The sequence below is a fragment of the Myotis myotis genome, unplaced genomic scaffold (genome assembly GCF_014108235.1).
Source record: "Myotis myotis isolate mMyoMyo1 unplaced genomic scaffold, mMyoMyo1.p scaffold_m19_p_9, whole genome shotgun sequence".
NCBI classification, from domain to species: Eukaryota; Metazoa; Chordata; class Mammalia; order Chiroptera; family Vespertilionidae; genus Myotis; species Myotis myotis.
In genome coordinates this window covers 76,958,601-78,033,198 of record NW_023416401.1, presented here as the reverse complement: position 1 = coordinate 78,033,198, position 1,074,598 = coordinate 76,958,601, and the positions used below count along the sequence as shown (strand labels likewise).

The window sequence follows — 1,074,598 nt, the reverse complement described above, 5'->3', positions numbered from 1 at the left end:
ATTTTAAATTAAAAATAATTTTAAGACCCAAGTCTCTGCTATCCTAAGTTAAATTGAATTAGATGAAGGAGATGAAAATGCATAACACACTGTCCTGTTAAATATTAGTCTGAAAGATTCTGCCTCTTACAGAACAAAGGAGAAATTAGGAAGTTCCTGTTAGCACCTGCCTTCGGTACCATATGTCAGGCATGAAAAATACTGACATTCACACCCTGATATTCCTGCCACAGCTATCAGAGGGCATTGTTTATGTGATTGAAAATTCTATTTAAAACAGTGTTTTAGAAAATAAAGACTAAATGAATAAATTCTTTCTGGGGCAAGAGCACCTTCCCTATGTATCCAGGTGTGATTTTTAATCTTCCACTTGTATGCCCCACCTCTCCCTCTAGCGAAATGCTTGTTGAGGTCGACAGAGAATGTTTTCTATAAAGAGGTCGCACTCCTCAGCTTCCACCTCGCCCCGAGGTGCTGAGGGTCTGAACAGCCGAGAGTGCCTCTCGCAGAGTGTGAAGTGGGAAGGGGCTTGCTATTATAGCTCCTGAAAGGATCCTTCCGACTTCAGAAAATAGCCTGGCAAAGAAAAGCTTTTCTCCATGAATACCCAGGGCCTGCATTATGCTCCTCGGACGGTCCAGGTGAGTACTTTTGATCAATATTCCCTAAGAAATGGCCACCGGGCTAAGTGCACGCGAAGGGCCTCAATAACAGATCTCCCTCCCCCAACCTGCAGCGCATTTGCAGCAAATCTCTCGCGATCGGTGTGAGCCAGTGAGGCTGCACATTAATGGCATCATCTCCCTTTAAAAAAGTGTCCCCCAATTTGTCCTCCAGGTGGATGGCTGATTACGGCCCCCAGAAACAGTTATCTCTATAGCCTTTCTTCAGGGATGTTGTGTCATCTTCCTTTCAGGCACCAGGGAAAGCGAACCCCTGAAACCGTTTTAACCTGAAGAAGGGACAATGCCAGTCAGAAACCTCAAAACAGTACCTTATCGTAATAAAAAAAGGTTTTTTTTACTAATTACCATTAAGATTTCTAATGAAATAGCCAAAGGATAGATGTGTGCTTTAAACCAGGTATTCTATATTTTTTTCTAAAACTAATGATCTGCTCCCATTCCAAATCACCGCCACCCCAGAATGATACGCTGGTTATTCAAAAAGATATTCTTCTACCCTTCTTTCCAGATTAATACAAACACACACAAAGATACAGGGTTTTCCTTTTTATAGAGATAGCATTATACAATACACATCATTCCTTAACTTCCTTCTTTTGGTTTTTATTTATTTTTTTTATTGTTGACAGTATTACAGATGTCCCCCGTTTTATCTCCCTTTGCCCCCTCCAACCAACACCTGCCCCACCCCAGGCCTTCCCCACACTATTGTCTGTGCCCATGGGCATGCACATATGCATTAAAAGCTCTTTGGTTAATCCCTTCCCATCACCCCACCCCCACTTTACTCCCCTCTGAGGTCCGTCAATCTGTTCCAGGCATCCATGCCTCTGGACCTATTTTGTTTGTCAGTTTATTTTGTTCATTACATTCCACATGTAAGTGAGGTCATGTGATATTTTTCTCACTCTGACTGGCTTATTTTGCTTAGCATGATACTCTCAGGTCCACCCATGCTATCGCGAAGGATAAGAGATCCTTTTTTCTAGCCACGTAGCATTCCATTATGTAAATATACCGCAGCTTTTGTATTCACGCATCTACTGATGGGCACTTGGGCTGCTTCCAGATCTTAGCTATTGTAATTGTACTGCTATGAACATAGGGGGGTTTCCGGATTCTTAGGATATACTCCAGGAAGTGGGATCACAGTTCCATTTTTAGTTTTTTGAGGAAACTCCATACTGTTTTCCACAGTGGCTGCACCAGTCTGCATTCCATTAGCAGTGCACGAGGGTTCTCGTTTCTCCACCTCCTCGCCAGCACATATTATTTGTTGATTTATTACTGGTAGCCATTATGACAGGTGTGAGGTGATAGCTCATTGTGGTTTTAATTTGCATCTCTCTGGTGATTAGAGACATTGAGCTGTTTTTCATATGTCCATTGACTATCTGGATGTCCTCGTTGGAGAAGTGTCTATTCAGGTCTTTTTCCCATTTTTTAAATTGGATTGTTTGTCTTCCTTTTGTTCAGTTGTATAAGTTCTTTATATATTTTGGAAATTAACCCCTTATCAGATGTATCATTGGCAAACATGTTCTCCCATCCAGTGGGTTCCCTTTTCATTTTGTTGATGGTTTCTTTTGAGCCTTTGCCTGACTACAGTTCCTCCTAACACAGCGGTTCTCAACCTGTGGGTCACGACCCCTTCGGGGGTCGAACGACCCTTTCACAGGGGTCACCTAAGGCCATCGGAAAACACATATATAATTACATAGTTTTTGTGATTAATCACTATGCTTTAATTATGTTCAATTTATAACAATGAAAATACATCCTGCATATCAGATATTTACATTACAATTCATAACAGTAGCAAAATTACAGTTATGAAGTAGCGACGAAAATAATTTTATGGTTGGGGGTCACCGCAACATGAGGAACTATATTAAAGGGTCGCGGCATTAGGAAGGTTGAGAGCCACTGTCTTAACATTTAATTATAACATCATGAAGGACCCCAGGCCAGAACCACCCAGCCAAGCTGTTTCTGAATTCCTGACACACAGAAAGAATGAAATATAATAAATGACTATTGTTGTTCTGAGCCACTAAGTTTGGGATGACTTGTTACACAGTCGTAGGAGCTGGAACATTAATCTAATGGCTGTTTTGAAGATGAGGTGAAAGCAATGACCAGAAGGCACTCACATACAACAATACATTGTAATAGTGCCGTAAGTGCCATGATGGGCGAGATGATTAAAGTACCTCTGGACCCCGAACACTTCACTTCATAGGAAGCGTGCTCTGCAGGGAACCAGGGAGCCAGGGAGCAGGGTCCTGGTCTCTCTGTGTCTCATAGAGCCTTGTGTTGTGGGCAAGGCATTCAAAGTTCACAGACATTTTCCTTACAACCAGAGCAGTGAATTATAATACTTTCCATACAGAGTTGATATGAAAACCAAAGAGAAAAATTCACATTCAAACATTCTGCAAGCCAGACAACATTCTAAGAATTAAGGTATATCCTAGTTGTCTCTTGCTATGTAACAGATCACCCCAAAACTTGGAGACTTATAAACCAACAATCATTTTAGTACTGTCTCACATGGTTCTGGGGGGAGGGGACCAACCGTGCTGTTTTTCCGTGAGCTCTCTCACAATGGTGTTTTGACATGGTGGGGGGAGGGCTGATCATCTCAGGGACTCACTGTTCTCCTGGGTGGTGGATTCTGGCTGTTGACTGAGATCTCATCGCGGGCTGTCAGCAGAACCCCTACATGTGGCCTCTGAGTGCAGCTTGGGCCTCCCCACAGCATGGATCCCGAGGGACCCAGGCAGAAGCTGCATGACCTTTTCTAAGCTACTCTCAGAAGCCACACGGTGTCACTTTCACTGCATTTTATTCAAGGAACGGTCACAAAGGCTTGCTCAATTTCAAGGGAGGGACACAGAGTCCACCTCTTGATGGAAGGTGTGTCCAAGAGTTTACAGAGATATTTTAAAATCTGCACCAGGTGGCATTAACATTATAAGACATTTAAAATCAGTATTTTCTCACAACCAATGGATGGATCTGATGACATCAAAGAACTCAAAATAACAACATTAATGAGTGAGTTCTCATCAGCATTTGAGCTGAATAACAGTCTCAACAACAGAGGTAAGTATTTAGTTGCAGACAGCCTTTTCTGCAGAGGAAGTAGTTAAATAACTTATTAAAGGCTCTCGGCTTCCTTGCAGACTGTCCAGGAGGGCCCTTCAGGCTTTGGGGTTAAAAGAGCCAGGAACAACACCCAAATTGCCCTGGCAGGTGATTCTAAGTGCAGCTCCCATCACTGTGCGAGGCCTTCACCACGGCCGCCTCTGAAGACAAATGCCTCTCCAAGCCCCTCACTCCCCTCACCAGTGCTGACTGTGCCTGGCACCACCTCCTGCTGGTCTCCTTTCTATATCCACATCCCATGGGTGCGTCTGCTGGGAGGTTGGGCACCTCTCACCTGAGCTGTGAGGGTGACTTGTCCAGGACATTGATCGCTTCCATTTCCGTACAGCAGAGCCTAGATGTAAGGGAGGCTTCGGAAGCCAGTTTCTAGACTCCACCTTTGGGAGGCAGATCTCCTTTAGGTGAAAATTTACCCCAGAGCAGGAAGAGTGTCCAAAAGGTGCAGGGTAAGCAGAAAGCATAATGAATGTCTACTGCAGATAAGCACTCTTTCATTTTATCAATGAAAAAGCAAGGTAAAGCGAGGGTAAGTAACTCACCCAAGGCCACACAGCTCTCAAATGGAGTTAAAATGATGCAAGCAGCTATTTGTGCTCCCAACCCCTGGCACCTAGCCACGGTATGCTGGAGAGGACACAGGTCCCTTCACGCTTGTGAAATCCCACCACAGTGGAAGATAAAGGGAATGGCCTGCTAGTATTTGAAAAATCTGTTACTCGGAAGCCAGCGTGGGCACTCTCTTTGAGGCATAAAATTAAATGTTTTATTGAAACATTTGAGATGGCCCCATCTTCTCCTCAGCAGTGGCACCCCTCGGCCTGTCCTTGGTGGGGGCTGAGCGGGAAGAGCTTAATGACATGTGCTCAGGGATCTCCCCTTCTCTCATGCTTGCCAGTTGCCGTGGCTCTGGGATGGCCCTTTAACGTGCTTACAGGTAAAGAATAATTTTCCACAACCAAGTGCTTTTAGGACCAACGTGGAAGATAGAGAAGCGATGGAAGGTGGAATGGGGAGCTAGCTTTAAGTGACACGTTCACGGTGGCACTGCCTTCCCAGTGAATTCATACATTTCTCCCTCTTATGGTTTGCCTCTTCAGCATACTCAATGAAGCGAAGGAGCTTCCGAATCTGTGAATCTGGTACTACGAGCATGCCGGTATAAGCGCCTTCGTTGTAATGGTGGAGTGCTGAATTGACCTGTTTCTCGCGGGTATTTGTTTGTAAGTGGGGTAGTGTAGAAATAAGCTTCTCCAAAGTACAAGATTTGAAATGGTGGCCTCCTTGGCTCCTTTCTCTTACACCCTGGTAGAAATTTCAGGTATTATTTTGGAGTCAAATTGCCAAAACACAAATCAGTTGCTCCCATGACTTGGGATTAGGACTGTATATGTTCTCCTGCTGTCACGTCATGTTCCGTGTGGCAGTGGCCCCTTGACAAGAAGATGGAATGGAGGCTCTTGTGTTTCACTGCTGTGCCTCCCAGTCTTGAATAAGCGCTGGGGGTTATCTCTGTGAACCAGTGTCCTTCTTGCTCTCAACTAAATTTCTCTGCTTACTGGTGATGTCACGTCTTACGGCCTTCCATTTCACCATTCATTGTCTGGAGGGCATCAATCAATACAACCTCATGAGTCATTGTGAGAAATCAATGAGCAGCTCATGTTAAGGCCTTAGACCAGTGGTCGGCAAACTGCGGCTCGCGAGCCACATGCGGCTCTTTGGCCCCTTGAGTGTGGCTCTTCCACAAAATGCCGACTTCTGCGCCTGGGCCACAAAGTTTCAGTCGCATTCTATGTGTGTGCCCGCACGTGGTATTTTGTGGACGAGCCACACTCAAGGGGCCAAAGAGCCGCATGTGGCTCGTGTGCCGCAGTTTGCCGACCACTGCCTTAGTTAGACCAGGTAAGTCATAGGACTCAGTGAATTTTAACTGTTAGTATTGTACAACCTCATCCTTAGTTGGAATTAGTGGTCACTGGATCAACTCTTTCCAGGCCAAACTCACTATTAGTGGCAACAACTGGGAGCACTCTCCATGTGACCAAGACCTCACACTCTGAATCAGTTAAACGTCAGTGTGCACACAGATACCTGAGGATCTGGAGGAAATCCAGATTCTAATTCGGTGGGTCTGCAGTGGGGCCTGCAGTTCTGATTTCTACCAGCTCCCAGGTGATGCCACTGCTGCAGGCCCCTCACCCACACTCGTAGCTGAAAACACTTGTGACAAGAGCTGAAAAACACATGCTGAGAAAGTACAACACGTTCTCCACTGCTATCACCATAGTTAATACACTTGTGAGACCAGGTCAGAAAGTGCTTTAGAAAAAGTTTCAAATTGAAGTTGGAAACTTCCAGTCAGAGATGACTTCTCACTGTTGGACATCGATCTAAATGCCCCAAGTGCTCAAATATTTGCACAATTAAATGAGGCCAGAAATTGTCAGGAAGGTGCTTGCTGCTTTTGAATTAATATTATTTTTGAGCCGATCAATACTAAATTAAAGTTATCTTCTTCTTTAACTCAATTTTTAAACTAATAGACACCAAAAATCCTTGAAATGTTATGTTGAACCATACACACCTGTTGATGTTACACTTTTTACTTATAAAAATGGCAATTTGTTATGATTCAGCTTAAAAGTGGCCATTTCCTCGATAACGGCAGCCATCATCGAGTGAGGAAACAGCCTTCAAGCCAGGAGTCCACCTTCCCCTTCTGTTAGGTTTGTATGGATGACTCAGCACGTTAGAACGTGTATGTCCCGCCCGACAGCTGCTGCGCTTGGCATGGCAAACATGAACAGTATGTATAAGCCTATTTTGGAGGTAGCTTCCTATTTAGTTAAATTACTCATTTAAAGGATTAGGGTTTTTAAATTGGGGCCTGATGTGGTGACACCTATAAAAACAGTGGTACTCAGCTACAATTGAACAAAGCACTTTTCATAAAGACCAAGTTTCTGTCTAACCAAGGGCAGGAATGTAGGCAATCTATAAAACATTCCTGCACAGTTTTATTTTCTAGCACCCGGGTCAGTAAACATTTTATAAAGGGTGAAAGAATCAGTGTATTAGGTCTTGGAGGCCATGTAGTCTCTAGGGCAGTGATGGCGAACCTTTTGAGCTCGGCGTGTCAGCATTTTGAAAAACCCTAACTTAACTCTGGTGCCGTGTCACATATAGAAATTGTTTGATATTTGCAACCATCGTAAAACAAAGACTTATATTTTTGATATTTATTTTATATATTTAAATGCCATTTAACAAAGAAAAATCAACCAAAAAAATGAGTTCACCTGTCACCTCTGACACGCGTGTCATAGGTTCGCCATCACTGCTCTAGAGTGATGACCAAACTTGGGTATGAAAACAGACACAGACAGTAAGTGAATGTGCATGGCTATTTTCTAATAAAACTTTATTTATAAAACAGGCTGGGGTATGAAAACAGACACAGACAGTAAGTGAATGTGCATGGCTATTTTCTAATAAAACTTTATTTATAAAACAGGCTGATGATGGATTTGGCTTTGGGCTTAGTTCACCCCTGGTTTGGCCTTTTTTGTTATGATGATAGAGATGATGAAATACTACAATGGTGGCAATAATTCTGGAATCCTAACATAACCTTAGAACTATGTAAGATCATAGTTGCTGCAACAAAGAAATCAAGGTAACCATAATACGTGTTTACTTTTTCTGTTCTCTTTAATCTGAATTATCAAATTTTGAAAATACAAAGGTGGATAATCATGATTTTTCTCTGTGATTAATATAGCAAAAGGTTTTCTGATACAAATCTGAAATCTTAATTATATAAATGTTTCACTGAAATGATTTTAAGCTATAATTGGTGTATAGTGATTTAGCAAGATATTCATGTTAAAACCCTTCAGAAGATATCAAGGATAATAATACTATCCAAAAGAAATAATAGAAGTCTTCTATTAAAGAGATGAGAGATAAAAAGAATGTGATCCTTTGTGGTGTAAAATATTTGATGAGATATAACATAATTCTGTTCAGATTTGGATTCCAGAGACTGGGATTTGGTTCATCTCTTTTGTCCCTGACAGTTCTCAATTCAATCATTTTCCCATACACTATTCCTATCTCTGCACATCTCCTAAAAATAACCTCTTTTTGACTGTATTTTAGAATGGTAAAGGCTCATTTTATATAATACACTAGGACAGACAGCAGTAGAATAGGACTATAATCAATTGGTGTTATAAGCTTTTTAAAATTTATATTTTTAATTTAAAAATGTTTTACTATATCTTTATTGTTGAACGTATTACAGGTGTTATAAGCTTTTACTTGGCAATATTGTATCGTTCCAATTTTTTTTGGTATATGTGCTGCCGAAGCGAGCACTAAATGGCAATATTGTAAACATGTGTTTCAGCCTGAGTTCCCCATCCTTTTCTGTTCTTTGTGCTCAGAGGAAATTTTAGCCTTTTTTTCCCCCTCCTGTAGAAAGAACCTTCTCTGAAGCTCTTCCACGCACTGACACCTCCTCTGCTTCCTATCAGATTTAACAAACAATAGCCTCTCGGCTCACTCCGTCCCTCCTGTTACCGCCAGGTGTGACTGTCACCTGGCTGTGGCGTGTGAGAAGGGGCGCTGCATCAGGGCCCTGGACCTGAACAACAGAGATGAAGCAGATGTTGCACTCAAATAAAAGGGCCTTTTTGATGAGTGAAAGAGGAGAATAATGGATTCAGGGTGATATTTCCGCCGTTCTTGTCTCCTCTCCCTGTCCCCCCTCCCATCCCCCTGTGTGTGCGATGCTTAGTCTACTGGCTACGGGAACAGTCCTGATGAAGGGACAGCAGTCCTGGTAACCTCTGAATGCAAATGGTGTGGACGAGCTTCTTACAGATGTTGGTGACGCTGCACAGCATGAAAATGGCATACTTGAAATGCTCGCTCTCAATAATCACATCTTTGAATGTTCTCCACTGGCAGTAAGCATTCTATAGGCTTCATTTTGATGTAATTAATGCTCTAAGAATAGTTTGTCGTGGGGCTTATGTAATGAGCTAAAGAAAAAATTTCAGTATGGGATGCTTTTGTGGAAATGCCACCAGGAAGACCACACTGGAATCGAAATCTTCAAACAAGACAAACACAAACACAATAACCCACAACCCATCTACTCGCCATATATACCACCAGACAAAGCATGCATGTTCTCAACATTCCACTTTCCAGATGCGACAGAACAAGCCCACAATAAAAAAGTATGTGGTGGACAAATGATGACAGTTGGGACTTAAAAGATCAAGGGTTATGTGTTTGGATTAGTGAAAATAAGTTAACTGACTTCAAATCATATGCTCATATATGTTCTGTGATTCTGAGAAGCATATCAGGCCTTAATAATGACCCCAAAATAGTTGTGAATCGTCAAATTCATAAGCCAAGCTGTTTCTCTCGCCCAGCCACAAGGCATCAAGTCCCTTCACCATGAAGGTCCATCACAGGTTCCTTGCTGGTGACACCTCTCAGTGAGCTCTGTCGCTTTTGAGACCCTATCTGGCCAGTAGTAATTTCCCCCTGCAGCTTCTCCTAAGGAATGCCTAAAGAAACAGGACTCATGTGTGTTCATGAAAATCCTCTTGACGATGCCAAAACCAGTAGCTGGTTTTTTGCACAAGACAAGAAGGTGATGAATCAGTTGGAAACAGTTTTTTTTTTAGCAACCTCCTGGGTAAGAAAGGGTTTCCCTATTCCTGGAGATCATTGGGCTGGTAGATGCTGTCTTCTCTCACCCATTCTTCCTATGGACTCAACATACCTGGCCTCATGGCAGAGCCTTGGTAGACCAAAGGGGATGGGAGGAAGCCCCGGTATAGTCCTCCTACTCTGGGTTTTGGGAATAGTTCTTTCTCCTAGGGTCATTGGGTGGGATCATTCTTGTGGGCCCCATGGCCAGGTCTCACTTCTGAACTTTTCTCTGTGTCACCAATGTGACTATTAGAGACAGTCACCATATTACCCAGAACTAATGCGTATACCAGACTTTCCCTATGAATATGAATCGTTCAATGCTACAGGTTTATAATAAAGAAATAACTTTCTTCAGTGTATATATTGAAGATGCAACTTAATGATGCATTTGGCTTCATTCTCAGCTGAGTGGAATTTTCAGTGATTACTCTCAGGTTATTGCCAAAACATTAACGAGATGTTTTCCTAATTTAAGATAGAATCCTAAATGCCTTTAGACCGCCATACTGTGCTCCATGCTTTGGTACCACCTTGGCAATCAAATGGATTCAAGATCCTTGTATGTTGCTATTTAGTGGATTCTCTGATACAGGTGTTTTGCTATCCTGTGGTCTCTCTCTCCAAGTCAGTTTCCCCCTTGATCTTCTCCAAATCCCTCAGCTTGGACCTTTAACTACTAAACATTGAAGGTTTCTCTGTACGTCAAAAACCTGTAACATAACCTGACCCTGTAACAAGCTAGCATACAGTACATGTATATATGACACATAACTGACCAAATGTCCCTTCTGCAAAAAGATAACAAGTTTTGCTCAAAGCCTGTCTGCCACGGGCTAGTGGACTTATAACTAATCCTAAATGCCACAAAATGGCACTCCCAAGAAGGTGGGTTTTCTTCTGTGTATGGAGAATGCCTGCTCCCTTTGGGGTCCTTGCTGCCTTTCATGTCACAGTCTCTGGAACCCCCAAATACCTCACTGTGTCCCATAACCCATTCTCTCTGGTTTACACACAGCCCTGCAGGAAAATGAGGGACTCAATACAGCCAAGGGGCTTGCCCAAGCCGAGTCCTAGGCCCTTTCTCTTTTGCAAGACAGGTGGTGGGTGAAGATGCTAAGGTATGATGTTATCTCTTCTCAAGGATTAGCACACTATTCTGCTTGGTTTTGTTTGAAGACTTTGTGGATGGCTGTGGAATTGAGTCCAAGGGGGTGAACCGGGAGCTGGCGGGAGGCGGAGGCTGCTCCATGTGATCCTGCCGCAGAGCTAATGGAGGCAAATGAGAACCGGTGCACCCTTATCCATTGCATCTGGGCACAGATGCTCTGGGTGACATCTGCCTGGTGACTGGCATTGCCCAGTCTTACCTTGTGTGCCTGGCTCTCCTCAACACATCTGCTTGTGTTACCCAGTGGTCAGGGTTCAGCAGACTCCAGGACTCTGCTCTGCTCCAAGACGGCCTCCTTACGGACAGCTGTTGAGCCTCTGATCTCCTATTGTATGGCCTGGGGATGACCTTAGCGATGGGCGCCGCAATCATCTGAAGGAGGAGCTCCCGGTGGACGGTGCTGCACAGAAGCAGCGCTGCAGCTGGCTTGGGTTAAAACGTTTCACTACAATGTTTCTGCTGTTAGAGCCATAAGAGCCCCAAATTCTCCAGGCCTCCAGGGAAATGTGCCTCAAGAGGACATGATCAACCTGGAAGAAAGGGCAAACCAGCATGGCTGGCAGCTGTTTGAGCTGCTGGCTTTCTTCAGAACCTGGGAGTGCTGGACAGCCTTGCTTATTCCACCACACAGGTATGGAAGTAGAAAGGTGTGGAGACCACTGGCAAAAATGAAGTCCTTTTCTTTATTTGTTCCTTGTTTTAGCTCCTTCCTCCTCTATCTGGTTACTTTTCCTGATCACTTTGCCCCTCCCAGCATCCCTCACTCAGCTGGGTGTGTAGTTTCCAATGATGGGCATCCAAGCTTGGAGCACCCTCAGACACACAGGATGTCCTCAGCATCCTTTCCATATTTATAAAGAAGGTGAGTGCACTTCCACTTGATGTTCTATAATAGGAATCCTTGTGAACTTATTATCCATCCAGGGAGGATTGAGAGAGGAGAGAGAGAGAGAGAGAGAGAGAGAGAGAGAGAGAGAGAGAGAGAGAGAGAGAGAGAGAATATGAATCTGATTTCCTTCTTGTGGAATATTCTAACTCATATTGTATTGCTTTGAAATAACTGATCAAGTTCTTCAATTTCTTCTACACTTTTGTTTAGCAAACATCAATATACTCCATTTACTATACAATTTCACTTACTATCTCACGTCAATGAAATTTTGGTTTCTATTTTAGAATAAATAAATTTGGAGGGGTAGATTTATGAACCAAATTTATTTGCCCTCATGAAGGTGGAACTTAGAATTTCTGATTATGGACAAGAAACACAGTGAGCTGGACACAGGTGACAAGATACCATACCAGCAGCCAGGCTTGCACGCCTCAGGTTTTTAAGGAAAATTGTTCATGGCATAAAACATACACTAACTCTCAGCACGAGGGATCTTTTCATGTATGGTGTAATTCAGAGCGAACATTTTAAAAAACTTTCACACATTATTGTTGTTCACAGGGAGCAACTATCAACCCACAACCTGGAGTTTTCCTTTGCTTCAAAGTTTTCAGGATGGTATAAATGCTGCCTTGTCCCTGTGCTTTCACACGGTGGGGCACTGCGCTTTGGTCTTCCTCTGTTGAACTGGTAAAATATGTAGTCATCAGCGATAAAGGGCAACGCACTGTTTGTCCCTGAGGCAACTTACCTGCAGTGGCTTCCCCGTGGTTGTTATTCAGAGTCTATTCCCCACAAAGGGCGGAATATTCAGTGTTCCTGAGAGCTGAGCCTTTTACGAAACTGGAGGCTCAGAATCTGAAAAAGATCCCTTTGTCGTATTATCCTTCCAAGTTTCTCACGTGCTGCCCTTCCCACCATCACTCCAGAGGACGACCCCACAGATTTCTACAATCTCTCTGCTCGGCAAACCTTAGAAGGCGTGGTGGCCACAGGAAGAGAAGAGCCGCAGACACAAACCACGGAGGGAAGGGGACAGCACCATTGTGACGCTGAGCACAGCGCTCTAATCAGTGTTTCAAAGGCAGAGCAAAACAACTCAAAACATTAACCGGTGAGTGTCAGCCTTGTTCTTTAAAGAGCTGAGTGACATGAAACAGAAAACATTCTAATGACCTGTGATTAAATTTAATACCCGAAACAGATGGTGTTCTATTTCCCCCCCAAAATGGGTTGCTCACCTGACTGGAAAATCATTTCTGAGCCCTCACCCCAAGCCCAGTGGCCTACCTTCCACCCCCTCCAAATGGGAATTTGTTCGTTTCCCTCACTTGGGAAATCTGACTATAAAATCATTCTACTTCCTTCTAATCTAGTTGGTACTCAGAGGTCAAAATTTAACCATGTTATTTATTTGAAGAAATACTGTTACAGTGAGCCCCAAACTGCCAGGAAATGAAGGATCTGATCAATTAACCAGGTGTTTCTATATCCCCTTTGGTTAAAAGACTAGATGTGTGTGGGTACTTATCTAGATTTCTCTGAAAAAGATTCACCCAGCTTCCATTCTAACTTCACCTTCCTTCCGGTACATTCCTAAGGACCCCTAATGCTTCAGCTCCAGTTATGGGTGGGGGACTGGACCCTTGAACCGGCACAGGGCAGAATCCAGCAGCGCAGGCTCCGCTCTAAAAGCCCACCGTCCTCCTGATGGTGGCGGGGTTTTGTCCCTTAATAAAAAAAACGTAGAGATGTTTAAGAAATCATCTGAAGCTCCGTTTTAAATCCTTGCTGAAACCACTGGATGCAGAAATAAGTCCACCTTACTTTGACTTTGAAAATATTTTATTTGAATAGTAAATAGTTATACAGTTGAAACAGTTCTATTGAAGCTGTCTATAAATAGCTAACAATTAAGAAAATAATGTTATGTAGAAAAGAGATTGCATTTAAAAGTAAGAGCTGTTGGTTGTACAAGGGCCTCAGGGGCCCCCCAAGCAGAACAAAATGGAAGGTTGTCTGTAATTCGCTCCGTTAGGTATAAAAGTTAAAACTTTTAGCAGATCCCTTTAGAAAAAGGCTCTCTTGTAAAATGCACAGTGAAATGTCGAGAGTGGCAAGGGGGGAAACACACACCAAGAAAAAAAAAAAAGATCTGCAAGCAAAATAATATCTCAATCTTCATAATTAATATAAATAAATAAAGAATAAATAACAATTACTCATAAATCAACATATACATTTAGAGGGAACTCAGTCCTACCTCAAGCAACAAAGGCGATCAAACCAAAACGTCTCACGTGAAATATTGAGGCAGTTTCTACAGCATCTTCTGAAAATTCCCTTCCCTCCCCGCCCCCAAAAAACAATCCCAGACAACAATTCAAGGCATTTGTGGCTATACTAAAGAAAACTTTTTCTTAAGCAATTTGATTTGTTCACATACAAAAAGGTAAAGCCAAACTCCAGCAGTTCACAAGCCATAATAAAGCTAATCGTGTGGGAAGTTCAATTTACAGCCTGTGAAATATAAAGGCATTTATTCCTCAAGATTCACCCAAAACAACCCGTACGCTACATACATAGAGAGCAGAAGTTGGTAGGCGAGAGCAAACCGCATTTCTAGACCATGAACACAGCGAATACTAGCAAGAAAAACCGCTCTCCCCTCCGAGGGAGGCTTCCAACCACGAGACAAACGCGCACAGCTTTTCTCCCTTGTACAGAGCGACTGGCTCCTGTTGCGCCAAGGGGGGAAAGGGACACAACGCAAAAGGGGGCTCCAAAGGGAGTCACAATGACAGCATTGGGGTTACCATCACGCCACATCGAGAGAAGCGGAGACAACACTTTCACCGGGGGGTGGGCGCCCCTGGCGCGGACGCGGGTTTGGGGCGCGCAGGGCGCGCTCTCTTCGTGGGTCTCCAGCGAAGGCACAGTTTGGAGGGCCGGGATGACGGGCGCGCTCTAGCAGGCCGGGCGCACGGGCACCTGCAGGAGGATCACCTGTCTGTTCTCGGACGGGTGGCACTTGTTGATGTGCCGCGTGAGGCCGGGCGAGCTGTAGAAGGTGGCGGGGCAGTACTTGCAGGGGAACACCTGGGCGGCGTGCAGCAGGCGCAGGTGGCGCTCCTGGGCGCCCTTGCCGGGGAACGTCTCCCCGCACACTGGGCACAGGTGGCACTCGGCTGAGGCGCTCAGGCCCAGCACGCCGGCCGCCTCGCCGTCGCCGGCCGCCTCCTGCGGCGCCTTCTCCTTGGGCCCCGGGTACAAGGCCAGTAGGTCCTCCGGCGGGGGCGCGGGCGGCGTGCCCTTGGCCTGCAGTGCCTGGTGGTGCGCCAGCAGGTGCTTGCGCAGATAGGCCTGGCGGCGGAACTTCTTGGCGCAGTGGTGGCACTCGTAGAGCCCGTCTTCCGAGCCCGACTCCGAGACGCCACCGGGGCTGGGCGTGTCGCGGTCGCTGCTGCCACCCGTCGCTTCCCGCGCCTCAGCCCTGGCAGCGGGTTCGGGCTCCGACACTCGGGCGGCGGCGGGTGCCGGGCGCGGCTTGTGCCAGCGGCGATGCGAGGCCAGGTTGGCCGGGCAGCTGAAGACCTTGGCGCACTCGGGACAGCGGTACTCCACTCGCACGATGCGCGAGCACTTGTGCTGCGCCAGCGCGAACGGGTCGGCGTACTCCTCCTTGCAGAGCTGGCAGATGAACTCGCCCAGCGGCCGCGCCGCGTCCCCCGCGCGGCCCCGCGGCGCCTCCACCGGGCCCTCCTTGATCTTGAGCCCCAGCACCGGCGACGTGGTCACCTCGTCCTCGAAGTGGAGCTTGCGGATGGCTTTGGGCTTCTTGGCGCCGGGAGCCTTGGCTACCTTGGCGGGAGGCTCGGCGGCGGCGGCTGGGGGCGGGGGCCGCTTGCCCGGGGGCCTCAGGGAGGCGGCGGGGGGCAGCGGGGGGCCGGGCACCGGGCCGCGGGTCGCCTCGGCGCCCGCTGAGAACGCCGTGCCCATCTTGAGGTCGGCGGGCGCAAAGAACAGCGGGTCGCCGCTGCAGGTGCCGCCGCCGCCGCCCGCGCCGTTCGCGCCACCACCGCCACCTCCGAGCAGCGCGGCGGGCGTGGGGAAGGACTCGGCTGAGACCGGTGAGCCGAGGTTGAAGCTGCGCTCGAAGTACTTGTGCTTCTCGTGCTCGCGGCTCACGGGCCGCGTGGGGCTGTAGAGCGGCGCGGGGTGCGCGGCCTCGGGGTTGCCGAAGTGAGCGGCCCGCGGGCCCGGCTGGGGCGGTAGCGGGCCCGGCGCGCAGACGAGCGCGGCGGCGAGGGCCGCTTGGGCGCGCTCGGCCGGCGGCGGCCGCGGCAGCGGCCCGGGCCCCGGGCTCGGCGCCGGGGGCTCGGAGTGGGCGCCCCCGCATCCCGGCGAGAGCAGCAGCGCGCGGTCGCCGTCCTCGCAGCCGCGAACGCGGTAGGACACGGGAGTGGACTTCTTGCTGCGCTTCACCAGGAAGCCGCGAGGCATGTTGGCGCGGCGCGAGGGCAAGGCACTGGCCGGGTCCCACCTCTGCGCTCGGCCGTGGCGGCCTCAGTGCCCCCGGCCCATACCCCGGGCGCGGCGGCTACGGGTCTCGCGTGGCGCCGGTGGCGGCTCAGCCCGGCTCTGTGCCCTGCACGCGCGTCCCAAACCCCGGGCCCGGGAGCCGCTCCCTTTTAACGGGGGGAGGGGGCTATTGTTCTCGCCTCCCGCTTCCCCCGGAGCCAATCAGCACGCCGGCAGCTCCACCGCCGGGTAGGGTGGGAGGGCGGCGGGGCAGCCAAAAGGGAGTCGGGACTCCGGGGTCGCCCGGTAGGTGCGGCAGATGTACCTGAGGGCGAGGGGCCCCCGCGTGCGCCCGGTCGCCGCCCCGCCCGGCGCCGCCGCCCCGCCCGGCCCAGGCACACGCCCGGCCCCGCCTCACTTCACGGTCTGCTGCTCCTCTATGGGGAGGCGCACGTGCCGAGGCTTTGTGTCTCTCCGGGGGCGCGGAGCCGCCAAATGGACCCGTCCATCAGCACCACAATGCACGCCCCCCTCCCGCGCGGGGATTACCCGCGGGTCGCGAGCAAAATAGCAACAAAGGAGAAGAATGGCCCCAAATATGTCAGGAGGATTCAGTCCGCGAGCCGGAGCGGAGGGGAAGTTGGGCGGGCTGATTGGGTAGGGGCGGTGGTGGGCCGCAGCAGGCGAGGGGGAGATCTGAGTGCGGCTGCTGGGGTGGGGTAGGCACAGGACCTCCTCCGGGTGTTTAGGAAATAATCAAGAGTTGAAAATAGCTGCAAAGCCCGGGCTGCCTGGAGTCCCCACTCGCGCTTCGGACGGATGGGCCGGGAGACCCTGGGTCCAAGCGAAAATGGGGTTCACGTTTCGAAGGATGATGTGACCTTCTGACTGCATCTGAGGGTGGTGTTTGCGTCCGCAGCCAGGGCGCGCGACCCTGGTCCTTGGGAAGGTTTCTCTTGAGTTTGAGAAGCAGTTTGGTACATACGGCACTTCTTCAATTGCCAGCAGACGCAGCGCGAAAGGGGTGAGGGGGCGGACTGGGCTGGGTTCCAAAAAGAACTTGAATTTCCGAACTTTTTTTTTTTTTTTTTTTTAGTTCCGGGAAGTTTGGGGACTGGCATCCTCGGAGGGGCCGGGTGTAGCCCGCTTGGAGCCTCCACGTCGCCCAGGGCTGGGTTGATTCGGGTGGTATTGGCCAAGGTCCGAACCCGAGGTCAGCCGCGCGCGCCCGGGTGAAGTTGGTTTCCGCCCTCCTCGCGCGGCCTCATGCATTTTCATTCGGAGCGGGCATTTTGTCTGCCGGTTGACATCAGATGCTAAATCAAGGGCTCCAATCAAGGCTCTGCGAATAAAGGGGCCGCCTGTCTCCACGCAGACCCCCCCCCCCCAAGCCATGCCCCCTTCACCTTTGTGAAGGAAATTAACCTCCAGCTATTGAGCGGCGGTCGCGGCCAATCTGGACGCCAAAGCGACGCGTGCTGCTGGCTGCGAGGGAGGGGGGCAATCTGTCCTCAGAGGCAGGCTGCGGCCTCGGGGAGGACAAGCTGCGCCCCCCTCCCCGTGCCACCAGGACAAGACAACAGCCAAGATCGTGTCGACCCAGGCTTGGCCCTTTGCTTCCATCCTCTTCGCAGCCTAGCGCAGAGGAAGCACAAAGGCAGCATCTCCGGGGATGGAGGGGGGGGGGGCAGAACCCCAAGACTAGTAGTGGCCCTGATCCCCCGCCGCGTTGGGAACAAGTAGCAGAGCCACATAAGTTAAATGTGATACGTTGTGAGGAAGATGTCCTTTTATTGAAAGAGAGGGAGACGGACGTTTTCCTGCAAAGCCCTGTGCATCCAGACAGATTTTGCTGTTTTGCTTATGCTTAATTCCACTGAAGGTATTTAATTATTTTCGGATTTTCCCTCAGAAAATACCCTGGCGTGGAAATTTAATAGAATTTTAAAACATGAGTAGTAAGTTGTAACGGGATAGTTGTTAGGATTTATCGAGGGAACAGATATTTGATGATTTCCTTTGTGATATTTTTCTAACTCAGATTTAAAAGGGAAGGATACATATGATGGAATATATTTCGAAAGCTCTCGCTCTCATTTAAAAAAGACTGTTAATGAGATGAGTGCTAGTTCTGAAAAGAAGTTAGACATCCTACAATAAGTTGGTCTAAAATGTATAAATGTGTTTCCATCTAAAGTAACTGATGTTATTTCCCTGGTCTCGTGAGCGCTGATGAGTACGGCTAGTGAACAGAAGTGCGAAAGGGATTCCGGGACAGCTTTGGCCAATTTTATTTTCTAATCACGAATCCCATCTGGATTGTGGAATAATGGGGCGGGGGCTGGGGCGGCGATCCCTGACTGACTGGGGGGTATTTGGTCTTGCCTGTGCAACTCTCCTTTCATTCAACAGATAACAGGGAGAGGTAGTCACCTGGAGAATCCTTTAAAATAACAACACCCGTCATTGTAAGGGGGGGGGGGGGAGACGCAAAACAAAACCCCTGCCTAAATGCAAGGAATTCAAAGGGGGCTCTGAATTAAGCCAAGAGAATCTTTTGAAAACTATTGAGACACTGAGATTCAATGGATCCGTTCCCTTTTTTATTTGTGGTTTCTAGTCTTGCCAGTGGAAGTGAAATATGCTTTCAGATGGGTACGGTCAAAATAAAGGGGCCCGTGAAAGGTACAAGGATTAAAAACGAATCTCACCACCCCGAGCTGGGGGAGCATCAGGCTGCGATCACCCCACCGGCAGCCTCTGAGAACCTGCAGGCTTGCACCCAGTCGTGGGTTTCCGCTGTTTTCTCCGTGACTTTATTTCTCAGAACCCATGCACCTGCGGGATGGGGACACGGAGATACTTGTCTCCCCCAGGAAGAGCGCAGCCCCGCCGCCGCTGCCCTAGCGCCCTGCGTCCGAATACCCCCTGGGAGGAGCTGAGCTGGGGCAGCGCTGAGCGCCGATTTGCCCCCCAGCCCACACTTCTGGGGAGCTTCCCCGAAGCCCACAGGCGTGAGGAACCCAGGAAGGGCCGCCGAAATGTCCTTCCCAGGTCCCAGGTGACGCTCCCTTTCCTGTGGGGCCCTGGCGAGCGCTTGGGAAAGATGCGGCGGCCTCTACCGCTTCCTGTCCTTGTGGCTCCTTCCGTGGACGACTGGGCTGCCGTCGGGGAGCGCGCGGGGGTCACGGTGACCTCATAGGTCCAGGGAGTTCCTAGAAAGCCTGAAGCATGGAAATGAGCACAAAGGGGGGATTTCGGCCTAGTAATGGCCTCTTGAGGTGTCCACCAGCCCAAGCGACCCCTGAACTCCTGAGAGGCAGAGACGAGAAGGTCCGCAATCTCATCCCGCGGCGCCGGCCGAGTTTGGAGACGCCAGGGAGGGGCGAGAGGGAGTTGTCAGATCCCCCACCTCCTCCCCCATACCCCCCAACCCTCCCTCTGGGCTGAGCGCTCTCCTGCATTTACAGGAGCTCCACCCCAGGCCCTCCTGGCTCCCGAGCCGAGATCCCAGCCTGAACCCCGCGTTACCGCCTTAGTACCCGCCGTCAGGTCCCGGAGGGGCCGGTGCCCGGAGGGCTGCGCGCGACCCGAGCCCGGGAGAGGCTTTGTGTTTGCAGGAATGAGGAGCTGTTTTGTCCGCCCCAAGGGCACGCGAGAGACACGCGCAGCCCGCCGCCCGCCGCCCGCCGCCCCGCTCGGCCACGCCGGCCTCCCGGCACCTTCCGGGCCCCCGCCCGTGGGCCGCCGCCTTTGTTCGGCACATTAGCATAAAGCTGCCAGGGATCTCCCGTTCAAATAATTCCACACAAAAGGAGAGAGCATGAAAGAAAGCGAACAAGGGAGAGTCTGCGAGGCCGCGCCGTCCGCCCGGCGCGGAGCGGTGGCGCTCAAGTGCGTCCCTCCCCTCGAGTTTCGAGTGCCCCCGGCAATCTGCTGCGCGCGCGCACCATCCGCGGGGGGTGGGGTGGGGGGGTGCCCCTCTTTACGCCGCTGAGTGCGCCGTCGGGGCGCCGAGCGCGCCTCCAAGTGCCCTCGGGACGGTGTGTAGTTGCCTCGGGTGGGACTGTCCAGGCCGGTGGGGGAGGAGGCAGGAAGGTCCCGCCCCGGCGACTGGAAGGGTGGTGCAGGAGAAAGCTGGCGAAGGTGAAGGTAGAAGATGTACGAAAGTCAAAATAGAGACGTGGGCCTGGAAGCGCTGGCGGGGCACCGAAGGGACGGGATGACCTTGACCGTGGGCGCAGGAGGGGGCTGCTTCCGCCTGTGAGGTGACGGCCCCATGTTCCGCGCGCCTCCGTCTCAGAAAAGGCGCCGACGAAACCCACTAGAAACTGACCAGAAAGGCCCCTGCGACCTGGTCCTCCCTCTCCTTCCGCCGGGGTGGACACGGGGACTCCTGGGGGCCAGGAGCACGCACTTTCCTCCTTGGCCGGGACTCCCCTGTTCTTGTTCCTGTTCTTGGGTTTGGGTTTATGTATTCTGACCGCGCTTCCTCCTTCTCTCCTCTTGTCCACCTGTCTTCCTCTTTTTCTCCATCTCAGTCCTCTTCCCTTCCCCTCTCCTCCCTTCTCTCCTCTCCCTCCCTCCCCTCTGCCTCCCAGTCCGGGTCTCTCCCTCTTACTCCCCCTTTCTCCCCCTGCCCACCCCGCTAGCCCATCACTCTCTCCTTCTCTTCCCAACTCTCTCCTTCCTCCTGTCTCTCCCCCATCTCTGCCAGTGTCTCCCCCATGCCCCCTCTCAGACCGTCCTGCCCGCTCCTCCAGTCTCTTCCTGCCTCTCCTCCAACCCTTAGTCCCTCACCTCTCCGCCCCCCCCCCTCGTCTCCCTCTCCTTACTCCCACTCTTCCCTCCTCCCTCAAGCTCCCCCCCCCTCCCTCTCCCAACTCTCCCTCCTCCCGGCAGGCAGGCAGGCCAGCGTGTGTTATTTTATTTGTCTAGAGAGAGCCTATTTGTTCAGTGATGTGTGGCCTCCTGGCCGCCAGCTTTAATGGGGGACGGAGAGGCTTGGTTTCTGTGAGCATTAGCATACAGCTGCCCGCGCCTGCCGTTCCTGGGCTCACTTTGTCCCAGCCTTATCATCACCTCTTCTCTCAACCAGAAAACAATCAACAGCTCCGCACACAGGCGACTCCAGCCCCTCGCTCACCCGGTGCGATTGTGTTCCTGTTTCTCTCTCTCCCTCCTCTCTCATTCTCTCCCTCCCTCCCTCTTCTACGGGTAAATATTGATTGGCTGGCTTTACATTTTATTCTCCGTGCAGTTTCTCTTTCCTCTGTCACCTCATCTTGTATTTTTCTTTTGCCTTCCTGTGATATTTGGGTGAAATATGAGGAGCCATTTGGGGAAAGGAGGTGGCTGCACTTGATTGCAAACCAACATAAGCCACGAGATCATTAGAGGCATCTGGGAGGCATGGTTGCTGAATGCGATTTGGGGAAAACTTGGGAAAATGAACTTTGGTATTTTCCCATCAGAATTCTTTGTTCAAAACCATAGAATTCCAAAATCAGGCTTAGAACCCAAGATGTCCCCAGCTCAACAGCAAGTACTGAAACACACAGGAACTTCATGAATGCAGTGTCCCCACAGAAGCTATGCCTGTGCTTGCCAAGAGAAGTCCCAATATCGGTCTCTTTGAAGCGCTTTCTTTTGGGAGTCTTCACCATTAGTAAGGAATATCTTCATTCTCCCAAAGCCCTTAAGACCGCCAGTTTCAATCTGGGATCAACCACTCTTGGGTACTTCTCTTATTCTTAGAAAAGTTGTTCCTCAGTGATAAAATGCTCCTCTTCACATGTATACTAAAATCTGTGCCTAGATTTCCAAAATGACCTCACTTACTGACCATGAGATGGTGGTTACAGTAACCTCCTCTGATACACTTTGCAGACTGAAAGGTAATCTAGGCATTTTCAAATTTGCCATGATACCTATGGAGGTCCAAGACTACTTTTTAAAAAGCAGCAAAGGAAAGCATTAAATGTATGTATGATTCAATATTAAAACTGGCATTGCCATTTGGGGTTCCTTTAATGTGACTAGAAGCTTTTTAATGGTAGTACTTGGTCACAGAAATCATAACTGTTGATCCTCTCAGGTTGTTCTGTTCATCTCCACCCAAGGGTCATAGACACTCACTATTTGCTGATGAATGGGCCTCTCAGGGGAAGGGAGTGGGAGGAGGATGGTTTCAGGAGCTGACTCATTCACAGGCCCTTGAAATAGGGTCTTTGGTTGTTGGGATGGCAGTTTGAAGAGTAAACCAGTAGCAATTGTTCTCTGTTCAAGTTACACAGTTTACCATGTGGCCGGGGCTGAGTAAAACAGACACGTGAGGGAATTCATGGAGGTTATTGCTCACTTTTGCCTGCCTTAGAAAAATCAGTGTCTAGTGTGCTAGAACAACGTTATTTTTGAGAAGTATTGATTCGATGATAACGGATGTGGAAATCTGTAATGCCAACTACAACTTTCCATCTAATAGTTGTGTTATCCTTGTAATTGTGCCAACTTTTGCTAAACATTAACATGAATGCAAAAAGTGAACACAAACTGGAATTATGTCCATGGAAACCAATTTTAAGCCCCTGCTGGTCAAAATGCAGTCACAAATAGTGTCACAGTAACACCAAAAAGAGATCCAAATAAATGAAAACAGTCTTATGTGTTGTTTCTAAATCCACATGTTCTCTGGTAGGCATTTAATTTGCTTTATTTGTAAGAAGGTCTCTGACCCACATTATAGGTGACATGTACTAGGCCCCCAATGCAAAGCAACAAGGATAAGGGCTTAAGGAAGTCAACTAATTTCTGACTACCATTTTCTATTCTAACACCCATGTATGAAATAAAAAAATGAGAAAAATAAAATCTGTACGTGTGTTATATTCTAGTTTTTCACTGCATTTATGCCCATGACCTGCAACATGAAATAGAAATACAGGGTCTGTGATTGCAGCCTCCTCATTCCAAAAGTTGCCTTACATTTTCCTACCCAATCAGTCCCTCTGATGTTGAATTACAGAGTTAATTTCTCATCATCAGTTTCACGAATGTTCCATGTGGGCACACGATTTTCCTTTTTATTGCCTAGGATTATTCCTGGGTAAACGTGAATAACAAAATTGGCGGCAGAACGTTTCAGGAAATGAAAGTCATACCCAAGGTAAAAGCACGTTTTACACAGTCTGATCTTATTTTATTGCTAAAACAGATTCTTCTGTATGGACATGTCTGGTATTAGCAGAGCAGCTCCCTGGCCTAGGATAGAGGCGCACAGCCGTGCGCCACCTACTGGGACGACAGAAAATGACATGCGTAAGTGCATTCGGGGGAAGACAGAACAAAACCAGGAGACAATGGTGCTTGGCTGTCAAGCCAGGCTTCAGAGAGGCTTCCTACTTACACAGAGCGCTTCTAGGAACTACAGGTGTGGGAACAATAAAGTGGAGACCGTGGCCACACTAAATGATGCCTGGCCACGCGTACATGGGCAGGTGGTAGTGGTTATAGTGCAGGTAGTCAAGGATGCTCCTCTCCACCAGCGTCTTGTAGATGCTTTCCTCGAAAACTCTTTTGAGGTATGTCCTGGGCTTCTCAGTCAGGTTAATGTCCTCATCTACTACCTGACGGGCTAGCTCTTCTATGGAGGGAAGTTCTTCCTCCTGGAAAACACAGTAAGAGGCCAGATACAGAAATTACATGACCGTAAGCCCCATGACGAGAGCAGTTGCATGAACATGAAGAATATAGTGCTCCGTTCCCCAAGGATGGTCATTGTTTCCTAGCTTTTAAAAAATATTTTCGATTGTGGCCAAATATACATGACAAAATTTACCACTTTACCCATTTTTAAATGTATATTTCAGTGGCATTAAGGACACTCATGTTGTTATGCAACCATCTCCAGAACCTTTTTATCTTCCCAAACTGAAACTCTGTCCCCATTAAACACTAAGTCCCAGTCCCCCCTCCTCCCAGTTCCTGGGAACCACCATCCTACTTTCTGACTCAGTGATTTTGACTACTCCAGGGACCTCATAAAAGTGGAATTATATAGCATTTGTTTTTTTGTGATTAATTTACTTCACTTCGCATTACATCCTCAAGGTTCACCAAGCATGGTCATTTTAAGCTCTTGATTTTCAGATAAAAATGATCTGTAATCATGCTTATTTTAAAGGGAGTGATTAAATGGTTTTTTTTTTAAATTAGATTTTTATTGATTTCAGAGAGAGGAAGGGAGAGGGAGAGAGAGATTGAAATATCAATGATGAGAGAGAATCATTGATTGGCTGCCTCCTGCATGGACCCTACTAGGGATGGAGCCCAAGCCTGCAACTCAGGCATGTGTCCTTGACCGGAATTGAACCCCGGACCCTTCAGTCTGCAGGCCGACATTCTATCCATTGAGCCAAAAAGGCTAGGGCTGATTAAATGTTTTTACATGAAAACTCCTAGATGGTTTCCTTCATCTGGTTAGATCCTTAAGAAATGGGATTTTTAAACCTTAGAATACATTCTTAGTAAAGCCAAATTTCACTGATATCTCTGACGATAGGGCTCCGGGAGAATAAAGTTATGTGAAGTTGAGAATCATATGCTGTGCATCTCCCTATATCATAGGAATTTCTCCCCAACATTTTATTCCAAAAATATTCAAACACGCAGCAAGTTGACAGAATTGTACCTGGATTCTCTGGCCAACTTTGCACTATATTTGCTTCATCTGCCCATGTATCTATTTATAGGAGGATTGTTATAAAAGGCATGTCACCAAGGTTTGAGCTGCAAGCTTTTCTGAACACCACAATAACTGAAAATTACCTTAAAGGAAGAGTCACATGGACTTGGCTGCTATTATTTATTTGAACTTCCAATAATTCTTTTTATTTTGAACAAAATAGTGGATAACTTGCAGAGTTCTACTGCATCATTAATTTATTAATAGTAAGAACTTATAGATAAAAATATATTCCAACTATAGGGAGGCATAGGGAAATTATCACTTGGTTTTTTAAGTGAGACCCTACTAAATATTAGAGATGCTAAATCATTTGATTGCCCCCAGCAGCTCCCAAGCTTATATGCTGCAATATATATGAGCCTTGTCCCTTCTCCCTTAATTTTTCAGGAGAATTATATCAGGCAAAAGCAATCAACTTACAATTATTTTTATCCCCACAATAATTATTGAAGACTTTGGGCTCTTATATAACACTGCTCTGATATTGGGGTAAATAGTGTAAAGTCACAAAATAGAACTTTTAAATTTACCTAGGACAAACAGTGCTCTCTAGATTGTAAACAGGGTTTTTTGTGCTTTTCACTTGCTTCTTACTAGTATAGTGTGATCTCTTAGTGTGACCACCTTCCCTCTCAGTGTGACCACCTTCCCTCTCAGTGTGACCACCTCCCTCTCAGTGTGACCACCTCCCACTCAGTGTGACCACCTCCCTCTCAGTGTGACCACCTTCCCTCTCAGTGTGACCACCTCCCTCTCAGTGTGACCACCTCCCTCTCAGTGTGACCACCTCCCTCTCAGTGTGACCACCTTCCCTCTCAAGGTGACCATCTCCCCTCTCAGAGTGCTCACCTATGACCAGCCCACTTCCCAATGCCACATAAAATACATGATCCTTTGTGTCTGGGCCTTTCATTTAACATAGTGTTTTGATGTTCATCCACTTTGTAGACTGTCTCAGGACTTCATTTCTTTTTACGGCGGAATAATATTACATTCTGTGGATATACCACATTGTTTATCCATTGATCCGTTGATGGCATTCAGGCTGTTTATTCTGATTAGTGCTGCTATGAACATCCATGTACGAGTGCTCATTTGGATTTCTAAATTCTTTGGATGTACATACCTAGGAGTGCAATGACTAGGTCATATAATAATTCCATGTGTAAGTTTTTGAGGAACCATCAAACCATTTTCCACAGCAACTGCACAATTTTATATTCCCATCAGCAATGTGTGAGGGTTCCAATTTTTCTATATTCTTGCTAATACTTGTTATATTATTACTTTTTTTGTAGAGCCAGCCTAGTGGGTGTAACATGACATTTCATTGTGGTTCTGCTCTGAATTTTCCTAATGATTGATCATGTTAACATCTTTACATGTAAATGACTTTACTTCTGGACTTTCAATTTTATTTCATTGATCTGTCTATCTACCTTTATATAAGTACCACCCCTGTCTTGGATACTGTTGATTTGTAGTAAGTTTTGAAATTTCATAGAGTACTAGAGGCCCGGTGCATGAAATCTGTGCACTGGGGGTTGGGGGGAGATACCTCAGCCTGGCCTGTACCCTCTTGCAGTCCGGGACCCCTTGGGGGATGTCCACCTGCTGGCTTAAGCCCGATCCCCCTGGGGATGGGGCATAGGCCGGCACTCAGACATCTCTCTCGTAGTCCATAGTCCGGGGCTCTCGCAGTCTGGGACCCCTCGCTCCTTACTGCCCACCTGCAGCGGAGGCAGGAGAGGCTCCCGCCACCACCGCTGCACTTACCAGCTGTGAGCCAGGCTCACTGCTCCTTAGCGCTGCTGTGGAGGCAGGAGAGGCTCTTTCCACTGCTGCTGTGCTCGCCAGCCAGCCAGCCAGCCGTGAGCCCTGAGCCCTGCTTCTGGCTGAGTGGTGCTCTCACAGGGGGAGCGCACTGACCACCAGGAAGCAGCTTCTGCGTTGAGCATCTGCCCCCTGGTGGTCAGTGCATGTCATAGCGACCAGTCATTCCATCCGTTGTTCCACCATTTGATCGATTTGCATATTAGGGTTGTATTATATAAGATGTCCTTTGATTTTTTTTTTTTTTAACAGCCAAAATTGTTTTGGCTGCTTGGAGTCCCTTGCATTTCCATGTAAGGGTTGGCTTTTCCTTCTACAAAATACATCATTGGGATTTTGATAGGATTGCATTGAAGTGGTGGGTTGTTTTGGATAGTATTGCCATCTTAACAATATTAAGTCTTCAAATCCATGAACACAGATGTGTTTCCATTTCTTTGGTTTCTTTCAGAAATGCTTTGTTTTCAGTGTGCAAGTCTTGCACTGTCTTGGTTACATTTATTCCCAAGTATTTTATTTTTTTAATTTTTAAAAATCTTTTTATTGATTTCAGAGAGGAAGTGAGAGGGAGAGAGAGAGAGAGAAACATCAGTGATGAGAGAATCATTGATCGGCTGCCTCCTGCATGCACCACACAGGGGATCCAGCCCGCAATCCAGGCATGTGCCCTTGACCAGAACCAAACCTGGGACCCTTCAGTCCACAGGCCAGCATTCTATCCACTGAGCCAAACCAGCTAGGGCAGTATTTTATTATTTTGATGCTATCATAAATTGAACTGTTTTCTCGGTTTCATTTTTGGATTATTCATTGTTAATGTAGACCACTGATTATTGTATGATCTTGTATCCTATAACTTTGCAGAATTTATTTGTTAGCTCTAATGTTATTTTGTGCATTTTATAGGATTTTCCTGCCTAATTGCTCTGGTTAGAACTTCCAGTACAATGTTAAATGTGATGAAAGCAGGCATCCTTGTCTTGTTCCAAATCACAGAGGTGAAGCATTCACTCTTTCAATATCATTGTATATACGCTTTACTAGTTTGGGCCAGTTCCCTTCTACTTTTTTTTTTTTTTAAACCGCTTTTACCATGAAAGCATGTTTGATTTAGCCAAATGCTTTTTCTGCATCTATTGAGGTGGTAGCATTTGCCCCCTTCATTCTATTAATGTAGTGTATTACATTGACTAATTTTTATATGTTGAACCACTCTTCCATTTTGGGGGGTAAATCTCACTTGGCTATGGTTTTATGCTGCTGGATTTAGTTTGCTAGCTTTCAGTTGAAGATTTTTGCATTTTAACCCATAGGGAATATTGTTCTGTGGTTTTCTTTCTTTTGACATCTTTGTCTGGTTTTGGTGTTAATTCTTTAAATATGAAGTCATCTGATCCTAGGCTTTTCCTTGCTGGGAGGTTTCTGATTACTGGTTCAATACTTTCACTTTTTATAGATCTGTTGAGATTTTCTATTTCTTCTTGGATCACTTTTTGTAGTTTATGTGTTTCTAGGAATTTGTCTATTTCATCTAGGTTTTTAATTGATTGGCATACAGTTGTTCATAGTATTCTCTTATAATCCTTTTACTTCTGCAAAGTCAGTAGCAATGTCTTTCATTTCTTTTAGTAATATGTCCTTTTTCTTAGTCAGTTTGGTTCAAGATTTGTCAATTTTGTTGATTTTTTCAAAGAACCAACTTTTGTTTTCATCAATTTTCTCTGTCATTTAAAAAATTTTCTATTTCACTTATCTCCACTAAAATTTTTATTATTTCTTTCCTCTGCTGGGATTGGGTTTTGTTTGGTTTTCTTTTTCTAGTTCCTTAAGATATAAAATTAGGTTATTGACGTGAAAACTTTCTTTTTGAAAAATTGAGTGATTGATTGATTTTAGAGAGAGAGAAACATTGTTTTGTTGTTCTACCTATCTCTGTGTTCATTGGTCAATTCTTATACGTACCCCGATCAGGGCATGAACCCGCAACCTTGGCATGTTGGGATGATACTCTAACCAACTGAGCTACCTGGCCAGGGCAAGGTCTTTCTTTCTTTCTTTCTTTCTTTCTTTCTTTCTTTCTTTCTTTCTTTCTTTCTTTCTTTCTTTCAAATGTAGGTATATATAGCTATGAATTTTCCTCTGACAGCTGCTTTTGCTGCATCCCATAAATTTTGGTGTGTTGTGTTTTCATTTTCATTAGTCCCTAAGTGTTTCTAATATCCCATTAGATTCCTTCTTTGAAATAAAAGAAGTTGCTTAAGAATATGTTGTTTAATTTCCACAAATTTGTGTATTTTTGTTTTCTTTCTGTTTTTGATTCCTAGTTTCATTTCATTGTGGTTAGAGAATATACTTTGTATGATTTAAATCTTTAAAATTTATTGACAATCATTCTGTAGTCTAACATATGGCCTATCCTGGAGAATGATCCGTGTGTACTTAAGAAGAATGTGCATCTTGCTATTGTTGGGTAGAGTGTTCTATATATATGTGTTAAGACTAGTTCTTTTATAGTGCTATTTAGTTCTTTTTTAGTGATTTTATAGTTCTATTTCCTTATTGATCATCTGATTATTCTATGCATTATTAAAAGTGAGATAGTGAAGTTTCCAACTATTATTTTAGAACAATCTCTTCCTCCAATTCTATCAACTTTTGCCTCACACATCTTGGGGTTCTGTTGTTAGGCGTGTGTATGTTTACAATTGCTGTATAGTTCTTAATGAATTTTGAAGGGTGATTTTTACTCCACATTTCACTCTGGTCAATGACTCTTTGGCTTCAGGCGCAGCTAACTGCAATGCCAATGGATTGCCTCTCTATGCCCACAAAAGGACTTGAGATGTCTTATACTGAGCTTCTTTTTAAAATAAATGACATATAGATTTGAGGTGACTTGTAACAGTCATAGATAATAGTCTTTTATTTCTTTCTCCACATGTGGAGAAAGAGGAAAATTGATAGGCTAAGCTCTGGGATAGCATAGTTTATGGGACTGAAGTTCTGAATTTCCCTGAGGAAAAGGTAGAAACTGGGATGAAATGAGTTACAGCAACTCAATATTAGAGAAAAGGAATTACTGTTATTCTTTGGGGATGGCTATACTCTCTATTTCCCCAATATCAGACTCTTAAATGAAATCCCTGCATGTGTGCATGTGACTGGCATTTCCACTGTCAGCCTGTCTCTACCATAACCGTCACCACCACTGCTACCCGTGGTGGTCGGCACTTGCTGACAGCCTTCTTCTGCGCCAAGTCTTGCACACATCACACCCCCTCCTTTACCCCTTCCTCAGCTCTCCGAGGTGGAACAGCTAGGCCCTGTCCCCCAAGGATCTGAGCTGGAGGCAGAGACCACTGCATGCACCACCTCTTCCTGTGGCCTTTTCCATTTGACAAATACAAATGTGGAAAACAGAACAGTCCCCAGTGGAGGCTTTTCTTTCAGAAGTTTCACTTTCTGGAAATCTAAAAACCCACAAGAATGGTTGGGGAGCCTTTAGTGTGTCTTCCCCAAATGCCCATAGCCACTTCTGACCTCCTGCAAGGGCCGCTGCCCACGCTGTTCGTTTATAGTAAACGGACCCACAGCAAGCATCTGTTCATTGGTGCAGGCTTACGGTCCTCAGTGAGCGCCACGAAAAGCAGATCACTGGGTTTGACAGTTTACTTAGAAAGATGAAGGAAAAGCTTCCCTTTTAAGCTTGACACCTAAAGCCCTTGGCCCTATGCAAAACGTTCACAGAGAGGCTCAGAGCTGGGGTCTAGAGGAATTTGGCACGGAGGTTTGATGGGTAAGTAATAAAGGAATGGATGTTTCCTATGGGGCAGCCGTGAGCTGCAGATTACATTTTGAGAGGCAGTGGGAATCTGAGGCATCAAAGGGAGGGCCGTCAGCACCAGTCTTACCACCCAGTAGATATAACTCATCTCCAGTTTTCAGCCAACACTGTCAGCTGATGATGAAAATACAATTATTTGTGAAAAGGAAAAAGAAATTTGCCCTTCATAAAAGGATTTAAATAATCCATGTTCCCTGAATATCACCATCACGTTTACATACACTGTAGTTTATTTACATGAAGTACAGGTAGTTTTAAAAGTAAAACCATAAAGTGGGAATGTAGGGAAAAGTCTAAATGATCAACAATGCAAATGGTTTATAATTTGCAAGAAACAACCCACGTATCCATTAATTGCTCTTACCTTCTTGGAGGTTAAGATTTGGCGTAACTCTTTCCTGAGATCAATAAAACGATCGTGAAAGAGGGCCATGCACCAGGGCTCCGTGAAGTAGCTAGTGAGGGAAGAGAAGATTCAGTTAGCTGGAAACCCTCTCATTACCACTAATAAAGTATTTACCTGCTTTTTTGTCTTTGCAAATTACAGTCCTGGCCCCACTGCAATCGTTTGCTCATAAAATGCCCCGTGGAACAGCCTGGCCAATCAATTTTTTAAATGGATGTTCCTGATGTAGGGCCAGGTTCCATAATTACATTCAAAGTGGTTTAATTCAGAGCTGGGGCAAGACCCAGTGAAGAATCCTGATTTTATCAGAATTTAAAAGCCTGAAGACTTGTAAAGAACGGTGTCTCCATTATCTGCCCTCATTTGAGAAAAACAGATTGCAGGATTAACTGAACTGCTGCATAAACAAATTAAATTTGGGGAGACAATAACACAAACGTTGCTCATCATTAAGGTTTCTGGATTAATAATGACCAGAAAAACAGGCCACCTCGGTGTTGCAACACGGTCCTCGTACAATTGCCCTGATGCTTAATTGAATCTCTTTCAGGAGAGCAGCTCTCTTCGTGTTTGTATTTGCTAACTTTTCACAGAAAACTGCTTGGATACATGCTTTCTTTCCCGGGAACAACATGGCTCTCCTTTATTTACTGATTGCTGAAAATCTGATGCATTCTTGGAATAACCAAGAACATTTGTTGGTGTTCTAAACTCTTAACTTTACTTGAATGCTCAGTGTCTTGGAACAGGAAACTTCACTGCTTCAGGGTTAGAGACACACTGATTATGTGGGCTTCACTCTTACTGGATGTGTCTGTCATCTTTGCTACTGTTAATGGATGTTATATAGGTGCACAGGGGAAGAAAAAAAAAAAAACTGGTGCCCACACGCAGATGGGCACCTTCTGTTTTCCGAGGCTTAAAGTTAATTCTCGGGGAAGCAGCTAATGAGTCCCAGGGCCTACTGAGGTATTAAAAGACAAATCTAATGACAAAAGTCTGTGCTATGAGCAGCATGGGTTTAGCTCTATCTGTTATTACCTATCATCCACTCACTTGACCAGGACATGACCCAATTTCATGCTTAATTACCTACTTGGTTGTTCAGATCATATGTTCCTCCCACTATTAAGTTTACTAATATTTACTCCTTCCCCATTCTGTGCTCAGAACTGATCTGGGTACTGGGGAAACACAGGGACCAAAACAGACAAACTCTCTCTATATTCGAGCCACAAATAGGTAAATATATAAAATGCTAGAGAATGAGAACTGCTTAGGAGAAAGCACAAGTCCAGAAAGGACAGGAGGAGGCCAAAGAAAGGCTACGTCACCTAAGGCGGTGACTTAGTGAGCAAGCACCTGAGGGGAGGGAGAGCGCAAGCCTGGTGAAGATTGCAGGGAAAAGGCTTCGGAGAGAGGGAACAGCAGGTGCAAATGGTGAGCAGAGGCAGGGGTGTGCCCAGACCATGTAGGGCGGTGGGATGGATATAAACAGGGGGGTGGGGGGGGGTAGGAGATGAGCTCAGGAAGGTGATGGGTGGGAAGGGTGCTCCTAGAGGCAGGGGTATAGTCAGAGCTGTTGCGTAATCGCTCCATAGCCATCTAGCTCAGCATTTGCTGCAACAGGCATCCTATATTTGTTCATGAAATGAATGAATAATGAATGAATGAATGAACACACATTGCACTGTATAACTTCTATATGCCTGGCCTTGATTGGCCTTTCAGTGATACAGAATAAAACTGTGCCAAATAAATAGGTGACAAAACTCTGCAAAATACCCCAAGTATGAAGAAAGAAGGAAACTCAATGGGAACACTGGGACAGCTGTGTGTGAAACCAGGGTTTAACGATGGTCTTTCTGAGCCCCGCAGCACGCAAAGGTGTGTCTGGGTGTCAGGAGGGCACCCAGTGGAACTCAGTCGGGGACTGCTCACCTCTGGAGATACTCGAGGCCACTGACCTTTGAATGAAAGCAGTCCAATCGATGGGAGTCCTGGCTACAAGGTTCTGGCCCCTACAAACCCTGGCCAATGTCCAACACCTGATTCTTGGAGTAAAGACTGGGACAGGGCTGGCTGCCCAGGAGGCATCAGCTCCATGGGGCGATGTTTTGACCCGTCTTAGATGATAGCTTTTTAGACCAACACATCAATGATAGCTGAAGTCCAGACACTTAAGCACAGCTTTTCCAGGGCGGCCCCTGCCTCTTAGGTCTAAACAACTTCTAGCGAAGCCTGAGGGAACTGTGGATGTGCCTGTATTGAAACTATCATAATCCCTAAGTTAGAAACCAAAGGGCCCTTTAAACTTGTTGCTCTCTTTCCTCAATTACTGAGACTCCCACCCCCCACCCCGTGTGGTTCCGTGCACCATCAGGAGTTCCCGCCGCCCCTTGTTTTGGTGGCCACAGCCACATCCTTCTCAGCAGCATATGCTCTGACTCAGCTTTCCTCACCCAGCCCGGCTCTGCTGCCACAACCAGGTGCTGTTCAAGCAGTCTTTCTGCCTATTGCCTTCAGAACTCTCGTCTCTTCATTGTCTTCTCCAAAGGGTTAGTTCTGCGGAAAACCCACTTCCCTCAGGTGTGGGGCGCCGCTACAGTGTTTGGACAGGTTCAGGCCTTGGGCTGATGAGAGGGCACAGTCCTCTCACTGCCACGTGCAAGTCCCAGCTTGGAGGGCAGGGCCCTCCCAGCACAACTATAGCCAACAGCTGTAGTTGTAAGCCTGAACCTATGGTCTGAACACGTGTCCTCACGTGCCTGAGTGATGTGGGCTTGATAGAGTTCAGGTGCATGTAGTTGAGTGGGATTGAAACCCACGAGAATGTTGTCAACATCTTGATCACGCCCTTACTTTGCCTCGTGGCATCTGCTATAAAATAAAGACATGGCTTGTGGGCATCGTCGCTGTCTCTCAGAGAAGCAGCGTCCCACCAAGACCCAGCTTTCATTTTCTTGTCTGTCTTTTCTAAACCTTTCAGCCACCCCACTCAGGTTCACCCTTGGCCGTGCTGGCGCGGCACACTCAGGGTCACGCTGCTGCCTACCCTGGGCTCTGGCCCACCATCTAGCGCCAACATTTGCACAGCCTCCGTTCACAAAGCCAAAGACACAAGGCCAGAGAAGAAAGTGGCCCTTGATCCTCTGTCTGCCCGGAGCTTGGGGGAAAGGGTTGATGAGGAAGTTGGACGCATTGCCAATTCTTCCTTTTGCTGGCTTTGAAACTCTCCATGGCTTCTCGCACCAGCATCCAGAAGAGACGACACCTTGGACTTGGCAACCCCTGTTCGCATCACAGAATGCTGAGCGGCTTACACAGGGGCCAAGCAGACCTGAAATTGTGTTTCTCTCACATTCCCCACCCCTGCCTCCCGTGGAAAAACAGCTTGGTATCCCCGTCCAGAAGGTCACAATTTTCCTGGAAATCGCCAGGGGCAGCCATTTTTATATAAAGTAAAAAGAGGTTTTATAGAATTCTACTTGGATTTCACTTTTTTTGTCTTTCAAGAAAGAAGTCTTGGGTTCCATTAAGACAGGGCATGATAATGAAGTAATACCCTTGAAACCAAACCAACAAGTGGGCTTCTGAAGGCTCCTGTTAGATTGTATTGCAGTTTCAGTGGTGGTCCCCAGAGACATTATCCACAGGGCCGTGAAATGATAGTGTTCCCCTGGCTGGGAGAGCGGGCGCAGGTTCCCAGCCTACCTGGAGGGCAGCTTCTGCACATCTGTCTGCAGCCTCAGACATCCCAGACTGCCCGCGGACCAAGTTAAACCCGGACAAAGTGAAGCAGCTGCTAATTTGTAGGGCGGTTGTTAGATGTAAAGTGTTGTGGGTACAGGTGAAAGGGAATCTTCTGATTAAGAAAAAAAAAATGGTACCAAAAACCTACCCTAGTGAAGAATCTCACTTGCAAGGTCCTTCTCCAGGTCTTACAGAAACTGCTTTTCTGGTAGTAATTTTTTTTTAAAAAAATATGTTTTTATTGATTTCAGAGAGGAAGGGAGAGGGAGAGAGAGAGAGAAACATTAAAGATGAGAGAGAATCATTGATTGTCTGCCTCCTGCACGCCCCCTACTGGGGATGGAGCCTGAAACCTGAGCATGTGTCCTGACCAGGAATAGAACCAGTAACCTCCTGGTTCATAGGTGAATGCTCAACCACCGAGCCACACTGGCTGGATTTTGGTAGCCGTGTTTAAAGGGCTCACAGGATGACCTCGGGGGTCCCTGTGATGAGGATGTCTTTCCAGGCTGTGGACCACAGTCATTGACCACTCACAGCCCCCAAGTAGCCTGGCTTCTGTCCATGACCCACTTTTATGCTCCCTGAGGCCTGGTTTGCTTCTGGAAAATTAACTTTAAAAAAATAACCAATGTTTCTTTTCAGAGCAGTACAGCGTTCCCACATACTCCCCCTTTCCCTCAGGTTCCTAACACCTGCATTAGTGTGGCGCGTTTTTATAATTCATGAGCCAATATCGATACATTGTTCTTAGCTAAAGCCTGAAGTTTACACTGGTGTTCATTTCCTGGGTTGCACATTCCGTGGATTTGACAAATGCAACAGTTAAAAATCCCCTGTGACTCCCGCCCTCTGGACTCCTGGAAAATTAACATTTTAAGAAATGGACTTTTATTAGAGAAAATGTAGCTGTGTAACAATTCTATAAAATACTTTAATAGCCCTATTTCTCTTAGAAAGAGTAATATTCTCCCTCCCCTCCTCCAAAAAAACCCCCAAAACAACCCCACTATGCCTCTCAAACTTGCCGCAGCCCCCAAGAACAACAGCCATGTGACCTGAGGCTGTGGTGTCCTGAGGTGCTGGATTTGGGGGTCAGTTTAGGATGAAAGCGATTTGACTCTGCTTTCTATAATGTTCAGGGGGACATGACAATTGCAGGCATTACAATTTACTTGCTAAAAATGCCTGTGCTGTAGTTACGAAACCAAACACATGCGTGGGGCTGGGGTGAGGCTTGGTCACTGGGAATTTCAGAGCTAGGTCCGCTCTGGACGAGGAGGAAGCTGGCAAACGCTGATCAGAGGAGACCTCTCTGGTGGGCGAGGCATCCCAACCGCAGGGCAGTGAGGACCAGCTCCTTCTAGCACAGCGGTTCTCAACCTGTGGGTCGCGACCCCTTTGGCGGTCGAACGACCCTTTCACAGGGGTCGCCTAAGACCATCCTGCATATCAGATATTTACATGACGATTCATAACAGTAGGAACATTACAGTTATGAAGTAGCAAGGAAAATAATTTTATGGTTGGGTCACAACATGAGGAACTGTATTTAAAGGGCCAGAAGGTTGAGAACCACTGGTCTAGCAGGTGCTGAGGTATTTTATTCAACAGAAGGCACATTTAATTCCATCACAAGGTAAAGAAACGGGCCTGCATTACATCTCTTTCAGGTCTGTGTGGAAAAGACACCTCCTTGATGGCAAGTGGCACCCACTGAGCATTTCCTACACCGGCCACTCGGCTACTTGGGACCGAGAATTCTGGAAAGTCATGCCAGCTCCCCTTCCACACTAGCTGTGGTTTGCAGACATCCCTCTTCCTCCCTGGGTCTGGGACCGGAGCGCTCTGGGCTGGGGGAGCTGACTAAGGCAGTGTCAGGGCACCGTCAGTCCGTCTGTAGCTCAGACTTCTCTCCACTCCACATCTGCACCCCAGCTGCTCGCTGCTCCCTTTGCTGCCTCCCACTGTGGAGGGTCTCAGAGTCTCACCCCTCCCATCCCTGCAAATACTCTCACCCTGGCCTTCCTGCCGCCCCCGCAGCCCAGGGGACCCTTTCCCATGTCTACACCTTCTGCCGCAGTGCCATCGAAGGTTCCGGTCCAGCACAAACCTCCTCCTTGAAGCTTGCTCCTGGCTGAGGGCATCCACTCACTCTCTCAGCATCATTCTCACTGCCCGGGCACGTCTGACCTTGCAGAAAAGTTAGCCTGGTGCACGTCGAGTTCTCTCACACGCTGTGCACTCGGGGCCACGGCATCTGGCACAGGGCTGGTCCCCTTGAGACTGAAGGAGCAGGTGGGGCCCTCGCTCCGGAAGAGACCGCTCTCCCTCCCGTCCATCTCCCTGTGGCCCCAGCTGCAGGGACCGGGCGCAGGGTGGGTGGGAGGGGTTTCCAGTGGCAGGGCCCCTGCGGGCTTCCTCTAAACCAGCCTAGGAACAAGGCAGCCTTCATGATTAAAGTGAGAAAAACTTTCTGAATTTAACCACACTCATTTTGCAGGTGATCACAGTGAGTCGCATCAGATGACCTCCTTTTGATATAAGCATGTTAGAAAGAAGTTTTGTTTTAACCCTTTGAGTGCCAACCAATATCCTAGGAACTATGCTAAAATTGCCAAGGCATTTTTGTTGATTTTACAGCAGTTTAGGAAAAAAATTATGAATCGCAAGTAAATGAAGTTACACATTCAGAAACTTAAGGAAACCTTTACTACACTGACATATTCAGCAATATCATCATCGCTAATAAAAGCAGACTTAGAGCTGGACGCCGTTTCGAAGCTTTGATAGCGCTCCCGGCACTTTTGGCGAAAGACAGGAGGAGCGCGATCGCGCTCCCGGGCACTCCAGAGGTTAAGAAACGTTTTGCGGTCTAGTTTTTCCCCACCTCCCAAACGGAATGACTTCTGTGCTTTGGGTTCCATTCCTTCTCTGCAGAAAGAAGAGGAGCATCCTTGCCTAGGCTGGGGGCAGGTCTGCACGGCTGGCAGCAAGTGCTACGGGTGATCAGCATCAGGGAGGAGCTTTCAGAAATTTTAAATTTCCATCAATATCATAAATTAAAAAAAACAACCCAGACCTAGAAAACATTCACTTCTTTCCCAGTTAATATTCAAAACGGGAAGACTGACTGCTGCCCCTGAGTAACCACATGGCCCGTCGCCTCGCAAACGTCAGGGGAGCACGTCAGGCGAGAGCACAGCAACAACTGGGCAGATGTGGATGTCAGCATCGCAAAAGCCATCTCCGCCCAGCTGTGAGCGCACGCTCACCCGGGCTCTCCGGGCTCTCCCTCCCTTCGCCGCCGACGGCCGGGCAGGTTTACTTGGGAGGACTTCAGTTCTCCACCACTTTTGCAAATAACACACTTTTCTCAGAAGCCCCAGGAAATGTCGACTCGTGGAACTGAATTAACCGTTTCTGGTCGATATGGTCCAATCGTTAAGCGATTGATCAGACTTCTCCGGAGCTCATCTTCATGTGCTCATTCGGCCTATTGTATCAACAGCATCACACAGTCTGGGGGGGATCCGCTGACTAGCTTGGCCATTGGTCGCTCTGACGGCCGAGGAAAACAAATTGACAAGGCACACTGAGAACACTGCATTCGGCGGCCTCAGAAAAGGTACAATAGGTCCAAGGGAAAAGGACAGTGGGGAAAGGTGTTGCTCTTTCCAATCTTGGTTCTTATCTCTAAGGCCAAGGCCAGCGGGAAAGGGGAGCCGAGGAGGATCAAGGCTGCTCCCCCAGCATCCAAACAGTTCAACTGGAAATCGCTAAACTACTCAACAGTTCGGAACAAGGAGGTGGGTGGTCGGAGAAGGAAAACATCTCTTTCTCCAAGATCTCTGTGTTTTAAACGAAAAGCACGCTAGTGTTTGCTTGGTGTGATACAGCTTAGTTTTTGCTTTTAGGCCCATTAAGTGGATCCCCAGCTGCCACTCACACCTGCACAGAGGTTTGCCCGAGCTGGACACGCCTCTCTGCGTGGCCTGTTCTCCTGGAAGGGCCTGAAGATGGGCGGCCTGCAGGCTGCCCTTGGAGAATGAGTTTCTCATGGTACCTGCCCTTTCTTGTCCTGACAGCGCCTCAAATTCACGGCAGAGGACAGACAGCTCTCCCACGATGCCCGGCCGTAGGCCCTGCTCAGTGGGGACTCTGAGCCTTGAGGTGCCCTGGGCTGAGCACGGCTGCCAGGACCTGTCCCTCCCATTTACATTCTGATACACAGAAGGTGGGAAGTGTCAAGCGTCACGGTATGCACTCAAGGGGCCAGGTATGGCCTATAGAGGTGTTTGCTTTGGCCTGAGCAACATTTGGAAATTGGATTTCTGGCCTTTCTTTAAAAAATAGATCACATTTGCCAATGCTGGGTCCTCATTGCCATGCGGCAGCCATCAGCTCAACTGATGCCCCCTGCGGTTCATCACTGTCAGCTCCCAGCAGCCTACACGGGGTGTGCCACGCCTGGCTCCGGGGTTAGGGTGAGGTAGAGGCAGGCTGGTAAACACGGTTTCTGAGGCCACCTGCCCCACATCCCCTTCTCCCCGCTGGTTCATGTGCTGAGAACATAGACGCTATGTCCTGTGTCCCTTTCTCCTTCCATCCATCCACCCGTCCATTTATCCAGCCCGCCCTCCGCCCTAATCGATGCGGCATTTCTCTTTATTTCCAATGCCCACTTCCCTCTGGCTCTGTTCCCTGCTGCCTCAGTCTACCCTCAACGAATACCCTTCCTTCCCCTTTGTGTTTCTCTGACCTGGGCGTCTTCCAGAGTTTCTGACAAAGGGGAAGACCTAGGAGGCCATTCTCCGCCATGAAATCGTGTGCCAGACACTCTACCGAATGGAGGGAACCACACGAGGAGGTGGTCCCCGCCCCACACGTGCGCACGGGAAGGTAGAAGTGCGAGAGGAGCTTACACCAGCGCAGCATGGAAGGGCTGGAAGGGAGGCGCCCTGGGAGGGCTGAGGCGCGAGCATCCCTCAGAGCGAGTGGAATGTGGTCCTAAGCTCACCTCTCATGGGCTCATGTTTGCCAAACTTCAGTCTCCTTGGGAACCCATCCATTTTTGCAAGGACTACATTGATCTCAAAAATTTCCTTTCAATTAATTTGCTGTGTTGTTGTTTTTAATCGAAATAACTACTCTGTCTTAAGTAACAGTATCTGTGAAATCACAGATTTAATGTGCTTGTTACATTTTTTCTTATTCTTATTGACATTATGCTATAATTAATGAAGATGTGCAGCTCTACAGCCCAAGGCAGGGGTCCTCAAACTTTTTAAACAGGGGGCCAGTTCACTGTCCCGCAGACCGTTAGAGGGCCGGACTATAGTTTAAAAAAAAACTATGAACAAATTCCTATGCACACTGCACATATCTTATTTTGAAGTAAAAAAAACAAAACGGGAACAAATAGAATATTTGTATTTGCATGTGGCCCGAGGGCCGTAGTTTGAGGACCCCTGGCCTAAGGAATCTTGAATACCACCTGCGGATGCCCACCACACTCTGGGACCCAGTTTTTCTTTGCCGCTGGAGCCGCTGTGGTATTCATCTGGGGACACAAACCTACAGACATCGTGCGAAGTAGTCTCTGTGCACTATCCCACTTCATCCCAATTCCAATTCTCTAGAGCGGGACTGGCTGGCTCAATTTACCGATGAGGAAATAGGTTCAGAAAAGTTAAATGACTTGCCTGAGGTTACATAACTAACAAGGGGCTGAAACGGGTCTTAACCATAATCTTGTGACCTGAAAGTTCATGCTCCAAACAACCCCACAACCAGATCTCACTTCCTTGTGCTTGTTCCTTAGCCTTTCTAGCAACTTTCTGAATCGCCCCAGATTCCTTGGTATCCCCTGCATTAGTTAATATTAGGTTTGATTGCTGTTATAGAAAATTTCAAAATAACAGTGGCTTTTTAAAGGCACGGGTATAGTTTTCTTTTATGTAGAGAATGTCCAGGTAGAATGTCTAGGGTTGGCATGGTGGTTCCATGGACATCAGATCATAATACTATCCAGAGGGCCTTTGGCCTCATGGTACAAAACAGCTGCCAAGCTTCAGTCGTCACATACATGTCTTGGATGGAGATAGGGAAAAAGAGGGCCTTCCCCTCTCGCTCAGGGAGAATTGCTAAGAGTCTCACATAACACTTGTACTTATATCTTACTGGCCGAAGGTTGGTCACGTGATTTCCTTGGCTGCAGGGGCAGCTGGGAAGCATTGTCATTTATTTTAGGTTCCATGCAACATCCTAGAAATCAGGATTCTGTTTCCGGAGAGGAGAGAATGGATGTTGTATGTGCTATGATGCCCAACAGACTGCACAGCATCTACTTTCTACCAAAATATTTTCTTAAAGTTAAATATATAAAAACTGGGTTGAATGTATTTAGTTGAAGTTATAAGAACTTAATATCTATCATTTTCAATGAAAACCTATCCCCGAATTAAACTTTCTGGCAAAAAAGCAAGCCTCACAAGTATTTTCTGTCTGTGACAGCCACCTCACAGCCCGGGCCTCCTTGAGCTCTGCACCGGCTGAGTTGGCTTTAACACGGAGGAGAGCAGGGAGCAATCGGTGTTTACGCTGTAAGGTTGCTTCTTCTGCCCATGAAACAATGTGGGTTGTTGCATTTCAACACAATTTTCAAAAATCAGAATAAGAACAAATAAGTATTTCTCATTAACCATAGGTTTGTTCAGAAATTAAATTACACGATTCTGGGGCTGTGGAGTTTGCACAGGGAGACCACGTATTGCATGAGCAGATGCAGGCCTGTGCTGCACTGTGGCAAAACAACCCCGAAGATGGAAATGGACGGTTAATTGTAAATATTTCCTGTCCAACTCGAGTTTTCCAGAATCTCTATCTATTCGTGTATTGCTTCGAGGTAGATCTAGAAAGGTGAGATAAATGATTGTGAAAGCAAAGCCAACTAGTCATTTGATAAGTAGTTGTAATCGTCACCTGTTAAAGATCTAGATAACAGAAGAACAAGTATCCTCTGAATGCAACTGGGCTAGGGCTTTGCTGTCACAATCTAGCACTGGCCCAAACAGACGATGGGTGTTAATTGCTCACTGGCACAAAAACCAAAATGCTGGTCTTAGGCAGAAGTCAGCCGTCTTCTGAATGGCTTGTCCACAACCCCTCTTACTGCTGGTCAGCCCATGGCTCTACAGAGGTGGCATCTTCCCAGTTACCCCGGGGTCCCTGGGTCCCCGGGAACAAACACTGCTGAAAGCCCAGTGTCTCTCCCAGCACTGGAGCCCTGTCTGGCCATAGAGGTGCAGGAGACACTCCCTGAAGTGGTTTCCTATGCTCAGAAAACGAAGGCTGCTGACTGCTGGCAGCCACTGCAACAGGCCTGTTTATTTGTCTGAACTGGGCACACCCAGAACTCTCTGCAGAGGGAGATCCCGAGCAGTACACGGGCCCTGAAACCACCACACCGAGGGGTGGGGTGGGGGACTGTGCTCTCTCTCAAGCACAAGTTCTTCTTAGGCTCATTGTGTCTGTAAGAGCCCGAATCCCAGAGCACAGCTGTCCTGAATCAGTGTCGGCACCCAGATCATGCCGGGGTGGAACACAGGCGGCCTGCCCCACTGCCCCTGAGTCCTGGTCTTCAGAAGCACTATGCTCACAGGATCGTCTGTCTGCTGTCCATTTGTTTTACTTTTTAAATATATATATCCTATCTAATAAAAGAGAAACATGGTAATTAGCCATACCTCTGCTACCCTTCCCATTGGCTAATCAGGGTGATATGCAAATTAACTGCCAGCCAAGATGGCGGCCGGCAGCCAGGCAGCTTGAAGCCAACATGAGGCTTACTTGCTTCAGTGACAGAGGAAGCTAACGTTCCCCACCTGCCGCTGCCGGCCTCTGAGCTTGCAGTTTGAAACATTGTTACAAATATAGAAGCTAAACAAAACCCCAGAAACCTGCTTTCAGCCAGCCGGGATCTCAGAGCTGGAGTTGAAACAGTGTTTCGATTATAGAACCCAAACAAACCAGATACCTGCTTTCAGCAGCCTAGGCCTAAGAGCTGGAGCCAAGCCTCAGAGCTAAAGCTGGCCCAGAATAAAAAAGAAAAAGAAAAAAAGGAGCGGTTGGGAGCTTCAGTCACCCGCCAGCCTGAAAACAGCCCTCAGCCCCTCACCCAGACTGGCCAGGCTCCCCAGTGGGAACCCCCACCCTGAAGGGGGTGTAACCAGCTGCAAACAGCCATCATCCCCTCATCCAGGCTGGCCAGGCACCCCAGTGGGGACCCCCACCCTGATCCAGGACACCCTTCAGGGCAAACCAGCCGGCCCCCACCCATGCACCAGGCCTCTATCCTATATAGTAAAAGGGTAATATGCCTCCCAGCACCGGGATCAGCGGAGCCGCGAGGCCTCCCGGCACCGGGATCAGCGTGACAGGGGGCAGTGCCCAAACCCCCTGATGGCCCTGCGGCTCTGTGTGTGACAGGGGGCGGGGCCACAACCTCCCTATCCACCCTGCTCTGTTCGTGACAGGGGAAGGCGCCCCAACCCCCTGATCAGCCCTGCTCTGTGCCTGATAGGGGGGAGCTCCCCAACCCCCTGATTGCCCTGCAGCTCTGTGTGTGACAGGGTGTGGCGCCCCAACCCCCTGATTGGCCCTGTTCTGTGTGTGACGGGGTAGAGCCATAACCTCCCCATTATAACCTACCCTGAGTGTGAGAGTGGCGGTGCCCCAACCCCCTGATCGGCCCTGCTCTGTGGGTGATAGAGGGCGGCGCCCCAACATGCCCCCCCCCCCCGCACGGGCCCTGCTCTGTGGGTGATAGAGGGCGGCGCCCCAACTGCCCCCCACAAGCCCTGCTCTGTGTGTGACAGGGTAGAGCCATAACCTCCCCATAAGCCCTGCCCTGAGTGTGAGATTGGCGGTGCCCCAACCCCCTGATCAGCCCTGCTCTGTGGGTGATAGAGGGCGGCGCCCCAACCCGCCCCCCCCCCCCCCCCGCATGGGCTCTGCCCTGTGGGTGACGGGGTAGAGCCATAACCTCCCCATCGGCCCTGCCCTGAGTGTGACAGGGTGTGGCGCCCCAACCCCCTGATCCGCCCTGCTCTGTGTATGACAGGGGGCAGTGCCCCAACTCCCCTAGGGCCCTACTCTGTGAATGACAGGGGGAGCTCCTCAACCCCCTGATCGGCCCTGCTCTGTGTGTGACAGGGGGGAGCTCCTCAACCCCCTAATCGGCCCTGCTCTGTGCGTGACAGGGTACGGAGCCCCAACCCCCCAATGGGCCCTTCTCTGTGAGTGACAGGGGGCAGCACCCCAACCCCCTGATTGGCCCTGCTCTGTGCATGACAGGGGGTGGCGCCGCAACCTCCCCATCTACCCAGCCTTGAGTGTGACAGTGGGCGGTGCCCCAACCCCCCAATTGGCCCTACCCTGAGCGTGACTGAGGGTGGCATCGCAACCTCCCGATCCGCCCTGCTCTGTGCATGACAGGGGGCGGTGCCCCAACTCCCCAATCAGCCCTGCTCTGGGCCCGACCAGGGGCTGCACCTAGGGATTGGGCCTGCCCTCTGCCACCCGGGAGCAGGCCTAAGCCAGCAGGTCGTTATCTCCTGAGGGGTCCCAGACTGCGAGAGGGCACAGGCCAGGCTGAGGGACCCCCCTCCCCCCCGAGTGCACAAATTTTTGTGCACCGGGACTCTAATATATACACATATGCACACACACACACACACACACACACACATATATATATATATTGCTCTCAGAGAGGAGGGGAGAGAGAGAGAGAGAGAGAAACATCAATGATGAGAATTATGGATCTGCTGTCTCCTGCATGCCTCCTATTGGAGACCGAGTGCAACCGGGCTATGTGCCCTGATCGGGAATTGAACCCAGACCTCCTGGTTCATAGGTCGATGCTCAACCACTGAGCCACTGTAAAATGGGGATAAGGATGGTCCTTACCTCAAAGAGTTACTCTCAGAATTCAAAGAGACACTCCAGGAACAAGGTTTGGCACAGGGAAAGGGCTCAATTTGTATTGTGTTATTATTGTTGCTGATGTTCTTAATTATTCTATTGTATATACTTGTGTAAGCTGCCTCAGATTCTTTCTGGTGTGAATTAGGGACTAAATAAATTATTAAGTATTAAAATAAACACTTTTTGTTTGCTGTTTCTTTGGCACAACTACAATTTTTCTCCTTAAGAACTGCTCTTTCTACATTCAAGGGTGTCTGTATAAACCAGTTAGCTGTAGTTTTATAGCAGCAATTAAGTTTGGCTGCAATGAGAGTAAGATAGACTGCATAGCAAGTCTTCATGGAGTTTTGTTATGCACTAAAGCAGTGGTTCTCAACCTTCTTAATGCTGCGATCCTTTAATACAGTTCCTCATGTTGTGGTGACCCCCAATTTCATTGTTACAAATTGAACATAATTAAAGCATAGTGATTAATCACAAAAACAATATGTAATTATATATGTGTTTTCCGATGGTCTTAGGTGACCCCTGTGAAAGGGTTATTCGACCCCCAAAGGGTTTGAGACCCACAGGTTAAGAACCGCTGCACTGAAGAGTTATGTGGAAATTGCCCTAGCCGGTTTGGCTCAGTGGATAGAGCATCAGCCTGCGGACTGAAGGGTCCTGGGTTCGATTCCAGTCAAGGGCACATACCCAGGTTGTGGGCTCTATCCCTAGTAGGGGGTGTATAGGAGGCAGCCGATCAATGATTCTATTTCATCATTGATGTTTCTATCTCTCTCTCCCTCTCCTTTCCTCTCTGAAATTAATAATATATATATTAAAAAAAGAGTTATGTGAAAATCAATAAAAATTACATAGGAAATCAATACACATTACATAATAGGTAAACTGAGGCATCAATTTCTTTTCTTTTTTTCTGGTCTGAATTGATGCAAGTTAAATTAAAAGTATCAAATGGGGTTCTTTTTGCCTGCGTATTTAGCCTGGTGAGCCAATTAAGTCCAATTTAACCCACTTGTGCATGGGCTGCCAGGGGACACGGGCTGGGGCTAAGGTGCCAGCGTCTGCAGCCCAGCTGGGCTGGGTTTTCTTCCCGCCTGACTTCTGCCTGGCTTACCAGAGCAAACTGGTCTTCTTGTAGAAATAGCAATTTTTACAACCTCAATATTATATGCTTCAGGGTTTTATTTCTATTTACGTTTACCAATTAAAGCGCAGTCTTATGAACCTTACAAATCTAGCCACTGATAACCTACTGAGCTCGGCAGGAGGAGTGGGGTTTGGCAGCCCTAAGAGTGACGCCTGCCCCCGATGCGGAGCACGGCGCCCAGTCTGCCCTCCTGCTCTGCGCATCTGCCCTTCCCCTGCATCTCCGGCATCTCCTCGCACATTGCTCTTTTATTAGAGGCTGCATTAATTGAATTTGTACGGTAATCTAGAGCCCTGGAAGTTGTCCAGCTATTTACATTGATTTGTTATATAAATTCCGGACTAAGAGTATGAGGTGGGTTGGCATTTAATTTTGTAGAAAAGAGAAAGCTCTTAGTGCTCCAGCTTTCCTTCCTGTGTCCCTCTCCTCCTATTCTGCGTCTCTCTTCATAGAAAGCACAACCATTTCCCTTTAATTAGGCTGGGAGAGCACAGGCTAGCATTAGGCCACTCAGCCACTCAGCCAAGCTCACAGCCTGCCCATTTCCTATCTATTTTCTAAAGGAAAAGAGAAAAGTGTCTACATGCACATATAAAACCCCAAAGTCCGGGGGGGGTGGGCACAAAGAAATCAGATGGAATCACCTTTTATGAGACCGAGGCCACACGAACTAGCAAACCCCAGGAAGAAAAATATTTTGCTGCCTCATTGTTCTTCTGGTGAAATTAATTGATCTTTACATTTTGAAAGAGTAGGAATATCATTCACTAGGACAGAATATAGCCAGCATGTTTCATATATGTTTATAATAACCAATGCATGTTTGAAATAATTCCCTTCCATGATAGGCTTTTCTAATTAATGTGTGTTTTTGTTTTTTTACTGGAGCTTTTTCAGATGTAATGACAAACTACGAACTGTTCCTTCATTTTCTTTGTCACATTTATGTTTTTAGGTTTGTCGTTTCCAAAAATCAAGTATTAAAATTCAACTAACATATTCCAAGCTCTCGCTTCCCAAAAACACAGTAATGAGGGTAATGGATTTTAGCCCACAGAATAGTATAAGAATCTGTAAGTCCACATGGTAACAGATAAGTGAATAAATACATAAATGAAGGAGAGAGGGCAACTCTTCCCCACAGTCAAAAGTTAATTAATGCAGAATGAAGGACCAAGTTAGCAAACCATCCTTTGGCAAACCACACAGTCATTGTTTCAGGCAAGAATTATCTATGGATGCTAAAAGCAGGGGGCAAAAAATGATGAAAAATAGGATGCTTACACAGTCTCAAAGTACAGTATCTCTAATAGATTGAAGGTAAAAATAGTACATTTCCAGCAGAGAAACCTGAAGCCTCCACTCTAACCAAGTGACCACGTTAACAATACGGTCTGTCAAAGGACAAGCTCACACCAGGTGCTGCCTCATGTGATGCCCGGAGAGGGACACAGCGTTGCTCCTGTGGGTCCCGCCGAGAAGGCAGAACCTGGAGTGAAGACTGAGGAAACGGCAGACAAACCCCAACTGGCAGACGTTCCATAAAAGAACTGGCCCGTATCTTTCACAAGTGAAAGCTCATGAGAGTAAAGGCGGACGAACCGTCCCAGATTGGAGACGGTTAAGGACACACACTAATTGCAATATGGGATCTGGGATGAAATTTGAACCAGAAGAAGGGACATGAGTGGGAGGAAGGGTACACAGCTATTCTCTGTTCTATTTGTGTGACCTTTTTGTAAGTTTGACATTATTTTGAAGTAAAATGTTAAAAGAAATCACTGATTGTTCAGCCTCTTTATTGTCTTACTCTCAGTAAAGAAATGGCCTTGGAATTGAGTTTCCAAATCTGATCCCACAGGACTTTTTGTGGCTGGACCATGTTTCTAATAGCTCCCGACACAGGTATACACTGTAAGCACAGTAACAGGCAGTGACCGGGTCCTTCTGGTCACTCATAGAAGGACACACTTCACTGTCAGAGAGAGGACATTCTCGGATTCATTACGAAATAGCGTAAGAAGAAAACAGGCCCAGAGCAGCAACTGCCAAGGCCCACGTAGTCCAGTCCAAAAGCCACGAGCCACCAGCCACACGTGGCTCCTGAGAACCTGCAATGTGGCTGGTCTGAACTGAGAGGTGCTGTAAGTGCAAAATACACGCAGAATTTTGAAGACTTACTATGAGAGAGAGAGAGAGAGAGAGAGAATGTTAACTGCTGATTGATTAATTGTTGAAAAGAAAATAGAGTTAGCATATGTTGAGTTACATAAAGATATTATTAAAATTGATTTCATCTTTTCCTTTTTGTGCTCTTAAAGTAATTATTAAAAAAGTATATGCATGGCTCATACGTCTACGGACCAGATAAAAATTAAAAATGCAAGTATTTGCTGAATGCCTTCCTACCATGAGAAATATTCCAAATGAGAAGACAAATATGCCATGGGTCCTACCTCCACGGGCTCTCCCACGAGAGGAGACAGTTGACATAAAAAATAACTATAACGCTGGTGACAAGTGCCGTAATAGAGCGTGGATGAGCTCCATGGGTTACCCACCGGGAGCTGATTACAGAAACACTGGGGAGGATCTGTCTGGGCATCCAGTGTCCGTTGAGAGTATTCCCGACAGAAGGAACAACGGGGAAATGTGGAGGCACGAAGCGGCACGGGGACTTCTGGGAATGACAAATGGTTCGTGGCCCCAGTATCCAGTTGGATAACAATGTGGAAGGTGGTGGTTGGGGCTGGATCTGGTGCTGTGCCATGAAGAAGTTTTAAACAACGGAGTGATGTGGTCATTAGTTCATGTTTTAGAACAGCTAAACCGGAATGGGACGAGGCCAGAAGCAGAGGGGCCTGTTAAACGCAGCTGCCAGGATGGGAGAGTGACTGAGGGTGATGTAGGAGCTGGACCAGAAGATCCTCAGCAACCTGCTGGAGGGGCAAGAGCGGGAGGGAAGGGGGTGTGTACACACTCCCAGGTCCTGGCTTAGGCGACCAGGTGGGAAAGCAGAATCCAGGAGGGGGAGGAGGACAGGTCGAAGGGAGCAGTAATAACCCCGCTCCTTTTTAACATCAGGTAGAGGCAGAAACGCCTGCGGAAAATTGAAGTGATAATGTCCATCTGGCTAGACTGAGGGCAGCACAGACTGAGCTGATGAGGGCCTCAGGAGAGAAGGGGTGGCCCAAGAAAGGCAACATGAGAGGATGAAGATAAAACCAGGATTTCATGGGGGCTTGTGGGATGGGGGAGCAGAGGAGGAGCTGGAGCAAAGCAGCATCAGAAGTGACCAGGAATGCAGGGGGAGAGCCAGGAGAGAACTATTGATTCCCAGCTGCCAAAGACCTCCCAGGAGCCTTGGGAGCAAAGCAAAGTCAGGTTTCATATGTTTTTATTGATTTTTAGAGAGAGAGAAAGGGAGAGAGAAGCACTGGTGAAAAATATCGATTGGCTGCTTCCTGCATGCCTCCTACTGGGGATTGAGCCCACAACCCGGGCATGTGCCCTGACCAGGAATGGAACCAGTGACCTATGGGTTCATGGGTCGATGCTCAACCACTGAGCCACACCAGTTGCATGTAAAGTCAGGTTTAGGTAGTTGCTGCAGCAGGGAACTGAGGCATCGAGGGGTGTTTTGATAAGAGGGGGATGAGAGGGGTGTACCACAATTTCTTTACCCATTTATCCATCATTAGACACTTAAGTTGTTTCTGTATCTTGTCTATTATAAATAATGCTACAAAGAACATGTGGTGCATATATCTTTTTGAATTGTTTTTGTTTTCTTAGGATAAATACTCAGAAGTGAATTCCTGGATCACATGGTGGTTCTATTTTAAATTTTTAAATTTAGTTTTTTAATAAAGTATAGTTGCCATACATTCAGGTGTACAACATAGTATTCCTCATTGACATTTATAGTCCTTACTAGAGGCATGGGGCAAAAATTCGTGCACTTGGGGGGGAGGGTCCTTCAGCCCAGCCTGTGTCCTCTCGCAGTCCGGGAGCCCTCAGGTGACATCCTTAGCACTGGTGCAGAGGTGGGAGAGGCTCCTGACAACACCGCTGCGCTTGCCAGCCATGAGCCCGGCTTCTGGCTGAGTGGTGCTCCCGCTGTGGGAGTGCACTGACCACCAGGGAGCAGCTCCTGCATTGAGCATGTGCCCCCTGGTGGTCAGTGCATGTCATAGCGACTGGTCGTTCTGCCGTTTGGTTGATTTGCATATTAGCCTTTTATTATACAGGATGATGTGGTCACCACAAAAAGTCTAGTAACCAGCTGTCACCATACAAAGTTATTATAATAATATTGACTATTTTCCATATGCTGTACATTACATCACTATTATACATATATGTATACCTGGAGTCTTGTAGCTCTTATTGTCCTTTACCTTTTTCATCCATCCCCTCATTCCTCCCCTCTGGCAACCATCAGTTTATTCTCTGTATCTACAAGTCTATCTCTGTTTTATTTTATTTTGTTTGTTTTTTAAGATTACACATATAGCCCTGCAGGTGTGGCTCAGCGGTTGAGTGTCAACCTATGAGATCACAGGTCCATTCCCGGTCAGGGCATATGCTGGATTGCAGGCTTGATTTGCAGTGTGGGCCGTGATTTGCAGCAGGAGGCAGCTGATCAATGATTCTCTCTAATCATTGATGCTTCTCTCTCTCCTTCTCCCTTCTTCCCTGAAGTAAATAAAAATATATTTTTAAAAAGATTACACATGTAAATAAAATCGTATGGCACTTGTCTTTTTTTGTCTGATTTATTTCACTTAGCATAATGACCTCTAGATCCATTCATGTTGTACAAAGGCAAGATTTCATTCTTTTTTATGGCTGAGTAATATTCCATTATAAATATATATCACATCTTCTTTATCCATTCATCTATCAATGGACACCTAGGTTGCTTCCATATCTTGACTATTGATAAAAATGCTACAATAAACATAGGGGTGCATATATCTTTTCAAATTAGTGCTTTCATTTTATTCAGATAAATACCTGGGAGTGGAATTGCTGGGTTGTTTGGTAGTTCTATTTTTAATTTTTTGAAAAACTTCCATGTTGTTCTCTGTAGTGGCTATACCAATTTATAGTCCCACCCACAGTACATAAAAGTTCCTTTTTCCCCCCACATCTTTCCAACACTTAATTACTGTCTTTTTAGACAAAAGCCATTCTAACAGCTGTGTGCCATCTTATTGTGATTTATATATTTTTCCCTGATGATTAATGATGTTGAGCATCTTTTCATGATCCTGTTGGGCATATGTATATCATCTTTGGGAAAATGTCTATCCAGATCTGCCTATTTTTTTAAAGCTATTTAGTTGAATTAAGTTCTTCATATATTTTAGATATTAGCCCCTATTAGATATATGATTTACAATTATTTTCTCCCATTCAGTAGGTTGCCTTTTCACTTTGTTTCTTTTGCTATGTAAAAGCTTTTGAGTTTGACCTAGTCCCACTTATTTTTGCTTTTGTTGCTTGGGCTTTTGGTATCAGATTTTTTAAAATCATGGCCAAGTCCTATGTCAAAGAGCCTATGTTTTCTTTTAGTTTTCTGGTTTCAGGTATTACATTCAAGTTTTTAATTCATTTTTAGTTAATTTTTGTATATGGTGTAAGACAGTGGCCCAATGTCATTCTTTTGCATGTGGCCATCCAATCTTCCCAGCAAAGATTGTCCTTTCCCTATTGTATATTCTTGGCTCCTTTTGTTGTAAATTAATTGACCATATATGTGTGGGTTTATTTCTGAGCTCGTTACTCTGTTCCATTGGCCTATGTATTTGTTTTTATGCCATTTACCATACTGTTTTAATTACTATATCTTTGTAATATAGACCAAGCTCCTGGGTCTGTTGCCTCTTGCTGTGACTTGGATGTGGTAGCTGTTAAAGACCCCTTTCTCCATTAGCTACAGTCCTGTGGGATGCAAGCCCCATTGGCCATCGAAGCCAGGTGATGTAGAGGTGTCTCCTGGCAGCAGTCACAGAAATTAGTGCACCAGACAGGGGTTATGAGCTCCTCTCTGGGCGACACAGATTATTACAGTATCATAGGACCAGGAATGCAAGCTTTTCTGGCCTCCAGACCAGGTGATTAAGAGGCATCACCTAGGTGGTAGCCGTAAAAGTCATGGTACCAGATGCATATGAAAGCTCCCTTCCAGGAGATACTAGTGCTCGGGAAGGTGGCAAAGGTGGCTGCTGGCCTCGATCCCTGGACAGTGCTCCAGCAGGCTCCTGGATGTGTGTGTGTGTTAAACACTTGGACATAGGTGGGTGAGCCTCCTTCACTTTAAGTCTGGGTGCAATTGGCTCCCTTTAGAACAGTTTCTTGTGTGTCTTGGAAAGTGAGCTATGTTGGTTTTCGAAGTTAGATGTTTTGAAGGCTCCGCTCTCAAGCACATGTCTTAAAAGTTGGGATGTCCAACCTGGGCTTGAACCCTTCGCTCCTCAGGGAGAAGCTCTGGGTTTTGAGTTCTCTCCTGCTTGTGGGACACCATCTGAGGGTGAGGTTTATGGCAAGAGTGAGCCCCAGCCTCTCCTACTGCATCAATGTGGTTTTCTTCTCATTTGCCAGATGTGTTGTCATCATTCAGCCTTTAGGTTTTTTAAGAGGAAACTGTTCCATATGTAGCTGTAGACTCAATGTGTGCATGTGAGGAGGTGAGTTCAAGATCTTCCTACATTGCCATCTTGAACTCGGAGTATTATTTGGCTGTTGTACATTTGAATTCCATACTTGTTTTCAGAAATAAATTGTGCTCTAAAGTAGGAGAATGTCTGTAGTTTTTATCCTCTTTTCTGGTTCCAGGTCTTATATTTAGTGCCTGACATACTTAGGGTCTTTTCCTACCCTTTTTTTCTAGAAAGAAGAGGATGACTAAATAACTTCTGGTAGATCCTTTTGTACATAGATGATATGAGATCCACTGGAGCCTTCTTTAGGCGACAGATATTTCTTCAGTTCTCTGTCTCTGAGCTCTAAAGAAAGATGGGGATAATGTGCAAGGCATTCCAGCTTACACCAGATTCCTCTCCTCGCTGAGGTTTAAGTGATAAGAAGGTGGGTGGCAGATAGTTTACTGGCACTGGGGTTGGACCTGAGGGGCGGGGGCTTTGTCTGGGATGGTGATTACCCATTGTAGCTGTGTAATCACATTATTAACGGCCATCTGATATTATTGAAAACAAAGTCATTATTATGATACTTTAACAGTCTCAAGCCTTAAAACCACTCACAGTCTAATTCAATAAATAAGCTACTTAAGTATAGACAGTCACAAGGAAGAACAGATTTTGTGTCATATTAGCAAATTTGATTTTCATTAATGCAAGATGAATGTCTTCTATAAAACACTTTCATATCATATTAATGACATGATAGCAAACAGCATTCATGGGTTGCTAGGCAACCTGAAGACACTCTAATGATCTCCTCTGTACTTGAGAGGCCACAAAGGAAAGATGCCAGAGCTCTGAGGATATTTTCCATTTCTTGAGAACTGTTTCTGCTGGAAGACCACCATGGACTGGGAAGGAAGGGAATTAATGACTCCATTTACCAAGGCAAATACACCTCTTTACTATTTCTTGCTTTTCATTGGCTGGCTATGTGGGAGAGCAGGAACTGAGAAGGGGGCTTAAATACGAGAGATCGAGTTCTCAATCCATAGGTCCTGCCCTCTCCTTAGGTAGGCAACAGGCTGCTGTGAAACCAGGGCAGGAAATGTAGTGGACACCTTGAGGGTTGTTTGTCAAGTCATAGTTTGCTGGAATCTGCTCCACTCTTTGCCAACCCTACCTCCTTGTGGGTTAGGTCCCCTGCTGTCATGCTGTGACTTCATGATTACATGAAGCAGGGACAGTCACCTGATCCAATTGTTATAGTTATGTACTGATGTACAGCAACCATCCCCAAACACAATGGCATAGAGCAGCAGCCATTTTCTTGTGCTCATAATGGCTTATCTCTGCTCCATGACGACAGATGAGAAGACAAATGGCTGGTGCCACTCAAATGACCGGAGCTGGAATCATAGGAAGGCTTTATGCTCACATATTTGGCACCTGAGCTGGTGACTGGGCATGGCTCAGCGGACACTTTTGCTTGAGTTTTTCCCCAAAGCTTGGGCTTTCTCACGGAGTGGCAGCCTCTGGATGGTTGGACTTCTTATACAACAGGTCAGGACTCTACGAGTGAATATTCCAGAAAACGAGCTGGGAACTGTGTGGCCGTCTACAACTCAGCCTCAGAAGTCACGTGGCCTCAGTTCTATCATAGCCCATTGGTCAAAGGCATCACAAGTTGCTCAGAGCCAAGGGATGGGGACACTCTCTCTATGGAAGGAGTGCGAAATAATTTGCAGTCACAGTTGGAAACAGCCATACCAAGCCATGTTAATGAGTCAGTCTCCAGGAAATCTGGATTTGGCACTGAGATGCCTCTGGCTAATTTCTGTGGGGGTTGAAGGGCCAGCTGAGAAAGCCGGTCTGCAGAGAGAAAGAAGCAGCTACTGCTTGGTTTCTAGCTATCTTGTGATCCCTCCCTAAGGACCAGCCATGTCTCTACTCTTTGAGATACAACCATGAATCCATAAAATGAATTCTGCTTTTTAACTTAAATCTAGATTTGGCTGGTTTATGTTGCTTGCAAATAAAAAGTCCTAAATAACTAGAGACTATCAGCAGAATTTTCATGTAATTACTGATATAAATGTGATTGCTTACATAGAAGATATATATTCTTTTTTAATATATTTTTTATTGATTAAGATATTACATATGTGTCTTTGTCCCCACGTTACCCTCTACCCCCCCCCACCCCCCCCCCACCCCCCGCTCATGCCCTCACCCCCCCGTTGTCCATGTCCATTGATTAGGCCTATATGCTTGCATATAAGTCCTTTGGTTGATCTTTCCCCCTTACCCCCACCCTCCCCTACCTTCCCTCCAAGTCCCGACAGTCCAATCAATGCCTCTCCGTCTCTGGGTCAGTCCTTGTTCATCAGCTTATGTTGTTCATTATATTCCACAAATGAGTGAGATCATGTGGTATTTATCCGCTCTCCAGTTCCATCCATGCTGTGGCAAATGGTAAGAGTTCCTTTTTCTTCTTCTTCCTCTTCTTAAAGAATACCTTTCAGCATTTCATATAATGCTGGTTTGGTGGTGATGAACTCCTTTAGCTTTTTCTTATCCGTGAAGCACTTTATCTGACCTTCTATTCTGAATGATAGCTTTGCTGGATAAAGTAATCTTGGTTGCAGGTTCTTGCTATTCATCACTTTGAATATTTCTTGCCACTCTCTTCTGGCCTGCATGGTTTCTGTTGAGAAATCAGCTGACCGTCGTATGGGTACTCCCTTGTAGGTAACTGACTGTTTTTCTCTTGCTGCTTTTAAGATTCTCTCTTTATCTTTTGTTCTTGGCATTTTAATTATGATGTGTCTTGGTGTGGTCCTCTTTGGATTCCTTTTGTTTGGGGTTCTCTGCGCTTCCTGGACTTGTAAGTCCATTTCTTTCACCAGGTAGGGGAAGTTTTCTGTCATTATTTCTTCAAAAAGGTTTTCAATATCTTGCCCTCTCTCTCCTTCTGGTACCCCTATAATTCTGATGTTGGTACGCTTGAAGTTGTCCCAGAGGTTCCTTACACTATCTTCATATTTTTGGAATCTCTTTTCTTTTTTCTTTTTCGGTTGGGTATTTTTTGTTTCTTTGTATTTCAAATCTTTGACTTGATTCTTGGGATCCTCTTGTCTGCTGCTGGATCTCTGTAAATTATTCTTTATTTCAGTCAGTGTATGCTTAATTTCTAGTTGGTCCTTTTTCATGTCCTCCATGGTCTCACTATACTTATTGAGGGATTCATTAAATTTATCGGCGGTTTCCATAAAATTCTTGAAAAACCTTATAAACGTGGCCTTGAACTCTATATCCAGTCGTTTGCTTTCCTCCATTTCTGCCATTTGTGACCTGTTTCTTTGTCTCCGCATTTTGGCAGCTTCCCTGTGTTGATAGAGTGGCCCTGCGCGCCAGGTGTCCTGTAGGGCCCAGTAGCTCAGCCTCCCCAGTTGCCTGGGGTGGACACTCTTGGTGCACTCTTGGTGCCTTGGTTGTTGTAGAATCACTGGGAGGAATTGACCTCCAGGCCAATTGGCTGTGAGAATCAGCTGTGTCTAAAGTGGGAGAACTTCTGTGCTGAAGACACCCTTCTGGGGCAAGACTTGCTTCAGTGGGGCTTTGGTGCTCACTGAGTCTGCTCCCTGAGTGTGTCCCTTATGGATCTGAGGAGTTGCAATCTGGATGGTCCCCCTCTGACCACTGGGTAGAGTGGCTCCTGGATCTAAGGAGGTGCTAATTCAGCCTCTGCCTGAGGCCACACAGCAGGAGCCACGAAGAGGCTCAGCTGTGAAGCAATGCAAGCCGCTGCGGGGCCTTGGGCCTTCTCTTGGAAGTTCCGGGTCTGCCTGGCTCAGCTGCAGTTAGGTACATTCACATGCAAAAGCCTCTGCCGCAGCCTGGATGGGGCGGGGTCTCAGGGAATCAAAGGGCGGATCAAGGAGCTATGGCTGATTCTCCGCCCGGAGTCGCGGGTCTCAGTGACCCGCTAATTGCTGCAAGCACCTCTGAGGGAAAGCCGCCTTCAAGTTCGCCCGCTGCCGGACAGACCAGCTTCTCCCCGTATGAGTCCTGGGTCCCCAGAGACTTCCCGGAACCAGAGTTCAGAGCAGTCGGGAGCTTGTGATTCAAAAAGACAGCCGCGTCCTCAGGTGCCACCCCCTTTCCTCGCGCGAACGCGCGCGCGAGCCGGCCGTACCTCTGCACTTGTACCTCTGCACTTCACCTCTGCAGCTCCTCTGGCTCTCAGCGTGCTTTTCTTTCCTTCTAGTTGTAGAATTTACACTCAGCCAGCCTTCCTGTTGTTCTGGATGATGTTTGCTCTGTCCTTTGCGGTAATTTTCAATTGTTGTGAGAGGCGGCAATTTCCCGGTGTTTACCTATGCCGCCATCTTAGTTTCTCTCGAAGATATATATTCTTATTTAATAATTTAATGCATATCCATAGACTTCTTGTTATAGAAAATGAGGATTTATCTTTTTAAACACAACCCCCCAATTTTCCCTAGCCTGAACTTCCCAAATAGTTTATATTGCATTTTTTGTATTGCAAATTAGTATCTGTGTTTATATTATTTTATCAATGCAAAATTAAGCACATTTCTTTTAGTATAACTTTGTGCTTTTCTTAGAAATAATAACTGCCTTTTTTCTCCCTTAGTTTCCAATATATCTAATACAATTTTTCTCAAAATGTTCCAGCAATTTTGTAAAATACCACTTTATATTATGTTCCACATAAACACATCAAATAATCAAAATAATTACACCCCCCCTTCTCCCCCTGAGGATCCCTCCCTTTTACTGCCTTCTGTGCTCCTGCCTGGCCTGCCTGGCTGTCTCCTGAGTCTTCTGGAACTTCCACACACTTTTCCAGTGTTTGAGCTTCTGCTTTACTCCTTCTTAGGTTACAACTTTGGTTACTTCTTAAAAATAACTTTATTATTCAGAACTTTTTAAAAGTTTTTTAAATGATTAAGAATATTTTTTAATTATTTAAAAATATGCTTGAGGGCATTATGCTAAATGAAATAAGTCAACTAGAGGAATTTTGGTCAAGGTGGCAGCGTAGGTAAATGCAGTACTCGAATCATACCACAACCACAAAAAATCACAACTAAACTACAGAACAACCATCATTCAGAAACACCTGAAATCTAGCTGAATGGAAGTCCTATAAAGAGGGAATTAAGGAAGAAGTCACATCAAGATTGCTAGGAGAGACAGGGTGGGCTGGTCCCACACCCACCTGTGAAAGATAAAAATCAAGAGGGATATCTCAGCTGTAGAGGTCTCCGCTGAGAAGGCAGGGGTCTCAGTTCCACACCAGGCTCCCTCCCCAGGGTTCCAGTGCCCAGGAGACAAGTCCCCATAACTTCTGGCTACAAAAACCCCTATGTTCATAGCAGCACAATTTACAATAGTTAAGATTTGGAAACAGCCTAAGTGCCCAACAGTAGATGAGTGGATTTAAAAAACTGTGGTACATCTACACAATGGAATACTATGCTGCTATAAAAAAGAAGGAACTTTTAACATTTGCGACAACATGGATGGAACTGGAGAACATTACGCTAAGTGAAATAAGCCAGTTGGAGAAAGATAAATATCACATGATCTCACTCATATGTGGGATATAATGATCAACATAATTTGATGAACAAGAATAGATTGATCTAGAGACAAATGGAAGGGGAGGGGGGGTAAGAGAGCAACCAAAGTACTTGTATGCATGCATATTAGCATAACCAATGGACACAGACACTGGGGCAGTGGGGCTTGCCCGGGGTGGGCATAGCTTGGGGGGAGGGGTGGTCAATTGGAGGAAAAGGAGACATATGTAAAACTTTAGACAATAAAAAACAAACAAACCAGTGGGTATTGTGGCTGAGGGAGATGGAGGGCTGCTGGAGCCCCAGGCAGTTCCTCTTAAAAGGCCCACACAGCCCTAGCCGGTTTGGCTCACTGGATAGAGCATCAGCCTGGGAACTGAAGGGTCCCAGGTTTGATTCCGGTCAAGGGCATGTACCTTGGTTGCAGACACATCCCCAGTAGGGGGTGTGCAGGAGGCAGCTGATTGATGCTTCTCTCTCGTCGATGTTTCTAACTCTCTATCCCTCTCCCTTCCTCTCTGTAAAAAATCAATAAATTATATATTTTTTAAAAAAAAGGCCCACACAAGGACTTACTTGAACTCAATCTGAGCTCCAGCGCTGGGGCAGCAGCTCGAAAGGCACCAGGGACATATGAGAAGGAATTGAATTGTCTGGCATCAGGAGGAGCTGTGAGGTCAGACAAAAGTGCTGGCAGAGGCCATGGCTCCTTTGCTGAGACCCATCCCCACCACAGAGCCGGCAGGCGGGTGCCATATCTGAGTTTCCATCAAACTGTCTCACACTATTCCCCCAGCCCTGGTGATTCCCTGAGAACCAGCCTGCTAGCCATCCAAGCTATTTCCAGGAGCTTTTCCATACAAATGGCCTGTCTTGGCTCATGCTTCAAACTTTCCTGAAATCTCTCAAATCAGCAGCATCTGATCTCAACATGCCCTGTATCTCATGATAACTAGTCCCAGGCACAAACAAGCAGCAGCTGGCCTTGGTTTGCAGCTTGGCCTCTCTTGGACACCTCCAAGCCCAGCATCAATAGCTTTGTAACTCATGTCGGGGGGCCCTGGATAGAACATAGGTGGCCCTGTGTAGAACATAGGTGGTGGCTGACTTTGGCCTGCACCTCAAGGGATGCCCCAGAGCCAGGGTACCCAGTGGACAGCTTCAGACCATGTTGAAGCACCACCCAACCACCTCCACAAGTGACACACTCAAGGGGCAGACTCAGTGGGCACCAAAGCTGCAATGAAGTAAATCCTGCTCCATGTGGTGGGCCCCTGCACAGCTACTCCTCCATGCAGCCAGTTCTTCTAGCCATTGTGCTGGGGGTAAATACCTTCCATTGAGGTGCCAACAGCAATTAAGGCTCAACTGTAACAGGAAGTATACACATCCCACATGGGGTGGGGCCTAACCTGGGGTGCCCAGCTTAGGTAATTGGGGAGGCTGTGCAACTGGACCCTACAGAACACCTACTACGTAGGCCACTCTAACAAGCCCAGGAGACATAGCAGCTCTTCCTAACACATAGAGGCTGCCAAATACATGGAGGCTGCCAAAATGAGGAGACAAAGAAATGTGTCCTAAAGGAAAAAACAGAATAAAACTCCAGAAAAAGAACTAAAAAAAATGGAAACAGTCTTCTAGATGCACATTTCATCACACTGGTTACAAATATGCTCAATGGACTTAATGAGAACTTCAACAAAGACATAGGAAACATAAAACAGTACCAGTAAGATAAGAATAATACACTAACTAAAATGATGAATACATTACAGGATATCAACAGTGAAGTAGCTGAAGCAGAGGATCAAATCAGGGGTTGGGAATATAAGGGAGCAAAAGACACCCAATCAGCAAAAGTAAAAAGAATTTTAAAAATATGAAGAATGTGTAAGGAGCCTCTGGGACAATTTCAAGCATATCAACATTCGCATCATGGGGCTGCCAGAAGAAGAGGAGAGCAAGAAACTGAAAATCTATTTGAAAAAATAATGACAAAATAATTCCCTAACCTGGTGAAGGAAATAGACATACAAATTCAGGAAGTACAGAGTCCCACACAAGAGGAACTCAAAGAAGCCCACCCCAAGACACATAATAATTAAAATGTCAAACGTTAAAGACAAAGAATCTTAAAAGCAGCAAGAGAAAAGCAGTTCATTACCTACAAGGGAGCTTCTATAAGACTTTCAAATGATTTCTCAACAGAAACTTTGCAGGCCAGAAGGGATTGGCAAGAAATATTCAAAGTGATGAAAAGCAAGGACCTACAACTAAGATTACTCTACCCAACAAAGCTAGCATTTAGAATTAAAGGACATATAAACAGCTACATAAAATGATAAAGAGTCTTTTTTTTTTTTAAATTCTCATCCAAGGATATTTTTCAATTGATTTTGAGAGAGAGTGGAAGGGAGGGGGAGAAACAGAAACATCATTGTGAGAGAGACACACTGATTGGTTGTCTCCTGCATGCACCTGAACAGGGGCATGGGATCAAGCCTGCAACCAAGATACATGCTCTGGACCAGAACTGAACCCGGGACCCTTCAGTCCACAGGCTGATGTTCTATCCACTGAGCAAAACCAGCCAGGGCAAAGGGCCTTTTTTAAGAAGAAGAAAAAAAGAGATGAAAGTATGAACAATAAAATGGAAATAAATACATGTCTATCAACAATTGAATCTAAAAATCAAAATATAAGACAAGAAGAAGAGAAAAAACAAACTCCACCTATGAATAATTGACTTAAAGATGAAGTCTAGAATATCTTGAAATTTTTGTATCAAAATTTTTCTTTGGCGCATTTAAAATATTAAAAAAATGGAAGGTAAAGGACAATAGAAACTTTGAGCCAACTGTCAAAAAACTGTGTTTTTTTCTTGTTTTACTGTCATTTTAGTGGATTTCAGGAGGGAGAGGAGGTAAACTTGTATATTCAATCTGCCATATTTAACCAGAAGCCCCTGAATTCTTTTTCAGTACAATTCTAAATAGCAAGTCTTTTTATCAAACTTTTCTGAATTTAGGTTTTTATCCAGTTTTACTGAGAAATAATTGACATGCATCACTGTATAAGTTGATGGTGAAGAGCATGATGGTTTAATATATATACATTGTGAAACGATGCCACAATAGGTTTCGTTCACGTCCATCATCTCATATAGACACAATAAAAAGAGAAAAAGAATTATTTTTGTGATAAGAACTCTTCGTATCTACTCTTTTGAGGATGTCCCTGTACACCACATAGCAGTGTCCACCATGGGCACCATGTTGTACGTGACATCCTGTGAGCTTATTATTTCATACCTGGAAGTTTGTACCTTTTGACCACATTTCCAATTGAATTTCTAAATTCATGGATTCCAAATTCTGGGACAGAAATTGATTGGAAACTCCCTCTATGTAAGCCTGAGTTCTTTGTTCCCATGGATTTAGTGACGTTTGATATAATAGAAAGAGCTGTGTTCATGATTTTCATCATTCTTGTTACTCTGGTGTTGCCTGCCCACTAAGGGATCAGAGCTTGAGGCAAAGACGGTTTTATGCGGGAGGTACCATCCCAGGGCAGCCAGAGTGAAAAGAAAGGGAAATGGGGTTGTGAAAGATGGGGAACAATGCAGAATTATGCACTACGCGCTGGCCACCGCCTCAGGCTAGGCCCTGTGCAGGATGCCTCTGGATGGGCTCTATGAAGAAACTGGGTCTTGGGACAGTCTATCGGAGGAGGGGAAAGGGGTTTGTCTTCTCTGGCTCCCTCCCAGCCGCAGAGAACTGGATCCCTGCACTTGTGCCCTGCATCACGCAGCCTCTTTTTTTTTTTAAATTTTTTAAAAATATATTTTATTGATTTTTTTACAGAGAGGAAGGGAGAGAGAGAGTTAGAAACATCGATGAGAGAGAAACATCGATCAGCTGCCTCCTGCACATCTCCCACTGGGGATGCGCCCGCAACCCAGGTACATGCCCTTGACCGGAATCGAACCCGGGACCCTTGAGTCCGCAGGCCAACGCTCTATCCACTGAGCCAAACCGGTTTCGGCCACGCAGCCTCTTTGGCAGTCACTTGGGAAGCCAGATCCTACCACCTGTGGCACAGGGCTTCAGCCAAGCCCAGGGATGGGAGGAGGAGCAGAAACTCTCAGAGATCAAGCGAGGCTGGGACATGGTCATGCTGATGGTCTGAGTGGATGGGCTCATTATAGGATCCAGACCTTTCTGAATTCTTCCCCAGGAATTTTTCAAAGTGGGACTAGGAAAGAAAGGCCCCTCTGCTATCTAAATACCAAGCTAGGAGGTGTGTGAGCCTGGAACTCCCACGACTTGCACCTGGGGGAGGCCAGTCTGAGACAAAGAAGCCCACCAACAGGGACAAGAAGGCAAATTCTGACGGTGTTTCAAACCCTGGCTTCGGAAGGCCTCCTGCTCGTCCCTCGGGGTAGTTCTGGGGATGTTACAGTGTCTTCGGTGTTTCAGTCAGTGTGTCCTGTGCTTCTGTTGCTGTAGAATCTAGATGGAGATTCCTGACTAATGGTTATGATCAGGAAGAATATTAACAAATAATTTTTTATCTTATATCCAATAACAACTTGAAATGAATCATTTAAAAAACCACACATAAAACCCTTAAAATTAAAAATGCATCCTCCACTTCAGATATCTTCCTACTTAGCATGCTACGGCTGACCTGTTGCAATGAAGGCCTAGGTTAGCGCTTCAGAAATCAGTTTGGTTTACATATTAAATCCTTGCCAGGGCCCCAGCAGCCTGGGATCCTCAATCCAAAAAGACCCACTTGCAGATCTGTGCAGAGGGCAATAACTGACCGATGAACACCCTTCAGGGTGCCCTTGGTGAGGGTTCGACTTGGAGGCCTGACAAGCGCAGTAGATCCCTGGTAGCCAGTCCGTGTTAATATCTTGAATGAGTTCTAGCTTTGTTCAATTATCACGTGCAGAAAGCCTACAGCTTGCAGGCGCCGCTTGTCAGCTGGGGCTGCTAGTGGCTGGGAACTAATCATTAAGGCTGCCACGAAGCAGAAAAGCCACCTCCCAGCAGCCCTGCGGCCTCCAGCATGGTGTATATTTTGCTATTTCACTTGGATTTGCTCCTAATGATTGAACTATAGATTATTAATGCTGCAAGCCTCCGGGAGCCCAGCGTGACTGTGCTGGGCTCTATTCTGCCCTCGGAGCCTTCAGCACGGATCCTGGCCTGGCAGACGGCGCTCCGGCAGCTGTCGGAGTCGCTGGGGCCAAGAGAGTGTCGTGGGATCCAAACGGTGGCTCCTATTAGCAGCTGCGGGGGCATCGTCGGTGGCATTTGGTGCTCTCTTCTCCCCAAATTACTAGATAGAGTGAATAATAAGTCACAAACACAGCTCAGAGTCTGCTGGGTGGGTGACAAAGTGTTTGAGAGAGAAGGAGCAGTGGCTGAGGCCATGCTGGGGCTACGCCATCTGTCACTCTGCAGAGTTATCCTGGGCGGGTGCTGGGGACAATGCTGAGCAGCACACGCGGACCCAGGTATGGGGATGCCCAGGGCCCGCGGCACGCGACGCTGGAGGAGGAGAGTAGCACAGGACCACTGGTGGGACGGCTCCTCCGGGGCGGGCTCTGAGCGGATGCTCCTGTACATCATCTCCTTCAGTTTTCACCAGGAAGCAGAGAAGGGAAGTGAAGCTTAGAGGAATGAGGTGACCTGCCTAAGCCCACACTCCAGGCGAGGTCCGAAGGACCCCCTGGTGCGTTTTCTGAGGAGCGCTCTCTCCTTTTCAGTTATCACCACCGAGTGAGAACCAGGAGACCCGTTTCTGCCCAGATAGGGAAGTGAGGCTGGTATACTGTCAGAAGCAGGAGTTGAACCCAGGCCAGCTGACATGGGGCTGGTCCCCATGGTGGCTGAATGGGAGTGCCCAGGGGGCACTACATGCCTTGGGCAGCACGGCCCGCAGCTGTTGGAAGCAGCAAAGTACCTTTGCCCGGCTTCACAGCAGCCTGATAAGCTGTGAGGAGACAGATCTGGGGTACAAATCTGTCTTAGCGCAGGCTAAGATTGGGTGGCTTAAACAACATAAATTTATTTCTCACAGTTCTGGAAGCTGGAAGTCCAAGATAAGGGTTCCATAATGGTCAGTTTCTGGTGAGGACTCTCTTCCCAGCTTGCAGATGGCTGCCTTCTGTGTCCTCACATGAAATCTCTTGCTCTTCCTCTCCTTGTAAGGCCACAGTCCTACTGGATTAGGGTCCCACCCTTATGACCTCACTCAACCTTAATTATCTCCCTAAGACCTCATCTACAGATATAGTTACAATGGGGATTAGGGCTTCAACATATGAATTCTGGGGAACAAAATCCAGTCCTGGTGAAGGAAATAGACATACAAGTCTGGGAAGCACAGAGAGTCCCAAGCAGATGAACCCAAAGAGGCCCACACCAAGACACATCATAATTAAAATGCCAAAGATTAAAGACAAAGAGAGAATCTGAAGAGCAGCAAGAGAAAAGCAGTTAGTTACCTACAAGGGAATGCCCATACGCTGTCAGCTGATTTCTCAACAGAAAATTTGCAGGCCAGAAGGGAGTGGCAAGAAATATTCAAAGTGATGAATAGCAAGAACATACAATCAAGATTATTCTACCCAGAGAAATTTCCATTTAGAATAGAAGGACAAAAAACAAGCTTCCCAGACAAGAAAAAGCTAAAGGAGTTCATCACCACCAAACTACTATTATTTGAAAGGTTAGAGAGTCTTCTTTAAGAAGAAGAAGGGGGAAAAAAGGATTAAAAATCTGAACAATATAATGGAAATAAATACATATCTATCAACAATTGAACCTAACAACAATAAGGGAACAAGCAGAACAGAAACTCAGAGATACAGATATCATTTCGATGGTTGCCAGTGAGAGGAGGTTTGAGGGGATGGGTGAAAAAGGTAAAGAGGTTAAGAAGTACTGATTGGTTGTTACAGAATAATCATGGGGATGTAAAGTACAGCATAGGGAATAATAAAATTCTAATAATTACATATGGTTTCAGATGGGTACAAGATTTATTGGGATGATCACTTAGTAAGTTATAAAATGTCTAAACACCTAATCACTGTGGTATACACCTGAATTTAATATAATGTTGTGTGCCAACTGTAATAAATAAATAAATAAATAAATAAATAAATAAATAAATAAATAATTTAAATTAAAAAGAACTTCATGCAGACTTTGACAGTGGTCCACATGGCTTCTTCAATTTAGTGTAATTATTTGTACTCAAGAAAATTAAAAAAAAATATGTGGACTAACGTTAACAAACAAAAGTATTTATCAGCATTTTTTATGATTATAAAAACTTTAAAACTAGATGATAAAGAGTCATTACATAATGAGAGCGATGTAACCACTGCATTTTACTTAAAAAATTTGTAATGATATGAGGAAATTTTCTTATATTTTAAAATAGTGGCACACAATGTTCTATGATTCTGTTTTCATAATACTATATAGATCATGTATTCTTTATGTAATAGGGCATAAATTAGCAGAAATTTAAAAACCAATGAAAATATTTTTTTTCAAGAAAAACATCAAAAGTGCTTTATTCAAAGTAATGTCCATCACTAGCTACACATTTTCACCATCTTTCAGGTAATTTGTGGATACTGTCCCAATAGAACTTCTCTTGTTTTGAGGCAAACCATTCAGCGACCCAGTTTTCCACTTCTTTGTACATTTTGAAGTGCTGCTCAGAAAGTGCGTGTGCCATTGATCGGAATAAGTGGTAATTTTAAGGAGCAAGGTCTCATGAATATGGTGGGTGGGTTCATACTTCCCAGGCAAGATCTTTTAATGTGTCTTTAACTGGTTTTGAACTGTGTGATATGGTGCGTTATCATGAAGCAAAATTACTTTGCCATGTCTTCTGGCCCATTCTGGTCATTTCATGATCGAAGCATGAAAACCAATGAAAATATTAACAGTAGTTACATTTAATGTTAATGTTATAAAAAATAAAAGCCTTTTAACATTAAGAAAAATATCTTCTCTCTGTGTGCCCAATAGGCTTCCCTTGCTTTATGGTGATTGCCAGAGGGAAGAAAGGGTCGGGGGAAGTAGAAGAGGGACAGGGAGGATAAATGGGGATGGGTGGAGACTTGGGGTGGCAAACACACAATACAGTGTAGAGATGATGTGCTGTAGAATTGTAAACCTGACACCTATATATTTTACTAACCAATGTCACCCCAAAAAATTATATTTTAAAAAAAAGAAAAAATCTTGGCTATGAGATGAAATAGTCACTTTTCCTTCATTCATTCATGAGCACTATGCTCAAAGCAATGTTTCTTACTAACATGAATAGGACTGAGGCAATTGAAATAAGAGTTTACACCTTCCTGATACCTCAAAGCCCTAAATAAAAACTAGATCCAGGCCTTTCTGATAAATACTAAGATGATATGCTAAATCATATTTTTATGACAAATGAGGCAAATTATTGGGACACACTGGATATTGAGATTTTTTAAAAAGCTCCATGCTTTATGCAAAGTTCCAGGTGCTCATTATTTTAAACATTCATTCCTATGTGAATGGGTGCATTTGTTTTTCTTTCACATTATAATCTTTGGCATGAATATTCAAAGGGACATGCGCTGGCTATAATTTCAGGAAGTTCCAAATAATCTCCAACCCAGGAAAGGCTAATTCCATACAAATGTCACAGTGGGAAGAAGGAGGTGATATATACTAGAGAATAAAAACCGCAAACTCTAGTCTTTTTGTTTTCTCTTGTTAATCCTCACCCGAGATATTTTTTCCATTGATTTGTAGAGAGAGTGGAGGTAAGAGAGACAGAAACATGGATGAGAGAGAGACACATCGGCTGGTTGTCTCCCACATGCACCCTGACCTGGGGACCGGGGATGGAGCCTGCAACCAAGGTACATGCCCTTGACTGGGACTCTAACCCGAGACCCTTCCATCTGAGGGCTGATGCTCTAACCACTGAGCAAACAGGCCAGGTCCAAACTCTAGTCTTTTAATCAGAGCAATATGACAACTAAAAATGGACATATGTTATGTCAAATGGAATTTGGCCCCACACTGGTCTAGTTACTTCCAGATCTCAGGTGGACCATCTCAGTAATGAGGAATGTTTAAAAATGTCGGTTCAGCCTCATAGGTTATGTGATGGTGTGAGAAGCACTACTAGGCAATCCAGAAGGCCCGGGAATGGTCAGCGAGGATCCCTGAGACCAGTGGTCGGCAAACTGCGGCTCGTGAGCCACATGCGGCTCTTTGGCCCCTTGAGTGTGGCTCTTCCACAAAATACCATGTGCGGGCGTGCACATACAGTTCGATTGAAACTTCGTGGCCCATGTGCAGAAGTCGGTTTTCGGCCTGGGCGAGTCTATTTTGAAGAAGTACTGTTGATATTTGGCTCTGTTGACGAATGAGTTTGCCGACCACTGCCCCAGACGGATCATGTAAGCACACCCCATTGAAATCCTTCCAGGGCAGAGAAATAGACTATAATTAAACGACTGGGAAGGACAATGAAGAGGACAAATTTTGATTTTAGCAAACATTTGTGAACATATCCTTTATAAGGCAATCAAACAGAACTGGCATTACAGGGAATGAAACAGACAAGCAGCGACACCTTGATGAGTCTACAGACAGGCAGGTCCATGACTTGTTAAGTAGCCAAAAGGGAGATTTGCATCTCAGGGGAACTTGTATTCAACAACGTTTAGGTATGTGCCAAAAAACAGACAAGTTGGAGGGGAAGTCCTATTTTAAGAACATTTGATAAGTCTGTAAAAAAGGGCCCTTAGGATTTAGTGTGTGGTTTCCTACTGGAAACAGCACCGGGCCACTGACTACGGCGGCACCGAAAACACTGAAGTCATGATTAAATGACTCCAACTGGAGTCTAATAAATGAATCGGAAGATGGTTGGGCTGGCAGCGTCCTGCTTTGCAGCTCTGAAGACAGAGCTAGCACAGGGCAGCTTTCCTGAGAGAGTAACTTCTGGAGCTTCACAGTTCAACAAGGTAATGGCAGCTTGTTAAAGCGCCTGCTCAAATCCCATTTAGAATATTGCGCACAGCAGCACTTACCCACTAAAAATAGGCCACCCAGTGTCTGGGGAAGCGTGGAGGAGGGTGGCGGCGCTGGCAGGAGGGCTGCATGAGGGCAGCCTTTGAGGGATGAGCATGTTAAGATGTGCAAAGAGATAATTTAATCAAGGTTTATGAGTATCTGATGGGCTCATACAAAGAAGCTAGGGCAAGACCTATTCACACTGGTGAGGATAAAGGATGGTACAGACTGTTAATGAAGGCTAAGGGGTGGGGGCAGGGACTCAGCAGGGCCATTGGTAAGTGGGGTAAATGACGGTGAGGTAGAGTTAAGGCAGCAGGGAGGGCACCGGACATGGCCTTGTTAAAGCCGTGACAGGGACTTTGTGGCTCCCACCTTGAAGCTCCCTCTGTCCCCAGGCCCTGCGGGAGGGGCAGTACCACAGGGTGGAAGCTGCTGCTCATTCTAAACATCACCAAAGGACTTAGGGGGCCGGTGGGGGTGGGGGGTGGGAAATTGCAAGGTTTGCCATAGGCGTGTGCATTTGTGCATGTGGGACACAAGTGCTCTTAAGAGGAAGATTGGGAAAAATCTTTAGTAACATTTGTCATGTGAGTTTTAAATGCTGGTTGGTTCAGAAATTAACTCATGATACAAATGGACTCCATTCTTTTTCCAAAGCGATCAATCATTCTCTCTCTCTCTCTCTCTCTCTCTCTCTCTCTCTCTCTCTCTCTCTTCCTTTCTCTCGTACACATACCCACAAGCGCATGCACGTGCAGAGTCGCCAGTGGTGAACTTTTCTTCATTGCCAATGGTTTGTGCTGGCGCTCTGAGGTGAAAACAGAGACTAAAATAAGGTAGAATCCAAGCCGGCCTGGGCCGCAAACCTGCAGCGCGCTGCTGTCCTGTGACAGCTGCCTGCCTGTGTATCCTGGTGGCTGACTGCTTGGCCACCACCATGTGTCCCTAAATGGATCCAAGCAAGTCCCACTGCAGGCAGCAGGAGCCACTGCTCACGAGGCCTCAACTGCCACAGCGTCTGCCCCCCTGGCATCACCAGGGCCTGTGCTGTTCTGGCCCTGGATGGTGTGAGATTCGATTGGAGGAAGTAGGAGAAAGAAGCCAGAGGCTTCCTTTGAAACTGGAGAAGAATTTGATCTTGAGGTCAGGCCTGACACGCAGAGATAGAGCACCTGGTCAGCAGTTAGCCCTCCCAGAATAGAGAAAGGTGCCCCCAGACGTAGTGGGTGGAAATTCACCCAGATTCGAACAAGAGATGTGGCTGGTGTTGCCGAGGTCAGGGAAACAATCTGTAATCTCATCGCAGCCAAAATCAGCTACACCATCCCCTGCCTGCTTGGAAAGAGTCTCGCCGGTCCATCTGACAACAGACAGGGCAGGCAGTGCTGAGCCAGGAATTAGCCCTGGGATCTGGCAGCATTTCACGGCACTTGAAAAGAATGCGGCCGCAGCTGCAGGCACACAGTAACACGCCTGTGGGAGTGACTGACAGGCATGGCGTTGCCCTCAGGACCTCACTTCAAATGACCAGCGACCTCTTGGATGAGCAGCCACTGTTTTCCTGCCCTCTACCCCCTCCTTGGTTCTTTCTTACAGATGTCCATTGGTACGTTCTGTTGTCCAATGTCATCCCGTCTGCCATTTTAAATATTCACTCCTAACAAATCAAATTAACTTAAAATTATTATTACCATCAGTTAACAGCTGCACCCTGACCAGCATCCCAAGCTCACAAAGTCTGTCTGCTTCAACATCACCTTCTTCTTGGGGGAAACCAAGCCAGCCAGGGCTTTTGGATTTGGTTTAACGCGAAAACATTTTCTTTGCAGAGATAACTCGCAGCATTTTCCTCCCCACCAGGTAGAATTTTGCTTTAACCAGCAACTGATTCTTCTCTAACTCAAGTATTTTGGGTAAGGTCAGAAGCAATGATAAATAAAATACTTTGCACTAAGGAACAAATTAATTCATTTTCTGAATGTTTTTTCTTTTATTTTAGAAAAAAATTCAGGTAAGTCTAAAAATTAAAAAAATATATATTTTTATTGATTTCAAAAAGGAAGGGAGAGGGAGAGAGAGATAGAAACATCAATGATGAGAGAGTCATTGATCGGCTGCCTCCTGCACACCCCCTACTGGGGATTGAGCCTGCAACCAGGCATGTGCCTTTGATTGGAATCAAACCCAGGATCTTTCTGTCCACAGGTCAATGCTCTATCCACTGAGCCAAACTAGCTAGGGCATGTCTACAAAAATTTAAAGGAGGGAAAGCATATGACTAAGGAATTTGATAGTTCATCAAAATATCCTCCTCCTATATAATAAAAGGGTAATATGCAAATTGACCCTAACAGCGGAACAACCAGAACAACCACTCAATCAGTCACCATGAGGCGACTGACCACCTCTCAGTTCCTTTCCCCAGCCGGCAGGCTCCAATCGCCCGATGGCAGCTGGGGGAGAGGACTCTGATCGCAGGCCAGGCCTAGGGACCATACCCACACACGAATTTCGTGTGCTGGGCCTCTAGTAGTTTATAATTGAAAGCATTAGGAAAATATCCTATTCATAAAAGGTTTCAGAAATTAAATACTTTTTTCTGGGGAGAAAATTAAAACCCATGCATGATTAAAATGCTTAGCAAGCTAGTAATTAAAACAATATCTGATAAAGAATGTCTATAAAATATGTATGGCAAATGTCATATACTTAATAAAATACGCATTCCCTTTAAAATTAAGAATGAGGTAAGGGTGCCATCTCTCACTACTTCTGTTTTATCTTCTACTGCAGATATTAGCCAATGTAGTAAGACAAGAAAAAGAGATAAAAGTTACAAAGATTGGAAAAGAAGAAATAAAACTGTCATTATTTGCATACAATATAATTTTTTCTGTGTGGAAAATTTAAAAGAACCTATAGGTAAATTATTTGAATGAACGAGAGTTTAGAAAATTTGCAGAATACAAAACCATACAAAAACTTAGTGCATTTCTATAAACAGCAATCAATAAAAAATAATATTTACAACAGTAAAGAAATCAAGACCTATACTATGCTATGATATTGGACTTAATAACAAAGATGCCAATTCTCACCTAATGAATCTAAGTTTTAATACATTTGCTATCAAGTCACAGAGCTTGACAAGTTTACATAAACCTATTGGAAAAGCAAAGGGACAAAAATATCCAAGACACCCCAAAGAAGGCAAACAGATTATGTTAAAATTAAGAACATCTGTTAATTGACACCATAAATAAGTGGAAAGACAAACCTCAAAATGGGAGAAGTTATATTAAGGATACATAACCAAAATAAGTTTGCATCCAGAATATATGAATGACTGTGAATTAGGAAAAACATGACACACAAACAAAACATGGACAAAGGTCATAACAGGCACCTCACAGGAACTACCACAAATGGCCCACAAACAAATAAAAAGGCACTAAATTGTCATTGATCAGGAAAGGGAAAATTAAAACCACAGAAAGACACCTTTTCAAACCACCAGAATAGACAAATTTTAAAGCATAACAGTGTAAGGCAGAGGTTCTCAAGCTGTGGGTCGCGACCCCTTTGGCAGTCGAATGACCCTTTCACAGGGGTCGCCTAAGACCATCCTGCATATCAGATATTTACATGACGATTCATAAAAGTAGCAACATTATAGTTATGAAGTAGCAACGAAAATAATTTTATGGTTGGGTCACAACATGAGGAACTGTATTTAAAGGGCCAGAAGGTTGAGAACCACTGGTGTAAGGATTGCCAGGGTTGTGGAGATGCTCTCATGCCCTGCTGGAGAGAGTTCAACAGATAAAAACTACTTTTGGGAACATTTCAGCATCACCTAGTTCACCCGAGAGAAATTCTTGCAGCTGTGGTTGTGGTATCAAACTGGGGACAATTTAAATACCAATCAATGGGAAAACGGATGAATAGTGACACAATTATATGGGGGAATACTATACAGCAGGGAAATAATTGAACTGCAGCTACAAACATCACCATGAGGGACCTTATAAACATAGTGCTAAACGGTATTGACTTTCTCTAGTCAGCCACAAAATCAATTCAAAGAAGGTAAAAGAAATTGATCTACTTTTTAGGAAATCATTTATATGTGGCACATTTTTATTTTTTTATTTTTTACTAGAGGCCAGGTGCACGAAAATCATTCACTGAGGAAAGGGGGGGTCCCTCGGCCCAGTCTGTGCCCTCTCACAGTCCAGGACTCCTTGGGGGATGTCCACCTACTGGCTTCTGGCTGAGTGGTGCTCCCCCTGTGGGAGCGCACTGACCACCAGGGGGCAGCTCCTGCATTGAGTGTCTGCCCCCTGAGGGCCAGTGCACATCATAGCGACCGGTCATTCCATGGTTCAGTCAATTTGCATATTAGGCTTTTATTATATAGGAGGATTGTTGACACTATTACAGATGTTTCCATACCCACTTCCTGCCTCCCCCATCTACTCAGCCCCACCCCCCTCCCTCTGGCTAGCACCACACTGTTGTCTGAGTCTATGGGTTATGTATATATGTTCTTTGGCTAATCCCTTCACCTTTTTCCATCTACTTTCTCATGCCACCCTCCCCTCTGATAGCTGTCAGATTTTCCATGTATCCATGCATATGTTTCTAATGTTTGTCAGTTTATTTTTAAAAAATATTTTTATTGATTTCAGAGAGGAAGGGAGAGGGAGAGAGAGAGATAGAAATATCAATGATATGGCTGTCTCCTGGACGCCCCTTACTGGGGATAAAGCCCACAACCCAGGCATGTGGCCTAGAGTGGAATCGAACCTGGGATCCTCAGTCTGCAGGCTGACGCTTTATCCACTGAGCCAAACCAGCTAGGGCTGCCAGTTTATGTTGTTCATTAGATTCCATATCTTAGTGAGATCATATGGTATTTCTCTGACTGGCTTATTTCACTTGGCATAATAATCTCCAGGTCCATCCATTCTATTGCAAAAGGTAAGCGTTCCTTCTTCTGGGAAGCCTCATAGTATTCCACTGTGTGAATGGATCACAGAAGAAGCCACGCTGAGACTGGCAGGAAGGGCAGAGACCAGAAAGGGGCTTGCCCAGGGAGGCATGAAGCCTAGACCCCAGCCAGGCTCCCCAGCTTGGAGTGCCAGAGCCAGGAAGAGGGGCCCACATAGCATCCAGCTGTGACAAGCAGCACGGTTTCTATTGGCCACGGAGAGGCAGAGCCCACAGGAGACACAGGCACCCTCTTAAAGGGCCCACACACAAAATTTCTTTCGCAGCCCATCACCCTGGGCTCCAGTAGAGGGAGAGCAGTGCAGACTGGAGTTGCCTGAGGAGCGTCTGGGGGTTTGTGGCTTTGGAGAAAGAGGTGGGAAACAGCCAAAAGATACTGTATACCGGCCCTGTCATCACTTTGTTTTAGTGGAAATAGAGGAAAATGCTCCTTTCTAAGCACCAGACTATATCCAGAAGTAGCTTTCTACTCTGAAATTTTAGCCTTCCTAGAGTTGCAGGATAAACAAGTGTTTTAGAATTTGAAAGATCAAAATCTAGATCACCCAGTTAAACCAACCTGCCAGTGCAGAATTCCCTTAACAATATCTCAGACAAATGGCCACCTTTCCCTGCTTGAGCACAAGCTGGGTGGAAGACAGCTGGGGTCATGAACAGCATGATGTGGTTGTGGAGTTCTCACCAGGACTAAGTGCTTTCCTATCCCGTTCCCAGAATTACCTCTTAAACTTCTGACCACTGCTCTTACTAGCCCTGGGTCAAAGGAACTCGAAAATCATCGCATCCAGGCCTACCCACGGTGTGGAGGCTGTAATGGGTGCATCTGGGATTCAGGACTGTGCATGGCCATGGGAGCTATGTGTGGATACATCTGGAGTCCATGCACTTCCCCATGTAACTCTCCACCTTCAATGCTAGTGCTCAATGCTAGTAGTGGTCAGATGTTATTTACTATATGAGAACTAGAGGCCTGGTGCATGGATTCGTGCACCAGTGGGGTCCCTCAGCCTGGCCTGCGCCCTTTTGCAATCCAGGGGATGTCGGACTGCTGGTTTTAGCCTGATCCCTGCAGGCCCTGGAGGGGGTAGGGCCAAAACCGGAAGTCCGACATCCCCCAAGGGATATAGTAGTGCACGAAGCGGCAGGTGGCCAGGGAGGAGCCTGAGCTGCTCCAGCTCATCCCTGCCCCACTGCACCTGCCACTGCCTCTCATAGCGCTGCCGCGGAGGGAGGAGAGGCTTGCAGCACCACAGCTGCACTTGCCAGCCATGGAGTCTGGTGCCCATCGGTCAGTTGAGCAGCACTCCGGCTGTGGGAGCGCACTGACCACTAGGGGGAAGCTCCTGGGTTGAGCGTCTGCCCCTTGGTGGTCAGTGTGCATCATGGCGACTGGTCAACCAGCTATTTGGTCATTCGGTTGCTTAGGCTTTTATATACAGTGGGGCCTTGACTTATGAGTTTAATTCGTTCCGAGACCGAGCTTGTTAAGGAGCTCGTTAACTCAAATTACTCTATCAACTCAATGCAAAAAATCGGCGGAGAGACAGCTGGTATCTCAAAAAACTCATTAGTTGGGACACTCGTAAGTTAAGGCCCCACTGTATATAGATGAACTCTCTGCCACTCTAGCTTCTCCCATGGATTCCCGTTTGCTATCTGGTGTATCACAAAACACACCCTTCATTCATAAGACACTAGTATTGCATTTCCCCTTAGTACAATGCACGGTCCAACTTACCGGTAGAGATCTGGGATCATCTTGTTCTCAAACCGAGCACACAGGTTGTTGAGGAGTTGCTCATGCTGCCCAAACAAGCGAATGTAGTTGGAGGTAGGGAAAGGCTCCTTAGAGAGGCACGTTATGGTCTCCACTATATTACAGTTGTTAATATGCATTCGGAAATAAGTGCCTTTTTTTGCTTTACCTGTTACTATTTCTGTACCCTGGAGGGGAATGGATCAGAAAAAAACAACATTAGAAACATTTCTGAACTTTGGGAACTTTATCATAGCAATTAATTTTCCAAATATAACAAACTAGGTTATATCTTATGGCTCGTTGCAAATAACTCTAACAGATATTGACTAAACTCAACAGAAGATAGCTGTGTCCGAAAGCACAGACTTGGACTTAATGACTAAGTGTTCCTCGGGATATTTAAATCTGTGATTGCGTTGTTCAGAGTTTCTAAATTAGTTGCTAGGTTACAGCCAATTCTCTAATCCTCAATACCTCACACAGCTAAGATGTGGGGCTGGGTTTACTCTGCTCCATGATGTGTGTTAAGACTGCTAATTTTCATAGTTTTTTCACAGCACTGTTTTGAGAAAACCTCCTAGCCAAAAATGATCAGGAAGAATTTCACTTTTTCAAGTTTATTTAAATAAAGGAAATGAGTAAAAGGTGAATGTCTGACAGGTTGGTTTGGGGAGGTTTGGCTGTTGGGGAAGGTCTGTTTCCAGGGAGAAGGTTCAAGTTTATGGAAATACACGTACACATTCTGCAGGCCACATTTTCGCTTGTAACTGTCAAAGCTTTACGTCCCCTAGAAACTGGCTGACACTGCCATGGAAGCCCAGATGACAAGGAAAGATGCCATTCTATTCCATGTCACTACCACCTTTCCTATTTCAGCCCCTAATGACTACCGACCTGCCAACCAGGACACACTCCCCACGGGCTCAGGCAACCAAACTGAGAACCCGTGGCAGACAAATAGGTTTTGTTGATGGTGGATGAACCTTCAGTTTACCCCCAGACTCTGAACTTAGACTCAGGGTCACACTCAATAAATCTCTCCTGAGTGCATATAGATTTAAGGTTTTGCTCTGAACTTGAATGTGGCATTTATAAATCCAAGGCAAGGTGGACTACACTAATCTCAAACATTTACTTAGTCCTGGACATCCCCTGGGGATTTTGTCTAAACAAGGACACACAGTTTAACTGGATTTTTAAATATATTGAAGCAACCGGTGGGTGTTTGGATATCATATGGCAAAACCCTGAGATGGTACAAGGTGAGGTTTACAGGAGGGATATCAAGTAAATCCTGGGCCAGCCACAAGTATGTGTGAGAAATTGGGTGTTTGGGGTGGGAGGGAGAGCAAACATAACTTAGTAAAAGGGTTGGGGGCGGTGCAAGCTGCCCATCAGTCATAGAGATGGATACAGAGAGAAAATCTACCTGCATAGGAAAGAATTAAAAAGAACAATTCAGCAAGGCATTACCTAACAAAACAATGGTACATCCTAATGATAAGGTACAACACATCCAATAGAATTTGTTGGTAAGCTGTATTTCATAATATAGGGAAATATGTTCACAGTACATTTTATACTATAGAAGCAGTTTTAAAATGTACAGATAATTCCTTTTTTTAATCAAAATTTTAACAAATGTCATTTACTGAGGTTGGGAGACTGGGTCATTTTTGTTGTTTCTCTTCCTGTTCATTTGACTACATAACATTTCTAGTTTTTAAACAATGACTACTACTTCTAAAATGATAAGTTATTTTAAAATACTCTGGCTGTGCTGTGGCAACGAACTAGACTTTTGGTGAAAAAATTGAGAGGAAGAGAAATGAAACGGAAAGCAGAAGAAAGAGGGAAGAAAGGGAGGGAGGAAGAGAGGGAGAGAGGAAAAGAGGGAGAGAAGGAAGGAAGGAAGGAAGGAAGGAAGGAAGGAAGGAAGGAAGGAAGGAAGGAAGGAAGGAAGGAAGAGAAGAAGGGAGGGGGAACTGTGGCAGGGTAGGGTTTGTCGGGAGAAGTTTGGAAAAAGCCAGCTTGAGCCAGAGGCTGCAGACTTTCTGGTGTCCTTATCTAATTGCCCCCTTACCCTTTGTTCTTGTCACAGCATTTCTTTGGTCCCAGATCACCTCACACACTTTTTAATTCAGATCTGTTTCCTCAGGAATTCTTTTTTTTTTTTTTAAATATTTTTATTGATTTCAGAGAGGAAGGGAGAGGGAGAGAGAGAGAAACATCAATGACGAGAGGGAATCATTGATCAGCTGCACATCCCACACTGGGAATCAAGCCCGCAACCCAGGCACGTGCCCCAACCGAACGGGGAATGGAACCATGACCTCCTGGTTCCTAGGTCAACGCTCAACCACTGAACCACACCACCTGGGCATCCTCAGGAATTTTTGACTTCTCAGATGGAGCAATGAACACACCAGGCCGTGGCACTTGGCATCACAGAATAATCTCTGGCATCAACTCCATCACAGCAAACACTATTTCCGAATTAAATACACATAGACTATGAGAGTGACATATGTGCCCTTCATGCACCTTTCTAACACCTGATGCAAGACTTAAAGGCCATTTGAGTTGGTGCCAGCAGCTTTAGGCCGGGAAGGCCCTTTGCAGGAGGGATGCCTGAGGAGGGCCACTCCCTCGCAGTGGTGGGAGTGTGGCTGGGGTCCCAGAGAGAGGGCCCTGTCAGCAGCTTTAGCACAGTTTTAGCACCAGGTTTCTCCAGGGCTCACTGGGGAGCAGTCAGCCACCCCACAAGGTCATGACCCCTCCTCCTCCTCTTTAAAATTTCTTTATGCTGAAGGATTAAGAAAGGGAACCCAGGCATCAAAGGGGCGCCACAGGAGATGTGCCCAAGTGACTGACAAAGCTTTGACCTGGCAGCCTTTCACTAAACACTCCACCTTCCGCTCACAGGACCCTGTGTTTAGCTGGGATGGTCTGGGCCACCGTGAGGTGGAGCCCAAGAAGGCTGCTGGACGACAGCAAGGAATCTGAGCAGATGAGCCCTTGGATGTCAGCCGGGTCCCAGAAGGCCGCCTTGTCAGCATCGTTCTCAATGACTTTTCATCACCATCTGTTTGTTTGGGGGCTATTTTTGGTCTCATTTTTTAATTTAAAGATTGAATTCTAATCTTTGTGTTGCCTCTCTATGTTTTCGCTCATCATGGCTATGAGGGCTAAAAGAATGCAAAAAGTGGTCGCACTGGAGAGAAGGAAATGACTTGTGCTACGATGGCTAATATCAACAAAAGCAGTAACTGTGTCCGCTTCATGAGCTGTGGCACTCTGTTACCTCAGTGGGGGTGGGGAGCATTCTGGGAATTTGGAATGCATCAGCATTTTTGTACTGACATTAAGGACAATTCACCTACGGATGGGTTTCTCAGACAGATTACCGCTGGGGGGCCAGGCAGACGCATCTACATTTCTTAGGTCCTTCCTGTGTGGTGGCTCACAGATTGGGAAAAGCCTGCCTCTCCTCCCAGAAAATCGCTCCCCTAATGACAAGGCAGCTCCCAGCTCTGCCATCCCCTGAGGGGTCCTAGGAGTAATGATGATGGTTTCACACACTTTCTAATTCTGGGGTGTGTGTCCAGTTTCTCCCTTTATGTATATAAGCAAGTTGTTAGGAAACTTGGATCTTGAATGTAAGATTTTAATGAAGTAACTGGTTCTGGTGTGTTTCCTTTTCCTTCCTTTGGATACAATCACCCTTTCAAGTTTCTTTATGATTTTGACAAAAGTTGGGAAATGGCTCTGGAATGTATGCCAAATGGAAGACACAGGATTAATCAAACCTGGTGTGCAAGAAATGGAGTTCCCAAGTCTCATGATAAACGCACAATTTTAAATTTAATGGTATCCACGGCAGAACTTGTTGTGACAAATTCCTTTACTCTGTGGTGTACAGCCAACAAAGCATGTGGAATGGAATCTGTAAAGATTAGTTCATTATGGAGACGACTTGAGGTCCCTTTCTTCCTTTTGTCAGACTACCTCTCAGAGAGCTCACGAATTAATAAAGACACTCCTTACTAAATATCCCAATTCATGAGCGCTATGAAAGTCCGAAATCTGCACTACATTTATGGTAAAAATAGTAATTTCATTTCTTTAGTGAAATATTATTCAATAGCTCCACCCTTGATCAACTGGCTATATTTAAGTGACTGCCTGACCATTTTGGTAACAATTTTACTCAATCAATTTAATTCCAACTCCAAAAGATTGCCATGGAACCATCCTACATTTTTTTTTCTGGGAGAATAAAATGGAAAAATAATCTGTTTAGATCTTCTGTACTTATTAAAAAGGAGGCACACCTGGCAAAATGGTTCATTACCGTCAGGGATCCTGTTCAAATACTGTCATCGTGCCAGCCAAAGAATCTGTTCAAGTGGCCTTCTTATTCAGACACTCATCACCTAAAAATCCCTTTGGCTCCTCCTCGGACTTTATTCAGAGACAGCCATGGCTCATAAATAAACGACACTGTGCGTAGGAAATCACAGTGTCCTCGAAGGATCTGGTTCTGTCTGAAACCACTCCCAGTATTTTTCATCTTGAACATCTTTGGCTCCAATTATTTATCTATGATGACCAAAGTGCTCAGCCTCTGCACACATCATCTGGGCTTCATCCCGTTCATGAAATGCCCCATCTCATCAGTGGCAGATTGTATTCCACAAAGATGGCCACAACAATATCCTCCATCGCTCACAGTCTTCTACAATAAGACCTTGGCACCATTCCCACTGAGAGATGAACTCTACGTCCCCTCTCCTTGAATCCTGGTGGGCTGTGACTGGTCCAACCGAGGGCCTGAAGGAGGTAGTGCTGTGTGACTTTCGAGGCCAGTCATGGAAAGCAATGCAGCTTCTAATTGCTAGTGGGGACACTTGCGCTCAGATCCCTGAGCTGTCACATAAGAAATCTGACAACTCTGAGGTTGCCAGGCTGTGAGGAAGCCCAGTCACACGGACAGCTCAGGTGTGATGCTCTGGTCAGCACGCCCTGTGTTTGAATCATTCCAGCCCTTCAGAGGATCCAAATCCAACCATTGTGTCGCCTCTAACCTTCAAGTCTTCTGTGCTGAGGGCCCAGACATTGTGGAGCAGTGACAAGCCCTTCCCACTGTGTCCTGTCTGAATTCCTGACCCACAGAATCTGAGCAGAATCAAATGGCTGCTTCATTTCTGTTACATAGCAACAGAAACTGGAACATCATTTGCTTCGATCCTTTATTTGTAAGAAAATTTTTCATCAGACCACATATAAAAAAGCACCCCTAAAAGAGTCAGGGAGAGGCCCGAGGCAAATAAGGTTCAAACACAGAGCATTTTCCCTTTCCCTGGCGGAAACAGATTTCATTATTTGTCTGGAACTATGATTAACAACATCCACCACTGATTGGTCACCTGTTTTGTTCCTTTCACTCTATATATGATCCCTAAGAACCCCAGACACCCAGAGAAGTTGAGTAACTTCTCCAAAGTCCATGGGAAGTATATGGAAGAGCTGGGATTCCAACTTCCCGAAGGGAGAAGGGTGAGGGGCCAAGGGTCTGTACAGTTTGAGTTTGTCCCTCTTTCGAGGAATTTTCCAATAGTATCCACTTACATCTCATTGACAAGAACCTGCCACGGGGCTGATTCTATTCTCAAGGAAATCTGGGAAATGTGATTACTTTGGTCATTATCATTAACACCCCAAAATACTCAGGATATGAAAATGGGAACAGAGGTTACGGTGCCAACTTCCAGTGTCTGACTCACTGGCAAGAAAAAAAAACAAAAAAAACAAATGTGACACGTCAGAAAGAAAACCCCCAGTTGACCACAAACACAACCATGGGTCCATCTGTCAGAGAATTTTATTTGAGGAGCCTACCACCTGACCAACCACATGGGTCCTTCTGGTTATCTTGGACCCAGGGACGTCCCCTCATTACACTTCTGCATCTTCTGGATGGTCCTTCTTGTGTAATTCAGGGAGGGCAGGAGAACAACAGGGTTTCACGGACATTCCAAACCCTATGCAATTCACTTGCTATGTTGCCATGAAGGCAGTTGTTTTAGTTATCTATTGCTGTATCACAGGTTACCTCAAAACTTAGTGGCTTAATGTCCTTCAATAGGCGAGTGAAGAAGTAAACTGTGATACATTCAGATAATGGAATGCTGTTTAACACTAAAAAGAAATGAGCTATCAAGCCATGTTGCACAAATACATATTACAAAGTGAAAGCAGCAAATGGGGGGAGAAAGAGGGAAGTGGAAGAGGGCATAGAGGGATACAATGGCGATGGGAAAAATTAAGTTAAATTTGAAAAAGAGAAGCCAATCTGAAAAGGCTCCATACTACACAATTCCAACTATATGACATTCTGGATAAGGCAAAACTATGGAGATGGTATAGAGATCAGTGGGTGCCAGGAGTTAAGGGTGAGAGGGGGATAAAGGGGCAGAGCACAGAGGATTCTTAGGGTAGTGAAACTACTCTGTATGATACTGTAATGATGGATACATGTCATTATACATTTGTCCAAACCCCTAGAATATACAACTCTAATGTAGACTATAGACTTCGGGTGGTAATGGTGTATCAATGTAAGTTCACCAATCATAACTAATGTACCACTTCGATTGGGGATGTTGATAATGGGGACAGTATGCTTGAATGGGAGCAGGGGTATATGGGAAATCTCTGTACTTTCCTCTCAATTTTGCTGTGAACCTAAAACTGCTCTTTAAAAAATCTATTAAAAAACAATCAGTGGGTAAAAACAATAAGCTTGTATAAATTGGGAGTGGTGCAAGTTTGAAGCTGTAATATCTTTCGTGACCTAGCACTGGAAGTCTCAAACTGTCATTTCCACAAAATCCTGTTGACTACAGAGGTCAGCCCTAGTCAGTGTGGTAGGGGAGCACACAGGGGCATGAATACCAAGAGGCAGGAGTCATTGAGGTCCTTCTTGAGGACTGGCGACTGCAGTGGTTTTCTGATGCATGAACCAATACGTTACACTAAAGATCTGAATAAATAATTTTTCACCCCTGTACACAAAGTGTGATATTTGGAAGTTAAATGAAATTTAGGAATAATACTTACAAAATCAGGCTGGGCCATTTGTACCTCCAAGGGAGATGGAATGGCAGGCTTGCTGATATGCAGATAATGGTAAGACCCAGGAAGAATGCCTCCTAGAGGAAATGGCAAGGTTTCCACATTTTAATTAATTGTTAATAAGGTAGGTAACATGTTAATAAGGTGAGTGAGCTTATATCTGTGCTACAGGACAGATGGAGATGCCTATAATGGTGTATGCTGCTCGAACATTCCCAATGAGGACTGGGGTGGCTGGGATTTACTTAACAAAATCAGTGTGAATGTACCATTATACCCCATAATGTAGCCAACAGTGCTCTGCTCCAAGAAGATATGCTAAGCTCATCCTGTGTATCCTTTGATTTCTCGTAACTCCTGTCACTCTACCTGCCAAAGCCAAACCAAGACCTTTAGAGTCTAAATGTTGCAATGGTTTTCCCCATCATTCCTCCAATATTTAAAAAATATTCTGAAAATGAATGTTATAAGGAAAATCAATAAATTTCTTGTTCAATGTTTTAGAAAATGATCATTATCAAAGTATTAATATTTCTAGTTTGTCCCAGAAGTATGAGCCTAACCTAACTCTGGTCTCTGATACCCATCCCTTCTCTTCCTCTTTCCCCTGGTCTCATTGAGAATGCGAAGCAGAGTGGGACTTCTCTGAGGCCATTTAGATAGGTAGAAAAAGATAAGATCTGGAATATAGGGCTTTTGTCTCTTTAGTCTGATGTCTATTTACTGGCTTAGGGTCCATGGACACCCTAGGGCAGTAGTCGGCAAACCGTGGCTCAGCAAACTGCGGCTTGCGAGCCACATGTGGCTCTTTGGCCCCTTGAGTGTGGCTCTTCCACAAAATACCGACTTCTGCGCATGGTCCACGAAGTTTCAATCGCACTGTACGTGTGCGCCCGCACGTGGTATTTTGTGGAAGAACCACACTCAAGGGGCCAAAGAGCCGCATGTGGCTCACGAGCTGCGGTTTGCCGACCACTGCCCTAGGGGGGGTCTATGGATGGTTTGGATATTAGTCCTTCAACTTTTGGAAGTAAACAAAATTGTGTATGTATATGCATTTTTTTTTCTAGTAGAAGGTCTATAACAGTGATGGCGAACCTTTTGAGCTCAGCGTGTCAGCATTTTGTAAAACCCTAACTTAATTCTGGTGCCATGTCACATATAGAAACTTTTTGATATTTGCAACCACAGTAAAACAAAGACTTATATTTTTGATATTTATTTTATATATTTAAATGCCACTTAACAAAGAAAAATCAACCAAAGAAATGAGTTCGCGTGTCATAGGTTCGCCATCACTGGTCTATAACATTTAAAGACACTATTTCCAAAGGTATCTCTGAACTCTCAAACATAAAGAAATCCTGTGTTACTCATATGATCTCCTTAGAGGTCAACAAGGCTTAACAGATGAACATGATGTTTACAGCCGCAAATGGTTTGGCTTATCCATCCAGATAGCAGCCAAGGCCTGGGATGCTTAGAAGGGTCTCTTTATCTCTGAACTTAAAGTGAGAATGAAAGTTTGGGAAGACGTCAAAGCATTGTACCATTATGACCAGTTGTGAGTAACTTCTGATCATGCTCCAGTCTGCTTAAACACAGCTATTATATTGTCTATAATAAATGCTCAAATTGCAAAGGACCATGATAATAATAATGTTATGTCCATAATAAATGCTTAAAAAATGAGAGTGAGAGCCCTCCTCTGTTTCTGTGCAGAGAGGTCTCCTCACCAAGCCTAAGAGAAAGATGGAGGGCTGCCCTGAGCACTGACCCAGACCAACTGCTGGCTTCATCAGGGGGAAGAAGGTGGCTCACCACACACCTTGGATCTTGGCTGCCTTGTACGTGGGAATGAGTCGGTCAAGATCAGCCGGTGGCTCGGTCACAGGCTCGAGGGTTGGATCAAAGAGACAGAGCATAGCTGCTGCCAGTTGGAAGCCAACTTCTTTGGAACTGAAGTTTCTGTGAGACCAATCCCTTGAGTAATATCTATTGGAGAATTTGGTGAGGGAGCCAGCAGCTCTGATGGCTATGTCATTGGTGTGGAAGTTCGCATCAATCACAAGTCGGCCGTCATAGACAAGACATGCATCATTGAATGCTTTAAATGTTTCATAATCCACGTTCTTCTCACAGAAGCTGAAGAATACCTACCAAGTGAGCAATTACATTGTTACTTAGTTATCACTCTTTACCTTCCCAAGAGTGTGAACAATCAACAGGGGAACACACAAAAAAATCTTCATTATAAACTTTTGAACAATAATAGATACAGAGGCAGAGCTGCCTCAAACAGATTGTTAAACTGCAGCGGGAAGGCCGGGGAGGGTTGGGGGGCAGGAGGTAGGGGGGTAAGAGATCAACCAAAGGACTTGTATGCATGCATATAAGCATAACCAATGGACATAAGACACTGGGGGATAGGGGAGGCTAGGGGACTGTCTAGGGAGGGGGGAAAAAATGGACACATATGTAATACCCTTTGTATTACTTTAAGCAATAAAAAAAAAAAAGAAATTACCAAAGTATTTTCCAAAAGAAAAAAAAAATCTAGGTCTACTAAAAGTTTGTTATAATCAGGTGTGTGTGTGTGTGTGTGTGTGTGTGTGTGTGTGTGAGAGAGAGAGAGAGAGAGAGAGAGAGAGAGAGACTACTGTTTGCTATGAAGAACAAGTTATGATCAACCAATGTCACTCTTTTATTTTTTTTATCACTCAATCTAGATATCCAGTGGAGAGGATGCCAAAAGATGAAATAGCTATCATAAGAGTCAATATTTTTTTCCCACAAAGAGGTTTATAATTCATGGGACACCACTTTCCCCATTCTTCTATATTTTACTAGTTTTATTTATTTATTTACTTGCTTATTTATTGTTAATCCTCACCTGAGGATATTTTTCCATTGATTTTTAGAGAGAGTGGGAAGGAGGGGAAGAAACAGAAAGAAAGACATCCATGTGAGAGAGACATTGATTGGTTGCCTCCCGAATGGGGCTGGGAATTGAGCCTGCAATCCAGATACATGCCCTTGACTGGAATCAAACCCACAATCCTTCAGTCCAAGGGCTGACACTCTATCCACTGAGCCAAACTGGCTAGGGCTCATTCTTCTATATTTAAAATAACTCTCTCAGCCCCCTTCCATTTTCCTCTTCTTATTCATGTGTCTGACATTTAGGTCTCTCTAGGTTCCTTCTTACAGTCACCTCATCTAATCTTGAGTTGTCAAATTGCCCCATCATTCCCGGCCTTTTAAATCCCTAAAGCCTGACCTGCAAGATGCCCCAGAGAAGATGAGAGCTCCATCAGCCTCAGCATCTAGCATGTCTGGGCTCCTCCCTTATTACTTTCTGCCCTGATATGGCACACAGTCATTGAATAAATATTTATGGAGTACCTGCCAAGGGTCACAAAGCCCTCCACATTCTCCTTAGAAGTGATCTGTATGTCCCCCCCAATTTCAATGCTTTCTCATGCTCATATGAACATCTTCTTCTAAGCTGATGTTGAACATCATTAAAACAGTGCAAGTTAGTTGTTTTTAAGCCCTTTATTGTTGTTGAAGCAGTTGAGATAAGTTTAATAATTTTATTTTTACCTAAATATAGTTTGCCACCTTATTTTAAACATGCTAAAAACAAAAACATGATATGGAGCCTCATAATACTGATGGCGGCCTCCCTGCTTCCTTCACAAGCTTGCTTTACCCACCTTACTTGCCTCGTTCTGTATAAAAATGAGCTGTTCTAGACCAAAGGTAACCCTCTTTCACATCGCTTCCCTACACCCATGATTGGTACATGAATGATTTTTAATCCTGTGGTAGAGATTAGTCATGCATAACTATGTAAATTTAAATCTAAATTAATTAAAAGTAAACAAACTTTAAAATCCAGACCTACAGTTGTACTGAGGCAGGATAGTAAGAAGCTAGGGAAATTCCTAGGCAAGTGGAATAGGGAAACTGAGACAAGATAATTAAACAAGGCCAAACAAATTGAACAACTTACCACTAGCTAGTGAATTAAAAGACCTTATCTTCCCTAAATCAGGGACGGAGGAAATCAGGGGAACAAATAACAAAATCCTGATTGGAACCAGACAGGCCCAAGATAAGAGTAAAACAGTAAAGTAAACCAAATAATAATCCCAAACTCTCCTCTACACTCATTCTCATGCATCAGCATATTAAAAACTCACCTGGAGAGCTGATGAATATTTTACGGAAATCCTCCCTTGCAAAAGAAACATAAAAACCCTCAGGACAAAAACTCAGTGTGGTTTTGCTCTAGAGCAGTGGTTCTCAACCTTCCTAATGCCGCGACCCTTTAATACAGTTCCTCATGTTGTGGTGACCCCCAACCATAAAATTATTTTCGTTGCTACTTCATAACTGTAATTTTGCTACTGTTATGAATCGTAATGTAAATATCTGATATGCAGGATGTATTTTCATTGTTACAAATTGAACATAATTAAAGCATAGTGATTAACCACAAAAACAACATGTAATTATATATGTGTTTTCCGATGGTCTTAGGCGACCCCTGTGAAAGGGTCGTTCGACCCTCAAAGGGGTCGCGGCCCCCAGGTTGAGAACCGCTGCTCTAGAGCATGAAAATTTTATTTCCCCCTAACTCTCAGGGTCCCCATGAGACTTGCAACCAGGGGAGCAGTGAGCAATGGCAACTCATGCTGGGCTTACCCCTGATCCTGTCTCCAAGGCCCCCTTTTTCTCTGACTTTCCTTTCCTTCCCAGTGACCTAATGGCAGCCCCACCTTGGCTCACTTCTTTCCTATAAATTCCTAGAGAGCCAAAGAAGAGCACCACCTAAGCTCTCTCTAGTTGTTTCTTTTACCCTAAATCAGTGATGGCGAACCTATGACACACGTGTCAGAGGTGACACGTGAACTCAATTTTTTTGGTTGATTTTTCTTTTTGTTAAATGGCATTTAAATATATAAAATAAATATCAAAAATATACATCTTTGTTTTACTATGGTTGCAAATATCAAAAAATTTCTATATGTGACACGGCACCAGAGTCAAGTTAGGGTTTTTCAAAATGCTGACACGCCGAGCTCAAAAGGTTCACCATCACTGCCCTAAATCCTTCCTTTATTTCACTGTCCCCAGCTTTAATAAATGTACTTTCAAAATCACCTGGAATCGTACTGTGAAATCTTTCCTACATGAAGTCAAGAACTCACACACTGCACTGAGGTAGACCCAGTCTGGGCCCGGAGCCTCATTGGGTAACAGTAGTAGCTTATTTCAAACTAGAGGCCTTGTGCACAAAATACATGCATAGGGGGGCAGGAGGGGTCCCCTCAGTCCGTCCTGCACCTTCGGGGGATGTCTGACTGCCTCAGGGGATGGGGAACAGGCCTAAACTGGTAGTCGGACATACTTCTCGCAATCTGGGACGCTGCATACACCAGTGACCATACTTTCAGAAAGGTGAAAGGCATCTTGCTGTTGTATGGGCAGCTACATTTTTTTGCCCTGATTATAAGAAGTAGTACATAACATGATCCTTCTGAGGCAGTAGTACCATTTTCTCCATCTTATGGGTGGAAAAACTGAAGCAGAGAGAAGCTAAATAATTGGTTTCGTCACACAGTTATAAGTGTCAGAATCAGGGCTGACCACAAAATGGGTAAGCCAGAGTCCATGCATGTTTTTTTTAAAAAATATATTTTATTGATTTTTTACAGAGAGGAAGGGAGAGGGATAGAGAGTTAGAAACATCGATGTGAGAGAAACATCGATCAGCTGCCTCCTGCACACCCCCCACCTGGGGATGTGCCTGCAACCAAGGTATATGCTCTTGACCGGAATCGAACCTGGGACCCTTCAGTCCGCAAGCCGACGCTCTATCCACTGAGCCAAACCGGTCAGGGCAAGTCCATGCATGTTATCGTTGCATCATCCTGTTTTTTCAGTGTTAGAGTAGCCTTGCCAGGTTTTAATTTTTAAATCTAAGAGACTGTTCCCAATATATAGGGTAGGGTCCATAGGCCTGGCCAGCGATCAGGGCCGATCTGTGGAGCAACTGGTGGGCAGGGCAATTGGGGGCCCCCCCCACTGGCACCCACCTTGGCTGGTGGCCTGGCACCGCCCCCTCACTGGCCCCGCCCCCAATCGCCGATGCCAGTTGCCTCACCCTGGTGGTCAGTGCGCATCATAGCAACTGGTCATTCTGCCGATCGTCCCACTGTTGGGTTGATGTGCATATTAGGGTTTTATTATATAGGATGCTAAAAAGCTACAGCTGTCTAGTTGCTGCCATATTGGACAACACAAATACTGACCATTTCCATCATCAAAGAAAGCTCTATTGGACAGTAACAGACTCAGGTCCATCATCTCAGTAAAGCCTTTTATTCTCACTCAGGGAGCCAAAAGGATCTTTCTCCTTTTCTCTGTGTCTGTTTATTCAGCTATTTAACCCTATCCCAGTTACTCCCATCTCAGGCAGCTTATTTCTTTTGAATCTCTAAAATTCTTCCTGTTTTATAACTCTTACTCAGTGACCAAAGGAAAATATTTTTCTCTGAGTCTGTCTCTGATTCTGTCTCCTCACTCCTCTTTTTTATTTCTTCTTATACTCTTTTCCCATCTATATAAAAATAGATTTCCCATTCATAAAAAATATAGAAGTGGCCCTGACTAGTTTGGCTCAGTGGATAGAGCGTCAGCCTGAGGACTGAAGAGTCCTAGGTGCAATTCCAGTCAAGGGCATGTACCTTGGTTGCAGACACATCCCCAGTAGGGGGTGTGCAGGAGGCAGCTGATTGATGTTTCTCTCTCATCGATGTTTCTAACTTTCTATCCCTCTCCCTTCCTCTCTGTAAAAAATCAATAAAATATATTAAAAAAAATATAGAAGTGTAGCTGGGGTTTCAGTGTGGGAGCACACTGACCATGAGGGAGCAGCTCCTGCATTGAGCATCTGCCCCCTGGTGGTCAGTGTGCCTCATAGTGACTGGTCGTTCCGCCATTCGGTTGATTTGCATATTAGCCTTTTATTATATAGGATGGTGTATTGCATTGACTGATTTTTAGATGTTAAATCAACCTTCCCTTTTTGCAAAAACTTAAGCCTTAAACAGAATTCCTCTAATGAATAGCCTATTTATAAGAAAAGCTATTTGCCTAAATTTAGGTCATGGGAAAATGTAGCTAGAATTAAGATAGAGTCAGAGAGAGCAAGCATTTCACTCTGTTACATGAACACTACTTTTGCTATACTCACGAGTTTTGGTATATTTAGTTTTTGTTTTAATTCATCTCAAAGAATTTTCTAATTTCCCCTTTTTATTTCTTTTTTCAACTCACTGTTCTTTAGAATTATATTAATTTCTATATCTTTGTGGATGTCCCAATTATCCTTTTTTATTATCAAAATAAATTGTATTATCTTCAGAAAAAAGTATAGAAAGCCACTTGATTTGAATTACAATTATATATAAAAAACAACAGCATCGCCAAAACCGGTTTGGCTCAGTGGATAGAGCATCGGCCTGTGGACTGGAAGGTCCCAGGTTCGATTCCGGTCAAGGGCATGTATCTGGGTTGCGGGCACATCCCCAGTGGGAGATGTGCAGGAGGCAGCTGATCATTGTTTCTCTCTCATCGATGTTTCTAACTTTCTATCTCTCTCCCTTCCTCTCTGTGAAAAATCAATAAAATATATTAAAAAAACCCAAAAAACAAAAAAACAAAACAGCATCAACCTCTTGAGCCCCCAAAAATGCTCAAAGTCTCCTCACTATCTCCACAAAAGTTCTTCTACCTAAACAATTCTTTTCCTAATTAAACCTACTTTTTGTTAAATAGCATATTCAATCTACTAATTCTTGTTTTCCTGAGTTTTTAAAAATTACTAGTATTGCAATGGTATTACTTTACACTGTTTTGGTGAAGGCATTCATAATTTGTCTGCCTTTGAAGTTTCATGAGTTTGTGGACTAGATGCAAAAGCAAATCTAACACTGTTCATGGGAACATGTGCTTGAAGTTACAGCTCTCTCAAATACAATTCATGTGCTCCTGCAATGCCAACTGAATACTGCATATTGGATAAAGCATGAAGTAAAAACATCTGGCCACACTGATTTTGTTCCAAATAAGTATTTAACACTACTTATATGTATAACTCAGATTAGGAAGAGCAAAACTCCCTGGTTAGCAAATCAAGAGTCACCAATCTGATAAACCTCACTCAACATGCATTCTGACAAACACTTCTTTTTAACAAAATGTACCTCAATTTAAACTAAAATACAAATAGTTCACTCCTTTCTCCCACCTCCACTCCCTGCCTCTTGCAACCACCAATCTGTTCTCTGTATCTATAAGATTGCTGTATTTTTCAAGATTCTACATTTAAGAGAGATCATACTGTATTTGTCTTTCTCTATCTGACTTACTTCATTTAGCATAATGCTCTCAAGTTCCATTCATGTTGTCCTAAATGGCAAGATTTCATTCTTTTTATGGCTGAATAATATTCCATTTTGTGTGTGTATCACGATTTATTTATCATTCATCCACTGAGGTTGTTTCTATGTCTTGGCTACTGCAAATAATCTACACTAATAAAAGAAAGATGCTAACTGACTGTACCTTCACTACGCCCATCAGCCAATCAGAAGAGTATGCAAATTAACCCAACAAAGATGGCCGTTAATTTTGCATACTGCAGGTGGGGCGGGACAGTGCAATCCACCACCCGCCCGCCGCCATCCGGGCCTCCCATGTGCAACCCGGGGCGGCGGGGCGGGGCAGCGCAATTGGCCGCTCGCCCCGCCGCCATCCGGGCCTGCCATCTGCGACCCAGCGCAGGATCCGGGCCTGCCATCTGCCACCCGTGGAGCAGGCCTAAGCCAGCAGGTGGTTATCTCCTGAGGGGTCCCAGACTGTGAGAGGGCACAGGTCGGGCTGAGGGATACCCCCCACTCGCCCCCCCCCGCCCCGCCCACCAGTGCACAAATTTTTGTGCACCGGGCCTCTAGTGCTATAATAAATGTGGGGATGCATATATCTTTTCAAATTAGTGTTTTCATTTTCTTTAGACAAATACCCAGAACTGAAATTGCTGGATCATAGGGTAGGTCTATTTTTAATTTTTAGAGGAGCCTCCATACAGTTTTCCATGGTGGCTGCTCCAATTTACATTCCCACCAACAGTGCACAAAAGTCCCTTTCTCCATATCCTCACCAAAACTTTTTATTTCTTGTCTTTTTTATAATAATCATTCTAATAAGTGTGAAGTGATATCCCATTGTGATTTTGATTTGCATTTCCCTGATTAGTGATATTGAGCATCTCTTCATGTGCCTGTTGGCCACCTATATGACTTCTTTGGAAAAATGCCTTTTCAGATATTCTGCCTATTTTTAAATTGAATTGCTTGGAAGTTTTTTGCTATTGAGTTATATGAGTTCTTTATGTTCTTTGGATATTAGCTCATCAGACATATGATATGCAGTTATTTTCTTCCATTGAGTGGGTTGCTATTTCATTTTTTTATGGTTTCCTTTGCTATACAGAAGCTTTTTAGTTTGCTGTAATCCCACTTGTTTATTTTTGCTTTTGTTTTTGGTGTCAGATTCAAAAAATGATTGCCAAGACCTAAGCTAAGGTCTGGCCAGCATGTCTCAGTGGTTGAGCGTTGACCTATGAGCCAGTAGTTAACCGTTCGATTCCCAGTCAGAGCGTATGCCTGGGTTGTGGGCTCATTTCCCAGTGCGGGGCATGCAGGAGGTAGCCAATTAATGATTCTCTTTCATCATTGATGTTTCTATCTCTCTTTCCTTCTCCCTTCCTCTCAGAAATAAAAAAAAAAATTTTTTTAAAAGACCTAAGCTAAGGAAATTATCACCTTTGTTTTCTTTTAGTAGTTTTATAATTTCATGTCTTACATTTAAGTTTTTAATCCATTTTGAGTTAATTTTTGTGTATGGTGTAAGACAGTGGTCCCAGTTCATTCTTTCGCACATGGCCATCCAATTTTCCCAGTGCCATTTATTGAAGAGACTATACTTTCCCACTATATATATTTGGCTTCTTTGTCATAAGTGAATTGGTTACCCATGTATAGGCTTATTTCTGGGCTCTCTATTCTGATCTATGTGTCCATGTTTATGCAAATACCATACTGTTTTAATTACTATAGCTTTGTAATATAGTTTGAAATCAGGGAATGGGATGCTTTCATCTTTCTTCTTCCTTCTCAAGATTGCTTTGGCTATTCAGTGTCTTTTATGGATCTATACAAGTTTTAGTATTGTTTGTTCTATTTCTGTGAAAAATACCATTGAAATTTTGACAGAGATTGCATTTAATCTGTATACTGCTTTTTGTAGCATGGACATTTTGACAATATTAAATAATTCAATCCATGAGCATGAAATAGCTTTCCATTTATTTGTGTCTTACTCAATTTTTTTTCATGAATGTCTTATAGTTTTCAATATACAGGTCTTTCACCTCCTTGGTTAAATTTATTCGTAGTTATTTTATTCTTTTTGATACAATCTTAACTGGGGTTGTTCTAATTTCTCTTTGTGATAGTTTGTTATTAGTGTAAAGAAATGAAACAAATTTTTGTGTATTGATTTTGTATCCTGCAACTTTACTGAATTTGTTTATTAGTTCTAATAGTTTTTTAGATAGAGTCTATAGGGTTGTCTAGACATAACATCATGTCATCTGCAAACAGTGATATTTTACTTCTTCCTTTCCAATTTGGAAACCTTTTTTTCTCTCTTTCTTGCCTAATTGTACTGGCGAGGACTTCCAAAACCATGCTGAGTAAACGTGGCGAGAATGGACATCCTTATCTTGTTCCTGATCTTACAGGAAAAGCTCTAAGATTTTCACCATCGAGTATGCTGTTAGTTGTGGGCAGAAAAACACTTTTTTGTGCAAGGCCTCAAGATTATCTTGGTGAAAAGGATAAACATGGAGTTTATAATCTAATTGAAGAGATGGATGCCAAGGAAATCATCTCAAAGATAATCAGAGAATTTCAGACTGGAATGAATACTGTGTAGAAAGGAAGGTATTACCAGTTGAATAAAAATGGTAATCTCCTGAACTGGCAGCTCTGAGGCTACAGGTTGCACGTTGAGCTGTTACACTCCTCCCCCCAACCCCCCCAAAGGCACTCTATATATCTCCTATGTCTCTATTCCATGGAGAAAGACTCACTATTGGTATTTCCAGAATCTTAAGAGGTTAACAGCAGCATAGACTTAAGGGCCCTGCTGACCTGGGTTGGTATCCCTGCACACTGCCTACTTGGAACCATGATGTTCTCACCTGTAAACTGGGATGCTTGCCTTTACAGAGCTGTTGTGAGGCGGTGACAGAATGCACTGCAAGCATTCAGCCCTGTGCCTGGGACATGGCAAGCTCTCAATGTTGGCACTAAATCATTGACATTCCTTCCATGAAGAGGCAAGGTCTAATTCCCTCCCCTTGAGTATACTAAGTAAGGGTCAGCCTTAGTGAGGCGTCTAGTGACTACAATGCAGGTGCAGTGATGCCACTTGGCTTCCGAGGTTGGGGCAGGAAAGGTGATTCATATTCATTCATTCATTCTCTCTCTCTCTCTCTCTCTCTCTCTCTCTCTCTCTCTCTCTCTCTCATTGCTCTTAGAACCAAGTCACCATAGTAAGAGGAAGTCCAGTCACATGAAGTGGCCATCGATAAATGCTCTGGTCAAAATTGCAATTTAAGTTTATCTAGCATCAACAGCCAGACATGGGTGAACATAACCTCCTAGATGATTCCAGCCTCACCCATAGTCTGACTTCAACCACATGAGAGACCTCCAGTGAGAACTGCCCAGCTGAGCCCCCAGGACCACTAAATTTGTTACTCAGGAATAGATAAACTGAACAATTAGAAAACAAACCCCCAAATCGTGACTGTAAATTCACCATCCACCATCTTTCAGACCTCAAATCCGGAGGCAGCGAGCGAGGGAGGTTCCCTGGACCGACTTACAGAGCACGGAAGTTTGAAAGGCTTGGTGGACGTGGTGAAGCTGGCGCTGTGAATAGGGTCTGGGTCTTGGCCATCATTCCACTGAGCCAGAAGCGCATCCAGGTGGGTGGTGACCCCAGCTGCTTGCATTGCCTGTTCCACTGCGCTTTCCACCAAATAGTTGTTGATGCAGGTGATGTTAGAAGTGGGCGGGGGCTGCACCAGGTGGATGTTGGGGCCCTTCACGCCGAGGTGTAAGAGCATTTCTATTGTCGTGTAAGTGTCCAGTGTATTTCCATAGACAATGACATTCCCTAGAACAGGGGGGAAATGCTAAGATATACAGTTAAAAAACACACAACCTTATTAGTCAAATGCTAATAACGCCGAATTGCTCCCTGCAACCCTCTCCATTTTCAGCTGCTGGAAGCCAGTGGTGTTACCTAGCAACAGCGACCAAGATAATTTAGTAAAGAATTGGCACAAAACATCCCACAAAGTAGTCAAGTACTTTTAACTCAGAAGTAGGACATTCATTTATGTTCCTATGATTTGAAAGTTGAAATTATGCTAAATGAAACTGTCTAGAATACAACCTTTTATCTTGTTTTGTTCCCTCTTTGTCACTTATTAAGGGGAAAATTACTAAAGTTTTCAATATATACAAGTTCTTCCTAAGATGAAAAGGACAATGGTAAAAAAAAAATTCATGTACATGATGGTATGAATATTTTAATATTTAAATGTTGAAACTTGATCTCGAAGAATTTTTTTTTTGAGAACTAAAGACTAAAAGATTCTGATTTTCAATGGATGATTTTTATAAAGATTCAAATTCTGATTTTTAGAATTTACTGTGCCAAGACCCAGCAAAAGCAACCGAAGGATATTGTTTTGGTAAGTGAAAAGAAAATCATTATAATAGATTTCCCTTGTGTAAGAACATTGTGATGGTAACAGTTTAATACTATTTATATCTTCTTAAAAATACTACAAAAGCAATTTTATATGCTAATCTACTAATCTCATCAGTTGTAAGATCAAAGATATTATTAAATGAGTGAAGTATATTTATGCTATTTACATGCTATTTTTGACATTGAATTGGCATTTTTTTACCTTTTCACAAAGAAACTGCTGTAGACTTACAGTTTTCAGGCAAGCTGTAACAATTTACCGCAAATGATAGATACATTGAATCAACACCCCCTCCTTTACAAAACAATATGAAAAAGGAATTTATGAAGCAAAATAAATGTCAAGTATATTTATTTAATTATGAAAAAAATCTATTTCAATCCAAAATTGAAATAAAGGTGTAATGGCTTGTCTAATTTGCTTAGAAAAGAAGGAACTAGAATAACTTTCGGATTACTTCTCTGAGGATACCAGCGTTTAGGAAGTTCTCCCAGACTTTCTGTTGTTCAAATTTAGAACAGCAAGAGGGCACTGAAGCCAGGGGCAGGGTCCTTCCTTCTTGCCTTCTCTAGGAGGCTCCAACTTTGTGGCTAGTCCCTCTTCCATTCCCTCTTCTAATGCAACATTCACCGGTGAGCTGCGTTTTCCTTGGATGAAAGTGCCAATGTTTTGCTGAAATTACGGAGGCTCCCACCTGCTGTGAAACATGAATCCTGGTGTCTGGCACAATAAAGAGCCATCCTGCCAAAAAAGCCAAAACTTGAACCTCAAACTGTCAAATATTTGAGGTCTTATGTCCTTTTAAAATATGCATGCCAAAACAATGTTCATTTTCAGTGAAACCAATTTAAGTGTTTGGGCTCTAAATAACTCGGAGTTTAATATTTTCCCAATCTCCTTCATGTTACCTTTTAGTAACTATACTGTGAGATGAGCTTTTTCATTATAGACTCATGGAAGCCCAGGCAATGCATTGTTGCTGGGTTTTGGAAAGCTGTACTGTCTGCCCATAGACTGTAGGCAGCTGGAGAGGATGATACTTTTCAATTCAAAAGGTAATACATTTTATAAAACCTCTAATGTTTGAGTTAGATGTATATTTATAGCCTAACTTCTAAATATTTTGTCTTCCTTTAAGTTTGATTTAAAACAACCTCCCACTCCAAATATGAGACTTTGATGATCATAACAGTCAGCTATTATCACAATAATGCTGCATAACAAACTATCCCCAGAACTCAATGTCAAATAACAGCCAGCTGTTGTAGGTTGGCTCACACATCTGTGGGCTGGCTGATGTCAGCTGATCTGGCTCCAAGTTGTGGCTGGGGTCAGGTGTGCACCATGTCTTTCACCCTCAAAGGACAGACAGATACTTGAGGCACATTCTGTTTATGGAGAAATGCAGGAGTCCAAGAGGGCAAGTGCAACTGCTCAAGCACTTTTCAAGCCTTCCCTTACATTATAGCCTCTAACATTCTTTTTATCAAAGTGAATCACATGGCCATGCCCATGGTCAAGGAGGCCGTGGTGGTGGGGGCTGAGGCAGAGGCGTTTAGGGGCAATGAGGCAGGCAGGCGAGTGGTTAGGGGTGATCAGGCAGGCAGGCGAGTGGTTAGGGATGATCAGGCAGGCAGAAAAGCAGTTAGGGGTGATCAGGCAGGCAGGTGACTGGTTAGGGGTGATCAGGCAGACAAGAGAGTGGTTAGGGGTGATGAGGCAGGCAGGCGAGTAGTTAGGGGCAATGAGACAGGCAGGCGAGTGGTTAGGAGCAATAAGGCAGGCAGGCAGATGAGCAGTTAGGAGCCAGCGGTCCTACATTGCGAGAGGGATGTCCTACTGTCTGTTTAGGCCCGGTTCTTCAAGGGTCAGGATGGGCCTAAACCGGCAGTCGGACATCCCCCAAGGGGTCCCAGATTGCGAGAGGGTGCAGGCCGGGCTGAGGGACCCCCCTCTCCCTGTGCACGAATTTCTTGCACCGGGACTCTAGTCTATATATATAAAAGCCTAAGTGACTATTACTACCAGACGACCAGACAACTGGACAACCAGCAGTAGCTATGATGCGCAATGACCACCAGGGTGCAGATGCTCAATGCAAGAGCTGCCCCTTGGTGGTCAGTGTGCTCCCACAGCCAACCTCCCGCAGCTGGCCAACCTCCCGTGGTCCTTCCCCTTGGTTGGGTGGCCCCAGTGGGCCCCAATTGGGATTGGGTGAGACAGCCGTGATCAGCCCCAATCGCCAGCCAGGCCGAGGGACCCCACCTGTGCATGAATTCATTCACCGGGCCTCTAGTATGCATATAAATTCCTCTGTTCATCTCTCCCCACCCCTGCCTTCCCTCTGAGATTCGTCAATCTGAATAACATTGTTATTATTAACTCAGATGCACATAAGTAATTTTTCATAAGCCAACAGTGAAAATATAAGCATGGGGAGAATTCATAGAATAACCAAAATCTAGTAGACAAAGATTTTGATTATTCTTTTTTTTGCATTTTGGGACCAATAAACCTAGGCATAGAAATATGATTACTTCTATTTATTGGAGTAATTTTACTAGTATGGATGGGGTTGACTTAGCATTTTCTTTAAAAAACTTAAAAAAAAAAAATCCTCACCAGTGGATATTTGCAGGAACTTTACTCACATAATTAGGATATATATACTACACTATATATGTATAGGATATATACTACATTATATATATACTAGAGGCCCAGTGCACAAAAATTTGTGCAATCAGGGGGTCCCTCAGCCCGGCCTGTGCCCTCTCGCAGTCTGGGACCCCTCGGGGTATGTCCACCAGCTGGCTTAGGCCCGCTCCCCAGGGAATTGGGCCTAAGCTGGCAGTCAGACATCTCTCTGGCATCCCTCGGGGATGTCCACTTGCCAGTGGGGAGCAGGCCTAAACTGCAGTCGGACATGCTTAGCACTGCTGAGGAGGCAGGAGAGGCTCCCACCACCACCGCTGTGCTGGTAGCCATCAGCCTCGCTTGTAGCTGAACAGAGCTCCCCCTGTGGGAGTGCACTGACCACCAGGGGGCAGCTCCTGCATTGAGCGTCTGCCCCCTAGTGGTCAGTGTATGTCATAGTAACCAGTCATTCCCAGTCATTCTGCTGTTAGGGTCAATTTGCATATTACCCTTTTATTATATAGGATAGAGGCCTGGTGCATGGGTGGGGGCCGGCTGGTTTGTCCTGAAGGGTTTCCCGGATCAGGGTGGGGGTCCCGCTGGGGTGCCTGGACAGCCTGGGTGAGGGGCTGATGGCTGTTTGCAGGCTGGTCAAGCCCCCCAGTGAGGACCCTTATTCCATGGGGGTGTGGCCAGCCTGGGTGAGGGGCTGAGGGCTGTTTGCAGGCTGGCCACAGCCCCTTCAGGGTGGGGGTCCCCACTGGGGTGCCTGGCCAGTCTAGGTGAGGAGCTGATGGTTGTTTGCAGGCTGGTCAAGCCGCCCAATGGGGACCCTCACCCCATGGGAGTGTGGCCAGCCTGGGTGAGGGGCTGAGGGCCGTTTTCAGGCTGGTCACACCCACAGGCTAGAAGCAGGTATCTGGGATTTATTTAACTTGTATAATTGAAACTTTGTTGTCTTGGTCCTGCTCGAAGCCTGGGTTGCCCCTGGCAACCTATGTACCCATGCCAGCTGGAAGCAGGTATCTGGGATTTATTATCTTCTATGATTGAAACTTCTTAGCCTTGAGCGGAGCTCAGGGCCAGCAGGGCAGGCGGGAAGATTGGCTTCCTCCATCACGAGGGGCAACGCAAGCCTCCTGCTCGCTCCAGTTCCATGGCCGCCGCCATCTTTGTGATGGAGTTAATCTGCATATTACTCTTTTATTAGATAAGATTCTTTAGAAGTTTTATGCATATATGGAAGAAATAGAGGGGGAAAGCTGAGGATTTCCCCTGAATGTGAGTTTTATGCTAAAAAATCTGGTCACTGTCCTTTTTGCCGCTCAGTTTATTTAATGGCTAAGAAACCAGTTTTGCATTTGATCTGATAGGTGACAGAGATAAAAAGGGTGGGCTGCCCTACTTTGAAATAGCAAATGATAACTGATGATTAGAATACTCTTGGTGAATTTTCAATAAAGGATAATGGAATATAACTCTAGCAGTTTTGTGAAAGGCCAATCTTTGTTCCTCCTTTTAGGGAATAAATTATGCATCACTAAGATTTCAGCTCTGAAACAGGAAGCAGAGGGCAAGGGAGGCACCAATAAAAAGATGACTGCGTGAAAGCTCCTCAGATTGAAGTTGGCAAGAAGGAGCGCTGGGTCAGTCCCTCCCTGCTGACCTGCGGCAGCCTTTGAGAAGGAATGTGCAAGGATGCTTCCAAGAGAAAAGAGGGGCTTCCATGTCAACAGCCCAGCTGGGGGAAAGACAGGGAAGGTAATGATTCGTATCACAATATTAGGAAAAGCACTACGGCTTGCTATTTAAAATGTCGGCATAAAGGTAAAGGTGACCTTTTTGCTTTCTGATACATACTCTTTGAAGGTATAAATAATACACTAGCAACTCTATGACTGTGACCACCAGAATAAGGCAATCACACTTTAACATTTCCACTGTCATAATGCACCCCAGATTTAGGAGACAAGTTGTCTTAATTGGGGGGTGGAGAGAGGAGGGAGGGGATGTCAGTTTTATTACCCTGGTTCTCAGAGGAGGTAAGTAACAGTTTCAGGAGCTCAAAGCTCACTACTATTGAAAGCTAACGTGGCTTTACAGAAATAAAATGCTAAAGTGATCTCCCTATTAAGTTAAAAAAATAAAATATAGTGTTAATATTTTTAGTCACAGATTTGCCCTAACAGTAATAGAACAACCTTTTAAACTAATTATTTTCAGTAGATGCTAAAAAGGTATTTTATTCTTTTGAAATGACTGCTTTAATTTTAACCAGCTGGAGAATAGGCTTTGCTGCCATTGCATCATCCATGCTCAATACTCTAATGGAAGAGGATTCTCCAAGAAAACCATGACTTGAAAAGAAGAAAAGGGGAGGATGTCGCAATCTAGTAGTATGGCCATGGAGCCACATCTCAACAGTTTAAGAATAGCCCTGGCTCGGTAGCTCAGTTAGAGCCTCTGTCCCAACATACCAAGGTTGTGGTTTTGGTCCTCGGTCAGGACACATATAAGAAGAAATGAATGTGTTAATAAGTGGAATAACAAATTGATGTTTCTCTCTGTCTCTCTCTGTGTTTGTCTCTCTCCCCCCGCCTCTTCTCTTTTTCCAAAAAATAAATAAATAAAAAAGTTATTCAAGATTTATGCACACTGATATATTTATGAATTTTTCTTCACAGTTATTACATTTTTAAGGCTAGATAGAAGGCCTTTTTCCACTTCAAAAGAGACATAGAGTTATTATATATAACCTCATTCATCCTCAGAACAGGCCTGTGAGGTAAGTTTTCTTATGTTCTCAAGAAAGCATTGAGAGGTTAAGTAACCAGTTAAGGGTCACACAGCAAGAAGATGGTTCAGCAGGTCTCAGACCTGCCAAGTCTGATTTCAGAACTGGTGCTGACACCACTATACTATATTAGCAGATGGATATGTAATATATTCTAATATACATTACATATATAAGAATTCATGTATGTATATAGTTGGTATTTTATCTGTATAACTAACTTTAGCAAATAACTAGATAATGAAAGAATTTTAAATAGATATTATAGAATATTCATAAATTGTGAAATAAACACTCACTTAAAAACATATCATGGTCTGGTCAAGATGGTGATGTAGGTAAATGAGGAACTTACATCTCCCCACAACCATATCAAAATTACAACTAAACAATAAAACAAGCATCATTCAGCACCACCTGAAATTTACCTGAATGCAAGTCCTACAACTAGGAATTTAAAGAAGAAGCCACATCAAGACTGGTAGGAGGGGCAGAGACGTAGAACAGGCTGGTCCTACACTCATGTGTGGTGGATAAAAATTGGGAAGGATATCTTGGCTGTGATGGTCCCCCCTCACCAAGGAATGAGGGGGTCCCAGCCCCGCAACTGGCCCCCAAGCCCAGGTTCTAGTGCTAGGAAGAGAAATTCTCATAACTTCTGGCTGTAAAAACCACTGGGGATGTGGCTAAAATGGGAGGACTGCTGGAGTACCAGACAGTTCCTCTTGAGAGCCCGCACAATGGACTTACTCTGACTCACTCTTTCTGAGCTCCAGCATTGGGGCAGCAGTTCAAAAGGCACCAGGGACATACAAGGAGGAACAATAGTGTCTGGCATCAGGGTGAGAACTGGGGGTGGGCAGCTTTCTCCCAGACAGAAGTGCTGGCAGAGGCTATTGTTCCTTTGATGAGCTCTCTCCACACAGTGCTGACAAGGGGGCACCATATCTGAGTCTCCATCAACCTGGCTATCACTGTTTGCTCCAACCCGGTAATTCTCTGAGACCCTCCCACAACCAACCTGTGGGTCCACCCATGCTGTTTACAGTGCCTTTTCCATATGAACAGCCTGTCTTGGCTCATACTCAGCCTTTCCTAAAATCTCTCAAACAAGCAGCATTTGACCTCAGCATACCCCATACCTCTCACTAAGTGTCCCCAGGCCTGGCACTAGCAGCAGCTGGCTGTGGTTTGCACTTGGCCTCTCTTGGGCACCTCCAAGCCCAGCACAAGTAACATCCAGCTGCAAATTGCCTGGTAGCTCATGCCAAGTGGCCCCAGGCAAAAGATAGGTAGTGGCTGATCTATGTCTGCACCTCCAGGAAGGCCCAGAGCCAGCGAACCTGGTGGACAACTTCAGACCATGTCAAAGCAGCACCCAACCACCTCCACAAGCCACACACTGAAGGGGTGAACTCAATGGGCACCAGAGCACTGCTGAAGTTATTCCTGCTCTGTGTAGGCTCTGTGTAGAGGGCTGGTGCACAGCTGATCCTCCACAGTGGCTCAGGTGAATAGGGAGGCTGTGCCACTGGACCCTACAAGACACCTACTACATTAGGCCTACTACCAAGCCCAGAAGATGTAGCACCTCTACCTAATACAGAGAAACAAACACAGGCTGTCAAAATGATGAGACAAAGAAACACCTCCCAAATAAAAGAAGAGAACTCCAAAAAGAGAACTAAACAAAACAGAGACAAGCAATCTGTAAGGTGCAGGTTTAAAAACACTGGCTATAAGACTGCTCAATGAACTTAATGAGAACTTCAAGAACATTGAAAAAGGACACAGAAACCTCAAAAGGAACCATTCAGAAATGAAGGATACACTAACTGAAATAAAGAATAATTTATAGGGAATAAACAGTACAGTAGATGAAGCCAAGAATCAAATCAGTGATTTTAAATATAAGGAAGCAAAAAAACATACAATCAGAACAGCAAAAAAAATAAAATAAAACAATTTTTAAAAAATGAAGATGGTTAAGGAGCCTCTGGGACAACTTTAAGTGTACCAACATTCATGCAAATGGGGGTGCTGTAAGAAGGGAGAGAGCAAAAAATTGAAAACCTACTTGAAAATATAATGACAGAAAACTTTCCTAACTTAGTAAGGAAACAGACATACAAGTCCAGGATGCACAGCGTTCCAAACAAGATGAACCCAAAGAGGCCCACACTAAGCAACATCATAATTAAAATGCAAAGAGTTAAAGACAAAGAGAGAATCTTAAAAGCAGCAAGAAAAAAGCAGTTAGTTATCTACAAGGGAGCACCTATATGACTGCCAGATGATTTCTCAATAGAAACTTTACTGGCTAGAAGGGATTGGCAGGAAATATTCAAAATGATAGAAAGCAAGGACCTACAACCAAGATTACGCTACCCAGAAAAGCTATCATTTATAATCAAAGGGTATATAAAGAGCTTCCTAGACAAGAAAAAGCTTAGGGAACTCATCACTATCAAAACAGTATCACATGAAATGTTAAAGGGTCTTCTTTAAAAAAGATCTTTTAAAAGATAAAAAATATGAACATTAAAATGGCAGTAAGTACGTATCTATCAACAACTGAGTCTAAAAAAAATAAATTAAGAAGCAGAAAAGGAACAGACTCATAGATACAGGGCATGTTTTGATGGTTGCCAGATGGAAAGGGGATGCAGGGAATGGGGTGAAAAAGGTGAAGGGATTAAGAAGTACAAATTGGTTGTTACAGAATAGTCATGGGGTGTAAAGTGCAGGAAATAAAGTCAATAATATTTTAATAACTATGTATGGTGTCAGATGGGTATTAGATTTTTCAGGATGATTACTTGGTAAGTTTTATAAATGTCTAATCACTGGGGTGTACATCTGAAACTAATGTAATATTGTATGTCAACTCTAATTGAAAAATAAAAAAATGATTTAAATAAAAACAAACATATTATGTCCAGGAATAGACCAGAGAATGCTTTTTTAAATTTTTTTATAAGTCAAAGCATAAGATTTCTATAACCCAAACCTGACCTGTCCCATTTTGCTCTGCCAAATAAAAAGGGAAGACTATATTAGATATAACATTAAAAGGGTTTTGTTAAAAAAAAAAAAGGGGGGGCTTTGTTCAGTGATTCATGCACTGGAATTTTAATGTTATACTTTTCCTACAAACATGTTTTTAATAAGGCAGTAAACTGTATTGAGCTAAAGATGAAAATAATTGATCCATTTCGTGCCATTAAGGCAATTATTTTTAACTTTTATTCTACTTTTCATTTTCATGGAAAGTACAGAGGTAATAACAGATAAATTTCAATTAGTTCCAATTAATTTGGTAACTTTTATAATGTATTAGGTTGCTGGGTTCTATCTGAACACCCCCCCACATCCCTCTCTCTCCACAGCTGAGCCCTCCGGGTTTGGTTTGATTTGCAGTTGAAAGCAGCACTTGTGCCCATGACATCAGCTATTCTCTGGATGCTGGAGCAGTTCTATAGGTTAGAATACTTTACATCTGTAAACCCATCCAACTCTAGAGCCCAGAAATCCATTTTCTTCACACTGGACTAACTAACTCCATCTCAGAACCACGGTTTCTCCCCCTGGAAGCAGAGGAAGGAGTGATAAAACAGCTCCTGGGAGGAGAGTGGTGTTTGGGGTGGTATCTGTATAATTTTAATGAACAGAAGTTCAGAGGAGAGCCAGCCTCCTCCTAGTGACTGACCCTCCATTGTTTCTGCTCCCCAGCATCCACCTCTCCTCCTAGAACAGCGGTTCTCAACCTGTGGGTTGCAACCCCTTTGGGGGTCGAACGACCCTTTCACAGGGGTCGCCTAAGACCAAGGGAAAACACATTTATAATTACATATTGTTTTTGTGATTAATCACTATGCTTTAATTATGTTCAATTTGTAACAATGAAATTGGGGGTCACCACAACATGAGGAACTGTATTAAAGGGTCGCGGCATTAGGAAGGTTGAGAACCACTGTCCTAGAACAACCCCTCCACTGATCTCAGCAAACAAGTCCCTGTGCTTCAGCAAAATAAGGCCTGGCATGTTCCAGGTTTCTGGTGCGATTCCTGGATGGATAGCTCATTACAGCCAATGAGACACACGAGATATTTTCCCTCAGACTCTTACGGGAAGAGCCCTATCCTCAGCAACTTCCCATCAACCCCACCGTGAACAAGTGAGAAGGGAAAATCAGCCCTGAGGAGAAGAAGCTAACTCTCATGATAAATGTCCTCATTCTCCCTGGTTTTATTACGGTGACATGAAAAGGAAGAAGAACTGACAGGTGGAGGGATGGTAATGAATACAGAACACAGACCTGCTCTTATTTGTCATGATGTGCTGGACTTCCAGTTTCTAGCTTCAAATACCATCAGTCCATGACTGACTTGGAATGCACAGCCACCCCATTTCCAACTCGCTATTGTGGTCTTTCATTCATTCTTGTTAGATCTCTCTCTCTCTCTCTCTCTCTCTCTCTCTCTCTCTCTCTCTCTCTCTCTCCCTCTCCCTCTCTGCTGGATGGAGGCTACAAACAGAAGGTGCATCTTCCAAAGTTGCTGTTTTGTGCACTGTCCCCCTTCACTAGTTCCCCAACCCCTAAAAGCAGCCAGTTAAACCTGCACTTGGCTGGACCCTGCGACCCTCCACCTTCATCTCCCTCTGTTGCCCTTCAATGGTCTGCCCAGTCCAAGTTGTTGGGCCATTGTCTATTGTACACAAATAAAACTCCCCCACTTTTCTCTATTTGCTTATCCTGCCCTTCTTTATGGCTGAGATCAAAACCTCTTTTCTCAGGAAACCTTGTCCAAACTTCACAGTCTATCACCAAGGCCAGGTGCCTCTCCACGACCAGACTGGCACCTGGTGTGCACAGACCCCCATCTTTTGTGCAGAGACTGTGTCCCGGGCTGTGCTGTCACCAGGACAGCAGGAGCTGAGACTTTCATTCTGGGGAAACTTCGGTGTAGCCATAACTCCATCACATGCAGTAGTAGTAACAGTAATGCTAATAACAGCCTATGTTATTGAGCTCTCACTATGTTTGAAACACTGTTCTGAGTTGGACATGTTACGTCTTATTTATCTCATTTATCTCACAATAACCCATATGAGGAAAATATTACCCAGAATGGGACTAATTAAATTCAAGTCTGAATATGACTCTAATTATGGAAAAGCTACACAGGGAAAGAGCTCCCTTAAGGCAGGAGGTTAACAGTTTCCTTTCTAACTTTTCTTACATGGGAAGTGATTTGAAAAGGGCCACTGCACAGAGTTGAGTTAACTTGGTCAGGCCAGGTTTCTCAGATGCCCCCCCGATCCTGGGGCCGGCATCTAAGCATTAAGAGCACCTACCTGAAAGGTGCTTTGGGGATGTCATAAAACATTAGACCTGGGAAAAGAGCCTACATTTCACACACACACACACACACACACACACACACACACACACACACACTAATGTTTACATCCTTCGTATTTAGGCTGTTTGGTGGACAAAAGCAGGCACTCAGAGGGGTTTTATGCAGTGGTTGATTGGAGACATACTTAAATCTTACAAAAGCATTTCTCTTAGGTGGCACCAGAGTTCACCATTTGTGACAATTAGTCAACAGAAAAGCACTGATGCTCTTTGCCCATCTGAGAACCACGAGTACAAAAAAGAAGGCATCCGAAGGAGAGCACAGTGACTTGGGATTTCAAAAGTCTCTGCCATATACAGTCAACCTTAAAAACTCGCATTGCCAGTTTCAAAGCCCTCTTTCTTGTTAAAATATTCCTGAGTCCTAATATGCCTAACAGCCAACAGTTTGAAGTTAAAACCCTGCATGATAATAGGATTAGGCACGATCCCAAGACATGGTTTTGTGTTTTCCGGGAGTTTAAGGTGCATTTTGACATCTGGACTTGATGAAATGGTAATGCTTTGTTACAAATTGTATGGATAAAAGCAGACTTCTGCAAACTATGTCTTATCACCTATTTTTGTAAATAAAGTTTTATTGGAACATAGCCATGCCCATTCATTGACATATTGGTTATGCTGCTTTCTTGCTACAATGGCAGAGTTGAGTCATTGGGACAGAGACCATATGGCCTGCATAGTCCAAAATATTTACAATCTGGCCCTTATAATAAAAGTCAGCTGACCCCCAGATTAGAGAATTTCCTAGGTCTAAGTAGGTCATCGGGCAGTGATTAAAGAATGACTAAAATGTTGAAACAGGTTTAAACACATACAGATGCAAAGCTGTAAATAATACAAAACATGAAAATACATTTACAAGTTTTAAGCCTGGTCCCCAGTATATATCTATATATTCTAACTCTTCCCAAAGGTTCCAGACCCAGTTGGTTTTACGGGTGATTTCTGTTCAACTTTTAGGTTATAAGAAATATGTCAGACCCCAGGAAAATATAAAAAACTTCCCAAAAAACATTTTGTGGGACTAGTATACACTTGATTCCAAAAACTTGGCAAGTAAAGCATATAAGAGAAAACTACAGGCCAATCTCACTTACGAATTTAGGTGCAAATAGCCTATAAAGTATTCGCACATTGAGTCCAGCAATGTACTGATCTCATCTGATACTTATTTTTTTATTTTTAATGTAATAAACTAATAACTTTTTAATGTAGTAAATGCATTAACCTGACAAAAATTCAACAAATACCTAAATCTCCCACCAAAAATCAGAGGAAACTATATTTAATTTTAATATAGCAATTATATTAACATATATTGTATATTATTCTAAAATATATATTAAATACATTTACATGTTGAATTTTACATATTGATCCCCACATCCTGGGCATTCAGTGAATTTTACATCCCTGAACTGAATCCAAGGTCTGGGTTAGAATCTCAACTCTCCTTGGGTGGTTTTATAACCCAACCAAAGCAATGGCCCTCCCGGCGCTTTTGGTAAAATAAAGGGGCTGCCCTGTGTTCTTCAGAGTTCGATTGCCAGGCTTCAGTGAAGGACAAATAGGTAACCAGCCCTGTTCTAGTCGTTTTATCAGTAAAACAATTTTAATTTAATCCAAGCAATAGAGAGGATGAAGTTTGAATAGACACTTTTGAGTGGCAGAGGCATTTGGACAAATGCTTCGTGCTCTCATTTTGATTCAAATAGTGGCATGCAGCTCGGGGTTGTGTGTTTGTGGGAAGGACTGTGCAGCCACGCCAGGAAAGAGAACAATGGATGGTGAAAAGAAGAAAAGAGCCCTTTCGACACAGACCCTCCTTTTTCTTCCCAGATCTTTTCAGCTTCACAAAAGGAGACATATTTTCCATATAATTGCTAAACATGTTTGCTTATTAAATTATTCTTTAATTAGTTAATGATTTTAGCCATGCTTTGCTCTTTGGATATTCATTTTGTATAATAAAATAATTATAGATAATTAAACTATCTCAAGCCTCTTTCTTTCCCCCAGCAAACATGCTGGGGATCCAAAAATGACAACAAGTTGTAAATTAATCTGGAAAACAAAGCATGACAGATGAATGATTTGGTTGGAATTAATTAGGCATTAATTAAATACTGGAACTAGATGAAGAATTAGATTCATTATTAAAGAAACAACACTGTTCTGAAAAGATGTGCAGTTCCCCACATCCTTACCTTCCGTGGTGATGGCGTTGTTTCTTATCCAAATCTGGGCCTTCAAGCAGTCCTCTTCATCATTGAGAGTGAAATGATTACGAGGAACTTGATCAGTGTATCGCTGCTTTCTATAACCTTCTTCAACGTCTCTGTTTGTCAGGTGTTGACCAATATCAGCCCCTGAAGGGCATGGGACCTGAGGTATGTTACAGAGAAATGCTTATTTCAGTGGTAACAGATGAAGCACTGATATAGCACTAAACAAACAAACAAACAAACAAATAAATCATAGCAATGTCTGGTATAGCAAGGCCTTTTTCTGTCCCCAGATACAATTCTTTTCATTGCAGCAGCTAATTCTCAGGAGTTGCTCTGATTATATGATGCTGTGTAACGAATTATTCCAAAAGTCAATGGTGTGAAAAGGCTTACAGACTCTGAAGGTCAGTAATTCAGACAGGGCAGGGGTGGGGTTGGGGGAGGGGGAGGGGGAGGGGGGGAATGGACAGTTTTCTATGTGAACGATGTCAGAGGCCTGAGTGGGAAGACCTGAAGGCTGGGGGTGACTTGAAGGCCGGGCGCTGAAATCATTTGGAGAGAAGCTCTCTCAATCCTTTTCCTTTCTTCCAGAAAACTTGCTGGGTATCCAAAATGACAAAAACGTCTCGCAGTTGATATTGGCCGTGGGCTGGGATCTTAGCTGGGGTTGTTGGCTGGAACATCCACATGTGGCCTCTCCATGTGGCCTGGGCTTCCTTACAACATGGTGGCTGGGTTACCAGGGCAAGTGCCTGGAGAGAAAAAACCAGTCCAGAGAGTTCTGTGTTCTTTTCTAATCTCATCTTGGAATTCTAGTGGTGTCCCTTCCACCATGTTATAGTCACGGAGGTCCTTATATTCTAGACGCCTGCCCAGGGTCAAGAGGAGGAAACCTAAAATCCAGCTCTTCCTGCAGGGGCAGTGAAGCGATGGGAAAACACGTGGAACTGGATCGGTGTGGCCATTTCTGGTGAGAATAATCTACACAGAAGCAATTATATCAGGGGTTGAAATCCAAGTGCTTATGGGCTCCAGGCAGAAAAGAAAATGAGGAAAGTGGACTACTGTTTACTTATGAAAAGTGTAGAATCATTCTTCACTTTGCTAGAGAGATAGTCTCTCTCTCTCTCATCTCCATCTCTTTCAACACAGAGCCCTCTCAGTACAACGTCTATTCTCACTTTTGACACAGAGTGAAAACAGACACTGTCAGGAAAGCGACAGTAAAAACACAGCAAAGGATGATGCTGACACTTGTCCTCAGTGTCAAGGACTCTGTGGCAAACTGAAGGGCTCTGGTCAGAGTTTGGCCACGACTCAACTCCATCCAGTTGTTGCCCAAATAGAGTGTGGATTCAGTATGGCCAGATGTGATTTCTCAAGAAATGCTAGGTACTTTTATTTTCCTGAGGACTCTTGGGTTTTTTTTTTTTTATTATTATTTCAGTTCAAATTAAAATCAAACAAACACCACTGTGAACGCCAAGTGAAATAGCACAGTGGAGTGAGTTTGCCCAGTGGGCCAGACTTTTACCTCTCCAACTTTCCTTTGGCAGCCAGGTGACTATGTGGACGATAACGAGGCCAACACTGGGAGCAAGATTTAAAGGTAAGTTGATGCCTCCGCTAGAAGACCTGCACAAGCGCCTGATATTTTCGTGGTACAAGGCCTCAGGGTGGTGGGGCAGGGTGGCACTCAGCCACGATGGGCAAAACGTTCACTTGTAGTAGAGGTGAATGTGGATGCAGAGGAAGTGCTTGTCTCTTGAAAGATGCCTTGTTGTGCTGGGTAGATGTGAATGCTGGCTGGCGCGCGAACAAATGGGGCAGCACTAACACCCAGATGACCTTTAGGGAAGTTTTTGGTTATATTCTTCCTCAACAGAAATGGTAAAGCCACGGTACATTACTATGATGTATTTAATTCCATTGCAAACTGGGTTAGCTAATTTTTTTAAAAAATCAAATTTTTAAAGCTGGATGTCCTCTCTCCATGAAGAAGTTGCAGTAGCATTTTATTTAGTAAAAAGAAAACCCAACTGAAATTGTGGAGATAAAATGATCTTATTAGCAATATAATTTGTTTAGCCATATCACACTAGAATTTTGGTATTACTGTATTCATAGTTACTATAAAAGCAGTCCACTGAGGGCTTCGGTGGATGGTTCAAAGTGCACAATATTGAATACTGTGCTTTGGAGGTTTGAAATCTCACCATAATTACAATAAATATTGTAGCATAAAATAAAAGAAAATTTGGGTAACATGATGCCAGTTTAGTAAGTCATGCTTTAACAAATCAGGAAAAGTCCTTGGCAGAAAATGGCAGGGCTAAAGAACAAATTGAGAGCTAGTCAAGTTATAAAAATATCAATGGTTATTGTTTCAAATAGTGGGTGTATGGTTTAAGAAACAATGAGGAGAAGGGAAAAGAAGAAGAAGGTCCAAAATGAAAATTGGCTTACTACAATCCTGAAACAGAATTGTATTTTTTTTTTTAAATATATTTTATTGATTTTTTACAGAGAGGAAGGGAGAGAGATAGAGAGTTAGAAACATCGATGAGAGAGAAACATCGATCAGCTGCCTCCTGCACATCTCCCACTGGGGATGTGCCCGCAACCCAGGCACATGCCCTTGACCGGAATCGAACCCGGGACCCTTCAGTCCGCAGGCCGACGCTCTATCCACTGAGCCAAACCGGCTTCGGCAGAATTGTATTTTTATAATCCATATCATCCTTGTGTGCACTCAAATATGTGGCATTTTTGCACATTTCTAAACTACAAAGAATTAGAAAAATTAAAGAAAAAATAATGGGATAATATATATACCGGTATATATATTTTTCATATTTACATAATGGCATTTTCACAGAATAGGCAAAACCGAAATTAGGATTTTAAATGCCAAGGCTCATCAATCCATCTACACAGAGTATAGCAGAACTCAATACATAAAAAAGGATCTATGGGGAAATTTATATTATGTCATCAAAGTAAGGGAGAGAATTAAGATGGAAAGGAAGGCCTGGCTATTATTTAATGAAGAAGTATAATCAATGCTGGCTACCAAAATGAGTGTGTTTTCTGCCACTAACATGTGATTGGAGAATAGCAGACAACTTTTCAACCATTCATTCCATCAGATAATTCTGGATTGTGCACTGCCAGCATCAGTGGCTGCTGGGAGCCTGTTGGCCATCCCAGGCCCCTCAGCAAGTTAGTAACTGAACAGTGGTGGGGGCTGCTGGTGGCAAACTTAATATCCTGTCTCCCTTTCTTAGTAACAGACTTCTGGGAAATAGGCCTGGCTGAGAAATTACATTTTCATGTTGGAAAGGAGTCCTTGGGTGGGGCAACATAAAATGTCATTTTGCTCTAGTCCTTTCTCCTTCCTGTTTCTTGCAAATGGCATGGCTGGCGCCACAGCAGCCACTTCAAGATGTCAACATATTAAAGATGGAAGAACAAAATTTACAAGAGCCTGGTTTCCTGATGACACCAGGCAGCTACCTTACCAGGCTGAGTTGCTTTTCTCCAGATATTTCTAATGAGAGAAAGAAACAAACTTCTTATTTTTGACTTCAGGTACAAACAGTTAATTCTAGAATTTCTGTGTTGTAAAGACCTTTAAAAGCCACCACGGGTAGTCCTTGGACCACACCTGTGAGAGGGGGAGGGAGGGAAGAAGGAAGAAAGAGCAAGGAGACAGGGAGGAGAGAGACAGAGGCAGTGGTGAAGAACTCGTGCCCTTGAGTCAGACCACCAGGGTTACTAGTCTGTCACTTTGTCATCGTAACTTCACTGTATCTTGGATCCCCTATAAAATGGGGATGAAAGTGGTAGGACCTCAGAGAGTTACCCCAAGGATTGCATCAGTTAACACAACTGTGGCAAATGGCAAAGATAAAACTCTGTCAGGTGTTCCTACCCCACTAGTGAGGCCTCCACCGTGGCATCTCCTGGGGATGGACATTCCCTGTTGGAAAAGACCCTGACTCTTAGGAAGTTGTTTCTTAGGATGAATCAGCACTGTATTCCCATCGCATCTGGTGGTCTGTCCTAATTCAGCTCTCCAGGGCCATGATGTACAAGTCTAACTCGTTTTCTACATGAAAAGCCTTCAGGTTTTTTGAGATTAAGCATCCTGAATCTTCACCCCTCTGGCTAAAAAATCTTGGGTGTCTTTGAGTCTCTCGATGTGCTTTCAGCTTGTTCTTTCCCTTCTTAAATGTGACTTCAAGAAACAAATACAATATTCCATTTTTGTGACATGTTCTTTGACACAGTCATGCTCAGCAGGTAAGGAGCTCATCATCTCTACAAGTGGTGTGTGCTGCTCTCTTTTCTACCTGTTTGCAGCAGGCTCTCTGCTGTGGCTGCACCATTCTGGACACCATGCTCTTATTCACCCCATCTAAGATGTAATTAGTCTCCACGGAGACCAACCACATCATGTTGCTGACCCACGTCAAGCTCGCCATAACCAACATCTCTCACCTGGCTGGATGTTCCTGCCCTGCCTGCTGGCTTCCGGTGAGTGTCACCCCTTTGAGTCCCCACCATGCTCTTCTCATAGTCAATACCAGACTCATTTGACTCGGAGTTGACAGATTTTTATTCTTCCTCTTTTTGAGATAACCCAAACCAGGCCAGGGGCAGGCACTTCTCCCTCTCCGCACGACGCGCTGTGAGCCATGGGAGCGGCTCAGCGACCTCAGTTGTAAACTGAGTGGTTTCCGAGTGCTTTTCAGGACCAGCATGCACTCACCAGTAACCCTAATCACATCCACAGGCAAGGTGCGGAGGGGCCAGAGGGTGCTGACCGTGAACTAGGCAAGTCTTCATCTTCCCAAACGGAAAGGTCAGAGATAATGCCAGAAGTTGATAGATCAAGGAAAAACCTTCTACAAATGCATTACTATAGAGTTCAGGGGTAAAGGTATTGAAGAAGTAACAATAAAAATGCCTCAGACTGGTTGCCCCTGGCTTGGAAGCAGAGAACAGCCTTCCTCACATGCAACCCTGCAGTACAATTTAATGTTTTATCTTGTGCCTGGATTATCTGATGACAAGATTAAGTTATATGCATTTGGATATCAAAATATTGCATACTATTTTAGAATGATAGGTGCCATTTAAAGGTCTGATTCGAGGTTAAGACTTGTAATTATATTTTGTAACAGATATCCTCTTGGGTTTCTGCTTTATTTTCACCATTTTGGTTTTTGTTGTTGTGTGTGTGTTTTTGTTGTTTTTTGTAAATTATGAAATTGGGACAAAACCATGAGAAAGTTGGAGAAGGAAGTTGGAAAAGAAGTAACAATTGGACTCCCCCCCACCTCCAAGGGAATTTAGCTGCTTTTTTTTTTTTTATCACTCTATGTACCTTTAATTTTTATGTCCTTCTGGAAAAATTAAATTGGAACTTCTTTTATCACTCTTCAATTCATTTTTCCTGTTGTACAAAGGGCAAGAGCTTAATGTGCCACAGCTAAAGCTGCCGGGGCAGCTGGACACACATGGGCAGATGCCCGAGTCTGCCACTCATATTTTCCAAAGTCTGCGATTGCAGGCAGCAGCTGGAACTCAGTGGAGCAGGTGAAGGGGGGCAAGCTAAGGGGTGCATGGCGCTTTCTTCTGGTATAATGTTTTAAAAAGAGGAATACTTAAGTGCCAAAATAAGGCGTTCCTCGAGTGTATTCTTATCCTTTAACTAGGAAAAAGGAAAAGGAAGTTACTCGGAGACTCAGAGTGTGGTCTAGTCACTAGCTTCACCTGGAAGCTGGTTAGAACTGCTGTGTCTGTCGCTCCAGCCCCTTTCCCACTCCGAATCTGCATGTGAATGAGATGTACAGGGCGGTATGTACACATTACACTTGGAGAAGTGCTCCTTTAAGGCACAGATGAGGATTCTAGGTTGAGAAAGTTCAAGTCAGAGGTTCTTCGCCTGGACTTAGAATCATCTGGGAGCTTGAAAAAAAAAAATACTGATAGTTGAGTCCCGAGTCTCCACCCCAGAATAATTAAAACAGCACTTCTGGGCTTGCGGGCAGGCACGGGTGTATTTTAAAAATGCTGCAGGTGATCTCAATGTGCAGGCAAGGCTTAGAACTGCAGGTTAAGTGATAGGCAGTTGCTCAGCTGTCCTGTCTCCCCTCACCCCCCACACGCTGCTTCTCCTTGGCTTGGCTATGAAAGAAAACCTGCACCCTCTCCTCCCCCCCAATCCTTACCCTCCCGCCCATGAATCCAGGGCCATTATTCACAAGATGCCAAACTAAGACATGAATATGGCAGTGCCTGGGGTGGGGATGGGTTACTTCATACTCCTCAGGAACAAACCCACCAAAGGGAGGCCTATCCAGGTTTCTGGGAGAAATTTAATGAAAAGACCCCCTTGTCGAGTTACAAAATAAATCTCTTTTGGTGAAAGAGATGCCCTATTTTGTGGGCCACATGACATGCGAATGTGTGTGGCAAAGTGAGAAGGTTAACATTTGCTTCCCCAAGACATTAAACAGCTTCAGTTGTATCCAGCAAAGCTTTCCTCAAAGGAGGTTTGAGAATTTCATAAAAAATGGACAGCATGACCACGGGTTAATCAATCAGTCACATTTCCTAGGTTCATAACTGAGAGACAAAAGAAAGCAAGGGTTGACAGGAGGCGCGCGTGTTTGAACCACTGCTGCGCGAGCCCATCGCCACCGCCAAATGTCAGCCTCTCGAGGCAGAAGTTAATTTCCACAAGCGCACGCGGGGCTGTCTGGATGCTGCTCTGGTGGTGGCAAGTGTCAGACTTCTGGACAACAGCGTCAAGAATGACATTTCCCCGACCTGCTGTCATTTTCATCCCTGAGCCCAATGCTTTTCTTGGAATGGGTTTCCGTGAGGGTTTCGGACACGATTTTGGCCGTGTGCGTGAGCTTTGGAGGACGCTTTTATGAATACAGAGTGGCAGCTGCCGGGCGAGAAGGCGTGCTCTTCACCCAGAGGGCGTGCGCCTGGCAAACACGCACCACCCAGCTGGCCACGCGCGGCCTCACCTGGTACTGCTGCCCGGTGCAGAGGATGAGGTGGTCATACAGCACAATGTCTTCGTGGGAAACCATGACGTGCTTGGCTGCTCGGTCTATGGCCGTCATCCTACCAACCACCACGTTGACCCAGGAGCACAGCGACATCAATGCGTGATCTTTATCATTATAACTCTGGCTGCGGAGAGAGGCGCTCCGTCAGTGACATTTGAGCAGCTGACAGGGGGCATTAATTAGACATCTGGCGAGCTGTTCAGGTCCCCCCGGCTCCCTCCCACTCCACCAGGACTGAGTCTGTGCTCTTGCTGTGGTTTACCAGGACCAAGGATATACAGTAGGAGATTTTTTGTTATGAGAGAGTCACACAATGACATCTTTCCATTAAAGCTAAATTGTTCTGCTTAGTGCTGGCCAGTCCACAACAGGGAGGGAGTGTGTGTGTGTGTGTGTGTGTGTGTGTGTGTGTGAAATCATCCTATATAATAAATAGGTAATATGCAAATTAACCCTCACACCCTCACAAGATGGCTGCCTACGACCAGGCCAGCAGGAGGGTTAGTGAGGGACAACCAAACAACTGAACAGCAGGCTGCATGGGGCAACCAGCCGGCAGAGGGAGGCAGTTGGGGGTGACCAGGCTTGCGGGGGTGCAATAAGAGTCAACCAGGCTGGTGGGGGCGGGGGGGCGCAGCTAGGGGCTTCCAGGCTGGTGGGGGGGTACAGTTGGGGGCAACCAGGCAGGCAGCGGGGGCAGTTGGGGGTGATTAGGCCAGCGGGGGGGGCAGCTAGGGGCGAACCAGGCAGGCAGGCAGGTGAGTGATTTAGGAGCCAGCGGTCCAGGATTGTGAGAGGGATGTCCGACTGCCGGTTTAGGCCTGATCCTGGGAATCGGGCCTAACCCGGCAGTCGGACATCCCTCGAGGGGTCCTGGATTGGAGAGGGTGCAGGCTGGGCTGAGGGGACCTCCCCCCACTGCACGAATTTCATGCACCGGGCCTCTAGTTAATATATATCCTTCTGCTTCTATTTCATGGTGAGCACAAACTTACTTTGGCTGTTGACTTGTCCTAGTGCAGGGGTGGGCAACCCCTGGCACGCGTGCCAAACATGGCACGCCAGTAACTTTTGCTGGCATGTGAAACCCTCTCTTATAATCTTCCATTTACAATTTTTTTCTTAATATCAACTTTTTTATTTTTCAGATAAATTCAGTGTAGGTGCATCTTAGATAAATAAATAATTTTACATAACATTTATACATTAAAAAAATAAATGTATTTTTCATCATCATATACTGTGTTTTTGTCACCTGAATGAATTTTATTATTTCTTCAAGGTTCTTCACATGCATACACCTTAAGAGATATCAAGTAGGCGTAACATGCTCTCAAAAAATTAGGGTTGGCACGCAGAAGAATTTTGAGTCAGAGATTTTGCCGGTTTTGGCATGCACTCACAAAAAGGTTGCCCACCCCTGTCCTAGTGACAAAGGACCAAAAGGGGATGAGGAAAAAGAAAGTGACATTCCGCAGGATTCCCCAAGGCAGGGGTCAAGGGCCTGAATATCGAGAACCCGGCCTATTTGCTAATGCTTTTCAATAGATTTCTCCTTCTTAGAATGAGTGTATAGATTTGTGCTCAAACAACAAAACACGTCTTTAGAGAAGATGTCAATTAGGGAATTACGTTAGAAGCAAGTCCAGCCCCTGGAGACTTTCGGGATCCACTCTGCAGGGCAAAGGTGACTTAGGGGGAACTGGTACTGCTGTGAGCAGCAGGTCCAGGGTTTTCTTGTCTGGGTTCCATCTGAGTTTGAGTAGTCTACCATAATGTGAGAGAAGCGGCTTTCTTGTTGGCGTTGGGTATTTTTTACAAAGAGTTTTGTGAGGGTTGTTGCAGAACTTTCTGGAAGGTGTGACTTCCTACACGTGACACTCTTAGTGACCTTGTTCTGATACCATAACAAGAGAGCAATGTGGCAGAATAGTAAGTGTTGCATTTAAATCCAGGCTTCCCTGTGCCAAGGTCTGTGTCACCAGTGAGACCGGGCCCTGGGACCCTGCATCCCCTTTCGACACTTCAGCTTCCTCACCTCTCAACCTAGGATAATTCTCCTCCCCGCAGGCCTCGACCATTGTAAGGGACGAATGTGAGAATGTAAGAGATGCTGCTTTATCAAGTGGGATGCATATGTGAAGGGTATTATTCTAAATAATATTAATGATACATAATCCTGTTTACTCTCCTTGGAGGCAAACAGGACTAAAGTGATAATGGAAGAGCATTTTTTCTTTTTGATCCACTCGGGAGTCTGCTCTCAACACACAAAAAGAATTCTCGTAATGGATGCACATTAGGCCCCGTTCTGGCACCCATGAAAGAGAAGGGAGCACTGGGCTTTGTGTCTCTCCATGAAACAACACTTAAAAACAAGAAAATCTCTTCTTAATAAGAAAAGAAAATTGGGGGCTGGCCTGTCACAGGAAAATAATAGAGAGTGAGATGAAATTCTTTAAAAAAAACAAAAAACCAACACATTTTGGTGGCTTCACAGGAAAACAAGAAACCTCATTGATTTTGTACATTCATGAGAGATCCACAAAGGATTGTTCTTATTTGCATCACCGTCTCTTCATAACAGGAACAGCCCTGTCAGCCGCCCAAGATGAGGAAAAATTAAACATAGTTAGTGCATAGGAATTAGTCTTTTGAGGATTTGCTCAAAGATAAAGTCCTCAGGGGAAATTTGGAGGAGTCGAGGACAATGTTATTTTTAACGACCGTAGGACAATAGTGTGATAATGTCAGCACGCAGATTTCAGAGTTCACATATGAAGCTCTGTCTGGTGGGAACTGAGTTTTAGGAACCGTGGGAAGCACTGAGGAATGTGGGGTGCTGCTCTTATAGTCTGCTACCATGGCTTTTCTCAGGTTGGAACGTCACCGTGCAGGTGATGACCGTCTGTTCTGGATATCCCTATCTACTCCGGACCTCCTTTAATTTACTCACCAGGTAGGTGAAACCAAACATTGGAAATTATAAGTGATATTTCCCCCAGATTATTTCCTAAGCAGAGTGAGTGAGCCTTGCTTCTAACGTGGTAGGGACGGTCTCATGGCCTGAGGACAAGAGAAGTGCTTCCATTAGGGTTCTCTGGAAAAGGGAGAAGGAACCAAAGAAGGGACATCAATGAAACTTAATGTTTCTCAAGTGAACTTGACCCTGACTTGAAAAGAATGTGAAAGGTTGTCTCACAGAACGTTCTGGAGACAGGTAGTAAGTAAAAAAAAGCAGAAATGCAGGATGAGAAAATTGTTGGAAGGGACATTGTGACAAGCGGCCCACTTGTTCAGAGTTGCAGAGGCCCCCCACTTCTGGTGTCAGGAGACTTAGCCCAACGCTCCAGATGCAAAACTAGAAGCAAGCCCCAGGGGAACCAGAACCCTTCAGAACTGAAGAGAACCTCGGAGGTTTTCATAGAGGATTTATCAGGACTCTTAGAAGGAGAAGCATCACCATGAATGAATGTTCAGTTACTCAGGGCTGATTGTCCAATTAGTGGATTTCTCCTGTTTCCGCTTTCCCCTCTCCTCCCACTGCCTGCCCTTCTGCTGCGTCCCTGGCATGTCATTAGCGCCTCCACCAGACGCTGGACAGGGCCGGAGAGCGAAGACAAAAACTGGCTTATGAAAAATATAGTAATAACAAAAATAAATCAAAACACTGGTTAGGGAAGAGTTTAGAATTCGTATTTAAAATGAGGAATTGAAATTATTAAATTTAGGAATGTCGATGCACTTGTTATTTTTTAAACTCTGCGACCAAAGATAATTTCCTTTATTGGAATACGAGGGCCGTTTGAAAGGCAACATCCTCTTTACGTTTCAATGCGCAGTTTCTAGAATGAAGACATGCAGTCACCCGTTCAGAGGCACCGGGCTGTGTTATTTCCTTTCTACCCACAGCCTGATTAAGATGACTTTCACAGGCACTTTTGGAGGTAACCTTCATCTTCTCCACATTATTTACTGAGCACCTGGTATGTGCCAAGCACTGTCCTACATGCTGGGGGCACATCAGCGAACAAAGAGGCAAAGGATTCCTGCTGTCGTGAAGTTTACATTGCAGTTAAAGAATCCAGAATATGAAGAAAAAAACATCATTTTAAAAGGCAAATTATGTAATATTTAGAAGGATTTCAGTAGCAAGAAGGAAGGGAGCAGAGTGAGGAGGATGGAGGGTTGGTTGCAGATGAATGGGTGGTCAGGGGAGGTCTCGGTGAGAAGTTGACATTTAAGCAAAGACTTGGAGTGAGAAAAGCAAAGCCCCACAGTGGGGACCTGCCTGCTGTGTTTCAGGAATACTGAGGAGGCTGGAATGGTGAGAGTAGAAAGAACAGGGGCAACAATGGTAGAAGATGAGGCCAGACAAACAATTGAACAGGAATAGATTTTAGGTTGGAGCCTTCCAGGACTTTCTGTGACGATGGGAATGGTCTGCAGCTGTCTGACATGGCAGCTACGAGCCACAGGTGGCTATTGGAGCACTTGGCAATATGGCTAGCATAATTGAGAGGCTGAATTTTAAATCTCGTTTCAGCCTAATCAATTTATGTTTTACTTAAAAAACAAGCTTTTATTTTATTTGAGAAATTGGCAAACATTTTAACAACAGAATCACCTAAAAACCCCACAATATAGAAATGTTTCTGGCATGATTAAAAAATAATTATTCTGTAACCAATAAAAATGTTGTCATTACTGACTCATCAACCACAGTATTTTATGACAGATGCCTTATTTTTCATGTTAAATAAGTCTTAAAACCTTTTTGGTAGTTTTGTGGATTCCATAATAACCTCTTTTTTTTTTTTTTTAGATAAAATGGAGCATGATAATGCCATTAAAATCAAGATTTATATCTAAAAGCAAACTCCTAATAAGACTTTCCACCAAGACTATCCTACTCCCTCTTTTTTGTATGTTATCACTTTAAAAAACCTTACCTCTAATCAATTTAAACTTAAACAGCCACATGTGGCTAGGAGCCATCACCTGGGTCAGTTCGGGGGCTGAGGTGGTCTGACTCACATTTGCACAGCATCGTTCTGGCTGCCGTGCTGAGAATGTGGAGAGGCAAGCACACCGGGGGCCCCAGGAGACTTCCCACCCGGCCGCACATAGGTCCCATGCGCTATCTCACCAGGACAGCATTCCTAGTTCTCTCCCACAGCACACCTACCAGGCAGGGGCTGGCCAGCCTTGGTCACGCTGAGTGAGTTAAACTGCTTGGGAGACATTTATCAATAACACCAGCATTTCCTGGGAAGCGTGTAAGTTAGAAAGAGGGCAATGAGGGGAGGGGATGTACATGTGTGGATCCTCTACTTTTTGTCAGAACTTACTGTTACACTAATTTTAATAAAAAAGTCCAGCAAGGTTGGCATATCATATACTTTTTACAGTAAAAAACAACAACACACAAACAAAACCAAAGTCCAGGGAATGAAAACCCCTTTGTGGTAGGGGCAGGATCTGAATCTGAATCCACCTGGCTCAAAACCCATGATTTTTTCTTTTTTTTTAAAAAAAACCCACATCCTAATGATGCTCTTAGAAATAAAAAAAGTTCATGGTCTGGTAAATGTATTAGGTCAGAATGAGCCTGGTTCTGCTAACAGGAAAGCTGCAGGTTTTCTCACAGTTTGCCTCGCTGTTTGAAGGCAAAGTAAGCCTTTTTCACAGAGGAAAGAGGATCTCTTTGTCGTGGATTCTAAAATGAATACCCTGAGAGGGAACCATTTCCTTCCTCCTCATTAAAAACATGTGAGCACTGTTTCTAGAGGCAGGGAGCCTAATCTTTCTTGTACCCATGTTTTGCTGCAGGAAATTAAAATTACTGGAAGCTGTGTGATAATGAAGTGGGATTCTACCGGGGTGCAAACAGCAAAGCTTGTGGAGACTGGCCTGGAAGGTCGTGCCCGGTCAGCCCGGATTAGGAATGGCCTGGGTGGGTGTGAGACCCACCCCCCAGGGAGGTGCCTGACCTTTATCTCTCAACTCTGACTGTGGGGGCGTTGCCTGGTCTGATGCAAATACAATCGCCAAGCTCCCCTGCTCTGCAGTGCCGCTCAGAACCCCACCGCAGACGGTGGCTGGGTCAGGAGGCTCCATCCATGGTTTGGAAGAGGGCACAGGTCTTCCCACAGAAAGAAAAGGGCAGCCCAGTCCTGCCGTCCACTCGTCAGCAGGCTCGAACCCGTGTCTCCTAAGTGACATCCGAACTCCAGGAGAGAAGCCCACCACTTGCTCCTTTCCAATCTGAAAACCATTTAGCATAGAAACGACAGCTTAAACATTAGGACATCTAGGCCTCCGAAGGAAAAAGCAAATAGAATGCATACTCGCTTGCTAAAAACTTCCTTTGTTCCGTGCCCAGAAGTTTTTTCCCAGGGAGTCCGTGGGTTGAAATTAGAGTGAGGTTACTGAACTTCAGGTGAGAGCTAGGGAGAAAGAAAAAAATTAAAAAAAGAGGTAAAGCATGATTCGGTGGAAGTTTATTCTACATTTGACCCTTGAACAATGTGTGGGTTAGGGTACCAACTCCTCATGAAGTAAAAAATCCACGTGTAACTTAGACGCCCCCAAAACTCAACTACTAATAGCTTGTTACTGATATCGTAAAACAGCCGATTAACATGTATTTTGTATGTTATACATATTACATACTGTCTATAATAATTAAAGTATAATATGCTAATTAGACCAGACGTCCTTCTGGACGAAGCCAGGGGCTGAGAGGGAAGCCCAGGTCCCAGGTGCCAGAGGGAAGCCGGTGCCGGCAGCTGGGGAAAGGAAGGCCTACTCTTGCATGAATTTTGTGCATCGGGCCTCTAGTATTATTATAATAAAGTAAGCTGAGAAAAGAAGATATTAAGAAAAACACGGAAGAGAAATACCTTTACTGTGTTTACTGAAAAAAAAAATCCACATGGAAGTGGATCTACACAGTTCACACCTGTGTTGTTCAAGGGGCACTGTGATTCAATTTAACCTCATTTCATGTGTCATCCAATTGTTGAATTGTCTTTGAGCCCAGCATCTCTTTTTGCACAAACCTTCAAACAGAACCAGCCATTAGAATGAAAGAATGAAGATGGCACCAGAGTGGCTAATTACAGAAACTTCACACAGCAGCACTGCAATGACGGAGACCACTTCGTTTTTTAAAAAATTGCTTATCAAAGTAAAACAAACTAAAATCCAAAATTGGGAAGGAGGTACGTTTAGTATGAGTTAGTGCAGTTGGAATTCCAGCCTGCTATGAAACTGCTAAGAATCATAACCACCAGGCTAGAATTCTGAGTGCATACAACCAAGTGCTTTGCCTGTCCCTCATCTAGTCCTTGACACAGTAGCGAGGTCAGTGATAGCATTATCCTCATTTTGTTATATAGGACGGAGGCAAAGTGATTTGACCAAGACCATGCAGTAGGAAGTCTGGAGGCGGTGTGTGAACCCAGATGTCAGCTCCAGTGTCTTCTCACCTAATCTCTACCTAACCTCTGCCTCCACTGCCCTGTAGACCCTACATTGTTGGCAGGAATCCAAAGATCATCTAATGCCACTGGTCAACATCACCTTTATTACTTTCATATATATGTACATATATATACACACACATACACACACACACACATATATACATTATATATATGTGTGTATATATATACACACACACACACACACACACACACACATATATATATAGTGAGGAAAAGCAGATTTACAGTTGAGTCTGTGAAAGTTGATTTTTGTATTATTATTTCTTATTGTATTATTTTCCATATGACAACTGTAAACCTACCTTTGCCACATCCCATCTGCACCTCAAATCAGAATATCCAAATAAATTTTAGAGAATTCCTGTTAAGAGTAAAACTGCCTCATATTTGCATTAGGCTTTCCAGGGCCTGAGGCACGTGTATGGGCATTATCACAGAGATCAAAATTCACGACAATTTGTGCTAGGGGTGGGCCGGGGGTCAGGGGTCTTATGATCTGTGTTTCATAAAGAAGAAAATCAAGGTTGGAAATGCTAGGTAATAAGTTCATGGTCACGAAGCTCATAAGTAGCAGAACCAGAAATGAAAGCCACGCCTTCCGGCTCCAAGTAGCGCCCTATCCACTCACCTCTGCTGTCCTACAAGCAGTCCTGGGAGTAATGGTAAGTAGGATGCCCAGTACATGGAAGTGGAGGTTTCTGTGCTGCGACTCCCTCCTTCAGTATTGAAAATATTCCTGATGCAAATCTGCCCTCCAGCTAGCATCAGCAAAATTTTCTGGATGAGCTGATCTTTTTTTTTTTTTTTAAAATATATTTTATTGATTTATTTTTTTTACAGAGAGGAAGGGAGAGGGACAGAGAGTTAGGAACATCGATGAGAGAGAAACATCGATCAGTTGCTTCTTGCACACCCCCCAAGGTACATGCCCTTGACTGGATTCAAACCTGGGATCCTTCAGTCCGCAGGCTGACGCTCTGTCCACTGAGCCAAACCGGTTAGGGCGAGCTGATCTTTTAAAAGGTTTCAGGATGATGGATGAGAAAGATATATTTTCCTAAAATCTCTTCTTAATTCACACCTCCCCTTATACCAACCAAATTCAAAAACAAACAAACAAAAAAAAAAACCCTTCACCAAGTCCGAGGAAAACACCTATCTTCTTCCCCATGAGGAAACTGGGCCTTTTCCAGATGTGGAAATGCTATCAATGTACTGACAGCCTGTTAGTACCACTAAAAGCAGGAGACTTTTGGCGACCGCACGGACCAGCCATGTAATAAACTCAACCGCTCCTGACATTTAAAAACAGCTAAATATTATGAAAGGTTTTGCTCTAAAGTCTCTAAGGATGTGTGTCATTTAAGAATAAATATTCTTATTTGATACAAAGAAAACCAAGCACATCTTATCCTCTAATAATAATAAAATTTTTGAATACGTTCAAATAACACAAAGGTCACAATTAACCCCAGCTACTTATGGCTGCCAGTTTGCAAATGCACACTGACGACAGGCCTCTGACTTATTACCATTTCACGGAAAATGCAAGTAATAATACATGTTTATACTTGCATGCAGTTAAAATTTATTTTGGCTTTGGTGCCTATGTGATGGAAATGCGGTTTATGGTGTACTAATAAAACAGGTTTATATGCAGGACCCTCTTAAAGTTCTGTGGGAGAAAAAGGCTTAATAATTATCCAGCCACATCTTTTACTACAAAGACTAATCCCCTTGGTACTGAATAATTTGAATGATCTAACAACACACGGATAAAATAGCTTGTAAATTGCCAAATTACCACTCTGTAGTATCCTGAATTATGCCATTATGCAATTAAAGATTTCACCAAAAGATTTGGGGTGGGGGGGAGAGAGTATTTTCTGGATTTGTATCTTTTGAAGGAACCAGCTTTCGCCCAGCCAGACTGGCTCAGTTTGTGGTCATCTTGTGCACCAAAAGGTTGCCAGTTCAATTCCCGGTCAGGTCACATACTTGGGTTGCAGGTTCGATTCCCAGTCAGGGCACGTACAGAAGACAACCAATTGATGTTTTTCTCTGTCCTTTCCTCTCTCTAACCATGTCCTCGGATGAGGATTAAAAAAAAAAAGAAAAAGAAAAGAAGAAAGAACCTGCTTTCTGTTTCTTTTCCTTAGCTTTAGCCAAATTGGTTTTGTATTCTTCATTGTGGCTGTCTGGTCCTTTATTCAATCTTCAGTGTCACCCTTTAACCTTTCTTGTTCTCCCTACCATTCCCCTTCCACATTCTCAAGCAAGAACATCTCCCACTCCATAAACAACAACACAAACAGAGAACAGCCACCAGGCAGCCCCCTCCCTTGTTCCCCTCTTGCCACATCCCGAGCATTGCCATCCACAACATAGTCTTCCATTCCTCCTGGTTCAGAAGACAGGTATCTCCCCTTAACCCTGTTATTCTTCATGTTCCTCTCCCACCTCTCCCTATAACTCAACCAGCAAATTTCTCTTACAACTGTACTCAAGAAACCTGAAAGTAACCAGTCCACTGCTGTTAAGGGGGAGCCATGATGTCAACAGAGGCCATGGCCCTGCTTCTCCTACATCCAAGGTGGCTCCTAGAGCTCCAGCCATCACACCCTACACCCACATTACAGGCAGAAGGAGGAGGAAAGGGTAGAAAGGACTGCCCATTAAGGAGGTTTCCTTAAAATTTCACATGACATTTTGGCTCACATTGCCAAACCTCAGTGATACAGCCACATGTAGCACCAAGGGTCACTGGAAAATGTGGTTTTTCAAAGAGGAACACAGTGGTTTTTCTCAGAACCACAATGCCTAGGGTTCTGTTATCACGGACAAAGTGTAGAATGAATTCTGGAAGGCTACTAGAAGTCTCTACTCATGTTGACTCATGAAGAGTGGGTGGGTTGGGGGAAGATCCTGGTATCAGTCAGAGTCCAGGCTGGAAACAGAGGGCCATTCCACAATCTTTGACAAAATGAAGGCATGTGTATGGTTCTGAGAACCAATAAGGGATGAGGAGTCACCCAGGGGCTAGCAACAGTGGGATGCCATTACTGATTCGGATCATAAAGAGCAAGGGATGGAGGAAATGGGGGCAGTTGGGCCCATGGAGGAGGCCCCACGCAGGAGGTGCAGCCATAGCACATGCTCCCATGACAACACTGTCATGAGGTTCTCTTTTATGATGGCTTCCCCCCCTCCCCATCTCCTCATTTGCCCATTTATTTCTCACAAGCTTCCCAGTCTTTTTTGTTAAACTGAAATTATTGGGATGACATTGGTTCACAAAACCATATAGGTTTCAAATATACAACTCAATAAAATATCATCTACACACTGCAGCATGTGCCCATTGCCCCAAGCAAAGTCTCTTTCTGTCCCAAGTTCTCTCCCACCCCCTTTGCCCACCTCCACCTACCCCCAATCCCCTTTGCTCTCTGGCTATCATCACACTGTTGACTGAGTCTATGAGTTAAGTATGTATGTTTTTTGGCTAATCCCTTCACCTTCTTTCGTCCATTACCCCACTTTCCCTCCCCTCTGATAGCTGTCAGTCTGTTCCATGTACCCATGCCTCTGTTTCCATTCGTTTGCCAGTTTATTTGGTTTATTAGATTCCAAATATAAGTGAGATCATATGGTATTTGTCTTCCTCTGATTGGCTTATTTTATTTAGCATAATAATCTCCAGGTGCACCCATGTCGTCACAAAGGGCAAGAGTTCCTTCTTTTTTTACAGCCACATAAGATTCTATTGTGTAAATGTAACACAGCTTTTTTATCCACTCATCTACCGACGGGCACTTGGGCTTTTTCCAGATCTTGGCTATTGTAAATAACACTGCAATGAACATAGGGGTGCATGTGCATCTAGTCCTTCAAATAGTGTTTTGGGATATCAGGATATATTCTCAGAAGAGGGATCACTGGGTCAAAAGGAAGTTCTGCCCTAACCGGTTTGGCCCAGTGGGTAGAGAGTTGGCCTGCAGACTCAAGGGTCCTAGGTTTGATTCCAGTCAAGGGCATGTACCTTGGTTGCGGAAACATACCCAGTAGGGAGTGTGCAGGAGGCAGCTGATCGATGTTTCTAACTCTCTATCCCTCTCCCTTCCTGTCTGCAAAAAATCAATAAAATATATATTTTTTTTAAAAAAGGAAGTTCCATTTTTAGTTTTTTGAGGAAACTCCATAATGCCTTACCCAGAGGCTGTATGAGTCTGCATTCCCACCAACAGTGAACGAGGGTTCCTTTTTCTCCACGTCCTCTCCAGCACTTGCTGTTTGTTGATTTATTCATGATAGCCATTCTGGCAGGTGTGAGGTGATAACTCATTGTGGTTTTAATTTGTGCTTCTCTGATGATTAGTGATGTTGAGCATTTTTTCATATGTCTATTGGCCATCTGTATGTCCTCTTTGGAGAAGTGTCTATTCGGGTCCTTTCCCCATTTTTAAATAGGGTTGTTTGTCTTCCTGGTGTTGAGCTGTATACGTTTTTTTTTAATATATTTCAGAGGTTAATCCCTTACCACATGTATCATTGGCAAGTATGTTCTCCCATACATTGGGTTCCCTCTTCATTTTTTTGATGGCATCCTTTGCTGTGCAAAAACCTTTTAGAGTGATAGAGTCAGACTTATCATTTTGCCTTTGTTTCCCTTGTTCAAAGGGATAAATCAGCAAAAATACTGTTCCAACAGATTCCTGAGATTTTACTGCTTATGTTTTCTTCTAGGATTTTTATGGTTTCACATCTTACATGTAAGTCTTTTTATCAACTTTGAGTCTATTCTTGTTTATAGTATAAGTTAGTAGCCTAGTTTCTTTTTTTTTTTTTTTTTTGCATATACCTGTCCAATTTTCCCAACACCATTTATTGGAGACTGTCTTTACTCTACTGTATGCTCTTGTCTCCTTTGTGAAATATTAACTGAACATAATGGCATGGGTTGATTTTTGGGCTCTCTGTTCTGTTCCATTAATCTGTATCCTATTCTTATGCCAGTACTAGGCTGTTTTGATTGCAACGGTCTTGTAGTATAGTTTTATATCAGGTAGTATGATACCTCCAACTTTGTTCTTCTTTATCAAGATTCCTGAAGCTATCCAGGGACTTTTTAGTTCCATGTAAATTTTTGGAATATTTGTTTTAGATCTGTGAAACATGCCATTGGTATTTTAATAGGAATTACATTGAATTTATAAATTGATTTGGGTAGCATAGACATTTTAATGATGTTAATTCTTCCAGCCCAGGTACACAGAATATACTTCCACTTGTTTGTATCTTTCTCAATTCCTTTCTTCAATGTCCTGTAGTTTTCTGAGTACAGGTCCTTTACCTCCTTGGTTAAATTTATTCCTAGATACCTTCTTTTTTGTTGTTGTTGTAATAGTAAGTGGGATTGTTTCCTTAATTTCTCTTTCTGATAGTTCATTATTGGTGTATAAAAATACCACCAATTTCTCAATATTAATTTTGTATCCTGATACTTTACTGAATTCAGTTATCAATTATGGTAGTTTTTTGGTGGAGTCTTTAGGGTTTCTATGTATTAACATAATGTCATCCGTGAATGACGACAGTTTTACTTCCTCCCTTCCAATTTGGATGCCTTTAACTTCTTCTTCTTCTGGTTTGATTGTTGTGGCTAGGACTTCCAGTACGATGTTGAATAAGAGTGGTGAAAGTGGACATCCCTGTCTTGTTCCTATTTTTAGGGAAAATGGTTTTAGTTTTTGCCCATTGAGTATGATGTTGGCTGTAGGTTTGTCATATATGACCTTAATTACATTGACAGATCTTCCCTTAATTCTCACTTTGCTGAGAGTTTGTATCATAAATGGGCGCTGGTTTTTATCAAATTCTTTTTCTTCATCTACTGATAGGATCATGTGATTTTTTATCCTTAATTTTGTTTATGTGCTGCACCATGTTTATTGATTTGTGAATATTGTAACAACCTTGCATCCCCAGAATAAATCCCTCTTGATTTTTTAAATGTATTTCTGGATTCGATTTGCTAATATTATGTTGAGGATTTTACCATCTATATTCATCAGGGCTATTTGACTATAATTTTCTTTCTTTGTAGTCTTTATCCTTTATCTGGTTTTGAATTAGGATAAAGCTGGCCTTGTAAAAATAGTTTGGGAGTCTTCACTCCTTTTGCATTCTTTGGAATAGTTTGAGAAGAATAGCTATTAGTTCTTGTTTGAATGTTTGGTAAAATTTGCCTGTGAAGCCATGTGGTCCAAGACTTTTGTTTGCTGGGAGTTTTTTATTTTATTTTATTACTACTTCAATTTCATTATTTGTATTTGGTCTACTCTAATTTTCTGATTATGTTTTGGAAGAGTGTATGTTTCTGGGAATTGGTCCATTTTGCCCAGGTTGTCCAATTTGTTGGCATACAGTTGTTCACAATATTTTCTTACTATCCTTTATATTTCTGTGAGGTCAGTTGTTACTTTGCATTCATTTTTGTTTCATTTATTTGGGTCCTCTCTGTTTGTTTCTTGATGAGTCTGGTTAAAAGTTCATCTATCTTGTTTATATTTTCAAAGAACCAGTTCTTTGTTTCATTGATCTCTTTTATTTTACTACTTTGTGTCTCTGTGTCATTTATTTCCAGTCTGATCTTCATTATTTCCTCTCTTCTACTTACTCTGGGCCTTGTTCTTTTCCCCATTCTTTCAGGTGTCGGGTTAGATTGTTTATTTGAGATTATTCTTGCTTCTTAAGGTTGGCCTATTATGCTATGAACTTCCCTCTCAAAACTGATGTTTCTGTGTCCCATGGATTTGGGCTTGTTGTGTGTTCATTTTCATTTGTTTCCACTAATCTTTTGATCCCAGTGGGCGGGGTATCAGGGACTTGGCAGGGAATATCCAAACAGACTCCCATTGGTGCCTGCAAGCAGGAGCGCTGGCATTTTCTTCCTCCTTCTGGGGCTGAGCTCAGAGGGGAGAGAGGAGTTACCCCTCCGGCAATGTAGTCACACACCCCAGCACCTGCCCCTCTGTTTCCCAGACAAAAGCTTCCCCGGCAGTCATGCTCCAAAAGTCCCAGCTCTGAGAGGCACTCTGGTTCCCCTGTGCAGCTGAACTAAGCAGGACAGGAATGGCCAAGTGATTCAGCAGATGGTGGAGGGGTGCTGGCTGTGCATGCGAGGTTGGGGAGACCGGCCCTCTTTCCAAAGCCACACAGTTAGTCATTGTCCGAGTCTCAGCCAAGAGCCTCCCCAGAAAAAGAGGGCCCCAAAATTCACTGCTGGGTGCAGTGAGAAGACCCCTCCGCAAGACTGAGCATGGCAGAGTGGCCTTGCCAACAGTCAGGAAAGGAGCAGTGCACTCCCCAGGCTGGTGCTGGAACAGCAGGAGTGATCCTTCCTAGGGAGGTGGCATCTGGGTTTCCCAGGTGGACTGAATCCCCACTGATTTTCACCTCCAGATGCTATGCGGCTCCTCTTCTCTCTTGCTCTGGTTTGGGAATCCCTGCATGGGATTGAGACTTCACGCTTCTGGGGAGAGACAGTGTTGCAGCCACGATATCCCTCTGGCTTCTCAGCTGCCATGCGTGGATTCAGGGACCAGCCCTGTCTGCGTTTCTACCCTTCTTACCAGTCTCTATGTGGCTTCTTCTGTAAATCCTTGGTTATAATATTTCAGTTTAACTAGCCTTCGGTTGGTTATTCAGGTTGACTGCTTTATAATGTAGCTGTAAATCTGGTTTGGGGCTGGGGGCAGGTAAGTGCAGCTTCCACCTACTTTACAGCCATCTTGGAATCCTACCAAGTTTCCCTGTCTTCATGTCTGTCTCCCTGGATGATATTTTTTACCATCATGACTTCATCTCACATTGACATTGTAGCTTTCTTCTGAGCTCGAAACCCAATTTCCAAATGCCTATCTGTCCTAACAGGGCTGCTTCACGGGCCTCTCAAATGCAGTGTTCCAAACAAAGGTCTTGTAGCTCCACTCCATTCTTCCTTTATTTCCATAAAAGGCATGACCAACTAACCGCCATCCACGTTCAGAATTTGGGAGCTAATTCAGACTCCTATCCTCTTTCTCACTTCCCCAAACTGGTCCACCATGTCCAGTTACTTTTACCTTCTCCACATCCCTTCAAAGCCTCCCTCCTGCCATTTCCAGGACATATTAGCTTAGCTCATATCCTTGCCTAGAGAAATAGTCTGAGGGTTAGTCTCTCTGGCACAAGTCTTTCTCTCTCCCTTGCCCATCTTCCACACAACTACTGGAAACCACTTTTTAAATTAAATCCGATCTCAGTCATTCCTGGTTTTTAAAGTCACCTTGTTTGCTCACCATATTGACAGCAGCAGAGCAGAGCAGAGCGGTTAAGAACATGGATTCGAGTTTCAGATTGCTCCAGTTGAACTCTCGGCTATAGAACTTTCTCACCTTTGACCTTGGAAAAGTTGTTTAAACTCTTTGTGGCTCGGTTTTCTAGCCTGTAAGATGGGAATAACAGAAACTAATGCGCCATAGGGGTGCTGTGAGGATTAAATGAAATAGTATTTGTAAAATGTTTAGAATATTGCCTGCTGCATAAAATATTTTCAATTAATGTTGACCATTTTTATTACCAAAATGTTAAATACAAATTCATGAGCATGGTATGTAGGCCTGATGGGCAGGGCCAAACATAACCTCCCCAACCTTCTTTGTAATATCTACCTTCTTGCGATTCATTCAAGTACTCTGCCTCCTCCATGCCTTTACATAAGATTAACATCAGCATTTCCATTTTCTCCAACTTCATATTTTTTTATTTAATTTTTTATTTGAATCAGAAGCATCCAAATATTTAATTTATTAAATTTGTAACTATCTAAGAGTATTGGTCCAAAATCATGAACTTTATAATATAGAATTCTAATTGGTTTTAGCTTTCTGGGGATGACATATGGAAATCAAATGTGTAAGACTTTTAATTTGATTACCTATAAATATTTTTAAAGTTCCAGCAAATAGAATAGCAGGTCACAGGGTACATCTTGGGTTTGGTCATGGATTATACAAAATGGCAGGAATAGCACAACCACAGACTCTTAGATCTAATGGTGTTGGCCCAATGTCTATGAACAGTATCTAACAGCATTGTGAGCCCTCTGCTCTGAAATCAAAGGTCACCATGCTGTGTGGGGGGGGGGAGGGAGGGCTGGGGGGGGAGTTCAAGTTAAGTGCTCAAGCCAATGAAACATTAAACAAGTGCACCTGCATTTTCACAGCAGATAATTCCAGTGGGGATTTCACGTTGCTGTGGATACAAAGGGAGGAACAGCTCAGAGATACTTGTAAAGCAGGGAGGGATTAGAGTATCTAGGGAAATAAGTAAAAGGTATTGCATTTCATTCTATGCTTCAGGAGCACAGCTACAAAATGAGGTCTAAACATCCTTAGCCTTCAAATGAAGAGGGTCACATTGCCAATTTATTGTGAACATGATAAAAGGAACGTAAACTTTTCACGTTGCTTACCTTTCTGGGTGGCAGAAACCTACCAACCTTCCAGGTAAATGCTCCTTATTTTTTGTTTTTTGCTGATTTTTATTTTTTTTTGGCATAGCAAGGGCAACCAAAGCAAGAGATTTATAATTAATTGCTTTCGTTAATGCTTTTATTTTAACAAATAAATGCCGTTGAGAGAGAATAATTACCCACATCAATCTAAATGTTCCAATTTAATTAACTAAAATCTCTTTCTGAATAATTCAAAACAATGACAAAAATATTTGCCAAATGACAATGAATCCTAGCTCAAGATAGATATTTAACCTAACTGCATATTATACTAGTCAAAGAATAACTCAAATTTAATTAGGTCCTAATGATAAAACATAATGTTACAAAACTAATGATAAAATGGTATGGACGGGGTTTAAAAGTTGGGAGTTCTATGAACTTCCAAATTAGAAGAAAATATAAGGCAGAACAAATAAAAATATTTATTATAAGTATAATGTATTAAGAGAATCTACCAGTTTTTCCCTGAAAAAAATGTTAAACTTTCTTCAGCAATATATATTTTTTTCTATTTAGATCACAAAAGAGATTTTTGGACAAGGTTCTTCGCTTCTTCATTTTGTTGTATTAGTAAAAATATCACAGCAGTTTCATCCATGGCCACGCAGCTGCTGGTAGCAGCACACTCTGACTTCCAAGGGGAGACCAAAGAGGGTGCGATGAAGGATTCTGAGCACTTCTAGAAGGGGATGGAGTTTTCATGGGGAAGGAGGAGGCAGAAATCTCTCTCCCTGACCTTACTTCTCTCTTCTCCTGGGTGTCATCTTGCCTGGCTCCCCTATTCATGGAAACCCCAGTAGGAACCAGGAGGCGCCTGGAGAAAGGGCCAAAGAGCAAGTAAGTCTCTTATGCTTGTGGGAGTGACCTTGGTGCTCTGTGGGTCTTCTAGGGACCAAACAGGTGCGAGTGTAGCCCAGGGTAAGGAACTGGGGTGGGGGGTGAGGGAAGATATACAGGGATTCAGGATCTCACGTGAAGAATTTATGTGTCTCTGCATAAAAGAAAACAAATACCGAAAAAAAATGAAAATAAGTATAATGTTTGAAATGTCCATTAAACAAATAAGAATAAAATTTGGGAATTCTGGCAAAACAGAAAAAAGTGAAATTTGGCTTTGCTTTATGATATAGAGAAAATGATTAATGATGTTTATATATATGTAGTAAAAAGTTATACTTTGAGTATACGCTTATATACATTGGGCATACACAAGATGTAGATACTAAGATGGCAGTTATAAAAAATGAGTTGGAAAGTGTTTGCACACAGAGATGGCAAAATACAAGACACAAATCAACCAGTTCCATAAGATTGGAATAACAAAGCACTATGGAAATTCGAAAGCAAGTGAGATCATGGTGGGGTAGGATGAGAAAGGGTTTTATGTTTTGGGCAAATGCTGTTTGTTAGGAAATCTTTTTTAACATCATATGGGCAGGTTTCCTCATGCTTGACAGATTATATCTTCTTGGACCTTCATTTTTCATGGTGATGGTTTAAGCATGAAGGGTTGTGGAACACTTTCTTACTAGATCCAATTCAGTATGTAAATACTATGTCTTGGGGTAATGACTTCAGCTATGCAATGATTAATGATGTTAATAATTATGCCTGGTAAGCCTGATGTAATGATGTGATCTAGAAGTTATAGGATTTGTTGAAAACTAGAAAATGTGGTAGTTTAGGTACAATGAGCTATTATAGGGGGAAATGGGTTTTCTTATAGATAAGACTGCTGATTGTGAGAAATTATGTGGTTGATTTCCAGTTTCATACCATTGTGATCTGTGAAGATGCTTGATGTGATTTCGATCTTCTTAAAATCATTGAGACTTATTTTCTGTCCTAACATATAGTCTATCCTAGAAAATGTTTGATCTTCACTTGAAAAGAATGTATATTCTGCTGCTTTGGGATGAAATGTTCTGAAAATATCAATTAAATCCATCTGTTCTAGCATGTCATTCAAGGTTACTATTTCCTTGCTGACTTTCTGTTTGAAAGATTTACCCATTAATGTTAATGGGGTGTTAAAATGCCTAACTATGACTGTATTACTCTCGATCTCTCCCTCTGTGTTCATTAAGATTTCCTTGATATATTTAGGTGTTCCTATGTTGAGGCATAAATGTTTACAAGGGTTATATCTTTTATTAGATTGCTCCCTTTATCATTATATAGTGTCCTTCTTTGTCTCTTATTTGCTGATTAAAGTCTATTTTTTGAAGTATATTTCTTCTGAGATAAGTATTGCTACCCCAGCTTTTTAAAATTTATATTTGCATGAAATATCTTTTTCCATCCCTTTACTTTTAGTCTGTGTGTATATCTCATTCTGAGGTAGGGCTCTTGTAGATAGCATATATATGAGTCTTGTTTTCTTATCCATTGAGCTATGTTATGTCTTTTGACTGGAGCATTTAAGGCATTTACATTAAAGTGATTACTGATAGTTATGTGTTTATTGCTATTTTATGCTTTATAACTATTTCTTCTCCTTCTCCTTCTTGTTGTCTCTTCTTTTTTCTTCTTCTTCTTCTTCTCCTCTTCCTCCTCCTCCTTCTACTTCTTCTTTTTCTAGAAGACCCTTTAACATTTCTTTTAATACTAGTTTAGTAGTAATGAACTCTTTTAGCTTTTTCTTATCTGGGAAGTTCTTTATTTCTCCTTCAATTTTAAATGATAGCCTTGCTGAGTAACATAATCTTGGTTGTAGTTCCTTGCTCTCATCACTTTGAATATTTTATGCCAATTGTTTCTGTTGAGAAATCAGCTGTTTTCTGCTACCTTATCTTCCAAATCAATGATCTGATACTCTGCTTCATCCAATCTACTCTTTATTCCTTCTGGTGTATCCTTCATTTCAGATATTGTATTCTTCATTTATGACTGGTTCTTTTTCATGGTTTCTACACTTTGAGTTCCATACAGAGTTGTAAGAATACCTGAAATCCTCTTGATACAGTCTTCTTATCTAGCCTTGCCTTTTCTGTGCCCTTGTCTATGCCCTCAGGCCTCATTAAAGAGCAGCCGTATGACTATAAATAGAGAACAAACAAAACAAACTGGGACATGAAATGCCCACCAACATCACTGCAAATGGTTCCCCTCCCCAGTGCTTTCCTGCCTCTCTTTGCGTGGGGGCATCTGCTGTCCATGGGAGTTGAGGGACCAGCTGGAAGAACAGCCTAGGTGACCATGCAAACATAAAGACAGAAACAGTGGCTAAACAGCTTCCCCAGCTTCTTCATTCACAGAGGGAACACTCAGTTGTGTCCAGTGGGACTGAATCTCAGTGGCCCACAGTGATCTGCTGACAAATGCTTTTTTTCAGGCTATGTTGACTTTCCTCCTTTCCCATCTCACATAGTTCCCCAGGATCACTCGCAAATACACTATTTGTACCCAATTTCTTTGTTTTAAGCATTGGAAGGAACACAAACCAAGACAGGTGCTGATATCATTTGAAAATTATACAATAGCAGAGGGTGATGACTGAGTGGGCAAATTTATTACTAAGTCTGTGTATGTGAGGCTTGCACTTGTGTGATCATGAAGAATGCATTACTTATTTAATGCCCTTAATGCCAAAGCACCACAAAGAATGCACAAAAAATGACAATAAGCTGATTCCAAAAAAGGCCTAATGCTACTCTAAGAGTCTTTTGTTCTGGGAATCTCTAAGGTGGGAAATTGGAGATAAAGTTATTCTGAACTGAACAGGAATAGATAAAGACACTTTCATTTAACATCAACTGCATTTAAATATTGGAATCAGATTAGGAAGCCTGATTGTGAATAACCACACTAGGGAGAGTCCCAGGTCATTATTCTCTGGTGGCAGTGTGTCAGGTCCTTCTGCCTGGGGAGGCTGGGCCTCTGAGCCTGACATAACGGTCCCCACCCTCCCACCCCCACCCCAGACACAAGACAGCATCTGTATAAGCTCTTGACAGGTCCTATTGTGATGCCAACATACAATATGGCGAGATTCAACCTGCCCTGTTGATCTCTGCCGGCCCCCCCGCCCCCCCCCCCCCCCCCCCCCCCCCCGCCCCAGGCACAGAAGGGAGCAGCACTGCATGTGCTATGGGGCTTGTCTGCCATGCGGCATTTGCCCTGGTTCCAAAAAGGCCATCGGAGGGCACATGTCCATCAATTCATGTGGCCGAGACTGACAGTAGGGAACAGTAATAATCACCAACCTGTTCATTGGGGTTTCACTCTGAGATCAGCAAGTAAGCATTAACTACTTCATTAGTCACATAATTAGTGAGAAGCCACACTGAAGGTTTCAGATGTCCTCAAATGTAAAGATAAAAAGCCTAATTAAGCACTCAGCTGGCTCCTGCCAGCCCCACGGCTGCACCGATTATTGTGTGGTCCTGTGCAGCCCAATAACAGGAGTTACGGTTATCCAGCTTCAATTGTAGCTTTGCAAACACGCCCTACTCTTTCAAGCTATTCTTAGTTACTGGGTGAGGGATCAATGTCTAGGTGGAAAACTGGAGACTTCATCCTTTAGTGAGAGTGTTTGGTGGGTCCAAACACTGCAAGACAAGGTAAGCTTGGGCTTCCGGGCCCACCAGCGCATTCCGGAAATCAAAGTGCCTATTTCTCTAGTCATACAAAAGGTTATCAGGACATCGCCTACGGCTACTTTCAGTCATGTCATCCCAGGATTCATTGATGCATTTTTCTAGTGACATCACAGGCTCTTTAAGAGATTCTTTACATCAGAATTGAATTAGGGAGGATTTAAAAATAATGGATTAAAAGGAATTGTTCCATAATTAGGTATTAGTAATATAATACACAGAAACGAGCAACTGAAACAGAATCAAACAGGAACTGTTTCAGCTCAGTCATTTCATGCCCAAGAGATAGTGAAGACACTGTCCTGTATAATCCTGGGAATGAATCTCTTTTTGGGCCACTGTCCATGGCAGACCTGAAGTTCTGCCTTTCTAAGGGGCTCCTAGATGATGCTGATACTGCTGGTCCACAGACCATGCTATGAGTGAAAAGGTCATAAAACACATCCAGAGACTGGCTCCTGCCCTTTCTTGGTATTGCTTTCCCATATTTCTTTTAAAAAATGATTTTGAAGTACTTTTGTAGGAAGCCTGAAATATTCAAAGTATTGCTTTTGGGGAGTTCAGAGTTCAGCAGGACTAGAGTTGGTGCACAAAGTGACTAGTAAAACTATGACTCTCTATGCTTTGTGGAAAGAAGCCTCTTGCTTTCTGGAAAGAGCTTTCAGAGGACAGAAGCTCACCTTTGCACCCGCCTGTTAGTCCAAGAACAGGGAATTCCCTTTAAACCTGTGACACGGTGGAGTTCCTAGGGTGACAGCACCTCTGAGCTTGGGGTCCCCTGCTGTGACCCTCCCCTCAGCATGGTGAGAATAGGTCCGCCTGTCAGGAGCATAGCACTGGTTGGCAGCAGAGGGGGGTCTAATGGCCAAGGCCAAGTTCTTTCTGCCTTTTCCAGTGGTTGGAAAGAGATCAACCAAGGAACTTGTATGCATATATGCATAACTCACAGACACAACAATAGGGTGGTGAAGGCCTGGAGCAGGCGGTGGGGGCGGGCTAGAAGAGGTCAATGGGGGAAGAGGGGGACATATATACTACTTTCAACAATAAAGATTGAAATAACAAAAAATAAAGGAGACTTATTAATGGAAGTGCTGCAAAAGATAATATATGAAATGCTTATGTTTCCCAAGCCAAGAACTTTCCGTCCTAAAGACCCAGGCAGCCAAAGGAATACAACCTGTAGCTATAAGAACCTTAATTTGAAGAGTTCAGGTCCATCACTTGAATATCCTGGGCATGATAAAGAACACAGATAATTTATAGAAAAATGTATTAAGAGCTATCTTTTCCCTCCAATTCACTGCTTTCTATACCAGTGGATGAATGGGGATTTTTCCCTACATCCCCCACCCCCCAAAGTTCCTCCCCTGGCCCACACCTGGTGTCCTTCCCCTGCTCAGCTTCTGGTTCCCATCATGGGGGCCCACACCCGGGCAGGGGACATGATGGCCAGGATGGGTCTACAACTGGAGGCCACACTGGCTGCAGGGTGTGGGGTGGGGGCCTGGAAAGGCTCCCCGCTGAGTTGCTTGGGCATAAGCACCCTCAGGGGACAAATGCACAAGGACCTGTATGTGGGGGAGGGAGACTCACTCCAACCTGAATTACCCTGCAGCCCTGTCCTCCATCAGCCAGTCAATGGCCTTGAGAGGGTAGAGGGAGACAGCAGACGGCTCTAAGGGCAGGGCTGCCACTCAGCCCAGCACTGAAGGATTCCCAGGACCAGGAAGACAGGGAGAACCACACCGCATGCCATCGTGTGTCTGCAGGAAAATGTCTGTCACACATGTCACTGATACCGGAGGGCCCGAGAGGCCTTACTCTAAGGACAAGAAGAAGATGCCAGGTGACTTTCAGGCCTGACAACCAAAGAAAAGAAGGTGTGTCTGTACATATGTAACTGTGGGTGGAAGCAGCCGAGGACCAGGTAAAATACCGCGTGCACACACGCACACACACACACACACACACATCAAAACAACACCCTCAACATTCCCTCCCCACATCCTCATTATTAGTTGATGACTTTGGGTAAAAATAACGTCAGCTCCCCAGTAACACCTTGCACTGTGGAAAGAAGGCTAGGACCAGGGCAGAGAATTTATGCAAGGACTGCCTCAGATGTCCTTTGAAGAGGAGACCAAATGTGCTTTGTAACTTGTTTGCATGTAAATAATATAAGAACAAAGAGTGTTTCTCCTTTGTCGCCAGATGACAGGATTACTGGGTCTTCTGGAAAAAGAGACTGCTGTGCTGGGCCTCAAATGCCCCAGCTGGTTAGATCACACAGTGCAGGAGCATAAGGAGGGGGACTTTTCTGAATCTTGCCTCCAAAATGCGAATTTAATCTTCACTGGGGGGTGGGGGGGGTCAGTATTTGGTGAAAACTGTGTTTCTTCAATTTCATTCCAGCTCAAATCATTTTTAAAATCTTGTTCAAATGGCAGTTATACTGGTAAAGTAAAATATGCACCAGGTTACTCTGGTAATTGCTAATTTAAAATAATTAGGGAAAATAATGAGAAAACTCCTTCCTCTCTTACGGATTAGAGATCCGTAAACTGATACTAGTCTATTTTTAGTGTACATAATCTGTGTAACAATGATAGAGAATTATGAGAACTTTAAAATGCTTTTAAAAAGTCTGCCTGATTGAGGAATTTAATCAACCAACTACTGATATTAAAATTTATATGTCTTTATTAAATCTAAGTTGATTCCACAGAAGGAAAATGATATGTATATGTCTTAATGAACTCATTTAAATGAAACATAATGACTAAATATACAGCTAAATTAAGATTTAAGACCTGTTGGTACTCTCTCCCGGGAGCATACCCATATCTTTCTTCCCTCTCAAGCATGCTTTTTACCCCTAAATTCTAAGGGTCCACATGAGATTTGCAACCAGGGGAGCAATGGGCAGTGGCAGCTCGTCCCTGGGTTAACCCCCTGAACCTGTCTCCAAGGCCTCCTTTTCTCCGAAATGTTAGTGAGCCCAAGCAGCCCCACCTGGGCTCTCTCCTGTTGCTTCTTCTACCTTAAGTCCTTCCTTACTTCACTCTTCCCAGCCTTCATAAGCATACTCTCAAAATAAAAATAATGAAGATTTAAGATCTGCTCGTGATAACTTCTTGACTACGATAATTTCACAACTCCACCCTGATAATTCCTCATTCAGAAATGGTTGCAAACAACTTGCTATTCGGAGTCTTAAGTAAAGAGCCCCATCAGAATAAATGTAACCTCAATCTGTGGTTGGCACACAGACAAAAATGGGTATCTCTAGTGCTTCTCATTATTTCCTTCTGCAATAAAAGGTTGCTGTAGACTGACCACAATGCTTAAATCCCGTGAACTCCTTTCCTAATTTCAATAATGACACTTGACTTATTTTTTGGTTAACTTAGGGTATGTTCTGGATCACTGGACAAATTGGCTGGAAACTGAAAAAAATCTTTATCTGGTTATTGTGGTATCAACTGAGTAAAATAGCCGTGTGAGGTTAGTTCGTCTCCACATCAGCCAGGCATAAGCATCTTTTAGGGGGAATTTCCTCCACCCCTTTCCTTGTCTAACCCCTGACAGTTTTGCTGGCTTCTGGGGGAGTCAGAGTGGGGCTGCTCTTTCTCATCTTCCGCTTGCCTCTTAGCACTTGTAGTTTTAAAAGTAGCTAACATTTCTCATGTGATCCTGAGCAAAAAATTGGGCGGGGGGTGGGGTTGGTGCGGAATCTGGATTCTTTTAATTCAGCAATCTGTAGATGCGCAAAGTCAGGGCCTTTTAAAACATCTATGAAACTTTTAAAAACTAAATGAGGAAACTGAGTCTGAAGATATTAAGCAATACATCTAGGGTTCCATGTCAGTGGGCGGTGATGTGAGGCTATGAACTCAAATCCTTGGGGAATAACCCAGGCTCTTCCTGGGAAGGAGGTGCTGAGATTCAATGAGCGTTAGTTGGGGAAAGTGGGAAATTCTCAGGAACCACACATCAAAAAATGGGCTCTCAGAGGGAAGGGGGGTGGCAGGAAGAGATTAACCAAATAACTTATATGCATGTATACATAGCCCATGGACACAGACAATAGTGTGGTGAAGGCCTGGGGAGAGGGCTGGAGCTGGAAAGAGGGGTTCACTGGGGGGAGGGGGAGGAGAAAGGGGATATCTGTAATACTTTTAACAATAAAGACAAATTTAAAAAAAGAAATAAAATGGGCTCTGAAAGGAAACTTGCTTACTGCTTTGAGGATAATAGAAAACAGCATCGAAGAGAAATGCAGGCGTCAATCTTCCCTGCAGGGTTTCATTCTGTTCCCTGGCATCTAAAATGCAGGGGTTGGAAGAATGGTCCTGGCCTATCTGCCATCTCTGCACGCCTATTTGTGATGCATGAAGCCAAAACTGGTTCCCAAACCAGCCTGATTATATGGCGCACCTGTTACATACAGGTTTCCAGAACACTCATTGGGAGTGTCTGACTCAGGATGTCTGACGTGGGGTCTGGAAAGCTACACCTGTGATAGATGCTCCACGTGATGCCTATGATCTGGCCAATAAAGGGAACACTAGTGGGGACAGGGGTTGGCAAATTTGTTCTGGGAAGGGTCAGAGTGTACATATTTTAGACACTAAAAGCCATAGAGTCTCTGTTGCAACTACTCAAATCTGCTGCTGTATCAAGAAAATAGTCACAGACACCACATACATTCATACATACATACATACGTCTGTGTCCCAGGGCAGGCAGACAGCCAGATTTGACCTGGGGGCTACCGTTGCCAACCTCTGATCTAGAATATTCCAAGGTGTGCGGGGTGACAGAAAACTCAGGTCTGTTCTTTCAAGGGACCCTCTCAGGTGAGGAAGAGGAGGCCCCCTTTAAAATAAATGAATAAAGTAAAACAACTCACCAAAACACCAAGGTCTCTAGGAAGGAGATTCCAACATTGGATGCGCCAACCACAACAATCCTGGCATTAACCGTTATTTTAGGTTCCAGCGTTAGTTTCCTGTTTGTATGGTACAAGGCATAACTCAACTGAAAAAACAAAACAAAAAAACAAAAAGAGGGACATGAGGAAAATGTAGGTGAATCTGCATTCTCAAATTGGAAATTACATGGAGTTATTAACCAGGACATTATCAGCAAATCAAACTAGTGCCCATGCACAGCCATGGTGAAATTTACGGGGAGTAGTTTCAAGATGTTAATGTAAATATATGGAAATATACCTAAGCTGGTTCACATCAAAATTCTTGGTTTGGGTCACTTTTGTCCTAATGTTGACAGATGTTTCATTTAGAACTGAGGCCCTTTATGATTGGAGACAATAAGGTTAATAATCCAACAAGAAGACAAACAAGTTGCTTCCTGAGAATCTAGTTTCATGAAAGATCCTAAGTCATTCCCACTGTCCAGGTTTCCCTGAAACCTGAACAACCATCAGATTATAATAGTCGAGTACTTGAAGGCAAGTGTTATCCTTTATTCAATTCTACATCCTTCATTCTACTTAACACAGTGCCTTATGCAGAACAGGTGTTCAGTAATATTTGTAGAATGACATTTAAATATTGTTAAATAACAAAAACATGTTGGACGATAAAGCTTGTTCAGGGAGGATTCTTAGAAGCACAGAAAATATCAAGTGATAACTTTAGTGTCCATGTTTGCAAAAATTACCTGGATTGATAATTTGTTTGATTTCACATTCCTGCAAAATCTTGGGGGGCGAAGAGGGGTGGGGGAAAAGGGTAGCAGTAAATGTACAAAGGAAAGTTTTCAAAAACCTGGTGGGATATTCGTGAAAGAACATAAAATATTCATGAGAGAACATTAAACTGTATCAGAGACTTTGTTTCTATTTTTAATTCATTAATTCAAGACATTTTTATTTGATACTATATATCTGGACAATAACAAGAATTATTGCTGACTTTTCATCAGAAACAATGGAGGTCAGAAGTCAGTGGAATGACATCCTTATCAATGTAACTCACCTGGTTAAATTCTCATTATATTGGCATTAACTCATCCTCTAGGTCAGGGATCTTCAAATTCTAGTAAGCTAAACCTATTTTTAATTTTCTTAAAATCCTGCAATCCCAGGAGTAGGAAGGCTAGTGGGCTAATGGTAAAGCCCTATGTAAAACTGGGCTCTCAGCTTCTAGTGCATAAGGAGGCATGGGTAGGGCCACATGATTTGCCATTTATCAGATAGCAGGTGAACTGGAAAAGATAAATGCCTTCTTTCTAGCTCTAGCTAGCCTAGCAAGAGGTAGAAAAATGTCTTGAGTCAATTAATAGAAATTTAAAATGAAGTTTGGAGATTTTAGCCTCCATAATCAACACAGTTACTCTCTCTCAGTACCTGCTCCACCCCCACTCCCATCTTTAATGAAGCACTCCATGGATTTTGGAGCCCGCTCCCATCTTTAGAAGAGGACTCTGATTGACAAAAACCAAGTCAAATAATCCCACAACTTCTTGCTCAACAGTTGGCCCAGGATAGATACATGATCTACTTTGACCTGACTGTAGTGATGCCCAGCACTTTTGTATGAAGGCTGGAGAAGAGAAGCATTTTGCTTTCCAGACGGTCCTGGGTACGGATGTGAAGCCCAAAATGATACAGACACCGTAACAACAAAGGGAAACCATCCTGGGTTAAAGCCCCAAGAGAACCACAGAGAAATAGAAAATGGATTCCTTTCAAACCATACCTGAAGCCCATGCTACCTTTGGATTCTTCAGTTATATGAACAGTATGTATCAGTCAGCTGTTGCCACAATAGTGTTGCATAACAAACTACCCTAAACCATTTAAGCATTGGCTTAAGGCAACTGTTATCTATCTCACTCAGGCAAGTAGGCTGGATTCAGCTGGGTTTGACTACAACCTGTAGATTCCAGATTGGCCTCACAACTCTCTTATTTTTTTTTTGATGAGTGATAGCTGGGGTGTGTTCTTCTTATGGCAACGGTAGAAGTATAAAAAGTGAGAAGCAGCAATACTTCTTAGCCTGCTCTAAGCACGAGTTGTGTGTCTAAGTCCAACTTCCACAAGGTGGGGAAGACCTGTAGTGAGAGGAACCTCAAAGTCACATAGCAAGGGCACAGCCCAGGAGAGGAGGAATGGCTGGGAGAATGACATGTCCCACCCCATTTTCTTTATTGTTTAGGCCAGTTTGCTTCTTTTACATGCAACTGAAAACCTTGTAAACTGATACCCTTCCTAAATGATAATAATGAATAGACCGCCTGGGTGAAGTGTCTGTTCTTCAAATAAATATCACTTTGATCTGCTCTATGGGACAGGTCAATAAGGAATTCTACAAGAAAACTAGTTAATACCGGTACATGTTGGCGCTACCATGTACTGTGCTCTGATTAATTTCCAAGACAAACGGGCTGGCAGCAAATACACACTAGCCAACCTTGGGTCTGGTAGTTTAGGGAAAAGAAAACAGGAAGCAAAGTTGTTGGTCTGATGGCATCTACTCGTAGGCCTAATGAACAGAATTAAAATGCAAGCATCTTAACAGAGGTCAGAGCCCAAGATTCCTTCCATAGGAGCCATGTCCAGACCTTCCCCTCTGCTGTCCAGAAGCGGATGGGCAGTAATGAAATTCCCTGGTCAAGAATAGTACCCACTTATGAAACAGCTCCTGTATCAACAATACAAAGGCGGCTGGGGAACAGAACAGAATGGCTTTTGTTTCCCACACAATAGCTTTAACACCAACAGCTGCCAGGCCTCCGAAATCACCTTTCTAACCACTGAACACACAAAGTGGCCTTGGGTGTCAAGAGTTACCATCAGTCGCATTGATGGTGGGTGTCTCCGGGGAGTGATCAGGCATCACAGTGACTCAGAAAACGCAATTTGTGCCCAGGCCTTAATTAAAAACATATTCATCATCAGGTTTGATGAAGTGACCTGAAAAACACACACACATTTTTCTTTTGTGAGGCTAGCTAGATGGTTTTTAAATACCTTGAAAAAAAAATTTTCCCAGCCTGGAAATGCTTTTCAGTGGCGCTGCAAATGAAGATTGCTTCTGACGCTTTATGAAGGGTTTATTTTACTCAGATTAGAAAGCAAAAGTCATTTTTGAAGAAAAGCAGAACATTTCCTTTCCTTGCATTCCTTCAAGCTGCAGGTGTTCATGGTAAAGAAAATCATGGAAGACCCTCTGAGCTCTCCGGGGCCTCCTTTTCTTGGCCTCAACATCTACAAAAAATGTCCCATGCACGGGAAATCCTGTTTTGGGTTTTTGCTTTTGATTTCCTTAATAGTAAAGTAAAAATAAAAGCCTTATCTATAGACTCAGATTTTATAGACAGAAGTTATATGTGCCTTGTAACTGTGAATTATTTCAAAGACAAAACAGGAGACTATTTGACTACTGCTGTAGCTGTGATGAGTGGGGACTCAGGCTCTTACCTCCATGTCCATTCATACAGTTATGATTCTATTTTTCTAATGACACTCATTAGCATTTTTTTGACAAAGAGATGATTTTAAAGGCAGAGATTAAAATATACCGCAGCAAGAAGGAATAAACCATATGCCATGGTATGTAAGCTTTTTAAGGCTAAAAGAAATGTCCCTTAAAATTGATACTGGGTTTCATCATGAGTTTATATACAAACCTTGAGTCCTATCCCTTGGATAGGAGAGGAAGGGATGATAATATGGGATACCCATTTTAGGAAATTCTAGAGTTGAACTTGAGGTGGGGGAGGGTGACCGGTAAAATAACAAAGGTCAGGTGAGAGGGGAGGGGAGTTGAGATGAGAAAATAGGAACTAGGAATGAGCACATGTTTACATTGTTAAACTATTTATGTGTCATTTCCTATGAGCTTCCGAAACAAAAGACACTGTCCATCGGAAAGGTTTTAGTCACTTTCATTAATTGATTTGCTTTGCTTGCCGCCATCCACCTACAGTTTGCTTTCTAAGGTCACAAACTACATCTTTATTTCCTGAGGCATTTGTTTTATTTCGTTTTTCTTTTGTTTTATCTGAATCATTCTTGCCATCATTTTGGATCTTCTATAAATAACGAAATAATAGCTACATTAAGGTTACATTTCATGAGCCCTTCTTAAAAGATGCTGAGATAATTTCTACCAATTTAAAGTATTTTAGTTGGTTGTTTTCTAGTTGCTCAAATGACCGAACAAATGATTTGGGTATAATTAGAACTACTTAGGATTAAATTTTATCTTTTTAGTAAAAGTGATACTGATGTACATGCTCAGTTGAGTTATGCCAGACTTCATATATCATGAGACCTCTAATACATAATTTTTAGTTTAATGCATGTTTGTTAACTGTTCTGCGTGTACAAAAATTTGATCAAAATATAATTTTATCTGATATACACATACCTGATTTCTGTGTTTCCATATCTGATTTGATTTCTCTTATGTATTTAGAATGAGTTAGAATGATTACAAAAACATTCCTGAAATTCAATTTCAATAACAGATCCAAAATCAGAAGCTACTAAAATTACAAAGAAGCTGGTAAACTAGAAAACAGTAAAAATAGATACAAATAATCTAAATAATAAATGCAATATATACACTTAAATGGCCCAGGACATTATGTATGGTGAATTTTTTCTAATGATACCACTATGTTTGGAGGTCATGTTCAACCTCCAGGGTCACTGGACTGGGCATCATTAGCCTGGTGGCAAGGTTTGGGCTTGTTTTCTTAATTCTGCTACTGGTTGAAATTCTGAGCCTCTTTTCCTTAAATATCAGTTTCCTTAGGTGTAAAATGGAAGTAAATTACACAAACCTCTGCCTTCCTCAGCAGGCAAACATGGGAACTATTCATTAAAAACCGTCTACAAATACTTTGAGCTTTTCAGGCAAAGATGTTACACAAGGTAAAATTGCACATCCTCTCTCCCATCTGCAATATGAAAGGCAAATCTTCGAAAAACACATTTTAAAAGGGCAAAACAATGAGCTCAATTTTCAGCTCCACACCCGTGTGTGTGTGTGTGTGTGTGTGTGTGTGTGTGTGTATATATATATATATATATATATTTTTTTTTTTTTTTCTTCTTACAGAAAGCTTCCAAAGACTTCAAAGGGAGCTCTGCCCATGCAAGAAAAATGGAAGGTGGAGAGATTCAAAGCCATTAGGAGTAGGGTTTCTGACATTTTTAATAAGCCTATTTTTGCTTTATAAATATAATATTTTACTTATGCTTTTCATTCTTTTCTTTTTGAGAAGCCGTCTGTCAGAACAAATGATGACATATGGACAGTGCCATAAAATCAGTGTCAGTTTCAAAGTTCAAAAGTCGACCTCTTTGAGGCAAAGTATTGCAATATTTACCAAATAAATAAGGGGTAGGGAGCTACAGACACTTAAAAAAGAACCAATACGTTGAAGATCCCTTCCACAGATACAAAATGCAAGTTTGAAAAGCCTTCCTGCTGAAATAATTAAAGAGGTTCAGAAGTATGATGTGCATGCCACCAGTTGTGTCCCAGCAGAGCATGAGAAGGCTGTCGGGAAGATGTGGTGGGGTTGAGCCTCTGAGGAAGCGTTCTCTCAACTTTCCTCTTTGTTGGGGAATAGAAGCTGCTACCACTTTTTGTAGCTCTAGCACCTTAGAAAAATGCACGCTGTCCCACCTGTGGTATCTGCTGAGCGCAACGATGGCTCAAGGGCACCCCCTGGCCTGCTTTCTTAACACGGGAACCAGCAGACTCCACACGGTGCCCGTGGGGCACAGAGAGGGCCGTGGTTGGTGCAGGATCTGCTCACTGGGGCATTCCCACCATTGCACCAGGCACACCTTAGGCTCTCGTTAAATACGTGGAGAGTAAACGAAGCACCAATTTTGCCTCTGTAAAATCAGTAGTAATTGGCCCATGAAGAATTGTTATTTCTTTAAAGAACGATGATAGCTTTAATGCCTTTACATGCTTCACATTATCCCAGACAAACAGTGGGGACTTCATAGGTTCTTATAGCATTCTCCTCACAGATTGAATCCTAACTGAAGAAAGAGGGCTCCTTTATCAATTAGGGTAGACCTTGGCTGCAAACAACAGAAAAAAAAACAGCTTAAACAGAAACACTGGCTTAAACAGGATAGAAGATAATTTCTTACGCAAAAGAAATCTGGAAACATGTAGTCCAGGACTATGGAGGCAGTGCCATAAACTCATCAAAGGCCCAGACTACCCGCCGTACTCTTGATCCCAGTGCAAAGTTCCATCCTCTAGGATGGCCAGGATGGCTGCTGGAGACCCCGGTATTATATTCTCATTACAGGCCGCAGTAGAGAGAAGGGAGTTATTGTAAGAAGAAAATGGCTTTCCACCAGCTGAGCCACACCCTCAAAGTCTCCTTCCTAGAATTCCCATTCCAATGACTACTTCCATCTCAGGGGCCCAAACTGGTCATATGGTCATGCCAGGTATAAGGGAGGTGGGAAATAGATGTGTTGCTGCCTTGTATAAAATTGAGGTTTCATTACTAAAGCTAAAGGGAGGGATGGATTTGGGGGTAACTAGGGGTCTTTGCGATAGTTCCTTTAAACCTCTATAATTCAATGTGCATTTTAAAAAGATTTCTCTTATCAACTCCATCTGTCTCAATCCCTTCTACACCCATAGTCACCACCTGACTATTATCACTATTTTGCAAGTGTTTTAAACAGTTAAAATCATTGTCACCCTATGACACCCACTTGCAACCATTCGTAACCATGTATATTAGAAAAAAAGTGTTTTGGAAGTTTAGTTGAGTGACTTTACTGGAGTTTATCAATTCTACGATGCACCTCCTTTCCATGTTAGCACCCCTGAAATCAGCCTCAGAGTCCATGCCACCTCAACCGTGGTGGTCAGCCAGGCAGTGACATAGCTGTCCTTTCCTGTGCATGGGCGACTTGGTCATGGCTCTTGTCATCACTTTGGAGAGTGATGTACATTATGTGACAACATGTGTTGAGTTTAACTGCTGCTGACAATGTCTTCAGAGAGTTTACAGCATGATTTGGCATTGAAATGAACACTTATTGTGTTCCCATAAAAGCCTGGAAACTGAGCAGCAGGGTGCAAATTTGATATTAGTGCAGCAAATATTAGTCATTCGAAGAAAGGTTGTAATTCTGTATTTTCTTGCAATGCAACAATCGAGTGCTTTATAGGAGCAAATAAAGGATGACAGATACCCACAAGTAGGTGAAACCCTGTTACATTTTGTTGCTGAGACACATGCAAAAGTTTTTTCCCATCACACAGCAAACAATGAGACTGAAGAGAATGCAAATTGCCTCTCTGCTCTGAATAGATAAAAGAAATCTGAAAGCAATAAGACTTATGTGATTGATTCATTCATATTCTGTTCAGGACTCTCATTAAGACATTGTGTCATAGTTTAATTGGCCACATTTTTTACCTTAATGGTACATAAAATAAAGGTACATCTTATAATTGATAGCATCTTAGATTTGATAAAGGTAATTAATTCACTTGTTATTAAATAACAGCCCTAACAAGTAGCTCACGTATTCATTAAAAATATGATTGCTTTGATGCAATACATGAACACTGGCAAGGGGGATCATTGTTGGCTTTTCAGAGACACAACTATTCATTAATCCCTAAGGTAGGGCATGCTAGCATGTGTACTAAGATGCCCTCAAGTGGCTCCACATCCTTCCTACCTGGGCGGTGTCAGGTGTTTAGAAATGTCCTCTGAGCCTTTGCATCGCACTAACTGAATCCTGTTATGTGTCAGTGACTGGGCACTCCAGGTATCATCTTCAGTACAGTGTGGGCCATAAGCTGGAGGAATGACTTCTCTGGGGTGAGAACACAGCAAAAGGCAGGAATAAAGCAAATCCAGGGAGGGGAATGATTTGCAGAATCAATGACCTGACTTGCATTGTTCTAAAAGCACAAATTACTACTACGTTACATATGTATCTCTTGAGAAAAACTCATTGACTTAACATCTAATCATTCTCAGCTTTTATATCCCCAAGAAAGACCCATTTGTAATGGAACAAAATGAAGGTGTGGCCTCAAAGGTTTTGCAAAACACTCAATTCAAAAGTGATGGAAGGCATTTTTCCTGTTAAATAACGCCCTTCTGAAACAATGACATTTTCCTAAAGGTCTCTGAGGACAAAAATGGTCCTTCATATGTTAAATATAAAATGCATATCTGTATATGTTTATAATATAGAATTTTAATGTCGTAATAGTTAGGTAACAAATCAGAGAAATATATGAAATGATTGACAATAACTTTATTCTCTTGAGAATTTTGTTAAATAAAAAAAATGGTATTGTTCGTTATTTCCCCTTGCTAAAAAAAATAAGAGGAAGATTTGTGAGAATGTGTGAAGTATCATCTGTCTGAACATTGTTTGTTTAAAGAAAAAGGACTTCAGGCGATCCTTCTCTTTCTATCCCACATCATAAAGGGTGGAGCATGTGGTTTATCAGAGATGTATGAACAATTCGTATTTATCCACAGGCTTCAAAATATCTTGCACTGAATATGCTGGAAGTGGACTGGAATCTGCCCTATTCCTATAGAAGCAACTTACAAATATATAGCAAAAAGTTACTATGTCCTAGAGCAGCGGTTCTCAACCTGTGGGTTGCGACCCCTTTGGCGGTCGAATGACCCTTCCACAGGGGTCGCCTAAGACCATCCTGCATATCAGATATTTACATTACGATCCATAACAGTAGCAACATTACAGTTATGAAGTAGCAACGAAAATAATTTTATGGTTGGGTCACAACATGAGGAACTGTATTTAAAGGGCCAGAAGGTTGAGAACCACTGTCCTAGAGTCATTTTCCCAGCTAGAGAAGCAACCCTGGGGGGAAAAAAATGTTTGTATGAAACTCAATACTCTAGCACAGCCATGGGCAAACTACGGCCCGCAGCCGGATCCAGCCCGTTTGAAATGAATAAAACTAAAAAAAAAAAAGACCGTACCCTTTTATATAATGATGTTTACTTTGAATTTATATTAGTTCACACAAACACTCCATCCATGCTTTTGTTCCGGCCCTCCGGTCCAGTTTAAGAACCCATTGTGGCCCACCCCTGCTCTAGCAACTTGTTGGCGATTAAGGCATTTGGATATCTGCAGTGATTCTGGGGGCATTAGGATAACCCATTCAGTATCCCGATGCCTGAAATTCTACCATTAAAACTTTAACATAGAGCTTAATTCAATAATTTCAATTAGATACATATTGAGCATCTACCATACACCAGACACTGCTCTAAGTGCTGAGGTAAGAATGAGGTCTGGTGTCTGTCTTAAGGGAATTCTCATTAGGTCGAGAGATAAACATGTAAACAAATCAAGTGCAGTACATGTGACATAGGCAATGTATCAGGAAGCTACTGCTGTGTAACAAATCAACCCAAAATTTAGTGGATTAAAAAAACAAGCATTTGTCTACCTAATGATTTTGGGGTCAGCAGTTTAGTCTGGGCTGAGCTTGGCAGCTCCTCTGGACTCAGCTGGGAAATCAAGGAATCAGCAGTGCTTTGGCTGGTCTAGGGCATCAGGGAAGTCAGGAAAAGCTTCCTGGAGAAAGTGAGCTGGATATAGAAGGATCGGAAGGATCAGTAAGATATTTCCAGGTGGACAAGGGAGAGAACAACTTTCTGGATGAGAGGGAAAAGCCAGTGCAAGGGTCTGGAAGGGTATGACACATGCCACTGAAGTACAGACCTGTCTCTATAAATGCATTTTCAGGTGGTTCCTGCATGGGCAACATGGGAAGCAGACATAGAGGGGGACTCACCCAGAGGAGGAAGGGTCAAGAGAGAAGGCTGAGAGAGAAAGCCTAGGCCCACCTGTGTCCATGCTGCCACCTCCCACCCCTGGGCACAGAGGGAGATGAGAACTTTCTATTCCCCCAGGGAAGGAGCTGTCTGCTCTGCTCAGCTCAGCTGTGGGACCATTTGCACTGCTGCTTTAGGCCTCTGGTTCATTGGCTGGAAAAATGCCTGCGTTGAAGAAAAGAACTCATTTTCCTGGGAACTTCTGCCCCTAGTGAATGTTGTTCCACAGACACAACTTATCAATCCTGCTGTCTCCCCACCATCTCTTTGTTTTCGCTCCTGGGGATTTTCAACACACACTTGCATGTCTGTGAGCAAGCTGAAACGCATGACTCCATTTTTAATTTCTAAGGTGTGCCTTCACGCACACTTTGAGTTGTTCAGTTAGCTCATTATTTCTGTTGACATCCAATTGTACCTCTGAATTATTCTGAAGAAACTCAGCTTACCGCTTTCATCTCAATGCAAACAATGGTTTGTATTCTCTTTTGTATGACTTTGAATTCTGCACACCAAAAGGTTTCCTCAGCTTTTGTAAGAGGAATGCACAACGGTTGTTTTGAAAGAATAATGAGCCTTTCTGAAAATTCCTATAGAGAGCGCTAAGACTAAAAACAAAGTTCAAAGGAATCTGGTGGGAATCAATGGGACAGCCTCTTGGTTCAGGGAAGGGCTTGTAGGGAAGAATGAAACAAATCCAGCTTCTTTTTAAATTAAAATGAAGAGAGAGCTTGGTAGAGGGCAGAGCAGAAACCTTAGCTGAACCACAATCGATGGGAGTGGCCAGTGCAGAGTGAAAGCAGAGATACATTTTACTAAAGCATGGGAGGCCACTTTCAGTCATTCAGACATTTCACATCAGAGCAGGGACAGTGAAGACCTTGGTCCCACTGTTAATTCCTGTGAAAAGAAGAATCCGTTGTATGAAAGGAATTGGTACAGAAATTTTCTACCTTTTTTTTTTTATATATATAGAAACAAGTTACATTTCCACAGGTCCTAGAAATGCTCAGCTTTTTTCTTTCTTTTTTTAAAATATGGTGTGGGGTTTTTGTTTGTTTGTTTGTTTTTTAAATATATTTTATTGATTTTTTACAGAGAGGAAGGGAGAGAGATAGAGAGTTAGAAACATCGATGATGAGAGAAACATCGATCAGCTGCCTCCTGCACATCTCCCACCGGGGATATGCCAGCAACCCAGGTACATGCCCCTGACCGGAATCGAACCCGGGACCTTTCAGCCCGCAGGCCGACGCTCTATCCACTGAGCCAAACCGGTTTTGGCGGTGTGGGGGTTTTTTTGTTGTTTTTTTTTAAAGGGGAGAATGATGATTTTGATTTTGATTTTTTTCAATATATTTTATTGATTTTTTTACAGAGAGGGAGGGAGAGGGACAGAGAGCCAGAAACATCGATGAAAGAGAAACATCAATCAGCTGCCTCCTGCACACTCCCTACTGGGGATGCACCCACAACCAAGGTACATGCCCTTGACCAGAAACGAACCCGGGACCCTTCAGTCCACAGGCTGACGTTCTATCCACTGAGCCAAACCAGTTAGGGCAAATATGGTTTTTATTTATTTTAGAGAGAGAGGAAGGGAGAGGGAAAGGGAGAGATAGAAACATCAGTGATGGAGAGAGAATCATTGATGGGCTGCCTCCTGCAGGCCCCCTACTGGTTTAGAGGCCGCAACCTGGGCATGTGCCCTTGACTGGGAATTGAATGTGACCCTTGATTCCATGGATTGACACTCAACCACTGAGCCATACCGGCCGGGCTCTACTTTTTTTCTTCTCCTTATTCTTTGAACTAGTTCCTGACCTTGTTGACAGCACTTTTTGGAAATACTAATTCCATGCTCTCAATGGGAATTTTTCCAAAATGTTAAGTTTTCATTTAAGCGATCTGAAGTTATGAACAACACAGACCCACAGAGCAATAACAATCCTGCTCAGCACAGAAGGCCACGCATGCCATGTGTGAGAGGCCCAAAAGGGGAGCTGGCTTACTACTCATGGGGGAACCACCTATGGGGTGACTTTCAGGGTGCCTAAGACTCCCCAAACAAAATCAAGCGGGAGTCCTTGGGGAAAGGTTCCCCTTTGCTCACTCTGTATATATTCAACTCAAAATTATGTTTTTTAAAAAAATCCCTTTCGGTGGGATGGAAGGGAATAGGCAAGCATATTGAGCTGTCTTTACACCTGTACACCACTGACATCACGCTTCAGTGCAGAGACAGGCCTGTACTTTTAATTTCTCACATGCACGTCAGCGGCAAACAGTCCCAGCGTTTGTGTTAATGACACCATCTGGCGCCTCCCATAACTGTGGAGCGTTCAGCTTCCAAACAAGATGTAATGGCAGCAACACATGAAACCCACTGACATTTACAGTAAGGAAATTTATTATCAGTCACCGGTTTGGGATAAATGTGTTTGCATGACTGCTGGGGCTATAAAATCGTCACCTTTGCCAGGCAAGTGAAGGTGCAATAAATAATGGATTTTAAGCCATGCATGTACTACCAGATCATTAAACATTTATCACACAGGCACAGTAGCATCTTAAGCAACAGTTACCACTTGAAAAATTGATGCCACTTTTGTGGGTTAAATGAAAACCATTTAGTCTAAGCGTTAATGATTTTTAATATGGGTCAGTATAGAATACAAAGATTTTTAACTGAATATTAAAAATGGCTCTTTTGTAATTATTTTCTCTTGAGGAACAACCACTCTAGGCTCCTTTGTTAAAAAAGAAATACTCAAAAATATAAACTGAAATGTTTCTTGAAAAAAAAAATCATTATTAAAACCTTTCAAAACCAGAAATGATAAGAGAAAGGTCCTTTAGGAATCAAATGGTGTAAGTCCTTAATGGATGAGTCATTATGGTTGCAATTAAGTCATTTTAACTTTGAATTAAGGAAACAAATATAAGGTCAAAACCAATCAAATCCCGTGAGCAATATAGCCACATTTGTCCCCATTACCTACTCCTTTAAAATAGTTTCCCACAGGGTGCCCAGTAATTTTCTCCTATAAGCCTGGTGTGTAGGTATCCATTGCTTTAATAATAATAATTTAAAAACAAAACAAAACAAAGAGCCACACACAAAAACAAGCAAACTAACAAAACACCCATGGAAATAATTCAAAATACAGACAGTTGGGGGATGGTTGTTAGCTTCATATCAAAGAATACTGTTTGACACAAAGGGAAAAAGAGAAAACTAGACGTGAACTGGCTGTTTATTTTCCTCCTGGACACAGAACAATGAGGAAGGGAAGCCAGGCTGCGCTGCAAGGAGCCGCCTCCTGCAGGTCAAGTCTGGACGGGCCATGCTTAAGGGCTCTGCCACAGGATGCTGTAAGGAGGACGGATTCTTAAACAACACAGTCTCAACACATGAAGTGATCGCGCAGCAAGAGAAAACAGGGTAAGTTTAATATCTAGTGAGCAGCACTGTTTTAAAGAAATGTTTTAGGCAGAAGTAAAGAAAAATGACTATTTTAAGGTTTCTAGCTCAGTTTGTGAGTGAGGTTTAATTCATTGGTGAGAGCTGTTCTTCAGTCTTATACAGTGCTATGCAGCACTCAGATTCCTATCTCTAATCTCTGTCCTCTCTCTCTCTCTCTCTCTCTCTCTCTCTCTCTCTCTCTCTCTCTCTCTCTCTCTCTCTCTCCTCTGCCCCAAGGGCACACATCCTCAATAGGAAGCCCAGAGAGCACTCTGAAAGGCCTGGCCGGTGGGGAAGAGGGAAGAAGGGCTGCATAGCACATCAGGAGCCTGCTCCAGAGCCTGGTTGAATCAGTGGGAGGAAGTGTTGAGATTTCAATGCCTTCTCTCCAACAGTGATTGTCATCTAAATGGGTCCAAGGGGTTGCCCCTCTTCCTGTGCCAGGCTCCTCGGGTGATGGGGGGCAGCCTCTGTGGGGAGCACCTGTTGTTTGGAGAGCTGGGGTGGGCTCACAGGAGAGATCACCATGATGCCATCTCCCCTCCCCCCGCATGAACACACAGTGCCTCCCTCTGCTGCCAGGAGGGGGAGCAGCACGCGTGAGGAAGTCAGGAGTTCCATTTGTGTGCCCACAAGCCTCCATCACACCAGGGAACTGCTGCCATGACCCCCTCCAGCGGGAGTATGTGGACGGTAGCCCCACCCACTGGGATTCGTGTACTATTATGAAATAACTCCTGGCTTGAGCCTGCACGCTAAAGCAAAAGCACCGAGTACGGGAATTCTGAAGCAGTTTCGTTAGCCGATATCCTGTGAAAGGGTCACACCCTTGCCCTGTCCTTCCATCTGTCAGGGATTAATCTAAATATTTCCCAGAGTTCCAGCTGTTACAGTTCATGTTCTGGAAATGACTGTCAAGGGTAGAGAATCAAGGAAGAACCCCAACAAGGCCTGGCTCATTTCTTATCAAGTCGTGTCAGTTGCTGTACTTGATCAGTCGCCCTGCCCCTGTCTACCGCGCCTGGTGAGAGAGATGAAGAGACAGGCCGAGGGAGGCGCCAGGCGCAACAGCTCTCCCGAGGGTGTGATGCAAGCTGACAGTCTGAATGCCACTGTGAAAGGAAGAAATAGGGAACAATGAAGGAAGAAAAACAAAAGCGATTCAGCAGATGCATGTCATTTTTACTCTTTAGTGTGGATCAGTTTTTCTTGTTAATTATATCACCTATTCTTTCCTTATATTGATAATTACATAATTACACGAAACAGATGGGTGACAGAATGCACCCAGATGGCAAGAACGTAAACAGGCTTACAAATTGCTTACTCTTGAGCGCAGTAGAAGGAATTATTTAATAATACATAGATTTCTATACTCTACACATCTGTGAAGTAGAGCCTTCAAAATAGCAGTGGCTCTGTCATTGTTCCTTAAACAGATACATTGCCTTCCCTAGGAGTTCCTGGGAGGCCGACTGCCATCCAGGTAAAATAGTTAGCGTTTTTTCCCCCAAACATTTGGGCACCTGAAATCCTAAGCTCTTGTCTGAGTTCACTGAGTTTTCTTTCTTTGTTAAAAACAGAAATGTCCATTTCAGGGGGAGGTACAATCCCCCAGAGCCCTAGTTCTGCTTTGAGCAAGGATGCAAGGTTGAAAGAAAGGAGGTGATTTAAAAACACACCTTGAAATGTTTTAATTGCATCCGATGGGCTTCTTGCCTGAACTTTTTTTTTTTTTAAAAAAAACACACACTGTGAAATAAAAGCCAAAGCGTCAATGCTGGGTGTGTGCCTGGTGGAGGAGGGCTTTCCCCCAGGGGCAGGGGCAAGGGCAGGGGCAGGCTGGGTTTTGGACGGGTCTGAAGGAAGAGGAAATCCGCTCCTTCCTCCTACCCTTGCACCGGCCCTGTGCCCCATCACAGCAGGCTTCCACTTACATGACTCTTACCCAAGAGGTGTCCTCGACCCCGGTCCTTCACTCTCCATTCCCTCCAGGGCCTTCTTCTTGCCGCCACCTGGCGTGGAGCATCCTCGTCTGTCTGTCCATTGTCAGACATCCCCACCAGAACACAAGTGCCCAGGCAGCAGCGATCTGTCCACTTTTGTTAACCACCGCAGCCCTAGTGCCAAGAATGGGGCCCACTGCACAATTGACATACAACAAATACTGATAGAACAAATGACAAACATTCAGTCTCCTTCTCGAAGCTTCCTCACCAGGAACCGGCCCTGGGCCATGGTGGAGGCAGGATCTGGGGCCCAGGGCCTGTTCACACAGGGGCAGGGGGTGATCCATGACAGGCAGGTCCAAACCATGGTTGGTACGCGAGTTCTGGACAAAGGACAGAACGCCTGGACGGATGATGAGGTCAGGACGAGAAGCAGGCCCAGGGAGGGACAAACCCATTTGGCTTTTGGCAGAGCAGCCTAATGGGAGGCATGGTAAGGAGCAGAAAATTCCAGAATCGGGCTCTTGCCACCCATTGCATCTGGGAGTCGATTGAGTGTAGATGTATGTGAAATGCGGACGTTGAGCACCTCTCCAGGGCCATTTTTTGGTGACTGTGAATACTCTGTGTGTGTGTGTGTGTGTGTGTGTGTGTGTGTGTGTGTGTGTATGAGGGAGAGAGAGAGAGAGAGGGGGAGAGAGAGAGAGAGAGAGATTAATCAGATTAATCATTTGAGAAGACTAGGGTTTGAAACCTATGTGGTTTATCAATGACCATAGGTGGTTTGGGGGAATTGATTAGCTAATTCTTGTCCATATAATAAAAGCCTAAACAACTGTTATGGCAGAATGACCAGAATGACCGGTTGCAATGACGTGCACTGACCACCAGGGGGCAGACGCTCAACGCAGGAGCTGCCCCCTGGTGGTCAGTGCGCTCCCACGGCGGGAGTGCTCTCAGCCAGAAGCGGGGCTCACGGCTGGCAAGCGCAGTGGCAGTAACGGGAGCCTCTCCCGCCTCCGTGGCAGTGCTAAGGAGCAACGAGCAGGCGGGCAGTAAGGAGTGAGGGGTCTGGACTGCAAGAGGCCAGGACCCCTCTCAGGCCAAACTGAGGGACCCCCCTATCCTCCCAGTGCACGAATTTCGTGCACCAGGCCTCTAGTAAAGAGTATATAATAGTGCCTTTCATGTGTAACACTTAACAAATATTAACGATTATTAATATTTCTCGACTTTGCTTGTTCATAGTTTTAGCATTTTTTATCTGAAAAGAACTGTAATGAGACTAACTGAATTAGTAATGATGCATAGTTATGTTTTATTTTGCAAAGGCAACAATATTCAGAAAAAAATAAAAATTCCCTCTAATACTAGCACTACAGCAGAACTGTATTTGTTTGCATATATTTCCTTCCTGTTTTCATCATATACATACAAATTTCTATACAGTTGAAATAAATCCATAGTCAAATAACAACATAAAAAAAAAAAGCATCTGATTACTCAGGGCCTGGGGATTCTTTTGGAACTTGGGCTTGGTGTATTGTATCCCCATGTGCCCTCCAATGGGGGTGGGGGTAGGATGCAGAGGGTGGGGCGTGGCGGGAGGGGAAGAGAAGCCAGAACACGACTCCATCTCTGTTTATGCTCAAGGGAACCTGGATGTCCGTGTGACTGCCCTGAGCGGGGTCAAGGGTTCTTGGGCCTTAAGGCAGCATCCTCTCCCACAGAGCAGAACACAGAGGGAGAGGGGATGGCGGGAACATCCCACTGAGGAGGGGAGGCAGGCGCCTCCACCTGAAAAGACAGCAGGGAAGCAGGGTCAAAAGCTTGGCGGGGCCACGGGCATGGAGTCAGCCCAAACACCCAAGCTCCTTCAGCCTCTGGCATCCGCTCCTGCCTTTGAGGCAAATCAGATCACCCAGGTGTGCACTGTCGAGGTGTCTGTCTCTCTCTATTGGTGAGATGCAGGGAGTGGTGAGCTGTTAGAAGTCACTGGTGGGGGACCACTAGCCACTGTCCTACCCACACATTGTGACCCAAGACCCAGAGTATGAGGAACGAGGCTGTGTAGTAAACAAATTAAAACAGCTGTCAACTGTGTATACTTCCACGGGACTTGATCAGACCGTCTGTGTGACCTGCTCACAGATTACAACTTGAGACACATAATCCCCAGTTCAGTTTTCTAAATCAGCGATGACCTCCGGTTTCACGGGAGCACCATGCTGAGGATGGTGCACGGTGGGGATGGTGGGTGGTTCTGCCCGGCAGGCTTCACTATGGGGACCGGGAAGTGCTCCCTGAGACCGGCTCCCTGGGAGCACAGCTCCTTTTGGTTAAATACATAAACTACCATAAAACCTCGGTTGTAACAACTACCGTGGTGATCATTTCAATGCAATGAATGGCATTAAAACAAACAGAACCAGGGCATGATTGAAGAGCTCGAGAGGTGGGAGCAGGGGCACAGCGTGTCATTTAGGTTTATTACCCTGGGTCTCAACCACCCCAGTGGCGCAGACCTGCCTGCACTGCGGCTGAGTCATGTTTGATATCGCAAACAAGAAGCAATAAAAAACTTTTATGGTCCCACGCTATTTCCATCTCTTATTTATTCTTCCCCCCCCCCCCGCCCTGTTTTTAAGCCATCCTTTTTGTTTTCTTCTTGCTTATTAAGTTGGTTACTATGGAGATCATGACATCAGTAATCTTGATTAAGCTTAATGGTCTTGAGGCAACATACAGAGTAAAGGTTTTTATACTTCCTTAAAGTGGTTCGGCCCCAGAGAACAGCAACATGAGGACTGAGGGCTGAGGGCTTCATGCTGCTTCTCTAATGGGGGCAACACACAGTGGGGCGGGGCGGGGGGTGTGAGGGGGTGTGGGGGGCAGAGCCCTGCCCCAGGCCAGCTGGCCCGAGGGGGGGGGGGCAGCAGAAGCCGCTCCTGCAGAGAGTGACACTCCAGTTTCCAAGGTCCCCACTGAACCCTTCGCCTCAGAAACACAAATGCCATTTCCCTTTAGATTGGTGAGCATGCCAATAATGGCAACAACTACGCACATACGGTTTTATGGAACTTACTAAATTGTGGAAGACTTTTAATCCACCCGAGACCAATCTGAATCTAAAAGCACTAGATCCTTGGGGGTGTTTTGTTTTGTTTTTTTTACCCTTAGTCTTTCCCATCTACCAAGAAAGCATATTCTACTTTTTTTTTTTTTTGGTCTTAATCATCTGAGGATATTTTCCCATTGATTTTTAGAGAGAGGGAAAGGGGGGGGGAACATTGATGTGAGAGAGACACATCAATGAGTTGCCTCCTGCACATGCTCTGACCGTGGCTGGGGACTGAGCCTGCAACGGAGGTGTGTGCCCTTGACTGGAATCAAACCCGGTGACCCTTCAGTATGTGGACCGATGCTCTATCCACTGAGCCAAACTGGCTAGGGCATGCTGTACTTCTTAAAGCTAGAATTCATTAACATATATAACATCTAAAAGCTTCCATAAAAAGACCTAAAGACTTAAACTACTTGATAATAATGTGCATTTCTTGATGTAAAACCACTTCATAATGGACAGAGCTGTTTCTATCATTCCTCCACGGGCCAGAGGGAGTGGGCCAGCCTTACAAAAGGCCTTCTTGGTCTGCAGTCTGTTTATATTACTGTTATAATCATAGCGGGGTTACATTAGGGACTTGAGCACCGTGGATTTTAGTATCCACAGGGGGCCTGGAAGAATCCCCCACAGATACCGAGGGGCCGCTGCATTAAGTGAAAATAAAGTTTCAAAACACTATGTACATATGACCCCACATTTAACTGCATATATGTTTTCCCCACAAAAACAGCATCTAGATGTAAAAACACCAAAATGGTAAATAGGTAATCTATAGATAGAGGATTACAGATTTTATGGATTTTTTTCTCTATTGTTTAGTCCCCTAAAATTTCTACCATAAATATGGACCGCTTTTGTAATGACATTTTTGTAATTAAGGGGGAAAGATGGGGCTTCCCTGGTCAGCGTCTGCAGCTCCGCCTGTCCCCTTTGTCACTGTTCATCCCCAGCTCCTTTCAAACGCACAGAGCAAAGCCCCCTGCGGGGCCTGCCAGGCCTTGCCTCCCTGAAGGCGGATTTGAAGCAGCCACTTAGCTGCGAAGGCCAGCTCCTGCCCAGGGGCCCAGGTCCGCTGGGCGCTGGCTGGGCCGTGCTTCCCGAGCAGGCAGCTGATGCGGGGGCACTTCTGGGCCTCTGTGGCATCATTACTCTGGCTCTGCAGGGAACAGAGGCATTTCTCCCCCTCCTACTGGGTTGTGCGAGAGCCCGATCAGCACCCTGGAATGCCCCGGGATTTCTTTTCTGTTGGAAGCTGTGGCAGCTCTTTTGAGGAGCAATACCACGACTCAGAGTGGACTGAAACAGAATACGCACCGCCGGTGGCTTGCACACCCAGAAAGCCCTCCATTGCACCCCCAGGGTCTGGGTGGGTGTTTTCTTGGCGGCTGATCCTCAGAGTCCATGCAAGTCCCCAGAAGGGTGATGCAGAAAAGATAAAAGCAGGGGAGGTTTTGTTTTAGAAAACGGAAAGAACTGAAGCTTTTATAGTAGTGTGCCATCACACATGTGTGCAAAGCTCTGAGTGATGGGGAAGCGCCACTCCTGAAGTCGAAAGGAATCAGCTGCACGACCAGCACTTTGCTGCGAGCAGGAATGCTGGGCTGATCTGAGCATGACGGAATACAGAATGGTGTAGCCACTTTGGAAAAGGGTTTGGTACTTCCTCACAGAGGTAAACATAGAGTCACCATATAATTCAGCAGCCTACTCCTGCCTACATCCCCAAGAGAAAGGAAAATGTTGCTGCGGACATTCATGCACAGGTTTTTGCACAGGTTTTTATGTGGATAAAAATTTGTGTGGCTATTTAACCACATAAAAACCTGTGCACGAATGTTCACAGCAACATTATTTATATTAACCAAACAGTGGAAACTAGTCAAATGTCCACCAACCAATAAAATGTAGTTTATCCACATAACAGAATATTATTCAGCAGTAAAAATACTGCAGAACAGACGAACCTTAAAAACACGCTGAGTAAAAGAGCCCAGTAACATAATACTACATATTGCATACTTCTACTTATACAAAGTGTCCAGAACAGGCAAATTTATAGAAATAGAAAGTAAGCGAGTCATTGCTTAGGGATGGAAGTAGGGCTATATATAAGGTGTGACTGCCAATGGCTTTCTTTTTGGGTGACAAAAATAGTCTCAAATTAGTTCGTGGTGATGGTTGCTCAACTCTGAAGATACTAAAAAACATCCAAACAAACAAACAAAAAACAACAACAAAACACCCACAATAAATTATACAATTTAAATGGGTGAATTATATGATATATGACTTATATGTCAATAAAGCTGTTAAAAAGAGAGAGAGAGAGATGAGCAGGGAGGGAGGGTGGATGGGAGGAAGGAGAGATATTATCCTATAATATCTCTTCTAGAAAATGAGAATAAGATGTAGGATTGATTTTTGACAATACAGAGAGGACAAGACATAACTCCACTTTTCAAAGTATATATATTTTTATTAATTTCAGAAAGGAAGAGAGAGAGAGAGAGAAAGATAGAAACATCAATGATGAGAGAGAACCATTGATTGGCTGCCCCACTGGGGATCGAGGCCGTAACCCGGCATGTGTCCTGACTGAGAATCGAACCATGACCTCCTGGTTCATAGGTCGATGCTTAACCACTGAGCCATGCCAGCCAGGCGAGAAATAACTTTACTTTTCACAATTTCTTGTCTTGGCACACCCTAAAGACTTCATTTTGCTACTCTATCACAGCCCAATTCTAAACAGTTCCAAGGCCTGTCAATCATGCCACTAGTGTACATCCTGTCCACCCCCACCTCCCAACTAAACCTTCAGTGTCGCGTCCTGGACAATTACTTGAGCACTTTATGACAATACCACAAAGCCATGCACAACAAGGAATGGAACCTTGAGAAATTCATAGTGTCATCTACATATGGGGGTCACAATTTCCCCTCCTTTCTCAGCAGCCACCACTGTCATTGTGGAAGGTTTGCCAGAACAAGCAGATGCAACAAAGAGAGAAGGCAGATGGCCTGGATCAGCTGGTGTCCAACTGACCCCAGCACACCAGCCTGGACCGTGTGTCTGCTCCTCCGGTCGAGCCCAGCCAGGGTGAGGATCAAACCCAAGAGTGAACGGCTCAGCCAAAAGGAAAGTCCAAACTGCTGTGGGGGAAAGCCAGCTATCGGCGGGTCACCTTTTGATTACGCAGCTGGTGCCAAAGATCTGGGAGATTCCAAAAGGTCTTCTTCCTTTTCTGTGGCTCGGTCTTCCTACCATAATTCAGGATATAAGCATTTTCACTCTGTGCAGAAGACAGTGCATATACAGTGGTTGAAGGTATGAAATTTGGCATCCAACTGCCTGGGTTTGAGGCGTGGTCACTGAATTAGCCTTTGCACATGTCATTTGCTCTCCCTCCTGCACGCCTGTTTTCTTTATGTACACTGAGAATGATAGTAGCAGTAACTATTTAAAGTGCTGATATGAGGATTAAAATGAGGTAATTCATTTATGGGAATGCCTTTAGCAAGAGCTAAATATATTATTATTAGTAGGAGGAGGAGGAGTAGTAGTTGTTGTTGTTGTTGTTGTTTCTTACTCTATAATCTTTCTAACAGGGAGGGATTATAATAATAATGAGAATCCACAGATTTATAACTCATTCTGATGTAAACATATATACCACGTATAATACTGAACTAGATAGTGTTCAGAGAATTGGAAAGAAATGACTATAGACCTTGTACTGTTTGTTTGGAGAAAAAACAAGAGCTCATGAAGGGATTTATATAAATTATTCTAAGGATTCACCATAAGTCAGAGAAAATGCATTTCCCATGGGTAGCTTAAATGTGTAGGAAATGGCCGAGTCGTGGCTTGAAAATGAAAACTTGACTCATGGTGGGGATTTAAAGTGGGTTAATTTCATTTCAAGAAAATAGCATCACGGCCACATAAATAACGATCCGTGCATATAGGATGCTGAAAAACAGGGTTTATCTTTTCAGAAACTTCTACTAAGGAGATACAACAAGGCTAATTTGAACACACGCGCACGTGTGCACACAAACTTGCGCCTCAACCGCAAGTACAACCAGGAGAAGCCTGAGTGAAAGTTTCCAAGTTGAAGGAAGAGGTGGGAAACAATGAAGCTGGGGAAAATCTAGCAGGTGCGGGGAGGATAATGCCATTTCCCAGCGCAGCAGATGTACAAGTGAAACAGTATCCAGTACAGTCCATCAGATGGTAATTATAGCTGGACGGGGTAAGAACAGCCAAGATGAAAAGGGGCAATTCAAAGGGTAACTGAATGCCAGCGAGTGACATCTTCCCGAGAGATCACATACCAGGAAAAGCGGGCCAGCACTTAGCTGTAAGAGGGGGTGCGTCTTGGGGGGGGGGGGGGGGTTGTAAATAAGCCGTCATTTTTCTTTGGGAAAAGGATACAGGAAAAATGGAGGCCTTAAAGAATTCATTAGTGGGGAATGAAACAGACCATCTCTAATAAGCAACCATAAAGGAAATGACGGCAGTCACCGAGTGCTCTACAAGTATGATTCCTAAAACGATTCTGTCGTCTGAAAGATGAGGGATTGATTCGGCCACAAAATTTTTTGAAGGCGAGGGAGAGAGAGATGTGCACGCTGTAATTCTATGAACACCGAAAACCAAAATGAAGAAGTAGCGTGATGAAAAAAGTGGGTGATTGGAAGCATCTATTGATACGGATACTGAAGCAAGAACAGGAGCTGTTTAAGTTCCAAGCAGATTTTCTGGTGTTTAATATCACAAGTCAGAGTCGCTTCAAATCCCAGTGCTGGGAAGTGAACAGTGCTGGGGACCAAACTCATTCACTCCGGAAAGACTCAGTAGGGCGGGTCCCACCCCAGGGCACCAGGGGTGCGTCTGGCTCTCACTGCTGTGGGCCAGGCAGCCCTCTCCCACCTCAGGGTTGAGGACCTGAGCAGTCCCATCTTAATACTGACACTAGAGTGTAAGCTCCTTGAAGGCAAGGGCTGATCGCAGTCATTTCTGCATCCTCATAGCAGGGCAGGAAGGAGGAAAGCAAGCTTGCTCACAGACCCGCCCCAAAGTAAGTGTGGGTCCCCTTGTTTGGGCCTCTGATTAGCATGGCCTTTCCGTCCCTTCAGCCAAATTCTGAGGGTCTCCCGAGACCGCAGTTCTCGTACAAGTGGGCCACGCTGATTTATTTAGTAAAGAATTGCCATTGGAATAATTCTCAGAATGTAAATGCAAAGGCCAGGAACGCCCATTCAAGCTAAGAGCCCTCTCTCTTGTCCAGGCATCTATCCTGATTGGCCATGGAGATATGATGATGACTCTTTGGGGCCTACCTCTGTCATGTGTGATGAAAATCATTTACATGTTTTCCAGGTCCTTTCTTACGGCCTGATATGGGGCAGGCTGTCAATTAATAGAAACAATGGGGAAGATATTGTGGCAGGAACACCTATCGTCCAAACCAGGCAGAAAGGACCAGGGCCTAGGGGTGGGAGGGACTATCTTTCCTGCCACGCGGTAATGAATTTCAATCACTGCTGGCCTGTGCCAGATTCAAATTGGCAACCCATGGAGATGAAACGCTTTCTATCCCATTACTCATGCCTGGAGGGATCTGTTTCCTGGAAGACTGGCCTCCCAGGTGAAAGGGAGGGATGAACGGTCACTCTGAGGTGGCTTAAATCGGATAAAAGGTATGAGTGATGAGTGCCCAGCGAGAGAAATGTGCAGACATGGAGGGGGAGCTAAGGGGCCATCTGAATCTCCATGCACTGGGGGAGGGGATATAAAACGTAAAGGTCAAAAGCCCAGAATTCATCTAGTAAGGAAACTGCTTAAGCTCACTTAGTTTAAGGCTGCAATACTATTTGCTCTTCTAAAGAAAAAAAAAAAATCAGTGCACTCATGACTGTATAGAAAGTCCTAAAAAATTCCATTTGGCTCATTTCTTCTCTGATTAGCAGCCTAAAGCATTAAATCTACCTAAAATGTTAAAAAGAAAACTTTTAAATAATATAATGTAGTATTTTAACTTTTGAACATCTAGGTCCCATCACATGTGGATTATGCTCTTGATAATCCTCTCATCAAACTTTCAAGATTTCTGAAATTTTTACTAAATCTAAATCTCTACCAAAACCTTCTGAGGAATGAATACAAGTAGCAGTAAAAGTGCTTCTTAAAAAAGCCAGACTTCACCAATACAATGAACAACGCAGCGCAACGTAACAGGTACCAAGCATCAGCTCGACCCGCGGGTAAGCGGTGGCCTTTCTGGACCAGGGATTTCAACAACCTGTCCTCTGCTCTGTCCTGAAATAAACGGGGGCTCCGGGGGTCCCAGAACACTTACATGACCACAGGAAAGGTTGTTAAATGTGAGCAACGATTTCATTCATTCCACCGGGGAAGTAATGACAGGACTGTTTTGAATGAAACACCATGTGTTCTCTGGCTATCTCCCACCGGAAGCTCCAGCTCACCTCAGCGTTGTCAGACTGTCAGGCTCTGGAGGTTTGGAGGTGGGGCTGGGGGGCGAAGAGGCGCCTGGTGCTCAGAAGAACAGCGCTCTTGCTATCCAGGCAACAGCTCCGTACCCCGCCCTCCGGCCCAGCCCTGCCACTCCTGTCATCAGGGGACTGTTCTGGCCCAGTCACATGTTGTATCCATACCTGAAGGTGTCTGTCTCGGCAGTGGCTGCAGAAGGGTAGCGTCTCTCCTCCTCATCTGATCTGACACAGCAGCTGCATTATCTTAAATGCAGCCCCTTCATGACTGATACAAGCTCTGTTTCAGTGACAGGTACAGATGAAGCCACCCGCCCTGACACCGAAGCTCTCTTTGCACCACACATGTGGTCTTAGCTCTCATTCCAAAAGACTTGTTTCCCAGGACCTCCACACACAGACCGGTCACCCGGTGGTGCTCCCGGAGGTCCCCCGGATGGGCGTGCACTCCTCTCTCCAGCATGGACAGAGAGTGAGCTTCCAGGCTTCGGCCCTGCTAGCTGAGACACACCTTGGATCCTGGATGGAATGATGTGCCCGGGGATTGCGTCAAAATGACCTGGGAGGGCGGGGAAATGGGTGGGGGTGTAGAAGATCCAAAATCGGCCCAGAGTTGAAAATTGTGAAGCGGGTTGCTGAGTACCTGGCAGTTTCAGTGCCACTCAACATGTGGTCTGAGACAGGTGCCCGTCGCAAAGTATCACTGGTCTGTGAAGATGTAAGTGTAGAGGCTGAGAGAAGCATCCAGAAGCTTTCATAGCAGCTGAACAGAGCAGTTCTATGTCTGTTAAGGCTAGCGATAAAATAAGTAAGCCTGAATTTTTGTCTGTTTTTAAATCTCATTTTCCAAGGAACTCACTTGAAGAAATGAGCCAAATGGAACTCACGTTTCACAAAGCTATCAGACAGCACCTCTCAGAGCAGATAGAAGCCCCGCTTTATAGGTGACCCCCTACCTCTGTACGCTTTGCATTTCCTACGTACAGAGTTGGGAGAGGGAGGAGCTGCTATTTGCGTTTAGTCTCTACTCCAATATAAATTTAGAACAGTGGTCGGCAAACTGCGGCTCGCGAGCCACATGCGGCTCTTTGGCCCCTTGAGTGTGGCCACGAAGTTTCAATCGCACTGTACGTGCGCGCCCGCACGTGGTATTTTGTGGAAGAGCCACACTCAAGGGGCCGTAGTTTGCCGACCACTGATTTAGAACTTGTCAGAAAATAAATATAAATTTACCTTTTACAAAGATACCTGTAGATGTCGGACTGAAAGCAGCCTGGGTCACAGTGGGCAGCTGCCTCTGGGATGGGTCTTGGTGGGGGACCCCTCCAGGCACCCACAGTAAAGTGGGGGCAGGGCAGGGGCGCGCTCCTGCAGCGCTGGGGTTGTCGCGAGCTGCTTATTTTAGCACACCCAGCTCTGATGAGCAACCTCTTGGCTCAGCGTCTGGAGAGTTTAAACTCTCCACTTTCCTTTTTCTCTCTCTCACATGGACAACTGTCAGCCCACTGAGGGATTTTTTGAAACTTAGTTAAGTGGAAGTGTATTATTCAAACACTACAAGCCTACATGTAAGTCAGCTTGACAATACCATGCGCGTGGCTGTGTGTACATATACATGCCCACCTCCGTTGAAAGCGAATTGGGTTTTATTTCTGTGCCTGTTCTTGTTCTGGGGCCGTTCATTCCACGGCCAAGCCTCCAAGCCACCCCAGAGCAGCGAATCATTCCTGTCCATCATCCTGGCTCCCAGCAGAGGAGCTCACAAACCCAGCTTAGGAGTCAGGCCCAAACATCTTAGGTGCAGCCCGCCCCATTTTCTCCCTTAGCCTTGTCCGAATTGTGAACGGCCACCTGTGCCTTGCAAGCAACACAGGATGGAAGGGGGGCTCTGCTTTTGAGCAAGGGGAAAGAAAACAGAGCTCAGCTGGGGGGCTGGCTCCCGGCCACCTGTCCTGAGCCACGGCAGAGCCTGTGAGGGGCCAGGGGGTGAAGGGAGGGGGGAGGCTCCTGTCTTAGGCTTTACTGGGAAATGACCACCTGAGGGAAGGACTGCAGGGGAGCCTCTGCAGGGCACCCCGGGGAGGGCACGCGCGCCAGGCTGCCTGTAATTAAGAAGCAGCCTGCTCCCGAGAAGACGGTGCTGCCACCCCATCTGCCACGCCCGCCCGAGCTGGCACCACGCCTCCTGCCTGCTGCCGCCGGGCTACCCACCGGTTCCTTGGAGACCTCCTTTGATGGAGCGTTGATGCCAAGCTTTTCCAGAGGATAGACAATCTGTCGTCGTGGTCGCACGGGAACCAAGTAATGAAGGGCGGACGTCAGGGAGTGGGCGTAGGAGCTCTGGAACTGCAAGACAGCAATCTCCACTTAGGGGAGGAAATGTCAGAGCCTCGCAGCACAGATGCCTGCGCGTGGCTTCCCAAACACACAACCCCGCACGCGGCCAAATCGGAGGGGGAAAAACCCAGCAAATAAACAAACACGCTCGCCGAGCAGAGGAATGAATTGCGGATAATGCCTGACACTAATGAAGATAATTACGAGAGTAATTACATTACTCTCTCTGTGGGAATGACAGATAAACAAGTGGTTTGGTTGATGGGATTTTCAGTACAAGTATTTTCCCCAGGAGGATATTCTTCTCCACAGCGAACATGAATCAGCTTCATTTGACCCCATTAAGCTGTGTTATCTGCGTCCTGTTAACCTTTGCGTGTGTGGCGCGAGCTGCTGTAAGGAGGCGCGGAGAGAAACATGTCATCTGAGGGCAACCGGGCGCAGATGTGAAAATCCTCCTGTTTGTGAGAGCACAGCCCCTTCCCTGGGCCTCTGGTGATAACACCCGTGTTTTGAAATAAAATGATGAAACTGGGGAGTGCGGGGTAGGTGGGGGAATTAGAGCGTGTTATTTTGATTTAAATTAATACTAAATTATGACTCAAATGTATGGTTACTGAAATGAACTACGATAAATCGTGTTTCAGGAGAATGCTTTAAATATAAACTTTACTCAATTTTTAAAACTTGGCAGAGAAAACTGAACATGGTGATCTTTCTTCCTATGAATTCTTAGGGATTTTGGTGAAATTAATTCAGCGTTTCAAGCATTTAAACATCAAGAGTTTAAACTGTGAAACCCACATTTTTTTTATTGTCTAAAGTTTTACATATGTCTCCCTTTTTCCTGATTGACACTGGGCAAGCAATTCCCACCCTGGGCAAGCCCCCGTCACCCCAGTGTCTGTGTCCATTGGTTATGCTAATATGCATGCATACAAGTCCTTTTGAAACCAACATTTTAAAAGATATATCGATTGTACTTCAGCTGGAAAATAAAGAAAATAAAACTAAACTGTAGGTGTAGTTTAATAAATAAGCTGGTTTACCTGTGACTTACTTGCTATTCTAAAATGCCCCCAGGCATTTCTAAGAGCTTCTGGAAGGGATTTCTAAAATCCTTCCCCACAGAATCTCGCAGCCTGACTTTACCCACTGAACACAGACTCAGGAGCTCCCAGCCAGAGCTCTGTCCATGTCCAGGGAGATCTCTCAGTCCATGTCCGGGCAGGACGGGGTGGAGGAAACCATCTTCATAATATGAGCCTGGAGCTCATTCTCACTTCTGTCTCCTGGGGACTCATTTACAGCAGAATCTGAAAATCCTGACCTGAATTGTTTGGTACTGCTTCTTACACTTGTTTAAATGTATATGTGTGAGTCGCCCGGAAGTGCAGACTGAGGAAATCTGTTCCCAACTGTTTCTGCGCCCCATATGAAACAGTGCAAAGCATATTCCGAATCTATGTAAATACGTGGGCATTCAATAGAATGTCCAAGACACTGTTTGTATTATGGATGCAAAAGAACTTTCTACCAGCTTGGCGCTGGCATGCAACATGATGAGTAAAAACTAAGAGTTTAATATCACAACCCAAACGTCACCAAACTGGCAACTGGCCGACAGCAAACTAAAAAGAAATTGTGCAGGACCAGGATCTTCCAGCAAATCTGTTACCTTCCCATCTCATTAAGCTCAAATCTAGGGCATTCACACTGATGCAGTGCTGCATTGTGGCCAAAAATAAAAATAAAAAAAATCATCACTAAAACATGTTCTGTATCCCAATAAAACATGTCTGTATCCCAATAAAACTCTTTTCCACATTTTTCCTTCTTTCTTTCTTCCCCATTCCCTTTGTACTTCTCTAAAAGGCTTTTGTTATGTGACTGTACTCATACACTTTAGAGTGTTTTTAAGTTTAATGTTTAAGACCATTTAAAAAATGCTTAGCTCACTTGTAGAAATATGGTAACATCAGAGCTTCTAGGCAGAGCGTGAGAAAGTTTTCGGTCATGAATGGGACCTGGGACAGTTTCTACCTAGTCTGGAGGTGGAATCGCATCACCTCTCAAGCTGAGGACCAGGGCTGCCAGTGATGGAGGAACAGCATGCAGGAAACAACGCCTGGGAAACCCAGCTCGAAGAGGCCCTTCCCTGAGGAGCAACCAGGACACTGTAGTGAGTGTGTACGTACGTGTGTGTGTGCGCGCGCGCGTGCTTGCACATACACAGGGTGGGACAAAAGTAGGTTTATAGTTGTGAGTACGTGAAATACAGTTTATTCTTGTATTATTTTTATTGTATGATCTTCCATAGGAACAACTGTAAACCGACTCTTGCCCCACCCTGTATGGGAGACTCAACTAGGCACTTTGAACAGACAGAGGAGCATCTCTGCCTTCATGGAAAAAGATAACATGTTAGCTAGCGAAAAGTGCCATGAAGAAGGCTAAAGCAGGATAAATGAGCGCAAGACGAAGAGCTTGCTCTCTGTGCAGGCACACGGACATACTGCCTACACAGCAGGCATGTGTTCATTAGAAAAGCATCAGCTACGTAAGTGTAACAAGTAGGGTGCCGAGTTCTAAGGGTACTTGCTAGGGACAGGTTAAGTCAGCATCACGCATCTCCACCTTCTACCCATTCCTTTTATGCGGTGATGATAGTGCTTATTTGAATGCTGTGACTGCACATCAGCCTCACAGGACTGAGCTGACTCTTTCTATGGGTTCGTCACTCAAATGCTCTTTGCCTGAAGAACACGATGGGATCATTCTGGCTTTTCCGTGGTGCGTCATAAAGAATGGTTTGGTTTTCATGCCCTCGGAGCACTGCTGCATCGTTTTCAGTGTCTGTTTTGTCAACGTGGAAAAGCCAAGAAATTGTTCGACTAGTTCTATTGGTTGTGATTGTTCCAGAAATTCAAACCCTGAACCTTCACTGTGGTGGGAGGGCCAAACTCAGTCTGGCCACTGGAATTCAGAGCCTCACTATAATCCAAGTCCACCGAGCGAGGCCGGAACAGAAGATGGCACGCAGCACCAAGGCCACTGTGAGCACTGACCCACGGGAAACGCGAGTGACCGCGCCTCTCACCTTGCCCTCCCGGGAAGCCGGGTAGATGGGGTAGTAGAGACAGGACTTGTGTCCCAGGCGGAAGATCTCCTTCAGGAAGAACTTGGTGTAGTGCCGGAAAATGGGGTTGATGGCGAAGTGGAACAGGTGCGCATGCTCCTGGCGCTGGTGGTGGCTGAAGTAGATGAAGTCTTCGATGTTGTAATGAGACCGGATGTACTCTATATCCTGCAACGGGACGAGGGCAGAACAGGTGAGCACATGTGTTAAACAGACGGCATGTGTTTGGTGATAAATACATTTTAAAAAGCTGTCTAGGTACCATAGTAAGAAATATGTTTTTCTCCTCTGATTTACTACTTCATTCTCCTTGCTAATTTTTAAGAATTAAAAATTCTGTCTCACGAAAGCCACTGTTCTGATGGCTTGTCTCTGAGGCTGCCTAGCTGTGGATTTGTTCCTCACAGAGAGCATTGCGTCCCTGCTAGTGACCAGGTGGCGGGACGGCAGCTCTTTGCCGCGGATGGGCAAAGGGGGCATGAGCTGGTCAGCACGACCGACCACGCATGTGCAGATGTCAGGAGCAGGACAACCCCCCTCTCCCAGCATCTGCTGGACTCGTTACTGTTCCTGTCACATGTTAATGTGGAAACGAGCCACCCCACAAGTCACACACTTTGATTGGCACATGTGGCTGGGTGGGCCTACGATAAAACTGTGAGGCTGGACCTCATCCGTCGGCACTCCTTAAACTTGTTCTCTCTGTGACACAGTCACACGCCGCTTCACAACTGGGATACACTCTGAGAAATGCGTCGCTAGGTGGTCTTGTCATGCGAACATCATAAAGTGCAGGTACACAAAACGTAGATGGTACGCCTCTACCTACATAGGCTGTATGGTATAGCCTGTTGCTCCTATGCCACGAACCTGTATTGCATGTCACTGTACAAAACAGCACAAGATTAAATCAAGCACAAGAGAAAATGATGGCATCAAGAGACTCAGTAAACCCGAGATGTCTAAGATGGCATACTGTTTTACAGCAGACTTCCTTTTATTTTTGTGAATCCTCCCCAGAGGATATTTTCCCACTGATTTTTAGAGAGAGCGGAAGGGAGGGGGAGAGGTAGGGAGAGAGAAAAGTCGATGTGAGAGAGACACATCGAACGACTGCCTCCCGCATGCATCCGGGCCAGGATATCCAGCCTGCAACGGAGGTACGTGGCCCTGGCGGGAGACAACAGTCTGCAGGCCGAACGCTCTATCTACCGAGCCAAACCCGCTGGGGCCAGGCTTTTTTGTTTATAAGTAGAAAGAATACATTTTACAGTAACAATGAAAAGAATAGCACATATGTAACCCAGCAACATAGTTGTTTATCACCATTACCAAGTGTTACGTACTGCATGTAACTGCATGTGCTACACTTTTATATGACTGGCGGGTTTGTTTACACCAGCATCGCCACAAAAACGTGAGTGAGCACTGCACTGGGCTATGACATTAGGACGGCCCTGACGGTGATCGGAATTTGTCAGCTCTATTATACCCTTATGGAACCACTGTCTTATATGCGGTCTGTCATGGACATTGTTATGTGGCACATGACTGTATAATATTTTTTTTTAATTTTTAAATTGATTTTTAGAGATAGAGGAAGGGAGAGAAAAAGAGAAACATTGATGTAAGAGAGAAACATTGATCGATTGTCTCCTGCACTCGCCCTGACCAGGGATCAAACCTGCAACCTGGGTATGTGCTTTGACCAGGAATCAAATCTGCCAAGTTTTAATGCACAGGACGACACTCCAACCACCCGTATACCTTTTTACACTGTGGAAGGTCATTTAAAGGACCGGTGAGTGTTTACTTGTGAAAGGAAATACTGCACACACAGCTCCTACTTCTTTTGGGCCGGGCAAAAACCAGGGCACGTGACTCTCTCATGACAGCAGTGCACACACTTGATATGCAGGAAAAATCAAACCGCTTGCAGACTGAAAAGCACCTACTTATATTTCGTCTTACTTTTCACAGTAAAAATGTCCTAAAGGCACACTTTCAAGAAGAGGAGTTGGCCCGGATGGCATGGCTCAGTGATTGAGCATTGACCTATGAACCAGGAGGTCACAGTTCAATTCTCAGTCAGGGCACATGCCGGGGTTGCAGGTTTGATTCTCCGTGTGGGGCATGCAGGTGGTAACCGAGCAATGATTCCCTCTCATCATTGATGTTTCTGTCTCTCTCTCCCTCTCCCTTCCTCTCTGAAATCAATAAAAAATTTCTTTTTAAAGAAGAAGAATTGAAAAATGCAAGGAACTTTATTTATGCTGTGATTGGCAAGGTTGACACTAGAATATCCTGGAAAACTGTGAGGGTTGTGTCTAAGCTCCTCAAGGTTCCTTGTCTTTCCAGCACACACACACACACACACACGCACGCACACACGCACATGCACACGCGCATGCGCACGCACACACACACACACACACACACCTGCACACACGCGCACGCACGAAACGGGGTTTGGGGTAACCAGGCCAGTGTGGTATCCAAGGGCAATTCTGGCAATGTCTGACCTTTCTGTCTGCATTGACCCTATACCTGCCTTTACACTTAACATGTTTTACTTAATTATCAAGGAGGCATCCCTCATTATAAAATAAAATGAGTAATAAGTGTAGGGCTGAGAAATCGGTAAAAACCAAAACAAAGAACCAATAGAGGTTATTAGCTCAAAACAGCAGATGGGCCATGTGCATCTAATTTTCTTCCCATCCCAAATCCCTTACACTTAAACAAAAAATTATTTCTAAAATAATGAGGGGGAGTGATGAAGAGACAAAAGAGTAAGGCAGTTTCACCTTAGAAGGAAACGTACCGAAGTTCTCTCCCACTAGGTGAACCTTCCTACCCTGGTCCTTGCCTGCTGCCGCCAGTACCACCACCACGCACAAGAGGAAGCCAGACGACTGGTGCCCCTCCCAGTGAGACGGGGGTGGGCAGGCCTCCAGTGACTGGAGAGAGGCAATGGAGACAACTGTCAAGCATACCCATGCCAGGCAGCCATACTGGTAATCTGATCTGTCATTCATGACATGAACAGACTTTGGAGGAAAACTGACAAATGCAAAAGACCAGAATAGGGAAACATACAACTTACACTCCAGAGAAAACAGAGGTTATTTAGGGAACAGAAGAGAATTAAAAAAAAAAAAAAAAAAAAGCTACTCAGTGTCCTCAGAGATACCACAAAGGATCTTGAATGTAGCATAACAAACAAGCGGCTACAAAAAAGAAATAAGAGACTTGGAAGTTAAATATATGAACCCTGAAATTAAAATTCCAATAGGGAGCCTGGATAATAGAATAGACGTGACTGAAGACTGAATTAGGGATCCAGAAGACAAATTAAAGAAATCTAGAAAAATGTACAAGAGATTAACAAATATGAGAAGAAAGTTAAAAGATAGTAAAGGATCAATTTAAAAAGTCCAATATCCATCTAAAAAGGAATCCAAGAAGAGGAGAATAGAGAAAATGAAAGGGAAGAAACAGTTAATAAAATCATAGAAGAAAGATGTCCCCAAGTTCAAAAAAGGCATAAGACACTTCTTGGTAAAATTTCACAAATTCAGGTATAAAAAAAAAACATAGAAGAAAACATACTAAAGAGAGAGAAAACAAACACACATACATTTATTTATATCAGTGACCTTGGACACTGAAAGACAATGAGAGTAAAAAACATCAACATTCTGATGAGCAATAATTTGTATAAGAATTCTATACACATCCTGACTGGTGTTTCTCAGTGGTTAGAGTGTCGGCCCACACACCAAGGGTCGCAGGTTGGATTCCCGGTCAAGGGCACATACTGTGTTTTCAGGTTCAATCCCCAGCCCTGGTTGCGGCTTGTGCGGGAGGCAAACAATCAATGTCTCTCTCACATTGATGTTTCTCTCTCTCTCTCTCCCCCTCCTCCCCTCCCTCCAAGGCTCTCTATTATTCAATGGAAAAAAATATCCTCGGGTGAGGATTAACAATAACAAAAAGAATTCTATACACAAGCGAATAAATATTCAAGTGTGAGGACAAAATAAAAGCTTCTTGTATATGTATGTATGCAGAGACACTACCTACCACCCTCTCTAAAGGAATTACTCAAAGACATATTGAATCAAAAGATAAAGGAATCTAAGGATAAGGAGAGTTTGAATATATTAAAGGAATAAAGTCATATGAACATCTCCATAAATGCCAAAAACACATTTGATAAAATTCAACACTCACTCACAATGAAAACTTTCAGTAAGCTAGAAATGGGAGAGAGCTGCCTTGCCTTGATTAGCAACATCTCCCAGTAACTACGGCAAATATTTCACTAAATGGGGAGAAATGCACAATCATCCCCATTAAAATAAGAAACACCACAAAAGTACCCATTATAAACACTACTATGCAATGCTATTCTAAACATACAATAAAACTGGGGGGAAAATAAGGTATAAACATTTTTAAAAGAAGGCGTGGCAGATGCTGCATTTCAAAGTTGGCCCTGATGGTAGCCCCCGTCCCTCACACTATCTACAGAGAGAAGTTGTCACATCACGAGTTGGAGTCCATTTCTCCAACCCTGGAATCTGAGCCTGTCCTGGGACTGCTCTGACCAGTAGAATGATGGTAGAAGTTATGATGGGTCAGAAAAGAATCAGTGAAAAAGCTCTCAGAGCTAATAAGAGCCTTCAAAAAGCTGGTTGAATACAAGAATACAAAATTAGTAGTTTTCCCACATATCAAAATAAACATTTTAAAAGTACATTGAAAACAGTGTGTCTATCCACAATACCCAGAAAAATAAAAAAATAAAAACATGTAGAAATAAATCCTAAATGTCCAGGATTGTGTTGGAGAGGGTCCTAGCAGGAAACAGATGGTATGTTCAAATGAGCATAACTGGAGTTTAACAAAGGGCCATTTACAAGGAGGGGGCAGGATGCAGAGAAACCAGTAGCGATGATGTAGCAGCAACTGCAAGCTATTACCACCCTCAGGAGAGGTCCTGGTTGCGGGAATCCCGTAAGAGTCTTGGAGAAGAGGCTGCCTTGAAAAGACGAGGGAATTCAGCAGAGACCAGCCCGAGGCAGCCCAATCTCACTTTCCTCCCTTCCTCTCCTCAGGGTTCACCATTGGTCAAACCTAACTGGAGCCAAAGGACAAAGCACCCATGATGCTGCCCATCAGGTTAGGCTTCCTGGGACAGAACAAGCTAGAGAAAGGCAGGGAGTGAACCTGCAGGGGTAAACAGAGTATCCAGCACACACAGCCTGTATGAACAAAGTCACAAAAGTTTTCTGAAGGTCCTAGCTAGTCTGGCTCAGTGGCTGCTAGAGCAACAGCCTGCGGACTGAAGGGTCCCAGGTTTGATTCCAGTCAAGGGCACATGCCTGGGTTGCGGCCTCGTTCCCCAGTCAGGGGTGTGAAGGAGGCAGCCAATCAGTGATTCTCTCTCATCATTGATGTTTCTTTCTCTCTCCCTTTCACTCTGAAATCAATAAAAAAATATATTAAAAAGTTTTCCAAAGAACCCAAAAGAATTCAACCACCACAACAAAAATAGAGAAAGCTCTGTTCCTACAAGAAGCCCCTCAATATTTTATTTGTCAATTCTTCCTAAATTGTTCTATAAAATCTACATAAATATAAATAAATTCATAGTAAGTATTACAAGGTTTATCTGGAAGAGAAAATATCAAAGTAAAACCATTAAAATTTAGGAGAAAAGACAAATGAGAGAAAACTCCCCCACCAGATAGCAAAGCACAGACTAATGCAATAGATACCAACAAATAAATCCATGGAACAGAATAGAGAGTGAAAATAGATGTAGGCACATGGAAACTTAATAATGTAAAGGCAGCATTTTAAATCAGTAGGGCAAGAATGGACTACCGAGTAGTAAGTACTTTGGAGTAACTGACTGTACACTTGGAAAACATAAATTCAGATGTCCACTTGACAAAACAGACGCTCGCATGTGTGCACACTCACGCACACACACAGCATGTAAACAAGTGTGAGGAAAAATGTTGGGAGAGACAAATGCCTAACTCTCAATAGTAGTAACCCTTCAGGAAGAGCAGTGGGATTCTTTTTTGCTGGTGGTGGAAGATTATGTGAATTTTTAGAATGTGAATGTGTTCATGTACTCTTTGTAATATTTTAAACACTTTTGAACTGAAAAAATGAAAATTTAAGAGGCTGTCAAGTGGGATGCAAGGAATAAGAGGCATTCATATTAAACAAGTAAAAATGAAACTTCAAAAGAGGTATTGTGTGCTACTTCATGAAATAAAGAGGCACAATCAAGGAAATTAATACCCATCCCGCAATTTACCATTTCGTCTCTGATCACTGCAATGCCAACTACTTGTTTTGCCACATCAGCTACAAATGCCCGCAGTGGTGTTCCATCCTGAAAAGATGAACATATTTTTAAGACCCTTGAAAATATTGCCATCAATGTTTCTGAAAGCCGTCAATAGTAGGTTTGAACCATGATCACACAATGGTCAGAACCACAATCTATCACCACTTACCTTTGGGCCATGTAGCAAGTTACATGGCCGCCCTGTGTTCATTTCATCTTCACTCAACCCTATATGTATTATCATTACTAGTATATCTGCCTCATTTAGGAGAAAAGAGGTGTGAGTAACTTGCCAAGCTCTCCCGCTAGTAAAGAATGACTCTACGATTCAAATGGCATTCCCTTGACTCAGAATCTTTCTTTAGCTCTGCATCAGCGGTTCTCGAATATTGTGACCTCAGGACCCCTATGCCCAGAGGACCCCAGAGAGCTTTGGTTTATATGTATATGTCACTGTTTTTTGTATGAGTAATTAAACCTGAGACCATTTTGAATTTTTGTGTAACCTATTAATCGAAACAATTTTTTTAATTTGACAAAAATATTTATAGAACAAGAAGTAGCATTGCTTCATATTTTTGCAACTCTCTGACGTCTGGCTTAATGGAAGACAGTTGGAGTCTCATATCTGCTTCTGCATTCAATATGTTACAACATGTTATTTTGGTTGAAATACATGAAAAAAAATAACTATCTTCACAAAGATACATAGTTGGAAAAGGGAGAAGTATTTAAATAATCTTTGCAGATAATTATGGATTTTCTTTTTTGATGCTCCACCCGAACTCAACAAGTGGTAGTGTTTTAAAGAGTAAAATCTTTAAATGTGGAATCTGAAACCATATCAATGAACTTTGTGTGTACTACTACCTTAACACTACTACCTTGCTGCCATTTTACACTTTGAATGATTCTTTTATATCTACTCATGATTTTGTAGCATCATGTACTGTTTATCTAGAAAATACTGGTTCACACCAAGCTCATTCAGATTTTCCAAATGTTGACCTATTTCATCACAAAATATCAAAACATCACATTTGGTATCATCTCCACCAGGCTTATCAGAAAAAGTCTGTTAAGTATTGGGAAGCTGTCAAAGTCACAATGGCAGAGACTGATTTTTCAAAATTCAAATTTTTTCTTGAAAGCTTGAATTTTAACACAGGGGACAAGTGTTGTCAGTTGTTTTCTTGGAGTGACAAGCTCACCCTTTTTAAAAGAAAATGTCTGCCAACTACCTGAGACTGAATAACCGTATTGTGTCTGCTAATTGTTCCTTCAAGTGCAAATGGTGTTCTGTGTAAATGCCGGCTGGGCCAGCATGCAACTCAGGCTACTGCAGAACTGCCTTTCTCTTGAAACAGCCAACAAACTTCAGTCTGCAGCCAAAGAGCTGTGTGAGCACTTCCCATTTCCCAAACAGAACACTAAAAATACATGCACGCGAGGATTAGGACTTAATAAAGTTAACCGTTTTTACTGTTTCAAGTGAAACTGACTTTCTCTGGGTGTTTTTTTGGGGGGAGTGGTTTTTTTGTTTTTTTTTAACTGAAATGTCTATTGAGATAGATGTGGACTCACAAGCAGTTGTTTAAGAAAAATACAGAGAGATTCCTTTTACACTTTGCCCAGTATGCCCTACTGGGAACATTTTGCAAAATACTAGTATAATACAACAAGCAGGGAACACACACTGATGCGACTGTGTGTATGTGTGTGTGTTAAGTTCCACCCAATTGTATCCCCTGTATAGGTTCATGCATGTACCACCACAGTCTGGGGGCCACCAGTGAGGAGAACGGCCTCACTTCCTTAAACCTCAGTTTCCTTCTCTTTCTCTTCTTCCTGCCATCTGCTAACACCACGCTGCTCCCCACCACACAATTCTCCCATGGAGGTCCAAGGAAATTTCAGGTTGACCCTCCATGGATCACAATGGTCCCATAACATGATGAAAAGGAAGCCAACCTGGTCATAGCAGGTACTTACAGGGTCTCTGAGAGCCTCATAGTATTGCCTTAAATCGTCCAAGATGCGTTTACTGAGTTTGAGGCTACTGACGAGATTTTGAACACCAGGAGAATCCAATAAATTGGCTAATCTTATCTTAATCGTCCTAGGTAAAGAGAAATACATTTTTTTTAGGTAAAGTACCAAACATGTATTCTCCCCCAGATGGACACAGAATTATAACGTATTTATGTAAGACAACAGTAGTAAATTATCTTTATATGACATTGGGGTTTGATTAATTATAAAAGTAACTCTTTCACTGTAAGAAACCTGGAAAACACATGAACAAAAAAGTGCAAAGAATAAGGTGAAAATTACTGATAATGTCATTAACCAGAGACCACACAAAGTTACCCTTTAGATTCATAGAATTAAAAATGTTCGCACCATGCTTTATTTCATATGTAATTCATACACAAAGCCAAATTCTTCTTCAAATTTTTTAAGTATGTTAAGATGTTAATAAATTACTTTGAACCTAGGCTGGCTTCATGAGTCTTAATTGTTTTATTTTGTTTTTTGTATTGTTTTGTTAATTCTCATCCAATGGTATTTTTTCCATTGATTTTTAGAGAGCATGAAAGGGAGAAATGATGAAGCCCTTGCTTGCTGGGTCTTGAAAATTCACCCACTTCACAAGAGTTTCTCTCTACCATTTTTGATGGACTCTGCCTCAAAGGGCAGAATTTATAGTATTTACTGAGACTTCACACATAACAAAACAGAAAATTTTATGTAAAAGTAGAAAAAAAAGACTTAACAGTGCAATTTAAACCCCAAATGGAATGAATGAATTGTTTTAGACACCTAGAAGTATATGTATAGTCAGCCTTGCAGAATATAAGGCAATTTTGTTGTAGTTGTTTTGTTAATCCTCACCTGAGGATATTTTCTCCATTGATTTTTTTGAGAAAGTGGAAGGGAGGGAGCGGGAGAGAGAGAGAGAGGAGAGAGAGAGTAACATCGATGTGAGAGAGACACATCTATTAGTTGCCTTCCACACTCGCCTTGACCGGGGCCAGGGAACACACATGCAACTCAGGTACGTGCCCTGGACTGGGAATCAAACCCGTGACCTTTTGGTGTGCGGGCTGATGCTCGACCACTGTGCCACACCGGCCAGGGCGATAGGTCAATTTTTTGATGCCCGTGAATCAAAACAACATTATGGAAAGAAGAAACGGTAATTTGAGTCTTTCCAAATTCCAAAGGAGTGATCTGTGTAACAGATCGTAACACAATTCAACAGTCACAGTGTAAACCAAACAACAAAACAAAACAATAATGATCACATGAAGTGTTCCATCAGGCTCTATCGAGGAGGCTGATTAAAAGCACCAGAAGGACTGATATCACGAAAACACTCTCAGTAATGACACAGGCCTGAAATGGTATAATGGTGACCTGCTAGGAAAAGTGACGCGGGCATCGGTGACTCACCCTCGGAAAAGCAAACAGAACGCACACACTGAGGGGAGAAACCATTTAGAAGCGAGCTGCCGAAGGGCATTTTTATTTACCAAGCAAAATTGAACATTGGTGGTATGATCTAACGTCGCGGTAAATATTTATTCATAGAAAATAATTTCTAGCACAATACATTTTAGTTGGATAAAAAAAAAAAAAGTTTGAAACATATTCCCCAAAATTAAAAAAATGGCAAATTCCAGAAAAGCCTGGTTTGGAAGGGCAGGCAGGTGGACAGAGCGCTCTCCATTCGTGAATAAACAAGAAGGAAAAGCCAGCATGAAGATTCAGATGGGCAAGCAGGGCAAAAAGGAAGAATAATAATTGATACCACATCCTAATCTCATATTAAGTTTGAAAACATCCTAGAAATCATGATATAAAGTAAAAAATGTGAAAACAGTTAGGCCCTGGCCGGTGGCTCAAAGGTTAGAGCTTCAGCCTGCACACCGAGGGGTAGCAGATTAGATTCCCGGTCAAGGGCTGGGGTTTGCTCCCTGCCCTAGGTCGGGGCATGTGCAGGAGGCAACCAGTTGATATGTCTCTCTCACATCGATATTTCTCTCTCCTCTCTCTCTATTTCCCTTTCTCTCTCCCTCCCTCCCTTCCTCCACACTTTGAAAAGCAATGGGAAAAATATCCTCAGGTGAAGATTCAAACAAACAAACAAACAACGAAAAAGTCTTCAGCTTGTACAAATTTAAAATGAACAAGTATTAGAATTTGTCCTTTCCTCAAAGACCAGCAGTGGTAAGTGAAATGAGAGGGAGCCTGGCGGCCTTTGTTGGCAGAAGAGGTAGAGGCAGCTAACAGTTGGATGAATGATGAGTCCCGGCCTCACCAGAACGGCCAGAGGCCAGGTGACAAACACAAATATAATTTCCCCAGGGAAGGAACACAAGAATGGGTGGGAGACCAGAACAGGAGGTCATGAAATTTAAAGTAAGCAAACTTAAGACCAAGGACAATTCATCCCAAATGTCAAGAGAAGTGAAGCGAAAAATGGAAGAAAACAATGTACTTGAAAACCATGGTATAAAAAAAGCAGATGCGGATGTCCTGTGCCCTGGCTGTGCCCATGTGGCTTCCTCCCTCAGCTCTTTCCCCGAGGGGCCTTCCCCTCGCACCCCTGCGTCCCAGCATCTCTTCTCCCCTCACCTGCTGTACTCTTTACATTCCCCCACATCGCTTACACGCTATTATATTTTATCGCTCCCCTTTACTTATGGCTTCCTCCTCTAACTAGAATGCAGGCCCATGAGAGTGAGGATTTCTGTCTGCTTCCCCAGCACCTGGAATGGGGCTGGCACACTCTGCAAAGTCAATAGTCTGTATGGGTGTGTGCCGGGCCCTCTGGGAAAGGAAGCCTGTGCCTTCGGCCAGCTCTCCCTCTCTGCAGGGGTGCACGGACTGCAGCCCGGAGGCAGCAATCTCTTGCCAAGATGATGGAAGCCAACACCAGGCTATACTGACACCAGGGAGAGCTGAGTGGAAAAAGGGAAGAGTCTAAGACCCCAAAGATTCAAACCCTAAAGCCCTGCTTATCTCCAAGTTATTTGAGTCAATACATGCCCTGTGGTTTGAAGCCACTGTGAATTGGATTTTCTTTTATTTCCAACTGAAAGCATTCCCACTACTAATCTAAGTTTTAGAAATTTATAAAAATGGCTTTAGAAAACCACAGGTTAAAGGGAGGGTTTGTATGAAAAGACAAAAACTAGAGAGAGATTAGAGAAATTAAAGCATTACTTGGTATAAGTAGATAAAAATCGGTACAACTGCCATAGTTCATATGTGCATTCTTATAAAATCTAGCCCAAGGGTCTATTTATGCAATGCAGAAGGAAGGGCCTTAGCACCTCAAGAGATAACAAAAGGCTTAAAGTGGGTGTGGCTCACATGGTCACGAAAATCTGTATTTGGAGGGGAGATAGAATCACAATTCTTTTTTGTGTATTTTTTTTGTTTTTTATTAATCCTCATGGGAGGATATTTTTTCCATTAATTTTTAGAGAAAGTGGAAGGGTAGGGGAGAGACAGAGAGAAACACTGATGTGAGTGAGACACACTAATTGGTTACCTCCCATGTGTGCCCCAGATGGAGCCTGCAACCGAGGTACATGCCCTTGACTGGAATCAAACCCGTGACCCTACAGTCTGCGGGCCGATGCTCTAACCACTGAGCAAACTGGCTAGGGCTCACAATCTACTAAAGGGTATGCCGTATTCATAAAAATGACATATTCACCTCCAGTGCTTTTCAATCCCCAATGTGCATACAAAGCAAGGGGAGAACCTGTTAATAACATAGAGCTGTGGGGGGCGGCTCAATGGCCCATTTCTCCAGGAATGTCCCCGGCTTTGTGTTGGGCAGCACACTCCTCCCCACCCAACCTCCGAGCTTTGGGAACAGACCTAGCTGATGCCAACCAGCAGCCTCTGGTCCAGTGATGAGTTCCAGATCAGCACAGGACCCAATCTGAGCCAATGAGATGCAAACAGGCTTTTGTACTAGGGCTCCTAGAAGGAGGCATACCACCACTCTTTTCCTGTTGGACTTGGTGTGATTAAAGGCCTAAAGCCACCTCCCCGATCCTGCAACCGCTGAGGAAGCACCAGTCTGAGAAAGGGTCAAGACGGAAGAGACAAATCAAACAGGGTCAGTTTTCTGATTGAGCAGCATGGCCCTTGAATTCTTACTTTGCTCTGGGCACCAATATATTCTCTAGTTACAGAGGCCAATTTGATGGGTTTCTACCACTTGTCAGTGGAAGAATCCTAGCCAATATTCACGTTTGGTGTGGAAAAATTCCAAAATTTAGGCAACATAAAGAAGAACATTAAAAATCATGTATGAAGCTCCTAATAGCACCCAGAGGCAACCACTGACCATCTCTCGTGTTACAGGGCAGGTTTCCTGGGTGGCAGCCTCACACAGAGATCCGCATACTGGGGTCTATTAGGGTGAGCTCATGGCACCCTCCACACGAGATGGGCCTGGGTGGGCACCACAGCATCCATTACATCTGCACGTCTTCTTTCCGTCCATTTAATTTACATGTTTTCTCTTTCTTTGAAAATTTAGGTCATATTTAAGTGCTGTTTTACATATTGGTATGTTTCATTGGCTAATATTACATTATGAGCATTTTCACCATTAAATATTCTTTAAATGAATCACAAACATAGTTTTAGATTCCTTCATATAGGTACCATAATGTATTTAAGCACTCTCTTACTATTGGATAAGAGTATTTCTAATATTTTTTCATCTTCATACATAAATTTTTGTTTACATCTCAGCAACAAGTTTCATAGGACATATTTCTGGGAGTGGAATTAAAGAGTAACGGGATATGAACTACTTTAGCATTCTGGCCAAATTGCCCTTTGAAATTTCATGTTAATTTACATTCTGACTGGTGCTATATTTGTCTCATTAAGAATTAAATGTTTCTGCTGAAACCGGTTTGGCTCAGTGGATAGAGCGTCGGCCTGCGGACTCAATGGTGCCAGGTTCGATCCTGGTCAAGGGCATGTACCTTGGTTGCGGGCACATCCCCAGTGGAAGATGTGCAGGAGGCAGCTGATCGATGTTTCTCTCTAATCGATGTTTCTAACTCTTTATCTCTCTCCCTTCCTCTCTGTAAAAAATCAATAAAATATATTTAAAAAAAAAGAATTAAATGTTTCTAAATTTTATTTCTTACCAATTGACCAAAATGATCTCATTTTTGCTTTGGTTTCTTCTCCCTAATTACAGATAAGTTCAAAGAGTTTAAAACACCCATTGATTTGACTTTTTGTTTTTCTTCATATGCAAACAGTCTGGCCTTTGTTGTTGTTGTTAGTTTTTCTATTCAGATATTAAATTGTCATCTTATTGATTTATTAAAGCTCTTTATATATTAAACTAGAGGCCCGGTGCACAAAAATTTGTGCACTCGGGGGGGCGGGGGGGTCCCTCAGCCTGGCCTGTGCCCTCTCGCAGTCTGGGACCCCTCGGGAGATAACGACCTGCTGGCTTAGGCCTGCTCCCGGGTGGCAGAGGGCAGGCCCAATCCCTAGGTGCAGCCCCTGGTCGGGCTCAGAGCAGGGCTGATTGGGGAGTTGGGGCGCTGCCCCCTGTCATGCACAGAGCAGGGCAGATTGGGAGGTTGTGATGCCACCCTCCGTCACGCTCAGGGTAGGGCCAATTGGGGGGTTGGGGCACCGTCCCCTGTCACACTCAAGGCAGGTTCGATGGGGAGGTTGCGGCGCCACCCAGTCACGCACAGAGCAGGGCCAATCAGGGGGTTGGGGCGCTGCCCCCATCACACACAGAGCAGGGCCCATCAGGGGGTTGGGGCACCGCCCTCTATCACCCACAGAGCAGGGCCGATCAGGGGGTTGGGGCGCCACCACTCTCACACTCAGGGCAGGGCCGATGGGGAGGTTACGGCTCTACCCCATCACACACAGAGCAGGGCCTGTGGGGGAGGGTTGGGGAGCTCCCCCCTATCAGGCACAGAGCAGGGCTGATCAGGGGGTTTGGGCGCTGCCCCCTGTCACGCTGATCCTGGTGCCGGGAGGCTTCACGGCTCCGCTGATCCCAGTGCTGGGAGGCATATTACCCTTCTACTATATAGGGTAGAGGCCTGGTGCATGGGTGGGGTTGGCTGGTTTGCCCTGAAGGGTGTCCTGGATCAGGGTGGGGGTCCCCACTGGGGTGCCTGGCCAGTCTGGGTGAGGGGCTGAGGGCTGTTTTCAGGCTGTGGGTGACTGAAGCTCCCAAATGCTCCTTTTTTTCTTTTTTTTTTTTTTATTCTGGGCCAGCTTTACCTTGAGGCTTGGCTCCAGCTCTTAGGCCTCCGCCTCCGTGGCTGAAAGTAGGTTTCTGGCCTTTGCTTACAATGTTGTGAATCTGCTGGCTGAAGTCCGGCGGTATTTGTTACAATGTTTCTTAAACTGCCCACTCAGAGGCCTGCAGCCGCAGGCGGGGAACGTTGGTTTCCTCCAACGATCCTCCGTCACTGCGGCAAGCAAGCCTCATGTTAGTTTCAAGCTGCGTGGCTGCCGGCCGCCATCTTGGCTGACAGTTAATTTGCATATCTCGCTGATTAGCTAATGAAAAGGGTAGCGGTCGTACGCCAATTACCATGTTTCTCTTTTATTAGTGTAGATATACCAACACTGTGTATGGCATATTCGTTTAAAATATCCTTCTATTAGTCAGTTGCATTTTAATTAAATTAGGGCGATTCAAAAAACATTATATACTAAAAAAAAAAAAAAAATCTTAATTTTTTTCTTCCATGCTCTAAAAAGAACTTTCCCATCGTGTAACATGATAAAGATCCATCTTCACTCACACTACTTATCTAGCACTCAACCTTCTTCCTCAGGAAAGCTTCCTCGGACTGGGCTGAACCTCCCAATGATACATACGTACAGAACCACGTACCCATTGCTGGTACACCCATCACATCTGCAGGTTTACCTTTATGCGAGTGTTTATGGGCTTTGAAAGGATCAGGGGCATGTCTGTATGTTGTTCACTGTTGTATTCTCAGAATTTGGCACAGAACCTAGCACTAGATTTATTATCTAATTTTGTATGACTTTAATATTTACATTTAATTCTTCAATCACCTGGGAACCTATTTTCCTGTGGACTATGAAGAACATTTTAATCTTTATTTTGTACCACCATTTATAGAATTAACATTCCTTTTCCCACTGTTTTGACAAAAATGTTGTCATACACCTATGTCTAGACGTACCTTTACTAACACACACACACACACCCTCTCTAAATTCTTTTTTTTTAATATATTTTTTATTGATTAAGATATTACATATGTGTCCTTGTCCCCACGTTACCCTCTACCCCCCCCACCCCCCCCCCCGCTCATGCCCTCACCCCCCCGTTGTCCATGTCCATTGATTAGGCCTATATGCTTGCATATAAGTCCTTTGGTTGATCTTTCCCCCTTACCCCCACCCTCCCCTACCTTCCCTCCAAGTCCCAACAGTCCAATCAATGCCTCTCCGTCTCTGGGTCAGTCCTTGTTCATCAGTTTATGTTGTTCATTATATTCCACAAATGAGTGAGATCCTGTGGTATTTATCCGCTCTCCAGTTCCATCCATGCTGTGGCAAATGGTAAGAGTTCCTTTTTCTTCTTCCTCTTCTTAAAGAATACCTTTCAGCATTTCATATAATGCTGGTTTGGTGATGATGAACTCCTTTAGCTTTTTCTTATCTGTGAAGCTCTTTCTCTGACCTTCTATTCTGAATGATAGCTTTGCTGGATAAAGTAATCTTGGTTGCAGGTTCTTGCTATTCATCACTTTGAATATTTCTTGCCACTCTCTTCTGGCCTGCATGGTTTCTGTTGAGAAATCAGCTGACAGTCGTATGGGTACTCCCTTGTAGGTAACTGACTGTCTTTCTCTTGCTGCTTTTAAGATTCTCTCTTTATCTTTTGCTCTTGGCATTTTAATTATGATGTGTCTTGGTGTGGTCCTCTTTGGATTCCTTTTGTTTGGGGTTCTCTGCGCTTCCTGGACTTGTAAGTCCATTTCTTTCACCAGGTAGGGGAAGTTTTCTGTCATTATTTCTTCAAAAAGGTTTTCAATATTTTGCCCTCTCTCTCCTTCTGGTACCCCTATAATTCTGATGTTGGTACGCTTGAAGTTGTCCCAGAGGTTCCTTACACTATCTTCATATTTTTGGAATCTCTTTTCTTTTTTCTTTTTCGGTTGGGTATTTTTTGTTTCTTTGTATTTCAAATCTTTGACTTGATTCTTGGGATCCTCTTGTCTGCTGTTGGATCTCTGTAAATTATTCTTTATTTCAGTCAGTGTATGCTTAATTTCTAGTTGGTCCTTTTTCATGTCCTCCATGGTCTCACTATACTTATTGAGGGATTCATTAAATTTATCGGCGGTTTCCATAAAATTCTTGAAAAACCTTATAAACATGGCCTTGAACTCTATATCCAGTCGTTTGCTTTCCTCCATTTCTGCCATTTGTGACCTGTTTCTTTGTCTCCGCATTTTGGCAGCTTCCCTGTGTTGATAGAGTGGCCCTGCGCGCCAGGTGTCCTGTAGGGCCCAGTAGCTCAGCCTCCCCAGTTGCCTGGGGTGGACACTCTTGGTGCACTCTTGGTGCCTTGGTTGTTGTAGGATCACTGGGAGGAATTGACCTCCAGGCCAATTGGCTGTGAGAATCAGCTGTGTCTAAAGTGGGAGAACTTCTGTGCTGAAGACACCCTTCTGGGGCAAGACTTGCTTCAGTGGGGCTTTGGTGCTCACTGAGTCTGCCCCCTGAGTGTGTCCCTTATGGATCTGAGGAGTTGCAATCTGGATGGTCCCCCTCTGACCACTGGGTAGAGTGGCTCCTGGATCTAAGGAGGTGCTAATTCAGCCTCTGCCTGAGGCCACACAGCAGGAGCCACGAAGAGGCTCAGCTGTGAAGCAATGCAAGCCGCTGTGGGGCCTTGGGCCTTCTCTTAGAAGTTCCGGGTCTGCCTGGCTCGGCTGCAGTTAGGTACATTCACATGCAAAAGCCTCTGCCGCAGCCTGGGTGGGGCGGGGTCTCAGGGAATCAAAGGGCGGATCAAGGAGCTATGGCTGATTCTCCGCCCGGAGTCGCGGGTCACTGAGACCCGCGGGTCTCAGTGACCCGCGGGTCTCAGTGACCCGCTAATTGCTGCAAGCACCTCTGCGGGAAAGCCACCTTCAAGTTCGCCCGCTGCCGGACAGACCAGCTTCTCCCCGTATGAGTCCTGGGTCCCCAGAGACTTCCCAGAACCGGAGTTCAGAGCAGTCGGGAGCTTGTGATTCAAAAAGACAGCCGCGTCCTCAGGTGCCACCCCCTTTCCTCACGCGAGCGTGTGCGCGAGCCGCCGTATCTCTGTACTTGTACCTCTGCACTTCACCTCTGCAGCTCCTCTGGCTCTCAGCGTGTTTTTCTTTCCTTCTAGTTGTAGAATTTACACTCAGCCAGCCTTCCTGTTGTTCTCCTAAATTCTTACTATATTGTGGCCTATGGTGGAACTTTCTTATGTTACATTGTTTTATCCATAGAATCTACCAACATGGCATCACTTTGATTATTTTTAATATCTGACTGGATATGTAACTTCTTGATATGGCTCTGTCCCGAAATGTAGTAGTTAAAATCACTTAATCAAGCCCTCTGCTGCCAATCAGACAATTTTAAAAATAAATCATTAAGTTGAAATGGTAGGGAGCTCCTTATTCCATTCTCTTTTTTTTAACTTAATGGATATTCTTTTGGCCAAAGGCGCGCGCCCTTACTTGAGCAATCCCGCCCGGTGGAAGACGTAGAGATCCTGGTCCAGGGTGCAGTTGTTGAAGGGGACCACCTTCACAAAGTTCTGGATGAGGACAAACTCAGGGGTGAGATGCGGCAGAGTGATGAGGCAGAAGTTCTTGTCCTAACATGATGGGAGCAGGACACAAGGAAAGACCATCAGAAATCATTTATCGCCACACTGAACAAAACTCCTGCTGTAAAACACTAAAGAAAACAGGAGTAACATGTGTAAAGGAGAGGGTATGCAAATTAAACTTTCCTATTATTTGGAAAGTAATCATATAAAACTGAGCGGGTAAGCAACCGCCAGCGCCTGACTGAACCCTGGATGAATGAATATTATGAACGCTGGAACCCATTCGGCCTGGCTCCTTTGTGGAAGTAGATTGTTAGGACATTTGCCCTTTCAGACTCAACTGCTGCCAGGAGTGAACGAGGGAGTGTGGTGTCACAGCAAAGGGCCGGGGCTTACGAGGTGGTATTGTACCAGCCTGGTCCCCTCCTCTGTGAAAGGACATTTCTCTTCTGAAATCCTGTGATTATACATGAAGAGATGTCTGTGTATGTTATCATGACATGATCCCCTTTGGGTGAACAGATCTAAGGACATGTTTAACCTGGGCAGTGGGCTTAGTTAGTCGACACAGAAGGGTCCACATATCCTGACAGCTGCCACTCACCTTCTAGATCTGCACAGTCCAACATGGTAGCCAGCAGCCACATCTGATCACTGAGCATTTTAAATGTGGCTGCTGAGACCCGGAAACTAAATTTTTAATTGAACTGAATTTTAATTTAAAAACTGATACTGAACTCAGTTATTGGAAACGTTTTATGTATGTTTGCAACAACTTGGTAATCCGAATCTACTATTCAACTGTAAATTTTATAAAATCTAAATGCAGATCAAGTGTTTCTGATGAAAAAATTACTACTTGTATTGAATGGGCTATAAGTGTAAAATATACATTGAATTTCAAAAATGGAGAAAAAGAGTGTAAAGTATCTCATTCATAACTTTTCATACTGATTACATGTTGAAATGATTAGATTTTGGGCATACAGAGTTAAATAAAATACATTGTTAAAGCTGAGTTCACCTGTATCTTTTTATATTTTTTAATGTGTCTGCTGGAACATTTATGCAGCTCGAATTTGCTGTCCCCGACCACCGACCACCAACCCCGGTGCCCTGCATATCCATTTAACCCTCGGCCAGCTGCCTGTAGGAATAGCCTGCTCTTCCCAGAGCTAATTTGTCCCTTTGGGATCTTGCCTCCTCCTGAACTCTGTGAAGGTATTACTTATGTTAATCCAAAACCCTGGGGACATTTGTGCAACCCAAAGGAGTGAACCATTGTTTGACCTAATCTTCCTTTTTTCTAGCAAAATAACACAGCTCCTTTTGGGGACATTAGAGTCAAGTTGTTAAATGCGAGGAACTGCAAATAAGCATTGGGTGCCAAGTCTCGGTGGGCTTCCTCCAAGAGGAGGAGACGCTAATGAGTTGCTGTGACTTGGATCTGAAGGACTCAGAATGAAGTAATGAAGGTATCTTATTTCTGTCTCCCCAACTCCTGAAATAAGATAGAATGAAAAAGTAAACATGCCTTGCCCTGGCCAGGTGGCTCGGCTGATTTTAGCGTCATCCCATGTACCCAAAGGCTGAGGGTTCGATTCCCAGTCAGGGCACATACCTAGGTTTCAGGTTTGATCCCTGGTCAGGGTGCATAAGGGAGGCAACCAACTGATGTTTCTCTCACATCAATGTCTGTCTGTCTGTCTGTCTGTCTCTCTCTCTCTCTCTCTCAATAAATACAAACATATCTTCAGGTGGAGGATTAAAAAAACCAAAAAGTAAATATTTCTTTTACCTTTTTAAATCCATCATTGTTTTTGTGATACCAAAACATCTGCCTTTACATGGACCTCAAAATAGGAATGAATTAAGTTTAGTGAAATCACTTTGGGGCACCTGGCTGGTGTGGCTCAATGGTTGAGCACTGACTCATGAACCAAGAGGTCACTAGTTCGATTCCCAGTTAGGGCACATGCCCAAGTTGTGGGCTGGATCCCCAGTAGGAGTTGTGCAGGAGGCAGCCGATCAATTGATGATACTCTTCACCACTAATGTTTCTATCTCTCCCTCTCCCTTTCTCTCTCTTTAAAACTCAATAAAAACAAAGAAAAAAATTATTTTGGGGCATCTCTGAAGCAAACCAACTTTGTAAGTCCTATTTTAGGATAATCTACATTGCTTTATAAGCTTCGAAATGCCTTAAAATTAATTTAAAAAATATATATGGTGGAGAACATTATTGCAAGGCTTCATTATATTAACAAAATGAGGATATACAATCCATGATCACAAAGCTTTCAGGCAACATAATCCAACTGTATTTGTTTTTTGCTTCACTATAAAGAATACCAAGGAAAAAATGAAGCAGTAGATACTCTGCTTGTAATTGGCCAACTGAAGAAGTACAGTTGTTAACTTTTCTTAACTTAAAAGCCAGTATGGAAAAAGTCTTTATCAAAACCCATGTGTCCCTCAGTTATCTCCCTTCCCCACTTTCTTTCTCCAATAAAGTGATAAAACGTTGGTTAGAACCTCCATCCCTGACAAGAATGAAACAAAAACAGAGAAAGAGGCCAGACACCCTGAGGTGCAGCATCTTGTTTGCACTTGGATGTGTGCCTGGGGGAGCCCCTCCCACACGCCAGGCACCCAGTCAGGCAGGACCAAGCCGGAAATGAACCACAAGTACCCACTTTCCTAGCCGCAGAAAAGCAATATAATGGTCTCAGAATTCCTTCAGCTAATGTAAGCTATAAAGTAATACAATAGTCTAATCACTTCGGTGTAATTTCTGACATTTGTATGTACGTGCCAGCATTCTATTAATGATTTGATTATTAAAAATAAAAAACAAAAAACACTGGTCATGCTAGCTCTAAAAGAAATTGTGCACTGAAAGAAAAATTATCGAAACAGCATGACAGAAAAATTATCAAAAAATGACAATATTTTCTTTCTTTTTCTTTTTTTAACACTGTCTAAGTCTGTATAATGGCTTGTCTCATAGAGGAGAGCACCGGAATAGGTTAGACTTTGTTGCTGTAGCAAGCTCAATATATTTTCTATTTTTAAGAGTTCATGTTATCTCAGTTAACCTTATTATCAGAACACAAAAGCAGCTGAAACCTCTACATTCAGAGCATTTTCAATGTTTGGACAAGAATACGGCATTTCACTTTTCTAGCTTACAAAGCCAATTACGGTACTCAAAATTCAGCATGTACTTACAGGAAAAAGGCTGAAAACAAATTCCATAAAGTCCAATGACCTGTAAACAAAACAGCAGCATGGTCACTGGCCTGCAAGCAAACGCAGCCTCGGTGTACATTTACAGAGACGGAGGCTCTCTCCCCCTCAGGCCGCGATTAGCCAACCACCAGTCAGAATCTGTGTTTAGCTGAACATGAAGCGGTTGCAGAAGCTGTACGCTTGATACATCAGTAATAAAGTCCTTTTCTAGAACTGAAGGTATATTATAGCAATTAATCATCTCTGTACACTCAAAAAGCAAGCTAGTCCGTCATTCTTGGGCGTGAGCCCTTCCGGCCTTTGCGGAAGAGCTGGGGGGAGGTGTGGGCACACGATAAGCTACTCTGATCTTTTTCTCTTTTACACGCAAAAGACTTTCTGGCCAGCTCGGGTGCCGCACATCCACAGGCAAACCATCATGGGGTCGTCAGATTTCTGTTCAAAAATTCAAAAATCACATTCCAAGCACAACCGTATGTGAATGCACAGGGGGAAATAAACATATGCAACAAATCTAGGAGGGTTTATGGGCTTTTTAGATGCTACAATATAATTAAAATAAAAGGATTTCCCTTTTCAACCTTCCAGATCACCAAAGAAACTGAAAACTTAAGAGGAAAAAAGTGTAAGTAAAAGATAGTTCTAAGTGAGGCTAGGAGACTGGGAATGTGTTAAAATACAATCTTTCAAAAGGAAATGCCCAGCAGTGCTCTTGGTCACCTAAAAGTTATTCCAGAACCTTCCTATCAGAATGGACCAGTCTGTTCCTCTTCGAGATGGTTCTGTGGACCAAACAGTGCAGTAGGTGGGCACCCTACAGATGTGGAATCCAGGCATCGAGGGCAGGAGCCCACATCCCGACTACAGGGGGCAGCAGGCACAGGACATGCAGGTGCTCTGGAGGGGCAGGGAGTGGGTGACTGAGTCGCCTGCGTGGCACCATGACTCCTTCTTCCCACAGCTGCCCTAGATTGTTGTTCCGCGTCCCACTAACCCCCTTCTCAGACTACCACTGGGTGAGGCTCCAGCCCCAGATTCCCGAGAGAGCTTGAAGCAAGGGACTCAGCCGCTCAGCCCAGCCACTCCATTAGCTCAGGAATGAGCACACAGCCCGATGGGGCCAAAGGGGCTTTAGCTGGAGGGCTAGGCCCAGACCAGGCTCCTGTTCACGAGCTTCTGGTGCAGAGCCCGAGCCCACCGTCCACTTTTTTAGCCCCCGATGGAGCCACTGCTCAGAGAATGGGGCCAGCAGCAGGGAACCAGAGCCGGGAGGTGGGGAGAGAAACTTGGCCCTTGATGGGGTGATCTAAGTCCTGAATCAAGGCCCCCTGAGATTCAGTCCTGCCCCTGCACTTACCCTTCATCATGGGAGGCCATTATTCCATATTTTCAAAGCTAGTTTGAGTTGAAGATTCTGTTGCTTGCAACCAAAAAAACTCCAGTCAAGCAGAAACCGAAATCCCAAGTTTCCCCCAAATAAAAACTTTAGAGGATGGGGAGCAGCACAAGGTTACATAAATGATCATTTTCCAGATCCCCAACTGTTACATAGGCGAGCCAGACCCCGGGCCACCAAGCACTGAGGGCCTTACCCACATTTTATGGACTGGAATCTCTGGGAATGGGGCCAAGGAATCTGTGCTTTTAAAAGAGCTTACCAGGAGATTAGGATTAGGTGTGGCCAGGTTTGGAAACCATTGGCTCTGCAAGAGTCAAATGTCAGGCCACCAGCACGCTAAGAGCATCTTACCATAACAGACAACCTGTGGCTCAGTACTCGCCTTGCTTCATACTTCTCATCAATGCAAAACAGCTGGATACAGAAGGCGGAAGGGGCTCCCTTGTAGACAGGGCGGAAGGGGGTGGTGTCCCCAAGCAGTGAGGATGCCATGCTCACACGACTGAAGCAGGAACTCTTAGCATCTTCAGGACATGACCCTTCCATCTGAAACACATCCCGAGCCAAGCCTCGTGTCAAGGAGAGGTTCTTAATAAGACATTAAAAAAACATTAAAAATGTATAAAAGGACTGAGACAGGTTCTCACACGAAGGTCAGAAAAACAAAGGGTTTCAGTTGGCCTTTGATACAGGAGGCACATGTTAACTGCATCCCTGGGTAGAGGTCAGAGCATGGTCGTACTCCATACATGTTAACTCCATACGCAGAACACCTCTGTCCTCAAAAAAGGAAGTGTTTTCATTGTGATTTTGTGCTACAAGAATTTGTGGATCTTGGGACTATTCAGGTGGCTTGATGGTAAGGTGGAGCCTGGGAGGTCCGACTGCCCATAGGCACCTGGAAGCTTAGCTCTGAGTCCTTCTGGTCTCATTTTAGGGCAGTGATGGCGAACCTTTTGAGCTCCGCGTGTCAGCATTTTGAAAAACCCTAACTTAACTCTGGTGCCGTGTCACATATAGAAATTTTTTGATATATGCAACCATAGTAAAACAAAGACTTATATTTTTGATATTTATTTTATATATTTAAATGCCATTTAACAAAGAAAAATCAACCAAAGAAATGAGTTTGCGTGTCACCTCTGACACACGTGTCATAGGTTCGCCATCACTGTTTTAGGGGATCTAAGAAGGCATGACAGCTCAGTTAGTGGGAAAGGATTCCTTCTGAGATCCTTCTCGTAGTTCTTTTAAGTCAAAGTAATACATGCATATAGTAAAAATTAAAATAATACTTATACTAAAGACATAATCAGGAGTCCCCTGTCCCCCCAAGTGCCTCTCCCCTTGGCTAGCATTTCCAAATTTCTCATTTCTTTTGGTATTTACCTCTATATTTCTGAATATGTGCTCACACTGTTATTTCTCAATGTGTCAGTTTTTGAAGTTCCCTTTTTGATATTAGTGTGATGGGTAGATGTAACCCTCTTACACTACCTGCTTCCCTTTATCCTAACCCCTCCCCCATAATTATGGCTTAATTCGTGGTTAAAGCAGTTAGTATTTACATTATAATAAATATGTAGGTATTACTGTTACTGAGTGAGGAATGTAATATGACTGCTCGCCTCTGTGTCCTTTGATTTGATCCTCTTGGTTTCCTAATGTTTTTCACAGGCTTTGTCAGATTTGCCACGTGTTTGTCAATATTTTCCATAACAACCAAGCGTTTGGGATCATCTAAGGCTTCATTTCTTCTCTCCTCCTCCTCTGACCTCGCCTTGCTCACCTGCCTGCTGAACCACCTGCTTTCTTGTTTATAGCTCCTGTTCCAGTTGCAGGTCTTTTTGTTGTCTTCTTTGTCATGGTTTACGCCCATTATCACTGCAGCACTTTTCTAGCTTCCTAAATGCAACGGTTCTTGGTAGGTAGCAAAACTCAACAACTGACTGGGTACTTCGTGGGGTGATCAAGCACAAACCTGGCATTTTATTGGGTGACCACCTCCAGGGACATTACCAGGAGGCCTTTTCTTTGGGCCTGTCAGCTTTTGAGGGGAATTAAATTCTCCAATCGCCTGCATGAAAGACTTGGTAGGCAGAACAGTGGTCCCCAAAGATGTGCATGGCCTAATCCCCAGAACCTGTGGAAGCATGTGGCTCACTGGCCGCGAGTTTGACATGCTTGCTTTAAAGGGTAAAAGACACTTTGTACATGTCATTAAGTTAAGGACTTGATACAAGGAGGTTATCTTAGATGATCTGGGTGGGCCCAAATCATAAAAGTCCTTGTAAGAGAAAGTCATGAGGGTCAGAGTAGATGCCATGCTACCAGCTTTGAAGATGGAGGAAGGGCTACATGCCAAGGAACGCAAGTGGGTTTTAGAAGTTGGTAAGGGATGACTTCTCCCCTCCAGCCTCCAGGAGGAATAGGGCCCTGTTTGCACCTGGATCGTAGCACAAGAAGACCTGTTTGGGGTGTCTTACATCCAGAACTGCAAGATAACACATTTATGTTGTGCATTAAGCCACTAAGTTTGTGGTAATTTGTTGCTGTAGCAATAAAACACTAATACAAAGACCTGACATTTGGGGAAGACAGCAGGAGGAGAATTCAGGGGTTCTTCCATTGGAAATGGAAAAATCCCACTTATTCTTCTATTCTCTGTGTTTCCCGATTCCACAGGCTGAACCTGAATTTGGAGCCGCTTCTGTTCAGTCTCTCCAGAGAGAGGTCATCTGGTCGTTTCGCTTGGGGGCTAGATGACAAGTTAGCTGCTGTCTGCAAGGAGCCTATGTCCCTGACACACTATAACAGACCCAGGCCAGTCCTGGCCCCACCTTCCACAGCAGACTAAGCCAGTGTGAACGCCACTGCTGATTTTCCTCATGCCAAACATTTTCAAGTGCTCATCTTCCAACACCTCTCCCAGTCTCACAGTCTTCGTCAATGTGGGCCCTTCTTATTCCTTTACTGTTATTTCAGTGGTTGTGGTTATAAGTGTGTGTGTGTGTGTGTGTGTGTGTGTGTGTGTGTGTGTGTTTCCCCAAAAGGTAGAGGCAATAAACATGGGAGATCAATCCACCTTGTTGGCCAGATGCCCTCCGGGTTCCAGAACTTCTGAGGCAGTGGGGACCATCTTGTGCCCCACCACACCCTTGTTTGGGTTCCTAAAGGAATGGCTACCCTCTTAGAAACATAGAAGAGAAAATTGCTCCCGGGTGCGGCATGCCTGACTCTCTCCTCCCCAAGGCATGGGGAGTGAGTGCCCTACAGTGGGTCTCCCCAGAAGCAAACTCTGACCTAGGTTTATTTGGGGAGTGAAGCCAGGAGATCCTGGGAGGGGAGTGGGGAAGTGAGGCAAGGAAGGGAAAGGACAACAATGCAGAGTGTTTAATGAGTGGGTTACCTTCTCAAGATCCCAGGCTGGCAACCAACTGATCTTTCTCTCTCTCTCGCTCTCGCTCTCTCTCCCCCCTAGGATGAGGATAAAAAACAACAACACACAAAACACAGCAATAACCTGGCCTCTCCTAGGGACAGCAACTGGCAGAAGATGCTACCACCCTTGGCCTGAATCCGTCACAGGAAGAAGCAGTTAGGGGAACCTGGGATGCAGATGAATGACCTATACATGTAAGTGTGTATAGGAGCACAGGTTTGTATATCTGATGTGGAGAATTGCAGAAAATTCTTACAAATGCTTTGCCCCTACAAAATGTTTTCTTTGTAGATAATGGAAAAAAAGAGAAAATCGCTAATTACTGAAATTGTTGCAAATAATTGATGTAGAAAGTGTAATTTCTCGGTCTGAGCTGTGCAAGAGATAGAGAATAGAAGATTAATCGCAGTAAAGTAAAAATCAATCGAGGGAAGTGTTGTGGAGTAGACCCTAAAGGAGGTGGCAGGTAGAAACCTGTAGAGAGAGGCAGGGAGCCTGGAGGAGAAAAGGTCAGGGACTCAGGAGGCGAGGATGAACCACGTGGAGCCACCCAGACAGCACACAAAGCCCTGCGCGAGCCCTACCTCCATCACGCTTCCGAGTCTTGTTGTAGGTTCCTCCACTGAGGCTTCTTCTGCAATTTTCTCCTGCAAATGACAATGGCAAAACATGGGAATTCATCAACGGCCCAGTGGCTCAGAGCCCGAGCTCTGAAGCAAACCGCCTGGGTTCAGGTCCACTGCTTGCTGGCTGTGTGGCAGTGAGAATGTTTCGGGGCCTCAGTTTCCTCATATGGAAAAGGGGGCTAAGAGCAGCACCTACCGCTTAAGGTTGTTATGAGAATAAAATAAGGATAAGTAGGTAAGATAGATGAGAGAGAGATAAGACAGATAGATGTTTAGCACAATACTGGCAATTCCTAATTCTCTGTAAATGTTAGTAATAATAACTAGCATAAAATACTTTTCTTCTTTATACTGTTAAACTAAAGGCTGCCCTAGGTTTTTAAAACTGCTTTGCTTTATTGAGGTACAACCGACATATAATAAACTGCATATATTTGAAGTTTATACCTTTTGAAAAGTTTTGACCTATGCATGCACCCATAAAAAAATCACCGAAAAAATAATGAGCATACAAATCACAACTAAAAGCTTCTGTGTTTCTACATGCCCCTCAGCCCCACCCCCGTGCCATTCTGCAACCCAGGCAAACAATGGCCTGTTTTTTTGTCATTATAGATTACTAGAGGCCCGGTGCATGAAAATTAGTGCAAGAGTAGGCCTGCCTTCCCCAGCTGCCAGCACCGGCTTCCCTCCAGCACCTGGGACCGGGGCTTCCGTCCCTCTGCCTGCCCGCAGGCACCTGGGACCCAGGCCGGCTTCTCCCGGGCCACCGGCAGGCACCCAGGACCTGGGCTTCCCTCCCTTGGATTGGCCACAGGCACCTGAGACTGCAGGCAGCTTCTCCCAGGCCAGGCCTCAGCTTTGTCGGGAAGGACATCCGGAATGACGTCCAGAAGACATCCAATCTATCCAGTCTAATTAGCATATTACCCTTTTATTAGTATAGATATTCAGAGTCTATGGATCTTCTGTTCTGTTCCATTAATCTATGTGTTGACCTTGACACCATTACTACATGGTCTTAATTCCAAGAACTTAATTGTAAGTCTTGAAATCAGAAGCATTAGTCCTACAACGTTGTTCTTTTTCCAGAACAACATTGTGTTGGCTACTCTAGATCCTTTCCACTTCTATGTGAATTTTGGAATCAATTTTTCAATTTATATAAAAACTCCTCCTGGAATCTTGACTGGGACTGCATTAACCAATTTGGGAAGAATTGACATCTTGGCAATACTGAGTCTCCAACCATTAACATGGGATATCAGGATATCTCTTCAACTACCTAAGTCTTTTTACATTCTTTCAGAATTATTTTGTAGTTTTCAGTGTATACAGGTCTTAAGCATCTTTTGTCAGATTTATCTCTAAGTATTTTGTATATTTGTACTATTATGGATGATATTTAACTCAATTTCTAACTGTTCATTGCTATTCTATAGAGGTAAAATTAAACTTTGCGTATTAATTTTGTGTATATGTAGCAACTTGCCAAAGTACATATTAGTTCCAGTAGCTGTTTTGTAGATTCTAGATGATTCTCTTCAAATAAAAGAGAGTTTTAATTCTTCCTTTCCAATCTAGATGCCTATTATTTCTTTCCTTGTCTTTTTGTACCATCCGTAGGCAGCCTCCGGTATAAATTTTGAATGGACGTGGTGAGAGGAGACATTCTTGCCTGGTTCCTCACTTCGATGGAAAGCATTCAGTCTTTTACCATTAGGTGTGCCGTTAGCTATATAGGCTTTTCAAAAATAACCACTGTCAAACTGAAAAAGTTATCTTTATCACTACCTTCTCACTATTTGATTATCACAGTATGGCATATTTTCTTCATGTTCCCTGTGCTTGCTATTTGTTGAGCTTGTGGGTTTATTATTTTTATAAAATTTAGAATTTTTTTAGTTATTACTTCTTCAAATATTTTTTTGTTCCAACCTCTCTCTCCTCTTTTTTATGGACTCCAATTACATACATATTAGGTCCCTGAAGTCATCCCACAGTGATCATTTTTTCAAACTCTCATTCCTGTTTCAAGTTCACTAATCTTTTTTATTGCAACATCTGATCTGTGATTAATCTTCCAGTGTATTTTTCAGCCCATGAATTATAGTTTTACTTCTACCAGTTTTATTTGGGGTGCTTTTACGTCTCTCCTTAATCTTTAGAACGTATATAGTTATCATAACTGTTTTAATGTTTTGTCCACTAATTCTAACATCTGCTTCAGATCTGGTTTGGCTTCAGTTGAGTCATCTCCACTTTATGCAACATGTCTTCCCAGTTTTTGCGGCCCTGGTCATTTCTTACTGGATTTTTAACATTATGATGTAACCTAACTGGGCGATGATAATTTCGTATTACTACAGATATTCTTGAACTGTGTTCTGGGACTCAGCTAAGGTACTTGGAAAAAAGTTTGATCCTTTCGGTCTTGCTTTAAAACTGTGTTAGGCCTGGAGCCGTGCTCTCTCTCGAGGTCACTGTTCCTACTGATGCAGGGCCTTTCTGCGCACTCTCCCGGTGCCTTGTGTCATGGGGGTCTCCCGCCGGGCTGATGGGGTCAGGCAGTGCGAGCACTGGGCACTGGAACTCTGGTCCTTTTGGGAGGTGCGCTCACCCTGACCTTCAGTAGTTTCCTCACATGCATGAGCTGGTCAGTCCGCAGCTGAGTACTCGACAGTGACCTTCTGCTGGCGTGGAACCTCTCTGTGAAGCTCTCTGCCCTCGGGCACTCTGTCCTGCAAACCTGAGTGGCTTTAGTCTCCAGGGACCTACAGATCTGTCCCCACAGCCCAGGAACTCCCCGGGCTCCCCGGGTTCCTGCCGCCCTGCGCCGTGGCCGGGAACTCTCCCTGGGCAGCAGTCTGGCCATCAGAGGACTCGCCCGGCCCCTTGCCCATCACTCAGAGGCCACTCTCCGTCGTTACCCGAGGAGCAGTGTCTTAAAAACTGCGATTGCATGTATTTTGGCCAGTTTTTAGTTGTTTCAGGCAGGACAGTAAATCCAGTTTCTGTTACTCAATTTTTGCCAGAATAGAGTTCCCTTGCACAGAGTTTTGTTTTCCTTGTTTTTACATTCCATTCATCAGCTTCATGTCCCTCAATCTAATCCATGTCATACGACCTTTAAAAGATTCGGGTATCCCATATGTTCACAGCAGCCCAATTCACCATAGCTAAGATCTGGAAACAGCCTAAGTGCCCATCAGTAGATGAATGGATTAGAAAACTGTGGTACATCTACACGATGGAATACTATGCTGCTGTAAAAAAGAAGGAACTCTTACCATTTGCAACGGCATGGATGGAACTGGAGAGCACTATGCTAAGTGAAATAAGCCAGTCAATGAAGGAAAAATACCACATGATCTCACTCATTCATGGATAATAAAGACCATTATAAACTTATGAACAAAAATAGATACAGAGGCAGAGCTGCCTCAAACAGATTGTCAAACTGCAGCGGGAAGGCTGGGGAGGGTTGGAGGGCAGGAGGGGGGTAGGTAATAGATCAGCCAAAGGACTTGTATGCATGCATATAAGCATAACCAATGGACATAAGACACTGGGGGGTAGGAGAGGCCAGGGGATTGTCAAGGGCGGGGGGAAAAAGGAGACATATGTAATACCCTTTGTAATACTTTAAGCAATAAAACAATTTAAAAAAAAAAAGATTCAGGTTTCCCTCAGTCCCTACTTCTGGGAGATTTCCCACCGTCTTTCCCACACACTGAGTTAGGGTGCTTTCCTCTCCCCCAGCCTGTCACCACCTCTTGGAGGCCGAGGCTGCTTTGGTGGCTTTCAGCACCTGGGCGAGTGCCGGAGCCATTGGAGGGCCCAACCTCTGTGCAGAGACTAAATCAGCACTGGAAACGCAACACCCAGCCAGCTACGGACTGGGTCCCTTTGTGGTCTGTGGGAGAAGAATGCATTTTCCACAGAGGCAATATGAAAATCAGGAGGAGAAGCCCGGTGGCCTAGTGCTAAGATAAACATCCTCCCTCTTCTCCCAAGATTTTCTTTGCATGAGCTGATGGGCAAGGGCATGTTGCTTTGTCCGAGGGTGGAAAGGAGAAGTAAAAGAGTTGGGCACTACCCCTGCCCCCATCCTGGGCTCAGGGTAGGTTCTGGGCCTCCTGGGACGACGGAGTCGGCAGGACAGAGCTGAAGGAGCTGTGTGACGACACGCGCCTTGAGATGCTGGCCACACGGCGCTGGTGAGAGACCAGGCTGACAGTGTTGGCCGCGAGGCGAGCCTGGCTGACTGGCCTCCTCTGTTCCAGGTTCCCCTTCTTCAGGTGAGGGCGGCAGGAGCAGCACAGGCGAGCTCCATCAGCGGCACCCATCAGGCAGCAGGAGGCGGCCAGGCTCCTGCTGGGGCCAGGCCAGGACAACGCAGCCAACAGCTCTCCAGGGAGCCGTGGTGGATGCTTCTGTAGTTTGCACGAAGGAAAATGCTGCTTTGTTTGCATATGTGGACAGTGTGCAAGTCTCCTCAGAGAGTCTGGACTGTTTAACTGGCTTTCAATGAACAGCGGCACCCACCTCAGCCTCCTGAGCTCAGGGGAGGGGTGCGAGGGAAGGCAGAGCCGTATTCCTGGAGAAAGCAGTGAGGCTCCATGTCCATCACAAACCGCCTGCTTCCTCTGGGCTCACTGTCACTGTCCCCCCGCCTTCAGTGCTCTTAGTGATGGTGGGGCCTTTTCCCCATCAGACCTTAGAATTTCCCGAGCACCAGGGCCACCCACGACCCGCACCAGCATTCCCTAGGACCACCCGCACCCAGGCATGCGTGAATGGCCTCTCTTACCTGGACACTTTCCCTTCTCTCTGGAGTATCAGGTTCCTGTGACTCGAGTGTTTGCTGGGAATCCAGGCTGCTATGCCGGCGATAAGTATCTGAGAGAGAGAGAGAGAGAGAGAGAGAGAGAGAGAGAGAGAGAGAGAGAGAGAGAGAGAGAGAGAGAAGAGAGGTATAAGGACAGAAAACAGATGATAAATATCTGCAGAGCCACAGGAAACTGGAGACGGCATAGTAGTGTGTCTAAACTGCAGCATGTCTGGAGAATTGTATTGCAGAGGCCAGCACCATGAGGTGGGAAGAACAGGCTCTTCACAGCCGACCCCAATTCTCACCTCTCTGTGCCCTCGAGGATGCCAGTGATGGGCCTGGCCTGGCACCAGGAGGCCTTCAGCTCTGCCAGTTACTGAGCTATGTGATCCTTCCAGAGAAGCCACCAACCGCCCCCACCCCCCCGGCCCACCGCCACCCCACTTTGAAGTTCATAACACTGACTATCAACTTCCTGGATGGCAGGCTTTCAAATGATTTTAAGATAGACCATGGCCCAGCTGGCTTGGCTCAGTGGTTGAGCATCGACCTATGACCCAGGAGGTCACAGTTCAACTCCCGGTCAGGGCACATGCCTGGGTTGTGGGCTTGATCCCCAGTGGGGAGCATGCAGGAAGCAGCCAATCAATGATTCTTTCTCATCATTGATGTTTCTATCACTCTCTCCCTCTCCCTTCCTTTCTGATATATATATGCACACACACACACACACACACACACACACATATATATGTATTTTTTTATTTGTTTATTTATTTAAAGACCGTGGAAAAGACCACAATTAGCTGTATCTGAACGCCAAAGATTAGCACCAGGGCTGTTTGTCCTCTGACAATACTGCGAGCATGCAGTCTGACAGGTACCCTTTACTTTTCTACTTTCTAAGCAAGAAGAACTGGAACTCAGCATTATTACTGTAATAGGCTCTGGAAAGTCAATAATCAGGGCAATTTCATGTATTTAACCGTCACTAAAATTATAGTAGAAAACATTTTTCCCATCTTCTCAAAAAAGCCCTCTTTTTCTCTTTCTCCTCTGTTTTTTCCTTCCTTCCTGCCTGCCTGCCTTCCTTCCTTCCTTCCTTCCTTCCTTCCTTCCTTCCTTCCTTTCTTTCTTTCTACTTTCCTGTGTCTTTCTTCCTGCCTTTCTTCCTGTTGGTCTCTCTTTCTTCCCTCCCCCCTTTCCCCTCCCTTTAACTCTATCTCTCCCTCTGCTCCCCTTTTTTCTCTCCCTCTCTCTCCTATCTCCCACTCCCATGCCTCCTCTCTGGCTCACCCTGTGCCTACTCTGCTGGGAATTCTCAGCCATGACATCTGCTCTCAGCCTGTGCGCCTTGGCTCAGAGCAGCCCTAGGACACTGCCCAAGGGCTGGCCCTGCCTGGAATGCTGCCACAGATGCAGAAGGGACCCGGCCCTGCTGAAGGCCCCAGAGACACCGCTGCCAGTGTGGGCCTGCTGCTCTGTCTTCTTGTTTCTAACCTTTCCAACCGCCAAGTCAGACGCTGCACAGCCAGAGGCGGCCCAGGTCCTCACTGCTTCCTCCTCTCCCACTGTTTCCTTCTAGCGCCAGCCAGGGCAACTGCCCCTGCAGATGCCTCACAACCCCAAGTCCCAGGTCACTCACGCCCTCTCCCTCAGTGGCTCTCAACCTTCCTAATGCCGCGACCCTTTAATACAGTTCCTCATGTTGTGGTGACCCCCGATTTCATTGTTACAAATTGAACATAACTAAAGTATAGTGATTAATCACAAAAACAATATGTAATTATGTATGTGTTTTCCGATGATTTTAGGCGACCCCTGTGAAAGGGTCGTTTGACCCACAAAGGGATCGTGACCCACAGGTTGAGAACCGCTGCTCTACCTGCTTCTGGCAAAGATGTAGGTGAATAAAGTAGAATCAAATTCTAAGAGGAAAATCCCATGCCCTGGGGGTGTAAGGAGCACATACAAGGAGATATACATCAGGTTGCAGGGGCAGTGAGAGAGAACTGCATCCCGCATAACAAGTAGCTCCTTTGGGGGCAAAAATGAGAGGTAAGTGAAGGACTCAGAATCCCTCTTCTGACATAGATACTTTGGGGAGAATAAAACAAAGTATGATTCCAGTTCCTGCATACGTCCTGCTTCCCGCGAAACTTTCCAGACAGTTTGCAGCACTCTCATGGCAACAAGGGCAGCATAACACGCATATGGTAAAGTGTGTGAATTTCTATGTATCTGCTTCCATGTAACAACCACCCAAATGAAATCTAAAGCATTTCTAGGGCCAGAAACTCCCCCACCCATAATCCTCCTGTCCAGCTAATCTACCTCTTAGAGGGAGCTGCTAGTCTGAGTCCTATCATTGATTCCTTTTGCTCAGCAGCAAAGTTTTTTGTTGTTAATCCTCACTCGAGGATATTTTTTTCCATTGATTTTTTTTTTTTTAAGAGAAAGTGGAAGAGAGGGAAGTGGAGAGGGAGAAAGAGAAAGATCAATGTGAGACACATCAGTTGGTTTCCTCCCACATGCACCCTGACTGGGGCTGGTGACCAAACCTGCAACCCAGGAATCCTAGCCCTTGACCAGGAATCAAACCCATGACCCTTTGGTTCCTGGGCCAATGCTTTAACCATCGAGCAACACTGACCAGGGTGCAAACTTTTTGAATTAAAAAAAAACAAAACACAAAGAAAACATATAGATAACTCTCTATTCTTAAGCTGCACTTTATTTTTTAAAATCTTTTCCTATTTTAAGTTTTAAATTTGAAGAACCACATAAAAACACAACTGAAAGAAAACCAGACTTTCACTGTGCATACATTTCTTTTCTAATTAGGACAAAATTACTAAGAAGTTAGAAATCGTGAAGAATGGATTAGATTTGCAGTGAACTAATAATCCCAGTGACTGCCCTGCTTCAGGAGACAATTACCAACTACAACAGCTAATTGTCTTGGCTGAACCGTCCTGGGGTGTTGCAGGTTATTATTAAGCAGCTACCACGCTCGTCCCCAGAGGTGGCTGCATTTCAGAATGGGGTGAGGTGATGCTCTATCTCTCTTTCCTGTGTCTCTGGGGTTTTGTGAGGTTGAATTACTTAATTTTCACAGTGTGCCCTGAGATCCTCAGATGTGACACACAACTAAAAACACACTCGGGCTGCAAATTTAATTGTTACTTTATTGCTTATATCACCTGTGTGGCTTAGAAGTCATGCACTAGTGCTTTATCCTAGTGAGAGTGGAGGCACAATTTGCTGGGACTTTCTAAGTGAGGCTGCTCATCTGAAGTGGGTTCATCACAAAGCTAATGAGGTTGTAGGTTCAGGCCCCTCCCTAGATTGGCCCCTCCCTAGATTGGCCCCTCCCGAGGCACAGCTACTCCTGCATTCATAATTTTTCATTCTTTTTCTGTAAGAGAGCTCCCAAAATTGTACAGACTTTAGGTTCCATAAAACCTGGCCCTGTTCTGCTCTTTACTAATAGGACTAACACATAGGGAAAGCCAAATAATACATTTTAAAAGGCATTAGGAAAAAATAAAAGTATACAATCTGGGGCTTTTTTACATTTATTTTAAATATCAATAAAAAGGTTTATCAGTGCAATAAAATAAGCTAATTATAAAAACATAAATATGGAAGAACAGGTAGTAAACAAAATTTTAAGAAATAAGAACAAAGAGTGGGCCAAATGTCCTAATGAATATTAAGACATTATAAAGCCATATTATTAAAAGCTTTACTGGAGTAGAAACAGAACAAAATGAAATCTAGAAAAGAGCCAGACAATTACAAAATGTTGATATATGTTAAAGGTGGCATTTTGGATTGGTGGGAAAATAATAAACTACACAATCAACAGTACTAAACATATGAGAAAAAGTTAATTTGAGCCCCTATTTCATACAATACACAGAAATATTTTGCAGATAAATTAACAGCCTAAATATTTTTAAATAGTTTGAAATTACAAGAAAAAACATAAGAGAATATCTCTATAACCTTGGGGGTGGAAAATTTCTTCCTTAAATGCAAAAGGCAGCCCTGGCTGGTGTGGCTCAGTTGTTTGAGCATCATTCCATGCACTGAAAGATTGCTGGTTCGATTCCCAGTTAGGGCACATACACAGGTTGTGGGTTCAATCCACAGTTGGGTTGCATGCAAGAGGCAACTGATTGCTGTTTCTCTCTTTCCCTCTCTCTCTAAAACAAACAAACAAACAAACAAAACCAATAAAAACGTATTTTTTTTAAAATGCCAAAGGCAGAAGTCATAAAACTATTGATCTATCTAACCACATCAAATCTAAGAGCTCTGTCAAAAGTTCCTAAAAATGTTTTTTGTTGTTGTTAAAGTAGAGATACAGAGGGGGAGGGCTCAGCAAAGGAGTAATGGCTTCCTACCACCACTCTGTCTGGGAGAAAGCTGCCCCTCCAGCTCTTGACCTGCAGCCAGACAGTTCATTTACTCCTCGTGTGTCCCTGGCACCTTTCGAGATTCTGCCCCAACACGGGAGCTCACAGCCAGTGAGTCCTTTACCAGGGCCAGACTGGAAATAAAACTAAACTGAGGAACATTTATCCGGAATTACCAACAGAGGTCCAGCTGAGGAGGAGACTTATATCAAGGAAGGACAGAAAACACCTGGAGACTAGGAGGAAGGGCAAGGTAGTGAGAGGGGTGACCCAGCTTCCACAGGCAGCAGGCCGAGAGTAAAGAGGGATCTCTGGGATTGGGGAAGGTGTTTCCCCTGAGTAGATCGTGGACCAGAGCCCAGGCTGGTCTCCACAGCCTGGAGTACCAGAGCCGAGGCCAGCGGCCCACCTAACACCCCGTGTGCAAGGTGGCAGGGTTTCTGGGCGCCAGGGAGTCCAGAGACAGCTGGAGAGTAAAGCCTCAGGGGTTTTTTTTTTGTGTGTGTATTTTTAAAAAAATAAAGAGAGAGCAGAGGATTTTTGTTTGTAGCTACTCACCCAGCAGACTGTATTACTAATGCAATTAAGATTCAAAAAGAATGTCTAATTATAAAAGTAAATTTCTATTTTCAAAATATTACAAAATAGTCATTTTTGTTTAGTATTTTAATACTGTGAATGATTTCACAAAAGATACAAATGAATTTAAGTTGCTCAGCATTAAGAAAAGGAAAGAGAAAAGATTAGAGGTTCAAGTTAAATCACTCTTCCAACTAAAGTTCAATGGAGAACAATGAGGTGTAGGCACTCATTGGGTACCAAAAGTAAATAATGAATAAGATGTACTTACTTTAAGACTCTCACAACCGATTAGGGTCTGCAGACACGTGCGCGCATGCACGCGCACACACACACACACACACACACACACACACACACACACACGTGCACGCACGTGCACGCGCGCAAACACACTGAATGTTTGTTTATTCATTTAAAAATTTATATTTCACACCAACTCTAGACAATAACGTTCTAGATATTGGGGATTCAGGAATGAAAAAGACTACTTTGCACAACCCAAGCAAGTTAGTTAGTAAATGAATGAGAAAATACTAAGTTATGATAGATGGCATGTAGAATATAAGACCTTAGGAGCTGCTTTTGGTTGAGCAGTCAGAGGAGTCCAGGCACAGAAGCTGATGCCTAAAGGATAAGTAGTAGCCTCAAGACAATAAAAGAGAATAAAAACAAAGAACACAAATGACTCTTTCAAGGGGTTTTGCTGAAGAGTGAAGATGTTCTTATTCCTTGACATTTACCTTCCTTGATTAGCCTCTGGCCGTTTCGTCTTCTTCCTAATTGTGTTAGTTTCCAGTGGCTTCCAGTAACAAATTACCATGCACTTGTTTGCTTAAAACAACAGAAATATATTCCCTCATAGCTCTGGAATCCAGAAATCCAAAATCAACATCCTGGGCAGAAATCAAGGGGCCAGCAGGGCCCTGCTCCTTCCAGAGGCACTAGGAGAAAATTGGTTCCTGCCTCTTCAAACTTACGGTGGTTTATGGTGGCTGCTAGCATTCCTTACCATGTGGCCACATCACTCCAATCTCAGCCTCTATGCTCACATGGCACCTCTTCTGTATTATCTCCCTCGATCTCTCTCATAAAACACTTGTGACAGCATTTCAGGCCCCTTAGATAATCTAGGATAATCTCTTCATCTCAAAAGCCTTAATCATACCTACAAAGCCTTCTGAAAGGAAGGGAACATGTATAGGTTCCAAGGATCAGGAAGTGGACATCTTTTGGTGGGTCATGTTTCAGTCTACCTCCGTTGGCACCTGTTGCTAAGTGCTGTGTGTTCAAATGCTTATTAGGAAAGTCAATTCAACTCGCTCGAATCAGAAATCAGAGCATCTCCACTAAACAAGTCATTCACTTTTTTTAAAATTTTGTTTTATTGCTTAAAGTATTACAAAGAGTATTACATATGTCTCCTTTTTTTTTCCCCCTTGACCTTCCCCCGGCCTCTCCTACCCCCCAGTGTCTTGTGTCCATTGGTGATGCTTATATGCCTGCATACAAGTCATTCACTCAATATTCCCATCTCGCAAAATAGACCACCACCTAATCGGTTTCTGAAGACATCTTTGATATTTCCTTTCTACAACCTTCCTTTTTCCCATGTGCAGTAAAACATCAAATTCCATTAATTCTCCCAAATATCTCCCAGATTCATCCATAATAACTGTTCTGGTGTCAGGAGTTAGTTACTAGAAAACATGGTGATAAAGGTGATTCAGAGGATTTTCATTCCAACAGGCTGCTTGATCCTACTGACTTTTCTGTTGAAAATCAATTGCTTACGAGTGAATACTCTGAATGTCCCTGTGATGAAATTGGCTGTCTGTGGGCTGCACCCATTGCATTGGAGTCACTCTAGTGGCCCTTGGAAAGTCTTCCTGTGATTTGGAAGTTGACTGTGTATCCATTTATAATGAAAGATTCCCAATGGTTCATCATCAGGTATGTTGTGATGAAATATAATCTAAACTCTTTTGTACGGTATGTAAGGCCTTGATTGCCTCCCTTCAATCTCCTGTCCTGTTTCATCTCCTGTCACTCCCTCACTTCATGCTCCAGCAACAATGAACTTATATTTCTCGCCAACAAGCCATGGTCTGTAATATCACTTTATTATGTGAATTTTGTTCCTTTTGCCAAGAAAATCTTCCTAGCCCTAGCAGATTTGGCTCAGTGGATAGAGCATCAGCCTGCAGACCGAAGGGTCTTGGGTTTGATTCCAGTCAAGGGCATGTACCTCGGTTGCAGGTTCCTCCCTGGCCTGGGCCCTGACTGCATTTGCAGGAGGCAACCAATTGATGTGTTTCTCTCACATCGATATTTCTGTCTTTCCCTCTTTTTTCCACTCTCCCTAAATATCAATGGAAAAATAACCTCCAGTAAGGATTAAGATATGTATCACGCCGAAACCGGTTTGGCTCAGTGGATAGAGCATCGGTCTGCGGACTGAAAGGTCCCAGGTTCGATTCCGGTCAAGGGCATGTACCTGGGTTGCGGGCACATCCCCAGTGGGAGATGTGCAGGAGGCAGCTGATCGATGTTTCTCTCTCATCGATGTTTCTGACTCTCTATCTCTCTCCCTTCCTCTCTGTAAAAAATCAATAAAATATATTTTAAAAAAAGATATATATCACACCTACAAAGAGCCTTCTATATATATAAAATAAAATCTTCTGCTTATTCAGTTAGAAAACTCAAATTTGTTTTTGAAGTTTTGACTCAAAAGCTTTCTTTTCTGATACTCTCAAGATGACTTAGATTTTCTTCTGCTATGGAACCATCACAATTTTTTAACCTTTAAAATAATTCTCTTTTTATAAATTCACTTGTCTTGCATGTTTATCCTGCCATTAGACAGTACTAGACAGAACATGTACTAGACTAGGCTCCTAAAACTATGGGATGTACTTAGCATTTGCTGATTGACCAAATGAACAGCAAAAGGTTGATAATGAAGTCCTCAATGATACAAAAAACACTAGACAGGCTGTGAAAGGAGGACAAAGGGCTTTGTTCATAATTTTCAAGGAAACGCCTCCCACCTGGAGTGCAGTGCAGACTCTAAGCCATACAGTATGATGAACCTTAGCGTAGTGCACTGGTAATTCCCAGATCATTGTCTTGAGATATGACTATAGGTTTTAGCATCCTCCAGGCTAACTTAGAATTTGTGTCTCCTTATGACAGGAGACGAAGGCCATGATAAAAATCATTAGAATCTTTTTTTGTGAACATGGGTTGCAATGATGTTGATTTTTCACCCTCCCATATTCAGGCCCTTTTCCATGTAGTATCCTCTCACTCTGGGCTCAGCCATGTGACCTGCTTTAGATTGGTGATATGAATTACTTTAAAGCCTATTCCTCAAGAGGCCTTTTGTGTTTCTATTCAGCCTCTTACACTCTGTCACCCTGAGAACATGCCCAATCTAGTCTGCTAAAGAGAAAAGCACATGAAGCAGAACCAAGGCCTTCCTAGGTCAGCCAATACACAGCCAACCCAAAGACCCATGAGAAGACACTGTCAAGATCAGCAGAGCTTCCTGGCTAACCCCACCTGCATGAGAAAAATATGCTTATTTTGGTATGTCACTGTGGTTTGTACTTGTTTATTAGCAGCATTATTGTAGCAATGAATTATTGATGATGTAAATCATAAAATATAATAGAACTGATTAAATCCTGAAGCTAGTTCTTTGAAAATACAAATTAAACAGACTCTGGTGATATTTTTTTAAAAGACACAAATAAATAACACCAGAAATGAAACATAGAAACATAAGGAAAACATATAAAGTAAGATGGTAGCTATCCTATCTAATAATAGACAAACATGGTAATTAACCATAACGTCACTACCCTTCCCATTGGCTAATCAGGGCGATATGCAAATTAACTGCCAACCAAGATGGCGCCGGCAGCCAGGCAGCTGAAGCGAACAGGAGGCTTGCTTGCTCCAGTGATGGAGGAAGCCAACGTTCCCCGCCTGCCGCTGCCGGCCTCTGAGCTGTACTCTAAGCAACTATGTTGCAATTATAGAAGCTAAACAAGCTCCAGAAACCTGCTTTCAGCCAGCTTCGGCCTCAGAGCTTAGAGTGGCAGTGATGGCAACAATGTTTCAATTATAGAAGCTAAAAAAAAACCCCAGATACCTGCTTTCAGCCAGCTGCAGCCTCAGAGCTGGAGCCAGCTCTCAGCTCCAGTGACAACCATAGAAGGTAAATAAATCCCAGAACAAAAAAAAAAAGAAAAAAAGGAGAGGTTGGGAGCTTCAATCACCCACCAGCCTGAAAACGGCCCTCAGCCCCTCACCCAGACTGGCCAGGCACCCCAGTGGGGACCCCCACCCTGAAGGGTGTGTGACCAGCTGCAAATAGCCATCATCCCCTCATCCAGGCTGGCCAGGCACCCAAGCGGGACCCCCACCCTGATCCAGGACACCCTTCAGGGCAAACCGGCCGGCCCCCACCTGTGCACCAGGCCTCTATCCTATATAGTAAAAGGGTAATATGCAAACTGACCCTAACAGCAGAAAGACTGGGAATGACTGGTCACTATGACACACACTGACCACCAGGGGGCAGACGCTCAATGCAGGAGCTGCCCTCTGGTAGTCAGGGCGCTCTCACATGGGAGGAGCTCTGCTCAGCCACAAGCCAGGCTGATGGCTGTCAGGACAGCGATGGTGGTGGGAGCCTCTCCTGCCTACTCAGCAGCGCTAAGGATGTCCGACTGCAGTTTAGGCCTGCTCCCCGCTGGCAAGTGGACATCCCCTGAGGGCTGCCAGGCTGCCAGAGGGATGTCTGATTGCCATCTTAGGTCCAATCCCCCGGGGAGTGGGCCTCAGCCAGCAGATGGTCATCCCCCGAGGGGTCCCAGACTGTGAGAGGGCACAGGCCAGGCTGAGGGACCACCCCACCACCACCACCGAGTGCACAGATTTTTGTGCACTGGGCCTCTAGTAAGAATATAAAAAGCAAACAGACCAAATACTCTAATTAAAAGATAATAGTTGTCACACTAAATTGAAAACAACAACCCACTCTATGCTGTTTACAAGAGACATATCTAAAATGCAAGGAAGGATGAAAATAAAAGAATCAAAGAAAGATATGACATACAAACATGAATCAAAAAAAGCAAGTGTGGCCGTGTTAAAATCAGAGATTTTAAAGCACAAGAGATCACTAGAGATAAAGAACACTTCATAATTGATTTTTAAAAGTTCAAGGAAGATTTATAATGATTTAAAAATTATGCACCTAATAACAAAGACACAAAATATATAATGAAAAAAGGATAGACTACGAGTAAAAATCAATATATCCATAACCATATTTTCTTTACTTATTTGGGATGTTTTAGTAATTTTTTTATTACGAGGTTTTAGTAATTGCATTGAAGTCAGATAACCTACTCTGTATGATTTTAATCCTTTAAAGTTTGTTAAGCATGTGGTCAATTTTGTAAATGTTCCTTCCTTGAGTTCATGAAATGAGTATATATCCTATTGCAGGGCTCTATATGAATCAGTTACACTTGTTAACGTTGTCAAACATTTTATCTTTATTGACTTCATTACTGGTTTGATTAATTCATCTATATATATAAGAGCCTAATATACAAAGTGTTCCCTTGGGAGTTCGACCTACCCGGAGTTTGATCATTTGCTATGAAGTGTGCTGACCACCAGGAGGTGACACAGAATGAAGGGAGGCCCCGGCCAGCAGCTGGCAGCCAGGAGAGGGAGGCCCTGGCCAAAAGCCAGCACCTGCTAGGGATCCTATTCATGCACGAATTTCATGCACTGGGCCTCTAGTAAGAGATATGTTCAAATGAAAGGTAATATGACAACTACGTGCAGTTTGTCATTCTGGACCAAGTCATTCTGCTATGAAGCACATTATTGGCACAAATGGGGAAACTTGAACGAGGTCTGTGGATTGCGAGTTAGACGGTAGTAACATATTCAAGTGAATTCTTTGATCTCAATGGCTGTTTGAAGGTTGTAAAGGACAATGGTCCTCTGTAGGAAACACTAAATAAAGTATTCATCGATGACTCAGCATAAATGGCGGCAACTAATTTTCAAATGGATTAGGGGGGAAAAAAGTACCTGCAACTTTTCTATGAATTTAAAATTGTTTTCACGTTTTAAAAAAGAGAAAGTAAATTTTTAAAAAGCATTGCCTTGATGTCCTTTCTGTGACAGCCAATTTTGTCATTTTAAATGATTACCCCCTAGTACTCTTCATAGCACAAGTTTCTTAGGTAGTTTTACTTGTACTTCAATTCATTTTGCATGGACTTTTTCCACATAAGATTTATTGTAACCATGTCCCCTCACTATTGGTAACCTTTTTAAAGGCTACTGCACATCTGTCCAGTGGACACTTACAAATTCAGCAATGCCTCTCTTGTGAGAAACTTTGGGTTTTTTAATTTGTTTATTTATTTGGATATTTTTTGCTTGTTCATTTATAGTGTTATAATTATGCTTAATGAATAGTCTTGAATATGTATATTTTTACAGATTTAATATTATTTTCTCAGATTTGCCACAGTTGAGGTAAAAGAATATGAACATCTAATGGGTTCCAAATTGTATTCCAGAGTGTTGAATTAATCAACCTTCATAGCAGTCAGAAACTCTGAGTTAGGAATCTCCTAGCCCAGAATGGACTATCTTAATTACAACACATATTTATAACTTAGTAGGCAGAAAAGGGGAGCAAAAGATCTTGGGTTTTAATGTGCAGTTCAGTTTTAGAGAAGCTGAAAATTTCCCCAAATTTATTATAAATAAATATATTTTTGTGTAGTTAATTTTGTGCAAAAATATGTATGTGTGTGTGTGTGTGTGTGTGTGTGTGTATACATATATATCTATACTAATAAAAGGGTAATATGCTAATTAGGCCAGACATCTTCTGGACATCCTTCTGGATGTCCTTCTAGACAAAGCCACAGTGACGGGGGCTGAGGCAGAGGCGGTTAAGGGATCAGGCCAGCAGGAGAGAGCAGTTAGGGGCAATCAGGCAGGCAGGCAGAGTGGAGAGGCAATCAGGCAGGCAGGCAGGCAGGTGAGCGGTTAGGAGCCAGCAGTCCCGGATTGCAAGAGGGATGTCCAACTGCCGGTTTAGGCCTGAAACCAGCAGTCGGACATCCCCCAAGGGGTCCCAGGTTGGAGGGGGTGCAGACTGGGCTGAGGGACACCCCTGACCCCGTGCATGAATTTCATGCAATGGGTCTCTAGTTTTTTCAATAACTGCTAGGCCCCAGATAGAGCTGCTCCTCTTGGAGTGCCACATCAGCAAATGGAAACAGATCTAACCTTTGTGTTCCTGTAAATGTGCCTCTTGACCAAGAAATGCAGCATATCCAGTAATCCAATCCCCAAACAGCAAACCGACTCTGGGCTTTATGCTTATTTCCTTACTCTTTCTCACCCAAACAAGGTTGATTTTGTGGCTCCAGCTAATCGGATATTTTCTATTTTTCTCGTCCTTGTTCTTTATTCTGTATCCCCTAAAAGCTTCCAGCCTTCTGCCCCATTCTGCAATTGTCCGAAAGGAGTCTATTCACTTTATGAAGTATTAAATAAAGCTTGTTTACATCACCTATATTGTCTTTTTAAATCATTTTTAACAGTATGTATGCATGTGTGTATATATATATATATATATATATATATGTGTGTGTGCACATATATTTATATATACATACCTACACATTGAAAAATAGAAAATCTGAACATATATTAATAACCTTGAATGGAAATGGAATGTCGCCAAAGAGGAACCTGAAGTCAGAGCCAGCTTCCAAGGTAACTGCTCCATGTCTTGCACTGAACTAACCTGTTCTCTCCTGAAAGTGTGCAGACACCAACAGCCAGAGGACTCTGCAGTGTAGAAAGGGTTGCAATCCAGCAGCAAAATAAATGGCTTCATGTTGGGCTTAGAATTAATACATTTTCCTTTGTTGGCTGCCATGTGCAAAGACTATGATTCTTAGTAATTACTTCCTTAGTTGCTTTGCTCAGATTAAATTAGGTAGATCCGTGATATTTTAAGAGTCTCACAAACACTGTGTAAACAGACACAGAACTCACAGTGACCCCAGTGCAATGGATGCAGCCCACAGACAGCCAATTTCATCACAGGGACATTCAGAGTATTCACTCACAAGCAATTGATTTTCAACAGAAAAGTCAGTAGGATCAAGCAGCCTGTTGGGATGAAAATCCCCTGAATCACCTCTATCACCATATTTTCTAGTAACTAACTCCTGACACCATATAGTGTAATGGCCAAATTACTATAATTATCCAGCAACACAAGTGGCATATCAACATTATTTTAAACATGGATTTTTTTTGCATAATCTTTCATTATCATCATTCAGCCTACCATTTGGAAATGGAAAACAACAACAAACTGTGATCTCCAACCAGAAGAAGAGAGGTCACCAAAGAGAACAAATAAAAGGGCTATTTACATGTGAATATACTAAGTGAGATGTGTTTTACAGTTAAATACACTCTTCAAATTCATTAAATGCCTTCTCCCCTGCTTCATAAATGTGGGCAAAAGAGACATTGCCTACTGAGAAAATAATCCCAGCACATAATGATCATAACGAATATAAATAAAGCCACTTTCCTTTCAAAGACCTCAAGGCTCTATGTAAAAATGCATTTGCATTTCTACCATTGTGAAATGAATGTCAGGTGATTAGCACAGCCTAGCAGAGGCTATTCCCAGAGCTTAGGAGGAGAGTCGGAATGCGCTTTCTAGTCATCTTGCTCTCTGCAAAATAACAAATTCTTAAGTGGGTGCCTTAAGAATCATATGGTGCTGCTGTTTTAATATTTTGAAGTTTTCCCCCTCTTTGTACCTGACCCATCGTCCCCTCCACCTAGACCAGTGGTTCTCAACCTTCTGGCCCTTTAAATACAGTTCCTCATGTTGTGACCCAACCATAAAATTATTTTCACTGCTACTTCATAACTGTAATGTTGCTACTGTTATGAATCGTAATGTCAATATCTGATATGCAGGACAGTCTTAGGCGACCCCTGTGAAACGGATGTTCGACCGCCAAAGGGGTCGCGACCCACAGGTTGAGAACCGCTGACCTAGACCCTCCCCTTCCTCTGGCCCTCTCCATGTTATTTTCTGTGTCCAGGGGCTATGCATGCATATATGTTCTTTGGCTATTTTCTTCACCTTCTTTCTTCCCGTCCAACCCTCTCACCTCCCCTCTGATATCTGTTAGACTATACCAGGTGTCCATGATTCTAGTTCTACTTTGTTCGTCACTTTATTTTTTTGCCATGGAAGCATTTACTGTCAACCTTGGAGAGAAACACATTAGTCTGGGCATAGATCTGGTATTACTTGTTTGTCAACATCTCCAGCAAAGCATTAGTTAATTCTAGAATATCAAAGTTGACAAGAGTAGCTAAAGTTTTGGAAGAATGAAATTTTGTCACCTTTCTATACTAAAAAGATATTTAGTGGTTAAAAAAAGGACAAAATTTGAATTATAACAGAGCATGTATGAGCATTAAGTAGAGTGGACTCTGTTACCAATGTAATAGGCATTTCGACAGACGTGAGCAGAGCAAGGATGATGGGTCAGGTACAGAAGGTCATCAGGGTGGAAAGCCCCATGTGCCTAGCAAGGGGCAAAATTGGGAAAACAAGGACCTCGCCCCCAGGGTAACCTTTCCTCCCCTAGCCTATCACTGGTCATGAGGTTTGGAACTCCTGACCTTTCTTCCCCAAAGATAACATCTCGTCCTCATTTCGGCTCCAGGCCCAGAAAAGCAGCAAAACCAGACAAACTATGCCATAGCTGCCTCAGGACCAGCTCCATTGACTAATGACCCTCCCCTGGCGCTGACCAATCAGTGGAGACCACTACCCTGAAAGGACACACCTGGAAAGCTGATGGATATTCTATTGAGATCTTCCCCTGATCCCTCCTCTAAGATTCCCATCTGCAAGAGAGAGAAATACCTTCAATGCAAGGGACCCAGCTCTCTCCAGGGGGGAAAGCCCATGCCATTCCCTCCTCACCTTTCCCCTTCTAAGGGACCCCATGAGACTTGCAACCAGGGGAGCAATGGGCAGTGGCAGCTCTTCCTAGGCTAACCCCCTGAACCTGTCTCCAAGGCCCCCTTTTCTCTGACTTCCCAGTGAGCTAAAGCAGCCCAGCCTAGGCCCGTGGTTGGCAAACTGCGACTCGCGAGCCACATGTGGCTCTTTGGCCCCTTGAGTGTGGCTCTTCCTAAGCTCTAGGAGTACCCTAATTAAGTTAATAACAATGTACCTACCTATATAGTTTAAGTTTAAAAAATTTGGCTCTCAAAAGAAATTTCAATCGTTGTACTGTTGATATTTGGCTCTGTTGACTAATGAGTTTGCCAACCACTGGCCTAGGCTCTCCTGTTGCTTCTTCTCTGTTGAGCCCTCTCTTGTTTCACTGTCCTGTGTGCATTTGCTGCGGCCAATAAATTTTTGCTTGCTCTGCTGCACTTTGTCTCTTGACTGAAATCCTTCCTTCAAGAAGACAAGAACCGAGGTCTTGGTGTCTCACAGGTACCACCACCACCTGCATTACTGCCATAGCCTTGCAGACATGGCCACAGGGCTCCAGACAACCATTGACACAGGATCCTAGGTGTTTATGGGCTAAATTATGTCCCCACAAAATTCATGTTTAGGCCCCACACCCAGCACCTCAGAACGTGTCTATATTTGGAGATAGCGCTTTTAAAGAGATAATGAAAGTAAAATGAGGTCATATGGTGGCCTTTAAGCCAATATGACTGTATCCCTATAACAAGAGGAGATTAGGACATGGACAGGGACAGAGGGAAGACCACACGAAGACATAGAGAGAGAGCAGCCATCTAGAAGCCATAGAGAGAGGCCTCAGAAGAAACCAACCCTGCCAACGCACTGATCTCAGACTTCTAGCTTTCAGAACTGTGAGAAAATAAATTTGTTGTTTAAGCTCCCCAGTCTATGATACTCTGTTATGCCAGCCTGAACAACGTAATACAGAGTCCTTGTGGGTCACTAGTTAAATAACTACAGAACATACTGAACATTAAAATAGATATTCTGAGATACATAATGCAAATATTTTGGCAGAAACACTGCTATTCTCTGTAGACGAGTGCTTCACCCATATTTGGAATCTACAGAGTAATCTAGAAGGCAACCGGGCACATAAAACAGAACCTTGGGAAGATGGACTAAAAGACCCGTCTTTTATTTTATTGACACACAATAAATGGTTTGATTTAGCCATTGTTTCTTAGATCTGGCACATGGAGTGATTCCAGATGTTTCCTACCCCTACAGCAGAGAGAATCTGAGGTCAGAAGCAAATGTAAGTTTGATGAAAATTAAGATACAAAGAAACATTTCATCACAAAGAGTGATTTCTTTTTTAATTTAAAGGGCAGCATGGCTATGTTTTATGTAGATTTGCTATAAAATTATATTTTGAAGGATCTTCTAAATGTATAGTAAGCAGCACTTTTCCTAGGTGAGTTGGTTATATTCGTGAGGGGCTATATTGGTTATTCTTTTGAAAGCTCACCATTCTGTTATATAAAATTATATTTCTCCCTGCCAATGGCACATTATGTTCCACAGGGATCCTGTATGCTAGGCCCCAGTGGTATGTTGAGATTCACAGATCTGAACCTTGCAGGCCTCATTTAAAACAGATCCCTGCTCCCCAGGTCATACATGACAAACAAAAGTTTTGCTTCTTGCTGCTTTTTTTTTTTTAAGTAGAAAATGTGGCAATGCCAATACAGCTATGGAAACATACAGGCTGTGACCTATTTTGCCTTATGCATTATCAAGAAAATTTCTAGCTCAATTCTGATTCCAAAGTCTTTATTGTGCGATACAGTGAACAAGACACAGCTTGATTTGCAAAGGCTGGGCAGAGCCAGTGGTGGGGTCAACTGGAAAAAAAAATTATTTTGAGCCATTGTATTGTCACTGAAGGAATATATTCATAAACTGCCAGGCATATGGACTATGTTGATATGTGCTCACTAAGTATTCAGAGACTCTTAGCATCTGTGTTTCTTTATGAATTCTTCCAATATTCAGAGAACTTGCTATTTCTATACTAGGTACTCCACTAAATAAAATCATACACTTTTATCAGAGTTTCCTTACACTGGGACAAAATCTGTATCTTTAGACATTTTTCCCATTGGTCCCAAGATTTAATAATTATAAACCATAACTTTCAAGTCTGTGATAGGTTATATATGCAAAACGAATGGCTAAAAATGAAAACATATACAAATTAGTCAAGTAAAATGCAAATTGAAAGTGCTCAGTAAACTTTTTAAATGCAATGTTAACTTCAGATATGGCGGATAGGATGGACAGCAGGCTGATCAGAATGTGTGTGAATAGCTAACGGGGAGCCACGGTATTAGCTTAGGAAGGCTGAGCTGGGACGTTACTCTGCTTGGAAGGGTTCAGGCTGGTGTGAAATTGCAAGTTTCACAGCTGGTGGGAAAAGACGTGACCCTGAGTCCAGGATGTGAGAAGCAGCAGTTTATTTGAGAGGTGATCCCAGGAAGCACCAGGAGGGTGGTGAGGAAGAGAGAAAGGGAAGGTGAAGTATGTGTCATTGCTCAGCTCACCACTATCTCTGTGGAGGAACTGCGGGAAACAGTATAAAACTCCTGTCTCCCAGTTCTCCCGCCAGAAGCATGGGGATTTATTCCCTGACCACTATCACTTGTGTATGTTTTCACAGCAGCGTCTTGGTGTGGGTTCCCTGAGAAGCAGAGGTGGAGTCAAGGATTCCAGTTCAACCATTTACCTGGGAGCTGACAGAGAAAAGAGTAGTCAGGGGGCAGTGATGTGAGGCAGGCAAAGAGAGCCTGCGCTCAGAGTGTTAATTCCTGGCGATCTGGCCTGCCTCTGGCACAGGGGAGAGTGGCCGGCCAGTTCCAAATCCCACAGACGCAGAGGTGAAGAGTCCACAGGTGGAATCTGTTCAGAGCACACACACAATAGTGTTGAGTCAGGATAGAAAGAAGTTAGGGAAAACTCCCAACAAGTGGGAGGAGGAAGTAGGAACGGGCTTCGCAGGCCAGTGAGCCCTTTCATCAGAGCCCCCACCTCCACATTTGACACCCCTGCCATGGTCACGGAAGTCACCAACAACAGGAATGAGCTACTGTCAGGTCATTCCAAGGTGGAGATAAAAAACTGACCAGAGGCCAAGCCCAAAACTCATATCAGCCTTATAATGAAAACCAACACCTCAAGTAGAAGGGGGTGGCCAAGGAGGACCAACACAAGAAGAGACCATATTAGGAGCAAGACCCCCACCCAACCCGAAGGTGGAGACAGAATTTGGTGCCACAAAGTTTAAAAACCGAGATCACGTAAAATCCCGGGAACTGACCGCGTGCACAACATACTCCAGCTGGCCTGCATCCACTTGGACATGCACTCTTGCTTCTATCAGAGCGGCACCCGCACCCTGGAATCTCTTTCACTACCTGAATAAAACTTGCTTTTGTTCTTACTCCGACTCGATATTGAAACCTTTCCTGCATGAGTCAAGAGCCTGGAGGTCGCCTGACAAGCGAAAGGTCTGGGACCATGCCAGGCAGGGCCGGTCCCCCAAACGGCCAGTGTCTGGTGACAATCTTAGGGATATGCCACTGTGAACTCATTAAAGTGCTAATCAAATACTTCGCTGAAGTAAAAAAAACAGATCATGTATCTAGTGTAGTAAAACCCACTGGAGTTTTCAGTCAAAGCCATCTTACATAAGTTACACCAGCCAAGCAGAGAGGGCGGGAGCTGGGTGCTGGGTTAGCCCCTGATGAGCTTTAAAGCCTTGCATGAGCTTGGGCAGGTGTAAAAAGGAAACCATGTCACCTATCCTAGCTCTCCTATCAACTTATAGGAACAAAATGAGATGATATATATGAAGATCCTTTGAAAAAAAGCACTAAACAAAATACAAGGTATAAGGCATAATGATGTATGCCCATCTGAACCAAGAATTTTAGTTCATATTTTAGAGAAATTATATTTCCTTTAACTTGAGACTTTCATCAGAAAAAACATGAACAGGAGATCATAGAATTTTCTCTGGAGCCTCATTCTTTGTTGTTGATAGGAAGATGGCAGCAAATGTGGTGATGACTCTTTTCTTAGACATAATGAGCTGTTGATTATTTGTGGATCCATCCCTGAGTTATTTGGAAGGCTACAATAGTGCTCCCTGGTGAAAATTTCATAATCATCTTTGTGTCAGTGAACACAAAACTGGATTTTCAAAAATAAATAAGGCACAGAAGATAACACAAGTTTCCTCATTTCCTTAATGTACCATCCTTTTTTGAGACCAACTAATTTTAAGTAAAAAAAATTAAAGGCCATAGAGAGAAATAGAACTTCTTTCAGCTTCCATATCTCTGTGGGCTTTTGCTAAACAGGGATATACTAGATTATGTGTGTTTTTAAGTCTAAATTTTAAATTTTGTTCTCCCCATAAGTTTCCAGAATAGGAATTTTCCATTCATTCTACATATATCTGGCACGATCATCAGTAGCCTCAAAGCTTCTCAGGAACACACTGGAAAAGACGCTATCATTTCAACTTGTTTTTTAAAAATATTTTTATTGATCTCAGAGAGGAAGGGAGAGGGAGAGAGGGATAGAAACATCAATGATGAGAGAGAATCATTGATCGGCTGCCTCCTTCACGTCCCACACTGAGGATCGAACTCGCAACCTGGGCATGTGCCCCAACCAGGAATCAAGCCATGACCTCCTGGTTCATAGGTTGACACTCAACCACTGAGGCAAAGGGGGAGAGGGGGAACAACTTAAAAGTTTTTTAGGACTTACTCTGTACCTGGCACTGAGTTAACGACATCATGTACATTCTAACATTTAATCTTCCCAACAATTCTTTGGGTTAGAGACTATTTTTTTAATCTCCATTTTATACATGAGAAAATTGATCTATAAAACCTACTTAATGCCACCTTTGATAAGAATTTATACATATGAAAATGACAATGATAACTTATGACTGAAGATTGTCTCATGCTGAAAAGTTCCTTCAGTGCACGCCAACATCTCTTTGCTAAAAAGCACGGGCGAGTCAGCCTTCACTATTAAAAAACAGTGACCTCAAATCTCTCTTTTGGGAAGAGAGCAGTCATCAGTACAAAAAGGAAACGGCCTCTGCATCCGTGGCTGCGCTCCTTCTCTGCACTGAGTGGACATTCAGATGAGCTCTGTACATCCAGGCACTTGGCCTCCCATCGAGGGAATGACAGCACGCGCCATTGTTTAGATTAACAGGAACTTTGCCACCACCCAGTGTGTTTCTCTTTCTATTTTTTTTTTTTTTTTAACAATCTTGATATATAATTTTGCAGAGACAAGAAAGTGGAACAATTCAAAATGCCCAGATTTTAACTTGGGAAGATTCAAGTGGGTGAAAGGCCAATCACAAAGAAATAACAATTGCTGGGAGAACCAAGATGGCGGCATAGGTTAACGCCGGAGTTTGCTGCTTTGAACAACTACTTCAAAAGTGAAACCAAAAAACGGAAGGGACATCACCCAGAACCACAGGAACGCTGGCTGAGTGGAAGTCCTACAACTAGGAGGAAAGAGAAACGCATCTGGATACTCAGAGGAGGCGCAGTGCTGAAGTCAAATTCTGAGGTGCGGAGTGCGCAGAGCGGGCTGGCGGCGGAGGGCGCGGTTGGCGTTTTCAATCGGGAGGGAGTCGCAGAATCTGAGCTCCAGATACTGGTGAGTCTTTAGGGACCCAGACTCAAACGGGAGAAGCGGGACTGTCTGGCTTTGGTCAGAGCGAGTGCAGCTTTCTCTCTGAGCTTTGCAGCGGGTGCTGGGACTCAGAGAGGCAGAGCCCCTGGGGACAGGACTGAGAGCCGCCATAACTGCTCTCTCCGGCCCACCCTGTTGATCCTGTTCGACCCGCCCCGCCCAAGCCCTGCATACAGGCATTTGCCGGATAGCCTCAGGCAAAGGCTAGATTAGCACCTCCCTAGAGGACAGAAATTCTCTCACTGCTGACACAGCTGATTCTCATAGCCACTTGGCCTGGAGGTCAAACCCTCCCTGGAATTAGCTACAACAATCAAGATTTAACTATAAGACTGCAAACAAAGACCACTAGGGGGTGCACCAAGGAAGCATAACAAAATGCAGAGACAAAGAAACAGGACAAAATTGTCAATGGAAGATATAGAGTTCAGAACCACACTTTTAAGGTCTCTCAAGAACTGTTTAGAAGCCGCCGATAAACTTAATGAGATCTACAAGAAAACTAATGAGACCCTCGATCTTATATTGGGGAACCAACTAGAAATTAAGCATACACAGACTGAAATAACGAATATTATACAGACTCCCGACAGCAGACCAGAGGAGCGCAAGAATCAAGTCAATGATTTGAAATGCGAGGAAGCAAAAAACACCCAACCGGAAAAGCAAAATGAAAAAAGAATCCAAAAATGCGAGGATAGTGTAAGGAGCCTCTGGGACAGCTTCAAGCGTACCAACATCAGAATTATAGGGGTGCCAGAAGATGAGAGAGAGCAAGATATTGAAAACCTATTTGAAGCCGAACCGGTTTGGCTCAGTGGATAGAGCGTCGGCCTGCGGACTCAAGGGTCCCGGGTTCGATTCCGGTCAAGGGCATGTACCGTGGTTGCGGGCACGTCCCCACTGGGGGGCGTGCAGGAGGCAGCTGATCGATCTCTCTCATCGATGTTTCTGACTTTCTATCCCTCTCCCTTCTTCTCTGTAAAAAAAAAAAATCAATAAAAATATATTTAAAAAAAAAAAAAAAACCTATTTGAAGAAATAATGACAGAAAACTTCCCCCACCTGGTGAAAGAAATGGACTTACAGGTCCAAGAAGCGCGGAGAACCCCAAACAAAAGGAATCCAAAGAGGACCACACCAAGACACATCATAATTAAAATGCCAAGAGCAAAAGATAAAGAGAGAATCTTAAAAACAGCAAGAGAAAGAAACCCAGTTACCTACAAGGGAATACCCATACGACTGTCAGCTGATTTCTCAACAGAAACTTTGCAGGCCAGAAGGGAGTGGCAAGAAATATTCAAAGTGATGAATACCAAGAACCTACAACCAAGATTACTTTATCCAGCAAAGCTATCATTCAGAATTGAAGGTCAGATAAAGAGCTTCACAGATAAGGAAAAGCTAAAGGAGTTCATCACCACCAAACCAGGATTATATGAAATGCTGAAAGGTATCCTTTAAGAAGAGGAAGAGGAAGAAAAAGGTAAAGATACAATTTATGAACAACAAATATGCATCTATCAACAAGTGAATCTAAGAATCAAGTGAATAAATAATCTGATGAACAGAATGAACTGTCGATTATAATAGAATCAGGGACATAGAAAGGGAATGGACTGACTATTCCTGGGGGGGGAAAGGGGTGTGGGAGATGCGGGAAGAGACTGGACAAAAATCGTGCACCTATGGATGAGGACAGTGGGTGGGGAGTGAGGGCGGAGGGTGGGGTGGGAACTGGGAGGAGGGGAGTTATGGGGGGAAAAAAAAGAGGAACAAATGTAATAATATGAACAATAAAGATTTAATTTAAAAAAAAAAAAAGAAATAACAATTGCTAACAACAATGACCAACGTTTATTGAGCACTAGAGTAAAGCACTTGACATGAGTAATCTCAGTGAAACTTCACAACCCCTCTATGTGTGAGGTATCACTGGTTTTCCTATTTTAGAAATGAAGAAACCCTGGTGTAGAGAAATGAATTAACATACCTTACCTGCATCTGTCTGATTTTAAGAACTGAAACATTTAACTGCAAAGATACCCAGGAATGCAGTAAGATCTCATTCGTAAATTAAAATACCAAAGTTTGAGATTACCTAATTTCACTTGATGAAAATCCTGATACAATGTTTTAAAATCAATTTTGTTATTTCAGATGGGTAGGAATAAATTAAACAAGTTAAAAATTACTATTTGCAATAGGCCAGCACTACATAAGAATTTGCTAATGACATAAACACAGAAGCACTAACTGGTGGGATTAAAACTTAAAGGCATATAGAACTTCTTGAGTTACTGATTTGAAAAATTCACTCATTATAATTACGCTTGCATGTGTACGTAAAATCATCAAATACTACCAATTATTTCACCATGAACAATCTGAAGGCAGACATTCTGAGTTTAGAAAACCTTAAACTGCAAGGCCACTATGTTTAACTAAACTAAAATTTAAAGTTTAGACTATCTGAGCTCATGGATATGTGCACAAGGATTTGGTTAACCAGAGGAAGAACCTATAGCTTAAAGAGAATTCCAGAAGGAGCTATAAAATTAGTTCTGTCACTTAGTAAAACACAGTTGTGTACAGACATGGATTTAATTCCTGACATGTTCCTGTGATAGCCCCTGTACCTTGACTTTCTTGAAAGCTTAGGTCTTGTGGCAGCTCCAGAATGTCATCGGGATGTGGGACGCAGAATCCGTGGAAGGGCCCCAAGTCAAAGCACTCATGCAGGAGCTCCATGTTCACTCTTGAGCACACGCTCATGAACCCAACAGCTACACCTTCCACCTGAAACATCCAAAATATCTGGTTACTCTATCAGGCCTCCAATGGATTCTCAGCATGAAACTTTCATGAGTCCATAGCATAGTGGGTGATTGGACCAACATAGTTTGGCGAGTACTTTGAGGCATTTGAGGGAGGAAGCAGTGCTTTCCTTCAGCAGCTCTAGTGTCCAGCATAATGCATGGCACACACAACACACTCAAAACAATCCTATATAATAAAAGCCTAATATGCAAATTGTCCCCTCGACTGGGAGTTCAACCGGGAGTTCCACCAGGGGGCGGGGCCGGCAGCCACTGGATGAAGGGAGGTCCCGGCCAGCAGCTGGCAGCAGGCAGCCGCTAGGGATCCTAACTGTGCACAAATTTCGTGCACTGGGCCTCTAGTGTTCAACATGTGACCATGGTCAACAATCCTAGAAATGGATACCTAACATAAAGAAGCTGCCAGAGAGTTCTTGAAGAAAATCTATTTGGAACTTAACATGTGCCCTCGTGGCCCAGGCAGTGCCCTGGCCTGCCCCATATCCTTCGCATTATCCCACTGCAAGCCTAGCCTTCTGTCCACTCTCGTCCCTGGCACCATGCACAGTTCTCAGTAAGACCAGCCATTGTTCCTGTGTCCATCTGATTGACTCCCGATTCAGAGAAAGTTCATGGTCACTCACTCCTCACCAGGTTGGAACTTTTTGATTTTCTTGAATTCATTTATTTGCTTAGATCAGTGGTTCTCAACCTTCCTAATGCCGCAACCCTTTAATACAGTTCCTCATGTTGTGGTGACCCCCAACCATAAAATTATTTTCGTTGCTACTTCATAACTGTAATTTTGCTACTGTTATGAATCTTAATGTAAATATCTGATATGCAGGATGTATTTTCATTGTTACAAATTGAACATAATTAAAGCATAGTGATTAATCACAAAAACAATATGTAATTATATATGTGTTTTCCGATGGTCTTAGGCGACCCCTGTGAAAGGGTCGTTCGACCCCAAAAGGGGTCACGATCCACAGGTTGAGAACCTCTGGCTTAGATGGTCTCATAGGGAGGAGATGTGAGGAAAGTGGTTTGGTGGAAACATCTGAGCAAAGTAAACTCATGGGTCTAATCTATCACCTTCCAGCATCATAACAGCTACCTGTTTGAACCTCTAACAATGGTCCCCATGATTTTAGGCCTTTGATGAGAAAGACACAGTTAGGATTAAGAATGTGATAGTGTGATATAATAAGAAATTTATATTTGGTCTTCATCCCTGATCCAAGAGCAAGCTCCTAAAACATTTGCAATTTCCTAAAAGGCGCATCTTTTGTTTTTCATAATAGCCCTTTTCAAGGATATCTGAGTTTATGCTAATAAGGTGACTCTTTGAAAATTGGGGCTAGTTGTCAGAGGAACGAAACCTGTGATTTGAGGGTTGGAACTTTCAGTTCTATCCCTGACCTCAAGGGAGGGGAGAGGGGCCAGAGATTAAGTTCAATCACCAATGGCCAATAATATAATCAACTATTCATGGAACCACCATAAAAACCCCTAAACAACTGGATTAAGGAGTTTTTGGTTTAGTGAACTCATTGAGGTGCTGGGAGCTGATGTGCCCAAAGAGGGCATGAAAACTCACAATCCCCCTTCCCACCCACCCCCCCCACACACACACCTTGCTCTATGTCTCTTTTGCTTTTGACTGTTCCTGAGCTATAACTTTTGTAAAAAATTTTTATTTGGAGAGAGAAAGAAGAGAGAGAGAGAGAGAGAGAGAGAGAGAGAGAGAGAGAGAGAGAGAGAAACATCAATGATCGGTTGCCTCCTGCATGCCCCCTACCAGGGAGGGAGCCTGAAACTCAGGCTGGAATTGAATCGGCAACATTTCGGTAAATGGGATAACGCCCAACCAACCAAGCCACATTGGCCAGGGCCTGAGTTGTATCTTTTATAATGAACTGATAGTAGTAATTAAAACATTTCCCTGAGTTCTGTGAGCTGTACTATTAAATTAGTGAACCCAAGGAGAGGGCTATGGGAACTCCTGATTTATCGCCAGTCAGTCAGCAGTACAGGTGGCAATCTGGGGCTTGTGACTAGTGTCTGAAGTGGGAGCAGTCTTGTGGGTGTGAGCTCTACATGTGTGGGTCTGTGCGGACTCCAGGTAGTGTCAGAACAGAGCTGCAGGACACCCAGTGGTGTCTGAGAGCTGAAGAACTAGTTGGCGTAGAAAGAAAACGCTACACATTTGTTGTCAGAAGTGCTGTGATTAGAGGAAACAAGTTATCTTTTAATGAGTAACTAGTTAATCTGCACCTATGACTGGTACTAAAATATAAATTAACAAATTTAATTCTATCATATTCCACATTAAGAGATGACTGTGATTGAAATTCTTTATTATGTCCATTCAATAATTCTATATTTCATTCTTCTCCATAAGATAAGCATTTAAAATTTTAAAAGAGAGTGAGAGAAAATGTATAGTTCCTTGATTAACTAATCTTATTGTGGTAATTATTTTGCAATATGTACATATATCAAATCATTATGTTGTACAACTTAAATTTATACAATGTTATATGTCAATTATATCAGTAAAAGTGGAAAAAAGCCGAAACCGGTTTGGCTCAGTGGATAGAGCGTCTGCCTGTGGACTGAAAGGTCCCAGGTTCGATTCCGGTCAAGGGCATGTACCTGGGTTGCGGGCATATCCCCAGTAGGAGATGTGCAGGAGGCAGCTGATCGATGTTTCTCTCTCATCGATGTTTCTAACTCTCTATCTCTCTCCCTTCCTCTCTGTAAAAAATTAATAAAATATATTTAAAAAAAAAAAAAGTGGAAAAAAATAAATTTCACATGAATAATTCCTGCTGATTATTACATGGGTTTGAAGCAAATTCTGATTGACTGGTTTGACTGCCAGCTCTTAATAGAAACTAGCATTTATCCCTCAAGGGTTTAGCCTATTTTGGGGGACAACCATTCCACTTAAAAAGTAGAATTCAATAATCATAGGCATTCCCTAGTCCCCAAAATGTAGCATCGTTCCATAAATGCCCATTTGGAGAAAATGATTAATATTTTAACTCACAATTTTCAACTGGTGTGCCACAAGAATTTTTAAAAAATGCAATACTTGGCTATTTAATCAGGGGCACTGACCTCTTTTCCTTTAGATTGACAAATGAAAAAAAAAGACAACAGCCCTGATCAGTGTGGCTTAGTTGGTTGAGTATTGACCAGTATACCAAAAAGTCATGGGTTCGATTCCCGGTCTGGGCACATACCCTGGTTGCAGGCTTGATCCCAGGTAGGGAGTGTGCAAGAGGCAGCCAATCAATGTTTCTATCTCTCCCTCTCTCTTCCTCTCTCTCTAAAATAAATAAAAGCACTTTTTAAAAAATGACAGCCAACACAGCAAAAGTGCACTGTTGTGAATGCTCTGTCCTGAACCATAAATATATAGGTCATATAATAGAATCACATCTTATTGGTCACGTTGCATAATAAGATTGCATCTGATTAGTTAATTCTTGGTATCAGAACTCCTTATATACAAGTATTGGCACCCAATTTTTTCAAAAGTCACTTTGGAGCAAAAAGGGTAGGTAATTACTATTATTATTATTTTTGGTAAATCATTCAAAATTATACCTATAGTTTTGGTCAGATTAGCAAAAAGTATATTTTTTGATGTGCCACAGAATTTTAGTAATTAGTTTATGTGTGCCATGAGATGAAAAAGTTGAAAATCACTGTTTTAGCCTACTAAAGCAGAAAATTAAGCTACTATAATGCTCAGTCTTTTAAATGGCACAGAAAAATTAGGTATTAAACTAATGTTCTCAAATGTGCCTTCTAGTTTAAAACCATTTGTTTTCAAACATATGTTTGAAAAATACATGTGAGATTTCCTTTATTTCCTCTTCAATGCTAAAATATAAGGGGATGATTTAAAAATTAATTTTTCCATGCATATTCTTTTACCGGCTCCCCAAAATGATACTAGCTAGCTGTAAAAGGCTGAATTTACACAGCTGTTTTATAAAGCCATTGACACTTTAATAAAAGTCCAAAATAAACATTTTAATTTTTTCCCCAAATAACAAGCGATTGTTTGTCTTGTTTGCACTCATGAACAAAGGCTGAGTAGCTGCAGTTGTCTGGCTTCTCTGTAATTGTAGGCCCAAGACTCAGCAGACGCTGATTAACCAATCCATCTACCATATGTGCAGAAAGAGACGGCCAGCCTCCCTCTCGGCAGGGAAAATTGGCATCCATCTTGGTTCACATGGAGATGTCCTTCTAATCTACAGCCACACTGGCACAAAGAAACTTCGATGGCCTGAAATACCTTTTGCTGGCTTCATGGCGAGCTGCATGCGCATGATAAGAATGTATTATTTATAAGACTGCTGTTAGTAATGAGCTATTACACTAATGGCTCATTGTGTTTGGAATTTGATTTCAAATGGCATGGATCACACATTCTGATGAAAATGAGAAAAACATGTTTTGCCATTCGGAACAAAGATTTAACATTCTCCAATTCTACAACCTGTTATATTCCCATCATTCATCCCGGGTTGTGACAATTCACAAAAGTTCACAATTATGGACTGCTACCGAGCAAGGACATATTGTGGACGGGTCTGCTATTTCCTTTGAGTTTCTTTCAAATAACTATTTTGATTTGAGAAACACTGTTCTGAATTATGAATTTGTGGAAGTGTTCAAATGCATCTTTTTGTGTGTATGTTTTCCAAAAACAATAAATGGATGTAATGGACTATTTCACCTGTACAATGAAAAGGCATTGATTGCTGGCTGCTATCTACTCTCCAGGTGACCGGGATATTCCTACCACAAAGGCGTCTTCAATTTTCTTATACTGAAGAGCGAAACTGTGAGTTTTGTTGTTGTTGTGATGATCTACATGATGGTACATAGGCTCAGGTTACTAGAAAATCAGATGTGCAGTGATCTTGTCCTCACAAGCAGGTCCATTTATAGACACTGTGCACTGTATCGTACATGCTTCCATTGAAAAGGCCTTATGGTCATCCTTCCCTGTTGGGTGGCAAGACTCCACAATTAGGTAGCCCTCACTGTGAACAGTGCCAGCTTTGATCCCCTCTTCCTTCTGCCAAGGGCATGGCTGAGTTGGCAGGCTCTGTCTACACACAGGTCAGCGGTGCCTACGCCAAAGCAGACACTCTGCCATCTGTCTCTAGGAGCTGCCCTTGGCCTCTAACTTTCCTTCCCTGAAATCTCAGTTTGGAGTAAACACCAGATGACAAGGTAAGCCAGGGCAAAGTTATGAAAAGCAACTTGCAGCAAAGTGATGACTTCAAAGTAGCTATCAAGCCAAAGAATGTCCTCACAGCTAAAAACCTTTAATTAAGGGCTTTGCACACATACAGGCATAACTCTCAGACATTCTACATGCATGGCCTGTAACTACTGTGAGCTGGGTTGGTAAGAGACAGACTTGATGTACTGTGTTCTATTATCTATTGTCAACTGAAGTCACATATAAGCAAGTAAATGCCTAATTGTCATTTTAGGGAGAAAAGCCCTGACTTGTAGCAAATTCCAATTTCTGTGATATAGATAATTGTGGCCAACTGTAAACTACCAATGTGATGTCACTGAACAGGAAGCTGGAAAGGGATGTCCAGCAGCCACCATTATATGGTATTTCCACTACACAGAGACCATGGATGGAAACCTAAAGAGCACAAGAATTAGTAAAATAATCAGGAAGTGATGATGGGTATTGAGCATTTATTAATTTTGTTTTTAATATAACTTATTACACTGTAAGTTTATATAACTTATTTTTTAATAATGGCTGTTTTTAACAACCAGCTTGCAAAACTACTGAAGACTTGGAAGACATAAACAAATGGAAGAACATACCATGTTCATGGATTAGTAGAATCAACATCATTAAAATGTCCATACTATCTAAAGCAATCTATAGATTCAATGCAATACCTATTAAAATACCAATTGCATATTTCAAAGATCTAGAACAAACTTTCCAAAAATTCATCTGGAATGAAAAAAGACCCCGATAATGGGGGGATGAGGACACACTTGTAATACCTTAACCAATAAAGAAATTAAAGATAAAACAAAAAGAAGAAGAAAAAGACCCCGAATAGCCACAGCTATCCTGAGAAAGAAGAACAAAGTTGGAGGGATCACAATACCAGACATCAAACTATATTACCAACCCACAGTTCTCAAAACTGCCTGGTACTGGCACAAGAACGGACATATAGACCAATGGAACAGAATAGAGGACCCAGAAATTGACCCAAGCCATTATACTCAATTAATATTTGACAAAGGAGGCAAGAGCATACAATGGAGTCAAAACAGCCTTTTTAATAAATGGTGCTGGGAAATTTGGTCAGATACATGCAAAAAAAATGAAACTAGGTCACCAACTTACACCATACACAAAAACAAACTCAAAATGGCTAAAGGACTTGAATGTAAGACAGGAAACCATAAAAATCCTACATGACTCCATAGGCAGCAAAATTGCAGACATATATCGAAGCAATATCTTTACAGACACAGACCTTAGGGCAAGAGAGACTAAGGAGAAAATAAACAAATGGGATTACATCAAAATAAAAAGCTTCTACACAACAAAAGAAACCATCAACAAAGAAAACCATCAACAAGAAAGCCCACTGTATGGGAGAACATATTTGCCAATGTTATCACCGATAAGGGTTTAATCTCCAACATTTACAGGGAACTCATACAACTTAACAAAAGGAAGATAAACAATACAATAAAAAAATGGGCAAGGGACCTAAGTAAACTCTTTTCAAAAGAGGACATACAGAAGGCCAAGAGACATATGAAAACATGCTCAAAGTCACTAATCATCCGAGAGATGCAAATCAAAACAACAATGTGGTACCACCTCACACCTGTCAGATGGCTATCATCAACAAATCAACAAATGACAAGTGCTGGAGAGGATGCGGAGAAAAAGGAACCCTCCTTCATTGCTGGTGGGAATGCAAACTGGTACAGCCATTGTGGAAAACAGTATGGTATTTCCTTAAAAATTTAAAAATGGAACTGCCATTTGACCCAGTAATACCACTTCTAGGAATATATCCCAAGAAAACAGAAACACCAATCAGAAAGGATATATGCACCCCTATGTTCATAGCAGCACAATTTACAATAGCCAAGATTTGGAAACAGCCTAAATGCCCATCAACAGATGAGTGGATTAGAAAACTATGGTACATACACACAATGGAATACTATGCTGCTATAAAAAAGAAGGAATTCTTAGCATTTGCAGCAGCATGGATGGAACTGGAGAGAATTATGCTAAGTGAAATAAGCCAGGAAGTGAAATAAAAACACCACATGATCTCACTCATTTATAGATAATAAAGAACATTATAACCTGATAACAAAAAGATAGATACAGAGGCAGAGAAGCATTGAACAGACTGTCAAATTACAGTGGGAAGGCTAGGGAATGTTGTGGAGTGGGGGAGGTAAGAGATCAACCGAAGGACTTGTAAGCATGCATATAAGCATAACCAATGGGCACAAGACACTGGCAGGGTGGGGTGAAGGCATGTGCCGGGGGGTAAGGGAGGCCGAGGGAAGGTCAATGGAGGGGGGGGGGGGGGCGAGGAGACATATGTACTACTATCTGTAATACTTTAAACAATAAAATAAAATTTTTAAAAATACTACTGAAGACTTCACAATTGGCTCTTGTAATAAGCCAGAGAGAGAGCTAATTCCAGCATACCACTGCCTAAGGGCCAACCTGAGGAAGTCTAGGTGATTGGGAGAATGACAGGGAGACAGGTGGGAGGACAGTGACAGCACTGATTTTGAACCTGAAGAGGCTTAATTCCCTGGATACAGCTTGGTACAGACTGAAGGTCTGCTCCCATATCCTAAAATGGTTTCCTCCCTATTGAGGGGTCCTGTTTCTGCCTTCCCATTTGAGACGGAGTCTGTGGTCTCATCTCCAAAGAACACAAAGCTTCTGATGTCTGTGGCAGCATGACCTCTTGGAGATTGGCTCTTTAGACCAGGGGTCCTCAAACTACGGCCCGCGGGCCACATGCAAATACAAATATTGTATTTGTTCCCGTTTGGGTTTTTTACTTCAAAATAAGATATGTGCAGTGTGCATAGGAATTTGTTCATAGTTTTTTAAACTATAGTCCAGCCCTCCAACAGTCTGAGGGACAGTGAACTGGCCCCCTGTTTAAAAAGTTTGAGGACCCCTGCTCTAGACACACCAAAGGGTCCTTGCAGGGTTGGGATTGCAATTTTAAGCCTGTACGTTTCCTCTGCTGTTTACACACAGTAAAATGTGTGACATACAACGAGAGAAAGAACGGACGTGAGGGCCTTCCCACTGCAGCTGCTCTTCAGGAGCACTAACTCAAGTGATTTAGGTTGAAGCTAGCGCCTTGGAAGCAAAAAATGAAAAGCCTTCTCCAGAGTGATGTCAGCATCAAGGCAGCTTAAAGATATCCATCATTTTGTCCCCCAATTCAACAGCAAATATTCAGCATCTATCCATGAATAAAAGTGCCTATGAAATCCAGTACCATATGCAACGGGACCTGGAAGGAGTCTTGCCTACCTGTGCATCAGGAAATAGGCAGACAGTCATAAGCCCTGGCTATGGACCATGCGCGGCCTATGAACTGGCTCCAGCACCTCTTGGTGTGGTGTGAGAGCCACTTACTTAATCACTCGCAGAGGAGAGAGTCTTTGTGAAAGAACATGTTTCTAGAGAACTTCTGGGACTTCATTGAATTTGGATACACTAGAGTGGATAAAAGAAACAGTTCGACTTTAACCATGTCACCCCTTACCAAGGAGACACAGATTAGTGCCAAGATAGATCTTCCTTGGGGCAGGGAAAGGGATAGCATATGAACAAATACCAGCATTCCCAGCTGTGTGAATGCTTCCTAAGGGATTCATTTATCTTCACCCCATTCAGCCTACTAAATCAGGGGCTCCAAAACGGGGGTGGGGTAGGTGGGTGAAAAGAGTCTAGGAAAACAGCAGATAGAACTCTTGGAGAACATTAAAGACACACAGACCATAAATACGTTGCAAATTCTACCCAGAAGTCCACCCATGACCTACTGGTAATGTCTCACCCATGAGTCCCTCCAACTGGCCATGAGCACTCTCCGCTCTCTGTGTGTCTCACCCATATACCACCCTACTCCCATGGCTAGCTCCCTTGCATGTTTCCAGCAGCAGCATGAGCAGGCTTTGGCAGATGGCTAATGAGCACATGCAGAAAATCAGTTAAAGCAGTGGGCCAGAGAGAGACCACAAACTTGAGTTGTAGTGCCATCTTTGGGAAAAGAAGCCGTCTGTACTCAGTCTGCTGCTTCTCAAGATTCAGAGATTACATACGCGCTTACGAATTCTGCCACAAGAGAAAGCAAGTAGCATGGAGCAGATGTATTCACAGGATATCCAAGAAAGCCTCAGAATTCCTTGTAGGGCTAATGGGAGATATTTCACTTATGATGGAGATGATTGCTACTTCAAAAGTGAAGCCAGTAACACAAAATTCCAAGGAACATTTAAAAAGCAAGGAAATATGCAAGGAAATAAATACAGTAACCCAACTCAAAGAGATAGAGATCTCTGACTTATCATATCAAGAACTAAAAATAGCTATTTTAAAGAAACTTAATGAACTACATTAAGCACAGAAAGACAGTTTAAGGAAATTAGGGAAACAATACACACACACACACTCACATTGAGAAGTTTAATAAAGAGACAGAAATCATAAAAAATTGAAAAGAAATTTTGGTGCTGAATAATACAATGAATAATACAAAACAAAATGTAATAGAGAGCATCAACATAAGACTTGATCAAGTAGAAGTAATCAGTGAGATCAAAGATAGGATCTTTGAAATTATCCAGTCATAGGAAAACAAAGAAGAATGAAAAAGAGAGGAAAAAGTCTACATGATCTAGGAATATTATCAAAAAGATCAATTTGCAAATCATTGTATTTCCAGAAGGAGAAAGAGGGAAAGGGAGTCAGAAAGCTTATTTAAGAAGAGCTGAGAACATCTTAAATCTAGGGAAAGATTTGTATATCAAAGTTCATAAAAGTCCTAAGCCACCAAAGTCAACTTAAAAAGATCCCCTCCAAGGCACATTTAATAAAACTGTAAAAAATAAAAGACAAATAGAGAATCTTAAAAGTAGCAAGAGACAAGAAGCTGCAATTTATTTTAAGGCTATCTTAGCAGAAACCTTACAGGGCAAGAGAGCATGAATGATATATTCAAAGTGCTGGAATAAAACCCTGCCAACCAAGAACACTTTACCCAGCACTGCTATCCTTCCAAAACGAAAGGTAGATAAAGACTTTCCCAGACAAACAAAAGCTGAGGAAGTTCATCACCACTAGATCTACCATACAAGAAATATTGAAAGGAGTTCTTTAAATTGAACATGAGAACATATGAAAATATACAACACACTGATAAAGGTAAGTATATAGTCAAATTCAGAATTCTCTAATACTGTAATATGGTGGAATGTTAAGTTATACTTAACTCTAGTATAAAGGTTAAAGTCCAAAAGTATTAAAAATAAAATATCTATAATTTATTAATAAATACACAATATTAAAAAAGGTAAATAGTGACATTGAAAAAAAAGACTAAAATTTTTGTATGTGATCGAAGGTAAGTTGTTATTAGCATAAAATAGACTACTACATGTATAAAATTTTATGTAAGCCTCATTGTAACAACAAAGCAAAAACCTGCAGTAGATCCCCAAAATATAAACAAAAAAGAATATAAGCATAATACTACAGGAAATCAATAATTAATAAAAGATGGCAGAAAGAGATAATGAAAGGAACAGGGTACTACAAAAAAGAAAACAATAACTTCTTACCTATCAATAATTACTCTAAATGTAAATGGATTATATTCTCCAATCAAAAGATATAGAGTGGCTGGATGAATAAGAAAGCAAGACCCAAATATATGCTACCTACAAGAGACTCACTTCAGTTCTAATGCTAAAGTGGAGATAGAGGGGGAAAAATGATATTCCATGCAAGTGGACACCAAAAGAAAGCAGGGGTACTTATATCAGAGAAAATAGACTCTAAGCCAAAAATGGTAACAAGAAACAAAGAAGGTCATTATATAATTATAAAGGGTTCAATTCATCAAGAAGATACAATAATCATAAATATAAATATAAGCATATATATACACATATATATGTATATATATATATATATATATATATATATATATATATATATATATATATCTCCAACATATCAGGCTACTTAAATATATTAAGCAAATACTAAAGGATATTAAGGAAAAAACAGACAATACAAGAATAGAAGGAAACTTTAATACCCCAAACTTTGGATAGACCATCCAGACAGAAAATCAACAAGGAAACGTTGGACTAGATTGATACTTTAGATCAAATGAACCTAACATAAATATACAGAACATTCCATCCAACAGCAGCAGAGTACACATTCTCCTCAAGCACACATGAAACATTCTCCAGGACAGATTATACATTAGGTCACAAAACAAGTCTTAGCAAATTTAAGAAGATGAAATCATACCACGTATCTTTTCTAACCACATGTTGTGAAACTAAAAATCAGTAACATTAGGAAAACTGAAAAATTCACAAACACGTGGATATTTAAAAACACTCCTAAACAACTAAGAGGTTAAGTAATACTAAAAAGAGAAATAAAAAACATCTTCAAACAAAAATGGAAACAATATACCAAAACTAAGGGATGTTGAAAAAGCAGTTCTAAGAGCTAAGTTTATAGCAATAAATGTCACAGCAAGAAAAAAAGAGAGATCACAAATAAGTAACATAATTGTACAACTCAAGGAATGAGGAAAAGAAGATTAAATTAAGCCCAAAGTTAGCAGAATTAAGGGAAAAACAAAAAGCAGAGCAGGAACAATGAGATAAAGACTAGAAAAATGATCAGAAAAGATCAGTAAACTAAGAACTGGTTCTTTAAAAAGATAAATAAACCTTGATCGACAAACCTTTAGCTAGAATAAGGAAAATAGAAGACTCAAATAAAATCAGAAATGAAAGAGGATATATTATAACTAGTAACAAAAATACAAAGGATCATAAGGGACTACTATGAATAATTATAGGGTAAAAAATTAGACAGACCAATAGAAAATATGAACAGACCAATAAAAAATAAGGAGATTGAATTAATAATCAAAAACCTCCCAACAACAAAAAGCCCCAGATCAGATAGATTCACTGGTGATTTCTACTAAATATTTAAAGAATTAAAATCAATCCTTCTCAAACTCTTTCAAAAATACTGAAGGGGAGGGTACACTCCCAAATTCATTTTATGAGTCCAGCAATAAATATCTTGATACCCAAATCAGACACTACCAGAAAAGAAAACTGCAGACCAATATCCACAATGACTATAGTTGCAAAAATTCTCAACAATATATTACCAAGCCAAATTCAATAGCACATTAGAAGAATCATATACCATGACCAACCAAAATTTTTCCTTGGATAAAAGTTCCTTGGCTGGTTCAACATACACACATCAACAAATGTGATGCACCACATTAATTAATAGATATTAAAGACAAAAATCATATTATATCAATAGAAGCAGATAAATCATTTGACAAAATGCAACATCCTTTCATGATAGAAATGCTCAAAAAATGGGGTATAGAAGAAACACGCGTCAGCACAATGAAGGCCATACATAACAAGTTCACAGAGAGCATCATACTCAACCCTGAGTGGTTAAAAGATTTTCCTCTAAGATCAGGAACACATACAAATGGCCATCAGGTACATGAAAAAATGCTCAGCATGGTTAGTCATCAGAGAAATGCAATCAAAATTACAAGGAGATATCACCTCACACCTGTTAGAACAGCTATCATCAAAAAGATAAAGGATAGCAAGTGTTGGCAAGAATATGGAGAAAAAGAAACCCTGGCGTGCTGTTGGTAGGAATGTAAACTGGTACAGCCACTATAGAAAACAGTAGGGAGGTTTCTCAAAAAATTAATAGTAGAGTTACTATATGACCTAACACTCCCACTTCTGGGTGTATAGCCATCCATTCATCAGTAGATGAACATTTGAGCTATTTCTACTTTTGGGCTATCCTATATAATAAGAGAGAAACATGCAAATTAACCATCCCTCCGCTATGCTCAAGCCACGCCCACAAGCCATGCCCACCACCAATCAGGAGCGAGTAAGCAAATTAATTCAACTAAGATGGCAGCGGCCATGGAGCTGGAGCGAGCAGGAGGTTTGGGTTGCCCCCAGCGATGGAGGAAGCCAAGCTTCCCGCCTGCCCTGGCCAGCTCTGGGCTACACTCAAGGCTACGAAGTTTCAATTATAGAAGATAAATAAATCCCAGAAAAAAAGGGAGAGGCTGGAAGCTTGGGTCGCTGGGGGGCATGGCCAGCCTGAAAATGGCCATCAGCTCCTCACCCAGGCTGGCCAGGCACCCCAGTGGGGACCCCCACCCTGAAGGGGGTGTGACCAGCTTGAAAACAGCCATCAGCCACTCACCCAGGCTGGCCACACCCCTATGGGGTGAGGGTCCCCGCTGGGGGGCTTGCTTGGTCAGCCTGCAAACAGCCATCAGCCTCTCACAGAGGCTGGCCAGGCACCTCAGTGGGGACCCCTACCCTGAAGGGGGTGTGGCCAGCCAGAAAATGGCCCTGAGCCCCTCACCCAGGCTGGCCAGGCATCCCAGCGGGACCCCCACCCTGATCTGGGACACCCTTCAGGGCAAATCAGCCAGCCCCTACCCATGCACTAGGCCTCTATCCTATATAATAAAAGGGTAATATGCAAATTGACCCTAACAGCAGAATGACTGGGAATGACCGGTCACTATGACACACACTGATCACCAGGGGGCAGACGCTCAATGCAGGAGCTGCCCCCTGGTGGTCAATGCACTCCCACAGGGGGAGCTCTGCTCAGCCACAAACCAGGCTGACGGCTGCCAGCACAGCGGTGGTGGTGGGAGCCTCTCCCGCCTCCTCAGCAGCCCTAAGGATGTCCGACTGCTGCTTAGGCCTACTCCCCACTGGCAAGTGGACATCTCCCGAGGGCTCCCGGGCTGCCAGAGGGATGTCTGACCGCCAGCTTAGGCCTGATCCCCCGGAGAGCGAGCCTAAGCCAGCAGGTGGACATCCCCTAAGGTCCCAGAGTGCAAGAGGGCACAGGCTGGGCTGAGGGAACCCCCGAGTGCACAAATTTTTGTGCACTGGGCCTCTAGTTTTGAATAATGCTGCTACAAACAATTCTGTACGTGTTATTGTGTATATGTGTGTTTTTAATTCTAGGGGTGGAACTGCTGGGTCAAATAGTATTTCTATATTTAACTTAAAAATTTTTTTTAATCCTAACCTGAGAATGTTTTTGTTTGTTTGTTTTTTGTTGTGTTTTTTTTTTTGGGGGGAAAGAGAAACATCAATTGGTTGCCTCCTGTACATACCTCTACCGGGGATCAAACTTGCAACCAAGGTATGTGCCCTGACCAGGAATCGAACTTGCAAACTTGGTGTCTGGGATGACACTTCAACCAACTGAGCCACCTGGCCAGGGATATATTTAATTTTTGATAAAATGCCAAACTGAATGGACATAAGACACTGGGGGATAGGGGAGGCTAGGGGACTGTCTAGGGCGGGGGGATAAAATGGACACATATGTAATACCCTTTGTAATACTTTAAGCAATAAATAAAAATAAAAAAATGCCAAACTGTTTTCCAAAGTGGCTATACCAGCCGTGGGCAAACTACGGCCCGCGGGCTGGATCCGCCCGTTTGAAATGAATAAAACTAAAAAAAAAAAAAGACCGTACCCTTTTATGTAATGATGTTTACTTTGAATTTATATTAGTTCACACAAACACTCCATCCATGCTTTTGTTCCGGCCCTCCGGTCCAGTTTAAGAACCCATTGTGGCCCTTGAGTCAAAAAGTTTGCCCACCCCTGGGCTATACCATTTTATAATCCCACTAGCAATATATGAGGGTTACAATTTCTCCACATCTTTACCCACACTTGTTACTGTCCCCTTTTATTATTACCATCCTAGCAGGTATAAAGTGGCATCTTGTTGTGGTTTCGATTTGCATTTCCCTTCTGACCAATGATGTTTTATAAGTACCGCACACTAACCGATTGTACCACTGGAGCTCCAAAACCAATGATGTTGAACATTTCACAGGCTTATTGGCCTTTGGCTATCTTTTTCAGAGAAATGTCTATTCAAATTCTTTGCCCACATTTTGGCTTGGATTATTTATCTCTTTATTCCTGTTGGAATTCTTTATACATGCTGGATACAAGTTCTTTGGCATAGTATTCTAAAAAGCCTCTGCGGTGATTGTTGTATACACCACGCTTGAGAATCATTGATCATATTATCAAAAGCCTCAGACTCATCATATTATCAAAATAAGAGAACTTTTGATTATATGGTTTTTAAGAAAAGTAATATTCTTTAAATAGTTTTTACAGTTTTGGCAAATAATGAGAAGTGAGTGTATGAAGAATAATGAATCCCTAAACAAATCATCCTAGAAGTAAAACTGCTAAATCCCTACCTTTGAATGCTTTTCAATAAACTGGCACAAAGTCTTCCTTTTTAAAATAAAAGTCAAATATTGTTCGTTCTCTTTATTGTCCTTCTCACCCTTTCCTTGGGTGTGGACTTCTAGGTCTACAGCTGGCACAGCTGAGGGTGTGGGTTTCATCTTTTTAAATTCCCATCCCTACCTCTGCTCTCAGTAAAGCCCTCCTGGATAGACACTGCAGAATCAGGACACTCGTAGGGCATATCCCAAGTGATGGGGTCACAGGGAAAGGCTGGTACAAAGTGGGGAAGACAGCCTCAGGGGTCATGAAGCCCCAGGGTGCAGTGGGGACAGTGCTGGGCTGGCGGGCACCAGGACTGCCTGCAGTGAGAGCTGCTTCAGAGCTCCAAACAGTGGGGCCCTGCAGAAGAGCAGACCCGACAGGCAGGCCTTGTGATTTTCCCAGAAAAGCTACCCATTCAAATTGTTATAGACACTTTCCTAATTTTTAAATGTTAGCCATTAATACAACAAATTTGGTCATAATAACCTAAATCACATCATGGGAAAACACTGGACAAATCCAAATTGAGAGTATTCCGCCAAATAACTGACCTGTGCTTTTCAAAACTGTCATTGTGATGACAGACAGACAGACGGGACACTGTTCCAGATTACAAGAGACTGAAGACACGTGACACATGAGCTCACTGAATGATCTGCATTTCCATCCGCTCTGAAGGGCATCACGGGGCCTATCAGTAAAATCTGAGCAAGGTCTGTGGTCAGATAACAGGATTGAGCTTGACTCAACCACTGTGCTAGTTACAGAAGACAACATCCTTGTTTTGAGGAAATGTACGCTGAAGTATTTAGTGGTGAAGGGGAATTACGTCTGTATCTTATGCTTAAATGGTTCATAAAAAATACATAACATATATGCAATATATACGTATCTGTAGAGAGACATAGAAAAAGAGCAAGCAAAGAGAATAATACAGAAAATGTGGTAAAATGTTAACATTTATGGAATTGGGGTACTTATAAGTTTTCTTTAAGTGTGAAAGATTATTAAAATAAAAAGTTAAGCCGAACCGGTTTGGCTCAGTGGATAGAGCGTCGGCCTGCGGACTCAAGGGTCCCGGGTTCGATTCCGGTCAAGGGCATGTACCCTGATTGCAGGCCCATCCCCACTGGGGGGCGTGCAGGAGGCAGCTGATCAATCTCTCTCATGGATGTTTCTAACTCTCTATCCCTCTCCCTTCTTCTCTGTGGAAAATCAATAAAAAATGTATTAATAAAATAAATAGATAAATAAATAAATAAATAAATAGTTAAAAATTATTTTCCAAGTCAAACAAAATGCATCTGCCTGTAGGATACTGGTTTCTAACGTCTGGCCTCTGGGAACTTAGGGTCTCAGAAATCCCCTCCCCCCCGGCCCAACTGGCATGCCTCAGTGGTTGAGCCTCGACCTATGAACCAGGAGGTCATGGTTCAATTCCCCATCAGGGCACATGCCCAGGTTGCAGGCTTGATCCCCAGTAGGGGGCGTGCAGGAGACAGCCAGTCAATGATTCTCTCATCATTGATGTTTCTATCTTTCTCTCCCTCTCCGTTCTTCTCTGAAATCAATAAAAATATTTTTGAAAAAAAGACGCCTAAAAAAAGAAGAAGAAAAGAAATGCCCCCTACATACTACTGGAGGATCTTCTCCTCTCACCCTAATTTTCACCCCTACCTCTAGAGACAGAGCAAAGAATCCACAGCAGCCTGGGCATCTGGAAGGGCCTCACAAAAACCTAAAATCCTAGAGCCAATTAACACGGGAAGGGGTGTGATGCCACAGCCCGGAAGCTGGCGTGGCATGCCACCTGGAAGGGCATGGAGGAGGAGGAGGGTATAACAGCTCCAGGACTGCCTGGCGAAACCTGGAACAGCAACGCTTATTTCTCCCATTTCTGTCACTAAGCGTATCCCTAGGTGGATTGATCACCAACCTCACACACGACAGCATGATTCTCCTCGTCTTGGGCCTCTATTAGTTCAGCCAGAAAGTATTCGCCATAAGTTGCTCTCAGAATTGTGTCATGTTGCATAAATATTGGCATGAGGTCATCATGATCTTCCACCCTGTTTAACAGAAAGACTTAGGTTCAGTGTTCTTTCTTAAAAAGGAGTACCTGTGTGCCAGACCCTGTTCTAAATGCCAGGAATACAACAACATGCAGGTGAAATGAACTTCCATTCTAACAGGAGAAACAGACGATGAAAATGTAACAAACACAGCACTTCACACATGTCAACAATGATAGTGCTTTGGGGTGGAGAGTGATGGGGTCGAGTGGTCAGGGAAGACCTACCTCTTGAGGAGGGGCGTCAGAGTTGGGACCTGAATGAGGAGAAGGAGAGGAAGCTATGTTGAGACCTGGGGGTAGAAACTTCCAGCAGAGGGAACACACTCAGCATGTTTGGCTATGAAAGGTAGAGCAGCTTGTCATGAGCCAAAGGACAAGATGCTGGGAATAGCATTGCCCAAATGTTTTCCAAAGAACACTACTTCTATGGCATTGTCCCCAGAAACCTCTTCCTCCCCCCAAAAGAATTCCTGCGATATCTCAACACTTCACATGGAGGGGGAAATGCTGATTTAAAGGCAATGAAGTTCTGCTCACCATCCATTCTCAGGACCCTCTACAGTGACCTTGACAACCAATGTGTGTGCGTGTGTGTGTGGGGGGGGGGGGGGCGGTTGGGTAGAGGGAGGACCCAAGAACCAGATTTATGGCAGCATAGTGATGCTAGCCTTGGACCCATTTTGCTGCCATATTTAACATTCTTTCCTTTTTAGTACATTCTTAGTTATATTTAGTGTTCTATTTTATTCTCTAGGATGTTCTTATACTTTTATCCTGATGCTTTTCTTGTTAAAAATATACACATTTGCATTATTTTTTTTTTGTATGTATCTCATTTGGCTACTAACCTCCCCCCATTCATTTCTTTACTATGGCATCTTCATTATCCCACTTTATCTTCTACATGTTCTTTTTGATATTAATAGTAGCTCCACCTATGGAGTGATTAGTATGTATATAAAGCTCAGGGCTTTACACAGATTATCATGGCAACCACAGGAGGTGGGCACCATACTCACTCCTCAGATGGAGGAGAGCAAGGCTCATGGGGATGATGGAATGCTTTGCCTGAGACCATAGAAACAGGTGGCAGCTGAGCTATGCTAAGAACTCAGGTCAGCTGATCTGGACCCAGTCATCACATGCTACACTAAGCCAACAATGCACTTCAAAAACCTTCCTTTAAATCGGCATTCCTTTTGAAAACTGGCAGCAAGAAGCACAAGCAGTTGAGAGACTTTGGCTCAAGGGCAAGAGATCAACACCGTGGATCATCCAGCCAGCCCTGCCACAGCTCCTCCAACCCTTGCTGGAAAAAATCCCCCCAATCCTGCCACAGCTCACCCCACAAATCTAAAGGCTTTAAACTAGGAACACCCTATGCACTCGGGATAAAAATCTCTACCCCCCTCGCAGGATGAAGCCTTTACCTCTTGTGACACAGGCTTAACTTTTGGAATAATGATGGTTTTTCATCAATAATAAGCATCTTGATGGAAGAAATACATATTTGAAAAAGTAGGTCTCTGCCCTATAATACCCAAGAGCTAAAGAGAGAGCCAGTCAACAGACCATGGCACAAGAAGGAAAAATACAACCTCATCAACACTTCCTGGAAGGAGAGACAGCAGGGGGTCCTTATCCAGGCAACCAGGATATTGGCTTGTTATGCTATCAACCTGGGTATGATGTCACCCAACCATCTCCTTCCACATGCCAGGGCATCAGGATTCTCTAGTGGTGAGTGGAAAACCGAGAACCAGAAACAAACACCAACGGTGTTTGTAGGACACACGACCATTTCACGAACTATTTTAGCCCTGCACTCATTTTATTAAAGTAGTTCTTGGCCTCCCGCCCATTTATTTTTGTGTGTATGTCGCCTTTGGCTGGGATGTACTAAGGCCCTATAATAAATGTGTCAAAGGCTTATGGAGCGCTTTTGAAAAGATTGGAGAACAAACCATACAGTGTGGTGGTCACAGCCTGGGCTGGGAAGCCAGAGTGCCTGAGTCTGGATTTAATAGCTGTGACCTTGGGCAAGTCACTTAACCTATGTCACAGTTTTTTCACCTGTCATAAAGACAGTAAATGTTAAAATAATAATAATAACAGGTTATTATCATTAACACTATTATTACTTAGGCAGGAAGGGTCAATAAGAACAGTTGTAGAACATTGATTAATGCATGGAAGAGGTTATCACTACAAAAGCTTGAGTTATTGCACTAGCTGCCCCTTGGCCATGGTAGGAATAAACTCATCCATTCCATCCACTATCACTAATCTGCTTAAAATCCCACTTTCTTCACCTCACTCCCTTACTCAAAAGCATCCTCCCTCCTTCCGCCTCCTTTCCTCTCCAGCACTTTGACCCCTCACTTATTCCACATTCCAGCATCTTTCAAGGCTCACCTACACCTCACACCCTCCAGCCTTCTGTCCTAGAAACCCAGTGACAGGGTCACCACTGGGTACTCATTGGCCCAGGAACATGCTTCTTCGGGGACAAGGCGGAGTTCTGTGTTGGTTGCTTTGTGACGAAGACTCTCCTTGACCCAACTCTGGCCAGGACACTCTGAGCCCTCTTCTCAACAGGCCTCAACCTTGGCCTGTAAAGACCTGAATAAACACTAACATTTTCTAACAGCTTATGGCTACATCCCTAGGATGACCCTAGCCCCCCCTTAAAGTGTCTCCCGGAGAATGCTTAAGGCCTCCCAGAAATGTCCTGTTTGTTCCAGCCGACACCTGTGGGTAGGACGCCTGTCTCTGTGAGGGGGGGCGGGGCGTCTAATTTCAATACGTGCCAGCTAGCAAACTCAGATGGTTTTCACTTGGACCAATCCCCCCTTCCCACTTTGTATTCTTTTAATTTTTAAAAATATATTTTTATTGATTTCAGAGAGGAAGGGAGAGGGAGAGAGAGATAGAAACATCAATGATGAGAGAGAATCATTGATTGGCTGCCTCCTGCACGCCCCACACTGGGGATCGAGCCCGCAACCCAGGCACGTGCCCTTGGCCAGAACTGAACCCGGGACCCTTCAGTCCGCAGGCCGACGCTCTACTCACTGAGCCAAACTAGCTAGGGCGGCCCCCCTTCCCACTTTATATAATTTTTCCCTTCCCTGATCCTATTGGGCCCCTATCGACTCCTCCTTCTCCATTTAAAACTTTTACTTACCTCTGTACAAATTGAAGTTGAATTCAGTTTATGTTGAACTCCTTTCCCTATGGCAATAGTTATTACTGATTAAAATCTGTCCTTACCACTTTAACCAGTGTCTGGCTTCGCTTACATTTCACATCTGCACGCACTGTAGCCTGCAGCGCAGGTCCAACAACGATGGCCAACATGGATGGGATCCTTATCATATGCCAGGACCTTGTCCAGTGTTCCGCGGGCACTGAAGTGCCGTAGCTAAGCCTGCTTTTCAGGTGAGAGACATGTGGCCTGAGAGGGCGTATCTGGGAGTGAGCCCACAGCCCCACGCTGGCAGCTCCACAGCCCTTCCACTCAGCCGCTGGCTCCACTTCTGAGAAACCTGCCCAGTCACTTCAACATTATGCATCTACAGAAGGGCCAGGGGCAAGGATAGAGGGGAGGATACAATGTGATGATGCAAGGGTGAACTGGACACCCTCAAGTTCAGTCTCCGGCAGGCAGTAAGCCCCCGGCAGCGTTTGCTCCTGGGAGACTTCACACACCCCTGTTCCGTGCCAGGAATCACTGTCAGCTGACTCTACCTGAGCACCCGGGACCTCAGCTGAAAGAGGTCCACTGCGTTCCAGAAACCACTTGCTTCCCCGCTTAGCAACCTGCCGAGAGGGTGCTAGCAGCTCTAGCCTTGTTGGCTCAGTGGCTAGAGCATCAGCCTCTGGACTGAAGGGTCTTGGATTCAATTCTGCTCAAGGGCACGTACCTCAGTTGCCGGCTCGATCCCTGGCCCCCAGTCGGGCACCTGCTGGAGGCAACCAATTGATATGTCTCTCTCACATCAATGTTTCGCTCTCTCTGTGTCTCTCCTCCTTCCTAGCACTCTAAAAATCAATGGAAATTATCCTTGGGTGAAGATTAATAACAAAAAAAGGATGCTAACAGAAGTGGCTTTACTCTGTAACGAGTCCTGGATGATATTAGTTTTTTAAAAAGATTCTAAGAGAGAATAGCCAACAAATCTATTTTCAAACATTATGAGAATCTGCATCAATATTTAGTAAAGAGACAATTATTTTAAATTATGGGAAAATAACCCAATATCCTAATAATTTTCACTTTAAGTTGATCAAGACTGCTACAACCCAGGGAACTCCAAAACAAACTGTGTACAGGGCCTTATCTATACGATGCACACAAAAATATTAACCCATGGATATAAAAATCAGGAATAAAAGTTCAGAGAGACCCAGGGCTGTAAGACTAATCAGGAGCCCTCAATAGCCCATTAACAACGTTATCCATAATCATACCTCAATACTAGTTCTTCTGGGAAAAATAAGAGGAATCACCTAAATTGTGGCGCTCTAAAGACTCTCTCCCTTAGTCCTTCCCCAAAATGGGTACAGAGGAACTAGTTCTGCTAAATGCATTCCTTGGGGTAATCGATAATTTATGAGCTTGCATCAGCCCCCAGTGCTAATGATAAAGTATGACATCAGCCTCACAGAGTCTCAAATGGCACATGACAAAGTCTAGCCCCACAGAAACAAAGCGCCCTGGCTACCAAAAACAATCCATCCATCAACTCCGCAGTGAGCACCGCCTGCCATCAGGAGCAGAGCCAGGGCTTCCTGTGAATTCCTTCCGCACAGGAGAGCCAGGTGCCCCTCACCTGAGGCGCAGCGTGTCAGCAGTGATGACTGGTGCCTGTGGAAGGCCGCTGTTCACTGGCATCAAGTACAATGGGAATGGCACCCTTCTCTGAGGGAAAAGCGGCACTCCTTATTTCTTCAGTTCAGGACAAGGCTTGGAGGAGGCAACCACGCGCTTGTTAACGTAATCCGTTAGAGGAGATTTCATTTTAACTTGTTTGGAGGAAACAAAAGGCCCATTCCATAGAGTAGAGGCTAATTGATTGCTCAGGCACCTAAATGTCCGTCAGACTCTGAGAAACATGCCAGATGAAAATGGAGTAAAAATCCAAAGCTTAAGAAAATCAACAGCCTCTCAAGGATACCATGCCTCGTTTGGGGTATGGATGTCCCTTAAACCCAGGAGAAGGCCAGGTGAAAAGTGACAGGGACCTGATGGCTCTCACTGGTTCCCTGGGAGGTAGGGACAAGAAAGAACACACTCACTCGTCATTCCCACTGTGACGGTTAGCTGGGCTTGCAGGAGCACTGTGCTGCCTGGACTCCACAGACCTTCCCCAGGCGGCTGGCACAGTCTCTCAGTGACAGGCAGACTAAGATTGCTTCAACGCCTCAGCATCCTGTCCACTCTGCTGTATAATCACAACCCTGGAGGAAAACCTACAGGCAACCCTGCCTCCAGTGCAGGAGGTGCAGGAGGTGCAGGAGGTGCACATATTCTTGCCAGCAAAGAAACCGTTGCAAATTCACAGATAGAAGGTTCCCACTGAAGGACTATGACAGCAGCCGCAGCAGCAGCAGCAGGCCATCTTTTGCATTCAGACTGTTGGCAGGGCCTCCTCTCTCCTATCTGATGGTATTTTGCACATCCAGAGAGGATTTGCATTTCATTAGCTAGACTTAAAAGTGTAGCATTGAAGAAGTGCTTCTGATATCACTTTAAACGCCATGAATATCGTATTTCTTCAAGCCTGAGTGCGTGTGCACATATGTATATTTTAAGAAATCAATGAATGGCCCTGGCCGGTGTGGCTCAGTTCGTTGGAGCGTCGTCCCATACACTGAAAGGTTGCTGGTTCGATTCCCAGTCAGGGCACATACCTAGGTTGAGGGTTTGGTTCCCCATTGGGGTGCATGTGAGAGAAAAGGATCAATGTCTCTCTCTCACATCAATGTTTCTCTTTCTCTCTCTCCCTCTCTCTAAAATCAATAAACATCCTCCCAGGGTGAGGATTTAAAAAAAAAAAAAAAGAAATCAATGAATGAGCAAAATAATTTGTAGAAGATCCAATTTAGTGGTAGTGCTAAACAACCGTATATTTTAGCTAAACCAACCTTTTACCATGAATACGGTCTGAACTTGGGGAAGGAGAAACTCCAGTTGACACATTTTTTCTTAGATGTGCAAAACAAAGCACCTTTTTCTTCCCAAGATCTCTTATGACCTCTAGTGGTCTTTCAAAAAATCAAATCCAGCCGAAACCGGTTTGGCTCAGTGGATAGAGCGTTGGCCTGCGGACTGAAAGGTCCCATGTTCGATTCCGGTCCTTGGTTGCGGGCACATCCCCAGTAGGAGATGTGCAGGAGGCAGCTGATAGATGTTTCTCTCTCATCGATGTTTCTAACTCTCTATCCCTCTCACTTCCTCTCTGTAAAAAATCAATAAAATATATATTAAAAAAAAAAAAATCAAATCCACCATTCCTAAACTTATTCCACTTCACTTTAAAATGGATTTTTATTAGTTTAATAAAATGAATTTTATAACAATTTAGCTTCTACTCCTTGGAAAACGTCATTTTTTAAAAAATTACAAAGAATTTGAAACCTTACATGACTTCAGAGCATATTCAAGGCCAATGAGAGGCCCCTGCACTGTTAACCAATCCTATTGGCTGGGTGCCAGGCCTCCCAAAGACGGATGGTGAAATTCCCAACTGCTCTAGCCCTTCTTTTTGAAGGCTTGAGGGATATTCATGACGTAAGCATCAGAATGTCCATTTATATGAAATTGCTCAGAAGTCAAGCTTAGGTAGATTCCTAAAAAGCATGAGGCCATCAAATGCTTAATAAAAATAGATGCTTTGGGAGGTAAAAAGTTAGTATTTAAAACCCACCAATCTTATGTTTTAAAAGTCCTAAGGTTTATTTCATCTATTTTAAGCAGTAACGATGTTGACCTAATTTGGTTAATCAGTGTCATCAAAAAAGGAGTGAGCCATTTTGGTGACAGTGGTACCCCTCACCCTTTACTAGTATCTGTGGCTGTGCTTTCCATGGTTTGTTAAACTGCAGTCAACTGGGGCCCCAAAATATTAAATGAAAATTTCCAGAAATAAGCAATTCGTTAATTTTAAACTTTGAGTAACAGAATGAAATCGCCCCGCCCCGGATGGGAGTCCTCCTGGGTCCAGCGTATCCACACTGTACATGTTAACCCGTCCGACAGTCCCTTAGTTTCAGTTATTAGACTGGTGGCCAGAGAAAGGCCCCACTCACACAGCTTTTCTTACAGCGTATTGTTGCAGCTGCTCTATTTCATTATGTTACTGTTGTCATCTCTTACTTGCCTACTTTATAAATTAAACTTCACACTAGGTATGTATGTATAGGAAAACATAGCACAGAGTTTTGTACTATCACAGTCTTAGGCAGGAGGTTTTGTCTTGGACTGTATGCCCCGGGGATAAGGGGAGGGGACCACTGTATTTACAATGCTGACTGACAGCACATAATCCTTTCCTGGTGAGTCCTTCCCTACCCCCATGATCATATGTTCTTAAATTATACTTCCCTGAAGGGCAGGAGGGTCTAATTTACCTGTGCTGACACTAACAAGAGAAACTTCATAGATCAGAAAGGAGGGTTTGTAAGGTGTGAGCAAACCAATTAAAAATGTTATTTCGCTCACAAAATTCCTTTTCCTCAGAATGTGTTTGGCTTGTATTAATTAGGATTTAAATCCTAATCCGAAGGATTTTATAAAGAGAGAATTACAATGTGAGTAATTAGCTATGAATAAGAAAGAAAAATAATTTTCTACGAGGAATTTTCCTTTTGTTCTAAATTAAGTGAATAACTTGTATCTGAACTTATTCTCCTCGGTAATCTTATTTTAGACACACGCTGTCTGGATCTCAGAATGCAAAGTAAATGCTTTACAGGAAGAGTAAAAATGGAATCACTTTACATTGTGTGCAAAACGTTCAACATCTGCCTTCCTCCTTTTGCTTCCCTTCATCACCAAACTTCTCTAAAGAGCAGTGAGTATGACCTTGTCTTAACTTTCTTACCTCTATTCAGCTCACTGACATTTGATTAACAGTATCCAGCCCTGACCTTCAGGGAGGGGCAAGATGAGTCCCCAAACCAAGTAAGTGGTCAGAAGTAGGGCACTGAGTGGGCAAGGCTGGCACAGGGGAGCCAAGGGGATGAGCTTGGAAGGAAGACCTTGGGGAAGGCAGACTTCAGAGCCATAAGAATAAGACAAAAAGAGAAGCAAATTAGGATGAGGTGGGGTTGGGGCTGCAGGCTGGGGGAGAGGCCAGTGTCAGGGCAGGCAGCCACCCTCCCTCTCATCCCAAGTTCGCCTGACTTCTCTTTAATAGATATGGGATTATCCAAGTTATTAATTTATCTCAAATGAGTTTTGGTAGTTGGTGTTTTTCAGGGATTTGGCCCATTTTCTCTAAATTGTTGAAGTTATACAGTTGTTGCAGTGCCCCCCAACCCTTTAATGTCTGTGGAGCCTGTAGTGGTGACCCCTCTTTAATTCTTGGTATTGATGGTTTGTCTTCTTTTTCTTTTCCTTGATCAGTCTGGCTAGAAATCCATCAATTTTACTCAACTCATCTGTGTCCTTTTAAATTTTCAAATCCAATGGCCTCTCTTTTATACTCAAATGATTTAATTGCCCTTCACTGTTTGCCACTTCAAGAGTCTGACTTCTGCCACACTCCTTCCCCTCTCTTCCAGTTTTCTTTCTTATTATCAGTAGCAGTTCATTTCCATCTTTCAATACCCTGCACATTTCACTTTAAAATCTCCCCCTCAACTGGACAATCTCCTTTTCTCTCATGATATCCTCACTCATGAGAGGACCTGTATTTCCAACTCTCTCCTGTCCATCTAATGCTATTATTTCTACTTTCAGCTAATGAACCCTGACAGCAGCTCCCCGAAACCCTGGTTATCATTAACTCATTTTCACTCTTGAACTTCTCCATCCAAATTGCATTTTTACTGATCTATTCCCCCCCCCCCCCCCCGGATTTCTTTGACTTGTCAAGGCCTAAATTCCAGCCGGCTGCTCTGTGCTCCTCCTCTATAAGCCATTGACCACATGGAAAGCAGTTACCTAGTAACATAGAGAGCATATCCTGCCTTTCTTCTTCAGTGCTCCCTGCTGGCTCCAAGATAAAGCCTTCCCATTACAGTACTTCTATCCAGAACCTGCTCTTTCTCCCCAGACGTTGAACAGTAGCTGTACCTGCCAACCTGCCTGGTAATAGACCATGCGCTTTCCTGTCTTCATGCCTTTGCTCATTCTGTCACTCTGACTGAACTCTGACTCAACCTTCCTGACCAGATTCAGAGGCCGGTTCCTTTTTTAAGTGAACCCATCAGTTAGTATCAGAACCAAGATCAGAATCTATATCTACCTCACGTCATTATTACAGAGTCTTAACAATTATGCTGTAATACCAAGCAATACATGCCTGGTAAATAGTAGGTCTCAGGTTTTTAAGATTTTAATTCAATACTTTCTACAGAAATGGAGCACTTATCAAGTATGACAACAGCTGACCTAAGAAGATCCAATTTATTCTTCACTGATAAAAGCCAACTACTCTTGTGAAATGGTTTCATATACACTCGTATGAAGCATTTACTAAAATGCATAGATATTAAGAATGCAGTTTGGCCCGGCCAACCTGGCTCAGTGGTTGAGCGTTGATCTATGAACCAGAAGGTCACGGTTCGATTCCCGGTCAGGGCACTTGCCTGGGCTGAGAGATCGATCCCCCGGGTGGGGCATGCAGAAGGCAGACAATCAATGATTCTCTCTCATCATTGATGTTTCTCTCTCTCTCTCTCCCTTCCTCTCTGAAAGCAATAAAAATATATTTTTGAAAAGAATACAGTTTGATGACTTTTGACAACTGTCTAAACCACAATCAATATACGGAACATTGGCATCACCCCAGGATTCCATCATGTCTCTCCCTGTCTCACTCTTCCCTCCACTGGAGGCAACCACTGGCCTGATTTCTCTCTGTGCAGTTAGTCTTGCCTGTTTTGTACATCGTAAAAGTGGGATCAACAGTATATGGCCTTTGTCTCCATGCTTGCCTTCTTTCACTCAGCGTAACCTTTCTGAGATTGATCCATGCTGTCACTGTGTGATAAGTACTTCAATCCATGTCACTGCTGAGTAATATCTACTGTATGGATGTGCCAGTTTGAAAATGTAAAGATTTAACTGTTGATGGACATTTAGCCTTTTTTTGTGGGGGTGGGAAGGTTGTATGAAGCTGTCTTCACCCCTTTCTGTTTTACCTCTTCCAAGCTACATAGCACAGTTTATTGTGGGCGGATCTCTCTCCCCCCACATAACTATAATAGTAATAATAATAATAATAATAATAATATTTAATTTCCTTAAGCATTTACAGGTGACTGGAAGTGTGGTAAGGAACTGATTTTCATCAGCTCACCCAGTCAACACAGCGGGCACTATGCTGGCACCCACTGGCAGAGAGGAAATTGAGGCCTGGAGAGGCCGGTTCCTTTTTTAAGTGAGCCCATCAGTTAGTATCAGAACCAAGATCAGAATCTATATCTACCTCACGTCATTATTACAGAGTCTTCACAATTATGCTGCAATACTACATGCCTGGTAAAAAAGTAGGTCTCAGGTTTTTAAGATTTTAATTCAATACTTTCTACAGAAATGGAGCACTTATCAAATATGACAACAAATGACCCAAGAAGATCCAATTTATTCTTCACTGATAAAAGCGAGGCAACCACTCTAGTGAAATGGTTTCATATGCACTCTTATCTCAAAGCAGCCCTTCTATTTTGCTCACAACTTCGTGAGTCAAAACTCTGAGGGGACACAGCCGGGCAGTCCTTGCTTGGGGTCTCTCAGGGCCCCACCGTCACATGTTGGCTGGGCTGCAGATGCAGGGGGGCTCTCCTTGCCTGGATGTCCTTGCTGGCTTCCTCACACGGCTGTCAGCCAATGCTGTCAGCAGGAGCCCCGCTGGGCAACATGTGGCCTTTCCAGCATGTTGGTCTCAGGGCAGTCGGACGTCTACACCCCATTCCCTCCAGAATGAGAGTCCCAAGAGAACTCCCAAGAGACCTAGCCTCAGAAATCACAGAGCCTCCCTTCCACCATGCTGTATGGGTTGAAAAAGTCACAATCTGGCCCTAGCCGGTTTGGCTCAGTGGATAGAGCGCCAGCATGCAGACCGAAGGGTCCTGGGTTTGATTCTGGTCAAGGGCACATACCTCAGTTGCAGGCTTCTCCCCAGCCTGGGGCCCTGGTCAGGATGTGTGTAGGAGGCAACCAATTGATGCGTTTCTCTGACATCGATATTTCTATCTTTCCCTCACTCTTCCACTCTCTCTAAAAATCAATGGAAAAATATCCTCGGGTGAGGATTAAAAAAAAAAAGTCACAATCTGGCCCAGATAAAGAGGGCCACAGGCCCCACCTCCTGATGAGAGGATGGTAAGGCCACAGCGCAGGAGCGCTTGCAGGATGGGAGATGGGGTTGCAGCCCTCTTTGGCAAGCAGACTCGGGAATAGCCACCTCCTTAAGATTGCTGAGCTTGGGGGCATGTCTTGTGGGCCACTGATGGCACAGACCTTCGACTTAGACACCCCTCTTTGGGGTCAACAGAATCGTCATCCACTGAATGCCAGAAAATAAGTGGGCTCTACTAGGAAAACCAAATAGGTAGATTCATTTTTATTTATTTTTATTTAATTTATTTATGTATTTATTTTTAGGCAGATTCATTTTTAGATTTGTTTTATTTTAAAGTGATCTCACTCAGCATGGGACAAAAAAAACTATGTGTTTTCAGAAACCCACAAGTAGTAAATCTACAACTTTGCCAGCCACACAGCACCAAATGAGTCTCATCAGACATCTAGTTCTACAAATATGTCCTCAAGAGGCACCGTAGACATCTTCAAATGAAGTCATGCTCACGGGTGTTCCAAAACAATTTAATCCAAGCTGTACCTACTTACAGTAAAATTGACAACTTAAAAACTCTCCACAAGGGAGCTGTCAGGGTGAAGCTTAGGTGACCAAAGGCACTGCTCCCGCCTTACCTGGCTTTGCGAACGTGCAGCTGAGGGTAATGGCTGTGCCTGTGACATATGTGCACAGCAAAGTCCTCGTTAAAGGTCAGATTCGGAATGCTCCCCACTTGGTCAAACACAGTTATCAGAGTTGTGCCTGAATCACAAGAGACAGAGAAATGTGGCCTCGTTTTACCAGGGAGTAACTCGAACTTCCAAACACAATGTAGTTCCCATTCTCAACGGTGTTTTAAGCCCTATAGGCATCGAGGCATGGTGTACACTGTGGACCTGGAGATCACCCTTATTTCCCATTCTCCACGGCCCCATTCAGACATGAATTTCCTGTTCCCGACCAGGCACAGGTAGTCGAGCAGACCTTACCGAGGCTCATGTAGGCCGGCACGATGAGAAAGATGAAGTGCAGCTCTGGCACCGCCTTAAACACAGACCTGGCGAGGGAAAGAGAGGGCGGGTGAGTGTTAGTAACCAAGCAATCCCCTCAGCTGGCACCTGATTGAGACAAATGCCTTCACTAAACGGATGAGGTGTTCCAACCTCCCTCTGCCCTCCTTTGCTCCCTGCCTGCCAAGGCAAGAACATCTTCCAGGTAGTTTCTCCTTCTTCTCGACTGTTCCTTGGGCTCCCCAGCTCTTTCCTATCTGCTCCATGGAGGCAGAAAGAATAAAGGCTGCCATGTTCACGCAGCACAGCAGATTTCTGCGAATATTAACCTTTGACCTGGCATCTGGAAGGTCTGGTGTGACATTTCAAGTGTGACTTGAAAGCTGAGCCCCACTCCCAATGTCTGTGCAGGCTGTCAGCGACACATCACGTCACCCGGGAGCCCCGCTGATCATATTTCAGCATGTCTATTATTCAGGATGCTTCTACAGTCTGCCATGTTAATAAACATTTCTAAAGATGCGACTGAGGAAAACTTTAGGAACATCCTAACCTGTGGTTTTCTTTCAGCAATATCACTGCTATTCCATAAATGCTACACCTCAGAGAGTGTCATGCCCTTGAAAGATACTTTGAAACTTACAGGCCCTCCATATCCACAGGTTCTACAGCTGTGGATTCAATCAACCACAGATCAAAAATATTTTTAAAAAAATGCTACATTGCTGCTGACGTGTACTATGTAGTTAGGCCTACAATGGTTGCATCTGTACTGAACATGTACAGACTTTTTTTCCTTGTCATTACTCCCTAAGCAATATAGTATAACAATAGTCACATAAGCATTTCCATTGTATTAGGTATAATAAGTAACACAGAGATGATTTAAAGCAGCCGTCGCCAACCAGAGGTCCGTGGACCACTGGTGGCCTGTGAGGTCCGAATGGCTGGCGACGGCTGATGTAAAGTATGCAGGGGGATTGTGTAGAATATATGTAAATACTGTGCCAGTTTATATAAGGGACTTGAGCACAGCAGCTTTAGGTATCCTCAGAAGTTCTAGAACCAGTCCCTCTCGAGGGATGACAGTGTCCACATGGTCTCTTTCATGTCATTTTGGCACTAATGTGTCTCATCTATGGTGCTGCTGCCACGCCCCCAAGTCACCGTCCGCAAGGCTCCAGCCACCTACCGAATTATCTCTTTGCAGCAGCCAGTAGAAAATTCGTCCACAGCCACAAAGAGGTGCATGAACAAAGTGTTCAGAGGCTGCAGAAGAAAAGAGAACATAACTAAGGCTGAGTGAGCATCTGGGCTATGCTAGAGCAGGGTGGGAGGTGGGAGGCGGGAGGCGGGAGGTGGGAGGTATGGGGGGGGGGGGGGTTGGTCACAGATACAGAGCAGCACTGTGTTTGTGGATATTTTATGTCTAAAGTGATGAGACGCCCAGGCAGTGCTGGAGTGTTCTCTCGTACTCTGCTCATCGCCTTCTGTCCTCCTAGCTCAGAATTATTCAAGGTAACAGGGATCCTAAATGAGTTCAGTGCAACTGGCTCTTATTCCTGCCCCCGCAAACGGGCTGTGGGCAGGGAGGTGCCTGCAGGGGAGCGAAATCGATTATTAACTCAGTAGTCTTGTCCTCGGGGGTGTCGATGCCAAGTGAAAGACAATCACCCTTTCCCCGGGGCTCTTGAGTAAGCAGCTGCTGCTCTATTCAAGTGACACGAGGGAAAGAGTCTCATGAATTTGAAGGATGGAAGGCAGATGCCACTTATGAATCCAATGGCTTGTTTTGTTCAACATTCCCAGAGTCAGAATCAAATATTACTCTTGGGATTCAGAAAACATGGGAGCTGAAAACTCAAAGTAGCCAGATCCTAACAGGACTTTCAGGTTAAATCTGTCAAGTTTTTAAAGAGCTATGTCTTGGAACTTCTGAAGACTTCTTACGTGGCCTAAATAATGAGTAGTTGGTCTATATATCCACGGGTTAGTCTGCTCAACTCAGTACTCCTGTGTTTATGGGCAAGTCTTCAAATCGGGAGATGATGTGCGGTGGCTGGTCGGGGAGGGTAGTGCTTGTGCCCAGGTCAGGACAACAGAAGCAGTGTCTGTGTTCCTTGTTTCCTGAGCAAGTTTATGGGTGGCCTGGGGCCACCTACACATCACATGCCTTGGTCTCCCCTGTTGTTGGATGGCGTATGCCTTAGAACACTAGGGCATAAAACGGCTTGAGAAGGACCGTGAATTTGGTTTATCATCTCAATGGTCACCTCATTAGTTTATGGGTGACCACTGACATGATAAAAAATGATTCGTTGCACTTGAGATGCTGGTTACTTTAGGCAAAGTTAATGAGAGAATATTTTTAAAATATTGCTGGGTATGATATAAAATAGTAAATGTCCTACTGGGCCACAGCCGAAACCTTTGAGATTCTCTCTTCTTCCACCAGATAGAAATGATTTACATCTCAAATGGATAAACATCCATATGCTAACCACTGTTCTTACAGAATTGTAAAATAGCCCAGTCAATAGAAAGTCCATCAAAGATACAAGCATTCAATGAAAGAATCTTTCTGCACTAGTTCCAAGTTTGAGATAATTTTTCTGACCATGGTAACTGGGTGCACAGGGTAGTGAGGTAGAGAAGAGGACAAGGGAAGATACCAACTAGCTGAATATGTGCTGGATAATGTGCCGAGTGTGCATGTGTGTGCATAGTTGTGTGTGTGTGTGTGTGTGTGTGTGTGTGCATGCATTTGTGGGAGGTGAACTCACTCATGCACTCAAGTGACACTCCCCAGGGCTCTGGGGACATGCTATTGAATTCCACTGACAGGCAAGTGTGCTGCCCACAGAAATGGGGGCCAGATGCAGGCCTGGCTCTGGCAGGTGGAGGGCAGGAAGGGCTCAGATGTGGCACCAGTCACCTGGGCCCAACTCCGTGGGAACCGCTGACCTGGCCCCTATTTGCCAACAGGTTGTCAGATGCCCGCAGCTAGAAGACATCACATGAGCTGTAGTCCACATAGGCACTTTGAAAATTATAGTGTGACAGGAATCTGAGGCTGTTATCATTATTACAGAGGCAAATATGCAGATGGAAGGTGCCCTTCCATTACATCAAAAACTTTGGATACAGACACACAGAGCACAGGGTGGAGACCAGAAAGCAGATGTTCTGACACTCCCACTAATTCCTTGCTCCCAGTCCTCATCAGCAGAGTATGGCCTGGGCCTGGCCAGAAGCTGTCTGATCTGGCTATTATCTACCTTTTTTTTTACCCACAGACCCACCCTTCCTCCCACCAGCTATCTTCATACCTAATTGTCATGATGTCACGTACTTTCTGTTGTGTGTTTTGAACTGCTCAGTCCAAGACGGAAAAGACATATATGTAACCACAGGGCCTCCCTTCAAAATGAAGACGGTTCTAATAAGCATGTGCATGATTGCTTACTGTGCACGGGAGTTCCTTGTCGAGCTCCCAGAACACGTGCACCCACTCATCCTGCTTGGCCACATTCCAGTTGGGATAGTCCACGAAGGTGGCGTGGGCCATGATCTCCTCCTTCTCATTACAGAGAGTGATGGCAAGGTTGGCCTTCTCCCTGTGGAAACGATTAAAATTGCACACACATGTAAGATTACGGAAAATGAGATGAGGATGTCATTTTCTCAAACCCGTTTGGCTACTGGAGCTCAGCAACCACTGCATAAGGTATGATAACCATTGAAAGAGGTGGAAGCAATGTGACAGCCAGCTTCGGGAATAGATCTTTCAGGACATCTGGCACTATCGACTACATTTTTACTGAAAATTATATTTCATTAGAAAGCCATTACATTTATGAACTGAATTGTCCAATACCCTTCCCTTGGAGATTGGCTGGGAAAATTGGTTGACTGTAAAGTTTCTCCTGTCCATTCCATGTGGCCAACAACCATGTTAGCCTAAACACGTGCAGTTAGTGTGGCCAGCTGTCCCAGTTTAACCAGGACTGATGTGTCCAAAACATGGGACTGTTACTGCTTCAACCAGAAAAGTCTTGGCAAACTGGGATGAGTTGGTCGCCTGTGTGCAGCAGCATTCTGAACAATTTCTCCAGACTCTGAGCTAACTGCTTCTTATGGAATCCGAGCATTAGCAATATACCTGAGCTACCTAGAAACGGAACCCCACAAGTTAGCAAAGACAAGGGAGGAGAAGCAGGTCTTCCGATTCCTCTGGTGGCTGCCCCAAAGGGACGTGTTGATGGTCCCTCCCCACAGCTACCCTGGCCTGTGGCCCGTCACGGCAGCAAGAGCTATGACTTACAGACAGGATACACTTTACTTCATGGTGAACCATTTGTATATAAATTGAAATGCAATTTTCACTTTCTTAGCTAAGTGAAATCGACTGGTATCTTAAGTTGGAGGGGGAAATTTTTTTTTCATGTTCCTTCAAAAAACAAAGAAGGCAGACGCTACCCATTCCTTATTAAGGGGAATAAATGAGAAGACAGCATATAGCTGAAGGAGGAGAAGAGACAACGGGGATAATAGAGAGAAAATTATATATACTCTCCAGTTACACATTTATCACCCAAACACTGTACTGTCAGTTCAGTAAAAAATTAGAAAGTACTCACAGGCAAAAAGAGAAAAAATAATTTGAAAGCTCATCCTTGATACCACCCCCCATAGATAATCAACATTTGTGAACATTTTGGTGTCAATTTCTCCAGATTTGCCTCGTTTTCAGGGCAGCCATATATTGAAATGTACTCTGTGTGTTTTTTAAAATGAAATACCACAACCCATCCTGTTTGCTTTCCCCCCTCCTGACAGCACATTATTTTCCCAGAGCAGCTCACCAAAGAGCAGGCTCACACACACACATGTACTTCTTGTTCCAATTTTGTGTCTTTAAACCTGTTCATTTTGGCTTAAATACATATATTTTCAATAAAAAATTTACATCACTATCATAAATGAAAAACCAGATCCCTTACTAGAAAGAAAGAATAACTACAAAAATAAAGACATAACATTTAAAACAAAAATGTCTTGTGTGTGTATCAAGTCAAATCATCTTGGGTACCACCAGAGGTAGGGGCATTTTTGGGAAACATTTTACTAGGGATGCTGATCTCAGCACCTACAGCCACCATCCCCTCTCATAGGAAGTCATATCACACAGCCACAGGGGACTCCACTAAGGGTGCACCCAGCCCAAGAGCCCCACCAAAGCACTGGCTATCATCAAGAAGAGGTAGCAGGCTACTCTCAGGTCCCAAGATTACAGCATTCACACAAAGGACTTCTCAGCAGAAGAATGCACCCCCCCAACTTCTCCAGGTGACTCATTGAAGCCCTGCAGGGGCTCCCTCCAGCTCCTGGTCTTCTGGGCTCCCCTGCCCCAGGCTCCCAGAGCTTCATGCTGAGAGTTCTCACTCTAATTCGGGTGAGACAATGCGCAGGGCATAGGACCCCTGGCATGTCAGCCATGACGGTGTTGGTTGGGGGGAAGGAGGAGGAAGTGGGCAAGAGCTGAGACAGGGCAACCGCCATCCCTTCAGGGAAGCGAGGGAAATGTGTTCCTGGAATCCCAATTTGAACTTAAAATGCATTTATCCATGGGGACCCAGGATGGTGGTTGGGTTCAATAATACAATTAGCAAAGTACTATACGACACAGACATTATTGATTAAATAGGATTTTGTAGGTTGGCCTGGGAGGCCAGCCATGAATAACTTGGTTACTTTGGGAAAATGTACTGCAATTTCCAAATGGCTGACTGCAAAACATAACTTCTGCAGCATTATCCTTTGTATGTATAATTTCCACTTCTTGCTCTATGAACAGAATTCTGATTTCTATCGGTGAATAATATCTTTGAACTTTAACATATTTTGTGTAAAATATGTGTGTGTGTGTGTATGTGTGTGTGTATGTGTGTGGTGTGTGTGTTTAAAAGGCCTCCTTTGGTTATGATTTGGCTTATTATAAAAAATAATTTTTAAACCAGCTTTAAAAACACATCTTCTCCCTCTACTTTTTTTCCTCCTCTTCCCTCTTTGCTCCCACAATGATTTTTACCTGTCCTACAGGTGATATCATAAATGATTTTTTGTTTACTCGAACTCCCATTTATTAAGAAAGGTATTTTAAAATCTCCAATTATGAAAGTGGGTATGTCTATTTCATCTTTTGGTTCTATTACCTTCTGCTTTATTTTAGGACGGTGTCATTAGTAGCATACAAGTTTAAAGCTGTCACACCTCTCTAAAGAACGAAACCCTCTTTAGCGGTATGATGCTTTTTGCCCTAAAGTTTATGTTGTCTACTACTTATATAATAACACTAGCCTTTTTGAAGTGAGATTTTGGCTGGCAGTCTTTTTCCCCCAGTACTTTGACTTTAAACACTTCTGTGCCCTTGTATCTTAGGTGTTTCTCAAACACAAAAATATGACTGAATTTTATTTTGTTCTATTTCAGCCAATCTGCCCAACTTTAGCTTTTAACTAAAGACTTTTCCCCCAAATACAATTATTGAGATTAGTGATATAGTTGAATTTTTTTTCTATCTTCCTATTATGTGATTAACATGTCCCACATTTTATTTCATTTTTCTTCTTCCCATCTTGCCTTCTTTATTCAGAGTTTGTTTAAAAGTTCTTATTCCATTTCCCTCTATAGGTCAGAAGTTATCATCTCACTGCCTAGCCTTTTAATGATTATCCTATACCAGTGATGGCAAACCTTTTGAGCTCGGCATGTCAGCATTTTGAAAAACCCTAACTTAACTCTGGTGCCGTGTCACATATAGAAATTTTTTGATACTTGCAACCATAGTAAAACAAAGACATATTTTTGATATTTATTTTATATATTTGAATGCCATTTAACAAAGAAAAATCAACCAAAAAAATGAGTTCACGTGTCACCTCTGACACGCGTGTCACAGGTTCGCCATCACTGTCCTATACATAACATACATTCCTAACAAAGTCTTTACCCTTTGTTCCAGTTACCAGTTAACATGTAAAAACCACCCCAAGCTTAGTGGCTTAACACAATTTATTATTATCTCTCATGACTCTGTGTTGAGTGTGTTTAGCTGAGCAGTTTTTGCTTGGGGTCTCTGAAGGGGCTAGCAGTCACACTGTGGCTGTGGCTGGAGTCACCTCACTGTATTCAGTATCTAAAATGCTTTAGTCACATGGCCAGTAGTTGATGCTGGTTTCCGGCTGGGAGCTCAGCGGCAGCTGTCACATGCAGCACCTGCAGGTGGCCATGTGACTGGAGTGTTTAACAATATGGCATTTGGGTTCTGAGAAAGAGCATTCCCAGTGGCCCACTGGAAGCTGTTAAGACTTCTTATGACCTAGACTTGAAGTTACAGAGAAATCACTTCTGTAGGTTTCTATTGGTTACACAGGGCTGGCCCTGATTCAATGTGAGAAGGGCCTACACAAGGGCATAAACGCTGGACACATGGTTCACGGGAGAGAGGGAAGGCACCTTTGTGTACTAGCTACCACTCCCTCCCCCTGCATAATACCTTAAGAGTACTTTCATTATAAACATGTACCTTCCAGTTTATATACAATTGTCCAGTTATTTGTATCTTATAACATATTTAAATTGAGTATCTAGATGAGGTTGGTTCTTATTGCTATTGCTTTATATAAGTTAAATTAACCCACATATTTGCTCATATTTTTGTTTACTTTTCTTCTTGTATCTTGGGCTTTTCCAGCTGAACTATCCTTCCTCCTGCCTATAATATATTTGAGGCATTTGTGTTTGTCTGAAAATGAATTCATTTCTCCTATGTATTAAAAAATTGTTTCACTGGGCATATATCATTCTAGGTTGATATTATTTCCCATTATCTTCTGGCTACCATTGTTGCTAGTGAGAAATCATCTATTAGTCTAATCTTCAGCTCTTTGCAGGTAATTTGTCTCTTTTTTGTCTGATTATTTTTCAGATCTCTTTAGCATTGGCATTTTGCTGTTTTATTATAATTTGCTTAGCTGTAGATTTCTCTGTGTATTTATCTTGTTTAGGATTCACTGAGTTTTCTGGATAGAAGAATTTATGCTTTCAACAGTTCTGGAAAGTTCTGTCATTATCTCTTCAAATAGGGACTGTTCCACTACCTTTTATCTCCATCTAGAAGTTTACTAGTCTTGTCAAATAGCCCACTCACATTTTTTATCTCTTTCTGCTGAATTCTGGATAATTTTTTGGTATTAATCTTCCACCTCACTACTTCTGTCTTCAACTGTATCTATTATATTTGACTCATCCACTGAACTTTCACCATTTGTATGCTGTAAGTGTCTATAGACGCAAGCGGCGGACCTTTTTTAATTAAATTCAAAATATCGTGGCAGTTACTCGTTAATTTTGACTATATAGGGGTGGGCAAAAGTAGAGTTATAATTGCTCATGTGGAAAAAGACATGAAGGTTATGACTACTATAATAGCTTTATGAACACAAAATAATAAACTCTATGTTTCGCATACTCACAACTGTAAACCTGCTTTTGTTCACCTCTGTGTTTGCATTTCTAGATGGTCTATTTGACTTTTTTTTCAAATCTTATTATTCATTTATATGATCTTTTAAGACCTATTCAGTTTAGACATAGTAAGCATAGTTATTTTATATTCTTTGTCTGACAATATATCAACCTTTGAGAATCTGATTCTGCTGGATATTTTGTTGTTGTTGGTTCTCAAAAAATGGTGCATGTTTCCTTGTATAATTGTGATTTTTTTACTGTGAGCTCATGTTCCTTGAGCTCATTATTTCTAGTCTGAGTTGAAGCTCCATCCCTTCACACCTGACCTGTGTTTATTACAACCAGTCTCCTGGAAACACATTGGTAAACTAACTCAGCTTTTGTGTGTCCGAAAATGCAGTCATTATTTGGGATCTTCTGAAGCCTTTGGGGACCACAGATATAATCAATGTGGACCTCAAATCAACATGTGCTTATGAATCCTTGGGGGAGGCTGAGATTGAAACAGGCTAGTGTGCTTACTGTCCACTTTTATCTAGTGGGCTTATATCTCATTCATCCTTGCAATGAACAAGCCAGTTTTATACAAAAGAATCTAATACTTCCGTCCTTAGGTGGAGGGAGTATTCATTTTTTGTTCTTTGCAAAGCTGTCAAATACAGAATCATGAGGTTTCTAGAATATAGCATAAAATACTCAAGGAGAAAGTGGCATTAAGACCTACTGTTCTTGCCCTAGCCAGTTTGGCTCAGTGGATAGAGCATCAGCCTGCAGATGGAAGGGTCCTGGGTCCAATTCCAGTCAAGGGCACATGCCTGGGTTGCAGGCTCGATCCCCAGTAGGGGACGTGTAGGGGGAAGCCAATCAATGATTCTCTCTCATCATTATTTCTATCTCTCTCCCTCCTTCTCCCTTTCTCTCAGAAATCAATAATAATAATTTTTTTAAAAGACATACTGTTTTTTATTTCACTCTAATGATGTTCTCTGCATAGTTCTTGTGTATGTTAGTGCATGAGTGCATGTGTGTGTGTGTGTGTGTGTGTGTGTGTGTGTGTGTGTGTATGTGTGTATCAACATACTTTTTCCATCCAGAGGACATCATTAAGGTATTTAATCCACAATAATACCAAAAAAATGAAATAATTTCATTGGTACATACATTTTAAAGTCTTTTATACATATTGCCCTACTGTTCTCTAACAAAATTGTACCAGTTTCCATTATACTCAGCAGTGTGCTAATCAGAAACTACAAATTTTAATGTCTTAGGTTGGCCTTAGTTTAAACATTTCAAGTGTATTTAATATGAAGCTTTATGAAATCCACAATACTGAGCTATCTCTTATCTTTTTCAATAAAATTATGAAGAAAGATTACAGGATATTTATATTCTGGTATCCAAAAAAGCAAAACAGGGGGAAAAAGAACTTTTAAGAAAAAAAAATCTATACAGATTTCAAAATTTAGAAGACTATTTTCACAGCAGTGGATAAGAGCATAACCAGGCTTTGTCACCTACGAGTTCTAACTGGTTGACTTTGGCAGGCCTCCATTTTCTCATTTTTAAAATGGACATGATAGTGGCTAGCTCAGAGAGGTGTCAGTGTATTAAACAGGATCATGTTGGCAAAGCACAGAGCCTGATAGAAAATAAATTCTCACAACTGTTAGCTAATATTACTAACTTGCCCCAAGTGAATCTACCAGTGGGTGGGGCAGTTGAGATTTGAACCCAAGTTTGTCTGAATCCAAAACCCATGAGAAATCCTTCTGACCGGCATGTTGTTACAGGTCTTAGAGACTGGCTGTTCCCAAAGATCTCCTGCTCAGTAGGGTAGATTTTCTTGCTGCCCACTTCCTCACCAAAGGCCCCATAAAGACAGAGGAGTGGGGTCTGGGGTCCCCTCCTATTGTGTGATAAAACTGATAAACATAGTTAAGCTTCCTTGGCTACATACTTACAGAAGGTAGATGAGATTAATCCTCCCAAACAGATTCTGAGTAAATTTTCTAATGAGGTTTTTGATACAAAAAATATCCTGGGACTCTGTTCTTCGGCAGTGAACGACTTCTACCTTTCCTCTTGGAGAAGTGAGTATTGACATTTTTTATCCTGTCCCCAAAAGAGAGAAAATAGCCCACTGTTAATCTGAGATGACAAGCCAGTCCAGTTATAGTACTAACAAAATTGGACGTTAATTCAATTTCCATATGGTCAGAGTGAACATGGTATTAGAGTGCTGGTGGGACATATTTTCCCCTGGGGGCAGGCTGCAATGATTGACCGTCACCACATACCAGTTGACATGTTTCTCTCCAGGACAATGATGTTTCTGAGAATTGGCCTGTCTAGAAATTTCTGCAACCGTGTTCTTTGTTTCCATTGAAGCTGCTTTAGAGGATCCTAACAGTAGGCTTGAAAAACAGTGAAAGGAATTATTTACTGATTCAGGGTCCTCTTATATTTAATTAGTCACCATTGCAGGTGGCCAAGAGTTACACCCCTGTATGGACAGCTGCTGCTGCCCTTGTTCCAAATGAGTTCCCCAAACTGGAGTCCTGAAGGGCAGCGATCCTGAGAGAGATTTTGAGACAAAACATCTCATGGTCAAATAAGTATAGGAAATGCTGCTTGTGATAGCATTCCTGACAGGCCATCAAGCTCATTAAAGAGTCTGAGAAGTTCCATGAGAAAGTACCTGCTTTGTGTGTATAACCAAGCCTTTCTGAGGAGAATCGCTAATGACAACAGTGGAGAGTCTAATGTTTCAGAAAGACATATAATAGAGCGTACAGCACCAAGAGTGACCGTAATGTAGACTATAGACTTTGAGAGATAATATGTCAATGTAGGTTTATCAAGTGTAACTAATGTACCACTTTGGTGGGGGATGTTGATAGTGGGGAGGCTGGGGGAGGGGTGGAGGAATAGGCATTCTCTGCATCTTTCTCTCAAATTTGCTGTGAACCTAAAACTGCTCCAAGAAATAAAGTCTTTTAAAAAATGCTCTTAACCATTTGCTTGCTTATAAGTAATTTTTTCTGTTTTTAAAGGCCTGTCAAGAATTATTATACCAGCCAACATTTACTGAGCGCTACATAGATTTTTCTCTTTAATCCTACTGAAGTAGATATTATCCTCGTCTTATAAAGACATGGAGGCCAAGATAATGCATGTATTTAAGGCAGACTAAGAGAATTTAAACATCTGCCTACCTGAGAACAAGGCAGGCTGGTTTGCTAGTCTACTCATTTATTTTTGTTTTGTATTATCTAGCTTTAAAATACTTTCAGTTATTTTTAATAAACTTTTAATAACCTTGGAGTTAGTTATTTGGGCACTACTGTCCAGAAACGAAAGTAGTGGGTCTCAGAAACTACAAAATCTAGAATGCAACGCAGCTCCGGGCTGCCCAGGAGCGCAGCGGCTCGCCCCTTGGCATGCTGGGAGTAGTAGTTTTTCGGCCTGCCTCTCTTCCCCTAACCTCGAGCATCCAGATTGGCGTTGGTTCCTACTCCCCTTGCTGGGCGTCAAAGCTAGACAGGTCCAGCGGTTCTCGAGCTGTCACCCAGTCCCGGACACTGACCTGGATGTGTCCTTGACGCCCTGGACCCAGTCCTCGCGTCCCTGCTGGGAAGGCCAGCTCTATCCACCTCAACCGCAGCTCCTGGACGCCGCGCTCCACACCCTGCTCTAAGGAGGACGCGCAGCCAGGTTACCACAGAAACGGCGCTCCCTGGGTCACGGCGCGTGCTGGAGGTTAAAGGTCAAGCGCAGTTCCGCTTCCGGTTCCGGGATTCCGCTTGTTATTAGAAAGTTTGCGGCGTCTCCGAGCCTTCGGGCCGATATTTGGGACTCAGGGTTCACCGAACAAATTCTGCTGCAGCCATGGCGGCCTCCACCGCGGCCGGGAAGCAGAGAATTCCCAAAGTGGCCAAGGTAGGCGATAGCGGGGGCGCTTTGTGGGGAGGGCCCGGGGAGAGGGGCTCGCCATGGGCTCCGTGGTACCTGCGGCGAGAGAGTGTTGTCCGAGTTTGCAGGCCCACCCCGTGCGGGGCCTCGGGTGATAAAGAGGGAAAGAGATGGGCGGTAGTGGGGTGCAAGCTCTTGTCCCCCGAAGCACAGCCCGCACGTCGGGTGGAGGAGCGGAGAAGGTTCGTTCAGCAGAGGGAACAGCCGGGCAGGGCGCTAGGCACTGCGGAGCTGCACTAATGCTGGCGAGGAGCCGTACTCAGGTGAGACACGTGTGAAGCAGCCGCCGTGCCAGATGCTATGGAGGCAAAGCAGAATGTGCCAAGGAATAACGGGGGTTGTAGGAGGAGGTCTCCAGAGTCAGCGGTGCTGAGAGGTGACGGGCAAGCCGAGACTTGAAGGCTGGAAAGGAGTTAGCCCCGCTGAGAGTGGACAGAATGAGAGGAGGTGACAACAGTTGTGTAGTGGTGTAATTTAAGTTAACAAATTTGATATCTAATATTTCCTTCGGTGGCTGAGACTCGCCAGTGACTTATGATGTAACAGGCTTTGTTCTAAGCCTTTACGGATACTCTCCCTCCCGTCTGTGCTTCTGCCCAGATGACTCTCTTGAGCCTTCCTTTACATGCCCACGTGGGTGACTTCCAGAGATAACGTATGTAAAGCATACAGCACAGTACCTAGTACTTAATGCGCATTAGGTATGAGCTATCATCAGCATCATCATTGTACAGCACTAAATAATGAGGGTTTCTTATCATCCCATTCCGTGAACTTTTACTGGGCCAGTAGAAGTAACAGGAGCCCCATATGTAACTTAAGTTTTCTCATAGTGACCTTAAACAGCCAAAGCAGGTGACATTAATTTTAATTATATATTTTATTTAACAACTTAGTGTGTCCGTGATACTGTCATGTCAACATGTAGCCAGTATAAAAACTTAATTAGGTAGCTTGTTCTTTATTCATGCCAAGTCTTCAAAATCCACTGTGTATTTTACACTTAGAGCCCATCTCTGTTGGGACTTGCCTCATGTGGCTCATGGCTATCGTGTTGGACTGCACAGCTCTAAGACCTGAAGAAGCTTATATTCTAATGATGGCAACTCACCGAATATTGTCTTGGACTTGAAATGCCATCAGAAATCAAACACAGTTTCCCACCTGGGGCGTTATCACCCACCTGGGGCCTACATGGAAGAATCACCCAAATAGAGATTGTAATGCTAGATAGCTATGGTCTGCACCTTGATAAACGAAACCTCTGGTGAGAGTTTTACCTGGGCATCCTCAGAGTTTTTTATTTTACTAATCTAAAAGGAAAATTTGCTACTTTTGCTACCTTTTTCTCTTGAGACCTTTATCTATGGCTAGTTAATAGCTATTATACATAAGCTAGAATACATATTTTTTTTTGCTGTTTAGTTGCCCAGAGAAATGGGAAGATGTCATTCAAAGGGGGCATCTTGTGATATGTAAAGTTCACATCCTAAAAAATGTTTGTTTATTAAACCTTGTGTGCAGAGCATCTACTAAAAATAGAAATGTCTTGTCTTAAAAGGTGAAAAACAAAGCCCCAGCTGAGGTACAGATCACTGCGGAACAGCTTTTAAGAGAAGCTAAAGAAAGAGAACTTGAGCTTCTTCCACCTCCACCTCAACAGAAGATCACAGATGAAGAAGAGTTAAATGATTACAAACTAAGGAAAAGGAAGGTCAGTCAATGCGATATCTTTCAGTATGTCAGTATTGTTAAGGATTTATAGGTCAGAGTTTGAAACATTTCTCATTATTTATATTCTAGAGGCCTGGTGCACAAAATTTGTGCACGGGTAGGGTCCCTAGGCCTGGCCAGCGATCAAGGCCAATCAGGATCTTCCAGCTGCCAGCTGGGGCCTTCCTTCCCTGGCTGCCGGCTGCCGGCTGGCGCCTTCATTCTGCACCACCCCTGGTGGTCTCGCATGTCATAGCGAGAAATAGAACTCCCAGTCTCCAGTTGAACTCCCGAGGAGCATATTAGCCTTTTATGTAGGTAGATATAAAAGGCTAAGTGACTGACCGGGCTGGTAGGTATGATGCGCACTGACCACCAAGGAGCAGAAGCTCAATACAGGGGCCGCTAGGCGACAGCAACTTTGCAGAGTGACCTCTCGCACTCCGGGACCCCTCGGGAGATGTCGGAGAGCTGGTTTGGGCCCGATTCCTGCAGGCCAGGCTAAGGGACCCCACCTGCTGGAGGGACCCTGCTCACTCTGCAGATGCCCTTCGAGCCCCGGTGCCGCCCCAGTTGCACCCAGCTGGGGAGGGACCACGGGAGGTTGGCTCCGGGCCGTGTCTGGCCTGTCTTACCCAGTCCTGCCCCACCGGCCACCTTCTAATTAATTTCCTTTCAGTGTGCATGAATCTGTGCACCAGGCTTCTAGTAAGACTATAAAATGAGAAGACGTTAGTGTTTCTAGCCACATAAATAATACAACTTTCGGTTACCAGATAACTGCATTTATTGAACTTTATGAAGTATGCCATGAATTATCTGTTTTAGAGTATAAAGAAATTAAGTCCACAAGAGACATAATTTTTGGTGCTCAACTGAAGATTGGTAGAAGTTTAACAAGTGGAACAACTGACAGAAGAGAGGTGGACTTAGCAAGGCTGTGTTATGTGCTTCTTCTGGCCGTATCACCCCCTGTGCTGAGTTAAGATGTGGGAAAGAGCCATAAGAAGACTAGAGATCTGGTCTGACCTTCTTACTCGAGAGTGTGGGATTATTTTAAACCACTAATTTTGTTGTTCCTACTTATTAGTTATCCTCATTGAGTTATGTATGAAATTCTGTGACATTACCAAAACGACCTAGTCAAAACACATTTTTGTTAGAAACAAGTATATTACAGTATCAGTTGTTATGGGCAATAAAAGAAAATATCAGCAATTGTGCAATAATTCTTTATATCTAAAGTTTTCCTTTTGCTTGCATGTAAGACACCTGTGATTGTAACCTTCTGTAGTGGGTTTCTTATTTCTCAGAGTTTCCAGGATGCAGTTTCTCTTACATAAGAATAAAATGAGTAAGTATCCTTTTTAGTATAGGATTAATAGAAAAAAGATAATGTTATTTTTAGTTATTTTCTCTTTAATTTGATCCATTTTATCTTCCTAGACTTTTGAAGATAACATAAGAAAAAACAGGACTGTGATTAGTAACTGGATAAAATACGCACAATGGGAAGAGAGTCTAAAGGAGATTCAAAGGTAAAATTGTTGAGCATGTAATTTTTTTTCAGTTTTATTTATTTTTTCTTTTATTTTCTTTATTAATTAAGGTATTACATATGTGTCCTTATTCCCCCCTTGCTCATGCCCTCACCCCCGTAGTGTCTGTGTCCATTGGTTATGCTTATATGCATACATACAAGTCCTTTGGTTGATCTCTCCCCTTCACCCCCACCCTCCCCTACCTTCCCTCTGAGATTTGATGGTCTGACCAGTGCTGTAATTTTATACATAAAGATGTTATAAGTTAACAGATACAAAAAAAAAAAATAGAAGAAGTTAAAGTACAAGTAGAAGATTGTGTCTTTGTTAGTAATTTTCAGTTTCTTTCATAGAACTCTGGGATTCCTTTGAGGGCTTCAGCGGCCCTGTGGTAGGCTAGTGCTGGGGGGAGAAAAGCAGGAGGCTGTACAGGTGGGTCTCTCCACCAGCACACACCCTGTAGCCAGAGAAGTGCAGTTTCATCTGCTTTCTCTATATTGGGATTTTTTTTTAATCTTTATTGTTGAGATTATTACAGATGTGCCTCTCCCCCCCCCCCCCATCACCCCTCTCTACCCAGTTCCTGCCCCACTCTAGGCCTTAGACACCCTATTACCTGTATCCTTAGGTAAAGCATATATGCATATAAGATCTTTGTTTAATCTCTTCCCACCCCCCTTTCCTCTGAGAATCATCATGTTCCATTTCCATGCCTCTGATTCTATTTTATTCACCAGTTTATTCTGTTTTTTTAGATTTCTTATTCATTTATTTTGATTTTTAGATTCAATTGTTGGTAGGTTTGTATTTGTTGCCATTTTGTTCATATTTTTGATCTTTTTTTTTCTTCTTCCTCTTCTTAAAGAATACCCTTCAACATTTCATATAATAGTAGTTTGGTGGTGATGAACTCCTTTAGCTGCTTCTTGTCTGTGAAGTTCTTTATCTGACCTTCCATTCTAAATGATAGCTTTGGTGGGTAGAGTAATCTTGGTTGTAGGTCCTTGCTATTCATCACTTTGAATATTTGTTGCCACTCCCTTCTGGCCTGCATAGTTTCTGTTGAGAAATCAGCTGACAGTTGTATGGGCATTCCCTTGTAAGTAACTAACTGTTTTTTTCTTGCTGCTTTTAAGATTCTCTCTTGGTCTTTAGCCCTTGGCATTTTAATTATGATGTGTCTTGGTGTGGTCCTCTTTGTGTTCCTCTTGTTTGGGACTCTTTGTGCTTCTTGTACTTGTAAGTCTGTTTCTTTCACCAGGTAGGGGAAGTTTTCTGTCATTATTTCTTCAAATATATAGTGGGATTTTATTAAAATAAAAATTGTTTCACTGAAAACCAGTGGCCAATAAGATTAAAATCATGACCTGTTGTTCAGTCTTTCTGCACTCTCCCAGCATACCTCCTGCCCCATCGTGCCTGCATAGTTGCCATTACCTGAATATATGATGTGTTTTTTTTTAAATCCTCACCCAAGGATATTTTTCCACTGTTTGTCTTTTTTAGAGAGAGTGGAAGGGAGGGGGAGAGACAGAGAGAGAGAAACATCGATGTGAGAGAAACACGTCAATTGGTTGCTTCCCACACAAGCCCTGCCCAAAGTCTGGGATTGATCCTGCAACTGAGGTACACACCCTTGACCAGAATCAAACCCAGGACCCTTCAATCCACTGGCCAACGCTCTATCCACTGAACCAAACCAGCATGAGCTGGGGCTCATGTCTCCTGACTGTTCTCTCTGCCTAGAATGAGTACCCCTCCCCACCCACTTTCCTCAAGTTCCAAATTAGTTTTCAGTTCTGGAGTAATATGCTTAGCCTTTAACACCAGACATTTTTCTTTCTTTTCCTTTGCTTCTTTGTACAGATCTTGGCTATGATGTTTATCGCATTGCATTGTAATTACATGCAAAGACTTTAAGTCTTTGTAAGGTTTCTGAGAATAACATCATATCTTTTCACCTTTTTATGCCTAGACAATGACTCATGATGGACACCTGATAAAATGGCAGGGCACTGCAAATGGTTTGAAATAGTTGCTATGTGTGATGTCTGTACTGCTTTTAATGCCCCCCAATTCTTGCTTCTTAAGGGCTCGATCCATATACGAACGTGCTTTAGATGTGGACTATCGAAATATTACACTCTGGCTGAAATATGCGGAAATGGAAATGAAGAATCGCCAGGTCAACCATGCCCGAAATATCTGGGACCGGGCCATAACAACTCTGCCCCGAGTCAACCAATTCTGGTAAGTTTCTTATCTAATGAAATGGCTTTTTGTAGACTAGAAAAGTTCTACATTTGCATACTTATTTCATTTACATAGTTGGAATCATATAGGTGTATTTAATTTTACACATGTTAAATATGTATAAGTGTTTTTGAATGTCTTATAATCTATCTTACCTAAGAATAGGCAAACATGTAAATTGACCGTACCTTTGCTATGCTACCCAGCCAATCAGGAGAATATGCAAATTAACCTAACAAAGATGGCAGTTAATTTGCATACATAGGCTCCAAGCGGTGGAGTGAAGCCTGACGACCCCGGGGTCAGCGGAGCAGCAAAAGCCTCAAGGCTGCGGGTCCGCGGAGCAGGGAAAGCCTCACGGCCGCGGGGCCCACAGAGCAGGGAAAGCCTCACGGCCGCGGGGCCCGTGGAGCAGGGAAAGCCTCATGGCCGCGGGGCCCGCAGAGCAGCAAAAGCCTCATGGCTGCGGGGCCTGTGGAGTAGGGAAAGCCTCACGGCCGTGGGGCCAGTGGAGCAGCGAAGCCTCATGGCTCTGGGGCCGGCTCCGGCTAGAGCCCGGCCAGAGCGAAGGACTGGTTGCCATTTGCCAGAGGAAAACTGGTGCCAGCAGCCAGGGGAAAGGAAGGCCTATTGCATGAATCTCCTTGTGCAACAGGCCTCTAGTCTGTTATATAAAAGGCTAAGTGACTGGTCTACTGGCCGGTAGGTATGACATGCACTGACCACCAGGGGTCAGATGCTCATCGTAGGAGCTGCTGAGCGACAGCAACTTTGCAGAGTGCCCTCTCGCACTGCGGGACCCCTCAGGGGATGTCAGACTGCTGGTTTCAGCCCAATCCCCACAGGCCAGGCCGAGGGACCCCACCGGTGCACGAATCCATGCACCGGACTTCTGTCTATTATAATAATGTATAATAGGTGCGTAATCAAAACTAAAATTTTGATTGCAGTCTTTTATGTATAAGAAAATTCTTGTTGAACTAAGCAATTTTTAAGAAAAATATATTTCTAATGGTTCATTCTTTCCAGACTTACATATATATATATTTATAAGCATATTTTTATTGATTTCAAAGAGAGGGAAGGAGAGAGAGAGAGGTACATCAGTGATGAGAGAGAATCATTGATTGGCTGCCTCCTGCACTCCACACACTGGGGATCAAGCCTGCAACCCAGGCATGTGCCCTGACCAAGAATCGAACCGTGACCTCCTGCTTCATAGGTCGACACTCAACCACTGAGCGATGCCGGCTGGGCCAGACTTATATTTTAATAAGAAAACATGTTTAATTTAACCTTTAGGGAAGGTAAGGTCTTAAATCTTCTTCACATTTAACAAAGTTAAAACTAGAAATTGCCAAAGAACATTTTTTTCCCTAAGTTATTTAAAATATTTTCTATTTTTTAATTACAGTTGACATAAAATATTATATTAGTTTCAGTTATACATTCCAGTGAAGAGACATTATATAACTTAATATATGATCATTTCAATAAATCCTGCAATATAAATCCCCATTTAGTACCACAACCTAGTTATTAGAATATTATTGTCTATTCCCTATGTTGTACTTTACATCCCCATGACTATTTCTGTAACTGCCAATTTGTACTTCTTAATCCCTTCCCCTTTTCATCCAGCCCCCCAAATTCTCTTTCTTCTGGCAACTGTCAAAATGTTCTCTGTATCTATGAGTCTGTTTTGCTTGTTCATTTATTTTGTTCTTTATATTCTGCATTTAAGTGAAATCATGTAGTATTTATCTTTGTTTGACTTATTTCACTCAGCACCATCCCCTCTAGGTTTATCCATGTTGAGTTCACAAACGACAGGATTTCATTCTTTTTTTATGGCTGTTAGTTATATTACATTGTATAGATGTACCACTTCTTTATACATTCATCTGTTGATAGACAATTAGGTTGCTTCCATATCTTGGATACTATAAATAATGTAGCAAGAAACATACAGATGCATGTCTTTTTGAGTTAGTGTTTTGGGTTTCTTCAGATAAATACCCAGAGGTGGAATTGCTGGGTCCTACTTTCTCTCTTATTACAGCCTTTGTTTTAAAGTCTATTTTGTATGGTATAAGTATTGCTATCCCTACTTTTCTTTTTTTCATTTCCATTTTTATGAAATATCTTTTTCCATCCCTCTACTTTCAGTCTATGTGTGTCTTTCGATCTGAAGTGAGTCTCTTGTAGACAGCAGCATATCTATGGATCTTGTTCTCTCATCCATTCAGCCACCGAAGTCATTTTGACCATGACAGATAACTTCGGATGATTTTATTAAAGGTACAAATACACGTACATGGAGGAGATGCTGGGAAATGTGGCTGGTGCTCGGCAGGTGTTTGAGCGCTGGATGGAATGGCAGCCTGAGGAGCAAGCCTGGCACTCCTACATCAACTTTGAGCTGCGATACAAAGAAGTGGATCGAGCCCGCACCATTTATGAGAGATATATCCTTTGGATGAGGTCTGAATGATGCCATTATTGTCTTGGTCCTGCTCCTGTGGAAATGTCATCGTGGTCAGGACACAGCATTAATGTTGGCCTAGAAGTCAAGGATGCAAATTTCATCTTCATAAGCTACATATCAATTTTCTAGGGACATAGGTTGGTCAGAAAAAAGTCTGTGGTCTGGGTAATTGTTTGAGTTTTTTCCATTGAGATTTTGGATTTGTTTGTATTTTGACAACAATGCAATGGTTCCTTTTGGAAAATGACACACTAAGGCCCTGGCTGCTATAGCCAGTCCTGTTTTTCTAGGGTTAAAGTTTAAGGTTATTAGCACCATTATTGGAGTCCATCCAAAGGATTACCAATTACTAATGATATGATTGCAATGAGTCAGTTAATTTATTTGAGACTTGGTGTCCTCATCTTTAAAAGAGAATAAAGGTTTGTACTACGGGCTGGTTGTAAAGATTAAATGATAACGTGAAAGCACTCATAGCAGCTGAAATAATTGATCCTCATTATGCACTGTTACCATATTTATGACTTCTTCTTGCTAAAATTTGTAACCCCACTGTCAATATTTGTGGCCCTTTCAGTCATTTGCAAGCATAGAGTGATGAAAAATTTGAGTCACCCAAGGCATAGGCCCCACCTTAGGCGACATTCTGCCTTCTTGTCTCTGCTCTGATACAGAGTTGATCAGAGGATGGACACTGGAGACAGGATAAGGCAGTGCAGTGGATTGTAAGAAGCTCTGGCTCTCAGGCCAGTGGGACATGTTTGAATCCCTTTTCTGGCTCTGGTTTATGGGCAGCTTCTGGCAAGTCACTTAATACTTCTGAACCTTTTTTTCTCTGTTATGAAATACCAAAACTAGAATCTACAGATTGGTCATTTTTAGGATTTAAGATTATACTCTTTATGAGATATGTATATAAATACATACATACATGTTTCCCCTAGCAGCAATGATTTGGTATTTACTAATTAAGCAGTTACAGTGACTTCATAGGATATAACTAACACAAATAATGAGAATCAACTGTTGTGCAATTTAAGCTCTCAATTACCTCTACTGTTTTTAATATTATTAGTTTAACAAAAGCTTTTAATAGCATTTCCTTTGTGTCAGGCATTGCTCTCTAAGCACTTTACAAATATTGTTATTTAATCCTTATGACAACCCTGTGATACAGGAACTGCTTCATTCTACAGATACGGAAACTGAGGGATGAGAGATTAAGTAGCTTGACAAGGGTCTCTCAGGTAGTGATGTAGGAGGACTTGAACCCAGTAGCAGATTCAGAGCCAATGCTCTTAACATCATTGCCTTATTTGAAGTGTTACTAATGGAAACAAATGGTTTTCTCATAGATTAAAAATAGGTATATAGATCCTATTAAGAAATAAAATGGTAATTTAAAACTTTCTCTTTTAGCTCTAGTTAGCCGTTTTCTTTTTGTGACTTGTTTTTTCTCCATCATTAATGCAAATACTAATGCTATTGAGCATATAGTATAATAGATGCCCTGTATTAAGCGTGCTCTTTTGGCCAGAAACAGCTAAGAGGTTTACATACATTCTCTCATTTAAAGACAGCAGTCATCCAGTGCGGTCAGTATTGTTTTTAATACTGTATTTACAGATGATAAAACTGAGGCTTAGATACGTTAAATGACTTGTTGAGGTCACATTGCTAATTACTGTGGTTCACCTTTGATGCCTCTAGACTCCTGTTTGTACCACTACCAACAATGTGTCCCAGTGCTAAAATACTGACTGAGCACTGGAGGCAGACACAGGTCACAGTCTAGTGGTTCTCCACCTTTGCACATGCTTTATCATCCCCGTAGGCGTAGTGTGTTTTGTTGTGGATTTGGGTTTTGTTTGTTCTTTAAGCCACGTTGTCTTGCTGGTATTTCTTTAATTCCTCTGCACTTGTACTTGTGCACCCTGATGTTAAGAACTGGATCAAGTATGCCCGCTTTGAGGAAAAACATGGTTATTTTGCCCATGCACGAAAAGTGTACGAGAGAGCTGTGGAATTCTTTGGAGATGAACATATGGATGAACGCCTTTATGTTGCCTTTGCCAAATTTGAAGAAAATCAGAAAGAAGTAAGTAAACTTCACTCAGTTACATTGCAAAACAGCTTAGAAAACATGACTTCTTGTCACATCAAGTTCATTTCCATTTTTTTATGCACTTACTGGAGAAAATGTTTTCAAAATGTACATTTGTGGCTAAGCTGCATATTGGGAGCTGAGTGATTATAGATTGTATCGTAACTATCTTAATTTTGTTGGTCTGTGCTTGACATATAAGCCTTTAAGTCTGGAGTGAGAATATTAACTATAAACTGAGAATGAGTCACTTGGTATCCTGATTAGAAGACTTTACAAATCATAAACCTGGGAAACAAAAAACCCAGAGCCCTCAGAACAGAGAATATAATTTTTAATGAAAACAGATTGTCCCACAAGTCAGTTCTTCCAGAGTATGTATGGAAAATAACCCATTTATTTATTTACTTATTGTTGACAGTATTACAGATGTTCCCCCCCCCCCCCATCCCCCTTTACTCCTCCTACCCATCCCCTGCCTGAATGCAAGGACTTAGACAGGTCATATTAGGGAATTCAGATTCTATTCTAAGGGCAGCCGGAAGTATTGAAGGGTTTTAGTAGGAGAAAACCATGGTAGGATATAATTTATATTGCAAGGAGTGCCTCTAGCTAACTTACAGAGATTGTATTGGGGGGAGGGTAGCAAAAGTAGAGGAGACTTGAAATGATCCAGGGAAGAAATGGAGATGGTTTGGCAGTGGGGTGGGGAGAAGTGAAGGGCTGTGTTGAAGAGGTAAAAACGGCGAGGCTTGAAACAGTGAATGTGGGGAAAGAAAGGAGAGGACTCACGGAGGGTTCCAGGGAATTTTAGCTTGAGCAACTGTGTAGCAGTAGGTATTGCTTAATCAAGATTGGGAAGACGGGTTTGGTGGGGAGAAACAGGAGGTCAGTTTCAGACCTTTTAGTTTGAGATACACAGATGACATCCAGCTTTAAATGTGGAGCTCAAAGGAAAGCGTCAGTCCTTCCTGACTGAAAGATCTCATTGAAAGGGAGAAGAAAAATCTCATTTTTGACATTGTGAGGCCTTAAAATCTAATTTACAAGTAATGTTTTATGTCATAACTACTTTCCTAATCATGACTAGAATGAGAATGTTATGTAAGGACAGATGAAATCATCTTGTCTGCTTTCAGTTTGAAAGGGTACGAGTGATATACAAGTATGCCCTGGATAGAATTTCAAAACAAGAGGCCCAAGAGCTCTTTAAAAATTATACCATCTTTGAGAAGAAGTTTGGTGATAGGCGGGGTATTGAAGACATCATTGTGAGCAAACGGAGATTCCAATATGAAGAAGAAGTGAAGGTGAGTGCTGGTGTATATGCTTAATTCTGCAAGTAAGTAAGGTGTGCCAGTCAATACTAGCTACAATAAAATGAATAAGCGAGTTAGGGCTACCAGTTGTTACCCTCTTGATGATGTGTCTGCAGTAAATGGACAGCTATTTCAGACAGATCAGGTAATTGAGGCTGATGAAAAGGCGAGCAAACAACACCTGGACTTGCTCTGCCACTCACAGGTTGAAAGTCACTTTGATTGCTGATTGTGTGCTGTAGAAATTGAGCAAGATAAATCTGGAATCCATTTGAGCTTTTAAAAATACACATATTTTTATTGATTTCAGAGAGGAAAGGAGGAGAGAGAGAGAAAAACATCAGTGATGAGAGAGGATCATTGATTAGCTGCCTCCTGCACTTCCCCCACTGGGGATCGAGCCCACAACCCGGGCATGAGCCCTGACTGGAAATTAACCATGACCTCCTGTTTCATAGGCTGCCACTCAGCCACAGAGTCACACTGGCCAGGCATTTGAGCTTATTTTTGAAAGAAGGTAGAAGAGTCAGGGACTGATAAAAAACAACCACAAAAACACCAGTTTTTATACATTACCTTTTAGATTAACTGTTTGAATGTAAGATGTACTGTAGATAGGGTTTTTTTTTTATCATCTCTTTACCTGTAATGGACTGTTTTGATTTGAATTTAAAGACCAGTAGCATTTCAAGATGCCTACCAAAGATGTAAGTCTAGTGTTAAATGAGGTCAGCAAGATATGTTAAAGATAAATTACTATTAATTGAAAAATCAGGTTTCACAATTGTGAGCATGGCTTAATTCTATTGTAATTTTAAATCTAGATGTAAGGACATATAGTCACATATATAAACAAATACATTTGCAAAAATAGGCATCGAATTACTGAATAATTGTCTTGGCGATGGTGATGCAAGGAGCCTTGCTGTGGGACACCTGGCAATCATCTGTCCTCTATACGGTAGTTTCCCCCACCCCTCTGAAGTTTCGCTTTTCACTGTCTTAATTACCCACAGTTAGCCATGGTCCAAAAATATTAAGTGGAAAATTCCAGAAATAAATAATTCACAAGTTTTAAATTGTGCCTTATTCTGCCTAGTGTGATGATATCTCAAGCCATCCCGCTCCGTTCTGCCTGGAACGTGAATGATCCTTTTGTTCAGAGTCTCCACACTGTGCACTACCCACCTGTTAGTCAGTTAGTAGCAGTCTTGGTTATCAGATAACTATCACAGTAACACAGTGCTTGTGTTCAAGTAGCCCTTATTTTACTGAATAATTGCCCAAAAGCACAAGAGTAGTTTACCTTTTATCATAGATATGTATGTATAGGAAAAAAACATAATATGTGTGTGTGTGTGTGTGTGTGTATATATTATATGGTTCAGTACTATCTAGGTTTTTGGGCATCCACTGGGGTCTTGGAACATAACCCCCACAGATAAGGGGGGACTACTGATTTTTGTATTTTTTTTCTATTTATAAAATCTCAGTAATGATATGTTTTTAAATGCCATAGCATGTAAAATCTAGAGAAAAAGTTGCTAAAATATAGAAAGTCAGTCTGGTGCTCTCTTTTAGCTCACACAATCCAGCAAATAGGGCTTTTGGTTTTGTTTTTATTTATTAAATTCACTGTCTTTCTAGGCTAATCCACACAATTATGATGCCTGGTTTGATTACCTGCGCTTGGTGGAAAGTGATGCAGAAGCAGAAACTGTACGAGAAGTCTATGAAAGAGCTATTGCCAATGTCCCACCCATTCAGGAGAAGAGACATTGGAAGCGTTACATCTATCTTTGGGTCAACTATGCACTCTATGAAGAACTGGAGGCAAAGGTAAGAATGTGAAATTATGTGTCAAATACTAGTGATTTCCTCACCACGGTGCTTAAAGCTTGCTATTGTGGGCAGTAACGGATATTTACAATCGTTGAAGCAGAGGAATTTAGTTTTAGATTCTAATAGGCCTTATAATTCTAATAGTCATATAATTATATATTCTCTCTCTAACATTTTTAATTCTCTATATGTTGTGGGCACAGGTGAGGTGTGTTTCTTGTTTTGTTTTTTAAACCTTGAGGCACAATGTGATTATCACTTGGAAGTTGAATGGGAACAATGAACCAGACCTTAGCTGAATTATACATAGTTTCCTGGGCTTTCTCATAAATAGGGATCATGGCTAGATTGCACATCCTTTTATAAAGACCAAGAGGGATTTTCAGAAGTTGGTCATGTATAAGTTAAGAGACAAAGATAAATTTTATGCTGTTGATCTGAAACCGTGAAGCATTTTTGCGTCTGCTGTCAGGCTGAAAAGCCTTTCTGTAGAGACGCTTTCAGAATTTGACAGGTATGTTGTTTGATTCTTAAACCAAAGTTTGATGGCCACTTTTTAAAAATTATATTTTTATTGATTTCAGAGAGGAAGTGAGAGAAAGATAGAAACATCAATGATGAGAGAGAATCACTGATTGGCTGCCCCTGCACGCCCTGTACTGGGGACCTAGCCCACAACCCAGTCATGTGCTCTGACCGGGAATTGAACCTTGACCTCCTGGTTAAACACTCAACCAGTGAGTCATGTCGGCTGGGTGGTAGTTCACACTTTTAATCATAAATTATAATCAGGGTTTGAAAATTGCAACTTATGAAAAAATATTTCATGTTGGGAGTGTCCATTTTTTTACTAGTATTAATAAAATTAGTAATATTTTGTGAAAATTTCTTATCCTAATATAGGATCCTGAAAGGACAAGACAGGTATATCAAGCCTCTTTGGAACTAATTCCTCATAAAAAGGTACATTTGCTCTTAGTGTTATGTTTCAAAAGTTAAAACCCTGCTTCTGTTACTTGTGAAATAGTGCAGTGAAATATTTATTGATTGACTATTTTCCTGTGTAGGCACCATGAAAAACATAAATAAGAATGAAATGTGCTCTTCGCCTCTGAAAATAGCTTATAATCTAGTTGAGAGGACAGCCTGTGACAAATGACTATAACAGTAGAAATTCAGAGGATGGGTAATCTGTAATAATAAAAGTGTAATATGCTAATTAGACTAGACAGCCGAATGACCTTCTGGACATCCTTCCTGATGAAGTCCGCTGCGGCTGGGGCCAAGGCAGAGGCGGTTAGGGGCGATCAGGCAGGCAGGCAAGCAGGGGCAATCAGACAGGCAGATGAGCAGTTAGGGGTGATCAGGCAGGCAGAGTTGTTAGGGGCAATCAGGCAGGCAGGTGAGTGGTGAGGGGTGATGAGGCAGGCAAGCAGAGTGGTTAGGGATGATGAGGCAGGCAAGCAGAGTGGTTAGGGCGATGAGGCAGGCAGGCAGGGAGCAGTTAGGAGCCAGTGGTCCTGGATTGTGAGAGGGATGTCTGACTGCCGGTTCAGACATCCGGCAGTCAGACATCCCGAGAGGTGCCGGATTGCGAGGGTGCAGGCCAGGCTGAGGGACCGCCCTCCCCCCCCCCCCCCCCCCAATGCACCAGTTTTGTGCACCAGGCCACTAATTGGAATAGACTGAGTGGAAGGGGGAAGATGCACATCCAGGGAGTACACAGCATGTGCCGGACACAGGGAGCAGGTGTTTGTAGGTAACTGAGTGGATGTATGCATGCAAGGGTGAGCACAAGTGTATTCTGGAAGTGGGTGAGACGTTATCTCTGCCATATTTCCCAGCACAAGAAACAAATAGAGATGTTGACCGAGTTACCTGCTGGAATAGAGGTGGTGGCATACCCACAAAACAAAGCAGATTCTAAGTAGGTGCTGCAGGGCCATGTGATACTATACAGTATCTAGATTACTGGATGTTTTTGTTGTTTTTTAACTCATGAAAAAAATATTGTCGTTTTTGCTTATAAACAAGAAAATACATCTGTCCTAGCTCTGAAATTTTAGGGAAATCTTAATTCAATTTAATTTAAATGAGTCTCTTAAGTTAGATGTTGTGCTTTTGTTTTCTAGTTCACATTTGCCAAAATGTGGCTACTATATGCACAATTTGAAATAAGACAGAAAAATTTACCATTTGCCCGAAGAGCTTTGGTAAGTAAAGAAAGGATCAAGACGCATCAAGTTCTGTGAGAAGGAAATTAAAGTCTTAGTGCTTATAAGTTGTACAGTTCCTATTAGAAATAGAAATATGCCTTTAAACACTGAGACATGTTAGAGTACACATGGCCTTTGAAGGAAGATTGGGTGAGAATGCTTAAATTATTTTATTTCAACATTGGGAAGTTATAGCTAACAGTTACCAGATCTTTTCTCACACTGGAAAGATCTGCTCTTAGATCTGATCTTTAGTCTGATCCTGTGCAAAATTTTTGTTGTATCAAATGTACCTCCTCTTAACAGTTACTCTGAAATTTCTTAATAGGATCAAATACTCTATTTCTGCACCCTGGCTGTGGACAGCAAAGTAGAGTTCATTCTTTGACTACCTTTTTACTTCTGGGAGATTTTATACATCTGACATCCATATTTCCTAGGAAATCCTGAGGAACTAAGTAAGCGCCAAAATAGTGTCCATATAATTCTGGAACACTCTCCTGCTGAACAGGCACCAGTGAACACAGGCTCTCTTGACAGCTGAGTGAATTAGAGGGTTAGGGTTACTTTGGCCTTTTGTCAAAAACCATCATGATCAGTGTGCTATCACAAAAGGAAAGGGTGGCTTGCCAGGTTGACTCTTCATGGTTCCTGCTCAGCAGAGAACATTTTCTGTTTGACAATGTCTCTGCACAAGTCAAACCCACCAGGGTATTACAGCAGTTGGTCATTTTCTTTTCTAGGGGACTTCCATAGGCAAATGTCCAAAGAACAAGTTATTTAAAGGTTACATAGAATTGGAGCTACAGCTTCGAGAATTTGACAGATGCCGGAAGCTTTATGAAAAGTTCCTGGAATTTGGACCTGAAAATTGTACCTCTTGGATTAAATTTGCAGAATTGGAAACAATCCTTGGCGATATTGAGAGAGCCCGAGCAATCTACGAGTTAGCCATCAGCCAGCCACGTTTAGACATGCCAGAGGTGAGGATCCCAAGTTGAATATAAATTTGCTTTAGTCAGCTCTGTAGTATTACTTTAGATGACCATCTAAATGTGCATTTTAGAGCATAAAGAAGATCTGATTTTCAGTCTTTTCCACTCAAATGAGGACTTTTCTGTTTTGGAGATAGATAGCAAGGCCAGAGGAGCAGCCCTCTAGGAGAGCGGTCGCCAACTGATGGTCCGCAAGGTCCGAAAGGTTGGCAACCGCTGCTCTAGGTGGATACCAGAGCACAGTAGTGCCTCATTATGACACCCAACTGAATTGGGATATAATGGGTGGGTGACTGGCTCTCTTCCTCCCATTCTCAAGCAGGAAGCTAAAGGGGATGGGAAAGTCAAGGAGACAGGCAGCAGATAATCCCACCTGGAGATCAAGGGAGATGGAAGTTGAGACTGCACACCTTTGGATTCTCCTAGCAGTTTACTCTGGATTGGGCTGTCGGAAGAGGGTCTAAGTAAACCAGGATACTCCTGGAATTATTGCTACTGTACTGGAAGTCCTGCCTAGAGCAGGATCTGAAATCATCCCTTCAATATTTAAGCTAGAGCCACAAGGTGGCGCCAAACCACAGCTAGAACGAATTTGAATCTAATAGGAGCCACCGAACTCAGCCTTTTTGTTAATCTTGTGCTAATATTACCTTTCATTTAATAGTTCACTGGGCCCCACCACTGCCTTGGGGCAGGGCTTTTTGTAGTATTAGGTCCATCTATTGGCCTCAGCTCCTGCACAGACTGCCAGCTCCCAGGAATCCAGGCCACACCTTGTTTAGCCTTGTGCTCTCGACAGGCTATACATACTAGCAGATGGGCAGCTGTTCACTGCATGCTTGTTGAGTTGAACTCGGACATTTCAAGAACTTACAGTGGAGGTAAAACGGTATACACTGGCTAATCTAGGCCTGTTTCTCCCTGCAAGTTCAGTTGTATGTGACTCGATCATGACTGCCTGGGAGATATGGCAAGCTTCTCAGCCCTTCTTGATAAGTCCATCATTTGAAAAATTCTAAGATAATCCAAGCCTTTTTTTCTCATAATGTAGAATTCTAGCCAAGTTGGGCAGCTTGTAAATGCTAGTATTATTTATTTATCCATATGCCTTCTGTTCTTTAATTGTTCATAAAAGTCCTAGGTTTCTGGATGTCCTGGGTTGGAATGGTAGTTAAGTTGTGCTTTGGATAGGGGCATATTGCTTTTAAATGTCAAGACTGACCTATTAAGTTATCTCCCTCAGGTGCTCTGGAAATCATACATTGATTTTGAAATTGAGCAGGAAGAAACTGAAAGAACACGCAATCTTTACCGACGATTGCTTCAACGGACACAACATGTCAAGGTATTCTGTGCTTTATAGGTTATCTGGTTTTGCATTATTGTATTCTAGGTGACATGGTTAATTTGGTTCTATAATAATTGTTTTTAAGGTATGGATCAGTTTTGCACAGTTTGAGTTGTCTTCAGGGAAAGAAGGAAGTTTGCCTAAATGCAGACAGATTTATGAAGAGGCTAACAAAACCATGCGAAACTGTGAGGAAAAAGAAGAGAGACTTATGTTGCTGGAATCTTGGAGAAGCTTTGAAGATGAATTTGGAACTACGTCAGATAAGGAAAGAGTAGACAAACTCATGCCAGAGAAAGTCAAAAAGAGAAGAAAGGTCCAGGCTGATGATGGGGTAAGAACTTGTTAAATGAGCAGAAATGCATTCTGACTTAGAAATCTGCTTTTATGCGGCATATGTACATCTGAGAATGGGAGCAGGCCTCAGTAGGTGACAATTGCAGTCGGGCTAATCAACTTTTAGGTAGGACCTAATCCAGGGAAGGCTATAGGAAGGCTCTTCTGCACAACATGGCATGACCCAGTCGTTGGCACCTTCTGCAGGAGACCCACGGGGCTTAGATTGCAAGAGCCCCTATCGGGAGGCTGTGGTAAGCAAGGCAAGTGGAGGTGGAAGCTGGAACTGGAGTGATCTTTAGGAAGTGAAATCAGTGGACCCACTGGAGGTGGGGATGTTAGGGCAGGGATTCGGAATAATTATGCAGATAGAGGGCTTTCACTACTGGGTAAATACTAGGTAAATCTTTACATTTTTAAAATCTTAGACTACAAGATGTAGTTAGAGATACTGTCTCCTTGGTTGATTATAGAGGAGCTGCGCTTAGATTTGTAGAATATTTTCCACCAGGTTTTTAGCTCTCACTGAGCTTCACTTGCAACACCACCAATCCAACAGCTACTCATCTGCTCCCAGTATTCAAGGCCTGGCCCTTGTTCTTTCTGTATCAGACTTTGATGATGTTGTATAAAATGAAGATAAGTTGATTTTGAATTCTGGTTTTTCCAGTTAATATTTTCCACTTTAAAGTAACTGAAATAAATGTATTTCAGCCACGTTTGCTTATCCTTTAATTGTTTGCCTTTTTCCTGCAGTCTGATGCAGGCTGGGAAGAATACTATGATTACATCTTTCCGGAAGATGCTGCCAACCAACCGAATCTCAAGCTCCTGGCCATGGCCAAACTTTGGAAGAAACAGCAACAGGAAAAGGAGGCTGCCGAGCAAGACCCAGATAAGGACATTGATGAGAGTGAATCCTGATCTTGTTCATACTGATGTTTTATTATTTTTATAAATTAAGTTTGGAACTCTGTGGCTCCTGTAAGTTTTTATATATTTCACCAGTAATGAAGTGATTGAAATCTTTGGCAGCTATTTTTTTAGTTCTTTTAAAAATGCTCTTGGCTCGTTAGGTGGGTGGGGGTTGTGAGTAACTGCTGGATTTCTTTGCTGGAATCCAAACATTTTTATGCACATAATGCATTAGGAAATCTAACTGAGGTAACATTTAGCATTGATTTTAGATGAAATGCAGGCTTTTGAAGGAATCTTTTTCTAGAAGTTTTCAAGTTACATTCTATAGTAACTTTTAAGGTGTAGTTTTTCATAAAGATAGTTTATGCGTTCATCTGAAATCGTTAACTTTCTCATGTCTTCCGTCACACTAACTCAATTCTGTTGCCGGCTGTGCCACTTAGTGATATGTAACAGCCTTTATCTTCATTTCTTCACTCGTAAGATGGGCTAATACTTGCCAACTCATTTTGAAGATTAAATACGGGCCATACCTAAGGCATAGTAAGGGCTCAATAAAATGTTCATTCCTGGCCACTTGCTTAAATATGTTCATTCCGTATAGAATTGAATGTGCTTGGATTAAGTTAACTTCTAAAATCCTTACTTTCATGGCCATTTATGCTAAGTACTTTTCAAAACATTAATTGGAAAATAATTTACAGTGACTATATTTCTAAACGATCTTTTTTATCAAGAACATATTAGTCAAGTTCCAGTTATGCCCTAATAAATTTCCCGGACTGGTTGAACTCTGTAATGGCTTGTTTAAAAAACAGTAATAGGTGTGCCATGAAAAACAATATCCCATACTCAAGTTTGGGAAACCCTAGATTAAGGGTTAAGCCTTATTAACTAAATCTCTTTATAGGCTGCTCAGAGCCTTTGATATGCTACCATATATATATGAATTAACAGCAACAATGCTGGCATGTTCCCCAAACTCGCTGGACGAGGGAGTCATTGCTACCTAGAGTACCAGTAAGTATCTCTCAGTGTTCTACTCAGCTCAATGAATCTTAATAGCACAAGGAGAATAATAATAGCATTTGGATAATACATTGCTCATATTCTCAAGCAAAAAATAATTGCCTTAATTAACTGATCTGAAATTGTTTCCTTTAACTTGGCATATATTTCTTAAGCCTATCTTTTTTTGCTCTGTTGACTGCCCAAGTTATAGAACTATTTATCTCTAAGACTGTTTTTCACTTATAAGGAGAATTAGCAAATTTATTATTAAGTTTGCAAATATGTTACCCACAGGAATAAAAGCTAGTTAATGTTACTAAATTGTATCTTGAAAATAAGATAGTTTGTGATTTTTTAAGGGCAGAATAAAATAGGACTGTTAGGATAAAAGGCAACTGTTTTCAGTCTCACTGGTTCACTGGACCAGTATCAGCTGTTGGGTATCAGGTTCTGACTATTGAGTAGTGAGGTCTGCCTAGTCAGTGAGGAGTATTTGTGATTTTAATATCCTTTGGCAAAGTGCGCAGTGTCAAAGGGTGAGATGAAAACAGGCTAAAATGCTAATAAAAGTGACTGATCATAGAGTCTTGCTAAAATTATGTTTATGTTGCATGTATGCATAAGAAAAAAAAATCGGATCAATGCAAAGTCAACACTTCCTGGGAAGTACCAGAGTGTAATGCATGAAGGAAAAAGTTATTCTCTAACGGTAGAACATAAAGGATTCATTTCTTGTTCACTCTTTCAACCCTACCAAAGTAAGTCCTTTCAAAAGTAACAGCTTTTTAGTAATCATTTCTGTGGGATTTTCTTTACTTCTTTTACTCCATGTTTTCATATATTACAGGTGATGAAAACTACACATGAAAGTATGTTGTTGGTCTATTATCTAGTTACATGACCTTTAGGATTTAGGTTCTTTTTCCCCTTTGAATAAACCGCAACATCTTTTTATAATTTAAAAGGCATGATTTAAGTAAAATATATATGAGATACGGAAAGGATCTAGAACTAACAGTATGAAAACAATAACTGGGAAGAATTTATTTTGAAATAAGGAAGCTTAAGTATGCTGGTCAGAAACTATTTCAAGTATGCATTTTAAAAATGTTCTATATATAAATAAATAAGCATATCCTAAATGATGCTTTCTCAATCTTAATTTAGTTTTACAAACTTCCAAAAAACATTTATAGAGTCAACAGTGCACTTTATTATACATCTTAGATTTAACATTTCATATATGGTTTTAAAGCTTCAATCAATAGTTCAATACAAAATAAAAAATATATATATATATATGCAGCAGTGGTTCTCAGGCATAGAATTTATGAGGAGATTGGAGCTTTTTTCCCCCAGCATATAGTGAATATTATGAACTCTGATAGAATGTTTCCATCTGACTTAGCTGCCTTTCTGATGGAATTTTATTACAGTGGACCGCTTCAGTAGGTATGATGTTGCTACCTGGAAACAGTAAAATTTAAAACATTTTCTTTTAGTCTTTAAGATCTAAATAAGCACTTTTCTCTAACAGAACTCTAATGCCATCCAATAAAAATAATATTGTCCATAAAATATCTGGACTTGATGACCGTTCCTCCTCCTGCCTGCAGGCCTGGCACTAGGATTTCAGGTCAATCGTAAATTGAAAGTGATTTTCTTCACTCAGAGAATATCAGGATAATGGGATTATCTGTTTGTTCTCCGAAAACAAACAAAAAAACCAAAACAAAACAAAAATATCTGGAGCATCAACCTAAGAACCACTGCCCATGGTTATTCAATGTCTTCAGGTCTCACAGGATGAGGTAATGGTATGATGGATTTCTTCTCAGTGTCCCTGGAAAGTGCTTTCCTCATATCTGTTAGGAAGCAAAATTTAATTAAAGTACCCAAATTTCAATAATTTTATATTAAATTTAAAGTGTACAGGAAAAGTTCCCATAAGAGGTTTTGCCCCTTATCTCCCCGTTCACCATAATCTAAGGCATCGGTTCTCAACCTGTGGGTTGCGGCCCCTTTGGGGATTGAACGACCCTTTCACAGGGGTTGCCTAAGACCATCGGAAAACACATATGTAGTTACATATTGTTTTTGTGATTAATCACTATGCTTTAATTATGTTCAATTTGTAACAATGAAATTGGGGGTCATCACAACATGAGGAACTGTATTAAAGGGTCACGGCATTAGGAAGGTTGAGAACCACTGATCTAAGGGAAATGTCTTTATACAAGTGAGACTCAATCACCAGTAACCAGAGGGTAATAACCAAAGCCCAACTGGGATTCAGCTCTTCATACAAATGTTCTTTTGACAGAATCTTAGTAAAGTAATGTAGTAAGACAATAACATAGTAACTAGTCATTGGTCAGTTAATATAAGCTAATTAGTGGTAGGTTCCTAAAGGCAGGTTGAAGGAAATTTGAATATTATATATTGAATTTAAAATATTAAGTCCAACAAATATGATTCTTTTAAGTTTATTAAAATAATTAGATATTTCAGTCTGTAGAATGAATGTAAATGTTCAGCTTCCTCTTTGGGATTTTGCCAAAGACAGCTTACCATAAGCATCCTCGTCGGGCTCCCCGTTGCTGGCTGAATAGTACTCTATGACCGTCCTGTATACACTGTAGCCCAGCTGCTTGTACATGTTGACTGCAACCTGGTTAGATACTCTTACAAAGAGATCAACAAAAAATCCACCTTTTCTTTTTTTAAAAAAAGAAAGGAAAATGTTACCATGTGAGAAACCATAGAAAAAAAATAGGTACATGTATTTTTAAAAACAATACTTGCTTTTACTTTGACTACTTTTAATAGAATGGCAGTAATAGGACCTTGCAGGTGATTACATCATAAATCAATTTAAAAAAACATATATTGCTGAGGATTTATAACAACTATTTCACTGTATAAAAAGATGACTTTCTGTCTGCATACTAATATTTCAAAACCTATAGTACATATTTTCTTAAAATATAAAATTTAAAACATTTTTTCCACAATTCTGCTAACTGGCTTAAAAAATTACTGTGTATTTTATGTCATAGTAATTGACATGCCCATTTTACCAGTTAGTCATACAATACTCAAGTCTATTGCTGGCTTGTCGGGGTGCACACTTCTTCAACTTGTTAATGTCTGTTTCTCAACTTGCTGTGCCCCTTAAACTCCCACAGAAATGGGTAAGACTCCAGTACCATACTACCAAGGCTTTTTGCATCAGACTTTTTGCTTGAAAATCTTACAGTATAATAGTACCTCAGGGATATTAATTGGCATTTTGGATTACTAACAAGGCTGAATATATTTTTGCTAGCCATTTAGATTTCTGGTTCTGAAGTCTCTATTGGTCTCTGAAACATTTTTCTTTTTCCTCCCCTATGCTATAGTTTGGTATGCTGGATATTCAACATTGTGTAAAGGATGTAACATCTTTTTTCCAATTTGCTATCTTTTTCCAGTTTGTGGCTAGTATAGTCATTATCTTTATGTATTTTTTGATGAACAGAATTACTTCATTTCAATGAACTTGAATACAGACAGTCCTCGGGTTACATCGGACTCAACGTACGTCGTTTCGTGGTTACGTCACCGTCTCCCATTTATTTAAAAAAAAGTCATTTTGACGTATGTACATATGTGCTTTATGTTTTTTATTTATTTGCCACAAGTAAAGGTCAGGAATTGTTATCTTTCTTTAAATTTTTTTTACTGTTTCACTTCATTCCTGCTGTGTATGTGCTCCATGTGAGTGACGTAGGTGGGTTCCGACTTATGGTGAAAATCACGTTACGTGGTGCCGTAGGAACCAATCTCCGACATAGCCCAAGGACCTACTGTATATGAACTTTTCCTTTACAGTTAGCATTTTTTATGGCTTGTTTCAGAAGTTCTTTTCTACCTTGAGCTTAGGGAGACGCTCTCCTGTATTAACTTCAAAGGGCTTGTTAATTTTGCTTTTCACATCCAGGTTTTTAATAAATGTGGAACTGATTTGTATATAGTAAGATGGCAAGCTGGGAAAATTTTTTTCCCCATATGGATATCCTATTGTGCCACCACTTTTCACTGAAAAGTGTATCCTTTCATCACTCAAGACAACTGCCTCCTCTGAGGGATGTAAAAATTCATGTATTCCTGGATCTGTTTCTCAAATTCTGTTCCATACTCTAGACAACTACACCAGTCCGAACACAGCCTTATTCATTACAGCTTTACTCCAGCCTGAACACACGTGAGTCTGACTCATTACAGGTTAATATCTATGATATCTAAAGGGGCAAACCCACCCATTTTGTTGTTCAGGAATATATTGTCTCTTTTAGGCTCTTAACCATTCCTCTATTCCAGTGATTCTCAACCTTCCTAATGCTGCGACCCTTTAATACAGTTCCTCATGTTGTGGTGATCCCTAATTTCATTGTTAAAAATTGAACATAATTAAAGCAGAGTGATTAATCACAAAAACAATATGTAATTATATATGTGTTTTCCAATGGTCTTAGGCGACCCGTGTGAAGGGGTCGCGACCCACAGGTTGAAAACCGCTGCACTAAACCTTTAGGGAAAAAAATCTAACAAAAGCTGCAAGATCTCTAAAGTCGATAAAACTTTGAGAGACATTAAAGATGATCCATCTAAATAAGTGGTTCCCAACATGGGGCAATTTGATTTTTAAGGAAGGCAATTCGAGAATGAGTTATTAACACTGAATTCTTTGCATTTTTTATGGTTCTAGGGTCCTCATATACAATATATAAATATAGTGACATTTATGCATTTCAGTTCTCTATTATATGTTTTGAAACTTGGCTATTTTTTAATATCACTTCATATTTTTTTAATAATTTCTTAGTGATTTCTTCCTCAGTACTTCAACTGTCCGTTTGTTCTTTTATTTTTCTTTCATGGATGCAAGTTAATGGCCTTTTAGGCTTCCTCCACATGAGTAAGAGTTCACTTTTAATATAATAAGAATTATATGTCACAGAAGGGGCATCAGGATTTTAGAGATGCTTAGGTGGGGTTTGGCCAAAAAAAGGTTGGAAACCACTGATCTAAATGCAGAGATAAACCACAGTGCATAAGGAATTAATATAGTAAACTGGTAATTGGTTCAAGAGCCCATGTAATTGCAGTAAAAATATCTCAGGTATTTTTTGTAGGACTTACATTGATTCTGAAACGTATAGAGCGTGTTTCAACCTGTGGGTCGCGACCCCTTTGGGGGTCGAACAACCCTTTCACAGGGGTCGCCTAAGACCATCAGAAAACACATATATAATTACATATTGTTTTTGTGATTAATCACTATGCTTTAATTATGTTCAATTTGTAACATTGAAATTGGGGGTCACCACAACATGAGGAACTGTATTAAAGGGTCGCAGCATTAGGAAGGTTGAGAACCACTGGGGAAAAGATGTTAGTGTCCCTAAAAGTCAGGTATTGCATGTTTTAAAAATTCTTTGAGCACACCAGTGTGCCATTTTTAACATCAGTATAAAGTTCAATTGATTTCTATACAAATGATAAGATTTAGAAAAAGATGCCATTTGCAATGGCATCAAAATGCACTTGTCAAAAAACAACAGCCAACACAACAATAGCCATTGTGTAAATGAATCAAAATTACACTTTTTTTGTCAGATTGGCAAAATTATTTTGGTGTGCCACAGAATTTTAGTAATTAATGTGTGCCACGAAATGAAAAAGGTTGAAAATCACTGGTCTAAACATTTACTTGTAGCTTCTTAATGAGTTTCCTATCTGCCCAATCTTATTTTTGCAAAGTAAGTTTGTTTTTTCCAATCCTCATTTTTTCTTGGTTTACTGGTGCTGTCTAGTATTTTCAATATGTTACTAAAAAGGGGCTAACTATAGGTGTCTTTATCTTGTCCCAGATTTTAAAAGGAAAGCATGCATCACCACCAATATTTACCACAGGTTTTTCGCAGATACTCTTCAGTTTAAGGAAGTTCTCTCCTATTTCCTAGTTTGATCAAGTTTTTAATGACGAATGAATACTGAATTTTATCAATGCATTTTTTGCATTTACTTAAATAATAGTTCTCCTTTAATCTATTACAGTGGTGGAATATACTTACAGATTTTCTAATGTTAAAATAACCTTCCCTTGATATAGCATCCTCTTTATGAACTGCTGAATCCATTTTACTAAGATTTTACTGGGATTTCCCTCAAATTTCCTTTCTAATTCTTGTCAGATTTTATTATCAAGGTTATCCTAGCCTTAAAAAAATAAGTTAAAGAATATTCCCTCTTTGTGGAAAATTGAACCTACAGTTATTTCTTAATTAGAATGGTAAAAATTTTTGCCAGAAAAGCCAGTATTCTATGTGGAAAGATTTTTGGCTGATTGAAATTCTTGAAGTCAGAGGTCAGCTCACAACTTATTTTTGTTGCTCTCGAACTAAGAATGTTTTTTATAATTTTAAAGAATTATTACACACACACACACAGTAGAGACCTTAGGTAGCCCACAACACCTAAATATTTACTATTTGGCCCAGAAAAAATTTGTTGACCCCTGTTATTTGTCTGATTGGCCTAGTAATTAGAAAGACACACCTCCCATTATGGTGATGATTTGTCTATTTCTCAGTATATTTTTGCCAAGTGGTGCATTTTTACATTGAATATGTCATTGAGTATGGAAATTTTTTTATTATTACATCTTCCTGATGGACTAAATCTTTTATCAATATGCAATGACTCTTTTTAAGCTGGTAATTATTGAACTATACTGTGACAATTGTTCATATATCAACTGTCTTGATTAGAATTTGTATAATTTTAAAAATTACTTTCAATCTTTCTATATCTAATCTTTTTTTTTTTCTATATCTAATCTTTACACATATTTCCTGTAAATAGTCCTAATAGTCTCCTTATTTTTCAATTTTATTTTACTTTTCAATTTTATTTCATAACACAACATGAGATCTTAATAAATTGTAAATGTACAATACATTATTGCTGACTACAGGTACAATGCTGTATAGCAGACTTGAGCTTTTTCATCTTGTTTAACTGAAACTTTATGCTGATTATTAACTCCCCACTCCCCACTTCCTTGGCCACCACCATTCCACTCTTTGATTCTATGAATTTATTTTAGACTAGTGGCCCGGTACACGAAATTCGTGCACGAGGGGAGGGGTTGTTCCTCAGCCTGGCCTGCACCCTCTCCAATCTGGGACCCCTCGAAGGATGTCCTACTGCTGGTTTACAGGGATTGGGCCTAAACCAGCAGTTGGACATCCCTCTCGCAATCCGGGACTGCTGGCTCCTAACCGCTCACCTGCCTGCCTGCCTGATTGTCCCTAACCACTCTGCCTGCTGGCCTGCTTGCCCCCAACTGCCCCCCGCTGCCGGCCTCCTTGCCCCCAAATGCCCCCCCCGCCATCCTAATCACCCCCAACTGCCTCCCCCCCCCCCCCCGCTGGCCTGCTTGCCCCCAACTGCCCCCCTGTTGGTCTGCTCACTCCAAACTGCCCACCCCTGCTGTCCTGATCACCTCCAACTGACCCCCACTGATGGCCTGCTTACCCCTAACTGGCCCCCCTGCTGGTCTGCTTACCCCCAACGGCTCCGCCCCCCCCCCACCAGCCTGATCACCCACAACTACCCTCCCCTCTTGGCCTCTAACCGCCTCTACCTCGGCCCAGCCACCATGGCTTTGTCCAGAAGAACGCCTGGAAGGTCTCCTGGAAGATCTCCCAGTCTAATTAGCATATTACCCTTTTACTAGTAGATAGAGGCCTGGTGCACAGGTGGGGGCCGGCTGGTTTGCCCTGAAGGTGTCCCGGATCAGGGTGGGGGTTCCCTTGGGGCATAGGGTGGCCTGAGCGAGGGGCCTGTGGTGTTTTGCAGGCCAGCCACGCCCCCATGGGATGAGGGTCCCTGCTGGGGGAACATGGCCAGCCTGGGTGAGGGGCTGAGGGCTGTGTTCAGGCTGGCCACACCCCCTTCAGGATGGGGGGTCCCGCTGGGGTGCCTGGCCAGCCTGGGTGAGGGGCTGATGGCTGTTTGCAGACTGGCCAAGTCCCCCAGCAGGGACCCTCACCCCATGAGGGTGTGGCCAGCCTGGGTGAGTGGCTGATGGCTGTTTGCCAGCTGGCCACAGCCCTGGGCAACCCAGGCCTCAGACCTTCCTTGAGCAGAGGCCACAGTGGCTGGAAGCAGGTATCTGGGATTTATTTATCTTCTATAATTGAAACTTTGTAGCCTTGAGCAGAGCCCACAACCGGCCAGGGCAGACGGGAAGCTTGGCTTCCTCCATCGCCATGGGCACCCCAAGCCTCCTATTCGCTCCAGTCTGTGGCCACCACCGTCTTGGTTGGGTTTATTTGCATACTCACTCCTGATTGGCTGGTGGGCATGGCTTGTGGGTGTTGCTGAGGTATGGTCAATTTGCATGTTTCTTTTATCAGATAAGATACCTTATGTAAGTGGGATCATGCAGTATTTGTCTTTCTGTAACTAGCTTATTTCACTTAGCATAATGTCCTCAAGTCTGTCTTTTAATTGGGCTCATTAGTCTATTGACGTTTACTGTTGTAATTAGTGAAAATATTTGATTCACAGCTATCATCTTAATTCATGCTTATTTATTTTGTCATTTTAATTTCCTTTTTCTTTCTTCTTTTAAAATGATTTGTCATTCTGTTTTTTCCCCTACTTGTTTGTTTTGAAGTTACATACTGTTTCTATTTTTTTTTTTTAAATATATTTTTATTAATTTTTTACAGAGAGGAAGGGAGAGAGATAGAGAGTTAGAAACATCGATCAGCTGCCTCCTGCACATCTCCTACTGGGGATGTGCCCGCAACCCAGGTACATGCCCCTGACCGGAATCGAACCCGGGACCCTTTAGTCCGCAGGCCGACGCTCTATCCACTGAGCCAAACCGGTTTCGGCTGTTTCTATTTTTAATGTATACATGTATACACATGTATAGATGTATGGGTGGATATTGGTATATATACACATCCATACAAATAAAGATCACTTAAATCTTAGGTATTCTTAAGGACTAGAGCTCATTTCCTTTTTGGCTAACACCATTTCCTCTCTTCTCTGAATGAGCTTGAGTTCCTCTTGCTACCACTTTGGCTAGGAGCATTTTAAGCCTGGGTTATTTTAAGACTTATATTTATTAATTCCATTAATTAAGTGTAAAGCCTCGAGTGCTTCTCAGTAGCTATTCCCTTTCCTATATACTTTTAAGTATTTACAGTAAAGGAAAAAATGGCAGCTTGGCAACTGGTTAAACTTTATACACACATCTCATATCTATTCTAGAATGGGCTGGCAGGAGGTGTTTTCTCTTTATTACTTTAATCTAACTTAATGAGGATGTTTAACATATATAATAGGTCTTTTTTAAAAAGCCATAATGTTGGCAGTTCCCCAAACTGCTCCAGGGTGTCCCAGGGTGCCCAAAACTCAGAGGTGCTGCGGGATATTTCAAATGTTTGAGGAAAACACAGACAAACCTTACATATCAGACACTAACAAACCACTATTTTGATGTAATCGAGAATACATTACATCATGTTATATCCCTTTTGATGACTACCTTTATGAAGCCAGATTTTGGGCAGTTCCTATGATTAAAAACATAAAGTACCACATGAAAACCAATGTGAAACAGGAATGCAGGTGGTTGTATCAATCCATTTCCAGGGTTTGAAAAGGAATACAATACCCAACAAGAGCACACATCTCATTAGTCAATAACCACAATTACTTAACAATGAAATAAAAATATTTTTTCTTTCAGTTTACTTTTTTTCTAAATATCTACTAGGTTGTTAGGCCATAAATACTTATTAATCAGAGCATAACTGCTTAAGACTAAACTGTTTTCCATTTGGTCAAGGGGCACTGTGAAAAAAATCATTAAGATACCAAGGGCAATGTTAACAAAGAATATGGGAATATCTCCCATAGTGGCAAGAATAGTAAAAAAGAAACAAAAACACAAAACTTTGAGGGCTAGTATTTGATTCCACGAATTACCCAGGTTGTAAGCCTGTGGGAAGTCACTTATTTCTCTTTAATGTTCCGCAGTGGCAAAATAGGGACAATGCCATTCTGAATGTTACAGAATTGTTGTAAGGACTACTGGAGGCTAAAAATGAAACTTCTGTAAGTTGTAATGCATTATATTTACTCAGCCTGAAGGGAAAAAGTCTTTTAAATGTTCACAGAGAAAAATCAAATGATCAGGGTTCATAAATTATTAGAAAAATAGGATCTCACCTTTCTGAGATTTCCTCTAATAACTCCATAAGTTTAGCAGCCAAACCAAGGCGTCGAAATTCTGGGGCAACAGACAGAGCTGTGACATGCCCATGCCATTCTTCCCTAGCAACTGAGCCTTCTGCTTTACCCATAACTGCCAACAAAAGATTGCATTCATTAATAAACACAGGGGTTTACACATAAATATAGAATTACTGTTTGATACATTTTTATTATAAAGGAAACTAATGACAAACCTTTAGTATTTAAATCTTAAAGTCATCTACTTAATGGTTAATGGTGCTTTTATCTGAATTTCACTTATAAATGTCATGTTAAATCTAGTTGTAGAATCAGAATTAGAAAGTTTTTTTAAAGGAATGATATACTAAAAACATAACTAATTTTGAACACAGAATCAGAATATGTATTTTTAAAAATATCTATATTTCACATAGGTATATGTGTGGGTATGTGTACATGTATACATAACTGCGACAATCAATAGCTAAGTTTTTGTTAATAATGCTACTCAATGAAGATGCTACAATCCTTGTATTATGTACCAAATAAACTATGTAGAAACTTAACATATATATAGTTTGAAAGATCCAAGAAGACTGAGACCCTGTTTGGCTGGTTCACTGCTGTAACAGCTGGACCTAGCACAATGCCTAATGTAGAAGGGATCACTGAGTTTCTAATGGTTAAAAGGAAATAAATTATAGACATCGTGATTACACTTTCAATTCTTTATCATTCTAAACCAGTTTAAACCCATATTAAAATCTTAACTCCTATCCAAAGCAGTACTGGTGGCATTATACTTACTATAGCCCATTAACTCTCCACCAGGCGCCTCTGCAACAATGAAATACTCTGGCCAATGGGCAAGATACTGTAAATAAAAAGGAATCCCATACTAGAGTCTTGTTAAGGAGTGTGAAGAACGACGGGCAGTAACAAGTTCTTCATAAAAGGGATAAAGAAAGTTCCCCTTAATAAGTATGTTGTTGCTTTATCCCCAGCTCTATATATGTATGTTTTCTATAATCATATCATTACAGTAAATATTTAATTTAGGTTAGCACTAATTTTTTAACAATGTACCTGAACGTACCACCTCAAATGTGAATGGAAACTGCACCATCCAACAGAAAACTGAACTAGGACTCATTGTATCTAAATCTCTGCATAGCACTTAGCCTCACCGGATAATCTTATTTGTTTACAATCTGTCTCCCCTTAAAACTATGAGTAATGTTTACTCTATCCCTGGCACTTCGTACATAGATGCTCAGTATGTTTACTTTTCCATAATTGCACTGGAAAATTAATGACTACTTTAGCTTCAGCTAAGAGACTGTGAAAGTAACTTTAAGACAAAGTACTTTCTAGTTGTTTTTTATTTGGTAATTTCTGAACTGGTGTAAATTTATACAGTTCATATGTATCAATTGTGGCAGAGGTGTACAGATTTCTATATTTTGGGATGAGAAATTTCTTCTCTACAATAAACTGTTTCTTATCCTGGAAAACAAAACAAAAACTAAGTACTTCCAGAGGCAACTTAACAATTACCCAGTTTTCCCTTCCACTGATTTAAATTCTCCATTTCTAGTTATGCAAATAAAAGCTGACTTAAGAGTGAGTGCTCATTACTTAACTCTTCAACCCTGTTGTCCTTACTAATACGTACTCATTCCTATATTTCTCCTTCATGTCAGCTTGCTGATGCAATTCCATGAAGGGACATCATCGATCATATATATATATATATAATTTTTTTTTTTTAAGTTCCTGGAAAACCTGTTTAGTAAATTCTTCAAACTCTCCTCTGAAAGACAAGCTTTATTTTCAATACTCTTCAAACTTAACCCCTAAAATGACAGGCCAGTCAGTCTTCCTACCATGCAGCCTTAAAACACACCATAACTGTCTCCTCCAATGTGCCCACTCATCAACCACTAGGAGCTGGTAGGTTCCTTTCAAATATGGCTTCACCTGGATTATGAGACTTTTACTGTAAACTTTGCAGGTAACTGGAAACAAACCATGTAAGTTGATATGAATCCTAATACTTCCCTTATTTTATGGTGAAAATTTGTGTCATTCAAAATTCTTCAAAATCCTTTTACTATTTTTAAACATGGAAAGATCTTCAATAGGTCATAGTTTTTAAAATATAAATGAAAACTTCAGAGTTTCTTTTTTTGGTTTTCCCACTCAACTCTGTTTTTGATACGTAGCCCATTAAAACTAAAAATAGTAAAACTACCTACCATTAGTTTTTACTGCTGTATAGTGTTCCACTGTTGTGAAAAGACAATTTAAATATACTCTCTCTTGACAGTGGATGTCTGGGTTGTTTCCACTTTCTCAAACTTTTTAAAATACTTTATGAATAGAGATTAATTTATTTAGTCATTTTCTTGTTGTGAATGAATGTTATCCCCAATTTTTAATAACAGCAATAAATATTTTTGTAATGACATAACTAAGGAGTTAACAAACTTTTTCTGTAAAGGGCCAGATAGTAAATATTCTAGGCTGTGTGGTCCATATGGTCCCTGTTGCAACTACTCAAACTGTGAAGGCCATGGAAAAGACCATATATAATAGAAAATTACTCAGCATGTCTGTGTCCCAGTAAAACTATTTATAAAAACAGGCAGTGTGCAAACTTGGCTCTTGCACCTTAGTTCGTCATGCCCTGACATAATTGCCTCTGTTGCTTATTATTTTCTGCTTCAGGAACTGGAATTACTAAGAATTACATTGCCACCCTAGCCGGTTTGGCTCCATGGATAGAGCATCGGCCTGTGGACTGAAGGGTCCCGGGTTTGATTCAGGTCAAGGGCACATGCCAGGATTGAGGGCTCGATCCCCAGTGTGGGGCATGCAGGAGGCAGCCAGTCAATGATTCTCTCTCATCATTGATGTTTCTCTCCCTTCCTCTCTGAAATCAATAAAATAAAATAAATTACATTGCCAAAGTGACTTCCAAAAAATTATTGCAGTTTATGCCATCATTAGCAATCTATGAGAATGTTCCTATAACCACACACCCTCATCAGCACTGAGTTTTATCTTTTTTTTTTTTTAATTCTAGATATTTTGATAAGTAAAACATCACATTTTATTTTGGTTGTAATTCACGTCTTCTGACTGGTAAGACTGAACTAATATGTTCACTAGCCTCTTATATTGAATTATCAGTTAATATTACCCCCCCACCACCACCACGATCTGCCCCTCACCCTGCAATGGACATGGATAACCCAGAAATCCAACTTTGTGTTTTTAAGCCACTCGGGATGTGGGGGTTGTTTGTTAGTGCAACATGATCCAGATAGATACTGCTCATTGTTACCCCAAATCCTCTCTTCACTTTAGTAATAAGCCCCAATTTAAAGTAGGCACATTCTGGGACTCTTACAGCTACCTAAGTGAGGCAGGTGCTGATCAACGAGATACAGCAAACAATATTTTTACCTTCCCCTCTGTTGATCCTCCTGCCAGAAACATGGATGTGATGCTGTCTGCTCTGGCAGCCATGGAATAGGAAGGACAAAGTCACCCTGGGAATGGCAGAGTGGTTCAAGTGCAGAACCTGGTCACTGGTGACTACATGGAACCACCACCTGCCCTAGACTGCACATCATTTCCAGACTTCATTCAGAACACACAGAAATAACCCATCTTGCTGAACTCACTACTTTCTGTTGTGTACACCCATACTACTGAGGGGAAGCTGGGCAGGGTAGCTGTATTGTTATAGATTTATGAGGTCACTATATTAGCAACTTGTTAGGCAGGTTTAAGACAAATCTTCCCAGTTTATTTAAATTGCTTTCAATGTTGTTTATGATGTTTCCTGATCTAAAGGTTTTAAAGTTTTTCAGTACTGGTCTATTTTTTTTCCTTTGTTTCTCTATTTTCCTTTTAGTAAGCCTTCAACTTTTTTTTTAAAAAAAGGATACAGTTTCTGTAAGTGGATCCAAGTTACTGAAAGAAATAAGGAAAAGACAGTAGTAAGCAGTGTTTACAAAACCAGTTTAAATAAGCCCATTAAACATTAAAACTAAAAATAATATGCACAAGGAAATCAAAACATGCAAAATCCACTTTAAAACCAACTTTAGGGCTCAGGAGGATGGTTTAAATTACCTAATGGCCATATTGCAAAATGACAGTTGCAAAAATGTTATTGTGGTGAGAACTTTTAAGATCTACTCGCTTAGCAATTTTTAAGTATGCAATACAGTATCATTAGTTATACTCACCATACTATCCATTATATACCCATGACTTATTTACTTTATAACTGGAAGTTTTGTACCTTTTAACCCTTTTCACCCATTTCACATGAATAAACGTTTTTAAAAATTTGTATGTAACCACAAAAGACCCCAAATAGCTAAAGTAATCCTGTGACAAATTAACAAAGCTGAAAGTATCACACTTTCTGACTTCAAACAATACTATGAAACTACAATAATCAAAATAGTATGGTATGTGCGGAAACACAGATACATAGACCAATGGAAGAGAACTGAGAGCTCAGAAATAGACCCAGACAGACAGAGACACACACACACACACACACACACACACACACACACACACACACTAGAGGCCCGGTGCATGAAATTCATGCGGGGGGGGGGGTAGGGGGGTTTGCATCCCTCAGCCTGGCCTGCACCCTCTCACAGTCCGGGAGCCCTCGGGGGATGTCCAACTGCTGTGGAATTGGAAGAGGCTCCCACCACTGCTGCTGTGCTTGCCAGCCGTGAGCCTGGCTTCTGGCTGAGCGCAATGACCACCAGGGGGCAGCTCCTGCATTGAGTGTCTGCCCTCTGGTGGTCAGTACATGTCATAGCGACTGCTCGTTCCGCCACTGGGCTGAAACCGGCTCTCCTGACATCCCCCAAGGGGTCCTGGATTGTGAGAGGGCACAGGCCAGGCCAAGCAACCCCACCAGTGCACGATTGGGGTTGGGGAAGGACGCAGGAGGCTGCCCAGGTGGGGAGGGATGGTGGGAGGTCTCCAGGCCATGTCCAGCCCATCTTGCTGAGTCCCAATCAGCCGGACCCCAGCAGCAAGCTAACCTACCGGTCGGAGTGTCTCCCCCCAGTAGTCAGTGCACGACACAGCGACTGGTCGACCGGTCGATTGTATGCCCCCTGGTGGTCAGCGCACGTCATAGCAAGTGGCTGAGCAGCCTTAGCATATCATTAGCATATTATGTTTTGATTGGTTGAACAGCTGACTGGACGGCCGGACACTTAGCATATTAGGCTTTTATTACACACACACACACACACACACACACGCAACTAATTTTTGACAAAGGAGCCAAGAATATACAATGGAAAAAGAAATGGTGTTGGGAAAACTGGACAGCCATATGCAAAAGAATGAAAGAAACTAAACTATCTTATACCATACACAAAATTAAAATGGATTAAAGATCTGAATATAATACCTGAAATAATAAAATACATAGAAGAATACATAGGCACTAAATTTATGGACATTGGTCTCAGAAATGTTTTCCTAAATTTGATCCCAAATGCAAGTGAAGTAAAGCAGAAAGAAATTAATGGGACTACATCAAACTAAAAACTTCTGCAAAGCAAAAGAAACCAACCAAATGGGAGAAGATATGAAGAACTTGTAAAACTCAACAACAAAAAGACAATCAATAAAATATGGGCAGAGGACCTGAACAGACACTTTTCCCAGGAAGACAGACATATAACTAGTTATTAGAGAAAGGCAAATTAAAACCACAATGAGCCGAAACCGGTTTGGCTCAGTGGATGGAGCGTCGGCTTGCGGACTGAAGGGTCCCAGGTTCGATTCCGGTCAGGGGCATGTACCTGGGTTGCGGGCATATCCCCAGTGGGAGATGTGCAGGAGGCAGCTGATCGATGTTTCTCTCTCATCGATGTTTCTGACTCTCTATCTCTCTCCCTTCCTCTCTGTAAGAAATCAATAAAATATAAAAAAAAAAAAAACCACAATGAGATATCACCTCACACCTGTAAGAATGCCTATTATAAAAAAGACAAAAAATATATGTTGGATGATATAGAGAAAAGGAAACCCTTGTATACTGTAGGTGGGAAGGTAAATTAGTATAGCTACTATAGAAAACAAAACAAAAACAATCCTCAAAAAAACTAAGAATAGAACTATCAAATGATCCAGCAATTATTCTTCTGGGTATTTATCAAAAAAAATATAAAAATACTTCTGCAGTAAGCTATATGTGCCTCTATTTTCAATGCAGCATTATTTACAATAGCTAAGTATCCACTGATGAATGATTGGACAAAGGTGATGTGGTATATATGTAAAATGGAATACTATTCATCTTAAAGAAATGAAATACTGCCATTTGTGACAACATAGATGAACTCTTGAGAGTATTATGGTAAATGAAGTAAGTCAGAATATCACAGATATAGATAACAGAATGGTGGTTATCAGGAGAAGTGGGATGGGGTGATGGTGAAGTGGATAAAGGGGGTCAAACATATGGTTAACAGAAGGAAACTAGACTTCAGATGGGGAGCACACCATAGAATACACAGGTGTCAAATGCTGTACACCTGAAAGTTATGGAATGTTATTAACCAATGTTACCCCAATAAATTTAATTTTTTTTAAAGTAAAATCAAGTTAAAATGAACACCAAAGCCTAAAAGTAGAAAAGAGGTCTTTCAGGCATGATCAGTCCCCCTCTTGGTGGGAGGGTGAATAAAAACACTGACCACTTTGGTTTTGCTGCTGTGTAGACAGACCCTTGTTATAAGTATGAACACTGCTTATGGGAAAGGGAGAGTAATGCCAACTGCCTGTTATGGGCTGACACTGTGCTCAGCACTTTCTCTGAAAGGTAACAATGAACTTTTTCATTAAAAACCATCAATTAGAAGACAGACATTTATTATACTGATAATAGACTTAATGATCAAATTATTAGAGCAATAAATTTTTAAAAGCCATTTTTCTTGTATTTTTTTTGTATGAACTTGCCAATATCATTAACACAGAGAGAGAACTGTAAAGTAGGAAGAAAGTGATGTTCAGTTGTGGTGTTACCTGAACTAGCAGTGTGAAGGCAAGTACAATCAGCCAAACTCTAGGGACTAGGATGGTGTTGCTTCGGGAGCATCCACACTTACATTCTGCATATATAATTATATTGCTAAAGATAAATTATTTCACCATTTATTATCAATAATGCATTTCCCCAGACCTACCATAAAGTTGTGTGATGTATTTGAAAAAAATAAAAGGTCGTGATAAGAATGGCATTGTTTTAACAATTTTACAGATCTTTTTAATGTCTGGCCTAATAGAAGACAGGATTCTCATATCTGTCTGTTATACTTGCTGTTGTAAGATCATACATCTGGAAAACTCCACTATGCACCTGTGAGAGAATGAGTGTGCAAAAGGCAAAAAACCATCTTAGTGTTATCATGAAAATAGCTCTGACCTTGCAGAGCCCCAAAACAATCTTGAGGGGCCCCGGTGCACACCTGGAGAATCACTTGCTCTAACACATTCTTTCCTCTTGCTTCAACTCTCCAACAGGCCACCCCCCTCCTGGATCTCAGCTGCTTCCTATTTCACAAAGAAAATACAACAGCAAGAAAAAAGCTTCAGCAAGTTCCCTCCACTGAACTCTTACTCTACTTGTTCTCCTGTGACCATGCTTAGAGTTCTGTTAAGCAGACCCCACTACCTCGCACTTCCCGGGACCCTGCTCCTGCGATTCCCCACTCCCTCTGGAAGAAGTGTACAAACCTACTTCACAATTAGCCATCAGCAGCTCTTGACATAGTCCCCCACTCCCTCCACCTGAAGTACTCCCCTTGCTCAGCTTCTACAATCCCACCATCAGGTTTTCCTCCCACCGCACTGGGCCACTAGGTCTGCACTCATAACACTTGATGCCCCAGGGCACCATCCTTTTTCTATCTACACTCACTCCAGCACTTACATCACTAGCCTCCTGGTTTCAATATCATCTACAGAGAGTTAACCTCCCAATTTCTATCTTTAGACCAAATCTAAACTTGAGACTTGCATGCCCAGCTGCCTACCTAAGTTCTCCACCTGGTATCTCAGTGCACTTGACAGAGAATCTCAAGTCCTATGACGGCCTCTCCAAGATGTAGCCCTTTGCCTGTGACCGCGTCCCCTCACCCTCCCACTCACTCTGCTCCAGCCACACTGGCCCCTTCTGTTGGAAACGTATCTGTGCACTTACTATTCTCTCTGCCTGCAAGTTCCCCCGACCCTAACATCCACGTGACTCACCGCCTCTCCCCTAGGTATTTCTCAGGGACGCCTTCCCTAACATGCTACCTAAAGCTGAATCTCACTCACCTCCTATTTCCCTTTACTGCTCTCATATCTCCTTAGTACTGAACACTAAGTTCTGCATGTATTTTCTTATTTTGTTTTCCCCTCTAAAATGTAAATTCCCTAAAGATAGTATTTTATCCTGTTTCATTCACTAGTACGGTTCCATAAGTAGGTATGTAGATAATTTTCTAAGGATAAACTGTTAAGTTAATTCGAATGTTTCTACATCCACTGCTTCTTTCAGTTCTTCCTGCAACACCTAATCCTGTGATTCTCAGAGTTCTCTAGCCAAGTGCCGTAATCAAAGTGAGAAAGAGGAGAAAATGGGAAGGAAGAGGAGCTCCTCTAGTGACATACAATGAAGGGCCATATTAAACTGAATGATTCTTTGAAATCTAATGTCTTATTGCACATCTCATGCTTTAATGAACTTTTTCATTAAAAACCAATTAGGAGACATTTATTATATTAATAATAGACTTAATGATCAAATTACTTTACTAGAGCAATACATTTTGTAAAATGGAATACTATTCCTCTTAAAGAAATGAAATACTGCCATTTGTGACAACCTAGATGAACTCTTGAGAATATTACGCTAAATGAAATAAAAGTCAGAATATCACAGATACAGATAACAGAACGATGGTTATCAGAGGATAACCATCCCTTCTCCTCAACTCATCTTCACAGATGAGTTGTCCCTTCCCAGATTTTCAGTTAAAACTCATTCTCCAAGAGGCGTTGCCTTTGCTATTTTTGAAGTTTCAAGGCACACTGTCACCTCCCAGGCCTGAACCACCCAAACCCACGCCTTTGTTGAGCTGTCACCTCTGGGCCATTGCCAAGCCCTCCTATATGGCTTACCTGCCTGGTATACCTCCTCTACTAACCTCCTATGCCACACAGCTCTGTGTTGAAGGGCTCCGGCTTCAGAGCAGTGGTTCTCAAACACCCGAGAATTTGCATTTCCAAAACGTTCCCAACGGTCAGGGGCCACTCTTTAGGAACCACGGCTGTTGCCAATCTCCTTGGATTAATTAGACTCCCTGTTTGACTCGCTCTCACTGCAAGGCCCTCACACCTGGGACAATTCGCTTGCTCTCCGTACCTCAGTTTGCTCATACATAAAATGGGGGTAATGAGACCACCTACTCAGCGAGCTGTGAGGACTAAATGCTACCGCAGTGCCAGCGCTGGGATCAGCCAGAGCTCCGCACAAACTGCCTCCGTTCTGCCGCTTCAAACAGAACCTCCTTCCAGCGGGATCAAGTGTAAGCCCCTCGACAATGGAGAACGCCTTTCACCCTCTCTCTCTGGCTACTGAGTTACAGGCCCACCACTGCAGGCACGGCACACTCGTCTCCAAGGCGACCCGCCACGCCTCAGCTTCCCCACCTTAACTCCCCCTCCCTTCTCCGGAGCTTCCCTCTTCCTCATTATCAACATTTTGTCCACCTTTCAAACGTGGATGGGGGATTAGTGGGTGGAGGGAGGGATGGATGAATGTGGGATAAACGGAAAGATGACGGGATGGATGTCGCAAATGGAGCCAAGGTAGCAACATGTTCACTGCAGAATCCTGCTGCTGTGCCCACACAGGTGTTCGAGGTAAAATTGTCAACTGTTTAAATGTTCACAAATTCAAAAATAACAAACATGTTTTGTTCGGGGGGGGGGGGGGTGGTACCTGCAAGTCGCCTATCCTGACAACTCGGACTGAAAGAAACTGCCACGAAGGGGCCTGCACCAGCGTGCCCCGCCCTGCCGCTGCACAGCAGAGTAAGGTGCCCCGGCTGGGGGCGCCGCTCCGGGAACCCGGACAAAACCAAGCCCCGACCGCACTGCGGGAGGAACCGCGGCGGGGGCTGGTCACCTCCTCATTTCATCCTCTAAAGTTACCCGCCTCCACCCGGGGGGCCGCATCGGACACTTCGCTCTCAGCTGCTGACCTCGCCGCGACCTCCAGGCCAGGACTTTTGGGGTTTCCAGGACAAGGGGAAGCCGGTCCCAGGCCCGGAGGCAGCAGGGCCGGGCTCCGGCCGCGGGCTCCCAGGCCGCCGCCACCTGCGCCCACCCAGCGCAGCCTGACAGCCGCCGGAGGACGCGGGGCGGCGGGATGAAGTTAGAGCGCCGCGGCCACGGTCAGCAGGGCAGCCCGAGCGGCCGCCCCCGCCCTGGCCTCGGCCTGCAGCCCCCCGGGAGGCACCAGCGGCGGCCGGGCGGAGTTGACTCCTCGGACCCCGGCCCGGGGGAGGGGGAGCGCCACCAGGCTCGCCAGTGCGCATCTCACTCACATGTTGTTGAAGCGGAACAGGTCGTCGCAGGTGAAGGCCCGGAGCGTGGTCATTACGCCGCCGCCGCCGCCAAAGCAGAATCGCCGCGACTTCGCCCGCCCCGCCGGAAGTCATCCAGCGAGCGCCCGCCCCTCTGGAAGGCGGAGAACTTCTTCCGGGTCACCAGTTGCTCGGCAACCACGCAGAGACGCGGCTCCCTCTAGCGGCAAGTTAGGAATTGCCAGCCCACCGCTGTAAGGGCAGAAGGGTTATCCTTCAGAAGCTGGAAACCCCTTCATGGGAACGACTGTAAAAAGTAGATAAAGCCATCACCGAGGAAGGAGACACAAAGCTGCAGGGATTAGGAAACCAAAGCAGAAAAGAGGGGTTCAGGATCACTTGGGTGCCCTCGGTAAATAAGGAAAGAAGTGGACGGGAAATGGGAAGATCCTCATGGTCCAGAGAGTCCTATCCCAAAGATGCAAACCTAGTATAGAATCTCAAATCTCATAATACGATGTTTAAAAAAAAAAAAAAAAGGTGAATTCAATTTTAATAATATATTTTATTTTACCCAGTATATTCAAAATATTATCATTTCACATGTAATCAACAGAAAAACTATTAATGGAATGCTTTACCTTTTTTTAACAAGCCTTTTAAATCATGTGTGTATTTTACATTTGCAACATATTGCAATCCAGGAGCTAAATTGTCATAAGAAATACATGTTCTGGCCCTGGCCGGTGTGGTTCAGTTGGTTCACATCGTCCCATGCACCAAGAGGTCACTGGTTTGATTCCCTGTAAGGGCTCAGGTCCAGGTTGTGGAGGGCTGGATCCAGTGAGGGGTGCGTGGCAGCCAATGCATGTTTCTCCCTGTCTTTCCCTCTCCCTTCCTCTCTCTGAAAAAAAGAAATAAAAGTAAAAATAAAAGAAATACTTGTTCGGTATTTAGATTTCATAAAATTTATATGTAAAATGTATGGTTAAAAAATAGATCACATACCCAAACAGTTCCAATCATGCTGAGTTTTCAAAGAATGGCACATCAGTTTTTAAATTTAAAGTTAAAAATGTCATTCATCAGTGGCACTAGCCACATTTCCAGTACTCACACAATAGCCCCATGGGTAATGGTTGTCACCATGTTGATTGCCCAGGTCCAGAGGCTAAGAAATGAACATGTTCTACCCATTCTTGAAAGTTCTTTCTCCTCACCCCCTTTCTAAGCAACTACTGAGGTTGTTTTGAGGGGCAGGTTGCACAAGTCAAACCAACCAAAGGGACTCCTCAAGAATAAATCTCATTTCTAAGGCCCTAAAGTCTCTAACTGCTCTGGGGCCCAAGTTGGTTCTTAGGAATCTCTTCAGCAGGCCCCTGCCCAGACATGTGGCCCAGGCATGGAAGGAGGAGAGAGCAGACAGTTGGGGAAGTAGGTAGGCTCATAAGAAGGATGTCCCAGGGTCCAAGGTCAGCTCCAGACATTGTTTCCAAAACCTCAACAATATAGGCATGTGAGTGTAAGCATATGTGTAAAAGTTCCCGGACTACAGACTCGTGCCCACAGGCACTACAGATGCACCAGGAGGGCAGAATGTGGCATTATGAGCTCAGCTTATGCCTGCCAGGTGTTAAAACAGGGAAAAATACAGGCAATTTCATATCCGCAAAGCTGAAGGTGCCTCAATAAATGAAGGTTAAAGGATAATGTTTAGAAAAGGTAAAATTATTATTCTCATGCAAATATAAAATGAACATTTGTCAAAGATTTTAACTCTTTATTCAATGAAAGGACCAGTAAGATGTTACAGCCTGTTTAAAGGAGAATTTAAAATGCACAAGGCAATAAGATTGCTGTCGTATATTTAGAAATAGTGTAAAGCTTGTCAGTATCCACATAGTAGTAATCTATTGCATCTAATGGACACACATGAAGCATTTATATTTCTAAGTCATTTTCATTACTATCAATTTTTATAGCTTACAGTTTTGTAAAATAGGCCAAAAATAATAAAAGGCAGAGTTACCCAGTCATCTTTTTTTTTTTTTTTTTTTGTCATTTCAAAATGTGTCAACAATTTTTTCCTGGCATGAACTAATATTAATTTGAATTTTGTTATTTATGAAGTTTTGATGATTTTTATAATTTTAATTTATTAGCACTATAAAATGGAAATTTATGACTATTCTGTTGTTATTTAAGTAATGGTATCATAAGAGCAATTTTGATTTTTAAAAACCACTGTGGATTCAATACAAAGGCAGCTCTCAGCCCCTTCAGGAAATGGATGCTGTGGGCTACCAGTTTGCAAACCACTGATAGAAATTTTGATTCAGAATCATCATTTCCAGCCACAGATCAAAACTCTACAGTAGCTCTATGCGATGGCAATGTGTGCCAGGCCATGGGAAATGTGGAGGAAGTTAGAACATCCTGGAAACACAAGCTGGATACCCTTTCTCTCCCTGTTTATATAATTACTTTTAAACACTTATCAGTTCCCACTGCTGAACACCTGAACACTTCAGAGAAATTAGCATCTAGAAGGGTGCCTGGCAGGTGCTCAGTAAATATCAGTTGAATGAAAGGTGACATACAGGTTACACAGAAAATCACGCCAGCCTTAGTTTATACACAGGTATTCACGTGATCAGCTAACTTATTTCACTGTGCCTCTGTTTCTGAAAATGGTATATAATAATAATATTCCTCTCATTGTGTTGTTATGAGGACTAAATAAGCTAATGTGTGTAAAGCACTCGGAACAGGGCTTGGCATTTAAGTGTTTGTAAAAGAAAATAAATAAAATGAAGTATTTTGCATTTTGAAAGATTGAAACTTTGAAATGTAGAGAGTGGGAGAAACGAACCCCTGGGCACCCTTGGCAGTCAATGCAGGAGTGCTGGCACATCATCCCGGCCTGGTGAGCAGCTCTTTCAAGATGGACAGGTCCTTGGAAGCCGCCTCCCTTTCTCTTATTGTCTTGCTCCACCCAGAAAAGCCTACATGTCAGCATGACTCGTTTCTTTTCTTTTTAAAGACCTCATAGGGCTCTACATTTTTTTTTTAATTAAATCTTTATTGTTCAGATTATTACATTTGTTCCTCTTTTTCCCCCCATAACTCCCCTCCTCCCAGTTCCCGCCCCACCCTCCGCCCTCACTCCCCACCCACTGTCCTCATCCATAGGTGCACGATTTTTGTCCAGTCTCTTCCCGCATCTCCCACACCCCTTTCCCCCCCAGGAATAGTCAGTCCATTCCCTTTCTATGTCCCTGATTCTATTATAATCAACAGTTCATTCTGTTCATCAGATTATTTATTCACTTGGTTCTTAGATTCACTTGTTGATAGATGCATATTTGTTGTTCATAATTTGTATCTTTACCTTTTTCTTCCTCTTCCTCTTCTTAAAGGATACCTTTCAGCATTTCATATAATCCTGGTTTGGTGGTGATGAACTCCTTTAGCTTTTCCTTATCTGTGAAGCTCTTTACCTGACCTTCAATTCTGAATGATAGCTTTGCTGGATAAAGTAATCTTGGTTGTAGGTTCTTGGTATTCATCACTTTGAATATTTCTTGCCACTCCCTTCTGGCCTGCAAAGTTTCTGTTGAGAAATCAGCTGACAGTCGTGTGGGTATTCCCTTGTAGGTAACTGAGTTTCTTTCTCTTGCTGTTTTTAAGATTCTCTCTTTGTCTTTTGCTCTTGGCATTTTAATGATGATGTGTCTTGGTGTGGTCCTCTTTGGATTCCTTTTGTTTGGGGTTCTCCGCGCTTCTTGGACCTGTAAGTCCATTTCTTTCACCAGGTGGGGGAAGTTTTCTGTCATTATTTCTTCAAATAGGTTTTCAATATCTTGCTCTCTCTCATCTTCTGGCACCCCTATAATTCTGATGTTGGTACGCTTGAAGCTGTCCCAGAGGCTCCTTACACTATCCTCGCATTTTTGGATTCTTTTTTCATTTTGCTTTTCCGGTTGGGTGTTTTTTGCTTCCTCGCATTTCAAATCATTGACTTGATTCTTGCGCTCCTCTGGTCTGCTGTCGGGAGTCTGTATAATATTCGTTATTTCAGTCCGTGTATGCTTAATTTCTAGTTGGTTCCCCAATATAACATCGAGGGTCTCATTAGTTTTCTTGTAGATCTCATTAAGTTTATCGGCGGCTTCTAAACAGTTCTTGAGAGACCTTAAAAGTGTGGTTCTGAACTCTATATCTTCCATTGACAATTTTGTCCTGTTTCTTTGTCTCCGCATTTTGTTATGCTTCCTTGGTGCACCCCCTAGTGGTCTTTGTTCGAAGTCTTATAGTTAAATCTTGATTGTTGTAGCTAATTCCAGGGAGGGTTTGACCTCCAGGCCAAGTGGCTATGAGAATCAGCTGTGTCAGCAGTGAGAGAACTTCTGTCCTCTAGGGAGGTGCTAATCTAGCCTTTGCCTGAGGCTATCCGGCAAATGCCTCTGTGCAGGGCTTGGGCAGGGCGGGTCGCACAGGATCAACAGGGTGGGCCGGAGAGAGCAGTTATGGCGGCTCTCAGTCCTGTCCCCAGGGGCTCTGCCTCTCTGAGTCCCAGCACCCGCTGCAAAGCTCAGAGAGAAAGCTGCACTCGCTCTGACCAAAGCCAGACAGTCCCGCTTCTCCCGTTTGAGTCTGGGTCCCTAAAGACTCACCAGTATCTGGAGCTCAGAGTCTGCGACTCCCTCCCGATTGAAAACGCCAACCTCGCCCTCCGCCGCCAGCCCCCTCCGCGCACTCCGCACCTCAGAATCTGACTTCAGCACTGTGCCTCCTCTGAGTGTCCGTATGCGTTTCTCTTTCCTCCTAGTTGTAGGACTTCCACTCAGCCGGCGTTCCTGTGGTTCTCGGGCTCTACATTTTTAAAAAAGTATTTGTTGTTTAATGAAAGTGATATAGGCACATTATTTAGAAAATTGAAGACTTGTAGAAATGTACAAAGAAGAAAGCAAAAAATCACTAAAAATTCTACCACCCAGGAATAAACCATGTTAACACTGGAAGAATTTCAGACATATTTTTATGTAGTTTTAGGGGAGTAAGAAAAATACTCTTATTTAAAAGAGGCTCAGATTATACATGCTAATATTAAATATAGCTGTATTTAATCTTGTAAAATAACAGAATAAAAGAGAACTGGCTTAATACTAAAGCGATTGTTGAGAACTAGATGGGTACCTAAAGCTTTCCTTTAAAGTTTAAGTATGTATTTCATTACCTCATATATATTAAATATTATTTCAACATTTTAAGGAAAATCATTGAGATTGGAATTGTATTTTTTTAAAAATATTTTTATTGATTTCAGAGAGGAAGGGAGAGGGGGAGGGAGATAGAAACATCAATGATGAGAGAGACTCATTGATCGGTTGCCTCCTGCACACCCCCCACTGGGGATGGAGCCGGCAACCCAGGCATGTGCCCTGACTGGGAATCGAACCCAGGACCTCTTGGTCCATGGGACAATGCTCAATCCACTGAGCCACCACAGCCGGGCTGGAATTGTATTTTTTATTATAAATTTTAATTTAGTTACCAATACAGCTCCTAGGGCAATGGAAACTAAGGAGAAAATAAACAAATGGGACTACATCAAAATAAAAAGCTTCTGCACAGCAAAAGAAACCATCAACAAAACAACAAGAAAGCCCACTGCATGGGAGAACATATTTGCCAATGTTATCTCCGATAAGGGTTTAATCTCCAACATTTACAGGGAACTCATACAACTTAACAAAAGGAAGATAACCCAATCAAATAATGGGCAAAGGACCTAAATAGACTCTTTTCGAAAGAGGACCCTCAGAAAGCCAAGAGACACATGAAAACACTAATCATCCGAGAGATGCAAATCAAAACAACAATGAGGTACCATCTCACACCTGTCAGACTGGCTATCATCAACAAATTAACAAACGATAAGTGCTGGTGAGGATGCAGAGAAAAAGGAACCCTCGTGCACTGCTGGTGGGAATGTAGACTGGTGCAGCCACTATGGAAGACAGTATGGAGTTTCCTCAAAAAAATAAAAAAGGAACTCCCATTCGACCCAGTTATCCCACTTCTAGGAATATATCCCAAGAAACCAGAAACACCAATCAGAAAGGACACATGCACCCCTATGTTCATGGCAGCACAATTTACAATAGCTAAGATTTGGAAACAGCCTAAGTGCCCATCAGCAGACAAGTGGATTAGAAAACTGTGGTACATCTACACAATGGAATACTACGCTGCTATAAAAAGAAGGAACTCTTACCATTTGCAACAGCATGGATGGACCTGGAGAGCATTACACTAAGTGAAATAAGCCAGTTGGAGAAAGATAAACATCATATGATCTCACTCATATGTGGGATATAATGATCAACATAAACTGACGAACAAAAATAGATCCAGAGACAAGGAAATACTGAAGAGATCATCCAACCTCAGAGAGAATGTGGGGGGTGGGGAGAGGAAGGGAGTAAGAGATCAACCAAAGGACTTGTATGCGTGCATATTAGCATAACCAATGGAAACGGACACTGAGGCGGCGGGGTCTTGTCCTGGGGGGCGGGAAGGATGGGGGGGGAATCAATCGGGGGAAAAGTAGACATATGTAATACTTTAAACCAGTGGCTCTCAACCTTCCTAATGCCGCAACCCGTTAATACAGTTCCTCATGTTGTGGTGACCCCCAGCCATAAAATTATTTTCGCTGCTACTTCATAACTGTAATGTTGCTACTGTTATGAATCGTAATGTAAATATCTGAGATGCAGGATGTATTTAGGCGACCCCTGTGAAAGGGTCATTCAACCCCCAAAGGAGTCGCAACCCACAGGTTGAGAACCATTTAAACAATTAAAAAATTTTAATTTAGGACCCTATTCACAGTCTCTTTATAATGAAAGATGAACTGCTGCCGAAACCGGTTTGGCTCAGTGGATAGAGCGTCGGCCTGCAGACTGAAAGGTCCCAGGTTTGATTCCGGTCAAGGGCATGTACCTGGGTTGCGGGCATATCCCCAGTAGGAGATGTGCAGGAGGCAGCTGATTGATGTTTCTCTCTCATCGATGTTTCTAACTCTCTATCTCTCTCCCTTCTGCTCTGTAAAAAATCAATAAAATATATTTAAAAAAAAAAGAAGAAAGAAAGATGAACTGCTTATAATTTTTGCCTATTCTAGCCTATCCGGTTGATTATGTTGCGTGTATTATTACTTTTCAGAATGGATATATACATCTGTGTTAGAGCTACGCATCCCCCAGGTGTTTGCCTTTAAGTATTATTGAGTGAAAGAAATTCTCGCCACTATATTTTATTACAGTTTTCCCATTCCGTTCTTCCTTTTGATTCTTTTATGGGTTGCCTGGATTTTATTACAGTCTTTTCCCTTCCTTTGTTTTGCTTTGCTTTGTTTTCCTGGGGTTGTCCTCCACTTCAGAGCTCCCTGATTGGAATATTGGCTGGAGACCCATGCGTCCCATGCTCTCTCTCCACGAGAACTTTGTAAACATCGTTACTCCATTGTTTTTGTGGGTTTCACGTTGCTGGGAGAAAAGAATAAGGCCAGCATGATTTTTGTTTTCCCTTTTGTGGGTGACTTGGTTTTTACTGGAGGGTCCTAGCACTTCCAGAAATTAAATATTCTTAACAGGTAAGTGTAGTGAATCTCTGACAATTTCCGCATTTAACACTGAAATTTATTTTTATTTTTTTAAATTAGTTTTTCTTTATTGTGTGTGTTTTTTTAATCCTCATCTGAGGATATTTTTTTCATTGATTTTTAGAGAGAATGGAAGAGAGAGGGAAAGACAGAAAAATATTATGTGTGAGAAACACATCCATCGGTTGCCTCCTGCAGGAGCCCTGATCAAGGCCCCGGCCGGGGAGGAGCCTGCAACCTAGGTACGTGCCCTTGACCGGAATCCAACCCGGGACGCTGTAGTCTGCAGGCTGATGCTCTATCCACTCAGCCAAATCAGCTAGGGCTGAACTTTATTTTTAAAAATCAAAGCTGGATCATTCTCACATTGCCAGTGGCAATGTAATACAGCACAGCCTCTCTGAAAAGGGGTTTGTGGTTTCTTCACAAACTAAAATTCAACTACCATATAACCTAGCATTTGCACTCCTGGGCATTTCTCCCAGAGAAATGAAAGTGTGTGTTCAGACAAAAGTCCCAGAATCGAAAGTCTGTGTACTGTAGGAATCCATTTATATGACATTTTGGAAAGGGCAGAATTACAGATCGGAGGTTGACGGGTTTGATGGCACTGACCATGATGGCGACTCCATGGCGGAATGTATCTGCCCAAAGCATAGAATAGTACACTAAATAGAGTGAACTGTACCGTATGCAAGTTATGCCTTAATAACCTTGACTTTTAAAAAAGTAGAATCAGCCCAGCCCGTGTGGCAGAGTGATTGAGCATCGATCTATGAACCAGGAGGTCACAGTTCAATTCTGGTCAGGGCACATGCCTAGGTTGCAGGCTCCACCCCCGTATGGGGTGTGCAGGAGGCGGCTGATGGATGTTTCCCTCTAACATCGATGTTTCTCTCTCTCTCCCTCTCCCTTCCTCTTAAAGCCAATAAAAATATTTTTTAAATCTTTAAAAATAATTAAAATAAAAAAGTAGAATCAACATAGCCTTTACATCATTGTCCCCACCATTTCAATAAACTTATTTGAAAAGCATGAACTACATTAAGGCCCTTAGAGTCCCACAGTGATTTGGGCTTGTAAGACGTGCTGTTATTGATTTCTATTTCAGTTCATTAGAGTTTATTTTTAACATGCAGAAAAACACAGTTTCTGTCCTGGCTGCACAATTTCCCTGCATTAAGGGTGACTCATAGAACTTTTATTTATTATTTCACATTGCATAATTCCTTTTACTGCTTAGTTGGAAAATACTCCAAGCTTTTACCACATTTTATGACAAAAACATTTTCCTGCTCATTGAGACAAAATACCATGTGCTCTTCTGTAAATAGCGCTGACCAAGTATCACATCCATCATGGCAAAATCCCACATTTAAGCAAGCAAACAGCTTGGCATTTCATCTGCTGCGGCTCCGTTTTTTGTTTTGTTTTTCTTCAGATCACGTGCAAATGACAACGTGCACAGTAAATAAACATTTTTATAAATCCTAGGCAATGTGATTAACAGTCAAGCAGCTTGGATGGGTGGCTGCCTCCAAACAACAAAAAAAAAATGTATTTTTTACAAAATAATGACAACACTGTAGATACGTTGACTCTGAACATCAATATCATAATCTATTTTCAGTTTTTCTAACTAGTTGTACAAATGCACTCAACCATTCATATTAAGGGTGACACAAGTTTCAACTAAATAAGACAGGTGGTACACATCTGCCGCCTTCACTAAAATGAGAATAAAAGAAAATTATTTTTTTCTTAAAGGTATAAATCCGTAAGAACAAAGACAATGAAGGAGATAATAGCCAAGGAGAACTGGCAACAAAATCATGGGTGCTGGTAAACTCATTTAGCAGACAGAAGCAAGCAGAACGTTCAACTACTGCTAGAGGAAAAGTCAAGAAGCAAGGCAACTGATTCCTAGTGCAGGATCTGGTGAGGCTCAGGGGTTAGGTAAGCCAGGTACAATAAAGGGGGAACACAGAGCTTTTCTCCCTGGAGAGGCACAGGTAGCTGGGTCCCTGAGCTCAGAGCACAGGCAGTGAAGAGCGAGGGGGAGACACTGCATTGAAAACTGGGAGTAAGTAAAAGTTGGCATTCTGCAAGATGACCCCCTGCACATCCATTGCCTGTTTGCTGGCAGCTGGACTTACCCCATTCTGCAACCCGCAGTAGGATGTTGGAGAATTGTTTGCAGGGAAACTGCCTGACCTAAGAAAAAGTCCCACAGATAGTCACATTTTGCAGCTCTCCAATAAAATGAATGGGCTGCCACATGGTCACCCTAAGGGAAAGACCATCAATTCACAAACTCTGCCCAATATACACAGCTTTCAATAAGCTTTGTGGTGCTTTACATTTAATTATCAATAGTTAAAATTATACATATTTAAAAGAATATTTTAGTAGCGCCTATAACCCAAAAGGCAGAGATCAAAGCAATCAAACAGAAAAACAGGATTCGGATAAACAGTAAAAAATAATCCTATTATAACTAATATCCACAGAAAGATAGGAAAATATTACATTCATGGGGAAAACTAACATTATGTAATTGAATGTAATTATTAAAATGATATTCAGAGACAAAAACAAATTCTTGGAACTTACAATTACGTTATTATAAATAAAAAAATTTAATAATTGAAGCAATGCCCCCAAAGAATAAGAAATAAAGAGGAAGTAGAAATTAAAGCTCAATAAAAGGATGGGAGGGAAGTTCAATCTAGCAGGTCCAATATTCAAATAAAAGGAATTTCAGAAGGAGAAAACAAAGAAAATGGAGAGGAAGAAATGTTAATTTAAAAAATATAAGAAATGTTCTCAGAATTAAAGACTATGAGTCTCACTCATAAACTAGAGTGAGAAAGACCACTGAGTCTTCAATACAACTGCTGAAAAAAAATTCATATTGAGGCACATCACTGAAATTTGAGAACAGTAGGGATAAGGAGAAAATTCTAAAACTTTCTGCAAAGTGGAAGGGAGGTGTATCTGTTAGTTTCTGCTGTGTAACAAATCATCCAAACTTAGTGACTTAAAATAAGTTATAGGTGACTCAGTAGTTCTTCTGGTCTGAGCTGGAATCCTGATGTTTGTATGGTCTAAGACTGGCTCGCATACTGTCTGGGACTTCCTGGGATGGCTGGGACTCTCTCCACACAGTCTCTTATCTTCTAGGAAACCAGTTTGAATTTGTACACAGGGGTGATGGAAGGGTTCTCAGAAGCAAGCGATGGCTAGCCCAATGCACACACACTTTTCAAACCTCCACTGGCATCATGTTTGCTATTGTCCTTTTTACAAAAAAAGATAGAACAAAATCATGTGACTGAACCAATGCCATGCAGAAAAGCACTGAAGGGCTCAGTATTGTCCAGGATTATTGCCTGATAAATAGAAGAGTCTGTAGGAGCTACCACCCCTCCCCTTTGCAGTCGCTGGCTAGTGAGTCCAAAGGAGCTCGCTTCTCCAAATATGTGTTAACCAATTCATTCCTTGGTCATCATTTTCCAGAAGTTTTTAGGATCTGTTCACCATTCAAAATGATTATTTCTTCCTCTCCATTTTTTGTTTTCTCTTTCTGGGATTCCTAATATTTAAATATTGGATCTACTAGATTCAGCTCTCCCCTCCCCCTTACTTTGAGCTTTAATTTCTACTTCCTGTCTCTTTGTCTTATTCCTTATACTTTTGGGGACATTGCTTCAATTATTACATTTTTTACTTATAATAGCATATTTGCAATTTACAAGAATTTGTTTTTGCCTCTGAATGTAATTTTTATAAGATTTTGTTCTTTTTTTTTGCCATACATGCAAGTCACATTGCCAAGGGTGTGGACATAGGGAGACTGACCTATTATAACAATCTGCCGTGCCAATATACTGTTTCCATAAATACAACTACTCTCATGGCCTTAACAGCCTGGATTTTAAATGTTGTGTTAAATGAAGAGGAGCTTATACTACTAGCTAAAAACTCAAACTATCTCTCTGTAGGTATTATAGCATGATCTGTGGTGGTTTTTTTTTTTTTTTCCTGTTTATCACAGTTCTATTTTTCTATTTGATTGTTTATCTCTGCCTTTTGGGTTGCAGCCGTGGGCAAACTACGGCCCGTGAGCTGGATCCGGCCCGTTTGAAATGAATAAAACTAAAAAAAAAAAAAAAAAAAGACCGTACCCTTTTATGTAATGATGTTTACTTTGAATTTATATTAGTTCACACAAACACTCCATCCATGCTTTGGTTCCGGCCCTCCGGTCCAGTTTAAGAACCCATTGTGGCCCTCGAGTCAAAAAGTTTGCCCCACCCCTGGGTTAGAGACTCTACTTAACTGTTCAGTGACTTTTAACTATTGGTAATTAAATGTAAAGCACCACAAATCCTATTGGAAGCTGTGCGTATACATTTATACATTTCATTAAATATATCCTTCATGTTTCTCAAAATTGATGAATAAAATGGCCCTATAATAAATAGATTCCCTGGGAATGAAATGCCTTTAAAAGGAAGTCAGCTGTCCTTTCAGAAAATAAAAAGCTCGTAAACTTCCTACATCACATATAGACAGTGTGACTAAGTATGCAGACTACATGATGATGTCCCTGTGGGCGTACGCATACAACCACGCACCGATGTGCAAGCACACGGCCAAGACAGAAAGAACCGTCTGACTCAGCCTGTGGTAACACAGCACACCTACATTTGTTTAATTATAGCAGCTGCACAAGTGCCATTGACCCCAATATACCAGAACTAATTAACACTTCTCAATGACAGTGTAACGTGCACGTGGATTACCTGGGGATGCTGTCAAGATGCACATTCTGAATCTGCAGTTCTGGGAGGGCCTGAGGTCTCACCAGCCCCCAGGAAGTGTGATGTTTGGTCCATGGACTATATTTTCAGCAGCAAAATTTTAAACTGTGCACAATCTTAAAAGAAATTTGAAATTTGCCAAGTGTCATATTTCCACGTGCTTGTAAAACATAGAAGGTATCCAATATCCTAGTTAGTTCAATTATATATGGTTAGTCTTTGGTAGTTTATCGTTCTTTGCAGTTTTCTTTTCTTTAGGTTCACAATAGATGCCTAAGTCGGTTATGCATGAGATTGTACATTGATAGACTGCTGAGAAAAGAAAGTGAGGAAGATAAAATTTAATGAACCTGCAATCTGATATATGAGTCCACTCTCATAATTTGTAGACCTGGCAAGAAATTGGAAGCAAGGACATCAAAGACAAAGGAAACCACATCAAGTACCTATTTTTGGTAAAGCACAATGCTTTAAAAGTAAGCCTGTTAACTGTTATACATGTATATGTAAATATCTAAATAAATAAGTGAATATAATAAAAGAGAAAGAGGAAAAGTCGTCAGAATTATCACTGACTATAGTTACGCTTTTCCAGAACTAGTATTTAATGTGCTCATGGTGTCTAGGTAGTGTTCCAAGACTTCACATGGATTCATTCATGCTGGCCTTATGGCATGCTGATGAGCCAAGATAAGAACTACATGCTTGACAGTGTGCATGCGTTTTTTGAGGGTGTAAGCTGTGGATGTAATTTTATTTACACATTAGAGGCTCAGTGCACGGATTCGTGCACCAGTGGGGTCCCTCAGCCTGGCCTGCACCCTCTCGCAATCTGGGACCGTTTAAGAAACCAAGGAATGTAGCCGTGCGCGAAGCCGCAGGCGGCTGGGGAGGAGCCCAAGTGCCGGGGCCAGGAGCAGTGCCGCTCCCGCCCATCCCAGCCCCACTGTGCCTGCCATTGCTGCTGCTTGGTAGCGCTGCCACGGAGGCGGAAGAGGCTTACGCCGCCACAATTGCACTTGTCAGCCATGAACCCAGCTTCTGGATGAGTGGGGCTCCTGCTGTGGGACCGCACTGACCACTAGGAGGTAGCTCCTGTGTTGAGCATCTGCCCCCTGGTGGCCAGTGTGCATCATAGTGACTGGGCAACCGGTCATTTGGTCATTTAGGCTTTTGTATATAAAGACTAGAGGCCAGAGGCACAAAATTCATGCAAGGGCCTCGGCCCTCACAGCCCCGGCTTCGTCCGGAAGGTGGTCCAGATGGTCATTCCACTGTCCAATCTAATTAACATATTAGCTCTTTATTATATAGGATATCATTATTTGTTTTAGCTTTTTAAATCATTTCTAGTTAAAATGCTAGAACTGCGGTGTTCAATATGGTAGCCACTAGCTACGTTGGGCTAATGAGCATTGGAGACAGGACTAGTGTGAAATGCGAGATGCTATGAGTACAAAGCATACACAAGATTTTGAAGACAATGTTAACAAATGAACGAATGTAAAATACTTCTTTATTGTTTTAGATTGATTATTGAAATAGCATATTTGGGATATCATGGGTTAAATAAAATAGATTACTAATCCTATACAATAAAAGGCTAATATGCAAATTGACTGAACGGCGAATGACCAGTCACTATGATGCGCAATGACCACCAGGAGGCAGCGCTCAACTCAGTAGCTGCCCCCTGGTGGTCAGTGCCTCTCCCGCCTCAGCTGCAAGTGGGCGGTAAGGAGCGAGGGGTCCCAGACTGCAAGAGGGAGCAGGCTGGGCTGAGGGACCCTCTCACCCCATTGCATGAATGTCATGCACTGGGCCTCTAGTATATTACTAAAATAAATTATTAGTAACATAGTGATATATTAGTGTTGACTTTACCCATTTTTCCTTTTTCAATGTGGCTACTGTAAAATTTTAAAATGACTTATGTGTCTTGCTGCATATTTCTATAGAACAGTGCCATGCTAGAAGTACTTCTGCCAGCCGAATAAGAAATAAGATTGAGCCCAGCTGGTGTTGCTCAGTGGATGAGCATTGACCTGTGAACCAGGAAATCACGGTTCAATTCCTGGTCAGGGCACATACCTGGGTTGTGGATTTGGTCCCCAGTGTGGGGCCTGCAGGAGGCAGCTCTCTCTCATCATCGATGTTTCTATCTCTCTCTTCCTCTCTGAAATCAATAAACATATATTTTAAAAAAATAAAAAAAGAAATAAGATGGAGACCCTACACATGGTTAGGTGTTAGTGGCCCTAGACAGGTCTTACCTCTCCCAGATGTGTTTCTATATTAAGACCCAGGTGGTTCTCAGGCCTGATTTCGCAGTAGGATCACTTTGGAAGTTTTAGTAAATATGGCAGCCTGGTGCCATCTGCAGAGATGTTGACGGTCTGGGCAGCCTGGGACTCAGGAACTTTAAACACCTGCAGGTGATTTGAAGAATTAGCCAAAGCTGAGAACCAGATCCAAATAGGAACAGTGGACTCAGTACTGGTGATGGGCAGGTGGGAGTGTTTGCAGTGGGGTCTGTCCCAAGCTTTGCATCTCTAGTTGAAATTAGAGAAACAGGTTGTGGAAAGGATGTGGCAAGTCAGAGCCCTGCTTTTAGCAAAGAGCCTCGTAATGGCTCTCATTGAAAACTAGTGTGAGGGAAACCTGCCCTCCAGTCAGGGGGAGAAGTTAGAGAAAGGGAAGGGTTGGAGCGAAATGAGGGGAAAGGGAAGCCACAGCCAAAAACTGCCTCCATAGGAGGTGCTATTTCCCCCAGGACACCAAGGGCTGGTTACAGAGGTGCAAACCACCCCCAGGCCCTCACCCTGGGCGGGCTGAGAGGCAGATCTGGAGGAACTCCGCAGCCTTAGTTGAGTCTGGCCCTGGCCACCTCTGGTCGGTGGTCACCTTCGCCCTCCAGGCTGAGCACAGAGGGCCGACTGCAGTGGTTCTAGTGCATTTAGTCAAAGGACATTTCAGATTCATGTACATGATGCTATTCTCAATATCATGTGGAGTCTCAGAATGCAGGCAAAGTCTGCTTAGGAATGTTAGTTTACCAGAATAAAGGAAGAAGCTATTCCCATTCCTCCAGCTGCTGCACTTGGACCCGAGCTTCTGCAGACTTCTCTGAGCGCTGAGATCTCAGGGCCCAACTTGGTTATCACTTTATTCAAAAGCAGACTTTTCTGAGTAATTTCAATGTTCGAGGCCTTTCCTGGCAAAGTCGGTGTTAACGTGGCAAACGCTTGTGTCAACGGCCGATCGTCCTTAGATACCGGAGAAAAATAGATCTTTCTCAAGCAAGAACCTCTTCTCTGAGACAAAACGCTACTTTCCTTCTCTCTCCTTCCATCTCTTCTTATCTGTTTGTAATTTTGCAATGTTATGTGAATTTTTTCAGATCCCCCACTTGACCAGGGCTAAGTAAATGGGCAACAGTAAATGAGTTGCCGTCTCAAATTCACCATCATGAATATGGTCTGAAAGATCATGTTTTTTAGGGCTTTACTATCAGATACTGCCAGATGATGAAAATACCCGTGTCCCAGGTACTGACACCTCTCTCTCAGACGTTGGGGGAGTACCCAGGCAGTGCTGCTGCTAATCCGAGTGCTCTCTCATTCCAAGTCACCGGAGGTGAGAGCTGGCCAGTGAATGCAGGCACATTTATGAATGAAAGCATTCATGGCTGGGCTTCCTGCCTGTTGTGTTTTCTTATAGATCTCAAGTTGTAACTTTCACATGACATAAACCACACAAAGTTTCTATTTCTACTCTGTGTCCCCGGGGGGTATCCTTGGCAGTGCATGCAAGATTTTTTTAAAAACTCCTTTCCTCTGGCCGGCATTCAACTTTTATAACACATTTTTAGATCTGGAAATACATTCTCCTCTCCGTCCACCAGCATGTATATTTTTACTCTCCTTCTATTCCTGCCAAACTACCAAAATCTGTTTCCTGACAATTTGAAGAACTGAGAAATGTCTGCGTGGGGGGAAAAAGCGAAGACACATGTGATGTTGTAATTTTAGCAGGGAAATGTTGCCCAATGGCAACACAACACCAGGCGCTGTCTTGTGATGTTTTTCTGTTGCTCACACTAACTTTTCCTGCTTGGATCTCGCTGTCCTGAGACTGCCTCCCATTCAGACGTTGTGACTTGCTTTTAAATCAGCAGAGTTCAGATTTCTAAGGACAAGAACAACTTGGTGACCTTAACTTGGAAGGTGGGGAGGACCACTATATGGGTGGACTGTCATTTTTGATTCTTTGTAAATACAAAGAGCAGGCCGTCTGGGGTTGAAGGACCCTTCCTACTGGGTTAGGAAGTTTGCTCAGACATAGGGCTTATCACGCACTTCTAACTGCCAGGCGGGGCTCCAAGCACCAGGAAAGAAGACCAAGCCTCTGCCCTGATTCTGAAAGAGCCCCTGATGCTCAGCCAGGGCAGCTCAGAGGTTGCGAAACAATGGGCAGGTTTTCTGCAGGGCCCGTTTGATTAACTGTGACTGTCTTCCAGGTCCAGCCACGCCCATTACTGTGTAGGTAACAGTGGGTATTCTTTCCGGTTAGAACACCCTTTTCCTTGGGTTTTGCCTCACATCTGTACATAAGCTGCTGAAGAGGTAAAGTTTTCTGTTTCCTCTCTGCAGATTATCTAACCACAAACACCAGCGTGGGTTTCTGATTCACATCACGTTATGTGGCGCACAATTATATCCTGCTTCTCAAAGAAAAAAGGCAACCAAAGAATATTTCAAAATTATTTTCACACGTGATTATCGTACAGTATTACAATGTATTATGTGCAAAATTCCATTTAAAAAATCATTTACAAAAGGAAGTATAACACAGTATGTGCTGAGGGTTCTGGATGTATCACAAAAGCTAACAAAGGGACAAGGTACAAAGCCAACCAAGTCAGATGCCTACGCATCTTTGCACAGAACAATAACATGTTTTTTGCAACTACCTGTGTTGCGTGGATACAAGACCCTCATACTTTGAGTGCCCCCAACCAGGTTTCACAAAACATGAATTTACTTCGCCACACATTCTTAAAATGCAGATGGCCGTTTGGTGCATTTGCAAACTCTTTCCCAAGCAGCATCTTACTGAGCTCCATGAACGTCACCGTACACATTACTTGGTCTCTGCCCCAAACAACTTGATCCTGTTAATTTTGACTTACGTGTAAAAGGGAAACAAGTGTTATATATATTTTTTTCTTTCCTCGTGGAGTTTTCAAAATTGTTTCCAAAGGCAAATGACATGGAAAAACGTTGCTAAATCTCACTATTTATAGTAACCTCAGCATAGGCGGTTCCTTCCATCTTCTTTTCTCACTTTCTTCAAGGAGCCTGAACCAGCAGACTAACTCCTTAGTCCTTTGTTAGAGTCCGTATTTCTCTCTCGACCTCTCTCTACATCCCTGTCTCTCCTTATCCTCAGCATCACTTGGTTAAAATACAAAACAGCACAAGCTCACAGAGCGTGAACAAGGTAACAGTACCTCAGATTCCCAAAGGCATTCTGTGGCCAGTGTCAGTAATACATCACTTTACGAAATCAGCAGTCTCTCCCCACAAAGTTGCCGAAACATCCAGTTACAGAAGAGAGACTTAGACAACGCTCAATACTCTCAAATCCAGCAAGAGATTTCTTTTGGAATATTAAATGTTAAAATCACATGCATAATTATAGAATATTTTAAAGTTACAAAAATAGTTTAAAAACCAATCCTGACAGTTTACCTGCAACTGCTATAAAAATTTCTATGAAATATATAAAAAACACAAAGGCTCTTTGTAAAATAAAAAAACAAAAACAAAAAAACAAGAAAGAATAGAAAAAAGGTGAAAGGATGAAGCCATCCACAGAACTGAGAAGTACTTGACGCACTGCATCGTCCAGTCCTGTCAGACACCTGCTGCTGAATGAACGCAAGAGAAGGGCTTGTACCTTACATGTTTATTAAACACATACACATAGTTGTGAGCCTGGCTGCGGGTCGGCAGCAAACACGTCTAAGACCCTTAGACCATCAAATTCAACTCTCCATCTCTGAGGGAGAAGCCTCCTGTGTCATGAACTTCAGCTACCTGGCTTGGGCAATGTGGCTGAAGATGCCCTTGGTCAAGTCCGCCCGTGGATGGCTTAGTCACTGAACCCAGGGGTCGCCAAGGAGGTGCCTGCTTTTCAAGCAGAAGCACGTGGAAGGCGGGAGGCGAGGTTCCTAACCATGGGAGCGTCCGGTGTCTCCTAGGAGGTGGGGAGATCTTCTTCCCCATTCTGGAAAATGACGCCGTAAGGATCGTTCTTGATGCGCTTGTAGACAAAGTGGAAGATGTGGGGCTGTGGCCGGCTGTGCAGCTCAGCCTTGATTTTTTGGGGGTAGGTGTCCTCTGCCAGCTGCTGCCACGTTTCGTCGACAAAGAGGAAGAGTCTGTACTCCTCAGGGTCCCCCACCTTGAACTTCTCGGCACAGAGCTGACACACGTCCTCGGTGGTGACGTACGGTCGCACCAGGAGCGTCTTTCCCGTGCAGCCACTGTTCACCTCTTGGAAGGCAACTCGGAGGTAATTCTGCAGGTGGGAAGAGAGAGGTGGGGGGCCGGGTGAGAAGGGGGAAACGAGCAGCCATAAGTGAGCGTGATGAGATGCGAGGGAGCAGTCTAACTTGCAAGCCACTCCTCAAGCAAGGCTCCGGCTCCTCCAGATCATGTCAGGATGCGAGGCCGCCAAGTGCAAGCACAGAGGCTGAGCTAAATGTGGGCAGTGGGGGAGCAATGGACTGAGTGGTTTATTTTAAGTCCTTACAAATACAAGGAGCAGGAAGTTCACTGAGCTGGTCTGACCCCTGAGTGTCCTTCATGAACCCTGGGTAAGAAATCCCTGGTGAAGAGGGTGAGCCAGATCCGATACAGGGTGGATTCCCCCAGCTTGAAAAACAAACTATGAGGAAGAGCCCCGAGCCAGGAGTCAGCAGGAAGAGACGTGTAACACACGTGGACACAAGAGCACATGTACTTGCTTTGGACGACTTTTCATGAGGCGTAAGCAGGGGCAATAATGTTAGGTTGGACCACAGGATACTGACAATATTTGACCATTCCACCTCCCCACATGGCAATTGTATGTAGTTCAATTTAATACAAATGACTCTCTGTGCAGTATGGAAAAAGTCAGCGGGAGGAAAATGTCGATTCTTCCAAAAGGCTTTGGAGATGGAGCTGACTGAGTGCACAGTGGTGTTGGGGGACGGGGAGGAGAGGTTTGCAGGCTGGGCGCTGTGAATAGGGCCAGGTGCATGCCATCACAAAATACAATAAGCCTCCTGTATCACAGACCCAAAGCCCCGATGAGGCAGAAAGAATCCTACACTCATAGCAGGCTCTCTGGGAGTCTGTGACCCTGAATAACGTCTTCAGTGTCCTCTTCTTTAGGAATAGGCTTCCCAGAGAAAATGGAGAGCACCTAGTTAAATTTGGTTTCTCAGGCTTAAAACAGTTTCCCTTTCTAAACTTTCTCAGGAGTGAAGGGAAGCGGTGCTTGCTCTGCAGTGTCTCCATGGTTACCATGTGGGTTCACTGGGATGTTGGAAGGGAAAGCTCCATCAGCGGGAAGGACTGTGCGCTCTGCACTGGTAATGGACATGCTGGAATTAGAACCTCAGCCAACACACATCCTCCATATTACCAGCCCCCTCCTCTCCTATCGCCACCCCGACACCCGGCCCACACACCTGCTATCCATTTACTCACTGACTCCGGAAGAGGACTTTGTGAAAGTCTACATTTTTTGCATTTGACTAGTGAAAAAACCGAGGCACAGAGAGGCTGAGCAACTTGTCCAAGGCCACACAGCTAGTGAGTGGCAGACCCAGCATCTTCACCACTGCTGCGTGCTGCTTCTCCAGTGAGGAGACTTGTGTGTGTCTGCGACCCCCGACTTAGGAGTTCCAAGTGGAGTTTTGTGTCTCTGTTTTTGTTTTTACAACCAAACTGAGTGCTAACAACTCCCCTCTTGGGTTATACTTTAAGGTGCTCCATCTCCTGGGCAAGCAGGGCCAGTGGGAAGGAGTGTGAAGAGGGAAGGGGGCCCTGTGGCCGCTGAGGATCTCCAGGTTAGAAACTCCAGATGGAGAGAGGGGGCGGGAGGAGGGGCTGGTGGCAGGTGGGGAGATGGGCAAATGAGCTTTTCTTATTTCTTCTGTTCCTCTCCTCAGAGGGTGGGCAGCCTTAGCAGTCCCCTCCTGGGACAGGCAGCCACAGTCTCCCAAGGGCCTGTGTATGCAAAGCCACTTAACACATGGACAGCTCTTCAACAGCCCAGGGGAGGCCACGGAATGCATTCTTGCTTTTTAGGTGTATGTACACAGGGAGGAATTTCTGAGAACACTGCTATCTTAGAGAAGAACGTGAAGATCTTGCCTTTCCAGGAAGGGCTGACTTTGTACCACATGTACCTTGGAGCATTTTCAGAGCATTGGGAGGCAGAAAAGGCAAGGAAGGTGAATCTGAATACGGACATGGACAAATCTGTCCTGCTTAAAAGTTCACCACGTGGCACAGAGAAACAAAACACAGTTGAGTTTTATAATATGATTTGGAATTTGCAAAATATGATTCAAACTCATTTGCAGACTTACTTGTAACTTCCTAGACAATGAACCAATCAAGGGTGGTTGTGCTGGGTAAGGTTTTCTATTGTCCCAATCAGCCTCTCCTCTCTCAGAAACAAGCTCTTTGGAAATCTCACATGCCTGGGCACCTGCCCATCGTCATGAAAAATTCCAGATAGGTACCCTGCCAGAGCTGATGCTGCCAGTGGGATTCTGGGATCTTCTGTTTTTTGGGGGAAGGGTGGAGAAAAAGGGGAGGAGGGAAGGCATTACTGCACCTCTCCCTCCTCTCAGAGAGACCAGGTGGCCTCAGGGCCTAACCCTGCTATTTCCTCTCAGTCTTTTTTTAATATGTTTTTATTATTTTTTTAGAGAGAGAGGAAGGGAGAGGGATAGAGAGATAGACACATCAATGATGAAAGAGAAACATCATCAATTGGCTGCCTCCTACATGCCCCCTTCTGGGGATCGAGCCTGCAACCTGGGCATGTGTCCTAATGGGAATCTAACCATGACCACTTGGTTCCTGGGTCGATACTCAACCACTGAGCCATACCGGCTGGGCAAATTTTTATTTACTGATTTTAGAGAGAGAGGAAGAAAGAGGGGAGAGAGAGATTTGTTGTCCCATCTATTTATGCATTCACTGGTGGCTTCTTGAAAATGCCCTGACTGGGGATCGAACCCGCAAACCTTGGCATGTTGGGACGATGCTCCAACCAACTGAGCTACCCGGCCAGGGCTCTACTCAGTCTCCTGATGAAATAAGAAACCTGCCACCTGTGCCAGAGAGCTTCCTCCTTGATTTCCTGTCTGCTTAGGGCTCAGTATTCCTGCTGAACATTCTGCTAGAAATCCCACCTTAAGTTGACTTTGTTTTCTTAAGGGCAGCAAAACTTGGGCCAAACCCACATATATTTTTTTACTATAAGCAAAACAGAGAAGTGAAACAACAAGGTCAGAGGGTGGTTTAAAATATCTCTTCCGCCGGATGATTTGACAAAAGAGGGACCTCAGGCACCCTGAGCTCTGTGTGCCCCGGAGCCAGCTCAGCCTTGGTGGCGGGCCAAGGAAGCAGGCCCTCCCTACTCCCCCGCGCTCCCCACCCCCACCCCCACCCCGTCACCATCGCTGGCCGCATACCTGAAAGTCGTCCACGGAAGGGATGGTCCGGTTGGTGGTTCTCCGTTTGTGCCACTGCCTCAGGGTGTCTCTGGTCTCGGAGCTGAGCAGTCTTGCGGCTTGCTCTTCTTGGAAATTCTTTATCAGAGACAGTGCCCCGTAGGCGCTGGTCAAGTAATAGCCCCCTGGAAAGGACACAGAGGGTGAGTCTCCAAGTTTCCTGCTCTGGTGACGAGTTAGGGGACTTGTAGAAGATGTGCCCTGTATTTTCTTGCATGTCCCGTGGGACCACAGCAGCACACAGCCAAGAGAGCGTCCTTCGCGCCTCCATCTGTCCATTCACGCATCATCCCCACGGAGGTACTGGGTGACCCGTCCCTGGCACAGGGACACCGAGGGCCCTGGCTGATGGCCCTGGCTGACAATGCCCTGTGTTCACTGGTGGGATTCCCATTCCAATGGGCGAGACATACAAAAATCTCAATTATTTAAGTGCAATTGTGAAAATGTTTTGCCAGAAAAGGTCAAGCCTTTTTGTTGCCCTGAGGGAGGTGGGGAGGCATGTGTGGGTGGGAGGTCAACTTCTATGAGGCCAGAATCATTTACTTTAGCAACAGGAGTCCGCATATCTCCTGGCAATACTTTCTGGGGCTTCCTTTTTTTTTTTTTTTTAGGAATTAGTATTTTCTAAATTTTAAGTAAAATATATGCTTCGAAAGGACTGCACAATATACAAGTGTGTTCCCAATAATATGGGTTTTTCAAAAGAACTTCCTCCTGACTCCTTTCCCTACCCTTACTTGGGAACTAAGGTGACACATTTAGGAAAAAAATAATTTACAAGGAGAAGCAAGTAATGTCCCTTTTCTGCAGCATTTAGGAATGATTTTTTCTGCTTGGGGAATGTTAGAAGACTACAACACCGTGAGATACACAGAAATGTGTTCATCATTTTGTCCTCAACTATAAATTGGAGCCTCCTGGGGAACTTGCAAGCACTGTGCTCTAGAACCACTAGAAGGCGCCCCACATATTTATTAAAAATTCCCTAATTGGGCACCCCCACTGTAAAAATTATATATATGTCAGTAGAGGAACGATCCACCCTTTCTACTTGCAAAGGGTGAACAGAAAGCTACTATATTTCTCTAGGACATTTACAAAGAGTTTTCTTCACTTTAAGAAGAAACTGGCTGAAGTAAATGTCCACATGGACACTGCATTTTAAATTGAGAAACATTCTTTGTCAACATACTATTGAATCTCTACCATGAGCCCAAGACACGTACAGAGCAGGGGCTGGATTTTCAGGAAGTAGAGTCTGAGTCCCTGCTCTCCAGAAGTTTATCAATTTACTAAAATAAATGAACCCTGGTAGTTTATTCATGCAGGAACCAGAAAAAGTTAGTTGTGGTGAAATCAGTTTTGTGCAGAAGTGCCACCTTCATGGCCAAAGTATTTAGCTGCCAATGCAAGATCCAAACAACTATCTCTGTTCAACAAGTGACAACAGTCAAGATGGCAACTGGTCCCCCATCTGAGAAATGAGCCCCGTGAATCACAGTGGACAGGTAACTTGAGAAAGAGAACACCTCTGTGGTTTTCAGGTCACGGATGGAGGTTCGGGGGTTAGTTTTGTTTTGTGTTAATCCTCACCCACGAATATTTTTTTCCCCATTGATTTTTAGAGAGAGTGAAAGGAATGGGGGAAAGACACACAGAGAGAAACATCAATGTGAGAGAGACACATTGATTGGTTGACTCCCATATGCGCCCCAACTGGGGCAGGGAACGAGCCTGCAATCGAAGTACATGCCCTTGATCGGAATAGAACCCACAACGCTTTAGTCTTCGGGCCGATGCTCTATTCACTGAGCAAAACCAGCCAGGGCTGGGAATTTTTAATGGGAGCAGCATGTAGGCCACTCTGAACAATGCACTTATCACATGTCAGGCTTTTTGTTTAGAGTTATTTGAATGGTTTCATGGCCCCACCAGCTGGGGGTAAGTTCCCCAAGGTAGCTCCACACACTAATTCAGAACTGTGAGTAGTTGATTTTTCCTAAATATTTGTTCTAAAAACAAATCAGCACATCATTGACCGTGAAATGCAGTAGTACATTTAAATGCCACAGAATTTCAGGAGAAATCAATATCGACTTAAATATTCAAGAAAGAGGTGTCTTAGAGCTGGGACTTGGAGGGGCTGTTACAATCAAGTTTGAGGGGAAGGGTGTTTCCTTTGGAATCAAATTTTAGACTCCATAAGTCCAGAGACAATACAAGCATTGAACAGACCACCAAACCTCAGAGGGAATGCAGGGGAGGGTTAGGGGTGGGGGTGGGGGGGCAGGGGTAAGAGATCAACCAAAGGACTTGTATGCATGCATATAAGCATAATCAATGGACACAGACACTAGGGGGTGAGGGCATGCGCTGGGGGGTGGGAGCAGCTGGGGAGAGGCCAATGGGGAAAAAGGAAAAAAAATTTTTAGACTCCATAGCTGTGATCTGTTCAGGCCACAAGGAGAAAACTCAAAATGCTGGAAGCACAAAACTGACCACTTTGAAACATGAGGAAGCAATTAGAGGAAGGTTTACATTTCAGCAAAACTATAACCCTACCACAAGAGCTGTGCACGTAAAAGGGTTCTCTGATGCTTTTTCCATCAATGAAACTCCCCGCATAAGCAGCCGAAGAGATGTGGGCTGTTGCCCTGCAAACCAAAGGGCCTTGGGCTGGCCTCGAGGGCTGGGTCGGTGATGTGGCTCTCTGCTCAGCAGCTTCTTGCTGCTGGTCACAGAGCTTCAGTTCACTGACACGCAGGCCTGGTCTGTAACCACAGCCAAGCCGACTGGGCTGCCCTGCTCTCCCCCGGAAGGCAGCCAAGAAGCCCGAGACACAGCTCTGTGGAGGCAGGCTCCAGTTGGGCATGAGCTCACAGGCTGCTCTATATGTTCACCAGCTGGGCCCTTGTGTCTCTCTCATGCATGATTCCCAGAGGTGAGGACAGCAACCTGCTCATCTGTCATCGACACAGTGTCCGGGGCAGTGTCTTCCTTTGGGGGAAGGCTGGGAGAGGTGGCAGAAATTGGCTGTCTAGATCCTCGGGCCACCAGATGTAAGCATATGTCTGTCCCAAGCACACATGGTCAGCAACGGAATGGTTATTTTCTGAGTGAAACTGGCATGCTCTTTCCCTAAAGTGCCAAGAATGTGACATACTTATCACTAGAATTAAACATGATCGGAGCTAAAGACAACAACAACAAACCTGGATGCACACAAAATTCCAAAAATGATGCAATATGTAATAATGATGCAAAATGTAAGCATGATGGCCTGGGTGCTTCTCTTGGTCACTGGACAAAACCACTCCCCCCTCTCCCCCCCATCAAAGCCCAGGGCAGAGCAGGTAAGGAGAGCTCCAGGCAGGGCCTCGGTGGCTCAGGCTGTGAATGAAAATGAGGGGCGATAAACAGGCAAGAGGGGAGAGGGATGAAAGAGGCTCATTCATATCTGTCCAGGGTGGAGGGACAGGATGGAAGGTATTTTCCCTAATCCTGAGTCAGCACGAGCCCTAGAGAGGTGGGAAGGGTGTCCCTTATGGGCTCCCAGGAGGAGGACAGACCTGGTAAGAAAGGCCAACGGTAGGAAACTAAGCAACACGTTGTGGGGATGACGATACATTTACGTTCCCTTCGGGGAAAATGCAAGTATGACGCATTCCCTGGGGAATCCTATCAGCCCCTGGACCTTTTCACTCAAGCCTGGACTAAAACTCACGGGAGAAAAGACGGAGAAAAAAAAAAAAAGTATAGGCAACAATTCAGAACTCAGGGGACACATGGAAATGGATGACCCGGATTCACAATGCACAGGCCCTGATTGGTTCTCCTTTAAAAAGACAAGCCCACAGAAGAGTCCCAGTTATTTCTGTTTTTCAGCCAACTTATTTCCATGGCAAAATACCTAACTAGTGTGTAAGGAGAAGGCATTTCTGCTAAGACACGTTGGTGTCAGGCAGGCACAGGAAGAAAACGGAACTGCCAAGATAAATCAAAAGCGAACTGCCCAGATTTTAACTCCACTGTCTTTTTATTTTAACCAAGAGCAGACACTATTTTTTTAAATAAAAAAGAAAATCAATGCTGTTTTCATCTTGAACACCAACTCTTTAAAAAATGATGAAAACCAAGTAACAGCAGAGCATTCTCCTGACAGTGGAAATAGTCTCTAACAAACGTTTACGATTTCCTCTTGAAAGCGAAGAAACTATTTCTTTTTTCGAAATACCATTTATTCTATTGAACAACATTTTTTTTTTTTTTGCAATCAACCAATCTTGGTGAAGTGTAATTATGGCAGGGTTATATTTTTTTTGTGTTTTTCCGATATTTCCAAATTTTCTACAATGACTGTGTATTACTTTTGTTGTTAGAAAAAAAGTCAGCACATTCTTTTAAATTAAAATTAGACTTAATCCTTAGGATTTCTAAAAAGCTCCCACATAAGTGCTTAATAGGTACAGGGTTTTATTTGTGTGTGTGTGGGGGGGTTATATATGTCTTTAAAAATTGCTTAATCCTCACCTGAAGATATGCTTTACTGATTTTTAGAGAGAGAAGATAGGAGAGAGAGAGAAACAGTGATTGGTTGCTTCCCATAACCAATAGAACTCGAAACCTTTTTGTGTATAATAGGATGATGCTCCGGCCAACTGAGCCATACAGCCAGGGCTATTTTGGGGGCTAGAAAAAAGTGGTGGATTACACAACATGTGAGTGTACTACATGCCACCAAATAGTTCACTTTAAAAGAGCTGATTTTGTTACGTGAACTTCATCTCAGCAACAAAGACAAAAGCCCCGCTCAGCACCCAGTTCCTCCCACCTTCCCGAACGTACGCTACCTTCTCCGTGCAACAGCGAAGGGTCTAAGAGCTCCATCATGTACTCGATTTCCGTGTCCAGTTCCAGCATGTCGCACTGAGCTATGACATAGGTCAGGACTGGTAGGAAGTCGTCGGCGCCATACATCCTCCCTGGGAGTAGGAGGAAAGGGGAAGACAGGAATATTTTTACCAGCATTTCTTGCTTTCATCTCCTGCTTGCTGCTTTTATTAGACAGTGGGGAGTCATCCTGGGGCAATGTGCTATTCACAGGCAGAGGTGGGCGTTTCTGGAATCCGGTGTCGCCCACACCCCTCCCGGCTGCACATGTCCCAGACCAGCCCCAACTCACAGCTTCAGCGTGAGCATCTAGGAGTCAATGAACAGGGGAAAGGTGTTCTTCCTCCCCACGACCGGGAGTTACAGCGTCATGCAATAGGACCCAGTAACCTCAAACCGTCTACCTTGCAGCAAGTAATGTCACAAGCCAGTTTACAGAGGATCTGCTTATGGTGTCACCCCTTTGTGTCCTGTTTCCTACTGCTTCCTGTGCAAGTCAATCCCAAACATCATGACAGGAGCACATTCAAACCAGGAATAGAGGGAGCTCTCTGCTCCACAGGAACACACGGTTGATTCATTTAAACGTGCGAATCCAGCCTGTGTTGCATAGATCCACACGATTAATAAATGGCAGAAAAATCTTAGCCCTTATTGCTATTTTTCATGACCGTGGTGATTCTCAATGAAGGGTGGGAATGGGGATGGGGTGTAACTTTGCCCCCAGGGAAAACTGGCTTTATCTAGAGCAGTGGTTCTCAACCTTCCTGATGCCGCGACCCTTTAATACAGTTCCTCATGTTGTGGTGACCCCCAACCATAAAATTATTTTCGTTGCTACTTCATAACTGTAATGTTGCTACTGTTATGAATCGTCATGTAAATATCTGATATGCAGGATGTATTTCCATTGTTACAAATTGAACATAATTAAAGCATAGTGATTAATCACAAAAACAATATGTAATTACATATGTGTTTTCCAATGGTCTTAGGCGACCCCTGTGAAAGGGTCATTCGACCCCCAAAGGGGTCACGACCCACAGGTTGAGAACCGCTGATCTAGAGGCATTTTTAGTGTTGGAACTGGGGGTGGCGGTGCACATGGCATCCGGCGGTAAACTTACAGGAAACAGACAGCCCCCATGACAAAGAGTTAACTGGTGAGGATGACATCAGGGCTGAGGCTGAGAAACTGCTTCAGAAGAACAGAACCCTGTGCAGGTGTGTTCTGGGATCTTTCAGACATATTTCATGCTACACAAATATACTTTCTATACGTCAAATATGCTGGCGAAATTAAGAGGTGATGTCCATCTGCTACCATGGCTAGCCCAAGAGCTCAGGCATTAACGTGTTTCCTCAACAATTTGAATGCACGCGCATTTCCATGATAACACACACAGGTGTGGTTAGCAGGGCCTGTGTTTGCTCTCTGTCCTTCTCCAAGAGGCAGTTTCACTTAGAGCAGTGGTTCTCCACCTCGGCTGCACGTTAGAATCACCTGGGAATCTTTTTAAAATCCTGATTTCTGGGCCTCATCCTCCGGAAATTCTGTTTCTTTGTTATGGGGTGGGGCCACAACATGAGGAACAAAGAAACAGAATTTCCGGAGGATGAGGCCCAGAAATCAGGATTTTAAAAAGATTCCCAGGTGATTTTAATGTGCAGCCAAGGCGGAGAACCACTGACTTAGAGGAAAAGGTGGTAGTCACCCGCGCAATGACAACAGGCTCCCCGAAGACCTAGAACAATGTAGGGCTCGATCTCCGCGTATGAGTCACAGTTATGATCTACAAGAGGCAGCACCGGGAGTCCCAGGGCTTCCTTCCCATTGTAAAGAGTGAAAACAGGAATTCCAAGGACACTGCTTTAGCTTGTGGCAAAGAAGGGAGAGCCAATGAAGTGGCCGTAATGAAGCTGCATCATTACTGGATGCTGTGTGTCTGACACATGCTGTAGATCACTGAACACAGCCCTCACTGGCCAAAATGTAGTCGTGATCATCGCTAATATTTCCATTGCCCTCGGGGCTACGCAGGCCTTGTCCCATCTAACACCCACCTTATGAAGCAAAGGGTCACAGCCAACAACAGGTGCAAACACTGCACCTTAGAAGGCCAAGCAAGGCGGCCAAAGTCCCCCAGTTAATGAACTCATTTGCAAAGCTAGGATTTAAACTGGGACTCCAGAGACTGCACATGTATTTGCTACTCTACACTAAATCTTTAACAAACTGGCATCGCAAACACCTTGTTGCCCTCATTCGATTACGATTTTGGTGCTATTCATCTGTTGCACGCATGTGACTAATTTGCCAGACACTAGAGTGACGCTTGTATTTTTCTGAGCCGCTTGGTGAGAATCACGAGATTGAAAGAGAAATGGGGAATCAGAAAGCTCGGGTCACCGGCCCTGGTGGGAAGTGGCGGCCTCACCTGAGTTGCTCTCCATGACAGTGTAAATAAGCTTGCAGACCCTCAGCAGCAGCATGACTTTCTTTTCCGGCGAATACATCTTCTGCATCGTCATGAACTTGACTTTGATTTTCTCCACGTCCACGAAATCGGGGGTCGGGGCGAAGACGCCCAGCTCCTGGGGATTCCTCTGCCGCACGAGCTGCAGGTTCTCCTTGAGCTGTTTCCACGAGCCGTCGGCCATGTGGAAGTCCTTCAGCATGGCCTCCACGTGCCCCTTCAGGGGCTTCAAGATGCACTTGTGCATGGCTTTTTCCAACACCACATCTGCCAAAGAAAGCGCAGCGACTGTGACCACTGTCTGCAGAAAGAAGCAGCCAGCTCTGCTTCCTGGGGACGGACATCTGCAGCTCTGTGCCTCGGTCAGAAGGCAGGCCAGGTGCAGCCTCACACCCACGCAACCCACACAACTCAGCAGCAGTACCTCGCCCCACCTTTTCTTCCGTAAAGCCAGGAAGGAAAAAACCTTCTCAGTTTCTCTTGCATACGATCAATGCAATGAACTATATTTATTTTAACTACTTTTATGCCCCCTCCCCCCATAAGCACAGGCAAATATTTTAGAAGACATTCTTTTGACCCAGTTCTTCCATGGATCACTGTGTTGACAGGTAAGCAAGTATTATTTTGATGGAGGGATTTTCTAATAGCAAGGGTTCAAGATCCCTTAAGATGTTTTCTGAGGAAATAAATTCGACTAAATACACATGTTATCTTAGGTTGGATTCTGGACTAAAAAATAATAATTCTTTATTTCATTTGTTATAAAGGATGTTAGTGGGACATTAGATTTGAATCAAGTCTGCAGATCAGGTAATAGTGTTAACACTGAAGCAGTGTTAATTTTACTGTCATTTTTAACAGAATGTTTCTGTTTTTAGGGAATACACACGTAGAGTAAGGACACAATGTCTGAACTATCTCTCAAATGGTCCAGAAAAATGAAGAGAGAGAGAGAGAGAGAGAGAGAGAGAGAGAGAGAGAGAGAGAGAGAGAGAGAGAGAACAGAGAGAGGAAGGAGAATGATTCGAATGTGACAAGGCGCTAACATTCTGGGAATCTGGACAAAGAGAAGACATGATTTCTTAGTACATTTTTGCAACTTTTCTGTAAGTCTTAAATGATTTCAAAATAAAAAGTAAACGGTTTTGGGGTGTGTTTTTGTTTAGAGTTAGGAAACACCTTTAGGTGGGAGGCATGTTTTCTCTCTCTTCCTTTGAACGGTCGTCCAATGGAGTAGCCTTCTTGGCCGACAGCAAAATGACTAGGGCCACAGATCTGGGGATCAGACTGAAAATGATTTCTACAATAATAAGCTCTCTGCTCTTTCAACATCAGCCTTCCAATCTCAAATGTTTGCTTATTCCATCAAAACTACCTGGGTAGTAATCACACCTAATATCTGACACTTCAATGTGATTTCATTTGGGGGCACATGGATCCGTTTATTTATATGACTGGGGATGGTTGAGTTATCTCTCTGGCCTTTGGAATTCCTGACACTGGATTAGATCACATTGAATCCAAGTTATCACCTATTATTAGGAGGTCAAGGACAAGGAAATCTAAGGCAGACACACAAACACCGAAAACAATTTCCCATAACCTAATTAAAGGATGCCTGTAGTTGATGCTGACCCCGCAGTAATCAGCTTCCCCAGCCCAAGTTTTTCTCTGTTCCACTTCCATATCCAATTCAGGAGATTGCTTTGTTTAAACAAAGAGCTTTATTTAACTAGAGAGATTCAGGTTGAAGCAGAAGAAGTTATAAAGTAAGAAGAAAAATCACATTTTTACTTGACTTCTGGCATTAAAACAGATTACTTGGTCTCCATTGGTTATGTTGTGTTAGTAATCTTGTGCAACTTCATAGCATCTTTGACTTTACTTTTTTTATTACGATGAAAAGTCAATAATAGCAATTAATGCTGAGCTTTAAGTTGGGTGAGGCTCGAAGTGCTTTATTTCATTATGTCATCTAATTCTTACAACTCTATTACTTTAAAAAATATATATTTATTGATTGATTTCAGAGAGGAAGGGAGAGGAAGAGAGAGATAAAAACATCAATGATGAGAAAGAATCATTGATCGGAGGCCTCCTGTATACCGCACCCACTGGGGGTTGAACCTACAGGTTGGGCATGTGCCCTGATGAGGAATTGAACCATGACCTCCTGGTTCATAGGGTGAAGCTCAATCATTGAGTCATGCCAGCCAGGCACAACTCTATTGTTTTTGCATAATATTGACATTATAGACATTTTCTAGATGAGAAAACTGAGGTTTGGAGATGTCTAATGACTTGCTTGAGGCTGCACACCTATTTTATTTTTTAAAATATATTTTATTGAGTTTTGTTTTTTTACAGAGAGGAAGGGAGAGGAATAGAGAGTTAGAAACATTGACCAGCTGCCTCCTGCACACCCCCTATTGGGGATGTGCCCGAAACCAAGGTACATGCCCTTGACCGGAATCGAATCTGGGACCCTTCAGTCCACAGGCCAACGCTCTATCCACTGAGCCAAACTGGTTAGGGCTGCACACCTATTTTATACAACCAATCCTATTGCTTTTCAAAGTAAACAATCTCTTAATTCTAAAGTTCCTGATGAATATTCACCAGTTTATTCCTCTCTATCCAAAGGTTCCAAAAGCTACATTCGTGATTATAAGTGACTCTGTTAGAATGAGGTCACCCAAGGGGGAGGGAAGTCATGTCAATCATGAACTAGGACTGTACATGAATGTTGATAGCAGCATCATTTCTAATAGCCAAAATCTGGAAACGACCCACAGGCCCATCCCAACGGAACGGATACAAGGATATATTTGTACAGTGGGACTCAGACAATGGAAGATTCATTCATGAAAAACAGGACACTGCTGCTCCAGATGCAACAGGATGACCCTCGCAGACATAATGCTGCATAGAAGGAGCAGACTTAAGAGGATCTCCTTTAGCATTTCTTTTACATAAAGTTCAAAAATAGGCAAAAGGAATCTATGAGGACCGAGGCAGGATGGCAGTTACCCCGAGAAATAAGTGGGCTGTGGGGAGACCCTTCCAGGGGGTGAAGGTGCTCTATATCTGGATCTGGGTGGTGGCTACATGTGTGCACACGTCAAAATTGGTCCAGCTGAGCCCTTAAGATATGCACACTCTATGGATGTAAGTTAAACTTCAGTAACGACGTACACATCAAGCAAACAGAAACAGCTGGAGACCAGCCTGGGATTTTCTCCTTGAACTCCAAGGGCAACTGTAAATATCACAGCGAGCCAGGTCATGTCTGGGTCAGACCATTAACACAAACTGTCTCCAGAAGGCGCTGTGCTGTTCCTGGGGGAGACGAGCCGCAAGCTCAGTCCCAGCCAGCTGAGCAGGTAGGTCCCTTAGGCGGCCTCTGAGCCGTAAACTCCACCCTTACCCATGGATGGGGCTGTGGAAATCTGTAAGGAGGGTTGAAACCTAGGACCCATGGCCAAGTGCCTATTGTTTTGAAACTCAGAATGAAAAACAAATTTCCCAGTGTTAGATTTTTCTTTTAGTCCAGTTTTAAAGGTCATTATTTAGAAACTAGAGGCCCGATGCATGAAAATCGTGCAAGAGTAGGCAGGCCTTCCTCCCCCCGGCTGCTGGCACCGGCTTCCCTCTGGCACCCAGGACCTGGGCTTCCCTCCATGCCCCGACTTTGTCTGGAAGGTCATTGGTCTAATTAGCATATTATGCTTTTATTATTATAGATAAGACTGCTCTCTTTGCATTGTTATTCAGGACTTTACTCCCAACCCCCACCCCAAATCCTTATATATCTATGGAATATTAAAGTCCAAGGGACCTGGTACCCAGCTGGTTTTCTCTAATAAGAAAAACAGGTTCTGTTTGGGAAGGATCAGGGGAAAGTGATTTGAGTAAACAAAAGGAACAGAAAATCTTTCAGAATGAGGACTAGCTCAGAGAAAACAAACAAGCACCCGGAAGGAAGGGTCACATTTCTCGTAAATTACAGTCTGTGTCCCCAGTGCTCATCTGTAAGGGGAATGGTACAGAGCATGGCAGTTCCTCGAATGCTCCTCGCCTTAATGAGACCTGATGTGGTTATTTATAAGAAGGTTCGTGTGTCTCCCTCCCGCGCTATGAGTGATCACGCCCCTATTAGGAAGGGAAGACAGATGCCTTCGCCCTGTTGCTTCACTCTGACCGACAGTGTGGGTTCCAGAAAAGGCCAGACATCAGAAGGGAATCATCACAAGACTGGGCCATGCTTGCTCAATGCTGTCTAGGGGGAAGTGAGAGCCGGAGAGGTGAAGGTGAAGTCCTGAGAAAATGTGTGTCTTAGAAAGCATGAGGCCTGGCAGCCAGCCCAACTCTCCCTTTCTAAGTAGCCTTGGCCAAGTCACTTCACTTCTCTCACTGTCATTGCCTTGAACTTCGGAACTGCCAGAGGCATCATTGCTCACAGAAGGCAAGACAGAACTAGCTGTCTGCACCTGATTGGTTCCTAATACAAAACAAAATAAATATTCTCCAGGGGATTCTAACAGAATCCAGAGTCTAAACAGCGTATCATTCAAAAATATACAGACTGCAACCTAAGGTTATGTGACAAAGATATCGCCTCTTGGTTGATGAGGGTTCTAGAATTCTGATAATTTTCAAAAGTAAAGCAGTACAAATAGAAGCTCATGACAAGAGATGGGCCTTTTTCGTAGGAAACTCAAAAGTTTATAATTGCTAACATTTATTGGGCATCTATTTGTGCCGTTCCTATCGGAGGGAACCCAGATATATGGCCTCACTACATGCTAACCCTCACTTATCGCTTTGAAGTCGGAATGATGCACAGGGGCTGGAGGTGTAGAAGTCAGATGACTTCCTGGATGGTGGAATGAAATGCAAGCCTGGTTGTTCCTGCTGCAAACAAGTCAGGAGATGGCATGATGGGCCTCCCTCTGTACAAGGGAAAATGAGTTGATTTTCCTTTATGTGCTCAAGTACTTTGCTTTGGCTGTATAATTGGATTAAGGATGTGCTGTATAATTGGATTAAGGATGAGACCTGAATACTAGGTGATGCTCAGTGAGTTCCAAGCACTGTTATATACTTCCCACCCCTTCAACCGAGATGAGTACATCATCCTTCTTTGTCTCAGCGTGCGTTTTCTCAGAAGCGGACCCTAAGACAAGGACTTGCGTATGAGAAGTGCACTTGGGAGGTGAGCCCAGGAAGCACTAGCAGTGGGCTGTGGAAGTGAGACAAGAGGGAAGGCAGCTGTAGTATTTCACTAAGCCAGTCATCACTGGGGCAGCTGGAGCTCAGCTCTGCTAAGAAGTCCAAGACATGGTGTAGAGCAGTGGTGGCCAACCTTTTGGACCTCATGGACAACCAGTGGTCGGCGGGCCACCGGTTGGCGACCGCTGGTGTGGAGCACGCCTCGGCGCTGTCCCACCGGAGGAGAGGCGGCTGCGGCACTGATACACCTGCTCCCTTCAGACCCTGCTGGAGGGCTGCTCCCGATGCTGCGGAGGGCACTTCTATCCACCCTGGACAAGGGCCCTGGTGGCACGAGAACACGTCAGGTAACATTTCACACGTACTGGCAGTTGGAAGCCAAACAGGTGAGTGTCAGTGGGGCAAGCACAACGATGTCTATGACACTGTGTTACATGTGAGGAAACTGAGGCGCAGATATGTGAAGACATGACCAGGTACACATAGCTCAGCAGCAGCAGAGCTGGGACTTCCAACCCAGCTGTGTGAACCTCCACACACTCCTGCCTCTCGGCCCAGAAACTGATCCTTCCCATCTCAGTGCAGCTGGGAGGTGACACCCAGGCAGCCACAACAGCACTTTGATGACCTCCTGTCCAAACTACTCATAAAGTACACCACCGGGTGTCCCAGTGGCCTTGGGTCAGATGTGAGTCCAAAGGAGACGTTTCCTACCTGGCGACCTTAGAGTTCAAAGAAGATGACCTTTCCAGGTCTCAGATTCCTCATCTGTGAAATGGGTCCACTCAGAGGTTCCCAGTTGGACTGTTGGGAGGACTGGGTGAGAGCTCACACAGTGAGCACCTCGTATGCACCGGACACCTAGTCACTGGGCAAAAACCATTGATTCCCCGTGTTCCTTTGAATGTGTGGTATATGCCTTTGAAAAGGGACACCAGGTTTAATGGTTCAGGCCCGTTTTGTTTTGGGGGTTTTTCGGTGTTAACTGTGGTTTGCTTGGTTTGAAATGGGAACTGAAAGTGCTTTGAAAAATTAATTGAAAAGCCACCTAGTTTCCTGTACATCTTTCTCTCTCTCATGCCTTCTTACTCGTCCTCAGCCCCTCGCATCCATAGGTACAAAGACATAAGATCTGAAGTCTGGGCCTCTGGGTTTTTCTGCCCTGAAACCCCCAGTGTTTTGTCACAGCCTCATTCTGTCCCTAACACAAGTGAGCCAAACATCCTGGAAAGCTGTGTATCTTCAAAGTGCTGGGCACAGAGAGCCTGAGCCCCATTTCAGATGAGAAAGTGTGTGGGGTAAAGGGTGGGTTTGGTTCACCACTAACTGTTTTGCTCTACTAACTGGGGAGGGCTCCGGTCACGCTGCTGTCCCTGCTATATGTTGCCACTCCAGGCCCCTGGCATCCTGGGGGGTCACACTGGTCTGCAGGTGTTTACGGCTAGCGTCTGATTTGAGTGGTTGGTATCTGAGCTAGAGAGTGATAAAGAGTTCCACTGGTGTGAGCTTTCTAAAATGCTCTCCACTTCCTTAAAGACTCAGACATTTCCTGGGGATGCGCCCCTGGCTTTCTTCCCCCACATCCCCCACAAATAGCCCGTGTTCTTGCTGAACCAACAGAATTGCAGCCCTCTGTGCCTCTGCACCTTTCCACATGCTGTTCCCTGTGTCTGGTGGGCCCCTTGCCTTTCCCGACGTGATTTCCACGAGGACTTGCTTTTCTGCCCCCTCCTCGTGCTCCTCCCTCTTCCTGTGAACTCAGCATTCTTCCTTGCCTTTGCCATGGCATAGACTTCTAGAGAACTAGACTTTTCTCCTCAAAGGAAGGCCCTCTGAATACCAGACTTGGAGGTTGTGATGTGAGCCACCTGGAGTCCCCAGTCCAAGGACCAGCCATAGCATGTGCTCCAAAAGTGACTGCTGAATTGAACTACAAATCCTGCCTTTGGGAGGCTACTTGGAAACTGTTTCTTCTCCTTACCCCTGCAGAATTCAGCAGGTGTGACTCTGGTGATGCAGCTATGGCCCAGGTGTTGTGGGGCAGCCGGTCCCAGTCCTGCAGAGTCCCTGTCCGCCTGCACGGGTGCCCTGTACCTGGCTTTGCTTTGAGTACTGTCAGCAATGCATACTTTGGCCCATTAATAATAAATGATAAAGATCCCACCAGCCCAGCAGAGATGGTGCCAAAATAAAATGACAAGTACTAAGTGGTGATTTGCTTGCATTATTGTTTCTGTTGGTGGGCTTCAAGGAAGGGCATTATGAAAAACAAGCAAAAGAGAGACAGACTCATAGAGAATAGGCTGACAGCTGGGGTGGGGGGAGGGTGGGGAGATTGGGGTGGTGGAGAGATTGAGCAAAAAAGAAGAAAATAGGGGAAAAACTCATGGACATGGACAACAGTGTGGTAATTTTCGGGGGGGAGGGCTGGGGGATGTGAAGGAGGTTATAGGGAGAATAAACAGTGATGGACGGAGGCTTGACTTGGGATGGTGAAGAGGCGACACAGTGTGCACACAGTGTGTGTGGAGTTGTGTGCCAGAGACCTGTGTAGTTTTGTTAACCAGTGTCATCCCAATAAATTCAACAAAAGGGGAAGGGGGAGAAAAACGAAAACAAACAATAAACAACCCAATGGGGGGAGGAAGTATAGGCTATATTCATGTAATATTTTATGTACGAAATCCATCAGATTAATTTCAGTGTCTTCTAGTAAAAGGCCAGTAAAAACAACGGCAGGAGAGAGGAGACCAAGTCTCCTTACAGAAAAATTCCAAATAATTTATGTCAATCCCCTGGCCTCAGGAATTGGAGCTCAGTTCTATCCTTATCCCTGGAGTGTGGGCAGGACTTAGTTGTTTGCTTCTGAAGAGTAGAGTGTGGACACAGAGGACATTAATTTTACAGAGCAGAAACCTGACAGACTCCACCACCGGCTGGTGATACAGAGTAACAACACCCATGTTGTCACGTGGGTCAGGTGGCCTGCTACGGAGTGACTTCACCTGCACAGTGTGTCCTTCCTCCTCACACAACAGATGAGAAAGGCAGTGGAGCTCCCCCTGAGATACAGGAGAGCCGGCCACAAGAGCTGGTTTCAGTCTCAGGTGCATGCTGGCTTGAGCTCGCTAAGTCTATAAAAATGAGGATAGTAAGTGGGGCCTCTCAAGGCATTAAGGAGATTTAAGTGGATTCTATGCATAAAAGTGCTTCGAATGCCATCAGGAACCACACATGGGTGAGGGGATTATGGGGGCTTTTACTTGGTTCTATTACAAACACACTATGCATGTAATACATACTCTTTTACTGGACAGGAGGCGGGCTGTGAATGTTGGCTTCTGAAAGAAGCCCCTGGCTTGTACAATTAGCGAGAACCTGAGGCGAGAGGGCGGGGGCTGTGCCTACAGGACTTGGTCCCTGTTGAAGGCTGGAGGAGTGAGGCAAGACGATGGGTGAGCCCCTGGACAGTGAGGACTCCTCCATGTGGTGCTCCCCTCACCAAGGCAGCCAATCCAAGCTGTCCTTTTGGCCGGAGTAGAGTACTTCAAAGCCTGAAAGATGTCATGCTTCCATTTCAATCAATGCAGCATTTCAAGTGGCTCGTGCTCTCAATTCCTATGTCAATTCCAGGTAATGGTGGTGTTTCCTGCCACCATAAGCACCAGGAGGTGCTCATCTCTCTTGAGATGGAAGCTTCTATAGTCAGAAAACACTCTCGCACAGATATCTCCATGTGCCTTATTTTGTGACGCCACACCCAATTTCCACCTAGTTGGCCAGGGCTCTCTGAGTTACTGGGCTAACAGTTCCCTTGTAGAGAGTACCATGGAATCGGGGCTCCTGGGCAGAGACTCTTAACTCCAGGTTTACGAGCCACCTTCTTTTAGTTGTGATAATACAATTAACCCAATTTTGATGCCCTAAAGTAGAAATTATATAAGAAACTAGAGGCCCAGTGCACAAAATGTGTCACGGGTAGGGTCCCTAGGCCTGGCCAGCGATCAGGACCGATTGGGGCCTTCAGGCTGCCAGCTGGAGCCTCCTTCCCCAGCTGCTGGCTGGGGCCTCCCTTCATTCCTCGCCGCCCCCTGGTGGTCAGTGCACATCATAGCGAGTGATAGAACTCATGGTCTACTGGTCGAACTCCAGCAGGGACACTTTGCATATTAACTTTATATAGATGATGCCCCACAAGAAAGAGAGGTGGTCTTCTTGCTGTGGTCCTCTATTTATTTCAACTAGTTTTCAAAAATAATATAGGCATTCTTTTTATAAGCTGCAAGGCCAATCTTTCTCCTTTCTCTCTACCCCTTGTTAACTGTGTAAGGATGTTCAGTTCTTCCTGGCAATATGGTCACATGGATTAGATTAGAAGTCAGATCCGAGGTTTTAATTGCAACTTGGCATTAATATGCCTCTCTGGCTGCATCTCTCAGAATGATTATTTATCTAAAATAGGACAGATAGCTCAAGGGCTTAAATCCAACTGTGGTTTAAAAATTAAAAACAAGTCACACTAGATATTAAAGCTTGAGCCAGACTTACACACACATTTTTTAAAGAGTGATCTGGAGCAAAGTAGTTGTAATTGTTTAACTCCTAAGAGAGTTCTTCAAACCCCCTTTCTTATTCATTCTATGGTCTCTGGTGTCTAACCATATTTTAGTATTCCTCTATTAATAAAAACATATGTAGCCTGGGGGGGGGGGGTGGAGAGGGTCAATGAGGAAAAAGGGAGACATCCGTAAGACTTTCAACAATAAAGTTTTAAACATTTTTAATTTTTTTCTAAATTTTAAAAAATAAAATCGCTTAATAAAAAAAAACATGTATATGTAAATTGACACTCCTTTTGAAATAGAAGGGAATTCAATTTAAGAATACTTTTCTTCGCCCTAACTGGTTTGGCTCAGTGGATAAAGCGTCGGCCTGCGGACTGAAGGGTCGCCGGTTCAATTCCAGTCAAGGGCATGTACCTTGGTTGCGGGCACATCCCCAGTAGGGGTGTGCAGGAGGCAGCTGATCGATGTTTCTCTCTCATCGATGTTTCTAACTCTCTATCCCTCTCCCTTCCTCTCTGTAAAAAAATCAATAAAATATATATATTTTTTAAAAAAGAATACTTTTCTCCAAATAATTACACATTTTAGTATACAGCAATTAAAGAAAAAATAGCATTGTCTTTTTTTCATTATTGTCTTTTATGAATACAAATAGTTGGCTTTTTTGTATCGTTGATAGTCTGTAGTGGGCAGTTTGAGTGAAATAGAAAATCTGGGATTAGTAAAACTTTTGGAGTTGCAGAAATTTTGCTTTTCTTGAAATAAGACTTGAAAACAGAGGGATTTCCCAAGATTAGCATCAAATAAGAAATAAAAAGTTATTTTGCTTGAATAAAATAAAAACACTAACCACAAAAATGCAACAAGTTTTGCAAAGTGGAGATTTTACCACCAGAAGTTTTGGTTTCCCATTGGTTGAAAAAGGGTGGTATGATGTAAACACTCACCAATGAGAAACACATGTTGGGGTAAGGAGGAATGTCATACCCTGTCTGTAGTTCCCTGGGCGGGACACAGCAATAATGCGTATACCTCACTCTGTTGATGAAGTTACTGATCCCAGGGCTGTTGAGTAGGACCCGAAACTGTGTGCACTTTTTGTTAAAGCATCTGTTTGTCCTTCCATGTACCACTTTGGAGAGGGAGGGGTGAATGGAGTGGATAACTGTTCACAGGGAAACATAATACGGGGTGTGGCATACATAGGTTTACAGCTGTTTGTATTATTATCAGTTAATAAAAAATAATACAAGAATAGACTCTGTGTTTTGCATACTCACAACTGTAGCTGTAAACCTACTTTGCCCCACCCTGTATATGGCCCTGGAATGAACAGAGAATTGGCTCACCTGGGAACTCACATCTTATCCTCATTGGCTTCATTCTCCAACCAGAAGAGTGAAGCTGATGTCAACCAACTAATATTTATTCAAGAACCTCTAAATAGCAAGCCTTTGGGGTGGAAGTGCTTTAAAGAATCAGCCAAAGAAATTGCAAATTCTCCATGACACAACCATGTAGAATGGCAGGTGTTTTTTAGTTTGTGTTTTAACTCAATAGAACTTGCCAGGGGATTTTATTTTCTTCTTTATACTTCTCTGTATTTCACAATTAATTTTAAGATGTGCATTTACTTTTTAAGTAAGCAAAAGCTAGTTCAAAATAAGTTCTTTTTATGAAACTACATTTTAAATTGAATCTTGGCTGAAATGATTCTCGGTCATGTTTTCTCTTTTTTGTTTACTGAATTTATTGGGGTGACATTGGTTAATAAAATTATGTAGGTTTTAGGAGTACAATTCTATAATGCATCATCTGTATATTGTAATGTGTGTTCACCATCCCAAGTCTCCTTCCATTACCATTTACCCCCCTTTTCACTCTTCTACCTCTCCCCCACCACACTGCCTCTCTAGTAATCACGATACTATTGTCTGTGTCTATGAGGTGTTATTTTTTCTTAATCCCCTCACCTTTTTCAGCCAGCTCCCCCACCTCCTTCCCCTCTGACAACTGTCAGTCTGTTATCTATGCCTGAGTCTGTTTCTATTTTGTTAGTTTATTCTGTTTATTAGATTCCACATATAAATGAAATCATATGTTACTTGTCTTTCTCGGATTGGCTTATTTTACTTAGCATAATACTCTCCAGGTCCATCTATGCAGTTGCAAAGGGTAAAATTTCCTTCTCTTTTATTGCCGAGTAGTATTCCATTGTGTAAATGTGCCAGCTTTTGTATCCACTCATGTACTGATGGACACTTGGGCTGCTTTCAAATCTTGGCTATTGTAAATAACACTGCAATAAACATAGGGGTGAATATATTCCTTCAAATTAGTGTTTTGGGTTTCTTCAGGTATATCCCCAGAAGTGAAATTGCTGGGTCATAAGGCAGTTCCATTTTTAATTTTTTAGGTAACTCCATACTGCTTTCCACAGTGGCTGCACCAATCCGCATTCCCAACAGTGCATGAGTGTTCCCCTTTCTCCACATCCTCACCAACACTTGTTGTTTGTTAGCATTTTTTTTTCCATTTTGGAGATTGACTATCATTTTGTACTCACCTAGAAAGTGCTGACCTAAAGGGTTATAATAGGGACATATGGGTAAAGTGGCAATGGGTAAGAGATACTTAGTTTTCTTCCACTGGGTTTTCTCTTTGTAATTGAAGAACCACTCTCTGAAGAAGAGAGATTAGCACTATCTCCATAAACTAAATGCATACACAACTGCATTCATATGGTCATTTTTCACATATGAATGATGACTCTAATTCTATGTGGGTAGCGAAATGCCTCCTTCAATGTCCTTAATTTCAGGATGGAAATTCTTAAATCCAGGCTTTAAATTTAAATACTCTCACTTCCTAGTTCAGAACTATCTCCTTCACAAATTGCGGGAGAAAAGGACAGGACCAGATTTTCCAGGAGTAGAGAACCCTAACTGGCATTCTTCTTTTTTTTCAATCCTCACCAAGGATATGTTTTACTGATTTCAGAGAGCGGGCAAGGCGGGGGGGCGGGGGGGGGGAGGGCAGTGCTAGTAGACGGGGGGGGGGGGGGGGGGGGGCAGAGAGAGAGAGAGAGAGAGAGAGGAGAGAAACATTGATCGACTGCCTCCTTCCTGCATGTGCCCCTACCAGGAATTGAACCACTAGCCAAGGTATGTGCCCTGACCAGAAATTGAAACAGCAACCTTCCTGTGCAGGGAATGACACTCTGAGTCACACCAACCAACTGAGCCACACTGGCCAGGGCATAACTGGCATTCCTGAAAAGCCTTACAAGCATTAGTAGACACCTGTTCAGAACAAATTTGAGGCTTGGGATTCTAGGGATGGCAATCCAACTGAGTCTATTCAAAGTGACTACTTCCATCCAGGAAGTGAGATGTGGTGAGAATGAGCAGATAACAGAGAGAGAAGACCTGGTTTGAACCCACGCTCCCCTACTTACCAGTAGTATAACCCTCTGCATGTCACTTTATATATCTTGGCCTCCATTCATAAATATGCAAACCACAAACAATACTTAAACAAATGTGCCAACCTTGACTTGGTTATGAGGCTCAAAGGAGTCAATTTATTACGCCTGTAGTAAACTAGTGAGCCCTTCATTTATGAATATATCAAAACAGACAACTAGACTAAGTCCAATTTCTTCTCAGTTCTAATAGAGTAGCTTGTGCATGTACGGGATTGGCTTTCTAAAAATTGGGTCACCTCTTTCCCTCCAGTCGGACTTGTAATCAGTTTTTTGGGTTAACCTCTGCTCGGTATACCTTCCTCTTAATTTCAAAAGCCCAGCATATTCACTGTACTTTCAAAACAGAATGATGATTCCTGGGGAAGCAGCAGATGTGAAGTACCTGTTTTAATGCAAAAGCTTTATTTTTTTAAAATATATTTTTATAGATTTCAGAGAGAAATCTCTCTCTCTCTCTCTCTCTCTCTCTCTCTCTCTCCCCCCCCCTCCCCCGTCTACTAGCACTGCCCTCCCCCCTCCCCCTCCCCCGCCTTGCCCGCTCTCTGAAATCAGTAAAACATATCATTGGTGAGGATTGAAAAAAAAGAATGCCAGTTAGGGTTCTCTACTCCTGGAAAATCTGGTCCTGTCCTTTTCTCCCGCAATTTGTGAAGGAGATAGTTCTGAACTAGGCATTTTTATAGATTTCGGAGAGGGAGAGAGAGAGACAGAAACACCAATGATGAGAATCATTGATTGGCTGCCTTCTGCACGCCCCCTACTGGGGATCGAGCCTGCAACCCAGAATGCAAAAGCTTTAAAAACCAAAACAAATAAACCAATAAAAAAAAAAAACATAGCAAAGCTTAAGTTGGTTACATCCACATCTCCACAGAGCTTTAGTCTGAGTTGCCTCAACAAAGGGTCAGCTTCTATTCCAATTCCCTTAATTTCTCTTTTAATGTAAAATTTTTCTTTAATTTTTAGTTGAGATGTAATTGACATATAACAATGTATTAGTTTTAGGTGTACAATGTACTTTAAATTTTTTTCAATTCCCCTTAATTTCTGATGCGAAAATATGAATGTAGGCAGCAGCAAGGGGGTAAGTTAGAAGAACCTGGGCTTTGAATCTGATAAGGAAGCTCAAATGCTGCACCTGCTAAGGTTACTAGCTGGTGTGGCCTCGGGACCAAGGACTCCAGCTGGCAAAGCCCTGCCTTTCTCTACCCCACAGGGATGGTGCCCATGCCTGCTTCCCGGCTGAGGCCAGGACTCACTGAGATCGTCTGATCAGGCCGCCCGGCTCAAATTAGGGGCTCCATAGATGTCAGCCTCCCTTCTTGTAGAGGACCTGAGATTTTAAATTAAAAGCTGCGTATTTCTGAAGTCGCCAAGTGTATATTTATTTTTGGAGAAAATGGGGTCGTGCACTCCAAGAGCGAGTACATCAAAAGGATGCAGGTGCCATTTCCGGTCAGGTCACACACCGAGGCTTCGGGTTCCATCCCCAGTCGAGGCCCATGCAGGAGGCAACCGATCGATGTTCCTCTCTCACATCGATGTTGCTCTCTCTTTCTCTCCCTTCCTCTCTCTCTAAAAAATCAATTTGAAAACACACACATCCTCAGGTGAGGATTAAAAGGAAAAAACAAGCTGGAAGAAGAGCTTCTTGGGACCGGTATGCGGATTGGTGCTTATACTCTCAGCAGGGAAGGCCCTTGTCCCCTTGCGAGCCTCCTCTCTGTAGGCTGGTTGGCTTGGTGATGCCTGCCACATACCTCAGGGCTGACATCAGCGCCTGCCTTGCTCTCCCCGTGGGCCATCTCAGAGGAAGCTTTTTGTGTAGGTTCTGGGTCCTTATTATACTATTACGTCTGAGCAGGTCTCCCCTGAGAAGCAGGATCCAGTGGGAAGGGGGAAGGGGTGGTCTGTGTGGTTATTTGATTTTCTGTGAAGCCTTTTCCAATTCTGAGACATATCACAAGGGCACATTCCTCCCAGCCTCTGTCTTCAGCTCTAACCACGCCTCATGGACCCAGGCTCCAACCACAGAAAAACAAACAAGGCTTTGATTCCGTTGTGAGAAAATCAAAGAACTGCTGAAACTCACTCAAAGGGGGGAGGGGGGGGGGCAGAGAGAGAGAGAGAGAGAGAGAGAGGGGGGGGGGGGGGGGGCACTACTCCTTACCATATACTGTGTACTACTTTCGACAAACAGCCCCAATCAGAAAGAAGAAACTTATGTTTAGCTTTCTGAACTGCCTGGAAGAGTTTGAGAGCTATTTTGGCTGTGGCTGCCCAGTGAATGAGGTTTCTGAAATTAGTCTTTTAGAGTCAACCTTCTGAAATTAAAAAAAAAAAAAAAAAGCCTTCAACACTCTCACCCTGGAAAAAAAGACTGCCTGCCAAGTTCAAATTTTCCTTGGCCAAAGTAACCACCAATTCAGCCTTTCAATGAGGTTATAAAGAAAGTATTTCCCCTTGACTTCGGAGAAAACACCTTTCATGTGACCTCCAAACTATTACTTATTTTTTAAAGGCACACAAAATAAACTCCCCCCCCCACTCCAAAACGGTGCTTGTCACTGAATTCTGTAAGATCAGAAGTCTTCTGGGGACCAGGGTGACAGGGGTCTTCTGGATGCTGGTCATGTTCTACTTGCTGAGCTGCACACTGTCATCGCTGCGCTTTTCTGAATGTAAGTGATGCCTCAATAAAAAGTCCTTCCCAAACAAAGCAAAACCGAACACCCACTGCCCCCGCCCCCGAAGACAGCAAACATAACTTTCTGTGCGTGCACAGCCTGTAGAGAGCCACTTTCAGAAAACCCTCAGCAGAAATGCCTCACACACACAGCACAACATCAGACGGCAACCAGACGCTCAGAAAGCAAACTTGATCCCCAAGCCGAACCATTCTGCAGTTCCCATCAGCAGCTCCCACTTTTCCAGCCTGACTGGTAGCAGCCCTGTGAGGTCTATGTTAAGAAGCTAAGCTGGCATTCAAACTGGGGCGAGGCAGAGTATGCTGATGTTTTGAACTCCCAGAGAAGTCTTCATTCGGGTGAACACAGAATGCACTGTCCTACGAGGTTACTGTATCATCTATGTGCCTCTACATAAAGGCAAAGTGGGCACTTACCTATTTGGTCTTCGGGGATCAGTGACTCAATGGGGGGGTCCAGCTCCGAGCTCTGAGACAGGTAGTTCTTCACCTGGGTCATGAACTGCCGGATGGTCTGCAGCAAGTCCGTGCTGGACACATGGCACTCCTTGTTCTCCTGCAGAAAGCTCACGTAGTCCTGCACCAGGCAGCCGAAGTAGGTGCACTTGTCCCGGGACAGCTCGGAGATCCTGCGGACCATGCGCTTCTCGGGGGTCATGAAGGAGCTGAACACCCCGCTCATCTTGCGGAGCTGGGACTTGAAGAGCTTGGGCAGCACGAAGGAGCTGTTCCTCTTCTTTTTGGACTTGATGGGGGGGGCCATGGTCTCCTGATCGCTCTCCTCTTCGTAGTCCTCCTCCAGGCTGCTGTTGGTGTCCGCCTCGTAGCCAAACAGAGGCATGCTGCGGTCGAACTCGAGCGAGTCGGAGGAGGAAGTGGAAATGCTCATGTCGCTGAGCCTCTGTCTGCCTCCATGCCACGGGGGCCGTGATTCAGAGCAGGCGGGCTGGGCCCTTGTGCAATCCCCCGGGGCCTCGGCAGGCGGGGCGCCACCTGGGCTACCAGCTGCGCTGGGCTCCTGCTCCTGCGGCAGCTCCCGAGCCTGGTCCCCGCCAGGCTGGCTGCTGGTCAAGGTCTTTGCGCCGCCTCCCGCCTGCAGAAAAGAAGCCTGCTTCTTCAGCCGGGGTGGAGGGATGGGGGTTGGTTTCGTTCCAAGCAGAGCTACGTTCCCATGTTTGTTATGGTTGACTGTTTCTGGCATGCCCGCCCGGGTTTCAGTCCTGGACAGCTGAGGGCTTGTGTGCAGACTATTAATAGCGGGTGGCGGGGGCCTGGGTGGGGGGGACCGAGGCCTCTCGGTGCCATTCGCGTTGGGAGTCCTTGTGCAGGGCCGCTTCAGGCCTCCACTGAGGTCCTGGCTGTGCACTTTCAAGAAAAGAGGATTAATAAAACACAGGGCTCCGTTGGTCTGGCTGCACTCCAGCTCCGAAGGCGTCCTGGTTTTTATAGAATGCACTCCATTTATAAGGCAGAGCTGGCGGGAGGCGGGACAAACACCGTCTGAGGAGGGAGTCCTATGGGGAGGTGGAGGGTTTGGGGGTTTGTTGTCAGCTGGAGAGCTCCAAAAATCTGAAAGTCATCATCAGTGAACACAAGAATGTAAATACAGTACACGGGGTCATTCCTTCACAAATAAAAAAAGCACAGTTTCATGACAATCACAATGGAAGGGGAAGCACTTTCGTTGGTGTTTTTTGTGTGTGTTTTTGTTTTGTTTCTGTTTTGTGTGCTTTAACTGCATCATTCCCTTACTGGGAGGGTAGAAATGCTGCAAGCTCAGCTGTGGGCTCAGGCAGGCGCCAGGGATTTTCACCTTCAAAGCCCTTGAGAAATGGTGTGGCCAACATACAAAGCCAGCCCAGCCTTCTCCCAGGTGAGGCACAAAGAACCAGATACAGTGGTTTTTTTTTGTGTTTTTTTTTTTTTTACAGTATAAGCTTAGAAAAGGCCAGAGGGCTCCCTGACTTTACAAAAACCAAGCCACTCTCAAAGCCACAGCACCCTCCCAACTCCCTTCTCCTGGGATGCCCTCCACAGAGGGCGGGCAGTTCCCCTTTAATGGGCAGGAGCGGCAGCTGGGGCCTGAGGGATGTTACACAACCCGCTTGGGGTTTTACGTGTTCAGCATTAAAACCCCAAAAGGAGGAAAAAATATACTCATGGGTCCCATCAGCAAAAACGAGGACAGCAAACTTATGCAAATGCTAAGTCCAAGTTCAACCATTTATCTTTGTGGTTTGCTGACCATCCGCCCCAAAGCCTATAACCTCCTCACCCAGACCTATACATATTCAACACTCTTCGGAGCAGTACAGGTTGTCTATTGCAAGTCATACTGCCAGAGTCCCCTTTTCCAGCTGGGTCTGTTTTCCATGCGAATCGAGGAAGGCAGTGCTGTCCGTTGTAATTTCCATCTGGAATAGGTCATTCTCTCTCTCTCTAGCTCTGCCTTGCTGTGTTTGCTTACAATGTGTTTCTTTCTTGTGGGCCCAGAATGGCTGGTCATGGGGTGTGGGGGGAGACTGATATTGGGAGCACTTGCCCTGCCTTGTCTGTGATGGAAACACGCCTGATACGGGGGCTTGTGTCACCTGCCTTCTCGCATCCTTCCTTCCCCTCCCTCTCGTTCTGTGCTGTCCAACACGACAGCCAACAGTCCGCTATCTATGGCTGTTGAGCATTTGAGATCCAGCAAGTGCCTCAGAGAAACTCAGCTTTCACTTTTATTTAATGTTACTTAATTCAGATTTAAAGACTGATGCTCAATTCAGTTCCTGGAAAACTGTGAAGCAGGCTTGGCATTTGGGTATGTGAATCTACTTTTTCAACCGTAAATTTAAGGAAATCTAAATGCACATCATGTATTTCTGTTGAAAATTTAGTGCCTAAACAGAGATATGCTGGAAGGAGAAAATACATTCTTAGTATGAAAAGAAGAATGTAAAATAGTTCATTAATATTTTAATATTGATTATATGTTGAAATAACATTCCAGATATCTTTCATCAAATAAATTATAAAAATTAATTTCACCTATGTCCTTTAAATTTTCTTTAATGTGGCTACTAGGGAATTAAAAATTACACACTGGCTGCCTTCTATGTGTTTCTATCGGCCAGTGTGGGTCTTGGTGGAACTGCTCCGACTGTCAGCCATGGCTAACACAGGCCATGTTTGCCTTTTTCTTTGCAGGGCACTACTGCTGCCCATGACGCTTCAGTCCTTCCGCGTCAGCACAAAGCATACACTGCACGCTGAACCCCGAATCCAGGAGTTATGGGGACAGACGTCACAAGAGAAAACTGAGCCCTGATGCATGTCTTCAAGGGGTCTACAGTCTAGCTGGTTATATTAACTTAAATTCAGGAACTGTTTAAAATGCTAAAGGTGTGTAAAACTCAGTTTGTAGGAGATGGCATAGCTTTTCAGCGGGGACATTTATACAGCCCTGGTATTTTTTAGCAAGATTCTATTCCCCAATCCTACTACCCAACTGCCCATGACCAGGCTTCAGACACACTGGGCAATTCTTTTGGAGCAATCGGGTTGCAGAACCAAATCTGAATCTACCTCCGGGCTTCTCTATGAATTATGCAGGCTCCCTTGGCAATGACATCGGCTTCAAAACAAATTTATGTTAACAGAAAAATATGCCAAAGGGGCAACACATACATTTTTATTTGCTGGGTCAAATATAGTTTCTTAGGCCTTAGGAATCCCAGCACTTGCCCTTCGGAGTCGCAAGCTTCCATTCAAAGACTATGGCCTGGTTGTTTATCTGCAGACCGAAGCCCTATGATCTTGAGAATTTTCCCTTCTCATCTAGGAGGGAAAATGTTCTGTAAAAGTTAAACCCACATGAAATCCCCAGGACAGTAGGACAAAGAAGTGAAACTGGGTGAACTGTATGTCCTGACCCACTGTCAACCACTGTCTAGCAGCTCGGTGTTGGGTTTAGGGCCTCCAAGAGGCCGGAGGAGGAGCCAGTGCCGGCCAGAGCAAGGATGCTTGGCGGCGTAAGAGACATGGCCCAGAACACCAGGACCGGAACTGAACAAGAGAGGAAGCGCGACAGATGTTACTCTAGACGCCTGTGCTGTCAGGAGTTCCATCGATGCCCGATGCCTGTGGTTCCTCTAGAATCAAACCCGTGCACATGAGAGGCGCCACACTGGGTTTCCCTTTCTGTCAGGCACTGCCTTTCCCCAGCACGATGCCCCAGCAAGGAGAGAAATGACACACTGCAGAATTGTGCATTACAACAGGACACTTAGGATAGCTCAAACGCAAAGACGCTGCAGGGACATGGGGGTTGTTACCCAGACAAACTCAGCACGGGCCTTTGCGGATTGGTGCAACATCTGACTTAGGAAAAGACCCTCAGAAGATGTGATTCAGGAACCTTTTGGACCTGAAGTTTTGCCATGGAGATCGGGATTACTCTTTGATGAATCATCAGCCAGCCCACCATTGACTCTGCTCCATGGAGTCATTTCAAAAGACACCTGGGCCGGGGCCCCCACTTACTTAGTCCCAGCTGGGCTAGTTCTTCAAGCTGAGCCTCAGTCTTGGCTGTTGAAATGGCATAAGGCAACTTCAAGGTAAACGGCAGAACGTCCCTAATTTTTCAGGAGAGAGAATATTTGTAATTACGTGTCATGTTTCTATCTCTTACTTTTATTTCCATCCTAGACGTATTTTAGCTTAAACTATTTTAAGTGTCCTAAGTAGACATCAAATTCTGCCTAACCGGAAAACTTCTGCCTGTGTTAACACACTCAGGACCAGATTTCCTTCCTGGTTAGTTACAATGTACCTCGGGATAATATCGGAACTGTCGGTGGATCGATCATAGACATAAAACATTCTTACTGATTTCCTAGATGCTCTGAATGTTGGCTCCCAACTCCCAGGGCAGGAATGTGCAATTTGAAACCAACATTTATTGTTCCATTGCATTGCACGTGGCAGATTCTCAATGAATATGGACATAAGAGTTCCTCTGTGTTTTAGGGTAGTGCACATGAACCCCGGGGCGTCTTTTTATACTGCATACTCGGACTCGGAGGGTCTGGGTGAGGTTGGAGATTCAGCATTTCTGCCAGACTCCAAGGCCATGTTGCTGTCCTGAGATCACACTTGGAGTAGGAAGACAAATTTACAGGACCTCGTGCAACATCCCGGCGACCACGCAGCATGCGGGCACCATGTGTAGACCGACACATACTGCACTGCAGCAACGCAGACTCACAGGCCCAGCAAGAAAATGCTGAGCTGGCACCAGGGTGCTTCCATGTCCAGGGCACAGCTCTGCCCCTAGAAAATGCATGGACCACGATCTCTTGCTTTCTCAGAAAGGGTAAAGGCAGGCTTAATAAACATATGTTCATTTTCATAGATAAGGGGTAGGGCCATGCTCTAAGCATTGGCGAGTTCTTCACAGGGCTCAGCACAACGCCTCACCTATAACAGACAGGGAGAAAGTGTGTTTTGAATAAATGAATGGATGAATGTTCAATACAATGGTGTTATTTTTTTTTTGTGGTGGTATTGAATTTATAGTGAATTCATTAATTCAACAAATGTTTATAGTCGTCTACGATGTGCCAGACCCTGTTCCAGGTGGTGGGGAAAAAAACAGACAAAAGTCCCCACCTGCACAGAGCTTCATTTAAGTGGACACCAACAGGCAATAAACAATTATGCAACTGACAGAATCTACGAGAAGGGGATGTGTGCCCTGGATAAAAATAAAGTGCAAAAGGGGCATAATAAAGAGTGTTCACGTGTGAGAGTTGGCCAGGGACAGCCCCAGGAGAGGATAGCGTTTGATTGAGCATCTAAAGGTGGCCAGGGAGTAAACGTGAGGAAAAGAACTCTCCAGGCAGAGGGAGCAGCAGGAGCAGAGGCCCTAGGGTGGGAGAGGGTGTGGCATGTGTGGAGAACAGCCAGGGGCCATCGTGGCTGGGGTGGAGTGAGGGACAAAACTTGGTGCTTCTGCTTGTGTTTTGTCTATACAAGATGCCCTGAAAATTTCCATTGAAGAGAATAACTATACAAAAAAAAAACTTGTTGTCTACTATAAGATTAGGCAACATTCTTGGCTGCAACGGATTAAATCTGAATGACTGAGAATTTTGGAACCCTTGAAGCTGCTGACAATGAATAACAAATTAGAAAGGTCAATGAGAAGAGCCAAACATAAATAAATGTACTAGTGTCACGAGGGCTCTAACACACTGCTAATAAAAATGCTAGGAGTCGGGCAGGCTAGACGGAGTCAATGGGGGAAACAGGGAAAATATGTAATACTTTCAACAGTAAAGATTTTTTAAAAAAAATGCTACAAGTTGGCAGTCAGGAGGCTCCTGTTTGTTTCCTGGGGTGTCTAGCCTGGGTCACCTCTTGCTTCCAGAAGACCCTTTCACCTGTCCCCAGATGCTGTGAGCACCTCCTTCTACTTGTCACCTTGCCTCTGTTCCAGAGGAAGCAGGTGGAGCCTCAGGGGATGGCAGCATCTGTAATAGCTGCTGCCTGACCCCGGGAGACACATGACCCTGGTTATAATCTTCCACGAAGATCAGTGGGAACCAGGACTTTGTAACGCCTAAGAGCCACGCGAATATATGTTTTTATGGCTGTACCAACTTAGTATCTACAATTTGGGGGAGAAAAGCTACATACAACACAATCAACCTATGTTTATTTTAAGCTTTTACCTTGCCCAATGCAGTACCTTGAGCTTAAATATCACATGACTGTTTTTGTTTTTTCTTAATGACACAGATGACAGGAAACAACATCTGCCATTTGCTAATGGGTGGTTTTAGGCTTTGATCTACTAGAAAATTAGATGTTGTACACGAGTCCTCTCTCACTGTGCCAGCCAGGCCTCCAAGCACACAAGCACATGCTCACAGGTGCTCTCTCTCTCTCTCTCTCTCTCTCTCTCTCTCTCTCTCTCTCTCTCTCACACACACACACACACACACATACACACACGGGGCACTTCCTTCTCACCTACACACTGTTAAGTAAAGGGGCCCTGATTCTAAAACTTGCATAACAGATCAAATAAAGCCATCTTAGGTATAAACATTTCACCCAAGAGTTTTTTATTTTATTTTAACTTTGCTCTATACATGTTGTATTTCTAAAGGGGAGAACACTAACTTTATTGACCACCTACTATTGCACTGCACCCAGCACCTTACCTCATGGGGGGCCCATACACACCCTGGGAGGAAAGTTACATGTCCCTCTTTCCATATGTCGGGAACATAGGATAACGTAGATGAATAGGTCCCTACACCCACTCACAGAGCTGATGTGGGATGAAGTGTGGGACCCCAAGCCTGTGGATCTGTGCTGGCTAGTGGGAAAATATGGGCTTTGGTATCAACACAGGACTGAGTTCAAATCCATTACTTGCTCCTGGTTAATTGAATGTGGGCAAGTCTCTCACTCTTGCCAACTCACAGTCTTCATGATCCTAATTTCAGGGTTTCGATGAGAATTAGAGCTAATGTGTGAATGGTGCCTAGCACAGATACAGAAAGCCCCTGAAATGACAATGACATTTAATAATTAATCATGATAATTATTTCCTCTAACCTCTTGCTACTCAAAGTGCAGGTTAGGACCAGTGGCATGGGCCTCATCTCCTGGGCACTCTTTGGAAATGGACTCTCAGGCGCTGCCGCAGACCCCCGCAGTTGGAGTCTACATTCTAAGAACCTTCCCGGTGGTTCTGGCAGAAGTTTGCCAGGCAGTGCCCTACACTTCACTGATGACACCAACCGACAGTGAGCTACTAGGCACCGCTGGCCAACCTGTGCACTGCCATTTGTATTCTCAGCTATACTTTTCAATGCCCTCCCGCTGTGGCAAATCACATGCTTACTGATCCGTGAATTCTCTCGTCTAGTGCATACGTGCATATATGCTCTGTTTGAATGCCAGAGCTGACAGTCCAGCCACCTTCTCTACCTGAATATATTCAGGTACTAACAACCAACTAGGACAGTGGTCGGCAAACTCATTAGTCAACAGAGCCAAATATCAACAGTACAATGATTGAAATTTCTTTTGAGAGCCAAATTTTTTAAATTTTAACTATATAGGTAGGTACACTGTTATTAACTTAATTAGGGTACTCCTAAGGCTTACGAAGAGCCACACTCAAGGGGCCAAAGAGCCACATGTGCCTCGTGAGCCACAGTTTGCCGACCACAGAACTAGGACATTTCAAAAATATTTTGGTAAGACTGGATCAAATCAATTAAGAACACAGATGTAAGTAAATGAGTAACATGATGGAAAGGAGAAACAAAAACATCAAGAACCTTTGCATCTTGAAATAAATAGGAAAATGAATCGCAGGTCTCCCTCGTCACAAAATGTCAACGCTGGGATTTTTCTGTAAGCATCTTATTATATTCGTTCCCATCATGCTTTGCAGTTTATAAAAGGCTTTTGCATTCTCCTTCAATCATGGAACAGCCCTGGACAGCAGGCATTCCAGTCTATTATGACATCGAGGGGAGAGATGGTATCTTTTGTGTGCTGCTGCCCAATGCTGGTTTATAGGTGTAACCATCTTTCACAACAATAGCACAGTCACCAATAAGCAAACTATGAAGAGTAACTACTGGCCAACTTCACCTCTAACTGGCATGTTAGTGTTGAAAATCACTCCCAGGGCCTGGTCAGCCTCCAGCCAGACCAGGTGTGGTCCCCTGGGGACGGTGAAGGCTCCTGAGCCAGCTCCCGTCTTGGGGCAGCAGATGTCCTCACACAGGCCAGGGGCTCCTGCCCACACCTTGGCAGGTTTCGCCCCCTGGGACACTCACAGGGCTCTGGTCCAATTCTAGGTGAAGCCCCTTGTTTCTCCCTGCTGGGAAGCAGCACAGGGTCCCCCTCCAAAAGGGTCTCCCCATCCTCAGGCAATCGATTGTGTGGGTTCCCCTGGCCTGGTGACCAAAGAGCTTAGTACCTGCCCCTGAAAGGCCTCATCCAACCGGTACAAGGAGCATCTAACTCAGTCCTGGAGAAATAGCCTGATCCTCAAATTCACATAAAATAAGCCAATCCCAAGTAAGCTTCTCGGCCTCAGAGAGGCTGTGAGAAGTGATCTTTGAAAACCACCATGAATAGCGCATGCCCGTCACCACTCTTCCAACTGCGACAGACACAGAAAAGCACAGGAGGCCAACTGAGCTCAGAGGGGCAATCATCGCTGCAGATAAAGAGCTAGGGTCCTATATCGCTGAAAAAACACTTGATGTGAACAACTGTTATGCCTAGAAAGAAAAGAAAAAAAAAAGGTCTTGCACAACTCCCACCCTCCTGACACTTGCTAACCTCGTGGTGTTTGGCTTAACTTCATGTCGACTGAGACGGTCGCTTTAATGAGGAAAAGGCCATGAGCACCCAGTGGCCCTGAGGGATGGTGACGCACAATGTGTAGGCTGGGTTAAGGGACCCATGTTTTTAGAATGAACTGCACTCCTTGAAGGGTTTTCGGGAAATTTATCAAGGATCTTTCAATGTTACCGGTTGGCATCACTGGTCCCTTTCTCTCTGTGTGTGCATGTGTGCGTATGTGTGCATGTGTGCATGTGCGTGTATATGAATGTTTGTGTTTCCCCTGCTTGACGGGTCTCTGTAAAAGGAGCCATGGGAGCAGCGTGAGAACATAATCGTACTAATGAATGAGATCCTACATTTGGAGGGGCCAGAGCAATCATTTTGATCTGAAGCCTGGCACAGTGGGCTTGGCGACCATTTTATTTCAGTGGCTAATCCTTCCTGTGACATCTAATCGGTGTACACCTGAGAGATCCCTCTACCCAATTATATTGCATCCCCAGCAGGTGTTGAAAATTATAAGCGAAGAGGCCTTACCTGCTGATGCAGTAGAAAGCAATGAGCCGGAATAAATCCGCAAAGCTGATTCCTGAGCCTTCCAGAGAAAAGGCTGGAAAAGAGAGATTTGGGAAACCAGCTGAGTGTCCCTGAGCACGTTCTGGGAAAGAAAGGCCGGCCTGCACTGTTGCCTGCTGCGAGTATGGGACCATCCCAGCGCCCAGCGCTCAGCGCTCTCAAACAACTACTGTGCGGCTTATCAGAACCAGCTGTGAGGAGGGTGCACGCCAGCCGGAAACAGGCCAGTGCGGAGTGGATGGCCGGGAAACACAGTCCCTGACTCACTCGGAGCACAGGCTCCAATCCTGGTAAACAGACCGGCACACACTCCAATTGCACAACTATGCCTCCCCACCCCCTGCCTCCTTTTTAAGTTCAGAATACAAAGTTGGGCAGGGGTCAAGGGGCCAGTCTGGCTGGAGAGAGAGGCCATCGGCATATGACAGGGCTTGGGGAACACCAAGGCCCCCGCTGCCCTTGGCCCTCCTGAGATGGACCTCCTGGGTTACATACCGCTTTACCAAAACGGGCCACTTCTGGTAAAGACACACGGCAGAAGGAGCACAAAGCTTGGAGGACGACACAAGATCTCCATGAGTCAGTTTTTGTTTGAATTCAGTATGAAAAATTCTAAAACCCATCTACATAGAGTGCCCCCACCCCCACCACTGCCACTACCAAGTGCACAAGTTTCCGAACGGAAAAGAGACGTCTGGCAAGATAGTGGGCCATTTGTACATCTTCCGAATGATGGAACAGCCTGTGGCTGGACTTCAAATGTTCATGGATTTGCCAACCACTCCTCACACCATGTTGGCTGGGGTACCACTCATGCAGTCATTCTTCCCAAAACATTCCAGACATTTAAGTTTGGGAAGATTTCTCATTTCCTCAATCAAATGAGTTTTTCTTCCTTTTATAACACACCATATCCTCATTTATTTTGCCTATCATTTGCTTGTGTTGTATTATTTTGCTTATTTAGCATTTCTGTGGCAGCCAAAACACACCTACGCCTCCACACATATACCACAACAGAGAGACCCACAGAAACACACACTCTCACCACAACTTAGTGAGTGAAATAAGATGAAACCATTTGGGGTAGGTTAACATTGTTGAGCCTTGGTTTTCTCATCTATAAAATGGACAACAGTAGTGCTTTCATTGTCTTCCAGCAGGGTAGCAGTGGGAACTGAAATTTTAAAAAATGGAGTAATTTATGTGAAAACAATCTATACAAAAATAAGGTGGTATTTATTGTTAAACCACATTTTCTAAATGTTATGACAAAACAAGTATCTCTTTTTATAAGTCGTTCCTCTTCCAATTCACCTCAATTCCAGGAGAAAATAGGGCCTGGGAAGGGGCCATCACAGCGGGACCAAGGCCTGTGGTCACTAGTTATGGCACCTTAGTGTTTGGTGCATAAATAGCTCTTTCAACCACTTTAAGTCCCCTGGAAAGGAATAAGGAAGTGACAGAGGTTTTGACAAAAGAGGGAGGAAAACATTTTAGCTGGGAGGGACCTCAGATGAACATCAAGAAAGCCACTAAAGGGGTTTCCAGACTAACTTACCATGGTTAACCTTAGATATTAGAAGATATTTAAAAACAAGTTCTTGGCTGGCAGACTTCCAAAAGCCAGTTCAGCATTGCCTTTGCACCTAGTATTTAATTCATTATCTTTAAAATGGTAGGTTTGAAATCTATCTTCTGATCACCTCCTCATGTAAATAAACTATGAATCATTCACCAGGTTTCACGACCGCTCCTGTGCCTGCACGTGGCAGCTGTTCCCTGGCACCAGTGACCTCGGGAGACCTGGAGGAAAAACATTGCAGGGCCTTGCTGAACTTGAGGCCGATCACAGAGAGGTGGGGAGGTTTCCTTTCTGCTGCAAATGTCTCCTCCAGACTCAGGGACAGGCCATTGGCTTAGTGAGACGATGAAGGCCGGTCTAAGGAGAGTCCCATACCTGCCCTTAAACTGACCGTGATACCTTCAGGTTCTTCCGATGCAGAGACTTGGGTCAAAACTGAGAAGTGAGAATCCTGGTCTCAGCCTCGCTACTGAGACAGCCCACAGGCTTCCCCACGCGCTCCTCCTGCCTTCACACTTCAGCCTGCTGACCTGCGATTTCAATGAAGCCTTTCCCTTTGGGGTGCAGACCTCTCTTTCCCTCCTTCTTGGAGGCTGGCAGCACCTGAGAACTATATGTTTCCTTTGAAATGTGAAACTTGGCCCCCCGATACGTCACATTTCCAGGGACCATGGAAGAAATACCAATGCTACTGAACACCTCTCCCCCCTCAAAACATAGTTAATTTTTCCAAAGGGATGGATCCTGCCTCTGATTAGCTGCATTTCCCAGAAAAGTGAACAGCGATGGCCTGGAGGGAAATGTCTGCTCAAGGGGTTATTCACAAAGATGTGCAGACACATGTTTCAGTATTTGATCCTATAAACAGACAGCCTGCCCCGAAGCTTAGTCATCAGCAAACCTGGGCACCAAATCCATGCTGCACTTAACCGGGAAGCGGGTGAGGAAGCCAAACTCTATTGAGCCTCTGCCATATGCCAAGCAGTAGGCTGCACACTTTGCACATAGGTTGTTAAACTGAACTGTTAACCACTTTCTGAGGTTACTATCAGCCCACTATACAGATGAGAAAACTGAGGTTCCTGGGGTACGTTACCCACCCAGTCATTCAGTGAACCAACGGCAATGCCAGGACTCAGACCCATGCCTGTCTGTCTCAAAGCACAGGCTCTTCCCACTTGCTTGAGAGGCCTGAGGGCCTCATGTCAACCAGGACCCAACCATCTAGTGGCCACTTACTGTATGTGCTTTCCTTTATGGCAAATTCCTTGAGTGGGGCTCCAAGTTCACAGGGCAGGCGAAGGGAGAGGACTTTCTTCTGCATTTTGGTGGATTTACGAACCAGGAAAATCTAGGAGGAAAAAAAATTCAAGCTTAGGAAACATCTAGAAGGTTGGAACCTGGGCATATGATTTTCCATACCTCCAACAAATAGAGTCCCCCTTTATAGCTTAACTGCAAGGCTCAATGCAGGACACGCTGTTCCCTAAGAAAGGTGGGATCAGCAGCAAGCATGCCATAGGTTATGAAGCATTCCTTAATAACTGATTTCCATAAAATTCCTTAATAGCTGACTTCCACAGAATTCCACTCTCCCTTCGACAGAACCTTCCCCAGGAGGTAAGAGCTCCCTTACTCTGCAGAAGCATTTTCAGTTTGGTGATTGTTTTCGTGTGACACATTCTCTGGCGTGACCTTATATGGGTATCTTGGTTGATGAAACCTAGATTCTAAACACAGGCAACATGGCAACAATATGGGTGATGAATTGGGAATTCAATGACTAATTTGGCTCATGGGTATATTTGTGATAGAGATTTGAATGTGTTGTTAACAATGAAAAGACAGGAGTTTTTATGTGTTTGTTTTTTTCACATTAAAATCTGAATTTTTAGCTTCTCTTGGAAAATGCAATGACTTGGCAAGACGAGGCATGGCAACAATCCACTGGAGCCCAACTATGACGGCTCCATGGGAAGGTGGGTAGGTGTGCTCTGAAGTTCATCACGGCCAACACCAAGGCTTGTGGTCCATTGACTCCTGACTCACTTCACTTTCGATAGCTCCCTCAGGTTCTAATGTCTTCAGACACGTGCTTTAAGCTTTTCGGCCTCCGTCACTGCAGAGGCAAGTATGCCATCAACTCCTTTTCAGGCTGTGCTCTGCATCATTCAAAATCAAGAGGACGGGGTTTGTTCCCCTACCGTCTTTATGTTTTCCACCTGATCTTCACTGCGGTCTGTATGTCCAGTCAATAGGTCCTAAGAAACATTTCTGGGGGTGGGGTTGCAGGGGAAGTTATGGGAATGGGGTGTTTGGTAAGGAGTGAAATAGTTCTCTCTTCCCTTCTAGCATCCACGAGGAGGTAGCCGTGGAATTTATCTAGAAGACAGTTCTGAGAGTCCAGGTCTTTAGGACACTCTAAAATTGAAGCAGATGTTTCCTAAATACTATCCCAATGGGTAAAAGCCCAAAGCACTGTGAGAAGAAGCTGTTGGTGAGTGGAAAAGAAGTCATATTCCCTTATTCAGGGGGGGATCTCTTTGAGCCTTGGAGGTAGGGAGAGCACACCGTAGTGGGCAAACTACGGCCCGCGGGCCGGATCCGGCCTGTTTGAAATGAATAAAACTAAAAAAAAAAAGACCGTACCCTTTTATGTAATGATGTTTACTTTGAATTTATATTAGTTCACACAAACACTCCATCCATGCTTTTGTTCCGGCCCTCCGGTCCAGTTTAAGAACCCATTGTGGCCCTCGAGTCAAAAAGTTTGCCCACCCCTGCTAGGCTGATTTCCTGAGTCTCTGTAACCTGAGATCAGGGGTCAGTGAAGTATGGCCAGCAGACCAAATCGATCTTGCCACCTGTTCTTAGGAACAAAGTTTTACTGAATCGGACATGCTCAGTCATTTAAATATTGTCTAAGGCTGCGTCTGCACTACGAGGCGGACTTGAGCGGTTGTGACAGAGACTGTATGGCCCACAAAGCCAAAAATACTTACACTCTGGCCCTTTACAGAAACAGTCTACAGTTGCCCATCTTCAACTGAACATTAATCAAGGATGGTGGGCATCCCAAGAACCCATGCCACCATGGCTAGCCTTTCAAACCTCTCTCTCGCACCTGCTTCTCAGCATTCTAGCTTCTTCCAGCGCGTCTGGCCTCTCCTGATCCATGTTGCTCCTGCCTTCAGCCTGCCCTCAGCCTGCCCATCTCATCAGGCGGGCCCTGGCCAGGGCCCAAGTAGGTGGCCAGAGACAACATCCTGCCTGACTTGCTCCCCACAAGGTCTCAGCAGGAATGGACGTGCCTGACTCCAGAAGGGGAACTGCTACTTAGCAAAGGGCCACCGCCTTCTTTAAGAATTTTGGCAGAAACGCAGGAGCAGACAACACAACCTTCAACAAGTGGGGGCCTCACAGGAGGGGGTCTTGATCACACAGACCAAAACCAGAGGCAACAACCCAGGGTGCTGGCCAAGGAATTCTCTGCAAAGATGATCAAATGCCGCGCCTGACATCCTGAGCATGTTCCAACAGAGTTCTTAGCCCTGTCTGCCTTCTGTCAGATGAGAAACAAAGACTCACTTATAAATCAAAAAGTGGTAACAGGCAGGCTCTGGCTGAAAGGAAATGCAAAAGTTTATTTTCCTGCCCAATTGTTACATTCCTCAGCCAGTTACTGATGGAATTTTATCCTTGCCTTTCCCCATACTTCTGAATGTCTACCTCTTGCCAGGTGTTGCTTCAAGTCTTACTTTACCTAGGATTTGTTGTGGTCATCCTGTCCTTTGGAAGTAGGCATTGCATAAAGCACTGTCCAGGAGAACTTCCTGTGATGATGGAAATGTTCTATAGTCTGCACTGTCCTGAATGGTAGCCTCCTGTGGCTGGTGAGCACTTCAAGTGTGGCTAGGGGAACCGAGGAACTGAATTTTTAATTGAATTTCATTTAATAAATATAAATTTAAATAGCCACATGGGGCAAGTGGCTATCACACTGGACAGCAAAAGATATACCATTCACTGAATAACTTTTTTTTTTTAAGGAAGTTCTATAGAGTTGTGGCCTGGTCTTGATTAAGATGAGATGGACTTGAGTAGGGAGTAGGTGAACAAACTGAATTGGACTTTGATTCATGTGCAAAGCCACTGAGAAAGCCCAAGAAAATTCACCATCATCAGCCAGAGCAGACAAGTCTATGGACAGCGAACTTTTGAAGGTTAGGTCCCAGGTTAGATGGTTGAGCCCCAGGAAGGGTTCCCAGACTCAGAATGAAAGTAAAACAACAGAGACAACTAAACCCCTCCAACCAGGCTCTTCCTAAATGTCTGGTCTCAAGAAGTCAGGCCTGGGGCCTCTGGGCAGCAGCCCCTCCTCGTGACTGAGGTGCCCTGCTGTCCTGCGGAGTCCTGCTCTTCCTGGGGGCAATTGAGCAGATGGAGAGAGAAAGACAAATTGTGAAGGGTTCTGGGAGCTGCCTCCGGAATTTCCCTGCACTGCAACCCAGGTACACGTCGGGAACCGTACTCCCTACGGGCTGCAAAGAACTTTCTAGAACTCCAAGTCTTTTTGTCTTTAAGGATGCAGCAGCGCTGCCTGCCTCAACCTGTTTCCTTGAGGTTGTGAGTCTTACCCCCGGAGGCTGGGACTGTAGGACTTCTGCCGCCTCCTCCTCACTCAGATTCAGCTGCAGCCATATGGAGTGGGTGTGGAGAAGCCGGTCCAAAATGCTGAGCCTGCTGGAGAGGCTGTCATAGCCAGAGTCCCGGGGGCAGGTCTTCACATCCTTTTCCTGGGAACAGCCATCGTCCTTGTGTCTTACCATGCTGGGGAAGAGAGAGTCGGCAGGGGTCAAATGGCTGCGGCACAGCTTCCCTAACAGAGACGGTTCTACAACCTCGTAGGCTAGGCCTGTCATAGCACATACCCCATCTTGTCATCACCACCTACTTGTCTTCCCTCCAGAATGGAAGCCTGAGGGCAAACACCAGGTTATATTTCACTCCGTAGCCCCAATATTAACCGGCAAACTCAACAACACTCAACAGACCCCACCTTCTATTTCTAACCCAGTTTGTTAAAGATTCTAAACATCCTAAATGCTGTTTAGTCTATCTTCTGGCATAAAGCATTTCTTCCTTTGGGCACAGACCCCTAAGTACTAAATTCCATATGAGAACCATGAAGTCCTAAAGCTCAAGAGACTATATCGTAAGAATGACCATGGCATGCTCTAAGCAAAAATAAACCATTCGCATGCAGGCAACCTCATTTTGTGTCCAAATGAATTGCATTTCATTTCTTTTCACCCAGGTAGGAATTTTACTACTAATATTATTTATAATGAAACCTTACAGTGGTATGTTGCTATGCTATTCATAAAATTATGAACAAATTGACATTGTTCATAATCACCATAAAGTGGAAATAGCCCAAATTTCTATCAGGTAATAAATGGATAAATAAAATGTGGCATAGCCATACTTTTTTTTCAGCATAATATTCATTCATCCTTTTATGAATAAAGTACTGATCCATGCTACAACATGGATGAATCTTGAAGACATCATGCTGAATGAAAAACCCCAGACACAAAAGGCCTAATATTCTATGTTTTCATGTATATGAAATATCTAGATAGATAAATATATACCGACAGAAAGATTAGTGGTTTCCCGGGACTGGGAAGGGGTGCAGGATGGGTAGTGATTGCAAATGAGTATGGAGTTTCCTTTTGATGAAATGAAAATGTTCTGGAATGAGATGTGTGAATATACTGAAAACCACTGAATCTTACACATTAGATTTTGAATTGTATGTTATATGAGTGAAAGCTCAATAAAAAAGATATCACACTGACTTCTGCGGCTGCCTTTGACCCCAACATTAATCCCGTTATTGAGTATTTAGCCCCCATTTTACAAATGAGGAAACTGAGGCCCAAGAAGTTATCAAGCTGTCCTGAGTTATAAATAGCCATGAGATGGCAGAACTAGAAATTCAAGTGGTCTGGTGTTCACCCAGCTCTGCGGTAACGAGTAAGATCATGAACACAGGATAGCTTGTACCGATGTGGTGTCTACCCCCGGCCAGGCCCTCTGCAAACATTTTCTCATTTACTCCTCTCAACAGCCCTGAAAGCAAGATACTAGGATCCCACTTTAAAAAGAGAGGACTGGGAGGCTCAGACTGACTGAGTGACTTGCTCAAGGACACGGCTCTGTTAAGAGAGGGAAGTGGAAATTCCGAGCCAAGGCCGGTCAGCTTGGGGGTCTCTTCCCCTCCCCACACTCAGAACTCTCACTTTCCCTGGCCTCAATGAGCTGGTCACCACCTCCTGTCCTGCAGCAGCCAGCGGGACCATCAAACCTGACCCTTCATGTCTGAAGAGCCAAGTTCAGGTTGGAATACAAACGACTTGAAATGTCTAACCTTTCTCCCACCCCCAGCCCCAAGTGTGTAGCCTGGGTGAAGTCCTCCACACTGAAAAAGATGAGGGATGGTTCCAAATATAAGGTGAGACGGGGGATAGGAGGTGTGCTATTTCCATGTGGACCTCTCCACTCCAAGGAAGGTGGACTGAATATGGAAGAAGCCCATCCAAGGTGATCATTTTGGGGTCTCCTTTGGGTAACAACCCATAATGGATAGCCTGTGGGCTGGCCAGGAACCCCATCCTAACTTCTCCCCTTCTTGACTTTCTACATCTCTAAAGACTCATGTCAAGAGTTCCATTTAGTTTTCTCTCAAATATGTGTTTCCCTTTACCTCTGCTACCTGTTTCCAGATGGAGAATCTGACAAGAAAGGGCAATTTCTCATTGTGCATATGACATTCCAGGGCCTCTGGGTATTTTGAAGTGAATCTTTGCAGCTAATAAGAACACACTCTTCAAAATGAATCTGGTGTTAAAATTCCTTTCACATCAGGTAAGAGGAGACTTTAGACCAGCGATTCTCAACCCTGGCTGCCTATTACTAAAATTGCGTGGGGAGCTTAAAAATATTTTGATGGCCAGACTGCACCCAGATCAAATAAATCACACACATGGGGTAGGATGCAAGCATCAGAATTTTTTCAAGTTCCCCAGACAACCCTGACATGCAGCCAAGTTTACAACCACTGCTTTGGACCCGCCTTTGAACCTACATTAGAATCACCTGGGGTTTGTTAAACAACAGATTCCTGGTTTCAGCCCCATATATTCTAATTCTGAAGAGTTGGGGTGGGCCTGGGACTCTACATTTCCACCAAGATCTGGGTGATGTTGCCAGTCTGAGGAGCACTTGCTTGAGACCTAAGTGCAAAATATGCACTGGAGCTCAGATCCAATTAGGTTTTGTTTTTTTGTGTGTGTGTTTTTTAGGGGGGGGGGGGGGCAGTAGCATGACATTGAGCGAACTCACAACCCAATTAAAATAACATTTTATTCCTGCCGTCTCGAGTTGGCGATATTTTACCAAGACCAAATTCTGCAACCTCTAAACAGCAACCCTGACACCCAGGTGTGCTGAGAGTAAACATGTTGACAGTCTTCCTTCCTTAGGAGGGCACATCCCTTGACACCTCAGTTGTTTCAAGAAGCTAAAAACTTTGTTCTGACAACTGACCTCAGCCGAAAGAGCCGGGGCCTCAACAGGGAGCTGGTAAATAAGATTCATGGGGCCTCATAAAGGACCAACCATAAATTAGACCTTGTCTTTGCCAATGACTAAGCAAGTGCCTTTATTCAGCTAGCTATTCTTTGATGTTTGTGGCCTGTTATTACAGAACAAATTGGCTTTTATCAGCCAGCCTAAAGGACAGCCTTCAGAAAGAACTAATGAAGGAAATGCTGAACCTATAGTGAATGCTGGTGGTGCCCTGCCCAGTCCCCCTGTATCAGATCGGGCACCCATGCCCCTGCTGCCCCCTTTTCTTGAACATACCTGGGAAGTTATGCTCTCCTTGGGAGCAGAGGCACTGCTAATGACACAGGGTGTAGAGGAGTGGTCTTCTTGCCTACGGGTAGGACAACTCTGGGGTGCTATTCACGCTTCAGAGCTCCCTGTCCTCAGGCTGAGGCTAGACTTGAGCGGGCCCCAATTCTCTGCCTCGTTTCCTCCCGTTCCACCCTGTATCCTTCAGTCCTGCACACGCTGCTCCCGAGCCTCCCTCAATAGATCACAGCACAGGAATCCCTCCCTGCCTCAGGCTCTGCGTTTAGGGAACTCCACCTAAAACAGAAGCTGATGAGAAATAGAAACTTGTAATTAATAGAAACTTGTAATCCCTAAGACAGATGTCTGCTCGCAAATAAATATAAGGGAGGGCAAAGAATGAGTGGCTTACAAAAGATGAAACAATGTGATCTAACCTAAGAGATAGTGTGATGGTGCAGTCACAGTGGGAAGGCCTCATGAGAGACCCACCTCTTTCTGAGCTTCGTCTTTCCAATCTGAACGTGGAAACCCCACCACCAGGTAGAATTGATGCAAGCATGAATCATGAGTGGATGCTCATGAGTCGCTGGAAGGTGTTAGGGGACAGGTCATTCGCCATCTTAAAACGTCACCCCAGAGATTGCTTATCATGAAGAGGAAAGGGGACCCGACAATGGAGAAACCTGGCAGACATCAACTGAACCAACTGATCAGCCTCCAAAAGTGCCACAGCTGCGATGCTCTGAGGTGTAGCCAAAGCTGGACATGTGGCCTGGCAGAGATTGACCTTCATTTAGAGCAGTGGTTCTCAACCTTCTGGCCCTTTAAATACAGTTCCTCGTGTTGTGACCCCCAACCTTAAAATTATTTTCGTTGCTACTTCATAACTGTAATGTTGCTACTGTTATGAATTGTAATGTAAATATCTGATACACAGGATGGTCTTAGGCGACCCCTGTGAAAGGGTCTTTCGACCGCCAAAGGGGTCGCGACCCACAGGTTGAGAACCGCTAGTTTAGGGTTATAACTCAGCCTCGGTTAACTCAGATTCCTCTGAAATTTAGAAGGTTTGTGTAATGTTCTTGTAATTTGCTCAAAGTCCCACAGAAAATCCAAGGCTTAGTGAGATGTTTATCCACGCCCATGCAATCCCCGACGTCAATGGCCGCCAGAACTGTTTTTCAGAAACAGCTCAGGAAGTCTTGCGGGACCAGGCGGTGAATGGAGCAGCCTGAAGGACCCCCCAGTGACCTCCTCATGCACTTCCTTCATAAAACTAAAGTATCCTCCCAGGGGCAGAGACCTTCTGCCAGTTTTGAACATACTCTGTATGCACAGCCACATTTCCTGACTGCGAGTGGACTGGCAGGTCCCCACCTACGCACACAATGACAAAGTCTACCTTGTGTTTATGCACGATTTTCCCTAACAAAGATGGGTCCGATGCTCTGTTCAGGGGCACTGCTCTGGGAACCATCCCTGGTGTGTCCTTGCCGGCTGGCTTGTATGATTAAGTTCCTTCTCATAAAATCACCTTGAAGTTGTGTCTCTGGGCTGGCGACTCCTGAGCATTCGGCCCGGGTTCGGCCTGGTAACAGAGGTTATATTATCACCTGCGTAGTTTTCTTGCCCCAAAATGTGTTTGAGCTGAACCTACGCAAGAGGATCAGACAAATCCAACTTCATGCTCTTTCTGCAAAACCACTGGCCTGAACACTTCAAAATGTCAATATCATTTTTTTTAAAGGCTGACTGTAGATAAAAAAAAGAATAAAGAGATATGATTACTAACGATATAGTGAGCACAGAACTGATCACATATGGCATAAGAATGACAAACAGCTATAAAGGACATTTAGGGATATTTGAATAAGCATGGATAATAGGGAATATGACATTGATGTTTATTTTCCTGAGTGTGATAATTTTAATATGGTTCTTGTTCTTAAGAGATGCATACTGAAGAATTTAGGGGCATAGTGTGAAAATGTTGGAAAGTAAGTGGTAAAAGCTAAGCCCCCTCACTCCCTCCAAAAAAAAAAAAAAAAAAAAAAAAAAGGTACCCTAGCTGGTTTGGCTCCATGGATAGAGCGTTGGCCTGCGGACTGAAGGGTCCCAAGTTCGATTCCGGTCAAGGGCACATGCCCAGGTTGAGGGCTCAACCCTCAGTGTGGGGCGTGCAGGAGGCAGCCGATCAATGAGTCTCTCTCATCATTGATCTTTCTATCTTTAAAGGTAAAAGTATAAAGGTAAAGAAAATGTGGCAAAATTTCAACAACTGGTCAATTTAAATGAACAGCAATACTCTTCATGCAACTTTTCTGGAACATTTAAGAATGCTTGAAATTTCTCAAAATAATCCTGTTTTCATGTGTCTAGGTCTGCATTCATGGGGCGATGAAGCTCAAGTATGAATTCAGTGAGACACACACCTACATGTAAAAATACTTGGCAGCCATAGAATGCCCCACAAATGTAAGGTGGCTCTTAGGGCGGGGAACAAACACTGGAAAACTCGACACTGTCTCTGTTCCCATTTCAAACAACCCAGGCCTCATGGATCTGAAGCTATTACACCCACTCAGGGGGCAGCGCTTGCCAGCACCAGCTACCTTCTGGTCACACCCAGTTTAAGGCTGCATTCCCTTCATTCCCAGGGCCAGGTGTTAGTAGGCAGCCCAGGCAGGTGCAAGAAGAAGTGACTGCAGAAAGTGCATTCTAATGCAGTGAGGCAGGATGGTAACAAGCTAGGGAAATTCCTTGGCAAGTAGCATGGGGAAACTGAGACAGCTAGCTGAACAAAGTGTCAGAGCAATTTACCACCAGTTACAGAAGGTCACCTCCTGTAGATCACATCTAGTTGCATTTCAGTCCAGGCCCAGAAAAGCAGCAGAACCAGGTGGGCAATACTAGGACCAGCTGCAATGTCTAATAACTTCGGCCCTGGTACTGACCAATCAGCAGAGATCTTGTTGCTGAAAGGGCACACCTGGAAAATTGATGAATATTCTGCTGAAACCCTCCCCGGAGATCTCCCCTAAAATTCCCACCTGCGAGAAGAGATAAAGCCTTCAAGACAAAGGATGCTAGCGCAGGCTCTTTGAGTATGCTCATGCCTTTCCTTTCTCTGGCACGAACTTTCTCCTAAACTTAAAGGATCCCCATGAGACTTGCAACCAGGGGAGCAATGGGCAGCAGCAGCTTGTCCCAGGCGAACCCCCTGAACCTGTCTCCAAGGCCCCCTTTCCTCTGACTTCCCAGTGAGCTAAAGCAGCCCAGCCTATAGTGTTGCTTCTTCTATGCTGCGCCCTTCCCTGTTTCGCTATCCCCAGCTTGAATAAACGTTCCCTCATAGTCACCTGGACTTGTGCTGTGAAATCTTTCCTGCACGAAGTCAAGAACCCACACACTACCAGCTGGCCCTAGGCAGCCCCGCTCAGGGCCAGGTCCCCTTTCCAGTAATAGTAGGACAGGCAGAAAGCCACTAGGCATAGTTTTAGCAAGTTTCACAGGATCAGATTCATCTCAGAGAAACCAATAACTTGCAGCCATTTCTAAACGATGCTCTCTCTCGCCCTAAAACAAAATTCCAGAGGATGGCGTAATCTATCAATGCAGCTTCTCGTGACCAGGTACTCAGGAAGCTCCCTTGCACCTCTCAGTACACCACCCCCTCTCCCCAGGCTCCATCCCAAACAACACAGCAGGGGTAGACTTTGACTCTACTGTCCAGTGTGATTTTTCAAATCTCTCTCTATATAAAAACCTAAGCGACTGTTAAGACTGGTTGCTATGACATGCACTGACCACCAGGCGGCAGACACTCAACACAGGAGCTGCCCCCTGGTGGTCAGTGCACTCCCACAGCCAACCTCTCATGGCTGGCCAACCTCCCACTGTCCCTCCCCAAGGCCAGCCTGGCTGAGGGACCCCACTCTTGCACAAATTTGTGCACTGGGCCGCTAGTTAATTGACAAAGCGATACATAAAACACATAAAACTTTGATATCAGGTTGTTTCTGTGGAAAAAACACTGGTGTATTAAATATAGTTGACAAACTTCTCTATGTAAGAATATAATATATAGATAATATTGTATCAGTATATAAAAATCCTGTTTTGTTGAATGGCAAAAATAAAGTTTAAGAGAACTAAGATATAAAGCAAAATGACAAGTCCTTACTATCAACAAGGCTGGTATACATCCATGTATAAGGTCTTAGCACTGGCACAGGGCTCTGGATGGCTCTGTGTTCAGTGTCAGGACACGGGGACAAAACGAGTAGGGCCCCCAAACCTTCCCCACGTGAGTCAAAAACACACCTTTATTAAGCTGAACAATTATATATTTTAAGTGGGCAATTTGTATCCACAGCCATGATAAGATGTGCTTGATTTTTTTTGAAGGATACGACTGGTTTCAATTAAATACGTAAAGAGTACTAAGAATTTTCCTGTCTACAGCAGACTGCCTACTAAGAATTTTCCTGTCTACAGCAGACTGCTTGATCAAAGTTCAACTAAAGAGAGTGGTACAGTTAATTAACAACTTCTGGAAACCTCTCACAGAATGAGTGGCAAGTCCTCTTGGAACTGAATCAGGTGGAAGGGGCCTCTGATCAAGTAATGCTCCTCGAAAACTCGTTCCACGCTTCTCAGGCTCCCTCTGTGTGTGCGTGTGAGTGTGGGTACTTAGCACAAACATGATCCCATCTGCCCTGGAATTTGGTACATTTGCGAACTGCCTTCTTGTTCTGTTTTGTTCCTACTTGCGGAGTTATGGGCTCTGTAGATTGAGTCACCTGGAGACGGCTGGCTGACTGAGTCAGCAGAACCAGGTGGAGGGCAGAACATCACAGCCTCCTAAAATGCACTTGGCCTGGCCCCTGTCTCCTTCCCTGCTCCCCATGCCTGGCCCCAGGCACCACCCTTGGTCTCCAATATCAGACTTTACAAAGGTGTGGGAGGGAATTCTCTTCTTGGGAGGGCATCCCTGCTTGTGCCGCCTGCTCCGGCCAGGCCAATCGCAGTGTTGGATGCAGGACTGAGTAGTAATCCACAAGGGCTGCCCTGGATTTGGAATTTGAAGGAATGAGTGGCAGGCTCCACCCGAGTCTTACCTTCCCAGGCTGTACCTGGATTTCCAGCAAAGTGTCCCTGAAAACCCTTAGGAAAGACTCAGGGCTCTTCAGCCTGAGGGCTGGTTCCCTGACGGTCCCCAGTGAGCCTACCAGACTTAAGAAGACCAATAGTTTTTTCCTTGTTTACACGGTAAATGCCTAATAAACAGCCATAGAATAAATCAAGACAAATTGAAGGGGCTAATTATTATCAATAGGATGTTAACTGCATCAACAAAACAAAACAAAACAAAAAACAAAGCAAAACAAAAATAAACAACAAAAGCGGAGCCCAGTGTTCCAAGGTGCCTTTGCCTAGGACCTAATTACGGCTAAGTTTCATCACATCGCCTGTCTCCCTAACATAGTGGTCGGCAAACCGCGGCTCGCGAGCCACATGTGGCTCTTTGGCCTCTTGGGTGTGGCTCTTCCACAAAATACCACGTGCGGGCGCGCACATACAGTGCAAAGTTGACTTGAAACTTTAAGTAAAGTTTATTAAGTTAATTGTAGGGAACGTTGTGGAGTGAAAGAAGATGTTGAGAAAGGTATGTTGAGATGGTTTGGACATATAGAGAGGATGAACGAAAGCAGACAGACGAAACAAGTATACAAGACGAGTGTGGATGGGAGAGTTGGAAGGGGTCGACCTCAGCGAACGTACCTCAATCAGACTGAGGACGTTTTTAGCAAAGGCCAGCGTAGGAGTACCCAAATTAAGTTAATAATAATGTACCTACCTATATAGTTTAAGTTTAAAAAATTTGGCTCTCAAAAGAAATTTCAATCGTTGTACTGCTGATATTTGGCTCTGTTGACTAATGAGTTTGCCAACCACTGCCTTAACATAAAGAGCTACTATAAGGTGAAGAAACTTTGTAGATTAATTCTAATATTTTATAACTTCTCGATGCTATTAAAAATTGACAACATTTCTCAAAGAGTGCTGCATATACCAAGGCAGTACATGAGAGCATGGTTTTTATTTGAATATCCAGGACTTATTTTAATAGTTACTTGTATTTAGTGGATGGTGGAGATATTTAATTTACTTTCCCCCCCAATTTTCCATCTTAATCATTTTAAGTATACAGTTTGGGGGTATCACACATAATCATATCATTGTACAACCATCACTACCATTCATCTCCAGATCTGTTTCCTCTTGCAAAACTGAAACTTTAAACTTATTAAACAACTAGAGGCCTGATGCACAAAATTCGTGTAAGAGTAGGCCTTCCTTCCCCCCGACTGCCAGCACCGGCTTCCCTCTGGCACCCAGGACTTGGGCTTCCCTCGCAGCCCCAGCTTCGTCCGGAGGGACATCTGGTCTAATTAGCATATTACACTTTTATTATTATAGATAACTCTGAGTTCCCCCCTCCTCCCATTCCAGGCAACCACCATTCCAGTTTCTGTCTCTATGATTTTGACTACTCTAAGAACCTTATATAAGAGGACTCATACAGTGTTTGTCTTTTCATGACTGGCTTACTAAATTTACTTTTTATTTATTTATTTTTTAAAATTTACTTTTATTGATTTCAGAGAGGAAAGGAGAGGGAGAGAGAGAGAGAGAGAGATAGAAACATCCATGATGAGAGAGAATCATTGATTGGCTGCCTCCTGCATGCCCCACACTGGGGATCAAGCCCACAAGTGGGGCATGTGACCTGACCGGGAATCAAACCGTGACCTCCTGCTGCACAGGTAGATGCTCAACCACTGTGCTATACCAGCCGGGTCTGAATTTACTTTTTAAAATAAATGTAGATGGCGAGTCAATTTAAAGAAATAGGCAATTAACAGTAAAGATGCTGTATGAGTAAAAGAAAAACTGTAACACAACAGAGGAAATTTGGGATAAGATAATTTGGATTAGAACATAATATTTTTCCTGTATTAATGTTTATAAACCTCCCTCTTAGATTCCAGGGGGAAGATCGCCCTGAAAAATGTATCTGTGTGCCACTGCTCAGCCCCTCTTTCCAGTGGTCAAGCTGTTCTTGAGGGTCTATTGCTATAACTGGCCCCTAACCTACCTGTCAAAAGCAAGCTCAGATCCTGTGTCCTCCCCGTCTCCTGTAGCTGCAAGTGAACTTTAGGCACAGGTAATTCTTTTACCCATTTTGTTTACACCTCTGGGGCACTCACCCCATTTTATGAGGCATTATATATATGTGCTTCTCTCTCTCACTAGCCTGGCTCTATTCAGGCCTAGCCAGGGCAGGCATTGATTAAATGACTGCTGCACATGAGCAGGGGCTGGGGAGGAGGTGATCTGCAGACAACAGATTTGTTCCTGCGAGTGAAGAAGGGGAGAAGCTCAGTGGACAAAGAGAAACATGGTGGGCACTGGGTCTCCCTTAGCTCCTTTCTGCACCCCCGCCCCCACCCACCCATAACCTCTGATTCAGGCCTTTCCTCAGCCAAGTCCCAACAACAGAATCACCTGGCTGCTCAGTTTCAGTCTCAGGAGACAAAGCGTTCTTGTCTCTGTGTTTATAAGGAAATGGGTGGCAAAAATCCCCTCAGCTACCAAGTGCTCCCCCCACCCTTGAGCCATCCTAAGGTCTGGGGTGAGAAAACAAAGCAACCCAAATCCTTCCAAAACAACAAAATCCAAACTTTTAGCATCCCCTTCCTCTTTGCTCATGAATTTCCTTTATGCACAGCCCCTCTCCAACTCCCCGTCAACTAGCAAGTGGTGACTTTGGGTATAAAAGTCAATGCTGAGTTTGAGCCTAGAACTGTAACCGTAGCCCACTGACACAGGGCATTGGTGATCAGTGCGCCAACATTGGCAATGAGATTTAGGTTCCAACAAAAGAACTGATCACACCAGCCGGCTGACCACAGAAAAAGGTAGGAGTACTAGTAAATAGTACTGACAGGAAAGCTGCCTTAGGTTAAGGCAGGTGCAGGGAGTGAGGTATGGAAAAACCCAAAGTGGGAACCACACCAGCAACAAGGGGGTGGGGGTGGGGGAGAGCTTTAGCAGTCAGTTATCAATGAGTTCTCATTTACCCGGAGTCAAAACCCATTTCCTGCACATGTAAATGCATTAACATTAAAATGCTAACTTTTGGCCCTGGCTGGTGTTGCTCGGTGGTTAAAGTGTCAGCCCACTCACTGAAGGGTCTCAGGTTTGATTCCCAATCAAGGTCACATACCTGGGTTGCGGTTCACTCCCCACCCCAGATCGGGACCAGTGGGGAGGCAACCAGTTGGTGTCAATGTGTGTCTCTTACATAGATGTTTCTCCCCCCCCCTCCCCCCGCTCCTTCTGTCTCTCCCTTCCACTCTCTCTGCAAAGCAATGGGAAAAAATATCCTCAGGTGAGATTACAAAAGAAAGCTAACTTTTGTAAGGCATGTCATAGTTTCCATCTAGTCAACCCCCGATTCTAGTCTTCCCTCAGCCTCATAACCTTCAATGGCTAATGGAAAGAGCATTTGTTGGCAGATGTGAATCAAAGCCTCACTTGCTTATTGATACCTGTAAGGCCTTGACCTGTTACTACATGTCACTTAGCCTCAGTTTCCCCGTCTCTAAAGATAGATTATTGTTGGGAAAAAAGGGAATATGGTACTAAAACAAAATCTGAAAAGAACTGATTCTAAGAGCCTGGACTATCTTGAGAACTCTGAGTAGAAAGTCTGCTTAGTAGAGTTTCCAGAATGTCTCTTTAATTGTCTCCTAATTTTAGAAATCCATAAAAACGAAGCAAAGTAATGTGTTTCCATCCTAGGACACAAAGACTATTCTATAAACAAAATTCCGGAGCTAGTTTTGTCATTTTAATGGCAACCTTTTTTGAGGGTGGCTCCTGGCAGGCCCTTGAGGCTGGAGCCATCTCCATCCTTGGTAGATCTAGACCCAACCTATACTCTGGTGCTGGCCATCCTCAACATTCAGATGGAAAGAAAAAAGAATGAAAGGCTACTTCTCTTGATATTTTTAAATTAAAATTTCCACCCATCTCTCACCTCTCTGGGGCCTCCCTTCCTCATTCTGCTGGTGCTGAGCCTTCAGCTGTGTCCCAGCCTCACAAAGCCTTTTCACATGACGCTGCCTCAACCTGCTGCCAGGGCAGGAAGGCGCAGCCCAGGACGTGGCACTACTATGGAGGGTTCAGGATTCCAGCTACAAGGGGCCAATGAAGAGGTGTCTGAAGAGGTAAGGACCAGACAGAAGTTGGAGTCCTGGAGCAGTAAACCCTTGTGTATGTAGGAAGAAGAAAGCAAACACAGCCCAAATGGCAAGCAGTGGGGAAGACGCCAGGCTTGGTAGAAGCTGGATCCAGGGCCTCCAGGACTGGGAGAAGAGAAGTGATGGATCTGTGATCAGTGGTTTCTGAAAATATATTCATAGAAAAGGCCTCTTATGTAGAGAGACAGAGAAAACAACAGCTCATACTGAAGAGATCCATCTGATAAAAATTTCTGGCACAGGGACCAATTCTAATTTTTGTTAAACACATATGCATACACATAGCAAACAAAGAATTCCCAGAAAACCTTCAATTTCAAAGATACCTAGTAGTTGATGTCCAGTGATTCCTTAATCACGTTCAATCATGAAAACAGTTCTTTAGAATCTCTGAGGCTGAATTACACGCCTACTCTGTAGTATTTAAGTTGGGAGAGGAAGGGAAGTAAAAATTCATTCTGGCTAAAGAAGGGGCACTGGCTAGTTTCTCGGTTTATTGCTGAGAAATTACCAGGTGAGTTGAGGAAACTTACCCAACACCCAAGATGGGAAAAGCAATGGGCAGAGGTCTCAGGTAGGCAATATTCTTGTAAGGATCCTGGCCTGTTTACCTACATTGTGAGAGATAGTACAGGCCATCCTTCTATCTCCTATTTGAGGTGAAAATGTTAGAAATTAATGATAGAACTGGGCTTGGGACCACTTCTCTGACTTGTGCAGTTTACTGACCCTACACCAGTGGATATGCCAATCCCTTGGGGCCTTTTTTGTCCTCTTAAATTCCAAAAGGAAAATGACTGACATATTTCGCATCGCAGATTTCATTCCTGCACGGCTAAGGACTGCTGCTTTCGGAGGGAGGAGGCCTCGACTTCTTAAAAAAGGTTTCTAAAACCATGTCGCAGGGCATTTGCGAAAAACTTTCAGGACCTTCGGCGATTTTTAAGTTCTAGCTACTGAGGGCTGGGAAGAGAGAACAGCACGGAAATGGGAACAAAAATGTGTGTCTGCCTCCGGGGACGAGGCACTGCCATTTTCACAAGAGGAGGAAGATTTGGTGGCTTTTTTTTTTTTTGCTTATGAACTTCCTCTCGTGGACTCTTCAGCGAAGGCTGAAAAGGGCAGATATGGAGCCAACGCTGGCAGGGACCTTCATTCATTCCTGTAAAACTAAGAAATGAAACAAAGAACCTGTTGTCCCGGGCACCCCTGCAGCTGAAAACAGGAGAAGGCGCCAGGCGGCTCCCAGTCTTGGCCCACTGACCTTGAGCCTAAGCAGCGGCATGCACCAGGCTTCACAAATTGGCAAGCATTTCGTGGATTTGCAATTGTTGGCCTTTAAGTGCCTTTGATTACACTGGTGTTATTTCATAGCTGGATTCAGTCCGTACTGTACTCTAACCAAGCAGATATTTAGTGGCAGAATCAACTACCAACATAGCAAGGCAAGGTCTGTAAAGGGTAAAATATATCTACCTTAGAGTCCGCCCTGTGAAAATTGTGTGTACCTAGGGAAGCCAGCCTAGGATACACTGTGGATTTCCAGGATGCTAAAAACACACACACACTGGTAAGTCAGTGAAATCATGTGTGGTCTACCATTTAAATGCACAGAAAAACAAGGAAAGGATACATACAAGGCAAAGAAATCAGACAGCCAACAAGCTAACAGGCCCCTGGCTCAGGGCTTGGGCACATCCTAAGGTCCCCCAGCATCTGAGAGCAGGCCACTCTCCTGGGACAGTCGCACCCAGTGATGGCGAACCTATGATACGCGTGTCAGAGTTGACACGCGAACTCATTTTTTTGGTTGATTTTTCTTTGTTAAATGGCATTTAAATATATAAAATAAATATCAAAAATATAAGTCTTTGTTTTACTATGGTTGCAAATATCAAAAAAATTTCTATATGTGACATGGCACCAGAGTTAAGTTAGGGTTTTTCAAAATGCTGACACGCCGAGCTCAAAAGGTTCGCCATCACTGGTCGCACCTGTCCGAAAGGTTGGTTTTTGTGTGTGTGCGCGTGTTTTTTTTTTCCTTTCCTGTGAGCTCCAGTCTGGTTCAATAGGTCAGGAGAGGCTCACATCATTTGCTACATAATAGCAATTATATTTTGCAGTATCTTAGGCCCCTTGAAAAAAGTGTCTGGTGTTATCAAAGTTTATTGTTTCTTCTTGCACACGATCTATTTCTAAGAACTGTAAGTGTACATTCCCATAATTCTTGGAAATTTGTTGGTGCCTGCCTGTCCATATTCTTTCTCAAAGAATATCTGATGGGAAACAGAATAGAGAAACTCTGTGACTTGGGTAGGGATTGTGTTCGGAGAGGCAGCTGAAAATCTACTCATCTGAAACACCCAAGTCACACCAGAGACACGGCTGCTCTTTCCTCCAGTGGGGAAGGGTGGGCATCGCTTTGTTCAAACCAGAGGAGGTTACGTAGCGGAAACAGTTTTGCAAAAAGACATTTTCCTACCGTGCCCACTGAAGATGTTCTGCTGTGACTAGCTTGGTCAATTGCCCGAAAGGTGTTTTCTGATTTCAAGCCACCACGAGTGTTTGGAATATGAGTGTTTGGAATATGATTTCAAGGAATTCTATGAGATTGTCTAACTCTTTGCTCTTACTGTTTACCAATGCAGCAACAATTAAGTTCAACTTAAAGAAAATATTTACTGAGTGGGTGCTATTTGCCAAAACACCTAGACCAGTGGTTCTCAACCTGTGGGTTGCGACCCCTTTGGCGGTCAAATGACCCTTTCACAGGGGTCGCCTAAGACCATCGTGCATATCAGATATTTACTTTACTATTCATAATAGTAGCAACATTACAGTTATGAAGTAGCAACGAAAATAATTTTATGGTTGGGTCACAACATGAGGAACTGTATTTAAAGGGCCAGAAGGTTGAGAACCACTGAGCCGGACAGTGGAGCCTGAAGTTTTATACAACCTAAGGGAAAAAGAACTGTAAACGAGCATTCTATAATGGAATGAGTACATAATAGAGGAATATACTAGATGCCCTGGGGACCTTGGGGAGGAAGCAGGTCATTCCAGGTAGGAGGTTGTTTGGTCCGTCTTAATTGGTGAGACCTATTATACTAGGGAAGGTGTGTTTTTTTGTTTGTTTATTTGTTTTTTAAAGAACATGTAAGATTTCTTTTTTTTTTTAAGATTTTTTTTTATTATTATTACCGAAGTAGAACTTTACATTGTGTAAAAAGAACAATGCAAAAATATGAAACTAAATACGACCATGAACCCACACCTGAGACAAAACCGCTTTTGATTGTTTGCTTGCTCTCTTATTTCTTTGCCTGGGTGTGTGTCTTTTTAATGCCTGGAAACTATGATGAATGAAGAGAGGTATTTCTATGTTGTGACTCAAGTACTTATCTCAGTGCTGTGGGACTCAGGAGTGGGGACTCTCCAGTTTTAGCAGCGCATCATTTTACAATTTTCACATGTCTAGTCTAAGTTCCAGGCTAAAGTCATGGGAATTCTGAGCTAGCAGCCAGTTCACTGGTTCATATTTATGGAAACCGTAACTTTATACAAAGGATTATCGAGGGTCAGGGGGCGAAGGAGATGAAAAGAGAAAATAACCTAGAAATTATGAGAAAAGTACAAATATATATGTACTTCTATTATTTATATTTCTGCTTATGAATCTTAGATCATAAACTCATAGCAAAACAAACAAAACCCAGTGAATTTCTTCCCATCTTTTAGATTTGCTTGCTTTACTTTGTTCAATATGCAGAAATAATATATGCAGAAATATTCACCATGCCATGAATTGGTTTGGTCAAGGCCATTAGCTGCATGATAACTAAGAAACATATGTGCCTAAATCTGATATAATTATCTTTGGAACTTAAATCTTCTAAGCTTAGAATAAATCTGCATCTATCCAATAGTTTTCCATATTAAAAAAAAATGTCCTCCATTTCAGTGACTTTGAATACAGAATTTAATGTCACTTTATATTATTTCTTCCCATCTTTTCCTTTTTAAACATCAGATAAAAAGTGACTATTCTTTGTTGATTTATACCAACTTTTACTCTTCTAAGGATTTTGGGGAGTGTATATGAGGTCATTAGGAAGCAAGTTCAAGTCATTGATGCAAAAATCATTTTGCATTTTGTCTTCTTGCACAGTATCTGTGCCTCATCAGTGTTAGTCAGCAAAACAAATCTTTTCCTCTTTTCCATACTTGGACTGATGAGGAAGTGGGGCTTGAATGTAGGGGAAAGAGATTCTGGTCTCTCTTCTTTTCTAGGGAGGATGCTTAAGGCCTGTCACACATTTTCAACTTTTTTTTTTTTATGCACTGGCTGGGATCCCCTAATTGCTTGACAAGGGTGAAGTCTTTTTTATACAAGAGGCTTCTGATGCTCGAATACTTTTAGAAGATCCAAAGGGCTAGCACCTTTCATTCGTCCGATCAACACACTGACTGAGTGGATGCTACATGACAGACACTATTCTAGGCACTGGAAAAAACAGCACCAGACACAGACCATGCCCCCGCTGTCAAAACTCTCACCTTCTAGTGCCGGGAGGCAGAAAATGCACAATTACTCAAGTGAATATATTTCAGGTCTGCACAAGTTCTAGAAAGAAAAATAAAGCCAGCTAAGGTGACAGAAGAAAGGCAGGGTCCAAGGGTGAATGCTTCCTGGAGGAAGGGCATTCCAGGCAGAGGGAACAGCAAGCACAAAGGCTGCTTAGCAAGAAGCTGGCGGGCCTGGAGCAGAGCGCTGAAGGGGAAGAGAAGGTAAGAGAAGAGATGGTGAGGGGATGTGAGTCATATCCTGTGGGGACTCCGAAGGCCATGGTGGGGATTTTGGTTTTCAATGAAAAACTACTGAAGGGCTTTGAACAGGAGTGACATGACGTGGATTTAAATGAACTAAAGTCAGATCAGTTTCGATGCTGCTTAGCTAACGCCCAGAGAAGGGGGAGGGGTGAAAGTAGAGACAACAGGCAGAGTTCTACTGTCGTGGTGCTGGTGAAAAGTGGTCTGACCCTGGATCTAAGTTAAAGGTAGAGATGCCAGGATTTAGAGATGGATGGGAGGACGTCAGGAAAGAAGGAGAGGCGAGGCACCAGGGATGACTGAGGGCCCAAGCACCTGGAGGCATGGTCACTGGGACAGGAAGACCAGGGAAGAAGCAGGTCTGTGAAGGGAACCAAGGGTTCGTCTTGGTCTTTTTAAGTTTGAGCTCCCAAAGGTCAGGCTGAGTGGGCAGCTGGATGCAAACATCTGGATTCCAAGAGAGGACAGGCCTAGGGATGTAAGTTGGGAATCACCGATACACAGACGTATTCAAGCCGCAGGGCTGACTGAAATTACCTAGGAAATTACAGATCTCTTTCAGAAAACCATGCATGTGTTTACCACGTGCCAGCACCGGGTGAAGTCCTTCGAAGCTATGCATTCACTTAATCTTCCTAACAACTCTGGGGCCAAGTTCCATCATTATCCTCACTTCACTGAGGCAGAGATGCTTCCGTGTCTTCCTCGAGGGTGGGGGGGGAGAGAAGAGGAGATGTGTGAAGAGGAGAGGCTCAAGGAGTGAGCTCTGGGTGCTCCAGGGTTAGGGGGTCAAGAAGATAAGCAGGAGCCAGCCAGGAGCCTCGAAGCAGCAGCTGGTGAGGGGAGAGAAACCAGGGCTCATGGCATCCCAGAAGCCAAGCCAAGCAAGTGTCCCAGCCAGGGGCGTGGGTCTACCATGTCAGACGATGCCGGTAGGTCAGGTGGGCTGAAGTGGGAACTGACTATTGGGCGGAAAAAAGGGACACCTGCACTCTCGCTAACCTGGTTTTGAAATTCACTCCCATTTTGAATGAAGGCAAAAAAATCTCAGCAGCTGAAGCTTTGTCCCCAACCAAAACTCTAGATGTTTCCATGATCTGCGCATAAGTAATGCTTATTCTCTTCTCTGCTTCCAGAGGACAGCAGCTCCTAGTCCCACTGCCAGACCTCATCATTCGATGTGTTAATAAAGAAGTACAATGCTATGAAACCATGCATTTTTACAGTCTAACCATTGTATCCCACTATAATTGTTTTCCCCTCGTCCTCCATATTTTACTTTATGCATTCAAAATATTAATCTGCAAAGGGGTTCATAATACAAGAAGAGGTTTCAGATCTCAAGCTCATCTCACTATTAACCACGAAAGAGCAATGAAAAGCCAATGCAGGTTGGGGAACAGCGATTTCTAAGCTAGGGCACCGGCCTGACACATAACCCAGCATTCAACAAACTAGGGAACCACAGACACTTCCTGGTGACTGTGGGTGGAGTGGGTGAGGTCATATCACAGCTCACACTCACCAACCATGAGGCTGCAAAAGGCCCCTCACTGCCAGGCATCTGTGCAGCCACCAGAACACGCCCAGTTAAGGTCCTGAGGGGCCGACTGCTTCTTCTCTCTCCAGTGTTCCCACTGGAGGCGGCCTTGCCTGCTTCCCTGCGACCACCCACAGCTCTGCTCCGCCTTCACTGTGGAAACAACACCATGTCCTCCGTCCCCTCCTTCTGGGTTATCCGTCCCTCCTGACGTCATTGGCAAAACGGAGGAACTGATAGCAAAGTCACCAATCCACGCTTCTAAAACTCAGCGAGAGACGCCAGCACAGAAGCCACAGCCTTCTTAGTCAGACTTTTACCACAAAATACGGGTCCCTCATCAGCAGAAAGAGGGTCACACAGTGCAGTTAGGAGCTTCAATGAGTTCCAGCTGTAATGCATTTAGAACAGTGACTGGCACATGGTAAACACCATAGGCATTGTTAAATCAAGACAATCTTGCCTTTTTTCCCTTTCTTTCCCATCAAAGAAAGTGCCAAGTAAAATGCCTCTGAAGTTTCATAAAATCAGTGTAAACCAACATAGCATTCAAGAATACATATTGACCTGATAAAACCAAGTTACAGTCACTCTTCAATTTAAAAAGAAAAGACTAGCAGCGATGTTAAAGATTAAATGAAGGCCCAGCTCTCCCACTTCAATGCCCACTGCAGTCAGAGACCAAGCTGTTGCCAGCCCTTACTTATCACATTATTACTCCTTCCAGCACGCCTAGCATCTCCGTGGCTTATACGTAGGAAGGGTCCTGTCCTCTGCAGAGTTTGGGGTTCACCTTGTAGTATTATGTTTCCTGGATGTAGGAAATCAGTGCTATGAACTCTCTCTTCTTTACTTTTTTGTCATCAGCCGAGACTCCCAATTTACTTTTAGCTTAGTAATGAAAAGGGTAAGGAGAAACCCCCTGGCTAAAGTTCCACGGAGTTTAAAACTACTCTGAATGGGGGGTGGAAAGAGAATCAGAAATCATGGTGTACTTGTCCAGATTATGGGGGGAAAGTTCACCAATCAAAGCCACTCACATTGAAATCAAGAGCAATTATAAAATGCCTAGTTCTGCTCCAAGTGGCTTGGGGGCCACCTGGTCTACCCCTGTCGTTTTGTAGAGAAGGAAACGTAAGGCAGAATGTCCACAGCTACGGGAGAATACAGTTCCTCCAGAGACATAGGAGTTAAAGCACCACCTTACAGCTGCCAAGTGGGATTGCCACTCTCCCCTTGGGCTAGGGCAGGGAACAAGTCCTGCCAGTTTAAAATTTGCCTGGACAACCAAACCCAGCTGGTTCCCCTGCCTGCCTTTGCAGTTCGACTCCTGCCTGTCTCAAGACTTGCAAGCAAATCCAACTGGGTGAAGCTCACCCTCACCCTGCACAGGCAGCCTCAACCCCATTTCCTGGGAAAAAGGGCACACAGATCACAAATCTGGCCTCTCAAGCACCAACTGTCCATGCCGTCCAGCCGTCAGTATATTCTGTTGTTTTGCTAGCAATGAATTACACGGTCCAAGAGCTGGATGAGGTTTGACAAGCTCCTCCAACCTGCCACCCCCACCCTGATCTGGCACCTCCATTCTCCAGATAAAGATCAGTCCCTTCCTACCTACTCTGATCCATGAAATACGTTCACAACATATCATGCTTAACCAGGACAACACACTGCCTCCCCTTTCTTAGTCATTTACAATCACATCCAACTGTCAGAACGCGGGGCTGCACCGCAGGCTAACGGCTATGGTGGGTGCTGGGGGTTTTCTGACCTGAGAACGCAAAATGAGTCCATCCTCTGAGCGCTCCCCTGTAAACCTCCTGGAGACTGATACAGGCTACACTGAGTTCTATTTTGCGCACGGAGGATCCTGCTGCGTTATTGTTTCCATCACTGTGAGTAGGTGGATATGGCAGATAGAATTTTAGGTTTCCGGGTTCTGGTGCCAGGAGGAAGGGAAAGGTGGTAAAGTTCAAGTGCCTTCGCAGGGATTAAAATAAACAAGCAGACAGCTGGTTCCTAGGCCACGCCCACCTCCTCCAGGGTTTCATCTGGAGCGGCCACCACACTCCCAGTTCCCAAACTTGAGGAGCCCCGGAAACGGCACAGTCCTCAACACGAATAGGGTCCACTTAGCTCCCGTCTCGCCTCATCGCCTCGGTCACCTGTGGGCTTCGGTGGGTTCCAGGCCATTGTCCAGGCTGACATCTGTCGGCACCATCTCCTGTTTCAGTTCTCCGATCTCCGAGGCGATCGTGTCAATAAGCTATTCAAAGACAAAAATAGTGTGACGTCAGGAAGTGGAAGTGAAGAGGCGTGCCCAGGGCCTGGGGAGCTTCAGACACTTCAGTAGGGGCACACATATGACTTTTTTTTTTTTTTTACCATGGCTCTGTGAATTTCCTCTACTCAGAGGAAAGAAATAAAAAGGGAGGGAGCAGCTTCTTCTTAGAAAGAGGAAGAACGCTGTTTCGGTACTGCCCTGAAAAAATATTATTACACTCAGTTTGGTTTCTCAATATGAACCAAAAAGGAATAAGCAAATCCTGGTCAAATCAGGCCTCAACACTCATGCTGTCAAGGTGAATTCCCTGGATTAAAACTTATACAATCATTATTCTGGTTACAGGAATAAGCCCATTTTAAAGACATACACAGCTTGCAAATCAATTCCCAGTGACACTAAACTTATTTCTCACTTTATTTTTATTTTTTTCTGGTCAGAGAAAACTGTTAGGGAAAAGGGAAGAGAGGGCTACATTGGGCTGGAAGTGTGTGAGTGGGTGGGTGGGTGAACCATGAGGAGAATGGAGGGGGAAAGGCGTGGTCTTTTTTCCTCTACCCACATGCTGGGCAAGGGTTACATCTGTCCCTAAAGTTTGGTCTAAATTCTTGAGCCCACATATATCCACTCATTCAGCAGACTCTTTCCTGGTTATAATTAGGCACTGTATGTGTAGAGCGGCTCTTCAAGTGTGCCATTGCTCACGAATTTTTTTAAATGTTATACAAATTTACGATGTCAACACGTAATTGCTTATTTTTAAAAAATAAATATCTTAACATTTTCTTCACTTATTTTCTAATACAGCAAATATCTGTAGATATATTCGACATGAACACAGGGCTTTGAAGTCCTCCATAATTTTTTTAACAGTGTGAAGTAGTCCTGGGACTAAAAGTTTGAGAATCACAATTCTAGCTAAAGACGTGTTGTATTGTCTCCAGCAGCTTTTATCCCACCCAGACTCTGGGAGAAATTTCATTTGACAGCCTAGGGCCCTTGAGTGTGGCTCTTCCTAAGCCTTAGGAGTACCCTAATTAAGTTAATAACAGTGTACCCACCTATATAGGTTAAGTTTAAAAAATTTGGCTCTCAAAAGAAATTTCAATCGTTGTACTGTTGATACTTGGCTCTGTTGACTAATGAGTTTGCCGACCCTAGGCTATTCTAAATTGTTGACCCCATCAATTCATTCACTAATTCAACAGAATACTGTGGCCACCCACTTCTTGCCAGGCACTGCAAGTATAGAGTAAGGTTGACAGTTGTCATGGAGATGATATCCTGGTGGGGTACAGACCATAGCACTTAGCAATAAGAAGTTCCAGAATGAGCCCAGCTGGTGTGGCTCAGTGGTTTAGCATCGACCTATGAACCAGGAGGTCACAGTTTGATTATTGGTCAGGGCACATGCCTGGACTGTGGGCTCCATCCCCAGTGTGGGGCATGCAGGAGGAGGCCAATCAACGATTCTCTCTCATCATTGATGTTTCTATCTTTTTCATCATTCATGGTTTCTATCTCTCTCTTCCCCTTCTTTCCTCTCTATGAAATCAATAAAAATATATTATAAAAAAAAATAAGAAGTTCCAGAATGAAAAAAAGAATAGGGTGATGCTACAGGATCGAACTACTATATAGCTAGGGTGGGGTGATCAGGACAGAACTTTGAAGAAGTGGTGAATCCCTGAATGACAAGGGAGCCATGAAAAGATCAAGGGAGGAGCCCTCCACATAGAGAAAGTCCCAGAGGCTGGAGAGGCATTGTGGAAGGAGAGGCAGGCAGGAACCAGATCTCATTGGCCTTCTAGATTACAGTATCCTAGAATTTGAATTTTCGATACTAAGAACCATTGGGGGATTTTACGTAGGGGAATGGCACTTTACTTTTTTAATATTCTATAAAGAGCGTCTTGGCTGCTGGCTAGAGATGTTTGTAAGGGCAAGAGGACAAATAGCAAGACCAGTTAGGAGGCAACTGCAGTGATCCCAGCAAAAGATGATGGTGGCTTGGACCAAGGTTGTGAGAGCAGCAGTGAAATTGGAAAGAAGGGGGGAAATCCAAGAACAATATGACATAGAAACTGAATTGAAAGATGGGGAAAAATGGGAAAGAATTAGGGTTGAGGAGGAAATTTAATTGGGCAGTGGGCAGGTTAAATTTTAATGGAGTTGTACTAGTCATTGATTAAATTTGTTAAGTGGCTTTTGACATTTTTGATGGAGCTATTTATACATTTAGAAGTCACTGGCCACATAGTGTTAGTATTTCAAAGTCCTTTGTCAGGGAGAGATTATCTAAGGGGAGAGTGTAGATGGAGAAGGTGTCCCCACAAATAGCTCTGTGCATTCCCAATACCTAGAGGTCAGAAGAATGAAGGCCTCCCAAGTTTTCCATGCTTGATCCATCCCCTTTGTGTGTGACTGGGTGTGGGCTGTGGGTGGAGCTTTTAGAAGCACTGGGGCCTTGAAAGAGAAAATAATCAGGAGATCTCATTTTACACATATCCCAATGGCAAAACCTTAAAAGTCTGATAATACTCGAGGATATGGAAAAACAGGAACCCATATGCTGCTGGGGAGTACTGCTCACAGAGTCACTCTGGAGAGGAGTTTGCAATATCTTGTAGAGTTGAAGATGAAGTTACACCGCCCTCCTAGCTATGCACTCTAGAAAAACTCTTGCACATGGGTTCAGGGAGACCTTTATGAGAATATTTGCTGCACACTACTTTTAAGAAAACCAAATTATAAGCACCTATTTGTCCATCAACAGAATGGATAAACTGAGGTATAGAATACCATACAGCAGTTAAAATTAATGAACCAGAGTGTTGACGAAAACACATCCAGTGTAAGAAAAAGTCTTAGAGTTTAGTTGAGTCAAACTGATGACAATTGCTGGGAAGAAAAATCTCAATGGATTGAGAAAATATTCTTGAGAATGGCAGTTCTGCAGCTTATTTTATACAAGAATCAAAGGAGATGTAAAGGGGGAGAGGGGTGCATGAAATCCATTGGTGGTAGATTAGGGAGGCAGGAGAAAACAAAGCGGGGCATCTCTGAGCTTGGATTAAAAAGTAAAATGAAGAGACACATACTTATTTTACATTATGTAAAGTGGCTTTTGACATTCATGATGGAGCTATTCGGTGGATCCAGGATAGTTAACATTCATAGCACATAGAGATAGTAGCACATAGAGATGGTATGTGAGCTGCAAGATAATACGGTCTCACGCTCTGGTGCCAGCAGTTGTGCCTTCAGGGGTCTAGACACTTCAGAGATATGTTATCTTAGATGCACAAAGACTACAGACAATTACTCAGTCATAAAAAAGAATGAAATCTTTCACCATAGAGGGCATTATGCTCAGTGAAATAAGTCAGTCAGAGACAGACAAATACCATATAACCTCACTTATATGTAGAATCTAAAGAACAAAATAAATGAACAAACCAAATTGAAACAAACTCATAGACACAGAGTGGACTAGTGATTACAGAGGGGTGGTGGTTGGGGGACTGGGAGAAAGAGGTGAAGGGATTAAGTACAAATTGGTAGTTACAAAATAGTCACGGAAATGTAAGGAAAGCACAGGAAATATAGTCAATAATATTGTGATAACTATACTTCCAGTTGGAGTACTGGAAGTATCAAAGGAAACACTATGTAAAATATCTGATTGTCTAAGCCTGTGGTTCTCAACCTTCCTAATGCCGCGACCCTTTAATACAATTCCTCATGTTGTGGTGACCCCCAATTTCATTGTTACAAATTGAACATAACTAAAGCATAGTGATTAATCACAAAAACAATATGTAATTATATATGTGTTTTCCGATGGTCTTAGGCGACCCCTGTGAAAGGGTCATTCGACCTCCAAAGGGGTTGCGGCCCACAGGTTGAGAACCTATGGTCTAAGCACTAAGCTTTACACCTGAATCCAATAAAAATAAAATCGAAAGAAAAAATATCTTTACAAAAGAGAAGCTAAAAATGGTTGTATTCAGTGTATAAGTTTAAAACCATGCAAACTTGTATTACTAAGGGTCTGTAGAGACACACATAGATATAAAGACTACTCTAATATGCACTGTGGGGTTACACTCCTAACCCAGGACAGCAACTCCCTCTGGAGGAGAAATAGATGGAGGTATTTACAGGTAAAGGAGCTTAAACACATGTGAGATTTTATTTTTTTTAAACTTTATTTAAAAAATTGATTTTAGAGAGAGAGGATGGGAGTTAAACAGAGAGAAATATTGAAAGAGAAACATTGATTGGTTGCCTCCCCATGTACCCCAACCAGGGATGGAAGTCAAAATCTGGGTATGTGCCCTGCCTGGGAATCGAACCTGCCACCTCTTGGTGCATGGGATGACACTCCCAACCAGCTGAGCCAAACCAGCTAGGGGGGAGATTTTATTTCTTAAAATGAAATGGCAAACTGATAAGATTTGGCAGAGCTAGTGATTTGTATTATATGGGATTTTCTGTATGTTTAAAATACTTCAGAATCAAAGTTTTAGGAAAATAAGAAAAGAGATGGATGTGTACGAAACTGGGAGGAAATGGAGAGATTAAGAAAGTGGGAGGAAGTGTGGTGAGTCAGGGGAGTCTGAGTGTCTGAGCCAAAGCCCTACCACTCTAGGCTGGGGTCCCCCCTCCCATTCTTGGTCACGGCTGTGATCTCAGACAGGACAGCCACGCACAGCCCACCAGGGAGCAGAGAGCCCTGCTGATGGAGGGCCAGCCACAGGCTCAGGCAAACATCTACAGTAGCTAAAAGATTCCCATCCCAGCAGTAAGAAGGGTCACTGGGTACATTCACTCTCTCCATCCTCAGCCACCTTCACGGCCACCATATTGATTTGAACTAAAAATCCCCAGTGGCCTTCCCCAGGAGAAGACGCTGACCCCTCCGGCCAGACTGCTTCCTCCCGACACTGCTCCTGCTGACACTTTGGCTGCATCGCCAGGCCCTGGGCCCCCCACTGCTCCTTTCTCTATACCTGGACAAACACAAAAAAACCTACAAACTTCAGTTCTCACTTAGCAGCACTCAGTGGAAAATCACAGGTAACACCACTTATCTGCAATGCAGAAGGGACACAGTGATGCCAAGTCACAAAGGTGGACAAGAACAGAGGCTGCAACTGGCTGGATGGCTATGGGACCCTTCCTGGTGGATGAGGGGTCTTTCAGTCCCCTCCATCTCTCACTCTGAACCCATTATGCCCATCACCCACAGAACATAGGGATTTACCCGAGAAATGGACCAGAGGTTACTGTTCCAGAGGCGGGCCTGCCTCTCCAAATGATCTGTTTATATACCCTTCCACCAGCAACAGTCCGCGCTGAGGTCTGCCCAGGTGTCCCTGATCTGCCCCGCATTGTCCCCAGGTACATTTGTGTTCATTTTCAATTCCTGTAGATGTTTGATAGCATCCCTCAGTAATCTAAGCTTTCCCATGGTCCAGGTCTGTTGCCAACCAATGGTCATTGGTGCCAATTCAATGCCAATAGGAATCCCCAATTTGGAGTGCAGTGAAGAAGAAAACTTTATTCAGTGCAAACAGCTCAACTGTGATACAGCACCATGGTGAGAACAGTGTGACTATGGAACAGCTTGATAGTTTTACAGCTCAATAATGAAACAGCGGCTGTGGAAAGCATGGTTGTGAGGCAGCCCTAGGGTGAGGGCCCTCTCCAGCTGGACATCTCTGTTCTACTCTGTTCTGCTCCATTCTGCCCTGCCCTCTCCTCTCTGGCACAGTAGGACATCTTCGATGTTCTGTCTTCTGGGTTTCAGCTCCCTTACCTTTACGTGCAAGGTGAAAGTGCTCTGGAAGCCAGGGGGAACTGACCTCTATAGTCTCTTATTGGTCCATCCTCATGCAAATGAGGGCTCCAAATCCTTGCAGTTTGATTGGTCCAAAAAGCATTGCCCTGACTGGCCAGAATGGAGTTGTTCTGATTGGTGGCTTATGATGCTAATGTAGATAGAGCTGCACAGCTCTGATTCCGTGGGGAAAGTCTCAGTCCTGTTGGTTAAAACACAATTCCAGGAACTCCTTAGGGGACAGGAGCAGAGTACAAGCAGGCAGTTCAGTGTAGGAGTCAGGTAGTTCAGTGCAGGCCTGTCCCTAAAGTGTTGCTTATGAGAGCCTGGAGGCCCCTGTGTAGAAATGGTTGCTAGGCTCTTTTTAATTTTTTCCCCTCCTTTTCCTTCCTTTCCCCTCCCTCCCTCCTTCCCTCCCTCCCTCCTCCTTCCTTCCTTCCTTCCTTCCTTCCTTCCTTCCTTCCTTCCTTCCTTCCTTCCTTTTTAAATTGAGAAGTTAGCCACCAGGAGTCCTTTATGGTAGGTGTCTTTTTCAGGATCCACAAAGCCAACAGCAGTGTCAATGGAAGTGCTTTCCCAAAGTTGATGCTGCTAACAAGTTTCTCAAGGTCCATGAATACAACCCAAGACCCCTGCACATCCCTTTCCTTGTCCAGAGTTCCTACAAGAAGTGGAAGGGCTGCCTGAGCATCCGCCAAGCTGGTGAGCAAGCGCTGCTTCCACAACCCTGTTTTGCTGCCAAGGCTGTGTGGGCATCTGGGGAGGTGGCAACAGAGGCAAGAGGCTGTTATTCAGTACAATCAGAGAATGAGACAGGACACCAATTTCCAGGAAACTAAGTTGGTGAGACAGTGGTTCTTATAACAAAAGGCAACATTTGTGTTCTTTCCAGAAAACTCCACAGGCAGTGACCTAAGGCCTCAGTCCAAGAGACAGGGCATAGCGGAGCCGCACTGAGAAAGCCCGGGCGTACCTGTGCTTGTTAGGCCCAGCTCTGTGGCTGGGGATGAAATGGCCTCTCTGTTCCATAACAATGATACCATTAATATAAAGAGAGAATTTAAATAGGAAGAGGATTGGGAGCATTTAGGAACTTGTTACAAAATGTTTTAATCTCATCTTCCTTTTTAATCCTCCAATACCCTTTGCCCCTCGCTCATGTCAGCCAACAGAAGGTCACGAGAGTATTTGAGGGTAAGTCTTTTTAAACTCAAAACTAAGGGGGGGGGGGGTTTGAGGAGGGAGTATGTGTAGAGAGAGAGGGTGTTGCTGGCAGGAAGTGAAGGTCTGTAGCCACTCTAGGGGGAAGAGGCCAGAGAGAGGGAGCCTGAAGAAGGCAGGCCAGGCGTTGAGTCTCTGGGTCCCCTCCCTCTTTCTACTCAGAAGCCCAGTGCCCTAGGCCCCCTAACATGTAAGCCTCTGTGCATGACACAGGAAGCCTGGAGTGCTCACCTGGGTGGTTTTCATGCAAACTGGCATGCAGGCCCAGGGCAGAATTCCAGAAGCTCCAGGTTCTTTCTTGGCCCTTTGAGGTCACACCCAGGACTCAGCCTGCTATACTCCAGCCTGGCACAGATATCTACCCCGATTTGCAGCATTCTGTAATCATTCTAGGTAAATTTCCAGTAGGCAGGAACCTCACCTGGGGGGGCCACACTTCAAGCCTTAGAGGCAGTCTAGCTTGCAGCAAGTACCTGGTAGCTTGGCAGCATGAGCTAGTAGTGGTGAGCATCCCAGCTCTGGGTTCAAAAAGACCGCCCCTCAAATATCCTCAAGGCCTCCTGTTGGCTGACTCTGGGGGCAGGATGGGTTGGAGGATTAAAAAGGACAATGAGATTAAAACACTTTGTAACAAGTACCTGAATGCTCCTGAATCCTCTTCCTATTTAAATTCTCTCTTTATATTAATGGTGATTATTGCTATGAAACAGAGAGGCCATAAAGCTAAAGGACACTTAAAAAGGACTTATACCCCTTCCAACCTGGAGAGGGGCCATGTCAGCCCCAGCAGCAGACCTGGGCCTACAAAAGACTAGTGTTTGTGGAGCCCAATCTTCTGCTTGTCTGCCCAGAAGTCTCCTACCTCGAGATCTGCCTGCTAGAGGTCGATTTTCCCTGGCTGGGTGAGGGAGAGACGTCGCCATGTGCAGTCCCTGTTTGCAATCGAGGTTGGAGGGAGGGAGAAGGAGGGACTTCAAATCTTTTCTTTCTTTTAGGGTTAGATAAAAGGAGAAAAATTATCTTGAAGGTCGTGTAAAAATGAAATGAGAAAAGTGCTTATAGAGCAAGTTGTGATACAACACTGTAAATTCCAAGTCTAACTCAGGAATGTTATCAGTTGTTTGAAAAGGGCTGTGTAGCTGATAGAGGGAGACTTGAAACTGAGGGTGTGGGAAAAGTCAAGTGCTTGGCTTTCAGCTATGGAGTTTCTATTTCCCAAGTGCATCAGCTTGGCCTTTACAGTCCCATCAACTCTGTGGGATTAGACCCATCTCCAGGTCATGAAAACCACATGGCCAAGCAATTCCCTCTCCCGTCTGCTTCCGCGGAGGTAGAGGAGCTGGATTGGTGGGTACACCCCACTGGGGTTTGTCTAAATAGTCTGGAACATAATGGGCTTCTTACAAACGTTCACACTGTCACCATGGAAATAAAAAAGTAATGAAGACTTCTTCCCTTCACTTGTAGAGGAGTGTCTGGGGAATGATGCTGAAATATCTCAAAACCATGCCCTTTTTACATCTCCTATGGGTGTTTACATGTATATTTAAAAATTTTAATTATATTCACAAACATAAACGCATGAATACATTCCCACTGAAAAACAGATTACTGTAGTTCAAATTAATCTCCCTGGACCACAGCCCATAATCCTTTCCATCTACTATTATCAGTTTTGTGTGTATCATTCTTGAATGTTATGATCCTGTGCTTTTTTTACGGAGTGGAATCGATGGAATCATATTGATGTCCTCTAGTTTGCTTATCATAACCAACAAAAGGCCGTGGAATTTATCCACACTGGTAAAGGAAGCTCTAGTTCATTTTAAGTGGGAATGGTTTTCCATCATAGGAATATACCGCTCAGGGACATTCCACATATCCATTCTATTTTGATAGACATGTAGGTCGTTTCCAATGTTTTGCTGTCACAGGCAGTGCTGTGATGAACATCCTGTGTAGCGTGTGAAACCTCAGAGAAAATGCCGCATTGCTCTCCAGGTGGCTGTGTCCATCTCTGCTGTCTCCGCCTTCTTTGAGAGCATCCACCGCACTTGTCAGGATTTTGATTGATCACACTTTTAAGCTTTGGCCAACGTGATGATTGTAGTGGCTTTTTATTGTCTCAATGTGCTTTGTTGAGATTATATTGTTTGTATACTGACTGATTGTCTGCATTTCTTCTGAGGAATTGCCTATTCATTTATCTGTTGACCATTTCGAGGTTCCTTATTTTTTCTTAAGTTGTGATATAAATCTGCTGCCTCAACTATTTAAAAGATTTTTCTCTCATAATGCTTTCCTGTCTTTTAAATTCCTAAAGCTCTTAAGGTTATTAGAGTCAGAAGTTCATTATGGTTCCTGTTTTGTCTCAGAAGACATTCTTATCTTGAAGCAATCAACAGTCTACTTTTTGCTAAGATGTTTTGCCTATTTACATATATTGTATTTACTTATTTGTAGGCCTTTCATTCATCTGGAATGCCATTTTTAAAAAATACGTTTTTATTGAGAGAGGAAGGGAGAGGGAGAGAGACAGAAACATCAAAGATGAAAGAGAATGATTGATTGGCTGCCTCCTGCACAGCCACTCCTGGGGATCGAGCCTGAAACCCATGCATGTGCCCTGACGGGAAATCAAACCGTGACCACGTGGTTCATAGGTCGGAGCTCAATCACTGAACCACATCAGCCAGGCTGGAATGTCATTTTGAGTGTGGTGTGAAGTCAGGATGGGGGAGTGAGGGGTGACTATATTAGGGTCAGAACTGGTTTCCCCAAACCTAAACACTGCACTCTCAGATGGCTTTATTGGCCAACGTGCCTTCTGCAGGACAAGGGATGTACACAGAGGGCAACCTTTTCCAAACTTGCCTGGAGGCTGGGAGTGGCCCAGGAGGCAGCAGGTAGAATCCTGCCCTTGGTTTTCATTCCAAAAGGAAAGCAAATGAGCTCAACGGCATTTATGCAATAGTTCACCTAGCCCTGCTGATTCAAAACGTCCCCTTAATCACAGAGCCCTCCTATTTAGAAAATAAAAATATTCATTATCTTTTTACCCTACTTTCCCTATTTGAGTTAAAAACAATACAATACAGTTCCACACACTTTTTCTCTATCCACCCCCATACCATATTCTGAGTTAAGTGAAATGGTTTGATGTCAATAATTTTGATTTTAGCTCAAAGTAGTACATAGTAGTATTTAGAGAAAACAAACACACGTGAACACTTTAATACTTAAAAGCAAAATTTTGGCTAAATGCCTGGCTTGGAATTCCTTTGGCTCTGCTGCTTCGAGCAGCGTGCCCTTGACCAGGTCATCTGACCCATTAAATATCCTGATCCGAGAACTGAGGCTACGCTGAGGCCTGCCCCTCAGGGGCTGCCTAAGAAGAGTTCACTGAGGTGATGCTGCAAAGCCCACAGCCGATGTTCTTTAGTATTTGAGTATTTGCTGGTGGGCTGAGGGCTTAGCCGTTCACACCACCCACAGGAGAAAGTCAGAAGTCTGGTTTAAAGGGTGTGAGACGTGTGGGTATGTACATGTGTTGGATAATTATGTCTGTTGGGTGCCCCAGGTTCTTGTGCAACGCTGATGAGGGAGACCTTCGCATCTATGTCCCCACAGGCACTTGAATTCCACGAGATTTGCTAGAGGCCTGATAAGCATGGATGTACTCACAATGGATAGAAATGTTTTAATTTAGGAAAGCCCCCCAAAATTCAGGACCTGGTGCCCCGTGTGTGTGTGTGTGTGTGTGTGTGTGTGTGTGTGTTGGTATCCCCGAGGGAATCTCAACATGTTGATGGACCAGGTTTCCATACCGTTTAGCTTCTTGGACCCTCCTCAGATTTGAAAACCCCTGCAAACATCGCACTGCACCACAGTGTCCCTTGAGACCAGGGCTTCCACCACAGGGGGGCCTGAAGGCCCCCAGAGAGCGGCCATGAGAAGGAAACCTGGCCCTACACAGCCAGCCCCAAGTCCTTTGTCTGAGGATGGCTTTCCAGCAGCCAGAACCTGCTTTGCCTGGTGCGCAGAGACCCCAAAGGGCCTCTAGAGTGAGTCTTCCACCAATGAGTGACAGGCGCTGGGGAGTAAATACTTCAGCTCCCTCTCCTCTGGCTGAGACCACTCTGAGGTGAGATCTACACTGTCCCCAAAGTTACCATCAGGGAACTTTGCTTGAAATTGGACCCTCCTCTGAGCTCCTGCTCTGCCCCACTATGGAATTCTCTTTGCAGCACTTCCTAATAATCCATTGTCATAAAAATTGTTGACTCTGGGCCTGTTTTCAGAGAATCTGAGCCATGATGCCCCAACCTTCCTGCTTGGCCCCCTCTTTCACCATCTGAGGTGGATGGTCCTGCTTGTGGGTTATTCCTGGAGCCAGGTGCTCTCCTGACCAGCCCCCACCTGGATGTAAATTCTTCACAGCAGGAATGCTGTCTCTTTGCTCCCCATTCCATCCTCTGAGCTCAGGACAGGCCCCAGCATTCATGGGTTATTGAATGAATGAGTGCTCGTCCTTCCCCACCTTCCTCTTTGTAACTTCCCTGTTCATTTCCTTCTAGGCCAGGGGTAAGTCAGGACAGGACACAGGGGGGTTGAGCGCCAACCAGTCCATTAGACCTTGGCTGGCCATGATGGGGAAGTAGCTGACGTTGTAGCAGCCATTAAAGAAGCACTGCTCAAGATATATATATATATTTCAGAGAGGAAGGGATAAGGAGAGAGAGATAGAAACATCAATGATGAGAGAGAAGCATTGATCAGCTGCCTCCTGCACGTCCCACACTGGGGATCGAGCCTGCAATTCAGGCATGTGCCCTGACTGGGAATCGAACCATGACCTCCTGAGCCATGCCACCCAGGCTGCTCAAGTTTTCAGTTCGTCACCACCAAAAATGTGGTTGCACATCCAGAATGCAGCTGTGCTCTCCTTATCCGCGGTTAAGTTCTCATTGAGTGGAAGCCGGTGGCTTTAAACATGGCCCCCCCAGTGATTAATTTATAAGCTGCCTCTACTGAAATGGAAGAAACCGACTTGGCTCTACCTTGGCCAGCTGGGAAAGGCCGGGTGGACCACGCTGATACATGTGCTGCTGGCTCCATGCAACTTCTAGAGGCCTAGGCTCATTGTGTGTGTGTGTGTGTGTGTGTGTGTGTGTGTGTATGTGTGTGTGTGTGTGTATGTGTGTGTGTGTGTATGTGTGTGTGTGTGTGTGTGCGTTTTCTAAACCATATTGCAATGATACTGCAGAGCAAACCCTCTGATATAACTTTCAATTTGGAAAAATAGAAGATAATTTAAAAAAATAGTTCAGTACATGAAATATGGAAGCAGCTAGTGTGGTATATTTTGAAACAGTCATTGTGCTAACGCGCTGATTTACTTTGTCAGTTTCTGAGGCCAGTATTGTATTAGATTCTGCAATGACCTCGGAAGTCATAGATATCACCAAATTACTGCCCGTGGCTTTGAGTTTTAAGGTTAAATAACAAGGCAAATGAGAGAAGCCTATGAAGAATAAAGTTCTTCCTAAGAGTTGGCACTAATGTTCCTATAGTCCTGGCTAGTTTTAGCATTTGTGTTTTACGTTTGATTATGCATTTTTTTCTTTATATTTTTAGAGTATTTATTACACAGAAAGCTTTAGGTCTATAGTGGAGAAGAAAAACAAAAACTCAGTGTGCTTGCCCTGGCTAGTGTGGCTCAATTGGTTGAACACCATCCTGTGCACTAAAAGGTCACCAGTTTGATTCTGGGCCAGGGCACATACCTGGGTTGCAGGTTCCATCCCAGTCGGGAGTGTGCAGGAGGCAGTAGATCGATGTTTCTCTCTCATTTCTCTCTCTCTCTCACTCTCTCTCCTTCTCTCTCTCAAATCAGTAAAACACACACACACACACACACACACACACACACATTGAAAACACACACACAAACACAACAATGTGCTCCATCAAATTTGGGATATGGTCAATTATAAGATACACTTATTTTATATATCATCAAGAAAAAAGATTCCCCAATTAGAATTATACCACACTCTTAATTATAAAATATACATGATTTCATAGATGATAAAATACAACAATCGGAACATCTCAGATTGAAGTGTGCTAACCTATGTCTTCATGGAGCTCAAGTTGGGGTCTGAGATTGTGTTGGTCAATTGTTAATGTCCTGTTTTGCTGTCGTATTAGTGACAAACATGCTGCGTGAAGACTAGCATCTTGGAATTTACAAAATGGGGTGACCAGCAGGCATTCCAGCCTCTTGAGCTCCACCTGGCACCCTCTCAGGTGTCACAGGGCTTTCGGGAGGCACTCTGCCATGACAATGGCTGGCAGCCTGGCAGGAGCAAGCTCCTGCAGTGAGCAGGCACCTCTGCCCTAGGTCTCTGGGAAACACACAGTCGCAAGGCAATTTGCATGGGAAATGAGAGCGAAGCCCTGGCTGTGATGCCCTTTCAATCTTTAAACATTTAGAGGAATTGCAAGACCAATGTAGTGTGGGTAGGGTCACCACTGAGATAACCTTGTCCACCCACACATGGGTTCAGCCACAAAAGGTTCCTACAGTTGAGAAAATTATGCAAAACTTGAAGCAAAAAAAAAAAAGTTTGTTTTCAAAGTCATAGTTGGAAACCTACCTGAGTCACCTGGGATGTCATTTTGTTTGATTCTTTTCTCTGATTAAGGCACAGACTCTACAAAATCACATGCAGAGCTTGTGGAAGACTGATATTTGTTTGGTAGACAAGATGGCCCTGTACATCTGTAGTCAGTTTGTATTAGGTTGAAGTATATGAACTTGCAGTGATGGAAGGTAAAAAACGGTTGAATATCAGCAATGTCAAGCTTATGTCTAATCTTGCAGAGTTAGACACACAAGCTGGCTGACAGCAGCTGTTACAGCTGGCTCAAGATGGGATTCTTCTGTCCACGGGCTATTTACCTGTCTCTGCCATCTGGCGTTGACTTTAACATCCTGTTGATCTCCCCCTTAATATGTTAAATAATTCTTTGATACATATTCACTATGTATTTGTATAAGATTATGATTTCTCACTTTTTGAAAACGATCTCTGAAGTTCAACCATATCCATGCTGTTCTAAGAGGCGTGACAACTGTGTATCTTTGGCCGTGTGTGTGTGTGTGTGTGTGTGTGTGTGTGTAGATTTCATTTTCCTCAAGTGTTAGGTTTCTAACACCTCCTTTGGCTCAAACTTTTGAAATTGCCAGCTGTCCTTTGCCTTTCCGGAATGCAGTGGCATGAGTGCTGCAGTCACATTCACTTCCCTTTACCCCCTCCGGTTTCCTTCACTGGGCTTTCTAGAAGCGCTGGAGGAGAAATAATGACTCGTTCCTTTCTGGAAGTCAATCTGAATGTATATTTCAACAATGTAAGTATGAAAACTATTGGCTTCAGCATTTCTAATTCTAGGAATTGACCTGAAGAAATCAGATAATGCATAAAAGCATGTTTTTGGCAACATCATTTATAATAGTAATCAATGAAAAAATGACTAAATATTTAACAGTGGATTCGTCAAAGTGTGGTAGAGCATCATACTGGAATACTATACAGCTATTAACATTGTGATCCTGTTATATATTAATTGATATGCACAATAAATGTCGTATATCAATATAGTAAAAAATATATAGTGATATATTATTAAGTGTTAAAAGAGTTGAATAACAATGTGTATTCTCAAAGCCTATTTATGTAAAACATGCATCTATGGATTTATATAATATAATAGAAATGCAAACAGAGCAAAATTCTGGATGCGTCAGCATCAAGATACTCACAGGGTTCATTTCCAGGTGAAGCGAGAGGGGATACAATACAGGTGATATTCTTTTTCTTTACACTTTTTATTTCTTTCTACACACTTTTTTAAAAAGGAAAAAATAGCTAATTTCACTTTGGGGGAAAATAAAAGTAAAATAATAATTTGATGGGTGGAATTCATATAGAGCCTGGAATTATCAGCATAGCAATTAGATAAGCTTTCTTCAGAGCTCCTGGGTTTGGCGACAAAAATTGGACTATAGGTGCTGAAGTTTACCAAATGGAAGTGCCAGCAATACTTATACTTGGTTGTTGCAGGCTTTGATAAAACAAAGGAAATGAGATGTTCCTCGCTTACTAAAACTTTGGCCTTGTCGTTCAGAGCTGTACCTCACCTATCCAGTCTACATTATTTTTGGACAAATATACTCAATTACACACCAGGGGTTAACTTCCATATGGATCAAAGTCACTCTTAATTCCAAAACATCAGTTACATAACAAAGTTTTCTCTCCCCCGCCCCCCCCCCCCCCCCGCTCCCCCTAGTAACAAAAAAAACAAAGTAAGCTCTAAGCTGTAATTTCTCTGTGCCCTGCTGCTTCTACTCAACTGACTCCAAATGCCTACTAATTTCAAAGGCACTGAGTCAGCTGGGGTATGTGTTTAAAGCAGCATTTCCTCAAATGCTTTTCACCCGGCACTAGCAATGTAGGGTGTGAACAAGCATGATTTCACTGGAATAGCACTGGAAACATCCAATGAAACTGGGTTAAACATTTGATTCATCAAGGTCACTGTGGGCTCCTTAGGACCTTTTAAGATCAGGGGTGGGGAACCTTTTTTCTGCCAAGGGCTGTTTGGATATTTATAACATCATTCCTGGGACATACAAAAGCATCAACTTAAAAATTAGCCTGCTACATTTGGTCAAACATTTATTTAATTCACCCCTAATACCTTGGCAGGGCCAGACCAAATAATTTCATAGACTGGACGTTCCCCACCCCTGTTTTAAGATGCTCGTGTGCTGTGTAGTCTGGACAAGTGTGCAGGTTCCACAGGCCTACTGACATCACGAATTTTTGTTGATGACCATTCTGGGGAGCAGAGTTCTGCAGAAACTCTCTCTCTCTCTTTTTTTAATCCTCACCAGAGGACAAGTTTAGAGGAAGTGGGGGGGGGGGGTTGGGAGGAGAAGAGAAGAGAGAGAAAGAAACATGGATTGGTTGCTTTCTGTACCTGCCCCAACTGGGGGTAGAACCCACAACCCAAGTATGTGCCTTGACAGGGAATCGAACCAGCAACCTTTCTGTGCACAGGACAACCCTCCAACCAACCCAGCCACTCCAGCGGGCCTGCTGAAACTCTTAAAAGAAATCCTAACTAAGGGAATGCTGGCATGGCCCCTTGGGGGTGGTAAGTACTGCATTTGTAATATCATTTTTAATTAAAAAACACACACACACACACAAGTTAATGGCGTTAGGATTCAAAGGCAAAGTGACTGGAGAGGAGACATGGATCTACAACTTGCAACATTAAAATGAAAATTTTGAAACAGACCATTAAATTTTCTTTTCTGTAAGTTGAGTGCGACAGTGTTGTCTGTACACATATATTTAGTTTAGGGAAGGAAGAAGGCAAAGGGACTATGAAAAGGGAATTTGAATTTTTAAAACATGTCAAGTTTGGCCATTTTCAGTCTTGTGAAGATGACTAGTAACTCTGAGGGGATGAATCACCGAGGCTTTGAAGCTTACAGAACTCAAAGCGTTCGTTCCTCAGGAGGAACCGGGCTTTGAAGCAGAAGTCTGCTCAGACACGCCGGTCTCAAAATGTCAGATGGGAGGTACGCAGCAGGTACTACCAGCGCCTTCCCTGTGACCCCGGGAGTCACTGCTCCCCTACACGGTGATGCCTTCTTACTGCCAGCACCAGGAGTCTCTGCCCAAGGCCTGCGATGCTCAGTGGCTGCATGAGCTCAGAGCTGGAAGGGACTTACCGCATAAGCACCCGGCTTCATTGCCCTTATGGGACAACTCTGACCTCGCTACACAGTCCCCCAGGGGGCGCCGCCAGCAGGACCCAGCCCCAGCGGCTGCTTTCTCTTCCCTACTCTGCTACCCGAGCTTCCTGTGATCACCTCCCAAACAGACGCCTGGCATTCACATCCTGCCTCTGAATCTGCCTCTGGGAAACTCAATCAATGTTTTTCTTTTCACGATAAATTCAGAGCAAGACCTCTCTGGCTACATCCTCCACCTTGAGCAGCCAGGTGCCTTCATCCTCCCTCGAGGCCTCTCCCCCTCCCTAGAGCTCCCAAGCAATGGGTATATGCAGGGTGTCTTGGACTCTTCTGGAAACTCTGCTTAGGTTGTGTCCAGAATTGGGCACAGGGCTCCAGTGCCAGTTTGGCCTCATCTCTCCTTTACACAGACAGAACAAGTTTGATAAAGAGGTTTGCAACCCTCCTTAGCTTTAGGAGTGGAATTAACAGAATAATATCCACTAGTGTTTCTCAAACTGGAATGTGCATACGCACCATGTGGGAGTCTTGTTAAAATGCAGGTCCTGATGCCTAGGTCTGGGGTAGGGTCTGAGGTTCTGCATTTCTGACAAACTCCTCGGCTGACTGACAGCCCATCCATGGGGCAAGGTTCCCGTGGTCTGAGAGAGCCCTGAGGGCAAGACCAATTCTTTTGAATAAAGTTTGTATATCCAGTGTCCCGTCCAACTGGCTGCACAGTGCGGGCTGAATATGTATTGGTTGCTACTGCAATTCACTAATTTAATTCAGTTTCCCAACTGCAAATAAGGGAAGAGCCTCTGTTTAGTGAAAACCCGCAAAGTCCTTCTGATGGTGGGAAAGTATAGATGTCAGTGCACAGCATGGGTGGACAGGCAAATATGGAATGTGAGTCATTGTCAGCTCGCACTTATTGGAGACCTGCTCCTTTGAGGGTATTGGGCTAAGTGGACACCAAAAGAGGTATAATATATTGTTGTCCCTGTCCCACAAAGGCTTGCAATGTGACTGGGAAGATAAGACAGAGAAAAATAAAAAGAAACACACGCCTGGTGAGTGGTCAGAGACCATAGTAGCACTGATAACTTTAACTTGCTTGACCTAAACTGCTTGATGTCCCAGGACAGCCCTCCTGGTCCTGATGAGACTACACTGTTACTAAAGCCATTCGCCTTGCCCATCCAACAATCACGGGAGGCTGAATTTTGTAAGGGAGGCTCAGGCTTAACTTCAGTTCTAGCGTGCACCCACCACAACACACATGCACACATGCCTTGTGGGTGATGTACCCCTCATCAGAGAAGTTTTAGTATTCTTATTCAGGGCAAGAGAACTAAGAACATGTTCTTTAAAAACAGAATCCAGCCCTAACCAGTTTGGCTCAGTGGATAGAGCATCAGACTGTGGACTCAAGGGTCCCAGGTTCGATTCCGGTCAAGGGCGTGTACCTTGGTTGTGGGCACATCCCCAGTGGGGGGGTGTGCAGGAGGCAGCTAATCGATGTTTCTCTCTCATCAATGTTTCTAACTCTCTATCCCTCTCCCTTCCTCTCTGGAAAAAAATCAATAAAATATTTTTTTTTTAAAAAAAACAGAACCCACATTCATCAGCAGCATTGCTTACAATAGCTGAAAGGGGGAAGCCACCCAAATGTCCATCATAAAATGTAGTCTGTACACACAATGGACTATTAATCACCCTTAAAGAGAAAGGACATTCTGACACATGCCACAGCATGGATGAACCTTGGGGGCATTACACTGAGTGAAATAAGCCAGGCACGAAAGGAGAAATATTGAATGATTCCAACTCTATTCCAGAGGTCCCTAGAATAGCGAAATGCATAGATATAGAAAATAGAAGGGTGGCTGCTAGGGGCCGGGGGAGTAAGGGATGAGAAGTTAGTTTTTTAATGGGTGCAGAGTTTCAGTTTGAGAAGATGGAAAAGTTCTGGAGATGCAAAACAATCTAAATGTCCTTAATGCCACAAAATTGTACACTTAAAAATGATTAAAATTATAAATTTTATATTATGTGTATTTTACCACAATTAAAAACAAGCCAGAATCCATAAAAGCTAGAAAATGAGGTATCAGAGGTGTTTTGTTGTTGTTGGTTTACAGATATATGCTATAGAGACAGTCTTTGGAGGAAATAATTTACAATAACTCAGCTCCAGCTTGTCAGCCCTGGGCTCCCCTAGGAAGGTAACAGTCATCTGAGGCAAAGCTCAAGAGGGCCCGAAATGTGAAAAGGCATAACCTCTCAACAACACTGATTCCGCATACATGGCTAGGGGCTGACCCTGGGCGAGCAGATGCAGATAGTGCTTCTTTTTTCTTTAATCCTCACCCAAGGATACGTTTTTACTGATTTTTCTTTTTAAGAGAGAGGAAGGAAGAGAGAGGGAGAGAGAGAGAGAGGCAAACATTGATTGGCTGCCTCCCATGTCCTCCCCCCACCCCCCCCCGGGGATTGAACCTATAACTTAGGTACATGTTCTGACCAGGAACCGAACCCAAAACCTTTTGGTGTATGGGACCTGAAACTTTTTGGTGTTTTGAACCATGTTCCAACCAACTGAGCCCCCTTCCAGGACCCAACGGTGCCTCTTGATGCTAGGGAAAAAATGCAGTCCCCTCCGCCATGCCTTTCCCACACCGGGGCCTCTTTTGTTTCCTTATGACATCAAACTTTCAGGACGGAAAAGAAGGGCCTATTGTTCACACACCAAGATGGTTAGGAATGACCATCCCAGCAAAGGATGCCGGGCATTTTTATAATGTTGCATGAGCCCCTTGGGATCAAACAGCTAGGCTGAGATGGAAAAACACATCTTACAATAGGAACCGGAAACCTGAGATCAGGTCTGGAGCTGGAGAGTTGGGTGGAACCCCACATGTCTTTCTTTTGTGTCTTTGGGCAATGCCTGAAAGCCCCCAGGGTTTTGGGTCAGGGCATTTTGGTTCAGATGAGAAACTTATCTATGTCTAGTTGATGGGTGATTGAGGAAGACTTCTGCAGTTAAAGCTGGAGTTTCAGAATCTGCTTTTAACGTTCAATTTAACTCAATTGTCAAAACATATCCAGGGTTTTTTACTCTGAAATAGGTCTAAGGGGCCATAGGAATGTGCAGGTGAGGTAGTAAAAGCTGAGTTAAAAGCGATCCCTGCAAGACCTTCAATCAAAGCCACGGTCATCCCATATGGCCTGGTCCCAAGGCCCTAGCTGGCTGCACATCCATATGCTGGGCTCATGTCCTGAGAACCATCTATTCTGGTAACCATGGGATTGATGTTTTCGACCTCTTACGTAGGTACCATTTAAAACCAGTACAGCTTTGTTGTTTGTGAAGCTGGATGCTGATGCAAATTCTTTTCATGTGCATGTTACACTTTAACAAAAAGTTGAACATGTAATAAAATAAAATGAAGAAACAGTGCCATTGGTAGACTAAAAGGAATCAACACACCTAAATGCACCAGTGAACCTGGGTTGGACCCAGGATGATGGGAAAAGAAATACTTTAAGAACGTAACTGGAACCATTACCGAATACTGACTGTGGTCTGGAGCACAGCCTTGAATCAATGTTTAATTTCTTGGTTTTGATCCTTTTACTGTGATTATATAAGAGATTGTCCTTTCTCGTAGAAAATACATGCCAAAGGATTTAAATGGCATGATGTCTGTGTTCTCAAATGGATCAGAAAATCTATTACATATAGTATATATATATCCCACGTTCAAAGGCTGTTAAATCGCGTTGTTTACCCACATCTTCAGAAAAAAAATCACTTCTACTGTTGTGGTAAACAACCTGCTTCCCTATTTAAAATGGTCTGGCCCTCTAGCAACTTCAGTGCGAAATTATAGCTAATTTGCCTACAAATGTCAGGTGGTCATAATAATCTGGCCACTCAGTGTATAATTACATATAGAAAGACAATTTATATATTTATGGGCTATTTACATATTTAAATGTGTGTGTGTTGTGAGGGGGAGAAAGAGAATGATAAGGCAAATGGGACAAAATGTAAACAATTGGTGAATCTGGACCTGGAGTAATGTGTATATAGAAGTCCTTTGTATTATTCTTGCAACGTTTATGGAAATTTGAAATGATATAGTACACACATACATGAAAGTATATAATACAAGGAATCCCATGTACTATTCTTGCAACTCTTCTGTAAATTTGAAATTATATCAATAAAAACCATCTCCCCCCTCTCCAGGGTGGAAAAAATTAAAACCATGAACACAGGAATGAAAAGCAGGCTTCCAGGGGCCACTTCCCTAATTCCTCCCAGCACATCTCCAACGCTCACTCTGCACACTCTAACGGTTAGGACATATCGCTTTTGGAGAGTTTGGTCCGCTCAGTTCCTTGTCCTCAGAATCCCTGTGTCCTTGGAACACAAGTCAGAGGAAGCGTGCTTCAGGAGGCCACACCTCTTCCTGCCCACGGCTGCTGGGCTCCGAGGCCTGGCCTGCCGTGACCCCTGAGCGCACCAACCACACCCAGCAGGGTCCTGCCTAGTGCTCCTGGGGAACCAACACTCAGGGGCCACCAGGCAGGCCAACTGAGCTCACTGAGGAGCCCTGAACCTCGCAGCCCCAGCTGGAAGGCCAGCGTGGGCTCCTGCTCCCTGTGGGACCTGCTGGGCAAGACCGCAGCCTCCCTGAGCCTCAGTTCCTTCATCTGTATAGGGAGGATGAAAGGGAACCCGCAGAAGGAAGTTACCTGGCACAGTCATGGGCACAGAGCCCCACTCACAATCAGTCCATGTCAGTGGTGGCTGGGCTGTGCAGCGTATGCTGTGTGTGGTGCAACACGCAGGGGCATGCGTGCACGCGTGCACACACACATACACACACACAAATGCTCATCTTTGATGGGCTCAGTCAGCACTTAGCTGTCTAGTTTCCAGAAATAAAAGTTTTTAATTTCATCATTGAGTTAACTTGTGTTTCACCTGAGAAAAATATAAATTTATTTTTCTTCATGTATCAACAGTGGTGGTGGGTCAAAATTTGTTAATATTTGGAAACTCCAAAGGCATTTTATGTGGCCTTGGGGTGGGGCAGGAAAGGATAGTGGAGTGAGTGTTGGGGTGAAGGAGACCGTGAGGGGCTCAAAGGGAAGATTATAAAACAGGCTGCTCTGGTGACAGGCGTATTTGTTTTATGATCCTTAGTAGGTTACTAGCAAAAACGAGAGCAGCACAGTGTTCTCTGTGTGTATTTTTTTTTTTTTTTTTTGGTCACGCACGTCCAAAGTTCAGCTCATTCAAATAATAGATATTTAACAAATTACCTTGAATCTCTCAGAACAGAAGGGAAGGTAGAGTGCTAACTTCTGCTGGGAGTAATTTCTGCCTTTCCAGCTTGCGTCTGAAAAGCTTTGAATTTTTAACCTTGAAGCCTTAGTAATAATGAAGACTTCTTTGGGTTATGTGAATTGTTCTCAACCCTCATTCATTTGCATGCCAGAAATGAGAGACACATTCCACAGCATTCTTCTGGTTACCAGAGTTATTTTACCCATTCCCTTTGATGTCCAAAATCTTTCTAAAGTTTCAATGTCTAGTACATAACATGATGCTTCTTGGATGAGTCTTGCCAGGCCTTTAATTGATAGCACTATGAGTGTGATGAGCAGACCGGATGGAAGCTGTCCAAACTTGGGGGAAAATCTCAGGAAGTCCACATCACAAGTCACAGGAAAGGGAAAGAAATACATTTTGCCAGTCAACCCAGCTGATAGTAGCTACCACTTAATGAATGGCTTTCTCTGCAGCAAGTATCCTCCGTGTGTCACTTAATCTTCACACTGTCCTTGGGTGATAGGACAGGGACTTTTTGTATTTTTATTTTATAGATGAGGAAACAGAGGCTCTGAGAGTTTTCTCACATCAAGGGCCTGGTAGTGGTTGCAACCAGGACTGGCAGCCAGGGTTCTCACGGTTATAAACCCATGACCTTTCCACCAATATTTCCCCAGGTGGGGCATTCAGCTTTGATGCACTAAAAGTAATATTGGGCCGTATTAATTTGAAGAGGTTGGCCTGTGCACTTTGGGAAAGGCTCTGATGGCTGTCCCCAGGATGAACTGACCAGCTTCATCTCAGACTTGGGGCTCTCCCGGGACCCATTCCCCTCCTCTGAGCTCAGCCTTCCTGCATCTCTGTATCTGCTTTGGCTCCTGGGTGCTTCCTTTCCTCTGCTGATTACAGAGTATGAGGCTGCTCTCCGTGTCTAGCTGAAGGCTTGACCAGAAGCCAGGGCTTCCTGGGTGGGGAAGTTTTTCTGGTGAGAGCTGGTGGCCTTATCTAGAGCTGCTCCTCACCTGGATACGGAGCCACCCTTCCTGAGGAAGGCTCTGACAGTCTCCAATGTGTGCGTCATATCAGAGGTCCCTGAGGGCCTCTACACACACTCACTTTATTTTTTTTTGCTTTGTCCTCACATTGGCTTATCCTATCTTTTAAACATAAAGAATATTTTGTGTAAAAATCAGGAGACTCACATAAAACCCAAGCTCAAGTTTAAAAGTTCAAAGGTTTCTAGTTTGTTGAAAATTAGAAACACATCTGTCATGGTGATGCTGTCTTTATTTTTATATTTTTAATTTAAAACCATTTTTTAATTTTTTAATTACAGTTGTCACTCAATATTATACTAGGTTCAGGTATATACCTCAGTGATTAGATATATAACTTACTAAGTGATCATCCCAATAAATCTTGTACCCATATGAAACCATACACAGGTATTATATCAGAGGCCTGGTGCACAAAATTCGTGCATTGTGTGTGTGTGAGGGTCCCTCAGCCCAGCCTGTGCCCTCTTGCAGTCCGGGACCCCTCAGGAAATGTCCGCCTGCCAGCTTAGGCCCACTCCCCATGGGGATCAGGCCCAAGCCGGCAATCGGACATCCCTCTTGCAGTCCGGGACCCCTCACTGCTTACTGCCTGCCTGCTTGCTGCTCCTTAGCGCTGCAGCGGAGGTGGGAGAGGCTCCTGCCACTGACACTACCCAGTTGTGAGCCTGGCTTCTGGCTGAGTGGTGCTCCTCCTGTGAGAGTGCACTGACCACCAGGGGGCAGCTCCTGCATTGAGCGTCTGCCCCCTGGTGGTCAGTGTGCATCAAAGGGACCAGTCGTTCTGGTCGTTCTGCTGTAATGGTCGCTTAGGCTTTTATTACAGTAGCTCCTCGGGTTACATCGGAGATCTGTTCCTACAACGCGATGTAACGCGATTTTCGCCGTAAGTCAGAACACACCTACATAAGCACCTACGTCACTCACATGGAGCACATACCCAGCAGTAATGAAGTGAAACAGTAAAAAAATTTAAAGGAAAGATAACAATTCCTGACCTTGTGGTAAATAAATACTAAAAAACATAAAGCACATATGTACATATGTCAAAATAACAAAACTTTCTTTTAATATATATAAATGGGAGATGGCGACGTAACCATGAAATGACATACACTGAGTCCGATGTAACCCAAGGACTGTCTGTATATAGAATATTGACTGTATTCCCTGTGCTATACTTTACATCCCATGACTATTCTATAACAACCAATTTATACTACTTAATACCTTAACTTTTCTCACCCATCCTCCCAACACCCCACCCATCTGGCAACCATCAAAATGTTCTCTGTATCTATGAGTCTGTTTCTCTTCTACTTATTCATTTTTTAAGTTTCAATTGTTGATAGATATGCACTTATTGCCATTTTATTGTTCATGTTTTTTTAATCTTTTTTTCTTCTTTTTCTTAAAGAAGACCCTTTAACATTTCTTATAATACTGGTTTGGTAGTGATGAACCCCTTAAGCTTTTTCTTGCCTGGGAAGCTCTTTATATGTCCTTCAATTCTAAATGGTAGCTTTGCTGGGTAAAGTAATCTTGACTGATGGTCCTTGCTTCTCATCACTTTGAATATTTCCTGCCACTCTCTTCTGACTTGCAAAGTTTTCGTTGACAAATCAGCTCACAGTTTTATAGGAGCTTCCTTATAGGAAACTAACTGCTTTTCTCTTGCTGCTTTTAAGAAAATCTCTGAAGCTCTGAGAGTTTTTCTCACATCAAGGATCCGGTAGTGGTTGCAACAAGGATTGGCAGTCATTTGTATTTTAATTATGATGTGTCCTGGTGTGGGCCCCTTTGGGTTCATCTTGTTTAGGACTCTCTGTGCTTCCTGGACTTGTACATCTATTTCCTTCACCAGGAAAGTTTTCTGTCATTATTTTTTCAAATAGGTTTTCAATATCTTGCCCTTCTCTTTTCTCCCTCTAGCTCCCCATGATGCAAATGTTGATACACATGAAATTGTCCTAGAGTCTCATAACACTATTCTCATTTTTTTTTTTGATTCATTTTTCTTTTTGCTGTTATGATTGGGTATTTTTTGCTTCCTTATATTGCAAATCTCTGATTTAATTCTCAGCTTCATCTACTCTATTATGATTCCCAGTAAATTATTCTTCATTTCAGTTAGTGTGTCCTTTAGTTTTGATCACTTCTTTTTCATGGTTTCCAAGTCTTTTTTTAAGCAGTTGAAGTTTTCTCTAAGTTCATCTACTCTTCCCCTGAGTTACTGAGCATCCTTATAATCAGTGTTTTGAACTCTGCATCTAATAGATTGCTTGTATACATTAGGTTTAGTTCTTTTTCTGGAGTTTTGTTTGTGTCTTTCATTTGGTACACTTTTCTTTATCTTCTCATTTTGGCACCCTCCCCATTTCTGTTTTTATGTATCAGGTAGCACTACTACATCTCCTAGCTTTAGTAGAGTGGAATAATATAGTAGGTGGCACAGCCTCCCAGTTCACCCAAGCCACTGTGGAGGACCAGCTGTGCAGGGACCCATCACACAGAACAGAACTTACTTCAGCAGGGCTCTGGTGCCTGCTGAGTCTGCCCCTTGAGTGTGCCACTTGTGGAGGTGGTTGTGTGGTGTTTCAACATGGTCTGAAGCTGTTTACTGGGTGTGCTGGCTCTGGGACCTCTAGGAGGTACAGGCAAAGGTCAGCCACTGCCTGTGTTCTGCCCAGGGCCACCTGGTATAATCTGTAGATAACTGCTACTTGTGCTGGGCTTAGAAGCTTCAAACCAAGGCCTGCTACCCCTAGTGCTGGGCCTGGGGTCATTTAGTGAGAGATACGAGAGATACAGGGCATGCTGAAACCAGATGCTGTTTGTTTGAGAAATTTTAGTTTAGTCGGAAGCCTGAGCCAATATAAGCTATTCGCATGGAAAAGCCACTGGAAACTGCTTCAGTTGGCCCATAGCTTGGGTGGAGAAGTGTCTCAGGGAATCACCAGAGCAGGGAGAGAAGTGTGAACCTTGTTGATGGACACTCAGATATGACACCCACCTGCTGGCTCTGTTGGGGGAAGGTTCATCAATAGGACAATGGCCTCTGCCAGCACTACTGTCTAACAGAAAGCTGCCCCTCCAGCTCTCACCCTGATCCAGACAGTTCAGTTCCTCCCCATATGTCCCTGGTGGTGCCTTTTGAGCTGTTGTCCCAGGACTAGAACTCAGAGTGAGTGAGTCTGAGTAAGTCCATGTGCAGGCCCTATAAAAGGAACTTACTGGGACTCCAGCAACCCTCCTTCTCACTCAGCCACAATCGCACTGATTTTTAGAGCCAGAATTTATGGAGACTTCCATTTTTGGCACTGCACTTCTCTTTCTGGGCTGGATTGCCTGGTGTGGGGCTGGGACCCCTCATTCTTCAGCCAAGATATTCCTCCTGATTTTTACCCGCCACACGTAGGAGTGGTACCAACCCATTTGGCATCTCTGCCTCTCCTACCAGTCTTGAGTGGTTTCTTCTTTATATTCTTAATTGTAGGGCTTCCATTCAGCTAGATTTCAGGTGGTTCTGGATGATGGTTGTTCTGTAGTTTAGTTTAATTTTTACGTGGTTGTGGGAGGATGCAAGTACCGAATTTACCTATCCCTCCATCTTTAGATGCAACATCTGTTCTTCAGTTTGCTATAGTCCTCACCATCCCCTGCTGTGCTCCAATATGGACCCCAAATGTCAGTTGCCATTTATCAACTTTCCCCTGAATTAGCTTTACTGATTTACAGTATCTACCTGGCCCCTGTAGGCACCTGAGGTTGAGACCTCCACCTCCAATGTATTCAATCTAGCTATTTCTGACGAACTCAGGCAGGTTGTGTGATTCAGGAAAGAGTGGCCCCTGCCCCCAGAGACCAACTTTTTACTGACCCTGGCATGTGTTCATTTGTAAACTGGAGATACTGCTACCCGCACCCAAGATTGCCTTTGATGATTCAGTGACAAAATGCAATTAGCTCCCAAGTCAATGGGCAGCGAACCTTTTCCACAGAGGACCAGAGAGTCAATATTTTAGGCTTTGGGCACAATACAGTCTCTGAATCAACTCAGTTCTGCAGTTGTGGGACAGAAGCAACCATAACCAATACATAAATGAAGGGGTGTGGCTGTGTCCCAATTATAAAAGCAGGCGCTCAGCCAGATTTTGGCCTGTGGGTCACAGTTTGCTGACTGTCTTAAGTGGTTGTCTTGTTCCTTCAGCTGCTCCCCTCCAATCTACTCCACATATTTCAGGTACAGTAGTTATTTCAAATGCATGGGGCAGGCCTGTACAACAAATAAATAAGAGTTTACAATCTTTCTTTCTTTCTTTCTTTCAGGTAGGAAGTCAGCTCTGACCAAGTGTTAGCTGTGTGGGTTCTAAGAAGCAGAGAAGAAAACCATAAAGCTTGAGACTGTAGACAGGCCAAAACGATCTTCACAATAAAGACAAGAAGGTGTGTGTGTGTGTGGTGGGGGTGGGGTTTGAGGCAGAGTAAAGGAAGATGACTGCAAGACTCAGGGAGAAGTTCTGAGAGAGTGGAGAGGGACATTTCTGGAGGGAGTTGCTGGGCACCTGGACTAGGTGCAGAGAAGGACCAGCAAGCTGACTGCAAGGGTGCTGGGTGGGAGGCTGACTCTGGTGTCCTTTGAGGACAACAGGGAAGATCTGAATTGTACTTTGGTTTTCTTGGTTGGCTGTAATCCTTGCTAATGCCCAGCAAGGTTTGTGAGGTTTGCACCTATGTTGGATTATGTCATTCCCATTCTCAAAACCCTGCATGGCTTCCAATTGGAATAATAATGGGATCTCAACTTCTCATCCAGCTGGCGTGACTGGCCCCTGCTTCCCTCCCACCCTTACTTCATGCCAGTCCCCACCCCCCACCCCCGTGACTCCCACTGTTCAGTATGCTCCCTACCCTGTTCTTTCAGAGTCTTGGGCACTGTTCCCTGGCTTTTGCATGTGTGTCCCCCTTGCCTGGGAATGTTTTCTCCTTGACTCTCTCTCTCCTGAAAAGTTATGCTTAAATGCCACCTCCTCAAGAAGCCCTCCCCAATCACCCACTCAGGCAGCCCTGCAAATTCAGATTTCCCTAATTATTATCTATTTTTCCCATCACTGCACTCTCAGCCCCAGGAGAGGTGCTGCCATTATAGGTGCTGAGTCATTACAGACTGAATAAATGAATAATGTGTGTATAATAGACTTATATGTGCATTACACATACCTTCATCCATTCAGCATGTGTATTGAACCCCTATTATTACAGGCCAGGTACTAAGCTAGTTCCAGTGACACACATTCAAGACAGTGCATGCGAAATACACGCACACACTTTTCTTGCTTTCATTTCTTCTACTTCTGGAAGGCCTGCCCCAAAGTCAGAGAGGCCTCAGAAATGGGTCACTTCCTAATTTCCATTTCAGTCCAGGAATTGTCCACCTCAGTGGGAATTTGGGGCCAGGTAGTTTGTTGTGGGAGTTGCTCCTGCATTGTAAAAGCCAGCCAGTAGCACCTCCACCCAAGCTGTCACACCAAAAATATTTCCAGATAACTAGCAGCCTAGCCTGAACTAACTGGCCATCCTGGACCAGAACTCCAAGTCACCTGCATCTATGAGATCTCACCCTCTCCACAGAAACAAGCCTAGAATCTGGAAGCAGAATGAGTGAGTGAGAAAGGCTCCTGGCATGCTCCCACCTGAACATAAATAATGATGAGCACACAATGAAAACAGGCAATTCCAAGGCCCCTAGGGACCAGGTCTGAGACACGGCAGAACACAGGCCAGACTACAAAAATGAACGGCCCCATTCTGTCACACAACTGAGTGTCCGCTGCTGCTTTACCACTGAGGCCTCTGGATCCTTTAACTCCACCTGAATTCTAGATAAAAATTATTCAACTACCCAATCACTGCATTCTCCTCACTTCCTGATAACACTCAACTCCTCCTTCATGGCTGCCAGATAAACCACAGGATGCCTGGTTAAATTTGAATTTCAGGTAAATAATGGATAAGTTTTTAGTATATGTATGTCTCAAATAGTGCATATACTTATGCTATATCTGAAATTCAAATTCAGATGTGTGTCCTGTATTTTTATTTGCTAAATCTGCAACCCTTCCTTCCTTAGAATTAACCAGCATAAGCCCAAATGCTATAATAAGCCCCTCCCAACTCCCACATACTGAGACCTCCCCCCGCCCCCACGTGGTTCTTCTGGTGTGTTCTCCCAGGCTGCATCAAGCTAGTAAACCTAATTCTGATGAAGTATGTATTGTTGCTGGTGTTGAGAAGAACAATCCCCACTTTTTGAGGCAGGACACTGGGAGGCAGCCATCTGAAAGGGACTGCTCTGGTTGGCCAGAAGGGGGCACACTTGGAGCACCTGTGTGTGTGTAAATGGCCTCATCAGGTGTGAGAGGCTTAGGGGGGAGATTTTGCTTCAGTCTATCACAGCTGAATCACCCTGCCTCTAAGGATCTCCATAGGGGTGTGTGTGTGTGTGTGTGTGTGTGTGTGTGTGTGTGTGTGTGTGTATGCGCAGCCACTTCTGAGTGAGCAAATAGAATGTGGAGATGTTGGGAAAGCAGACAGAAAAAAACAGAGCATCTTATCAGATGGTGGCAATAGCACCAAGGCTTACAGAGACTAGGTGACTGAAGTACGATGTATGAACTAATTGGTAAAACCGAGGGTTCTTATGACTTTGATTAAATTTAGTTTTGAATCCTACCTCTAGGAATCCTCTCTCTCTCTCTCTCTCTCTCTCTCTCTCTCTCTCTCTCTCTCTCTCTCTCCTTTCTGTAACCTTTCCCCAGGATAATGAGCAGCCTGAGCCCCACCCCCACCCCCCTAATTCCCCTCTACCATGGGAACAGTAGCCCACTTGACCTAAATTATGTTTCTGCACCTCAGCCCTAAGGTGAAATAGCCACATAGCTACTTTCCCCTGAGACCAGACAGAAGGATGCCAGAAAAGACCTCAGAGCTGCCCTCAAGACCTGAAAAAAATGACTCATCACTCTCACCTCACAACTCTCAGCATGACCCCTAACCCCTAACCCATGGTGTCTTGTGATTCTGCCCTACATAATCCGTAACCTACACGCCATCGGGGGGATGGACCTTGACCCTTACCTTCCCATTCTCCTGGGTGGTGCCATTCGTCAGTAAAATAAGTTAGTGGGTTTTATTTCTTCAAATGCCATTCTCCGCGCCCAGTGTTTGGCTCTGCTAGCACTGGGTGGGCAAACTCTTTCCCTTCTAGAACACTGGTGCCCACAGCCCAGCGGGGGCAGCGCTATTACTCCATTGTCCAGGCAGGGACATGAAGCCAGGCCTAGAATGCAGGCATTTCTATGCTTTTTGTGTTGTCCTGTTCACTCATTCAAATATATAGAACAGTAGTTCTCAAACGTGAATCCCCTGGCAGGCTTGTTAAAACAGACCCGTGGGCCCCACCCCCAGAGTGTCCAATTCACTGGTTCTGGGGTGCAATGTAAGGATCTATATTTCTTAGAAATGTCTCAGTGAAGCAGCTGCTGGAAGCTGGCACCACACTTTGAGAACCACGGCTCAAGGCTGCCTTGCTACCAAGCTCTGGGCGATGCCAATGCTGGCCCCCTAAAGATGTTTGACTTTCCTATGTGCTATTTTTATTGCCTTTTAGGACTTTAACCAGTTTTGATTTTAACTCGGCAAACTTATCACAGAATGTCTAAGTCATTAATTGTCAAAGAGCTCTTTGAACTAGCTTTGCACCTGTTTCCTGGTTTTGAATAAAGTCTGACAGCAGTTTATTCTAATTTATGAGAGTCCTGTCTTAACTTTTTGAAAATTACACATTTGACACTGCTTCAACTCTACACTCCCTCCTGTGCATCCTCCTAATTATAAAAACTCAGAATTTCAACTAAGCCTGGAGAAAATATGTAGTTGAGAAGAACCAGAGGAATCTATTTAATTCCTGATTTAAAACACACACACACACACACACACACACACACACACACACACAAGCAAAGTTGCCTGAAGCAAGTGAGAATGTGTTGAGCCTCCATGGGTAACATGTGGCATCAGAAATGGATGGCCAAAATGTGCTGGGAAAACTACCCTTAAAATTATGAAATCCATTGCTTTTTTGGAAATAAGAACAGGAACTGCTGTCCAATAAGTTCATGGCATCCCTACAAAGTCATGCCCTAGAGGCCTGGTCTGTGTCCTGGGGGTGTTTGGAGAAGATGGTGAAAGACATGCATGTGTTTCTGACAAAAGCCAACCCCTCTCCAGAGAGCCGATGTCCCCACAGCCTCTCCAGAAGGGGTTTCCTGGGAGCTCTCCCTGGGAAAGGAGGAAAGGGTCAGAGCAGAACCCTCAGGAGGCCACGAGGGTGGGGGTTTCACGTTGGAGAGTCAGGCCAGGTCTGATTCTCATCCCTGCTATAGACTACCCAGCCCTGGAATGTCAGCCTCCTGGGCCTCAGTTTCCTCATCTGTAAAGGGAGGAGGTTTAGACTCAGTGTAAGCCTTTGGAGTCCACATGTGGCTACTGAGCACCAGAAATGTGGCTAGTCTGAACTGAGTCGTGCTCAGTGTAAAATACGCACTGATTTTCAAAGGTATGGTACAGAAAGTGTAAAATATCTAGTTAAAATATGTTTATATTTTATTACATGTTGACATGAAAATATTTTAGATATACTAGGTTAAATAAAACATATTATTTAAATCATTTTTACTTGATTTTAAAAATATATATATTTTTATTGATTTCAGAGAGGAAGGGGGAGAGAGAGAGAGAGAGAGAGAGAGAAAGAAACATCAATGATGACAGAGAATCATTGATTGCTTGCCTCCTGCATGCCTCCTGCTGGGGACTGAGTCCAAAACCTGGGCTTGAACCCTGACTAGGAATCGAACTATGACCTCCTGGTTCATTGGTTAATGCTCAACCACTGAGCAACACGAGTTAGGCTGGGTTTTTTGTTTGTTTGTTTGTTTTTTAATGTGGCTACTAGATCATTTAAAATGACATCTGTGGCTTACTTTGTAGTTCTGTGAGAGAGCACTGCTAAGGCCTGTCCAGCTGTAAGTGCCTAGGAAGTAGCTAAGAAAAACTTATTTGTGGAAAACAAAAGACACACAAACTCTGATGTGAGATATGCTTTGAAATATTATTATGAATAGCTATCGATATGTTACTTGTTGTAACCAAACCTCTAATCACTATTTTGTTTCCACTGCAAGGTGCTTTCCTGGTCCTAGACTGGTACATGGTGCCTCCCTGGACACTTGGTATGGCAGGTGACGTCTACTCGCTGTCCAGGCGTCAGCTAGGAGACCAAGGGCACAACACTCACATCTATGACTTTTAAACATCCGTGGATCCATGTAAGGATTTCTTCAATTAAATTATTGAGTAAAATGTGATTCGGGGTCCACCCATTTTTTTTTCAAGCCCCTGCCATCTCCGTCCCTTGTCACAACAGTGAATTGCTGTCCTGGGCTGTGCATGCAGAGAAATGGCTCCTCACAGAAAGAGCAGCCTGAACACCCAGGTGCCAAAACCGCTGAGGCCCGAGATGTGCCATGGTGCCAGTTGTGGATGGGTGGAAGTTCGCCTGCAGATAGGACTTTTGAAGGCACAATAACTTTTCAAATGCCAAGGAGAGTCTGATAGTTACAGGAAGTCTGTTGTGGTGAAGTGAATCATCACTCCTGGTTTATCTGTTTTGTGGTCAGATTTTAGCAATTAGGTTTCTTCAAATGAGCCGCACTTCTGTTCTTTATGTGCCAGAGATCTCTCCTCCGGCTTCTCTGACCCATGATCCCAGGCTTTCCGTTTCTGAGAGACAGCCACGATGAGCCTGTTATAAAAGCTGTGGACAGTGACCAGAAGAGGGTCCCTCACACTGAGCTTCTGCTGCTGAGCTGGGCCCTCTTACACCCCCGGTTGTGTGTGAACCCACGCTCAGGTCGCCTCCCCACTGAATGAGCGGTTTGGAGGCACAGGAGAGCGAGGTCCCTATAATCAAAACACATTTCTCCCTGGTTAGCTAAGACCAACTGTTTCCCTGTCACTGAGGCAGAGGGAGGCAGGAAGCAGGCACTCAGAGAGGAGGAACTCCACCAACTTGCAGGCTGAGGGCAGGCTGCCCCAGGCGTTCCTGGGAGAAATTAGAATTGCTATGTGGATAATCCCCACGGATCCTTCCTGGCATTGTTCCCCCACTATAAGGGGGTCAGGAATGTGGCAACAAAAAGACAAAACAAATCCCCTCATGGCAGAGTTCAGAGTTCAGGTTTACTTCCTGGCTCTACATTGGGGCCACAGCTAAGCCTTCATGCACAACATTTCTACCACAATTTAACCTTTAGACAAAAGTAAAGGTAGATACCAGCTCCGCCATGAGAGCTCCATTGTCAGGGGAATAAAATGGGTGTACGCCAGCCTGGAAGGGTAAGTGGGAGCCTGATGGGGAGAGGTGGAGGGTGAGAGGGAGGAGGCGGGTGGGCACAGCCCAGAATGTGGGCATCAGCAGGAGCAGACCCATGAGGACCCTCGGAGGAAGAGCTGGGGAGAAGGTGGAAGCACAGTCTGAAAGTCCTTGCAGGGGAGAGTGCAGACCTGGTGCTGGGCCCTGCACGGAGCCTGAGTCTGCAGGAGGTAACGGGATGGGTGTCATGGTTCGGGATAAAGCAAGCACACATGTTCGGGGACAGTGCAGACGGGTCACAAGCATTGCCCATCCGTGCCCACAACTGAAGGAATGAGAACCCAAGTAGGGAGGTAATGTAGGAAAGGGAGGAAGGGTGTAGATTTTGGAGACTTGAGGGGTATTTGCCAGCACTGGGCACCTGGGTAGTGTGGGCACAGGGGTGGCTTGGAGGAAGCTGTGGAGTTCAGGAAAAGGAGGGATCGAAGATTACTTTGAGCTCCTCTGCCCTAGTGCAGGACCAAATAGAACAGCGGTTCTCAACCTTCCTAATGCCACGACCCTTTAATACAGTTACTCATGTTGTGGTGACCCCCAACCATAAAATTATTTTCGTTGCTACTTCATAACTGTAATTTTGCTACTGTTATGAATCTTAATGTTAATATCTGATATGCAGGATGTATTTTCATTGTTACAAATTGAACATAATTAAAGCATAGTGATTAATCACAAAAACAATATGTAATTATATATGTGTTTTCCGATGGTCTCAGGCGACCCCTGTGAAAGGGTTGTTCGACCCCCAAAGGGGTCGTGACCCACAGGTTGAGAACCGCTGATCTAGAACTTTATGAGCCTAGGCAATGTTGTTCTTACACAATCCCTTTCACACAGCGCACCCTTGAAATATGACAGCAATAGGTGTCCACCCCCTTACTTAGGGGCAGGTAACGGGCTGCCTTGTCCAGAGCATCGCTGGCCTCCCCCGTGTGTTTTCACGGAGACCTTACAGAGCAGGAAGATACTGTTTCCCACAGGTGGTGGAGGAAATTGACAATGGCGCTGGGAAGGGCTCTGACGTGGTGGCCCAGCAGCACAGGATTTCTGTGGCCAGGGTTCCAGGGTGTAATTCTCCATGAACAATAGCCTTGGGCACTCTCATTACCCCAGAACGCTCAGACCATCAGTGCGTTATCCACGACTCTGTGTCCTGTGACTTATCTGAGTCATTTCCATGAGCCAGGACAGATGGGAAGCCACAAATCAAGGCTTGCTTCTAGTGGTTAGCAACTCCGGTTTAAATACACCAGAAGCTGGATGGGGGGGACACACTGATGTAAAAGAGGCCCAATGATTGCCTTTCAGTTATCTACGCTTTACACAAAATCACAGGAGCCCCAATAAGCAAGAAAAGCATAACAAGCATGTGGAATTCAGCTGTGAGCCAAGAACATGACCGAGAATGTTCATGCTTTATGGTGTGTGTGGAGAATGACAGTGCAGCAGCTGAAGAGTCTCTGAAATGTAGCCCGACCCACATCCCTGGATAATACAGAGTCAATATCAGCTCTCAAACCAAAAGCCACTTCCTCAGGAAAGATTTCTCTGGAACCCTGCATTATGTTATATAGTCTCAAAGCCCCTTTTATTTCTCACATGAGGCACTGTTTTCTCTTATGATTTATTAGTATGGGTTCAGTGTCATGATTATTTGATTAATATCTTTCTGGCTACCAGACTGAAACCTCTGTGAGGTCAGGGGTGGCTTCTGGTTTTTCTCTCCCCTGTGCCATGTACAGAGCCTGGCTAATCAAAAGCGCTCAACATTTAAAATATAAAAGCACGAGGAATAACAGAAGGCCCAGTGGGTCCCAGGATGTGCTGAGTGACAAACCATCTCAACAACTGAACTCTAACATTTTAAAAATGAACCTCTAAGGAGCCAATATGAAATGCCCAAAGGGCAGCTTACTTCATCCTTGCAGATAACTACATGCCTAAATTATGAAATAATTAATAACTAATATCATTTATTTAAATTATGATTAATAATATTTCCCCATAATAACAAACTGTGGATTACCATAGTAAATAATAACAATGGCTATAAAGAAGAGGAAAGAAAGAAAATACAGTTGACCCTTGAACAACATGGGGGTAGAGGGGCTGACCCCGAGCAGTCAAAAATCTGCATGTAATTGCTGACTCTACAGTTGGACCTTCGCATCTGCAGATTCAACCAACCTTGAATGGAAAACAGTATTTTCAATCCATGGTTGGGAAAGCCCTGGATACAAAGGGGTGACTATATTTATTGCAGAAAATCCGCATATAAGTGGACCTACACAGTCCAAACCCCTGTTATTTAAGGGTCAAATATCATTTACATGGAGCATCTAACAAATAAATTGAAGCTCTACAAACAAAAACAAAACCAAGAACAAAACAGGCAACCCCAAGTTAAACAGTGCAGGTCACTTTGCCTACATTTTCCTCAGGGGCCTTCAACTCAGGAGAGAGCTAAGTAGAGCTTGCCTCAGCAGGTTCCAGCAGGGCTCTCATCTATTGCTTGATTCTTTCATAGGACACAGTCCAGAAATATAAAGTAATTACCTTTAACCTGCTTTTCAACTGAAAATTGAAAAAAAAAAGAGATTTTCCTCAGGACTGTAGGAAAAACTGGGTCCAAAAGGCCCCTGCCTAAGGAATTTTCAAAGGCAAGTTTGACTAAACTCAAGGTTCTCATTTTGTTTTGAATTTAATATCTAACTACTATGTAAGAGTCAGCCCCACTACACTTCCTGAGCATAAGGTGGTAATTATGAACTAGCCAGTATTTAGGCTGATGTAGGCAGTGCTTTGGGTTAAGGAGGGGGTTGGGTTCTTCCCTTCTATCAGGATGCAATAAATATATCATCCTAGGACAGAATCCTGGAACTGGAGCTGAGTCAGGAGCCTGGTGGGTCTAGCGCCTGGTCTACAGGAGACTTGAGGAGCCCCTTGTTGGCCTCAGGATGGTGGATGTTATGCAAGTTTGATTCAAATTGAGTAAACTGCTTGAGAACTGCAAATGCTACATTCACATACCTTAGCTATGAGGGCTGAGAATCAAGACCATCTGTGTCAACATAACTATTTCTTCCAGGATATTCTTGCCCAGGAAGTTAAGGCTGTAAACCAATAAATAACTTTTCTGTTTGCTGCAGAAAATTTTTACAGAAAAATCAGTCCTGGAAAAACAGTTTGCTCACCTGAGAAAACAACTTGCATATCAATGATGATTTACTTGCCAGGACTCAAGACCCTTGTCTTATCAACAAATCAACAAATGACAAGTGCTGGCGAGGATGCGGAGAAAAAGGAACCCTCGTGCACTGCTGGTGGGAATGCAGACTGGTGCAGCCACTGTGGAGAACAGTATGGAGTTTCCTCAAAAAACTAAAAATGGAACTGCCATTTGACCCAGTGATCCCACTTCTAGGAATATATCCCAAGAAAACAATCAGAAAGGATATATGCACCCCAATGTTCATGGCAGCACAATTTACAATAGCTAAGATTTGAAAACAGCCTAAGTGCCCACCAGCAGATGAGTGGATTAAAAATAGTGGTATATCTACACAATGGAATACTACGCTGTGGTGAAAAGGAAGGAACTCCTACCATTTGCAACAGCATGGATGTACCTGGAGAGCATTACGCTAAGTGAAATAAGTCACTTGGAGAAAGATAATTATCACATGATCTCACCCACTTATGGAATATAATGAACAACATAAACTGATGAACAAAAACAGATCCAGTGGCGGAGAAGCATCGATCAGTCAAACCTCAGAGGGAAGGCAGTGGAGGGTGGGGGGGAAGGGGAGAGATCAGCCAAAGGACTTGTATGCATGCATATAAGCCTAACCAATGGACATAGACACTAGGGAGGGGGGGTGAGGGCATGAGCAGGGTGGTGGTGGGGGGGAGTAATGGGGGCGGATAAAGACACATATGTAATACCTTAATCAATAAAGAAAAAAAAGACCCTTGTCTTGCTGTACCCACCAATCCCGAACAATGATGTCACAAACTCTGCTGAAACCAATCACTTCTCTGCCTTGAAAAATATAGCTAAAAAGACATGGATCTAGACCTCGACACCCTATCCATACACCTCCTGACCTCCCCTGGCTTAGACACCAACAGGCCTGTGTCCTGGCCCTGTCCTCCCTTATCATGGTCAGTTTACTGAACTTAGCTTTCTTTTATCAGCAGGCTCTTCCAATGGATCATATGGACTCTCTAACTGACACAATAAATCAGGTTTGGTTTCTTGGAAGCAGGACACATTTAAATGAGAGTTAATACGTACTTACAACCCATTAGGGTGGGAAATCTAGTAAAATTGTCAGTTTTCCTCTGTAATAAAGTTAAGAGGACTCTACACCATTTCTCCTATTGAGGAAAGATCTGATGTTTGAACACCTGCCTATGACAGATTTCAAGTGCAAACTTTACCTCCATTTTTCTACTCTTTTACACGATTCGGTATTTTCCAAAATTTCTACAATTATGATGCTTTATTTTGAGGGTGGGCAGAAGGACACAGAGCAAAAGCCATAAGAAGGGAATTAATTTCCAAGTGTAAATTAGGAATGACCACCAAGTCTTAATTGAAAACACATACACACACAGAGAATATAAAATATCCATTTAGAGTCTCATCTCATTAAGCTAGCAAGGTAACTGCACAGCACCAACATCAGTACGCACATAGAGAAGTTGTACAGTTTTAATCATGCTGCCTTGGTTCGCCCTTGTCCGACCATAAAAGACCTCTGGGGAATTTGATAAAATACACCAGTAAATAACAGTCAGTCTAGGCTGAGGCCCAGGACTGTTTCTTGTTGTTGTTGTTTTTTTTAAATGAGCACAAGTGATTTATACAATCAAGCAAAGTGTAAAACCCAAGACCAACAGCCCTGATTCACTAGAATGCAAAGTCCAGCTTCCATCGTAAAACCATCCCACTAAGAACGGAAGAGCTGGGCGGCTGGCAACTAAAGATCACCTCAACTGTCTTCCACAGGGTGGCATCTCTTGGTGCCTGGTGCCTGGGTCCTGGGCCTGCCCTGAAGCTCACAAAAATCCCAACCACTGTCAAACCTGGTAACAGCTTGCAGCTGGGCTCAGGCACGCTCCCCCAGCCAGAGTTGGCTCAGAGGGCAGGCTTCCCCTGCGGCTCGCCGGGCTGCTGGAGAGCCTGCAGCTCCCCACGCAGCCCAGCCGGCAAAGGGAGCAAGCTGCAGCTGAGCGATCTCAATGAAGGCTTCCTTTACCTTAAAGAAACTTCCTCGCTTGTCCGGGCTGCGAGTACCCATGGTCCAGGATGACATTTCCTCCAGCGAGGCTCTACTGCACGCCGGGGACTCCTGAAGGTAGAGACATTTTTAATGGTTAGTCCAGCCTGTAGGAAATTCCTTTCTAAGCCACAGAACACTCACAACAACAGTCCTGCCAAGATCTTTTTCCGTCAACAACATAGTGCCATTTATTTCCCACCAAAGCCCTTCCATCCCCTTTCAGGCTGGTTTCCTGCCTCCGACAGCACAGATCCTAGACTCGGCCCCACCTCACTGCCCCACCTCCCCCTTTTCCAGCTGACGCAGGAGGTCTCTGGGACTACAGAACGCATAATGATGGCTTTGTGTTTGCTTGACCTCACGCACAAGTCCCGAAGGCACCGATATTAGATGTCACTGTACTCTGCCCCAAAGCTCATGGACTTCATGTGGCTGATCACAGATGGACAGCGGAAGAACAAGGCTGCGCATGTCCCAAGAATCCCTACTGGGATGGGATAAAGTCATCCTTAGTTCTACTAACCCTCTCCCCGAGGCAAGGTCAACACAAGGGCACTGGGAATAAGTCCTTCTATTTTCTCCATAGACATCAAAGATCGGGATGAAATTCCATGTCCCTGTTTACCAAGGTCAACTTGTGTAAGCAACAAAAGTAAACAGCATCATGATAACCTCAGGTGGGGGCGCCCTTTGGACCGTGGAGGGAAATTTAAAGGCGTCATAGGATTCTGATTCATATCCCTGGCTATCTGAGCTTGGAATTTCCCTTATCTGAGCATTAAAACCCAATACTCTTTCCTCTCGGCCACAAAGCCTTCAATGTCCACTTGTAAGTAACACACACACACCCAGGCAGCTGGCCCCATGCCTGCCAGTGTGCATTGAGACCCGGGGAGCATCCCCAAATCGTCCTTGCCCAGCACGGCTGGAGCTGCAGCAATTATAAAGCCGCCCTCCCTGCCCGCTCACCACCACATACACAAGGTGTAGCGGGTCCTAAGCACGAGCCACAGGTGGAGGGCCATAAAGGAAGTGTGTTTTCAGTGAAAACATCTCTTGTGACATTAAGCTATAAAAAGGGGTTCAGCCATGGGGATGGAGTGGGAGACACCGAAGCCATGGTCGTGCTGCCCATTTGCTGAGGCTATTACATTATTAGCTGGGGGACGGAGAGCCAGCAGCACCAAGGGGACACTTCAACAAGCAGAAGAGCAGAATTCCTTTGCAGAGAACGGCATCCCTGCGAGTGAGCGATGCTCTTCGGAGAGAGGCTCATTTCAGCCCCACGCCTGGCCTCTCCGTCCACATCTGGAGTGGGCTGTCACCTGTGGGACTCCATCCAGGAAAAACTAAGAATGCAGTGCGCACCACCCTACCTTCCAGAATGTTCACCTATTTTAGTCAATTCTCCGCCGCTCGGTCACTTTAAAGGTTCGGAGGTGTCTTTCCTGTGTTTCTTTCCACTTGCAATCCCGCTGGATGCAGGCCGGTTTCCAAACACCTCCTTAGCCGGGCGGCGCGCTTCCCCCTGCCGTTCTGCTGACTCCAGAGGTTCAGGTCCTCAGGCTCAGCAATTTACTGGAGCCCCAGCCCCACGACCTTTGAAGTCCATCACTGATTAACCAAGTCCACACACCGGAGCGACTCCAGAAAGAAAACAGTGCCGTGTGCAGAACTAAGAGCGGAATGGGGACCGCGCAGTAACCGCTTCGACCCAGAAGCGCACACACACACGAAAGTACACTTCTTGAAACCAGGCCGAATGTCTGTAATTCCTTTCCTTTCAGACGTTTTCTCAGCAAGAGATCTGACAGGGCACAGCAGTTAAGGAACAGCTCCGCCAGAGCCAAGACTTCATTCCTCAGCCAGACCTGCGTCTCTCCGTTCTGTTCAGAAATTTCCTGTATGCAAGCCCTTTCTGCTGCGCCAGGCAGGCAGGGGATTTTGCCTATAGCGATGGAGCAGCTTGGATTCCAGACGTTTATAGTTCAGTAAGCTGCCCAAAGAACGCGGGCGTGCACTTCAGCTTCCGTGGTCCTCAAGGAAACCTCCACTCTGGCCTCCGCGAGCGTGCAGCAGGCGGATCCATCACGTTTCTTTAAGAAGATGAAGGTCGCAACCACCCCTTCCTCCCAAGGCTATGCCAGGATGGAGATGCCAGCAGGTGATAAGAACACGCTGCCTAGTGCCACGGTAGGTCCTTCCCACAGAAGGAAATCCAAGTGGACTACACATCACAGATTATTCTAATTGTTCAAAAGAAAGTTCTTAAAAGCCCCGAAAAAGTTCTGGATTAGCGTCTTTCCTGTTGTAGCAATAGTTTCCTTCCCAAACCATAACCTCTGACACCTTGGCTCAATACGACAGAAATTTAATAGAATTTAAAACGATTACTTCTTCCCATTCGTGGTTACTCCTCCCCCCGAGTCCCCCTCCCTGGCTCTCCCAGGGTTTACACCAGTAGTTTCATCCTAAAACCACCCCAATATCAGGCCAGACTAAGAAACAGAAAAAGTACCATAGTTCGAGAGGCTGCAAAATTCCTCCCGGAGTTAGCGGTGGGAGCGGCTGCTTTCCCGGGTTCCCTGAAGTGGTAAAGAGGATTCTTGACACATCAGCCCAATGCATCCAATGGGTCATTCCAGATGCTGGTTAAAAGCTAGCAAAAAAAAAAAAAAAAAAAAAAAAGTCCTAATGGGACTAAAGGACACTGCAAACATTTTGAAGCTGCCAAGCCTCTTCAATAACACCACTGAAGGAATGTAAACGAGCTGGTTGCTTCAGTTGCTAAAGGACAAAGGCAGGAAGTGATTATACCTCCCTCTACAGAAACACCAGGCTCTGCCGTCTGAGACCTCGCTGTGGCTTTGCAGGTGCCCCAAGAGCTACTGCTGAGGTGAAGGTCTGTCCTGAAATCTCAGCATAAAGGACTCGCTGAGTCACCTGGCCAGGCTCCAGGCGGCCCTGACTGCCGCTGAGCAAGACCGTCCGAGGCTGACGCTCCAGCCCATTCTACAGAGGGCCCCCCAAAGACAGGCGCCGAGGCTCCGCTGCCTGGCCCTTGGCTGCAGGCTGGCGGGCGGGGCTAGGAACACCGGGTGCCCACTTTCCAGTTCGCTGATCAATGGAGCTGAGTTGAGTCGCGGGCACTCTTCCAGCCTTTGCTCTTCCTGGCCACTGGCCAGATCTTGGAGAGATAGAGGGTCTGAGTTGTGTCCTCATCCTTCCTTCCTCTCTCTTTCCCTCCCCCCGACCCTGATTTATTTAGTCCAACTATACCCTTCCTATTTTATTTGCCCTAGATCACAAGTACAAACCCCCGGGAGAAGCAGCCCTAACTTACACTGGCATCCACCACTCCCAAGTTCAATTTAAAAGAAATGCAGCTTATTCAAGTCACCTCCAACAGAGTTGCCACAAAAGCTTTCTCATCACCACCTTTTTCCTTCTTTCTAGTGAGACAAAGTGAACTTCGGTTCTTAGTAAACAAGATTTCCTTATTATAATTACATTACAGCCAAATTACTGGAGTAGGAGAAAGTGACTCACCCCAGGGGACCTGTCAGGTCGAGGCCAATCCCAAGAAATACACTTCACCTTCTTGCCGGATGACAGCAAGTCTTCCTTCTTAAATGTTTTTTGTCTTTACTAAGAGGTAGAAGCAAGTGGGGCGGCTCTGTGTCTGGATCCAGGGCATGTCTCTGAATATTTTCATAATGTTCTATGTATTACCACAGCTTTTAGAAGTTGGACAGAAAAACTCTATTCCAGGCTCTGGTTTGACAATTCAAGTTATGTGAATTTTTACATTTTTCTTTTTTTAAGTAGCTTGCATCGCTATCCAGCACTGATTCTCAAACTTTTTTTTTTAATTAAAAGAAAAACAAAAACAGATCATGAAAACTCTTCAATCAAAAGAGAAACTAATTTGTGGGAAGAAATCAGAAGCAAAGAACTGTACTCCCAGTCCCCTCACTCACTAGCTGTGTTTTTAAAAAGAATTAGGAACATGCTCAGCACCTGGATTTCTCCAAGAATAATCAAGAATAGTAATTTCAGTTGGAATGTACACTTCTTAGAGGTGGAATCTGCTTCTCTACTCTTTTTAAAAAAATTATCTTTATAGTTGAAAGTATTACAGATGTCTTCCTCCCCCCCCATTCACCCCCTCCCCCCCACCCCATCCCATCCCCAGTATTCTTTTTTCTTTTTTCAAGAAAAGTGCTCAGAGGTGAAACATGCATGTCTGCTGTTGACAGGATTGGCCTGTAAATGGGGCTAATTCTGGTGGAGGTTCATCCCTTCCCTCCTTGAACTACTGGTGTCTCAGAGACACTCACCTCATCCATGTGGCAGCAGCTCAGCGGTGCCCAGGTACCGAGGGGTGGACAATAGGTGGGCAATTCCGCCGGCTAGAAATTCCTTCTTGATGGGAAACTGCCTCTCTTCTCTTACCGCCCAATGCCCTCATTCTGCCCCTTGGCACGGAGGTGGTCCCTCTTCCACATCCCAGCAGTCGTCCCTATTCCTCCCTGAGTGGCAGCTTCTCCTGAGCATGGCGCTGGCCTCAGGGTGGTGCCCTCGACCCATCAGGAACGGGATTTATAAGGAAGGGGGGGGTTACCTTCTAAGCACCCTCTTTTGGCATTTCAGAAGTGTGTGTCATTTCTAACTCCCTCACTTGAAAGCTCCAGGTGATAAGTGGTCACCCCCTACACATGTGACTTCAGGCCTACAATGAAGACGCTTCATAAAGCCGTATTGGCTCTTTGGACCCAAAGGACAACCTGGACAGGAAGCTACGCACTTCTTCCTCAGGGTCTGCTTGTCGACCCATGAGCACTTGAGTTTAGAGCTTTCTTTTCCAAGGCTCCCTGGCCATGATGGCAAAAGGCCAGGTGGTTAATTTAATGAGACTCTAGGAATAGTTTATTATCCAGGGTGTATTTTACACTGAGCACATCTCAGTTCAGACTGGCCACATTTCTAGTGCTCAGCAGCCACATGTGGCTGGTGGCTGCTGTCTCGGGCAGCAAAGGCTTACATTGAGTCTAAACCTCCTCCCTTTACAGAGGCCCAGGAGACTGACGTGCCAGGGCTGGGTAGCCTATAGCAGGGATGAGAATCAGACCTGGCCTGACTCTCTCCTGTGGAACCCCCACCCTCGTGGCCTCCTGAGGGTTCTGCTCTGACCCTTTCCTCCTTTTCCAGGGAGAGCTCCCAGGACACCCCTGCTGATCTGCGGCCCGCAGGCGTTTGGAGCAGATGGTGAAAGACATGCAGGTGTATCCCCAAAAGGCCACCCACTCCTCCAGAGAGTCACTGTCCCCACAGCCTCTTTAGTAATATTTTTTGTTTGGTTAACCAACAGCCTATGTCATTAATAGAGCAAAGAATAAGAACATACACAAAGTCCAAATGGCTACCTAAATATGTCCTGTTTAAGAGGGTAGATCTCATGCTAAGTGTTCTTACCACAATAAATAAAATAAAATAAAATAACATAAAAATGTCCTAGGCCAGAAATGCAAGAAAGGAGTCACACTTTTGAATGGCATTTTTAGGACTGAGAATGGCAGTACCAGCCCTCAGGTGCCATTGAAATGGTAATTCTGCTAATTCGGCTTTGGAACTAAAGGATCTCTTGGATAAAGATTCAACATTACAACTTATCATTAAGAATTACTATTTGTCAGAGAGAAACTAAGATGGCGGCATAGATAAACACCGGGAAATTGCCGCCTCTCACAACAATTGAAAAATACCACAAAGGACAGAGCAGACATCATCCAGAGCAACAGGAAGGCTGGCTGAGTGTAAATTCTACAACTAGAAGGAAAGAAAAGCACACTGAGAGCCAGAGGAGCTGCAGAGGTGAAGTGCAGAGGTACGGCGGCTCGTGCGCGCGCGGAAAGGGGCTGGCACCTGAGGACACGGCTGTTTTTTTGAATCACAAGCTCCCGACTGCTCTGAACTCCGGTTCCGGGAAGTCTCTGGGGACCCAGGACTCATACGGGGAGAAGCTGGACTGTCGGGCAGCGGGCGAACTTGAGGGCGGCTTTCCCTCAGAGGTGCTTGCAGCAATTATTGGGTCACTGAGACGCGCGACTCCTTAGGAGAATCAGCCATAGCTGCTTGCTCCGCCCTTTGATTCCCTGAGACCCCGCCCCACCCAGGCTGCGGCAGAGGCTTTTGCATGTGAATGTACCTAACTGCAGCCGAGCCAGGCAGACCCGGAACTTCCAAGAGAAGGCCCAAGGCCCCGCAGCGGCTTGCATTGCTTCACAGCTGAGCCTCTTCGTGGCTCTTGCTGTGTGGCCTCAGGCAGAGGCTGAATTAGCACCTCCTTAGATCCAGGAGCCACTGTACCCAGTGGTCAGAGGGGGACCATCCAGATTGCAACTCCTCAGATCCATAAGGGACACACTCAGGGAGCAGACTCAGTGAGCACCAAAGACCCACTGAAGCAAGTCTTGCCCCAGAAGGGTGTCTTCAGCACAGAAGTTCTCCCACTTCAGACACAGCTGATTCTCACAGCCAATTGGCCTGGAGGTCAATTCCTCCCAGTGATCCTACAACAACCAAGGCACCAAGAGTGCACCAAGAGTGTCCACCTCAGGTAACTGGGGAGGCTGAGCCACTGGGCCCTACAGGACACCTGGCACGCAGGGCCACTCTATCAACACAGGGAAGCAGCCAAAATGCGGAGACAAAGAAACAGGTCACAAATGGCAGAAATGGAGGAAAGCAAACGACTGGATATAGAGTTCAAGGCCACGTTTATAAGGTTTTTCAAGAATTTTATGGAAACCGCCGATAAATTTAATGAATCCCTCAATAAGTATAGTGAGACCATGGAGGACATGAAAAAGGACCAACTAGAAATTAAGCATACACTGACTGAAATAAAGAATAATTTACAGAGATCCAACAGCAGACAAGAGGATCCCAAGAATCAAGTCAAAGATTTGAAATACAAAGTAACAAAAAAAACCCAACCGAAAAAGAAAAAAGAAAAGAGATTCCAAAAATATGCAGATAGTGTAAGGAACCTCTGGGACAACTTCAAGCGTACCAACATCAGAATTATAGGGGTACCAGAAGGAGAGAGAGGGCAAGATATTGAAAACCTTTTTGAAGAAATAATGACAGAAAACTTCCCCTACCTGGTGAAAGAAATGGACTTACAAGTCCAGGAAGCGCAGAGAACCCCAAACAAAAGGAATCCAAGGAGGACCACACCAAGACACATCATAATTAAAATGCCAAGAGCAAAAGATAAAGAGAGAATCTTAAAAGCAGCAAGAGAAAGACAGTCAGTTACCTACAAGGGAGTACCCATACGACTGTCAGCTGATTTCTCAACAGAAACCATGCAGGCCAGAAGAGAGTGGCAAGAAATATTCAAAGTGATGAATAGCAAGAACCTGCAACCAAGATTACTTTATCCAGCAAAGCTATCATTCAGAATTGAAGGTCAGATAAAGAGCTTCACGGATAAGAAAAAGCTAAAGGAGTTCATCACCACCAAACCAGCATTATATGAAATGCTGAAAGGTATTCTTTAAGAAGAGGAAGAAGAAAAAGGAACTCTTACCATTTGCCACAGCATGGATGGAACTGGAGAGCGGATAAATACCACAGGATCTCACTCATTTGTGGAATATAATGAACAACATAAACTGATGAACAAGGGCTGATCCAGAGACGGAGAGGCATTGATTGGACTGTCGGGCCTTGGAGGGAAGGTAGGGGAGGGTGGGGGTAAGGGGGAAAGATCAACCAAAGGACTTATATGCAAGCATATAGGCCTAACCAATGGACACGGACAACGGGGGGGTGAGGGCATGAGTGGGGGGGGGGGGAAGGGGGGGGAGTAGAGGGTAACGTGGGGACAAGGACACATATGTAATATCTTAATCAATAAAAAAATATATTAAAAAAAAAATGTCCTAGGCCAAAATGTCATGACAACCACCTCTATGAGGAAAAAAAAGGGGCATCATTCCTACATAATAAACTAGCCTCCTAGGGCATATGTTGCCTGGAATTTCATGCACTAATTTGCTACTTTTTCCTTCATTTTTAGTCCTGCCTTTTAATATGTTCCTATCCTTCCAAACTTTCCACTTCACCATTAGGATATTTACCCACCCCTTTAGTTAGGAATATACTGAAAAATGTTTAACAACTGGCTTTCTGGGGAGAGTAAAAGCCCAAAGTTTTAGCATCTGCCTATTTTGTGGTGTAAACACTCCCATCATGGGCAATTTCAAATTACCGAGGTGACATCAACGGGCTTGCAAAGTTCATGAAAATGTATCAATCAGCTCTAGTGAGCAGGGAGAATGGACTCCAGCTCACCACTGCATTTCCTTCACCCATTCTAAACCACAAGGCCTCTGAAGAGGCTGCTTTTATTTGATTCTTCATACGCTGAAGTAATAAAAGATAATAAAAGTAAGAAACTAGATCTCTAGACCGAAACCAATACTTTATCCATGAAACCGCATTGTTTGTCCCCAGTAAGATGTGAAATATTTCTGGCTAGCATCTTAACCAAGTTAGATGATACCATCAGGGCAACTGGAAGGAAGCTGTATGTTTAGTCTGTTACTTCGGACTTAGTAGGCTCCATTTCATTAGAAGCTGAAGAGAATAAAAGATCCTCCTTTAGCCAACCAGGCATTGGGGATCCTATATGCCTTATCAGAGTAGTATCTCCAATGCCTTACACAGTATCTGTGCATATGTGCTCAGTGAAAGTTGGTTGGATAAGTGCATGAGATTTTACAGAGAAGTCTTCTAGGCTGAAAGGAGGTTTTTTTTGTTTGTTTGTTTTTTAATTCTTTATTGTTTAAAGTATTACATATGTCTCCTTTTTCCCCCTCATTGAACTGTCCCCAGCCACTCCCATCCCCCAGCACATGCCCTCACCTGCCCCTAATGTCTGTGTCCATTGGTTATGCTCATATGCACACATACAAGTCCTTTGGTTGATCTCTTACCCCCACCCCCCTTTCCCTGCCTTCCCTCTGAGGTTGAATGGTCTGTTAGATGCTGCTGTGTCTCTGGCTCCATTTTTGTTCATCAGTTTATATTGTTCATTATATTCCACAAATGAGTGAGATCAAGTGATATTTATCTTTCTCCAACTGGCTTATTTCGCTTAGCATAATGCTCTCCAGGTCCATCCATGCTGTTGCAAATGGTAAGAGCTCCTTTTTTACAGCAGCATAGTATTCCATTAAGGAATGGTTTTTAAGGGATGGCTTCCTCAAAGCATCAGATGACAGAAAGAACCAGAGCTTCAAGAATGACAAAATAAGATCAAATGCCAGGAACACAGATACATGCTGGAAAACCATTTCTTACACCACTTTGAAATACATGTTCTTTTGGTAGCTGGATTTTCCCTATGGAGTCTGTGATCTGGAGGCCTTCCTTTCTCTATGACACACAGACCCACTTTGTTCTCTACAAGTCCGTAGCTGTCATGTGTCTCAGCGCTTTCATTTATGCACAAATCAGAATTCTGGAAAGGTTTCCAGGTGTGTTTCCAAGCCATCGTATTTTCATTAGAGACCACAAAACAAAACAAAAATCCATCAGACAGATGCAAAACTCCCAATGAAACATAACTGGCCGAGCAAATGGACTTTGTGTGTTTGTGCATGTGCGTGCATCTGTGTGATATGGGATAGAGCCTTGAAATTCCCATTCCTGCTTGTAAGAAGTGGGCTGGAGAACAATGAAACGGTTGGGCCTCCTCTGAAGAACACCTCCTTCTAAGCTGCAGATTCCATGCGGGACAGTCAGTAAAACCACATGATCCAATATCAAAATAGCAAAATGGAATACCTTCTATACATAGTAAATGCCCTATTAACATGTATTACTATCTTGCAGCCAGAATCCAGAAATTATCAAGGGAGATGCATTAAGAGAGAAACAGTTGATCTCCAAGATACTTGAATATTTTATGTGTCCACAAAAGAGTCAGAGAAACCCACACAGCTCAGTGAGGCTCTCAGGGATATCTGCTGCCATCACCAAAAAGGTGGGTTTTGTGCCCAAAAATTGTGCCTTGGGAGTTCAGGCATGTTTGAAAGTCCCTCTTTGTTGACCAATGGCATTCATATATTTTTCTGGGAGAGTCAAGTACATATGATTGAGGTATTTCACAAATCCAGTTTCATACTCAATTTTGAGCAAGCTTCAACTAACCAAATAGTTTCTGCAAGGCTTTGCAGATTCTCTTTGACTCGGGGTTTTCCTCTCTGTCTGCCCCCACATCCTAAGTTATGGCAGGGAGGCCAGACAGGGAAGGCACCGTTAGGATCGAGGCCAAGGGGCAGGGGAGGCAACAGGGTCAGCCCTTTCCCACCAGGAGTATTTAAGGGTGAGTATAAACTCACATCTGAGGGAGATTGCTCAGGTCATAAAGATAGCCTTGGGATGAGACTTCTGAAAAAAAGAAGGGCAAAGAGATATGGTCAATGGGTCCATAGATGGATGGTCTGAGTGGACAGGGGGACTTGACCTTCTCCTGCCTCCCAAAGGGATGCTGGATGGACACTAATATTTGCAGGGCCTGGAGCAAGCAGACAAAGGGAGGCTCATATACTTTACGTCTGGCTATGAGCTGTGGACGAAAGGGGCCACATGCTAACCTGACAAGCTCAGGGAAGGCCTGCATGGCAATCTTGCAAACTCAGAGACCTAAAGTAACCACAAAGGATGGTCTGAAATTAAACTTTAACTAAAAGCAGTTATGGCGGATAATTACATCCTACGCCGGTATCTTCACTGACAAGGTCAACCTTTACCTTAACTGAGCCTATCTGTCTTTTTGCATCTAGAATAACATACCCTTTGAAATGTCTGGGTAACTTGTAACTTCCCTTTTTCTGGACCCCTTGAGGTACAACTTAATGTGCTGGGCATCAGGACAGATACCACAAATTCCTTCATTATTATGTTACTTATTCCTGCACCCACCTAAGTATGTGTCTATCATTTTACTTTTTATCCAATCCCAGAGGTTTCCCTGCTTCGCTTTCTCACACCTCTCTAGTCTATCACCAATGGATTTCATGAAACCCACCTACGTCCCTTTCCTTTGATTTCAATGTATAAATACAGATGTAACCCGCCATTCTCCAGTGCATTATCTCAATTCATTGAGGTTCTGCTTCCTGGCATTTGTCGACAGTTTGGCTCAAATAAACTCACAAAATTCTTTACAGGTTTCAATGGTTTCTTATGTTAACAGAGCTGTTAACTAAATATGTTCTAGTCTCCTACCATGACAAATGTACCTTTATAAGGAACTGGAAGGCCCAATTTCAATTTAAAATGTTCAGACTCTTCAGTGTTATGTGCTGTACTCGTCAGTGTTCTGATTCTGAACCTGCCCCACGGCTTCACCCTTCTCTTCCCTCCAGCAGCTCTGTGGCCGCCCCAGCCTTCCTGGCCAAGCACTCCCTCCCAAGCCTTCCAGCCTGTGTAGGCAGCGCAAGCAGGTTTGAACATGTGGGCAGATTCCAGAGTGTGTGACTCTGGAGCAAGACGGGGAGGAGAACATGGGATCCAGATTGGCACAACCCTTGGCCCACTGACTTCTCTTTCCATGGGGAGGGTTGATGCTGAAGTGGGACCAAGTTCATAGCCTAGGCCAAGGTCCCTCTTATCCAGATCTTCGGGTGCTACTGGGTGAGCAGGCTGGATTATCTTAGGGCTCACAAGAGAATGGACACAGCTTCCACCACTGCTTTTGTTCTTCTCCCAGCCTCATCAATCTTGCTTTGCATGAGTGTAAGGTTTAGTCTCTAGAGGCCCTGATTACGCTCCTGTGGCACTTGGAGAAAACAGATGGGCTTGTCTTCGACAGCCCTAAGGCATCCTAATTTTGTTATTGCTCTTCATTCCAGTCCAAGAGGTCACACTCCCTCCTTTAAAGCACCCGAGCTACTGTGCCCCTCCCTCCACCTCCTCTCCTGCTTTGGCGATTCTAAAACACCACAGCCCCCTTCAGTATGGACCCACCATCTTAGACCTCCTCCTCCGATCCTCTCTTAATCCTAAACCAGCTGCTTTTCCCTCCCATCATCCTCCCCATCTTCAAGAGCAAAACACACCCAGGAAGCACTGAAAAATCCCCTAGCCCCGTGTCTGAGATCAAGCCCCTCATATGCACACTTGCTTTGGGTGACCCTCTTTTGCGACCCTCTAAAATTAATTTCTATTGACCTAGAGGTACTGCAGATAAAAGCAGACCGCATGCCTGAGCATCACCCCCAAATGATTATCTTGCAAAAACAAAACCCCCTCTCTTTGGGTGGCTATAATACGTTTCCAGCAAAGAGGAAGATTAGAGGTTAACGCTTTCATCTTCCTGAAGACCTCACCCTCTTGTTCTTCTCCAGAAGGCTCAAAGTGTTTTTGTTAAACCAGGAAAGATAGTTGCCTGTTTCAATACTGGGCCAAACCAACCTTCTCACAGTCCCCAGTGGCATAACCCAAATGGGGGTGGGGAGCTAATGCCTCACTCCTCTGGGGACAGCGACCCAGTTGGCATACGTTGTTTTTATTTACAAAGGGCTTTTCTCCATATAGCCCCATATCACCTGCCTGCTATGGCATCACAGGCTACCTGGCACCTCTGTCTACAAATGCGAGGATCCCCTACAGCTGGAGCTTCTATTTTAACCAAGGTTTTCTCCACAGACCCTGTTCTCAATTAGGCCTTTCCCTTCCTGACCTTTTCAGATTATTTTCTATCCCTTTATTATTTAATCAAGGTGTACAGAGAGAGTAGACAGAAGTCAAATCATTCCGTTGGCAGGCTGTCTGGATTGCAACTATTTATTCTGTCTGATTCCACTTTAAAGAAACATCAACAACAAGCAAAACAAAACCCAGTGTTTGTGGCATCCTCTTCCTCCTTTCCTATGTCTTTTTCTAAACTCAGAACTATCTGTCTATAAAAAAAATAAAAGAAAAAGAACAAAAAGAAGCCCTCATTTTTGGTTTCTTCCTCTGAAAGGTAACTTCGAATGCTGACTTTCCACTTCACATTCCGTTCCCCTGAAGTCCTTGCTCTCCCGTTAATGACAACACCAGAGTCTTCCTGTTCAAATGTCTCTCATCTTCCTTCTATTCTCCACGTCCAGCCAGGCCTCAGAAGGCCGCAGCCCTAATGGTTTCAGCAGCTCCCAACGTCTGAGCATCGCCACCGGGTGTCAGCTCCATTCCGTCCCACAGGCCACACCAACGGTCCTTCCCCAGCATTCTGCTGCCCGGCTCACACCCCATTTCTTAGGATTTAATATGTATTTGCTCTAGCGGGGTACCCAGGGCCCCTTTATGATCTGTTTCCAACCCAGTGCTGCAATCTCAGCAGTGATGTGTGTGTAGACTGGCTCTGCCTCCTCCGGAACAGAGATCCCACAAAAGTGGAGGCAGAGAGAATCCCCACGTGCCGGGGTCCAACCCCAGCAGGTCCAGGGGTCCCCAAAGGTGTAGACGGAGTCGGCGAAGAAGGAAGGACACGGAGACAGTGTTCAGTTGATCAGCAGCCTAGCCAGGATCTCCAGCCAGGATCTCCAGCCAAGTTCTGGTCTGGATCTCCAGCGAAGTTCTGCCGTTTATTGTCTTGTTACATCCGTATTTATACCAGTTGATTTTAATCCTGTCAATTTCTATTACAAAGGTTAGGGCGTTTCTTATCTCCATTCCAGGGAGTAAAGATTATGTAGCTTAAGCATGACTGTTTGTAGTGATTAACTACCCGCCTGGCACTTAGTTAAGGAGTTTCATCCCCTCCCTGACTTCAGGGAAAAATTCCTACCTGGGGAAACAACCTTTCTCGGAGAGGTGACCTTGGTTAAAACACACAGCGCTAAGGGGAGCAAATATATTAAGAACAGTATGCTATATACGCCAGGTCCCTTGAAACATATGCTGTGCAGATGTTTCTTTCCTGCAGCGACTGTGTCAAGCAGCAAGGATGGACCGGCTTCCGGCACCCACGGGCACCCCCGTCCTTGCTGAGTATTTTCACATGTGACACATGCATGCTGTCGCTCCTCCCGGCCACACTGCCAAACCTGGACCAGAGTGGAAGGTGGCTGGAGTTGGCAGTGCCGGGCAGGTGAGATCTGAAGGCCACCATGCACTGCGCAACTGCTTGTCTCACCTTGACCCGGCTCCCTCAGCTCTCAGGTGGGGAGCTCTGAGGTGCATGTTCTCCTAGGCGTCCCCAGGGAGATTAGACTCCAGACACCCCAGTGAGGGCTGCCTTTCCTTCCCCACTTCCACACTCTCCTACTAGTCTCCCTCAAAAACTATCTGCACCAGACTGCTTATCTTAAGGTCTGCTTCTGGAGCTCGCAAACCCAGACAATCACACACACACATACACACACACACACACACACACGCACACGCACACGCACACGCACACACACACACACACACACACACGCACGCACGCGCGCACTTGATAACGCACTTTAATAGCTGCTTCCCCCTGCCTGTCTCCCGTCCTCCTTCCTCCTGGCTTCCTCGGAGATCACCTCCCAATAAATGACTTGGACTTGAATCTGTGCCCCAGAGTCTGGCTCACTGCTTCTCTTAGGAATCCTGGTCAACGGCTACTGCACTTACAGTGAATGGAAACATTTTTTGCCAGAAAAAAAAAAGCAAACAAACATATTTTGAATGAATATTTATATGTCCTTGTAAACAACCACCATCCTTTATGAGTGTAACCAACAGTATCCAGTAAAGAGTGTTTAAAAAAAGAACAGAAAGGAAAGACTTTTTTTGCAAATTGTTGCAAATTTGCAAAGAAAATGTTATGTTCCCTTCAGTGCAAGTAATAACACTATTTTGAACAGAGGATGCAATTTTTATTAATAAAGAATCTTTTTTGGGTTCTAGTCCTAACAAGATACATTTAAAGACCAAGAAGTATCACTAACTGATTAGTCTTCTTAGGATAGCCATGCCCTTTGGTTCAGCTCTGCTCCCATTTGACCACAAAGAAAGCTTTTAAGAAACCCCTCTTATTTTTCTCATTATAATCCCTTGCTTGTTTCTCTATGGTAATCAGCAATTAATCCCACAATATCAATGAGCCCTTGAATCAGTGAGGAGCTTTTATGTTTCAAGTAACAGAAGAGCCAATTCAAACTGGCTAAAAAATAAACAGCAATGTCTCCATACAGATTGCTTATTAATTGCAAGAGGAATGATAGTAACCACACACTGGAGAAACCAGACAACATCTCGACCAGGTGATCAAAATTAATATCCCCAGTGAGGGCAGACAGATGCTGTGTTCCTCCAGATGCCATGTCCCGAGAACACATCAATCACAGAATACTCTGGCTAGAGGTGTACACCCCAACTGAGGAAGACTCTATAAAAGAGCTGGCCTAGATTTGGGGGGAAAAATCAACATAATGAAACACAAAGAAATGCTGAGTAAACATTACAGGTTCAAAGAGATTAAAGGGAACCAAACCCCACTGCAAAGGACATGATTCTGAAGAAAGAAACATACTACAGAGGACACTATCTAGTATGTTTTTTTAACAGGAAAACTGTGAAAAACTGGTATCTGTGATTTAGATTAAAAAAATACCATTATCAATGTTTAAGCTCCAGTCTTGGATGATAGGACGGTGGGAATGTAAGAGGACATCCCTATTTTTTATTTTATATATATACATATATACATATATATACACATATATACACATATATACACATATACATATATACATATATATATATATGTATATATTTTTTAGAGAGGGAGGAAGGGAGAGAGAAACATCGATGTGAGAGGGAGACACACCAATTGACCACCCCCTCATGTACCCCTATCAGCACCAAACCCACAACCCAGGCATGTGCACGGTCCTGACCAGGAATGGAACCCATGACCGTCTGCTGCATGGGATGACACTCTAACCAACTGAACCGCACTGGCCGGGGCAACATCCCTGTTCCCAAGAATTGCATATGGAAGAAGTAAAGGGACCTGATGTCTGCAACCTGCTCTCAGCTGGGTCAGAGAAAGATTCAGCAAATGGATCAAAAAGCTACAATCGGTGAATCTGCATAAATGGCAAACGGGAGTGCTCTGAACTTTTCTGGAAGTGAACTTATTTCAAGACAGAAACTTAATCACTAAGGAGCAAAGTGACTGAGGAGTGTGGCGGAGTCCACACCAGGGACTGCACGATGCCAACGAGTTCCTTTTTCTGTGGCTATTTCTGTCCCCTGGTTCTGCCTTCCCGGGAGCAGTGCGGCCCGTCGTCAGTGTGGCCAGCGCTGAAATGTCTGTGGCGGCTCCAGGCTTCACACCCAAACCTACACATCTCGATATAAGCCAGCTCCCTCCGAAGGGTGAGTGGGGGTCTTCCTTGCCAGATACCCTCCCCTCAAGTTTGAACAACCCTACTCTAACACACACATTCTAATCAACACACCCTGCCACTCAGAACATGAAGTCCAAACTTTTTTTTAAAAATTCACCAGTTTTACTGAACCCGAAAACAATTCATTTTGTAGCATATAATGCACAGTCTTCTGACATCTGACTCAAAGATTTATTTCCATGTTTCTTCTTATCGCCCACCAGCCGTGCATTTCTACGGGGCAGGGCCCGGGGTATTGTCTGATGTTCAGAGTGTTACCAGCGTCTCTATAAAATGTGGACAAACGCATAACATCTGCCCTGACGGCGCCTCACGCTTCCCCGCCCAGTAAAAATTTGTGGAATGAATTCATGAGTAAATCTGTGACAGTACTTAAAATAGTGCTGGGCACTCCATAATTCACTGCAATAAAGTGTTATTCAATAAAATACATCTTCATTAGTTTGGGTATTCTCCTCTCCAAAGGAAAATTGCCCTGTTATTCCAGCCACATGGAACCACTGTGAAACTCATAATTGAGCCAATATGTGGAGAGTGCATGTGTCCTAATTTCCTGTTTTTCTCTGAGAGGCTGCAGTCCCGGCCTGGGTCAGCAATCCATGCCTTGTGGCCCAGCACGTTAGCAGCCCTGGCTAAGAAGCAAGACCGTCTTCACTTTATACAGGAAAGTGAGGAAACCTCAAGAAACCCGCACTGCACGTCACCAAGGCAGGGGACAAGCACACTCAGCAATCAGCAGGGAGGTGTCAGCTCCTGGCACAGAATTTAACTTGGCTCTTTACGCACCAGGGTGCCGCACACCAGACATGCGGACACCGACGGCTTTTGCATCCCCCACCACAGACCAGGCTGCTGATGCTGCCCTTTCCGGGCCACAAAAATGCCTCATAGCTCAGAGAGCAGCCTGACTCACCCAGCGAGATGACATTTTCAGAGCCACTTTGGAACCATCACCCCGAAAGGTCCAAATAACCCCCCTTGGATCATCCCTTATTTTTCACCAAATAATGGCTCTTAAAAACCTCCCACCGCAGCCCTGGCCGGTGTGCCTCAGTTGGTTGGGCATCATCCCATGCATGGAAAGGTTGCTGGTTCGATTCCCAGTCAGGGCACATGCCTCGGTTGCAGGCTCAACCCCTGGTAGGGGACGTACAGGAGGCAGTTGACCGATATTTTTTTTTCTCTCTCTCTCTCTAAAAATCAATAAACTGCCCTACCTGGCTTAGCTCAGTGGATAGAGTGTTGGCCTGCAGACCGAAGGGTCCTGGGTTCTATTCTGGTCAAGGGCACATACCTAGTTGCAGGCTCAATCCCCATGTGCAAGAGGCAACCAATGAATGTGTCTCTCTCTCATCGATGTTTCTCTCTCTCCATCTCTCTCTCCCTCTCTCTCTCTCTCTCCCTCCCACTCTTTCTAAAAATCAATAGAAAAAATATCCTGGGGTGAGGATGAACAACAATAACAATAAAAAAAATAGTATATATACTTTAATAAATAAATAAATAAATTCAATAAACTATTTTTAAAAACTCCCACTGCAGAGAAACCTGGAGGACACCACCTTCACCCGCCATCAGTTACCTGCACATGTGCCCCCTGACATCAGGCACAGAGGACACAGCACTTCCGTGACATTCCCGCCAACAGCACATGACCTGAATTGACTTGAGAGGAGCATTTGACACAGCAAGCTGAGTCACTGCAAAAACAACCGGCCTGAACGCTTCAAAAATATCAAGATCTTGAAAGACAAAGAAAGGCTGAGGATCCGTTTCAGATGGAGGAAGTCTAAAGAGAAATGACAACTAAGTGCAATGCGTGATCCTCGACTGGATCCTGAATCTAAAAAGCAAAAAATGCAATTGCTATCAGGAGCAATATCGGGATAATTGGTGAAACTGGCCTCTGGACTATAAATTCAATAAAATTATTGCATCATTGTTAAATTTCCTGAATTTGACAACTGTGGTATTGTGGTAACATAAGAATGTCCTGGTTCTGAAGAAGTAAACACTGAAGTACTAAGTAATACAGACATGACACATTGATTTACTCTCAAATCATTTAGAAAGATGTGTGTGTGTGTAAGAGAGAATGATAAAAACAAATGTGGTGATACATTAAAATTTATTAATTTGGATAAATAAATGTCATACTAGTATTCTTTGTACTATACTAGTAACATTTATTAAGTGTGAAATTGCTTTAAAACTTAAAAGCACATTCCACCACCTCATTACGCAAAGTAAAAGAAGATTCTGAGTGAACAGTTTAACGCCTTTGTGCAGCTCACCATGCGACACTGGGAAATGTTTAATTAAACAGGACAGGAAACACTTTATTCCCTCATGTGTACAAAGTAAGCAAGCCTGGGAGCACAATTTGATGTTAGTGTTTTTTAAAAGTTTTGAAATTTGATATAAAATGCATGTGTGGGTGTGTGTTTTGTTTATTATGCAATATTTAAGATATGCAAGAAAAGTTTAAAAGCAGAATCGCACACCTCTGTACTTTCCACCCCTGTCATATCATATCCTCGGATTCCTCTCAGAAGTTACAAGATTTTTACAGTTGGTACTCAACAGTCCCATATATTTCTTTTTGTGTTTGTGACGTATGTATGTATGTGTATACTTTCACTGTAGGTTTTAAAAATGTATCTCTGAATTAAGTTGGTGTAACTCCTGATGGACCCTCAAAGGCTGCTAAGGTCCCAGGGATTATAGCTTTAGAACCATTAGATCGGTTGATCGTTCAGGCTCTTCAGAGATATCTACCTAGTGACCATGATTCTACATCCTTGGAAATAACTTGAATACCATGACTACAATCCATAAAGTATATGTCACAGAACACACACAATGAAGTGCTGGAACCAGAAAATACTGGTTCACAACAGTGATGGTATACAACTCTTCCCACTCTGCCTTCAATGACATTACTTGGGTAGTTTGAAATTCACCATGGTTGGAGGATTGACACCATGGGAATAGGCAAGTGCTACATACAAGGGTGTTGTAAATATTTACAACAAATCAATGAATGTACCTAGCTTCTAGATGATTTTGATATAAAAGAGAAAAATGAAAGTTTTTCATGTAGTCTTTCAGATTCTCAAAATGAAAAAGGAAGAACTAAAGCTTGTCAAGATTTCATAGCCCAGATAGACTGGTATAGAAAATGTTAAGATGAATCTTGATGATAATATAAGAACAACTGCCCAAAGTATCCAGATATAATTGACAAATTACATTTGTCCAGTAGAGAACAACTCCAAAGATTATGGTTTGATTGCCCTGTAGGATGGTAACCAGTTCTGCATCCAGTTAGCGAGTGTATTTCAGCAGCCTTGCTTTGAACTGATTAAATACTATATGCATCAGTCCCTGTATCCTACTTTTAAGTAGCTCGGCTATTCTGCTGATGCCTTCTTAATGGGTGAAATAAACCTTTAAGCCAAGCTCATTATATGTCCATAGGAGAACTTTATTTTAAAAAAAACTCTTTAACGATCATACTTTGACAAAGGAAATATGGGCTGGAACTAAAGAATTCGGTTATTTTTTTTATTTTTGCCAAATTCAGTGTTGTCAGCCAGGAGAAGCAGCTTTGAAGAAGTCAGGAAGCAAAGATGCAAAGGACCCGTGTTGGATGAGCTGGTCGTCTTGTTCATCAGAGCCAAAGCTCCATGGTTCTCAAAATGTAACCAAGTCTGGTTGTAATAAGAACCAGGAAAATCCTAACCACACACAGATGGATGTTTTGCCAGAAAGTCTGGTGCTGCACTGGGCAAACTTAACCCAACAACTTTATGACTGTTCAACTGTGAACGCCCCACTCCGGAAAAGAGGACATGAACCCTGCCAACTAAGCACTGCCACCCAGGATGGTCCAAAGCCAGGGTAACATCAACAGTAACGTTTCCTGCTTATGATGAACCAGCGGGGCTTTTGTTATTGCTATTGCACCCCTTCCAGGAGCCTTTCAGATACTTAATTCTAATTGACTCCCCAATGCATTTTAATACCACAGATATGCTGTATATCTGTTTTTATGCCATATACTTCTCTGTAATTTACAGATAAAAAGAGTAAGATTTTTAGTCCCTTCCAAAAGCAATTTTTGGCTCCTTGGGACCAAAGCTCCCACTAAGAATGCATGTTACACATTGACCATTATGAATTGAGTTCTCCCAGCCTCCTGATGTCACGCAAGGTTTCTCCCATCAGCATGGACATAAACACAGAATGAGAAGGCTGAGCTCCTGCCTGTGGGCATCTTTGCTTTCTACCGATGAACAACAATAATGGCAGAAGAAACAACAGTTGTGAGCACTTGCTAGATGCTAGGCACCGAGCCAAGCTTTCACATACTGGGTCTGAGTCTGCTGGAGCTGCCATAACAAAATACCACAGCTATTCCAAACAACAGAAACTTATTGTTCACAGATCTGGATGCTGGAAGTCCAAGAACAGGGTTCCAGCAAGGTCGAGTGAGGCCCTGTACTTGGTTGCATATTTCTTTCTGTGTCCTCACACGGGCAGAGAGGGAACTCTGTGAGGTCTCGTTTATAAGGAACTAATCCCATTTATGAGGTCTCCACCCTCACGACCTAAGCACCTCCCAAAGGCCCCACATTCTAATGCCATCACCTTGGGCATGAGGATTTCAGCCTATGATTGGGGAGGAGGGGAGGACAGAAAATACTGGTAGGTGAATGTGGAATGAGGGAGGAAGCAGGGAGGGAGGACAGTTTTCAAGCCCATGACCACTGTGAACTGGAGTTTAATCCACAAAGAAACTCTGGTAAACTAATGTCAACCAGGAACCTCAGAGTGACCCTACCCAAAAGGGTGAGAGAAGTGGAATATTTATACACCGGCCCCCATCACTTGTTGTCTGAGGCCTGCTCCTGCTCTCTTTTGACAGAGAGATGCAAATTTAGGAGCCAGAAGTCAGGCTGGTATGAGCTGAAATGATAGGGTACAGGGCTGGGCCAAGGCTGGGCCACATACATGGTCTCATATAATTCTCACAACATCCATGAGAGGTTGGCATCCTAATTAGCCCAAATTTTATAGGTATGGAAATGAGGTGCAAACTCAACAGAAAGTAAATGATAGAGATAACGGATCACTCCAGAGGCCACATGCTTAATACCATGCTATAAATGTATACTGCCCTTTCCTGGCATATACATGCTGTTCTTATTGATTTCTCCTATTAGAATTGATTCAACAAATTGATAAAACTCATATGAGATTGGAATCATCGTACATACATATATAAGTTGGCAAAGAGGGGGAAGGATTCAGAAAAAAGATAATGAGTGAATTTTGGAATTGTTGAGTTTATCAGTAGGACCTCCATGTGGAAAGTTCAAGAGGCAGGTACATTAATGGATCTGGCTCTTGATTGGGGGAGGGATGTGCTGGAGATACAAGTGTGGCAGCTGTCAGCATGTACATGTGTTATGGACTGAATTTGTCCCCCAAAATTCATCTGTTTGAGCCTTATTGCCTAGTATCTCAGAATGTGACAGTAGTTGACCATAGGGCCTTTAAAGAGGTAACTGAGTTAAAAGGCTGTTAGGTGGCCCTCATCCAATCTGACCAGTGTCCTTATAAGAAGAGGAAATTAGGACAGACAGGGAGAGAGACACCAAGAAGAGACTGGAAGAGGGTGGTCATCAGCAAACTGAGAGAAGCCTCAGAAGAATCCAGTCCTGCCAGCACCTTGATCTTGAACTTCCGGCTTCCAGAACTGTGAAAAAATAAATTCATGTTGTTTTAGCCACCCAGTCTGTGCCTTTTTGTTGTGGCAGCTCTAACAGGCTAATACGACATGGTAGCTGTTGTCGTGGAATAGAGGGATCTACATGAGAGCCAAGGGAAGGTTTTATTTCAAAACACAGTGACTGTAAAACGGAGCAAGTGCTGCAAAGTAGGCCCGAAAGACAAAGACTGAAAGCTATCTGCTGGGTGTGGCAACAGGAAGGAAGAGCCAAAAAAAAAAAAAAAAAATGGGAGAAAAATGGGAAACAATATTTTGTATGTACAATCCTATTTGATCCTCTTGTCAATCATAGGATGGAAGACTCACCTTGCCTAGTGTCTTACAGTTAGTAATTGGTAGAGCCAGAACTAGAACCAGGTATGTTTAATTCCAAGAGCCCTCTCTTTGTACTACACCAGGCTCATCTACCCCATGCCTGAGGGGACAGACCCAAGGGCATGTTTGCAGCCTCATCAACTCACCTTTTTGGAAGGTAAGTGGCTACTCCCACCTTGTTCCTGCCAATTACGATCTCTCAGGAGACCCAGCTCTAGTCCTGTTGTCTCAACAAACTCTTGGGATGGCCTGGCATGAAGCTATGTTCTCACTATCAAGCCATCCTGCCTTCCCAAGAAAGCCTCATGGTCCCATGGCCTCCAGAGGGCTCATCTCCCAAGCCCGGAGTTTCAACCCAGTTGCTCCTACCTGATCTAAGGACATGAGTTTCTGTCCTCCAGAGAGTTTACAGTGGTCCTGCCTTCTCCCTGCCTCCCATGTGCCTCCTACCAACTCCCACTTGGCTCTGACCCCACGGTCTGGGCAGTTCTGTCCAGGCCCTGCCATGGTTTCATTATGAAAAGCAGACCCAAATATTTACACTGGACTGTAGGAAAACAGATGAGATCATGGAATTATTGACATTGATCTTTTTTAGGAAAACTTATGGAGAATGGCGGGAGGGGGGGGAGTCAGCAAATTAGGGATGGGTAAATGTTAGGGGAGGTTTTTATTTCCTGAATATGGTCAAGAAAAGATGATTAAAATGATGTTTTTTGAGCACTTAGAAGGAAAATTATGGTCACTAGACATTAACATAATGTCCCTAAAATATGAACTTAGTTGACTTTTTTCCTTTTTTTTTTAGAGTGAGAGGAAGGTAGAGGGAGAGGGAGAGAGAAACATCAATCAGCCACCTCCTGCACACCACCCACTGGGGATCAAGCCCACAACCCGGGCATGTGCCCTGACTGAGAATTGCACTGGTGACCTCTCTGTGCACAGGACAATGCCTAACCCACCAAGCCACACCTGCACACCTGCCAGGGCTTCACTGACTGTTTAATGTTTCTAGGCAATAACTTAGGGACTATGAACATAAAAAGAGTTTGATTTTATAAAGAAGTGAAAGCTTGCAAAATACTCCAAAAGATACAGTGTGAACTGGACAGCAACACAAAAAATTGTCCAGTTACCCAACCATAAAGCCACTAGAATACATCTTTTCTTTCAGGTCCTTGGACCAAACTCTAATAGTGTTAGGCCTCTTGCTTCAATCTGTTCTGCAAATCTGCAGACTTCACCTTCTTACCTTAACCTCTGACACATATCCTGCCTTCACCCAGATTTAGCCTGACCCGATTTCCATTCTCCCTACCTAAGAAAATATATTGACTTTGGCATGCGGTTGAATTGGCAAGAGAAACAGGGGTTATACGACCAGGGAATTGAAGCATAGGCGAAGATTTCTAAACAGGAAGTAAAAAGCATGAACCATCGCAATTAAAAAAAAAAACATTTAAAAAGGATAAACAATTAAGAAAGAGATAAATTGGACTTCATTAAAGTTAAAATATATTCAACAAAACATTTCATTAAAAAGTGAATGAACAAACCAAAGAGTGGGAGATATTCTACATACATACACCTAGCAAAGAACTTATGACAAGAATATATTTTAGAAAACTAGCAAACCTGAAAACCAATAAAAGCAAAACAAATTTTTAAAAGGAGCAAATGAGCCCTAACCGGTTTGGCTCAGTGGATAGAGCATCGGCCTGCGAACTAAAGGGTCCCAGGTTCGATTTTGGCCAAGGGCACAGGCCAAGGGCACATGCCAGGTTGTGGGCTCGATCCACCCCGCCCCTCCCTCCCCAGTAGGGGAAGTGCAGGAGGCAGCCAATCAATGATTCTCTCTCATCATTGATGTTTCTATCTCTCTTTCCCTCTCCCTTCCTCTCTGGAATCAATAAAAGTATATTTTAAAGAGAATATACAAATGTAAAGCGTATGAAAAGGTGTTCAATGTTATTACAATACTTATCAGGAAAACTCAAAATAAGACCACAATGAGATTCACCCCTGTAATCATCTGAATGGATAACATTTAAAAGATTGACCATATCCAGCTGTCAAAGGGGAGGGGATAGGGGAGCACTGGATAAAAGGAGGTAAAGGGATTAGCCAAAAAACATATTCATAGCCCATAGACACAGACAACAGAGTGGTTATGGCCAGAAAGAAGGGGATGGCGGGCTGGGTGGAGGTGGGCAAAGGTGTGTGTGTGGGGAAATGGGTACATCTTTAAGAGTGTCAACAATAAAAATAAAGTTTAAAAAACAATAAAAATAAAAGACTGACCACATCAAGTGTTGACAAAGATATGGAGCAACTGGAACTCTTATACATTGCTGGTAGGAGTAAAATTTGGTCCAACCACTTTAAAAAACTGGAATATCTACTAATATCTATCTATGTCTACCCTATAACAAGGAATTCTACTTTCAGGTCTACATCCAGGATAAATGAGTGCACGTGTCAACAAAAAGTCATATGTACAAGAATATTCATTGCCACTTAATTCATAATAGCTGAAATTAGAAACAACTTATTTACTAAGAGGAAAATGGATAAACAAACGGCGGTATATTCATATAATAGGTAAGTACCCAAGAATTAACAGGAACAAATTATTGATATATATGACAACATAGATGGATCTCAAAAACATTATGTTGAACAAAAGAGACCAGTCACAAAAAATGGGTATGTTTTATGCCATAGATTAGGCAAAACCATGCTGACAGATATCAGAATGGTGACCACCCTCCTTTGGAGGTGGTACTGACAAAGAAACTGTCTGGGGTGATGGGGATGTCCCTTGAATTGAGTGGTGGCTATAAGGGTGTATACATCAAGTTCATTGAGCTGTACATCAAAGATTTCAATCTTACTGCATAAGAAATACACCTAAATAATAATAAAACTTTTTAAAATGAGGGCAGATAGAGACTAAGATATTCCAGTATACATATACATAAAGGCTTTAAAAGGCCACACAACAAGCAGTCTCTCTTCCTGTTTGTTCATTTCCAGCCACCCTGCAGGGTCTGTAATCACTCCACTCATGTTTCTAGTTCCATTTCCGATGACCAATCACTGGGATGCACCAGTGGAGAAATATGAAATTTGATAGCATCTAAGCCACTATTAGTTGCAGCACTATTATTTTATGCACCACCTAGTAGGCCAAACACTGGCAAATAAGTCATGACACAATGCTTTCTTATCCCTTAGAATTTATTTTAATCTTATAAAAGAGGCTTTAAAGGCTAGAAGGCTTATTTAGACATAAAATGCTATCATATATACTTTTCCTGCACATATTACAAGGAAAATATAAGCAAAGTGAATTGATTAATATAGTCCTAAAACTTCTTCATATACAGAGTCTGATCTTTTTTTAAAATATATTTTTATTGATTTTTTACAGAGAGGAAGGGAGAGGGATAGAGAGTTAGAAACATCGATGAGAGGGAAACATTGATCAGCTGCCTCCTGCACACCTCCTACTGAGGATGTGCCCGCAACCCAGGTACATGCCCTTGACCAGAATCGAACCCGGGACCTTTCAGTCCGCAGGCCAACGCACTATCCACTGAGCCAAACCAGTTAGGGCTAGAAACATTGATGAGAGAGAAACATTGATCAGCTGCCTCCTGCACACCCCCCACTGGGGATGTGCCCGCAACCAAGGCACATGCCCTTGACCGGAATTGAAATTGGGAGCCATCAGTCTTCAGGCCGATGTTCTATCCACTGAGGCAAATCAGCTAGGGCCAGAGTCTGATCTTTCAAGAACATTACTGTGCCCCACTACTGTCTCTGGGGTTCCCTCCAAGCCTCTGACATCAACTACGCACTTCCGATGCTGGCATTCTCTTGCTCTTACAGAAGGGGTCCATGTAACAACCCAGATTTCAGACAACAACCTAGATTCTTATTCCTTCCTCAAGTGGTCTGTAAATGCTTTGGTGACTGAAACACTGGGGCTACAGGTATCCAGTCAGGTCCCCCCAAAATTATAAGCAAGTTCATATACACACGGAATATGACAGCCACCTCATGACCACATGGGCAACAGGGATTGCAAGATGCCATCAATTGTAATACCCATTACAATTTCAGAGCCCCTAGTGAAAATGTAAAGCATCTTCTCTGAAGGGATAAGTAATTGGGTGACTGGAGAGCTTTGCAAATGCCTTAATTCTCAACATGGCGATCATCCTGTAGTCTCAGAGGAATAATTTCAATATTAATTCGAATGCTATAGTGGAATCACTTACCTTGTACCTAAAGAAAGAACGCAGGTTAAAGATGATCAGAGTAGAGGTTAGAAAAGAGCAGTACAAAACGTAAGTTGGCATTGTCTCCATCTAAACAGGGGTGGTCTGCCCACTACCCCTTTGGCAGGCATTTTTCTGTTGTGGATATGAAGCCCTCCAGCAGCCAGAACTGGGTAATTTATGCCATTTTGACCAGCCAACCAATGCCCCTTGTTCTGTTTACATGTTAGTAAGCACAATTTGAATTATGATTTGGTGCTCTAAGTAACTTTATTTTTTCCATATCTACACTAATAATATACAAACATGGTAATTGACCATACCTTTGCTATGCCCGCCATTGTCTGATCAGAGTGATATGCAAATTAACCGCCATCAAAGATGGTGGCTAATTTGCATACTGCAGGCAGGGCAGGACAGTGTGAGCCGCCATCCAGAGCCCCGTGTGCAATCTGGGGGCGGGGGCTCAGGCGAAGGCAAGCAATGCTGATCGCCTCACCTGAGCCCCCGCCTGCCTGCCGGGGACACGGGCCCACTCCCATGTGCGACCCAGGGGCGGGCGGGGGCTCAGGCAAGGCAATCAGCATCGCCTGCCTTCGCCTGAGCCCTGCCCGCCTGCTGGGGACACGGGGCCCACTCCCAGGGGAGGGAGGGGGTGGGTGGGGGCTCAGGCGAAGGCTAGCGATGCCAATCGCCTCGTCTGAGCCCCCGCCTGCCCGCCAGAGACACTGCGATTCCAAGCCAGTGAGGGCTGCCTTCAGGCCGCAGGTCCAGGTCCCTCACCCCCACCCCAGGCCCGAGAGCACAGTGCTGGGCAGGGGCACCCAGGGGTTTGGGAATGCAGCACAAGGGGCCGGCATGAGGTGGGGGGAGCGGGGGGCCTGTGTTTACACCGCCAAGTTCTCCACTTCTGCCCTGGCCCGCGCATCCCTCCTCCTCCTCCTCCTCAGAGGCCCAGCTCCTGCCTACATGCTTGCTGGGCAGGCCCAACTGCACCGGGGAGTGAGCCATGGCGATCAGGATGGCCACTTCCTGGGATGGGATGGCCAGACCACGGCGATTCATGAGAGCGATGAGGCCAGTGGGGCATGCACAGCCCTCGGGTGGCGGGGGTGGCCGGCCAAGCAGAGTCTGGCTTCAGTGGGGCCAGTGGGAGCCCGAGGCCACCCCAACACCCACAGGTCCTGGGCAGATGGTGGCTCAGTGGTGAGCGGTGTCTCCATGCATAGTGCCCAGGGGCGGCTATGAGCTGCTGCAACCTCGCCCCATACTTCAGGGAGGGGGGAAGGCTAGCAGCCACCAGCACCCTAGGCTGCACCGCCTGTGCCTCAGCCTGCCAGGTTGGCAGGGTCCAGAGCAGGTGAGAGGAGAGCGCTGGGTGCAGGGAGGGGACCTCAGCTGGGATCCTCCTGGTATGGGGAAGGGGCCCAGCCTGGGCCTAGTGGGGAACTTAGGAAGTCTGGCTAAGCAGGCGCTGGTTTATACCAACTCTTACTCTGCCATCTTCCTCCAGCTCTTCAAGCTAGCCCCCCTGCAACACCTGTCTGGGGGAATGGGCTCTGGGTGACCTCCCTGAGCTCAGACTGTGGACCCAGAGACCTCAAGGAAGAGTGCCCGGCCGGGCCCGGGCAGGGGACGGTGCAGAACTACCAGGGCAGAGTTGCTTCGGCGTCTCGGTGAAGTCTGCAACTGACCCAAGGAGGAAACCTGAGAGGGGAAAGGCCGGGAGGCATGAATTGCCAGCACTTTAGCCACTTGAAAACAGCTCCACTTGGAATGTGAGGCGGTTGTATGTTCAGCTGAGAAGTGAGGGGCTGAACTCCACTGTCGCTGGGCTCCTGTCAGTCTGAGGCCCAAGCGTCCACCACGACAAGGGGAGAACAGAGCGAGGGGCCCGGAGGAAGGGAGGACAATTGAAGAAAACCGTGTCTAGACTCTCCCCAGCCCTCTCCTTCTTTCTGCTGCCTACAAGAGCCCCAGGCCCAGCCACAGTTCTGTCTCCACCTTTTAGTCCCCTATTCTCCAACCACAGAGGAAAGAAATAAGGAAGGTGTCTGTGCTGCCTTCAGAAAGTATCTATATACCTGATCGGCCAGTTGCCTTCCACAGAGGGAGGCCAGACTGCGGCTTAGGCCCGCTCCCCATAGGGACATCAGTAAGACATCCTGTGAGGGCTCCCAGGCTGTTAGAGGGGGCAGGCTGGGCTGAGGGATGCACCCCGAGTGCACAAATTTTTGTGCACCGGGCCTCTAGTGTGTGTGTGTGTGTGTGTGTGTGTGTGTGTGTGTGTGTGTGTGTATTTCAATTTTAGTTTACATTCAGTATTATTCTGTATTAGATTCAGATGTATAGCTTGGTGATTAGAAAATCATGTACTGTAAATCAGGTACTGGATGTTTCCAGTACCCACCGGCCCCATACATAGGTATTACGACATTCTTGACTATATTCTCTACTCTGTAACTTACATCTCTGTGACTATTCTGTAACAATTTGCACTTAACCCCTTCACCCAGCTCCCAACTTCCTCCTTTCTGACTCTGTTTTGTTCTTTAGATTCCACATGTAAGTGAAATCCCATGGTATTTGTCCTTCTCGAAGTAGCTTTCTTACTAAAAAAAAAGAATACAGCCGAAACCGGTTTGGCTCAGTGGATAGAGCGTCGGCCTGCGGACTGAAAGGTCCCAGGTTCGATTCCGGTCAAGGGCATGTACCTGGGCTGCGGGCACATCCCCGGTGGGAGATGTGCAGGAGGCAGCTGATCGATGTTTCTCTCTCATCGATGTTTCTGACTCTCTATCTCTCTCCCTTCCTCTCTGTAAAAAATCAATAAAATATATTTAAAAAAAAAAAAAAAAGAATACATTGAGTGGATGATGATTATCTAGTCTACAATACGTTTAGGTATCTTATTGCAAATAAACAAATCAGCATCCTGGCTTACGCATCAGCTATGTGCGTTTAGTTAGTGGGAGCCCACTCTGGGCAGTGATCATACACAACCTGAACATTCTCACAAAAATCAACTTGATTATGTTACTCACCTCCGATTCTTCACCCCCAATCTATCCACACTCTTGCTACATGAACTTGCAGTTCCCCTCAACAGAGATAAAGACTGACGTTGGGCTTGGTTATACGAAATGCTTTGGCCAACAGAATAAATGCATGTGAAAGTGCTTTTGCAGTGGGGCTTGTGCTCTGCTGCCTCTGCCTCCGCCATGAGAAAAACACATCCCAGAGAGCTCAGGACGCTTAGGGACACGGGCAGTAGACCTGAACCAACCCAGCACTTGGAGCCAAGCCCAGCTGAGCCAGCCTAGATGGCTGAACGGCAGCCAACCTGCAGATGTGAGAGCGAGAAAGAAATGCTGGTGCTGATATGCCTCTGGGTCTGGGGGTGCTTTGCTAAGCCGTGTTTTTGAGACTAGCTAAGTGATGCACCTTCCAGCCAATCTCACTGCAGTGCCCACCCACAGCGTGCAGTCACCCCACTGGGAGCGCAGGGTTCTTGTCCCTCCGGATCCCTGGCACTTGGTGGGGAGTGGAGCCTCTGGGGTGGCTGGAAATGTGTCCTGATCCCCTTCACCTAGTATATCTGGCTCCAAGCTTCACCTGTGAATGGAATCTTGAAACTGCAAATCCTTCCTTCCTCTCGGGGAAAATCCTCTTTAGCTGAGTGTCACGTCCATACCACCCGGACCTTCATCTCATCTGCCTCAGGTTTCCTCTTTTCTCCTTGCTGCACTGTCTCTCTCCCTGCCCTAGTTCCCGCAGGCCTGGAGGTCAGTGCCCCATCACATTCCAGGCAGACCCCCTCTCTCAGCCATCTCTAACCCCAGGTGCATGCCCTTGGAACCTGTTCTTATAACTGGACCCACTGCCCCAAGAGCATGTGTCGCTGATAAAGGTTAGGTGGCATTGCCACTGAGTTCAGGGTTCCCCAAACTCCTTTAGTAGCCTATGCTGTTCCCTACAGCCCCATCTACCAGTGTGACTGCTGCAAACAGAAGGCAAGATGACAGTCGTGGCCAACCGGTCTGTGAGAGCTGTAGGTGGCATTTCCCTGGAACTGACTCACAAGTGTTTCCGTCCCTGTCCAGATCTAGTGCGAGTCCTCACTGATGAGGAGATGCACAGCACTTCTCCTTACAAATGACCCCTCTCAGCCTCCATTGAGCCAGAGACAGACTATGCAGGGGCAGCAAACACACCTCCCCCTTGTCCTACAGGCTCTCATTCCGTTACATGTGGGCAAAAAGGGGGGATGTGCAGGGGGAGCTAAAGACAACAAGACCCTGCTCAGAAAACAAACAGTGGGGCTTCCTCTTGGTGGTAATTTATGGGGAAAATAATTGATGGTGCTGGTGTAACCAAATGCTAAGGGCCTTTGTCCTTGGGCACATTTTTTCGGAGTGTCCAGGCTGAAAGTTCTCAGGTCTGAGGCCATGAACACAGCATGGGCGCCTGCAGAGAATTCTGAAATTTACGTTAATAGAGCAGTCACTTGCAGAAAACCAAAAAATAGAGGTGGGGGAGGTTCAGGAGAAAGAACTTGCTCCTCTCCTTTCCGATAAATCACAAGGGACAGCGGGGAAAAGCTGATCTTAAAACGGCTTCTTCTAGCCTCATAGATTAAACTTCACATTTTCTGGAGGCTGCTGTTTTGAGGCATTAAGAGACTTGTATTTTAATAGAAAAACCACAAAACCCTTGCTTTTTCTGTGCTGTGCCATTATCTGACTCTTGGCAGACTTCAAATTCTTCCTTTTAAAACTATTTCCTTTTGGAGGTCAGCTGAAAGTCCGGTTCAAGCACCACATTGATAAAACCGAACACAGGACCACTCTTACACGCCAGCCATTATGGGTCCCCATAGAAAAACACGACACGGTGCCAGGCTTCGGCGACATCGTGCCTCAAACGTGGCTTTGTGTCAACGCAGCTGTATCCACAGGCGAAAAGTTAAAAGGCATTTAAAAATGTTTCCATTTCTGGAAGCCCTCTCTCTGCAACTTCGATGCAGAGCGGGAGCAAAGAGCAGGGGCAGAAAGACGCCCTCTCAGCTCCTAAGACCTGGCTGAGGACTGAGTTCCTGTGCCCAGACCTTGGCCCCTGTTGTCCAGCTCTCTCTTTAGACCTAAGCACAAATGCACGCACAGTGCTGCCATCGTTGGTCGGCAATGAGGTCCAGAGGAAAAGTCTTATTTTCTGACCGTCTATATTTAAATGACAAAATAGTAAAACCTATTTATTCGTTTTGCAGACAAGATGAGCTCACAGGGAACGAATTTTTTTTTCTTTAATTGGCAAAACCTAGTGGCTTAAGCATTTGCAGCTTTAACACAGTTTAAACTTTGATATGCAGTAAATCCTTTTCCCTCACAACTCTCCAAAGTAGCCTGGAGATTGACTTTTGTCCTTGTTGAATTCTCCCAGAGGTAGTGACCCATTGTACAGAACAAATGGACAGTAAGGCATAGTTACAGAGTAGAGGCCCAGTGCATGAAATTTGTGCACGGGGGCGGGGGGGGTCCCTCAGCCCGGCCTGCACCCTCTCGCAATCCGGGACTGCTGGCTCCTAACCACTCACTTGCCTGCCTGCCAGCTTGATGCCCCTAACTGCTCCCCTGCTGGCCTGATTGCCCCTAACTGCTCTCCCCTGCTAGCCTGATGCCCCTAACTGCACTTCCCTGCCAGCCTGATCACCCCCTAACTGCCCTCCTCTGCTGGCCTGATCGCCCCCTAACTGCCCTCCCTGCTGGCCTGATCGCCCCCTAACTGCCCTCCCCTACCGGCCAGATCACCCCTAAGTGCCTCTGCCTTGGCCCCCACCACCATGGCTCTGTCCCGAAGGAAGTCCGGAAGATGTCCAGTCTAATTAGCATATTACCCTTTTATTAGTATAGATACTTGGGGAAAAGCCAGATTACAGTAGTTTCCCCTTATCCACAGGGGAAAGGTTCCAAGAATCCCAGTGGATGCCTGAAACCACAGATAGTATTGAACCCTATAGATACTCGTTTTTTTCCTACACACACATGCCTTTTCACTTAAAGAAAGTACTTTATGGCTTCTTTTTGGCATATCTGAATTGCCAGCATCATTACTCTTGTGCTTTGGGGCCATTTTTAAGGAAAATAGGAGCTACTTGAACACAAGCAGTGCAATACCATGATGGTCAATCTGATAACCAAGACGGCTACTACGTGACTAACTGATGGGGAGCTTATACAGCACAGATACAGGGACACAGGGATGATTCACGTCCTGGGGGGGATGGAGCGGGAAGGCATGAGATTTCATCACGCTACTCAGCATGGTGTGCTGCTTAAAACGTATGAACTGTTTATTTCAGGAATTTTCCATTTAATGTTTTCGGACCATGGTTTACCATGGGTAACTGAAACCACGGATAAGGCAGGGAAGATACTACTGTACTTTCCTTTAGGGGATGCAGAAGCCTACCAAACAGATTACCTAACTAGTACTGATCAGGCGATTGCTAATTGACTGGTTTAAGAGTCAATTTCTGCTTGGCTGGGGTGGGTCAGCGGTTGAGCATTGACCTAAGAACCAGGAGATCACAGTTCAATTCCCAGTTAGGTCGCATGCCCCAGTTGCAGGCTCAATCCCCAATAGGTGGGCGTGCAGGAGGCAGCCAGTCAATGATTCTCTCTCATCATTGATGTTTCTCTCTCTCTCTCTCTCTCTCTCTCTCTCTCTCTCTCTCTCTCTCTCTCTCTCTCCCTCTCACCCTCCCTCTCCCTTCCTCTCTGAAGTCAATAATAATAAAAAAAATTTAAAAAATTTAAAAACAGTTCCATTTCTCAAAGTGCTAAAACTATAATTATGTTAAGTCTGGGTTTGTTGACAGGGATCTTAGCATAAGAGAGACTCTATTTTTGACCTGTTGTCCTGTTTTTAACACAAGTGGAAAGAGGATTGTCACTGATTGACAAGATCTGATACATATCTCTCGCTCTTTGTAAGACAGCTTTTTATTGAAGTACAACATACATATAGAAAAATACACAGATTATACATAAACAGCCTGATGAACTTTCAAAAAATTAGCACACCCACTTATGCAGCACCCAGACCAAAAAACAAAAGCCACCAGGCCCTCAGAAGCGCCCTGTCCACTCTCTAGTGACTTCTATCTTCTCATCAAGCAGGAGTCAGCAAATTCTGCCCGTATCTGTTTTTTAAAATAAAGTTTTATTGTAACACAGCCATTCCTGTTCCTTTAAATACTGTCAGTGCTGCTTTTACACTAGAATGGCAGAGCGGTTGCAACAAAGTCCATACTGCCTGAAGAGCCTAAAGCAGCCGTGGGCAAACTACGGCCAGCAGGCCGGCCTGTTTGAAATAAATAAAACTATTGAAAAAAAAGACCGTACCCTTTTATGTAATGATGTTTACTTTGTATTTATATTAGTTCACACAAACACTCCATCCATGCTTTTGTTCCGGCCCTCCGGTCCAGTTTAAGAACCCATTGTGGCCCTCGAGTCAAAAAGTTTGCCCACCCCTGGCCTAAAGCATTTGCTATCGGGACCTTTACAGAAGTGGCGGCACTGTACAGTAGAATGTAATCAGAGACACTGATGTCATTTAAAATTTTCTAGTAGCCAGGTTAAAAAGTAAAAATAATTTAACGCGGTATCTCTAAAATATCATTTTAACCCATAAACAAGAATTTTAAAATGAAATCTTTTTGTTTTTCATACTGTTTCCAAATTCGGTGTGTATTTCACCCGTACGCATATCTCAATTCACACTGGCCACGCTCCAAGTGTTCAAGAGTCTGGTGGCCACGGCTCCTGTGCTGGACAACAGGGTTCTGGGACAGCCTCTGGCTCTGAGGCTGGCACTCCCACTGCCAGCCTGGGTTCCTTCCCTCCAACCACAGGCACATTTCTGCAGTGAGCTTCCCCGAGTCTTTAAAATGTGAGCTGAAAATCACATTCTGGGATCCTACAACTAACTCTTAGTTATAACATATCCCTAGGACAAAGAGAGTGAAAGAACTGCCGAAAACTCACAGCTTCACAAGAAAGGGCAGACGGGTTGGTGATGAGCAGCACAGAACTCCTTGGACTTTTGTTAGGGAAAAAATATTGCTAACAAACAAGCTAAAGCAAACAAACGGCAACGAATGCTAAATCCTTTAGATAAAGGATGAAAGGAAGAAAGGAACAGAGCGGAACTGATGATCATCTCTTAAGAATATCTCCAGCAGTTCAGCCCTGTCCTTGTTCTATTTGGCAGTAAAAGAAGATCTCATCTACCCAATGTCACAAAACAATTAAACAAACAAAAGACAAACTGAATAGTTGCTGATGTTTAAACATTAAAGGAGACCACTTAGAAATCTGAATTTCTGGAGTCTTTTGAAAAACTGTAAGGGCTGGAAACACAGGTGCTGCATGATCGCGTGACAGCAGTCAGAGGGATGGAAGAGCAGGTGCCCGCTTCCCCACAGAAGTCTCGCTCTCTAGTTGGTCACAGTCCGCACCCTTCCCAGTTGCCACACACTAGTCACACACCTGTTTCCAAGACTACCTGGTTTTTGCGTTTATGTCCCCTCCGGTAGACATAACCTTGAGGTGACAAAACAACTTTTTGGAATTATGATAGGCTAATGTTGAGAGTAATACAGTTACATGCTATTGGCAACAGGAAAAATTTCAGCAGAAGTAAAACTATTTTTTATCAAGCGTATATTCTAGTGGTTTCAGTGAAACGTCAAGGGGCTTTGATCCTTTAGTTTATATTTTGGAAGAATAATTAGTCCCAGATTCAGAGGCAAGTGATGTTTTTTAATCCTTTAAATATCGGAGACAATGAAGTGTTGAATGGGCAGCAACCAAGAACACAGGATTACAATTACAAACTATTTCCAATCTCACCAGCCAAGCTGAAAAAACACTCCAGGGACATGGTTTCTAGAGTCATTCTCTCTTAAATCACTGTGGCAATGGAGTTTGACATACTTAAGGACTTACATATGATTTCTGGCATCTCTATTTAAGCTATTTGTACCCTGAATCTTGCTAATATACCTAAATCATGTTGTATTAAAAGTTATAAATAGCTCATGGGCCCTGGCACTGCATGTTTTATAGAACTATAAAATGTATTCTTTATAAAGTCAACATCTTTTATTTTAAAACATTTTGAGCACTAAAAGGTATTTTATCAGAATAACTTACCTCCAACAACATTGGTTCTTCTCAAAAGAAACTCACAGAAAGTGACTCTGTTCTTTGATGTTGGCTGACATTTTAGTTTTGAACATGCTGGCGGGTGTGGTCGTGTAAAGATTACTGCCTGGATCAGATCTCGTAGAGACTATCTTTGACTAGCTGTATAATCTAAAAAGTCGATGACTCAGTCTTCTGAACCTCAGTTTCCCTGTATTTAACATGGGGTGAATAGACTGCATTGGTGGGTTCCAACTTCTTTTTTTTAAATATATTTTTATTGATTTTTTACAGAGAGGAAGGGAGTAGGATAGAGATTTAGAAACATCGATCAGCTGCCCCCTGCAGGCACCCTACTGGGGATCGAGCCTGCAACCATGTCCTCGACTGGAATCAAACCCGGGACCTTTCAGTCCACGGCCTGATGCTCTATCCACTGAGCCAGTGATGGCGAACCTTTTGAGCTCGGCATGTCAGCATTTTGAAAAACCCTAACTTAACTCTGGTGCCGTGTCACATATAGAAATTTTTTGATATTTTCAACCATAGTAAAACAAAGACTTGTATTTTTGATATTTATTTTATATATTTAAATGCCATTTAACAAAGAAAAATCAACCAAAAAAATGAGTTCGCGTGTCACCTCTGACACGCATGTCATAGGTTCGCCATCACTGCTGAGCCAAAGCGGTCAGGGCAGATTCCAACTTTTAAAATTTGCATTAGGATCCTTTAAGTGAAATCCTAGGTGACGTTCACCATGAAAGGGCAAAGCCGCCTTGATGGAAGGGGTGAGTGTAAGGCCCTCAGCTGGGACACCCCTCACTCTGTTCACAGGCAGCCCTAACTGGTCTGAAGACAACTGGTGAAGGACAGGTTCATTATTTTTCCAGGTTGTAAAGTGAATCAAATATTAAAATTAGGCAGGACAGCAGGGCTGACCTTCCAGGACTGTACATACTCTTCTCGCTCTCCTCACAATATTCTCCACACCTCCCTCAGGTACCTCAGTGGCCCTGGGCCATCCTTCGTTCTCCCCACCACGCCTCTCTGCTTTCCTGAATCTCCCTGGGCAAGGGCTTTCTCAAGCCCCCATTTTTTCAGAAAGCTTTCTCAAGCACTTTGTGCTCCTTCCTTCTTGCTTCTCCCCAATTCCCCCCTCAGCCATGAAGCACTTACATTACAGCCACCTTGTCAGAGAGCTGGCAAACATCCTCACAGGACCCCACCTGCAGGAGGGACAGAGGAGGGCCTCATAAACACCAGCTGAGCTCATGTGTTTCCATCACTGGTCCTCTACTTTCCATGTTGAGTCCAAACCTCTCCCTGACTTTCCACTATGGGAGGCTCTCAAAGCTTTTGATCTTTGAAAAGGTCACCACCACATGACAGGCCCCTTCACTCTGAGGTCACCTAGATCATCTTCCAAAATAAATATAAACACTTTCTAGTAGAGAAAGACAAGCCTCTGTCTTTATGGTTCAAATCATCGTTTCAACAGAGAGTGACCTTTTTATTCCATAGGCTGGCAAAGCCTGTGAGGCTGCATTTGTTACTCCCAGCTGCAGGTGAAGTTATGGATCAATTCACTTCAGCAGAATCAAAAGAACAAAACCAACTCAAGGCAGCAATGCCAAAACAAAACAAAACCCAAAAACACACACACACACATAAAGTCCTCTGAGAAAAGTCCTTACATGGTACGTATGAAGGATTGAACGTGGCCGATATGATCACATGCTCCCTGAAGAATAGACATCTCATCTTAGGGGATGAGAGGCACCGAAGAAGGAAGTGGTACAAAGGTCTTATGTTGGAGATGACAGGAACTCTCTTGAATTTGACTTACATTTCAAGTCTCAACAACAAAGAAGCTTAATCTTACGGTTTTAAGTTTTTAAACCTGTGAGTTCCTAGAGTAAAGTCTTTTGTTAATGGATTGCCCTGGACAACCCCACACACAATGAGGTGCCCAGGAGAAGACCTTGTGAAATCCACACAGAAAAGGCTCTGCTGGGCCCCAGAGAATACGACTCTATGTATTTGAGACTTGATCACTCATTGCTCATCCTGGACAAAGATGCGCTCCCAGCAACTCAGGGTGTGACTGGACATAGAAAGGCATCTCCTGGATTATCAGAGGTATTTGGGGGTTGCACCAAGGGGCGTGGCAACTTAACTCTCGGAAAGGAACCTATGAATGAGCTGTGTCAATAATTACAGAACATTCCTATAAGCTGTAGGGAAGGGCTCTCTATGGGAAGAAAATGGTGTGTACTTGTACATTAACAGCCAACAGAGAATGTCTCTTTCTTTCAATATTTGTCTTCCTAGACATTGCCTGCATATTGTCACATAGAAGAAAATCAGGAAGAAAAGAACAACAACAAAACCCCAACTCCTGCCTGAGGAAGTGCTGATGATTCCCACTGTCTTACCAGGTCTCGCACTAGGGGAAGAGACAGGAGCCATGAGACCTGGACTTGGCCGGCTCCGCTGGGAACACGTCATGTAACCTTGGACCAGGTATTCTCTCTGAGTTTCAGTTCCTTTGTTTATGAAGTTTGAGGTTGACAGTGGTGTTAGCATTTAGCATTTTTATTCCCTTGGTTATGGAAATGATACATGCTCATTGTTTATAATACATGACTCATCCAGACACTGAGTGGAAAGGGAAGGGCCCTGCCAACCACATCACAGCAGAAGTAGGGAAGGGGGAGGGGGAATGCAAAGGTGCAAGAAAAAGCCCAGGAGAGAAGCCAGGGGTGAGGGCTGAACTAGATCTTCCAGGTGAGACTAGAAGGAGTAGAAAGAACAGGGATTTTTCTAGTCCAGGGGTGAGGAATGTCCGGCCCACGGGCCATATAAAGCCTGCGAAATCATTTAGTCTGGCCCTGCCAAGATGTTAGGAATGAGTTAACTAAATGTTGGACCAAAGAGAGCAGGCTAATTTTTAAGTTGATAATTTTTTATGGCCTGTGAATGACGTTATAAATATCCAAATAGCCCTTGGCAGAAAATAGGCTCCACTGCTGCTCTAGTCAAACAATTTGCTTGTGACACAGCTGACGCTGCGCAGGTTGAGCGATCCTTGGTAGAGGAAAAGCATTAGGCCAGGAGCCAGGAGACACGTCTGGCTCCATCATGGAACTGGTTTTGTGCCTTTGAGTGGGTGACTGAACCTCCTGAGTTTCCATTTCGTCATCTGTAAGAAACAGACAATAGTCCCCACTTCAAAGTCTGGCTGGGACAGTAAAATGAATTTAGCTCATGAAAGCTGTAGTATTATTTTCACTGCCACAAGAAAGGAGGTCCCTCCCTACCTTTGCCTTTATTTTATTTCCTTCACAAGTATTTACGCAATTATAGACCCACAAAAGGGATTCTGTGTGGCAGCTTTTCTCACCAGTTAACCTGTTCCTTAACACGTGGTGTTTAGGCAATGCTTAAAAGCAGACCTGGGGCTAAGAACAAGTGCCAGGGCACATCGATGAGGCGGTGAGCACAGACAAATGCAAAGAAAACACAAAAATAAAAAACAAACAAACAAAACCACCACCACCAACAAAAACAACCTCACCTAACAGTTCCTGTGGGAATCCTGCTCTGAATAAAGAGGTCGTCGGTCCATTCATGCACAGATTAAAAGTGATCACAGAGGCTTCACAGGCCCACCAAGATGACCAGCTTGTGTTGTCAGGCCACTGATGACAGGGACTAGAGGAGGAGGCTTAGGTAAGGTCTACAGGGAGCCAGGGTAGGGGGTGCAGGTGGCACCTCTAGCATCAGCCCTGAGCCTAGAGCAGTGATGGCGAACCTATGACACGCGTGTCAGAGGTGACACGCGAACTCATTTTTTTGGTTGACTTTTCTTTGTCAAATGGCACTTAAATATATAAAATAAACATCAAAAATATAAGTCTTTGTTTTACTATGGTTGCAAATATCAAAAAATTTCTATATGTGACAGGGCACCAGAGTTAAGTTAGGGTTTTTCAAAATGCTGACACGCCGAGCTCAAAAGGTTCGCCATCACTGGTCTAGAGCCACATCCCACAGTGGGAGAAACAAACACTGGAGTGTGGGTATGCCAAGACCTTCAGGGTCACCCAACCCCACAGGTAACGAATGGTGCCAAACCTGTCTGCAATGGATGTATCCACGCCATCACTTTAGATTTCACCACATTTGGGATTGTGATTTGCCCCAAGCATTAGAGCAAGAGACCTGAGTGGAAACAGCCAGCTCCAGGCCCCAGGAGGATGCCCAACGGGGAAAGGAGTGGCTACAACCTCAGTCCTCCCTAACTGGTGTGAAATTGCCTTGCCCTTCACAACCATCCACTGTCTCAAAGACGCCCCACACCATCTTTATCTTCTTCTAATACTAAATTGCCCATTAGATGCATTCCCTCCTCTGGTGCTTATTTATTCATGTAATAGTTTTCCAAAACAGAAATCCTTTATATCTGCTAATGCACAATCATTGAAAAAAAATTTCCCCCAAAAAAGGTTAGACACAGTGACATTCTCCATCTTATTCCCTAAATAGTTCTACTTCTACTCCCTCACTATTGAAAGTTTGAAATATATCTTTCCAGAATATATCTTTTCCTTTAATTTTTGGGTAAATGTGAAATACAAGCACAGGTCTTAAGTGGACAACTCCATGAATTTTTTTACATGTCTACAGCAAGTTTGTAGGATGACGATTAAAACACAGAAATTAATTGTATTTCTATACACTAGCAATTAAAATGAAATTAAGAAAACTCCATTTATAATAGCATCAAAAAGAATATAAGGCCCTAGCTGGCTTGGCTCAGTGGCTAGAGCGTCAGCCTTCAAACTGAAGGGTCCCAGGTTTAATTCCAGTCAAGGGCACATGCCCAGGTTGTGGGCTCGATCCCCAGTGTGGGGCATGCAGGAGGCAGCCCATCGATGATTCTCTCTCATCATTGATGTTTCTATCTCTCTCTCCCTCTCCCTTCCTCTCTGAAATCAATAAAAATATATTTTAAAAATATAATACTTAGGAATAAATATAATACTTAGGAATACTCATGGGTTGGAAGAAAATAAGATGGCCATACCCTCCAAATTGATCCATAAATTCAACACAATCCCTTTCAGAACCCTTTTTGCTGAAATTGACATGCTGATCCTAAAATGCAAGGGACTCAGAATAAACAAAATAATCTTGAAAAAGGAGAAAGTTGGAGGACTCAACTTTAAATTTGAAACTTCCTAGTTTCAAAACTTAGTATAAGCTATAGTACATATCTGATACCAATTATATCCAAATTTTATGAAGAACTTGCACAACTCTTATAACAAAAAAATAATCCAGGGTATGAATAGCCATTTCCCCCCAAAACATAAATCGAATGGTTAATATGCGCATGAAAAGATATTCAATACCATTAGTCATGAGGAAAATGCAAGTCAATACCACAAGGAGATACCACTTGACACACATTAGGATAGTTATAATCAAAGAAAGGAATGACAATATGTTAAGTGCAGGGAAGGATGTGGAGAAACTGTAACCCTCACACATTGTTGGTGGGATTATAAAATAGCACAACTGCTAATCAGTTTGGCAATTACTCAAAGTTATACACAGAGTTATCCTATAATCCATCAACTCCACTCCTAGGTATATACCCAAGAGAACTGAAAACTCATGTCCACACAAAAACGTATACATGAATATTTATACCAATATTATTCATAATAGGCAAAAAATAGAAATAACTCAAATGTCAATCAATTGATGAAAATAGAAACATAATGTGGTATAGCCATACAATAAAACATAATGAAGAATTGATATCTATATATATATAAAAGCCTAAGCAACCATTTGACCAGTCAACCATTCAACCAGTCGACCAGTCGCTATGATGCACACTGACCACCTGGGGGCAGATGCTCAATGCAGGAGCTGCCCCCTGGTGGTCAGTGCACTCCCACAGCAGGAGCATCACTCAGCTGATCAAAGGGCACCAGATACAGGGCTCACGGCTGGCCACCACAGCCCAGAGACCACAGCAGAGCGGCAACAAGCCTATCAAGCAGCAGCCGCAGACACAGCAGGGCCGGGAGGAGCAGGATCGGCAGGCTGGAGCGGCAGGCAGTGTTGGACTGCCGGTTTTGGTCCGATCCCCGCAAGCCATGCTGAGAGACACCACAGGTGCACGAATCCGTGCACCAGGCCTCTAGTATGCTATAACATCATGAATCCTGAAAACATTATGCTAAGCAAAAGAAGACAGACACGAAAGGTCATATATTGTATGATTCTATTTACACAAAAAATGGTAAGTCCAAAGAAAAAGATAGTAGGTTACTGGCTGCCAGTGGTTAGGAGGAAGGAGGAATGGGGAGTGAATGCTAATAGTGATGGAATTCCTGTTTGGAGTGATGGAAATGTTGTGTAATTAGGTAATGGTGATGGTTTCAAAAATTTATGTATATACTGAAAACCACTGAACTGTGTGCTTTGAAAGGGTAAATCTTATGGCATGTGGGTCTTATCACAATTTTTTTAAAGTGAAAAAAGCAATAGTCTTATTAAAGTCACTGTTAGGCTTCATTGAGGAAACTACTTAAGTGCCACTGTTCCTATTCCTCCAGGAATACCTCTATTCTTTAAGACTCAGAGCAAATGCATGCTCACCTCACACTATCTTAATCCTATGGAGAATACACTAATCTTAGACTGACAATGCAGAATCTGTTTAAATGTAAGTTAAAAGATAACTAACAGAAGTTACTTCGTATTAAAAGAAAAACAAAATAGCCTCCCAATGAGAGATGTGATCTTATTCTCAAGCTAAAATCACTGAAGATTAAAAAATAAAGATTTTAAAAAAAGACCTGATTTTTTGTGAAGTGATTGTTTCAGCCTGCTGAATAAACTCTTTCTTTTTCTTCTCCTTTGACTCAAAATACGTTTCAGGTATATTACAGAATTAAATAAATAAGTAACAAAACTAAATGAAAATACAGGCATACATATGTCTCATCTCTCGATAGGAAAGCTCATTCTCAGCACACACCCCTTCCAAAAAAAAAAATGATTGATAAATTTTATTAAAAATTAAAGTATCTGTACATTAACACACATCATAATATCATAAACACAATTAAGAGGCAAAGGAAAAGGATGATTTAACATCTGCTAGGAATTTCACAAAAGATAATACACTGAACTTTTAATTAATTCTAAAAATAAAGTACTCTAATATCCCAATGGTAAAATCAGGGGAAGTTATGAACAGGAAAAAAAACAAAGCAAAGCAAACACAGGACAGAAAAGATATGTGGTTAATTTTAGAATGTGGAAAGTTCCTAATAAAAATAATGCAAATTAAACTGACAATGAGAGACTGTTTCTCACTCATTAAATGAGCCAAGATTAGGAACGAGGTACTGCTCATATTCGTTGATTTCTCAGGGCCTTTAACATTCTCTGAGGTATTTCAATTTTTCTCTGTACATTTCCTCATATTTATTGAATTCAATTAATTCTCAAGTGTTTCTTTTTTTGCTGATATTACCTGTAAAGGCTTTGGGCTTAGCCAGAGCTAGGTTACAACTTCAGGCCTTTAACTCATCCTGTGTGCACAGGAGTGTGTGTGCACGTGTGTACATGTGGTTTATGTTCAGTGTTTCTTAACCTCTCTGAGGCTTAGTTTTCACGCACGTAAAATGGGAACAAATGAAGCTTTAAGGGAAGTATCTGCGTATGGCACGCCATAAGTGGCTGAAAATACAACAGGGGCGTTTCCGTTATGATGCTCGGTATCTTCCAATTCCTCTAAAAGGAATGTCTGTTGTTTGCAGAGTTGTAAGACTCTAATACAGGGGTCCTCAAACTCTTTAGACAGGGTGCCAGTTCACTGTCCCTCAGACCGTTGGAGGGCCGGACTACAGTTTAAAAAAAAACTATGAACAAATTCCTATGCACACTGCACATATCTTATTTTGAAGTAAAAAAACAAAACGGGAACAAATACAATACTTGTATTCACATGTGGCCCGCGGGCCGTAGTTTGAGGACCCCTGCTCTAATATATTGCAGTTGTTTTTATAATGTTATGATCTGCATACAGTAAAGTTGCACAAAATAAAATTTCCTTGAGGAAGTTTTTAGGTTCAGCAAAATTACAGTATGTTACCTATAACACAAAAATTAATTGCACTATGTAATCTTAGTAAAGAAGAGAAACTCACTGTATTCCCCCATCATAAGAATTATGTAACTCAGTAACTAGAAGAATCATTCAAAATTATGTAATTCTAATGGGAATAATGAAGAAAGATTTAAATAAACGGAGAGGCACATCATTGTCTCCTTGTTGGTAGATTAGAAATACTACAGATGAAAGCACTTCTCAATTTAACAGAGATTTAATGTAATTCCAACTAAAGTACCCACATAACTGTGAGAAATGAAGTTAAATCAAATTAGGGTTTTTCCAAAGATTGGTATTATGTAATGAGAATGACTAGTCTCTTCATACTTTAATTTTTAAGTTGCTGATTTGAGAGTTGAAGATAAATCCTTTTCGTTTTGGTATGATGCTATAATAAGGTAATGGACACTTATGAACTCACTCTAATTTTAATTAATTGAAATAGGAATTTACCTGGGAGAACTGAAGGGGGGGCGGGGGCCGGAGAGGAATCTCTGTTATGCTCAGCATTATCATTGTGGGATATTAAATGCATTCGTTCTTTAACCCACTTTGCCCAGGGCACCTCAAGATGGACTGCTGAGTAAAGTCTTTCTTTTCCTTCTCCTTCTACTCAATATATGTTTCAGATATATTATAGAATTAAATAAACAAGTAACACCATCCTGGGGTCTCCAGGAAGCAGACTCTGAGGTAGAAATTAGTGTGCAGATTTATTAAGGTGCACCTATCAGAACAATGCCTGTGAGGTCAAGAGGAATGACGCAGGAGTGGCAGAGGGAGAAATGGAGTTGGGGTGCAGGTGCGGACAACCCCACAGGGAGTTAGAATAGTGTTCAGAGTTGTCCTGAGTTGGGCTGAGATGGCTGGGCTTTCTTAACCCCACGGCCATCAGTCAATGGATGGGTCCCTCTGGGAATGACCATGACCTTGGACTAGGCAGCTCTCGGCAGTTGAAGCCTCCCTGAAAGGGCTGGTACTGAAGGCTGCCTGTGGTCAGCACACTCAGAACCTGAGGGAAAGTCTCTCCTTGAAGGAGGTCTGGTGGCCCAGCGGTGTCTGACTGATGACACTTCACTCACTATAGAGACACATCCTGCAGTAATGACACATGCTTGATTCCACAGCAATAGGAAATCCCAGCCAAACCAGGTTTGAGGTTCTGCAGATTGAATTAGTGACCTGGACTAGACCGTGAGAAACATTTGCTTGTATGTTACGGCCAGTGAGAAATGGCATTGCAAAGGGCTGAGATTTATGGCTCATTACTACATTAGTAGGGTATTCCCCATGTAACACATGAGGGCTGGCCGGTGTGCTAAGTGGTTAGAGCATCGGCCCGCACATCTTGGGTTCAATTTCCAGTCAGGGGCATGTACCTGGGTTGCAGGTTCGATCCCCAGAGTGTGCGGGAGGCAACCAATCAATGTGTCTCTATCACATTGATGTTTTTTTCTCCATCTCTTTCTATTCACCTCCCTCCCTTCCACTCTCTCTAAAATCAATGGGAAAAATATCCTCCGGTGAGGATTAACAACAAATGGAGAAGGAGAAGAAGTCACAGACCTTATACACAGTCATCAGGATTGGCATTGGCTGAAAACCCAAATCATCTCATCAAATGATATTTTGAAATAAAAATGTCGTTTCCCACGGTCTTACTGCTTGTGCTCCCCAAATTCCTATGTTGAAGACCTAAAGCCCAAGGTGACGGTATCAGGAGGTGGGCCTTGGAGGTGGGCCCTAGCAGGTGATTGGATCACGAGGATGGGCTGCTCATAAGTGGGAGTAGAGCCCTTATGAAAGAGGCCTCGGAGAGCACCCTAGTCCTGTCCACCTTGTGAGGAAACAACAGAAACCTGCGGCTGGGAAAAGGCCCTCACTTGACCATGCTGGCTCCCTCATCCTGGACTTCCAGCCTCCAGAACAGTGAGAAATAAATTTCTGTTCTTTATAATAACTGGCATTTTAGTATAATACCCTGAACAAGCTAAAATGTCACCCTATACTCCCTCCCTTAAGTGCCTTCCTACGGACACTTGTCACTTGTGTATGCCCCAAATCTTTGTACTGTATTCCCCACACTTTGCTACGGTCTTGCAGGATAACCCCCATCTTTCCAACATAAAGAAAACAACAAAACCCTTATTTCCTGGCAGCCACGGTGCCAGGATGCAGTTGTGTGATTTAGGTTCTGCCAAGCGGAAGGGCTCCTGTTAGGCTCTGCTGGGAGTTGAGTGACACAGGAAAGAGGCAGGGTCAGTGACCCTGGACCCCAAAGACCTGGGGTGGCTCTGACAGCCCCTGGGGAGGGGTTTCCTGATTCACCAGCTTCCTGACCCTGGAAGGACTAATTCTGTGTGCCGTTCTGGGGATCACTTGGGAAGCTCAGCCTAAAACCCACTTTGATGCATCCCAAGAACCTGAAAACTCTATTCCTCAATATCCTTCCTGCATAAACTACCTAGAGACCAGTCAGCTTTATGCAGCTAAAACCCTGACCAAAGCATTTCCTTTCACCCACAACAGTGGATTTTGGACTTTTAAAGCCATAGTACACTTTCATCAAACAAAGTATTCTGTAGAAGCCGGTATATAATGCAGATTATAAATATAGTTGTCTTAGCTCGATCTTTTTAACCCTCCTCATTCTAGAACTATAGGGCTCCAATGATCTCACCTATAGGAGAAAGTAAACCTCCTTAACAAGGTTATTACAGAGGATCCTTCATACCTTGGACCCAACCTAGTTTGATCTACTTCACTTCCTTCCCTGCTTTCTGTTTTACAGTCCTACTCAATTAATCCCCATTTGCATGTGTTGTAAGAATGTGTTAGACCGGTGGAGTCAGACAGGACCTGGGTTAAACAACCTCAGTACTTGAGTTCTGGCTAGGAAAGAAATCAGAGAATCCAACTATAAGAGAACATCCTATATAATAAAAGGCTAATATGCAAATTGTCCCCTCAGGAGTTTGAGCGACTGGGAGTTCGACTGCTCGCTATGATGTGTGCTGACCACCAGAGGGTGGCGTGGAACGAAGGAAGGCCCCAGCCAGCAGCCAGCAGCTGAGGGAGGAAGGCCCTGGCTGGCAGATGGAAGGCCCCCAATTGGCTCTGATCGCTGGCTCAGGGACCCTACTGGTGCACAAATTTCATGCACCGGGCCTCTAATCTATATATATGTAAAAACCAAGCGACCAGAAAGACTGGAATGACTGGTTGCTATGACACACATTGCAGCCAGCCAACTGGCCCGATGGGGGCGGGGCCAGCGGCCAACCTCCTGCCACCCCTCCCCCCAGCCGTGCATGAATTCGTGCACCAGGCCTCTAGTTTATTTATAAAATCACAGAGGTAAAAGTAATTCGTAGAAGAAATTGGCTTAGGACAGAAGTTATAGAATAGAGTTACAGGAAGGGCCCTAGGTGTTTGGGAGTGAGGAAGGTAATGGTAATGTACCTGGGGGGGGGAAGGGAAAGGTTCTGAAGAGTTCAGGGGAGGGAGCACACACTGTGCTCTCCACCTTAAGGGTGTTAAGGGTGGAGATTTTAGGGGCGGTCCCAGGGAAAGATCTTAACAGAATATTCAGCAGTTTTACAGGTGTGTCCTTTCAGGGTCTAGGTCTCCACTGATTGATTGGCTGTCACCAGGCAGAGGGTCATTATTCAATGCAGCTGGTCTTGACTTCAGCTGTGGCTACTTTTGTTGCTTTTCTGGGCCTAGAACTGAGGCCTAGATTTTATCTCTAGGGAGGAAAGGTCAGGGAGTCTAAACTACATGACCAGCGATATGCTAGGGGAGGAAAGGTCACCCCAGGGGCCACCTTACGATTGTCCACTGCTAGAGTCATGTTGATCCTGACTCTGCCTGCCAGGAAAACACCCATCCATTCTTCAAGACCCAGATCAATTATAACCTCCAGGTACCTCTCACCAATGTCTTTCACATCCTATGACTGGTCATTTCAATAGCCCTTAACCTTCACAGGCATACCACTTTCAGGTGCAACTGTTCTCCAGTAATGACCCCAGGTAATATGTGATCTTGCTGAGGCACCAATCTGAATCATGAATACACCAAGGCTGGTGAATTGTCCTGGCTTTTCCCTTCCCTCTACCCACAACATCCATTGGTGCTTCACATTGGCCAAACCTAGCAAGAATCCAGTTAGCAAAGGGAGCCTGAGAAAATGTAGCTTGTTGGGCCAGTCCAGTTGCAATACAGAGCAAAGCGGAAAAGGCAAAAACTGATCTCGGAATGGTAGAGGAAATAATTAGGTCAACAGAAACTCATAGGAGCCAGTGAGACTTCAAGGATGGGACTCACGATTAGAATATGACAAAGGAAGGACATACTACATGTTCTGTTTGAAAGAAATTGATTTTTTTTTAGAGAGGCAATAAGCTGTCTTAAGGCAGTAAGGATGTAAACAGTAAGCACGGGCCTGTAAGTCAAGAACAAATAAATCTATGCATCTATACACAATGGCAAATAATGGAGAGAAGTGTGACTTAATGATCACAGTGGTTATCACAGCCACTGCCAAATGCGGGAAATGAGTGACGCATTCCTGCTACAGAGATCAAGAGGAAAGATTGAAGACAGAACTGATGGGAGATTCACTGTCCACACACATTCTCATAGCATCATTGTGATAAGAACTGCATATGACACACCCTTGACGTAACTGGCTGACAGATTCAGCCCTCAGAAGATTGAGAAAGCAGTGAGGAGAACTGCTATTCTCAACTGACTTCCAATTAACAAGGAGGAACTGATGGGAAAAGTGGAAGTGATGGGCATTCTTGAGAGAAAACGCTCACATCATATCTATGTTCACGGCCGCTGGGAATTAGAAACCTAGTCCAGCTGAGAATTTTATGGTTTGAGCAGAGATTTCCAAAAGGTTAAGGTGAGTTGGAGTCTATAAAAAATGTCCTCCTTCTTATCAAATAGGTTGGGAATTTCTTGAAAACAAGGTTCTGAAACACAAGTAAGTAAAGAGCTAAGAGGGAAGAATCACAACAAGCTGATGTGTTTGCACAGGCAACTTTGCATTGAACTCACGGCATCTCTTTCCCATTAGTGTAAATCAGTGAGCACCTACTATGACTGGCAGGATATACATCATCAGCACAGTCATTACCAGGCTTTAAATTGGTCTACCTGTTCTGCACCGTTTCTACCCTGCAAGTCTCCCAGGAAGCCCAGACATCTGAGCCACCTAGAAATAAAATACACTTGGGTCTATCTTAAAGGCTGGAACACAGAATGGACTTGGTGGGACTGAAGATTCTGGAGACCATATTCATAGGCAGTGCGAAAATATCTTTTAAAGACTTGTGGGAGAGGAATGAGCCAGCTCAACGTCTGGCTTTCACTTTTCAGTGCCCCCTCTGTCATCCTATGACCTGAGAATGAGTGATACTTGGCCCACAATTCCTCAACCATTCTCCTACTTAACAAACAGGACTGAGCATCTACAATATACCAGGCAATGTGAGATAAAAGACAGTAAAATGCTGTCCTCTGCACCCAGACACACTGTTAACACTGAGATTTGTGACCAATGCAATAGGAACAGAAGACAGAAAGTGTAAGTTCTTCTGGGGGAGAATAGAAGAGCTTTACAAAGAAGGCAACCTCTAGGCTGAGCCTGGAAGAATGAGTAGGACGTGGAAGAGATTCCAGGCAGAGAAAAGAACATGAGAAATGCAGGTAGAAGTGAAGGGTGAGCAAATGCTTTGGGGAAGCCTCATACCTAATACTGCTCACTACTGCTAGAGCCCCAAGTACTCTGTGGAAGGGAAATTGAGGCTGGACAGGGGAGATGGGATTGTTGAAGATGCAAAGGAACTTAGATTTGCCCCTATGGACGACAGGCGTCACTGAAAACTTCTCAGCAGGACAGTGGCATTGTGGAGGACCAACGTGGGTTGGGGAGGGGAGGAGATAGTATACATGTGAGATGAGTCTAAAGGATGAGGCACTACCTGAGATTTATTTAGGCCGTACAGGATTTGATGCATGTGGGAGATGGGATAACATTCAAGTTTCATCCTTAGAAAACTTGATATAATTCACCAAAACATGGCATCTAGAAAGAGCAGATATAGTGGGAGAAACATAAAATAGTTGAACTCTGGACCAGCTGAGTTTGAGGAGCCTATGGGTTGTCAAAGTGGAGATGACCAAGAGTGAGTTGGATACATGAGTTTAAAGCTCAGCACACAGGCAAGGGGCGGAGACAAAGAGCTAGAGGAGGCAGGATTGGCAACAGATAAAATGGATGAAATTCATGGCATAAGCCTGAGGGCTGCTCTAGATCAGCAGTATCAATATCACCTGCAGCAACGGTCTGGGCCAGCTCACACCAGCACACAAGAGGCAACTGTTAAATACTTGAGCATTTTGAAAGCTGGTTGTTAAACCCTTGGTAGCCTAGTGGGAATATATACATGACATAGAAATCAGCAAATACTATAAATCAGGCCTGCTTTCTCCACACCCCACTCAAAAAGCTGGCAACCAGGCACACACGACACTTGCGAACTTGTTAATAAATGGAAATTCTCAGGCTGGACCCTAGACCTATTAAATCAGAAACTGGGGGAGTTTTCTTAAGCCCTGTGGGGGATTCAGATCCAAGGAAAGGCCGAGAATGGCCACACTAGACACATGGAACACAGGGTCCACACTAGCCCAGGAAGATCAGCCTGGCCTGGGACTGGATGGAAATGTGAGGCTGGGCTGCTCAGGGAACCCCTGGCCTGCCCTTGAGGGCTGTGTGTTGTGCAGGAGGGGAGTTCCAGACCACAGAACACAACAGCAGACTGTTGAAAACTGGTCAACGTCTCTCTAAATCGGTGGTAAGATTAACAAGCCCCGTCATCTATTCCACTCTCCTCAAATCTAAAATTATCTTTTTTTTTTTTTGACAGCTTCAAAGAGATTTGGGGAGGAAAGTGATCATCTAAGAGTCTGCAGTGCATTGCTTTGGTTTATGGTGCTGATGGGGAACAGAGTTTACCACCCCAATATATGCATTTTTTTCTTTGGATATTAATTAATTTAAGCTGTTTTTTTATTATTATTTTTTTAATTATTATTTTAGAGAAAGGAAGGGAGAGCGAGAGAGAAACACCCATGTGAGAGAAACATCAATTGGTTGCCTCCCGAATGTGCCCTGATGGGGATCAAACCTGCCACCTCTTGGTGTGCAGGACGAAGCTCCAACCAATTGAGCCACACTGGCCAGGGCTAAGAGGGTCATTTTTAAAGAAAAGACTCAGGAAGAACCTTTGACCTACCCTCAAACTGCTTAGAATGTAGATAAACAGGACATGCACCAGGAAGGGAGTTTTCGTGACAGATAACTACAGTTTAAGATGAACACTGGGACAGACAGGGAGGAAGCTAGCCAGGCCCCTCTGATCTAAGTGCTCTCTGTGTCCCATGTGAAAGTGGCCCAGCAAACAATGTTTGCCAAACGTTTGCTTTTCCATTCCATGTGAATTGCCTACCTTCCCTTTGAAGTCCCCAACCACTACCCCTCTTTATCCTCCGGCTCAAGAGGATTTATAAACCTCAGCCCTCCTCACTCACATGGGCTTACAGAACCCCTGTATGTACATATATAATTGCATTTGGTTATTTTCTCCTGTCAATCTGTCTCATGTCAATTTTATTATTAAACCAGCCAGAAATAAGAGAGAAAAGAGGGGACATTTTCCCCTCCACTATAGGGCCAAGAGAAAACTTTAAGAAAAGCTGGGACAGTCTGTTAAAACTGCCATCTTCTCACTTACCATTGAAATGACCTTACTTAGAATCAGGCTTTGTTTTCTGGTTTCACCTTTCAAATAAGTGATCATAATATTGGCAATCTGATTTTACTAGTCTCTACTACTTTATCACAACAAAGGTTAAACACCAATGAAATTAGCAGTGAAAACTAATGTCTATGTGAAAATGGCCACAAATTGCCTGGAGTACTGAGGACACATTTCAGGTTGTTTTGGCCTTTTTAATTGAATGAGAACTGCATCATGTCATTGTTTTGATTTAATATTTTATGTGATTAATTTGTAGCATTTTATAGTAGAAAGAACACCTGACTGAGTTTGCATTTTCATTGATGTGCCCCTAGGAAAGCCAAAAACCTCTTTGCTTATCTGTAAAACTGAACTAGGTGTCATTGGATTAGGTGTCATTTCTGGCCACTTATACCTATACTGAGGCCCAATGCATGAAATTCGTGCAAGAGTAGGCCTTCTATCCCTCAGCTGCTGGCACCAGCTTCCCTTTGGCACCCAGGACCCGGGCTTCCCTCATAGCCCAGGCTTCGTCCTGAAGGTCATTCAGAAGGATGTCTGGAAGGATGTCCGGTCTAATTAGCATATTACACTTTTATTATTATAGATGTTTTTGTATTCAACATATTGTTGGTCATTAATAAACATTCTTTGTAAAAATCAAAACAACACAAAAATATATTAACAAAAAGAGTCTGTTTCTGTTACAGACTGAATATTTGTATCCCCACCCAATTACTATGTTTAAGTCATAACCCCCAGTGTGACGGTATTTGGAAAAGGGCCTTTTGGAGGTAATTAGCTTTAGATGAGGTCATGAGAGTGGGACCCTCATGATGAGATTAGTAGTACCTTATAAGATGTGATATCTGAGAACTTGCTTGCTCTCTTTTTCAGCCAGATGAGGGCACACCTGGAAGGGGGTGTCTGCAAGCCAGGAAGGTGCCTTCACCAGGACCCAAACATGCTGGCACCTTGATCTTGGACTCCCAGTCTCAAGAAATATGAGAAAATATACCAGCCAGTTGATGATACTTTGTTATAGCAGACCAGGCTGAGTAAGACACTTTCTAACCCTTTCCCACCCGTGGACAAATTCCATTAACCGGTAAGAATGTGTTCTTACACACACACACACACACACACACACACACACACACACAGTTTTACCAAAATGAGTAAGATTACACATATTGTCCGTGAGCTGTGTGTTGCATTTTATAATATAACATGGACACTTTTTCATATTAATACAAATATATCCACCTTGTCCCTTTTACATTCATTTGATGAAAGGCACGCCATAAAACATTTAACTAATTGGTGAACATTTAAGTTGCTTTAGTTTTTTGCTGTTTTGGGTATTTTTAAAAATCTTTATTATTGAGATTATTATAGATGTTACCCATTTTTCTCCCACTGCCCCCCTCCACCCAGGTCCCACACTACCCCGGGCCTTCACCACACTGTTGTCTGAGTCCATGGGCTATGCATATATGCACATAAGCTCTTTGGTTAATCTCTGCCCACTCTCCCTCCCCCCTTCCCTCTGAGATCTGTCAGTCTGTTCCATGGTTCCACACCTCTGGACCTATTTAGTTTGTCAGTGTATTTTGTTCATTAGATTCCACATATAAGTGAGATCATGTAATGATACTTGTCTTTCTCTGACTGACTTATTTCATAGAGCATAATACTCTCCAGGTCCCTCCATGCTATCTAGAAGGATAAAAGATCCTTCTTTTTACAGCTGCATAGTATTCCATGATGTAAATGTACCACAGCTTTTTTCCCCACTCAAGTGATGGGCTGTTTCCAGATCTTGACTATCTATAACAGTGGTTCTCAACCTTGGTTGCACATTAGAATCACCTGGGAATCTTTTTAAAATCCTGATTTCTGGCCTCATCCTGCAGAAATTCTGTTTCTTTGTTATGGGGTGGGGACCACAACATTAGTAACAAAGAAACAATTTCCGGAGGATGAGGTCCAGAAATCAGGATTTTAAAAAGATTCCAAGGTGATTCTAACGTGCAGCCAAGGTTGAGAACCACCGATCTGTAATAATAAAAGCGTAATATGCTAATTAGACCGGATGTCCTTCCAGACGACTTTCCAGATGAAGCCAGGGCTGTGAGGGCCAAGCCCCTTGCACAAATTTCAAGAATCGGGCCTCTAGTCTATCTACACTAATAAAAGACAAACATGCAAATTGACCATACCTTCACTACACCTTAAGCCAGCCAATCAGAGCGACTATATGCAAATTAACCCAACCAAGACGGCGGCCAGCAGCCACGGAGCTGGAGCAAGCAGGAGGCTTGGTTGCCCCAATGATGGAGGAAGCCAAGCTTCCCACTTGCTGCGGCGGGCTCTGAGCTCCACTCAAAGCAACAAAGTTTCAATTATAGAAGGTAAATAAACCCCAGATACCTGTTTTCAGCCAGCTGTGGCCACGGAGCTGGAGCGAGCAGGAAGCCCATCCTGGCCAGCTCTGAGCTCCACTCCAGGCTACAAAGTTTCAATTATAGAAGGTAAATAAATCCCAGAATAAAAAATAAAAAAAGGCGAGGCTGGGAGCTTCCGTTTCCGGGGGGCTTGGCCAGCCTGAAAACGGCCCTCAGCCCCTCACCCAGACTGGCCAGGCACCCCAGTGGGGACTCCCACCCTGAAGGGGGAGTGACCAGCCTGCAAACAGCCATCAGCCCCTCACCCAGGCTGGCCAGGCACCCCAGCAGGACCCCCACCCTGATACGGGACACCCTTCAGGGCAAACCAGCCGGCCCCCACCCATGCACCAGGCCTCTGTCCTATATAATAAAAAGGTAATATGAAAATTGACCCTAACAGCAGAACAACTGGGAATGACTAGTCACTATGACACACACTGACCACAGGGGGCAGATGCTCAATGCAGGAGCTGCCCTCTGGTGGTCAGTGTGCTCCCACAGGGGGAGCTCTGCTCAGCCACAAGCCAGGCTGATGGCTGCCAGTACAGCGGTGGTGGTGGGAGCCTCTCCCACCTCCTCAGCAGCACTAAGGATGTCCGAATGCAGCTTAGGCCTGCTCCCCTCTGGCAAGTGGACATCCCCCGAGGGCCCTCAGGCTGCCAGAGGGATGTCTGACTGCCAGCTTAGGCCCAATCCCCTGGGGAGCGGGTCTAAGCCAGCAGGTGGTCATCCCCCGAGGGGTCCCATACTGCAAGAGGGCACAGGCCGGGCTAAGGGACCTCCTCCATCCCCCCCGAGTGCACAAATTTTTGTGCACCGGGCCTCTAGTATATATATAAAAGGCTAATATGCTAAGTGTCCAACCATCTGACTGGTCGCTATGATGTGCACTGACCACCAGGGGGCAGGCCCTCAATGTAGGAGCTGCTGTGACATGCACTGGCCATTTACAGAGAAATGGCACCACGACCTGGTGCCCACAAAGCAACACTCAGCCTCCCCCAAGTGGGACAAGGGTCCCACCACCACCCCAGAGCGACACTCCATCAAATCACAGCCGACGCTGCCAAGCCTGGAAACGGTCACTGTGGGTGCCAAGTAATGACGTCACGTAGCAACGCCTGGCTTCCTCTCCCTAGTGACTAGCCTCCTTTCAGTTTCTTCAGCCCAGGAACATGACTTGCTTTACAGCCAGGTGGAAACATTTCACACGTTAACCAAATGTCTGTGATGAGTTTTCTCGTGCCTCATCTCATTTGGTCCTCACAGAAGTCCTGGAGTAGGTAGATAGGAGACTCGGTGGAATCCTATTTTCTTTTCATTAGCTGGAAGATGAAGATTTAGAAAGCTCAGAAACATGACCCAACTGAAAATAAGTAAGAAATGGTGGACCTTGAAAATGACCTTCATGTTTTCTCACTGTACAGAATATAGTCAAACACTGCTGCAGTTCAATATTTTACCCTTTGTTCTACCTACATGATCTACAATAATAATGTGCTTTGTGTTGATATTTACTGCTGTGTTGTTGACAATTACCTGAAAGAGAAGTTGGGGTGCTTCACTGGGCTGGAAAAAAATCTAATTAAACAAGTTTATTTTATATATATAAAAGTCTAAGTTGACTTGCACATGTGTGATACACATAAAGCTCTCGCTGGCGCCAATTGCATGCGTGTGTTTTGATCTGTCATTGTCGATCGTGAATTTGGTTGACACTTCTATTATAGAGAAAGGGCGAATATTTCTTCTAATTAATTTTCTTTCAATGTGCACAAATCCGTGCACCAGGCCACTAGTTGTAAATAATGCTGCTATGAACATAGGGGTGCATATATTCTTTCTGATTAGTGCTTCGGTATTTGTAGTATATATTCCTAGAAGTGGGATAGCTGGATCAAATAGCAGTTCCATTTTTAATTTTTTTTTAGAAAATTCTATACTGTTTTCCATAGTGGTTGCAACCTTTATTCAAACATCTTTTAATCCATGTCCAATGAGTTCTCTAAATTGAGTTGGATGAAATAGCTAAAATATGATAAATGAAAGGCAACAGAGAGCAAACATTACTGGAATCCCACTGAAATAAGTTCCTCTTCCTCATTGTAACAGCCAGGAAAGGCAACGTAATTAAAACCAAACAATCTAGCAAGAATGGAAACTGAAACAAAACAACTTTATGAAAATCAGTTTCTCAGAGTTCCCGTAAATTGATTATTTGTTTGTGGAGGGGACTGGTCAGATATCCAGTACCTCTAATTGCAGAACAGTCACCATGGAAAATAACTACTAAGACCATTCACTTTCTTTCTAATTCAAAGCTCATCAAAGGCACCTTTTGAAAAAGCAGTGTGTTTTCTTTGCCCTACAAATTCCAAAGCAGCAGAGAGGATTCCCCACCAGGCATTGGCTCCCAGGGTAGATCAATATCCTGGCACTATGGTTTACAGTGGAGCAAGCTGTGAATCTAGTCGGAAGAAACAGTCTAGACCTGGGTCTCCCCTCATGGTTGACTGAGTTTCTGGGCCTTTATAGGTTTCTGGGCAAGTTCAGACTAGCTAGGTATCCGTGACATTAGCAACAAATGTGACCTTCTAGACTTGTCATATAAGTCATGACATTTTAGAGTGCAGTTAGCACTGGGAGGAAGCTGAGATCACCGAGTGCATGCAGGTAGGGGGCACTCCCTCCCCCCTGACACTGGGGGATTGATCATCAGTTGTGGCGCTATTTCCCAATGGGGTACCACAGAATCCTTTTCAATACACCACTCCAACCTTCAAGCAGAGCTGGCTTTAATCTGATTCCATCAGTGAAGTGAGGCCCAAAGGCTACGTTACCTAACGAAGGTCAACTTCCCAACAGCATGCCAAAAACCTACATTCTTATTCCAAATAGGAGGGTTACTATGTTCTATAGTCCCTAGAGCTTCCAGACATCAACATGAGAGGCAAGAGCAGAAATATTCAGACAAGAGCTCCGTTGTCTCAGTGAGACAGAGCTGGTGATTACTTTCACTGCCAAGGTTAAGGAGTTATAATTCCTATATGTTCATCTAATAGTCTGTCAGTCTTTTTGTTTTGGGGACCCAGTTCTGACTGTAGGTCAACCATGTCCAACCCTTACCTGGAGCGCACTGTTTTCTGTTTGTAGCTCCCCATGTAAAAGACTCCTAAGAAACCTGAGGCCTAGTAAGGTAAAAATAGTTTCCCAATACCACCCAGGGCTCAGACGAGAATGTGATCTTCTGACACCCTGTTTAGCCTGTCTAACTGGCCGATCATTTGTCCCAGCTCTTCAACTGCTCTAGTTCCTTAAACTTGAAAAGGCTGTACACTCACTAAGAAATTAAAGGGTTCTCCTGATTGCAGAGGCAGAAGCCATAGCAGCCAAAGATCAATGCTATCAAATGGAGGTGAGATTGAATCTACACCCTCGGGATAAGAGGTCACAAGCTGTCAATCAGTAATGCTAAATCAAATTAAAACGTAGCAACAATAATTGATATGATTAAGGTATGACTTTAGAAATGTCTTCATAAGCCTGGCTTATGAAACATGATTACTTGGCTTGAAATGTTCTGAAATTAAATCCAAGTGGGTTAGATATAAGACATGTTTGAGACAAATGAATCTGTAACCAGGTTCTTCAAAACCACATCGATGCAGGATGGGGCAAAAGTAGGTTTATAGTTGTAAACATACAAATAGTTTATTCTTATATTATTATTTATTAATTATAGTATTGTTCCCCATATGAACAACTGTAAACCAACCTTTGCCCCATCCTGTACATGAAGATTCAACCCATCCACAAATACGATGCATGTGTCACCAGCCAGGGGCTCTGGTCAACTCTTATGTCCATTTTCCTGAGAACAGAATGTGCCTGAAAAGTTTCTGAAGCAAATGCAACATCTGCCTTTTTTTACATCTAATGTGCCTGTATATTGTAAAGGTGAATGATGGACTGCAACAAACCTTACAAACCCCCGAACAGAGGACATAATAATTCCCCAAAAGGAGATGCTACAGCAACTTTCATACTCCTCCTGAGGACACAGTAGTTGGAGCTGAACGGACCGTAGGCATGCAAGGTGCCCTGCTCAGCATGACTCATACGTTTCCCAGAGAGCTCTGCAGGAAGTAGATGGCAATGAATCACAGGGCTCAGGAGTGGAAAATACAATGTGATTCACATTAACTGAAAGAAAGGTTGAAGGAGAATAAACAACTAATAATGAAAGCCATACACACACTCTCACGCATCAGCAAATACCACACTGAGCGTGCCAGCGTAGCTTCTGCTTTTCCAAAGTTCAAAGAAGAAAGAAAAGGCAAATTTTCTAAATAAAGCCTAATAAGTCTATGGAAAAACTGAACCACTATAATGCATAATGTAGTTACATAAAAAGGCATGAATTATTTTCAGTGAAGTTGGTATTTGTTATAAGAAAAGGGGAGCCAATTTATTATTTTTCACTCAATCTCTAACAGTCCTTCATATATATTTTTAAATTGTTGTTGCATACTATAAAACTTTAAAATCCTGACTTTTGCTTAAACTACATCTATCCCTGCAGAGAAAATTCTTGCCTCATCATAAACCTCTCAAGTAGTATCATTTCATTTCTCAATAATGAGTTACCTAGGAAAGCACGGGAATGAAAGTTGGGCTCCTCAGAATCCAATCAACAAGCAAGTAAAAATTAAACAAGCAAACAAAAGAAAAAGCTTCAAATCTACTGGACTCAATCACTGAAAATAAGGAGATGAGTAGAGCCACAGAACTTAAAGTAAGAGCCTATTAATAATCCATGTGGACACAAATTTTGAATTTGTGTGGAATTTGAATTGGTTAGTTACAAGAAAACATAACCAGGTTTACAAAACATAAAATGAAGTTAATATTTGGGTAGAATTTGGTTTATTTGAGCACTCGATTGGCCAACTAAATTGTAAAATCAGTATAGACCAGAAATTGAAGGACTTGACAGTGTGGGATAGGGAGGTTTAGAGTGGGTGTCTTGGGTGGGGGTGTTATGTGACCACACCAGTTGCTGTGAGCTGTTGTTATAATCAGTGGTTATGTTAGGGAATAAAATGTCACCTTTTTTTGGAAAATGGCACCGGTCAGTGAAAAGGCAGTCAGGTGTGTGGAAGCACTGGGGAGGAGGACGAGCAGGGGGAAGAAAAGCAGAAATAGGCAGTGTGATCACACACACACACACACACACACACACACACCATAGACATATGCATACTTCCAGGGAGCTGAGCCCCCAGACAAATAGCCTGGGTCAGGCCTTAAAATGTTTTATTTTTGTCTGGATTTTCCAATGTGGAGTCTTCTTGGGCTGAGTGAACCAAATGACTGAAATCTCCACTTTATGTTTTGTTGTGTGAACTCTGACACACATCTGCACTCACATTTGCCAATAAGAACCAAAACAAACCAAACAAAACAATGTCAGGAAAAGCATTTTGGTCTCAAATGTTTTGGTCTCCGGATCTTGTAGTTAATGCTACCATTTTCTATTCTGAGCTATTTAACAAAACTTACAGTTTGCCAAAACTTGAAGAGATTCGTCATCGTTTCAAATTACCCATCAGGAAGGCATCTTATAAAATTTTTAAATTTTCTATAACTTATTTACCTTTTATTTCCAAATATCAAAATTCCTAAAATGTGCAGAAACCAAACCCCAGGTAATAAAGACTATGTATTATTTTCCAGTTAAATTTTTTCAATATTTTTGGTTATAAAATTATGATACAGATATGTGGACATTCAACTCTAATGGTTTTGGTAAATTTAGAATACTTTTTTTTTTTTTACTGCAAAAGCAATACAACTTTGTTATAGAAGTATAACAAAATAGATTACTAAAATAAATAAATAAAAAATTTAAAAACTATAGGTCCATTGTTAATCCTCTGTAGTACATCCTTCCAGAATTTTTATGAACCCATCTGTCTCTACCTCTATTTTTTTTCCATTTCATAAACTTTATTATAACCTGACATGTATTGTATATTTGTTTGCTTTATTATTTATTGTCTATTTCTCCCATGGTGAAGAATGCCTTTTGGGGGAAAGCACTTTGCCACCTTTGCATACCACTAATCCCCTCAGCCTCACATAGTGCCTGATGCATATTAGAGTTCATAAAGATTTAATGAATGAATGAAAGGCTCCTTGGGGGAAAGCACTCTGCCACCTTTGCATACCACTAATGCCCTCAGCCTCACATAGTGCCTGATGCATATTAGAGTTCATAAAGATTTAATGAATGAATGAAAGGCTCAATAATTGGTACTCACTAAATATTTGAATAAAAAGAAAGCCAGTTAGTACAAGCCAACCTGTCCAGAGTCATGGAGAAGGCAAGTGCACTGAAACGTCTTTCTTTTCCACCTTATTGTTCTTTACTCCATTTGCTATTGGCTAAATTAGCCCATTGCTTTCTGTTTAAACTCATCAAATTTAGCTATAGGCATCTATATGGGTTCACTCATTATGTGAGACATTATAAAAGCATGGATTTGGTGGGAAGTGAGAGGCAACTCCACAAATGGACGGAGTGTGCCCCAGTCAGGGTCCATGTGGAGTGGATGAGAATGGGAAAGGCTGTTGTATAGCACACACGTACCCATGCTCATGCCACAACGGGGTGTCTGAACACGTCTGTGCGTCCCTCCGCTCTCAAGGTCTGGCATACACTGTCAGGCGGACACAGAGCAACTGCCTCTAGCCCATACCCAAGAGGAAGCTGAGGAACTTCTGCAGTAACTGAAGAAAGGAAGATAATATAAGCCCTTTCATGTTTTTCTTTAGCCAACATCTGGGAATTTTTTCCCCAGTTTCCCATTCACAAAGCAAAAGTGGTCAAGGAAGTATGTCTTGATTTAATAAAGGCCAATTGTGTCTTTACCAGACAATGCCTCTTTCTGGCAAAAGATTTAAAATCTGATCTCACTATTCCCTTTAATTCTTTTGGTGAAGATGTCCACACTATAAAACAATTCCAGAGTGTGCCACTCTGATGGCGTGTTAGGGAAGTGATGGGGGCTAGACTTCTAAAAAATTTTCTTTGGAAATAATTTTGAACTTACAGAAAAAGAATTAAAATATGCCCACAGTGCTAATCTGCTCATTCACACAATTGCTTTTCCTTTCCTGTCTCATTTCCCCATTCCCCTAAGATTTTGCTTGAATCATCTACCAAATAAATTACTTGGACCTAAATCCTTGTTTCAGGGTCTATTTTGAGGGGATCCCATAGTAAATAGCCACCAAGAAATAAGACTTATTGATTGGCTCATACATCTGGAACCTCCTGCTCAAACCTATGCATTTATAAAGATGGCAACAAGCCACTAAGTCCGCAGGCAATTAATAGTACTAATAAGGCATATGGTTTCATTAATGGGCTAATTAGAATGCTCTACTGCAGGAGTGGGGGAACCTTTTTTCTGCCAAAGGCCATATGGATATTTATAACATCATTCTCAGGCCAGACAAAAGTATCAACTTAAAAATTAGCCTGCTATATTTGGTCAAACATTTAATTAACTCACCCCTAAGGCCTTGGCAGGGCCCAAACCAAATGATTTTGTAGTCCTTATATGGCCCACGGCCCAGACGTTCCCCACCCTGCTCTACTTGGACATATAAGGTGCCATTGCTAAGATGCTAGCATCAAGGTCTGTGTTCACTTGCTTGCTTGCTTGGCCTATGCATGGACACAGTATAAATAACTTACAAGTGTTTGGAAAAATATTTAATCATTCGAGGCTTAGGTTTCTTCCACAGACCACAGGGCTAAGAACACAACAGTCAAGCCTCCCTCAGCATATGCTTTATGACTTATAACTCACCAAAAGCATAAAAACTGCAAGTCTTTTCCATGCTAACTTGGAAAAGTCCTGTAAATTTATGACAGCAAATTCCAACCGACATAAAAGCTTTTGCCTCTTCTCCTTCCAGCTGAATTGTATTCGTGCCAGACACGAGAGCCAAGGTACTGAGAGAAGCAAGAAATGACATTTTTACGGAATTCAGATCTTTCTCCTAAAATGTAGGAAAATAAACACATCAATGCAATTGACAATTTATTCATCCCACTTGCTGCTCATATTTCATTCTGACGAGCATGAGCAACTGGTATGCGCAGGTGCCACGTCTAACCAACGGAGGCAGCTGCCAAGGTGGTCACAAGTTGTCCTTGTGGGAGGGACAAGCTCAACAACTCCACACACCTCACGAGTCCACGGTGATCGAAGCTATGGGACGCGATAAGGCAACAATCCCAGCTGAGGTCTGAGCTAACAAAGTGGTGTGCATCTTTTAATAACCATGTCCGCCCCATTAATAACAACCTAGAACAGTGATGGCGAACCTTTGGAGCTCGGTGTGTCAGCATTTTGAAAAACCCTAACTTAACTCTGGTGCCGTGTCACATATAGAAATTTTTTGATATTTGCAACCATAGTAAAACAAAGACTTATATTTTTGATATTTATTTTATATATTTAAATGCCATTTAACAAAGAAAAATCAACCAAAAAAATGAGTTCGCGTGTCACCTCTGACACGGGTGCCGTAGGTTCTCCATCACTGCCCTAGAATATCAAGGAATTGGAATTATGCCCAAAGTGGTCACTAAAACTGGCATTGGTAAAGATTTCTACATTTCACATTTTATTCGCCCAACTTGGCAGAAGGCAGAGGAAGCATGCAGAGTGCCTTTCTGAACCGAAGCCAAGGCCAACAACAGGAACTTCCCCAGTGAAGACAGAATATACCTCTTTGCCTCTTGGCTTGGTTTTGGCCACGTGACTTGCTCTGGTCAATGCAACAACGCAAAAGTGCCAGTGAGGAAGCTTCTTGGGTTTCCGTCTGCACCCTGTGCTTCTGCCATGGTCATAAGAGCTTCCCTCCGGTAGCCTCAGCCACAGCTGGACTTAGAATGTTTGCAGGTGGAGCAGGCCTGAAATTAGACCTTGGCAAGAATCCAAGTCTCGCTGGGCCTGTGCAGGAAGCAGAGTCACTCAGCTAAGTCCAGCCTGGATCAGCCAGTCCCCCTACGTACATTAGCCCAACCCAGATCAGCCAAACCCCAGCCAACCTTTAGTTGGTGAGCTAAATAAATGCTTATTATGAATGTCCGCACTGACTTTGGGGTGGTGTGTTGCACAGCAAGAACTGATGCAGAGCCCTAGCAGGTTTGGCTCAGAGGATAGAGCGTCAGCCTGTGGACTGAAGGGCCCTGGGTTCGAATCTAGTCAAGGGCACATTGCCTGGGTTTCTGGCTCAATCCCCAGGGGGGCATGCAGGAAGCAGCCAATCAATGGTTCTCTTTCATCATGGGAGAGAGGTATTTCTATCTCTCTCTCCTCTCCCTTCCGCTCTAAAATCAATAAAAATATATTTTAAAAAGAAAAGAACTGATGCAGAAAACAAATGGGAAGCTCAGGAAGCTCAGGGGAATAGTGAACAACAGGTTTTTCCACTTTCCTTCCCTGGACAAATGGGTGGCAACATGCAGGACACAATTATGAAATTCACAACTACTTTTAAAAGGTCCCCATGATTTCTCTATAAATACCCCAACTTCCGTGTCCCTTAGTGGGACAAGTCTAGGATGTATCCTATGCAGTCTGTCACAGACCCCAGTAAGATTGACCTCAATCACCCACAGTGGTCACCTGCTCACTGTCACAACCTGTATGGCCTGTCTCCTCCCTTCCCGATCCCATCCCTCAACTCCCTCACTGTGCTTCCGGGAATCACTGCCCATACAAATACTTGCACCCTAATTCTTGACTCAACTCAGACACAGCTTATTTTTACACATAATGAACATTTATCAAGCATTTCAATGTGCTAGGTGCTGTGACACAAAGATGACTTCACCTCTCCATGCCTCAGTTTCCTCATCTATAAAATGGGGACAAAAAAAGTGCTGTTGTGAGGAAAGAACATGTAACGTGCCTAAGACAGGACCCAACTTACAGCAAGCTTTCGATAAATGCTGCTGCTTTCAAGCAGGAGTTGCTTCTCCTTATGATGATCAAACTTCTAAGCTGCACCTGCTGGTGTTGGAAAGAACAGGTGGATGGAGAAAAAGAGAGAATAAGGAGAAAAGGAATGAATTCCATCTTCGTGAAACCAACTTAAATCTCAGTCAGCTTATGGCAGCACCGACCCCTAACTGAACAGTAAACAGGGGGAACAAAAGCTAAAGCGAAGCATTCTCCATAATTTATAGTTGGTTAGGGACGTTCTGTTGCATGGAGGGAGGAGACACCTGAGGACCCGAGGAGATAAAGGAGGGGCGTCCAAGGGAAAAAGCCGGTGGGGTTGTGTTTCTTGGTGCAGGTGACTAAGCATGGGAGGGGTTTCCAGAGGAACTGCCTGAGTGAGTAATATTTCCAATGGGCTTAGCAGTGACAGAGGACTTGTGAGGCGGCATAGGGACACCAATAAGCCAACCACAAGAATGTATCTCCCCTCCGCTCCCTAGGAAAAACGTCTTATCTACCTTCTAATCACTTTTTTTCTTTTTATAAAATATATTTTATTGATTTCAGAGAGGAAGATGGGGAGGGGGGAGAGAAAGAGAGAGGGAGAGAGCAATAGAAACATCAATGATGGGAGAGAATCACTGATTGGCTGCCTCCTGTATGCCCTATACTAGGGATGGAGCCCGCAACCTGAGCATGTGCCCTGACTGGGAAACGAACCATGACCTCCTGGTTCATAGGTCGATGCTCAACCACTGAGCCACGCCAGCTGGTCTCTAACCACTTTCTAGCAGATGTGGAAACCACTTTTCCACACATACAGTTGGTCAAGATTTGGTGGATACATGACCTTCCTGGGGTGGTGGTAATGAGTGACATTGCCATCTTGCTCCCACAGCCCACAGGCACAAAGGCAGTTGCCAAGCAACTGGACAGAGGAGGAAATAACCCCATCCTGACGTGGAAATTTCCACTCCAGAACCCCTTGCAAGACCACCTTTTTCAAAGCCTGCTTTTCCACACAAGCCCACCTTGTCCCAGCTTAAAAAAGTAGCCAAGCAAAGCAAGCTTCTGAGTGCTCAAGCATAAGCTTAATAGAATCTGTCTGGCAATTTCTCTGGGGGTTTCTCTCAATTTCTATGTTGTGGAATCCAAGAACCCCAACACCAGTACTGTTTGGGTCTGATGGGCAGAGGACTAGGCTTGCTCCAGACACTATCAGAGCACTCCTTGGGGTACTGTGAAATAGGGCGCTCAAACCTGGCCTCTGGGGGGTCTCTTGATCCTCTACTCTGTGTCCATCTTGGCATTTTGTTCTCTCTTCTCAATCCATTTCGTTTTCTCTTGTTATAAATCATGCAAATGGTTTTCTTTCCCCAATCTCTATTGTAATGGTAGTTCCCAGCACAATATTTGCATTTTACTTGGTGTTGTAGGTTGCAGAGATGGCCACAGTTCGCCACCCTCCCTGAATGCCTGCTCTTTGCAAGATGGCTTTGCAATTCTTCCCAACAAGGCCTCCTTCCCAGGGAGACAAGTCTATATCAATAGAGATGAGTCTATTTCTCATCTTGAATCTGGACTGGCCTGTGACTTGCTTTGGGCCAACAGAATGTGGCAGAAATGGCCGTGTTATTCTCAAGCCTCAGGAAACCATGCGTGTTCACTTTGCTGGAGCCCTGACTAACCTGCTGAAGGATGAGAGACGCGTAGAGCTAGGAGCCATCCCACTGAGGCCATCCTCAACCAGTCAGCTCTGGAAGCTGACTGAAGACTCGAGAGGCAGCCCAGCTGACCTAGCTAGACCGGCTGAGCCCAGCCCGAACTGCCCACCTACAGAATCATGAACTAAATAAATGGCTATTATTTGAAGCTACTAAGGTTTCGAGTGGTTTGTTAGGCAGCAAAAGCTAATTGGTAGGTTAGGCAATATAAATATAATTCAGCAATTATACTTATCTAACAGTTTGCCTGCATTTATTTATCCTCAATTTAAAAGAATCCTCCTGCTGCTGCATCCATTATTATTGGAGCCTTATCCTATCTAATAAAAGACAAAAAGGGTAATTGACTGGACCTTCGCTACGCTTCCCATTGGCTAATCAGGGCGATATGCAAATTAACTGCCAAGAAAGATGGCGGTTAATTTGCATACGTAGGCGCCAAGCAATGGAGCAAAGCTGGCTGGCCCCGGGCAGGAGCAGCAAGGGAGGCCGGCGTGGCGAGCGAAGAGCAAAGAGGGGGGCCCGCCACGCCAGCCTCCGCCACGCCCCCGGGGCCCACACGCAGTGAGCAGCGAGGAGCTAAGCCCCTCGCCCGCCGCGCTGGCCCCTCCCGGCGAAGAGCGAAGGCCTGGGTTTCGGGCGCCGGAGGAAAACTGGTGCCAGCAGCCAGGGGAAGGGGCCCCCGAGGGACCCCAGACTGCGAGAGGGCACAGGCCGGGCTGAGGGACCCACCCGAGTGCACAAATTTTTGTGCACCAGGCCTCTAGTTCTATATAATAAAAGCCTAATATGCTAAGTATCCAGTTGTCCATTCAACCAATCAAAGTGTAATATGCTAATGATATACTAAGGCCGCTCAACCGCTCCCTATGACGTACACTGACAACCAGGGGGCAGATAGTCGACTGGTCGACCAGTCGCTATGACATGCACTGACCACCAGGGGGCAGATGCTCTGACCAGTAGGTTAGCTTGCTGCTGGGCCAGACATGCCCTGGAGCCCTCCCATGGTCCCTCCCCAGCTGGCCAACCTCTGTGTCCCTCCCCAGCCCCAATTGTGCACTGGTGGGGTGTCCTTCAGCCTGGCCTGCACCTCTCGAAATCCAGGACTCCTCAGGGGATGTCGGAGAGCTGGTTTCGGCCTGATCCCGCAGGCATAAAAGGCTAATATGCAAATTGACCGAATGGCGGAACAAACAGTCGCTATGACATGCACTGACCACCAGGGGGCAGATGCTCAGCGCAGGAGCTGCCCCCCTGGTGGTTAGTGTGCTCCCCCACAGGGGGAGTGCCGCTCAGCCAGAAGCGGGGCTCATGGCTGGAGAGCACAGTGGCGGTGGAGGGAGTGTGCAGGCTGGGCTGAGGGACTCCTCCTCCTCCTCGTGTGCACAAATTTCGTGCGCCGGGCCTCTAGTCCCTAATAGGCATAGGAAAAGTATTGGACATTTTACCGTAGACAATGTAAAGAGTTGTTCAGAGTTCTCAAGCAGCTGTCATGACAGGCACACATATATAAATATAAGGTGAAAGACAAGTGCCACCAATCCTATGGCAAAGGCTGACCAGAATGTACGCAGAAGTTTCATATGCCACATTTCAACATTCACATCAAAGTCAATTCTCCAATTTCACATCTGAAAATATTTTCCACTTGGATAGCATCCACTTGGATAACAACCTAGTGAGAAGTAGTGTCTCAGAGCCCTGCCAGTTCCTGGTATTGTTTAGTTTACTGTTGCATTTTATTGAAGTTACTTATTTATAAAAGTCACACACAAAGATGTTTTATCTAACAGGAAAGATAGAGGAAGTGAAGAAGAAACCTCTGGCCTCCAAAGACAAACCTTTAGCATCAAGATAAGTCTTATGCCCAGAATTTTGCACTTCTTATCATCATCCTCAAAAAAAAAAAAAAATCACATACACTGCTCTTTGGTATTTATTTAACTGGCATTTATTCATTGTCTACCACAGGTTAGAGTTTGTGCTATAAGAAATGAGGGACATAAGACATAGGCCAAGCCCTGACCTCAAGGAGCCTGAGGTCAAACAAAAAATAGAAACATTGATGATAGAGAAACATTCAATTCACAAATGATTATTACTTTACATGATATAAAAGAAAATACGTCCTGTAACCAGAGCAGAAACCACAGAATCTAAACTCATGGAGAGAAAGCAGATGGCTTCCTGAGAGAACTGCATGTTTAAACCAATACCAACCACATTGACCTAGGGTTCAAATTAAGGAAACAGAGTCCCAACACACACTACGCAAAGTTATTTCTCCAAAGTTACTCTCTTGTCCCCAAATGGGTTTGCTTTCTCTAAGAACAGTTATGTCTGAGGGGCAGGAAAGTCCCCAGCTCCTGGGCCAGAAGGAGGGAGCAGTTGGGGCGGGGGTGGATCTCACAAGCCCTAAGTTCAAATCCCATCTCATTGTGTGGCCATGGTTAAGTCACTTGATCTTATTTGTAAATGAGTGTAATGACATCTACCTTAGGTGGTGCTGTAGCGGGTTTCAATGAGATCACTCAAAACAATGACAATGTTTGTTTTGCTCCTGAATCTGCTGGGGGGCAGGGCTCAGCAGGAAGATTCATCAAGGCCAGTTTGTCCTAGCTCTACTCAGCATGAATGGGAGCAGCTCCAAGGCTGGGGCTGGAGCCTTGCAAAGCTGCACTCACAGGTCAGTGGGATTTAGGTGGGGTTGTCAGCTGGAGTATCTCCTCATGGCCTTTCTATGGAGCCTGGGCTTCCTCACATCACGGTGGCTGGTCTCAAAGGCAAGTGGCCCAAGAGAATGAGAGAGCCAGGTGGACACCATGTCACCTATGCTGATCCCCACTTTGAAGTTACTCATGCCACTTCTGCCCATTCTCTCTGTCAAGTCAGTCACTGAGTCCCACACAGATTCCACCAAGAGAAGAAAAAGTAAAATTCCTGGCTTGAGGGGGTGTGGGAAGATTCTGGAAGAGCAGCAATAATTCTGTGGCCATATTTGGAAAATATAATCTGTCCTACTGACCTATATTGATATCCCTTTCATGCTAATTCCCTTTCAATGTGGAGATCTATGATTATATGAAAAAAAAATAGATGAAAATTGGGGATGAGAAGAAAGGTAAATAGGAAATATATGACAAAGGGAGAAAGAGGAGTAAGGCTTTCACGGTGGGGTGGGGCCCCACCATCATGACTATCCTCTCTCAGTAACTGACCAAAGTTGTTCATGCCTCCTGGTATCCCCCCATCTAGGATGTGGGCAACAGCACTGCCTATCTCATAGTGCTATTGTGATAATTCAATGAATTAATCCATTAAAGTGCTTAGAGTGGTGCCTGGCACATAGTGCTCCATAAATGTGAGCAGTTGTATTTTATGTTCTTGGGGCTCCTGAACTCTCCTGATCTTGGCTTGGCCCTGTGGTCAATGCATTACAAACTGAATGCTTCCGATAACCTGGAAACAGGTACGCATCCAGCCCTCTGACTGGGGAAGTTACACCCACACCAACACAACCAAGCTAGAACACACAGTATTCCCATCCTACTGAAGAACTTGGCAATGAAAAGCAATCGTTGGTTGCCACACACTGGGTTTTATAATTTGTTACATACCCTTCACAGCAGCATTTCTTCTCGTCTCCAAACTTAGTCCAGCTCCAACTTCCCCAACATCGTCAAGGACTTGCACATTTTATCTTTTCCAGTAGAAGTTCAGAAGTCCGGATCTCTTGTGTCCATCTACAACACAAAGAAGCAAATATTTAGAGTTTCTAATGCATTTAAAAAAATACCATGAACACCACACAGAGGACTTGCCTCCTCACTTGGCCCTGAGAGGAGGCCCTGAGGGAAAGGAGTGCAGTGAATGGCTTCCCATCCTATTCTGATCCCTCATCCCGACCTCTGAGCCAGGTGCCTGAAGAGGGACCTTCTTTACAGAATATTCTCTAAATCCCTAGGCCAATGCTCCGATTTCTAAAACTCCAAATAGTCTTCCACTTAAAAACAAACAAACAAAAAAGGTACTAATATGCAATGGTTAGTCAATTCGTATTTCCATTCAATTAAGGGACAATTTGTGTATTCCTTTACCCCTTGCATCAAATTAGCTCATACAAATTTAAACAGTCCTGCAATCTTCTAGACTAGGATTTAAAGATAGAAATAACCTGAATATGAAATTCTAAAATGATCCCCTATTTCATTTTTTTTTTGCATCAATACCATACCTTTTCAAAATTAAGTACATAAACGCAGTCATCTAACTTGCAAACAAGAAGAAAAGCAAGCACAAGTATAAGATCAAAGCTTAAGTTCCTTTGATGATCATCACTAATACCTGTAGCCAGGATCCTTGTCAGAGGTGAACACTGTTATAACTTGGGATTATATCTTCACAGATCTGTGCATTCAAATATTCAATATCTCTCCCTCAATGTGTGTGTTTATTTTCTAAAGAAATATTTAATGTGTGTCATCCTGCACCTTGTTTGTTTCACTCTCAGGCTGTCTTATCACACATCCCTACATCAGGGTAAGACGATGATCTCATTTTAAAAAAACTCTGATTAATATTTCACAATCTCAACTCCTCCATCAGGCCATATAACTGAACTCTGACTTCCTCCCTTGCTTTACTCCCTGGCCGGTGTTACACACATTCCATCTCTTCCTTCATTCTCTAGATATAAATTTCTGGCCTAGGATATCCTCCCTGTCCCTCTGTAATTGAGAAGATTAGCTCTCAGGCCCAGAGGCAACATACTTGGGCTTGAATCTCAGTTGAGAATTTCAGAAAAAGTACTTAATTTTTATTCACTTGGATTCCCTGTGTATTAAGTGGGATGACTGTAACAGCACCTACCTCAAAGGGTTATTCTAAGGATCAAATAAAATAATCCATGGAAAGCATAGTCCCACTGCAGGGTACTTACTAAATGCTCAATAAATCACCAACATCAGTCACTGTCATCATCACCATCACCTTTTATTTCTCTTGGTAATAATTTAAATCCCAATGTCTTCTTAATTCAGATTTTCCCCTGAACTTCTACTTCACATGTAGATAGGACTACTAAAAATGATCCCTATAAACTTTAAGTTCCATTTACTTCACAATGTCTTCTCATCTTTGCTCTCTGGACTCAGGATGAGCTGCAGTCACACAGAGCAAATGAAGCCAGAAGCAAAGGAAGGCTCTCCTTCTAAGGTATAAAAATTGTAGTGCTTCCTCCATTACATTGTTTATATTATCATATGAAATAAGTATGCACACATAAAATAACCAAATATCTCATTCTCATGAACGTGTAAAATTATACCAAGCAACTTTATACATGAACTAAGAACAAAAATGTAAATACTACACTTAGAAGTAACAAGAGGGGTCCAAGATGGTGGCGGAGTATTTGGAAGTTACACTCACTTACTCCCAGGTCCAAACTGGAATGACAACTAAACTGTAGAACAATCAACCTGAATAACCACTAAAAACTAGCTGAACAGAGTCTTATAAACTAGGATTTTCCAAAAAAGCCACATCTGGGCTGGTAAGAAGGGCAGAGACGTGATAAAAGCTGGTCCCGCACACATATACAGCCATTGAGAAACCAAAGAAATATCTCGCCTTAAGGGTCTCCCCTGAGGAGTGAGGGGTCTCAACACCCAGAGCACCAGAGCCAGGAAGAGTAGCCCACTAATATCTGTCTATAAAAATCAGCGGGGAGCCCTAGCTGGTTTGGCTCAGTGGATAGAGCTTTGGCCCTGGGACTGAGAGTTCCAGGTTCCATTCTGATCCCCGCCCCCATCAGGACGCAACCAATCTACCTGTTTCTCTGTCTCCCCACTTCCTTCTACTCTCTCTAAAAATCAATGGGGAAAAAAAAAACATCCTAGGGTGAAGATTAACAAAAAACAAACAAACAAACAAAATCCGCCAGGTAGAGACTGGCATCCACTAGAAACCCAGGTGCCCTCTTAAAGGGGCAGCACACAAAATCTCATACCTGGCCAGACTGAAGTGGACTGGAGTTGTGGGACGGACTGTGTTGTATGGCTCCAAGGAGAGCGCAGAAGGGAAAGCTGCCACGGTGCCTGTGCTGAGTCCCAATCCCACACTGCCCACAGGCTGGACCCAGGACTCCCTCCCATACTGCAACATCCTGGAGAAATGCAATAACCCCACCCTCTCAACTCCCTGTCTACTCCCCATGCCCCGCCCTGCGGAGCTCACACCCCGCCCAGGAGTCAGCAGCCTGGGCCCCTGGGGAAGACTTTCTGGGAGGGGTGAGGAGGGTGAACTCAGGGGTTGTCAGAGACTGCGTTATGTGGCTCTGGGGTGGGGGCCGCTCCCCTTACGTCCTGAGGGCTCTGTCTCCACAAGAGATTCAATAGCCCCAGACTCCAGACTCCACCCTCTGGGGGCCCTGCCATGTTCTTGCATTGCAGAGGTGTCAGTTGGCTGTGGTCAGCCTGGGCCCTTGGGGAAGACTCTCCTTGAAGGCTATGGGGAGGTCCCAGCAGAATCAGTGAGAGGCTGAGTTGTGCGGCTCTAGGGCAGAAGCCATTTTTCCTCTTGCACGTCCGTCCAGCCCTACAGTTCCTGAGCAGAGTCCTCCCTTACACGGCCCATTTTTGGTCTGTTTGGACCTGGTGAACACTGATGCCCTCATCCTGATGACTCCCTGAGGCCCCGCCACACCACAGAGGTCTGAGGACACCCTGCAAGTGGCAGCTGGCCTTTGTGTACTCGGAGAATTTTGCTGAGTGGCTTCAGTCCCAGCACTGGTGGTGCGGTTTGAATCTGTATCAGTCAGGTGAACAACACTCTCCTCCACCTGGAGACTCACTGAGAACCTACCTCATGCAAATGACCCTATTAACCAAAGCAACCTATAGATTCAATGCAATTCCTATCAAGATACCAATGGCATATTTCACAGAACTAGAACAAGTAATCCAAAAATTTATATGGAACCACAAAAACCCCGAATAGATTCAGCAACACTGAGAAAGAAGAACAAAGTTGGTTTCATACTACCTGATATCAAACTATACTACAAGGCCATAATCATCAAAACAGCATGGTACTGGCATTAAAAAAGACATATCGATCAATGGAACAGAATAGAGAGCCTAAAAATAACCCACACCTATATGGTCAATTAATATTTGACAGAGGAGGCAAGAGAACATACAATGATGTAAAGACAGTCTATTCAACATATGGTGTTGGAAAACTTGGATAGATACATGCCAAAAATGAAACTAGACCATCTTCTTAGACCATATACAAGAATAAACTCAAAATGGATTAAAAACTTAAATGTAGGACTCCTACAAGAAAATATAGGCAGTAAAAATCTCTGATATTTCTCTTAACAATATTTTTTTTCTGATATAGCTTCGTGGATAAGGGAAACAAAAGAAAAAATAAACAAATGGCAGTGAATCAAACTAAAGACAATTTGCACAGCAAAGGACGCCATCAACTAAACAAAAAGACAACCTACTGAGTGGGAGAAAATATTCACCAATGGTACATCTGAAAAGAGTTACTATTCAAAATTTATAAAGCATGCATACTACTCAACATCAAAAAAATAAACAATCCAATTAGAAAATGGGCAGAGGACCTGAATAGACACTTCTCCAAAGAGGACATATAGATGGCCAACAGACATATGCAAAGATGCTCAACTTCACTCATTGCCAGAGAAATGCAAATTAAAACCACAATGAGATATTCACACCTGTCAGAATAGCTACCATCAATAAATCCATAAACAACAAGTGTTGGCGAGGATGGGAGAAACAGGAATCTTCATGCACTGTGGGTGGGAATGCGGACTGGTGCAGCCACTGCGGAAAACATTAAGGAGGGTCCTCCAAAAATTAAAAGTGGAGGACCTCTGCCTTCAGGTCCTCTGCCTATGACCCAGCGATTTCACTTCTCGTATATGTATCTGAGGGAACCCAACATATTAATTCAAAAGAAAATATATACCCCTGTGTTCATTGCAGCACTGTTTATAACAGCCAGATACGGAAGCAACTCAAGTGCCCCTCAATAGATGATTGGATAATGCAGAAGTGGTACATATATACTATGGAATATTACTCTGCCATAAAAAAGAAGGAAATCTTACTATTTGCAACAACATGGACGGACCTAGAGGATATTTTGCTAAATGAAATAAGTCAGTCAGAGAAAGACAAATACCATATGATTTAACTTGTATGTGGAATCCAAAGAACAAAATAAACAAAACAGAAACAGAGTCATAGACACAGGGAGTGGACTGGTTGCTAGAGGGGGAGGGAGTTGAGGGACTGGGTGAAAAAAAAGAAAGGATTAAAAGTACAAATTGGCGGTTACAAAATAGTCACAGTGATGCAAAGTGCAGCATAGGAAATATAGCTAATAATAATGTAATATCTATGTATGGTGCCAGGTGGGTACGAGAAACATCAGGGGGAACACTGTGTAAAGTATATGATTATGTAACCACTGTGCTATACGCCTGACACTAATACCAAATAATGTTTTTAAAAACTAAAAATAAAATGTCCTTTGAAAAAAAAAGTGATGTCAAGGAAAAACCCATTGTGTCCCTTTAAAATGTTTCCAAGAGACTGCTGGAAGATTCTTGAATGTATTTACATTAAAAAGAAAAGATTTATACTTTTATTTAGTATTCAACAGACTTTGTACATTTAACTATTTATAAGTATTTTATTGTATTTTTAAACCCACAGCATTGTTCTTTTCTATTGTAAGATTATATTTTCCTCAACTCTCCAAAAATAATTAACAAAAAGGGCTGACAAATAGGAAAGAAAAAAGTAACAAGATTATTGAATAGATGATGATGTTGTACTGAAACTAAGTCACTCCTTGAAAAATGAAGATAGTGGAGTTGCATCTTCTGTGAGGAGAAGGGCTGACGTAAGAGAATAAAGCAGGAGTTATCCTTAAAGTTGATCTGCTGTGTGGAGAGGCACTGTGAAAAGGTCATGTAGGGAAACAGGAGCCTGTGGTGTCCCACATCATGCAGACTCTGGGGCAATCACTCACTGAATGGAACGGAAGGGAGGTGGAATTGCTCACACAATTCAGATTATTCCCATTTCTGTTCGACTCTAAATACTCCCTCAACACTTCTCTATCTGAACTACTGTGCGGCTTTCATTCCTCCTCCCCATTGCACTGCATTTGGTCTTCGCTTGGGGCACAGACACCGTCTATGTCCTCAGCCCCCTCTGCTCCTTCCTCGTATCCTGCAACAATTCCAATATGTGGGATGACTTGGTCCCAAGGCAGATTAAATAACCACAAATCACAGGTGGGCACTGAAATCCCCTGGCAGAACTTGGCAACAAGGCTCACCTCTTCAGAGGCTCTCACCCCTGACTGCACACGTGAGAAGGTTTATGTGGCCCAGGCCACACTCAAATCAATCACAGCAAAATGTCTGGGGGTGGGACCTTTGCAGCCCTGTTTTTCAAAGCCCACTGGATGATTCCAGTTTGCAATAAAGGTTGAGAACCACTGACCTAGGGATTAATGGCTTTCAAACTCTTAATTTCTGCCCATAATAATAATAAATACATTTCAGCCCAGCCAACGTGGCTCAGTGGTTGAGCGTCGACCTATGAACCAAGAGGTCATGGTTCAATTCCCAGTTCAGGGCACATGATGGGTTGCGGGCTCGATCCCCAGTGTGTGGTGTGCAGGAGGCAGCCAATCAATGATTCTCTCTCATCATTGATGTTTCTCTCTCTCTCCTTCTCCCTTCCTCTCTGAAATCAATAAAAATATATTTTAAAAAATACATTTCACATCATGACCCATACTCATACACACAGACAAAACAAAAACAAACATTTTAATAAGATAACACTTAACTCTTACTACTAGCTAAGCATTTTCATGTTTTTCATTCTACTCACTTTTATTTAATGGGTGATAGTCCACTAGGGGGTCATGACCCACAGTTTGAAAAATACTGTCTTAGATGACCCAGAATATAGTGAAATGAATCCTATATAATAGAAGCCCAATATACTAAGTGTCTGACCGTCTGACTGTTCGACCAGCCGCTATGATGCGCACCAGGGGACAGACACTCCAGCCGCTAGGTTAGCTTTCTGCTGGGGTCCGGCTGGTCGGGACTGGGCATAATGGGCTGGGCACGCCCTGGAGCCCTCCCGCGGCCCCTCCCCAGCCCCCATCAGGCACCAGTGGGGTCCCTTGGCCTGGCCTGTGCCCACTCACAATCTGGGACCCCTCGGGGGATGTCAGAGAGCTGGTTTTGGTCCAATCTCTGTAGGCCAGGCTGAGGGACCCTAGTTATTAAATGCTATCCTTAAAGTAAAAACTTATTTCAAAAACTAAAAAGCATAAAGAAATCCCAGAGAAAAGTTCATACTTACAGGCCCCCACTTTGAACATCTTTAAAATATGTGTGTGTGTGTGTGTGTGTGTGTGTGTGTGTGTGTGTGTGTGTGTGTATATATATATGTATATATATATATATATTTCAGAGAGGAAGGGAGAGGGAGCGATAGATAAAAACATCAATGATGAGAGAGAATCATTGATTGGCTGACTCCTACACACCCCCTTCTGGGGATCGAGCCTACAACCCGGGCATGTGCCCTTTATCAGAATCGAACCCAGGACCCTTCAGTCTGCAGGCCGATGCTCTATCTACTGAGCCAAATCAGCTAGGGCTAAACATCTTTATCATACTCCCAAACCTTTCATTTTTACAAAAGGTCAAACTCATGTACACATTTCCGCTTGTGTGTACATATGATGTATATTATGCTTTGCTACTAGTCATTATTTCCTATCTATATTATCACACAACATTTCAACTATTTGGATAATCCTTACATGACTACATTGTGGACACCCCCTCAGAGCTTTTTCACTCTGTTGCTCAGGGGGTGCTGGTCTTACGTTTTTCTTTGTCCATGCACCGTGGGCATCACACAGGATGGACCATGAAGCAAGCATCTGCACTAATACTTGTTGACTGAGTTTTCGCATTCTGGTATATATTTCCAATTTGGATTTAACAAAATAGTACACTAGGGAAGCTGCTAAGTATATCTGGCCTTCCAAAGAAACGGGTTTGCCTTCACTAGCAGTCTCTCAATAGTCACCATGCTTCTAACACCAGACTATAGTTCTAGCTATCCAGTGCTCTTACCATGTGGGAATAACAGAATTCAATGTCCCTGCCAATATCCAATTTCCACTAATGTTGCTGCAGTTGCATCCCTAAGTGTTTGAGACAAAGGGTTTTTTGAGCAGCATGGGAAAAACCCACCAGGCAAAATGTTATTCGTCAACTTCCAAAGGGGTTTTGACTTTGAAAAATATAACTAGCCAAACCCAAACCAACCAAAAGAGATGCTAAACTGAGCTTATATTTGACATATATGGCGTATGTTATGAAATCTTACAGACAGAACCTTAAAACACCAGCACTATAAAGACTGTCTATATAGAAGAAACACATAATTGTATAGGAAAGAGCGAAGCGCACTGACAGCGGCTTCCCTTTGGCCGGGGCGAAGCAGCTGGAACAACTTGGGAAGCGGTCTGACCCTGTGGACTGGATGCACAGCATGTGGACACAGAAGCATTTCCTCGGAGAGGGCATCTGTTTTCAATTTGGTTATTAAACTTCAACATGGTTATTTTCCTAAGAGAAATGCAAATTCATTTCAAACATACTGGTTTCTCAGCAGACTAAAAATTTCTCCAGGGTATATTAAAGTGTTTCTAACCTTCACAATTTTAAATGATCATACGTTTTCATTTATAATTCCTCTATGGAGGAAAACTAATGTACGGGAGGTGTCATGATTACAACTATTCATTAATTAAACAAATATTGCTTGAGCATCTATTAGATGCAATGCGCTTTGAGAAATACTGAGTCAATATTTTCCGGGGAAATTCTGGAGCCCTTACACAATATTTAAAACGCCTCAAGGTGAAATCAGTTTGAAGACAACAGGATGCCAATTGATTTCCCAACCTTAATGTTAAAAGAAAACACTGTTCCATAGTTTCACTAAATTAGGAAATGTGGAGTTACAAGGATTAAACCAGGTTTCTTTGTTTCAAGATTTCTAGAGCTTCTCTGTGACTATGACCTAGGTTTACAGTATGTCCAATATCTTCCAAAATTCGGGAAGACAACTGATCAATGTTTCTCTCTCTCTCTTCCCCTATCTCAATGAGCATGTTCTCTCTCTCCCTTCCCCTCTCTCAATGGGCATGTCCTCGAGTGAGGGTTAAGAAAAAAGAGAGAGTCTGCACCAAAAGCCCACGCTGGCCACAGATGACTCCTCTGCAGGTCATGAGCTTGACAGTGTGGGGCCATGGAGGGTTAGGAGGGTGAGCTAGTGGATCTCTGTTGGGGGTTTGGGGGGTGTCAGGGCAGATCTGGTGAGTGGGAAGGTAGAAAAAATAGACCTTGCCTCAGAGTCACACAATTCAATCTCTGACATCCCAAGTTCACCCTCAAGAGCCCTCCAAGAAAGTCTACATCAGGGGCCCAGGCTGCTGACTCCTCAGCAGGACATGAGCTCCACAGGGCAGGGCGGAAAGGAGTCGAGGGTGAGGCTAGTGTGGTCCTCCAAGATGATGCTCTCTCTATGGCAGTGGTTCTCAACCTTCTGGCTCTTTAAATACAGTTCCTCATGTTGTGACCCAACCATAAAATTATTTCCGTTGCTATTTCGTAACTATAATGTTGCTACTCTTATGAATCGTAATGTAAATATCTGATGTGCAGGATGGTCTTAGGCGACCCCTGTGAAAGGGTCGTTCGACTGCCAAAGGGGTCGCGACCCACAGGTTGAGAACCGCTGCTCTATGGAGAGGTGGCATCTGCAGGAAGTTAGGGAGAGGGACTCAGAACAGGAACTCTGGCAGCTGTCCCTTCAGCTGTCTCCGGGCACCACGCAGCCCTGTCTGTCCTCGCACAACTCTAGTCCTCTCCAATCTGCCCTCCCTCTGCTGGAGCCCAGGGTGAGCTGCTATGGATGAGACTTTGTGGGCTGGCCTTTTAAAAGAGTATCTGGGTTTCCAGCAGACTCCAGTCTCTTCCTAGTGGGCAGAATCCATACCGATTTTCACAGCCAGATGTTATATGGGCTGCTCTTTCCAGCATGGGTGCTCCAGGCTGGGAGCTCTGTGGGGGGTTGATGCCTTTACAGCTGTGATATCCCTGAGGATTCTTAACAGCTGTACATGGGTGCGAGGCCAGCCCTTTTCTTGTCTCCACCCTTCCTACCAGTTTCAATATGGCTTCTTCTGTAAATCCTTGGTTATAAGACTTTTGTTCAGTTAATCTTCAGTTGGTTATTCAGGCTGATAGTTTTATATTTTAGTTGTAATTCCAGTTTGGACCTGGGAGGAGTTGAGTGTGACTGCTACCTACTCGACTGCCATGTCGGATCTTCCTAATTTCCTCTTCTGAGTCCAGCCAACTTTCCTTTCACTCTTCCTGGGTTTATCCATTTTACTTTTAATTTTTTTTTTGAAATTTTGATTCAAGATTATATAAATGAAATGCTTATTTCATGATACTTAAATAGTTAATGTTGGAACATTATATTGCCATTTTCTTCCATTTTGGTGTGTGTGTGTGTGTTTAGAGGGTGTGAGGGGCCCGGCTGGTAGAGCATCAACCCATGAACCAGGAGGTCATGGTTCCATTCCTGGTCAGGGCTCTTGCCCAGGTTGCAAACTAGATCCCCTGTGGGGGGCACAGAGGAAGTAGCCGATCAATGATTCTCCCTCATCATTGATGTTTCTATCCCTCTCTCCCTCTCCCTTCCTCTCTCTAAAATCAATAAAAACATATTTAGGGGGCTGAGAATATTCAAATCTTGAAATTTTTGATTTTTAAACTTTGTTTCCTTCTGATTAAAGTGTTGCGTGCATGTTGTCTGTCACTTTCTGTTCCGTTTACAACAGATTTTCTTTTCTGGACAGCAATGAAGTTGATGCAGAAGAGGGTCAGGGCTTGAAGTGGCTAACTAGGTTTCTGATTCAATCCCACCCTCTACTGTTGATAAGGTGAAGTGCAGTCTGTTGTATGGTGCTTCTTCTTGTGATTTTATGATTCTTTTATCTCTGCAGGGCTTAATTTTATACTTTTCGCCATTCTTTCTCCACGTTGCCCAGTCCCCCAGGGGCAAGTGCCCTTCCAAATTTCTCCATCTTGAACCCGTCTTTCTGAAGACTGTTTCCCTGGGTCCCACACACATTCAAGTATTTCTACTGGGGATAGGTGTGTCTTTCCTGGGGTGATGTCTAGGTTGGTCACCCCAGGCTCCCCGCACTCTTGTCCTTTTCTCCACGTATCCTCTGGTCTCCAGAGCCACTTGGCAGGACCTGGGTGTTTATTCCGCTCCTTATAAGTAACTTGACGTTTGTGGAACTGTCTCCTACTAATACTGCGGGAGATTTTAATTTGCTCTATTTGTTGATTTGGGTGACTTTTTTTGAAAGTTATGTGAAGAGATTTGGATCTAAGAAGCCACCATTATTCTACTGAAACTCAGAGAGCTCTCTATGTGTTTAAATAATAATGACATTTACTGCTTTTTACTCATTTATCCATTTTACTCAAACCTATGTACTCTCCGCAATACAGAAATATCTCGATGCAGCTGTCTATATAACTTTAAACAAGGAACTCTTTGTAATAACACACATACACACACACAAAACCAAGTGTTTAAAATACCTAAATGACATTAGCCATCACCAGAACCTGCCCTGAATATCAGCAAAAGGCAGAGCACCCGATCGCATCTGCCCCCTGGAATGAAGTTGTAGGGGCTGTAAGTTACTGGAAAGCCTCGTGTGATTCGAGTTTTCCCGGGATAACAGCCCCTGCCTAAAGTCAGTAACTTGCTGAGACGGAGCCCACAGCGCTCTCCTGGTCCCGGTGCCACCCTGCTCAGACACGTGGTTTCTGAACATTTCCCCGACTATGGGAGCAGGCTCTTTCCAGGAGCCCAAAGGGTTTGAGGTGCTGGGAATTAATCCCCACTCTAAAGGCCTCATCCAGGGCTGTGGGAGCTGGCCCAGGAGTACCCGGCCCCTCCCTCCGCACTCCTCCAGCAGGATAACTGGGTTGATGTTTACGCTGAGGCTGAGTAAGCTCTAGTCCACAGGGGGCATCAGCGGCCTCCCTTCCCTGACTCCCCTCCCCACCCCTCAGGTGTTTCCTGGGATCACACCCCTTACCCCATAAAGGGAATTACGTACATGTGACTCTTTGCTCAGGGCCTGCTTCTGAGGGAATCTAGACTAAGCCTCCCGGAGCACCCACCAGGGAGAGAGCCCCAAACAGGTCACCAGTCCGAACAGGACGAGGAGGAGAGGGGTCTTGGACGTCACACCCACGGGTCCAGGGAAGCTCATGAGAAGGTCCCAATGGCAGTGTGTGGAGCAGAGTCTACAGTCTCCTCTGTCCCCAGGGCCACTATTGTGACCAGGGCCAAGAATTTAAAGGAGCCTCTGCATTCCATGACAAAGGCCTGTGTACATAGTAACGTCTCTGTACACACTTGCGGAATGAATGAATGAGAAGGAATTACGTTGGAGAAAACCACATTAACATAAACGCTGCTATACGCACGCAGGTTTTTCCAGTTAACATTCTAATCTCAGGGAAATATCTATTACTGTGCGATGTGAAAGACAGATAAGAACACCAGAATGAGCTGGAGCTGAATTCTTCAGAAGTCCTCCCGCTGCCACCATGGGGGCTCTAGAAAACCAACCCCTGACCCCGGCAGTCTCTGGTGGGAACTCCTGGAGGAGGGCGCATATAGAAGGAATAGTCACGTGTGGAGAGGTGAAATGGTGGAAGTTCATGTCACCATCCCCTCATTTTGCCATAAATCTAGAGGGCACCCCAGGTTCCCCTCAGATACAGGTGGGAGCTGCCGTCCCAGCACCCCATGGTGCCGGGGCTCCACCCAATACTTGTGGAGTGGCCGTGAAGAAATACATCTGTGCAGCAGACAGGGACTACCCTAATGATGAAGGCAAGGTCGGCCGACCGGGGTTGACTGTAGAAGCCAGGTTTTGATGTTTTAGAAGAGGCCATGCAAAGCTCCTGACTGCTATGAGCAAGGGAGGCATTTAGAAGGCAGGGGAAGAGAAGAACACTTACAGGCAGAATCACTGCTTTTTTGATTTCTTGGAAAGATCAGTTAATCAAATCAACAGTTATTTTAAAACTTTGTTATTTTACAATAATCAACATTTATAAATGCGTACTTTGTCCCAGGCACTAGGTTAGAATAGGCAGGTTCCATCTGCCCCCTTCCCTCAAGGGATTTAGTGAGAGAGACAGGCCAATCTAGTGTGATCAATCCACTAAATAGTCTATTAATAATCCTCCTGTAAATATCTACTTTGTCTGCCCTAGCTGGTTTGGCTCAATGGATAGAGCGTTGGCCTGCAGACTGAAGGGTCTTGGGTTTGATTCCAGTCAAGGGCACGTGCACGGGTTGTGGGCTTGATCCCCACTGGGGGGTGTGCAGTGATGATTCTCTCTCATCATTGATGTTTCTATCTCTCTCTCCTCCAATCCTCTCTGAAATCAATAAAAAATTAATAATATAAATAAATAAATAAATAAATAAATAAATAAATATCGACTTTGTCTGATGTGGGCTTATGGGTTCTAGTCAGAGTCAAAATAAGGATTGGCTAATCAATTGCTCATTAAAAACTCAAAAAGTTAAACAGGTTTGTATAGGGCTTTATTTAAAATGTGTTCTAAATCACGCTACCTAACTCACCCTGCCTTAGTAACCAGCTTATCAGGAGACATGCTGCATTATAAGTGCAAGCACAGTTTTAAGGAAGATTGCCCAAGATGAGTACCTGCAGCACCTTCTCTGGAAAAAAGAAATCAAAATAGTATGTCATCTTTCTCTGTAGTCATTTGCCTCTTGTAAAAGCGTAGTGCAGGGTATGCCGATATAAGATTTTCCAGGATGATGCAACATTGCTGTTTTTCTAAACAGATCCCCAAAGCCAGGACACAAGTTTTCCCAATCTCCAGAAAGTCACCTATTGAAAGTCATGATCAGTGTTCTCTCCTCTGACAATAACATAATAAATGATTTATACTTCACTACTTACAATATGGCAGTCCCTGGGGCAGAGGCCATGGCTGCTCACCAAGCACACATATGCACCTTTTATTTCTGACATTCCAGTCACATAGGCTTCTGCCAGCTACCTATGGGTGGAAAGTGATGTTTGCCACCCTCAGGCGTGACATTTAAACCCATCCCATACGTCCCCAGCTCCCTCTGTGCTCCAGGTGACTTGCTACAAGATGGAAACAGCCTGGGTCCCTAAGTCTCCACCTGGAGAAGAGCCGTCCAACCCACATCAGCTAGACATGCACCTTTGTGTGTTTAACTCCTGAAAGTTTGGGGTTCATTTGTTAACAAATGCCACCACCTGGTCAGGTTGCAGCCACTCTCCCATCTCTCTATCACTAGGAAAGAAAATGGACAAAGACCCTGCTCCCCATTTGGAGACTTCTGTTATTGTCCTTATTGCACGTGAGAATCACAAGAACAAATACTGAGTGAATACCACAAGTATTACACATGCAGCTCTTCTAATAACTCTCCTTTGTGGCGGGGGCTGTTCTCATCCCCACTCCACACAGGAAGAATCTGAGTCTCAGAGAGGTGAACTGATTTGCCTAGCTATCCACTACTTGCAGGTAGAGGCCCTACAGCTCTAGAACACCAGCTCTGAGTCACTGCACTGCACCGCCTCTCCACCGGCCTCTGGTTTCAGCACCAGCCATCTCCTGGAGCACCGCACACTTGGACTAACACTGCTGCGAGTCACGGTGGTCTCCTCAAGAGAGACTCAGTACACCCCGAGTTCAGAGGATGGCAGGTCATGTGATGTCTCAGCAGAGAATGAAACACACCGTCTCCCACTACGATTGTATTTTTAGGGAGGTACTGCCTCTTCAAAATCCATAAATTCATGACTATTATGGGAAGCTGTCTCCGAAAACAGTTCTAGGTCATGACCGCTTCCATGTCATTTTAATGATTTCCTTTTAACGAAATTTTAGGCATATGCAGCCTTAAACTTATATAGTTATTCACATTATAAAAAAAAAATAAAATAAAAGGGCGGCCCTGGCAGGTGTGGCTCAGTTGGTTGAGCAGTGTCGCATGCACTGAAAGGTCCTGGTTTGATTCCCAGTCAGGGCACGTGCCCAAGTGGTGAGCTCAATCCCCGGTAGGGGGCATGAGGGAGGCAGCAATCAATGTTTCTCTCTCACACTGGTTTCTTTCTCTTTCCCCCCCCCTTTCCCTTCCTCTCTCTAAAATCAATAAAAACATTGTTTTTTTTAAAAAATAAGCAAAATTAATTGCTTAAAGTATCTAAAACTTCACATTCAGAGTCCAACTCTTCTGGATCACTTTTGTACTCAGTGTTTTATGGGCAAGATTGTTCCATATAACACCGTCCTCCGTGACATCAAGAACATAAAGAGCATAGATGCTGGTTTTCTTTCCCCCCACCACTTACATTTTTACTTATTTGAGAAAATTATCAGTTTGAAATTAGAGCAACTGGGGGCAATAAGCCCCACCCCCAAAATCCATATAGCTAAATATGACTCAGTTAAAAAATATAATTTATAAAACCACATTTCAGAAAAGTAAACAAAAACACTAAATGTCTTTCCTTTAAGATAAGACTGTTTTCTCCTCAGGATGATAAAAAGCAACTAATGATTTGAGATTAAAATTAAACATAACTGTTATTCACCCCAGCAACATCTAAACCAATGACCTACACAGCACAGTGCTAACACACAGCTAACAGCGCTAAAATGGTAAGTGTGCGAACTACATGAACTTGGATACATAATTTATCTTTCTAAGACTCCGTTTCTACTGCTGTAAAATTAGGTGGTAGTATTCAATGATTTTTAAGGTATTATCTATATATATATATGAAAGCCAAATGACCAGAACTACTGGAATGACTAGAATGACCAGTCGCTATGAGGTGCACTGCAGCAGGCCAACTGGCCCCATCGGGGGCAAGGCTGGCTGGCCAACCTCCCGCAGCTCCTCCCCCCTGATGGCCCTGATTGGGTCAGGCCGGCCAGACCCCACCTGTGCACGAATTTGTGCACCGGGCCTCTACTTGTTATATAAAGTTCTCTGTCTATATAAATGCTCACACAACTTTAATTCACTATCACGTTTGAATACCAAATACCACACCTTTTTCCCTCCAATCACCACTTGAGGATATACTTCTATTTATTTTTAGAGAGAGAGAAAGGAAGAGAGAGAGAAAGAGAAACATTGATTGGTTGCCTTCCAAACATGCCCTGAGCAGGCATCAAACCTGAAACCTTCCAGTGTACTGGTATACTGGACAATGCTCCAACCAACCCAGCCACCCAGCTGAGGTCTACCAACCCCCATTTTTTTTTTTAATAACATCTGGCAATGAAGCATGTTCATGTAGATATTTTGTAAGTGCCTAGGGACATTTACAAAATGCAAACTAACCTTGCATTTCTAAAGTTATATCTTCTATAAAAGGAAACTTTGTCTCTCCCAAACAAATAAAAATATACTCAGGTAGACTCCAAACAGAAACATGATTTTCTTCTCCCACTGAAAATAGTTATTTGCCTTTCTATAGTATTATTTGCCTTTCTAAGAATTTCAATAGATGTGGATGAAAATCCTGTGAGACTGGATTATAGTATGTATTGATTATAATCATGGGTCCCAAGCCTCCCAGCATTTAATTATGTTGTTTGTTTTTAAAAGAGTGAAATTTAACTCTAGAAAAAGCAAAGTAAAAACACGGGGATACCACAAAGCAAGGCTCTGCTTCATCTGGGCATTGCATTTCTGTTTGCTTTTTCATAGTATTTTTGAATTCATGGAATGCAAAGTGCAATAAAAGATTACATGTGAATAGGAAATCCCCTTATTAAATAAAAGCAAAAGGAAAGATTCCATGTAAATAAGAAACCCCCTTACTAAAAAGGTCGATTTTCAGCTGGAAACATATACAGTTAGGGGGAAATATTCAGAAATATGTTTATTATAAAGAAGGCCCAGTTTATTTGAGAATTTAGTTTTTCTTTTCTTTTTTCATTCTTTATTGTTGAGATTATTACAGATGCCACCCTCTCCCCCCTGCCCCATTGCTTCCTTCCATGCGGATCCCGCCCCACCCTAGGCCTTCACCATCCTATTTACTATCTGTGTCCATGGGTAATACATACATGCATATAAGTTCTTTGGTTAATCTCTTTCCACCCCCACCCCCTGCCCTCTGAGATTCGTCAGTCTGTTCTTGTTTCCATGCCTCTGGTTCTATTTTATTCATCAGTTTATTTTGTTCATTAGATTCCTTGTTTGTTTATTTTGATTCAATTGTTGACAGGTATGTATTTATTGCCATTTTATTGTTCATATTTTGATCCTTTTTTTCCTCTTCTTCTTCTTAAAGAAGATCCTTTAACATTTCATGTAATACTGGTTTGATGGTAATGAACTCCTTTAAGTGGAGCATCCATATATAACTGTCAGCTGATTTCTCAACAGAAACTTTGCAGGCCAGAAGGGAGGGGCAAGAAATATTCAACGTGATGAAAAGCAAGGACCTATAACTAAGATTACTCTACCCAGCAAAGCTGTCCTTTAGAATTGAAGGTCAGATAAAGAGTTTCATTGACAGTTTAGTTTTACATAGTCATTTCCTGAAACCTGGAGGCTATGTGGGGATCAGATTTAAACAACAATTTATAAAAGCCTGTCTAATTCCTGTGATGCAGTTCTAGGGTAACTGAAGTGTGGGATTTTAAACTCCTGTGTTGAGTGGAAAACGTGTGAAGAATGGAGAACTGGCTGTCGACCTGGTTGTTGCACCAAGTGGCTCAGCTGGTTGGAGCATCGTCCCATGCACCAAAAGGTTGCATGTTGGATTCCTGGTCTGTAGGCAACCAATCCATGTGTCTCTCTCACATCAATGCTTCTCCTTTTCTCTCCCCCTTCCTCTCTCTCTAAAAATCAATAAAAGCATATCCTTGGGTGAGGATTTAAAAAAAAGAATGGAGAACTAAGGTTCCACAATATCTTTCTCCTTCGTGAGAGTGGGGCTATCAGACCCTGGATCTTCACTCTGTGGGACACCTGCTCCCTTCGTCAGCACTTGGGGCAAAGACCCCCCACAGGACAAGTGAGCAGGGAGCCACAAAGGCAGCAGGAACTGGATAGGGTGAGGATGGAGAGAGGGTCTCCCAGCTTAGAGAGGAGGAGTCATGTGGACCAGGTCATCCGTGGTCAGTGTAAGCCCCACTCCTCGGGGCATGTCTTAGTCACAACCTCCCTATATCCCTGCAGTTTCCCTAGTGCAGTCGTAGGCCCTGGCCCATCACCCTTCTTCCCTTCCCAGTCCTTCCACTCCTATTTCCACAGAGGCTACCAGCCTCTGCATTTAAAAAACAGACAAACAGCCGAAACCGGTTTGGCTCAGTGGATAGAGCGTCGGCCTGCGGACTGAAGGGTCCCAGGTTCGATTCCGGTCAAGGGCATGTACCTGGGTTGCGGGCACATTCCCAGTGGGAGATGTGCAGGAGGCAGCTGATCGATGTTTCTCTCTCATCGATGTTTCTAACTCTCTATCCCTCTCCCTTCCTCTCTGTAAAAAATCAATAAAATATATTTAAAAAAAACAGACAAACAAACAGAAAACTCTAAACACTCTGCCATTAATAATGGAGAAAAGACGATAAAATCATTCCCTCCTGTCCTTTAAGATCAGGAACAAAACAAGGGTGCCCACTTTCACCACTTGTATCCAGCATAGTACTGGAAGTTCTAGCCACAGCAATTAACCAAGAAAAAAAAAGGTATCCAAGTTGGAAAGGAGAAGTAAAATGATCTCTGTTCACTGATGCCATTATATATGTTTTTTTAAAAAAACCCTATAGATTCCACCAACAAACTTAGAACTAATAAAATAACTCAGCAAAGTTGCAGGATACAAAATCAACACACAAGAATCAATTACATTTCTATACACTTACAATAAACAATATGAAAAGGGAATTAAGGAAATAATTCCATTTACAATCACATCAAAAAGAAGAAAATACTTAGGAGTAAACTTAACCAAGAAGTAAAAAGACTTGCATAATGAAAACTACAAAATGTTGCTGAAAGAAAATAAAGACACAAATTAATGGAAAGACATCCAGCATTCATGGATTAATAATGTCAATACTACCCAAAGTGATCTACAGACTTAATGAAATTTCTATAAAAAAAACCTATGGAGCATTTTTGCAGAGAAATAAAAAGTCCACCCTAAAATTCATATGGAATCTCTGGGGACTCTGAGTAGCCAAAACAATTTAAACAAAACAAAGCTGGAGAACTCACACTTTCAAAACTTACTACCAGTTACTATGGCTTTGTAGTAAGTAAATTACTGTGGCTTTGTAGTAAGTTAATTTTATGGTGGCTTCGTAGTTAGTTTCAAACCTGGTGTAAAGACAGACATAAACACCAACGGAACAGAATAGAAAGTCCAGAAATAAACTCATGTATATATAGTGAGGTAATTTTTTAAAATATGTTTTTAAGTTTATTTTAGAGAGAGAGGAAGGGAGAGGAAGAGAGAAATGTCAATGCCCCCACTGGAGATCAAGCCTGAAATCTGGGCATGTACAATGACTGGGTATTTAACCTGTGACCTCTCGGTGCATGGGACATTGTTCAACCAATTGGACCACCCAGCCAGGGCTACACAGTGAAATGATTTAACAAGGGTGCCAAGGCCATCCTATATAATAACGTGACTGAACTTTGAGGGCATTATGCTGAGTGAAATAAGACGGCATTTGAAATGAAATGCCGTCTTATTTCACTCAGCATAATGCCCTCAATATATATGGTATGCTGTATGAAGTGAGCCAGTAAACAAGACAAATACTATATGATTTCACTTAAATGAGGTACCTGGACTAGTCAGAGACACAAAGTGGAATGGTGGTTGCTAGGAGCTTGGGGGAGAAGGATGAAGAGGTATTGTTTACTGGGTGCAGAGTTTCAGTTTGGGAAGATGAAAAAGAGTTCTGTGGATGGATGGTGGTGATGGTTGTACAGCAATATGAGTGCCACTAAATTGCACACTTAAAAAATGGTTAAGATGGTAAATTTTGTCATAATAAAAAGGTAATAAAAATAATAAAAGGGAGAAAAAAAACCTATAATCAATCTCTTAGTTGAAATTCTTTATTTGCTAAAGAACAATGAGACTTTGGTGGTCCACCAGCAGTGTAGCCATAGAAATAAAAAAGATCGTTAAAGTGAGAGAGGAGTAATAAAACATTCCCTCTGTGACCTGCGCCTTCACACCTCTACCTCCTTCCTATTTCATCAATTAAGTACAAAGGAATTAATGATAGGTATTAGGGCACAAAAAGGACTGAGGCTGGAGAATGCCTGGGAAGTCTTTAATAAACTATAAGCATCACAAAAATATTTGTTGGTGTATTTCTATTTCTAATTCAGAGGGAAACTAAAACCAGATGTTGTGTGCATTTCTCTATAGCTGTGGCAGGAGCTGAGCTGGAGGCTTGGAGGACCCAGAGAGGATGAGCAGCTACATGTACTGAGTCCCACACCCACCTAAACAGCAGAGGGGCAGCGATAGGAATGTTCCTAAGCTGCTGACCGGGCACGAGGAGCTTGGCTCTGTTACTGGATACACCTGAGACCAAACCCTGTCCCACCACTGATTAGTTTGACCTTGAGCAGGTTACTTATGCTATCGAAGCCTGTTTCCCAATATTAAACGGGCATAATAAGGGTACCCATCTTCAAGATTGGCACAGAAAAACATTTCATAAGATGCTGCATGGACCGTACCAGCCCTACGCATGACACACACGTACTCCATAAATGTTAGCTCTCATGATGACTGCCGGTGTTATCACCCCTCAGCACTCTATCAACAGTCTCTTCCCCAAAACCAGTGGCCTCCTTGCTGCAAGGCACATCTCCACCAGACTCGTAGAGGGAGCCACATGTGAATGTCTTTAGTTCCAACTTCAAAAGGGCCGTTTGCAGGGAACATATGCAGCTAAGTGAATTGAACCAGCAGCGAATCCTTGAGTGGCAACGTTTTCAGACTTTGGATGGCATATTTAGACACATGAAAGTCTGCACGTGTTACCATCCTGCTCCGCAAGTTACCCTAGGGCAGCATCTTCATACCCTTTCCTTAGGCAATTTTATCCGCCCCTGACTTTCCAAATACTGAAAATGGCTAACAATGTACTGGCAGCTCAAAGCTCCCTCTTAGGCTCCGGATCCTGGCACTAGCCTCCTTGACACATCCGCTGGGTTCTCAAAAGTCCTTCAGAGTTTCCCTATACAAATTAAAACTCTTTGTCGTCACTTCTTTTTCTCCCAGGTTTACCATCTCCTTCAATGGCGCCTCCATTAACCTGAGTGGTCCTGCGGGAAGCTCGAGGTCATCCTGGATGCCTCTCTCTTCCAAACCCTCACATCAAAGTCATTACTGAGCTCTGCTGGGTCGTTCTCTAAACTTTGCCTCTAATTCTTCCCTCGAGTCCAAAGCTCACTCTCTGAAGGATCGCGGCCTTCTCTTCTCCCATCTGGTCTCCTGGAGGTCCCCCTTGTTCCATTGAAATCCTTTCTGTAACCAGTAGTCTGAGTGATCTTTTCAAGATAAAGGTCTATTGTATCAGCCTCCTCATAAGACATGATGATGCCTGGGTGGGGATGATGGCCATGAAGATTCCAGGCAGTACAACAGGGGGTACCCCACTGTTCAGTACCTCGCTCATAGTAGGTCCTCAATAGCACTTTGAATGAATGCAAGGGTTTCAATGCTTTGTTCCTTTTTCTAGAGTAGAAATACTTTTCTACAGGCACGTTCAATTCCTTCACATGCCACAATAGCAGGCTAGTAGCAGCAATCATAGCCTCTCCTAGCTAAATGTTCCTCTCCCATCTGCAATCTCTGGCAACTGGTCCTTTGCCCATTTCTTCTCTAGTTGCAAAAATATCGCTTTTATCACAGAGTGCTCCAAGAAAAATACAATGTGCCCAGTCCACATTCCTATCTGACTTTCTGTGGCAACATAAATCACAGTTGGTTCTGATGAGTGCTTCCTGTTACTCCACCCCATTCTCTTAAGCAATCCCAAGGTCTCCCTCCTGCTTCAGTGAACTGTGCTTGGGCCCGGGGGAAGGAGAGGGAATTAACAGTGGAGTCAGTTTTAGACACATTATGTGAGCTGAGTCCAGGAACCCGAATTCTGCCTTTACCAACTTTCTGTGAGGAAAAAAGAGGGCAACCTGGAGAGGCCTCCGACTCCTGCCCAGGCGTGAGAGCAACCATTCCACAGGGCAGAACCCGGGAGTTGGAAAGAGGGAGCCTTCAAGGCCATGGAGACTGCTACTGGTCAGGGGGGAAGCAAGGACATGACCCTGAGTTTGACATAAAGTTAAATGTACTAGTATTCCTTTTGCTTTTATATTATATGCATATCATCTACCCTAATAAAAGGGTAATATGCTAATTAGACTGGAAGACCGGACATCTTCCGACCGTCCAACTTCCTTCCGGACAAAGCCACAGTGGTGGGGGCCGAGGCAGAGGTGGTTAGGGGTGATCAGGCCAGCAGGGGAGGGCAGTTGGGGGCCATCAGGCCAGCAGGGGAGCATTAGGCGGTGACCAAGCCAGTAGGCAGGCAAGCGGTTAGGAGCCAGCAGTCCCGGATTGCAAGAGGGATGTCTGACTGCCAGTTTAGGCCCTATCCCAGATGGGGCCTAAAATGGCAGTTGGACATCCCCTGAGGGGTCCCGGATTGGAGAGGGTGCAGGCTGGGCTGAGGGACCCCCCCTGTGCATGAATTTCGTGCACTGGGCCTCTAGTATATTATGATAGCTCTATAATATTATCTATAACAATAAAAGCATAATATGCTAATTAGACAGGATGTCCTTTGGGACAAAGTCAAGGTGGCGGGGGCCGAGGCAGAGGCAGCTGCTGCGGCAGCAGGGGCCGAGCCCCTTGCACAAATTTCATGCATCGGGCCTCTAGTAGAATATATTTTAACATTTTTATTGTCACCCTCTATGATGTTATTTTTAATGGCAACTGCCATCAGAACGGTATTATTAAGAATATTGAAGTTCTATTGTTCATCTCCCAAATATGGTCGTTTGGCCTCTAGCACAGCCAACAACAGCAGAAAGAAGCTGTGCTTCATCACACGCTGCCCTCTCAGGGGCCCTGCACCTAAGAGTGTCACTGAGAGGTCACTGAAACCAGCCCCAGTGGTTTAATGGACAGCATTTCCCCAAACCAATAGTCAAAACCACCCCCTTCACCTGTCCATTTCTTTAAGCCTTCAGCTCCCTTTGTCAACTTTCTCCGACTCCCGAGAGGGTGCAAGGACCTCCTGCCCTGCCAGAAAAAGGCAGGAGAGGGGAGATTTCACTCAGACACTCTGATCAAGGAATAACCATTTCCTACTGAGAATGCCCAGCTATTTTCTCTGTGTGCTCACTGCTCACACTTCTTGGACATTTGATCAGTCTCAGGTGATATTGTATACCCTGAATTATGTCCCCCAAAAAAAGATATGTGGGAGTCCTAGTCCCCAGTATCACACAGGATGCCCTATTTGGAAACAGGATGCCCTATATAGACTTAGTCAAGTTCAGATAAAGTCATTCAATGGTCTCTCATCCAATATGACAGGTGTCCTTATAAAAGGGGGACATTTAGACAACCATGCATGTGATGAAATGAGGGGTACCACCATGTAAGGACACAGGCAGACCCTGGAGAGTGTGTCACAAGCCAAGGAACCAGAGGCTGCCAGAGGCTAGGAGAGAGGCCTTCTGAGGGAACAGGGCCCTTGATTTTGGGCTTCTAGTCTCCAGGAATATGAGACAATAAATTCATATTGTTTTAAACCACTGTTTGTGGTACTTTGTTATAACAGGCTTAGGAATCTAATACACCCTCCTATTTCCATATAGAGATACTATGGAGATATTATAGGGCAGATGCTAAGTGTATTTCTTTTGTTTTTATATTATCTCTCTATATAAAAGCCAAGTGACCAGAATGCCAGAACAACTGGAACTGGTTGCTTTGACGTGCACTGCAGCACCAACTGGCCCCTCCCGCCCCCATCAGGGGTGAGGCTGGCCCCGATCGCCCCCCTCCCACCCTGATCAGGGGCAGGGCCAGCTGGCCAACCCCCATGTCCTCTCCCCCTGCCGGCCAGGCCCCAATTGGGGTGGGCCAGCCAGACCCCACCTGTGCATGAATTTGTGCACCGGGCCTCTAGTATGTATATAATATATGAGGATATATGTATAAGTGCCAGTGTTTGACAGACCTGGTCTGCACACTGGCTCTTCGGCACCATCCTTTAGCTCTTTTTGTAGTTGCCAAATGTCTTTATCTCTAACTTAATTTGAGCACCACATGTACTTTTAAAAAATCTCTCTTGCAGAAATGTTTTTCAGGGGTGGGAAACACGATAAAGGGAAATTCCAGAGCTCATTTTCTTCCCGTTCCTCAGTGGGAGCCATGGGGCCTTGAGCCAGTGTAACTGAGTGGACCGTCTCCTACTGGAACTTTTGAGGGCTTTCTCAGAACAGGCATACTTTCTTTTTTAGCTCAAAGGGATATTTTGGCCTCTGTAACCATTCACTCTACCCAAGTCTTCAGGAATCTTTCTGCCTTAACTATTTAATTCCACACATATCTACATACATACATACATACATACATACGCTAGCATTTCGGCAGGTGCTGAGGAGGCAGCCTGGAGCAAAACACACGAAACCCCGCCTTTCCTAATACATACCAGGTGAGAACAATGCTTGGAACACAAGGCAGGGCATGGAGTGGAGCAGGTCAGGAGGGCAGGTGGTAGGTTTGCTATTTTACGTGCGGTGGTCAAGGATATCTCTGCAGTGCACATTCGAGGGGAGTAAGGAAGTGAGGAGCAGGTCATGTGGATATTTAGAGGGAGCACATATCTGGCTAAGGAAGAGTCAGTGCAGAGGCTCAGAGGGGAGCAGGCTTTTAACCCAATCAAGGAGGCTGGTGTTGCTGGACCTTGTGAGTGACCGGCAGGTGGGAGGGTGGGAGAATGTTATGGAGAGCCCAGATCATAAAGGGACCTGGAGGCTGTGGAGAAGATGTGGAATTTACTCTGAGAGGAAAACTAGAGAAAAAGGAAAGGATCTTACTTATGTTTTAAAAAGATTGTTGTGGAGAAAAACATTGCCAGGAACAAGAACAAAGCAAAGGCATCACTTAGGCAGATGCTGCAAAATCCCAGGTGAAAGGTGGTGGGGGCTTCGAGGTGGTAGCAGTGGGTTGGTGAGAAGTGGTCAGATCATGGATATATTCTGAAGACAGAACTGACAAAACTGGCAGATAGACTGGATGCTCATGGGGATTGGAGGCTTGGGGTCCAAGGCATGAAGCCTGGGAACCTGGAAGAATGGAGTGCTCTTTGCTGAGACAGGGGAAATGATGAGGAGGAGAGGAACAGGGCTGTGCAGGAAGAACAGGAGTTTGTTTGTACACATTCAGCTGGAAAACTCCTATAAGACCAACAAATGCAGATACTAAAAAGGCCACTGAATCTCCAAATGCATCTGCAGTTCAGGGAGGAGCCTGATTTGGAGAGTATATGCACACAGGTGGTATTTGAGGCAGTGAGGCAGGATGGCTCACTTAACAGAAGTCTCAGCAGGGAAGAGAAGGGATCCAAGGAATAGACCCTGAGGCGCTCAATACTCAGGGATCAAGGAAATGAGGGGAACTAGCAAAGGAGGCTGAGAAGGAGTCCTCTGTGAGGCAGGAAGAGCAGAGGAAGCATGGTCTTGAAGGTCATGTGTTTGTAAGAAGGAAGAACAGGTACCTGTGTCAGATGCTGCTGGAAAATGGAAGGGTATGGGGACCAAAACTGACCACTCGATTTGAACACATGGAGGTCATGGTGACCTTGGCATGATCAATTTAAGGTGCAACATCTTGCTGGAAGTGGATCTAAGGAAAAACAGGAGGAGGGGAACTGGAAACCAGGAGCACAGACACGCCTGTGAGGAGCTCTGTTGTAAAGCAAAGTTGAGAAGAAGAAGGAGCTGGAGGTGGAAGTGGGACCCGGGAAGGTTGTCTAAAGATGAGAGATATTACAGTTGGATTGTACTTGGATGGAAGTGACCCAACAGAAGGGGGGAACTGGTGGTCCAGGATGGAGAGGGGGCAACTGTTGGAGCAATGCCCTTGAGTATGTGAGAGAAGTCAGGACCCACTGCACAAGTGAAGAAGTTGACTCTCCAGAAGAGCATGGGAGGTGTTTTATTCGCTACAGCAGGAGGGGAGGTAGAGCATATGAATACAGGCGCAGGGCTGCTTGTGGAAGTTCTTCTAATTAAAAGGAAATATCAGAGTAATCTTACCTAATAATAGGCAAACATGTAAATTGACCGTCCCTCCGCTACACTCACCAGCCAATCAGGAGAGTATGCAAATTAACCCAACAAAGATGGCGGTTAATTTGCATACATAGGCGCGAAGCAGCGGAGCAAAGACTGAAGGCTACAGCTGGAGCAGCGAAGGCCTGGGTCCTGGGTGCCAAAGGAAAACCGGTACCAGCAGCCAGGGGAAGGGAAGGCCTATTGCACAAATCTCTTTGTGCAACAGCCTCTAGTAATAATAAAAAATCAAAGTGATAAACCAAAACTTTACTTAACCATATATACATATATATAGATATAGATAGATATAGATATAGAGATAGAGATAGAGATATACTTAACAGTAGTAAATGGCAGTCAAAGACTGATCTGAAGAGGAAAGTGGATGGACTAATCAAATGAAGTAGGCCCCCTACAAATCAATGGCCATGAACCCTTTAATGTGCCCATGATTTTCCAGCCACGCCCATCGGCCTGGAACAGGCACAGACCAGGGGAAGCATGCTTCAGCCAGGGCTGGGTTTAGCAGGGGCGTCCCCTGAAAGAGACCAGCAAAGGAAGGGTTATGATCGCAGACCATGGAATCTGAGCTGGAAAGGAGGCAGACGAGGATGTGATTTGAAAGAGGGACAGCGACCTGGAGGCAGGGTCAATGGATTACAGAGCATGGTGGTGGCTGAGCCCAAGCAAATCTCCAAGAAAAACAAGATTTCACATGTCTTCCTCAAGACTGAGAGCAAGGCGAATTATGTTCCTTCACCAATGTTCATTCACAGAAATTTTCTGTTAAATGATCGCTTGGAAGTGCTTTATCAGAGGGCCTTCTCCTTGCTTCTTTGCTAGGCATTTCATATGGTGTGGAAAATGTTTGAAGTCAATAGGTGTCATATCTTGATTACTTTTTCCAGCACTCACCCAAAAAAATTCCTCAAAAAGAGTTTTAAATTAAATAAACTGTATTACGTAATCATAGAGTTGTACAGTGCCTTCAGTTCAGCCAACCTTCAACAACTCCTTCGCTGTGTTTATTAATTGTTAGATGTTTATAGAAGGATATTTATTTTATCAAAGAATCATAATCCCTGAGAACTATGAAGTCCTGGTTCTCAGGTCAGGCTCTTTTTCTCTCTCTGGACAAACTGAGTCCAGCCTTTCATACTTTCACTGAACCATCTTTCATGGATTGTATAGAGAATCCCTCCGAATATTAAAGACCAGCTAAGATCCAGAAGTTTAAATGGACTCATAGGAAAAGAGAGCTAATGTGTTGCTCTTTCTGCTTGTACTGTTCATCTTCTTTTATCCCTATTGTTGATCATTTTTCTCTTGCAATTATTATAATGGTTTCTTGATTATTAAGCTAAATGAAAAATACCTTAGAAAAACTAAAAGAGAGATTGGTTTCCACCATAGTTTAAATAAGACCTTATCATGATGTAGATCTTGAGATCTTGAACCATAATGTTTAAAATGTCATCTGATTCCACATGGTCCTGCCATGTGACTTTGGCTTCTCTGTCTCAGCCATTATCCCAGCGACTGCATGCTCAGAATAGCAGATGCACAGAATTCTTACGGGTGGTGTATCACTGGGAGCATCGCGGTAAATTCTAACGCCATGGTAACAATGAGCTTCATCTCTGAAGCCTCCTGTGATTGGCTAGCTATCACCACCTAACCCTTCCTTCTGACAGATTCTGCCAGAATCCTTTTCTGACACAGGGACAGGACAAAGTACCTCTTTTACATGCAACGATGTCACCCTTGAATAGACAGAGATCACTCTGCCCTTTCCTAGCCCCCACTCTTTGAAATGACTTCGCCTCTAGTAGGTACGAGTGAAGACAGAGTTTATCCACGCCCATATTAAAATGTAGGAGGTTACTTGTATTGTTTAGATCATCTGCATAGCCTAAGGTCACCCTATACACTGTTTCGGGAAAGACATTAGCTTAAAATATTAGGCATAATTGGGGTATGAGAGGAATTTTCCCAGAGGAAAATTGTAATGCCAAATATGTATTAGGTATGTGTTAAGAAAAGAATCCCAGAACACAGACCGAATGGGGTGGGAGGGCATGGACAGATGGCCAGCAGAAGACTCCCACCCTGGGAGAGGGGCAGGGAACTGTTGGGTCTGTACTTCAAACATCAGACCATCCTACAGAGCAAGTAGGAAGCTTTGAGGAAACCACTCTAAATGGAGCACCTTCATCAATGTGTGTGTGGGGGAGCCTTCCTGTCTGCTCACTGGACCCTATTCCCTCCCTCCCTGCATTCCTCCCTCCCTGCATTCCTCCCTCCCTCCTTCTGCTCCTTTGCTCAGGAGCCAGGCATACTTCCTTCACAGGCTAGTGTAGCCAGGAGCCAGAGGAGTCTCTGCAGTCCACACCCCCTTCCCTGTGCTGATTTTAACATGACCCCTTTTAAAAGACACAAGCCTCTGTCTTTGTTCTCCTTCAGATCCCTAAATGGCCAAGGGGAAAAAACAATTGCAAAGGAAAATAAAGAACTTTAATTAGAGGTTTTCAAGTTCAAACTTGACACGTGTGTCTCCCTAGGAGTTGTACAGGGGAACCTGACAGTCAGATCACAAAGGGACCTGGAGTCCCTGGGAGTCTGCCAGGATCCCACATCCCCACCACGACTCTGCCGAACCAGTCCAGTTAGTGTTTTCTTCCCTGGCACTGCTGGCAGGTCAATACATGTGGTCGGTAGGTAGCTAGTTATTAATAAGAGAGGGAACAAAGAGAATCAAAAGACATTAAGCAGCCTTATAACCTGGGGAGCTGAATCGGACACTGAGCCTGCTTGCTCCACTAGGAAGTTACAGCTTCACACACTCCCCAGGGCATCCTCTGCCTCAGGACCTAATCCCCCTGAACCTGGCATACCAGGGGACGAATGAAAACAGCAGGAAACATTCCTGCTGGGCACATGCCCAGTAGAAGTCAAGATGCACAGGGGGAGGTGTTTCTGCTTTGAGGCATGCAGAATAGGAGCCAAAATGGGGACCACAGAGGCCTGTCTGTCTAGCCGGGGCAAAGAAACAGATTGGATAAGGACACAGAACCCACAAGACTTAGAAAATGGATTGGTAAGCGGGAGGATCCAGCACCAGCCTGCAAAAGGTTTGGGAAATAGATTGGTTAATTTGAGAGGCGCCTGGTCCTTCCCAAACCCAAGATAATATAATCAGCTTAACAAAGAAGTCCTCTCCCCCTCTATCTCTCTTCTTCCCTCCCTCCCTCCCTCCCTCCTCCCCTCAGTAACATGCACTCTCCCCCGTCATTTGTGTGTTCTCTCTCCATAGCCATGTGCCCCTAGCAGCCACCTGGGGCCCGTGGCACACAGTGCAGGCCTGGGCACAGTGACAGCCAAGAACAGTCTAAGCTAGCTGGATGGGGACAGTCTGAACTAGACTGAACTCATGTCACAGAACTTTTGGACCGTGGCCCTTGTACTGGGCTTGATAAAGACAGGATTGGACTTTTTCCATGGCAGGATGGACAGAGATGAGACATTGGGAACCGAGGGGGGCAGGCTTTTGATTGTTTCTCCAGTGAATCTGACCAGGAAACGTCAACCTCCCCTATGTGGGTCTCCTGCTTGCCTTGCAATCCCGAGACAGAACCCCATTTCTACCAGCAAGAGTCTGAATATGCACAACCAACCCCTGCAGGCTTTCATTCAATCTATGGTTTACTAGAAAAAGAGGATCAAAAACTATCAAGTCTTCCCAAATCCGTGTCTAGGCTTAATATCATTCCTAACAAATCCCACGGAATAAAAGTTGACTGGAAGAATTAATGGTGAGCATTACTTAGAAAATTGGGCAGGTAGGAAGAAAAAAAAAAGATAAAAGGACAGAAAGTAGAGTGGGACTTGCCCTGCCAAATACTGCATGAATTCCAGAGCTGGGGAGAGGTGGGTTTGTGATCGTCATAATTAGCTAGTTAATATTAATAGGAAGAGAGCAAAGGGGAGGCCAGACATTACAAACATGGTCATCTGGGCAGCTTCGGTCCATTCCCTGCAGATCACTGGGGGAAGGGATTGAACAAAGAGGGAGATGGGCGCATGTGCAGAGAAGTCATGGTGACATAGGGAAGGTGCTTGCCTGTCAGTCTACCCTGAGGAAAAATGAACTGGCTAGAGGGTGGACCCCATCAGAAGCACAGGGAATCTTGGACGGTTAAACTCCCCAGGATGGTTAAACTTCCCTCTCCTCTTGTTCACTCTCTTGTTCTGTGACCTGCACTTGCCCTTGCACTCGCCTGTTGTCTCTCCATAGCCATGTGGCCTTAAGCAGCCACATAACCCATGGCCATTCGGACTCACACACAATGCAGTGCAGCTGGGAACAGAAGCTAAGCTAGCCAGACGCTGGACTGGACTGGACTTTAACATGGAGCAGAAACTATGGGCAGTGGCCCTTACTCTGGCCCTGCTGAAGACCGGACTTTTTCCATGGCGGGAATATAGAGATGGGACCTTGGAGGGGAACTCCCTTAATTTTACATCACCAATAAAGCTTTCCATGAAATCCCATCCTCCCTTGGGGGCCTCAGGAAATTCGTTTCCTCGTGGCACCCCAAGAACTCCACTTCCACTTATAACAGTTTTTTTCACCAAATGATGCTGGGCCTGAGCAGAAGCTAGTCGGGGGAAGGAGAGAATTAAGTAGCATTCTTACTTCACAAACCACCCATCACATGATTCTAAATGAATTTAAACAGTAATCTGTAAAACTGAGTCCATAAAAATTAGAAGAAAAGATTAAGTGACTAGTTGCTTATGGATACAAGAAACGCTTTCTGAGCACAGGAGCCATGAAAGAAATCCAAAGAACAAGTATGAACATTCCACTACTCAAAACATTGGGTTCTGTATGACAAAATGTCACGAACCCTCGGCACTTAGGCAAGAAACGTCTGAACAGTGAAACGAGGAGTGTGGTTTAGATGCCCTCCACTTCCCCTGGCACCACGTGTGGAAGTCAGACACACTCCAGGTTGGTCTTAGGAGACAGGGCCTCCTCCTGCGAGGAGGTGTGGAAATCTGGCTGACCTGGGGGGACTCAACCCTTCCTGTGCAATCCTACCAGAGAAGGAGAACCTCGTTTACCATACAGGAGAGATGTCTGCCTCAATTTTTTAAAAATTATTCTTGCAATCAAACCAAAGTTAAATGCAATGGGGCATTAGCTATTTGGAAAAAAATCTATAGTGATTTCTTCAATGAGGAAAAAAGTACTTTATTAAGTAAAAAAGTACTTTATTAAGTAAAACACATAGTTAATCTAGCTAACTATTTAAACTAGCTAAAGGCTTGGACTTTTATATTTTGTATTCCTGACCAAATACATAAAACCATATATGTGAAAACCAAAATGTCTGTTTATATCATTTAGTAGGTTAACCTACTCAACTGAAATAGACTTAACTCATTAAAAATTGTAAAATACAAATGTTTCCAGCAAATCTGATTTTTAAAATGCTCAACTTTTCAGAATTTCAGGTAATTACATATTAATATCTTCATCATTTACTACCACTTGATCAAATAAAAATGGGAGAGAAGTTCACAGCAGCAATTAGAACACCTCATGAATTTGCTTCTCATTTGGACACTATAAAGCTTGACCACATCATTGCAATCAATCTTACAGATGGTTTCGAAATACAAATCAGCATACCTTTATAACTTTTCCTACAACTCTCAGTAGTATTCAAAGTTACTGACAAGAGTTGCTGCCACCAAGGGTTCTTGTCCAGAATAAGGATGAAATGTCCATAGCCTCATATCCCACTCCCCCCAAAATCCAATTTTATTTTCTGAGAGTCTTCTACAAAATGGCTCTGTTTAGACTTTCACGAAACCATTAAACTAGTTTCTAGCTCTGGTCAGTGTTTCTCAGTGTTTACAATGTTGGCCTGCAGATTGAAGGGCCACGGTTCAATCTCCAGTCCCAATGAGGGCATGTGCAGGAGGCAACCAATCAATGTGTCTCTCTCACATTAATGTTTCTCTCTCACCCTCTGCCTCCTTCCCGTCCACTCTCTCTAAAAAAAAAACAATGGGGAAAAAAATAACCTCAGGTGAGGATTAACAAAAATAAAATAGTTTCTACTCCCAAAACCACTGTCATTTAATCGCTCATACACTCAATCAATCAATATTTGATAATGCTGTTGAGTGGGTTTGCTAGAGACTGTACTAACTTGTATGGTTCCTTTCACTCTCAGCTGACACTCAGCACTTCTCAGGGATGATATTAAAAATAATTCACAACTTGGGTCAGCCTGGGTCCTGACCAATCAGGACAGATGCTGGCCATAAGCTAGCAGGTGGAAGGTTCTGGAGGGTCCTGCTCATCAGTGCAGGCTCTTCCTCCCCCTCCCTGGCTTCACAATCTCCTTCCCTGCCCCTGGATCCATATCCAAACAAAGTTCTAGTTTGATCTTTCTGCTCCTCCTGTGGTCTCACTCTGGGTAAGTTCATCAACTGGAGACAGTTTCTGTGTCTCAATGACTTCGGTGTCTCCGGCTACTTATGGAAAATTTCTATTTGGATAACATACAGAACTTTTAAACTCAACAGGTTAAAAATCACACTCGGTATTTCCTCCCCATTCTCTTCCCTGGCCACAAATGCAGGAGTGTGTGAGTGTGCAATCGTGTGTGTGTGCACGCACACACACACACAGTTGCTGAACACACACACACACATACACACCATCTGATAGGTGTGTATGTGAATGTTTCTTAAAACATGTCTTTCCCTGACTTCTATGACACCACTCTATTCAATACAGATATCAGCGGCCACTTTTCACACTTCGGAAAACTCTACGAGACAAATCTAGAGGTCAATTTGCTCAGCACTGGAGAAGTAGAAATAACTGCAGGCGGACAGTAAATTCACCCAGCTACAGATTACGGTTTTACTTCCCACGGCTCCGCTCCTCTGCTAGCCCACAATTCACTGAACTCCTGAAATAGGAATTCCAGCTTCCCCAGTTCACCTCCTCTCTTAAATGCAATAAAGCCTTAACAGCCAGAGTTACAGATCTGTGAAAAGTGCCTGATAGTACCATAGTAGGTTGTAAGCAAAGTCTTTTTAAAAACAGAAGGTTTGACTTTGGCTGGTAGGCACAAGGCGCAAGACACAGATCTTGTAACATAGAAACCTACACCTGAAAACTGTCTGTTCAGGTTGACCAATGTCACCCCCAATAAATTAAAAAAACACACACACCTGGTTTTAAACAATGGGTGCACATGAACTGGGGGCTACCATCAGCAGCCCTTTGTTCCAGGCCGGAGGCACCCAGTGAGGGATTGTTGCTACCTTGTCATGAACAGACACTGACACCATCCACACTGCCAGCTCCCCAGGAGAGAGGAAGTGAGACAAATGAAAACTCAGGTGTATTTCCCATTCAATGGAGGTGATCGACCCAATGAGCCATCAGTCTCAGAACCCCTAAATGCCATTCCACATACACGGCTGCATCTGAGGCATTCTCAGGAGAGGCTGAGTGAGGTCTGCAGGCCTCTGGGCAGCATGAAGACACAGCTCTCTAGGGCCTGTTTGCCTTTTTTATCCGACTCCTCCTCAGCTCCCTCAGATCTGTTCCAACCTGGAGAACCGACTCATGTTAGCCAGGGTCACAGAAACCGGCAGACCAAAAATTCACTCTAGATTTACGAGAGGGGATTAGGTTTAATGTCCACAATATATATTTTACTATCCTGAGTGCCAACGTTTTTCAGAAACTGCCTAGATGTTGGAAGGTGAACTAAAAACCATTTGGGCGAACAAAACATTTCCCCAAAGTGGACCCCTTGGAACGCTGGCTCCAAAAGATGCTTCACAAGAAAGAGTGTTCTGTGGCCAAATGAAGTTGGCAAACATTCCATATCATGGCATCATCCTAAAAATCCCCCAATGGATGGTCTAATGAGAAAGGCACTGAAAATCCTACATTGGAAAAACCTTAGTTCACTCTCATATATGTATTTTACCACTGCGACTCTTTAGCAAAGTTTCATCCTAAAACTCAACAGGGTAAATTCTCCTCTGAGCACAGCCGCCTCTAGCGAGTCAGCTGTGGTACAGCGAAATGATTACTGGATCTAAGCCCTGGTTTTAGCTTTGGTACTGGGACCTCTCCAGGCCCCTGTTTTCTCATCTACAAATGGAATTAATAGCATTGCTTTGAGAAACGTATGAGGCATCCTCTGTAAGAGCACTTTATAAAGTGCCATAAGAATATGATTCCCTGCTAATGATATACTTCTTGTTGTGTAGCTCCTCAAAATGCATGTGTAGTCCTGGCCGGTGTGGCTCAGCTGGTTGGCGCATCGTCCTGTGCACTGAAGAGTCACAGGTTCGATTCCCAGTCAGGGCACATACCCAGGCAGCAGGTTTGATCCCTGGTCAGGTTCATGCCAGAGGCAACCAATACATGTTACGCTCTCATATTAGTGTTCTCTCCCCTTCTCTCTAAAGTCAATGAAAAACGTATCCTCAGGTGCAGATTTTTTAAAAATGCATTTGTAAAGGGATACTTTTGTTCATTCTTTCAATGCCCATTCTTTGAGGGCTAATCAGGAAGAGCTATGACCTGGTTTCCGACCTTAGGAAATGCAGACAGTGGGCAAGTGGGGTCCGACGCATACTGCTCATAAGAGACGCAGATACAAGTAATTCTGGGATTCTGAAGTGGGTGCCTGGCCAGGAAAAGGAGGAGGGAAGTCAGGGAAAGCTTCCCAGCTGAAATCGTAGGAATCTTGAAGGATCATTAGGAGGGTTGGATGGATAGGGGGAGTGGGACATAATGCCAAAATGATATCATGTGGGGAGTATGTGAAGAATGGGCCCCCTTGCAAGGAGGAGAAATAACTTATCTGTCTCTTCCAAGTAGAGGAAGAGACTTAGCTCAGTAAGGAGGTTGTTTCTTGAGAGTAGGACTCTTCTTTGGAGTAGTGACCCCTAAAAAGGCTGGGGGACATTGGGTGGAGATAAGAAGGCTGTTGGGAAGTTATCTCTAAAACCAGCACATACCATAGCCCTACAGGGAGTCAAGTTCCTGCCATCTACCCCTGCATGAGGGTCAAGTGTGGGCTATTTTAATTTTTTTTCTGCTTAATCTACAGGAGAATGTCACTAGACAAGGAAGTCCGGTAGCAGGCTGGGCCTTCTCTCATGTCCCAGTTTCCAACTGCTGAGAGCAGACTTCTTAAACCTCAAGGCTACTGTCTCCAGCTTTCTTCTCCAGTCCCAAAGGCAATGGCCTCTCACTGTCCAGGCCCCTCCAATCCCTGGCTCCTGATACCCTCCAGGGAGGTTCGAGAGCACTGGGAACTCACCAATGTGGGAGAGACAAATTGGAACCTGAGGCAAAAGGGAAAATGTGTGCCTTTCTGTACACTTAACAAAACATTCTCCCGTATTTGAACTAAGTAAAAAGTAAATAAAAGCTGCACAGTCAAAAAACATGACTGTATAGAAAGTCAGCATTGCCTAATCTGCTGCATATTTATGTTCTAACCCACATAAGCCTCCAAGTGGGGACTAGACACATGGAGGGCATTTGGAAATGACTGTTCACCATTGCACAGGATGCAGGGTCATCACACCCACCCATCTTTATTTAAAATGTTGGCATTTTGCCCTAACCGGTTTGGCTCAGTGGATAGAGTGTTGGCTTGCGGACTGAAAGGTCCTAGGTTCGATTCTGGTCAAGGGCATGTACCTTGGTTGCGGGCACATCCCCAATAGGGAGTGTGCAGGAGGCAACTGATTGATGTCTCTCTCATCGATGTTTCTAACTCTCTATTCCTCTCCCTTCCTCTCTGTAAAAAAAAAAATCAATAAAATATATATATATTTTTTAAAAAGTTGGCATTTTGTTCATCGTGGCCTTTTTACATTATATTTGACTTTTAAAATGTTGCTTTAAAATACTATTTATCTTAATTACTGAGAACCACCAAGTGTTTATTTTTGCTGCAATATTTACACAGTCCTGCTGGTTGAAGAATGCTGAGGTTTCCTTGTTGATAACAGGATGTTCCTAAGAAACCCCAGCGAGCCTGAAACTCGCAGGCTTGCAAGCAAGTGCGGCTCCACTACCAGCGAGGTCAGCGTGGGCCTCCTGGCTGAATTTGGAAAGCCCTGGGGATTTGAGAGCTTTAAGAAGAGAGGAGCCTCTTGGGGCCCAGGGGGCTGGTATTGCCCTGTATTTCTTGGCAACATCTCAGAGGCTCTAAAGCCGAATTCTGCAAGCCCTGCAGTCGCCCGGCCGTCGAGGGGCGCCCTGTGACGGGTGGGTGGATGCTGAGCCGTGGGAATAGAGGCCAAGGGTGGAGGCCTCAAAGTGGGAAAGTGGCCCTACCCTATCCCTTCCAGGCAGGAACCCTGCTCGTCCTCCGCCGGCAGCGCCATCAATCACCGCTGCAGCCCAATCGCCCCCAGCCAGGACTCACCGACCCCCTCCTGCTGAGGCTAGCTCCCGAGGGAGCAAGCATCCGCCCAGAGCGTCCGCCTAGCGCTCAGGCGGGGCGCACGGACCAGGTCCGCGCCCCGCACCCGAGCTGTGCGACGCCCGCTCCCGCCCGCGCGCACTTGACACCCCGTAGGCGTCCCCGCAGGTAGAGCTCCACAAAGGTCCCCACCTCCTCCTCCTCCGCGCGCGCGCACGCACACCCCGCTCCTCGGGCCACCGCGCCGCCACCTCCTAGCCGCCCCGCTCGCCACCCCGCAAGGGTCAGCTGAGGATACCCCATGACCCAGCCCGGAGCAGCGGCCGCCTCGCAGCGCCGCAACGTCACCCTGCCCCGTCCCGGCTCCCCCACTCCCCGGCGCCTCCTCCCCATCGGCCCCCACGACCTCCGAGGCCGCCGGCTGCTCCCTCCCCAGGTCGCCCCGGAGGGGAGAAGAGTTTGAAGAGCAGCACCCCGCGCCCTGAAACCCGCAGAGACCCCGCCCGCACCCCGGCATCTTCCAGGGCGCTGGGTGCGGGCACGAGGGGTGGGGTCTCCGCGGCCGCCGCCCCTTACCTCGCTCAGGACCTCCCCGCAGGTCCGGGAAGCCGGGGAGACCGGTAGCCCCGCGGACTAGCGCGGGGCTGGGCTTCCCCACCCGGGAGGAGCGGGAGGAGGAGAAGCGGGAGGAGGAAGGAGAGAGGAGAGGGGAAGGGAGGAGGGGACTGGAGGAGGGGAGGGGAGGGGAGGGCTTTGTGTCAGCCTCCGGCCCTCCCTCGGCTCCAGCGCTACTAGCCGTCCCCCACCCCCAGCACCTCCAGGGGGTGATGTGAGGGGCGTGAAGGCGCCTGCGCGACCCGGGGTCCCGCCACCCCCCCTAGTGCCGCGCACTCTCCGCCCCTCCCGACGTGCAGCCGCCGCACTCACCCTGGGACCGGGAGCCCGGCTGCTACGCGGGGAGCCGGGACCAAGAAGTTTACAAACCCGGAGCAAACTTGGCCTGGCAGGCTTCGGGGCGCCGCCGCCCCCTCTCCTGCACTCCCGCGGGGCGGCCGCCGTTCTCTCCTCGGAGCTTCTTGCCCGACTCCTTCCTTCCCGCTCATTGTAGGGCAGCGCCAGCGCGCGGACCTTCCCGGGACGGCCCGCCGCCCTCCGCAGACGGGGCTGGACGCGCGGCTGGCGGAGGCCTGCGCGGCGCGGCGCGGCCCTTTGTCCGCCTCCGACCCGCACCGGGAGCCCAGGCGGCCGCGGACCCCGCCGCTGCGTGTTTTGTTCCGTGGTCGCGGGGAAGGGGGCCGCCCAGCCCCGCCCGGCTCGGGGAATCGGCGGCGGGATGGGGCTTGCTCTGCGCTGGGAGACCTTTGTCACACCGGGAGGGGGCAGGGACGGGCTGGGAGGCTGGGAGCTGCCCCCGCCGGGAACCGAGTCAGGCCGGTCCCCGGTGCGCTTCCTGCCGAGTTTTCCCACCTGCGGCCGGGGGACAACTCCTTTGGGGAGAAATTGCTGGCAGTGGTAGAGTTACCGAAGAAGCCAGTGTTGCAAAAAGAGCAAGGACACCTGTTTTGGACAGAAGCAACAGACAAAAAAAAAACGGAGAAAGAAAGTATTCTTGTTCTTCTTTAGATCAGCAGCAGGAAAAAAACTTTTATTGGTGTTAGTTCTTGTGAACCCTGCCTTCTAAATACCAAGATTTATTTATCATTTATAATCAGCTCAGCCCGCGGGAAAATCACCCACTGCGCCCATGGTTCTGTTCCAAGACACTGATTCAATCAATAATTGAGCACCTGCTATGCTCCAGGCACTGAGTCAATGCTTGGGGCGTGCTGGCAAGACAAAGATCTTCCTGCCCTGGTGGGGCTGACTTTCTGGAGGGGAGCGGGGCAGGTGCCGGCAGCTGCAAACAATCACAGTGTGCATACACACTTTCTAACTAAAAGCAGTTCATGGCGTTAGTCACGTCCTTGGCTGGAATTTTTCCCTAACAGCGGTCAATCTTTGCATCTATGATAACATACCTGATGACACACCTTTGGAATGTCAAAGTAATTTCCTTTTTTCCCAGAAATTGTCAGTTTGGCTCAAATAAACTCATAAAAATTCTTACAGGTTTGGACATTGTTTAAAATATTTTTTTATTGGTTTCAGAGAGGAAGGGACAGGGAGGGAGGGAGGGAGGGAGAGAGAGATCAACATGTGAGAGAATCTTTGATGGGCTGCCTCCTGCACGCCCCCTACTGGGGAGTGAACCCGCAACCCAGGCATGTGCCCTTGACTGGAGTCAAACCCAGGACCCTTCAGTCCGCAGGCTGACGCTCCATCCATGGAGCCAAACCAGCCAGGGTAGCTTTGGACATTTTTTATGTTGACACTACACACCAAGGCTATGTAATATAGCCTATTGCTTCTAGGCTACAAGCCCATACAACATGCTACTGTACTGAATACTCTTGGCGGTGATGACACACTGGTAAGTATTTGTGTATCTAAACAAAAGGTACAGTAAAAATATGGTATAAAAGATAAAAATTGGTACACCTGTGTATGGCACTTACCATGCATGGAGCTTGTAGGACTGGGAGTTGCTCTGAGTGAGTGAGTGGTGAGCGAATGTGAAGGTCTAGTCTAGGACCTCACTGGACATTACTGTGGACTTTATAAACACTATACACTTGTGCTACACTAAATTTAAAAAGTTTTTTCTTCAATAATAAATTATTTCACTCACTGCAACTTTTTTACTTTATAAACTTTTTGGGTTTTGACCCTTATGATAACACTTAGCTTAGAACACAAACAAATTGTACAGATGTACAAAAATATTTTTATAGCATTCTATAAGCTTTTCCCATTTTAAAAATATTTCTTTTCTTTCTTTTCTTTTCTTTTTTTTTTTTAACTTTTTAAATGTTTTTGTTAAAAACTAAGACAGAAATACACACATGAACCTAGGCCTACACAGGGTGAGCCTTCACCAGTATCACTGACTTCCACCTCCATTATCTGGTCCCATTGGAAAGTCTCCAGGGCCTTAACATGCATGGAGGGGTCATCTCCTATGATAACAATGGCTTTTTCTGAAACAACCCCTGAAGAACCTTCCTGAGGCTCTTCTTAAGGAGGTGTCACTCTTTATAGAAATATGTCCATGGTGGTTTCCTTGCTTTGTTCCTTTTTTTTTTTTTTAATCATAGACTAGGGGCCCAGTGCACGAATTCATGCACCTGAAAGGAGCTGTGGGCCACGAGGCTGCAGTGGGCACAGGGGCAGGTCTCAGCCCATCCTCTGTGCCCCTGCCCTCCTGCCAAGGCCCCTCCAGCCATAGCCCGGTTCCCTGTCTGCCGGCAGTCCCGCTCCTGCCGCTTCCACTCCCACACAGACGACAGCAGGTACAAGTATTGGGTAGGACCCTTGAGTGTGGGAGCAAAGAATTTTCAGTCACCACCAGAGGCTTGCCCAGATGACAGCAATCGGCACCCCGCCTTGGTCTGGTGCCCCCACTCACCTGCCCCACCATCCCTCCACAGCCTGTGCCCACCATGTTCCACGCTCTGCTGCCTGCTGCCAACGCCCACTGCCATGGTTCCGCGTGCATCCCCTGGTGGTCAGCACACGTCATAGCGACCGGTTGTTCTGCCATTTAGTCTATTTGCGTATTAGCCTTTTATTATATAGGATTTGCTTGTAAGTAGATAATGCACATTGAACATTCCTCTCTATTAAAGAAAACCTTTTCAGTGTTGGAGGTTCATGTTTAAAACTTAAAAAAAATATTTTTCTCATTTTATTTATTTTTATTTTTTTAATTTTACTTTATTGTTTAAAGTATTACAAATAGTAATACATGTGTCTCTTTTTTTTCACATTGACCTTCCCCCCGCCTCCCGTACCCACCGGCACATGCCCTAACCCCCCCCCCCCACCCCGGGTCTTGTGTCCATTCGTTATGCTTATATGCATGCATTCAAGTCCTTTGGTTGATCTTTTACCTCCCCCCTCCAACACTCCCTAGCCTTCCCGCTGTACTTTGACAGTCTATTCGATGCTTCTCTGCCTCTGTATCTATCTTTTTGTTCATCAGGTTATAATGTTCTTTTTTATCCATAAATGAGTGAGTTCATGTGGTATTTTCCTTTCTCTGACTTATTTCACTTAGCATAATGCTCTCCAGTTCCATCCATGCTGCTGCAAATGAATTCCTTCTTTTTTATAGCAGCATAGTATCCCATTATGTAGTTGTACCATAGTCTTCTAATCCACTCATCTGCTGATGGGCATTTAGGCTGTTTCCAAATCTTAGCTATTATAAATTGTGCTGCTATGAACATAGGGGTGCATATGTCCTTTCTGATTGGTGTTTCTGATTTCTTGGGATATATTCCCAGAAGAAAATTTTTTTTTTTCCAGAAAGAAACATTGATGAGAGAGAAACATGGTTTGGATGCCTCCTGCATGCCCCTATAGGGGATTGGCCCCGCAACCAGGGAACATGCTCTAACTGGAAATGAACCAGCAACCTTCTAGTTCACAGGATGAAGCCCAACCCACTGAGCAACACTGGCCAGGTCATTCTCAAACTTTTTAAGAAGTTTGTTGAGGTCTGCAAAACCTTCTGCCAAACCCTTCACTGAATTTTCTTTGGGCTTCTTTCTTTACTTCTCCTGTAGTTTAATTTCTCCTGCCTCTTCTTCACCTATCCATTGCTATTCCAGTTCCAAGAACTCCGCATTAGTCAAAACCGCAGGAACCACCTCTAGGAGCTCCTCAATGTCATCCTAACCACACTCACGTTAAAGTTGTTTACCATTAACCACATCCTTGTTGATTTTTGCAACCTTTGCGCAATGATGTTAAGACAGCTATGACATAACGGGGCAATAAGAATTTTTCAGCTGTTATCTTATCAGACCAGCATCTTAAACATAATTCTGCAGCACATGACTCTATTTTGAAATGACAGGAATTCCTACAAAGTTGAAGATGTGAGTGAAAGGAAGAGGTGAACAGAGGCACACCTGGCCCCACCTCCCTCCCTCTTTTGTCCCTTCTTCAGCCTAACAGTGAATCTATTTGATAGACAGCGTCCCAGGTAAATGCTGGAACTATGTGGCTTCTGCTTCTTCCCGTGCCTTCCTCTTTCTCTCTTTCCATTCACCCTCTTAAAAACTTTCTTATCTTGGTAACCTTGCTCCATGGATGTCCCCACAAGTTCAATCAGTTCCAGGACTGGGGACCATTGGCCCTTTCCTCCCCGAGGAAACCATCTTGTACTGTAGAGATGGGTTGGGATTATTCATTCAAAATTATTTATTGAGTAGCTACTAGGTGCCAAGTACTATTGCAGGCAAAATTGGGGCTACAGCAGTGAGCCAAAAAACAAAACACCACACTGTCATGGAATTCAGGTTATAACGGGAAGAGAGAGGCAATAAGTCAGACAAACATGCAAAATACGTGCCATGGAGAAAAATTAACCCGGGAAGGGAAAGAGCAGGTGGTGCAGAGGCCACAATTTAAAACAGGTGGTCGTGCCCAGCCGGCGTGGCTCAGGGGATGAGCATGGACCTATGAATCAGGAGGTCATGGTTCAATTCTGGTCAGGGCACATGCCCGGGTTGCAGGCTCGATTCCCAGTAGGAGGCGTGCAGGAGGCAGCCAATCAATGATTCTCTCTCTCACCATTGATGTTTCTATCTTTCTCTCCCTTTCCCTTCCTCTCTGAAATCAATAAAAATATATTTAAAAAATAAAACCGTTTTCTCTGTTTTTATCCAGAGAAAACTCAGAGGATAAAAACAACATGAAAAGAACGCATGTTGGACCTCACAGACTTAGCTCCCTTTCGGCAGGTTGGACGTCCCACCCCAGGGTTCCCGGAGTCTGAAGTGGCACTCCAGTCAGCCACAGAGATCACAAGTGCTCTAGGGGCACTATTGTCAGCTGAGGGCCCGCTAGCCAAGAGATGTCATTTCTAATGAAGCCATTTCCCCTCTAAAGGAAACCCAGCAGCATTGGCTACAGGAACATTGCCCAGAGCTGCCAATGCAGCAATTTCTCTCTTCTGTTGAGCAGGGCAAGCAGAAGTGAATGTCTTGTGCACGTATAATGACTTGAAAAGAGGGATTTTAGACTCCAGGGTCTGAGCTGTAAAATCATCATCAGAGTAATTATGGTGATTCTTTCTTTACTAGTCTGCAGTGGTCCTGGTGACATTGCCTTGCTCAATTCCCATAGCAACCCTGGGAGACAGGTGAAGAATATCAGTGGATAGTTAACTAATTCCTAGTGTTAGGACTTATCTAGTAGTTAGGTGGTAGTTAGAAATGCCCATTTTCTTTTCCAAAGATGTGGTTCATGTAGAGCAGCGGTTCTCAACCTGTGGGTCGTGACCCCTTTGGCGGTCAAACGACCCTTTCACAGGGGTCGCCTAAGACCATCCTGCATAGCAGATATTTACATTACGATTCATAACAATAGCAACATTACAGTTATGAAGTAGCAACGAAAATAATTTTATGGTTGAGTCACAACATGAGGAACTGTATTTAAAGGGCCAGAAGGTTGAGAACCACTGAATAGAGGGAGGTGGTTCTTCTTCTTTTTTTTTTTTTTTTTTTAATGTTTTTATTGACTTTTAGAGAGAGAGAAAGGGAGAGGGAGAGAGAGAGAAATATTGATGAGACATCAATCAGCTGCCTCCTGCATTCCCCCTCCTGGGAATCAAGCTCAAAACCAGGGCATGTGCCCTGACTGGAAATCTAATCCGGGACCTCCTGGTTCATGGGTTGACGCTCAACCACTGAGCCACACCGGCTGGGCATAGGGAGGTGGTTCTTAGCAGGAAGGGCATTTGGCACAATTACATATTTTATTTATTTACTTTTATCTTTGTTTCAAAATCTAAAAGGAATCAGTGATTATCTCTGGAGTGTGCGATTATTGGGGTTTTAATCTTTCAAGTTGTAGTATGTTTATGAACAGTCTGAATACTTAAAACAGTGTATCACTTTGTTAGAGAAAATACATTAACTTTATATATAAAATCATATAAAGAGAATTAGAAGTAGAAGTATAAAAGTGAATTTAGATATTTAATATTTTGATTTCTTGTTTGACCTTAGTATTTAGATCATTTTTGGCTGTGGTACTCCTCAGGCATATGGTACTTTGGCCGGAGAACTGGTGATACTCTGAGGGTACTGACTATTCCACCTGGCATATGTATATGTCAAAGGTTAGCTCCTATCTATGTTGCTCCCCATGAGTTTAAAGATATGTTTTCTATTGCCCCATAACAAATTACCATAAATATAGTGGCTTAAAAACAGCACATGTTTATTATCTCACAGCTTCCATGGCTCAAGAGTCTGGGCACAGCTTAGCTGGGGTTCCCTGCCCCAGGGTCTCACAAGGCTTCAATCCAGGTGTTGGCCGGGGCTACGGCCTCAGCCAAGACCTCTGAACTCTCACCCAGAATTCACTTCCTTACAGCTGTGTGAGTGAGGCTCTTTTCCCGGTGGAAACTAACCAAGCAAAAGCCATTGATTCAGAGCTTGCTACAAGAAGGGAGTAGGCCACCATCACTTGCATTTGGCAGGGAGTCAAAGGCAGGCAGAGGAATGGGAAAGATTTACAGCAGAGAAGGGAGGTGTCAGTTCACATGCGCCGTAATTGGAAGCTTTTGGCCTGGGGAGCTGGAATCAGGCTCCCTAGCAGCCAGGATTCTACGTGACTGGTCAGGGGAGTATATTTGGCCCCTAGTTGGAAACGGAGACCAAGTGAGGAAGCTGTCAGTTATTAATCAAGTTCTGGTTATTTTTGGACCAATTATTACAAGGGTTATCATTTGATTCCTGGGCCAGTTGCTATAGATAGTGTTGTGAATTCCCACAAGTCTGTCTTATACTGTAAATACTAATAGCACTGGCTTTGTGGGCTGGTTACTGTAGATAATGGGTTGGTTTCCTGGGCTGCTCACTGCAGAATGTGGGTTGGAGTTCTATGTCTGCATAAGGTCCCTTTGCATATTCAGTCTTTTAGTTCCTAGAGACAGGCTGCATCTCCCAGCACGTGGCCCTCTCCACAGGCTGTTCACAAGATGGTAGTCTACTTCTTCTGGGCCAGCGAAGTGTCTCTCTCACTCTCATGCATTCTAGTAATATGGAGTTTTTATATATGTCATTATGTATTCACAAGAGTGACATCATACCTTTGCCATAGTCCATTGGCTAGAAGCATTGGAATATTATCCAAACTGGAGAGGAGAAGATGATAGGGCACAACTCCAGGGGTAGACACCATAGGGCATTTTGCCTTCCACTTAGGATCCTGTCTACCTCCGTGGGAGAGGATGAGCCATGAGCAGTGCCCCAGGCCCTGGGGAACACTGCTGATCACTCCGGCTTGGCTCTAGGTTCTGGGCGAAGGAATGCCCACGGGCCATTGGTCTCCGGGAGCTTCTTTCTAATAATGACTTCTCACTGAAGCAGACTTTTGTGCAGCCCTAATATCCTCTAACACCCGCATCCAGGCTGTTGTGGCTGATTTCTGTGGGTAAGGAACTTCTACTGCTTCCTTTGCGTGGGGGCCCCCCAGCTCCTGCCTTGGGGGGTCTTTCACCTATTTCTTTCTCCCCATTACTGCTCTGTTATATGCTAGGGCAGAGGTCTCAACCTTGGCTGTATGTTACAATCACCTGGAGTTTTCTAACATCTCGATGCCCAGGTAATACCTCAGGCTGTTAAAATAGTCTCTCTAAGGTGGGGCACAGGCACACAAGCAGCTTTATAGCTACCAGGTGATTCTAATATGTGGCCAAGGTTCTAGAAGAGTCACTGTCTGAAGCTGCAGCCTTTAAATCGGCTCTGAGGCTTGCTGCACACCAGAGCCACCTGGAAGCTTTTAACACAAACCTCTGGTGACCTGGCCCCAGTTCTAATAACATGATGCTGACTGGGAATCTAACCAGTGACCTCCTGGTTAGATCCACAACACTATCTATAGCAACTGGCCCAGGGAGTCAAATAATCTGCTGTGACTGGTCTACAGGATGGTCTGGGCATTGGGACTTTTAAACGTTCCCCAGGTGATGCCAGTGCTCAGGCCTGATAAGAACCACGGATTCTCTATCCAGGTAGCAAGGTGCTCCCAGGGAATGGGGCTCACTCCTCCCTTCTCTGTGAGGAAAGGGGCAGGTCCCCAGTTTAAGTGTGATTAATAGAAACTATGGGTAGAACATAGGAAGGATTTGTATTGATTGCTTTTGCTCTGAAAGTTGAAATAATCAAGAATATTAATTTAAGGATACATCAGATTTCCTGCTTTTAGAAAGATTTTCCAAGCTAGCAGTGGAAATTTCCCTTTGCTATCATATTTTTCATGTGTTTTTATTTTATAAGCAGCATTAAGAGAATGTTCTCTATATCATTTGTCTGGTAAGTCCATTTGAGTTTTTGTCAAGTGGTTCCCATATGTACAGTGAGATTTCTGTAGGCTGAGGGTGCTATAGGATAGTGATGGCGAACCTATCACACACGTGTCAGAGGTGACACGGGAACTCATTTTTTTGGTTGATTTTTCTTTGTTAAATGGCATTTAAATATATAAAATAAATATCAAAAATATAAGTCTTTGTTTTACTATGGTTGCAAATATCAAAAAATTTCTATATGTGACACGGCACCAGAGTTAAGTTAGGGTTTTTCAAAATGCTGACACACCGAGCTCAAAAGGTTCGCCATCACTGCTATAGGAGCATGGAGCACAGAGGAGACACGGAGACATGAGCTGGAGTCTAAAGGCAGGCTCAGCGGGGCTGGAGGAGGAGAGAGGGAATGGCAAGGCCAAAATATGGAGGTGGGACAGTGCAAGGCGTCACCACCTGAAAACATAACTCAGTAGATCCAGGAGAGACGAGGTTGTGATGACAAGCGTTTTCTGACTACCTCCATGATAGAACTTTTTTCTTCATCATCTTTATCAATTACATATTTACTTTTACATGTGTATTCTGCTCTATAATTATAATTCAACTAGAGGCCCGGTGCATGACATTCGTGCACTGAGGTGGGGGGGAGGGGAAGGGGGTCCTTCAGCCAGGCCTGTGCCCTCTTGCAGTCTGGGACCCCTTGGCGGATGTCCAACTGCCAGCTTAGGCCCGCTCCCCAGAATCAAGAAAATGTTTCCAGAATCAAGGTTGATGAACTCTTTTCTTGCCCCCACTTCCATTCCTCAAAATCATGATCATGCTACATTTCAGTCTGCTTCATATTTGAACCCTTACTTTCTTACATAGTCTCCTTCCAATCAAGGTTTCTTAGGGGAGCAGGCCTAAGCCAGCAGTCAGACATCCCCTGAGGGGTCCTTAGCGCTGCTACAGAGGCTTCTGGCTGAGCATCGCTCCCCTGTGGGTGTGCACTGAGCCCCAGGGGGCAGCTCCTACATTGAACATCTGCCTCCTGGTGGTCAGTGCACATCATATCCACCTGTCTTTCCACTGTTCGGTTGATTTGCATATTAGCCTTTTATTATATAGGATTTTCTAAACCTTGTTTATAGATTGATTCTAAAGACTAAATACCAATAAAACACATCAACATCATCATAACCGGAGTTCACTGTACAGCCTTATAATTGGCTAAGATTAATTTTCCTTTTTGTGAATCCAACATCACTATTCCTGTGACACTTAAAGGAAAATATTTCCAGAATCAATGTCGATGAACTCTTTTCTTGACCCCACTTCCATTCCTCAAAATCATGATCATGCTACATTTCAGTTTGCTTCATATTTGAACCCTTCTTTTCTTACATAGTCTCCTACCAACTAAGCTTTCTAATTGCCTTTTCCTTTCTTCCTTCCTTTCTTCTTTTTAATAAATTTTCTTGTTTATGTTGTCAACAGAAAACATTTACCACCCCAGATCTTTCAAAACATCCAGCCTTTCAATTACAGTAACTGCTGCAGGGAATCCACTTTCTCTCAGAAAACTGTGCCTTCAGAGACTTCTGCATTTCTGCTTTCTTATCAATTGCTTACTTGCTACATTTGTTGGGAACTATACTCCTGAGGCTCCTTTTCTCTGTACTTCTGGGGTAGATCAATTGTTTTCTAGATCTCAGGTCTTAGTTTGTTTTATTTTATCTCAGGAGGGGCTCTGGGAGGCTTTCAGAGTGTGTATGGCTGAAAACATATTTAGTTTGTCCTCATGCTTGACTGATATTTTGACTAACAGACACTCTAGATCAGCCGTGGGCAAACTACGGCCCGTTTGAAATGAATAAAACTAAAAAAAAAAAAGACCGTACTCTTTTATGTAATGATATTTACTTTGAATTTATATTAGTTCACACAAACACTCCATCCATGCTTTTGTTCCGGCCCTCCGGTCCAGTTTAAGAACCCATTGTGGCCCTCGAGTCAAAAAGTTTGCCCACCCCTATAGATTCAATACTTTCCTTCTTAATTTGAAGGCTTTCTTGATCCTCCAAGTTGTAAAATTCATAGGAATATGCCTGAGCTGGATCTTTCATCCATTGCTTTCGTCCATTTTATCCATCAGTGTCCTCTTATCTGCTTTTTTCTTCATTAACTTTATTGGAAGTTCAAATTTCTGATGAATGTCATACAGATATCTTTGTTGTGGTGGATTTGATTCCTCTTGTATCCCTTGACTTTCATTTTAAGGGGACTTAGGATGGGTAGGGGAGTAAATGCATGTGATTGGTCTGCCATTTGGAACTCTACAGACATATCATTTGGATATTAAAAGAAAGGAGGAGCCCTGAAGATGGAAGGACTGGGAGCCCCTTACTTTACATCATGGGGAAACTGTAGCTCTCATAGTGCTCACTGGTGGCCCAAAGAGGTAACATCAGGTGACCATGTGTTCTGTTCTGAAATAAACTATGACGTCACTTTTCCAGTGAATGGAAATGATTGGGAATGTTCTAATATATCCTGGACTATTTCCATTAGGCCCATGTGTATTCAGAGTACTAAGTGGAGATTGGAAAAATAAAGGCAGCTTACTGTTTGACTCTAAGTGTCCCACACTTCGGGAATGTACCTGGTGCTGGTCAGTGGGCAGATATTGCAATTCTTACATTCCAGGGCACGTTGTAGCTGGCACATAAGATGCATCCTAAACTTAAAAATGATGCTACTCGCCCTAACCGGTTTGGCTCAGTGGATAGAGTGTCGACCTGCGGACTGAAAGGTCCTAGGTTTGATTCCAGTCAAGGGCATGTACTTTGGTTGCGAGCACATCCCCAGTAGGAGGTGTGCAGGAAGCAGCTGATCGATGTTTCTCTCTCATCGATGTTTCTAACTCTCTATCCCTCTCCCTTCCTCTCTGTAAAAAATCAATAAAATATATTTTAAAAAATGATGCTACTCATCTGAGTATGGAAGAATGAAAATAATCAACCTATGATGGTTTTGACCAGGCGTTGTGTAAATGTAAGTCCTCTGAAGCAAAGGCGCAAAAGGCCCTGGTAAGTCTGAGTCATGATCAGGAGGGATTATAGATTCCCTGTTCTACAGGATGAAGATATGAGGGTAGAAGGGACTCTGCATCTCCTCTCCAGTGAAGTGGGAAGACTTCAAGGTCCTCCTTCACTTGACATGATGTGAGATCAGGAGAAATAGCTATGAGGGATCAAGGCACATGAACCTAAGACTACTCCAAAGACTCGTCACACCTCCCCGGGTGGCAGCAGGGACCTGCATGGGCCAATGAAGAAGAGCAGAGAAAGAGGGCAGGCCAGCAGATGCCAGAGAAAATAAATAACGCTACCTCTGCGTCAGATGCCTCCCCGAATCCATCCCCCAGGCTGTGGATTGGGGCAGTGATGGGAGAGACTGAGTTGACTAACAGTTTCCTCCCTGGTCTCCTATGAGAGCAGGTCTGCCATGTTTTGGAGAATCATACCAGCTGGTTATTCTTTTGCTGGCATCCCAAAACATGGCTCATGCAGCAAGTGATCACTGAGGACGGTGGTACTCTCAAGCAGGAAGCCCCTTGGGTGGACACTTGGTGCGTAGCTGAGGGAGAAGTGGCCACTATACACTCCAGCACCCACGTGCTCTGTGTCCTTACTGGTCTTCCCGATGTCAAAAGGCTGGAAGTGTGATTGTCCTCCATACACCTTGGGGAAGTCTGCTTCCCCTGGCCCCAGGCTCTGCCCCTTCCAAAGGAGCTTTGGCTGCTTGTCCCTATTGGACATGATGTTTCATAGGGAGCGCCCTCCCCTCCCCTTCTGCCTGCCCCACTGGCTTCGGCCCTCAGCCCCTCACATAAGTGCAAACTGGAGCAGAAGTTGCAGAAGTCTGAGTCTCTCTTATGTGTCCTATCCCCATTAGACAGTGACCCCTGAACTCCTAGACTAAACCTCATCCCATAAATCCATGGTCAACCCCACCTCTGGCAGAACACAGAGGTATCCAGTCCCATCTTGGGGGCTTTGAAAGGGTTTATGTGTAGGTGCTGGGCAGCGGCTTTTGGGCCTGGCCTCTCCAAGTGCTGCCTGGAATGGATTTCCCATAGAAATACTGTTCAGAAGTGGCAAACTTGCAGTGTCCTACTTGTCTTTTTGTACTATGGCTCCAACCTGGAAAGGGACACAGAGGGCTTAAAAAGCGTGTGCAATTTTCCCATGTTTACCAATAGTTACAACTCTTCCCTGTAAAATAGTTAAGGTCCAATCAAAGAGACCTGGTGTGTTGATAAACTTGGTGTTATTTCAGTGTAGCTATCTGAATCATCATTGAATTAGTTTCATAGGGTGGCCGTGACAAATTACCCCGTGGTGATTTAAAACAACACAGATTTATTCTCTGGCAGTTCTGAAGGCCAGAAGTCTGAAATCAATTAGGATTGGTTCCTTCTTGGGGTCCCAAAGAAGAATCTGTGCCTCGCTCTTAGCTCCTAGGTGGCTTTTGGCAGTCCTCGGCATTCCTTGGCTCATGGCTGCATAACTGCAGTCTTTGCCTCATAGTTGTGTGTCTGTGTCCAAATTTCCCTCTTCTTATGACACTAGTTGTTGAACGAGAGCCCACCTGAATCCAGTGTGATCTCATCTTCATTTGATTATATCTGCCAGGACTATTTCCAAGATAAGGTCCAAATCACAGGTAGCAGGGGATAGGACTTGAACTAATTTTTTTTTTTTTGAGGGGGGTGGGGGTGTACACATTCAATCCACAACCAAAATTTACTTTTATCAAAGTAAACTAAAAGACAATTAGAAAACTAAATGCACAAATCTTTTTTGTTGTTGTTGACAGTATTACAGATGTCTCCCATTCTCCCCTCTTTTGCCCCCTCCACCCAGCCCCCGCCCTACCCCAGGCCTTCCCCACACTATTGTCTATGTCCAAGGGCTATGCATAGTATATGCACATTAATTCTTTGGTTTATCTCAGCCCCCAACCCCCCAAGATGTCAGTCTGTTTCAGGCATCCATATCTCTGAGCCTATTTTATTCATCAGTTTATTTTCCTCATTAGATTCCACATATGAGTGAGGTCATGTGATATTTGCCTTTCTCTGACTGGCTTATTTCATTTAGCATAATAATCTCCAGATCCATTCATGCTGTCACAAAGGGTAAGAAATCTTTCTTTTTTACAGCCTCATAGTATTCCATGGTGTAAGTGTATCACAGCTTTTGTATCCACTAACCTACCAATGGACATTTGGGCTGTTTCCAGATCTTGGTTATTGTAAATGACACTGTTGTAAAAATAGAGGTGCATACATTCTTTCTGAACGGCTTTTCAGGATTCTTAGGATATAAACCCAGAGGTGGGATCTCTGGGTCAAATGGCAGTTCCATTTAAAAATTTTTGAGGAAACTCCACAGTGGCTACACCAGTCAAAAGGCAACAAATCTTGTTGTTATTCTTTGAATTACAGCTGTAAAATTGTCGTAGGTTTACCAAAAGTCATAATTTTTTCAAATATAAAAGACTGGCTTATAAATACTTAGATTAGTGAAAATAGAATAATAATTGCTCTTACCTCTCTTAAACTCCTAATTAACGCATGCAAGTGGGAAACCAGTGATAAAGACAAGTAGTCCACTATAAAAAAAAATGGCAAAACAAATATAGAAACATCGTATTAATACAAGTATGAAAAAAACCCAGTTCTCTTTTAAAATAACCAGTTTGTCTCTTACATCATCTTATTTTGAGGTGTCACATCTCATCAAAGGGAAAATAATATTTGAGAATGAACCTGTACCTTCATAATTCTTAAATTCTTTTTTTTTTCCTTTTTTAAATTGTAGAATCTCTCAAAGTAGTAATGAACACCATGTCACATAAATGTTTTGAGTTTACACTGCCTCATGCATGTGTTGTACTAAAATGAGAAGCATCACAGAACTTTAATTCATCTGAAAAATAAAACATAAATTTTAATTCAACCCAGCAAAGCCTTCCTGCTTCATCCTGACATGTCTGGAACACACACTCAGCTCAACTGTCCCTGCTCTGTGTTTTTTGAAAATGAAAATGTGGATATTGTACAGTAGCAAAAAAGGCATGTTTGCAAGTTAAAGGAATCCAGCTACTTTCATTAAGTTTCTTTAAATTGATAGCCTATATTTGGGCAAACTTCAAAAGAAGATACTTCAGGAAGGGAAAAGGCAATGCTTTTAATGAAAATTCCAGGAAACGAGTGGGATTTTAGGCCTGCTTCGCTGATCACTTGCAAACATGCATATATAGTGAATGATTGTGATTGAAACTAATAGGAGTTTCACATAATTGAAAATAAGGCCAAGAGAGGGTCTACGGTTAAGGTGAGGTGGTCATTTCATTGTCATCCTTTGACATTGTTTGAGGACTGTTGAGTGATCTAGGGGATGTGTACCTCTGTTTGATTCACGATTATTGATTAAGGAATCAGAATGTTAACCTGTGGGTCTTGTCTGAAACAGACAATTTCTGTCAAGTAACAAAGATCACTGTAGATTGTGGTTTGGTTGCCCTGACCTTCATTAACCAGCCATAAATCTAGGAGTATTTTTTCACTGTCCTTGCATATAGTTATAAATACCCAGGTCCTCAAAGTGCTCCTTGAACCAGCTTCACCATCTTATTGGTTTCCATAATTAGTTAATAAATCTTAAATTTATACTTATTGCCTTATTTTTGCATGAGAGTCATTTGGAAAAACTTTTTGAATATATACTTTGACACATGTTTGGACTTTTAATCTGTACTGTGGTTTTGGCAGTGGAATAGAAGAAGTTATTTGTCAAAGCGCCAGTAATGTGCTTTGTGATGCCAGGCCCCTGCTGGTCCCGAGAGGAGGCCACGGACAAATCCCCACACTGCTTTGCTCTCGCCTGTGGGTAGGGTCACATAAAATGCCAGAATAAAATACCTCATTTGTTTTCATCTTGTGCTTATTTGCAACTGAAAGTCTGTAATGAATGTTTAAAAAAACAGCTTTTGTATAAGAAGAGGAGGAGATGAATGTTAGTATCAATCAAATAATTGGATCCAATTGCCAAGGTACTTGCAATGGCCTGAACAGCTGTGAAAGGGGCATTTAAAACCAATTCTCAAAACAAACCAATATACTATTTTGTTTTGTATTTGGATGGGGCGGCGGGTGGTGGGGGGTGGGGTGGGGGGGGTGGGGGGGGTGGGGGGTGGTGGTGGTGGTGGTGGTGGTGTGAGGCGGTGTAAAGGAAAGGAGTACTGGGAATGGAGGTCCCTAGGAAAGGAACAGTCAACCCTACAGAAAGTTCAGGGGCTGTTGGTGCTAAGTGTCCAGAAGTTGGGGTGCAGAGAGCTGTAAGTTACTTCTATGAACTGCACGAGGACGGATTTTCATTCTCACTCAGATGACTACACTAAGATGATTACATAACACCACCACCAACAGATGACTGCTGGTGCTCCCCTGGGTGAAGAAATATCCTGGGGACCAAGTCATTTGCTTCTCTAATTCCTGGCTGTGCCTTCTAACCTAACCACCATCCAGCTGGGTCCCAATCAATCCTTCAAAAATTACAGCCTAAATGTCCTCCCCGTGGGACCTGTCCCCATGCTTATTACAAAAAATTGCTGTTATGTAAGCCCCTCTCCTCTTGTTTTGTTTTCTGCCCCCTCTGGCTAGATGCGATGATTTTTTTGGCTGACCTTTCTATCTTTTCTTTCTTTCTTTCTTTCTTTCTTTCTTTCTTTCTTTCTTTCTTTCTTTCTTTCTTTCTCTTCTTTCTTTCTTCCTTCCTTCCTTCCTTCCTTCCTTCCTTCCTTCCTTCCTTCCTTCCTTCCTTCCTTCCTTCCTTCCTTCCTTTCTTCCTTCCTTTCTTTCTTTCTTTCTTTCTTTCTTTCTTTCTTTCTCCCATAGTCTCAAAGGAGAAAGTGCTAGTCTTGCAAGTGAGGCAAAATTCAGTGGGCTTTTTAAGGAAAAGTGTAGAATCAGTTCCCAATTCAACATGGAAATGAGACAGACCTGGTTAGTTTATCAACAAAACATGGAAATTTCCAATATCAGTACGCTATCTGGCAGCTATCTGATGTAGAGAGAACATGAAAATTAGGTGGGACACATCCTGAGTTAGATCTTGGTCTTTTATTTCGTTTTTCAGTGGTTACTCCTTTACCCCTACCCAAATGAGGGCTTATTGGAGCTAAAATATGACTCTTTTGTCCTCCAAACTCACGAACCCATCCCCAATTTCAAACGCACACCTCACCATCATCTGTGCCTGCCCCATTTTGCAATTCCTCAAAAATACACGGAGACCAGTGACATTCCAGAGTAACCTCCTAGGAAAGGGTGTCCTCTGGCGAGCAGAGCAGGTATCTACTCGCAGAGCTTGAGTAAACATTACCTGGGCCCGAGATCCTGCATTTCCAACCACCAGATGCGCTGCTGGTCCAGGGAGGGCTGTGTGAGCACCGCTGCTGTGAGGCATGCCTCCAGGCTCAGGGCAGCTGGCCTGTGACCTAGGTCAGAGCAGAAAGGGCATCCTCTCTACACCTTGGAAGAAACGCTATGAACTTTGTGGGCCGGGATGGCCCTTTAATATTCTCTGCCTGGCTCTGCCCAATACTGCAATCACCTGTGGCTCTTTAAATGGGAATGCAAATTAAGTTCAACAAGATTAAAAAAAATTTTCCCCTCAAGCCCTTTTTGCAGGTGCTCAACAGCCACAGGTCCCTGACGGTTGCACACAGATATAGGACGTTTCCAACACTGCGGAAAGTTCTACCAGCAATGCTGTTTTATAGGAATTCCAAAGTCTCTCTTTCTAGTCAAAGCTGACAGTTAGAGACCCATCCACACATTTGAGTTGCGAAGACCTAGGGGACACTCAGCATTCCTTTTTGGATCTGCACAAGGAATATCCCAAATGGTCTGAGTAGATTTCCGTGAGCCATGGTTCCGAACCACAGTAGAGACACCTGGGCCTGAAACAGATGGCCAGCTAATCCAGCGGTTCTCAACCTGTGGGTCGCGACCCCTTTGGCGGTCAAACGACCCTTTCACAGGGGCCGCCTAAGACCATCCTGCATATCAGATATTTACATTTCGATTCATAACAGTAGCAACATTACAGTTTTGAAGTGCAACGATGTTGGGAGCCATTAGAGATATTGGCTTAGACAAAGCCATCTTAAAAACTATAAGTTTCTGGTTCCTCCAAAAACTCCTAATTACCAGAAACCACCTGTGTCTTGCAAATTGGCCAGCAGTTAAAGATAAACTACCCTCACACAGCCGCTAAATCACATATCTCCACTGATAAGCACACAGCCATCCAGAGCCTGCTAAATCACACATCTCCGCTAATAAGCACAGCCATCCTAAATCACTAGTAATAGGTTACTGCCCATAGACCCCTTTACCCACCCCCCTTCCCTAAAACAGTATATATCCTGCCGCTGTGAGAATAAAGTTTGAGGCTTGATCAGAACTTGTCTTGCCTCCATTCTCTCGTGTCCCTTGTTTGTTTCATTCTCCTAGGGTGTCTCTTCGTTCCCACGTTGTTGTCCCGCGGGTCGGGGCAGTCTGGCGCCCAACGTGGCAACTTGGGGACCCCCTGCGAGAACGTCTGCTTGAAGCGCCTGGCCAGGCACCCCATAGAGTCGCCGCGCAGTATTGACTCGTGAGTGAAGACTCGGCATCTTGATCGCCACGGTTTCGCCCGCCCGTGAGACAGATCGTTGTGAAGGTAAGCAGACGAAACTTTCCAAGCAAGAATTTCAAAATACCTCTTGAGAGCCTTCACCCTCTTTGGCACCCCCTTTGGCTGGCCTTTTTAGTTTTCTTGATCTCCCTCCAGTCCACTAATAAGCACTTCACCTCGCCGTTCGGGGAAGAGTGAAGGGTACCCGACACCGGCAGTGAAAACTCTGAATCACTGGGAAAAGTAATTTTTCTCTGGCCCGACCTGTGTCACCCTCTCTGGCAAACTCTGAGCTCGCTATGTCTTAGTGGTTGCTATCCTGGTATGGGGCTTATACATCCCGACCTATGACACGCGAGCAGAGGCCATAAGGTGAAAGGAGAGCGGTTACATAAGGATCACCAGAGATTTAAGAAATTCCCAGCTGACCTGGCACGGGGTTTATACGTCCCAGAGGCTTACGTGGAGGAGGAAATCTTGAGAACTACCCAGCCAAAATAATGGGCAACTCATTGAACTCTCATGAGGTATTTCTAGATGGGCTCAGGGAGTCCCTCAGGACACGGGGAGTAAGGGTTAAGAGAAAGATTTAAGAATTTCTCAGAGGGCTCAGGGAGTCCCTCAAGGCTCGAGGATTTCGGGTTAAAAAGAAAGATTTAAAGAATTTTTTCACTTTCGTCACTAACCTTTGCTCATGGTTTATTATAGACTTTTGATTTGCATGTTTAAAGTGTTAAAATTTTAGAAGGTAATCTTTTATAGTTTTGCATGTTGTTATAGAACATAACCCTTGGTTTCTTGAAAAAGGTACATTAAGTCTTAAAAGTTTGCCAAAAAAGTTAATCAGAACTTGCCAAAAATTGTTTCCCCTTGTGGAACACGGCATTTCATTTCCTAGAGGCTTTAGGAGAGGTCAAGGAGGATGGATCTCCTCCCCCTTGCACCCTCCACTCCTTAAGAGGAGCAGAAAGAAAAAAAAAAAATGGGAGAAATGGCCTTCATGGCTCCCTCCACCTCCCTGTCCTAATCCTGAAATGTTTAATTTGCCGTTTATAGAATCACCTGTGCAAAAAGGCCAAATTATAAAGAAATTGGAATATTAAAAGGTACTCCTTAAAATCAGGCTGAAAAAATAGTGCCATGGTCATCTTAATGTGTTTTCTTAACTTAATTTGTATTTGGAATCTAAAATCTGTAATAAGAAATGAAACCCTGCTGTTGAATCCGCCTCTGGTGTGGAGAGATTCAAAGGTGGCAAGAGAGAGCAGAGTTACAAGCTCTCCCGCAATGAGATTACTTAATGTTTTATTTAAAAATTACCGGAGAACATCTTATGACAACCAAACCTTGACTAAGATAACTTTGGGTGCTAGCCGTGACTTTAGAAAGCAAAATAGGAAAAAATTTAAAATGTCTTTTTCTATAAGCATGACTTTGGGGAAAATACACCATCTGAGTCATTTGCTAAAACTTCCCCCAAAGCAGGATGTGGGGGAAGGGAAGAAGGAACACGTGGCCATCCAGTGTGGACGCCCCCTCCCCAAGTATTCTAAAATTAAAGTCCTTCTTGTAACTGAAAAGCTTTTACAAATTTAAAAATGCATCCGGGATTTCTGTGCACATGTAAAGGGAAAAGGCCAGTTTAAAAACTAGTGCGCATAGTTTTGAGCTGAACTTGACCTTTTGCTGAGTACAGAATAAAAACCCGAGACTGTTTTGGTCTTAAAAATGGCAAAGATGAACCTGAGAAAGAAATGCAGATAGGTTTCCCAAGGCGATTTAAAGTAGCTCTTTTGAAATTTCCCGCCCTAAGGCAAGTACCACCAGGAAGTTGATAGTCAAGTTTACATAAGAATAGCTATGGCTGGAAACTTAAAACTTTTAAGTTCAAATCATCTAAAGGTATTGAAATTTATAATACTGAAATGTTACTCTGAGTATGCCTAGTATGAAGTCTAGATGATAGAAGTTAATCTATTAATTGAAAATGCCTTATATTTTGTTTGAAATATATCCTTAAATGTAAAAGTATTGATTTGAAGAATGCTAAATATTTAATGCTTTAAATTTAATTGATATCTCTTAATAATTATAAGAAGTATATAATTTTTAAATTATATGTATATTTGGTGGTCTCTCAAGTTGGATTTCAAAACTATAACTAAGGAATGACTTTGAGAAATTTCACGGGCCCTGAAATGTTTTTCAAAAGTCTATTCTCTCTTTTTAAATTTAGCTAAATTTAATATACTTGAAATCATATGGAAAGCTTTATCAAATAAAAATTAATAAATATATATTTTAAGTTTTTGCCTCTGAGAAAGGGCAAAACAAGTTATTTTGTTTAATATTTCTTAAAATACAGCAGTGAAATTTTAAGATGTAATTTGAAATAACAAAAGCTCCTCACTACTGCATTTTAAATTAGGCTGGAGGTGGGGCAGCGTTTGCACCTCGGGTATCAGACATAAAGCTTTACTGAATTTACTAATCCTTGTAAGCAATTGAATCCTAGTAAAGTAAAATTCTTCTAAAATGGTTACTGAAGGCTTCCCATGATCCCTCTGTATATGCAAATAAGCCGAAAGGGAACGCTGTTTAAAAAACATTATTTTAAATTTAATAAAAAGAAGAAATTTTAATATTTTGAAATATCTTCCACTAATATTTACAGAATAATCTAATGATTTGCTGTTAAAATACCAGATCTGAAAATAAGTACAGTCACCATAAATGTTTAATGACTTTGACTTGGAATACATGGCCTTGCGGCACTATCAGTCAACATCCAAGAAGTAACCCTATAAGTTACTTGGTGTAAAAAAAGAAAGATTTTTTCTTTTTTAAGGTAAAGTTCTCCAAGTGTAATCCAGCAGGAGAAAGACAAACCAGACAACCAACAGCCCAGAAACCACCTGGGGCACAGTAAAGTGAAGTATGGTAATAATTAATTTGGGTAAAAGCTGTAAGTTTTGTATGTCTTAGAAGGCACATTTTTCCTTTATTACCCAAGGACTCTAGATAATGTGTTTACCCAGAACTATAATTTAGATAGCATGCTGTCTCTGCTTCTGTAAATTGCTTTTTTTGCTAACTAGGTTCCTCATTCCAAACCTTGAGTTTAAAATCAAGTTGTCATGACTTAGAGCAAAGAATATTCTTACATGGTATTATTCTACAAGTTTTATTCATAATTTTTGATGCTTTACAACAGTATATTGTGCATTTATCCCAAACAAACTTACAAATTAACATTTACTTTGGATATTTTGAGAATGTGAAGGGATTTATCCCCTCCTGGGGAAGGCACTTAAGCATTCTGTATTGACCTATCTTGACCTTTTTTTAGGAACAGCATTGCATACCTATAACAAATTATCTAACCAGCTAATTGATGATGTCCAAGCTCTCTCAGGCACTATCAATGATCTCCAAGATCAGATAGATTCATTAGCTGAAGTAGTACTACAAAATAGAAGAGGGTTAGATTTGCTCACAGCAGAACAGGGAGGAATATGCTTGGCCCTACAGGAACGCTGCTGCTTCTATGCCAACAAATCCGGGATCGTCCGAGACAAGATAAAGAAGTTACAAGAAGATCTAGTGAAAAGACGGAGAGAATTATTCGAGAACCCCCTTTGGAGTGGACTGAACGGACTCCTGCCCTACCTGCTTCCTGTTCTCGGCCCCCTTATAAGCCTTCTCCTAATCCTAGCTTTCGGCCCCTGGGCTTTTAGGAAATTAACAGACTTGTAAAACAGCAGGTTGATAGCGTCCTGGCCAAACCCATTCAGGTACACTACCATCGTCTAGCCATGTTAGACCGTGAATGTGATTATAATGACTGCTAAAACTCCCTCCCTGCGGGGACAGCATGACGCCAGAGGGATGCTTGCCTACTCCCCATAGAAGGAGAAAGGCATGGGCACCGACCTGGGTGCACGGCAAAGCACTGCAAGGGAAGGTCACAAAATTTTCGACCGTCTCTGGATTTCCCTGTGAGCACACCTGGTTTGCATAGAGGTTGGTATCCATACATAACTATCGGCTCTGCCTCTCCTCCCCAAAAGATACCAAGAGCCACTGACGGTGGGATCCCACCATCCCACGGGAGGAACCAGGTCCCTACTCCCCCAGTCGGTTAAAGCCCACCCTTAAATAAAGAAAAAGGGAGGAATTGTTGGGAGCCATTAGAGATATTGGCTTAGACAAAGCCATCTTAAAAACTATAAGTTTCTGGTTCCTCCAAAAACTCCTAATTACCAGAAACCACCTGTGTCTTGCAAATTGGCCAGCAGTTAAAGATAAACTACCCTCACACAGCCGCTAAATCACATATCTCCACTGATAAGCACACAGCCATCCAGAGCCTGCTAAATCACACATCTCCGCTAATAAGCACAGCCATCCTAAATCACTAGTAATAGGTTACTGCCCATAGACCCCTTTACCCACCCCCCTTCCCTAAAACAGTATATATCCTGCCGCTGTGAGAATAAAGTTTGAGGCTTGATCAGAACTTGTCTTGCCTCCATTCTCTCGTGTCCCTTGTTTGTTTCATTCTCCTAGGGTGTCTCTTCGTTCCCACGTTGTTGTCCCGCGGGTCGGGGCACAACGAAAATAATTTTATGGTTGGGGTCACAACATGAGGAACTGTATTTAAAGGGCTAGAAGGTTGAGAACCACTGAGCTAATCCAAATCAGGTTGTTGGGGTTGGGGCAGCTGTTGAGATGGGACCTTGTTACTTTCCAGAGCGCTGAGTCACAACCTGTGACTCAGAAGAAACTGTGACCCATGACATCGGTTTCCTGATGGGGTGCAGGGGAAAGCTTACCACTCACCCTAAAAGGCTGTCTTGTTGTAGAATTCATATGCATAAACTATAAACTTTCTGTGTAGCTAGTCAACCCATGTTAAAGGCATAATTCCTTTCTGAAACAAATACTGAAAAAAAGGGAGTTTAAAATTTGAAATTGTAGTAGATTCCTTTTGAGAGCAATACAATTCTGTTACTATGTTCATCCAAGACACATTCAAAACCAGTGCCTCAAATGAATAGATTCACCTCATTTATAGAAGGTTTGCCTCTTTATAGCAGAGGAATGAATTTCTTGGTATAACTCTCATATCTTCAAACTTCTGCTTTTTCCTCCTCAGACGGGTCTTTAGTTAACATTTAGGCAACAGATTAAATTCTGCCTAAAAGTGCAAAGAGGCTGCCTCCATCCCTGAGGGGTCTTGGAAGCAGGAAGAAATACCTTGCATCCCATTGTAACACGATACAGTGGGTCTCACATTAGCATTGCTAAGTGAGAGCACTTTCTTGGTTGGAGATAAGGCTTGAGAGATTCAGGGAGGGATGCATATCATCTCATTGCCTTGGGGTAGACCACCCCTACACTGGCATAGGCCAAGCATAACATGTTTTATTTCTGGAAAAGAACAATTTCCCTTCCCCCTTGTCTTCCTGCCTCCCTGATGGATTCTGCATACCAATATCTAATTCCACTTCTGACTCTGGGCAAAACTTTTAGTGGATATAAAAATGTGGCGTTTACCATGTCATTTTGCAGCATATTGTGTCCCTTGAGGTCCTTGTGGATAAACCAAGAGCGCCAGCCACAGTTAGGGTCTCTAGCCACAGGCGCGCATCATGCCCTTGCCTGACTCTCACCTGGGGTTAGCAATCATTTTCCACATGGAAGCTGACCAGGGCCACCACCTGTCAATGGGGTTTTCTGAGCCCCAGGAAGAATGTATGGCGAGGAGTATCCTGCTCTCATTTCTTAGGCAAGACCATGGTGCAGGCATGTGTGATTGTCTGGAGCACTTGGGCTAGGAAGCCCAGCTCAACAAGATTAAATAAAAGGTAAAGGCCTTTTATTTCTTTTCTGAGCCATGGCAACTCTGTCAGGTGGATTTGCATCAAAATAACATGTTTAGATTAGAAAGTTAGCTATACGTGACTGTCAGGTGAAAATAGGAGTTCATGTGCTGGAAATGTCTCCTATATTCACCGTTACTTTCTCTTACTGTAGTTTAGAACTAAATCGTTTGCACCTTGAATGAAACTGGTGGTTGTCTGCTCCCATCTCTACTGAGCTAATAATTCCACCCAGAATCTTGGCTTTCCTGCATCTTCATTTTAAATGATTTACTTTGCTCTGGTTCTGCTTTAATTTAAAAGTTGTCTTTTGACTCGGAGTAGATGTGCAGGGTGATAGAGAATGTAAATTACGAAGAGCTGACCACATGTCTTTTCCTACTTTAACAGTAATAGATCTCAGCAGAAGTAGAAAGAAAAAATAATGTGTGTGTTTTCCATAAGCTGTAAACCAAAGAAAGATATTGGTAGAGGCTGGTGTAGGAAACATGTGGCTTTACGGGCAAAGGACATTATTTACATCGGTGGTTCTCAGAGTGGGTCTCAGCATCAGTAGCATCTGGGTGTTGGTGAGAAATGCCAGTTCTTGGCTCTATCCTTAGACCTACTGAACCAGCAACTCAGGGATGGGGCCTAGAAATCTGTATGTAACACATTCCCCGGGTAATGCTTAAATTGGGAAACACTGATTTTGACAGTAAGATGACTACATGCATTTTTATATGATATCGAACATAATATAAACAGCTGGAGGAAACAATTCTACCCGATATGGCCATAAACTTTTAGATATACTGAAACTAGTATTTTAGAAACCTTTAACCAGTAGACAAAATAAATTCTAAAAATAAAGCAGTGGGCATTTGGTTCAAACCCATTCGTGGTTAGCATAATGCTGACTGACCTGAGCACACGCTTAATATCTAGCATTTTAGGAACACATCTTCCTCAGTCATGTGAGAGAGATAAAACATCTGACTTATGTATCATAGAGAAAAATACGAGAGTAAGAATTTAAAAATGTTAAATTTATGTATGTGGGAAGCACTTTCGCACATGTGCCCATCGCATTTTAGCAATAACGTAGCCACGGCTCTGAAGTACACACAAAGCAACCGCAAGGATTGGGAGTTGCCTTGTTATGTTTCATTCCAGGTTTTGAATGCAGTTTTCTGGAAGCAGTCACTGGATTAATTACCCCAACAAACCAGAAGATATGACATCACCAAATTCAGCTTTGAGTAAACAGGATAAGTTGAGGGTTATATAAAGAAAAAATGTGATTCATGTAAATATGCATGCATTTATGTCAATAACTTATGCATTAAATGGCATATTTGTCAAAACTGTAGTCTTAAATCTTCCTCCCTCTCCTACCTGTTGCAAAAATGAAGACCAAAAACAAAATGAGTATCAACTATGACTAGTCACTATATTTAAAATCTCCACAACTTAGTGTTGCTAAATTGAGGTTCAATAAAAATTTTTTAAGGTAATGGGATTATTGGGCATAGCTTATCCTATCTAATAAAAGAGAAACATGGTAATTAGCATACGTCCACTACCCTTCCCATTGGCTAATCAGCGAGATATACAAATTAACTGCCAGCCAAGATGGCGACCAGCAGCCAGGCAGCTTGAAGCTAACATGAGGCTTGCTTGCTTTAGTGACGGAGGAAACCAATGTTCCCTGCCTGCCTTGCCGGCCTCTGAGCTTGCAGTTTGAAACATTGTTACAAATATAGAAGCTAAACAAAACCCCAGAACCCTGCTTTCAGCCCGCCGGGATCTCAGAGCTGGAGTTGGTACAGTGTTTCGATTATAGAACCCAAACAAACCAGATACCTGCTTTCAGCAGCAGAGGCCTCAGAGCTGGAGCCAGAGCTAAAGCTGGCCCAGAATAAAAAAAAAAAAGAAAAAAATGAGCAGTTGGGAGCTTCAGTCACTCGTCAGCCTGAAAACAGCCCTCAGCCCCTCACCCAGACTGGCCAGGCACCCCAGTGGGGACCCCCACACTGATCCAGGACACCCTTCAGGGTAAACCAGCCGGCCCCCACCCGTGCACCAGGCCTCTATCCTATATAGTAAAAGGGTAATATGCCTCCCAGCACCGAGATCAGCGTAGCTGAGAGGCCTCCTGGCACCGGGATCAGTGTGACACGGGGTAGCGCCCAAACCCCCTGATCGCCCTGCGGCTCTGTGTGTGACAGGGTGCGGCGCCTCAACCCCCTGATTGGCCCTGCTCTGTGTGTGACAGGGAGCGGTGCCCCAACCCCCCCCACCCCCACGGGCCCTGCTCTGTGTGTGACGGGGTAGAGCCATAACCTCCCCATCGGCCCTGCCCTGAGTGTGAGAGTGGCGGCACCCCAACCCCCTGATTGGCCCTGCTCTGTGGGTGATAGAGGGTGGTGCCCCAACCCCCTGATCCGCCCTGCTCTGTGCATGACAGGGGGGAGCTCCCCAACCCCCTGATGGGCCCTGCTCGGTGTGTGACAGGGTATGGAGCCCCAACCCCCCTGATGGGCCCTGCTCTGTGCTTGACAGGGGGTGGCACTGCAACCTCCCCATCGACCCTGCCTTGAGTGTGACAGGGGGCAGTGCCCCAACCCCCCAACTGGCCCTACCCTGAGCGTGACTGAGGGTGGCATCGCAACCTCCCGATCTGCCCTGCTCTGTGCATGACAGGGGGTGACGCCCCAACTCCCCAATTGGCCCTGCTCTGAGCCCGACCAGGGGCTGCACCTAGGGATTGGGCCTGCCCTCTGCCACCCGGGAGCAGGCCTAAGCCAGCAGGTCGTTATCTCCCAAGGGGTCCCAGACTGCGAGAGGGCACAGGTCGGGCTGAGGGCCCCCCTCCCCCTGAGTGCACAAATTTTTGTGCACCGGGCCTCTAGTCTACACTAATAAAAGACAAAGACGCAAATTGACCGTACCTTTGCTATGCCTTAAGCCATGCCCACCAGCCAATCAGAGCGACTATATGCAAATTAATCCAACCAAGATGGTAGCTGGTAGCCATGGGGCTGGAGCGAGCAGAAGGCTTGGTTGCCCCAATGATGGAGGAAGCCAAGCTTCCCTCCTGCCCACCCTGGCTGGCTCTGAGCTCCACTCAAAGCAACAAAGTTTCAATTATAGAAGGTAAATAAACCCCAGATACCTGCTTTCAGCCAGCCGTGGCCACAAAGCTGGAGCAAGCAGGAGTGGGTTGCCCTGGCAATGGAGGAAGCCAAGCTTCCCACCCGCCCTGGCCGGCTCTGAGCTCCTCTCAAGGCTTCAAAGTTTCCATTATAGAAGGTAAATCCCAGAATAAAAAAGAAAAAAAGGAGAGGCTGGGAGCTTCCGTCGCTGGGGGGACTTGGCCAGCCTGAAAACAGCCCTCAGCCCCTCACCCAGGCTGGCCAGGCACCCCAGTGGGGACCCCCCACCCTAAAAGGGGTGTGGCCAGCCTGGAAACAGCCATCAGCCCCTCACTCAAGCTGGCCAAACCTCCATGGGGTGAGGGTCCCCACTGGGGGGGCCTTGAGCAGCCTGCAAAAAGCCATCAGCCCCTCACCCAGGCTGGCCAGGCACCACAGTGGGGACCCCCACCCTGAAGGGGGTGTGACCAGCTGCAGACAGCCATCAGCCCCTCACCCAGGCTGGCCAGGCACCCCAGTGGAATCCCAACCCTGATCTGGGACACCCATCAGGGCAAACCAGCTGGCCCCCACCCATGCACCAGGCCTCTATCCTATATAATAAAAGGGTAATATGCAAACTGACCCTAACAGCAGAACGACTGGAAATGATTGGTCACTATGACACACACTGACCACCAGGGGGCAGATGCTCAATGCAGGAGCTGCCCCCTGGTGGTCAGTGGCTCCCACAGGGCGAGCTCTGCTCAGCCACAAGCCAGGCTGATGGCTGCCAGTACAGCGGTGGTGGTGGAAGCCTCTCCTGCCTCCTCAGCAGCACTAAGGATGTCAGACTGCAGCTTAGGTCTGCTCCCCGCTGGCAAGTGGACATCCCCCAGGGCTCCTGGGCTGCCAGAGGGATGTCTGATTGCCAGCTTAGGCCTAATCCCGCGGGGAGCAGGCCTAAGCCAGCAGGTGGACATCCTCCAGGGGTCCCAGACTGCGAGAGGGCACAGACCAGGCTGAGGGATACCCCCCTCTCTGAGTGCACAAATTTTTGTGCACCGGGCCTCTAGTCTATATAATAAAAGCATAGTATGCAAATTGTCCCTTGACCAGAGTTCTTCCAGGAGTTCAACCAGGGGGTGGGCCAGCTGGGGGAAGGGAGGGAGGCCCCAGCTGGCAGCTGCTAGGGACCCTACTAGTGCACGAATTTCATGCACTGGGACTCTAGTTAAGAAAATAAGTGTCCTGGGGGCAACAGTAAGCCATCTGAAAGATTTTTTGAGGGGGAAGACTTATTACTCTGGTCTGTGATTTGAAACTAAGCATAATGTCCAATGTGAAATCAATTCCAGGGGATGGCATAATTTATCTTGTGCATGTGGCTAATCTCTGCTCGTCCATGGCCTCAGTTCCTAATTTTTTTGACATCTCTGTAGACGCCCACATCTCTGGATGATGATGTAATGGACACGTGGGTTTTTATTTATCAAAGAAAAGTTGGCTAAATCCACCCCATTCTTGAAGATGTATCATAATAAACAGCTTGATATTTGGAAAAATTTAAAAGACCAATTGGACTGTTTTCATACAGAGTTTTGGTGTCAGATAAGTGGTGTGTGTGTGTGTGTTGAGCAGCTATTGTAGAAAATATCAAAGTAAATGAGATTGACTAATTAGTACGAGACTATTCAAAATCCAAAATGGAAATATCCCATTTACTTCAAAATAATTGATAGAAATAGGTCAAAATACTCGGATAATATTCTGCTAATGTGATAATTATCCTATCTTGAATATTTTCATGAACAATTAGGTAAAGTTCTACATTTAATTACAAGTTGTATTGCAAGTTGGATGTTATTCCTATCTTATATGCCACAAGTGAAAACTGTCTGGACTTTATATCACCTGCCCTCCTTTTTTTTTTTTCTTCCTTTTAGGCTTTTTTTTTGAAGCCTAGGTGTTAAAAATGAGTTCAGATTTGCTGCTTGGGATACAGATGGTCTCAAATCACCTGTAGATTTCTGATTGTAAACAACAAGTTCTGAAGCAACAGACTCAGGAAAACAATGAGCAGCCTTCAGGTCTTTTTGTAGATAAATACAAAACATCCTATATAATAAAAGGCTAATATGAAAATTGTCCCCTCAACCGGGAATTCGACCAGGGGGCAATGCCGGCCAACCTCCCCCATCCCCTCCCCCTGACTGGCCCAGCCTGATTGGCCCCGATCAGGGTGGGCCAGCCGGACCCCAGTTGTACACGAATTTGTGCAGTGGGCCTCTAGTGTATCTATAAAAGTGGACTCTCCCTAAGAAGTATACTCTCCCTATTCTTTTGGGATGGGGAAAAGCTCTCTGAAAATGTGCTGCTGTGGCCTCTCAGTGTATCCAAGGCCACCTGAAGGGCGTGTGTGTGGACAGTGACCCTCAGCAGGCCTGGGCCAGATTGAGAACACAATTCCCAGAAAAAGAAAATGCTCTGGAAGCACCTCCTTGTGGAGTCCACTAAGATGTGTTTAGGAGGATGTGCAAGCTCCTGTGTGTGCCTCCCCTTGTTTAGAGCCACAGAGACATCCCCCTGTGCATGAGATCACAGGCTGGGAAATTTACCGAAACTAGCACATCCCAGAAAAATGCTGAGAGTTTCTGTGGCCATACTGCCAGGTTTGGGATATTGATAAGAAGTTCTTCCCTCAAACCGATCTGAAACCCTCCCAAGTGCATCCCAGCATGTGGAAGCAGGGCAAACAGCAACATCAGCAGTTCTGCATCACTGGACGGCCATCTCATTTAGAATCACATTCTCAATCGACAACTAAAGACACAATTCACGTCTGGCTGAGATCAGAGCAGAAATAGGCCAAATGCTCATTTCAGAAAGGAAACTTTCATTGTGCATGAAACACGGAAACTCTCCCTCATCCCAGAATTTGGACTCTGAGAAATCTAGCATAAAATTATGGTTTCCTAAGATTTCACAGCAAATGTGTTTAAAAAGATCAAACATTGGATCAAATGTCTTTGCTTAGAGTAAAACTAATTAAGTAAAACTAATTAAGACTAGTCTAACAAAATATGTCATGTAAAAGGATCTTATGGTTTGTAAGCACTAATCAGCATGATGAAAATTCCCTGTCCAATGTCCAGAGTATATGTACAAAATGCACAAATAAGCTAGTAAAACATTGTTAAATGTAAACACTCAAAACAAAGCTAAGTACCTAGTGTTTTTCCATCACCTGGAAATACATTTTTAGATACAGTTAAATAAAAGTTGGTGCTGTGAATTGGTAGATATTTTTCTCCTAGTTCCTATAAAGACATTAATGTTGACTTTCAGGTGGAAACCTGATGTGTTCACTCACCTTGGTCTGCTTTCAGATCTGGGGAATTAATTCTTCCTTGAGAGTCAAGCAGGACAAGAACAGGGTTTTCAGATGGGATGGTGACCTTGAGCATTGCTGAAGGTCATCAGTACTGGCATGCTCTTCCTCTCATGTCCAGCTGAAAGAAAGCTCTCTAACGTAATGTCACACGTGATCCACAGGACCATAGGTCAGAAGACCGTTCTGGATTTAGAGGGGATCCATGACTTGCCACTTCGTACTTGTAATCCACCAGACATTTACCAGCTTCCCAGGTGAGTCCACCCAGACACAGAAGGGCGAAATACCTGACCCCATGGGGACTGTGATTTTTTCCCCTTGCATTGCATCTCCTCAATGCCAAACAGGCAACACTCCAGAATCCGATGAGAAAGTAACGCGCACTGCTCAAGAAAGGATACAGAACAGAGAAGTTTATTTTACACTATCCGTCCAAGAAAACAATCGCCATAAACCAGTGCAAAATGTGCAACAGAATCATTGAGTGTGTCTTAGCTCTGAGAGCCCAAATTGGTGATTTCCTCTCCCGGGCCTCCATCAGCTAGGTGCCCCATTGGCTAATGCTCGCCTCCTTTCGCACCCTCGACAGAGACGTTCGACCAATTTGTAGCAGGTTATTTTTACAATTCAGACCAGAATGTGTAGTACAAGGGACAGAGAAAACCATACCGAATGAATTATAAGTGATCAGTGCTTAAAGTAAATATAGGGGGAGCACGGGCAAGAGTCCACAGTTTCAATAAATACACGTGTAACAAGCATGGGTGGGTCTCAACTGGTGGAATTAGTCTGCATAATAATTCAGCATCATACAAAATCTAGCAGGGCTGTTGAGCAGTGATTGGCAACGATGGTCACAATAACTTATGCCCTTGAGCTTGTCTGCATTTAGCACATTCTGTGGTTTCAAAGATGTCAGTTCTGTTTTCTCCTTCCCTTGCCATCCCTCCAGGAGGGGACGGGTGGAGCTGGGCAGCTTGGCCATGGTGTCCTGGAGGAAGGACGCTGGCCCAAGAGCCAGCTTTCAGGGTCCAGTGTACTCAGTACCAAGTGGCAAATTGGGACTTTATTGACGATGTCTGTGCAAAGTGCGCTTCTCTCCATTTTCCAAGAAACCAGTGTCTGTAATTCCTGCACAAAAAGCAGTGGTGGCCTCTGGGTCACTCCCTGTCACCCCAAATGTCAAGCAATGACAGCACATCTCAGGGACTCACAGGTCGGGAAGCTTCGGCTGCTGACTGCCTGGTACCTCACAAATAGATGTTCAACCAGGGACCCTCGACAAAGGCCTCAGGCAGGCTAGAACTATTGCTTAAAAGACTAGAAAGAACCTAGTGAGAAAGTGAAGGTCATAATGGACATGTGGGAAGCTGCCTTCTTCCTCAGAAAACCTTGTGCTCCCTAGGTTACTCCTGTGGGCCTGTGGGGGCACACTTGGGTATGAAATGTCATGCATCTTTTCCGGTGGCCTGGCTCAACTGTTCCTCTACTAAGCGCTAGATCCATGCATGCTCCAACATGCTTGGGATCTGATCCCAAGACACAGCGGGGACAACCTGTAGCTCATCTACCAATCCAGAGCCCAGGGGAAGAAGATGCAAGAGAAGCTCTTGATCTCTGGAAGAAAAGGGGCAGAAGGGAGAGCCCCCTTCAAAGAGATTCAACCCTCCAAACCCATAACCTAGGAATCACCTGAAAACAGAACAAAATCCCAAGCACCCCCTATAATCAATGTACCCTCTCCTCGCTAGCTCTTTGACAGTCCCAGGCCATACATTAGGTTAGTCTTCCATCCAATAACTTAAAAAAGGAGGAGGGATTGTAATAAGTTTTGCCTGGCTTGGGCCAGTTAGCAGCCAGTTTTTCTAGAATCTCAGTCACTGTTCAAAATGGAGCTTGAAAATTCACGTGGATATTGAAAAGTCTTCACACCGAGGGGGCAGGAAGGGGTGGGCAAGAAAGGCTGGGTGGCAGGTAGGTCCCCAGGAGGAGGAGGGGCGAGGGGGGGGGCAGGGAGCGCCTGGGCCGCTGAGGCAGGAGCGGAGGCCTGTGAACAGCAAGGGAGAGATGGAAGCCCGGCCCTGGAGGCCCGTATGACTCGGGGTGCGGCCGGGTCTTGTATTGCACAGAAAAGAAGGAATGGAGCCTCGGTGGGCGGCCCGGTGGATCAGTGTTCCCCGCACATGGGCAAGTTCACGAAGGTGAACACGTTGAACTCCGTCATGATGGAGAAGCATAGGAACACGCCGTACAGGAAAAGGCATCCACACCCCAGCTTCTTGTCCAGCTGCCACTTGTTCAGGTGAACGCCAAACACCTGCAACACACAGAGGGGTCAGCGGGCAGCAGCCGGGGGGCCCTGGGGCGGGGCACGGCTTCTCTCTCGGCCCACAAAGTCCATCTTTCATATCGTGGAACGTAAGACCATCATAATCAAGAAGAGGGAAAGTCAGAGCCTGCTGGCTGTGGGAAAATCACTTGAAAAAGTCATAATAATGAGAGGAACAAAGATAGTCACAGCAGCCGCCTCTCCTTCCCTGGACTCCAGCCCTGTACCGCTTGGTGCTGGCATCACCCCTTCTGACACTTGACCCTTTTGTCCCAATATGACCTTAGCTCTCCTTCCCACAGGGGCAGGGGGTGGCTTCACCTCTTCAAGTCCCTGTGCCTGTAGGCCAGGAAGAAGTCCCCCTTGCTCCTCATTGCTGCTTCCATTCCCTTTTCCTTTTTCCTCTTAGAAGCTAAAGTCTCCCAACAGCCACACTGTACCTTCCTTCTTGCAGTCAACCCTGGGCACTCCTGGCATTCCTCAGGGCCCTAAGTCCCCCCTCACTGCCGCTCCTGTGGTCGGCAGGCACTCCAGTTGTCCCTTTAGTGATTTAAGGATCCACCAGGGCGACCTACCCAATACCAGGTCTCTTGAGTCCTTGCCCTCCACCCTATTTTAGCCCCTCACTCCCACGCCACACCCTCGACCTGTGCTATATCCACTAGCCACACGTGGTCACCCACATTTACATGTAAATCAGATAAAATCAGAAGCTGAGCTCCTCAGCTGCACTAGCCACATTTCAAGTGCTTAATGCCCACAGGTGGCCAGTGACCACTGTCCAGAGCAGATACAAGACATCTCCAGCACTGTGGAGGGTTCTGTTGGACATCCCTGCTGCCTAGGGCTTGTCAAACATCCCACTTTATTTTTTTAAATATGTTTTTATTGATTTATCAATGAGAGAGAAACATCAACATAGGTTGGCTGCTTCCTGCACGACCCCCACTGGGGAACCCAAACTGGACATGCCTTTTGACTGGGATTTGAACTAGTGACCTCTTGGTACATGGGTTGACGCTCAACCGTTGAGCCACCCCACCTGGCTCAAACACCCCATTTTCTCCTGGCAATTTTCTGTCTTTCCTGCTTGCTCCATTCTGGTACCTCAACTCTCTACAACTCCCAGAACCCACTACCCAGAATTCACTGAAACCATCACTGTTTCATTGTACTTCACCCACCTTGTACCCTGTTCCATCCTTACCCCCCCTAAGTTCCTTCAGCAATTGCTACAGTCACTCCTTGGCATCCGCCTCCATTCCTTGGCCTACCTGTAGCTTTGTGGTCTTTGCCGGTTAAGCCATAGCCCTTTGGTTCATGCCAAGCTTCCATGTACTACATGCTGCTTCCTTGCAGCTGACTTGGGCTGGAGGAAAATGCTGGCCAGGCTGATGGGCTGATGGGCCTCATTTTAAATTTAAGACCACAAACCTTAAGTGGGCCATTCATGCCTTATGGCAATCATCCACATTTCCTAGTCCGCCATCTCTCCCTTTCTTAGACAGCTATTTCAGGCCTCTCCTCTCTCTTTAAGTGGCCAACATTCCCTTCTCTATTCTCACTGTCAGCTCATGACCTTGTTCCCATTTCACAGAGCTCCTGCCACCACATCTACCTGCCCACCTTCCCTCGGTTAATGACCCACAGCCCACAGTCCTGCCCACAGAAAAGTCCACAGCCCATTCTTCCATGTGGGCATGACATCTCCCCACCTCCTTGTACTGCTTAAGGTCATGGCTCCAGCAATTGTCTCTCTTTCATCTCCACTCCCCAACCCCATCCTTGCATTATTCCAATTAGCATAAAAGAATGCTGCTATCTCTCTCATCTACACTTTTCTGGGTTTCCATTTCTCTGCTCTCTTTACAGCAAGGTAACTTGAAAGAGTTGTAAATACCAGTTGCCTCCAGTTTTTCTCCTTCCATTCTCCGCTAACTTATTCCACTCAACCTTCTGCCCCACTGCTCTGCAAGCCACCATGTCAAGAGCACGGATGACTCTACATTTCTAACCCTAATGGCCAACACTCGGGACTCTCTCCCTCAACAGCACAGATCACTCCACCGTGAAGCACCTTCTCCACATGACTTCCCATTGCCACACTCTTCTGGTTTTCCTCTTACCTCTCCGAATGCTCTTTCTCTGTTTCTTTTGTGGTTTTATCCTCATCATTCTGACTCGGATCTTAAGGCTCTTCTCTTTCCTGTCTATGCTCACTCCCTTGGTGAGCTCATCCAATTGCATGGTTTTAAATACCATCTACATTCCGGTGTCACCAGCTTGGACACTTCTCCTGAACCCAGACTCATCTTTCCAATGGCTCTCTTGGCCTCCCCACTTAGAGTCAAATACGTACTGCAAACTTAAGATGCTTGAAATTGCTCTTGTTCCCCAAACCTACTTCTCTTCCATCTTCCCACAGCCCCATTTCAAAAGCCCAGCGAGCGGTAGACCGATCTCCTATAAATGTACAACTACAGCCAGTGGAAGGAGAAGCACTGTGCTACAAGCGTGCCCTGTCAGACAGCTTGCTCCTCCATCATTTGGTGTCAACTTCCCTACTGTCATCAGCACAATGGAGCTGATATTAGTGACCAGCTCATGGGGGTGTGGTGAGCTCCAAATGGGAAAATATATGCAGACTATTAAGCACAGTGTGTGGCTATTACAAGTATCATAACCCTAAGTCATATGGCCTGAAGAATGTCAAAAGAATAAATTATATAGATTTTCACTTTTGTATAGTAAGTATTTGCTTTTGTAAAACCTTGACATTTGACTCCCTTCTTGATCCCGTAGATGACCTCTCCTCCTTCCTGCCTGCCCTACTGAATTCCCCTTCTCTAGCATATGCACGTTAACATGCTAGGTATAACTCAGTTTATATTTCCTTGAAAATTTCAGGAAAAAACATATTGTGTCTCAATGTTTCATGTGAAAAGTCAACAGCATACTTATATGTTACTGGACACTTCATGTGGGTCAGTCCATGTGTTGGTGCAAATTTGTTTGCACCAAACGTGTCAGTTGAGATGGAATGTTAAATTATACAAAGAGATGTAATGGCCAAGAAAGTAGATGGCATAAAAGGGGAACTGTCAATAAAATATCTTCTTAGTTGCTGAGTAATGGTCAAATCCATGGATTTATGAAGATATTCAGTAACCTGGAACAATTAATTAAAGTCTACTATTCTGTAACTAATTTTGCAGAACAAGTGAGGTCTCCCCCTTGTTTTTGATGAAATGATTTATGTTTGGCATGCCACAGGGCCATGTTCTGAGAGGAGGCCGCTTCCTTTCAGTAAGAGAGGGCTTGCTAGTGGGTTGCTAGGATCCATTTCTAGAAGAAACAGTTACGAAGGAGAAGGAACATCTGGAGGCTGATTGTCCTGATCCACCAGGAGGCCCAGCCCATCTGGTGTCCAAACAAACTCTGTTGCCAAAAAACTGCAGGGGGGTGGGGGTAGGGGTGGGGGTGGGGGAGGGAAAACATGGGAGCTCGAAAGTGAGGAGAGAGCTGCAAACCTACTGTGACAAAGACAGAGGCCAGCAGCAAGCCCACGGAGTAGATCAGTCCCCTGCTGTTCAGCCGAATCTGTAACAAAAGAATGAAACAGAATTAGCTCTCCGAAAAGGCCTGTGTTGAATGCGGGGCACTCAAGCATCTCTGAGTGAATCCAGTTTTCTCCTACAGGGGGCGAAACAAAAGGAGGCCTCCCCAGCCATCCTCTACAGCTTGTGGGAGGAATGTGAACTTTCTAAAACACCCAGAGAACGCCTGGGTCTGGTCCACTCTCAGCCCAGTCCCAGGCTTCCCTCCAGTGGCGGTGGCTGTTGGACTGCCACACGGCCCCGTGAATTCTCCTTGTGTGTTGCCTGATTCTTGTTGCCCGCAAGGCTTCCCTGTGGACCTCACCTCCGGGGGGTTTCATAACATGGGTAATGGGGGCAATATTTTGGGAAAAAATTACTAACGTTTTTATCCCTTTTGCATTAAAATGTCTATGACCTTCACCCCAACTTGATATGAAGAGATGGGTGAGGCCTGCTATCTTGAGCAAGCAAAGAGGAAAGAGCTAACATGTAAAAGGATTTTGTTTGGTTTCTTTTTCACAGCCAAGAAAAAAAAATGGGGCTAACAGCCAAACCTTGAAGAAAAAGAAAGCAGCAATTTTTAGAATTCTTATAGAACAGCGCTGTCCAGTAGAACTCTCTGCAAAGACAAAACGTCCTGCATCTGTGCTGTCCCATGTAGCAGCTGTCGGGAACATGTGGCTGAGAGCACTTACTTGCAAAGGAGCTCATGTAACTGAAGAACAAAACATTAAATTTACCTTTAATAAATTTAAATGTCCATGTAAAGAGCCACATGGGATTAATGGCTGTAGTGTTGGGCAGAGCAGGTAGAGAATATTAAAGGGCCAACCCGGCCGACAAAGATCCTAGCTTTCCTTCCATGGTGTGGAGAGGATGCCTCCCTGCTCTGACCTAGGTCATGAGGTCACTGCCCTGAGACTGGAGGCATGTCTTACAGCAGCTGTGCTCACAGAGACTTCCCTGGACCAGCCGCACACCTGGGGGCTGGTTAGCAATGTGGGATCTTGGGCCCCAGCCGACCTCCTATATCAGTAACTATGAGGGCGGGGCCCATCGATCTGTGCTTTAACAAGCCCTCCAGGGACTTAAGAACCAATGACTTACAGAAAGTACTGAGGCTAAATTTGCTTCTGGGGATGGGACTTTGACATTCATTTTTCACCAGTTCTCTTGGGAAGTCTTATGTGTAGCCAGGTTTAGGGACCAGAGCCTCCCCCCTCCCCACAATGTACACTGTCCTACTGGGAGTCAAAGGCTCGCCTGTGTTCATAGAAAAATGAGGCAGGTTGATCATGTCAATTAGAGAACAAAGTGGTGATTATTAGGAGGAGTGGTTTGGGGTTCTTCGGACAAAGTTCAAGGTAGCTCTTCCCACCCTTTCACCAGTTCACCCCTGCGGTGTAGGTATGGGAACAAGAGGATGACTCCGTAAGTGGGTTTGCTTGGTTTACGCTTGGTTCGTCTTTGGTGATGGGGCACCACATCCTCATGCCCTAAACAGCCAACCCTTTCTTTTTTTCTTTCTTTTTATTTCAGAGAGGAAGGGAGAGGGAGAGAGAGATAGAAACAATGCAAGAGAATCATTGATCAGTTGCCACCTGCATGCCCCCTACTGGGGTTCAAGCCTGCAACCCAGGCATGTGTCCTGACCAGGAATGGAACTGTGACCTCCTGGTCAGAAGTCAATGCTCAACCACTGAGCTACGCCAGCTGGGCCTTTCTGTGAGGCCCCGTGAGCATCTCCATAAGCGACGGAATGGACCGGACTCTCCTCTGCCTGCACAGTCTGTGTGAGCTAACCATCTGCTTGGCCCCAGCCACCAAGTACCTTCCTAAGAATCAAGGACTCACATCTTAATCTCTGTGACACTAGAGCAATGGGTAGGCCCAGTGAATTCAGGGTGGAAAAATGAGGAATCAGCCACCCCAGGCCAGCTAGTACCTGAACTTCCGGCAAACCCTCAGCCAGGCTGTGGTTCGTTTCCTCCTTTCATCAGCTGGGATGGAATAAAGAGGCTACTAAGCAGGAGTACATCACAAATGCTGTGCTGAAAGAGGGTCTCTGCCCCCAAAGTAGTCTGTCCACACTGACTCTGACAATCCCACATGGACCCTGACCAGTGTCCAAGGGGGGGCCCTCAGAGCAAGAAGGTGGCTCCACGGGGAGTGAGGAACAGCCCACCAGCGCTGTCCTCTGTCACATGGTCCTTGGGTCCACCCGGAAATGGAACACACACTCAGAAAATCCTCTGAGCTGTTAATTTTAACAGCACGTGGATTCTTGTAAGTATGGAGTCAATCCACTTCCAGCCCATGGCACCCTCTGAACTCCAGGGTCGCATCCTTGTCAGCAACAGGAGTTGAGTAAAATGATTGCCTGCCCTTAGAAACCAAGAGCCAATGACAGCACAGCCACAAGCAGGAAAATTCTTTGGCGAAGTGTTTTCAAAATGAATTACATTCAAACATGGCTTTTGACCTTGACTTTTTCTACATTCATATGAAGTCAGTGCTGCTAACATTCTAAACATGGCTCTAAAGACCAAATACAACCAACTCTTGTGTGGTTTCTGAGTATTTTCCACTGTTTCTCTGCAGCTTCCTTTGGTAAAGAGCTGCCCAGGGATGGATTGTTTGTCATTCTTAATTAGAGACCCAGGCTCTTAAAGCCGGTATTGATTCCTTCCTGTCTGACGCTCACACTTCCACATGAAGGAACTAGGAACTAGGTTTCCTTCAGTTGCCTCTGGTCCAACTCAAAAGCCTCCCAGCCACTGGAAGTTGTGGGTGGTTTGGGACAGAAGTTGGCAAACTATGACCCACGGGCCAAACGTGGCCCATTGCCTGTTTTTATAAATAACAGCTTATTGGCACTCAGCTCATCATTTATACATTGTCTACAGCTGCTTTCATGCTATGATGGCAGACTCGAGTAGCTGGGCAGAGACTGCACAGCCCATGGCCTTAAAATATTTCCCCTCTGTCCCTTTCTGGAAACAGTCTGCAGACCCCTAGTTCAGGCCATGAGCCGCAGTCCCAGCGTCCTGGTTTCTGAATCCCTGTCTAGTCACTCACCTGCTGCACTTGACTTCTTCAAGCCTCAGATTTCTAACCTGTAAAATGGGATAACACAGTTCCCACCTTATGGGGTGGTTGCAGGACTTTCCTGCCCCTCCCCGTTAGGCTTGAACAGAATCTGGTGTAGAATAAATTCTCGGTAAGGGTGGGCCATTATTCTCCACTCACTCAGGAACTGCCTGGGCCCACTTCCCTGGGACCCCTGGCTGCTCCATGGGGGAGATGGCACACAAGGAGGGTGGGAACCATGTCTGACTATCCTCCACCTGTCACAGAGCTGAACACAGACCACGTGCTTAACACATCATCGGTGACTGGATAATGGGTACTTTCCAGGTGGCATTTTGATTGTGGTTTACAAACGGGCCATCATTTCTGTGGGGCAGGGTGGACTGGTCAGAGGGAGGCTGGCAGCAGACAGGCCCTGGGCACCTGATGTTCCAGAAACAATGCAATCCCTGCCCAGCATTCCCTGTCTCCTGGCCCCACTGGTTTATTCCGTGTATAGCTGTTTGTTTGTTTTGTTTGTTTGCTTTTTTTTGGTTGTTGTTGCTCAGCATTTTATTATGAAAGTTTTCAATCACTCAATCAAGTTGAAAGATACCTTAACTGGTTTGGCTCAGTGGATAGAGCGTTGGCCTGCGGACTGAAGGGTCCCAGGTTCGATTCCGGTCAAGGGCATGTACCTTGATTGCGGGCACATCCCCAGTAGGAGGTGTGTAGGGGGCAGCTGATGGATGCTTCTAACTCTCTATCCCTCTCCCTTCCTCTCTGTTAAAAAAATAAAAAAAATAAAAAAATAAAAAAATAAATAAAATAAAAAATCAATTAAATATATTAAAAAAAAAAAGAAAAAAGCCGAACCGGTTTGGCTCAGTGGATAGAGTGTCGGCCTGCGGACTCAGGGGTCCCAGGTTCGATTCCGGTCAAGGGCATGTACCTTGGTTGTGGGCACATCCCCACTGGGGGGTGTGTAGGAGGCAGCTGATCGATCTCTCTCATTGATGTTTCTGGCTTTCTATCCCTCTCCCTTCTTCTTTGTAAAAAATCAATAATATATATATATATATATATATATATATATATATATATATATGATACTATCTTTTTTTTTTAATGAACTACAACGTAAGCTGCAGAAGCTAGTGCACTTCACTCCTAAACACTCCAACCGACATCTGGTACGTGTTAAATAGGGGTCAATTGTGGTTCATGGGTCTTTTACTTTCAGATGAAATTTCCATTTGGTGAAATTCACAAATCATAATTTCACCATTCAGTGTGTTATGAGAAATGCATGCAGCCATGATTTTCAGCACTTCCATCGCCCACAAAAGTTCTCATGTGCCCTCTGTCTGCCCCAGGGGCAGTCACTGCTCTAAGCGGCTCTCCCATAGGCTGGCTTAGCCAGCCCTAGAAACTTAAATGAATGGTGTGCACTTTTTTATGCAGGAATTCTCTTAAAGAGTCCCTCATGGCTTTCACTGCAGCAATAGCTCATTTCTTGTCATACAACATAACTATTCACAATGTGTCTAATTATTCTCTGGTTGATGGACATCTGGGAGGCTTCCAGCTTTGGGCTATCAGCATTGACTTGATAACACAAACAAAATGAAAAGAGACCTATAAAGGCTCCTTTTCACAGGTAGGAGAACTATTAATGAAGAGAATAAGGACAACCGGGGACTCTGCTGAGACCCCTGAGGCTGTCTCTCTCATCCTAGCATCCGGTCTGTGGGTGGGTACCCAGGGCCTCTCCAAACTGCAGTCCACCTTTCCCACCTCAGCGCACTCCCATCTCCCTTTTGGGATCTTCTGTCTAGTCAGATGGGACACACACCTCTTTCCCACCTCTACTCAGCCCATCTCTCCTGAAGTCCTTTCACCTTTTATATGTTTACTGGTCCCCTGCTGGTCCTATCCCCCATCTGAAGCTGATCTTGGTCACATTCTTTGCCTGAGTCACCTTTTAATCTTCCCAGCTAGCCCCAGTGCAGAGGGCAGATGCGTGCGTGGGCCCTAATTTTTTCCTCATGCCACACACCTTACTTCCTCCTGCCCCACACACTCATCTGCAGGTAATGCGGATCGTGCCTGTATGTGTGTGTGTGCACGCCCACCTTGGGGGCAGTGAGGCTGCTGGCCAGGGGCAAGAGTGGAAAATTGGATGGGGAGACTGACCATGGTGAGTAGTGGCTTTTAGCTGATCTTTTCAAGCAGCAAAGTGAGAGGGAGCCTCACATTTTTTAAAATTGAGGCATAATTTGCATACAGTCAAATGCACAGATTTTTATCCAGCAATTGTACTATTAGATAAGTTTTAATAAATGCATGTACCCATGTAATCCATATCTCAGTGAGAATATAAAATATTTCCATCACCCAATAACTTTCCTTGATGGCAGCAAATTGAACTCAGCCCCCTCAAAAACTGGTTTGTTGGGTGTGCTGAGTCAGATAACATCTCTGGACTCCCTTTGGAAAAGACTTTGAGCTCCAACCGTGTGCAGTGTTTATATAAACAATTGTTTCCCTGCTTCCTGCATCACAGATGCAAAGCCCCATCAAGCACAAAGGCAGAAAATCTCCATGGCGATGCCCACCCGAGAGCAGGCAAGGTGTAACTGGGTTATTCAACCACAACATTTAGCATTGTTTTCATGTCTCTTGCCTTCAAAACTATGCATTTTCATTCTCCAATTCCCTCTTGGCAGGCGTTGCTGAGGAACAGAAGGCTGGCTGGTTCCAAAGTCGACAGGAATTTAGCTCGTGATGTATGTATATTTTTCACAGGATACATACAGAGACCCATTCATATCTAGTTTCATGTGTGTATGTGGTTCATAAAACTGAATCTTACAGAGTTTGGGGACTCAAAACCCCCAGCCTCAAAGACTCTGACTTCCCCATAGTACAGTTTAAAATCTTTCTATGGTTTGAGGTCTGCTCTACCCAACAAGCGAATTATTTTAAGAAAAAGAAGAAGCCCCTGGACTTTTGCTAATTTATTTATAACTTGGAACACATGTTGTACGTCACTTTGCATTTTCAGATTTGGGTAATTTGAACATTTGTGTGGGCATAGGCTCCAAATGGGTGTGTCTAGCCTTGACTTTACATTATCAAATATCACTGGGTGGGAATCTCTTTCCTTGAACAATTAAATGAGGTAGAAAAATGAATAAACCTACAGAACAAAAGCACTTCAATGGCAGTGGGTGCCTATGTCCTTTCTTCCCAGCATGCTCCCACCCACACAGGTGGTGTGAATGGAAGGGCAACTTAGTAGACCCCACAAGCTCAGGGGAGACTCGTGGCAGGCCTGACAAGCTCAGAGACCGGAAGTAACCACAGAGGCTGATCATAAATTCCTAACTGGGCAGGCCATGGCGGATAGTCACGTCCCAGACCTATAATTTCCTTAGCGAAGGTCAGTCTTGACCTTCAGTGAGCCCTGTCCATTGTTCTGATGCATCTAGGATTACATACCTCTGAAATGTCAGAGAATTTTCTTTTCCAGACCCTCAAAGGCACAACTGAGGTACCAGAGCACAAGGCTACCAGCAGGAGACCACAGAGCCCCTCATTGTTATCTTGTCCCCTGCTTACCATCTCTATGTGCTGTAAATGTTAACTATCCTATACCCACCAATATAAAAGAAGCATGCATTTCTCCATGTTGCTTTTTATCCAATCCCAGAGATTTCCCTGGTTTGCAGTCTCCTGCCTCCTTGATCTACCACCAATTGATTTCATGTAACCCTCTCTAAGTCTCCTCCTTTGAGTCTGCTGCATGAAACAAGCTGCCAAGCTGCCATTCTCTGGAGCATTTTCTCAGTCTGCTGAGATCTTGCTTCTTGGCATGTCCTCGAAATATTGGCTCAAATAAATTCTTAACATTTTCTATAGGGTTGGACCTTTCATTGACAGGTGCACTGAACTGCAGTGGCAACTCTGTGAGGTAAGTGGGTTTTTTTTTCTTCTGTAAAGATGAGACAGACATCTGAGGCTCAAAGACGTTAACCATTTAGCCAAGGTAAGATTCTGGTCACCAATTCCTGTGTGTGTGTGTGTGTGTGTGTGTGTGTGTGTGTGTGTGTGTGTGTGTGTTTCACCTCATCTCCAAGCAATCCTTTGGCACCAGGTAGTGTCCTACAATTTAGCTCAATTCCAACACTATTTACCTGCAGATAGTGTTAGGTCCCACAGGTTAAGGGCTGAGTCCTGCAAGGCTGTCTCTGACGCCCACTCCCCACCCCCCACTTTGCATGCCAACTGTAAGTCCAGCTTGTCCCCTGTGCTTCCTTGGGTTGCGTTCATTTCCCAGAGTAGCTCACAGAACTCAGAGAAACACTTCACTCACTACAACTCCACTTCATTATGAAAGAATGGAACTCGGGAACAGCCAGATGGGAGACATGCCTAGGGCAGGTATGGGGAGAGTGAGGAGCTTCCATGCTCCCTGAGCAAGTCACTTCCTGAATCTCCACGTGTTCACCAACCTGAAAGCTCTCCAAGCCTTGTCCTATGAGTTTTTATGGAGGCTGCACACATAGGTGTGACTGATAAAATCACTGGCTATTGGCGATTGATTCAGCCTCTCTCGCTTGAGATCGGGGTGGGACTGAAAGTTGCAACCCTCTAATCACAGGGTCGGTTCTCCTGGCAGCCAGCCCTCTGCCATAGGTGAGGTCCAGAAGTAACCTCATTAACCTCTCAGCACTTAGGAAATTCCAAGGGTTTAGGAGCTCTGTGCTAGAAACTGGGATGAAGACCGAATATATATTTCTTATTATAAATCAAACTATCGCACCAAGTCAGGAAGCTGGTAAGGGTCAAGTCTGCACGTAGAGTTGGACTTTGGACTGCAAGTTCTAGACTCTTTCTTGCAACCTGCAGGGCCCAGGGAAAAGGCCGGAGTCCCCTTCACCCCTGAAGAACCCTCAGAAGTGGCATCTGGACCTTTCCAGCCTATCACTGCTGTAAGAGTCCTCAATTGTAAGAAACACAGATGCTAGTGTAGCAGATGCTGAAAGGACCCCATCTGCACCCCACCCCCTTACTATTTTGGTGGCCAGCTGCTTCCTAAAAGCCGGTACCAGCATCTGTGACTGAGGGCTTTTTCCTGAACCATGTAAGTGCCAAGCAGCCCTCCACCAATGACTCTCTGGGGCGGGTATATAAATACCCCAGCTCCCCTGCCCCTTGGATAGGGTTATTCTGGGAAGGGGGCTGCACCATTTCCAGAGCTCCTCCAGTACTCAGCTCCAGTCACCCATGGCAGTAAAGGGCTTGCTAACCTGCCTGTCCTTGGCTGCCTTCTCTTCTCCCCTCCCCTCCCCACTCTCCTCCAGGACTTTCCTGCCCCTCCCGAATGAACCCATCACTCTGAATCCTTGTCTCAGGATCAAATGATTTCTGGGGGAGCTAAACTTTGACAGTGAGATGACTCAACTTCAGGGGTCAGTGACTTAGGTAAGCCCTTCCACAGGGGACCCGTGAGGACCCTGCCTTCCCCCAAATCACCTAATTTTCCTGACACAGCACCCAAAATCCAACGGTCAAGGTTCACCTTAAGGGTAGGAGATGGTGTCGCTATCGCTCTCAGGAGCTCTGTCAGAACAACCTCAAGAAGAATCATTTATGAAAATGTCATCCAACTATCCCAAGTTACCTGTCCAAGTCCTGCGGGAGTAGTTTGTAGACTGGCCCTGGCAGTAGCTTTCTGGCATTCTGCTAATTTCTATGGTGTCAATACTCCCCCCACGGTCAACTACAAGCTACCGATGTGGCCTCTCTGAAGGTGGGGCCAGGAAGAGCTGCAAAATCACTTCTCATGAGCCTGTTCAAACGGGCTCCAGTGCCCCATCTCTGGGGGTCGGGGCGGGTGTCTACAGAAGAAAGAAAACCATTGGTCCTGGCAGTCGGGGCAGTGTGCAGGCTTTGAGAACCTGATTTGGGAATACTTGCTAAAAAAGTGAGAAGGCAAGACCTGGAAGGCATCAAGAATGATTGGTTCGTTGATTCATCCCACAGAGGTCCTCTCCTGGGTGCTGAGGAGGATCCAGTTCACGCCCTCAGAGAGTCTGGACAGACGTGCACATCAGAGATGGCAGCCCTACGTGATTCTAGAAGTAGGACATTTGGCTGGGGGTAGGCTTCTTGGAGGAGGTGGGTGTAGGGCTGACAGAGCTGGCCTTGGAAGAAGTACCTTGGGAAAAGCCCTGAAAAATGTGGCTTCACCATCCTTCTTTTTTTTTTTTTTTTTAAAAATAGATTTTTATTGATTTCATAGAGGGAGAGAGAGATAGAAACATCAACGATGAGAATCATTGATCGGCTACCTCCCGCACTGGGGATCGAGCCTGCAACCCGGGCACATGCCTTTGACTGGAACCAAACCTGGGATCCTTCAGTCTGCAGGCCAATGCTCTATCCACTGAGCCAAACCAGCTAGGGCTTCACCATCCTTCTTGAAACATTGTCCTGGACTGTTTCGTCAGATTCTCCCTCTTTCTGGCTGACCCCTCCTCCGTCTCCTTCACACGGTGGTTTTTCCTACCTAACATCAGGATATGGTTCTGGGCTCTCTTCTCTATCTACATTTACCTCCTTAATGAGCTTTATGCATTAAAAAGCATATAATGCTATTACTCTCAAGTTCATAGCTGCAGCCCAGACCTCACCTTTAATCTTCAGACACATTTATTCCACTGCCTACTTGCTCTCTCCATCTGGATTGCCCTCAGACACGTCAAATTTAATCTGTTCTAAATGGAACCCTTGACATTTCCTCTTAAATATGTTCCCTAGCCCTTGTGATGTCTTCCTCGTCTTCATGAATAACACCCAAGCAAAGAACTAGAAGTTACCTTTGATTTTTCTCTTTATCTTTTCCCCTCCATGCATCCATCAGAAAATCTCGTCAATTTTTCCTTAAAAGCCTTTTTTCTCCTGGGCTATTCTCCCACCAGTTTAGCCCATTTCACCATGTCTCTTGCCACCAGCTCCCAACTTGTCTCCTCTCTTCCTTGCCTTCTCCTAATGCATTTATAAATCTGATCATCAGATGTAAAGTGAATCATGCCATTACTTTACTAAAATCCTCAATGGAAGTTAGAATACTATCCAAACTTTTCACAATGGCCAAGAAAATCTTAGATGACCAGGTCTTTGCCTTTCCCCAACTCACCTCCCCATTAGCAGATGTTTAGGGGGTGATGTGAAATTCATCATCAGGTCCTGCTGCTTCTTTTTCTGCAGTCTCTTGCTTCACCTTCCACTGTTCTCCAGCTTTACTGCTACTACTGAGACAGAGTGAGCTGTTGGTCTCAATTCCCCTCCCCTGTGTTAGTTATATGTCCACCTCCTGGTGGGCAGCCCTATTTCCCTGCCTCTGGAATTTGGGTTTGGCCACGTAATATGCTTTAGCCAATGGATATTGGTGGACTTAACACAAACACAGGTTTGAAATGCATTTCCATGATTGAGGTGGCCTCTTATGCTCCCACCTTTCATCATGAGAAGGATGTGTCTCAGGAAGTCACTGGTTCAAAGAGGTTAAGAGACACGTGGAACAGACCCACCTGAAGCTTGGAGCCAAGTCTGGATCAGCCAGTGAACTCACAAATGTATGAAAAAGAAATATATACTAATGAAACTAGGCTACTGAATTTTGGGACGGTTTGTTACCCAGCATTATGGTAGCAATAGCTAACTGATACAACTACCCAAGTCCTGGTCACTATATTTTCTCTCTCCTGCCAATGCCTCATAACTGGTCCGCAGCTGTCAGTCTTGTCTGGCTCCAACCCATTCTCCATATAGTAGTCAGAATCTTCTTTCTTAAAGGCGCATACAGTGAAAGGCACCATTCCCTCTCTAATACCCTTCATTCTTTCCATTATCATGGCTCACAGTGTCCTTTACCAAATGATTTCTCTCTCTTGTTTTGTTCCTATCACTTCCCACTGCCCACACCTTACCCCCAGCCACAGGAGATGCCCTTGTGTATGAAACTTTCTCACATTTCCTTCTTCTACAGGCTGTTCTTTCTGCTTGGAAAAAATCCTCTCACTCTCTACCACCTGCTTGGCTCTGAAAATCTTAGATGCTCAGAAGAAGCATCATTTTCTCACAAGCATCCAAGGACCACTAAACCCTGCCACAGAATACCACACTCTGCCACAGAATGCCACACTCTGCCACAAAATGCCACACTCTGCCACAGAATGCCACACTCTGCCACAAAATGCCACAGAATGCCACACTCTGCCGCAAAATGCCACACTCTGCCACAAAATGCCATGCCTGCCACAATTCCTGCACCAGCCCTTGGGAGGACACACATCACACTTTGGTCTGGATTGTCTGGATTGTCTCCTTCCAGGGGCTGTAGTTCCATGAGCACAGAAAAGAGTCTGTCCTGCTCACAGCAGCATCCTCAACATCTGTTACCAGCTAAGCACACAGTAAGCATTCAATTCATGTTTAACCAGAGAGAGAAGGAACTGGGCAGAAAGCATGGGGTGGGGATGTTTCTGGTCACCTTTTCTTCTTCACTTCTGTGGATTCTTGAGTCAGGTGGGCTCTCACTTAGAAAAAGAAAAAGACAGACTCTCTTTTTCTCTCTGTTATTTCTAGGATTTCTTTTGCATTTCTAAGCTGGAGCTCAGAAATCTGAGTTTTGCTCTGGCTTCCCAGAGCCTGCCTGGTGGCTTTCTTAGTTCTGTTGAGCAAGTGGAACAGAAGCTCTTTGCCAAAATGGGGCAAAAGTGCTCATTTTCCAAACTCTGACTTTTAGAAAAAATGTTTTTTTTTTTTTTTATTTCATGCACTTAAATAGCTTGCTGTCTTCTGAGAAAGCCACAAGTGCTAAGAAATGTCAAAATCTGTAAAACTGCCTTCATTCCCCGCTTTCAAATGCAGAAAACAGCTGTCTTGATGGTAATTATCCAATAATTATGACTTGGAAATCCCATCTGGTCAGGATGGAAAAATGGTTTCAGAATTGTCAGCAGGTCCCTTTCGAGGGCAAGGGAGGCCATTAAACCCACAAAAAGGCCTGCTCAGTTCTGATGTCAGAGACGCAGACAGATGTCAGGGTTGCAGCCATGCTAAATGGAAGGCGCCACTTGTGTCCTGGGAATGAAGCCTCTCTCCAGGGAAAAGCTGGAGGCAGACAAGAGGGAAGACAAAAATGCTTGTGGAAAATAAGCCCCTAAATCTGCTTTTCCATGAACCTGCCACTAATTTTCTAAGCAATGCATCTTGGCACAAGGTGACACAGTGATGCTCTCAAATGTGGCTGGGCACTGGGGGCTCGCACTGGAGGGCCTGGTGAGAGCCAGGGAGGGACCCAGGGACTGTATAAACAGGTAGTCCTCATGGAAGAATCCAGAATGTTCCTCCAACCTTCAGGCAGAACCCACTGTAGCCATGTCACATACCACAGCCTAGAGTAAGGACTTCAGCGGGCGGGCTTTTTAGAACAGGACTCAGGGCCCAGGAGGTCTCTTCCCTTCCAGGTTCTTCTTTCCTTACCTGAAATTGAAGAGCTCATTTGAGCCTGTCCTCTCTTTTGGCAAAGATTCAAACTCAGGGATGGCTCTGCCTCAGTGTGACCCTTGTGTGTCGGTGCCCCCAGCCCTGCCTGGTGGCCGCTGGGGCACAATTTCCTTGCGGTAATAGTACCCTCCCTTCCCCTTTGGTCTCTGGGGCTTGGGGAGAGAAGCAAATCTCACTGTCTACTCTCTGCCTCTTTCTGGCTGTGATTCAACTTTTCTGGGCCCTGGTTTCCTGACCTACACAAGGGGAGTTGGAACAGCATTGCGGTAGAGTGCAACCTGTGACGCCTGCCCACCTCACCCAGCCCACCTCATCCCTGCCAACCTCACTCAGCCCACCTCACCCAGCCCACCTCACCCCTGCCCACCTTACTCATCCCACCTCACCTCTGCCCACCTCACCCAGCCCACCTCACCCTGCCCACCTAAACCAGACCACCTCACCCCTGCCCACCTCACTCAGCCTGCCTCATCCCTGCAATTCTGCTGCTCTGGCTGCCCTTTTGTTCTCAGACACAGTCCGCCTCAGTGTTTTTGCACTTGCGGTCCCCTCCACACACCCAATTCTTTTTTGTCATTTGCCACTCAGCACAGAACCCACCTCTTTTTCCAACAAATCCAGAGTGATATGTGCCCCCCACTCTTTATCACATCACCTGCCCCATAGGTTTCAATAGGCTTTTGTTCTCCAAATTTAGTGCACTTATGTATTTGTCACTCATGCATCGTCTGTTTTCCCCAACCTGATGCACCCTCTAAGAGGGAGGGTCTAGTCCATCTCATTTGTACTGTGTTTCCAGTGCCTCACCAAGTTTTTGGCACACAGTAGGCATGATAACCACTGGTTGAAGAAATAATCCTTGCCTAATTTTGCTGTTCTCAGGATTAGATGAGATCACGTGTCCCTAGAGTGCCTGGCACATAGTAGGTACTTAGTGAATGTTCAGCTCTTCTTATTGCTGTTTTGTCCTCTGCTCTTTTCTCAGGTCAACTTATTCCTACATTTTTCTCTGTTCACATGTTTTGCCCCCTCTCCCCCCCGGCTGAGGTAATGCTGATGGGAAACTTAGGATCCATCCAGCCAACCAGCAAGTATTTGTTGAGCGCATTCTAAGTACCAGGCCCTGTGCTGGGCACAGAGCAAACAATGTATAAAACAGATAGAGTTCCTACTCTCAGGGAGATCGCCTCTGGGGGAGGCTCAGACAAAGAGGCAAAGGAAAGCTTTTATGGGAGCTGCGGAAAAATACAGGAGTGACACTTGACCCAAGCCTGGGAGAATACAGTTGACATCTAAGCTGACACCTGAAGAATGAGCTGGAGAGACAATGGAGCCCCTTCACCCCCTCTGTGAAGTGGTCTGGTTCTACAGGGCCACTTTCTGGGACACCTGACTTCTAAGAAAACCAAAAGATAAAGCTTGGTTGGGCCAAATACTGGGGACCTTGTTTGGTCTACCATTACTAGACAAAGAGGAATTCTGTACAAGTAAACTTGTCCAGAAAATTAAAGTCCACCTTTCTCCCTACCAGCACCTTAATTGTTTTTAATGAAAATATTTCATTCTTAACTTTTTCTTGCTGACTCAGAATCACTGCCATGATTATATTTCAACTACAGTTGGGTATTCTAGACTCCTGCATTCCCAAGTAGTGATTATCCTTATTGTCAGGGGAAGTTTTCATTCTAACTGAATCAGAACTAAAATGCAAATGGGCAAGACGCAAGTTGTGAATATTACTGGAAAAGAAGTTAACTAGAATTTTTTCCTTAGAATTTTTAAAATTCAAAATGAAATCTTTACAACAAATGGTACTGAAACAATGATGTCAACATGCACAAGAATGAAGATGAACCCTTACCTCACACTATATACAAAATGAAATGGCCTTGATTTCCCTGGGGTTCATGGGCTGTTTGATTATATTGATGAATTTCTGCTTTCAAAAGAGAGGGCTATACGGGATGTCTATCCCCTGGAATAAAATTACCATCTCTCTGGCCCTGGTTACAGATACAGCAGCATTTGGATGATAACGCAATGTGACACATTTTTTCCAGTCTTCCCAACCCAAACTCTTTCCTAAGAGCACTCTCCCATGTGGCTTTGCCTTGGTCATAGACAAGATGTGGCCACCTTTCCTTCTGCATTTCCTCCTTCATTTCAAGGATAAGGACGACCTTCAACCACAGGATCAGATGTACCCCTTGTACAATTCCAGCAAAATGACCAGAGTGACCCAATTACGTCATCTCAGATGAAAAACAGGAATTTGGGCCAAAGCTCTAACAGGGCCTGAATGATGTCACCCTGCCACTAGAGTTTGGGACCTGAAATGGTATGTCTTCATGACTGCGGAAGTTACGGATATGAGAATTTTGTTTAATTTTCTGTTCCCTGAAGAGTGTTGGGAGCATGTCGGAGAGGAGAAGAGGAAGGCAGAACATTTAGGGGGTTATTTGTGGCAGACAACGTGCCTAGTTGAGTTGGAATTTCAGGCCTGATATCCACATTCTGTCAGGAAGTTTTCAAAGCTGGTTAGAGAAACTAGTTTACTTCCAGGATGAGTTTTGAGTTTTGTTTTTGAGTTTTTGATTTCACCTTCCATGGCTGTACCCTGTAATCCCAGTAAAGAAAAAGAAACATAATGGATTTTAGGGACATTGCAAGGATTTGCATTCCCTGCTCCTGCCTGTCCATCCTTCCCTGGAGAGAGTCATGTGGTAAAAATCTATTATTCATGGATTGATTTTCCAGGCTATTCAGAGTGTAATTTCTTCTTATCTTTTTGCTGCATGTTCTTCGTTCTTCGGTTACAGAGAAGAAAAACAGTAGTTGAAATTCACACAGGTCTGCATTTTACTTCTTAACTTTGGTAAGAGGTAAGTGGGAAGGTGAAAGAGACAGAGCAATAAACCAGGTGGGTTGCTGATGAACTCAACAGATTGGTGCCCTGAGCTATTCTGGGGTCCCAATGAAAACAGGCTATAAAGATGAATCAAGAAATGAAATGAGAGACAGAACATTGCATTTAGAGGAGATAGAGCACTAGGAGGGAGGGATGAGGCAATGAAGATCAAGGATGACCTATGGTGAAACCTCTCAGCCAGTAGGTAACTTCACATGAACCAGAAGCATATGGCCTTTCTGTATGGATTCCAATTCCATTGTGTCCAGACCCAGGGTAGGCTGCATCAAGATACCCTACACTAATCTGTATTGATATTTTAAACTAAAGCTACTTAAGAATCTGCCTGTACAAGAAGAAACCCTGACCCCTCTGTCCCCCTCAAAGCAGCGATAAATCTCCCATGTGATAGATGCCCTCAATGCTCCTGAGGGCCGAGAGAGAATCTAATCACAGAGTGAAAAGAATCCAGAGTCCAAAGCTTATATAAACAAACGTTGAACTGCCTTTACTAATTTACTACCCAAGCCCAATCCTTGCTTATATTCCTTTCTAATAAGCACCAGCTTTCTTTGTCCTGTCCCCTTCTCACAAATTCATCGTTTCTTTGTCTAAAAAGTATAAAAAGGTGACTGAGTCATTCTTTTCTTTGAGCCTCATTTTATGATCTGAGCAGCATCATATGATTCTCCCATGCACACATATTAAACTGATTTTTCTCCTGTGAATGCAGTCTTGTGTCAATTTTATTGTTTCTTCCTAGTCCAACCACAAGAACTATAGCAGGGTACCCTCCTCCCAACAATTGCAACTGGTTGGATACACCTTTCCTAGTTGAAACAGCCATTAGTCAAGCAACTTCGAATATAACTACCATTTGATAAAGAACACTACAGTGTTTTCTGCAGAATAAACAATTCCTTAGAACATATAGTACAGACAGACTAAGTTATGCTCAGCAGCCCATTTAGAGAAGCACTGAGCACTGGCCAGGTGTATTAACTTCAGAGGCACAATCCTTCTTCCAGGTACAGGAAGAAATCTCGAATCACGGTTTCTTCCTCAGTCTTTGGACAGTGTCTAGGGCAGAAGCTCTGTATCAGAGGGGGGACATTCTGGCAAGTTGGGAAAGAGCATTGAGGTCCACCTGGACTACCTGTGTCACCCACCCGCAAATCCACCTGAAGCCATAATCCGCTTAACCTTGAGGGAGAGCATGGAGGTCGTCACAGGAGGGTCTGACAGTCACCAGATCCCTGGCAGAGAGGGACTCTTGTATTTTGTGCCCCTTCCTTCACATACAAAGATATTTTGCATGCAAAATAAATACACTTGAGAAGGGGTTGGCAAATTATGGAACCTGGGCCAAATCAAGCTCACCACCAGGACTTGCATTGCCTATGAGTTAAGAATGGTGTTTACATTTTCAAAGGGTTGAAAAGAAATGAGAGAATCATAATATGTGAAAATTATACAAAATTCAAATTTCAGTTTCTATTAATAAAGTTGTACTTAAACAGCCACACTCATTCACTTCCATATCATCTGTGGCTGATCAGGCTATCACAGCAGCGCTAAGTAGATGAGATAGAGACTGTCTGGCCCACAGAGCCTAACGCATTTACCTTCTGTTTCTCTTTTTTAAAAAAAATATGTTTTTATTGATCTTTAGAGAGAGGAGGTGAGAGAGATAGAGAGATAAAAACATCAATGAGAGAGAAACATCATTGACCAGCTGCCTCCTGCACACCCTCTACTGGGGATCAAGCTCACAATCTGGGCAGGAATCAAACCAGTGACTTCTTGATGTATGGGTTGATGCTCAACCAACTGAGCCAAACCAGCCAGCTACCCTCTGTTTCTTTACAGAAAAAGTTTCCAACCCTGCTCTTGAGTCCTGAATGATCCCACTAGCCTCACTTTAGAATGACTTTGATGGGGAGAATTTGTTTCCTGCTCAACATTAGTATTTCCACACTTTCTAGCCTTGAGACAAAGTCCCAGTGGCCAAGGCCACTAAAAACAGAGTCCTTGTCACCCTGGATTTAAAGAGAAGCCATGGAGAAAAGCCACTTACGTAGGATCCATAATCCACAGCCAGAGTCTGCAGGGCCCAGGGGAGACCGAGGCCGATGAGGATGTCAAACACGTTGCTCCCGATGGAGTTGGACACGGCCATGTCTCCCATGCCTGCAGGGACAAGAGGTCACTGCAGTGAGGGAAGTGATCTCAGGGGAGTGTCCACAAGGGACTCCCCCAAACCTTCGGTCTGACAGCCAGAGACCTAGCTGGCAGGTCTGCAAGCTCACATATTTGGTTCTCTCCCAGGCCGTCACTATGGAACAGTGATTTTAAACCTTTTCATCTCATGGCACACACAAACTAATTACTACAATTCTGCAGCACACATAAAAAATGTGTTTTTTATAGATCTGACAAAAAAAATAAGTATAATTTTGATTCATTCACACTGGATGTCTATTGTTGAGTTGTCATGTTTTTTATTTGACAATCTAAGGGAAAAGAGGTCAGTACCCTTGACAAAATAGTCAGGTACTGCATGTTTTAAAAGTTCTTGTGGCATCCAGGTTGAAAATCACTGCTATAGAATGATGCTGACTGTAAAATACATAGTCATTGGAATAGAATACGTATTTTCAAGAGAATAGAATAAAATACACATTCTTCAAACTGTTGACCCTTACTTCCAACATGATCACTGGTCAGATGTGCTTCAAAAATCCAAATATGATTTAATAAATTAGAATACATCCTTATAAAAAGGAATAAGCATAACAGTTGTATAAATGGGCTCATGATCTCACCAACCCATACATTTCAGTAAAACCCACCTGTTTTACACTGTATTCAATTCTTCTAAACCACTGAGCAATATTAAGAAAAATAATGTAACCAGTAGACTTTTGTGAGGACTTGTAGAGGGCACTGTGTTCAGTGTCATAGCTACACATTTTGTTGAAAACAAAGGTCCTCTAGCACAAATCAGGCGTATAAGTTAGAGGGGTGCTGGGGAGGGGCATGGCCATCTGGGGCAACCATCTGGGAAGGTTAACTGTGACCTTGGTTTTGAAGGAGGGGAGGGTCTGTCACACACTGAAGAGTGACCTATGGCAACTGCTACCTTGAGGGTTACTGCAGCTGAGTAAACCTTAGGCTACGGAGTCTGTCCTCTCTAAGCCTCAGTTTCCTTATCCATAAAATGGGTGTATGATTGTCCCTAACTCATAGAATTCTTTAAGTTATATAAGATAATGTGCCTAAATTGCTTTACTCAGTGTGAGGCACTTAGCAAAGGTTAGCTATCAATATATTTATTACTATTTTTAATAATTAAAAATGGTAATATGACCTCCAGAAAGGGGGACTGGTGTTACCTAGAAAACTTCTCTGCCCTTCTCAAGGGTGGACCTTCTGGCTTGTTTCTCTGTTCTGATGCCAAGAAACCTTTTGACCAACATGGCACTGAAGTCCCCCATCACCCCTTCCAAGCTGGGCTTTGAAGCCCTGGTAATTGCCATGTGGACACCCCCCCCACACACACACACACCCTTGTTGAGAGGTCTTCCTTCCTCCTCTACCCCAGCCCACTGGTGGCCCCACCTTGTCTGGCCACGATGAGGCTGGCCATGCAGTCAGGCACACTGGTCCCGGCTGCCAGGAAGGTGATCCCCATGATGACGTCAGGAATCCCCAGTGTGTAACCGATGATTGTGACCTGGAAGAAGCAGGAAGAGGTGGTGAGCTGAAGGCTGCCTCCAGCCCTCCCTGCCCGTGAATCCTTTGACCGAGAAACAGAAAAGGCGGTCTCTTCAGGGGGCAGCTTAGTATGAAGACAGAGGGGAAGAAGGTCTCGGGGAGCAGGCTGGGGCTGCAGGTCAGGGGACCAGGGTGCAGTTATGGAGCTCATGTTTTCCAGTCAGAGATTGGCCTTTTTCACGTGTTCCTTTCAGCTGAGACAGATGGCCTGAGAGAGGAAAAATAGTGTCTGGGAGGAAAAGGCAATATTGGGATAGAATATTTACACTCAGGGTGGTCCTGGGAAACTCAGAATTCATGGCTGCCAAGTTGGGCTGGGAATTCGAGCTGCATGATGGGAATCCACACCTCCCATCTTGTAGGAAAAGCCATAGCTGCTGATTCCTTTCCTTTTTCCCTGGAAGTTTGCTTAGCATCACCTTTGCCAACACTGCCCTTCGCACCATATCATTATGTTTACTGAGTACTCAGGCACTGTGCTAAGTGATGTTTGTGTGCTTTAACTGATTTAATTCTCACAACAGTCCTATGGAGTGGTGCTATCGTTATCTCTATTCCTTAGATACAGAAACTGAGGCACACGTATAAGTGGCAGAGGCGGGCATTCCCACCCTGGCAGGTAGGCTCCTTTGCACAGATAGCACCTCTGTCTACATAGGAGGGGTTCAGCCTGAGTCAGTGCCTCCATTATGCAAATGAGCCCATTCTGGCCCCTGAATTCCAGATGGTAAGACAGAGGAAGGCAGGTGGTGAGACATCATGGTGGGGGCGGTGAGAAGTGGCAGGAGAGGTGGGTGGGCAAGAGACAAAATTCCTATATGTTGGCCTAAGGAGAGGATAACTTGCAAGAACTGAGAGGAATTGGTCAGGATGCCACTTGACCTCACTTTCTACAAAGTTACAAGAAATGCAAATCATGTACAGTGGGGCCTTGACTTATGAGTGTCCCGACTAACGAGTTTTTTGAGATACCAGCTGTCTCTCGGCCAATATTTTGCAGTGAGTTGATAGAATAATTTGAGTTAACGAGCTCCTTAACGAGCTCGGTCTTGGAACGAATTAAACTCGTACGTCAAGGTCCCCACTGTACTGTAAATAGCACATTCTCACAGTTCCTCCCGGCCAGTGACTGAAGGAGACACTTATGAATGCATCCTGACTTCCTCCAAAGGCCACAGGTGCTCCTTTGCAGTCCAAAGGTTTGTGGGAAGTTAGTTACATTGAGATGCCTGGCTGCCCCCCTTTTAAACTGGAGAATGCACCTCATTTCTGTTTAGTGCTGAACTGAACTTGGGGTGGCCTTGGGGGTTTCTGTCTTCCTCTCTCCAAGGAGGAAAGTGGGATGCAGAAACACACAGCATGTCTGTTGTTCTGAGGAGGCTTTGGAGATATGGCACTACAAGCATCCTGGCCAAACCTCGTTTTCCTTTCTAATAGCCCTCAGCCAGGTCTCTATGGGAATCGGGTTTGTCTCGCTGGGGCTTGGCCTGCCCTCTGGTGTTATTAGGATGCTTGTGGCTGAGTCTGGAGTCTTGGGGAACTGATTCCCCAGATGGCTGGGCCAAGTCTCCTGCTTCCTGTTTTCTCCCTATCCCCCACCATTTCCCAGGACTTCTTAGAGCTGCATCTCCACCAGAGCAGGAGTCCGACGGAGGGAGGGTAAACCTCAGGTCAGTGGGTGGGTTTGCCTGTAGGTGGACTTGGGAGAAAACCACTGAGCACCTGGAGGACAGGGACACCAACACCTGTCCCCAAACCCGGAACAGAGACGGCACCCAGGGAATATGTCAAATAACAATGTTAATGAGGACAGGAGAAGGGAGAAACCTGTGGCTATAAGATTTAGGTTGAAAAAAAAATTACCTGTTTCTCCATGATGTTGGAGGCAAGGGATAGTTATAATTTAATTGTGCCAAAGTTCACGAATTTGTTATTACCTCCAAAATAATCCTTCCAGAACATTTTATTAGCTCTTGAGTAACCTCCCCTCCCCCATGGATGTTGGGGATGATGGAATGTGAGTGGAAGTCACAGCCAAGGCCCTAGGAGACACCATGTGTTTCCACTTGCCCTCATGCATTCCAGTGATCCACCATGAGAAGAGTGTTCCCCAGGCAGCCACTGGTCCAGGAAAATGGGCCAACACATGGATTAGACATGAACCCCACCTGCTGCTTGAATCAATGGAACCATGCTGTGTCTTGAAGCAGAGCTGCTCCATCAGTGCCTGCGGAAATGAGCTCAACCACAGTCACCCTGAAGATGTGAGCAAGAGGACAAATGCTTGTGATTCTAAACCACTGTTTCAGGGTGTTTTGTTACGCAGCTTATTGCTGCAACAGCTGACTGTTATAGTTTCTGGGCTGAAACCCCAACCCGTATTCCCCTCTGGTTGAGTGTATTTCTCTCTCTACAGAGGTCGCGTGCTGCCGTGGGGTCCTCGATGCACTCACCATCCACACCATTATGTAGGAGAAGGCTGCGATCCACAGAGTGGAGGAAGCAAATGTCACCATAAACCACTTCTCCCAGCGGGGCTTGTTGCAGTTGGGTACAGTGAAGTATAAGACAAAACTCAGTGGCCAGGTGAACACCCATTTCACCGTCTCCAGTTTGCCAGCTGGGAAAATAAAAAAAAGACAAAACACACACACACACACAAATCAGTCAGCTTCATTTCTCTGCTTCACCAGCTCTCCGTACTGCATTCCCCAGGCACTTCCATCTTAACTGATGGCCTGTGAAAGAAACCTTACTATGTTGCTCTTTCCCTACAAGACACAAATGGCTTTTCATCACCAACAAAACCTGACGGACAAAACCGAGCAGAGTACCAACCTTCTCTGCGGCCCACCTGCTAGGTAGGCCTCCACAGTGAAAGGATGAGTCACTTCCGAATCATACAAGGCTGGGGGGATAGCTTGGCAAATGGGGCCAGGAGCAAAAGAACGAGGAAGATTTGCAGGACACAAATGGGTGAGGGAAGTGTGTGGGGGTAGAGGTTTGGGGGGCGGGGTGTTGCTAGGAAAACCACCAGTTGGCCTCTGCTGTCTATTCTCCCCATGGATAGGGTAGGTCACCATAGCTTTCCAGATTGTAAGGCGTCAGTGGGCATAGCGCCATCTACTGGAATCTCTCAGCATCGTCTGTCAATGCACTGAAATTTTGAAAGATGATTTGAAAGCTCTCAAGGTTGTCAAAACAGGGCATTGAGTGTTTGTATCCTAAACTGATGTGGACTTACAAATGAATCATTGTTTTCTATTTCTCTACCTGTTGCCATGAATAAGATGGCGGATTTGTCAGTGATGACCTGATCCTCCCATCTCTGTGCTGCCTGAGGACTATGACTCAGAGACACCCATACATGCTTATTTTGGTCACTATATGATCATCATTTCCTTGTTGCCTTAGATTTGAAAAACATATTAGTTCTCGTTTAGCCTTTATAACCTTACTGCTTCAGTGCTAACTCACCTCCGGAAAGAACTACACACATAGACATATGTACTCCCTTCTTCAATCGCAATCTCCTCTTCCGGAAAGCTCCCTGTGCCCCCTCCCAGTCATCCTCCCACCGGCGACCACCATAGATTAATCTTTCCTGTTCTTCAACTTCAAATAAATAAAATCATATGTTTTTTTGTCTACCTTCTTTCATTCAGCATGTGTTTTTTGTGTGTGATTCATTCATGTGTAACTGATTCATTCCATTTAATTGCTGTGCAGTGTTCCACCCTGTGAATACACCGCAGCTTGTTTATCTATTCTCCTGTGGATGGGAATTTGGGTTGTTGCCAGTTTTTAGGTATTACAACGAGAGTGGCTATGAGCATTCTTGTACAAGTCTTTTTGAGGCATGTTTTCATTTCTTTCGGGCAAAGACCCAGGAGTAGAATTGCTGAGTCACAGGGTGGGTGTTTACTTAACTTTATAAAAAATTACCAAACAGTTTTCTAAAAATGATTGTACCATTTTCTATACCCACCAGACATAAGAAGGTATTTTTAAATTACATTTTGAACAGGGACTAATGAAAGGTTTAACAAAATTTATTTCATAATTTCATACCAGTATCCAGCACTTATTTCATTATATTACTTGCCAGTCTCCAAATATTTTCTTAAAACCACAGAACAAAGTTACACAACATACTTTGGGCTCCCCGGTCTCCCTTGGATGGCAAGGTCGTCACTAAGGGAAGAGTGGGGCTCCGGTGCCCACTTTGCCTGAATCAAGTGTTTCAGTTACTTACATCCCCTAAGTCTCAGTTTCCTCATCTGTAAAATGTGGACAGAGCAACACTGAACTCACAGAGTAGCTGGAAGAATTACATGGGATATCAGGATGGGGCTGGGACAACGTAAGTTGGCAGGAGTCAAAATCCTCAGAATCATTCTTGACTCTGCCCATTCTCCCATCCCCACACCAACCCTAGCAACCTGCCCAGGGCACCCTCAGTCTGCCTGCAGCTCACGATTCCCACGGCCTTCCCCTGGGCAGGCAGGCCCTCCATCCATGACCTGGCTGAAGACCCGAGTTCCTAAGGGACTCACTGCTCCTACACTTGCTCTACATCTGTCTGCTCACCATCAGTAGCAGAGGAGAGTCTCAAAAAGTAAACTGTTCTAGAACCTTCTACTTGCTTCTACTGCCCTCAGAGAAAAATGATATCTCCCCACTATGGCTGGCAAGGTCCTAAATGATTTGGCTCCCATTTACCACTCTCCCTACTTACACAGCCCCCTGCCCCAGCTCTCTGTCCTCAGACACACCAAGTTTCTTTCTACCTTCGGGCCTTTGCACCTGCAGTTCCCTGTCAGGTGGTCCACCGCACAGCTCCAATGTTCCCGGACCCCGCCGATCACCAATCTAAATAAGACCCTCACTACTCCACTTCCTTCCCATCACCTTCATTCATTTGCTTCATAGAAAATTATTTCTGTCTGAAAGTATCAGGTTTATTTGTTTCCTCATTTGTTTTCAGTTGCCCCAAACTAGAATATAAACTCTATAAGAATGAGTGTTTTCTCAAGCCTGCTCAGTACTGTACTTTAAATGCCATGAACAGGGCATGGCATATATCACATGATCAATATGTATATTGATAATATTGACAGTAATAAAATTGCTATGAACAATATAAGCAGACAGACCAAAGAATAGTATTTGTGTGTGTGTGTGTGTGTGTGTGTGTGTGTGTGTGTGTCTATGTGTGTTTTAAAGGTATCCCACTCACAGGTGCAGAATAGAGCAAAGAGAACAGATTAAGAAAGGGGGCATCTTTTCCGATTAGCAGCATCTTGCTAGATTTCAGGGTTGGAGATGGCAAAGTGAATGAGGAGAACATTGAGACTGTTTGGCTGGATTACAAAGCAAGAGGACTGCCTGAGGATTTGTTTTCTGAGGGGTTTTCAAATGCTGCAGAATCCAGATTATGGCCAGATTTTTGGATCCCAAATGCATCCTGGAAGTCTGCACGTCCCTAAACCCTGCAATGTGGTAGTGACTTATCAGTCTGGGGGCCTTGGCATCCCCTACTGGCCGTGCAGTCTCCCAGATGCCCTCCCAGGGAGAGAGAGTTTAATATACACACCCAATCCAAGTTACAAAGAAACACATGAATGAGTCGAGAAATGACTTCAATTTGGCTATTTGTCATTCTTTAGAAAATAAAAACGATAAGAAAAATGAAGTCAGGACTTAGGACTGCAAGGGCATAGCAATGACATTAGGCAAAGCTAGCAGCAATGTAAGCTAGCAGCAATATAAGCTAACAGCAATGAGTTTGAGTTTGGTCTCTCGGCTGAAAAAAATGTTGACTTCACACTGGGAAGACATTATATCTTGAAAACTGTTTTCACTGTCATCCAAAATGCTATAGATGCTTTCTTTGAGTTACAGGTCCATTGTAAGAACAACAAATTTAAAGCAGAAATTCAAGGTATACCTTTAAATGCAATATAACAAATATAACTTCTTGAATAAATCAAGCGATGCAGAAATGTGTGTTTTCAATGGTTTTGAGGAGCAGGAGTAGTCCACCCTGCCCCTCTGGCCAGGCACGCCCAGGTCCTGCAGATACAGCAGCAGTTGAATGAAACAAAATTCCCTGCACACAAACCTGATGTACCAGTGGGTACGTGATTTCTCGAATATCGGCCAGCAAATGGGAGATGGAGCAGGGGCTCTGAACATCCCCAGTCAGTATCGCTGGCTCTAAAAAGCAAATGACTTCTTCCCAAGTTATAGTTCTTATTAAGCTTTTTTGGACACTTAATTCTATTGGATGGAGAAAAAGTCATTCATTGCTCAGTATTTTAGACCTAAAGTTAAATATATAAATTTGTTCTAATCATATAGGCAACTAAAAGGTACATTGTTTTAAAATTAAAAAGCAGAGAAAATAAAAAATAATCCCAACTACAAAAACATACTTATATTTTGGTGTATTTCTTTTCATTTTTTAAAATGAAGGTGTGTATATCTACATGTACATGTAAATGTTTCTGTTTTTCTCAGTCAATAGTAAGGCTTTCTTCACACAAGAGATAAGAATATATGTATAATTTATATGTATGTATACATATATAGATATACTATGCATAGGTGTCCATTATATGTATTTAATCAATACATGTATACATAAAAACTCAGGTATGTTAATGTGTGTATACATTATGTAACATACAATACCTTAAAGATGTGTATATACATGTATATTAACACACAATATATTAAATTTGTACAGTACACATACAAACATGTTATATGCATAGATTAATTATATCGATCATACATGTGCATAAATATATGTACATGCACCTATATTCATGTATACACATATAAACAAACGTGTCATATCTATCCCTATATTTATAGACTCCCACATAATTACTTATTTGTTGATTATACCCACTCAAGTCCTGGCGAGAAGAAAGCCCTGCAGCTGGGTAACTGGAACAGGGGTAGCCTGGCCGTCACAGGATCAAGAGAAGAAAAATGTGTTCATTGTGTGGACGGACCTTTCTCAGGACAAGGGACCTTAGCCTGAGAGGAACCCCCAGACTGTCCTTCTGGCTCCTCGAGTGCCCTCTGCTGGCCTGAGGCCCCCTCAGGCTGCCCTGAGCTGCGAGGAGGACTGCCTCAGGGAGGGCCTGGCTGGACACAGCCTCTGAGCCTCAAATGGAAGTTCCTGGCTCCAGGAATGAGATATCTCAGCAGCTGGTGGAGGAGCACTGAGGCTCGTAGTTGGACAAGCCATTCTCCATTTCAGAGGCGGAACCCGGTGCAGAATCAGGCTCCCCTAAGTCTCAGAAGGACTGTGAAGTCACCGAAGTGTCTCCAGGCCTCCAGCCTCTCCCTCTCCAGGCGTGGCCTGTGGACCAACAGCACTGGCATCACCTGAGGGCTCATTAGAAATGAAGACTCTGAGGCCCCGCCCTTCTGAGTCAACCTGCGTTTTGTCAAGGAAGCCCTGGTGAGAAGGGCCGGTGTACAGGAACTTGGGACCTGCTCGCTCGGGGCCTGGGATGAAGCAGGGCCTTGGGACAAAGCAGAGACCCCCGGGTATCAGGCCCACACAGAGCACCGTTTCTCCTCTGGGGCCTCTGGGGTGGTGCTTGTGAAAGATGCAGGGGCCTGAGGTGTGTCTGAGCCCATGCCTGCAGCCAGGTCTCCTGTCACATGAGGAAGAAGGAACACAGCTGGAGGCCCTGGAGCCCCTTCACCTCCTTGGTTTCGGAGATGAGGAGACACCTCACACCACAGTTAGGCCTGGCACTTACCTCGTCCAGGTGGGAAATGTGGACACATGATCTAAAAGGGCCCTTAATCCCACTAAGTAATGAAGTCACGTGTGGGAGCTGGACACCATGTCTGGTCTCACACACGTGTCTTTAGGTGTCTGCCTGGAGGGATGTACTTGGGGCTTCTGGGAGGCCAACACAGCCCCTGGCCCACTGCTTCCTCACTCAGTGAACGACTTTAGCAAAATTAGCATTTCTGGAGCTTGGTTAGGAGCTGCCAATGGCAGACTCTGAAACAAGGGCTGGGAGGTAGGATTCCAGATGGGCAGCCTCAGTTCTGGGCCCCGACTCAGGAACTTACATGCAGGGTGCTTGGCTATACGGCAGAGCTGAGCTTGGTCACAGGAACCCTCCCCAGAAGAAGGGGCAGCCAGGGAGATTAGAAAGGTGACAAGGACCCATCACACTGTTGCTGGTTTGCAGATGGAAGGGTCACGTGACCAGGAATATGGTGGCCTCTGGAGCAGTGAGCCTCTGCAAACCCAGCCAGGCCCTGCCAGCCTTCTGACCTACAGAACAGAGAGCTATGCAACAGCTGTTGCTTTTCGTGGCTAAACTTGTGATAACCTGCTGTGTGTGCAGCAACAGAGAAGGCACACAGGAGTTTATAAGGGATGAATGGAGTGTCTGGTCCTTTAACATGTTAAGTGCCCAGCTTGTTTTGTCTTCCCGACAGAAAGTATTGCGTCAGTCACCAGTGCCTGACTGGGCACTTAACGTGTTAATCCTTAAAATGCCTTTGTCCTGGCTGATAGGAAAGAAGGTTGCCAAGAAATACAGTGACAGGTGGCAAAATGGATCAAGACACAGTCTATTTTTTTTTCTATCAAGATTACCTACTGCCCAGCCAGTGTGGCTCCATGGTTGAGCATCACCTATGAACCAGGAGGTACGGTTCGATTTCCGATCAGGGCACATGCCCAGGTTGTGGGGCTGATCCCCAGTGGGAGATGTGCAGGAGGCAGCCAATCAACAATTCTCTCTTATCATTGATGTTTCTCTCTCTCTCTCTCTCTCTCTCTCTCTCTCTCTCTCTCTCTCCCCCTTCCTCTCTGAAATCAATAAAAAAATATATATTTAAAAAAAATAAAAAAGATTACCTACTGACAAATGGTGATTTAACTCTGGCTGGGCAGTTCAGGGGGTGGGGCATAGGAATCGGGGTGACGTTTTCTAGTTAGTTTTGGTAAGCACTTGACCAGGTTGAGCTCTCAGGAGCCCCGAGGGGGCCCAGGAGCAGTTCGAGCCCGTTTTACTTACTGTCTCCTGAACACAGAAAGGAGCACACAGAGACCTGGCTTCTGGCCCTGAAACCCGGCTCTGAGGCTCCGCCCCCATGTCCCACCACGGAAAGGCCTTTCAGGTGGACCAAGCAATCCTTCCGCAGAGTTTAAAGTCCTCCTAGAGATTCAATCCTCCAGGAGAAGACACACACGCTAATTAAGCCCCACCCATTTGACAGTGAAAGTGAGTCCGACCCGTGCACACTTTCCTGAAATAATCGGAAGCTTCTGGCAAGTCTAGAAAATGGGCAGAATTCTTTGTGTTAGGTCCTCCTGTCCCACTAATGGGTGGGGTGGGTGAGGACAAGGTCACTGGGAAGGACAAGTCTTCATTGGAGGCAGCAGTCAGGGGAGAAGGACACCACCCTGTCTTGCTCCTCCCCTAGGTACCAGAGGGGTGTCCTCAGCCAGCCCACTGGGTGAGGTTTAACTGGGCCAGGATGCTCTGTGCCCAGGTGTGCATCTCCTGTGGTGCCTGCCCTGGGAGCAGGAGGTGCTGGGAGAGGAAGCACCTAAATGGGGTCAGGGGCAGCAGTGAGAAGAAAAACAAAGGCGAACCGGGAGGGCTGCACATGTACCCAGGGCTGGCCTTGGCAGGACAACCCCCTGCTAACCCCTGCCAACCGTAACGGGATGGGTGAAGGTGGGTGGAGTGCCACTTCTCGTGAGCCCAAGCTGCTCTGCTGACACGCCTGGGGCATGTGCTCTCCTCCTTAGCACCAAAAGGGCCTCAGAGTAGCTAAGAGAGGGACTGCCTCTGCAATTATAAACTTGGCCAAAGACCCTACATTGCAACCAATGAGCATGTGTTGCCGTCCTGCTCATCTCTGGACCCTCACAACAGTCTTGCCTGCTGCAGATGTTAATATAAACATTTCTATGCTCATACAGAGATATTTATTTGAAATGAGGGGCAGGAAGATAATCAAAGTGGAGGGCATCTACTCAGTGGCCTTAAAAGAGCCCCCAACCACAGCCCAGACATAGGACCTCTTACAGGGAGGGTCGAATGGTGTGTACGGTCCTTCGTCATCCTCCTCATCCTCCTCTTCCTCTTCGTCATTCTCATTGTTCTCGTTGTCCTCGTTCTCATTCTCTGTCTCATTGCCAGCCTCGGCAACAACGTCATCCCTCCGAGTCCCATTCACGCCCCTGTCTGGGGCGCTGCTGGGCCCTGTCCCATTCTCCACGGTGTGTTTAATGGGGATTTTGATGGCCACTTCGGATTCTCCATTGGTGTAAGCCCTGCTGTTTATCAGTCTTTGTCTCTAGAAAGAGAAAGGCACATTCTTACCACGGGAAGATGGACTGTACATCCCTATACCCAGAACAGCAGCTATTGGGATTTCTTCCAGGCAGCTGACAAGGAGATGCTTTCAGAACACTGCAGACAAGTCTCAAGGGATTCCTCAAAGTAATAACCAACTCAGAAAACCTCCTCTGGGAAGAAGGATTAACCTTCATTCCAACTGGAATTTGTAAAGCACTTTAGAGGAAAATTCGCATTGCTCAGATGTGTACTTCTTTTCTATCAGGGTTCTTGATTCTCTGTGCACTGTGATGTTAACTTTCTTCTCCAAATTTTAGGAAAGCCACACAAATGTGTTTGTACTAGTGTACCAATAAGGCTGCTGTTCCAGAGAAAGGAATACATAGGAAAATTCAGGTCAGAGTCTCAGCATTATTTTAAAGCAATTTTGGTATGAAACTACTTCTGTGCAAGTTCATTCACACGAGAGAGCTCCATTCAACTGGAAGATGTAAAGAAAAAGATACATAGAAAAGGATCAGAGAGTTTTTTTCTGTATAACTGGGAGCCGGACCATGTCTGTCAACATGTGGAGGGAGGAGTAAGGACCAGGATGCACAGCTGGCCCAGCGAGCAATGATGTTTCAAAATGGCTGAGGGATATTATTGTGTTGAATGTTAAATTAGGTGCTGCTACTTTCAGACCCAGAAACTTTCTCTCCTTCCTAGTTTCCCATCCCTGTCCAGCGGCAAATGGCTTGTGCTTTCCCAGATACCTCATTGATCAACATGCGGCTGGCCATGGAGAGTCTGGTCTTGGGGGGAAAGTGGCTGGTGATCATGATTCGAAGTCCAGCCTCAGAGAAAGACAGCTGGTGTGGGTAGGCTGACAGCAACTCATCCACCATGATCACTGACGCTTTGCGGTGGAAATTGGCTAGGGAGATTAAAAACACAAAATAAAAATACTGAGACTAGGAGCTGGAAACAGATATTCAGTCAGTCTTCCTTTCCTTTCTCTTCTTTCTTCCCTCTTATGCTCCCAGTTGTCTGTCTGTCTCCCTCCCTCCCTCCCTCCCTCTCTCCCTCCCTTCTTATCTGCCTATCCATCTATCCACCCATCCAGGGAGGGCTGTAGTAAGCAAAATTTGGGGAAGAACCAAAGTCTGCTTTTTGGGGCTCATTGATAGCTCTTTTGAAATGATGAAACAATTTAAGCATCATTCACTGACAGAAAAAATGAGTGATAATAAATAAGAATTCCTTCTTGTCCTCAAAGAAACGCGCCCCCCCCCCCCCCCTCGCCACCCAATAACTCAGATCTGGGGCATAACAAAGACTCCTATAATCTTTAGTAAGCTTTTATGCCCTTCAGATGCCAACATGTTCATACTGAGAGGTTAAAAGCTGCAGACTTGACTTTAGTGTTAAGTGGAGGACACGGTGGAGAAATGGACACACTGCTGCCGCCCAGCCTATGAGCAGGGCTGACAGGTGGGCGAGTGGCCACGTTACAGAGGCCCAAGGCCCAAAGGAGATGTCAGGCAAATCTTATGTAATGATTTGCTGACTGGCTGGAAACAAATTTCACCAAGGCCCCTCTCTAGGAATGTGCAACACGAGCACATAGCTCACGGGTACCTAGCCACGGGCCCTCTCAGGGCTCACTCCTGTTTCCAAGCCACTAAACCATGAAATGATCGCTGGAAACACTAAATAATATTAGGTAGCACTCTCTGCCTCCCTAAGAGTATTCCTTTTATGGTTATAAACTACCCAGAGAGAAAAAAGTAAATGATATCCTCATGTGGGATGGCACTGAATAATCCTAAGTCTTTAGTTAAACATGCACATAATTAGGAAAGTCTACCAACTGGTTGATTTTAAAATTCTCATAATTACCAACAGATTCCAAAGTCAGGCATACATTTGAAAAGAACCTATAGATTTTCTAGTTTCTTTTTTGTTTTTTTCCTGCAAAGCAACCATATGGGATCAAGAAGAAATAAGCTCATGTATTTCAAGGGGAAAGTTAAAAAAATTAAATAAAAAATGAAGCATATTCTAGGCAAAAGTAATTGGTAATTTTTGTGTTCCTCTAAGAGTGATGGCGAACCTTTTGAGCTCAGCGTGTCAGCATTTTGAAAAACCCTAACTTAACCCTGGTGCCGTGTCACATATAGAAATTTTTTGATATTTGCAATCATAGTAAAACAAAGATTTATATTGTTGATATTTATTTTATATATTTAAATGCCATTTAGCAAAGAAAAATCAACCAAAAAAATGAGTTCGCGTGTCACCTCTGACATGTGTGTCATAGGTTCGCCATCACTGCTCTAAGAAATAACATTATTGGAGAGCATTATATTATTTGTCTAAGTATATAAACTGATTAACAAGAATCTATTAAATATAAAAATTACTTTAAAAAAAAAGGTCATTAACTATATCATGCTGCAGCTTGGAAACTGAGGTAATGCAGCCTGGAAGTGAATTTGGATATAAAAATGTACTAATGACAACTATCATTAACGAAGTATTTTACATACTTTATCTCCTTTACTCATTACAAAAATTATCCCCATTCTGCAGAAGAGAAAATTGAGGCTCAGAGTGATTAAGTGACTTGCTTCATGGTCACACAGCCAAAATGTGATAGAATCAATAGCTCGAAACCCATGGTCTTCTCTCCCTTACTATCCTGTCCTAATCACCTTGTATCACTCCCAGCAAATGTTTTGCCCAAGAACTTGCATGGGGCTTTCGGAGTCAGCGCATCACCAGGTATGAGCCTGCCCCAGGCTGTGGCCAAAGGGAGGGAGGGAGGACAGGAGCCTGCTCTCCCTCAGAGAGCAGCGCCCTCTCCAGGCCAGCTGCAGTGCCCCCTGTGTGCCGTACTTCCCGGGCACAGGCTCTCCTTGGTTACCTTTCTTGAGTAGCACCACAGTGGCGTCGCAGTTGCTGCTGTCGTCAATTTCGGCATTGCTGGCCAGGCCGTTGACCATGTTTCCAGCACCTTTCGTCCTTCTGTCGAAGCACTGATGTATGCAAGCGTTATATCTGAGCAGAGCAACAAGGGAAGAGAGCCCATCAGCGTTCGCTGTTCCTCCATTCCCCAACTCCCACTCAGTGTCCCTGGACGCAATAATAATAATAATTATTGTTATTACTAATAACAATAATTATTATAGTTATTATTCTGTCATTGCAGTTCCCCTCATAATATACAACCTGCCCCATTTTCCAATGTAAGGATATGTGAACATGAAATCAACTTTCCATAAACAAATAGTGACAAACTGCTTTCTCTGCAATCTCTTCAATGTCCATGGGGGCACCTCTGAGACTGAGCTCCCTGACCTGAAGTCCGTGCATGGAAGGACGCGGATGAGACTTAGTGGGATGGCCACGTCTACCTTCTCTGGGCCACGTCTCCAGGGCTTTTGCTGTCAGGGACACCTTGCTGGGGAAAGGAGAAGGTGTCTCATCCATGCTTCTACCTGGTGTGTCATGGTCTACGTGTGACCGATTGGCTGGCACTCTAGGTCTCTGTCTGTCTTGGGTTTCCTGAGGTCACAGATTGGCATCCTGTGATTCTCTGTTACTCTTATGCCATCATTTTTCTTTTTTGTTAATCCTCACAGGAGGATATTTTTCTGTTGAATTTTAGAGAGAGTGGAAGGGATAGAGGGAGACAGAGAGCGAGAAACATTGATGTGAGAGAGACACATCGATTGGTTGCCTCCTGCATGTGCCTTGACCCAGGCTGGGGATTGAGCCTGCAACCAAAGTAAGTGCCCTTGACTGGAATCGAACCCAGGACCCTTCAGTCCATGGGCTGATGCTCTATCCATTGAGCCAAACCAGCCAGGGCTTCTTATAAGAGGCAGAACATTACTACTGCGCAACCCTAAAGCAATAATGGAGTCAGATTTTGAGCATCAGTGGCTGCTGAGATCACAGAGAGACAACATGATTGCTGGTTGGAGGATGCACCACCACTTGGGACATAGTTTAACCTGAATCAGGTTGATGGAAACACAGAGGAAACACAGAGGCCAGAGGGGCAGGCCACACTACACCAATTTCCAAACTGTGGACACCTCTGTGGAGCAAGCAATCCAATTTTGTTGAAGAATAAATGGAAAGAAAAAAAAAAGGTAAACAGAGGGGGAATTTATAGATGAAAAGAGAGCCAAAACATGGAGCAATTAATTGTAATGAGTGGATTTTATTTGGATTCTGCTTTTTTAAAGTATTTATGACATTTATAAGATTAAACTAAACCTATAAAAATGATGTTTAAGAGATGATTGCAAATCTGAACACTGATTCGATCCTCAGTTCTATTGAAAATTAGCATTAACTTTAGGTATGATAATAATGTATTATGTTAAAAATCTCATATACTGAGATTTTTATGGATGAATTGGCCTGAAGTCTGAGACTTCAAATGATAGAGAGGAAGGGAAATTGATAGGCGTGTGGATGGAGCAACTGTGGGTGGCTGGTGGCTGGTGGTGAGCACATGGGATCCATCACACGATTCCAGAGATTTTCAACCTTTTTCATCTCATGGCACACATAAACTAATTACAAAATTCTGTGGCCCACCAAAAATAGATTATATTTTTTGCCAATCTGATGAAAATAAAAGGTATAATTTTGATTCACTCATACTGGACGGCTATTGTGTGGGCATTGCCACTTTTTATTTGACAATCTTTTGGTCAGTGCCCCTGCCTAAATAGTCAGGTATTGCATGCTTAGAAATTCTTGTGGCACACCGGTTGAAAAATTGCTGCACTATTCTGTTAACTTTTGTCTATATTCAACATCCTTCTTAGTGAAAGATCTTTCCACATTGTAGACTCAACAAGAGTGCCTTGCCCAACTAATAGAGCCATGTGGGAGGGGCACTGTTCTTGTCATCTTGACCCCGAATCCATTCTCCACATAGAAATACTGACTTGCATGAGGGTTTGGTGTTAAAGTACAACTCTGTGTTATATACTTATTTGGATTTGGGTAACAGGATACGACACTATGGATAGTACAGCGGGGCCTTGACTTATGAGTTTAATTCGTTCCGTGACGGAGCTCGTAACTCAAATTACTCGTATGTCAAATCTTAAAGTGAACGAGTGAGACACGTGATGCTGGGCTGATGTTGTGGCGTTCACTGTGACGTTCGCTGCGCCAACTAGCGATGGGGTATCTGAAGCTGGCTCGTAACCCGAATTTTAGCTCGCAACTCAAAGCAAAAAATCGGCCGAGAGATGGCTCGTATCTCGAAAAACTCGTTAGTCGGGACACTCGTAAGTCAAGGCCCCACTGTATTATGAGAACTTCCTTGAAACCAGATATTGGATAGTAACTATGCTGTCACACCCCATCCTTACAAAAAACATTGGAGGTAGGAAGTATGATTAACCCTGTTTTGTAGAAAAGGAAACTGAGATTCATAAATGCCTGAACAGCTTGGCCGAGGTCCCCATGCTAGTCAGTGGCAGGGTGGGGTCCGCAGCCAGGGTTTGAAGTGAAGGACTTGATCTTCGCCTCCGGACCATACTGCTTCATCTGGGGACCAAATCCCAGAGGAGTGATGCAGAGGTGCAGAAATCAGTCCTCGCCGAGGCCAGGTGTGCCTCATGTTCCCATGAGCTTTCTGGCCAAAGTAAGTGGCTCTTTGACTTCCTGACAGAGTGTTTAATGTCATTTAAAGCCACCTACCCAGGAGGCAGCTGAGGACTCTAATATATGCCATTTTTAACGGCTGCCGCTCTGTTTTATATTTTTAATTGAGTGTTTTAAATTTTGTGCTTGCACCCTGAAGCTACTTTATTGTGAAGCATGCAATTTTATAAATCAGATTTTATAAAACCTAATGATTAAAGCCTCTGATTGCAGAGGGGGATGGCTAAAGAGCAGAGATTTCAATTTAGAACTTAGGGCCAGGATTTATGGAGAAAATCCCGCAAGCACAGTGGCCGCCATTCCCGGTTTTATTTGTCTCCTGCTGGTCCGAGCGGCTGGAAGGCTAGTGAAGCTGAGGCATCAGCAGAAACACACCTCATCAGCTTTCACACTGGGTATGGTTTGGAGAAGAGGAGAGAAATCGCTCACTGTGTTCTCTTAACGTCCACATGCCCTGCCAGCAGCCCACGGGCTTGGTGATGGCCTGGCAGAGGGGTGCAGTGGTCACAGGAGGGGACTAGTAAAACCCCTCAACCCAGCTTCCCTGTAGACCAGCTTTGGTTTTGAAGACCTGCTTATTCTGTGAAGCTCCCAGTGAATTCAGTGTGGGACATGCTTTCATCTAAATTCAATTCAAAATGCTAGAGTTGCTGGGCATATAGCAGACAGTCAATTCTTTGGAAAAACTGACCAAAATGCCTTTTCTAAAAGGAAGAAAAGAGCTCTTGACTCTTTGGGAACTCAAACTTAGAACCACAGAAAGTAAAAAAGAGAAAAAAGAAAGAAAGGGTGAAATAAATAAAAACCAATGAAGAAACACACGTGTATTGTTGAGGCCTGTCCACTGTGACACTGATTCCCTAATAACTTTGCTATTTTAGAGAAAGAGGAGCAAGATGGATGCTCCCATCTTGAATGGCTTTTCCTTTGAAATCTAGATATGTCAGAAAGCCTTTGGGCCAACTCTAGTTTTTGTGGGAGCCCACCTCTTGGTATTTGTAAATGAAAGGTGATTTTTGATAAAAGCCCCTGATTTCTTGGTCAGTCATCTCATGGTTACTCTACACCATGACACTCTAGAGAAATGCCTTCTTCAGGTAACAAGACCCAGACATTGGGTCTGCACTGACCACGGACAGCTCCTGAGGTGAAGCCTGGACTCCCCATTGAGTGGTGGGTGGCAGGCCTGCAGACATAGGCAAGCCAGCTCCTACCTTCACAGTTCAGGTGACCTTTGCCAGAGGCCACACTGATTCCTCTGAACGGGGCTCGCAGCCACTGGTGGCTGGACTAATTACTGTCAGGCCTCAGAGCAAGGAAACCTTGACCTGCCAGTTCCAGCCTGCTCCCTGCCATGTCCAAACTGGCAGCTTCTGAAAGCCTTCGAATTTCTTGCCCCCTGAGAAGGAAATCACCGCTGCGGTCACATATGCTGAGGAAAGTATGGGCTAATTTAGAATAAAAGAAACTGTTCCCATGGGGGCTGGCAGCTGCAGCACTGAAGATCTCTGTACTATTTATAAGCTCCTCATCCCAATGGGACTTGGCAAAATGATGAACCAGCAGGTTCACAACCCTGGTGCTTACATTTTACCTTCGAGTATGGGGAACATTTGCAGGGCAATTCATATATATATATATATATATATATATATATATATATATATATATATATATATTTTTTTTTTTTTTCTTGATTTCAGAGAGGAAGAGAGATAGGAACATCAATGATGAGAGAGAACTATTGATTGGCTACCTCCTGCACACCTCACGCTGGGGATCGAGCCTGCAACCTGTGCCCTGACTGGGAATTGACCTGTGACCTCCTAGTTCATAAGTGGATGCTCAACCACTGAGCCATGCTGGCTGGGTTACAGTGTAATTCTTGATATAAATAGTAAGCTATCCAAACTCTAAGAGGGAAAAAACCATATGATGTGCTGGGTTTAAAATGTATCCACAAATTCTTCGACACTCTTCCTTTCACAAGGCAAAGCAGACCCTTTGAGTGTGGACTGGACTTAGTGACTTGCTGCTAATACACAGAATATGACAAAAGCGATGGCCTGTGATTTGTGAGACTAGATTATAAAAAGCATTGTGGGGTCCTTCTTGCTCTCTCTTGGAGCTCTTGTGTGGGACACTCGAGTAGTCTTCAGGAGAGGCCCATGGGGTGAGGAGCTGAGGCCTGCAGCCGATAGTCAACATTAACTCACCAACCATGCAAGCGGGCCACCTTGGAGCACCATCAAGTAGATGACGGCCACTCTGGCCAATCTCCAATCTGCAATTTCATGAAAATCCCTGAGCTAGGACCCTCTAGTCAAGGTGCTCCTGGGTGCCCAACTCTCAGAAACTGTATGAGATAGTACATGTTTGTGGTTTGAAGACACTAAGTTTTGGGATCATTTGTTACACGGCCCTAGATAACCAGGCAAATAATGGAAGTCCATAGATATTTCAACCATGGTTTTAGTCATCTCTTAATTAGCTCTGGTCCCTTCTCTCATCCTATATAGAAGCATAAGTAATTAAGTTTTACCTCCTTTCTTGTTATGAAAGAGAAAGAAGAAATAGCCAAAACCTAGGTGGCCAGGCCTTGAAGAGAGCTTTCTCTTGAGAGATTTCTCAAATTAAACTGAAGCTTTGATTCTATCATTACACATGGATTGGAAGGGTCTTTTCTATGGCTACTACCAGAGCTGCAGTGATTCATAGCAGTTGCCCAGGGAGCCAAATGAGCCTGTGACGATATGCAGCGAAAGCCAGCCAGATCCCTGACCTCTCCCCTGTTCCTCTTTCCACATTATCACATATGTTGAATGTAGAAAACAGTCTTGGGAAGGAAACTAAGAAAGCATTTTACTTACTTCATGATGACAATGTAGATAAAATACATCAGCACAAGGACTAAAGACTCCCACCTGTGTACACACCAAGAAAGGCTAGTTAAAGCAAGTCACCATAGGCAGATTGCAACACACCAGCCTATTTTTAAAAATGTAATTAACGTGAACGGCAGTAAACCTGCCAAGCATGGCAAGGATAAGGCAGACGTGCAGACTGCTTTCAAAGATTCCCCAGTCGAAGATGTTTTCCGGACTGCATACAGCTTTCAATGACCTTTCTCTTTTGTACTTGAAAGGGAAATAACTGCTCCTTCCTCTGCTATTCACTTGCCCCAACTCCTTCCTGGAATGCAGCAAGCCTTCCAGAATATTGCTGAATATTGGCTTATCTTTATAAATCTGTCCACAGCTTAATTACTCACTAAAACTAGATATATTTACCAAAAGCAAATGAGAGGAATGGATAGGGACAACTAAGGAGCAAGGCATAAGAAGAGAGAGAGTGGGAGAGGGAGGGAGGGAGGGAGCTGGCAGGGAAGATGCCAACAGGAAAGATAAGAATGAATGAGTGGGGAAATGGTCAAAGGAAAGAAACAAAAAATAATGAAACCCACTGAAATTTACCTTAAAATTCTGATAATTTGAAAACTTCCATTGTCTTTATTTTAGTAACTTCAAACTGAAAAACAAGGGATTTTGATATCTAGGCTTCCTTTTAGTTGTAGAATTAAATTAACCAACCGAGGGTGCAATTTTGGCTTCTAGAAAAAGTTCTTATAGAATGGTCTATGAAGAAATTGTGGATTATTCCTTTCCTTCCTTTTCCTTTCCTTGTCTAGAAATTGATCCTAGATAAATATGTGGTTAAATTAAAAAAGAATGCACATACAAGGGTTTTTGTTGCAGTGGTATTTATAAAAATGAAGTGTTGGAAGGAAGCAAAATGTTTATATACATATGTTATGATAAGTATGTTCATACAATGGGCTACCAACATCAGTTAAGAATGATTATCAAATGCCTATCTACTTATTCTAGAAAGTGCTTGTGATGCTACTGAGAGAAGAAATCAGGGCGTCCAAATCCCTTGAACTTCTGCTATGTATCTTGGCTTCTCTCTTAGCAAACATTCTCAAAGGTTTGTTACACTACATTCCAGCACCTTTCATTTTCTTAGTCAAACTCCTATATCTGTCAATGCAACTCTTGACGGATGAAACTCTTGTCAAGGGCACCTGCACCCTCCATCTACACAACTCCAGGGCCGGTTCTTTGTCATCCTGTTCAACTTCTCTACAGCATCTGAGAGTTACCTACCTGCCCTCCTTCTAAACACTCTGCTCCTGACTTCCAAGAGGCCACACTCCTAGTTCCCCTCCTAATTTCTCCTTCCCCAGCCCCTTTGCCTCCTCCATTTCCTCAGTTCAGCCTCTAAATACGGGACTCTCTTCTCTTTTTACCCACACGGTCTCCCTAGGTCAGTGATGGCGAACCTATGACACGCGTGTCAGAGGTGACACGCAAACTAATTTTTTTGGTTGATTTTTCTTTGTTAAATGGCATTTAAATATATAAAATAAATATCAAAAATATAAGTCTTTGTTTTACTATGGTTGCAAATGTAAAAAAATTTCTATATGTGACACGGCACCAGAGTTAAGTTAGGGTTTTTCAAAATGCTGACACGCCGAGCTCAAAAGGTTCGCCATCACTGCCCTAGGTGATGTCATCCTGTTCTATTGCTCTGAAGACCAGCTGACACATCTACCCCACACCTCTGCCCAGCTCCAGGTTCATGTATCCAGCTGTGAGTATGGCCTCTCCACGTAGAATCTCAATGCATCTCAGACGGAATTCTTCGTTCCTAGCTTCATTTTCCCCTGAGCTTTGCCATCTTAGTACACTGTCCTACTCCCTGCTCAGTCACGGCCTCAGTCTGGAAATCAGCCTGGAGCCCTCCTTTACCCTCACCCATGTCTATCAGGACTCTATGTTCATATGTCTCCTCTCTATTGCTACCTCCCTAGTCCACCTTAACTCTAGCCTCCGAACTGGCTTCCTTGATGCTACTGGGTCATGTCATTCTTCTGCTTAAAATTCTTCAATTGCTTCCCAAAGTTCTTGAGGAGAAAAAAGGTGCATATCCTGGTTCTGTTTTCTTCCTCTCCAAATCATCGTGTGCCCTGTCTTGCTTCACCATACTGGCCTCCATTCATTTGCATGTTTCAAGCTTTTTCCTTCCCCACAGAGCCTTTCCATTACTGTTTCCTCTTCCTGCAGTGTTTTTCCATTCATTCCTTGGCTGGTCCCTTTCATCCTCCAAATATCAGCTTAAATGTTGCCTCCTCCAAGCAGTCTATCCTGCCTACCCCTGCTTCACTTTCTATCACAAGACTTTGCTTATGTTCTTTAGACCTCTGATCAGACTGTGATTCTTATTTACTCATGACTTATTAATATATAATGCCTGTTTGTCGCAGCCACTGGATAGCAGTTTTCACATTTAGCCCCTACCTCAGCTATATGGTTTCTCATTTTCAGACACCTAAAACAGACTGCTGGACAACTGATTTCCCAGCAAGGACACACCTCCTCTTCCCCTCAGCTCCTCTGTGCAGGGTGGAACTACTTCCAAACATCGCTTTTCAGTTGCAAGATATTTCCAATGGCCTGAACAGGGCTCTTATCTTATTGAAATCATTGAAACCAACATAGATGCGGCATCAATTTATTTGGGAAAAGTGAGGTTTTATTCACAGCATTCATTTTGAGAGAAGAGATACCCAGGATCTGAAGGGAGTCATGTAATTGCTGCAATACATCTTAATAGACTCAGTGAGGGGTCACCAGAAAATGAACCAACATCAATGATGTCTTCGTTAAGTTGAATTAAGTTCAGCACCTTCTAAAGAGTTATACTCTCCAATTCCTTTAGATCTTTCTGACTTTTCACTCTAAGCAAGCCCTTTCATTGCAATATTCGAGTAAGGTTCTCTTCTGTCACGGTTCAGGGATGCCCATGACATGGGGGTTCCTTGATTCTGTTGACATTTCAGGTTTGCTTTGTTGTGCCCAGATTCAGGGCTCACCCAGGGCTCCCCTACAAAATGCACCGGGTTCTCTGACGCCTCTGTGCTGCTGCATCTCCCATTCATTCCCTCTGCTTTTGGGCCCGATTGAGTGTCTGATGATCAAGTTTTGGCTCAATGCTCTTGGGGTCCCTCCCCGTGTCCTGTGCATGTCTCCAAATGACTCTTAATTACATGTCACCCATCTGCCTCCCCTCTAGCCCAGAGAGCTCAAGAGTTGGGTTCTGTGTTGTGTCTAGTTCTGGAACAGAGCCTGGCACCCGGAAGGTGCTCAGGCAACAGCTGTGGAATTGACTGACTGCCTGCAGACCTCTCAAAGCTCACAGCTCTCCTCCCCCTCCTCCCCAGGATGCTCTTCTCCATCTGCTTCTGAACACAGTCCACCCGCTGTCCTCGGAGGACCTGGTCCTGTGGTATGATCTGGGTTTGTTTCTTCCCTTCCCCCAAACTTCTGTTTTGAGCCACCTTCAACTGGCCCTGATTCTCCTGCCAAAGAATGTTTTTTCTGTGTTGGAGGGCCAGTCCTTGTTCTTGCCTGGGGGGCATGGCTCCACTTCCCTAACTATAGTCCAGAACAGCGAAGGCTGGTCTCCACATGACACAGGTGGACAGTCTCCTTGTTGTGTTCTCAGGCTCTCCTTTCTCTCCCTAATTCTCAAGCTGAGGCTCAAAGGAGAAATGAAAATACCACCCTGGATCCTGTCATTTTCTTGTTAGACCTTCAGACTCACTGAAGCCACAGTTTAGATTCCTTCTGGCAACATCGTGGGCCTTGCTGAGCCGTCATCATGGATTCATGGGCCTTGCTTTGCAGGCTGAACATACATCCTAACAGGTGGATGCTTTGTACTTTAAATGTCTTTTGTGGCAGGTACATAACTAGAAAGCACATAACAGATACTCCCCTGCCTTTTGCCTGCAAATCAAACCCCACTATGTTGAGGCAGCAACCCTTCAATCTCAAGGAGGGTGGGCCCAGTCCCAGGATAAATAATGATTTGTCTAAAATTATAATTCCATTCTCCCTGTCCACTTACTGGTCAAGGCAGACCCAACTGTGACCAAAGAGATGCAAGGTAGACATAGCACCTTCCTCCTTCTTGCCTTCAATCCAAACTTGACGGCTGGACCTGCGGCAGCCCTTTTGGGACCATAGGAAAAGGCCAAGAGAAAAGGAGAGCCATTGCCCACCCGCATCTGGGGTACTTGCTATGTAAGAAACATAAACCAGCATTTCTTTAATCTGCTGTCGCTGGTTTTTCCTGTTACTGCTACTAAAAGCATTCTGAGTACCACCTGTGGGCTAAGTGTGACTCACTGCAGGCTGCCGCCTCAGAGCAGTGAAGGAACCTCAACTGTGTACGACGGTGACACTGTCCTTGTGTATTTGTACTTGACGAGGTTCATTGCTTCCTAAAGAGAACTCTAGTTTCAAATGAAACACAAATGAAGTTCATTTCCTTCTGCAGATCTGGGGTAGATTGGTTACCTTCCTTGAAACTTCTAGACAGGCTGGGAGGTTCGGCAACAAGGAATGGAATTCAATGTTTGCAGTATCACTGAAATATGACTGTGCTTTCATTGCACAGATCGATGAATCTGGCTTCAAAGGGAGACATCAACTCTCAGACACACCCTCTCAGCAAAATAAATGCTCATGTTTGGCTGGGTAATAAGGGCTGAGGTGTGGACAGTGACAACTATCTTAAAGTGCAATATAATTTTCTCTCATATGAGGAGCTGGAATCCCTGGAATTTCCAAAGCAGTTATGGGCCAGTAGCGCAGACATGAACTCCTCAGCCTCACTCACGTGAAAAATGTTCTTCGCCAGCCCATCCACATAATAACAGTAATAGGCTGGCATCTGGAAATAATGTTGTAGAGACATGAAAGCCTCTCTACTTCTTTCCTGAAGCTATGCCTGTGCATGAGTTATAATGCGAACCCACTCCAGGCTGAAGAAAACACACTGGGAATTTGCAACTCACTTATCTGTGGCCTCCCATCCCCTTCCTCATGATGCCACGTACAGCAGCCTTGCTGCAAGGCTCTGAGTTCTACCTGAGGATGGGGTCACCTGACATCACAGGGGGGTCAGCCCTGGAAATGAAGGGGAAATAGATGGTCCCTTTCTTGCTCCATCCCATCTGAAATATCTGGAAAGATGTTCTGAGGGCAAGGACTAAAACAGGCTTCGCATGAACCCTGCTTTCATCTCCCCTCCATGGTGGCCATCAGCAAGGCCAGGGAGATGCAGCAAAGAGAGCTCCTTAAGACCGACAGACAGCAGACCCCTCCCGAATCTCCTTTCTGAAGGATTCCCGCACAAAGGCAGCAGAAACATTTCTGAGGTCGACTGTGATCCTAATGTCTGTCTTTATGACAGCAGCGACACTGAGCCACGTGTGAGCACTGGTTGCTAAGGCAGAGCGGTGGCTGTGCTGCCCCTGCCATCAGCTGCAGTGAGAATCTTTTGTAAGGACGAGGGGGGAAATGCCACCACTGCATCTGGTGACCATGTCCAGATGGGTCCCATGAGAAGGTTCTCCCTGACTTATTGATCTCTGACCTGATGTCCTCCTGGGTGTCTCAATCCCTTTCAGCCTATTGATCACTGTTACTCAAAGAAGACCTCCTTCTTATTTTTTATGGGTCAATAGAGAGGTTATGTATGTGTCTTAAAGCAAGTTTTCCAAGCTATCTCCTCCTCACCCTTCCTGGACAGAGAGTTGGCAAAAGTATCTTAATGCCCTGACCTAGTGTATAACATTTTCTATCAATGTGACCAGTTCTCCCTGTCCCCACTTCCAAATTCTGAAAGTCACAGAGATACCCCAGGACACAGAGATGTCACTCTAACAAAGCATTAGCACCCATTTTGCTGGGAGGGGAGCCTGGCAAACTCTGTGCTTTGTTTTCTAGTTCATTCTTAGCTTTAAGTAACACAGTACCACCCCTAACTATTCCTAAGATGTTATTTCACATTACTCTACTTCTATAGATCAAATGTTTAAAAAATAACAAGAATGCACAACACATCCAATTTCCATTTCCATTTCAAATAGACTTGACTGCTCAGAACCCATTTCAAAAATGGGGATTTGGAGAGTTGGCCCAAATACAAATGTTCCCAGGTATTTAATTTGGGCAATTTAAAAAAAAAATCTATCCAAAACAAAACCCACTGACTTTTCAGAGCTCTCAGATCTTCTGAAATGTCAGGCAGAACTTTCATGGGTTGGAGGTCACTGAAGCGCCTCCACCTCTGGGTTCTGAGGCAGCAGGTGGAATATGCCAACAAGGTCTGGACACAAGTTGGAAAGATTAGTCAGGTCTTTACTATGGCACAGCCAAGGGCTGAGTGCAGAAAGGCACAGCTAAGTCACGTATCTAACCTGGAGGACGAAGACACGGGATATTAGGAGTGGAAACCCACCACCTAGCCCACGACAAGACCTCTTCTCTGTGCAGCTAATGTAATTCCTTTCTGGAAGTGGACAGAGGGTTCCCGAGAAACGCTAGCTGTTCCAAACTGTCATGACATGTCCCTTTCTTCCTTAAACCCTGAATCTGGTCTCCCATATATTTGGCTCTGCAACATAACAAGGAACGTTGGAAGGGAAACAGAGGTACTCACCAGGAAACTTGTTCATCGTAAATGAACTGTGGGGGGAAAAAAGTATAGATTAGACACGCACATGTGCACGCATGCCCAAACACGCATGCTTTACGACAGGCTGCCCTTGCTGCTGGCTTGGTAAGAATTGGGGTGGGGCTGGCCTGGCACACGAAGCCTGTGGGCAAGCTCCCCTCCCTGCTGGTTTAGTCTGTGGCTAGTGTTAGTGGAAGGAGGTGCTGTTGGCAGACTGGCGTGGACACGATGGGGAGGGGAGAAGCAATAGGTCGTCCCATCCTTCCTGCAATTTCTGTGCAACCACGGATTGTGAGGGAAGCATGACTGGCCTGCTGTGTAGAGCAAGACGCACTGTAGAATTTTATGTCTGGAAGGGATGTAGGCGCTTGGCGGGGGCTCGCACACACCCGCCACTCTGGGCCACCTGTGAGCGCGAGCCTGTCTCTGTGCACGGTACAGCGCCTTCAAGCTTTTACACAAACATCTGGAATTCTTTGTACTCAACACCTTTCTTTCAGTTGACCTATATCCTTAGAAGAATTTACTTTCAAAGGAAACTTTACATCACAGCCAGAAGCAGAGAATCAGCATCAGGTGCCACCACGTGCAGAGGGTAAAAATACATGCGTGACAACAGTGACTGGAATCCTGGCTGCCCAGGCTCTGGGTCACAGGCCTGCCCTTTTGTTGAAGAAGGTTAGCAAGGGTTGAGCAGTGGAAGACACACAAGTACCAAGTGGAGACTTCTGACCAGTTAGTATCCAAAGAGAATACATAATAGGATTGCATTCATTTAAGCCCTAGACCATATATCATCTAAAATCATTTCTCCTTTTGGGGTAAAAAACCAAAACAAAACCAAAAACAAAACAAAAGCAAACCCACCCCCCCCAAAACTGGTATAATTTAAGTTCTTTGATTTTGACAGGAAAATGGAGTCACAGAGAACATGAAACATTGTTTTGGGGTTGCTGAATTTGCTGCGGTGTTCATTCTAGAACCCAGACCTGGCTGCTAACGCAGTGTGCTCCACCTGACTTATCTGCCCAGACAGCACATTGCTGAAACGAAATGGGTGCACCTGTCCTTCCTTCAAGCAGGAGCCGAGGGCTGGTCGCAGCTCTTCCTTCCTACACTCACTGACATGACTGCTTGGAGTGTGATCACGACTGAGTGGCTTTTCGCTCAGGGGCAGTGGCCAATGGGAACTCCAAGGTAGACAACTGCAGGACAGGCTGGGTGCACAGTGTCATTCCTGCAGGGAGATGATGAACTCCGCTCGTGATGTGGGCCTGGCTTCTGTCCCCAGCGACTACAGTGACCATCTGTTGTGAGACGCAGAGGAAACCACCACAAAGACGTGCAGGGTACAGAGCAGAGGCACGTCAGAGGACCCTCCTCCAAGGCCCCCGGAAGTGCAGAGAGAGGGGTGAGGAGAAACGGGCACACTCATTTGCAACTCGCTCTTCCTCAGAGACATGGAAAAAGATGTTGGCTCCGCCAGGTCGGTGACTCTGGTCGTTGTGATCAGTGTCAACAGAGTGACACTGGATAAAAGTGTCAAACTGGAATGGGAAGGGGACTAAGGGGGTGAAAGAAGCGATGGGGCGGCCCGGGCTGGATGGTTTGGGATCCGCTCTCGGAAGGCGGTCATGGATGCTTCTGTACAATCGCTAGCTTTAAAAGAATTGCTTTCAAGAAATCACGGAACAGAACCAATGATTTAAGTTGGAAAACGTTTTCTATTAATTGAAGTTAATTCAATATCAGTCTTAAGCAGTGGGCTGGAGCAATCAATTCATAGCCACTTAGAAGGGCAATGGATGCTGGTACAGGGTTTATTAGAGCACCAATTTGATTTCCATCTCTCAGGGAAGGCAGGCCATCCTCTATAGTAGGAAAGTAGCTTTTAGGAAGCCCTTATTATGTGTGATTTGACTGACATGGGGGCACAGAGCAATACATCTTTAGCTGTTCTTTCAAGGATCATACCAATAAAAAAAAATCAGAATAGAGGGGCAAATCTGGACAACATAGGACATGATACGCAATTAAGGATGGAGTGTCCTGGGCCTGACGTCCAGGTAATACCTGTGGCCGGGGAGTGATGGGGGAATATGGTTCAGAGAGGCGGACAGAGGAAGAGAAATGCAGATGATCTGGCTAGAGTACTAACAAGTGGTGCAATGAGGAGTCCTCCAAGTAACAGATGCAGCCATGTCTCACCCCTGACCACTCAGCCAGGAGGCCTTCGCTGCCCTGTGGCTAATAAGCACACAGTGTGGTTGCTACCCCATTACTTTAAAAGAACTGGATAAAAAAACAAGAAAGGACTCAAAAAAGAACAATCAAATGGATAAAAGGAACTAGAAACCAGGCCTTTATGGAAATCTAAATGGAAATTGGCTTGTTTATGGTGAGAGAGGAGGTGGAAGGTGAGTTATGAGCCGCCTCCGAGCATCAGATGATCGTCATTCAAAGGCTGAAAATGAGGACATCGGCACTGGTCACAGAGTGTCCCCCCAGGCAAGTACATCCTTCAGAAGTGTTGGAATCAGCCTGCCTGAAAACTCTTAAACTGACAGGGCAGGAGACTCTCACTCGATGCTGCTGATGGTTAAGGAATGGATTATTCCTTACAGATTTTATTTTATTCTTTTAAGACAAGTGTTGCATATCCTTTTGTATCATCATGCTCTCTCTGTGACTAAAAGAAGACAAAATAACTTCTCCATCCCTTCCAGCGGTATTACTAGGGTAGGAGACAACCCGAAATCAATTTTATGTCCTGTCTGAAACAAGAAACCGCGCCCCAGTTCCATCCAGTGACCACTAGATGGCGATCGCATCACAGCCCTCAGGCTTGTCTCTCTGCCAAGGCAGTGAGGTTTGAAATGAAGTCAGTCCAAGCCCATTAAATCTCCTGGAAGGAGGGCAAACACCTCAAGGCACACAGCCTCCTGAGGGGCCTTCAGCAAATCCACTGCTGTCGCAGGGCAAGGTAAGGCTCGGGAGGCAGCTCCTGCCTGGTGCTCTGAACTGGGGACAGGTGGATCCCTCATCTTATGCCAACGCTCAGTTCCCCTGATGCCTTGAGGTTGAGGGACCAGCTGGGTCCCTTCAGAACTGACCCACTCTTTTCCCAGTCAGAGTTTTGAAAACAGGCCTTGGGAAAGCAGCTCTGTGAGCTCTGCTGGGGGTGTCTGGGGCCAGGCACTGGGTCTGCCCGCTGTGGCCACATGTGGGCAGTGCTGACTGCTACCTGGATCCCAGCTTTGCTGCGCATGGCTGGTCAGAGCACCTGCTCTCTGACCCACCCGTGGTTCATCCAAAGCCTCTTTCGGCTTCGCCCAGAGCTTTGCACGTGTTCCACAGATGAATTAAATGGGAACATACAGGAGTGCATTTCTCTTTTCCTCCGGGCGTCAGAGAAACAATTGGGTTCCATGGAAACGAGCTTTTCAGACCTGGTGTCTGCTCTAGAAGCCTTCCAAGAGAGATGGGCCGCCATCAGGCAGGTGGGTCCGTGGTGTTAGAACACCCCAGGGAATGCTAAGGGAGTGGCACATTCAAGATGGCACAGAAGGGAAAAGACGAGCCAGGATTCGCCCAGGTGAGGGAGCAGCAGTGGAGAGGCCGGCCGGGCTCTGCGCAGGGCGGCAGGTGGCTGTCCCTGTGGTGCACGCCGCCCCTGGTTTTGCTCACGGTAAGCTGTAACCATGGAGCAGGACGGCTGCACTGCTGAAGCTAAGATTGCGTAACTGGTATTATAATCACTGGCGCCGTTAGAATTTTAAGCAGTGAAAATAATAGAAATCGACGCCATCATTCTCTTTCAAGAGACCGAAACCTGGAAAATTTCTCTTTTACTGGAAATATAACTGTTTCTCCCCACCAGACTCTACCCACGACAGTGTGGAGTCACCCTCAGATGTGCCCTAATGGAGTCCTGACTTCCTCAGCTTCAGGGCCCAGGGGTGTAGACAGCTTAGCCAATGCGATTCCATCCGAGGAGGAATCAGATGGAATACGCTGGGAAGCTGCTGCTATGCACTGAGATGGTTTACACGGGAAGGGTAAAGGGTGTTGGAAATTGGGCCATGAGCACCTCTGGCAGGCAAACTTGACAGCGATGGGGCTGCAGGAGGCTCAGAGGGTGATGAGCCAGAGGCCATGGAGGCCAGGGGCGTTAAGGATGACCATCCACATGACCATAAGATGTCTCTCTCTCAAAGAAAGGCCAAGATGAGAACATTTCTGGGCGGTGTTACATTTGGTGAAAGAGTTCCAGGAGCGGGGTGGTGGACGCTCTTCTCTTCCATCTAAAAACCTAAGGGTAAGCGCCGCAGACATGCTTCTCTAGGGCGGATTGCGTAGTAGCTGAGGTAACATCAGGATGACTTCAGAGACAGAAAGGCAGATTTTATTGGAGAGAAAATCCGAATTCTTTGCAGGGGTGGTGTAGATGTATGATCTTAGACACCTGCTCTGGTAAACCTGACCTTTTGGCAAATGCCTGAATTTCCGGAGCCTCAGTTTTGCCGTCTCTGAAATGGGACTCCTGTAGTCGCCAGCTTGTACTGTCAGGAATATTGAACTGGGAAATCGTCAACAGACCTAACAGAGCTCTCAATCCTGTATTAAGCATGGAGGCTATGCTTGTTAACACTTACAGATGCTGTGACAGTGTAGGTCTATTTTCTATGGGAGAATTTGCTCTCTAACAACTGCTCTCCAGTATGATGGGCACTAGTCACCTATGGCGACACAAATGTAAATGAATTAAATCAACATGCTAGGCCTGTGGTCTCACTAGCAGCATTTTGAGAGCTCAGTAGCCACATGCCTAGTGGCTGCCATGCTGGACTGTGCTGCTAGGCCACCTCTGGCAGTCACTTGAGTCATCTCTCTTTGTCCCCACAGAATCCCCTCTAGAGGGGAGATTGCAATGAGCCCTCCTGGGGGGGGGGGAGGGGGGGAGAGAGAGAAAGAGAGAGAGAGAGAGAGAGAGAGAGAGAGAGAGAGCAGTGTCACCTCAAATGAGCCTCACTGCTGTGCTGTATCTTGCTCCGGTCGGTCGGTCGGTCGCCCTGATGGCCTCCCAACTGGTGCTAATGGCTCACCTGGCCCTTCTCCAGGGAGACAGCACTCCCCAGTCTGGATCCGTGACCCCGTCCAAGTTATCCTGAAGCTGTCTGAGGCCTATCGACTCCACGGAGGTTTCCCTTCTGTTGAGGCCCACGTCCCCAGTCTCAAAGCAGAGATGAAGGGTAAAAATAAAGTATTCCTTTTAGGGCAGCTGTTAGACCGAGGATGTAATGAATCATTTGCATTTATGTAAATTGCATGATTATGTAAATTACAGTAACATTTCAATAAGAGAGACTGCGGGGCCTGCTGGAATTTGGAGCAAGGATAGGAGTGGGGACTGGAGCTGTCTGTGGTGAAAGTCCAAGTGGGGAATTACGGGGGAGGGAGAGAAGCAGTAGGAGGGTCCCTGAGGATGAGGAGACTATTGGGTAGATGCATGAAGGGACATACTCCAAAGAGCCCAGAATACTCCCAGGTCTGAAAGGTGAGACTTCTCTTCTAGAGACCACAGTTATGGGCCACCCTCCCGGCCACATCCTGCTTCTCCAGGGCTGGAAGCTTCCCTGCAGAGAACGTCATCAGGGCTACAGGGGAAAGGCTCCGAGGCACGCACTGTCCGTTTGTGAAATGATAACTGCCTTAGGCAATACCATCTTCTTAATTTCTTCCCTCTCTCCCTAAAAACCAACAGTGAGCACACCAGAAAACAGCACAGAGCAGCTACCTAAGTGAACTGAGTCCCTCGTCTCAAAGTGAGCTGTTAAGCTCTGCTGGTTTCAGAATGCATGCATTTGCCGTACTCTCATAGTTTTTTTCTTGGCTGGGTCCATCTGCACCAATTTCCATTGTAGCTGTTTCAGGATTCAGGTAGCACCGACTCCATTAGCACCCTCCTGGCCCAGTGGCCATGAGCATCCCTGGAGAAGTTATCTTTCCCGCTTTTTGGGTCCTCTTCTGGGCCTGAAGGACTGCCCCCAGGGACATAGATAAACGTGGCATCTGATCTCATTTAGTGCAGACTTGCCCTCTGGGTAAACTCACTCTTCATTGTATCACCTCAGGGGACCGGCAGTCCAGTCTTCTGAACAGTTCAGAACCATAAAAAGGGGAAGAAGGGGTTGGGGAACCCTAATTGTTAAAATAAATTGTTCAGGTGATTGGTAATTATTTGTGGATAGAAGGAAAGGCTTTTAAATACAGGAATTTTAAATGCCCACGGCAGGGTCCTGTAGAGAAGCTTAGTATTATATAAGGAAGGCCAGAAGGAAAGTGATTTTGTCACCATGACATTAGGGGAACACAGAAAGAGGAGACCAGGAAACCTTGACAAAAAGACACACCATTACGTGAGCAGCAGCAGCATAGCGCTGGGCATGGGACAGATTTGGAGATACTGAGAAACCTCCATTGCCAAGTGCCACTAAGCACTGTCTTCTGGGTATAAGACTTCTACCCTTCATGATGGTTTTACGTTTCATGTGATAATGACCCTGGGAATGGGCAGCAGTCAGAAATTCACAGCCAAGTGGCCACTATGCCTTGCTTTTGAGAATCTCAAAGTTTACTCTAGAAATGGTCATGGCCATGCAACAGCCAGCTATCTGGCTATCCAGGTCTCTGGAGGAAATGGTGTCCAGTGGTATTTGAAGTTCAGTTTCTCAAAGTGCAGTGTGGTGCTAGCAGCAGAATCACCTGGGGATGGGGAGAGGGTCCGGGTAAAGTGCAAATTCCTGGGTCCTGCCCCAGAACCGCTGGATTAAAACCTCCAGTTGTGCATTCTGAGTAAGCACGCTGGGCATGTCCGGGCACACTGAAGCTGGAGGAGCGCCAGTTAAAGTACCAGGAACCAAGCCCAAGCCCTGAGGACCCGAACTTGCCTTTCCCCATTTCTTCCTAACAGGGAGAAATGCAATTTTTCTCAAAACACAAAACTCTTGACATCTGGTCTTTAAACACAGTTCACCTTCAGGGAACTGCCAGGAAGTGCTTGCTTTTGCACGTTGTTGCCATGAGGGGGGATGCAGAGCTGCGGGCAGCCTGAGTGTCTGCTCAGCTCTGCCATTCGCCCCCCGCACATGGGGGCCCAGAGACCCCGCTCCAGAGAATGGCACCTGCAGCCTGAAGCCGCAAAATGGCTTTACTTCCTCACTTAACACATCATTAGCAACAAGTACTTCTGATTCATCTCGGACGTGTCAGGATGAATTGTACAGAACACAAGTTATTTCACACGCAGACCAGGAGGTATCAATGCTGAAAACTGAGAACGAAGCTGAGGCCAGCACTTGCTTTGGGGAGCGGACATTGCCAGGTCTGTGCTCCTGGCCACGTTGGCCAGAGCTGTTGATCTCATCACCTTGTCTTTCTGAGCGTGGTCATCTCTTTCTGGAATTCAGCAAACGTAGAAAGCTGCATACCCCACCCCCTAACCATGCCTCTTTTAAAAAGTAACTTTCAAAAATATCCTAAAATACCCCAAGATGGAAGAGCACAGCGCACGTGATCAGCGCGGTTCCTGCACCTCTGCGGGGAGTGTCAGACAGGTCTGGGCTCGGGGAGCAGAAGAGTCTTCTAGAATTGGGGTGCTCATACCTTTTCCATGGGTTATAATTGAGAACAAGAACACAGAGTCAAGTGTGTCCTTAGGTTTCCTACCCAGGGGCTCAACAGCGTCTTCAGGTCCCACGTGAGCTCTCCTTCAGGTGGGTCTCACGCTCCCCATTATCAATGGCCCTGGAATGAGGGGACTGGCTCTAACCCAAGACCTTCACTGTGATCCGTAGGTAAGAAAACTGTGACCCGGAGAGATTGATTTCTCCGGGGACACTGAAGCTGGTAAGGGCGGGGAGGGGTGGGGACCAGAATTAGAAGTTAGATCTCCCAACTCCCATTTCAATTCTTTCTGGCTTGCCAGCCTTCTCTGGGCAGCATGGTTGCCACGCTGAGGAGTTTGGTTTGTCCCCACAGCAGACATAGAGCCAGTGAGCATTGAAACAAGGGACCCATTCCCAGGTGTTCTTTGTGAAGATAGCACTTGGGATGGATTGCGGGGAGCGGTAAGAGGAGGGGGGCAGCAACACTACTCATTGCAACACCGACCTGGGATGATCTGCTCAGGCGGGAGATGTAAAAAGCCTCAACTGATGGGTTAAGGAGAACACACTGGGGAGATTTTTGCAAGATGAAGATCCACAGGACAAGTAAGCCAAATGAGCACAGTGGCAGGTGGGGGAAAGGTGAGTTTAATCATTCCCAGGGTGGGTGGCAGGATAGGAATGGGGGCCAAGACATAGGAAGAGGGCCGGTCTTGGAAAATTGTCGTCAGTTTAGAGACATGTTGAGTTTGGCGGATGAAGATGTGTAGTAGAGAGTTTGCTTATCCATGGCTGAATTTCAGGGAGCTGCCACTGTTAAGAGCACAGGGTAGGGGTGTCCGCACAAAGGTGTTAATGGCGACGGGCGCTGTGGGAAGAGCAGGGAAGTCCTGGGAGTGCGTACTGAGTGAGAGGGAGAAGTAAGGCCCAGATCCAGGGACGCTGGCGATGAAGGGAGTTACAGAGGAGCCGGTGAGGAAAGTGAGCGGGAACATCAGGGGATCACAGAAAAACAGCAGGGGCTCTCATGCAACCAGATAACCACAGGTGACATTCCTATTCTGAGCTCCAACTATCAGGTGAGAGGTGCTGGCTGATCAAAGTAGCTGGAAGAGAGAAAGATCGTCTCCAGGCATAGACATCCATTCGCTCGTCTATCACCAGGCACCTCAAACACACTCCATGCAGAGGAGCCGCACATAACCCTGAGTGGTAGGAAGGGTGGTCGGGAGCTCAATGTAAGGGAATTCAGGCGAGGTGTCCCCCACACACTTACCACGATGAGTGCAACCACAGACAGCGTGTAGTAAATCGAATCCCTCAGCAGGCACCAGGAGGACAGAGCCACAACCTGAAGGAAAAGCGGGGGAAAGACAGTAAGAAGCAGGACAACCAACTGTGCAAAGGAGAAAACTTGGCTAGTATTTCTCTCTCCTGTCCTCGACCAGTCAATCTGCCAGTCAATATGAATTTATTGAAGATCGTTAGGTGTATCAGTCTGGACCTTCTGGAAAGCACACGCCAAGATGGGATTACACCCGCCCCAATTTTACTAGGGGATCAGCCCGTGAGAGAAAATGGGGAAGCAGTCAGGCAACCTAGGAGTGCCACCCAACATGGCTCGGGTCTGACGTGTAAAGGAGATGGGAAGTTGGGTGGATGCATTGCAGGCGGCAGGGCAGTCTGAGGAGGGTTCAGGAAGACTGAGGGGGACCTTTGGTGCACAGCCACCTGACAGAGGAGTCCCGTGTTTCCCAGGAGCCGGTCAGCCCTAGCATCGCTAATGTCCCATAAGGCGATGGGATCAGCAATCTTATCCCATGTCCTTTGTCAACACTCTAACATCTGCCACAGCCCGAGCTCCTGTGTGGAATGAAGACCCAAAGCTGTCCTTCAGAAGGGACATGGGCAAGCCCGATGGGCACTCCTCTCCTGGCACTCTATTCTCATCTCTATTATATGCCTAGCCTCGTTGGCATTTGACCCCTGGTTTAGTCAGAAGTTTGAAAGATCAATTTGCATATTGATCTGGAGAAAATGTGGTCCTTAGGCAGTTGGGAAATGTCCCTTTAAAGATACCATGGCTCTGCTGAGCTGATGCCGACAGGCAGCTGTGTCCAGACTTCCTTCAGGAGAAGGAGGCCCCTGGGTATGACAAAGGAGAGTGAAGGAGCCAGGGCTGGGCACTGCACAGAGAAGAGAATGGGGAGGGGAGGGAGTCAGGGGTGCCAGGGTCAGACTTTTATTCTGAAGGAAAAATCATGTCTCCTTGATATGTTCTTCAATATCTCTTTTTGAGGAATACCTACTATTATTATTTTTTTTTGCTTTGCATGTAGGTCTCTGCTCTCAGACCCTCACAAAGGAATTGGGGAGATTCCATAATGCCATGACTTCCTGGGATGTTACAACTTCCTCCCGCCTCCCTAGAAAAGTGTCAGCTACCCCTTGGCCACAGGATATAGCTGGCTGTCTTTGAGCTTGGCCTGGTAAGTGAAAAAGGACAAAGCAAATGCCAACACTCAGCTGGACCAATGACAGGCACATGCTGTACCAAAGACAATAGGAAAAAGGGGCTCCAGGGACAAGGCAACCTTTGATGCCTTTTCTCTCCCTGGCTGCTGTGTCAGTCTATAAGGAAAAGACCAGCAATGTCAAACCCGAGAAGGCTTTCTGGATTCAAATAACATGAGAGCTATGACTTAAATAGAACCATAAATGAATAATGAGTCCCGTCTCTTTCCATTAACACGTTCTTCCATGTGTTATACGAACGCTTAGATATTTTCTGTTGCTAATTTTACCTTGTTAGGTTTCATATTTGCGGATCTAAATTACAGATGATGGGGTTGTCAAGAAGAGGACGGGTGCTACAAAAATCACTTTAGAACAAATATAAAGCATTTTTTTTTACCCTTTTATATTCTCTCCTTATATTGTCAACTCTTAGAACCTATGGTCCTCATTCACCAGCCACAGAATGGATTAAACTGGACTATAGTGTTCACTTTCCAGTAGGTCACAAAAGATTGTGAATATTCACTCAACTCATTAAAATTAGACACATGGAGTTAAAACATGTAGCAAGTATAAATTCTGAATTTCTTTAAAAATATTTTTATTGATTTCAGAGAGAAAGGGAAAGAGAGAGAGAGAAAGAGAGAGAGAGAGAGAGAGAGAGAGAGAGAATCATTAATGATGAGAGAGAATCATTGATCGGCTGCCTCCTGCATACCTCACACAGGAGACTGAGCCCACAACCCGGGCATGTGCCCTGACCAGGAATTGGACCGTTCATAGGTCAACACTCAACCACTGAGCCACACTGGCTGGACAATTCTGAATTTCTTTAAAAAAATCACTTGGGCTTTTAGTTTAAGATGGCAGGTTGGACACATATTACTTTTGCTGTTTCTCATTATATCATAGTAAGATAATAGTAAAGGGATTTTTTTTTTAGAAAAAAAAAAAAGACATAAACCTGCAAGAAAAAGAACAGAAGAGCTAATTAGAGCAACAAAATTTTGGAAATTTAAAAATAGAAGAACCAACAGTCCTTCAGCTGGAAGTGGGCAAAGCTCTAGATGTGTGGATGAAGGTGAGCATAAAAACAGGGTAACTGAAAGACTGCTCAAGAGCCTAGTACCCAGACTTCCTCCACCACTGCAAGCAGACGAGTGGCTGCACACCCCACACCTTAACAGAAAACAGGATACCCAGCATTTGCAGAGCAGGAGTTCCAGAAAACAGAGAAATGGAAATAATCAAATAAATAATTCAAGGGAAATTTCCAGGAGTTAAGGATGTGCATTTTCTGAGTAAGAACAAGGCCCTCTGAGTGGCCAGCTCAATCGGTAAAAAAGTTGTACACCAAGGCATGTCGTCAGTAATTTCAGAATACGGGGGCACAGAAAGGTCCTAGGAACTGAGAGAGAGAGAGAGAGAGAGAGAGAGAGAGAGAGAGAGAGAGAGGGGATTATATACAAAGGGTCAAAACCAGAATGGCTTTTTATTTCTGAACAAAAGCACTGGAAGCTAGACGATAATTTTGAAGATATTTGAGAGTCTATGTCCAACCAATTGTTCATTAAAAGTGAGAGAAGATTAAAAAATAAAAAGAGCTTGTCTCAAAAACTTTACTTTTCATGCATCCCTTCTCAAAAAGCTACTGGAAGATGTGCTCCACTAAAATAAGGGAGTAAACCACTTGCTACATAAAAATATGTTACAATAACTCATCATACCAGCTAATAAGAATCCGATATAATAAAAAGGTAATATGCAAATTGACCATCACTCCAACACACAAGATGGCTGCCCCTATGTGAACACAAGATGGCCAGCAGGGGAGGGCAGTTGAAGGGGACCAGGCCATCAGGGGAGTGAAGTTAGGGGTGACTGGGCCAGCAGGGGAGAGCAGTTGGGGTGATCAGGCTGGCAGGGGAGCAGTTAGGTGTTGTTAGGCCTGTAGGGGAGGGCAGTTAGGGGCAATCGGGTTGGCAGGGGAGCAGTTAGGTGTTGATCAGGCTGGCAGGGGAGTGGTTAGGGGGTGATCAGGCTGGCAGGCGGGCGAGTGGTTGGGAGCTAGCAGTCCTGGATTGTGAGAGGGATGTCTGACTGCCTGTTTAGGCCTGATCCCGGTGGGGTCCCAGATTGGAGAGGGTGCAGGCTGGGCTGAGGGACACACACACACACCCATGCATGAATTTTGTGCACCGCGCCTCTAGTCTATAATAATACGTGAGGAAAAACTTCAGAATAGTGAAGGAAGATCCTAAAAAACAGAAAAAATGAGATTCCAAAATTAAACTTTTCTATCAGGCTTAGAAAATAACCTAGCCAGATTAGAGGTCAGAAGACTCAGAAGTAATGAGGCTGAAAGCACAAAATTAATGGAATATCTGAGAATTCTGAACCCATGGAAAGGATACTAGAGGGCTCTGGGAACAGAACATAGAAAACTAAGCAACAAATGAATAACAAAAAAGGTAATTATAAACCACAGGGAAAACAGACTTGGGCAGGAAAGGAAGATGAATTATTAAGTATTAATGGCTCAGCCATAAATAATGGTCACAGAGTCATAGTAAACTAAGCATAGACTACTGTCTAACCAAATTTATGATATTACTAGTTGGGGAGAATGGAGGAACGGGCAGAAAGGGCAGGTGGGGCTAAAATAGACCTAAATCCTTCTCTTCCATACTGTGAGTTCACTGGAGAATGTCTGAAACTACAAAAATCAAGTAATTTCCGTCAAAGAAAGTTATTTAGAGATATTGAGCAAGTAGCAGGAACAACCAATCTAATGAGAAATATTCGCCTCAGAAGAGTGGGAAATTGGTGCTGGGGGGCTGGAAGATGGCTGTGTTTCTGAATAAGCCTTCTAGATCTGATTGCCTCCTTAAACTCTGTGCATATATAACTTTAATAAAAATAAAAACTAAAATAGAAAGAAAGTATGATACAAGTTATCCACTTAGATTTACTGCGTAAAGAAATAACACTTTGCACTAGGTCTAAGATGTGAAGTCTGGATGCACAGTGAAATAGTTTATCTCTTTATAAACAGAATAGCTTTCAATGTCATCAAATATCAGTTCCAGATTCAGAACCCACACTTAGCAATACCAATTATTTTCTCTATAGAACCAATAAACTAGAGGACAAGTAAGACAGAGTAAAACCAGCGAAGAATTTCTTTACACAGTCCAGAGCAGCAATTTTCAACCTTTTTCATCTCATGGCACACATAAACTAATTACTAAAATTCCGAGGCACGCCAACAAATACATTATCCTTTTTGCCTATATGTAAAAAAATAGGTATAATTTTGATTCATTCACACTGGATGGCTATTATTATGTTGGCTGTAGCCATTTTTTAAGGGGGTGGGGGGCTGGAAGGTGGCTGTGTTTAATGGAATATCTGAGAATTCCATTAGGCTGGCAAGGGAATGGTTAGGGAAAAAAGGTCAGTGTCCCTGACTAAATAATTAGATATTTCATGTTTTAAAAATTCTTGAAAATCATTGCTCTATGTTGGCCCACATACGGAAAAGTTGCGGGTTCAATTCCTGGACAAGGGCATGTACTTGGGTTGTAGGTTTATTTACTGCATGTGGGAGGCAACCAATTAATGTGTCTCTCTCACATCAATGTTTCTCTCTCTCCCCCTCCCTCCCTTCCACTCTCCAAAAATCAATGGAAAAAATACCCTCGGGTGAGGATTAACAAACAACAACAACAAAAACAACAAATCACTGCTCTAGAGAGCATTGGTTTTTTTTTTTTTTTAATTTAAATTCTTTGTTGTTTAAAATATTACATAAGTCTCCTTTTCCCCCCATTGACCTCTCCTTGGCCACACCCACACCCAGCACATGCCCTCAGCCCACCCCCGTCTTGTCTGTGTCCATTGGTTATGCTCATATGCATGCATACAAGTCCTTTGGTTAAAGCGTTGATGATTCTGTGGTCTCTATAGTAAGGGCTATGACCATGACCTCATATCCACCTCTACCTTACCTTTCTGTGACCAGCACTCGCCACAGTGAAAAATATTTCTCTCCTGTACTTTTTTTTATTTCTGATTATGGACCTTTTTTTTCTGCATAAAAAGACCCTTTAACATTTCTTGTTAAAGGCTGGCTTAGTGGTTGTGCACTCCTTGTATTTTTGCTTGTTTTGGAAAATCTTTCTCTCTCCTCAAATCTGAGTTTAACCTTGCTGGATATAGTATCTTAAGTTGTAAATTCCTTTCTTTCAGCCCTTTAACTATTTCCTGCCATTCCCTTCTGTTCTGCGAAGTTGATTCTGAGAAATCAGCTGAGAGCCTTATGGGGTTTCCCTTATATGTGACTTGTTGTTTCATTCTGAATGCCTTTAGGATTGTCTCTTTATCTTTATTTTTTGCTATTTTAATCACGATATTCTTGGTGTGGGTCTCTTTGGGTTAATCTTGTTTGGAACTCTCTGTGTTACCTGAAATGTACCTGGATGCTTATTTCCTTCCCCAGATTAGGAAACTTTTCAGCTGTTATTTCTTCAAATATTCTTTCTGTCCCTTTCTCTTCTCTCTCTCTCTCTCTCTCTCTCTCTCTCTCTCTCTCTCTCTCTCTCTCTCTCTCTCCTGGAATTCTTATAATCTGAGTTTATAGGAATGTCAGGGCACTTGATGTTGAGATCTCTTATACTATCCTCATTTTTAAAAATTACTTTTTCATTTTGCTCTTGTGTCTTCTACTCTTCTGTCTTCCAGGTCTCCAATTCGTTCTTCTGCATTAACTAAACTGCTGTCTATTCCTTCTAATGTATTCTTTATTTCAGTTATTGTATTCTTCATCTGATTGGTTCTTTATTACACTTTACATCTCTTTGGTAAAGTACTTTCTGAGTTCCTCTATTCTACTCTCAAGTTTGTTGAGCATTCTTATGGCTGTTTTTTATTCAATTCTTTATTAGGAAAATTACTTATTTTCCATTTCATTAGCGTTTTTCTCCAGAGTTTTTTCTTATTCCTTCATTTGGGGCATATTATTTTGTTTCCCCATGTTGTTTGACTTTTTGTGTTTGTTCATATGAGTTAGATAGAATAGCTATTTCTCCCAATCTTGAAAACATTGTCTCTGTGTACTGTGTTGGATGGTTTTGGCAGGTTGCTTGTAGTTGGAGTGGGTGCTTGCAGTGCCTGGTGTGTCATCTGGTCTGAAGAAGTGGGTTCTGGGTAGGCAGCCTGGTGGCTTCCATTTCCTTGCCCTTCTGATCCAGCAGGGCAGCCTCGTATATGCACGTAGCTGCACTTTGCTTAGTTCTGCGCCCTCTCTGAGTGGTGCAGACCCACAGGCACACAGCAGCACCCCATTCACTCCACACAGGCAGCCCTGCATGCATCCCCTGTTGCTTTATTTGTCCACAACCAGAAAACATATCTGACACGTTTTTAAAAGTAAGGGGATTCAGAAGGATTATCTTATTCAATCCTACAGCAACCTAATAAGGTGGGCACTGCTTCCCTCATTGGCCAGCAATAGGGGTTTGGCCAAGTTGAGGGAGTTGACCAAGATCCTACAACTAATAGCGGGGAGGGGCTGGGATCTGAATTCAGGAAGTTTGAGTCTCAAGCCCCTGTTCACATATATTAAGCTACAGTGCTCACTGAGGACAAGGATGAAAAGCAGACACCCATTTGTGAGGGCTTCCTGGAGATGTTCTTTTCTCCATGACTTCAAGCTATTAGGCAGCTGTGTTGGAGACAGTAGCCAAAGGAGGAAAGAGTTGAAGGTGAGAGACAAAAAAAGCAGTAACCACAGCTTCCTTTAAAACATATACTGCTTTAAAGAAACTTAGGGCAAGCAACCAAAGCAGAATAGTTGCCATAGGACCATAGATACAGATATGATTATGGTATGGACATATCCTAAGAGAGAGAGAGAGAGAGAGAGAGAGAGAGAGAGAGAGAGAGAGAGAGAGAACCTGAAATTACTCTGTTTAGCCATATTAGTTAAAAAAGAACACCAACACAACACCAATATAGCTCACTGTTTGGTAGTTGAATGTTTTTTCCCCACAAACGTGAAAACCCTGCTGCTTGGGGGTAAGGGGTTCCCTTTGCTTCTCAGCGAAGGGTCTTTCATCTCGAGAAGGAGACTAACAACTCTATGACGCAGACCCTGAACATGCTTATTGGCCGAGAGGAACATGTTCGCACCTCCGCATCAACATGGAGGCTCTTTGGCAACTGTTGGCAGGTGTCCCCAACCCAGAGCAGGGGGGACATTGATGAGAAGAACATGGTGCTTCCTCAGCTCTTTGTAAAATGGCTGCAAGGAAGACAGATAAGCCATGCTGGTGAAAAGACCAAAAGAAGGGTCCTGGGAGAAAACCAACAGTGAGTAATTCTGCCCTTGACCTCATTAATCAATAATACAGATGGTGCAGATTACAAAGGGCCATCTGCTGGCAAACTCCTCCACAAATTAAAGCCAGAGGCTCGATTTCCCCTCGCTAGCACTAGGAATCCCTCCCAGCTGGGATTTCATCTTCATATTTCTTTTCTATTTCTGGAGTACATTTCACACTTTTTTTCTATGAAATGTGCAGCTTCAGTTTCCTTCTTATAATTCCATTTAGTTTCAGTGTGGCACAATGCAAAAAACAAACAAACAAACAAATAAAAAAAACCTCACAAAACAATCCAACAAGAAAACAAAGAGACAAACAAAAAAATATCTGCACACTTCTCAAACAGAGGAAAACATTCTCCTTTATTCTAATGTTGAGTGATAATCTTTTAGAATTCTGACTCCTTCTAAGAGGCTGAAAGTAATTGTTTATGATAAAACTATATATTTTCTGTATATGGATATGTATTGCAAACCTACGTATAGCTATTTATCCTATATAATAAAAGCCTAATATGCAAATCAACTGACCGGCAGAACGACCAGTCGCTATGATGTGCACTGACCACCAGGGGGCAGACGCTCAATGCAGGGGCTGCCCCCAGCCTGCAGGGACACCCCATCGCCCTGCCAGTCATCCCGCAGAGGGAGGCAACCGGCGGGGGTAGGGGGTTAGGGGTGGTAGGGACAGTGAGCAGGTGGCACTAGGCTGGCCAAGGTGGATGCCAGCAGGGGCCCACCTGATCCCCCTGCTGGTCACCCCATAGATCGACCCTGATTGCTGGCCAGACCTAGGGACCCTACCCATGCACAAATTTTGTGCACCGGGCCTCTAGTATATGATAATATGATAATATACAAACATAGTATATAGAGTGGGACAAAAGTAGGTTTATAGTTGTATGAGAAATAATACAATAATTAATAAATAATAATAATACAAGAATAAACTCTGTTTCCCATACTCACAACGGTAACCTACTTTTGCCAAATCCCATAAATGGAGATTTATAGTGTATATATAACACAATATAATATATATGATTATTTTTCTTGGTGAAGAATGGAATTTGACATTGCAGGCATTTTAAAAAGCACAAATATCCTCAAAATTGTAAGCAGTTTGCATTTTTTTTAAAAAAAAACCACTGAAGCAGTCAGAACACTTTAATAGTTACATGACAGAAAACGTAAACTGCTATAGTCTAAGAGAAATGTTATTTCACACAGATTTCATGGAAAAGGGCTTTGAAAAATCATAACATGAGTTTCGTTCCAAGCTTTCGAGCTGACACAGTTTCCATAGCCAATTCTCAACTCAGGGAAGAAAACCACACCATGTGTAGCAAGGATGGGGCTCTGGGATGCCCCCACAGAACCTGAGTCACAGTGGCCCTAGGGTTCAGAACAGGTAGGGTCTGCCTTGCATTTTCCTCCGACGGGGAAGTCTTGGCACTACTGTCTGCTCTTTATTCAAGGACACCTTTTAAATCCTCCGATCCTGGGAAAATTCTCTAAAATACAAATGGCTCCTGCTTTCTAGACGTTTACTGTCAGAAATGCAGAGTAATAGTCAGGCCACGTAAAAAGACCACCACATGCTTTTGCAAAACACGATGAACTTCTGCTTATTAATCTTCACAAACATGCAAATGAGTTCATGTTTGTAATTTTATTTTTCGAAGAAATCACATTTTGAGTTCTCGTTTTATGTGAAGAAAACAAGTGACAAGTGAACAAGCTGCTGCTGGAGAGATACTTAAATAAAACCGCGGCCCCATCGGGACAGTGCAGACGTACAGATGTTGATCCCTTGACTGCTCTTCATTGATTGGGCTGAACAACAACCACAGACGCTCGTAATGGCCCGGAGTGCCCGGGACTCAGAGTGCCTTCTCCATCTTCCAAAACGTTATGTGCTGTCGTTTTCATGCTAAATGTAAACATCGCCTGCGAGGTCTTCACAATTCGGTAGCTCAGAGTCCTCGTACATGTCACAGGGGGTCAGCTCTGCCTTAGGGAAGAAACGCTATACTGTGGCCTGCCATGCTCCTGGGGACTCCGCCTCTCACTCTGGGAGGACGGTCTACTTTCACTGGCAGGCACTGCTGCACCAGCACCCAGCACCCAGCACCCAGCACTGCATTGAGCAGCACTAGGTACCCGCACGGGGTACGAGTCTGGTGAGTAAATGTAAGGTATTTAGGATAAATTCAAGTAACCGGATATGCTAGCTTGATCTCCTCTAGAAACTGAGCCTGAGGCACATGGCTTATTTGGGAGGTCATTCTAGGAAACATTGTTAGGGGGTGGGGGAAGTGAGGCAGGAACAATAAGCAAGTTACAGCAGGGTAACTGGGGTGCAATCTTGGTGGGGAGCTCTGGGAGATCACGTAGAACATGCAGCTCTCTTTGTCTCACTTAACTGGAGGGGAAGCTGGGGTATTTTTTTAAAATGTATTTTTATTGGTTTCAGAGAAGAAGCGGGAGGAGCGGGGAAGAGAGAGAGATAGAAATATCAATAATGAGAGAGAATCATTGATTGGCTGCCTCTTGCATGCCCCCTACTGGGGATTGAGCCTACAACCCAGGCATGTGCCCTTGACCAGAATCGAACCTGGGGCCCTTCAGTCCAAAATCTAATAAGTAGGGTTATTAGAGCTGAAGGACTACATATACTCAGAAAAATGCATATATCGTAAGTACATACGGTAGAGCTGACACTCTATCCACTGAGCCAAACCGGCTAGGGCGGAGCTGAGGTATTTACCCACCCGCTCCCACTCATTGGTTGAGGGCTGCACCCGGAGTTTTAATTCCCTGGCACTTGCTGTCCCAGGGGCAGTGACTAATGAGAACCCCCAGGCAGAGAAACGCAGGTTCTGGCAATTGGAGGTCAGGCCAGTTGGAACTGAAATGGTAAGGGTGAGTGGTCACAAGTGGGCCACAGGCAGTGTCTGTTTTACTCCCAGACACGGATTTACACAGTAATCCAATAATCAGATAATCCCCCATTCTCCACCTCCCACCCCAAATTTTGTAAGCTTAAAAATGCAACCCAATCCTCTCTACATAAAGTTTGAAAGCAGGACATAATAACTGAGGCTGTCGTAAGTCCAGCATAGTGTCCCCCTCGAACCAGGGGCAGAGTCTGAAAGGGTAGAAGGGCGCCTGGAGGCTAGGACATTTCTGTTTGTTGATCAGGGTTCCAGTCTGGGTGTGCTCAGCTGTGAAACTCATTGAGCTGTACTTACGATATATGCACTTTTCTGAGTATATGTAGTCCTTCAAGAAAAATGTTATTTAAACAAAACAAAAATGCAATTACAAGGTTGGGTGTTAATGTTATTATTACATATTAATTTTAATAGTAACTTAAACTACCCTATCATGACTTGGAGTTGACTTATTCGTACAGTTGCCAGATAAAATACAAGACACCCAGTTAAATTTCAGGGGAACAATGAGTGATTTTAAAATATAAGTATAATCTCAGATATCACCTGGGAAATATATTGGTTGCTTCTCTGAAATGGAAATGTAACTGGGTGCCCTGGATTTTCATTTGCTAAATTTGGTTAACCCTACTTATTAGATTTCGGGGGTTGGTCAAGAAAACGATTTTGCCTTTCTTTGGATATGCACAAGAGAGGAAGTTTAGTGATTCTGGAGTAAATACTCTTAATACAAAGGAAAAGCTGGACATTTCTATGTTGCCTACTGATCTCATTCTAGATACTGCCTGCTGTTTTATTCTGGTTGTTTGGGCTGCTCAGAGTTTTTTCCCCCTTTGTTTCTTGTTAATTGCAACAACTGTCAGCATCTACATTGTATTTTTTGGGGGGGAGGGGGTACCTTCCCACAACACCAAGACTCTTAGAGGCTTCTCTTGAAAAAGGCTGAAGACCTGGCAGCCTGGGGGTCTTCTGTCACATGGAGCTGTCAGCGGTGCCCTGTGTAGGGAGGACATGCATTCCTCAGCGTGCCACACTCCCCTGTACTCTATTGCCCCCACTTCCAAGGCCAGAGTCTGCTTACTTTCTGCTATTGTTTTCCTGAGACCCGACCACTTCCCTCATTTATCTGGTAGACCCGGGTCTGCAGGAATATGCATTTCTGGTCCCTGATGTAAAAGAACAACTTTAATCAGTGTTGACAATGCTGAGCACACCAGCTGCCATTTCTTCACAATCTGTGAAGAAACTTTAAACATTCTGTGCTATGTGCCCTTTACACTCTATGAAACTGTGTAATAAAAGGCATACGATCAATAAAAAATTACACAGAAACCAATTTACTGAAATCCAGTTATTAAAACTTTTGAGAATGGAGATATAGTAAATACATGTGTTTCTCTATGACTAAGAGCCAGGAAAATTCCTTATTATAAGAGTTAATCATGTCAACGTAATGATGAATGGAGAGAGAGCCGAAGTTTCTGCAATCACTGTAATACAGTACAAAAGTACCTCACATTTCTATTGGAGACAAAGGCCTAGGTACTGCCAATGTCACTCTGATTTGCTGCCTCATGAATAATGAAATGAAATGTTAAATGTCAGTGGTTAGTAAAAATAAAGATGTATTTTTTTTCTCATCCAAGTTTACAGACCCCCTAATCTAGTTTTTGAAAATGGAAGCCCTGAGGCTCTCGTCCTTAGTTCCTGGCTTTGAGTCATTTAATTAATTGTCCCTCCATCAGAAAGGGGACAGGAGGGAAGGTGGCTCTCAGTCCATCTGGGCACGGTGATAGCAACTCGGATGGAGAAGGTTGAAATTAAAGGCAAAAACATTGTTTGGGGCTATCTTTAGATTTCAATTTTGTGGACTTTCTGTTTCGTCCATTATTATGGAGTGAAACTCTGTTATATTTATGCAGTTTTCCAGGAAGAACTGAAGTGGCTCATGACATCCTTTCCTATCTCAGCTTGGTAAGTGCAGAATGGGAGCCATTCCTCTGAGGGCTGGAGAGCTGCTCTGCACAACTCGCTATTTACCCTGTGGGCCAGGACAGCTTGGTACAGATGCACCTCTCAGACCACACTCTCAACCCGCTGGATCAGAACCTGCATCTTAACAAGACCCCCAGGTGCACGTTGCAGTGCGAGAAGTGCTGGCTTAGAGGACAAAAGTCCCCAGTGTGAGTTGCTCTTGTGGAATCTATATATATAAAAGGCTAAGAGACTGTCTGACTGTCCGACTGGCCGCTAGGTATGACACACACTGACCACCAGGGGGCAGACGCTCAACTCAAGAGCTGTCAAGCTGTGGTGACTTGGCATCGTGGTTCTCAGGTGATGCACCTTGGAACCAGAGAGGAGGGAGCCCAATTCCTCACAAGGCCACGTGATTCCACCTTCGGCCATGGGTTATGTTGAGAAAGGGCGAATAGCAATATTAAAATATTTCTTCTAATTTATTTACTTTTAATGTTCCATGCACAGGGCCACTAGTCCTATTCTATATAATAAAAGGGTAATATGCAAATAGACCAAATGGCAGAACAACTGAACAGCCATTCAAAGCGTAATATGCTAATGATATGTTAACACTGCTCAACCGCTCACTATGATGTGCACTGACCACCAGGGGGCAGACAGTCAACTGGTCGACCAGTTGCTACGATGTGCACTGACCAGCAGGGGGTAGATGCTCTGACTGGTAGGTTAGCTTGCTGCTGGGGACTGGACACGCTGTGGAGCCCTTCCGTGGCCCCTCCCCAGCCCAATTGTGCACCGGTGGGGTCCCTCAGCCTGGCCTGCACCCTCTCACAATCTGAGACCCCTCGGGGGATGTCAGAGAGCCGGTTTCAGCACAATCCCACAGGCCACTCCCCTTGGGAGGGTGCCAGACTCAGGGCTCATGGTTGGTGGATGCTGCTGTGGCAGCGTGAACCTCTCCTGATCGGGAATGATTAAGTGCGAGCCTGTGGCAGGCACAGTGGGGCCAGGATGAGTGGGAGCAGCAGGTAGGGGCTGCAGGTGGCATTGGACAGCGGGTTTTCAGCCTGATCCCTGCAGGCAACCCAGAAGGACCCCACCTGTGCGGGAATTCATGCACCTGGCCTCTAGTTGAAATATAAAGAGAAAGAGACTGGTGAGGTGGTCTGTGGCAGTGGGCAGTGGTCTGGACCTGATGTGGGGGAACATGGGCAGCCAGTTAGGATGTTTGCAACTGGGTGTGTTGGAGCTGCAGTTGCCAGTTAGAAGCAATGCGTGTATGGGAGTTCCTACTTCCAATTCTAGCACCAACCCTGCTTAAGCTGCTGGGGAAACCATCCCTTTGCACAATGTATAGCAGCCTGCCAGAAAACTGCTTTCTTCCAAGTTCTCTACTCCAGTATAAAAGAAATGCAAGTCAGAGGGTGCTAAATTTATTTTTAAATTTATGCCATTTCAGGTTAGTATCGGGATAAATGTCAGAAGCAAACATGTCCTCATTTAATTGACCAGAAAACCTAAAAGGACAGTCTCAAGCTGGAGGGATCATTTCGGTGTCTATTAAAGGATCTCCAAAATGATGTGTGGCTTCTCTGTGTTTGAAGTGTTGCCATGTCATGTGAGTTCAGAAATCGGACTGCTAGACCATGTATGTGAGTTTAAGCTTCTGCAAGTATGACCCTGTAAACTTATACTCATTATTACATTAGAATTTGGTGTCTATAATATTACCAGATGCAGAAACTGATGTTTATTATTTTGTCAGAAAACCAGTAATGAAGAGCTGGGCACCGATGCTCCATTTCCCTCTAGTCCAGTGGTTCTCAACCTTCCTAATGCCGTGACCCTTTAATACAGTTCCTCATGTTGTGGTGACCCCCAATTTCATTGTTACAAATTGAACATAATTAAAGCATAGTGATTAATCACAAAAACAATATGTAATTATATATGTGTTTTCCGATGGTCTTAGGCGACCCATATGAAAGGGTCGTTTGACCCCCAAAAGGGTCGCGACCCACAGGTTGAGAACCGCTGCTCTAGTCTCTCCGAAAAGTAAAATGCTGAAGATACAGGGGAGAGGAAAACAGGAGGGCCAGCTGTGTGTCAGTCCACGGACTTGGATATAAATTTAGAAGTGTCCGCTTCATACTTGGAAGGATCCACGTCTCTCTGGCTTCATCAAGTTAGAGGAGAGGAAACCTGGATTGTGCACCTTTAAAATGAAGATTTCTCTCTACTGTTTGACCAAAAAAAAAAAAAAAGAAAAAGAAAAAAAAGGATTTTTGCAATATCAGGAGCTAATGTGACTTATAACAGAGTGAGTGTTCAAAGGAAATGAGGAAATGTGGGAGGCCACCACAGGAGGGATCTCCGTGGGTTGGAAGAAACGTATCTGCCCCCCTCAGGGTGGATGCAGAGTCACACTCTGTTCTCAGGCGCGTGCAGTGATACTGAAAACACTGGTTGCTATGTCTGTGTGGCTCATCCGGCCCCAGTTCTTCTGTCACGCAATCTATTTTAAGTAATTCCTGTGACTCAGGTGGGGACAGCAGGTGATGTGCATGAATCAATTCTGCAGCCAGGGCAAACAGCACAACGAAAACCCTTTCCCCAAAGAGCCAGTTAATTTTGAGCCCAGAGCATGGAGAGAGCTTATCTCCCAGGTAGTTACATTAATTTTTCATTTTGCAAATGACCGTGTAAGGGGAGAGTAGTTAGTACCTCAGCTGTTCAGGGGATCAGAACTGTCATCAAAGTGCAGGGGGAAGTGAGGCACCGGGGGCACGTGCTTTCCCTGCGCAGGGGAGGCTGAGTCAAGGGTGGCTCTGGGGTCAGCGGCCTGGGCCTGGGTGTGGGGCCCCACCCCCCCATCTGCAGAGCTTCTCCCCAGCTGCCCCCTTCATGTGCTGTGCGATCGGGAGCATGGCCTATGCTCTTCCACATTTCAGTTTTCCACCAGGAATGAAAATATGCCCCCTCCCCCCACCAAACCATCAGCAGTGTGTAAGGACCCAGGCAGAAATGTCTCGGAAGTCCCTACGATTTGGGGGTGAGAGGGATGTTGTGCATGTACACATTTACATAGTGCCTTGCCTTGGAGCGCCCCCTCTCATGCCCATGAAAGAAAAAGCCTCTCTGAATGATTCGGGGCCTCCAGGGACCTGGTAATAAGCTGTTTCCCAGGAGGTCATGGCCTGTGAGGGAGCCCCTCCCGAAACTAGCCGACATCTTAAAGTTGGTTCTTATGTGCCAAACACGGTGCCAAGCACTTTACATGTTCTTTACAATCTTCTAATATTCCCATTTTGCAGACGAGACAACTAAGGCTTCATGGGGTTCACAGTTTGGAAATGATCAACCTTGGCTTCCCACTGGAATCACCTGGACGCTCCATGAGACACTCATGCCTGAGTCCTCTCCAAGATACCCACTCCCAAGATGCTGAGTTAGCTGAGCTGGGCTGTGGCTTGGCCACTGGGATTTTTCAAAGCTTCCCAGCCGCTTCTACCATCCAGCAGGGATTGAAAGCACTGCCCCACCTGCTACAACCTTCGGTTCTCAACCTGTGGGTCGCGACCCCTTTGTGGGTCGAACGACCCTTTCACAGGGGTCGCCTAAATACATCCTGCATATCAGATATTTACATTACCATTCATAACAGTAGCAAAATTAGTTATGAAGTAGCAACGAAAATAATTTTATGGTTGGGTCACAACATGAGGAACTGTATTAAAGGGTCGCGGCATTAGGAAGGTTGAGAACCACTGTGTTAGACCGAGGGGTCCAGGTAGTCAGAAATGAGAACCTACCTGGCCCTCTCTAGCCCCACGCACCGTGGGAGGAAACCCCATCTCTGTGTCTGAAATTCTGAGAAATAACAACACATTTTATATATTCCTTACGAACATTTCAGGGTTCATACACCAGCAGTGTTGCCATCCAGTACTCTGTTTATAAAATAGATCTGTTTTAATATCTCTCTTGGATTTAAAAATTACTTTGAGAGCCACATCAGTATAAAACAAGAAGTGTGGAATTGCTGGATTTAGCTTAATTGCTGGAAAGACTCAAAGGCTGGGGGCCTGCATCGCCAGAAGGGTTGTTCTCTCACATGACTCAGCTGGGATCTCCGCTGGGGATCCTGGCCAAGGGTACCACGGCCATTCCCTGTGGTCCGGGCTTCCTCACGGGAAGGAGGCCTCGCCTCAGGGCAGGTAGACAACTTCAGTGGGGGTCAGGGCTCCAAATGCCAGTGTCCCAGAGAACAGGCAGAAGCTGTAGAGCCTTTTATGCTCTGGCCAGAGACGTCACATAGCATCCCTTTACTAAGTCACAAGGCTGATAAAACCTAACTGTTGTCTGAGGCTTTTACGTCGGATAGGAATATTGGTGGGAATGTTTTAATGTTTCCCTACAGATAAAAAACAACAACACACAAAACCTTAAAATAATAAAATGTTTACATAAAATTAAACTTATGCATCTGGTTGCATAAGTTATGCATATTTATACAAACACCGCCGATGTTGGGAGACACTAGGGTCCTACATTGAGGGTCCTATTCTTATTTCTATCTGATTTTAAATTAAAAGTCCCCTGAAATTTGCAGATTTTATATAACAAACTTTAAAACATAAAATTGATGATTATGGTTTAAAAAAATCAATTACTACAACTGAGTATGAATGAAAGTAAGTCTCCTGCTCCCCTGGCCTCCCTTCCGCCCCAGGCTTACTCAGCAGAGGGAAGCATGAATGTTCCTGCCCTTAGTTATTTTCGGTGCCACAGACCAACACCAAATAATTTGCCTCTACCTCTGTGTCATGGTCTCTGTCATGAAGACCGGCGAGGAAATGACACACTCCTGCCAGCATTGCTATAGCAGAATGGCAGAATGGTGAGGACCCCAGCCAGAAGCCCTGAGCTCAAATCCCAGGTCCAACATTACTATCCATATGGCCTTGGACAAGCTGTCGTTCCACATCTGTGCCTCAGTTTCTTCACCTTTAAAGTACGGGTAATAATGGCATCCCCCTCAATGGTTATTATGAAGCTCAAATGCATCGGTATATGTAAAGAGGATTTGAACTCTCCCTGGCACATGATAAAGTCTATCTATGTGTATAATAAGAGAGAGGTACATAGATTGCTTCTCTTTTTCCTTCCCCTCCTCTCCTGGATATTAGAGTTAGTTCTTCTAGCGGGTATCACAGCGATTTCCCACCGGTATGCCTCAAGAATTTTTAAAACAGATATCTGACTATTTAGTCAGAGGCAATGACCTCTTTTCCCTTAGATTGTCAAATGAAAAAATGATAACAGCCCTGGCTGGTGTTTCTAAGTGGTGAGAGCATTGGCCCATGCACTGAAGGGTCATGGGTTCGATTCCTAGTCAAGAGCATGTACCTGGATTGTAGGTTTGATCCCCAACCCTGATAGGGCCGTGTGGGAGAGGCAATTAATGGATGAGAAACATCAACGTTTCTCTTTCCCCCTCCCTCCCTCCCTTCCACTCTCTCTAAAAAAATCAGTGGAAAAAATATCCTTCAGTGAGGATTAAGAACAATAACAAAAAAATGACAAGAGCCAACACAACAATAGCTGTTCATCAAAGTTACACCTTTTGTTTTTTTGTCAGATCGGCAAAATATATTTTTTTGGTGTTCTGCAGGATTTTAGTAATTAGCTTATGTGGTCCATGAGATGAGAAAGGTTGAAAATCGCTTGATTATCTTAATGAATTTATACTCATATTAAGAAAATGAAATTGCACATATTAAAACATTAAATAGTACTTGAGTCGATAATGAAAAACAACAGATCCTGCCTCATCCCTCCTATTTCCCAGCGTTACACACTTTTAATTATCATTTTTGGTTCTTTTAGTTCTTATTTCTAAAATGCCGACCAAAGGGATCATAATCTTTTTAGATCTATCCACTTTAGACATCACTTATTGAATCCCTCTATAAAAAATGAGCATTTAGCTCATTCATGTTATTCTCTACATTTTCTTTCATTCCTAATATTTGAAACTTATTATTATTAGGGCTAGTCTATCTTTGAAGTATTCCTCCTCTCTTTCACATCCCATTAGTTTCTGGAACTACTTCTTGATTCCATATTTGGCAGAACAAGAGTGTTCACATTTCTATCTCCAGCCACCTCCTCACTCCACCTTCTACTTTTAAACTTCTGTCAGGTATAACTTGATTTTTGTACTGTCAACATTAAAATATGTACATTCTAGCCAGTTACCTCTTTTAGTTGTCTGTTTTATCTAGAGGTTGAGTCTAAACGTGAAAAAAACACAATAAATCGCATTTATATTATTACTATTAGTAATTGAATATTGCTCACTGGAGAGCCAAATAATGTGCTAGGAATATAATCTTTTATTGGTTTAATGTCATGACCCACTTGTCATTCAAAATATAATATTCTTGTGTCAAGATAAAATGAGTCTATTATCTCAAACATCATCCTTTGAAAAATTATTTCACATTTTAGTTCGCATTACATGTTCATAATACCTTTCCTGTGTAGATTTTGGTCTTGGAGTTGGAAACTACATTTCTTTCCTTGTTGGAAGACTCAACGTGTATCTTCTTATAATAACAACGTGTGAAGATACTTATATTTTTTACATGTCTTGCAATTAATTCTATTCTTCTTGGAGACCTTAGAACTCTCTTTCTTTGAAAATGTGGAGAATTTTCTTTTTAGAGGTGCTTGCTCAGCTGGCTTTTGTGCATTCTTTTTTAAAATCCTCACCCAAGGATATGCTTATTGGAGAGAGAGAGAGAGAGAGAGAGAGAGAGAGAGAGAGAGAGAGAGAGAGAGAGAGAGAGAGAAACATTGATGTGAGAGAGAACATTAACTGGTTGCCTTCTGCATGTGCTCTAAATGAGAATCGAACTGGCAACCCTTTGGTATATGGACAACTCTTCAAACAAGTGAGCTACATCAGCCAGGGACTGTGATTTCTTTTCACTGGACTTCAGTGTTAATATTACCAACTTCTTTTTTTTAGGTTTTACCCTCATTTTGCTGGAGTACACTCTTAAGTGGCTTCCTAAAAGTGGTTAGGTAAAAGGTAAAATTCTGAAGCTTTTGTTTGCTGGAAAATATTTTTATTTTATCTACCATTTGGTTGCTAGTTTAGCCAACTATAGAATTCTGGGCTCAAATTCAGTGTCTTTCCTAACATTCAAAGTATGTTTCTATTGTATTCTAGCATTTAGTATTGACAATTAAATCCGAAGTTAGTCCAATTCTATTCCTTTGTTCAAGATTTGTTTCCTTTCTCAAAATTACAGGATCTTTAGCTTTCATGTATCAAAGTTTCATGCAGATGTTTAGACCTATAGATTTATTTTCATTCCCTGTGCTTGCCACTGTGTCAGCTCTTTTAATATGTAGACTTATGTTTTCCTTCTGCTCAGAGGAAATATCCTATTATATATTTGTTTAATTCCTCTTTTCCAATTTCTGCACTCCCTTTTCCTGGAACTCCAGTTAGATTTCAGAGGAGAGCCCCCAGACTGATCATCCATCTTTTTTACTTTGTCTATCATATTTTTCATCACCTTTTCTTTCTGCTCTGAATGCTGAATGCTTATGTCTTTCAAGTTTCTATTTTGGTCATCACCTTAATAATTTTATTGTTTATTCCAGTTTTTCCCCCCTCAATGAAACAAATTTTATTTAGCATAGGCAGTCCAAACATGCAGCGCAAAAAGTTTACAGAGGATAGAAAGTGCATTAATAAAAGCCAGTCTTTACCAAAAGAAAACCAAAACATATTACTGATTCAAAATATTTTGCACTCGAATGCAAAATATTGGACACCTACTGATCAGAGAAAGGAAGAGAAGGAAAGAATGTTTTAAGAAGAGCTCCATCTCCAACTTGTATCAGAGAAGTCAGCGAGGCCACAGGCTGGCATTCTTGCTTGCTTTTTGCATTAGTGCTCTCAGCCAGAACTGTTCACACGACAGAAGGCGTACATGCTCTAGGAAGACACCCAGCTCTGTTACTCCCACGTCAAGCCTTCTCCCAGGTAAAAGATTGTGTCTTCTCTAGCATTTTCCTCTTCCTACAGACTTAGGGTCTGTGTGTATAGTGAGGCTGTGGAAATGATAACTTCATCAGTAAGACTGACTTCCCATTTTCTCCAGAGCAAAACTGAGTTTTCATCCCTCTTTCTGAAAAGTTCTATGTTTTCATCAACCTCAGCTACTTCTTGATCTAAACCACCCCTTCCACTTTCTAGACCTTTTTTTTTTTCCTTCAGGTCTTCCTCTGTTAGATGCAAAGCATTGAGCTCTGCCTGGGTGTGATCCATTTCTCCTTCATCCACCATCCATCTCAGTCTGTCACTGACCACTGTGCTGAGAGAAGTTTAGGTGGTGTTCTCCCTGCCTGCGCCATCCCTACCCAGACCAACAGCAGTCACAGGAGGCTGGAAAGGGTACCGGGAACTTGTGGCATCAGTTCTTTTAACACATTGCGGAAGGATCACGAGAATTCTCACAGCCAGCTACAGCATTTACAAAGTACCATACTCTAAAAAGATATTAGCTTGTAAGAACATGTAATAAATAACTTCAAAATGCAATGGGCATTTAATTTTAAAGCGTGCCTTTAACATTTATGTGAAATGTTTTTTGTACTTGTTCAATAGAAACTTATCTGGCCACTGGGTAAAGCTAGCGATAAAACTACTGGTCCGCAATTTTACATTTTGAAAGTCACATTTAAATGTTTTAAACAATTCCTTGTTTACTGACTGTCCCCACAGTCAGTAATAGGGATGCTTTTAAAAATAGCATCCTTATTCTGATTTTATGGCTCTAATATCCTTATGAAAGTCTTAAGGAAACTAATTAATTTTTTTAAGAAGTTCATTTGTATTACCTGAATTATCGTTGGTTACTTGGCAAAGAGCTGCTCTGTTTATTCATTTTGAACCTTCCTTTGGGAAGGATCCTCAAACGCCTGGTAATCTTTGGGAGCATGCTCATATTTTTGAACCAGTGGCTAAGTAATATGATGACTAACCTGAGTTTTCTTTGCAGGTCTATAGGCCTGCTTCTCCAAATTCCTCTAATGCGAGAGACGATTGCTGGCTCTGTGAAGGGATATAGGGTGTGTAGACAGGCAAGCTTCACTTTAGGCTGCATGGTCAGTGTTTTGAGCTTCGGCACTCCAAAAGGCAAAATAACGAGAGGATGTCACACTTTTGTGTCCTTCCTTGTAGAGTCCCTCTACGATATTAGACGTTGTTTGGTTCCAGGCAGAGAAAGCTCAGACTTTTCCTTCTCCGCCACAAACTCCTATAGCAGAAGCTACAAGCCTCCCCAGACAGGTTTTCATTTGCTTTCAGGACCATTTCTCTGGTTCTGTCTTGGAAAAACCACTAGCCAGTGAGTGGAAATGGAAATGAACCAAGTGATGCCCTTGTTTTCAAGGGGAGGGTGGTTTTCAAACACGGTCACAAATTCTTTGACACTCCCCTCATCAAGAACTGGGGATCTCTGTCCCCTCCTCTTGAATCCAGGTGACCAGTAGAGAATGACAGAAGTAGTGTTACATGACTTTCAAGGCTAGGTCATATGAGGCTATGTGATGTCTTCCTTATTGTCAGGAATACTCATCTTGAGAGCCCCGAGGATGCCATCATGGACAGGCCATCTTTAGGGGCTTCCTACAACAGTTCCAGCTGAACACAGCTTCAGGTCACCCCAGTTCAAGGGCTAAAATGTGAGTGAAGAATCTTCCTGATCCCAGGCCCAGCCATTCAATTCTCCTCCAGGCAGTCAGAATTTCTGGCGACAACTGCCTGAGTATTTCCTAATATTTCTAGGATTTCCTAGACATTGTGAAACAGAGATAAGCTATCCTTGTCATGCTCTGTCCAAATTCCTGGAGTACAGACTCACTGAGCAGAATTAAATGGTGTTTGTTTTTATACCACTGAGTTTGGGAGGCTAGTTACTCAGCAATAGATGCTTGAGGCACACGAAGATAGTCCTTTAATTAATTACCCTAATTACTCCTTCTGCACCACACCTTCTGGTTCTGTGCTTAAAGCTCTAGGACAGTGGTTCTCAACCTTGGCTGCACATTAGAATCACCTGGGAATCTTTTTAAAATCCTGATTTCTGGGCCTCATCCTCCGAAAATTCTGTTTCTTTGTTACTAATGTTGTGGCCCCACCCCATAACAAAGAAACAGAATTTCCGGAGGATGAGGCCCAGAAATCAGGATTTAAAAAAAGATTCCCAGGTGATGCTAATGTGCAGCCAAGGTTGTGAACCACAGCTCTAGGAGATCCTCAAGGACTCATGACATCCCTCAAGTGGACTTTAACCCTTTCCAGCATGTTCTGTGGATTGAGGCTTTCCCGGCTCTGGATCAATACAATCATATCTGATTTCTGACCTCTAGGAATTTGTAAAAATGTATGGACCACTCTTGGCATGCCTTCCTGGTTTCTGGGACATGATGGATTCATTCCCTCTGGGTGTCACAACTGTTATTTCAACAAGCTTGAGGTCAGGGAAGGTAGATGTCCCTCCTGAAAACCAAGCATGTTCAGATGAAGAGATAGATCCTCCATTAAAAAATGGGCACATTTCATAGCCATTAATAAATTACAAGTAGGTGGTGTCTATGAGAAAACACATGCAATAATATGAAAAATGTGGTCAAATGGCCCCCCCCCCCCCAAATCAACACAGGCTGTGAAATTGATTATATTAATTTTCTTCTAAGTTGGTTAGTGGTTATTTTACTTATTGATTAGTTTGTAAATAGAAATTTTGAAGCTTAATTTATAAGCAATAAAATGCATCTAGTCAAAATGCATAGCTCAATGAGGTATAAGCAGATTTGTATGCCTATGTAACCACCACCCCTGTCAAGACATAGAACATTTCTATCACCCATAAATGTGTCCCCATTCCCCTTCCAGTCGATCATGCCATCTATCCTCACCCAGTCAGCCACTGATCTGACTTATATCACCATGGATTAGTTCTCACTGTTCTAGAACTGTATCTACATGGAGTCATACAGTATGTCTACTTTTGCATCTGCCTTATTCAGTCAGTGTATTCTTGAGCTTTGTCCATGTTGTGTGTATCAGTAATTTGTTCCTTTTTTTTTTTTTTATAACTGAAAGTATTCCTTTTGTTTATCCATTTACCTATTGATGGATGTTTGGGTTTTGAGGTATTATGATTAAAGCTGCTCTTACCATTCTGGTATAAGTCTTTTGATGGACACTGAATCAATATTGTAGACCCACATATTGAAAAGTCCTTCGTTTCTTCCTTAGTGCAAGAAGAGTCCCCTTGGCAGAATTCCTGGTGCCAGCTGGGTGAGTGGGATCCATAAATGAGAGACTTACTTTCTCGGGTTTTCTAAGAATGATAGGACTTTGAATCCCAGGAGTTCGAGGAGATGCGCTAACCAAATCATAAGTGGTCTGTGAAAATCAGAGCCAGCACTGCTGCACTGAAAAAGGTGACTAGGGACTGTCTCAATAATAAGTATTTCAAAGAGATAAGCAGCCTCCCTTTAAATAGCATATAGATACCACTACCACAGAGCAAAGGACTGAAGACACATTGCCTTTGACTGGTGATGTCTTAGTAATTAGGAATGGCCATGCCTATAAGAAGCACGGAGTTAGGGAACTCGAAAGAAAATGGAAGGCACGGGAAGCTTTGTTTTTCTTTCCTTTTAAACATGTGAACTACTTTATAGCAGATAGAGAAATGGGTGGGAGGGAGTGTTGGCCAGCTTCCTTTAAAAACAATAGCAGCAGCAGGAATATTTTATTGAATATTTATGAGTGCCAGACACCATCCTATTGACTTTTCTCTAGATGCTTTAATTAATTTGATTCTCACACAACTCTTTAAGATGGGTGTTTGTTATGGGTTGATTTGTGTCTGTCTCTTCTCCCCTACTCCCTGCCCCACCCAAAAAATTCATATGCTGTAGTCTTAACTCCCAGAATCTCAGGATATATATTTGGAGATAAGGGGCTTTAAAGAGATAATTATGTTAAAATGAGGTTACAAAGGTGGACTCTAATGCAATAGCACTGGCGTCTCTATAGGGGAGGTTAGGACACAGACAACACAGAGGGAAGACCATGTGAAGACAGAGGGAGAAGGGGGCCCTCTAAAGGGAGAGGCTCCAGCCGAAACCGGTTTGGCTCAGTGGATGGAGCGTCGGCCTGCGGACTGAAGGGTCCCGGGTTCGATTCCGGTCAAGGGCATGTGCCTGGGTTGCGGGCATATCCCCAGTGGGGGATGTGCAGGAGGCAGCTGATCGATGTTTCTCTCTCATCGATGTTTCTAACTCTCTATCTCTCTCCCTTCCTCTCTGTAAAAAAAAAAAAAAAAAAAAAAAAAAAAAATCAATAAAATATATATATATATATTTTTTTTTTTTTAAAAAGGGGAGAGGCTCCAGAAGGAACCAACTGCGCCAACACCTCTAACTTGGACTCCCAGCCTCCAGAAGTGTGAGAAACTAAATTTCTACCGTTTTAGCCACCCGGACTGCAGACTGATGCAGTGCTACATAATGTCGTCTCCATTTTACAGATGTGGAAACCTGAGGGTCATGCTAACTTACTCAGCTTTGCATGCCCAATAATGAAGCCGACTGACTGACTCAAAAGCTCATGCTCATAGGCATTATATTAAAAAGCCACTTTTTGGAGCAAGTAATACAAATAAAATGGATGGTGGGTCCTTATCTTGTAGGAACTTACCACTCACTGTTGAGACAAACTGTAGGACAGGCCAAGTCTACATGGCCCAGCAGTCACAGCCACACCGCCCAGGGCGCTGCAGGGCCAGGCTGAGCATTTTTGGAAAGACCTCCAGGCCCGTGTGACCAGAGCCGCTGAACATGACCAGCTGTTGCCAGCACCAACCTAACCTACAGTACAACTGCTCTTCCTCCCTGGAGGTGGGCCCAGGGACAACATAAAGAGGCTGTGTAATGGTCTTCCGAAAACACAAACAACAAACAACAGATCGCTGGTGTGGTTGCTTGAATAACGGGCCCCCAGGATGTCCATATCTGAATCCCTGCTGACACTCTAACGTTAGACTTCCGACCTCCAGAACTGCAAGAAAATCAAGTTGCATTTTTTAAACCACTCAGTATGTAGTACTTTCTGATCATAGCAATAGGAAATGGATACGCCTGTGTCCTACTGTGAAACTCCATGTACCAGGTGCTACTGACCTCTGCCAATCTCCTGTCTGTGTTTGAATCAGAGTATGGTTCAAATTGTTTTCCACAGGTAAGAAATGTTTTGTTAAATTTACAAATGGGACTACATCAAAATAAAAAGCTTCTGCACAGCAAAAGAAACCATCAACAAAACAACAAGAAAGCCCACTGCATGGGAGAACATATTTGCCAATAATCTCCGATAAGCGTTTAATCTCCAACATTTACAGGGAACTCATACAACTTAACAAAGGGAAGATAAACAACCCAATCAAAAATGGGCAACGGACCTAAATAGATACTTTTCTAAAGAGGACATACAGAAAGCCAAGAGACATATGAAAACATGCTCAAAGTCACTAATCATCTGAGAGATGCAAATCAAAATAACAATGAGGTATCATCTCACACCTGTCAGGATGGCTATCATCAACAAATTAACAAATGACAAGTGCTGGTGAGGATGCAAAGAAAAAGGAACCCTCGGGCACTGCTGGTGGGAATGCAGACTGGTGCAGCCATTGTGGAGAACAGTATGGAGTTTCCTCAAAAAACTAAAAATGGAACTCCCATTTGACCCAGTGATCCCACTTCTAGGAATATATCCAAAGAAACCAGAAACACCAATCAGAAAGGATATATGCACCCCTATGTTCATAGCAGCACAATTCACCATAGCTAAGATTTGGAAACAGTCTAAGTGCCCATTAGCAGATGAGTGGATTAGAAAACTATGGTACATCTACACAATGGAATACTATGCTGCTGTAAAAAGGAAGGAACTTCTACCATTTGCAGCAGCATGGATGGACCTGGAGAGCATTATGCTAAGCGAAATAAGTCAGTTAGAGAAAGGTAAATATCACATGGTCTCACTCATTTATGGAATATAATGAACAACATAAACTGATGAACAAAAACAGATCCAGTGGCAGAGAAGCATCGATCAGACCATCAAACCTCAGAGGGAAGGAGGGGAGGGTGGGGGGAAAGGGGAGAGACCAACCAAAGGACTTGTATGCATGCATATAAGTATAACCAATAGACAAGACACTAAGGGGGTGAGGGCATGAGTTGGGGGGGGGCAATGGGGGAATAAGGATATATCCCCCCATTAATCAATAAAGAAAATTTAAAAAAAGAAAAGTTCTGTTTTCCTTAGGCCAACTGGGGCCCCAAAGCACTGCTCCTGAGGGAGTTGGGGTACCTTTAATAAATCTGCCACATCCTCCATCTCTTCCAACAATCCTGTGCACATGTACCTGGTTTCTCCCGTTTTACAGAGAGGCAAATGGAGGCTTAGTACAGTGGAGAGACTTGCCCAAGGTCCCGCAGCTGAGAGTGGTAGAGTTAGGTCCAGACCCACGCTGCCAGAGTCTGAGCCCACATTTATTTTGTTTTTTATCATGGCAAAATATACATAACAAGAATTGCCATCCTGACAGTTTATAAGTGTACAATTTAGTGGCTTAAGTACATTCACATTGTTGTGCAACCGTCACCACCATCCGTCCTCAGAACTTTTTTGTTTTCCCAAACTGAAACCTTGTACCCTTTAAAGAATAACTCTCCAGGCAGGCCAGCATGGCTCAGTGGTTGAGCATCAACCTATAAACCAGGATGTCACGGTTCGATTCCCAGTCAGGGCACATGCCTAGGTTTCGGACTCCATCCCTGGTAGGGGGCGTGCGGGAGGCAGCTGATCAATGATTCTCTCTCATTGTTGATGTTTCTCCCTCTCCCTTCCTCTTTCTCTGAAAATCAATAAAAATACATTTTAAAAAAAGAATAACTCTCCCCCCTCCCTTCCCTGGCAACCACCATTCTACTTTTTGCCTTTATGAATTTGGCTACTCTAGATATATATATATAAGTGGAATCATACAGTATTTGTGCTTTTGTGTCTGGCTTATTTCATTGAGCACATTGTCCTCCAAGTTCGTCCATGTTCGAAGCCCACACTTTTAACCTGTGCAGCATTTCCTGCTGACTCACAGGAAGGCTTCAACATGGCTCAGGTTGGGGGCTGTTTGGATCATCTCTGTACTCACAACCCAAATTTACAGGAGCTGAGGACTGATTCATGGTCCCACAGAATACTGTAATACTGAATTCTGAGCCTAGAATGTGGTCAAAACAGTCCCTGCATTGCCCACAGAAATGCTTACTAATTGCAACAGAATGAAAGATAATTGCAAAATCCTTCTTTAAGCTCATAATGTCAACCTACCCACCCTGTACATTAATCCCCCTAACACAAAGATGATGTTTCCTCCACATTTATTTCCTTTGCTCTTTCTGATCGTCCAAAATGTGACATAGGGAGAAGCAACAGGAGTCAGTACTCTAAAAACAGAAAACAATACAAGGGAAGAGTTGGTATATTTTGACTTTATGTTAAACATTCCACAATGGATATATGCTTACCTCATTTTTGTGAAACACAATGTTTTAACTCATAAGTCAATATTTTTTATAATAAAATACTTAAAATCCATATTCTATACACATACTGACATGGACATGGTGACTACATTCTACATAATTGTTAATGTAATTACTTTTTACTTCTAACACATTCCATCCACACAATTAGCTCCTGGGGGGCCAGCACCTAAGCTATCTGAGGCTATTTTCAAAGAGCCACCTATGAAGTCCATCCCTCCTTGCTGTTCTGGTTCTGGGGCACATTTTCACCCTGGGGAATGCCTTTCTGGCCAGCCCTACGTATAAAGTCACTTTTCATTGTAGTCTGATTAGATACTTTAAAAATGCTTTTGGTTTAATGGACTTTGGCTTATGTAATAGATATAAAAGTGAAGTGAAATTATAAAATTAGGTTAAATATTGCTGAGTCAAATGGAAAAGGATAACTGCAATCCTGTTGTAGAATAGAATATCTTTTAGCTAAAGAACACTTTGGGACAGTTATATTTTATTATTCTGGGATTCTTTCTAAAACCAGAATTGGGGTTATTTTCTTTCTAAAATGCTCTCCTTGATCCTACGTTGTTATTTATTTTTATCAGCACAACCTCTTTCAAAACAAGGCCAGAGCTACCTGGTCAGCCTGCAAGATTTCTGTTGAGCAATCTGTGGATAATCTTCTGGGCTCTGTTATATGTGATGAGTTGCTTTTCTCTTGTGGCTTTCAAGATTCTCTCTTTGATTTTTGACAGTTTGATTATAATGTGTCTTAGCATAGGTCTCTTTGGGTTAATCCTGGTTGGAGTTGTTTAAGCTTCTTGAATTTGTATGTTCATTTCCTTCCTCAAATTTGGGAAGTTTTCAGCCATTATTTCTTCAAGTAAGGCTTTCTGACCCTTTCTCTCTCTTGTGTTTCTGAGACTCCTAAGAATTTGGGGACTTAAGCCATGAAAATGAGTTTTTTTTTCTCTGTACATTACATTGTTTATTCTTACTGCTGATGCCTGATGGTTAGAATAGTTATGGGGTGAAGCAAGACAGAGTAATTGTATGTGAAGTTTTCAGGTTGTGGTGTATACAGAGTGCTGGATTTGAGGAATAACAGTTTACAAGGAAGCACTAATTACTTAAGCCTAATGTCTTTTATGTTTCCCTGGGAAGAGCTGCTTAGAATGTAGGAGGATAGGACCAAAAAATCATTTACTCTTGAAGTTAAGTTGCATTGTTACCCTAAAGATAGACTTTATTCTGTTCCATTAAACCCATATTTTCATCACCTTCTATGAACAAAGTACAAAAAGAGATATTTTTGAGAAAATTATTGGAATTTCTGACTTACTTTATATGTACCTTACATCACATCTGTGTCATCAGAAAAAGTGAAATGAATAATATTCTTGCCCTTCTTCACTCTCATTCTAGAACTTAGGCAAGGTGCTTCACTGTTCTGAGCCCTAGCTTTCTCAGCTGAAACAGGAAAAGAATAATATGCCTTTTTTTAGGACTGACATGAGGATGAACAGGACAATGTCAAGTCTTATTGTGAAGCTTGGATGTAGTTGGCATTCAATAAATGTTAGTTTCCCTTTCATTCTAAATTCTGATGGATTTTTCCTGGACTAGGTGACTATTATTAAGTTTAAATATTTTATATACCCATGTAATAGTAAAAATAACTATTAATACAACAAATTCACCAGAAACCTAGAAAATTATGGTCAGGTGGGCTTAAGTGATGGAAAATGAACAAGCTATTCCCCTAGATAAATGGGAAGAAAACTAGAATTCAGTAAAAAATGGAGAAAGGGCAACCCAAAAGAAATTTGAATCAGATGAAGTATTTAAAGTAGGAAGGTGTTGTATTAAAACTCTTTAAACTCTTTTTTTTTTTTTTAAAATATATTTTATTGATTTTATACAGAGAGGAAGGGAGAGAGATAGAGAGTCAGAAACATCGATGAGAGAGAAACATCGACCAGCCGCCTCCTGCACATCCCCCACCGGGGATGTGCCCGCAACCCAGGCACATGCCCTTGACCGGAATCGAACCTGGGACCTTTCAGTCCGCAGGCCGACGCTCCATCCACTGAGCCAAACCGGTTTCGGCATTTTTTTTTTTTTTTTTTTTTTTTTTATTAAAACTCTTGTTGGGATGAAATGGAAAACTGGGACTCCATGGAAAGAACATATATTTCAGGAGTTACTACTTACATTCAATTGTGGCCAACTGTTCCTGAATAATTATACCCTCATAGGGATAAATGACACAATATATGTTTGTAGTCACTTTGGCTCCCAGGAAGAATGAAATTGTAGAAACTTGGGGTTGAATGTTATTGCTACAGCTGTTGCTGACAGCTGTTATTAGCAGCTGCAACTCCATCCCTTAAAAAAGACCTGACAGGTGGCACTGGCTGAGGATGGACATCCATGGGGATTATCTTGGTAAATTCAGATCCAGTGACTCGTTGTTGGTATCATATTGGATTAATAATAACTGGTTGTTATCATAATATATTCTATGACATCAACATGCTTTTAAATGTTGTCTCATCACGTAAGACAGGGCACAGGGAGAAATTGAGGAAAGAGACATGTCCTTCTCTGAACTCTACCTGCACTTACACTTTTCACTCCTCAGGTTGCCCCTATATGGTAAATTTTGGATGAGAACCATGCCTTATCTTCTTATTTCTAATCTTGGAATATATATTCTGGATCCATCTAACAGATTGCAAAAATAATCCAATATTATCTGAATCTCCTCCCATCAAGAGGTGGAAACAATTAAACCTGGACTGACTTACTGTGAGCCATACAATACAGAAGCGGTGGGGTGCCAGTTTTAAGCCTCGGCCTCTAGAGGCCTTGAGCTTGACTCTCAGTGGGAACTCTTCCACCACCACATGAACCAACCTGGGCTAGCCTGCTGGAGAATGTAAGATGTAGGGCCCCTGCCCCCCAGCCTGAGACATTAAACCCAGGCAAGAACAGCCCCTACTAAAAGGACCATCTCATTGAATTAAAGTCTAATGACTGAGCCACAGAATTATCAACGATCTAATCTAATAAAAGAGAAACATGGTAATTAGCCGTACATCCGCTACCCTTCCCATTGGCTAATCAGGGCGATATGCAAATTAACTGCCAGCCAAGATGGCGGCCGGCAGCCAGGCAGCTTGAAGCGAACATGAGGCTTGCTTGCTTCAATGACGGAGGAATCCAAAGTTCCCCGCCTGCCGCTGCCGGCCTCTGAGCTTGCAGTTTGAAACATTGTTACAAATATAGAATCTAAACAAACTCCAGAAACCTGCTTTTAGCCAGCGGGGATCTCAGAGCTGGAGTTGAAACAGTGTTTCGATTATAGAACGCAAACAAACCAGATACCTGCTTTCAGCAGTGGAGGCTTTAGAGCTGGAGCCAAGCCTCAGAGCTAAAGCTGGCCCAGAATTTAAAAAAAGAAAAGAAAAAAAGGAGCGGTTGGGAGCTTCAGTCACCCGCCAGCCTGAAAACAGCCCTCAGCCCCTCACCCAGACTGGCCAGGCACCCCAGTGGGGACCCCCACCCTGAAGGTGTGTGATCAGCTGCAAACAGCCATCATCCCCTCATACAGGCTGGCCAGGCACCCCAGTGGGGACCCCCACCCTGATCCAGGACACCCTTCAGGGCAAACCAGCCGGCCCCCACCCATGCACCAGGCCTCTACCCTATATAGTAAAAGGGTAATATGCCTCCCAGCACTGGGATCAATGGAGCTGCGAGGCCTCCTGACACCAGGATCAGCCTGACAGGGGGCAGCGCCCAAACCCCCTGATCGCCCTGCGGCTCTGTGTGTGACAGGGGGCGGGGCCACAACCTCCCTATCCGCCCTGCTCTGTTCGTGACAGGGGAAGGCGGCCCAACCCCCTGATCAGCCCTGCTCTGTGCCTGATAGGGGGGAGCTCCCCAACCCCCTGATCGCCCTGCGGCTCTGTGTGTGACAGGGTGTGGCGCCACAACCCCCTGATCGGCCCTGCTCTGTGCATGACAGGGGGCGGCACCCCAACTCCCCAATCAGCCCTGCTCTGAGCCCGACCAGGGACTGCACCTAGGGATTGGGACTGCCCTCTGCCACCCGGGAGCAGGCCTAAGCCAGCAGGTCGTTATCTCCCGAGAGGTCCCAGACTGCGAGAGGGCACAGGCCGGGCTGAGGGACGGCCCCTCCCCACCGAGTGCACAAATTTTTGTGCACCGGGCCTCTAGTCCTATATAATAAAGAGCTAATATGCTAATTAGACTGGACAGCGGACCTACCTTCTGGAAAGACCAGTGGGAGGGGCCGTGGGGCCACAAGGCAGCTGGGGCTGCGAGGGCCGAGCCCCTTGCACAAAATTCATGCATCAGGCCTCTAATATAAAATGGTTGTTGTTTTAAGCCACTAAACTTTTGGATAGTTTGTTACAAAGCAATAGATAACTAATACTATCCAGAACACATTCACTGAATCAGAACTCAGTAAGTTTGAGCTGCAGGATGGCTCACTTTTCTTCTCCGGATAAGTGGTCTAGAACAGTATTTCAGACTGAATTATTGGTCCTGATTCGTCACTCTGGATACACACCTTAATCCACATAACTTTCAGTTCTTCCTACAAAAGTTAGAATGTGTTTTTTTTTTTGTTTGTTTGTTTTTTTTGTTTTTTTTACAAAGGACTTAGTGATGTGACTTTCTTTGGACACTGGAATGAGAGAAGAAGTGATGGTTCATCAGTTCTGAGCCTGGAATTCCGAGGTCTGGCATGTTTCATTGCCCTATTGTGTTTCTGCCATCACCATGAAAAGGCCTTCCTTTGAGGAGCTGCTGCTGTCTCAATCTGGGCCCCAGAATGAACAGATATTGAGAAATACATGCTTATTGTTGTGTATAACTGAGATTTAGGAGCTGTGTGTTACATAGCAATAGCTGATTCAAACATACAGCTTTATTTTGACACAGCCAACATGTCCCTACCTCGTTTTCAGATAAGCAAGTATCCCAGGCACTATTCTAGGCCTGGGTTCAGGATTCTGGGCCCATTGCCTGCAGGGCAGTCACTGAGTAACTTTGACAAATGGTCTCCAGAGGCCAAGGCAAGTTCAAACCAAGCAGAATCCAATCAAAGCATCAGAGAAAAGGGACTGGGCAGAAAGGCAAATGCCAGGTACAGAGGCCTCCCAACAAGAGATAGAGGCACCCAAACTAAGTAAGTTAAGTTCTTGAAGAAAATGGGAGGGAAAACCTGAAAAGAGTTCTTGAGGCCTTGGCTCTTTTGCGGGAGGTCTAAGTCCTGAGTCCTGACAAGAGATAGCATTGTTAGGATGGTTTAGAAAAAAAAAAAAAGGCTTTTGTGGAGAATACAGTATACTCTTCAACTCACTCTCTTCTTCTGTAGCCATAGGGATGTCACTCAGTCCACCTGGGGCGATTCAGGTTGGTCTCTCTTCTTAGGGACACATATTTGCTCTTCTCCAAATATTCTGCACATCCTGGCAGGCCCACTTTCCTCCCACCATTGGGTATTAGGACAATGCGTCTGGCTCAGGTTCTAGAGCAGCTGTCAGACAGCTTTCTGTGATGACGGTAATTAATGGTCTATAATCTGCACTATCCAATATGGATCCCCACAGGTGACTATTGAGCACTTGAAATTTAACAGGAGTGACTGAGGAACTGAATTTTAAATTTAATTCCATTTTTTAAAATATGTTTTTATTGATTTTTAGAGAGAGAGAAAGAGAGAGGGATAGAGTGATAGAAACATCAATGAGAGAGGAACATCATCTATTGGCTGCCTCTTGCAGGCCCCCTCAGGTTGGGGATCAAGTCCGAAACCTGAGCATGTGCCCTGACTGGGAATCGAACCAATGACCTCTTGGTTCCTGAGTCGACGCTCAACTGCTGAGCGACACTGACCAGGCATATTTCATTTCATTTTAATTAATTAAAATTAATTAGATTTCATGTAGCCAGTGGCTACCATACTGGAGGGCACAATTCTAGAGGGCAGTGTGTCGGCCAAGCCCACTAGATTATGGAACTTTAATAAATGTTATACATTTAAAACTGAAACCTATTGAAAGGCTCAGCCTCTGCTGAAATGGCAATAGGCTTGTTGTCCTTGCAGCTCCTGCTTCAGAGCTGAGCATGCTGGGCGTTGACTCTCAGGACACAAAGCTATAAAGCTTAAATTTCTAATACTAAGAAACACTCATTTTGAGAAAGGTTTTATGACATGAGAGTTCCCACCATCAGAATGAAATGGACAAGAGCAAAGTAGACCTGTGGTTTCTCAAGACTCCTGAGCAAATTCTCCAAAATACAGAGCAGGCAGGAGCCGCTCAGGGGAAACTTCCTCCTTTTATTCCCCCCCACTATTAAAGACTCAGAACTTGAGTCACTGCGTTTGGTAGCTTTTCTTGTTTAACAAAACAAAACCAAAACAAAACCAAAGAACAATCTCAATTGAACTCATGTGAACTCATTTTATGCTCCAGGGTTGGAAAGTCATTGAGCGTGGTGCATTCGAATGGCCTAGATGGATACAGACTGCAAGAATGAGTGATAAAACATTCCTAACTGCTCCCTCCAACAGATTTTCCATTTTTTAGCTCTTTCTGATCAGAAACCCTTCCTCAAAGGGTGTGAATTATGGCTGCTGGTTTGATGAAAAGTAGAGAACTATTTTTAAGCACTGGAACCAGCTCACTCAGAGGCCCTGTAGGCATTACATAGCCACATTGCCTCAGTTTCCCCATTTTGTGTTCTCTTAAACCTGTTTTGACTTTTAGCTATCATCAGGAGAGCTTCTTACTGGCCCCATCTCATCCCTCAATGAGTCTGTGTTCACTTTGGTCCCACCTTCCTCCTCCTCAACACATTTCAGCACCCAGCTCTGCATCCCGCATCAAGCCCCTCCCCACTGCTCCTCTCAGTTCCCTGAAGGCTCGTGGCACTGGCCTGGTGCATCCTGCACTCCAGTACTCCTCTTGCTTTCTCATCTGGTTCTCTTTATGGGTCCCTGACTTGGCAGGTGCTCCCTGAGGAGAGCTTCTCAGAACCACACCCCTGCATCTTGCCTGATGTTCACACAGAAAAGGAGCTCAATGGGTTCTTGATGTTGGCTGGAGGGCTGAAGAGAGTGCCATGTCTACATGTGCAATCAGGAGATTTGGCATGTATGGGCTTTCATGATTCATGATAATGATCTGCCATGAGCAGACCAGATGAGAGTTTCTGACGGGAAGGAGTGGAACAGGTGGTTCTGGGAAAGATGGAAAGAACAGAAGAGCAGAGGACTGAAAAGTTGCATGTGGCCTAGCCTTGCTCTTTAGTGTGGTTTGGGGTACGGTAGCAATAGCATCACTTAGGAGATGGTTAGAAGTACAGGGTCTCAGGGCCCACCCCAGACTTTCTGAATCAAAATCTTCATTCTAACTTCATTCTACATCACCAGTGATCCACGTACACATTGACGTTTGAGGAACACTGGTCTAGAAGTAACAGATGTCTGGGACATACCTAAGAGATGGAAGACCTGCTAAACAGGAGCACTTCACTTCATGTCTGGGAATTAGATATTATCCCTGAAGAGACCATGACCAACATGCTCTGAGAAAGAATGTCAAAATCCAGTTCTTTACATGGATGAACAATATTAAACATCCTTAGTAAAAACAAACAAACAAAACAAAACAAAACCCTCTACCAATACTGCTGATGGGCTGGTGGGGGTAACTATTCAAGGAGCTAAGAGATCTAGGGAAAATGAGCCTATTTTGAATCTATTGGTTTAATAATGTCAATCTCTGGAAATCTACTCAAGCATCCCTGTCCCTACATGATTGCTGCCCTGACAGAGGAAGCATTGTGGGCAGATGTCAATCAAGAGGGATCCTTAAAGACAGGATATTTGGTGGAATTTTGGGGGGATTGTTAGAAATTATGTTATTTGCCTCCTTTTATTACCTCCAGATGGTGAGGATGAAGAGTTTGGAAAATGAACTCCCATTTGGCCACTAAAGCAAGGAAAGAGAAAATCTGAAAGGCATCTTTCAAATCAAACCCATACCCGAAAGAGACTGGCACTCCAAAAGCCTTATCTTTCAGGTAAGAAGCCTATTCAGAGCCAGTAATATTTTCATTCTGCAGGACACTAAGGTAGGTCACTTGAGAAATGTCTTTGGGCTTTGCCAACATTTACTCTGCAGATGTAATGAGAGCTGAGAGCCCAACGTCCTCTCCCTCTCTCTTTGCAATGCAGACTCCAAAGGAGGTCAGGGTTGCAGCTCTCTCCAGCTCAACAAATGCTCTGCTCTCCCATCTCTCATCCAAGGACAGATGCTCAAATCTCATCCAGCTGCTCTGCAAACACAAGACAGAAGACTCCATAATGTTCCAGCAGGTGGGGTCTCATCCCATTTCCCCATCAATGTGCTGGGTGTCCCAGTGACATTTGACAGACAGCTGGTGTGGACCCTGCAGCTGCCTGCCCCACAGATGAACCTCTGCCTTTAATGTCAAACAGCTAAGGTTTTGGCAATGCCAGTTCTTACTTTTCCCATCTCTTTCTCTCAAGAATGCCTTCTCTCTCACCATCTATAAAGTTTCCCATTACAGAGAACTTCAGCATGTACTGGTTTTAAAGAGCGTTGAACTTGAGATGCTTAATTGCAATCATTGTCTCTTCAAGCCCCCTCCCCCCCCAATATTGATAGCACACACTCTTTTATTTTTTAAAATATATTTTATTGATTTTTTACAGAGAGGAAGGTAGAGAGATAGAGAGTTAGAAAGATCGATGAGAGAAACATCGATCAGCTGCCTCCTGCACATCTCCTACTGGGGATGTGCCCGCAACCCAGGTACATGCCCCTGACCGGAATCAAACCCGGGACCCTTCAGTCCGCAGGCCGACGCTCTATCCACTTGAGCCAAACCGGTTTCGGCCACTCTTTTTTTAAGAAAGGATTTTTTCTGCTTTATTTTTATTGTTTACACTATTACACTATTAGCCCACCTCCCCAATCGCCTGAGTCTCACCTTCCCCCGTCCCTCCAGCCATCACCACACTGTTGTCTGTGTCTATGGGTTACGCATATATGTTCTTTGGCTAATCCCTTCACTTTCCTTTATCTGGCTCCTCCCCACCTCCAGACTCTTAAGCCTCCCAAATCATCATTTCTTTTATCCCAAAAGGAAAAGAATCACCATCTAATCTTATTTCTAACATTCCGAAAGTTACCCTGAAGATACAAAGATCTGCTTAAAGAATAAAGGTGACATGTTGACTCTGTAGGATTATAGCTTCAATGTGCTGGAAGACCCTCAGGATAGGCAGATTTTGGTGGAGTTCCCAGTTCCTGAATTAATGTTGGAGATTATGGAATGGGCCAACCAAGGAATACAAGTGGTCTAGTTCCTCTAAATATGCAAAGGAGGGTCTCTGGAATGGGATGGTGGACTTGTGACCCTTTTGGTGGGTACTAAGTATTTTTCCCCTGCAGAATAAAGTGTCCTAAAACCCTAGGTATTCCCCACTCTCCATCTGTTCCTTCTTTTGATTAACCTTCCTCTAGCAAGACTTCCCCTTGCCACATTTGGAGCCCTGAGCCACCCTTAACTTATCACTCACATGATAAGCCATAACCAGAACTGGTCTTCTTTAAAGACGATCAACTGTCACTGCCTCTAAACAAAAGTTTCTTCTGTAATTTAAATGTGACACAATCATTAAAAGGTTGTAGAGCGCCTTATCATTGATCTACAACCTAATGTCTCAATGCGAAGGACTGCAGCTCTAAAAAGCACCCCACAAAGCCTGTCCCAAAGTGGTTGGATTTTAGCTGAGCTGGTGCTCCAGCTATCTCAGTTGCATAAGAAGTTACTCCAAAACCTGATGGTATAAACCAGCCATTCTCATGCTCACAGATCCTGGGGATCCACGGGGAAAAGCTCATCTTGCTCTAGTCAACATCGGTTGGGGTGGCTTGAGGATTGGGGACTGGAATCTTATGAAGATTGCTTATTCTCATGTCTGGTTTCTGTGCTGCAAACATCCAAACAGCTGAGGCAGGAAATCTGGGGCTCCTCAGGCATCTCTCTCTATCCTGTATGGTCTCCCCAGCATGGCAGCTTCAGGGCAGCCCGACTTCTTACATGCTGGCTCAGGGCTCCAAAGGTCCATGACCCGAGAAAGTGAGAGAGAGCCCGGGGACCCCTTTTGCTTTTTATGATCCAGCCTGGGAAGCCACAAAATGCCACTCGGATCTCACTGTATATGCTAAAAGGGCAGCACCAGCCAGCACACAGTCAAGGAAAAGGTAACCAGACTCCATTGTTTGATGGGAGGAGGATTGAGGAACCTGCTGCCATGTTTTAAGCCACACAGTTGGGTAGGAATGGAATGAGGAGTGGGTGCTGGAAAGCAATAATGGGGAGATGACTGTGAGAGCTAGTGTGCCCCGGTGACCCATCTGCCATGTTATACTTTTAGGTTTGTGGGAATCCTAACCATTTGCATTCTCAGACAGTGAAAATAGCTTACCATAGGCCCTTCTGAACCTGAGGATGGAGCCAGGCATGCCTTGCTCCCAAGGATCACTAGAATGAAAGCACTGAACCTTGATAATTTGCTCTGCTTCCCTCTGAAATAATGACCATTCCTGTTCTAACTGTCCTAACTCATACTTAATTCATGAGATATTAACTCAGTTAATCCTCATCACAAGCCCATGAGGTAGGCATTACTACTGTGCCTGTTTCTCAGGTGAAGAAATAAAGGCACAAGAGGCATAAAAAATACTTGCTTAAGATGGCCTAGTTAGTACACGGTTAGTACATAGTTGTTATGGGTTGAATTGTGTCCTCTCAAAATTCGTATGTTGAAGCCCTAACCCCCAGGACCTCAGACTGTGACTGAATTTAGCTATAGAACCTTTGAAGAGGACAGTAAAGTAAAACGAGGTCATACAGGTGGACCCTTCATGCATTGTAACTGGTGTTCTTTTAAGAAGAGGTGATTAGGACACAGACATGCACAGAGGGAAGACCGTGTGAAAACACAGTGGGAAGACAGACGGACATCTACAAGCCAAGGAGGAGCCTTAGAAGAAACTGGCCTTGCTGACACCTTGTCTCCAGACCTCCAGCCTCCAGACTGTGAAGAGATAAATCTCTGTTGTCGAAGTCCCCCCGATCTGTGGTCATTCGTTATGGCAGCCCCAGCTGACTAACGCAGCAGAAATGCTGTTGGTGTCTGAACCGAGCCGACCCTGGTCTGCATTCTTACCCATCCCACTCCTGGGCTGGGGAGTGAGAGAGCATTCTTTGGAAGTCCCCACCAGTGACCCTCTCCCCTAATTTTCCCATCACTGGGAGCCAGTGTGATTTAAAGCAGGCTGGTACTCCAACCCTGAATATTTCAAGGTGATGCTCAGTGGAATTGTTAGGAAGAGAAGCCAATTCAAAGTGAGGAAGGAAAAATCACCGCAAATGAGATAATTTAAAATAGGATAAGGGGAGTTTGAAGGCTCCCTGGGATCTGGCTTGGAAGTTGGAGATAAAAAAAAAAAAATCCCACGCCTCCTCGGAGCTTCCCTGCCTTCATTACCCTGCAGTTATGTAACATGTGGCCTCGTCTGAACCGCAGACCAAAAATCCCCGCTTTGATACCACTGCTCTTTTTACTGAAAGCGCATGGGGCTCTGGTGGGTGCAGTGAGTATATGCAGGCATGAGGTGGTGCAGGATATAGACTCCCCAGGGACAGCCCCTGGCTCTTGACCTCAGAGAGGGGCCCGAAGTGCCCTCCCACAGTCAGTCTTGATTTGAACAGCAGATGTTTCACCACCATTTGCTCTCCCAGATCTGACCTGAAACAAATGTCATGGTTGGTGACCCATGTGTGTATGTGAGAAGACCTCAATGCCAGGTCCAGCTTCACTGGACACCTCAAAGTCCCCAGGATGATGGCAGCCATGGACATACATCCTGGCTCTTCTTCCAACCGCTCTTCACCACCAGCCAGCAAGGAATGGAAGCAGCCCAACTTCACCTTCCTCCCCTTCACAGGTATGGACCCCCCAAAACATCTTGCACCAAAAACTCTGTCTCAGGGTCTGCTTGCAGAAAACTCAACTGGTAACAGCACATAATTAATCCATTTAAAACTTCTAGACTCTGACTTCTCTCTCCCTGATAAATTTAACAAAATAAGATAAAAGCAAAACACAAACCAAGCTAAACCAAACCACAACAATAAAACCAACTGGAAAAGGAAATATCTACTTGGTGGAAAGATCCTTCATCCCACAGAGGTCTGTTCAAGGATGAAGCTAAAGACCACATAATCTGTGAAAGTAAAGCTTAAAAGATTATGGCTGACAAAAGGGGATTATGGCTTGGATGATGAGTAAATACATGAGGTTTACTAATCAAAACACACACCACATACCACACACACCCCACCAGCAAATTTCAATTTGGGTTGTTAGATTTTAACCAGTGGAACTTTTCATCTTCCTCGGACACGTCTACTCATTCAGCCTTATTATTCATTATCAGTCTTAGTGTTTGTAACAGAGTGATTCAAGTCATGGGTCAACAGAAGCAAGGTCACAGGCAGCTGCAGAGTTGGTGGTATTTTCATTAGAATCCACATGGCCTTCAGAGGGGCCCTCCAGTCACAGACTGCACTTTGCTGATTCCACAACTGGCCTGGGTCTTTGGTTATTAAGAGCCTGATAGGCATTATGCACTGGTTGGGACACAAGCCCACACCTTAGCACTTTCTCTGTGCCTGTAGGCTGACTTGGTTACTTAGAAGAACATGTGCAAAACAGGTAAGAAAAGCAGAATGGGATCAAAACCCAGGTTCTGTGGTAAAGACCAATGTCTGAATGCAGGAGAGTCTATGAGCCTGTGACAGTCAGGGACAGCTGCCAGGAGAGGAAGGGCTTGTGATGGGCCCTGCAGGGAGTGTACTCTAGGCGAAAGATATGGCATCAGGCAACAGTGTAATAGGTCATTTTTACTGAACATTTTCTATGTACCTGTTGTCATTCTAAGTACATGTATTAATTCATGTCACTATTGCAGCAACCCCACAAGATAAAAACTATTCTCATTAACCCACTTTATAGATAAGGAAATGGAGGGACAGAATGTGTAAGTAATTTGCTCAGTGTGATTCAGGTAGCAAGTGGCAGAGATAAGATTCAGTCCCAACAGTCTGACTCCAAATTGCAAGCTTTTAATCATCCTCTCAATTATAATCTTTTCACGATGCCAGTATTGTCAACCCCTACAGTTCTACAGAAATGGCAAAGAATACAAAACCCAATTTTCTGCCTGACTGAAGACCTGGATGGAGGTTACCAGACTGAGGGGAATATTGTGGACTCTGAGTTGCAGAAGCATCTTCGGTGGCAGGATATGTTCTGAGTTCAAGTCTAAGTCTAAGTTCTAAGAGAGTTTGGCTGTCGGGGAGACCTCAGTCAAAATCGCAGGTGAGAGGAGTCCCACTTCTCCCAGGAATACTCAGTGTTCTGGGAGCAGCCTGTGGGAGGCATAGCTCTAGCCCAAGTACTGTGATGGATTTCAGAATACAGCAGCCAGGGAAGTGTGTCAATCACCCGTCCTGAATTCAGAAATCTGAGCGGCAAATTCTCACAATGCCGCATACCCAACGATGATCACCACTCATGGTGGATGGCACTGGGCTGCCTGCTCTAGTCCTATTTTCATCAGCACTCATCTCTCCAATTTCCAGAAAGACCAATCTTCACTGAAAACTCACCAGATGCAAATTGCCCCCACCCTCATCACACTATTGAAGCTGCTTATCAGATCGGTGGACATGCCTGACTGGGAGGCAGAGAGAAAGCACTGCATGAGACAGTTGATTAAAAACCATGTCAGCAGCCTGTGCAAAGATAAATAAGGGCGGTGTGAGAAAGATGAATGCAAAGAACCTCACACCTAAATATAGAACAAGGTGGTGCATGGGAAAAATGCCTCGAGACTGGAGGTGCTCAAAAGTTCCTATGAGCCAAATGCTACACAGTCCAACGCAAGCTCTAGTTCCCTGAAAGGGTATTTCATGCGATGAGCAAAGAGGTCTTTATCTCCTCATGCTCAGCACTGGTCATCACATACTTAGCAAACAATATCCCCAGGTCTGGCCCCACACTGGGATGGAGACATTGACCAATCTGGGACATCCCGGGAAGGGACAGGTGTCGAGGTGAAGCTCTGGAAGAGCATTTGGGAGAAGAGTTTCCCTCATTGGTGGAAGTGAGACCTGAGGGTCAATCTGAATCTGGCTTTCATTACTGATTAAGCAGGAAACAGATGTGTCTTTGCTTTGGCAGAGAAGGCAGAAGTGGGACCAATTGTCACACACTCCTGGGAGGGAGATTTGAGCACCTTGCAAAACGGTAACCTCTGTATAAGTGAATAACAAACCATTGCCAATGGGTGGAGACTTGAACATGTTTTTAATTCTATCACTTGGTTGCCCAATGGACACCCAGGACTGTTTAGGTACTGGCGATACATCAGGAACCAACACTGATGAACCTGCCTGCCTTCATGACCTTTACATCCCATTGCAGGAAGGTGTATAATAAGAAAATACTAGTATATATTAAGTTACATGCCATGCTCTATGATAATATGTACTATGAAGGAAAATAAGACGTAAAAAAGTTAATGAGGCTGAAACCGGTTTGGCTCAGTGGATAGAGCATCGGCCTGCGGACTGAAAGGTCCCAGGTTCGATTCCGGTCAAGGGCATGTACCTGGGTTGCGGGCACATCCCCAGTAGGAGATGTGCAGGAGGCGGCTGGTCGATGTTTCTCTCCCATCGATGTTTCTAACTCTCTATCTCTCTCTCCCTTCCTCTCTGTAAAAAAATCAATAAAATATATTTAAAAAAAAAAGTTAATGAGTGTTCTGAGTGGGGATGTGTGTGAACTTCTCAGTCTGGTAACCTCCATCAGGGTCATCAGACTGAGGGCATGAGCAAGTGTGCACATGGATGTCTGGGCAGGGGTGCTCCTGAAAGAAGGAAGAGCAGTGCAAAGGCAGGGGCATTTGGTGTGGTTGTGAAACAGCAAGGAGTCTGTGAGTCTGGAGGGGATAGAGTGAGGGGTGAGTTGTAGGAGATAAGGTCAGAGGGCCCTTGAAGCCAATGTTAGACTTTCACTCTGAGTGTAATGGGGCCCTAAGGAAGGGATTAAGCAGGGTGGTGATAGGCTCCACCTTTGACCTTCACCTGTTCCACTGGCTGCTCTGTGAGGCACAGAGCTGAAGGGGATGAGGAAAGAAACAGGCAGACCATCAGGGGCCACTGCCACATCCCTAGGAGGAACGAATATGCTTGGCCAGCTGGCAGTTGTGGAGTTGGTGAAAAGTGGTTGGATTCTGGATGTTTTTTAAGGTAGATCTAACAGGATTTCCTGATAATTCAGACATAAGATATGAGGTATGGAGTCAACCAAGGATGACTCTAGGGTTTGTTTCAGCTACTGGAAAGATGGAGACACCATTTACATATAAGACTGTGGGAGAAGCAGATTTTTGGGAATAGTCAGGAGTTCAGGTTTCGGCATATTTGAGATATCCTATAGGTGATTGGGGGAAGGGGCTGGGATCATCAGCATGTGGATGGTATTTAACATCACAGCATGGAAGTGAGCGTGGAGAGAAAAGCTAAATGGTCAGAAGACGGAGTGTTCCAGTGTTTAGTCCAATGGGGAGACGGCGATAAACCAATTAGGGAGGCTGAGGAGGAGCAGTGGGGAAGTGAGGGAAGAGCCAGGACCATGTGGATCCCAGAAGGCAAGAAAGAAAGTGTTTCTAGGAGTGAACAACTGTGCCAAGTGCTGCTATCATATTAAGTAGAAAGAGCACCGAGACTCAGTCTTAGATTTAGCTATGTAGAGGTCCCTGTGACTTTAATGAGAACAGTTACAGGGAAGCAAAGGGGCACAAGCCTAATTCAAGTGGGATCAAGAGCCGATTCAAAAGATACCATATTGAAAGCAAATTTGGACTGAAAAATTCCTAGTATCCCCCTTTCAACCTTAAGATTCTACAGTCTTATTTTAATTTTGGAAGAAGGTCTGGCTTGTGGAAGGGTGGTTGAAGTGGAATAAATTATCTCAATTACTAAAAGTCAGAAAAGCCTTTGGAGAAGGTATGGCCTTGACCAAAGGCTCAGCAGCAGTAAGGTATATTCCCATGTCAATCCATCCCTGAGACTGAGTCCTAGGTGTCCGGAGTAGTCATGTGCTTGATGGTGCACTTTTGGGTGCCTTCTCTGTCTCTTTTGTCTTTCTTTCCCACTCTCCTGCCAGGGTTTCTGGGGATCCAGTACCAAGTAAATTACTTGCTCTCAAATTTTTGTCTGAGGTCTAATTTTGAGGACTAAAAACCTGGATATGGGAGGAAAGGCTCCTAGGTCTGGTGTCCCTAGTGTCTGTATCATTTCCTTGTCATGGCCATTCCTACCAGGAGGCAGGGCAGGTAGCTAGTTGCCTATGGTGCTTAGAGTTGTGAGGAGTGGAGGCCCCATCTAGTTCTACTTTCTGCCTCTAGCCAAAGTCTTATCATCATCTGTAAAATGAAGGGGGTGGGCTAGGTCATCTCTAAGGTACATTTCAGCACTAGTATTCTACATCGTAAAGAACAGAAAAAGTAGCCAGAAGATCTCAATGCAGCCCTGTGTAAATGAAATATTTGGTAAAAAGTAGAACAAAAACCAAAAAAGAGAAGAAAAAGAATGGGAGAGGGATGAGGAGGAGGACAATGGGAAAGAGGAGGAGGAGGAAGACAGAAGAAAAAGGAAAGAAAGAATAAGAAAAAAGCACTAGCTTCAGGGAAAAAAAGCTTTATTGAATTGGGATTGGGACAATGGACTGTTGCTAGTTCATAAGAAACACAAATGAGCAGTTTTCTCCCTGAGTTCCCTGGCATGTAATTCAACACTAGCACGTTGACTCCTTGGTATAAATTGTGGATTCGCGGTTATGACCCAGATGAAAAAATGCTTATTCAATTTAATGGCAAACACTGCACAGTTCCAGTTACTGTTTTCACCAACTCACGGGAATAGAGTCCCAAACCAAATGCTTTTTTATCTCAAAAGTCATTTTTTTTTTTCAGAGAAAGAAACCTTTCCCAACAAAATAAACATTGGATTAGCTGGTAGAGGAAAACATTACCTTCATGAAAACTCCTTGAAATGAAGAAAAGTTGCATAAGTAAGAAAGGTTACACTGAGATTGTATCTTGAAATATATCGATATACTGTAATGTTTCCTTAAAAATGTATGTTCTAAGAGCAACACCCTGCTTGCTATGATGAATGAGGGAAGAATAAAGTGTTGATTGTTCCGTGGTGCAATTTCCCCATAAAATGGTAGAAGTTAATGAGATAACACTCCCCCACTTCCTGTTTTATTTTCCCATAGTCATAAAGAGAGTTTTTTGGAGGAATATTTAAGGGTTTCATCAAGTTTTCCAAGTCTGTTCTAATCCTTTAGTATTCAAATCATTCTCTTTGGGAAGGATGTAGGGCCTGTGTCATCATCTTTGTCTTATTTTCTTTATCAACTGTGAGTTCCACATTTATTAATGCCTTTGTGTATGGGGTATGAGCCATTCTCCAACATGTCACCTTTATGAACTTTGCATTTTTATGGAATGTTACAACATCCAACAAATAGCCACAAACTGGACAAAGAGACTGATATCATAGATGGGAAAAGATGCTATTGTTAAGCAGGGAAAGATGTATGAAGGGGGCCCAGTTTTTTCAAGCGCTCAGCTCATTAGTGAATGTTGTGTGTGTTGACAACTCTGCTTCCCTATGCAGCCTGCTAACAGCAGGGACTCAGATAACACAGATCAGTGAGGACCCCTGGATCCCTTATACATTATACTCTCTTTTTGTCTACTTAAAAAACATGATGTTATTATTTTTAAAAGCCTTTTGTGCTATGGTGATTCTACAGAGACGACAAAAGCACACCTGAAAAATGAAGCAAGTGTTGTTAATCTGCAAAGTTACTGGCATTGAAGTTATGTTTCTTCAAAGAACTGTGTTGATGTGAGACGACACCAGGGAATGGTACAGATACCAAAGGACCAACTTTAGTTCACATTGTAGAAAAATGCATTGGGATCATGAAAACTGTACAACTCATTTGGCAGGAATAATTTACCAACCTGTAATTTCACACTGCTTGTTGCTTCCACATGTATTTAACTCTTATACCACTAATATTCACATGTTTATGTATTTTCTCTACACCTCCACTCTCCATATCATTCTCACCAAAGGAAGCAAATACCAGAAGAATCAGTTTGGACAGACAAGTCTAGGAGTCTACTAGAGATGATCATCTGCAAACATGAATAACAAAATAGAACTGAAAGACTGACAAAGAAGTTTGAAGAAAAGATTATGTTCACCTGGTGAAATCTGGGAAAGTTTCTTGCAGGAGGTGACATTATATACAGCCTTACAGAACAAAGATGACTTACACTTTCAAAATTGGGAGATGGTGCAGAGTGAACAGAGATGTAGAAGGACATTCCAGTTGGAAGGAACAACACATATGTAAGCACTTGTACAGAGGTAAGCAAAAGAGGGGCAGACACAGTGAGCTGCTCGGTTCTGCTGTGAATGTGCACAGGTGTAATACGGCTAGAAATGGGAAATGGCTCCTGGGATATGAACATGGAAGATGTGCTTTGCAGGTGAGAGATGATGTCAGAAAGAAGGTTCAGAAAGTTTAATAAATGTGAAAATGAATTTGAGGAAGAGAGAATGAAGAGAAAGATGGGTAAGGGGACTTTGGTAGTCCAGTTGACCAAAAAGAAGGAAGGTCAGCATTGAATGGTGTCAATGGGCTTGGAAAAGAATGGGCAGATACAAGAAATGCTGGGATGGAAGAATTGATCATATCTGACAACAGGCTGTATATGGAGTAGCTTCCATGAGACTGAAACTTAAAGTGGAAGTGACAGACAACATGGGGTGCACTCAATATGCCTGAAGAACTCAGGTGGGATGAAGTCATAGTTAACTTTATGTGTTGACTTGACTGGGCCATACCATGCTCTTATATTTGGTTAAATGTCATTCTGGACATTTCTGTGAGGGTGTTTCTGGGTAAGATTGCCTTCCCCAATGTGGTGGGCCTCATCCAATTGATTGAAGGCCTGCATAGAATAAAAGGCTGAGGAAGAAAGAATTCCTTTTCTCTTCTTGCCTTCAGACTTTGACTCAAACTGGAACTTATACCAAGGACCTTCATGGTTCTCAGGCTTTTGGGCTTGGACTGAAACTGTACCATCAGCTTTCCTGGGGCCTCCAGCTTGCTGACTCACCTTGAATATCTCCGGACTTGTCAGCCTCCATAATCATGTGAGCCAATTCTTTATAGTAAATCAATCAATATCTATTTTATCTATCTATCTCTCCATCCATCTATCCAGATACACATATATTTATGCTGTATGCTATTGGTCCTATTCTCTGGAGAACACAGACAAATAAATACAGTGTGTCGATGCACAGAGAATTTAGTTTAAGATTAGATCTTGAGTGGGAGGCCATCCCAGAAGACCCAGGTTGGAAAGGTCTGAAAGTCCATTTAAAAACTAAGTCCTGAGGATGGGAGTCCCCTCCTCTGAGCAACTCAGGCCAGGAATGAAGACTTAAGTCATGAGATCAGGTGAACTTGTCCCATATAAGGTGGGAGATGGGACTAAGGTAGCGTTTCTCAACCTGTGGGTCACGACCCCTTTGGCAGTCGAACGACCCTTTCACAGGGGTCGCCTAAGAGCATCCTGCATATCAAATATTTACATTATGATTCATAACAGTAGCAACATTACAGTTATGAAGTATCAATGAAAATAATTTTATGGTTGGGTCATAACATGAGGAACTGTATTTAAAGTGCCAGAAGGTTGAGAACCACTGGACTAAGGGGAGCTATGTGGGGGAGAAATGTCTCCATTTGGGGGGTGTGAGAAGAGGGGTTTCAAAAGGAAGAAAGCATTTTATGTAGTAGAGCAGGTGAAAAGCCTGCTCAGTGAGAAATGTTCACTAGATTTGTGTCCAGGAATAGATTTTGGGGGGAGCTTGAAGAATCGGTTCCAACTGGGGAGTGGGGGCAGGAGTAGGAGGCAAGTCTTCTCTTATAGGTCCTCAAAGAACATCTTTGTGCTGTCTCATCTTTCTGGTGGCTTCCTTAAAGATAACTATCTGCACTCACTCAACATGTCCATCTCCCCTTCATGCCTACATGTCTCTTCATTAGTCATGAAGGAGCCTGGACTGATAGGTGAACCCGGTATAAAGCACAGCTTGGTCACACATGGTTCACATACACTCTGGAAATGCCAAAGGAGGCAGGAATCGAAGGGCAGCAGTAGGGTTCAGTTCATGTCTGACAGTTACCAGCTTTGTGTGCGTGGACAGGCAACACCCCCTTCTGCACATCAGTCCACTCAGATGCCCTAGTCATTCTGTTGCTCATGACTTCCCCTGGCTTTCTTCCCTCTCCATCCTCACTCCTACATTCCCCATGCCCCTTTGATCTCCCTCCTACACAAGAGGGATGCACAAATGCTTTCTATTTATATTTATGGACAGAGAGGAGGTTAGTTAGCATACTTCCTTGGATTCTAAAATTTCACTCATCAAAGTCAGATGAATACCATTTGTGAAGTAATAAATAGTTCAGGTCCAAATTTAGTGAGAGGTCTTAGAGCTTTATTGGAGCTTAAAATCCCCTTACAATAAATATGTTTCTTCATTTCAGCACCAGATAATGTTTACACACTCTGATATATGGAATAAAAAATAAAATCAATACCAACTGCTATTACTTCTAGCGGCCCTGCGAGAACCATGTCAACCAGAATCATTTTTGCTGTAAAATGCTCAGTTAAGTGATATGTCAACCTCCCCCGTGTTGGAAGCCCTAAGCGCTCAGCAAGCAGCAACTAGAATGGGACAAGTCCATGCACACTGCACCCCAGGATAACTTTCAGCGGGACGAGTGTTGAGCATGGGGCTCCGTCATGCTGCTTTAGGCCCACCTTCCCTCAGGGAGAGAAAGAATGGGAGGCTGGCTAGTTTGGTCCACGTTCCTTCGCTAAAACACTCACTCTGGCCAAACAGCAAGTCCAGCTGAGGGCATCATGAGGCCTAACCCAAGGACGAATCCAAGCTGTAGAATGACTATCCCAGTCTAGGAATTTGAGCTGGTGTCAGAACTGGCTTCGGAAAGAGGGCACTGCTGTTTGGAGCAAGGAGAACAGGTGAGGGGCTGCCTTTCCCCCAAGACCCCTCCAAACCTCTAGCCACCACTGAGTGAAGGAGCTGGAAAAGAGCAGCCTGATAGCTAGAATTTCCTTTTTCCTTTCAAGGCTATTAAGTTGTACTAGTTTTCTTCTGGTTTGGCAAGTTCAATGCATGATTCGTGGGAAAAACTGAATCTTTAACAATTCGGTGGTTGTGACTTGCCGGGGAAGATGTTGAAAAATCAGATCACTAACCAGAAACTCTGCAGGTAGATGTCAGAAAGCCTAGGCTGTAAAAAAATATATTTCCAAACATACGGCAGCATATGTATGGCACTGGATAAGCAAATCTCGAGATAATTCACATGGCAGGCTTGTGGGGTTGGACCTTCATCTCTTAATGGCAGTCAATATAAACTACTCAAAATCATAAGAATTGGTTGATCTCAGCTTCAGAAACTCACATGTTGCTATTAAATCCTAGCATTAAGGCTACAATTTATTAAAAAGAAAGGAAAAATGAAAGAAGAAAGAGAAAAAGACCACTGAAGGAAGGAGATGGAAAAGAGCAGCCTGATGGAAAAGAGAAAAAAGAAAAGAAAAAGAGAAAACCAGTTTTGTGGAGAAAGCCTAGGTAGAAGTCCTAACTGGAAACAGACCATTTAGAGGACGTAAGTGATCACTGCTATCTGAAACTACCTTGTTGATTTACTGTGTACTTTGTTTACCATGTCTTCCCTGGACTAGAATCTAAGCAACACGAGAGCTCAGGCCTGTCCTGTCTTGCATCATCTCCCCAAGCACTAGAACTGGAGCTCACTGGTTGAGCAAGTGATTGGAGCACCTGGGTGCTGTCTGGGTCTTGTAAAGACCTCTGTTGCCCTTCAAGGCATAATGGCCACTGTAGTCCCAGGCCTCCTTGGAAATCCTCACACAGATCTGAAATGATGGGGCTCAGTGCAGACCCAGAAACCACAAAGATGAAGGCTTGTCTGTTCTCTCATGCAGTATAACTGGGGGGCACCAAGGACGGTTACAACTGGCACCCCAGGAAGTTGCAGTATTTTTTTTTTATTATGGGCATACATGGTCCCAAGGCTGGTGACAGCACACTTAGTTCCGAAGTGAACAAACAATTTAACAAATTAAAAAAAGAACTAAAGAAAATAATGCACCCAAACCCTGTAAGTCCCAGGAAACCTCTTCTCTCTTCTAATGGAGAAAGAAAAAGACTTTTGTTTTGAAAAGATGGCTCAGTAGTTTGACAATGGCCAGCCTGCTGGGTGAATAGGTGTTGGAACCCCCAAAGGATCTGGTCACAGTACAAAGCCATTCTGGGTTATTTAAGGAGCCCATTGATTTCATCCGTGATGAGGCCTGTTGATACCTGAGCACCCAAGTACACAGACAACCTCAGCTATATCCACTGTGGACCCTCCCTTCACACTGCTCTCTGTTCCTTGGGCAAGGAGAGAAATGAGGGGCCACAAAGTTGGAGATGTAAAGTGTCAGTGAGCACCTTCGCTCCCCACTGAGTGGCCTCGCTCAACCACTGGGGATATTCAGAGGGAAGGTGCTGGGGGTGATATGGCCCAGAATGCTCAGTCCAAAACCTCACAAAATTTAAGCCCAGGACTGGGACTCAGTCACATTAGCCCCAACCCTGGCTGAATCAGGGCCAGAGACATGATAATTCATAAGGATTCTTTTGCTTCTAAGTCATAAGTAGGGTTTGTCCAGGTGGAGCTGGCAGGGCCTGGAGGCTGGAACTAGGGGCAAGGAGAGGCTGAGAGATGAACCCATCACTGAGGAAAAAACAACAGGTTTTCAACCCCGACTTGGTTCATAGCTTTGTGGGAAGAGCACTGAGGCTTGCTCTCAGAAAGGCTCCACTGAGCCTTCAACTCAGCCCCGGGCCTTATAGGTAGTACGAGCAAAACCAAGCTATCCAAGGGCTCAGAAACAAATGCATTTCTGAAAAGAAACCCAACATTTCCCTGGGACACTCCTGAACTTTGTTTCCCTGGGTCAGATAAGAACCCACCTGGCTGTCCTCTCAATCTTTCCTCCTTGTCCCTGAAACAGAGTGGACTCCCCTAAGAGCCAGAATAGAGGTGAAGGGCAGAATGGGCAGGACATGTTCATCTGAGGCCAAGGGACAGTCCCATCGACATGGAAAGGTGAGCCCTCTGCTGCTTCATGCAGTAGAAGGTCATAGCACCATAGTGCACTGGTATTAGAAAGGGCCTTAAAATCCATTCAGTCCCATACCAGTTCAATACCTGTGACACCCGGGGCACATATAAATGTAGCTCAGAATTAGAGTCCCAATTTCTAAAAAGAGACATAGTCTCATTTTTCCCTCAGAGACAACCTCCTGAGTCGCCAGGCTCAGACTCTATGAAAAGCTCTAAAACGAAAGGTCCCAGGATACCCCCATACATGCAGACTTCTGGACCAGAGAGAAAAGCTGTTTGACAACCTAGGATGGCCTCCTCCTTCAGCCAGGAGATGTGGTCTACAACCTTCCACATGGGAGGGCCCTCTGCATCACTCTGCTCTGCTGGGTTTGGCCCCACAGAGATTAAGGGGACAAATTCCAGACCAAGACGGCCTTGCTCCAAAGCCCAACTCTGCTATTCCAAATGCGTCTGGAGCAGGTCTCTCCCTCTCCCACTCCGGGCTCTACTTTCTCATCTACAAAATGAAAAAACAGTAGTTACATCATCATGTTAACATAAGGATTCAAGGAGCTAATATATAGAGTTTTGTAGTAACTCAGTTGAGAACAACTCCCCCCCCCCCCCGCCCCAATAAAGATTAGCTATTAATACTAAAACTGTGTTTATTTTCAAATAAAAGTAGATAGTAACTGGGAGCAGGAGACTATTATATATTGCTAGGGGAAAAAAAAGGGGGAAAAAAGCAAAGATGCTATGGGAAGCCTAGAATCCATGTTTTTAGAAGTTGCATGTTGCAGTGTCAAGGACAGAGCAAGAGAGTGGAAAAAATAAAGTTTACTGTATAATGACCACGATCTTAGAGTGAGGAAGGCCGGGATCTAATGCTGTCTAACAGCTACACCTAGCCCTCCGGTCTCCCAGCTGCTGGCAACCGCATCAAGTGTCCTAATTCTAATTTTCCATGCCCCAATTACAGCCATGGTTTGATCTTGGGGAAAAAAACCCAGAAACAAATAAAGCAATCTGAGGCTATTTTCTTTCCCATCTCCAGGGAAGGATGAGTTCCCTCGCTGCCCTGTGAAAATAAGTAGTCCCTTGGTTGAGTCAAGGGAGAGGGGCCTCAGGCCAACCTCTATTCCATCTCACTTTGCCTGTAAAAGCCAGACATTTGGTCCATGAGCTCCCCTGTTGCCCTGAACGGTCTGCACACTATCTGGAAAGATTAATGACGTTTGTTTCCTTCTCACTTGGGGATTCAGGCTCTGGTCCAGTCTTAAGGTTTCCATTTAAATGCAGAGTGATATTTCCCCTGCAGGAAAGAGCAGCTGGAACAGGAGGGCATAGATGCCTTATTTTACAAAAATAAAAGGAGATTAGCCAGAATAAAAAAGAGTGGGTCAGAAAAGTGTTCTGTTATATTTAAAAAAAGAACAAAATAATTTCCTTGGTAGCCCCTTCTTCCTCTCCATTTTAAAATTGCACACTCGGCCCCTCTTGCCTGATGAAATAGCAAGTAGAGTTGTGGCTTGTCAGCAACTCAGAGAACCTGAAATAAAGACAGTATCTTGGTACTGTAGCCTAGCATGGTCTGATAAAATACCCAGCTTTGCATGGATCTAAGGAAAGCTGGGGGAAAGGGACAGATGATAGGGAATATGATGGGTCAAGTCATTGTAAATGCTTTGGATTTTAATAGTTTTGATCTGGCTTTACCACATGCAAAATCATGACTACTCCTAAAGGCCAACTGCAAAGTCACAAAGACTACTGCTGACACGTGATGAGCAGCACTGCCCAGGACTCGGGTACCACTGTATCTGGGGTACCAGAAGTAGCTAATCAGGGCTCTCACCACAAGGGATACCAGTAGGAGAGGTGGCTCCATAAGAGAGTTGAGCTGATCAGTGAGGTTAGGGAGGACTATTAGTGACAAAAACTGTCCAGCAACGTAGTCAATGAATAACAGATGGTGATTAAGCTTCCAATTAAAAAATAAAGTTTCACAATGTATTTCAGTGACCCTAGCAAATTTCTGGATCTGGCATACCATGGTAGACTTCAGAACATGTTAGATCTTAAGCTGGCTGGTCTCTGAAAACAATCTCTCCTAGTTTCTCATGACCAATTTGTACTTGTTTGTAGAGCCAGGACCCATTTATATTACTCAGGACAGAAATCCCAGTCTTCCGTGATTTCTTTCATTCTAATTCCAATATCAACAAACCCTCTTGGAGTCACCTCCAAAAATACTCCAAATCCAACAACCACTTTTGTTATACTGCCCAGAGCTCAACTCATGCCTCACCACTGACTTCCTAACTGGTCTTCCTACCATGTCGTTACCCTAGGGCAGTGGTCGGCAAACCGCGGCTCGGCAAACCGCAGCTCGCGAGCCACATGCGGCTCTTTGGCCCCTTCAGTGTGGCTCTTCCACAAAATACCGGCTCTTCCACAAAATACCGACTTCTGCGCATGGGCCATGAAGTTTCAATCGCGCTGTACGTGCGCACCCACACGTGGTATTTTGTGGAAGAGCCACACTCAAGGGGCCAAAGAGCCGCATGTGGCTCGCGAGCCGCGGTTTGCCGACCATGGCCCTAGGGTACCTTTCTCCATAGAATAGTTGGAATGAATTTGGCACAGTATAAATCAGATGTTACTTAGTTTATAGCTTACAACTACCCAAAGGCTTCCCAGTGCACCCAAATCCCCACCATGCTGCCAGAGCTCTCTCAGACAACTCTCCCTTCAAGAGGCTCCACCTTTTTTTATTTTATTTTATTGATTTTTTACAGAGAGGAAGGGAGAGAAATAGAGAGTTAGAAACATTGATGAGAGAGAAACATCGTTCAGCTGCCTCCTGCACATCTCCCACTGGGGATGTGCCCGCAACCCAGGTACATGCCCCTGACCGGAATCGAACCTGGGACCCCCTCAGTCCGCAGGCCGACGCTCTATCCACTGAGCCAAACCGGTTTCGGCAAGGCTCCACCTTTTTTTCTGGCCCTCAAACATGCCACGCCTTTTCCTGTCTGAACGCCACCACTTGTTCACCTGGAACTTTCTTGCCCAGGTCGCATATGATGTTGCTGTCATGACTTGAGGTTCTTTGGAGACACCTTCCCTGAACACGCTGGCCAAGGCTGCTCCTCCCTCTTTCCCACTGGCATCCCCCATCCCACTGCCCGGCGCATATCCTTCAAAGACCTTTTTTGTATTATTATTTGATGATTTATTGTTTTCCACGCTCTTTGCCTGTGTTCCCCCATTGGTCTATGAACTCTAGAAGGGCAGGAACTTTTCTTCTCTTGTTCACCTCTGTGTGCCCTGTGCCTGCACATAATAGGCAGTGAATGAAAATCACATACTGTTGATAATTCTGTTTTATGACTGTGTCTCAGGTTATGTCCAAAGAGTTTCTGCTGCTTCCATTCACCTTAGCTTTTAGGTACCTGGTGGCAAGTTGTGCATTCATCTAACTCCTCAGGTAACCATCAGGTAATTCCTGGCACGTTGGAGCTAGGCAATGGGTCCTCCCTCTACCCATGTGAAGGGCATTCCATCAGGTAGGCAGTCTCTTATCAAAGATCCACTGAGCGCTTACTGCATGGGGTGATTCTGTTGGTGCTGTGGATAAGTGGAAACAGGCAGAGATGCACTGGGCTCTCAGAGAGCCCACACGATTGTCTCCCAGCAGAAAAGAGGTTCCCTACACTTCTGTAGCCTCCTCATGCATTTCATAGTTGGTAGGAATGGGAGTGGTCACAGCACATACCTCTTACTACTGCCTTTGGCATTGCTGTTTTCTGACTCTAGCTTGAGAGGTCAGCAGACTAATCTTTTACAGTATCCCAGGGACAATGGCATGTTCCCTCTGCTCAGAGTGACCCGAATGTCCAAGACAGTACCTGGAACCAGAGTCTTCATATTAGTTGGGTTACTGTGAGAATCACAGGGGTTAATGTCTGTAAGGCTCTGAGAACATTGCTTGGCACAGGGTAAAGACTAGAGATGGGTTTGTTAAGGAGAAAAAAGAAAAACAAGCATCTGCCAGATGGGCTTCTGTCCTTCATTACATTACCTTTTCACCCCAGGCTTATCTACTGGGGGGGGGGGGGCGCAGCATGGAGATTGCTGTGTCCGCCTGGGCATGATCATGAAAGGAAATGATATTTGTGCCCCAAACATGGAAAGCCTTCATAGGGTGATGCTCAGCTGCAACAGTTGTAAGGTTCTGGGATCCCTGAACACTGAAAGTCATGGCCAGCGCCAAGAACAGCCTTTCCAAGGACACAGACGGTGACCTGAAATCCATCCCCTTTGCTCACTTTCAAGGAGCAATGTGGCCTAGTTACATGGAAGAAATGTTCATCCCCAGCTGCCAGGGCTTCAGCTTTCCTGCTCCCATTTCTGGAAGGATGCACCTCAGATCTCAGGACTGTCACACCGACAGTGACTTCTTCATTTTCTCCCACACAATTGAAGAATGCTGTTTCTGAGAACCTCTCTTGCAAACCAAACAGAACTAATAAAACATTGCCATGATCACTTAATATAATTCCTAACAGCCCTAGTCTTTATCAATTTGGAAATAGAATGAATTGGCAAGACTGTCTCAGGAGGGAAGTCAAGTGTAATGGTATAGAGATGGCCTGAAATGGAATCAGAGAACAAAATCCCCAATTAAAAACTGGGCAAAGATCTGAATGGAATATCCACTAAGGAAGCTAGATGGGTGGCAAGTAAGCACTTGAAAAGATGCACACCATCATGACTCATTAGGGAAATGAAAATGAAAACCACAGTGAGATGCTACTCATGCTGACCAGAATGTCTAAAATGAAAGCAAAATAAACTGATAATACCAAGAGCTGGTGATGATGCAGAGCAGCTGGATTCATATATTATATATTGTAGGTGGCGATATAAATGGTTCAACCACTTTGAAAAACTTTTGGCACACATACGTGAAATCAGGCAGTATCTGTCTTTCTCTGTCTGACTTATTTCACTTAGCAAAATACCCTCTAGGCCCATTCATGATGTCACAAGTAGCAGTTTCATTTTTTGTGTGTGTGTGTATGGCTGAGTAATATTCCATTTATCATATATACTACACCCTCTTTATTCATTCATCTATTGTACAAAAATAGACTCACAGATACAGAGAACAAACTGATGAATTCCAGAGTGAAGGGTAGTGGTGCATTGATGGGTGAAAAAAGTGAAGGGGGATAAGAGGTACAAAATTTCAACTATAAGTAAGTCATGAGGATGTAGTGTGCAGCACAGGGAGAACAGTCAATATCCCAGCAACTTTGTGTGGTGAGAGATGGTTACTAGACTTATTGTGGTGATTACATTGTAAGGTATATAAACATTGAATAAATACATTGTGTACCTAAAACTAATATAATATTATATGTCAATTATACTTAAATTGAAAAAAAACAACCCCACCTTTCACAGTTTCTTTGATGTGTTGGGTTTTTGTCAGGGGAACAATAAGCCAGGAACCAAGGTGTACAGGATAAACTGAGTGGTCTGTGGGACTCTCAGTGTGTTTATTAGCTTGACTCCTCCATCTGTTTGGTAGAATGCAAGTCCAATGGTGGACTATGCCCTCTGACTATAAGAGAATCTTCTAGCCGAGCACTGTTTGGGCTGAGTACTTCCATTATTCATCGTGAGTCACCACCATTGTGCTTATGTGTCCATTCTTTGCATTGCCCCAACAGCAACACTCAACACCTCTAAAGAACACACACAAGCTAGGAATAAATGTAATAATGCATTAATAACATCTAGAGATTTTTAAATCTTGGTTTCTTTATGTGGGAAGATAATGGCTTTTATAGCCAGATGTGGGCTCAACTTCAGACCTAACCACCTCATGGCACTCTCCCTTTCCCCAGGTACCCATTTTCTGTCTGTAAATGATGATACTATCTGAAAACTCAGTGGGTATATTTCTACAAATATTTATAAATCATCTGGTGTGGTGCCTGTAGATTGGAAGCTAATAAATGGTAGCTGTTGTTATTTTTTTAATATGCCATTTCTAGTTGGTTTTTTTTCTATTTCTCTGCTGAAATTAACTGTTCCTTCACTTAGTTTCCCTTCTTTCCCCATTTAAGATAATATCCTGGTTCTGAATTAATAGTCAGCCTGGTGATAATGCTTGTGTTTCATCCAAGGGAGCTGGAGAGAGACCCACCAAGTGGCTTATTTTTAAAGGCTTAGTCTTGAGTTTGTAGCAAGTGCTTCATGGGCCCCATTCATATCTCCTCACCTTGACTCTTGTAGGTCCTTTCAGCTGCCAGCCCCTTTGTCCTTTGCTTGGGGTTTTCCCTGGGCCCCAAAGTTCACTCTGCCTGGGCCCAGCAAGCTGGAATGCCAGGGAGTTAATGTTTCTCAGGAGCGCTCCTTACCCAATGATTGGTGAAGGTTGGTGTTTAAATACCCTAGCTCCCTTCCCCTTGAATGAGATAACTTAGAGGCCCATGTTCTACACCGCCACCTGGTTCCCCAAAAGTATATCTCAGCTGCCCATAGGGATAGCTTGCTCGCTAACATGCTTTCCTTGGCTGCTTTCTCCTCCCTGTCTCACTTCCCCACTTCTAGGCTAGAATGTCCTGGGATCACCTTTTAAATATACTTGAACTTGGAATATTGCTTAGATTCTCCTTCTAGGAGGAGAGGGGAACCCAATTGAAGGCAGGTTTCTATCTTATTTTCAGTTGAATTTACTGGGGTGATAATTGATTTGCAAAACCATACAGATTTCAAATGTACAGCTCAGTAAAACATCACCTGCACAATGCACTGTATACCCATTGCCCCAAGCGACGTTTCTTTCCCTCCTCCTTTACCCACCTCCACCTACCCCGCCATGTCCCTTTCCCTTTGGCTATCACCACACTGATGTCTGTTTCTATGAGTTTTATATATATACTAGAGGCCTGATGCACGAAATCTGTGCAAGGGGCTCGGCCCTCGCAGCCCCAGCTTCATCTGGAAGGTCATTTGGGAGGACGTTTGGAAGGTTGTTCAGCTGTCTGGTCTAATTAGCATATTATGCTTTTATTATTATAGATAATTTTGTTTAATGCTTTCACCTTCTTTCATTCAGACCCCTATCCCCTCCTCCCCTCTGACAGCTGTCAGTCTGTTCCATGTATCCATACCTATTTCTATTTTGTTTATCAGTTTATTTTGTTCATTACATTCCACATGTAAGTGAGATCATATGGTATTTCTCTTTCTGCGACTGCATTATTTCACTTAGCATAATAATCTCAAGGTCCATCCATGCTGTCAAAAAAGGTAAGATATCCTTTTTAATGACTGAGTAGTATTCCATTCGATAAATGTACCAAAGCTTTTTATCCACTCATCTACTGATGGGCACTTGGGCTGTTTCCAGATCTTGGCTATTGTAAATAATGCTGCAATGAACATAGGGGTGCATATATTCATTTAAAGTATTATTTCAGGTTTCATCGAATATATTCCCAGAAGTGGGATCACTGGGTCAAAAGGCAGTGCTCCCATTTTTAACTTTTTGAGGAAACTCAATACTGTGTTCCACAGTGGCTGCACCAGTCTGCATTCCCACCAGCAGTGCATGAGTCTTCCCTTTTCTCCTCACCAGCACTTGTTGTGAGTTGATTTATTGATGATAGCCATTCTGACAGGTGTGACGTAATACCTAATAATGGTTTTAATTTGCATTTCTCTGATGATTAGTGACACTGAAAGCAGGTTTCAATTCAGATGTACGACCTCTGGGTACTGTCGGGCTTGTTTAAAGAGGCCAGCATGAACAGCAAGGCAAACCCAGACACGATTAGAAGGACCTCTCCAATGAACATCAGGTACATTTGGAGGATGCCAGGAGAGCTGATGCTGAAGCTCTTTATTACAAACTGGGGCCATCTGCCGGCCTGTAATAACTGGAATATGAAAGTCCTAACCTGGAATGCAGTTTACTCTCTATTTGTGGTTATGTCTTTAAAGCTTAACATGCTCTGGATGGTGGATTTAAATTCATAAGTGCATTGTTTCACAAGATGGAAATAAACTGGCCTTCTCTCCTTGTTGTTATTTTTTGTTTTTAAATGAAAAAAAAGCTTGTAAGACCACAGCCCTATAAATGTCTTGCGGGGATGCCAAGAACCATTCTATAAGCCACTTTCTAAGAAGCAATCTCCTTCTTGTCCCGTAAAACTCCCCAAACCACCTTAGGCGAACACCGAAGCACTGGGTATGTTTGCAAACTGCAAATACAGCAGACATTTAATTACATAAAATTCATCAAAACCCTAATTGAGACAGGAACTCAAACCTTACGGCTTAATTACTTTAATTTCAGATGGGTAACAGACTTGGTCACGAGCAGCCCTTCACGCAGGAATACATTAGAGAGAGCCCCATGGGCATGAGCTGGTAATTCTCACAGCCAAATGAAAGTGTGGAGCAACATAAATAACAATGCTAAGTGAGCCCCGTGATTGAATTTATTAATCAGTTCAATTGCCAATAACCGTCCTTTGCTGGAACATGCCGCTTCATAGGCTCCACCAGCTGGGAGGGCGGCTCAGGATGCCAGGCACGTTCATTTCGTACTGATTTTTCTTTTCCTCCCACTGATCAGACAGCACAGAGGCAAGACCAGTCAGTCCCCTGAGATGGTTCTTCTAATCAGCCTCTCCTCATTTGGAATTTCACATAGAGACCCTCTCCCTGACCTTCCCTGCCCTTGCCACCGGACACCTGGCTGCTGTTCCACAAGTTAGTTGTTAAGTTCCTCCCACTGGTTGGTTAAATTATTGTAGTGACCCAGTGTGGGATTTATTTAAAAAAAAATATGTATCTTTATTGATTTCAGAGAGGAAGGGAGAGGGAGAGAGCGATAGAAACATTAATGATGAGAGATAATCATTGATAGGCTGCCTCCTGCACATCCCCTATGAGGGATGGAGCCTACAACCCAGGTATGTGCCCTTGACCGGAATCGAACCCACAACTCTCCAGTCTGCAGCCCGATACTCTATCCACTGAGCCAAACAGGCTAAGGCTCCAGCATGGAATTTTGAGGCAAGAGACCCAGGGATTGCTGTTATTCTGAGAGCTGATAATGGTGTTTAACTTTTGTTGAGCATCTTCTGTGTAGGGCTGGTGTTGTTTGCTGAACATGTTATGTTTCATCCCTAAGGCGATGGTAGGAGGTAAGTGCACTTGTATCTACTCTATAGATGAGAAAACTTGAGGCTTAAAGAGGTGAAACAACTTCTCCATGGCTCCACAGCCAGCAAGAACCGGGATTCAAACCCAGGGCAATCGGATTCCCAAAACATCATTTTGCTCCTCCTGCAAAGACTTTGAGGATTTTACAAAGTCCTGAAAAAGAGAACTGTGTGGCTTTGGAACTCTCCACTTAGGCACAGGACACAGAAAGACAGGAGGAATGGCTGGCACCCAGAATCATCATCTGGGCTCATTCTAATATCATCGAGGTTGCTCCTTCTCTCCACAATGGTTGCAGGGCTGTGAGATGCGCTTGGCAAAGAGTTTCCGGGAGGTAGTGACTGATACCAGAACTTGTTAACATTCAGGAAGCAATTGGTCTTCTAAGTAGTTGTTCTAACAAGACAAGTGATTTCCTGCATTGCTAATAAATTATGAAACACAAATGCATTCAAGCCACCTCATATGTAATTAGTTGCATGGCATTTACTAGCTATGTCCCCATCACTTGTTTCATTTGCTTGCTTTATTTCTTCCTGTTTGGGCTTGCCTTCACATCAAGTTTCAGGTACAAATGACTAATGAACTAATGACAACACTAAGAACCGCCAAGCGAATAATCGTACTACTAATGGTAGCAATGCTAATTAAGAGAGTGCTAATCGCAACAGACTTCTGCAGGATGTGACTGTTCATCTCCAACTCAGATGAGAGCCAGTGAAGTACAAATGGAAGTGAAGGCAAAGACAGAGGCTGTTTTTGGGTACTGACTACATGTATAGGAGATCGACAAAACACTATATTGTGGGTCCACAAAATCTAAGACGAAGAGAGAACTGACCAAAAGGATAAAGAAAGAAAATGTTCAGTCCTGTAAGCTGGGCAGAACTCAATAACCACATGTGGACACAGCTGTCCCCTCTCAGAAGTAACTGTTCACCTGTGAGCGCTGGAGCTGATTCCTGATGAGATCAAGGTGTCCTGCCTGTCACCAGAAGTAATAAACTCACCAGGCTACCCAGACAAATAAATTGGTACGAAGATGATGGAGGTAAAGGCAAGCAGTGGGGAACAGCGGTGGTGTGCTGGAGTGCATCCTGCTTCAGACACTCTCTAGTCTGCATTCAAGAGACGGGCAGCACTGGGTGCCGCCGGCCGGCTGACTGAATGACCCAGGGGGCCACAGAAAGGCGTGGGAGAAAATTCCCAGGAGCTTTCTGTAGCCCTTCAAACCACCCAGCCACTTCTATCAGGACCTTGGATCAGACCACCAGGTACCTCAATACTGCAATTGGACACCCTTGATGGGTTTCTAGAAGTCACTTTTCCTAGATAATACTCAGAGTCCTGGGTATTTCTACCAGGAAAGTAGGACATGAGTGCTGGCAGGATGGCTGCAAGCCCCTGTTTGCCCCTGCAACGCCATGGATGCCGGAAAGCCTCACACTTTGGTGACTTCGGGGTGTCTTCCCAAGACTTTCCAAAATGAACACCAGAGTTCATAAAGGACAAAGACCCCCATGATACCCCCTGGCAGTGGCATAGTCTTCATAGATAAAATGCAGGCATGCAAAACCCCTGGTGACCCCAAAAGTCAACTAAAGTGAACATGTAAATAAAATGTTTCCTAACTGTAGATGTGTCCTAAACTGTGATGGATGCAAATTGTTTTTAGCAGAAAAACACACACCGGTCATTTCCTGTCTCCTTCTCTCTCTTTTCACTCTATTTACATTGAGGGAACACCATGCCCAAAATTGTTTTAGGTTTTCCAATTCAGATCAATATATCAAAATGAGCATGGCACCTTCAGATTCGTGGCCCATATCTTCAGACTGGTTAATTACTTACATGAATTTGGGAACTCTATATTCCATCAACACAGAGACCAAAGGATGGTGCCTGGAAATTTCCAGGTCTAGCTGAGCCAGCCTCCTGGGGCGTGAGATCCCACATCCTCACTGTCCAAGACCACTGGTCCTCATGCTGGTTCTGCTCCTGCCAGACCGGCCGCTGCCTCACCTCCACGCCCTCCTCCCCAGACACCACCTTCTGCCATCACTCCTACCTGCCCAGCGAAGAGCCCGCAGACTCCGATGATGCACAGGATATTGAACACGGCCGAGCCCACGATGGTCCCAACTCCCACGTCGCCCTTGGTGATGAAGACGCCTGAAACACAGAGCCAACATCAGCCTGGCTGTTGTGCGGTTCGTATTCCAAGGTGTGTGCAGAGGAACTTTCTTAAGTGTTAGGCTGATCACAGAGAGTATGCAGGAAGCAGTCGAGCATTGGAGGGAGCTCTCTAATCTGCACTGGGGACACCGTCCCACAAGAGCATTGGCTTTGGGGCTGGAGCACATCCATGCAAAGTAAAAGCATTTCTTTAATCCTACATAATAAAAGCCTAATATGCTAAGTGTCTGGTCGTCTATTCAACCAATCAAAGCGTAATAATGCTAATGATATGCTAAGGCCTCTCAACCGCTCGTTATGACGTGCACTGACCACCAAGGGGCAGTCGAATGGTTGACCAGTCGCTATGACATGCACTGACCAATAGGGGGCAGAACAGCTGTGGGCAAACTAATTTATATTAGTTCACACAAACACTCCATCCATGCTTTTGTTCTGGCCCTCCGGTCCAGTTTAAGAACCCATTGTGGCCCTTGAGTCAAAAAGTTTGCCCACCCCTGGGGCAGATGCTCAGACCGGTACGTTAGCTTGCTGCTGAGGTCTGGCTGATCGGGACTGAGCAAGACAGGCTGGACATGCCCTGGAGCCCTCCCGCGGTCCCTCCCAGCTGGGCAACCTCCCATATCCCTCCCTGGCCCCAAGTGTGAACTAGTGGGGTCCCTCAGCCTGGCCTGCACCCTCTCACAATCCAGGACCCCTCGGGGGATGTCAGAGAGCCGTTTTTGGCCCGAAACCCCAGGCTAGGCAGAGGGACCCCACTGGTGCACGAATTTGTGCACTGATAATAATGAACAACCACCACCGAGCCCAGGTCCTTTAGAGAGGGCAGGGCTTAGATGTCCCCAGGTTGTCACCTACCTATGACAGATGTGAACAGCTCTGGAGCTGAACTGCCTGCCGCCATGAACGTGGCGCCAGCCACATCTTCACTGAGGTGCAGGCGCTACAGAGGAGCAAGGACAAAGCACATGTGAGTCCAGTTACCCCTAGGAACCCTGTGACTCTCAGGTCTCAAGCTTGGTCCTTTCTCTTCCTCCCAGAGCTCAGCCACTGCTGCCTGTCTGCCCTGGCTGGGCCACAGCTCCTCTCATTGTCCCCCTTGGGGGACAGGATCGGGAGGAGGTTCCACTTGAGTTAAAGGCTCTTTACAAGATCTAGAGGTCCCCAATCCCAATGCCCCTAGGGTTGTGCAGATAACAGGGAGGAGTGGAGTGGCCAGTGTGAGGCACGGTAGGCATTCACATCCTTTCTAACATCAGACCACTCAGATCCCTCTGAGTTCCAAAATATTTCTACTTTTAAATTAAATTGATTGGGGTGACATTGGTTAATAATAACATTATATAAGTTTCAGGTGTCTATATTTATAATACAATATCTACTAGTATATACTCTACTATATACTGTGTGCCTACCACCTGAAGTCTAGTTTCCTTCCGTCCAATTATCTTTTTTTTTTTTGAGATGCCAAAAGAAGATGTGCCATACTGAGTCTAAAGAAATAAGACTCTGTATTGATCTTTTAACACATATGCTTGCTAGCAGAGGAATTAAGGTTACTCCCAGTCAGACAGAATGTTTTATATAAGAAGTATGTCCATGCTTTTCTGAGGAAGGAAAGGTAAATGTAAAGGCCTGGGAGGAGGTAGGCCCAAGGAGCCTTATCCTTAACCCCACTGCAGCCTTTCCACCCCGGGAAAGTGCAGGATTGGCAAGCTCTCCCTGGGGTGATAGATCAGGACTCAGGTAATAGCGGAAAGCGCCAATCCTACTCTTAAAATGGATACAAGAGAGCATTTCAGGTTTTTCTTTTTAATGCCTGGCTTTTAAAAAATAAAAAAGGGGGAATTTGCCGGGAGCTGGTCCATGCTTGCTGTTTCAAGGGACCTGGCATATATGGCATACAGTTCTTAATATGTTTGCTCACCTTCTTGGCACTATGTGTTTTAACCAAGGTCTCTGAGAAAGGTTGTTTCCCCAGGTAGGGATTTTCCCCTGAAGTTAGGGAGGGAATAAAACCTCTTAACTAAGTGCCAGGCGGGTAATTAATCACTTTAACTACGAACAATCATGCTTAAGCTACATAATCTTTACTCCCTGGAATGGAGATAAGAAACGCCCTAACCTTTGGAATAGAGATTGATAGGATTGGAATCAACTGGTATAAATACAGATGTAACAAGACAGAACTTAGAAGACAGAACCTACACTCAGAACCTAGACACAGAACCTACACAGAATCTAGAGCCAGAACCTAGCGAGAGAACATGGCAAAAGATCCTGGACTGAACCTGACTACAGAAATTGGCAAGAGAACCTGACTAGAGCCTGGTGACTGAACCTGGCTGGAGAACCTGGACAGAACCTGGCTGGAGAACCTAGCGAGGGAACATGGCTACAGAACCTAGCTGGAGAACCTGGAGAACCTAGCAAGAGAACATGGACACAGAACCTGGCTGGAGATCCGAAGCAGAACCCCTCTGGAGATCCAGACCAGAACTTGGCTGGAGATCCTGGCTAGGCTGCTGATCAACTGAACACTGTCTCCGTGTCCTTCCTTCTTCGCTGACTCCGTCCACGCCTTTGGGGACCCCTGGACCTGCTGGGGTTGGACCCCGGCAAAAGTCCACATTTTTTTAAAATGCAAAATGTCCTGATTTTTTTTCACTACCATGCTGATCTAAGGCTAAATCAGGCTCATGGTAACCAGCTTATGAGCCTTGATTCTAAGAGGCTATGGAGGCTTTGGGGTGAGGAGGGTCATCCTCCTGAAACCTACTTCCCATCTTCAATGCAACCTTGAAACCCTGGGGTAGGGTGAGTGAGGGGTGCATAGAAAGTAATGAAGCATCAGCTCTGCCAAGATATTCTATTCAATAAACTCTCTAGGTCACCCTGTTGGTTAATCCAAAGGTGTTTTGCAAGAAGACAAGACAAATACACATTAGAGCAGGTGTCCTCAAACTACGGCCCGCGGGCCACACGCAAATACAAATATTGTATTTGTTCCCGTTATGTTTTTTTTTACTTCAAAGTAAGATATGTGCAGTGTGCATAGGAATTTGTTCATAATTTTTTTTTTAAACTATAGTCCGGCCCTCCAACAGTCTGAGGGACAGTGAACTGGCCCCCTGTTTAAAAAGTTTGAGGACCCCTGCATTAGAGGCTGGTTAGCATGTTTAGCTTTTCTGTTTTCAATCATGACTCAAAAAGTGAGCTGCTGGCCATCAGTAAATTGCCAGTTCCTCCTGGTGTGCCAGATCTTCTTGATGATACTCTTCCCAGTGACATCAGCAGCTGCACTCCCTTGCTCAGCCATGGAGGGGCAGCATGGCCTTGGCGTAGGCTACTGGCTCCACCAACCAGCAAGTCTGCTGCAGGAGCCCTAATGGAGCATTTTCATCTAGAATCCTGGGGTTCCTCACTCTCGACTGAACAGCTAAACTTCACATGGGGTCCTGAGGAGACCTTAGATGGAGTGCTGATACCTCAAGTTAAAAGGTGTGGTTGTGAGGGCACCCTGCCATCCTGTCTCAGGGGGAGCCGGCAGTCTGTGGGAAGGTCGCCTAACGCAGAGCTCACACTCCTGGGGTGGTTTGCCAAGACTTGCCGCAAGCTGGGAGCCTTGCATTGCTGGGTCTTCTCCAGCTTGGGTTCCCCGATGGGGGATTATTCTGGAGTCCACACCTTGGATCATCTCCAGTTCCTCTCTCTCTCCTTCACCCACTCCATTGGCTTCTTCCTCCATACCTCCTTATGTCCCCTCTTTCATTCCTAATTCACTTCGGCCCTGGCAACATCTCACCAGATGTAGGGAGCAGCTATAGGGTCAAGCCTAATTGTGCTAGAAGGGCTCTGCCCTCCAAGCTGGGACTTGTATGTGGCTCTGCCACAGGTCAGTCTGAGGCTCGACCCTATAGCTGCTCCCTACAAAGGCCTTACTATTTTTTTTCAAGTTGTTTGGAAAAGAAAGAGTAGTTTGCTTTGCATGAAAAACAAACCACCAAATGGTGGTATTTTAGAGATCGCAAATGACCCCACTTACAAGGGCTTCAGAACTTCTTCATCTTTCCCATGAGGCGACCCTGTTCTAAGGTTACCTCACTTTGAACAAAGGCCTTCCTTCCACACCTGTCCACAGTCCACCTCATTTCTTCCTCATCCTCCTTCCATGGTATAAGGAACACACTCCCAGGCCTTGATTCTTTTATTTTTCTAAGTACACAAAATTAACAGACTTCCAGGATATAGAAGGTACTGCTTAAGTTAGTGGTTCCCGAAGTGTGGTTTCAGACCAGTACCTTCAGCAGCACTTGGATACTTATTAGAAATATAACTTCTGGTCCCTGTTGGCCCCCAAGACCTACTGAATCTGATACTTGGGCGGAAGGAGGGAGGAAAGGGGAGGGACAATGAAGTTTGAGAATGACATAAAGAAACTCGAGCTCCAGATAGGAGAGGCATCTGGTAGAGATCCCTTCTGGAAAGGCATCTGAATTAAAAATAAAATAAAATGGAAAGCTTCCAGATAAAGGAACTACATTTCAAAACAGAGAAAAAGATGAAGGAGGCAAGAGAATAAAAGGGTTCTAGATATGCTGAAAATTCAGATAAAAGGGATTTAACTTGGTATTCAGCCTGGTGTCACTGGGCAGATTTTGAGCAGAGTCCATGCCCTTGTCTCTGTGGCCAATTCTTTCATCTTCCCCCCTTTCAGGCCTCTGCTTGGAGCATTTCTATACATAGACACAGAAGAAGGGTGATGGGTGTGTGTGGCTGGAGATTTCTCACTTGACAAGGACCCCACAAATCACCAAAGGAGGGTTACTGAAGCAGAAGGGAATGGTGGAGATGAGGGAGTGAGTGACAAGGAGAATGGAGGAGCAGATTTTAAAAGAGGAAAAGAAAACTGGAAGCAGAACTCAGTAAGTACCATGAGTTATAGCCAAATGGACAGGGAAAACTGGCCATGTGTGTGTTAAAGCCCGACTATAGATGGGTGTCCTGGAATTCTAAGCAGATTGATGGTGCTTTTATGCTAATGTTGCTCATCACTCTGAAGCATGCTGATATCCGGTGTTCCCACCCACCCCGGTTGCATAGAGTGCTCCCCAGGACCTCCGCGGAGCAGGCTGGAGCAGTACCAGTGCCCAGCTCAGAAATGCTGAGAATAATGGCACATACCTCACAAATCTTTTCCAAGGAGGGGACGAAGAAGTCGTCACACACAATGGCCAGTGCGTAGAACATGTACATGGCCTAGAAGAGAGGAGAGGAGAAAGGATTAAGTCAGTCAGGGAAAAGCCATGGGCTGAGGGTCTGGCCACCCTCTGTCATCATGAATTCAACATTCTACTCAGGGTAACAACAAAGTCTTTGCAATGCCTGTGAGGTCCCATGTGATCTCACCTTTCCTCTCTGACATTATTCCCTACCACTGTCCCCTTGCCCACCTCACTGTTCCCCAAACATGCCATGGATGCCTGTCCCATAGCCTTTGCACTTTCTGTTCCCTCTGCTGGGAATACACTCTCTCAGATCACCTTGTATCACTTCATCATGTCCTTCAAGTCTCTGGATCAATGTCAACCTATGCAAGAGGCCTTGGATTCTTTTCCCTCCCTTTCTCTCTATCCTCCTACCCTGCTTTGTTTTTCTTGACATGTTATCTGTGAAATTCATTTGTCTGCTGTCTTCCCCACTAGAAGTTCATGTGAAGTATGAACTATATCTATCTCATTTATCCCCAGCACTCACCACAGCATAGGGCCTGGTGCATGGTAGGTGCTCCATAAATATATAAGCAATAAAAGAATAAGTAAATGAATACTTCCAAATGAGCTAGTGCACTCTCCTGTTCCCTGTAGGACAGCCTCTGTAATGTTGTTTCCACATCATTGGTCAGCTATGACCAGGCCATAAATTGCCTCTCTTATCCAACTCCATATTTCCTTTCTAACTAATGAAGTCTTATTTGGATCCCATTGTTGGTTGACCACCCAGTGGGTGTCCTCCAATCCTTCTAATGGTACTACAGTTTCATTCAAATATCTACCATATTCCATGTGGAAGGTAACCCCACCTTTTCCTCCAGGAGTAGATAGTAATTGGCCAATCAGTGTGTAGTAGTCCCCAGTAGCTCCAGAGTCAGTGTGCTATTGATTCAGAGGTGAGCACATGACCTAGGCTGGTCCAATCAGATGGCAGGAAAAGCCTTATAATTCTTGACAGAGGGAGCTATTTTTCACCCTCAAGTGCTGGCCATGGACAAAGAGGCTAGGAGTCCTGATGGCCATTGGCAGCCATATTGAGGGAAATCTGATTTGAGATGAAGTTGACCCTCAGTCAACTTAATGACATCACTGAGCCAGGATCATGTGGTGCTAGAGCCCACTCTGCCTCCAGACTTCATAACATAACATATTGGTAAACAGACCAGTTTGATTTGGAGTTTCCCTGTTAATTGCAGCCCAAAGCATCTAATGGATGTGGTTGCTTATCCTTCAAGTTCCAGTGTCCTCTCATTTTTTCACCATCCAGCATCTTTGTCTTTTGAGAACTGCTCCATGCGAAGGGCCTTCAGTCACACCCTGCCCACCTTCCTCACCACAGGGCACAGGCACATGACCCAAAGTAGCCACCAGGACACCCACTTCCCTTTATACAGTGGCGGGTGAGCAAAAGTTCTGCAAGGGATTAACAGAGAAGCTGGGAGAGAGGGTTTCTCTCCTTATGACATATAAAAACCTCCTGAGTCTGGAGCTGCTGGAGGCAGCTGCCATGGAGAAAGAGCTTGGCTTAGAATGCAGCTCACACCAAGAGATGGAAAACACACACACACACACACACACACACACACACACACACACACACACGTGCTCAGTAACATCAAGTGAACTCTGGACCCAGCTCAGTCTGAAATCAAAGTGAACTTGCAATTTCATGAGCTGGTCATACACTTTTTACACCTAAGCTGATTTAAGTTTCTACCACTTACAACTCTCCTTCATGAAGCCTTACGTAGCAACCTAAGTGTGAAATGGTTTTTCTGGCCATTGACTCTTGGCTGTCAACTAATTTAGACACCCCTCCTCCCTTTATGAGCTTGCTTTCTTTGCATTGTGTTTTGTCTCTACAACCAGACGGTAAGATTCTCAAGTACGTCTTAACACCTGAGTCTGGAAATATTCAAGTGCACAAAACCAGGGGTATTTTGTTTCAAAATGCTGACTATAATAAATGATCAAACCTAACAAAATATACCATAGGGGATGGGTTATGTAAACTATAATTCATCAATCAATGACATACTGTGAAAAGAGATTATGTAAATCCATATTTAGTGGCAAGGAAAGGCACTTATAATACATTGCTAAATGAAAAATATTATAAAATAATGTGTACAATCTCTTTTTTGTTAAATAATGTATAAGAATGCATACATATATGCATACTTATATAAGTGTATTTGCATATAAGGGTTTGAAAGGCCATAAATCAAAATAGTTTCTCCCTTGGTTGGTGTGACTCCACCTGTATTTTATAATTTCTATCTATATTTTCTGATTTGTCTACCTTGAATTTGGATTTCCTGTGTGATTTTTGTAGGTGGTGGGAGATTGGAAAAGTAGCAACTCTGTTTTATACTTTACTATTCTCTGAGGAGGCTAAGAAGCCTGGAATGCACAAAAGCCTTAAAAATAACTTTCTATTTATTGGTTTGTTCATAATCTGTATAAAATTATTTGCCTTTGGGGTATTTTTTAATATGTCAATTAAAAAATTAATGTTGTATTTTATAGCTTTGTAGATGAGTCAGAGCACACATTCCCAAATTGCAATGGACTCAAATCCTCTTCTGTATAATGACTTGGCTGATCCAATGATATGCAGATATTATCATAAACTCTGAAAGGACAGACACATGCATTAACTGGAATATAGGATTGCACACCTTTGAATTAACCAAGACCTAAATAAGCCATCCATAGCTGACATACTCAACTCACTAAAACAGCCAATGCCATTTGGAAGTCCACAAACCACCTCTCAAAGACTGCATTCCAATATTTTGTATTGATCCTATTTCAAGGCAAGAAGCCCCATTTAACACATCACAATATCAATGCTTGAACTGGGATGAGAAAGGAACAGATCTACCAGATTCTCTGTGCTTTCAAGACTGATGGCTGTTGAAAGCCACATTATGTACTCACCCATTGTTGGACACATTCCATATATTGGCTATTGTAAATAGAACTGCAATGACCATAGGGGTGCAAATATATCTTCTAATTAGTGTTTCCTGTTTCTTCAAATATGTTTCCAGAAGCGGAATTGCTAGTTCATAAGGCAGTTCCATTTTTAACTATTTTGAGGAACCTCCATACTATTTTCATAGCAGTTGCACCAATTTGCAATTCTACCAACAGTACACGAGGGTTCCCTTTCCTCCACATCCTCGCCAGCAATTGTTGCTTGTTGATTTATTGATGATAGCCATTCTGACAGTTGTGCAGTGATCTCTCATTGTGGTTTTAATTTGCATTTCTCAGATGATTAGTGATGTTGGGCATCTTTTCACATGTCTATTGGCCATCTGTATGTTTTTTTTGGAGAAGTGTCTATTCAGGTCTTCTGCCTATTTTTTTTAACCCTCTCTGGAGGATATGTTCATTGACTTTTAGAGAGAGGAAGGGCAAGAGAGAGAGAGAAACTTCGATCGGGAGAGAAACATTGGTTGGTTACTGCTCAGATGTGCCTCAACCAGGGCCTGAATCCACAACCTAGGTATGTGCCCTGACTGGGAATTGAACTTGTGACCCTCGCTGTACAGGATGACACTCCAACCAACTGAGCCACACTGGCCAGGGCCTCTGCCCATTTTTAAATAATTGAATTGTTTGTTTTTTGGTGCTGAGTTGTATCAGTTGACTATATTCCCTATGCTGGTCTTTACATCCCGTGACTATTTTGTAACTACCAATTTGCACTTCTTAATCCCTTCACCTTTTCCTTTTGGCCCCCCAACTCCCCTCCCCTCTGGCAACCATCAATTTGTTCTCTATATCTATGAGTCTCTTTCTGTTTTGTTTATTCATTTATTTTGTTCTTTAGATACTGCATATAAGTGAAATCATTTGATATTTGCCTTCATCTGTCTGACTTACTTCATATAGTATAATACCCTGTAGGTCCATCCGTGCTGCTGTAAATGGTAAGATTCTATTCTTTTGTATGGCTGAGCAGTATTTCCTTATGTATCTGTACCCCTGCTTTTTTATCCACTCAGAATAACTACGTATGGTGCCAGGTGGGTACCTTAAATATCAGGGGGAACATTTTGTCAAGTATCTGTCTAACCACTGTGCTGTACACCTGAAACTAATATACAATAATATTGAATGTCAATTGTAATTGAAAAATAAAATTAAAAAGAAAGAAGGCCACATGACTTCTTATGCACAAGGCAATGTGAGGTGGGGATTCCCACGCTCAGTCAGACACCTTGTGGCAACTTCCTCTGGACATCTGGAGGGGCCCGCCAGGTGATGGGGTTCCTACCCACCTCCTAGCATCTAAGGGCAGGTCTGCCACTTTACTTCAAGAAACTCAGCTCTAACTCCTCCATGCTACCCACTGGAAATCAGGTTCCCACTGGAAAACAAACAAAACTGAACAAGATGTTGGTGGGGGTGGGGACTGTGCATGTGGAAGGGGAACAGTGGAAATAAGCAAACGCTATATTTTCTGCTCAGTTTTGCTGTGAACCTAAAACTGCTCCTAAAGAGTCTACTACCACCAATAAAACCAAAACAAAACAAATGTACAAATCAAGTTTTAAGATGTGGAGGGAAAAAAAGATGCAGAAAACTTCCTAGTATTGATGCTACTATCAAAGAGCTAACCCAGGTATTTTAGAGAGTGAAGCATTTTTATATTAATTTGACCATTCCTATAATTCCAAAGGATGTATTGTCATTGATGTTAATAATAATAATAATAATAACAGTAATAATAATGATATGTGCCACTATTTATTGGTCCAGGAATTCAGGTATGCTCTAGGTCAGTGGTCAGCAAACTCATTAGTCAACAGAGCCAAATATCAACAGTACAACGATTGAAATTTCTTTTGAGAGCCAAATTTTTTTAAACTTAAACTATATAGGTAGGTACATTGTTATTAACTTAATTAGGGTACTCCTAAGGCTTAGGAAGAGCCACACTCAAGAGGCCAAAGAGTCGCATGTGGCTCGTGAGCCGCAGTTTGCCGACCACTGCCTAGGTACTTTGCAAATACTATTTTATACAATTCTCCCAACTCTTGTGGGAGACAGGGATTACTGGCCCCATTTCTCAGACAACTCAAGGAGTGTATAGTATCTTGGCTAAGGACTTACGGCTAGCAAATGGCAGGGCTTGGATTTGAACTCATGACTCTCTCTGAGCCTTCAAGGAGCCTGGCTGCCTTCCCATACAGAGGTCACTTCTGATTCACCAGCCAATTGCCACTTTCTATTTTCAGAGTGCCTATTAGTAAGTTGTCTTACCCAACCACACTGAAGGAGGGACAACTTCAGAACCCCAGCCACCCACTTTTAGGGGTTGCTGGTCAGAGCCATTGATGTTTTTTATTTTTATTATTAAAAGTTATTTTGATCGCCTGCTCACATACAAACATGCCATAGATATAAATGTATAACTGTGCTCAGTATGAACCTGTGTGAACTCTAGATACCTCTTTATGTTTAGTGGCTCCATATTTTCCTCTATAAATGAATGGACCATGAACATTGCTGTGATGAAAATCTTTAAACCTATATCCTTTTCTATTTCTAGAATCCATTTCCAGATGTGGAATTATTGGGTGATGTTCTTTTTAAATCATATTTTTTTACAAGGTGCATCACAAAATGACAGACAGATATGAATCTCAAAAAAGCTCAAACTGGCCCAATACCTTGGGACAATCCAAATGTGCTGCAATGCACCCTGGAATCCAAGCCGGGGCCAGGCTATAGGATACAGAAGGAGCAAATGCGGGACACCTAGAAATGGTGAATAAGGGGTGTCTAGGAAAGAGGGATGGTCTATTTGAGCTACAACTCAAGCCTCGTGACCACAGGATCTCCTTTTCCCTCATAACTTATCAGGGCCCTTGACTGTGGGCTGCCTGGACCATGAGCCATGTTTTATGTCCGTGTACCTGGCCTCCATTTTCTGGAAGGGCAGCAGCTGAGTCCTTCATACATTCATCTCCACACCATCTTAGGGTGGCTTGCACAGAACAAGGGCCCATTTATATGAGGTGAATGGATTCCGTGGAGGGTGGTGCTCACAGGGTCGCTGCTGTCACCTTTGGAAGCTGTCAAAGGAAATGCCTGAGTAGCACTGACTGGCAAGCAGTTGCTGAAAGACAGGCAGCCTGGAGCCTTGGAGGAAGCCCAGGGCGGGTAAAGGACCTCACATCCAGTCCTGGACTTGACACTTCTGAGCTGAACCACTTTGAACAGCGAGCTCTCCCTACCCAGCGGAGCCTTCAATGTGAGACCAATCGCACGTGCTCTCTAGTTAGCCTGCGAGGCTGTTGTGGGGAGTAAACAGAAACAAATGAACAAAAAGGTTTGAACACAGCAAAGCACCTCATGACATGATGACAATGCCAGAAGGACGTGCCCCAGCTAGTCTGCTGGGGACACATAAAGCGGAGCTGAATCACCCCCGCTGTCTTAAGTGAAGCTGTCAGGGTTCAATTGACAGGCAGCTATCCCCAGGACACGGGCGAGCTGAGACTGGCCAAGCTCAACCTGGTTCAGTTGAACTCAACTCAAAAGACCCAGGAGCTAAGTAAGTGTTTATTGTTGTATGGCACTGAGGTTTTGAGGCCATTTGTTACACAGCATCATTTAGGCAATAGGTAACAGATATAGCCAAGGTGATAGAAAGAGCCACAGAGAAAACAACAATAAGAAGAAGTTCTAAGAAAACAGACTTTCTGGGCTCTTTCTTTGGGGGCGGGGGGTGGTGGCGTGACAATATCCTCAGCTTTTCTAGTATTCCTGAAACTAGCCATGGCCATATGACACAGTTTTGGCCGATGAGAATGAGGGACAGATCCTAACTAAAGTCACCCTTTCTTCCTGTTTTGAACGTGGTTGTGATGTGTGGAATGGCAGCAGCTGTTGTATGGCCATGAGACAACCAGCATGAAGATGCACAGCAATATGCTAAGGGTGGCAGAGCCCTGAAGATGCCATTCACCAGCTGATCTAATGCCAGAAATCGTTTCCCTCCATATTTCTCACTGTGTGAGAAAAGGCCCCCCCCCCCCCCCCCCCCGCCCCAGTGCTTCTGTTGCCACTTGCAGCTACGTGCCTCTGATAGGGGCAAGGGTAGTGAAGAAGGTTAGAGAAGGTTTCACAGGGAAAGTGGCTATTAATCCGGGATTTTGAAAGATAAATACTGTCTCATCAGGCAGTTTCAGAGGTTGATTGGGACTAATAAAACTAGAAAACTTTGGCGACTGTGGTTAAACTGAAAAATGCCTAAGGTAACAGGAAATTATGGTGGCCTGTGGCTTAATGGAGGTGAACAGGCTCTAGCTGAAATGTCGATATACAGAAGGGCTTCTGAATTGTGAGGGCAAATGTATCTGAACAGCTCAACATTAACCCTGCTGTTTTATGTGGCATCTCCAGTCAGCGGTTTTCACAGGCAATTTCCTTTTACTACATCATCCGCACTCACGTGGCTCTGTCTTTAATTTCAACGAAGGTGGTGCTCAGGAGATGCAATTCCTAGGGAAGATCTATAGAACTCTGGTCTTGGTGGAAATTGTTCTCAATCTCCCAGGGAATGGGGCTTGAATAATAACCATAAAAGATCCTCCTTCTTTTCCCTTCTCTGCTTTTCCCCCCATAGTTTCAAGTGATCATACTTGATTAGATTTTTTAAAAAGTTAATTCTTTTTTTTATATATTTTATTGATTTTTTACAGAGAGGAAGGGAGAGAGATAGAGAGTTAGAAACATCGATGAGAGAGAAACATCGATCAGCTGCCTCCAGCACACCTCCCACTGGGGATGTGCCCGCAACCCAGGTACATGCCCTTGACCGGAATCGAACCCGGGACCTTACAGTCCGCAGGCCGACGCTCTATCCACTGAGCCAAACCGGTTTTGGCAAAAGTTAATTCTTTAAAAATAATTCCCTCCTATTATGGCTCTGTATCCCATGGTTCCATGATGCCACGTTGGGACTGACTGAGGCACTTACTTTCAAGTTCTGCTACCTCTGCAGACATCATTCGACTGGAAACACCACAGCTAGTGACTGAAGAGACAAACTCTGAGCCACACAGCCAGACTAGGGTTCTGAACACGAGGATCTAGTCGGAGGTAGTTGCAGGGAAGAGGAATGTAGCAGGTGGCTATTGGGTGCCCCTGGTCCCATCATATTTTTAGGCCTTATTAATTTAGAGCATTCCACTGCCTTTCAAATGTCAGGATCTATCTCCATTTGTTTGAAGACTTTTGATTTAGCCTTTCACAAAGCAGTCAAGAAGTTCTGGGGTGTTACCGTCGCTGGGAGCCCCTGAACAATGGCTGATGAAAGTTGGTGTGTGAGTACCCAGCTCCATACTCCCTGGGGGGTAACTGCACTGTCTCCCTGGGTCCCCCAATGAATTAAGCTTCAGGTGCCCACAGTGTTGCAACCTCGAGCAAATACCTTTTACTAGCAATTTTCCTTCTCTGTCTCACTTCTTCTTCCTCTACTGATGTTTCCTTCCACCCCCAAATGACCGCTTTAAAATGAGGGAAGTCAGTTAAGGAAGACTGTGGAAGGAATGCAATGCAATTTATAAAAATGGGCCACTTGTAGAAACAACTGTTTTCCGCCAGTCTATGGAGGACTCTCCCTTAGTCCCTCACCCCCGTGGTCATGCTGTCAGCTGTGAAGGTCTTTGGGAACCACTCCCGACTGAAAAGGTTTCTCCTGAGCGGACCCAAGCACTAAAGGAACCTGTTAATGTACCTGCTCCATTAGCATAGGTCCTACAATTATGTTACTTGAAAGGAGTCTACCCAGATGAGGCCCATGTCTGGTCATTGTTCCTGGAGGCCACCATATTGGGGTCATTGTTTGGAAGCCTTGGGAATGAGAGATTTGCCATCTCTGGAGAAATAGTTCAGTGGGGGAAGAATGCTTTATCGGTTGTCAGTTTCAAGAACATGGGGGTGATAATTGCCACTTCCCCTCAAAACACACTGAAGGAAGGTTCTAGGGACAGGTTTATGTAGCTGGGATGATGCCTACGTGACCTCACTGGGTGCCAGGAGTATGCATTCTCCTTTGACCCTCTCAACAGCTGCAGGATGGGGCACTGGGCTTAATCTAGCCTCGCAGGTGGGAACCGAGCTCAGTAACCTGGTTAGCTCACACAGCTAGTAGCTGGAGGAGGCCAGATTTGAACCCAGGTGACCTGACTCAAATCTGTGCTCCTAACCATCATACCACACACCATCTCAGGAGAAGGACTGGCTGTGTTCTATTTGAGGAGTAACTCTACTCCTCTAACCCCTGCCAGGCCCCACCTCTCCTTCCACAGAGACCTCCGGTGAGATGGAGGCTCTTGACCTGAGGTCCCTGCACCCCCAACTCCCCAAGGAGTACTTAAAAAGACTTAAGGAGTTTGTTAATTTGTATGGGAACAACCTGTGTATTTGTTTTCACTAAACATTAAGCAGAATTCAGTATTTCCTTCTACTATGAATCCACGCAATAAACCACAGAAACATTGGCAAGACCTGGGAACCTGTCCCGAGTGGAAATCACAGACTTTTAACATCAGATTACCGGTGTTGCAGAGGCCTCATGTACCTGTCGCTACTTCAAAAATAAGCAGTTATGAGACCTGACACTATTTAATGTATTAAGAACACAAATTCCCTGGCACTTTCCTGGTGAAGTGGCTCCAACAGCCTGAGATAGTTATTTGAAGGTCACCAAGGAGACTCATGAGAATGAAAGTGCACAAAAATTATTGGCTAGGCACACAAACTAGTTAGGAGGACTCAGGTTTATCTGATGAAGTGCCAACATGTCTGCTAAATATGTAAGCATAGCATTTGACATTAAAACTAAACATAGAGCTAGTCACTGGATTCTATGTGAGATTAAAGGGAGAACACCTAATCTAGGCTTCAGAGAGTGAGGGCAGGGTATGTTCTGGAGGCGTTGATGCTTATATCATGTCCAAGAAGATGAGCAGGCATCAGCCAAACAAAAAAGTCAGGAAAGAATTGTCTAGACAAGGGAATGGCATGAATAAAAGCATGGTGTCCCAAATTAGCATGGTTTGTGCTGAAAACTACAAATTATTCACTATTGTGGGTGAGAAAGTAGAGACAGATGAGGCTGCAGAAATATGCTAAGATCCGTTTTGGGAGGTTCTAGTATTCCAGGCTGAGATATTTGGATGCATAAGTGCAGACTATTTTTCTTGAATGGAAATCACTGTTGATTCTACTAGATAAAACTTATGATGATGATGATGATGATGATGATGATGATAAAAATGGGTTGATGATGGTAATGTGTTGGAAGCCAATTCCAGCATGTCATAATTGCAAGAGTTTCATCAAAAGGTTGATGGAACTTGGGGACTCAACAGGGTTGAGTCATACATGTAGTCACCTGTTGGGAATGGCTGAAGGCATTTCCCCAAACCTGAAAAGGGATGATTATTTTCTGCCAGACAGCTCAGGGCATCTTAATCTACATGTTATTGCCTCCTACAGGCCAAACACCTGAACAGCTGTAGGCTAATTCTTCCATTCTGACAATGGACTCTTCGAAACCCTGACCCTTTGAAGTGTGTATCTCTGCCTCGCCTCAGGACAAATTGTGTTAATAAAAAGCATGGGGTCCTGAGATGAGGAGATCTTAGTTTCCTTTAAACTAGGCTCCTCTGACCCTCAAATGCCTTTCAAAATTATGCTTTGTCTCTGGACTCCTATTTAATCTACGCACAGCCTTCTCCAGATTTCCTGAACCCTTCTAGATGCTGGAACAAGAACTTTGGCAGTAATGGTGTTTGATTTAATGGGTATGATGATGGTGAAGCTAGTGATTGTGATGTGATGAAGGGGACAATGATGATGATGATGATGGTAGTGATGATAGTGGCTGTGATGTGATGATTGGGAAAAAGATGATGATGGTGATGATGATAATGATGATGTGATGATGGTCACAATGGTGAGGGAGATGATGGTGGGGATAATAATTTGATGATGTGAAGATGATGATGACAGTGGTGGTAATGATAGACATTGTGATGTCATAATAGAGACAATAATGATGATGATGGTGATAATTGTTAGGTTAGGTGGCTCAGGAGGCGGCGCAAGAAATAGAGTCCAGTGAATCAGAAAAGAAAGGAAAGGAAAAGGTTTATTCTGCGTCCCTGGGAGACCCACGTACCCCAAGGACAGGGCACGTGGATTCACGCCAACAGGGAGGGGGGCGCTTTTTTTATACTGCGGTTGGGTGAGGGGCGGGGACATGAGCTGAGGAATTCTCTGCTTCAGGGAATGGGCGGAATATTCAGGACGAAGTTCTTATCTGTGTGGGGGTATGTGAATTCAGGGAGAAGAAGCTGGTATCTGTGTCTGGCACCTTGATCTGTGAGAAATTACAGGGGAAGTCCATTATCTTGTCATGTCTGCATGTATCCGATCCTGGGCTCTCTCCGACCTAACAATAATGAGACAGATAATGATGATGATAATTATGACCACTAACATTTATTGAATGCAACCATGGGCCTCAAACCGCCTTAAAGTTTTTCTCTGAAATACACCCTGAGGTAAATACTATTGTTATCCCCACTTTAAAGACAAAAACCTGAGGCAAAGAGAATATAAACCCAAGAGAATATCAGCATGTCTCCAATCCCAGCCAGAGTTCAGGCTTTAACCCATTACCTGCTTTCAGCAAGAGAGGAGAAATGGTCTAAACAGCGGTTCCCAACCTGTGGGTCACGACCCCCAAAGGGGGTCGAATGACCCTTTCACAGGGGTCACCTAAGACCATCGGAAAACACATATATAATTACATATTGTTTTTGTGATTAATCACTATGCTTTATTTATATTCAATTTGTAATAATGAAATTGGTGGTCACCACAACATGAGGAACTGTATGAAAGGGTCAAAGGGTCGCGGCATTAGGAAGGTTGAGAACCACTGGTCTAAAGGCTCAGAATGTCCAACGCCTTGAAGATTTTTCATGGCCTCTCATTCTCCCCCTAACTAATTCCTTCCCTTTCTTCCTCTCCCACTTCTCAATGACACTGCCCATCTCTCCCCACTAAACAATAATGGCATATTCTGTAGGGTTCCTCAAAATCTCATGTAAAGACTGCCTGACAACAGACTTGTTTGCCAACACTGCCCTTTCTTCTTCAGGCTTGAGAAAACGAAGACAATGACGTCTACACCAGGAATGTATTGTAAATAGTACAGAATTTCACTTCTCTGGAGGACTTTGAAAACTTGAAGTTTCAACTATCTGTAAGATGCTGGAACTCTTCACTTCAAGTTTGGTGAGAAACCTGCTTCTTGCCTCCAAGTTTTTATTGGAAACCTGAGTTGAGCCTTTCTAAGGAAAAGCACAATCAATTAGAAATTTTCATGGCAGAGTTAGAGTAAGTTTATTGCATAGTATTGTGCCTTTGAAAGACACCAAGCTGGTTAAAGTTATTAAGATACTTGCATTCTTGTCTTTCCGTCCTTTTCTTGTTATTCTCTCTCCAAACAGTCTTGGGAGATGGTGGGCACCACAGCTGCCAGATAACATCAAATAGTAGAACTGCAGGCCAATATGGGTGAGCAACCAGGACTTCCAAAAACAGAATCGGCCTGAGACACAGGCACTCCAGGCAGGTTCGTAATCTGGCGCCTCTTCAAACCCATGTTCTTTAAATATTTATTCAACATTTATTTGGTGGAGGATGGAGGAGAATACTAATCTTCTAGTAATAAAAAATGTATATAGAAATTAAGCCTCTTGCTACTTCATTTCTACTGATGCATAGTCAATATTCTGAAAAATATTCTGCAAAATCTTCCCCCATTTTTCTGTAGTTATTATTCTTTTCAAGTTTCTCTTGTAAGACGAACTATTTACTCTAAAGTAGGCAACTTCTTGTTGGTGAATTCAAAGTTTGAATAGTTAATATTTAGATAGTGAAACATTTTATTCAAAGTTGATAAATACTAAGTACTGTTCAATTTTAAAATTTCAGGCATGGGATGATGTGAATGCTAACAAAGTACTTGTATAGGCTGGAATAGCAAAAAGCAGGAAGATCCTCTTTATTTCTATTTCAGGTGGCTGTTTGGGTCAGGTGGAGGAGATCAATTTATGTCTTGTGTGGAAACCCAAGGTAAGTGACACCATCTTTCCCATTTATCGAACCCGGGACCTCCTGGTTCATAGGTCGATGCTCAACCACTGAGCCATGCTGGCCGGGTCTTTCCCATTTATTATACTGATGGTTTTTAAGAGTTCCAGTAGTTAGGCCTCCTGAGAAGGTCAAATGGCCACCCGACAATATAGCTTTTGGTACCCAGTTGAAAGTCATGCCAATGTCCACAGGTTGGGACCACTTCTTTAACTGTATGTCATTACTGTGTTCTATGAACAAAACAGACCGAGTATCATAGGTTGTGCTCCTGGAGTGGAAGGTGATTCCCATTAGTGGTGAAGGGCGACACTGGGTCATCCAGGGTCCCTGGCCTGATTCTACTTGTGACTGGTGCTGGGTGGCTGTGGGTAGGAATCCAGTCTGGGGCTATGTGTATAAATCAGCCGTGGGCAAACTACGGCCTGCGGGCCGGATCCGGCCGGTTTGAAATGAATAAAACTAAAAAAAAAAAAAGACCGTACCCTTTTCTGTAATGATGTTTACTTTGAATTTATATTAGTTCACACAAACACTCCATCCATGCTTTTGTTCTGGCCCTCCGGTCCAGTTTAAGAACCCATTGTGGCCCTCAAGTCAAAAAGTTTGCCCACCCCTGGTATAAATGAACAAAGCCAATAGGGTTGTGTGGGTTTTAAATTCTGACCTTCATTTTATTGCTTAAGATCTACTGCAGCTAATGAAGCTAGACCAAAGTTTCACATTACAGTATTTCCAACTTCGCACTTCAATGACAAGCCACTTAAACAATTACCAGATGATTACTATGAACTTTTAACTAGGAAGTTCAAAACTTCTCTTAACAGACAATTAGCTTAGCTGGGCCCATGGCCTCCTTCTCCTGGCTGATCTAGAATGGCTTCATGTTCAGAGATATTCCAAGGAATCCTTTGTACCTGGACAATAGTACAAATGACTGCTGGTCTCGTGATGTTGTTCTTGTGTTCTGTTCACCTGGTGCGCCCTTGGGAAGTTTAAGACAGGGATGCTCTCATACCATCTACTAAAAATCTTCTCCATTTTTTTTCATTGATTGATTTTTTAACATATATATTTATTGATTTCAGAGAGGAAGGAAGAGGCGAGATAGAAACATCAATGATGAGAGAGAATCATTGATAGGCTGCCTCCTGCACGCCCCCTACTGGGGATCGAGCCAGCGACCTGGAGAAGTGCCCTTGACTGGAATCAAACTTGGGACCTCTCAGTCTGCAGGCTGATGCTCTATGCACTGAACCAAACCAGCTAGGGCCTCTCCATTTTCGGGGGAACAATGTCACTAATAATAATGAAGATCAATAATAATGTAGGTTTTAGATGCTGACACCAGTGTTAGGAGCTGTGGCTCTACAGAGAGCTAAAATTTAATCATGCTTTCACTTACCTCTCCTGGGGGTCAGAAAAAGCAAGAAGCTGAGTTGCAAATAAGAACACAGGCGATGATCAAAAGGCATGGGGGCAAAGCACACTGAAGCAAAAGGGAAACAAATTCCCTTGAGGTTATAAAGGACTAGAGAACAGTGGTATCTCTGAGTTTCTTCAGTTCTCTTCTGCAACTTACAAAACAGGAATGGAAGGAACTTGCCAACTGCTTACTCCTGCTCTGCCTGGTGTAAATAAGTTGGTGGGTCCTTATCTATCTCAGCTTTGTGACTTGAGATGAGTATTTAACCTCATTAAGGCTTCAGTTTTCCTCGTCTGTAAAATGGGAAAAATACTAGTTCCTACCAGATATGGTTATCTTAAAACTAGATAATGCATGCAAAATTCTTAGCATAATAAGTGGACTGTTGAAAGCATTCAATAAATGCTGAATAACACTGGATATTATTTTAATCAACTTGTTAGAAAAGTGGAACCAACTGAATTGAAATAGACTTAGGACATCATTCATACTTTCTTCTTTACAAAAGCAGAAGAAAAGATTAGCTGGCTTATTCCTCTCTTTGGCTGCATCTGTGGGGGCCACCTGTATCGAAGCAGTCACATTGGAATGGTTTGCTAATAGCCTGGTTTCCTTTTCTGATGCCCATACAAAGAAACCCAACCCAAGTTTCACATCCCAACAAACACACGATTTAGGATTCCCCAGCAATCAGTGGGGGTGGCCAACGCAATGGTAAACTCCAACCCACCCCTGGGCCCGATGTTAACTACAACAGAAAAACAGACGGTATCTAAATCTAGGACCATTTGTTCCCTGTCAGTGGGAACTTTCCCTGTGGAGAAGACAGAGCCATCACCATTTTTTTTTTTTTTTTTTTTTTTTTTTTTTTTTGCCCCAAGAAAGACTGGACTTCTGCATTTAAGAAAAATCTTATTATTTGTCATGATAGGATTTCCTCTGATCTTCATAACTACAGAAACATTAGGTCAGACATCCAACAAGGGAAGGTCAGTGGGCTGACCTCAGGGGTGTAGATGGCTACTCAAGCTCAAGATGCTACCACAAGTAACACAGTCTGAAAGTAAGAAAGTATTTGAATACAACCTGTCTATTGATCTGTAAGACAAGCCCTCCTCCCATATATATAATTCCAATTAAGTGGTCTGGTGAGTAAATTATTTTATTGAATTCTATTTCTAATACTTATATTACCTATCTTTTTAAGAAGTGACTAAGAAGTAATTTCCCTTTTCACTTTCTAAATAAGACATGCCAATAAACATTTTGGCTCCTATTGGAATGCCAGTGTCACTGGATCTGGTCAGGTAGAGACTTTATTATTTATTTATTTACTTAGTTATTATTTTAAAAAATATATTTTTATTGATTTCAGAGAGGGAGGGAGGGAAGGAGAGAGAGAAAGAGAGAGAGAAACATCAATGAAGAAAGATAATAACTGATTGGCTGCTTCCTGCCCGCCCCCCCCGCCCCACCGGGGATCGAGCCTGCAACGTGGGCATGTAATCTTAACTGGAATCAAACCTGGGACCCTTCAGTCTGCAGGCTGATGCTTTATCCACTGAGCCAAACCAGCTAGGGCTGGTAAGGATTTAAATTTATTTTTTTTAATCCTCACCTGAGGATATGTTTTTATTGATTTTTAGAGTTTTAGAGAGAGAGAGAGAGAGAGAGAGAGAGAGAGACATCAATTGGTTGCCTCCTGCACATGCACCAACCAGGTATTGAGCCCATAACCTGGGTATGTGCCCTGACTGGGAATAGAACCTGTTACTTCAGTGCACGCTTATTCCTCTCTTTGACTGCATCTGTGGGGTCACATGTATTGAAGTAGTCACAAAGGAACAGTTTGCGGATGAGCGTGGTTTCCTTTTCTGTTGCCCATTCAAAAAACCCAACCCAAGATTCACATTCCAGCAAATGCATGATTTAGAATTCCCTAGCAGTCAACAGGATGGTGAATGCAATGGTAAAATCCAACCCACCAACTGAACCACACTGGCCAGGGCTGAAGGTACCTCTTTTCAGTTACATGTTATCATCAAGTTTGCACCAGGCAGGGATTGTGCCTTTCTGTGGATGTAATGGGAGGTGTTGTTGACCGCTGGCAATCCAGTGTTTAGAAAAAGTGTGTGATACATGAAGCACATGCTGTGGATGCTCCCTGATCCACGTCTAACAATGGATAACTTAAGACACACTGGCAGCTTCCTACTCAGGACAGTTGCCCACCTCACTTGTGGCTCTGCTTTCTGCCCGAGGAGCCTCAGTGCTAGAGAACTTTCTTCAGCCCATGTGCTGAGCAGCTTGAAAGTGTCTAGGTTTTAACAACCCAGAAACAATCATCAACCAAAGAGAGTAAGTGTCAATGAATCATTAACCAGCCTGCACAGCCCTCACTGGGGCACTTCTGAATCAGGGTCTACACCATCCTCAAAGGGATGAGTCCCAGTTGTTCACAGTGTTAACCCCCTTTATAATGCCCCCTTTGTTGGCTCCCCTCCTTTCCCTATCTTGCTTCCCCCACTCCCTCATGTCTGCTTCCTGGGCATGACCTCAAATAAACTTCCTGTACCTGGTAGTGTGCTGGTGGAGGCTCTTAACGACTAACAAAGGCCAATTATTAAATGTTCAGGAAATATGCAAGTCCACTGAGGTACTGATAGCTTAAGACTGGTCATGGTGTGAATTTTTGTACCACAGAAATAAGAAAATGCTTCAAATCAGGTCTCCCCACCTCCCACCCTCCAGGAGAACCAGTTGTTACATATTTACCAGCACATCACTGCCTTCATTCTAGTTCTTATCTCAGGGTTTGTTTCCAGGAGCACCCAAACTATGAGTGTGAGTAGCAGGTACCCCAATGAAGCCAACACATGAGCATTTAGGGCAGGGGTCCTCAAATTATGGCCCGCAGGCCACATGCAAATACAAATATTGTATTTGTTCCCGTTTTGTTTTTTTACTTCAAAATAAGATATGTGCAGTGTGCATAGGAATTTGTTCAAAGTTTTTTTTTAAACTATAGTCCAGCCCTCCCATGGTCTGAGGGACAGTGAACTGCCCCCCCCCCCCCCCCCCCCGTTTAAAAAGTTTGAGGACTCCTGATTTAGGGTAACTAAAGAATCAATTTGCCACCATTATTGTAAGTATTCCTTCACTGGCCAAAGGCTTACTGCTCTTCATGGGTGGAGGAAAATTTATTTCTAAATTTACAGTTAAGGGGGTAGGTAGAGAAACTGAAAGAAAAAATACTAGGTGCAACTGCCACTTGAAACTCATCCCAGGAGAATATCTTTGTGACCTTGGGCTACACGAAGATTTACTAGATAGACCACAGAAAAGGAAAAACCAGAAAAGAAAAAAAATAAAACGGAGCACATCAGAAACAACAAAACTTTGCTATTCCAAAGATACTATTAAGAAAATGAAAGGTCAGGCTATAGATGGGAGAAAATAGTTGCAAAATACTAGTATATACCTTCTGAAGTACTTGTAATCAACAGATACAAGAACTCTTACAACTCAAAAAAAGAAGATAAACAACGCAATTAAAAGTGGGCAAAATATTTGAGCAGACACTTCGTCAAAGAAGATCAATGAATGAGGAAGAAGCTCATGAAAAAATGTTCAACATCATTAGTCGTTAGGGACATGCAAATAAATACCACAAAGAGACACCTCTGTAATCTCACTATAATGCTTGAAGTTAAAAATCTGATGATACCCAGTTTGGGTCAGAACATGGAGAACATGGAGGAATACTCATGCATCACTGGTGGGAATTTATAAAAGTACAGACATGCTAAAGGAAAGTTGGGCAGTTTCTTAGACAATTCAACATATATTACTCCCAGGTATTTACTCAAGAGAAATGAAAACATCTGTAGACACATAGCAGCTTTATTCATAATAACCCCAAAGTGGAAATAACCCAGATGTCTACCAACTGGTGAATGAATAAGCTAAGAATTCCTGCACAATGGAATTCTACTGGGCAACAAAAAGGAATAAACTCCCTGAATATACAAAATGTGCAACTACATGGATGGATCTTAAAAGCATTAAGGGTAAGGGATGAAGATTAATTTTGCCAGTAATAAGACATAGCAACATCGCATCCTCCTGATATGAGTTGCTGAAAAGAGTACAAGGTCAGGGTGGTATTCCTGCTGAACGGGTATCACCTCAATCAAATCATGAGAAAACAGAACACAAACCCACATGGGCCCAGAGTCTTCAAAATGGTGAAGGTCATGAAAAACAAATAAGTTCTGTAGCTTCGTTAATGGTATTGCGATGTTAATTTCCTGGTTCTGATCATTGTACTATGGTTGTATAAGATGTCAACATTAAGGGAAGCTAGGTGATGGGTATTTGAGAAGTCTCTGCACTATTTTCCATCCTTTCTGTAAGTCTAAAATTATTTCAAAATAAGGTTATTTAAAATCCACATTTCTCAAACGGTGACCCAGAGAACCTGATGTTTCTCTGAGAGCCAGGAAGTGAGGAGATGGAAAGTATGGGATGCTCCATCCTCCCTTCTCTCCCCTACCCCCTGCCTTAGGTCACGCCTCACCAAGACCATTCCATTCTTTTCTGTTATATATGCATGTGTACATACATACACAGATTTATTCTACTTATGACTTCACTCAAAAGGGGGGATATTACTAAGAATTTTAAAAATTTCAACAACAGGATTATATTTTGACACATTTGATTGAGGTGTTTTTCTCAGAGGAAACCCATGTTTAAGAAAAATGGAAGTTGGATGGTGAAAGATGGTGCAGAGTAGGTGGAAGTTATATTCACCTCCCCCCAGGACCAAATTGTACTTATAACTAAAATATACAACAATTAACCTGAATAACTAACTGAACCAACTGAAGACAAGCTGAACAGAAGTCTTATAACTAAAGATTTACAGAAGAAACCACATTAAGACTGGTAGGAAAGGCAAAGATGCAAAAAGGGCAGCAGCTCAGAGTCAGGAGAGATATCCCAGCTGCAAAGGTTCCCCTGAGGAGCGAGGGGTCTCAACCCCAGCTGGGCTCCCCAGCCCAGAGCACCAGAGCCAGGAAGAGGAGCCCACACAATGTGAAAGCCCACTTGGGGATTCCGGGCCTGAATGGAAGGATGCTGTGCTGGAGGAGAGCACTGCCTGCACACTCCCAAAGGGCTGGGGTGTTGGACAAGCCCAGAGAGCCGGGCATCCTGTTGGCAGCTTGTGGCAGTGGACTAATGGATAGTCAGACTGTGGAGAAGGCCAGATACCTTAGGCCCCCAGGAATGAAGTAAAGACTATTTAAAAAAAAATAGGTTTTGAGAATTGTAGAGATTATTCAGCTCCCATAAGCCATCCTCGGACCTAATGATTGCCTGATATTGTTTTCTAACTAGACTTCCTTTTCTGTAAATTTTGGTTTTGAGGTCAGTCAGGATGGAGCAAAGCCCTGTCTATGCATTAGGAGAGAAAACACTACCCTGAGGAAGAATTACATGAACCTGATCTCTTGGGAAAAGGTGTCCCAACCAGGTGTCACAGGCCTGTTGTAGAAGTGAGTTACATCTGAATTGAGCTGCTAAGCTTTGAAACTGTCTTTGCTTATTTTTTAACACAATGACTGGCTACTCCATTTTACACTCCAGCTAAAATCAATGCCTCTTTCTCCATGCAATGTAATTATTTAGGGTTTGCCGGAAGAAAACCCACACTTATTAAGTGGCTTATCTCAATGGTGAAATGATTCAGCTGACTCGGAATTCTCTACTAATTTGGGTGATAGAGGCAGGGGAGAGAGCAATTTAATCAGACCCACTGGTGATTAACACCATGACCAATTTCCCACTAGAATACTTTGCCAGTACGTAAGGCATTTTATTTTTGGATTTTCTTTATGCCTAAGGCACATAGTGAAGGAGAGGATGCCCATGGTGTGTCTTTGTGGCTGTCAGCATTTACTCCACTTGGGCTGACAAAACCTTGGTGTGCTGTGTGTGGCATATGGAGGAGAGGAGTCCTTTAAAACTCAAAGCAATTCACAACCCCCAACCAGGCATTTACAGGACAATTTTGGGGCCTTTGCCCGCCAGGCATAAAATAAGAGAGCTGGCATGACAATGTCCTTTCATGCACGAATGATCTTCATTTTATAAATGAGAAACGAAGGCCCACTGAAGAGTCACTAGATGCGGGGTAGGAGGAGGATGGAGCCAGTCACAGGTGCCACTGCAGATGGAGCAGGTCTCATGAAATCTTTCTACAGTGGTAATTGTTAGAATATTGCCTGGAGTAATTAGGTTATAATCTACCTTTCCAGTGTAGCCAGGCATCTATTTTTCTTTCCCATCATTGAGACTAACTAATGGAAGAAGAAATATGGCCCTTCTTGAACGATGAATCCGACAGATTGGAACTGGATGACAATTTCTTACCCATCAGTGTTCTTTGGCGAGGAGCCTCCAAAATAATTTGCTTTTGCTGCCACTGAGTCTCACCAGGATCACGGGACAGTCACTGTTAGCTGGTGTCTCTTTGCAGATGGCTTATTTATAAGTAGCGAGTACATGGGTTCTTCTCCTTACGACTCTGCACTGAACAAAAAGCTTGAGTTTTACTGTCTTTTTTAGGGGATGCGAAGATCTATTTGGGAATGTATGAGTGCTGTAGATTGCTGAGGTTATGTCTGACTCAAAGTCGGACTTCCAATATTGCCAGAAATTAGAAGATTGGCACCTTTACCTAATAGGAACAAAGCGATATGCTTAATCCAAGAGCAGCTTTCAGCCAAACTGGACAGGGCACTTCTAAGCCCTTCTAACTCTCAGGACTCTTGCTCTATTGCAGTCCCATCCTCCCTTCGCAGTGGGGGGATAACTCTGTCATCACAGGCTGGGTACAGTCCTTTCTCACCTCCCTTGAGCATTCCCATTGGACTTTCTACCCCTCTTTTCAGTTGCCGGGTCTGCTGCAAACCACAGCATTCAGAGAGTTGAGATACACATTCAGAATTCGCTGAAATTTCAGTCCCACCTTATTGCTTCTGTAGCCCCTTGTTACTCTGGGTGGGGGAAAGTACCAGTAAGGGCATAATGAAACTCCTATTTGAGGATCTCCTGCTACATGCAAGATATCCCCTTAGGCTTAGAAGCTCTTCAGTGGTTCTCAACCTTCTGGCCCTTTAAATACAGTTCCTCATGTTGTGACCCAACCATAAAATTATTTTCGTTGCTACTTCATAATTGTAATGTTGCTACTGTTATGAATCGTAATGTAAATATCTGATATGCAGGATGGTCTTAGGCGAGCCCTATGAAAGGGTCGTTCGACTGCCAAAGGGGTCGCGACCCACAGGTTGAGAACCGCTGCTCGACATGGTCTCCTACTTAGATTTAACAACCTCATGAAATAGACACCATCAGCAAGCACTGTTTTCGTAGATGAGGACACTGAGGCTCATCAAAGTTATGTAACTTGGCTAAGCCCAACTTGATTTCTACTCCCACACATTCTCTCCTCTCCAACCTTTCTCTGCTCTTCCTAAAAACTTCACTAAAAGCACTTTTAGAACAGGCTGTCAAAAAGGAATATAATATGAGCTACCTGTGCAATTTACATTTTTCTACTTTTGAAGCAATTTTTTTTTCAAAAACAGTAAAGAGAAACTGGTGAGATGAATTATCATTTGTCCCGTTTAGCTGAATATATCCACATATTACCATTTCAACAGGTATTCAATATAAAAATATTAATGTGATATTTTACACTCTTCTGTTTCATTCTGAGTGTTGTGAGCTGGTGCGTGTCCCACATTTACAGCCCATTTCAGCCTGGACTCACCACCTCTCACGTGCTCCAGGGGTAGGGGCTGGCGCCCACTATGCTGGACAGGGCACTGGAAATGCCCAGTTTTCAGTCTCTGGGTTATTTCTTCTTGAACCACACTGTTGTGGTTGGATCCATTTTTCCTACTCTGCATTCATCACCTTAGATTCACTTTCTGACTTTTCCAAATTATTTTCCTCCTTTTTTCCCCCACACTCTGCCTGCTGGCCTGCACTGCCTGCCTTCTGCAATTCTCAGATGGTCCACCTGGCCTGCACTAGCTCTTTATAACATCACCCACAGGTGCACAGGCTGGTCTGGTTCTCTGAATGTTCCCTCTTTTCAGTAGCAAATATTTAATATTACCATGGTGTACACTATTGGCATCACTCTAAGGCAGCCTGTGTGTTCAATGCATATACTCATGCCCTCAGCCTTGGGTGTCAGCTTCAGTCCCATAACCCCGTTTAAAAGGCTTGGTATCACCATGCCAGTCAGCTGATGTGACTGGCATCCCTGCAAGTAAATGGTTTTATCAGTATTAATTTTATGTCCCCCCCCAGTCATCCTGTTATTAAGTATTTAATGAGTACCCACAATATCAAAAACACCTTCTGAGGGGCTGAAGGAGAAGTAAGGATTATTCCCATCTGGACTCCAGCCTCGTGAAGTTTACACAGCTGTGTTCTACCCACTGATGGGCAAGATTTCACATTTTCTGAGCTGTCTGCATCCCTCTTACCATGAAAGTCGCCTTGCTTTCTTGCAATGCAGTGAGTCACCCTACAGATACTGGAATCTACGTAGAATCTCCCTGTAGCTTTTAAGTGCTCTCTCAATACCAGCCACTACCTCCACTCTTCACTGGTGCACACACATGCATACAGGTGCATGCACACAGGAGCACACACAGGTGCACAGGCTACCTGTTTGCTGCAAATTGCTTATAATTTGGCAGAATAACTCTCTAGACCAGTGATTCTCAACCTGTGGGACACGACCCCTTTGGGGGTCGAACGACCTTTCACAGGGGTCGCCTAAGACCATCGGAAAACACATATATAATTACATATTGTTTTTGTGATTAATCACTATGCTTTAATTATGATCAATTTGTAACAATGAAATTGGTGGTCACCACAACATGAGGAACTGTATTAAAGGGTCGTGGCATTAGGAAGGTTGAGAACCACTGCTCTAGACATTAAAAGAAAGGGAGGAAAGAAGAAAGGGAAGGAGGCAGGGGGAGTGAGGAAAGGCAAGGCAAGCCAGTCCGGAGTCTTTGCAAGCTTTGAGAATTGCACCCCTTGGCATCTGTCACTGCACATGACAAATCCCTGCTAGTTGTAGATCTATGAACCTTGGTAAGTATGTACCCTCTTCTTTCTTCTGATGAAGCAAATGATACACATGCATACGGTCACCTAATCCTGCCCCTTCTTGCTCATAGAAAAGGATGTTCTAGGTAGTTGGGGAGGGAGCCTCCATGTCAGTAAGGATTATAGGCTAGGGAGCATGGATGCAGTGAAAAAAATCCAAGCAAGGAATGGCAAGAGGAGGCAGGAAGAAGAAAAGAGGATAATTTGAAATGCTTAACATCAACTTAAAAAGTGAATGGAATCAGCTGAAATCAGATGCTGTTTCATAATGAAATCATATTCAGCCTCTTCACTGGAGCTCAGAGATGCAGCTAGTACACAGTGAAGGAATGATAATGGAAAGAAATGTCACAACTGGGGAAAGTCGGAACCCATCCTCCATCTTCCTAAGCATCTAAGCAGGGTGGCCACAGTGAGGAGCAGCTTTCCCCTAAAGACCCGAACAATTTGGTGTCCAATTTTTTAATGACATCTAGATTAGCAGACGGCCTCTCCTCACACGAGAGAGGCAGGTGTGGACAGCTTATAAATGAGATTGGGCTCTTCTTGGTGCAATAACTTAAAGGGAGAGGCATTTATCTTGGGGGTTCTTCTCTGTTGATGGCTAACAACTAGATCTTACCCTTGTGAGACAGAGGAGAAAAGCCAGCCATGCTATGTCTGGACATCTGACCTAAAAACTGTGAGAAAATAAATGGATATTGTTTAAAGCATTTAAGTTTGTGGTAATTTATTACACAGCAAGAGAAAACTTGCACAGGGTCTATTTGCTACTGCAACCACTCCACCCTAACTTGTACATTCCCCTGTTTACTTTAGAGTTACATATCATGTATCATCTTCTTGTTAAAATTTTTCAAAATGAGTGATAGCCCTAGCTGGTTTGGCTCAGTGGATAAAGTGTCAGCCTGCGAACTGAAGGGTCCGGGGTTCGATTCCGGTCAGGGCATATGCCTGGTTATGGGCTGGATTCCCAGTAGGGGGCGTGCAGGAGGCAGCCAATCAATAATTATCATCATTGGTGTTTCTGTCTCTCTCCCTTCCTCTCTGAATCAATAAAAAAATATTTTTTTAAAAAAATGAGTGATAAAGAAAACTTCTAATGAATGACAGATTTTTGTAAGTCCATTATTTATAGAGTGAGTGTGTGTGAAAATGAAGAACTGACACCGGAGGCAAAGGTTTCTAATTTGTGATGAATGTGCTCCTTATAAGCAGAGGAATGATTCTAAATAAGCAACACCAGGTAAGGGTGAGCACCAACTCATCAGAAGAGATACCAGCCAATCAGAGTGGAGAAGGGCTGACTGTCAGCCTGGTCTGTAAGGCATCCCCTTTCCTGCTAGGGTCACATTCTTTCATGCACTGGGCTTGAACTAAGCTGCATGGTGACTGAGAAAACCATGTGAATTCAGAGGAAGCCAAGTCAATTCAGAGAAGAAAATGCACTCAGAAGAATTCTAATAGAACTAAAACTGGCTGGGCATTTTTGAAGATCAGGGGTGGGGATGTCAAAAAAAATCTTAGCCTGTACCACAGTTCCCAATACCTGGTTATCTGGCTACACTCTGCAGTGATAGCTGCAGAACTGTCCTGATTTCTGGGCTGTGCCCAAAGGAGACTTGTCTAATTAGAGAGAGTAGGAAGCTACACCAGGGCCGAGGGTTATTAGAAATCATGAATCTCCTCTTGCCCTGGCTCTGGGACACCATCAAAGGAAATGCTGCCTCAGCACCTGCATCTGCGCTCAGCTCAGGGCGAGGCTGGGAGGGAGAGAGTTGTTTTTGGCCTGGTCATCCACCAGCTGCTGCTGAGCAGGCAGGCCTCTTCCTGGGAAGAAGGCGAGTGGGGGGATGACAGCAGCCCCGGCCACGGAGTCACCTGGAAGGTCCCGGTTCATTTCATTTTATCTCATTACTTTTGAACAGTTTTACTGAGGTATAATTTACATGCCATAAAGTTTACCCATTGTAACTGCACAGTTTGGTGGTTTTTAGAAACTTTATATGATTGTGCAGCCACCACCACAGTCCAGTTTTAAAGACAAATACCACATAATCTCACTCATTTGTGGAATATAATGAACAACATAAACTGATGAACAAAAACAGAACCAGAGTCATAGAAGCATAGAATAGGCTGTCCGATCTATGAGGGAAGGTGGGGGGGGGCGAGAGGGTAAAAGATTAACCAAAGGACTTGTATGCATATGAGCATAACCAATGGACACAGGTGGGAGTGGGGGATGAGGGCATGTGCTGGGGGTTGGGGGCAGCCGGGAAGAGGTTAATGGGGGGGGGGGGGAGGAAACTTATGTAATACAATTTAAATTAAAAAAATAAAAATAAAAAAGGTTATAACCTAATTATCCTTTATGACTCCCCAAGACCTTAGTAATGTGTATGTATTCAATAAATAAATACCCGAAAAATAAAGATTAATAAATAAAAAAATATATATACTTTTTATTGATTTCACAGAGGAAGAATAACTCTCTAGACTAATGATTAGAGAGAATCATTGATCAGCTGCCTCCTGCACACCCTACACTAGAGATTGAGCCCATAACCCTGGCCTGTGCCCTGACCAGGAATTGAACTGTGACCCCCTAGTTCATAGGTCGACACAACCATTGAGCCACATTGGCCAGGCCACCACAGTCCAGTTTTAGAACACACCCATCACCCCAGAAAGTTTGCAGCTCGTCCTTATTTCTACCCCGTCTGTAGGCAACCAATGATCTGTTTTCTGTCTCTTTCGTTTGCTTTTTCCAGAAATTTCATTTAATGGAATCAGACAGCATCTGGTCCTTTGTACCAGGCTTCTTTCACTCAGTTTAATGCCTGCTGCTTTGCCACCACTCCCATCCCCTGGTGTATTCACCAGACCACCTGCTCCCGCTGGAGGATGTCTTGCAATTTTTCTACAATGCCTATGAGGCCATCCATGATGTGTCAGACACTGAGTTCGGCCCTGGGGTGGACATTAGAGACTAGTAGAGAGAGAGATGTTAATCAAACTTACAAATAAATGTATAATATACATTGTGATAATAGCTATCACAGGAAAGGGTGCTTCGAGCTCACACAGGTAGGGGATATGATCTGACCTGGGTCAGAGGACGCTGCAGCGAGGCGGTGAACTCTCAGCTGAGATCTTAGTTATCCTTCCAAAGAGAGAAAACAGGTGTCTCTCACCTGGAAGAAGGTCAGCGTTGTTGGAGCACGCTGTGGGGTGCATGGGTGGGTGGTTAGGATAGAATCTGGGGGTTCCAGCCTTAGCCTCATCCCTTGGAGGACTCTGACTGGACTGTGAATTCACCTGAGTGTTGTCCCACCCGGAGGTAAGGCGGCTGCAGCACCGCAGGCAGAGCCCATGGGTGCGTGGGCAGTAGAGAGGGAAAGTCGATATTGCTGAAAGCGCTTGCTTCTCGCAGTGTAACGTGAGCACGTGTTTTCAGGGGATGGTGTTAATAACACAATGCAGATTTTGATTCACTAGATTTGGGGTGGGGCCAGAGATTCTGCATTGTATCCCATGCCCAGGTGACGCCCATACTGGCGGTCATCGGACCACACTTTGAGTAGCCAGGACCTAGAGGACCTGGTGGTGAATTCAGCAAGGCAGATGGTACCAGGTGGATCCCACGACTGCAGGAAGGGCAGCTGCGATTTCAGAGAAAGGAGATGCAGCAGAGCAACCAGGCTTGGGGGCGAGGCCTGGCTTTACTCTGTGGGCAGATGGCTTGGGAGAGCTGCCTGACTCTGCCACAGAGAATCAGAGAACAGCCAAGTTGGAAAAGACCTTAAAAATCACTAGTCTACAATCCCTGAGCATGAAGGCAGTGGTTTTCAAACTATGCTCTCCAGGTTTCACTGTTCCTGAAGCTGCCTCGTCAGGGTGGGTGTGGGAGTGGGATGGGACGTGAGGAGTGATGGGGTGGGGAGAGCAGGGCTTGGGTCCTTTCAGCCAACATTGTGAAGCAGTTCTGTTTTATACATTGATGAGATAGGGTTTATAATCTATTGCTAAAAAAAAATTAGAAAAGATTGGAGGGGAAATTAAAGGGTCTGGTATCATGTGGTCATCAAGGGAATGTGGCCTGGTTCCTGGCGGTTACAGAAAAGTCTCTTCTCAGCTCTGATAATCTTGGCTCCAGGTTCCTGCACAAGCTCAGGGGTGCAGCGAGGGTGTGGATAAAGATTCCTCGCCAGCCACAAAATGCTCCTCCCAGCCACGTCTTGGGGGAGGGAGGGAGTCTCAGTCCCTCCCTCCCCCAGCTACTGGATTCATGAGTTTTAAGGACTGATGTTTACTTCCAAGGACATGAAAGCATCCTCCTAATCGATTAAACTGTATCAGTAAAAATGAAAATGCATCTTAAACAGCTGTCTCCTCCAGGAACCTGAAAAGGAACATGCCTGCCCATTGGTAATTGCATTTTGCCCCATCACTGCAGAAAAACTGTGAGATTCCCTCCAGTGCGAGCAGGTGGTCTCATAAATAGACCGGGAGATGGGGGTGGGGAGTGGGGGAAGCAAAGCACAGGGCCCAGACCACTGCCCCTCAACCCTGTCTCAGAGGGACCTCTAATAACAGCACTCCCTTCCAGGGCCAGAGAGTGTGGCTGACCTAGATGTTTGATTCCTTTCAACTCCACATGGGAGCAAGAGTCAGAAGAAAGAAGCCCTTTTATCTGGTCTTAATTAAACACAATCTGCATAGAGGGAGCAGCTCTGTACAAGTACAGCAGCTGGCCAGCTGACTCCCAGGCACCGTGATGCCAGGGGGAGGATGCCTGATGGCAGGAACTGAGCATTCAGACCTGCCCGCCATCCATATGGAACCGAGATGGCCCTTCTTCCAGAGTTGTCTCTGTCCACCCTGTTGTCTCAACCACTCACTAGCTCAAACATGTTCAGAAATTTTCTGCAATTACTAGAGGCCTGGTGCACAAAATGTGTGCACTCAGGGTGGGGGTCCCTCAGCCTGGCCTGCACCCTCTCACAGACCAGGAGCCCTTGGGGGATGTCCGACTGACGGCTTAGGCCAGCAGTCAGATATCCTTAGTGATGCCGCGGAGGCGGGAGAGGCTCCCACCACTACCGCTGCACTTGCCAGCTGTGAGCCCAGCTCAGGGCTTCTGGCTGCGCAGCACTCCCCCTATGGGAGCCCACTGACCACCAGGGGACAACTCCTGCATTGAGCGTCTGCCCCCTGGTGGTCAGTGCTCATCATAGCGACCGGTTGTTCCACCGTTCGGTCGACTTGCATATTAGCCTTTTATTATATAGGATGCACTGTCTTCCCACCTACATTCTAAGCATCTTGAGTAAGGATCCACTACTGATAGTTCTCATATATACTAGTATCTCCTGCTTTGAATCAGTAAGTATCCAAACCATAACAAATGAGCTGCATTGTTTTTAAACCCCATCTGGTCTCTCTTCTACTAGGTCTTGTTTTGTTTTTATTATGAATGTGTGGGGAGCAGCTACAGTGTTTTGGACAGGTTCAAGCCTTGGACTGATGAGAGGGCATAGTCCTCTCATTGCCACGTGCAAGTCCCAGCTTGGAGGGCAGGGCCCTCCCAGCACAATTATAGCCAACAGCTGTAGTTGTAAGCTTGAACCTATGGTCCAAACACGTGGCCCCATGTGCCTGAGTGATGTAGGCTTGATAGAGTTCAGGTGCATGTAGTTGAGTAGGATTGAAACCCATGAGAATGTTGTAAACATCTTGATCTCGCCCTTACTTTGCCTCGTGGCATCTGCTATAAAATAAAAACATGGCTTGTGGGCATTGTCACTGTCTCTCAGAGAAGCAGCGTCCCAAGGAGACCCAGCTTTCATTCTCTTGTCTGTCTTTTCTAAGCCTTTCAGCCGTCCCACTCAGGTTCACCCTTGGCCGTGCTGGCGTGGCATATGAATGTAGCCACTCAGCCTTATTTTTCCTTAATCCTTGGATCTAGAGGAGCATCCATACCTCGTTCACATGTTTCCTTCTGTTCTCTGCTCATTACCCTTATTGCACTGGTTCTCAACCTTGGCTGCACATTAGAATCACCTGGGAATCTTTTTAAAATCCTGATTTCTGGGCCTCATCCTCTGGAAATCCTGTTTCTTTGTTACTAATGTTGTGGCCTCACCCCATAACAAAGAAACAGAATTTCTGGAGGATGAGGCCCAGAAATCAGGATTTTAAAAAGATTCCCAGGTGATTCTAATGTGCAGCCAAGGTTGAGAACCTCTGCCTTATGGTCTCCCACAAGGAAGCTAATCTAAGGTCAGAGTGTAAATTACTAGTGGGCATGCATTACAGGTGGGAAGTTTGCTTCATTCAAAATGGCCTGCACATGTGTCTTCCCCCTTTCTTTAAGTCCCAAGTATGTAATCAGATTCATTCTGGCACCTGGGCCACCTAAACTAATGGTGGGGAGAGAGAAGGTGACTACACTTGAACCTTGAGCTTGCACATGGAAATACAGAAAACTTCCTCAGAGTTTTGCACAGGTGGGTATCATCAGATGCATGCCTAATTCCTAACTTTGAGATGCCCCCAACAGGAGGAGTAGCTGATATGACTGTGTGAGTTTTAGCCTGGTGCTCTTACTAGGGAAGACTTCCCCTTGTACAACTATGCACAGGCACTAAAATTATACGTGTTCTTTTTATGCTTAGTTTGATTTTGTTTTTCTTTCAAGCTCTATGTAAATGCTATTGCTGCATCACACCTGGATGTCTGGAGTCTCAGAGTGAAGGCAGAGAATGAGAAACGTCCCCCTTCCAGGTTGTTCTGATCTCACCTCTTTTCAGGAAATTAAGGAGTCCTCATACCTGACTGGGTTTTTCTAGGGCCAAATGCAAGCCAACGCCTCTCGGGACCCCTTAATAAAGGGTTTCTGTGATATTGCTATTGTCCCTTGGAAATGCTTTCAAAGCCAGAACTTTGTCTTTTCTGCCAACTTCAAACGTGGCAAATGAGGTCCTCGGAGGGTGATTTGGTTTGGGGCAGTGGACAAAAACCCTCTGGAGGCAAAATATGTGAATCAAGAGTATGGCCAGCCCAGGTAATCATATTTGTGGTCAAAACAAAGTGTGAATGTAACATAAGGCCTTGGATTTCCTAGTGGGCTCATGAACACCAACGCCCTTCACCTGACAATGAAGAGTGCAGGAGACGCGTGGGATGAAGGCAATATCGCTGGAACAAAAGTGTGGCCTCCCGGGATACGGTTGGAAAAGGGCACAGCTCTCTTCAATGAGCACATCCGGAACTGTATGTGAAAATAAACCTCATTATTTACAGCCATAGACTGTTCCTGAGGCAGAACTGTATTCTGATGCGCAGGGTTCTGCTATCCTCCTTACAAAGAATCGCACACACACTACCTTCAGATAACTGACCCCCAAAGCCTAGCTAGGTTATCAATCCATTTACTGGTTGTTGGCTACCCACAAAGCATGGCACCTAGTTTTTCCTTGAACACAAGATGCAGTGCTTCCTCTCAGAGCCAGTGCCGACTCCCATCCCACCCAGGTGGGTGGACAACCCTCCCCAGTGCTCCTGCAGACAGGCCTATCACACAGCCTCCTGTGTCTGCCTCCCGTTTACTCCCCTTTGCCACCTCATACCAGCACCCCTTGGCACTTTATTGGACCTAATAAACACTCGCTGAAGAAATGCTCTGTGATCTGGGTCCTTCAGAGGCTCACATTTGTAGCCCAGTATCACTGGCATCCCAACATTTTTTCTATGATACACCATTTCAAATCAGAGCTTGCTTTCCCTGCAGGAAGCCACAGTATCCAGTTTCCCCCTCCTTGCCATAGGCTCCCCTTGAGGGACACCCATTTGAGGATTCGACATGCATGGGGCCTGTGTCAATATTGTCACCCACTAGAGGCATAACTCTGAAGAAGGGTTTCATGTAATGGAGCTTTGCTTTTAAATGTGCTGAGTGGAGAAGGATGCACCTCCCTGGCTCATTTGCAGAATAAATGATGTCATGATGATTATAGTAAACATCTACTTGTTGAGAGCTTACTATGTGTCAGGCATGGTCCTAACTGCCTTAAGTACATACCAGAATTTGATTCTTTCTTTAAAGCTGTATGGGAGGTGTCATTATCCCCATTTTATAGATTCGAAAAATGAGCAGATGGGACATTAGTAATTCCCATAGGTCACTCTGTAAGAAGGCTTTGACCTTCAGGGTCACTCCATAGATCTTCATTGGGGTGCTGGATAAACTGCCCAATTCATGTCTGGAGTTGGGTGGTTCTTCTCACACACTGGCTTATGACCTCAGGTTCCTTTCAGCTCCTCTCCTCCACCCCATTCAATTAATCAATAAGCGTCTCTTGAGTGCATTGCTTCTCTCATTTTTCCTCAGGCCCGCCTGAATCAGGGCTCAGTTCTTAAAAAATGACGGTATCAAAGACTTACATCACTTGACATCTAGGTCCTGAAACATTTCTCGCACATTCTGGGATGCTGTGGGATGCACCCCTACTTCTGTAGTGATTATCCTGATTTAAAAATGGGAACTCAGAATTTACCCAAACTCTAATGTTCATCTTTGAGTAATTAAGGAATGACAACAACAAAAGAAGCAGGGAAAAAAGTCAAATCTCTGCAGCTTCAAAAATAAAACACAGGTGCCTTGGCCAGTGTGGCTCAGTTGGTTGATAGTTGTCCCCTGCACTGAAAAGTCGCTGGTTCAATTCTCAGTCAGGGCACATACTCAGATTGCAGGTTCAATCTCTGGTTGGGGAGCGTAGGGAAGGCAACAAATCGATGTTTCTCTCTCATATTGATGTTTATCTCCCTCTCCCTTCCTCACTCTCTAAAAAAAAAATAATCAATGAAAACAGTATTAAAAATAATAAAACACAGGTGATTTCACCTGGAAACAATGGTCCCGGTATCCAGTTCATTTTCCATCCCAGATGCAGGAAACCTGCCCTAAGGTTTGGATTCTCAGTAAAAGTCTGAAAACAGAAGGTTTAGTTTACAAAAAGATGACCAGCAGCTTATCCTGATACCAAACATTGCAATGGCTCATGTACATATTCTCAGTGCCTAATAAGTGCATATATGCACAGTCTTTCAACTTCACATGCTCCAGGATTTCTGTATAGATTGCAATGCAATTTTTACTGGGACCTCACCATCTAGCATCCAGCTCAGGTGTGTCTCTTCCTCTGGGTGTTGCCTCTTTTTTGAAACCATACAGATTTCAAGTGCACAACTCAACAAAACATCTCCCACCCTGCAACATGTGCCCATCACCCAAAGTAGTCTTCTTTTAAAATTTTGTTTTATTGCTTAAAGCAGGGGTCCTCAAACTTTTTAAACAGGGGGCCAGTTCACTGTCCCTCAGACCGTTGGAGGGCCCGACTATAGTTTAAAAAAAAAAACTATGAACAAATTCCTATGCACACTGCACATATCTTATTTTGAAGTAAAAAAACAAAACGGGAACAAATACAATATTTGTATTTGCATGTGGCCCACGGGCGGTAGTTTGAGGACCCCTGGCTTAAAGTATTACAAACAGTATTACATATGTCTCCTCCCCCCCCCCCCCCGCCCCTTGACATTCCCCCGGCCTCCCCTACCCCCCAGTGTCTTGTGTCCATTGGTTATGCTTATATGCATGCATACAAGTCGTTCCGTTGATCTCTTACCCCTGCCCCCCCAACCCTCCCCGGCCTTCCCGCTGTAGTTTGACAGTCTGTTCGATGCTGCTCTGCCTCTGTATCTATTTTTGTTCATCAGTTTATAATGGTCTTTATTATCCATAAGTGAGTGAGATCATGTGGTATTTTTCTTTCATTGACTGGCTTATTTCACTTAGCATAATGCTCTCCAGTTCCATCCATGCTATTGCAAATGGTAAGTAGTCTTTTTCTCTCCCCATTTACTCCCCCCTTTGCCTTCTACCACCACCTCCTTCCACCCCCTTTCCCTCTGGCTATCACCATACTATTGTCTATGTTATGAATTTATATATGTATTTTTTCTTTTTCTTCTTTGCGTAAACCCTTCACCTTTTTTTCACCTAGCCCCTCAACCCCACTTTCTTCTGACAGCTGTCATTCTGTTCTATCTATCGATGCCTCTGTTTCTGTTTTGTTTGTTAAATCATTGTGTTCATTAGATTCCACATATAAGTGAGATCATATGTTATTTGTCTTTCTCTGACTGGCTTATTGCACTTAGCATAATATTCTCCAAATCCCTCCATGCTGTCACAAAAGGTAAGATTTCCTTCTTTCTTAGGGCCAAGTACTATTCCACAGCTTTTTTATCTACTCATCTACAGATGGGCACGTGGGTTGTTGACATATCATGGTTGTAAATACCAATGCAATGATTATAAATGTGCATATATTCTTTCAAATTAGTGTTTCCGGTTTCTTTGGATATATTCCAGAAGTGGAATCACTGGATCAAAAAGCAGTCCCATTTTTAATTTTGGGGGGAAACTCCATACTGTTTTCCAGAGTGGCTGCACCAGTCTGCATTCCCACCAGCAGTGCACAAGGCTTCCCTTTTCTCCACATCCTCAGCAGCACTTGTTTACTGATTTGTTGACAGCCATCCTGACAGGCATGAGGTGGTATCTAACTGTGGTTTTAATTTGCATCTCTCTGACGATTAGTGACATTGAGCATCTTTTCATATGTCTTTTGACCATCTGTTTGAAGAAGTGTCTATCCAGGCCCTTGGCTCATTTTTAAATTGGATTGTTTGTTTTCTTGGTGTTGAGTTGTATAATACCTATATGTATTTTAGATATTAACCCTTTGTCAGATGTAGCATTGGCAAATATATTCTCCCATTCAGTGGATTTCCTTTTCATTTTGTTGACGGTTTCTTTTGCTGTGCAAAAGCTTTTTAGTTTGATGTAGTCCCATTTATTTATTTTTTCCTTTGTACCCTTGCCAAAGGAGATATATCGGCAAAAATATTGCTATGAGAGAACTGGTCAGTGTGGGTCATCATCCCACGCACCAAAAGGTCATTGGTTCAAGGACTTGTTCACCAGTAGGGGTGCGTGGCAGCCTATGGATAGTTTTCTGTCTCATCAATGTTTTTCTCTCTCTCCCTCTCCCTCTCTCAATCTAAAATAAATAAAAATATGTTTCAAAAAAAGAAAAACTATTCCTATGAGAAATGTCTGAGATTTTACTGCCTATGTTTTCTTCTAGGATTTTTTTGGTTTTGTGACTTGCATTTAAGTTTTTAATCCATTTTGAGTTTATCCTTTGTACTGTGTAAGTTGGTGGCCTAGTTTCATTTTTTTTTCATGCACCTGTCCAATTTTCCCAATACCATTTATTGAAGAGACTATCCTTACTCCATTGTATGTTTTTGCCTCCTTTGTCAAATATTAATTGACCATAAAGGCATGTATTTATTCCTGGGCTCTCTATTTTGTTCAATTTATCTATATGCTAGTACCATGTTGTTTTGATTACTATGGCCTTGTAGTATAGTTTGATATCAGGTAGCATGATATCTCCAACTTTGTTTTTTCTTTCTCAAGATTGCTATGGCTATTTGGGCCTTTTGTGGTTCCATATAAATTTTGGATTATTTGTTTTAGGAAATATTCCATTGGTATATTGATAGACATTGCATTGAATCTATAGATTGCTTTGGGTAGTGTGGACATTACAATGATGTTAATTCTTCCTATCCATGAACACAGTATATGCTTCCATTTATTTTTATCTTCAACTTCTTTCTTCAGGATCTTGGAATTTTCTGAGGACAGGTCTTTTACCCCTTAGTTAAATTTACTCTTAGGTATAGGGGTGGTAATTGCTTCTCACTGTTCTTCCTAGTTTCTTCCTACTTCTTGCGGTTTCCCTGAATACCACCCACAACTCTGTAAGTAATTCCTACATTAAACTCTCTCCAAAATTTCAACTAAGTGGCCCATGTGTCCTTCTGAGCCCCTGGTTGACTCACCACATCACACTTGTCCTTTATTTCTTAGGCTTCCATTTCTTCATTTGCACAATGATGGATTTGGACTAGATTGTGTTTCTCAAACTCTGTTCCATGTTAACTGTTCTTTAGAAAGAGTTTCCACCCCACACATTGCTAGTGGGAAAGTAAAATGGGAATGTTTATGAAAACTCCATCTACAGTATGACAATTTTTCAAAAAATAGATCCAAAATTTCTACTTCAAGATATGTGTCCAAAAGAGATGAAAGCAGAGTCTCAGATATTTGTACACGCATGTTCATAATAGCCAAGAGGTGGAAGCCACCCAAATGCCCATTGACAGATGAATGAATAAAGAAATGTGGTATGTACATACAATGGAATATAATTCAGCCTTAAAAGGACATTTTGAAACATGCTACAACATAAATAAACTTTAATGACATTATACTAAGTGAAATAAGCCAATCACAAAAAAACAAATACTATGTGATTCCACTTATATGAGGTACCTAGAGTAGTCAAATTCAAAAAGACAGGAAGTAGAATGTGGTTACTAGGGGGCTGAGGGGAGGGGAAAATAGGGAGTTTTTGTTTAATGGCTATGGAGTTTCAGTTATGTCACAGGAAAAAGTTCTGGAGATTGGTTGCATAACATGGGAATATACTTGACACTACTGAACTTGATACTAAAAATGGTTAAAATGGTAAATTTTCTTATATTTATTTTATCATAATTACAAATAAAAGATTTTTAAAATGTGAAAAACAATTTATTCCTAGGTACTTTTTTGGCTTAAAGTTATTTTTATTTAACACTGGAATTTATTTTGTATTGAAAGTATTACATATGTCTCCTTTTCCCCCCATTGACCTCTCCCAGCCTGCCTCACAATTGTAAATGAGATCATTTCCTATGTTTTCTGTTCTGATAGTTCACTGTGGTGTATTAAAAATGCATCCAATTTCTGAATATTAATTTTGTATCCTGCTGTTTTACTGAATTCATTTATCAGTTCTAGTAGTATTTTAGTTGAGTCTTTAGGTTTCTCTATATACAGTATCATGCCATCTGCAAATAATGACAGTTTTACTTCTTACTTTCCAATCTGGATGCCTGGTATTTCTTCTTGTCGGACTGCTGTGGCTGGGACTCCCAGTACTGTGTTGAATAAGAATGATGAAAGCAGATGTCCATGTCTCATCCCTGTTCTTAAGGGAAATGTTTTAGTTTTTGCCCACTGATGTTTGCTGTGGGTTTGTCAAATATGACCTCTATTACTATATTGAAGTATGATCCCTCTATTCCCACTTTGATGCAAGCTTTCAAAATAAATTGATGCTGGATGTTATCAAATGCTTTTTCTGCATCTATTGATATGATCATGTGATTTTTATACTTTGTTTTGTTTATGCGATATATACATTTGTTCATTTGTGACTATTGTACCAACTCTGTATGCCAGGAATAGATCCAACTTGATCATGGTGTATGATCTTTTTAATGTATTGCTAGATCCAGTTTGCTAATATTTCGTTGAAGATTTGAGCATCTATGTTCATCAGAGATATTGGCCTATAATCTTCTTTCTTTGTATTGTATTTGGTCTTGAAATTACAATAAAATCAGGCCTTGTAAAATTAGATTGGAAGTCTTCCCTTGTCTTGAATTTTTTTGGAATAGTTTGAGGAAGATAGGTAGTTTTTTTAAATTTTTGATAAAATTCACCTGTGAAACCTTCTGGTCTCAGGACTTCTGTTTGCTGGAAGTTTTTTGATTATTGTTTCAGTTTCATTAGTTGTAATTTGTCTATCAGGTTTTCTGATTTTTCCTGATTCAGTTTCGAAAGATTATATGTTTCTAGGAATTTGTCATTTCACCTGGGTTGTACAATTTTTTGGCATATAATTGTCCACAATATTTTCTTTCAATCCTTTGAATTTCTGTGGTGTCAGTTCTTACTTCTCTTTCATTTCTAGTTTTATTTATTTGGGTCCTCTCTTTTTTTCTTGATGAGTCTGGTTAAAAGTTTGCCAATCTTGTTTATCCTTTCAAAGGTTCCTTTTTAGCTTCTATGTCATTTATTTCCACTCTAATCTTTATTATTTCCTTCCTTACACTTACTTCAGGCATTACTTGTTCTTTTTCTAATTCTTTTAGGTGTAGGGTTAGATTATTTGAGATTTTTCTTGCTTCTTGAAGGAGGCCTATAATGCTATGAATTTTCCTCTCAGGACTATTTTCGCTGTGTCCCATAGATTTTGGGTTTTTGTGTGCTCATTTTTGTTTATCTTTAGGCAACTTTTTATTTCTCCCTTGATCTCATTATTAACCCATTAATTGTTTAGTAATATTTTATTTAACCTCCAAGTGTTTCTGTGATTTTGAGTTTTTTAAATTGTATTTGATTTCTACTTTCATACCATTGTGATCAGAGAAGATGCTTGATATAATTTCAATTTTCTTGAATTTATTAAGGCTTACTTATCCTGTGTCTTAGCATGGGGTCAATCTTAGAGAATGTTTCACGTGCACTTGAAAAGAATGTATACTCTACTGCTTTGGGATGAAATGTTCTCTCTTTATATATATATATCAATGAAGTCCATCTGGTCCAGTGTGTTATTTAACGTCACTCTTGCCTTGTTGAATTTTTGTCCGGAAGATCTATACATTTATGTCAATGGGTATTAAAATCCCCAACTATGACTATATTCTGTTGATCTCTCCCTTAATCTCCACCAAGATTTTCTTAATATATTTAGGTGTTCCTATGTTGGATGCATATATGTTCATAAGAGTTACATTCTCTTGTTGGATTGATTCATTATGCAATGTACACTGTTGTCACTTATTTATACTCTTTTGTTTTAAATTTTATTTTGTCTGGTTTAAGTATTGCTACCCCAGTTTTGTTTTTCATTTCCACAAAATGTTTGTTTCCCATCCCTTCATTTTCAATCTATATGAGGTGGCTCTCATGTAGACAGCATATATAAGGGTCATATTTTCTTATCCATTCAGCTACCCTATGTCTTTTGATTGGAACATTTAATTAATTTACATTTAAGGTTATTATTGATAGGTACTTTTTTTTCCTTTTCTTTTTTATTTTATTAAATTTATTAGGGTGACATTGGTTAATAGGATCATATAGGTTTCAAGTGTACTTCTACGATACAAAATAGTGTGTCTACCACTCAAAGTCAAGTCATCTTTCGTCACCAAATATTTGTCCCCTTAACATGTCCCTACCCCTTCCCTCTGGTAACCATCATACTGTTGTCTGTGTCTATGAATTTCAGTTTTATATCCCACATATGAGCAGAAATCATATAGTTCTTAGCTTTTTTGCTCAGCATAATATTCTCATGGTCCACAAATGGCAGTAGTTCATCCTTTCTTATGGCTGAGTAGTATTCCATTGTGTATATGTACCATATCTTTTTTATCCAGTCCTCTATCGCAGGACACTTTGGTTGTCTACATGTCTTGGCCGCCGTGAATAATGCCGCAGTGAACATAGGTGCATATATCTTTACCAATATATGTTTTCAAGTTTCTCAGGTAGATACCCAGAAGAGGGATTTCTGGGTCATATGACCACATTGTTTTAAATCCCTTAAAAATGTATCTCCATACTTTATACCATGATAGGTACTTTTAGTTGCCATTTTATTCTTTATACTTATGTTCCTATCTTGATTTCTTTTTTTCTTTCTTCTTCGGGCAGGCCCTTTAACATTTCTTGCAATACTGTCTTGGTGGTAATGAACTTCTTTAGCTATTTTTGTCTAGGAGGCTCTTTTTTTTGCCTTCAACTTTAAATGATAGTCTTCCTGGATAGAATAGTCTTAGTTGTAGGTCCTTGGTTTTTATCACTTTCAATATTTATGCTAATCCCTTCTGGGCTGAATGTCTCTGTTGCGATATCAGCTGACATGGGAACTCCCTTGTAGGTAACTAATTGTCTTTCTCTTGCTGGTTTTAAGATTCTCTCTTTGTCATTAACCTCTGACATTTTAATTATGATGTGTTTTGGTGTGGGTTAATCTTGTTTCAGACTCTGTGCTTCCTGAACTTGTGTGACCCTTTTCTTCATCAGTTTAGGGAAGTTTTCAGCCATTATTTCTTCAAATAAGTTCTTGAGCTCTTGTTCACTTTCTTTTACTTCTGGTACCCGTATTATGTGGATGCTGTTACATTTGATGTTGTCCCAGAAGTCCTTTAGACTTTCCTCATTAAAATACTCTTTTCTTTTTGTTGCTCTTCTTGGTTACTGTTATTTTGTCCTCTAAATAGCTGATTGGATCCTCTGCCTTATCTAGCCTGCTGTGGATTCCTCTGCTTTATCTAACCTGCCATTGATTCCTTCTAGTGTATTCTTCATTTCAGATATGGTATTAGTGTTTTTTTAAATCGTTTTTGTCCTTTTTAATGCTTATTCTCTCCTTTAAGTTCTCACTGAGATCATCCACTCTTCCCCTAAGTCCTTGAGCATCTTTATAACCATTGTTTTAAGCTCTGCATCTGGTATCTTGATTTCTTCCATTTCATTTAGTGTTGTTTTTTCTTTGGGGGATGGGGGGAGGATTTCTCTTGTCCTTTCATTTAGGGCATATTTATTTGTCTCCCTATTTTATCTGCTTTTCTGTGTTTGACTCTGTATTCTAGATAGATCTGCTATGACTTCCAAGTTTATTATGAGGGCTTTCTGATCAAGGTGCCTGTGAGTTTCAGTGGCAGAATCTTCTAGATCACCTGAGTGAGGTGCTCCAGAAATGTTTCTTGTGTGAGTTATGTACCCTCTTCTGTTGTAGTTGAATCTTGAATGCTGTTGGCCCATTCATGGGTGGAGTTAACCTGCAGGCTGGCTGACTTTAAGGACAGACTTTGTTCCCCATGTATGAATCACTGTTCAGGGGCTGCACCCTGAGATGGAGTTGTTACTGGCAGGTTCTGGTGCCTGCCCGGAGTCCCCGTTTGGCTGTGTCATTTGTGTGGCTAGTGGGTCATGTTCTGGTGAGGTTTGAAGCCCACCACTGATTGTGTTGGGTCTAGGCCCACTAGGACGGGGTTCTGGTGCAGGTCAGTGTCAGATGTTGTGTATAAATGGCCTTGGGATACCTGTCTGGGCTACCCTGCTATTCACTGACTGTGGCCTGGGTGTGCATGGAAGGGGCCAAGCTGTGCACAAGGGTCAGCTTCCTGCAGCTTTGCACTGGAGGCAGGTCAATAAAAGGTCCAAGAATCTCTGAAGTTGGCATCCACTGTTGGCTATTCCCCTACTCCCTGAAGTTGCCTGGACTTCCTCCAGAACCTTTTGAAGAAAGGTTGTCCCTACTCCATAGCTATACCACTCAGTCTCTGCTAGAGTCTCCAACTCTGACTCCCCCAGGAGGAGAGCACCACTGGTTTAGGTTGGGTGCAGTCAGTTGTCCCCACTCCAGGAACAAACTCAGCAGGGCAGGGACTTGTGAAAACAGAACAAGCTAGTCCTGGTGGCACCAGCCAAGCCCGCTGGAGGGGAGTGCGTTCTATGCTCCCCCTTAGCAGCATAGCCATGCCTGATCAACCCCCCAACTGAAGCCTCTTAGGGAGATGAGTTCTGAAGGGAGGCCAGCTCTGAGTGGCCTTTCCTTTCTCCTATAGATCTAAGCTCAGCAGGGCAAGGCCATGGGGATTTGGGAAGATAGAGCAAACAGTCTCCTGTTGGGGGTGGTGCTGGCTGAGCCTATAGGTGTGTGTGGTTGGGGCGGGGGGGGGGGGCGGGGAATGGGGGGGGCCATGGTTACAAAGCCTCACAGTTATATGTCTATCTGAGTGTCTGCCTACAGTTTCTTCCACGAAAAAGCACAACAAAGATCCCTGTTAGGTGCAGCCACCAGTCCTTTCTGTCGGAGTCTAGCATGGCATGGTGGTATTGCCAGTATTTGGAGGACTGGGTTAGTGCACTCCCCAGGCTTGTGCTGTAAGAATAGGAATGCCTGACCCTGGGAAGATGGTGCTTGAGGGCAGTGTGGGATATTGACTCAGGACCAGGACCTCAGTAGCTGACTCTCCAGATCTCTCTTCGGGGCCAGGCTACCCAGGTCTTCTCTTTATGACTCCCATATGCCCTGAGTTGCCTTCCCTCTACTGGAGCCCTGGGTGAGTGCCTGACAGCAAGCTCCTGTGTGTTGTGGCCTTTTAGGAGAGCACCTGGGATTCTAGAAGATTCCCTCCTCTTCCTGGTGGACTGAGTCCCAGCTGATGATCACTGCCAGATGCTATGTAGGCTCCACTTCCTAGCCCCAGGGCTCTGGTTGGGGGTCCCTTATGGGGTTGAGACCCTAAACTCCCCAGGGTTGACTTTTGCAGCTGAGATATCTCTCTGGCTTATCAGCCTCCACACATGGGTGCCAGCTCCATCTCCTCCCTTCTTACCAGGCTCTATGTAGCTTCTTCTGTAAGTCCCTGGATATAATACTCCTGTTCAGCTGTCCTTCAGTTGGTCATTCAGGTTGATTGCTCTATAATTTAGCTGTAAATCCAGTTTGGCACAAGGAGGTGAGTATAGTTTCTACCTACTCCACAGCCATCTTAAAACTCCCTCTGAGTGTTTCCTCTTAACACTGCCTCCCTGCAATTCTCCTCTCTGACTTCACCTTCCGGTCTGGCTTCAGGTCGCCCCAACTGATTGATTTGATAATGCTTGGCCAGGTGGGAATCCTTCGATTTTCATATGGAATCGCCACTGGTTTGGATCCCTGCCAGACTGCAACTCTTAGAGGTAGGAGTGGAGGCTTTTTCCTCATCCTAACCACTATTCCCCCCCTAGACAGAGCTGGTAACCTGCATGTAGTAGGAGCATCATAATGCACGTTAATGAGTTCATCACAGCTGATGACTTGCAAATGAGGAGAATATGGGAGAGGAGGGACTGGGATAGGCCAGCCACATACAGTTCCCATCTCATAGGTGAGCTTGCTAAAAGTCACAACTGGTTAACATCCCCCCCCCCCCAGCTCCCCTTTGTTTAAATGGCACTAAAATAGCTTATATCTTTGGTGATATTTTTATATTTTAATGGGGACATTCTGAAAATAATGACTGAGTTCCCTAGAAATGACTTTCATAAGAAATGAGACTATGCATCCTAAGACTTATATTGAGATATGAGGAGTCTGTGATTTCAGGTGTATGGGGTGGGAGGATGTTCCACATCCTTGGATTACACCTCCAAATCTTCTTCCTTCAAGATTTATCTTACCAGGGATAGCAAACACTAAACAATGATACTGTGAATGGCATTTTGACTGTAGAAAGAAAGTAGGGGCAGAGAAAGTAAGAGGGCTGGGTGGGAGTGTGCTCTGGGATGGAGGATGGAGGAGGTTTAGGGCACCTCCAATATCTTCTAATGATGTCTCCTCAGTGCACTGCCATCATCATAGTTATTACAATTATTAAGCCTTTGATACAAGCCATTCTTTTCTGTCTGAAATTCCATGATGGCTTTAACCTAAAAGGTACCTTTTGCTGGAAGGCCGAAAAAAAATATGTTCACTATAAAGGAAGAATAGAGTAAAACACTGTTTTAAAATCACATATGAGGGACATGTATGGGGGTTTCTTAAAGCAGTTGGCTTCAAGTATTCAGCATCTCATGTTCTTACCACAAATAGTTTTGCAAGATTATCCCACAAGAATCAGGAGCAGGGAACGGGAGGATATTAGTACTAAATTATCTGTAATTTTAAAATTACTTTAAAATTTATATATTTCAAATACATTTAAAGTGCCATTGCCATTCAGATAGATTTTCTTTTCATTAACACTTGACAGTGATCTTGGTAATTGTAACAGATGAGTTAGGACTACCCCATAAAAGGAAGGAAGACCAGAGGTTTTTGTTTTTTCCTCTCAGCCTCCTTTAGCATTTCTGAAAGTAACTTTGGAAAAAAGAAAGCAAATGAAACGAAAACCCTACCATCTCTGAAGCACCATGGTAGAAGCAGGATGTCAGGAAATCCGCTTCACCAGTCTTCATGCAATATTAACCACCACACGTAACACATGTGATGTTTATTCCTCACTTTGGCGCTGGCTTCGTCCCATGTATGACGTGGAGGAGTTGGTGTTGCAGGCTTCTGAGAACGTTCTGGTTTCAGATTTGTGTAAAGGAACAGTTTTTGCATTTTCAAGGCAGATTACAGAATTAATTTGCATTTAAATTAGTGCTCAGGCAGAGAACTTTGTATAGAGAGCTTCAGGGTGCTTCTGGGCTGATCAGGTTGTGCCAGACAGTACCCTCCCCAGGAGCATCCACCAACTCCTCGGATCTCTGCTTCCTGGCAGGTTCAGGTTCTGGAGTCTGGGAGACCATGGTTCCAATTCTAGCTCCATGCTGAACATGTGCCCTGAGTGACCTTGGACAGGCCATCCATCTTCTCTGCGCCCTCTTTTCTTCTTCTGTAAAATGGAGCAGATGAAAGCAAACACCCATATGGTGCTTACTGTGCCTGTACTGTTGTAAGTGGAAAGACAGGCAGGCTGGCTCCAAGGTCTGGGCTCTCTGTTCATGCCACGAGGCTAACAGCCATGTCCTGGCAACTTGAACTCACAGAGGAGCAGATCCAGAGAGCTCTCAGACCTTGGTATAAAGAGCCCCTGCATCCAGCTGAAATCAAGCCTGGGCTTTCCCTCCGAGCTGCTGCCCAGAGCTGAGCAGGGCAGGTGACGCTGGAGGTGCCATTCACCAGAGACTCAGGGGTTCCGATTTTAGGTTCCCTTTCTTATTGGAATGGATGCATTATAACTGTACAGCTTAACATTTTAAAAAGATTGTTTTGAAAATGATTTTAAGAGAGGAAGGGAGAGGGAGAGAGAGAAAGAGACAAACATCAATGTGAAAGTGAAACATCAATCGGCTGCCTTATGCTCCTCTTACTGGGGATCCAGCCTGCCACCCGGGCATTCATACCTTTTTATATACACTGCATACACCCATGTAATCAGTAACCAGATAAAAAAACAACAGAGCATGACCAGCACCCCAGAAGCCCCCTTGTGTGGCCCGGAGTCACAAAAGCCTGAGGTTAACCATTACCTTGGCTTCTGTTTCTGTACTTTATTTTAAGTGGAATCACATAGTCCTCACTCTTTTGTATTTGGTTCAACACTGTATTTGTGAGATGCAACCCCACTGTTCCATGTAGTTGTAGGTCATTAGAGATCATTACCACTGCTGCGTCATGTTCTGTTGTTTGACATGGGCATGCTTTATTTATCTTTTTCATTATTGACGGACATTCAGGTAGTTTCCAGTGTTTGACTATTACAAACAGTGCTTCCACAGACATTCTATTACATTTGGTACACACATAATTTCCGTCGTGTGCATTTCTGTTGCTACACAGGATTGGAACTGCTGAGTCACAGAGCAACCCCATGTTGCTGTTCAGCTTCAGCACTTACTGCCAAATAGTTTTACAAAGTGATTTCATCGGTTTATGTCAATTTATGCCTCCTCCCCCAAGAAGCAGATGAGAGTTCCAGTAGCTCCACATTCTTGTTGACACTTGGGATTGCCAGTCTCATTTTAGCCACACAGGTGGATGTGGAGTGATACCATTTTATAGTTTTCATTTGTATTTCCCTGATGACCAAGTTGAGCAAATCTTCATGTGTTTATTGGCCATGTGAATTTCCTCATCTATAACATGCTTATTTAAATATTTAACCTTTTTCCTCCTGTGGGGTTGTATGCCTTTTTCTTATAGACCTGTAATAGATGTACATTTATTTACACACACACACACACACAATTATAATTTGAAAAAACCCTGCTAGTTTTGGGACTGTTCCACTGGGTAAAGAGTTATGAAAGGGAAATAAAGGGATACATCTGGAAAGGGACTTTGATGGGGAGGGACGGGCAGGGCTGGAACTGGATTCTCTGCTTAGGACCAAACCCCTGAGCCTGGAGGAGGACAGGAACATGTAGAAGAGTAAGAGGAGAAGTGGTAGGTCAGGAGGTCTTTGGGACAGACAGCTGAAGAATTTGGTATTTTTTTTTTGTTTGTTTGTGGCTAATAGGATTCATGCTATTAAAGCAGGAAAATAGCAAAACCGTTCCTTGAGAACGCCAGTCAAAAAAGATAGGCTATAAAAGGAACTATAAAGAAGAGTGAGGAGATGCAGACTCAGATGAGAAATTAGAAAACTAGAAAATCTGGTATAACCTGTAAAATACAGGTGCTTCTAACTTAGCCAAAGAAGGAGAAACAATTGTGCAGAGCACATGTCACATTTTGGAGTGGCCCTGTGTCTGTCTCAGGTGCTGTCTGTACGGATGCCCTGGAAATATGATTAAGGATAAGGAACAAAGAAGGAAAAGTGCCTTTCTTGTACAGAGATCTGATATTTATGAGGATACCACATCATTATGGGATTCCTGCAGGAAGCTAGCCTGTATTAACGAAAAAGAGACCCAGTTTCAAAATTTACAATGCAAATGAAAATACTGTTAACTCCCAGTGTTGCATTAACGGAGAGGGATATTAATACAGATAATCCCAAATGCATTAATGTTTGGGTCTTGAATGTGTCTTTGTTTCAGCATGGTGTCAAATACAGGCGTATCTCCCTTTCAAGAAATTTAGAAATGCTTGAAATACAATGATGACCTCACCAGGTATACTTCCAAATCTCTCCTGCTCTCTGTTCCCCACTGAGAAAGACCAGTACCATCTCTCTATTAACAGCCCATACTCTTTTAGGACTTGCTGAATTCCAGCACTGTGCAGTGTTCTAGATCAGCAATTCTCAACACTTTTTATCTCATGGCACACATAAACTAATTACCAAAATTCTGTGGCACATCAAAAATATGTTATATTTTTTGCTGATCTGACAAAAGGCACACAGCAGGTATTATTTTGATTCTTTCACACTGGACGGCTGGCTATTGTTGTGTTGTCTGCTGTCATTTTTTTTTACTTGATAACCTAAGTGAAAAAAGGTTACTGCCAACAACTAAATAGTCAGACATTGCATGTTTTTTTAATCCTTATTCAAGGATATGTTTTTAAATTGATTTTTAGAGACAGAGGAAGGAGGAGAGGGAGCGAGTGAGAGAGAAACATTTATGTGAGAGAAACATCAATCGGTTGACTCCTGTAAATGCCCTGACCAGGAATTGAACCTATGTTTGTGTCCTCACTGGATATCAAACCTGCAACCTTTTGGTGTACAGGACAATGTTCCAACCAATTGAGCTACCCGGCCAGGATATTAGGTATTGCATGTTTGTTTGCTTTAAATTTTACTGGGGTGACATTAGTCTACATTAACATGTAGGTTACATGTGTGGATTACTAATTTACAAAATCTGTATACAGGACCATGGGCCCACCACCCAAAGTCAAATCTTCTCCTGTCTCCTCATATTAGAATCCCTTTCTTCCCCTACCCCCCTCCCTCTGGCAACCACCACACTGCTGTTTATGTACATAAGTTTCAGTTTTATATTCCACACGAGTTAAATCATATAGTTCTTAGCTTTCTCTGTTTAACTTATTTCGCTTCGCATAATGTTCTCAAGGTCCATCCACGTTGTTGTAAATGATGCTATTTCATCCTTTCTTATGTCCGTGTAGCATTCTACTCCATTGTGTATATATACCACATCTTCTTTATCCAGTCCTCTATCGCAGGGCACTTTGGCTGTTTCCAACTCTTGATTGCTGTGAATAATGCTGCAGTGAAAATAGGGGTTCATATATCTTTGCATATAAATGATTTTGAGTTTTTTGGGTACATACCCAGGAGTGGAATTGTCCTATGGTAGATCTATTTTTAATTTTTTGAGGAATCGCCTGACTGCTTTCCATAGTGGTTGCACCATCTACCTTCCCAACAGCAGTGAATGAGGGTTCCCTTTTTTCCACAACCTTTCCAACACTTGTTTTTGTTTGTCTTGTTGTTAATGGCCACTCAAACTGGTGTAAGGTGGTATCTCATTGTAGTTTTAATTTGCATTTTCCTGATTGCCAGTGAGGTTGAACATATTTTCATATATCTATTGGCTGTTTGTATGTCTTCTTGGGAGAGGTGCATTTTCAGGTCCTCTGCCCACTTTTTGATTGGATTGTTTATTTGTTTGGTGTTGAGTTTTATGATTTCTTTATATATTTTGGAAATTAAACCTTTGTCAGAGCTACTGTTTGCAAATATCATCTCTCATCTGGTTGGCTGCCTGTTTGTTTTGTTGTCCATTTCTTTTGCTGTGCAGAAGCTCTTCAGTTTGATATAGTCCCATTCATTTATTTTTGCCTTTACCTCCCTTGCTTCTGGGGTCAAGTCCATAAAATGTTCTCTACCGCCCACTTCCATAAGTTTGGTACCTATATTTTTTTTCTATGTGACTTATTGTTTCGGGTCTTATGTCTAAGTCTTTGATCCATTTTGAATTAATTTTTGTACATGGGGACAAACTGCAATCCAGTTTCATTCATTTGCATGTGGCTTTCCAGTTTCCCAGCACTATTTATTGAAGTGGATGACATGATGCTGTATATAGAAAACCCTAAAGACTCTAGCAAAAAACTACTGGAAACAATAAAAAAATACAGTCAAGCTGAAGGACACAAAATCAATGTACAAAGATCCATTGCCTTCCTGTATGCCAACAACAAAACTTCAGAAAAAGAAATGGAGAAAACAATTCCTTTTGCAATCGCAACCAAAAGAATAAAATATCTAGGAATAAACTTAATAAAGAATGTGAAAGACCTATATACTGAAAATTACAAAACAATATTGAAAGAGATTGAAAAAGACACAACAAAATGGAAAAATATCCCATGTTCATGGATTGGAAAAGTCAGCATAGTTAAAATGGCCATTATACCCAAAGCAATAAACAGACTTAATGCAATCCCCATCAAAATCCCAATATCATTTTTTAAAGAAATATAAGGAGAAATCATCAGATTTGTATGGAACCACAAAAGATCCAGAATAACCAAAGCAATCCTGAAAAAAAGAGAACAAGGCTGAAGGTATCACACCACCTGACTTCAAAATATACTACAGAGCTACGATACTCAAAACAGCATGGTATTGGCAGAGAAACAGATACACAGATCAATGAAATAAAATAGAGAGCCCAGCTATAAAACCACATATATATGGATAGATAATTTTTGACAAAGGAGCCAGAAATGCACATTGGAGTAAAGAGAGTCTCGTAAAAATTCTTGAGGCACATCAGTGTGCCTGCCACGGGTTGAAGATCACTGTTCTAGATATATACGTTCTTATCTTAGAGGGAGGACTCACTCAGGAAGACCACAGAGCAAATGAACAGCCACAGTGGTGGCCCTGGTGGAGGTGGGATTCTAGCACAGATCTGCTGAGACAGGAGCCCACATTTCTGATGCTCTACAGACCTGTCTCAAACTGATGGAAAGGCGTGACCTACAATTACATGCCCTGCTGTAGTAAAATGGATGGTCCCTACATCTCTGCTGCAAATATAGGAATTCTCACCATGCATGGCAGTTACGTACCATAACTGTGTCCCACTAACAGCGAATCGGTGAGTACTCTGCCATCCTCCTAGAGGAAATACGGGATTTGGTTCCTAGAAGCCTTGAGCAACAACAAATGATCTATACATAACCTTATTTTATGTATAGACACCTTACTTAACACTGTTGATTCATTAACACTGAGCTCCGAGCCAACAGCACTATAACTCAGGCCTAAACGAAGCTTATCTAACACATGAATTTTCTCCGAAAGGCACATCACAGCCTTCATGGGCTTAAGAACACTAGACAGCACATTAGCATTATGCTTGGAGGCGATTTTAAAGCGAGAAATCATCAACAGAAAGCACAAAAATGCACAAATGTTGCCACCAAGTAGACTGTGAAAAGGATGCTTGCTGACAGTCTCAAAGCTGAGGCAAGAAGGCAGAGTGCTGCCTGGTTGGACCTCAGCTGGGGACACGCGTGTGGAGTCACCACTCTGTGCGTTTGTGAGCAGGAATATTGATTTCTGGGTTACAACTACTTTTTTAGCAAGTAGGCAAATTTGCAAATATAAAATCTGTGAACAAAGAGGACCAAATACGTATTATTTGTTGACTGATCTAGGCTAAAGAATCGTCTTTAGTTAGTCAGAGGGAATTACCAGGGGAGGGTCAAGGCTGCCAGTTGCCAGCTCCATTACTTGCCCAATTTTAGAGTTCATTCTTGAGGTTACCATGCCTCCAACAGGTCTAAAGAAGCCCAGGGCCACCAACAGCAGAAGGCTGGAGCAAGCACATGGTGGAGTTTCTTACTGACTAACCCCCATGCTGGCCTGTGATGGAAAAAAAAAATCTGCATATTGGTGACCAAATCTCAATGTTCCCGACAGAACTCTGACATTTCCACAGGCCAGGAGATCCTGAGTAATGTGTCTAACAGGACATAGACCAAAGCTGAACCCCAAACCCCAAACAATCACCAGCCTGCCTATGCGGTGATTGCTGCTGCCTCCTGACCAATGATAACCACAGCAGTGCTGACATCCTACGTCTTCCTGGACAGACACTATGGAGACATCCAATCATTGAATTGTACCCACTTTTTGTCAGCATACAGTCTGGGCCTACTCCCTCTCCTGCCACCCTCTTCAGGGTCATGCAGCCAAGGCAAACCTCCTCTTTCCAGAGATACTCCCAATGCTCCACTGGGCATGTTCTCCCTTGCTGCAGCAGGCTAAAGAATCGAACTCTGGTTCATAGCCACTTGGCCTGGAGGTCAAACCCTCCCTGGTATTAGCTACAACAATCAAGGTTTAACTATAAGACTGCGCACAAAGACCACTAGGGGGTGCACCAAGGAAGCATAACAAAATGCGGAGACAAAGAAACAGGACAAAATTGTCAATGGAAGATATAGAGTTCAGAACCACACTTTTAAGGTCTCTCAAGAACTGTTTAGAAGCCACCGATAAACTTAATGAGATCTACAAGAAAACTAATGAGACCCTCGATGTTATATTGGGGAACCAACTAGAAATTAAGCATACACGGACTGAAATAACGAATATTATACAGACTCCCGACAGCAGACCAGAGGAGCGCAAGAATCAAGTCAATGATTTGAAATGCGAGGAAGCAAAAAACACCCAACCAGAAAAGCAAAATGAAAAAAGAATCCAAAAATGCGAGGATAGTGTAAGGAGCCTCTGGGACAGCTTCAAGCATACCAACATCAGAATTATAGGGGTGCCAGAAGATGAGAGAGAGCAAGATATTGAAAACCTATTTGAAGAAATAATGACAGAAAACTTCCCCCACCTGGTGAAAGAAATGGACTTACAGGTCCAAGAAGCGCGGAGAACCCCAAACAAAAGGAATCCAAAGAGGACCACACCAAGACACATCATAATTAAAATGCCAAGAGCAAAAGATAAAGAGAGAATCTTAAAAACAGCAAGAGAAAGAAACTCAGTTACCTACAAGGGAATACCCATACGACTGTCAGCTGATTTCTCAACAGAAACTTTGCAGGCCAGAAGGGAGTGGCAAGAAATATTCAAAGTGATGAATACCAAGAACCTACAACCAAGATTACTTTATCCAGCAAAACTATCATTCAGAATTGAAGGTCAGATAAAGAGCTTCACAGATAAGGAAAAGCTAAAGGAGTTCATCACCACCAAACCAGGATTTTATGAAATCCTGAAAGGTATCCTTTAAGAAGAGGAAGAGGAAGAAAAAGGTAAAGATACAAATTATGAACAACAAATATGCATCTATCAACAAGTGAATCTAAGAATCAAGTGAATAAATAATCTGATGAACAGAATGAACTGGTGATTATAATAGAATCAGGGACATAGAAAGGGAATGGACTGACCATTCTTGGGGGGGAAAGGGGTGTGGGAGATGCAGGAAGAGTCTGGACAAAAATCGTGCACCTATGGATGAGGACAGTGGGTGGGGAGTGAGGGCAGAGGGTGGGGCGGGAACTGGGAGGAGAGGAGTTATGGGGGGGAAAAAGAGGAACAAATGTAATAATCTGAACAATAAAGATTTAATTAAAAATAAAAATAAAAGCCAATGGGAAAAAAAAAAAAAAGAATCGAACTCTGCTCTATGGGTGATGGCAGGTATGGAGAAGTGGACCGCAGGTGCTTTTAGTCCTGTTCAGCCCCCTGCACTGCACCCACCCCCAGGCACCCCAAATTAACATGCAACCTTGATCCAAAACTCTTTTACTTTGTTATGCAAACAGAGCTTAAACAAAAACCTCAGCTTTGTTCTCCCAAGCAAATCACCTCTCTCAAGAACCTAGAAATTTGGAAGTCCCCTTGGCTTAGGATTCACGGGAGCTACACCTGTGAACTGCTTTGAACAGAATGTGGCAGATGCGATGCTGTGCCAGTGGTGAGCCTAGTGCAGCTTCCGACTGATCTCTGGGAACCCTGTCCACCTTCCATGTGAAAAAATCCGGGTTAGCTTAATGGAGGATGACAGAGCATGTGGCTTTCATCGCCTCAGCTGATAGTCATCTGTCCAAAGCCAAACCGTCTAGCTGATGACAGCTAACCACAGACACATGAGAAAACCCAGCTAAGACCAGAAGAACCACCCAGTTGAGCCCAGCCCAAACCACCAACCAATAGAACCAGGAGCTATATAAATGGCTGTTGGTTTAAGCTACTAAAATACAGGGTCATTTGTTATACAGCAAAAGCTAACTGATACAATACCAGCCCTTTGAGAGCTGAGCTGAAATCAATTATGAGAGCTGCAGTTGGTTAGTCATTTTACCCAAAGTAGGATGCTTTGCAAGTGCCTGTAAAGTACTCTGTGAAAAAGAGAGTTCTGCGGTCAGTTTTGCAAACCCTGCCATTATACTTCCCATACGGAGAGTCATGGTCCATGTTAGCATATTTAAAGTTTGTGAGAAACCCTGAATTTAGACAATAACTTAGCATTTCTCAAACACTTAAAGAATCTTTATTTTTCACAAAATACCTGTGATGATCTTTCTTTCTGCAGCACCTCAGGAAACAGTTAAGGAAATGCTACTCTAGATCAACAAATGAGCCATGGTTTCCACTCTGCAGACAACAGACCCATGGAGAGGCCTGCCTTATTGTATGGGGGTCAGGTGTCTGTCTATGCTTAGATGGTGGAGGAGTGGTCAAACACTCCTTGAATGTAAAAAAGAGTCGCCACACTCTGAAATGGATTGGGGATCACTGCTCTTGGTTTCAGACTGTCTGGCTGCTTCATGGAATTGTATCTGTTGAGGTCATGAGACTGGCCGCAGGTAGAAGGGACACAAACGTCCCCTGTAAAGGGCTGAAATAAGACAAGTGCTGCCTCCAGAAGGTGGACGAGTTGCTTGGCAGTAACTGCCAAAATTCTATATTTACAGGAAACTGGCACTTTGTAAATACCAAGTCGTGCTATTTGTGTAGCTGTTTCTCATCAATATATGTGGGAATTCTGTAATTATCATGAGTGCTATTCAGAGGCTTCCGGAATCTCAGAAAAATGAGGGTAGCAGACAGAGCCAGACGAGCCTGCAAACACCCACTGGCCCTGTGCAAACACCAGTGTGGATGCTCAGACAAGAGCAAAGGGCCAGGGCATGGCCTAGGCCTGAGCCATGACCAGGGTCTACCCCAGTGTCCCCTCTCCTTGGGGTGGTGAACGAAGGAGCAGTGCGGACAGATTTAGTCACTCAGGGATTGGATATGAAGCCTGTCCAAGAATGCCCAGTCCACCTTGGCATTGGACTTGAGGCTTGCTGACAGTGTCCTGAAAGCAGGCATGGCCACAGTTCCCAGGACTATGGCTCCACAGCTGCCCTGGGTTCTCTGACAAGCTTATGGGAATTGGAAAGTAGCTTCTAGAGCTGGGTTGAGAATAAAACTGAGAAAACTGATCAAAAAACATGCCCCCAGACCCTTCTGGAGTCAGCATTCAAGTCACCGTATGGGAATGGGGCCTCCCTCCCTGTGCTCCCACTCTGGAGGCCATGGCCCCGGGTCCAACCCCAGCTCGGTCACTCACGAGCTGTGTGTCCAGGGCAAGTTGCTGAATTTCTCCATGTCTCAGTTTTCTCCTCTGTGAAATGGGGGAAATAATACCTACATCACAGGGGACAAGTCATTTAACTGTCAGAGCTTTAATCATCCACGTTCACTTAGAAGTCTGCTTGCAACTTTCATTCCGGTGTAATGTTTCCCAGTTCGAGTCTTACATGCTGTCAGACTCCTGGGAAGAGAGAACCATGCATGCTTATTTGGCCCTTCCTGTCTTGGTTCTGCATTTCTCATTCACACTGGTCTCAAGAAACTCTTCTTGGTTTGCTTGAGGCATTTATGCATGCATAGCTCTAAAAATGACATCAGCAACTTGTTCCCTTGGACTAGGTACTTCTCCAGGCCTAGGTTACTCATTTATATGAGGAGGGTTGCAGAGGTGGGAGGATTTAAGGAGAGTCACAGCAGACTCCAACCATTAGCCATTCTCCCTCCTTTCGCTTCATGACTTGGGAGCAAGACAAATGGGCAGCTGCACTTGTACATTATATAGTCCCATAGGTCATGTTTCCCTTTCTCCCACTCTCCCGTACAAGCATCTTAGCAGGAGAGAAGAAATTCCCAACGACTTGGTTGATTGCATTCTTGAACTTCAGGGAAACCCTCTGATGCACTTGGACCACATATGGGTCCATTTGCGGCTGAAAAATGAAATGAGAGCAGCTGTGGCCTGTTAACCGGGTGGTGAGCTTAAGGCAGGGGAGCCACAAACCTCGGGCGATCTCTCTGCTCAGCTCCCATCCCGATGCCTATGAACTGGTGCAAATGCAGCACACGGAGCAGCTGGGCCGTTGCACACAGGCCCCCTCTGATCTTGCCCTTTGCCACTAACGTTATTGTTTTGTGGGCAGAGGCTTTTGTTTCTCCACAGGAGTCCCATCCTTATATGGAGCAGCTGCAGGCCTGTGTTCTGCCCACATGATCATGTGACCTGATCTGGTCCCAGGGCCAAGGAGACTTGCCTGTTCACCTGCAGCTCCAGCTACCCAGGTGAGTTTTAAGTGTGCAATATCACGACTCCTGTGTGTGTCCAGGAACTCCAGGCTCCTGGAAGGGGCCGTGTCCTGGGGAACTGGAAAATGTCACGGATGCCCAGGGATAGAAGCTTGAAGCCTCCTAGAAGCCCTTTCATATTTTATGTACAAAATGTGGATCTTGGAGTCAGAGTGGGCCCTAAGAACATTTTTTTCCTCATTTAAAGGTAAGGAAGCCAAGATCCAAAGGGGCAAGTGACATACTCAAGGTCCTAGAGAACTAGAGCAGTGGTGGCTCTGGGCCAGAAGGACCTGCCACCATTGAGCCATCCTGGAAATCAACAGCTTAAGATATGGACACCATCACCCAGCCACTCTTTCTCCTTTGGTGAATGGGTCTGGGGCCATCACCCCAAAGACAGAGAGAGGCCCTCAGCACTCGACTGATTTGGAGACATTCAAAGCATATGGCTGCCCTGTGGATGCCCAGAGATATGATTTATTTGTATGTTGTTATTAGAAATATCACAATGGGATTTCTGCCATGTCTGACAGTGCTGGACACCCCTTCCCTTCCCTTTTCATGCCGTGTCTCCATGTCAATACCATTGCAGAATCAAGGCGATATGAATACATTCACAGAAGAGCTTTCCTTTCCTTCCCAACAGTACTTTTTTCTTTAGTGAGGGCCAGCTACTTTTATAAGAGATGGCACAATAAATCATCTCTTTCGTCATGCTGAACACTTCCTAGTTTGAACAGATTCCTCTCTAAGCTGACTCGTCTATTTACTATAGGATGAGAAACAAGAAGATTCACTTTTTACCATTTTTGGTATAGGAAAATCTGGTTCCTTTGCCAGCAGAACAAAGAGTGAAGCGAAGCCTCCCAGTGGCAGGCTGTGAGTGTTCACACACAAGTGAGAATGGACAAGTGTGTAGCAAGCTGCACAAGACAGCAGTATAGAAGGTCAACATGTAATTAAAGTAAGGGTATGTACCCAGGACCAAAGATGGGATGTTCTTGAAATGTTTAAGGAACAGGAAGGGCAGGAAGGTCTGCAGAGCTGAAGGATAGGAGTGGGCAGCAGGCAGGGGAAGTAGGCAATGAGTTTGTCGTGGCAGGTAGAGCTAGAATACACTGTCCTGATCCCCACGTATGATTTTAAAGGATCGCCTGCGCCACTACATGGAATATGGGCATGAGGGGGAGATCCTGATTCAGGGGAAGGATGATGGTGGCCTGGATAATGTTCATGCCAGCGGATGAAGAGAGAGATGGACTGGCCAGGACTTACTGATGGGTATGGTGGGAGGGGGAGAAATCAAGTTTGATTCCTGAGATTCCAACCTGAGCAACTCAATGAATGGTGGCGATAATTGCTGAGAGGGCCAAGCTAAGAGATAAATGGGTTTGCAGGGAAGAATGAAAGGTTGCTGTCTTAAAAACTCATAGCTCTTTTCCAAACTACAACTGATTCCTTGCCAACCCACACTCTCTCTTCAGTGGAGTGCTGAGTTGCCAAGGGAGATATTTAAAAAAATACACATAAGCATATATGCATGGGCACGAACTCACACACGAACACACACATACCCCTTTACTTATTCAGAATCACACTTTAAGTAGTTGTGCCTAATATATTAAAAATCATTCCTATTGTCTTTCAAACAAGGATTATATCCAAAGAAACCCAAAACACGAATTTGAAAGACTATGTGTACCTCTATTTTCACTGCAGCGTTATTTACAATAGCTGAGATTTGGAAGCAGCCTAAGTGTATATAAGTATATAGATGAGTGGATAAAAAAGCTGTGGTACATTTACATAATGGAATACTACTCTGCTGTAAAAAGGAAGACAATTTTACCCTATGGGACAACATACATGGACCTGGAGGTTATTAAACTAAGGGAAATAAGCCAGTCAGAGAAAGACAGGTAGCATATGACCTCACTTATATGTGGAATTTAATGAACAAACTGAACAACCAAGCAAAATGGAAATAGACTCATAGATAGAGAGCAGGTAGACAGCTCTCCTGTTGGGGGTTGGGAGGGTGAAGAGAACAAGCAAAAAAAGAAAAAAGAGAGAACACATGGTCATGGACAACAGTGTGGTGATTGTGGGAGGAAGGGAAGTAGGTGAGGTGGGAGGGGCATAGAGGGGATAAATGATCATGGAAAAATAACAGAAAATAAAATAAAGGATTATAGCATTCATAGGCATGCATGTGTGTGTAACATGTGCATTCACGTATTGCATATGCATATGAGCATGGGGATAAAAGTATGCTCCGGGGCCTGCTCTCCACAGAGGAGTAATTGATCTTGTCTCAGCCAACTCTGTAAAATGAAAAAGGGATGCCGTCAAATGAATTTAGGCCTGTGTCCAGGAGAGAAATGTTAAGGGTCCAGCATAAGCCAAAACTGCTGGTTCTATCACAGCTTCAGATGCTGAAAAGCATGGTTACGGCCAAGGATACACGTCTGCCTCAATCCCTGCATCCACAGCACAGAGGAAAAGGCAGTTCTAGCAAGTTCCAGAAAAGAAAAAATAGATGATCAGGCTTCCACCTTTCTGCATAAAACAAGAACCACCAGAGTGCTAATACAATAGCTGACAAGGCAGATTCCATGATGACCTATAGGCCAGGATCAGGGAGTGCTCAGTAATCCAAGGATATATCACAAGAATTTGCAAAAGGCATCCTAACCAAATGCCCAAGAATGAGGGCCACAGTTGGATCTAATCTGCATACTTGCTCTGAGATTTCTAGGTGGAAGAGCATGTCACCAAGAAACCCATGTGCTCCCAGAATTCTTGGGAGAAATGCAAAGAGAGCCCCAGGAAACAAAACTCTCAAAGGGAGCACCATAGGTAGTCAAGGACACATGCCCTGAGAGTAAAGATTTGGGTAAGTGGGCCCCATCTTGGGCGCCATCCTATAGCAAGTGGAAGGGTTGATGGTTGGCAGTTTAATCCAAATGTCCTATGAACCAGCTTCTTAGAAACTGGTTCCAAATTCCCCAATGAAATAGGTGTTGCAAATTGAAAGGGCAAGTGCACTTTGGGGGTCCTTGGCATTCCTTAACATGAGAGAACAAGAGCACCGGCAATAAGAACAGCCCTGGAAAGCCTTCCGGAGCCTCTGCAGAGAGCAAGAAGCTCCTGGGATCTCGGGAAGAGAAAGGGGTCCTCGTGAAGTCCCGGAGTCTGGTACAAACAGGCCGGTGTCCTTTCCTGTCATTGGTCCTTAGGCCAAACAAGCTTAGGAAACCAAAGGTACAGCCCCCAAACCCTCCTATGCTGATCTTTTACTAATCACATGTTTGGGTGCCTTTCGTATGTGAGCACTGCCTTTTGGTTGCTGAAATGATACCTCAGTAGATAGAGACCAACCCTCCGGAGAAATAATTCACCTTAATCGAGTCAGGGAACATTGTGATTGTTCTTGAAGATGTTCCTTTAGGTGCTACATCTTTGTGTAGATTTTGGAAAGGCCTCTGAGTCCTTGTGAAACAGACTCGTCTCTTCAGGGGTAGGTGTCTGCTGCCACTGGATCTTTGCAAAGCCCAAGCTACCTGGGAAGTACCGACATGGTGCAGAGCCAAGGTATGTAGCTAAAGCAGGTGGCCTCTGCGTTCTTGCTTTAACTTGCTCTGTCCTGCCTTGTGCACGGGGGGTGGGGGTTGGGGGGCAGGAGGAGGAGTATCCTGAGTATTTAATTCAGGACCCTTCTCTCAATGTCGGTCCATCCACAAAAGGTCATCTTGTTATGCTCAGGACTGAGGGAACCCCTGGAGCCCTGTGAAAACATCCTGTCATTTTCATTGCTCACCTCTTTCATTTTTAACTCTTCCCAGCTGATACTGAGTATATGCTCAAAAGATAAGCTAGTAAGTGCACTTCACTCATTCATTTACTCACACACTACACCAGTGGGTCTCAACCTTCTGGCCCTTTAAATACAGTTCCTCATGTTGTGACCCAACCATAAAATTATTTTCGTTGCTACTTCATAACTGTAATGTTGCTACTGTTATGAATTGTAATATAAATACCTGATACGCAGGACTGTCTTAGGCGACCCCTGTGAAAGGGTCGTTCGACCGTCAAAGGGGTCGCGACCCACAGGTTGAGAACCGCTGCACTACATCTTCAAGAAGCAAATCCTGCATGCAAGGTGCCATGCAGCCTGTGACAGGAACATAAAGATGACTAAAACATGGTCCCAGCTCACCAATACTAATCTGGGGAGAGGGAAGACGTGTGCTACAACTAAGGGCAGCTTGCATGAAGTTCCTTGGGAGATGAACAAGAAGATGGGAGTTTAGAGCAGGGGAATATCTAAGCGAGTGTAAAGTAGTACTTCTCCTTATGGGAAGTCAGGGAAAGCTTCAAGGAGGACAGGCATCAGGCTGGAGCTTCCAGGAGGCCAACGGTGAGGGGGACCTGGCCAGGAACTGGGGTCAGGAAGACCCTGACATTTATTGGTGGGTGGAGAATAATCTGTTTTTGCTAGTCTATAATATATGGGTATACAGAAGAAGAGAAAAAAAGAGCCTGAAAAAATGGTTAGCACATGGATGGTGGGGACGCCCAAATGCCAATAATGACAACGATTGAGAGTTACTGAGCATGTCCTGAGTGCCAGGCTGTGCTCTATGCACTTGGTAGGACTGATTTCTCTAACCCCCACATGGAGAGCTCGCGGAAGCACATCCTGTCATTATCCTCACGTTAAAGGAAAACTAAGGCACAGAGAAGCCAGTGACTGCTCCAAGGCAATGTTCCTAAAGAGAGGTGAGGCTGGCATTCAAACCCAACAGTCTGACTAGGAACCCCCGCCCCCACCCCACCCATTGCTGAGGAAGACGTCTGAGCAAGGCATCACCTGGACATTGCACTCAAGACGTTGATCTGGTGCTAGGAGGGCTTGATTTGGACTGGAAGGGAACATGAGCTAGGAAGATCATCTTGATGGACACTGGACAAAAGCTGCCCACAGAATGACGCAGAGTAGAACAATGAAAATAACAAGAGTTAACACTGTCTGGTACCTATTATTTTCTAGGCACCGGACTGAGATATTACATGCTTTATCGTATCCCACAATAAATTTCCTGTGAGGTAGGTGCTAGCCTCATCCCCATACCCAGGTGGGGAAACAGAAGCTCAGAGTATTAGAGACCACCTGGGCAGTAGATGGCAGTCAGGGCTTGCACCCTTGACCTTCACCCTAATCCTGAGAAATTGAAGAACTAATAGAACTTGTCAAGTCCAAAGTCGGTTGCAGCACTGGAGGGAACACATTGAAGGAGACAAAGGTGTTGGGACAAGACAAGACCTTTGTTCTTCTCGCCTCACCGGGTAGGAAAGGAAATGTGAAGGGCTGGATAGGGAGAAAAGTCCTCTGGGGTGTGTGTGTGTGGGGCGGGCGGGGGAGGGGGGGCATGTGCACAGTTCTCCATGCGGGGGGTGGGAGCTGGGCAGCTGCAGACTCCCCGCAGTTCACTGGATGAGAGGATGCCATCTTTTTTCTACTTCCCACCCCGAGGCGGTTCAGACAGACTGTGGACTACAGGAGAGTTGGCCTCAGGATCTCCCACGGGTGAACTCACCTGGGGGACACTGGTGGCATCTGAACTGCAAGCACACACACCACGCCTGTGTGTGGAAGGGGGAACTGGGAGAAGACGCAGGGGAAGTCGCCATCCAGGATCTCCAGGATGAGCTCAAGGGGTGGGCACAGGTGCAAGTCCGCTCCTATTTGGGGCAGCCCAGCTGGTATGTGTCGGGCAGGCACTGGCAGTGCCCACCCTCATCCCTGGCACTCATGTTCCTGGCATGACAACCGGACAACTTCCATCTGTGGGCCGGAGGGCTTCGGAGCAGCTGGCCTCCATGGAAGCAGCCTTCTGCCTGCACTGACAGGAGGCGGGGCTACACACTGCAGGCCCCTTGCACCTCCGCTGGGCTCCTCAGTGGAAGGTCATGTTCTCCACTATGTGCCCGTCCAGGGGGTGGGGCATCAGCTCAGCAGCCCTGTGCTCAGGGGTCACTGGCCTTACCACACAGCCCTTATGGGCTGCCTTTCCTCCTCTGCCCCCCTCTGCAGGGTGCTTCCTGGGACCATCCCCTAAAGCAGTGGTTCTCAACCTATGGGTCGCGACCCTTTTGGCGGTCAAATGACCCTTTCACAGGGGTGGCCTAAGACCATCCTGCATAACAGATATTAACATTACGATTCATAACAGTAGCAATATTCCAGTTATGAAGTAGCAACGAAAATAATTTTATGGTTGGGTCACACATGAGGAACTGTTTTAAAGGGCCAGAGGTTGAGAACCACTGCCCTAAAGGAAGCGCCTGCCCTGGCTCCCTGTTTCAGGCCGGCTTCTCGGGGAGCCCCGTCTGAGACACCTGTCTCAGCCACAGGAGTTTTTCCGGTGCCGATCTGCAGGGAGGAAATGACTCCGGAGACTGTGGAACAGGCTGCAGAGCTGCATCCCTGGGTACAGAAGCTTCTGGGCTTTAAGGTCAGGTTTTTTTGTTAAACTTAGAACTCCTATACCAGGTAGGAGGGATAATAAATAGAGGGGACACGAAGTTCCCTCTGGAGAGCATTTATTCTGACGTCTGGAACCATGATAAATAGCAGGTCTTGTATAAGGTTCTCCATAAAACAGAATCATCAGGAAACTGTTGAGCAAAACCACTGAGTACCACCATTTAAAATGCATGGAGTGTTTTCTGATAAATGAGAGCATTTAATTGACTATTTTATCCAGATTGATTTTTTGAATATTTGCTAAAGACCAGTTCTTTAAGCTAGGACATGTGATGAATCCAAATGGCATTACCTCATTGTTTACTTAGCTTTTAAACGTATACTCTTCAGAGAGAAAATGCTACAAAAGTATAAGTAGTCCATTCATAGCTATTGTATACAAACTGTGGCTGTTGGCAATGTCATCTCAGAGGAACACAAAGTTTATCTTCTATAAACAAAATGAATTTAAAAAAATACATAGAGTAGGGATGGGTGGACCAAGAAATAAATTAGATAAATAAGATGGAGAGGGACACACAGCACCCTGCAGGTGGCTGGTCTCCAAGAGAATACGTTTATTATCTAAACAATGTGTATACGCTCTCCCATCACCATCTGGGGCTCCTCATAAGATCAGAAAACTGTCTGCTCCAAAGCCCATGTCCCTGGCTTCCTTCCGTATGGCATTGGGGTCAAGACATGAGGACACAGATACTATAGGTGAACTCAGTCACACCTTGGTCTGGGGATGTCTAGAAGGAACGGGAGACTCAGAATCTTGCATCTCCTTAGCCTCATGGGTTCTAGAGAGAGACCAAATGGGCATAATAATAATGGTAGGTGATATGCATTCGGTGTCTCAGGAGAGAACTGGATACCAAGATTCCAGTGCAAGTCCTTTCACTGGGCAGGAAGACCCCAGAAAACAGCAGGAGATGGCAGGAAAATGAGATGGAGAAGATCAGGCAGCTAATCAAGATGCTTTCAAACAAGGTACTGGGTTGGCACCTTCAACTTACCCTGCTCACGCAACTCTGGGAGATAGGGTGGAACACATGTTTCATTTAGCCCAACTGAGGCACCAGGGAACTGAAGTATTTATCCACCACCTCCTCTCTGAGGGCTACTTCTGGGTTGTCCTGCATTCTGGGGACCAGAAGAAGTCAAGTAACAGGGGCTGGATATTGGGAGTCAGGCAGGAGTCAGGCGGGCCCATACAAGTTGCAAGAACTAAGGGGTACAGGTGGGGTGTTATCTACGCAGTGCCAGACACATTGCTAAGAGCTTGGAACATCTGTCTTTACATATTCCTCAAAGCAACCTGATGAAGTGGGTGCAACCTGACGAAGTGGGTATGTATCTCCAGGGACATGTGAGGAAACAAGCTCAGTAAGGCCAAGCAACTTGCCTGTGGCTATGTAGCTAATAAGTGGAAAAGCCAGGGCTGAAACTCAGATGGGTCTTGTTCCAGTGCAGGCTCTAAGGCAGTGATGGCGAGCCTATGACACGCGTGTCAGAGGTGACACGCGAACTCATTTTTTTGGTTGATTTTTCTTTGTTAAATGGCATTTAAATATATAAAATAAATATCAAAAAGATACATCTTTGTTTTACTATGGTTGCAAATATCAAAAAATTTCTGTATGTGACACGGCACCAGAGTTAAGTTAGGGTTTTTCAAAATACTGACGCGCCGAGCTCAAAAGGTTTGCCATCACTGCTCTAAGGCAAGCATGTCAAACTCACGGCCCATAAGGAATATTTTTGCGGCCCAGCCAATATAACGGTATGTAAGAAATGTTTTAATAAAAATTTCATAACTTAATTCTTACAATATCCTGTTATACATAATCTCTATCTCTATCTATCTATCTATCTATCTATCTATCTATCTATCTCTATGCCTAATATGCAGATTGTTTGACTGGGAGACAGGAAGTTCGATCGCTCGCTATGACATGTGCTGACCACCAGGGGGTGGCGCAGAATGAAGGGAGGCCCGGGGGGCAGCAGGAAGTCCCAATTGGCCCTGATTACCAGCCAGGCCTAGGGACCCTACCCGTGCACAAATTTTGTGCACCAGGCCTCTAGTTATGAATAATGAACTACAATGTTTGCTAATGACTAATTACTATAATCGTGTTGCATTCATTCCCTTATGTACCTTACACACAGGTGCACCATTTCTCTCCACTAATACTAGCAGCGAATATTTTAGCAGCCCATTGCCATGTCATTCATCTTAAAATGACTTTTTTGGTGTGTGCAAAAGGAAATATTTCGCTTTCAGAGAACAAAAAAAATAGGTTTATTTGCATTACACTTATTAGTTTGTGCAGTTATGCAGTGTCTGGTAAGTTAATGTTCAAGAAAAAATATTAATTTTTATTAAAATGTCCTATTATTTTATGTTAATGATTACTCATTTATTTTAGCCCTTTGTATTCAGCATGTCTCTACCGAAATAAACCTACGGTTCTATGAAAATTGAAGCTATTTTATTTTTTTTGTGGCCCACATAAACTTAAACCTTATTTGGCCCATGTTAGCCTTTGAGTTTGACATGCTTGCTCTAAGGGATCACACTTTATCTCCAGCTCGGGGGTCCTGGGGAATCCATCCACTGCAAGCCTGGGTGCAGCGCATGGGCTTCATGGCCAGGCCGGGGCCTTCGGAAAGAAGTCTCGGGAGCAAAGAGGGTCGGGAGTAACTTAGATCTATCGAAATAGAACAATTTACTCTCTCTGTGTTAATCCTCTCTGCACACCGGTTTTAGCTTTGTGTTGACACTGACAAATTAAGGACATGCTCAGCACTTTTCCAAGAGTAAACAGCAAATTCCACAAGCTCTTCTAATCATTTTTCTCTTCCAGGGTGAAATCCCTTAACTAAACACTAAACAAGTCTGCCCAGCAAGTGAGTTGTTGCTGAAACCTTGCTGACCAGATCATGCAGGTCTCCTTAAAACTCCAAATGCTTGCAGCAGCCCCTCACCCAGAGCCCTGGGCGTGGCAGAAATGCCAGCTGCAGAGAGGCCTTTGTGACCCCTGTCCTGTAGCTCACAGGACTGGCTGTTACCCAATGGACCTGACTCTGCTCCCCTGACAGGAGGAGTTTGGGGATGGGTTAAGCAAAAGTGAGCTGCCCGTATAGGGGTGTGGGGTGGGGAGAAGATGAAGACTGAAAAAATCCAGCATTTACCGAGCACCTACTATATGCTCCCACTTTACAGACATGGAAACTGAGGTTGGGAGCAGTTCTGTGACTCGCTCCACAGCACGGGAGCTTGTTAGGGACATACATTTCCTTACTCCGAGGCGTCCTTTCTCCTCACAGCACATCCCACAGTGGTGGCCCCAAGGTGCCTTCCCTGCATCCTTTGCTAGTGACCTTTTCCCTGGCCATTTCTGCTTCTTGATTTCAAGTTAAGAACATAATCAAAGGGAGGGAAGATGAGGCGAAATTAGAACTCATCACTATGCTTTCTAGGGCACATGTGGCTAATTACATTTATATTAACATGAAATAAAATTAAAAATCAGTTCCTCAGTCACACTAACCACATTTCAAATATTCAGTGGCCATGGGTGGCCAGCAGCTACCACATTGGAGAGTGCAGACAGAGAACCTTTCATCAGCACAGAAAGTTCCATTAGTGCTGGGCCATAGAAGTAGAGTCTCAAAGTCCAGAAAGACCAAGGACAGGCCCTGGAGAGACAAACATAACCTAACCCCTGGGGCTGAGGTGGCTGGCGAGCTTTGATATGCAAAGCTGCCTCTCTCAGGGCTGGGAAGGGGGGCTGGGTGAAGCTGGAAGGAGTCTCCTCCACCTCCTGCTTGTACCCTGGCCCTTCTGCCCCTAAGAACCAGCTATTGCATTAAGTAGTTTATTCTCTGGCTCTTAACAAAAGCAATCTGGACCCCAGGGAAGGGAGCCTGCCCAGAGCAACCATTCCTCCAGATATTGAAATTAGACAGCAGAGATAACTGAGAGGCTCAGGCCCCGAGGAAATGGCTTCCTTGGTGAGGCCCTTCCAGAGAGCCTTCTCCCCCAGGACTAAAGGGGAACTGGAGGCTCAGAGGAGTAAGGTCGCCTTTCCCATTTGGGACATGGGCTCTCCCCAGACCAGCTCCCTTCTCCAAGAACACATCCAAATTAGCGTTCACTGTCACGCAGGGTAGAGGAGTTAGTTTCGGGGTTGGGGTGGCGGAGCCCAGACTCCCCATTAGGAGTTTGGCCATCCCTGCACCTTCTGAAGGAAGCCCTGTCCTTCCATCACAATGACTGATTAGGACCTGACCCAGGGGAGGTCAACCCATAGGCCGGCTGGGGACACATGTCAGGCAGGAAACCTATGAGCTGGGCCCATTAGACGCATCTGGGGCTGTGACCTAAGAAACAGTGAACAGTACAGGTAGGGAGCGAGCAAGCAGAGCAGGTGCACTGAGGATACTAGGCAGCATCAGGGCCTGCATGAGGCGCAGGTTGTGTGGAGATGGAGGGGGGCAGGGAGGGTAGGGACGTCTAGGCCATCGAGGCACTATGCTTGGCTGGGAATACCGCCACAGAGAGGAAATACGGGAACGGACCTAGAAAACCCACAATCCCATGGGGAGGATGATATCTGAATAACCTCCTTCCTCCCCCTCACATCCCAATCACACTTCACCACCTCTACTCGAGGGCCTTCCTCCAATGCCGACTGGTTTCCACTGCAGCTTTGGGGAGCAAGGAGGTCTTAGTGGAATCATGAAACAGGAATTAGCAAATTCTTGACTTTAAAATGCTGATCTGGGGATAAGAGAGAATTGGATGCAGGCTCACAGGGAATTTCCCCAATTTCCTGACCAGATTAAAAACTGGGCTGGAGGAGGAGGAGAGAAATGCGGACAGGAGCTGGAGGTTTTTGGGAGAGAAGTGTGGACAGGAGCTGGAGGTTTGGGGGAGAGAAATGTGGACAGGAGCTGGAGATTTGGGGGAGACCACCAACCTTGGGGTCCAGCCCTGGGCATCACCTATAGGGATGCCACAGGGATCAGCAGCTATGGTCCTGTTGCTAACCCTGGAGAACTTCCACATGCTGGAGCCCTGGTTTGATGGCCCAGCACAAGAATCCTGCCTGAACTCCCCAAATGGCCTACCCTGTGTGGAGCCCACCCCTTTTTAGTACCCGTGAGCCCCTAAAGTGGGCACTGTACGCCAGATGCGGTGAAGATGGAGTTGTGGACAAGGGAGTCCCCACCGCCGGACAGAGCAGGCCTCAGATCAGATGGCCAGGCACCTCCCTATGGCCCACAAGGAAACTTTTGCCACCCTGGGAAGCCTGACGGGGCTCGAGGGTGGCTGCCCTGACTGCTCCCTGGAGGAAGAAGAGCCTTCTGCACACACAGAGTCAATGCTTGAGTTTTCTGTGGGCTCCTCAGAGCCTGTCTAGGTTTTAGAATATGAAGATGGACACCGGAAACTTTCTGGTTAATATTTCCTTCCTGGGTTGGTCCATGGATGGGTCCGAGTTGCTGAATCAGTGGCTGGACCCTTCTTCCAAACAGACTCACTTAGCAGGACGTTGCCTTCAGAAGGACTACACATTCACTCTGTACCACCTCACACACAAGCACACAGAAACATCCTCCGACCGCAAGAGAGGGATTACATCAAACACCCGAAAAGAAGGCTGGAAGGTAGGAAGAATCCTTTCCCAAAGCAGACAAGGCATTTATTTCTGCTGTGGAGGTTGATTTATTAAAAACAGACCCATTTTGAGGAAGAATTTCAAACACTGATTATTGAAAGCTGCTTTTACTGGAAGAGAAAATGTATACATTGGCTTACAATCTCAATGGTTCAGCTATGGACATGCGGGATAATTAGCGAAATTTCACAAAATTCTTAGAAATCACAAACAAACCATGGTCCTAGAAAATTATCCACAGGCTTCTTCCTCTCTTTGGGGTCAGCTCCCTGAGTTTACGGGGTGCAAATTTCCTCAGAAACAGGAAACACTGCGTTTAGTGTCTGAACATTATAACAGATCGGCTATCAATCAAGTCCAAAGACTAGTGTGTTTCCTTGGGGCTATTCATTGTTGACAGTTACACAGATGATGAACTACCCACTCTAGTTAGGCGCCCATATATAAAGAATAGTCAGAAGGAATAGAAATCTTTCTTTAGTGCAATTCCAGGACTTGGGGCTTCTGAAATTGATAAAATCAGAAAGATTCAAGGAAAAATTAAATCTATGGTGTTTGAAAAGTTTAACCAGAAATGGCTGATTTCTACAAATCATACACAAAGGAAGGAAGTACTTGTATGGAAAAGAGAAAGAAAAAAAGAGGCAGGCTTGGCTTTTTAAGATTGTTCTGGGGGGAGAGGGGGCGTCCAAAGGCCCATGCACACCTGAGGTTGAAGGCCACGGCTTTACGGGGCCTCACAGGAACAGCTCACTCACGGGGCCCAGGTGGAAAGGGGAAGGATGAGCATGGGTACCAATGCTCAGGTTTCAGAGTATGATTTGAAAGGACTCTGCTCTCTGCTTGAGATCTAAAAGGACAGAAGTTAATCCCATGAAAGAACAGCCTGTGGCCCTCTCTGAGGCAGCCCAGGGTGACAGAATACACCTCTGAGACCCTCCCTTCCTGGAAGAGGCAGACATAGCTCTTCAGGGGCCTAGAGACGGCTGGATGATGGTCAGTCCCCTTCTCCGCTTCTCATGTCCCTCCCAGATCTGGGGTCTTCCTCAGGGAGCCCTGCCAGCTGCAGGTGGCAACGTGGCCCGGGAGGAGGGAGCTCGCACTGTTTGTGCCCAGAGTAGCAACCTCATCTCTCAGATGTCTCATCTCTCAGATGTCGGGGCACAGGGTGCTGACGGCTCCCAGGGAATTCTGGACCAGCTCAGTGCCTGGGTCTCCTCAGCCTTTTGACAGGCAGGCTCCCTGGTGCCGAGGGCGGCAGCTGGCATCCGTATTAGTCGCTCTGTGCATGGGCTCGCCTAACGGGCAGGCGGACTGCAGAGCACCAACTTTATCACTTGGTATTTTTAGAGATTATCTTTGCTGAAAAGGGACTTCTCATGCCTTTTTTTCCCCAGGGGAGGTGGTTCTGGGGGGTTGAGGTGAGTGAGAAAAGACTTGAAGAAGTGATGGCTTTCACCATGAGGGGGTCAGGCTTCGGGCAGCCTAGGGGCCCGGAGAGGTTAGATATCCTGTCAGAAGCCACATGCAAGGTGAGAACAGCAGAGCTGGCTCCAAGCCCGTGATTGGTCAAACTCCAGAGTCCAGGTGTGCACTGAAAAGTGAGGTCTCTGTCCCCTCCCCTTGAGTCATAGATGCCTGTGACTTAGGGGCCTAGGCATTACAGGCCGTGAGGTTCCCTCTGTGTTCAGTGTAAGCCCCTCTCCCAGAGCCCCCCCATGAAACCACGCTGGAGCAGCCAAAGGGAGGTGCTCTGGTCAACAGTCCCAGCCCTAGCCAGTGCTCAGCCTGGACCCCAGGCATGAGCGTGGACAGCCCTTTTGGGGTTGGGGGGTCCTCCAGCAGCAGTGGCCCCAGCCCCAGCCGTGCGTGTCAACACCGCCATCACATCGACCCACCCAGGCCCGGACCCTGTATACAGCATTCCCTCTGGGCCCTTTCTTAACGACTGGCCCACAGAACCCAGAAGCAACGTAAAGTGGTTATTGGGTACATCACGGAATTTGAAGAATTTTTTTCACAGCAATAAATAACCAGATGATAGCATCCCGGGGGAGGGTGGGTGCCCCGGAGATGAAAGCGCACAGTGCCGCACCTCGTTCAGAACCCGGCCGGTCCTTCGGCTTCTCCGCCGCTCCTCAGACATATCTCCACACACCCCCTCTCCAAACTCTCCCACGGGGTCCAGGGAGAAATCACAGGCCTCCAGCCCACTGGGCCTCCAGCCCACTGGGTTTGCAGAGGACGTGCTAGGGCAGTGGTGATGTTCAGAGCCAGAACAAACTTCAGTGAGCACCTACTACACGCCAGGCACTGTATCAGTTGCCATTATACTTAATCCACTGACTTAACAAATACTCTGCCCCTGCCACATACCGGGAACAGGTGGGGAAATTAAATCGCAGACAAAAACCAAGTCCCAGTTCTCCTGAGGCTTACATGTCAGTGAGGTTGACAATAAGCAGATAATCATATAACAATATAAAGGCTGGTTAGGAAAGGGCTCCCCAAGGGGGTGACATTTGAGCAGAGAGAGCGAGCATAGTTAAGGAGTGTGGAGCAGGTCTGTTTGGCCTTGGAGTCCACACTTTGGGTGGGATATCAAGAACAGAATGCACACAGATGCCTGCCAGCTGATGAACCCATGGCCTTTTAAAGAGGGTACACTGAGAGACTGCCCCCGCAAGGCTCCGAGGACCCCCCGCCAGGTGTGTGAACAGGAGGGAGGGGCGATGCCAGTGTGGGCACCACTGCCCACCCCCAGGCCAGGCCTCCCCTGGGACCCTCCAGCCGAGCCACGAGAAGGTACTTACACAGAGCACATGGAGAACCACTGCTCCCTGTCTCCGTTTCTCATTGGTGAAGATGTCCCTGGGGAACTCATGCAGGGCTGAAGAAAAGAGAGAGAAAACCAGCTCAGTACAGATGACAGCACTCTCTGTGCTGGGGGTCGGGACAGTCTGCCAGTCCTCATGTTCGTAGGGGGTCCATGAACTTGGATGAGAAAAAATGATATCTTTCTATTCACCGACCTCGAACTGGAAATTAGTGTTTCCTGCAGATTAGAAGGTAGGCAACCAACTACAGTTGTGTTAAAGCACCTGGGACTCTGCCCCAAAAGATGTTTTCATGATCCATTCGGCATACCACGCTATTCACTCAGCACTGGAGCAGGGTGGTCTCTAGGTCGCTACTTAACGTGTTAGTGAGAAAATACGTGAACTACTATCCAGCCTGCACTGGCCAAGTCCAGTGAGTTCCTGGGATCAGAGCAGGGCCTGGACAGAGTCGCAGGTGCCTCAGGAAACCCTCCACGTGTCTGGCGTGGCGATGCCCAGTGTCCACTACAGCCTGTGTCCCCCACCCCTGTCATCTTCCAAGCCTCCCTTGTGTAGGAACTGGGAGAGAGGAGGTGCAGGGTGTCTTTATGAGTAGGAACGAGAGACCATAACTTGCTCATGCATAACTGGCATCCGCACATGGCAGTGGGCGTGGGGTGGAGGTGGCAGAAGGGAGACCCTGGGCCAAGCTTAAAGGCCTGGATAAACTCCTATTGGGATTTGCATTTCGAACCCAGCATGGAAGGGCCTGGATATTAAGATTTCCACCCTAGTTAGCGACATTGTAACGCGTTGTTATATTAAGCATGGTGGCTCATTAAGAGAATGTAAGAGCCCTCAGTGGAGACCCGCTGGGCAGTAGCTTCATTGGGGGAGGCCCCTAATGCTTATTACTGACCTCATCAGCCCCCGTTTAGGCACTATCCACACAGCCTATCAATGCACATGCCGCTGTTTCACGAAGTGCTGCTTTGCTGAAGTTCCAAGGCAGTTGGAATGATTGTATTTAACCTTCCTAAGGAAGGGGTCAGCCTGGGGTCGAGGAAAGGCTCCTCAATTGGGCATCTGGAGATGCGGGGCTCGATGCCAGCACTCCCACGGCTGGCCTTTGGTGGCGTGTATTTTCCTCTCTTAGCCTCAGTTTGCCTACTGGCCATCTGACAAATGGCCCGAAGCTCCTCCTTACTACTCCCAGGAACACAGAGAGCAGTTAGTGCACGCAGCAGACACCTTTACTAGGTATCCGTGGGGTGAAAAATGCTGAAGAGAGCTGACCCTGGGCACTGACCGGGGTGGAGAATGTCAGCCTTGCCCAGGTTGCCCAACGGTTCAAGAACAGAGCTACCAGAGCACCGAGCTGCTTCCCCAGGACCAAGCAAGCTCCCCACCTGGCCGACTTAGACTCAAGCCACCACACATCTGGGAGATGGTGTTTTCAGAAGAACCGCAGCTGTGTAAGACAAGAGCATGTGGAGGAAGCAGGGTAGCTCACCGGACCGGAAGGCTCTGCCCAGCACTTTCTGGCCTCAGTTTTCTCATCTTTAAAACAAGGTGGGGCTTCTAGTGCCTCCCACAGGCTGATGGGGTGCTGATGCCCCCCAGCTGCCCTCCACTTGGGCATGCTTCCTCATACCCAAGCCCACACAAACCAGCGGCATTTCTTAGTCAAGGGGTGAGAGCTAGGATGCTCGTCCATCTTTGAGAAGGTAATAATTGCTTTGAGTTGTTGACTGGGTTCTGCATAAGGGCCCAGGTGGGGAATCAAGCCAGGGTCAGACCCTACCTACACCTCTCCCAGGCTATTCTTTCCCCTCTCGGAACCTGCTTCCTTCATCCGTAGGATGGGTGTGTGGATGCCATCCTTGCTGGGGAGGGTGCAGACAGTGTATGTGAAGCACCTCTAGCCATGCTTCCTGGGTTATGTAACACCATTCCTCGTAATTATAACATAATGGGATGCTGGTCTGGCAGGGGGCCAAGGACACATTCCGTTCTCTCTTGGGGCTGAAGTCACCTATCACCAATTCCTGACTGCCTGGCACTGGCGTCTGTTTCTTCAGGACTGTGTTTAGTCCAAGGCAGCTGCATGATGCACGTCCCTCTAGGTCAGCGGTTCTCAACCTGTGGGTCGCGACCCCTTTGGGGGTCAAATGACCCTTTCACAGGGGTTGCCTAAGACCATCAAAAAACACATATATAATTACATATTGTTTTTGTGATTAATCACTATGCTTTAATTATGTTCAATTTGTAACAATGAAATTGGGGGTCACCACAACATGAGGAACTGTATTAAGGGGTCGCGGCATTAGGAAGGTTGAGAACCACTGCTCTAGGTGCTTCCCATGATCAGGCTTCTGGGACCACTTCTGGCTGAGGGTTCCCCTGAACACCTTCAAAATCCTCCAAGTCTCTTTCTACTGCTCTCTCTCTCTCTCTTTTTTTTAATCCTTACCCAATGGGTGAGAATGTTTTTTCCACTGATTTTTAGAGAGAGTGGAAGTGGGGAGAGAGAAGCGTGGGGTGGGGGAGGAAACACTGATGTGTGAGAGAGATACATGGATTGGTTGCCTCTTGTATGCACCCTGACTAGAGGCGGGGATCGAACCTGCACTCAGGTACATGCCCTTGACTGGGAATTGAACCTGAGACCCTCTCGTGCGCAGGCTGATGTTCTAACCATTGAGCGCACCAGCCAGGACTCTTTCTTCTTTCTCCCTCTCAGTTTTCCTTTCAGTACATCTCACCAGCCCCAGGGGGCCAGCAAAGGCAAGCAGTGCTGTTCCCATAGAAACCACTGAGCCCAAACCCAGTGCATTCCCCTTGCCAAGGCAACAGCAATCAGCGGCCCGCTCCTCTCTCCTGGCTGCTTTCCTGAGGCCTCAGTTTGATGAATCTAAATGGAGGTTTGCTGGAGATGAAGAGTGCTTTCTGCTTTCTTTGAGAAAAACACACACCTGCAGCAGGGACATTCATGGCATCTTTGGACATACTAATTGCCTATTGATCAAATGAAGCAGCCAAGATGAAGATCAACACATGCTAACACCCAGCTCCCTTAGCACATCTGAGCAGAAGGAATATGAGCCAGGCAATCTCGGTGTGTTGTCTCATCCCAGGGGACTTTCATACCAAAATATCTAGAGAATTTGATTGACTGCCTCTTGGGAATTGCCCCAAGAATCTGGAGTCCTGATCCTACCCAGCTTGTCCCCTGCAGTGATAGGGTGACTTCACAGTTCTGCTTTAGACACGTTCATCTGTCCTGTGCTCCCCCATAAAACCTGCTGCTCCTTCTGCCCCTCACATGAACATTGGGGAAACCTTGCCAGTGGGTGTAGTACTAGCCTCCCACAGAGCCTTCCTCACTCCTATGGTGGCCCTCCTGTACTGCGTGAGCCCTCGACACATGATATTCCAACCAAACTGCAGCCATTTGCCTATTGTACCTTTGACTCAACTGGACTGACAGTTCCCTGAGGACAGGAGCTCTGCCATTTCTCTCCCCATTGCCTGTGCCCACCAGGCCAGGGTTGATGAAAGAGAAAATGAACACAAGTGTGAATGTACTCAGCGGTTCTTTCTCCCAAGAAATGGTTTTTGTATAAACACAGAATTATTGGCTGAGAAATGACACGCCAGTTATCTCCCCAACAACTGGATTCCAACTTGGGTGGCCATGCAGGCAGTTCACAAATACCCCATTCTCCTTGTTCCAGAGACCCGGAAGGAGTGTGCCCGTGGCTGCCCTTCAAGGCTAGGTGGGGCCCAGCAACTTGCTCTCATTAATAGAAGGTGAGTAAAACAACATGTCATATTTCTGGACAGGCTTGCATTTTCTTGTCTAAGCATTCAAAGAAACATATGTTGGGGTGAATCTCCCATCCGCCTGGATCCCTGAGTGACTGATATCAGAAGCTCACACCCCTAATACGTACATTTTGTACATGTAGCATAAGTAAGACAGAACATTTTTCTTCTTCTTCTTGCCACTGTGATTTGGGGGCTTTTTGTTACCCAGCATATCCAAGCCCACCCTGAGTAATGCAATAACTATTGTAGTCCCTGGCAATGCAGCAGCATTTTGTACATGAGGGAGGCCTTGCCTCCAGCAATTTTGGTTTCTTCTGTCTTCTCCACTAGACTGGTGGTTAGGGTTAGAGAAAATGTATTCCCCTCTGTGTCCTCAATGCCTGTTTAAGTGGCCAGTATGGAGCAGTCACTTAATGAGTGTTGATCAGATGTATGCATCTGTCGTGACTGAAGACCCTGAACAGAATCATCCACAAAAGAATCTGTGTGAAAATGGATATAGGCACAACTTCATTTTTTAAATATTTAGTCCCTGGAAACATTTCAGAGACAATTCTGTGCCCTCCTCTTCGGCTCAGTGAGGTTCAGAAAGCCATAGGAATGCTAGAGGGAGACTGTCTGGCAGTGGGAGGGTGCAGGGTGCCCGGGGGAACTGCTGCCTGCCAGGAGGTTGTCTCATTTTAAGGACTGTGTTTTCACACTGGAAAACGTATTACCAAATCAATCACATGCAAAAAAAAAATGCACACTTGTTCAGCTCTTACCATGTGCTGGGCACCATACTTAGCTCTAGTTCCAGAAAGAACCAGGATACACAGTCCTGATCACTGAGGAGTTACAAGTTGAGTGAGTGAAAGGTTCGGCGGGAGGCAAGGGAAGCCTCAACGCTCTTTGAGATCATCCCAATAATTTTAAGTTTCCTGAATTTAAGGATGGAACTCATCTTTGTCAAGTATTGTAAATATATATTTATTGCTTTTTCATTGCTTCTACATAATATGGAACATTATCCCTAACTTACCGATAAGTAAATCAAGGCCGAAAGAAAGCAAATAACCAGTCTAAGTTCACACAGATATTAGGGGAGGAGTGAGATCATAACTGGGGTTACATGTCTAGTACGTTGATTCCTGTATTGGAAAGGGCAAACTGACTCCCTCCTCCCCAACCTTTTAAAGGGCACAGCCCTTCCTTTCAAAAGCCAGAAACGAAGTTCTGGATTCAAATGGATTGATGTGCACGTGGAAACAAGATGATGAGTAGCATCTCTGTGAAGGAAGATGGAACTATAGGTCATGGTAACCAAGAACCTCAAGAGAGGGCTCATCAAACTATCGCCTAGCCCAGTGATGGTGAACCTATGAACTCAATTTTTTGGTTAATTTTTCTTTGTTAAATGGCATTTAAATATATAAAATAAATATCAAAAATATAAGTCTTTGTTTTACTGTGGTTGCAAATATCAACAAATTTCTATATGTGACACGGCACCAGAGTTAAGTTAGGGTTTTTCAAAATGCTGACACGCCGAGCTCAAAAGGTTCGCCATCACTGCCCTAGCTGGTTTGGCTCAGTGGATAGAGCATCAGCCTGCGAACCGATGGGAACCAGGTTTGATTCCGGTCAAGGGAACGTACCTCAGTTGCAGGCTCCTCCCAGGCCCGGACCCTGGTCAGGGCACATACAGGAGGCAACCAATCAATGTGTTTCTCTCACATCGATATTTCTCTCTGTCTTTCCCTCTTTCTTCCACGCTCTCTAAAAGTGAATGAAAAAATATCCTCGAGTGAGGATTTAAAAAAATACTGCCAAACACATATTACCAATCAAATTTGCTGAGAAAGGTTGCTTCAGCCAAATATACTAATGTGGTGACATTTGCTTACCACAGGCAGCCAGGGTTTTCTAAGCGCCTGAAGACCTAAATTTGAAGCCCTCCTTCACTATTCATGAGTTCTGTGGCCTCGGGGAAATTCCTTAACCTCATTCAGTCTTAATGTGCAAAATGGGAGAATAAAAACAATACTAGTTTACGTGGTTAAGAGGATTAATGTGATACTTATGAAATATGCAGTACCTAGTATCAGGTATCTAATTATTAAATGCTAGCTTCATTGGAGGGAGAAATATGGACAAGGGGTGTTTCCCAAGACATCAATGCCCCACCCACATTCCTGGGGTCTGACCCCTTTCATGCTAAGCAACTGCCACACCTGTATCTCCAAAGCTGAGAAAGGGAGCTCTGCCCAGATACGGAAGGCTGGATATGCTGAAGACTTAATACGGCTCTTTCCCCCAGAAGAAGCCCTCAACCAACATCTGAAGAAGCCCTCAACCTCACTCAGCTCCCTCCCCACTCAAGTGTGATAACTGAGGTTCCAATTCTCAGCAGGATCAAGCTCTAGTTGTCCACAGTGACAAGTGGCTTTCTAACATTCCTTTGACTGGCTGCCTTCCCTTCCCTGTCTCAATTCTGGACTCCCCTATCTGGATCATCTCCCAAGTAAACTTGTACTTGAGTCTGCCTCAGAGTCTATTTCTGGCAAACTCATATTTACACAAGGGGAGCTAGGAATTTTGCACTTTTGTACCCCTCCATTTCAACAAGGGTTACATTTTCTAGCAAAGGACTCATTCACATCCGGTTGAATTTCCACCCAATAATGGCAACAGCCCTCAATGGCCTCCCTTCTGTGTACTTATAGAGAAAGGATGCATCGAGCATTGCCAACAGAAGCACAGAGCCACCTCATTCCTGATGCAAGTTGGTAGACTGTCTCTGCCCCCTTTTCCTGATGCTGAAGTTGATCCAACACCTATGAGAAGTTCTTTGGTTTCCACTTCAGAGCTCTTTTTCTCATTTCCATATTGGCAGAAAATTTCACACAATCATCCCACAAGCTTTTCTCCTGGAAGGGAACAGATATTCTTTGCATCTGAAGAATCCCAATCATTAGTTACATAGACTTATGGCCTGGCAGAACACTGAAATATAATTTGACGAACTAGAAACATATTTCTTTATCAATAATAAAAAGCCATGGCATCAGTGTTGCTCATGGCTCTGAGCCAGTAGCTACTGTAGAAAATACAGTGAATAATGTAGTGGTCTCAACCCACAAACATGGCAATATATAGAAGGAGGCCTATTTGCAGGGGCAAGAGCCTCCAACTTGCATTTGTTATTCTTGTAGGAATACCATGACTGTGTCAATAATGAATTTTCATTAAAGGAAATAAAATATTTATGGTAAATAGCCCTGTAGTATTCAGAAATTTATGCCATTCTTGGCCTGCTCTGGTCCTCAAAATGTCCCTTGGTGCCAACGTCAGAGGCAGAATGTTTAGATGGATGAACTGGGGTCTGACTCAAGTGCTACATTGCTATGCTCTCAAGTCTGCTTATTGATCCAGAGAAATTCAAACCAACAAGCTGATGTATGCAGAAACCCACTAAGTAGCTTCTTAAGAGGACATTCAGTGGTAAGAAGGAATGCCCATTCCTCCTTGGAAAAATGCAATGAAAACAGATTGTTTTGAATGTAATAATCCCCTACAGGAATCTACCTTAAGAATGTTTACTCTTTGCGAACTTATTTTATAGAAGATGAAGCATGCATGATAAAAGACTAAAGGGTTCAAAATCAGCGATTTTTAAAAAATGACAATTCACCAAATTTCAGAGCTGGAAGTAACCTTTAGTATTGGTCTAGAAATGGAAAAGTAATGACAGAAGGATCTGGTTAGAAGCACAGTTTAAGTTTTCCTTCTGCTTCTTTGAATATCTGTTCTTTGTCTCCATAATGTTATTCCATGGTCATCAATTTCAAGGGTAGAAAATAGATTTTATCTTATATGTTCATCAGTTGACTAGTAATGACTGACTGTTAGGCTGAGGCGTGGATGGGGCTCAGTATGAGAAGGCTAAAAGGCTAATTCCAATGTAACCCTGATATTTTTTTTTTTTGTGTGTGTGTGTGTGTGGGGGGGGGGGGGGGGCGTCTAGCAATCTGAATCTGTGCCAGCAAGCCCAGTGTACATTCTTGATAACCTATAATTAAGTCACTGCCTCTTTCCCAGAAACCGGTCTTGCAAGACCTGTTACCTAAATGCAGAAGCCATAAACTATGAACAGGCCACAGCCCCAGGGGGAGAGGGTATTAGTGCTGGCGCCAGGCCAGACCATTAGATATGGTTGAAGACCCCCAAAACCTGGGCCTTTTTTGCAAAGCCTGCGAAAGGACAGGAAGCATAATCCATATTTGGGGGGAAGTATAAAGGAGAAGCTCCCTGCATGTTACTTTGCTCAGACTTGGGAAATTATTCTGCTGAGTCTGCTGGCGTAATAAAACTGTGTAATTCCAATTCTCTAAAGCGTTGCTTGGTTTTTCTCTAGTCTTCTACAACAAGTGGGGCAGAGCATCATGATCCATTAACAATGTCTACCATAGTTACTGGAGTGGGAATGGTGGCCTAATTCCCTATAGTAAAGTTTCCTGAAAAAGTCCTAAAATAAAAGAATAACTGGAATTCCTTATGCCTGGTAATAGTAATTCTTGTCGTAGTTTCTTTGATCAGTACCTCTTTCGAGTATAATCCATTACAAAAGGGGAAGATTAAAATATTTCTATATGACTTCCTGAAAATACCAAATATATTTGAGCAGATGCACCCATTTAGAAAACATTAACTTGAAATTTATTCTATAAATAATTAAATATCTAAAAAAACTCACACTTAATTGTAGGAAGAGCTGTAAATAAACAGACAAATTATTGTATAATTCAGCTGATAAAACTCAAGCTGTGCTTATGCTTCAATTTAGTTCTTGGTGACCTTTGGTCTCTCCTTTAGGGAAAAATGAAGATGTTACTTTTAGGAAATCATTTTCCCTTTTTACCATTCACCTACGGTTTTGGGTCAAAGCACTCAAAGAATCTTCCAATTACACTTGCAACTCTTTTGAGGGTAAATTTAAGCTTAAGGCTTTTTTATTTGAACATGAAGTTTGTTCACCAAATGTTTAGATTCCAAATGTCATGGGTACATCTCTTGGAAAACATCTGTCACTGAATCCAAATAAAAATTAAAAGAATATAATTAATCTAAAATAAAAAGTAATTCTTATATCCATTTTTCTCCATTTTCTTGGCCCATCACTGGGCTCTAATGGTGGAAAATTATAGCTTTGAATGAGACAGATTAAACGCCTTTTGCTTCTTCAATATGCTTTGGTCTCCAATTAGATGATGGACCAAGAGTAGGAAGTGATGACAAGGAAGATATTCTAAGAAGTCCATTGTGCTCTCTTACAATTATCAGAGCAAGACTGGTCACAGTGTGGAGCAGACCAGATCAAAAGCAAGGGGGTTTAGAATCTACTTGATATGTGTCTAGTAATTTTTTATTGTATATTTGACTTTATGGATGATGCCCTGAGGAGACTCTGGATTCTGTCTTCCTCCAAAGAGTGCCGAGTTTTTGTTTGAGCAGGAAGTTAAATTACTGGAGGGTCATCTCTAGTGGTGGTTTTAGGCTTCTTCTGACAAAAGTCTGTTCTAATAATGCTTAGGTCCTGGAATTCTTGATACTCAAGCAGTGGTACTCAACCTTCTGGCCCTTTAAATACAGTTCCTCATGTTGTGACCCAACCATAAAATTATTTTCATTGCTACTTCGTAACTGTAATGTTGCTACTGTTATGAATCGTAATGTAAATATCTGATATGGTCTTAGGCGACCCCTGTGAAAGGGTCGTTCGACCATCAAAGGGGTTGCGACCCATAGATTGAGAACCGCTGTTTTATAGGATTTCAATGGAAAGTTTGAGCTATTTAGTAAGCCCCTTTAACTTGGGGGTCTTTCACTACAAACTCTGTATCTCCAATGGGCTGATAGGAGCTACTAAAGTGCCTACTCAGCAATTTAAGCCTCTCAGCTGTTGTTTCCCCTGGGGTGCTTGGAGTTGGTCCCAAAGCATGCACAACTTAGGTGTCAGTCAAGGGTTTAAGGTTCCCTCTGTGACTTCTTCCTTTCTGGGATGTTCCACAGCTCTGGGAGTTCCAAACTCTACTCTGTGATGCCTCACCCCAATAAGATCACAGCTTTCTGGCTGTGCTCTATCCCCTAGGCACTGCACATACAGGGGAGGTTCATCAAGGAAAAGGCCAACTGGCATGGCTCTCACACAGTGTGGTTTCCTTATTTCAAGGTTCATATACCCCAAAGTCTTTACTTACTTTATTCACTGGCCAGAGCTTTTACACAATTGTTTTTCTTTGGTTTGTCCAGTCTATAACCGTTCCTACATTAATCCAATATAAGCTACTCTATGATGACTGAAAGTCAAAAGTCCAGAATATATTCTAGGTCATCACATCTTGCAGATAATTTACAGTAAACTAACGCTACAGGTTCCCCAAACTTGCTATTAGCCACCGTAAATCCTCTATGAAACTAATGCAGCCTGAAATAACTGTGTGGCCAAATAGTCAATAATAAGCTGGGGAAAGCTAAGGTGACTGGCATGGGCTGACGGGTAAGATGGAAGGGCTAGGGCAGTGATGGCGAACCTTTTGAGCTCGGCGTGTCAGCATTTTGAAAAACCCTAACTTAACTCTGGTGCCGTGTCACATATAGAAATATTTTGATATTTGCAACCATAGTAAAACAAAGACTTATATTTTTGATATTTATTTTATATATTTAAATGCCATTTAACAAAGAAAAATCAACCAAAAAAATGAATTCGCGTGTCACCTCTGACATGCGTGTCATAGGTTCGCCATCACTGGGCTAGGAGGTCATCTCATTTTATAGCCACTTATATGTATAAACGAAGGATTGGCCTGAAAGAGCACTCAAGACAGGAGATTACAGGAAGAGATGCTGCAGTATTCCACAGCCCTCAACTGTATCTATTTCAAAGTTAAGGCAATCCAAAGAAGCATATGTGGCAGCTCTGATGTGTCTGACAGGTGATGCCTGAAAGCTTAGAGGCAAGAAAGTGCATTAGGAGGCAAAATGATATTGGAAACCAGTTACAGCCAAGGGACTGAAATCGGGTTCTGCTTTCATTTGGAATCTGGAAGTTCTCTTCCATGTTCCCATAAGAGTCAGGTTTTGACGTTCCTCATGAAGTTGGCAAATTGAAATTCACAGCAATAAAGGAAGGTGTTTAATAAATGCTTTTCAAGTCCAGACAAATTTGTGAAGCTTTAGAAATAGGAAAGAAAGGTAGGCAGCAAACAAAACTTTTGACTAAATCTGGTCACTACCTCAAGCACATACAAGTATTAATGTTTTAAAAAAGAAAGTGAAGGAAAAGTCTGATTGGCACTCGAACTAGCTGAGATCAAAATAACAAATACCACGATTTGCGTTTAGAGTAGAGGATCAGAGGGAAGGCAGAGATGGGTTGGGGGTGGGGGTGGGAAGAGAGCAACCAAAGAACTTGTCTGCATATATGCACAACCCATGGACACAGACAATAGGGTAGTGAAGGCCTGGGGTGGGGCAGGCTAGATGGGGTTAACGGGGGAAGAGGGGGACATCTGTGATACTTTCAACAATAAAGATTTTACAAAAAAGTGAAGAGGAAAATCCAACAGGAAAAAGGATGGAAAGGTTTCACTTGGTTCTGTGTCAACTCTATCATATTCCCCATTATATGTCAATGACCTTGTTCTCCCAATGCAAGTCAATGACTCGTTCCCTACTATCCCCCATCATATTCCCCATTACAACTCAATGACCGCATGTCCCCCCATACCCCTCAGAATTTAGGATTTTATGTCTTGCTGGCTAGCTTGTGTCTATGTGCTTATATTTCATTGCAGGATTGCTTGGAGTTATAACACATTCAAAGAAATCCTTAAAGAAATCAACATAATTATTTTGATCCCCTCTCCCCCCCTCCAAAAAAAAAGCAGAGGCAATGGTAGTAACATAAACTTTGTGATGGAATAACTCGGTCATCTGGTCACAGAGGCTAGATGTAAATGTATGCATTTACATACATATAAACCAGGAAAAGTCTTGGGCTCACTTGGGTAAAAGGCTGTTCAAATTAAATGAAGACCCTCCTCGTCACCCCCACAGTCCAAGGACTGGTTTAAGATGTCCTTGAAGATGCTGGTGTGCAGGTCACCTGGAATGCTGGACACCAAGTTCCTGCCATGTGTGAGGTAAAGTGACTTGGCAGACTTTCAAAGGGTGGAAAAGATGTTCATAGCATTACTTCCTATGATCTTTTCTCAAATAAACATTGAATTTCAGGGCACCCCATATAGGTCTATGGAGAAAATCTATTAAAATAATTCTTTCAAAGTATGATCCTTTCAGTGCTTGAGATAGGTGATATTTTGGGTATTAGGCACAGAAAAACTTTATTATTCTTTGAGAGACTACAATGTTTAAGTTTTCATGTATAGCTCAAATAAGTAGGATCAGACTGTCAAACTTATGTGCATAAAACCTGCAGTCTCCTAGGTAACACTCTGTGGGAAGATAGGCAAAGGGGCTGTTTTTCAATCTGAAGATGAAAGCAGAAACCCCGTGGGGGTCCTTGACTGAGGAAACAAGGTCCAGCCAAATCACTTCCAAGAGATAGGCTGTCAAGTGCCCACAGGTAGGAGGGCTGGCGAGAGCAGCCTTATCTTTTCCTGAATCCAAGACACAGAAGCAAACCCCGTGGCTTATTCTCAGCGATTCAGGTAAATGACTCTTCCCAAGGATACAGGGTTCCTTTGAGAAAGATTCAAGGACCAAAGAGACTCTGATCTCTTTATGATTACGTTTGCATCCGATCATGAAAGCAAGCTTTTCAGGGATACAGGCAGGCACACAGTTTCCCTGTCAATTTAACTGCAGGATGAACATGTGTCGTGTTGCTCTAACTGGCAGAGGATAACTAGAAAACAGATAACACAGCCCTGCCCTCTTGAAGTTTACAACCCAGTTAGAGAAGGCGTATTTAAGCACACAAACCACACAGAGTGCAGGATGGTAGAAGGCAGGCTATATATGGATGTGTACATGTGTGTATTACATGTGTATATCATACATACTAACTGCAGCATAATAGCTATCCAAAACATAGTGGTTTAAGACAACCATAACGTTTTTAATGTTTTTTTATGATGTCTCCCATTTCTGGGGGCTGACTGGGCCCAGCTAGGTGGTCCTTTCTCAGTGGCACAGCTGCTGGGACTGGGAATGTGAAGACTTGCTCACTCCCTGCCTCTATGGCACTTGTGCTGAGGAGGCTCAAAAACAGGGGCTGGAAGTGCTGGGGCTCCTTGAAGCCTCTATCTCAGTGTGATTTCTCCATGTGCTCTTTTCTTGGGATCTCTTCAGCATGGAGACTTCTCCTATGGAGGCTCAGAGACACAAGGCAGAGGGCCAGGAAGAAGTTGTATGGCCTTTTGTGACCTCGCCTGGAAGTCACGCAGAGAATTTCCACCACCTTCTGTCCCTTGGGGCAGTTACAAAAGTCTGAACCGGCCTCATGTGAAAGGGGGACTAGACCCTACCTCTTGATGAGGGGTGGGGAAAGGGCAAGATTCTGGAAGAGCACAGGGTCCTGGAGTTATTGCTGTGGCCTTTCTGGAAGATGCAATCGGCTGCTATTCGCCTCTACCTGAAACGATAACTATTTTTAGAGCTACCTTCATAACTAATCTAGACGTATTCATGTGGATCAGACAGGGAGTGGCATTCAGAGTCAGGAAGAAAAGGATCAGCCTGAGCCAAAGCCGCGGTAAAGGCAGCTGGGGTAAGTCTGCCTTGAGAGGGGTCTTGAAGAGGGAGGGCATAGGTGGCTATAGTGGAGGTACTCCAGGTGGAGCGGGAAGAGAGGCCAGATGTGCAGGTGGGAGGCAGTGGAGCATTCTGTGTTCTCATGGGGTGGGCACTCTTTGATGCGCTTCGTCTTCAACGAACAGCCAAGCTCGACAGTGGGAACAGGCGTAGCTACTAATGTGTTTCCCTTACCTGATCTCATGGCTACTCTGACTCTCTGTACTTTACAGCAGGAGAAACTGAGGCCTAGTTCACAACGCAAGTGTGATCTCAAGCACAGGTCTTCTCAGTCAAGTGCCCTTTCTTCTCAACCACAGTATGCAAATGCATGTATTTGCTGTCATAAACCAGGAGAAATCTTGGGCCCAACATTAGTCAGAGCTCAGTTCACATTTCCCCCCAGGCTCGGAGAGATTAAGTACCTGCTATGAAAACCCCAGCTTTGTCTTTTCCAAAAGAAAAGACTTCACCCCGAATTTAAAAGAACATGTGGAATTGCATTGAACTTCATGGCACATTGGAGCCCAGAATGGGACCCAAGACTGAAGTTGGCCAGTCCTCCTGGTTAGCCTGGACTAAGCCATGGGCAAGAGAAACACAGCCTGGAAGTGCAAGGAGTCTGGGGGTCCTCTCCACGCAGGAGCAATGTCCTGGCTCCTTCCACCCAAAAGGAGTTCCTGCCTATTTAAGTGCTGGCGTTGTCTACTTGCATCTTGACATTCGTCCTGGGCTAACATTGAGCTGACTCAGATTCTCTTGTTTCCTGAGATATGCCTGATGGAATGCATGTTGACACCTTTGCAGCGACTCTGTGCCCTGGGGCCCCATTTCATCATTTGCACATTTCATGACAGTGGGCTGTACCCCAATGTGTGCTTGGGATACAGGGACCCACAAGGGTAAGGCAGAAAGAATTGGTACCAGGGCTCCTGAAAGGTCCCAATTGACAACAGAGCAAGGTTCAGATATCGGTATAAAGAAGTGCCCTCGTGTAGTAGTTACCGTCCATGCCCCACCTGCTTCCCCGAGGACCCCTTTACCACCTTCCTCACGCCAGCTCCAGGTGCTGTCACACCCAACAGTCTGCACCCAGGGCTCCAGGAGCTGAACTGCCAGCTGTGAGCCTCTGCTTGATCCTGCCCCTGCCCCTTCCCCTCCATCTCTCCTGGTCCTGCTGTCCGCTCTCCTAACAGCCTTTCCAGGGAGCACTTTCAAAATCACTTTCACATGAGCACTCATGCCAGGCTCAGCTTCTGGGAACCCAGGCTAACCCAGGAACCACACAAACACTGCTTCTCCCACAAATATTCCCTTGATCACCCCAAAGGAATCCTGCCCTAAATCACCACAGTGATTGGGATCCAGACCACATGAGTGCAGGCTGGAGGGTGGGTGGTGGGCAGCAGCTTATTACCCACACCCCTGGGTCTGGGTCTGGCATTCCACACTTTCCCTTCAAATGACAGTGTCCTGAGTGAGCCACACTCATCACTCGGCAGCCCATCCGTGCCTGAGGGGCCTATCTGTGCACAGCGGACAAGCACTCTCTGTCCTGAGATCCTGTCACGCCTCTGGGTCTGCTGCTGCCTGCAGACAGGCTGGCTGGCTGGTGTTTAGGATGGAATGATGCGAGATCAGACTTGCTCTGAGACATTGTCGGCGAGCAGGGGGGCGGGACCGGGTGAGGCAGGGAGTGGAGAAGCCTCAGAACTGCCCGTGGCCAGAGTTTCCATTCCCGGTGCCAGCTGATGGGAGCCCAGGGTGTCCCAGGGGCACATCTGACCTGTCTGAATGCAGAGGCACCAGGGAGAGCATTTTCTCTGTGTTTTCACTGGTTTTGAACACGTCCCAGAAGTTTCTATATTCTCCTGTCACATAACTTTTAAAAATATTCTTTTTACCAGGAAGTTCAGATCCAAATAGCCAAACAGATAGAATGTGTGGTTATGTCTTGGCTTGTTGGAAGCAGCAACAGACTCAGGTGACGACAGAAGGTCCAGCCTCAAATCTGGGGTGTTGTTGGGGAGAATGCTGGATATCAGAATCTCACTGCATGAAAGGAAAGGCAACTGTGGTGGTGGTGGTGGTGGGGTGTGTGTGTGTGTTGGGGGGAGGGGGGGAGGGCAAAGGCTGTCACTTTTGGTGACCATTTCCAAATAACAGAAAGACAAGTAGCATGGGTAATGGTGGTCAGGGACAAGACTAGGCCTATACAAGGGAGTAAAGTCTTGAAAACAATGTCCACACCAAAGGTATGCACCACACACATTTTGGACAGCCTTGCCTTTCCTGGGGGAACCCACACTTCCATAATGTGAATGAAATTAGCTCTTTTTATGCCCTCAGTTTCAACAAGCCTGGCTGAATGGCTGAGTGGCTCTGTCCATGGCTGTAGACAGGGGAGAGTGAGAATATCTGACCAGCTACATTAGCTTATGCGGCTACCCCTCCCATCCCTCTGTAAAACATGTCTAAAACCTGCTAGTGTATAAAGGCTTGGAAAGGAAAGCAAACCTCTCACAGACAGATGAATAAGCATCTTCTTAAAGGTGACAGGACCCTGCAGTTTTATCACACCCAGGGAAGTCAAGAGGACAGCAGGGTGACCTGTACCCCTGCAGTGGTGCCTGCTTAGATCCCCTTCACCGGGCTGGTGTACCCACCACCCAGTGCCTTGAATGTTGCCTGGTGATGGCTCAGACTGCATTCTCTTCCCAAGAACCGCCCTCAGCCCAGGAGCACTGAATGTCTGGAACATCAAGTCTTCACTCCAAGGGGGTGTGCAGCCAATCCCCTGCTCAAGGAAGAACAACTTGAGGGTGCCATCCACTCTCCACAGGCCCCAGGCCCATCTGCAGCTGAGAACACATCTTTGCTGACTGCTCCTCCTGCCTGACCCTGCTGCTCTCACTCCCCTTCTCTGAGAACTCTCCAACAGCAAATCACTGATCCAGAATCTTCCCGGGGAAACCCAACTTGAGCCAACCCCTTAGCTTGGCTTTTGCACTCAATCCTCCAATGAAATGGGGCATCTCATTGAGATGTAAAATGCACACCAACTGGGAGAGGCAGGGCCCTGTGCACTCAGGGATGGCCAGAGCAAGCTTTGCCTCTTTTCCTCCCTCTGAGTCACTGCAGCCCAGAGCTGGACCAGTGGTTCGAGCTCCTCCTGTTCCAAGCTATGCCCCAGCCCGAGACACGCTGCTGTCCAGGCTGCGTGCCCTAGAAACTGACAGACAGCAAGAAGCCACATTCAGATTTGGCACCAAGATATAGTATTGCTTCCCTCATCCACCCAAACATCGTGAAATAGTTAAAACAGGGTAGGATTCTTTCTTGCACACCCCCCCCCCCTTTAAATCTGAAGAGAAATTATGGGGAGATTTTTTATTTTAATAAGAAATTTATTTCCCAGAAGGTTTTGTCATTTGCAAGGTAACGAGTTTGGCCAAAACCAGGCATCCACGCTGAGACGTCCCAAAGAGTCAGGTTCACAAAGCTTTCCTCTGCCCACTGTGAACCCCCCCAAACCAAGCCCGGCACTGCTGCTCTGCCGGAGGGCTTCCAACGTGACTTCTGCAGGGGGCTGCTGCTCTCCTTCATGGCAAAGGGTAAAACGTGCAACACGTGTTCCACACACATGGCTGATTGGAGTGGGAGGGACTGCATATCTAAATATGCAGATAACACCGGTGCCATCTTTGCTCATCACTGAAGGTCTGGTGACTGAGGCTGAGAGGTGTAGACTGATGCCCATCCAAAGGAAGGTCAGTAACCACTGGTCCTCTCTGCCTCCACACAGATCACACCCCAGGCCCCGGGAAGCTTGTGTCCAGGTGGGGAGGGTTGAACCATTCTCTCAGGGGCAGGGCATAGTAGGAGGTTGACATGACAGGTGTGTTCCAAACAGTGGATCCCTAACTCAGACTCATGACCCCCTCACCGTGTTCCTATTTTCTAACCCCCTGACGTCCCCTAAGAAGCACCTAACTCTCTTCCTCTTCCCCACCCATCCACCCACCCTCTTACATTCACTCTTTTAACTTCAACTTGGTCCTAGGAATGCAGAAAATGGTCAGCAAATGCTGCTTAAATGAGTAAATGCATGACTATTATACAGCATGGTTTTACTAGTAGCACTTGACTTATTCATCCAGTACAAATTCTGGAGGACCTACTCTGCACGGGGCACTGCGGTCACCTGTAAGTAACTAGGCAATGTTTTACCCTGTTTGCTTATCTTCCCCACTCTTAACAAAAACAAACACCATCGCATTACGTGCTTCTTCAATGTACACACAGTAGGCTGTGTTCTATGATCTTCGGGTCCTATAAGTGAGATGTCAGAGATGTGATCTGGGATGATGACTGATCGGTGACTCACTCAAGGGGACAGGAATGAGAGTCTTTGATGGCTCACACCTGTAATACTCTCCCATCCAGCTGGTCACCTGGTGCTGATTCCTGTTATCATGGCGAAGAGACCAGAACCAACAACCATTTAATTCTGAGAGCTACCTACCAGCCCCACCAGCAACCTCAGGATCCAGAAATAATTTTGGACTCTAGAGTCTAAGGAAACTGGGTTTTAGATCTGGCTCTGCTGTGTAGGAGTCATGTGGCCTTGGACCACGTGCTCTTTCCCTTGCTTCCTGCACTGCCTGCCAGTCCTTCTTGGCTAGTTAATTCCTAGTCATCCTCTAGATCAGTGGTTCTCAACCTTGGCTGCACATTAGAATCACCTGGGAATCTTGTTAAAATCCTGATTTCTGGGCCTCATCCTCCAGAAATTCTGTTTCTTCGTTACTAATGTTGTGGCCCCAACCCATAACAAAGAATTTCCGGAGGATGAGGCCCAGAAATCAGGATTTTAACAAGATTCCCAGATGATTCTAATGTGCAGCCAAGGTTGAGAACCACTGCTCTAGATCTCAGCTCAGTCATCATCTTCCTTGGCAAGCTTTCCCCGACCTTGACCATGTCAATCCTGCTACCATCAGCTGTGTATTCTTTTCTGTTAATTTAACATCCCCCACTAGACCACCTCCCTCGCATGGTTTTATTATATGGCCTCTGTTTAGATTCCTCTCAAATTCTCCACCAGGCCCTCCCTCTCTCCTTTCACCTAAAGAATTTCAAGCTGCCCAGTATTTCCTCTGTACTTGTGCTGGGTCTAGGTATCTTGCTGACCCAGGCACCATTTTCTTGCTGACAAAGACTTGTTTGTTTGGTTCCACTGATTAAATAAATTCTATTTCTCTTCAATTATTTAATGACCACTTTCATTTTTTCCTTTCTAAATATTGTTTGATTTACTTGGGAAAGGTAATACATTAAGTGGTTCAAAATTCCCAGAGGTGGAATTGCTGGGTCATAAGACGGTCCCATTTTCAGTTTTTGGGGTAACTCCATACTGTTTTCCACAGTGGCTGTACCAATCTGCATTTCCACCAACAGTGCATGAGGGTTCCCTTTCCTCCACATCCTTGCCAACACTTGTCATTTGCGGATTTATTGATAACAGCCATTCTGACGTTGTGAGGTGATATCTCCTTGTGGTTTTAATTTGCATTTCTCGGACAATGAGTGACATTGAGCATCTTTTCATATGTCTATTGGCCATCTTAATGTCTTCTTTGGAGAAGTGTCTATTCAGGCTCTCCGCCCAGTTTTTTTTTTTTAATATTATTTTTTTGATGTTGAGTAACACAAGTTATTTGTAAATTTTGGATATTAACCCCTTATCAGATGTAGCATTGGTGAATATGTTCTCCCATTCAATAGGTCGTTTTCTCATTTTGTTGGTTTCCTTTGCTGTGCAAAAGCTTTTTTAGTTTTATGTAGTCCCACTTGTTCTTTTGTGTGTGTGTCCCTTGCCTGAGGAGATATATAAAAAAATATATTGCTCAGAGAAATGTCAGAGATTTTACTGCTTCTGTTCTCTTCTGGGAAATTCACAATTTTGAGTCTTTAATTCATTTTGAGTTTATTCTTGTAGACTCTGTAGAGGGTGTAAGAAGGAGGTCTAGTTTCTTCATTTTTGCATGTACCTGTCCAATTTTCCCAGCATCATTTATTGAATAGACTGTTTTTATCCTACTGTATGTTCTCGCCTCTTTTGTCATATATTAACGGACCATAAAGGTGTGGGTTTATTTTCGGGGTCTCTATTCTGTTCTATTGGTCTATATGTCTGTTTTTATGCCAGTACCATGCTGTTTTGGTTACTATGGCCTTATAGTATAGTTTGTTATCAGGTCGCATGATACCTCCAACTTTGCTCTTCTTTCTGAAGATTCCTGTGGGTATTCAGGGTCTTTTGTAGTTCCATGTAGATTTTTGGATTATTTATCATAGTTATGTGAAATATGCCACTGGTTTATTGATAGAAAATACATTGAATTTATAGATTGTTTTGGGTAGTATCGACATTTTAATGATATTAATTCATCCTATTCATGAACACAGTATATGTTTCCACTTACTTGTATCTTCTTCAATTTCTTTTTTCAGGATCTTATAATTTTCTGAGTACAGGTATTTTACCTCCTTGTGTAAATTAAGTACTAGATATTATTTTATGCAATTGTTTCATAAGTTTCCATTTCTGATAGTTCATTATTGATTTATAAAAATGCAATTTATCTCTGAATATTAATTTTTGTATCCTGCTAGTTTACTGAATTTACTTATTAGTTCCAGTAGTTTTTTGGTGGAACATTTAGACTTCTTTATATATAGTATCATGTCATCTGCAAATAATTACAATTTTACTTCTTCCTTTCTAATTTGGATACTCTGTATTTCTTCTTGTCTGATTGCTGTGACTAGGACTTCTAGTACTATGTTGAAGAAGAGTGGTGAAAGTGGACACATCTGTCTTTTTCCTGATCTACAAGAATTGTTTTTACTTTTCCCCTGCTAAGTATGGTGTTGGCTGTCAGTTTGTCACATAGATGGCCTTTATTATGCTCCAAGTGCCCAAAGGCGCTGCCTCCTTGGTGTGAGCACTGGGGTCACTGCAGCTGTGAGCGGAAGAGGAGCCAGTAGGTCTTTGGGCCAAGTGCCTTGAGGTCTGAGAGTAGGGGCTGCCTCTGCTCATCGCTCAGCTTCTCACAACTGCCCGGCCAGGTTGGGTTCACACTGCTAGAGCCACCCAGGACCTCTTTCCAGGAAGCCTCTGTCTCCCATCATGCTCGTCCCTGAAAATATCCTCAGCTCCCTCTGATGCTCTGGGATCTGCTTCCCGGTGTGTCTTTAGAATGAAGCCAGAACCAGCTCTAGCAGTGTGAACCAGCTCTAGGCAGCACCTTTGGGCATTTGGAGCATAATTTTAATTTCTATTTCTATTTTGCTGAGAATTTTTATCATAAATGGGTACTGGATTTTGTCAAATTGCTTTTTCTGCATCTATTGAGGTGATCAGATAATTTTAATCCTTCATTTGTTTATGTGGTGTATCATGTTAATTGATTTATGGATATTGTACAAACCTTGCATCTCTTGAACAAATCCTTCTTGGTCATAGTGCTGCCCCTCTTGGGCCCTGGCATGAATATTACTGTGCCCAGATGAGCAGGTAGGCATGAATATAGCCTCGCTTCTCTTTGCACAGATGGTAACTAATATAACACAGTGGTCTGCACGCTGCTGTTTCCATTTAACATCAGAAATCTCTTGGCATTGGCACATCAATCCAGCAGCTTCATCCACTGCCTGGTGTACTAGTGAAGAAACGAACCATCTCCTGGTGCCCTGGGGAAGGCATCTAGATTGTTTCCACTCATTTGCTGTGCAGCATTATTGTACATCTCTTTGTGCACCTGGACAATTAGAGGATAAACTCCTAGGGGAGGAATAGATGGCTAAAAGCAATGCACATTTTAAAACTCTGTTAGAAATAAATGCCATCCAAAGGGTTTGCACCAATTTTTACACCCACCAGCAATGTATGAGAGTGCCTGATCCACATACCCTTGCCAACACATCAAATTATCTAACGTCTGGCCTTCTGCCACTATGAAGCAGTTAAAATGGTGCCCAGTGTAGCTTTAATTTGCACTTTTGCTCATATCTGATAAGATGATTTTTTTCATGTTTTAAAAAAAGTTTGTTTTAATTTTTTTAAGTGTGGTAAAATATACATAAAATTTACCATCTTAACTGTTTTAAAGTATATAGTTCAATAGTGTTGAGTTCATTCACACTGTTGTAAAACCAATCTTTTCCATCTTGCAAATCTGAACCTTTATGCCCATTACTAAACACAACTCCCCCATCTCTACCCTCCCAGGTCCTGGCCGACACCATGCTACCTTCTGTACCTAAATTAGACTCTAGGTACCTTGTGTGACTGCAATTATATAGTATTTGTCATCTCTTTTGTGTGACTGGCTTATTTCATTCAGCCTCATACCCTGACAGTTCATCTCTGTTGTAGCATATCTCAGAATGTCCTTCCTCTTTATGGCTGGAATATATATGAATATATATATATATATATATATATATATATATATATATATATAGTCATTTTGTGTATCCATTCACCCATCGGTGGACTCTTAGGTGCTCCCACCTTTTGGCGATCATGGATAATGCAAAAATGGGTGTGCCAATATGTCTTTGAGACCCTGATTTCAATTCTTTTGGATAAATACTCAAAAGTGGAGTCGCTGGATCATATGGTAATTCTATTTCTAATTCTTCTAGTGTGTTTTAATGCCATTTTCTTTCCAGCTGACCCTTAAACACCACCCAGGACCTCTTTCCAGGAAGCCTCTGTCTCCCATCAAGCTCATCCCTGAAGATATCCTCAGCTCCCTCTGATGCTCTGGGATCTGCCTCCCCGGTGTGGCTTTAGAATGAAGCCAGAACCAGCTCTAGCAGTGTGAACCCAACCTGGCCGGGCAGTTGTGAGAAGCTGAGTGATGAGCAGAGGCAGCCCCTTCTCAGTTTCCAACACAGCAGCCCCTGTTCTCAGACCTCAGGGCGCTTGGCCCAAAGACCTACTGGCTCCTCTTCCGCTCACAGCTGCCGTGACCCCAGTGCACACCAAGGAGGCAGTGCCTTTGGGCATTTGGAGCATCATTTAACCTCAAAGGCAAGAAAATCAGCTGGTACAGCTGGCAACAATGCCACCTACCCTGAAGACCTTGCCAAACATTCCAAACCCTAAATTTAGGTTTGGTTGAAACATATACTCAACAACCCCAGAAGCCACTGAAATGTGATAGCCAAATTCTGTGTCCAGGGTCTTAGGCTGGCTGCCTCAAGAATTTCTTTTCCATTTGTTTTAATAGCAAAGAACTCTCTTTTTTGGTCCCCTTTACCACGACTTTGGAAAGCTAAGTGCAGTCAAAAATCTTCCAAGGAGCTATTGCTTGTTAAATGTCAACCTCCACTGCACAGGGAGGAGAAGAATTATTGGTGACTGAGTGCAGGTGCCTCCTGGAGTCCCTGGTCAGTGGAGCGGTTTGACCAGTAAATCAGGACTGATCACTGGTCCGGGTCTGCCTGGCCTCAGCAGCTATTAATTACAAGCAAACAAGCGAACCATTAGTAGGTAATTGATTGCTGCACAGTCTCGATCCCTGCAGTGGACACAGGTGTGCTGCCACGTGAGCCCAGCTGTGCTGGCCTGCCAGGCCTCAGAGCGGGAAAGCCTGCAGCGACACCCCGGTGTGTTTCTGTAACTCAGCACACTTTCCCATCTGCTGAGCTGGTCTCTGCACTGGACCACACACCCTGCAATTCAATTCAGTGCGCACAGTTGCAGAGCCTTGTACTGACTGAGCCATGTGCTGGGGGATCCCCAAACTTTGCCCAGGGGTCCTTCCTGAGATCTTTGAGACCCCCACCAAGTTAGTGGTTGGAGGAAAACTCTCAGCAGAAGATCTCACTGTCCAGAACATTTCAGCAAGGTATGGGATCTGCCCTCACCGAAGCAAGAACAGTCTCCACTGGGAAAGCAAGTGAGACTGTTCCAGGCTTGTGTCTTTCTTTCTTTTTTCCTCCCTCCCTTCCTCCCTTCCTTCCTTCCTTCCTTCCTTCCTTCCTTCCTTCCTTCCTTCCTCCCTCCCTCCCTCCCTCCCTCCCTCCCTCCCTCTCTCCTTCCCTTCCTTCCTTTTCTTCTTTCTTTCTTTCTTTCTTTCTTTCTTTCTTTCTTTCTTTCTTTCTTCTCTTTTCTTTCTTTTCATTCATTCATTCATTCATTCATCATTCATTCATTCATGTAACATTTGTTGAGCACCTATTATGTGTCTGCTATCTGTTAGGCACTGGGGACAGGAGGATTACTGTCTAGTAACTTAGCTTCATTAATGAATGTAACTTTTCAACTATGATGAACACCAAGAAGATACTTCCTGGGCCCTATGAGCCTGTGGAAGGTGGGCTGTGATGCCCCTGCCTGCATAGGGAGGTAAGAAGAATAGGAGTGAAAAGGGATAAGTGTTAGAGAAAAAACTGTCTGGGAAAACGAAAAGCCTCGAGAAGCTCAGGGGAGGGAGGCCCATGGGGTGTTTAATCAATTGAAGAGGGAGAGTGAGTCTGGGGGAGAGAAAAGAACAGAGAGAGGAGGTGAGGTGGAGAGGGAGGCAGATCATGCGGGCCAGTGGCCCAGGTTAGGAGTGTTGGCCTTTACCCCTAGAGCAATGGGAAGTCACTTACGTTTTTTAAAAAGGGGGTGCAGCATTAGGTTAAATTTGTAGGAAGGTCTCTCTGGCTGTCACGTGGAGAGAGCGTTGGTGGGGACAGAAGCGATGCGGTTACACCACCAGCCAGGAGAGAGGAGGCAGCGCTTGCCCTCCTGTGGAGTGGGTGTGGAGGAACAGCCAGCATACTCATCAGGGAATTGGCATGAGGTTTGAAGGACAGGCTGGGTCTGGGAGGAAGGCCAGCTTTCTGCCTTCAGCAAAGGGGGGAGGGGTTGGGCTGGACACAGACAATGGGGACCCAGGAGGAGGACCAGGTCTATGGGATGGTAAAGGGGTCAGTTTGGACATAGGGAGTGTGAAGACCATGTGGCTCCCCAGGAGGAGGTGTCAGCTAGGTCTAGGGCTCACAGGAGAACCCCAAGGGCAGGAGTCAAATAGTGGAGGCCCTAGCACCCACTCTGGAGAGGAGGGCCATGTGCAAGGTCACCCATGAATGCTCACTGGGCTACCTCTGGGTGGGATGAAAGGTTGACTTGACTTCCTTGATTTCCCAGGAGCCTCCCCTGGACACTCTCCCCAGCTAGTCCACCCACATCTACTCTCCGTATCCCAACTCAGATTCACTCTGTTCTCCCCATCGCAGAGCTACCCCTCAGGCCCTCATCCTGCATCCTCTTTATGGACTGTTGGGACCGCTGTTAGGACCAGTATTTCCTCAGCACCTCCTGAAAAATGGGAGTCAGTCTGAATTTTCCTGAACCTTGATTCCCCCTGGCTCAGATCCAGCCCTCCTGGGCCTCCTCTCCAACACTATCAGATTCTTCTTACCCTATATAATAAAAGGGTAATATGCAAATTGACCCTAACAGCAGAACGACTGGGAATGACTGGTCACTATGACACACACTGACCACCAGGGGGCAGACGCTCAATGCAGGAGCTGCCCCCTTGTGGTCAGTGTGCTCCCACAGGGGGAGCTCTGCTCAGCCACAAGCCAGGCTGATGGCTACCAGCACAGCGGTGGTGGCGGGAGCCTCTCCTGCCTCCTCAGCAGCACTAAGGATGTCCGACTGCAGCTTAGGCCTGCTCCCCGCTGGCAAGTGGACATCCCCGAGGGCTCCCGGGCTGCCAGAGAGATGTCTGACTGCCAGCTTAGGCCCAATCCCTGGGGAGTGGGCCTAAGCCAGCAGGTGGACATCCCCCAAAGGGTCCCAGACTGTGAGAGGGCACGGGCCGGGCTAAGGGACCTCCCTCCCCCGAGTACACAAATTTTTGTGCATTAAAAAAATGGATTTTCAGTAGGGTATGAAGCCAGGCCCACAGGATTTTCATTCTGATTCTAGCACTCACCAGTTGGACAACCTCAGGTGTCAATTTCCTCATCTAAAATTGAGGCTGCTGCCTTTTATACTTCATAGAGCTGTGGAAAACTAAGCCATAATGCATGTGAAGTGTTGAAACTAGTATCCAGCACATAGGATCTGCTCAATAAATTTTAGTTGTCATGACTTTGCTATTTCTTTCAACATACTTGGTGCACATTAACATCCAAGCAGGGGCAATGTAGCAGCATCTCCTGAGAGCAGTACCTCAGCTGTCTGTTTCTTCCTCTGCATTGGCAACTCCTCACACACAGGAGCTGTTTCTCATTCATATTTGACTCCTAAGTTCCCCTTACATTTCCCTGAGCATGCTCCAAAAATGATGGTTCCTTCAATGACTATGCAGCCACAAGAAGTTCTGAAAGTCCAAGCATACTAGTATAGTAGGTGGTGGGGAAAATGAGCATTTATAATGTTCCAATCAAGAACCCAAAGTATTTTCAGAGGCTTTTTATTAAAAGGGGTAGTCAATATGCATTTGCTGCATTCTGTGGGGTTTTTCTTACACTACTAAACTCAGCTGCGTTGTTTCAAAGCCTTCCAGGAGAACACCAAAGCCCCAGTGCCAGGAAAGATAGGTCTCCCAAGATCCAAAGATTCCTGAACATTAAACACAGTTCTCAGATTAAGCCCATGACCCAGGGAACTCAGGGAAGTCAACCATCCTTGGTACTTTCTCTTTTCCAAGATCAGCAGCATACAGAATCTTCTCCTTAGCTGAGTGTGGGGATAAGTAATACGGGGTCTAAGGAATGTTCTGGAATACTCTGTGACCTGAGAATGTTCTGGAATCCTCTGTGACCTAAGTGGGATAGTTGTCTGAAAAAGGCACAGAACCAGATCTAGAGCTGAGGACGCCACCACCTCCCAGCTAGACAGCCTGCTAGGCAATCCCTAATTAGAGAATGTACTTCAAATTGGGCAGCATTATTATTTTTTTTTTTAAAAAAAAGCAAAATTCAGGCAGCTATTTCCAATAATGTAAATGTGTTCCAAAGGCAAGGTCACGAAGGTGTGTGAAAATGGGTTTGGGAAGCAAAAAGAACAACAGGGTATAAAGCACTGCGTTCTCTTTGTAACTGTTTCATAGTCATCAATGATTGGAGCCTCTCCCCTAGTCCAAACTTTCCACGTGAGAAAACGGGCCGAGGGAAGTAACATGACTTCTCTTAGCTCACTGATCTTAAAGTCAGAGACCTAAGACCCTTCTCCTAGTAACTGCACATTTTGCAAATCAAATTGTATTGAACAAATTTCCGTTAAAAAAAGTGGCAAAAGACCAGTATGATAACACCATTACTGGGTAAAATATGTTATACTTTCTCATCCAGACCCTGTGCTAAGCTCTTTGAATACATTTCCTGGGTTTTGCAACCAGTGTATGAATATGTACAACCGGCCCTGTTCTACTGGGAAGAGCCGAGACTGCCCAGTCAGCTGAACAGCAGGTATTGGAGCCAGAGCCCCTTGAAATTTTCTTTCAAGGTTCTCAAAACCTGAGTGTAGCATCGCAGCGTGTACCCTGAGCACTCGAGGTCCTCATGCGATGCGAGTACCTGAGACTCTCCACTCAAGGGCTCTCTCATCCCGCAGGTGGGACAGTGGGGCAGACCAGAAGAGCTGGGAGGCTACTCCCCCTGCCCCCCAGAGCAGGGGGGATGCCAATGATGGATGGAGCTGGAGGTTTAAAGCCTCAGCCTCCTCCTCCTACACTGTGTCTGGAGCTCCCCAGCAGGACTGATCCCACAAAGCAACCTCCTCGTTTGGTACCACACCTTGTATCGATTTCCTTCTCTCTCCGTGTCACTTCCCCAATAGCCACCAATGCTTTCTGGGATCACAAGGATATTCTCCACGTCAAAAGTAAGAAAAGCCACAGCATAAAGGGTCACACCAAGAACAACAGCAGCAAAACGCTTTGTCAGATGATTTAGAGACCTGAGTTGGGTCAGAAGGCCACTTCTGAAATAAAAATAGAGCCCCCAAGATGCATCTGTGGTTACAGGCAATCCATAAGGCCCTGAGCCTGCACGTCCCTTCTCCCAGGGGGTGGGCAGGCAGGCGGGCCATTTATCAGTTGCTGAAAGGCTGGGGCCAGACCAGACGCAGCCATACAAGGTCATCCCCTGGCTCCCAACCCCGACGGATGACCTCTGTGTTCAGATCACTACATGAATTCCCAACAGATAATCAAGATGACAGATGGCAAGAGCAACTGAGGGCTTCCTGCTGACACCATGGATGGGGTTCCTCAGGCCTTCCAAGGGAGGGAATTAATGTCCAGGGATCTTGGAATGCTATTTCTGTACAGGTTTTTTGTTTTGTTTTGTTTTTAATCCCCCTATCTAGGCTGTCTCTTGTGAAATTGACGACCACATTCCTTCACTTCCAACATCCTCAAAGCCAGTATTAGTCATCTAGTTCTTCTTGGCATCAAATCTAAATAGTCTGACACTATACATAGTATACACAGAGTTTATGCTATTGTCATGCATAAGGTCAATAAATGGGGGAAACTGCCAGGAAAGCAAGAACCTAATTAAGCCACTTGCCTTTACTGTAATGTCACCAACACCTGCTCTTTAGGCACAGGGCACATAATACTCTCCTGACAGGCAAGGCCAGCATGGTCAGGAGGAGCAGGCAGGCCCCCGGCTGAAACATCGCCCTCATCCAAGGACTACGGTATCTGTGATGCTAAACTCCAGGCCGAGCACTGTTCTTGCTCTTCAGAGTTCTTTTAACACACACATATACCATTGAAGAGAGACTCTGTAACTCAAAAATATTTCCGGATAATTCATTTATCTGTTATTAAACATCTCTCCTTTCTGTGGACTAAGTTTGCCTTCAACTATATTGGAAATCTGGCCCCTGCAGATCCCTCCAGCTGCACACACCTGCCTCTTTCTCCTGCATTTATTATTTCTGCAAATGGCAGTGGCACCTACACAGCTGCAGAAGATCTGGAACCATCCCTACACATGACCTGGATCACATCCAGCCGGTTTCCAAATCAGGAGGCCAGATCCCGCCTCGTTTCTTCTACCCATTAGCTCTCCTTTGCCACAATGCCACAGGGGTAGGTCTTAGGAGCCCCCCCCCCCACCCCCCCCACCCCGCCGCACTGGTGCCATGATAAGCACATTTCTCTGTGTCATCTTTCCTCTTCCAATCTCTCCCACTCACTTCTTCCCACATGGTGCCCAGAAGAGTCAGGACAGTGGTACAGGAAGAGAAAGGGAGGATTAACAAGCATGCGCTACTGGCATCCCACCTCGTGGGGCCACCTCTGGAATTCTGTGCACTCTGGGACAGGACCCTTGTCTGGATTCCTACAACCATGGGCGATGACATCCTGCCTGCTCCGCCCTCCTTGCTCAAGTGGGTTTCCCTCCCTGTCTGCTGCAGCCACCTCTACGCATACAGCTAGCTCTCTCCAGCAAGATCTTGTCTAATGTTACATATTTTGGATACAGCCCTTTATCAAAATCGCGTTTTGGAAAGATTGTTCTCCCAGGCTTGTCTTTTCATCTTAACAGTGTCTTTTGAAGAAGTGAGACGCTTTTCATTTTAATGAGGTCTAACTTCTTTCTCTCTTTCAGGGATCGTGCTTTTGGGGTTGTATCCAAAAAGAGCTTGCCAGCCCCAAAGCCACCTGGATTTTCTTCTAAGTAATCTTCTATGAGTTTTATAGTTTTGTATTTTACGTTTCAGTGTCTATTGGATATCACACAGTAGAAAAACAAAGTCATGTGCCAAGTAGTTAAAAACATCAGGGCTTCCTTTTATCTCTGTTTCTAATCAAGTCCAGGATTTGCACTGGAGGCGAGCTCAGACTTATTATTTAATCACCAACATCTTAGGTTTATAGCAACTGCTCATCAAAATAAACCTCTGGGTATATGCATATAACCGGCTGCAAGGCCAGCAAAACAGAGGCTGGGGTGCAGATGGCTTATAGTCCCCTGGCTCTGAGTGGACTGCTTGGGTATGACAGAGCGGTCAGAGAGCAAGGAGGACTGCACAGTAGTGTCCCCTTATCTGAGGGGGATACATTCCAAGAGCCCCCAAGGATGGCTGAAACCGGGATAGTACCAAACTCTCTGTATAATGTTTCTTTTTTTCCATACCTACATGTATATCTTTTTACTTTACGGCTTCCCTTGGGCATATCTGAATTGCCAGCATCCCTGCTTTTCCACATTGGGGCCACTCTTCAGTAAAATAAAGGTTACTGGAACACAAGACTGGGCTACTCCAATTATCCATCTGATAACCAAGACAGCTGCTAAGTAACAAGTAAGGAGTGTATACAGTGTGGATAAGCTGGACAAAGGGATGAGTCAAAGGACAGGGCTGAGTGGGACAGTGTGAGATTTCATCATGCCATTCAGAACGGCACACGGTTTAAAATGTGTGAATTGTTTACTTCTGGAATTTTCCGTTTAATATTTCAGACTGCCGTTGACTGCAGGTCACTGAAACTGTGGAAAGTGAAACTGTGGGTAAGGGGGACTAATGTATATACCAGGTGAGGTGAAAATCCTACTTGAGTCTTCCCAAGTAATTTGCCAGTTTTCCCACACACTTTCTAAAAATCCTCCCCACCCCCCTCGCTTCTGCCTTGTTCAGGGCTGTTTCCTTAGTTAAAAATTAGTCTCATGTCCTGCTGTCATTTCTGGATATCTACTGTGTACACTCATCTAGTCTGGTTTAATGCTGGAGCGTCAATAAGATGTAAGATATATTTCAGCATAGAGTAAATGCTCCTTCATTGCTCTTCCTCAAAATACAATTTGGCACTCAGGTAAATCCAAAAATAAATCTTACAGGCTTTTAAATTAAATTTAAAACATTTTTAAAAATCTTCTACCCAAGAACATTTATTGTTAAAATATTTTTTTAATATATTTTATTGATTTTTTACAGAGAGGAAGGGAGAGAGATAGAGAGTTAGAAACATTGATGAGAGAGAAACATCGATCAGCTGCCTCCTGCACATCTCCTACTGGGGATGTGCCCGCAACCCAGGTACATGCCCTTGACCGGAATCGAACCTGGGACCTTTCAGTCCGCAAGCCGACGCTCTATCCACTGAGCCAAACCGGTTTGGGCTTGTTAAAATATTTTAATATATATTTAGATACATGTGGAAGTTGCCTTTATACAGGTCGTGCATTGTCCAACTCAATTCTAGTTATTTCATTACTGCTTTCTTTATTGTTATTTTCTAAGTAAAAGATTCAGTGTTATCTTCTAACTGGTCACTCTCAATGTTTAGGAAAGCCTTTTTATTTCTGCATATTTTTCTTGTACCTGACCATTTAAAACTTTCTTATTAACGTTGAGAGTTTATCAATAGATTTTTCTTTGCAAATAATCATATTTAAAATAGTTGTTCACTAGGTCCTTTGAAGCAAGCATGTGAGATAAAAATGGCAGTGGGGGCCATTCTCTGTCACAGATGTGCTTTTCATGGGCTTGCGAGTATCTCTGGCACCTCTATTGTTGACTGCGGGTGTCAGAGAGAGAACGTGTTTTTGACACTGGGAGACTCTCTTCTATCAACATAAACATTTATATATAGTGTTTTTCTCCACAGAGACACATCTCTGTGATGTATGACAACGGTAGGTACTCTACTATCAATCAGTCTGCAGCACAAAGATGAACTCTTACCTGCTCCTGAGAGATGTTTCTTTTAATCTACTGCCAAATTTAGTTAATGTTTTTTGGGGTTTTTTTTTAGCAGTTTTGAATTTTAAATAATTTTCTTTTCAGGATGCTCTGCGCTAGGTTTTAAAGTCTGGGTTATGACAAAGTTCTAAGCCATTGGGAAACAGATACTATCTCCATGCCCCCTGGCTACCTGGCCCCAGGCAGAGGAGCCCCATGAACCTGGGGGCCTTCTCAAACACCTGAATCACATAGTGTAGGTGCATCCTGCTGGGCCTTGCTTCGGGCTGTGCCCCTGGAGACCACTGGGATCGAAGAAGCACCTGACACCAAATCCACCGACTTCAAAAGACAAGCTAGACTCCACTTGCCACTATGGCTGACAGTTTCATGCAGCGAGCTCCCCGGCCCAGGTGGAGTAAGACAAGTAGAAAAATCTCCTCAGACAGTTTAATTAAGTTGAGTGAGTTCCACTGTTCTGGAAAATAAACCAAACCATTTTCTCTATTAGCAAAAATGACAATTCAGCATCCAGGCAGATTGCTGAATTAATAAAAGTTCATTAAAAAAAATCCATCTTTTAATTAGAAGTCTCTGCAGACCCAACCACCAAATTAAAGACGGATGTGATTGGAAAGGACAGGGAGAGGTCCTGGTGCCAAGGCCCGCGCCGGCCCGAGCTCTGCTACGCCTCCTCTGGGGGCACTTTCTGGAGCTCTTCGCCAGCATCTGCAAAGGAGGCATCAGGCCCTCCATGGAAGCAATGACAGCTCCCCCAGGAGGGTGTTAGAAGGACTACATGGAACCTACCAGAAGGCGGTTAGTAAGGTGAGGGAGAGCTGGCTCAGATCCCGGCTCCCCAGTTGCATGGCTGAGGGTGAGTAACTCACTGTGTGACCTTGGAAATGGGAAAACTAACGGTATTCAACATATGTCCTAGGCGGCTGTGGGATGGAGGAAGAAAAGCCACATAAAGGACTGAGCACAGTTCCAGGAGATGGTCATGAAAAGTCAGTTGTTATGACTATGGTTGCCATTACCATTTAGCTACCATCTCTCCTGGGGAAACAGGGGCAAACTGTGAGTTAAGAAAGTGCAGCTCTGACCTGTCAGTTCCATAAACTCTGAGCCTCAGTTTTCTTACCTCTATCATGTAAATAAGTAGTTTCTGCTGATCCTGTTCTTCAGAATTCTAAGGAACATGGGTTTAAAATCCTGAAGAGTCCCGTGGAGGTGAGGCGTCACACACTGCCCAATGTGTAACTATAGCAAACGTGTAAGTAACACCCTCAGCGCCAAATCTCAGAAGTGGTATCCTTGGTTTTGAAAGTGGCAAAGCTACTTTCTGGGTGTTAGAGAGAGGAGGGGAGGTCAGGAGTACCAACGTTGATGCCAGATACAGGGGGCCCCCAAGCCTGGCCATTTTAATACACAGCCCCCAACACCTGTGTAGGGGCCACAGCGGCTGCATGTTCTGTGCAATGAATGGCCTGAAGGTTCCTCGTTTCCTCCTCAATCTCCCTGGGGTCCTTAGGAGCAGCTCCCACCACGGCTGACAGCCAGGGCCTACACAGACGTGAAAATGAAGCTGACCCGGAGACCTGGGAGGGTCTGGGAAGTCTGTGTGCTCATGGGCACCACTGAGGGGGTGCACTGCACCATAACTGGCTCTACCATTTCAGGCAGCGGAAGGGGGACAGCCAGACACACTCCCCTCCCTCCAGCAGGAAACCTCGCAGTCTTTGGCGAGGCCAGGGGTAGAGACCTTGGTTCCCCCATTAACCAGGAAACTGAGATCAATTTTTGGAGAGACGCCCTCCACCACAATTAATATTGTCATGGAAGATTGTCTTTCATAGCCCTGGTGAAATGAACATGCATAATACCCAGGAACTGACGCAGGCAGAGTGAGCTGGGTTTGAGAAAGCGAGGTAATGAGCTTCCAGTCTCTGGCTGGTTTTCTGTTTTGCTCGTTATCCTTCCCCACAAATGTAAAGCATTAAGTGTTGTCATCATCACTGCCATCATCAAAAACAGATCCTTCCCAACAAAGCCCATGCCACCTGCTCGCCCAAGGCAAGCCCCATCTCTCCGGCAGGTAAAGGTGACCCTTATACAGAGGAAGTCTGCACCACTCAGGTATGCTTCCGCTGAAACACCTCACTGGACCCACAGAACCGACCACACCTACATTTATGACACCCATGACATAGGGCCCCTTCATGGGTGGCACAGGCCATTACCTTTTAAGTAATGAGCACACTTAAGAATCTGTTGAAAGCTACACCATCTCCACAGAAAAAGCACACGAGCACTAATTCAAAGCATTCAACTCTCACCCCAGTGGGTCCTTCCAAATTAAGAGCCATTGTTCTGTAAGAGGAATGTTTTTAAGAAATAGTAAGTTAAAGAGTTGCAAAGTAGAATAATTTAAAACCCCAAGATTACTTGGCCTTTAAAGAAATACATGGCAAATTCCTTTGTAAAGAATAATTTCTGTCATGCAGAGATTTGCAGACTATTATTTACATATTTTTAATTTTCAAATCTTGCTCTAGTTTAAAGGAACATTGAAATTAGAGCACAGGGATATAAACTGGCGGCATTCACTCAGTTTAATTTTTTTCAATTAAAAAATAGCAACTGTTGATGCAGAGTGCTGTGAGTGACCCCAGGATATCAAGGGAGGAACACTGCTACCCCTTCTGCATGCTTCTACTTCTTCATCCCCACTCCTTCCACAAGCTGATGGGCCTGGCCACCGGGTGCCGCCTCCTAAAGCCACGTGTTAAACATTCAGGGCTTTTACAAGCCAGCGGTTAAATCGTTATTGTCTTGCTATTGGCCACTGTGGGTGAATTCACACCACAGAAATTGGCTAGGACTACAAGTGACAAGTTGGGGTTTTCTTCCCTCCCAGGCAGCTTGTTTACGGGGCCGCCCCTGCCCCATTCGCTAGTTACATATATGAAATCAACACCTAGAAATGCTCTCAGAGATAGCATCTATACTTTTAACCACCAGAACAAAAGCAAAAATATATTAGCAATGAACCCATAGGAAGAAATTGGTGCCAACGTTGATATTCGTGGCATGTTCATTAAGGTTGAAATTTGAAGCAATTCCAGGACCCACATTCATGGAGTGATGGAAATAGTAACTTAGAGCACTGATTTGGCAAATCTAGAATCTCCCATCCGTGAGGACCTCACGGCAATGCCACACACTACAGACACTTTCAGCCAGACTGGCACATACAGGCTCAGCACAGAGACTCCCCCTAATGCCAAATCCTGTGTTAGGCACAGGTCACGCAGAGGTGAGCCGAGTGTGGGTCAGTCTAGTTTGTTCTAATTTCCTGGACTTGGTGTTAGCCAAGACTGGTTGTGTCTACATGTGTACATATGTATGTGTGTACAATGGAGGGGGGACAGTTCAGTGCACAAACTTAACCTTATACATCTGAGCAGTCATTTCCCAGACTATGATGTGTCTGTAGTTTAGGTTCTGAGCAAATGTTACTCAGGAGAGAGCAGAGCCCTCTCTTGACACTTGGGTAGTGCAGCCTGGCCTCTTAGTTCCACTCCACTCCCTTCTCAGAGAAGGAAGTCCAGCCCTATAGTCATTGAGATCTCAGCCAGGCCTCCTGGGCACTGCTAACCTCTGAACCACATTCTAAGCCACTCAGCTTTGGGGAGCCAATAAATCCAGCGGTTCTACAGCAGGCAGGAAAGAAATGATGTTTGGATGACACACTGTGGTCAGGACTTTGGCTCCTAGTTTGAATCCCTAGCAGATAAGACAGGCAGAGCTGAACTCTCCAAGGTACTGAGCAAGGGCAAGGGTTGTAGCCTCTCTACACACACCCACACGGCCTGAAGACTGTGGGAACAACCTGAGCTTGCAGGGTGCTCCTCAAGCAGGCGTCCCTGGTGGGCTTGAAAGCACCTCTAAGGTTGCGGGAAGGAGGTCAATACGGACAGATACCCCTTTACCACCAAATGGGTGTCCCTTTTTCCTGAGAATACTCCCAGGTTTGAAGAGTTGAAGATTTCAAGCTGACATCCTTGGATGGGCTTGTGACAACATAATTTAGTTTGCAAATATTCATAAATTGATGGTGTCCTTTATCTCTGCAAACAAATTGAGGCTTGCTAGTTTTTAGACTTAATGGAGAGAGACCTCAGGCCAGACACCGATGAGAATCATGGAAAGCTAGAGGAAGAGTGGCTCTAGAATTCAGTGGTTCTCAACCATCCTAATGCCGCGACCCTTTAATACAGTTCTTCATGTTGTGGTGACCCCCAACCATAAAGGTATTTTCGTTGCTACTTCATAAGTGTAATTGTGCTACTGTTATGAATCGTAATGTAAATATCTGATATGCAGGATGTATTTTCATTGTTCGCGACCCACAGGTTGAGAACCGCTGCTGGATCAATAAGTACATTTACTCTCTTGTGCTATGCATGAGTAACTGAGGTGATGTCATGTGTCCAAAGTTACACAGGGACATACTGGCAGAGCGGGGCTGGTCCTCAGGTCCCCTGGTGTCCCCAGGTGAATGCACCATGCAATACGGACGTGGCCACTCCACATGCACACAGTTATGTGGAATGCCCCTGCTCAGCACTGTGAGCCTGTGCTAATTTCTCCCGCACTGCAGGTTGGTCGGGGCAGTTAGGAGTCCTCAAGTCTGGGGACATGCCGTTCTCCAAGAAGCTTCTATAGCACTAAGTAAAACACTGGCTCCAGGCCCAAACAGTGAGAAAACTCAAGCATTCTAGATAGTTTTCATTTCCATGAAAGCTCCCCACTGCTGCCACTGGATATTTCCTCTTCCTTCTTGAATTCCAGCTTGGTCCCTGCTTCTCCATCCCGCTTCTGTCAAAATCATGGTGACATCAACATCCCTGGGCATGACCATCAAGAGCTCTAACCTTCCACCTTACCGATATTATTACTTCCAACATTCATGTTGTCTGTCCTTCCTAAGCCTTGACTCTTGTGTCATTAGCGATGTCACTATGTGTTTGTTTCAAGCAGCTTTTCTGACCATTACCCCTCCCCCCCGCAGCTGTCCAGGTCATTTACTCTAGAACCCCCACTGCTACAATCCTTTCTTAACTATCCATCATCTTCCTTACTTCCCTTCCTTGTTGCCCATTAGGTTTTATCATCGGTTCTTCTAATTATTCCTTTTCAAACACCCCACCTTCTCGCCCTTCTCCTCTTGTGCGATACTCAAGCGACAAAACTTTGGACTGTGGTTAAACCCAACTCTGAGCCACACCTGAGCAACTTACTTGGTCATAAAAGATGACAGATCTGGGCTAGCAGGCTCACCTCAAAGGGGCCATCAAAACTCAAAGGGACACCCAGGGAGCTGGGTGATCTCATGACATTTTCTATGTAAACTTGTTCTCTGCTCTGGGTTCCTACTTCCTTCTCTGTCCTCAAATGCAGCCTCTCATCAGCTCATCACTTTGCCTTCTATTTGGAGAAAATAGGAGCAATCAGACTCTCATTTTCCTCCACCAAATCCATCAGGCTCCCTGAATCTACACCCATATTCTCTCTCACCCACTGTTAAAGTGTAAATGCCCCTGCTGCTTTAAAAGGAGGGTTGGTGACCACTTGTTCTGAGTGCCATCCCCGCACCCCACCCCCGGATTTTGGACAGTTTTACCCCCATAGTTTTCCCTTCTGCTTCTGAAGCATCACATCTCCCTTTCTAGTCCATCATTTCCATCAGCAAACACATATTCTAAAGAATTTCCATCCCATTTGTTTATTTTCTCCTTAGTTTCCTTTGCCTTAGGAGATGTATTGGTAAATATACCGCTATGAGAGATGTCTGAGATTTTGCTGCCTATGGTTTCTTCTAGGATATTTATGGTTTCATGACTTATATTTAAGTCTTTTATCCAGTTTGAGTTTATTCTTATGTATGGTGTAAGTTGGTGATCTAGTTTCTTTTCTTTTTCTTTTTATTTTTTTTTTGCATGTATCTGTCCAATTTCCCCAAAACCATTTATTGAAGAGACTCTCCTGACTCCATTGTATGTTCTTGCTTCCTTTGTCAAACATTAATTTAGTTTAATGGCTTGAGTCAATTTCTGGGTTCTCTGTTCTGTTCCATTGATCTATATGCCTGTTCTTGTGCCAGTACCAGGCTGTTTTGATTACAGTGGATTTGTAGTATAACTTGAAATCTGGCATTGTGATTCCTCCAATTTTGTTTTCGTGTCTCCAGATTGCTGCAGCTATTCCTGGTCTTTTTTGGTTCCATATAAATTTTTGGAGTATTTGTTCTAGCTCTGTGAAATATGCCATTGATATTTTAATAGGGATTGCATTGAATCTGTAGATTGCCTTGGGTAGTATGGACATTTGAATGATGTTGATTCTACCAATCTATGAACACAGTATATTCTTCCACTTGTTTATATCTTCTTCTATCTCTTTTTCAACATCCTGTAGTTTTCCAAGTACAGGTCAAAATAAAAAGCTTCTGCACGGCAAAAGAAACCATCAACAAAACAAAAAGAGAGCCCACTGTATGGGAGAACATATTTGGCAATGATACATCTGACAAAGGGTTAATATCCAAAATCTATAAGAATTTCATACAACTTAACAAAAGGAAGACAAACAATCCAATTAAAAATGGGCAAATGACCTAAATAGATACTTATCCAAAGAGAACATACAGATGGCCAAGAGACATATGAAAAAAAATGCTCAAAGTCACTGATCATCAGAGAGATGCAAATTAAAACAACAATGAGCTATCACCTCACACCTGTCAGAATGGCTAGCATCAACAAATCAACAAATAGCAAGTGTTGGCAAGGATATGGAGAAAAAGGGAACCCTAATTCACTGCTGGTGGGAATGCAGACTGGTGTGGCCATTATGGAAAACAGTATGGAGTTTCCTCAAAAAATTAAACATGGAACTGCCATTGGACCCAGTGACCCCACTTCTAGGAATATATCCTAAGAAACCCAAAGCACCAATCAGAAAGAATGTATGAATTCCTATGTTCACAGCAGCACAATTTATAATAGCTAAGATCTAGAAACAGCCCAAGTGCCCATCAGTAGATGAGTGAATAAAAAAGCTGTGGTACATTTATATCATGGAATATCATGCAGCAGTGAAAAAGAAAAATATCTTACCCTTTGACACAGCGTGGAGCAACCTGGTGCATATCATGCTAAGTAAAATAGATCAGTCAGAGAAAGACAAGTATCACATGATCACAGTCATATGTGGAATCTAAGTAACAAAATAAACTGATGAATGAAGTGGATCCAGAACATGGAAGCATGGAACAGATTGCAGAATCTCAGAGCGAAGGTGGGGAAGGGTGGGTGGGTGGGAGGTAATCAACCCAAAACCTTGTATGCATATATGCAGAACCCATGGACACAGACAGTAGGGTGCTGAAGGCCTGGGGGAGGAGGGGGAGGTGGTCTGGAGGGGGCCAATGGGGGAAAAAATGGGACATATGTAATACTTTCAACAATAAAGAATTATTAAAAAGTAACAAGAGAATAAAAAAGAATTTCCATCCAAAAATCTCTTAAAAACAAATCCCTTCCTTGTTCAGCATCCTATATCTAAGGGGCATCCCACTTCTGTTCTCAGGTTTCAAAGAAATACCTGCAAAACTAAACTCCACGTTCTCACCTTTGCCTTTGACTCAGTTACTCCTTGACTCATTCAACTCATTTTCCACTTTCTAACCTCCTCCTAAAACTGCTTTTGTCAAGGTCGCTACATGCTCCATGGTCAGACATCTCCACACAGGCTTCTCCAATGAGGCGTTCGCTCCCTCCTTAGTGATTTCCGGGACGTTGTTCTCTTCTTTCTCACTGGCCACTTGTCTTGGTTTCCTTTGCTGGTACCTTTTCCACTGGATTCTAAATGGTGATGTCTTTCCAGGTCAGCTCATAGCTTTAAGCACCATCTATAAGCTTATGTCTGCAAATGGATAGCTCCAGGCTGAACCTCCTGCCTGAACTCCAGGCACATCCACACATAGATGGCATCCACACTAGATCATTTAGATGACAGTATACTCGCTACTCCCCACCTCGCCCCACCAGACCTGTCCCTTCGGTCCACATCTTGCCTGTCCTGAGAAATGTCACAACAATCCACAGCATGTTGAGCCACACATTTAGGGGTTTTTCTTGCATCTTTTCTTTCTGCTATCCTGTCCAAAGTTCCATGTTACTCTTAACTATATCACAAATCTGCCCTCTTTTCTCCACCTCTATTACCATCACCGTTTCTTCCCTGACACTGAACTGGTCCCTTAAGTGGTGTCCTGGCTCTCACTTTTGTCGCCTTCCAACGCATCTTCCCACCCAGCAGTCAGCGCGATCTTTCAAAATGCAAACCAGGTCATGCCACTTCTGTGCTTAAAACATGTCACGCTATCCTGCTTATTTCTCTCACAGCAATTATCACAACCTGTAATTTCCTGGATCGTTTGTTTTCTTGATGGTTGTCTCCTGACTAGAATATGGGCGCAGAGGTAGGGGCCCGGCTAAATCAGCACTATGCCTAGCACCTGGTAGACAGCCATCGCCACACGTTTTGATAAATTAATCAACAGTTTTTTGAGGAAGGTCTTGTAATCTAGTTGCAGGTCCAGGACAGTTTCTCGTGGCCAGCAGAATTTCTGTATGCTAGAAAGGCAAGATGTGCTTTAAATAGATACCAGTCCTGGCAGAAGCGAGGGCCCTGGGAGAACTCCGTCTCTGCAGAGCCTGTGATCGCCCTCGGAAACTGAAAGCCCCTAAATATAGGCCACCCGTTAAAGATTCATGAGCTCCCGCCACATGCACAGAGCCCTGGAAACCAGAGACTTCCATCATGGTGGACACTTTGACATTTGCTCCTAATCAGTGAAGGCACATATTTTACGGCCGTACGAGGGGAGGATGACCAGAGCAACATTCCAGGAGCCTCAGAGGCTTCCCCTCGGAGTAGGGATTGCGCTTTGCTCTCCACGGCAAACACAGCACACCCACGGCCACAGGCTCATGTCGGCTGAAGAAGAGGTGGCTCTAACTTCATTCCTTTCCCCCTGTGGCTTCAGGCATCGTAGCTGCTCACTGTCCTCCTTTATTTCATGTATTTTACTTAAATCCTCGTTTAGGTGAGGTCTGCAGCCTTTTTCCTGCAGCAATGAGACGTTTGGGTCAAAAGAACTATTACAGGAACTAGGAGTTGGGAATGAGTCTGAAATAATGTCATCCTTTGACATTTTACAGAAATTCCGCTCAGATTTATCATGTGGGATCCTATGTTCAAGAACAGCCTCACTTCTATATAAGGTGAATATATGGCTATAATTTCTCAGAAAGTTCTACTGGGGAGTGCTGCTCCAGACCAACAGGATTCCCATCAAAGTCACTGGAGCTGGTTTGGCTCAGTGGATAGAGCGTCAGCCTGTGGACTGAAGGGTCCCAGCTTCAATTCTGGTCAGGGGCACATGCCCTGGTTGCGGGCTCGATCCTCAGTAGGGGATGTGCAGGAGGCAGCCAATCAATGATTCTCTCTCATCATTGATGTTTCTACCTCTCACTCCCTCTCCCTTCCTCTCTGAAATAAATAAAAATATATATATTTTTTAAAAGTCACTGGAGAAACACTGACAGGGAGCTATAAAAGTGAACAAAGTTCAAACCTCCATATAACCCACCACCTGCTGGGAAAGGGGAAATCATGGTGTGTTCGCGGACCTTAGTTTCTTAATCTGTATAATGGGCACGCTCGCTCCTTTTTCTCTTTGCTTCAATATATTTAAAGGCTCGCAAAGAAGGTAGACTTTAATTCCTGAGATAAATGTACCATGTACATATTATTGTTAATCTTAAGTACTAAGTACTGACAGACAGTCCCCAGAAACCAGGCCCAGGAGGAAAAATTACTGAGTACGTGAGCAAGCACACACGAGTTCTCCATTTGGTGTTCTAAACCAGAAGCTTTCATAGGATTATTCTGCCCCCCACTGACTTCATCTCTGTCCTCGCTCCTCTCTTTGTGAGCACACACTTGAAAGGGCTCACACTACACACCCACCCACAGGCAGTGTTTGAGTGTGTGTGTACGTGTGCATGAATGTGCACACACGCGCATATGAACTGAGGGCCTCGGTGGGGAAGTCAGAGGCAGGCTGCAGAACCAGCTCTGAGCAGGCAGGACAGCCCGCCCCCTCCAGCCAGGAGGCCGGGCGGGCCCTGGAAGCCCCTGTGATGAAGGACCTTTCACAGCAGCAGCAGCTTTTTATAGGTTCTATTAACCTCTAAAAAGGTCAACAGAAAACCATTAACTTCCCAGTGGCCTTGGTGACAGTGTGTTTCAGTGTTCTGCAAGTCAGGTGTGAGCGTCCAGGCGTGGAGATGCCCTGTGTGAAGGGCCTTCTAATTTCAAAAGGGCTGTGACAGTGGACAGAGAACCTACCCGGGCACCTCACTCCAGACCCAGGCTGCCTCCCAGCAACCTGGGAGAGCCATGGGGGGACAAGAAAAGTACAACCCACACTGAGTTCCTTCCAAGACCTCCACCCAGCCGGGCCCACTGCACAAGAAAGCCCATGCCTGGAGGAGGCCTTGTCATTGGTGGGCTCACCGACTCTCTCTCTCTCTCTCTCTCTCTCTCTCTCTCTCTCTCTCTCTCTTTAATTCTCACCCAAGGGTATGTCTGTATTGATTTTTAGAGAGAGAGAGGAAGAAGAGAGGATGGAGAAAGAGGTGGGGGGGGGCGGGACAGAAAAACATCAATCAGTGGCCTCCAGCACACACCCCTTCCAAAATCCCCACCTGGGATTGAACATGCAACCTCGGTATGTGTCCTGACAGGGTATCGAACCTGAAACCCTTTGGTGCGTGGGACAATGCTCCAACCAACTGAACACCAGGCCAGCGCTGTCCCTCTCTTCTCTCCCTTTTAATACTTTGATTTTATTGGAGAGTTCGAGACCTGCAGAGAGGACAGTGAAGCAGGGGAAGGAAGACGGGAATGCCAGTGGCAGAGGCTCTGCAGTCTCTCCTCACACCGCTGAAACGACGGGGAGAGCAAAATTATCCACGGAAAGCTCCCTGGAGGGGAAAAAGTCAGAATAAAACAGCTCGCCCAAGAATGCTCCAGCAGCCTCGCTTCGTTTGAGCAAGTGGTTAAGGCCTAGCGAGTGAGGGGACTGCTCGGGTTCAAGTCATGGCCCACTGCTGACCCGCTCCGTGTCCCCTCTCTCACTGCCTCAGGGGCACGGTGCACATCACACCACAAAGTACTAGAAGGAAACACTCTAGAAACATTCTTTTTAAAAACATTGCACCTCCCAGGTGGTTAAAGTGTGGGCTGAGCTGTGGGAGTCCTGCCCTGACCTGGTGAACTGGGGGGTCACTGGATGGGCCTGGGTACCTGTCCAGGGTTGGCTCAGGGAGCGGGAAGGACCAGGAGCCTCTTGGGTGACTCCGTCAGAGCAGCACACTCATCCCAAAAGGCTCCTTCCAGGCCTGGGACCAGGGTGAGCTGAGGGAGGCGCCCAGGGTGCAAAGTTTAAGGAAGTGCCAATCCTTGGGGATCAAGGCCACTCTGCACCTCTACCGCCCAGAGAGGGAGCTGTCCCAGATGCAGTGGGTGACTTGGAGCCAGCGCCCCCTGCCATTTTGTGCCCGAGATGCCTCGTTGGAGCATCTGGTGAGCCTGGCCCCACTCCTTATAGACATGAGGCTCCCAGGTGCCTCGTTGGGCAGAGTGACACATGCCCAGCACCAGCAGCACCCGGGAGCTTGTTAGAAATGCAGAGCTCCAGTCTCACTCCAAACCTACTGAGTCATAATATGCATGTTAACAAGATGCTGGGTGATCCACATGCAAAGAAATATTAGATTTGAGGGCTGGCAGAGCCAAGGAATGGCAGAAATGACAGGCTCCCCTGGCATTTGCCAACTCCAAGCCTCGGTGGTGCTAGGGGGTGATTGGTATTGATGGGAGCAAGATAATCCAAGGGCTATCCTGAGATCACAAATCCACGTGCGGCTTCCGGAGGGACAGCACATTGATTACATTAATAGAAATAGTTGTTGGCCATTCATTAAATATTTAACAAAGCTGTGTGGTATTTAAATGGAGGATCAACCACCCTCTAAGGTCCATCCAGTAGTGAGAGCCTATTTAATATTGTATTATGTCGATGCAGTTTGTGCAATACAAATCAATACATATTCACATGGTGTCTCAGGCGTATCCAGAACTTGAAAGAACAATGTCAGGCGCATGCCCAGGTCCCCACTCCTTCCACAACTGAGCGATGCGAAGGCTGGCAGCGAGCAGGTTACTAACACGAGGAGGTTCACAGATTACAAGAAACCCACCTCTACTTGGCCATTTTACCTGATGGAGCCTTAGATGGGGGTGACGTTAAGGAGCACTGAATGGGAAGAAGGTGCTGGGGACGCTACCAAGACTGCCTGGAATGTTGAGAGTTGTGCTCAGTATCTCTTTAAAATACATCCGAGTGCATGCACTTTCCATTGAAAGCAACGTAACTCAGAAAGCATGTTAATCACCCAGTTCAAGTCAACCAGGACTGTTCTATCACATGTCATGCTTGGAACCGCCTACAGGTGCTGGACTTCAGTCCTTTAAAATCTCAGGAAACTCCAAGGACTCCCAGGCTCACGCTGGAGGTGAGGAGCGAATTCTGAGCAAATATGACCATGGCATTGCTATTTTAACCACCGTAAGGGCGAAGGCAAGTGTGCTAACCAGTTGCAAGTTCTCAAGTGTCGACAGGTCACAATTCTTACGTCCATCAAAGTAAAAGACTTGACAAAACTTTCACAATAAAAAAAAAAAAAAAAAAACGCCACACAATTTCCCTCTGTCCCCACAGCATTAAATATCATTCTTATTTCAAATATGGAAAACCACAGGATAGATATTAACAACAAAAGTAGACTGTTCAATCAGCTGGGAAAAACATAGTCTGGGGGAAACAAAATGTGGCATATTCATATAGGGGTGGGCAAAAGTAGGTTTAGCGATGTGAGTACACGAAAAACCGAGTTTATTCTTGTATTATCATTTATTAACTTTTGTATTATTTTAAAAGTAGTAACAGTAAACTACTTTTGCCCCACCCTGTACAATGGAATATTACTCAGCCTTATAGAGGAAGGAAATTCTGACACATGCCTCAATATGGGTGAACCTTGGGGTGAACCTGAGTGAAGCAAGTCACAGAGACAAACACTGTATGATCCCACTTATATGAGGTGCCTCGAGTCCTCAACTCCAGAGACAGAAAGTAGAACGGTGGTTGCTAGAGGCCCCAAGGAGAGGGTTGGGAGTTGTTTACTGGGGACAGAGTTTCCGTTAACAAGATGCTGGGTGATGCACATGAAAGGAGTTCTGGAAATGGATGGTGGTGATGATGCTTGTACAACGATGTGAATATACTTAATGCTACTGCGCCAGACACTAAAAAATGGTTAAGATGTTACTTTTATATGTATTTTACCACAATTCCGGGTCTGTTGAAATTAAGAACAACATAGCTGGGACTAACGCCAACTATAAGGCTAGAATTGGTTAACAGTGCTTTTTACATAGCACCTCTTTAAGGCCAGGGTACAAATTCTGCCTGACTGTATTCAAGTAAAGCCAAGGAAAGAGAGAATATTGACATATATACAGAGGCACTTGTGTGTACATGTATGCACATGTGTGTGGGTTCATGGAAAGAAGATGACAGGCCTGGAACCAGCCTTTTTGCAGGATGTAGGCTGAGCAAACCCAAAGGCTGTGCTGACCCACAGAGCATCTCAGTTCCCACCCAGTGCTGCCAGCCAGGTGTGCAGAGGTCCCGCGTGCAAGGATAATTAGGTAGCTGCAGGGTGTGTAACGTCTGGACTTCCTGGGGGGAAAGGCTGGGGGACAAATCCCTGGTGGCCCCCAGATGCTCTGTGATTCGCCTGGGGCACCCAATGCCAGGGCTCTGCCGCCTCCGAGCCTTGGAGCTGGAGCTGCTGCTCTTGATTAGCGGTGGGGTGGGGGTGGGGGGTAATTCCTGGGGCGGCCCCAGGGGCTCTTTCTCTGGGCCTGCTCCACTGGCCTTCCCGCCCACTCCCTCACCTTCCTACAGCTGGGACACACAGCAGGCCAGAGCCACAAGCCCAGGGAGTGCTTGTCCCTCAAAGGGGAGCCCGTCGTGGGACCTGGGTCCCCCAGGGAGTGATCTGGGGCCGGTAGGACTACAGGGCTTGCCTGGCTTCATGAGACAGTCCAGCGATCACTTTAAGCAGAACAGTGAAAAGGTTCCAACATGGTTTCCACCTCTCCAATATGCCCAGTTATTAACATTTCGGAGGCTAACGAGCAGTGGTGACTTTTCCTCTGGTGTTTTATTCAGCAGAGTAAATCATCTAAATTCTAAGAATGCTCATTTTATCTCAGATTTCAGTAAAACATTTTTATTGTGAGTTTAAAAAGTAGGCCATAAATAACCTTTATTTTAGTCTGAACTTGTATCATTCAAAAAAAAAAGTGTTAATGAAAATAACCCAGAAGTCTAATTCCTTTATTTAAAGGAATAATTTTAGTTAAAGCTCAGGGTGGTTAACTGACTGGCTCCAGGTCACACAGAAAATGAGGCAGAGTTGAAGCCAGAACCCTGTCCTACCCTGTACTTTTCCCCAACAAGACTAGAGGCTCTGGCCATAAAATCCGAAACTCCAAGGAGATGTGGGGTTATGGCATGAGGGTTTCCCTTTACATCCCAGGCCACATGTTGGTAAGTATTACATTACTCATCTTTTTCTTAGGTTCCGACTTTTTTGGGGCATGCCCTTTGGGAGTTGTTTACGGGGCATAACCAGTAAAGAAACACACTGTGTTTCTTTTTATAGCATCAGAGGGCTCATGGAAGAGCCATATCTGGCACATGCCTCCTCTTATATTAGTCCCAAGAGAAAACTCAAACTCTAATATTTAAGCTTCCAAGATATTAACAGGGATTCTGTGCACAAAGTCACAGTATTGACTTTTGTCTCTGTGAACACAAAGTACCTGCTCACTGGGGAGTGCTGCCTGCCCAGGCTGCAGACTGGGATGTTGCACTGATCCCAGGTCAAAGCCCCCGCATGCTGAAGTCACACCCACAGCTGCTCCCTGCCCCTGCCAGCCTGCCTTGCCTAGTGCCCAGAGCTGGGGTTCATGGGCTGACCACATATTTCTGAGCCACTCCTGGCTACAGAGGGGCAGTCTATGGGAGAGTCTACCAGTCGTGGGCAAACTACGGCCCGCGGGCCGGATCCGGCCCGTTCGGCTGTTCTATCCGGACGCGGAGCCGAAAGAGCGGAGGGTTCTCTTGCTCTCCCCTCTGCTCCTTCTCCAGCAGCAGTGTTAACATGGCAACGTCGGGAAACACGGCCGCAGCTCCTTCTTCTGAGTCCAGTTTAAGAACCCATTGTGGCCCTCGAGTCAAAAAGTTTGCCCACCCCTGGCTCTAGTCACTGAAATGCTGGTCATCTCAAGCCAATGTGTCAGGATTTGAAGAATGGGATGGATGCTCGCTCCAAGGGGGAATGAACATGTACTAGTACCTATCTCTCACCATGGGTCCTCCTACAAAGGCTACCTAATTTGGGGGCCCAAAGCAACAATCCCTTTTTTGAAAAGATCTTTTCTTGAAAGTTCAGAAACAGTTTTAGAGATATAGATGAGGAAGAAGAGCGGTACACGAGATTTGTGGAGAAGATTGTGCTGCCTGGCAGCACTGAGAACTTTCTGGGCAGGAAGTGCCTACTAGACCTTCCGAGGTACACTACATGCTCACGCTCTCTCATCCATGTAAACATGTCCAACACAGAGTGCAGTTTCCACAACAGGTGCCTGATAGGTGCTATATAGGAACTGATTTGTCACTTTCGTCTCCCACCCAAGTAGGTCTAATTATTCAGCCTCTATCTGCATTTGGCTTCTCCCAGAAGCAGACCCTGAAATAAGTTTATTTGGGGCGTGGTACCAGGAGGCAGCAGTAAGAGAGGGGGGGAATTGAGATGGGGAGGGAAGGAGGACAATATAGGAAGTAGTCATCAACACGTGACCTCAGTGGGCAACAAGGGCTCAATGGCACCGGGGATGCTCTGGGAGACAATGTTGAACCACCTCTGAATTGTTCCTCGAATTGGCAGAGAAGCTGGTACTTATCCACCAGCCTCTATACATCACTGGCTAAAGATGTTCCATATTTAGGCTGAGCACAGGCTCATGGCCAAAGAACAAATGCCATGAGGGAAAGCAGTGCAAGAATCCATTAGTTAATCAATCAACCTACTGATGACCCAACACTGTACCACACTTTATGGAAAATAAAAAGAACTAGAGAATCTTAGAGTAGCTGATATTTTCAGCTGTCTTCCCAGTTAGTATCCCACTCGCCTCTCCTTCTTTTCTGTCAGGATCCCAATTTTGTGCTGGTGGCGAGTTCTCTCACAGCCAGGCATTTAGTAACTAGTAATGGTGGTTTCAGTTACCTTGCAAATACATGGCTCCGGAATGGCATCAAATAGGAGGAGGAAGTCTTCAAGAGGGGCATCTAAATGCTGCCTTGCTGGTAGAAGCAGACAGCAAGAAGGAGAGAGGGAGGTCTGAAAACCATCCTATCACCTATATGCTATTCATGTACATCCTCAGCCATGTCAGATCACACTGACTGTAACAAAACCAGATGATACAACACTCGCTAGAGAAACTCTTTGTAGCCAGGGTATACCTTTCTGCATCTGTGCAGTTGGTTTTGGAAATGTACGTGTGGGGCTTTTCACTTATCCCACTTAGATTTCATCTCCTCTGTCTGCAGGCTGTGGAGATGGCCCAGAATCTTGGTTCTTCATTACACTCTGTGGTTACTACTATAAACCTTGGGCCGCTTGAAAATGTGATAATTATGCCTTTTATGTCTTCGCTGACATTCTTTATGGCTTGCCTTTTCTAATTCACTATCATTTGTAAAAACGTTGCACTTGCTGGGGTCAAGTGCAGACATGCCATTATAGAGGACCTCCCCCTGCTTCAGGACAGTGACCACAGCTGTGAAGTAGTTCTTCAACCAGCTACTAACGTCCCAGCTCTATCCCATCCATGCCCAGTTATCTGACTGTCCTCTTCAACAAAGTCACAACAAGATTCTGCAAATCTTATGTTGAAATCAAGACCCACTCTATCTACCTCATTGTTCTGAATTACCGGTCTGGACATTCTATCAAAAAAACCATAAATAAGTGGCCAGTGCAAAAGATGTCCTCAACAAACCTTCAATCCATCGTGGATCAGGGGTTGGGGACCACACAACATTGATGAGTCTTGACCTCATTTGTCGGATGAGAATCGACCTTGTAGTAATGTTGGCTCCCCGCACCATGAGTCCATAAATATTCAATTCCATCAGAACCAGCCTGTCTCTAAATCCCTGCCTCTTGAACAATGAGATGGTAATGCAACCAAGCTGGGAATAATTCATTAAAATCTGGAGGCAGCAGCTTATAAAATGGAAAACAGTCCTGTCAGCACTGTTGGCGATCCTTTGCCCAAATGCTTGCAGTAAGTGACACCTTTGGGTATATATTTAGTCCTTTTAAATGCAGACAGGGTAGCCTGGGAGCACGCTCAGCACTTGAAGATGCTCTCCTGGACATTTGTTTTTCGATGCTTTCATTGTCCAATCAGCGGGCAGGACCTGCAATGACCAGGGAGCAGGCTCAGCTGGAGATGAGCATATGCAAGGTCTTTCATAAAGAAAAGGTGAGGCTGGGGCATGAGAGGGGGCCAGAGCTCATGGCCAAGGTAACATAAGGAGACTCAGCATCAAGAGCAAACGTATCAAATCTGCTTCAGTCTGAACCTGAACACTCCCACCCACCTCTGCCTCCAGGCTCCTCCCCTGTCCCATAGACCACACTCCCCCAACCATACCTCATGGTTCCTTGGATACGTGGTAGCTTTTCAGTTGAGACCAGAAGCCAAGGACCTCCAGAACTTGGTTAGGCTCCCAAAGGACCCCAGTGGGTGACAGTATGCTCCCTGTGAGCACCGATCCATTCTCGTCTCCAAAGGCTGGTTCCAGGTGTGTGATCAAAAGATCTCCTACCCTCACTCCCAGTGATGCCCTGTGTGAGGGCAGTTAGATGCGACTGGCAGGCCCGCTCACAGGGTGACATCTGCTGTCCTCCAGTTATTTCCCAACCCACTGAGCACCTTGGTCTTCCCCAGAGTATCCCATCACTCGCCACATCCCCTTTCCTCTGTAATGATCCTCCTCCCCCCACTCCTCCTCCAAGACACACACACACACACACGCACACACACACACACTCCCTCAGGCCTCACATTAGCCACATGCTTTCCATTTTTTAAACTTTACCACTGACGAGTTTTGACAACAGTAAATACAATTAGGACAGAAATACTGCTGGGAGCCTGATAGCCAGATAGTAAGTTTTGATGTGATCCTTTGATAACAAGTAACCCCCTTTGGAAAATTATAACCCTGTTCTTTAAAAAGTACACCATTTCTTCCCCTTGGAGGCTCAACTGTGGTCTGTGGCTGAAATAGAAGTACCGCACTTGTGGGGTAAGCCCCGAGCGTCTTATCTCTCACACGCAATGCTTTCCTGAGCAGAGCTGGGCTTCTTTGAGTTATATTCTTGTGCTGTGATGAGATGTGGTCGGGGCTCCTGAAAATAGCCACACAGAAAATCCTGTCTTATAACATGTGGACAGACTTAGGCGGGTCAGGAAAAGCAAGTATGGATGGAGGGAGGCTCTCGGGGAATCTGTCCTTGCGTCCCTTTACTGGAGCTGAAAGCCTGCTCTAATGCTGCTAGGGAAAGGAAAAACAGACAAAGTTTGATTCCCTTTTGAAAGCCTGAGATCTGAGATTCCAGCTGCACGGCAAAGGCCAGGTGGCCCACTCCCGAGGCATGCAGGGAAGAGGAAAATGGAAACAGTGCCAGAAAGGGACAGAGTCAGTAAGAAACCCGTTAGAAGTTATTTATCAACAGCTGAAAATGGAACCTCCCCAATGACCTTGAGAATCTCCCAATCCTACATGAATTGGCAGCCATCATTCAAAATGCCTCTGCCACTGGGAGCTGCTGGCCAACCTTCTGGTTTGCCCTTGCAAAAGCAGGGGGCTTGCACAAGTGCCACACAGCTGAGTTGTCATCAGCAATGCAGGAGGCAAAGATCTGGCTCTGCTCAGAGAGCTACTGAGGCTCAACATGACGAATGAATAGACGGAGTGGACACCCACTGACAATGTGACCTGCTGGGGCCAAGGCACAGGTACAGGAAGCACCCGGAGACTTAAGGCACTGAGTAAGGTCAGGGCGGCCACACACAGGAGTGTAGGATATTCAATGCACAAGGGTGGCAGGCGAGAGCTGCTCTTGCCAAGCTGGGGGAAAGGGTATCTTAAAATATTTATTTTCTTATTCCTTTAATTTTGGGGGTATATGTCATTGAGATATTACATACATATAAAAAATGTGCATAAATCACAAGTTCCAGGTTTGATGAATTGTCAGAAACTGAACAGACCCATGTAATCAGCACCCTGTCAAGAAATAGGATCCTAGCAGGACCCCAGAAGTACCCCCCAAAAGACACCTTTAAAAAATTCGAATCAAGGTGCCATCTGTTCAATAAGCCAGTGCGCACAAGGGGCGCCCTTTCAAGTTCGCACAAAAGTGTTCTATGGACTAGTGGTCTCTCAACACAGGAGGGCACTATCCCCAAGCCCTTACCATATGGTGAGGAGGATGGGACAGAGATAGAATGCTATGAAGCAAAAGGTGACAAGTGGCACTGCCCAGAGGGAGACCTTCCTGTGTCCACACTTCCCCTCTCTCCCTCTCCTCTGCCACTTCTCCCCACAGTAAATATCAAGCCCTCTCATTATCAGGGCAGGGAAGAGGGCACCTGAATGCTTGGGGACAGAAAGATAACATAACAAGCTTCACTGAGAGCTGTCTCGAGTCTCAATGTTGCTAGTTGGCAACTGTCTGAATGCTGGAGGTTGAGTCCAGTTTACTGCTTAGTGAAGAGATCCCCTTGTGCACACTAGCTTAGTGAACAGATGGCACCTTGATTCAAATTTTTAAAGGTGTATTTTGGGGGGTACTTCTGGGGTCCTGCTAGGATCCTATTTCTTGACCTGGGTGCAGGTCATCTGAGGCTTCCTCACCTGAGGTCTCCTTAGCCAGAGGGAAGGAGTGTGCTGTGACCACATGACCTGGTAGAGACCCAGCCCCTCTGAACCATGGTGCTCTGACCTGGACCTGCGATTGATGTTCCATTGTTGGTTCTTTCTACAGTGCACAACCTTCTGCCTCTCTCCCCAAACTGGTTATGCCTTGAAGACTGGACCCCATAGCTCTGTTCATTAACAAAAACTGGGGATACTTACAAAAAGCTGAATGAATGAATGAATGAATGAGTGAATGAATGAATACAAAGTTTACAAAAAGAGAAAGGTGCTTCATTTTCCCTTATTTTGTCCATAATGTCCCTGTCCAATAACATTTCCACATAAAGACTATCTGGAATTCTCTGCCTAGTTACAGCCCTTCAGATTTGGATCCCTAATCATAGAACAGTGGTCGGAAGTTGAGGTTCACATCAGAGCACCGACAGTAGAAATGTATTCTTCCTGTGTCCCCAAAACTCCAAGGTTTGCAAACATGAACTTCTCATTCATCTCATCTGTCAGTCACTGTTGAGTCAACAGAATGTTCAAGCTCAAGGACAGGAAGAGAATCAGCACTGTGAGAAAGACTGAAGATTCAGTGTAGGAGCCAGAGGCCTAAGCATCCCCCTGGGCTGAGCATCATGGGCGGGAAGACCTGAGACCTTCCGTTTTTTCTGACGGAGGCCAAGGCTTTCCCCCAGTTCCTGACTCAAGGCCCCAGCCTAGGACACCATGTGAGTGCTCTTCTAAAAAAGGGTATTAGGGGCCCCTGGAGCCTGAGCCCCTCCTGGGGCAGGGAGGCTGCCATCCTCTGAGCCCTTTATTTCAGTTGTGCTGTGGGCACATCCCAGTATCCAGGCACAGTCCCATGGCCTGAGCCAGCAGCAGCTCTCAGCCTTCTGTCTAGGGCTTTCCCAAAGCCTGAGAGGCTGCTCAGGCCCTGCAAGTGCAGGGAGGCTGGCCCTCAGCCACTGGGGCAGGGGCTGCTGGAGAACGCCCCCGCAGCCATGTCTGCAGAGACAACTTGGAGGGGCATCCTACCCCGTTCTAGTGCCAGGGGCCCCCATTTGCCCCAAGTCAGTCTGCACTCAACACTGTGCTTCCTCCTTCCTGCCTCACGCCCCTTCGCTTCCATTTGCTGCCATCACTCCCCTACTAAACTACACAAGTCCCTGTCTCCGGCTCTGCTTTCAGTGCCCCCATCAAAGTCATAGGAGTAGGGAGGACCCACTTAATGACATGAGGTGGCATGAGCTGGTGGCAAACAAGAGCACTGTGGGCACATGTGCAGGGATTTTGACACAGACTTGGTTATTCACATGTTCACCTGTCTGCCATGTGCAGTTAACAGAGCTGAACAGGCTGTGATTGAAAATCACTTAATCCAGATTGTTCCATGGACTTGTCCAAAGTCCGACAGCTGGTTGGTTATGGGCAAAGCTGAAGTCTCTTTGTTCTTAAGTCCAGGAATTTCCCCTGTAGGCAGAAATTCTGGTAGAAGGAGTCAAGGTCACATAGAGGGCACTCTCTTTTTTGGACATTTGCTGTTCAGATGGCTCATCGAAGTCATCTGAATGCAGAGAATAAGAGTAACTCTGTCCTTCCCGGAGCAATTCCCTGGCACACTTGTCTCCAACAAAACACTAAAGACATGTCCCTTGGCAACATGCTTCAGCCAGCAACCAAATCCAAGACCCGCCTATAGGCACACCGATGGACTGAGAATTAACATCTCTGTCCTTGTTGCTAAGAAACGGAAACTTGGTAATTATATTACACCTAACGAGAGACCTGCATTTCCAGAATTTTATTTTTTTATCTGTAAATATTAGCTTTGCCGTTGAAGCAGCTTACTTTCAATCTCCTGTGCTTTTTTACTTTTAATTAAAAGGCTCCCAGCACTCACTGTGTGCTGCGCTTAAAAGTTGGCTCAGCATATGCTTTCTTTCCTTCCTGAAGGTTCTCACAGCTCCTGGAGCCACTCTCACAGGCAGCGTGGGGTCCTGACAGGTGAGTCCGAGTCCTAATGCAGGGGCCGGCCACCCCCAGCTGCTGAAGCCCAGCAGGACTTGTTTTCCACATCTGGACAGGGGGATAAACAGCCTCCTCACAAAAAGGGTGCAGTGGGCTCTATAACGATGCAGTGAGATCCCAGGACCTAGCACACAGCATATGCTCTTACATTTTTTCTTTTTATATATTTATTAAATAAGTTAAACCTTAGAAAGGAACTTTTTACAAGTGATTTTAGCAGATTCTGCCGGTGGGCTGACCACATCCTTGACCAGTGCGATGCACACTTGCCTGATTTCTGACTGCCGGCACCTGCACCTCTCTGCCCGAGGGCTCTTTCTGAGCCAACTTTGCCCATGCCCAGAAATGTTAGGGGCACAATGACACATCAGCCGACAAATGATGGGAGTTGTGGATGAACACCTCACTCCCTCCTGTCTCCTGTGTGCTCTCTGCTGCCTCCCAGGTCCCAAGAGGGATTGAGCTACAGTCGTCCACAGTTATAATTTCCCTCTCTCTTCCCTTCATTGTCTCAATTTCCTGCTCCCTGACCAGCACTGCCAAACAACTTGTCCTTCAACCCTTGACCCCCAAGTCTGCTTCTAGGAGATCCCAAACGAAGACAAATAAATGCATTGTGTATGAATACACATCTGTGCTTGCCAGATTAGAAGACTATGAATTCCGCTTCTGCTGTCTTCCAATGTACTGACTGTTCCATCCAGCTTCAGGAGGTCCACACTGGTGATGTAGGAAGAACTGAGTTTGTTACCTAAGTCACTTGGTTTAGAAAGAAACATATCACCCTCCATGACAGTGGTAGGTAGTCTCTGGGGATGGCGGGTCAGGGGTGATTAGGACTGGTGATGGGGAGAGGACATCCATATTATATGCAGTGTTGCATTGGCTTTTATTTAGAAGACACAAAGAAAATATATTAAATTATCTTTGTACTTTTCTATATTTTAAAAATATCTCAAAATAAGTATTAAAGTACAATTTGTCAAAATTTGTGGGATGCAGCAAATATCCTGCCTTTTGAAGAACATTTATAGCACAGCATGCATATTAGAAAAGAAGATTCAAAACCAACAATCTAAGCTTCCACCTTAGGAAACTGAAAAAGGAAAAGCAAAGTAAATCCAAAGTAAGCAGGAGAAAAGAAATACTAAAAATTAGAGCAGGAATCAATTGCAGAAATTTAAAACTGGATGACACGGGGGGGAGGGGGGGGGGTGGAAATCAATGAACCAAAAGCTGGTTTGCCGGAAGCCGGTCCATCCTTGCTGCTTGACACAGTCGCTGCAGGAAAGAAACATCTGCACAGCATATGTTTCAAGGGACCTGGCGTATATAGCATACTGTTCTTAATATGTTTGCTCCCCTTAGCGCTGTGTGTTTTAACCAAGGTCACCTCTCCAAGAAAGGTTGTTTCCCCAGGTAGGAATTTTTCCCTGAAGTCAGGGAGGGGATGCCTCTCCTAGAAAGGTTGTTTCCCCAGGTAGGAATTTTTCCCTGAAGTCAGGGAGGGGATGAAACTCCTTAACTAAGTGCCAGGCGGGTAGTTAATCACTACAAACAGTCATGCTTAAGCTACATAATCTTTACTCCCTGGAATGGAGATAAGAAACGCCCTAACCTTTGTAATAGAAATTGACAGGATTAAAATCAACTGGTATAAATACGGATGTAACAAGACAATAAACAGCAGAACTTCGCTGGAGATCCAGACCAGAACTTGGCTGGAGATCCTGGCTAGAGATCCTGGCTAGGCTGCTGATCAACTGAACGCTGTCTCCGTGTCCTTCCTTCTTCGCCGACTCTGTCTACACCTTTGGGGACCCCTGGACCTGCTGGGGTTGGACTCCGGCATCTGGCGCCCGAACAGGGTTCCCTTAGGTAAGTCCCCCCATACTTGGGACGGATAGGACTGCACTGTAGGGTGCTGCAGATCTCCCCCCCCCCCCCCATAGAGAATAAGTAGGGTAAGCGGGTAGTTAGTACAGAACTTAGATTGACAAGATGGGTCATACTGAGTCTAAAGAAAAAAGACTCTGTATTAATCTTTTAACGCATATGCTTACTAGCAGAATTGGAGTTGAGGTTTTTCCCAGTGAGACAGAAAGTTTTATAGAAGAAGTATGTCAATGGCTTCCAGAGGATGGAACTGTTAATTTAAAAACTTGGGTTGAAGTAGGAAAGCAATTAAAGAAACACCATGAATCTGACAAGGTCCTGCCATGTTTCTTTTCCCTCTGGGATTCAATCTGTGACACCTTGGCACCAGAGGCAAAAACGGTTGAACTTTCTCAAAATTTAAATAGTCCCTCGGCTCCACCCAGAGAGGACACATCATCATTGTCTTCAGCTCAATCTAAAAGCAATTTAGCTATGCCTACTGATCGGGAGGAGAATAAATATCATAAACATGACCATTGTTCCTTTCCAGTCAGTAGAGAGGAGAATGGCCCTCCCATTCAAAACAGGCTCCCCAAATTAGAAAGGAAGCCTAAACCAGGTCCTGTGGCTCCTATGAGCTCCATGTCTAAATTTCAAAGGGCGATAAGAGAAGCTGAAGCTAATGGAGATCTTGAATTCTCACTCTGCTTCCCAGTTACATATGAGAATGAGTCTGGTGGGAATAGAAATCCCACCTTGGAGCCTATACCTTACAAAGTACTTAAAGAATTAAAATTGGCCTGCTCTGAATATGGACCTCTAGCTCCTTACACACAAACCTTGGTAGAAACCCTAGCCAGTAAATGGATGACTCCTTATGATTGGTCACAGGTTTGTAAATCCTGTCTCTCAGGAGGCGATTACTTATTATGGAAAACTGAATATGAAGATCTTGCTAAGAAAGCTGTAGCCACTAGCGAAAAAACCAGAAAAGGAATAACCCTAGACATGATATTAGGAGAAGGTGATTTTAACACGGCTGAGGAGCAAATGAATATGCCCACACAGGCACTTACCAAAGTAACCAGTTGTGCAGTAAGTGCCTGGAAATCCCTACCTTATACAGCAGGAGAAACAACCACCCTTACAGAGGTTAAACAGAAGGTCGAGGAACCATATCAGGATTTCCTTTCTCGCCTCATACAGGCAGTCAAGAGAGTAATCAATAACAAAGAGGCAGCCGATATCCTAATCAAACAACTGGCTTTTGAAAATGCTAATAATACCTGTCAGGCTTTATTAAGGCCGATTCGCAGAACAGGAACTATAAATGATTTTATAAAACAGTGTGCTGATGTAAGTCCAGCATTTATACAGGGTGTAGCTATAGCTGCAGCTCTCAAAGGGGAGACATACCCTCAATATGTACAGGCTATAGGACAAGCCAGCAATACTACAGGTAATAAAAGAAATATGAACTGCTACTCTTGTGGCTTATCTGGGCACTTTAGCAGAGAATGCCCAAATAAAAATAATAATACTCAGGCCAGATGGCAAGCTCCTCGACAGCCTGGAAATACATTAGGGAATAATATTAATCCTCCAAAAACCGTTTGTCCCCGATGTCAGAAAGGATTCCATTGGGCAAAGGAATGTAGATCAAAATACCATAAAAATGGTCGGCCTTTAAACTTTACAAATAGCTCCCAAGGAGGTTATATCCCATCACCTCAATCGGGAAACTTGAGAAGGGGCCAGCCCCAGGCCCCTGCAATAATAGGGGCATCAACCTTCAACCCCTTTGCAAATTTCGATCAGTCAGTGACCTCTTCAGGGCAACCCCAGGCAGTGCAGGATTGGACCTCCACTCAACCACCCATGCAGTACTAACCCCAGACTCGCCAGTAGCAGCCATTCCTACAGGAGTGTCTGGGCCACTGCCTGAGGGAACTGTAGGTTTAATATTAGGACGGAGCTCCACCTTGTTACAGGGGATCTTAGTCATCCCAGGAGTTGTTGATGCAGACTACACAGGAGAAATACAGATTTTACTTTCCCCACCCACCACAACTATACAGATTCAGCCCAACCAGAGAATTGCCCAATTAATCCTGTTACCAATACATAAAATAGGGACAGCTGTTACCCAGGAAGCTAGAGGGGCCGGAGGCTTTGGATCTAGTGATGCAGCATTTTGGATACAAGAAATCCATGCTACTAGACCTACAAAAATTTTACAAATTCAGGGAAAACCAATTGAAGGTCTATTGGATACAGGAGCAGATGTTTCCTGCATAGCAGGGAAGGATTGGCCCTCTTCATGGCCCACGCACACCACCTCCACTTCCCTAGTAGGACTAGGCAAGGCATCTAATGTAAAAAAGAGTTCTCAGATTCTAACTTGGACTGATGAAGATCAATATTCAGGAACATTCTGTCCCTATGTAATTACGACTATCCCCTTTACATTATGGGGAAGAGATATCTTATCTCAAATGGGAGTTCTATTATATAGCCCCAGCGGTGTTTGATTTACTCCTGTTACAAAATATTACAAGAAAATGAGTTTAAATATTCCTCTCCTCATCATGTTCTACAACATGCTCAATTTGTAATTAATATTCTAAATGTAGATTCTGAGGGAAATTCCCCGATGTACAGGCATTGGAACCCTGATCTAACTAAACCTAAAGCCCTCGTCAAATGGAGAGACTTGCTTACAGGAGCCTGGAAGGGACCTGATGTACTTTTAACCCAGGGGAGAGGATATGCTTGTATATTTCCACAGGATGCGGACTCACCTGTGTGGATTCCAGACCGTCTAGTCCGACCTTATGTCTCACCGCCCGCCATCTCTGCCTCATCATAGCACACCTGACCAGTGCCCGTCTGCAGCAGATGTGCAGACCTGAGCTGGAACAATCTGTCCATTGGGAGGATCACATGTGCCTCCGTTTTGTCTTTCCACATGTCCCAGCTTTGCCCCACATCTCCTTTCCTTTTTCCTTTTTTTAAAATCTAACTACTTGTTTGCTGGTTCTTTGGCCCTTCTCCTTCTTTCCTGAACACAGCCTTTTCTAGAATCTCCCTACCCTACTGTTCCAGGAAGGGCATCTCCCTTTTATGCCGTGACTAGCGGTGTTTGGTATATGCCCCATACATGGAGTTGTCTTGTGCCAAGAGCCTGACATCCTGGGCTGAGAAAGCCCTGTTCCAGGACTCTCCTTTGTCCTGTATTGGCCCCTCTTACCCTTGTGCCAAGAGGGACCCTCTTCTTACAATCCAATTGCCCATAGCTGTTGCCTGAGCTATCTGTTCATGTTGAGGTTGAAGCCTCATGGTGGCTGGTACCATGGATCTGTTTCTGGCCCAATGGCGTAAGCTGGGCCCTCTCTAGAGAAGAAACCTGAGTTCCCTATGATCAATGCCAGAGCCCCGCCAGCAGGCAAGGGGATCCCAAGGCAGTTGCTGGGCATGGAGGCCAGAGGGACATAGGCTATCAAGGAGACAAAACTGAACCTCACATCACCCTACTTGGCCCAGAGATGGCTGGTAGTCAACGACGGGTAAGACTCCACAGGGTGGGGCAACCTAAGACAGGCACAGTCGGGGGCCAGTAGGAGAAAACTTGGGGTGCAACAAAGGTGGGGCACAGACCCCCCTCCCCAATGGTGCAGGGGCTTGAACACTCGCCCCTTCTGAGGAAGGTCTCCTGTCCCCATGGCTGCTTCCTGCTTCCCATGCCCAGCTCAGATCTGGACCCAGGTAAAGACAGAGACTGGCTGACAGCAGCTGCCCTCTCACTGCAACAGGACTTGTTTCCCATTTCTACCTGGGACCACAGGGAAAGGGGAAGCTGAAGGAAAGGGCTGTGTCAGGATGCTGCATTCTTCCCTTTCTTCTCCCTCTTTTTTCTAAACACTTCCATGCCTTGTAGTTCTTTTGCTTTCTCTTCTTTTTCTACTACCCTCCATTTTCCATATCAGCTGGATCCAGAGGGCACAGCTTACTCCTCCTCGGACATCGACACCACCATCAACAACGGCCCTGATGGACCCTTTGATGCAGCCCTTCAACTTGCTGACGCTTCGGGAAGCCTGTCGCCAGTGACGCCGCCCGCTAGCCAGACCAACAAAGACAACCAAACCAACAACTTGAGGACAGCTGAAATCCCTTGACTGAAGAGGCTGGCAACCTTCTACAGGAATGGGGCTCCTTCTGCGCTCCATCCACTATGTTTATAGCTATGCTCACTATCATTGCTTGCCACTCTTCTTCCGAGACTTAAATGGCCCAATCTGAGAGGTGGCCACTGATTTGCATGCACTATCATTTAAAAAATAAAAAAGGGGGAATTTGCCGGAAGCCGGTCCATCCTTGCTGCTTGACACAGTCGCTGCAGGAAAGAAACATCTGCACAGCATATGTTTCAAGGGACCTGGCGTATATAGCATACTGTTCTTAATATGTTTGCTCCCCTTAGCGCTGTGTGTTTTAACCAAGGTCACCTCTCCAAGAAAGGTTGTTTCCCCAGGTAGGAATTTTTCCCTGAAGTCAGGGAGGGGATGCCTCTCCTAGAAAGGTTGTTTCCCCAGGTAGGAATTTTTCCCTGAAGTCAGGGAGGGGATGAAACTCCTTAACTAAGTGCCAGGCGGGTAGTTAATCACTACAAACAGTCATGCTTAAGCTACATAATCTTTACTCCCTGGAATGGAGATAAGAAACGCCCTAACCTTTGTAATAGAAATTGACAGGATTAAAATCAACTGGTATAAATACGGATGTAACAAGACAATAAACAGCAGAACTTCGCTGGAGATCCAGACCAGAACTTGGCTGGAGATCCTGGCTAGAGATCCTGGCTAGGCTGCTGATCAACTGAACGCTGTCTCCGTGTCCTTCCTTCTTCGCCGACTCTGTCTACACCTTTGGGGACCCCTGGACCTGCTGGGGTTGGACTCCGGCACTGGTTCTTTGAAAAGATCAATAAAATGGATCAACTTCTAGCCAGGTTATATGAAGAAGAAAAAAAAGAGAGAGATTAGACACAAATTATTAATACTAGAATTGAGAGAGGGGCTATCACTATTGATCTCATGGACATAAAACAGATAATGAAGAAATATCATAAATAAACTCTATGCCCACCAATTAATAACTAAGATGAAATGAACCAATTATTTGAAAGACAACTCACATAGGAGAAGTAGACAACTTGAACAGGCCATATCTATTAAAGAAATTGAATCAATAATTAATAACCTTCTAAGAGAGAAAGCACCAGGCCCAGATGGGTTCACCGGTGAATTTTACCAAACATTTAAGAAACAAATTATACCAATTCTCTACACTCTCTCCCAGGAATTAGAATTAGAGAGAATACTTTCTAACCCACTCTGTGAGGCCAGTATTACTCTAATACTAAACTAGACAAAGAAATTACAAGAAAGGAAAACTACAGCACAGTATTTCTCATGAATGGAAACGCAAAAATTCTCAACAAAATATTAGGAAGTTGAATCTAACAATATATAAAATAAATTATACATCACAACCAAGTGGGATTTATATTTATTCCAGGTACACAAGGTAGGCTCAACATTTGAAAATCAATTAATGTAAGCCATCACATTAACAGGCTAAAGAAGAAAAATAATATGATATTATTAATAGATGCCAAAAAAGCATTTGATAAAATTTAACACCAATTCATGATTTAAAAAAAAACAAAAAAAAAACTCAGCAATTTAGAATAGAGAGGGAACTTCCTCAACCTGGTAAAGAACATCTACAAAAAGTATACAGAACATCTACAAAAATTCTACAGCTAACATCATAACTAGTGGTAAGAAAACAGATCCTTTATTAACTCCCCAGTGCTCCTGGAGTTCCCTGCATATGAGCTGGGCCTGCTCTGTGACCAGAGAAAGCCCTCAGACAAGGAAGAGTGGATGCTAAGGGGATAAGGGTGGAGCATCCACTACTTCATGTCCCATGGAAGTCTTAACAGTAAAAGTAGTGATGAGAAACTAAATGCTTTCCCCCTAAGATCAGGTATAAGACAAGGATGTCCCCTCACCATTTCTATTCAACATCATACTGGAAGTCCAAACCAATGCAATAAGGCAATAAAAATAAATAAAAGAAATACAGATTGGGAAGTAATAAATAAAACTGGTGTTTTAATTTTTTTTCACAGATTAGATGATTGGCTATGCAGAAAATCCCAAAGAATTGACCAAAAAAAAAAAAAAAATCCTCCTGGAACTAATAAGTGATTATAGCAAGGTTACAGGATATAAGGTCATTTTTTCCCATATAGTAGCAATGAACAATTGGAATTTGAAATTAAAACACAATATCATTTCCAGTAGCTTCAATAAGAAGAAATACAGAGGTATAAATCGAATAAAAAAATATAAAGATCTATATGAAGAAGACTAGAAAGCTCTGATAAAAAAAAATCAAAGAAATAAATAAATGGGGAGATATTCCATGTTCATAGATAGGAAGACTCAATACAGTGAAGACGTCAGTTTTTCCCAAATTGATCTATAGAGTTGATGCAATCCCAATCAAAATCCCTGGCATGGTGAAATAGTAGGAAAGATAATGGTTTCCAGCCACCATTTCAAAACTGGTCTGGCCCAGGCATTATTTCTCAGTCTTGTCTGAAACATTGCTGTGGGTGTGTGATGTGGAATCCCAGTGACTGCAGAGTCTCAGAATCTAGCCTGCCTCCTGCTCAGAGAGCAAAGGCCCTTGCTTTTAGTGCATCCATCTAGCACGCCCTGTCAGCCACATTTGAAGGAAGCTCTGAGTCCCCACAGATTCAAAGGCTGACGCTGCCCCAGTGCCCTCCACCCGAGGCCTCAAATTTTGCCTTCTATTCATGCCCCTCAGAAACCTGGTGAAGTCCTGGACACAGGTGCCATTGCCTCTTTCTACCCCTTCTGACACTGTTTCTGGAATCTGGACTTCTCTCTGGTTGTTGAAATTCTACTCATTCTTTAAAGAGTAACTCAGCCAGGCCTCTCCCCCAGGAACTATTTCTAGATTTTTCCAAGTAAGTACATTTCCTCTGGTTAGAACAGTACGGGAATGGGAATTGTGGCCACCATCTCTCTCTGACCTATGGTCTGGTAGCCAAGTCAGTGGTGCCTCAGCAGCGAAAGCCACAGATGTTATTATTGTCCCCATAGCTCTGTGGCATATAACTTTGAAGGCACTTACAACAATCAGAGGTGAAATACCTCTTTCGACACATCTTCTCTCTGCCTCCCCCTCAATCCCTGGCCTTACCAGCTCCTTCCTAGATTACAGACAAGAGCCTTCCTTTCATCTCTGCACACCACCCAGCACCTAACTGACAAACAGGTACTCAGCAGGCTATGGTGAGAGGTCTGATGGGACTAGTAAGGTAAAAGTACAGTATGGGACATAGTTTCACTCTTCAATTTACATTTGGCGTCTTTGAGCTTTGAAATAAGCTAGATTTACCCAGACAGGAAGGAAATGTGGATTCTAGAGTGATGTATGATTTTGGTGCCCAAGGATTCTCAGATCACTGTACATCAGCAAATACAAATCGTCAAGATTATGTCTGATTCTTTTCCCCATATTTGAACAAGTTAAATACAAGGTGGGGAAAAAGTAGGTTTGCAGCTGTTTGTATGAAAAATAATACAATCTTTAATAATAAAAGTGTAATATGCTAATTAGACCAGACAGCCAAATGATCCTCCAGACGTCCTTCCAGACAACCTTCCGGACGAAGCCAGGGCTGCAAGGGCCAAGGCAAGCCACCATGGCTGCGTGGACTTAGCCCCTTGCACAAATTTTGTGCATCGGGCCTCTGTAATTAATAAATAATAATACAAGAATAACCTCTGTTTTGCACACTTACAACTGAAAACCGACTTTTGGCCCACCCAGTATAATAAATTAATAGGGATATGTGCTTTTTATGTAGGAGTGACACCCTACATCCAATCAGAAACCTATGCACCACCCAAGCCTGGCTAAATGCAAAACCAATGATGCTTCAACCTTTCTCTCTTCTTCTGATCTCCAAAAGGCATTGGCCATGTCCACATGGAAAGACCATGTCTTTTACCAAGTCAAACTCTGCAGTCAGTGAGGCATTCCATTTAATAGATTCTTATTTATCTGGAGACCTCTGAACTTGCCCACTACCCAGACATAATTTATAGACAAATGGAAAGGAAGAATGCAAGAGATTTGGAATTCCTTGGAAGGAAATGAGTTTTGGGGGGTTTTTTTGGTGAATTTGGGTTATTACTGATTATTATTTTGATGGGGTCCTCAGGAGTCACACATAGGCCAAAATAATTTGTATAGAATTATATAACATAAGTCATTCACCAGTGCCTCACAAGAACACCTCTGAGCTGAGTAATCCAACCAAACCAATGTGTTTTGGGGGGCCCATATTACTCCCCCAGTAGATGATTTTGTGTTTGTTTTCTACAGAAGAAAAACATTAAATAAAACCAGGCAAAAAGACAAAGAAAAAATTGGCTTCTAGGTTCTCATAGGCCTTAAAAGTAAAAGAACATTGCTTGATCCCCAGTGCTGGGATGGCTCCCAGTTACATCACGCATCCTGCTCAGTACAGGACGGGTTCACGGAACTGGCTGCAGCCACAGTGTGCCCAGGGGGTGTCAGGCCTGCTGGTGACCACTGTCCCAGATGCCTCGGTGGAGATGAGCACAGCAGTTAAATGGGAATGTCTGTACAGTGGGAGGGGTGCCAAGTTGAAAGCAGTAAGCCTTATTTTCAAAGAGGCTGCTTCGAATTTCAGAAAAAACACAACCAAAGGATGTCTTCACCAGGCTGTACATTCACTCTGGGCATGAGTTAGGGTGCTCTTGTCAGCCAGGAGATGAAGGGGGCAGGAAATTGCTCTGCAGGGATGCAGGGTTCAGAGGCCAAAAAGCGGCTTGCTGGGTACATGGCTCATTGCCTCCTGCTCACTCCCAACAAGCAATGCCTTAGAGGGAACTTAGTATTTAAGATCTCCAAGATCATCTTTCCTTTTGTTTTTCCAAAATTTTTTTAAAAATCCATGACTGAATTAGCAATGGTTTCTTTAAAAAAAAAAAAAAAAAAAAAGTTTGTATTGATTTTAGAAAGAGGGGAAGGTAAAGGGATAGAAAAACAGAAACATCGATCGGCTGCTCCCACACACCCTGAGCCCAAAACCCAGGCATGTGTCATGCCTGGAATAGAACTGGTTCATGGGTCAACACTCAACCATTGAGCCACCCTGACTGAGCCAAGATCATCTTTCATCAGAAATTGTCACTGTGCAGATCAGGCATCTCTGAAATAAAAGCCTACCTTTATTGCTTATTTATTTATATTTTATTTATTTTTGTTGTTGTTAATCCTCACCTGAGGATATTTTCCCATTGATTCTCAAAGAAAGTGGAAGGAAGGGGGAGAGACAGAGAGAGACATCAATGTGAGAGAGACACATCAATTGGTTGCCTCCCACATGCTCCCGGAGACCAGGGCCCAGGATTGAGCCTGCAACCGAGGTATGTGCCCTTGACCGGAATCAAAGCCAGAACCCTTCAGTCCACAGGCCAATGCTCTATTGACTGAGCCAAACCAGCTAGGGCAAGGCCTCCTCTTAAAAGTTCAACTTATCCTCCTGAAAGTGGTGAAAGGCCACCTCCTTCTAACTCTGTCAGAGGCCTTTTGTATGTGCAAAGGCCAGCGTTTCCCTGTCACAGCTGAGTGTGTGGTACCCAGAGGCTGAGAACTCACCAAGCTCAATTAACTTCCTTTTCTCAATAATTACTTCACCTTTTGGAAACACAGGGTCACTAGTTGAACCTTGGAGTGAGGAGAGCACTGAGGCCAGAGCCTTTCAGGGGAAACCACTGTTCTCTATAAGTTCACTTGGGAGTCAGACTCGTGCACAGAATATTGTTCTGAAAATACAGCAGGTCCCTGCAATGGCTTCATTAACGTGCCTTCACGGTCGTGTGGGGAATTTTCAGGAATCATGATGTGAGACTCAAGCATGACCAATGGCTATGCCCAAACAGCTGAGGGAAGAAGGTGCAGGAGGCTGGAGACGGGAACAGAACACACACTATACACAGCACGGTGGCTCACTGATGTCTGTCAGCCACTTGAAATCCATCTTTCCTTAGACACATGGGAGCTACAGAGACGCACAGAGCAGTGTCATCCTGTGATATCCCAGATGACAACTGGCATCATCATCCTGAATGTTCGAATAAACTTCTCTAGATAACCCCTTACTCCACATGAAGTGGGAAACCCAGATTTCTTCCCACCACCTCTGGGAGTCTTGAGGGCATTCTGTTGGGCAAGTCACTTCTTGTTCTTTCTTCTGACTTATTCTCAGACTCTCCTGTCCTGCTTGTATGTATCCTCTCTCCTTTTTCTCCTCCCCACATTGGCATAGCCCATTTGCTTTGGATCTCCCCCAGAAAACCATCACTCACAGAAGGACATTATTACTCCCATATTTACTGAGTCCTACTGAGTACTGGGCATTAGACAATGAAGTTACACAGGGGAGCCAATAGGCACAGTCCACAGGAAAGACAGACAAGGCACACATAAACAGTTCAAAGAGTGACAAAAATTTATCACAAGTGCTCTGAAGGAAGAGGTTACTACAAAGGAGAAGAATAAAGAAGGACCTGACTTAGATCAGGGGCTCAGAAATGGCTTAAGGAGGTCATGTTTACACTGCAGTCAGAAAAAGAGGCAACTGTGGCTAGTGTGAAAGTGTGAGCGTTTTGAAAAGAGGAGACATCATATGCAAGGCCCTGTGGTGAGAAGGCTCAGCTACTTTGAGGAACAGAAGAAAGACTAGTAGAGCTGGGGGTGTATGAGTCAACACTTCCTCTGGGCTCCCGATCCACCCCAACACACATACCCTTAAATACCTCCTCTTGATTCTGGGATTCACCTATAGCCCAACAGCAAAACTTTCTTAACTGGAGCCAAGAAAGGGGTCCCTTTCTAAAGGCTGTAAGAATGGCAGCACAGGTATAGCAGTGGTCATGGACCCAGCTACTGGGGAATGTGGCAGAAGAGAACAAGACCGATAAGATAGAGATGCAACCATACAACCGTCTAGGGCCCATTGCTCCAGCAGCTGTCTACCAGTCACATACCTCCTGACAGCATCCAGCCAGAGACTGGAAGGAAGACATGCCCTGGAGAGGCCCCTCTAAGTACCAGGGTCTCCAAAACAAAGTGAGCACACTGGGTCCCTTTCACATGGAGAGCAGGCGTTTTCTCACACTCATATGTGAGGTCTTGGAGACAGAAATCAGAGGGTCATGCTACAGAGTGACAAGAGCATGAGATGGAATTCTGCTCAGGTATTTTTGCTTGGAGATCAGAGGAGACTATGCCCAATCTTTGAAGGATCAGAGGTCAAATAGAAGACCCATGAGTGGCTCAGCACAAATCCATGTCTGCTGCTTCTCCTCCCTAGCCCTATAACTAGAGCCAGATACTGACCCTCTCAGGGCCTTAGTTTCATCATCTGGGCAAACAGAAATACTACTGTGTCAGTATCTATACTAATAAAAGGGTAATATGCTAATTAGACTGGACAGACTAGACTGGACGTCCTTCTGGACATCCTTCTGGACAAAGCCGCAGTGGCTGCGAAGGCCGAGGAGAGCTGGCAGCTGTGGTGGCTGCAAGGGCCGACAGTGGCAGTAGCAGCAGGGTGATGGGGGTGGTGCCTTCCCCTGATCAGCCTGGTTGCCTCCCACAGAGGGAGGCCAGATTGTGGCTTCAGCCTGCTCCCCTAAGCGGTCAGTAGGACATCCCCTGAGAGCTCCTGGACTGTGAGGGGGGGGCAGGCTGGGCTGAGCCCCACCCCCCAGTGCACAAATTTTCGTGCACCGGGCCTCTAGTACAGTGTAATAACAAAATGGTCCTCTCCTCACAGAGCATGCGGATTAAGTGGGCTGATATGTTGGCGTTTGTCAGCCATTTGAAATGCATCAAATTCTCAGAACACTATCTGGCACATGGTAAGTACTTAATAAATGTTAGCTATTATGATTTTTTTATTTGTATGTGAACCAAGGAAGACCTCAAGCCAGTCTTCATACAAAGCACAGGTCAGCATTTGTAAGAAGGGGATTCTAGAATGTCACTCTGTACAGGGGGTTTCAGGTAGATCAAGCTGTGGACTCGAGAGACAAGAAAATGAACATCTAGGTCATAATTCCATTCATTCTTAAAACCAGTATGGGCAACCAACCACTACAATGTGTAGGTTAGTAAACAAGCGGGGTAAAACATTTCTCTCTGTTCTAAGTTTATCCTGTTCCAGCTGGAAGAGACGCTGAAGATAAAGAAAGCAGCCATAGAATCTCACTAGACACATGAAAATACTACAGTCATCTTTGCATTCTGAGTCCACATGGCAGTGCCTGCCAGTACTGGGGACTCCAACCGGGTCACCCTGTGCCTGGGGAAACAGCTCTGAAAAGGTGACTGAGTATTTTAAGCACACATAAATTGCCCTAAAGCCCCTCCCCTCCCCACCACCCAAATGTCTAGTGCCCAAATGTGAATACAACATCTAGCCAAAGAGATCATTCTGGATTCTTAACATTTTCAGTGGGCAGATGACTAAGGTCCCCAACTATTTCTCCTTGAAATTGTCTTTACTGCAATAGTACAGGAAAAGTTAAAGCTACCATCTGGCAGGGGCTTTTGCAGACAGAACCATTTGATGTCCCTGTGAAACTATGAGGTAGGTGCTGTTATGTTCATTTCCCAGAGGAAGAAATTCAGGTTCTGGGAAGTTCAGTAAATGGCACAGGTTTGTCCAGCTGGTAAGAGGCTCAGCCAGGATTTGAACCTGGGCTTGACTGTCTTGGGAATCTGTTATTTCTCCATTACAGACTATTCCAAAATAAAGAGGAAAGCATCTTATCATCATTTTTGGCAAAATCCAACACCAGAGTAACTGGTTCAATTGATCAAAAGTACCTGTTGGAAAAGGTGCAGAGTACCCCAGAACTAGCAGCAGCACAAAGAAAAGATGACTCTTGTTTGTTTTGTGGCTTCTATAGCTAAGAAACTATAGCAACAATTATTGTATGATGCTAGCAAGAAAGGAAAGGGTTCTTTCCTTCAGTAAGCATTTATTTCTTGCATACCCATCTCTAATTAGGCATGGCACGAGATGACATGAGTTCTATTTTTTAAATATATTTTTATTGTTTTCAGAGAGGAAGGGAGAGGGAGAGAGAGATAGAAACATCAATGATGAGAGAGAATCATTGATAGGCTGCCTCCTGCACGCCCCCTACTGGAGATCGAGCCCACAACCCTGGCATGTGTCTTTCACCAGAATCAAACCCGGGACCCTTCATTCCACAGGCCAACACTCTATCCACTGAGCCAAACCAGCTAGGGCAACATGAGTTCCATTTTTCTAGGAAAAGAAAGGTGAGTTCCTATATATAAGACTATCACATCCTTTTTCCCTATAATTAGCCAAGAACAAATAACCACCAAGAGGCACCTGTGCAACCTGTTAAAGGAATGCAGAGAAAAGAACATAGATACCAGCTACGCTGTAGGAATTATGAAAACTCACCTTTCCTTCTTTCTAAGCAAATGGCAAGTTCTCAAAAATAAAACTGAGCTGAAACCGGTTTGGCTCAGTGGATAGAGCGTCGGCCTGTGGACTGAAAAGGTCCCAGGTTCGATTCTGGTCAAGGGCATGTACCTGGCTTGCGGGCACATCCCCAGTGGGAGATGTGCAGGAGGCAGCTGATCAATGTTTCTCTCTCATCGATGTTTCTGACTCTCTCTCTTTCCCTTCCTTACTGTAAAAAAATCAATAAAATATATATTTAAAAAAAAAAAAAACTGAAATGCTATTCCTACAGTGTAAACTTTTTGGGCTGAAGTTTAGAAACCTGAAAAATGTTTTTAAATTTGTTCCCGCCATGCACTGAACTTAAAGGTGTGTGCCTTCTCTCTCACACCTCCGCTGGCTATCTGCTCTCCACAGGGCCTTCCACAGCCTCTCTCCACAGCGACCAGCAGGGACTGATGAACACCGGGTTTGTGTACTTCATGGGAGAATAAAGTTCTGTGATTTATTTGTTTCAATGCCCATGAGAATTTCCCTTATATGGGGGTTTCTGCAAACACAAATGTAGCCCTAAATCTTAACTCATCTTGTTTGATAAACCACTGGAATGTTGGCTTGGAGATGCAAATTAATTATGTCTTTTATTTTCTGAATTCTAATGCTTGCTGACCCTGGAGGAACTGCCTATTTCAGTGTTAGCCAATCCCAGAGATAGTGAACAATGTGTGTTCTTCTCAAATACAAACCCATCGATCCAGAGTCCACACCCCAACCACCTCCTCTGCTAGGGGGCTCTCACCCTGGGCCATTACTTATCTGCCCTAATATGGTACCTAGGGCCAGGAACCAGACGACTAGGAAGAGCTCCTATACCTACCCCAGAGCCCACTGAAATTAGTCAAACAAGCCAACCCTAAGCCTGTTCCTTCCATGAAAACCACAATGAAGGCTTTGGGGACAGATTGTCCCTTACCTTGCCTCCTGACTCACCCTGGTGCTTCTCTGAGTGACATGGCATGTCCTTTTCTTGTACGAATTATAAGGAACACTGTGTTTGCATTAGCAGTCATCTCCTGGTAGGTTGGCCTTACCATACCTCAAATTTTCTATTAATATGTCATATATATGCATATATATGTACATATGTATGTATGTATATATACGTATACAATGGGGCCTTGACTTACAAGTTTAATTTGTTCCGTGACAGAGCTCGTAACTCAAATTACTCGTATGTCAAATCAATTTTCACCATTACAATGACATGTGATGCTGGGCTGATGTGGTGTTCACTGTGACGTTCGCTGCACCAACTAGCGGTGGGGTATCTGAAGCTGGTGCATAACCCGAATTTTAGCTCACAACTCAAAGCAAAAAATCGGCCGAGAGACGGCTTGTATCTCGAAAAACTCGTTAGTCGGGACACTCGTAACTCAAGGCCCCACTGTATATTTAATCCTCACCTGAAGATATTTTTTCCACTAATCTTTAGAGAGAGAGAGGAAGGGATGGAGGATGGGGGTGGAGAGAAAGAGAGAGAGAGAGAAACATCGACTGGTTGCCTCCCTCGAGTGCCCTGACCACTGGAGCTGGGGATCAAACCTGCAACTGAGATATGTGCCCTTGATTAGAAATCAAACACAAGACCCTCAGTCCGTGGGTCAACCCTCTAACCACTGAACAAAACCGGCCAGGGCAATACATTGTATTTTAAAACAAGATGGAAATTTCTACTCCACAGCCCACCAAGGCAGCAGAAAATGTGGGTGGCTTCGTCTTTATCTTGCTTTTCAAAGAGGAAAACCAACAGTTGTGATTTGGGAGAAAAAAGAATAGAAGAATCAAAGATATGCAGATGCAAGTTTAATATTCTGCACATTGGAAAAATTTTTACCTAAAGTGACCTAAGTTTAGTCACTGCCTGATTCAAACGAAAAGCTTGGTGCGTTTTCCCTGTGGAACTTTCATTAAAGCCACCACAAGCATGATTTCTGAGGCTCTGGATTTTGTAACCTCATTAGTTTCTGTAAAATCTCTCTGTGATTTGACCCAGTTTCAAGTCCCAAAGTCTGAAAATAAAATATGGATGCTTTCTGTATAAGGATTTGGTCCTGTGTCGTTAGTCCACTAATAAAGTATGGGGCCATACTGCTCCTCGCATAACTAGAAATGCCCCAGAGGGTATACCCTGGAGGAAGTGCAGATTCATTAAATCTGGAGTGGGAGGACGTCCTGTAGAGATAGCTATTTGCAATGAATAAAATACAGCAAACCATCATTTAAAATCCTCAACAGCTTTCGTGTCTAAATGAAAGGGCGTATAAAGAAAGCAACTTTAACATAGACTAATTGATAGGAAGAACAGTTAAGTGCCTGCAGCATCTCATGCACATTATGCCGAAACAACATCGTACCAAATGATGGTATATGAGGTCATGCTGTACCTACACCTTGGAACTAGCTGAAGAATGAACTATATTCCTTCTAAAGTTATTCACAATGATTCAGACCATTGCAACCACCGCGATTCAAAGAAGGTTCATCAAAAGCTCAAAACATTCCCATGGACGTGATGGATGTATACATCTCACAATTTACAGCAGTAATCCAGTGTTTTAAGATGCTTTGGTGAACACATACTAAATAACGCCTCTGGCTACTAAGAGCTGGCTGTCATTCCCTTTATTGGCCGAGGCAGCACGGCGGAGTGGGTCTCTGCAGTGTAATACTACATGCGCTTTCCTCAGTCAGATGAGAGACCCCATGCTCCCAACTGAAGACTTCCTTCCACTTTTGTTGCTGGATTTTTGTCTTCACTTATGAATGTCTTGGGGCTTGAGATACACGTGTAGCGGTGGAATCAGATTTCAACTTGGAATTCTCCGTGGGGTCACTTGCCTCTACTTGAGTTATTGTGGGCAGCGTGAGAAAGCTCCACAGACTAACTTAGAGGTGGTCCTGGCAAAAGAGCAACAAGGATGTTAAAAATATCCAAGCACTTTTCCTTGTCTTCTATGATTGCTTGAGCTTCTTTAACTCTGAAATTTTCCATTTTCCATTATTTATCAGGATGATTATTAAGATTACAAATAAACCTGTTTGACTTTGTCAAAATGATGCCAGGTGATGACTACTCTGCTCAGAATATCTGCTTTGGGGGTTGGCTTTTGCTAAGTGCTATATTTATACATTAATGCACTTCCTCAGCCTCAATGCAAAGACCTTGTCACCCCATCAATGTCTGTCACAGAACCCAACCTGATGCTAGGGGACATTTGGGGTAGTTCGGGAAATTAGAACTATAAAGTATCTCCCCTCAGACAGGGTCATTCAAAACAACAGAATTGAAACCTGATTTTCACAGGCTCTGAAACAAAATGATTCTATAACCCTGTGCAATGTTTAAAGCCCCCATCAGCATCCAGAATATCCTCCTTATTTCCAAGTCAGATACTCCATCACAGCATAAAATCCTGGCATTTCGCGGTGCCGATAACAGTTATGCCTGCGCGTTGCTCAGCCGGACACTGGGGAGAAAACCCTGTAAATTTAGACAGATATCTACCTTATTAGCAAATGATTATTTGACTGAGTTTATCTTTTTAAAAAAGCAAAAGCTATGCCAGGACAGTATGGCGCAGTGGTTGAGCATCAACCCATGAACCCAGAGGTCACCGGTTTGATTCCCAGACAGGGCACAGGCCCAAGTTTCCGGTCAGATCCCCAGTAGGGGGCATTGCAGAAGGCAGCGGATGATGTCTCTCTCTCATCGATTTTTCTATCTCTCTATCCCTCTCCCGTCCTCTCTCAAACATCAATTTTTAAAAAAGTGAAGTCATTTTTTTCAGTGAATTTTTGTTAGTTTTCTGTTTCAAACCAGTATGAGAGTGGATCACTGCCTCTGACTTGGGGCTATTTCTGTTGACCCCTCTCTCTTTGCTCAGTGCAGTGGAGCAGGGAGGGCTTACTGGCTACTCACCGGCTGGTAACTTCTGACATATCTCACCCACTGACTATGACTGGATCCACGGCCACACTGGTGGGGACACTAAGGCCGCCCGTCCCCCAGACGCAGGATGTCCCCCAGGCCTGCGGTTGGCTCAGTTTCCTGGTGGCCCTGCAGAACCTCCCCTGGGCAGCAAAGAGTCCTAGAGGACTCTTCCTCCCCTCCTTCCTCCTTCACTCAGGGTGGGATGGTGCAGTGGTTGCTGCCTCTCCCTGCCTTCCCTAGCTCTCCTGCCCTCTTCCCTCTTCCCAGGCATTACCCTAGTAAAGTCCTTGCATGTTGCAACTGTCCTGGCAGCTGCATCTCAGAGGCTCCCACAATGAACTTGGATGTCCACCAGGGGCTGAGCAGAGGGCACAATCCAAGCCTTTACCAGACTTTGACAACATTCTCTTCTTGCCACCATCCAGCCAGTAAAAACCATCACCAGTGTACACAGGCCGCTCCCCCAGACCCCAAAGCCTCAGGTTCTCCTTTTATCCCAGGAGACATATATGACAGGCTGGGTCCTGATGGCAGGCAGAGGGTGAGAGGACCGGGCCCCATAGACACCCCACCACTGGGTCAGGGTCAAAGACAACTGTGGATGCCAAGACTCAAAGCAGGAAGAATGGAGCAGGGTGTGATTGAATCTATGCATGTGTGTATGTGAGTGTGATACAGTGGACATGTGTGCATGTGCATGCAGGTATATGTACCTGCCTAGGTGTGTGTGTGCATGTGTGTACTTGTGTGGGTGCCTGTGTGTGTGTATGGAGTATATGTGCATGTCTGTGTGGTCACAGGCTGGGGCAGGAACATATGGGAGCAGGGCTGCTACCATGGATCAGCTGCGTTTTTCTGCACTATTTTCCAATTAACTCTCCCTGGAGGCTGCCGAAATCCTCCAGTACAGTTCTGCTTTTAATTTCCATGCAAATCAATGGGGAGAATGGCCTTCCCCTCCCCCTTTCTCTTCTTTCTCCTTTCCCTCTTTTTGTACTTTCCTCCATCTCTTTCTTCCTCCCTTCCTTCTTTCCCTCCTCTCTAACTGCCCTCCTTTTTTTATTTCCTTTCTTTCTGCACCAGGCCCTTGGTCTGGTCTGAGAAGGAACCTGCGTGAGCAAGGAACCAAGGAAGATCCCTCTTTAGATTTTGTCTTCTCTGCTGTACTCCTCCTTCCTCTCCTTGGTGAACCCAGAAAACAGCCAGGTGCCTCCCGTGTCTGTAAAACCAGTGCCAGCAGAGGTTAGAGGGGCTTCACCCTGCACCTCCAAGTCTTAGCCCAAAGGAGACTGGTGGAATGGGGTGGGTGGCAAGTGGAGGGGAGGGGAAGAGAGACAGAACAAAGCCCCTCCTTCCCTCCACCTCAGACCCCCGGGCACTCCCAGAGTGCCTTGCAGCAGGAGCAGTGGGCTGCTTTCCCATCTTCCACTCTATTTAATCACAGGTCTAGCCCGCCTCCACCCCCCTCTCTCTAAGCTGCGCAGACAGGCTTTCCCGCTGCAGCTCTGAATTAAAAAGGAGAGATTTATTGGGAGGAAATTCTCCCTGCTTTAGGGTGACATAACTTCAAACCAGATGATGCGCGCCTAATCAGCAGCTCCGAGGACGCCTTTTATGAGTCAGTGGGAAGTAAAGGTGGAGTAACTGCACTCCACTCTCCGGCAACAACACATTTATGAGCTGCTCCATGAACTGATGATTATGGGTTCTGCCGGCCCAGCGCATTATTTATTTAACAGATCAGCGCCGCTTCAAAGGACAGTCCTCAATTCCTCAGTTCACCTGGCTGTCAAGTAATGGGGGGCAGCCTATTAAAATGACATGGTAAATTCAAGTCCAATTCCTGCCACCGTCCACATGAGCAAGTGTCTTTATCCGGGACAGAACCCTACTCACGGAAGAGCAGCATCTCCCAAATCTGGGAAAACAGAGTAATAGGGATGCTGTGTATTTAATACCTTCACATTTACTTACGTGACGCTCCCTAGGTTCACCTAGACCTTTCACCATAAAAATGAGAGGTGCGATACTGTTTGAGTAACCCTAAACCACGAGTGCAATTCTCTTCCCCCCAAATCATTAGTTTAAACCACCAGAAACTGGCATTTTTGCATGTTGAAAATGGTCAAATACCATCAGCCTCAAGCCAAAGTCCCTCAGTTCTTTTCTTGAGATAAGATGATGGAGGTAAAGATAAGAACAGTGGGGGATGGAGAGTGGATGGCTTTGCGCACGCAGGTTCCACCTCTTCCTACACCGAGCAGCCTTCAGAGAAAGGGAACTGGTGGCTGATCCGTGCAAGCCCACCACAGGGGACATTTCATATTTTTAAAAATCAGCACTATGTTTCTTTTTAAAATTTGTGAGGGCAGAGGGAGGTAAAATAAGCCCTGGAGAAGATGAAAAGAAAGGATCCCCCCATGGCTACAGCTAATAAAGAAAAGTCACAATTGGTATTCCACCACTTGTCTTTAAATCACACATCTAAAGCATTCCCAAAGTGCAGATAAGGGTACTTTGTGTTTGTGCACTGCACTGCTTGTATTAAAGCCTTTTGGCTGTCACTACCAGGGCAAGGCAGGTGACAGCTCCATTCATAGAGAAGAGGCATGGCGAAAGAGCATCCAATTCTTTCCCACACCCACTTATTGGAAGAAATGATTGAATCTGGAGTGAAGAAGAGCTCAGAACCCTCAAGGACAGCCTCTTCGCTTGTCTCCCAGACAAGGACTCAGAATGACCTATGCCAGCTCTGCCCACTCGAATGAAAGAATCGCAGCAGTGAATAGACCGGAAGCTTACCTTTGGTCAGTAAATTGAAGAAAAGGAACATTTGTATGCAACTGCAGTGGTAAGGCTCCACTACTTGGAAGTCGAACTTTCTCCACATCTTCACTGTCTATGAGAATTTCGCAGCCCTCGCCCCTGGTGCCATGAGACCTCACCGGGCTTGGATGTTGAGAAGTCTGTCAGATTCCTATTTAACACGCAGTACGAACACTAGAACACTATCCAGAATGGGTCACTGCAGCCAGGCCCACTGAACGTTCAAGCCAGCAAACAAAAACGAGAGTGACATTCACACTTATTGATGTGAAAAGAACTCTTAGAAGCAAACCAGGAGGGACCAGAAGGTGCAGCTGGCAGCCAGCCCTCAGGAGAGCCAGCAGAACCGGGAATGCTCACAGCCAGGCCAGCTCATACCCATGTGAATTCCACTGAGTGATTATTGAGGTGTCCTAGAGCCTAGGACCTAGATACGGTGTAAGATGGCAAGAGAGTATTTCTAAAAGACAGCACTGAAACAAAACCAGTGAGGGTCGGGGTTCATTGTGGAACTGGTGCTTGAAGGAACAGTTTGTTATATGTCTGCGGAGAGTAGACATATAAGCTTTTTCAATGGAGATTTATTCACGTTATAAAAGTTGTGCATGAATTCACAGGGCCACACATTAGCCACATGTGAACTACCCTAACTAGAGATAAAAGCCCCTTCACAGGGAACCTCCTAGGCCCCACAGGAGCACATCCATGACATGATTCCCACCCTTCTTTTCTGAGAGAGATCTTTCTTGCCTCTGGGGCAGCCGAGGGCAGGCCTGGTAGGAGGACAAGGACAGGACTAGCTTGAACAGACAGAAGCACCACAGCATTGCTCACCAGGTCCGCCAGCAGCTATGAGAGTGACCACACCTCCTATTGGGGCCACCTGCCCCCGAGGGGGCTCCTAAAGCATGTGTGGTGTCCACGAAACTGGTAAACATCATCAGATCCACTTATTCTGACAGTGGTTAGTTACATTTTTACATTCGGTTCTCACTATATTTTTCCTCAACCTTCAGATGCCCTTCCAGGTGAAGCACCTCTAAATTAAAGTGGTGGGTCCACTTGGACATCTGAGAACAGTGAGGTCCATCCCCCATTTTCCTTGTGTGGTCAGTGTTTGCGGCACTCAGTAGTATGTGTATTGATTGGAGCTGTGGTCATGGCTTTCTCTGTCCTCCTCACGCCAGGAGCTCCTGCTGCTGGCTCCTGCCCACCTTGTGCCCCAGGCCTCTGCACACCTACTTCCTACTTTGGTTCATGGGCATGTGCGTGTACGCGCATGCACACACACACACACACACACACACACACACAATACAGGCACACACACAATACAGGCACACACATACAGACATACATGCACATGCAAAACAGTCATACACAGACACACCCACATACACATCTTCCTCCTCCTGTTTCCTGTCTTAGTGTGGACACCAAACTGCCTCCTGACCTCAGCCCAGACACCTTTCATTCCCTTGTTCGTCTGTTCTTTTTATTCCCTTGTTACCCACTTCTAATCAAGAGCTAAGCCCTTCAGCCAGCCCCCGTCTCCCTTCTCCCTGGTCTCACTGTCACAGGCACTGACCATCACTAGCCAGGACACCCATGGTTACCTCCTATTCCAACCTCATTTCCTCTCAATCCATTCTCAGACAGAACCTATTGAAAACTCGAATGGTACAGCCCATTCAGAAGGAAACAAGGCATCATCAAAAATGACATGTGAATGTGCCCCTAAATGCAGCAGTTCCATTTCCAGGAGTTTACCTGGAAGATACACACCCATAAATCAAAATTATTCCCCACAGCATTATTTGTAACTAGAGGCCCAGTGCACGAAATTTGTGTGTGTGTGGGGGGGAGGGGTGGTTCCTTCAGCCCGACCTGCAACCTCTCCAATCCAGGAGCCCTCAGGGGATGTCCTACTGACAGCTTAGGCCCGCTCCCCATGGTTCTCTGCTCTCTGCGGGGCCTGGCTGCTCCACACCATGACGATGGGCAAGCAGGCCCTGCTGAGTGCTGCCTGAGAGCCACGCTTGCCGGCTTGCGGGTTGCCACAACAATGCCTGCTGGGCTCACGTTGCCAGGGTGACGCAGCCAGCGTCCTGCCCCGGCCTCTATGGGTGCCGCCATCTTTGTCACAGAGTGATGGTTAAGTTGCATATTACTCTTTTATTAGATAGGGTAGCAAAATCTTGGGAGCAACCAAGTGCCCATCCCTAGGAGACTGATTAGATAAACAATTTTATATGATATTGACTTTTGAAATTTAAGTATTTTATGTTTCCCCAAAATAAAAATGAAGATGAAATAACAAAGCCTAAATTGTATACAAATGAATCTAATTAGATGCATTTATAACATAACCAGACACACAAATAAGAAATTCAGTTACTCTGATCACACATCTTTAGTGGGATACATTTTGAAAAGGAAAATAACTGCAAAGAAATCCTACATTTTGCCTAGTAAGTCACTGTTGGTGGTGTTGTCCCTGGTACAGTAATCCAGATTGACTTTGTATCTATCATAGGAAACAGCAAATTAGTAAATGTGTTCATGTGTTTTTGGAACCAATGTGGGGATATGGAAGTGGGAGGACGTGAGTAAGGACCTTTAAACCAATTGGTGTTACTGGTTTAAACTTGTAAGCTTTTAAAAATATACATTTATAACCTGGCCAGATGGATCAGTTGGTTAGAGCATCATTCTGCATACCAAAAGGTTGCCAGTTCAATTTCTGGTCAGGGCACATACCTGGTCAGGGCAACTGATTATTGTTTCTCTCTCATATGGATGTTTCTTTCTTTCTACCCTTCCTCTCTCTCAAATCAAGGAAATCATCCTTGGGTGAGGATATATATATGTATATGTATATACATATATATTTGTGTATATATGTATATACACACACATATATATGTATATATATATGTATATACATATATATGTATATATGTATATACACACATATATATGTATATATATACACACATATATATATATATCCTATTTAATAAAGAGGGAATATGCAAAATGACCATCATGCTGTAATAAGATGGCTGTGCCCACAGCAGAGGCTGAGTTCCTGTAATGAGCCTTAAGGAACAATCAGCAGGGACCTGAGGCTGGGTGGCACTGGACCAGGGCAGGGACCTGAGGCTGTGCCTCCTGCCTGGTGGGGCTGACAGAGGACCTCAGGCCATGCCCCTGCCCTATAGCCAGGTTGGGGGACCTCAGGCTGCGGCCCCCACCATGCAGGGTTTGATGGGGGACCTCAAGGCGCGCCTCCCGCCCCAGTGTGGGCTGGGGGACTTCAGGCCACACCCCCTGACCTGGGCCAGGGGACCTCAGGCCGCACCCTCCACTCCGGTGCCAGGCCAGGCAACCTGAGGCTGTGCCCGCCCCGACCTGGCAGGGCTTGAAAGGGGTGGGGCCAGCCAGGTCTGGATCTAGTCCAATGGGGGTGGGTCCGGCAGGGTCTGGGTCTGGCATGATTTCAAGGCACATGTGGGTGGGTGAGGACTTGACTCTGGTTCCTGTGGCTTCCCCCAGACTCTGACAGGAGGAAGATTTTCATATACATTTTACTAATTTTCTTTCATCTCTGACACTTCTATTATAGAGAAAGGGCAAATATCAATATTAAAATATTTCCTCTAATTAATCCCCTTTTAATGTGCACAAATTTTGTGCACCAGGTCACTAGTGTGTGTGTGTGTGTGTGTGTGTGTGTGTGTGTGTATTTTTTTTTCCTAGCATTCCCCACTCAAAGTTCTAGAGGCAATGGTATTTCTGTAGTGATGGAGCAAGGTTGGCACCCAAGACCATGGTTTCCAATTATCATTCAAAGGAACCAGGGAAGCTCAGAGAAGTGGTCAGTTCCAAGTCTGAGGCACAAAAGTACCAAGTGAGGCAGAAAGCCGGGAGTTCTCAAAGCCAAGCAGGCACCTAGCAAGGACATACCAGCTGGCAAATGGGCTCCCACTGGCCCTGTTTAGGACACTTTGAGCATCAACAAGCATAAAAGTATTTCCTAATACATTGAATAAAAAAAAATGAATCTCATGGGCCTAAAGTGATGATTTTGTAAAGTGGGGTGTGTTGGAAGTATTTCTTGAGAGAAAGCCAATCTACAAATGGAGAAGAAAAAGGGGAATTGCAAAATCACCTTTAGTTATAAAGGGTAAGATGTTTCTGTAAAATGGAGAGATGGTGGTGACAGCCAAGCGGACAGTTTAGTTCAGCAACATCAGTCAAGCTGGCATCCTGGGCTTCTCGACGTGATACGAAGGGCTCCCTGTGGTGCTTTTGCCAAAAATGTTGAAGCTTAACCTAATTATGAGTGAACAATCACACACAGGTCCAGACTGAGGGGCCTTTTGTTAAGAGACTGGCCTGCACTCTTAAGAAATGTCAAGGAACACAAAACAACAACATAAAGGTGGGGAACATTCTACATTAAAAGAGACTAAAGAGCCAGTGTCCCCAAATGCAATGTGTTTTCCTTGACCAGACTCTACATAAAAAATAGCAGAGCTAAAGTTTATTTTGGGGATAATGGAGAAAAATTAACTATAGATGGAATGTTAGGTAACACATTTAAATATATTACAAATGCTCAATCTTGAATGCGATAATGGCATTGCAGTTATGCAGGAAAATGAACGTCCCATCTTCCTGGAAACCGGCATTCAAGTATGTAGTCATGATGTCTATCATCTACTTTCAAAGATTCTGGGGGACAAAATACAGTGAGAAGGAGAGAATGCCAATGTGGCAGATGCTACCAATTTGGGAATCCATGTGTTGGGTGCACAGTTATTGATTGTACTATTCTTTCAACTTTTCTGTAGGTTCAAAATTTTCAAAATAAAAAATTGGAAAGAAAGTCTTTTCTCATCTGGGTCACTCACAGTCAAGTCTGGACTCTAACCCAGCAAAAGGTCTCTGGCCTTTGGTCTCTGCTAATCTCCTGGCTTTCTCTCTCTTCGTCCCTTCCCTTTATCCCCTCCCACACACTGAACTTGCACTTTCTGCTCCAGCCACACCATTGCTGTTCCTCCTTCACACAATGCTTTTCCGCCCTGCTCAACCATGGCTCATGCAGTTCTTCTCACCATTGAGGGTTCCTTTCTTCCTGTGCAAACTTAAACTGCTTTTCCTTTAAGCTCATCTCAGACAAGACCCTGCAGGGCAAATGCCTTTTTTGCACATCCCCTCGTACCCTCCAGGCTCTGTGCCTATCTCCATTGTATTGTGCACCGTGCAATACTGAAATGAACTGCTGATGTACGGGGCAGCCTTCACTAAACAGTAAGCTCCCAGCTATCACTGGCTTCAAATTTCGATTGCACCATCTCGACCTGGCACCCCCCAGATGTCTATAGAATTGACTGACAATGGGAGCTGGGTAAGGATATCTCTGAACACAATGCCCCTCAAAATAGCAGGATGCCTGCTTCCCTGGCTGCCTGTCTTTGCTCAAGCTCTGGATGATGCTGTGTTATTAACAACAACAAACCGGGTTCTCGAAGACCAATACTGTTCAGTGCCCATATGGAAACAGAAACTGAACCCCTGGGAGCAGAGAAAACAATTCTACAAACCCTCCTGCTGCTCAGGCCCATTAGAAACACCTCCAGGGGCTCCTGCTTGCTGATCTGTGGGAGGGAACAAGGGAACACATCCTGCAAAGTTTATAAGTGGGCAGGCTACGTTTTCTTCTGTCCTAATTACCACAGCCATCCATCGCCTTAGACTAAGTGGAGGTCTTTTATCACATGGCATGCTCCCTGCTGTTGGCTTTCCATTTCTGTGGCTGGGGCTGAGCAGGCAGAGCAGAAAAAAAGCTGGAGGAAGGGCTATCTCCCTCCTGAGCTTGGCTCCTCAGATGTCTCCCACAGGACACTGCAGAGAGGAACTAACATCCCCCGCTCCGCTAAAGCAGGCTCATTGCGGCCAGAACACGGAACCACCCTCGGCCTGTCCAGCTCGGTGTGAGCCCGGTCTGCCCACGGATGCCCTGTGCACACAGTTTATGTGAGTTTTCTCGGGCAACAGGCATAGCCCCATTTTAGAGATGTGCAAATTGAAGCTAGGGGAATTGAAGACACACAGCTGGTAAGCAGGCGTTTGTGGCACGAGGTAACGGGAACAGGAGCTTCCAACAGTGAATCTCTCCAAACAACTTATCAATCAACCACTAATCGATTACACTTATGGACTGTCTGACCACCAGAGGCCTGCGGGCAGAAGGGACACCCTCATGCATCCCTCTGCTGGTATCATTCTCCCCCCAGCTTGGTGACTGGGGTTTCATAAAGAAGTGAGAAATTCCTTCCCAATTGCTAAAATAATTCTTGCTTGCAATAAGGACTTCCTGCTTAAGCTTTCAGAACTTTCTTATAAACTGTGGCTGCTCATTAGAAACACCTGGGGAGAAGTTTCAAGCTCCCTGTGCCAGCACTCACCACCGACCAATTACTCCCGTCACTCTGGGGATGGGGCAGAGGCATCTGTCTTTTGAAAGGTTCCCAGGTGACCAGAAGGTGCAGCCAAGGTTGAGAACTACTGGAAGCAATTCCACCAAAGCTGCCAGAGGAGGAGCAGAATTACCTTGTCAACGAGTAAAAGATGCTGAACGAGGGAGGCCTGCCAGGTCAGGAGCCAGGTCCTTGCCTGAGTACTGAGCAGAAAAGTGTCTCTATTTCTTCCCGGGGTGGGTAATGTCAGAGTCACCTGTGCATAGTCCAGCCACCGAAGTGCCTGCTCTCCTGACACATAGGCAAGTCCAGCTAGTGTCATCCTGTCCTCTCTCCCCAAGTTCTAGGTCTGCACCTAATAAAAGACCCCAAGACCAATTTCGGGCAGTGGTCACAAGCACAGTGTTGGGACCAGGAAGGCCAGGTTCTGCTGGCCTTAACTTAAAGTTGAGATCACAGTTGCCCTCCAGGGAGTCAGTTCACCAAGTCTCCCTGTCTGCACGGGTTCTGGCCAGAGAGCATGCTCAGTAGAACTGGCCAAAAGAGCCAGGGAATGAGCACCCCAGGAGCAGCCTCAGCCAATGGAGGAAAGTGATCAAAGATTGAATACTTCCACATCCTCTTCCCTTGATGGGACAACTCTTGGGGGTCCCCAGCGGCACTAAGCCCAGCTGCCCAGAGCAGTAACTTGCTCAATGAGGCATCCTGCATGGGCACTCCTTTCTGGCTTCCTTCCTTCCTCACCCTGACACCCAAGCCCTCCTTCAGGCTGTTGGAGGAGCCCCAACTAAGATGCCATGAGACCTTGAGTTAACTTCTCTGAGCCCAGATTGGTCAGACTCTAAAAGCCCGTGGAAGCCAAAGGAGACAGTGCATAAGGAGCTTCGACCTTGGGTAGGAAAGGTCAGCTGCTGGGGTGCCCAACCCAAGGCTGAGCTCTCATTTTCCAGCACCTTCACGTCCCGCCCCCAGGGGATTCCCGGGGCAGCAACACTGGTCTACCTGATGGATGGTTAAATCGCCAAAATTCCTCCTGGGCAGAGATTCAGGAACTTTTGCTTGGAGGCACTGTGTAGCTCATTAAATAATTAAATCAATCACTTGCAAAAGCCTTTATGCCAGATCCCCAGTCCCTGTGCTCAGAGTAAACTAAGCCTCAGCCTAAAATATTCACGTCTGTCTTAAAGAGCCAGGAAAATGAGAAACTGGCCTTTGACTGTCTGGTTTGTGCCAACAGAGGTGGGAATTGGCAATACCACCTCCCAGGTGGCGGTGTGTACTTCTATTGGGAGGCACATCAAGTCTGCTTGTCACTGTTTTTGTGATGTCCGTGAAAACCAATGATCTTAGCCTGGATCCTTCATTTCACTGGGGAATGAGACATGGTGTTCTCATTTTTTAATTCCTTCTTTGCTTATTAGCTGAAATTCTTTTGTAAAGAGAAACCTCTCATCAAGGGGTTGCCTGCAGTACCGCTTTACAAGAAACATAAAAATAAATGCTTGGCTGGCTCTTGTTATTTACTAGCTTTCAAACTAATGAGTTGGCTACCTAGCATCTTCCAAAGGTGAATATGGACTTGTGGTTCAATGCACTGCAGTCATTATTCTAAGTGAGGATCAAATCATCACATCTTTGGCCAGTGGGAACCTCTCCAAATTGGCTCCTGAGTCCTACTGACCTGACTCAAACAGATTCAGGCCGACTACTTTGCTGTTGGGTTTAACACAGGTTCCATCTTGTACATTTCCTGCTCCAGATCTACAATCAACCGTTTCTCCAAGGATCTCTGGTTCTTTTAATGAGGAAGAGGAATGGAATTCAGAGATGAAAATCTTTCTAAATTCACTGTGATGGCCACTCAATGGCACATTTCAAAGTGGGCAGCTCATATTTGTGAGTTGGACATTTTCTTGTATTTTTTCTTTGTTAATTTCTTTTCCTTTTCCATTTTCTCTTTCTTTTTGTTTTCTTTATGTAACTTGCATTTATCTGGGTTTTAGATTTCACAGACGAGTTCTCTAATTTTCTTAATGTTTTTCCTTCTAATTCATTCCATACCATTTTTGTTTTATTCTACTTTCCTGGAGATTTCCTGAACTTTCTATTACCATTCTTGTATTGAACTTTTTGCTTTTTGATTATTCATTTTGTTCCCAGCAGTCCTTTTATATTCTCAAAGTACTTTGCTTTTTATGGCATGCTGTTCTTGTTCTGTGGGTGCCCTAACTTCTCTTACACCCAAGGCTATCACATCATTTTCTGGATGTTCATACATGTTCCACACTGTCTCTGATTCCTGCAAATTCCTTTTTGTCCTGCTTTCTCACTTTGGTTTCTGACATTCCCTTTCAAATGTCTGATGACACGTGCTGTTCATTCCTAGGTGAAAAAGGTGCTGAGGTGCCGAGGGAAAGCGCTTCTCTGCAGGGGAAGAGGCTGTCTCCTTCGGGCTCCAATGCACAGTGATCAGGCAGGGACCTAGCAAGTCCTCAGGGGACAGATTTTCAGTCAAAATTACACTGAGGGTCTTTGCTTTTAGTAGCTGACCAACCCCTTTCGAAAGACTCCTCCACTCCTCCCATTTCCTGCCTGGAGAGTACAGGTCTGGCTTCCATTTCTGGGTGCCAAACAGGGATCTTGCTATTCAGTATCCAGTCTTCACTGCATTGTAATATGGGGTGCCGCATCCAGCACCCTCAGCTTGGTTGATACCTGAGTCAGAACATCTCAGGGCCAACTCAGAGAATGCTCCTTCAGTCGTCTGCTGGGGCTGTGGTGGGGGCTGGTTTCCTGACTGTGTCATGTGGGAAGAGAGGATATCTACAAGTTTACTTTACTGTTCTAATAAACACTCAACTGATTCTACGACTAGCCCTTCCCAAGTCTGTGCCTACAGAGATACTTGGCACCTTGATGCCTGAGCCATTCGAGGGTTCTTCATGGTGAATGAGTTACTTTCTAGTTGGCTTTTTCTGCAGGAGTGGGGAGTCCAGCTTTCTCTGGCCCTCAAAGTCAGGTCCCTCATCCATCCACTCGGCAGCTTGCAGAACTGTGCTGACCTCTCCCATCTGCTTACTATTCTTCTTCCATTCTCTTTGACTTGTGACTTAATGCTTTTTTAATCTATGCTATCATTATGTCCATGGATTGTGTGAGGGAACGGAGAAAAACATACATGTAATATGCCATATTTAGCCAATGTCATCTCCAATCTATTTTCTAAACTGTCGCCAAAGAAATTCTTTATAAAATGCAAATCTGATCATGTTACTTGCTTTTGGCCATTCCTTGCTGTCCTCAGAATAAAATCCAATTTATTAATATTTCAAGCCCTTCATGGGTCTGTTTTTTCTTCTTCCCTCACCTACCTCTTCAGTTTAACACATGTGAAAGTACTTATTGTTCCCCAAACCCCAACATTCTCTTCTGCCTTAGGCTTTTGTGCATGCTGTCCTTCCAGTCAATGCTGGCTTTCCCATCTCCTCTCATTTGTCTAATTGCTGATCATCCTAAAAGTTTATGCTTCGGTATCACCTTTTCCAAGAAGCCCTCCCAGATTACGTCTGTGGGTTTTGGGTTGACAGCCTTTCCTCTGTGTTCCCACAGTTCCCCATGCAGAGCTCTGTTAGAACACTCATTGTATTTGTTGTATCTGTATGTCTCTTGCACTAGACTGGAATCTCCTTCAATGACTCCTTGTGTCTGTTTTGAAGTACTTAGCACAGAGCCAGGAAGGAGTATATGCTCAATGTGAGTAGAATCGCCAAGCAAGGGAATGAGTGAACATTTATTTCCAAACCTAAAATTCCTATTATCCTCTCCTCCTTATTTAAATCATAGGCTCTCACTAATGAATTGTTCAAATCTCATTATTTTCCTTAAATTTCTCTTGCCCCATCAATTTGGTCTCATCAAGGAGGCATCATAGCACCAAGCAAAGAGGTCTAATTAGGAATCAGCAGGACAGGATGCGAGCTTGCAGGTGTCCTTGGCCAAGTCCACTCTCCTGGCCTCAGTTTCCCTATCTGTGAGGGAGGGTAACACTTATCAGCCACAATGGAAAGGCAAAACCTTTTATGGAATTTACATCATAATACAATTTGAGCACCTTAATTCCACAATAGCTGCCACTCACCCTTCTGAGGATGGTACTTTTCATAAGAGCTTAGGCAAATCCTCTACTATCTGCCGAAGCCTGGGAGGACTACTATGGCTGCTGCTGCAGAAATAGATGGAAACACCCTCAGCTCAGCAGGGTAGTGAGTTAGTTTCCTGGGGCTGTTGTAACAAAGTCCCACAAACTGAGTGGCATAAAACAACAGAAATGTATCCTCTCATAGTTCTAGAGGCCAGAAGTCCCAACTCAAGGTGTCACCAGGGCCACTCTCTCCAGAGGCTCCAGGAGAGAACCCCGCTGCCTCTCCCAGTTTCAGGCATACCTCGGCTTGTGGCTGCATCACTCCAACTTCTGCCTCTGTCATTTCGACTTCTCTGCACATGTCAGGTCTCCCTCCACCTCTCTCTAATAAGGACCCTTGGGAAGGTACTTAGGGCCCACCTGGACAAAACAGGAGAATCCCTTCTCAGGCTATTTAACTTAATTAGCTCTTTGCCACTCTGGGAATATTCACTCTTTGGCCATATAAAGGTAATATTTATAGGTTCTGAGGATGAGGAACTATATCTTGGGAGGTTTTTGTTGTTGTTGTTTTTAGCCTATCACAGGGCAATCAAGTTCTTACAATCCTCTGTAGAGAAATGCTTAATGGAAACTTTGGACTTTCTAGGGCAACACTTGACTGACAACTAGACCTTATTCAAGTTGCAGAGAGGGTGTTATAACATTGCCTTTCCTGGAGGGTACTGTCTGGAACTGGGGGTGGAGGGGCATCGGTCACTTTCCTGCACCATTTCAGCGAAGCCTCAGGGGAATCCTTCTAGGTAGATGTACCGGCCAAGGCAGGGTGGTCGGAACACAGGCTCCAGGGGCCGGTTTCCGGAATCGGAATCTAGGCCCTGCCACTTACAAGCCCTGCGAACTCTAGCAAATGATTTCACCTATTTGTGACTAAATTTCCTCATTTGCCGCGGAAGTCCCTGTAAAGCCCACCTTGGTGAAGTGGTGGGAGATGAGATGAGTCAATGCATTTAAAACACTCAGCCCAGCCCTTGACACACAGTAACCATGCAGTACATTAGCTATTATTCTTGTTTATACTGACAAATGAGGAAACTGAGGCTCAGAGGAGTTAAATGTCACTGCCAAGCTCACAGAGCTAAGTAAGTGGGAAAGCCTCAATTCAAAGGGTCCGCAGTTCCAGTCACACAGAATGAACACGTTCTAGAGACCTGAGGCTCAGCACGGTGACTGCAGTTACCAATCCTGGATTTTAGGTGGGAAATTTGGAGTAGATCTCAGGTCCTCTCACCATCAAAACAAAACCACAAAAAAACAAAACAAAAAAGGAACCATGTGGGAGATGGATATGCTAATTGACTTGATTATTTCCCTCTGCATGTGCATATCAAAACATCATGCTGTATGCAATAAATATTTTTTAAAAAACGCCATAGAGCCAGGCCTGCCTGACCCCACAAAACTGTCTTGGTATCATGGTATATCATCTTTCACATGTAGAAGGGAAGGTACAAAAGATCCAAAACATGACGGAGCTTTGCAGGTCTTTCCTTTTATTTATTTGTTTTTAAATGTTTTTATTGATTTATTTAAAAAGAGAGGGGGGGGGAGAGAGGGAGAGAGAGAGGATGGCAGAGGGAGAGAGAGAAAGAGAAACATTGATGTGAGAGAAAACTCATCAATCAGCTGCCTCCTGCACACCCTCTATTGGGGATCTCGCCCACAAGCAGGTATGTGCTCTGACCTGGAATTGAACCGGTGACCTCTCGGTGTATGGGATGCTGCTCAGCCCACTGAGCCGCATGGACTGAGGCTGGAGGTCTTTCCTTTTAACTGAATACATTACCAAGAGGTTGAAATTGTGCACGCTAGATTTCCCCTCTTGGAAATAGACTATGCCAACAGAATTCACTTGATAGAGCAAATTCTCTGAAATGCACATAGGTTTACAATGCCTCACCTCAAGAGGGCAGAGGTCCTGGATAGGGCCCCAGAGTTAGTTCTGACAGGTTGTTTCAATCCTAAGCTTTTTTTTTTTAAGTGGAATTCTGAATACTTATGGAGATTTTTTGCTTGTCTCCAGAAAAACAAATAGTATGGCTGAAGCATCTGTTTCCACCTCAGTTTTTTTTGTAGAGATGCATGGGACTGGACCCTAGGGTCCATAATAAAATTTTGCCTCACTTAGTAAACAAAGAATTCCTCTAAGAATAAAGAAAAGGCTTGTTAGGTGACTTCTGTCATTGAATCCACTCCATAAACTAACTGCACAGTCTCGGCCCAGAGTCCACACAGTTCTGAAGAGGCAAAGCACGTCAGGGTAGGAAAGGATGTGGCCTGAGGCTTATGTTTTACACAGAATGAAAGTCTAGCAGCATGTGTGTACGTGTGTGTACTCGCACATATGTGTGCATATATGTACATATGTGCTCTGACACGAGAACAGGCATATGTGTGCTCACATGTGTATGTGTATGTGTGAGTATATGTATGAGACTGCACACTCCCAACATCACTAGGATCTTTACACTACTTCCCACAGATCCCTCCTGCTGGACAGCACATTAAAACCAACTGTGTTTAAACTGTGGAGCAGAGCACACACATACACACCACAAACACTCAAATGTGTTCGATGTTTTCCATTAACTCCTTCACTTCAGAAACATGTCTAAGTATATTAGTAATGTAGTTGCTAATTTATATAATGTAATTTATATTTTCAAAATAAAAAGAACTTGAAGTGGTTCTAGTTCAAGATACAGGCATTAGCCCTGACATGGTAGCTCAGTTGGTTAGAGCACTGTCCCACTATGCCAACGTTGTGGGTTCAATTCCCAGTCAGGGCGTATATAAGAATCAACCACTGAATGCATAAATAAGTGGAACAAGCCCTGGCTCGTGTGGCTCAGTTGGTTGAGCTTCATCTCATGCACCAAAAGGTCTCTGGTTCGATTCCAGGTTAGGGCGCATGACCGGGTTTTGGGCTTGATCCCTAGTAGAAGGCCTGTAGGAGGCAATTGATTGGTGTTTCTCACATCAATGTTTCTCTCTCTCTCCCTCTCCCTTCTTCTCTCTCTAAAAATCAGTAAAAAAAACACATTAAAAATACAGACGAAATCATAAGTACTGATATTTTTACCTTTTCTATTACTGTTCTATCATAAGAATTTTTTTTATGTCATGAAACACTTTTTACACATATCATTTTTAATGGCCCTATATTTCATGGAACAGATAAGCCAATTTATTGACACATTCTCACCATTTTGGACACTTTGGCTCTTTAATAATAAGTATTAAATAAACCAAATGCCCATTAAGAATGTCCTTCTATTTAAAGGTCTTTGTACACAAATGTATCTTAACCTCTGCAAGATACAATTCTAGAAGCAGACTTCTTAGGTCAAAGGGCATCAGCATTTTAAAGCTCTTGCCTTGTACGGGCTACTTGTTTTCTAGACAGTCTTGCTTTTCCTGAGTAGCACATAACAGTCTATGTCACTGCAACTTTTTCCGTGCCATCATTTTAGAATCTTTGCTAAGTGGATAGGGGAAATGATGTCCCTTTGCTATTTCAATTTGTCTTTTGTTAAAAATCAGTGAGGCTGGACGTTTTATCATATGTTGATTTGCCATTTGCATTTCCTCTCTGGAGATTTGTTTGTCCTTTACCCTGGTATCTATTTTGGGTCTTCATGTTTTTCTTATTGATTTGTGTGAATTCTTTATATATTAGGAATATTAATCTTTTTTGTCCTATTTGTTTCAAACATTTCCCAGCTTGATGTTTGCCTGCTAATTTTGTTAATGGGATAGCATTATGGGGAGAAATTTCAAAATGTTATGGAGTCAAACCTATTGATGACCGTCACTGTGCTTTCTCTCAGTGCATTTCCATTAAGCAATTCCAGCAGAGAGCTTTACTAAGATACCCCTGTTCTAGGGCACGACAGTAGAATGTCACGGAGACTTTTGCTTTTCCTTCTCTTCACTTGCTTCAGAACAGGAAGTTGCAAATGAGAACATAATCATTATTAGTCTGTGCTGCAAAAGTGGGCTTGAGGGTAAAGTAAGAGGTAATTACAGGGTGTCAGAATTTTTGACAGAAACTCAAACCAGGAATCAGAGGAGGCAATCATTGTAGCTGCAACTTGCAACTTCAGGCATCTTCCTGGACAGGACTTATAGAAAGCAGCTCAAAAAATATACCTAGAATGATCTCCTTGAGGAGGAGTTGGAAAATTTTTCTAACGCTTCAGTATTTTGTCCAATTCTTCTGCACTTTTCCAGTGTCATAGAAACCAGGGAACCTCAATGTCTGGTACCATTTATTTACTTAAACAACAAATATTCATTGCATCTTGGCTTTGCCCAAGATACTCCATGAGGCATCAGAAACTCATGTTCTCATTTTTCCATGTTCTTCCTTTGTTTTCAGAAAAGGGACTCAACTTAGGAAAACATGACTCTCTACAGGTCCATACCCATTTCCACAGCCTTACACTTGTGGGTTTGGCCTTTCTCAGTGACAAAGTAGGTGGCCAAAAGGCAAAAGGGCTGAACCTTACTTCAGGAGCTAACACACCATGGGAGTGTCCCAGCTGGGCATGTGTAGACCTCCCTAAATTAGAGCATTTGTACCAAGCTGATGCATTCCCTTAGCAAGTGTCAAGTCAGAATGCTCTCCCCCCTTTAAGAGACTGTTTCCAACTCTGATTATCTCTTGCTTTTATCCTGAATACACTGCAATGTGTTTATCAGAGATATGTCGAAGAGAAGGAAGCACTTAGTGGCAGTTTAGTGACTAGAAGCTGATCAGGGGAAGATATGCAAGATGTTAGGCTGCTACTCTACATATGGGAAGTATAGGAGATATAGGCCATGAGCAAACAGCCCGTTTCCTCCTTCCTTGCGAGATATTAAGACAAAAAGAGCATCCGAAATCAGCTCCCCTACCCTGTGCTCTGAGAGATCCTGAAATAATTTCATCGGGCAGGTAGCCATGCTGCTGACTTTGGGTGGTTCTTCTTCTCTCACTCCCCCTCCTTCTCCCTCACCCCTCCTCCTTCCCTTTTTCATTTCTAATTTGGCATTTCATCCACGAGGGCAATTCAATGGTCACAATCTTTGTTATTTTCCCATCCCTATCCTATAAGAAGGCTTTCTCCATGAGCTTTCGGCCCCTCCCTGCCCCCCAACCAGGGCATTTATCTTTTTCTGGGTCACTCCCTCTGCCTGAGTAATTTTATTAGGGCTTAATTTCATTAGGCTTGAAACAAAAATGCATTGGATGAATATGAACAAAAATAACATGAGATAAATCCGCAGGCCAAATTCTCTACACTCCTAGGTTCTGGGGTTTGAAATGGGCCTAGTGCTCTACTCCTTCAATTATTGCAGAAGAAGGCGAGGCTATGACCCTGTGTCTATTCACCATTAAAATATGATGAAGGACAAGTGGGGGGAGGGAGCTACAGGGAAACCCTTCTTTAGCTCACGCTCTGAATTTATTATTCCCTGATAGGCCCTGCCATGAACACAATGTAAGTTCACCAAATATGTGACAAACAAATTCTAGTCTCTTGGAAGTGTCAAGGGAAATTCAGTGTCTTCATGACCATCAGAAGCTGTTAAGTGGGACATTTGGGTTTTCACTTCTCAAAACTATAACCCACTATTATTCAAACAGATAAAAAGATGGCCAGTGCTTCGGGGGGAAACAAATGAGATGCTGTCTAGGGACCCCTCCATTGCTCCCTATTTCTTTTTCTTAAGTCATTTCTACCTCAAGCTTGCCTGACTCGCTCCCGCATCAAAATGAGACTGTTCCGAAGGCCAGAGCCCTGAGCTGCCTGAGAAATTCAGTTCTCTTCTTGCTGCCGGATGCCCTGGAAATATCTGGACCTAGAACTGATCTGAAGCTATCATCAGACCAATGATGGCTAAGGCAAAGTCCAAAGATTTTTTTAATGTTAAACTATATTTTTAAAATATATTTTTATTGATATTAGAGAAAGGAAGGGAGAGAGAAACATTGATGAGAGAGAAACATCGACTGGATGCCTCCTGCATGACCCCTCCTGGGCATCAAGCCCGAAACCCCGGCATGTGCCCTGACCAGGAACTGAATCATGACCTCCTGGTTCATGGGCCAACATTCAACCACTGAGCCACACCGGCCGGACAAAGATATTTTGACATTTCCCAAATATTGACTTTATTTTCTTGCCAACTAACATGACAACTAACATAACCATAAGATTCTGAAGACTTGTACTAGAGAGATAGTGTTGTCAGTATATAGAGGTATTGTTCCCTTCAGAAACATCATCCTCTCTGCTGAAGAAGTAATTTGAACATGAGGGCAGTTCACTACCTCAGGAAGAAGAGTGATCTGGGAGCACTGACACCATGGTGACCCTCGGGTCAAACAGGCTCCCTCCACCACAGCCAGCAGATGGCCCATCTTTGCTCTGTTCAGGACACTGCCCTAAGCAGCAGAGAGGAAACTGTCAACTGGACTGGATTCCAGAACCGAAGCAATACATGCACGGCCATTCTGAGGTACCGAGGGATGCAGGAAGGGATTGTGTGGCTTCTTCCTAGGCTCCATCTCAAAAGGGCAGAGATGTTAGCATCTCCCACCTCAACTCCCTTTCACAATCCAATGCAGGCACATTGATTTCTTCAAACTTGTTATGTACTTGTTTTTATTTTGAAGATGGTGCCTTGTATAAAAAATGTTCAATAAATGTTTTTAGGAAAGAATGAGTGAATTTGTGAGTGAAGATGTTTATGGTGTCAACTCATAAGGTATCTTCAATCCACAGTTCACTGGATTCCTTTATTCCTTTATTTTCAGCATTTACTGAGCACCTACCATATGCCTGGCAAGTTGTTGGTGTTGGAGAGCAAAACTGGACCTGGTTCTGCAAATCCAAAGACAGACTTACCTTCAGTTCCACCCCTTGATCATTTCAGGATCTGACATATGCTTATTGCCTCCCAGGCCAAGTGTTTTCTCATCTTTTAAGTCTGTCTTCAAATGACCATCACTCTTCCCACAGTCCAAACTCCACAGTTTCTGGCTCATGGGAGGCACTCCAACATGCAAACAAGGGGGTGACTGCACCTCACTGTCCAGGCTCCCCAGGAGGGATGGACTAACCCTCTGGGCCTTGACATCAGACCTGGGCAAGTGGCCTGACCTCTCTGTGCTTTTCACTTACGTGTAAAGATGGAGAGCCTGTGCACCTGATGGGGTGTGATAAATATTCACCCCCCTCCCCCACTGCTGTCTCCTCTCCCACGCACCTGCATTTCCTCTTCCTCTGACTCATCTTCCTGGCAGTGAAATGGCCTGAGTCTCATCTAACAGCTCAGGAAAGAGCATAGCGCTTCCTTTTTCTCTATAACTGTGTGCTGAGAAGCAAAGCAATGCAATTGCTTCCTTTTTTCCTTCCACTCTCTTATCTTTTCGGGGGCCAGGGTGGGTCAGTTTCTTCAAGAACATTGTCTAATGCCTCTTTGTCAAGTTGGTAGTTTATTTTCCCCCCTCTGGGAACCACGTCTCTTTTCTTCTTTCTCAGTCCTTTCTCCAGGCCTCTAACAAGGCATTTGACAAAATCTCCTGGCTCCTTGGAAGGCGCTTGCTTTGTTCCCAGGCTCCTTTGAACGGTTTTCTAAGGCTCCTACTCTTACTCCTGTCCCTTGTTCTGCAACTGAATATCTGCCGGATGAATTTCATTGGATTCTGGCATTCAAAAAGGTGTCCATCTACTTTATTTTTCCGATCAGAGATGTAATGCATACATCCTTCAAAATGTGGAAGATGCAGAAAAGTATAAAGATGAAATTAAAGATAACCATAGTCCTACTGGGCAGAGACATCCACTGTTAACATTTGAGACCACTCTAGTCCATATATATTTTGTGCATGTATGTATTTTTATATAACTGTGTTATTACATATAATTTTAGAGGTGTTTTGCTAATCTTCACCTGAGGATATTTTTAGAGAGAGTGGAAGGGAGGGGGAGAGCCAGAGAGAGAGAAAAACATCAGTGTAAGAGAGACACATCAATTGGTTGCCTCCCGCATGTACCCCAACTGGGGTTAGAGATCGAGTCTGCAACCAAGGTACGTGACCTTGACTGGAATCAAACCCAGAACCCTTCAGTCCTCAGGTCAATGCTCTACCCCCTGAGCCAACTGCCTAGGGCTAATTTTAGATATTTTTTTAAGTTAACAGCTTCATTAGCATTTTCCTATGATGAAAAAATTTCCTAATTTTTTTCACAACTATGATTTAAATAGTAGCATATTTTACACTATGGACCTACTTTAATTTACTGCATCATTTCCCAGCCAGACACTTGGGTTGTTTTCCCTTTGTTGCTATAGTTATACAAAGAATTTATCTCCCTCAACCTGTTCTGCACACAGACGTTTAGATTTAATAGGGCTGTAATCTTCTGACTCAGTGGCTCGCCCACAAATGTGCCCTCAACCGTTTCCAATTTCGTGGTCAGACAGGCAGAGAACGTCCTCCTTCTTCTTAGGGCACAGTGGCCAAAGCTTCACACCCTGGTCTTCGCCTGACGGGGTACATCCTGACTCCAGATCTCTCAGCATCAACATCTGCGCTGTGTTCCTGCTTCCTTAACTCCCTGAGCCTGGCCCTGCTGCCCCTCCAGCCCTGCCTTGCCCTCCCTCACCTTCACACAGAGGATCCAGGCTGGGCCCGTGAACCTGCTGCTCCTCTTCCTGGAAGGGTCAACTCTCAGGTCTTTGCAAGGTGTGTCCTTGTAGTTCAGGACCCACCTGTAAGTCACCTTCTCAGAAAGGCCTCTCTGGATTGACAATTTAAAGAAGCTATGTGTTCCCTTCCCCACCAGTCATTCTTTTTTAAATATATATTTTTATTGATTTCAGAGAGGAAGGGAGAGAGAGAGAAAGAGAGAGAGAAAGATCAATGATGACAGAGGATCATTGATTGGCTACATCTTGCATGCTCCTCTCTGGGGATGGAGCCTGCAACCTGGGCATGTGCCCTGACCAGGAATAGAACCGTGACCTCCTGATTCATAGGTCGAGGCTCAACCACTGAGCCACACCAGTCATTCTTAAGGCCATTTCCCCGGACTACTGAGCTCCTCACCCAAGTGCCTGAAAATATCTGTATCTTTAATGGGTTTCTTTCGCCTCCAGCCAAACTGTTTCTCTTGGGGTTTTTTTGCTATAAATTCTTTGGCCAGAACAGTGAAAGCATATAGCAGGAGCTCAATAAATGTTTCCTGAATGAATGAGTGATGAACAAATGAATGAAAGCATGAACATCAATATCATTTCCTTGATGAATTATTCTGTATGACATTTGCTACATTATATGGATGAACTTTATATCAGAGAATATCTTAAATCTTAAAAATATCCTAAATTTTTAGCCAGTGTTTTGTTTCAAGGGATCTTTCCTGATGACATTTACAGGAAAGGAGACATCAGTTTTGCAAAAAATGGTCACCAGAATACTATTTATAATATTAAAGAAAGCAACTCTAATATAGAGAAAAACGGGGAAATTGTTATATGTGTTAATCTTACTTGAATGGTGAAATATCATGCAGCCACTAAAAAGCATGTTTGTAAAGAATTTTTGACGGCATGAAAATTATCAAAAAAATGTACCAAACATTAATGGTATATATCTGAGTAATAGAATTAGAATGACATCTTTCTTCATACTTTGAGTGTCTTACAAATTCTCTTCCATGAGACTATGTTTCTTTAGCAGATAAAGTAAAACATATAAAAATTCTCCAATGTCTTCAGTTGAAAGGTATTTGTACTCCATATTTTTCTCCCACTTTTCTTTTGAGGTCTCCGCCTTCTCTTCTATTCTTAGAGGTGGTTTGCAAACAGTAGGTATTTTTAAGTGTTACAGAATGTTCACAGGAGGAACCAGTTTTACAGGTTTACTCCTATAAAACCACTAGGTTCCCTTGGAACTGGCAGCAGCCCTTACCCCTGCAGCACCGGCACCCCGAACCTCAAAGAAGAAAGGATCATGGAAACTTGCTCCCATCTCACTGACACCTGCAGCCACATTCTTTTGGGGTGATTAGGTAGTGAGGGTGCAGGCACCATCACAGAAACACGCCTCTGCCAACATTTCCTGGTCAAACTCTCAAAGGTTCAGCAATCAATATGATGGAGAAAGGGAAGGAAGTATATAACATGGACAGCGCACTCATATAAATGATCACTGTGATTGTTGTCCTAGCTTAGATTTTTTTCCTGTTTTTTCTTCCTTGGCCTGAGATTAATCGCCAGGAACTAGACTCCTAAAATAGACACCTTTGTGATTCATTTACTCTCCCTGAAGATCTTTTTTGGCTGCTTCTTTCCTGTAGTTCTCTTCTAAAGCCAGGAAAACTTTGTTGTTATTTTCCCCTCTGTGTTTCTGACATGAAAGGCAGCTCGGCTTTGCCAGGTGGCCTCCCTCGGCGCCTGAAGCAGCTGGAGGTGCACCATCAGAGCACGGCCCGCCCCTCTCTTGACTCCCAGGAGGAAGGCAGAAATTGGGCCACGGCACTGGGACACAGAGAAACTAAAGATGATGAATACTTTCCATCTGCAGGGTACATGCAACCATCCAAAAATCTCCCACCTCCATTTCTCAGCTGATCACCACAAAAGACCCCCTAGCTCAGTGGATCTCAACCTTCTGGCCCTTTAAATACAGTTCCTCATGTTGTGACCCAACCATAAAATTATTTTCGTTGCTAATTCATAACTGTAATGTTGCTACTGGTCACTCTATGTTGTAATGTAAGTATCTGATATCCAGGATGGTCTTAGGCGACCCCTGTGAAAGGGTTGTTCGACCACCAAAGGGGTCGCAACCCACAGGTTGAGAACCGCTCCCCTAGCTCTTTCTTTACCTTGGACCTTCCTGGGCTGCATCTCAGCGCTGCTGCCCAAATGCTCCCCCAGCTGACTAGAACTGGCTCTGCTCTTTGGGAGCCTCGGTTGTTCCTGGACCAATAAACCCACTAAGCCCCCACTTCCCTACTCAGCTCTTAGAAACAGACCCTCTGGCCATAGTCAACAGGTACCCCTCACCGACTGGTAGAAATGGCCTGCTTCACCATCTTGTCAGAGAACAACAGAAAGAGGGGTGCGATTGACTGGTGATGTCTGTCTGTGAGGGGGACCATGGAGTCCCACGTCTGCCCACGGCATCTCTTACTGGATCGAACCCCAAGGCTTGTATCTGTATCATTCCAACCTTGTACTTCATAAGTAGGATGGGAGGTTTTTCTCACATTCAGTAGAAAATGCAGCCAAATAACCTCATCCCTGCATTGGGATGTCAAGGCCAAGGCGAGGTATCTTTCCAGTTGGGGTAACTGAACTGGCCCCTGAGGACACAGAGATTGCCACAGATCCCTGATTCATCCCCAGACCCTCAAGTATAACCTTTACCTCTTCTGTGCTGCGTTCACTCTTTACCACCCTCCTGTGCCTTGTGCCTCCTCTTCTCACTGCACTGGTCACTCTGTGTTGTAATAATTGTGTCACCCGCGCCTTCATCCCCCACAGGACTATAGATGCCTTTAAGGTTGAAATCACATCCTGTTTGTTCAGAGTGGACTGGCACAGAATGGCCTCTCAAAAACATTTTTGAATGAAATTGGCCTGAATCCCTAGACGAAAATTTAAAATCAATTCTCTTAGTCTCTTATATGGACATTAAAGGAAAGGAGAGGCAGAAAAGCTATAAGATTGAACTCCAGCCACTCCATTTGTAAATCAACTTTGCAAGCCCTCTATAATTTGAGAATTGTTCTCAAGTGTAAGAACAAGGATACATGGAATTTCAGAAAAAAATGGAATCTTCCAGATGGGGTATGATTTGGCACCAACATTCAAATGCTTTCATTTCCTCTCTCTCCAACCTTCCTTCCCTCCCTCTCCCCGCCACTCCCCCCCCCCCCCATCATATATATTTCAGAACACTAGACATTCTAGTAAAATGCTGAGTAATTTGGGTTGGACCACCCCAATATTGTTGAAGCCATTAAGCCTCTCAGACTGAATTCTAAGTTTTCCAAAGCAATAAAATGAAGAAGAAAGGGCAGGCACAAGATTCAAGCTCCATGAGGCACTTCACAATCAGATTTTCAGAGGGCCTTTCTGAAATTCCATTTGCTGACCCAATAGTTACTCTTTATTAATAGAATCTTTCAGCACAGGAAACCATTCAGTGAACAAACATAAATATATTCCTAAATCCATGTGTTAAAGTCTCTCCAGAAAACAAACAAACAAAACAAAACAAAAAAAACACTTTAATTTTACACTGTCCAGTGTGAACAGTCCCATTAGCTGAGGCAGCTGCACCTTTTAGTAACTTCCCTTAGTAAAAATACAATTTAAATTCTTAGAACACTTCAAGGGTTGGGATTTTATTTTAAACTGGTTGGAAACAGTGCTGATGTCAAATGTACTCCTAGGAATTAAGTTATTTATGTCAGGAGGAATTTCAATGACAAGGCAGAGGAAACACCAACGGTAAATCCAGCTGTAATTTGGTTCCCACTAATGTGCTTTAAGCCAGGCTGCCACTCTTTGCAGAGGGAATGGTAAGATGGAGTTGAGACTGGTGGCCTAGGCACTGGTGGGTCCTGGTTTTCTGCAGAACCTAGTGGAAGAAGCAGTGCAGGGGGAGTCCCAAGGCCTGGGTTCAGTGATACCCACAGCTACCCCCGTGCTGGAGATGATGACAATAGTGGGCCTTCTCGGTGACATGGTGACCAGGGATTACAGAGAAATACAGTAGATCTTAGAATTAGGATTCCAGATAACCTCAAGGTGGGGACAAAGGCAATTTCTGACTCTCAGAGACAGCCATGCCCAGCAAAAGCCCATGCTAAGGCTAGAGGACACCTGGGAACTGGTTAGGGTCACTGGGGAAGGAGCCTGTTGGGGTGTGTCATGTTGTCTGTTGTCTCTGTCCTAAGTACTGTGAGAGGGGAGGTGAAAGGAAATTGAGTGGGATCTTAAAAAGATAAAACCACCTCAGCCTATAGGTTTGAAAGAAACCAGGAGTACAAGGGCATCTGGTTAGGGAGTCCAGTGCGAGAGCTACAGCTCAGTGAGGGGAGAGCTCACGCCAACTGTGCCAACGCTCTTGTGAGGTGCAGATGCACTGCAAGATGACTGGCTGTACCTGCCACAGGCCACACATGACTGGTCCTCAGGGCATCTAAGGCAATCCCTGGACCCAGCCTGCACTGGAGTCTGCAAGGAACTGGATTAAAACTCATGCCCAAGTCACCAGCTTGAGCTGGTGCAAATTTAACAAAAATGCACAAGGAGGGAGGCCGATGGAAGCTGAGGGAAAGAACCCGGGTACATGAGGACCCCCTTTAGAATCCTGTTTCCTGCTAATTCCTATCAAAGCTCTATTTACGGAGATAAAAAATAGTGGCAGAGCAAGTGGATGCTGGACAGACACGCTCCTAGGACCAAACTGGCATTACAACTAAAATACAGAAAAACTCCCTGAATAATCAACTGAAGACTCGTTGGAGAGAACCCTGATAACCGAGGACAGAAAGTGAAGACGCCATAGAGATGGAAAGCACATTCTAACTCGGCTGGGAGTTGTGTGCCCTGTAACATGGGAGCTAACGTTGGAATGCAGTCCATCCTGCTTTCCCGAGAACTGCTTATCATTATAGAAAGATTTAGGACCTCCTGGCTGAAACAACCTAGTCCTGGAGGCACCTTCTCTTTACAACCCTCAGCCCCTATTGCCTGTAATCTGGTCCTGGGGTGCCTGGAGGCACCTGCCTCTGCGGCCCCCTCCTCCAGCCTGCATGACTTGTAACCTGTAATGATTATCTCGTGCCCACTTTCCCATGCCTGTAATTCCTACTTCCCCATGTAATCTTTGTCCTTCTACCCAATATAAGCAGCTGGCTTATGGGGAGAGGGAAAGCAGATTTTTGTGGATGACTTGCTGCTCTCCCATACTGCCAGCATTACTGGAGTAAACACTCATACATGATTAAAAAAAAAAAAAAATTAAGGTCTACTTACTAAGTACCTTGTACTTGGTGGCTGTCAGTGACCATTTACTTTTCCACCTTTACCTACACCACCATGGCAAGAGGATAAAGACATTTTTATTTGCTCACAGTGCTATGTCATAAGAAACTAAGGATTTCCACAAATAGAAAGGCCATTGGCTTCCCCAGCCCAATATTTCAGTGTCTGAATAGAGGCTTACAAACATTTACCTCCACAAGGAAGTATGGCCCGCTCTGTTGACTGACATATCCCCAGCTCCCAGGAGAGTACCTGGCACATATGATAGGTGCTGAAAAGTATTTGTTTAATGGAACTGAATTCTGGAAGAGGTGCCCAGGCATCCCAGGTGGCAGGTTCAGGATTTTTCTTTGCAGTAAAGGAGAAGGACCACATGGCAGAGTGGGAGTGGGGGCAAGAAGACCACAGTGCTAGTTCCCCTGTGCCCTTATCAAGCCTTTCCCCGTCACACACTTGCCTTGAGTCTCAGTTTTCTCATCTGTGAAAAGAGAAGAGCTGATGCCAGCAGTGTTTTCCAACTTGTTACCTTGGGCAACAAAGCTTGGGGGAGGTGCTCTTTGCAGGACATGCACCAGAACTGCCTTCGTTTGTTTTATTATGAGGGTCCCCATAATATCTTATTGACTAGAAGTTTCCACTGCTAATAATAAAAAGTTGGAAAAAGACCACTTGAGTCCTTTGCCCCTAAAGACTCTAGCCCCCTGACAATATTCCTAATTCTTTAAATCTAGCTCCACTGGCATCTTATGGTTCCGAAGACACCTGAAAGTCCTTCCCCTCCCAGAGCCAGTCCACCTCTGTTCCCTCTGCCTGGAATGCCCTTCCCTGGCCCCCTGTGGCTACATCTTCACCAGACATACTCCTACTTAGAGGCCATTTTCTCATGAAAGCGCCCCTGCTATCCTCAGATTACTCTGAGTCCCCATTATTTGTGCTCACAGCATTCTACTTAAGAGTACTTTTCGCATTAGCTGGTTAGAGTGTCGGCCCTCAGACTAAAGAGTCACAGGTTCAATTCCAGTCAAGAGCACATACCTAGGTTGCAGGCTTGATCCACGGCCCTGGTTGTGGCATATGCAGGATGCAACCAATCCGTGTGTTTTTCACATCAATGCTTATCTTTCTATGTCTCTCCCTCCCTTCCACTCCCTCTAAAAATCAATGGAAAAATATCCTCAGGTGAGGATTACCCCCTCCCCATAGTGCTTCTCATAGTTCAAATCAAATAAATCAACATGATTATTGGTCTCATGTCTGTTCCTCTGGCTAGACTGTTGTTTCCATGAAGATGAGGACAGACACTGTGTCTGTTTTGTTCACCACCTGGTCCCAAGAACTGAACTCATATGTTTTACTCAATAACTACTTCTTGAATGAATAAATTAAATGATGACAAATTTTACAGGCATAAGATGTTACATTAAAGCTAAATAAGACGCTGCATAACAGTTAATTATGGTGTAGTTACTGTTCCCCACATACCATAAGACATTGGACAAGCCTGAGCCAGGGTCACACTTCTCATAGAAAAGTAGAGAAACAATACTGGCCCTTCCCAGTTTTCTGGTTCTGTCCTCTGTGATGTCTTAAAGCGACAGGCCAGCAGACCCTCCATAGCAGATCAAATTACCTGTGGGTGAATACTCCAGGCCTGGGCTGTCTAATATGGAAGCATCTAGCGTATGTGACTAAAATTAAATAAAGTCAAAAATTCGGTTACTCAGTCTCACTAGTCACCTTTCAAGTGCTCAGCAGCCTTACGTGGCCAGTGAGTGTGGTCCTGGACAGTGCAGACAGAGGCCATTTCCACCACGTGGAAAGTTCTACTGGATAGCACTGTGGTAGCCCCTGCTTAGCTCAGCACTCGCCATATTTCTGGGTCATCCTGGACCACATCGTTCCCTCCCTGGGTTTTGCCTCCCTTCCCCACATCAATAACCAGCACTGGCTGTAGCTGAATGTTCACTGCTGATCTTTTTTGAAAGGACAGAAGTGAGATGTTAAAAGCTTTCATCTGTCAAAAATGTTACTTCTCTGATCCTTTCCAGTAGATGTAAAATGTTCTGTTTGTTTTTTGATTATTTTCACTCCCTTTGCTGGCAACAACTTCCTTTCAAAGTTGGCCCTCTCGAAATCACCCGTGTCGCTGGCTGTCTTGTTGCACTGATCTTTGAGGAGCTGGCCTCATTCTCTATGTGCCCACTGCTGAAGCCCGGGCTAAGTCCCTGGTTCTTTTCTCATCATCTCTGTCCTTCTAAGACCCCGGTTCATTTGTTTCTGAAGCAAACTTTCAGCTGTTCAATGATAGCTCCAATATCTGCATTCATATGTCGCTACTCAGCTAGTGGTCGAGAAAAAAATAGCTGGAGAGAAAACCTAAGCAAATCTGCTTTCCTGAAACAGGCTCTTCATTTTCTGGCTTCTTCTTACTGAGATCATCATGGATTTGATTATTTTGTGATCATTTCCTCCAAGGCTTCCATCTAATCTTTAGATGAGAGCTTTAGAGCAAGCAATTCCGTCTTCCCTCTTTCATAACATTACATTAAAGAGGGATTTCTGCCTGCGTTGATTCGGCCCCTCCTGATGTTTGTGAACCATCCCCCGCAGCTGCCAGGCTTGCTCTGGGCTCCTCCAGAAGCCAATGCTGAAACAAAGATTCACAATTCCAAGTAACCTAAATGAATCCCAGACCAAAGCTCAAGAATATTTATAGGAATATAAAAATACCCACACCTACCAGGTAAAATTCACAATGTCTGGAGAGCCAGTCAAAGATTACTAGTTATGAAAAGAGCAGGATAATAGGACCCACAATGAGGAGATACATCTATCAGTGAAAACCAACCCCAAACTGACACAGATGTTAGAATTGGCAGACAAGGACAGTAAACGGTTGCCATAACTGTATTCTATAGTTCAAAACGTTATGTACAGACATGGAAGATAGTAACAAGATTCCAACTGAGTTTCTCTATGTAAACTACAATGTCTGAGATGAAAATATACTGGACAGGATTAATGAAAGATTAAATATTGCAGGAGAAAGGATTAGTGACCTTAAACATATAGTAATAGAAACTATCCAAAAGAAAACAGAGAACAAAGGTATTTCAACACCCTTTTCTCAACAATTACTATCACAAACAGAGAGTGAGTGAAAAAACAAACAATCCTGTCAACCAACTTGGCCTGGCAGCCATTTGTGGAGCACCACACCCAACAACAGCAGAGTGCATGTTCTTCGCAAGTGCACGGGAACCATGAATCAAAATAAACCATATCTGGGTCATAAAACTGGTCTCAATTAATGTAAAACAAATCAAGTCATACATAGTTTGACTTTAATGTAACCCACAATGGGATTAAATTAGAAATCAATCATAGATAGATACCTAAAAAAATCTCCCAAATATTTGGAAACAAAATGTTTGTTGTTTATTACATTTCTAGATGATCCATATGTCAAAAAGAATGCAAAGAGAAATTATAAAGCATGTTGAACTGAATTAAAGTAAAAATACCTTACCAAATTAGGTGGATGCCCCAAGTAAGGAGAAATAGCACTGTATGTTGAAAAAGAAAAAGAGTCTCGAGTCAATGACTTGAATGAACCGTCTTAGAGGACATTATACTAAGTGAAATAAGTCAAATACAGAAGAACAAGTACTCGGTGGTACTATTTATATGAGGTATCTAAAACAGTCACTCATAGAAGCAGAGAGTAGAATGATGATTGCCAGGTGTGGGGAAGGAGAAACAGGATTAGTGAAAGGATACAAAGTTTCAGTAAAACAAGATGAGTAAGTCTTAGAGATCTATCATAGAGCATAGTCTATATTTAATGATATTATATTGTATACTTAATTTTTTTCTAAACAGATAGATTTTACATTAAGTGTTCTTATCACACAAAAATAATAGTAAGTAAAAGAGAGCAGGAGCAAACTTTTGGAGGTAATGGATATGCTTATGGCATGTAGTGATGGTTTCAAAGATGTATACTACCTCCAAACTCATCAATGCCCACTACATTCAATATGTACATCTTTATGTATGTCAATCATACCTCAATACAATAGTTAAAAATTAAATCCAAAGCAAGTACAAGATGGAAAATAATAAAGATCTGAGTGGGAATTAATGAAATAGAAAACAAATAAACACAAAAAGCAACAGAGAAAATCAATGAAGCCAAAAGTTGGTTCTACAGATTATCAATAAAATTAGCAGAGCAAGAATGAGAGAGATAAAATCAATATAGATTCAATACATATATTGAAAGGATATTAAGTAATATTATCAATTGCAGGAGGCTTCCCATTATCTTCACTAGCAGAGAAGTACAAACAAGGATTCCGGAATGCTGGTGACCCTTGAACCCATGGCAAGGGCCTGAGTTATGCACCGATTGTCTAGTCCTGATAATGGGGGCTTAAGCTATTTCTTGATCAAATAGTCTCAGAGTAAATCCTCCTAATATTTACTGACCTTTTAAGATAGCCTGTTACTGCAATTACCTGCCTATGGGTTTTATGCTTAACCAAAGTGAATAAAAGGCTGGCGAGGCCTGGACACCGGTGGAAGTTCTTCCCCTTGAGTTGGACTTGCCCGCCTGGCCCCCCAGTATTTCCAAATTATCTCTTGTCTCTTCTCTTTCATTTGTGTGCGGCTCCTCTTCCAGATCCTGAACCCTGAACCACACGGGACGTGGGGGGAACAAACATACATAATCAAAAACTTGGATATGGCAAATTTGAGAACATAAAAGAAATGAACAAATTCTTTGACAAACACAAACTACTAAGCCCATTCAAAAAGAAATAGATAATGTATAGATCTATATATAGTAAATAAATTAAATTTGTAATTAAAAACCTTAACATAAACAAAACTCTACCCCCAGATAACTTCGTTGGTAAGATCTAACCAAATACTTAATAAATATCACCAATCCTACACAAACTCTTCCTGCTCCTATACAATTTATTTTATAAAGCCAGTATTATTTTGTTAACTACCAAAATCAGACCAAGCAAAGATAACTATAATAGACTAATACTCCTCTTGCGCATAGATACAAAAATTCTAAATAAAATTTTAGCAAACTGAATCCAACAATATGTAAAAAGAATACTATATCATGACCAAATTGAAGTTTATCCTAGGAGTCAAAGTTGGTTTGACATTCAAAAATCAATTGATGTAACCCACCATATTAACAAACTAAAACCAGGAAACCACATGATCATCTTGATAGATACATAAAAAGCACTTGCCAAAATTCAATATCTATTCTTAATAAAAACTCTTGGCAAACTAAGAATATAAGAGAACTACCTCACTTGATGGTAAAGGACATCTAGAAAAAGCCTACAACTCATACCATACTAAATGGTGAAAGACTGAATGTTTTTCCTCTAATAAGGAACAAGAAAAGGATGTCTATTCTCCACTTCTGTTCAAAATTACAGAAGTCCTAGCTAGTGAAATAAGGCAAGAAAAATAAATACAAGGCACTCAAATTAGAAAGAAAGAAGTAAACTGCATTTGTCTGCAAACATGATCCTCTATGTAGAAAATCTAATGTAATACACAAAAAGCTACTAGAACTAATACGTAAGTTTAGAAGGTTGCAGGATACAAGCTCAATATGCAAAAATTTATTGTATTTTTAAGCGTTAGCAATGAACAATCAAAGCCTGACATTAAAAAAAATACGAAAAATAAAGAAGTTTTAAAAAGCAATACCATTTACAATAGCATAAAAATATAATATATCTGGGATAAATCTGATAAAAGATGTGCAAGATCTATACACTGAAAATTACAAAACACTGCTCAATTAACAATCTAATAAATAGGCCAATATCCCGTGTTCATGTGCTGGAAGACATTGTTGGTAAGAAGTCAATTATCTCCAACTTCAATACAGATTCAACACAATCCCAATCAAAATCCCAACAGGCTTTTTTGAAAAAGAGGAAGAAAAAAGTTATGGTGCTTTAAAATTATATTAAGTAATGAAGGCATATCCATTAGGAGTCTTAGAAGTTAAATCATAAGCCAAAAGGAAATGACTGCCAGTGGGAGAAAAGAGAAGGTTTCAGTTTTTGAAATAAATAGGAAGATTTAAGCAAAAGGGGCTGAGGTAGAAGAAAGAAGTACAAGACACCCACACCTGTACAAGGTAGAGTTTTAAGGAAGTGGTGTTGATTTCCTATGCAGGTGAACCCCCTTGCTCAGGTTCAGGGAGAATGAGCCAGGTTTCTCACTTCCTATTAGCATGTCACTTCCTATTGGAATCTTACCTCCTGTTGCTGGAGGCCTTCAGAGAGCCAAGCTTGTAATACTCCTCCTCCTCCAGACTCTCACAAGACTGCATCAAGAACTAGCAACCTTTCAACATAGCTCCAGATTATGTTCTTTCTCAAAAGCTTCCCATTTATATAACAGATACAAATATCTTCACTATTTTTCCCAGCCTCAAATTTTAGTCATCTCATTTCCCCTTCACTGTTCAATTACTACTTTTAAAAGCACAATCTTTCCCTCTAAAACCACTTATATTTTGAAAAAGTTTAATATTTTCAAGATAAAGTTAAATAAGAGCTATAAATGTCCTTTTGTGAAGACAATAAATATCTGTTGTCTAATAAGTTATTTTTAAGATCTTGTTTTTGTTCAAATTTTGAAAACTGCTAAACTTCTGGGTTTAGGTCTTATTTTCTTTCCAGCTGCTCTGGTTTCCAACTAGTTTGTTATTTTGATTAGAAGGCTGAGCTTTAAGATATGCACCTCAAATGATTATTTTATACCTTTGACAAGAACCTAATCAGTGATGATAAAAAACCAAATCATTTGTATTTTGAGGGAAAGAAAATGTATGGATTATGGAAGAAATTTTATTAATGAAAAAAAAAAGGTAATGTGAGAAATGAGAATTCCAAATCTGTATTTTTAAAACATGCAAGACATGGAATGAGGTGAAATTTGAAAAGTGGGTAGAATGTGCTTATATTCAGACTGAAAGCATTAAATCTATTAAGTTGGGTTGAAATACATACATATATATATATATATATATATATATATATATATATACACACACACACACATACAAACACATATCAAAGTGTCTAATACATGCTTGTTGTTTATTACCTCAAATATTTAGTGACATTAGTGATCACTTTCTCGTTTACCCTGCAAACCAAATTATCTTCTAACTCCAATCCCACCCAAACTAACACAGGCCACGTGAATGTATCCTGAAGCCGATTTTGTTTCTGTTGCCAAGGATGAAAACGCAAGAGAACATCTGTATGCAAGGCTGGCAAGTGGAGGTGATAGTGATACAGTCTGCATACATATCCCTGACAAGATTTTTTTCTGGGAATAATTACCATGTTTTGACATAACTGCATATTTTTTAGACACCATATGATCCTGGCAAATGGAAGTGTCAGTGAAAATTATACTCCATCAGCGTAAACCTTCCTAAATGCCAGAGAAGTAATTTGATCTGTGCTGTGAGTTATGTCTATAGACAGGGTCCTGATCCTGATCATGGTTTATTCCAACCAAAGAGTTAGAGGACACATGACTATGATGTGTTTCTCTTGAACTATTGTGTACTCTAGACCTGCTCTGTCCAACAAGGTAGCTGCCAATGGCACGCGGCTTACCGACCGCTCCAAATGTGGCTCGTCTGGTTTGAGACGTGCTCTAAGTGTAAAATACACGCTGAATTTCTAAGTCTTTGGTATAAAAAGAGAATGCAAACACCCTCATTAAGAATCTTATATTGATTACATGTCAAAATATTATTTCAACAAGCAATAAAATGGGCTAAATAAAATATTAAGTTCATTTCAACTGTTTCTTTTTACTGTCTTTAGAAAATTTAAAAGTACATATGTCTCTTGCGTTATATTGCTATCAGAGATTACTATTCGAGACAGCAAAGATTAATAAATCCCCTGGACTCACTGCTTGGTCTACTTTCAAGTATACAGATAGAAAAAGACCACCCTTTGAGACAATCCCCACACACACTAAATTTCATCCTCTGGAGCACCAGGATATGGGTCATTTACTTTTTCAGAGAATTAAATGGTCCTCTTCCAGGGCTATCCTACAACTTCTGCAGTGTCAACTGACTCCTGGTGACCGTGTTAATGTTATGTTGCAGCCAAAATGTCATCTTCATTATTAAAAAACAAGCCCTCACCTCTCAGGCAGGAAGGGGAATACTTCTGTTGTCTGACAGCTAGAAGACAGAAGCCCCAAGTTCTGGCCCCAAAGCACCTTCTCTGGGGGCAGACACCACCAGTGCCCGCCCCCCTTCATATTCTCACCAGGGATGCAGACTCCTTCACTGTTTCCAAACTGACGCAACCTTAATAACTCATTCCTTTCCACATGCTATTCATCTTGTTGGAATGCTCTAATCCTTTTTCTCTGCCTGTATAGCTCCTACTCATACTTTGAAGCCCAACTTGTTCAACATAAATGCACATTTTCTTGCCACCATATGATCCTGGCAAGTGGATCCTTTGAAGAATCATGCTGCTCTGCTCCCACAGTGCTCAGACACCCTCAGCACAGCTAGGTTTCACTAATTATTGGATTTCCTAACAGTCTGTCTCCTTTCATTTGTATCCTCTCCATGTGCCTACAGCACGTCAGGCCAACACAACAAGCAGTGCATTGGTGTGTGTGGGCACACATTGGCAAACACACACACACACACACATATTTTTTCTCTTGCTGCCTATGTTTTGGTGTCATATCCAAGACATCACTGCCAAATCCAGTGTTGTGAAGAGTTTGCCCTATGTTTTCTTCTAAGAGTTTTATAGTTTGGGGTCTTATGTTTTGGTCTTTGATCAATGTTGAGTTAGTTCTTTTGTATATGGTGTAAGGCACAAGTCCAACTTCGTTCTTTTGCATGTGGATATCCAGTTTTCCCAACATTATTTGTTAAAAAGATTGTCCTTTCCCTATTGCATGACCTTGGCACCCTTGTCAAAATCATTTACCCATTATATAAGCAAGAGTTGATTTCTGTGCTCTTTATTCTATTTCAGTGGTCTATAATCTGTCGAGGTGCCAGTATCATACTCTTTTCATCACTGTAATTTGAAATCAGGAAGTGTGTCCAATTTGTTAACATTTTTTAAAGACTTTTTTTTTTACTCTTCATGGACCCTTGAGAGTTCATATTAATTTTACTACCTGCAAAAAACACTGTTAGGATTTTGACAGAGATTGGATTAAATCTGTAGATTACTTTGGGTAGTATTGACATCTAAGTCTTCTAATTAATGAATATGGGATGTGTTTTCATTTATTTATGTGTTTTTTAATTTCTCTTAGTAATGTTTTGTAATTTTCAGTGTACAAATCTCTTGACTTTTCTGTTAAGTTTATTCATAAGTATTTCATTATTTTTGATACTATTATAAATGGAATTGCTTTCTTAGTTTCCTTTTTAGATTATTCATGGTTAATGTATAGAAACATGACTAGTTTGTATATGTTGATTTTATATCCTACAATTTTGCTGAATTCATCGTGTGTGTGTGTGTGTGTGTGTGTGTGTGTGTAAGAGAGAGAAAGAGGGGGGTGGGAGAGAGATAGGATTTTCTACATAAAGAGCTATCATCTGCAAAAAGAAAATGTTTACTATTCCTTTACAATTTGAATGCATTTTATTTCTTTTTCCTGCCTAACTGCTCTGGCTAGGATTTCCAGTACTCTGTTGAATGGAAGTGTCTTGCTCCTGATCTTTCAGAGGAAAACGTTTCAATCTTTCACCATAGAGTATGATGTTAGTTGTGGCTATGGGTGATTTTTATGTTTTCTATTAATCAAGCACTATTTTTTCATTGAATAGAAATGTACTGAGTATGTGCTGTATTTCAGACACCATCCTAAGCTGGGAATTCAGCTTTAAACAAAACAAATCCCTATTATCCCTATTCTCCTACAGCTTGCAGTAGGGGAAAGAGAAAACCTAACAAATAAATGTCTGCTGCTAGAAGTGGTGAGACAGCCCATGAAGCAATACAAAGCAGAACTAGAAGGCGTGTGCGTGACGGTGGGGACCGCAATCTTGAACAGGGTGGTCAGGAAAGGACCTCTGTGGGGTGCACTAGCCATGGGCCACCTTGGGGAAGGACAAAGGTTTGATTTCATGGCTTTGTATTGAGCATTCTGTCAAGAACGGGGAAGTACAGAGATGGATTAGGATACCACCCCAAGCTCTGTGGAGCCTTTAGGTCTGACAGGTAGAAAAGGAAAGTGAAGACAAAGCACTGAAGAGTTCAGAGTGCTGAGGTCATAAGAAATTAATCAGCAATGCCTGAGGAAAGCTTTCAGCTTCACGAGGAAAGCAGATAGTGGGTAAAACAGGTCAAAAGGCAAAGAGCTCTCAAGGTTTCTAAGTAGGAGTCAGCAAGGTAATGAGGATGTCAAGAAAATACGCCAAGTTTCACCCTAATGAACCTCTAAGCCAGTGAGTCGAGCAAAACATGCAAAGTGACAACCTGAGGCTCCACAGATCTGACATATCAACACAGAACTTGGGTCTCTGCACGTGAATTGGTTACTATGTGTTTGCTGTGCATGTGTTATGTCATTTCACAGGGCAAATGGTCATGCAATTTTTGTCTGGGTGAAAGAAAAACACTGCACTTCTATAGAAATACATTAAGGAAAGAGTGTTCCTCTATCTTTTATGGCAATCTGCCTGCCTTAATATAACCCCCACCAGATTTCTCATCTTGAATACAGGGCTAAACAAAAAATTCAAGACTAGTGATGGCATAGCAGCTTCCTGGAGTGATAATATCTATGGAAAATGGACTGGATTAGCCAAGCAGCATCCTGAGAAATATGTATATCATCATGATTACCTCCCATTATAGTCCAGCCTCCTGGGAGAATGCTGATCAGAGCTGCCAAAGAAGAGAAATCAATTCATTCCAGTTGCACTCGGTGACTTTAACACTTGCACTCGGAGAATCGGCCTGGAATCACTTTGAAAAGAGATAATCTCTCCTCTCCTCTCTATTTAAACAGAAGCCTCTGTCAGAAATGGATGGAAAATATGTTTTGGCAGCCGAGTCAGAGGTAATTGTAAGAGCTGAATGCTTGCAATTTTGCAGGCTTTGTCACAAAGACATGGGGGCAGCCACTGGAGTGGATGTATCCGGACATTCTAGCAAACTGCAACCCCACCGCCTCGCCCGGCTGCAGCCAAACAGCCTCCTGTTTGATCCTCTTCATGCCAGATACGTTGTGTTTGTTCACATACTAATTTCTGGGCGGGAGACGACAGAACAGGCAAAAGAGGAAAGCTGTCATGAAACCCTTTCCTTTCCCATCGCATTTGTGCAGTTTGGGGCCCTCATCTCAGTGTACTGGGGAGGTTTCTGTGTTGCCTGCAAGGCCAGAGAGAAGGGCACCACACAGACACTCTGGTCACACGTAGGCCTTGGGCAGCTCCTGGGTGAGGAAGGACATGTGAGTTCACAATGCAGGCCTGGCAGCTGCCAGGCCCCCAGAGCAAAGTTAATAGCCTCTCTGGGTTCTCCTCTAAAAAGATGAGGAAGCTGTTTAATGTTAATCACTATAACTGTTAGGTATAAAATAATAGAACTCACTTCATTTTCCTCTTAAACCTTTTTTTTCTTCCTTCCACTGCAGTAAATTAGACTAATTCCTATGTGGCTCTAATTAATCATATTATCATCAACAACAGTAATTAAGTTACTGGAACTTTCCATAGACTGAGATTGTTTAATGTGAAATTATGGTCCAGGAGGGAACTTGTGTTCTTTTGCATTTCCGCCCACAGACAGGAAGTGGCATTCTCTCCCACATTGGCAGGCCCTGGATAACAATCGATCAGCCAAATCCATAGCAGTTATTCACGGGTAGTGAGTCACACAAATTGTTGATATGTTTACCAAGATGCTGACACGCTGAAGAACGCTTCCCCAGTCCCCAGAAGAGAGCCAGTACATGGTAGACAGCCCATAAATGTCGGAAGGGATACTCGTGGCAGAGAACACATCTATCGAATGCAGAGATGACATTTAAAATGTTACTTGAGTGGTTCTGTTTCATCCAAAGATATGCTTCCTTCAATTTCTACTTCAGCATGTCAACTCCCAGGGCTTATTTCTGTGTTCCATGCTTAACAGGACGCCTGCCCCTCTACTCACCATGTCACTAAACAAATGGGGATTTTTGTCAATCATGAAAATTGTTGGAAAGAAGATATAATAATACTTTGAATTGCTAACACTCTCTAGACATTCCTTCTGGGAATGCTCGCTTAGAATGTGAATGGCTGCTCGCCTGACCTGTGCAAAAGTAGTGGGAAGGAGGTGAACTCAGAACAAAGAAAGAAAACTGAAAGTAGATACCAGTCACTTCTCTCAGAGCCGCTTGGAAGAGGAACCCACTCCTGTGATTAGTGGTTCAGTAATAACAGACGCTTGGAGCACACATTGGAGAGCACTCCCCAAGCCATGCTAGCCTCCTTTCCCCTCCTGAAATCCTGAAAGCACCTCCTGCCCCTGGGCCTTTGCACCTGCTGCTCCATCTTGCCAGTCATCTGTATAGTCCACACCCTCCACTGTAATGCTGGCCCAACAGCATCTCCTCAGACAGAACTTCCCAGACCACTTTATCCATTATTCTTCTTCCTCTTTACCTGCTTTATTTTTCTTCTTAGCTCTTATTCCCATTGGCCAAATAATGCATTTATTTATTTGTTTTTTTATTTATTTGCTACCCAACTCAGAATATATGCTTCATGGGGACTGGGATGTAATTTTGCTCATTGTTACATCCCCAACACTTGTATATAATAATACTTGGTAAAGTGGGTGCTCAATAAGCATATATTGAAAGGCTGAATGGAATGAATGAATGAATGAATGAATGAATATAAAATTGTGGAAGAGCAATGACGTCATTCCTGTTGGTAATAGTGGTATTGATATTAATAACAGCCATTATGATAATAGTTAACATCTATGCGGGGCACAAAGTTAAACACTTACACTTATATCCCCCCCAACACACACACACAGTTAGCCTCTTGGTCACCCAGGTTTCCTACCTATTTTGATTTTAGCCTGACTGAGTATTGCAAAGAGTCAGAAATTATTCCCCAGTGCCCCGACATTTAAGATTTGCTGCCAAGGGAAACCTCTTACACTTTATTCTGGATGTTAAGCAAAAATCAGTTTAAAATAGGAACTTAACCTTCATGGCCAAGGTTTACTGGCCATTTCAGACATCAGTTCGTTCACCTGTTAGCACCGTAATTAACCCTGTTTAACCCACTGCTGCTGGTATATGGTATTCCTACTCATTCCAGATTCCAAGGAATACTCTACTGGAATATCCCAACATTCCATCCCAACCTTCCTTTAATAAATACCCAGGACCAGTTCTTCTGCTCAGAAATAAGCAGAGACTAAATGAGCCCGGAGCCCCACAGTCCAGAGGAAAAGTGAAAGAAGGAAAACAAACCCATAGAACGTCATCACTCCAAGTTGAGTGGTCCCTCTGGTCCACACCAGCACTTCAACCAGAGGGATCTTTCCAAAATCTCAACCCAAATGTACATTTTCCAAATGTAAATCCGCCCTGATTAAAACACTGCAGCAGCTCCCCACTGTGTTGGGAATCAAGTTCGCCTCCTTAACATGACCAAGAAGAACCCATAACGCAAGGTCACTGCCAATGACTCCACCCACGCTGGAGACATCTTACCACAGTGTTTCTCCCATGAAGCAGCCTCCTTTCAATTTCTCTTACGTGCCCTGTTCCTTTGTACCCAAGAGCCTTTGCACATCTTCCCCAACCTTCACCTGCTCAGTATTCTTCCCGTAGATTCCAGCCTGGGTGTCGCTTTCTTCTCTGTGAATTCTCCCTGACCACCAGACCTGTTTGTGATCTCATGGCACTGTGTCATTTACAATACTTTACTAAACTGGCAAGCACAGATTTGAATATCATTTGACCATCACCTGTCTCCCCTATGAAGTTCTGAGTTCCCTACGGGCAAGGAATGGTTTGTTTTTGTTCACTATCTACTCCTTCGCACCAAGTATGGCACCTGGCATAGGCAGGGTACTCCATAAAGATGAGTTAATGAATGGGTGGAAGAACAAATGCACACTCAATAGTCCCCAGCAGTGCCTGTATCACAGGGTTACTGTAATTCTATCAGAGTTACAAAATAAATACTTTATGGAAGTATGAAAAATCATATTCTCCCTCAATCCCAAATCTATAAAAGTAGTAGCTAACTTAATTCAGTTGAGCATCAGATAACCCTTTACTATCTTACAGTTAACAAAGGTAAGTGAGGAGTGTGTGAGTGTGAGCACACGCTCCTGTGGCCCCTCATTCCCATCAAAGTCAAACATGGCATTGTCACAGTGCCTGACAGATGAGAGGCTCCAAATATATGCGATTGGCTAAATGAAAGATCCCACCCAAGAGGCACGGGTCATGTGATCAAATCAGCACTACTCCATTCTGTGGAATGCATTTCCATTATTCACGATTCAGCTCCTTGTTTCTGAAATCCTCTCAGTTACATAGTAATTTTCCAGTTCTAACAATTATGTCTCACCTGCTGGCAGCCACTGTAACCTTGGGGCCATTAAGAAACAGCCTAATGTAACACTGAAGTACTGCCTTGATTTTTTAAGTTCCCAATTAGGGGGACTTGGGTTCAATACATAGGTATACATATATATGTTCTTTTTTAAGGAGAACAGGTTTGCTTCTCAGGCTTAGGTGCTACTGATCACATTTAATTCTTTTCATTTAAAAAAAAAAAGATTGATCTCTTCTGAAACTTTTATTTTGGTGACCACTGAACGAGAAATTAGCAGATGAAATAAATACTAATTGCAAAATAAAGAAAGACTACACTTTGGGACCCGAGTGCCACACCACCAAACCCTCCAGAGACTTCCCACCTGGTCATGAGCAGTGATCTTCGAGGGAAGGTAAAAGAGAGAAGGAAGTGCAAACCGTTTTAAACAAAACAAAAACTATGAACAGGATCTTTAACAAAACAGGTTATTTAGCCCCAAATTCAAACCTAAATTGTGACATCAGTTTCATTTGTTCAATTTGTTCCTTCATTTACTTGACAAACACAGCTGAGCACATTGACCGACTCTCACCGGGCTACATTCACTTTTATCAAAATCAGTTAGCTGAGTTATATTTTCCATGCAGGGATCATTTACAGCCAAAGTCGGGGTTTAAAACAGGGGCCTTTCGATGGCCATGATAATTTCCAGGCCTTATTTACATCTCTTACAACAGTGACCAGAAAATTTTTGTTTTGTTTTGTTTTTATTGTTGACTCCACTATAGATGTCCCTAATTTCCCCCCACCCCCATGCCTCCCTTCACCTTGCCCCTCCCCTCCCCAGGCCTTCCCCACACTATTGTCTATGTCCATGGGCTATGCATATAAGCATATATGTTCTTTGGTTGATCCCTTCCTGTCCCCTCCAACCCCCTCCACTCTGAGATCTGTCTGTCTGTCCCAGGCATCCATGCCTCTGGTCCCATTTCGTTCGTCAGTTTATTTTGTTCTTTAGATTCCACATATAAGTGAGATCATGTGATATTTGCTGTGGAACTCTTACCCTTTGAGACAGCATGGATGGACCTGCGTATTATGTTATGCGAAATAAGCAAACATTTTTAAAACTCAATATAGGCTAAGCCATATCACTGCATATCCACTGCACCATGCATGGTCAGCAAGCTCCAGGGGATAAACATCAGCATATCCAAGCTATGGCAACCCCACAGCTGTACCTGACACTCTCAGAGAGCATTCTGTCCAAAACTCCACCCACACAGAGCTGAAGTGAGAAGTTCCAAAAAAAGTGATCCTTTCTCTGCCTGGCTTATTTCACTTAGCATCATAATCTCCAGGTCCATCCAAGCTGTCACAAAAGGTAAGATTTCCTTCTTTTTTATGGCTGAGTAGCACTCCATTTCAGTAGTACAGCATTTCTGGTTCATATAAAGTAAATGTACCACAGCTTTTTTATCCACTCATCTACTGATGGGCCCTTGAGCTGCTTCCAGATCTTGGCTATTGTAAATAACACTGCAATGAACATAGGGGTGCATGTATTCCTTCGATTTGGTGTTTTAGGTTTCTTCAGATATATTCCCAGAAGTGGCATTGTTGGGTCAAAAGGGAGTTCCACTATTAATTTTTTGAGAAAACTAAAAAAAAAAAATTTTTTTAAAGAAGTGATCCTTTAGACCAGTGGTTGGCAAACTGCGGCTCGCGAGCCACATGCGGCTCTTTGGCCCCTTGAGTGTGGCTCTTCCACAAAATACCGACTTCTGCGCATGGACCGCGAAATTTCAGTCGCACTGTACATGCGCGCCCGCACATGGTATTTTGTGGAAGAGCCACACTCAAGGGGCCAAAGAGCCACATGTGGCTTGCGAGCCGCAGTTTGCCGACCACTGCTTTAGACCAGTGGTTCTCAACCTTGGCTGCACATTAGAATCACCTAGGAACCTGTTTAAAATCCTGATTTCTAGGCCTCATCCTCCGGAAATTCTGTTTCTTTGTTACTAATGTTGTGGCCCCACCCCATAACAAAGAAACAGAGTTTCTGGGGGATGAGGCCCAGAAATCAGGATTTTAAAAAGATTCCCAGGTGATTCTAATGTGCAGCCAAGGTTGAGAACCACTGCTTTAGACCAAACTGCCACAAACTTTCTCTGTAAAAGGACAGACAGTAAGTGTTTTAGGCATGTGGGGTGGTGATCTCTGTAGCAACAACTCAGCTGGTCTCTGTCCTGACAGTGGTCACAGAGGACACACACACAAATGGGAGTGGCTCTGTTCTAACACAACAGTACGTACAAAACTTAGGGGGCAGATCTGGCCAGAGGGCTGCAGTCCGCCATTCCTGTAATAGACATGGCTTCCTAATAAAAAGCTTTTCCGAACAACTGTGGGGGCAGAATGAATCACCAACATGAAACTTGAGGTAGACTGATGAGGGTTCAAAACCCACATAAGGGCTAAGCTTCGGAAGGTCCTTTCACATTGATTTAATTTTCATAACGTCACTGTGTATGTACCATGAATACACAGATTTTAAGTGTCCACTCAATGTATTTTGAAAAATGCATCTATCTATGTAACCCTCAGCCCAAGAAAGAACATGGCCATTGGCCTCGAAAGTTCCCTTGGACGTCCATCACCATAGCTCAGTTGAACCTGATCTAGAACTTCACCAACGTGAAAGGAGGCAGAATGGACTTGGAGGTCTGGCTCCTTTCACGCGGTATGTGGTGTGTGACCTCGCTGTGCGGGGCTGTAGTTCTTTGTGTCCACTCCCTTTGGCAGCTGTGCTGTGGCCCACTGTAAGAATAGGCCACAATTTATCCCTTCCTCTTCATGACAGGGACACAGTGTCCCAAACCTCTCCAATCAAATTCATTTCGAATCAGAAAGAGAATAAATACTTTCAGAAGTGCCTAAGCTGGGAACAAAATACTCAACTATTATCCTCACTATACCAAATTTCCATGTGAATCAAGGTTAACCCCTGCCCGCTAAATGCCCACCTTGGATCAGTGTAAAATAGAAATAATGTACACACTCCAACTAATAATCCCTGCTTCCCAGCATCCCAAGTAGGCAGCCCTGGCACATTCTGCAGCAACCATGAATGTGGCTCTCCCGATCCTTTCAAGCTGCCATGTGATGGACAGGCCCGTGGCATTTCCTCGGCTAACGCTGGACTGCGAAGCCGGACTGCATAATTAACACCCATGGTTATCTTTCAATGCCTGCACCTGGCACTCTTAATTTAATTATCTCTCCCTTTCTACAACCCACTGCACACTGGTGACTGCTCCACCTGGCCATCCTCGACCTGAATCTCCACTCGCCTGCGGGACTTTTCATCCAGAAATAATTAGGGACACAGGGTCCTCTGTCTCGTGGCCAAGTCAGGCGTGAATGTGATTGGACCAGGAGGAAAGTTTTATCTCAAAGAAATGTAGTCAGCTTGCAGCAGCGGTTAAAGGGACAGGGTTGACTTCCAAGCATTGCTCTCATGCTGGAAGCTACCACAAAAAAAAAAAAAAACCACAAAAAAAGTGGCAATGACCTTTCAGAAAGCCTGGAATGCTCTGGTTCTGGAAATCACCTTCTCCCTTGGCTTGCTCATGGTGGAGAGTGCAATAATGAATGGGAACTGGCCTCCCACGGAGGCTAGTTGTCCAGCCTGCCCTCAGTGATCCATGCTAAGGACACACAGATAGAAGCAGGTAACCTGCGACCCAGAGATGATCTGGGTTCCTCATTCTGTCTGCTTGCTTTACGTTATTGTTCTACCTCACGTTTCTGTTACTGTCACTCACCCAGTGTGACCAGCAGGTAGCAAGCTTGATCAGACAGTCCTCCACTTCACCTTGCACTTTTTTATTTCTTTTTGAAAATGACACCTACCACCTAAAATTGTTCCCACACTGGCAGTTTCAATAAAATTACAAATAAAATGGCAGTATTATAGAACATATATAAATCGGGGTTCAGAATGAAGTCCACGAGGTGTCTTTCTACACCCTTTCTATCACCCTTATGTATTTTATTCAAGGTTTACCTGCCCACATACTGCACGCGTGTGCGCACACATACACATCTAGTATAGGGTTACAATGATCCAACTTTAATACTCAATTTTAAATAAGGAAGTCAGGCTGTCTTCAACATCACTTTATTTCAGTCTCTTACAAGACACGTGAGAGAAGCTTCTAGACAGATTTGTGAATTGTGGAGACCTTGCTTTATTTAAAAAGTCCCTCCTCACTCACATTCTAGGCTCACCTTTGTTAAACGCAGAAAAAAAAATCCTTAGGAAATTTTGACCTGCTTTTCTCAGCTTCTCAAGGGTATCCAGAGGAGCTGCAGAATCCCACACTCAGGGAAACTTCAGTGGCACCCCTCCTCTCCACCAAGGCACAGGCCAGGGGAGGGAGGGCTGACAGATGGCTGCACTGCCAAGCCACACTGCAGAAGTGGCCACAGCCCACTTCTCCTGATTTATGGCCTCTGCCTGCAGTTTGAAGGGGCAGGTCCTCCCCTCACATAATGTAAGGCAACGTGCAGAGTAAGTGCAGGAGCTCGGTGAACTCTGCAACCTCTCTGTGACCAATCTGTCTTCCAGGCCAGAAGTCCTGACAGAGGGGTTTTCTCCTGGATCTCTGCCTCCCTGTTTCCATTTCAGGTAACTTCCCTTATTAATAACAAAAAGTGCAGATCTGGGACATGGACAGGGGCATGTACCAGGGTATGCTGGTCATTTTTCTCTCTCCTCAGAATAAAACAAAAAGGAAGGAAGAAAGTAAGGGAGGGTGAGAGGGAGGGAGGTAAAGAAAAGAAGAGAAGGGAAAGGGAGAGGAGGGAAGGGGAGGGTAGGGGAGGGAAGGGACCCACCAAACTTAACTACTCACCGTGCACCACAGTATTAAGACACGCTGTTCTTAAGCTCAGAACACAGCTTGACTTCTGTCTAGGACAGTGGTTCTCAACCTTCTGGCCCTTTAAATACAGTTCTTCATGTTGTGACCCAACCATAAAATTATTTTCATTGCTACTTCATAACTGTAATGTTGCTACTGTTATGAATCGTCATGTAAATATCTGATATGCAGGATGGTCTTAGGTGAGCCCTGTGAAAGGGTCGTTCGACCACCAAAGGGGTTGCGACCCACAGGTTGAGAACCGCTGGTCTAGGAGCTTGGTAAGCCTTTACACCCAGAACGAAAGGGGGAAACATTGCCGCCCAGATGGGAAGAGCCAGGATTTGGTGCCCAAGGATCTGGGTCTTAGTATATGTTCCCCAGAAGCAAACTCTGAGAAAAAGGATTCTGGGGCAAGTGACTAATTTGTGAGATGGAGGAATGCAGCAGTTCTCACTATAAGTAACTAGGGCTTAATCCCAGCCTCAGGGGAACTCTGGGAAAAATACATAGACCATGTACTTCAGTGTTATCTTAGGGAGCTGGGGTATTTATACACCAACTCCCATCTATCCCCAGAAAGCATTCATTCCTCTGGCTTCTGGTGTACCACCAAGGCAGGCAAAGCACACGTAGGTGGCCAGAAAAGGCCATCAGGCAAAGAACATAGGTGTCCTCATCAGTACAAGTGAAGGATATGGGCAGGGCCACAACAGTCTCTGAATCTTGTGTCCTGCTGCTAATCAGAACTCGACTCAAGACATATTCCTGAACTCCTTGGACCCACATCTAAGCTCCCCATCTGGAAAAACAGTGCCAGGGTACCTACCCCCATGCTTGTGGTGAGAATGAACTGAGATGATACCTCTGAAAGAACTGTGCAAATTATCATTATAAAGCCCTGTAAAGTCATTAGCTCTCCCAAGCCCACAGAGATGGCTGGGAGCCCACCACGTGCCCACAGCTCCAGGAGAGACAGGAGAGGAGGGCAAGCTTTATTTCTCCAGGTCTGGCACTGAGCACTGAAGAGGAGGTACGTTCCATGGTCAGGATCCTGCTTGTCTGAGGGTGCAGTGGGCAGGTGCTCTGCCTAATTTTTGAGGGAGTGAATCCAGCCTGTTTCCCCAGTGTCCCAGCTCAGGGGAAACATCACTGCATTTTGACAAGGTTAGGGTTGCTTATGTAAGACCAGGAAGAAAAGGCAACTCGAGCAGTGGGAGGGGCAGCAGTCCACCCCAGGTGACATTTGATTGACACCTTGGGGTTGGGTAAGCAGAGAAACTAGAGACTGTCCTAATTTTTAAGCACTATTGGAGTTCCCTGCTTTGTCCTCTGGCCACAAGCCACTCCTCACTTCCCCATCTCAAACTCCTTCTTAAGCAAAGACATTTTGGCATCCAAGTATCCATGGTACCTTCCAAAATGATGATTTGAAATCTGATGTTAGTAGCTAGGTGACAACTATACGAATAAGGAATCCTTGCAACTTAATCCAAGTATTCAGCCCATTCAAGAAGAACCTGAAACAAGTTGTGATTAACCGTAACAAGCATCTAGGAGATGCACACAGACACACACCACCTCCAACTGTTCCATACTGTCTTAGCTGAAAACAGGCCATGCCCTTACCGATGCCTTCAAATCCAGAAGCCCACCCACTCCAGAAAAATGATAACTAGCTGCAGCTAAAGCTCTCCCTCCACTCAATTTCTCCCCTCACCCATGGCCCTCAGGACAAAGTCTTCTTCACCTAGGACTAGGTGTCTGTTGGATAAGTTTGAAGGGGATACCTAAGTGCCCTCAAAGTCTGTGTTAAATCTTAATCAGAATGTAAAGCTGTCATAATCAGAACTTCCACATGGGAAGCGTCCCTCAAGAATTAGGAACCACCATCCTTGACAAAAATGATGCCTGGGAAATTCATGGAGCTGGCCATGATCTACACCGGGAAGTACATGGCCGTTCTGATCACCAAGACAGAGAAAAGGGGGCTGGACCCTTGACTTTGCCCCATTCCCCCTGGTTCCCCTTTTAGGGTTTAGCACTGAGGGTGCCCTGTGCTCTTATTCTCCCAATGAGGAAACAAGGTGCAGAAACTTGGGCTTCTTTTCCAAAGTTACGTGGTGATCTGGAGATGAGGGTGATGACCATGAGGCCCTACCAGGACTTTTCCTACCAGTGCCTGCCCCTTTCTTCTCTGAAAAGTGGGGGTTCTTTTTCTCTCTTGAGTTCCATGCCTTTCTGGTTTTCTGAATGTTGATACCATAAACCATTATGCACTGCTTCTTCCAGACTACCCGTGTCCCATTTGACTGTCAGCCATGTTCAAGAGAAGCTCTGCCCAGCTCAGGGCCCTGGCTTTGCAAAGGAGGTGACAGTGGGGCTGCTGCTGGCTGAAGCAGAAATGGCCACACCAGAAGCCTCTGCTTCTGGCTTGATTCCCTTTGGGGTCTGCCGAGGGAGAAATTAACTTGTATAAGTCAGATCCTCTCTCAGGAACTAAATACCAGCAGCAAACAAAAACCAGACCAAAAGCATTTGTTTGAAAAGACAAAGTGGGACCAGGGCAGGGAGCCAACCTGTACTCCCCCATCCAGAACTAATTGTCAGGACTTCCCTTTAATGAAAAGCAACAACAAAAAAATCACAAAACTAAAGGATTTCTTTCTTCCTTTCTTGTAACGAAGTCGGGCGTGTGTCCTCTCTATATAATTCATTTCACTTGTGGTTCCCAACCAACCTCAGGCACCACAGGAAATGGAGAAGCAGAAGAACTTTCCATAGACAGGTCCAAATGTTTGCCTTCTGATGCCACCTGATTAAATCTAATCCTGACTACCACAGAGAAAGGGAGAAATATGCTGGCTGTTCCCTGTGTCCTTTACTCAATGGTGTTAAGTACGTGGAGTGAAAGCCTTGCATTCACTAACATTTTCCTGTTTCTCTCTGGGGACCTTTCCTTCCTAGTCTAAGTGTCTCTCTTAATAGCAGGGGATCAATGGGGTTCAGATGAAGGAACCCCTATTGTCTTACTCCAATAGGGTTCCATTGCTAATAAACAGGAAGCCTCTCTAAGGTTGGCTTCTTCTGTTTGTTGATTTGCCCTCTGGTTTTTGTTTCACCATTTTCATAATAACCATATGAATGACATAACCAAGTCTGCTCCCAGATAGCACTAATGAAGCCAAGGTCATGGCCATTATTCCTAGGAGCCTTTTTGTTGTTCTTGTTGCTTATGTGTCTCTATTTGTCTTTATGTTTTTAATTTTTATTTTTTTTATTTTTCAATTATAGTTTACAGTCAGCACTATTTTGCATCAGCTTCAGTTGCATAGAACAATAGTCAGAAAATCAAAGTGGTCTCCCTGATGTTTTAAGTACCTGCCTGGCTGCATACAGAGTTATCACAATACTAGGGGCCCAGTGCATGAATTCGTGCACCTTGAAAGGAACTGTGGGCCACGAGGCTGCGGTGGGCACAGGGGCAGGTCTCAGCCCATCCTCCGCACCCCCGCCTGGTCCCTCCCACCGCGGCCCCCAGTCCCCTATCTGCCGGCTGCCCTGCTCCCGCTGCCACCACTCCCACATGCTGATGGTGCCAACCCTGCTCGCACCCACTGGTGGCGCAGAGCGATTGGGGCCAGCGCTAGCAGTGGGTGTGAGCAGGGCTGGCGCCCCCATTGGGTGTGAGAGGCAGCTGCCAGCCCGATCACCCCTCAGGAGCAGGGGGAGGTTGAGAAGCCCTGAGGGACGATCAGGCAGGCACAGAGCGCTGGCAGGACCCCCCCCCCCCCCCCGCCCTTCACCTGCTCCACCATCCTGCGGTGGCTGATGCCCACCATGTTCCGCACATGCCCCGAAGTGGTCAGTGCATATCATAGCGACCAGTTGTTCTGTTCCGCCATTCTGTTTACTAGTATTTGCATATTAGCCTTTTATTATATAGGATTATTGACTATATTCCCTATGCTGCAATCTACATCTCTGTGACTGTTCTGTAACTACCAATTTGTACTTCTTAATCCCTTCACCTTTTCGCCCAGCTCCCTAACCCCTGCCCTTCGGACAACTGTCAGTCTGTTCTATGAGTCTGTTCATATTTTTATTTTGTTCTTTAGATTCCACATATAAGTGAAATAATATGGTATTCATCTTTGTCTGACTATTTCACTTAGCATAATAATCTCCAGGTCCATCCATGCTGTAGCAAAAAGTAAGAGCTCATTTTTTATGGCCTAGTAGCATCCCATTGTGTATATGTACCACAGCTTTTTTATTCACTCAACCCAAGATGTGCACTTGGGCTGCTTCCATATCTTGGCTATTGTAAATAATACTGCAATGAACATAGGGGTACATATATTCTTTTTTTAAAGATTTTTAAATTGATTTTGAGAGAGAGAGGGAGGGAGAGGGAGAGGGAGAAAGTCAATTGACTTCCTTCTGCATGTCCCCTACTGGGGATCCAGCCTGCAGCCCAGACATGTGCCCTGACCAGGAATTGAACCTGCAACCTTTCAGTACATGGGACAATGCCTAACCAACTGAGTCACACAGGCCAGATCACATATATTCTTTCTAATGTATCTTTGGATACATTACCAGAAGTGTAATCCATGGGTATTAAGGCAATTCTATTTTTAAGTTTTTGAGGAATCTCCACACTGTTTTCCATAGTGGGTACACCAATCTGCATTCCCACCAGTAGTGCACTAGGGTTCCCTTTTCTCCACATCCTCCCCAGCACTTGTTGTTTGATGATTTATTGATGATAGGCAGGTGTGAGTGACATCTCATTGTGGTTTTAATTTCTATTTCTGTGATGGTTAGTGATGTTAAGCAACTTTTCATACATCTATTGGCCATATGTATGTCCTCTTTGGAGAAGTGTCTCTTCAGGTCTTCTGCCTACCTTTTAGTTGGGTTGTTTGTTTTTCTGGTGTTAAGTTGTCTATTTTGTTTTCAATTTTCTCTTTATCCTCAGAGCATGCCTCAACCTCAGAGGGCTGACATAGCTGGGTGAGCTGCGGCACTGAGTAAGAACAGCCGTAGGTCATGCCATCCCTGTCCTCCTGGGCCTCATCTCTTGCAATGCTTCCTTTCACGGCCTGCCCTCAACTTCTGCCTCTGCTACTAAGATAGAAGATGCCAAGAAATACGACTACAGCACACAAGAAATCTAGACACAGGAAGTTAGAAACTTCGGTCAATGTCACAAAGCTAGGGAGTTCCAAATGTGGGATTAGAACTGGGTCTAGGGTCGCATCCCACAAGGTTAGGGAACTACATCACTAAAAAGCATGGACAGCCTGGGGCTTTCATACAGAGAGAGGTGTGGGGTAATGTTGCCATATTTGGGGGCGGGGGGTAGTGAGAGTTATCATTAATGATGGGCACCTCGGAGGCCTTTTAAAGGAACTGGAGAATCCTGTCCTTCCCACTTCCACTGCCTTTTTCAGTCATTGCCCAGCCACTGACTCTCTGGGCAGTGTGATCCTATTCCAAGATTGGGTCAGAGTCCAGTTTAAAATGCTCTTTTCCTGCTCAAACTTCCACAGTACCCCCCGCCCCCCCACCGACATGGTCTAGCACTTGTAAGGCAGCCTGGAAGACACTGTAGGCACGCTCCCCACACCTCCTCAGTCTCTGCGATTTCAGTCCTAGCCACCTCAACTCCACCTACCAACATCCGCATCTTTTTGCCCAATGTGTGATGGACAGGGTGTCTCAAGAATTAACACCTCCTCCACCCCATCACAGCAGCCCTCAACCGACTGCTAATGAGACTTGGTGTACACCTGCCTCTGCTCCCTTCCACCAGGTATGAGAAAGTGCTGAGGGGCAGTGCTTTCCAGAGTCCCCAGTAAGGCAAGGTGCCACCAGGGCTCCCATCTTCCCTGAGTCACCTTCAAATAGATGGTCTATACCTGGCGTGGGCAAATGCCGGGGTCCAGCCCCAGCAGGTCCAGGGGTCCCCAAAGGTGTGGACGGAGTCGGCGAAGAAGGAATGACACGAAGACAGTGTTCAGTTGATCAGCAGCCTAGCCAGGATCTCTAGCCAGGATCTCCAGCCAAGTTCTGGTCTGGATCTCCAGAGAGGTTCTGCTTAGGATCTCCTGCCAGGGTCTGTGTCCACGTTCTCTTGCTAGGTTCTCCAGGTTCTCCAGCCAGGTTCTGTAGCCATGTTCCCTTGCTAGGTTCTCCAGCCAGGTTCTGTCCAGGTTCTCCAGCCAGGTTCAGTCACCAGGTTCTAGTCAGGTTCTCTTGCCAATTTCTGTAGTCAGGTTCAGTCCAGGATCTTTTGCCATGTTCTCTCCAGTGAAGTTCTTCTGTCTGTAGGTTCTGTGTAGGTTCTGTCTTCTTAGTTCTGTGTAAAGCTCTGTATTCTAAGTTCTGCCTCTTGCTGTCTTGTTACATCTGTATTTATACCAGTTGATTCAATCCTATCAATCTCTATTACAAAGGTTAGGGCGTTTCTTATCTCCATTCCAGGGAGTAAAGATTATGTAGCTTAAGCATGATTGTTTGTAGTTAAAGTGATTAACTACCCACCTGGCACTTAGTTAAGGAGTTTTATCCCCTCCCTGACTTCAGGGAAAAAATCCCTACCTGGGGAAACAACCTTTCTCAGAGAGGAGACCTTGGTTAAAACACATAGTGCCAAGAAGGTGAGCAAACACTTTAAGAACAGTATGCCATATATGCCAGGTCCTTTGAAACAGCAAGGATGGACTGGCTCCCGGCAAATTCCCCCTTTTGTATTTTTTAAAAAGCAGGCATTAAAAAGAAAAACCTGAAATGCTCTCTTGTATCCATTTTAAGAGTAGGATTGGCGCTTTCCGCTATTACCTGAGTCCTGATCTATCACCCCAGGGAGAGCTTGCCAATCCTGCACTTTCCTGGGGTGGAAAGGCTGCAGTGGGGTTAAGGATAAGGTTCCTTGGGCCTACCTTCTCCCATGCCTTTACATTTACCTTTCCGGCACCTTTCCTTCCTCAGAAAAGCATGGACGTATTTCTTGTATAAAATGTTCCATCTGACTGGGAGTAACCTTAATTCCTCTGCTAGCAAGCATATGTGTTAAAAGATCAATACAGAGTCTTATTTCTTTAGACTCAGTATGGCACATCTTCTTAATCTAAAGATCAATACAGAGTCTTCTTTCTTTGGACTCAGTATGGCACATCTTCTCAATCTAAGTTCTGTACTATCCACCTTCTTACCCTACTTATTCTTTATAGGGGGGTCTGTAGCACCCTGGTGGAGTCCTATCCGTCCCGAGTGTGGGGGTTTTCAAGGGGGGGGGCTTACCTATGGGAATCCTGTTCCAGGGGTTCCCAAAGGTGTGGACGGAGTCGGCGAAGATTATCCACCCTCTTCCTACGGTGGAGTCCTATCCATCCCGAGAGTGGGGCTTACCTAGGGGTCCCTGTTCGGGCGCCATATGCCGGGGTCCAGCCCCAGCAGGTCCAGGGGTCCCCAAAGGTGTGGACGGAGTCGGCGAAGAAGGAATGACACGAAGACAGTGTTCAGTTGATCAGCAGCCTAGCCAGGATCTCTAGCCAGGATCTCCAGCCAAGTTCTGGTCTGGATCTCCAGAGAGGTTCTGCTTAGGATCTCCTGCCAGGGTCTGTGTCCACGTTCTCTTGCTAGGTTCTCCAGGTTCTCCAGCCAGGTTCTGTAGCCATGTTCCCTTGCTAGGTTCTCCAGCCAGGTTCTGTCCAGGTTCTCCAGCCAGGTTCAGTCACCAGGTTCTAGTCAGGTTCTCTTGCCAATTTCTGTAGTCAGGTTCAGTCCAGGATCTTTTGCCATGTTCTCTCCAGTGAAGTTCTTCTGTCTGTAGGTTCTGTGTAGGTTCTGTCTTCTTAGTTCTGTGTAAAGCTCTGTATTCTAAGTTCTGCCTCTTGCTGTCTTGTTACATCTGTATTTATACCAGTTGATTCAATCCTATCAATCTCTATTACAAAGGTTAGGGCGTTTCTTATCTCCATTCCAGGGAGTAAAGATTATGTAGCTTAAGCATGATTGTTTGTAGTTAAAGTGATTAACTACCCACCTGGCACTTAGTTAAGGAGTTTTATCCCCTCCCTGACTTCAGGGAAAAAATCCCTACCTGGGGAAACAACCTTTCTCAGAGAGGAGACCTTGGTTAAAACACATAGTGCCAAGAAGGTGAGCAAACACTTTAAGAACAGTATGCCATATATGCCAGGTCCTTTGAAACAGCAAGGATGGACTGGCTCCCGGCAGGCAAACTTTTTGACTCGAGGGCCACAATAGGTTCTTAAACTGGACCGGAGGGCCGGAACAAAAGCATGGATGGAGTGTTTGTGTGAACTAATATAAATTCAAAGTAAACATCATTACATAAAAGGGTACGGGTTTTTTTGGGTTTTTTTAGTTTTATTCATTTCAAACGGGCCGGATCCGGCCCACGGGCTGTAGTTTGCCCACGGCTGGTCTATACTCAAGCGCTTGCTCAGGAGCTGCTTCTGGGGAAACCCACACTAAGACAGGCTGTGTCATATCCTGGAAAGAACCTCACAAGAAGCAAGAAAGCCCAGGTTCCAGTGATTTCATATCTCTGAGCCACAGTTTCATCATCTGCAACAAGGGTCACAATGCTGCCCAAGGAACTCAAGTGTGTGATGAAGGACAGGCCCATCGTGGTGACCTGCCAGGCTGCTGAAGGCCAGAGCTGGCCGGATGTGAGGGTTAGGTGTCTGTTTTTGAGCAGCCAGAACCACGGTGCAGTGAGATGCTGCCACGGTGAGATCCTGACCCTGCTTCCTGGACAGGAACTCTGCTCCTGGTTCAGAGGCCCGACTTCACGTCTGCATTCCTCAGCCTCTCGCTGGGCAAGGCTGGCATGAAACTTTTTACTCCATCTGAAGTGGAGGTGGAAGGATTACAACATCCTAAAGCTTCCTGGCATAGGAGGGTGATTACAATAGCAATAAATACATTCTCCAGCCTTTGTGAACAACGTAGGGGAGCTGGCTGGGGTCCTTTAAAAGGAAACTCTAATAAGCAAACTGTCAGGCTCCAAACCACAAGCTCACAACTCGGCAGCTGGCCTGTTAGATGGCAGGAGGGTGAGTGCCTGGGAAGTTCTGACCTGGGCTTACTTTCTGCTGCTCCACGGAAACACAAACGTCTTTCCTGTCTGCCAGGTCTCCAGGAGGAGGCAGTGTGTTTGTTACAAAGTCTGAGATATCAATCATCAAGCAACTGGCTAATATTTATTGTGCGGAATACGAAGCTAACTGCTATGACAGGAAATAGTATTTGACCATGAAATAGTGACTTGTGAAAAAGTAATTAACATGCTTAGATCAGAGACCACTCTGAAATGTCGAAGTAGCCATTTTGGACACCTGTACACCCACTTCAATGGCTGGACACACTAAACAGTTTTGGACTGTCTTTTTTTTTAAAAAAGTTTATTTTTTTTCTGATTAATTTTTCAACAAGGCATAACTAACAATGGGAAAACACAGCGTCAGCCTACAGCTCGGTATATTTCAACAAATGTAGACAGCCTTGTAACCCACAACTCAACCGAGAGGCAGAGAATGCCATGGCCAGACAGTTCCCTTGTGCCCCATCCGGCCAATACCCGGGACACCCTCAGAGGTTAGTGTATTTCCCAAGAACAAGAACATTCTCTTACATAAGCACCATAAAATTGCCAAATGTGGAAATTAACAATATTAACGATGCTATTATCTAATCTACAGACCTTATTCATTCTGCTCATTATCTCACTAATGTCTGTTAGAGAAAAAGAAAATGTTTCTGCACAGGATTCAATCGAGGTTCATGCTTTGCACTCATCTGTCCCATCTCCCTGGTCTCCTCCAGACGGGGACAGCTCCTCAGTCTTATTTTTGTCTTTCGTGCCCTTGCAGGCCAGTTACTTCATAGAACACCCCTTGGTTGGAATTTGCCTGATGATATTTCTCGACAGACTGCCTGGAAGTGATGTGTGCTTCCCAGGGCAACACGTCAGGAGGCAGGATGCCAGTAGGGCCAAGTCATCCAGGTTCCTCACTCTAGAGTCACTGTTTATTTCCTTTGTAATTAATAAGTACCCTTTAATAAGAATAGTTAGACACCATGTAAATGCCCTGTTTATCAAGCATTTAGTCACTACTTTTAGTATTAATTTATGGTTCTTGCTTAAAACGACTATGATGGTTGCCATATGGTGACTTTTCTAATCCCATCATTTCTCCCACTCACAGGAAGAGTTATTCCCATCTCATTCATTCATTTATTCAAATGTGTCCTCACAGATTCTTATTTTATCCGAGACCCTGGTACTGTCATTGCTCATTTGAATGTTCAAACTGTCCCGGCTTTGGCCAGTGCTCCTTCAAGCTGGCTTCTGTGTCCCTTTGACATGTCAGAACTGAGAAATGCTCCTGGCTGCTGAGACCATTGGCCCCATTTCTGTTTTAAGTTGTGTTCAATGCTCTTCTTTCAACAAAGCATCCTTTGGCTACAGTGCTGGGTGCTGGGGCCAACAGTTGTCATGGCGGCCTGCCCCAGGGAGAGAGGTGAAATAGATGGGCCTGGGACTGCAGAGGGAATGGGGTGGTGCCCACTGAGCACCCAGGAAGGAGGGCCACTGCCCAGATTTCAGTTGAATGCAGTGGCCCACTGCTGGAGGTGCCAGTCCAGAGTAGGGACAGAGAGCACACGCCAGCCCCGAAGCCAAAGCCAAGCTGGAGAGTCCTGCTAGTGGAGACATGTGCCAAGAAGGACCGAGGTGAGGAGCCAACATCGAGGGGAGGGACAGGCAAGTGGTGCCAGGTTCCCAGGGCAGTCTTTGGACCATGGCTCAGTGCTTTAACTCTGACTGCCCCGTTTCCTCTCTGGCTGGACCTTGACTATCTTAAAGTGTCAGCATTCATTATTGCCACTTCTCAGTAGAGACACCAACCAAGATGATTGACAGTTTAAAAGGAACCCAACATCCCTCTAACAACAAAGTTTTGACCCACTGACTGCCACCAATACGTTAGCTAAATGAGCGCCTATGTGTGTGCACGCGTGCACATACACACACACACACAAACACACACACACAAACACACACACACACACACACTCCTATTCATTACTGAGAGAGTAACACTTCAATAACTTCCATTTCATCCATTTATTCCATGAGTGATACTTTATCCACCTTATGGGACTATGGGCTGTGGTACTAAGTGATGCTTCTTAAACTGAATCTCACACCATAAAGCACGGAGCCTGTTACTCAGCAGACATCCAGAGATGGGCACTGGTGGATCATCACTAAAGAAGAAACATCCCAAAGTAGAACTAGTTTTTTTCAGATAAACATGGCCAATGCCAAAGTACTGGGCACAGGACCAGCTGGGATCTCCCAGAGTCTGAGATGTTTCACGTGCTTTCCCACCAGACCCTCTCCCAAACAAGACCTGCAAGGCAAAATAGCTGGTTCTCACTCCTGACCTTTTCTACCTTCCCAGGTGAAGTGTGGCTCAGCCAATGAAAAAAACAGAAGGGAGGCAGACCACATCCGTCTGAAGACCTGGGCATCTAATTAGACAACTGATTACCCTTTTCCCAGCCAAAGACAGCCCATAGACACAGTGTTTTCAGCAATTTGTCCCTAGTGGACGAAGCAGGGTTAAACAAGGGAAAAATTGTGGGACTTCCTCTTTAGCTCCCTGCTTTCATTTCCCAAGCCTATTTGTTAATAATGAGAGAAAGGAAAAAAACACCTTTCACCTCACTGAAATTTTCAAGGCTCAATTATCTCAATTTCTTCTCAAAACAAAGATCTTTTCCTTTCTCAGCTTCCAGATTTAATAAATTGGGGAGAATCTCCTCTTTGGGGACTCAGTCTGCTCCATACTACTGTCCAGAGGAATTATCGGTGGCTAAGAAAGAGCGGGTACTACTCAGGCAAATCCTCTCCCTTCCCTCCTGCTCTGTGCTGCCCAGCACCGCAGCCTTTGGCCACATGTGCCATTTCAATGTAAATGAAATAGAATTAAACAGAATTCAAAACTTAGCTCCTCACTCGCACCAGGCACAAACATGTCAAGTGCTCAGATGACTTAGGATGAGGACATTCTGTCAATCGTAGGGAGTTCTACAGGAGAGTGGGGCTGGCCAATGGCCCCCTCCCCCTATTTCAAAGGAGAGAGAGCCAGGGGTCAGAGCCACTCAGGGACCTCACAGACCACTCCCTCCATTCACACCCATGGATGGTGGGGTGCAGGGTACACCTGGGGGTGGGGAGGTAGGAATGGGAGGCACTTAACCTTCATCTTTCTCCTACTGATCTTTCCCCTTCCAAATGCTGCCAATCTTTATCTCTAAGCAAGTGGATACATTCCCTTCAATATGGAGCCTAACTGTTGGTCCCTATGTTTTCCATAACTTTTAATAGTCAGTTTGATCCTACCAAGGTCCCTCTATGATCAATGATTCCCACTCGTTATTGCTCAGGGTCTCATGAAGAGAGAGGCATGGTTTCAGGGGCTCCTCCAGGGATGGAGAGTAGGTTAACTGCGGTAACCTTTGTGGGACAGAAAAAAAGTCCCAAGACCCTGCTTATTAGGAATGGGTGGGAGGCAGTAGGGGAAGAGAGACCGGGACCCACAATCACGGTGAAAACTCCGTGAAAATGAAGGAACTACAGGAAAAGAAAACTCTCCAGAGGTCTCCTTTCAGCCTAAAAGTAATTCACTTTTGAGATAATTATCAGCTTAAATGTATGCCATGGCCATGTGGTATTTAAAAGTCGCTCTTTCGAGGCATATGTAACACTTTAAGCAATTAAAAAAACACCTTAGGAAACAGAATGAACACAAAAAATAAATAGAAGTCGCTCTTTAAAACATTCACAGTAACGTTCACTCCCAGAATGCGGGGGTGACTGTTAGGTACACTTAGCTAAAGAGGCATGACTATATAAGGGGCATGATGACTGTTTTGTGTTAAAGAAGTTATCCTTCCACACTTAAAATTTGAACCATGGGCAATGGAAAGGGAAAACAGAGCCCTTTCCCACCTCGCCTCCTCCCCACAGAATGACTGAGTCAACGTGTAATTTGAAAAAATAAGAACAGATCATGGATGAGTTAATCATGAGAGCTGGGCAGGTAGAAAGAGATGGATTTCCTGTGTGAAGGAAGCCCTTGCCAAACCTGGAAGGGGTTAGCAAAGAGAGTTATTTTTAAGACTCACAAAGTTTGTGTTGGCTTAACTATAGTCCTTGCCTGGAGGCAGGGAGCAAAACCCAATAATAAATAATACCTGGACCCACATGTCAGGGAAAAGTCAGAAAGAAAAAAAAAATCTTCATTTTCATAGGACAATGTCCTGAACTGCAGAACAGGCACCTTTGCTATTGGCAGTGTCATTAGGGAGCCTGGAGGAGGGGCTGGGGATAGGGGCTCTAGCACAACCCCCTGGGCACAAGGGCTACTGATACTAGCCCTGAAATAAACCATTGCTATCTTCTCATTCTTATGTCAAGTGTAAATGAAAGCATCATTAGAAAAATGTTACTGGTTTTATTGACCTATCACATATCATTTAAGTAGTAGCCATATGCTTTTCTGCTTAACAGCTTCATGAGAAATCTTCCCATGCCCCAGTCCAGCCAGACAGCTGCCTCAGATCTTCCTACAGGCCCTCCCATCAGAAGCCCCACTAAAGCCCATGGTGAGAATCCAGAATGTGAAAAAAACTAAAGAAGGGCCTCACAACGGTGTCCCCACCCCCACCCATTTTCTGCAGGAGCTCTGGCTTCCTCTCCACCTGTGCATCTCCACCTAGGAGTGCTGCTAGGGACTCACCTGGAGGGTCTGGGAAAACTCAGGAGCTCCGGGTTCAGTAGGCCTGGGCGGGGCGGGAGAACATGCATTTCTCACCTGCTCCCCGAGACAACTGACCCACACTGCTGGTCCCACAGGCTCTTTGAGAAACACTCCCTGCGTTAGTGATTCCTGTCATTCCCAGAAGTCCGCTGGAAGGAAAGTGAAGCTGAAGGGGCCAGGTGGGAACAGCCTTCTCCTGTTTGTCACTGGTGCAAGTGCAAGCCCCCCTGGGAGAGCATCTGTGAGCCTGCAGCGCAGCACCTGCGTGGCTGCCTGGAGCGTGTGGAGGGCGTCATTCTCAGCAGACACTGTGCACAGCCCTGAGAGCCCCTCTTTGTGGTCCACAGGGAGGCTGCCCAATGCGGTTGGGCTTTTCCTACTATGTTCTTCTTTCCATTTCTCCTGCTGTTCCTCTGACTTTACTCTTTGACTTGGCAGGTTCTTGCCTGCAGATGACAGCATTGCTCAGAGGAAACCTGGGGTCTGGGTGGGTTTCCTAAGCCAATCTGGGGGCGGGGGGGGGGGAGATGCTGAGGCACCATGTGGTTTAAAAGTGAACTGCTCTTGAGGAAACCTACAGCCCTGCTTGGATATCAGGACAAGCTGTGGGACATCAGCTTCAACCATCATGTTCCCCCTTAGGTGTTGGACTAAGGCTGTTCTGGAGCCCGCGTCCCTCCTGGCCAGGGGCAAGGTCATTACTGCACCCACAGCTCCCACTGAAGACCCAACTGGACCCCACTAAAGACAGGAAACCTTCTGACGTCAGCCCATCCGCCTGACCGCATCTGTCTCCTCCCTGGACATTCATCGCTCGGGAGAAAATAACATATTTGCAAAGGGGCCCAAGGGCCCCTCTCAAGTTGTAAACTGACCCTTGAGATGTTTTCGTTCTCCAGGAACTATTTTTCCTGGCATACATGTAACATACAAAGAAAAAAATCCTTTGCTTTTCTAAAACATCCAATACAAAATAAGCGATTGTTAAGGCTCCAAGCAGTCTGTTGTAATTCCCTAGCATGCTCTAAAAACAATGAGCCCCATGAGGGTGTATGTTCTTTGGCCATCGCTTCTCTCCCCAGTTGGTTTGACTATACTTTGTTCCTTCCACAGTCTCTGTCATGCTACAGAGCATCCTGAATGGGCACTTTGGCTGGACACACATGCCAGGCCAGGCTCAGGGTCTCTCCCTTTTAGCACTGATGGAGCTCAAACAGCTGACATTATTCTCAAATGGACAATGTTTTCCTTCTTTATGATGCAAGCAAGGCCAGTAGCCAATTCTGAATGATGAACCTAGGAAAATGGGCAAACCTTTGTTAAAACTCAGACATCTGGCATAAGGCTGCCCAAGACCACCAGGTTTGAGGTAGATCTCATGTCCCAGGGGAATGGCCTGGTGAATGACACACCTCACCTCCTCTTCAATTGCTGGGTGTGGAAACACCACAATTTTGGCCAAAGGAGGGAAGGAAGAGGAAAGCACATTTGAAAAGGATCCAGGGCCTTTTGGAAGGCCATTGCTACCCTACTGACCCACTCCTCCTAGCTGAAGTAGAAACAGCAGTGGGCTCAGAGATGTGAGTCCGAGTCCTCCAATGACTTTGGGATACCCATGCCATTGAGGGTCTGCAGGTGATTAATTGAACTTTCCCAAATACTAACGCCCTCAACCTGTGCCCTCAACCTGCGTACCATTCATTGCTTGGTCCCAGGTGGAAAGTGCAGGCTGTGGGGGAACAGAGTGCAGGCCCCATAGAAGTGGAGTGAAGACAGCAGGATCAGCTAACACAGGGGCCTCCTCATACCTGGAGAGCTCACAGGGATGGGAAGATATCAGTTGGTGCCAATGGGAAGACTTCAAATTGTTTGCTGTTGTGTCCAAGCGACCCCAGGTGACACTAGTGAGGCTCAAATAGTGAAAGATTTTGAAAAGTTCCGCGCAAGTCTGCTAAGTAATTGTAGCCTGTCTTTTTACCATCCCAACACGGATGTTAATAACTTTCAGCAAAATTCTTTTTGATATTCGACAGTGTGAGGCAAAATCATTTTTGTCCTGAGACCAAAGGAGATTCCACTTTAGCTCATCTTCATGCCCCTCATTCAGCCTTCCTGAAGAAAAGTAGAGACAGCGAAGGGCTCAGAAATATGAATTCGAGTGCTCCAGCTACTTTGGGATAACCATATTGTTCAGGTCTGCAGGTAATGGACTTCTCTAAATACTCGTCATCTTCTCTGGGAAATGCACATGACATTATTCATTCTCCTTCAAAAAGATGTCATGGGAATGTCATGAAAGGAACTGAAGCTGAGCATTCCACCTGATGAAAAACCTATTATGTATCAGGTTCTTTAATGTGTTTTGCCTGCATTGTTTGATTTATTTCTTACAAGAAGCCTATATTTAGGTATTATATTCCTACTTGTTACAGAAAAGCATCAAGTTCAAAGAGATCAAGAAGTGCCTCCTTGATCACATACCCAGAAAGTGGGTGAAATACATAGAATCCAAACTCAGATAACTCTAGACCAGAAGGCCTTTCCCTAAAACCCTGAGACAATACATGTAAAATTGCCCGGAAAATGCTGAAGCTAAGTCAAAGTTAAAATGATGTGATCATCCGCTAACCAGAAATGGTAATTAAAATGACATCTCATTCATCCTGCCTAGTGAGGGAATGAGAGATTTCACTTAAGTGGGATTTTCCAGGTTTCCAAGTTTGCCCCTAATTAAGAATCAACCTTTTTTTCCCTCAATGCAGAGATTTTTTTTAATGGAAAATTTCCAAAAGTAATTATGTTCTTTTTTGCTGTCTTGAATACACATGGAACAGAATTTTGAGATTTCTAAAAATAATCCAGGACATTAATGAGTATCAGGCATCAAAATAAGATACAATTGGGCAATGTTCTCAGAGTCTGTGATGTGGTTTAAAGCGGCCCCAAATGCCTGGACTTGTTAGTTTTCCCAGCCTATTTTCTTTCCGAATATCACATTATGACAATTTTCAAATGTGAAGAGAAGTTAAAAAATGGCTGCCTACCACCTAGATTCCAACATAAGATTGCAAAATATTTGTTTTGTCACACATGCACCGATCTATCCATTCCTCTATCTATCAATGTATTTTTTAATACACTGAAAAGTATATTGCAAATATCAGCATACTTCTCCCTGAATACTTCAGCATGCACATCATACAAATATTTGTTTATGGTATTTTTTAAAATATATTTTATTGATTTCAGAGAGGAAGGAAGAGGGAGGGAGATAGAAACATCAATGATGAAAGAGACACATTGATTGGTTGCCTCCTGCATGCACCCCAACCAGGGCCAGGATCAAGCCTGCAACCTCAATACTGGAATTGAACCTGGGACCCTTTAGTCCACAAGCCAATGCTCTATTCACAGAGCCAAATCAGCTAGGGGGTATTTTTCTATTGAGATACCATTTACATACAATGAAATGTATAAATCTTAAGAGAATATTCACTGAGTTTTGAAAAATGAATACATAATGTGTAAGCAAAAGCGCTATCAAGATGCAGGCCATTACTACTGCCCCAGAAAGTTCCCTGGTGCCACCTCTCAGTCAATCCCACCCTTACTCCCTAGGAAGCCCACTTTCTACAGGTCTTCCTGCCCCTCCCCCTGCCCAATGTCACTTTACAAGTGTCAGAGATTCTGTTTCTAATTTGTACCTCATTTTATCTGCAATTATCTGAGTGAGATCATAAAAGTAATTCTAAAGCCACTTTCAGAAAAACATATGGGTCTGGTGTTGTCTTTCCTGTCAGACTGAGAGCCTCCCCCCCAAAAAAAGAAAAGACTGGGAATACCTGATATTGTCAGAAGCCTGATTTCCACCTAAAAGAAGTGCTACTGGACTGTCACAAAGCTTGGCGAGATATTTCCCTGCCTGTAAGATCGAGTGTTGATCTGTGAAAGAACAGAATTTCTATAGGAGTTAAAATGTCTGTGGTTAGTATTTCACGAGAGTCCTGAGGGACTGGGTTTGGAAGGAAGATAACAGCTCACTCAACTTATTAGATTTGTAGTGTTGTGGACACATTCGTGTGTTCTGATATTAAGATATTCACATGTTGTGATATTGACAATCACATGTTGAGATGTTGAGACATATGCATGTTGAGATTTTGAGACAATCAGATGCAGATGTTGAGACAATCATATGTTAAAATGTTAAGACATGCACAGGTTCATATGCCAAGACATGGCATGTTGATATGCTGTGACATTTGAGATGTCGAGGTACAATTCACAGGTTCAGTTGTAGTGGCATTTGCTTGCTAAAATGCTGAGACATGTGCATGTTAAGATTGTGGAGATAGTCACAGGTTCAGATGTTGTCACAGTCACATGTTGAAATGCTGAGACATCCAGGCCCAAGATATAGATACTGCCTCCTTCTAAGCAGTATCTGATAACTACCTTCTTCCATATTCCTCTCCCCATAGCAAAGAGTGTTGGCGCCACCTCGGAGGTCTCCACGGACAGCTTACATTAATGCCTATACATCCTGTATCTCTCTGCCTGAGGATGTTCTCTGGCCTCAAGTAGGTGCTCAACCTGTATACAGGCAGGCAAGAAATGCTGGGGGGTTACAGCCCAGGAGTGACCCTCAACCAAGGCAAGGTGAGATTTGGGAGATTAATACCCCAGCTCCTTCTCCAGTCAGTGGCTCAACACTATCTCCCAGAGGGTCCTCAATAACCGAACTTCCGTTGTCCTCAGTGGCAACGTCCCCTACTGGTATTTCTTGAGGTCACCTTCCAAACAATCTACTTGTACCCAAATCCTTCTTTCTGATTTTGGTGGAAACCCAAACTAAGCCATCTGCAAAGCACCAATCTTATATCCAAATAGTCAAAAAGCAGTTAGGACATCCATCCTGCCCATGTCAGTCAGTGGCAGCAGGGACTGACAGCTTTCTTTTTTGGGGGAACTCCCAGTATAGTTCCCTCAGTGGGGTGAGAAAATGTTGGAACTCCATGTAAGTTTTTCATTGCAAATGCTTCCTCGAGTCTCTGGGTGGGCATAAATGAAGGATGCTTAGAACATGGGCAATTTGAAAAAATGAGGAAAATTTTTTTTTAATATATTTTATTGATTTTTCACAGAGAGGGAGAAAGATAGAGAGTTAGAAACATCGATGAGAGAGAAACATTGATCAGCCGCCTCCTGCACATCTCCCACTGGGGATGTGCCCGCAACCAAGGTACATGCCCTTGACCGGAATCGAACCTGGGACCTTTCAGTCCACAGGCCAACGCTCTATCCACTGAGCCAAACCAGTTTCAGCTGAGGAAAAATTTTAACTTGGAGAAACAATGGATCAAGAAAGATACAAATGGTGCAACTGCTATGGAAAATAATTTGGCAGTTCCTCATTAAGTTGACCATAGAGTTGTTCAAACAAAAACTAAGGCATAACATAGTCCATGGACACAGGCAATAGCAGGGTGAAGGTCTGGGGCAGGTAGAGGCTGAGCAAAGGAGACGAAGGGGGGATAGGGACATCTGTAATGCTGTCAACAATAACAATATATATTTAAAATTAAAAAATGAAAGATAGAAGTCTTAAGTGTCATCAGATACGTTTGTAAGCTGGAAGTGGCCTTAGAGGTTTCTAAGAAAGCTCAAGAAAGATGCAGAGTGGTTAATCCAAATTTGGGCAAGGTTGCAAAGGGAACTAGGGGAGTCTACCTGGAGGTTCTACTTAACATTTTTTCAAAATGAGAGCAAAGTTTTCATGGCGGCAGTCCATAACAGGCCATAAAGCACAGAGGCCAGAGCCCAGGTGTGGTGCTCAGGTGGGATGTGCCCAGGTGTCGTGAGAAGGTTGGATGTGTGTGGCCAATACCAGGTGGGACCTCACCACCATAGCCATCCCTGAGGCTGCACACCCATTTCTCCCTCTTACATCACCTACCTAACCCTAAAGGCATTCAAGGTCATGGCCCCTGGTCTGGATTACTGATAGGAAAAAAACTGAATAAAATTGTCACTACTAGAGTTTTAGGCACTGCAAATAATAACCAAAAATGAAGACAGAATTGGAGCAGGAGGGAGAAAAGAGCTGGCAACTCATAGCTGAGCTGAAGGGGCAAATTTGCCTTAGTTGGCCCCACAGTGGTAACTGAAGAGTGATGAATGATAAGTGATGATTAAAAAGTACAGGACATACCCTGAAAGCTAAACATCAAAATAATTAGCCTGGACATTTGGCAAAATCAAGGCTTGAAAAAGGTAGCCAACACCAGTTTCCAGGCCGAGGCTCGCTGGCAGGCTCGCTGGAATGCCTGTGAGGCTTTGCCCATTGTCTGAAGAGTGACATGACCCGTTCCCAGCTGGAATCTCTCACCCCAAGGACAGGGGCGACCATGTTCCCAAATAGCAGGAGATATTTAGAAGATTATAGCAGGATATGTATATATCTCTGATTGCAGGGTAGGAAACGACTTTTTAAACAAGGCACAATACAAAGCATAAAGAAAAAAAGGTGATGCATTTGACAACATTAAGGTTTAAAATCTCTGTGTATCAAAACTGCCATCAAACAGAGAAAACACAAGCCATGGACAAAATATAACACTAATAAAAAATTGATACTCAGAATATGTAAAGCTCTCTTATCTACACTAATAAAAGACAAAGATGCTAATTGACCATACCTTTGCTATGCCCACCAGCCAATCAGAAGAGTATGCAAATTAACCCCACAAATATGGCGGTTAATTTGCATACACAGGCACCCAGCGAAGACTGAAGACAGCGTAGAAGGAAGCCAACCACTGCAGAAGGGAGCCAAGTGGTGGAGAAGGGAACGGATCAGAGGTAGCAGAGACTGGAGCGGAGCTGAGGCAGTGGACACGGGAGGGAGCGAAGTGGCGGAGAAGGGAGGAAGTGAGGCAGTGGAAAAGGAAGGGAGCAAGGCAGCAGAGAAGGGAGGGAGCCGAGGGCGAAGCGGCAAAGGGAGGGAGCAAGGCAGCGGAAGCCTCAGGAAGCCCTATTCTTGCAGGAATCTTCCTGCAACAGGCTACTAGTAGCTAATAAGAAAAAAACAACAGGCAAAGCTTATGAGTAAGCAATTTGCAGAGATGACCATAAAAATGCCCAATAAACTCATGAACAGACGCTGGACTTGACTAGTGTATTTTGCTTCCTACAAATGCTGTCACAAATTACCACAAACTGGGTGCCTTAAAACAACAAACATTTATCCTCTCTCAGTTCCAGAAGGAAGCAAGAAGTCCTAAATCAAGGTGTCCGCAAGGCTGCCCTCCCTGTAGAGGAGAAACCTGTTTCTTGCCTTGCTCAGCTCCTGGAGGCTGCTGGACTCGCTGGCTTCTGCCCCCATCGCTCCAGTCTCTGCCTCCACCTGTGCCGAGCCTTCTTCTCTGTGTGGTCTAATCTCCCTCTTCCTCTCTCTTATAAGGGCACTGGGTGAAGTTCCCATCTCAAGCTCCTTAACTTATCACATCTGCAAAAACTACCAGGTCAAGTAATAGTACCAGGTTCCGGGGATTAGGATCTGATATCTTTGGGGAGTGCCTACCATTTGTCTCACTCCAACCAGTAACCAGGGAATTCAAATTAAAACCACATTGAGACACATCATCAGACTGGCAGATATTAAAAAATCTGACAATACCAAGGATGTATGACAATGGAGAACAGTAGGAACTCACCTCTCCTGCAGTTATCTAAATCTATTGGCACAACCTTACTGGAGAGCAGTTTGGTAAAATCCATGAAAACTAAGGATGCACAAGCCCTATGATCCAGCCATTCCACTGCTAGAGAAATACATCTGACACAAGAGCCTTCAGTGTAGCAATGTCATGTTGAAAACCTGGAAACAATCAGAACAGCCAGCACCAGGAGAATAGGTAACTAAACTGAAATACGATGACGCAACAGGATACTACGTGGCTTTGAAAGTAAGTGAAATAGAGCCTCATACATTGACATCGATAAATCCTACAAACATTACATCGCAGAAGAAAAGCATGTTGCAGAAGGACACAGATTGCAAAATCGCTTAGACAGTACTGAGTTTAAACTCACACAGAGAACAGCATGGTGATTACCAGAGGGAAAGGAAGGTGGTGCGGGCAATAGAAGAGACTAAAGTGGGAATAAATGGTAACAGAAAACTTGACTTTGGGTGGTGAACACACAATACAATAGACAGATGATGTGTTATAGAACTGTACACTTGAAACCGATACAGTTTTACTAACCCCTGTAACCCCAATAAATTCAATTAATATATATATAAAAACATGCAGCTGATACCTGTGTTATTTATGGATACATACATGTGTGGTGAAAACCTAAAGATATTAAGGAATCCCACACATCCAATTCTAGATAGAGGTTGTCCCTGGGAGGCAGGGAACGGAATCAAATGTGAGCTCTAAGAAATCCATGTATTTGCGATAGTTTATTTCTTAGGTGGGTGATAGATATATGGTGTTCATTATATTAATCCTTCTACATTTTTATGTCTGAAAAATTTTGTCACTTTTTTTTAAATTTAGGAGGTGATGTATAATGCTGTCTGGGGTAGTGACAGATGATCACCACCCCAGAGAGAAAGCCTGATGGGGGACAGGAAGGGAGATTTTGGTCCTAGTCCCAGGGTTTTTTTTACCAAGGGGTTTATGGATAAAATTGAGGGAACCTGTAAACTGGGATGAGGAAATCCTTTTTTAAAAAAAAAATTAACTTCTAACTGAAATGTAGCATTTACTTCCACTATGAAAGTAGGCAGTAAACCACATGGTATAAGCAATTTCTCTGACTTTATCACCAATAGCTGTCAGGTATTTTACAGCCCTTTATGGTGTGGCAGGCCTCTCCAAATGGCATTTATGCTCATCGACAATTCAAAATGACAGTAGTTATTAGACCCACCACCAGATCTTGCTATTGAATGCATGAATAAAGAAGCACATAGGTTATTACTCCATCACAGGCTGTTTATTCACTATACTGTAACTATTTCAATATAGTTGAAATACTGTTTGCTGCCCAGTATATTATATCCTATGTATTTAAAAGCAGTATCCTTCGCCAGACTGTCAAGGGGGTGAAGTACCCCTGGAGGAGGAGGGGGGCTGGTGGTTCTCAAGGAGCTGAGTCAGTGGCCCCACAGCTCCAGGCCAGAGGTCAGAGATAAACATTAGCTCTCAATTTAAGGAGGAAAAGAAAGTTGCACTTGTTTATCTTAGCAGATGAAGGCGCAGAGCCCAGGAATTAAGGGGAGCTATTTTCCAATGTGCCAGCCTTCTTACCCCATCTCTGTGTCTCGTTCTATTGGATTTTAATCAGGCCTATCTTGTGAAGTGTTCTGAACTCAGACTGAAATGTAACACAAGAAGAGAACTAGTGGATAAAGTCTCAGAGGAGGCCTCTACACCGAACCGAAACCCACGTGAAGGCTGAGTCTATAATTCGGTGATTGGAACCACATGCATTTCCTACCTTTGGGCCAGAAAGATGCCTGGGGGAAGCAGAGGTGTGGGGAGCCAGCTGGTTTCCTGACTCAGCCCAGGCCAAGGTGTGGCCAGGCCTTGGAAGTCGGAACCCGAGTCATAAAGTTGCCAAGATGAAAATGAGACCATAACTGCTTCCGGCAGAAAGGAGCCTTCTCCACAGCTCAGAGCCCACCCAGAAGCAGAGTTTGCCCAACACGGAAGACCCTGGGGAGTTTCTGTGTGCCACTACTGCCCATGGAAAAGCGGCGGCTTATCTTAGGAGTGAAGGCTGGTGGTTACTTTCATTAAGTCCATCATTTGTTGAGCATTTGCTATGTGCCAAGCATGCTGTTAGGTGCTTTTTAAAATCAACTTTATTGAAGTATACACTAGGCACAATAAACTGTAGCCATGTATATTTCATTATAATCATCAAACTCACTAAAAGACTAGATCTTAATTATTCCCACCACTTGCAAAGATGATAATTATATGAGGTGATAGAGGTGCTAACTATTGCTACAATAGATATCATGAAAATATACAAGTGTATCAAATCAACATGTACACCTTAAATTTACACAATGTTATATGTCAAATATATTTCAGTTAAAAACAAAAGCACATAAAAATAATAAATATGTGTACAATTCCATCACTCCAAAAGTTTCCTTGAGCCCCTTTGTGGTTCATCCCCTTCTACACCTGGCCCCCATGAAACCACTGATCTGCTTTCTGCCCCTAAAGAGTATTATGCATTTTCTAAAATTTTATACAGATGCAATCATATAGTATGTATTCTTTTTGTATTCAGCATCTCTCATTTAGGTGGAGATTTTTTGAGATCCAATCATGCTGTTGTGTGTTTCAGTGGTTCATTCCTTCAAACTGTTGAGTTGCATGGATGTACCCCTATTTATTTATCCACGTGGATGCACCCCTATTTGCGTATCTATTTACCAGCTGGTAGACAGCTGGGTTTTTCCAGTTTGAGGATATTATGAATAAAATTGCTATAAATATTCATGTGTTTGTCTCTTTTTGCAAGTGTATTTTTCATTTTCTTGGAGTAAATACCTAAGTGTGCAATGGCTTGGTCACCTGATAAGTATATGTTTAACTTATAAGAAACTTTCAAACTGTCTTCCAAAGTGACTCCATTTTACATTTCCATCAGCTATATATTAGAGTTCTAGTGACTCTATATCCTTGCCAACACTTGGCATTGACAGTTTTTAAATTTGAGTCATTCTAGTGAGTGTGCAGTAGTATCTCACTGTAGTTTTAATTTTCATTTCTCAGATGACTAATGGTGTGGAACACCTTTTCATGAGTTCATCAGGTCATATAATTTTATTCATCCTCTAAGTATGATAAAAGATTCCTCTTAGGAGAGGCTCTTGCTTTTGTCTCTTGCTTCCTCTTGAAACAGTTTTTACAATGAAAACTCTTTATGGACAAGGGCCATGTCTCTAGTATAGTATCTGACAGATTGTAGGCACTCAATAGAAGTTGATAAATGAGCAAATGAATTCCAGTTAATTCTGGGATGTAATATGACATTCTTGGAGCCTACTAAACAGTGTTAAGCTTAGGTGTTACTGCACTGAATGGACCAAGACTGCTTTTTTCTTTCTTTCTTTTCTTTTTTTTTTTCTTTCTGTGATTAAACTCTCTCTCCCTTCATATCAGAACTTCAGCTTCCCCCTGCCTGTAGATGGCCCACTTCCCAAACTGGTGATTTGAATCTACCGTGGGCTTGTTTGAGAAGCAAAGAAGTTTAACTTCTAAACGTGTAACTGTATAAGCCTGAAGGAGAGCCTTAAAGACTTTAAAAGATGATTTTTGGAAAAACTTTCTAGGAGATTCCTATACAATGTTCTCCCCATAGGGGCTGAGAAGCCACGCTGTAACAGGAGTCCCAGGTGCAGTCAGCAGTTTAGCAGTGAGAGTCAATGAAGAGAACTGAGGCTTTGGGGAGAGAAACCAAGAAAAAAGGATCAGGGTTCAAACCCTGACTCCTCCACTCATTGTTCCTCAGACCTTAGAAAGCTCCTGAATCCACTGAGGGAAAACAATGCTGTGCTCATAGGGTGTTCTAAGAATTAAATGAGGACCCGGATGTGGAAGCTGTCCACACACCTGCTCACAGCAGCCTTTCAGTAAGTGATAGCTTCCTTCTCCTTGAGCAAGGTGTTCGCTGCCTCTGGTGCTGGTCCCGATCTCCTTTAGCAGCTGGTATTGCATGCCCAGCTGCTGGGGCCAAAGATGGGACTCTGTCCACAGAACTACCCCCTGGAGGCTGTGCTCCCTGCATCCCCCACGTGTTCAATGACTGACTGATAGAAGCACAGACTATCAGGCTCCTTGACCCACACAGGGACAGTCTTGGGTGTGATTTAAGCTACAGGACCAACTTCCCCTGCACTGGAGCAGGCAAGGCTGAACCTGCCCTGATAGGGCATTTGTTTTCGGCCCTTTCCACTGCCATGCCCTGCTTCTCCTCAATAAAACATGTGCTCATGAATCCCCATCTCATGCTTGTTTCCAGGAATCCTAGACCCAGAAAGCGGCACGTGGGCCGCCGTTTCCTTCCTGTTGCATTCATGGCACAAAGGATAAGAGTTTTTGAAGCCAGGCTCTCTGGTCACTAGAATGTGAAGAGTCACTGAAGAAGTTTTCCACACCTTCTGTGCTTGTTTAAACCCATGCGTAGTATAGTGCTCAGCCTGCCGTAAGCCAATCGGCTGGGGGAAACTGAGGTAGCCAAGCAATCAAACAAGAGGCATTTTCTGAAGCCCTGGGAGGTGTCCAGAAGAGAGGTACACAAAGCTAAACCTCTACTCAGAGTGTCAGAGGCAAAAAGACACCAACAGATATTCACCCCAGGAGAGGAATTTTAGGAAGGTTGGGAGTGACAAATGTTACCATCCCCGTCTATGGCCATGAGAAGGATGTTCAGAAGCCAATCACTTGGGTTATTCAGCACACACTGGAGAAGTTCTCCAAGGTAATTTTCAAGCTGAGACATAAGGACAAGTTGGGAGGAGAAGCCAGGAAGGGTGGTGGTGGCCAAAGAGTAGAGGGAGGAGGGTCCAGTTGATTCACACATCCGGACTGTAGAACAAGCAGCTGAGCCCTACGCATTGGCCCGGACACTGTCTAACCCATGATGCAGAGATGAGATAGAGAGGAAATAGCTAGAATGAGCTTCGACTCTGGAAAAGTGGGCAGGAGGGGGGAATGCCCACACCCATGGGAGGAGTTGGCAGAGCAGTAGTGAGAGATGCCCACAATGCCAAGGCCAGGTTTCCGGGGAAGACTCATGAGGCATGCGTGTGGGAAAATGTCTGTTCTCTGCCTCCCTCAGAAGACTCTCTCAAGACCAGCCCTGGACCTGAGCCTTGAAGACCATCACAGAGGCAGCCAAGCGTCAAAGCATCCGAGGGAGGATGATGTCAATGATCAAAGAACCTGGGAGCCAGTTCATGGGGAGAGTGAGTGGCATTAGTGTGTGTGTATATATATATATATATATATATATATATATATATATATATATATATATATGACCCATGGGAGGAGTGAAAGGGCAAGGACCCCACTTGTACATATTGTTCAAGTTCTTTGTTAAGCTGCCACTGGGGCTTGGGCAGAGGCGAGTGGAAAACTCAGCTTGTGGCTCTCCTCTTTCTTGGAGTTCCCTCAAGCTGATGAAAAACTCAGCACAAAGCTTCACCCAAGGCTGACTCACAACCCAAGGAACTCACAGACAAGCTGTCCTAGAACTCTCCTTGCTTCCTACATTCTCCTAACAAAGGATAAGTGGAAGAAATAGCCATATTAAGTACCTGCCTAAACTGGTCTACCCAATCTAATCATGCACATATAATCATAAAGGTTTCATCTCCTGTGCTAAGATCAATCAATGGGCAATGGCTTCCTGGAGCTCTGGGTTGAGAAGGAGCTCTGTGATTGATTGTTGATGTCTGCCAAGAGCAGTGGAGGAAATATGGTGCCACAGATTTGTCCATTTTTTGTTTAGAAACATCTAATGAGTTCAAATACTAAATGTTCAAATCAGATTTGTATACGTATTGAAAAAAACACACCTAACACTGTCTAGATACAACAGCACAAAAATAGTGATTTAAAAAAAAGTGGCAGAGAATAAGGAAGGAAAAGAATGAAAAGAGGGGACAGGAGAGCAAAATTTAAGTGGGGGAATAGGGGGAGCAAATTCAGATAGAAATAAATCTGTAAAAGAAAATTTTCAAAGTAACTTAGATCTCTTCTACCAAATTCTATTTTAATTAAATGTTCTTTTTACCAATGTTAAATGAAATTTAACATTAAAAAAGTATTTCCCACTTTTCATACAGAAACTCCCAGCTGTGAATTCATACCTATGAACAGCAGAGCTGGTAACTCTCAGTAATCCCTCACTAAAGGTCGAGCCACTGAAGCCAACAACTTCTCTGCACCTTTTTCTCCAGAACTCCCGGGACCTCCGACAGTGCTCACACTCTCAAAGAATGTTCCTCATCCTGCTGGGTCCCTGGCTGAACATGTCATTATGAGCATTAGCTCTGTAACATGAATGAGGTAATCACTCCAGCTAAGAGCTTAGGGATGCATGCTTCCCAGATAGCAAACTGCATAGACAAAACACCAACCACAGCAAATAGAAGGAGGACAAAACCAAAAAATATCAGAAATAAAGCTTACAGAGCAGTCATTCCATATTCATTTGGATTTTCCAGAAGCAGAACCAGAGACAAAATTCAAGGCAGCTAGTTTGCTAGGAGGTGGAGGGAACCCCAATAGTAAGGAAGTGGGACAGGGCAGGAAGGCAGCCAGCAAAGGGTTAAGTTATCTGTGGGCAACTAAAGTTCAATCCTGCTGGGGAACTCTTGGGAAGCTATATAAAGCATGTACCCCACAGCCATCCCTCTGGAAGGGTGAGGGTGCTGGGCTATTTACACAGGGACTCTCCTCAATTCTTGGATGAGTTCTGTTCGTTTGCTTTGTGGGGCAGGCTGAGTGGTCTTTCCAGGCTTTGGAGAACCTCTGAACACCCCAGGCAAAGCAGTTCAGGCTCAGGCAGTGAGAAGAGTAACCCATCCCTAATAACAAGGCCTGAGGGACAGGGCATGGCTGGGCATCAGCAGTGTCTGCTACACAATCCAGTCCCCTCAGTCTGCAGAAGGGAGCACATGACCAGTGTCCAGTGTGGTTAAATGTTGGTGCAGCAGAGACAGGGAACTGAGGCACAGATTCTGCAGGGTTTGCCTACGTGGGTTTGTCTGTGTGTGCTGGCCGTTCCTGTGGTTTTAGGAAAGAACTTGGACAAGCGACTTTGGAGACTGTTTCTTACAAGAGGGGCCGGCCAGTCACCAAATATGCATTGCTCAGCAAAGCCCTGGTCTAGCCTTCACAAATGAAGGAGATGGAGTATTTGTTCTTAAGAGGAACATATATTCCTGGTAGGAAGTGAGGACAGGTAATGCAAATAGATGAATTTGATACAAAGCAGGATGTGCCAGGTGGCACAGGGAGGGAAACCTATGGTATTAGGGAGTTCTCCTGAGGGAGACATCATCTCTGGCTGGGTGATCATGAAGGACCTCTTTGAGGAGGTCGTATCTGAGAAGTGTGTCAAATCATGGAGGAGATTTTGACCAGGACAAATGGAGGCGAGGAGACTAGACCAAGAGTGGAGAATGAAATGAGGCCCAGCACAGAGGCATGCAGGGGACTGACGTGTCAGGGTCCAGCCCCAACAGGTCCAGGGGTTCCCAAAGGTGTGGACGGAGTCGGCGAAGAAGGAATGACACGGAGGCAGCAGATGATCAGCATAGCCAAGTTCTCTAGCCAGGTTCTCTCTTTATTCTCCTGTTGCATCTGTATTCATACCATTTGATTTTAATCCTATCTGTTCTATTCCAAAGGTTAGGGCATTTGTTATCTCCATTCCAAGGTAACTACTCTACTATTCTGTTAAGTTACAAGGAAGTAACTGAAGGAGATTATCCTAAGTAAAGATTATGTAGCTTAAGCGTGATTGTTCGTAGTTAAGGTGATTACCCGCCTGGCACTTAGTTAAGGGGTTTTACTGATTTATTCCCTTCCTTAGTCCTGTTAATCCCTAACTCCAGGGAAAAATCCCCACCTGGGGAAACAACCTTTCTTGGAGAGGTGACCTTGGTTAAAACACATAGCGCTAAGAAGGGGAGCAAACATATGCCATATACGCCAGATCCCTTGAAACATATGCTGTGCAGATGTTTCTTCCCTGCAGCGACTGTGTCAAGCAGCAAGGATGGACTGGCTTCCGGCACTGACGAGCTCTCCAAACACCAAGTTCCCTGATGTGCACATGCCAGGTGCTCTGGGCATGTGCTGGGGAATGAATGGGAGGAGATACATGGCACAGGTTGGCTGGAGTCCTGTGAGGGCCTGAGGCCCAAGCAGAGGAGTAGTGCTGCCATTTGAAAAGCCAGAGGTATAAGTGTCCTATGCTAGTGTTGCTAAAAAACAACTCCATCCATCTATCAGCACTGAGAGCCAGAACTGAGTAGTTGCCTAACAAATAGCAAAGAAGAGATGTAAGCAGGAGATAAAAATGTAGCTAGTGAAAGAGACAGAATATTCCTTACCTAAGCTGTTGGGCAGAACTTTCTGAGATGATGGAAATAATCCATACCTCCACTGTCCAAATCAGTGACAAATGGCTAGTCCAGATATGGCTGTCTGCAGGCCCGGGAGTCTATCTGAAGTGCTAAAATGAGAATGAACAGAACCTTCCAATCAGCTGGGAATTCCCAATTCTCCTTGTAGAAAGCTAAACATCCTCAAGATGCCCATCTGAAGTGTGAAATGCCTTGTCCAGCCCATAGAGAGTGTTTAGAGTGCCTCATTGTGAAACTGAAACCCCACATGGGGAGCCCTTGGCTTCTAGCAGAGCCTGAACCTGGGGGGAGCCAAGTCAATTATCACCTTGCTGTGACCTGCCTGAGTAGCTATCTGTCATCCACTGGCAGCCCAGCCACAGAACATAAGCCAAAGATGATGCAACCTGTGATTGAATCAAATAGAAACGTTCTGTACAGACCTTGAGAGGTCTGGAGGCAGGGCAAGGCAGCAGGGACTGGGCTCCATGTGCTGTGTTGTTGTCTAACCACTTCACAGACATTACCTCCCTTCACCTTCACAACAACACCACAGAGTAGGTCTTTCCACCTGCACCTTGTAGATGAGAAGTCTGCAGCTGGGTTATAATTTACCTCAAGTCAACAGCTCCTAAGAGACAGGCTGGAATGGGTCTTGGGCATGGGTGATTCCCACCACTTCATGTAAGTCCCCCAAAACAGTGTTTTTGGTGACCATAATATCACCCTTTCATCTTTCACACTAAAATCATTTCTTGGGCAAACTCTGGACTCTGTTCTAACTCATTTTGTAAGTTAATTACTCACAAATAGTATTTTTTTAAAGAACTCCAATCTATATAAAGGTTTGTTTCTGTTTTTTTTCTATTATTAGCAGACTTTAAAGAAAGGTTTTAGTTTTACAGAAAAAAAAATGAGCAGAATGTATAATTGATAGTTCCCATGTTCCCCCTCACCACCCCCATTTCACTTCCCCCTATTAACATTGGCATTAGTGCAGTAATTTGTAACAATTGATGTAGAAATATTGATACAATATTATCATCAATACTGGTTTGGTTTACATAAGGGTGCACTCTTTGTGTTGCACAGTTTATTAGTACTACAGTATCATATGGAATAGTTTCACCACCCTAAACATTTTATACAGGCAGATAACTATTCTCCTGTTTATAATTCCCTTCATCCACCCCAAGTAACCATAGATATTTTTACTGTCTCTGTAACTTTGCCTTTTCAAGAATGTCATATACTTGTAATCATACAGTATGTAACCTTTCAGATTGGCTTCTTTCACTTAGCTATATGCTTTTAACCTTCCTCCACGGCTTTCTGTAGATTGACAGCTCATTTCGTATTGCTGAATAATATCCATCATATGGATGTACCATAGTTTGTTTATCTATTTACCTGCTGAAGGACATCTTGCTTACTTCCAATCTGGGAGCTTTCTATAATGGTCCATTGATCTATTTGCCTATTCTTTCAATAAACTAATAATTGACATAAAGCATTATATTAGTTTCACGTGACTACCACACTGTCTTGATTACTGTAGCTTTGTAGTAAAGCTTGCAGCCATGCAGTGTCAGTCTTCTGACTTTGTTCTACTTCAATATTGAGTTGGCGATTCTGAGTCTGTTGCCTCTCCATATAAACTTTAGACTCGCTTTGTTGATATCCACAAAATAACTTGCTTGTATTTTGGTTGGGATTTCACTGAATCCAGTCACGATCAAATTTGGAAGAACTGACATCTTAACACTATTGAATCTTCTTATCCATAAACATGAAATATCTCTCCATTTGTTTAGTTCTTTGATTTCTTTCATAAGTTTTCTAGTTTTCCTCATATAGATCTTGTGCCTGTTTTATTAATTTATTACCTAAGGATTTCATTATTTTGCTGTTACTATAAGTGGTGTTGTGCTTTTCATTTCAAATTCCAATGATTCAATACTAATATATAGAAAAGCAACTGACTTGTATCCTTGTATCCTGCAACTTTGCTATAATCATTTAGTTCCATGAGTGTTTTTCTTAGTCAGTTTTTGGGGGATTTTCTACACAGGGAATCATGACACCTGCAAACAAAGACAATTTTATTTCTTCCTTTCAAATCTGTATACTTTTATTTCCTTTTCTTATCTTACTGCATTGTCCAGAACCTACCAGTATGAGCTGAATAGACTGATGAGAGTGGACAACTTTTCCATTTTCCTGATCTTGAGGGGAAAAGCATCTAGTTTCTCACCATTACTTTTACTGCTAAGTGGTCATGTGACATAAAGTAGTGGGTGCTTTACCCAAAATCTGTTGGCACATCCTCTTCCTTGTCTAAGGGCTTTCTCTGGCCACAGAGCAAGCTCAGCCCATTATGTGGAGAAGGCCAGAAGTGCTGTGGAATTAATTCCCTAGAAGTAACCCTCCACCAATGGCGGAAAATAGTTGATAAATGCTTCCTGATGTCCTTGGCCCTTAAGGAAGACAGCCCTGCATGTACCCTCTGTAGATTCCCAATGGGTAATTGAACCCCTATTACCCAAATAAATGACCTATTCATTATTGTACCCTTTGCTGGCTTCCTCCCCTTGCCTGTCTCACTTCACACTCTCCTACCAGTGCTTCCTGCTATCTCCTCCCAAATCAACTAGTTGAACTCAAATCTGCTCTTAAAGTCTGATTCTGGGGAAACCTAGCCCAAGAACTAACCGTGTACAAAGCTATAACTAGTTTCAAAAACTGTATCTACAGATATATCAATTAGGATTCAGAATGCTTGCAAATACTGTTTAGAGATGAACTGGTGGGTCCACTAGGCACTCAGTCAGGTATATATCTCAACCATATTATTAAGCATCAAAAATAATGAGGTAACAAAAAATTAAATTAAGAGGCAAACACAATTTTTAGATGATGTAGTAATACATTTTGTCTTATGTTCACTGCTCTCTCCATCATTGACCACTGTCCTGTTTAGTCACTGGAGAAGGAGGAGTCCACAGACACTCAGCTGTTTTCCCAAACCCAAAAACCAATGCTCAGAAATGAAATTCTTTCCAGGCTTAAAGACCAGGGCTTATTTTCGTGACTATGGCAAAATGGAGGTCCAAAATACTTTCAGATCATTACTGGCTAAAAGTAAAATCTATGATCCAACAACTTGGAAAAACATGGCAGGGACAAGTAACCTTTAGCTCCAATATTATGACCAAGCATGTAACACCTGTAAAATCATGTCCAAATCCCCTTTTCTTTTATGGGAGAGAAATCTACTTTCAGGCCTATAAAGTTTTCCACCCTCTGGCTTCACCAAACTTATCCAACATTGCATCCCAACACTCACAAGTCCTTCCCTCTGTTCCAGCCAGACCTCCCAGCAAACACAAACTGGTCGACCATCTATATGTGGTCCCGCCTGAACTGCTGGCTATTGCTAGAACAGGACATGGGCTTTCATTCCTCTCCGCCTCCACAAATGCTACTCCCATCCCTCAAGATGGCTCTTCTGCCTTTTCAAGATCCTACACCTCCATCAAGAGCCAACTCAAGTGTTACCTCTTCTGTGAAGCCACATTCATCTTATAGAATTGTCATTTCCTTTTTTATTAAATTTATTGGAGTAACATTGGTCAACATGAACATACAGGTTTCAGGTGTGGGTTTCTATGTTATAAGATTGGTATATTGCACCATGTGCCCACCACCCAAAGTTAAATCTTCTCTTGTCACCATATATTAGGACCCCCTTCTCCTCATACCCCCTTCCCTCTAATAACAAATAAAAATACCATCTTTCTGCCACTGGAACCCCATTGTTAATATTTAATACATATATTTCCACATTATAACATGTTTTCACAAAAACATTTATCATCAATATGTTCCCATGTCACTCAATATTCAACAACCTAATTTTTTAATGATTGCCCAATATTCTAATGTATTTTTGTCCTATAATTAAATATGATCTTAAATCTGATCATCTTATCTCTTCAAATATTAACATGATCAACTCAGCAGACATTTATCATGATGGGTACATGGCGCAGGGTACAGGTGCTATGGCTCCATTCCAGTTTCCCACAGAACTTGGGCAAGATGTAAAGACTGATTAATTAATGCACCTGTTTTGGCCAATGGCCCAGTCATCTTGGTCACTGCCCATATTTTCTGCCTTGGATTTTAAGCCTGGGGAGAATAGAGAGCTACTCAGCTTACTTCACTGTACAAGGAATTATATTACTAAATTATTTAGAGGCTGGCACAAGAAAGCCAGACCCACAAATAGAAATTGGCACTTAATTTGTAGGTAGGTACAAACCAAAGTTGAGGTCCCACCTTGCATTTCTATATCAACCTAATATAGACCAACATTCCAACAATAGTAACGATAATAAAAATAATAACTAATATTTTGTAAAGCTTTAAAGTGCTTTTGATGCTCACTATCTAGTTTACTCTTCACAAAGACCCCCAAGGTAGATATTATTAGAGATGAGAAAATCGAAGCCCAGAGAGCCTAATCAGTTGATCCTAGAATTAATGGGTAGAGCTAAGATGTAGACCTTAGGATTCCAATTCCAAATGTTGTGCTCATTTCTACCATATAATTCTATATCTTCAAGGACTATTTTTCCACAGAGAATGGTGAACCACCCCCGGACAGATGACATACACAGGTCTATAGCATGCAGAATTAGAAGCTGTCCAGGGTGGTGTGGGTGACCTTCTAGAGAAGGCCATGCCGTTCATTCCATAGAACATCCTTAATGGAAACCTTGATTCCCTTTGCCCTACCCCACGCATTGTGGAACATGCTCTTGCTCCTGATGGGTAGACTCCCTTAGGTTCTAGCATAGGTTGTGGGCAACAACAGCTTTGCTTATCACCACATTCTGGTGACACCTGCAGGACGGGCCCAATCATGAACACAGATCTCTTAGGGATATGGCCAGGGCATTGCAGCTAAATGGGAACATTGTCAGAAACACAGAGACAATGAGGAAAATGCCACACTTGGCATTAGGAGCCTGCAATCCTAGACCTCCTTTCTCAGGGATTAGATAGATGCCCATGTGCTCTATGGGCTTCAGTTTCCTCATATGTAAAACTTATAAATAAATCAGCCAAATTATGTCAAAAAGGCTCTGTCCTATGGGCTGATGGACTGGGAAACTGCTTCCATTTGGCAGATTTCTACAACACTGTAAAATTCCAAAGCAGGATTCCTGCATGGCTGGGAGTTTTTGAATGAAGGTGCATTTACTCCATCTTTAAGTTCCAGATCCTTTCTGTGTTATACTCTAACATTTATCTTTACAATCTTTGAAGTGAACAGACGTCCATGCTCCCTTGGCCAGTAGCTAGAGTGTTAACAGTATTACAGTACAGGCTTCGCAGGAAGACAACTGAGAGCTACCTGGCCTACAACACCTCTAAAACACACTCTAGAACCCAAACCTGTAAGATCTTGAGTGACCTCTGGACCTTTTGAATAACTCTTGGACTCTACCCCTAGAAGTTTTGATCTACTATGCCTGGGGATGGTGTAAGCTGTCCAGTAGGGTGACAAATGAGAATATCCATACCCTCTATCATGATGCCAGCTGGAGCGGTTTGCTAAGGCTACCTCAAAAACATACTACAAACTGGGTGGCTTAAACAGCTGAAATGTATTGTGTCACAGTTTTAGAGGACAAACGTCAAAGATCAGGGAGTCAGCAGGGTTGGACCTCCCGAGGGCTGTGCAGGAGAAGCTGTCCCAGGCCGCTTGCCTGGCTTCTGGTGGTTTGCTGCCAATCTTAGACGTTGCTAGGCTTGTGGGAGCATCACCCTAATCTCTGCCTTCATCTTCACATGGCATGCTCCCCATGTGCGTCGGTATCCAAACATCTCCCTTTTAAAAGGGTACCTGTTGTGCTGGATCAGGGCCCACCCCAATGACCTCATTTTAACTTGATTAATCTCAAAGACCTTAGCTCCAAATAAGGTCACATTCTGAGGTTCTGGGGTTTAGGATGCCAACAGATCTTTTTGGGAGAACACAACTCAACCTATGCCATCCCAAACATTAAGATCTGAGACTACTCCCTGTGTCCTGTACATGCCCCAAGCCCCAGTGACAGAGATGGGCTGCAAAACAGGTGCAAGGTCCCAGTGAGACTGTCACTCCTTCAAACATCCCTTGCTTCAAAAACCATCCAGAAGGAAGTCCTTTGGAGATTATGCAGAATTCACTTAACTTCCGCCTGGAACTCTTCTTATCCAACCTACTCATGGTTAAACATGATTGATAAACAGTTGAAGTGTTATTAATGCAGAGTTGCATCCAAGCGACTGGGCTCATGTTCAGAACCTGACAAAGGCTGTCTCCAGCTCAGCTCTGTCCTTTCCCCCATTGGTCTCTGACCCTCAGCTCTTGGTGCTTGGCAAACTTCTCAGCCATGGGTTAAGAACACAGCTCTACCCAGTAGGTAGATCAGGGTGGGTCTCTCTGAAACACGAGGTAGAAGCCAAGAGAAATGTGAACTCCCAACATTTACTTAACAATTTCTGTTTCTTCTAATAATGCAATATCTTTATTCAGTTTTCCTGACCTGTTCCTTTTGCTTCTCCTTATATAATATGAAATATCAGAATTTTAAACAGTGAATTAAGTAAAATGGCAGCTTGTTCTCCTGTAAATTATTATACAGACTCCGGAATAGCTTACGAATCAATATTCTCATGGGTTCTTCATCGAATGTGTTTCTTTACAAGCTCCCTTCTGTGGTGCCAACGCCCACACAGATGCTGAACAGAGAGAAAAGAAAACAAAATAAAACAGGTACCTGCGGATAGAAAAACAACTGCCCCCACTAAAATTTGGCTGGCGTGATTAAAAAGAGGACTGAACACAGCCATTCAAACCGTAGCTACAGGCCGATGAGAATACAACAGGGCAGCTGTAACATGAAGCTCCGGAGGCATTCACATTCATTACAAACAGGGTCTGGATCTTTTGGGAGCTTCGTGTCCAAGAATGCCTTTCCACGACTCAGCAAGTTTAGAGTCTTTCGAAGCTTGGCAAGTGTCCCTCAGCTGAGGAGAAGCGATCCCCTTCAAAATGTGAAAAACCCCTGTGCAAATCAGAAATGACATCTTTGTGGCAATCCAAGAATGTTTCCACCAAAACTGGGCCCTCCAGACCCAGCCTAAGAAAGTGGAGAGACCCCCTAGAAAAGGCAGAGCCAGGCATATAACAAGGACTTTAAAACTGCCAAGAGGCTCACTAAAGTGCCGTCGGACCCATAAAAACAATCCTGATAATAATAGCAGTCATTGAGTGAGTGTTTATTCCACACACTGGAGTGGATGCATCACAAGCTCTATCTCCGGCCATCTCCGCAGCCCCACATCATAAGCACCGCAGAAAAGACTGGGTATAAAACCGGAGGCCTCAGAGCTCAGCATCTTGCCAAGGTCATACCTGCACATGGTAAGCCAGGTTTCCATGTTCTATCTGACTCCAGAGCCCACACTCTTGAACGCCTCATGCTGTCAACAGTTAGTCCCACCCCAAACAACTGGTTGAAATTGAGTACCAATGAGATCCAACCGGCAGGTCAGCCAGGGCTGCCTGACCTCAGAGGCCAAGACAGCGCACTGCGCAGCCACCATTTTCACTTCTCAAGTGACCTCGGTGGCAACGTACGGACAGACTCGCGGGACTTGGCAAGTCTGAGGCGTAGGGGCTTGAGGGCTCCTTCATAAAGGAATCTGTGGTGCTTGTAAAAATGTCAGAGAAAGAAATCCAATATGCAACAGACCCTGAGGTTTGCTGACCTTATTACATGACAGACAAACTGTGGGAGGCAGGCCCCAAATTAAATCCTGTCACGTCAAAGGCTCTGCTGGCCAAAGTCTGTAGCAAGGATGACAGAGCAAGGGGGATCTTGGGTTGCCATGTGGACTTCCTAAATCAAAAGGTTCATTTCACAGCTTCTTTCTATTAGATGTAAAGATTGTGTCTTCATTGTCTTCTTTATAAAGGGAAATGGCTGTAGCTAAAAATATTTGGATACCTGACTTTAATGATTCATGTGAATAAAAGGCACAGTGCCTGTGATTTCTTCATTTATTTTCTAGCATCTTGGTGAAGGAGCCAATGTGATAGATGAATTGCAAAACCATTTTCCCAGTTCTTTGTTCATCCCTGTCCACGCCCTTTGCAATCTGATTTTTCAGCTCCTCCATTATTTGGTGAAGCTGTCCTCTGACTTTGAGCTGTCCTTGTAACTTGATTTGGCCAGAGAATGTGGTAAAACTGATGCTGTGTCATTTCTTATCATAGACGACCTCAAGGCACATGAGTCCACCCTAGACCAGCCAGCCCCCAGCTGACCATCAGATGATCACAGACACATGCACAAGCTCAGCTGAGGTAGTTGAGCCGGACCAGCATAAATGCCCAGCTGACCCATGGACTCATGAGCCATAGTAAATGCTTATTGTTTCAAACAACTGAGTTTTGGGGCTGCTCGTTACAGAGCTATTGCTTATTGCTCCCTAAGTATGAATGGAGACTCTTTCCCCAAGATACTCACATGGCAGATATTTGCTTGTTCTGAGCACACCCATTTTACTAGTCCATCACCTACTCACTAGAACATGTTGCTTCAAGAACAGCTGCCATGTATGGGCGTTTAATCTGTGTGAAACTCTAGGATAAACCCTTTTAATCCATTTTCTTATTTAATCCTCGCTTCAATGTTAATTCAATAGACACATATAAGGATTGTGATGTAATATTTTCATATAAATGATGGAAAACTAGAGACTCAGAATGGCCAAGTGGACTAAGACCACTTGCTAAGTGCTGTCCAAAATGTGACCCCAATGCCAACGTATCCCAGGCTCACATGATTACAGAGTATGCTTAAGAAATTCTGTCTCGGCAATTAATTAACTGCCGAGGGGCTGGGGTTAAAAATTTGCACTGTGGGCATATATCAAGTTCAGGGTGTCCCCCAAAAATTGTATACACGCTTTGAATAATTATTAATTCCAATGGGTTAAATCTAAAAAGAAAGAAACGTCAATTGAGCTATCAGCTATTAAAGTGTGTGTGCATTTTTTGGACACCCTTTGTTTTACAGATTGGAATTTCCCGAGCACTAAGGCTCACCAGCTTCACCCAGTTCAGGTGAGGGCAAGTACCGACTGATCTACTAGTAACACTGTTCCTTGTGCCAACAGGAAGGAGTGCTTGTCTTTCTATACAAAAGTCAAAAGAAGAGTCTAGGGAAGGGGTTAGAAAACTGTTCTATAAAGGGAAATCTAGTAAATATTTTAGGGTTTGTATGACAGAGTCTCCATTGTGCTGTTATACCAAGAAAGCACCCAGGGACAACGCATAACAAACGCATGTGGCTGTGTCCAATAAAATTTTATTTGCAAAAACAGGAATGGTTTGCCAAGCTGTAGCCTAAAAGATAAGGCCAGGGGAGGGGAAATAGGCTATATTGTTAGTGCTCTCAATCCCCAGAGTCAATGAAAAATACAACAAAAATTCTATAACAAGCCTCTTGTAAGTGTTCTCTACGTCACCCAATATTATCTGTCAGGTATGACGGAAATACACAGTGGAATATTATGCAGCTGTAAAAAATAAATAAATAAATAAATAAATTTTAAAAAAAGAAGGATCTCTTGCCCTTTAAGACAGCATGGAGGGACCTGGAGAGTATTATGCTATGTGAAATAAGCCAGTCAGAGAAAGACAAGTATCACATGATCTCACTTTTATGTGGAATCTAATGAACAAAATAAACTGATGAGCAAAACAGATCCAGACACACAGAAGCTTGAAACAGATTGAAGAATCTTAGAGGGAATGCGGGGAGGAGGTGGGAAGAGATTAACCAAAGAATTTACATGCATATATGCATAATCCATGGACAGATAATAGACAATAGTGTGGTGAAGGCCTGGGACAGGGGTGAGGTGAAGGGTGTTAATGGGGGAAAAAAGAACATCTGTAATACTTTCAACAATAAAGATAAATTTTAAAAAATATATTACATAAATGGTTTAGGACCACATTTCCTGGTACCAATATATAGTATGCTATAGTTCATAAATAAAATAAAGTCTATACCTTCCACATTTTACATGCCAAAAAAAAAGAAAAGTAAACAAAAGAAATGACTCATTGTTTCTTGCTGAACATACTAATACTGATTGGCTTGCCATATCTGCCAGGAGTATTGTGTTACGAATGACCCAGAGGCTCTATTGGGTCCACAGCAAGAGTGCTGTGGTTGATTAGCAACATATCACATGATCTCACTCTTATGTGGAATCTAATGAACAAAATAAACTGTTGAGCAAAACAGATCCAGAGACATAGAAGCCTATTTTCTTGAGAAAGGAAGGGGAGAAAGATGGCATGAGGTAAGTCAAGCGTCCCATACATTTGTCATTTATGCTCTATATTGTTGCTACCTGTTTTCAATAAAAGTTGACCGTTGATAATTCAGTCTGCTTTTCAGAAATAGCCATGAATAATCTTCTGAATGCCCTTAGCACAGTGGTCTGATGGACATCTTCAATCATATACCGAAAGTAACGGGCTGGTCAATACAATGAAGCTAAAGGGACTAAACAAGATTGCCTAACCACTACTGTTTTTAATTCTGGGTAGCAAACCAAACAAATAATTGGAGTAATCCCCTTGCAACAGTATTTAGTTTACCTTAGCAGCCTTGACCTGGACCAGTGGTCGGCAAACTGCGGCTCGCGAGCCACATGCGGCTCTTTGGCCCCTTGAGTGTGGCTCTTCCACAAAATACCACGTGCGGGCGTGCACGTACAGTGCGATTGAAACTTTGTGGCCCATGCACAGAAGTCGGTATTTTGTGGAAGAGCCACACTCAAGGGGCCAAAGAGCCGCATGTGGCTCGCGAGCCGCAGTTTGCCGACCACTGCCCTGGACCAAGTCAAGCTCTTGGGCAGCCCTACAGGCAGGGATTGCTATCAATGAAGACTCCACACGTTGCCTTTTCTCTGTGATCAGAGCTGGGGACTTTCCTATAGCAGTCATTCACAAACTTGTTGAACTGCCTTCATTAGCAATTATCTTCAGCTGAGCACACAAACCCTAACTATTGACTAAGAAAAGCTAGAAATCTATCCAACTAAAGCACACACAAAAATGAAGTTTTAAGAGGAAACAAAAATACATCTTTAGCGATACCACCCATGTTATTCCAGTCATCTTGATACCTAACTTTGTGACTTTTGACTAGGAGACCGAGGGGTTCCTTTTTAAATATGTTTATAGACCTTCTTGGTCCATGATGATAACCACTAGTCATATGTAGTCCCTTAAATTTAAATCAATTAAAATTTTAAAAAATCAACATTTCAATTATTTAGTCACATGTCATATTTCAAGTGTCCAGTAGCACAAAACATTATCAAGGAAGGCTCTCTTGGGCAGCAAGGATTTAGATTAAAGTAGCAGATGCTGTTAGTGCCTTGAGTGTATCTCCCAGGTACCCCAGCAGAGGATGTGTGATAACACCTCTAACTATGCCTGAGTGCTCTGTTCTTGGCTGGGAGGACACACTCACCCACATGCAGGGCAGGCCAACAGGGCCAACCAATGCCCCCAGACACAGTGCTAACAAATGACAGGTGGGAATCGGTGGACAAACACCCCAGGTTCCTAGCGCCTGGCTTGGGTAACTCTGAGGCATGTGCTACAGAGGTTCCCAGACTCGCCCAGTGACACAGAGTCCTGGTTGCCCCCAGTGGTCACCTGCAAGCCAACACTCCCTTCATTGGCTTGACTCGGATCGATCCGCTTCTAGAAGAACCCAACTAAGACAACCACAAGGGTCGTTCGCACATCTTTAGTCACATTTACCTCGGCATTGAATCTTGGTGTGAGAAAACTAGCTAATTTCAGGGGTGAAGAAGATGATCATTTATGGAGTATACAGTATCTCCCAAAAGAAAATGTCTGTTGCCCTAAGTTATAGCATTGCCATTATTTTTACTGTGTCGATATTTCTCAGCTTGATTTGCTTAATCACCAAACCTACCTTTGACTCATTTTAGTGGTTTCCAAAATCAAACCACCTTCCACAGACAGTTGACCCCACTGGAAACCCTGAAAGAATATATTCCTGGTTCAGGAAGCTATCCCCTCAGTCCAGCTTAAGGACCTTTTGGCCAATGGAATATCATTCAATAAGTGGACCATCCCAGGAAGACGATGTGCGCACATTTGTATGACTTGTTTCCTGTATGACTTTCTAAAACTTGATTTTTTCAGAGTCAAACCTGTCTGCCTTTTTCTCTAACAGCTTAATTCAGATGTAATTCACATATCATACAACGCACCCATGTAAAGTGTGAAATTCAACATATTTTAGTACATTCACAGAGTTGTGCAACCACCTCTTTTGTTGCTTCTTTCACCATAAATGGTAATAGGCAGTGAAACACATTGTTTCTGCTCGACGACCTTGTGACTACATCTGAAAATCAAAGTCATGTTCACGGGAGGATCATTTACTACCACTAAAGGTATACAAAAGAATAAACAATAGATATGCTGATGTTGCTTCCTTTTCTTTCTTCGCATTTTCTAAAATTACCATGTTCAATTATTGATTCACCTATTTACACTGCAAAAAAATTAGCAGGACTGGATTCAACAGTAACATTTTTGTTTACTCGACAAAATGCAAATTCACACACAAAAATGTATTCTTTTAAAAAAATTCCATTCCTCCCCAGTTCTCTGATTATTACTGATGCCACAAACCACTTTGGTGAAATACAACCCTGCTCTCCCCACACTGCTCTTTGCAACAGGCCAAGTCCCCCCCTGTCCCCTTGAAACCTGGCAGCTGTCTGGGGCCATTTAAGCCCCCAACAAAATCTGCTTCAGAGACCCTAATTTGAGCTTCCAGATTGCAAGAGAGAAGTGCTTTAGAGCAGTGAACAGTAAATCCAAGGGGAAGATGAAAGGGCACCACTCTTCATAACCATCAAAATAACTGACTAAAATTGCTGTCTTCTAGGGACAACCACTGTCCCATTGTGCATACACACACACACACACACACACACACACGGCCTGACGTTCAAAGGGTCTTACATGAGCTACTCACTCTGAAGAATCAGTCACTGCTGTGAAGGACCCTTCTCTAACCCACACATTTCTTCCCTGTGCTTGATGGCAGGATGGTGCCTCAACAAAACACCCCTCTAGGAGCCACAAGAACCCAGTCACCGGGCCCCCTCAGCCTCAGGAAAACCTCAGTTCATCTGACACAGAGATGAAAGAAGCAGAGCTATTTGCAGTCTTCTCCCCAAACTGCCCTGGCTCCCTGGAAATTCTAGAAAAGGGTGGCTGTTGGCACAGGGTAGACACAGAGTCGACAATGCATTAACAAGCAAGAAAAACTATAGCCTATATTTCCTTTAAAGTAGTCCATGTAGCACTAGAATGTCCATAGGACCGATGTCCCCATCACCCACCCCTATTTTAGGGGTTCCAACGATTCTGCAAATACCTCTCTGGGTACTCAGGGTGGGTTTCTCCTTGTGGAACTGGGCCTCTCTAGACATACTGTGGTTTCTATTTATTCTTCCCCAATACTCAGGCCTGGAAGTAGCTCAAAAGCAAAATAATAAAAAAAAGGAGAAAAATGCATTTTTGCCATTTGTCAAAGTAATGTTGGAAAAAGAAATCTAGTCAATTTGTAGAGTTGCTGAGAGGCACTGATTGACTGCACTAAAGATATATTTTGGTATAAAAGACAGAAAACAGCCCTAACTGGTTTTGCTTAGTGGATAGAGCATCGGCTTGTGGACTGAAGGGTCCCGGGTTTGATTCCGGCCAAGGGCACATACCTGGGTTGCAGGCTCATTCCCCAGTGTGGGGTGTGCGGGAGGCAGCCGATCAATGATTCTCTCTCATCATTAACGTTTCTAGATCTCTCTCCCTCTCCCTTCCTCTCTGAGATCAATAAAAATACTTAAAAAGAAAAGACAAAACAGAGTGTGCTTTTACTGCCACCCTGTCCTACAGACATTCATACCAACAGGGGCCAGGGAGGGTGGGACATGGTGGGGAGACACACGGGGCAGCCTCTCCTGTTGCCTGGTGGCTTCTTTTCCCACTCAGGGTACCCCTACCATTCATACTCCTAACCAGAGTGGTCTCTGAAAACATTCATGTCACTTCCTTTCTTCCAACTTCCATGGACTCCTTCTCCAATTCAGAATAAAATCAGAACTCCTTACTATGGCTGACAAGGCCTTAGATACTCCAGTCCTGCCCAAGGTTCCAACTCCCTCCACCCCTTCACCCCAGTGGCAAAGTCCTTCTTTGTTCCTCAAGCAAGTCCTCCTCTGTCCTGCTGATGGGCCTTTGCAATGGCTGGTCCCCAGGCCTGGAATATTGTTCCTGGGTGGAGTCAGGGCTGACTCCTCCCCTCAATCAGGTTTCCATTCCCTGGACTTAAGGAGACCTCTCCCATAGTCCCCCATCACCACCCTATGACCCATTTCCCTTCTCTGTAATACGAGTACCATCTGACGCTTTCCTATTGCTCCTTGTGTTATTCTTTTATTACTGCACCTCCTCCTGGAACAGAAGCTCACTGAGAACCAGCAGCATGTCTGTGTGGCTCACTGCAGGGAAGATGGGGCCGGACCGGGACCCACACTCAATACATCCTGCATGAGTGGGTGAATCAACCAATCAGTCAGCAATGGGTTTTGTTTTTGTTAAAACAAAAGTTGTTTTCAGAAGAAATTTCAAACTTATAGGAAAAATACAATAGTATATGGAACTCCCATAAACCATTTACCCAAATTCACCTATTATCAATATTGGGCCCCATTTGCTTTATCATTCTATTTATCTATCTAATTCACATCTATATCTATCTAATTTATACCTAGCTAGGTATCAATCATTATTGCTACTATTACTGATAAGTACTTAGCTAGCTGTCCATCATTATTTCTGAACTGTTCAAGAGTAAGTTACCTATGTCATGGCCTAAAATGTCTGCGCTTATTTCCCAAGACTAGACATTCTTTTACATAACCACAGCACACATAAATTTCAGTAAGTTTATTATTGATGTAATTATTTTATTTAACCTACTATCCATATTGTAACTTTGTCAATGACCCAATAACATGTAGTAGAATATTTTTTTTCCCTCCAGTTCAGAACCCCGTCAAGATCTGCATGTAGCTGGCCCATCTCTCCAGTATCCTCAGCCTTTCTGTCTTTCGTAAGATGGGCATTTTTGAAGAACACAATCTCTTACATGAGATGTTCATTATTTGTGGTTTTCTGCTTCTTTCTCATAATTAGATTCACTCCTGACCAGAACATCCTGGAGACAAAGGTACATCCTTCTTTCTAGAGCATCACCCCTGAAGGTACCATAACCACTTGGTCTCGGTGATGTTAACTTTGATCAAGGTAATTTCAGTCAATGTATTATTGGGTTTCTCCACTGTATAGTTACTAGTTTTTCTCTTGCTAATTATAAACAATCTATGGGGAGACATTTAAGACTATGCAAATATCCTCTTCCTCATCAAAATCCTCCCTCCCCCCTGACATTTTTTAACTACAGATGATGTTTACTGATCCAGTCCTTACTGGGATCTGTGCAGAGTTATGACTTTCCCAACCCAGCCTCTTCTCTACATTTACCAGGCAGTATTCAGCATTCTACTGCCCACCAAAGCCCTCCCTCTCTCCCATTTGTTTCTCTATGTTTCTTATTCCATACTTAATATCTTATAATTATATAAAGTAATCCGTATATATTCCAAACTTCTCATAAGTATGGAATCATGGATTCTTACTTTTTCAAAGTTTATATGTCATTCCTGTCCATATATATTTTGCTCAAACTGTCCCAAATGTGGCCAGTGGGAGCCCTTCAAGCTGGACCTTATGTAAAAGGAGCTTATTTTTAAGTACATTCGTAAGGTCCTGGTTGTTTGGAAGGTGCCTCTTCTCGTTATAGTTTGCCTTAAGGGAGAAATGAGTCTTCCCCACGTCACAGTCAGTTTAGGTTGCTATAACAAAATACCATAGACTGGGTGACTTCACCAACAAATATTTATTTTTCACAGTGCTGGAGGCTGGAGATCCAAGGTCAAGGTGCTGTTAGATTCAGTGTCTGGTGAGAACTCTCTTCCTGATTTGCAGATGGCCATGTTCCCACTGTGAGGAAGGGCTCTGATCTCTCGTCTTATTATGAGGGCATTAATACCATCATGGGCTCCAACCTCATGGCCTCATCTAAACCTAATCAGGGCTTCAACATATGAATTTGGGAGGATACAGACATGCAATCTATAGCACCCCACTTTGAGTCTCTGGACAGTTGGTGACCATCTAATTGACCCAGCCACAGTTCTACAAAAGTCCTGACTACCTCCTCTGGGACAGAGAAACCAGCCTGCAGAGTCTGAGTATGGCCAGAACCAGAGCCCAACAGACCCTCCTCAGCCAGCCCTGTCCAGGGAAACCACTGGCCAAGAGACACCAACCAGCACTTTGCCCCTGAAGACAGCTAAGTTGATTCCTCATTAAGGCATACTTATGTTTCAGAATATGAGCATGTGACCTGGTTAGCCTAAGATTCATGCGAAAGGGACATAGTATAAAATAGTCTATGATGTGTGAGGTAGCCCTTTCCAAAAAATCATGTATAGAGATTCTAGATCAGTGGTTCTTAACCTCCCTAATGCCGCGACGCTTTAATACAGTTCCTCATGTTGTGGTGACCCCCAATTTCATTGTTACAAATTGAACATAATTAAAGCATAATGATTAATCACAAAAACAATATGTAATTATATATGTGTTTTCCGATGGTCTTAGGCGACCCCTGTGAAAGGGTTGTTCGACCCCCAAAGGGGTTGAGACCCACAGGTTGAGAACCGCTGCTCTAGATTATTAAAACACTGGTTTCAACCAGTTTAAGATGTCTAGAAATGTGAGAGGCCTTGAAGCTGGAACAAGCAAGATTTCACACATGTCAGACCACAGAGGGCCTCCACATACTGCCACGGTCTAATCCTTGACCTTGAAATAGCACAGGTAAAAGGACAGAACTCGCTGTGTATTAAGCAGACAGGATAAAGCAAACAGCAAACTCAGAATCCATGAACACCTTTCAGCCACACACTAACTGACCTGAGGCATGTAGCAATGAGGGGGAAGAATTATGTCTGGAGTAGAAGATCTAGAGAGAGGAATCTTATCTGTTCCCCAAGCAATGATTCTACCACACCTCCCACTACCCTGCAAACTAAATAGCAAATTCAATAACAGTGCATAACAGAATAGCCTTCAGAGCTATATAAGGGAATACAATAATCAAATATTATAATGGCCGAAGTACTATAACAAGTTTATTTGTTGAGCACCGATAGATGGTTTATTTATGCCGAATGAACAGATGAACTAAAACTGCACTCAAAGACATCTTATTGTGTGTTTCCTATAGAAATAAAACTGGATCAACTAATGAGAGGGAAGGCACACTTCTGGAATGAAGTAGTGGAACAAATGTATTAGGTAAAAGAAAAGACTCTGAATTCAATTATATTGAACAAATACATTTTCATTGGCATACACAAAGACATTACTGTTTTCTTTAACAAGTAAAACTTTCATATCCAACTTTTCCTATGAGACACTGAACTATTTCTCTTCCCTTCCAAGTGATGCCCATAGGGCCTGCTTCCATTTCCTCCTCACCCATCTTCTCTTAAACCCATTCCAATGCACTCACCTACACCGAGACTGCTCTAGTCCATGTCACCAATGGCTTGAAAGTCATCTGTGTCAGCAGCATTCAACTCTCCTGGCTCTCTTCCTCCTTCCCGAGAGCCAGCTTCCAGGTCTGACTGCATCCTCTGGTCCTCCTCCTCTGCTGCTGGAGGTTCCTCCATGTCTTCTTTTCTGGCTGTCTACAGGGACCCTCTCTGCCCTCATTTGCTCCAAGGGGGATCTCCTCCATCTCATGCCTATAACTACAAGCTTCTAGATGCTGCAGAGTTCCCAGCTCATCACTCTACCCCTGACTTTTCACTTGAACTGCAGATGCACACTTTAGCCTCCTACTCATTATTTCTACTTGGATGCCCAGTACCCATCTTAAAATTAATATTTCTGAAACGAAATACCTGATCTCCTCCCCACAGTGCCTGCTCCACCAGCTGCCTCACCCGCTCCTATACTTCCTCGGGTCAAGAATCTTGGATTCTGTTATTTCTCTCTCATTCACTTCTATTTCTTCAGGAAAGGTGCCTTCAAACTGTAGCCAGGACCTAATGTCTTCTCACTCCCTTCCTTGTTCTGAGCCATAACCACTTAATCATTTCCAAAGTCTTCCACTTTCCACCCATACCGCCTACATTTTATTAACAAGTCAACATTCTGTTTGATTCCAGTTACATCACTTCTTAGAGCAAGAAGTGGCCCTCCACCCACAGAAAAAAGACCTCCATTGGCCTCCAAGGCCTTAGGTGACCTGGCTCTGCATATCCCTCTGACCTGCTCTCACTCTTCCCTCCTTCCTCCTTGTTTCACTCCAGCCACACTGACTGCACCATCGGAGGACACGCCAAGCATGTGTCCATCTCAGGGCTCCTGCCCTTCTTATACCCTCTGCCTGGAATGCTTACCCTCAGATATCTCCATGACTCCCTCCTGATCTTCACAGATTGCTCAAATGTCACCCTCTCACTTCTACCTTGATTTAAAACTGCAACTCACCCTATACTCCCCCAACTCCTGATCCCTCTTACCACGTTTTTTTTTTTTTCATCTATCACGTATCAATTTCTAGCATACTTTACATCTACTTAAGCATGTTTTGTCTTCACCACCCATCTCTCACCCTATATGGCAGCTCCATGAGGGTAGAAACTTTGGCTTTTTTGTTCCTGTCCTTATGTCCCAGAACACATAATGGGTGACACACAGTGCCTGCCCAATAAATATATATTGAGTGAATGAACGCAGCTCTACACAACCTTGCAGAAAAGTGGACAGAATAAGGATACACATTTAGATCAGTAGAGGGTCCTGAGGCTGGGAACAGACACATTCAAATCAGTACATCCTAATAATATTATGATGATAAAGACCATATGTAAGTGAAATAGATAGTCAGTAAGGCAGAACAAGATATCCTGAAGTGAGCTCCACTTGGGGGCCAGGTGTAGAGGACACTAATAAAGTCCAAGGTTATAGTACATAAAGTGTCACACTAAGGCTCCGAAGAGCATCTAAGTAAGGCACACACCAATGTTTTTCTTATTTCTTCTGCAGAAGTCTGTGCAGGTAAAAGATAGTGTGGTTGCACACCCAAGTCATCTTATATATTCCACCCATTGGCATCTCTATCTGGGGCACTCTTGCATGGGTAAATGAAAGAAAATCTTTCTGTTGGTGACCATGTGCCTTGGCATTTGGGAACAAAGAAATTGTGGCTACCTGCTGCAATGTTGCTCTCCACCCCAGCCATGGAGTGAGGAGAGACAGGGGGTCAACAATGACATTCTCAGAAGCTAGAGCATCTCAAGGTATGTCCCTTAATCTACCACTCCAGGAATCACAAAAGGATAGGGCTTTAAAAATTCTCTTCCCATTATGTGAATCATCACAGAACAAAATGATCCAATGCCTGGTGTACTTAAATATGTATGGATATCTTAAAAATAAAAATAAAGAAATGCTAATCAAAATAAATGCAGGGAACAGTGAACCTTCATAAAATGTTCAGGCCAATCTCTCTCCTGGCGCAAAGTCTGGTTTTAATGAATCTCTAAACAGTACCCAATTATTGGCAGGATTTGTTTTTCCTGGCTTTCCAAAGAATCCATTTCAGTAAAACAAAGGAAACAAGCTTTGTTCTATGTCAAAAAAGAAAAACTGAATGTGCTGGAAATTCTCCCTCTGTCCCTCAATCCACATGACCCCCACTACACCGCCCTTGCTCTGTGCCCCAGGAGAACAAATTTGGCTCCCAGGGCCTTTGGTTACCAGGTGGATTTGGCCAACAGCAGGAGGCCAAAGGGCAGAAGGAGAGAGAGAATGGTACTATTCCCCTAGTTGTTTCCTGGCACTCTGTTCCTGTCAAGTGCCCCCTCCACTGCACACAGAGTGGGGGTGGCCCTGACCTCTGTTGCCCCTTCAGGCAAAGGGATGGCAATGACCCCTCACTATAGCTAGTCTCTGGGGGGTCACCATTTTCTCTTGGTTCCCTCATCCTGGCCACTTCTTGATAAATAGACCCTTCATGAAACTATCCCTGATCACTCTTGAGCGTATTATGCTTTGCTTCCCAGACCCTGGCTGAAGAAAGAATTCATGTTCCAAGAAGAAAACCAGATAGAGATCGAAGTACTGCTAGGGCCCTGGCAGCCATGCCCGCCTCTCCCAAGGCAGTGGTCAGGAAGGGGCAGGGCTCTGGAGGAGACTGGCCATCAACTCTGAAAACGGGAAGGGGCCGTTCACTGAGGTCAGTGCTCAGGGCTGCAGTATGGGTTTCTTCTCATTTTATGGGGTGATGGCACTTTGACCAAAAGGCCAACTAAGTTATTTTAGGAATGCAAGGGAATGATGAGCAGGAGTAAGAATGAGACGTCATCTCAAAATGAAAGTTCCACCTTCCATTCACCTCCATGAACTGTCATAACAGAGAAAAGCTGTGCTTCTCCAATGTCAACTGCCGGGTTGAAGATTGAAAAGTGAACATACTGGGAGGATTAACTCACTGAACAAAAGTCTGACACATTACCCAAGACAACATGTGTCACAATATTCATGTAAACATCAGATGTGTTAAGCTCTTCAAAACAAAACAAGATAATTGACTCTCCCCCAGTTCCAACTATATAGTTGGCATTTCATAGACATAGCCTAAAGATTCATCTCATTAATGAATCAACTTGATTTTCTCTGATTATATGGATGGGTAAAAATGTCAAGCCAGCATGGTATGGAATCAGGAAAGGGTGATGAGCAATGCAGCCATGGCCACAGAGCATGTGACCAGGAGGGATTGTGAACTCAGGGCTGTGAGACTGTAACATCTTTTGGTAGGAATCCAAGACAGCCGTTTTCTTAAAAGCAGAACTTCCCACCCATCAATTAGAGCAGTGAAAATGACAAAGGGTTTTTAACTTAGACCTGATAATATGTTTGCAGCCTAATCTCACTGCAGATATCATCAGAAAATATTAAAACTAAAGACGGTTTCAAATTGATCTGAGTGGTGTGTTAGCACCATGAAAAGCAGCATTCTGGCTAATTTCCCTGCTCTAATGAGGGAAAAGGGCAGTCAAATTTGCTCTCTGACATCCATTTGTAACTTATCATACACCACAGCGGACAACCAGGAGATTTCAAATGACTGAAATAAGAGGAATTATTTAGTGACTAAGGAAAAGCATTTTTTATTTTGAAACGTCCCAACACCAGATCATTGCAGCCACCAAGTATGTTCAATAATTACAACCAATGAATGTTTTCTGAGCTTGTATCCTGCACCTTCTTACTAGGAGCTTTCTGTGCCTGAACTCATCTGCCTCTCAGTGACCTTGGGAGGCAAATTTTCTTCTCTATGACACACCAGAAAGCAGATATTCTTAATTTAGTAGACTTGTTTGAAATGCTAATGATGGTGTTGGTAATAATGTCAATTAAATGGTTTGTAGAGCTACAAATTTTTTCCTAAAACAGAACAAAGAAGAGCAGCGAAATGGAAAAAGAATTAAAAAGAATGAGGATAGTTTAAGGGAATTTGGGACATTAAGCATAACAACATCTGCATCATAGGGGTACCAGAAGGAAAAGAAGGAGAGCAAGAAATCTATTTGAAAAAAAGAATGAAAACATCCCTAACACAAATCCAGGAAGTGCAGAGAGTGCCAAACAAGATGAACACAAAGAGGCCCACACCAAGACACATCATAATTAAAATGCAAAAGGTTAAAGACAGGGAGAATCTTAAAAGCAACAAGAGAAAGATAGTTAGTTACTTACAAGGAAACTCCCATAAGCCTAATGTCTGATATCTTAACAGAAACATTTCAGGCCAGAAAAGATTGGCATAAATATTCAAAGTGATAAAAACCTAAGACCTACAACCAAGACTATTACCCAGCAAGGCTATCATTTATAATTGAGGGAGATATAAAAAGCTTCTCAGACAAGGAAAAGCTAAAGAGTTCATTACCACCAAACCAGTATTGCAAGAAATGTTAGAAAGATTAGAAGGAGGAGGGGGAGAAGGGGAGTTATGGGGGAAGGAGGGAGGAGGAGGAGAAAGAGAAAGAGAAACAGAGGAACATAATTAAAAGAATAAAATGGCAATAAATATGTACCTATCAATAAACACTTTAAATGTAAATGGCTTAAATGGCCCAATCAAAAGACATAGGGTAGCTGAATGAATAAGAAAACAAGACACATATATATGCTGTCTGCAAGAGATCTACTTCAGAATGAAAGATACACACAGACTAAAAGTAAAGGGATAGAAAAAATATTTCATGCAAATGGAGATAAGAACAATAAAAAAGCTGGGTTAGCTATACTTATATCTGACAAACTAAACTGTAAAACGAAGGCTCTAGTAAGAGACAAAGAAAGACACTACATAATGATAAAGGAAGCAATCCAACAAGACAATAGAATCCTTGTAAAAATTTATGCACCAAACATAGAACCTAAATATATCAAACAAATATTGATGGACATAAAGGGATAGGTTGACAGTAAAACAGTCATAGTAGGGGATTAACACCCCATTAAGGTCAAAGGACAGATCTTCTAGACATAAAATCAAGCAGGAAACAGCAGCCTTAAATGACAAATGAGATAAGGTAAATTTAATCATTATCTTCAAAGCATTTAACCGCAAAACAGCAGAATACACATTATTTTCAAGTACACAGGAAATATTTTCCAGGATATACCACATGTTAGGACACAAAATAAGTCTCCATAAATTTAAGGAGACTGAAATCATATCAAACACCTTCTCTGACCATAATGGTATGAAACTAGAAATCAATCACATGAAAAACACAAAAAGACATGGAGGCTAAATAACATGTTACGAAACAATAAATGGGTTAACAATGAGATCAAGGAAGAAATCAAAAGATACCTAAAAACAACAGAAAATGAGAACACAGCAATTAAAAATCTATGGGGCATGCAAAAACAGTACTAAGAGGGAAATTCATAAATCACAGGCCTACCTCCAGAAACAAGAAAAATCTCAAAGAAACTAACTTACACCTAAAGACAAAACAAAGCCAAAAGTCAGTAGAAGAGAGGAAATAATAAAGATCAGAGCAGAAATAAATGAAATAGAGTCTAACAAAACAAAACATCAATGAAACCAAGAGCTGGTTCTTTGAAAAGATAAAAGATTGACAAACGTTTAACCAAATAAATTAAAATCAGAAAGAGGAGACTGATGAACAAAAATAGAACCAGACATGGAAGCATTGAACAGTTTGTTCAACCTATGAGGGAAGACCTGGGGGGCGGGAGGGAGTAACAGATCAATCAAAGGATTTGTATGTATGCATAAGAGCATAATCAATGGACACAGACAGTAGGGGGATGAGGGCATGTGCTGGGGGTTGAGAGTGGCCAGGGAGAGGTCAATGGGGGAAAAAAGGAGACTCATGTAATACTTTAAACAATAATTTAATTTTTTTTTTTAAAAAAGGAAAATAAATGAAAGAGAAGTAACAACTGACTCCACAGAAATGCAAAGAATTTTAAGAAAATATTACGAACAACTACATGCCAACAAATTGGACAATCTGGGCAAAATGTACAAATTCCTAGAAGCACACAATCTTCCAAAACTAAATTAGGAATAATCAGAGAATCTGAATAGACAGATTCAATTGATAAAATTGAATCAGTAATCAAAAAACTCCAACAAACAAAAGTCCTAGACTGAATGGGTTCACAGGTGAATTTCACAAAACATTCAAAGAGCTATCACCTATCCTTTTCAAACTACTCCAAAAAAAATTCAGGAGGAGGAATGACTCTCCAGTTTAATTTCAAGGCCAGCATTATTCTAATTCCAAAATCAGATAAAGATACATCAAAGAAAAAAAATTTTTATGGGCAAATATCACTGATGAACACAGATGCTAAAATCCTCAACAAAACAGTAGCAAACCAAATCCAGCAATACGTTAAAAATAACAGACAATAGGATCAAATGGTATTTGTCCTGAAATGCAAGGTTGGTATTATATCTGCAAATGAAAAAATGCAATATACCACATAAACAAAATGAAGGATAAAAATCACATAATTATATCAATAGATACCAAAAAACCATGTGATAAAAGAAAATCTCAGCAAAGTGGGAATGGAGGAGACATACCTTAGTGTAATAAAGGCTATGGATGACAAACCCACAGTCAACATCATACTCAGTGGGCAAAAACTGAAAGTGTTTCCATTCAGATTGGGAACAAGACAGGGGTGTCCACTTTCACCACTCACATTCAACATAGTACTGGAAATGTCAGCCACAGCAATCAGACAAGAAGAAGAAATAAAAGGCATCCAAATTGTAAAGGAAGAAGTGAAAGTATCATTATTTGCAGATGACATGATATTGTATATAGAGAGGCCTAAAGACTCTACAAAAAAAAATAAAAAGAGAGAGAGAGAACTGACAAAGAAATTCAGTAAAAGAGCAGGGTACAAAATCAATATTCAGAAATCAGTTGCACTTTTATACGCCAATAATGAACTAACAGAAAGAGAAACTAAGAAAACAATCCCATTTACATCAACTGCATAAAAAGTACCTAAAAATAAATTTAACCAAGGAAAAAGACGTGTGCTCAGAAAATTATAAGACCCTGAGAAAGAAATTGAAAAAGACACAAATAAGTGGAAGCATATAAAGTGTTCATGGATAGGAAGAATTAACATTATTAAAATGTCCATACTATCCAAAACAATTTCTGTCAAGAAAACAATGGGTGTATTTCACAGAGCTAGAACAAATATTCCAAAAATGTTATGGAACCACAAAAAAACCCTGAATAGCCACTTCAATCTTGGGAAAGAAGAATAAAGTTAGAGGAGTCATGCTACCTAATATCAAACTATACTAAAAAGCCATAATAATCAAAACAACATGGTACTGGTATAAAAACAGACATATAGATCAATGGAATGGAATGAGAGCCCAGAAATAAATTCATATCTTTATAGCCAATTAATATTTGACAAAGGAGGCAAGAATCTACAATGGGGAAAAGACAGTCTACTCAACAAATTGTGCTGGGAAAATTGGACAGATATGTTAAAAAAAAAAAAAGAAAGAAAGAAAAGAAACTAGACCACCTCTTGCACCACACACAAGAATAGACTCAAAATGGATCGAAGACAAATGTTAGACTCAAAACCATAAAATATTCTAGAAGAAACATAGGCAATAAAATCTCTGACATTTCTCAAAGCAATATTTTTTTCTGATATATCTTCTTGGGCAAGAGAAACAAAAGAAAAAATAAACAAATAGGACTGATTCAAGCTAAAAAGATTTTGCACAACAAAGGAAACCATCAACAAAATGAAAAGGCAACCTACTGAATGGGAGAACATATTTGCTAATACATCTGATAAGGACTTAATAGGATGTAGACCAGAGTAAAGGGGGGATAAATGGTGATGAAAGGAGATTTGACTTGGGGTGGTAACACACAGTACAATATAGATAATGCTATTAGAATTGTACACCTGAAACCTATAAAATTATATTTTCCAATGTCACCCCAATAAATTCAATTTAAAAAGAACTGAGCAGAGGGAAGGAGCAATTTTCCAGCTAATACCAACTCTTCAGCCATCTTGGAAAATGAGGCACCAACTTTTCGCTTCTCTCAGGGATAAATGTGGCTTCCAGCACCTCTTGTACCATAAAATGTGTGAATGGTAGTAAAAGACCCCCTTAAGCTTCAAACTCCATACTAGCCTCCTGGTGGACTGCTGGGTATGGAATGCAGTGTAAGAGCCTGCCATGCTAAATGGCAGGCTGAAGACACTGCTGGCCCCATGGCGTGTGGTGGCCTGAATGCATAGATCTGGTCCTACTGACTCCATGAGCCGGACCCCATGGCTTCTTGAGGTGCACTGACCACAGAAATTCTTAAATATAAATTAAATGATCAAGTTTTCCAGAAACAACAACCCTAGGTGAAACCTCCGTGTCCTAGGAGAAGTCTAGAACATTTTCATGCTCAGCCATCTAAAAGCTTATGTGTCACAGACCAGCTTATAGCATAACCACTAGTTAGCACACTTACAGCCAAACTTGGCTCTGGGTCATTCTGTTTACAAAGCTCTTCTCAATACTTTATAAGCTTAAAGAATAAAGACAATTATAGTGCTCCAAAAAAATGCGCTTCACCCAAAATAGGTTCCTTTATGCCCCAGTGTTTTTGTATCTCACTGTCCTTTGATCAGTTCTAGCTGATGAGGAAAAGGGCTCACCTGGGTTTGCTGACTTCCACTCAGGGCTGCTGGCATGAGGATGGCACCTTTTGTGTGTGCTGAATGGACACAAAGGAGCACCACATTTTTAAGACGAATGTTCATTAATCACAAGAAAAAATTCTTATGATATAGCTGATTTAACTCAGTGGTTAGAGCATCGGCCCACGGACTGGAGGGTCACAGGTTTATTTCTGGTCAAGGGCATGTACCTGCACTGCAGGCTTGATCTCAGGTGGACCCAGTCGGGGTACATACGGGAGGCAATCAATTGATGTGTCTCAGTGGATAGAGCCACAGACAGCCTGTGGACTAAAGGGTCCTGGGTTTGATTCCAGTCAAGGGCACATGCCTGGGTTGCAGGCTTGATTCCCAGTAGGGGGCGTGCTGGAGGCAGCCAATCAATGATTCTCTCTCATCATTGATGTTTCTATCTCTCCCTTTCCCTTCCTCTCTGAAATCAATAAAAAAATATATTTTTAAAAAAATTTAAATAAAATTCAATGGGAAAAAAATACATCCTCTGATGAGGATTAACCAATAGAAAAGAAAGAAAGAAAGGAAAATTGTTATAGTTTAACTGGATTTCAAAGAACAGGTAGGTGCAGGCTAGAAAGAAATCCCAGGGTTTTGAAAGTCTAAAACACCCCTATTGGAAAAAAAACAAGGCAAGGACAGTCTGGAAAGTTATTAGTGAATATGTCAGCTTCAATGGACTCTCCTGGCCAAAACTGGGACAATTTGGGCATCAATAGCAATAACAACAATAATGATTAATTATCAGAAAGTATAAAAAGGCATCCATAGTGACACGAAAAGGGGAAGGCTCATTTTTAGAGAGGAATGCCAGCCAATGTAGAAGTGATTGAATGGGGAAATCACCGTTTTCCAAACCCTGACAAAAAACTGATCTCGGTGAGGATGATCCACAGATGCTAAAGGCATAGGACAAAGGTTATTGGGAAACAGGATAGCCACACAGATGCAAAGTATCAGTCTCGTGGACATACGATAGCCAACTAATCAAAATTAATCATGACCCACAGTGACACTGTGTGCCTCCCGATGTGATGAACTGGGAAAGACACCACACTATTTGTGCAGAATTCTTGCTGAAAATGTTCAGCCAGCATCTAATCAGGGAGAGACAATCAGACAAATCCAGGGCATGGGGCATTTTACAAGTTAACAGGCCTGCACTCATCAAATGTCAGTGGCAGGAAAGAGAAAGAAAAAAGGCAAGAAAGTGTTCTAAAATAAGGCAGGTTAAAGAGACTCAGCAAAACACAATGTATGAACCTTGACCAGACCCCAGATTTTAAACATAAAACCATAAAAGACTTTTGGGAAAAATTAGGAAAACATCAATATAGGCATTTTTATTTTGAATTTTTAAACCAGAAATGGAACTATTTATTTAACATATTGGAAGGGAACTATACAAAACTTTACAGCATCTTTAACGCATTGTCTTTTGACATATACCTTTAGTTATTTTAAACATATTTAAATGTAACAGATGTCTTAGAGACCCAAATAATAAGATAATCTTACTCCTCAAAATAGCCTGTATTGATTCTGAATGATCTGAGAGCCTGAAATAAATGTGACTTTTTTTAAAGGTTTATAAATTTATTAGGTCATCTGGGAGACCAGATGGGCTGAACCCCAAAATGAAGCCAGCCGTGACTTTTAATTTTCCAAGATTAAGTCTTCTAGCATGAACTTCTTTAAAAAAAATTTCTTTTGCCCTTCACATATTTTCAGTATCTACACTAACTTAGTATTTCCTCTGTCCCATGTGTGCTGCCTTAGTTCCAAGCTCGGTGATTGGTACATGTTGATGACTTAGGTAATGTCTGTTCAATAAATTACTAATAATTTTACAAGTTAACAGGCATGCTTCTGATACTCAGGTCTTATTTTGATTTTAAAAAATGCATTTGCATTGCTTTAAAAGTTTCCACAGTTACTGTTCCATTTCCTGTGAGTATTTCTTGAGTGGTATTGTGTTTATGGGTATGAATGTAATGGCCTTGTTCTTAGGAGATCAGCCCTAAGTATTTAGAGGCTATCTGTCTGCAACTTATTCTCAAATGATTTTGAAAAGAAAAAAAAAAAAAACTAACCACAAAGTGTGTGTGTGTGTGTGTGTGTGTGTGTGTGTATTACTACTACTACTAATAGTATGTCCAATGCAATATATTTAGTCTTTGTTCTTGGTATGCTAATGGCAGGTACAAAATTTCTAAAATTCTTGAACTTTCCTGAGTGATAAGCATGTCTTTTATTATCTTAAGGAGCCCCTTTTAAGCCTCCCTGAGTTTGTGCTAATGAGGTGACTTAGCCCCCAGATAGCCTCAGGATGGGCCTGGTCACCAGAAAGTCCAAGTGATTCGAGGGGTCGGAACTTTTAACCCTACGCACCAACTTCTGGGCAGGGGAAGGCGGCGGCTGTAGACAAATCTTCATCAAAACTCTTGAACAAGAGCGCATGAGCTTCCAGGCTGTGGAGGCATTCATGTGCCGGAAGGATGGTGCACCCAGTTCCACGGGGACAGAAGTTCCTGTGGACAACCCTTCCAGACCTCACTCTGTGTACTCCTCACCTGGCTACACCTGTATCCCTGACAGTATACTTTATTTTTCACTGAGATATAACTGACATATATAATAGCTTTTAGAATAACCTTAAAGTTAAGTATTTGCCTGAGTTCTTATGAGCCACTCTAATAAATTAATCAAACCTGGCGGGGGGTGGGGGGCCAGAACCTCCAATTTATAGTCAGTCAGAAGTACGGGTAATAACCTGGACTTATGACTGATATCTGAAGTGGGATGGGGGTCAGTCTTTGTGGGTCTGAGCCCTTAACCTCTGTTACATGATGCTATCTCCAGCTAAATACTGTCAAAATTGAATTAAATTCCAAGGAGTCAATGTCCACTGAGTCAATGTCCACTGAAAATTGGAGAATTGCTTGGTGGTATAGGAAAACACTCATAGGAATGCACGTGTGTGTGTGTCCAGAGAGAGAGAGAGAGAGAGAGAGAGAGAGATGAAGCAAGTGTGATACCCCCTATGTAGGATGTTGACACAGAGCCAGAAACACACAGTGTGGATAAGATCTGCCCACTTGAGGCAGAATGACCACAGCATGAGCCAAATGAGGGACAATATCTCTGCCAGAAAAATGAGCAGATGTCCAAACTCTGGAAAAACAGTTCAGCAACAATCTCGTAAATAAGATGGAAACAATCTTTTAAATTCCATTCAGGCATCCCTTATGTTAATTTCATAGCTTGACCTTAACGATGTTAGTAAATCATCAAATTTTGAAACAAAAAACACTCATGCACACCATCTCTCCCAATGACAAAACCTGACCTATGTGTGCCCCACAGAAAACAAAGCCATGGAATGACTGCAGCACAGGACACGGGTGTCGGCGCTTCTCCAGCCCAGCTTCTATTAAACACATGTGGCTCCAGGTGCAGCCTTAATGTGCCAACAGGTTTAAGCAATTGTAATTACAGGTGAGCAAGCTGGGTGAACCTCCTTTTCCAATCCATGCCTGCAGCTGCCAGGAGCAAGGCAAGCCCACGAGAATCCCCTATGAGACTTGTAGGAGGAAGCTCTGGGAATCCCCACCCCCCTCCCTCAGCTTGGGGAAGGAGCTGTTGCCTTTGACAAGCTCAGTGCATCAATTCTTCAGGTGTGAGTGACCCAGAAACCCACTGTCCTGATTCCCCAAACCCCTCCAGCACCTCCTCCTGTATCCCTCTGAGCCCTCCCCCTGTACCTTGTCCCCACCATCACCAGGTCCCCATGACCCACACTCCATCCACCGAGGCAGCCATCTCTGACTTGTCAGTGCTTGCACTTTGTCACTGTTGAATATTTTAAACCCTCTCACCTTCTAGACGCTAGTTCTTCCAGGGCAGGGCGTCTATTTTATTCATTTCTGCATCCCAGCCTTCTGACAGTGCTGAATGCATCCAGGAGGAACAACAGGGGCTCTCAAGGAGGCAGGTCTGCCTGTGAATGAGTGAGGGTGGGTGGCTGGGCATTGCTGAGATAGCAAACTGCATTTGCGTTTTAGGTGTTGGTCCCAGGAACAGTGCTGAGCCTGAGGTGCTGATTTCTTTGTAAGGCATTTCAGCTGGAAAAAGCTTACTTGCAATAAATTTCAACAATAATACACACACACACACACACACACACACACACACACACACACACACACTGAGTGAAGAATTAATCCTATTCTGTCCCCAACAGTATCTCCCACCACATGTTCGCAGGACAGTGGAACCCAGGGATCCTCCAGATTCATTTTGGCCTTTTCCTACTTCCCTAAAGGAAACTGACCCTCATGCCTGAAAACCAACTGTAAAATCTAAGGCAGGAAGAGCCGTGTGGTGAACCACAAACACATCCATAGGCAACAAGAGGGAGATGCTCTACCTGGCCAGTGTTGCTCAGTGGTTAAGCACCGACCTATGAACCAGGAGGTCACATGCCCGGGTTACAGGCTTGATCCCCAGTGGGGAGGCATGCAGGAGGCAGCCAATCAATGATTCTCTCTCATCATTGATGTTTCTATTTCTCTCTCCCTCTCTCTTCCCCTCTGAAATCAATGAAAATAATTTTTTTTAAAAAAAGGAGATGCTCTGGAACACATGTGAGGAAACTGACATCCCCAGAGCAGGATCCTTTTGCAACTGCCCTCTTTGGTCTGGGAAACACTGGACACAAGGGAAGGACTCTGTGGAAGAAAGTGCTCCCCTAAAGGAGAAATGAGACCAAGGCGGCCACACCACACAGCATGAAGCTAGACAATATCTCTCCCCTGGTAGGTGGCTTATAGCCCTGTGAATGGCGCACGCAGGAGGGACTCTGAGGGCACAGCTGCCCCACCCCATCAGCCGAAACCTAAAGATCCCACAGAACAGACACTCGGGGAAAAGAACGATTTTTGGTGCAAGTAATTAATCTGGATGAAGGAACTGAGACACACATGGGGAAGGCAGCCAGTAAAGCTGGTGTTACCAGCAGGGACCACTATGGGCACCTACCTGAGAGGCGATCACTGGCTGAGGGCTGTTCCCAGGGCTCACTGACACCCTAACCTTTCAGTCTGCCACTCAGGGAGCAACGTGAACTGACTCCAGGGAAAGTCTTTGGCAGGAGCAAGCAGGTGGAGACTGGCCTGTGTGCACTGAGTGGGAGAGCAAAGGAGCCATGAGCAGGGCCTGGGCAACATCCACGTCCTGAAACACCCAGAATGCAGCTACCACTGCCCCAGCGAGGGTGCCTGGTGACCCCAAAGAAAAAAGCTCTGCACTCCTCGGAAGTGAGGTATCTGCTAAACACAAGGCATGATCATTCACCCAGAAAAACAATTCTATTCCCCAATAAGAGGAGAGCTGTTAGAGAACAAAAGAGACCCCAAAAGGTGTGTGGAGTATCCCTGTCACAGCAGCTCAGGGAGGAAAGGCAGTCCCCGCCTGCCTCTTCTTGCCTGAGTTGTGACTGGGATCTGAATCTATGTTACCATGGGTGGTAACAGGAGTGAAGGGCGTAGCTCTGGGCCTTGCCTGGCTGCTTTGCCCTGAAGCACCCTTTTCCCTTTGGCTTCTTTTCTGTAAACACAGCAGGTCTCATCTGGGAAGCAAAGTAGAAATGAAAGTATCACTTGGTGATTAAGGAGAGATTTGAGATCCCTGAGGAAGGCAGCTACCCAGCCACATTGCTCACTCACTTGGAGATCAGGGAGACTCCATGTTTTAAAATTGTGCTGAGACATGGGAACACTTAAAGAAGTCTGCCTCCTAGGCAAGGACCTTCAGGCTCTCCTCACTGTCACCTCTGCAAGGCCCACCTCCGGTCAGGTGACTTCCTCCTCCCCTCCCCCATCAGCCAAACATGGTGGCCTGCACCCTCCCCTGTTCCTGCCCAAGGAAACCAGAATGAATGAGCTTCTGGCTGATTTATGGCTCCCACTGGAGTCATTTAACCCCCAGCGTGTTTGAACTGCTAGACATTTTCAAGATTGGATTTTTTCATTTGACTGATTTAGGACCCACAGCCCAGATTAAACAGGGAAATGCTCTCCTGTCAAATGGACCACCGCACATGCATATGTGAGGGGCAAACGCTGATATCTGAGACCCCACCCACCCCCAAGGTGGCTGCAGGCAATCTCCCTCCCTCGGCTGTTCATGTAAACCCTGGGAACCTGCTTACCTCCTCTGATGGCTTCTGAGCCTCTCTCTCTCCAGCTACCTAGCAAGTGCCTACACATAGGACCTGGGGCCTCCTCTGTGCTCAGCCCTGACACTAGTGCTTCCAGGTGTTCACGTGCTGTGAGCTCTGGTCATGGCCTTATAACTCTCTAGCAGAGGATGGCCCCTCTACCCGCAGAGCCGTAGGACTCAATGCAGATCATGAAACTCACCAGCACGTGGGTTCCTGGTAAAATCACGAGCACGGTGCACAAACTCATGTAACTGCTGTGACTATAGCGAGGAGGAGGCCTCAGCCCTGCAAGGTAAAGGATCAGCCCCCTGCCACTCAACCCACTTGGTTGACCCCACCTCCTCCCAGAACATTCCATTTCATTCCTATTTGGTACTGGATGGAAAATCCCTCCAATACACGCCCCCTCCTGCACACCTGAGTGGGTGTCTTTGAGGCCCAGCCAGAAAAGTGTTCTAAGAGTGTCATACTCTGGAAAACCCACACTGGGGATACGGCCAGGCTGCTGCCCAGAACCTCCTCCCCATTTCTCACTTGAAACAGTCCTGGTCTGGTGGAAAGGAAGGAAAAACAGGTCTACTTGGCACAGAAGAAACCAACGTTGCATGTGTGAAAGTGCTAGAAACAGGTATGGGTGTGAGGGTGAGCAGATCTGAGTACAGCGACACAAAGGACCTGTTCTTTGCAAAAAGACAAAAACAAAACCGATGATCTCCTTGAGCTGGGACAGAATGTGGGTGCCCCAGAAGCAGGTGACTGGCCTGCCAGCACACTGGCCCCATGACCCACAAAATCAAAGCAAACGCCTCCTTCAGCACTTATTACGTTTGGCCTCTGACCAAATGCCAAAACACAAGGTGGTGATTTCAGATGACAGGGTGATGCTGTAGTTCCATGTAGCGCAGACGCCACGTGTAAATCACACATCTGACACCACAGGCCTCCGGCCCATGTCCAGACACTGGCAGGCTGAGGCCGGTAGGCAGCAAGGTGTGTTATTACAAGCCTTTGCTGACTCTCCTCCCAGAAGACCGGAGGAGGGCCGCATGCTGATGTGGCAGGAGGACCATGCTGCCTGCACAGCCAAGAACCTTCCATGGCAACTCCCTTCGCCCTGCAGATGAGAAAAACCCTCATTCTTTTTTAAAATAGGTTTTTATTGATTTCAGAGAGGAAGGGAGAGGGTGAGAAGGATAGAAACATCAATGATGAGAGAGGATCATTAATCGGAAGCCTCCTGCACGCTCCACGCTGAGGACTGAGCCCACATCCCGGGCATGTGCCCTGACTGGGAATAGAACCGTGACCTCCAGGTTCATAAGTCAATGCTCAACCACTGAGCCATACTGGCTGGGTGAAAACCCGCATTATTGAGTGAGAATACTTAAGTGTCCAAAACGCCAGTAAAAATGGTTTAGAATTGGACCAGGCAGTAGCTGCTCCTTTATTTCAACCTTTCTCGGAAATATATTGGTCCTGGAAGGACGCCTGTCTGCAGCCCTGTGACTCTGCAACGAAACCACAGGAAAACTTGGGGTAGAGAATTTTCAAGTCTTAAAGGATTTGTCATCCATCAACAGTCCCTGGTTCTACAAACATGAGTTGGATGAATGAATGAAATAAATCCTCTGTGAGTTACACCAGAAAATGCTCACAGAATGAGGTTTCCTTCCTGCACCCACTCATGTGTCCAGCATTAACCTGTCCCTCTGCCCACCCTTTAAAATGTACAAGCTTCTGGAGGGGCTGGCGGGGGCAGGTCGCACAGGTTTCTAAGCCCCAAAGGGATTAAACTTGTCATCAAAGCACTTCCCTGTGACCAGCTTGAAAAGGGTCAAGGAAAAGGTTCAACCATGAGAGAAACTGGCCCCACATCACAGTAATCCCCAGGACCCACTCTGAAAGCAGAAGCCACTGTGTGTTCCCTGGGATCAGCAGCTGCGAACACAGCAGATCTAATGCCTCAGATTCTTAATTAAATCTCAAATTCTGACAAGTCAGATAAGAAAGGCATCAGAGAGGCAAGTTCGGACCTCGGAGCTGAAATGGGCCAGGACCCAGGACAGGTCTGGGTTCCAGTCTCACTTGTGTTTCTGGGCCTACTCAGGGGCACTCAGGGGCAGAGCCCGGGGCAGACCAGGGGAGCCAGTCACCCCCTGCTCTTCCTGGGGAGGCTCTGACTTGGTTCCACCCTGGAGTGCAGGAGCAGCATCCAAAGTACTTGTCTCTGCCCAGGAGACAGAGTTGGGGGGGGGGGGAGGCAAAGAAAAACGGAGGAATAAGAGAAGACGCTGGAGAACACTGCTGCTTGCCCCCCACTCGTGCTGGTCCTGAAGCTGCTGAGTGTACAAGCACCGGGAGGACCTTGCAGGAAGGTGGCCATGTGCAGGGTTCGGGGGCAGGGGAAACCTGCCTGGCCAGGCGGTGCCAGCTCCTGGGACACTGGGCAGTTGCCATTGACCATGAACACCCACACTGCTGCAGCAGAAAGGCAGCTGACCCACGGAGCTCGGACATGCCCCAGGAGCACGGGGCAACTCCCCAGTTCATGCAAGTGCTGAACCCCAAGGCCTTTCCCTATCACACATGTCAACATAACGTCTAGACAACATGGGGTGCAGAAAACAAAACCACACAAATGTTTACAAAATCAGGAGTACAACTTTAGCCAGTAGCAAAATGAAGTGGCAAAGGTATCCAGTTTGTGTTTTAGGAATGGGCACTTGTGAGTGAATAAAACAAGTTCATGATAAACGTCACCCTCAAACCACCCTGTTCACAGTGGCTATCTTCCCGGAGCACAGAGGGCGGAGGTGAGGTAAGAGTGCAGGAGAGTTTTAACTTTCTACTCTTTATAGTTCAGTACACAGAATTTCAGTTATCCAAGCTAAGCATGTATTCCTGAATGACTCTTACAATTATAAGAAGTCAAAGATATGCACATAAAAGCTACATACACTCAAGCTGTCCTAAACTTCCAAATTATTGAGCTTTGGGCAGATTCATGGGATGTCTTCCCCTGCACCTGTCCCCGAGCTGGGCAGCCTGCCTACATCCCACACACGTTTCTTAGAAGCAAGAATGAAGCCCTTCACTAAAGAGAAAGCAAAGCCCTGCATCTTACACTGTCTTATACTCCCAAAGAATTCTTCCAGCCCAGCCAGTGTGGCTCAGTGGTTGAGCATCGACCTATGAACCAGGTGGTCACGGTTCAATTCCTGGTCAGGACACATGCCCAGGTTGCATGAGGTAGCTGATCAATGATTCTCTCTCATTATTGATGTTTCTATCTTTCTCCCTCTCTGAAATCAATAAAAATATATTTTAAAATAAAAGAACTCTTCAAAAACACGGTGGCCTAACTGAGGGACATTCATGACCACTTAAAAATAACCTTGTCACCTTAATGAATTAAGCAAGTGCCATTTTGGTTCAAATGGCAATTTTCACATCCAGTTTTCCTTCTGCTACCCCTGAATTTCCTGTTCTTATAGGCTCCCTTTTATTTGCTATTCCAGCATTTGGAACATGAATGAGAGCAAGAAATGGGTGCGAAACTACTCATTGCTCAGGACAGATGAGAGTATGAGAATGCACAGGGAAAAGTCCTCACAAGACATCCTGAGCACAGGCAGCCATGTTCTGAGACGGGCCACGGATGACTTCTTCTGTGGGGTCCTCCTGAAAGATGTATTCTAATGAGCAGGAGAAGCAAGGGCCGCAAGGGGAATTCTGTGCCAACCGGAGTGGGAAGAAGGAAGCTGTATGTTGTGCTAATGTATAGCAGGTTGCACGGTGTCACTGTCCCACTTCTCAGATGAGGGCCATCGTCCTCCCAGGGGTGACATAATTTAATTGTTTTCCTTTGGAAACACTTGTCCACTCAAATGCCACCTTCTCCTGGAAGCCTTTCCTTACCAGCACCCTGACCCGCTGAGGGCTCCACCAAGCCCCATGTGCACATCACTCTATGGATCTCTCTCCCCCTCCCCCTGCCTTCAGTGTGATCCTTGAGGGCTGAAACTGTGTCCTTTCTATTTCCACGCCTCCCTCCACCAGGAGTGCAGGGACCAGCAGGAAAGCTCAGGGAAAGTGGACATGTCTGTAAGTCATCACCTGGTCCTGGAGTGATTCACCACGTGGGGAGGAAGTGCCTGTGGGCCCTGCAGGCTCAGAGCTGCTCGCTGCAAGTGTGGGGTTTTCTCCCAGCCCTGGCCCTTGAACATGAGTTAGGTCCACACCCAAATTCCGGAGAGATATGAACTCAACTCTACACATACCTGTGCACAACAAAACTGAGGCTCCAACAGCCCTAAACTGTGCTTCTTCAAGAAGAACAGAGGGAGGGAGGCAGCGGGAAAGAAGGGAGGGAGATTACAGAGATAGAAAAATTCCCTCAGAGAGACTCCAGGAAAGCAAACACAACTCAGAATGACCTCAAAAAAGGCCTTTTCCCAGAATATGTAAAGCACCTGGCTATCCTCAGAGCCCATCTTTGACCTTTCCCCAGAAAAGCTAAAGGAACAGGTAGTGCAAGAAGCGGGGAGCATGTCGATACATAACATCTGGAAAGTATGACTCCAGAGCTTGGTTATGTAACGAGGCTGAATGCGGCATCGCGCTCTGTTTATATTCTTGCTGCCAGGACGATTGCAACACAGAGGGTGGCTGTCTCCAGTGAGGGCTTCGAGGCCACAGACGCCCGCCCGGTAGGAAGAAAAGTGGCAGAGAGCAGTAAGGTCCCTCCCCAGGTAGCTCAGGTCTGTCTTGGAGCAGCCCGAGCCTTCCAGAGAACAGGCCTGGACGAGAGAGGGAAGAAATGGTTCTCAGGAAATCCCTGCCGTGAAATCTCCCTCCTCTTTTCTCAAGCTCTCACACACAGCCTTATTGGTTTTTATTTTATACACAATGTTTAACCAAGGAGAGAGAATTAATATTTACTGAGCATACACTAGCCTGGCACTTTCCAAACTCTACTGTGCACATGAATCATCTGGGAACATTTAAAATTCACATGCAGATTCTGTGGGCCCAGGGGGACCCAAGCTTCTGGGTCACCAACAAGCTCTCAGCCACACAGATGCTTCTAACCTCACACTACACCTGAGTAGCAAGAGTAGAGAATATGGTGGAAAAATGTTAGAAGGGACAGTGTGAAAGCCAGGGCCCATCTGTTCAAGAAACAAAAATATCAGTGAACAGATGCCAAGGTGCCGAGATAAGGTCACTGGGAAGTGGATCCAGCTCCCCAGAAACAAGCAGGCCATGCTCATCCCCTGGGGCTGTCTCTGCATTGAACTTGGCTCTGTCAGGCCTCGGGGTCAGCTGGGCACTCCACGCTGTGCAGGGTCAGGACTGGAACAGGTCGGACATTGGACGCCGAGAGAGCGCGATGCTCTGCCTCCTGGCCAAGCCCGATGACCTGAATTGTTCCCAGGGCACCTGTGTCCATGGGGCAGAGGTGGGAAAGCCCAGGTCTCCTGAGGGAAGATGTGGGAAAGCATGGGACTTGGTTGGAATGTCTGTAAGGAGGAATCTCTGAAAGGTCAGGGGCCTCTGAGGGGACCTTGCCGAAGGCAGCAGCCCCTACCTTGACTTTTCCAAACAAGTCCGATTCCCTGGGGTGTTTTGCTAGAATTTCTATGTTTAGTCTTTAAAGACCTGACCCTGTAGAAGCATATACTTTCTCAAGGATACTTACCCTACTGATTGTATCTAGAGGTTAGTTTGAGTTCAAGCTGTTGCTCCAATAAAAAGCCAATGAGGCAGGCGAACAGGACTGCTTTTACTACTGAAGTAAAAGAGTCCCTTAGCCCTCTCTTTCACAGAAACCTGTGTCGGAGTAATCTGTTCATCCGTTGCTCAGGGTCTGCTGGTCAGCCCCAACAGGAAGATGGACTCCCTTGTCTTTACTTCCCCCAAATGATGACTCTGCACCGGTTGTATATGGCTGAGAAACAAACAATATCTCAAATTAACCCTACCAACAGAAAAAAAAAAAATTGGGTCACTTTTTCAGGTCACTTCCCATGATGCTTAGGGCCCAGCACCCTTCCAGAAAGCCCATGGGATGGCCGTGGCTACTAAAGTTGACTTATTGCTTTCTCTCCCAAATAGGAGATGAAAGGGAAGCTCCAGGCCAATGCTTCTCAAATTTGAACCTGCATGGGAATCCCAGGGCGCCTGAGTCAACAGGTTTGGTGGGGTATGCGATTCTGCATTTCTGACCAGTTCCCAGGAGATGTTGAAGCTGCTGCACTGGTCCCCGGGCCTCACTCTGCGTAAGGACAGGCTAGAGAACGTGCAAGCCACTTGGTTAGGCACTTCATGTGCACCAGCTGACTAAATGCCCTAGCCATGCGACGGGCCAGGCACAGGGTCTCCCCCTGACGGATGAAAAAGCCAGTCATCACAGTTAGGAAATGTGATCAGATCTGCAGCTAGAAAAGGGGTGTCCGGATTTTAAGTCTGGTCAGCCTGGCAACAAAGCTCATGTCCTTTCCTCAACAAACCACTGTATTCAGTGCACTGGACCTCACAAAGCAGGAACCTATAGAATTTACTCTAGAACATTGGTTCTCAACCTTGGCTGCACATTAGAATCACCTGGGAATCTTTTTAAAATCCTGATTTCAGGGCCTCATCCTCTGGAAATTCTGTTTCTTTATTACTAATGTTGTGGCCCCACCCCATAACGAAGAAACAGAATTTCCGGAGGATGAGGCCCAGAAATCAGGATTTTAAAAAGATTCCCAGGTGATTCTAATGTGCAGCCAAGGTTGAGAACCACTGTTCTAGAATGGTATCACTTAAATGCTTATCACTTTTTAAAATGGTCTGTATTTGAAGAGATGTTTCATTTAGCTCATTCAACTACGCATTCAGCAAACACCTGCTGAGTTCCTAGATGTGCAAGGCACTGTGCTAGCAGCAGCAGCCACTTGTGCGGAAAAGATTTCTCGATGATGCCAGATAAATGAGCTGCTCGGGACATAATACAGGCTCCCTAACAATAAAACAAACACCTTGCTGCAACCCAGTTTCGTATTTCTCCATCCCACGTTCCAAATGACACCACTGATTTCAGACATTTTAATAAAAACCTAGCTCAATAAAGGTTTGCAAAGTGCATCAAGTACAAACTCTATCCTGATAGCCCTCAACCGATGTGGCGATGGGACAGGGGGCTTGGCGCGACCTAGCTCTCCAACATCTGCCTTTGGAAGATGTCGCAGATGCCACCTCCCTGCAGCTAGCAGTCTGGGGACCGCAAGGGAAACTGGTACGTCTGATTTCTGGACTCTCAAAATGCGTAAGAGTATAAAAGTATCTTTAGTCTTTTGCAATTTCAAAATGAAGCCACGCCCCATCCACATAGGAGCCTTCTTTTTGCAAGGGCGATTTGAGAAATTCTTACAAGAATTAGTGGAGCTGAAGAAACGGAAAGTCAAGATGTTGGTAACATCGAGGTTGGCCAATATGCCTCTGAAGAGACTTGTTTCAAAGCACTTCTTTGTTCATACATTAGAAAACGTCACGGCAGGGAAGTAAAATATGCTTCATATGATGCATCCTCGATTTAAACAATGGCCAGATTGACAGAAGGAAAACATTAATAACCTGTTACTCATCTACCCTCACCTCCAGCGATTTATTCCCCAAGGTCTCTCTTTGTGCTCCTGTGGAGGGACCGCTGGGTCATGTACACATTAGGGTAAGTATCATAAATAAAGAGGACATTTCACTTTCAAGGCTTCATTGTTCCCATTAAAACCGGGCACAAGAAAAATGCAAGTATTTCCGTGCTGAGTTAGGTGAAGTAAACCAGCACTTGCTTGGTCACCACGGATGTATGATTGGTTCAGAGGTTCCCAGGGCACTAAAGATGCACCTATGAAATGTTAATTGATTGCCCAGAATGAGACCTTTCAGAAGGTCACAACCTGGTCTTGAAAACAGTTGGAATTGTGTATCTTCAATGAAAAGCATGAGTGCAACATAATTTATATCCACCTGGAGGAGCGCGTCCCCAAGTGTGTTTTACACATTCTAGATTGCCAGGAACGCAACAAGAATTACCAGGAAGGGGTTCCATTACCTAACTGGCTTGGGAAACAAGGGCTTAAACAAGTTCCAATAGGCTTCTTCCTGCAGTTGTCAGAGGCTTTGATGTAAGTGTATTAGGTCTCTCCAGGCATATGCTACTCTGTTTCCTAAACTTAGTGAGTCATGGAAGCCCCTCCACCCAGTTTTGTCTTCCAAGCCAGGTGGGATTGCTGCAAAGTGGCCTACTCCATGCCAAGGCTGTTCTAGGTACTGGGAGAGAGCAGGGAACGGCCAGACCAAGACCTGCCCTCTGGGCTGGCGGGTGGGATGGGGTCCCAGGGTGAATATTTCTTTGCAAAGTGTTTCACAAATAAGAGGCCCTTTTTTCCCCTGGGGGTCCTATCTTTTCTAATCTATGGAAGCCCTTCATCTACATAAAAGCAGATTTTACATCTATCTCCTTTTAACAATAAAACCATCTAGTCTACTAGGAGGTGATCACTGACTGAGCATTTATTGTACAAGCAATAATATAAGTAGGTGCAATTACAAATACTATCTCACTCTTTCTAATAACCCAGTGATATAGTTCATGTCCCCATTTTGAGATGAAGGGACTAAAGTGTCCCTCTGATGATTAACTGAAAGGCCACGACTAAAATCTAGTTTACAGAATCCAGTTCCATGCTGTTTCTTTTGAATCGTTCCCCAGGACTTGTCCCCAAACCCCCAGCTCTCCCCCTACCCCACCACTACCAAATCCTCACCAGAGCGGAGAACAGCCAGAGCCTGAGGAAGGCTCAGGAGACCTGGTTCTGGGAAGACCCAGATGTCTCTCAAAGGAAAGGTCAGTAAAGGGTCAGCAGGAAACACCTCCATTGGCACAAATGCTGTGGGACATGAGACCATTTTTAACCCACAAGCCATCCTGATGTAAACATGCCGGGTGCGAACAGCCAAGCAAGGCCAAGGATAGAGGTCCAAGCAAGAGCAGCAGCCACACAAGTCAGGGCTTGGCCTCCACTCTCAGCACATTGCATAACTGGGTAAATCCTTACCCTCCCTGTGGTTCAGGTGCCTCATTTATAAATACTCTGGCTACCCAGGCGGAGAAAATGCTGAGAAAATAACCAAAAAGGTGAGAAACTGGAAAACGATTGTGGAAACAGCTTTCAGAATTACACAGAATGACCATCTTTCACATTTTCTCATGAAAGAGACGGTGCTTGGGACTTCCTAAGAGAAAGAGGTGTATGGGGGAGGCTGAGTAACAGAATGCCAAAGAAACCCACCCTGGTGGAGAAATATATATACAGTGGAACCTCGGTTCTCCAACTTAACTCATTCCCAAAGGCTGTTTGAAAACCGGATCATTATTTCCCCTTAGAAGCAATGTAAATTGAATTAATCCATTCCAGACTCCCAAATGATCCCCCGTTTCAACCTTTCTTATATATAGTACCTGTCTAATGCATTGTTTAATCTGTAAGTAAACATTTTAAAAACAAAAAGGACATGAAAATTTAATAAAAGAAAATAAAATGTATAGTGAAAAATGAAAATGTAATAATAATAATAAGCAGCAATAAAACATGAAAATAGTCACAGCACACTTTCCTGGGATGTTAACATGAGGTTTAGTGGTAAACTGACTCATACTCATGCATTCTCTCCTTTGTCTGTCACCTGAGAGACAGGTAACTGACTGATCATACAGGTATCAGCATGAAAGGGTTCCTAGGTTAAGAGGCGAATTGTTTGAGATGGGAGATGTTCAAGAACCGAGGTTTGACTGTATGTATTTCATTGGAGAGAAAAGAAAGGTGACATCCAAGAGCCTCCCTCTCCGGGTGGCTTTATTCCAGGGATATGACAGCCACGGGAGGGGTCATTTATGGAGAGCAGCTCCCACCCCACGCAGGTCTCCTGTGAGCAGGCCCAACAGGAAGAGTTAAATTTAGAAACACAACTGTCACATTGCATTCAAGAAGGAAAGAGAAAAAGAACTCATCGGGTCTTACAATTCAGACAGGGCCAAAATACTCTGGCCCAAGTTTTCAGGGTGGGATTACTGAAGAAGCCAGGCACCGGGGATGCCCAAGAATGAACTCCATTACCACTGCCCTCTCCTTCACAGTCCGACCCTCTCCACAAACACGCTTCCTGGCTTCTGTTGGCAATGAGCATTATCACCTAAGCTTTTCTAACTTTTTCCTGTGAGAGGTTTGGCCAATGGCTTTTAGTCGAGGGATTTTCATATCCATGCTTTTTGAGGAAGAGAGAAAAGCAAAAGAGAAGATGACACTCGGGCTCATGATGTCCCTGCCCAGCTGACTGCTCACCTCACCATGAGCCTCACCATGGGGCATGGGATCAACCCGACCATTCAGGTGGTGGAAAATAGGAGAGGAAAAATGTGAGGGAAAACTTTAAAGGAATGAAAGAAAGGGTTTTTGTTTATTCTATCACAAAAAGTCTATGGCAGCAGACCGGCAGGGGTGAGTACTTCTGGTCCTCCTCTTTTTCCCAAAGAGGAAGACACGAAGAAACCTGAACTTGGGTGAATTTGGCAGTAGAATAATCAGAGCCGTCATTCATTAAGCCCCATTTGGTTCCAGGAACGGGGTTACACTCATGGTGCATGCTGTGAATTGGTTAGAGACTGTCAACCTTTTTCGTGTCATGGCACACACAAACTACTACAATTCTGCAGCTCACCAAAAAACACATTATATGTTTTGCCGATCTGACCAAAAAAAAAAAAAATAAGTACAATTTTGATTCATTCACACCGGACAGCTATGGTGGTGTTGGCTGTTGTCACCTTTTTCTTTGACAACCTAAGGGAAAAGAGGTCAGTGCCCCTGACTAAATAGTCAGGTATTGCATATTTTTAAAATGCTTGCGGCACACTGCTTGAAGAATCACTGATTTAAATAATTATCCTAACAACAGCTAACAATCACTGAGCACGGATTTTACAGCAGGTATCCTGACAAGCATGTGCAAGGAGGTGAATCCAGGGCTTACAGAGCTGAAGCTTATCCACTGGGGGGACCCTGTTCATGAAAAACCAGGCCACATACAAATCCAAATCAGAGGGCTTGGAAGGCCCCTGCCAGTGCGCAGCCCTGAGGCCACACTCCCCTCAACCTGTCCCAGCAGTGAGGCTGGCGTCAATACCATCCGCTGTGAGATGAGGAAGCTGAAGCTCAGAAGTCGTGTCGATTGCCCGGGGCCTCTCCACAGCAAGTAAGAGAGCCAGGTAGCTTCGAGGCCAGCGGGCATCCCTTGAGAAGGGAAAAGAAGGTCTTTATTATCTCCGGAACTTGATCATCTTTTGGTAAAAATTGATTACTGTTTTCCAAGCCCAAATTGTTAAAGAGAAATAAGGAAAATGATTAGTCTCTCTTTTAAAAAAATGTTTTTATTATTGATTTTAGAGAGAGAGAAGAAGGGAGAGGGACAGAGAGAAAGAAACATCCATCGATAAGAGAGAGAATTGTTGAATGGCTGCCTCCTGCATGTCCCCTGCTGGGGATCAAGTCCGAAACCTGGGCCTGTGCCCTGACCAGGAAGCCAACTGGTGACCTCTTGGTTCATGGGTCAACACTCAACCCCTGAGCCATAGCAGCTGGGTGATTAGTTTCTTTCTATGGAAACTGGTTTTAAAACCTGCTTTACAATGACACTATATTGAGTTGAAATGAAGAAAAAAAATAACCTCCAAGATAGAGCTCTCCCTTGAGTTAGGAGATTTTCAGGCCAGCTTTTCAGTGGTTATAACACTTATCCTGTCTTGTTTGCCCAGGAAGCCAAGAGCGAGTGGTCAGCTACCCCACAGATGCCTCAGTAACAATGCTATTCATACCTCATGGTGACCACAGAGACAAGCCCAGGTGTCAGGAAAAACCCTCCATCACATACAAGGTCTTTTCCTTGTGCCTCCTTTGGCACTCTTATCTAAAAGTGGTCACTTCCCTCCTGAGGCTTTTAAAAGATGAAGCCCACCAATGTGTCCTCCAACTTACCATCTCCTCTCCTGAAGGGAGGGGACAGTGATGCAATGAGAAAGACCAGAGCCTGAGACAGAAGATATGGGGTCCTTCACTGACAACCTAGATGGGTCATTTAACTGCTGGCTCTAAGTTTCCTGGCCTGAATACTAAGGGTGACACGAATATGATTTGCCTACAGCAGAAAACTGAAAACAACCCATAAAGGTATAATGAGGGGAGAGATAAATAAATGGCAATAGAGTCATACAATGGAAAACAAGGCAGCAGTTCAGATGAAGGAACTAGTATATTCACATCCAACTCAGGAGTATGAGTGGAAAAAACATTACAGAATATTAATATAGTAAAATAGCACTTCTATAAATTTGAAAACACACCTAACATTTTTATTTATACAAATGCATGAGGCAAAAAGATAAAACAGGAGCCAGATGCCCCCAACATAAGGATACTGGTTGCTTCTGAAGGTAGAAGACCCGATGAGGCAAATAAAAAAAGATGTCAATTTGATCTGCAATGCTTTATTTTTTATAAAGCGAAAAATATTAGAAGCAAATAAAAAGTTAACGCTAATTAATTCTGAGAGTAAATACACTGGAGTTTGTTATGTTTTCCCATGTAGTTTTCTGTATTTGGGGCTATTTCAAAATAAACTGGATTTTAAAAAGAAACCTGATAGGATTTAATTCAATCATTCATTGAACAATGAATCAGTAACTATTTAAGATGCAACTGCCATTTTCCAAGTGACTTCTAGACCCTAGGGATATGATACCGAGCAAAACCCTGTGTGTGCCTGCCCACACTGGGTTTATCACCTACAGGCAAAGACCAGTCCTTGCGGAAACCATGCATCAAATTCATATTCTTGCCTACGGTTCAGCCTAGGGAGGAGCAAGGTGCTGGGAAGGGGCACTTAGGTATGGCTGTTTCCACTCCAGTTCTGCTGCCCTCCCTGGGTGCTCAGGGACTGTCTGACTCATGAGCATGTTAGGAGAATTAAGGCAACATTAAAGGTAGAGCACTTAGCCCAGCTCCGACTCCAAGAAGACATCTGACAAATGCCCTGTCCCTTCATAGCGTCCCTAGGAAAAAAACCTATGGGTGTAAGTCCTACCTCAGGAATCTTGGGTTTGCATCTGAAATAAGTATATCTAACAGCTGAGCATGGGTTGAATCAGGTCTAATTATTTCATGTGTTGTTCAAACAATAATAGGAGACTGGTTTTTAAGAGTTGAAGTGGTGAGGGGGTCTCCAAACCATGTCATATGGGTGGGCATGGGAAGCTGAGAAACTGAAGAGAGGGAAACCTGACCAAGGTAGACCTTAATAACTGACCTTAAAGGTACGCCACATGGAAAAAAAAAATAAGGTTTAGTTTATGGAACTCAGAATGACTAAAAGGAAGGTTACTTTGGTTCAGCACAAGGAAGACAACTTTAATAATCCCCGTTGCCTAGGGAATAAAAGGCCTCTAAAAGGAGGCAGGGAGAGAGTCCCTGTCACCGAGGCTATCCAGGATATGACAAAGGACCACTTTCAGGTGATGTTGCAAAGGGAACTCGGGCTGGCTCACGTCATTCTGTACAGTCTCTGAGTGCTGAGAGTTTGAGACTCTAAATTACGGTCTTCAGAGAAGATAATACAGACACATAAGTGTAGTGTTCCTGTTGGACCCAGTAATTGCTTACTAATCCCTTAACAGTACCTTCCATTTTTACAACAACTTTGCAGATTTCAAAGTTCTCTCCCAGGCATTTTCACATTTCCCCCCAAGACAGTGAAGAAGTGGTGGAGCCACTCCTGGGCTGAAGGAAGAGAGGTGCAGTTAACGACATGAGAGAGAAGACCTCTGGCTGGGCGCACAGGGACCTGCCCTCCTGTGGACCGAAGCATTGGAAAGGATAGAAGGGCCACCCCACTTTGCAACCCACAGCCAGCTACTTCCTCAGGCCGAGGACAGATTTTAGATGTCATGACAAAAAAAGCAAGTTAGGTGTGCCGAGTCAGCCACAGAAGCCAAGAGCATGGGAACTACATGGAGGATTGCTTCCCACAGCTGCCGCCGCCGCCGCCGCCGCTGTAACTCTGAGTGGAGAAAGGCGGCAGCTGCTGTCCCCACTGCTTGCAGCCAGACCTGAAACAGGCCCTCAATCCCCAACCTGTTCAAGTCAAAACAGCTGGAAACCTCATACAGCTTCTAGGGCGCCAAGTTGGCAAGCCAGCTGGAGACTCCGGGAATCCGACAAACATGCCTGCCCTTGTCTCTTCTCCCCACATACCGATATCCTAGGAAGCAAGAAGTGAGTCACTGCACCAGACAAAAAGAGTGAGCGATAAGCAGTGGAGATCCTTAACTGGCCCAGAAGTTCTTCAGCAGTATGACTGTGAGTGTATGCACGTACCAGTCAGTATGGCTGCGGAACAAAGCAACACAAACTGGCAATGCAAAAACAGCACCCATCGTTTTTGTGGTTCTCTCTCCTGGCTCTGGGGGTGACTGGGCTCTGTTAGGCATTTCTCATTTGGGCTCATGTGGTGACAGTCTGATGGTGGCTAGGGCTAGGGTCATCTAGAAGGGGTCTTCATTCACATGCCTGGTTGTCAATGCTGGCTGTCAGCTATCAGCTAGGACCTTGGAGGGGAGAAGGGGCTGTCGACTAGAACACCTACAAGTAGCCTTCCATGACATCTGGGCTTTCTCCTGCATGGTGGTTGGGTTCCAAGAGCAACCATCCTGAGAAAGAGAAAGAGCTGGGTGGAAGCTGTATGGCCATTCATGACCCAGTTTGGAAATCACACAACATCTATGTCTACAGTCTATCTGCTAGAAATGAGTCACGAAGGCCAGCCATAGTCAAGAGGAGGAGAATGAGAGCCATTTCATGTTGAGAGAAAGATCCATGTGCTTGTGGAGGTGTTTTAGAACACCTTAGGATACAATCCTTCCTCTAGGGCTACAAATTGTATTCCACAGCCTTCAAGGGGTCTAGATGCCTCCAGTTTCAGTGTGGAATTACCTCCTATTGTGCCAGGCTTTGGGCTGAAGAACATCAGGAAGTTGTATGTGTCTTTTCTGGAAGCTTTTGGAAGTCGCACATTTGGGGGGCTCTGGAAATATGAAAGCATGTAGGATCTAAATACCAGGGCTAAAGGGTTCTCTAAAATTTAAACATAGCTAGTCACTCTGAAAGATGATTTATGTGAGATACAGATTTCATTTCACACAAGACAGAGCCCAGTGAGGGAAAAAATATGGACACATTTGCTTTTGACGCCAGAGCCAGAAAAGCCAGTGTGTACTCCTAAAATAACACATATGTCAGAGGCTAAAGGATGCACCCCACGCCTATAGTGACACCCCACTTCCCAATTTCTATTCAGGACTCAAATTGGGTTTTCTTCCTGAGCTTAAATAAGTTCCAAGCCCCTGGCCCCAGAAACACTTGCCTGATGAGCCCTGCCTGGTGAGCAGAAGGAGCTTAGATAGGAATTTGTTAGTGTTCCCCCCCTTTTTTTTCAATTTTCAATGACAGGTTCTGAGCTTCCCTGGGGTCCCCAGAAGTCCCCCACATGCATGGAGGCAGTCAAAGATGAGTGAGGAGGGAAGGAATGTTTCCCAGGCTCTGGCCTGAAAGGCTTCCTCAGCTCACCCAGCCTAAGCCCTCTGCTTGCAGCACAGCGGCTTGGTGAGCCATCAGCACTTGTACAAGCACACAGGACGAGGCAGTGAAAACTAGTGGGGTGAGTCCAAATGCCTTTGCCTAGCAAGACAAACCCATGCGCGCACACAGAGGAAGTGCAGAGCGCTGTTACCCATCTTCCTGGGTTAGGATGCACTTTCCAACCTATTTGAGATGACACAGAAATCACTTAGTTAGGAAAGGGGAAGTAGGTGTTTAGCAAACACTGTCCACACCTCACTGACCGCCCCCGCCCCCTAACTCTGCGGTGCACACTGGCCCGAATTCCAGCTGCCAGCACCTGCACTCCTTCACCTGCTGGCTGTCTCTGGTCATGGGTGCTACTCTGCCTGCAGGAGGAACAAGCTGGATGTGCCAGGGCACTGCCATCCTTGGGATCAGCCCTCCCAAAGACTGAGGGATGCTGATGTATACGTAGCCCAGCTCCCTCACCTGTGGGTGGAAGAACTCTGAGGTCTCTTCTATACTCGATCCCAGGGGCCCCAGGAGAGTAAGCCCCATTGCCCCCAGTGGTAACTGGCTGATGACACACCTTGCATTGGCTGCCCTGCCCTCCTTCTCTGTCTCACTTCTCCATGCCCTACTGGTATGTCCTGGGCTTACCTCCCAAATAAACTACATGTACCCAGATTCTTATCTCAGCATCTGCTTCTAAGAGAACCAAAAGTGAGTCAAGGGACTTGGTGATCACAGCAAGAAATGAATGGTTGCCAAGGGTGTGCCTTCACTGTACAAGTTGTTTGTGCATCACAATTAACTACTCTCAATTGACTTGTGTGTTGGGAACTGACAGGTAAACAAGGAACACAGGGAAACAAATGAAGACCCCGTGCCAACAAAGGGTTCTGCCTGGACAGAGCTTCTTTGGGAAAACGAGGGTCTCACCCTTTCCAAGACCCTAACCCACACACAGTTCCCACTTTAGTGTGGGGCTGGTCCCCTTCCCTAACCAGGCCTCCTTCCGGTTCCCAGTGCAGGTGCTTGGAGAGACAATGCCTTGCTCTCTCTGACGCTGTGTTTGTGACGCGGAGTATGCCCAGCTCCAGCAGGGAAGCGTCGCAGGGTCCTCCTGAGCCCTGAGAGCAGCTCCCCCAGCAGAACGCAGCCAACTGTCTCCTCAGTGACTCAGGCCATTTTCCCCACCTGCTCACTCCTCTCCCATTCCTTGTTATAACTGAAAAACTGAATGGGCAGTGCTGCATCTGGAGTGGCCTGATGGGTTATGATAGAAAGATGAAGGAGATGGCCCCTTCTCTCCCCTTCCCTCCTCTTCTCACTCTTCCCTCCCCTCCCCTTCCCACAACCAACCACAAGGTTCCTGAGTCAAGTTCATGCTTCTGCGCTGGAGGGAAGTGAGGGAGGAGTTAAGGATGACTGCCTTTGTCTGGTCAAATAAAGCTCAAACTACTTTTCCAGACGGCACAAAGGTCTATTTGAAAGCTGACCAAAATAAGTATCCAAGATAAGTGACCAAAATCCCAACTAAAAATACACCCAACGTATTAACACTTGGCATACTTGTATATGTAAACTGTATGCACAGATGTCTATATGTGTGTGTACATGTATAGTCAAGAACAGGGGTCCTCAAACTACGGCCTGCGGGCCACATGCAAATACAAATATTGTATTTGTTCCCGTTTTGTTTTTTTACTTCAAAATAAGATATGTGCAGTGTGCATAGGAATTTGTTCGTAGTTTTTTTTTTTTAAACTATAGTCCGGCCCTCCAACGGTCTGAGGGGCAGTGAACTGGCCCCCTGTTTAAAAAGTTTGAGGACCCCTGGTCAAGAATGTATCTACACACAAAAACTTGAATGAATCTCAAAAGCAGCATGCTGAGAAAAAGAAGGCTTACATAAAGAGTATATATTGTATGATTCGTGTATTTAAAGTTCTAGATCAGGCATAAACTAATCTATGGTGATAAAAATTGAAGGAGTGGTTGTGTGGAGCGTGGACTGGGCTGGGGATTTCCTGAGAAGGGGCATGAGGATACTTCCTGAGGTGATAATATACCTTCTACCTTGACAAGGGTTGGGAGCACTGGTGTTTGCATACGTCACACCTCATTGATGGTACATATAAGACCTTTGCACTTCATTGCCTATAAATGCTACCCCCCAAAAAAGAACCCCAATAAACTAGTTAAAGATATGCGTGCTAAAGTATGTTAGAGGGGGTGTATTTATTTCTGCAAATTACTTTGAAATCCACCACTAAAATAAAATAGGATAAATTGATGGATGGGTATAGGGTTGAACAGATAAGTAAACATGCGGTAATACCAGTATAATAAAATGGAAATTACAGAACCTAGATACTGAGTCTGTGGCTGTTCACTGTATACTTCTTCCAGTTTTTCTGTGAATTTGCAAATGTTCATAAAATGCAGAGCAAAAATATATACAAGGCACATAAAGACAAGATTGAGACTGGATGGGGAGCGAGGTGATGCAAAATTTTAAAGTAACAGCCCATGAAATTGTGGCATTGACAGGACAATAATTCTAGGTTCATAATGGCAACTACTGAGAGATTCTGCACCCCTGGGGACCACTAAGCAGAGCTACCAGGCACCAAGTTCTTTGGCCTGGGCCCCATTAAAGGAAACATCCTTTTGTGAGCCATGCATACAAATGATTCCTGCAAAGGGGCCCTTAAAACTAGGGTCAATGGATAAAAACACCTCACGGAGGGGTAGGCATAGCTGTGCTACAACTTTACTTCCTCTGTATTAAAATATAATTTCCTTTGTATTTGTGGTTACAATGGAGCAGGCAGTGGGAAAACCTCCTGTTTCTGGAATATGGAAGGACAGTTGCCCATGGTCATCTTTTTGCCAAAAATTGACTTGAGGGGATCCAAAAGGCAGACTTCAGATGGTGAAAGGGGGCAGAACTGAGCCCAGAACAAGCCCCACTTCTTTTCCACCGTTCTCCTTGCCCTTCCACTTCCTCTTCCTGCTTCTGCTAAGATCCATTCTGTACACTCAACCTTGCATACTCTGTCTAAATGAACAAAATTCCCAGCCTCAGTGATTTTCCTATGGATTTTCCCAGGACAGATAAACAAGATTTCAGCAGAAGTGGAATTCCCATTCTCAAAAAAAGATCCACCAAGAGGCTTACGTGATGCCGACGAGCTGTTCCTGTGATCTGCACGTATAATTTGACAATTAAAATATTCGTACTTTCTACTTATGTATTAGTACATGTCAGATTTGTTTTACTCTTCTCCCACAGTAAATCTCCACACCCTAATCCATGCATGAGTAATAATCACACTCACCTACACATGAGTAATTGGGGCCCTATTTGTGAGACCCCTCAGGAGGAGCACATAGTGGGAGCTCGTGAAGTGAGCATCCAGTCACGGGTTGCTGCGCATTTGCTGTGCCCTAAGAACTTTACACAATTTGTTCTGCTGAGTCTTTATGGCAACGCTTTCTGCATGTACCATGAATTATCCCCACTTCACAGGGGAGGAAACCAAGGCCTTGAGATGTTAGATGACTGGTCCAGGTTCCCACAACCCGTGAATGTTAAAGTCAGGACTCCTCTCCTCTCCAGGTATGTGAGACCATGGTCTGCATCCCTAACTACACCCAGAAGCACTTTCCAGTTATAAAACGTGGGTAACCCTCATGTTCTGGTCCTCCCAATGACCCCAAGGCAGGGCACCCACTTAGCAACTGAGGTACCAGAGGCTTAAATGAGTCCACCCTGACTCCTTGGACCCTAGGCCTTTGCTCCTTCCAAAGTGGCCTGTCCCCGTAGTCTGTCGTCTATTCTCTTCCCTTTCTCAGCCCAGGGTCCTTGATCGCAGTGGCACAGATGCTGGGTGAGCCTGAGGTCTCACTGCAGGCTCAGGGCTGGGAAGTCCAGACTAGGCTCTGTGCACACAGGCCTTGGCAGGGATGGACAAGCGGCAGGGCTGGCCTGATGTCCATTTTGTTCTGAGTTGGCTTCTAAAAAAAAAAAGATGCTAATCTTTAATTCAGGGGTTTTATTTGTTCTGTTAGAGAAATTTCCACCAAATTAATGGTGTAATACCATATCGGGGACCTGAGTAGCACCAATATGATCATTTAGAGATGCACTTATTTAAACTTACTCCCCAAGTGGAATGAGAACCCTGTCATGGGCTTAGATGGAGCCTGCCCCAGGGTATGCTAACTGGAGGAGTGGCCCTCAGCGGCCCAGGCCATGGGGATCCTGCAGGTAAAAGGAAGCAGTAGGCTTGGTGACTGATGCCCAAGTGTGTGGTCTGTAGAAAACATATTCAGTGAGTCAACTCAGACAAGTCCTCCCCTTCCCTCAGACACACTGCCCCGACTGTCCATGGAGGTTATTTTAAAAAGCTTGAGGCCTGGAAAGGCTGCCACGTGCCTCTAGGGAGAGAGGCCAGGCCCTCAACCTACTCTGAGGTCCCCAGAGTCCACCTCAGGCCTGGGAGAGTAATAGTCAGGGCCAGAGTGCTGCAGGGAGAGGCGGTCAGCTCCCCAGGGCCCTGCCCTCAGGCCCAGTGTCAGCCCTGGATCTCGGCTGGCCCAGGCTTCTGGGAAGGAGGGAGGGTGTAAGTGGGAGAGGTGAGTGCTGGGCAAGTTCTGGAAGGCAAGCTTAGCTCCACTGGTAGGAAGAAGCAGAAACGTCCCGGCGGACTCTCATCTACTCACATGCATATTAAAATGCAGCCGGGGTGAAACTCCATCCTAGTGTTTCTCAGGGGGAAAATTTTAGGAAAAAAACCCAGAGACCCACCCCCAGATGGAGTTTAAAATTAAATGACTATGGTGAGGCTCATGAGGAGTGCTGAATGAATGAGGAACGGACAGCTAGATAGGTCTGGTGACTCACTGCACTGACATTGTTTGTTAAGTGGCAGGAGGAGATGGGTTTTGACTGGCTTGTGGTCCCAGCTACCTTCCTCTCCACCAGACTCCCAGGGCCAGCTCTGCAGAGCCAGCCAGCGCCTGGAGGGGGTCTCAAGTGGTGGTCCCAGCCCTGGTATCACGGGGGGACTTTCAAACCACTGGGGCCCAGTTCCCAGTTCCAGAGACTCAGGTCTCTTGACTGAGTGGGTGGGACCTGGGTTGAAAATCTGGCCAGGTGACTCAAAAGAGCTAAGCCGGGCTCCTCACACTTGAGTGCTCCTGATAAGCCCCTGGACGGCTTGTGAGAACCCACGTGGCTGGGCCTGCTTCCCAGAGGTTCTGACCCCGAGGCTCTCGGCAGGCCCAGGAATGTGCATTTCTGACAAGCTCCCAGGGCTGCTGCCGCTGGCTTGTCCCACTCCGAGAACTGCTGCCTGCCTCTACCTGAGAGCACGCAGATGAGGGCAGAGGTGCCCACATGTGCGACCCCCATTTGCACTTGTGACTTGAGGCCGACACCACGCACAAAATGAGGGGACACAGCCCAGCCTGGGTCCAGAGGCTGGAGAGCCTGGAAATGCAAGTGCTGGTCCCTGGGGACAGAGGCCCACTCATACCTCTAGGCCTCGTCCTGGTGAAAGAAGATTATCTGCGGAACAGGACAATTTCTGCATGTGTAACTCAAGAAAGAGCGCCTAGTCACTCCATCCACACTGCTGCTCCAGGAATGACTGAGAAGTTGGGCTGGAGACACAGCCAAGGCCACACCTGCTCAATGAAGAAGCAGTCATCCCTGTCATAGGCCACACAGATCAGCCACGGGGTGCAGTGGGGCCAGGAGGGGGCTTCCCCATGAGCTGACCCGTGGCGGCTGTTCCAATGCCCGTGGCCTCCACACACAGCGAGCTTACTGCTCTCTGCTTCAGCGCCTGCACAACGAGCCCTGGAGAAACCACCCATGAGTGACATGGGCTGACAGTGCTCACCTGCAGCCAACTTGATGAAGATGCTTCACCCTCTGACCCAAAAGGAAAGCAACTCCAAGGCATATAGAGGCTTGGACCACTGGTCTGGAATAAGAAGTTAGTCCAGACCACTGGTTTTCAAGCAGTTTTAGGGGATGAGTATTTACTCCTCTTTTAAACAAATCCCTAACACGTGGACAGACAAATGTTGAAGGTTTTTTATTGTGTGTCTGCGTGTGGGGGTGGGAGTGAGGAGAGTGGAGTACCTGAGTCACACAGAACCGTCGTTTTCATATGGCCCAGGCAGCGTCTGGGGGGAGGGTCAGGGAGGGCAGAGAGGGGGGTGGAAATGTCATCCTTGCCTCAACCTCCCTCCAGGCTACATGAGGCACCAGTCCTGGGACCTCAAACAGGGACCGGCAGCAAACTATAAAGGGCAACAGAGTAAATAGTTTAGGCTTTGCAGGCCCTGTGGTCTGTGTTGCAACTACTCAGCTCTGCCTTCATAGAGGAATAATTCCTAAACTTCGTTCCACATTTATGACTATGAATTCTCAACTTGCTGTGGTCTCAGTCTAACTTTCTGTCAATAATATGGTCATTCCTGACCTGCAGATATTTTTATCCCAAGGGCCACATATGTTCCAGTGAGTTAATGACTATGAAACTGCTTTGAAAAGTCTCAAGTGCTTTGCAAACAGGCAGGCCCACCAACGCATCTAAGAGCAGAGGAGAGCAGAGCTTACGATCCTTTACCTGCATTTCAGAAAGATTCTGGGCACTGTTCACTGGGTTAGGCTACCTAAGCTGCTTTAAAAGAACAGGGTTTTAAAGAATGCTTCAATTAAAAAAAAAAAGTCCTAAAGGGATGTTGAAGCTGGAAGAAATTAAATAGTGTCTGGACCTTTCTTCTGAATCTTGAGGCTTTAAAACTCTTCTCAGTGTAAAGTACAAAGTCCTGCACTCCCTATTTCATCCTGCTTGTCTATATAGTGGCCTCTGAAGCCAGGAAACGGCATTGTCAGATGCTGCCTAGTTAATCCCTGGGTATGTGACCTTCGCACAGCTGTAAGAATGTTGCATGGGTGCTGAACTACATAACCTGTCCATCCTTAAGACACTCTTCATAATCCCTCAGTGTGCCTCAGAGTAGGCAAGTCCCTGTAAATGATCGCCATTGGTCTACCCTCCATTATATTTCAGATCACAAAGATAATTAGCTATCATTTATTAAATACAGACTATAATTGAGGTTCCAGCTCTCTCACAAAGCTAACTTCGCTTCATGAGTACCACAACTCTGTGAAGTAGGCATCTTCAATCTGCACTTCAGAGACGGTGGAAATGAGGTTCAAAGAATTTAGGAACTTCACCTGGCATCACACAGGCAGAAAGTGATGGAACTGAGATTTAGGATTTACTCTGGGCCTTTCCACCTTATTGCCAATGACTTCACCTAGACTCAAACATTCATTATTTTCCTGGACTTCTTGTATATACAAAGAAAAGATGAAATCTGCAAACAGGCCCACCTGGGACAATTTCTACCTCACTTGTGACCCTCCCCAAGTGCAAAGAAAAAATGAATTGTGTCGCTTTGACCAAGTGAAAATCATTAAGGTTAAGCCAAGAGCTAAGCCAGTCTCAGAAGATGTAAATTTGGGTTTTAATTTTTCTATAGAGGGAGTAGATTGCTTTTGTAATAAGTATAAAGGAAAATGGAAATATTTGTGTGTGTGTTTTTTAAAGGAACAAGTTTGGGAGGAAATAATGTAGCTGTGGTACCAAACCTGCCTTCTCTTCTTCCAGGGCATTCTGCTAATGGAAATGTCCCAGCCTCCCTTGCAATTAGAAGTTGTCATGTGACTGAGTCCTGACCAATAGAATGTGAGCAGGAGTGGGAGCCCTGTCCATAAAATCCAGCTACTCGAAATCCTCCAAGCTCTTTCCTCTTAACGCAGAGAAGCACAGCAACCTTGGAAACCAGGTGTAAGGATGAGAAAAACCTCAAAATGGAAGGCTCCTGAGTCCATGGACCACTTCTTGCAACATAGCCACCTTACCAATCAGAACTTTACCTAAGAAAAAAGTAAACTTCTTACTAGTATGTGTTAAACTCCAACATCTGAAGGACTTATCTGTTACAGCAGCTACTATTACCTTGTCTAACTAACTCAGTAAAAAATTAGATAGAAATTGAAGAGCAGATCACAGTGAGTTTCTAACTCATTCCACCTAATGTCAGCAGCTATTATTTGAATCATTATGAAAATCACAAGTGCAGAGGGAAGTTAGTAAAAGTGATATGAGCTAGTATAATAAAGCAGAGATTTTTACAACTTTTTTTACAAACCTTAGTTATTTCTGAGTTCAAACCTAGGAATAAAACACTGGGGTGATGGATATGTGTCAATCCTCCCACTGTGGATATGTTTGGTTAAATAAAATATATTATTAAAGTTAATTTCACCTGCTTCTTTTTACTTTTTAAATAAAGCTACTTGAACATTTAAAATTATATTTGTAGTTGGAATTATGTTTCCACAGGACAGTACTACTCTAGATCAGTCAAAGCTCACCTTTTTCTATCTAATTATCAATACACACTGAATTTCTATGTGTGGGGGGGGACCCTACTCTGCTTCTGACAAGGTCCCGTGACCATGGGAGATCACTTATCCCCACTGGACCCCTCTTTTTTCATGTAAAAGATGAGAGAGTTGGACCCATCATGCTTTGTATGTATGCTGATGTGATGGTTTACATTCAAAAACAGTAGGATCCCAACACTTACTTTGCTCATGACTTGCACCCTAGACCAGTCTGCCCTTCTTGCCAACCTGTGCCTGGCCTCCGGTTCTTGTTCATGGGCCATCTTTTTTCTTGCCCCATATCGCTGCTCTTGGAGGGACCTCTGGCTTCTCTCCTCTATGCACATTAAACAGATTATGTGGTTTATGGCCATTCCAGTATACACCTGATCCGGTGAACATTCCTGGCACGGACCCTTCGGGTCAGTGCCCTGGCAGCATCTGCTTGGTCCTGCTGCTCAGACCCAGCGTGTCTTTCCATCTTCAAAGACCTTAGATCCAACTAAGCCAGGCATGTACAGGAAGCCGAGCTCTTTATCAGGAGACTCCAGTAATCTCAGAGCGAAGCCCATGCCAAAGGCTATCATTTTAAACAGCTTCTTTCCTTCCAAAGTTTATTTGAAAGAGGCACTCTAAGGAAAAGCTCATTTCCTTAAAATATCAAATAACTAAAAACCAAAAGATGATAGATTTTTCTGGAGACAGACGGCAAAGTGCATAAATAAAATTCTGCAAAGTGTACAAATAAATAGTACAAAATATTCATTTTTGCTACACTTACCCACCACTCTCAGTACTACATTTAGCTAACTTAATTTTCCGTGACTCAAATTTATCCAGTCAAATTTCTCATAATAGGTCATCTGAGTAAACAGTTTCAAGTGTTATTTACCAAAAAACAATGTTTCCAGGCTTCAAATGGAACTGGCAATGAGGCTAAGAAAACAGCCTTAAATTTTCACAGAGGGCAAGAAAAATTGCAGAAAGATTGGAGCCCAAGGTCAGCCTTTTTCATGCAGTTCTGGAGGCAAAAATTACAAATTTCCACCAAAACCATGCCGTTAGCAGCAAGGGAAGAATGCCATTTAAAATAAAAATCCAAACTGTACAAAGCAACATGTCTTTAAAGTGGCAGCTATCACATGGAGAGTGTGCCATCTCAGTGCTGCCACACCAACTACAGACAGCACTGCCACCTTATCTATTTTAAATCCTCACCCGAGGATATACTTTGTAATTGATTTTAGAAAGGGAGGAAGTGAGAGAGAGAAATATCGATCAGTTGCCTCCCGTACGTGTTCCAACTGGCGACTGAACCCACAACCTAGGTATCTGACCTGACCTGGAATTGAGCCTGCAATCGTTTTGGTGTACGGGAAGATTCTCCAACCAACTGAGCCACTGGGACAAGGTGGCACTGACACTTTATAGAGGGAACCCTGCATCTTGCATCCTGGCCGTTCCCTGGCCGGGTGCTGGGACTCCGTGTTCAGAAAGAAGAAGAGGGAGAGAGAAGGAAAGAAGGAGATGGAAATGAGGAGGCGAAGGTGGAGGTGGAGAGGGAAAGGGAAGGAGGGCGAAGAGTAGAGGGAATAAAAGGAGGACTGTGGTATGACATGGAAACACAAAGAGGTTATTAATGCAAGTGGAGTGGGGGCATCTTGGGGTGGAAGTTTTTGTGATTCTGTTCTGGAAATTTCTTGCATAACTAAATTTGTGCAATGGAAGGAATTGGAGAGATAAACTAGTTGCAGGTCTATTTCATAGGTGAGGAAATTGACATCTAGGGAGCAAATCAGCCCCATCCCCCAGAGAATCCACTTTACCTACTCTAATGGCATCTAAAGCCAGGGGTTCTAAGAATAGTCTGAGAAGCCCTGTGACATCCCAAGTAGCACTAGGTGCACTTTATGACAAGAGCCTAATTAACTCCTGTGACCTGGCACCATTACTCACCTGGTCACGGCAAATGCTGGCACCCCAAGTGCTCAGGTCCTGAGTAAATAGCCACCCTTCACGCACACAGGGCACCCTGATGCATCACCATCATGAATGCTCAGCTGACATCATCACAAAGAGGAAGATGGTCATCCAAAATCCACCTGACTCACTTCCTAGTCCCTACATTTAAGACATTTGAGAGCAGACACCACCACATTCAACCAGCAGAAGTAATATTCATTGCATACAGGGCCGCTCTGGCCTCTCCAGGGAAACTGGGCAGCATGCTGAGAATGGGCCTGCCACTGGCTCATTCCAACTCCTCTCACCCTATCGTCAGTTAGAGGTAAAGAGGAGGAATACTATTAAATTTTGATTCTAAATCAAGATCTCACGAGTGCTTTGATTCTCAACTTTTTTCATAAAATATCCATTCCGTGAACACCGAGAAGGAGTCTTGCGACAGTATTCCGGAAAGAAGACCAAGACAATTGGTGGTGATGTGAGTCTGCGGCAATGTTTTGATCACATCCTTATAGAAACAGGGGATTCCTTAGAGGCGCCTTGAGTGAGATCTTCCAACCTGTCTGTGTTAGAAGGTGGTGCCTGAGCCTCTCTGCACACCTAGCTGACTGCCCAGACCTGGGTCACCCGAGGAAGTGACCTGTTGACTGAACAGACGTGCAGTATCTGCCCATTCCCATGAGGAGGGGCTGGAGAATGTAACTTCATGACCTGCCTGCAATGGAGGGAGGGGTGCCCCAAGCCGACAGTGGGAACTCCTGAGTGAGCTCCTCCTAGGGCGCTACCATACGCAGAGCACTAAGCTGGTAATACTTTATTACTTCATTGCCAATTCTCACAGCAAATGTGAAAGGATAGAATAATTACTTTAGTTTCACAGAGAAGCAAACAGAGGCTTAGAGAACCTGACTATTTTGCCCAAAGCCCACAGCTTCCAAGGTGCTAAGCCAGTATTCCAACCCAGGTGAGTGTGATCCCAAGACCCAGATTGGAGATGGGGCTCTGAGATTTACACATCCACACTATATCCTTGAGCTAGAAAGACGGGAGACAAATGGACCTTCTAGACCAGTTTATCCGATAGGCGATGGAAACACTCTATGATCGGTACTGTTCAAATGGTAGCCATGAGCCCCAAACAGCTCTTGAATATTTGATGTGTGGCTAGTGCAACTGAGAATCTGGATTTTTTTTATTGTATTTAATTTGAATTCATTTTAATTAAGTCACCATTGAATGCCCATGTTAAACAGTGCAGTGAGAGACATTTTACATAAAAAAAAAATTCAAAAGCAGAATGGCCACAGCCATCTGGGTTGGTCCAAGCAGCTTAGTGAAGGAGAGAGGCTCCAGGCAGGCCCTGGATATGTTAGGAATTGAACAAGACCCTTCCTGGTTCCAGCATGATCGCCTTCCCTACAAAATCTGGTTCAGAGTCAAGGGCCCCAGAAATCAAGTCCAGTCCCCATAGTCCACAGATGAGGACCTCAAGAATGTGCCTGCTGGGTCCTTGTTCTTCGTGGACCAGCTCTACAAAACATGGTGAGTTTTCATTTACTCCTCCCATTGCCCTCATAAAGCCTTTCCTCTCCTCCCTTTCCCTGTCCTCCCAGCCCCCACTCCTGCCAACACCAGCAGGTGCTGGGCTCATGCTCTTCATAAAAACTTGGACATCTTCCTTTCTACCTGTAAACTGAGTCATTTCCTCTCTTGCAGTGGCTTTTAATGTGCTTTATTCTTCTATATCTGTCACCATGAGAAAGGCATTTCTTGATACAGTGAGCAATGATATTCACAGAGAAACCACTTCGCCTCCATAAGCCACGGCTCCAACACCAGCGAACAGAAGCAAGCCCTCCATCACACTGGCCCAGGCATAGTGAACCCAACACCCCAGAGCTGGTCACCCTATCACATTTGACTCCATTCTTTCCCATAACAAAGGCGATGATGGGACGCCCTATCACTGTATTTCCCATGACTTTGACTTACCTTTTCTTCAGATGCCCTAAGGAAAGAGGTACAAACACACCTGCATAGTCCCCTGGGGTCTCACCTTTGAGTTTCTTAGACATTTGCCCTAAATGTCCTTAAAGTCTCTCTAGGTTAGAATTCAAAGAAAAAACATGGCATCCAACTCTTTCTTAGCCAAAAGCAGAGAAAACAGCAGCCACTGCCCAGAGTGCAGCTGTCAGTTACCTGGTTCAGTGCAGTTCTTGCTGCTCCGAAGGTCTGTGTCTTCTGAAGTCACAGTGTCATTCACCTGCATTAGCTTCCTCCCCAGCGTCCACTGTCGGTCTTCCCCTATGAGATCCATGAAGTCAAGGTCTGGGGAGAAAAAGATAATAACCACACATCACTAATTAGCCTTTACTAATCTGGGTGCTCAGTGTCTTAGTCAGCCATCTGGTGCTCAGCCCCACCTGTACCCCCTTAGGCCTTACTGTTGTACTTCCTCTGGCTACTGGATCCTACTGGGCCCCAAGGGTAGCCCTCAGCCAGTAACTGGTAGGAAGTAGTATATTAATACTCACTGCTCCAGTGGGATGACTTTGAGGTGTATATTCTAACCTGAATTCCATAGTTTTCTTCACTGGAATCCCACTCTAGTTGTTTATATTACAGTGTAACTCTCATGATAAAGCCACTTTACCGACTCTGCCCTTCCCTGTTTTAATTCCTTGCTCCCAAAACAATACTGAGAAATGTTTAACAACCAATTCTTGGGGTGAGGGATGGGGAATCTTCATTTGTGGCCATGGGCCAATTTTTGTGGTGTAAATAGTCCCATTATGGCCTATTTCAAGCTACCAACATGGCCTCACTGAACATGTATTTAGGAAGAGATGGGCACAGTTTAGTCCACTAAGTCAGAATAACTGGCTCCAGCCCACCAGCATCTACTCTCCTACCAGCATTTCCTTGAACTACCTCCCAAAAAAAGCTACCTGCAATTGAACACTTGATCAGGGTTCTGAAGGGTTATCCAAGCTAAGACACCATTTTGGCATCCAAGAGCCTAGGCCTTGAATACCACATAGCAAGAGTTCCATAAGCAAGTGATGAAGGCAGGAATGAGGAAAAGCAGACCATTGAATATGTGAAGGGGATACGCACTGAACAGTGCTGAGATGACTTGGGGGATGGAAGTGCCAGGAAACAGAACAGAGACTGAAAAGTACATGAGAGGGAGAATGCAGTGTGTTCTCTGTTAAAGACATGTTGAGTCTGAATTGCATGTGGAGCTTTGCAAGGGAGGCATGCTGTCTATGTGAACATGGGTGCAAACGCCTCTGGGGACAGAGAGCATCAGGAGAGTCATAAGCAAACAGCGCACAGTATGAGACATGTATGAATAGGGTCTCCCAGGGGAGGAAGGGAGGGAACTAAAGAGAAGGGAATGGAACAAGAAATTATGGGGAACTCAAGATTCTTTCAGAGAGCAAGTATAGGAAAAGAAGCCATCAAAGGATCATGAATGGAAGAAAAGGAGCAAGGAAAATGGTGCCACAGAAGATGAGCAGACAGAGAATTCCAAAATAAAGAGTGGCCAATAGCCTTGACACTATGTACAAATCAAGGAGGACAGAAGCAAAGACACCACAAAGCTGGACATCAGGGGTCACTGGAAGATGGAAACAGCAAGCCAAGGTGACTCCTTCCAGTGGCTTGGCACTAAGTAAAGATATGACATGACACAATGGCAACCTCTTGAGTTCCAGAGTTGCGGTGGTCAGAAAATGGATTTAAATATAAGACAAGGGCCTAATGTGCAATGGCCTTCACAAAAGCCTGGAGGGTACACCCCATCCAGCCACATCACTGTGGTGTTCTGAAACTGTCCATGAAAAGCTGAAGGTCATCATACGCATTTCTCTATTTCCATGGTGGTTCAGTTTCCTAAATAATATCACCTTCATTATTGAATTTTTACTTCATGACATCATGTGGGAACGAAAGGGGGAACTCAAACATTGTCTACTTTGTCCACTGTTGTTCCTCCAACAACGTATTTTACTTAATGGCTGCTGGCTCAGAGTTGCTCAGTAAGCACATATCAAAATAATTATTCCCGTTTTGGGGATGGATAAAGTGAGGCTCAAAGAAGTTTCTGAAAAATCACAATGCTTATGGACATCTCACCTAAACCAACAAGACACAAAAATGTCAGCCTCTCATGCATTGAGGTTTTCCACAGTCAAAGGGAAACTGTTCCCAGAAGTAAAATTATTAAGATATCTAATTAAACCTTATGCATGTTGGCCAGCCCTGAATATGTTCTTAAAAAAAAAAAAAGTAGACAGTGGAACTTAACTAACTTCACTACAATAAATGATAACTATAGACTCAGAAATATAAAACCTACATGGTAGTCATATCAGTTTCACCAAAAATGTGAGGATAATACCAAAGATAATTCAAGGATAAAGCAGGCATTTGTGTAATCTGGTTAACCTGAACGGTTAACTCTTATGATTAAGACTGTTGACAAGCACAGAAAAATTTTTCAAAATTTCATGAAGAAACAATGTCAGTAACCTTAAAATCCAACAAGCAGCCCTAAAATGTGAATTTAATACCATAATATCATAAATAATCTCAAAGTGTGGAGAAAGACATCCCGTTTGTCTCAGGCCAGGTTTCCGCAGAAGCAGCCCTTGAGGCAAAAAGATTCAAGTCAAGGTGGTTTATAGGGTGCGGGGGAGGGGTGGTCTAGGAATAGGGAAATGAGACAGGGAAAGGGAGCCAGCCAACAGAGGGTGCATGTCATGTTCATTGCCAAAATGAATCAACTAGAGTTTGAACACTCTGAAAGCTCTGGGTGCCAATGTAGACATGTATCTCAGACACCCAGGGAGTGAGGAGCTTACGTATTTATCTGCCTACTCCTGGTCTGCTGTTGGCTGCAGGCGGTTCCCAGGGACACTAATTCCCTGGCACTTTCAACCTGCCACATGTCCAAGGGAGGTTCTGGTGCCCAGAAAAAGGCCCTGGACAATGAGATACAGGTGCTAACAGTTGAACAGCGCCAGTGTGCACTGAAGAGGTGAGAACAAAGTGATGTGGGCAGGGCACTAAAGGCATCTGCCAGCCTGCAGGAGATTCAGAGGCAGAGCTGTGCTAGGGACCAACAGACTGGCCATTCTGCTGTGCTCATAATCTGGGTCAAAGGAAAGTGCTTTGTGACACAGCAATGCAAAGATTCGCAAAGAAGCAAGGGTGTCCCTTCCAATGACTTCCAAAGTTCTTTCCTAGGCCAAGTTTCCATGGTTCTGTAATTGTGAGAGAAAAGCTGATACCAATTAGAGATGTATAAATAAAGCCAGCTATTGTAGCAGAAAATTAGAGGATTTTATTTTTTTTACAGAATGATTCAATATCTTCAGGAATTAGAGACTATTAAAGCAGTACCTCTGGATTCCAAAACCTACAAACTTTTATCTCCACAGAAATATATTTTACCATTGACCACTAATGCAGAGATCAGAGTCTGAGAAAATGAGAATGATGAAAACTAAGCACTGCATTCGCTTCCCACTGAGCCAAGTGGGACAATATTATATCCCATTTCATTTGTTCTCGCAAAATTCCGTGTGAGGTAGGAAGAGGCAGTTCTGGGGTCAACTTGCCTTTTTTAGAGTAAATAAGTCAAGCGGAGCCAATCCATGGTCACATCAACTACCATTTAATAGTTATCATGGCTTCCACTTACTGAGTGTCTATTTATGTGCAAAGACTTTTCCTTTCTTCACCATGTTTCACCTTACAACAGTATTATTGTGAGCTACTAGCTCCAAACTGAAGCACAGAGAGGTTAGAAAAACTCGACCAAGGTCACACAGGGAGCATGAAGGGGCAGAATGGGATTTGAACCCAGGTCTGGTAGGTCCTGAAAAGGACGGAATTCAGTGGGTTGCGTCATTCAGCCACAGTAAGCCAGAGCAATGCAGACTGCGCCTTACACAGGTTAGGGTGAGGACAGTCTTACTGGACTTATTTTCAAGAAGGCTGTTTCCTCAGCAACTATTAAGAACACAGTCAAGCATGACACTGCCCCAGGAAAGCATCTCAATGAATGAAGGAAATGGTTCTGAAACACCACTGGACACATAATGCTCCTCTGAGTGTGGATTTCCTTCCTAGAGACTAAGCTAGTCCCATTGGTCATGACATGAGGGTTATATTCTTGGATTTAGGGAAGTGGGGCAGAGGGTGGGCAGAGGGTGGGCAGTGAGGAAGGCAGAAAAGATGTGGAGAGGTGGCCACACTTGGTTTTTGCACTGCTCTCCCCTCATCATCTCCGGCTTCCTCGGACTTTCTCTGCTATGGCAGAGACTGCTCCACAAAGCTACACTTGAGCAATGTCAACAAAAACACTTGGCCCCTGTCCACTGCATTCTTGGCTCCTCATCTGCCAGGCCCTGGAAGTGCATGTTGGCCTAATTAGCCCGGGGGGGGGGGTGCATAAAGAGGGAGGCAGCAGGCTCACATGTTCCATGCCCCACACTGGTGAGCAGAGGCAGTCTGTAGGACTGCAGTCTCTGAGGGGGCAGGGTGGGGCAGGAGTACGCCGTGGAGCTAGCACGGGGTGCCTGCTAGAAGGGGAAGAAGTTCTCAACCCGAGACTTGAGCCACATGCTAAGGAAGGAAAGAAAGTGGAGGCTGGGAGCCAAGTTTCCATTACAGAGCTGTGTGCTCACCCTCTCTTGCTCTCTCTCTCTCTCTCCCCCTCCTCCCTCATTCTCTGCCCCACCCCCTTACCCCCTAATTCTCCTTGTAACTGGGGCTTGGAAAACCCAAGGATTTCTGACACCAAGAATGGATTTCCTTGAGTGCCCAAGGTCCCAGCCTTCACCCTAAGACTATCTCCTCTATGCACCCTTGTCCCACAGGCGTCCATCCTTCCCAAATACCAGCCCCAGAATCAGTGGAGAAGTGGGGCTGCCTGCTCTCTGAGGAGGAATTAACTCCTTCACACAGGTGGACAGGCAGCCGATGGGCAGATCTGCTGCAGAGTCATCCTAATTACCTTGCATGCCCCTCACCTCTGTGTCAAGCAGCCTGCCTGCACCGTCCGTCCACTCCCTGCTCTCACAGAGTGTTTGGGCCATCTGACTGCCACTGCTGCCGGGGTTAAGTGGCTGAGCTGGGACTCAAGCCCAGATCTGACACTAAAGCCCAGGTATGCATGTCCCACCTTGTTCCAGATCTCTGGGAGCCCAGGAAAGTGGCCCCGTGGGGTCAGCAGGCTCACTGTGAGAGGTCCTATTAACTGTCCCCTCCCTGAGAACTGGAATTCTGCATTTCTTCTTGAAACCTGGGGTGGCGGGCACCACCCCTCTGAAACACTCAGAGGACCAGGGAACAGGCCCCATTTGCAGATGAGGAAACTAAGTCTCGCAATGCCTAATGCAACACAGTTAACACCACAAAAGCCGGAGCCAGTGGAAGCAGTAAGTAACTTTGGCTCTGAGACAGGCTCAGCCACCGAGGCTATAAATACCCCGCCCTGTGGTTTACACAGCTGTCTCCACTCCTGCACCCTGGGCTTCACCCTGGGGTCGGCGGTCCGTTTTGCATAAGCCTGAAGCCAGCAGATTGCCTTCTTGCAACCCAGTGAGCAGGGACGAATCTGCCTCCCCCACACCATTCTGTCATCAGCCCCCTTCCTGACCCCAACCCTAGAGTCTCAGGAAGGGGCGCCTGGTGGTTCTCCCTCTGGGTGGGTGAAGAGGGGGGGCACGGGAGGCACTGGCTTTCTGCATGTGCATTACACACGGATTTTCCAGTTGAAACAGGCGTGTCCCTCTGCATTGCTCTTGGTCCTTGACAAGGAGCACAAATTGTAGAGGCTGTGAGCTCTCCACACCCACAGGGACTGGAGGAAGCCAGAGGTTAGATGGGCTGTGCATGGGTCCCTCCGCTGACTCAGAGCTCCAGGAAGACAGACAAGGGCAGATCCAGGGAGCTCGGAGCTGCAGAGGCCACAGACTCCATTTAATGTCCCCACCTCTCTAGCTGTTCACACACCCTGCCCAGTGGGGGCGACTCTAAGACCCCAGTGGACTGAATCAAAGTGTCCCTGTCATGCTCTCCAACTCAGCGATGGCACCACAGGCAGCAGCTTCATGCCAGATTTAAACATTATCCCTGTAACAAAGCACACATCTCAGCGTCAAGAGGAAAAGCCTGTTGAAAGTTGAGGTTTTTCCATCCCTCAGATGGGCCTCTCTTTTACTCAGAGGGGAGAGGGACAAGTACCCCAGCCCCCTGCCCCACTGAAGCCAGCAGAGCCTCTGCTGCCCTGTCTCCTGCTCTGTGTTGCTTCCCAGCAGCAGCAGGGATAAGTCTTGGGGGCCAGTTAGAAATGCAGATCTCGGGGCTGGTGGAGCCCGAATCTGCATGGGGCACACTGGAGTCTCCAGACCCTGGGCAGTCCTGCTAGAAGGACTTGCAAAGGGAGACTCCAGGGCCCAGAGAGATGAGCCCGGCCTGCCGCTGCTGAGGGTGGGGGTGTGGGTTGTGGGGGAAGTAGGGGCCTCTGTAGAAAAGGGAGGGAGGGATCATGAGGCAGCCGGGGATCCAGGCTCGCTGTGTGACCTGTGATGTTCATGTGTCCCGCGCATCCGGAAAGACTGGCCCCATTACCAGTACCCATGCAAACCCATCTGTGGAGGGGAAATAAAGGCCCAACCACCTCCTTCCCTCAAATCCCTGCTGCTGCTGCCTTTCCCTTGATCCTGACACCGACCCCTGCACAGCCCCCAGAGGCTGGGCAAGCCCCTACAAGACCGTCCTTGGGAACAAGGGACTGCCCAAAGCACCCAACCTATAAGCATGAGCCAAGAGTCCCATCTGGCACCAAGTGCAGATTTTGCCATGGTTGTTGGGCAAAACAAGACAGGTCTGGTTGTGACTCAGAGGCAAAGGTGAGGGAGTCCACCCAGCCCTTGGCTGCTTCCAGAGGGAAGCCCTTCCTCCAGGCAGCCTTCCCAGGCCCCCCAGAAGCCTCCACTCCCAGAGAAGGAGCACATATCACAGACAGAATAACAGACCGCCTCTCATTATGATATCCTCCCCACCTCCTACCAGGTCATAAGCTCCAGGAGGGCCCAGCCTATGTTTTTTTCTTCACTGTGCTTCCCTGGCCTAAAATGTAGTGGATGCTCTACAGCTAAGGTGTCATAGTGTTTCACTCGAGCCGTGACCTGGGTATGACTGGGAAGTAATCACAGGATCCGCAAGAGAAGAGCTCTCCAGGGAAGATCCCCAGGTGATTCAACCTTGACGAAGGGGTTAAGTTTAAATGATAGGCCCAGGAATTTTAGTGGCAAACCTGAACCAGAATCCAGATTTTCTGGGTTCCTGGACCAAACTGTTTGCATTACAGCTTACTACTCAAGGGGTGGTCCCTGGACCAACCACATCGGCATCACCTGGGAGCTTGTTGGAAATGCACCTCAGACCTACTGTGTGAGACTGCATTTTGATAGGTGCTCAAGTGCCCACCAAAGTCTGAGCAGCTCTGCAACCCCACACAAACGACCTCGTCTTCATGTGTCCACAGACATGTGCGCCTTCAAAGTTCCCAGCACAGTGCTCAGCTTGTCCTCTCCGCCTCTGAAGTCCGAAATGCAAGGACCCCTCAACGTCCCAGGGACCAGAAAGACCCCTCGGTGGGCTTCACACAGCCCTGCAGCCCTCTCAGAGGTGGGGCTTCCGCATGCACAGTGCTGCTGGCCGCATGAGACACGTCCTCCTGCGCCTGCCTCACCGGCACCCTTTCAGATACCTTTCAACGGCTTGCAGCCTGTTTCAGAGCTCCCTCTTTTCAAAACAGCTCCACCTTTCTTCATCGCTCCCCTAAATAAAGCAAAGGGGTTTGTTCCAAGGACCCCAGGGCTGACCCCCAGGAGTGCTCCCCTCCTGATCTAAACACACATCAGGGGCAGGAGTCAGCCCTAGTTCTTGGCAGTGCTTCCCCTGCCCTTGACTGCACCAGAAAGGCTATCCTTCAACCTCTCTGCCTCGTCCCTTTCCAGATTTCACAATCCCTAGTAACTTGGAGCTCCGCCTTCTCCTGGAGGTCTCTCCTCACTGGCCTCATCAGAGAGAAAGCAAGAGGACCCCTCTCCTCTCCTCTAGATCTCTCTCCATCAATCAATCAATGTCCACCCCCTCTCTCCCACACACTCACTCACACACACACACACACACACACACACACTATTCAACATGGGATTTCTTCTCAACTTTAATGTGCATGCCTATCACCCAGGGACCTTATTAAAATGCAGACTCTGAGAAGTAGGTCTATGAGATTCAGTATTTTTAACAAGTTCCCAGTGGATGCCAGTGCTGCTGGTCCAAACAACACTCTAAGGATCTTCATTACACATTTTTCAATGAAGACGCACATGAATGAAAGGGTCTGAGTCACCATATGCCAATGTGCATCCCAACTGGGCTGTGTTTCAGAAAGGAAACTGCCGGAGTCCCAGGCAGTGCACTCTGCAGGAGCTCCAAGCAAATCCAGAGCAGCCTCAATGGACTAGATGCCTCTGGAAGTAAAGAGGATGGTGATCTGACCCGTTGTGGGTACCTTCTGGCAGGAAAAAGAGAATGAAGGTCAGAGAGGCTAAACTCTTCAGACCTACAGTTAACCCCCATCATAAGTGGGTCTCACTGATACCCAGCACTCAGGAGCAAATACTGAAGTCATGTGCCCACTGCACCTGAAGATGGGGAGGAAATAAGCCCCATTTCTCAGGCAGCAGGGGCATTGTATCAACCAACATCCTACCTGCTCTTATTATCCCACCCGCACATTCAAAGACAGGAAGCCAATTCAGCACCGAAATCTGTGTTGGTGGCTGTGCAATGGGCCTCGCAACAAAAACGGCTTTCAAGGGGTGGTAGGGTGGGCAGAGGGGGAAGTAGGGAGAAAAACGGGAACAGATGGCACTCTGTGCATCTACGACCCAATGGGTGTGATGTGGACGCCTGGCTCCAAAACTGAAATCACCTTTCAGACAGTGGTGGCTCTTTCAACGCTACTTGTTATGCTCTGTGAGGCTTTCTCTTCAGCCATCCGGCCCAATATCCAACCTGTCAAGAAACTTTGGGAAATTAATTGGAGACACAGGAACTCCTAAAATGCTCCCCAAGATAATTTCCCACATTTTAAAAAGCAGGAAACCCCCCAGTACCTCAGTGGTCCATTTAGATCTGTGCCATGGAAAAGCACTTTCCGCAGTGATGGAGATGCCCAACACAGTCTCTGCCCAATATGGTGGCCACCAGTCTCATGTGGCTACTTTAAATGTGGCTAGTCCAGAAAAGAAATCTAATTCCTGTTGTCATGTTAATTAATGTAAATTGAAATAGCCACATGTGGCTGTGACTAGACTAAGAATAGGCCTAATCACATAAGTAGAATATCCCTGTTCCAAGGTCAAGAACCCAGGCAGAAAGCAAATTCTGTCAAAACATGGCAGGGTCAAGGGAAACAGAGGAAAAGGCAATGGCCTTGAGAGAGAGGTGATCACACATTTTAATGAGACACAGAAGAAGGTGGGCTTGTCTGATTTTTGTTCTCTTTTGGCTTCCTTCTTGGGGAAGAAGGAAGACAGTCAGTAGTTCTGGTAAAAGAAATTAGGAAGAACCATCAATACTAAAAACCAGTCCCAAGCCCTCTTAAAGAGGAAAAGTGACCTTGCTCTGTTGGCATAGAATTTACTCTTTGCTCTTTTTATTTTTAAAATGCGTTTTTTATTGATTTTTAGAGAGAGAGAAAGGGAGGGGGATAGAGAGATAGAAACATCGATGAGAGAGGAGCATCTTTGATCAGCTGCCTCCTGCACAGTCCCTACTGGAGATTGAGCCCACAACCAGAGCATGTGCCCTGACCTGGAATTGAACCAACGACCTCTTGGTTCTTATATCAACATTCAACCACTGAGCCACACCAGCCAGGCCCCCCAAGTAGAATTTAAAGAAAAACAACTCAAGTTGCTCAAAAAATCTGTGAGATCCACATGGGAAGGCAGCTGAGCATATGGTCATGGGTGGTCACCATCTTGGCATTTGGTGACAGTATTCTAGTGCCAGATCTGTCACTGGCTTTGGGCTGTTGAAGTTTAATCACTTTATCTCAGATGCTGTATGTGCAAGTTAAATGCACGATCGATCTCTAAAGTCCCTTGAACTTAGATTTTAAGTCTTTAAAAAAAAAATGTACAGTAGAGTTATCTAAGCAAAGGCTGACATGGTCCTGTGGGTGGGTGAGCTAAAGGCCATGTTAGAGAGCAGGGGGGAAAAATATTAGAACCTTCATATCTGTATCACATGCCAATCTAAAAATAAGTACATATTCATTTAATATTTACAACATGGGTTGACAGTACCACCCACCCTGAGTCCAGCATATCCCATAATTAATGTAACAGAAAGGCACGTTCATTCACGGCAGGTAAGAGGCCTGAAGGAAGAGTGCAGGATGAACAGGAGCCCTTCCGAGTTCACTTGCTTTCAGAGGTTGCAACATAGTGCACTTTATATGGGCTCAGTTAAGCAGATTTGCAGGTATTATTTTGAAACAATGAAATCTTTACACTATTTTTAAATGAGATGGGGACATAATCATAAAATCTTTTTATACTATACAGATGTCCACCGATTATATTTTGGCAAGAGTATTTTTTAAATAGTTGAACTTAAAGAGGAATTATGCATTTCTCTTTTATAAAAAGACTACAGCTATAAATATGCTAACTTTTTCTGAGAAGACGTGGCCACCAGCTAAGTATGCACCTAACAGATATATTCAGAGAACACAAGCATGTGTACACACACACACACACACACACCCTCTAAAGTAATATTTTATCAACCAGGTAAAAAAGTGCAACTTTCCTACAGAAAATTGTTCTATGAAGAGAGCATTTTGAAAAAACATATTTTAAAAAGTGTGTTGTTCCCTTCCCCGAATGAGAAAAACCAGCAGCATATAAAACATTCATATTTTCCACCTTAAAACTTGGAAGCAGAATTATCTAATCTGAATAAAAACATTTCAAATAGAGTTTCACTAACTTTGACCTATTTATTAAAAATATGTAAACATAACACCTTTCAAAAGTTGCAAGATTAATCAAATGAAACCAGGAACAATGGGAAGGTGTTAGCAAAAGTCTATGTATAACTGGTAGATAAAATGGAAAAATTAACATCTTGATTTAACACAGCCTCTCTGATGTTTTTCTTTCATTGGATCTATGTAACTTGGTGAATTCTCTATTTCTGAGAGAACAGCCCTTAAACTTTATTATTAAACTGAACTTTAAATTAAGTTAAAATAAACAGACAATTAGCTATATCTCAAAATACGGAACTAATATTTTTTTAAATGATTTAAGTATATTCAATCACATTTTCCTCAATAAAATGGTACTCAAAGAACACAACAATATTAATAATTATAATACTTTATAAAACTAAAATGCCCTGTTCTGTTCTATTAACAAATATAATGTTTAAATGGTTTGTTTTATGTTTATTTTCTTCCTCCTAAATTTATATTTTTTAAATTAATTTGAGAGAGAGGAAGGGGAGAAAAAGAGAGAGAGAGCAGAGAGAGACATCGATTTTGTTGTTCCATTTATTTATGCATTCATTGGTTGCTTCTTGTATGTGCCCTGACCAGGGATCAAACTCACAACCTTGGCGTATCAGGATGATACTACAACCAATTGAGCTACTCAGCCAGGTTATGTTTCTTGGTATTTAAAAATCAAGGGTGAATTCAAGTTTGGTGGGGCTTGAAGCTTATATAATGTTGGGGTCCCTCTTTTAAACAGAAAAATATAGTATAAATACAAAATTAGATACAAGCAATATTTTTATATTCACATGAAGTATATGTGAATACAAAATATATTATAGTATTTATTATACATAATTGCTAAATAAATTTACATTCATAAGAACAGTGTAGAGATTACTGCTTCAGATGGCACATTCTATTCCAGCTACATACATACCTTTCTCATTTCCTCCATTAGACTGTAGCTACCTAACAGAAATTTTCTCTTAGTAGCCCCCAGTACTTGCATAGAGGAGGAATTCATTAAATCTCCATTGGAAAATTATTATTTTTTTTTTTTATTGCTTAAAGTATTACAAAGGGTATTACATATGTGTCCATTTTATCCCCCCGCCCTAGACAGTCCCTAGCCTCCCCTATCCCCCAATGTCTTATGTCCACTGGTTATGCTTATATGCATGCATACAAGTCCTTTAGTTGATCTCTTACCCCCCTACCTCCTGCCCCGCAACCCATCCCGGCCTTCCTGCTGCAGTTTGACAATCTGTTTGAGGCAGCTCTGCCTCTGTATCTATTATTGTTCAAAAGTTTATAATGGTCTCTATTATCCATGAATGAGTGAGATCATGTGGTATTTTTCCTTCATTGACTGGCTTATTTCACTTAGCATAATGCTCTCCAGTTCCATCCATGACGTTGCAAATGGTAAGAGTTCCTTCCTTTTTAGAGCAGCATAGTATTCCATCGTGTAGATGTACCACAGCTTTCTGATCCATTCATCTACTGATGGGCACTTAGGCTGTTTCCAGATCTTAGCTATGGTGAATTGTGCTGCTATGAACATAGGGGTGCATATATCCTTTCTGATTGGTGTTTCTGGTTTCTTGGGATATATTCCTAGAAGTGGGATCACAGGGTCAAATGGGAGTTCCATTTTCAGTTTTTTAAGGAAACTCCATACTGTCTTCCATAGTGGCTGCACCAGTCTGCATTCCCACCAGCAGTGCACAAGTGTTCCTTTTTCTCCACATCCTCTCCAGCACTTGTCGTTTGTTGATTTGTTGATGATAGCCAGTCTGACAGGTGTGAGATGGTACCTCATTGTTGTTTTGATTTGCATCTCTCGGATGATTAGTGACTTTGAGCATGTTTTCATATGTCTCTTGGCTTTCTGAATGTCCTCTTTTGAAAGGTGTCTATTTAGGTCCTTTGCCCATTTTTTGATTGGATTGTTTATCTTCCTTTTGTTAAGTTGTATGAGTTCCCTATAAATTTTGGAGATTAGGCCCTTATCAGATATGACATTGGCAAATATGTTTTCCCACACAGTGGGTTTTCTCGTTGTTTTGTTGATGGTTTCTTTTGCTGTGCAGAAGCTTTTTATTTTGATGTAGTCCCATTTGTTCATTTTCTCTTTCGTTTCAAGTGCCCTAGGAGCTGTATCAATGAAGAAATTGCTTCGGCATATGCCTGAGATTTTGTTGCCTTTGGATTCTTCTAGAATTTTTATGGTTTCCTGTCGTACATTTAAGTCCTTTATCCATTTTGAGTTTATTTTTGTGTATGGTGTAAGTTGGTGGTCTAGTTTCATTTTCTTGCATATATCTGTCCAATTTTCCCAGCACCATTTATTGAAGAGACTATCTTGGCTCCATTGTATGTTCTTGCCTCCTTTGTCAAATATTAATTGAGCATATTGGTTCGGGCCGATTTCTGGGTTCTCTATTCTATTCCATTGATCTATATGCCTATTCTTGTGCCAGTACCAGGCAGTTTTGAGAACAGTGGCTTTGTAATACATCTTGATATCTGGTATTGAGATCCCACCTACTTTGGTCTTTTTCAGGATTGCTGCAGCTATTCGGGGTCTTTTTTTATTCCAGATGAATTTTTGGAGAGTTCGTTCTATATCTCTGAAGTATGCCGTTGGTATTTTAATGGGAAGTGCGTTGAATTTATAGATTGCTTTGGGTAGTATGGACATTTTAATGATGTTGATTCTACCAATCCATGAACACGGTATGTTCTTCCATCTGTTTACGTCTTCCTCTATATCTTTTTTCAACGTCCTGTAGTTTTCTGAGTAGAGGTCTTTTACCTCTTTAGTTAAGTTTATTCCTGGGTAGCTTAATTTTTTTGGTGCGATGGTAAACGGGATTGTTTTTATAATCTCTCTTTCTGAAAGTTCACTATTGGTGTATAGAAATGCCTCGGATTTCTTGGGGTTAATTTTGTATCCTGCTACATTGCCAAATTCATGTATTAAGTCCAGTAGCTTTTGGATGGAGTCTCTAGGGTTTTGTATGTATAATATCATGTCGTCTGCAAATAAGGACAGTTTGACCAGGGATCAAACCTACAACCTTGGCGTATCAGGATGATACTACAACCAATTGAGCTACTCAGCCAGGTTATGTTTCTTGGTATTTAAAAATCAAGGGTGAATTCAAGTTTGGTGGGGCTTGAAGCTTATATAATGTTGGGGTCCCTCTTTTAAACAGAAAAATATAGTATAAATACAAAATTAGATACAAGCAATATTTTTATATTCACATGAAGTATATGTGAATACAAAATATATTATAGTATTTATTATACATAATTGCTAAATAAATTTACATTCATAAGAACAGTGTAGAGATTACTGCTTCAGATGGCACATTCTATTCCAGCTACATACATACCTTTCTCATTTCCTCCATTAGACTGTAGCTACCTAACAGAAATTTTCTCTTAGTAGCCCCCAGTACTTGCATAGAGGAGGAATTCATTAAATCTCCATTGGAAAATTATTTTTTTAAAACTACACTAAAATTTGGTGCCCACACTCTTCCCTCCCAGGATCTCTTCTCCTTTCATTTGAATCAACCTCAGATTTTCATTTGGAAAATGACCCCTCTCGATACCCAATCTACCTCTTCAGGGTGAGGTGCATTCACTCACTAGAAGCCAGGCCAAACAAAGCCCCACATCCTATAGATGATTGGTTCTGAGATGTGCTCATAACTGAGCCAAGCCAATCAAAGCAGATATCACAGGAGACTTACCCCCTCTCTCCCAGTGGGCTTAAAAGTAGGAGGAGAGCCTGGAGGCTGAGTCCAAGAATACAGTAACACACCAAGGTGAGCAGAGCCAACCCAAGAGACAAAGAGAGCTCGGGTCCTAAGGACCTCACGTTTCAGCCCCTGGGGACCTGAAGCCGGACTAATCATGGCCTTTCCATTACACATCTCAGTGTATTCCCTTTTTAGCCTGAGCCAGATGGGTTGGCTTTTATCTAACAGAAACTGAAAGAGTCCTCGCTGATACATGCTTCCACTTTTTATCCCACCCCATGTGAAATGTGGCAGCCCGGTAAAGCTCTTCCCCAAACCAACCTGCCTTCATCCTCACTGCGCCCATCAGGCACACTGCTGAGCAGAGAGCTCTTCCTTTTCTCCGCATAAGTGTCCCCCACCCCACCATGAAAATAGAGGCTCCTGAATGCCTTCTATCAATCAAAGTAATAAGCTCTAAGAGGACTGGGAACACTGTGTCGGAATTAAGATGGCGATGGGGCATAAGGAGCTGCAGTACAGTCTGCAAGGGGTGATGGTTGTTCCCTGATGGTGGAGAGAGACAATCTATGCCAGCCGTGGGCAAACTATGGCCCGCGGGCCAGATCCGGCCGTTTGAAATGAATAAAACTAAAAAATAAAAAGACCGTACCCTTTTATGTAATGATGTTTACTTTGAATTTATATTAGTTCACACAAACACTCCATCCATGCTTTTGTTCTGGCCCTCTGGTCCAGTTTAAGAACCCATTGTGGCCCTCGAGTCAAAAAGTTTGCCCACCCCTGATCTATGCTCAGGTTCCCAAATACCCTGCCATCCTGGGCCATATGACAGCAGCCAGAGGCTGGCCCGATCACACAAACAAAAACCTCAATGCCATTGTGAAATTGCAGCAATGCTTTTCACAATGGCAGTCTGCAATGTTGGGAACTATCCTGGTTTGGGTTTCCCAAACGCATAGTCTGAGAAAAAGACTTGCATGCAAGTAGTTTATCCTGAAAGTGATGCCCTGGAAGAAGGAGTGAGGAAGACTGGGAAGCAAGACAAGGAAAGAGAAAGAGGAACAATGAGGGTGCATTATGGAGGCTGCTGCTGGCAACTGGGACACGGTTACCATGGAAGCACAGGGATGCAAAATAGTCCACCTGAAAGATAAGGGCGGTGGCTCCCTTCCCCCACTAGCTGAGATCTGCCCCAGGAGCAGGAGCTTCCCCAAATTCCAGGCTGCATTTTTTAATGGGCCAAGCCAGCTCCCACCTACTGGGGAAGACCCTGGGCCAGGAAGTAGAAGGACACGTAGCCCATGCTTGAGGTGGCACCATCAGGGCAACAGAGTCTGCACTCACATTGAACCGCCCAATGTGCCTGGAGCTGGAGCCTGGAGCTGGAGCCCAAAGAGGGCTGAGGGGCCGTCTCAAGGGACACCAAACGATGTCAGCCACTGAAGGTAACCTTGGCCTCACCTGGGAAACAAGGTCTCCTGAAGCAAGTAGGAAGATACCATGGGCATGTAGAGTCTCTAGCCATGTTTTCCTTTTCTCCCCTCGTCTCTCACCACTGAACTTCACACCAGAACTAAAGTGTCCTCTGGATGCTTCACAATGAGAAGAACAGGAATGAGGACTGCAGTGTGGTGTCCATTTACACACAAAGCCACTTCCTTTTCACTTGTTCCTACTCTGTGGCCCACTGCTCCTACCTTTCCAAGTTGGAAACCGAAGCTAGCCACAGGAGAGTCACCAGGTTGAGTGGGAAGAAAGATAGGATCCATGTCCTCTCAGGTTTCAGTCCTGAGTCACAGATTCATCAACAGGAAAGGGAAGACGGGGAGCAAGTACAGGAAGGGCCATCGGGGATAGGCTGACGCACGAAGGACCTTTCAGGCGGCTGCCTGGGTCATGGCACCTTCGTTTCTCACCTTTCATCCAGAGAGAACACCTCCCTGCTCCAATCCCCAGTGAAGCCCTCCAGGTGCACTTCTACAGATTTGGGATTTGCCTAAGGAATCAGGCTTTCTTTTCTAGAGTAATGGCATGAGTAGACTGCCAGTAACTCCCCGCTTGAAAAGACTTGCTGAAAACCATAATCAATGTTGAGTGTTTAGGACCTGCTGTGTGCCTCTAGCAGAGGGCTCCTCTATGCAGTTTGCCCCTCACATGCCTGTCTGCCCCCTTCCCTTCAGGCCTCACTCTCTCTCCCAAAGCCACGAGGCCATTCGTGCCGAATACTGAGAGAGACCCTGTCCCTCACAGTCTCTGCCAGCCTAGGTCATCAGTCCTTTGACAGGAACCAGAAAGAAGAAAGAAAAGTGAAAGGCCTCTTCCATTGTTTCTAAAAGAGGTAAGAAACAAAGAAGAGAAGTTCATGTGTACACACACACACACACACACACACACACACGCCGAGAAGGGGTAGTGGAGTAAGGGGTTCTGGGAACAAGGAGCCTGCCCCTCTCTTCCAAAATCACGAACACGGGAGAAAGACGAGCAGACAGTGAAAGGGTAAATGGGTCACAGACACCGAGCGTGGGGTGAGTAAATGTCCCTCATGGTAGATAGCAGGGATACTGTGGTCCTTTTCACAAGCTCCCTTCGTCTCTTGCCCACTGTGTGATAGCAGGACATTGTGCAAAAAGTGTTGGGCCCGCATAATTTCAACATGGCAAGAAAGAGTGGTTCAGAAGCGCAAGTGGCCCCATTCAGATCAGTGAGATGTGAGCAGAGGTTTGCTCATACTTTCTGGGAGGGAAGGCCTCTCACTTTCCAGAGAAAGCTGCTGATGTCAGATCTCTCTCTCCTGCTGTGTGAAGAGGTGATGCCTGGAGCCTCTGCAGCCATTTTGCCACCGTGGGGGACGTGGCCTTGGGACGAAGCTCACATACGGAAGGGAGGAAAGAGAGAGAAGAAAGTTGGATCCTGATTACATGGCTGGCCCATGGATCACACTAGCCCACCTGCAGAAATACCCTCCACTAAATCCCCCTAGGCCAGTGGTCGGGAAACTCATTAGTCAACAGAGCCAAATATCAACAGTACAATGGTTGAAATTTCTTTTGAGAGACAAATTTTTAAAACTTAAACTATATACGTAGGTACATTGTTATTAACATAATTAGGGTACTCCTAAGCTGGCCTTTGCTAAAGACGTCCTCAATCTGATTGAGGTACGTTCGCTGAGGTCAACCCCTTCCAGCTCTCCCATCCACACGCGTCTTGTATACTTGTTTCGTCTATCTCCTTTCGTTCATCCTCTCTATATGCTTTGAGTAGGTACTTTTGTCACCCACGCACGATTTGCGGACGCGACTAGCAATAACCACTGCACAATGAGACTGCTGACTGACTGGCTCACTCAACTCGTGCATGAATCACGCGTGCCTCCCCCGCGCTGCGTATCCCGCGGCCCACCTGCACTGCCTGCACCGCGTCTCCTGTCGCCCGACCGACCAACACCCCCCACTTCTTCTAACGCCACTTCTTCAAAATAGACTCGCCCAGGCCGAAAACCGGCTTCTGTGCATGGGCCACAAAGTTTCAATCGCACTGTACGTGGGCGCCCGTACGTGGTATTTTGTGGAAGAGCCACACTCAAGGGGTCAAAGAGCCACGTGTGGCTCGCGAGCCGCAGTTTGCCAACCACTGCCCTAGGCCTTAGGCACTTTGACTTGTGTTTTTTGTTTTGTTTTGTTTTATTTTATTTGATGGCATGAAGTGCCATGACTGATGAGATTAAACCTTTTGTTATGAAGATATAAGTATTGTAATGAGAAACATCAGATTTTTGTTCAGATTACTGGTCTGCAACTTTCTAACCTATGGGGCCTTACTGCTGCATAACTCCTTCCTACAACTGCCTTAGGGTTGCACACGGTTTCACATTTTAGCCCTACCAGGACACAAAGCTTTTTAATACAGGCAGTGAAAGCTCATCACGATGTCCCATCCCCCTTCCCAGGGATCCACTACCCATCAGGTCAAATCTCCTTCACTCTGTATCGGGAGCGATGATACCCGACACATTCTCACTGGTCCCTGTGTTCCCCATCCTGGCAGCCTAGCAGCTAGCTCTAGTGGCCCCCCAGCTCAAACAGCAACAGACAAGCACAGGAAGTGATGAGGAGTCGCTGGGACAAACTCCCATCTCTTTGAGAAGATTCCTAGCCGGAGAGAAGTTCAGTGAAGCCATGAAAGGCGCTGGGAACGAAGCTGATTTACAAGGAGCCTGAAGCCTGTGATGAGCCTCATGAGGGACTGGAGGCTTCCGATGTGCTGTGGAAAGCCTTGCCTCACCGCTCCTGCGTCCAGGGCCGCCTGATTTGGTTCCAACTGGAAACACTCTGCACCTGTGACTTGATCTGATCCCATCCTCTCCAATGACAGGCGTGAGCTGTCACTACTGCCAGATGACAAACAGGAAGTCACTGAGTAAGAGGACCGTATTGTCCATCTGTGCATGTCAGAGGCCATCCCTGAACCGGAGGGCAGAGCTCCAGTGACCGTCTCCTGCAAGACAAGTGAGCCTATGGCTACACTGCCCCGCACGCCTTCTCCAAAGGGCTGCAGAGCACAGCGCTCTCGTCGCTTCAATCTTTTATGGGAAGCAATAAACCAGAAATGTTCCATCCGCAGAGGCAAATATAGCAGTTCTCTCCACAAACACACACGGAGGATAGTCAGGTTGGGAAGTGAGAAATTTTATCTCTGGTTCTTTCTGTCTTCGGTTCAGGTCTAAATTTTCCAATAATGACTGCTTTTGCTACTATTCTTATTCCTAAATACAAGACAGATGCATCTTCAGCTGGACACCCTACAAAGGTATAGGTGCACTTATGTTCCACCCTGTGTATGCCCACCTCAGGCCAGACATCATTTGGGGCACTTGCATTGTATCTCAATACCTCATTTAATCTTACAGTAGCCTTGTGAGGTGGGTGTTGTCCCCACTTCCAGGATGAGAAACCAGGAGCTCAGAATCTAGGCCAGCCACTGGCCCCCAGCTACGTGTCCAGTCGCTGCCTTGGGCCAGACTGCAGGCATAGGACTGTCCTGGCAAAATGAAGGTGGTCCCCTTCAGGGACACAGGCTTTGTAGCAACAGAGTCTGGCCTGGCACCCCACCTTCTAGTCCCCACTCCAGAAATCTTCCCTTTACCTTTATCTGCCTTAAACTCGCCTGAATTCTCCCCTCAGCTGCAGGAAGAAGTTGTTTTGCCTAATCTTTCCTCCATGTTTCCATCTGAGGCGCAGGAGGGATAGGGCTGGTTTTCAAAAGGAAACTATGACAAGAGAATCATGAAGAGAGTTTACCTTGGCCAAATTAAAAAAAAAAGTTGTAAGTCTAGCAAAACATTAATGGTAGAACCTATGTGGTGGGTATCAGTGTTCACTGTACAGTTCTTTCCATGTTTCCGTCTGGTTGAGCATTTTCATATAAATGGTAAGGGGGAATAATGTTGCAGAAGGTCCCAGCAGTACATGAATATCAATAACATTCCCCTTGCCTGGCCGGTGTGGCTCAGTGGTTGAGCTTCCGCCCATGAACCAGGAGGTCATGGTTGGATTCCCTCCTGGTCAGGGCACATGGCCAGGTTGTGGGCTTGATCCCCAGTAGAGGGTGTGCAGGAGGTAGCCAATCAACATTTCTCTCTCATTGATGTTTCTATCTATCCCTCTCCTTCCCTCTCTCTAAATCAATAAAAATGTATTTTTTAAAAATAACCCCCCTATAGTATCTGAGAGTGATATAAAGAAACTGCAGCTTTAACCGGTTTGGCTCAGTGGATAGAGCGTTGGCCTGCGGACTGAAGGGTCCCAGGTTCGATTCCGGTCAAGGGCATGTACCTTGGTTGCAAGCTTATCCCCAGTAGGGGGTGTGCAGGAGGCAGCTGATCGATGTTTCTCTCTCTTCGATGTTTCTAACTCTCTATCCCTCTCCCTTCCTCTCTGTAAAAAAATCAATAAAATATATTTTAAAAAGAAAGAAAGAAAAAGAAACTGCGATGTGGCCCAGGTCCCTGTGTGCAGGAAGCCCTCCGGATGGGGCTGGCTCCATGGCCACCGTGTGGTCAGAACTCCGCTGGTTCCAAAACACGATGGGGCTGCCGCCCAGCAGGGCTCTGCTCCGAGACCCTCAGCGGCGTGGTACCCACACAGCAGCCAAACGCACTGCACACACCAGTCCTGGAGAGGAGAATCTCCTGGTGGTGTCCAGCGGGTGGAAGCAGCCCTTCCAGAACCAACACTCGTGAACAGCGGAACCTTCGCTTCCGAGACGTCACGTGTGGGAGGCAGGACACCCCAGCGCCTCATGGTCTCTCAAGCCGCACACTCGCTTCCTCTTCCAGAACCACAGTGTGACTTACGTTCTCATGGGAGGGTTTGGAGGGCTTCCCCTCAGGAGCAAAGCCATATCAGCAAGCCACCTTCTCCTGGGAAATATGTGAAATAACTTGGCTCAGAGACAAAGGATCCATGAGCAGCTCTATTCTCAGTCCCTCCTCCAGATATCCCTGCTCCCGGAAAATGCACCTGACTCTCATTTCATTGTGAAACAGGCCCGATCCTTGCGCTAATGTTAAAAATGGGAATCTTCCGGTGAAATGGCCCACATCTTGGATGAATTATTGCTGGGATGAGACAGGACCTCAATGTGATTCGCTTAGTGTCCCCGCAAACCACTCTGATTTCTGCAGACCTGGCCTCTGTCGAGTGTTCCATCCTTTGTGCTTTTTCACTCCATGCAAGCTCTGTGCCTGCTCACTGTTCTCCGGAAAGCTCGCATTTAGTGGATAAGCGATAGGAAAGTGTTCACTCTCACATCTTCCTTGTCATTAGTTTCCATTACTCTTTCTCTGTGAATATAATTATTAGTTAAAAAGAAGCCCGAGAACTACCGGAGTTTGCTTTTGCCTTGTTCTTTACAGGAATGTTAACAGTGGCTTTTACCGAAAGCCCTCACGTCCCCCGTGCCCTTGCCCAACCCTTGAATTGGGGGAGGAGAGCTCACAACACAGGAAGCAGCCCATTTAGAGATGTGGGGTGACAGCTGGTGGAGCAGGTGGGCCATGGTGCCCGCCTCCAGGAGCCTGCAGCTGGGCCTCCCCAACTGGTGAACACTTGTACCAGTTGTTTAAACAAAAACAGGTAAAAAGAGAGAGATGAGCATGTAGGGACAACATTTCTAACAGGGAACTACCCAAGTTCAGGTGCTGAGGAGTGCAGAAGCTGACAAGAGCTCCTGGCCCCAGGGCTCAGAGACCCCTCAGCAAAGGAGGAAGGCCCGCCTCACAGTAGAAATGCAAGCCATAGCCAGGGGTTTGTGTGTGTGGTTTTTTATTATTAAAATATGTTTTTATTGATTTCAGAGAGGAAAGGAGAGGAAGAGAGAGATAAAAACATCAATGATGAGAGAATCATTGATCAACTGCATCTTGCATGCCCCCTACTGGGGATCAAGCCTGCAACCTGGAATGTGCCCTGACCAGGAATCAAACCTCGACCTCCTAGTTCAATAGTTAAACGTTCAACGACTGATTCATGCCGGCTGGGGTGTGTGTGTGTGTGTGTTTAATGGACACTGATGCTGCCCAGTTCTTGCAGGAGGCAAGTCTCTCCACAAAACCATAGAACTGGGACTTCTGAATTACCCCACACAGCACCCCACAAAAAGCAGGAAACAGAACGATATTCAGTGGATAATTCCTGGAGGACTGAGTTAAAATGGCACTTCCCAGGATCATCTTCAGCCCTCCCGGGAGGTGAGATTGGGGGCCACGGGGTTTGCATTTTGACATGGAGCCTTTTGGGAAATAAAAGACGCTCTGGTGGCCTCCAGCTGGGCCACGAGGACATGAGGAATCCAGGCCAGGGCTCAGCCAGGCTCCTGTTAAGCACTTTTGCCAACCAGGGATTTACAGCCTGTTCCTCGGGGCAGCAGCAGTCTCAGAGTCAACCTTCCAAGAGGAGGATCGATTGAGAAAACCAATGTTCAGGCTCAGACTATAAATTTTTTAAAACTGCCCTGTCCACAATTACAGATGGATGTGGGTGGCTCACGGGGCAGGAGAAAGCAACAGGCTCGGCTCTCGGGCTCACCTTATATGACTCTGTGCCTCCTTTCAGGATTTCTCTTTAGAATCCTATTTTTGCAAATGAACTTTTTTTCAAGTTGGGTTTTAGCCATGTTACCAAATGAGTCATCAGAAGTCCAAACCTAGGAATCATTTTGTGGAAGAATATAATTTTGGAACCAGGAAGGTCCTTCGAGAGTATACAGCACAGGGCGGTCCAAAAGAAATATGCTGCAAGCCACATAGGCAAGGTCACATTTTCCCACAGACATATTAAAAAAGTAAAACGCAACAGGTGAAATTAATTTTGATCATATATTTTACTTAACCTGATATATCCAAAATATTATCATTTCACCTTTATTGAAATACTAGAGTCCCCGTGCACAAAATTTGTGCATGGATAGAGTCCCTAGTCCTGGCTGGCGATCAGGGCCAATCAGGGCCAGGCCAGAGAGGAGGCGACGGTCGCCAGGCTGGGAGCAGAAGGACCAGATGCCAGACGCCAATGCCGCCATCGTCACCACTGTGCAGTTCCCCACCTCCCCCGCTCCTTCTTCCCTCGTCGCCACTGAGGGGAGCAGGCAGTGGGCCGATCAGGGCCAGCCGGCCGGGGGGGGGGGGTGGGGAGGAAGGCACGGGAGGTTGGTTGCCGGTCCCAAGAAGGGATCCGGCTCTTGGCCCCTCTGGGAAAGGGGCTGCATCTGCCACCACCCACCTCCAGTTCCTATCCCAGCCCAGGGGCCAGGGAGAGGGACCACGGGAGATTGGCCGGCCAGGGGGGAAGGACTACAGGAGGTTGGCTGGATGGGGGAGGTTGGCTGTGGGAGCACAATGACCACCAGGGGGCAGCTCCTGCATTGAGCATCTGCCCCTGGTGGTCAGGGTGTGTCATAGCGAACAGTCGTTCTGGTCATTGTGGTTGTTCTGGTCACTTAGGCTTTTATATATATACTGGAGGCCTGGTGCACGAAATTCATGCATGGAAGGGGTGTTCCCTCAACCCAGCCTGCACCCTCTCCAATTGGAAACCCCTTGGTGGACGTCCAACTGCCAGTTTAGGCCCGATCCCACAGGCAGTTGGACATCCCTCTCGCAATCTGGGAACACTGGCTCTTAACTGCTCACCTTCCTGCCTGCCAGCCTGATCACCCCTAACTGCCCTCCCCTGCTGGCCTGATAGCCCCTAACTGCCTCTGCCTGCAGGCCTGGTTGCCCCCAACTGCCTTCCCTGCCAGCCTGATCTCACCCCCAACTGCCCTCTCCTGCAGGCCTGATCTCGCCCCCAACTGTTGGCCAATTTGGTTCTGATTGGTCGGTTTCTATGCCAGTCAGCGTCAAAAGCTCTGCCTCCTAGGCAGCCACTGGCTCCCCACAGCACCCAGATTTGGTTCTGATTGGTCGGTTTCTATTCCAGTCAGCATAGAAAGCTCCTCCTCCTAGACAGCCATTGGTTCTTCACAGCACCCACATTTGGTTCTGATTGGTCAGTTCCTATGCCAGTCAGCATCTCCAGGCCTATCTCTGGGCCTGATCAGAGATGCGAGGCTGAACAGCAGGCCCCTCGAGGCCAGGAGAGAAAGAAAAGCCCATCTCGTCTTTGGTGACTGGCTTCTCTGACTTAGCATGATGTTTTCAAGGTTCACCCATGTTATAGCACACATCAGTACTTCATTCCTTTTCATTGCTGAATAATATTCTATTGTGTGGATAAAAATTATTAATGAACTATTTTACATTTTTTTGTACTAAGCCTTCAAAGGCCATTGTATTTTACACATCTCAATTGAGCTCAGTGGTCAAATGTGGCTCATAGCTCGGTAGTAGTGCAGATCTAGTCACAGCTCTTTAAACTAAATAAAGCCCTGGACGAACAATTACTGGACCAAAATCACATGCCAGTCAGTGGTTACATCTGAGCTTGAACCTAAGTATTCCTGGGCCCATCTAATAGCACCACACTTCCTCCTCACCCACATTCTGGGCTACATAGAAAGGAGGATAAAGATGAAAAACCATCAGGCTACTCAGACATGGAAGTCCTCTCTTCTCCCTCAACAACATTCCAAACCTGGTTGGCCATCATTCTGTTTTTAATCAGGGCACAGGCTTAGTGGGACAAGGGGTGAGGCACCCAGCCATAATCAACCGAGAGAAAGCACCTTTCCACCCTCCAGACCAGCTGACTCCTGACAACAGCAGCTGCTGAAAGGCAACAAAAATTTAACTGACGGGTCACCATGAGTAAGCCACTCAACTTCCCTGAGACCCCTTGATGGGATGACACATATGTCCCCGACTTCCTGGGGTGCAGATTCACCTGGGAAAGAGAGGCCTGTTGAGTTAATAAGAATTAGTGAGCATCCATCCGTTGGAAATAATGTTGCCATGTGGATCGCAACCCAGTGAACCAAAGGCATTGACTACATATGGGAAAGAGAAGATGCATCCTCTCTTCTGTATGCAGTAGAGCAACAATAATAATAGCAAACACTTCTGTGACAGCTACTATGCACCAAAAAGTCTTCTAAGTGCTTTATATGCAGTAGTTTTACTAGTACTAGTATTTCTCACTATTCTGTATGGAAGGTACCATCATTTTTATTATTATCTGCATTTAAAACAAGAGTTTGGCACAAAGAGATTGAGTAACTTATTCAAGGTTACAGAGCTAGTAAGCAGCACAACAATCATTTGAACCCAGGCAGGTTGGCTCCAGAGCCCAGGCTCCTGATCACCCTTGAGAAGCCTGGGACATCCTAGAAAGCCAGGGTCCACCACCCCATTGGGTATCCTCCTCCTTGACAGACCCCCTCAGCCCTCCTAGCCCATGCATCATGATCTCCGAAATCATGTCCTCTGGCTCCAGAGAACACCTGTGGCCACCCATGCCTAGAGTTCCCATGCTCAAGGCATGAGTCAGGAAGACAAAAAAATTTCTCCCTTTTTCTTATGAGTTATTATTACTTCTCATCACACTTGTTGCACGAGCCACAAGGGTCTGGATTTATGAAATTGGAAGGAAAGCTGCTGAGTTTGCTGTTGAGGAATAACAGGCGCCACGGTGCTTAGATTCACTGCTTTGTCCCCCAAACCATGGCCCCCATCCCCACCCAGCTGCCTCAAATGCTTTCTCAGAAATCCTAGCCCAAGACAGCAAGCAGCCAGTGAGTTTGGGAAAGATAGTTTCCCCACAGGTGAGCTCTCTCCCCCAGCCTTTACTCACTGGAGATGAGGTGGGGTTCCTATGACCTATTTGGGAGCCCCTGCGCCATCAGTGGTGACTGCACAAAGGCAGACTAGCTCTGGTGTCCAGTTGGGAGTGGATGGCTATCAGGCTGCCTGGTCAATGTCATTCTGTAGGGGGAGCACTTTGGCATGGCAAAGGCCAGAGAGGTCACAATCAGGCTAGAGATTGGTGCAGACATGTTTAGTTTGGTTCAGTGTTGTAAATTCCCCCCACTTTCATATAAAGAGCTAGCTTCTCTTGAAAAACCAGAAGACCTGGCAAAATGGGCTGCAGTTCCTGCCGGGTGGACACTTAGGAGAGGATCTACTATCCTTTGGACTAGGAAAGCTCCCTTGTCCTCACCACAGTCCCCACCATTCCCTACTCTCTCACCAGGCCCTCTGGCATAGACACAGAGCACATGCACTGGACCTGGCCGTGGGAGGAGATCGGTGAGGCCCCTGGCTTATCAAGCAACATACTGTTTCCCGTTAAGCCACATTCAAACCACACTTGGAGCTGTGGTTGGCCTGCATCCTCCTGTTCTGTGACACCTTCCCTCTGTATACTCAAAGTCCCTTTTCTTCTTTGCCTTCCTGCTACTGGGCTGCTCTTGCTCACATTTAACTCTGGAATGTGTGATCCTGTGTTTCTCTCACATGTGAATGCCTTGTTTCTACATCTATTCCAGAAGCTCTTTGAGGAAAGAAACATTTCATACACTTCTCTTGGCTCCTTTTCTTGCCAAACTGGGTTGGGCACATAGTAGGTACTCAACAAGGGTGATGTGGCATGAGGATGAGAGCCCGGAGGGGAAGATGGGGAGAATGAAGGGCACAGGGGCATGGCCTCCCACAGCTCCTTGCTGGTCAAACCCGTGCCAAGACCTTGGGAGGACCCAGATGATGATGTATAGACGTCATTCCTTTAAAGACTCTGATGACTCAACCACCAGGAAACAACCAGAGACGTGAATGCCAGACTATATAGCTTAAGGGTCTAGGGCAGTGATGGCGAACCTTTTGAGCTCGGCGTGTCAGCATTTTGAAAAACCCTAACTCAACTCTGGTGCCGTGTCACATATAGAAATTTTTTGATATTTGCAACCATAGTAAAACAAAGACTTATATTTTTGATATTTATTTTATATATTTAAATGCCATTTAACAAAGAAAAGTCAACCAAAAAAAAAATGAGTTCGCATGTCACCTCTGACACGCGTGTCATAGGTTCGCCATCACTGGTCTAGGTGGAGGTCCGGAGGATTTCACCTTGACTGCTTGGAAGAGTGCAGGCCCAGGGGCAGTAGTGGGGCTCTGCCAGGATGACATGTGGCAAGGGATCCATTAGTATATGCCATGCACACCTGCATTAGATCCTGGATTCTGAAACAATTTCATGATTTTCCTGTAGTGAAAACACCTTAAAAGTGACTGATGACTAAAACCAACAACGGCAGGTCATTTACACTCAACATGTTGGGTCACTGATTGAAATTTCCAGGACATGACCTGGGCCCTGGGACATCTGAACAGACCCCCAGGGGATGTGAAGCTTCAGGTCTGTTCCCCTCCTCCACCTACTCCTACAGGAAAGGGCAGATGAGCCCTTACACCACTGGGGCAAACGCCGGGATGCCTTCTATAAGTGATACTACCATTCTGTCTGCTGCCCGGGGGCATATTAGGACCAGCACTATTGCTTAATTCTGTGGGAGACCAAGCATCCAGAAATTGCTCCAGATGTTTCCACATGACCTTGCTTAACTCCAAGAGGCAGAGTACCTCTTGCATAATTCTATAAATCTAAATGCACACACAGCTCCTCCCATGAGATTGTGAAATCAAGTACCACCTTTGCTGTTTATCTCTTTAGAATTTAACACAGAACTATCAACACATTTATTCTAAATATGTGGTGACCCCTCCCTCATAATAGGAACTCTACTAGAAGACCCAAAGAAGTTTATCATGGGAGGTTGAATAAGAAACGTGTAGTTGTTTTCTGCCAAGTTCACATAATCCAGGGAGACAAAGCCACACACGAACAACAACAAAAAAAAATGTACCAAGTCAACTTCAAGGGAAACTGTAAGGAGGTTCTCAAAAAATGTGCCCCCCACTCTAATTTTAGGCTTCTTTTTAAGCTAAAAGGAGAGGTAGGAAGGGGAAAGAGAACAGTTTTGAGTATCCGCCTATTGGAAAAGATGAAACTGACCCACTCTGTCAGCTTGCTGATTTCAACAGATGACAGCAATAATTAAAATCAGCCATCAGGGCTAATTAGCGCCTATTACTGCAGATATATTGTTCCGCTGTCACCACCAGTGCTTTTTCTTCTTGCTCCAAGCTTTGGTGGCAAAGATCTCGCTACCCACAACTTCAGGGACCTCCCAAAGCTCAGGATCTCTTCATTGCAAAGGTCATCTGACTTCACGCTGCCCCTTCTGCTGTTGAAAACTGTTTGGCTCCATTTCAAAGCTAGTAATTTTGGCCTCAACATTCTTCAGTCTTCAAGCCATGGCTGTCTGGGGGAACATTTGCTCTGACTGACACAGCCCGCTGAGCCGAGAGAAATAATGCTTGCCCGAGATGGTTATAAAAGATAACAAGGAATTTATTAGAAGCTATGCACAGCGTTCTGTGTTGTCTTTGATGGAATCAACCACCGCCATAAATTTCAAATCCACACTATTGGGCTGCGACCACTAATAATGTAGCCTGGCCACCGAGAAAGGCTATTTGAAGTCTGTACATCCCATAGCACTAGGCGTTCAAAATAGAAAGAATCTGGGTAACTTTCTAAAGTGAGGAAAGTGGGATCAGCTTCACTTTCTGCCCACCACCTGGGAAAATCATCCAAGAGAAGCCAGCTAGGTCAGACACTGGAGATGCCCCACTCTAGGACCCTTAGTGGGCGCCCCTGGTGCAGCGTCCTGCTCACAGCTTCCCCACCCCAGTGCCTGCATCTCCCAGCTTCTCCTCCTGAGGGCTTTCTCCATCACCGGGGTCAGGGTATGGGGTTTGACCAGCACAGAAGCAACTGAGAGATACAGAAGATTTAATTCTGGAGAAGGGAAAGAATATGAACAGCCCTGCACCAGTAGGGAGCTGGATATGGTGGATAAATACCCAAGCTTCCTGTCTCTGAGGCATTCCACATGGTGTCTCAGAGATCTAGGGTTGACTCCAGTTGCCCATGGCAGTATTCTGCTTAAGAGGCACCTTTTTATCAGTCTTTCCCCGCCCCCAACTTTGTCTCACTTTGCTCATTCCCTCTCTTGGAGCAAGTCCTGGATCACCGCCTGCAACCAAGTCCATGTCTAAGGGTCTGCTTTCTGGGAAAACCAAACCAAGACGGAGGCTAAACAGACAGGATTTAAATTCACAATTGTTTTTCTTCCTGTCTGTGGCATATTCCACAGGGAGCACGTTAGCTTTCTCTTAGTAACCCAAACATAGAAACAGTGGCCACAGGAAAATGCAGAAGGAGGGAGGGATGCCTCTGACCAACAGTAGTGAGTGACCAAACTGGCCTAAAAGCTGCCCACCAACAGCTGTACCAGTGTTCCCTCGTCCAGGCATCCCTAAGATCTCTTTGTTCAAATTACCTTTCCTTTAGGGGCTTAAATGGGTTTTCCACTGTGAGCACCATTCAGCTTCTTCATGAGCAGCAACATGGTATAAGGCAAGAGAATAAATAGGTTACCGATTAGTAATGTCTGTAATGGTACCAGGAATAAAGAGTGGTAGCCAGTATGCCAGGCATTTATAATCATTGCTATATGGGAAAGGATAAGGACTTTGGAATCAGACAAACTCAAAACTCATCTCTAACACTGAACAACTTGGGCATCTTAATTTACCTGTCTAGGCCTCACGTTCCTCAACCTTATAAATGCAGATCCTGGTTCCTAACCTGTAAGGCTAGTATGAGGTTGTGTATGATGATATGTGACAGCTCTTGGCACACTTCTAATTTAATAGGCATTTGGTTCCCTTTACCGCTGGAAGCCAGAGAGTTTTTTTTATCAAAAGTGTTTTGGATCTCTTAAGCGAAATACATTATTTGCCAAAACTAATTAATGTATTTAATGGCAAATAACTCCAGTGGATTAAAAAAATTATTAAAGCTTTATGATCATTACCCTCTCCCGCCACACCTCTCTTTTGGTTGAAGTGGTTTTTCAATAAAATTTAACCCTCCAGGCAAAGGCATTGGATCCTACATAAACCATAACACACCCTTTAGACTATGGTGGCCATAATTCCCAGGTTTATTCAAAACACTGAAGGAAGGAAAAGCGAGAAATGTGACTGGCTTTGATGACACATGCTTTAAATAATTAACCGGCAACTATGCAAATTTAGATGGTGTCCACTAGTTGATTGTTTTGTTTAGAAAAGGGACTGTCCCATATGGCATGCCTAGACTCAGACTACATCCCAATCCCAGGAACTTGATGCTTCTGAAAGCATGTGTATCCCAGCAATTGACACAGTGGAAACTTGTGCAAGTGAGAAGTCACTTTAAAGCCTTGTGCAAATGGTTTAAGTGGTGGTTTGGAAAATATGCTGGAAAGTTAGCTGCCAAAAAACAAAAATGAGAGCAATTTAAGATACTTTCAGTTGCCAGCAAACATGCCAGAGCCTAGCACATGCCCAGCACAGATGGATACAGAGCACATAGCTGTCGAATGACTTAATGAACGCTGGCCCCCATGCATTTCCCCAGGACACTTGGCATGCCCACAAGATAATGTCTGAGAACCAGAAATAGGAAAGGTTGCCTTTCAGATCAGACAAGGGACAAATGTTAAAGATCCAGGGGGTGCTGTGTCTGTGCCAAGCTTGCCGAAAACAGGCAGTCCTCACTTTGCAGTGTCTGAGAGGCACTAATTTCAGGTGCCACTAGGGCCCCCAAAACAGGGTTCATGATGCATTCACTGGGACAAACTGCTAAAGAACAAACCTCACTGATAGCTCCTCAGTCCACAATCACTATGTAAATAATGTGCACACCACGATCGGTGACCAATACATCCATGTTTTCAAAGTCTGCCACGACTGGTCACTGCATCAGGGACTCAGTGAACAACAGACTGCAGTCATGTGGCTGTGTTGCCCACTGATAGACCCATGTGACATTCTATGAGATGAATAAGGAACTGGCCAACGAGATAAAAGTGAAAGAAAGAAATGGAAAGCAGTGACCCTGGAAGGAAAACGTAACTAGAGCATAAATGGAGTTAGAGAAGACACTGCCTGATGCTGCTGCGGGCCTGAGACTCTGGATGTGCAGCCAGATGAACACAGTGAAGACAAACTTATGGGCACAAATAAAAAAAGTGTTTATGACAAAAAAAAAAAAAAATATGAAGATGTCCCAGAAGAAGTGACTCCTGCAAAAAACTTCACATTAAAGGAACCCATGGAGCTACTTCACCACACTGAAAGTGTAAAAGATAAAGTATTGGAAGCTGATCCAATCTCAGAAAGTAACAGTACAACTAGCCAGGGCCAAGAAAATGTGCTCAGTCCATACTGTAAGTACTAAAGTGCCCTAGGTAAGTTTATTTTATTTACAAAGAAATGAAACACTTGCCCTAGCCAGTTTGTGGTTAGAGTGTTGGCCCGTGGACTTAAGGGTCGTGGGTAAGATTCCAGTCAAGGGCATGTACCTTGGTTGCAGGCTTGATCCTGACCCCAGTAGGGATGCATGCAGGAGGCACCAGTCGTGTTTCTCTCACATCAGTGTTTCTCTTTGTGTGTCTCTCCCTCTCCCCTCTAAAAAAAAAGAAAAAAATCAATGGGGGAAAAATATCCTCAGGTGAGAATTAACAACAAAAAAAAAAAGAAAGAGAAAATAAATGAAACACTTTCATTTTTGATATCTCTAATGTTTCTAATTAAGTATACTAAATAAATATTAGTTTTACTACTTTTCATTTCACCACACATTTATAACCAATGATAAAATCGTATTTAATGATGTGACTGGAAATTTCAAAGTTCACAAAACCATCACACTTTTTCTCATTGAATATTAAGATTGTTTTAGGGTTTCGGCCTTGCATGGTCATTTTTATCATTCTGTACAACCATGGTGAGATTAAAAAGATGCCAGGCACACAGAATTCTAAAGGGACAACCCATAAAGATCAATAAAACTTTGCCTAGAGGTTGGTCCTGCTCTCTGGCTCCAAAAAAATAGGCAAGATGCCAGCAATGTGGTCAATTTTTACCAAGCCCTTTTTTTCTATTTCTGGAACTGTACTGTGCTCAAAACAAAAATGAATGGACAAATCTAGATATATAAAAGCCCAGTAACCGGATTGGCGGAATGACCAGAATCACCAGAACGACCAGTGGCTATGACGTGCGCTGCAGCAGCCAACCAGCCTGATCTGGACCCTGATTGGGCCCCTGCCCCCCGCCACTGGCCCAGCCCCCAATCAGCCCCCAACACCCGATTAGGGGCGGGGCCAGCTAGCCAACTGCCCGCAGCCCCTCCCCCCTGCTGGCTGGACCCAATAGACCCCCACTGGGAGGGGCCAGCCGGACCCCACCCATGCACGAATTCATGCACCAGGACTCTAGTGAGAAATAAAATCAACCGTGTAAGTATAAAGTTTTACCATTCATCAAATACTCATTTGGGGAATGGGCTTCTCCCTTGAATGCTCTCAACTATCTAAGGTACTCAAAACATTTAGCACCCCTTTTTATAAAGGAGAAAACTGAGCTTATGAGAAAATGAAGCACTAATCCCAAACCACACAATTAGAATTAAAAACCTATAACAATGCTGAACAACAGAAATAAAATGCCTGTAACTGCAAGCCACACATGTAACAAATTTTCTAGTATTCACATTAAGAAATTAAAAAGGTAAAGGAAAATTAATTTTAATAAATCCAATACCTTGAACAACACAGGTTTGAATTGCACAGGTCTACTCAGATGTGGACCTTTTTTTCAATAAATATACAGTTGGCACTCCATAGCCCCCAGTTTTGCATCCACAAATTCCCAACAGTAGTTTCAATTCATGGTTGGGAATCCATAGATGTGGAAAACCGACAATACACACTATTCTACACCATCCTGTATAATAAAACCCTAATATGCAAATCAACCAAACAGCAGAATGACCGGTCACTATGACATGCACTGACCACAGGGGGCAGACGCTCAACGCAGGAGTTTCCCCCTGGTGGTCAGTGAGCTCCCACAGGGGGAGCATCGCTCAGGCAGAAGCCAGGCTCACAGCTGGCGAGCACAGCGGGTGGTAAGGAGTGAGGAGTCCCAGACTGTGAGAGCCCCAGACTGCAAGAGGGGTGTCTGATTGTCCTTGGGGGGTTGGGGATTGGGGATTGGGCCTAAGCCAGCAGGCAGACATCCCCCGAGGGATCCCAGACTGGGAGAGGGTGCAGGCCGGGCCGAGGGACTCCCCTCCCAGTGCATGATTCTCGTGCACCGGGCCTCTAGTTTTATGTAAGGGAATTTAGCATCCAAGCATTTTTATATCTGCAGGAGTCCTGGAACCAGTCATCCATTGATACCAGGAAACAACTGAAATTTGGGGAAAACCCAAAGTTAAATGTGGATTTTAAATTGCAAAGGTATTAGTTCCCCCTATATGGTTCAAGGGCCAACTGTATATGAAAATTATTATGATTACAACACATTATTAACATAAAATTATTAATGAGATATTTACATTTCTTTAATGAAGTCTTCAAAATTTGGTTAGTGTTTTACACCTCAATTCTACATTTCAATTGCTCAGTTGACAGCATGTGGCTCTAGCTACCATACTGGACAGAACTGTGAACTGTCTGTCTTATGGGGGGAACCAAGCTGGGAGAGTAGGTGGAGGTTACACTCAGCTCCTCCTATGACTACATCAAAACTACAACTAAATTATAGAACAATCAACCTGAATAACTGAAAGACTAGCTGAATATAAGTCTTACAACTAAGGACATACAGAAGAAAACCAGGTCAAGACTGAAAGGAAGGGCAGAGACACAAAACATTAAGAAGATCATACACCATGATCAATTGGGACTTATTCCTAGGGTGTAAGAATGGTTCAATATCCTCAAATCAATGTGATATACCACATAAACAAAATGAAGAGTAAAAATCATATGATCATACCAATAGATGCAGAATACAGCACCAATCCTATATTATAAAGCAGCAATATGCAAATTGACCAGCACTCCAACACACAAGATGGCTGCCTTCATGTGGACAAAAGATGGCCACCAGAAGATGGCCAGCAGGGGAGGGCAGTTGGGGGTGATCAGTTGGGGGCCTGCAGGGGAGGGCAGTTGGGAGGGACCAGGCCTTCAGGGGAGGGCAGTTTGGGGTGAACAGGCCTACAGGGGAGGGCAGTTAGGGGCAACCAGGCCTGCAGGGGAGGTCAGTTGGGAGGGACCCAGGCCTGCAAGGGAGGGAAGTTAGGGGCAATCGGGCTGGCAGGGGAGCAGTTTGGCATCAATCAGGCTGGCAGGCGAGTGGTTAGGGGGTGATCAGGCTAGCAGGCAGAAGTGGTTAGGGGCAATCAGGCAGGCAGGCAAGTGAGTGGTTCAGAGCCAGCAGTCCTAGATTGTGAGAGGGATGTCCGACTGCCCATTTAGGCCCGATCCCATCGATGGGTCCCAGATTGGAGAGGGGGCAGGCTGGGTTGAGGGACACACACACCCCCCCATGCACGAACTTCATGCACCGGGCCTCTAGTTTATAATAAAACTCTTAGCAAAGTAGAAATAGAGAAAACATTCCTCAATATAATAAAGGCCATCCATGACAAATCCACAGCTAACATTATACTCACTGCGGGAAAACTAAAAGCATTTTCCTTAAGATTAGGAACAAGGCAGGGATGTCCACTTGCACCACCCTTATTTAAAACTAGAGGTCCAGTGCACAAAAATCATGCATGGGGGAGGGGAGTCCCTCAGCCTGGCCTGCAGCCTCTCGCAGTCTGGGACCCCTTGCTCCTTACCTCCTACCTGCCTGCTGCTCATTACTACTTGGCTCACTGCTCCTTAGAGCTTCCACAGAAGCAGGAGAGGCTCCTGCCACCACTGCAGTGCTCGCCAGCCCTGAGCCAGCTTCTGGCTGAGCAGTGCTACCCCTGTGGGAGCGCACTGACCACCAGGGGGCAGCTCCTGCAATGAGCATCTGCCCCCTGGTGGTCAGTGCGTATCATAGCAACCAGTCATTCTGCCAGTCATTCTGTCATTCAGTCGATTTGCATATTAGGGTTTTATTATATAGGACTAGAGGCCCGGTGCACAAAAATCTGTGCACTGGCGGTGGGGTGTCCCTCAGCCCAACCTGTGCCCTCTCACAGTCTGGGACCCCTCGGGAGATAACCACCTGCTGGCTTAGGCCCGCTTCCGGGTGGCAGATGGCAGGCCCAATCCTGCAGTCCTGCCCCGCCTCCCGGGGTCTCAGATGGCAGGCCCGGATCCCGCACTGGGTCGCAGATGGCAGGCCCGGATGGCAGTGGGGCAGGCGGCCGATCGCGCTGACCTGCCCCGCTGCCCCAGGTCGCCCAAGGGAGGCCCGGATGGTGGGGGCGAGCAGCAGATCGTGCTGTTCCGCTCCGCCTGCAGTATGCAAATTTAACGGCTATCTTTGTTGGGTTAATTTGCATACTCTTCTGATTGGCTGATGGGCATAGCGAAGGTCTGGTCAATTAGCATCTTTGTCTTTTATTAGTGTAGATAGTACTGTAAGTCCTAGCCAAGCAATCAGACAAGAAAAAAAGTCATCCAAATTGCAAAGGAAGAAGCAAATTTGTCATTATTCATAGATGACATAAAACTATATATAGAGAATCATAAAGACTCCACATTCACACACACACACAAAGAAAAACTACTAAAACTGATAAATGAAATCAGTAAAGTAGCAGAATACAAAATAAATATTCAGAAATCAGTTGCATTTTTATACACTAATAATGAACTGTCAGAAAAAGAAATTAAGAAAACAATCCCATTTACAATTTCATTAAAAGAAACCAACGAATAGATTTAAATAAAGATAAAAGAACTATACTGAAAATTATAAGATACTGAAGAAAGAAATTGAAGAAGATACAAGTAAATGGGTTCATATACTGTGCTCATGGATAAAAAGAATTGGCATCATTAAAATGTCCATACTACACAAAGAAATCTATATATTCAAAGCAATCCCTATAAAAATACCAATGACATTTTTCACAGAACTACATCAAATAATTCTAAAATATATATGGAACCACAAAAGACCCCAAATAGCCTCAGCAATATTGAGAAAGAACAAAGTTAGAGGTATCATGCTACCAGATCTCAAACTATACTACAAAGCTACAGTAATCAAAACAGCATGATACTGACATAAAAACAGATATATGGAATAGCCCAGCAATAAACCTGCACCTATATGGACAGTTAATGTATGACACAGGAGACAAGAATATACAATGGTTTGGTAAAGAGATTCTATTCAAGAAATGGTGCTAAAAAAATTGGACAGATACATGCAAAAAAATGAAAGTAAGACCACCTTCTTACACCATAGACAAGAATAAACTTTAAATTGATTAAAGACTTAAATTTAAGACTTAAAAGCATAAAACTGCTAGAAGGAAACACAGTAAATTGTGACATTTCTCTTACCAATATGTTTTCTGATATAGCTCCTCTGGCAAAGAAAACAAAAGAAAAAAAAATTTAAATGGGACTATATCAAACTAAATAGTTTTTGTTCAGCAAAGAAAACCATCAACAAAAGACAACCTCAAGCATGTTGAACTCACAGCCGTGAGTTCGACATGCTTGATCTACTTAATGGGGAAAGATATTTGCCAATGATATTATTGGTAAGGGATTAATATCCAAAATTTATAAAAAATTCATACAATTCAATCCTTAGAAAACAATCCAATTTAAAAATTGCAGAGGATCTGAATAGACACTTCTTCAAACAGAGGACACACAGATGGCCAATAGACATATGAAAAGATCCTCAATGTCACTAATCATCAGAGACATGCACATTAATACCACAGTAGATATCACCTCAAACCTGTCAAAATGGCTATCCTGTATAATAAAAGGCTAATATGCAAATTGACCGAACGGCGGAACAACCGGTCGCTGTGACGCACACTGACCACCAGGGGGCAGATGCTCAACACAGGAGTTGCCCCCTGGTGGTCAGTGCACACTCCCACAGGGGGAGTGCCACTCAGCCAGAAGCTGGGCTCACGGCTGGGCGAGTGCAGAGGCATTGGTGGGAGCCTCTCCTGCCTCCGCGGCAGCACTAAGGACCCCTGGTTGGGGTCAGGGGGCATTCCCCCGAGGGGTCCCAGACTGCGAGAGGGCACAGGCTGGGCTGAGGGACCCTTCCCCAGTGCGCAAATGCCATGCACGGAGCCTCTAGTCATCAATAAATCAACAAACAAAAAGTGTTGATGAGGATTTGGAGAAAAGGGAACCCTCCCTTGTGCACTGTTGGTGAGAATATAAATTGATGCAGCCATTATGGGAACAATATGGAGGTTCCTCAAAAAATAAAAAATAGTTTTTATTAACCAGCAATTCCACTTCTGAGTATGGACCTGAAGAAACCCAAAACACTACTTTGAAAAACTATATGCACCCCTATGTTTATTGCAGTGTTATTTATAATAGCCAGTAATGGAAGCAAACCAAATGCCCAACCATAGCAAGGGGATAAAAATGTGGTTGTACATATACACAATGGAATATTACTCTGTCATAAAAAACGAATGAAATCTTACCTTTTACTACAGCATGGATGTTTCTAGATGGTATTATGCTAAGTGAAGTAAGTCAAACAGAGATAGATGAATACATCATTTCACTTATATGTAGAATCTAAAGAACAAAATTAACAAGCAAACAAAATAGAAATAGACTCACAGGTACAGGGAACCAATTGATGGTTGCCAGAGGGAAGGGAGGCTGGGGGCTGGATGGAAAAGGTGTAGGGATTAAGAAGTACAAATTTTTAGTTTTAGAATAGTCCTGGGGATGTAAAGGACGACATAGAAACATAGTCAATAATATATGCATGGATATGTATCGAGGGGATCTTTGTAAAGTATATGATTGTCTAATCACTATACTTGAAACCATATGAATGTAAAATAATGTAGCTTACTGTATGTAACAAGGTTAGAAATGTCTCCTGTGATCAAAGAATTTAATCTGTGTGATGTCAATTCTGAGACTCTTTTTTTCAAACTTGTATTAAGGCCTGGTACAAGAGGAATTTTTATATGGGTTCTATTTTACATATGTTAGAAATGTATATTACATATTGTTGAGTAACGTTCTATATGTCAATAAGTTCAAACTTGTTCAAATCCTCTATATCCTTAATGATTTTTTAATTCTTTGATCTGTGAGTTACTCGGAAAATTACATCATTATATCTCAATATAGTTTAACATGTATGTTTGTTTTAGTTTCTTCTTGAAAAGCCAGTTTGTCTTGTGTTATTTTGAGATTACCTTACAAAGTGCTTAGTTGAATTGTTATACCTTCCCAGTTAACTGTATCACTTACTATTAAATACTGACTTTTTATCCCAAATAATAATTTTTGCATTTAAATCTACTTTATAGGCTGTGCAATCTTATCTAACCTAAAGGTGTCTTTTGAGTAATATTATTCTACATATTTTCCCATCCTTTTAATTTCAACCATTTGTGTCTTTATGTTGTAGATCTAGCCCTTGCAAATGGCATATCAATGATTTTTTTAATCTAACCTCAAAATCTTGACATGACTTTGGTCTATCTATATTTATTATTATTCATATATTTGAATTTATTTTTACCTTCTCATTTTGCATCTTTTATTTATCTTTCTTTTTCTCTTCTATTTTTTCTTTTCTACATTTTTAAAAAATATATATTTTATCGATTTTAGAGAGGAAGGGAGAGGGAGAGATAGAAACATCAATGATGAGAGAGAATCATTGATTGGCTGCCTCCTGCATGCCCCCTACTGGAGATTGAACCCACAATCCAGGCATGTGCCCTTGTCTGGAATCGAACCTGGGACCCTTCAGTCCACAGGCTGACACTCTATCCATTGAGCCAAACCAGCTAGGGCTCTTTTCTCCATTTTTTTTTTGGATTGGCTTTTGAATACTAATTTTCCCCTCTATCAATTTGGAAATCATATTTCCTATTCTTATTATTTCATCAATTCCCTATAACTTTTAACATGTACATTTAACTTAATAAAATTAAGTTGTACATTTCACTATGCTGACAAAAATGTTATCTATCCTATATAATAAGAAGGTAATACGCAAATTGTCCCCTCAACCAGGAGTTTGACCGGAGTTTGACCAGGGGGCGGGGCCGGCCTGCCAACTGCCCAGGGCCCCTCCCCCCAGCCAGCCCCCCCTCGATCGGCCCCACACACCCCAATTGGCCTCAATCAGTGCAGGCTGGCCAGACCCCACCCATGTACAAATTCATGCACCAGGCCTCTAGTATACATATAAAAGGCTAAAAAAAAAAATTAAGTTGTAATCAATATTCAGGGTGGGGCCAAAGCTGGTTTACAGTTGTTCATATGGAAAATAATACAATAATTAATAAATAATAATACAAGAATAAACTCTGTGTTTCACATACTCACAACTGTAAACCTACTTTTGCACCACCTTATATTCACTGTCTTTGGCAAAAGTAAAGAGGAATTGTTTTTCTGAACACCTGCCCAAAATAACTATATTTATACAACTAATACTGCTTTATACAATCTAAATGATTTTCAAACTTATATATACATGCACATATATATATGGAATACTATTATGTGAAATTCTTTAGGGTTTAATTCTACTTAGTATTTCAGAGAGAACTGTGATGCTTCTTCTAGGAATCCAGGGTGATTCCCAGGGTGGGACTCATTATTATGTTAATTTCTTGGCCTGGGCTTCCAGGACCAGGAAAGAGTATAAAGAAGATTCTTAAACCCACTTGAGGTACATCCATAGTAAGATATTTTTAAAGGAAATGGCCCTAGCCCCAACCACAGCCCAGGTCAAAAGAGACAAACTTCCTAGCATTTTCATCTGTGGTGAGTAGATTTATTGTATGGTCTGACTGAAGGGTTCCTCTTTCATGTTAAGGTCTCAAGTCACTTCCCCAATCCACTTATACCTCCAGCCTTGCCCTCTGCCCTTGTGTGGTCCTTCAACACTCATCCCTTATTGACTGAGATGGGCATTGGCCACCAGGGAAGGGGAAGCAGCCAGAGCGGCCACGCTCTTTGGGCATGCAGCTTTCTCTTTATTCACAGCTCCAAGGAAACCTCTTACTTCCTAATAAGTTCAGCGGGCTATATTTCCCAGCATTTCCTGTTCCTTTGATCAGGATTTTCAGGTTGCCTTGTGGACTTCACACCGGAGTCACAGCTTTTGAAAAGGATTATCTGGTCATGTCATTCCCTTCTGCTTAAAAGCCTTCAAACACTCTCCTCTGCTCTGAGGACACACGCCTACATTATTTCCCCCCCGCACCACCACCACCACCACCACCCCCCCCCCCCCGCTTTACTGAGATATAATGGACATATTACACTGTATAAGCTTAAAGTATGCAATGTGATGATTTGATACACAAAATGATTACCAGCTAACACCTCCAATTACCTCCCATAATTACTTTTTATGTGTATGATGAGAACATTTGAGATCTACTCTCACATCAACTTTCAAGTATACAATACAGAATTGTTAACTATAGTCACGCTGCTGTATATTAGATGCCCAGAACTTACTTGTCCTCTAACTGGAAGCTTATACCCTTTGACCAAGATCTTCCTATTTCCCCTTCCCCCAAGGCCTTGGCAACCACCATTCTACCCTCTGTTTCTATGAGCTCAGCTTTCTTAGATATAAGTGAGGTCATACCATATTTGTCTTTCTCTGACTTTATCTCTTTTTCTCCACCCTCAAGGTCCACCCAGGTAGACACCTGAACTCTTATTGCAACTTAGCATCAGCTTGCCTCGCCTTCTCCCACCCCCAGCTCATCCCACATCACTGTGCCCCTCACTCACATCCCCGTAGCACGTTGGTCTTTCATGCTCAGTCTCTCTAATGCCTCCAACGATCTCCAGGACTTGGTAAACACTAGGTTCCTCACTTGACGAACTCGCCCCCTCCACCTCACCTTCATGTATTTAGTGCCTGCTAGTTCCTCTGATGCTCCCTCAGTGATCACTTGCTGAGATAAGTCTTGTCTGCCCTCCAGACTAATTAGGGTTTCCCATTACATGCTCTCGCAGCACTTTCCTTCTAGCGCTTATTTCCGTTTATGATTATACCCTTACCGGTGTGAGTAACTAATTGATATCTGTTTTCTCAGCAGACTCTCCTCATTGGAACCCTAACAGCTAGGTCCAGGCCTGGCTCATGGTATACACTCACAGGGCACTAAAGGAATACTGACTGGATTAGGACTGATGCAGAAGTTATGGCAAAGGCTCCCTGATGAGAGGATAAAGGGATGAAGGCCGGGATTATGGTGGAACAGCTGAATGACAGGAAAGATCAGAGAGAAGAACTATTGAGAAAAACTGATAGGGTAAGTGGATGAGATGAAAGTTCAAAAATGAGCTACATTTCATTAGGAGAAATTTTATTGTTTGCATGTTAGACATACTGAGCATGACGTGTAAGATCATTCAGCTGGAAATGTCCAGGGGCAGTTGGAGATGTCGGCGAGGTGTTCAGAAGCAGAATAAAGACCGTGATCATCTGAACCGAGGTGGGAGCTGATTCTCTGGGCGAGGATGTTGTGTCCAGGGGAAAGTAATGGTGGGAGAAAGAAACAGGGGAGCAGCAGCCTAGGAAAAAACTAAGAGAGTAGAAGGGGTCCAGTGAAAGAGACAGAAAACAGCCCAAGGGATGAAAACCAAGTACTACAGATGGTCACGGAAAGAAGGGATGCTTCTCCAATAGGAGAGATGGGTCAGCAACGTCAAGGGCTACAGAAGGATCTAGAACAGTGGTTCTCAACCTTCCTAATGCCGCGACCCTTTAATACAGTTCCTCATGTTGCGGTGACCCCCAACCATAAAATTATTTTCGTTGCTACTTCATAACTGTAATTTTGCTACTGTTATGAATCATAATGTAAATATCTGATATGCAGGATGTATTTTCATTGTTACAAATTGAACATAATTAAAGCATCACTATGTATGTATTAATCACAAAAACAATATGTAATTATATGTGTTTTCCGATGGTCCTGGGCGACCCCTGTGAAAGGGTCGTTCGACCCCAAAGGGGTCGCGACCCACAGGTTGAGAAGCGCTGATCCAGAAGAAATGTTTTCACAATAAACTAGAAGTGGCTCTGTAAGTTTAATCCTGCCCTAAATTCCCCAGTCCTCCCATTGTTCATAGCAACTACACACCTTTTCAGGATAAACTTCAGGATGGCAGGTAAGATAGAGGCTTGTAGGATTTCAGATTCTTTTGAACTGTGAAAAACATCAGCTAAAATTAACTATTCAAAACTTTCAGAGGTTAAAAATTAATGCATGAAGAAACTCCCAATTATTTTGGGGGGAATTGTGTTCTGGAATTACCTACAAGCATCCTTTTCCCCTATCTCCCATCCCCCACTCCACAATGTGTTGTTTGAGCCAATTCATTTCTGGTCCACATATTCACTATTCCAATGTTACTCACATATCAGGGATCTTATAAATCATATACATAAACCCTATAAATCATACTTTCTACACATTGATGTAAGTCCTGGGAAACTACATAGGGTAGAATTCTCTTCCAAAATAGTTCCACAAGCTATTTGGAAAGTAATAACCTTGCTTTAATATCATAAAAACAGATACAAAGTATCCCAAAATGACCCAAAAAGACACATTTTATCATTGCTAATTGTATATTAAAAAGGAGAGAAAATGCCATTTTTGAGCAAGTTTAATGCTTAGACCATACTAGATTTTTAAAAGAAGAGTAGAGGGGAAAATCTGCACTACAATAAAAAACTAAGCATTTTCTAGGACACACCTTTCCAGGTTATCTGACTTTTCCTTGCCCTTGAGCTATTTTATAGTTCTTTACATTGATACTTGTTCTCTATACACGCAGATTTTGTTCAGCAGGCTCAATGGATTTCTCTCCAAAACTGTGGAAGAAACCAAATTTGTACATTCATTGCAATATTCCTGATCTATAAGCATGTCTGGTTTTTGGATTATCCTTTAAATGTTTGTAACATCTTACCAGTTTACTCATCCATCGTGAATTAAATAAAATCTTTAATGTGTTCTTTCTATATTTGCATGGAAGTTAAAGTGTACCATCTCTGAAAATTATTGTTTAACAAGGAGTGAAGAAACTTGTCCCCAAGAGGAATAAGAGAGGAAATAAAAAACAGGCCCATACTTTCCAAACATTGAAATGTGGAAAATGCCAGCTGCAATCCCTGCTGTCTGCAGGACAGTCCTGGGTTAAGAGTGAGGAGCTGTCCCTCCCCACAGTGCAGACTGCTGTGGTCCAAACCCCAATCTATATGGGACATCTCAAACCCAACACCAGTAATACTGACCTCATCCCACACCTGTCTCTTGATTCAATGAATGAGTAAGTGAATGAATGGAGCTGAAACACCTACAAAACCTGGGGTTTTTATTTACTCCCATCAGGGCCCATGCAGACTGGTTTCAGATTAAGTGATCGCCCCTCCCTTCTGAGTTATAAATTAATCTTCCTCTTGGATCTGGGTGTCCAGTACACTCCTTCACAATCCCACAGGTCACCTCCCCTCTTCTGCCTTTACCGGGAAATTCTTTCAGTTATTATTCTAAAAACCTAAAACTCACTATTGAGATGGCAGTCTATGCAGGGGATCTGATAGTGTTGAGAGCGATGCTTAAGACAATCACTTTTTCCAAAGCGCCAGTCTAGGGACCTCGAAGGTATAACTGGGTCAATCAGAGAGAGCCTTTCAGACCTTGCTACCTGGTGGGATCAAGTTCACTTATTATTCAGCATTTCCACAGCCCTTAACATTCATTTCTCAGCACCCTTTTGCCATCCTGAAGTAAAATGACCCCCCATTGTCTGGAGACGGTAATTCACTATTCATCACAATTGCTCTCGATGATGAGAGCGAAGTGTGCCAAAGCTCTGAATGCAGAGCCATCATGGCGTCTGGAAGGAGCACCTTGGCGAAGAAAGGATAGAGCCTAAAACACCACAAGCAGGACTGACACAAGACCAAAGGGAGTGGGAGGTATAAATCATTGTTAATCACTCATCAGTGCCAGCCCTGGGAAACCCTGGGCATGATCTGTAAACCTACTCTCAAGCACCTTTTCCATTTTGTGGAATTCGGACCTGGTATGCCTTCCTCCACCTGAGTGAGACCAGGTGAGATTTCCCTGCCTAACAGCCTCACCACAACAATGGAGAAATGGAGTGGCACAAAGAGGAGCCAGACCATGAGAGAGAGGACAGCATAGAAGTGGGGGAGGGAGGTACTGACAGCATGGGGCTGTGGTTCTGGTGGTACCTGACTGGGCTTGGCATATGCACAGATCCTGCTGCCTCAGAGCACATGGACTAAGCCCATCTGAGTAGAAACACCAAATCATCCTTGCAAATAGGAATGCTTCCCTAAATGTCTGAAATCCCTCAAACCCATCCGATCTCACAGCCACAGCTCTGAAGCCCAGTTTTGCCCACTTGCATGATCTTCTTGGATCCAATTAGTATGAAATCCCAAAACCTACTGCAAGGCCCTAGCAGGGCCACACACATCTGTTCAAGTGGCATGATCCAAACTGGTGGGTCCAGAAGGGCCCTGTTTATAGAGACGGGAGCTGGGAGAGGCAGTGGCCAGTCACCAGCCAGGCCCACAGGTGGGCAGGGCAGGGCGGTGATCACTACCGGTGCCTGCCCAGATCCCCTCATCTCAAGGACACCACCCCAGTGCTGTGAGTGTTGGCTGCTAATGGTCTCACCAGCCTCTGCTCCAGAGAAGCTGCCCATCTGGCAGGCCACTTGCCTCCAATGCCACGGGCAGCAAGTGGCCAGTGAGTGGCTGACTGGGGCTACAAAAGGAAGCCCATTTTCCCCAGAAAGAATCAACTCTGGGATGTAGCTGTGCCGTGGAGCTCCCTGTGGGATCGGCTGACATCCTAGCTCAGCTTTCATTCCACATCTATCCTGCTTTATCTAGCCTCCCTCCCTCAATAATTCACTTGCCTAGGAATCAGGCTCTGCCAAGCAGAGATAGCGGACACCCTGCAGAAAGAGGTTTATGCTTCCTTATTCATTTACACCTTCCCAAGGAGGAGGAGTTGCTGCAGGCAGCACCGATGGGAAGCCAGCTTCCCTGGCCTCCCGGATCCTGTCTGCATGTCGGCACACACTCAGTTCAGCCCACCACAGACAGTGTTACTGCCCTGAAGCAACCCAGAATTAGGAAAGTGCCTGAAAGAATCCGCTTTTATAATGCAAAGGCACCTTTCAGAGCCACCGCATGTCTAGCGGTAGGACAGACAATGTGGTACTGAGGATCTGCATGCTATTTCCAAATCACAGAACCCTCAGATCTACTTGAATTAAGGCAGCCACGGCTAATGGAAATGCCACCAGCCTCTGCTTTCAGCTGCAATGAATAAACTCAGGTGGCAGCTCCAGTCATTGCAGGTGACTGAAAGCCCCAAACAGCAGTTACATGGGTCTTTGATGATTTTCAGGGGGAAATAAACTGATTAATGCTTTACTAATATGGCTTTATGGTCAACAGAATCCTCTAAGACACTAGATGGATGGAAGTAAATAGCATGGCGGGGACTGGAAGCCACCATTTTCACACCTTGTTAAACTGACTGTGTCCATTAGGTCCTTGGGGTGGGGCACATAAGAGATGAAAGATGATCCCAAATTGCCTCCCAGACCAGAGCCCAGAGTGCCCCACAGGATCCAAGGCTCGGGCCACAGAACGGAGGGGGAGCTTCCCAGCCCTGGGGATAGCAGTGTTAGAAGAGCAAGGGCTTAACTTGGCCACAGGGTAGAAAGGGGAGGTGATGGCCAGGCCGCCGGGGCCACGTGCCTTTGCTTTGTGCATTCACTCCCAATAGGCTGGCATCTCTCCGGGACCCCCCCTTGTGTTCAGGACCCTGGACTAGTGGCAAGGCTGCCTGCAGGACTCCAGGGTGGTGTCCAGTCAACTTCCCCACAGATGCTTTCACTCATAGGCTCCCAGGAGACACAGCCACCATGATAGGACTCTTAGGGGTTCCGGGGTGGCAGCAGGAGCCTCAGGGTCTGGCCAAGAACTGGGTCTCAACATCCACGCCGGGGTACAGACCTAAATGAAATTCACACGTGGCCATGGAAAGGCACATATGGGAATGGGATCTGGGCATGGGACCCCACATGAGCAGTCACTTGAAATGCAGCCTTCACTCCCAGAGAAAGTATCCCCAAATGGTACCTCATGGAGGATGGGGATGGCAGCCAAATGGGCAGATCCTGGCCTTCCACTTCAAGCAGTGGGATCTTGGCCTTGAGTGGAGCCCTGAGCTGTAGGAATTGGCAGAGCGAACCCCACTCAAAGGGGTGCTGGCTAGGAAGGCAGTCTGCTACTTGGAAAAGGTGTCATGACTTCATTCTCTCCTGCTGGAAGCCAGTTCATCCTTGCTCCTTGACACAGTCGCTGCAGGGAAGAAACATCTGCACAGCATATGTTTCAAGGGATCTGGCATATATGGCATACTGTTCTTAATATGTTTGCTCCCCTTCTTAGCGCTATGTGTTTTAACCAAGGTCACCTCTCCGGGAAAGGTTGTTTCCCCAGGTGGGGATTTTTCCCTAGAGTTAGGGATTAACACGACTAAGGAAGGGAATCAGTAAAACCCCTTAACTAAGTGCCAGGCGGGTAGTTAACCACTTTAACTACAAACAATCACGCTTAAGCTACACAATCTTTACTTAGGATAATCTCCTTCAGTTACTTCCTTGTAGCTTAACATAACAATAGAGTAGTGACCTTGGAATGGAGATAACAAACGCCCTAACCTTTGGAATAGAATGGATCGGATTAAAATCAACTGGTATAAATACAGATGTAACAGGAAAATAAAGGAAGAACCTCGCTATACTGATCAACTGAACGCTGTCTCCATGTCATTCCTTCTTCGCTGACTCCGTCCACACCTTTGGGAACCCCTGAACCTGCTGGGGTTGGACCCCAACACTCTCTGAGGGTCTCTGGGTTGTTTCTGCCCTTCATTCTGTGGGCTTGGCTGACTGTGGACACCACAGAGGAACCTGAGTGTGGGAGGGCTGTCTCTTGGGCCTGGCTGCAGATACAGGGATTCTGGAAAGACTTGTTCTTACTGCATTTCTTTTCCTTAAATACACTTTCCTCTACGGAACTCCAGTTATTGTGATCACACTTTCTCCCGTATAACTAACACTTCTCTGCACGCAGTGATTCCAGGACTGCATTACTACCTCAAGAGCTGGTCCTCCCACACACAAGGCTGTGTGTGTGTGTGTGAGGGAGGGAGGGGGGCGTGGGAGTGGGGAGGGATGATCTGAGGGGGGAAAAAAAGAACTCTAGGAGGAGGAGGCAGAAACAGGAGTAGAGGAGGATGAATAACACAAATAATGGTGGTTGTTGTTTCAGCCTGGAGAGGGCAGGGTGTGTGCCTCTGGAGTGTCTCCTATCTGGACAACCCCTGCCTGCTACATGGACCTGACACCCAACAAAGGTGGAGACACTATGGCGAGGCGACTTCTCCATCTCAAAGGCTTGGGTTCTCTTGACTGTGGTTTGTTTGCCCATGAAGCCTTTCAATCCAACAGATGTGACTACGAAGTTCAAACTCAATTATCCACTTTGATTTAAAATCCAAGTTACAGTTCAAATACATACATCTACTTTGGAAAACTGTGTACTAGGATCTACTAAAACCAAACCACTGGCACATCCTAAGACATCCACGCTGGGGTACAGACCTAACTGAAATTCACATGTGGCCATGGAAAGGCACATATGAGAATGTTCTGAGCAGCACGACTCATAACATCAAACACTGGAAATGACTCAAATGTCCATCAATTCTCACAATAAAACACTCGGTGATAATAATAAATAGTCTACAACCAGTCAAAATGATGAAGGTGGTTCTCACAAGCATAGTATTATTCAGCGAGCGAATATATGTATGGGTTACACTGAAACAACATACAGACAGACATAGCTGACTTACATCATTAGAAGCTGGGACAGTGATCACTCTCAGGGGGAGAGGGACTAGAAAGGACCATGAGGGGCTTCAGGGGTGCACATCCTGCTCTACTTCTTGATCTGGAGCTACTGTTTAGTTTATGAAAAATCACCAAGCTCTATACACTTATGATAGAGGCACTTTTATTTATAAACCTCAAAAAAGGTGTTGAAAAGTGACAAAATGAATCATATTCTCTTTGTACTAAAACCATCCTTGGGTTGAAAATAGAAAAGGCAGCAGGAAAATGTGAGAGGGGCTTAGGCTCTTTAAGTGAAATCAAGGGAAGCAAGATTCAAGCCCGGCGGGAGGGAAATTTGAGGTGGGGGGAGGGAGTTGGTTAGAAGACTGAATCCGAAACCCAGTGAGAGCTGTCTGATTCGCATCTCTCCACTCTGCCCAACTTTTCTCTCACTGGGGCCATTCTCAATCCAGATGAATTCAGCCATACGCTGAAGCTCATGCTGTCGACATCTTATTCACATGCTAATGCATGTGTACTGACAGAACAGTGTTGGGGTCCAGCCCCAGCAGGTCCAGGGGTTCCCAAAGGTGTGGACGGAGTCGGCAAAGAAGGAATGACACAGAGACAGCGTTCAGTTGATCAGCAGCCTAGCCAGGTTCTCTAGCCAGGTTCTAGCCAGGATCTCCAGCCAGGTTCTGTGTTTTATTGTCTTGTTACATCTGTATTTATACCAGTTGATTTTAATCCTATCAATTTCTATTCCAAAGGTTAGGGCGTTTCTTATCTCCATTCCAGGGAGTAAAGATTATGTAGCTTAAGCGTAATTGTTCGAAGTTAAAGTGATTAACTACCCACCTGGCACTTAGTTAAGGGGTTTTATTCCCTCCCTAACTTCAGGGAAAAATCCCTACCTGGGGAAACAACCTTTCTAGGAGAGGTGACCTTGGTTAAAACACATAGCGCCAAGAAGGGGAGCAAACATATTAAGAACAGTATGCCATATACCCCAGGTCCCTTGAAACATATGCTGTGCAGATGTTTCTTCCCTGCAGTGATTGTGTCAAGCAGCAAGGATGGACCAGCTTCTGGCAGAACAGAAACCTGGGTACCACACAAAAGGAATGTGTGAGGGATCAAATTCGCACCCCCAATTCCAGCCAGGCCCTGCCAGTGTCTGAGTGCCTCAGAGACTGGAGCCAAACTGAGCTTGCATGTGACACAAGCAGACATTGAACCCTAGAGAGTACAGATTGCTGTGACTTTGATGGGACCCCAGGCAAGGCCTCTGTGTACGGTAATTCTCATGAAATCCTTTTTCAGGATGACTTACAGATGGTAAAGTGGGGCAAAGGCAGGCAGCTGGGGCAGGAGAAGAGCAGATGGTGCTGATGGCTCACCAAATCCTGACCATTCCATCCACTGTCGAGCCCTGACCTGCGCCTGCCTGGGCAGCAACAGCAGGCTCTATAATTCCTAGTGCTGATCATCTCCTTCCACCCCAGAGAGAACTTCGCTTTGAGAGAGAAAGGAAAATGAATGAACATCTGCAACTAGAGAAACCTGGGGCATCTCCAGACTCAAAGTTTAAGGAATCCTCCTGTAAGGGGGCACAATGGGACCCCTGCCATGTGTGTTTAGGAGGGCTTCGCCCCTCAAATGTTCCTGGCATTGCCCTAACTTCTCATATCATCATTTTAGGCCAAGTGCTATACAGTATAACTAATATTGCTTTTTAAAGTTAATTGCTGGATTGGGAGGTATCAGGAGCCTGGGCAGTTCCCTGGGGAATGAAAGCCTAGGGAAGAAGAGGAAAACTCTACCAGCTCAACTATTAACCAAAAACGTAAGGATTAGAAACCTGCAGACACTGAGCTATAAATGTTCACTTTCCCCAAAAGACCCTCCCTCCTCCTCCTCCACACACCCATCCCTGTCTATGGACATTCTGTGTGCCCTTGATTGAGGCAGGGGGTCCCGCGGGGGTGAGGCCGACGGAGTTCTAACGAAGCATGTCCGACTCCGGAGATCAGGTTCAAGACACAGATCTGAACTTTATTGTTTAAGTACAGCGACATATATAACATTCCCAACCAATCAGAAGTTTACACCATCCTTAGGGCAACCAATGGCAGGAAAGATAGGGTACTATGTAGGGTCTCTAGGGGGCTTACTCAGGCGGGCGCTGCCACTTCCCGGTGTGCCAAGGAAGCTTGTATAGGCGGAGTGCGCTCACGCCATTGCATCCGCCACTGCACTGAGATAAATCTCCTGAGCTCTTCCCACACTTGATGACCATTTTAAGATCTTTTTAAATCTAAAGGCATTGGGAAGGAGAGCATAGAAGCATATAATGAAATATGGACCAGCCTGTTGCCTCTCAAGGAAGAACTGGAGACCCCAAGCTTCTCCAGACATTTGTACAGTGTTAAGAACTGAGTTGTGTCCCCCAATATTTGCATGTCAGAGTTCTAACCCCCAGTACCACAGAATGTGGCCTTATTTAGAAATAAGGTTGGTCATAGTAGAAGTCATTAGTTAAGATGGGATCACAGGGGAGTAGGATGGGGTTACCCCTAATCTAATACAACTGGTAACCTTATAAAAAGGAGATATGTGAACCCAGAGATAGATATGCACAGAGAAGACCATGCGAGGACACAGGGAGAAGACAGCCATCCGCGAGCTAAGGAAAGAGGCCTCAGAAGAAAATAACCCTGCCAAAACCTTTGTCTTAGACTACCAGCCTTCAGAACTGAGAGAAAATAAATGTCTTTTGTTTAAGAAAGCAACAGCAACAACAAAAAACTAGAGACCTAGGATTCTACATCAACTAATCTAAGGCAGGGGGCCACCTAAATAACTTGTTTCTGTTCAAGGTGAGCAGGGCATGGAACAGAGTCAAAAGGCCTGAAAGCATTTTATCTGAGGTGAACTAGGCATGGTTTTCTCTATCGGGAAGTGGAAATATAACCAGACAACCAATGGGTCCGGGCTGCCTGTCACTACTTCAGCCAATGAAGCAGAGAGAGGGTTGAATCATATATGTGTATTTATTCCAATAAATGCCGGCAGTATGGGAGAGTAGCAGGTCATCCACAAAAAAACTCCTCTCCCTCTCCCCATAAGCCAGCTGCTTATATTGAGCAGAAGGACAAAGATTACATGGGGAAGTAGGAATTACAGGCATGGGCAAGTAGGCATGAGATAATCATTACAGGTTACAAGTCATGCGGGCTGGGGGTGAGGGTCATAGAGGGCGGGCACCTCCAGGCACCCTGGGACCAGATTACAGGCAATAGGGGCTGGGGGTTGTAAAGAGTTGGTGCCTCCAGGACTAGATTATTTCAGGCTGAGATTGTAAATCTTTCCGTAATGATAAGCAGTTCTTGGGACAGGAGGATGGACTGCATTCCAACGTTAGCTCCGATGTCTGAGGGCATACAACTCCCAGCCAGGTTAGAATGTGCTTTTTCTAATCAGAACAAAACAATCATGGTTGACAGAGCATGATTATTATTTCTTATTTTATTTCTAATAGTTAGTCCCCAATATTGTATTTCTGGCCCTAACAGAAATTCATTCATTCATTCACTCAATCACTCAAAGCTACTTAACAAACCTTCTCTCTGAAGAGCAACTCACTACATACTGCAGAGAAGTGGAAGCATTTGGGATTCAGAATCTACCTGAAGAGATTTCAAGGTGAATAACTAATATGGTGACCCCACTGCTTGGTGTCACCTAAAGAAACTCCTGTCACACTTGGGCACAGGAGCTGTGTGCAAGAAGGCTCAACTCCAGCACTATTTGTGATGACAGAGTGGGGGAATGCAAACACCTCAGTTGCCCACCACAAGGAAAAAGCTAAAAAGCAAAGTCATCTCTGGTATGTGCATATGAACGAATCAGAGACCAGTGAGGAAAACAAGCCACACCAGGTATTTCCAATGGAGGGAATTTAATGCCGGGATTGGCTGTACAGATAGAATAAATAGCTTAGGAGCCAAATGGGCTGGTGGGGCAACCCAGAGAATAGCTACAGCAGGCAGCTGTTAGCATCCCTTGGGTGGGGAGGGCAAAGGGAGAAGATGTTGTTAGCAGGCCATGAAGGGAGGCACTTCCAGCAGGAATGGAGTCACAGCCAGGAGGCTGCATGAAATGAAGTGGGAGGGAAAGTGAGTGGGGAGGGAAAGGAGATGCCCTTTTTTTTTTCTCCCCCTCTTGTACCTCCTATTGGCTGAACTGCCTGGAAGCCAGAGGGCAGGGGAACTGGGAAAGGTAGCTCCCTGTGGTAAGAAGAGAACAGGGAATATCCTGAGGGTGCACAAGAATTCCTGGAATAGTATCCCAGCATTATAAAGAAGAAGGTAGATTAATCTCTAACATATTTTGTTGAATGAGAAAAATACAAATTAAGTGCACAGATTGATACCATCTCACCACAATGAAATACCACATATTTAATATAAAAATGTACATAAATGGGGACATGCCCAACTGGTTATGGTGTGGCTTCTGGACAGGGCCATAGATAATGCAGATAAGCCATGGGTACTCAAAGAGAACTTTGGAAGTATCTGGGATGTCTTAAATTTCACCAGCAGGAAGTAACTCTGGAATTACTTTGCTAATAACAATTAATTTTAAAAGGTAAATGCCTTTGCCAGGTCTGGTATGTGTTTCATCCCAATACTGCTGGCCAGAACTGGTGTCTCCTTCCTGAGGAGTCCCCTGGCTCTTTGTAAGGGCACTTTGCAGGTGGCATCAGAAACTAAATCTATTGTTTACACTTGCCTTTCTTCCCTAATAGACTATAGGTGCCTCCGGGGAGGAGGGACTGTTTCTTATTTAGCTCCATATGACACCAACATAAAATCTCCACCGAACATGTCGGTTGAATTACAGCAAATTAAATTATAGATAAATTCAAAAAAGAAAAGTTTACCACTAGGTAGAGTAAAGGGGTCAAGGATGTGGAAGTTGAGCCAGCCTTTAAAAAAAAGGTGTAATTAGATGTTTGAGAGCCTGTCATACTATTAGCACTCAACTGTTGCTGAAAGAATAAGCAGAGCTGTCACTTCACGGGGTTTGTCACCCAGTGGTCCATCGTGTTAAATTCACTTATAATTCATATGCACCCTTGACCCTATGGACTGTGGAACTGGCTCTCCATCTCTGAGGCAGGCTGCAGCCAAAGTTTGGAACCTTGAAAGTGCCGGCTTCAGAGTTCATCTAACCTTATGTTATAGACTGAAGGTTTGTGTTCCTCCCAAAATTCAGGTGTTAAGTCCCAACCCCCAAGGTAATGGTATAAGGGGATGGAGCCGCTGAGAGGTGCACAGGTCAGTAGAGTAGAGCCCTCATTATTGGGATTAGTGCTTTATTTAAAAAAAAAAACTCAGGTCCAGCCAGCGTGGCTAAGTGGTTAAGCATTGACCTATGGACCAGGAGGCTACGGTTTGATTCCTGGTCAGGGCTCATGCTCAATCCCCAGTGTGGGGCATGCAGGCGGCAGCAGATCAATGATTCTCTCTCACCATTGACATTTCTCTCTCTCTCTTTCTCCCTTCCTCTCTGAAATCAAGGGTTGGGGGGCAGGAGGGAGGGGGGTAAGAGATCAACAGAAGGACCTGTATGCATGCACATAAGCATAACCAATGGACATAAGACACTGGGGGGTAGGGGAGGCCAGGGGATTGTCAAGGGCAGGGGGGAAAAAAAGGACACATATGTAATACCCTTTGTAATACTTTAAGCAATAAAACAATTTTAAAAATATATATATTTTTTTAAAAAAGAAAAAAACCTCAGAGAGCTCCCTCACCCCTTCCACCAGGTAAGGACACAATGAGAAGAAGGAAGAGGGCTCTCACCAGACCCCAAATCTGCTGGTGCCTCAATCTTGGACTTCAGCTAAGGCTGAACAGTGAAAACCTCAGGACACCCTCTACCGGGAGGGATGATCACAGTATGCAAGCGAGTGCGTGCATGCGCATGTGTCTTCACCCACACTAAGAAATGGCTATAATTACAGTTCTGTGGTTAATTCTTGCATCAGTGACTGATAATGAGAACCACTGGACCTCTTGCCGCTCCTTTGGAAATCAGCAAAGGTACCATCCCCGGGAGCCTGAGGGGAACAAGCCTGGGGGAGAAAGGAGGACAGATACCATCCCCCAAGGAAAGGAATCCCATCCTCCTTCCTACGCCGACATCCCCTCTCAACAGAGCAACAGTAGCTCCCTGCACATCGAAGGGTCTCTATCTTAGCATCTCAAATGAAGCCCATTAGGTCGGTTGGAAGTAGTCACTCAAGGAGCAAACAATATGCTTGGGGTTTCATCCCATGCAGAGGGCAACATCATACCACCTGCCTGCTGCCGTGCCCAGGGCCCTGCTTCTCAAACTTCTTCCACATGCAGTAAGAGACCTTGTTAGAACAAGGCTTCCTGGCTCCATCCCCAATGACTCCGTTTCAGCAGGTTGGGGTAGGGCCATGACTATGCATGTCTAGCAAGCTCACCAGCGGGCGGTGCCAGGTGATACTGATATAACTGATCGAAAGATCTCACTTTGAAAATCCCTGGCTTCTACTACAAGCAGAAATTTATGACATGCAGAGGCAGTCCATCGAGCTGTACAATTTCAATGGCTCTCTGAAACCAACAGAAAATCACATTTGTAAGAGTAATTCTCGTAAAACAAAAATGAATAATGATTCAGGGCATGCTCTGAGGCAAAACTATATTGGCCTGGCTGTAAATGAGCGGGAAGCATGTTTCCAACATCTTCTAGGAGGCTAGCAAGTTAAAATTAATGATAAAATTAAAAAGTGTCAGTGCTGCCAAGGTAAAGACAATTGAAGCGTAAATGCTCACATTTTTACAGATGAGAAAACTGAGAAGAAAAGCAGACATGCAGGTTACCAGCAAGAATGGAACTAGAACCCCTGCCTCGAGATTCACTGTCCAATACTCCTATTACGAGCAGTGTGAGCCAAGTTTCCAGGAACCCATGAATATTTTCATGGCAGAAATTATAAAGATGCAGGAGGCTCGTGAAGTTTTACTGTCCTCTGTGGCGGAACAACACAGAGCAGTCCTGCACAGTATCAACATTAAAGATTTCATTCCTGGTGTCTCCTAAAATAAACCCTCATTCTGTGCTGACACGGAAAGTTCATCAGAAGAGAGGACTCCCAGGCGAGCATCCTTCTCACCTCCCCATTCTCCCTCTTCCCTTCCTATCCTACTTCCCAATGGACTAAAAAAACACTGAAAAGGCAAACACGGGTGAAAGAGCGATCAAGACACACTATGCACCCCAGAAGCTTCCAGATGCATCTCTTCCCAGGCAGGACAAGCTGTGTCCATTTATGGTTTTCTTGGCTCTGGATTGAAAGATGATGATGTTCTTGCCATCTTAGGCAAAACAACTGTCCAGATCTGCCTCGGGGTGGACATCCTTCTCCTGGGCTTAGAGCTGTTGTTTGTAATCAGTTAACACGGCTGGCCAGTACAGCCAGAGGGAGCATGGGCAGATCCCGCCCCCACTGCCCGACATCTCACTGCTCTTGAGAAACTGAGTTAACGGTTCAAGTTGTTTTCTCCTTCTTATCCTGTTATCAGAGGAGCAGTCAGCGTGAAGGAAAACTGAAACAACTGTCAAGAAGAGAAGAAAAACAAAACGTCTATTTAAAAAAAGTGTAGGTCACCACGTGCAATATTTTAAGGAGATGCCTCCATCTGATACGCATCACCCTCTTGGTCTGCTTTCCAAGTTGGTGCTTCTCCGCTCTTGCCTCCCTTTGCTGCAGGGCTTCTAGAGATTTCTGAGGAGGAGTACTTTAAGGGGGAGTGCAATCTGAGGTTGAAGAAATAAAGTGGGGACAGATGCCAGGCAGGGCATGCCTTATGCATAGGCTAAGCACAGATTAAACAGCCATCGCCAGCCCCATAACTCCACAAACATGTTCAGCCTCTCTGCCAGTTAGCCTGGGCCTTCGGGATCACTGCAAACACAGTGATCACCAGAGAGTCACAGTGACTTGTAACAGACTCAGAGCACAAAGGAGTTTACTTAGTGGCCATCAAATATTTTAAGTAACCGATAGTATTTTAAATAACCAACAACAAATAATTAATTATATATTGAATATATCTGTGTTCTACGTAGTCAGGAATGCCAACCAGCTTGTGAAATGGTATTTATAAAAACCTGACAGTTAAACATGTATTTAAAATGTGTTTAGCCCTAACCCGTTTGGCTCAGTGGATAGAGCGTCAGCCTGCGGACTGAAAGGTCCCAGGTTCGATTCCGGCCAAGGGCATGTACCTTGGTTGCGGGCACATCCCCATTAGGGAGTGTGCAGGAGGCAGCTGATAGATGTTTCTCTCTCATCGATGTTCCTAACTCTCTATCCCTCTCTCTTCCTCTCTGTAAAAAATCAATAAAAATATATAAAAAATAAATAAATAAATAAAATGTGTTTCAGTCACAAACATGCAACATGGAACATCATATTGTAAGTCAAAATGCAACATACAACAGCATATTTCTTTTATGAAGATCACCTATTTATTTTATGAAAGGATCATTCAGTGTTTGAGGAATATGAACTACCTATATAAAAATATTTTGCATATGACCCAACATTTCTTGGAGGGTGGCATAACTTTAACTCCTTTTCTTCTTTCTTTTTATTTCTGTAACTAATATAGTTGGCAGTATTCCATCTAGGATGCAAATTAGGTTCCATTTATTTGGTACAATGTCATTTGGGCAGAAAGTAATAATCCAACAAATATTTATGGAGTTTCTCCTCCATTCCAAACACTGGGCATAAGGCAGTGAACACATCAGATGAAGTTCCTGCTCCCGGGAGCTGACACTCTCACTGGGACAGAGTAACAGCAACACAGGGAGAAAATGAATATAAAGCACATCAAACTCTAACCCAGTAACTCCTCACAGAAATGCCCGCCTGCTCCAGTTTCTGCTTTCCAGAGTCAGATCATGGCCACTATCTGATACACTGAGTGTATGAGTTTCCTATTGTTACTGTAATAAATTCTCACCAACTCATCTTAAAGCAGCCTCAAATCTTACAGTTCTAGGAGTCAGAAGGCCAACTGGATTCTCACTGGGATAAATTCAAAGTGTCAGTAGGGCTGCGTTCCTTCTAGAAGCTCCAGAGGGAAAATCCGTTTCCGTGCCTTTTCCAGATCCAAGAGGCTGCCCACATTCCTGGTCCCCTGGCTCCCTTCTATATTCAAAGCCAGCAACCCTATCACTCTACTTCTGTCATCACATCACTTTCCCCGACTCTGGCCCTCCTGCCTTCTCCCTTCTCTTATTAAGATCCCTGTGATTACAAGAGACCCACCTGGGTAACCCAGGGTAATCTCCCCATCTCAAAGTCAGCTGATTAGCAACCTTAATTCCATCTGCAGCCTTAATTCCCACATGTCATGTAACATAACATTTCCAGGTTGCAGGAATTAGGACCTGGATACCATTGAGGGGAGCTTCAAAGGTGTCTGGGTTCTGCAACGGCCTGGTGGGGTGGGAGCTTCCTCTTGAACTCCCTGATAGGAAACATTCAGTAATCTCTTTCCTCAGAGATGATTTAGCACAGTGAAGGGTACCACTGTCTACCTGTGAGACTCTGAGAAAGTCACTTTAGGAGGCTAATAATACCTGATCCATGGTTCTATGGAGATAATTGAGGTAAAAATGCATGGAAGAGGTGTGAACCTGGAAAACACAACGACTAGTTAGTTAATATTAGATAGATTTAGCTGTTCCTGAATTTCTTTAACCATGAATTAAATGTTTTCTTCTTTGTAACAAACTACAAATTTCAAGCTAATATCTGAGCAGGCTCTGTGGGACACTGTGGTAATTACCCGGTGGCATGTGATTCACCCTTTCCTGCGTTCTCATTGAAAGAAATGTAGAAATGCATAAAAAGAGGCTGGGTGTGGATGAGCCGCTGAAACACAAGAGTGGGATGTGGACTGTGGGAGAGCACACTGATCCCCGGGTGAGAACCCCTATCTCAGAAATTCGCTGCTGAAAGGAACTGCTTTCAAGGGCACTCCCACCCCGTGAATACATCTTTCTATACCCACCCATTCAGAGACCCCAATTCCTGGAAATGCATCTCAACCAAGGAAAAAGGGTGGACGGATGGGGGTACACTGCCTTTTGGAGAATAACAGAAAAGAAGAGAGATGGAAAGAACCATGGGGAGGATACAAACTGGGGTAGTAGAGTTTAATGTACTGTCTTTAGATCGAAGTTTAGGAAGAACTATGAAATGATTGAAATTATATGAATAAAGCTCCATCTAAATATTCAAACCACCAGACAGCAGAAGCAGGAGCTCCCCTCTTAGGCAAGCTAAGGCACCCCAGAAAACACAACACAAACAGAATTTAGCTAAGGACCATGAACAACAACCACACTTTGAACTGAAGATATGCTAACAGTAATCTGAAAGGATGCGGCAAGGTGAGTGCTCTGCAGGGACCGGACAGTCTGTTCACAGCGAAGGGGTTCAGAACAGGCCTCCCCAAAATGTGCCACCTGGCATGGGAGTTATTTTGAGCTGAAGGCAAATAAAGACCCTGCAGACTCATGAGAAAAGCTCTTACCTTTTCCTTAATTCAAATTAGGGGCCTTGCCCACAATAAGAGTTGTCACCAGAAATAACTTCTTATGACTTATCTATAGGGCAGGGAAAACTATTAATTACTGAACATCTGCTCTTCTTGTCATCCTACAATGACCTTCCTTCCCTCTGAAGCCCCAAGGCACCTTACCTCATCTCTAGCTCAGAGTGTCATATGAATCTCATTTTAACTTTCTGTTCTCAAACCTCTCATGTATGCAGTGTCTCAGCCTCAAGAACCCAGAGGGATAGAGGAAAGTTTCCCCCACCCCCACCCCACAACAGGCACCCCCACAACCTGGATCTTTTCTCTCAAAGGTGGATAACTCAAAAAAACTTTTAAAATTCTCTGCAGCATAAACACGAAAAACCTTATACTTCCATAAATAATTTCGTACAGAAAGAATTTTAGAAAGAATCTATCTTGCAATCTCAATGATGCAAGAAAATATAGACCATATGAAGAAAAATTTTAGAGGAGAACCAAGATGGCGGCATAGGTTAATGCCGGAGTTTGCTGCCTTGAACAACTACTTCAAAAGTGAAACTAAAAAACGGAAGGGACATCACCCAGAACCACAGGAACGCTGGCTGAGTGGAAGTCCTACAACTAGGAGGAAAGAGAAACGCATACGGACACTCAGAGGAGGCGCAGTGCTGAAGTCAAATTCTGAGGTGCGGAGTGCGCGGTTGGCGTTTTCAATCGGGAGGGAGTCCCAGACTCTGAGCTCCAGATACAGGCGAGTCGTTAGGGACCCGGACTCAAACGGGAGAAGCGGGACTGTCTGGCTTCGGTCAGAGCGAGTGCAGCTTTCTCCCGAGGTTTGCAGCGGGTGCTGGGACTCAGAGAGGCAGAGCCTCTGGGGACAGGACTGAGAGCCGCCATAACTGCTCTCTCCGGCCCACCCTGTTGATCCTGTGCGACCTGCCCCGCCCAAGCCTTGCACAGAGGCATTTGCCAGATAGCCTCAGGCAAACGCCAGATTAGCACCTCCCTAGAGGACAGAAGTTCTCTCACTGCAGACACAGCTGATTCTCATAGCCACTTGGCCTGGAGGTCAAACCCTCCCTGGTATTAGCTACAACAATCAAGGTTTAACTATAAGACTGTGCACAAAGACCACTAGGGGGTGCACCAAGGAAGCATAACAAAATGCGGAGACAAAGAAACAGGACAAAATTGTCAATGGAAGATATAGAGTTCAAAACCACACTTTTAAGGTCTCTCAACAACTGTTTAGAAGCCGCCAATAAACTTAATGAGATCTACAAGAAAACTAATGAGACCCTCGATGTTATACTGGGGAACCAACTAGAAATTAAGCATACACGGACTGAAATAATGAATATTATACAGACTCCCGACAGCAGACCAGAGGAGCGCAAGAATCAAGTCAATGATTTGAAATGCGAGGAAGCAAAAAACACCCAACCGGAAAAGCAAAATGAAAAAAGAATCCAAAAATGCGAGGATAGTGTAAGGAGCCTCTGGGACAGCTTCAAGCGTACCAACATCAGAATTATAGGGGTGCCAGAAGATGAGAGAGAGCAAGATATTGAAAACCTATTTGAAGAAATAATGACAGAAAACTTCCCCCACCTGGTGAAAGAAATGGACTTACAGGTCCAAGAAGCGCAGAGAACCCCAAACAAAAGGAATCCAAAGAGGACCACACCAAGACACATCATAATTAAAATGCCAAGAGCAAAAGACAAAGAGAGAATCTTAAAAACAGCAAGAGAAAGAAACTCAGTTACCTACAAGGGCATACCCATACGACTGTCAGCTGATTTCTCAACAGAAACTTTGCAGGCCAGAAGGGAGTGGCAAGAAATATTCAAAGTGATGAATACCAAGAACCTACAACCAAGATTACTTTATCCAGCAAAGCTATCATTCAGAATTGAAGGTCAGGTAAAGAGCTTCACAGATAAGGAAAAGCTAAAGGAGTTCATCACCACCAAACCAGGATTATATGAAATGCTGAAAGGTATCCTTTAAGAAGAGGAAGAGGAAGAAAAAGGTAAAGATACAAATTATGAACAACAAATATGCATTTATCAACAAGTGAATCTAAGAATCAAGTGAATAAATAATCTGATGAACAGAATGAACTGGTGATTATAATAGAATCAGGGACATAGAAAGGGAATGGACTGACCATTCTTGGGGGGGAAAGGGGTGTGGGAGATGCGGGAAGAGACTGGACAAAAATCGTGCACTTATGGATGAGGACAGTGGGTGGGGAGTGAGGGCGGAGGGTGGGGCGGGAACTGGTAGGAGGGGAGTTATGGGGGGGAAAAAAGAGGAACAAATGTAATAATCTGAACAATAAAGATTTAATTAAAAAAAAAATTTTAAATGGATAGATAGGCTAAGACGAGGCTAAGGAAGTGGACCAGATATGAAATGGTTAAAAAAAAAACACCAAGAAAAGAGAAATGCATTAACAAAACCTAAATGGAAAATAAGGCAGTAGAGCAGATCCAAGTACTGAAAATCAAATCACTGAGGAGAAAAAAAAAATTAGAGACTCTTATAGAATGAAGGGGAAATGTCAAAAAGGGAAATGATGAAAGAGGTGATAGACATGGAAGACATACAAATGGCTATCAAAATTACAATCGGTTCATGTTCCATGAAAAACAATCAAAACAAATGCAAAAACATAATATTCTCAAGGTCCATCCATGTTGTTGCAAATGGCAGTATTTCATCCTTTCTTATGGCTAAGTAGTATTTCATTGTGTATATGTACACATCTTCTTTATCCAGTCCTCTATGGACACTTTGGTTGTTTCCATGTCTTGGCCACTGTGAATAATGCTGCAATGAACTAAGAGGTGCACATCTTTGCGAATACATCATTTCAAGTTTTTCAGGGACATACCCAGGAGAGGGATTGCTAGGTCATATGGTAACTCTATTCTTAATTTTTTGAAGAATCTCCAGACTGCTTACCATAGTGGTTAAACCAGTCTACATTCCCACCAGCAGTGAATGAGGGTTCCCTTTTTCCCACAACCTCTTCAACATTTATTGCTTGTGTTGTTGAGAATGGCCACTCTAACAGGTGTGAGGTATATTGAGAATATTATGCTTAGTGAAATAAGTCAGTCAGAAAAAGCTAAGAACCATATGATTTCACTCATATGTGGGATATAAAACTGAAATTCATAAATATAAACAGCAGTGTGGTGGTTGCCAGAGGGAAGGTGGTAGGTGGGGAAGAGGGTCCTAATATATGGTGACAGAAGAAGATTTGACTTTGGGTGGTGAGGACACAGTGCAATGTACAGATCTGGTAAAATAGAAACCCACACCTAAATCCTATAAAGCGTATTGACCAATGTCACCCCAATAAATTTAATTAAAAATAAAATAAGTAAAATAAAACATATGAAGAGGAAATGCTTAAAACAATTATATAATGAACAGGGAGAATAAATAGTTATCAACTTAACAAAAAAGCAAAAACACAATCAAAAGTAATATTTTCTGGACAAAATGAAAGAAAATTAGAAATGGTATTTCCAAATATACACATAAAAGCAACCTGACAAGTTAGAAATTAAAAAATCACTCTCCTAAATAATTATTTGCACAGAAAATATAAACCTACAATTACAAGACTATTAGAAAAATACAATAATGATTACATGACATTGTAAAACTTATAAGGAGAGTCTAAAGTGGCCCTTAAGGCACATGCATCATTAGCAAGAAAGAACAAAAATATATAGCCCAGCCGGTGTGGCTCAGTGGTTAAGTGTAGACCTATGAACAAGGGGGTCACAGCTCATTTCCAGTCAGGGCACATGCTTGGGTTGTAGGCTTGATCCCCAGTAGGGGGTGTGCAGGAGGCAGCCAATCAATGATTCTCTCTCACCATTAATGTTTCTCTCTCTCCCTCTCACTTCCTCTCTGAAATAAATGAAAATATATTTTTAAAAACTCTCTTATTAAAATATATATACACATATATATAAAGCACTTAAGTAAAGATATTAGAAAAGAAAACAAAGTAATTAGAGATGATTTATCCTATATAATAAAAGGCTAATATGCAAATAGACCAAACAGCTGAATGACCAGTAGTTATGACACGCACTGACCACCAGAGGGCAAACGTTCAATGCACGAGCTGCCCCCTGATGGTCAGTGCACTCCCACAGGGGGAGCGCTGCTCAGTCAGAAGCTGGGCTCACGGCTGGTGAGTACAGCAGCAGTGGCGGGAGCCTCTCCCACCTCCGTGGCAGTGCTAAGGATGTCCGACTGACGTCTCAGGCCCGCTCCCTGGGTCAGACATCCCCTGAGGGCTCCTGAACTCCGAGAGGGTGCAGGCCGGGTTGAGAGAACCTCCCCCCCCCCGCCCCCCGCTTCCTGAGTGTACGAATTTCGTGCACCGGGCCTCTAGTTAAAGCTATAATTGATGACTCAGGAAATAGGGAGAAGAGCAAAACTGGTAAATAATAAAATTAAATTAAAAATACAGTCAAATTTCATCTAGAAAATAAGAGAAACAACTAAGTTATTAATGAGGAAAATGTTACAGAATCACAATTATAGAACAAGTTAAAATTTTAAAATGCAATGCGTATTTTTGTTCATTTAAAAAACCTTAATGAAATTGGCATTTCCCTGGGAAAACAAATTACCTAAACAGAAAAGATATTCAATGGAAGATACTGAAAAGTTTGTCCAAAATTAGCTGCAAGAATACAGGCCAAGAAGAACTGTAAGTGTTCTCTTGAATTTTAAAGTTACAGGTCATTACCATGCTTCATAAAACATTCCAGAACACAGAAGAGCATGTAAATCATCAATTTGTTTTGTAAAGTTAGTGTAATGCTAATATCTGCCATGAATATAAAAGCAAAAATTTTATAGAAAATACAAACAAATCAAATCCAACATTATTTTTTTTAAAGTATATATCTAAGGTTTACTTCAGGGGCAGCTCAAAATAGATATTTATTTACATTATGTTATATAAAACACTCCAATAAATGTTAATTAGGCATTTGACCACACACCACATCCATTCTAATTTTTAAAAAAACCTAGAAAACTAGAAATTAAAGAAAACTTCCACAGCATAATGAAAGTAACCAACTTAATAGCCAACAGTAAGAAGCTATTCAACTACAGCCTGAATTTTAAAATTCCCTATAATAGCAAATTATTGGAAAACTCAAGATATTGGTTTGTATAATAAATGTGTTTTAATTATTTATTATATAGTTTAAAATTTAAGATTAAAATATAAATAATAAAATTAAGAATAAATTTAAAAGAAATCTTTAAAAGAATGTATAAAGAATAAAACAATAAGAACAATAAAGAATTAATACCAGATTAACTTTCACAAACAAATGTAAACAATAGATAGGGAAATAATCATGAATCTCCATTGATTTTTTTTTTTTTAGCCTTGGATCACATGAAAAGCACACTATGAATGAGAAGATCCAATGTTGTAAAATGCCATTTTTTCACCCTAGCTGGTTTTGCTCAGTGGATAGAGCGTTGGCCTGCAGACCAAAGGGTCCCAGGTTCGATTCTGGTCAAGGACACATGCCCGGGGTTACGGGCTCAATCCCCAGTAGGGGGCGTGCAGGAGGCAGCTAATCAATGATTCTCTCTCATCATTGATGTTTCTATCTCTCTCCCTCTCCCTTCCTCTCTGAAATCAATAAAAATATATTTGAAAAATAAATAAAATGCCATATTTTCCACAAAATAGATTTGTAAAAACCCAGAGGCATTTGGGCAAAATTTGACAGAGATTCTAAAGTTCCCTTAAAAGGATAAATGAGTGATAATAGCAAATAGTGTTCTTCCCAAAAACAAGAGTCTTGCTCTATGAGATAATTAACAAGCTAATAAACTACAACAATTAATTAATGGGTAAGTAGAACAAATTAGACATCACAAAACTGCTTCTGTGCATAAGAACACAGGCATGAAATAAAGGTGGTACTACAAATGTGTGGGTAAAGGAAAGATTCTTGGGAGAACCAAGATGGCGGCATAGGTTAACGCCGGAGTTTGCTGCTTTGAACAACTACTTCAAAAGTGAAACCAAAAAACGGAAGGGACATCACCCAGAACCACAGGAACGCCGGCTGAGTGGAAGTCCTACAACTAGGAGGAAAGAGAAACGCATACGGACACTCAGAGGAGGCGCAGTGCTGAAGTCAAATTCTGAGGTGCGGAGTGCGCGAGCGGGCTGGAGGCGGAGGGCGCGGTTGGCGTTTTCAATCGGGAGGGAGTCCCAGACTCTGAGCTCCAGATACGGGCGAGTCTCTAGGGACCCAGACTCAAATGGGAGAAGCGGGACTGTCTGGCTTCGGTCAGAGCGAGTGCAGCTTTCTCTCCGAGGTTTGCAGTGGGTCCTGGGACCCAGAGAGGCGGAGCCCCTGGGGACAGGACTGAGAGCCGCCATAACTGCTCTCTCTGGCCCACCCTGTTGATCCTGTGCGACCCGCCCCGCCCAAGCCCTGCACACAGGCATTTGCCGGATAGCCTCAGGCAAAGGCCAGATTAGCACCTCCCTAGAGGACAGAAGTTCTCTCACTGCTGACACAGCTGATTCTCATAGCCACTTGGCCTGGAGGTCAAACCCTCCCTGGAATTAGCTACAACAATCAAGATTTAACTATAAGACTGCGAACAAAGACCACTAGGGGGTGCACCAAGGAAGCATAACAAAATGCAGAGACAAAGAAACAGGACAAAATTGTCCATGGAAGATATAGAGTTCAGAACCACACTTTTAAGGTCTCTCAAGAACTGTTTAGAAGCCGCCGATAAACTTAATGAGATCTACAAGAAAACTAATGAGACCCTCAATCTTATATTGGGGAACCAACTAGAAATTAAGCATACACGGACTGAAATAACGAATATTACACAGACTCCCGACAGCAGACCAGAGGAGCGCAAGAATCAAGTCAATGATTTGAAATGTGAGGAAGCAAAAAACACCCAACCGGAAAAGCAAAATGAAAAAAGAATCCGAAAATGCGAGGATAGTGTAAGGAGCCTCTGGGACAGCTTCAAGCGTACCAACATCAGAATTATAGGGGTGCCAGAAGATGAGAGAGAGCAAGATATTGAAAACCTATTTGAAGAAATAATGACAGAAAACTTCCCCCACCTGGTGAAAGAAATGGACTTACAGGTCCAAGAAGCGCGGAGAACCCCAAACAAAAGGAATCCAAAGAGGACCACACCAAGACACATCATAATTAAAATGCCAAGAGCAAAAGATAAAGAGAGAATCTTAAAAACAGCAAGAGAAAGAAACTCAGTTACCTACAAGGGAGTACCCATACGACTGTCAGCTGATTTCTCAACAGAAACTATGCAGGCCAGAAGAGAGTGGCAAGAAATATTCAAAGTGATGAATACCAAGAACCTACAACCAAGATTACTTTATCCAGCAAAGCTATCATTCAGATCTGAAGGTCAGATAAAGAGCTTCACAGATAAGGAAAAGCTAAAGGAGTTCATCACCACCAAACCAGTATTATATGAAATGCTGAAAGGTATCCTTTAAGAAGAGGAAGAGGAAGAAAAAGGTAAAGATACAAATTATGAACAACAAATATGCATCTATCAACAAGTGAATCTAAGAATCAAGTGAATAAATAATCTGATGAACAGAATGAACTGTTGATTGTAATAGAATCAGGGACATAGAAAGGGAATGGACTGACTATTCCTGGGGGGGAAAGGGGTGTGGGAGATGCGGGAAGAGACTGGAAAAAATCGTGCACCTATGGATGAGGACAGTGGGTGGGGAGTGAGGGCGGAGGGTGGGGCGGGAACTGGGAGGAGGGGAGTTATGGGGGGAAAAAAAAAAAAGGAAAGATTCTTAAATAAGCAATTTAACTGTTAAACCTGTTCATCTGTTTAAGTCAATTCTTTACTGTATGCTAAAATAAAATCCAAATGAGCAAAGAGTTTAAAAAAATTAATGAAACCATAAAACAGGGAAAAGACATGAAGGATTATATGGAATTAATATATAATTGAGATTCTGGATCTAGGAATAACACAATGAAAAAATAAATACAAGGGAAAAGAAATATAATTTTGACTAAATAAAAATGAAAACCTTCTGTTGTCCAAGTGAAAAAAGCAAAACTTCTGAACTAGGATAAGATATTTAAATATATAACATAGCTCTTACAAATCATGGATAAAAATACTGTTGCCCCATTAGAAAAAAATGAAGAAATTTTCCTCACAAGCAAAGAAATATGAGAGACCAATAAACATTTTTAAAATATCAGCTTCCCTAGTAAAAAAGAAAGGCAAACTAAAGCACTGAGAAACCATTTCTCTGCAATCAAACTGAATTTAAAATATGTAAAATAACCATACTTATTCAATTCTGGCAGAGAACACTGAATTGAGCACTCTCAACCCTTGCTGTTGGAATCTCTCAGTTGTTCAGATTCCTGGAAAGTATGTGTTAGCTCTGACAATGGGCATGTACTTCTGACACTGAATAAGTACTTCTAGGAACCCACCCTGAAACAAATGTCAGAGATTATCAAAGTTTTTAACACAAGAACATTCATCATAGTGAGGATATTGAAAATACCTAATTATCACAAATGGAGGCCTGCCTAAATAAATTAGGATATAATCAGATGATATAATGTAATAGTTAAGTCCATGGGTTCTAGAATCAAACAATCTGACTTCAAATCCTCCTTGGCCCTGTAGAAATTTTGTAAGCTTTAGCAAGTTACTTAAATTCTTTGTGTCTTATTTTTCTTTGAATGTAAAGTGGAGATAATAATGGTACCTACTCCATCAGATACTGTGGGGATTAAAGGAGTAATATAGGTAAAGCACTTAAAGTACCTAAAACAAGCTAACGGCTCAATAAATGCCACTTGGTATAATACTAAAAAAATACTATAATTGTAATATGCACTATTATTATGCAGACATTAATTATTTTTTAAGTTTGATGCCATGGAGAAATGTTTATAATAAGTTAAACAGCAGAATCCACCAATTCTACACAATCTCTTCCAGGGAATAAAAGGGAATACTTCCTAACTCATTTTATGGGCCAGCAAACCCAAACAAAGATAATACAAGAAAAGTGAACTATGAGTACCCTGGGCGATCACGGATGCAAAAGTCCTCAACAAAATATGAACAGTTCAAATCCAGGAAACCAGCAAGCGAAAAACACACCATGATCAATGGGGTTTATCCAGGATATGCAAGGCTGATTCTGTATTTGAAAATAATCTATGTAACCCACCACGTTAACTATCTAAAGAAGAAAAACCACGAGATCATATCAATTGATGGAGGAAAAGCATCTGACAAACTTCGCTATCCGTCTGATAAAAATTGTCAGCACACTAGGACTAGAAGGAAACTTCCGCAACTTGATAAAGGACATGTAAAAAATCCAACAGCAAATACCATAATTAATGTTGAAGGACTGAAGGCTTTCCCTCTCAGATCAGAGACAAGGGAAGGATGTCCACTCAAACGTAACATTGTACCAGAAGTCTTAGCCAATGCAATAAGGCAAAAAAAAAAAAAAAAATTTAAAAACCCTGGATCTGAATGTTTATAGGAGCTTTATTCATAAATACCAAAACTAGAAACAACCCAGATGTTTTTCAATAGGTAAATGGATACGTAAGCTGCTGTACACCTGTATAATGAAATACACCTTAGCCATGAAAAGGGATGAACTGCTGATACATGCAACAACGTAGATAAATCCAAGAAGCATGATGGTAAGTGAAAGAGCCAGTATCAAAATATTACATAGGATTCCATTTGTATGACATTCTCAAAAGGATAAAACTATAGTGAAAGAGAACAAATCAGGGATTAGGGATGGGGAAGGTTTGATTACAAAGAGATAGTCTGAAGGATTTTTTTTTTTGGGGGGGGGGGAAGAGGGGATTTCTGTTCTGTATCCTGTCAGTTAATTTTACTGTGTGTTAATTTTTTTTAAATTTTAAAAGCAGAATCCCATACATTACATATAGTAGGATACCAATTTAAAAATGCATAAGGAAGGACATATACTACAATGTTGGGAAAGACTGGAATTGGCCTGACCTCATGCCCAAGTTTAAAGTAGGTGCAGTGAGTTTTCTTTCTGCACATACCCCAGCACACACCAGGAAGTCCCACTCAGAGGTCATTACCACCAAATTCCAAAGCCTGGGTTAGTAGGTCCTAGGAAACTTTGCTTTCCTTGGAAGTGATGTTCAGATAACAGATTAGAAATGCAACACTGGCAATTTAAAATTTTTAAATCTTGTAAAGCTCAAAGGCCCGTAACAAGAAAAATTAAAGGGCCCTCATTTTTAAAATGACCAACCATTCTCATGCTAGTGAGGTAACTGCTCAGGTAGAAGGTAATTCAACAATGTTAATTGTCTCCTAAGGCAAGCTAAGCATGTCCTAAAAGCCAGTATGTCTGGATAAACAAATCTCTCATCTTTTACAAGAAGTATTTCACCCTGAAATTCTCCAATTTTCTCTATCTAGTGACTACGCATGCCAAATAATTCCTAGCAAGATCCCAGCACTTCAGAAACATTTCAGAATTTAAAATAATTTCACTGACAGTTTGCATTAATTATATTTCTAACCTTAATTTTCTGCTGTTTTTTTTTTTTTCTGAAGTATTTACTAAGCACAGAGTCAGAAAACCTGGGTTCTGACCCCAATTTCAATTCTCTTTCACATCAGTTTCCTTAAACACAGGATCAGATGATAAGATACAAATGGTCTCTACATCTCCTCCATCTCTAATATTCTAGAACAGTAATTTCCAACCTTTCTCATTTCATGGTACACATAAACCAATTACTAAAATTCTGTGGCACACTAAAAAATATATTTTTGCCAATCTAACAAAAAAATAGGTATAATTTTTATTCATTCACACCAGACGGCTATTGCTGTGTTAGCTGTTGTCATTTTTTTATTTGACAATCTGAGGGAAAAGAGGTCAGTGCCCCTGACTAAATAGTCAGGTATTGCGTGATTTAAAAGTTCTTGTGGCACACCTGTTGAAAATCACTGTTCTAGGAAATGAATCACAGTGAACGTAATATTGCAAGGAGCATGGCTAAACTGCTTAAATGAACAAACGACTCGAATGGACTATTTTCAGGGAGGATTCATTCAGAAATATTGTGTAAATGACAGAAAAAAATTGTTCATTAGAGAAACTATTACTGAGCCATGCCTGACCTTTATCTAGCACTTAGCTCCGGTTACAATACCTGAAAGTAATAAAACTGCAATGACTGAGACAACTCTCCATGTCCCAATTTCACTGGTGTACACTGACCTACACTCATGTCCCTGCTGCCAACTTATAAGCAGTCTTTTGTGTAGAGCAGCATTATTGGTGGTGGAATTTTACTTCATTCTTAAAGCTATAACTTTTAAATTAACTTAATTTGGAATAGGTGATAGGAGTGACTTAAGGTATGTAGGGAGTGTGTGGTTATTCATGGGCAACACACATTATCCTTATGATGCTGACCCTGTCCAACATTTTGACTGTGGTGGTTGGGAGAACCTACATAAGAAAAAAAAAAAATTGTACAGAACTTACACACACACAAGTACAGATATTACTGGGGAAATATGAATAAGATTAGTGGCTTACATCAATGTCGCTACCCTGGGTATAATATTATATGGGAATTTTGCAAAATGTTACCATTGGAGGAAATGGGAAAAACTACAAGGAATCCCTCTCTATTATTTCTTACAACTGCATGTGAATCCACAACTAGCTCAAAACAAATTTCAGTTAAAAAGAAGGATATGATGAAAACTCACCTTCCACCTACTAGTCCTCCCAGGAGGCAACAACTCTTACCAGTTTCATGTGTATAGGAGCTAAAAGAGTGACAGGAGGAAGGAAGACAGGAAGGGACAAGGAAAGACTTAAATAACTTGGAATGGTCTTGCAATGTATAGAAATAAATTATTCAGCCCTGGCTAGTATTGCTCAGTGGTTAAAACATCAGCCTGAGCACCGAAAGATCTCAGGTTTGATTCCAGTCAAGGGAAGGTACCTAGGTTGCAGGTTCCATCCATAGCCCAAGTTGGGGCACGTGTGGGAGACAAAAAAATCAATGTGTCTTTCTCACATAGATATTTCTCTCTCTCCCTCTTTCTCTCTCTCTCTTTTTCTCTCTTCGCTTCCCTCCCTCCCTCCCTTCCACTCTCTTTAAAAATCAGTGGAAAAATATCCTAGGGTGAGGATTAACAAAAAAATTTTTTTCCAGCTTTTTCATACTCATAGTTGTCCTTGAGACAAGGTCTTGAGTCTAGGAGTGTGTTTCTTTTTAACAAAAAAAGAAACCTACCCTACCCCAGCTTCCTCTCCCACTGGATTATTAGAAGTAACCATGTCTTTTCCCTCAAGACAGGGCAGTGGGTGACTCTTGCTTGGGAAATCTGACCCTTCCCTGATAAAGAACTAAAACTAGAGATGCAGAGGACGCCCAATGACATGGCCCAGTCAACTCAGCTTACAGAAACACAATCAACAGACTTTCCTCCTTGTAGTTTCCAATCATTGTTTTAATGGCCTCACTTAAATATGAGTAGACACCAAGGATCACTTGACATTCAAAGAAAGCACATCATATGAAAATCAAAACAAAGTAAATAGACAACAGCAACTTGGAGAAACAGACTCTATACAGAGCAAGGAAAACTTCAACGGCATTATTAATAACTTAGGGATATAAGAGATGATTCTATATCATTGAAGCAGAACGGGATGCTACTAAAAATAACTTCCAAAGGAAAACAGAGTTCTTGGAAATAAAAAATATGACAGCGGAAAATAAAAGCTCTATATAAGAATTGGAAGATATGATTAAGAAAATACAGACATTAGAGTAAAAGGATGAGGAAAAAAAAAAAAAACAAGATAAGAGGGATAAGAAAATCAAGTCAACCCAGGAAGTCAAACATCCAAATAATAAACAATCCAGGAAGAGAGAAAAGAGAACTTAAGACAGAGAGAATCATAAAAGACAAGTTCACAGATATGAAGGACATAAGCTTCCAGATTAAAAGAACCAGGTGAGTGGCCAAGAAAATGCATGAAACAGAACCACACTAGTCATAAACATGATTTTGGTGAACATTATGAGCCAAGCAAAGAGCATGCATGTCCTTCTAGAGGGAAAAACAAATCTCACTCAAAAAAAAATTAAAAACTGGAACAGCATCCGACTTCTCAGAGGCAAGGTGACACTGGAAGCTAGAAGACAGCAAAACAATGCCTTCAAAATTTTGACGGGAAAAAAAAATGTTTTCTAATTGAAAGTCTTGACCCAGACTAACTGTCCTCTAAGTGTGGAAGTAAAATGAATATATTTTCAAACCCACAACGTCTGAAACCTTTATTTCGTTATTTCCACTCCCCTGTCTTAGGAGGTACTTATAGTGTGTAATATGTGGTCCTCGAAAATGTATACCACAAAACCAGGAAAGACCAATACATGAGTTCTAGGAAACAGAGCTTTCAACATAGGGAGAGCAGGGGGAAGGGAGGGTGTTGTGGGGAAGGGATGCAGGAAGAGGCTGGAGGGGGAGCTCAAGGTGACAACTGAGCAGCAGATTTAACCAGCAACCTCTCCAGACTAGACCAGGCCAGAGAATGTGGTAAAGATTTCTTCAGAAAGAGAACTAGACAGAGTATCTAAGGGCACTGTCTATATGAAGAGGAGATGAAGTCGACTGGAGGAAAGTTTGGGCTTCAATGAGTGGTAAAGTCTTAGAAAACTAAGCAGACCAATATTAATTCATCTTCAGAACAGAAAAACTAAGCCCAGTGTCTTTAAGCGAAGACCACCAGCGTGGCTATGAAAAGGTAAACACTGACATAGCCCAGTGGTGCCAGTCTTGGCTGCATGCTGGAGCCATCTGCCTCACTTTTAAAAAATCTCAATGCCGACCTACCAGTGTGGCTCAGTGGTTGAGCATCAACCTATGAACCAAGAGGTGGTTCAATTCCTGGTCAGGGCACATGCCCAGGGTTGTGGGCTTGATTCCCAGTAAGGGGCATGCAGGAGGCAGCTGATCAATGATTCTCTCTCATCATTGATGTTTTCTCTCTCTCTCCCCCTCTCTCTCTCTTCCTCTCTGAAATCAATAAAAATATATATTTTTAACAATCTCAATGCCCAGGCTATACCTCTGAGCATCCCATCAGAATCTCTGGGGGACAGGACCCAGCCAAGAGTAAGGTTTAAAGTTATAACCTGGGGTGATCTCTTGCAGAGAAGACTGAGACCCGCGGAGCTAACCAAAGGTACAATTCTCACCCTCATGCATCCTACTCACAGATTATGTGTAGCTGCAACTGCTTATAATCTTGGCTTTCCACAGTTCACTATATTCTACCTAAATGCCCTGCCAGAAATCGAAGTCAAAATTCCATAAATGAATGCTTCACATTCTCACTTAAAAGTGGTGCTATTGCCCGGCTGGCATGGCTCAGTGGTTGAGCGTCGACCTGTGAACCAGGAGGTCACCAGTCGATGCCTGGTCAGGGCACATGCCCAGGCTGTGGCCTCAATCCCCAGTGCAGGGTGTGCAGGAAGCAGCCTATCAATGATTCTCTCTCGTCATTGATGTTTCTATCTATCCCTTCCTCTCTTTTCCTCTCTGAAATTATACATATATATATCTTGGGCACTATCTATATGAAGAGGAGGCAGCCGATATATATATTATTAATTATATATATATAATTATTATATATATATATATATGTATATATATATATATATACACACACACACACTAAACTGGTGCTATTGACTTCTTAGTGTCAACTTATGGCACCCTGTTCCTCCTGGTCACTCGTGCCCCATCTCACCCACTTTGTTCTTACATCAAAGTCCTACTCTAGAAAACTGCTTGTGTCCTGCCCTACACACCCTCTGATTCCCCAGCTGACTGCCTCACTACAGTGAAAATGACTCCTGCTTGAGGTCAAACAACGCAGAAACACAAAGGGAAAAATGAGGAGAAAAACACAAAGTTGCAAATGTGAAATTCCCCCAAAGTAGGTCACAGATGGCTTATTTTATTTGTTCACCCTCTCCTAGAAATAAAGTGATTGACAAGCAAGGAACAATGGCTAGGTTTCATGATTCACATCAGCACCTTGGGTTGATTTGGACAGTCTCAAATATCTACGTATTGCCATTCTAATCCCACCTCCATCCTTTCTACACATCAATCTCATTAAAAGGCCATGGCTCCATTTGAAGTCTCTGTCTAAAACGGGTGGGCAAACTTTTTGACTCAAGGGCCACAATGGGTTCTTAAACTGGACCGGAGGGCCGGAACAAAAGCATGGATGGAGTGTTTGTGTGAACTAATATAAATTCAAAGTAAACATCATTACATAAAAGGGTACGGTCTTTTTTTTTTTTAGTTTTATTCATTTCAAACGGGCCGGATCTGGCCCGCGGGCCGTAGTTTGCCCACAGCTGGTCTAAAACCTGATCATGCTGCCATTTCCCATGGTGTGCAGGTACCAACTTACCAGCCCACCTGCAGTATATGAGACTCTCCTGCACCTTTGTCAGCGCTTGATATTCTCATGTTTTCAGTTTTGCCAATCTAATCTTGAAAACTAGTATTTCATCATTTTAAAATGTGGATATCCCCGATTACTATGAACACTGAGCATTTTTTACTTGTATCTAATGGCCACTTGCAACTGCTTTTCTTTGTGTGAATTGCCTGTCTGTATTTTTTGCCCATTTTTCTATGAGTTTGCCTTTTTGTCCCCATCCTTACCAACCTGATTCCTTTTCTATCCCACGTTCCAGGTTCTGCTGGCCACACCCTCTTCCACGTCACACTGTATTCTCATTTGTATCTCTCACAATGCTTGAAAATTAGTTGCTCAACGTCCCTGTTCCCACTAAAGCCTGTGCGCCACTAGGATAATATTCTGGGTGTCCGTCTCTGACCTCTCCGTCACCTCGGTAACCAGCAAAAAGCCACAGGTGTGTATTGAATGAGTGAACATAGTCCCCTGGGTCTTTATATCAGTGAGGTCCAGGCAGAAGCCCACTTAAGGTGTGCCACTGAGAAGAGTTTCGGAAACGGACCATTTGTAAAGGTGGCTGCAGAGTGAGAAAACCAATGACAGACGGTGAAGCCCCCAGGACTCTCAGTCATGAGGAGAATCACCACTCCCAACCATCGAAAGCGAGGAGTGAAAGGCGGGTGGATCCTATGAGATCTGTAGCCACCGGAGAGAGTGTGGGCGGTCTCACCCAAGTCTGAGAAATTGTGAGCCATCACCACCTCACTCACAGAAAACCTCTTCCACTTGAATCCTTAATACCTCAAATTCTAAATCCTACAGAACAACACCATGTTTCAAGCCACTGCAAATGATAAACAAAATCATTGCGAAACGAGTTCCACAGGAATCAAAGGCAAGAAAAGGCCAGAAAAACTAGAATTACCTTCCCAGCAGAATCACCCATTTGCTGTGGGATTTCAGAGATGTTTTCTGAACTCCTCATATCTCCGTGCCCCCTTTATAAAAGTATATGTACTATTATTATTCCCTCCCCCAAAAAATTATTTTGCTTAAGGAAAAGAAATGCCCTTAAAGAAAAATACAGATGCCAAAATCGTGTCCTATCAGCCAACCTCCACCAGGCTGTGGAATTCTCAACAAATGGCTGGTGTTGCAATTCTTTTGGCTTTGCCAACCCTCCGGGGTAAAAAAATCTTCCCACAAGGGCTGGAGGCTTTCAAGTGGAGGAAATCTCTGAGAAAAATCTGGGTTGATGAGCAACTAAGAAAAGCCAGGAGGAAAGGCACACATCTATATATGTTTAGGCAGAAAATAGAAAAAGTTGAAAAGCAATGTTTCTAAAATGCTGCTTCTATGAAAGCAACCTTCTGTTACTCCTTTACTCTCCGGTTGACTGAAAAAGGCAGCGTGACTCCCATTTTCTATGCACGTCCCCTTGAGCCCTGGCAAGGGAGTACGGCTGCATGCAGCTCTGACCAAGGTGGGCTTGGGTTCAAATCTTGCCCCTTGATGAAGGGACACTGGGCAAGGCACTCACCTTTCTGCAACTCACTGTTAGCCCATGAAAAATGAATAAAAACATCGAATTTGCTGGACTGGGGGCAGAATTATAAATCATGAAAATAAAGTGTGTGCCAGCCAGTGGGCTCCTAACACACGGTAGTTCGATCTAGCACAGACTCTGTAGTTTGAAAATCAAAAGAGCTTTTTTAGTTGAACAAAGATCTTTTGAGCAGCTACTATGGGCTGGGTGACAGATGTGACAAAGGTGAGACAAGTTCACAGTGGCCCTGACCTCCTGACCTTAGAACCTGGTGAAGAGGAGATATTACTCAAGTCATAACTAAAGAAATACATAATTGCCAACTGTGATAAATGTTATGAAGGGAGGAGAGAGCCTGCTCAGAGAGCAAAATGGGGAACCTAGTCTGGTCAGGAAGACCCTGGGCCAGGAAGTGAAGGATGAAGGATTAACTACGGCCGTGGTGACAGTGGGACCAGCATGTGCTGGAGGCCTTGGGCCAGAAGAAGTGTCAGCCTTTCGAGAAACAGAAGAAAGGCCAGGGCGTTAAAGCGTGGGAAGGGGAGATAAAGCTGGAGAATCTGGTAAGACTTCCCTGTAAGCCACACGAGGGATGGAAAGGTCACGGTCACGGTCCTCTGAGAATGGGAAACCACAAAGCAAACGATGGGCTCTCAGGTCTGCAAATGACATTCGCAATAAAACTCCACGGCCGCCCGCTTTTCGCCGCTGGATCCCACACCATTGAGATGAGTAGCAATGTTTTCATGATTGCAAGGCATTCCAAAAATGACATACACACGGATGTTCCAAGAGAATAAGGTGGAAGTGCATTTATTACTCACCATTTACCACCTTGGGAAATATCTGCAATTACTTGTAAGTTATTAAGCCTTTGGATCCCTGGTATTCTGAAGACAGCCACGCCAGTATCTCCCACAGCGTACCCAACACGCCTCTATTGCATAAGCGACAGTGTCTATCAATCTCCTTGACCTCGGGCTGACATTGCTCACTGCCTTGACCAACAGGAAAGTGATACCATGGGACTCCTGAGGCTAAGACATAAACATGCCATGCACTCCTACCTTATTCTCTTGGAACCCAGCTGCCATGCTCTGAGGAAGTTCAAACCAAGGCACATGGAGAGGCCACATGTAAGTGTTCTGGTTGACATCCCAGCTGAGGGTCCAGCCAACAGCTGGCATCAACCCCAGACACGGGAGTGATATTGTCGCCAGATGACTGCAGACCCAGCTGTCAAGTCACCTAGCCTTTCAATCTTTCCAGCTGAGGTCCCAGACATAATGAAGCAGAGAAAAGCCATCCTTCACTATGCTGTCTGAGCCAAATTATCCATGAGCAAAAAAATAAAATAACTGTTTTATACTCATACATGTGGGGTGGTTTGTTATGCAGCAATAGTAACTGGAAGAGAAAGTATCTCAAAGTATGTGTGTATGTACTAGTATATGTAAAAGTAGATAGATAGATAGATAGATAGATGTATAATTTTTCTTATTCACTATTCACCTCTCAGGAACATTCTTCAGGGAATGGTTACTTCTGAATTAGAACCCCTGTGCTTTATCCACACCACTTCTAGAATAAGATGACCAGGTTCCTTACTTCAAAGAATAACTAAACACTTTAAAAACTCAAAACATACAAAAGTAATCCATCCCCACTGCCCAAAAAAAAAAAGAAAAGAAAGAGAAAACTCTTGTTAGCAAATCTGACAACTTATTTCAATTGGCTTTGAAAACAGAGATAAAAACGAGATCTCCATCGGGGCAACTAAACAGGGCACCCAGGTTCTTTCCTTCTCCGCTGCCGAAGGTTCACACAGCTGCAAAGAGTGTTTGCTGATTAAATAAGGCGATGCCTATACAGTGCACTGAGCACAGTGACTGCCTTTAGAGCCCACCAGATTCCAATTATCATTATTCCTTTGTTGTTGTGAGAATTAACATTTTTCTTGATTCCAGCGCTAACCCTTTCGACCTAAATTTAACAATGCTCCTGTTTCGTCGCAGCAAAAGAGAACCAATACTGAGTTTGGTTAAATGTCAAGAAAGGGACCTCAGGTTCCATATGATTAGAAATATTATACAACATTATGTAACAAACCTCTATTTAGATTTAGTAAAGGACTGTCTTTTTATTTAAAAAAAAAGTCAGTATGTGTTAGAAAAGAGTGTTCTGGGAAGTTACCCTTAATCAGTGCATGGCTTTCAGGTGAATAAATCAAAATATTACCTTTGATCCTTATGAAGGTACCCCCTATAGGGTTACATAAATATTACAAAGCTGCACCACATGGTGATAGGAATACCAGGGGACAGAGGTGGCATCAAAGAGCCAGGTCCACTCAGGCTGGTTTCTTCCTCTGCTCATCAACTGCTGTGTGACCTTAAGCGAATCGCTCAGCCTAAGTCACAACATCTTTTTAAAAAGGCTAAATTCCAAACTTCTTTCCATCCTGAAAGGACCCTTAAGTAGAGTAGCACCAAGTTTCCAGGGTGATACTCACTATTCAAATGCCTAAGTACGTTGAATGACAAACTCCCAAGCAAAATAATCACTTGCAGGTTCACACGCATTAATGAAAATCTTTGAAATTATCTCAAAAAAAACCTGTGCCTTGCTGCAAAATATTGCTGTGCATCATGCAATGAAATTACTAATATATAATAGGAAAAAAAAAAACGGTGATTCAACACAGGATTATGACGAGCATGTCATTTGGGGGAAATAAATGGAGGTGGGATGGCACCTTCTTAACACTGCAGGCTTTTCTCTGTTATCTTCAGGTGCTTGGTGTGAGGGTCTTCTTAAGCCCCACATTTATGGTAGGGGTGGAGAGAGGACAAGAGAATATGAATTGTACGAAGAAGAGAGATCAAGAGAAGGAGTGGGGGGAAGGGCTATGCTTTGGAACTAAATCTGAGTCACTGGCACCTGAACAGAAATGTCACTGCTAGGGAAACCATTTCAAAATGACATTCCAGTCACCAGGTTCCCAGTTTGCAGCCTAACACTCCCTCCCTCCCCCGCCCCCCCCCCCCCCCTAGAACATCCCAGGTATCTCGGGGCCCAGGCAGCCCCCTGCCACTGATGGATGTAGTTGTATGGGTCACATTCCCCATCCTGAAAAAGGTCTTTCCTATCCTGGAAAGTGGTGGGAACTCTATGACTCATAGAGCCCAGACATGCAAGAAAAATGGCCGGCATGTACGTGACTTGAAATGGCCCTTTCCAAAGGTGGCATGAAGTACAGACTGGCTTTGAGTCAGAGAAATTAAGATGGAAATGGGGTTCATAAAAACCCTCTTGGTGAGAACTGGCAGGTCTGACTCTGCCCTGGGAGAGGGGTCCACTCTGCTCACCCAGCACAGAACCCTACCTGATGTCAGTCCCCACGGCCAGACGACCTGGGAATCGGGAGCGATAGGGAGAGGCGTGGAATCATAGCAGCTTCACTGAAGACCAGAACCGGCTCTCATATTACCATATATGATGAAGTCTGTCAACAGGTCTGCTAAGGACTGAACCAAGATGGACCATCTGCTTTCCCCACGAAGCACGAGACAGCCAATTTGGGGGAAATCCCTTAATTGATGGCACCTTTAAAAACATCTTACCATCAACATCCAGATGCCTTTATTGTGCACTTCAGAACACACTTGTGTTAAAGCTGTGTCTCTCTTAACCCCAAAGCACTAGTTGTAACAGCTTTTTCTCACAATTATTCTATGACTATTTTCCCAGGAAACATACCGCTTGATTGGCTGGGATATAAAACCATTTTACAACAATTATTCTTCCAAGTCTTTCCTCTGTTTCTTAGACAGCTGCACCCCACGGTCCAAATTGTTTTCGGTGGACAACTGTTGTGAGCACATTTCTCCACAAGAGCTATTTCAGCGCAAGGAAGGCCAACGACAAAGATAAAACAAAAGTTGTGGGTGAGAAGGTGGCCCCACTGCAGGGCAGCATGAAAGCGGAGTCCAAACCCTTTATTCCAGAACGGCAAGTCCACAGAACAGATCAGTCTTCCCAGTGACTGGTTAGTTTAAGAGAACAAGTCCGTTCCTAAACCCCAGCCAATGGCCAACACTTTTTTCTTATCTGGAAGTTCCCAGCATCTGTTCTGGAAAGGCCGGTAGGGAGCTTTCTATCTGGTCCACCCTGTGCCTCTTCCATATGGAGAACACTTGGCAACTATGTGTTCACCAGTCAACCAGCCCTGTTCACGTCCTCAACCCAAAGCGTGTACAGGTGGTTACCTGCACAGGTAGCGAATCTTACCAGGTCAACTTTATTGGGGGACTTGCTTAGGCTGACAGTCTCTCCAGCTTGTGGCTAAGTCCCTCCAAAAGACACCGGTAAGGGTTCCCAGGGCCAGCCAAGCACCCAGCGTGCTAACTACCCTGTGCGCGCCGCTCGCCTACAGAGCCCTCTCTGCCCGAGCCCCACGGAGGGGCAGTGGGCTTCCTCGTGCCCGGCGCCCATGCCCCTGGCCCAGCCTGCGCGCCCGTGCCCAGTCCGGGAGCCCCGAGCCGCTGGAGCCGCAGCGCCCACTCCGGGCAGGCGGCGAGCACTCACCATTATGCTCTTGCATGCTTGACAGCGACCAGAGCAGCAGCGCCACCAAGGCCAGGAAGCAGAGCTGGCTCAGCAGAAGGTCCCTCCGGCGACTCCGGCGACGCTCGCGATCCTCCTCCTCGGGCGACGGCATCCTCGGGAGGCAGGGCAGCGGCCCCGGCGGGGGCCCCGGCGGGCGGCGGCCGCTCCGGTCGCGGGCGGCCGCGGCGGGGACGGAGGCGGGAGGCAGCCCTGCGCTCTGCAGCCGCGCGTTCTCGCTGCGCTCCCGCCCAGCCGCCGCTGCAGCCTCCTTTGCCTCTTCCTCGCCGCTGCCGGTCTTCTGGTCTTGGTCCTCGTCGTCGCTATCGCTCAGTCCCTCCTCTCCCTCCTCCTCCTCCTCCTCGCCTCGGGCCCGCGCCGCCGCCTCCCGGCGCTCCGGGTCCCTCTCCTCCTCGCGCGCCATGGCTCCCACGCTCGGCGTCCGCGCTCGGCCCCGGGCGGCGGCGCGGTGGGGGCGGCGGGGGCGGCGGGGGTGGCCGGGAGGCGGGGGCGGCCGAGGAGGAGGAGGAGCAGGGACGGACCGGCGGGAGGAGGCCCTGCCGCTGGCCAAGTCTGCCGGCTGGCGAGGCCACCCGGGCTGGCTCCGGCCTCACCGGCTGCAGGAGCGCTGGACGGGACCGCCCGCCTACTCCATGGTCCGCGCGCGGGGAGCTGGGGTCGAGCGGGGCCGGCGCGCGCGGGGAGCACCGAGCGAGGCGGGAGCACGGAGGGCGCAACTCCCCGCAGCCTGCAACGCACAGGGACTCGGGCGCGGGCGGGGGGCAGCGTGGGACGTAGCCCAGCTCTGGCCAGCACCGCGCAGAGGGGGCGCGTGGGGAGGAGACAGCTGAGGTGGGAGCCCGGTGCGCAAGCCTTCAGTCGTTTCTCGCCAGGGGAAGGGAAACCCAACCCGCCACTGAAAAGCCGGTCACCAGGAAAATGGATTCACGGGAAACTTTCGGAGAAACCAGGGTTTCTTGAGCTTCCTACCTACCCTCTGCCCAGAAAGCGGGCGCCGCGAGTGCAGCGCGCTTGGCTGCGCTCGCCCAGCTATCCGCCTCGCCTCCTCCTGTGGGCCTCCTGGGTTTCCCGCCGCCCCCTTGTGGGGATCCCCCTGCACGCCAGTCTCCGGACCTGGAACAGGGCTCCCCAGAGGCTCTTGGCTCACTGGGGGTGTCCTGGCTCCCCCCTCTGGCCCCGGCCCGCACTTCACTCCTTGATAAAGCTTGGGCCAGGGAAGTGGGGCAGCTGGCACTGTCCCTGGATGAGGCGGCCTGGGGGTCCCTGGCCAATGGTGGGAGGGGGCTCCTAGGCTTTAGGCTTTCCTCAGGGAGCTTTAGCGAGCCCCTAACTCTGAGGTCAAAGCCCTAGTACCCCCACTCCCTTGCCTTAAAGGTGTTGACTCTCCCAGGGCCTGGCTAGGTCCACAGCCCTGCAGAAGGTAAGGTGTGCATTTAGAGAGGACACCTAGCATGTCAGACACCCCCACCCTCCTTCTCAGGCTTCCTGGCTTCTTCCTGGTGCCTGCCTAGGGCTGCTGGCTGGGATGGCTGGCGGATACAGCCCTGAGAAGGAGATGCATTTTTGGTGAGGCTGAAAACTAAAGGGCTTCTCAATAAGAGGATCGCTTGTAAACCAGGTGTCTAAGTGTCTCCACGGAGTCCAATCACATGGGGGTATCTAGTTGCAGGTGTCTAGGGAGGTGAGAAGGAAGGAGGGTACCTCTGTACAGGTTTCTCCACTCCCCCACTGGGAGAACCCACAGCCTCCAAGTGTGTTCCCACCTGGGTGACCTCCCAGATGACAGCTTCTGGGGACATAGGTGGCTTCCCTTCCACAGAGAGGCCATTTTACCTTACAAGATTGGAAGACGTTTGCTTCCCGGTCGTATCACTTATTTACTCCTGTTTTCAGCTTGGCATCTTGCCAGACACAGAGCGCACCTTTTCTACAATGTCCCACCATGTGGTTGTCCCTTTGCTTTGATTACCAGGTAGAGAGAAGGGTTTTAAAAATCTGTAAGTACATCCCGGCTGGTGTGTGTGTATGGTCAGGGGCGGGGGGGGGGGGGGGGGATTCTCCAGTTGCATTACCTTCATCAAACATTCGAAGACACAGAAATGAAAGTGTAGGAGCTCAGAATACTGTCTTTCATCCCACTAACCAGGAAATACACTGGAGTGGCTTTTTCTAGTGTACGTAGGGAAAATAAAAGTGAGAGAGAGAATCTGGAACTAATTGGGTTAGAGAATGAACACTAGCTCAGGGGAAAATTGCCACAGGCAAAGGAGTTGTGTAATCTGGTGATGGGAGAAGCATTAGGAAGGGAGCAAGAAGGGGGAGAAAGCAAGGATTGGCAAGTCCCTGGAAATTCTCTCAGTACCTGCAGTAAAAGGAAAAAAGAGCTGGGGGGAGGAGGGGGAGAGGAGGAGAGTGAGAGAGATTGCTCCTTGGCACATAGAAATTTTTTTGTCAATATTGACAGATTTCAGAGCGCAGGGGTGTTTTGAAGTACAGCAAAGATAAAGACCCCAGAGGAGCCAACTACTGCCCAGGGAGGAGAACCGGGGACTTCTGGTCGGCACTCTGGCCGCATGGAGGCTGGGGGCTCCTGACCCCTCGCTGCCATGCTCCTCTGCAGGAAGAACAGGGAAGGCCCTTCTCTGGTCAGGACGTTCCTCTTCTCCCCTCCCTCCAATAGGTGTGCTTGGTGGGAAGTAGGCCCTCGAGTCTTCGGTCATCACTGGACAAAGGGGCCAGACCCCAGTCACTGGGCTCCTTTTCCAAGGAAAACAGTTACTTGTGCCCTGTCTCTCCCAGGAAGCTCCTCCAGGAAACTGAGTTTGGTTAGAAACAGAATCTGTCATAACTAATGTGCTGCTTATTTATCCTTCACCATCAGGATCCTCATCAATCCAAAGGTAGCTTTTGCTTTTTTTTTTTTTTAATCTTTTTGGTGTCACATTTTGTTCAGTGTGTCTTAGGGAGAAAATTCCAGCCCTAATAATCTGAGCATTAGCTTGGAAAGAGAGCTATCACCCCAAGATGTGCTCAGGCCTTCACCCAATCTGGAAATGAGGCAGGCGTGTTTACGGGGCATGTCTTCATCTCTGGGCTAGGTGCTGGGTGTGACCACTCATGCCCTGTTTTGACCTCCCGTAAACATTCCAGTTCTGTGCAAAGATTTTGGGCCTGATGTGCAGTCGTGGTAGTGGTTTATCTTTCTCAAACCTCTGCTTTATATAATAAAGAATAAAAAACCTTCCATGACCACATTCACTGTCACTCAGCCCAGGCCAGCTCTCAACCAGGAAGCGGAGTGGGGCTTTATCTCCGCCTAGACAACCAGCATCTGCTGGGCCCTCCTGCAGAATGTCCAGGTCTCCTGCCTCCCCTCACCCACAGCGCCCAGACCTGACAGAGCAGTTCCTATAACAAAGCAAGGTTGTGTCTCCGTAACACCAAACAATGCCACTTGTGTCAGATAAACCACTCTTCAAGGAGGGAGGAGAAAAAAAAAAAAATCAGAGAAGCCACTTGCTTTGGTGAGATGCCTCCTGGTCACGACATTCCGTAACAACAGGGAAACGTAGCCCAACTAAGAGAGGAAAGACCAATAGATGTTCATAAAAAAACCTTTAAATACAATAAGGCCAAGTGTTGGTGGATGGGGGGATAAAAGGGAGGAACTCTGCCATGGACTGTTCCTGGAATGGTCCCAGATGCAGTCCCCCTTCCGGGCATGCCTGAAGACTTCAACGTCCAGGCCTCACCCCATTGGTCACGGCCTAGCTTCGGGAAACAACAAATTCACCCGCTGCTCTTCACGCCTGACATGTCACCCTACGCATGCACAGTCACTCAGATCTAGACAGAACCCCAACTTCACCCAGGAAGGCCTGACAACTTATTTCCTTCCACATTCTTGTTTGCTGCCTTTATCAAAAAGCCAGTAAAACTGCTCCTTTGGCCAATTTCGGAGCTGTGGGTATTTTGAAGGACACAAAGTAATCACTCCTATGAGTGTATTCATCCCACACTCCACATCATGAGGCATTTGAGGGCACCAGGTCTGCAAGTTGGGGCTCCTGTTAATGTAAGTGTTCAGTTTACAACTAGAGTTCAAAGAAACTGCTTATTTTATAGTTCTTGCCAATTTTTTATTTTCTTTTTGCCCAACTGTCTGCATTTGTTTGGTGATTTTGACTCACTACATGGATATGACTGTAGATTTCTTTTTTCTAGTGAACCATTGTCATATTCACAGCTGTCCATCATCTTTTTTTTTAATTTACTAAAGTATCATATACATGCAGGAAAATGCATAGAGTTTAAGCATTGACTTTGTTTATGTGTATACACCCTACATGGGTTCCAGATCATGACTTAGAACATTTCCTACCAACCCCTCACCAGGCAGTACAGACCCTCTTCCCATCTCTTTCAGCCTAGGTCATTGTTGCCTGTCCTTGAACTTCAGGGAAGCGGAGGAACTTTTGCTCAGCCTTGCTTCGGTGGAATCTGTCCGGGATGGTGTGTAGAGCTGGGGTTTGTTCATTTTCATGCTGCGTTTAAGTGTGGATTTTTTTTCCTTTTTTTTTACCTGATGCTTCAGTTCCCTTCCAAGTTTAGTGTAAGCCAAGAATAACCCAACCACTGCGGCTGGATCAGATACAAATGACCTTCCAGATTAACTAGTTTTATAAGGAACTTCAACTGAAATTGAACCAGTCACCCGCTGCTTCTCAAACTGGTTACACTGTGTAAGGAGGGGCCCAAGGGTAACTGCAGGACAAGAGGTCAACTGGCAGGCTTAGGGGGTCAAGTTTTTTAAGACAAGCATAGAAGAATTCCAAAGTGTGCATAAAATTGGAGGCAGCTTTTAGTGGAAAAAGTCAGCACAGTCCATTTCCTGTGCATTCTTTCCATCCCCTTTTCCTTCTAAATGAGAAGGGAATAGGTGCCATCAGGAAAGATTCCCACCCAGTCCATGGCTGAGCCACGGAGCATCCTTTCAGTGAAACGTGGACAGACACTAAAAGTACAAGGGAGCTTGTTAGGAATGTCCATGACCAAGCCCATCCTGAGGAAACAGGATTCAGGAGGCCTGGGAACCTGCATTCTTCACAAACTCCCAGGGATTCTTCTGTGTTAAGTTTTGAGATCTGTTTGAGAGAGAGAGAGAGAAGAGAAAAAGAGAGACACTGGCATGTATTTTAGTGGATCTTGAAGGGCAAATCTAAAAGGGAAAAACATATTATCTAGCTAGCCCCTTTTGGTCAATATTTTAAATTGACTTTTGTGGGTGTTTGGAAGAAATAAAGACAGAGTATGCAAACACCCCATACCTGTGGCTGTATCTGACTCCTGTTTTGCATGAGTTCTGTGTTGTATTTTAACTCTGAGAGGAAAAAATAATAATCCAGAGCATGGAAAGAATTGAGAGGTTAAAATTTTAAATCCTCAGAGGACAAAAATTTAGAATTCACAGTTTAAGCAATTTTGCTCATTCTATCAGAATCATTCAGAAAGAAAACACATAAACCCCACTGATTTCATTTTGTTGATGTGAACTTGGGCAGAAAGGGTGCCCAGTATGGCAGGAAAACCCAAGGAGGACCCTGGAGGCTTATTTATATTAACATATAAATATTAAGCTTGGAAATTCCATGTTTTTAATCAAGAAAATTGATCTCTAAATGTTTTATCACGTTTAAATTTCAAAACCTCATCCCAGTAAATTATGGTATACATCTTAAGTGGTAAAAGTAAGCTGTATTATAAATTTTATAATATTTTTTCAAGTTAAACAAAATCCTGTGTGTGTGTCTTTCCATCTGTATATGTACATACTTACATATAAACACACTATATAGAGCCCAGCCAGCGTGGCTCAATGGTTGAGCATCGACCTATGAACCAGGAGGATTTGGTTCAATTCCTGGTCAGGGCATATGCCTATGTTGCAGACTGGATCCCCAGTGTGGGGCATGCAGGAGGTAGCTGATTCTCTCTCATCACTGATGTTTCTATCTCTCGCTCCCTTTTCCTTTCTCTCTGAAATCAATGCAAATATATTTTAAAAAATACACTTTTATATAAATTACATATATAATATAAAAATATATATATTAGATGGAAATGGTATTATAGGATTTGTGGGATCAGTGAGTGAAGCAGAACTTTCCATTTTTCTTTTATATTTTTAGAATTATTTTGCTGGCACCAGCATGTCCTATTATTCTAATTTTAAAAATTAGGGAAAATTAAAAAAATCTGTGCAGGTGTAAGTCGTTAAGACAAGTTGACTTAAATCAGTGGTTCTCAACCTTGGCTGCACATTAGAATCACCTGGGAATCTTTTTAAAATCCTGATTTCTGGGCCTCATCCTCCAGAAATTCTGTTTCTTTGTTACTAATGTTGTGGCCCCACCCCATAACAAAGAAACAGAATTTCTGGGGGATGAGGCCCAGAAATCAGGATTTTAAAAAGATTCCCCGGTGATTCTAATGTGCAGCCAAGGTTGAGAACCACTGACTTAAATGAAAGGAATTAACATGGTTAACTTTGGGGAGGTGGGTGGGGGAGCCACTTTGCCCAGCATTTCCCTGCTGGCTGCCCGGTGCCCTGAGGCTCCTTTCTAAGGAGCTGCAGTAAGATTGCAGGGGAGGGGCAGGTCAGGAAGGTGGTTGGCTGCCTTTGTTGGCTACAGCAGGAAGCTGGACTTCTGTCATCTAGCCACAGATCTAAGGTGCAAGCCACTTCTTCCTTGTGCCTCAGTTTCCTCGTTGTTAACTGGAAAGATGGCAGCAACCTTTCCTCAGAAGGATGTTTGCAGCTATGAAACATTGTGAAAATACAAAACATGCAAAAGAAAGAGATGCCAAAGTCAGTTGCTTTTCGCACTTCAACAATCCTGTGCTATCCTTACCAGGATAACTGCAGCAAGCGCTTCTCCCCCAACACCTGGAACCTAAATGCTGATTAGAATCCCTTTCAGTTCAAGCCCAGCTCAGCTGCCAATTGTAACGTCCTAAGAGTGGTAAACAACATGCCCCATCACCAAGTCCCAGTTACAGGGAGAGCTGAGGTCATTTTCTAAAGGAGTGGGAGGGCCCCACGTTGTTGTACCCTGCTTTTACCAGAGCCCCAAAGAGAAAATTGATAGTTCACACTGCCAACCTTGAAAAGCTGTGGTGGTGCGCCCCCTGGTGGCAGTGGTAGACATCCTCCTGGTGCCTAAAAGTGTTTCCTTCACCCTACCTCCCCATGACTGGTGACTGGTTCAGCTTAATTTCAAACTGAATCCTCAGTCTCTTTTCTTTCCATATTTCTACTGAGAAAGAAGATACCTACTAAAAAGCGTTCCTGGTGGCTAACTAGGCTCAAATTTTAAAAACAGAGCTAAGCGGCCATTTCTACATAGGGTCCTCTCATGCAAACTGCACTGCAAGGAGAAGCCTGCACTAAGCTGCCTGCCTCCTGCACTGAACTGCCTGCCTGCACTGAACTCCTGCCTGCTTTCTGAGCCAGCCCTCACAGAAGAGTTCATGTTATTCTATTTCAACCAATAAGACTGAAGCTCCCCCCATCCAATCAGAGCAGTGCAGCTGAATATATCCCCCCTCAGCATCTTCACCAACCAATCAGAGAGGCTCTCTTCTGACCAAACAGGACTGTACCTTTTGGACCAATCAAACTGCTAGGATTTGGAGTCCTCATTTGCATGAAGATGAACCAATCTGGAATCAGTGATGGGGACTTCTGTCTATATTAAAGTCAGCTTCTGACCAGCTCTGGGAGCCCACTTTCCCTTTCAACTGAAGGTTGAAGATTGTATTTCCCCAGCTGGATCTGAAACACCAAAGATGTCTGCGGGGAGCAGAGCAGACCAATGCAGAGCAGAACATAGCAGAGCTGTGTAACCAGAGAGAGGCCTGGCCTGGCCCACAGACATGCTGCTCCATAATTGATCTGTAACACTATTGAGCTGTTCCACCATAGTGCTGTTCTCATAGCTGTGTTATATCGGCGTTGAGCCATTTGCACTGAATAAAGTTTCCTTCTTCACCACAGCCCAAACTGTGGATTCCGGTTGGTGTTGAATTTGCATCAACAGCCATCCCTTGACACTTCTTAGGCAATGTCTGACGTTGAAATGACTGCTGCACCACATGCCTCACTCCCTGCTTCCAAGTGTTTGTTTCAGTGGAGAAATTTTGTCAAATTTTTATTATTAGCCTTACTGCTTTAAGATACTTAAATATTTCACTTGTTTAAAATTAATCCCTTACTCTGAAGATTAACACCTGAAGTAGACAGGACTCATTCATAGCATTCTCTTCTAGTCATTTAGGTCCTTGTTGCTCAAAATGGGCCAGACTATGGCATCTCCTGGGAGCTGCTTAGCAATGCAGAATCTCAGGCCCAGAGCACACCTGCAGATTCAGAATCAGCATCTTGACAAAATCCACAAAAGATTCCTATGCGCATTAAAAGTTAAGAAGCACCGATTTGGTTGGTACTTTCTCATAGATGAGATGACTAGGCCTTCATAACTACCCATATGTATGGCCAACTATAAATTATAACACTCAAGATTACATGCACCATTTTTTTAAAAATGCCTATATCTCATTTGCTTTTAAACACCTTTTAAATATGGAAAAGCAACAAAACCGAATTCCCAGTGTTTAAGCATTTAAAGCAGCGGTTCTCAACTTGTGGGTCGCGAACAATGAAAATACATCCTGTGGAGGGGAGCTATGGGGGGAAAGAAAGAGGAACAAATGTAATAATCTGAACAATAAAGATTTACTGAAATTAAAAAAAAAGAAAATACATCCTGCATATCAGATATTTACATTATGATTCATAACAGTAGCAAAATTACAGTTATGAAGTAGCAACGAAAATAATTTTACGGTTGGGGGTCACCACAACATGAGACACTGTATTAAAGGGTCGCAGCATTAGGAAGGTTGAGAACCACTGAAAGTGTTAACGTAAAAACATTCAAACCTGTAAAGAATTTTTGTGAGTTTGAGCCAAACTGTCAACAATTGCCAGGAAGCAGAATCTCAATGGATTGTTTTATACTTTACAATCAAAGAAGGAGATGTGAGTTACATGAAATCCATTGGTGGAAGGTTAGGGAGGTGGGAGAAGGCAAAGCAGGGTAACTTTTGGGATTGGATAAAAAGTAAAATGAGAGACACATCTTTTACTGAGGTGGGTGCAGGATAGTTACCAGTCAACAATTAACAAGATAACAATAACAATGAAGGAATTTATGGTCTCTGTTCTGGAGCCCAGATGCATTTGGTTGTGCCCTGAGGGGTCCTGAAAAAGAGAAGTTAGAAGTTACCCTGACATTTCACAAGGATGTTATCTTAGATGCAAAAAGACAATAATAGGCTCAGTTAAGGTAAAGTTGACCTTTATCAGGAAAGACACTGGTCTAGGACATGACTACCCATTATAAACTGTTTTTAATTCAAGTTTTAATTTCAGACCATCCTTTGTAATTACTTTAGGTCAGGTGTCCTCAAACTTTTTAAACAGGGGGCCAGTTCACTGTCCCTCAGACCGTTGGAGGGCCGGACTATAGTTTTAAAAAAAACTATGAACAAATTCCTATGCACACTGCACATATCTTATTTTGAAGTAAAAAAACAGAACGGGAACAAATACAATATTTGTATTTGCATGTGGCCTGCGGGCCATAGTTTGAGGACCCCTGCTTTAGGTCCTTGAGTTTGCAAAACCGCCAAGCAGGTCCCTCCCTGAGCTTGTCAGGTTAGGGTGTGGCCTTTTTTTCACCCACAAAATTAATCTATAAGCAATAGATTATAAAGTCCCCAAGGAATAAGAATTCCAGCCTCATAATTAAACATTTAGCTGTGAATAGCAAGTGTCTGAATTCAAGATAATATTCAAAAGAAGAATTTCAAAGTTAAATCCCACACCTACTGTAATCTCTGGTAGTTTAACACCACCAATTTAATGCATTTTAAACACAAAACAGGGTATAACGTTTGAAAAAGCAGTGTGAGAATTTGAGAATACAACCCTGCCTAGGTATAATTTTATTTTCTCTCAAAATGTTTCCACCCCTTGTCTCTGCATTAGTCATAATCTCAGAAAAGTATTCCAAAAATATCAAATTTTTGAATGGGATGACAAATATTCTTAAAGAAATAAAAAATAGTTCTTTGAAATGTTAAAAACTGAGCGCAATAATTTTTTAACTGTTAATTTTGAAATAATTTTAAATCTATGGAAAACTGCAAAAATAGCATAGTTTCTATAAACCCCTCATGAACTTCTCCTAATGTTATATCACCTTTGATATTTATAGTAAAATTATCAAAACTGGAAAATTAACATAGGTATACTACTAACTAAACTACAGACTTTATTGAAATTTCATCACTTTTTCTTCTGAAGTCCTTTTTCTGTTCGGGTCTACTATCCAGGATCCCACTTTGCATTCAGTGATTATTTCTCCTTAGCCTCCTCAAATCTCTGACAATTCTTTAGCCTTTCCTTATTTTTCATAATTTTGACACATTTGAAAAGTACCGATAGTTTATTTTTTAGCATGTTTCTCAGTTTAGTTCTGCCTAATGTTTTCTCATGATTTACAAGAGGTTATGCTTTTTTGGCAATAAAATTATACTAAGTCCTCACTGCATCATATCAGTGGGTTTGTGAGTGGATATGTCTTATTTGGAGGTTGTTAAATTTGAGCAGTTGGAGTTAATATTTTAAGGAGATACTCTATAACTAAGCAAATATTGTTTCTCCACAAAATTTCACACATTAATTTTAGCATCCATTGGTAGATCTTGTCCACAACAATGATTGCTGTGGTATTCAACTGTTTTATAAAAACATTATTTGCCATTTGCCTAAAGTATTGAATAACTACTAGAGGAGCCTTAAGTGTGTGTGTGAGCAGCTAGGAATATCAGGTGGGAAGGGATCTGTGTTCAAACAATAAAAAGTGAGGTGTAAGAAGAGGAAAATAAAATGACCCCTCTATAGGTTATATTTCTATCCTATCTTGGTATCCTTATGAACTGCCTATGTCAGTGCAGCACCCAACTTCAAGACCTCATGGATAAAATTTCACAACCTTTCCATAGATATGAATCTACCAGTTAAGGATTATAAGAGAAAGAATTGTGTCTTTAAAAGAATAAGAGTGGAAAAATTAAGTAACTCTCTATATGATCCAAACTCTAGTGTTAGTAAAATATATAAATCAAAATGAGGAAGTTATTTACAATCAAATGGATTGCATTTTTTAAGCCATCCATATTTTATTAGTATTAACAAATTCTTTTGATAGACACCATTTTTGTCCTTGATTCTTTGGAATCTGCCGTAGACCAATTCCAGCATGTCATAATTTCAAGAGTTTCATCAAAAGGTTGATGAGACTTGGGGACTCAACAGGGTTGAGTCACACATGTAGTCACCTGTTGGGAATGGCTGAAGGCATTTCCCCAAACCTGAATAGGATACATTAAATTGATTGTGGCTCCCAGACAGCTTAAAGGGCATCTTAATCTACATGTTATTGCCTCCTACTGGCCAAGCACCTAAACAGCCGTAGGCTAATTCTCCCATTCTGACAATGGACTCTGTACAAAACCCTGACCCTTTGAAGTGTATATCTCTGCCTCTCCTCAGGACAAGTTGTGTTAATAAAAAGTATGGGGTCCTGCGGATAAGGAGAACCTAAGACCTTAGACTTAAGACTTTAGATCTTAGCTCCTTTAGCTAAGCTCCTCTGACCCCCAATGCCTTTCAAAATTATGATTCGTCACCGGACTCTTTATTAGTCTCTGGATTCCTATTTAACATCTACGCACCGCCTTCTCCAGATTCCTGAACCCTCCTTGATGCTGGGATAAGAACCCGACCGAATCATTTTCATGAATATACCCTAGGTCAGACCTATTGGGTATTAGGCTATTTGTGGCCACCAACTTCAAAACGTCATAGTTTGAGTTGTGTTGCATTTTGTTTTCC

At 44.3% G+C, this 1,074,598-nt stretch overlaps 6 protein-coding genes, 2 non-coding genes and 1 pseudogene across 33 annotated transcripts; 2 read left to right on the top strand and 7 right to left on the bottom strand.

Annotated features, from left to right (window-relative positions):
* Window positions 1-13,505: 13,505 nt before the first annotated feature.
* Window positions 13,506-16,308, bottom strand: INSM1 (INSM transcriptional repressor 1). The gene has a single exon (XM_036322887.1). It carries the CDS (start codon window positions 16,157-16,159, stop codon window positions 14,624-14,626), a length of 1,536 nt encoding a protein of 511 aa, XP_036178780.1. The 5' UTR covers window positions 16,160-16,308; the 3' UTR covers window positions 13,506-14,623.
* Window positions 16,309-23,347: 7,039 nt separating this feature from the next.
* On the bottom strand, window positions 23,348-270,462 carry CFAP61 (cilia and flagella associated protein 61). Its single transcript, XM_036320969.1, has 27 exons — window positions 270,358-270,462; window positions 268,733-268,883; window positions 261,703-261,853; window positions 259,429-259,505; window positions 258,216-258,283; window positions 257,862-257,988; window positions 245,555-245,687; window positions 227,725-227,884; window positions 204,167-204,255; window positions 199,312-199,374; window positions 195,668-195,831; window positions 193,866-193,905; window positions 190,540-190,679; window positions 180,743-180,869; window positions 178,718-178,795; window positions 172,339-172,545; window positions 169,113-169,247; window positions 141,882-142,009; window positions 121,649-121,747; window positions 115,254-115,422; window positions 108,184-108,361; window positions 94,220-94,512; window positions 84,017-84,344; window positions 82,174-82,265; window positions 75,031-75,236; window positions 30,965-31,055; window positions 23,348-23,841 (listed from the first exon to the last, which is right to left on the bottom strand). The coding sequence occupies exons 2-27, from the start codon at window positions 268,873-268,875 to the stop codon at window positions 23,641-23,643; spliced, it is 3,687 nt and encodes a 1,228-aa protein (XP_036176862.1). The 5' UTR covers window positions 268,876-268,883; window positions 270,358-270,462; the 3' UTR covers window positions 23,348-23,640.
* LOC118663887 lies at window positions 193,611-193,720 on the bottom strand (annotated as a pseudogene).
* An 86-nt stretch (window positions 270,463-270,548) lies between the features above and the next one.
* Window positions 270,549-292,549, top strand: CRNKL1 (crooked neck pre-mRNA splicing factor 1). 7 transcript variants are annotated; one of them, XR_004969814.1, is made up of 15 exons: window positions 270,554-270,710; window positions 272,305-272,457; window positions 273,903-273,994; window positions 276,089-276,247; window positions 278,552-278,718; window positions 280,658-280,836; window positions 281,982-282,152; window positions 283,809-284,000; window positions 284,907-284,966; window positions 286,136-286,216; window positions 286,963-287,202; window positions 288,458-288,559; window positions 288,648-288,896; window positions 289,655-289,882; window positions 290,727-292,549. XR_004969814.1 is itself a non-coding variant. In XM_036321244.1 (14 exons), the coding sequence occupies exons 1-14, from the start codon at window positions 270,660-270,662 to the stop codon at window positions 289,820-289,822; spliced, it is 2,064 nt and encodes a 687-aa protein (XP_036177137.1). In that variant the 5' UTR covers window positions 270,549-270,659; the 3' UTR covers window positions 289,823-289,932. The 7 variants fall into 7 exon arrangements, 6 of the variants coding, with proteins under 6 accessions (XP_036177137.1, XP_036177138.1, XP_036177139.1 ...); XM_036321244.1 differs by lacking the exon at window positions 290,727-292,549 and having other exon boundaries at window positions 270,549-270,710; window positions 289,655-289,932; XM_036321245.1 differs by lacking the exons at window positions 284,907-284,966; window positions 290,727-292,549 and having other exon boundaries at window positions 289,655-289,932.
* Window positions 292,021-311,941, bottom strand: NAA20 (N-alpha-acetyltransferase 20, NatB catalytic subunit). Of its 3 annotated transcripts, none has more exons than XM_036321251.1 (6): window positions 311,797-311,940; window positions 305,095-305,119; window positions 304,607-304,658; window positions 301,130-301,265; window positions 293,399-293,544; window positions 292,021-292,692 (listed from the first exon to the last, which is right to left on the bottom strand). In XM_036321251.1, exons 1-6 carry the CDS (start codon window positions 311,847-311,849, stop codon window positions 292,607-292,609), a joined length of 498 nt encoding a protein of 165 aa, XP_036177144.1. In that variant the 5' UTR covers window positions 311,850-311,940; the 3' UTR covers window positions 292,021-292,606. The 3 variants fall into 3 exon arrangements, with proteins under 3 accessions (XP_036177144.1, XP_036177143.1, XP_036177145.1); XM_036321250.1 differs by lacking the exon at window positions 304,607-304,658 and adding an exon at window positions 301,943-302,033 and having other exon boundaries at window positions 311,797-311,937; XM_036321252.1 differs by lacking the exons at window positions 293,399-293,544; window positions 304,607-304,658 and adding an exon at window positions 301,943-302,033 and having other exon boundaries at window positions 311,797-311,941.
* On the top strand, window positions 292,416-292,554 carry LOC118663917. Its single transcript, XR_004970211.1, has one exon. It is a non-coding gene; the product is annotated as a small nucleolar RNA SNORA79 (small nucleolar RNA).
* Window positions 311,942-329,023: 17,082 nt separating the features above from the next.
* Window positions 329,024-541,086, bottom strand: RIN2 (Ras and Rab interactor 2). Of its 14 annotated transcripts, XR_004969777.1 has the most exons (17): window positions 540,956-541,086; window positions 503,868-503,993; window positions 498,513-498,592; window positions 497,303-497,527; window positions 436,483-436,623; window positions 433,941-434,033; window positions 394,772-394,872; window positions 373,610-373,802; window positions 370,212-370,323; window positions 367,349-367,421; window positions 361,970-362,061; window positions 357,860-359,011; window positions 341,410-341,715; window positions 338,932-339,063; window positions 334,040-334,203; window positions 332,924-333,119; window positions 330,721-330,858 (listed from the first exon to the last, which is right to left on the bottom strand). XR_004969777.1 is itself a non-coding variant. In XM_036321036.1 (16 exons), the coding sequence occupies exons 5-16, from the start codon at window positions 436,483-436,485 to the stop codon at window positions 330,535-330,537; spliced, it is 2,712 nt and encodes a 903-aa protein (XP_036176929.1). In that variant the 5' UTR covers window positions 436,486-436,623; window positions 497,303-497,527; window positions 498,513-498,592; window positions 503,868-503,993; window positions 540,956-541,086; the 3' UTR covers window positions 329,024-330,534. The 14 variants fall into 14 exon arrangements, 12 of the variants coding, with proteins under 12 accessions (XP_036176929.1, XP_036176938.1, XP_036176939.1 ...); XM_036321036.1 differs by lacking the exon at window positions 332,924-333,119 and having other exon boundaries at window positions 329,024-330,858; window positions 338,932-339,030; XR_004969778.1 differs by lacking the exons at window positions 330,721-330,858; window positions 332,924-333,119 and adding an exon at window positions 336,644-337,219 and having other exon boundaries at window positions 334,065-334,203.
* On the bottom strand, window positions 335,099-335,227 carry LOC118663895. Its single transcript, XR_004970195.1, has one exon.
* Window positions 541,087-572,324: 31,238 nt separating the features above from the next.
* Window positions 572,325-1,063,032, bottom strand: SLC24A3 (solute carrier family 24 member 3). Of its 5 annotated transcripts, none has more exons than XM_036323250.1 (18): window positions 1,062,538-1,063,032; window positions 1,061,710-1,061,847; window positions 981,828-981,956; window positions 731,265-731,383; window positions 700,186-700,260; window positions 695,860-695,944; window positions 694,874-694,977; window positions 631,771-631,845; window positions 622,813-622,838; window positions 616,107-616,160; window positions 610,466-610,599; window positions 608,313-608,473; window positions 607,285-607,555; window positions 599,650-599,816; window positions 597,041-597,155; window positions 595,497-595,609; window positions 577,796-577,861; window positions 572,325-574,249 (listed from the first exon to the last, which is right to left on the bottom strand). In XM_036323250.1, the coding sequence occupies exons 1-18, from the start codon at window positions 1,062,977-1,062,979 to the stop codon at window positions 574,100-574,102; spliced, it is 2,424 nt and encodes an 807-aa protein (XP_036179143.1). In that variant the 5' UTR covers window positions 1,062,980-1,063,032; the 3' UTR covers window positions 572,325-574,099. The 5 variants fall into 5 exon arrangements, with proteins under 5 accessions (XP_036179143.1, XP_036179144.1, XP_036179145.1 ...); XM_036323251.1 differs by lacking the exon at window positions 731,265-731,383 and adding an exon at window positions 770,214-770,290 and having other exon boundaries at window positions 1,062,538-1,063,031; XM_036323252.1 differs by lacking the exon at window positions 1,061,710-1,061,847 and adding an exon at window positions 711,685-711,762 and having other exon boundaries at window positions 1,062,538-1,063,030.
* Window positions 1,063,033-1,074,598: the final 11,566 nt, after the last annotated feature.

Bases quoted from the DNA above. Each gene is read 5' to 3' on its own strand.
- INSM1 (XM_036322887.1), bottom strand. From the start codon at position 16,159: ATGCCTCGCGGCTTCCTGGTGAAGCGCAGCAAGAAGTCCACTCCCGTG.
- CFAP61 (XM_036320969.1), bottom strand. From the start codon at position 268,875: ATGTCAATACTCACTTCTCCAAGAGGAAAGGTAGAAGTCGTTCACTGC. The intron at 257,989-258,215 runs GTAAGGTCTGCT...CTTGTGATTCAG, and splicing joins GCCGGCCTACATGAGCCTCG to GCACAACTCTGATAACTGTG. The intron at 23,842-30,964 runs GTAAGAGCAATT...TGTGTTTTCCAG, and splicing joins AAATCTTAACCTCCAAGAAG to GAGGAAGAACTTCCCTCCAT.
- CRNKL1 (XM_036321244.1), top strand. From the start codon at position 270,660: ATGGCGGCCTCCACCGCGGCCGGGAAGCAGAGAATTCCCAAAGTGGCC. The intron at 276,248-278,551 runs GTAAGTTTCTTA...ATTTTATTAAAG, and splicing joins CCCCGAGTCAACCAATTCTG to GTACAAATACACGTACATGG. The intron at 284,967-286,135 runs GTACATTTGCTC...TTTGTTTTCTAG, and splicing joins AACTAATTCCTCATAAAAAG to TTCACATTTGCCAAAATGTG.
- NAA20 (XM_036321250.1), bottom strand. From the start codon at position 311,849: ATGACCACGCTCCGGGCCTTCACCTGCGACGACCTGTTCCGCTTCAAC. The intron at 302,034-305,094 runs GTATCCTTTTTT...ACAAGACTCTAG, and splicing joins TGGATCCACTTACAGAAACT to TATGGGATTCCTTTTTATTT. The intron at 293,545-301,129 runs GTGAGATCCTAT...TTTTAAAAAAAG, and splicing joins TTAGAGGAAATCTCAGAAAG to AAAAGGTGGATTTTTTGTTG.
- RIN2 (XM_036321035.1), bottom strand. The intron at 373,803-394,771 runs GTGACCGAGGCG...TCTCTTCCCCAG, and splicing joins GAACCCACCGAAGCCCACAG to CATGGTAAGACACAAGGACG. The intron at 334,204-338,931 runs GTAGCGTACGTT...TGTCCTTTCCAG, and splicing joins TTCGCTGTTGCACGGAGAAG to GGGGCTATTACTTGACCAGC.
- SLC24A3 (XM_036323250.1), bottom strand. From the start codon at position 1,062,979: ATGGCGCGCGAGGAGGAGAGGGACCCGGAGCGCCGGGAGGCGGCGGCG. The intron at 731,384-981,827 runs GTAACTGACAGC...TTTCACATACAG, and splicing joins CAAGAACTGCACTGAACCAG to TTCCGGATGTGCTCATTGAA. The intron at 700,261-731,264 runs GTGAAGGGCGTT...CCTCTCTTCTAG, and splicing joins CCTGCACTCTTCATTGTCAG to GCCATGTACATGTTCTACGC.